Source organism: Bactrocera dorsalis, chromosome 3 (genome assembly GCF_023373825.1).
Source record: "Bactrocera dorsalis isolate Fly_Bdor chromosome 3, ASM2337382v1, whole genome shotgun sequence".
NCBI classification, from domain to species: Eukaryota; Metazoa; Arthropoda; class Insecta; order Diptera; family Tephritidae; genus Bactrocera; species Bactrocera dorsalis.
In genome coordinates, this window is record NC_064305.1 from 87647427 (window position 1) to 88690610 (window position 1043184).

At 36.8% G+C, this 1043184-nt stretch overlaps 42 protein-coding genes, 3 long non-coding RNA genes and 6 other non-coding genes across 116 annotated transcripts; 27 read left to right on the top strand and 24 right to left on the bottom strand.

Annotated features, from left to right (window-relative positions):
- Nucleotides 1–240: 240 nt before the first annotated feature.
- LOC105229703 (uncharacterized) lies at nucleotides 241–7499 on the bottom strand. 3 transcript variants are annotated; one of them, XM_049452027.1, is made up of 6 exons: nucleotides 6122–6837; nucleotides 4459–5141; nucleotides 2317–2470; nucleotides 1590–1689; nucleotides 1316–1522; nucleotides 241–1259 (listed from the first exon to the last, which is right to left on the bottom strand). In XM_049452027.1, the coding sequence occupies exons 2-6, from the start codon at nucleotides 4564–4566 to the stop codon at nucleotides 437–439; spliced, it is 1392 nt and encodes a 463-aa protein (XP_049307984.1). In that variant the 5' UTR covers nucleotides 4567–5141; nucleotides 6122–6837; the 3' UTR covers nucleotides 241–436. The 3 variants fall into 3 exon arrangements, with proteins under 3 accessions (XP_049307984.1, XP_049307983.1, XP_049307985.1); XM_049452026.1 differs by having other exon boundaries at nucleotides 4459–5210; XM_049452028.1 differs by lacking the exons at nucleotides 4459–5141; nucleotides 6122–6837 and adding an exon at nucleotides 6950–7499.
- A 2545-nt stretch (nucleotides 7500–10044) lies between these two features.
- Nucleotides 10045–20307, bottom strand: LOC105229704 (hornerin). 2 transcript variants are annotated; one of them, XM_049452388.1, is made up of 8 exons: nucleotides 19757–20292; nucleotides 14330–14544; nucleotides 14195–14260; nucleotides 13905–14036; nucleotides 12482–12591; nucleotides 12305–12416; nucleotides 11354–11809; nucleotides 10045–10590 (listed from the first exon to the last, which is right to left on the bottom strand). In XM_049452388.1, exons 1-8 carry the CDS (start codon nucleotides 19772–19774, stop codon nucleotides 10320–10322), a joined length of 1380 nt encoding a protein of 459 aa, XP_049308345.1. In that variant the 5' UTR covers nucleotides 19775–20292; the 3' UTR covers nucleotides 10045–10319. The 2 variants fall into 2 exon arrangements, with proteins under 2 accessions (XP_049308345.1, XP_049308346.1); XM_049452389.1 differs by having other exon boundaries at nucleotides 10408–10616; nucleotides 19757–20307.
- Nucleotides 20308–24502: 4195 nt separating this feature from the next.
- LOC105229705 (synaptobrevin) lies at nucleotides 24503–28206 on the top strand. Of its 3 annotated transcripts, XR_852721.4 has the most exons (5): nucleotides 24503–24705; nucleotides 24900–24988; nucleotides 25788–26095; nucleotides 27156–27383; nucleotides 27488–28206. XR_852721.4 is itself a non-coding variant. In XM_011210134.4 (4 exons), the coding sequence occupies exons 2-4, from the start codon at nucleotides 24942–24944 to the stop codon at nucleotides 27556–27558; spliced, it is 426 nt and encodes a 141-aa protein (XP_011208436.1). In that variant the 5' UTR covers nucleotides 24508–24705; nucleotides 24900–24941; the 3' UTR covers nucleotides 27559–28206. The 3 variants fall into 3 exon arrangements, 2 of the variants coding, with proteins under 2 accessions (XP_011208436.1, XP_011208437.1); XM_011210134.4 differs by lacking the exon at nucleotides 27156–27383 and having other exon boundaries at nucleotides 24508–24705; XM_011210135.4 differs by lacking the exon at nucleotides 27156–27383 and having other exon boundaries at nucleotides 24508–24705; nucleotides 25824–26095.
- A 34-nt stretch (nucleotides 28207–28240) lies between these two features.
- On the bottom strand, nucleotides 28241–30160 carry LOC105229706 (uncharacterized). Its single transcript, XM_011210136.4, has 5 exons — nucleotides 29670–30160; nucleotides 29419–29572; nucleotides 29148–29273; nucleotides 28920–29069; nucleotides 28241–28643 (listed from the first exon to the last, which is right to left on the bottom strand). The coding sequence occupies exons 1-5, from the start codon at nucleotides 29987–29989 to the stop codon at nucleotides 28473–28475; spliced, it is 921 nt and encodes a 306-aa protein (XP_011208438.1). The 5' UTR covers nucleotides 29990–30160; the 3' UTR covers nucleotides 28241–28472.
- A 1322-nt stretch (nucleotides 30161–31482) lies between these two features.
- LOC105229707 (uncharacterized) lies at nucleotides 31483–34048 on the top strand. The gene is made up of 6 exons (XM_049452313.1): nucleotides 31483–31858; nucleotides 31926–32070; nucleotides 32126–32251; nucleotides 33298–33447; nucleotides 33512–33699; nucleotides 33779–34048. The coding sequence occupies exons 1-6, from the start codon at nucleotides 31722–31724 to the stop codon at nucleotides 33873–33875; spliced, it is 843 nt and encodes a 280-aa protein (XP_049308270.1). The 5' UTR covers nucleotides 31483–31721; the 3' UTR covers nucleotides 33876–34048.
- Nucleotides 34049–35626: 1578 nt separating this feature from the next.
- LOC105229708 (histidine decarboxylase) lies at nucleotides 35627–46230 on the bottom strand. Its single transcript, XM_049451899.1, has 11 exons — nucleotides 45865–46230; nucleotides 43097–43675; nucleotides 42892–43001; nucleotides 40854–40907; nucleotides 40608–40783; nucleotides 40268–40536; nucleotides 39950–40204; nucleotides 37835–37980; nucleotides 37706–37757; nucleotides 37451–37612; nucleotides 35627–37034 (listed from the first exon to the last, which is right to left on the bottom strand). Exons 1-11 carry the CDS (start codon nucleotides 45890–45892, stop codon nucleotides 35968–35970), a joined length of 2898 nt encoding a protein of 965 aa, XP_049307856.1. The 5' UTR covers nucleotides 45893–46230; the 3' UTR covers nucleotides 35627–35967.
- Nucleotides 46231–75064: 28834 nt separating this feature from the next.
- Nucleotides 75065–154817, top strand: LOC105229709 (probable nuclear hormone receptor HR3). Of its 2 annotated transcripts, none has more exons than XM_019991581.3 (9): nucleotides 75065–77492; nucleotides 144593–144820; nucleotides 144938–145103; nucleotides 145185–145354; nucleotides 146164–146267; nucleotides 146404–146550; nucleotides 147751–147994; nucleotides 148069–148219; nucleotides 148281–154817. In XM_019991581.3, the coding sequence occupies exons 1-9, from the start codon at nucleotides 76007–76009 to the stop codon at nucleotides 148399–148401; spliced, it is 2817 nt and encodes a 938-aa protein (XP_019847140.2). In that variant the 5' UTR covers nucleotides 75065–76006; the 3' UTR covers nucleotides 148402–154817. The 2 variants fall into 2 exon arrangements, with proteins under 2 accessions (XP_019847140.2, XP_011208441.3); XM_011210139.4 differs by lacking the exon at nucleotides 75065–77492 and adding an exon at nucleotides 110373–111438.
- Nucleotides 94555–110052, top strand: LOC105229718 (probable serine/threonine-protein kinase dyrk1). Of its 7 annotated transcripts, none has more exons than XM_049451005.1 (3): nucleotides 94555–94751; nucleotides 95692–96475; nucleotides 107729–110052. In XM_049451005.1, exon 3 carries the CDS (start codon nucleotides 107998–108000, stop codon nucleotides 108595–108597), a length of 600 nt encoding a protein of 199 aa, XP_049306962.1. In that variant the 5' UTR covers nucleotides 94555–94751; nucleotides 95692–96475; nucleotides 107729–107997; the 3' UTR covers nucleotides 108598–110052. The 7 variants fall into 7 exon arrangements, with proteins under 7 accessions (XP_049306962.1, XP_029407613.2, XP_019847141.2 ...); XM_029551753.2 differs by having other exon boundaries at nucleotides 96092–96475; XM_049451004.1 differs by having other exon boundaries at nucleotides 94559–94670; nucleotides 94752–96475.
- A 10894-nt stretch (nucleotides 154818–165711) lies between the features above and the next one.
- Nucleotides 165712–174506, top strand: LOC105227905 (uncharacterized). The gene is made up of 3 exons (XM_011207456.4): nucleotides 165712–166141; nucleotides 170491–170564; nucleotides 173510–174506. Exons 1-3 carry the CDS (start codon nucleotides 166121–166123, stop codon nucleotides 173718–173720), a joined length of 306 nt encoding a protein of 101 aa, XP_011205758.1. The 5' UTR covers nucleotides 165712–166120; the 3' UTR covers nucleotides 173721–174506.
- A 12233-nt stretch (nucleotides 174507–186739) lies between these two features.
- Nucleotides 186740–248720, top strand: LOC105229487 (potassium voltage-gated channel subfamily KQT member 4). 10 transcript variants are annotated; one of them, XM_049451856.1, is made up of 20 exons: nucleotides 186740–187131; nucleotides 232840–233019; nucleotides 233329–233463; nucleotides 235810–235892; nucleotides 236008–236183; nucleotides 236363–236488; nucleotides 236562–236672; nucleotides 238119–238306; nucleotides 238937–238981; nucleotides 239493–239674; nucleotides 240504–240590; nucleotides 243607–244218; nucleotides 244810–244880; nucleotides 245372–245499; nucleotides 245561–245657; nucleotides 247302–247565; nucleotides 247796–247914; nucleotides 247981–248102; nucleotides 248184–248380; nucleotides 248456–248720. In XM_049451856.1, the coding sequence occupies exons 2-20, from the start codon at nucleotides 232883–232885 to the stop codon at nucleotides 248543–248545; spliced, it is 2970 nt and encodes a 989-aa protein (XP_049307813.1). In that variant the 5' UTR covers nucleotides 186740–187131; nucleotides 232840–232882; the 3' UTR covers nucleotides 248546–248720. The 10 variants fall into 10 exon arrangements, with proteins under 10 accessions (XP_049307813.1, XP_049307815.1, XP_049307814.1 ...); XM_049451858.1 differs by having other exon boundaries at nucleotides 186740–187081; XM_049451857.1 differs by lacking the exon at nucleotides 186740–187131 and adding an exon at nucleotides 231828–232422.
- On the top strand, nucleotides 224351–227235 carry LOC105229420 (tubulin-specific chaperone cofactor E-like protein). Its single transcript, XM_011209702.4, has one exon. It carries the CDS (start codon nucleotides 225227–225229, stop codon nucleotides 226865–226867), a length of 1641 nt encoding a protein of 546 aa, XP_011208004.2. The 5' UTR covers nucleotides 224351–225226; the 3' UTR covers nucleotides 226868–227235.
- Nucleotides 248721–249397: 677 nt separating the features above from the next.
- LOC105229418 (protein lifeguard 1) lies at nucleotides 249398–253097 on the top strand. Of its 2 annotated transcripts, none has more exons than XM_011209700.3 (5): nucleotides 249398–249555; nucleotides 250322–250461; nucleotides 251097–251395; nucleotides 251460–251708; nucleotides 251776–253097. In XM_011209700.3, the coding sequence occupies exons 2-5, from the start codon at nucleotides 250431–250433 to the stop codon at nucleotides 252133–252135; spliced, it is 939 nt and encodes a 312-aa protein (XP_011208002.1). In that variant the 5' UTR covers nucleotides 249398–249555; nucleotides 250322–250430; the 3' UTR covers nucleotides 252136–253097. The 2 variants fall into 2 exon arrangements, with proteins under 2 accessions (XP_011208002.1, XP_011208003.1); XM_011209701.4 differs by lacking the exon at nucleotides 250322–250461 and adding an exon at nucleotides 250208–250258 and having other exon boundaries at nucleotides 249405–249555.
- Nucleotides 253098–253932: 835 nt separating this feature from the next.
- On the top strand, nucleotides 253933–258080 carry LOC105229417 (protein lifeguard 1). Of its 2 annotated transcripts, none has more exons than XM_011209699.4 (4): nucleotides 253933–254070; nucleotides 257170–257264; nucleotides 257321–257569; nucleotides 257624–258080. In XM_011209699.4, the coding sequence occupies exons 1-4, from the start codon at nucleotides 254061–254063 to the stop codon at nucleotides 257981–257983; spliced, it is 714 nt and encodes a 237-aa protein (XP_011208001.1). In that variant the 5' UTR covers nucleotides 253933–254060; the 3' UTR covers nucleotides 257984–258080. The 2 variants fall into 2 exon arrangements, with proteins under 2 accessions (XP_011208001.1, XP_011208000.1); XM_011209698.4 differs by having other exon boundaries at nucleotides 253934–254070; nucleotides 257158–257264.
- On the top strand, nucleotides 253933–264275 carry LOC105229486 (protein lifeguard 1-like). 2 transcript variants are annotated; one of them, XM_019991513.3, is made up of 4 exons: nucleotides 253933–254070; nucleotides 262894–262988; nucleotides 263045–263293; nucleotides 263358–264167. In XM_019991513.3, exons 1-4 carry the CDS (start codon nucleotides 254061–254063, stop codon nucleotides 263706–263708), a joined length of 705 nt encoding a protein of 234 aa, XP_019847072.2. In that variant the 5' UTR covers nucleotides 253933–254060; the 3' UTR covers nucleotides 263709–264167. The 2 variants fall into 2 exon arrangements, with proteins under 2 accessions (XP_019847072.2, XP_019847071.2); XM_019991512.3 differs by having other exon boundaries at nucleotides 253934–254070; nucleotides 262882–262988; nucleotides 263358–264275.
- Nucleotides 264276–264751: 476 nt separating this feature from the next.
- LOC105229416 (protein lifeguard 1) lies at nucleotides 264752–266027 on the top strand. The gene is made up of 3 exons (XM_011209697.3): nucleotides 264752–265205; nucleotides 265275–265523; nucleotides 265603–266027. The coding sequence occupies exons 1-3, from the start codon at nucleotides 265083–265085 to the stop codon at nucleotides 265960–265962; spliced, it is 732 nt and encodes a 243-aa protein (XP_011207999.2). The 5' UTR covers nucleotides 264752–265082; the 3' UTR covers nucleotides 265963–266027.
- Nucleotides 266028–268611: 2584 nt separating this feature from the next.
- On the top strand, nucleotides 268612–270950 carry LOC105229415 (beta-alanine transporter). The gene is made up of 5 exons (XM_011209696.4): nucleotides 268612–268903; nucleotides 268961–269279; nucleotides 269350–269608; nucleotides 269664–270472; nucleotides 270542–270950. The coding sequence occupies exons 1-5, from the start codon at nucleotides 268791–268793 to the stop codon at nucleotides 270857–270859; spliced, it is 1818 nt and encodes a 605-aa protein (XP_011207998.2). The 5' UTR covers nucleotides 268612–268790; the 3' UTR covers nucleotides 270860–270950.
- A 465-nt stretch (nucleotides 270951–271415) lies between these two features.
- On the top strand, nucleotides 271416–273227 carry LOC105229414 (threonylcarbamoyladenosine tRNA methylthiotransferase). The gene has a single exon (XM_011209695.4). The coding sequence runs from the start codon at nucleotides 271458–271460 to the stop codon at nucleotides 273159–273161; it is 1704 nt and encodes a 567-aa protein (XP_011207997.2). The 5' UTR covers nucleotides 271416–271457; the 3' UTR covers nucleotides 273162–273227.
- An 87-nt stretch (nucleotides 273228–273314) lies between these two features.
- LOC105229413 (uridine-cytidine kinase-like 1) lies at nucleotides 273315–279711 on the bottom strand. Of its 6 annotated transcripts, none has more exons than XM_029551620.2 (9): nucleotides 279564–279702; nucleotides 278745–278870; nucleotides 276031–276350; nucleotides 275779–275885; nucleotides 275541–275711; nucleotides 275343–275479; nucleotides 274241–274427; nucleotides 273925–274174; nucleotides 273315–273835 (listed from the first exon to the last, which is right to left on the bottom strand). In XM_029551620.2, the coding sequence occupies exons 2-9, from the start codon at nucleotides 278855–278857 to the stop codon at nucleotides 273372–273374; spliced, it is 1749 nt and encodes a 582-aa protein (XP_029407480.1). In that variant the 5' UTR covers nucleotides 278858–278870; nucleotides 279564–279702; the 3' UTR covers nucleotides 273315–273371. The 6 variants fall into 6 exon arrangements, with proteins under 6 accessions (XP_029407480.1, XP_011207993.1, XP_019847070.1 ...); XM_011209691.4 differs by having other exon boundaries at nucleotides 278634–278870; XM_019991511.3 differs by having other exon boundaries at nucleotides 278634–278988; nucleotides 279564–279675.
- Nucleotides 279712–280127: 416 nt separating this feature from the next.
- On the top strand, nucleotides 280128–285841 carry LOC105229411 (uncharacterized). Its single transcript, XM_011209686.4, has 5 exons — nucleotides 280128–280213; nucleotides 280278–280557; nucleotides 280687–280850; nucleotides 280911–283064; nucleotides 283137–285841. The coding sequence occupies exons 2-5, from the start codon at nucleotides 280500–280502 to the stop codon at nucleotides 285597–285599; spliced, it is 4839 nt and encodes a 1612-aa protein (XP_011207988.2). The 5' UTR covers nucleotides 280128–280213; nucleotides 280278–280499; the 3' UTR covers nucleotides 285600–285841.
- A 24-nt stretch (nucleotides 285842–285865) lies between these two features.
- Nucleotides 285866–286976, bottom strand: LOC105229410 (proteasome subunit alpha type-5). Its single transcript, XM_011209684.4, has 3 exons — nucleotides 286819–286976; nucleotides 286624–286756; nucleotides 285866–286562 (listed from the first exon to the last, which is right to left on the bottom strand). The coding sequence occupies exons 2-3, from the start codon at nucleotides 286754–286756 to the stop codon at nucleotides 285970–285972; spliced, it is 726 nt and encodes a 241-aa protein (XP_011207986.1). The 5' UTR covers nucleotides 286819–286976; the 3' UTR covers nucleotides 285866–285969.
- A 410-nt stretch (nucleotides 286977–287386) lies between these two features.
- LOC105229409 (V-type proton ATPase subunit F 1) lies at nucleotides 287387–288209 on the top strand. Of its 2 annotated transcripts, XM_011209683.4 has the most exons (4): nucleotides 287388–287544; nucleotides 287606–287687; nucleotides 287752–287957; nucleotides 288016–288209. In XM_011209683.4, exons 1-4 carry the CDS (start codon nucleotides 287494–287496, stop codon nucleotides 288043–288045), a joined length of 369 nt encoding a protein of 122 aa, XP_011207985.1. In that variant the 5' UTR covers nucleotides 287388–287493; the 3' UTR covers nucleotides 288046–288209. The 2 variants fall into 2 exon arrangements, with proteins under 2 accessions (XP_049307826.1, XP_011207985.1); XM_049451869.1 differs by having other exon boundaries at nucleotides 287387–287544; nucleotides 287752–288054.
- Nucleotides 288210–295668: 7459 nt separating this feature from the next.
- On the top strand, nucleotides 295669–297603 carry LOC105229408 (skin secretory protein xP2). The gene is made up of 2 exons (XM_011209682.4): nucleotides 295669–295795; nucleotides 295910–297603. Exons 1-2 carry the CDS (start codon nucleotides 295787–295789, stop codon nucleotides 296897–296899), a joined length of 999 nt encoding a protein of 332 aa, XP_011207984.2. The 5' UTR covers nucleotides 295669–295786; the 3' UTR covers nucleotides 296900–297603.
- Nucleotides 297604–301113: 3510 nt separating this feature from the next.
- LOC105229485 (RING-box protein 2) lies at nucleotides 301114–344175 on the top strand. The gene is made up of 2 exons (XM_049451871.1): nucleotides 301114–301334; nucleotides 343773–344175. The coding sequence occupies exons 1-2, from the start codon at nucleotides 301169–301171 to the stop codon at nucleotides 343952–343954; spliced, it is 348 nt and encodes a 115-aa protein (XP_049307828.1). The 5' UTR covers nucleotides 301114–301168; the 3' UTR covers nucleotides 343955–344175.
- On the bottom strand, nucleotides 302951–318491 carry LOC105229407 (facilitated trehalose transporter Tret1). Of its 2 annotated transcripts, XM_049451864.1 has the most exons (9): nucleotides 318353–318491; nucleotides 313726–313928; nucleotides 313157–313651; nucleotides 312684–313087; nucleotides 312461–312611; nucleotides 305197–305322; nucleotides 304322–305107; nucleotides 303960–304245; nucleotides 302951–303892 (listed from the first exon to the last, which is right to left on the bottom strand). In XM_049451864.1, exons 2-9 carry the CDS (start codon nucleotides 313810–313812, stop codon nucleotides 303705–303707), a joined length of 2523 nt encoding a protein of 840 aa, XP_049307821.1. In that variant the 5' UTR covers nucleotides 313813–313928; nucleotides 318353–318491; the 3' UTR covers nucleotides 302951–303704. The 2 variants fall into 2 exon arrangements, with proteins under 2 accessions (XP_049307821.1, XP_049307822.1); XM_049451865.1 differs by lacking the exons at nucleotides 312461–312611; nucleotides 312684–313087; nucleotides 313157–313651; nucleotides 313726–313928; nucleotides 318353–318491 and adding an exon at nucleotides 305414–305949.
- On the bottom strand, nucleotides 325743–326814 carry LOC125777327 (uncharacterized). Its single transcript, XR_007422245.1, has 3 exons — nucleotides 326365–326814; nucleotides 326192–326300; nucleotides 325743–325879 (listed from the first exon to the last, which is right to left on the bottom strand). It is a non-coding gene; the product is annotated as an uncharacterized LOC125777327 (long non-coding RNA).
- A 172-nt stretch (nucleotides 344176–344347) lies between the features above and the next one.
- Nucleotides 344348–344420, bottom strand: Trnam-cau (transfer RNA methionine (anticodon CAU)). Its single transcript has one exon. It is a non-coding gene; the product is annotated as a tRNA-Met (tRNA).
- A 1341-nt stretch (nucleotides 344421–345761) lies between these two features.
- On the top strand, nucleotides 345762–345834 carry Trnar-ucu (transfer RNA arginine (anticodon UCU)). Its single transcript has one exon. It is a non-coding gene; the product is annotated as a tRNA-Arg (tRNA).
- A 225-nt stretch (nucleotides 345835–346059) lies between these two features.
- Trnar-ucu (transfer RNA arginine (anticodon UCU)) lies at nucleotides 346060–346132 on the top strand. Its single transcript has one exon. It is a non-coding gene; the product is annotated as a tRNA-Arg (tRNA).
- A 171-nt stretch (nucleotides 346133–346303) lies between these two features.
- Nucleotides 346304–346960, bottom strand: LOC105229406 (small integral membrane protein 12). Of its 2 annotated transcripts, XM_019991475.2 has the most exons (3): nucleotides 346879–346960; nucleotides 346691–346822; nucleotides 346304–346628 (listed from the first exon to the last, which is right to left on the bottom strand). In XM_019991475.2, the coding sequence occupies exons 1-3, from the start codon at nucleotides 346943–346945 to the stop codon at nucleotides 346498–346500; spliced, it is 330 nt and encodes a 109-aa protein (XP_019847034.2). In that variant the 5' UTR covers nucleotides 346946–346960; the 3' UTR covers nucleotides 346304–346497. The 2 variants fall into 2 exon arrangements, with proteins under 2 accessions (XP_019847034.2, XP_011207981.2); XM_011209679.3 differs by having other exon boundaries at nucleotides 346691–346956.
- Nucleotides 346961–347052: 92 nt separating this feature from the next.
- LOC105229403 (protein grainyhead) lies at nucleotides 347053–633287 on the top strand. Of its 9 annotated transcripts, none has more exons than XM_049451847.1 (17): nucleotides 387167–387276; nucleotides 393858–394651; nucleotides 424168–426144; nucleotides 552308–552722; nucleotides 574071–574202; nucleotides 575272–575763; nucleotides 576625–576842; nucleotides 577631–577793; nucleotides 583010–583121; nucleotides 585270–585364; nucleotides 599138–599194; nucleotides 604596–604694; nucleotides 622324–622503; nucleotides 623077–623213; nucleotides 623595–623787; nucleotides 627740–627804; nucleotides 630222–633287. In XM_049451847.1, the coding sequence occupies exons 3-17, from the start codon at nucleotides 424964–424966 to the stop codon at nucleotides 630346–630348; spliced, it is 3666 nt and encodes a 1221-aa protein (XP_049307804.1). In that variant the 5' UTR covers nucleotides 387167–387276; nucleotides 393858–394651; nucleotides 424168–424963; the 3' UTR covers nucleotides 630349–633287. The 9 variants fall into 9 exon arrangements, with proteins under 9 accessions (XP_049307805.1, XP_049307804.1, XP_019847059.1 ...); XM_049451845.1 differs by having other exon boundaries at nucleotides 387190–388078; XM_049451844.1 differs by having other exon boundaries at nucleotides 387190–387977.
- LOC105229405 (anaphase-promoting complex subunit 10) lies at nucleotides 347234–348109 on the bottom strand. The gene is made up of 3 exons (XM_011209678.4): nucleotides 347880–348109; nucleotides 347587–347823; nucleotides 347234–347534 (listed from the first exon to the last, which is right to left on the bottom strand). The coding sequence occupies exons 1-3, from the start codon at nucleotides 347995–347997 to the stop codon at nucleotides 347341–347343; spliced, it is 549 nt and encodes a 182-aa protein (XP_011207980.1). The 5' UTR covers nucleotides 347998–348109; the 3' UTR covers nucleotides 347234–347340.
- On the top strand, nucleotides 348357–350221 carry LOC105229404 (probable trafficking protein particle complex subunit 13 homolog). Its single transcript, XM_011209677.4, has 6 exons — nucleotides 348357–348515; nucleotides 348569–348754; nucleotides 348805–349006; nucleotides 349065–349377; nucleotides 349434–349562; nucleotides 349618–350221. The coding sequence occupies exons 1-6, from the start codon at nucleotides 348476–348478 to the stop codon at nucleotides 350062–350064; spliced, it is 1317 nt and encodes a 438-aa protein (XP_011207979.2). The 5' UTR covers nucleotides 348357–348475; the 3' UTR covers nucleotides 350065–350221.
- Nucleotides 633288–643045: 9758 nt separating the features above from the next.
- Nucleotides 643046–706239, bottom strand: LOC105229402 (regulator of G-protein signaling 17). The gene is made up of 9 exons (XM_049451068.1): nucleotides 705815–706239; nucleotides 698582–699124; nucleotides 673298–673638; nucleotides 672695–673093; nucleotides 672431–672439; nucleotides 654038–654118; nucleotides 653896–653957; nucleotides 650120–650408; nucleotides 643046–650055 (listed from the first exon to the last, which is right to left on the bottom strand). The coding sequence occupies exons 4-9, from the start codon at nucleotides 673090–673092 to the stop codon at nucleotides 649965–649967; spliced, it is 930 nt and encodes a 309-aa protein (XP_049307025.1). The 5' UTR covers nucleotide 673093; nucleotides 673298–673638; nucleotides 698582–699124; nucleotides 705815–706239; the 3' UTR covers nucleotides 643046–649964.
- A 1866-nt stretch (nucleotides 706240–708105) lies between these two features.
- Nucleotides 708106–711113, bottom strand: LOC105229401 (ribosome biogenesis protein BOP1 homolog). Its single transcript, XM_011209671.4, has 5 exons — nucleotides 710897–711113; nucleotides 709354–710839; nucleotides 708797–709284; nucleotides 708432–708727; nucleotides 708106–708368 (listed from the first exon to the last, which is right to left on the bottom strand). Exons 1-5 carry the CDS (start codon nucleotides 711008–711010, stop codon nucleotides 708215–708217), a joined length of 2538 nt encoding a protein of 845 aa, XP_011207973.2. The 5' UTR covers nucleotides 711011–711113; the 3' UTR covers nucleotides 708106–708214.
- A 300-nt stretch (nucleotides 711114–711413) lies between these two features.
- Nucleotides 711414–712148, top strand: LOC105229400 (uncharacterized). Its single transcript, XM_011209670.3, has one exon. It carries the CDS (start codon nucleotides 711529–711531, stop codon nucleotides 711940–711942), a length of 414 nt encoding a protein of 137 aa, XP_011207972.2. The 5' UTR covers nucleotides 711414–711528; the 3' UTR covers nucleotides 711943–712148.
- A 1864-nt stretch (nucleotides 712149–714012) lies between these two features.
- LOC125777895 (uncharacterized) lies at nucleotides 714013–714260 on the bottom strand. The gene is made up of 2 exons (XR_007422449.1): nucleotides 714216–714260; nucleotides 714013–714157 (listed from the first exon to the last, which is right to left on the bottom strand). It is a non-coding gene; the product is annotated as an uncharacterized LOC125777895 (long non-coding RNA).
- Nucleotides 714261–714263: 3 nt separating this feature from the next.
- Nucleotides 714264–724629, bottom strand: LOC105229399 (uncharacterized). The gene is made up of 2 exons (XM_011209669.4): nucleotides 723649–724629; nucleotides 714264–715015 (listed from the first exon to the last, which is right to left on the bottom strand). Exon 1 carries the CDS (start codon nucleotides 724437–724439, stop codon nucleotides 723657–723659), a length of 783 nt encoding a protein of 260 aa, XP_011207971.2. The 5' UTR covers nucleotides 724440–724629; the 3' UTR covers nucleotides 714264–715015; nucleotides 723649–723656.
- LOC105229398 (zinc finger protein GLIS2 homolog) lies at nucleotides 719258–722024 on the top strand. The gene is made up of 2 exons (XM_011209668.4): nucleotides 719258–720368; nucleotides 720761–722024. The coding sequence occupies exons 1-2, from the start codon at nucleotides 719857–719859 to the stop codon at nucleotides 721632–721634; spliced, it is 1386 nt and encodes a 461-aa protein (XP_011207970.2). The 5' UTR covers nucleotides 719258–719856; the 3' UTR covers nucleotides 721635–722024.
- Nucleotides 724630–724753: 124 nt separating the features above from the next.
- LOC105229397 (RING finger protein B) lies at nucleotides 724754–728627 on the bottom strand. Of its 2 annotated transcripts, XM_011209667.4 has the most exons (5): nucleotides 728293–728627; nucleotides 728127–728236; nucleotides 726157–728061; nucleotides 725928–726067; nucleotides 724754–725867 (listed from the first exon to the last, which is right to left on the bottom strand). In XM_011209667.4, exons 2-5 carry the CDS (start codon nucleotides 728192–728194, stop codon nucleotides 725692–725694), a joined length of 2289 nt encoding a protein of 762 aa, XP_011207969.1. In that variant the 5' UTR covers nucleotides 728195–728236; nucleotides 728293–728627; the 3' UTR covers nucleotides 724754–725691. The 2 variants fall into 2 exon arrangements, with proteins under 2 accessions (XP_011207969.1, XP_011207968.1); XM_011209666.4 differs by having other exon boundaries at nucleotides 728127–728627.
- A 417-nt stretch (nucleotides 728628–729044) lies between these two features.
- Trnat-ugu (transfer RNA threonine (anticodon UGU)) lies at nucleotides 729045–729116 on the bottom strand. The gene has a single exon. It is a non-coding gene; the product is annotated as a tRNA-Thr (tRNA).
- Nucleotides 729117–730316: 1200 nt separating this feature from the next.
- Nucleotides 730317–730388, bottom strand: Trnat-ugu (transfer RNA threonine (anticodon UGU)). The gene has a single exon. It is a non-coding gene; the product is annotated as a tRNA-Thr (tRNA).
- A 367-nt stretch (nucleotides 730389–730755) lies between these two features.
- Nucleotides 730756–730827, bottom strand: Trnat-ugu (transfer RNA threonine (anticodon UGU)). Its single transcript has one exon. It is a non-coding gene; the product is annotated as a tRNA-Thr (tRNA).
- Nucleotides 730828–731750: 923 nt separating this feature from the next.
- LOC105229396 (DCN1-like protein 3) lies at nucleotides 731751–736058 on the bottom strand. The gene is made up of 4 exons (XM_011209664.4): nucleotides 735043–736058; nucleotides 734691–734825; nucleotides 734295–734625; nucleotides 731751–734219 (listed from the first exon to the last, which is right to left on the bottom strand). The coding sequence occupies exons 1-4, from the start codon at nucleotides 735137–735139 to the stop codon at nucleotides 733715–733717; spliced, it is 1068 nt and encodes a 355-aa protein (XP_011207966.2). The 5' UTR covers nucleotides 735140–736058; the 3' UTR covers nucleotides 731751–733714.
- Nucleotides 736059–736694: 636 nt separating this feature from the next.
- Nucleotides 736695–742115, top strand: LOC105229395 (Usher syndrome type-1G protein homolog). Of its 6 annotated transcripts, none has more exons than XM_019991518.3 (6): nucleotides 736695–736795; nucleotides 737871–738142; nucleotides 740137–740280; nucleotides 740346–740567; nucleotides 740630–741652; nucleotides 741716–742115. In XM_019991518.3, the coding sequence occupies exons 2-6, from the start codon at nucleotides 738120–738122 to the stop codon at nucleotides 741879–741881; spliced, it is 1578 nt and encodes a 525-aa protein (XP_019847077.2). In that variant the 5' UTR covers nucleotides 736695–736795; nucleotides 737871–738119; the 3' UTR covers nucleotides 741882–742115. The 6 variants fall into 6 exon arrangements, with proteins under 6 accessions (XP_019847077.2, XP_049309793.1, XP_011207965.2 ...); XM_049453836.1 differs by having other exon boundaries at nucleotides 736702–736932; XM_011209663.3 differs by having other exon boundaries at nucleotides 736702–736912.
- Nucleotides 742043–772048, bottom strand: LOC105229394 (multidrug resistance protein homolog 49). 13 transcript variants are annotated; one of them, XM_049453829.1, is made up of 12 exons: nucleotides 766296–766594; nucleotides 763221–763372; nucleotides 763110–763152; nucleotides 760792–760985; nucleotides 760569–760713; nucleotides 760397–760497; nucleotides 758811–760330; nucleotides 758578–758747; nucleotides 757920–758507; nucleotides 743178–743302; nucleotides 742954–743116; nucleotides 742043–742889 (listed from the first exon to the last, which is right to left on the bottom strand). In XM_049453829.1, the coding sequence occupies exons 2-12, from the start codon at nucleotides 763328–763330 to the stop codon at nucleotides 742140–742142; spliced, it is 3909 nt and encodes a 1302-aa protein (XP_049309786.1). In that variant the 5' UTR covers nucleotides 763331–763372; nucleotides 766296–766594; the 3' UTR covers nucleotides 742043–742139. The 13 variants fall into 13 exon arrangements, with proteins under 13 accessions (XP_049309786.1, XP_049309785.1, XP_049309789.1 ...); XM_049453828.1 differs by lacking the exons at nucleotides 742954–743116; nucleotides 743178–743302 and adding exons at nucleotides 757376–757505; nucleotides 757573–757735 and having other exon boundaries at nucleotides 742043–742759; nucleotides 757795–758507; nucleotides 766296–766592; XM_049453827.1 differs by lacking the exons at nucleotides 742043–742889; nucleotides 742954–743116; nucleotides 743178–743302 and adding exons at nucleotides 756616–757505; nucleotides 757573–757735 and having other exon boundaries at nucleotides 757795–758507; nucleotides 766510–766653.
- A 4607-nt stretch (nucleotides 772049–776655) lies between these two features.
- LOC105229391 (uncharacterized) lies at nucleotides 776656–778893 on the bottom strand. The gene is made up of 2 exons (XM_011209659.4): nucleotides 778733–778893; nucleotides 776656–777455 (listed from the first exon to the last, which is right to left on the bottom strand). Exons 1-2 carry the CDS (start codon nucleotides 778734–778736, stop codon nucleotides 776923–776925), a joined length of 537 nt encoding a protein of 178 aa, XP_011207961.2. The 5' UTR covers nucleotides 778737–778893; the 3' UTR covers nucleotides 776656–776922.
- A 1005-nt stretch (nucleotides 778894–779898) lies between these two features.
- Nucleotides 779899–796109, bottom strand: LOC105229393 (uncharacterized). Of its 4 annotated transcripts, none has more exons than XM_049453938.1 (4): nucleotides 795954–796109; nucleotides 794478–794903; nucleotides 781903–782439; nucleotides 779899–781355 (listed from the first exon to the last, which is right to left on the bottom strand). In XM_049453938.1, exons 1-4 carry the CDS (start codon nucleotides 795955–795957, stop codon nucleotides 780127–780129), a joined length of 2196 nt encoding a protein of 731 aa, XP_049309895.1. In that variant the 5' UTR covers nucleotides 795958–796109; the 3' UTR covers nucleotides 779899–780126. The 4 variants fall into 4 exon arrangements, with proteins under 4 accessions (XP_049309895.1, XP_049309893.1, XP_049309894.1 ...); XM_049453936.1 differs by lacking the exons at nucleotides 794478–794903; nucleotides 795954–796109 and adding exons at nucleotides 782863–782904; nucleotides 783249–783441; XM_049453937.1 differs by lacking the exons at nucleotides 794478–794903; nucleotides 795954–796109 and adding an exon at nucleotides 783249–783438.
- Nucleotides 784473–786400, top strand: LOC125777865 (uncharacterized). Its single transcript, XR_007422435.1, has 2 exons — nucleotides 784473–785738; nucleotides 785816–786400. It is a non-coding gene; the product is annotated as an uncharacterized LOC125777865 (long non-coding RNA).
- Nucleotides 789368–792510, top strand: LOC105229390 (uncharacterized). The gene is made up of 2 exons (XM_011209658.4): nucleotides 789368–789519; nucleotides 791463–792510. The coding sequence occupies exons 1-2, from the start codon at nucleotides 789516–789518 to the stop codon at nucleotides 792317–792319; spliced, it is 861 nt and encodes a 286-aa protein (XP_011207960.1). The 5' UTR covers nucleotides 789368–789515; the 3' UTR covers nucleotides 792320–792510.
- Nucleotides 796110–822455: 26346 nt separating the features above from the next.
- Nucleotides 822456–842684, bottom strand: LOC105229389 (polycomb group protein Psc). Its single transcript, XM_049451576.1, has 5 exons — nucleotides 841306–842684; nucleotides 833467–834826; nucleotides 832468–832558; nucleotides 827656–827859; nucleotides 822456–827413 (listed from the first exon to the last, which is right to left on the bottom strand). The coding sequence occupies exons 2-5, from the start codon at nucleotides 834782–834784 to the stop codon at nucleotides 823264–823266; spliced, it is 5763 nt and encodes a 1920-aa protein (XP_049307533.1). The 5' UTR covers nucleotides 834785–834826; nucleotides 841306–842684; the 3' UTR covers nucleotides 822456–823263.
- Nucleotides 842685–884031: 41347 nt separating this feature from the next.
- Nucleotides 884032–902649, top strand: LOC105229388 (protein suppressor 2 of zeste). Of its 5 annotated transcripts, none has more exons than XM_049451517.1 (7): nucleotides 884032–884458; nucleotides 891558–891775; nucleotides 891979–892078; nucleotides 892181–892378; nucleotides 892554–892794; nucleotides 894583–898414; nucleotides 899491–902649. In XM_049451517.1, exons 2-6 carry the CDS (start codon nucleotides 891655–891657, stop codon nucleotides 898411–898413), a joined length of 4491 nt encoding a protein of 1496 aa, XP_049307474.1. In that variant the 5' UTR covers nucleotides 884032–884458; nucleotides 891558–891654; the 3' UTR covers nucleotide 898414; nucleotides 899491–902649. The 5 variants fall into 5 exon arrangements, with proteins under 5 accessions (XP_049307474.1, XP_049307478.1, XP_049307476.1 ...); XM_049451521.1 differs by having other exon boundaries at nucleotides 899497–899882; XM_049451519.1 differs by lacking the exon at nucleotides 884032–884458 and adding an exon at nucleotides 884496–885774.
- Nucleotides 902650–1043184: the final 140535 nt, after the last annotated feature.

Consider the following 1043184-nt stretch of genomic DNA (forward strand, 5'->3'; position numbering starts at 1 on the left):
TGAAAATTTTGAATGTACTAGGACGATCTTCATACGTTAGTGGAATAAGAGCTCCGGGTATTCCCGAACAAAATTCTAACATTAGAATTAGCTCGAACGAAGAACATAGCAACATTTTTTTAAACCAAAGAGGGCGGTGAATATACTTTTCTCGATCGACCTTCTTCGTAGAACAAAAGTAAATTTTCTAAAACTTTAGTTCGAAAAAGGAAATCATAAAACGATCGATGATCGAATATCTTTTTTTATTTCTATATATTTTTCTACTATTTAATACATAAATATTTCTTTATACACTATTATCCTTAACTCCTAATATTTGTATATAAAACTGACTAAAATATACGAACTTAATTGATCTACTCACTTAGAGCTAAGAACACTAAATTTTGTAAAGTCTTCCATTTGTTTGTGTTGGCATGTACATTTAAACTGCCTACTTCGGACATAAGCCACTTTCGGTAAACACTTGGCCGCAAGTCTCGTCCACGCGATCCCAAATCAACGAACCGAACCGACGTGCCGTATAATCGACCATCAGTGGAGCCTTGCAATTGATGCACTGATCGCGATAGTGGAAAAGTAGGCCCACACTTAGAGGCATTGTCGTCTCTGTGTAACCGGGCACATTGCGCCACACAAAATGATTACCCATTTCGATAATGGACTGTGTATTCACAATGCATTTGCTGCGCTGATGCGTCGGCATCACCTCCAAAGTGCGACGCACTTTCATTTGCGAGTAAAGGAAACGATTATGCGTGTGAGCCGGCAGACTGAAGCTGTCGTTACTGTCGAGATTATAGAAGAACACATTACGAAAGACGTACGCCGAGGTACGTCCCTCATCGCATTGCCGTAGAAAAATAGCCAGCGAATTGTGTTTCAACGGTATGAGTATCTCGTCCAGATCAACAATAGCCGCATATCGATAGTTGTCCACAATCATGGCGCGATAGACACAGTCGTTGATTTGCGCCATGATGCCCGCGTAATGCACCTGTGTTAGTAGCTCGGCGGGCACATTCCATTGCAGCACATCGACAACGCCTTCACTTTGGTAGTGTCGTAAAAGACGCATCACTTCCTCGCTAGCGGAGAGATGATAGAAGTAAAAGTGTCGAGCGCCGAGTATGCGATACATTTCGACGAATTCAGCAATGCGCAGCACATCCGAGTAGTTTTGTTGCAGCGGCCCGACGCACACCGAGACCACAGGACGTGACATGGCGAACAATTGGTCCACATCGCGTGGATAGCTGGAAGTAAGGTAATATTATTTATATGAAATAGCGATTACAAGTACTTCACCTACTTGATCGGTACAAATGACGGACTCAGTTGGCTCAGCCTGTTGGAGGGATACGAAATCGCGACCGATTGCGGCAGATGAATTGTAGTGCTGTTCCGATTTACATAGAGTGGGCACATGATGGAGTAAGCCGCGTACTTGTAGTCATGATGTTCCTTCAATGATTGTACTTTTCCAATTGGGATGCTTTTATCAATGAAGTCCTCGAATCTGTGGAAACATTGAACATTTTTTTTGAATGGTTTCGCTATTTTAAAATTTTAGAAAATGTAAATACCTGATGGTGCAAGTTATGGCCTCCTTGCATTCTCGTGGTAAAATGGCGATAATACGTAAAGAGCCTATTGGTACCTTCGTGTTGTGGTCGTTTATTGTTTCTGAAATATTTATTAGGTCAGTTACTGACATGTGATTATTGCTAATGTAATGTAGTTCTTAATATATATATATAACCTACAACCATCCTTAAGTTATAGTCGTCTAAGGAACCCAGAATCATTTAAAACGACTGAACCTTTAAGATAGTTCTGCGTTTCTTATCTCCATATATAGTGCAGGAGCATAAACTATTCGATCTAACTGCTTTTTTAGTATTAGAATATGTTTATTTAAGACACCCGAACAGATTTCTTATATTTCTCAGAAAATCAATTAGTTTTAATTGCTCAGTGGTTTCCATTCTTACTATTGAGCTATAATCTAGATTTTGTATTTATATGAACAGGGGCTCTCCCCTTAAATATGACCAAAATCCAAATATGTTTTCCACGAATTAAGTTTAACAATATAACTTTAACAATCGTTCACCAAGCCACACTCAGATATCGATAGAATATTATCGGTGAAGCAGATAGCCTATACTTTCATAAAGAACTTCTGGTTCAAGACTCAATAGAAATTCTCTTCGCATAGAATTCATGGCAAACCATTTCTAATTTAGCCCATATTTTCGATGCACTTTCCTTTATTGGAGTTAATATGTAAAGAATACAAAAGTTACTCACCGAGCACATCCAATCGATCATCAAAGTATGCTGAATAAATCAGGTGGTTTGCTTTGCTGCCTATTTGCCGCCAAGAGTTGTTGTATCCCCATGATGGTTTTATATAAATGTAGGACTGTTGTAGCGAACTCAGATCTTCACGCAATTTGGAGTCCTGAGAGTACAATGAAAGGAGACAAATATTGTATATCAGGATAACATTAGATAAAGCAATGTGAAACAATATTTCATAATTGAGTAATTATTTTATGACTTTTTATACCCTGAAGAGAGTAAATTAAGTTTGCTACGAAGTAAAAATTATATATATAAAAGATCAGCATAACGAGTTGATGAGATGTGGCGACTAAGTCGATTTCGGCGTGTTTACCTGTATATAAATAAACTAATTCCTCAGTTTTAGAGATATAAAAAGTTATCCATTTCGAGCTTCCTCCTTTTTTTTAAAGGAAAAACACAGAGACTTCAAATTTAATGGGGAATGTTTACTATCATTCGAAAGAATATTCTTTGGCATTTATTTTTTGAAGATTATCTCTTTCAAATGTTGGCCGTGGTGACGTCTCAGATTTCATCCGTTCATTATAGTTTTCGATGACTTGTTCGAACACTTCAACTGGATTTTCTGCTCCAAGGCCTGAATCGAAGCGGGATTGTCCGCATAGACTTTAGACTACATCATATCCCTACTGGAAAAATTTATACGGTATGATATCACACGAAGGCCAATCGACCGGCTCAAAACGTGAAATTGTCTGTTCACCAAAGTGTTCTTTCAATAAATCCATTGATTGATCTGGTCTGTCGGATGTGGCCTCGTCTTGTTGAAACCAAATGGCACCGTGATCACGAGCTTCAATTTCAGGCATCAAATAGTCGGTTATTATGGCGATATAAAGGTCGTTACGGACGATTACGTTCTCATTTCTGAAGAAATGTGGACCGCGGCCCACAAACTACACTAAACCGTTGTTCTTTCTGGATGGAATTTCAGCTGTTGAATTTCTTCAGGTTGCTCTTCGTCCTAAATGCGGAAATTTTGTTTGTTTACATATCCATTGAGCCAGAAATGGGCCTCATCGATAAACAAAATTTGGCTCGAAAACTTCAGATCTTCTTGGAACTGTTCAAGAGCCCGTAGAGTGAAGCGATGTGGTTTCGGAAAGTCGTAAGGCTTCAGTTCTTGCATGACATAAAATTTTCCGGTTCAATTTAAGATCTCGACGTAAAATGCGCCAAGTCGTATGGAAGTCAGTCCGTGTTGCTGTGAACGCTCTCCACGGTTTTCGAGTACACTCTCAGCTTCGGTTGCCATATTTTGAATGCTTGGTCTCAAGATGGGTAATGGTGTTGCGAATAGTATAATCAGTAGGCCGATTACGTTGACTATAATTTGAGCGAAGCACGCGAGACATATTCTTTACAGCACGTAAATTTTCGTAATAAAGTTTAACGATTGTAAATATTGTTCAGTCGTTAGTCTTTCCATAGTGCAAGGCCAAACAATACTTAACCAAAAACAAGTTGACAGCTTCACTCGACTCACGAGGGATCTGTCAAAAACACTCTATTGAAAAAAATACCTCTGGATCACCCATTAAATCTGAAATTGTGTGCATGTTCTTTTCTCTATGAGAAGCAGCTCCTTTGTCGGAATCGCTGTTAGCAGCTCACTATATCATATAGTTGTCATACAAACTATTTGATCAAAATCAAGTCTTTGTAGAACTTTTTATAGGACTTTCATTTGACAAGATTTCTTCATGCATTTTGGCTTAGAATGTTTTCCAAGATAATGCCACTATTTCCAAATACAACTTGTTTATTGTTCAGGTCGGACTACCATAGGATGTAGCGGCCATACAAACGGACCGATCAAAATTAAGAAAAATATCATACCTTTTTTTTATAAGGAATGCACCTGTGTGAGATATTATAACTTCGATGCTGCCGAAGTTAACCTTCCATCTTGTTTCTTATTAATTACAAAAGCATTACTAATTAAGCATTGTTAGTTGTATTTAATTCATATTTAATTGCTTGCAAGGGTTAGCTGTTTTTTTCTCTCTTTCTTTTGCCAATGTAATGTGCACATGCATTAGTATATATATACATATATCTGTGCTCTATATTCTTGCTTACGAGTGTTGTGCGCACTGACACATAGGCGAGTATAATGATGGTCAATGCCACTGCGCCCGACAGCAGAAAGTACGCATACTGCGCTTGATTGCCATTGCCCGACAGCATTTCTTCACCGATTAACTTATTTCACTAGCACACATTAATAATTATGATTTTTTCAAAAGTTCTTCACAAAAAAATTATATTATTTGGCAACACTTCACTCAACCGATTGCTTAGTGCGCCTTTGATTTTTGTGGCACAAGCACCTGTGCATATGCTACGTATCGCGTGCGCCGTTGCTGCTTAACTGGTCGAACGCACGCTTGTTAAGCTTTCTTTTTTCAACTGTCTGCTTGTCACTTGTGGTTCTTAAGCAACTTTGTTCATTGCAACAAAAGCAAAGCTGACAGTTTTCTCACGGACATTACTATTTAATTATCGCTGGCTTTCTTGGTTCAATGCGTTTGTGTTTGTTGTGTGTTTAGGCTCGTTGTCTTTTGCTTTTGTTGTGATTACTCGTGTTGGTGCTTCAGACAATGTTTTTTTAATAATTCATGTGTGTGCTTTTTTTGCTATCTCTGCGACTAATTTATTGATTATTATTGTCGTTATAACCAATATAAGTATATTGGTTTATGTGGTAGGGTGGTTCTTATCACTACGGATACAAACTATTGTATTCGGTGGTTTTTTACAAGCTATAAAATCAAAATTTTAATAAATCCTTTATTTTTGTATAAAAAAATCTGCGCAGACCCAACACGATACTGAAAATATATTTATTTCTCTTTTAGATCGAAAAATTTCACTCTATTCAATGACGTCACATTAGCAACCCTTTAAAACCAAAATGTTTTCAAAATATTTCAGTCTCTAAATACTAATTATTGGACAGTTAACAGGTAGCTTCCACACACGAATTTATAGACATTTGGAAAACAAAATTTCTTTATCGATTCGTTTTGCGCGAGTAGTTTAAGGGGTTTACGAGTTTCAAATCTTATAAAATTCTACAACATCTCTAGAATGTTGTCCTAAATTTTCATTGCTCCGAGTAAAAGTTTTGAAGATACAGCCTCAAGAACTTGTGCGCTCGAGGCTAGCTGGGCTGAGAGCGCCGTCTTTAAACGCGATTTTCTCGGAACTGTGTTTTTGAAGTCGTTGAAGAAAACGCGGGTGCATCTGGGATAAAAGAAAAGGTCACCGGAAATGGCGTCGCAATGTTCGAATTTAAAAAGTTTGTTTTCGAAAATTTCAGAATTTATGTTTTAAAATATCTTTTTCCGAAAATTTCAGAATTTCTAGTATAGGAATAGAATATTAAATTTTTTATATGAGAAAAATATTTTTTTAAAAAGCTTGTAACCCTTAATTTCACCTGTCCGGATCAAATTTGATCTTGAGTGTATTTCACTTTATTTCCTCTTCTAGTAACTTGAGCGAAACGTAACACACAATATTTACCACGAATTCGCGTTTGGCACTTATACAAACATAAATATCATACAAAAACTGAACACACCCTAATGCTCAGATTACTTTTATTGTTATCGATTCACACTTGTGAAACAAAACGTCACGTCGTCACGCCTACTCTCACAAACCGTTTTGTTTCCACACTAGAACTACCCACACACAAACAGTGTAAGTCACTTTAAGAACATTTTCGAAAGAACACCTGTTGATATCATTGCACTACTTGCGAAATCTTCACACGATTATCGGTACATATGTACGCGGGTATTTGTAAATATTTGCTATTTATCCACCAAAGTTGTTCAGCGCGCAGCCTTTGTAACCCATTCAGTTTAGACGCGCAAAAGCGAGAGTACTAAACCGACAAGCGGCGCAGCTCTTCTGAGGACTTTCATTCGGACGCCTCTTGCACGAAAGTAGAAACGCGAGCGCGTTCGACTTGTAAATGTAGCACATGCTTTATATTAATTCGAATTTTGATGAGATGTTCCGCGCTATTTTTAGTTCGACAAATGTGTCGGAGAAGTGAAAAATAAAACATGAACAACACTAAACCACAAAATTAATCGGAATATATAGAAAAGTATAGGCCAAACCAATATGTCAGCGCGAGCGCTGAGGTTGCGGCATTTTGTATATTAATGGCGCGTGGATTATTTGCTTGGTAAATACTTTGGTACACACACCCATACACTTAAAAAAAAAACAAGCAAAAATTTCACTTTACTGCACGTTTCGTTTTCAATTTCTGAATTTTCTCAAGCGCATTCACTTTTCCATAAAATGTGCGCGCGCGGCAAGCAACACGACATGGTCGACGTGTGGGTGCCTCACGTCATTGCTACCAAAAATTCCGTGGCGTCGCGCCCACAAGCGTCGGAAGCTCACAATGCATACTTCCAAACAAATGCAGAATCGTTGAAAGCGAATTGCGCGCACATGAGCTTCTCCTATGCGACTTTTTTATAGTCAACTCAGTGGATATCAATATGTTTTCGAAGTTTTTTTTTTATTAATTCGTATTACTTACAGAAGGAAACACGTAGAGATTCCAGTATAAATAATAAAATACAACAAGTATGCCGATAACACCGAGTGTTGAACGTTGATATGGACACGCCAACATCGCACCGCGCTTCCCAACTTGTAAATGACGCGCAAGCAATCATAAGCACTCGTTATAACCTATCCAAACGTTATCGGTTTCTTATGCTCCTTATCAGCAGGTAGTGAACATGGTGATAAAGCATTTTTGACATTCGAAAAGGTATTTGGAAAACTAATAAAAGCGAAGCGTCATTTTATGAGTTTAAAAATGTTCACAGAGCACATGGCCGTTAACGGAAATGTGTTGTTGCTACTGGTAATATTTCCTACTTGGGTTTGCGCTTATCTATTGCTGTAGCATTTATACCAATTGTTTGTTCTATTTGCCGTCAAAGTAAATGCCATGTAAGATAAAATAAAACCGAGTGATGGATTGATTTGCAAAATACACGAGCAATACTTCTTTATGCCAAACAAACTTATAAATTGGTGTAAATATTTTAATGTGCTCAGAAAACTTGCTACCCACGAACTTAGCCTGCAGTAGTGGCAATACTAGTATTAAACTAAATACCACTCTTTTTTATAAGATAATATTCTCCTCTCCAACACTTCATCACTCCACCTTTGCATATTGCGAAGGTTCGCCTAGCGACACTGGATTCGTCCGATAACATTCAGTCCGTAACTTCGTTACAACTTATCGTTGCAGCTGACACCCTATTGAATGAATATGCAATCAATAATAATAGAGTATTAATCACATAATTTATTATTACGCTTACGTGCCTCGTTCTCTCCGGGTGTATCACAGCACTTTTATTACATGTGATTGCTTTATGACCAAGCTTATATTTTTACATTCAAATTTTAAAAGGTGTTACGCAGAAAATCCATTCTAACCGGAACAGCAGCTCTTCAGAGCGCGGCTTCACTTCCTTTAAAAATAACTTACTATTTCTCTTTTCTGTATATAAATGAGAAAATCGAAAACTCTTTCGAACTCTTTATAAAATTATTTCTCTTAATCCCTCATTATCAATGCCGCTAATATTAGGGTGGCTCTCTAATAGATTTGATTTTTTAAATATTGTGATATTTTAATGTGACAAATAAACCGGTGCCTTAGTAAATCCTACTATAGAGCAGTGGGAATGAGAAAAAGAAAGGTGAGTTTCTTCTTCTCTATGGGTAGATACGCGATTATAGCCAGTCGTTCTTCCTTTGGGCTGTTTAACGCCAATTGGAGATTCCAAGTATAGCCAAGTCCTTCTCCACCTGGTCTTTCCAACGGAGTAGAGGTCTTACTCTTTTTCCGCTTCCTCCACGTCGAAAACTCTCAGAGCCGTAGTGTTTTCATCCATTCAAACGACATGACCTAGCCTAACCTTAATTCTCTGAACTATGTCAATGTCGTCGTATCTCTCGTACAGCTCATCGGTCCATCGACTGCGGTATTCGCCAATACCAATTCGCAAAGGATCATCAGATGTTGTCACCGTCCATGCCTCTGCATCACATAGCAGGACGGGGATGTTGAGTGACTTGTAGAGTTTGGTCTTTGTTCGTCGAGAGAGGTCTGTACTTCTCAATTGTCTACTCAGTCCGAAGAACCACCTGCTAGCAAGTGTTGTTTGCGTTGGATTTCGAGGCTGTCGTTATAGTTGATGTTAATACTGGTTCCAAGATAGATGAAATTATCTACGACTTCGAAGTTATGACTGTCAACAGTGACGTGGGAGCCAAGTCACGAGCGCGACGACTGTTTGTTTGATGACATATTTCGTTTTGCACTCGTTCATTAACAGAACCCAATGCTTCGCTGTCTTATCCAGTTTGGAGAAAGCAGAACTAACGGTGCGGTTGTTGAGGCCAAAGACATCAATATCATCGACGTTCGCCAGCAGCTGTACACTTTTATAGAAGATTGTACCTTCTCTATATAGCTGTGCAGCTCGAGTTATTTTCTTCAGCAGTAGATTGAAGAAGTCGCACGATTGAAAGTCGCCTTGTTTGAAAACTCATTTGGTATCGAACGGCTCGGAGAGGCCTTTCCTGATCCTGACGGAGATTTGGTATAGCTCAACGTCAGTCTACACAGTAGCAGTTTACGGGAATACCAAATTCAGACTACAGCGGCATAAAGGCTTTTTTTCGTGCAGTCAAAAGCAGCCTTGAAATCGACAAAGAAGTGGTGTGTGTTGATCCTCTTTTCACGGATATTTTCCAAGATTTGGCACATGATGAATATCTGATTAGTTTCCAGGCCTAAAGCCACACTGATAAAGTCGTTTTGATGTTCTTTAGATGGGCAATTGCTATTTGAACTTCTTCATGGTCGGGCATCCGGACATCCACTCCATCGTCATCGATTGGGGAATCGGGTTCACCATCTCCTGGTGTTATGTTTTCACTGCCATTCAGCAGGCTGGAGAAGTGTTCCCTTCATAATTTTAGTATGCTCTGGGCATCAGTCACTAGATCACCTCTGGGGGTTCTACAAGAGTATGCTCCGGTCTTGAAACTTTCTGTTAGTCGCCGCATCATTTCGTATAGTTTTCGAACATTAACCTTGCGGCCAGCTTGTCAAACTCTTCGTACTCACTCAATTCGGCCTCTCGTATCGCTTCCCTCTTCAATTCTCGGTATCTATCCCAATACTAATAAAGTAATAACATATTTACACAAAAAAAAAGGTAGAAAAAGTACTGCATACAATTACCTCCCATTATCGATACTCTCGGTAGAGTATGATTGATGTTTTGTGTGTTAGACATGGTATATATCTCAAGCATCACATATGTTTATCTTATCTTTAAATTTTATTAAACTAAAAGTAAATTGTTGCTTTTACATACTCACATGTATAGGAATACTACATACATGCTTTTTTCATATAACGGTTGTTTGCACTGTATCAGAGAAGTCCGAAATGCGATGCGAATAGGTTGGGCGATGTCTCGCGATCCGTATGATCGTTATCCGGCGGTAAAGACTTCTTAAGATGATTCTGGTTTTGTAAATGAATGCTGATGAAAACAGCTTATGACCTATGCATTGCGATCATGAAGATTACTCTGTCGCCGGTTGCCTCCAGAATTAAAAAAAATATTACTTAATCATAAAAACAACAAATTATTTTTATACAAATTTTGTTGTAAATGGTCTTACATTTACAAAACGCTTTATTGGAGATTGAAATTTTTCTTTTGCTTCACACATTGCATACATACATATATTTTCCGTTCTGTGATTAGATTTTACAAAATATTTGTTTTTAGGAATAGATTACATTAAATAATGTCATGCTCTTATTCTTATTTTTATATGTTTTTTATCATTTTTGATTTTAATCATTGCTTATCCCTGACATTCGTTTGCATTGAATTGGCCATGCCGCCATCACTACCTCCACGACCGCCATCGCCGCCATTATTCATATCACGATTTTGTTCGACAACCATTGATGATGACGAGATATTGCTGACGCCATCGGCATTGCCACCACTGGTATCCTTATCTGCTGCATTGTCCGCCGTCTTCTCATCCCCTACCGTATTCGAGTCACGGTCGAAGAGGTAGCTGCCACCTAATGGACGTGGCGGTCGGCTACCGTAGGAAGAGCTGTAAGAGGTGAGAGGAGTAGAAGCCTTCTTTTAATTATTTTACCCATTCACTGTAGGATTACATGTGGGTGGTAATGAAATTGTCTTATATTCGTATGAGTTTATGTTTTTTATACATATATTCGAAGGGAAAAATAAGTGATGTTTAAGTGGACACAGTGGATATGAAAAAAAAAATGTTTTGAAGAGTGCAATATAAATTTGGTTTTGTAATTTTGGTTCTAAAGTTTACTTTTATCGCTTCTCAGCGCCTTTTCAGTTTTTTCACTTAAAAGGATAGGTCGACCATTTTGTAAGTTTTCCTTCTATATGAACCTGTGTAAACAACTTAGTACTCAGAATCATGGTGATTCAAATAATATGCGGAGTTAAAAACAACTCATAATAAGAATGGAAATACTAGCGAATCAATCATATGATGTAGTCATCAATGCCGCCTTTGATTTGCCAAGCCTTGAGAGTAGCGAATCGAACAAACTATACCAGCTTTGCAATCGAACTGACAGCATTTGCGGTGTAATAGAGAAGTTCTTCTTTCCGCTATAAGAAACATTCTAGTAACGTCTTCGTTTCGAGCCTGACGATTTCTATATACTATTCTAATTTATATCAAGCCTTAATTCCATTAACAATGGGCTAAAATTTGTAAAACAAAGCATACCTTTTACTTAAAGATTTTTCACAACAGGGCAGAGAAATAGCGAATCAAAGCAACTAATGAAAACCCAACACCTTGCCAACCACCAACCACTACAACTTACCTCTGCGGATCCCTGTCACGCTCACGCTCCCGCTCGCGTCCTCTATTCTCATCCCTGCCGCTCCCCCGCGCACTCGACGCCTTATCGCGCTCATCTACATAGTTCCAACCTTGACTACTACTAGAATTACTGCTATTATTTGCACTTGAGTTGCGTGTTGCAGCGCCTGCGCCGCTTCCGCTACTGCCACTGCCAGCGCTACCACTACTTCCCGCACCATAACTGTAACCGTAATCATAGCCATGTTGGCTAGTTATGGGCCGCGAGGTCACTTGTGTTGTACCACCAGCGCTAGCGCCTCTGGAAGCGTAGGGACAATCAGTGACGCGCACGCCACAGGGTGAAGAGTAAGCGCGCTGATCGTAGCCAGACTTGCTGCTCGGGTAACGTTGACGATCAGTATCTTCACTCGCGAAGTAATAACCGCGTCCGGAACTATCGAATCCCGATTGGCCTCTGCAGTTGCGTTGTGAGTGGAGCAACGGGGCAGCGCGGCGGCGTAGATAATGGAAGAGTAGTTGTAAGTAGTAGTTGTGTGTTTGCGTGCGCGTGTTTGGAAGCAGTGATGTTGTTGTTACCACACACACATATATTTATATATATTTGTTTAGTTTAGAGAAATTCAAGTGCAACAAAGTGGAGAATCAGCGGGCAGAGAGTTTTGGTGTTGTTGTTTTACACAAACATATGTACATATTAAGTAATTTAGTGTTGTTGTTGTTATGCAGTATTTTTTACAGTGACGGTAGTAAAGACAATATGCAATGAGAATAAGAAAAGAGAAATTGCATATATAAAATAAAGGCAAAAAGTGGTTAAAGGCGAAACAAATACATACATACATATATAGTACATATGTACATATATACAAAAGTTACAAACATTTACTACAACATACAGACAAGCAAAAATAACAAAAATTATATACTACAATAAACTGCGCCACATTACCTGTAGGTTTCATCATAAGGACGGTAATTGCGGTAGTCATAGCGCGATGAGGTGGAGCGATCGTAGTAGTCACGATCGTAAGCGCTGCCGCGTGGACGCTCATAGTAACGATCTACCAGAGATTTAATTAATATTAAATTAAAATGTTTATTTAAATCGAAATTTTTGTCAACTTACCGCGAGAATAATCGCCATAACGATCCTGTTCGTATCCACCACGACGATCATAGCGATCATATCCACGTGTGTCATAGCGATCGTAGGTGCGTGAACCCAAGCGGTCATCTCTGCATGAAAAGTAATAAAGTTTAGCACATTTCAGCTACCGAAGAAGATAAAAACTCGCAAGCTATGTGGTATGAACACTACCACACATGTAGATACATATAAATATATATAATTTCTAAGCACTAAGCGGAACTACACTGCAGGCATCAGACAAGCGTTCGGCAATAAATCACTATAGATGACGTAATACTCATCATTTAAGCTTCAATTTAATTGTTTCAAAGTCAAAGCTAAAATAAATCTAAAAAAATATGAAAAACACAAAGAAAATAACGGGGGTTTGAATAGGGACGCTACAAAAGTCAATCGATAGAGACAGCAAACCACGCCATATGTATTCCATCCCGCTCTTTTCACATTTTCCATTAAGGTTTGCCATTTCATCATGGAAAGACATGCGATCCAACGAATCGAATCTAATAAAATTTACTACCTGATTCGGAGGTAGTGACCTCAACTTTAAGAATGCTACGTTCATTTTATGGTCGACATATTCGTCCTGTCAGATCAACAATTGACCGCCTAGTGGAAAAATTTGAATCCCCAGCCACACTATAACATGTTGCCATGCCAGTGAGACAAAGCAGTGCCCGTAGTACCCGATTGAGGAAGACATAATGCAGTCTCTCACACGTCGTTCTCAAGCGTTGAGCAGATCTGAGACTTCTTTGTAGCGAAGTTTACGAAAAGATCTTGGACTACATCCTTAGAAGATCAAATTGACGCAAGAACTGAAGCCACTTGACCACCGAAAATCATCCGGATTTCCACCGGCACGTTACAAGCCACACAGCGAATATTACAATCAATTTATTGAAAACCAATTATGGTGAACGTGTTATTTCAGGATATAGCCCAGTCAATTGGCCGCTCCCTGTGGCATTGTCTTGGATAATATTCTATGTAATAATTCGTGAAGATATCTCATCAAATAAAAAAAAGTTTTCCATACTAAGACTACATTTTGATCGATCGGTTTGTATGGCAGCTATATCATATAGTGGCCTGATATCGACAGTTCCGGCTAATGAGTAGCTTCTTTTAAAGAAAAGGACTTATGAACGATAATCAAAAACCAAGGAACTATTTCGCTTGTAAACAAACGAGCATGGCTAAAGAGGCTCGTCACGCTGATCACCACTCATATATTTTTAGCATCTCCGATGCTTTCTTATGAGTTTTGAACACCACCAACAACAATAATTTTCATTTAATGCAACTACCTGATCTATACGACTGTATAGCCTTCAACTAAATTGAAAATACTTCAATTTTCTTATAAAAAAGTAAGGGTTCTTGTAGCTCTACTCACCTATCACGATAATATGAAGACGCCAAGGAGGAAGACGACGAATAACGATCATAATCCGGTCGATAGCGATCCTCCGAGCGATAGCGGTCTTCGGAACGATAACGATCATCGTAACGATCGTAAGGGTAATACCTAAAAAAATATAAAAGAAAATCATTCATTCGAACATTAGTGACAGGGTGTTAAACAAATAATATTTTCCTATAATATGGCTATCGCGGCTATTTGTGGTCTCCCCTTTCAACCAACCTACCACCCAGCTATCTCTAGCAAATAACAATGCTACATACCAGTTGTCCGATGAACGACTAGAATAACCGCCACTTCCATAGTAACGACTGCGATCATCGCCGTAACTAAAATTTAAAACGACAATTATTTTCGGTTTTCATAATTTCTTTCTCAGCTTTTCCATGTATACGCACCGGTCTTCGTAGCAACGCACACATCTCGATTGTCTGCTCTTGCGGTATATTGATCCTAAAACACTTTCCGATTGTGGCGCCGCCGCATTATCGCCACGATTCGAATCGTACAATTGCACTACCGAAGACTGTGCGTTGGAGGAAGTTTGTTGCTGTTGCGCTGCAGAGGTTAGCGTCAGCCATTCTTGGTGCAGCAGTAAAGCTAACCATATTACCTAAAATGGGTGAAAAGAGAATCGATTATAGTTATGGGTCTAAGAAGTTTTGGATAATCGAATATTTTCGTTGGACAGCTATTCGTCAGCTTCTTGATTATACCTATAAGAAGCTTATCAGAGCTGTGAAAACGTGGTTCTAATCTAGGATGAGTTAAGTGGTTCGAAACAAATGTATTCTCAGAAGTTTTTAAAACTTCTTATTCTAAAACCTGTTGATCCATGGGGTGAATATTGCTACAAAGAACTAAACGTTGCTCATTCCCTCATGGACAGAACAGGGTGAAGAAAATCACACAATTTGTGCAATTCCGGAACTTTTTTTAGAACATTTCTGGTGTCGAAACGTTCAGAATGCTTGAAAAGTCCTTCAGTGATAACTGGTTGTCGCGAGTAAGTGTTTTTGATTGGCCCAAATTATTCAAAGGGGTCGAAAACGCGATGACTACGAACCATGTCCAGGACGGAGATGAACCGATGATCAACACGTCAATTAAACAAACGAATTGGAGCTTGAGATCTTACTGGAACCGTTGGAATGGCGGAAGCAGCTGTGAAAAACATTTTGAAAGCTCATTTGAGCTTAAGAAAAGCGAAAGCACAATTGGTTACAAAATTTCTAAATTTTTTCGAAAAACAGCGTCCGTCTATGTAACAATGCTTTCGGACAACCAGGATGTCATGAAACGTATTATTATTGGCGACGAGTCTTGAATCTATGCTTACGACCCGGAAACAGACGATCAATCGGTCGAATATCGTGGCAAAGGTGAGCGGAAGCTGAAAAAAACACGTCAAATCAGGTCTAAAATCAAAGTTATGTTGATAGTTGTCTTCGATTATCGAGATGTGGTGTGCTCCGAATTCCTACTGACCGGCCAAACTGTCAACAACTATTTTAGTGTCATTTGCGCGAAGCTATTGGAAAAAAGATACTTGAATTATGGGCTGTCAACTCTTGGGTTTTGCACCACGATAATGCACCGTCGCATCTGCATTGATTCTTTGTGAGTTTTTCGCCTAATTTTCAACGAATATCGTATATGACATAGATTTTGAAGAACAAATTAAGAAGTTGAAAATTATGAACCAAGTCTTACTATTTGTTGCCTATAGCAGCAGAGGAAAAGGAAATGAAAACCGATGCTTTGGTACAGGGTAAGAGGATGTATAATTCTATTCAAGGAGGCGTTCACTATGAGTTAAGCTAAAAACCAAAACAGATCGAATTTTATATTGTTTTCCTCTAATCCATTTGACCTCAATAACTTCATTTTGAATATCAAATGTTCATAGGAAAATATGTATGTTATGTACTATTTGTAGTAATCGATGGAAAACTCACAAAATAATATGAACATGTATAGAATTGCATACATATAATTTCTCGAAAATGGGGGCAATAATCTCGTTATCGATCGATCTTCATGCCAGTGAACTCGTCGATCTTCAAACGGTGCTTTCATCGAACGCGCAGGCATTTGTTCAATTTAATTTCACAATTCAACAGTTATTTGGAGCAAATGCGGCAGCGATTACCAGAATGTGCCACGATATGGAATAACTGCAATTATGAAAATAAATATTGGCCAGCAAGGCAACGAACGCTACCGAGCAAGCTCGTGTCCCAAAGTGGCGAAAAGCTGCAAACAACGCGCGGCAGAATGTCAATCAGCACAGATCAAATTGAAGCACGCCGGCCATAATTGTGTAACAATATTGTAGCGCTAATTATGCATACATGTGTAGGTGTGTGTGTGTGTGTGGGTGGATATGTGGCGTATCAATAGTTAAGCGAGTGAGTGCGTTTGACACTTTGCTGGCTGGGCAGCGTTGTCAACGCCACGACCACAAGCGGCGGTCACAAAACTGTCTATGTCAGCGCTATTACCATTAACCACTCACCGGATCTAATTAATGCAAGTAAAGTAAATATGTAGCACATACACACATACGCACATCTGCATATGTGGTCATTCTGCTACAATTATTTGCTTATGCCATAAATTTGGCTTATATAAATACTAAAGTTATTGTTTAAACTTTTGACGCCATTTTTTGGGCCTTATTGTTTTTGTTGTCGCTCGCATTTTTATGAAATTATGATAAATAACATTGACATCATTCTCGGCGCGCAGCGGCAACAGCCCTGAGGGGCGCTTAGGCAGTTCCAATGGAAAATATAGTACATTCCTATGTAGTGGCAACAGCAAATGCAACAATAACAACAACAACAAGACATAAAGTCAAATCGAGTAGTCAGGCAATTGGTCAAAATGTTGAAATGGTGCGCGCGCGCACGCTCTCCACGCATTGCTAGTCAAGCATCAGGAGCCACTTCCGCTTATGTTGTGGTATAGAAAATATTCACGAATATGTAAAAGATATACAAACATATGTGCACATATATGTATATTATATACCTGTACATACATGTACATATGTATACAATCATAATAGGTATAAATATGTAAATATTCATGTGGTCCGTGGTGGTAATTTGCGCGTGAGCCAAAAAATGTACTTTGGCTTTTAATAACTTTCGTTTATTCTATACTTCATACTATTTCTATGATCTATGATATGTCTATGATGTCTATCACAGCCAATTCAAATGTTTGTAGGGGGAGGGTAGTATGATAATTGTTTTACTGCCTGTTTTCATTCATTTGATTATTGAAAATAAAAGTGCTTCTCGACACCGAGGCAAATACGAGCTACCGTACATTTCATGAAATGCTTAAGCACAATAAATATATTCAGTTGATATGGTAGTGCTCAAATAGCCTCAAACAGATTTCAGCAGCAGGATATTTATGACAGGGTTGCCAATTTTCCCTCAATCAACTGGACAATTGAAAACTCCCCGGTCTACCATGGTAAAGCACTTTTTTCTGGCAAAAATCGTTTTTTTTTTCAAAATAGTTCACTTCAAGGGTTGTACATTGATTATAGCGACCCTCGTTACCATTTTTGTAACACGACTTGTTCTTTGCTTCAAAATAGGCCTCAGTTTCAGCTATCACTTCGTCATTCGACGAAATTTTTCTCTCAGCAAGCTTTCTTTTGAGAACTAAATACAATAAAAAGTCACTAGGGGGCATTATTTTGACTTCTGTGAACAGGAAGTAATCGCTAGGAGCATGATCTGGAGAATAAAGTGGATGAGTAAGCCATTTGAAGTCCAATTCATGAATCTTTGCGATCATTTTCACTGACTTGTGACACACTGCATTGTCTTGAAATTCGGACGATTTCGTCCTTCAAATGGTCCAATAACGCTATGTAATAGTCGCTGTTGACGGTTCTTCCTTTTGCAAGGTAGTCAATAAAATTTTTTCAAAATACAGACGTAATAACCCTGCCAGCCAACTGTTATATCTTTTCAAGCTTTCGAGAATTTCCATTAGTTGCAGCCCACTAGGATGACTGTCGATTGAACTGCGGAGTGAAATGATAGAGCCATGTTTTTTCTGTTGTCACATATTGAAGCAAAAACCCGGTTTGATTACGCTCTACACAATGCTATGAATCATCAACTCGTCGTTGCTTTTGGTCAAAAGTAAGCTCGCGTGGCACCCACTTTGCACAGAGCTTTCCCATGCCCAAATATTCGCGAATGTATTGATGTACACGTTCAGTTAATTTCTTTAGAGTGTCTGTTATCTCGAACAATTTTACTTTACGGCCATCCAAATTTATTTTGTGAACTTTTTTGATGTTTTTTTAGGTAACAACGCCTTTTGGGTGTCCACTGCGTCCACCGTCTTCGGTAATCATTTCAACTCGTCTAAACTTAGTATCACAATCCTTGGTGGTTATTTTCTCAGAGCAATGTCCGCTAACTCGTCATCCAGCCAAGTTTTTCTTCTATTGGTTTAACCCTTCAAAAAGTAATCTTTTATCAGCGCACCATTAGAGTGGCGTCGAAACTGTTTGTTTACGACACGAGTGATTTGACTGGTAATTTTGCCAGGAAAAAAATTTAATAACAAATTGCCTTGAAATGTTTTGTTTTCAATGGAATTACGGCTCCATAGTTGTTGAAGATGTTGCAGAAGTATTTTGGGGAGACGAATTTATCACGAACTCAAGTATTCGAGTGATACAAATGCATTAAGTGAAGGTAGTGAAATTTGTCTCATGTGGGTTGTCCATCCCTCTCTCTGTTACTAACGATAGCATCGAAAAATGAAACTCGTCGTGTGAGCATCAGAGAGATAGTAGAGGATCTTAACGTCTTTTATAGGTCGACTTAACACATTTTGGTTAATGTTTTGGAAATGAATTGGGCCAATGCTAGAATTTGTTGCAAAAACGACGTCAAGCGAAGGTCGGGATGTTTGAACGTAGCTGAGGGCTACATTCCTATTTTGAACAGGGATTTGTATTAATACCGTAAAATTGATTTTTTGTCAGTTCGTGTCAAATCAGATGGTATATCATAGTTCAAAATCTAAAAATCTCCTCGGGGAATTTAAGAGTTATTTATTATAGTCACAAAAAGTAAAGGAACTAGATGCAGGGAACCTACAGGTCCAAAAATTTGTTAAGTATAAGTATGTAAACTAAGTCAAATTTTCGTAGTTTTGGCATTAAAATAATTTAGATGTAGGAATGGGGTTACTAGCCTGAATGAAATTTAAAAAAATAGCTAAAATATTATCGATACTCATACAAAATAAATTTAAATGAAAATCCCAAACTTTGCAAAATTTCCATCCAATATAAAATTGAAAAACATCTTAAAAGCTTGGAATTTTAAATAAATGATCCAAAAAGCAAACAGTTCTCGAATATATTTGTCTTGGACACAAAGCTATAATTTATGGAGTTTGTTGAAGAATGTGGTAAAAGTTCTGGTGATTCAACATAGAAAATATTAACTTTTGAAAAACAATTTGGTACTCACTGTGAAGTTAGGTAATACTTAGATGTTCGAAAAATTATTTTGGCAAATCATATATTTTGTATAAATTGACCATAAAGAGGAGATCTTACAGTCAAATACTAAGTGAATGGATTATTTTTTAAAACACTACATTGTATTAAGTTTAACTCAAAAGCTTTTGGAATTATGCCTATTCTTTATGCCAAGCCTTTGACACTGATTCTCTACAAAATCGCTAGAAATGGACTTGGCCGGATTTTCATAATTTTTCAAGTACAATTTTGTAGGTATTTTTCCAATCTATCCACAGTGTCTACATACCACATTTAGTTGTTTCATCCTTAATCCTTAAAGCAACGACGATCACTTTACAGAATTCACAATTTTTAATTCAAACAACACAAATTCAACTTTTCTTCTTGCTTCACTTTAACACCACATTTGTCCAACACTTTGCAAATTCACGGCGAATTGTCTTTAGTTGTCTTAAATTAGAATATTCTAAGCAGTACTCATACAAAAAAACCTCAGGTGATGTGGATTGGCTGAGTTAGAATTTTAGAGTTAATTAGTCTGCGTGCGAACCGCTGACTTTCTTGTTTTGTAAACACACTGCGAATGCGCGCATCCCGGCTCTTGGTCTGGTATTTATTTAATATTTTCCACTTTGCCATCCATCAGTTAGCCGCTTAATAGCATTGTAATCATTTTTGGTTGCTTAGTTTGGCTCAAATCATTTTGGCATAGCATTAATTGTGTTGCGTTGTTGTTGTTAACGACGAACCGAAGAGAAGCCGTGCGCAGCTACCTGAGTGGATCAGAGACCGAATTAGCGGCGCAGGGCGGCTGGGTCTGTCTCTCCGCCATCAGCGAGAGCACATAATCTCCACTCTACCAATTATTTAATTCAAAGTTTTAGCCAGAACAAAAACAAAATAATAATAATAAAAGTGTAGAAAAAGCGCCAAAGTGCCAACTGAGCGTGGAAAAGTCGTTAGTTAAAATTCATAAAAATCATATGCAATAATTAGAGTAAAACTGGGGAGAACATAAAAACTAAATAAGCCCAAACAAGCACAATAAAAATGTGGAAATTTTAAATGAGAAAAGCTGCGGCTGCTACATGGGTGTCCGCTTAAAAGCAGGTGACTACGAAGGGCTTCGGTTCATGTAAGTATGTATGTGTGTGCTTGTGTGCGTATGTTATGCGATTATATAAACATATGCAAATTTCCACCTAAATTACGTTGAAAGTTGGTCTAAAAATCGTTTATTTCAATGTCAACGACTTCATCACACTTTGGCTGAGATGAGTTGGACTTTTCATGAAAAGCGGATATCGCGGATTTTCTGCGTTCTGCTGTGCGGTAAAAAAAACAAAAATTGAGTATGAGTAATAGGAATTAAGTGATTTCTTTTGAAAAGCAAAAATCGTGGAAAAATTATGCTAAGCACATCAACTCCTTAGATCCAAGACATTAGTAAAGCTCGGCGTTAATCGGATTTTCTACATTTAGGTAATAGTGGAAACAGGGAAGGCGTTTACCTTCTAACATCACTCTTTAAATTCAAAGTTTATAAATTTAAATTTGTGTAACTTTGGACTGGTCAGACAGTTGGGATTGAATCCTGCCTCTATACTCTGATACTCTAAACATAACTCGAAAATGGACGATGGAGTTGGTGCGGGAATATACTATCTATAGTTAGGCATAAGACAGCCTTTTAAGGTGTCGGGCCACTGCATTATACTTCAAGCAGAGTAGCAGTGGGAGTGTTGCCGTAAGCAGGAACTTCACTTCCGCGCGTCAGGCCTCTAATGCACCTGTAGGTAATAACAGGGTCATCATTTACGTAGACAGCCAAGCATCAATCAGGGCAGTAACCTCGTATCGCATATCGGCCAGAAACATGGTGAAAACTGACTGGTGGCGACACATGCTCGCAGAATAGGGCTGACAGATCAAGAAGACTGTGGGGAATTTTTAGATCAAGGCACCAGGAAAACAGGAGCAATAATCTTAAAGTATGTCCGGTCGTGAATTTGGAAAGCTGTAAGCAATCAGATGGGTTGTTCGACGCCATTCAATAATAAAGAGCTCCGAATGAGCCAACGATAGAGGCCAACAACTTCGAGGTAAACTACTACTATTGTTTAGTCGTCAAAGGACGATAGTTCTATCAAGCTCCTGCTTCCTCTATCACCCTGAAGAGTTAATTTCAACATAGATCAAAACGTCACGATTGGAAAGTCTCCAAGAGGTAACCTTTTGTCAAGAAATCCTCTACTCCCTTAGCTTACACAATGGATTCATGTAACGTTAACAGGTGTTCTATAGCAGAAACCACTAAACACCGAGGCGTATACTTCATGGCAAAATACTGGAAATGATAATGACCAAAATTAAATAGCATTGGTTATTAGACTTGATGATTACAAGAATCGATTCTTGGAATGCTCGCGATAAATATTTTTCGGCCTGGTATACATATATCGCATGGGATGGAATGATGAGTTGTAACTTCCTAAGATTATCAATATACCTCAACGAAACTTTGTACTGACTGACTAACTAAAATGTGGCCTTAAAATGAATGCAGGCCTCCGGTTCTGAAGGTATTTGATGATGTTTGCAAAAGAGGAAAGACTTCAATGCGATGCAAGGACCAAGAAGAACAGATCTTAACTTGGCTTGCTGCTTAGAATTGGGCCAACTGGTTATACAAAAAATGTCATGTTTCCCGCTGTGAACTTAAAACTGTTCAGCGGTTATGGAGCCAATTGAGAGAAAGAAAATATCAATCATTTAAATCAAAGTTTTTTTCTGCAGTAAATAGGCGGATTATTTTAAAATGTGTCGGAGTTCAACACTCAAGTGGGAGTGTGGAAACACTAAAAGTTCCAAAACACATCGGAAAAGCATGGGATGACATCGTGTTCGACGACACATGCAGTCTTTCACTTGGTGCAAAAGTAGGTGCCACATAATTTTCGTAAAATTTCTAAAGTATAAGGCGTTTTGGGAAAGATTGTCAGCTCCTGAAGAAAAATTAATACATTTTAATCTTGGTGGAAATCATGTTAAACTAATTAAATGGAGCTTAAAATTTGATTTACATGCAATCATAGAACTTAATTTTTCTACATGTGTTCTAAATTTCTAAGAACAAGATACCCATAAGAATGATTAAAGATATTAACAACGTCTAATTATTTGTTAGCAAACCATCTTTATTCTCAAACTCAGTGACTAAAATAATATTTGTTTCTGTTCCCTTCCCAGAAGACTCTTGTCTTTCCACTTCAAATAAACATAATTGTATGCCAAAATACAAAACAATTTGCTAGTAAACACTTCTATTCGCAAATTTCGTTTTGTCCAATTTTCGTGGGTGTTGAACTCGTTACCATTTTCCAATTTTCTGACCGTGACCATGAGTTCGGCGACGCAAGGCATCTCATTGCGAAACAAATATGGACGCCTCTTTATTACGCGCTCGAATTCTAAGGAATTTATTTATGACATAACGAACTTTACGGTACACTGCGGAAAATTGTCCAACTTAGGCGTGAAGTAAAGCAAACACAACATATGTACACATTGGCATGTGCTTAGCTGAGCAATGTAAGGTGCATTCACGTACTATTTGTTAGAATTCGCAGTGAGTAATTAATTTGTATACTTGCTTGCCAGATAAATATATATATCCGCACATACATATGTATTTGTCTACATATGTAATTTTGTATGTGAGTTTGTAAGTAGACGTTTACTTAGTTGCCGCACTCAAATTAATAAAGATTATGGCTGCCACATGTTGGTTTATGGCGTTGGTGATACTTGTACGTTTGTACATAAGTATGTTACACACACATGTATGTAATTGCTTGCGATACCATCGTATGATCAACGGACCTTAAAGAAGGTCATCGCATAGGCAAGTTCATCTATCAATTTTTGGCGACATTTCTAAGTACATATTAATTATACATACACACACACACGTGGCTACATAAAATAATCAAGTTCGAATTGTTGGGGAGCTAAATCCACAGAGAATCATAAAGAAGTGAAGAGACCTTTGACTTCAAGGTCATTGTTTTAACTTATTTTGTTATATGATCTGTTAAGCCTTTAATGTCCTTCGTCGTTTCGGTAAGTGGATCTTCCATAGGCTGTTATAAGTGAGATTCGCTAGTGAGCATCAAATATAATGCAATTTGACGGCTTAAATACTAGTTTGCTAAGCTTTTTCTGTCTTAAGGACGTAATTGCAGAACAACATCTTTAATGGGTGGCTAGGCAATTGTCGCCAAGCCCAACACTCATTAACAAGTGCAGGTGCACTGAACTGTAAAGCTGAGTTCCCTGACTTTTCAAGTAATTTGAATTAACTTTTAAACATTAATGTCTCGGTGCAGAAAGAAAAGTCGATTTTTGCCAATTTTGTAAAGATATTTTTCATAAGGTAATTAAAATATTAAATATATTACTGTAATTGATAATACAATATAAAGTGACCCAAAAATAATTTTAAAATATTTATTTAAGATATTAAGATTTTTTCGTTCACTTCCACCAGAAACAAAAATTATAGTTTTCTTAAATACAATCCATACACCTATACCTACATATATATATATACAAATTATTTAAAATTACAAAATTCTTTTTGCAAACTGTAAACTGAAAATTTATCAATATCTGGTAATATGAATTAAATATTTTGAATTGTTGTGAGCGCCTTGTATTTCTGCGGAATATACATTCTTTTGTTGCACCCTGTGTTACCATCCGCAGTGTTGTATCTATCAAATTTTTACCGCACCTCAACACAACAATATTAAATAAAATAGAAAAATATTAATAGCTATAACTATATTCGTTATTTAATATTTATATTCAATTTATTAAGATAAACTTTTAACTTAGTTATGCAAGACAGATAATTTGCCAGCAAGTAATTTTCTCCACGGCTTTTGTTACGGAAAAAACTGCTATGCCGACACAAGCCTCCTACACAATTCGCATACAACAGCAACCCTTGTCCATTCATTTCGCTTGAACATTCATTCATCATCCAACAAAGCGGCGAATAGCAGACAAAAACGCCGAGCAGTTAGTTCATTTTTCACGATCCTTTCTGAATTTACCTTGTTTCTCACCTAAAAGAAATAGCAAAGGTTGTGTTTTTAGCTGCTGCGATAAATAAAATACGCACAAAAGGAAAACAATACACAGTGTTGTGATTTAAAATATAATATAAAGGTAAGTTCAAGTGTTTTGAAGCTCAATTAAAACTGTGCAACAAGTCGCTAAGTGAAACAAGAAAAATATATACATTTTATTGTGGTGATTCATCCGGTTTTGCGTGACGACTTGGCTACTAGCACAGTTCTTTTGTGAGAGCTAGAGCGCTTAATTACGATTTGTTTTATTATTTGCCATTCGCTTTGTTCCAGCAATTGACGCACAAATTTCGGAAGAACAACAAAATTTGAAAAATGGAGAACCCAAATGAATTTCCGGCACCATCTGGTTCAACAACTGAGTAAGAATACAGATTTATTTATTTTATTGTGTGATAATTCATTAAAGTTATAATCATTACATGTCAGTGTGTTATCAGTCCGCTAGACCTTAGTGCTAGTATTGCAATTAGCACATATTCGCCATCTTGGCCAGTGCAATAGAATTGGTAACGTACATATGTTTGTACCTACACTAAATACATATGTACGTAGTCGTATTTACCTAATGTTTGGTTATCTTTAATACGTGGGTTGGTTTATTGCTGCAGACAATTTACATACAAACATTAAACTACGTGGATTGAAATAACGTTTTATTAAAATTCCATTAGTGACTTCAGACTGCAGAAATAGACTTAGTTAATATATATATATGTGTACATACATTAATATCTATGTGACCGTCTGTGGCTTAACTTCTTCGCTATTGCCGGTATGACCTCAATGGCCTTAAAAAGTTAGCTGACATTTGTATTACAATTGATATGACTACATTGCAAATACAATAAGGGCACGAAGGGGGAAATACTTCACAGCTGGTGCTGCATGCAATCATTAGTTGCTTAAAAAAGAATTATATCGTGTACTTGTCAGCCTATTAGTTGCTTACATGCAATGAATACTTAATAGTTCTGGTAAAGAACATAGTCTAGCCAACTGTATATGTGTTGTCTGTGTGTGTTATACAAATGTTTATACAGGGTGTTTTATAGGTGGGTTAGCTGTTGTCTGACACGCTTCTCACCAAAAATTTCTACATACGAAATGAAATGGACACCCTGTTATATTTTGTAATCTAACCCGTATATAATTGTATAGTTTTCCTGTTTTACCCCCGCCTCCGAACTCTGCCAGTCCCAGCAATAATAATCAAGCGCAGAAGCGACTCCAGCAAACCCAAGCCAAGGTCGATGAGGTGGTCGGTATTATGCGCGTGAATGTGGAAAAGGTTCTGGAGCGCGATCAGAAACTATCGGAACTGGGTGAGCGTGCTGATGCGCTGGAAGCCGGTGCCTCGCAGTTCGAACAACAAGCTGGCAAATTGAAGCGCAAACAATGGTGGGCTAACATGAAAATGATGATCATTATGGGTGTGATCGGTGTGGTTCTCTTAATTATCATAATCGGTGAGTACGGATCTAGAAATGTAATAAAAATTAATTAAATGTACAGTCATATAAATTTCTTTAACTGTGTCAATTATAAATAATTATAAATGGCTTTTGACATTTGGACTGCGTTGCAATTTAATAAGGGTTTCAGAGTATATTAATCGGTATTTTTAGTTATTAAAGTTCTTGACAACATTTTCTTTTTTAATTCATTAATTATGTTAAAGGGATTCACATTGCATTGTATGCACAACTAATCTTGTTCTTTTATTATTATTTTTGGTTTATTTTGTTTGTTTATTTTATTGTTTTTATTTGTTTTTTTTTTTTATATTTCTTTTTTTAATTTTTATTTGTTATTTTTTATATTTTTTTATTTTATTATTTATTTGCTTTGTACTTATTTTTGTATTGCTGCAATTTATTAAAAGGTTTCAGGATATATTAATCAATATATTATATTTATAAGTACATGATTTAAATTTTAAAATATTCTTCTTCAATTTATTAAAAAAGTTAATGTATTTTTTATTAAGAGGATTCTCATAAAACAAATATATTAAATGTATTATTTTATATTTTTATAAAATTTTATTTTAATTTTTTGTAGAAAATTTTTGATTTTGTTACTAATTTCATTTATTTATTTTTATTTACGAGTATTGGCTTTTTGGTTTGTTTAGTTTTTTAATCATTAGTATTAATTTAAATTTTTTGAATTATGTGATAATTTTTCATGTTATTATATTAACCTACATAGTAATTAATGATACTAAATTGATTATTTTATGTTTTGCAATATTATTTTGATTTTATTTTCATTTCATTCTTTCAAATTTTAAAATAACATGTCTGCAAATATGAAATATTTATTAACTTGTTTTCTCAACGGGTTCTTTTGACCTTAACTTATCAGCTAATCGCCGTTATCACTTTAAATTCTCCTTTGTTTTCGCATTTTCATTTGGTGTTCGTTAACCTTATGGGTTTTTATAAGAGAAACAAAATTTTTTATTTTGAATTCAAAATTATACCAAGCGATTTTCGCCACTTTTTTTTACTTTTTTATTTTCAGTTATGCTCTTTTATTAACCGGTACCAATTAGCAGTTGAAGATCAACCTTTTAAATATATACATGTTCTCTATAAGTGTGTGTTTTTGTCCATATATATGTATGTGTCTAGTGTTTTCAGTTTCTTTAATTAAGCATTTTTGAAATAAAAAGCGGTAAATAATTGTTTAAGTAGGAAAAGTAGAAGTTTGTACCGTCGCAATACGTCTGAAAGCCATTTTATTTAAAGTGTAAGTAAACCATTACGAATAATGTGTCGATTGTAAGACAATTGTTTCGTTTTTGCTTTTGCTACAAAACAATAATTAAATTTTCTTCTTTCTACCGTTTACAGTATCCTTCCTGCCATCCGGCAGTAGCAGCTCTGATTCACATAACCAAATTCAAAACACGACATCACCTTAAAAAGCTCAGACCGCAGTGGCCTTATGATGATTCCTTGTTGTTTTGATTGAAAGCATTAGACGTGATTTTTAAAAAATGCACAAAATGCCAGCGCACAATCAATATGCATTGGATCGTTTCTTTAATACAGCTCTAACTGAATGTCTTTAAACAGTATACAAAAAAATATATATACATAAATCATTATACATATATACAAGTAATATACAAAATGTATGCCTTACATATACAACGGATATCTGAATGAAATTGTAATTGGAAATGTAAAACATAAAAAAGCAAAGTATTTGTTTAATTTTGTGTTTGTTTAATTGTTTTTTGTAATATAAAAACGTTTGTCATACTCTTAATTATTAAAAAAAAAACTGAAATCCATTTGACATTTTTACATATACAATATTAAAACGATTTGTAAAACTATATTGCTGTTATATACATATACAGAGTACACATACATATATATAAAACTATATACATGTATATTTACATAAACAAAAAATACTTTAGTGTTGATTTTAGCGTTTTCGAAGTATTTACACACAATATGCATATTCTAACGGTGTATGAGTGGAAACAAACAACTATTTACAAAATGTAAACTATACACATACAAAAAATAAATTAAGCAACATTTTGGAAAACATTAAACGCATTTATTACTCCACTAAGCAATAGTAAATGGCATGACAAAATACAATATGTAAAAAATATATATACACACATACATATAAACATGAGGAACATACATATTTATTTATGGAACAGCAGTAGTTTGACTTTTGTGCAAATTTTAACGTAATTTTCTTGTATACAATTGCAAGAAGGCAAAAAAAGAAGTGAACGTAAAGATAATCATAAACTGGAAGCTGGATCGGTGAACTTTATACACTATTTCTTTTCCGTTTTGTACTTGGCTATTGGTGCTGACGTTTCATTGCTGCATCGAGTTCCTCAAAGAGTAAGACGCTCATCGAAAAGAGCGTCATGTAATTGATATAGAACAACGTGCCATACATATGCGGCCCATATGTGTCCATCCAAATGAACTCGGCACTGCTTATAGCCTTCGCGCACATCAAGATGTACTGCAAAGAGTTTGTATAAAAAAATTCATGAAATATTGAAAGTTAATTGCATATTGTGTAACGGTTAATTTTTTTTAGATATTTTAATTAAGATAAACAATTTATATACAAAATCTAGCACTTTATCATTAATAGACCAACCGACCATTCATACAAATGCCTTATAAATTTTGCGTTGCTCATACGACATGGTGTACTGTATGAATGCTCAGTTCGTTTGTTAAACTATAATGTGAAAGTGTGTTTGTGCGTGCACGTGTGTTCTAAAATACTTACAAGCGACATGAAAAATGTCATTGTTAATGTCATAACCACATCGAAGTAAGGACTTTGCAGTGAAATCCCCACTATAATACCCATTGAGGCGACTAAAAAACAACGACATGTCCAAGCGAATATAAATGCCGGCTTATATACATAATAATCCTGCAGGGATGTGGGTAAAAAACAAAATATTATTGTTGATGCTGTTTTTCATGCTCTGGTCTCAATATGAGTACTTACTTTTTTCGCATGAGCGATCAAGATGCCTGCCACTATGACAACTGTTGATATGAAACCCGAACACATCAGTTGCGTCAAAGTATACGAGGACAGTGGCATTGCTACTGGCACGCTGGAAAGTTCAAGCTTTGGAAAATTTAAAGTTAGAGCGTATACTTTAATTTGGGCATATTTGTATGTATGTAAGCATATTTTTATTTGCATAGCGATGCTTGTACGATGCTTTAGTTATATCCAGTGTAGCATACTTTTGGGCAGTTAATCAACGTACCATTATAACTGTATAGCAATAAAACACCGCCATGTGTCGGCCCTTCGTTATGTCATCATAGAAGAATACCAAGGTGATCAGCATTGTGAAGCTCAAGACGAACGGCAGCAATGAGAGACAGTAGTGTGCTTTCACATAATTGGTAATTGCGGCGCTGCAGCAAAAGCAAAAACGATAAAAACGCGAAAAATCAAAACATAATAATAGTAACGGTTCAATGCTCTGCGTAAGCACAACAAACACATACATACATTTTATATATTAATATCCACTGACTGATGCTCACAACCAAGTAGCCAAGCGCGTGCAGATGCACCTCAACGATGAAGTCTGTGTGTATTTTACGCACGGCAAGTATAGCCTCCGGCGTGTCGTCCTGCCACAGTGGAACTTTACCAAAGTACTGAAATTCTTCTTCTTCCTCGACTTTCACCACTGGTAATTTGTATTTCCTTGGCGCCTCAGCCGGAATATCATCCGGTTGCTGTCTGTTAAAAGCGGCGGCTTCGATCGCTACTGCGGCCGCCGTCGCGATGGTTGGCTGTGCGCCGACTACTTTTACCAACGGCATTGCACTTCAGATTTCCCAAATCTCTATTATTTATATACAAAGCAAATTGTAAAAGCAAACGCTTTTACACTTTGTTGACGTTCGATGTCAATGCTCGACTTGATGTAATAAAATTTGAATTTGTTTTGGTTTTTTATTGATTTTTTTTTTAATTTTTTGTATTTTTTTGTGTTTTGGTGTGGCCACATATATGCACATATATTTGTAATAATTTACACCGAGAATAAACTCATTGATAATATAATATCTATAGGCGCATCGTCGACAGTGACTGCGTGAGAGGCGGGATCGGGAAGTCTGAAGTCCTCACGGCGGCGCCTTGCAACTGTTAATGGGTCAGGAGCCCTTAACTTTTATTCTCTTCGAGCCCCAGTTTCTTCTCTCGTCGATCTTCTGATGATCGAATACAAATCTGATCGTCATAGTTATTATTTCAAGGGTAGAAAATGTCGAGGCGACGGTCCCCGGTCTAAGAAAAATTCGGTTCCATTACGTACGACGCCATACGCGGTTACATCGACCCCTTTTCGTAGACTTTTAAGGATGAGACTTTCTATATATCTTTTTCAGATAAAGACCGTTTTGAGGGTGATCGAGGTTCCCTATTTTTTTTTAAAGAAAATACACAGAAACTCCAAATTTAATGGAGAATGTTTATAATCATTCGAAGGAACATTATTTGGCATTTATTTTTTGAAGATTATCTCTTTATCTGTTGGCCGCGGCTACGTCTCAGATGGGGGCATCCGTTGAGTTCAATTTTCGTTGACGCGTTCGAGCATTTCGAGTGGTAACTGGCGAATGACATGCGTGATGTTTTGCTCCAAGGCCCGAGAAGCGGGATTGTCCGCATAGACTTTAGACTTTATATATCACCACAGGAAAAAGTCTAACGGTGGGATATCACACGATCTTGGAGGCGGCCTAAAACGTGCAATTATTCTTGCCATGCCATAGCTATGTGTGAGAGGTGGCGCCGTCTTGTTGAAACCGAATTCCGCCGAGATCATGAGCTTCATTCAGGCATCAAATAGTCAGTTATCGTGGCACAATAATGGTCATCCTTGACCGTTACGTTCTCACCGTCATAATTATTGAAGAAATATGGACCGATGTTGCCACTGGCCCACAAACCATACCAAACCGTTGCTTTTTCTGAATGAAATGGTAGCTCTTGAATATCTTTAGGCTACTTATCGTTCCAAATGCAGCAATTTTGCTTGATTTCAAACCCATTGACCTAAAAATGGGCCTCATCGCTGAACAAAATTTGGCTAGAAAACGTCGGGTCTTCTTGGTACTTTCTAAGAGCCAATAATGATAGTGACAACTTTAAACTATTCCGATCGTACATTTTGAGAGTTGATAACCACCAGTCTAATAAAGTTGGGGGAGATGATCCTGTTCTTCAGTAAATATTCTCAGTTCTCTCCTTCTCCATTCAATAATTACTAATAAATATTGTGAATACTCCCACTTTATTTTATTTAATCAGTGCTTCTTTTTCGTTTTTGATTATTGAAGTATTCCAATATATATATATGTTTACGTTTTGTGTGGAAGAAGAAAATTTCATTGTTTTGAAAATTACAAGTTTATTTAGTGTAAATAAAAATCGGAAAAAATAAATTCAAACAAAATTACGAAACGTTAAAAATACTCAACATTTAGTAATACTTTACTAAATTCGTTAACCAAATTAGGGTGTGTATTTGGTGTGCCAAATGGCAGCATGGCGGATGATGATAGCAGAACACCGCGCATGTACCAGTATCGACAAGATCGCTCCCGATTCGCTTGCATTGCCTACAGTTTAACAGTGATCTTCTTTTGCATCTCAATCGTGCAATGGATCCTAATGATTACGCTGTGAGTGCTTATTTCCCTCTAACATTCTCATTGACCTCAACGCCTCTCTCGTTTGTTCGCGTTTTAGTGATGGATTACGCAACTTTATCTTGGACTTTTCTTATATCTCAATAATTGCGCTGCTTGTCGGCATGTTGTTGGTGACGTCCTTCGTATTCTTCGAAAATCTGCGCTTTGCGAAGCCCATCAATTGGGTGATAACAATTATAATAGTATGTGTATAACGGTGTACTATGCAATATTAATTATAATATAAATAATTTGCAGGTATTTATGACAACTTGGGGCATTTCACGCGCTATCGTCGAACCAACTCTGGCGCTTTTCGGCATAACCCTGCTGTTCGTGTCTATTTTGGGCATTGTCTTCATAATCATTGGTGTACACATTCGTGTAAGTTGCGCGTTACTTCCAGAGATTAGTTATACATATATTTACATTTAGGAGAGGGGTAGTTGATAACCTTTGCATAGACATGAAGTTCATTCCACAATTCGAAGAGCCGAAGTCGTGCTCTTCTTTTCCTCCTAGTTTCCTTCATATATTGAGAACTTTAGCGATTACGACAATTACTTCCAGTGACAGATAAAATCATTAGTTCATGAGAAAATTTGACAGCTCGTTTCGTTTATCACGTATCATGACACTATTGATTGTACGGACATAATTTTTTTCTTTAATTTTATCTTATATGAGGAGTCAAACCTCGCTAGAACGAGCTATTTGGGAGCAAAACTGCAAAAGTTGTGTGCGAAACGGTAGAACGGAAGTACATAAAATTCCTATTGGCACCCGATAGAAGATACTTTAGGAACATGGTGGGAATACTAACTGGCGACACATGACCACAGGATGAGCAGACAGATACATAAGATTGCAGAAACTATCTAGAGCGGGGCACCAGTGAAACAATGGATCAGCTCTTGTAAACTTGTCCCGCATTGGCAAGACTACGCTATATGCATCTGGGGTCCCCACGGTATGATACGCTGGAGGAGGTATCGATAGTGAGACCACAGAGTCTGTTAAAATTCTAGTCAAGCGCAGGCATCCCAAAGGATGACTACTTCTCAAGGACCTAGCAATTGAACACTATCTAGTATCGCAAAGGATTAAAACTGGTCTATGTGCGGCTTATTGGCCTACCAGATAACCTAACCTTATATGAGTAGTCGGAGTCCGGCGCTCCCTTTCCTTCTAGTTAGTGCCGAATATATTCATATGTGAGACAATTAGTGTTATTGTCAAAAAATTCATTAGTTCGTGATATCTTCAACGCAAGAAGAGCTTCGCTATGAAAATTTGACAGTTCGTATCGTTTATAAAGTAGTGTGTCTACTATCGCTATCACTCCTGGAATACCCAAATTTAAGCCATTAATCCCTTAGTTAAAAGCTTTCTTTAAGATTTCACCATGTCTCCTGTCTTATCGCTTTCAGCACGATTTAACACTGGACGTTGTGATATTATTTGTGGCAGCTGTAATATTTTTTATCACCTCGGTATTCTTCGTAATGCTGCAGCTCTTGGCAGGTCTTAAAATAGCATTTTTCATATATTCGACGATCATAATAATAACGGTGCTGATGGTCAGTTTCATATCATTCTTTCACGATATAACATTACAATTGTTATTTTTTTGTTTCCCTGCAGTTCGTCATGTACCATGCACAAACCATAAATGGTTACCGTTACGCGGAAATGCGTCTAAATGACTATCTGCTGGCCGCGCTCATACTCTACCACGATCTAACAATACTATTGATCATGTCTTTCCTACTGATTGCCAAAATATATGAGTTGGCAGGCGGCCACGGTCTATCGCTCTATGGTGATTCATGGTGGGTATCAGTGTTGTTCTGTATGATTAAAGTTGTATACAAATTTCTAATGAAAAATTTTCTTATTTTTTCAAATCAGTTGTGGCAACTATACTGGCGCATCGAACAGATCGCTTTCTGACGATGTCTCGCCATACGACAGCGGCAGTGACAATGTGGCGCCGATTTATCTGTAAATTGGTAAAAATTGGAAGTATCGTCGGCAGTTTTGAAAATATTGCGTTAATTGCTTTGTTTAGTAAACGTTTAGATATTATGTAACATTAAATGTATGGTGTAATTGTGTGTGGTGAATAAAAGATCCTCGAAAAATTTTCATTTAAACAGTGTTGTGTAACACTGGCACATTTATTTTCGTTTAATTTAGTTGAAATCTTGTATTTAGACAGACATTGTATTATAATTTAAGTAACTCCATTTAAAAACACAGTTGTTACTATATTTTCTTTTAAGATTTGCAGTGTTGTAAACTGTTACAAATTAGTAATTAGCACAGAGAGTACTTTAACATGTTCGAAATTTAACTTTTAATATTTTTATTTTTTTTTTTTAATTTTTTTTTTTCTGTTTTTATTTTGTGTTTTAAATCTTTAAGCATGCATGAAATATTTTATTAAGCGCTCTGTTCATCTTCGCCTTAAGCTGCCTTGAACTATGTACCTGTAAGCTTAACTACCGAGTTTTCCATCCACAATTCCATTTTCATTACATTTTTGGATTTTTTTGTTAATTTATAAGCTTATGTGCTCGTATGTGAATATATGTATGTATATATAACTTTTACGATCTACAATTCTGCCGAGCGTACAAATGTATGCAGCATGCAGACTATTCTTATGTATTTTTTAGATTTTTTGATATATAATTTTATGTTTTTATTTGTATGAATATATAATTATTAGTTTTTGACATATATAATAATTTATTATAATCGAAGGAATCATAAACATTTTGATTAATACGTATAATATATATTTTTCCTTAATTCTATACTTATTCTCAGTAATCGCATTTGGCTAAGTTGTTGGTTGCCAGAAAAATTGTTCATTATAAGTCAGTGATTTTCATAAATGTTAATAACTTTTGGGGGGGACACACCCCAACGATAGAGTAATATATATTTGATATAGATATTGATATATTGGTTATATTTGGTTATATTTTCGGTTATAATATATAGCATCTTCAACAAAATGGTAGCATATTTGGTTATAGTAAGATATAGTAAGTGAGCAAGCTTGCATTTCGCCTTCAGTAGTAAGTCCTACGCACGTATATTTCATAAGCGGCATTCTTTAAATATTTGTATACACAATTTTGTTTATCTTTTTAATTTCCTCAACATATCAATGTATTTTTGGAGTGTGTTAGATATGCTTATATAATAAAGCTGCTTTATAACGCTTGAATATATTTGTATATGTAAGTATATAGTTAATAATTAGATAAGTTTATATATATTTTTTTTGGATTTTTGCTACGTTTTTAGTAGAGTTTTATGCACTATTTATTGCTAGCACAGCAGAAGAATGCTACTTTTTAGGAAATAATTAATTTTTATGAATGTAAAATTTTTTAATAATTTTTTTTTTTAATTGAAATATGAATTAAAAAATAATAAAAAATATTTATAAATAACAAGAAAAATATTTAAAAAAAATATATATAAATTTAAAAATTATATAAATATTTATAAATAATAAAAAATATGAAAAAATTAAAATACAAAACTACAAAACTACAAATTTAAAAAAAATAATAACATTTTGAAAACATTCTTTCAAGTTAAGCTGAAAATTTAATATAAATAATAAAAAAAAAAAATTAAAAACAAATTTGGACGCAAGATATTATAATTAATTTTTAAAATATATTTTATTAATTTAAACAAATATTTTTGTAGAAGCTACAAAATAAAAAAAAAATCTAAAATATAAACAAAAAACGCAAGGCTTTACTAATGATTTAACATTTTATATTATTTTTTTATTTAAATATTTTTTTTTCATAACTCTTTAATTAGTAAATCTTGAATATAGTATGTTTGTAGATATTTGCGAATTTTATATAATCCTTTAGCTTTAGTGTCTCGTTTTCCAAATTCATTTCATGCCATTACAAGTTCCGTTATATGTACATTTCCTTCTTTTTCTATATTTTTCTATATTTTCAACTCAAACGAAAACACAACTCAACATAAACTAAAGTCCCATCACCAAATATATATACTCACTTCAACTCTCCACATTAGTTCACTTTCATCCAAAATCAAACCAGATCTAATGACGAAGAACGCGATTGTGCACCCGATGAAGTTATCGAGTAATCCTCCGAACTGCCGCAACGCGCCACCTGCCAGGCATCCGCGTCCGTCTCATCCTCGGAGAGTGTCATGGCGTTTAACGAAAATGACGCCAACGTGCTTGGCATTGTTGCTGACGGCGCAGCCGGACGCGCGCTTGGCGCGCTGTAAAAGCGCGTTACATTGTGTCGGTTCGACAACAGCTGCGCAGGCATACTGAATGTGTCTGCCGGTGTGGACGTCGATGAGATGGACATGCATTCGGAAGCGCTTTCGTCAATACTCGGCAGCGTTGAAGTGGAGCGCGCCGAAACGCTATCCATATTGAGTAGACGACCGCTCAAGTAGCTCACACCGCGCACGGTGGGCGCCGGCGCGGTATCGAAACTGTGAAATAGCGCGCTCCATTGCGATTCAGCGTCCGGTGTTTCGGCGCTCGGTGTAGTCGGTGTGGTGCCGCCGCTCGGCGTGTTCGCATTGATTATGGTGTTGGAGAAGTAATTGTTGGCTGGACCCACAGCCACACCTGTGTCGAGGTAACGCTTACCATGATAGACCTCTTGCATGGTGTTGGCGCGCATGATGGTGCGCGTTGAAGCGCTTGCCGCATTACTGATCGCTTGCATTTGTTGTGTGAAATTATTATTATTGCCTGCGCGCTGCTGTTGCGGCACTGGCAGAGGCGGTGATGGCGTTGTGCGCAGCGAGGCAGGCGCCGTGGAGGAGGTTGCGGCAAGAGTTGGTTGTGTGTTTGCTAGAAGTAGCTTGCAACTAGCGGCCACTAGCTGCGCATTCGCGGTGTCCATTACACTTTTCTCCGAGAGCAAGTCCTCGGACGTCTCATCGGAGACTTCATCTAAGGTGGCATGCAAGGGTTTGTAGTGATGTTGCGGTGTTTGCGTGGCGGTGCTTTTGCGACGTGGCGATGCGAGGTTCGTTGTAGCGGATATCGAGTTTTGGCTCAGATATTCAGCCGCTATCTTCATGGTTGAATAGTTTGGCGACGTTGCGGTACGTTTAACCGTTGGATAATCTATTTGAGCAAGGTGCGTTGGTAAAACTAAATACTTCACGAATACAGTGTACAAGTGATCGGTAAAGGATGCGCACAGAGTGAGGTTATGATATAAATGATGAAAGAATATACTTAAATTAATATATATCGTCTGGAATCTAGCATACTTTTATGTTAAGAAAAATCTGGTATTTATTGTTTAGCTCGAAGTTTTCGCTTTTGGGCCCACAGAAACTTCCTACAGGAGCACCCTTACCGACATTGAATTAAAATAATTATATATTCATGTATTTATCAAGCCAAACTTTCACTACACGCCGTTGCAGGTAAAGCTTTAAGGAATATACAAACAATAACAACAACAAATACAAATACAATAGATCATTTAGCATTTGCGGAAGCGATCAGCTGACTACTCTACCTTGACGGCATACCTTCGGCGGACTCTTCACTATCTTCGCATATCGAGCTTGGATTTTTATTCTTTTTCACTGGTGTTGTGCTGCCATTTGCCTCGGTGCTCGAATTATTCGTGCCCGAATCGAACGAGCTCTGCACGACCACATCCATATGGGAGTCTAATGAAAACTGTTTGCCTGTTAATAGTGTGAGAGAAAAACCGTTATTTCAATATTACAGTTGATAAACCATATATGTAAATATAAAACACAAGGCCACTTATTTTTTACCAGACATGAGTATACCGCGCACACGTCGCCGCATCGATGGCGATTCTTGGTGCTATGCAAATTGAAGCAGTGGTGAATTAAAAAATATTAACATTTGTGTGGGTAAACTATAAATTCATTGAAACTTACAGCAATACGTACACCAGCATAGGTTTTGGCCAAAAATTCGTCGGCATCAAATATGGCCGCAAAAGAACCGTTGACGATTTTCGGAGAGAGTGGTGAGTTTGAGAGCAAAAGACTGGAACCAAATGCTTCGCTTTTATCTTTCGTATCTGTGGATTTACAAAGGTTATGTGAGATGTCTTAAGACATTTGTCTACAGTTTTAAAAGATTCTTATATAAATCTGATAATATAACAGTAAATTAATCTTACACTGATATTTCTTAGAATTAATGTTGCAATTATAGAAACTTATTGCATAAGTATAATCATGGGAGTTTTATGTACTTCTTCTGGCTCCATTGCCATTTATAATTTTAAATATAACTCAGAAAACCTCTTATAAAGATCAATAAATGCTTCTTCGCAGACAAAAAGCTCTATGTTATTGAATAGCTCCATTAGCATCTTATCACTCTAACTCGTCTTCGTTGTTTCGCACATTCCCATGGATATATAAATCTCCAACTTCTCACTTTTTCTCTTTTCAACGTCGTCAAAACTTAAGCCTCTTGTGAAATCGTGGAACATTGAAGGACTTTATATTATCATTTCTAAGGAGCTAGTTTAGGTTAGTCCGGTAGGTCATTTGGCCGCACTTAGACCAATAGACCGCTTCGTAGTTCATAACAAGTAGTCATCCGTTAGTATGCCTGCGGTTGAGGTGAATTTCAACAGGCTTTGGCCTCACTAACGATATCTCTTCCAATGTCTCATACTATGAGGTCCTCAAGAGCTTGAGTTGTTAGCTTGCTAATATGGATCAAGTGCAAAAGTGTTTCTCTGTTATCTTTCGTTTGACTTTGCCTGCAGTTTTTTCGGCCTGTCAGCCCCAGATAGTGAAGAGTGAGACTTTAATCGAGTACCATAGTAACTTTGTGTATTTCTGATCTACCGCCTTACACATGACTTGGAGTTTTGCACCCAGGTAGATTGATCTTCCATTTCTATGCTTCGTTTCAGATCGATCGTCGTATAGACAGTGCATGAGGTTACTAATATAGATGGTGTTTTCGAGTGGCAGTCGTACACAAATCTATGCCATCTTGTCGGCCAGTAGAAGTGAAGTCCCGGTCGATATTATCCACTGCTACCTTGCTTCCCTAGACTCTTATGACCGATATGCGAAACGAGATGTTATCTTTGCAGTCTCCTCCTAATGTAATAGAGGCTCGCCCCGCGGCTTTCCCAATAGCAATAATCTCTGTTTGAATTCTCTTGCAGTGATCCGTCAGCTTAATAGGCTGTCCCATGTCTAACTTTGGGCATCAATTCCGTAGTCCATCTTCGAACCATCTGTATAACAACACATTAGCGCGGAGCTACCAAACCTTCTTTTCCAACTGAAAAATGGGATCTTGTAGTCTTTGCTTGCCAAACCACCATTACCCACCGTGCTGTGCCCGAAGGTTCTATATGAAAATTCTGCTGCAGCGACGTAGTCCTTCCGGCTGATTTCACTGCGCAGTTTTCAGCAAAGAGGTCTATGGGTAGCACTAGTTCAGCACTAGTTCAAGAGTCGCTGTCGGAATGGTTCTTAGGTACATACATAGGTAGTGAAAATAAGCAGATCCGTCTTCTGCAGATTCAACCACAAGCCCGCTTGGCCATAATATTGCTAATGGTGTGTATACGCCTTCCCTTATTAAAATGGCAATGCCGCCTGCATATACCACTAGCTTGGGAGTTGTGCCGTTCAAGTTCCTTAAGGGAATAATACAACTTCTCCGTACTCCAGATAGTGAAGAGTCTTAGGTTTGACTTTTCCATATGCGTGTTGCACTTTGGACCATATTACAGGAGACATATTGCCTTTTATAAAAAAAAACCTAACTTCTTCTATTCGAGCACAGCACAGTGGATGCCACTTTATAAGCTCGCCCTTCTTATAGTATTTCTTAATTGCATAATTTTAGGCGCTTATCTAAAGAATCTTCGCAAAACGTCACTAGAATTGCTATAAGTTCTTCACATGTTCCCATACATGTCGGCTTTTTTACTTAAGTCACAGAATTCTTCAGATTATGCTACCAGCTACTATAGATAAAAAAAATATATATAAATAAGATGTCAAACTTACCTTTTAGATAAACCTTATTTCTATTCGATATCGTAATATTCATTTCGTCCAGTATCATGGACGCAACGCGCCTTATCTCGTTCCAATCCTTCACAATATCGTCGACAGTTGTATTTGTAGAAGTCACCGTGAATCGTATGACATACTTGCCTTTCAAAGAGGATGGTATGCAATGCAGATTGCCGCGATGATTGAGACGCTTCAACAGACGTTCAGTGATCTCATTTTCACCTTTGATGCGAAACACCACCATGCCTAAGGATTTTAAGAAGTCACATCATTATTACCGTTACTTTAGTTTCAATTTCCTCGCCTTACCCAAGTGTCGTTTAGCTGGTATCTCGAAACGGTGGTCGGCCAACACGAGCGCTTCGAACTTTTGCGCCAAACGTACACCTTCGCGTATGTGCTTTTGCAGACCCTTAATGCCGAACGAACGCAATACAAAGAAAACTTTCAAAGCGCGAAAGCGCCTACTTAACGGTATCTGCCAATGCATGTAATCAATGGAGACGCCAGAGTTTTCATGCTGCAAGTAAAGTGGTTCCACATTGAAGGTGCGATGTACGGCGGTGCTGTCCTTAATCCTTAAATGGTTGTTGGATTGTAAAGGAAGGATTGCCTTTATATAGAGGTTTTATATCGAAATATCGCTTACCATAATGCTGTGGCGTCAAAATGTACCATCAGCCACTTAGATGGATTGAAGGCAATCGAATCTGCTTTCTCAATGCCCCGCAGCCAGGTGCGGAATTCGGGGCAAATAAAAGCGCTGCCCGCGTAAGCGCAATCGACATGGAGCCAAATATTGAAATCGCGACAAACTATACCAATCTGCATGCAGTAAAAATATAGTAAATACTTGTAGTGACTTTAAAATTATGAGAAATATATCGGTGTGTACCTCTTCCAAATTGTCAAAGGAACATGAGCCCGTAGTACCCAACGTGGCGCAAACCTGAAAAAATTAGTTTCAAGGAAAGATGCAAGATATAAGTAATTTGAGGCAGAGGAAAATGAAATATCATCGAGATCTCATTAAAAAATAATAGTGCGATTCTTCGTAAATTTTAGGAATTTGAGAGACAGCTCAAGGCCTGGAACATGTAGAGTCGTCCTGATCAATAAAAACTCTCAAGCGATCATTCTGGAATACACATAAAACACATAGCTGTGTTGCGCAGCTACCTTAGTAATAGAAAACTGTTGTACTAGAGAGAGGATAGCGGCTATATTGGGAGCATCAAAAGACCTATCGAGCCTTCAGTTATGACGATATAGTTACTAGAACTTCAGATGCTGAATGAATCGACTACTCGGACGACATCGTAGCAGTAAAAACAGTCCGAGATGTAGAAAATGTCTGGAGAAAGCTAAATCAGGTCCAAACATGGCCTGACTTGTACAATCTTCAGCTCACAACGAAAAAAACTGCTAACTGATAAGCATACGAGTATACCTCTCGATGCAAGTCGACGTTCATGTACAATACGGGCTTTCCAAGGACACAAAAATATTAAACTATCTACTAGACTAGACTAGATCCAGCACGCCACATGCAGCGAAAATTATCTTAACGGACCATTATCAGCGCTTTATTATACGAAGCACAGTTTTGGGCTGATATCTTAAAATGGGAAAACCGGGGCGAAATATTGGCCAGAATGCACAGCACAGTAGCCCTCAGTGTCGCAACTTTCCTAACAATGACAGGTGATCTAGGATTCGAAAGAAAAAGATGTGGGTACTAAAGAAATTACTTGAAAGTGAAAGTAAATAAAGAGGTGGAGCCATGTGACCAAACATATTTCTTTTATATAAGTATATGGCTCATGCAGCTCACAACTTCCGGTCTTAGACCAAGTACCTCTGGCTACCTACACCTACCTCTGAGTAGCGTTTGAAGGCGAGCAAATATGAGAAAGCGAAACATCCCCTCCCCAGGGTTGTGCGCTGGGTTTGGGATCCGCCACGTAATAAACCCTACCAATGTAAAGGAAACAACAGTGAACGAGGGCAAGACGAAATATCTCCTGTCATCAAACAAACGCTTGTCTCAAAAAGTATCTCCGGAAAGGAGGAATTATCCAGAAACATGTGTACGTTGCAAGTTTGTCACGTAACAAAAGGTAGCACATGAACGCAGGTGCGCAGATATAAGTCTCTCAATGACAAAAATGAAATACTACACTGAAATAATGCAAACCTGGTTCCAGATTGGGTGTCTGTTCCTTAGATGGAGATGTTCAGTATTCTGGAAGTGGCCATACAATTGCTTTACTGATAGCATTGATGATACAGAAGGCGTATTCAAACCTCTCACCCGAAAAAATATGTATGTAAACATATCTATATATTATATATATATATATATATATACATGTATATGTTTCATTTCTCATTTAAGAGAACATAAATATTACGTTGCTCAATTAGTTCAAATATGAAAACAGGCCGCACATTTCACTTTCGACTGAATGATGAAGGCATTACTTCTCTCAAAAACACCAGTTGCTTCTTTATTGTTTGCCATTTTCCTTTCACCAACGCTCATGCCAACAATTCTGCGGCGAAATGCGCAAAACACAGTGATTACTTTGCTGGCAGCAAATGTAAGATTTAATCCTCTTTGGAGTCATTGTAACAAAATACCAAGCAATTTGTATGGCACATGACATGTGCCGCCTGCCGACAAGTGACTTAGCGGTGAAACGCATCTACTTCGCGTCGACTTTAATATTAATTGGTCCCAATGGGATCCGATGCAAAGGGGTAACAGGCAATCAGCTAAGAGCAGGCACGTCTACTTTTATGGACATCGGCGAAGAGTAATAGTCACCGCATTTACTGGACGAAGTGACGGAATTTAATTGCTAAGCTCTTTTGCTCAACCAATTTTAATAGGATATAAATTAGTTATTTATTTTTTGTTGCAGACTTACCCAAAACGGCACGAGTCCTTGCTTAATGTCATCCTCGATGGCCTCGCGCAACGCCTTGCCACGCATCGCCAAGCTGTCGTCGGCCTCAATGAAACGCATACGCACGAGCCCTGTGAATTAATTAAAAAGAGATAGTAAGAGAGAGACCGTAAGCGTGTGTTTAGCTCGTAAGCTGATTAAAACTTCAGCTGAGCGGCACACTTACCTATCAGTGCTGCCTTCTCCACGCTTGAGTGTGCCTGATCAGAGCAATAGGCAACTAGTCGCGCATTGATTTCCGCATCCTGAAAACCGGGGTGACGTTCGTGGAAACGTTGTATGGCTCGCGTGCGCCCTGCTAGCAGACACACTAGCGTAGCTTCACTTGCCGTCGTCTGTATGACGCCACCGCCTGGACTTTTATTATGCAAATGCAAGAAATCATCTGGCAAGCCAATCATTTTGCCCAACCAATTCATAACAATCACTTCGAGTTCCGTACAAGCAGGTGAACTGGCCCAAGTGAATCCTAAACAGTTAATCGCATCGGCTAACATATCGCCGAGTAGTGAAGGAAACGAATTCAGCGCTGGAAAGTAGGCATGCATGTGAGGACTTTGCCAATGTGTTATGCCTGGCATAATGACACGCTCCACATCGGCGAATATGGCATCCCAATTTTCACCTTCGATCGGCGCAAACTCGGGTAACAGGCCGCGCATGTAACCGGGTTTGACATCGGGAAATACGCGACGATCACGAATGTTTTCCAAATAATCGGCGATATAGTCCACCATCTCTTTGCCTGACAAAAAAATAATAAATTTGTACTCGTATTTGGTTTTATGAAAATTATATCGATATTATAACTTTTGGATATTTTTCGACTCGGCTTTTTACTGTCAAAATTTTAACAATATTTTAATTAAAGACGACTTATTGGCAGATCGTCAGAGATGTGCTTACGAACTCTTGCTTTTGGGTATATTTCGTTAATGTTTTCGAGCCAATCTCAACCTAATGGGATTTAAGGATTTATTAAGCTTAGTTAGAATGATCCGGTTCAGATGAAATATGCACTGTTTCTTCGATAATTTGTCAATATTTTGGTAATTTCATAACGTCGCTCTAAAATAAACCCTTTTTTGACAAAAAAAATTCTCCCGAAGAGAATATTTCACCAGCAAACTAACTTGTCATTGGCAGAAACAGGTAATAATTATTAAGTTCCAGGTCCGCAATATAAACTGGATGCATAAAAATCTTCTAACCAATCTCCCAGAGCTTTAGACCAGTCACTATCGATGTGAGTATCCTGGCGTTGTCCCGATGGAACACAATTTCTATCCTACGGTCAAAACTGGGCAGTTGATATCAATGGCTTCCTTCAGATGGCCCTATTGTTGACCAAATAAGTCCGAATTAAGAGTTCGGAAGAAAGGGGGCAGTAAAAGCTCATAGTAGATATAGTAGTAATTTTCCTGCCCAACCAACCAAACACTTAACAAAACCTTCTTGTCCGTCTAAGCTTGGTCATCGTTTGCGTCGACTCATCACCAGTAACCATCAGCTTCAGAACTGAATCAATTTCACTTCAGCAGCGAAATTCAGAAGAAAATTTGGACCATGAAATTTTTCTTTGCTAAACTCGTGTGATACCCGTACATCGAGCTTCTTTTTGTATCCAGCCTTATTTATACGCTTCCAAACGCTTTTATTTTGCAATGTTTAATTTCTGGACAAACGAAGATGTGACTCGACGATTTCGATTATTTTGGAAATGGTCTTCCAGAGCGTGTGTATCAAAATGAAATCACTGAAACCTAAATTTGAATTTTCAGCTCCCACTTATACAGCTGAGTACGCCGGTACATTGTGATACCTAGCTGCTTCCAAATATTGATAGAAAATACTCTCAAAAATCGACAAAGCGCTATGAGTCTACCACAATTTTTTGGAATATTTAAGTTTGTAGCTTAAAGGGAATTACAGTGGAGACTCGATGCATTCTCTTCAAATATATATATTTTTTATATGCTAAAATCTTAAATATATTTTTTATAATACAAATATTACAACTCGGTCCTTAAGAGTGACACTCCAAAAAACATTAATTGGGTGCGCTTAAAACCCGTATTTCACATCAACAATGAAACAATTCAAAAACGAGCTTGCACTGCAAAGTAATGCGCAGTCAGCAAATCAAAAAATAAAATTAAGATTAAATATACAAAAGAGATACTTTCACTTTATTTCATTAGTCACATGACGTTTGTAACGAGTCAGCTTATTTGCATTAAGTTAAAATTTCGAAATGATTCATGTGGCTCCGTGTGTATTTCAAAATAAATGTTGGACTTGGCGAATTTGTGCGAAAGGGATAAACGCGGAAGAAATCAAAAATGATGAAACGTACTTTTAGCTAAACTGGCTAACGAGACAGAATGCAAAGCGAAGCCAAATCAAACGACAAGGGATGGGTGAAAGTGGAAAAGTGGAGAAGGCAAACCGAATGTCAGAAGAAATTCTGAAAATCTGATTATGTGCCAGCGAAACGAAAAGTTTAGACTATAGAATGCAAATGTCGAAATGATTTTACATGAGACACGAAGTCGACACACATCCACACACATACATACATACACATATGTATGACCATTTACGATTCCGTTGGTTCACACTGTGCTGTGTGCTGTGTGTTATTGTTATTTTTATTGCATTTTTCAAAGGATTGGCAAATTAAATTAAGTTGAAATTTATATGCGAATAAAATTGGAATAACGGGATCTGCTGCTGCGCTTGCTGAGCGTTGACGCAGCAAATGCAATTTTTATATGTGGACACCCACAGAGCAGACTTAGTTAATAGAGGTTTGGTTGCAAATTCTTTTCCTGGCTGCTCCTAAGCAATTTTCCGTTCACACCATTTATTGTAACTGTTTCTAGTTTCATTTAGATTGGCTTAAAAATATATAAATTTCGTTTTATTACTCACCCCGTCGTCGGTATTCGTTCACATCCATGGTTTTTTTTTAAAGGCTGCTGCTGTCGTTTCAAATTAATCAATGCTTGTTCTAGGCTGTGGTTTCAGTTGTATGCTCAAGGTGACTGCACTTTAAGTTGAGTCTGAGAAATTCCTTGAAGTCACTTTTTTGCCAGCGTAAAATGAGAAGAAAAAACCCAAATTTATTTGAATTAAACCTTTGGAGCTCGCATTAGAAACCACAAATCGCGATTTTGAATATTTGCGCTGGGCAAAAGTTGAGAATGACGATTTGTGGTTTCTAATGCAGCTCCGCAATGTCCAATAAAAATTCCGAATGAGTGAAAAACCAATTTACGTGGGCGAATGCACGAAGTGCGCTTTGTCTTACGTTTTGGCCCTTTACTTGCACCTGCTGCAGCGCAACACTCGCTTTCTTCGGTTGAAGCGTTAATTTCGTTGCGGAAAAATAAATTCGCCCACGATTCTAGCGAACGTCTACACGCACAGCTGACTCGAGCGCCTCACGCAAAAAGGTTTCAAAGCCCATGCACACACATACCAGTGTGTTTGCAATGACCTTTTGTAAGGCTTCTTTATTTCGTTGAGGAGAATGCGTGGAAATGAGAATAGACAATGTTCGCTTACCGAAAACACGTAACAGCTGCGAAAATATTTTCAAAAGCGTGTACCGTTAATGTTCATGCAGTTTGGGTTGTTGGGTGGGCGGTTGGCGGTGTTGTTGTTATTGGCGTTTGAATTGGTTATTGTAAAGTGACAATTAGTTGACATTTGGACTCGGAAAAATGCACCACGATACACGATGGCGTTACTGTAAATTGTGAATAGAAATATTTATATTTACTCAATATATTTATGCAGGTACGTACATACATATATATATTTACATATTAAAGAAAAGTATGTAGACTAAATAAGTAAGTCCGAAGTATACGTTAAAACATGTGATGAAATATACATTGTAATAAAAAAGCACCCGAAAATTGTTATTTAATTCTCCGGGTAAATGATATTTCAAAAAAAATATTTATTTTGCTAAGTTGGTAGGTTAATTTCTATGCCAAATATGAGCGCGATTTTCCAATCAGTTTGTTTACAGCAGCTGCTTAAGATGGTACTGAGGTAAGTGCGTTGCGGTTTTTACAATGGATAAAAATATCGAACAAAGAATTTGTCTCAAATTTTGTATCCCCAACAAATTAAATACATTTGTACTTTGTTCTGGACAACGTTCGACCTCTTCAACTGGTAAAAATATTAAAAAAACTGAAAGATGTGGTGCTTGAAAATCGTCTGACAAGTGTTAGAGAGATGGCAAGAGAGCTCTCGCGAGGCCGTTCAAATGATTTTTGTGGATATTTTGGATATGAAACGCGTTTCTTAAAACATAATTATCAATAAAAATAAAAGTATATGGTGACTTTGTTTCATAATATATACGAAATTTATGTAAAATTGATTTAGTTTTCATCTTTTCGTGTTTGAGTTGCTTACAAAATATAAAGAAACGACAATCGATTAATATCTATGATGATCTCTATTCAGTATATTCAAAATGGCAAACAAGAGGTGAGACTAGAGACAGAATCCCGCTATTACTCGACTCAGCACGATAAAGCTGAATTTTTTCGCATTGAGCCACAATTTGACCGAATTTAAAGCCAAAAATGCAATGAATATCATCGATCAAGCACCGTATTCACCAGATTTGACTCCGTGAGATTTTTTATTGTTCTTCAAACTGAAACTGTCGCTCCTTGGAACCCGTTTCCAGTCGATCAAAGAGATAAAACAAAATTCCATGAAGGACATCCCAAAAAGTGCTTATGAAAAGTGATTCGAGAACTGGAAAAATCGTTAGCTTAAGTATATTACATCTGGTGGGGATTACTTTGAAGGCGACAAAATTATTATTGATGAATAGTTAAATATTTTGCGATTTATTTACAATTTCCGGGAACTTTTTTGTCACAATATGTGAAATATAGTACAAGCAAATACCCTGATTTATAGAAGCACTCTTAAAAAAACAATATAGAATTCAGTGGTACCCAATCAGTAGCTCTCTCGGTTAAAATTGGCTAATGAAAAATACCTGCAACACAGCTTGGCTAAAGTATAATACAACAGACATCACACTTTCGAAAAAAATATACACGCAAATGCACAACTGGAGCCACATGGCTTGCATTTGTTTAGTGGTAATAAATTGAAAAGATTTAGCCCTTCGATGGGGTACTTGTTTTAAGACTTTGGACTTTGAGCCAAGCTGTCTGACGGGGCTTAAGCAATTCTGTTATAATTGTCTTTGATGACAAATGATAAAATTTTTTTGTTTGCAGACAGCTGATGTTAATAAACACTTTACGAATAAATAAAATATTTAGTTTAGGTTAAGAGGTCGATCCTAACAGAGATCTCACTTGGATAGCTAAGAACGCCGTTCTGTTGTGGTACCTAAATAATCCTATATACTGTAACATATGTAAGTATTTTACAAAATGACGAAGCGCTTTGAGTCTCCATATAATTGTTGATGTGGCTAATGTCAGTTTCGGCTATGTGTTCTGGTCTTCCAAAGCAAATCTACCGAGATGTTTCAGTTTTAGTCGAGCAAAGGCTGGAAAATGAGGGAGAAAGTGTCTTCATGTATCCACCTGTGATATGAGCATCAAACGCGTTTATCTCGAAACACTATTTTCAGAGTCGGTAAAGAAAATTTCTCCGAAACAGCTAGACCGATCGTCTTAAGATTTTCAAACAACTTCCTTAGATAAACATGTCAGGTAATGATCGAAAAAAAAAAAGATTTTTGAAGATAATTTCGATTTTTAAGTCATTAGGCAGTGTATTTTTCTCACAAAAAACAGTTTTTTTGGAAGCCACGATTTTGCAAAACCCAAAATTTAGACTAGTTCTTCAATCATTACCAGTATACATCAATAGTAATAGTAAATTTTGTTGTATTTTGCGCATGAGATAATTTTAAGTAGAAAAATCCTTATCGTCAGACACATATTTTTTTCGAAGGTTCCCCTGGAGTTCGACCTATTTTTAAAATGAATCGCCAATTTTAAAGTACTTTAAATTTGCTGTAAATGTAAATTCTTTATTGAATAAAATAATGCTTTAATTAAAATTTACAAAAACGTCTTTTTACTGACTTATACGCTTCCATAACCCTTCTTAACTGTACGTCCATCTGTAAAATTTTGCGCGCTATCGAAGACTGTAGCGGTAGAGAAAGTAAAATATTTTTACAAATTTATACAAGATTTTTATGTTCTCTAAATCAAGTGTCTTAAGGGGTTACATGGGTTTACGGTTTTCAAAATGTCGAACTTTTTTTTATTGTTTTATTTTCAAGTTGACCCTAGTAATAGTTTCAGAGATACACCCTTGAGAACTTGAGCCCTCGAGGCTAGCTAAGCTAACTGCGTCGTCTTTAAACGCATTCTTCTCGAAACTGTGTTTTTGAAGTCGGTTGGCAAGATTTTTCGAGTACTACTCAACCGATATTCATGACATTTTACACAGTGCTTTTAAATACAATCCTTAAAGATTTGAACAAAGGATTTTTTTCGATTACAACTTTCTGAAAAAAAAAGTTCGCGAAATTTTAATTTTTTTGTAAAAATGTCTGCCAAAATGCAAAATTTTAAATTTTTTTCCTTCGTCCAAGTTCTAATTTAAGGTTTTAACTAAAACACGTATTTTATCACTTTAGTTGATCTTGTATGGAGTTATCCTGCCAAGGCAGGCGCATCTTTTTTCCTAGTGGTCGCCGGAAATGGCGTCGCAATGGCCATGTTTAAATTTGTTTTTTTCCAAAATTTCAGAATTTTCTTTTTAGTATGTTAGGGTATGTTTGTAACAATAAAAAAATCGAATAAAATATTTAATTTTTTATTAGAGAAAAAAATTGAAACCCCTTAAATAATATAAAAGCGTGAAGAGAGTTGCAATATTTTTTGTAAATAGTGCTCGTATATATAACAATATCAAACCTATTTTAATTAAATTAGTAAAATATTAAATTTACATTTAATTTTCCAAAATAACACTACATTCTGCTTGAAAATAGTTTCTTAAGGCCGATTGCTTTTTTATATTCACACCAATTTCAGGAAAATATTTTTTTTATAATTTATTCACTTTGAATTATTCGAGCATGGCCGAGGGCCATCACCGACTGCAGCATTTCGCACACAGGATGCGTATTTATACCGAATGTCAGTCCTTGCTCATGCTTATAAGTAACTGTATAAGACCCTAAGAAAACATTAGTACATATAGCAACTGTAAATATATATTATCAAACGACATTACTTGCAATTGGCTCCACTAACGAAAGGGTAGCAAATTCACAATGTCCTTTACGTCAAGAAGCCAAAGCTACGCAGCCTAGAACTTCGTATTGGCCGAGCGCTTGCCGCGTAAAAAGACGACGGCGCCTTGGTGCATTGCTGGCAAGCCAATCAGAAAGCAGTATGGCGGGTAGTTAACGGTATTACTGTGATGCTGGTAATATGATACATTTTACCGTTATTTTCACTTGTGTTCTAAGCCGCGATTAGCTTGAACATGAAGCACTATTGCGAGAGTTCGCGCAAATTATGAAAGCAAAGTTTTCAGATTTTTCTATATTAGGATTTCGCTCCGCTCTAAACAAAGAAGCAGAAAATAGCCGAATCTAAAAATAAGCTAATAGCTCATTATGGCCAAAATACAGTTTTAAAATCACCATATGTGCATGCTTACATATTTACAGTCACGTGTATGCATGTACGTGTGTATGTATAGTTAAATGCATGAGCGAAAAAGTGCTGGCGCGAACGCTTGCAAATGCTTGGCTAAATGGCAGCTAATTATAGAAAAAGGTACCGCTTTTCATATTTTACATTGACCACGTACTTAAAATACATATTTACACATAGGTGTATGTACGGTCGAGATTTTTCCGCTATAAAAGTAACAGCAGCGCAGATGAGCCGCAATGAAATTGCTTCCAAAATACCGCCTAGCTAGCTGCACACACACTTTGTGGCGTCATGCTTGGGGTCAATGAGCCGCGACGCGCCGCTCGCGCTCGCAATGTTTTGGCTTGTACAATAAAATACCGCTACGTTTAGTAGCTTCTGAAATACAAATTGCCAAACCGACAGGCGAAAGAACGAAAATGAAAATAAATTAAAAATATAAAAATAAAAACAACAATAACAATAACGTTGAAAGAAATTAAAACGACGAAAACTACAAATAGCCGTAAATGAAGTTGGAGGGAAAAAAGGTGAAGCAATACAGCAAGAATTTCGGTTTTTAACAAAAGAACAGTTATTGCTGTTGCGTTTTACGATTGCTACGACGAACCGCTTTGGGTTGCTTGCGACCGTTGCTGTCGATTACGGTTGTCACTACCACATAACTTTTGCCGCTGTTGCTGTTGCTGTTACTGTTGTTGTTGTGTTTGCCGTTAGCCCATTGGTATTTTTATTGCACACACGAAAAATTTCGCCAAGAAAACGCAAGTAAAAGTTGGTTAACTCGCCGAAATTCGTGAGTTCTGCGTCAGCGTCAAGCTATGTATCACTTATGGCGGACGAACGGACGCGCTTTATTTGTTTAAGACATTACTTGTCGATTGCTTTGTAGTTGTTGTAGTTTTTACTGTTGTTGTCACACGATACCTGGCTTTGTCACTGTTTAATTTATGTTGGTAACTACATATTTACATATTCCTCTAGCCCTGCTGGAACAATTGGTGGGAATTAGTTTTGCAACACTGAGAATTGGTTAGGTTAAGTTATAAGGTCGATCTTACGAAGGATCTCACTTGTACAGCTTAGAACGCGGGTGTGTTGCGGTACCTCTAAACTCCTAAATACTAGATCAGAAGACCCTTACAGATCGACAAGCGATTTGAGCTTGTCAAAAATTTGTTGAGACTGCTAATATTAGTTTCGGGTATGTTTTCTGGTTCGCTGAAGGTAAGATTGCCTAGATGTTTTAGCATCAGTCTCTTAAAGGCTGGACAATGGAAAAAGACAAAAGGGCCTTGTCGGTAGTAAATGAATTCAATGGACTCATGTTTTGCGTTCCTGATGTTTGGAGACTAACTAATAAAGAAGTTAGCTTTTTAAAATATTTTTTTATTCATCGATATTTATTTTGTCGCTTTCAAAGTTAGAAGTTAGAAAAGCCAAAGATTCTTCCAGTTCTCGAAACACTTTTCATAAGCCCTTTTTTGATGGCCTTCAGCTTGTTGAGAGAATTTTGTTTTATAGGCAATTTTAGTTTGGGGAACAAGGAAAAATCTGTTGAATACGGTGGTAGATCGACCGTTTTCATTACGTTTTTGGCTTTAATTTTGGGCAAAATCGTAGCTCGAAGCAAAAAAAAATCAGCTTTATCGGAACGAGTCGATTAAGAACGCGTTTTATACCCCAAATTTCTACCAAAACGATCTTCAACGATCTCTCGACCGTCTTTGAAGGCTTTGTACCACTCGTAGGCTTTTGTTTTTTGATTCAATTGAATCACTAAATTTTCAATATTCGCAACGATTCCGCACACGAACTTTGGTTAGAAATACAAAATACTGAAATCTTTATCAATAAGACATACCGAGGAAACACATATAATAAAAGGCATATTTACCTTTAATAATCCATTTTTGTTTAATTTAAAGGTGTTATTAGATTTTTGCTATTCTGCTCTGCAACTTCATGTCTTAATTTTCAGGATTTTCTACTGGGCACTTAACCGGTATCGCACGCATATGTGCATTTAGTATTTGCTATGTGTTTTCTTATACGTATGTAAGTTTCTAGTGCGTACACTCACTCATTCATTTGCATTGAGCGTTTTTTAATTATCGCCGAAAATACATAACTCAGCGTTATGTGGGTGGAAATTTCCGACCTCAATTATGCCAACGCAGCAATAAAAATCGAAAAGTTCTAGCTTTCAGTTTTATCTGTTTAAAGTCCGTTTTTACTTGTAAGTATGTATCTATGTATATAATTGCTAACGAGTACATACATATGTACATACATATGTGTCAACGATGAGACTATAAAATACCGTAGTAAGTGTTATGCGGGATCCTTTAAACTTATGGATTTTTTGGACGGGAGTGCAGTTAAAACGTCCGACACACAGAAACTGTACGTAGGCGTATGTACGGATGGCTTCGCGAAGCAAAATATTCAGAATAATATTGAATTCGGACAATGTATGCTCCAAGGAATTGCTTATTCCATTATTTACCACTAAATCTCTCGAATGTACTGAAGGCGTTTGGAGAGCAAAAATCTGAATATTTATATCTTTTGAATAATTTTTTTAGCAATTTCTTAAATATATGTCCTGGTGAAAAATTTCCTAATCCTGAGTACCCAAGATGTTATTCTCATTCATACATACTTACATACGTATACATATTTAAAGAATGAACTTAGGTTCGGCTGGTGCTAAGGATAAAGACCAGGTCTTTGGAGAGTATATTGAAACCTTTGATTTCTCGATAATCTTCGGTATACATATGTATGTAGAACTAATTTTCGGTTTCATTTCATTCGAAGCTGGTGTCAGCCAATAAATTGTTGTTTGGGGGTATTATTCACTGTAACTTAAACTTATGTTGGATGGAACGCTATTGGCTGGTTCGCAGTTAGATTCAAGAGTACATCTTAACTCTTAATCGCTATCAAAACGGGAAAGTGGTGTCTGCCTGTGTTCTATCCAGGAACATACATACGTACATATATAAAATCATTAATATAAATTCATCTTGATGTCAATATGATCTTAGTGTTTCACTGAGAATAATGAGATGAGAAAAAGAAGTGCTATGGGAAATCTGATTAAGATTGTATGTATATACTTGTATAACATATACATACATCCATATGCAGGTAATGCGAACTTTGTGCTTGAAAATGCGTTTTTAGAGTTCTTCTCAATATTTTAATATGAAGAAAGCCTCAATCGAAGTCGTCGTAGTCTGGTGGACGTTTAGGACGGACATATTCTATCTAAGCGATCGGGCCAAAAGTGTTTGGCGGGGATTTTGGCTTGAACGCTAAAGAAAGCCCTGGGCTGCCAAAAAAGTAGGAAGAAGATGAGCTGGAAGCATAACTCCATGAAGATTGTTGCGAAACATAAGAAAAGCTCACAGAATAGAGAGCTACACACCTAACCAGTCATGATTAAAAGTAGCGTTATATATTCAAATGCAAGGAAATTGGTTGACTTATTAATTGAGACGTTTTTGCGACACATATTGCTGATGAAAAATGTATTAGTGACAACAAATGAAGAATACGAGTAGCTCGCCCAAAATGCACGGAATTTGCGACTAAACACAAAGAAATAGGTTTCCATTATGACAGCGCTTGGTTTCATGTATCAAGACCCGTTGAAAACTAACCTCAATGGAATACGTTTCACAACAGAGCAGGATATCAAAAATCAAGCCATTGATTCATGGCTAAGCCGGCGCAATTATTTTGGGATGGAATGCATTAATTGCCAGAAAGATGAGAAAATGTTATAAGTTCTGATGAGCAAAACTTTGAATAATATTATATATATTTTTTCATATACATATGTATGTGTATCTATACATATTTTTTTGGTTGAATTAACGTTCAAATTTCGAGAATAAAACTGCAAAAATATATTTTTTAAAAAATGTAATACCGATCACACTAAAAATAACCGATTTGGCGACATCATCAAGATTCAAAGCACAGCTTTAAGTAAGAAAGCTGCTGAAAGCACAAAATATTGGTGAAACAGAAAATTACAATATTTTATGAAATACTATGAATCATTGCCACATTTTCCCACACGTGTGTAGAACAAATTCGAATGCCAGTAGCATAATTTAAGAAAGAATTAGGTTACGCCAATGTCAATAATGATGTACGTTTGACAGTTTGAGAAAAAAATCCTGCACGTACATGTAATTTATTGGGTATAATTTACATGATACGCGAGTGGCAACGCCAATCACGCCCTCCGCTTTCCCTATATCACATACATACATACATACATACATATGTATATGTGCGTGTGTGTGTGTGTGCACAAGCTTATCAACATATTTAAGCGATTTATTAGCCGCTTGTTGAGCTTCGGCGCATTGAAGTGAAATTCTGAAATTCTCTCTTATGCGCGCTCTCTTGCATTGGCTATTCTTTCACCGCAAGCCAGCGCAACAACAATGCAGACCACGTGAGGGCTTTTGTGTATTTTCTCTTTGTAATCTTCTGCGTACTTTTTGTTCTTCGTTGCTGCTTTCTTCGCCACACTCTTAGGACAACAAGCAACAGCTATCGCCGCAGCACGAAACAGGCTTGCGAGTATGTGTGTGTGGCTTGTGGTGTGCGTGTGTGTTTGGGGCTATTTATGAGATTGTTGGGTAATATGTAAACTGAAGCAACCTACCTACCTACAATCGTTGTTCGGCATTCGCTTGTCCGCTGCTTCGTTGCTGACTCTCTGCTTCGCTCGTGCACATTTTTCGCTTTTCGTTATTGTTTTGATTACATTATTCTTAACTGCGGCGAAGTAAGAACGTTCGATGACCTTTTGCTGGAGGAACGTCGCTGTTTGCTCTTTTTTTTATACCGTGCTGTTGTTGTTGTTGGTGTTCTTTTTTCTTGTCGTTAATGCCGTTTGTTTGTTTTGTATTGCTTTGTTGTTCTTATTGTTATTGCCGTTGCTGGTGTGGCTAGCTGTTGGCTGTTGGCCATTGTTGCTGGTTCGGTTTCTCGACTAGCGGTACTTCTTAACTTGTTTTTCGACTTGGTAACGGCCGCTGGCATATTTATCCATATACATGTGTATGTGTGTGCGTGTGTGTGTAGATATGAATGCAGATATGTTTGCATTTTATTATTTCCCGCTTGCGCGTTGCCGTCGCCGGCGCGTTTGCGCTGCCGCTTTTTCTTGCCGGCTTGGATCGGCAACAGGGAGGTAGCAGCAGCTGTTGCTGCTGGGAATTGATCGTGGCCGCTGCTGCTGTTGCTGCCGCCGTCGCTGCTGGCGTATATTACGAAATCAACTTCCACACACACACACATATACATACAGTGGCGGACAAAAGTCTACATACACCCCCTGTTTTCTTCGATGTGAGAGTACAAAAAGTTTTTAGAAAAATGTATTTATACAGTTTTATGCTAATATTTATTATAATAGCAATTAACTAAAAAAAATCCATTATTTAACATAAAACAACAAATTTATGGAAGAAAAACTCAAAAATTGCTTTGACAAAAGTCTACATACAGTTCAAATCTCATACTTTGTACATTGTTATATTAACAGTAAGTAACGTTAGCTTTTTTCTTTTATTTCAATATGTTTATTGTTTGATATTTATTGAATTTAGATGTGGTTTAAACACTTTAATAGCTATAATGGCTCCGTGAAATGAAATATGAATTGATGTAAGAAATTTGGTGATAAATGAAAGAAAAGAAAAATAATCATATGGTGAAATTTCTAAAATTGTAAACTTGAGTCGAGCAACAGTACAGATAATTCTAAAAAAACTTTAAAAATAATGGTTCCAACGAAAATAAACCGCGCAGTGGACCCCCAAAAAAACAATCTCGTAGATACGTCAGCCTGATTCTCACGAAGTAGACCAAAATCCAAAAGTAAATGCTCCAAATATAGCCGAACGCATAGCGAGTACGTCACAAATGAGTATCCAACCAAGAACAATAAAAAAAAACTCTAATTGATAACGGATTCCACAGTAGAACACCACGGAAGAAACCTTTTATTTCTGAAAAAATCGGAAAATTCGTTTAAAGTTCGCCAAAAAACACAAAGAAAAGGAAATGGATTTTTGGAAAAAAGTTTCATTTACAGATGATTCTAAATTCACTCTTTTTGGTAGTGATGAAAGTGCTAAAATTTGATGGAAAACTAACGCCACGCTTGAACCGAAGAAAGTAGTATCAATTGTGAAGCTCGGTGGCGGCAGCGTAATGGTTTGGGGAGTTGTTGCGGCCTCTGGAGTTAGAAATTCGGACTTTATTGAAGGTGAAATGGACGGTTATAAGTATAAGTCTCTGTTGCAACATAATTTGAAGCCTTTGGTGGATAATTTAGGGATCGGTTCCGGTTGGATATTTCAACAAGATAACGATCCGATGCATGCGGCGCAAATTGTCAAGGATTGGTTGCTTTATTATACTCCAAGTCAATTAAATACACCACCTCAAAGTCCAAATATGAATATTATTGAACATGTCTGGGAGATTGGGAGCGTAGAATTAGAAAGAACCAAATTTCTAGCTCTGCTCTACTCTAAGAGCGCATATTGGTACCTTGGAACAGCATTACATTTGCAGCGTTGACAAAATTAGCAGAATCAATGCCACGTCGTATTCAAGCAGTTATAGATACTAAAAGGGACCCAACTAAATACTAAAACGTCTTACTAACTAGCATTTTTTTACAGTTTTTCGCACTGAACTAAGATATTTTTGTACTGTATGTAGACTTTTGTCAACACAATATTTGAGTTTTTATTCCATAAATTTGTAGTTTTATATTAATTAATGGATTTTTTAAGTTTGTTGTTATTAGAAAGAAGATTAGAATAAAACTGTATCAACACATTTTTCTAAAAAGTTTTTGTACTCTCACATCGAAGAAAACAGGGGGTGTATGTAGACTTTTGTCCGCCACTGTAGATCACATGCACACATCCGCTCGTTCATTTGATGAAGCTGTGGGAAATAAAAAATCGATTTTAATGTTTCCTCAATGCAATTTGTTTTCAGATTTTTAGCACTTTTTTTTCGAATATATTCCTTTAATTTCGTGAAGATTTGTTTCTTTGGATGGCACTTTTAATCGCATTTGAATAATCTGCATTAAATAATCGCATTAGCACAAATTAACGGACGGTGAAATGCAAATTACCGTTAAGAAATTTTAAAGAAGTTGATACGGAGCTGAAGAAATTAATTTTGCAAATTGTATACGTACGTACAATGTACATACATACATACATACATATGTATATATTTTTTCACAAATCGCTTTACGGTGCAAATTTACATATGGAAATATTGAAAGCGTGGAGTCCACAGTGGACCCATCGATTCAATTTCTCGAGAAATATTATCGTGCACTCGGAGCAACCACGCAAAGGCGATACTTTGGATCCTTAGCTGTCTTTGTGGTAAAATAGTATAGCCTTCGGATTCTCATCACGTGATCCTCTATTTTTTGGGGCGAAGAAGTGCAATTTAGACACAGAAAGTCATAATAAATAAACACCTTAAAGATGGAGATATGACAATACTGAATTGCCGAGCTCAACATTGAAAACTTGTCTTAAGTTCTAAGAACTAAGAAACTGATTTTATGTTTATTTTCTACTTGCTCTGGCACTACCAAAGCTTTTGTTTCTTACTAACCAAGCTCTCGGCAAATCGAGAGAGAATTGAGACAGTTTTTTACCGGTTTATCTAATTGGAATTTCGAAGAAAAGTAGTTATATTATCAGTTAGTCAAAGTATTATCTTAGAGCCATGTTTCCACCAAATGCAACCGATGAAATAAGCAGAAATAAATTCGGTATGTTAGGGCATCCCTATTTTGAGAGTAGCAAACGGAGACAAGCGCCTGGATCCGCGGAGTTTTTCTTATTTTTTTATAGTAGAAGGAATCATCGAAATCCGGTGTTTGGAACTTTAATCCGCTGAACCTAACCTACTCCCAAGTCAAGACTCTCCCAAGGAACCACCGGCTAAGTATTACTTCGTGGTCGCGCTATAAAATCCATGGTAGGATATCTGACGGGACACTTAGGCTTTTAGGAGGCCTATTAGGAAATATGGAATCCATAGCTTCTAATTTATATACAGAAAACCGGATTTTTATTTAACTTATTCGCCAGATCTGAATACCTGCATCGGTGTAGAGAAAAATTGAGGAATGTTTTGGAGATTTGCCATTTTCAGCAATGTTCACCGAAATATTTCTACAAGACAGCGATATTTTTGGACCCCACATTTTTTATATAGAGAAGAGCTTTCATACTTTAATTCATATTAATAGCCTTCCTCAAAAAGATCTCATAAAACCTATGTATCACATTGATAGATCATTTTGGAATATCCCAATGCATTAAAGAGTCTTTACTAACTTAAGGGAGCTGTAATTTGAACGATATTTTTAGATGTTTCAAGTTAATATTTTCGGTATTCTCAATCAAATATAACTGAGAACAAAAAAAGAATTTCTTAAATCAATTGGTTTACTCTCTTAGCAGCAAAAAACCACTTGAAAGGTGTTACAGCTGACTATTAGATGTGCTAATGGCTAAAGAAAGAACACCAGCCACAACAACACAACCAGCTGCCTTAGCGCTCCGCTGCTGACTTTACATTGCTGCTGCTAAAGCTGCTGCATGTCAGAATCTCGACTGCAACCAAGCCCGTGTCAGCTTGTTTTGGTTTTTCCTGTGCAACGGCGATCATGTGAACGGGCGAGCAGGAGTTTGGCCTTTCGGCAAATGCGAGCAACACGAACACCGCTGCGAAGATGCGCGAAGACAACGTTGGTGTAACGCCGCGACGTTGCGACAAAGAAAGAAAGGCGCTCTACCAATGCGGCTATCGTTGATGCCAGTTCGCCTGTATAGCTACCAATAAGTTGGCGCTTGTTGTTGTGCTCTTCCATGGCAGTCCCGCAGTCCAGCGCGGCGTAATGCTGTGCAGTGTGATCGCTTCGTCATATATTCGCGTCAAACAGTTGGAAAGTATCTTTTTAGTGTACAATTGATTGTCCAACAAAGCATCCGTGCACAAAATTTGCGCGAAAACGTCCAAATGATCGAGGGTTAAGTGACGCCCACTCGGTGGAAACAAGTTAGCGCAGGTTGTAGACAAAGTCAGGTGCGAAATATATGAAAATTTTGTTGCGCATGCGTATTTGACTAATTAGTGAAACACTCGGACAAGCACCAAATCCACCTGTGCGCCAATGTGTTAGTGTGTGTGCAATGTGTTTTCAAACATATACGCAGCATGTGTGAATGTGTGTGTCATGCTATACTTTATACATACATATATGTATACATACATATGTATTTGGTGTCAGTTCAAAGCAAAAAAGTGATTTGGAAATGAAAACTTAACTAATGTGAATTTAACTGTAAATTTTCTTCATTTTGCACTCTCACCACTGCTTTACGATCTTGTTGTGCGCTTATCATTCGTCATCACGTACAATCGATAAAATAAAATACTGTTATATGTTTAATGTGATGCAACGCTGCGATTTTATATTTTCATACACACACGCATACATACACATAAATTACATTAAATGCAATTACACAAGCACAAGAAAGTGTCACATAAAATGCACGAAGTTGCACGATCAAATGACCACGATCATAATAGTTATACAAACAGACATTATTTGGAGTGAAAGAAGTAATCACAAATCAAACGAGTATAATGCCCAGCACAATCAGAGGTGAGTGCTGTTCATATGTACAAACATACACATGTATGTGTTGCCTACAAAAATGGTATACTTATATGCATATTCATAAATATTTATGTATATATGTTTTTACGTAAAATTATATAAAATAATGTCATATATTATCTTTAAACAGCTTAAATCAAATACTATATATGAATTATTGTATTATTGTCAGCCAATTTTAATACTTTGTTATACACCATAAATATATATTATATAACAAACTATGACATAAAACGTATTGGGCAGACGACATTATTATAATTATGTTACCATCTATAACAACAAAAACATTTATTTTTATATTAGCAAAATCTTCAAAGTAAAGTTTCAAGACTTTATTTATGTTAACAAAAAAATACAGGGTTGTCATATATTTCACAAAACCAATGTAACAAAAATCTACAAATATAATACAGAATCTCCGAGCTTTAAGACCACATATGGATTGAACGAAACTAATTCATATCTTTGTGTCGATTTTTAGATGGTTCCAAAGTAAACAGGATTTAAAAAAAAAAACAGAAAATATTTTGTTTTCTGCTTCAATACAGCTTTTTGCACGGTCCAAAAGTATGCCGAACGAGTTTTTTTTAACTCGTTGGCCGGTATGGCCGCCAGTATGCCGGTGCAAGCCTTTTGAATGGCCTCTACGTCTGCATAACGCTTTCCTTTCATGAGCAAATTCATTTTTCCGAGAAGGAAGAAGTCTCACGGTGCCATATCAGATGAATACGGGGAGTGGGTAATGTCTAATATTCGTCCTAATAATCGTCCTTCGAATGTTGGATTCTGAGAAATTTTTTGTCCTCAATCAATTTGTGCGGAACAAACCATGCACACACCTTTCGTAGGCCCAAATGTTCGGTCGAAATGCGATATATCGATATTTTGGAGATGTTCAATTCCATTTCCATGAATTTAAAAAATGATTTCGGCCGATTTTTGATGAATTCACGCACAATTTCGATGGAATTTCCGGTGATCTCGGATTTTGATTGACTCACATGTTGATCGTCATTTATGTCCTCACGACCACTTTGAAAACGTTGAAACCACTCGTGTACTCTGCTACGGGATAGACAATCATCGCCATAAACTTGTTTCATCAATTGAAACGTCTTGGTAAAAGTTTTTCCAACTTTAAAACCAAATTTAATGTTGGCTCTTTGTTCCAAGCTCATTTTCGCACCGATAACACAAACATACTGACACTTAAAACGCAATAACTTCACTTCCAATCAATGAAATGTCATGAAATTCTCACTGGACAATTGATAAAGATAGCAGATTCTAACGCACCACCACATATAGATGGTGCCAGCAGGGGGCACTAGATTCAAAAAGTCCTGTTTACTTTGGAACGCATCTTGTATAAGTCATAAAAAGCAATTACTTTGTTGAACAATCATTTTATTCAATAAAAAATTAAAAATGTACTTTCACCGAATTTCATTACTAATCGCCGATTCATTTTTCTTGAAAGGAAATGCGCCTCAGAGTGATTTAAAATAGTTGTTAGATCATTATCCGATAAATACATCTTAAAATAGGAAAATGATTTTCGTGAATATTTGGCTTCTGTAAGGTCTTATTTAGGTCTGCACTCCGTTTCTCTTGATAGCGCTTCTTCATGAAGGAAATATCGTGATGGAACCTCTCGCCTTGTTCGTCACTCAGAGCACGCAAATGCACGTCGGAAGGAAATCCAGATGAGATTCCAGCATATATATGTACTTTAACACGTTCGCGGACGCAAACAATTTTAGAGAGCTGCAAAAATATACAGGCAATTATTTTTGAAACTAGTTGTAATATCCGAAATCTAATTATACATATATTATAAGAGTAGTCAGAACATCGTATTTTAACCGTTATATACTTACAATGAATGCTATAGCATCCACGACGATATAGATAATATTTTTCAACCATACATATTATATTAGAAAGCTTTGTATGGCGTTATAAGTTTCGCTAATCATTTCTTAAGCTTTTGGAATTTTCCGATTTATGTTTTCCCTGAAAAATTTAGGCAACATTCGTAAAATATTTCCAGGTTTTTTCCGATCATTCAGTTTTTTCATAGCTCTTATACTTTATCAGCTGCCACAGTGCGGATTCGAACAAGTTCCGGAGTAGAATATTGATTTTCTGATCGATTTTGAGGCTTTGGTAATGGCAGTTCGGCAGTTTGTAGGATAGGTCTGTTGGTCAAAGATAAGTTTGGAAACAGTGTAGTGTGCTTAGACTTGATTGTAATGGCTTTTGTTTGATGAAAAAAATAACAATCACTTAGATGATCTTTTTGTTCGGTCCAAATCATTTTTATAGCAAATCGCACATGTTTGGGTTCTTGTTGGTCCAACCTAATAGAGTACACGATCTTCATAAAGTTCAAATAAAATTTTTTTTCATACAAATACTTGATTTTGATCGAATAGTTTGTATGTCGGGTATCTATATCTTATACTAGTCGAATATCGTCGGTGCAGACAAATGAACAGCTTATTGAGGATCAATCCAGCTGCGCAAATTTTCAAATCAATATCTTACAGACTGAGGACTAACCACGTATGTACATATATACAGGCAGACGAACAGACATAGGGACATGGCTTATTCGACTCAGGTCCTTTTTTTTGCATTTTTTTTTATATTTATATACATATAAGAATATGGGCAATTCATCGTTCAAAAATGAGTTTCATGTTCAGACCTCAGCGGTTATAGACTTCCATTAACCCAAGATTAATCGAATTGAAAAATTTATAAAGTATTTTTTCTTTCACAAAAGATATTGTGTTTCTACGCCAAAAGTTTAAAAATATACTTATTTATACATACATATATCAATTCGTATTCATAAATTCATGTACGTACATACATACATGCAAATTACTTTCCATTAAATATTCCACACACGTAATGCGTTGAAAATCGTTGTTTACCGTTAATGTATGTTATTAAATTACGAAATTTCCAAACAAGAAGCAATTCAAGAAAAGACAGCAAAAGAAAGCGCGATAAGAACTCACATACCTGACGCCGCAAATTTACAGCTAACGGTTACATGTATATGTATGTACACAGCGCAGCTGCCATTTTAAATAGCCAACTGTAAGCCGAGGCTGGCGCTGGTGGGCCAAACGGGCGAGCTGGCGGCCTGAGCTGTGCTTATGAGTTGACCCGCTGTCAAATGTTTTCATCATCATTAACGCGAATAAGGTTAAAGAGAGAAATGCTGCTACGCTAATCCACCAGCCATTGATGGGGCAACTGGGCAACTGCAATTGCAGAAGAATCACGGACAATGCGAAAAAAGCACAAAAGAGGAAGACAAACAGAAAAAAATATAAAAAATGGCTAATAAGAAATCTGGAATCTGGAATCTGGCAAAGCAAGGCAAGGCGAGGCTCAACTAAAGCCTAACGAGAAGCAAACAACATTGCAGAGAAAAAGTTCAATTCATATAAGACTCGTTAAGGTGTAGCCACATGCAAGCCTACATGGAGCTAAGTGCATCAACGTTGCAGTTATGTATGCGCTGCCACCGCTGCCGTGTCATCAATCAAATGCATATTGAGTAATGCTGCGCCCAAGTTTTGCCGAAGAATTGGGAATCGCCAAAGAAGCAAAAGCTTACAGAAGAAAAGAAGATTTTGACGATAATAACCGATAGGCGGTGAAGACACGCTCCTCCGGTCAGTACGCAATGCAGCTGCTGCTCGACGCCCAAAGCACGCGTGTGTGTGTGTGTGTGTGCATTTCCCGTCATATATGCATGAATGTGTGTGTGTGCGTGTGTGCCGGTATGCAGTTGCCCGAGGTGTATCCCATTTTCGACGCAGAAGAAGACTTACTCGTTTCTGCCATGACAACACAGCCAACAGGAATTTATTCAGCTTTGTTATTGTTGTTGTTGTTTCATGTACACAGTTGTAATTGAACCGGTCGTTACTAATCTTGCAACACAGTTGCGCAACACAAAAACTCAGAATCAACGGTACTGCGCGCCATGACTCCACTAACGAATAACTGGTTATTTATGGTTGTTGTTGTTACTGCTTAACTGGAGTTGTTAGCTGGTTAGTCGGTTGGTTGGTTGGCTGTTGCTTGCTGGATGTGTGGAAAAAAACTGGGGCTTTATTACGGGACTTTTACTACGTTTGAGTGAACAGGTTTGGCGACTACTCGCCGACGATGACGAAGTCGGAGAAATGCCTGCTGCAGAAGAAGAACGAAAACTGCGACTATGTATAGTCAGCGCGCCGCAGCAGCAGCAGTAAGGCCGATGGCGACATCCGAAGATGGTATGCAGCAAATGCAGCGCAAAAACTTGCCTTCCTATATACTTGTAGAAGTGTAAGAACGAACGTTTGGCCAAAGTTGTGCTCGCGCAGAATTTGTCGCTGGCACTTGGGATGTCAGAATGCCATTGAGCAGCAGCTTCGGTGTTGGCAACATCAGCAACAGGAGCAACAACAACTATGTGTGTATGCGCATATTTACAAGCGCTAGAGCAGCAAGTTGCGGAATGTGCGCCGCGCATGCGTGCAACTGTCTATTCCAATTTGCACGCGACTGCTGTCGATGTGCACTTGTGCGCCACAGTCATACATACATTCATTGTTTTTCCTGCTACCTGCGCTTGCAGAGTCACTTATCACGACGGCGCGCATGCATTTTGTGATCTTCTTACCTCGTCTTCGTCGCGCTGTCGTCTTCTGCGCTTAATGGCACATTCTTTGGCAATAACAATATCAATTGAAATCGCATCCCGAGAAACAGCTGGGGATGGCTTTCTAAATGCCTGCAATGATAGCGTTTTAATTTGAGCGGCGGAAATTCCTGTCACAGGCAGTTTTCCACATTCATGCACATAATCGGCATTGTTTGTATATATGTATGTATGTTCACGGATGCATATGTGTGTTTTATATTGCGATGAGAGGGCGTGCATTTTATTGAACATCTTTTATCTTGGAATACAATGCGGTTTCTACTTCAAGTATTGCATAATAAACCCCTGGCTTAGATTCACCAGGTGCGCACAATAGAAATATTTGTTTCATATGAGCCTTCGTCCCAGCACAATAAAGTAGATTATTGACGTCGTATATTTTTTGATTTTACATATGTAGTTCCAATAGAAATTTCAGCTTTTTCGAGTTTCTCTGCAGCAACGAAAATACTCAAGGGTTGAGTTTTTGAAATTTTCTGAGTGAATTCAAAATAAGCCAGAGTCTCTTAAGGGGTCATACACATTTAAAAGACCGAAAAGAATCAAATTTTACCTAAATTTTTCTTAGAAAACTTTTAAATTTATTACTTCAAACATGTATACCATATTATGGTATCTTTTAACTACATTTTAAAATTTAGTATTGATAAAAATGTTTATTTGGAAAGAAACTGCAGCTGATCTCCGGGAGCTCCTCTCAAAGAAAACTTTTTGCGGTGACCACTATACCTCTGAACTGGATTCTCTGAAATTAAAAAAAAAAAAAAAATAGAGTCCGTGTCGACAGCAAAACTTTTTACAGGATCATCAGATATCTCTCTGAATTCATTTATAAATCTGACACATTGACCAATATTTTCGGTCAAAGGTCAACTACAAATAGTGGAGCTCACATATTCTACAAAAGTAAAAGATAGAAAACGACCCGATATTTTTCCTGCTCTTTTGACATTTCTCTTCAGTAAGATTTGTTATTTCATCATGGAAGGATATACGATCCAATATTGAGTGGAAATTATAAAAATTTGGAGTCAGTTGCCCCAACTTTAAGAGCGCTACGTCCAATTTATGGTCATCATAATCGTCCTGTCAGATCAAGAATTGAGCGTCTAGTGGAAAATTTGAATCCGCTGGCACAGTACAAAATGTTCTTGGCCTACATCCTTACAAGATCAAACTAGCGCATTCGTCGTATGTTTGTAAAATGGGCTGAGCAACAACTTGAAAATGATCCAAATTTTCATCGAAAAATCATCTTCCCAATTATGCTCATCTGGCTTAATGATTTCGTCAATAAGCAAAATATACGTTATTGGTCTAGATGAGTCACCATTGCATCCCGAAAAAATTACGGTTTGGTGCGTTTTATGGGCCGGCGGCGTCATTGGGCCGTACTTCTTCCGCGATGATCAAGACTGACACGCTATCTGTGAATGAGAATCACTACCGATCAATGATAACCGAATATTTTGGACCCGAATTGGATGGACAATGTATGGTTTCAACAGAACGGCGCCACAAGCCACATTGGTTTGGTGAACGTGTTATCTCACGAAATGGTCCAGTGAGTTGGCCTTCTCGGACTTCGGCCGTCGTTAGACTATTTCTTGTGAGACTACGATTGATGAACTTCGTAGGAATATCGAACGTGAAATTGCCGCATTTTCGGCAGGAATAAAGAATCTTATTGATATCCTAAACAGTTTTTCTTTTATTTATCTCTTATTGAAAAACCTTATACAGTAATTATTATTTTATCTAAAATCAATATTTCCCCATCACGTGATTTTTATCCCCCCCCCGAACTACGCCTTTTCAAATTTTCGTGTATTAACATGGTGCGGTCAATGCATAGATAAATAAACATTAAAGAAATACTAACAAAATGTAGTTGGTAAACAATTTCCCATAAGCTCTCCGTGCGACGCACCTGAATTTAAGGGTTGAAAACTCACCATTCAACAATATTATCAACAGCTAGCAGCAACAACGCCGAAGCCACCATTGCCACCACCACTACGACTGATAGGATTTCCAACTTTTCCTTGCTCGCTGCACTTGGCATTATGCCTACTAACCCTATTTTCCAGCAGCGAGTCCTATTTTCTACACATGGAATTTAGTTCAACATGCTGGCGCTCGTGCCCACCACAGTCTTGCTCTCCACAATATTCCAGGAAACACACACACACAAACACATACATATAACAGTAAAGTGCATACTCGTGCGAGTAAACGAAAACGAAGCAAAATGATAGTCGTATCCGACGAGTAAGGACGAAAGCTCGCTGTGTATGCAGGTAGACACATACACTCGTACATATAACTGTACATATGTTTATCGGTTGGTAGGTTAATTTTTTGCCATGCGAGCGAGCGGCAATGCAAGGGTGAGGAACTTTTCTGTGAAAATCACAATAAATACAACCGGAAATTTAATATGGAATTATGAATGAAGCTTAAAAAGGAAAACGGTAATTTAGTTAAATTTAAAGAATCGAGATATGAAGGTTTGAAATAAAAAGGGTATAAAAGAGTAATGATTTCAAAAGTAATTCAGTAAAATTAAATAAATTAAATGGACATTAAAAATAGAATAATGACAATGTAATCATATATGTAAATTTAATTAAAATATATATTTAATTAAATTATATTAAATACCAAAAAAAAAACAGAAAAAATAAATCAAAATTAAAATTAATATTAAAGTGAAAATAAAAATTTTATTAAAACTAAAATCATAAAATTTACTAAATTATTCTAATTAGAATAAATAATAATAATATAAAATGTTATAATATAAAATCACATAAAATTAATAATAATAAAAATAAATAATTAAAATAAAAAATACAATTAAATTATTTAACTAATTTATAAAAATAATTAAAATGGTATATCAAAAAGAGAAACAAAATAAACCAAAAATATAATTAATATTAGAGTGAAAATAAAAAATATATTAATAGGAAAAATTAACATCAAAATATGTTTATTATAAAAATAATTAAATTAAAAACAATTAAGTAAAATTAACTAAATACATATGTATATTAAATTAGTAGAGTAAATAATATTAATATAAATTTACATAAATTTAATTAAATTAAAAAAAAATTATTTAAAATAAAAACAAAATTATAGTGAAAATTAAATTAAAATCAAATTACAATAAAAATAAAAGTAAAAGATAAAATTAAAACTAACATTGTAATTAAAATACAAATAATTAAAAAAAAAATAATTAAAATCAGAAAAGAAAATTCGATATAAATAAAAATTAAATTATAATTAAAATTAAAACTAAAATTAAATTACATTATATTCATACACCGTAAAATAATAAAATATTATAAAATTATGTCAAAATAAATTTTTTTTTTTATTCATAAGCAGTTAGCAAAATTTTTTTTATCAAATTACTATTTATTCATGTTTTAGTAATTAAAATTAATTAATATTTAAACAAAAGAAATATTTTATAAAATAATATCTAATGTAAATTAAATAAAAATATGTAAAATCTACAAAAAAAAATGTCTCAAAAGAATATTTTTTATAAAACACGTAAATTGACAAATTTGAACTAAATAAATTTTAAAGTAAGGATGAAACTTGAACTACATATGTATATTTCAGATTGCATGTTTTCCTACCACTTTAAATACATATTGTGTCCTCCCATTAAAGTAACTACAACAGAAAATTACTGAAAACTTAAAAGCACACTTCCAGGCGCACTGGAAGCGCTTTTGTGTGTACAACACAACCGTCCAATGGCTAAGGGGTGGCGCAGCAAGACACCGCCATTCGTATGTGCGTGTGTGTGTGTGCGTCCTTGCTTGCGCGCTGCACTGTGCCACAAGCGAGTATTTTCCTTTTGCTGCAACGCGGCACAACGTTCGTTCGGTCGTGCGCTCGCAGGCCCGCAAAACAGCTGCTGTCCATCGAACGCTTGCAATCACACACATACATGTGTAGTTTCGCGAAGTCGCAAACGAATTTACAGTTATAATTTGTCTTACTAAAAGGCGACTTTAAGTGTTTTATTTTTGCTGTGAATTGTGATATATTATTGTTAATGAGAACTTGCAAAGAACAACTTTTCATTCGCGAAATCTCCACGGTGTAGCGCAGTTAGGAGCGCATTTGCGCACAGCTGTGATTTTTGCTGCCACCGAAACGCACCCTTCCACGGGAACGACAGGCAGAGCGCAATAAAACAACAAAGAACAACAAAATGAAGTGCAAATGTTAGCGCGCTAGTGTGTGTGTGTGTGTGTGCGGGCGCGCTTGTGTGACAGTGAACTAAAAATCGATTATCAATACGAATGATGCACCCATTGTTGTTGGAGCACACTTCGTTCACACCAACGAATACGACGACGACGGCGACGTCATTGTGCATGGTGAATTGCAGTTGTTGTTGCCAACGCCGCAACTGGCGCCTGCACCGCCCCAACCGCCTGGCCGCCATCCTCCGACGGCGCACTATTGCATACAGTAAGGCGCACAGCAGATGCTTTGCATATCCAACGTCTTGGAGGCTAAAATTCCACCAATTCCAATTATTTTGACATATCGGTCCATATTATAGATTGCGAGCGCCTCGTGTTTGTGCGTGTGTGTTGCTACTATAATTTACTTAATCGCTTCGTTTGCGGTACACAGCGCGCGCATCGTATTGCAATCGCTGGCAGCGTACATTGTTGTTGTAACATTATGTATGCACTGCACCGCCACCCGATGCGTTACCATTCCAGCTGCCGAGCGCTGCGTACAACGGCGAATGCAAACGCGCATATCCTTGTGCAATAGCGAAAATCCAAAGGAAGTGTCGCAGCGACCAGCAGCAATGGCAGCAGTGCAAAAATTCTCGATTGCAATGCAGCAACAGCAACAGTAGCAGCAGCAGCAGCAATAGGAAAAGCTCAGTGTGTGAATTGTGAGCAATATTGCTGGGAAAATTCAATGAAAATTGGAAGATTGCAACAGCAGCAGCGGGCGCGGAAGCAGGAGCGGGCATTGTGCAAATTGGTGCGTGCAAAATATTTATTAAAGACAATGCAAGTGCTTAACACACACACACATGGACATAAAATGTGAAGTGAAGTGAATTGAATGTTGCAACGCAATTAAATGGAAAAGCTTGTGTGTATGTGTGCTGTGAAAATTTAAGCTAACAAAAGAACACAAAAAAATTAAAGCAAAATTGAGTTGGTATAGTGTAATTTCGAAAAACTGACGGACTGCAGTCGCATTTTATGTATGAACACTCCCACACACACACGCATAAAGGCAAGCGAAATATTGCCAGCAATTTTCATTAAGCAATTTACTTATAAACTTATTTTAAAATTACTCTAAAAATGCAGAAAAAAGTATAGATAAAAACAAAAAAACACTAACTACAACAGTCGTCGTCGTAAACTATCGGTAACGGTGCATCGGTGGATTTCGGTGAATCGCTTGCTGCTTCGAGTCGTTGTCGTCGTGGTCGGTGCAGCGTCGTTGTTCTTAAGTGCACTTAAAAGGCTGATTTTTTCTTATTTTGATGTTGTGCTTCTACACTCGTATAGACTCGTTTAAAACAACAAAAAAGTAAAAACAAAAACAAATCAAAACAGTAATAAAAAATAAAAAAAAGAAAACAGAGACAAAAACAGCAAATAAACAATCGAAAAGAATTCTATCAAGTGACTTTAAATAAAAAAGGAATAAAATTACTGAGAAATCTAAGACTTTTACGACTGACTGACTGACGAGTATTTCAAATCTATACTAAATAAGTTCATAAAACCCGCACGAAATTCACCACGAAAAACAATGCATCCAAACAGTTAAATCTCGTTGTGCAAGCGCTAAGCAAAACACTTAACTAAAACCTTTCGGAAGGCAAAATTTCAGCATTCAAAAAAACTTTTAAATCAACTCTAGCGACGGGAGGATTTTGTGGCCGATTTTGAGGTTAATTTAAATGAAATGAAATTAATGTGGCACAGTGTTGAGGCTTACAGTGTTTTAGTGCCGACAACATTTATTAAAAGCAAGTTGTGAATGCTTTAGTTACTCCTTTGTTTTTAGTTAATTTGAAAAAGCCAGTAATAATAGCATTTTTGAGAAAGTGTTAAAGTACAAACAAAAAATTTTTGAAAAAAAAAAAATTTTCCTAAAAAAATTTTTTTCCTAAAAAAATCTTTTTTTCTTAAAAAAATTTTTTTTCTCTTAAAATATTTATTTTTTTTCTGAATTTTTTTAATAATTTTTTTTTTATTATTATTAATTAATTAAATTTTAAATTATTTAAATAAAGTTTTTATTTTTTATTTTATTAAATTTTTACTTTTTTTAAGTTAAATTTCTAATTTGAATTAATTTCTTAATTTATTGATTAAAACGTAAGGAACTATAGTCAAGACATGTCAATTATGAGTTAAATATTTCAACTCTTTAAACAAATCTTAATTCCTATAACTAACTATGAGTGTCAGCTTTATTTTTTAGTACAGGGTGCCACGCCTTTTACTACGGTAGGCTGCAAAATACTTACAGGAAGCTAAAATAAGCGCTCAGATATTCATTTTTATCGATTTCGCACTTTATTTGAGTGAAAAACCCCAATTGTAAAGCAAAGATTTTAGACCAAACTTGCTTTTTTTTGTCGTACTAAAGCACTTCATGAACAAAAATGGTTTTTCGGTTTCGGAATTACCACAAATTGGTTCATTAAAGCCATCAGGCAGTGTGAGCGGCACCGTGACTAACATCAAACCATATTCAGTGTAAATCTTCTTCTTTATTGGCTTAGATACCGCTTACGCTGTTATAGCCGATGCAAATTACCACTATCTTTCCGAGTTGTTCCAGTGTTAGGCCATTCGTGGCTAAATGCTTTACCTTTTCAATAAGATAATCAAAATTTGTGTCTAACCAATTTAATTGGATGGCATATACATAAATGTCAACAGTTATTTAAAGTTTGCATAAAATGATGGCGCACCCTGTATCTTTCAGTCAAGTCACACATCCAAGACAGTAAATGGGAAAACTGAGTTGTTAGTTCTGTTTGGATATGAACTATGTACATATTTTTGTATAGAGATAGATAGACATAAAAAAAAAATTAAATAATTAATAATTTAATTAAATTCTTAATTTCTTAAATTAATTTTTTAATTTTAATTTATTAATTTATTAAAATTTAAAATTTTTTTAAATTAAATTTTTATTTATTTTTTTTGTTTCAAGAATGTATAATTAATTTTGTTTTTTTAATTTTCTAAGATAAAAATTAAATTTTTTATTTAAACTTTTATTTTTAATTAAATTCTTAATTTTTTTGATAAAAATTTTAATTGTTTTGCTTCAAGGAAGTAATAAAATTTTTAATTTTAGTTAATTTCTTAATTTTTTTGATAAAATTTTTAATTTTTTTTTAATTTTAACTTTCTTTTGTTTCAAGAAAGAATTAATTTTTTATAAGATAATAATTATTTTTTTAAATAAATTTTTAATCTTAATTAGAATCTTATTTTTTTTTATAAATATATATTTTATTTTTTTGTTTCTAGAAAGTATACTTGAACTTTTTTTTACTTTTATAAGAGAATTTTTGTTTTCGAATTTTTTGTTGAAAACTAAAAAATTTATATAAATCTTAACTGTTACTATATACTTTTCAACAGCAGCGGCGCGAAATTTTTCGAAACGAAATAAATAACGGAACTATAAATTTTAATTCCATGTTACTTTATGACCAAACAGTGAAAAAATTCAATTCAGCAGCTGTTAATAAAACAATTGAGTGAATAATTATGCAAAAACAATTTTCACAAAAAAAAATTTCACCAAGAAAATAAAAATTTTGAAAACCAGCAAGTTAAACTGAACATTATTTCATTAGCGCATAATCCACCAAAAACAGCAAAATAAAATATTAATAAATAATAATAAATTAACCAAATAGTATTGAAATAAATAGTAAACTCACAAAAATATAACCTAAAAACCAAAATTCAAAACCCAAACTATTCGCAGCTTAAAATTCAAAATCTCCATATTAAACTTCAAAATCTCCATATTATACTTCAAAATCACCATATTAAAGTTAAAAATCTATCAGTGTTGCATTGTTACCCAAACTGCCAGCAAAATGAGTGTGTAAACCGTGTAATGGAAAAAAGTAAAACAAAAGTCATAAAAAATCATTAAAAATAAGCGTGTAAATTATACAATTAATTTTAGTAAAAAAAAAATAAAAAGTCAATATTTTCATTGGCAATTCAAATAAATATAATCACATTACATATAAGTATGTATATTAAAGTTCTTTGAAATAAACGATACACCAAATAAATATAAAATACACACTCGTATATACAACTATATCTAAATACATATATACATTATAGTATACGTATATAATATATACAATATATAAATTAAATATATTAAATTAAAATTGTGCATATTTCACTCTACTTGTACTGGCATGCAAATGAAAAGACTATTCCGCAATTAAAATATATACATATTTATTTAAATTATAAAAAAAAAAAAAATATTTATTTAAAATATATTTAACGCGCTAAAAATACATACTTACATACATATGTACATACTTATGTAAGAATCCAAGCAGAAAAATTAAAACTGTAATTTAATGGAAGTTTATAAATAATTACTACTAAAGTGCATATAAACATACACATGCATACATATACGGTAAAAATATATAATGCGCCCGCAAATAACTGTTCTTATCACCCGCTAATGGAAAAAGTGTAAAAAATGCTTTATGCAACATATAAATCAAAAAATGTACCTTTATGCACGCACATACCTAAGTACATACACACAGATATAAAAAATGTATGTATATTCACCACAAAAAGTTGCAGTTAAATGGTAAATGAAATATTTATGTGAAACAAAGATAAAAACAAATATATCAAACTAAAACAGCGCCATTAACAATTGTGTTTTTCATATGCAAGCACATACACACATGCATAAATAATGAAATCCATGTATAATGTGTACAGATGTGCGTAAGTGCTTTTGTGAATGCGTAAACGTCAGTTGTACGCGTGTTTGTGTGCTTGAAAACACGCATTAGTGTGCGTATACTCATATACTTATGCAGTGCAAAGCTTCTTGTATAATGAATGTAAACAAAAAACTGCAAGGCATGCAGTGAGTGACACAGCCCGTACACTTTGCGCTGACACTTGCACTTGCTCACTCTCTCAGAGATACGCACATGCATGTACAAACATGTACGCATATGTAAGTGGAAGTGCGTGAAAAAGTGAATGAAGACAAAAGGAAATATTTACAATTTTAAAGTTTTAGAAGATTTTCGTTACCTAATACGAACTTTTACAGTTATGAGTGAATTTTCACGTGACACGAACTGGGAAAATATGGAATACAGCCATTTTTCTACACTCAATAAAAGGAATTTATGCATTTAGTACGGAAATTGTGGTGAAAATATATTGAACTCGTTATATTAAACAGAGCTGAGTAAACAGTGGCGCTCACACAAAGCGCAGATACAATAATGTAATGGTCTTACTAAAAAAAAATCAACAACATTAAATTTACCATTTGAATTATTGCCACCTGAGACTAAACGAGGTGAAATACGAAGTGTCAGTGGATCGAATATGATAACACGAATTACGCACGCAGTGCAGAATTTGCAGTTGAGTCCCTTAATGCAACAAGATAAGAAGCAAATTTGAATGGAAAGTTCGAAAATTTGTCTAACGATATTTCAATATCATTTGCTGACTTTTAATGCAGTCAGGTAACAATAAAAATGTTGGAAAAGGAATTGACGTTATAATAACTGTGAAAAAATATACATACATATGTATGTATATGTGCATATGTATTGTCAACAGCTACAAATACAATATCAAAATAATAATAATATATATGTATTTGTATGTGTGCACTCACGTTCATTCACGCAAGCGCATTGGGCATATAATTGCAGGGTGGCAACCCTCCCATTGCCTCAAATAAACATATATAACAAATACAAATGCAAGAATAAATACAGCGGATATTATGGACCAACAAAAAGAACAACTTTGTGAATATTTCAAGTTTTATGGCTCACGAAGGACTCACGAGGACTTTGTAAAGCACAGAAGGCAGAAAAACGTTTGCAAAAAATAGACTAAAACCTAATTTGCACACAAAACTCAATAGAAAAGTATCATAAAAGTATATCATAAAACGTTGCACTAAATAATACTCACTAAGTAAATGTGAAACAAGCGCTTGGAATAGTCTGAACACCACAAATTGACTGAAAACAAAACTAGATTAACGCACATAAATGCACATAAAACCAATTTCACGCATTTCAATACAACATTTTTAATGAGAGTAGTGAAAAAAGTTGATCCATGAAACACTCACGAATTTTTAAGAGCACGAAACTAAGCGAAAACGCAGTGTGAACAGCAAAAGCTTCGTCTAATTAGCGTAAACGCGATTAAACCGACGTAAAAGTCACACACGCGCACTGAATAAATAGATATACTTACATATATACGTAGTAGATTAAAGATTAACAAAAAGAAAACACGATTCAACGCATTTTAACAAAACGCACAAAACACGGAGGGAGCATGCTGCATGCAACCCTGCCCTTAAAGTGGAAAGCAAAACGCCACAAAAATAACTAAAGTTTAGAATAAAATCGAAGCAATAGCAGCACAACAACAACAGTATACAAGCAACACCAAAAAGACTTTTTAAGCACCAAGTTCAAACGTCGTGCGTCAGCTCGATCTCATCATACACATAGAAAACCAAAAAAAACAACGCATTTAAATGTTGCCCATCGACTCGACACTCGCAGCAAGCTCTGCTAAAGTGTCGCATAGCTCACCGCCCTACACGCTGCGCTGCCGACCGTCACGCAATGCCAGCAACGTCGTGTTGATCACGCAACAACAACAGCCGGACAACAACAAGTGCGGCGCTGGACGCACGTCGGACGATGCCGCCAATGTCAGCACCACTTCGGTGCATGTGCACAGTGGCAATGGCAACAATAACCTCCGTGCAACAGGTGTCACGACATTGAGCAATGACAATCCGGGCGGCGGCGGCAGCAATGGCAATAACAGCAGCAGCAGCGTTCATTCAGCAACGAGTTTTCGCAACAAAATGCCATCGATCTCAATTATACCGTTGCCGGTTAGCAGCGCAGCGGCCACCATTGCCAGCTGTAGCGGCACAACGACGAGTACGAGTGTGGTGCGCACCGTGACCACCTCGAATAAGGCGACGTCGCCGCCGCCGCTTTTCAATTCACCGCCAAGAAGCAATAACAGCGGTAGCAGTGGCATGCAGCCGCAACGTCCACTGTTGCAGCATCAGTATCAGCAGACGGACAAGTGTACCATATTGAAATTCGATGTGGTGCGTAAGCCAACTGTTGCTGCGACAGCGGTCGAGCAATTATCGCGCAACGTAATTGCCACGGCGCCGAAAGCGCAAACCACGGCCACATCAACGGTGACGAGCGGCATGGCGTTTTCGGCGACGAGTGTTGCAAGTCGCCAACAACAGTTGCAGGCATTGCAACAATCCATTTTCGATCATGAGATGTCCGATGACGCCGAAGCGGATGCGGAAATTGCTGCGCTGCATCAGCAGGTGTTGAGTGGCAATACAACAAGCACACTGGCTACGGGCAGTCAGCCCATTATCGTAAAAATTGAGCCAGCGCAGTCGTTTCACATCGTCGATGAATCGGATACGCGTGTGTTGAGCTTGCCGCTCTCGGATGCGGATAAAGTTGGTGCGAGTTGGATTGATCTGAAGGATATTGCGGGCTTGCAGACCACCTCGGCCACACTGGTGGACGTGTGTTTCGATTCACCGCCTGGTTTGCTGCCAGTCAGCACGAATACGTCCACATCGACGGCCGAAGCGGTGGTGCAGACGGTCGTTGAGTCGGGCGGCATTAGTCATACACAAGGCGCTAAGAAACGTCAGTTGGTTGTTAAGCAGATATCGGTAGAGCAACCGGCAACAGCGGCAACTATTATTGAGACTGTAATCACACCTGCTACGGTTGTAACGGCAACGGCTACGGCTACGACATCTACGGCATCCGGTACGTCTACGGTGTCGCGGTTCAATGCTAGTGAACGTGTACAACAGCAGCAACAATCGCAGCAGCAATCGCAACAACAGCAACAGCAATTGCAACAGCAGCAGCAACTTCAGAATAAAGGTACCTCGGCAGCGGGTACTGCATTAACACCGTCCTCATCAACTGGACTGAATGTCGGTGGAGCCATGACAGGTTGGTGCTACTCAATTAAAGTTGATATTTGCTAAAATATAATAACTGATAATAATCATATTTATTTGTTTGAAGTGTATTTGCGAAATACCCTATTAGTTTCACCAAAGACACTGTGTTGATGTTAGGAAATTTACTTCCCGAGTATTCACATAATAAAATACTATATTTTCAAGATATGGAGTTCCTTAATGTTACTTCATTTTTTTTGCTGTTCTCAAAGTATCCTTGCCGTCAGCTGATTTCACGGCGTTGAAATGCTATTAGCTTCTTTCTCACTTTGTCCTGGCTTATTGGTATCGCGGTGGCTGCGACTAATCTACATGTTAACTAACTTTCGGAATCGCGAAAAACTGTAACGCCGATGAGCCTACTAAAAAGTCACTCTTTCTCCAATGTAATCCGATGAAAACAAGTCAACAATCCGCAGTATTTTTGCTTTCGAGCCCTACATATGTAGCTTGATTTTCCTTGAGCTAAGGGATCGATGGTCAAAAACTTCTTCTTATGCGGCTGTTTGACTTTTTCTGGGTGGGACCAGCATGATGTCTATTGCACTATTTGCACTCAGCGAAGTTCATCCTGATTTTCTTTAGTTCTACATGTTGGAATTTTAATCGAACACTGCACATGGTGACGTCGGAAATTCTTTGTCAACGCCAATTGTCAAAGTTTTGCTAGAAACTTATCGACATTCGTTGAAAAGCACGTGTAAATCCTTCGATAAACCGAACGAATTGGCTAAAATCGATATTACTGCCTGAACGAATTTGGGAAAGGTTCAAGGCGTTTTGTCGATATTTGAGCACAGTGAATGAGAGAGGGGAGATGGAGCAATTTATACCGATCCCAGAGATTTCAGGAAGACCCGATGCTCTGCAACAATTTTTAGGCACAAAGACACACTGTTATGAATAAAACACGCTCTCTTATTTTTATTGGGATAACTCACATATTGGCCGATTTATGCGGTACAAAGTCACCGAGAAGTTCGATAATCTTATATTAAGTACATGGGAGCTAAGGAAACTATTGGTCCGATTCAACCAATTTTTGACATATGTATGTAGAGACATATCATACATTTAGTTATTGATTTATCGCGCTCACCAAATTTGGTTGTTGTAGCTTAAGTGGTGGCACATTAAACTTGTTGGAAGGCGGAGCCCCGCCCACTTTTCCAAAAATGTTTACCCAAAGGTGACCCAGCTCTGGGATAGTCAAATTCGACTTACTTAAGAGTAAGAAATTACAAGAAAACTAAGTAGCTTCTTTAGACCAACACTGGACTACACATTATATCGTATGTATATATTTTTCCACTCATTAGAATATATGGTAGGTTGGTTGGAGTGCAGCCCTTTTGTATTTCGGGCTCAATTAGCACTAGCTGTGCTATTTTGGTGCACTAGTCGTAGAATTTTATGTTATTGCTATCAAGTTTCCTCTTCTCTTTCAAACCATTTTGTGGTTTCGATGAAGCAACTAATGTCCGATATGCATATTGTAGCCATCCATTCAAGGTTTGGTGCTTGATGGATTCCAAGTGTTCTGTGTCGGATCTGCGATAGGCCTGGGCATTCACAGAGAATGTGGGAAATTGTTTCTTTCTTCCCTACTAGTTCGCAGCCTCGGCAGATGTTGTTGTAGGGCATACCCATTTAGAACGCATGTTCTCCAAATTGCCAATGCTCTGTTATAGTAGTAGTTAGTCTGTAGATACTGTTTCTGGACCTATTTAATAAGTCGTTAATTCTTTTTTGGTCATATGTTGGCCATATCAGTTTAGTTGTATTGAATTTTGTTACATTTTTCCATTTATTGTTTGCTAATTGTTGAAAATGTAAATTGAGCTCTCTCCTGATCGATCCTGGCGGGCTTGGTATCCACTCAGCCTCTGATTCGTTTAGGAGAGCTCCTGCTTTTGCCAACTCATCCTTTTTTTCGTTGCCGAAAATGTTCATGTGCTCGGGAACCCAGATCAAATCTAGGTGGAGCTTGTCTTCTACTGAGCTCAGTACATTCTTGCAGTTAAGGGCTGTGCTGGAATTAGTCATGGGCGAAGACAAGGCCAGGAAAACCGCCTTACTATCCGTGTTTATAGCTGTTTTATGTATTCTCTCGCAGTTATCGAATAGAGCTTCGCAGGCCTTCTCTATGCTCAGTATTTCCGCTCAGAAGATGCTAGCCGATAAACGGATAGAGAAAGAGATGTCCAAATTGTCAGAATATACTCCCGTGCCTACTCCGCAGTCCATTTATGTATATAGAAAATTTATTATCTGGAGAGATCCAGAGGCTCTTTGTTAGTCTTTAAAATTGCAGTTTCAGAAGGATAATGTTGAGTTTTAATACATATTTGTGCCAGATATGTCAAAAGTTAAAATTCTTATAAAGTCCATAAGGCTTTATACATATATTAATGCAGTATATTGACATTTCGGCGAACGTGTATCCTAGATAGACCTAACAAATAATAGCTGACGTTGTCGAATCAATAAGAACTATCTTCGATAAATAATTTCTTTGCTCGCTCGTGAATTGTTTCAAGAGAATATGCAGATACCTCACTAAAGTCAAATGACCGTTATCTTCAATGCTACCAACTTGCATATTTTGGATCAGCTTTCCAATGTGAAGGACTCAAAAAAACAAAATACAAGTTTCTTTTCTTCTCTGATTTGATAAACCTAACACTTAAAATCAATTATAGCAGTTTATCAAGAAAAGAAAACCCAGCGGTTATATCGTTCTTTACCGCCAAAAAAATTAATTTCTACATCCAGAAAGAATCGTAGCATAACTGCGCATGTGTCAGAAGACATGTTAGCACGGCGTGACACCACATGTGCAGCTTACATGTTGGAACAACGGGTATAGATTGTTCGATTCGCTACTCTCCAACGATTTCTAAATAGCTTAGTAAAGAAACAATCTTTATCCAACTCTGTTACTATGCAGCCGTGGTACAAAAGAGGTGGAAAGGGTCACTTATTGTGTTTTTGTTACAAAGCATTAGAGAAAACGCTGATCCTTCATTAGAATATTTATGGAGATTAATTGCTGCCACAAAATTCATCTACAATATTGTTACCAATAACCGACTAATAATATTTAAACACTACAAACAGCAAACATAATCACCTTAAACATCTAGCTGTAAATGTCTCGAACTAGTGGCGAAATTATTTAGTTATTAAAGTTGATTCGTGTGGAAAATCGTCTTACCCGTTCGCAAAACCGTACTAACTGTTCAGCACATTGCGCGAAATATTAGTTTAACGATCACCGAAAAATCAACATAATTAACTTATAAATTGAAACTGTTCTTTTGTTGTTACTTATGTGCACGTGTTGTTGTAATTGTTGTAATTTAATTGCAAAATCATCAACAGCAGCAACATTAACATGCCATTGCCTGGTACACGCCCCGCGGCCACTTGCTCTACAACAACTGCAGGCGAACTGCTGAGCAACGTAACAGTAAGTAATGCCAAGCAATTAACTAGAAAACAACAAAACACACACAAATAAGAAAAATTAAGAGAAAAAAAATAAAAAAAAAACAGTAACAAATGAGCAGCAAAATTAGCAAACAGCAGAATGGAGTTTATAAGTATGTATGTATGTCTGTATATATATATATATACATATGTATGTGTGTGTGTTGAAGAAAAAATTAAGAACTGCAATTTCAACCTGTAAAATAACACACGTAATCGCAAAATCCCCAAGAAGATTTCTCCATGTTCTTACACTCACCAACACACACACACACACGCAGATATTTGCGTGCTCGCCTGTATGAAATGTACCGCTGTGCTGTGTGTGTGTGTGTGTGCGTGTTTTGGTATGAGTGCAAACATTTATTGGCTATTCACCTTTGCGTGGTGCGCTTTCAAGTGTCCCACTTTCCACACTGATCCAACTAATACGCGAAGAACCGCAAGCAACAACAGCAATGTGCCAGCCAGCCAACGACGAGAATGAACGCAGAAAAGAAAACAAATAAAGAACTGCCAGTCAGCCACAGAACCAACACGTTCTGACACACACACACACACACACGCATGCAAACATATGTACATGCATAGGAATACGGAAAACATAACTGCGCCAAAAAGCCGCTTCTTCGGCTTCGAACTGCCACTTCAGCTCAGCTACAACTTTGGCTTCGTCTTCAGCTTGGTTTTTGGTGTTGCGGTTCTTGTGATTGTTGTTGCTGCCGTTTGCTGAGTTCGATTACTGGTTGGACTTGGTGCTGCTGCCGGCAGCTACCGCGGCTTTGGCTCTAACTACGGCTCATTGTTGAGGTTCTACAATTTCGCGATGCTCATTCTTACACAATACTCGGCAGGCCGGCCTGCTTTGCCACACTTGGTTGACTTCTCAACATTTTAACCGCAATACTCGGTGCGCGGTGCGCGCTGCTCGCTGTTAGCCTGCTTGTGGGCCGTCAGAACATTTGCGCTGCCAGCAGACGAAATGACGAAGCGCGCGCTTAAGCTGAAATTGTAGTCGAAGCCAGCACCGAAGTTGGCCAGAACCAGAATCGCAGGCCGCACGAACAACACTGAGCCACATTACGGTACACCAACACTAACACATTTATGTATACTGTGTGTGTGTGTAGCGATGTACGTGCTCGCCAGGCTGCATGCGCTCGCACAGCGGCAGTTAGCGCTAATAATTTTACCGTAGCACGAACCTTAGCGGTAAAATTTTCTACTACAAACTATACAGTTAGCTCATTGGAGCTATGTGCCAAAGACAGTGGAATTGCCAATAGACACGTAAACGAAGACACGAAGAACGCGCAAGACCTGCATGGACAGAACGGGAAACAGGCGCAACATAGATCTATATGCTTGTATGTAGCTATGCTAAGTGAGTGTGTGTGTGTGTGTAAGAAGATGATGTTGGCTTAAAAGGCCTGCAGAATTAGGTACGTGTCTACGTTAATAACAGTACATTTATACGAACAGATATAAATATATGTACATGATTATGTAGGTGCTCATAGCAAAATGAAGTGGAAAAGTCAGTTCCCTATGTTGTTGTCGTGCAAGCCCATTGACTGTCTACCTCGCCAGCCCAACTAAGTAACCAATTGGCTGTCTGCCGCTTTAACTACCATTCTCGGCTGACATTGTCTTGGTTGCCAAAGAGGCTCGTGATTTTTGTTTTTCGCCTATACTTGGGTCCCACAGCCGGCTGGGCGGGAAGGGCGCGCCGCTAAAGTGGCTTTGCGGCATTGTTATTCGTACGAAGTTTTCGCGTCGCATGAATGGAACTAACTGACAGTTACATGGCTAATCACAGTTACCTAAATGCATACAAACATGCAGGTTCTTTAAAGCATTTTCTGTGTTATTGCACACACACACACACAGCACATATGCATGTTTTTGAGCATAAATATTAGCATTTGCGCATTACACTTTGTATGCTTCTTGTGCCGAGCTTGTTGTCTGTGCGTGTCTAGGTCTTCTTAACTATTGTGTAACTGTGCGTTGCGCATGCGCAACAAAACAGCGCCTTACGGCAATGCAATAAAACACATGCACGCGTATAAGTTCGTACAAATTACTGTAAGTTTGTATTTGTAAATTTTGAAATAATTGAATGCGAAATTGCAAGTAACGGTATTGCACACGCATTTTATCTAAATGCGAAAATATTTACAAGACTGTTTAGGCAATTAAAATATAAATTATTATACTTGGTCTTGAAGTCTTTAAACATTTGAACCACGACCAGGCTCAAGTGTAAGTAGATGCTTAGAGCTGGCTTCATCCGTAGCTCGAAATGATTATAATTTGTATTCTCTTCTTTTTATTATCTTCTCCTTTTTATTTATGACGTAGACACCCCTTAAGCGGTTATAGCCGGGTTTACAGCAACGCGCCGGTCGTTCTTCCTTTACCTGGCCTCTCCAACGTAGCGGGGGTCTTTCACTTCTTCTACCAACAGTGACTTGGGAGATAAGCCGCGAGTCCGACGACTATTCGTTTGCTGACAGGTAATATTTCGTCTTGCCCTCGTTCACTACCAGATCCATTTGCTTCGCTTCCTTATCCAGTCTAGAGAAAAGAGTACTATATGTCATCTTACTATTCAAAAAACGGACGAATCTCCATCATACTGCTGTTTTCAATCACATTTATTTCTTTGCTACAAAAATACATAAAACTTATTTACATATGTACATATATTTCTTCACATAAAGCCAGACTCTTGTATAACCCCAATCTGACTTTTATTGCTTATTGCAACCTTAGCTCTCCAAGATTAATATTTGCTCGGTGTCAGACGTCCGAACCCAATCAACTGTTTAGCAAGGTGTTTGCTCTTCCATCTGCTTTAGTATCTAGAACGGAACACAATTCGAATCCAAGAAAGCGAACATGAGTGTATTGAACGGCTGAACAGTCTATAATATCGAACCAAGTGCACCATCTCTGGGTGCTCGGTCGTAAAGCCGTGCTTACCGCACTGCAGCATCCACCAACATGGTAGGACAAGAACCAGATGGTCCCCATACCATAAAGGAGTTGCTGCGCTAGGATGTAGGAGTGGGCAGGGAGGGGTATTAGCAACAGCTCAAAGGCATGCGCCATGCCAAGTTGCTAATGGGTGGATACAAACTTAAAAGGTTTAAATATGTAATCAACCTCCCAAGGGACAATTCAGAATACTTGTTGCCTTCTACACTGCCCATTGCAAGCTGAAGAAGCACTTATATAACATGGCCGTAGCTTTTTCCGTATATTGCCGATCTTGCGACATCGAGCCTCCAGAACATCTGTTATTTGGCTGCATAGCAGTCTGTAGGGTCAGGATAAAGCCCCTTAGACCCATGTTGTCAAATAAGGATCACATTGTCTCAATAGCAGCTAGCAGTATATTGGAATTTATTAGTCTGTTGATGCTAAGTGAGTCGTTGTGACTTAGGAGAGGGCACAATAGACCTTAGTTCACGGTGCAATCCTCATTTATCTAATCTAATCTTAACGAATAATCTTTATACCACGTATCGACCAAAAATTTTATGCGATTACATTGCATTTCATCTATTCACAGATTTATACTGTACTCACTGTCGCTGAGAATTCATAAAACAGCTGTTTTTGACATTAAAAAATTCACATTGTTTATTACTCGTTAACGTGATTAACAGTGTCATTTTTGTGTGCTTGCTAAATCTAGTAGATTACTGAGATAATCTACTCAACAGTCCAAATATCGTGATTAAGTGCCGGTCGAAACATGGTATGTATCAAACCTGTGTAATTGAGGAATATTTTATGCAATTACAACAATAATAAATAGAACAACAAAGTATCTAACTTCATTCATCGAATTAGTCCCTATAGCGCCTGCTAATCGAATTTTAATTTTCCATCTCTTGCAAGTATTAGCGCTCACGGCCTAGATGTTGTTAAAGGATTTCTTGAAATCGGTGTAAAAATTTGACAATAGGCGGGGCACCGCTTACCTTCAGGAGCAAATTATTAACCTCGGGAACTATTTGACCAATTTTGATTAAATATCATTATGATTATCTCACATTGTTAATATAAGAGAAATCGTACCACAACTTCGTCTACTTCCCATACAATGCAATTTTAAAATTCCTTTGATTTTTTCACTCTACAGAATATAAATTGAGCACCAGCAACCTTATAGAAATTATACTTAGCACAAATACTTCCCTTAAGATTTACCATTTCACGTCTAAAATTTTTCGAAACTCGTCTATATCAGTTCAAGCCCCCAAAAATTTAATATTCCCGGACTTTTACCGAAATTCGTTCAATCTGAGAAATATATTATTGAAATTCAGGGGCCACTTCTATGACTCTCTTCTTTATTGGCGTTGACATGGGAGCCAACTGTTTAACCAATTGTTTGTTTGAACTACGAACTTCCGTTAGACTCTACACCGTATGTACCAGAAAGCGTCACTTTCTAATAACAGTGTGTTCTTATGTATATCTAAAATAAATAAAATAGGGAAATTAGTGACGCTCTCAGGTACATACGGTATAGAGTCTACCGGAACATTTTCATACATTCATAAAATTCCCAAGCATATGTATGAGCTATGATATACTTTAATAAGGTGCTATACATTCAAGGCTGCTGAATTTTCACACAAAATCTAAGGAAGTTTATGTTAAAAAATTTGTCTTGAAGAAAGCTGCCACATGTTCACACATTTGATTCAATAAAAATTACAAGGTAAATTAATTACCATATGAGTTACAAACATAAGAGGCTTATGAAATCTTATAGCTAAAAATATTTTTGAGTTGGGTTGCCACCTGTTTAAAGTTTTCATTCAATTATATTTCCTTACAAAATAAAGGTAAAGTCGGCACGGAAAGTATTATGGCATTAAGCAGTTAAGGATTTATAAATATTTATTTTGAAAATATTTTTGATAAGGGTTGCCACCTGTTAAAAATTTTCATTAAATTATGTTTCTATTCAAAATAAAAAAAAAACCTGAATATTAAATATTATAAATAGTTTTAAAACTATTTATTTTGCAAATATTTTTGACAAGGGTTGCCACCAGTTTCAAAATTTGATAATAATTGTAGAAAAAATCCACAAATCAAGCATATCACAGCTACTGCACTTTGAATTATGTATTAACAATGTTCAAACCAAAGTGCTGGGCGCCTGCGCATACGCCGAAAAGCCAGCAAACCAACAACAACGCGCCAACAACGAACCAATGCGAATTGGCGCACACAAGCATTTCATAGCCATAATTAGTTGCTGCTACTAAAGTGCAATTGTACCACACGGCGCACGCGTGCTACAGCACAGCACAGCATACACACAGCCATACACGCACACACACATGCAGGCGTACAAACGATTGAATATTTTCATTATTATTCGAACTTTGCAAAATTTCACGATTTTTTGATCGTTTTGCGACCACAAGCGGAGGATTTTCGATTCCATTCGGTTTGATTAGTTCGCTGTAAAGCTAGCTAAACACTTGCCAACACATGTACATGTGTGTGTGCGCGCTTATCTGCTGGCTTTTTGTTGGGATTTACAATTCACCTTTGGCCATATTAGCGTTAGAGGTGGCTATTAGCTGCTAGCTGCTGACTGCTGGCTGCTGCTCGCTGCGTTGTGTTGTTGTGCTGCCATTGTGTTGTGTTGCGGCTGTAGCCAATGCTGCTGCTAGTTGTGGCCCTGAACATGGTCGTTGGACTTGGTTTTGGCTTTTAGTCTTTGAACGCAACAGTGTTGCACAATTTCCAAGCGATTACAAAAGTATCTGCACACTATCACTTTTTTAGCGTGTTTGCTTTTCGGTGCTCGTTGGTGGTTGTTGTCTATTGTAAATCAGTTATTTTCCTATGCATATATTTGAACGTCACACATATATATGTATTTATTATATGTAATATATGCAGCTATGCAAGTGTATGTGTGTGTGTTTGTCTTTATTTATTTGTATATGCAAGTCGATTATTATTAATATTATTATATTGGCCGCTCAAAGCGCTTCGAAAGCTATAGACGCTCGCTTCAGCCAAGCAAAGCTGAGCCAATAAACGAAAACGAGCCATCTAAGCGCGCCAAATTATTGTAATCGCCTGCTGGTTAATTTTGCAAAGGTGTGCGCACACACACATACACAGCCGTGTGCATATAAGCGCTGTGTGGTTGTGTGTGCGCGACGCTTTCGTAATATTTTATATGCAAAATTTATTCATAAGCGTTTTCAATCTTTCAAATTGTTAGTTAGTTAGTTGTTTGTTTATTATTGGCGGTGAGTTTTCCAATACGTATGTATATATGTATGTGTATATATTTCAGCAGCATATTAATTTTAATTTTATTTTCTTATTTTATTTTTCAATTTCAGTTTTTAGCCACACATATTTAAATTTTTGTATTTTTTGGCGGACATATTAGTTGTGTTTCATGCATTTCATTTTGCTGTTTCGCCGTTGTTTAACATAATTGTTCCAAACTAAAGTGTAGAAAAAAGCATGATATGGAAACAGCGCCAGCATTGCACAACGTTGCAAAATTAATGTTTGCAAATTTTGCAAAAATGCAGATTACTATATATTTTGCACAAATCCAAACTGAGTTATATACACACATTTGCACATTTGGCCAGAAAATTGATTACTCAACCCATTTTAGCGCGTTCGAACAGGTCTTTAATTGGTTTGTCCGCAAAAAAAATGTTAATTTCAAGGGCAGACTCCTCTAAGATTGCACACATCTTTGCATATATACGCACATATCCTCTAAAACATTGTTGTAATCGGTGAGATTATTGGGATTGATATTTATGTGACAACACGCCAATACAAAGCGATTAAATTATCTCGCAACTCAATGGTATGATGTTTTTTATTACACTATTTAGTAAAGTTGACAACATCTTTATCTGATTTATTGATGAGAAGTTATTTGAAAAATTTTATCATCGAAATTTCAATTCCTTTTTCTAAATTACCATAAAAAATGGTTGATTTGGGCAATAATCATTTGACCAATCTGTTAACTTGTTGTTATTGGGCCATATGTCTAAGCTATGTCTGTCGACGAGATCTTTGGTTAACTAAAAAGAAAAAATTAATTTCGGTTGTAACGGAGCTATAATACCCTTGAAAAAAAAAATCATATAAGAACTTCATCGATCACTTTGTATGACAGCTATTTGCTACTGTAATCTGATCTGAAAAACTTCTTCGGAGTTTGCACACCATTGACTTGGATAATAACTAATACCAATTTTCTTGAAGATATCTATTCAAATGAAAAAACTTCCCATACAATTACTTGGTTCCGATCGTTCAAGTTGTACGGCAACTATATGCCACAGTGATCCGGCGGTTCTAACAAATGTGAGCAACTTCATAAAAAGAAAAGAACGCTTGAGAAATTTCATATCCATATCTCAAAAACTGAGGGGCAAGTTGCGTATGTACATACATACAAATGGACTGAAGGACAGACCAATATGGCTAAATCGTCTCAACTCGTCACTTCTATCATTTTTAAGACTGCATTCGACGATTTTAGGATGAGTGAAATCTAAAGTCTGGTGCCGAAAAGTTCAGAGTTTTGAAAAAGGCCTTCGGTGATATTGATTGTCGTGAGTAAGTATTTTTGATTGGTACGAATTATTCAAAGAGGGTGCTGGAGAATTGCCGATTAACAGTCAGAGAACTTACTGGCATCGTTGGAATATCGAAAAGAATAGCGAAAAACATTTTAAAGATTATTTGGGCCTGAGAAAACGGAAAACACGGTTTGTTCCAAAATCACTAATTTATTTTGAAAAACACTGTCGCTGTGAAAAAATGCTTTCCGAGTAGCAGGATGTCATGAAACGTATTATTAATGACGAGGAGTCTTGGATTTTGGCTTACAACCCGGAACAGAACATCGAACGGCTGAATATCGTAGCAAAGGTGAGCGGAAGCCGATTATCGAGATATGATGCACTATGAATTCCTTCCGACCGGCTAACTGTTAACAAGGAATACTTTTTGAGTAGTATGCTTGGTTTGCGCGAAGCTATTCGTTAAAAGAGGTTATGGGCAGACAATTTTGGTTTTTGTACCACGATAATGCACCAAGAAGAATAAATTAAGAATTTTAAAATTATGAACAAAGTTTTAGTATTTTTTGCTCATTTTTGGGACAACCCATGCTTTCTATTAGTTGTTGCTAAAAATTGGAATAATATCAATAGATAGTGTGCTCGAGCCTTTCTCTTGCGAATGGTTATAATTCGGATTTCATGGCTGAAAACATGTCATAAGTCGGCAAAGGTGCTGAATGTCGGTGGTGTCTCTTTATAGGATATAGGCGAGTAAGATGTAATCATAAGGCTGAAGTGTATAAAGTTTGCATTGCTTAACTCAGGCGATGATATTCAGGACGTAAAAAATATTGTGAAAGTCTCCCTGTATTCTTTCAGAAGCTGTTTATGAACTTGTAGGTGCACTGTGGATTATACTTAACCGATTATCAAGACTCATTAGAATTGCTTAGGAACACTATTAATTGCGTCAATCATCTGGGATCAAATATCATCTGGGATCAATTTGAAGATCCCTCTGATGCTAATTTCCGAAGTTGTCTGGAAGAAGTCAAGGTAAAATTATCAAAGAAATTTCTTGTGGGTTGTCCATGTTTTGCAAGGCTTTGGTTGAAAAATTTCAAATCTTCTACCTTCAGATCTTCATCACGGAAATTATCATAATACCTATCATAACATGGAATGGAGTAAAAGAGTGCAATCAACATATTAATATTCTCCTACTTTTTACTGCCAGAATTTTGATATAATCCATATAGTATGTGTCTATAATGATTCTCTGTAAATAAAACCTAACACAATGATCTAAGCCTGAAAACAAAAATAAATATTTGCTGAATCTTCACGTTTCTTAATAAATGTTGAATTTTAGCCCAATAATTTTGTTTTTTTTTTTTTGGCCTGCCAATATTTGATTTCTGATCAGATCAAAAAATTGGTCGATTTTTGTATGAAGAACTTTACACATACATACATTTAGTACAGACAGAGTATGCAGAAACATGATAACGATTGGATCATTTGTGTCCGAGTAATGATATATGTATGTAGGTATATTGCACAAATGCTATTTTGTGAAAAAGGCGTTTAAGAATAAACACAAACGATGGTTTTTGGGGGAGTAGACACTTTTTTCACTCTTTAAGTTTGAGAAAATTATCTATGGCTTTTCGGTTACCCATAGCAATAGCAATCCTTTAATTAATAAATACCGGTGACCTAATCAAATCAAAACCAATTGTAACCTAGGTCATGTGATAGTTTGCTCGAGAGAAATGTTGCAACTCTTTCGATGGAAACTTACATGCATACACACAATGCCGGTGTATTTACGAGTGCACTTGAATACCAATTAGTGAAATAAAGTCATAGACAATAAATCATTTTCGTCCGAAAGGTTATCATTAACGATTTTCTACTCACCGAAAAGTATCTGCAAATTTAATGACATTGTGTATGGTAAATCCCCGAAATATATTTATACGTATATATGTATGTATGTATATATGTATATACAAATATTATTGGTTACGCATGTAAAATGCAATCACTAACAACAGGTTGACAATTCTTCAAAACTGTGACTTATGGCCATCTGTTGCGGTGGCAAAGAGAATAGGCGAAGTAAAGAAGCAGTAAAAACAGCAAAGCAAATTCGAAATGTGCGAAATGACATGCCATTAAAGTGTGTAAAAACATACTTATAAATACATACATACATATGTATATGTATGTACATGCAATACGCAAGCTAAAGTCCACACAAATGCATTTGCATGCTTCATGTATGTATGTACATTTGTATATATAGGTGTCTAAGTACATAAAGGCAACCACATAAATGCAACTTTGTGTTCGCATGCGTTCGCGTTTGCATCGCATTGTGTCATAAAACTTCTCAAACATACATACATATTTGCATGTATGAGAGTGTGTGTAGGTACGCACACAATGTGCATGCAATTTTTTAACGACTCTATGGCAGCTTAAGCTCAGAGTTATTTGCGAAAGTAAGTATGTGCATTTGTATGTTTGTATGTGCCTCACTGCACAATTCGCACATTCATAGATTTATGCATATACATACATACATGCATATGCATATACACATACATATATTTTATGCTTTGGCATGCACAAACACAAAGCCATATTTAAAGGTATGAGTGTGTGTGCGTATGCGCCTGTGCATGCTTAACGACTTGTCCGCAAATGTAGGGCAATAGGATGGGTCAGTGCAGATGCGTTCGCTGCCAAACGTTTGCGATGGCAATCTATTAAAATTGGTTCAAATCGCATGGCAGGCGCAGTGAGTGCGGCGTAAGAAGCTGAAGCAGTTGAAGACAAAATCGCTAAAATTCACTTTCAAACGCAGTGCATAGCGAAATAAAAATGGAACAATTTCGGCCGACGTCAACTTGTAGTTTGAAGGGGCAAGCTGGTGAGCAAGCCTTGCGGATACAAATGCACTTACATAAATACATATTTATTTATACACATACAAATATATTTGAGCACATATGACAACCATTGCGCCTGTGAAGAAGTCACATGTCAAAAATGAACTTGGTTTGCATTCTTTGAAGTTTCCTATTTATATAAGTCTGTGTGTTCCACTTATGTTTACATATGCATATATTGATTTTAGTATATGTATATAGATTTACCCATAAATTTGTCAATATTTATGAGCAGGCATTCAAAGTCTAAAGCCAGAACTTCAATCTACTAAACCTGACTTAATTCTAACTCATGGTAGGTACTCCGACAAAATCACCGGATTGAGTACTACTTGAGGAGAATGAGAAATCATTTACGTTCCCTCTATGATTCTAGATTTTAACTTTTTCGTTTTGTGTTTTTGGGATGGGTGGACATTACAAACTACTATATTTTAGTCTTCTAAACACTTTTTAGAAGTTATAAAATAAGTACTAACGTCGTCATGGACCCTGCAAGTTTCCTACCACAATGTTCTCGGATAGGTTTCCACCATTCTAAGCATTGACATGTAGTGTCACTATTTTGCTAACTGGGTCGGGCATTGATTTTTTTAAGTGCTTTAGGCCAGTCAACGTATTCTTAAGTTCCTTATTTTTCTACCCAACTGGTTATAGATTTGGGTAGTTTCACTACTTTGTGGTTCTTCAGAGAGTTTGCTGCCTCTGATAGTATGGTTAGCATTTTTACATTATTTTATTGCTTATATCTCATTAGGAGGCGTTTTTACAGTTTAGAGAGTAAATATTTGGAAACTCCTGACAATAAGTATATTCATTGAGTGCCCCTAAGATCTTGCTTATATTTTTCGTAATTGGAAATGCCAAAAACATAGAGAATATACGAAAAAGAAAAAAAAGGTTGTAGTCAGAGACATTAAATTTTACCTCCGAAATGCTCTGAGAGCACTTTATGGAACCCAATGTGAAAATTGGACAATGGGCATGGCACCGACCACTTTTTGGAGAATCATATTGTATAACTCGGGAGCCGCTTGTTCGATTTCGACTAAAATGAGTACGTGTCATTAGAGGCATTTATATAACTGGAACTTTTATGGTGAAATTTCATACAAATTTCCTTCCATAACTCGAAGTTTCTCTAACTCTAAATTTGTGGATTCAACTGTATACACAACTGTTTGGATTCCGATCCTCTTTGCGTCTAATGGTGTTTCTCTGGTTTCCATTCTTGCAAGTTGCAAGAGTACAAATTGTTCGATTGCAAACGAACTTAGCCCTTCCTTATATTTTTATTAATAAAATAGCTTTTTATTTTTATTTAATCTTTTTGAGCTCGATCAGTCTCCTCACACATTTTTTGACTTTTGCTAAACCTCGACATCGCCTATTTTATATAAATGAAAACTTTAGCAAATCAGAGATACTTCTGGAATACCGTAACCAAAATTTGGTTTTTGAACTTAAGGCTAACGGAATGTTAGTCTAGCAGCCAGCCAACATGAACTCCTGAATATGTAGAAGTATGTATCTATAGACTCATCACTATTTGATTCCCCAATTTATATTGGTCGGTACTTTTTTATGCATTATAGATAGTAGATATTTGCTATCGTCAAGACTAAATACGTACATACATACATACGTATCTACATATTTACATATACCCGATGTCATCTAATTACATACATATGTATGTATGAATGTTTGGGTTACATCTATAGCTTTTTCAACATATACATAATATGAATCGAATTCCCTATGTATCTACGTATCTATATATGCCATAGACAAACTTACTTATATGATGCATGCTTCCGCCACCACAGCTTATCGCTCACATATGTACATACTTATACACTTATACCTAGATTTATGTGCATATGCCTTCCACCAGCCTCAAAAGCGCACTTTGCAAACAGCTGTTCCAAAACGCTTTACAGCTTGCATACTCTTGCGACTGCAAACGAAGAGAGCCATGTAATGAAAGAGCGCAGAGACATTTTAAATGAGAGTAGTAAGAATTTCACTAACACCAGCACACACTTGCGCTCCGCAAGCTCTCAGCCAACGCGGCAGCGCGCTGCTCCACCACCAACAACGCCAACACAACTACTCAAACAGCGGCCAAGCAACGAATGATCGGCGAAAGCAAAGAGGCAAACATAGCGGCACAGAGACACAAATACCCACTCAACGCAAGCGAAACAGGCGAAACTATCAGCAGGCGCAATGTTGTGGCGCTGCTCTTGGCTGTGTAGTCATTTATAAATATTGCCTTTGCTACGTATTTCGGCTGCACAAGCTCTTTCGTGTAAATGGATATGCGCGCGTGGTAGTTGTTTGTCTGTAGGTGTGCGCCCCACCACGTCACCGCATAGCGCAAAGTCGGCAGCGCTATCCCGGTATGCCCGTTGCTACTCGCGCTTTTCCCGATTGCTGCCGTCGCCAGCGTCTGCGTCGCACCACCACTCGCGCACTGTCATTGCTCACATGTATGCGTGTGTGTGTGTGTATGGTTGGCATATGCTTATGTAGCTTTGGTACCGTTCGTTTGCTCAGCAACTATAGCACTGCCTACCGCCTGCCGCCAGCACGCCGCCCCGCGCTCGCTTTGCCAACCAAACTATCCAGAGCATTGCGTAGCCAAATGAATTTTGGTGAGTATGTATGCGGCGGTGTGTGTGGGTTTGTAGCTCTTCCCGGTTGCTACTTTGGCCGCTTTGGCTCTTCTTTTGCTGCGCTTTTGTTGGCAGCGCAGCCAACACTAGTTGTTGTAAATTAGTTACGTACATATCGTACATATGTATGTGTGTGTGTTTGTGTTTGTATGTTTCGGCGCTGCGCAGTTGCCGCTACTGCCACTGCCACAACGGTGGCAGCGACTTCAATCGGCGCTCTGTTGTTGGTGGGTCTTTTGCTCGTTGGCGCTTGTTGTTGTAAAGTCCGCGCGCGCGGCAATGTGGAGCGTTGACGATGATGGAATACAACGAACTCGATAACATTTTGAGGCAGTCTTTGGCTACACTTCGCATTGAACGTATCGCGGATATGTTGCGTTGCCTCGCGTTGCGTACAACATCAACAACATCATAATCATCAAATTCTCCAATTGATGTACTCCATTCGACAATTCGACTTTAAAAATATTTTCATAATAATTTTCACGTTACAATTTCACGTACATGGATACTCTAGGTATTGCAAGCAAAGAAAACAAAAACAAAAATTTACAAAAAAATATTTAATTCCATAGATTTTAATAAGAAAGCAAATAAAAGTGTAAAGTGTTGTGTTTTCAAGTGTCGCTCGAACAGTGTGTGTCCTGTGTGCAACTGTAACTAACCGTTATTGCTCTTATACACTGCTGTTACGGCATATAATTTCTATAAAAAAAATCGCCCACGGATTTCGGTACGGATACGCGCTGAACGCCACACACATTAAAGTAACTCTGTGCGCTAACGCGGATGTGTTTTGCAATTGAAAACTTACAAAATCTGTAAATTGTCTTAAAGCGGCAAGCGTACGGTTAGTTGAACGCCTACGGTCGGTCGTTTGGTCGGTCAGTCGGTCGCAGGGTCGTTGGACGGTCGTTGGCTTACAGACGTTGCTCGTCGTTGGTGCCTGCATCCTTGCGTCTACAGCGCCACCCCAACTCTCTCACCCCCCCTCCCCACAACCCGCGCTGTTTATGCCGCACACCGCTTGCGCAATGCGCCACCTTGCCGGCTGGTGCATTTAGGCCGGTCGCTCGATGCAGGAGCCTGCAAAGCAGCACTTGCTGTCAGCCAAGCGCCCAGCCGCCCACCGCCACCCAACCAGCGACCAGCTGCCCGGCTTTCCAGCTGCGTCGCGCCTGCAAACAACGCGCACGAAGTCGCCGTCGTTGTTGTCGTAGTCGTAGTCGTGTCGGCACTCATCGTTCGCCACGCACCAACACACAGATGCACACGTCAACACACACATACGCGCGCGCGCACACAAACTCTCGAGCAATGCATTCGGACTGCATAAGCTGCATTGCAGCAGTTAGCAGCAGCAGCAGTGGCAACAACAACAACGCAACGTTAGAATAGAAACAGAAACGCTGCAATACGGCGCTGCAGTGACGGAAGTGACGTAATTTCCGAAACAGGAAGCAGCAACATAGCGCTACAGTGAGCGAGTGAACGAGCGCACGAACAAACGCACAGACAATTTCAATGGCCAACAACAGCAGTGTCGTGCTGCTGCTGCTGGCGAACGTTCAGCAACTAAAAACTAGGAGGAGGCGAAAAACTGTGAATGGCAAAAATTGAAGAAAAAATGTGCAGATTTTTTAAATAAAAATATGAGTTCAAAACGAAAATGAATAAATATGCAAAGAAAAATATGAAAAATAATCGTAAATCAAGTAAATAGCAACGCGTGTGCGTCTCCAAACCAAAAAATAATAATAATAGTAATTCTGTGCATAAAATATGATTTTTGAAAAAATGAAGAGCATATCAGTAAAAACCTACATATTTCTTCTTCTGCGAAAATATTGAAAAAAGCAAACACCCATTGAAACCAAAATATTTACATGTGTGCCGAAAAGCAAGCGAAAACAAAACAGCATGAAAAGTGCAGTGCTTATCTCAGTGCAAAATTGTGTGAATTTAATCATTAAGAAAACAGTTGAAAAGCCAGCCAGATATTTCGATCCAATGAAGCGCCGCAAAGCCGCTAATGAAGCGCGCTAGTCGAGTACGTTGCATGGCGATGGATATGCGTTTGAGTATTACAGCTGTGTGGTGGTAGTAGTTGGGCGTTGAGCGGAGCAAGCCTATACATACAACATAAACACACACACAAATATGTATGTGTGGCTAGAAAAAAGTTATATAAATAAAAAAGCGAAGCAAAATAAGTTTCCCGGGGAGTGAATTACGAAAGAGGTGCCTACTTACCCCTAACCTTCCCACACCCCAGTGCTACCCCTCGTACATGCAAATCGTAATCCAAATTGTCGCAAAAATGCAAACGCGAAGCGAAGACGAAATTTTCTGGAAAAGACAAAATTTTATTAACTAAAATGCAATATTTGGCAAAATAGCGAAATTTGGAACATTTTGGACAGCTAACTGTTTATTGAAAATATGAAAAACATTAGTATTTCTTTTCGACACAAAATTGTATTTTTAGCCGAAATATTGATAAGCAAAAAAATACCCAAAAACAATTTTTAGTTACAAAATCTATTGTTTGAGGAAAAAATCCGCAAACTGCTTTGGAAAATATGAAATAATAAGCAAATTAAATTTTTTTTTGTAGTTATTTGATTGCAATATTAATATGCCATTGCATATGTAATTTATCTGAGTTTGTCGAAGATGTTTTTGAATTGTCTGCTGGCTGCGATGTTTCTTAAATCTGTGCCGATAAACAGACATGTCGTCACTTAAAAAGCAAAATAACGTAAAATAACTTTGCATAAGCCAGGAAAAATCATATTAAAGTAAAAATTTGAGTTTTGATTATAAAATGGTTAAATATTAGTTACATATGTATATGTATCTAATAAGATGTAGTGCATCGTAAACAATAAAAAACTGAATTTCGACTATTAGACTCAAAAAATTAAATTGTTTCGTTGAAAACATAGGCATAGGAGCGCCAGAGCATAGAAGACCACATTTAGGCCATCATTAGGCACATTGTGTTTTTTGGGATAGCCAAACTAAGCCTTATTCAGCGACTCAGTAGATATGGCAAAATAGTTAATTTTTTCTGCCCAGGCTGTCCAATGTCTCTTACGTTAGTGCGTTGAGAGCCATCCCGTCTCATGCGGCTCCATGCACACTACGGTTTTCCCTTTTAAAATTTTTTACAGATGTTTAAAAGTAAAAAACAATTCGTAGAAAGTCATACGTTAAGGGGTTACATGGGTTTTCTCGTGTAAAAAACAGCATTTTTCAACTATTTTTTTCTCATATAAAAATTAAATATTTTATTAGAATTTTTTGTTGTTACAAACATATACTATTTACAAAGAAGTTCTGAAATTTTTGGAAAACAAATATACAAAATATATAAACTCGGCTATTGTGACGCCATTTCCGCTGACCGCAAAAAATTCGCCCGCGTTGGCAGGATAATTTTTTACAGGATCATCTGAAGTGAAAAAATATGGGTCTTAGTTAAAATCTCAACTAATAACTTTGACGAAAAAAAACTGAAAATTGGATTTTTGGCAGACATTTTTGCAAAAAATTAAAATTTCAATGAAAATTTCGCGATTCTTCGTGCAAGTTTTTAAAAATTGTATCTCAAAGACGTACGTAAAATTTCGTGAAGATCGGTTGAGAAGTCCTCGAGAAATCTTGCCAACCGCACAGGTTATCAAGTCTGTATCTCCGAAACTATTACTCGGCTGAACTTGAAAATTTAGGACAATATTATAACTATAAAATTTAATAAGATAATAAAAAATAACAAAAATTCTAGTTTTTGAAACCAGTAAATATATTTAACCCCTTAAGTTATAGCATTGAAAGTCATGGAATAGTAAATTACGTGTCATCCGTCTCCGTGCACATTACACCGAATCCACTTTTCCAATTTTTGAAAGTAATAAATAAATGTAGTAGACAGTCCTAGATTAAAGAAAATAAAAATGTATTTAACAGTAAAAAAATATATCAATTGGTTTTACGATAGTAATCCATTATATTTTTGAAACAAACTTTATAAAAATTTAGCGATGCTTTAATATATTTTTTAAATACATACTTGTATTCTCAATAGTGGTTTTTTTGGTCAATAGCATTAATTTTCCAATTTCCTTCTTAAGGGGTATTCTACTCTAGAAATCAAATTTTTTGCAGTTTTTTGAATTTTATTAAAAAAAAAAATATTTTACTATCCAATTTTTATGGTGTTTTTATTAATATCTTAAGAATACAGAAAAAAAAAATTACAAAAAAATATTAAAAATTAATCAGTAAGGATGCTGTTATAGGCCCTACCTCAGGGAACATGAAAAATATTTTGTTTGAAAAATAACGACTGCCTGAAAATAAAAATCATTTTTTACGCTTTTTTTTGAAATTCCCGAATTTTTTTAAATATTAAAAACAAATGATTAAGTATTATATAAAAATAAAGGATAAAGGATTATATAAAGAAGGTTCACAGAACTTGAAATAATGCCGGTACCATGTGGAAAAAAGTAGTTTCGAGAAAAACGCGTTTAAAAAAATGAGTCTACCTACCTACCGGGCTAGGTACAGCGTCACTAAAGTAACTGTAGCTCTTAAAATAACTTTAATTTTTAAAAATCCTTTTGAGGATATGTTCTTAAGGGTCTAAACTTTAAATCTATGAAAAAAAATCGAATTTTTCAAAATTCTAGAGTAGAATACTCCATTAATTTGAATAGCTCAAACAATCTTTAAAAAGTCCCAACACATTGTCCTAAAATAAATCATATTAAAAAATCGTAATAATCTTCCTGTTTAAACATACCACCTTTAATCAAAATAAATTTTTTTTATTGAATAATTAAATTTTTCGAAATTGCATTATTTTATGAAACTTCAATCTTCAAATAATCTCAATCTTCAAATAATCTCAATGACGAAATCTAAAGCATAAACTTACCAATAATAAATTTTATTAATCGACATCACACAGTTAAGCCGCAATTATTAATTTTTTTCAAAACGAAAGTTATAAAAAGCCACCACCGAATTACATGACCTCTGCAAATGCCTACAAACTCACATACATGCATATATATGTATATACATAAAAACATACGTATCAGTACATATGCGTGTATGTATGTACATAAATAAATTAAATCCACAATGCACATAAAACCCAAATTTACTGGCATGTATTAGAATATACATACATATATACAAAATACATACAAACACATTCACATATACATATGTATGTATTTCGGTATGTATTGATACATATGTGCATATATAGTCGTATGCCAAAATACATGCAGCAGCTATCATCCCCTCATTTGCGAGTGAGTAACTATTTGGCCTACATTTGCAATGAATTCCTGAACAATTAAAAGCGCATCTTTACTCTGCACCAACACGCAGCCAGTCGCAGACAGCATGCATTGCAGATGCACATACGTGTATGTTTGCAATATAAGTATGCACATATGTATATTTATGTATTAACAGTGCAGCGCTTTGTGCCGCAGCAAAGCAGCCAAGCAAGGAAATAGGCAAGCGAACTGAACTAGCCAATATGCGAAGAAACTTGCATAGGACAAATGATTCTCTGCAGCTTTCTATGATTGAGTGCACACACTCACGCATGCATATGCGAACATACATACGTACATACACACATGCATGCTTTCTTTTCGAGCGAGCAAAGTCTTCAAAAAGCAAAATGCAGAAGAAAAAAACCAAAAAGCAAACAATAAAAAGAACAACCACCAACGGCAGCAGATTACAATGCAACGAAGCAAACTATTAAAAGCGCTCCCCCGTCATGTTGTTGTTGCTGTTTCTATTTTATTTTTTTTATAGACTTTTGGCTTTTTATGAACGCTTGTATGGGCGTGTGCGTGTATACGTGTATTTTGTCAGCAAACATAACTAATTGTAAGCGCTGATAGCAAGCGAACCCAACCGCGCAGCAATCAGTTCCACGCCAAAAACAACAACAGCAACGCTGTCCAATTTTGAAAAAGTCAAAAGTTGGTAAACGTCTACGAAGACCAACAGACAGACTAAACGCTACACACAGGCGATAAATACTATGCCCTCAGTATGGAGAAACTATATGGTGTAAGCGTATAAATTTTGGCTAACGGTATATTAGGCTATTATGGGTTGGTACTAGTCCAATAGTTTGGCTCATAATGAGGACGGTATAGACTAGAGAAGTGTTTGAGTATTTTTAACTCTTAAACTAACTGCTTAAAAACGAGTCTACAAAGTCTTATATCTTTATATCGGATTGTAGAATTATTATACCCTGCACTATTATATACGCGAATCAGTCCCTCAGCTTTTGAGTTCTTGGTCTGAAAATTTGTGCACGTATTTTTCAACTTAAGAAACTGTTCATCTGTCGGAATCGCCGATATCGAACTACTATACCATATATTTAGCTGCCCTACAAACTGATCCAATAAAATCAAGTTTTTATATGGAAAACTTTTTTATTTGATGAGATATCTTCACGAAATTCGTAGTGGTTTATTACTCAAAGCAAAGGTACAATTTCTGAAGAAATTGTTTAGATCGGACTACTATAGACTATAGCTGCCCTGCAAACTGATCGAATAAAATAAAGTCTTTATTTAGAAAACTTTTTTATTTGATGATTGATCTTCACGAAATTTGGCATGGATAATTACTCAAAGCAACGGTACAATCTCTGAAGAAATTGTTGGGATCGGACCACTTAAGCATATAGCTGCCATATAAACTAAGTAATCAAAAGTCAAGATAAAGATTTTTTATACACTTTTATACTATGAAAAGCCACCCGTGAAGGGTATTTTTCTTTTCTTCTTGGCTATAATACATTTTTGACATAATGGCTCGAATACTATATTTTTAAAGCAGTCGAGCTTTCAAAAAATTCGGACTTTAATATAGAACACATTTAAAAACTACATCAGAATTGAAGTTAACTCTTCAATTTGCCAAAAAATTATACAAAATTTTAATTTTTTGACTCAATGGCTTATATTTAATTTTGTACTAGCATGTCTATAAAAAAATTCCATCATTTTCAATACAAGGGCTGAGCAAACACACGCTAATGCACACTCCGCATAGCGCTGCACATATCAAAACTATCCCCAAACTCATTTCATGCTTACGCCGCCGCTCTTTTTGTGTGTTTCGTACTGTTAGTAGAACAAAAGCTGTGTAGCCTACCCAGCAGGCAGAATAAGAAACACTTTAGTGCAAGCAAACACACATACAAACACATGTACGTACATGTGCCGTGTGTGTGTTGGTGTGCGCGCTCATAGAATAAGCATTTTTTCACAAAGCACAAGAAGAACAAGAGAAAGAAATGGAGAAATGAAATGTTTGTTGTTGTAATAGTAACAGTATACGAGTACCGTACGAACAAACATACCTCTTCTAGCATAGGTCATTGGTCTTTTTCGGCGTCAACGACACGACGGCTAGCCAAGCAACTAGCGAAGCAATCTAGTGTTCTGTATGACGCTGTCGTCGTCGTCGTCGCCGCCGTCGCTAACGGCGTAGTAGTTGCAGTCATCGTCGTCGTCGTTGTTGTCGTCGTCATCATCATCATATAGCCATTTTCTGACGTCTCCGTCACAGTTATTTGTGTTGACTACAAACGCGAACAGCAGCAAACTTAGCACAGAGCGGTGCGAAGTGTGTGGTGGCGGAGAGTGTCATGCTGAGCGAGCTTGCGAGCGAGTCGCGAGGAGGCGGTAGATATGAAAACTGTGAATTGGAATTCGGTGAATGTGTGAATGGTTTGTGGGGTGTTGATGGGGTAGTTGGGTGAGCCGAGCGCGGTGCTGGTGTGGTGAACGCCGGGTTTGAGTCGTTTGGTTGTGGGCGAATGTTTGCGATTGTTTGCTCACTCCTAGACGGACTGATTGTCTGCCTCGGTTGCATTAACAGCATTGCTCTGACTATTCGCGAACTATCGGCATGCTTATCTGTTTGCTGATAAACTGTATATGTATGTATGTATGCCTGTACATATGCAACGCTCAGTTATTAGAAATCAAAATCGGAAGCCATGCAAATGTTTGTTGATATGAGAAGTGTGGGAAAATGATACAATTATATTGTAATCTAGTACAATTGTTTTGTTGTTTATAAACTTTATCTCTATTGCCAAATTAGCCACCAGAGGACAATTTAGGCATTTAGTTTGAGGTTAGCCCGCTTTTCGGTTATGTTCTCATTCGTTATCGGTTTGTAACGATTTTTTTTTTAATTTTGATACCGAATAAGTCATAATGAGTTTGGCACAAAGTTTCTAATACCCAAAAAGACCGTTGAAGATCTAATAAAACCGTCTCTACTAGTCCCTTCGCGAACTAGTCCCTTAAAGCTTCAGATATCAATCTGAAATGTCACGAATGCCCTTTTCTCGCTTTAAGTCAATGCCACAATTTCCCAAGAAATTGTTTCAAACTGACCGAACCGAATGCAATAAAAGTTATTTTTATACCTTTTTATGATACAAAAAATGTATGCTTGTAATCTGCATCTAAATTATTTTCCAAAAAATATGGTGACAATGAGCTATTAATATTTGACTTTGCACCACCAAATCACCATTTAATTAGACCGGCGTGTGTGGCCCAAAACAAACGTATCTAGAAGCTGCACCGCAAAATTTCCACCAAATTGCATACATTTATACAATACAGCGTGTGCATATGTAACGAGGCATGTCGCATGCAATTTACCGGCGAATATCACTGCGATTGCCGTGGGGCCTGTAGTTGGCTGCGCTCTTTTTTCACTTAGTTGGGATTTGCCGTTAGGCTTTTTTGGGACTTGTAGGCCGCCTGCTTGCTGCTGCAGACTGCCGCTGCTGGCGATTGCATGTGCATAAATAATTTCATTCTATTTTTTATGCTATTCGCCAGTTTTAAGCCTATCTTCTGCGCACACAAACTTACAGAGACATACTTACACATAACTATACATACATACATACATACACTCATGCATATGCACTTTGCTGCATAGTTATATTTTTATATTCCACATTATAATCATTCCATTTGCAGTTAGCCGCGCGACGAAGTCAATTTCTCCGACAATTGCTGTTGGCACAATTTCCGAGCAGCGCTGCTGGCAGCAATTAGCAGCGCAGTCGACTGCACTGTTGGCTTCGTTCGTGTCGTGTTAATGTAATGTTATGATTCGTTGGGTCGATTGTTGTTGTTGTTATTGCAATTGTTGTTAATGTTACTGTTGTTGTTGCTGTTGCTGTTAGTGATGATGTTCTAGCGACGCGCTGTTGTAACTGTAACTTGCTGACGCTGGCGTTGCACACACACACACACATATGTATATATACCTATACATATGTATGTTATTTGCAGACATTTAAAGAAATAACTGTATAGCGCTGCCTCTATGATTATTCAGTTCAGTTGGCTGCCCCAGAGTCGCTTGAATTGCTGTGCGCCGTTCGCTGGCGGCTCAAATCATGGTGACGTATTCCACCCATTCCACGGCACTCCAGCTCCAGCTGGTGGTAGCGTGCCAATCGCACTTACCAACAAGTATACGCATACATATGTATGTATGTATGTATGTACTTTTTTCTGTAATATAAATTGGTATGTGCGTGTATATGTAAAGTGCTTGTTAGACAACAGTGTAAACATGTTTATATTCGGTTAGATACCGGTATTCTGGCCGCCTTTGGATACCTCACTATGGTTACATATTCGAAACATTTAGTATATACCGTAGTACATATACACCGTTACGTACGTACATTCATGCATATCTATGTATACTTACGCTATATATACACATTTTTACATATGTATGTATGTATGTATATGCATTTACATATATACAAACATACTTATACATATATAAATGAATATGTATGAAACTCAGTATTGAGTATGTAAGTGTGTGTGTTTTTTGTATGTTTGTAATTGTGCATTTCTTTTTATGCCTGTATCTGTGCTTATGCCCGCGTTTGGCCTGTTGTTTTGCTCTTCTGTTCGCTGTCACCAACGCCGAATGGAGCTTTAGGTCATAGAACTTTTGGGCTCCTGCTGTTGTGCTATGTGCATTGTTGTTGTTTTCCTCTTCTTTTTCTCTGTATATTTCCATTCGCGTTGTTCGTGTGTGTGTTGGCTTCGTCGTTTTTTTACTGTTGCCGCTGTTGTTGTATTTGCTTTTTGTTGTTGTATGTTGCAGAGATTCCACATTCACACACTGCAGGCATATCAAGCCATTTTTGTTGGGTCAGCAGTGATTCATTGAATTAAATTATTTTGTGTACATTTGTATGTGTGTATGTGTGTGTGTACCTACTTACCGCACGCTTTAATATTTAATGAAATATCTTTAAATATCTGTTGGAAATAGCGCTCTTAAATTACCGAAAGCCGTCAACACCTTTGCTTTAAATGAAGATGGAAATACGCGGATACATTTGACTTTTGCTTATTATTTTAATTATGAGCTGTGAGTTAAATTTATTGCATTTTGGGGGGCATATAAGCAGCAGTACATTAAAGAAGTTGGATTTCCAAAACTATGCATATATATTTACTTAAAAAGGAACTTCTAGCTTTTTTTAACGAAGATTATTAGATTATAACCCCTACCTGAGACCTAAATTTTTTACAAAGATTATTGAGTTCCACTTGAATGCTTTAAAAATCTTTTCGAAGAAATTTTAAGTATTTAGAAAGGGACAGGGTTCAAAAATCCCCTATGAACCCCGTCTCTGCCTAAAAATTTAAAATCTCTTCAAAAATTATTTTAAAGCATTCAAGTGAATCACATAATTCTGGTTTACAAATTCTGAAAATTTTGTTATCGGGCCGATTAGCCGTTGTGCCATTCACTTGGTAACGAGTGTTCGACAAAAAGTTATTACTGTAAGCTCGCCTTCATGTAACCAGTAATCAAAGTGGTAGAATGGTTTTTGATCTCGTTATAAAAAGAAATTTAGTTTGTTGAAAAAATAATTAAGCAAATTTTTTTTGATACTTTTTTTAAATTTTTTAACATTGAACATTTTTTTTTAATATTTTTTAATTTTTTAAATTTATTTTGTAATGTACACATGTACTATGTATACATATGTATGTATGTATGTAAATTTTTTTGATAGTTTTGAAATACATGTTTTCAATGTTTTCTTTTTAATATTTTTATTTTAAATTTATTTTCATTTTTTATTTTTATTTTATTTAAATATATTTTTTTAACATTAAAATTTTTTTTAATATTTTTAAATTTTTTTAAGCTAAACTTTTTTAAATTTTTTTTTAATTTTTGTTCAATATTTATTTTTGAATATTTACACATGTATGTATGTATGATATTTTATTTTAAATACATTTTTTTTAATTGTTTCCTTTTTTTAATTCTCTTATTTAATATTTTTTGTGTATTTTTTGATATTTTTGAAATGCATATTTTTTTAAATATATTTTTAAAATATTTTTCTTTTAATATTTTTTTTTCTTTTTGTAACTTAAATTTATTTATATTTTTGTATATTTTTTTGAAATTTTTAAAATATTTTTTTTTTTATTATTTTGTTTTTTTTTTAATTCTGCTTTTTAATCTTTTTTTTAATATTTTTATTTTTATTTATATATTATATGTATATATGTACATATATCTAAATACTTTTTTAATAATTTTTTCTCAAATATATCTTCAATATTTTTTTCTCTAGTATTAAAGTCTTCTGAAGTAAAGCAAACTCTCAGTTATTGTATTCTAATTATATAGTAAATATTCACGTTTTGTATATATGTACATACATTTGTATGCATGTATGTACATATGTACACATGTGCTAGAGCCATATGCACGTGATACGCGGAAGCACCCACAATCGTTTATTTATCGATTTTTCGCTGCCAAGCAACCCATACATGCATCAAGCCGCACATAAACATTCATACATATACATATGAATGTATATACAGATTTTCATATAAATTTATGTACACAAATAACTGTCGTGAGGTTTTATATATTTCTGTAAATGAAAGCGTATGTAAGGGAGTGCGTGTACTCATTATAAATGCATATGCTAACACACCCACAACAAGCGGCAAATATTTGTTGGCAGTTTTTGATAGTTGAAGCATACAGTAAGGCGATTTGGCTGACTTGAAGCTTGCATGTATGTATATGTAGGTGGATATTTTTCTTGCTTTTGTAGCTGTAATGCATTTGTTCACATGTTATGCACCCACACACATTCATATGTATCTATAGATATTTACTTACTCGTATCTATACATATATAACTTGCGTGTGTGCCTTCGCTTATCATGCTTTCAACTCAGTGTAAGCGATAGCAACAACAATGCTGGTGGTGCTGGTGTACACATTTATAATTTTTCCATATCTATGACATTTATGTGTGCTTGGAACTCCAACAATAAACAAACCGGCTCCAATATTTGCTCATCAATTGATATTGGGGTGCGTGCGACAATAGCGTTGGTGTGAAAAAGCAGCATCCCTCAAGCGCATTGAGGCATATAAACAGTAACTGATAACATTGAACTTGTTCTAGCTGGTTTTGGGAATTGCAAAAACACTTACATATGTGATTTACACATTTGCTAGTCTAGGCCTAAAATCTAGCATGCTTCGTTCTCTGCGGGCAATGTTTGAACAGCTGGGATTTTTTTTTTGTTTTACTAGGGTCGAACGAACGTTGGGAAGCCAAAACATCTAGTCATGAGTGCTGAAAATTTCGGGGACTTTTTTTTGATTATGAGACACCATCTTTGTGGAGAAAAGAAATTTGCTACAAACCAAGTTTTGCAATTGAAAGTTATTTTTTCATTGAGTTATAAATATCATAAGAAAAAAATTGGATATAAAATAATTAAGCTTCAACCGTAAATATCTTTTATGCGGAAAACATAATGGAGACCATTTTTGAAAGCTTTCAATTTTTTTAGTTGGAAGCGAGATTCGAGTTTTTCCATCTTACAAGTATAATAAGAAGAAATTGGAAAGCTGCAAGTCACATTACCTTCCGTTACAATTAATAGCGCATAGTTAGAGAAACTTTCTTAGAGAAAAACATATTCTTTTTGTTTATCCACCCTAATGTACACAGCAGCTTCGAAAATCACCGTTTTTGGCCCCTTGGAAAAAAGCTAATTTTCAATCTGTATAATTGTGAGGCGCACTATATGCGTTCTAGAATATTGAGGGATGCGATGAATGAAAAACAATCCTTCTCACTCGCGTCCATTTCACCTCCAACACTTGACCAGCCAACAGACAATCGAGTAAACACCATTATTTTCTTGTAAATTTAGCAAAAATGTAAAATATTGCTTATTATTTCATAAAAGAACACTCCATACCCCTTCTACACTTATCGAATAATCCAACCAACAACACTACTAAAACCAAAATCGCTTGACAAAACCACAAATAATTTTATTGAAAAATTTCTTCATTAACAAAAAGCGACCTCACCAACAAATAACAGCGTAAAAGTAAATTTATTAATTAAAACCAACAACAACAACAACGTTTATGTATGAATCTCTGGCAACGCAGAACAAAAACCACAAATTGTGTGCAACAACAACAGCAAAAGTGTAATATTTAAAATAAAAAACGCAACAATAGTAATAAACAACAAATGCAAAAATAAATAAATAAAAAGCAACAACAACAACAACCATAAAAGTTGAAATGGACTCGTCGCCGCAATTGTATAAAATAAATTCCAAATGTCTTCCGGAATAAATTGTCGTGAAATTTTCGTATTTTTGGAAATCTTAATTTGGAACCAAAGGGATCATCAGAAGAAGAGAAATCATAGTCAACAACAGCAGCAGCGACACAGCAACAATAATAATGATAGTGACCAGCAACAAAAGCAACAGCAGCAACAACAACAACACAACAACGCAGTGAAAGTGTTAAAGTGTAAAACTAATAATAATACCAACAACAACAACAATAATAATAACATACACCAAATCTACAGCAACAATAGCAGCAATAGCAGTAACAACAGCAACAACAGCGGTGTCGTTAACGGTAGTCAAAGTAGCAGCAGCAGCAACAGTAACAACAACAACAACTGCAGCAACAATAACAAAAGCCAAAAAATCAACAATTACACGCATAGTGCTGGTCATCGTCAGCAACAACAACAAACGCATTTACAATATTTCCAACAACAGCAGCTGAACAACGCCAAATGTAATAACATCAACAACGGTAACAACAAAAGCAACAGCAATACGCATTCGAACCACTTGAAATTGTTGCAAAATCAAATGAAAATCGCACGCAAAGTCTGCACCAGCAGCGGCCAACAGTAACAACAACGCGCTTGAAGGGAAAAGAAATTTCACAAAATCCAAAGAGGAAATAAAATTCAGAAATTTCTACGAAAGAAATTCCGCAAACTGCTGCGCGAGTTGGCACCTAGACGCCAAACACAACCACACACACACACAAGTGTTAAAGTGTAAGCGTGTGTGTGTGTGCTGCTGAGAGCGGAGCAATCAAAAGAGAAATTCGAAAAAAACTATAAAACGCTTTGTTGTTGGCTTAGAGACGATGTTCAACACAACAAAAGCGCAAAGCTAAATTTAATGATTTTTATATAAAAAAAAATGATTTTTATAAGAAAAAAATTTTGATGATTTAAAAAAAAAATTAATGATTTTATAATTTAATTTACATGCGCGTATAAGTCGACGGGCAAAAACAACAACAAAAGCAACTACGTATGAGTAGCGCGCAGCGAGTGTTTTGTTGAATGCATAAACTATTGGGGAAAAGCTGATTACGAAACGATTTGAGTTGGCATTTTTTTACCGTTTGTTGGAAATTGTTTGAAAATTGTCTGTTTCAAACAATTCGCTAATTGTTCGAACAAGTGTCTTAGCATAAAAAGAAATAATAGTTGAATAAAAAGTTAAATAATCTACACACACATATATAAACTATATATACAAATACAAGCAAATACATATATATATATAATATATATATACAATATATATAAGTTGAAATTGAAGAACTATTAATTAGTAAATAACCAGCAAATAGTACCTTTTCATAAAAAAAAAATAAACATTAACAAATATATATACGAAAAAGCAGTAAAAGCAACAGCAACAACAACAGCAAAATTAACAACAACGTTTAACTTATACAAGCATAAAATAATTAAAATTAAATTCGAGCAAAAATTTATATAAAATAGCAGAGCAAATAGCGGCATCATTTAAAAAACAACAACAAAACTGTGATACTAATATTTCACATTTACATACATACATATATATACATAGCAGTTGAAAACGAGAAAAAAGGATAAAAATTATTAGCAAACGTGTTGGCGAGAGGAAATAGTAAATTGCGTAACTGCAGCCAACAACAACAACCACTTTAAAAATCAACACACATAAAAAGTTGAACAATAACAACAACATATTTAACAACAAATCAATAAATAAGCAACAAAACAGTTTGAAACTTTAAAATAGTAATAAAAACAAGTACCGTAAATCCTTACAAATTTATATACACACCCTTACTTATATATGCACATATAGTACATACATATGTCTTAAGTAATAAAGCATTTTGTACACTTGGAAAATCGTAAAAGAAAGCATTTTGTTAAATAAAAAACTTTTTCAAAAACTCTTGAAAAAACGCTAAGGTACTTGAAGTAATTACGGAACGCTTACAAATAATTACATTCAAAACTTAACAAAGTAACTAAAAATTTAAAATAAAAATTAAAACAAAATTATTTTTCAAAACTTAAGAAAATTAAAATAATTAATTTTCAAGAACACAGAAATTAAAAAATAATAATTCTCAAAATTTAAAAAATTAATTTTCAAAAATTAAGAAAATTAAAAAAAATTAATTTCCAATAATTAAAAAAAAAAATTTAAAAAAGTTTTAATTTACAAGCATATAACACACAACTCCGAAGTGCAATGGCCCCCCTGGCAAAAAATTAATATAACAATATTACAAATATATTAAACAAACTTATTCAAAGTATACATACATAACGTAGCATAGCATAGTCATAGCCGTTAAAGTTTTTGTATAAAACTAGTTGTAATTGATAAATGTAATGCAACATTTTTGAAAAATTATTAAAACTTAATTATTGTTAATTACTTGTGAGTAAAATTGTAAAAGTGAGCGAAAACTATAAAAAAAATTTCGTCAAAAAAATATTTCGAAAAAAAAATTTTTGCAAAAAAAAGCAAATAATTAATAAAAACATATTATTGTGGCAAAAATTAACGGTTTTCCTAGTTAAGAAAATAACAACAAAAACAATTTAACGAAATGTGCGCGACTACAATGCCTGCGGCACGTAGACGAGGACGAAAGCTTTTGAGAAACGCAAATTGTTCGAGTGCGAAAATTTCACACGGCGCAAAATTTTCAAATTAAATAATTAAAAGCCAAGTTAATTAATACAATTCCCACAAACTATAAAGGAAAATTAAAAAATTAAAAAACGCGACAGAAAACTTGCAAAAAAACGGAAGCGGCAGCCAGCAACAACAACAAGCGCGAGTGCAAAAATACGAGTGCAACAACAACAGTAAACGTGTACATAAAGTAATTAAAAATAACTGCATACAAGCAAAAAACAATAAATAAATAATAACAAAATAAAATATAACACACACAAGCACGCATACACACACACATAGCCACCATAAAAGTTGCTTGCAGTCTGTCTGTGTGCGCTGCAGCTGGTTGGCAAAAACATTAAAGCTTCGCGCACATACCAACACACCTGCAACAATAATAACAACAACAACAAACGGTTAGTTAGCTTGCGCCAAGCTATTGAAGCTGAAAGTTTCGTAATAACAAAAACAATAAAGCATATAATAATACCAACAACAACAACTAAACATTACAAGCAAACACATAAACACATACTCACGCATACAAACATACATTTGATAGACAGCAAACAAACAGTCAACACAACTAAAACGACGTGCAACATTACCAACAACAATAAAAACAAATTACTATAATGTATACGCAACGTATGTTTGACATGTGGAGCAGTGTTACATGCAAGCTGGAAGCACACGCGAACAATTTAGGGCAAAGCAACGTACAATCGCCGGGACACAACAACTCTAGCGGATCAATAAAAGGTAAAAATAAGCAAAACACAATTTCTCACCCAAAAAACACATAATATGGAGCACTAAAATATTATATAAATACATGTGTATATACATACATATTTACAAGTGCAATAAGAAGTAAGCGGAAAGGATAAGGGAAAACTAGCGAAAATAGGTAAAAAAGCAGCAAAGGTTAGAAGTGGCAGGGGCAACGATGGTGAGCGACTGTTTACTGGGGGTAGCGTGCCAAACTGCAATTGGCAGCAGTCAGCGACATAGACCCATACACACTTGCACATGCACCTGTACATTTATATACATATGTGCATTTATATATGTATGTGTGTGTAAGTGGGTTATATAGGCTGACAGACTGAAGGAAGTTCACTAAAGGAATTGTGCAAATGAAAGTTATTTGTACAATATTTTTTTTTTATACATAACTATCTATGTATGTATATATTGTATGAGTAAGGTATTCCCTTACGAATTGGGCGGCACCAAATATTACAACTCAGCTTATCATGTTGTTGAACAAATTTTAGATTCATAATGTAATTGTGTGGCAGAGTTGCCAGATTTTTAACTGAATGCGCCATGCCAAGCCACATCTGGGAGGCTATAACAACGGAGATCGCATTACCACAGTCGCGCCAAACAAACGCCTGGAATTGTTCAGAATGCTGGACCTTTGTGGCCATTTGTGATAGGAGAGGGTACAATAGATCGTAGGTCGCATTGCGAAAGCTCAATATTATATCTATCTTAATAGCTTATTTAAAAAGTTATATTTATATTAAAAATATTAATATTTATAACAAAAGTAAGAAAAAATGTTAATACTACTGTATAAATAGATCTTTATCTTAAATTTTATCGGTCAATTTGTATGGCAGCTATATGACATAGTAGTCCGATCTTAACAATTTATTCAGAAATTGTACCGTTGATTTTGGGGAATCAGTTTGTATGACAGCTATGCGCTATATTCGATATCAACGGTTCCGACCGACATGTGATCAGCTTCGTTAGGAGAGAAGGTGAATAAACTATGAGATCAATATATCCAAAACTATCTCACGGATACACAGGGAGAAGGATAGACGTATGTATGTACGTATGTACATACATAGCTAAATCGATTCAGCACGCCATGCTCATCGTTTCTATGTACCTTATACTACTATACATATTTTATGGGTTTTCCAACGTGGTTTTTATGGTGTTACCAAAATTCGTGCTAAAAAAATTAATTTTCAAATACTAAAAAATTTATTTTCAAAAATTAAGAAAATTAAAAACAAAATTAGTTTTCAATAATTAAAAATAAAAAAATTTAAAAATATTAATTTTCAAATACAAAAAAGTTACTTTCCAAAAATTAAGAAAATTAAAAACAAAATTCGTTTTCAATCATTAAAATAAAAAATTTTAAAAACGTTAATTTTCAAATACAAAAAAAATTATCCTTCAAAAATTAAGAAAATTAAAAACATAATTAATTTTCAATCATTAATAAAAGTTTAAATTTACAAAAAATTAAAAATATTAAGAAAACTAAAAACAAGTTTAATTTTTAAAAATTAAGAAAATTAAAAACATTTATTTTCAAATTAAAAAAAATAATTTTCAAGTATGTACTAAAAAATTAAAAATATTAATTAATTATTAAAAAAAATTTTATTTTAAAAAATTAAAAAAAAACTATTTTAAATTCTACAAAATTAAAAAAAGTTAAGAAAATTAAAAAAAAAATAATAAAAAAGTAGAATAACAAAATAAATACAAAAAACTAACGAAAAAAATTAAATAAAACAGTTATGAATAAAACATATGACAACTACATGAATTTAAGCAATAAAAAATTATAACTAACGAAACACAAAAATAATGACATTAAATGAAAGTGAAAAAGAAAATTGCAAAGCAAGGTGAGGATGAGTCCTAGCTTCCAAGACCATAAATTAAATGTACACTTATTTTATTTATTTTTTTGTTGTGTTTTTCTTTAACAAAATTAATAATAGTTTTACACAGCGAGCGGTTATGGTTCACTTTTAACTTTCGAAATTACTTTTCACTCAAACCTTTTTCCCACCTTTTCATTAGCCAAATTAAGTGCGAAAGCAAATGAAAGTAAAAGTATAGTACCAGCACACGTTACGGTATGTACACTCACATATGTGTGTGTGTGTATGTAGCTTTATACATACTTTAAATTATAATAAACATATGAACACTTAATAAGTCAAAAGCTACAAGCAAGTCATTCAGTCAGTCAGTCAGTCAAGCGATGGAAGCAAAAGTCAGCAACGATAGCGAAATAATAATTACATTGTCGATGATGTTGCCAAAAACAAAAAACAACAACAACAAAAATAAATAAAAAATATAACAAAAGCAATAAATAATAAAAATACAGCAAAAAAGTCAAAATAAAACGAAAAGGAAAAGGAAAGAGACACAAAAGTGCGAACAATCAAAACACAAGGAAACCGATTGTGCGCCAGCAGACGGTAGTGATACAGATACCCAACGCATTTCAGCCACACAAACACACATAAGCTTACGTATTTAGTTGATATAATATATTTTATTATGTGTGCTGTGCATTTGCTGTCGGCAAGCTTTTGCCGCTTTCATTTAAACGCACGAAAAAGCTAGCAAACCTGCATATGAATTGTTGTTGTTTGTATACAAGCATTTGTACGCAGCCAACGCCGCATAATGAGAGTGAAAGTCGTCGCTGCCGTCACCGCCGCCATGGCCCACGAATGCTCGACTGCCGCTGTTGTTGTTATTGTTGCCTGTTTATTTTCAGTTTTCGTTGTTCATCGCCGCTACTGGCTGTTCGTCTGTTGGCTGCTGTTACTGTCTATGCGCCACTGTTCGGCTGCGCTTTTGGCTCATTTGAAGGGAAACCCATGAAATCGTAAATGACATTACGACACAACTTTGCTATCTCCCGCCGCAACCGACCGCTGCATTCAATGGACGCTTTCTACATACGTCCGTCCGTCCGTCCACCCGTCCTATCTTTGTGCTGCGGCCCGCATTGTGTTTGCGGTCGGTCGTTGGTCGCAATGCATATTGGCGCACACACACATACGCACACACCTAGTTATCCTCACATATGCCACACTTTTGTTTATACTTCGCTGGCCTGAAAGTACGAATGCAAAAGTATGAAGTAATATCATCAGATGACTAACTAAACAAAATAACTCGCCAACTCGCTGCCGCAATGCTGCTGCACTGGTTCATCGGCTCACTGACTTACTTTCGTGCATTTGCCTGCTGGTGTGTACATATGTAAGTCAGCCAGCCAACCAACTGAGTGACTGAGTGCCTTACATATCCACATTCGTGCTTGTAAGCTTCGGCTGTTATGTGCATGTGTTTGTGTGTGACTACTCTGTAATATTAACCACGCAGGTTGTGCGCATTTGAATGCAAGTCTGTGATGTGTGTGCGCGTGTGTGTGTGTGGTGATTTGGCGAGTTGGCCAAGTGATTGACTAACTGATAGCCGTGTTGATTTTGTTTGAATGCTTGTTGAGTTTATCAGTTGAATAACTTGTTTATTACTTCATAATTCGTTATGCACACCAGACCATATGTAACCGTGAGATTGAGTTCCACTCGAGAATTTAGCTTTTGAATGGTAATTTGAGATTATGTAAAATAATTACTTATGTAAATATATGTTAACAGAGATATGTAGGTATTTAATCTCTGCTAAAATTAGACAAATTTAGCGTGAGAACTATTTGAAAAGCTGAGATAATATATTGTGACACAAAAAGTACACGGAAATTGTAAATAAAACGGAAAATATTTAATTATTCATCAATTTTTGTTTTGTCGCCTTCAAAGTAATTCCGACCAGATGTGATACAACTACATATGTCAACGATTTTTCCAGTCCTCGAAGGACTTTTCAAAAGAACTTTCAGGGTCGGCCTACAGCTCTTTCAGCGAATTTAGTTTTACCTCTTCAATCGACAGAAAATGGGTTACACGGAGTGTCAATTTCAGTTTGTGGAACAAGAAAAAATCTCACGGAACCAAATCTGGTGAATACGGTAATTGATCGATGACATTCATTGCGTTTTTGGCTTCAAATTCGGTCACAATCGTGGCTCAATCCGATGGTGCATTAACCATGAAGTGTTTTTTTCAGAATTCCGAACGTTTTCGGGAGATGTTCTCACGCAAACGCCTCAATATGGTCAAATAGAACTCCTTATTGAAAGTTTGTCTATCTGGAACAAGTTCATGATGAACCAAACCACATATATCGAAAAAAACCTTGATTTTTGACCGGCTTTAGTATTTTTCCTCTTCATACCAATAATTGCTGACTTGTTTGCCAGTCAAACTCATGAACCCGCATCTCATCGGCAGTTATAATGCTCTTCATGAATGTGGGATCATAATACGCACGATCAAGCATGTCCAAAGAGACTTATTTACGGTACTCTTTAAAAAAAAAAATTCCGCTTTATCGGGACAAGTTGAGAAAGAACGTGTTTCATACCAAAATATACCCCAAGTTCGTTCGAACGGACTCTCGAGAGATATCGAGCTTTCTTGCCATCTCCCTTACACGTGCCTGACGATTTTCAAGCATTATATCCTTCACTTTTTTAATATTTTCATCAGTTGAAGACGTCGAAGGTCGTTTAAACGAGGCTCGTCTTCAACGATATATCAACCGTCTTTGTTGGCTTTGTATATTTAACTTGCTGCCACATAAACTGACTGATCAACATCAATATATTTTTATACAATTTTATGTGTTTTTGTAGGTGCAGCCTATGTGTTTAATATTGCCAACACATCTGCATATAACTGCTAATGTTAAATATAAAAACAACTTATAAATTTAAACTAATACAGCACCGCGAACAAATTTGAATTTTGTCGATAAATATTTCTTGAAAAATCATTAAAATATCATTAAAGCGTAAAAATAGTAATATTGCCTAATTTAAAATCCGCCATCATCAAATACGTCAATTATATGTTTATATGTTTGTATTGTGTTGTAAGACATTTCTTGTTTGCATATTTTTACTTTAATTTAAATGACCATCATCAAGACAAATATACACACATACATACATATACATATGTATGTATGTATACATATATACTTAAATATATAACAAGACACGCTAGATTTAGTTGCTGTATTATAATTTCGGCTAAAATTACAAAACGCCAATACAACCATTAATGTGCAAGAAAGTGAAAACAAAGCAGAAAAATGAAAGCGACGAAATGTCAGGATGACGTTGATGCTTTAAATTGCATAAATTTCGCAAAAATAGAAATAACATAAAAACCGATCGTAAAAAATTACCAAATTTCCGTTGTGCATGAATAGTTGCTGCGGGTTGTGGCAGTTGGTTGATTGAGGGGTGCCAGATCGCACAAAATTCGGAAGTTTCGTAAGTTTCGGAAGCTTTCGCTCTTCCAATATTAGAAATGCTTATACTCAAGATGACGATGGTTGATGAATTGTTTCTTCGGTACGATTCTTCCGTTATAAAGGGTGATTTTTTAAGAGCTTGATAACTTTTTAAAAAAAAAAAACGCATAAAATTTGCAAAATCTCATCGGTTCTTTATTTGAAACGTTAGATTGGTTCATGACATTTACTTTTTGAAGATAATTTCATTTAAATGTTGACCGCGGCTGCGTCTTAGGTGGTCCATTCGGAAAGTCCAATTTTGGGCAACTTTTTCGAGCATTTCGGCCGGAATAGCCCGAATTTCTTCGGAAATGTTGTCTTCCAAAGCTGGAATAGTTGCTGGCTTATTTCTGTAGACTTTAGACTTGACGTAGCCCCACAAAAAATAGTCTAAAGGCGTTAAATCGCATGATCTTGGTGGCCAACTTACGGGTCCATTTCTTGAGATGAATTGTTGTCCGAAGTTTTCCCTCAAAATGGCCATAGAATCGCGAGCTGTGTGGCATGTAGCGCCATCTTGTTGAAACCACATGTCAACCAAGTTCAGTTCTTCCATTTTTGGCAACAAAAAGTTTGTTAGCATCGAACGATAGCGATCGCCATTCACCGTAACGTTGCGTCCAACAGCATCTTTGAAAAAATACGGTCCAATGATTCCACCAGCGTACAAACCACACCAAACAGTGCATTTTTCGGGATGCATGGGCAGTTCTTGAACGGCTTCTGGTTGCTCTTCACCCCAAATGCGGCAATTTTGCTTATTTACGTAGCCATTCAACCAGAAATGAGCCTCATCGCTGAACAAAATTTGTCGATAAACACATTTCGAACCGAACACTGATTTTGGTAATAAAATTCAATGATTTGCAAGCGTTGCTCGTTAGTAAGTCTATTCATGATGAAATGTCAAAGCATACTGAGCATCTTTCTCTTTGACACCATGTCTGAAATCCCACGTGATCTGTCAAATACTAATGCATGAAAATCCTAACCTCAAAAAAATCACCCGTTAGTTGCTAACTATCACTTTATATTCCGCGCAAAGTCATATATCTTCTAAAGAAGTCAACTACTTTGACCGATCATCAACTCATTACACAAAAGTTTGAAAAAAGCTAATGTATATCGACCTAAGCACAAAAGCTTTATCCCTAACCTACTCGCTACTTGCCCCAGTTATTATCGGAAATATGTTTAAAATCCGCCGGATTTATACAAAATAAATAAGTTATTGACAATTGCGATATAAATCTGAGGTCGAAACAAACAGGCTTTAACTTAAGAGCTTTTAATTATCGATTGAGTGTAGAAAGTTCTCATCAGCTTTACCCAAAAAAAAGAAGGAATCTTAATAATTTCAAGGTTTATGCAAGAAGGAAGGAAAGTTTTCTTACCAAACTTCAGATCTATTATCCCTCAATCAATTTTATAGTTAAGGCCACAGTATCGTGTACCCAACATATGTATGTATGTACATATATATTAAATTTCCAAAATAAAGAATACAATGCAAAGACTTCCTGAATATTAAATATTTCAATCTGATTTTGGGAAAATGAACGAATATTCTGCGCTGAATCACAAATACTCCCAAATCACAGAGGCCAATGACCAACGATATTAGATTAATATTTGAACTTTACGCCGACCCCGCCGGCAGTAAGCGCTTCAGCTACAAGCAACAATAGAAAAATATGTAGAAATTGTAACTAACAGCAACTACAACTACAACTTGTAAGCCACAATACCTTTTAGCATAATAAGCCATAATGGCGATGCAAATGCATGTGTACATACACACACACTTAATGACGAATCTTTACATGATTAGTGAAGTATGTATTATGTATAAAAGCACAGCGCAGCATTCAAATAAATCATCCATAAATCAATAAAAATCTCTTAAACGCTGTATATGCGGGCAGGCGCTAGCGCATACACACACATGCGCTTAATGGAAGTGTACAGGCATGTATGTACAGAAAAAAATGGAATATATTTGTACAACTATTTCCACTGCTGGGCGAGTACAATGAACTTGGCAAATTACTCATACTGCAAAAGTGAAGTAAAAATAAATTTTTCCAATATTTGAACATGTGATACGTGTACCTTTGTGTACATACATATGTATGTAGATATGTATGTATATCCACAAAAATACAATTCTGCATATATGCAAATAGGTTTGCTACAATACGTACATACACGCATGTACGGCTGTGTATATAGCGATGATCGAATATTTTGTATACGTAAGCTTAATAAGCCCTCTCAATCGCCAACAATCAAAAGCTGTTAAATAGTTTTTCGAACCCCATAATTCATTTCACAATTTCACTAAACGCCTAATCCCACTAATTTTGAGAAAACCCCCATCCTGCGCGAACGGGCAAACGGGCTAAGAACCTTATTAAAATGCCATAAGTACAAAGAAATGAAGAAATTCGCTGACGATTGAGTGATGAGGTGAGTGAGAGCAGACGCTTAAAACGTGGGAACAATGCCATCATCCGCGCTTAGCGCTTGGCGGTTGGCGGACGCGCGTGTGCTCATGCTCCGCACAGAGCCACAGAGCGCTGATGTAATACGTGATCCGTTGATTAGTGGCCCAGAGGGCATTTACACCGTGCGCTCAACGTCATCTGCTTGAAATTTCACAACTGCGCCAACCTTACTCAACCACGGCTGGGCATGACAAGCTCAAGCGGCAGCGATGGCTTGCGCTGAGGTGTGAGATGTACATATGTATGTACATACATATATAAAGTACCGTTGTTGCCAATTGAATAAAAGTGAGTGTTGGCAGGTTCGGTAGTACGTCACACGCCGCTTTTTTATTTATGGCGCTGTGTGGGCATTCAAGTGAGGAAGATGTAGAAAGCGTAGAAGAGCGCCGCAATTCATGTTTGCAACGCTCTTATTAGGCGTTATTATTATTTACCCTCCCATAAAATCGAATAGACGCTAAATTTCCATTTCGTACGCCTGCCTCTGATACGAGTATACAAATCTACTTGCTATTTTTATTTTTGTTTTGAGTTATCGGTTAGTGGCCTGGCGGTATGTCAGCCTGTCGACGCGTCACCCGCAAATCGAATGCTACGAACGCGCGCGCACAATCGACAAACGACGAACGCTCTTCTTCCCATTGCGCTTCTAATCATTATTCATCCAGCGTATACATTTATTTGGCATGAAATTACAAAAAAAAAAACAAAAAAGCTGTGCGTTGCTCAGCTGTTCGATCAACAAAAGCTGCGCCGCGTCGCGTAGTCAGCGCAAACGCCATATAACTGTGAATTTCGTAGACATAAATGTCGAACGCTGCCAAAATATGAGCGACGCGTGAAGCGCAGCTGGGCTAGCTGCCGACTTCTAGGCGCACACCGTGTGGAGCGCGGGCAGCGCCAACGTCGTCGCCTACAGTTGAAGCAAAAGCACACGTATTCACAGCTACACACATACATACATATATACATACCCAGCTATGTGTGTACGTGTGTATTGTATGCGCTCGCCACTCGGGTGAATGACCGCCGAAATTAAATTTTTGTCGATTTTAGACTTTTACTATGTTGACGTTGACGACGATTGCGGTGTCTTGCGCGTACACGCGACCGGCCCCTCACTGCTGCCACGCGCTCTGGGGCCTAAAAGCGTTCGCATGTTCGTTCGCTTGCTTGTGGTTCGCCGATTGTCGTATCTCTTGGGCTTTGTACTGTGTGTCTGCTTTTACGTACACACACTCACCCTCATATATAAATACACGCACTGTTGATAGGGCGCTGGTGAGAGCGAGAAATTTACGCACTCGCGTGAAAGCACTGGCATTGTCAGTTTGTTTGTGCGTTTGCACTTATCAGCCCACAGTTACGTATTTTTTATTTAATCATCTACACTCACACACATATATAGAGTGTATATGTGGAAGAAGCATTGTGTTTGCATATGCTTTTTTTATTATATACAATAGCTGTACGCACTGCAGTATGCCTTTTGGGATTATTATGACAGTGGTCTCTTGCGCTCTCCCGCAACCACGCACTCAACGCATTTCCGCTCGCACAGTGTGTAGGTACGCTAATTTTCTACGTTGAAATTAATTTTTAAATTAAAAGCTAAATATTTTTTTTTTTTTTTTTGAAATAGTTTCAAATCAGTTCGCTTTGTTATTATTAAGAGGCACACTTAGTGTAAATTAAAAAAAAAATTATAATAATAATATTAATAAAAATATTTTCTTAAGTTATACCTTTTAAATAGCATACTAATATTTAAAAACGTTATTTGAGTTAGTTTTTGAGTGAAAGCGTACCCGCTCAGTTGAATCAGCACCATTGGCTTAGCTTTCAACGCCTTTTTCTCAAAACATTTTTTAGATTTGTTTGAGCGATTACTGAAAAAAATTATCCGACCACTATTTTTGGTGAATTCCTGTATATTTTCCTTCAAACAATGGCCTAACAGTTTTTTGAATTAATCAAAAATCAATTTTTGGAAGTTCAATAACTAGCAAAATTTTGAAAAAAACCAACTTTTTCAAAAAACTGCCATTTGCAAAAATTTTTTTTTTTCGATCTTAATTAATTAATTATTCGATTAAAATCGTATAGTGAGAATTTTCTTTTCTAATGTTTCATCGATGAAGAAGGACGAAGAAATCACCTCTGCTGTATAAAATATCCTTAAATTTTAAAACAATTGAGGTTAGTTAAGCCGTTTGAAGTCGAGTTAAGGGCAAAACACACCTTTCCAAGGCAGCATGTTGTGTTTGGGACCTGCCACGTAAAATGAATAGAACAAAACAGCTTGGGATGAAAGATCCCCCTTTTGAGAATTCTCCAAATGGCGCCAAACAGCGAAAAGGGAGAACGACTGACGAACTGATGTAAACTCGGCTATAACTATGTAGGCGGTGTCTACGCCCGTAAAAAAAAATTGATTAAACACATTTTTTACTAATAAAAAATATTTTTTTTAAGATATAAATTTATCGCCGAAGACATCTTAGCAAAAGTTGGGACTGAAAAGACTTCCATAAAAAATGCTTTAATTTCTTTTAGAAAGTTTTTAAAACCACTTTAGCTTTTTCAAAAAGCATAAATGCTTCTGCCACTTTTTGTTAACAAATTTCAAAATTTTTTACATTGTAATTTATTTCCTCTCCGCAACTCTTTCACTCGCGCGCTCTTGCACTAACTCTCACCACCTACGATCGCCGACCAATTACTTTTCTACTTACGCAGCAAGTGAGAGCGTTTCATTTCACTTCACGCTAAACTTGTTTTTATTTTCTTTTCACACGCTGGCTCGCCCCCCGAAATAACAGCAACCGCGCCCGCAATTGCACTTACATAAATATGTACATATGTTTGTATTGTGGGGACTGCCATCAAAAAGTGCGTTGCTGTCGCAATGGCCGTTGCTGTTGCTGTTGCTAGCACTTTTCGAAGTTTGCTCAGTAACTTTTTCGATTTTTCGGCGTTTTGTTTGGACAATTTGTTATGCTTGCAAGTGCGTGCGTGTGTGTGTTGGTGTACGCGCTTTATTCACTCCAACAGCCCAGCGTCGTCAACATATTTCTCTTTGTCTAACGTTGACGCCGGCAGTGGCAGCGGGTGGCGTCGCCGTTTCGGCTTTTTGGAGAAATTTCTTCCCAAAATTTATTTTTATGGACATTTTTTGGGCTTTCTTTTTACCATCACATACGCTTGTAAATACATGCGCCGAGCGAACGCGGCGGTGAGCAAGCGGAGGTGGAGTGAGTGTCGATTATGGTTGCGCGTGCAAGCGCGTTTCACCAATTCACTGTACAATAATACAACACGCATAGAAAACTGTAAAAATGCGAGCGCGCGTTGTTGCCGAGTGGTGTGTGGAGGAATGAGGGGTGACGAAGTGAATTTGGTATGGTATGGAGGGGGCGGTCACGAGAGGTTAATGCTGCTGGCTCTAGCTGATGAGTGCAGGGCTTACGTGCATTCCCGTTGTTACCTTTTACCGTTGTGGTTTTTTTCGGTTGTTATTGTTGGCGCTGTGGCGATTTTGAGTGCGATAAGGAAACCGAGCGAAAGTAGAGAGGCGAAGCGTTATGCGAGGAGACGCAATAGGAGGCAGACGTTGGCGCGGCGGCAGAGTGCGTGCGTTGACTGACAAGCGGTCGTCGGCAAACGCATCGCCGACAATAATAATAACGCCCGAAAATACGGTAAGGAATCAGCGATTATAATTTTCTTTGCTTTGGCTGGAACATGAACATATGTATGTATGTATGTATGTATGCATGAATATATTTGGTTTGAGCCATACGCGCGTATTTCCGTATGCAAACAATACAGTTAAAACATGCTAATGGCAACAAAAGCGCTGGCGGAGGTGGCTATCGCCTGAGTTGGTTTTGATGTTACTGCTCTGTGTGCGGTTGCGTGTGTGCGTTTTTGGTGTCGATTACGCTGAGGTTATTGCCACTAAATACAGTTAGTTTTGCTTCTAATTGCTAACATTTCTTTATTTCGCCTCTCTCCATTCTGCTGAGCAGCCAGAAAGTAACAACGCCTCCCCACTCTCTGCTATAGCGGTACTTTCGTTTTCCCGTTTCACAGACCTAAGCAAAGCGCCAAGAAGTGCTTAACCTTTTAATGAGCAACCAACAGACAAGTTTTTTACATAATACCCATTATGTCTGATTGTGTGCGCATTTATGAATATTACAGCATAAAAACCGTTAAATGGCTAAAAATAGTTACCGAAATATTCCCAAACAGGTTTGTTCGATTTTTTTTTTCGTGTTGTGCCCCAACAGAAAATCCAAAAATTTAGTAATCCTATAAATAATGATTTGTGAAGCCGAATTATTGTTTTGTATGAGAATTGTGTGAATGCGCCTCTAACCCCGCTCGCTCTCTACTATGTTTTAATGAGTTGTAGCAAATTTTAAACGCTTGCGCTTGCTTCTAGATTATCAGCTAGCAAGTCTCATTAATTTTTAAGTGACTTTAAAAGTCAAGTATGTAGTTATTATCTACAAAAGTCCAACTATAATAAACAATAAAAGAAACAATAGTCCAATCACACATACATACATACAAACATACTTGCTTATAAACTAATGTTTAGCAATTTTTGTTTTTAAAGAGTATAAAAGTAGATGTCATCTGTTTGAAATATTAATACTCACTATATAATTTATTTATACTATATATGTACATATGTATACAGGTATATATGTATATACATAAGTGGAAATTTAATTCTTGCTAATTATGTTTTTTGATGTCACCTTTGACTTTTAAATTTTGGTTTTAGTATACAGAAGTTGGATTCTGCATTAATCTCTGATGTGTTGTAATGAAAACTTTATACATATGTATATCCGCTTATACATAAGAAGTTGATGTGATAAAAGATTAAAAAAAAACAGTATTAGTGGAGAAAAAGAATGGTTATTTAGTCCCCGTTACGATCATAAGGATGAGATAAGTTGTCATCGAGGTCAGGTAGGCCCAGGGATGTGCTGTTTCGACTTGGTCGGACCATATGGAAAGGGGTGTCAGATGTGTAGGGTTGGCTGGGCATGCAATGAGGTGGTTAGTGTCATTCGAGGACTCGTTGCACGCTGGACATATGTACATATATTTGATATGTCAGTGCCGACTTCTGATAAGTAGTACAGTATCCATAACGAAGCTGCGCAAAGGTCACTCTCGATTCTCATGGAAATTCGAGCACGCCGTTTACAATGGGTAGTGGTCTGACTCCAAGTACACCATAGAGTCCGTGAAGGTGTTAATGACTTTACAATGAATAGCGGTCAGTAAATGTCTGAAGTTTGTTGCTTCCGAAGTCTGGTCGGCGTATTGTATTATGCCGTCGACGCAGTTGAGGAAGGAGCTTTTGATACACCTAGGAGGCGATTCCGCTACAAACAGGGATGATTTCAACGCCAGTACCCCAATCGAAACTGCTTGATCCTTAACTGGGAGCATGCTAGTCTCACTTAGCTGGTGTTCAATGGGAGATGTCAAGAAGCATCCCGTTGTAGTCTGGAGTGCAGTGATTTGACATGTTTAAAGCTTACTCGTCTCTGTATTGCATATTGGTAAGGCGTAGCTAAGCACCGACCCACCGATTGCCTTGCATGTTGCCAACAACGTTTCAACGTCGGAGCGATTTGAGAACTTTGTTGCGGCTCTGGCAATAATCGCAGTCGTGGAAAGAGTGAAGGAGCTTCTTCTGTCGAAAACACACCTAAAATCTTAGGGTTATTGACAGTCAGAATGTTAACGTCATCGACGGCAACATTAAGGTCAAGTCTTTACTCCTTCGTCCAGATAGTGAATTTTGTCCTTTGGGATTTAGTGCGTAATTTTCGAAGTTCAGAGAAAAAATTACTAACGGGTGATTTTTTTGAGGTTAGGATTTTCATGCATTAGTATTTGACAGATCACGTGGGATTTCAGACATGGTGTCAAAGAGAAAGATGCTCAGTATGCTTTGACATTTCATCATGAATAGACTTACTAACGAGCAACGCTTGCAAATCATTGAATTTTATTACCAAAATCAGTGTTCGGTTCGAAATGTGTTTATCGACAAATTTTGTTCAGCGATGAGGCTCATTTCTGGTTGAATGGCTACGTAAATAAGCAAAATTGCCGCATTTGGGGTGAAGAGCAACCAGAAGCCGTTCAAGAACTGCCCATGCATCCCGAAAAATGCACTGTTTGGTGTGGTTTGTACGCTGGTGGAATCATTGGACCGTATTTTTTCAAAGATGCTGTTGGACGCAACGTTACGGTGAATGGCGATCGCTATCGTTCGATGCTAACAAACTTTTTGTTGCCAAAAATGGAAGAACTGAACTTGGTTGACATGTGGTTTCAACAAGATGGCGCTACATGCCACACAGCTCGCGATTCTATGGCCATTTTGAGGGAAAACTTCGGACAACAATTCATCTCAAGAAATGGACCCGTAAGTTGGCCACCAAGATCATGCGATTTAACGCCTTTAGACTATTTTTTGTGGGGCTACGTCAAGTCTAAAGTCTACAGAAATAAGCCAGCAACTATTCCAGCTTTGGAAGACAACATTTCCGAAGAAATTCGGGCTATTCCGGCCGAAATGCTCGAAAAAGTTGCCCAAAATTGGACTTTCCGAATGGACCACCTAAGACGCAGCCGCGGTCAACATTTAAATGAAATTATCTTCAAAAAGTAAATGTCATGAACCAATCTAACGTTTCAAATAAAGAACCGATGAGATTTTGCAAATTTTATGCGTTTTTTTTTAAAAAAAAGTTATCAAGCTCTTAAAAAATCCCCTTTAATAATAATTTTAAATTCTTAAACCACTCTGAAGTGTACATTTTTTCATTTACAGCGACTTTGGAACAACATTTTTCTCAAAATCAAAATTTTGAAATTTTTTACGACGGACTACATCATTAGCTCTATTCATATATAGTAATAAAAAAATGTTTTTTATTTGTGGTTTTAAGATAATTCTAATCAGAAAAATGCTTCTTGCCGTCAACCACAATTTTTCCGGCGACGCGGTCAAGACAATCCAAATTTTATAAATAAAAATAAGGTTTAAGCGAATTCTAAAAATGCCACTTTACTTAGAAATATGTATGTAATCAGTTCCCTTTTACAACAACTATGCTATTTGTTTGGAATAGCAATTCGCTTGCCTTGTTTAACGCTAATGAGTATAATTAAATTACAAGCGCACACAGTTTTTGAAATCTTGCTATATTGCTACAGAGCTATACATACATATGTATATAAAACGTGTGCATACGAGTATTATGGCTCTATGTCAATATGTACAAAAGTGTGAACAAGTTAAAAATGGAAAAGTCGTTGCTATTGCAAAACTTCGCACGCAATGCACAAAAGTGCAAAACCAGAATCGCATTAACAAATTGAGTGAGCACGAACAAGCACACAAACGCACATGAGTGCAGCTTGCAATAGGCACAACGCGCAGCTAACACTTGTAAAAGTAAATATTTGTTCACACACACATAGACGCATAAATACATAGCTTTATGCTCATGCTTTATCTTTTTGCCACGCATTTTTGCTTGTTGTTTTTTAATTTTTTGTTTCATTTTTTGTATTTTTAATTTAATTTTTTTTTATTTTTTTTATGTTTTGTTTTTGTTTTTTTTGTATTTATTTCCAATTAACTCGCATGTTCGCGCTACAAGAATATCCGCAACCGCCCGCTTCGAGTATTTCTGGCAATCATCCATCATCGATCTAACTTTATTCGAAAAACTGCAAGCGCGAGCCGCCTTAATGAAGACAGCAGCGTTGTATGCGCCGAAAAACGCATCGCAATGCAGTCGCATAAATACAAATACATATTTATCTATACATACATATATATTTTACATGCATTGAAATGTGCGTGCACGTAAAATAACTCGTTGCGCTTGTAAATACTTAGAGAAATACACATACATGTACATATGTACATAAATGTATGCCTACGCGTAAAGTGCTCATACGCCCCGGTGGTCAGTGCGAACGATAAGCGAAGACCACCAGCTAACAAGCGTATTATGAAAATATTTATGCGCACACATATTTATATGTATATGTATATCTATTGTTTTTGTGTAATAATAAACATATTTACATATATGTGCATATTACATGAGCTTTCATAGCATAATTAAAACGTTTAAGTGTGTTTTCTAAGCTTAATAACTCAAATAAGTTAAATGTGGCTGGTCTTTTTTGCTTTGGTTGTCACTAAATATCAGTGATATTCGCCTTTCTTTGATTTGAAATTAATATTATTTCGTATTTATTGATATATTGAACATGCTCGAAATCGTCAGCGTTCCTGTACTTACATAAATGATGAGTGATCAATTCGGCAAGCTGTGACGATTTAGAATGCCGGCAGTCCATCTCTCCGCCTCTATATAAGCAAATTAGTCCTTCTGTTTTTGAAAAATCGATCTAAAACTTTGTAAACGCCTTTTCTTACCAAGTAGTTGTTTATTTCTATGAAGTATCGATATCGGCTGGCATACAAACTGTTCCATCAAAATCAAGTTCTAATATGGAAAACTTTTTTATTTGACACGATATCTTTACAAAATTTGGCATAAATTATTATCCAAGAAAACGCTACATCCACTTAAGGAATTATTCAGATCAGATCCATATAGCGTGTAGCTGCCATACAAACTAACCTATAAAAATAAATCTCTTGTATGAAAAACTTTTTTATTTGACAAGATATCTTCACAAAACTTGGCACCGATTATTGCCCAGCAAAGTACTACAACCACTCAAGAAATTATTCAGATCGGTCTACTATAGCATATAGCTGCCATACAAACAGGTTGATCAAAATCAAGATAAAGGCTATTATATATCCTTTTAAGCTATTAAGAATACACCTGTGAAAAGTACTTATTACAGTATCATTACAGCCGAAGTTAACGTATTTTCTTGTTCTACATTCAAAAGCTTTACTTATAGATTTGTGGATGCTTTGGAGCGACTTAAAACTTGTAGCTGATCATATATGTATTTTTAAAAATATAATAAAGTTTGAAGATGAATGTGGATATATTTTTTAATTGTCTTGAGTTGACAAAACTGTACGGCTAATCATCCTCCGAAAGTCATTCCGAAACCGGTTGGAGCTTTCACTTATCAAAAGTTTCCTTTAAAGCTGCAGAAACTATGTTTTTTGAGACCTCCTGCAAAAAAAGTTAGCGAACATACCGAAATCTAAACTCATTTATTTTTTCTAATGATTAAACCTCACGCTTTAGATGTTATAAACATATTAATAAAATATTAAATAAAACATTTTCATATACAAAACTTTTAAAAGAAGATAATGAAATATTAAAAAGTGCTCCAAATGCTACAGCTATCTTTCTACGAAAATCTTAATCTATATGGATCTCAGTCTATACAGAAACCAAAACATGTACATGCATGAGCTTCTAACACAATTCCAATTTTATTTAATGCTTTAATTCTATTTGTTATTTCATCTTCTTCGTATTTCGCTATAATCTAACGTCATTGTTGTTGCTTTTATCGCCGTGGCAAATAGCTGTTTCGAAATTGCAACGCATCTGCGTATCTTATCTGCGCGAACAACTCACTCGATTGGCTCCCTTCCGCCCGCCTGCCCACCGCTTGCTGCTGATCATTTGTGCGCTTTGCCGTTGCGTCGCTTGGTTGATCGGGCGATGGGTCGCTTGACTACTGACACACACACACACACAAACAGTTGGCTGTTTGCATACTTTGCGTCGATTAGTTTTGCGTGAATTCGCGTGCGTTTCTAGCTAAAGTGATGCGTGCATATGTGTATGAGTGCGTGTGTGAGGGCCCACTGCCCCACCGCCCTAACAAGCAGCGCCGTGACCACACAATGCTACACAGCCACTTCAACGGAACGCATCGCCTTGCATTGCTGAGCCGCTGCGCTATTTGCGTTTGTGTCTGCCGCCTCGTTTTCGCTTCACTTTGTGTCTGTATTTGCTTTTCGGTGCGCGCACCGACAACAGCCACCACCAACACTAACCACACATGCATGCATGCCGTTGTTTGTGTGTGTGTGTTTGTGGTCGCGTCTGTGTTTGTGTTGCATTTTCTGTTGTGTTCGCCAATTCGCCGATTCGCCTGCATGCAACTGTGTCATCGGGCCGCCGACCGCCACCCACCGGACCCGTCGTCTGCTTGCTGCCAGCTACCAGCTGCCAGCCAGGCGATGAGTGCGAATGAATGTGATTGTTCGTGTGATTGTTTTGGTGCTTTCGTGCTGGCGTCGGTGCATATGTGTGTGTTTGTGTTTGTTTGTAAGTGTGTGTATTGGTTTTAGTATCTTTATTCGCATGCTTGCATTTGCTGCTGGTATTGTTGTTTTCCTCTTGTTGTGGCTGTTGTTGCTGTTGCTGGTATTGGTGCCGGTTTTGGTGTTGGTGTTGGTGCTGGTGCTGGTGTGCGCGCATGCAACTATGAGGCACCGAGTTTAGAGCCAACAAATGAAAATAAGTAGGACAAAGTTGAACACACCAGCCAAGGACGGATATTAGTTAGAAGAAAAACACAAAGCAAAAACAAAACGGCGAAAAAGCAAAACAAAAAGCAGAAAACTGCAAAAAATACAAAAACAAAAGCAAACGAATGGGGAAAAACTCTAATTTGCGTTGATGTCGCTGCTGATGTTGCTGTTGTTATTATTGTTACTCTTATTGCTGTTATTGTCGTTGTTGTTGTCTAATGGTTATTGCAATTGTTGTTGGTTAGCGGTGATGTTGCTATTATTGTTGACTGCCTGAGTGGCTCACTGGCTGGCTGAGTGACTTCCACTGCAATATGGCAGCAATTGTCGGGCGCCCGCTGCCCGCCGCCAGCGTGTTGTTGTGTTGTAGTTTTGCCGTGTTCTTTGTCGTTTGCATGTTTTTGTTTTTGTTGCCGATGTTTTCAGCATTATTGCATTTTTGTTGTTGCGATTATTATGCGGCTTATTTTTTTCGCTAGTGTGTTTTTCGTTGCTTTTGTTGTTGTTGCTGCCATTTATTCACAGCAATGCACTTCCAGCGCGCTTAGGTGGTCGCCATTACCTTTGTAGGCTGTATGTGTTTACACGTTGTTGTTGTAATATTTTTTTCACACATTGCTATTGTTTTCGTTATTGTTGTATTTCATTTAGCATTGCGACTGCAAATAAAACTACAACAACAACAGCGCAAGTCACCACAATAACCGCTTTAGTGACTTTATTGGTTTTGCGGTTATACAAATATACATATACATATGTATGTATATTTATGTCCGTCCGCATACACGTCCGCAAGTCCGCACGTCCACCTATCAGTCACTCGGTTACTCGGTTTGAATGACTATCTGGCGGCCAGCAAGCAATTTGCACGTTAGGATGTTTTTACAAGCGCGCTCATATACATGTGTGTATGTATGTAAGTACATATATACACAAAAAATGCATTCAGAGAACTATGTGTGTGTATGTCTAGTTTTTGGTAGTTGTTTTTGTATGTTTTCGGGCGTTTTTTATTTGAATTGCTGAAACCCGTTTTCGGCTTATTCACTATATATTTTTTTCATCGGTTTTTGTTGTTGGTTCTCTCCATTTTTTTAATCCGGCCGTTCGTATGTCCGCCGTGTCCGTCGTGTCCGCTTTAAAACTGCTAAAGTTCTTAACTTTATTGTATATTCGTTGCATTTTTATTCCTCTTCTTATTTGCAGTGCTTAGCCGTACTTGTTTTTGCTGTTTTTATTATTCGAAATTACTTTTTTTTTAATGACGACTGCACACACCGTTGCATTCTATTGCTTTAGCAGTTGCTGCAATTCTCAATTCGTTTTTGTTCGTTCTTTCACACAGCTCAGTCATTGTTTGCCTTTTTTCTCGTCGTTGTTGTTGTTATTTTTGTTGTTCATCGTTGCAACAATGCGTAACCGCTTGTGGGCATGTTGCAACACACAGCCCCAAGGCTCTGTCTAAAGTTTTGTTCTTAACCAAAAAATCACACTAAACAAAAAATAACCCAAAAATAAAAATGAACAACAACAAAACAAACAACAAGTATTTTAAAGCGACGAAAAAAAGCACAAAACCAGATTTATTACACACACCGCAAGCGTAACCGCAACCGAAACCGAATTTGAAGTATTCGGAAAACAGCGAAAACTTTTATATAATATTAGCAGGCCAAGCGCTAAATGCATAGCGTCAGGGCTATAATTTTCATTTTAGACGATTATCTTTTGGTGATATCTTCTTTGGGATTTCACAACCATTGTCGGCCGTTCTACCAGAAATTCGATTTCTACCGCTTACAAAGTACTACTGTAATCGCAATAAATATGTTAAGTGAAGGTTAATCAATTCCACAATTTTTGTTTATTACTATTTTTTTTGCTATTTATGAATTGTTAGTAAATTATGGCATTTATTCTGCTTTGTGATATGAAGTTTCAATTTAATGGCGATTTCTAAGCGAGTTATGTTGCTACTTAGTGGCATGTAAGACTTTCAATTGTTAATATTACATATCTGGACTATCTAGGTTCGATATATACTATTTAAAAGCTGTAAAGGCTTTGGAAGAGTAACTGTATGATAAATTTTAGCAATAAGCCGTGGCTAAAACTAAAATTGTAGAAGTGGCTTTTACCTCCTGGATCGATAGTTCGTTTTCTAAAAATATAGAAATAAAAACAATACCCTACTTCCTGAATCCAAATTCATAAGCCAGGAAGCTTAGAAACCACCTTAAATATATGGGAGTATTTATTCAACAATAGCATCAATATACTCTCTTTAAATAATCTTTAAAGCAGATATTAATTTGCCTAAAAGTAATTTTCGGGAGTTTAAATTATGCTTATTGTATAAATCACTCTTTAAATTCATGACTGTGAGAGTTGATGGTATCAGACAACGGTACCTAACGATTCTCATAGTGATTCGAAGGCTACAAATCCGTTTAAGTTCCGGTCAGAAATACGCTTTAATAACCCTAATAACTTCTGAGCGTAATTATAATGTTAGTAAAAAGCACTCTGACTATTCTAACCGCATATTTTTTATGACAGTCTAATCTTCCAATTGTATAGCACTCATCTTAGTAATCGTAATATTATAACATATGTATATCAAACCGTAAATCTCTCATACAAGTGTATATGTATTTGTGCCATACAAATACAGGACTTTTGAAAAATCTTTCGACCAGATGCGCGCTGGGTTTTTTGTTAATGATTAATTTAGGTTCTTCAAACATATAGTGCTACTTTTTAATAGAGAAGTAAGCTCACTGTTAATGAATGTTCTACAGAGAACATAAGAGATATGCATGTATATCATATACAGGATCGTAAAGAGAAAACCCGGTGTTGATTGTAGTGAAATGTTGAACAAAGCAGACCTTCCTCCTTTTCTTCAATGATATTATAACATATTGTGTCACAAAAGTACCCGAAAATATTCATCAATGTTTATTTTTACGCCTTCAAAGTAATCCCTACATCTATATATTGTATACATCTACACTTATGCCAACGAACCTCGAGCACTTTTCATTAGCACTTTTTGGTATGGCTTTCAGCTTCTTCAGCGCATTTTGTTTTATTTCTTCGATCGACTGAAAACGGGCTCCACGAAGCGGCAATTTCAGTTTGGAGAACAAGAAAAAATCACACGGAGCCAAATCTATTGAATACGGTGATTGATCAATGGCATTCATTATTGAGTTTTTGGTTTTAAATTCGGTTACAATCGGGGCTTGATGCGATAGTGCATTATCATCATGTAAAATCCATGAATTGTTCTTCTACAATTCCGGTTGTTTTCAACGGATGTTCTCACGCAGATGTCCCAATACGACCAAATAGAACTCCTTATTGATGGCCTGGTCTCTGGTCCTCCGGAAAATATTCATGATGCAAAAAACTACGAATATCGAAAAAATAATCAGTATCACCTTGATTTTTAAGCGGCTTTGGCGTGGTTTTTTGGTTTCATCTCATTTTTTTTCCCTCTATTCCAATGATTGATAACTCATTTGAATATCAAACTCATGTCCCATTGGCAGTTATAATGCTTTCCGGAATTTATCAGAATTCGCACGATAAAGCATGTCCAAAGAGACCTGTTTATGGTGTACTTTTTGGAAAAAATTCAGCTTAATGAGGACGAGTCGAGCAAAAACACTATCGAAACCCCAAATATCCCCCAAAATAATTCCAAATGACTCGCGGGAGATGTCGAACTCTCTTGCCATCTCTGTTATACTTATCCGATGCTTTTCAAGCATCATGTCTTTCACTTTGTTTTCAACGATCTCCCGATAGATAGACGTTATCCTCTGCTTTCACAGAAATATAAATTGAATTGAGTAATTTAGATACCTTCTAGTATTACTAATTTTATTATCCCAGATACAACGCCATTAGTAAGCTTAAGAAGTAATTATTTAGGATAGAAAATGATTGGCTTTGAAGTTATGAAACCGATAAGACATACACATGTAATTTACAAGTTATCCTAACCAAATTGGCAACAACTTGACATATGCAGCTTGAGATTAAGAAACTTCTAATTTAATAACACTTAATTCTAGTTAAGTCTAAAAAAACATAGAAAATGATTGTTGCACCGAGAACTGAAAAATGTGTTTTCTAATTTGAAGTGATCTGCGCTAATTTAGAATTAAGTTAAACGCAGAAGACGCAAAATGAAATTATTTTAAAAATAACACGCAAACATAACATAACTTTGGGCCAATCGCTTCACAGCCAGATGATTAGAAAGGCGGCTATTGTCAAGAATAATTGAAAATCAGCAACAGCGCTGACATTAGCAACGACATGAGTGACAAATGTTTAAGAGCAAGCGAGGGAATCGGGAAGATTCGTACACACTGTGGACGAGGCACACGATTGTGGGTTGTACGTGCTTACATGCAATGGAACACACGTACATACATACATATGTATGTATACACATGCAATTATTGCTAGAAAAATAAATTCTTTGGCGACTTGAAAAGCAGCGCGCAGCTATCGCCTTTGCCACATCTGGAAGCGTACGTTGGACCCAATAACACACTGATGCTAATGCCGCTACAAAGCCACATTCATAACTGCATACATTCATACTTACATATTTATATATCCACTCACACACACACAAGCTCAGCTATCTGCCTTTAACATGTGTCTGTCATCAATGTATTACTTGTGATTAAATATGAGTTATTGTTGTTGCGGAGTTAGAATTACGAAGAAGGAGTTAGACACAGCTAAACCGAACCGAACCAAACCAGACAGCAAAGTCAAATACCAAAATAGTTGCTGCACACACACATACACTGCCACACATACATGTGAGAACTTCATTAGAAGCATATACAAGCGCACAGCCGATAATGAATAGCGCACAAAAGCTGAATAGAAATTGAATAAATAGCGGAGAATAGTTGTGGCAGCGTCGCAGCCTGCAACCGTATAGAACAGACGCCTGCAATTGTTAGGCGCTGCCGGCGAGCGCCAATACTGTTGGCGAGAGCAAAACGCACGCTTTAAGAGCGACGAAGAGCCAATGGAGCCATTGCTGCCACAAACTAAGGGAGCGCACAGCGCCAATATGTGTACGAGGTGCGCCGAGTTCTCGCGTAAGCAGACGCCGGCGTGAACGTCAACGGCGCCGTCGATTAAAATGATGTAGTGGAGCCGCTAATGGCCTGCAAGCGAGGCGCAACTACGCGCTCTCACGTGTGTGTGTGTGTATGTGTGAGTTTCTGTTGTTGATGTTGCTGCGGTCGCCTACTCGTGTTGGAGCCACATGCAAGCAACTATTCTGTTTGTAGGCGCGTATGCATGTGTGTGTGTGTGTGTTTGTTTGCTTGTACTCACTGTGCTTATGCGCCAGCGACGTGCTAACTGCAAAGTGTTTTCTGCAGTGCAATGACCCCACATCGCGTTGACCCACTTACGAAGCGGCTTTGCGAATACGAATGCGATCCGAAGCGCTCAAAGCGAACGATTCATCAGCGTTGGCTGGCTGCCTGACTGCCTGGCTGCTTGAATGGTTGATTCGCGCTGGTTGCTTTGCTGCTTGCCATACGTGGCGACTGCGGCTGGCTCTGGGCTGCGCAGTGTTGTTGCTGCTATTGCTTTTATTGTTGCATCGACTAGTCTTCGCTACGCTGCTACTTGTTTGTTTGCGGCTGTATGACTTTAGTGCCTGCTGTTGTTCTTGCTTTTGTTGTTATTATCACTGTAACTGCCGCTACTGCTGCTGGCGGCGGTGCTTGTGCCGTGTCGCTTGTGCAATCGTTCGCGCCTATCGCCGCACTCGCCGCGCGCGCGCACCGTCACTTCCCATTTGTCTTCGCTGTTGAATTGGTGTATTTGTTTTTGCATTATTGTTGTTGCTGGTTTTGTTTTATTTTCGCATTTCAACGTTGCAGCGTTGCACCGGCCCACAGACCCGCTTTATGCTCAAAATGCAATAAAACGACGACAGCGCCAACAATAACAACACAACACGGCAAAACAACAAATGCCTCTGACATGGTATATGTAAGCCATCAAAAGAACAACAATGTACTGTGGCATGCATTCGTTGCACCTTCCGAGCGACGTCGCATCGCTTGCGTGCCAATGCGTGCGTGTGTTTACATGCTCTCATGTATGTATGTGTGTGTGTTATTTTTGTTGTTTACATTGCTTTTTATTGCTCGTTGTCGTCGCATACAAATTTCTGTTGGCAAATTCTGTTATTGGAATGTAGTTGCAACAACAAAAGCAACGACAACAACAGCAGAAGCACTGACAAAGGCAACAAATTTTGGCCTGCTGCTCGCTGCCAAAAAATACGCAAACTTAATAACAATAATAAAGCGCAAAAAATGCCCAAAACAAATATTTTTTTTACAGTTTAACTGGCAGGCGACTTCTTGGAAGTTTCCACGTTCGCGTTGCATTTAATTTTACGAGGCATAAATTAACAATGATAAAAGCTATATGGACATACACAAATACATATGTATGAGTGTACTTTTGCTTACACGTGTATGTAAGTATGTATGGTATACACTTAATATTTGTGACAAGTGCAAAGTTTACTTTTTCAGTATATTGATTATCTTCTGGATGCCAAAGTAGTCAACTTGTAAGCTATAAACAATAAATTCTTGCATTTTTGAGTGTCTCAATTACACCATATTATGTTACAAGTGGAAATATAACTATTTGTTCCTTTTTATGGCATTACAAGCTCCGAATATTGCCTAACAGTTATATAAGTATACATACGTACATCTGATCAAATTTGACCCGAACTGAAAAAAACCCACATTTTCATGTCTCTTTAGTAGAATTTTAACTCTTTGCTTTTTTTATAACAGTACAAGCTTCGAATTGTATCTAATAGTTATGTATGTGTTCATACACACATCTGATCAAATTTGACCCGGACTGCAAAAAAAATATTTTCATGTATCTTATGCAGAATTATAACCTCTTTTTTGCTTTGAACGGTGTCTAATAGTTATATATACATACATACATAATATATATTACAAATGTACATCTGATCAAATTTGACCCGAACTGAAAAAACCCACATTTTCATGTATCTTAATAAAAAAATCTTTAAAAATAAGCTTTTTTGAGCCAATACAAATATGCCAATTTTCCATATACAAGTTATAGGCCTAGGCTGATATGACTTCCGGTGTCTTCAGCGAATTTTGATATAACCGATTTCATCTCATTTTTGGAGCATAATTGTTAGACAGTTTCGACGTCATATTTATAAACCCAGTAGTGGTAAAATAAGGTCCAATCTATGAAATTCTTTTTGGGATTCGGTTTGCGATTGTAGTTTAAATCGATCCATTCGAGTAAATTGTGATCAGATGTAGATTTAAACTGCAAGCTCCATTCTTGGAAGCCATTTTGACCATTTGATTAAAATAATCTTTTTCTTCTTAAAAAGTGGCACCTTGTCAAGAAATTGAACATTTTCTAAGCTTTATTTAAAACTGTGGTCTAAAATGTTAAAAACCTCGGACTTTATGTAAGATATATAATATAAATAATTTGTACTATGGAATTTCTGGATCCTTATACCAAATCCGTTTTTGAGCTGAAAATTCTGGTGTAAAGACTTGTCCATATTTTGGCAATTTCATAATAGTTAAACATAGCACCGACCTGTTGAGATGTGACTACCACCATACTGGGAAGGTCCTTATATAAAGGTAAATCGAGAATGAGGTTATGTTTCAGCGCTGATTTCCGTTACGGAGAGTTCGTATATTTCGACAATCTGAACTTCTTTTGTGATGCCAAAAGCGACAAAGTGTGGAACAAGAGACCTCAATCAGCGATACTTTCTAATACTATCCATTCAGGCAAATGAAGCCTCTATTCAGCTTACATTCAGTTTATAAAAGCTATATTTGTATTCAAAATTAAAAAACTGCTGATAAACATATGTACGAGTACATTCGTATAATGAGGTGACTCCCATGTTATATACACTTAGAAGTATTTTTCTGATACCCTGAACAGGGCAAGTTAAGTTTACCACGGAGTCTGTAATACCCAGTTGGATATGTTAGTGACTATAAAATAATATATGTATGTATATATAACTTCTCAGCGTGATGAGCTTAGTCGATTTAGACATGTCCATCTGTCTGTTCGTATGTAGGTATACGTACATATACGCGAACTAACCCCGGTTTGGGGTAGTCAAAAAAGTCTTTTCGTATTTTGTCAATAGATATCGTTGCAGTCGTTTATCTCCAGTACTATTAATCTCAATATTAATCTGAAATTTTGCTCGCGTCTTTTTCTCTCACAAACGCTACTCATTTATCCGAATCGCCGAAAGCGGCACACTATATCTCATAGCTGTCATACAAACTGACCGATCAAACTGCAGTCCTTATATCGAAAACTTCTTAATTTATCAAGATATCTTCACGAAATTTGACGTGGATTCTTAGAATCTCCTAATATATTGTTCAGATTGGATCACTATAGCATAAAGTTGCCATACGCAGTGAAATCAAGATAAATCAAGATCTTTTTATAACCCTTAAAGAAATGCACCTGTGAAGGGTATTATAGCTTCGTTGCAGCCGAAGTTAACATTTTTTCTTGTTATTGCTTTTCGTTTATCAGCAATACTTTTTTCCACATATTTCACAATTAAGTGTTATTGGTTAATATTGCACTTGGCAATCATTGGCGCACGTCATGCATGTTTAACAAAACGCACAAAAATGTAGAAAAACCCAAAGTAATAATAAAAGCATTTTTTAATAGTTTTATTTTTATAATTTCATATTTTCATTTCATTTTATTTTTGCCTTTTGTGACGCCTAGTCACAGGTGGGGAGCACTTGAATTTGTCAAATGCATGCGAGTTGATTGCCGCACACACACACACCCATCCATACATATACATATTACATTTATACAAATAAATGCACACAAATATATGTACATAAAAGCAAAGCTAAATGCAAAACTGCCTGCACTTGCTTACATACATACACACACACACACAAGTCTACGATTTTTTATTTCGTCGAAATTTGCGTTTGCATTTTTTGTTTCGCTTTAATTCATTTTTTCGCGTCTATTTTAGTTTGTTTTTGTTATTGTTTTTATTATTTATACGAGAAGGTGACTCGCGCTGGCTATGCCTCCTCCACTTGGCTTAACCCCTCGCTGGCACTAGCGGCGATTAAGACGCCAACTGCACGCTACGCCGACGAGATAAGCGTTTCTGCAAAAAAACACGCACACATGCACAAAAGCATTCACATAAATGCACTGCACATTCATACATACATATGTACACAGTTTGTATATTCTTTTTCGCATGCAAACAATTCGTAAGACTGTGAAGCTGCAAGAGATCAGCTTTTTACGAAATTATTTATACGCCACTTACATGCAAAACATACACACACACAGAGATTACATTTATTTACATAATAATTTCTGAAATGACGGAAAACAAGCCGATGGCATATACATATATACTTACATTTATTCATACCGCCTCGACTGAAGTATTGTGAATTTAGTAAATTTTGGAAATATGGTTTTCGAGTTGCAAAAAGATTTCTTGAAGTGGTGAAGTAGTTTCGAAAAATAGTTGTCTGTACCGATATACGAGTACATTTGTAACATAGACATGTAACTGACTCTTCTTTACTCATTGAGGTCATCACTTGGTCATAATACTTCTTGAAAAGAGAAATACCCTTTGTTCTTCAGATTGCAGTGCTACTATCCAAAGGTTAAGTTAAAAACATTAAATGGTTCTTGTTAGACTAAACAAGGATCCACTCATATTTTTAAAGATTATTTAAAGAGCTCGGCTGGAAACCCCGCCGCTTTGTTGTTCTTTAGATGGGTAATTGCTATTCGAACTTCTTCGTGGGGGAGCAATAGAACGTCCGCTCCATCGTCATCGATTGTGGAATCGGGTTCACCATCTCCTGGTGTTCTACTTTCACTACCATTCAGCAGGTTGAAGAAGTATTCCTTCCACAATTTTAGTATGCTCAAGACATCAGTCACTAGATCACCTGTGGGGGTTCTACAAGAGTATGCTCCGGTCTTAAAACCTTCTGTTATTCGCCGCATCTTTTAGTTGAATTTTGTCCAGCTCATCATACTCACACATTCCGGTCTTTCGCTTCCCTCTTCAACTGTAGGTACCTATGCCATACCTCACGTGTTGCGGTCGATGGTAACCTTGCGGTAGGCAGTTTCTCCGGCTGGTCTTTTGCCTTTTCCGAAAACCAATGGTTTCGTTTGCAGCTGAACGTAAGGAGCCTGAAATGCCGTCCCACAGTTCCTTATACCGAGTTGTGGACTACTGGTCCCAGAGAACAGGAGTGCAAGTCGAGTCGAAAATCCTTCCGTCTGTTTGTTGACATGAGTGTTTTGCTGCACAGAGACGGGTGCGTATTTTGGCTGCTACAAGATAATGGTCCGAGTCGATGTTAGGACCTCGGAGCGTACGCACGTCTAGAACACTGGAGACGTGTCTTCTGTCTATCACAACATGATCGATCTGGTTTCCGATCCGAAGACAACCAGTTAGCTTGATGAATTTTCTTGTGCTGGAATCTAGTATTACAGATAACCATATTTCGGGCCCCACCGAAGTTGATTAGTCTCAATCAGTTTGGAAATGTTTCATCGTGGAGGCTGAATTTACCGACCATTGTACCAAAGGTAACTTCTTTGCCCACCCTAGCGTTAAAGTCGCCAAGCACCACTTTGACATCGTGGCGGGGGCAGCTCCATAGGTGTGCCATAAACGCTCATAGAATTCATCTTTGGTCTCATCGTCTTTCTCAAACAGTTGATCATTAAACTCGGTTTCTTGCAAACCACATTTTCCAAAAATTTGCTTGAATGATTACATTAAGGCAAATGATCCGTCATTTATTAAATTTTGTCTGGATGTTGTGTATATAGGTGAATAATAATGTTTTTCAACAATCCACAAAACTTTTAATAAATCCTTAGTTCCATAAAAATGAAATCTTTATTGCCACATAAAACAATTAAAACATAAAAGATCAATGAGCTGATAATTCTTGCAAATCGCAATTATCAATTTAATCTTTACTTACTTCACTTACAATATTCGTTTAACCCAGGCAACTTTAATGTGCGCTTGCAAGCATCAAATCGTAATTAAAAGAATATAAAATTGTGTAAAAACAGATGCAATAAAAAAATTACTGCATAACGCGCTTCTAAGACAAGCTGCTGCTTGTCAAGCTGGCGCAGTCAACCCCCAGCGATAGCCTAATCACTTGCAGTGCAACAACACAACACACAACACAACAACAGAAAGCTCACATTTTCCGAACTGCAACTATGAATGGCGCGCGACTGCACACAACACACACACATACACATGCATCGAATGCTACGGTAATTCACACAAATCTTCAGTTATGCTCAAGCACACAGCCACACACAAGGCGCAAGAAAACTTTAAAGAGTTGCAGGAAAGGCCAAAACATTTAAAACTATGCTTTAAAGAGTGTGACTTTAAGAGCAAAAAATAAGAGTAAATTAGCAAACGAAGAGCAAAGCTCACACTGCTGCTTAGCAGAGAGCGCTGAAAGCGGAAAGCTCCGAAAGCTCACATAATATTCTATAGCCATTTATTTGTTCATTCATTTCGTTTCATATGGTTTCGAAATATTTATGTGCGCGCCAAATGGCGTTCGAGCACCGAGCGTCTTGCCTGTACAGCACATTTCAACTACAACAACAATGGCAATAACAGCAAGAACAATATCAACACTATCCAATACAATACAATAGAATATATTTGATGTGTGTTATAAATCCAAAGAAAGTTCATTGACATCTCGAATACTTGTCATTTCACAAATAAACACTAAACACACATTTCTATGTAAATACTGTTATGTGCATACATGTGTATGTATGTATGTATGTATGTATAGGTATGTTGTATGCAAACATTAGGTTCCGTTCTGTGCGTGACAAGCTGCCGCTCGCCCCTTGATGAGGTGAAGTGAGTAATACACTCGGTTTTATTACATTGTCGAGGCGGCAGCGGCAAGACGCTTCTGCTTAGGGGTGGCATAGGTCATAAAGAGGCAGCAAAGCAAATCAAAGTAAATAAATCATAAAAAAAGTTTAGTATAAATGTATGCCTGATAAAGCGCTTCGACCCTGCTCGTAGCTTAGGCACCCGGCTGCCCTTTTGACAGCGTTGTGTTGTTGTAGTTGCTGCTTTGATAATTCTTCGATCGTCTTGTCGTTGCTTTAATGTCTACATTTATGCTTTAATTACTCGGTTTAAGCATGCTAATATTGCTCACGCTTACACTCATACATAGGCAATTTGTATATATGTATGTATGTATGTACATAGGTGCAAAGACTTATGTTGTTGCTGCTATTGTATTGCTATTTTTAAGCTGTCGCCGCACATTAGTGTTTGCAAAGTGTTTTTTTTTTGTCATTATTTGTAATGTTTTGCGGCAAAAAGTTTTAAAGCTTTGACATAGTTTTTCATTGCGAAAACACAACAAAGAATATGCGAGCAGAGGAAGTAGTGTGGCTTCGGTTTCTGCTTTAATTACCTGCATCAACAAGTTAAGTGTCGCTTGGGCCACTTTACATTTGTTTTGGATACGATCCATCGATTATATTGAGTATAAAATATTTTGAATACAAGTGTACGGTTAAAACTTTTCGTAAATCCAGTAAAATTTGTCTAGGGTGGAGTGCAAATTTTGTTAAGACTAAATAAATCGTATAAACACTTTTATAACAAAATTTTTAGACTTGCATAACCAAAAATTTATATAAGAGCTAAATTTAGTGTTTTAAAATATTCTTAAAAAAGTATGTCGAATGTGTGTTTGTAAATATATGAAATTCAAAAAATTATGTGAAAAATACATATACATATAAGATGATTAATGGTGGTTAATTTTACAAAAAAACTTTCTGTGAGTGCCAATTGAGATCATTTTAACACTGAAGGTATGAAGTGAAGTATGTTCGTAGATTGTAGTTTTGCCCTAGATCATAATCTATACAAAATTTGGTGAAGATAGGCTTTAAACAATAATAATAGTAATAGATCAGTTTGTATGACAGCTTTATGCTAGAATTATCGGATGTGAACAATGTGTTCAGAGATTGTAGCGTTGAATTATTCAATAATATATGCCATATTTCTTGCAAAAATATCATTATAGAGACATTGTCCATATAAGAGCTCGATTTTGATCGCTCAGTTTATATGACAGCTATGTATTATAGTGGTCCGATATCGGCAGTTTCGACTAATGAGTAGCTTCTTTGGGAGAAAAAAAATGTTAAAATTTTATATTGATATCTCAAAAACTGAGGGACTAGTTCGTATGTATACAGACAGACCAACAGGCGAACATGGCTAAATCGACTCAGTGCATCACGCTTCTTAATTATACATGGCATTTTATCGGTTTCAAAGTAATCCCCATAAGACGTAACACACTTATACCAACGATTTTTCCACGCTTCTTATTAGCACTTTTTTGGAACGGCCTTCAGCTCCTCAGAAAATTCTGTTTCATTTCTTCAATCGACTTAAAACGACTTCAACGGAGCGGCAATTTGGCAGTTTGGGGAACAAGAAAAATCACACGGAGACACTTTTGGTGAACACGGTGGTTGACCGATAGCAAGCGTGCACAAAGATACCTATTTACAGTACTTTTACCCTACCCAAAATATTTACCAAAATCAAATTCGGACTCTTTAAGGATGTCGAGATCTCTTCCCTGGTTTCTAACACTTGACTGACGATTTTCGAATACTGTGTCTTTCACTCATTTTATATTTTCTTTAGTTGAAGAGGTCGAAGCATGTCCAGAACGAGACACGATCTCTCGATCGTCTTTGAAGGCTTTATACTACTCGTGGCTTATGTTTTTGACAAAACTGAATCACCTCAAGCTTTTTCAAACATTTGCAATGATTCCGCTAACGAAATCGGGTTAGAAATTCGAAATTTTAGACAAATTCTCTGTTCGACATTTTTATCCAATGTCACAACGCATAGCAATTAAGGACAGTCCAATAAACCAATTTAGCAAAATACATTTTTTGTAATATCATTTACTCGGAGGAATTTAATTACAATTTCTGGGTGCTTTTTTACTTGATACGTACCAAATTGCAAGAGTATTGCTTTAAATCGTATGTCAAAAATGCTCGCAATTATTGGTTGTATGATCTATCCTTAGAAGAAAATGCAGCTGTTCTTTGTAAGCATTGTGTTATTTTCACAAAAATATGGGCAGAGATACTCCAATCTTGGTTAGTTCACCGGTAGTGAAAACTTAACCAGAACCTACCAATGAATTCTGCAGTCTTTCAATTTAGCACTGCTGGTAAACTCCAGCGACGTCTGAGAGGAGCATTGTAGTTGCTTGGTTTTTTACGTACTGTACTGTGGATACTCATACAGGGTTAACCAAACTTTTTACATAATCGTGAATATCCTCTATCAACTGCCAAATAGATTCTATAACATTTTTAAAATTCACAAGTTAACATTATCTCATATATGTTTTTCTTTCTCTTTCCATTACAGCTCAAATTGAAATAATTCCATGCAAAGTCTGTGGCGACAAGTCATCTGGCGTACATTATGGCGTTATAACATGTGAAGGTTGTAAAGGTTTTTTTCGCCGGTCACAAAGTTCTGTAGTGAATTATCAGTGTCCTCGCAATAAACAATGTGTTGTCGACCGTGTCAATCGCAATCGGTGTCAATACTGTAGACTGCAAAAGTGCCTACAATTGGGAATGAGTCGTGATGGTAAGTGTGAGTGTGGCACGCACCACCTAAATAAAAACCAAAACTATGCTTATTCTTTAATATATTTAGTATTTTTTATTGCAAAATTATAATGACTCCAACGTTAATGTTTTGCAGCTGTAAAATTCGGTAGAATGTCGAAGAAACAGCGTGAGAAAGTGGAGGAAGAGGTGAAGTTTCACAAGGCGCAGTTGCGAGCACAGAGTGACGCGGCGCCGGACAGCTCAGTTTTCGACACACAAACACCTTCGAGTAGTGATCAGCTGCACCATAATTACAATGGGTAAGTTCAAGCTTGATTTGATAGGAATATATTTGCTTAGGTCGTACTTACGCGCTCACGTGTCGCCCTCTCTATTTACAGCTATGGCGGCGGCTACTCCAGCAATGAAGTGAGCAGTCCCTACGGTTATGGGTACTCGACATCGGTAACACCGCAACAGACGATGCCCTATGATATATCTGCGGATTACGTCGACAGCACCACGTATGAACCGCGTGGCACGATAATGGATTCGGACTTCGTCAGTCATGGTAGGAGACTAAAATCACAAAAACTCGTGCCAATTCCCATAGACGAATCAGCATTTAATATTCGTATAACCACTTACCACACGCATTACCACTACTACTACTACTACTTACTACCACTACTACTACTACTACTACTCATCTTAGTCATCATTGAAGTTATCGTTAAACGTTTTCCAGTTCAATTGTCAAGTTCATGCCGTGAGCCCATCGCGTTTTCAAGTTGTACACTTTATGTCCACTCAATTATTGTCGAATCAAATCTATTTTCGTTTTTTTGCTATAATTTCTTTTTGTCAGCGCCTAGGTTTTGAAGTGAGTGTGAGTGTGGGATGTAAGTAACGCCGGTGCTATGAGTATATATACCGCAGCCATGGACTGTAAATACAAGCGAAATGCATCTATTTCATTTTTTGTTGTTGTTGTTTTCAAATTCAAGTTAAGCTAAGTAAAGTAAATCAAAATTAGCCTTAGTGGGTTGGGCGCGTCGTAGTGGGGCGCGTAGCTTCAAAATTCCAAAATTCATCCAAATTTATCTGCACACATTCATTTTCTATAACACATTGGCATACAATCATTCATTCTTAGTTGTGGGGCACGTACATTTCATTTTTGGGTGGGCTGTCTCAAATATTTGTTATTGTAATATATATTTCGTTAAATCGCTGCATCAAATATTCGCTGTTGTCTGCCAAAAAAAAAATCAAATTTAAGAAAAAAAATCAAAAAACAAAAACAAATATTCGAAATTCTGGTAAATATTTTGATTGTATATTCCTTGTTGCATTGCTTCTCCTCCCCCCACCAACCAGCTGATGGCGACATCAATGATGTTCTTATAAAAACCTTAGCCGAGGCACACGCCAACACAAGCACCAAACTCGAAGCCGTACACGATATGTTCCGGAAGTCTCAGGTAAAACCGATGATATTTGCACTCGTTCGCCCGCCGAAGTTGAACTCTCGCTAATTGTTTGTTGTATTTGTGCTTTATTTTACTTTCATTTCGGTTATATGTGTTTAAAAATTATGATTTCGCTTGCGCTCATAAGGATATTTCGAGGATACTCTACTACAAGAATCTGGGCCAGGAGGAGCTGTGGCTAGACTGCGCTGAAAAGCTAACACAAATGATACAAAACATAATCGAATTTGCGAAACTGATACCCGGATTTATGCGATTAAGTCAGGATGATCAGGTGAGCACCTAGAAAATATTTTATAATATATTTTAGGTAATTTTGTGGAAGAATGATATATGATCAAATTTGACCCGGACTGGTCCATTTACACTGTACACGCTAACCTAACCTAAAATGTTGCAATATACATATGTATATTAGGCAATTTAGTAGATGAATAACATATGATCAAATTTGACTCGGACTAGTCCATTTAAACTGAAAACGCTAAATGGCTCTCTAAGATGTTTACCAGTGTTTACCATATGATCAAATTTGACCCCGACGGCTCCATTTAAACTGCACACGCTAACCAGATCACTAAAAATATTAATTTCCTGTGAATCCTGCCAAAGTTTGTTTGGTGATTTTCACCATGGAAAAAATAATAACGAAAGCTTGAAATTTTGGGTTTTCAAAGGAGCCACGGCTAGGAAATCATGGAAAATGTTGCAGAAGTGTTTCGGAAAGTCTAATTTATCACGAGAGTGGCATAAGACATTCAGTGAAGGTCGTGAAGTCATCGAAAACTTACTGAAGACACTGAAAACCATACCAACCAAGGCGTATAACAAGTATATTGAGAATTGGATTTAGCGTTAGCGTGCTTAAAAATTTTTTAAACTATATTGATATGATGTGACTTAATGTCATATGAGGCGAAAGGGTGATGTGATATTTTTAAATAATGAGAATTCGAAGTAATTCTACTAATTAAATTCATATGTCCGCAGTCAATCAGAATTGGCCTAACTTTGGCTTAACAGCTCGAATAATTGTATATTTTCAATGTGATGTTAACAAATGACACCATGTAATCACATAGCTGGGCTAAAAAAATGGAATTTTTTCAATATAATTAACTTATATAAAAGTAAATTTTCAAATCAAGAATTTAAATCTAATTTTATGCCATGTGATGTGGTAATATGACGTGATAATGCGATGCGATTTCAATCACATAATGCGTGATATTTAAAAACTGTTGCCTGTCAAACTTTTTGCGCAAAACAATTGAACAACTGATATGTTATATTGTTGTTATGGGAGTGATGCGATGTGGCGATGTGATTAAATTTAAGTAAATCATGCGTTTGAGAACATCACTAATATAAATGTGATGTGGTGTAATGATGATGTTTTTTAAACACAATATGATATGGTTTATTGAAATGTAAATATAAAATAATTTTTTTTCTTTTTCCGCCAACCTTACAGATTCTGCTACTGAAAACTGGATCATTCGAACTGGCCATCGTGCGTATGTCGCGATTGCTCGATCTCTCACAGAATGCGGTACTCTATGGTGATGTGATGCTGTCGCAGGAAGCGTTCTACACATCCGATTCGGACGAAATGCGTCTGGTATCGCGAATCTTTCAAACGGCTAAGTCAATAGCCGAACTGAAACTGACTGAAACGGAGTTGGCGCTGTATCAAAGTTTAGTGCTGCTCTGGCCAGGTAAAACCAGCAAACCTAATTAATAATATACAAAGAGAGAATATATGTTTATGTAATATAATATGTGTTTGCAGAACGAAATGGCGTGCGCGGTAATACAGAAATCCAGAGGCTTTTCAATTTAAGCATGAATGCAATAAGACAGGAGCTTGAAGCGAACCATGCGCCCTTAAAGGGTGATGTGACTGTTTTAGATACATTGTTAAACAATATACCGAATTTCCGGTAAGTCGCACTAAATATATAATCTGTTTCTATATACAATAATCATTTGTATGCCTTGCAGCGATATCTCCATAATGCACATGGAAGCACTGAGCAAATTTAAGCAACAACACCCGAACGTCGTCTTTCCGGCGCTATACAAAGAACTGTTCTCAATAGATTCGCCGCAGGATCTCACATAACATCAAGAAAACTATGTGGAGACTACGAACGCAATCGATGCACCGGACACCCTAGATGCGTTAACGTAGAAACAAAGAATTACCCGATGACTGTTGGCAGAGTTGGCGATGAGGAAGGAGATGCGGACTTGAAAGCGGTGACGGCGGCGGTGTCGGTGACGGTGACGGCAAGTAGTGCATGGAATGCATGAAACTGATTGCTGCTGCAATGACTTTACGTTATAACGTGCTTTAACAACAACAACAAACACATACGAAACAAACAACAACACAAGCAATTTCATTGAAACGACAGCCAGCTGCAAGCAGACAGTCAGATGACCAACAAGCGTCCGAAGTTCTGTTTAACGGAACTTCAAGTGACAACAACAAACAATGTATTCTCAGTTTATTCACTGTTAAAAAAATAGCGTAACAAAAACAAAAACAAACATACTAAACAAACAAAAGAAATAGTAAATCATAGTGCAGAACAAAAGAAACAAAAGGTTTATATAACTAATTAATTCAAGCCACACATAATAAGCAGTAACAAACAATAACAAAAACAAAACAAAAAACCAAGAAAAAAGTAAGCAAATATTAAGCAGCAAATTAAGTTTAAGGATATTTATACAGAATTTAAATAGTAACAGAAAAAACACATATACATATATATATACATAGACAAACCAAAATGCCGAATGCACACACACATACAAACAAACACGAAATCATAAGCAAACCACACACCACAATCACACCTCTCAACATTTGCATACAAAAGAGAAGAGAAAAAGTAAAAAATAGAAGCAAAATAAAACGCAATAACTACAAGATACCGTACATTATATCACATTGTTATAACAAAAACAAAAACAAAAATAAAACTAAATACTAAATATTCAGAATCATTCTAAGTGAAACGGGCAGCAGAAACACAGGAAAATTAAAGCAGCATTTAAGCCACCAAAATAGGCGAACATAAAGTAAGACAAATAAAAAAACTACGGATACAACATACTAACAGTTTTAGTCACACACACACAAATACACAACTTCACTTTCACCTAGAAACAAGAAGCAATTCTCGAAAAACTAAACTTTCAACTTCAAAAACTAAAATACAAAAACGTTGCCAATCTAACGCAAACTCATTCAGCCCTTAGCAAAAAAAAAAAACAAAGCAAAAAAGCTAAACGAAAACTCTATATACTATGTAGTTGATGCCTGGCGCAATCGGCGAAACCCAAGCAAACGCAAACAATTTATTTCGTTCAACTCGAACCAGCACAAATTTTTCCAAAAGAAAAAAAAATTAATTAAAATAAAATATAGAAGGTATATAACTTGCGAATATTATTGAAAAGACTTTTGCAAATCAACAAGCATACACACACACTCATACATCATTAAAAGAAAACGAGTGCTTACGCCCAAAAGCCTAACCTTTGCATTGATTATATAAAAAGCAGTGGAAAAAATTGAAAAGTTGCAGACTGTCGAAGTACAACTCGTAAGAAAGCATATTTTATAGACCGACTGTAAGCACATTGCAAAAATATGTGTGAGCTATTTTTAGGCACCAATTTATTTGCAGCGCTGCGAATTAACAGCCGTGCTGTAAACTCAACTCATGCATATGCTTTATCATTTTCTGTTGAAATGTTATTGAGGCCAACTGCTTTTTTATTTGTTATTGTTATTGTTTTAATTTTCCATAAATTTTGTTTAACTAGTATATAATTTGCTATTCCAACATCTTTCATTTTAATTAAATTTTAAAGAATGTTAATTAACATCCTCAGCTTTTGCATAGTCTCACTCGTAAATGTTAATAACATACCTCTGTGTTTTACATCAGCAAATGTGCTGCAGTACAATGTTTTTTTTTTTTTTTGTTGACTTGTGTTGTTTTTGTATACCTCTTGTCAAGTATAATGCTTTTAATAGGCAAAGTAGTACGCAAAGAGATCCACCTATATCCATGTATAGGAGATACATATAAGGCTCTTACATTTACATGCATATATGAGAAATTATTTTGCTGTGGCTTTGAGAATTAAGTAGAGAATATTTAAATATTTAAGTTTTATTGCTGAATTCTGTGCTGCATGCCCACGACTGTTCCTACATTAGTCGGATCCATGTTAGCGGGATTAAGCTAAATTTTTATACGACCAAACACGGTCCTCGAAATTATTTGGGTTTACTACCTCTAAAAGACTAAAACAACCGACGCTCTGTATACAATTAGTACTTTTCTGAAAATTTCCAACAGAAAAATTTCAATACATAACTCTTCTGAAAGTTTCCAACAGATATTTGTCAAGACTGTAGTCATTTTAAGGAGTACATCAAGGGTGAGAGCCTAAAAAAATGAGAAAGTCTTGGCTGCAGAATGGAATAATCAAACCATAAGCCAAAACCACTATAAATTTTTGTAGTGAACTTTAAAAAACTCGTTTTGAGCGCCTTAATAACTAAGAATTTTTAAACGAAACTGACTACTTTGAAAACACCTTCGCAGCGAGCTTGTTATGCTAAAGGTTGAATTTCTGTTGATGTTCGGTGGAGACACACAGAAAACAAATGTGATGCAATACGTGATCTTTAGTGACCAGTTCGAAGATTTTTCTCTATCCTCAGTAGCGTAAAGCAGTAAAAGTACTAATTTTGCGGTATTTTTTTATTTGAATCGCGAGAGCGTCGCTGAGAGTATACAGAAGAACTTGGGCGTTATTTAAATCAATGAATTTGAAGGTTATATTTTTCATAATGCAATCACTATTTCTACCTTCTTCTCCTTCTTTTTTTTAAAAACAACAACAGAGTTGACAGAGTGAGAGTTGTTTCTGCAAAGCTGCAAGCACCGGCATCGCCCAATTGTGTTCATAAGTATAGTTCACGTCTTTGTCTATCGAACGAGCAAAACGTATATACATATATATTTATATAGATATTCCGATTTGATATACAAAGTTTATTTTAATTTTGTAATACGTTTTATGAAAATTACAAAAAAATAGCTGAGATATTTTACACCAGCTTATAGTGTTCAAAAAACTAGTGAAAAAACGCATAAATTTGTATTCGCTGTTTTATACTCTATTTTGTTTAAGCATATACATACATACAAGTATATGCATTGTCGGTGTGTACGTGTAGTATGTAAATTTTAAGCGTTCTACTTACATAGTTTTACATTTTAATTAGGTTTTTGTTGTTTTCATTTCTACATTTATTTTAATTTGTTTTTTTTTTTTTTTTCAAATGCTGCGCGTCAAAGGTATTTATGGCGGCGTTCAGCAAATTATATACGAAAATGAGATATACGATTTTACACCACATTTGTGTTCAGCCGGCGTAGAGCTTTGCAGGAGCACTTTTGCAGACACAGCTTACTTCATTTTGCTTTTTGTTGAAAGTTTATGAAAAAATATGTTTGTTTTGCTTTGAGCCTCACACTCACGAATGTATGTAGTTTGCGGAATGTACTTATCGTACATATTTGTTTTTTTTTTTTTTGTTTTTTAATTTCAATAATTTTTTTATTTGGGTGCGATATTTTTGCGTTAGTAGCGATTTGAACGCTTTGTGTATTCCATAATTGTTCAGAACGTCTTCGTTCATACTTTTAATATGGCTTTAGTGTTTACAGTCTGCTTATTTTTAGATTTCAAGCGGTTCTGAAAAGCTTTCACAGTTCGAATTAGCTTTCATAGTCTAGACAAACTTTTGATACAAAAGTTTCAAGCGATATTTAGAGCTTTTACTTGTCAAATTAGCTCAATTAAGATTTTTGTACAAAAGTAAGCTTTAAATTTTTAAGAAGCTTTCATAGCTCGAACAAGCTTTTGGAACAAAACATGCCCAGAGCAAACTTTTTGTATAATAGTAAGCTTTAAATTTTTAGAAACTTTCACAGTTGGAAGAAGCTTTAAAACAAAAATTAACGTTAAAATTAAAAAGTTTACGTGCAAAACGGTTTTTAAAAGCTTTCATTTGTTAAGTAAGTTTTCAGTTTTAACTCAAAAGTAAGCCTTAAAATTTCTGGAAGCTTTTTGGAGTCCATTCGAACAAATTTTTGGCATGAAAATAAACTTCACATTTTAAAAAGCTTTCACTTGGCAATTCAGCTTTCGAAGTACGAAACAAATTTTCTACACGCATGTTCAAAGCGGTTATTAAAAGCTTTCATTTGTTAAGCTACCTTTCACTTTCAACGCGAAAGTAAGCTTTGAAATTTCAGAAAGCTTTATCGAGTTAGCTTACACTTTAAAAGCTTTCCCTTGTCAATTCTGCTTTCATAGCTCGGACAAGCTTTTCACAGGAAGGTTTAAAGCGGTTTTAAGAGCTTTTATTCCTTAACTGAGCTTTCACAATTTTATAAGCATAATCGTTTAACACCAAAATAAGCTTTAGATTTTAAAAAGGCTTTCACAAGTCCTTTTAAAGCTTTCCCCCTGCAAACATATAATACTAAATATTATTTTTCTATATAATGTTGCTAACTACATAGCTTATGTGCTTTTTATATTCAACATTGGCACTAAAAGTCCTAGTAAGAGCATATTTTCTTCTTAGCTTTATTGTTGCAAAATACGAGTTGTCACTAAAAAAATTTACAATTTTCCGTTATACGTTTTCGTCGCAGATTTGACACGCGTTTTCATACTGAAGTCTGACTTCACATTTAAGAGACTTAAAGCGATATTTAGGAGACACTTCAACAGCAGCATGCAACCACTGTTAGGCCACACTCGTACCACACACACCCACACATACACACACGCGTACTTCTATGTACTTTTCAGTAGCCCAAAAGCAAAGAAAAAATCATAAACTCTCCTCACCATCATTACCAATAACAACAACCATAAGCAATTATTGCAGTATCATAGGCGAAGAGATACGAGAATTCGTTGTAAGCAAAAAGTAAAAAATATATACATATATAAATAAAAGAAAAAACCAACAAAAAAACAACACTTGGAGGACGGTGATAATTAGTGTGTCTTAAATAAAAAAAAATTATACATAAATTCTTTTCTATTTTTTATTAATACATATTACATAATATAATTGCGATTATGATGACTTTACTTACGATTGATTTTTTGAGCCGATTCCGAGGAACGTAAAACAAATTTAACTAAATTAAAAATAAAATTCAAAAGCAAACTGATAAAATTAATGAAATTGTATGAAAGAGAGCATTGAGAAAACAAAACAAAAACAAAATAAAATTTCGTTTTATGTTTTTTGCCTTAAAAATTAGTTGGAAAAACAATGATATACTAAAATATAAATGCATTATATATATATATATATAAATGAGTAAAAAGCGAATACACATACATTAATGCAATACGAGTACACACACATACAAGTAACACACATGCATATATACACAGGATACATACTTATATACAAGCGAAGAATGTGGAAAGTGGCAAAGAATTAGTAATATGCAAAAGAAATGAAAATGAAAATGAAATATTTACATACATGTGTATAAAACAAAATCTAACGTTATACATACATACATATAAATTATATTACTGTTAAAGGTAAACTGTAAGTTTTTATTGCAACTAGTGAAATGGTTAATTTTTTTATTATTATTATAATATTACTATTATTATTATTAATATTATGATTATTATCAACATTATTATTAATTAAAATTAGTTAATATTTATACATATATATATCTTCATATATATATATATATACATACTCTAAAGCGGTAAAATAAAAAGTATGTTATTTAAGTAGCGGAACTACGGTACACATGTCGAAAATAATTGCATACATATTATGGTAAAAAGTAGTAAAAAATAATTACAAAAACAAAAAAAATATACAGTAATAAAAAACAATTAATTGAATGCATGATTTGACTTTTTATTACCAGCAATGCAGTGAAAACGGTTAAAAAAATAAAAAACACATTAAAAACAAACAAAAAATTAATAATATTATAACGCGCCTTCGTGTTTGATATTTTCTTTTAGCTACAAATACATACATACATACTTACATAGTGCATACAACAGACTAAAATCTCTCATTTACCCAAAGCAACCCAAACCATTAGCGCATTTCCTTTAAGAATAAAAAAAATAAAAAATAAAGAAAAAAAAAAACAACAACAAAAATAAAACACATTTATTTATATGAAAATAATAATCATTTTTTTATTAAAAATACTACCAATAGCATTTAACTATTACAGCAATAATGCTAAAGTTGTCAAAGCAAAAAGCAAAAAGCAAAAAAGCAAAGAGTAAGCAACAAAAACAAAAACAAATAATGTTGATGTGTCGGATACAGTGGGCCTGTATAAAATACATGTTATTTATATATATACATACATACATGCATATACATATACAAATGCGTTAGTATATAGCATGCTATGTATGTATGTATACATATATGTATATAGAAAACAAAAACAAAAAAATTAAAAAAAACAATAAAGAATACATATATATGACATATACATATATATATACATATATATTATACAATTTTGTTGGTCTTTGATATAATTGATAAATAATTGAAATAAAGCAAAAAAAAGTATATATAAAAGTATGTATATACATACATATATGAATGATGAGAAATCGATGCATTAAAGCTAATTTTTAATTCATAACTTAAATATACAATTATAACTTAAGTAATAAGTGTGAGTGGAATGTTTACACCTCTTACATATGACATGTTAACACATACATACATACATATAAACAGTTATACATACATACATGCGAACATACATACATAGCTATATACGCAAGCACACGTTTATTAACGAATCCACACACACACACAAGCATACACACAAACAAAAATACACACACACGCATACATACATACATACATACATGTACTACATGCATTTGCATTCAGTTTCAACTAGATCAATTCATTTATGTTTGTAAATTGTTTTTTAATTTTTATTAGATAAATCGATTTATATTATACTCCAATAGGCATAATAAACATTAACATAAAAGAAAATAAATCAATTCAATCTTAATAAATATATCTGAATTATAAAGAATGGGTGAAATGTGGTCTTTTATTTCGAACGGTATATTAAGTTATAAGCTGTAGTTTTTTCAACCATTCGGACGACATAATCTAGTTACCATAGCCGCTGTCTCTAGATTCGCTGAATTAAGTCAATTTCGCACGAGTTTGTTGAAACCTCATTTGGTATCGACTGCGGAGAGCCGCTTGCGGATGCTCAAGGACCCATTCGATGTTGTGATCATCAATACGTCTGGCATATATAGCCAGACGGGGTGCCAGAAGGGGTTGATATGTGACTAGAAGAACTTTTATTCTTTGTTCGTCGAGTGAGGACTGTACTCATCAATTACTCAGCCCGAAGTAGCGCCTGCAACAGCTTCTGCGTTGGATTTAAATACTGAAGTTATTGTTGGTGTTAATGCTGGTTCCAAGATAGACGAAACTATCTACAAGCATCGAAGTTATGACTGTCAACAGTGAGGTGGAAGCCAGGTCGCGAGTGTGACGACTGTTTGTTTGATGACAGGTGATATTTTGTTTTGCCCTCGTTCACTACCAGATTCATTTTTTCGCTTCTTTGTATAACCTGGAGGAACAGAACTAACGGCGCGGTTGCTGTTATTATTTGCAATAATATCGATATCATCAGCGTACACTTGTAGAAAATTGTACCGTTTCTATTCAGGTGTGCAGGTCGATATATTTTCTAAAGTATGTAAATTGAAGAAGTCGCACGAGTCACCTTGTCTGAAACCTCGTTTGGCATTGAATAGCTCGGAGAGGTGCTTCTCGATACTCACGGAGCTTTTTGTAATTAATTTTTCAGAGATAGCAAATTCAGTCATAGCGGCATAAAGGCAGCTCCTTTTCGTACTGTCAAAAGCAGCTTTTACAGCGATGAAGAGGTGGTGTATGTCGATCCTCTTTTCCTTAACACGTTTGCAATGGTCATCTCATCCGAAGCAGTTTTGTTCTTTTCATGGGGGATGTTGTTTACATCGCAGGAAGGAAGGTTTCGCCTTCGCTAAAGTAGCTCGCCTTCTAACGGATTTGTTTTGGCTAATTTGATCGAAGACCGGAAGTCGTGAGCCACTTGAGCAAAATGTAAAAAAATTCGTTTCTGGCCATGGATGGAGCACAGAGACTTTCCTCACTTGTGTGAACTTCTAAATGGCTCCATCGTATTGTATATGGACAATTTCTGATCAATAACTCGGTTTTTGTTAATAACTTTTCTTTAGCGCCACCTATAGTAACATCATTTTGTAGATAACTTGCTTTCATAAAAATATTTTATAGAAACATTCATACAAATCTTTTTCAAATAAAGGCAATCAAACTTTTATTTGGACCGATTTGCACTTTCTGCCTTTTTCATCATTTTCACGACAAAAAAGCTTAAAAAAGGCTGTTCGCTAAATACAAGTAGAACGGAGACCCTCTGCCCAAGTTAAAAGGCCGAAGCGGGCTACTTTCGATCTACTAAGCGCTTTCGGGTTTTCAGACGCTTCCTGAGATAGCTACTTACAAACGCTCAAGGGAAAGCTTCTAATTCATAGTTGAAAAGTAAACGCTTTATGAATTGTTATACATATATTTTAGGAAAGAAATTTTTAAAAACAACAACTGCATAAATTTTTTTCAATCACTATGCGATTAGACTTGACAAATTGCTCAAGTATTTTTAATTTTTTTATCTAACGAATGCTCCAGTTAGAGTTGAACTCAAAACTCGACTCAGGGATATACATACATATGTTATGTGTTATATATTTATCAGCAATTTATCTTATAAGCTGCTTGCTCTTATTATGGCACATAGCCCCCATTAAGACCAATTACCTTTTCTCCAAATTATTTTGTTCACATTAACCCCACTTTCAAACTTTATTATTGTTTACCAAAGCGTTTATATACCCACTAATAATGATCCCAAAAGTAAGTATATTTTTGGCAAGTTCTCCGAAGTTTAGTACCTCGAGCAAAACCCTGAAAATAGTCAAAAAAAAATTACTAATGACCAAGAAGCCTTGCTCTTGACTGCCTTCAGCTGCAGACAAAGTTTTTGTGAGTTACTTTCACTTCACTTACCCTTTTAGGCAGAGACATTGATAAACTTTAAATTGCCCCCTTTCCGTTCGATGGACAGCGAAAATAATGTAAAGTTTATCAACTATGAATTGAACAAAAACAGAAGAGGAAAGTCGATGAGATGGTAGCACATAAATTAAAGAATGACTGCGATCATTAGCGAAAAGTTTTATTTCGAGTAGCAAAGTCGAGGAATACATACATACTTACATATAAAGGAGAGGGTTATAGCACGCAAAAGATATGGGTATATATGTATTATATAAATATGCATTCATACGTAAAAAAAATCAATTATATTTCAGAATTCACACAGATATCACTTTGATCAATCTTCTTGCACGGCGGGTTAACTATATAGTTAACTAAAGTCGATTCCGATGGCTACGCACTAAATTAGTAATAGATGTCACGCTTCAGATAAATGCCATACACTACTACAAATCTTTATTAAAGCCTTCAAAAGAGGTTGCTGGCCAATATCAGCTAGCTAATACACTTATTTTAAGTCTCGGTTGGAGGGCCTCCATGTTTGCAGCGATGGACCCACGCCTTGCCATAATTAGCAATCAAGCATCCCCGTTGCAACATCTACTCGAGGTTGTTTTTGCAAAAGATTCAAGTATTTTGGTATGAATCTTATCATGACACGCTTACCCAAAAGACTAACAAACCCCGTTTCTACCGTTATGCTGAGCTAGATACCGTTTTTATTGTCATATAGAAATTCTTCTTCTTCTTTATTGGCGTAGACACCGCTTACGCGGTTACAGCCTAGTTCACAAGAGCGCGCCAGTCGTTCTTCTTTTTCGCTAAATCTTCCGCAGAGCCATTCTCCCGAAAACTCGTAACGGCCACTTATCAAATATTGTAATCGTCATGCCACTGCACCACATATAAAGACGGGGATGATGAGTGACTTATAGAGTTTGGTCATTTTTCGTCGAGAGAGGACTTTACTCTCAATTGCCCACTCAATCCGAAGTATAGCCTATTGGGAAGAGTTATTCTGCTTTGGATCTCGAGGCTAACGATGTTGTTGGTGTTAGTGCTGGTTCCAAGATAAACGAAACTGTCGACGACTTTGAAGTTATAACTATCAAACTAACAGAGAGCCAAGTCGTGGGTGCGTCGACTGTTTGTTTGATGGCAGGAGCTATTTGATCTTGCCCGCGTTCACTACCAGACCCAATTGCTTTGTTTACTTATCCAATCTGGAGAAAGCAGAACTAACGGCGCGGTTGTTGACGAAGTCGCACGTTAGGGAGTCGCCTTGTCTGAAACCTTGCTTGGGATCGAACGGCTTGGATAGATCCTTCCCGATCCTGGCGGAACTTTTGGTAATAATAAACTGCAGTTTACACAGCCGTATTAGTTTCGCGAGGATACCAAATTCAAACATAGCGGCATAAAGGCAGCTCCTTTTCGTGCTGTCAAAAGCAGCTTTGAGGTGGTGTGTGTCGAACGGTGAATATCTTGGCAGTTTCTAACCATACTATTATGATTAAGATACTAAGAATCTTTATCTAAATCAAGATATGACTGCCTTCGATACAGCATTATTATATGTACATATATATATCTACAGCTTATTTCTATAACTCACAAATATTTTAAATTTTTTCTATTTTTCTCTTTTCACTTTCACGCAACATGATCATTAATATATGGGTATTAATAACTATATAACAACACAATCCACAACCCAGACTTCAATCTTCAAAACATAATAATAATAATAATAACTCAATATCGTATTACTCATACTAAAAGGAATGCAATTTATTTTCTGCACTATCAATAACCAGATACCGATAAAATCCTTTCACACACGCAAACTTATGCCTTAATTGATTGCATGCGCGGTAGAGTGGGCCCCGGATCAGCTGCTCCATAAAAAGTCAGCCTGATATTTTTCCCAGTTTGAGTTTATTTTTTAATGATGTCAGTAAACCACAAGCGAGCGAAGCAATAAAAAATGCGTACTCGTAAAAACGCGCGCAGAGCGGGAGTAAACCGCCGGCAGATGGATGGCAGTAAGCCAAGTCGCACCAACGAGGCACCAACAACCCACCCAACGGCAAGTGCTGGACGCCAATGGCGGGAGCAACGAAATGCCAACGGTCAAAGCAACATCCGTTCGAATAAAATATGCTGAATATTTGAAAAAGCTGGAAATGTAAAACAGCAACCAATAAACCAATAAATAAACACAACAACGCTAGCGCCAAAAAAAAAATCGAAATGCTATGGAAACAATAACGGTTGTTTTACGAGAAAATCTCGTACACAAACGCACCACCAAAAGGATTTATGAAACCAAATTCGATATTTGCGCTTTTTCCTCTTTGGTCCTCGACTTCAGTTGTAGTGAAATTTATGGCCTGGCAACGGACTGGTCGACTGACTGACTGACTGACTGCGGCCATGTTGCATGTTTTGCATTTTTGGCATAATATTTTATTTGGTTTGTTGGTCGTTGCGGCATAACTCCAATAAACCGCCATTTCTAAATAAGCCGCACGCATTTGCAAATCACAATAAACAGCAAACTAGTTTCGGTTTGAAAACGGTAATCAGCATTAAGCAGCTGCTGCCGCGTTGGAGCGCAATAATCGCTGGTGCAGGTGTGTGTATGTGCTGCATGCAGATTGCAATGCCGTTTTTTCTTGTCATTTACCGATTATAAATTTCGCCTCGCTGCCCCATCCCCTCTACACATCACTGTGTTGTTGTTTGTTTAATGGTAATGTTGTGATTGCATTATTTTCCCAAGCTGAGTGATTATTTCTAGCGTTATGTAATGCCACAAATGGCACTGGTGAAGCGGCAAACCAGTACCCGTAAGAGTCGCAAGTGTCGTGGTTGCGTTGCTTCTCGTCGTTTCTTGGTTTCTGGCTTGCTACGTCGGCGCACCTTTTGGTCACTACATTAACGATTTATAAACCATTTCCGGTATGTTGTGCATCGCGCAGCCGGATGGTGCAGGATGTGCTGTCTTGTTTTTCACTTGTGTATTCTGTTTATGGTTTTTGTTGTTTGTTGTTTCGCGCAGTTACTTTGATGAATGTGGCACAAGGTGCTGCACGTGAGGAAGTCGCAAAAGCATATGTAGACCAAATACGCTGAATTTATGGCAACGAGCTGTGACAGCCAAATCGTAGTGCGATAACTTCATTTAGTTTTTGCTCGAATCAAAACTTATATTTGAAACGTGCTTGAATGCAGCATTCATTTGTATGTACGACACATTCGAAAGGCAAACTGTTTTCCGGTTTTTATGAGGGTGTTTACTTTTGACTTTTAGCCTTAAACACTTTTAGCTGCGAAAATATGGTAAAGTTGGAAATAAAAAAATATAAATAAAAAAGTGTTTCAAAGGAAAGACATTAATAGCTGAAATCCAAAAGTGGTGACATTTCTGTTTTTTAGAGGTGAGTAATAAAAATACACAACTCAAATAAAATTTCGCGGAAAATATTTCAAAATACTGGTATTTTCCCACGTTATTTGAGAAACAACGACGTTTTTGAAAAAATCAATAAGCAGAAAAGTAAGCAAGTGCTAGGTAACCGATCATTTTATACTTTCACAATTTGCAAGGATTCAAGCCGAGGATAATCTTTCAGGAGTTGGCAACACTTTATATACAGTCTGTCAAGTAAGAGCGTGGTCGACAGTTAATGAAAGATTTCGCTCTAATTCCTTCGCGAGCCTATAGAGGGTAGCTTTGTCCTTGATGCATTGTCAATAAAGGTTCAGTTGGCGTTGATCTTTTGAAAGAGAATCACGTTAAACGCCTTGAGCGCGAAGTACGCGTCGCGCTACGCGGAATCCTGCTTTAACACTGCGGGAAGGACAAGCAAAATATATATCTAGATATATCCTAGGAAACTATCCGAACCCTTCTTCATACTCATGATCTGAAATGGCGCAACACAATGAAGAAGTCTCTGTTGACTGAAAAACTTGTGACAAAGCGACTCGCTTGGGCGCATGAGAATATTGATAGAGATTTTGAGAATGTCATTTTTACTGATGAATGTTCTATATGGCAACGTTCTGTCCTCACCGAGCCATATATTAAACAGAAGTTTTGTGGAAGACGGACATACATTTTTAAACAGCTGTCTTACGAAATTCGTCGGATCTGGAGTTCCTTGCCACTATCGGCAATTATCGACGCCGGTGGTGACTGGACACATTATTGACCAAATTGCATCATTGATAATGGATGGAATAATATTTTTTTTTAAATAATACGACCACGCTATTACTTGACAGACTGTAACACAATCTTAAATTAAGTTTAATTATTTCACTTTCCAGTACACAAATTAAGAAGTAATTAATACAATGGGATACAATTTTTCACTAACAATTTTTAAAAGTATGCCACCTTATGACCAAAAATTGTCAAAATCCAACCAAAACTGAGTATAAAGACACCAGTATCTACATATAGTTGAATTTTGACCAAAAATATACTACTGAAATTCAGACGGGATTCTTTCCTGACAATAGTAATTCTGTGTACAAAAACTGGGTTGAATTAGACCAATTTCACAGTTACCTACAGAACAGGTGTAAGGCTAACTCGAAGTTTTAAGTTCATATATTGGAATATGGAACTAAGCCTAGAATAGACCCGATTTTACGCATTTTTTAGCATCACATATGACATATTATTAACAGAAAAAGGTGTTCTCGCTATTTCATTTAGTGTAACCCAAAATTGACTTATTTGGCTCTAAAGCACATTATTACCAAGAATAGACGTTCTCTAAGATTCATTGTTATATCTCACAGATTTGCCGACATTTTCGCCCAAAAGTCACACATAGGCTCTGAGATAAAGATATTTGGTATCTAGGGGGCCAGACTTGAGACGTCATACTTTGAGAGCATTTCTTGCGAAAAGTTGTATCCCGAATCAGATGGAATTTGGAATTGAATTGTATGGCAAGAAAGCGTGGTTGTAGTCCTTTTGTGACTCCATTATCATACTGTAACATAAAGAAGTTAGAAAACCGTTATATCGTGAAGAAGGCGTGATAATCCTCCCATTACATTTTTACACTGTTTGGGGAAGCAGAGTTGATATTCGGTCAGTCGCTCTTAATTTGTATTGTTGTTTGAGTAATGAAAACTCTGCAAGTTTCGATGAATTTTTCTATTCTCTAAATGTTTTGTATTACTTGACAATAATCGACTTCGTTATAAAAGTATATTTGTTACATTTTCATCTCACTCGGAGTTTTAACTCAACATCGCATTCAGATAAACTACATCCACTCAATATTAAAGTTAACACTCAATTATCAGACGAATGTTACTAGAAAGTTTTAGAAAAAAAAATTGGTAAATTGGCGAAAGGTCTTTAAATTATGCTACTTTATACAATAATTATAAAATTATGCAAGCTTTTATGCTTTTACATTCTTTGGATATTTAAACAGTTTTCATAAATATGCATTACTTAATATTTCTCTTTTTGTTAAATTTTTCGCACTGCAGAGAAATAATCTCTTCAAACCGAATTGAAATAGTGGTCATATTAAACACTTTTTTAATCATTTTTTTCCAAAAAAAAATGTGAAAATTCAATACATTTCAACTTAAAATACTTTATGAGCTTTCGAAGACCATAATACCAAATATATGTCGCTGAATTTGGTTTGAAAATGCCACTTCCTAAATATGCCACCCCCAGACCGCGCTAGTGGCCCACTCATTATACTATGGACATATCGAGTTCCCGCACAATGAAGTTTGTAACCATATCTTACATATGTATACAAACCATATATATATATAGTATTTATGTACGTAAATAGTAGCACGACAATTTTGCATGCAGTTGCTCACCTGCTTTCAAAACTTGTGTCATTTTCTGATGAACAGGAAGAAAATAATCAACTCTTCCCGAAGTGTAAGCGCAGAAAGCGCGCAATTAATGTTATTATGATTATTGCTTGTATGTATGTGTGTGCAAGTGTCTTGAATGTAAGCTCTTATTATTGTTGCATCTTTTCATTTTCCTCGCTTTCTGGAAAAATGTCCGTCAATTGCTCAACGCTGTGTAAGAGAACGAGTTTCAAAACGCACCGCACTAATGACTGTATTGAACCTGAAAATATTATCTAACGAATGTCAAAACGCTATTTATACACTCTTCAATCATTTCGCATATGTGCATATTGATGGACGAGTGTACATGTATGTATGTATGTAACATACAGTGATTTGCAGGAACTTATAGACAGTTGATTCATTGAAAAAATTTAAAACAGTGCTTTTTTATAATATTTACATTATAAATATTTGACTAAAAATATAAATATAAGTGCTTTAAGTTCGATGAATTTTTACTCTGACAATAATATTATAATTTTAACTCTCCTCGAATAGAAAATATTCTATTTAATTTCTTTTGTGCTTTGAAGAACTTATCGCTCAATTTCAAATATTATTTCCAACGAATTTAAATTCTTCGATTTTTCGATAACAATTTTGTTGTTGTGCTAGTAGCTTAAAATATTATTCAGACCAATTTGATAAAAGCTACTGAACTTACAGTCCTTCATCGAATATAAATCGTAATTTGTTACGGTTTCTTAAAAAGTCTTAACTATTCGAGTAGTGGAGACTGGAAGGTCTACTTCCTCTCCGTTAACAAAATAACACAGAAGACAGTTTCTCGGATAGACGATCGCCTGCTGTTCGTACATTTTTTCCATACTAAGATGTAAATTTAATAAAAAAAAATAACTTTTGTAAATTAAATTAATGAAAAAATTAAAAAAATCAAAACTTTTGAATTCAAAAATGATTTTTTTGTTAAATTCAACTTAAAATATCTTGGATTGAGAATTTATTTCAAATTAAAAAATACTGTTCTCAAAATCAAAACTAAAAGTTAATGTTTTTTTATTATTAAGTTGAAAATAACAGTTGTTTTATTCACCCCGCTATTTAGATTTAAAATTTCATTTTTAATTACAATTGGAACTTTAAAATTAAAATATTGTTATTTATTTTTATTACGGTTTTTGGAATAAAAAATTTTCTTTAATTAATATTAATTGGTATTAATTAATTATTTTTAATAATTTTTTTTTTAGATTAAAAAATTATTTTTAATTTATATTAATTAGTATTAATTAATTAACAAATACTAATTAATAATATTTTTTCAATCCCAAAAACTACAAATAAATACAAAAAAATTATTAAAATTATTTTTAATTAATTAATTAATAGTAATTAATAAGAATTGTTTTAAATTAATTAATTATTACTAATTAATAATAATTTTTTAATTCCAAAAATCGTATCTAATTATAATTAATCAATTAATTAAAAATAATTTTTAATCACAAAAATAATTAACAAGTAAATTATAAAGTTATAATTTCAAAATTAAAAAAAAAACATTTTTAATCCGATATTTGAGATTTGAAATTTCAAATTTTTTAAAATTATATACTCTGGATTACAAAATAAAAAAAATATAAACTCAAATGCTAATTCCATTTTTAATTTATTATTATCTTCAACACAGTTTTCAAGTCCTTTACTGCGCTCATCATCGCAGCCATGAAAACATCACTTATTGCTAATTACTATTATTTTTCATTAAAATGCCGATCTTTCAGCTTAAAAATCAAATTATTTGTACAAAAATATAAAACTCCAACAACACATACATACAGATTTTTCTGATTCATATCTTTTAACTTTGCTACTAAAGTCATCAGAGCAATAACAATTGAATTACAGGGCTGTATTCAATTAATATTTCACAACGGAACTGAAATCCATACAAATTTATCAACGCTTTCCCGACTTCTGCCAAGCCAATGTTTATGTTGCCTTTGTTGGGAAAACATTTCACGGTGCAGTGACGTCGAAACAAGCCCCCAGCAGAAAATTAGGTAATCTGGTAGACAGCATTTGCGATTACTTGTCCGACAGCTCGAACATAAACACCTGCACCCGAACGCTTACAACGCCACATAAACACACAAAAGCACAAACAAACATACAGTAGCACTTGTTGCCTATTGCCTGTTGCCCGCGGCAGCGGCATGCATTTCGTATTTGTGGCAGAAACAAAAGTGAAAATGAAAACATTTCGATAACTTTTCGCTGCTGCGCGTAAACTTTAAGATTTTCATATTTAAAGCGACAAGCAGCCACAACCTTGTGGCAATAACGTTTGAGCTGCGTTGCAAGTAACAATACAGTATTGCTGTTAACAGAAATAGAAATTCGAAGTCGCTGCACAAAACACCGCAATCAGTGTCTGCTTTAGCCAAATCGCCAACCGCCAGCCGCCAAAGCCGACAAACAACACCCAATAGGCAAGCGCTGTCACGCAACTGACAGCGTGCAACATATCAATCAGTTAGACAATCAGTGCGTGGAGGCAAAGGCAAGCAAGTTCAGTGGCTCGATACACGCCTTTTCAATTCGCCATTCGTCACATTTGTTCCGGCGTTTATCCGCCTATCAAGTGCTGTTAGCAACATTATTACAATTGTTGTTGTTATTGTGTGTTGCTATTGTTGTAGTCATCTGTGTTGCCGTCATCATGTTGCTGCATTCGAACGGTGTAAGTCTTGCTTTTGTTGTTATTGTGTGGACTAATTTGTTGTTATTGTGCGGCGGCAGTTGCAAATGAAAGTGTATGTGTGTGTGTGTGTGCAACAGCAAGCAATCAACTAAAACGCCACGGGTGTAACGATCGAACAATAAGAAAGAAGAAAAGATAGCAAAACAATAGAAAATCATAACAGCCATCAGCAGCGTAAATTACGGGACTCCTAATTCGTGACGTTGATGCCGACTGCTGATCGGCAAGTGTAAAGAAAAACAACTTGCGGACATACTTAATGCTTGTTGTTGCTATCTAGCTATAATGACTTGCACACACACATACCCGCATGTGCTATGTGAAAGTGCCAGATAATTGAGTAAGAAACAAGTAAGGAAGCGCTAACTTCGGGTGTAACCGAACATTTCATACTCTTGCAACTTGCAAGGATTAAAGCCAGGGAAAAAGCTTCATGTACATAAGGCCTGTTAGTTACATATATGGCTCTAGGGCGAATTTTCACCCGATTTTGTTCATACAATTTGGACCGCGTCTCCATAAAAGCCCTGACGTGCCATCTCCGAGATAAAATTTAATGTCTTTGGCGTAATTAGTTATTGATTTATCACGTTTTTAGCAGTACCGTTTTATGAGAAGTGAGCGGGGTTAATATTCGATTTCATCCATTTTCATACTGTCGATAACAGGTCTTATAATATTGACGCTAAGCAAATTTGGTTGTTGTAGCTTTAGTGGTTTATGCAATATGTACATTCAACTTAATAAAGTGCGGGGTCACGCCCACTTTTCCACATTGTTTGCCCACAGATGCCTCATGCTAGTGTGATCCCCTTTATATCTTAATTTAATGCTTGGTTATGGCGCTTAATACAAACATTTTCGGTTAATGGCGTTTTGTGGGCGTGGCAGCGGTCCGATTACGCCCATTTACGAACTCAAATTCTTTTAACCAAGGAACGCGAATACCAAGTTTCATGAAGATGTCTCAATTATACTCAAATTTTAGCTTGCTCGGACGGACAGACGGACGAACAGATAGACAATCACCCGGATTTCAGCTTTTCTCGTCATCCTGATCATATATATATATACATAACCCCCTATCAATCTTGATTTCGATCTCGATTTTAGCTGATACATATGTATATACAACCGTTAGGTGATCAAAACTTTTATACTCTGCGGCAACATGTTGCAAGAGTTTAAAAATGCGAACACAATGCGCATGCAAAATCGCAATTTCAAGCATTGTTGACCGCGATCTCGAAAAAAGTGCAAATGGTGCAAGCAGTGCAAATGTTATTGCTCGCGGCAATTGCCTGGAAAACGGATCGGCGGAAGTGATTCAATAGTTTCAAGCTATATAAGCAAATGTGTGCCTGACTTTGTTATTATTATTGTTTGTTGGAATTATGTGATGCACAATTCATATGTACAAGTATACTTAGTTGAAATGAGATTTGAAGGAAAGTAAATCTGGTTCATATATTTATATCGCTTTGAAGATAAATATGTTATCTTACCAAAACTTGATTTCACTTTCGATTATTCATATTGATAAATGTTTACTAATAAATTACATTTTTGTTCCAAAATGTACCTCAGTCTCAGTGATTTTTTCAGCGTGCTATTTCTTGAGGTCTGAGAACAAAAAAAATAAATGGCTACAAGATCCGGAGAATAAAAAACAATTCGAAAATAATTTCCATAATTTTCATTGAGTTGTAGCACGGTGCATTGTTTCGCTTATGAGCTCGCGCGAGTTAATTTTTACAAAAAGTAAAAAAGAGTCAAAATATATATTTTTGAGCTGCACTGAGATGTACCCTCTTTACTTGATTTAAAAGGGTTACAGGGGTTTCCTTGGGTAAAAGAATAGCCTTTTTTCAACAATTTTTTTTATATAAAAAACTAAATATTTTACTAAAATTTTTTCCAACATACACTATTAACAATGGAATTTTGAAGTTTTTGAAAAAATATATTTATTTAAAACTCGACTCGACTTTTCAGTCTGTCTGTAGAAGAGTACTTATGTATTTTCTTATATGTGCTCGGTGAAAAAAGTCCATTCATAAACTCAATGAAAATGATGGAAAAAAACTTCACTTAGTAATATTAATATAAACCAACCGAACTCGAAATACTTTATTACCAATGAAAATATCGAAATTGGAAGAAAATAGCTAGAGGAATTTTTTGCATTATCTCAAAAATATATAACAATTCCCAAAACTTCTTCAAGTAAATTTGTGTGGCCATGCAAATCAATATTAATAGTTTTTATAGAGTGGATGAAAAAAATAGCTGACTGAATGAAAAATCTGAGGTTTAAAAAAGAAATTTACAGGTCATATTTAAATACATAAAAACAAAATATGGTCTGAGCAATGTTAGCACATAGTTGAATTCATGAAAATAATATGTATATTGTTTCAATTTTTTGTCCATTATTGAACTCTATATACCCACTAATTGCTGAAACTATGTGCTTGCCCGTACATTTGCAACTGAAAATTAAAAATAAAATTAATTGCTAGTAAATTAAAATTTTAAAATTAATTGGAGTAAGTATAATTAAAATAAAGTAATTTAAATATTTACCATAAATTGCAAATATTTAACTAAAAATTTGTGAAAATATTCATTCATGAAAATTAAGTCATTCAACAATTATGCACTCAATCAACGATGCAATCAATACCATAAAATATTCCGTAAGCTATGGCGTATACGTAACATATTTAAAGATGATGCACTGGCGTATGAGTAACGTACTAATGTGTTCCCGTGCGGATATATACTATTGGTAAAATCCTGAAAAAGTGTGTTGGCATACCAATTTTCTGTTTTAAAACTACTTTAATTAAATTCGCTGACATGCTTTTCAACTAACTTAACTTTAATTTAAGATTTTTCTTCAAAAAATTTGGCAATATTTCCAAAAATATTCAATGGCATTTGGAAACAAACTGATTACTTATTTAATTTCAAGTAATAAATTTTCAAGTAAAGACTTGGCAAAATTTCTTGCATCTTTTACTATTACACAAAGAAAAATCAAATAAACGAGTACATCACACTAGGATGAAACCCTTTGGGAGAGAAAAATAATTGTCTCTTAAAGTACATAAGTACATTCGGCGATTTTTACCATGAATGAAATTATTCAACAGCACTTCCATTAAAATTTGTGAGCGGAATCAAACGCTGAAACGTTCAGAATGTTGGAAAAGACCTTCGGTGATAATTATTTGTCGCGAAAAAGTGTTTTTGATTGGCACGAACCACGTCGAGGACTACCATCAAAATCAACAGTTGATCAACACTTCAATAAAATAAAAGAATTTTGTGTTTGAGAATCGACGACTTACAGTCAGAGGTCTTACTAGCAACTTTGGAATATCGGAAGGATGAATAAAAACCATTTTGAAAGATCATTTGGGCCTAAAAAAGAGAAAGCACGATTGGTTCGCAAATTACTAATTTTTTTCGAAAAACAGCGTCGCGTTAACGTCTGTAAGACAATGTTTTCGATTACCGGGATGTCCCAAAACGTATTATTACAGGCGACGAGTCTTTTGATCTATGCTAACTACCCGGAATCCGATGATCAGTAGGTCAAAAATCATGGTCATGTTGATAGTTTCCTTCTCTTATCGAGGTCTGTTGCTTTTGAAGAATAAATGAAGAATTTCAAAATTATGAACACAGTCTTACTATTTTGTGCACAAAATATTACAACTCTAAAATATGGAAACCCACATTATTTCACTAAAAAACCAATTATTTAATTACGCCTGTTCAGCAGAAAATTCAAATTATGCAAACGATAAAATATTAAGTAGACATAAAGCTGAAAAGCAGAAAGGCAAATGAGATTTGCTTGGTATTTGCAAGATTTATGACATATTTGCAAAGGATACACTTAAGGAATCTGCATGGCACAAAAGCTGACAGCAGCACAAAAGCAAAACGCAATGCAAGCCAATGCAAAGACGCCAGCATAAATTGCCGTCACATAAACATAAATATTATCTGTGTGTGGTGATGTGTTATGCGTATCAAATCAAGTATCTTGTTATGTTTGAGAAAGCTGATGAAAAGGATACCTCCTACTATATACACACAAATACACACAGCTACATGCAGTGGTCGCTTTAAATACACAACACAATTCACAATTGTTGACATAATGCCATATTTTCCTAATCCCATTTAATTTTATTCTCACACATTTCATTTCATCTCACTCTCGCATAATTTTCTATAAATTTTACATTCTATTTTACTTTCTTTACTTACATATTTGCATAAAACTGTTTGGTTTGTGTGGCTGTGTGCAGCTGCTTTCACTTTTCGTCATCACTGTGATGTTGTTTGCGCTCTCCGCCGGATATCCTTCCAAGGAGAAATTAAAGTAAGTGTATTAGCTGAAATGTATTGTAAGTATGTAGTTGTACAAGGTAAGTAGGTGAAATGTTCACCAATATAAATACATGTTTGTAAATAGCAAACACATTTATAATAATAATAATAATAAGTGTGCCTGTAGTAAATGGTGTAAGAAAGACTAATGAAGTTATGGATCTATATTGGACCACTACTAGCCCATGAATATGAACTTGCTGGTCGACTGACAAAAATATGAATTTTAAATATAAATACGCTTTTGCATGGAGTTTACAAAAAGATATTTTAATTTAAGCTTATTCGTGCTCGTGCTAAGCCCATATTATAAACCGAATACAAAGTGTGGTGTTCCACTGTTGCAAGGGCTCCGGCCTTCTCCGTAAATATTGGGTAGTCGAAAAAGTTTTTTTCGTATTTTTAATCAAACTTCAGCTTAATTTTTTTACATATTTATAATGAACCAAATATGTACCATTTTGGTTGACCACTTTTTGCCATTTTCCATCAGTGTAAAATTTTTCTGGTTTCTCGGCGAAAAACTGCGACAAGTAATTTTCACAGGCTTCTTTTGAAGCCAACTGTAATCCACTAACTTTTCCAATCCCACCCAACACTCAGCATAACCTTTCGAGGCGACCTTTCTTGGCCTTGCGACCTTTTGTTGAGCCACACCACACTTGGACCATGATTTTTTCGCACATTATTGTCGAATTTGATCCACTTTGGGTCTCCTGTTTCCATTCACTTCAGAAATAGCTCGATTTCATTTCGTTTGAGCAAAGAATCGCAGATATTAATTCGGTCCATTAAATTTTTCACAGACAATTCCTATGGTAGTTAAACATTGAGCTTCTTTTTGTAGCCAGTCTTTTTTAAATCGTTAAAAACCGTTTGATGATAAATTTTAAGTTCCTTAGCGATGTCATGGCTGCCTATGTGACGGTCCAGGTCAATCTTTCCCATATTTTCATCGACTTTTTCAACAAAAATAAGTCAACCAGTGTGAGGTGCATCTTTCACATCGAAATTTTCCGAAACGGAAGCGAGCGAACCATTGTTATTGGCTTGCAATGCATTATTCCCTTTCTTATGGGCTGTGGCCGATAATAAAAAAATCGCCCTCCGCCCGTGATTAGAAAATGGACCCCATAAACTCAAAATCATCAACAATTCGGTGTTTCCGTTTGTTCGAAGAAACTTTCGTGAAATTTCAAACAAAAATAAGAAAAAAGTTTAACTTTGGTTTAACCTAACCTATAATACCTTTCACAAATACAAAAGTTCTGATTACAAGAACTTGGATTCAGTTTACAATGCAGCTATACGAAATGGGAACCCGATTTGAAAAATTGCAATGCGTTAGGAAATAATTTATACCAAAATTCGTTAAGTTATCGCTTCAAATTAAAAATTTTTCACACAATCTCTTGGTTCCGAACCTTCACTTTTTGTGACAGCTATATGCAATAGTGGTCCGATATTGGCCTTTCCGCTAAGAGCAGAAAATTGTAGATCGATATCTCAAAAACTGAGTGACTATTTCACATATATACAGACCGACCCGACTAAATAGAATAATAACTCGTCACGCTGAACATTTATTTACTATTATATATACACTTTATATGATCGCCGACGTTTTGTTTTGAGTGTTACAAATATCTTAGTAAACTTAATATACGCTTTCAAGGTCTAAAATAATTAATCATGACTGTGGATCCAACCAAATGACAATACAGTTTTCAATTATCTCTGAATTTCTTATCGGGTATTTGTTATTTATTATGCGCAAGACGTTCTAATTATAAAGATTGTTTTAGCTACACACACACATACATACATATACTTTCATATACAAGTATATTTATGTGTTTTTGCTATACTAAAGGGTGATTTTTTAAGAGCTTGATAACTTTTTTTTAAAAAAAAACGCATACAATTTGCAAAATCTCATCGGTTCTTTATTTGAAACGTTAGATTGGTTCATGACATTTACTTTTTGAAGATAATTTCATTTAAATGTTGACCGCGGCTGCGTCTTAGGTGGTCCATTCGGAAAGTCCAATTTTGGGCAACTTTTTCGAGCATTTCGGCCGGAATAGCCCGAATTTCTTCGGAAATGTTGTCTTCCAAAGCTGGAATAGTTGCTGGCTTATTTCTGTAGACTTTAGACTTGACGTAGCCCCACAAAAAATAGTCTAAAGGCGTTAAATCGCATGATCTTGGTGGCCAACTTACGGGTCCATTTCTTGAGATGAATTGTTGTCCGAAGTTTTCCCTCAAAATGGCCATAGAATCGCGAGCTGTGTGGCATGTAGCGCCATCTTGTTGAAACCACATGTCAACCAAGTTCAGTTCTTCCATTTTTGGCAACAAAAAGTTTGTTAGCATCGAACGATAGCGATCGCCATTCACCGTAACGTTGCGTCCAACAGCATCTTTGAAAAAATACGGTCCAATGATTCCACCAGCGTACAAACCACACCAAACAGTGCATTCTTCGGGATGCATGGGCAGTTCTTGAACGGCTTCTGGTTGCTCTTCACCCCAAATGCGGCAATTTTGCTTATTTACGTAGCCATTCAACCAGAAATGAGCCTCATCGCTGAACAAAACACGCGCGCGAAACACATTTCGAACCGAACACTGATTTTGGTAATAAAATTCAATGATTTGCAAGCGTTGCTCGTTAGTTAGTCTATTCATGATGAAATGTCAAAGCATACTGAGCATCTTTCTCTTTGACACCATGTCTGAAATCCCACGTGATCTGTCAAATACTAATGCATGAAAATCCTAACCTCAAAAAAATCACCCGTTATGTATATTTGTTTGCCGCCATAGCCAAGTTGAAAAATGTAAATATTTACATTCAAGCTGACGTTTTTTAGATTATTTTTTGCACTGCCGTCACTCTCAACGCTCCTTTCCATTTTTCTGTTCTCTCTATAGGATTCGCATACATGTGCCCGTTAAGCATCATACACACGTACACACGAAAACCGTCATAAAGAAAGTACCGCTGCCAATACCGGTGCCGGTAAAAGAACATGAACCCGTCAAAGAGCATCATCACCATCATTATGAGAAGGAGGCGGAGGAGGACTTTGAAGGTTATGATTATCCGAAGAAAAAGCGACAAGTGCGGCATCCTTTCGTTTGAGCACTAAGTGAGGCTTGTGCAGAAGGAACAAAGAAAAGCAACAAAGCAAGAGGAGACAAGAAGGATAAGTTTAAAGAGAAGGCGTACGTTGAAGATAGCGTGGAAGAAATATATACAGCGTGAAGGCAGGGGTCAAATGTGGTCCACAAATAATCATCGAATCCCAAAACAAATAACTTGTACTCATATGTTGAATTTTTTATACACTGACATTTGAAATCTAAATTGTAAATTTGTTAGCATTCGCATATGCTGCGAACAATCTGCCACAAAGCACACACTCATACACACACACATATAGTAATGTACCCAAATGTTTGCATTAATCTGCGGATAATGTGCGCAGATTTATTTAGTCTTGATAAGTTTTAAATTATAGTTTAGAGTAGACAGTCGAGGCGAAAGCGCACACTAAATCCAAAGCACGAAGAAAGGATAACCAAAGCTGTGAATGGACGGGCGAGACACGTCGGGTGAAGCCGTGAAAGGGCGAGCGCACGTAGATTTATCTTCATATCCGTTGGAATTTCGCCCGGATACACATCTATGTAATATATAATTCGCACACGAGCTCACACACACACACATATACACATAGAATAGTTATTATTCGCTTAGTATATAACTTAGCTTGTAGACTAGTGTTACACCAAAAGTTCGTAAGTATGTGCATATTAAAAAATTTATCAATGTATGTGTGTATGTGTATTGGTGTTGTTCAAAATGGAATTTCTGTTGTTTAGATTGAAAAATCGAGATTAAATTAATTTTCCTTGGGTTCAATTACGTTATTGTGTTCCTCTTTGCAGTTATTTGGCTTAGTGTCTTGTTATTTGCTTTTTTATTCGCCTGTGTTTTTTTTATTACATAAACAAATGGTAGAATACAAGAAAACAGCTTGTACAAAGGTGATTTGGAAATTTCACATTTAAAGGCAAAATAAATGTGTGAAAATAAAAGTATCTGCAGCGCAAGATATGTATGCACGTGGAATTTATTGTAGCAAAGAACACCTTAGATAATATCTAAGCAACTTGAATAAGGGTGCGCCAACATTTTCGGAATGAGAAGTTTTGCTAAATTCAGACAGAACTAAAAAAAATATAAAAATAAAAACAGAATAGTTTTAAAAAATTTTGTATAGGAAAACAATTCCAAAGGGTTGCCACATGTAAAAAATTTAAGGTGTACTGGAATATGTGTATAAAAAACTAAGATTAGAATGGTTTTGTCAAATTTTTTATGGGAAAATTTTGAAAAGGGTTGCCACATGTTTAAAATTTACTAATTTACAAGTATAAGAAAGGCCAAGTTAGAATATGTGCATAAAACTTTAAATTGTTAAATCCATAAAATAAATTTTTGAGGGTTGCCACCTTTTGGAAACTACAAATTTAATTCACTTCATAAATCATTGAAAATGTTATAGCTATCAAAAGAATCATAACTTTAACGAAGATTTATATAGCATATATTTTTTTGAGTGTTGCCACCTATTTGAATAATGCAATTGTAACAAATTATTGGCTGTTTTCGATATTGCTGCAAAAAAATTTAAATTCTTTGACACAAAAAAATAAAATTCTTATGGATCACCTTAATGTACATAATTTAAATTTGGTATTTATGTTTATGTTACGTCGTAATTTCATATTACAAATTTTGTTGTAAATTTCCCAGCTAACAAAGTGTTCTTAAAAGATGCCATCAAGTTGCAAGACACGTCTTTTAGTTGTTTCATTTTCTTATTTGTACATTAAGTCATTTCTCCTTTACGATCTCATTTACGATCTTTAGAGTGGTGCTCTTAACGCCCGTAAAATAATTGCACATCAAATCAGATAAATATTAAGTACTTTATGTCATATATTCGTTTACCGAATACTTTATTGCTACATGTAATTACATATTACATTTTATTATTTACAAGATGATGAAGAGTGGCATAGCATAAAAGTTCAGATGGCAACGAAGTAGCGTAAAAAAATAATACTATTGGAAGTATTCTATTGCACACCATGAGAGTTAATGGCAGGTTAGGTACTTGGTAACTCTTTAATCGATTTCTACACTGTAAATATGTGTGCATATAAGGAGTATCAAAGTTTTGGTCTCGTAGAAATCCTCGTCCCTTTTCGGAAATTTTATTTTCTTTAGCTTCTCGTGAAGCAAATCATTCGATAGTAACAGAAACAGGTAGTATTCACTATAAGTTGAATTCATAAAAGCTCTCGGAGCTTCTGGAACGCCGCTATCGATGTGTGTGACCTGGCGTTGTCGAGATAGAACACAATTCCATTTAATTTGGTCGTAAGGGAGCAGCTCATAGTAGATAATTCCCTGTTAATCTGGCCGAATACACAGCAAACTCTTGTTGACTATCAATCCTCCGCGATTAGAGATTTAATATCCCCCCGAAAAGCCCCCAAAAAGCCACAATTGCTTTAAAACACCTTTCAATGTAACCTAACTTGTTTCTAAGGCACCCTTTATAATATGACTTCGATATAATTATTACAGCTGCTTCGCACACATATACTTTCGGCAGGCTGGGCTATTCCGGCCATACTCGTGTACACTTTTAAATATCCATTTTTATGGCTTTAGTTTGTCGATAAAAACGCTTATATATTGACCGAGTCTATTGAATTTTCTCCAATGATCTGCTGCAAGCACTAATTTAAACATTTTATATACAGAAAAGTTAGCAAACAAAGGAAAGTGTAGCTGTACATAATATATGTAAACATTATGGCTGTATAGTACGAGCAAATATATATATTTACAATACGTTTGAGACTGAAATATATACAAACATAAATATAAATAGAAACATTTAAGCCAAGTCGCCGAATTTGCACCGGAAATGTGTGCCTTTTCCGACGTCATGGACAAAATCGAATTTTCTGCATTTGTTATTGTACATACTTTAAAAAGCTTTCATAATATTTCAAGCAAATATACGACTGTGCTTATTGAATAACTTTTCAAACACATAACTCATTAAGTGGCGACCTTCAGCAAAATTCATTGAGTAACTTTTTATGTACTTTCTTGTGTACGTATGTATGTTTGTTTGTATGTTTGTGTATGGCAGATAGCGTAAAGACGAGTTTACGCTAGACATAGAATCGCTCTTTTCACTTTGCCAAAGCATAAGGATGTGCATGTATGTGTATGTATATTAAATATGGCATTAGCAAAATAAAAGTTGTATTATGGTAATGCCCTGGCAATAAGAACCAAAGAAAGAAAAAGAAAATTTTGAAAATAAATGATGATATTCGCTCTATGGCGGGTAGTGAGGTATTCCTTACGGTATATAAGGCGTTCGACTTGAGAAAGGAATTAGGTTGAAAGTATGAGCATCAGTTTAAAGAGCGCTGAAATGTAGAAATCAGAAATTTTTGCTGAAAAACTTTTGATGTTTCACATATATCCATATATACCATATATATGTACATACATTAGGCTGTCCGTTATTTTCCAATTTGTTTTTTTTTTGTTGCAAACGTCCACAGAAATTTAAGCTTTTGCTCTAAAAAGATGGATTCAACATATCCAATGTTTTTATTTTAAATTTAAACCGTTCCTAAGTCCTTTAATTTTTTTTCCATACATATATTTAATATGGAATTTTTTGATTTTCTACAAGAAAAAAATTTTCTACAAAGACAATAAAACTACAACTTTGAAAATATGATTTTTTAACACAAAATTTTTCGCTTTACAAAAAAGTCCTGCATGAGCTTTTATAAAAGCATTTCTTTAAACGCTCAGTAGTACATTTGAAGCATAGGTTTAATTCCCTATGCTTCAAATGTACTACTGAGCTCTCATGCAAGTGCCTTATAAATTCTGTGTTGCTCATACGTCATGGTGGACTTTAAGAATGCTCAGTACAATTAATGCATAGCTTTAACAGCATATAAATTTTAAACAAATGGTTTCATGAAAAACTCCTTATTTCTTGTAGAGCAAGCAATTTGAACTAAAATTTAATTTTCTCAAGCTTATTGCTTTACTTGTTTAAGGCAGAATATTCAAAAATCGCATGTTAAAATTGAAAGTAAAGAAATTGTTTACTTTTTTGGCCAAAAGCTGAAACTTCGAGGTGTATTTGGAAAAAAAAATTGCCTGAGAAATAACATACACCCTAATATACATACATATGTATATATGTACATATATGTATTTTTCATGTATGTATGTATATGTATTTTTCATATAAATGTCAAAGGCAACTCACTTCTGACACGGGTAATTAAATTGTTATATGAAACATTTATCTGCAAACTTGAATTGCGATTCATGCATGCGTGTCTTCATAAAGATATTAGAAATCATATTGCTATGGTCCAGGTATTAAACATATAAAAAAGCATTTAAATCTTAAATGAAAATGATGGAAATTAAGATTTTCAATCTAAAATCTGAAAATACGTAAACATCACTGTGTTAATCTCTTTTTGAAGGCATAAACAAGCACAAAAGCGTAAATTTGAACAAAAACTGATGTAAATGCGTATATAAATATTATATATATATGTAAATTTTAATATTTCATTTTGTTTCACAACACAAAACCAAAGAAGAATTCTATTTACCCGGAGTGAACTTTTGAAATTCAACACGAAATGTGGGTAATTGCCACCCGGCGGCGCGGTCATCACTCGCTTAATGCGTTCGTCAAATCAAGAATTTGTAAAAACAACAACTTGAGCAACATTGTCGAGAGTAAAGTGCAAAAAAAAACGTAAAAGAATGCACACACATGCACACAACGCACACACATGCGTATGAAAATACCAGCGCTATCGCAGAAGAATGTGAATGGAAAGGAAAAGTATGAGTGTTGCATGAACGCAAGTGCTTGCGTGTGCGTGTGTGTGTGAAACGCCATGTAATTGAATGTGTCTGCATGCAACAAGAACTCTGACACATTTGACCGAAATGACGGTGAGCACGTGCTGTGTGTAAACAGCGTTAACGCGCGCAAATTCAGCAAACTTCCCGACAACCAACACATTCCAAAAACCAAATACCAAATCAACAAGCCAGCGTGTGCACACATACACACACGCAAACACTCTCACACACATAAAACCAACGAAGTGCACCGTCACTTGCGTGGCGAAGACGCAGGATACGAAACAACGTGTGAGCGAAATGTTGGCGCGGAGAATGCTGGCCAAAAGTGATTGAGTGTGCGCGCCAACGGGCAAACGGGTGAACGACGCCATGCAACTAGAAACGGATTAAAGAGCAGTTGCTTCTTAATTGACTTTTCGTTTTCAAGAGGTCAATAAACAACTAAAATGAATATACTCAAAAGAGACCTAACTTCATTTGAAAGGTGTTGTAATGAAAAGAAAATTTTCTTGAGCGCAAACATGGTTTAAGCTTGTTAGCGTTTAGAAAAATGTAAGCATAATTAAATGCTGAGTAATATACTTTAATAGTGGGAGTAAGGTTCTTTAAAACTCTTCAGCTTTGAGTTTCTTTTAAAGGAGTTTTTTTGGGGCGTCTCACATTTTAAGTTAACAACCTCCATTTCATCTTCCTATTAATTATTATTCTTCACAGAAATGACAAATAAAAGCTATCTTCAATACAGCAACCCTTGGAGCGAAGCGAATCGAAGAAACAGCTGGTATAAATCTCACAGACTGGCATAAACAAAGTTAGCTAATTTTGCAATCGTCAATACTTATTCCACAAGGCTAGCCAAATACTCGACTTTATTGAATTCGCTGGATAACTTTTTTCTTGCTTTCTCATGTAAATTTTTCTACAATGTTAGAGAACATAAATCGTATACACCGAGCCAGAAAGTGCCGAATCGTACAATCATGCTAAAGGGTGATTTTTTAAGAGCTTGATAACTTTTTTTTTAAAAAAAACGCATAAAATTTGCAAAATCTCATCGGTTCTTTATTTGAAACGTTAGATTGGTTCATGACATTTACTTTTTGAAGATAATTTCATTTAAATGTTGACCGCGGCTGCGTCTTAGGTGGTCCATTCGGAAAGTCCAATTTTGGGCAACTTTTTCGAGCATTTCGGCCGGAATAGCCCGAATTTCTTCGGAAATGTTGTCTTCCAAAGCTGGAATAGTTGCTGGCTTATTTCTGTAGACTTTAGACTTGACGTAGCCCCACAAAAAATAGTCTAAAGGCGTTAAATCGCATGATCTTGGTGGCCAACTTACGGGTCCATTTCTTGAGATGAATTGTTGTCCGAAGTTTTTCCCTCAAAATGGCCATAGAATCGCGAGCTGTGTGGCATGTAAGCGCCATCTTGGTTGAAACCACATGTCCACCAAGTTCAGTTCTTCCATTTTTGGCAACAAAAAGTTTGATAGCATCGAACGATAGCGATCGCCATTCACCGTAACGTTGCGTCCAACAGCATCTTTGAAAAAATACGGTCCCATGATTCCACCAGCGTACAAACCCACACCAAACAGTGGCATTTTTTCGGGATTGCATGGGCATTCTTGAACGGCTTCTGGTTGACTCTTCACCCCAAAATGCGCAATTTTGCTTATTTACGTAGCATTTTCAACCAGAAATGAGCCTCATCGCTGGACAACAACACGCGCTTATATACACATTTCGAACCGAACAATGATTTTGGTAATAAAATTCAATGATTTGCAAGCGTTGCTCGTTAGTAAGTCTATTCATGATGAAATGTCAAAGCATACTGAGCATCTTTCTCTTTGACACCATGTCTGAAATCCCACGTGATCTGTCAAATACTAATGCATGAAAATCCTAACCTCAAAAAAATCACCCGTTATATATTGGCACCTCTACGCTCCTGCAGTGAAAAAAGTCTCAGCTTTAATAAAAATTTGCGCTTAATTCCATCAAGCCACTTAATTCCGCTCTGTTGAAAATTGCAAAAATTTAATTTAGCTGTTTTCAATCTTTATGCATATGCACCCATACAAATATGCATGACTTGATATATTTGAAGAGGAGATGAATGACTGTCTCATGTGCTGCTCATTTCAGCCACTCCTCCCACCTATAGGTTCCGCTTACACAACACACAACACATTCACTTAATCCTTATGAACACTAAATGCACACGTTCATTTGTATATGTATATGTTTGAGTATGTTTATGTGATAGGTAATGGAAATATGTATGTATACGTAGTTTTTTATGTGAGTGCCTATTATACTTAAGGTCCTTGCTGTTGACTTCACTAGTTCCTTTGGTGTGTTTTGTATCATTTTATTGTATCGTATATTTGAAGCCTTATATACATACATATCTACACATTTTTATATGTCGGTTTTATGTAGAGGGAAATTTATAGTGGTCACGTCACCACCTGTTATTAAAATATTAACTTTAACGGCCGAGTATAGGGAATAAACCCAACGAGCATTTGCGTTTGAATTAAAATTGACAAAAATTCAAAGAAAAAAAAATTGATCATTTTGGGTGAAAGTCGTAGAACTTCCTAAGCGACCAAACAAGTTTGAAGTTAAGGAACTGGAACCATTACCCATATCTTGTTTACATTGGATTGTGATTGGGAATAAAATTCGGATACAATGCGAAATTTCAATCAGCCAAATCAAAAAAGTCAAAAACAAGGGAAAATAAAATGAAAAACTCCCTGAATGTGTGACTAGACGGTTTTTAGACCAACTAAAAACTATTCGGAATACAGCGGCTGCTAAGTCTTTCTCATCGCCTTATACCCTCGGCCTATACCCTTTGTGGCTATCACTTGTTCCGGTCCTTGCAGAACACTCTCACTGGAATTTTTCTATAAATACTTATAGATCTATATTTATACGAATACTAGAAAGAAAAGTGGAGTGGTTTAATATTTGTTTTTATACTCTTGATGCCTTATGTTTGGTCTTACCCTCTTGATACACAATTAAGGCTGGGATTTAATTAACTCTTGTGGTGAACACTTTGGCTCCACATATACACATGAACCTATGGTGTGAGGTTCAGCATAAAGTTTTGGTACACATACGTACATGCATATACGAGTGTTTATATGAATTTAGCGTTAATTCTCGTATTCATTGAGCGTAATTATTCAAAAGGAAGCAAATTAACTCTCGTAACTTTGACGAAGTTGAACAAAAGTAAGTGTAAATGCATGCCAACCCCCGAAATTGTATGTAAATAGGTGTTAATTTAGGTGGGGTGATACATAAATATATAACAAATATGAATGAATTGCGAGGGTAGCATACACTTTGTGTTCTTTTTTCGGTTTTTATTAATGGTACCAATTGTAGTCAAGGTGAGCAGTCAAAAACTTCATTCATTTTATTTCGGTAAAAAATATATATTTCCCACCTGTTATTAAGCCTTAACTAAAGGGTGATCCATTTTGAGGTACCTTACATTTTTAAGGAAAAAACACAGAATCTTCCAATTTAATGGGGTGTGATTATTATCATTCGAAAGTGCATATTTTGGCATTTCTTTTTTGAAGATTATTTCTTTCAAATGTTGACCGCGGCTACGTCTCAAATGGACCATCCATTGAGTCCAATTTTTCAGAATCGAAGAGGATATACTTATGTATATATACTATAAACTTTATATGTCCCTACACGCCTAATAGCACACGCTCTTTGTGGCCAATCGACCGGTCCAAAACTTGAGATTATCTGCTCACCGAAGTATTTCTTTAATAAGTCCATTGATTGATGCGATGTGTGAGAAGTGGCGCCATCTTGCTGAAACCAAAAGTCGCCGAGATCACGAGCTTCAATTTTATTGATCAAATAGTCGGTTATCACTGCGCGATAACGGTCGCCTTTGGCTATTTTTTTCTCACAGGCATCATTTTTGATGAAATATCGACCGAAGATTCCACGGCTCACAAACCACACGAAACCATTGATTTTTCTGGATAAAATGGCAGTTGTAAATGTCTTCAGGTTAGCTTTTTTTTCCCAAATTTGGGTCTCATCGCCGAACAAAATTTAGCCCGAAAACGTGGGATCTTCTTGGAACTTTTCAAGAGCATATAGAGTAAAACGATCTCGCTAGGCAAAGTCATGCAGCTTCAATTCTTGCACAAGTTGTATTTTGCACGCTTTCAATTTAAGATTTCGACGTAAAATGCGCCAAGTCGTTCCATACGTCACTCCGAGCTGCTACGAACGGCGCCGAATCGACTCTCCATGGTCTTCGTCTAAACTATAAAGTACGGCTGCTATATTTTCTTCAATGCGTGCTGCTCGTAGTCTATTCGGTCGAATAGTATCCAATAATGAATGTTGGATCTCATGATCTTACGGAAGTTCCATTGAAAGAATTTTCTGTTTCAACGCACATAGATACGGAAATATTGGTCTATATACTGGAAATAGTGGACTTGTTTGGTTAAAAAATATGTTTTTGATAGATATTTTTTGATCAGCACACATGGATACGGAAAATTTAATGGAATTGGTCTTAAAGCTAGAATGTTGTTATGCTCCAAATTCACTGTTATTGTTATGTTGTGTTGTCAAGATTTCATGCTCTATTTTAAACTTCAATTACTTATTTGTCAAAATTGTTTGACTTTATTTCTTGCAGATTCTCCCAAATTTAGCAAACAAATTCAATGAATATTTCGAAACAATTATAATTACCTCATTGTGTTGGCTTAATCACATTCCGTGTTGGCCTATAAATAAATACTTTACTCTTCCAATGTAGGCGGGAAGTTACTCTGGAACTGCATGGCGCTCACACCGCCTTGTCAACCGAACCAGTTGATGTTTGTGATGGCTTGTCTAAATTCATTGAACTCAAATATTTGCCTATCTGTGCCTGTCATTCTTCCGAGTGCCTCACAAAGGCGCACACACACTCACTCACTCGCTCCCTGGCGACTCGCCGCACGTAAACAAACAAGAGCATTTACATTTTCCAACGCACAATTATCTTTGTCATCAACTCGTGCTATCGCGGCAACATCAACAAAATCGCTGATGATAAAACAACAAAAAGTGAGCAACATAATCAACAACATCATAATCATCTAAAAAGTCATCATGACACACACACACACTCACACAGAAAAATTGCAACATGATAATGAGCTTGAGCTTGCCGTGAACATCAAATCAAGCAACCCCAAGGGGTGCCTTTCAACAGTCCGCCCCACATGTGTGCTTCATAGGCTTGTCGAAATATAATTGAAGCAAAGAAAAAAATAAATAAATAAACAGCGCTCTCTTCGAGTGTCATCTGCCCGCTTTCCCACACATTAGGAGCGTGGCCCGCAAGTACAGCACGTCACTTGACCCTGCATCCCCTTTATACGCTCCCATGCTCTTCATAATGCTCATCATTGCTTTTACCGTTAAAGCCATTAACTGTTGCTTTTTGAGCACGTTCCAACGCACAGCGTGTAACTTCGCTTGCTCTCCGCCTGTGCGCCGCAAATGCTCGTGCAACCGCAAATGAGTGTGCGTCGCTGAGTCGTCCGTCGTTGAGTGCTCAGCAGTTGAGTGCTTCTCAACACCAATGTAAAGCAGTGCGTTCAGCTACCTTTGCTCCCAACCGCCAACATGTTGTTCCGTTTTCAAGTGTAGCGCGAAGGTGCGATTGTGCCTCCCTGCCGCACTGGGGCTAAATTTCACCCCATTTGCGAATGTTGCTGTAATACTAGGTGTCACTGTTATTGTTGCTTCAATTTCACCTAGATACGTCTCCAGAGCATAGTACAATCTCTAACAGTACAAGCAGCAGCAGGAAAATGAGTTTCCTAAATTTCCTTTTGCGCTTCATTTCAGCTCAGCGAATACATTCATAATTCTGAAAGGCGGTAAGCAACTCTAGAGCACAGTGAGGCAAAAAAAATGTGAGAACTTATTAGTTTCGGATCTGGAAGAAATATGCAGGGTAATAATTTAACATTTGTTGACAAGGCAGTGGCAAATGGACCTTCTTAATTGACCTGCATCACCCTGTATCCCTGAATATACTGTTTACAACGAAGTTTGTCAAACACAGAAGAAAACGATAGGCCATCCGTCTGCCCGGGTTTGTGTATACTTATACTATTCCCTCAGTTTTTGAGATATCAATCTGAAATTCGACACACGTCCTTTTCTCCCCAAAGAGCTGCACATTTGTCGGGACTGCCGATATCGGACCACTATAGCATATAGCTGACATACAAACTGTACAATAAAATTCAAGTTTTTGAATGGAAAACTTTTTTTTACGAAAAATATTCTCAAAATAATTGTTTGCCCAATGCAACAGTAGAGTTTCCCCACAAATTGTTCAGACCGGCCTACTATAGCTTATAGCTGCCATACAACCCGACTGATATTAATCAAATTCATTTTATTTGTGATGCTTGTTTTATAAGCTGTTATCGAATTCTCAAATAGAGCTTTCGAAGGAGTTCCTCGATCAAAAAACCATTAAGCTTGACCTTGAGACTTCTAAAAATTGGGTGGTCCAATGGTAACAGAAGCCGAAAAGTAGATCAAATTCGACCATAATGTGCGAAAAAGATCATGGTCCAAACGTGGTGAAGCTCAAAAAATGGTTGCAAAGCCAGGCCACTATGAGCTCCTCCAGCCTGGTCAAACGATTTATTCCACATTTTACTGTCAAAAACTGATGAGATTGAAGCAAGCAATCGAAGAAAATAGCCAGAACTGATCAACAGAAAGGGCTTCGTCTGCCATCAGAATAACGTTAGGCCACACACATTTTTAATGACTCGGCAAAAACTGGGAAAGCTTGGCTGGGAAGCTTTGATGCATCCACCATATAGCCCTGACCTTGCACCAACGGAATACCATTTGCTTCGGTCAACGGATAGCTCCCTTAATGGAATAAAGTTGGCTTCAAGAGAAGCTTATGAAAGGAATAATGTCTCTATTGGAAAAAAGGCAAAAGATGTTGAAGTTTGATTAGTAATACGAAAAGACTTTTTCGACTACCCAATATCCACAAACATAACCTAAAATTACAAGTATTTTAGAGCGTCTAGAAATTTTGGTGGAACTTACAAAAGTGGCAACTCTACTACACTGCATGTACTTAGATTTACGGTATGTATGTGTGTACACGTGTACGAATATGACGAGTATGTAGCTTACATAAAATCGTGGTGGCATAGTCATATGCATGACTGACTAACTGAATGCTTTGCTTTTCTGCCATGCCAACTTGCCTCCTGCTTGAGTGCTCATAATATTCTGGCCATTTTCCCCTTGCCTTATAGTGTCTGCATTGTCTGGTCGCATCTCCCACTCGGCACTTGTATTTATAGACGAAACGCACTTGTTGTTATTGTTAGTATATTACCGATTTATGCGCTGTGTGTTGTGTTTCAAGTTGCACGCTTAGGCGCTGCATTGTTGTTGCTGCTCCCGACGTCTTTTTGCTCCGTGTGTGTTGTTGCTTTTGCTGTTATTTTTGTTGTTGCAGTTTATGTTATTGTTGTTGTTATTATTATTGTTGTTGTTGTTGTTATTGTTATTATTATTGTTGTTGTTATTATAGTTGTTGTTATTATTATTGTTGTAGTTGTTATTATTGTTGTTGTTGCCATTACTGTTGCTGTTGTTACGTTTCTACTACTGGCCCATTGACGCTTTTAATGACGCGCTGCTTTAGCGCGCACGGCGCACTCGGCCTTCGACACGCCTCACTTCGTCGTGTCCTGCCCTCCGAAGCGACGCTGCGTGCTGCAGTGGCGCTGTGCTGAGTGCTGTTCGCCGTTCTATTCTCGCTACTCGACTCTCCGCCAGTCTGCGCTACTCTGTGTGTGTGTGACGACTTCGGCTTCGCAAATATACTCACATACACACACTCTCGCACAGGCGGCTTTTATTTACTGCTGCCACTAGCTGATTCTTAGTGGGTGGATGAATGAGTGGCGCGCTGGTGGCTGGTGCGCGTGTGTGTACAGCAACAAATTCCTATTCCGCTTTGGTTGTTGTAATCGTTGTTTCATTTTCATTTTCAATTTCGTTATCGTTTTAATTTTCGTTTTCGTTGCGAAAATTTCACTCAACAGTAGTAAAACAACAACCGGTGTCGACTGATGATTCGCAAAGCTTAGCGGAGAAAAGCAGCGCTACGCTTCTTAATTTTTTTGTTGTGTTTACTAATTAAAAATCATATTCTAATACTGCAACGGCAATACATATAAATACATACATATATAATTTGCAAAAATTTTTAATAAATCAGAAGAGCATATACGCATATGAAAATTAGCAAGTTATAACAACAACAATAGCAATAATAATAATAATAAAAATTAAAACAAAAGTCGAAGAGACAAGTGTACCGCTGGCAGAGTAGCGTAAAAAACGGTATTTAAAACGGCACTAAATATTACAGTACGTCGTTTTTGCGTGTATAAACAATTTTTAATTATTATTTCAAAAAGGTGCGAAACGAATAATCACCAGGCGTTAACGATTTGAATTGATTTCATATTGGCGTTTGTATTTTGAAGTGTGTGTGCGTGTGTGTGTCTGGCCGTGTGCATGGGAAAGTAGAAATTAATTCATTATAGGCTTACAACAATAACAACAACAATGAGTATCAACAACAGCAGCAACAACAACAGCGTCAGGCAATTCCATTTCAATTAAAGTCCACTTAAATATAATAGAAATATTGCAATTTCTCCCAATTAGTTCAAATAAATGGTTCTGAAAATGTTTATTTCGTGATTGAGTGGCTGCTCGATGACTGCGTGCTCATACGCACATACTTATATGCATGTGCATTCATATATACAGCCACTTATGCAGACATACATATGTAGCTGTATGCCGTTAATGCCATTCAAGTGTGCCTTTGGAACGTGTTAATCAATTGTTGGCTAAACGCTGAAAGCAACAATAGCAACAATTTATTTATGACATGGTGCAAAAAAATAAGCGCACTACATGCATACGATATATACATACATACGTATATATATATATACATACTCGTATAAACATTCATGCATACATACATATATACATTTTTAATAATGTGTTGAACATTTAGCAACCATAGCAATACAAATTTATAGCCGCAAGTCCCAACGTCAATCGGCGGCAACGCTCACTCGCTCAGCCATAATCCAACCCGATTGATGGCTAATCCCATTTACTTTTGGTATTACGATAATTTCGTCAATATTATTACGAATTTCGGGTGATTTGCATTTTTCCATTTATCCGCGTGTCTTCCATTGGCGATTTTTTTTTCTTGAGACACAGTGCAAATTTTCTTTGAAATAAATCAATTTTAAAGTGATTTAAAAAGCGCCCAGTGCAACGTGCATAATATACAGTTATTACAAAACAATAGACAACGCTACAAACATGTCTACTATATATATATTGTACATATATACTTATGCAAAAGAAAATATGTATAGCTTGGCACTAAAAGTCTTAAGAAAAGCGAAAAACGCGGCTGAAATTGTGGTGAAAGAAAATTCGCACTAATTGTGTGTATATTTTTTTGCTAAGTTGCAATATTTTAAAATACATACACTGTTGCTTATACAAACACATGAACCATAAATGCAGAAGCATAAGCAAATAAGCGTAAACATGTATGTTTGTACATACATATGTATGTACACTTGTGCTTGCAACTTCTGTATGCTGAATTGTGGACAGCCGTTAGTAAAAGTGGCCCGAGATCGGCTAGTTTAATGAATTTTCAAAGAAAATCGCATAAATGAACTAAAGATGTAAAAAATATATATAAAAGTTGCAGATAATAATTAAAAAAAAAATTAAAAAAAAAAATAAATGAAAAAAATAGTAAAAAAATCAAAAAAATATAGATATATGCATACATATGTTTAATTTAATTTAAAAAATTAAAAAAAAAAAACAATAAAAAAAATAATAATATATACATAAATATACACATATATCGCATAGCCCAAAAAAATGTTAAAAACTTCATTACAGCTGTCTAAACATAAATAAATAATAACAATTGTTTATAAGCCGTGCTTGAAAGAAACACGATTCTTGAGTGCCCTTGAAGACAAAATGCAAACGTATGTACAAATATACAACACAAATATGGATAATATAAAAAAGTAGAAAACTAGAAAAAAAACTATAAAGCTTTTTACATATTAAAATTTGTTAAAAGAAAAGATCTCTAAAATTAAGAAAGATTTGAAAAAAAGCTAAATAGTTTATAATTCTTGAATTCTTAAAGGGTTACATTGGTTTCGTAGAGTAAAAAACACCCTTTTTCAACAATTTTTTTCTCATTTAAACATAATCAAACACTTTATTAGAATTTTTTATTGTTACAAACATACACAAGTTGTTACATTAACAAAGAAGTTCTGTAATTTTTGGAAAAAAATATTTTAAACTCGGCCATTGCGACGCCATTTCCGGTGACCCTCGGAAAAAAATGTGCCCGCATTGGCAGGATAACTCCTTACAGGATCATCTAAAGTGAAAAAATACGTGTTTTAGTCTTAAATCTTAACATAGAACTTGGACGAAGGAAAAAAATACTGAAAAATTGGAATTTTGGCTAACATTTTTATAAAAAAAAATGAAAAATTCAGTGAAAGTTTCGCGACATGTTTTTTTTTTCAAATACTTATAATTGAAAAATATCTTTCATCCATGCCTTTAAGATATGTATCTCAAAGACCTGTGTAAAATTTCATGAAAATTGGTTGAGTAGTTCTCAAGAAATCTTGCCAACTGACTTTAAAAACTCTGTTTTGAGAAAAACGCATTTAAAGATGGCGCACTTAGCCTAGCTAGCATCGAGCGCACAAGTTCTCAGGGTTGTATCTCCAAAACTATTACTCGTATTAACTTGAAAATTTAGGACAATATTCTAGAGGTGTTGTAGAATTTAATAAGGCAACAAAAAAACGAACCCCTAAACTTTTGTAACCTCTTAACGTATTTTAAGGGTAAATTTGCTCGAAAAGTAAAAAACAAATCTTTGAGATAAGTATCAAAGCAGCCATTTTTTTTAATTTATAAAAAATTCACGGGCAAACTACATGAAAATAAAAAAAATAATTGTGCAATAGATCTAAGGTATATAGTGCTTGAATCCACAGCAAATTTTACTGGTGAATTACTCCCAAACTAAAAAAAAATCTTTAAAATAGATTCCAAGGCATCTATAAAAGCTAAATGTCGACATTCAATCAAGTAAAGTCAATTTGCGATTAAATTTAAGGTTTTTCATGACAAAAACAATAGATAAATATAGACGGAGGCAAAGCTAATTTATGGCTCTATAAAATTGAAAGCTATAAATTGGATCTGTGCACATACTAAAGTTTTATAAACAGTGCAAATAATATAATATATGCTTAGAACTTGTATATACTCAATCAACAATTTAGTTTTAAATCATCTCATTGAAAATTTATTACCCATGATTTAGGTAGTGTTTAATTTAAAACAAAAAACTAATTACTCTGAAAAATTTTAAAATATTTTATTACCAGTCACATGTTCATGAGAACATAAAAGCTTCCGATTCAGTGAATATTTATAGCGTGAATATTTATACTGAAAAGTTCACCACGGCAATCGGGTATATGTAACCGAAACGGAAAAACATCTTTATCAGATCAAAATCTATTGGCAGTATACCCAGAAATTATTTGGTATATTGTTTTCTGCCGCTTTAACAACAACAACAACCTATAGACAACTAGCTCGCTCTAAAGGGTTTAATAACTCAATTTGGAGTGTAGACAATTTACAATTTAAGTAAATTTACGCAATGTTATCGCTGTAATTGTGCTATTTTACATTTATTTATATGCCATGAATATGATAAAATGCAAAATAATCAAATAGTGTGTTCAGATATTATATGCAAATATAATAATATTCGCAATCATGACACTAATCATATGAGAAATTCTACTATTTGAGGCCTTTGTATATTTAAATGTATAAAAAAATCACAACAAAAATCACACAGAAAAACTTGTACTTAATAGAATATTATTTATAGTTATATTTAATAACTGTTTCATGTTTTAAAAAAAATTTATAGTAATAAATTTTTAATTTATTTAAATAATGAAATTTAGTAATTGACTAAAGTCAGTGGCAGTTTGTAGTAGGTATTATGTATGTATATGTATGTGTTTACATTGTTCAACAGCATAGTATTATATTTAAAAATCGTCTGCAATCAACACCATCAAATACCTTTTACGTAGTATAAAATTTGTTGAAATATAAGCTCTTTACACTTCTTTGTTGAGTGCGAAAACTTCTCATATAATTTCGCAACTTGCAATCAACAACGCAATAATTTTCTCTTGAATTTATGGTTGGGAGATTTGAAGGTTAAATTATTACCCTAACTTCGCTGTACCTAGTAAGAAGCCATCAAAGTATCCATAAAATATTTGTAAATATATAAAAATGATCAGGATGCCAATCTGCGTGGATTTAGCCACATCCGTCTGTCATTCTCTACATATGCGAACTAGTTCATTAGTTTTTAAGATACCGATCTGAAATTTTGTACACATCCTTTTCTTCCCAAGTAGCTGCTACTTGGTACCGCCGATATCGGTCTGCTTTAGCATAAATCTGACATACAAACTGAACCATCAATATCATATTCTTGTATGGGAAACTTTTTTATTTGGCGAGAAACAGAGAAAGAATCACCGAACAAATTGTTCAGATCCAACCAATATGACATATGACTTTCCTATAGACTGACCAAACCCAAGATAAAGATCATTCGATACCTTTATGTGCCGTAAAAAATGCACCAATGACGAGTATTTCAGCTTCGGTGCAACCGAAGTTAATGTTTTTTCTTGTTTCTATATTGCATAAAAACTAAATTTTGTAAAGACCATATAAAAATATATATTTGTGCCAAAATCAGGTTTATAGTTCGTGAATGCTTATGTTATTAATGGCAAATATAGAGCACCTTATGGGGTTAATGCGTTTACTTGTTTTAAAAAATCGATTTTTTTTATTATCTTATTAAATTCTACAAGACCTCTAGAATATTGTCTTAAATTTTCAAGTTGTTCCAAGTAATAGTTTCGGAGACCATCTGCGCTGAAAGATAGGTAACCCAAGTACACCGGTTTTAAACGCGATTTTCTCGAAACTGTATTGTTGAAATCGGTTGGCAAGATTTCTCGAGAACTACTCAACCATCTTCATCAAATTTTACACAGGTCTTTGGGATATAATTCTTAAAAACTTGGACGATGGATTTTTTACGATTACAACTATTTGAAAAATAGATTTGGTCAGGAGTGACAGATATTTATTTGTCAACTTCTCTTTCAGCATAAGCTTAATGTTATTTCTTACTAAATTTTATTCATAAGTCGGTCGATTGTTGAAATCTGTGGATAACAATCAGAAACCCATTTCTGAGTCATTATCTAATACTCATGGTTCAGACCGAACATAACGAAATACATTTTTTAATTAATATTTTTGCAAATTTGGAATTTGTACTTAAAGGATTATGTACAGCAAGGAGGCCGAAAAAAGCGATTTTATCCACATTTTTTTCTGAGAAAACTTTTAAATTTATTCATCCAAAAAATGGTACATATATTATGGCATCTTTTATCTATATTTTAAAACTTAGTATTAGTATAAATATTTACTTGGAAAGGAACTACACCTAATCTCCTGGAGCTCCACTAAAAAAAGACGCTTTGCCCTGATCACTATATCTTTGAACTGGATCCTCTGAAATTAAAAAAAAAAACAGATTTCGGTAAAGTAATGTTAAATCTAGTAATTAATTAGATGAATAAACAAACGAATATTTCTAAAACATTCGGTTTTGACCAAAATTTTGGTATTTTATCATTTATAAAAAAACATTTTTCGGTGAAAAAATCTGAATTTGAGTCTAATCGGTTTAGCCGTTTTCGAGTAATAATGATCACCAATTCTGAAAACACCATTTAGAGAAAAACGCGTTTAAGGTCCGGCCTTGTACTTCTAAGCACTCTGAAACTCCGTTTTGAATTTGTGTATAACTTCGAAAATATTCACTAGAACGATATGAAATGTTTTTTGTATATTCTTAAAAATATTTATATAAAGAAAATAGAATAAAAAACGATTTTTTGAAAATTCTAACTGTATATAACCCTTTAAGAAGAATGTTATTCCACCATCAATTAGCTATACTTCATACAGATTACCCTCAGTAAATATTCTTTCCTTGCTGAAGAACTAAAATTTAATTCAGATATTCATAATAAATTTTTGTAATAATTTTTGAAAACCATACCAAATCCGTTAGAAACCCAAAAATTTTATTTAAACCTTAAATCTCCAGTTAAACATTTAAAACTTGACTCTTTACACACATTTCTCTTTTAAATATTTTAGCATTTTCTTCAACTATCAAATACCCAGTTAAGTCATTCCACAGCAAGGAATATTTGAAGTCGGTTTTGGCACTCGTGATCCTTGCTGGCACTTTTAGAGGAAACTCTAAATTAAATACTTGTCAGAATAAATTCTCACAAAGGATTTCTGCTTCAACCTCGTGTAAAACGGAAACGCAAATTGCTATGCGAGTGTTGGGAAAAGAAGAAAAGAAACAGGAAGAGAAAGGCCAAGAGGCGATGCACAAACACACAACATATGCTTGCATTTGAAACTTGAAAAAATATAATAGCTTAAATGAAATACGTTCACACACACACACATACACATCTACACACAACTCTTATTTGCTAAAGACAGTCGAGCAGTAGAAGTGTGTTTGTTTTGCTTTCTTACGGCTCTCAGACAAGTTTTTCTTGTTTTCAAGGTGGGTGTCGATTTCCCGAGATTCTTATCGGTGACATTACACTGTTGTCGAACCAGCCCCTTTAGGACATATGCTTGGAACCTCAAGTAGAACACAAAGCGAAAGAGTAAATATAAATAAAGAGCAACAACGCGTGTGTACTTAAGCAAGAAGAAAAATACAAGCTGAGAATTATATTGACAACTAATGTGTTGGGCGTGAGCGTTTGTGTGACTACATATGGCTGAGTGTGTGTGTATTAGGACGGGGGGTTCATGTGTTTGTTTTTGAGTTAAAGTTAAAGGGTATTAAAATAATTTGTAGTGATAGGCGCCGCAGGTGTGAGAGGCGCTGCGGTTGGTCTATGACAAACTTGGCCCATCTTTTTGCAGACGTGCCGCACCAATACATACGCGCTTACGCTTACACCTGCACATACACACACACACACTTGCATGTATGCGCGACGTGTGGTTTATAATTCTACTTTCTACGCTGTGCATTCAGCCACATAAGTAGTTTCAGACACGCAGCCCCTTGCGGTTCTATTGCTTGTGCTTTCTTTAGTTTCCACTTAAGTTCTTTTCCTTTGTATTATTTTCTTTCACTTTGGCGCGTGCATTTAAGCTGTGGCTTCGATGCTTTGCGTCGAATGCGCCATCTTTTGTGGGCATGTTTCAACAGGGCACCTCAAAAGGAGCCGCAAATCGCATTTGTCAAGGAAATTAAGCTGTCAATTAACATGAGCACATAAATTAGCACAAACGCCACCAACAGCCGAGCAATGGCAGTAAATACTATGCACATATACACACATACCCGTACATGTGTGCATAGGTTGCCATGCAAAGGACTAGTGTGTGCCAAGTGCACCTTCATAAAATAAGCTGATAGACAGGAGCATTAACGCAAGAGCGCTAGTTTCACTACTGTACTAACTGTAGACTTTTATATGGACTTCCACATAAACAATTAGTGTGCCTCTTTTCTATATACTATATCTGTATATGTACATATATATTCAAATACTTAGGCGCCTTCAAATCTGCAGATTGCCATAGCACCCAGCCAGTGTATTGTTTATATTCCATTTTATAAATGAAAAAGTGAAATGTCGAACAGCTCCAGCTATAAACATGAAGAACTTTATAGCGCCGAATACTTACAGAAAAAAAACGAAAGAATTGCAAATTTCCATAGCAACTTATATTTAACTACTTTCGAGTGAGCACAATTGTCATGACTACACACACACGCACAAATATGCACCTTCATATGTATATACCCTTCCTCTGTCATTTTTTGCATATGCACACCTTTATATACATTCATACAAATGTATGTACATATCCATGCGCACATACTCAGTTAAGTTTCTAGGGATATACTTGCACAAATTACTTTTCAGCGCCAAAATAAAAATGACGAAAAAACACAATCGTAAAAATTGTGATTCCATCAACATCATAATCCTCGCCATCAATGTCAACATACTAACGATTGTTGATATGCGCGAACAGCCCACGACCCAGTTGGCAAAATCCACACAATTTATGGCAATAAAGTGTGTTACCAAATGTGATATGAATACACCGTTATTACCTTTAAGAGTAAGCGAATATTCGTGTGGTTATAGAATATTCAAAATTTCCTAGAATATGCTATATATAGAGTATATATACATATATACCAAGGTCTCAGAAATTCAACATTCATACATGGTCTTTAAACGAAGTATCTCAGGACCAAGTCGGACATTGAAATACAATGTACAACTTTGTAAACTATATGTGTTGTACAATATATTAGCTTTATGGGATCGAAAAGTAGAAGAAAAGGGGTTGTTGAGTTTCTTAAGATAAGAAATAGTTTATCTCTAGCAAAACTATAAACTCGGTGGAAAAAACTTTAATGACAAAGTTGTAGGTAATAAGTATTTCTATAACTTTAGTATTGACACCTTCTTTACATAACCAAAATTTAAGTGAAAAAATTCAAATAACCTAGTTTTCGGATTTTTTTAAGGACGATTCAATTCGAGGTTTCCTACTTTTTTAAAGAAAATGCACATTAACTTCAAATCCAATGGAGAATGTTTCTTATCATTGGAAAGAACATTTGTTGACATAAATTTTTTGGAGATTATCTCTTTCTTTCTTTCTTTGGTCCATCCGTTGAGTCCAATTTTCGATGACTTGTTCGAGCATTTCGACTGGTAAATGGCAAATGGCACACCTGATGTTTTGCTCCAAGGCCTGATTGGAAGCGGTACTACCCGCATATACTTTAGACTTTACATTTCCCCGTAGAAAAAAGGCTAACGGTATTATATTGCACGATCGTGGTGGCAAATCGATCGACACAAAACGAGAAGTTATCTGCACACTGAAGGGTTCTCTCAATAAATCCACTGATTAATATGATATGTGTGAAAGAGGCGCCATCTTGTTGAAACTAAATGTCGCCGAGATCCCGAGCTTCAATTTCAGGCATCAAATAGTCGGTTATCATGATGCGATAACGGTCGCCATTGACGGTTATGTTCTCATCATGTTCTCATCGACATTATTTTTGAAAAAATATGGATCGATAATTCCACCGGCCTCCAAAACAACCTCAAATCGTTATATTTTCTGGATGAAATGGCAGCTCTTGAATCTCTTCAGGTTGCTCTTCGTCTCAAATGCGACAACTTTTGCTTTTTTACATACCCATTGAGACCGAAATGGGCCTCATCGCTGAACAAAATTTGGCTCGAAAACGTCAGATCTTCTTGGAACTTTTCATAGGGCAAAACGATATCGCTTGGGAAGGTCGAGCAGCTTCCATCCTTGTACAAACTGTATTTTGTATGCTTTCAATTTAAGATCGCGCCAAGTCGTTCCATACGTAAGTTCGAGTTGCTGCGAACGACACCGAATCGATTATTCATGGCCTTTTCAGCTACGGTTGCTATATTTGCTTCACTGCGTCCTGGATGTGGTCTATTCAGTCGAATATTATCCAACAATGAATGCTAGGTCTCAAGAAGGATGATGGTGTTGCGAATGGTACACGCTGTAGACCGATTATGTTGACCATAGGTTGAGCGAAGCCCACGAAAAGCAGTCATTACAGAACGGTGCTTTTGGTGATAAAGGTTGTTCAGGAGTGTGATGAAATACCAAAAAATACTGAACAAAAAGAACATGACAGCTTGACACGACTCAGGCGCGATCTATCAGAAAAAGGCTATAGAAAAAAATACCTCTACTTGGATCCCCCGTTAGCACCAAAGCACTAGCAACTGCCCCCAGACCACTATTAATCAATTAAAATTACACATTTACACTTTGCGGTTAATTATGAAAGCTTTTGCTTATATAATCTGTGCTAATTTTGGCGCATGTAGTGATGTAACAAATTTTAGGAAATTCCACCAATTATTATCATTAGCAAAATATTATTTATTTAACCAAAATAAATAGAAATCCTTTCATCTTTGCGCATCGGTGCAAACTACCCGCAAACACCGCTTTCTCCCATTCATGACGATTTCATGAAATTTTGTTCATTTGTTAAAAGTACACAAACACACACACACCTACATAATATGTAAATATATACTCATATTTACAAAGTCCACAATGGAAAACACACAACACCTATGGAAAAACAAACAAAATTTGTGATTCGCGAAAAATATATAATTTTATATATGCAACTACAAACATATGTACATACATGTGTATATGTGTGTAAGTATAGGTACATCTACGACTATTTGTTTTCCTGTCAGCCAAGCTGTCTATTTGTGTCGATTGTCTGTCCATTCGCAAGTCCTGTTATTTTTCATTCCCAGTGGGTGTCATATTCCCAGTGGTGAAATAAATCTCAGATTCATTAATATTATTGTATGTCATGTATGGTATATAGGTACACAGGCACATTACGTAACTCGTTTATGGCTCTTACAAATGGCTACATATGGCAACTTTGACCGCTCGAGCGCGTAATTGTTTCAGAAGTGAATTGCTGCTTAGCGCATGCAATGGATTACTGCTCATTGTAGTTGTAATTTCTTTCATAATTTCGAACGAATTCAAATACTCGCTCCATTTGCGTTTTGTGTTCTATTAGTTGACTTCAGAATCGAAAAACTATTATGCTAAGTAAGTACATTACGATAAGTAGATTTCTGCTTTACTTATCTGCTTCCATTTGTTAGGATAATTGATAAATATTTTGACCTTGATATTAAAGTCTATTATTTAGGGGTTTATTGCGCTATTCGGCACTTCTCAAATTATTATTGAATCAGCTACTTACTGAGTTAGAAACTGAATATTAATACTTATTCGAAGAAACGTTAACGAGAACATTCAGCACCGTTAAAAAACACCAGCGAAAAACTTTTTCCATATTCGAGTAACTAAGTCCTCTCGTAATGGCCTCAAACGTTTTCAAGCCGACACAAGTCTAAGAATAAACACAGTTCTTTTCTGTTTACAGATAGATTCAACAGAACCTTAGTACGGAGTGAATGTCTTTTACGCCTGTTTTGTATAGCACAGCAATATTTGGAAAATATCGCCAGTAAAATCTCAGGAGGCTCAAATCTTAAGACTATCAGTTGCCTTCCGCCATACTTTCTTCTAGCGCTTCCTCTACTTTGTCGTTTATAAGTAAGGGGCCCACAAGTTTAAGCCCGACTTCGAGTGACCACCTGTCCATATCCGTGCATTACGGTGCTTAGATAAAGCTTTTCGTTCCAAACTTAATGGAAGATATAATATCTAGTCAAATAAATAGTGCTTAATACTACTATGAGCAAAAAAGAGTAAGACTTTACTCTTAATTTTAAAATTACATATTCTTCAAAATCTATGTCGCCCCCACACGGTAATCCCCCTTGGCCACAATCGACTTGTGCCATCGTTTTTTTCAATCCCCGAAACAGTTGTTAAAATCAATATCCGGAATAGCCTTCGTTGTAGTGGTTCACGTTTAATGTTGAATCAAAAACGTTCCCTGGAGCGGCAGTTTGAGATTGCTGAATAGCCAGAAGACACATGGAACCAAATCAGGCGAATACGGGTTGCAGCTCGAAATTGGTTGAAAATTTGACGAAAAACTCACGAAGAATCACTGTGGTAAGCGACAGTGCATTATCGTGGTGCAAAAGCCAAGAGCTGTCGGTTCATAATTCCGGTCCCCTTTTACGAATACCTTCGCGCAAATGAGCATAACACTCAAACAGTATTCCTTGTTGAAAGTTTGGTGGGTCGGAACGTATTTGGAGTGCACCTTTGTCGCGATATTCGGCCGGTTGATGGTCTGTTTCCGGGTCATAAGCATAGATCTAAGACTCATCGCTGGTAATAAAACGGTTTATCCTGGTCGTCGGAAAGCATTGTTTCACAGATGTTAATGCAAGCTTATTTTTCGGAAAAATGTAGTGATTTTGTAACAAATCGTGCTTTCACTTTTCTTAGACCCAAATGATCTTTCAAAATGGTTTTCACTGATCCTTCCGATATTCCAACGATGTGAGTAAAATCTCTCACTGTTAATCGTTGATTCTCAAATACTAACTCGTTTATTGTATTGACATCTTGAATCAGTTGATGTTGATGGCCGTCTCGAACGTGATTACACGTTGTCGACTTTCTTTGAATATTTTGTACCAATCAAAAATACTTTTACATACATTCTGAATGTATTTTGAGAAATTTGATTCCACCCACAAAATTTAATAAAACTTCTTTGTTGAATAATTTCACTCGTCGTAAAAATCGCCGAAAGCACTTTAGGTACTTCAGAAAGACAAGCGTATACTCGTATTTAACACTAATGATTATTTTCATTCGACATTTGGCACACATATCATTGACAGTCATACCAACAAAAAAATAAGTGTTTGCGCGAAATTTAAGTTAAAAAGTCTTACTATTTATTTCCCACTGCGGTAAGAACTGGATTTTGATCGATGAGTTTGTATAGTAGCTATAAGCTGTATTACTGGAATATCAACAATTACGAAAAACAATCGGAATCTTAAGGAGAAAAGGACGTGTGCGAAATTTCAGATAGATGTCTAAAAAAACTGAGGAACTTAATCGCTTATATACAGAAAGCTCTCCATACTTACCATTTATTTAGCCCTCCTTACCTCATAAGGTCACCGATATTTCCCTCTGTGTGTTACAAACTGTATAGCAACCTTTTCAATATGTAATAAAAGCGATATTCTTGCTAATCTCGAAATCGAGGCAACTTTTATTAAAGAAATTTCATATTTTCTAATTTTTATTTAAGATGTACTATACTTGGACAAATGTGCATTGTTTTAATTTTCGCATACCACACGGAGTAATCATCAGAAAATGTTTGAACTATTAGTTTTCTAGCCACCCTAGAACTTTTCTTGTTTTCTTGTGTTAAGGATGAGCTTATACTTACGACTTGCTCCAAACTCGATTACAAAATATAAAATTTTAATTCAACAAAACAATTTAGTTTTCCATCTTATGTTTGCTTCTCCAGCTTTTCTGCGAAATTCATGTGCGTCAGTTGTAAATAATTGTAGTCCAAGCACAGCCGCAAACACCACTACAGCGCTCCTCAACCTAAGCAAAGTTGGTACACACTTCAGCCGAGGGGCTCTCGCTCTTTTATGTCGTAACTTTTTAAAGTGGAACATTTTTAAAGTGCGCAACTTATCGAGAAACTGATAGTAGTATATATTAGTATTGAAATTTAATCTCACACTTGACGCGCAAAAGCTATGCCATTATTGCAGTTTGCTGCAACGCAGTGATATTGGCTATTCTACTATTTATATTGACTCGTAAATTTAACCCTTAACTACCAATATAAGCATACTTGAGCCGCCGCCAACTTTACGCCACACCCCCATGCCATGCTATTGTGTGCTTTAAGTGCGCCGTTGTGCTGTAGAGCAGCGGCGCTTCCGTTTGCGATTCAATATTTTCCGCTGGGTAGCTTGGACTTGGACTTATGCTCATATGCAAATCACTTTGTTAACGTGCCAAGTATACGCCATGGCGTCCCTGCCCCAACAATCTCTTCACATATTGTCGTGTTGCTTTATTTGGACTGAGAAAAGTATGCGAATTTTTAATGGCTTTCGCAATGTGTTCCATCTGCTTGCTGCTTGTTGCTTGTTGCTCTTCATTTGTATTTACTTTTTGTTATTTGTATTCCAAATACAATCAATACCCATTACCCGGCGAGAGTCATTACATGAGCACACCTTGCCACTTCTATGTATGTATGTAGGCGAACGAGCGCTGGCACAAGCATAATGTGCAAAAATGCAAAATAGTTTGCAATAAGTGCTTGCTGGCCCAACTATGTGTGTGCCAGCACGTGTGCAAGTGTTTGTAAATATCTACACACACAATTGCACACATATGTGCAGAAGCGTTGCCGTAGACCTTCGACTCATTCCCGCGCACGCACAGCCAACAAGTACGCGCTTTAAATATGCACCCTTTGTAATAGTTACGCGCTTCATCTATTGTCGATTTGTCTCTCGCATTTCGCATTTCACATTTCGCCAGCGCAAAGGTTCGTTAGCTGGGTCACAAGCGTGCGCGTGAGTGTCTCTGTAAAGTGCTTTCTGTAAAATTTAAAAACAATTTTCCCCCTCACCACCTGTGCGCGCTCTGTCGCCACATGTCACTGCGCCACCTAGCAGCAGCAAGCGTATCCGCCTGTTCGGCCCCATCGTCACCGCACATTCGCTGCTGTGGCGCTCTAATTGCTTGTAATATTTGCAAGTGCCGCGCGCGGAAAGCTATATTTGTAGCGCAGAAATAGATACTGTTTGTAAGCGCTCGCAGGAAAAAGGATAACAACTCCTTGAGAACGCGCGAGCACACACAAGCTATGCATAGGCATATAACGGCACATACGAGTGTGTACGACAACATCGGCGAAAACTGCGTGTGAAGTGCGGCACACTAGCCTCGCCCTGCGAGCTCATGCCGAGCACGTATGTACGAATATGTCTGACTGAAGGACTAAACGCGAGCTAAAATGTCAAACATCTTTTGACTGACTGTCTTTCGAGCGCTCAGCGTGCGCACTTGCCGAGAACGACAACGCGCTATCAGTAGTATATGCTATATATGTATATATATTTACGTGTATGGCGGCGACGTATGCCTGCCAGGAGTCTCACATGGCACAGCACTTCATGGCGCACACTTCGCTCGAGCAATAGTTCCACTTTGTTGTATTTGAGTGGCCTCAAGTGGCTTTATGTGCGCACGTTTGTATGTTATGAGTAGAAAGGTGTGCGCCTTTGTGGGGGCTAGAAGTCTATTTAATGGGGCTTCATTAATTAATAACACAAGTGAGCTCCGAGAAGTCTTGCGGTGTTTTTATACGACCGCCGTCTCCAACGGTGTCGCCGTCACTGGATTGGCGGCAATTGTCACAGTGCGCGCGCGCGTAAATATGAAAGTCTTTACAACAGAAATTTCGCAAATTGCTTCTACATTTACGTATGCGCTCGTACTTCTTGTAATGAAGAAAAGTGATATTGCTTGATATAGGGTTTAGGAAAACTTTTTTGGGTCTTTAAATGATGTTAGGTTAGGTAAGGTCATTTGGTTCCTATTGGCACTCGATAGAAGAGACTGTAGGAAAATGATTGGAATACTAATTGGTCACTGTCTGGTAGTGACACACGTACACAGAATGGGAATGACAGATCAAGAAGTCTGCAGAAAATATTTAGAGCAAGGCACCAGAGAAACAATGGAGCATCTCTTGTGTACTTGTTCGGCATTGGCAAGACTACGCTGTAAGCAACTGAGGCACAGAGCCTGCTAAAATTCGGATTAAGGTCTGTTGGCACGAGTTTAAATGTGCTGAGTCGACCTATAAGAGACATTAAGATCCTCTGCCATTCTCTAATGTCAACACGCCGATTTTCAAACGCTGTTTCTTTAACTCCTAAGTTATCGTATTTAACATAAGTGGATGGGCGACTCGCATCGAGCAAGTTTCCGATGGCTTCACTTCGATGCATGCTTTATGCCACTCAAGTACTCGTCTTCGTGATAAAGTAGCTACCGCTCATCACTTTCGCAACATTTTGAACAGTTTCTTAACCGCGATTCCTTCCTGATTTAACAGAAAATCCCGAACTTCCCTCTCTCTAGTCGGAGGTTCACACCTTCAACCAGTTGATATGAATAAAAACTTTAGGCTTATCCTTAATGTTGCGAGAGAGCGCAAAGAAGGCAACGGTTACTTTATAATGCTGTAGAGGAACTAGAGAGAAGAGATGGGGACTTTCATGTGGTGTTTTGGGTCTGCGAACTGTGGTGAAGGTGGTGTATTCGTCTGAAGTCTCTTGAACATGTCCAAAGAGAGGCTCTCATCGGTATCTGCGGTGTACTGCGGACTGCGCCAACAATGACACCTAATGCTTTTTTACACATGGTACCCGTAGATATTTCCTGCAGGTACATTGCTGCGAAGGTCGGTGTAAGCCTCAAGAAGCTGAATATATGAAGGGGTTCAAACAGGATCACGCAGAAATTCCCTCTTCTGTAAATTGCCTCTCTTTAATCTCTGAAAGGTTGCTACAGGTAGTTGTTTCTCCACTCACAACCGATGAGGAATATGTGGACGGGAAGACGTCACTGGAGAAGAGGCGCAGTGAGCTTTTTCTCGGATGGGTCGAAGCTAATAAAAAAGGTTAGAGAGGAAGTGTTCTGTAAGGAGCTCTATGTAAATTATAACTTTAGGTCACCGACATTAGCATTTTCCAGACAGAAGTTACTACTTTGATGTAGCAGTAGACTTACTGCACCGAAGTACAGCTGCTTTCAGGGAGGTAAGCATTTACTCCGACAGCAGAGTAGCACTCACTCACAACCTCACTAAATAATAACATCAAGCTTCTTCATTATTACACAAACTTAAAATTGATTGTACTAATCTAGTCCGGGTCAATTTTGATCAAGTAGTAGTTAAGTCCCCATACGTTAAAAGACATTTTAAGTTCTTTCTACTAACTAATTCGAAACTCACCGCTTCATCCCAAACACCATTTCCGAGTTGGAAGCTCAAATCACTTTGAATTATAGTTAAAAGAATCCAAGGACATAATAAATATATGTACCTGAGCTCTAGTCTATTTAAGCACTTTAACATATTGCCACATATTCTGCAATTCTGCTCGCAGCGCGTTCACTGCTACACCCTATATCCTTTCGTAAGTGAGCTCACTTGATTTGTATCAATGTGAGAGCGCCCACAAATGCGTAAATTTTCGAATCATGTCTGCAAAGGTGTGCAACAGTGCCGCCAGCCAGCGTGTCGCACAATATTAAAAGAAATGTCGTTGAATACTTGTACAGTTACACATGTGTGTAAGTGTGTATATATAAATATAAATAGTCATGCGCACACTCATACATATGAACATTGACGCAGACACAGGCGTAGATGAGGTCTTTATGGCAGTTCATATGTCACGTGTGCATATGTCTACTCGTCATAATTAACCATTATTTCTTGCAAAGTGCACAGCGGCGACGTCAAAGTGCCACAAGAATAAGGACAGCAAAATGTGGTCCCAACGACACTCATACACACCTTCACCCACACACACACGGATTCATATAAAATTGTGTCCATGCTAAAAACTGGTGGCGCCTTATACCATAATTGTATGTCAACTGGTGTAAAAGGTATTTGAGGGAAGTGCCAGTGTGACGTACAAGGACGAGTAGGGTTCATGTGGTTTCATTAAAATCAAAACTCGCTTGACAGCATCCGTTCTTCGAGTAGATTGTGATACCACAATTTTAGCAATTAATGCGAAAGATCAGAATCAACGGCATTGTTCTGTTTATGTAGGTGGATGAAAAGAAATTTTGAAAATTGTATTTGTTTAATGCAGGGCCATACATATGTATACTAATTTCCTACACAAGTCGATTTTATTAAATTAAAATTTATTAAGGGTATTTTCCATGAAAAGCAGAAGGAATTGTGCTTCTACTCGTCTTAACACCTGAGCCCACAAGCAGAACGAACACCGTGTAATTTTCCTTGGGTTCCGGAGGGTTTCGAGACCTCAGCCGCAACTAACATCTTTTTAACAAATATTAAAATATATTTCCTGTTACCCATAATTTTATTATTTTAAAAATGTATGAACTATCAGCTCACATGCCGCTCATAAAATTGAATAATGTAAGCTTTTGAGGTCCAAAAAATACTATTTCATTTAAACTGCTCTCGCCAAACAAAACGATACACACTTTTCTTAGATTGAGACATCATTTTTATTGTTCGTGTAAAGTTTGATCTCCATATAGTATGTCAATTAGTGTGCATTTGGCAGCAGTTTGTTGACGACGTGAAATGTTTAGAATGGAGTCCCGGCTACGGAGTCTTAGAAAATTGTACAGAAGTCTTATGAAGAGTCTACTTTATGACCAGGACAAGTATTTGAGTACCACAAAGCATTCAGTGAAGTTCATGAAGTCATCGAAAACTTGCCTCACTCGAGTTAACGAGAGTTAATCACGATAACATCCAATAAGTTTATGAAGCAGTGTTTGAAAATCATCATGTAGGCAACAGAAAGATATCAGAGAGTCACAAAATCATTTATGGATCGGCTCAATACATTTTGCTTAATTTTTGAAATATTAAAAATTTTGCAAAAACGACATCAAGCAGAGCTCGCAAACGAAATGCTTAGCAATGTAGCTGAGGACCCTACATTCTTCCAAGGCATCATTACTGGTGACGAGACGTGGATTTATGTATATGATGTCGGAGTTGTACAACAATTAAGCGGATGACGCTGCAAAAATGAGCCGAAACCGAAAAAACCATTAAAGGTCATCCCAGACCTGAAGCCTATTTTGCAGGCGATAATAATTACTTTGATGAAGAGAGTTGAATATGTAGTTTTGTTTTGTCAGTCCGGATCAAATTTGATCAGATGGTACGTTTTTCCATAATGAAAAATCAGTTAAATTACATAAGATTTAACGGTTGAAGAAAACTGCGGATTTAAGCGATCAATTAATCCAACTCCGAGCATCAAAATTTCATTGAATCGATATTGCTGCTTTCTTCACGACTCAGTCTAAAACTGTAGGTTCTAACGATACAAAATTATTCAAAAAAGAAAAATTAAGTTTGTTTTATTGAAAATATGCTTAAATTTATTTGAAAATATTTTTCATTGCTTAAAATAGCTAAGTACCACTTATCGAAGCGCCACTGTATGCAGAAATTTAATGATGTTTGCACATATGTATGCGTGTATGGGTGCCCACATATACAATCGTATCTCTGTGATGTAAACAAACACAGAGAAATAATCAAAAGAGCGGTCGAGTGCCACAGTCATGCTGTCAAGCCATCCATACTTGTTTTTATGGCGTTTACATACACAACTTTGTGCTTACATGTTTGGCAATGTACACATATACATACATGCGTGGCTGTAATGCTGCGGGACTTGAGTGATTGTGCAGACATTTGAGTGATTGAGTAAAAGTGGGAATGATTGCGTTAACTGCGGCGTGTTTGTATGTACTTCCGGCGACTTCTACGTTTGTATGTACATATTGGTATGTGTATATATGTATGTATATAGTATATATATGTGTTTGACTGTTTACGCGATCGCCTCAATGTGTTTGTATAGCGGTTCATGACGTATGTATGTATGTATGTATGTAGTTGTGGGCAAGAGTCTGTGCCCGTATTACCCTTCAACATGTTGCAATGCAATAAATTGCTGAAAATTTTGTTTACAAATGGTCAAAACCAGCAGCAAGCTACAAAAACAAAACACACAAAACTACGAAAAAACTTGAAAAACGAAAAAATAAAGCAAAAAACTAAAGTAGCTTTACCGGGCAATAATTCAGCGCTTTTTTATTATCGTTCGGCATATTTTTTATATTTTCGGCAGCTGTCGATATGCGCAACGTGCAACATTTTTCAAAAGTTAAACCTCACGAGTTTACACTCACGTTTTTCCATATTTACAACCACAACTTTGCACCTTGAAACATTAATACACACACACACATGCACGTAGACATACGGGCATATTTGCTCTGACAGCACCGCCTACTTAATCGCCTACAAACATACACACGCTCGTAAGCTTTGGTTTGCGTGTGCGCTGCAGCGGTACTTATAAGTATACGTACACATAAGTATACACATGCATACACTTGTAGCAGCTACGTCTTTGAGTCCATAATTTGGCATTATATGAAAAAAGTTTACGTGCACATTGCAATTTAATGACGCCTACACTCTTGCCCAACGCAAATTGACCCCTTTGTTGGTTCCCAGCAGCAGCAGGCAGGCAGAGACGTCGGCAGTAGCGCACGACGCTTGCATGCGCTCATCCATTCGGCCGTTAGCAAATCCTGTTTGGGCCAAAAACTTTTCCTCAACTAATAGCCATAAAATATTCGTGCACGCTTCACGGACCAATGGCTTAGTGACTGCGTATGACTCAGTAACGATGGCGGGATTCCGTTTTTTGCGCTTGGAGAGCCGAGCAGTGCCAAGCAGAGCTTCTAACAAGTAAAATAGGTTGTAAAGGCAATAAAATTATGTTGGTATTAGTGGGTGAGCCGCAAGGGTTTAGTAAATTTGCCACACCGAATGGTCATTCAGCGCTTGAACGCACAAGCCACAAACATACATACTTGTATATGTAAGAATTGGTGAATGTGTGCATATGTGGTTGAGTGGTTGGATAGTACACACACGCATAATTGTGGTTGTGTATTCATTTTGATCGTATACAGTCGTGGCTTGTTAGTAAATACACTACAACAAATTGTGGATAATTTTCATGGTAGGAAATCAGTGTTTTAAGTTTTCTTGAGCCAAAAATACTTTCAGGGTTTTGATCGATTTTGGATTTCTTAATTTGAAAATATTACAGTGAAAAAACCGTGAACCCTATTTTTGAAAAAAAAGAGATCTCAACTTATATTTTTGAAATATGACATAAACTGTCCAATAACTTCGGTATAAAGTCAAGTATACAAGGTTTGTCCGGAAAGTAACAGGACTGAGTCGATTTAAAAAAATTTATTGAACTTCAATTACAATTCTTCAAAAACTTTCAAAATAGACTAATTCTGCGTCGATGCAGCGCTATCAGCGCGATTTCCAAGCATTCGAGGCTTCTCCAGAATAACCTTGAGAGCCGAGGTGCATGCTGCTGGGATCCCCTTTCATCGACCTTTTCAACCAAGGAAACGAAAAAAGTCCGGGTTCCACATCTAGGCTGTTGGGGGGCTACGGAAACGTTGGGATGCCGGCCTTGGTTAGGTAGCTGTTCACAGGAAAGGCAATGCGATATCTCTTGAGGACTTCCACGAAAAACTTGGCGTTAACGGTTTGTCCAGGAGGAAAAAATTCATGGTGGACGAAGCTTTTGATGTCAAATAAGACAATGGACATTTCCACTTTGGATTTGTTCATTCTACCACCGATCTCTTCCCAAGGCGTGGCACCACCGAAACACACCATTTCTTGCTAAAGCAACATCTGGTTAAGCCTGCTTGATCATATCAAACGTCTCTGTCATTATTTCCAAGAAAAGATGCTCAACTTATAGTCTTGAAATAAATATATATAAATTCACCAACAACGATATAATGTGAAGTATATGTATTTGATGTCTTATCGTTCTTTCGGGACCAGAAATTGAAAATTTTGACCATTTATCGATGAGAGCTGCCACACAGAGACACTATTTCTTCACTGTTTTTTTCAGATAGAATTTGAAATGATCTTATAATGGAAATGAGAGCTTTCGACCCATTTTCAAAATTAGGTAATTTTTAAGTTCTCTGTTTATAAATTTTGAAAAACTCCGACAAAATTAACGAATGAAATCTACCTATGTTTTATGTGTAAAAATAATAATTTCGCAAAAAGAAGTTTCATAGAGCGAATCTCATTCTCTCTTTCTCTCGGATCTCCTTATATTTCAATAATATTCAAGAATAAAACAGTTTTACACATTCAACAGAAACTCTCTCTCGACTGGCAACTTTGCTCACGCCACCACTGTACTTGAGCGTAAGCTTCTTATGCCTTTGGTTACAGTGAATAAAATATTGTGGAATTGTTGTGGAATATTAAAACCTTGTCCAACGGAGAGTACAACGTTGGGCAACCATATTCCTACACAGAAGTCCATACAAACATGACGAAATAACTTCAAGTACTTATACATACTTGTGCGATATTCTCCTATATATATATATATACACATGTACGTATTTCTTGTTTATGAATTAAGAGTGTTTTTGCTGGTTTTGTATTTATTTTTGTAGAAATTTTATTTATGTTTATACAGCTGTAATATGACCTTATTAAGTGGCGAATATCCCACAGTGTCTGCGCCATTTTTGCCTTTTTAACAACAATTACCCACTAAAGCACAACCGCGGGAGGTATTAATGTGGGGAATTTGTTTTCATATCAGATATTAGATAGCTTAGATTATCAAGGTTTCACAAATAAACAACATGTAGAACAATGTAATGACTTAAGTCAGTACAAAATTTGGTTGTGTTAGGAAAAAAATTTGTGTACGAGGTTTAGACTTTTGTAGACAAGTACATGAGTATCACTTGGTGGTTTATTGGTTCAAATTTCGAATTTGTGCGGTTGCGAGATCCTTCTGTCTTAGAGTGAACTGTAAGAGGTCCTTAGAACTACTTGCTCCTAGCAAAGTCAATCTTGTCTCAATAGTGGATGTTCTGACTAGATATTATCCAATAGGCTTACGGACACGGCACGGCTGAATAACTTGTCGGATGCATTTTAATAAAGCTATATGGGGGAAAGCAAGGACACAAAAACTTCATCCTTTATTTCCCGGCTTTTGCCAGTTTGAGACAGAAATATCTCGGTAGACAAGCCTTTGTGTTAAGCTCGATCTATGAGGATCTAGTAATATACTTTAAGATCTAGTATCACAAAAGTAAAATCCAACGATATGATGAACCTTACAATCTATCCTAACCTTGTATCAACTTTTTTTAAATTTAAACTCGGGTTTGATTATAAGAAAACCTTTTCATTGTATTCACTTCATTTGCGAGATGACGTAAAGTGTGTAGAAACCTGCCATTTTCGTATAAGCTAAGACACAAGCCTACTTCTTCTTTACAACAGCGCGCCAGTCGTTCTTCCTTTTCGCCCTTTGGCACCAATTGAAGTATATCACCAAGTATAGCCAGGTCCTTCTTCACCTGGTCTTTCCAACGGAGTCGAGATTTTCCTCTGCTTCCGCCGGCGAGTATTGCGTCAAATACTCTCAGAACTGTAGTGTTTCTATTCTTTCGAGCGGCATGACCTAGCCAGCGGAGCCGCTGTCTCTTAATTTGCTGACTTTGACTATGTCAATGCAATACGCGCCGTTGTCAAAGCGCAATGAACCATAAATCTTTCGCAGAACCTTTATCTCGAAAGCTCGCTGGCATCCCTCATTCCTTCAATGTCTTCCATCAACCACTTCGAACAAAGACGCTCAAAATAGACCTTCTCATAGAATTTTAAAATTGTCTTTAATTCTATTATTCATTAATTTCTAGTTTCTTTAACCCTGCGAGAGCTTAACGTCCTTTCCTAGCCACAATGCCTTTTTGTCATCGCTTCCAAGCATCTGTCATTCAATTGTCACTTAACGCTCATAACAACGCGCTCCTACTTATGGATAGCTGTCATAAATCTTTGGTCCGCAAATTAAAATAACAAGTGACTTGGGCTTGTGAAGTCAAAATATACAAAAAATACCATAACATGGCGCTACCAAAATTTGTTTTTAAACACTTTCCAACCTATTTCCATGCTGAAGTTTGCCTCAAAATAAAAGCAATTCTCAAATTTAAGAGGTTCTGCCACAATGCATTTGACAGTTTGAGGCATTGAAATTGACTGTTACAAAAGTGAAACCGCAAATTTTGTGCTTCGAATTAGTCTGTTGGTAGCACAGGCAAAACCCTTGTACCGGCAGTGCTTGATTGGCAAATAAATAAATCACCGCTATGATTGACAGCCAAATGTTTTTATGGAGACACGATACATATGTATGTACATATATAGTCCCGGATATCATAAATTTGGGTAACTGCTGCTGTTCTAACAGCTTTAGATATGTGTACATATGTACTATGTAGACAAACATACGCTTTAAAGTACCGCACAGCGACAAACTGGAACCATAAACTGTCAACAATTGTCAGATTTACAAATGATGCAGTTCCTAAAAGGGAATGATGTCTATTTATATATTATTATATTTATATATTATTTCTTACTAATTTAAAAAGGTTTTGCAATATTCTCAAAATTGCAAAAATAAACTTCGACAATAATTAATTTTGTTCAAAGCTACTTTCCGAATATTTAAATTTATTCCTCAATAAATTTGACAAAGTCAAGAGTGGGAACGAAAATTCACTAGGAAGGAAAACATAAAGCAAAAAAGTTCACGCGTTTACGACGATTATAAATATTTCCATTTCTTGAAAAGACCGGAAGAAGAGTATACATAAGTTAGCCAAGTTTAACAATTAACAAAGGAGTTTGCAAAAGGCGAGCCAAAAATTTTGTCGATAAATTTTCCACGAAATTGGGTGCGAACAAGGTAGGGATGACACTCCGCTCGCTATTGCTCTCATAGAATAGCCTAACTGCATACGAGTATACAGGGTGATCCAAGTAGAGGCACTTTTTTCAATAGTCTTCTTTTAACAGATCACGCTTGAGTCGTGTCAAGCTGTCAAGTTATTTTTGTTCCGTATTGTTTGGCATTTCCTCATGGAAAGACCTACGCCTGAACAACATTTGCGAATCATTAACGAAAATTCACGTTCCGTAAGAATGAGTTTTGCGAGCGTCCCTCAACTAATAGTCAATATAATCAGCCTACTGACCGCACTATTCGCAGCACCATCACCTATTTTCAGACCTAGCATTCATTATTGGACAATATTCGACCGAATAGATCACGTACAGCACCCAGTGAATAAAATATAGCTGAGAGTGTACAGGAAGACCGTGGAGAGTTGATTCGGAACCGTTCGCAGAAACTCGACATTCTCAAGCGACATCGTTTCGATCTATAGGCTCTTAAAAAGTTCCAAGAAGATGCGTGCCAAACTTTGTTCAGTAATTTCTGTCTCAATGGGTATGTAGACAATAAATTGCCGCATTTGGGACAAACAGTAACCTGAAGAGATTCAAGAGCTGTCATTACTTCCAGAAAAAAAGCAGTTTGATGTGGTTTGTGGGTTGGTGGAATCATCGGTCCATATTTTTTCAAAAATAATACCGGTGAGAACGTATCCGTGAATGGCGACCGTAATCGCTGTAAGGAAATGTAAAGTCTGAAGTCTTCTTCGAATCAAGCCTTGGAGCAAAAAATCATGCGTGTCATTCGCCAATTTCCAGTCGAAATGCTCGAAAGAGTCATCGAAAACTGGACTCACCGGATGGACCATCTGAGTTGTAGCCGCAGGCAACATTTAAAGAGATAATCTGCAAACAAGAAATGCCAAAAAGAATGTTCTTTCGAATGATAATAAACATTTACCATTAAATTTGAAATTTCTGTATTTTTTTTTTAAGTAGGAAATCTCGAAATATTTTATTTATACACATTGTGAATATTTTTGGACCACATACTCACTTGTCGGTCCCTCAAGCTCTCTGCTTTAAAAAGTTCATTGCCTTTATGAACTTTCGGTGAAAATAATTAACACGTCTTTCAGCGCTTACTGTGCGAAATTTCAACTCTTATTACCTAGCGGATATTTAGTATTATACATACATATGTATATAGTTTTCCACGTGAGCTACTAAATGTTTTAAATGTGTTTCTAATTTGTTATTCAACTAATTAATCACTCTATTACCGAGCAATTTGTAGTTTCTAATGGTGCCGTGTCCTTCATCATGATGAATCGTTGTGGATTGCATGGCATGTGCGGTGAGGTAGTTAGTGGAACCCGTTATAGTTTAGTTGTTCCGCCATTTATTTAACACGCAATTTTCATATTGTGATTCTTAATACTTATGTTCTATAAATCGTTTAAATACTCGTGCACAAATTTTATAGCAATAGATGATAAGCGTATCTGTAAATTTTAGGCATATTAACAATTATTTCTTAATGCAAAAATTTTATTTATTTTTTTTTGAAGAAAACAACATAAATTTCCTTCATTAGTACTAACATTAGATTTTTTATTGAATCTGAATATTTTAATTTTATTCCTTTAAGCATTGAAAATATTAATTAGGAAAGTTGCCACATTTTTCATATTCTTACTTATTAAATAATTTTCATGTTTCAACATGGTCAACAAACGCATATGTTTGATAAGAATTGCCACCCTTTTTACAAAAATTCATTCCATCAAATCTAATAAATAAAAATTTTATCTTGACCTTCACTGTCAGCTTTACCTCACTGTTAGCGAACCATAGCACCACTGCTAACAGAGTAACAGTAAATCCAAGATCCCAACTTGTTATCAGCTGTGAAATTTGGTTTTTTCAATTCGGCTTCATTCGGTAAGTTGTTGAAAAGTTTCGACATCATAAGCCCACGTCTTCTCATCATTATTTATAAGTACGTTTGAAGATGACCCTGCTAAGTTGTCAATCGTTTCAGCGACCTCTATTCGCCAAAAGATTAAAGTCTTTTGGTACTAGTCCAACATTGACAGGCTTCATACCCAAAATATTAACCAAAATGTGTTGAGTGGATCCATATAAGATTTTGAGATCCTCTGCTAGCTCTCTGATGTCAACGCAATGACTTTAAAGCACTGTATATTTGATGTTTTCGGTATTATTGACTCGTATGAGGCAAGTTCTTGATGTGTTCACGACCTTTACTGAACGCTTTGTGGCACCCAAATACTCGTGTTCGTGATAAGCTGGACTCGTCGCAACACTTATTCTTCGAAATTCTGCTTTAATCAGTTAATATTATTTTATCAAGCTCTTAATTGCAGATAACATTTTTTATAATAGCGAAATTTCACGATTTTGTGGCAACACGAAGGCAAAAGTCAAGCACGAATTAAGCAAAATCTGAGAACATCCGCCCAAAAGCCAAACTCGGTATATTATTTTTAACTAAATCTCTGTAATAACTTGTTAAAACACGGATTAAAAAGTATTTTGTTTTTTTTTTGTCTCAAAACCGCCTTTTTAATTAATTTCTAGATTACATAAATTGTTCTCCCATACTTTCGAGCACACAAATTACAACAACTCTCTGCATATCTGCAGTTGCAAGCGATGTTTCTGCATGAACAAAGTTTGGCACAATAAACAACAACATCAAAAACAACAACTAAAATAGTAAACAGTCAACAAAATTTGTTTTTCGCGTTTTCAGCGCGCCGAGCGTTATTTCGCATAAATTTACTACAAGAAAAACATTGCCAACGAAACAGCTTAGTACTTGCGCCCAACCTGGCTTGGCGCTTTATCCTTTAAGCTGCTTTCGCCAACTTCAAGAAAATTGTTTCTGTTTCCCTTTTGCTGCTATTGTTGTAAAAAAACAACTTCACTTTTCGAGTCACGAGTGGTAATAAGTGCAATTTACGAAATGAAATAGCACGGGAAACGCCGAAATTTTCTCAGCGCAAGCCGTTCAAAAGCTTTAAAGGATGTCGTTTCGGCCCGGCAAATTAATGGACGCTTTATTATATGCTTATTATAACAAAGAAACGGTCATGAATTCAATTTTCCTAATGAATTGATTTTATATGAGAACAACAGCAACAACAACGATGGTAATAATAAGCAGCCAAATGCGAAATAAAGCCATAGCTTCAACTCTGTCGCTTGCACGGAGTCGTAAAAAAATATAAATGAAATGTTTACGAATGAAAGCGGAGCATGGCAAGCGTTTTAATGTAAATGAATCAAAAAAAAAGCACAAAAAAACCCAAAACAAATGTGCATGTGCGCAGTAAGAAGGCGAAAAGGCCAGAAGGCGCAAAAGCAGAAAGCAGAAAGCTGGCAGTACTTACCAGCGCTGGCGATCATAATGGTTGCATTGTTCTTGAAAGTGAATAAAACAGAACGTCATCACAATATTTCTCTTTACCAACAGCGGAATTGTGCTAATTTGGCCTTTTCCGAGGCGAAACTGGTGTATGTACGTACCCACTGTGTATGTGTGTGTAGCAGCCGAACTGGCCTCACAAGTGACCCACTTCCTGCCGTCCGCCTACTCAGCGAAAATTACAATATAAGTCACAGGAAAATGAATTTTGTGGAATACCATGTCAAAATAGAGCAGCAGCATTGTTGTTGCTTCTGTTTTCCCCATTTGGTTTGTTTTCCCCGCCTTGTTATACTATTATTTTGACTATGCGAGTGCCTGTGTATGTATATTTGTGTGGGTGTGGGTGTAGTGCAGAAATATCTATTTTACTGTCGTGCTTTTGTGCCATAAAATTTCAAAGGAGTTTTTGATAACTACTTGCATACATATACATATTTACATATATACATATACTTAGGCATACGAATGAAATGCGCATATAAAATAACAGTAGTTGAAAAAATCAACGAAAATGTTTTGAAGGAATAAAACTGTAGAATGAATGGGAATAAATGTCAAGGCACGAACAAATGTTTTGTCAGCTGCATATCAAATTTAGACAACAACTACAATAAGCACACAACAACTACAACAAAAACGAACAACAACAGCAAGAAATCATGCAATTCCAAGACGAGCCAAGACAAGTCAAGAAATATTCGTACTGGCAAATCAAAATTAAAATATTGAACATTCAAGTCGGGTCGCCGTGTCGTATGAGTATTCTTATGTGAGCGGCGATGCAAGTGCACTGCCGAGGGTGCTCATGCAATAAGTAAGGCAAAATAAAGCTGCTTTCTCAACAGTTATGTGCATAAATTCATATACACAAGTACAATATATATGAATTTGGCAGGAGCGTGCACAATAACGGAAACGTGAGAGGGAAATTTTCATTTCTAATCTTATGAAATGCGGAAGCTTGCAAAGTTTAGGGTTGCCATTTATATGTTTTATGAACAAAAAACTAATAAGGAAAAGCTAAGTCGGGTATAACCGTATATTTAATACTCTCACAACTTGCAAGGTGTAAACCAAGGAAGTACCTTCAGGTATATAAGACCTGCTAGTTACATAGAGTCTAGGGCGAGCTTACACCCGATTTTATTCATTCCAAGCACAAATATGCAACGTTATGAGAAAAACACGCTCTCTCAATTCTATTAAGATAACTCACACCTTCTTCTTCTTTATTAGCGTAGACACCGCTTACACGATTATAGCCGAGTTTACTACAGTGCGCCAGTCGTTCTTTCTCCTCGCAATTTGGCGCCAATTCGAGACACCAAGTGCAGCCAGGTCCTTCTCCACCTGATCCTCTTCCTCTGTTCACCCGGCGGGTACTGCGTCGAAAACTTTTAGAGCTGAAGTGTTTTCGTCCATTCGGACGACATGACCTAGCCAGCGTAGTCCCTGTCTCTTAATTCGCTGAACTATGTCAATGTCGTCGTTTAACTCCTACAGCTCATCGTTCCATCGAATGCGGTATTCGCCGCGGCTAATGCGCAAAGAACCATAAATCTTCTGCAGAACATTTCTCTCGAAAACTCGTAACGTCGACTCATCAGATGTACTCAGTCCGAAGTGACACCTATTGGCAACAGTTATTCTGTGCTGGATTTCGAGGCTAATATTGTTGTCGGTATTAAAACTTCGAGGTTATGACAGTCAACAATGACATTGGATTCATGTCGCGAGTACGATTGTTTGATGACAGGAGATATTTCGTCTTGCCCTCGTTCACTACGAAACCCATATGCTTCCCTTCCTTATCCAGAATGGAAAAGCAGAACTATCATCGGTACACACCAACTCTTATAGAAGATTGTACCTGTTCGGTTAAGCTCTGCAGCTTGAATTATTTTCTCCAGCAGTAATTTGAAGAAGTCGCGCGATAAGGAGTCGCCTTTTCTGAAACCTCCTTTGGTATCGAACGGCTTGTAGAGGTCCTTCCCGATCCTGACGGAGCTGTTGGTATTGTTCAATGTATTTGAATAGCCCGGTTGGCAATCAATGGAAGTTTCATCAAAATATCTCAAGTTCTCGGACGGATAGATAGACAATCACCCGGATTTTAATTTTTCATCCTGATCATTTATGTATATATAACCCCATATCTATCACGCAGCTCTATGCTATAATTATCCGATTTGAAAAATTTCTTCGGAAATTTTAAGATTGCATTGGATACTAGTCTGAGCCGAATTTCATGAAGAGATCTTGTTAACTAAAATACTTTTCCGCACAAGAACTTGATATTGAACTGATCTGAAGAATTTCTTCGTGAATTCTATTGAGCTCTTAGACATTAATCCATGGCAAATTTCGTAAAGATAATAAGCTGTGTGCAATATTTGGTGCGAGGAGCTTTTTGGAGAGAAAAGAAGGTGCGCGAAATTATAGATCAATATCCAAAAATAAACAGGATACGTATGTATCGACGGACAAATCATTTTTACATACTTTGGAGGGTCTCCGACGTTTTCTTCTGGGTATTTCTTCTTGCCTGATATATGTATGTGATATTTTCTTATAATAACTACTATATACTAACTTTAACACCACAGTATTTTAGATTGAATTAGTTGAAATATCACTTACGTTTTGGAAATGTATGAAGTATGGGGGGGCCCATAGAATATCATAGGAATCGTTCGCCCTTCAAATACAGAAATTTTGCATACTCATCCACTCGTCCTCGAAAAGCCAGAAGTTTACCCTTTCACTTATGAAACAGCCGCTTTGCTTGTACTGTCATTAGAAAACCAGAACACTTTCAATATTTAGTACTTTTATTTCTGTTCCCCTTCGTTCTGCCTTTGAAATTTGTGAAAATTTTCAACAAGTGAGCTTTAGATTACTTTTGCACACATACTTACACACTCAAACCGGCTTTCAATTGCACTTTATACTACTTTTCATTTTTGTAGTTCAATTTTCAAGACGCGCTTAAAAACAAGTATGCACATAACCTAACAAAATACTAAGCACATTGTTTTGACATATGTAAGTAGGTGAATGGGAAAAACTTTTATCAATATATTGATTTATTTTACACAAATGAAAAAAATGCGTTCTATATTTTTTCAGTCTTCTTTACACTAATTTATGTGCGCTTGCCTCTTGACTTGAAATATTAACGTTCCAAGAAAATATAAATATTTTTAAAGCAAATAAAGGAACTGAATATTTAAACCCGTAGCGTCAGAAAATGACTTTGTCTGAAATAATGTTAATGAAAATTATAAAGTGCACATATTAGCTGTTTTCGATTCACAAAGCGTTTGAGAGTAACGAATCAAACAAACCATATCAGTGGTTCATATGAAAAGGCAGCGCTAGCCGTGCAGCTTTGTGCAATCATGTTCTATAACGCATACACAATTGTCTCTTACGGAGAAATAATTTCTTTTTAAAACATATCAGTACCTTCTTAGTTTCGACAGCCTTCGCGCCATGCGTTTTTTACAAACAATTATACCATCTGATCAAATTTGAGCCGGATTCCATTTCAGCTGCGAGCGCAAACCGAAACAATCCAACTGTTTTTCTGGATTGGTATGTTTATGCACAAAGCATTTTGTAAAGACCATGAAATCATCGTAATCTTGCCTCGTAATTGGCGACGACACCTGGGTATATGAATATAAAATCAAAACAATCTAGAAAATGTCGAAAATAAAAAATAAAAAATTGCTGAAGATACTGAAGATCATCCTATCCGAAGCTTATAACAAATGTATACAAAATTGAATGAATTGTATTTTTTGACAGTCCGGGTCATATTTGATCACATGGTTCAAGTAGCACGCAATTTTGTTGTTTGCTTTCACATGAAAACTGTTTGGTAAGAGAACTGCGTTTAAAAATATTGATCACAGTGGAACAAAACGAAACGAAAAAAACCATTAAAAACGATCATTTCCAATAACTTTATTTTTAAGAGTCAAAAAATAACCTAACCGCGGTCCTAACACTCGTTTCTGTAAACATTGTATGGATCTTTACCCTCAGTAAGCCAATAGGTCGTTCACATCACTGCTCAATGCTGGGAACTACATCCACTTTTGAGTTATAATTTTTTTAAATGGTTCACGGTCGCTTATGTGATGGTCCTTTTCCATAATTTCATCGACTTTTTCAACGATAAGTTAACCAGACCAAGCTGCATCGAATTTTTCACATCGAAATTTCCAGAACGGAAACGAGGGAACCGAACTGATACAGCTTCGTCTCTTTAAACTTCACAAATTTTATTGGTGTCTTGGTGGCATTCTTCCATTTTTAGAATTTCTTCATTATTTTATTATTTAAACTCCCCCGAATTTATTTTTTTTTATTTGGTTAAATGAAGCCTAAAATCTCGTCTTTCCAACACTATAAGGTATGACACATTGTGATAGGCAGCATTGGAGATATACGACTACAACGACATCTATTAACAAAATACGAAAAGACTTTTTCCACTGCCAATATACTTGTACGAGTATTTAATATTTTTCTTCAAAAATTGTATTGAGTGTTTCAAAAATATTTATGAATATACCCAATTTTCACACTAGCTATGCCTCTTAATATCTTAGAAAATTTGTATCATACCATTAACTTTATCGTCGCTGGAAAATTTTTTATAGAGCCCATAAGACCTTTATAGTGTTACTAATTTAAGGAGAACCTTTAATTTGTCATAACCGCAATAAATCATCTCACATAAGTTAGAATTTCATTTTGGCATAATAATATACTTCCAAATAAGCAACAATCTAACTTTAATGCACACATGCATACCTACATACATATGTATGTGTACCAAATTTTTGTTGAAAGCCCGTCAAAGTGAGCGCAGCCCAAAACGCACTGAGCGTGAATAGCCAATTTACTTTTTAAGTGGCCTAGACATATGTATGTATGTGTATATATTGACATATGCCTGTATATGTATAGTGTTTTAAAAGAATTAATGCGGCGCTTGTAAAAATATTAGCTTATAAGTAAGCGTGTATGTATATACTAAGTACATTACCACACATCGACTTATGAATGTACGCGCCGTCATATTTACCAAACTCTTATGTGCCTGCTGGTAATTATGATTAATTTTAATTATAGTCGTTTTCTCATTGTATGGCCTCCAGTCAAGGTCATTCGAGTGTGGCTATTTGTATTATAATGCTCTTACTGCAGTTATAGCTCACAATGCACTCTAATAAATTTGTTTTTGTTTGTCTAAGCGTCTGGGCGCTTAGGCACTTCCGCAGCTGTCGTTCACAACAAAACGGCGCAAATCTGCTTATATTCTTCTGGTACCCACTCACAGCTTACAACAACAACCACGTTTATTGTCTGCTTTTCAACACGGTTATGATCCCGGGGACGCCTCCACAAGCGGTGCTGGAAAAGCGACCGAATATACTCGTGCAACTTAATTGCCCGCATTAACCCAGTTTTCTTTTAGCGCTTACGTTCATCCTTTTTCGCGCTAAATATCCTTTTACCATTCATGCTATTTCCATTCGCCAGGATAGAATGGCAAAACATGATTACGCTTAATTGCAACGCATCAGCTTACGTGACAGACACGCCGCCACCAACACCTAGTAGTCCATGCAGCCTTGCGCTTCCTCCACTGCTATTGTCTGTCGTTGTCGTTTCTGTTTTATTGTTGTTGTCATCATTATCATCTTTACAACCGAATGCCACGAACCCAGAAGGTAATCATTTGTTTGTGTTTTGGCACGAATGATTTGCCATGCATGCAACCGGACGTCTCTGGCGTGACGGAGCAGAAAACGAAGCAACTGCTGAAAAGAAAAGTCAAACACTTGTGGGGATGTGCCTAAGCGTACGAGTACGTCTGGTAACTTTTGATTGTCTAATGGTGTGTTGAACTTTGTAAACTAGTTTTGGGAGATTTGAAAGTGAACGTAAAATTGGAATAAGCGGCCTAAAATATAAAGTGGCACAGCTAAAGATTCTGGAAAATGTATGACGAAGTGTATACTATGTACATGACAAATTTCCGATTAAATTGTAGGCAGGATAGAACAGCAATAAAAATATATTACTTTAGATTACTTTAGAAACTAGTTTTCGTTACTCACAGATTGACCTTGAGCCATATACCATCTGATCAAAATTGACCCGGACTGACCAAAAATTTCGTATTAACGTATTTGAACACATATTTATTATTACCTTTATTCGCAACAAGTATATAAACGCTATCTTTTGCTTGGCCGCCACGGACGGTTTATGGGTCGGCGGCGTCACGGATGATTTTTCGATGAAAATCCGGATAATTTTCAAGTTGTTGCTTAGCCCAATTCATGAACATACGACGATTCTGGTGGTCAAGCGGCTTCATTCTTGCGTCAATTTGAGCTTGTAAGGATGTAGGCCAAAATATTTTTTCAAAATCACAAAGTCACAGAGATGCCCAAAGTTTGCTTGGCCACCACAGACAAGTCCAGACGCTGAACCAGTTTTCGACGGTTTCAAGCATCGACCGATACTGCTAACGACCGACCGATAATCTAACGGCGTCAAATCGCAAGACCTTACTGAAGAGAAATGTCAAAAAAAAATTTAGCGTCGTTTGCTGTCTCTATCGGTCTACTTTTGTAGCGTCTCTATGGGGAACTCCGTTTTAGTCCTCAGCTGTGTTGGCCTTCGGTGCCTTTGTCGAACCTTTTTTTTCAGTTCATGACATTTTTGAAGCGCCGTTCGCTAGATTGTTGGACAATTCCGACGTTATATTCTTAAACCCACACCGCGTCACCAGTAATGGCATGCTTCATACCCAATACATTAACTAATATCCTCAATATCTCAATATGGATTCCATCCATAAGAGATGTTGAGATCCTCTTCTAACTCACTAATGCCAACACGACGATTTTCAAAACGGTTGTGACAATCTAAGAAACAAATTTTATCACTTCTCTAGCGAATTTGGGTCAGTACGGATCAAATTTGATCATATGGTGTATTGTATTATCGATATTAAAAATTAATAGAAACCAAAAATACGAGCACAGTTTTCACTCGCAGCCATTTCGAAAAAAACCGCAATTTGAAACAGTACTTAATGTTCAGTACGGTTTCGTTTGAGCTTAGCCTTTCTGACTTGTTGTGTACTTGCTTGGCTTTTAAAACCCTTAGAAAATATCTTAAAATTTACATCAAAAGAATAAATTTTTGATAACATATTTTCATTTATTAAAATACATGAAAAAAATCTTACACTTAACAATAATTTTTCTATTTAAATATTCGAATTAAAAATACAGTTGGCTTATATAAACAAATATTTAGCTGCACATGATGACGGGTGCAACAGATAATTTCTACGAAAATATGGCAGCATTAAAAATTAATATTTACAACATTTACTCACTTACTTTGTAAAGAGTATTTCTGTATAGAGCAAGCAAAACGAGTATTAAAAATCCTATTATCGTAAAATATTAAAATTACTTCCAAATAGCTAGTAATTAGTACTATAATTGCATAATTAAAATATATATAATAAACAAATACCTGAACCGTCCCACTGTGCTTATGAACTGGCGGCCGATGCAAAAGTTTACACTTTAAATGTGCTTTCGTGAATCAGCTGTTAAAAAGCTTTAGTGCGAAAATGCCACTACTGCTAGTGCTGCTCCAAAACATGTACCTAATGCTGGTGAGTAGAATAGAAGTGTAACAACGAGTAGAGAGAGCCATTGGAGCTTTGCTTCTAATGGGTCACACCAACTCATGCGAGTAAATATAAACAAAAGTCGTAATTTTGCATTAGCGAGAGAGATTATGTGGATGCGCTCAAGTCAATAAATAAATGGAAAGTACTTCATAGATAGGTAGATACTTACGGGTTTTAAAAACAATGGAAATGCACTACCAGGCGATAAAAGAAATGTTACAAATTTAAAAAAGAAAATAAATTCAATTTTAAGTTAATATGGTATAAATGAAATAGATACACACACACAGATACTTACAAATGCGCTTATAGAACGATTGAAGCATTAACTTGCCAATTGAGCCCATGCATTTATATAAATGCAAACATACACACGAACTAGATAGCAAAACAAAATGCTTTATAAGCTGTGGGAATTAGGTGCCTTTGTCTGGGCGTCGAGATTGTGCGGTGTGGTGCATTTAATGTTTATATTTCTAACTATTCTGCAAGAGTTCACAGTTGCAATTGAGTATGTGTGTGTGCAGATTCATACACACATTTCGCTTCATTAACCGACTCTAACGATTTGTCGTTCTCTCAAACGCCATTCGTTGCCGTGTTCGTCTACTTAACTCAGATGACTAATACACCGATGCTCATAACTGCTTTTCCAACTAGTTTACAAACGGTGGCGCATTCAGCGCATCACAGTTAAGGTCTGACACGACGGCAGGGGCGCCGAAGCTTAATTACTTTGTATAAGTGTCTATATTTAGAGAATGAAATACGAAATGAGATCTGTTACAGATTAGATTATCAAGATTTAAATCATTTTACATTTGATGCACTTGACTATTGGCGACCAATTCATAGGCATATTTAGCAGGCGATCATTAAATGATGACATCAACCGTGCTTTATAGTATACAAATGTATATATTGTCTTTGCATTCTTCTCTCTAATATAAGCATCTATGTATGCATATCTATGAGTTTTTACACCCACAGATATATTACGTTGCCCATGTTTTAATTTTTCTTGCAAGCATGCTACTTTCGATTTTGTTTTAATTTTTCTCATCTCGAAAAGTTTTATTCTTGGCCTGAAGGTCGTCACACAGATTTGTTTTCAATGAATTTACATAAATAAATGCGAATGCAGGCAGTGACTATAGCTCGTGAGTGTCAAGTAGGCCGACATATAAGACGCATCACGACAAAATTCACTTAACTCTCTCACATTTAGAATGAATTTAGAAAAATCATAAGAGCACTTAAGCAAACTTTAGAGCCTAACCCTTTACACATTTTCTTAATAATATATGATTAATTTTAGACAGTATCAATAATTTGGTAGCTCAGAGAGAAACCAATACAGTGAACGGACTTTAGTCCCGGTGGTATCTCAATGGGTCTCCTAAATGCCTAGGTGCGTCATTAGACAACCACTCTACATACCTACCTACCTGCCATAGTTTATAATTAGTTCTTAAAAGCCTTTATAAATACATAACATTACTAATTAATTTATTTAAAAGCACCAAAAGCACCATCTAATGATGCAGCAACTTTTATCGATGTTTTCATAACGCTTTTCCTAGTAATACCTGTTCCACAAAATACATGTATCTTCAAATTCTAAAAACATTTTGATTTTTCTCTACCATCCCTAAAAATTCATAATTCTCCTCTACTGTCATACGCCACCCATCACACTCGTTCATTATTTTCTTTGTTTCTAGCACATTTGGCTTTGTTTGGCCTGGCACGGCGCAGCTGATTTTCTAAATTCCAAAACCGCCGAGGTGGTTGTGGCGCCCCTGTACTCTAGAAAGCCAGCCAGTCAAACAACCAGCGAACGACCTACACAAAAAGCCAGAATACAGACAATCTACGTGTGTTCTCTCGCCTGTGTTCCGCTGAGTAAATGAAAACGCGAAACGCTCAGCGAGTAATACCGCCACGTTCGTGGAATATCTAGGGGTGGCGAGCGGTGTGCCATGCAAAATGCTGTAGTGCGATTACAACAACAAAACAATAACAATAAACAAGAAAAAAGCTACGAAAACAGAAAACAGCAGTGACTGGTTGTATTAGCAGCAGGCACCAAACAGTCAGTGAGCCAGTGAACCAGTGAAGGCAGCAGCGCGCAGCAATTTAGTCTGCATTTGTTTTCTTTGTTCAAAACATTACAAAATTAATTTAGTGCGCAATAGAAATTATATACAATTTTTACAATTTCATTTTTACAATTGTCGATGAAAATTACGTCACATACAATCACAAGCATTGCCGTTGCTTGAGGAAATGAAAAGTGAATCAAACAAAAATATGTGAATAAACAGAACGCTACAAAGGCAAAACGATTTGAAAGAAGTGAAAAAAAATATTATAAACGCCATAAAATCTGAAATACATACACAAAAGGCGAAAAGGGATTTTCGAGTGCAATTTCGGAAACAAAGCGTAAAGCGAGAAACGAACGAGACAAAGTTATAAAACACCAGCAAAGCCAACAATTGGCTTCGCCTAGCAGCGAGTGCCCACGAATGCATTTTGCTCATATGTGCCAAAACTCAAGTGTCCACGACGATTCATCGTACATAGTGGTCGGTGTCGGTAACGATATCGTCGTCGCTGTCGGAGCGAGTGCATGCAGGCGCGGAAGCTTTCGGAGGTGGTGTCGGAGTCAGAGCAGCAGCAGCAGCCACAGCCGCTGGAACAGGAAGAGCAGTGCTTGCACTGTTAGTCGCAGTCGTAGCCACAACATTAGAGGTAGCTGTAGGAGCTTTTATACTCATTATAGCGTTAGTCGTAGGAGCCTTTGTTTTGCGGATACGGGTGCGCGTAAACGTCATCAATATGCCATCACTACTGGAAGCATTGGAACGAAAATATTTCACCGATTGTCAATTAGAGAATCTAAACGACGACGATGCAGCTGCTGAAACAGAAAAGAGCCTCATATCCATTTATATACCACGTCTGCCACCGCTGGTCAGCGTGCCCGAATTGCTGGTATTGAACGACTGTGACATTGACTGTGCGGGCGATTTCGAAGCCATAAAAGAGAAATGTCGCCGCGTGCGCGAGCTAGATCTGGCACAGAATAAGCTGAACGATTGGCAAGAGGTCTTCCACATACTTGAGCATATGCCGCGTGTGGAGTTTCTCAATTTGAGTAAAAACCATCTGGTCGGCCCAATATGCAATCCAACCACCCTACCCACGAACAGTTTAAGGAGCATGGTGTTGAATGGCACTTACCTGGATTGGCCATGTGTTGAGGTGTTGCTGGACAATTTGCCATTGTTGGAGGAATTACATCTCAGTTTGAATGACTACAAAGAGGTGCTTATCGATTCAATCGAGTGTGCGAGTGCTGGCGATGAGCGTGAGGATGATGTTGCCGTCAAAGCGGCGCATGCTGTCGTTGACGACGAGGTAACCGAGTGCAACGAGCGTAACGACAACAACAAACAAAGTGACTCACACAAATTAACCCTCACAACAATAACGACAGCTGAAGCAACAGCAGCGGCGGCTACAACAGAAACAGAAACACCCGCAACCCCACCACCAACACCCACTTCCCCCACGGGCAGCTACACCGAGCCGCGCTGTAAACGCATACAACCACATCGAAAACTGAAAACACTACATTTCACCGGCAATCCCGTCGAAAGTTGGCTCGAAATTTGCCGTTTGGGACGCGTTTTTCCCAGCCTCGAGAATTTAGTGCTCGCCGACTGTCCCATCAAAGCCATACAAGCTGATGCGGGTGCCGGTGTGCCAACGGCAGCAGGCGCAAGTGCCACCAATAACAATGACTGCACGCCCGTCTGCGAAGAAGACGTCGAAATGTCCAATAAAACGGAATGTCCGCATAAGCATTTCCACAATCTACAATTTCTCAATCTCAGCTATTCGAACATAAGCGCTTGGGATGACATCGATCAGATTGCGAAATTTCCGAAATTACACAATTTGCGTGTTAAGAACTGGCCGCTGTGGGAGCGTCTGGAGTGCACCGAACACGAACGTCGTCAGCTGTTAATTGCGCGTTTGCCGAATGTCAGTCTACTCAACGGCGGTGGCGTGATCAGCGCCGACGAACGCGAAGATGCCGAACGCGCTTTCATACGCCACTACATGGACAAGCCCGAATGGGAGCGTCCGAAGCGTTACGACGAATTGGTAGCGAAACATGGCAAACTAGATCCGTTAGTTAACATAAATCTTAAGCCTGAGAAACGCCTAAAAGTATTCATTACCTATAAGGATAAGACGGAAACGCGCCTGCTCGACGTCTACTGCACTGTGGGTGATCTGAAAACGAGGTTGGAGAAGCTGATCGATTTGCCAGCAAATAAAATGCGTTTGTATTATGTTGATCAGGATTTCAAGGAGTTCGGACCGGAATTAATGAAATACCCCAATAAGCGGCTGTACAGTTATAATATACAAGCGGGCGATGAAATCATTATCGATGAGAAGAAATAAGCGCAGGCGGCATACCTATTCTAAATATACACATACACATATACACGCAAACATAAATACACTTAACGACTTTATTGCAACTGAATATGATGCGATGCTTTTAATTATATAGGACAATGTAAATATTTTGTAAAGTTAATATACGAGTATGTAGTTTTAAAGGTACCTTGTATTTGAAAGGAATGATAGCAACAACAAAAACAAAAACAATGCGCTATTTACGAAACAAACTGCTGTGGTACACAAGCGTGCTATATGAATTAATATATGCGTACATACATACATACATACGTGTCGGTGTGTATGTACGCGTGCGTATGTAATATACAAATAATAATAATAAAATAAAAATTGAAAAATTAAACTAATTTTTTATTTCTTTGTTTGCTTTTTATTGCTTCGCATAATTGATCAGCTTCAGAAATTGATTTGCGCAACATTTTAGCAATTCTCGCGATCGTGCGCATTAAGGGGCGTAGCGCTGTCGCAAGGGGTGCGAGCAGTGGCGCTCACGAGCAATGACCATACTAGTACTGCAGCAATAAAGTTAATTCCGTCTTCTTTGTTGTTACATACATGCATACATACACTTATGTATGTTTATACATGTGAAGTGAGTGTGTGGGTGCTTTTCAACTTGTTCGATTCTTTGTTTGTCAATAATGATTTGCAGGCGGCAGATCAATTAGGCGTTACAAGAACAAGTGTTATGCCAACAATTATATTATTAAAATATTATAAAATATGCATTTTATGTAGTATATTGCGCAACATATGTATGTAATAGTTTTCAGTCAATGCCGAACTTGGCACATCAGCTTCATAATTGTTAGATTCAACCCGGTAGGAAAATTTAGAAACTATAAGAGCTAAAGCAATAAAATGGTTTGAAGAGGATTGCGATTTTTCTACTGAAAAAAAATATTGTAAATATGTTATAATACAGGTATTGTCTTCTTTAAGATGCACATCTCATGGAACAGTCTAAAAAAGACGATTTTTTTTATTAAGAAAACATAGTGCATTAAGGGTTTACTTGGATTTCCTCGAGCAAAAAAGGGCTTACTTTTAATATTTTTTATATAAAAAATTAAATAGTTTTTAATTTTTTTTTTTTATTATGCCAAATAAGCACATAATTACGAAGAGTTTGTGATATTTTCAAAGGAATATGTTCAAAACACGCCCAATACGACGTTATATCCAACGATCCCTCGAAAAAAGGTGCCTCTGCGTTGACAGCAGAATTTCTTACAGGATCATCAGAAGTATAAAGAAAAATTAGTTGTTTTTATTAAGACCATAAACTAGGTATTGGACGAAGGAAACAATAAAAAAGTGAAAATTGTATTTTGGGCAAACGTTTTTACAAAAAAAAGCAAATTTTCATGAAAATTTGTCGACGCTTTTATTTAAGTGCTTATAACTACAAAAAAATACTTCACCCAAAACCTTGTAAATTATATATTGAAGACCTGTGTTGAATTTTATTAAGATCGGTTTAGTAGATCGCGAAAAATCTTGATAACCGGCTTTGAAAACTCAGTATTTCAAAACTATTACTCGGATCAACTTGAGCATTTACGGCTGTATTCTAGAGATGTTACAGAATTAAATAAGATAATAAGAAAATCCCATGTAATCTCTTAAATGTTTTGAATTTTTAAGAAAAGGTAATAAAATGAAAAAATAAAGGTCTTCTACTTCACTCATCTACTGATCTTTTTGGATAAAACTTACAAAATACTCTTAAAAATATTATCTGTACAGTGATATATGGCTGAAAAGAAACTAAAAGTTGACAAAATGGCGACGTTAAGAAAAGTTGAATTTTACTCAACAATTTTGTCAGTTTTGACCTGACAAATTTGATATTTGAACAGATCAAGACACTTAACTAAGCACTACAGCATGTTCTAAAACAAACTATAATAACGAATTATTTTTATAGGTGGGCACTAGAATTAAATGAATTTTTTATATGACTATTACTTTAGTTTTTCTTTTGTCATCTTTTCCCATTGTTATCGCTTTTGACGATTTAAAAAATGTTAAATTTTTTGTTGAAAACACAATCCAAATTACAAGGTGTGTTCCAAAGCAAACGGGACTTAAAAAAAAATAGAACAAATGGTTTTTTCGGCAAAATCAATTTATTTTATTCAAAATAGTCTCCTTCTGCTTCAAAACAGCGGTCCAAAAGCATGTAGAACGTGTGTTTTAGCTCGTTGGCCGGTATGGCCGCCAGTATGCCGATGCGAGCCTTTTGAATGGCCTCTACGTCTGCATACCGCTTTCCTTTCATGTGCAAATGCATTTTTCCGAAAAGGAAAAAGTCGCACGGTGTCATATGAGGTGAGTACGAGGAGTGGTTAATAATTAAAATGTGATTTTTCGTCAAATACTCCGTTTACTGATGTCCTTCGAATGTTTGATTCTGAGCAATTTTTGGTCGTCAGCCAGTTTGTGCGGAACAAACCGTGCACACACCTTTCGTAAGCCCAAATGTTCGATAAAAATGCGATAAATCCATGTTTTGGAGATGATCAATTCCATTTCCATGAATTTCAATGATGATTTCGGCTGAGTTTTGATGAATTCGCGCATAGTTTCGATGGAATTTCCGGTGATCTCGGATTTTGATTGGCATTTATGTCCTCACGACCACTTTGAAAACGTTGAAACCACTAGTACACTCCTCTACAGGATGGGCAATCATCGCCATAACTTGTTTCATCAATTGAAACGTTTCGGTAAAAGTTTTACCAGTTTTAAAACAAAATTTAATGTTGGCTCTTTGTTCGAAGCTCATTTTTGCACCGATAACACAAACATATTGACACTTAAAATGCAATAACGCACCAGTCGACAAATAGATGGCGCCACCAGGGGGCGCTAGATTCAAAAAGTCTCACACGTTTTAAAAAACGAGTTATATAAGCTCTGCATTCCTACCGGGAATTGAAAGCTAATTAGATACATATAAACATCTGAATGTGTGAAATAGAGCTGGCACGTTCATTGAAGCCGCGTTTTTATGGCAATGCGCTTCTTCATTGTGAGCATAGTAATGCGGTACGCATACGATGATCGGATTGTTATATGCGTAATTTTTATTTTACGATTATTAGTATTTCAATGACCACAAATAATGTTGAATTCAATGCAGTTAATTGTTTTTGCTTTGGTATTTTATACTTACTAAAAAGGTATTTTTATACCCTTCACATGGTAAATTAAGCTTGCCACGAAGTTTGTAAAACACACCTTATATAGTATATAACAGATGTAGCCCCTTATTAAACTGAAAATTTTCTTTTCTTTTTCTCCTCAAGGAGCTGCTTAATAAATGATATATACTGCTGTAGGACATAGTTGCCATATAAACTGACGGATTGTACTCGAGTTCTTGTATGGATTTTTGTACAAGACATCTTCATGAATAGATTCTTGTCCAGGGCAGGGCTACAAGCTCCGAATATATTGTTCGAATCCGACTGATATAGCATATATGTATGTAAGTAGCTGCCAAACCCGATCAAAACCAAGATAGAGCTCTTCTCATTCTCAATGAGTTATGAGAAATATACCTGTGAAGGGTATATGCGATGCCAGTTAATTACTACTGCGTAAACCAATACAACCGGTTTGTATTTCTTTAGATCATAAATGTCAAGCAGATGTGGTTAATAGAATATCCGATTTTACAACCTTTATTTTGGAATTCCTAGATCTCTAAATAAACACCCTACACAACTATTAGCTGCTTCTTAAATAATCATGGGTATGTGCTCCTGAAAGTGCTTCCTCTAAATACAGCGTTGATATGGATCTGTCAACGAGTCTGCTAGCTTTGAAGGCAAACCGTAGGGAAATAGATATTTCGTATTTAATTAAAATCACCTTTGGAATATATCCCAGTAATTAATATATATCTAATGTGTTAATAATTATATCTTTGTTATTACGATTCATTTATCATAAAACTAATAAGATTAACATCAATAGGAAGAAGGGTAAAAATTAACAGTTGCCTGTGAAAAGAGAAAACAAAACCTACCGTAAACATTTGATAGAAACCCTAAATAAATAAATAATTAACAAATTATTTGTTAGCTCCATGTATTTATTAATAAATAGAGAAACCATAATACCAAACGCAGAGTTGCCATGTTAAGAAAATTTTAATATGGAAATAAACTGTTTTTGAGTAATTTCAGTTAGAACGACCAGTGAGTAGTTTATAGAGTTACTTCTCTTAGAGCCTCTTCGTGGCAGATAGGAAATATAAGAAGTCAATAATTTTTTTGAAATACAACATAAAAGATATAGTGAGCTTCTTTACGAATGGGTCAAAGCTTGGGGAGAAGGTTGATGGAGGGGTTTGCTATCAGGAGCTCTCAATCAACTCCAGCTTCAAACTTCTTAACTATTGCAGTGTTTTCCAAGCCGAGGTTGCAGCCATCAAAGTAGCAAAAGGTCTGCTGCTCCGGAGGGCAACCTCCTTCAGAAAAGTGACCATTCACTAAGATAGCAGAGTGGCGATACTAGCTTTGTACTCACTTACAGTGCGTTCAAGGTTGTTCGAGGAGTGCCTAACCTCGCTATCAATAGCATCGAGTGCGTTTGTGATATGGACAAAGCTGATGAGCAAGTAAAGACCGCTATCGGTAAAATGAGAGCGGGTCGGTACTCCAGCACTGGGTCACCATCGGTACATGCGCTGTCACAAAAGCCCTTTCTCCCTAGTTGTGGTGCTTTTAACAGGCCATTGCCCTATTGGCGTCCATGCTAATTTGTAAGTTCGAACACTTGAGTTCTTTTATTCTATGACTTCACAAAGGACCACATATTGTAGTCCACGTGTCATCTTCGATCAGTCATCTAACCTAAGCTAACCTAACATACATAGATCAAACTTTTGTCCCATATACTGATTATTTGACTTAATTAACAACATTTAGGTATTTTTCAAAACTAGCCTCTCGGCAACTCTGTCAAATTCACTTATTGACTTTAAGTAAATATTAGCTGCACCAAATACTACTATGCACATTTGTAATGATCACAGTTTCTATTTCTTCTTGCTTCTTGCTTATCTAAGCAAAAATTCAACCAAATCTTATCTTCACGCTAATAACACGCCTTCTCGCACAAACAACCACTTCGGTACTTTTGTAAGAGTAAAAGCAAGCACAGTGAGCGTCATTCCCCGACGACCTCGTCATTTTCCAACTCGAAGGTGTTAATTGAGTTGTAAACTTAAATTTGCATGTTCCATTAGATACGAAAAATTACTATTCCCAAGCGGTTAGTCGCGTACGGTCGACACAAGCTGATGAGGTGCGTGACTAATGAGCTCCAGCAACAATTTGGCAAAAGTCTACAAGTGCAAACACATCGCTTTACATTAAACAATAAAAAAACGAAGAAATATACCAACAATTGCGGGTTTTGTGTGTATTTTTGTTTTGGTTTTGGGTGCCTTTCAAATTGGGCTTATTTGCTTTACGGCCGATTTGAATTTACTCGCCGTTTAACACTTGCATTTTAAGGTAAATAACTGTCAAATAATGTGATGTATTCTGAGTAGCTAAATGAGCCGAGCTTGGCTTGGCGAAAAGCGTAGCTTTCAAGTCGCGCACAAACTGTCGTATGCTTCGGAGTTGCATTCAGCGCATTGCGGGTGTATTCAGCAGGGATCGTTTTACATTTGTTGTTGTGTTGTTGGAGAAACAATTTACTTTAGAGAAGATTAATCATAAGAAGCAGTGATGCGACATGGATCCCGACAATGAGATGATCATTTTCTATGAGAAACGCTTTCATTGGAACCAAGCAAAGCTCTTCAAAGGATACTCTATGGATCTGTATGAATGTTGATTGACAAAGCGCATAGCTTAGCCACAAATTCTATATCTAAAATAACGGTTAATTGATTGATTCCTTATTAAATTTTTGTTATTTTGCAGATCATGTAAGTCCAATCCAGCGAACGGACATCTTCGACCGCGAATGTCACTCATAGGGAAGCCGCTGACCTACAATCGCGGCACACGCCGTGACGCCCGTTATAGGCGGTTACAAAGTCGTGTATATAATTTTTTAGAGCGACCGCGCGGTCTGCCTGCAGTTTTGTATCACATCATGGTGTAAGTATTGTCATAATTGAATTCCATTCAATCATTTTTTTGTCTATTTTATTACATTTCATTATATGTTTTTGGTTGGCATTTTCCTTGGCAAGCGTCATGCTTTGAATAAATTACGTTATGCCGTTCATAAAATTTTATTCCTATATCAATGAAAAACTTATATACTCACACATCGTACATACATATATACATACATATACCTCAATCGCTTATATGAGTACTGTGCAAATAGACCGCATAACGTTGCGCAAGTCCATAAAGTAATTTCATATAAAATCGTATTTTTTATCTTCTCTCTGTTCATAGGTTTTTTATGGTATTCACTTGCTTAGCTTTAAGCGTCTTCTCCACGATCGAAGAGTACGAGAAAGATGCAATTTATATACTATTTCGTATGGAGATATTAGTAGTAATATGGTTTTCGTTGGAGTTCTGTTTCAGGTGAGTCATGATTTTTAATGAAAATTTACAGGTGATTATATAGTGAATATCGCCGGCAGCATCTAAGTAATTGAGCGTGGAAAATTTTTTCGTGTCTACGCTTATTATAATAAAAGTTACAACGCTACTTATTGGTTATAAATAACTTAGTTAAAGTCAAATCTCTAACATTATTCCATACTATATAATAGTTAATCCATACTATATCTTAATTTTTGCTTTCACAGAGTTTAAACTTAAATTATCTGTCTCGTGAGAACTGTCTTTTTGAGTAGCTTTCCTATCTCAGCATTTATCAAGAGCTCTGTAAGCCTTAAGTTACCCTAAACTCGTCTAACCTTTCCATTTATGATATAATATGATAAAACCTATAAAACACCGTTCTTATATCCACCATACTTTTTAACTCGACAACAAATCATTAGCAGTTCCAGTTCTTCTTTACTTTTAAGTTAAGTTTAAAGTCTTTTGGGAACCTTATTTTCCGATATGGGGATCTATAATTATATTGGTGTGGGTTTTTCCAAAATTTTCACTTTTTAAGAAAACACACATTCAATAGAATTATTCAAAGTATTGCCACCTGAAGCTATTACATTTTTCCCATCTCTCTGACAGTTTGTGGATTTTATTTCAAAGAACTGTAAAAAACCGTGCCAGCAAAGAATGAATCAAACAAATTTTTGATACACTTTTGGGATGTAAACCGTATTTCAGTGAGGGCGTTCTGAAACGACTGAATAAATAGTAGTCAGAAGCTTTTCTAATCTCACTAAATAAAGGACATTACGGAAAGTAGTAGAACTGATTTTATTCCGCCGATCAGTTGTCTCCGAGCACCTGGAGAGTCAGGACAAACATTTTCGCGCGACGTGCTTCTGTGAGTGGTGCAAGCCGAAAATGAAGCGTTCGTTAGAGCAGAGGTACGTGATTAAATTCTGTGTGGAACTCGGTAAATCTGCGACAGACACGTTCGATATGATCAAACAGGCCAGATGTTGCTTTAGTAAGAAGTGGTGTGTTTCGGTAGCATCAGACTCTTTTGGAAGGCCCAGAAGAGGTCGCTGATAAAGACCGGAAGAATTAGCAAATTCAAAGTGAAAACGATGCTCATTGTCTTTTTTGACATCAAAGGCATCGTCCACCATGAATTTGTTTCTCCTGGACAAACCGTCAACGCCAAGCTTTACTAGGAAGTCCTTAAGAGACACAAACGAAGGATCATTCGGGTCCGACAAGACATCGCAGCCGATTGAAAGTTGCGCCAATACAACGTCTCGGCTCACACCGCCGTTCTTATGAACAGCTACCTAACCGAGGCCGCCATCCCAACGTATCCGCAGCCGCCCTACAGTCCATATGTGGCCCCTGTACTTGTTTTGTTTCCGTGCATGAAAAGAACGATGAAAGGTAGCAATTTTGAGACGACAGAGGGGATCCAAGCAGCATGCACCTCGGCTCTTAAGGCTATTCCGGAAAATGCCTTCCGCAGAAGGAGCATATTTTAAAAGCTTTTAAAGAACTGTAACGATTGCTTCAATACATTTTTTTAAATCGACTCAGTCCTATTACTTTCCGGACAAACCCTGTATCTATATAAGATCCAACATAAATGCCTAATATGTGAATTTTAATTTTGCTTTAAAAAATACATTCGTTCCACTCTTGAACGTCGAACATTTTTCGCTTGTGCGGTGTAACCAAAAAAAGTAGGTTACTGAGCATTACTTATAATGGACATAACCAGGTTTTGAATAGCTATAAAGCACAAATATATTTCTGTAATATAGTTAGTTAAGGAATGTGATATTCTCTTGAGGACGAACTTAGCGCTTCCGTGTTTAACCTTGACCCAATTGGCTTATTCTATTAAAATGACATAAAAACTTTCTTCCTAAGCGTCACGCTCAAATTAATTTGCTTAAACTCCACGTAAGTTGTGCTTATCAACGCTTATGATGAACATGAGTGCCTTCCACAGGTGTGTCTAACTGTAAAGGATGTGTTCGCGAAGATCGATTACACGCCGAGTGCAGTTGTAGAAAATTACAACAAAAACAAAAGCAACACTAATTCGCATTAGTTGTTGAAAGTACTGCTAAACTGCACCTACCTTACAGGTGGGTGTTTCCGGTAGCCACAAATCCTTATAAATACGGAAATATATATATTGCTACAACAAAAATGCAAATACAACAAAAAATGCTAAAACTAATTACTATAATTGCTTTCTGCTAGACACCACGCGCATTTTATTCATGTTTTTTCGTCTTCTTCCTTTTCATACGCCCGATGCTTCCCGACCGTTCCCGTAAACGTCAACGCATGCACAACAACAACACACAGACTGTGGTCATCCGGCTGCCGTTCACGTTATCAAGGATGTGTGGGACGTCTGAAATTCGTGAAACGACCCTTTTGTATTATAGGCAAGTCAAACACCAACCGTTTCAACTAAATTAAGCCAAAGCATGAAAAAACCGTTAATTAATTCATATCCTTTTTTGTTTGTGTGTGTGTGTGTTTTTTTCCCCCACTTTGCAGATATTATAACAATAGCCGCCTCGTCGGTGGTGTTGGGCATGGGCACCTCGGGTCAGGTGTTCGCAACAAGTGCACTTCGGGGGCTGCGCTTCTTTCAAATACTGCGCATGGTGCGCATGGATCGTCGTGGCGGCACGTGGAAGTTGCTGGGCAGCGTCGTTTACGCACATAGACAGGTGAAATATTTACAATTTATTGACAATTAATAATGTATTTTCAAAAATTAGCGAAATTTTAATGAAAAATACTACATTTTTAAAAAATAGATTATTCTACACAGAACATAAAAATATATATTTTTTTTTTAACCACTTCATATTAATAACATTTCTTTTATTTTCACTCTCTTTCACAGGAACTCATAACGACAATGTACATAGGTTTCTTAGGGCTAATATTTGCATCATTCCTCGTTTATTTAATGGAAAAGGATGTCAATAAAAAATTTAGTAACTTCGCACAGGCGTTATGGTGGGGTGTAGTAAGTAAAATTATACATTCTTCGTACATAACTTAACACCTGTATACTAAAAATATATATTTCTTTACTTAAGATCACTCTGTGTACAGTGGGCTATGGTGATATGGTGCCCGAAACGTGGCAGGGCAAATTAATTGCGTCCTTCTGCGCGTTATTGGGCATTTCGTTCTTTGCATTGCCAGCGGTAAGTCCAATAGAGTATATGTATATATTATTAACCGGTATGTCGCCCGTAAAACTTATTCCTTACGAGCAAACAGTTTTACAACTTGCGAAAACTTAGTCAAAAATATGACTTAGAATTTTCGAACTGTGTCTAACAGCAAGATCGTGTCATTTAAATTAAAAAATCGTCTCTCTCATACAGAAATTAAAGATTTGGCCTCGCAAATCTAATATCTTCAAATAGCAATGACCAATGTTTATATGTATATCTGAAGCCTCGATAGGCATTTTACGGTGGTCCAATAACGTCAATTCCGACAAATAAGCAGCTTTTTGAAGAGATATGAACATATACAAGATTCTAGATTGATATCTCAAAAACTTAGAACCCTTTGCGCATATATAATATATTGTGACAACAAAGTACCCGGAAATTGTAAAAAATGCAAAATATTTAATTATTCATCAATATTTATCTGTCGACTTCAAAGTAATCCCCACTTGATGTAATACAATCATGCCAAGGACTTTTTCAATTTTCGAAACGTTTTTCATAAACACTGTTGCGATGGCCTTCAGCTCCTTCAGCACATTTGGTTTGTATCACTTCGATCGACTGCAACGGGTTCCACGGAGAGGCAATTTCATCTTGAGGAACAAGAAACAATCACACGGAACTCATTGCATTTTTGGGTTTAAATTCGATATCAGTCGTGGATCGATAGGATGGTGCATTGTCATCGTGTAAAATCCATGAATTGTTCTTCCACAATTTGCGACGTTTTCGACGGATGTTCCTACGTCATCGCCTCAAAACGGGCAAATAGAACTCTTTATTGACCGTCTGTCCCTCCAGAGCAAATTCATGATGCACCAAACCACGAACATCGAAAAAAATTGGCATCACTGTTTTTTCCCCTCCATTCCGATGACTGTTGACTTATCATGCATGTCAAACTCATAGACCCATGAATGTGGGATCGGAATTCGCACGGTCAAGCACGTTCAAAGAGACATGTTTACGGTACTATTTTTGGAAAAAAAATTGTGTTTTATCGAATCACGTTTCATACCAATCATTATATTTCTAGATGAAGTCAAAAATTCATGAAACTAGAATTCATGCAAAAGTTCATCACCAAATGAAATCGAATTTTTTTCGTTCTACATTTCTAATTTCTAAATATCTCCGTACTCATTCAAATTTTGCGCCGCAGACTTTACATATCAAAACAATTACAAGCGTACACTTGACATTGTGCGGCAGCATCGGCCGCCCTTATCATTAAAAACTATTTTATGTGTGTACTTGAAGATTTAGTTTGAGCATTTTACAAGCACAAATATTTTTAGCGTTTATGTGCGTCCGTCAACTTACACATGTGCCCCATGTAACACACTTTTTTTTGGGTACACACTTACTATATATTTTATATTATATATGTATGTATGTATGTATTTTTAGGGCATTCTTGGCAGCGGTTTCGCCTTGAAAGTGCAGCAGCAGCAACGGCAAAAGCACATGATACGGCGACGACAGCCGGCCGCCACGCTCATACAGGCCGTTTGGCGTTGTTACGCCGCGGACGAGCATTCAATATCGATCGCCACCTGGAAAGTACACGAAGTGCCTTTACCAAGTCCGCCCACCTCGTAAGTAAACAACACAAACTTACATATAAGCAAAAACTAGCAAGTTTTCCACAAAAAAAACTAAAAAAGAAATAGAAAAAAAGCTTTTTAGGCTTAGATTAACTAGTGAGTGCATTTATGTGGGCATGCTCCAGACTGTCGCTTAACCGCTTTAGAAACTGTCAACATACTTTCCACTTTCCTAGTCAAAATGGAAACCTAATTGTAGTATTGCTGGCGAAAATATACCTATTTATACCTACGTAATAACTCTATTTGGCGCACTCTAAAATGTTCCCTCAACACACAAAAGCGCAATTTTAAATGCGTTCTACGGCACCAGAAACACGTTTTCACCTTACACCGTTAGCGCACAGCCAAGGCAGCACAACAACAACACAACCACCGAAACGCTTCACTTGTGCGCAGCAATTTTTCCACACACCACTGTACGCAAACACTTACAGCACGTTTACACTGAACTGAAATACGTACAAACGACATTTGATCGAAAAAAATGTTAAATATGTTACAAATTTGATTACACAAAACTTTTATTGATTTGTTTGGCATTAAGTTTTCTCTCCAATGGGTTACAACAAATAACTACAACTGTGTATATATATTTTTATATCTATTTTGTTTTTACAGTTCTGAATATTGGGATAGATTATTTAAGAATTTAAGTGAATATAGGTAAAAAAAACTATTGAATATCTACTACATATATACACCAAACCTCGTATGTACACCAAAATCAGCGTACACTTGAACACGAACTCTTAGAGCTACATACATAAGTGCCATAGAACACACAACCCAATTGCTCAAGACCCCCAACACACATGTACACTTACTTGCTAAGGCGCCTTAGAACTTTATGTAATACATACAAACATGTTTAGCTAGTCCATAGCAGTTTCAAGCATATTTCCAATAAAAAATATACAAACATGTCTCAATGTGTACGCCTAATGTCAATAATTGAACATACAAAACATAACACTTTGATAAAAATTAAAAAAAATATATTAAAAATTTGTATACTTTGTAGTCACTAGTGTAGTCCCGTGTAACAATGTCAGTGTTACTAATAACTCACTCTAAAATCATACAAAACTACTACTTTATGTATGTATGTAGCGCCTACATCCTACTTCCGATTCTATGTACGTATGTATGTATGTATATTTTTCTATCAATTTAGACGAGCTTCATCTAGCTTTAAGCACAATGCCTCATTCGTAACGCGTCTCCCAACCATAAGGCGGCACCGCAGCCAGAATATGCCACCGCGCGAGGTAAACACCATTATACCGCAAGGCCCGTCAAAGATCACCAAATACACGCGTACAATGCGAGAGATTAATACATCTGTGGAGAATTTGGGTATGTTTTAGTAGCCAACAAAAGCCACTAATCCAATCGTATGTAATAAGACACACACCTTGCTTGCACCACTAAAACAACAGCAATTAAAACATACATACTTACATATGTCATATTCATCATAGCAACAAATTTCAAAAATTCATAACGGCCAAAACGTGGACGCATCATCTCAAGAGTTCATACATAAATTCACCAAGCAAATCACTACTAAAATCACTACTAACTAAATTGTTACGAAACACCACAAGGAAGTCTAATGGTTACTAATAAGTACTTAGTGGTTTCGGCACACTTTCATTACATGCTCATTACTCACATTACTTGCGAGTACCAACTGTTTTTACAAATAAACGCTATCGTTTTTTTCGTCTTAGATATTTCGTTTCAAAAATTTAAGTTTGCACATTTTCAAGTCTGTAATGATTTTTAAAACAAAAACGTATCGAATATGTTGGCAAAAATTTTTAATTTTGTCAGTTACGCAGGGTTGCAACAGCAGTGCGGGTTTTGCAGCATTTCAACTCACTCCCTCAAATATTGTTACGACACAATTGTAACTGTAGTAATCGTTAATTCGTATGCACTCGTGTCACTAACGTTAATAGTGTTAGTAGTGTATATCTACATTCATTAATGTTGTTGTTGTTGTTATTGTATGAAAAAAATTAAGTAAATAAAGTGATTTTTTTTTAATTTTATAAATTTTGTACTTTGTTTATGATTTTCTTCATTCAAGTTAATTGGTTAATTGGTGCCACTTTGTTCCACAGTACTTTTTGTTGTATTTTTTTATTACTTTCTGCTGCCTTCTTCTGTACATTTCCAGAAATAATACAAAATGGCAAAACTTTAGATCCCTGTTTTAGTGAAGATTCGGTGGTAGAAACAAGTGTTTTGAAAAAGAATTCCGATGGTAAGTGCAGTTGTTGTCAATTTCACGTCATTGCATTGGATGTTGTCGTCTAGTTGTAATCACTTCTAACCAAAAAACAATAAACAATAAAATAACAATAATAATAATATTATATTAATTAAAATAGTTGAATTCAGTAATATAATATACAGGGTGCATGGGAATAATTTACATTTGCATACATAATTCTTTACAGGAAAATCATGGTAGACTTTTGGCCGTAAATAATTTTCCATTTTTTGAAAAGCTTTACATAAGTACTCGTTAGCACAGTGCCATATGTTGACTTGGCTTTGACAATTTGATATTATTCGAAATATAATCATATTACATTGTCTGTTGCTCATAATGTAGTCCTCTTAATAATTTTGCCTCTTATGTGTTACTTTATATATGTTTTAGTTTTGTATTTTGATGTTTTCTTACAATGCCAATATACACTCAAAGTTATGTTATATTTCCAATTCTCTTACTACATACATACATATTTTATTTCCACATTTCTTGGTTATGTATATTATTTAGCTTTCTTTAAACTGGTTTATTCTTATATTTTCGTCATCTTATGGGCCGCTAGAACCACATGACATTTTATATAGTTTTCGTATCAACAGTGAAGGAGATAGGTTGGAAGATTGAGAACAATCCCTCTCGGGCCCGCAGTTCTAAGAGTTCGCTCGGCGCTCTGCAAGAACTTTTCGCAGATTTTTTCTCCAAGAATTCTAGTCGATATATCTTACAGGGTTTGTACGGAAAGTAATGAGATTAATTTTTTTCGGAGCGTGCGCGCACCGATTGGATTAGATAGAGAGCGTTCCTTACTAACGAACTAGCGGCTGAACAGTTGTCTCCGAGCACCTGGAGAGTCAGGACAAACACTTCCGTGCTACATATTACTGTGAGTGGTGCAAGCCGAAAAAGCAGCGTTCGTTAGAGCAGAAGTACACGATTAAATTCTGAGTGAAACTCGGTAAATCTGGGACAGAGACGTTATTATCAAGCAGGCTTACCCAGATGCAGCAATGCTTTAGCAAGAAGTGGTGTGTTTCGGTGGAAAAGCCTCTTTGGAGGGCCGGGAAAAGGTGTCTGATGAAGACCGGAAAAATGAGCAAATTCAAAATGAAAACGATGATCTTTCCTGGACACACCGTCCACGCCAAGTTTTACGTGGAAGTCCTTAAGAGACTCAAACGAAGCGTCAATCGGGTCCGACAAGACATCGCAGCCGATTGGAAGTTACACCACGACAACGCACCGGTTCACACTGCCTCTCTTGTGAATAGCTACCTAACCAAGGCCGGCATTCCAACGCTTCTGCAGCCGCACTACAGCCCAGATGTGGCTTTCAGGACTTATTTTTGCTTTCTTGCTTAAAAAGGCCGATGAAAGGCAATCATTTTGAGACGACAGAGGGGGTCCAAGCAGCATGCACCTCGTCTCTCAGGGCTATTCCGAAGAATGCTTTCCGTGTCGCCTTCAATGCTGGAAATCGCGCTAGCAGCGCTGCATTGAGGCAAGAGAAGCATATTTTTAAAAAATTTTAACGATTGGTTCAATAGATTTTTTTAACTGGACTCAATCCTATTACTTTCCGGACCAACTCTGTACATAAGTAAAGCAGGACGCGTACAATAATAAGCGGATCTAGAAATGGCAGATTGGATCTATCATTTAAGTGGACATATTTCGCCTTACTGGCGGTTCTCCGTTCTCTACCATATTTCCTACAGTGCCAGTAATGATATTTACTTCCGCTACTGTTCTAACGCTAGGCTAGTATAGTGGCTATATAAAGGGTGATTTTTTAAGAGCTTGATAACTTTTTTTTTAAAAAAAACGCATAAAATTTGCAAAATCTCATCGGTTCTTTATTTGAAACGTTAGATTGGTTCATGACATTTACTTTTTGAAGATAATTTCATTAAATGTTGACCGCGGCTGCGTCTTAGGTGGTCCATTCGGAAAGTCCAATTTTGGGCAACTTTTTCGAGCATTTCGACCGGAATAGCCCGAATTTCTTCGGAAATGTTGTCTTCCAAAGCTGGAATAGTTGCTGGCTTATTTCTGTAGACTTTAGACTTGACGTAGCCCCACAAAAAATAGTCTAAAGGCGTTAAATCGCATGATCTTGGTGGCCAACTTACGGGTCCATTTCTTGAGATGAATTGTTGTCCGAAGTTTTCCCTCAAAATGGCCATAGAATCGCGAGCTGTGTGGCATGTAGCGCCATCTTGTTGAAACCACATGTCAACCAAGTTCAGTTCTTCCATTTTTGGCAACAAAAAGTTTGTTAGCATCGAACGATAGCGATCGCCATTCACCGTAACGTTGCGTCCAACAGCATCTTTGAAAAAATACGGTCCAATGATTCCACCAGCGTACAAACCACACCAAACAGTGCATTTTTCGGGATGCATGGGCAGTTCTTGAACGGCTTCTGGTTGCTCTTCACCCCAAATGCGGCAATTTTGCTTATTTACGTAGCCATTCAACCAGAAATGAGCCTCATCGCTGAACAAAATTTGTCGATAAAAAAGCGGATTTTCACATTTCGAACCGAACACTGATTTTGGTAATAAAATTCAATGATTTGCAAGCGTTGCTCGTTAGTAAGTCTATTCATGATGAAATGTCAAAGCATACTGAGAGCATCTTTCTCTTTGACACCATGTCTGAAATCCCACGTGATCTGTCAAATACTAATGCATGAAAATCCTAACCTCAAAAAAATCACCCGTTACATGTATGTGTTTTTTATACTCACGAGCACTTTTAAGTTATGTACTTTTAAATCCTTTGTAAACTCATCGATGTAGAGGCTTGAGATAATCCACTGACGCGATCATATTGAAAATTCTCCGTAAATCCTTGTACCTCCCAAGCTGGTGGAATTTGAAGCCGCTAGAGTTTGCTAATACGAAATACATATGCCAGCTCTCTCTCTCTCTAATGATGTGATATTTTTATTGTCTGTATGTAAATGTTCTCCAAACACTTATTTTCGTTTTACACATAGCAACTCCCAAACCTCGACTTATCGATTATCAGCAGAGGTTCAGCTCTCTTTCTCTTGGAAGTTTTTGTAGGAATACAACGGACAACAACAAGCAACAACCACAACAAACGACGCAAACGCGCACCAATACACCGTGTGCCACAACAACACAACAAAAACCAAACTCTTTCCGGAATCTCTGTTCATCAGTTCTCAGTAATAACAAAGTTTCGAGCGTGCAACCGCTACCGCCAAATAAGAACGAAATAGTGGCGAATAATGCGAGCAATAGCCCCTCTCCAATACCTGTGATACTTTGCGGCTTCATGCAGGGCGACTTCTTCGGTTCGAATTTTTCACTGCCTCAAACATCGACATGCGACGAGACGCGTGATAGTGAACTTTACAATCGGGCGCAGTACCTCGAGCCGCGCCTACTGGCCAGTGTGCATGACAAGCGCGGCAATAGTGTGCGTGAGGGACGATGTCGCTTCGGTGGTTTGACCATTGGTGGCGCCGGCGGCGGTGTCGGAGGTGTTCCACGTAGACGTGCTGGATGCACAGAGAGTGGGTACTCGTGTAGTAACCTTATGGATAGCCTTTGTAGTCGAAATTGCTGTACTCAAGCAAATAGTATGTATAGCTAATGTGGCCGCAACCGTTTCTAAAACGAAACTTGTGCTCACTACAGTATTCAAGCTGTGTAGAAACCATGCTAGAACCCAAAAACACCCGAAAGTGTCTACGAAAATAAAACGGTTATTATTTAGTGTGTGTTGTTATAAGTCAAATATTATTTGTTTTCCAAATATTTTCTTATTTTGTATAACAAATAGAGAACTTTTGGACTACTACCTTTGTTGTAACTGTATTTGATGTTTCGGTATTCTCAATTCAGACTGATCTTGCGCTCGTTAGTGCATACTCGGCGCAAACTATGTCTTCCTCATTTAGCTATTTAGTTGAATTCGTCAGTAATCTTACTACACCCCCACATATATTATTACTAAACTATTTGCCCACATACTCGTGCCTAACTAATTATGCCATAGGAACTCTCATTACATATTTACTCTACTTACTCTATACTCGTAATTGTAAGTTTCATTGTTGTTGTACAATATTTGATTTGTGTGGTCGTAAAATTGTGATCAATGTATTTTCGTAAATTTGTACATACTATTTTTATTTTCGTCTTTTCTGCCATTTTTTCTCTGTATGCAGATGAAGACGAGGAGCCGCGATATACGCAATTGACGAGTCAACATAAGACGGCCATACGATTCATCAGAAAGGTAAGCACCGCAGAGTAATCACATTCACAGCGTGTACTAAATTACGAAGCGTAATGAAGTACTGTACAGTTAAGCACCAATGATTTAATTAGTACAAGGGCATTAAATAATAAAAAGTGGATCTGGTAGTAAACTTAGTCCATGTGGGTCAGGAGGAAAAAGTTGATACAAAAAATCTAATGCACTCGGAAGCATCATCATCACTTAAGAGACCAAAACCAAAGAATGGTGGGAAAATACCAAATGGATCAAAGCGCAGCTTTTGAACAGCTTCCTTAAAGTCTTTTGTTTCTCTTGCGTTCCGCTTGAATTTCAAGTTTCGTTAGAGCGCCTCCAAAGATTGATATCTGCGGTTTTTATGATCCTCCGCAATAAAGCACACGCTCGAGAAGCAATTTAGATGCATTTTACGAATATTTATGATGAATATTTATATGAATCTACGAGTTGAGATGGCTTTTAAACAACTGTAATCACTTTTATTTTCGCAGCTGAAATACTTTGTGGCTCGGCGCAAATTCAAAGAAGCTCTCAAGCCGTATGACGTTAAAGATGTGATGGAACAATATGCAGCGGGTCACGTGGACCTGCTAAGTCGGGTCAAAAATGTGCATGCAAGGTAACGGAAAAAAATATAAAAATTAAACTTGTATAATTGAAACATTTTTTGATATTTTTAGACTCGACCAAATCCTTGGCAAGCAAGGATCAAAATCAAAAGATGTTTACGCTTCTAAAATTAGTTTAGCTTCGCGAGTAGTCAAAGTAGAGCGACAGGTAAGAAATAAGCTTTAAGTAGAAGGTGGGTACAAAATATATTAATTTTTTTATGTTATAATTGCGCTTATTTGCTGCACGAATCCTGTAAAAAAAATACAATTTTAAGCCATTAAGGGGTTACATCCACTTGCTAGCCATACTTTAAATTCCCTTGATCCATTAGCCGATCTCCGGGGAGACCTCCGAAAAATGTGTATGTCGGCGAGGAAGCTTAAAATTAACCGGAATCCAAAAACCGAATAAAAATATTATAACTATACATAGATGAATTCTATACAGTTGCAGATCAAAGGACTAGAAAAAATATTTATTTGGCAAAATGACGACTTCCCAAAGAACTCGTTTTATTTTGTGTGAAAATTTACACTTCAGAGTGGCTAAAAAAATAAAGATTCTGCATGAAAAATCTTATTCCTTCGATGAAGCCAAGAAGTTCGTTTAAATATTTCTAGTCGATCGGTCCTGCATCGGTCAGAGAAATTTTCCTTTCTGACTCTGAGAAGTTCGTTTCGAGAAAAACGCGATTAAAGTTTTAGGTGCGGATTATGTTACAATACATTAAACAATTATTACAAATATACTCGTATCTCCGAAACTTTAGGATATTCCTGTCGAGGTTCCTTACTTTAAACAAACAAAAAACACAGAGACTTCAAATTTAATGGAGAATGTTTATTATCATTCGAAAGAACACTCTTTGGAATTAATTTTTTGAAAATTATCTCTTTCAAATGTTGGCCCAGGTTACGTCTCAGATAGTCTATCCGTTGAGACCAATTTTCGAAGACTCGTTTGAGCATTTCAACTGGTAACTGGCGAATAACACGAGTGATGTTTTGCTCCAAGGCCTGAATCGAAGCGATGCTGTCCGCAAAAGCTTTAGACTTTACATACTCGTATGTACCCCCAAAGGAAAAGTCTAATGGTGTGGTATCACACGATCTTGGTGGCCAATTTACCGGCCCGAAACGCCAAAAACGTGAAATTATCTGCTGACCGAAGTGTTCTCTCAACATGCGAAGAGTGGGAAGTGGCGCCGTCTTGTTAAAACCAAATGTCGCCGAGATCACGAACTTTAATTTCAGGCATCAAATAGACGGTTATCATGGCGTGCATCATACCGATAATTCCACCGGCCCACAAACCACACCAAAAGTTTTTTTTGAATGAAATGGCAGCTCTTGAATCTCTTCAGGCTGCTCTCTTCGCTCAACAAGATTTGGCTCGAAAACGTCAAATCTTCTTGGAACTCTTCAAGAGCCTATAAAACGAAGCGATGTATCTTAGGAAGATCTTGCACAAACTTTTTGTGTACGCTTTCAATGTAAGATCTCGAAGTCGTTCCATACGTCAGTTCGAGTTGCTGCTATATGTTCTTCACTGCGTACCGAACATATTCTATTCGGTCGAATATTATCCAATAATTAATGCTAAGACTTGAGATGGGTGATAATGATGATGAGTGATGAGTGGATATAATTCTTTAAAACATTTAGAAGACCATGTGGCTATACAAAAAAGTAGTATAAAAGCGTTTTAAGGATTGAAAGGAAAATGTACAAAAAAGTATTTTTTTACTCACATTGCATATTTTCACTGCAAATTATTTATTTTTTATAACATGACTTCTATAATCCTTAGGTCGCTGATATTGAAGAAAAATTAGATGTACTTATTAAAGCTTATATGGAGGATCGTGAACGCTTCTTAGCACTTCCATTGTCTACACAGCCTGTAGTTAAACATTCCAATAATAACAATGAAGATCACTCGAAACGGGGCGATTGGGCGACGGGCAATAATAAACCTAGTAATAGTAATAATACTAATAGTACACATGCGACAATCAGTGCTAGAAGAGATTTCTTCTCGGCGACGAAAATCGGGGTCAGGGATGACAATAAGGTAAGCGAAGTGTACAAATAAAAATATAAATAAAAAAAACGAAATTAAAATTGTCTTAAGTATTTTTAAGAGTCGTATTCTCAATGTCTGGTTGGCTACCGTCTGTCAGTTAAGTTCTGATTAACTCGACCAAGTATGCTTTTGCGGTAAACCAGACATTCAGAAAAGGACACTAAGTATTAATTTTTTATCAATAATTGTAACTGTTATAATCGATCTGTATATTGTAGGTTTCCGATGCGCGTGCGTTTGCGCCATCCTTCGATTTAGCGTCGGTTAGTCCTTTTAAACTATATAGTGATAATGCCATATCCGAAATAGAAAATCCAAAAAAACGTGTAACTCTAAGGTGAGTAATTTACATGAAATATAAGTGTTTACAGTTAATGATTTGTACATATACAATTCCACTCAGATCCGCCTCCAATCCTTGTGATAGAGGAATTTATAAAGAAGATAATTTTGCTATAACGATACCTGGTCTAAATGAACCCTTAAGTAGTAGCCTAAAACCGAATTTACGAAAGGAAAACTCAAGTAAGTTGCGAATGAACTCTACTCTCTAAGTTTATGATCTATCTATCTAAATCAAAACTATTTTTCAACATTTTATTCTAGTTATACTCATCGATGAGGTTGAAGACTTCGAAGAGGAGGATCTTAATTGCGAAGGCGAAATGGATCATTACCCCTCATGGGAGATCGATAGTGATGCCGGTGCTAATGTTGATCTCGATTGCGAAGTGGCGGCAGAAGATACCGCTCTGCTGCAACAAAGATCTCATACGAAAATTATTATTACTTCCGTTACGCCTGTAAGTTGTTATAAGCATTAACAATTATTATTTAAATACAATAAATAATGCATTTCTTATCTTATCGTATTTCAGGTAAGCTCAGCAAATAATCTCACAGATTTAGATAATGAATCCGCGGACACGCCTACAAAATCATCATTACTTTTCCCGCAATCTGGTTAAATAGTAGAAATTAAATTTATTTATTTTTTTCTTGTTTATTCCATTTGTGTTCAGATTTAAGTAAAAACAATTTTTTAACTAAAACAAAAGAAAATTTAGAAAAGTTAATAAAGCAAATTTTAAAACTCATTTAAATAGGAAATTAAAACGAATAAAATTATTTAATTAAAGAAAATTGTGTTTTACTTAGTTAACTTAAATATTGGTATGTCTGATGGATGTTTATGAAAAGAGAAATATTGAGTTTATTATTCTGAAAATGTGTGTGAGCTACATACATATACCATTGCTAGAAGCAAGGGGGTACTTCTTTTTTAGGATTTTTTTCTTTTTTATGAAACAGTTAAACTTTATTTTTAAAGCCCAATGGTACATTAAAGTCTGACATTTCAAGAATATTTTATTAAATTTTCATGGAGGTAAATATTAAAAAACACGACAATGGCAGTAATTAATCTGGACCGCTGCTGAAAAAGTTGAAATCTGAAAAGATTACCTACGTATGGATATCGTTAAACAGTCGCTTTGCTGGGGAGTTTTACGAATTTTAAATTTTTCACTTTTTGGCAACACTTTAAAGGGAAACATGCCAAATCATTATTTTTTCTTATAGTATAGGCTTGTTCTTGCAAAAGTTAACATAATTAATTATATTATACGTTTATTAAGATTTAGAACTAAACTTAAATAAGTTATTCCTTTACGTTACGTTACGTTATTACGTTACGTTACGTTATTACGTTACGTCGACGAACTCACTTAAAATTTAACAACGATACATAAGTTTTTTTTATTATTAATCAAAGCAACCCTGTGCATATGTTGCATCCATCGTAAAATTGGCTGCGGTTGATTGTGCTTCAATAAGAAAATTTTCGTCGTATCTGCCGCAATTGCAATTGTAACGAGACCAAAACAAATAGCGCTTTTGCGTTGCTGCCAAAGAAAAAGTGAAAAGTGAAAATAAATATTGCAGAGTTTTCTGTTGAAACACGTCATATTCTTGGAAGGTAATTAAAAATAGAAAATTCTTTACAAATTCGTTATAATTCGCAGCAGTGTCATATGTTTTCGTAAAACTGTGTTAAAGATGTTTCTGGAGAATTCATTATCGTTGCTTTCGCTTAATTCTGGTTGCAACAAAAGCCAATTAGTATGATTTTTATGTGTATATAAGTGAATTGATAAAGAGGGGATTAACAATATTATTTTTTTATATTTGCTCTATGAAAGCCAACTGTTGTGGTCTTCCACATCCCATGAGTCATTTCTTCTGTAATCAATCTTTCTCTTACACATTACAATACTACACCGCATAAAAACGATGCTATCTTACGGGTGTGAACAGGGCAAGGTAAAGGCAGTTTGTGGAAAAACTCGTATTAGCAGAATATAAAAATGCTTTAGTATTGGATTTAATGTCGTCACTGCTATTGCGAAATTTGATAAAACGGAAAACGATAAATATGTGAACTATTTAAATTTAGAAACAGATATGCATATATTCAATTGACATGACTATCAACTAGACTTGAGGGATATTCATTTGGACTCCAAAGCTTATTAATATATTATATATTCATATGCATTACTTAAATGTAATATTTTATTAATTTAACTAATATTTATATTAATGGATTACATACTTTTAATATTTTGCAGGTATTTTAAAAAAAGTCTAACTCCACTTTAATCTATAAGCAAAAAATATGGGTAAGTTATACGAGGCCACAACCAAATAATCTCGCTTTTCTTTTTTTATACATCCCCAATTAGACATTCATAGTTTAAAAAAAAATACATCAATAATTGGAAAATCAAAAACAACTGTTTTGAAATATTTGAGAACGTCTCATTATCCGGAAATCAATACACGTTACTAGTAATGTCGTGGCAGGCTGGCCCAACGTATCAAGGTTAATTTAAACTTTTTTTTTAACTCAACTACTCAAGTAGTTTGTAGTTGCATGTTTCAAGTGATTGTTATCATTAAATTACTTACAGTGAATTCAATGTGTCTGCATAATTTAAGCAATACAAGTTAAAGATACTTTAATGAAATGCTCTTAGTTTAGCCACATGTAATTTATACTACTCATATACATATGTATGTGCCTACTTATGTACGCACATGTTCCAGAACTGATAAAAACATTAAGAAAACAACTGTCTAAACACTTTTCATATCCATTAGATATATCTATGTACATACATATTTATATACACATTTATACCTTAATGATAAGATATCGTCGGCGAAGCTATTAACGTTACGAAATTTAAATTGCTACAACAATTCATAAACATCAAAACGAAAAATTTTCATAAATTCATATACATACGTACATACATGTAGATATTTTCGTTGAGTGCTCGAAGTTTTTTGCCTATGCATTTGTGCTTGAAACATTTGTATTGTCCATTCCTTTTATTTCCATTCTAATGTTCTCATTTGTTAAAGCATTTTGTTAAAAAGTTTTCAATTATGAATTAATCATACAATTCAATGAACTTTAATTTACGTAACATGTCTTACAAATTATCATCACAGACCCTAACCAGCAATATTATGGCGGTTATCCACCTCAAGGAGGTTATCCACCACAAGGCGGCTACCCCCAAGGGGGCGGTTATCCACCACAGGGTGGTTACCCACCCGCAGGGGGATATCCACCAGCAGGAGGCTACCCACCTGGTGGTTACGCCCCACAACCCGGCTTTGTCGTGCCTCCACCAGCGGGCGGTGGCTATGGCGCCTACGATGATCCCGAAGGTCAACCAAAGAATTTCTCTTTCGATGATATGAGCATACGCAAGGGATTTATTCGCAAAGTCTACATGATACTTATGGTATGTTAAACGTTTACTTACTTTACTTGTGAAAATATTAATATGTATTTTTTTAATGAAACAGGGTCAATTGGTTGTAACTTTTGGTTTTGTAGCTCTGTTTGTATTCCATGAACCCACCAAACAATTTGCATACAGAAATCCAGCTATATTCTGGGTAGCGTTGGCCGTTTTGCTTGTAACAATGATCTGCATGGCTTGTTGCGAGAGTGTACGTCGTCAAACTCCGATGAATTTCATTTTCCTCGGTTTGTTCACACTAGCAGAATCGTTTTTAATGGGAGTTTCTGCAAGCCGCTATGCACCCAATGAAGTAAATTTACGATTATCTCTTTCCATTAATATATTTATTAAAATCTTTCTATTTTCAAATGCTTCAGGTACTTCTAGCAGTCGGCATTACAGCTCTGGTTTGTTTGGCCCTAACATTATTTGCCACTCAAACCAAATATGACTTTACCATGTGTGGAGGTGTATTAGTTGTGGCTATGGTTGTATTCCTTGTATTCGGTATTGCGGCCATATTCATCAAAGGAAAAATCATAACACTGGTTTACGCATCCATTGGTGCGCTACTCTTCTCTATTTACCTCATTTACGACACTCAACTCATGATGGGCGGCGATCATAAGTACTCGATTAGCCCAGAGGAATATATTTTTGCTGCGCTTAATCTGTACTTGGACATTGTAAACATCTTCATGTACATTTTGACAATAATAGGCGCATCCAGAGACTAGGAGTAAATGTATTTAAAGCTTATATTGCTAAAGCAGCTGAAAAACACCAGTTGCAGAATCATTTTCTATATGTTTCCATTTTCAAAATTTATTTTCTAGCATTATACATGCTCACCAGTTTTTGAACTTATAATATGTACTGGTATATGTGAAATTTGTGAATCTCAAATCAAATTAACTTTTTAATTTATACTGTGCTATGTACAAAGCTTTTATTATCATTAACCATTAGTGCGTCGAATCTATTGTTCAACATTTTTTCAAAAATTATAGCACAGTTGTCAACACGTGTGGTGATTTTTCCAAAACAATAACTCAGTGTAAAGACTAATAATTGAATATGAATATTTACCGGTGAAAAGCATATTACTCTCTTTAGAGAATAACAGTAGAAACCAGAGAGAACATTGACCAAAAAGTAAAAAAAAACAAAAACATTTATTGGAACTGTTACAATAATATATGTATGTAGGTATTTATGCACCTACTTAATGAATATTTGCTAATCAACTATTGTTTTGTTTATTAAGATAATTATTATTTTTTTATTATATTGTTAACTGTAGTACATATTCAAAATTATTTAATAAGATGAACGAATCTTCAATATTTTAGGCTTCATACTTGCAAAATACGATATTATCAAAAGTAAGTAATGATGACACGAAACTATTCGCTTATTCCAAAAAAAGGGAAATTGTTATTGCTACCAAATCATAGTCGCTATAGAGAATTCCCGCTGAACGGTTTTCAAACACGAATGACAAATGCAAAAAGGATTTATTTATCGATTTATTAAACTGTATGTACTAAAAAGTCCTATTGAAAATGAACTAATGAAAACCGTTGAAATCAACATAAACCTATGTACATTTTGTTGGTTAATAACTGAATTAATGTAATAAATATATATATGCAACTTCAAAAAATAACTTACAATAAAGTATTTATTCTATATAAAACTTTTTTTGTTGTATATAAATAATACAAGAAATAAACTGCGTAAACTTTCATGGATAAGGCTAACTAAACGCCTCGTTTGTACTCTTTGAATACTATTATATAGCATTGATTTTTAGAAATTTGTATACAGAGTACATTAAGTTTGCCACGAAGATTGTAACACCCAAAAGGAAGCGTCCGAGTCACTACATAATATATATGTATGTACAAAAATGATGGGCGTGACGAGATCGGTAAATTAAGCCATAAGTCCGTATATACACAAGTATAGACGATAAATAGTCTCCCTGCTTTTGAGAAATCGCTCTGAAATTTTGCGCCCTTTCTTTTTTTCACAAAGAAGCTGTTCATTTGTCGGAACCGCCGATATAGCTGCCATACAAACTGAACGATCAAAAGCACGTTCTTGTACGAACATTTTTTCTCGTTGACTAGATATCTTCACCAAAGTTTGCATGGATTGTTTTCCAAGTTAAACGGTGAAATCTCCGAGCAAATTGTACTGATCGGACCACTATGCCAAATAGCTGCCATACAAGCTTAACGATCAAAACCATGCTAAAGATCTTTATATCCTTTTGTGCTATAAAATACCCCTCGTATTATAGCCTAGGTGCAGCTGAAGTTAAAGTTTCTTTTTGTTTTCATTTAATTCCAGAAATTACTTTAGTTTAAATTTACAATTGCGCTCTCGTTTTTCTTTCATAACATTCCCACAAGCACACTGGAATCAGACACTCTTGGGAATGTTTATCAATGCGTTTCGTTATCAGCAGATAAGCTAAATACTTTATCACAAATTGTGCTGGAATGGAACACCTGCGTGTCTTAACTATTACGGTGGATACACGACTGGAGAAGCGACAGTACGAATTTAAACGCTCGCTGCAACTCATTACATTTAACGCTCCTTTATCAATTTTTTTAAATAAAATTTTAAAGTTCCGTAACCAAAGTGAAAAATGTACCAAGGCAAGTATAGATACAAATACGTTTACAAGAGTGCAGTAAACACATAGGGGAATCCCAAGTGCAAAGATTACAATACTGTGGCTAAAACTTTACCAGGAATCAGTGTCAAGATATGAAATACATATATGTATACTGGTACCGAAAGATTAGTAATCAATACAATGTGTATCACTAGCGGTCATAAGCTTGATACTATTTTATATTAACTAAGTGATTAACAAGGCAAGAGTATGAGTCATGGTACAAGTACATAGTATGTATATTTTGAAAATTGTTGCTACTTCTGTTTCTAACTACCGACTTACACAGGTATTACATTCATACATGTGTACATACATACATATATACTCGGCATGTTTATTTTAAGCTTTGCTTTCTATTCGCAAGTAGTTGGACGTATTCACCTTAAATGGATGAGCTTAGTTCATGCTAGTATGCTCTAGAAAAGTTAGAAATTGATTTCTTGTATATGCAGACATATGTACAGTAGTGTGGATTAAAATAGCAACATCAAAAGGCGCCAGCTCATCGCGAGACCTGTGTTATAGAGCACTATACACTTTTTTGTATAGAAAATACTCCATAACTCGGACGGACGCATTCGCTATTTACTTTTTCTTACTTACATTATTTTTAACATTTTCAATACTGAATGTGCTAATGGTTTGTAGTGTGAACTCCAGACCAATCTACACAAAAAAATCATTACTTGGGTTCATTCTTCTACCGCGACCTCTTCTTCAAGATTTTATATATTTTTAGAGAAGTACAAGAAAACAACCGGCGTATTTACATATGTATTTACATATGCATAAGCGTCAGGTGTTTGTACCAACCAAACACATACATATGTATAATACATTTAGCACACCCTGTAGCAGTAATTCATTCATAAACGGATTTTATTACTTCCTGTCGCCGCAAAAAATTCAAAATACTGAGCTAACCGCACTGTAGTTTGTAACAACTGTGATTTAACCCTCTATAACTCAAAACCTCCAAATTAACTATTTTTAGTGGAATCGGTTAGTTTTATGGGAAAAATATACAGAAATTATTATTTTTTTTTTTACTTTTTATTTATAACACATATAACACAAAAAAAGGGAGTGTACAGCTTACAGGAAACAATGAGTAACAGTGATAAAGAAAGTGGGCAAAATTATGAGTAAAATGGAAATCCTTTAGGACAAATGAAAGTTCTTGAAACAATTATTGTTTTTGGTATAGCATAAAGCTAACCCGCACTTTTCACACACCGTGTGAGTGAACGCGGCACATTTCGGGATTTTGCATCGGATTTTTTTTCCGCACATTGAGGCCAGTGCCCGACTTTCACTGAAGAAAAAGCTTCATTGGAAAAAAGTAACGGCACTTAGTTTGTTTTGCTTATGCTTGATTAGAGGAATGGAGTGTAGACTACATTCTACATTGCTTGACAAGACGAAAAAAATTACTACGAGTAGAATTTAGAAAGGTGAAACGGTTTGTTGCCTGTGGTCTACCATACGTTATAGAGGGTTAAGCATTTTGCACTCAATGTTATGCTGAAAATAAAGTTCTTATTGCTTTTGAATGGAATAGAGCCCTGCTTCTGTTTATAATTTGCACCACACCACACACCACCACGCTACACCAGCACATATACATACATGCACGTAAACGCACAAACCTTAAGCACACACACTCATAAATTTAAGTGAATTCTTATCACTTTACGAATTATTTATGCTAATCTTTAATTACAAAAACCACAAAAACATACAAATCAAAATTTCAAGAAAATAAGTTTAGTATTACAGAAAAAAGAAGTTGATTTTGATCGATCAGTTTATATAGCATCTACATATATTCTATAGTGGTCGGATTTGAAAAATTTGTTCGAAAATTTTATCGTTGTCTTGCACAATTATGTATGGCAAAATTCATGAAGATATCTCGTCAAATAAAAAGTTTTCCATATGATATACTATAGTATATGAGAAGTTTCTTGGAGAGAAAAGGACACACATTTTCAGATCGATATCTCAAAAACTGATTTATGCAGATAGACGGACATCGTAGTAGTAATAGTTGGAATTTATAATTGTGCTATATGGGAAATAGGCGTGGTTATTGTCCAATTTCGCTCATTTTCACAATGCGACATGGAATTATGAAAAGAATACCACATAACAAATTTTGTCGAAATCGGTAAGTCGGGTCCCGAGATATGGGGTTTCACCAAAAAGTAGGCGGTGCCACGCCTATCTTCCACTTTTTATCCCAGTCCCTATAGAGCGCTGTCATACCATTCCGGCGGCAAATTTTTGCGTCTCTGACGCATTTAGTTATTGATTTATCGCGCCTTTAGTAGTTTTGAACAGTACCGTTATATGGGGAGTGAACGGGATTTTCATTCGATGTCGTCCATTTTCATACTAAAGATAGGAGTTCTTGTAATATTTGTGCTGAGCGAATTTGGTTCTTTAGTGGTTTAGGAGATACATACATTAAACTTATTATAGGGCGGGCCATGCCCACTTTGTCAAAATTTTTTATCCACGGTGCCCTTGCTACTGTGATCCTCTGTGCCAAATATGGGTTTATATCTTAATTTAGTGCTTAGTTGTTAGACAGTCAACCGGATTTCAACTTTTCTCGCCATCCTGATCATTTATATATGTATATATAAACATATATCTATCTCGATTAGTTTTAGGTGATACGTACAACCGTTAGGTGAACAAAACTATAATATTCTCAAGCAACTGGTTGCAAGATTCATTCAAATTCTCGGCTTGATTCAAGAACTTTTGCGAACTCCTCGATCTTATAAATCATTTCGATGATAATACTGATCTTTGCACTGATCTTTTTCTTTAGAATCTCCTACAAAAAGCGCATACCGCATCGAGACAGAAGATGAATATATTCGCAAAAGACCGTTGTAAAGTTTCCATCAACTATTTAGTATAAATTTTGAGGAGATGATAATTTTTTATTAACCACAATACACTCAAACACACCAACAAAGCACACGAATAATGCACTCTTCACACATACAAAACACAACTCATCATAACTCGTGTACTAATTTCTTCTTAGCCGCTTATACAGATCACAATTACGATGCTGAAGGTGCGAAAAGCTTCTCCTTCGACGAAGAGAGCATACGAAAGGGCTTCATACGCAAAGTCTATTCGATACTAATGGTATGCGATACATGCTTCACTTATTTGGAAATTTAATTGACATATTCTCTTTTCAGGTGCAATTGCTTATTACTTTCGGCATTATCGCGATCTTTGTATACGTAGATGCAGTCCAGGATTGGGTTCACAAGACGTCATGGATATTTTGGGTGGCGTTGGCAGTGCTCTTAGTAACCATGATATGCATGGCCTGCTGTGAGAGCGTACGCCGTCAAACACCGTTAAATTTTATATTTCTATTTCTATTCACATTGGCCGAGTCTTTTCTACTTGGTGTAACAGCCACCTACTATGCGGCCAGCGAGGTAAGGGAACTTTGCTTTCAACATTTCAAAAATGATAGACATGTATGTTCTTAGGTTATGATGGCCGTTGGCATCACAGCTGCTGTATGTCTCGCTTTGACACTGTTCGCTTTCCAAACGAAATGGGACTTCACCATGTGTGGTGGCATTTTGTTGGTGGCCATCGTTGTATTCCTCATTTTTGGTATTGTGGCGATTTTCATACCCGGCAAAGTGATAACCCTTGTGTACTCATCCATTGGTGCATTAATCTTCTCTATCTATCTGATCTACGATACACAGCTGATGATGGGCGGCAAGCATAAGTATGCCATTAGTCCGGAGGAGTACATCTTTGCGGCGCTCAATCTTTACCTGGATATCATAAATATCTTCATGTATATATTGGCTATTATTGGCGCGGCCCGCAACTAAATGGTCAACTTTAGTTTACATAATAGAGATTTTTTTTATTTAAGAAAAGTAATTTGTGTGCAATAGAACAAACACTTTAAAATAAATATTTTAATTAAATTTAAAGAATTTGTGCAGAAAGTTATTTATTTCGTTATCAATTTAAAGGTCAAAGTTCTATCATCTACACGCAATTTACCCCATCTTACATTAACCGTTCAGTTACGTAAATTATTCTGCCGTTAAATCTTATTTGGTCCATCACATTACAGTACATACCATCTGATGAAATTTGACTCAGACAATGCCAATTAGAGTGGACCCGACAGTTTTTTTACGACCTTTCTCTGGCGGTTTTCACTATGGAAAACAGGTCCTTCTCCACCTGGTTTTTCCAATGGAGTAGAGGTCTTTCTCGTCCTCTGCTCATCCCCGCCGAGTACTGCATCAAAAACTTTCAGAGCTGGAGTGTTTTCGTCGAAACCATAAATCTTCCGCAGAACCTTTCTTACGAAAACTCGTAACGCCGACTCATCAGTCCGAAGTAGCACCTGTTGACAAGAGTTATTCTGCGTTAGATTTCGAGCCTGACATTGATGTTGGTGTTAACCCTGGTTCCAAGATAGACGAAATTATCTACAACTTCGAAATTATGACTGTCAACAATGACGTTGGAGGCTAACCGCGAGTGCGACGACTGTTTGTTTGATGACAGGAGATATTTCGTCTTGCCCTCGTTCACTGCCAGACCGGGGAATACCAAATTCCGACATCGTGGCATATAGACAGCTCCTTTTCGTGCTGTCCAAAGTTCGATCATAGTTCAACCGCAATTTTTTTGACAGATTGAGTTGATATCGGCAATACCGAATTTTTTAACTGCGACTAAAATGCAGTTGGCTTGAAAACCGCAATTGGGGTATAAAATATACACATTCTTATGGACACAGTCATCTAGTCGTGCAGCTGACTAAATAACTGTGTCCATAAGAACGTGTGTATTTTAATATTTGACAGACGTCGCCTGAAGTCTGCCGCCTCCTTCGTGGATATATGACTGAAGAACCGACAGTACGTATTTAAACGCTCGCTGTAGCACATAGCAAATTAACGCTCCTATCATTTTTTTAAATAAAATTTTAAAGTTCTGCAACCAAAGTGAAAAATGCAACAAGGCAAGTATATATACAAAGACGCATACGAGAGTGCAGTAAACACTTCGGGGAATCAAAAGTGTAAAGTGTAAAGAAGACAATACTGTCGCTAAAACTCTACAAGTAATCAGTGTCAAGATATATTTCATTATATATGTAAATATGTACTGATACCGGAAGATTAGTGGTCAGTACAATATGCATCACTAGTGGTCGTAAGCTTACAATTCATGCTAGTATGATCTAGAAAAGTTAGAAATTGTTTTCCTAAATTGATTGATTGAAATAGCAACATCAAAAGCGCCAGTTTATCGTGAGACCTGTGTTATAGAGCACTATAAACTTTTTTATATAGAAAAAATTCCATAATTCGGACGGACACATTCGCTATTAGATTAGCCTTTTTCTTACTAACATTAATTTTAAAATTTTCAATGCTGAATGTGCTAAAGGTCTGTAATGTCAACGGCAGACCAATCTCTACAAAAAAGGGATTACTTGGGTTCATTCTCCGACTCTTCTGTCGCGAACTCTTCTACAAAATTTTATGTAAGGGATGTTCGAGCCTCAATCACTGCTGCAGTATGTATAACAAGGCAACTTAATTGAGACAAAAATGTTGCAGTATAAGTATCAACTGAGTATCTGCAAAAAAAGCCATAGCGCACTGTGGCCGATTTTCCTGAAAAGCTTGCCAAAACCCGATTTTTTTTTTTTGAAATTATCAAGTTAAAGCTTAAATGATCTTCAAGGGCTCTGCTGTGTACTGTCAAGAAAGCTGAATGAATTTTCATGCGTATTTTCCGGGTTAGAGTCGGTCGAATAATCACGTCTCGGAGTTACGCCCGTCAAGTGTCCCGAGTCTTTAATTGCGCGCAGTTAAAAAAATCTCTATCCAGTGATTAAGAAAAGATTTTTCTATATCCAGTCCAATGGAGGGTGTTAATGAAGGTATATGTAAGATATTATATGAATCATTTGCTCTGAATAAAACAAATTACTGTAAAATCATACGTCAAACCACAAATATGTATAACCAAATTTCGTTTCTTTGCCGACTTTAAAAATGTATTAATGGAGATGAGTGGTCAACCAATGTTTTACGTGTCGGCTACAGTATCATTTATTGATATTTGTAAAATTCTCGTGCAACGAGGCACCACTGCAGTTTTAATGTCCGTTTTAATTTCGTCTTGCGTTGGAGACCCTACAGCGCGTGCTGAGAACAAACTGCAGTCGCATCGAATTTTTGATCTCTTGAGTACTTCCTAGCAAATGAATAGGAAGTTTTTGAAGAAAATTTGATCTTTCACAGTATATTAAATTACTATACTGGTATAATATATTAGGTTATAAATAAGTAGGGACGTAGAGTGCTTTTTCTGTGCGCAGGGCAAATTAAAATTGTGGAGTGCCTTTAAAAAACCCAATGAAAATTTTAATGATACAGCTGTTTCTCATATTAGGTACTCAAATTGGATTATATTCTTCTTCATTCTAAATTACATTCATGTAAACCTTGAAAGTCCGATGATTTTTAGAAGAAAATGGGATGGTATTTGTGTAAAATTAGAAACAGTAAATTGTCTTTCAATTTTTAAGTGCCTCTAATAAGAAAACTCGAGGAAAACTGCCTTACTTGCTTTTGTAGATAAAAAAATTTATGTAGGCAATTAAATTGTAGTTGTTTTAGGATTACTCGTATGATGATTACATTTTTTGTAAACGATTTGAATTATTCCTTTCAGAAACTATCAATGCTTTACAGTGCAGTCACCTAACATATTTGATGCTTTGTACAAACAAATGCATTTGAACCGAGGCCACAAAACTAAGATTCTAAGATTACGCACACTCATAAAATATAGTGAATTCTTATCACCTTATGAATTATTTTGGCTAATCATTACTCACAAAAACCACAAAAATATACAAAACAAAATTTCAAGAAAATAAGTTTAGTATTACAGGAAAAAGAAGTTCAATGTTACAAAATTACATTAGGGGTATTCTCTTGCTCTTGCAAAACCCTTGCACGCTGCACGAATTGCAAAATTTTCCACTTGGTGCAACGGCACAATAACAAACGCACGCAGAAAATTATTTGCAATGGCTGTAAAATATGTCAGACCAAAATCCATGTTTATTTTCGTGCAATGACACGTAAAAATATAATTGCAACCCTATTTTAGCTGTCATTTTACATAAAGACATATTACGCCGTTAAATTGTTGAGGAAGTTAAGTTTTAAATAGAATTTTTAATTAAATCTATATACATATATAAAAGAAAGTTGATGTTAGTTACACCATTTATAACTCAAGAACGGCTGAACCGATTTGGCTCAAAATTGGTGGAGAGGTAGCTTAGAATCAGGGTAAGGACATAGGATACCTTTTATCTCTTTATGTCAAAATTTAATACAACTCATAAATACAAAAATTATATTTTAAATCATAAGCATTTGTTCAAAATTTATGTTTGTAGGAATCATTTAAATATATGCGTACAATTTTAAACAGTCTTCTCAAAAATAATACAATTGCTAAATATTTGGAATAGAAGAAAAGAACTGCAACCAAATACGCAGTATAATAGATTATAACTGGCTCAGTAATCAGTCGTTGAGTATGTATTATAGCACGTGCTTCCCAAAAGGCTGATGTCATAACCTTTCCCGCCGTCTTTTTCGTTTTTGCTCGCCTGAGAACCGGTTCATCACGTGCAGTCCACTACAATGACTGTCGATTGGACTCCAGTGGGAAATGATGGAGCTATGTTTCTATCACTGACGAAAAATTCTTTAGAGAGCACTTAAACACTTCTCAGAATCAGTTATTCGTCGTTTTTGTTGGATTATGAACTTGCGAGGCACCTACTTTGCTCATTTCGCCTGTTTCCAGGTTAGCAAATATCTTTTCAACGGTGGATTTCCCTGAGCCCAAATTCAACAGTATTTTCCCCAAAAAGCCAAATGCTTTATTAACACACGAAATGATTTATAATCCATTTTTTTGTAAACTAACACAAGTTGCTTCACAAAATATTATATCTCATTAACTAATAGTTATAATCCAACTAATAGAAATCATATAGATGGTAGTAGTATTATCTATGTATCAGCCACAGTGAAGCGTGGACGGGTCCTCTAGTTATAAATATTTGTTACAGTTTTTTGTTAAAAATTAATGTAGAAGGTGCGCCAATTCACAATAGTCATTCTCAATAAATTGACCGCATCAGCCGTTTATATATCACTAGATTTTGCAATGGGTGCTCTCTTGACCTTGCATATTTCGGTATAGAATTTTTGGTATCACCTCTGATCAGAATTCGGTTTTCAGAAAATGCATGTTCTGTGATCCACTTAAAAAAAATCAGATTCATAATCACAAATCCCTGATGCAAAATACAAAGTTATCACGTATACTTAACTCTAAAGCGAAACTCAGATGGCTGTTAGACTTTGTGAGCTTGCTTAAATGAACTTTACAAATACCACTTTACACATTTCGGTGATAAAACTGATCTCTGAATCGATTTTCTAGAAATTTCTTCAAAAGCTTTTACAAAAAATGCTTGGATATACTTCTGAGACAGTAAAAGAGCATATTCGCAGAAAATATTTTATCTTTTTGAAGAACGCCTTTGTAAAGTTTCCATCAACTATTTAGTATACATTTCAAGGAGATTATCATTTTTTATTAACAAAAATACACTCAAACACACCAACACATCATAACTCGTATACTAATTTCTTCTTAGCCGCTTATACAGATCACAATTACGATGCTGAAGGTGCGAAAAGCTTCTCCTTCGACGAAGAGAGCATACGAAAGGGCTTCATACGCAAAGTCTATTCGATACTAATGGTATGCGATACATGCTTTACTTATTTGGAAATTCAATTGACATATTCTCTTTTCAGGTGCAATTGCTTATTACTTTCGGCATTATCGCGATCTTTATATACGTAGATGCAGTCAAGGATTGGGTTCACCATAATATATGGATACTATCCATATCGTCGGTAGTGATCTTGGTAACCATGATATGCATGGCCTGCTGTGAGAGCGTAAGCCGTCAAACACCGTTAAATTTTATATTTCTATTTCTATTTACATTGGCCCAGTCTTTTTTACTTGGTGTATTAGTCACCTACTATGCGGCCAGCGAGGTAAGGGAACTTTGCTTTCAACATTTCGAAAATGATAGACACATGTACATAAGTATGTGTTTAGGTTATGTTGGCCATTGGCATCACAGCCGCTGTATGTCTTGCTTTGACACTGTTCGCTTTCCAAACGAAATGGGACTTCACCATGTGTGGTGGCATTTTATTGGTGGCCATCGTTGTATTCCTCATTTTTGGTATTGTGGGAATATTCATACCCGGCGAAGTGAAAACCGTTGTGCACTCATCCATTGGTGCATTAATCTTCTCTATCTATCTGATCTACGAAACACAGCTGATGATGGGCGGAAAGCATAAGTATGCCATTAGTCCGGAGGAGTACATCTTTGCGGCGCTCAATCTTTACCTGGATATCTTAAATATCTTCGTGCATATAATGCGTCTCGTAAATAAATGACCAAATTTAGTTTACATAATAGAGATTTTTTTATTTAAGAAGAGTAATTTGTGTGCAATAAAACAAACACTTTAAAATAAATATTTTAATTAAATTTAAAGAATTTGTGCAGAAAGTTATTTACTTTGATATCAATTTAAAGATCAGGGTTCTATCATCTACACGCAATTTACCCCATCTCACATTAACCGTTCAGTTACGTAAATTTATTATTATTATTCTACCGTTAAATCTTATATGGTCCATCACATTACCGCACATACCATTTGATCAAAATTGCGTCAGACAGCGCCAATTAGAGCACGACGTTCCTGGCGGTTTTCACTATGGAAAAACTTTAGTTAAAAATACGTATATAAATGAAATGTTATGTTTCCGAAGGAATAGTGTCTACAAAATCGTTGAAAATGTAGCAAAAGTATTTTTTACGAACTTCTACTTTATTATTTAGCATTCAATGAAGGTCGACAACTTTTCTCATGTGAGTCATCCATCCATCGATAACATCGTAAAAGTAACAAAACAAAACAGTATTTGAAAATCATCGTGTTGGCACCACCGAGATAACAGACGCTCTCAACATCTCTTATGGATCGACTCCACACATTTTCGTTAATGTTTTATGTATGAAGCGTGTCAACGCTAGACCCGTAGCAAAAAAAAACTGAAACTTTTACAAAACCGAAGTCGAGTAGAGGTCGCCAAAGAGCTGCTTGCCAACGTAGCTGAAGACTCTACACATAATTACTGGTGACGGAACGTGGGCTCATTAATATGATGTACGTGGAAACTGTCCAGCAATCTAACGAATGGCGTTCTAAGCGAGCTGAAGGGCATCCCAGCCGAAGCTATGTATGTACTAAAATACGAGTCATGTATGATCAGATTGTATTACAGTGCCTCCTAAAGAATTATTAAAAATTCAAATATTTCGGACAAATATGGTCAATACTATCGCTACAGCAACTCGAATCGAGTAAAAAATTCGAGGGATTGTTTTAGTAAGCTGCATTATATATGTACATACAATGTTTGCAAGTGATACAGATTCTTTAAGCCAGATTGAAACTCCCTCAAAGACATACCACGGACTGAAGGATCAATCTACATGAACTCTCCGCACTGCTCCAAAAACAAATCATGGGAGTATATATAGTACTTAGACAATGAAAGCATGTCTGTATGTAATTATTAAAAACTTAAGTTCATCAATGACGATTGGAAAATAGTTCAAAATGTGTAAATAAATCACGAAATATTGGAAGTTTCTGACAGCACATTCATTTTTTTCTTCAACGTTTTGTTTGACGAAAACGGGCTTAGGAACTTGGAGAGAAAATTAGTCACAACTTCTGATATATACAGATTGTTTGCATGAGTCGTCAGAATTTATTAAACAAAATGCAAAGACGCGATTTAGAAAGTTTGACATTTGAAGATTTCGACGACAAATATGTACGGCATGCGTTTATCACGAAGGTGTTCGGTATTATTGCGGTGAGTATGAATAGTACGATGGTAAAATCACTTCCGAACCAATGATATGCGCCAATAAAATGTTTACAGGTTCAACTCCTCATAACATTCGGTATTATCTTCGCGTTCGTTTACGTAGATGCGATACAGGATTTCGTGGACGAACGTCCTTGGCTGATGTGGGTGGCATTGGGTTGCATTGTCGCCATCATGATACCGATCGCGTGCTGTGAAGGCGTTCGTCGCAGCTTTCCCCTAAATTTCATACTACTTATACTCTTTACGTTAGCCGAGTCATTTTTGCTAGGTTGTATTGCCATCAGGTACTCGCCGGATACGGTTAGTATTCTACAACATAAACGATACACTTATGTAGATATCAAGAGTTATAATACAATATTCCAACATTTCAACACAGGTCCTATATTCGCTGGGCATAACGACGCTCGTTGTTCTCGTGCTCACCGTGTTTGCCATGCAAACCGCCATAGACTTTACCGCCTGTGGCGCCATCCTCTTAGTTGGCTCAATCATTTTACTTATAATCGGACTCGTAGCCATATTTGTGCCTTCGCGTACGCTCTTGATAGTTTACTGCTCGCTTGGAATTCTCATATTCTCCTTCTATCTGATCTTTGATATACAAATGATGTTGGGCGGTCAACATCGGTACGCGATCAGTCCAGAGGATTATATATTTGCAGCGCTTAGCATTTACATCGATATTGTCACAATATTCATGTATATACTAAGCCTAATGGGACTCGTAGACAGCTAAATTAAAAAAATACAATAATGCAAAGGAGTTTGGAATGACCAATTGCTAATCATTTTATATTATATATTATGTAAACTTATTTTGTTGAATATTACTTTTATAATGTTTAATTTAAATAAATGTATTTAAATAATAAAAAAATACTGGTTTTTTAGTTTTATATATAGAATTATTGGTCTGATCCGCTTCTGCGTTAACCTGTTGTTCTCTCAGTGACCCCTATTGCTGGTTAATCTTTAATGATGATGGATTTATTGCTTCTTTTAGTCGCTGGAGTGCAGCGTTGCTTTGAATACAGGAATATAAAAAAATTAGTAGAAATTTGATTAGAAATACGAAAAGACTTTTTCGACTACCCGATTTTAAATTTCATATAATTGTTTGTAGGATTATCGATATTCTGTGAGAAAAAAAAACATTAATTATCTCGTAATAAACAAAATAGTTGTCTAACATGCACACATAATAGTTAGATGAATACCTTCATTATGGAACTAATAATAGTACAAGGCTAAGTGAGTGTAATGCCTTATTGCATTTTCCAGTTGTCTACGTTCAAATTATCCGGTATATATAAACAAACCTACAAACATGCATGAGTTTGGAAAATAAAAATACCAATTCATTTAGATGCATGCTTTGTATTGCAAATAAAAAATAATCTCGCAAAAAGTATTCGCAGCAACCCAGTAGTTGATTGAGGTTTTGGTTTTCGCAACTAAAAATGAATTCAAAAGAGTTTCTAGTTTTCATAGTTTTAGTTTTGAGATCCGCGTTCAAATTCAATACAATGTTGAGAGACTTCCTTCAACAACCGAACGGCATGAATCGGTACACCGTGGCCGCCTTCCATTCTAGCGCTGAATCTTTGGCCCTCCTGGATCAACAACCAAAAAATACGGCTGCGAGATTCGTAAAATTTCCTTTGAACTACTTGCTCTTATCGCAGTTCATTTCGCCGCAATTGTAGTAGGCCCTTCCAATAGCCTGATATAGTGTGTGGTTTTTATCATTTTGGATGCATTTTGCCAAAGCTATGCGGAGGAAGTCGAAATGAAATCATCTATGTACTTTTATCTCTTTTGCTCAGCTTTTTCCTAGTCGAATGGCTGAAATAGCTCGTTAAAAATACCTTCGGAGAACTTAGAAAAATGGCTGGGAAATTCTTAATTCTCACTTTAGCTCGCCTTCGAACGGATGTTCTTTGGCTACCCAGAGAATACTTGGTCTAGGACCGGAAGTGTACAGATGACTTCATCCTCCTCCGTTAGTTCTGCTTTCTTCAGAATGATTAAGATAGAGAAGCAAATGGGTACCAGACCCGAGGGACAAACGAGGGCAAGGCGAAATATCTCCTATCATCAAACAAACAGTCGTCGCACTCACGACAAGGCACCCACGTCTCTGTTGACAGTCATAACTTCGAAATCGTAGATAATTTCGTCTCGTCAGCCTCGAAATCTAACGCAGAATATCTCTTGCCAACAAGTGCTACTTCGGACTGAGTAGGCAATTGAGAAAGTAAAGTCCTCTCTCGAAGAGCAAGTCACTCATTATTACCGTCCTACTATATGGTGCAGAGGCATGGACGATGAAAACATCTGATGAATCAACGTTTCAAGTTTTCGAGAGAAAGATTCTGCGGAAGATGTGTGGTTCTTTGCGCGTTGGCCATGGCGAATATTGCATTCGATGGAACGATGAGCTGTACGAGATATACGACGACATTGACATAGTTCAGCGAATTAAAAGACAGCGGCTACGCTGGCTAGGTCATGTTGTCCGGATGGACGAAAACACTTCAGTTCTGAAAGTATTCGACGCAGCACCCGCCGCGGGAACCACTCTGTTGGAAAGAACAGGATGAGAAGGAGCTGGTTTCACTTGGAATTTCCAATTGGCACCACATCGAAGAAGATAAGAATGGCGCACTGTTGTTAACTTGACTATAACCGCGTAAGAGTTTTCTACGCCAGTAAAGAAGAAGAAGAAAACACTTGGTCGATCTGTGAGGATTTGAGGATCTACAGCCAGGTTTTTTGAGTAACACAAACGACCAGCATGTACAACTGTCCATGAGCGACCTGCGCTAGATTTGGTAGGTAAATCAGTCCTCCTATCCGATCAATTTCTAAGATAACTTAACCTTTAACTTCTTCCAAATTTTTTTATTGAAGAAATTTACGTATATTTATAGGCTGGAAGACTTTAAGAAGGAAGTCATCCAATATCTTATATTATAAAGCATGATGGATGTGCCAGCAACACTACCGAAAAAACCAAGTAAATTCACTAGTTTAAGGCTAACCCTATTAAGAAGCTTGTGTGTTATGAGAGGTTATGTAGGGTCCCATACATACATATATGTATATAAGTTCAAACCAGAAACCATGTGGTCTTTGAGTCTCCCATTGAGACAGAGACCTTGGCAGCGCTATGGTGGCCAATTAATTAAACAGACTAGTGCCCATAATGTAATTATGACCAATTGAAATTGTGAATCAAAACAACCACAAATAAAGTTGACCGGGTAACTAAGGCGTCACACATTTGGAAGACGAACACATCGACGTTCATAGAATCGTCCATCACCATCACCAGCAATGCAACCAAAACGCAGCGACTCATAAAATTATGAATTTACAAAATATTTGGGGCTGCCAATTGATGAGCATTCTCCCCATTAACTTGGGTTGAGTCGCGCGCCTTCAGTTCCAAGTGGGCTTTTGTGTCGGCGCATAGTTCGGATTGTGGCGCAATCATTTTGGGTAGCCCTCCACTTAAGAAGTTATGAAAATTTGTTCAACCGTCTGATTATCATACCACCCATGGATTTTGATGAAGTACTTAAAGAGGTCGGATCCTTTGGTTTGTACCAAAAAATTATTATTTGTTCGGTACTGTTGCCTGCCGCGCTACCTTGTGCCTTCCATGCTTACAGGTGAATGAGAAAGTGAACGTAGAACTTTTATAACAAATAAACTACCTAAATCCACAGCCAATTATTTATCGCAGCGTCGCCGAAACACTGGTGCCGTGTACCCGAACTGGAACCATGGGCGCAGGACTATGGGATGTTGGTGAAAAATCTTAGCATACCATTGGGTGTTTCAAATAACAGCGTTGAATACGAAAGTTGCCTAATGTACGCTCGTAACTACTCGGATATTGTGAGGTACATGGAATATCGTACGCCTATTGAGTTGCAACAGGATAAGGTCTGGCAGATAGGTAATCCTGGTCATGCGCAGATACAAGAATGCCAACATGGCTGGTATTACGATCGTAACATGTACACCAGCACCGTGGTTACCGAGGTAATATTTTATACGAGGTATCTAGTATCAGGTTACTAAGTATTGCACTACTATTTGTTGATCCATCTAGTGGAACCTTGTTTGCGATCAGAGCTACTTGGTCACGCTCGCTTTGGTTTTGTTTGGTGTTGGAGGTTTGATCGGGAACTATGTGTTCGGCTATTTGCAGGATATGTGGGGACGACGTCCTTCATTCTATGTATATCTTATCATAGAAATTGTCGCATGTTCAGCCAGTGCCTTCGCATGGAATTACTACTCATGGTTAGGTATGCGTTTCGTGGTGGGTCTTACTGTGCCAGCCATACTCGCAAGTCCGTACGTTTTAGGTAGGATATTGCACATAAGTAATTTTGTTACTCTATATTTATATGATTTGTATAGCTATTGAGCTGGTTGGTCCTGACAGACGCGTCTTCTGTACAATTGTCTCCAATATTGCTTACTCGTGTGGTCTAGTACTATTGGCTGGTATAGTCTATCTTATACGGGATTGGCGCTTTCTCTCACTGACTGTCTCACTCCCTTTATTATTGCTATTTTCCTGCTACTTCGTGCTACCCGAGTCGCCACGTTGGTTAATCGCAGTGGGTAAGACACAAAAAGCGGCGCGTATTTTGAAAACCATAGCTCGGGTCAACGGTCATAATATTCCGCCTGATTTCGTAAAAATTGTGCAACAAAAATTACAACAAACAGATGCGGTAATGAGAGGAGAATCGGAGTCATCTTATGGCATTTTGGATTTGTTTCGCACTCCAAATATGCGTCGCAAAACTTTAATTATCACGCTAATTTGGTTTGCAAATACCAGTGTCTATGTCGGATTAAGCTATTATGCACCAGCTCTGGGTGGCGATGAGATATGGAATTTTTTCCTAGCTGGTGTTGTAGAATTGCCAACTTATTTTATGTTGTGGCCAGGTTTAAGCTACTTTGGACGACGCTGGATACTTTGCATTTCTATGTTAGTGGGTGGTGTTGCCTGTGTATTGACGTTGTTATATGAGGAGCAGCCGGAGGTAATGTTGTTGCTATATTGTGTCGGTAAGATGGGAATTTCGTCGGCATTTGTTGTGCTTCCGCTTCTCGCCTCTGAACTCTACCCAACAGTGGTGCGTGGTCTGGGTATGAGTTTCAGTTCGGTTGTTGCGATGATCGGACCGATTGTCATACCCATTATTAATCACATGGTAAGTACTGAGAGCAAAGCTTCTGTTGCCAAATCGTTTCAACATTTTCAGCGCTTTTAATCCTTTAAGGGCCAACGTATGCTTGTTCTACCGTTAATTATAATGGGCACCCTATTAATAATCGGTGGCTTGGCGAGCCTATTTCTACCGGAAACGCGAGGTAAAAATTTACCACAAACCATTGAGGAAGGCGAAGCGGTACCGTTGAGTTTCTTCAATTGTGTTTGCTGTTGTTGTTGTACAAAAACACCACGTAGCCCCGATCTGAATAACTCGGCTTTAGTAGCGAAATATAAGCGGCAGCGTGAGCGAGAGCAAATAGGACGAGGACGACGACAGCCAATAACAGTTTGCAGTATTTGCAAGAACGAAATCAAGGAAACGTGATAAACGCATTCAGAAGTACCAAATATAATTATTACCATAGTCTTAAGAGTAATAAAGCTGTTCTAATTTGACAAATCATAATAAAAATATTTTCCGTTGGTTGAGCAAGTTCAAAGGACAATAAATACATTAGTAGTATTTGGCGTCCTGTTTAAACCGTCGAAAGAGTTCCGATGAATCTTCACACCACTTCGTCTAATTTAAGCTTTAAGTCACTCCTAGAATACTCTTTCCCTGGCTGACGTGTTGTGCCTTAGCCAATGACATCTCACTGAGGACAATACTAGAAAAGATGATAGTAATATTATTTGCTCCTTCTTTCGAAGTAATCTGTGATCATTCAATTTGTGTAGATCAGAGGTCATAACGAGGTAAACAAGGAGACTTTATAAATTTCTGGTTGTCCCGATTCAGTAAAGTCCATATTTATGGAAACATTATAAAACTAAACAAAAGGTAACCCTTTTCATCTTCAAAATACCGATAAAAGGTAAAGGTATCGATTAACGCGATTGAAAGCGAAATCTCTATCCGATTTTGGTAAACATCAACTTAACACAACACTAACAAAATACAAACACATGGTGAAACGTCAAAAATGCCCAACAATATTCAGTCTACCATGGAAGATTTACCGGAAAATAATATCGATGATATAGAGGATCTCATATCAGAAGACGATGTAAAACCACGAGATCGTTATAGAAATAAGAAAAGTGTATCTGTACGTCCTAAAAAGCGCGGACAAATTATTGTTAGTGACTCCAATGGGGAATCGGCGAAACCCCAGTTACCAGAAAGAAAAATTTACGAGAGTGTCATACCAGGAACTCAGACGGTTTACGTAAAAACCTGGGGATGTGCTCACAATAATTCCGACTCTGAGTACATGGCTGGTCAATTGGCTGCGTACGGTTACAATTTAACGAATCAAAAAGAAAATGCGGATCTCTGGTTACTTAACAGTTGTACGGTAAAGAATCCTTCAGAAGATACATTTCGAAATGAAATACAGTCTGGCATGGCCAACGGAAAGCACGTTGTCGTAGCCGGTTGCGTCCCGCAAGGTGCACCCAAATCGGATTATTTACATGGTCTATCGGTCATAGGAGTGCAGCAGATTGATCGGGTTGTTGAAGTAGTGGAAGAGACATTGAAGGGTCATAGTGTGCGATTATTGCAGAACAAAAAAGAACATGGCAAACGGGTTGCTGGTGCGCGATTAGCACTACCAAAAGTGCGAAAAAATCCTTTAATTGAAATAATACCCATAAACACTGGTTGCCTTAATCAATGCACCTACTGTAAAACTAAACATGCTCGTGGTGATCTTGTTAGTTATCCTCCACAAGAGATTGTTGATCGAGCAATTCAAGCTTTTGCTGAAGGTTGTTGCGAAATCTGGTTAACATCGGAGGATACCGGAGCATATGGAAGAGACATTGGGTCATCATTACCTGAACTTTTATGGCAGTTGGTTGAAGTTATACCAGAACATTGTATGCTGCGTGTGGGCATGACCAATCCACCTTATATACTAGAACACCTTGAGGAAATCGCAAAGGTGCTGAATCATCCAAGGGTCTACGCATTCCTGCATGTTCCAGTGCAAAGTGGAAGCGATTCAGTTTTAGGCGAAATGAAACGCGAATATTGTCGAAATGAATTTGAGCATGTAGTAGATTTCCTGCGTAGCCGGGTCCCTGGAGTAACCATTGCCACAGACATAATTTGTGGTTTCCCAACTGAAACGGAAGAAGATTTCGAGGAGACAATGGAAATGTGCGCCAAATATCGTTTTCCTAGTCTGTTTATAAATCAATTCTTTCCACGTCCCGGTACACCTGCAGCCAAGATGGAACGGATACCAGCAAATTTGGTAAAGAAGCGAACTAAACGGTTAACAGATCTATTTAATAGCTATTCACCATATGATGGCCGCAAAGGCGAACAGTACACTGTCTTGGTAACAGAAATATCACATGACAAGCAACATTATGTTGGTCATAATAAAAGCTATGAACAAATATTGTTGCCTATGCGTGAAAATTTACTTGGCACAGCGGTACGAGTACGAATAACTGATACCAGTAAATTCAGTATGATGGCCGAAATAATAGATGATGAATCTGAATGGACTCGTTGTGCCATAAAACAAGAAAGTAATGGTCAGATTCAAAATGGCAAAATTACTACACATTTGCAGGATGGAAATGAGGATATCATAAAGAAATATGTTGGATTTGGGTTGATATTCTTGTTCGTAGCTTTAATTATACAGATGTTGTCGAAATTTTTGTAGAAATTAATACAAGAATAAAGTAGTATTGATATTGAGTCAATATACATAAATTACATCCAATTTAAATTTGTTAGTTTTTCATTAAAAAAATTTCATATATCGATAGCTCAAACTTGTGTGCGAGTCAACTAGCAAGCAGTAAAAAGTTTCCGGTTCCATTCAATTTACTTTTCTTTATTTTATTAAATTATTTTTTCTAAGTCTAAATAGTTAAAGGTAGTCATCAGAAGGTTCAGTACCGAAATAGCGATCGCCGAAATTACCAATACCGGGTATCACGTAGAACTTATCATTTACTTCAGGATCCAGTGCAGATGTCACAATTTTTACTTTTGGAAAAGCATACGCAATCGAATGAACACCGATTTCAGCCATCAACAAAGAAGCTAATATTATATTCTCCTCTGGTACATCATGATCAAGCAAAACACGTAAAGCCATCATAGCAGCAGCACCTGTAGCCACTGTGGCATCCATTAGAATGACTTTGTAATCCTTGATATCTTTAGGTAATCGCAAATAGTATAACTCTGGTTCACCAGTGTTACGATTAGTTTGTATAAGAATTTTGCCGATACGTATATCTTTGCAAACATCACATATAGCCTGTTCCATTGTTTCGCCAGCACGCAATATAGATACGCCACATATTTTACGAGAACCCATGCGTTTTCCTAAAATATTAAAGGTAAATGATGTTAGTTCCAAATATTTTCCCTAGTTTGTGATGATATTGTGAGTGCTTCAAGTAGGATTGGCTTACCTTCGTAGAGCACCCCTTGGGGTGTTTCCACAGTCGTTGTTTTAAACGGGAAAAGGCTTAATGCATATTCAATAACCAGACGTATAAGACGTTTAGAATAGAATATGAATTCATCTCTGGAAGTGCTACGACAACGTATAAAAGTATGCAGTCCTTTGATTTGTGGTGTTGGTGGCAGTAGATGTAGCGACTCTGGCATTGGTTGATCTTTATAGGAATTCACTAATGTTTCACGCAACTTAAAGCCACGCTATGTGAAAAAAAATTATTTTATTAGTCATATTTAAATATTTAATTATGTGCACTTATAACTAACCAATTGTAATTGTGTATGCACATGTTGCACGATGAGATGTATAGCTACTTTATTTTCGCCGCCACGTGGCACGATAATATCAGCATGAGCCATTGTTGGCGCTATATAATTGGCATAAGAAGGTTTCACCATGGTTAAATACTGCTTAAGTACACCACTGAGATCGCGCCCACGTTGAGAAATGTCTCTGTGAAAGAAGAATTTTTATTTTTTTCATAACAATCATTTTCATGCACGAGGCCCTATGTTCCACCTAAGAACTACGGGGGGAAAAAATATATATATATGTATATATATATGCATAACGGTAAATTGAAATGTAGAATGTATTATTTTCCAATACATGAAAACATATGTATTTATACATACATACAAGTTGCTAAGATTTACTTGCGTGTCCGGCCGACGAACACGACGAAAAATATAATATGTTCCAAAAAACAATTCGCAGCGTCATACTGACTATTTTAATATTTCCTTGTCAGTGTGGCAATCTCGTTAAGTTGTAGTACGAGATACAATCATTACATGAACACAACTATGATAAGCTATCCAACATGTTTTAAAAAATATAAATACGTCAGAACTACGTCATGCAACAAACTGTACTGTTACGAACATACCGCATGATAATAAATTATTTTTTTTAATACCTTGAACAGGGTAACACTCAGAAAGAAATGTGGGAGACCCTATAAAATGCGTGACGAGCTGAATCGAGTTAGCCACGTCTCTAAGTGTTTCTGATATCGATCAGAAATCGTGCACATATCATTTTATCCCGAAGAAGCGACTTGTTTCTCGGAACTGCCGATATTGGACCACATTAGCGTATAAAAACTGACCGACCAAAATCAAGTTTTTGGAATGAAAACATTTTATTTGTTGAGATATATTCACATATTTTGTCATGGATTATTGTCCATGGCAACGCTACAATATCCGAAGAAATTGTTCAGATTGGGCAACTATATCAGAAGGTTATTCTAGCTTCAGTATAGCCGTTTTTCTTATCATATGTATAAATGCATATATGTTGCACTGCTGATTGACTGTGGTAAGAGTATATTCTTCAAATCGTGTACATTTCAATTGTGCTCACCTCTTTAGACGCCTTGCTAAACGTATGTCTGCATCAGTGTCTACAAATACTTTCATATCTAAGAGTTTAAGTATTTCTGGGCTGTGAAATGCTAAAATACCCTCAAAAATTATGACATTAGCGCCATACATAGTTTTCTGTAAGATATTAAATATGAACTTAGAAGTTGAAAACTAGATGTAAAAGATTACTACTCACAGTCTTTGATTCACGTGAATGTGTTACAAAATTATATATGGGCACTTCCACCATGCGGCCCTCTTTTAGTTTCGTTAACACCTCCACCAATAAGTCTATATCGAATGCGTCTGGATGATCGAAATTGTATTCGTTCAATAACGCCTGTTCATGTTGTTTCTCTGTTAATATCTGCACAAATTAAATCATATATATTTGAAATAAGCATCTCAGCGAGTAACATTATTATTATGATTACCTTATAGAAACAATCCATGGAAAGCAATGTCACCCATGGTACGCTTAAGCTCTCGATGATTTTTTGTGCAACTGTTGTTTTACCGGATGCGCTGCCACCGCAAACACCTGCGCAAGATATAAATTTCATTGTCACATTAAATTCTTATCATTTCTATATTGATTTATAACTGATAAAGCATACACAGCACTGCTATTTATAGTCGAAAATTTAACGCTATTCAAATCCACTAACATTCCCATCTGAACTCACCAATAACGAATGGTTCTACTTGCTGACCGGCACAATTGTACCATGGTGGTCGTCCAGCTGTGTAAATAGTACGGTTATTGGCACGTATTATGCACTCTGCCGGATTGGCGGTGGTCGATTGACTATTCACTGAAGTAGTGCGTTGCCGGCGCGCCGGTCGTGATGGAGTGGTACGTGCTGGTGACTCTAATGAATTTGATGACACTATTCGACCGGGCACAGTGGTAGGTGAGGCGGGGCAACAATAGTCCCCATTACCAATGTCCACATATAGATTTGGATCAACAAAAAGTTGCTCCGTTAAGTCTGAACGATCATCACTGAAATTGGAATGATAAATATAAAAAAGTTTCTTAAGCACAAACTTACTTTAATTAACCAAATATGCATTGCAATGAAGAGATAATTTGAAAGGATAGAATATAAAAACATATACATATTTGGAATACCAACACCGTAAGTTAAGCAGATGGTTCTGATTATTAAACGTATATGATATTTCTACCTGATTACTTCAAATGCGCACAGTAAGCAAAGTTTCCAATTGATATAGAGCTTTCAAAATGTCCATCCCATTGATTAGAAAATAAATTCCGATTACCTTACATTTTCACTGTTTATTAGACCGTTAACCAAGTTAAAAAAAAAATATATTGATGGAAATGAAATTAAATATCTAAAAACTATTATTTTATGCATTAGTCAAATCAGTTCGATAAAATGTAATTTTAACATTATTAAAATAAAACATAAAAAAAAACGTTGACATCGGCTGCATGAAAACCATAATACCCTGCACAAGTGCATTTTTGTGACATAAAAGTGTATAAAAAGACCTTTATTTCGATTTTGATCGGTCAGTTTGTATGGCAGTTACATATATGCTTAAATTGTCTGATCTGAACAATTTCTTGAGAGATTGTAGCATTTCTTTGGATAACACTCTGAACCGAATTTCGTGAAGACACTTTGCCAAATGAGAAGTTTTCCATACAATGACTAGATTTTCAGTTTGTATGGCAGCTACCAGCAATTGTGGTACAATATCAGAGGTTCCGACGAATGGGCAACGTTTTGGGGTGAAAAGGCCGATGTGAAATTATTTTTAATTATTACTATACCGAGATACAACAAATGACGATACTAATAAGACTCAAACATATCGCTAACACCTCATAAGCTTTATGGTGTAATTTATATGAGCCGGTTCGTAAATATGTATGTCACGATTGAATACGTAATTCCGGCATATATAGGCATATGTATTTCAAGCATACCCATGACTGACATATTCAGAATTTATTTTGAAAACGCAATTGAATGTAGGGCATTAACTTTTGTTCCACGTGATTCTCTTATTTGCGTAAATATTTTTTTATATCCATCAACTCATGCTAACGCACTAGAATATATCTATGTGAATGTTGATAATAATCTACATATATTGACATACACAACAAATGAAATTGGACGACCACATAAAAATACACAAATCGAAACGAATTATGTGGATGTTTGAATTACATATGTTGCCTCTCATATAATCAATATACATATACATATGTATGTCAAGTTATAATAATGTCCTAAAAATGTTTCAGTTTAATATAATATGAATATGTAATAAAAAAGTCAAATATTTAATTTTTTTTTTTGAAATTACAACAAATTTACTTTAGTAGAATAAATATTAATATGCAATAAAGCTGTTTCACAAGCTTATTTGCTTTAATTTACATTAATTTACCCGATGTTTGATTTGAATTTTAATTAAAATATACTCTGAAGGACACATATGAGCATTTACTGTCGTTTTTAATATAAAATTGCATGACTGGTTTAATTTACCGGCATATATCATCGACAACATGTGCATTGGCATCCTCTCACATGTGCTTCGGCCGTTTTTCGTTTCAAGTGTATTTATAGAATTGTCCACAAAGGGAGATCGCTGATTGTATTTGACCAACGAAAGCAAGACCAAACATAAAATGCCGCATTGCTTACAAAAAATGCATGATAATGTTTAAGTTATAACCTCACAAAGATATTGCTTGCATTCATGAATGTGTCCATACAAACATGTGTAAAAGAAAATTTGCCAACACTAATAATAATTAATTAATGATACGATGCTAATAAAACTTTCACATACAAAAAGTTCTCTCTGTCTTTAAGCAACTGCTGTGTCAACTCAAACTCAACAACACTTTTATATATACTATATACTTTATGTTCAAAACCGCTTGTAGTATTTAGTGATTTATCTATCTAATTATAAATCTAAAATATCTTAAAAAACTCATCATTATTTTTCATCTGTTGATATCTTCAAAGGATTTATGAAAATAAATACTAACAAGTCAACATGCAAACATACAATGTCTACAAATACATCAAATGAGAATATGAACAAAATATATGTTACTTTCTTTTATGTAAAACCACAGTATTTTATGTAAATATAAAAGATGTAAACTAAAAAGAAAACATATATTTGTGCAAACTACGTATGATTCTTAAAATAATTGATGAAATAAAAAACCAAATATACTAGAGAAATATTTTCAATATGAATATATATGGTGAAATGTTCAAATTACATGAGACTACCAATGCCGCTATCGGCGGTGCACGAAATATGTGATGAAGTTGACGAAGAAGATGACGACGTGGATGATTTAGACACTGATGCAGTAGATATTGTTACTGACGGTAGTTTTTTAACAGGCTGCTCGATGAGGGGCATCTCCGTGCTGTCAATTTTCTTCAAGATATCACTTTTACATACTATTCCATTGTGTGGCATAGTCACTTCTCCACTCATGATGTTTTAAGAACTAGGAGACAAAAAAACAAGCGATCTCGCCACAATATAGAATATTCACCGGTCTTAAAGAAAATCTTTATGCGCACAGTGAATACCAATCCAACACTTATGCACTGCACAGCGAAAAGCTGGAGCAAAATTAAATTTTATTTTGATGTATGTAAATCATAAGGCAGTATGCCAGTACAGTATATATGAATACAAAATTATAATCAAATTCATATGTTTTTCGACCGACTGTGGTAAATTTTTCTACACACTAATTAAATTTTTTACACGTCTTATTTTATCCAGTTTAAAGTGAATCAGAAGCTAAAATAACCCGCCGCGTGTTGCACTCTGTGTCTGCCAGTCTGGCTGATTGCACAAATGTATATGTACTTATGTAGATGCAGTTTCTTTGTATAGGATTAGTGTTTTATTAACGCGAAACAGGAAACCAGGTTTTTATGATTTTGTCAAGGTAGTTATGTTTAAATTATATTTATTTTGTATACTTTTCATTAATAAATTCTACTATTGTGCCGCTGAATCGTTTATTGCGCACTGAATGCCTGCCTTGCACAAACAGTGACAGCAATTAAAACAAAAACAACAAGAGTGAATTTAGATACTGTATCCATATATGTATGTAGTTATGTGTTCGCCGATCACTTTGTTAAAATAAAATTGTTCACTTTTAAGCACAGCGATTGGTAATTACCTATCGGAGCTGGCCGAGCTGGAAGGGTAAAATTTAACTTGTTTTCCCTGTGTGGACGAAGATACCGACATTTCTTTTGCAATTCGGCACGCGGTACGATTCACACAGAATAAATAAAGAAAATGATTTTATCTGAAAGTCGTGGCGATGCCAGATCATGTCAATATTCGTAATATTTTTTTTACTATATATAAATGTAAATACGAGCTTTAACGGTATTACGTTTAAATTTCTTTTAGTTACAATAATAATAATCAAAATGTGTAAGATTTAGTTTAAATATTGGTAAACATGTTTAGGATTTCATTTGCATACAAGCTTTGTTGAGAAAGATATTCAATTTTTCTGTATCTTAATAAATATTTTATTTTATTTAATTAGTCTCTAATAAACTAATAATTAACAGAGTCATATTTTAGGAGACCACGATATATAAAAATAACAACAAAACGGCAAAGGAAATAAATTTGATCATGGACTCACATAGAGATTTTAATAACTGAATTCAGTTTGTGTGAAAACGTAGTGTTATGTTTATGAATCACTTTGCAACATTATCTTTTTGACAGTGAACTGTCAAATTTCAGTTATGTGAAAATGAAATACTTTAGCGGATTTTCTACTGTTGTCTGTCTGTTCGGAATTAAAAAGTCGTACACAAATACTTTGTATTAACGTTTTCCATCCAATAATTTTTATTATACTTCATTTCAGTTAATAATTGTGTATGTTTTAAGCAGATGGTTTTATATTCGGAGTACGTAATGTAGTTTGAAATGGTGCTGCAAAAAGTTAATCATCAAAAGATAGCTGATATCAAGTGCTGGGTGTAGTTTACGGAACGGTGTGAGAAACGGACAAATTTTGCACAAAATTATTTTTAATTTCTCTCAAATGGAAAACTAGGCACCTGCGTTTGTTAAATAGACCGCAAAAATGGCTTATATTAACGTTGTAGAATGGACGACAGACCAAGTGACCGACTGGCTGAAGGGTAAGGCTATACATTTATATGGTAAACAAAAGCATTGAAACATTTGTGTTCAATATATTTGTAGCAAGAAATGCCACTCCCGATTCGTACATACATATATCAATTAAAATTATTTAATTAAATTTGTAGGTTTAGATGAGTCAATGGAGCACTACATTAGATCTTTTACAAATAATGAAGTAGGTGGCCGTCAACTACTAAATATACGCCCATACGAATTGGAGCAACTGGGGATGTACTCTATTGGTCATCAAGAAATTGTTTTGGAAGCTGTTGAAAATTTGCGAAATTTCGTAAGTACACACAAAACATTTTTATAGTCATAAACATCGGATTCATTGTTGTATTTTTAGTATTACAATTTAGATAAAGAAAATCTTCAATTTATGGCATTACATGTTGCTACAGCAGCACACAGCTTGCATCGTCAGTTGGTTACGCATAGTGATTCATCCAAAATTGAAACACAAATTTTGAGTGATATTACGCGGACTATTGGTACTATAAAACCTCTGATAGGTTGGTTGGAACGCGCACCCTTTCAAGGCCAGGTTCAATTCACAGAAATTTGTAAAAATTTACTACGTCTCGGGCTTGAAATGGCTACCATGGCGCAGAGAGATCGTTTCGTCGAACGCCCTGTAGATCAAATACGTGGCACTGCGGAGAAGCTAGAACGACTTGCCAATTATATAATACAAGATATATCAGACCCTATGCTTTTACAACCAGCTTCACTAAATCTCGTCACTGTAAAGAAGCGAGAGATGGATCCTGGCTTTGAGATTGAATCCAATTATCATGGTGTTCATCGGATTACTGAAATTAAGTATAATTCACCAGCTCATACTTCTGGAAAAATAGAATACGGTGACGAAATTGTGCAGATTAACTATCAGACAGTAGTAGGTTGGCAGGGTAAAACTGTTTGGCACCAACTGCATGTATCACCAACTGATGTGCTATTAACATTAAAAAAGCGCCCAAAACATACAAAAATCTATGGTCAAATTTATATGCAACCTTATCGTTTACCGAGCAAAAAACGCACTGTTGGATCACGTTGGGGTGAAAACTTGCCGCCCGCAAGAACTGGTTTCCTAACTGTGCCTACTAATCAAGCTGCGTTTGAGCTTTTGTCCCTCAAGTCTGAAGAAAAAGCAGCCACAACTGCGTCGGATACAGAATCCAATTGCAGTGACACATCTTCACCTACAGAACCCAAGACATCAGAGAAACGTAGTCGTCTATATTACGAAAAACCCCGTACAGTATTACAACGGCGACATACAATCAGTGGTGACCTGAAATGCAGTAATGATGTGTTTCAGCATCACAAACCAAATGCCGGAATTGTATGCGATCCGTCGTCACCAAGTTTACGAGATAAATGCAAGTCATTTGGATTTGGTTTGGAGTTAACTTCACGGCCGAAAACCTGCATAGGTATGGGTGGCAAAAACGATGAAATACAAGATGTGTTCAACAAATCGAAAACCAATGCCGACGGCACAGAAAATGGTGAAAATTCTATTGAGCGCTCAAAGCCAGGAGTGAGCAAAGTTGTGCGCTTCGATGCTAATATGAAATATGAAGACTATCCGGTGGATCAAAAATATACTTGCAATGTTGAAAATACTATTTTAGAAACGTTTGAGCCAATACTCTTTGCGGATGAGGAGGATGAGGATGTGTTGGATATGCAACGTAATGCTGTACGCGAAGTCAAAGCCTCAGCACTGTCAACGTCAACGCCAGCAACGACACCAACAACCCCCAAACCCCCGGCTCCATTGCCCGATGCAGCTCCTGCAACTCAAGTTGTGGAAGCAGTAAACGCACCCATCGTAACTCGTCGAGGTCGTCTAGACAAAAGCCATAGTACTCCGGCCTACGACAATACAGGTGTAGAGTGCGAAACACCACCCGCTATTGAGCCACGAAAAGAGTTTCTACAGCAAACTCCTCCTGTGCCACCACCCCGTCCACGTAAACAAAAAGACATGTCGCCGCAACCAGTACCGCCACCCCCTCCGAAACCCCTCAGTCTGATGGGTACGACATTGCAATCCCCTGCAAACATGAAAAAACCTAATGCATCCTCTCTAAATGCAGAAGGATCTGTCCATACTCCATTGCAATTACCTTTACCTGCAATGCCCGCAATGATGATTTCGCCGACAAATACCACCAGCACCAATATTAATGTGCCGAATACTCCAGGACAAGTCAACGAATTGCACACTCCAACAAAGAGTCGCACATTGTCGCTGAAGAAAAAACATAGTTTAGTCAATAAAAGACGCAATGTTAATCTGAAAGTACTTGGAACAGGTGATATACAAGGTCATTTGTACAGACGTACGAAAGATAGACGAGGCGTAACATTTTGGGCTCGCTTATATTTTGTAATGTTGAATACTATCCTTTATGGTTTCCGATCGAAAGAAGCAACAAAAGCCAGTTGTGTTATTTTTCTACCTGGATTTACAGTATCATTAGCTAAGGTGAATATACTTGTATATTCGATAACTTAGTTGATTATAATTGTCCTTAATATGTGTTTTTTATATTCTCAGGAAGTGCATTCGAAGCCGCATGCCTTTAAAGTATATCACGCCGCAAAAACATTCTATTTCGCGGTCGAGTCGCAAGATGCGCTGAATCAGTGGGTGGAATTACTCAAACAAGCCACTTTGCACACACAACCGCCAAATTCGCACAATATGCGGCAACGCTCTTCTGGCAGCGCATCAGAAGACATCAACACGAAAGATTTGTTCTCTGAAACCGATAGCTCTGGCGAAGAAACTGAGTCCTTAGTATCTAGCAATTTATGCACGCCCTCCCCACAATCATCAGGAAAGGATATTATTGCCAACTTAGCAGCCACTACATCCACACCCAACACTTCCCAGCCAAAACAGGAACGTCGTTATTTGGGTTCATTGCGTAAACTAACAAAGGGCACCTTACCGTTCAAAAGTAGCATATCATCAAGTGAGAAGAAACATTCGAGTGACATTCCAGTGCCCACTGATCAGTATCGTAGTTATCGAAAAGTTCCCGGCGGCAGTTTTGGCCTGCAGATTGGCACCAATACTCCTGGCTACCATCATGATCTGCCATTTCAACTTCAGCCAATTAATAATCCCCCTATATATGGTATGAATACTTCGCAGACACAATTGGTACCATCAACGGCGGCGCCACCTCCACCACTCCCCGCTCACGAAGATTCAGATCGTAAACTTTCGCTGTCTTCAAGTCACGTCTCAATCGTAAGCAACGGCACAGATTTTTCAATCAACTCTTCGATGTTGTCTACAGCCTGCTTAGGACCGCCATCGTCACCGGCGCCGATACCAGAACGTAATGTTTCCTATTCCGCGCATCATCAATCACCTGGTGCGCTCAGTAATTCCACATCAACTTCAAGCATATCATCGAGATCAATGCGTAAAATACCATACAACTTTATACATGCGTCCAATCCAAATTTGGTGGAATTCGATTTTCAAACTTCGAAAACCCTTGACTATTCATTGCCCAAAATAAACTCAGCCAACTCGTGGGATGCACATCATAACATACAAACCTTTATCACATTGAAAGATTTAATGTTGCGTAAGCAGGAGGAGGAGGCCCAAGAGATGTACAACAATCGCGTGCTGCTGGGTGTCGAAAAGAAAGACATTCAACAGAGTAGAGCTTGTGGCGGCGGCGGTGGTGGTGACTGCAATGACAGTTGTGCCGGCAGTATAAGTAGTAAATTGTCCAAAACTCAGAATCGTAGTTTACCGAAGACGCCGGATTACGAAATTAGTTTCAAACCGACCGATGAAGATATACGTCGCACTCGCACCAAGGAAGGTTTGAAACTACGCGACTTCGGTTATGAACTGATATACGGTGATGAACCGATTAGTGGTGGTGGTGTGCACACGGCGTCACGTCAAAATTCCAATATATCTACGGCAAGCGGCAATACCGACCACCACTCGGAGAGCAGCAGCATAATAAGCAGCAAATCTCGTTCATTCGCACTGCTCCCGCACAAAAGTAAGAAACATTCGAGTAATAGCTGCTCATCTACTTCTTCAATTGCTGAGTTGGGCAATGCTGGTGAAAAGCGTTCCGGAAGCATTAAAAAGAAGAGTAAAAGCGAGCGCATTTTTCAACAATTTCATAAGCATTCGACAAACAATAGTAGTGCCAACTCGGCAATGACCATGACCCTGCCATTAAATAAGCATAAAAGTAGTCAACGCGATGCGGAATTATCCAGTGCAGTCTCTGGTTCAGGCATTAAGAAGAGTCATACCTATAATCATGATTTGAAAGAAAAAGCTGGTGCTAAATATGATGCTCATCGGAAAAATTCCGTACCGATTTTAACAAAGTTGAGTACAACTTTCGGAGTAGGCGGTAACACTAGCGGTAATAATGCTTCGGGATCGATAAACAGTAGCGTTTTGACGGCCAGCGGTGGTAAAGGTGGCAAAGAAAAACGCCTTTTAGGCTCACCGCTGCTCCACCGTACCGTCTTTGGCACGCAACATCATCATCGTCATCAACAACAACATAATATGAGCGGCATTTCAATGCCAACCACCCCAACTTGCGCTGGTCGCGAATATGATCGGGAAATTTTCTCACAGATCATATTTCCAAAAGTGAATACCACCCATCATCATCATCATCAACCCAATCACTATCAAGGTGATCGCACGGGTGCCAGCAACACACGGCACGTTCATTTGACTACCTCACAAACCAACGAAGTAATTACAGCCCCAGAAGATATCGCACCACCACCGCCGCATGAATCCCGTGATGGTAATGGCAATGGCAATAGAAGTCTGAAAGAGTTAAATTCAACTGCTGCGAACGCAGCGACAATCAACTCGCCAGAATATCCGCACATGGAGTGTCCGCCGGTATTCGAACCCGAAATATACTCATTAACCGATCCGCATGCTAGCCAAACCTTGCTATTACGTCGGAAAGATAGCGGTAGCAATGGTGTTGATAAGCAGTAATATCAATATCAATCACATAAGCTTATATGAATAGGAATATCCTATGTAATGTAACCCAAGTTGTAACTACTACTGTATAGTTACGAACGTCAAATAATAGTGTCTTCCCTTAGTTAGTTTTATGTTTTTTGATATTAAGTTCGACAGTCGTGTAAATTAATATTTTTGAACGTAGTCTTAGTCAAATAAATATATATAATATTTTACGTATAACATACATACATACATATATCGATAAAGTATTCAAATGTTTTTTCAATTTATTATTTTATTTTAGTTTTTTTTAAATACAAAGTACCATTAGCAAAACAAATTTAATCTGTATCCATAAACTGTCGCTTCCCAAGTGACTAAGCTGTTTCTTACTACCCTACAGTGCGTTTATCTCACGCTCTACTTCCTCTTTAGAGAACATACGGAAATCTTCGTTTGGCTTCATTACCAATACTTCAACATTCTTTGATTCCAGCTTTTCTTCCATGACTTGCTTGAGTATAGACATGGCCAGCTTCGTCGCCTCTTGCAAGCTCATATCTTTGTGATATTCATCTTTCAATGTTTGTTGAGCCCCTTCACTACCAGAGCCTATGGCTTTGGCGCCATAACGCACGTATGTACCTGAAGGATCCATATGCCATAGCTGTGGCACGCCTTCATTAATTCCAGCAAATAACATCGCAACACCAAATGGTCGACTCATGGCCGATCCGCCATCACTACTATCCCCAAACTGTATAGCCATTGCAGATACTGCCTGCGCGCAGGACTCAATGGGCATAGGTTCATTGTAGATAAACCAATAATTTTGGCATTCAACACGCGCACGATCAATTAATGTACGCGCATCAGCTGTAAGCCCGGATGTAACACATCCAATGTGTCGGTCTACTTGGACAATTTTCTCCACGCTGCTAGACACCATTAATTCAGATGTGCTTCGTTTCTCTGCAGCGAGTACCACACCTAATAAAAAGAAAACGCAATTACTTAGTAATTGATTAATTTATAATTTAAGTGTACTTACCACTGCTGGTGCAGATACCAATGGCAGTAGATCCTAATTTAATGGCTTCAATAGCATATTCCACTTGGAATAGGCGTCCCTCTGGTGAAAAGGTGTTTACACCACGATCGTATTCAGCGCGTGTTAAAAACATCTGCAAAATATTAAGCAATTATTTATTTGGGATATGTGAGATCTTGTTGTTTCTTGTCTTACAGCTATGTTAAAATTTGTAAATCCGGAGAAAATGAATTAATAATAATCGAATAAGCGGTGAGGAAAATGACCAAACACTTTTGCCGTCTACAATGCTGTCAGCAGAAATGTCAAAAATCAGTGCTGCCAATCATTTTATACAATTGTCAACGTTTTGGTATAAAAAGTATATTCACTAAGCAGATGTTTCGACCGTTTGGAATGATTGCATAAATAAAACGAATTAAACAAGAAGATAAATTTTGAATAAAAGCATATTTTGCTCTATATAATATGTACAAAAGATAATTGTAAAAATCATTAAAAAACGAAATATTCCTCTATCGTCCATACCCATTTTAAACCGAGATGCTTTTATAGTTTTTTTTGCATTGTTATGAATAATCATTGATTAGAAAGATTTTTTTATTGTATTTTGAAGATCCTTCATCAAAATATGAATATCTTTGTAATCTCAGATTGTATTTACAATATGCGTAATATGGGAGAATGAGTTTTTTCCACGCCGATAAAATTAAGTGAAGCGCACAACACTCCCTTCTTTTTTGACGGCGATCTTAATTTTTTTATCAGCGAAGCTTTTTGTTGTAGATAATTTGTCATTTGACGTATGTCAGCTGACCATTTGCGAACTCTACCTATGCAAACGTAGATTATTGATCAAAAAGAGGAAAAATGGCTTTGCATTCGGCAAGAGGAAAACTTATATCCGTTATTGGTGATGAAGTGAGTAAAGACATGCATTTGCAAAATATATTTATTCCTAACTACCCATATTTCAATTTAGGACACCTGCGTAGGTTTTCTTCTGGGTGGAGTTGGTGAAATCAACAAGAATCGTCACCCCAATTTCATGGTCGTTGACAAGAGTAAGCTAACAGTATTAAACAATTTTGCATATAATAATATGTAATTTAATGATGACTTAAACAGATACACCAGTGAGTGAAGTCGAAGATTGCTTTAGACGTTTTGTGAAGCGCGATGATATCGATATTATTTTGATTAACCAAAATTGCGCTGAACTCATACGTCACGTGATTGATGCACATACATCACCAGTACCCGCTGTGCTGGAAATCCCTTCAAAGGATCATCCATATGATGCTAGCAAAGATTCCATTCTGAGACGTGCAAGAGTAAGTTTCATTTCAAGCATTCCCAAAGTTCATTATTGATATATTTCTTCTCTTCTAGGGCATGTTCAATCCTGAAGATTTGGTTTAAAATTTAAATAATATAAACACATGAAAAATATTTAAAAAAGCAAACTTTTCATTCACAACCCCAGTATTCCAAACTATTTTGTTGTCATTGAATATGTAGTAAGTTCTTTTGATTGTAAATAAATGCAATAATACATGTTAGTCGACTAATTGGTTCCAACTCTATTTTGGTGTTAATCTATATTATTTAGGAAAGTTAATTGAAACCAAAGTGTTTGTGACTCGTCCTTTACTCGGATTCCAATAAATGATGTTCTCTATCAAAAGCGAAACAACTTCAATATTTAGAAACTGAACCGCACCAGAGAAAATTATAAATCGCATGAAGAAGTGCAGTTCTCATTATTTTTAACAATTGACGCAAAATCGGTAATGGTTTTATTTTGAAATTACAGAGCTGCACCATAAATCGCGACTCGCCAACTCTTGTAGTAAAGACAAAGGAATGGTCATGGGTTTTGACGGTCATGAGTTTTGATTAGCGTAATTATGCTCTGGTTATTCTTGCTGGTTAAAAAGAGCTATGTTCTTCCTACAATAAGTCCCTGAATGCTCCTAACCACTTCTTTTTAACCAACTCATTCCGTTCTCCATTCCGGAACTCCGTTCTCACAACAGTCGGGTATATGTAACCTGAAAGAACCCAGATTATTATCCGGCCAATAACTGTCAACTCGGCAACTTTAGGAATGTATACTGCTGCTACAACAACAACCAACACAGTTTTATATTACATGTTTTTTATGAAGTTACCAAATTGCTAACTTTAATGCATGTTCAATTTTATGATACGGTTTTACCATGCCTTCCTTCGCTGCTATGAAAATTAGAAAAACTCGTATTTTTAGGTAATCTTTGAGTTAGTGCCTGGCTCAAAGTTCCCGAAAACTTCATTAAAAATCTGTAATTTAAAAGTAAGTTTTATTTTGAGCAAAACTAATATTAACAATAATTATTAAATAACATGATGTTATCCTTTCTTTGTAACATTTTTAAAAGTTGTAGTTTACAAAAAAGTTTAAATGCAAATATAAACATTTATAATTTTATTATTTGTTCGATACTTTGCCCTTACTCACTCTTCATAGCAACAGCTGTTATAAAATATCCCAAATTATAAGCCTTAAAAAATGATGTTTCTTGTAAATATTTTGATTAGAAAAAACCGTTGGTCGTGTTAAACTGAATGATTTCTTACTAGGTTCCTACTTATTTGTCACTATTATGGGCAAGGTTGACTCGCATTTCTAATCGGAGGCAGATTTGAAAAATAAACGTATTCGATTTGCTTTCTATAGGATAGTCAAAGCGTTGGCCAACAAAGGCTTGCATACATTTGGTCAAACATAAAAAAAAACAATATTTACTCGCATTTAAATATGAATGGACGCAAATAAATCGGCAAGCATAAAAAACTAATTTTCATATGAAGGTCGTTGACCAAAATCAACTGCAGAGTAACATATTTATATACATACATACATACATATGTACGTGTATACGAATAGACCATGCATCGAGTATTGTAACATATTTACATACTTGTATGTACATATGTATATAAGCATATGTTTTGTTGCTGCTAAACCTGCATTGGGGAACTGAAATATGATTGTAAATATGTACATACATATGTGCATAATAAGTCTTAAGTGTGGTAGTGAATGCAGAAGTATCTTAAAGCGGGTTATTGTGGCAAGGTGTTGCTTTCATATTATTTTGTTTTATGTTGTCGGCGTAAAGACATCAGCAATGAAAGACTGCTCATAAAATTCACACACCCATAATGTTGTTGTAAGTTTTATCATATTTTAGTTAACTGCACTAATGTATATAAGTACATAAATACTAAATATGTATTCAAGGATTGTCGTATATAAATCCATAAATTCATATATGATTATTTTCCCCTTTGTACTGGGGATCTCCGACAAATTGAGCTACACACAAGTTATTAGACCTTTTAATATTTGAATTTAAATGTATTTTTTAATGTTATTCAGTTTTGTAGCTTCAGGGAATTTCTTAATGATTGATAATGTCTATTTAAATGCATTTTATATTTAAACAAAAAAATATTAACTTCGGCATCGAACCTAACAATACCTTTATAGCTAAATCTGAAAACGAAACCGGTCAACAGTTTTGCATCTTAATTTTGATTGGTATCGGCAGATCTAAAATATGTATTTGAAAATTATAATGTTGCCTTGGAAAATAATCCGTGTCAAATTCAAATAAAAAAGTTTTCCATGCAAGGATTTGCTTTCGATGGCCAGATATATACAATAGTGGTCCGAAATACTATATATACATAGATCAAGTAAATGAGCAGCTCCTTGATAGAAAAAAGCATGGGATTTTGAAATTTTTTTCAAAGAGATACCTCAAAAACTGAGGGACTAGCATATATACAGACGAACATTCCTAAATCGTCACAGCGTTACGTTGATCATTTATATATATACATATGTATGTATGTATATATATTCACTATAGAGGTTCGACGTTTCCTGTAGGGTCTTACAAACTTCGTGGCGTTCGTATTGTATGCCGTTCAGGGTATAAAAAGTATAGCATATAATTATTAAAGCAATTTATATAATTTTTGGTTTACTTAGGAACATACATACATATGTATGTTAGTTGGACATACATATGTACATATGTATGTGTGTAAGTATATATGTACATATGTATATTATTTAATACTGTTAATTATTTCTCCTTTGTTTTAGAAACGAATGTTAATAGCCTTCGTTTCGTGTTAGAAAATAATTACTCGTAAGGTATGGAATACAAAAATATACTTATTACTAAATGCAATAGAATAGCTAATAAGTTTTGCTAAATCAATACCAATTACCTCATGATTTCAAAATTTCTAAAATATCTTTATAAATAATTGATTTGTTATGTTGCTATGTAATTAGTAAGGAAAACTTTTATCAGCTATTTCGCGAAATCGGAAATCGCCAAGAAAACCTTTTAAAATATGTTTTTAAATATATACTCTGATCAAGTTGGACCCGCACCGACTGTATTACATGTGAAGGCTTGATCCAATTTTCTATACTCTTTTCTTATGCCTCGGCTGATAAGGCCTTCACTGTCTTCAGCGAACTTAGACTTTTCCGGTTTCGGCTCATTTTTGTAGCGCCATGCAGACAGTTTCGTCGTCCCACGTCTCGTCACTGCAGGTTACTCTGGTTACGACTCTAGCGTTGGTTCGCATTATACCCACAACATTATTCAACATACATAAGTTGAGTCAAAACATAAGAAATGTTGAGATCCTCTGCCATTTACTAACTTTTTCGGTGTTATCATCATTAACCCTTTCAGCCCCAAAGGACTTTTTAAACGATGTCAAACATATATAGAAGTTGCTTATAAGCAACTTTGGGGCTAAAAGATTTAATCATGATCATGAAGTTGATCTATAGGATGTGTATTTTAAAGAAGTTTTTGTGTATTTAACTTTTTAAACGATGTCAAACATATATAGAAGTTGCTTATAAGCAACTTCGGGGCTGAAAGGGTTAAGAGATCTAGATGGACAACTCTCTTGAGGCAAGCTTTCATAATTTAGTACCTTCTGACATTAAAATTCCTGTCTTCGTAATAAAGTCTCCGCAAAACACTTTTCCAACAGTGTGAACGGAAGATTACGTAGGCGTGATTCCATTGCTAAACCAACAACGGTAAACACATATTAAAGGACTTATGGACTTCAAACTTCACACGAACTTAAAAAAAGGTTGTACTAATCTATAAAAAAATCTTTTTAGTGATTCGTTTTGCGAAGTCTAAATGGAACAGTCTGGGTAAAATTTGATCAGATGGCATATTTTGCATTTCTTTAAAACTGGTAGGTTGGCAATTTTTAGATTCCTCCTGGAACTATTTGCTTGAATGGTTTTCCACAGTCCGAAGTAGTAATGATAGCATATATCGATTTTATGAGCGAATTGATTCAAATAATTTCCAAGTAAAGCTTTTTGCCAGGATAAAAAGGATTACATTTTTTAAACACTTTCTCTAAATTTTACGAAAATTATTAGCAAAACATTTTTTTTTGTATCGAAGCCTTTAACAATGTATTCGCAATGATCCCATGACAATCAGTTTCATTATTATTGTTGATTTCTTTGATTCTCTAAGGCTTAGCAAAACCTACTTGCAAAAAAACCTAATTACAAATATTATGAGAGTAAAATATATGTATATACATAATATAGTGTACATATATGTATATATAATTTTCAAACGCACAAACTTAATAAGACCACACTTAAAACAAAAAATTTAATAAATTGGTTAACAAATTTCCGCATTCGATTTCATCAACTAGCATACAGGTACATACTTACATTTTCTATACAGCAAAAAATATATGTACGTATGTATGGACATGCAGAAGAAAATATTCAAAGCTACCGGTCAAAACATATAGTAAATAGTCATAAAATTACTACACTAAATGTTGTTGTATAATCAACATGAATGTTTGTATGTTTTATCGTTTTCAGACGTCAAACAGTTTATACTAAGTAAACTTTACTCAATGCCTTTTCTCTACACTAAAAAATTAAAAAAATGCACTCACTCAAACTCCTTTTTCCATCAATACAAATATACACACACACATATATGTATGGATATATGGTGGGTTGTGTGTATGTATGAGTGCATCATATCTATGCTTCAGATTGCGAAATAGTGGCGAAAACCGAATAAACGCAGCAATGAAAGAAATAATACGAAGAATTGCAGGAAGGCCGGAGCGCATTCGCTTGGCACTATCAGGTTTTCAATAACAACCGTTAGATGATTTGCTGAAGATCAACAGCCACTGCACGCGGCTGGCCAGCTGCCTGGATGGCTGCAATTAGCCATGCGCTTTCTTCCGTAATCGAAAGCGGGCCCAAGACCTACACCCCGATGAAAGTGAAAATAAAATTGCATTTTGAGGTTTTATGGTTAACGATACAGTTAGCGAAGGCTGTTCAAGTTCATTTACTCATTTACACAACTCGCGTGTGCTCTCGTGTGGTGTCAAATTTCCAAACAGCCAAAACGGAAGCTGCTGTTGCAAGTAAATTGCACTTTACATATTATACATACATATGTATCTATATTTCAATAAATGTATATGTATATGTATATGCATATATGTTTGTATATTGTATGTGTGTATGTTTGTGCATATGTTGGCGAGTTTTATGTTGCGTACAGCCAGCTTCATTGTTCGATGTCAATGTCTGTCTGCAGCGCTTACATTAATCTCCGTGTGCCATTAAAAGACCAAACTAACTGACTGAATGCAAATAAAATTGACGCTAAAATTATAAAGACATGCACATACTCATACACACACATTTACGCGTGCATGCACGCCGAGTGCCAGCGATTTCGTAAGACCTACACGGGCAGTGTGCTAATTTAAATTCGATCTCAGTGCATGGCATGCTTGCGTATGTATGCGTGTGTGTGTGTTGAAGATCGGCGCATGCAACAAGCTGGCGCTGTAAGTTCGTCGTCAATGTACCGTTGTAGCCGTGCCGTTGTATCATTTCCTTTTCGCAAGTCGGTGTTGGCATGAATGCACGTTGGAGTGCGGAAAACAGGTCGTTGATATAACCAGCCGAGCGTTGAATGCTTTCCTCTTGTGGCAACACTCTAACACGTCGCGCTTTTTTGGGAAACTTGCTCGAAATGTTTATCAGTATATACTTGTAGCACTTTGCGAATCGTGTTCATCGTAATGCTTAGCGCTTACGAAGTACCCTACATGAAACGATGTCAATTAGAGAGGGTGATTGTTTTATAGAGATACAAAGTGTGGTAATTGCTCAAAAGTTTGGGTTTTAGCACGTAAAATAGTTGCTGAGCTAATCCTTCTTTATCTTCTTCTTGACTGGCGTAGAAACCGCTTACGTGGTTATAACCGAGTTAACAACAGTGCGCCAGTCGTTTTTTCTTTTTGGAAGGTGGCGCCAATTGGAGATACCAAGAGAAGTCAGGTGGTTCCCCACCTGGTCTTTGCAACGAAGTGGAGTTTTTCCTCATACTCTGCTTCCCCCGGCGGGTACTGCGTCAAATACTTTCAGAGCTGGAGTGTTTTCGTCCATTCGGGTGACATGACCTAGCCAGCATAGCCGTTGTATAATGAGTGACTTATAGCGTTGGGTTTATGTTCATCGAGAGAAGACTTTACTTTTCAATTGCCTACTTAGTCCGAACTAGCACCTGTTGGCAAGAAATATTCTGCGTTGGATTTCGAGGCTGTTGTTGGTGTTGATGCTGGTTCCAAGCGAGGCGAAATTATCTACGGTTTTGCAGTTATGACTGTCAACAGTGACGTGGGTACCTAGTCGTGAGTGCGACGACTGTTTGTTTGATGTCAGGAGATATTTCGTCTTGCCCTCGTTCACAACTAGACCCATTTGCTTTGCTACCTTATCCATTCTTTTTGTTGTTAAAGTCAATGATATCAATATCAGCAGCATATGCCAGCATCTCTAATAGAAAATGGTACCTTCACTGTTTAGTTCTGCAGCTCGAATTATTTTCTTCAGAAGTAGGTTGAAGAAGTCACAAGAAAGGGAGTCGCCTTGTCTGAAACCTCGTTTGGTATCGAACGGCTTGGAGCGGTCCTTCCGGATTCTAACTGAGCTAATCCATTGGACGGATATTATAAGATCTCGTGTGACAAAGAGCAAAATCTTTTTAGTCGTGATTTTTCTGCGATAAAACCGATAAATCCAGGATCCTCAAGGCGGAGTCCGAAATGCTAATTTGCTTGACGAAAAACAGGTTCACTAAAAACTTTCTAAGCAGCTTGTACTTTTGAAATTTCTAGAACAGTTTACTTAATTTAGGGTTAGTACTTCCCACCAAAAGGTAAGTATTGAACTTCTGCTACATAATTGTTTGATGAAAAGAAAACAGTCCGGGAACCCATATTTTAATATTAAGACCATATTAACACATTTTTCTTGGAAGCAGGCTACTTATTTAATTGAAAAACTGCCCTTTTATTTATATCGTCTTGGACCCCTGAATCATTTCTGATAATTCTTATGACTTATGCAGTGCGACAGAGTGCTTTTTGAGTTCTAATCTCGGAAGGCACTTCATTTCGCTCGAGTTTAAACCAAAAGAGGAGGTTAAAAAGGGGCATGAAAATAGCTGAAGTTTTTATGCAACACTTTAAGTTCACGTCGCAAAAAAGCGATTGTGGAATAACACAGACAAAACCTTTCGCTGTCGGGCCACACTGTAGGTACTTATAAATCTTTTTCAAAACTAATGCTAATTACTTATTACTACAGTTAATGTTTCTTTTGTTTCTGCAGACTTGCCACTAATAATTCGGCTAAAGCCACAACACTTAGTATTGCTACAATATTTTCAAGCTGCTACCGTTTCAACGTCTCTACGCCAATGGCGCTGTTATTGTGATTGTTGTTGTGGCGGCGCTTATTATCGTGTATTGTAGTTGTTTTTGTAATGTGGTGGTCTCTGCTGGTATTACCAATGTATTGCCGCATGGTAAGCAGCGCATGGCAGGCGCAACGATTGCTACAATAGCGCATGCGCGCGCAGCTTTTTCACATGTATATAAAGTAAGCGTGCGCAGCTGAACAAGTCAGTCCCAACTTGGATCTCGTTATAGGCTAAACAAACTTTTTGTGTTAATTCTCCTCTATTGGACCGTTCAAACCGACAGCTCAACAATGCGCTTGGTAATTAAGAAAATCAAAATATAATAATAATGACGACGAGTGCATCAGTAGCGATACAAATGGATGTGTGAATTTAACTTAATTTTAATATTTTTTATTTTATTCCATTTGCAGTTTGTACTACCTTGTCTCGCCTTGTGCGTGGCAATTGCCAATTGTGCGCCGGCAGCCGAAAAAGCTGATGCCGCTGCAGCAGAAACTGCGAAGGACGCCGTCGAGGCAAAGGATGATAGTAAAAACGTCGAAAAACGTGGTCTTCATCTAGGCGACTATGGACATCATCATCATGAACACATCAAGACCATCACTATTGAGAAGAAAGTGCCAGTGCCTTACACCGTTACCAAACACGTTCCATATACTGTGGAAAAGAAGGTACCCTATGAGGTGAAAGTGCCTGTACCCGAACCATACTATGTCGAGAAAAAGGTACCCGTACATGTTAAGGAATACGTCAAAGTACCAGTACATGTACCAAAACCATACATTGTGGAAAAGAAGGTGCCTTATGAAGTTAAAGTGCCTGTTGACAAGCCCTACGAAGTCAAAGTGCCCGTGCCACAACCCTACGAAGTGATCAAAAAGATCCCCTATGAGGTGAAGGTACCCGTACCACAACCCTATGAAGTCATCAAGAAGATTCCTTATGAAGTGAAAGTTGAGGTACCCGTGCCCAAGCCATATGAAGTGATCAAGAAGGTGCCCTATGAGGTTAAAGTGCCCGTAGAGAAACCATACCCCGTCGAAGTTGAGAAACCATATCCAGTCGAAGTAGAAAAACCATATCCAGTTGTGGTAGAAAAGAAGGTACCTTATGAAGTTAAAGTGCCAGTTGACAAACCATACAAAGTCGAAGTTGAGAAACCTTATCCAGTACATGTAAAGGTGCCCGTGCCACAGCCCTACACTGTGGAGAAGAAGGTACCTTACACCGTTGAGAAACCAGTACCATATGAAGTTAAAGTGCCCATTGAGAAACCATATCCAGTTTACTCAGAAGTCAAGGTACCAGTGCACAAAGAGATTCCCATCCCAGAAAAGTACCACGTTGAAGTGCCAATCTTCCACAAGGAAGAACATCATGACTACCATCATGGCTATTAAATGATGATTTTTATTTAGCGTGTTCACAAACCGTTGACGAAGAAGGCTGAGTAGTTCTAAAATGACTAATAATGACATTGTATGAAATCACGGCGAACTAGATGAAGACCACGGATAATAAAAATGTTAATTGCAACCAATTGAAATAAAATGAAACCGACGAAATTTGAGAATTGCCACCACAGATCGCGAATACAAGTAAAAACAAGTGGGTAGAAACGAACCGAAGGAAAGGATTAAGCTTAGTAGAAAAAAAACAGAAAACCGATCAAGCAACCAATAAGTTAAAACATTAGCACTCCCAATTAGTCCATCCGAAGGTAATCACAAAAGTACGCGCGCATTAATGTTGAGCTGAACGGGAGTAACACCAAAACAACAACAACCATGCTGAAGAGGATGTTAATAAAGAAGCATTAGCACGATAACGAGAACAAGGAGGACCGATGGCCAGTTGGAAGAAAGGAGAAGTAGTGAAGGAGAGCAGAAGAGCAGAAGAGAAAGGACGTTGTAGTTGATGTAGACGAAATGGAAGGGGGGTTCAATGGGGCAAGCGAGACTGCGGCGCGTAGCTAACAGTTATGTTTGCTCCGTTATTTTCCATTGTATTATAAGCCAAATGTGTTATATATTTTTATACAACTTGAAAATTGCCCTAGGCTTAATATTATTTTATTTAATAATAAGTTAAAGAAACACTCAAATTTTTCAAAATCTTTTTAATTGCAAGAATGAGCTAGACAAAGGTGGTAAGTATTATATTTTTGTGGATTTTCCGCAGATTATGACTTGACAAAATGTATTACCATTTTCATGAAAAAAAAAAATATTAAAATTTAAAATGTTTTTTGCATATTTTTTTAACCAAATGTATAAATATTAGCATTTTTTTGTTTTGGTTGTAAAAATTTGTTTTAAAATTATGTATGTATGTGAATAATATTTTTTGCTTAAAAATTTGTATAGCAAGGTCTTCAGTAGGCTCGTGTTGGGTATAATTTTTTACCTCGTTCAATATTTTTTATTGGCCCAATTAAAATGGTTCAACTCATCTAAGGCAACTTATACTCCAATTTTGGCACATCATTGAGCAATTTAATAGCACTAACGTAACGACAACAACAACATTGCTTTTCGTTACGCTCAGTGCACAGCGCCACACAGTGAAAGCGAAAACGCGCACGCACGTACACACACACACACATGCAAATACAGCTCAAGGCAAGAAAGGCAACATAGGCCAACAAATAGCAACTAACACAAGCGCACAACCATGCATACATGCATTTGCGATGCACCTGCGGACACTTTGGCAAACCTGTTGCATTTGAGACCATAAATTTTGGTAAGCTTTGTGTGCATTTTTTCTTTTCTTTGTTCGCGAAACATGCCAGCGCGTTGTCAACATACATACATATGTACATACGTAAAAACTAATGTGCATCAATAACTATTGACACATTTAACAGCGTGAACGCGTAGTTGGCGCATTGGAGGGGAAAAGAGAAGCAGCCGCCGTGTTTGAGTTATGTAATGCAGTCAACGTTAGCGCGGCTATTGCATAAGTATTTGCAACTAACAATGAAGGTAAAACGCTAGTGTTATGCATTGATGTGTGTGTATGTATATATATATGGTAAATACACAAAACAACATGGAATATACAGATGTTTGTATGTACATATTACATATACATATGTACACTGCTATTTTTAGCGTGTCTACAGAACTACTGCTCGGAGCCTTGTTCATTTTTAAAACGACCTTATAAATATTTCGTATTAATTTGAGGTTTTTGTTAAACAGCTAAATGAATAAGGTCATTCGCTTCTTTGATCAGCACACACCTAGTGTGAGAGTCTAATAAAGAAGATTTTTAAGAAAAAAAAATTATGTTTCAAATGTTTTAAAATGTTAAGGGTATACATATTTATAAACATGGTCCGGCAAAAAAATCAAAAATTGGGGAAATTTTTTCGTTGGTCTGCCAAAATTCGATTTTTGTTGAGATCAAAATTAATCAAGGTAGGTCATTGCATAGAGTGGTATTTACGGAACATGGAGAAAAATAGTGATGGTGATCGAAAATTTTTTATATTCGAAGCAAAATCTATGATTCCAAAGAAATTTTAAAAATGCTCTTTCGAGAAAAGCGATTGAACTGAGTTATATTTTAGATTAATGTGCCTTAAAAACTATTTTAGATATCGATTTAAAAGTATAGTAAATTATTTTTAAGTAAATTTTGCTACAAATTTCAGAACATAAAATGGCATAGTGGCTCGGCCATTTTGCTCATAAATGTACTTTTTAATCCTTGATACATAAAAAGGAATTCTTCTTTTTTTGTCAATACTTTGTGCTTGTTGATAAACTTCCTCTCAAACAGGTCCATTCTAGTGGTGCCTTGGGCAGTGAAAAACAATATCTCTACTGTTTTTTTTTTCTGATTTGCTTATCGTACTTTAGGTACTTCTACAGAGTCTGTTAATAACAGAATTGTCCTGCAGTACAATATATGCCTGGGCAATCCGACATTCTTTAAGGTCAATTTTGAATAACATAGTATCTATTTATGTGTATAAAATTATGTCTATGTGTGTATCATTGACCAGAAAGCACAAAAGATATTTTGTGTGCGTGATGGTAAAGCACTGGACATAATATACATATATAGTTACATATAAAGTGCAATTGATGTTGGCAACTTTACGGAATGATGGCCCAGTTTCTGTACTTTTGCCCTGGTCCTATGTACATGCATACATAAGTATGTAAGCCTCTAGTTTTGTTACTTTTTAGCTTTTGTGTGATTATTTTTGCTGTTGTTATATTAGCTATATGGCAGCTGATTTCAGATAATAGTTCGCAAGTATACAATTATTACCTGTACGCGCATGCCTACAAACACATATGTACGTATACACACACACATAGATATAATATTCAAGTAGAAATGCGTTTCATGCGAGATTTCATGAAAAATATCATAAGTAGCAATCTTTTTTTTTACAAATAAACTGATATACTCGTATGTATTGGAAGAAATCGTCACAGTTATAATCTAGTTGTCAGCCCAAATGCTATAATCTGGCTTTCTATATAAAATGTGCTGTATGAAGAAGAAGTGGAGAAAAATAGCTTCAGAAATACGCGAGTAAATGTTGTTCCAAATGTTTTAAATTTTACACTTCGACTTTTTCCAAAAATTATACATTTTTAAGTTATGTGTTTTTACCAAATCAAATAAATGTGCATTATTATATTTGCGTGCGTTTGCTTTAAACCTGAGTGAGTCATGGCAATAGACGACCGCAAAGAGACTCAACGAAATCTTTAGCTTACAGTTATTTCGAAATTTGCAATACCGTAATACAGCAACATAAAACTTTTTTATTGCGACCAGCTTTTATTGGTCTGCTTCTGCTTTCAATTGAGTTCAGTATCAATTACAAACTAGCATTACAGCAGTCATCAAATACAGTTTTTAATTGCAATAAACTTGTAATCGAGCAGTTAAATTGATATACATATGTATGTACATATTGTATATGTATATTTACGTGATATAACTTTTTCTATTTTTGGCCAAAGGGAATACATTGAGTATGAGACTATGAATCGGTTGTTCCATATACATACCTGTAAAGACAATTATAAATATTAAAGATTTTGTTAAAATTGACTGCTTCCATGCTTCCGAAATTTGAAAAGTATTTCTGACACCGGAAATAACCTATCAGATTTCATAAGTATCTCCATTTGTCGGATCGGAAAGACAAGGTCAGCCTAATATCCAATATGAGTAGTTATTGCGATTTCTTATTAGTGTTGATCCTTTTTGTATTTGATTGCATCGGCCAATCCTTGAATATCGCTGCAACTCAACTATCGTTTAAATCACCTGTTAATTACCCAATAGCGCTACCGACGATTCTATTAAAGTTTCTATGCGTTTCTTAAGATCCAATTGACAATTTTAACAACAATTTCTTACGTAATACGTATTATCGGTGGCACGGTGTGTATGCGTAAGTTTTTCACGTTAGTTCTTTCAATATTTTGGAGTTTGTCTAGCTGCTACTGCTGGGTAATGTAACAAAACGTTAGCGAATATATCTTGAACGCACACCCTTTCAACAAAATATTTAACGCTAGTGAACCCTGTGTTTTGTTTTCTAGTGTGTCAGCATCACCCTCTTCTCGGAATTGGATTTTTAACATTGCGATAAACTTTGTTACTGGCGGTTCAAGAAAGTTTTGTAAACAATGGCTGATGGTGAGGATATTGAAAGTTCCATGGACAAACAATTCAACGATAATGACGGAGGTAAACCGGATAAAATGTTTACGTTGAAGAAGTGGAATGCTGTGGCTATGTGGAGCTGGGATGTTGAGTGCGACACTTGCGCTATTTGCAGAGTTCAAGTGATGGGTGAGTGACTACCTTTCTAAGTCTACATATGTAAGTAGCTCCATAAAGAGTTTTTAGTATATTTGCCGGAATCACTTCAAAGAATCGTGTTAAGAGCAAATTGTACACCGTACCTTGTTAATAAGAGCTCCACATGAATTATCTACTTGAATATTGGCAAAGAACGTATAATATTTTATTTAAGACGTTTTCTATACTTGTTGAGTTTCTGGAAACTCATTGAAATATATATTTTGTTTCAGATAATCCCTCTATTAAATTAATATAATTTTATTTGAATTTTGTACAACTAGGTACCGTATATTGTTATTATTTTTTTAAAAAGTGCAACTGTTTTTCAATAACGGAAAGTAACTTCGGTGTGCATTTTCCACCTAATTGTATTCATATTCTCTAAACTATTTAATTTCCTCAAGGCTGCAACATAAACATTTAAATTGCAGAAGGTCACTTAACTGGTGTGTGTACTTTCACACCAACTGTTTTTTCCTGCGTTTTTGCAATATATTGTATTTAGTATGAGAAAATATAATTCAATCTGTTGACAGTTTAAATCACAATTTTACCAACTAACAGTTTCAGATAAGCTTTAGAAACGTATCGTTTAATATTTGGCAATTATATATTTATGCTTTACATTTGTTCTAAAAGAATATGTAACAAAAGTTAAAAAATATGTTTAATTAATATATAGCGATTTTATTTGAGCAAACAAATAACTAAAATATAAATATGATCTTTTTTAAGACATTTTTTTGCTAAAATGCAATTATAGAATTACTCAGAATTAATTATTATTGGTGAAAAAATCAAAACAATCTAAAAAAGATCTATCATATATTAATAATACCATTTGATTACAGTTGATCTGAACTGACAAGAAAGACCGCATTTATATAAAAATCTTTAGTGTCGCCTTCAATGTAGACTCTCCAGCGAGTATCACTGCTATCATTTTCCATACACTTGTTTTATGTCTCGGTCGAGATGGCCTTCAACGAATTTGGTTTTTTGCGCTCATTTATGCCGCGTCATTCCCTAGACTCCGAAGTCTCGTAACAAACAATTATGCGACACAACGACTTTTAAGCACTATTTCTTTAATTTTTTTCTATGTTATCGGCAATAACAGAGGTGGATGAACCACTGTATGAGGCAAATCTTCGCTGACGTCACGACCTTCATAGAATGTTTTTCAAGCAAACCGTTGTTAAATTTTTTTTATGGTAAAAATCCCAGATAAACTTCTCTTCATCAACAAACAGCTGCAAAACACACATTAATTGACATATGGAGATCAAACTTCATATGAATATATAAAAGTTTAGGAAAAAAATATTGATTTGGTTTGCGCACGCCTTTTAAATAAACCATTCCAGATCAACTTTTGTTCTGCATAAAAGCCATTGGATTACCCGAAATTTCCATATTAATTTTTTAGCTAAAATTTTTTTCCAAATATCTCGGAGCCCTCAATCAATTTTTGAAGAACTTTTCGCTTACTAGTTTTCGTTGTCCCAAAAATTAAGTGATTACAAAAAAATTACAATCTTGCTTTAATTTTAGAATACCTCGCCAAAACTATAAATTTTCCAGGAATATAAATAATACACAAATTATTTTTCGGTCATTGTACGCTTCAGTTTGGGTCGGCAGACCGTTTATATTTAAAATAAATTTTCTTTTCATTTAACAATTACTTATTGAATACATAGTTTATTTATTTTGATTAACAATAACATAATATAAGGCGGTTGATGATTAACTTAGTAGTTTTTCTAATTTTTACTCATATTTTTCTTTTTAGCTTTGTTTGTTTGTTATTGTTAGTTATATCGCCTAACTTAATAAATATAGCACTAATGGTCATTAATATAATTAAAAAAATGTATTTTTAATTAAAAAGAAAGTACACAATTAGGTCACTACTACATTTTTACTGTAAATACTACTAATAACACAATGCAATTTTATATAATATATTTTATTTTTTCACCCAAATTTTCCTTGTTAAAAATTTTGGAAACATCAATTGTCATGAACCGATAGAAAGGTGCACACATTTCCTTCCGGTTAACGGCTATTAGACTACATCACATTCAGAATATTATAAATCTCATCTACATAATTTCTTTGACTTGCTAGCTGCTTACAGAACTATATATATTCGTACATTCTAAACGCGCACCTTCTTTCTGCTTCGTTTCTCAAACTTTACTTCACACTGGTCAAGATATTTGCCGCAATGTTGCGCTACTAAATTTAAAATTAAGGCACTTAAACTAGTATTTGGTTGTATTTGTATACACAACATAGCATGTATGTATGTATGTGCATATGTATGTAAATCATACGATGAGTGACATCTTTCTACATATTGAAAGACAAGGGTTTGATGTTCGCTACTGAGGACATGCGACGCACACGTCCCATCATTTTGCGTTCAATATCTTCCAGCGTTTTGCCTTGTGTCTCAGGCACATAGAATATCACGAAAAATAGACCCACCACACAAATGGAACCGAAAAGCCAGAAAGCACCATGTGCGCCCATTGTATCTGCAAAGATTTAGGTTACAAGTTAATGGTTTGTTGGGGGTTATGTGGGATTTCATTAGAAACTTACCAATCATGTCGCGGAAGGTTTTGGTCACAATGAATGTGCATGTCCAGTTGAAGGCGGTGGCCACCGATGCAGCAGAGCCACGAATTTTCGCCGGCAAAATCTCGCCCATCATCAACCACGGTATGGGTCCGAAACCGAGTGAGAAGCCAACCACGTAAATCACGAAACTGGCAAGTGGTAACCAACCAACCTCGGCGATGTTCATGCCAGATGCTTTGCAATAGAAGAAGCCACCAAGTGTAAAGAGCGAAATAATCATAGCCACATCGGAGATGTAGAGCAAAATCTGCGGAAGCAATGGGGGAATAACAAACCGTTAGAAAATTATTGTCTTCTAATATAATGTAGGCATTTCCTTTTACCTTACGTCCGAGCCGATCTATGAGTACGGTTGCCATAAATGTTGCAATAAAGTTCACTATACCCACAATAATGGTGCACAAATTACCATCAATGGTGGAGCCAGCTTCTTGGAATATCATAACTGTGTAAAAGATGACAGCATTTATACCGCTAAGCTGTTGGAAGAACATCAAACCCAACGAAATGGATAGAGGTTTCAAGTTGTTGCGTCTTAACAACTCTACTAATTGATTGCCTGATGAGTGTCTGTCGGCATGTGCCTGTGTACGCAAAAGTCCCTTTAATTCTGGCTCAACGTCAGCTTGTTTACCGCGTAGCCATTGCAAGGCACGCCGTGCACGATCTTCACGTCCACGTGAGATATACCAACGCGGTGTCTCTGGTATGAGGAACATAAGAATCAAAAATGGTACAGGTAACGCACCACCAAGGAAAGCTAATTGGGACCAATCAAAATATGAGCCGGCGACAAAGCAAAGTAAGATGCCAATGTTGCCGAAAGCCGTTGGTAGTAGACCCAATGAGCCACGTACTTCCGGTTGTACTGTCTCGCCTAAATACACGGGCAAGGAGAGCGAAGCAATGCCCACACAGAAACCAGCAAGCGTACGTCCAGCTAGCACCATGGCAATATTAACAGCACAAGCGATGAGCAGCCAAGAGATAATGAAGGGCACGGCGGTAGCGAGAATTGTATTACGACGTCCCATATACTCAATAAATGGTCCGCCAGCAATACCGCCAGCCAAACCCGCCAGGGGCATTAGACCGCCAACCCAAGAGGCCTGCAGCGAAAATTTAAAATTTGTATAGTAAAAAAAATTTTAAATATCAGTTAGGAAATATCACGCTGCTGTTTTGTTGTTGAACTTACCGCTTGTGGTGTTACTTCGAAGTCCGTATAATTTCTGTCAGTCATTGATACCAACGCTGGAGAGGTGTAGGCGGAAGAGAAACCAACAACCAATGAACCCATTGATACGCTCAGTGCAGCAAGCACCTGCAATCAATAAAAAATAGTTGATTTGAAAATTATTTACTTAAACTCAGAATATATTTAATAGTTTTTTTGATCTAGCTTATAACTGCACCTGATGACCGATTCCACTTGGTTTAGGCTCATCTTCGGGTATTGTAAACGACATAAAAGTGTCGGCACGTGCGAGCAACTTCATTTTGTGTGATTTTGGGAATACTTTTTAGACCGTTACTATTTCGAAATGGCTGAGTTTCGCACATAAATTTCTCGAAAGGTTCACAAATTAAATTGAAATACTTCTTTTCGTATGCAATTATGAAATGATCCTATAGTAGGAACAACACAATTATAATAGAAAGGATCTACCACACGCGGACTTGGTTTGCTACTACGCCGCACAAGTTTCCTAACGCATTCCTCGAAAGCTAATCTCGAACTGATTGCAATGGTGTAATTTTCGAAGATATTTTCAACATTGCCCGCCGTTGCTTTTGCAAGCTATAGCCGCTAATAATTTAGATTGGTTGTTGCTGTTGCAGTCGCTGTCGGTATTACCGCTTCTTGAGATTACTAACCGGCGCAAATGGCAGACTTTTAAACACACATTGTAGTTAAAACGCCAACACAAGTGATTTCTACATGTTTTTTTTTTTAAATATTTTATGCTTTGTTTTTATTAAATTTCTGTCCTACACGTCAGTGTGTCAGGTGACATTTGACTTTGTGTTAAATATTAAAAGTTTTAAGGGCGTTTAGACGCTTTCCATATTTTTAAATGCTCATTGTAGAATTAATTTTCAAATGGAAACTTTAAAGTTTACAAATTTTGATGACCAGATGTTTTTGGTTTTATGAATTGCTAATTGAATTCGATGCAAAAAAACTGTGCGCATGTGTATTTCAATTACACTAGAATTGGTGGAACAAAAACAACTTTCACAAATAAATTTAAAATTAATTAATTAACTTTTAAATATGTAACGCAATATGAACCGTATCCATTACAAACAATACTGTTTTTCAAACTTTTAATTTTTATACCCTGAACAGGGGTAATTTTGCACATGCTTTTTCCTTTCAAGGTCTTGTATGGAAAACTTTTTTATGTGACATAATATCTTTCAGGAAGTTTGGCATAGATTATTGTTCAAGGCAATGCTACAATCTCGGAACAAATTGTTCAGGTCGGACCGTTATAGCATAAAGCTGCTTCACAAACTTTCGTGAAACCAAATTCTTTTATGGAAGCTTTTTTTATTTGTGGAAAGTATTCTGGTTTCGTTGCAACCGAAACTAAAGTTTTTTTGTTTATTAAAATTTTTATAGAAAATCGATAATCAATCGATATACGTACATAACTCCTAGCTAGAGCTGGCAAATACTGTTGTTAATAATATTAAAGTGTGAAAATCTATTTTAATAATAATGAAACAGGCTTATAAGGCATTGTTAATCAAAAATCAAATTTTACAATTATTGGTCTGCAATCGTAGAGACGATGTAAGGTATTTTAAATCAGTTTATAAACGTGGAACCTTTGTTTGCATTAACCAAGTTGAGTTGGTATAAAATGCAGATAAGAAAGGGGTTAATAATACATAAACTAATGACATATTTTTGTCTATAAGACAAAAAATTAAATATTATACATTATTCAAATTTTATTTAAAATTATTAATATCTAATTCTTGATTATAGCAAAATAAAAATAATTCAGTTTTATTTTTTAATTAAGAAAAAATATTTCTTTCGCTTACGTAAGCCCTATTTCAAGAGTAAATTAAAAAAAAGGTATATATACGCCGAGCTTGACTTCGTAAATACCGCATATTGTCATGCAATTTTCAACGGAAATCGCTTTAGTTCAAAGTTTATTAAACATACAAAATAAAAATATTAAATAAATATATGTTTTAGAATACACATTAGCTTTGCTGTTTGCAACCTAACTACATTTGCGACATAATGTGACCTTTTGCTAATATTTGTAAAGAAAAAATGCTCAGATTTTCCGCTAGAAAGCTTACCTAATGTCATTACCTATTAGTGTTTGTATTAAAATATAAACAATAAACAAATTTGGCGATAGCTTTGCAATTAAAAAACTGATAACGAGCCTATAACTAGAGTAATGTAAATTGTCATGTAAATAACAGCTTCCTTTTACGTTCGTCGGACCGTTCGTCCCGTTCGTTAGAATCTAATGATGCGCATCTTATCACGCTGTTTTCGAATGTGCATGTGCGTCTCAATATATTCTGATAACAGCTAGAAACTAAGAGTGCAAAGGCGATGGCGGCTGGACAGCAACATCGTCGTGTGACCGGCTGCTGCGGGGGTGACTAACAACGGCAATGGCAAAAACAATTCCAGCAGCAATTAAAAAATGTATTGTATTTTACAAAATCCGCTGATTATTCGTATTTGGTTCGAGGCGGTTATTGTTTTCGATTTCGATTTTTTTTTTTACTTTCTTTGCTATTTTGTAAACACCAACGTTTTCGAGTGACCGAATGCTGCTTTTGAAGGATTTTTTCACATATATTACAAATGCTGTTATTTCTTAATTAGTGTTAGGTATATCACACAACGTTTGTTTTGAACCGCTGATAAGCTCGTTTTGCATGCAACTGAAATGCTTTCTTGGAGAATGCAGACAATGCCAACACCGTGTAGTAACCATATTTCAAAGTCGACTTTTCTTTCAATTTGCTCAATATGGTTTTAAACAATTGTATTGACGTCTGCACCTCTACATATGTATCTGTATATACATATATGCATATGTGCACATGTGTATGTACATATGTCTGTCGCTCTGAGTCAAGGCAGCAATGCCTAGCGATCCATCAAAAGTTGATTGACTGTAATGGTGGCCATGTGCGAGCGCTGACGACACGTGTCCTGCGGTTGCCTTGACTTTAGTGGACTCCAGTCCATTGAGTGGCTCTGCTTTGAGGCATCCTACGCACTTTATGAAATTGAGTTTATTACTTAGTGCGTTATTTTTACAATAAATTTATGTTGTGCGGAAACTTGTTTCTAAGAAAATTTATTGTGTGCACTCTTAAAGGCCTCGCTACCTACGTTAGACTTATTTAAATAATTTTGCATTTTGGTTTTTTATTCTATCTAAATGCTTAGCTTGTGGTTCAAGCCTTTTGCAGATCTAATAATGTAAGTCGCTTATTAAAGTTTGTGTTCAAAGCTCAGCTAGAGTACAGTATGGCAAAACTACAATTATTAGTCATTTGCAAATATATGTATAATGCTATATGATATTGTAAATATGTATGTATGTATACAAAACTATTTTACTGGTAAGTTCTAAACATATGTTTAGAGATTAATTTTTAGCAAAACAACACTTGATCTTAAGGTTGTATTTTTTATACTATTTTTAATTTTTCATAATTTTCATTTATGTTTCTCTTTTCTATTAATTTTTTATAACGTTTAGTTAATCGATTTTTTTTGTATTAATTTTTCCTAATTTCGAAGTAATACTTTTTTTATATATTTTTTTTTAATTTTAAATGTGCGATTTTTTCAATATTACTGTTGTTAAATATTTTAAATTTTTTTCTTGATAAATTTTTTATTTATATAATTTCATTATTTTTATTTATTTTGCTCATTTTTTTATAAATTTTTAATTTTTAATAATTTTTATTAAATCGTTTTTTTTAATTAATTTTTTTTTAATTTTAACTTTTTATCTTTTTCAATTTTGCTTTTGTTTAATATCATTGAATTATTTTTACTAATTTTTTATCCTAATCTATATTATTTTATTATTATTATTATTTTTTATTGCTTTTTTAAATACTAATATTCAATATCAAACTGGCAACTGACTGGACTTTTTCAACATTAGTTAAGCAAATCTTAACATAAAATGTATTTTTGATTCTTTATTTATAACGGGTGATTTTTTTGAGGTTAGGATTTTCATGCATTAGTATTTGACAGATCACGTGGGATTTCAGACATGGTGTCAAAGAGAAAGATGCTCAGTATGCTTTGACATTTCATCATGAATAGACTTACTAACGAGCAACGCTTGCAAATCATTGAATTTTATTACCAAAATCAGTGTTCGGTTCGAAATGTGTTTATCGACAAATTTTGTTCAGCGATGAGGCTCATTTCTGGTTGAATGGCTACGTAAATAAGCAAAATTGCCGCATTTGGGGTGAAGAGCAACCAGAAGCCGTTCAAGAACTGCCCATGCATCCCGAAAAATGCACTGTTTGGTGTGGTTTGTACGCTGGTGGAATCATTGGGCCGTATTTTTTCAAAGATGCTGTTGGACGCAACGTTACGGTGAATGGCGATCGCTATCGTTCGATGCTAACAAACTTTTTGTTGCCAAAAATGGAAGAACTGAACTTGGTTGACATGTGGTTTCAACAAGATGGCGCTACATGCCACACAGCTCGCGATTCTATGGCCATTTTGAGGGAAAACTTCGGACAACAATTCATCTCAAGAAATGGACCCGTAAGTTGGCCACCAAGATCATGCGATTTAACGCCTTTAGACTATTTTTTGTGGGGCTACGTCAAGTCTAAAGTCTACAGAAATAAGCCAGCAACTATTCCAGCTTTGGAAGACAACATTTCCGAAGAAATTCGGGCTATTCCGGCCGAAATGCTCGAAAAAGTTGCCCAAAATTGGACTTTCCGAATGGACCACCTAAGACGCAGCCGCGGTCAACATTTAAATGAAATTATCTTCAAAAAGTAAATGTCATGAACCAATCTAACGTTTCAAATAAAGAACCGATGAGATTTTGCAAATTTTATGCGTTTTTTTTTTAAAAAAAAGTTATCAAGCTCTTAAAAAATCACCCTTTAAATGTAGAAATTTCTGAACTTTAAAATTTTAATTTAATTTATTTGCATTTAAATTTGCATATTTTATTTTTTTTGTTAATATAAAAGAGGCTTAACGGATATTTAATTTTTCTTGCAACATTTCAATTTACCACTTTAAATAATTGATAATTTATTTTTACATGTTTACGAATTATTTTCGTACCTAACCTCACTTTGAACAAATTGATCAAAAAAAAAGAAAGAAATTTACGATTAAATCCTACTTTCTGCTTTGTATTTATTTACCTGCGACCAAATGTAAATTGCCTGGGTATTCTCGTTTATATCGAATTTCACATTCTGATCCATTTTTGCCACTTAGAAAAATCGCAAATACAATTATCCTGCTGTGTAGTGTGTCAATAACTTGATTTTACTTCGTTCAATAATTGATTTATTAGCTTGACTGGCGTTTTAGACGCAACCGCGTTCATCTCCTGTGTTACACTCACTATACGCTGTTTCCTAGACTAGCCCCGTTCAGGCAAGTTGAATGTTTATCAGTACATTTGTAAATTGATTATGGCTTGAAAATGTTCTTCGTTATTCAATTTAATTGTATACACACTTTGAGGTCATTTAATCTCTCGAAGACAAGTCGCAAAATTCGATTATCAATTCTATACCTATATGCATATATGTACATATTTAAATGTTTTCTATTATATATGTTTATATATAATATGTATATATAATGTATGTATGTTTATGCAAATCTTTTAATAAAACTAATTCAAAAGTATTCACTTTTGTTCGAGTTCGAATTAATGAAATTAGTCGTAAACATAATCTCATATACAAATATTTGAAATGAGCGCGAAATATGCCTGCTATGCGAAAGTAAAAACAAAATTCCATTATCACTTTATATAGTGCATACATACAATCATAAATAGATAAAGATTTGTTATGTGAAATTCAAGCTTGTAGGATTCCCTGGTTTGTTGCTAGCAAGCGATTTTTTTTAATTCAAATATTTTTCAAGAAAGGTTTAAAGTTGATTGTAATGCTTGTTTGAAATTTATTTTCATTCTTAAATAAAAAATGCCGTTATTAGTGCTAAGATTTTAATTCCTGTTCTTGGGCATTTATATGTATGTTTATGTAGGTGTAGAATATGCAGTTGTGTGAATATCTAAATTTACATTGCAGCCTTGGCCAGTTAATGCAGCGGTAGTTTTTCACTTTCAGCTAACATACATGCAAATGTACAGGGTGATGCCAGTAATGAAATTTTCAGGCTGTTCATTTATAAAAACTTCTGCTACTTTTTTTAACTGTAAGAATCACTTTTTTGATTCAGTAACTGAGAATCATTAGTCTTCACGATTTCTAAAACTTTGTCCTAACATTGTCATTCTAATTATATAATTAATAATTTATTTTAACATAGTTGTTGCAGTACAGCTTTAACAACAGCACGCAGCAGAAATAACCTTTAGTTCAATAGAAAAGGTTATTTACATACACAAATCTGTATTAAAAGGCTTGTGGCCCACCCTGTATACGCGTGTTTGTACTTTAATTAAAGACGTGTATATCTTAGCGTTATTTACTGCTGTTTTAATATCAATTTATATCGCTTTATTGTGTTCCACGCATTTTCCTCAATAGTCATACTATTTATAGACAACAATATGTTTTGCTTCGAATACAAATACATTTAAATATTTGCGTCACGGCATTGCCTCTTCTCCTTTTGTCCTCCTTTTTGTATGCTAGTGTGTGTGAGAAGACTTACATCTCCGCGCTACGCACTTTAATATTTGCTTAATCAGCCATTAAAGTATGTACGCCTTTTTTGGTAATCTTAGAATACGGTTTAGAAAGCTAAGCTACGAAAACCGTTACTATAAAAATTATATATGTATTTTGAGTAATTTTTATTTGTTCCAACTGTACTGTAAGTACTTGTGCGCAAGCCACAAGTAATAAGTCGTTATCAACGCCCGAAATGTAGGCAACATTTTCAAAACAGCAACAACGGCGCGTAAAAAAAGCGTAAAAAAATCCGTGAAATTATACAAAAACGAAAGAAAAAATCATTTTATGGCGACAAGCGACATTTCCTATAAAAAAAATTAGCGAACGCAAAAATATTTGGAATAATGAAACACCCGAATGTGCAGCTTAATTAGACATATTAGCAATATTATTGATTTCAACTAAAAAATATACGCTAACGTCCTCGTAAACCAATTTCATCCTACTAACACATATTTTTTAAGTAATATATGCACTTAAATATATACGAAAGTGGCTATGTGTGCAACACTCACCTGCGTCCAAATATAAATAGGATTCGTTGTGGGTCTGTACACTTCCAATTTGGGTTTACCATCCTCGGTAATCTGTCGGACGAAAGGTACAGCGTTGCGCAGGTTTTCATTTTTCTTTTTGCCCATTTCGTCCATTTCATACAGTCTATGGCTGCAATAATAGAACCGACATATTTATTAAGGGGACTCTCGACACCCTGTATATGTGTATGTATGTACATACCTTTTCCGCGAATCTGTACTTATGGAGCGTTGCTGCTGGAAATGTTGACGACTCGCTTCATAATCTTCATCGCTTTCACTTTCCAAATCCTTCAGGTCGATTATGACCGGTTTGGTAATATCTTTGGGGCGGTGTATTAAACGCGTATGCTCAACATCATCCGCATCCTCATCACTGTCTGTACTTGATCCCTGTAATACTTTTTCGAGTTTGAAACTGACACGCGGATCCAAACTTTGATGTTTGCGTCCTTGAAATTCCCGACGATTTTTGCGGAACTCTTCCTCAGAGGAGGAATCCTTTAGCATGTCCTCGAGAAAACGTGTGCCCTTGACATCGAGTGAGACATGCTTCTTAGCTTGAAATTGGCGACGATTATCGTTTGCCAATATGTTTTTGAGGTCCTGTAAGTGGAAATACATTTTCAATAAGTAAGAATTTCAACAAAAAATTTTCAAAACCAATTTACTTACCTTCAATATGCCTTTGTGGTCAACACTGACGGTTTTCTGTTGTTGATAGCCGCTGCGCCGACTCTCGAAATTGTCCTCGTCGCTACTGTCGACCGATCTGCGCTCGAAGGATACGCGCGAACCCTTCAACGACTGTTTGCTGCGCTGCAGCTCATCGTTGGCCAGCGAAACGGTGCTGCGCTGGTGATGATCACGGTGACTGTGCTGTGCTGTTGGTGGCGGCGGTAGTGCCACAAAATCCTGACTGCCAGTCGCTTTGGCCGACTGGCTAATTGGTAGCGGTAACTGTGGTGGTGGGTGTATGTCATCATCCTGTATGATGGGGCCGAACTGTAGCGGTGTGTCATCGACGCTGAAATTATTCTGTTGTGTCATTTGTCTTTGCTGTGGTGTAGGTCCACGTGGAAAGAGGAACGGGTCCTCTGGTAGAATTGTGTCCAAACTTGTAGCTGTGTTCGATTGCGAGAGTCCCTCTTCGACGCGTTGGTATGTGTCCTGTTGTGTGTGAGTGTGTGTGTAAATTGTTAGTGCATTTCATTCGAATAACTGTGATCTGAGCGCCAACTTACCGTTGAACGTGTGAGCTTGTCCTTGATTTTGCCCATTGCATTGCTGAGCGGTTGGTGGCCACTGCCACGATTATCACGTCCGCTCATTGTGGTGCTTCTTTTAGCTGTTTTGTTTTTACTGCTTTTCTTTTGGAAATTATTTCACCTTTAAATTTCACCACACTTTAACTTGTTAGTCTTCACTGTTTGCTGATTTATTTACGCTGCAAAGAGAAAGAGAATTGTGAGTATGAAAGAGCGTACGTAATATAAAGTTGTGCTCTTAATGCGCGCTCTTGACGGTAGCGGCGCTTGCAACGGCGGCGTTTGAGCGTCTACACTTCGCGCTGTTGCGATTTCGTGTGCGCTGCTGATTACAATTGTGGCTGGCAAGTAACGTTAATTTCGGTGGCGTTTGCACTTCAAATGTCATTTATATTTGTGCGTGTGTGAAAGTGCAAAAATTGCGCGCGCACCTGTCGCCGCACCAAGTTTGTACGCGTTTTGCCGAATTCTAAAATTTACTGTTCTCCTGACGCCTAATTTGCTCATATGCAAAAATAGTTTGTTTACAAAAAATATTTTCGAAATTTCCATTGCTAATTTATTTTGAAATGTGCAAAATTTTTTAAATTTGTTTTCACCATTTTTATTTCGTGATTTCAGCGAAAATTTAAACAAAAGCGTTTTGCAACCATATGTGTAATGGCACTGAACACTGCTCGTGTGTATACATTAATTGTTTTCGGTCTTTGATTTTCAAAAGTTCTTCTAATTATAACATTCACGGTCTCTGTGCATATTTTGTTTTTTTGCTCAAGCTCAGAAAGAGTGCGCTGTGGCCGCGCTGCCTGCCCCCCTCATTCCTTGCAAATTTGCGCGCCACCACCGAGACGTCGGGGTTCAACGTGAAGAATGGCAAATTTAGAAAAATAAGAAAATAGAAAAAAGTGGCGCATTATGTAAAAAACGCAGACGAGGGCATTATTTGTTCGACTATTGCATTTCTGCTACGTGATTTTATCTTAAGAGCTTTTACTGCACACATGGCGGTTGTACATTGCATTTGTAATTGTAAGGGCACACGTGTAACATTTTATATTTTTAATTATTATTTCATTAACAAGTAATGCACATGTCCATTATGGCGGTTTGACAATCTTGTAACAGATAATACTAATACTAATTGATCTTAAGATGCTTGCTCAGCATGACGTATCATATTCTAGCAGTGAAAGCACAGCAGTCCCAAAACGTTTTGTAATTTTAGGAATCGATACCGTTTTTATGCATTATACTTTTTGTTTTATGAGAATATTCTTATGTGAAATTCATAAATATATTTTGTTTATTTAAAAAAGTTGCCATAAATAAAGTTAAATTGAAATTTGCATGTTAATCTTCAAAACAGTTGCACAATACTAAACAAGCACGAGAATGGCAATCCAAATTTTAAGTTCAAGTGAATATAATGACACTTAAAATGCAAAATAACGTAACATCGCTCTTCATAAGCTTATAGGATCAGAAAAAAATTATATAAATAGAAACTACTCATAAAATCATCGAAATCAAATTTGAGCTTTGGCTATAACTTGGTTATATCAGGTAGCTGAAGCTTTACATTTTGTACATTTGTAATAATCATATCAAAATAAACGTAATCAATAACAAATTGGATTTGGAATTTTTTAAGGTTATGCTGTTTTGCATTTTAGGTGACGATATTTACATATACTTGCATATAAACTTAGCTGTGCGGACATAATTAACTTGGCGTAACGCATCGTAAAATCATAATTTTTTACACTTGCTTAAATAAATTGTTGTTATTTTAAATATAAAAATAAGTTTCCGCAATTACAATTCTTAACGCTATGTTTTCGGTTTGTTATAACTTTATGAGAATATATGAAAGCCCCAATCGTATTATCAGATGTCGAGAAAATGTTTTGTTATTTTTATTTAACTATTCAATAATTTATTTATAATTATATTGAAGTTATTTAATCAATAAAGTGACATTTAAATTTTAATTATTGAATTAATTACAGAGATGATTTTTAATGTTTAAAAAATTGTTTGGTTCACTGCGCCCGTTTTGAAGTGATGAAGTGATAGCTATTTCTACAATTGTGACTTACAAAATTGTTTCGTGGAACTACATATTTTTCAAATGAATCTTATTTACTTATATAATTTTTCATAGTTCTGTTTCGATTTCATTAAGCTCTTATCAAAATCAAATTCTTATATGGAAAACTTTTTTATTTAAAAATATATGTAACGTCACGAAATTTGGTATGGAAAATTGTCTAAGACAAAGCTATAATCTCCGAACAAATTGTTTAGATCGAACCACCATAGCTTATAGCTGCCATACAAACCGTACGATCAAATTCACGTTCTTGTAAGGAAAACTTTTTTTATTTGTAAAGTGTATTATATTTTGGATGGAACCAAAGTTAATGTTTCTTCTTGTTTTAATTGTTTGTCACTTTATTTACATACATAAATGTTTTTTATTTACTAACTTTTAATTGCCTTCTTCACTTTTGTCACATGCTAAACACAATGTTATTTAGTCTTGCTCCATTAAATTTTATTTGAATTTCTATTTTCTGCATTTTGATTTTCTATATTATATATTTCGGTTTAGTATATGAATGTGCCAATTTGCTATTATTCCCTATATATTTGGTTTATTCAATGAGTTCTTTGTGAATAGCTAGTCACAATACGCTGACTTTATACTGTATATATAGCTTTATAGTATATATAATATATGTATCTATTGGCGTTATTGTATATATTTATTTATATTTGAATATTTTTGCATCTATTTTTATACTTTTTTTCTTTTCTGTTGTGCTTTTACTTTCTCATCTTAAATTTTTGCAATATTTCTCCGTATATTAATGCATATGTATGTACATATGTACGCATGAAATTCTTAATGTATGCGCATTTATAATTATTAAATTTGCATATTAAAGTTTTACTTATACGTACGAGTTTTTCTGGTGTTTTCGCTTATGCAGAGTTTTTTTATTTGCATACACACATGTGTATATGCAAATTACTAGGTCTAGGCGTACATATTCATAATGAGATTTATTTAAATTTTTATATCGAATTCAGAAGGCAAGGTTTTTAGTGCATACTTCCATGTATGTACACACAAACACGAAATATATTTAAATTTGCAATTTTTACAATTTCTAAAGTGCTTCATTACTTTTTGCAGATGCAAAAGACAAACTAAAATTACTTTTCATGACAATTCTATGTAGAATACGAGTGATTTTTGACAAAAAAAAAATATTGTTTGTCACTCGTCAGGCAATATTTTTATTTTATTTAAAAACGTTAGAAAATTGTATTAATTCTACACACAAATTTATAAATTTATCAATATTATAAATATTAAATGTGTTTTTTTTTTTAATGAAATATTCTAATTTTATGAAAATATACTAGTTTTATTTAAAAAATTATGTTATTGTAATTTTTAATTTTATTATACTATTTTTTTTGCAATATTTTAATTAAATAATTTATTTTTATTGCAAACAGCAATTGAAAACTTTTATTTAATTTTTTTTTTTAATTGTTATATTATACTTTATCAATTATTGCCTGTATTTGTTCTCTTGTGTTTAAATATACAATTTAAACAATAAACCTTGCACACATTAGTTGAATAAAATTGTAATTATTTGCTCACTGATATTACTAGTGCTAAATTTACACTTTTCCATAATAATTTTAATATTTTTTTTATAATACAACTTTATTGTTTTATTCACATGCAATCGTTATTTAAATATTCTCTAATAATTAACATAAACGAATTTTATTTTTCATGCTATTTAAATCCTTTCTAATTTCAATTACATAACATCTAAATGTTTTCCTCTTTTCTAACATTACAGACCATTTGTTTATTTATTATAGCGAATTACTGTTTATACATATGTTTTTTCATGAGTGTTGTTTTTTTTTTATTCGACCTTCACCAGCATTTCGCGTCACTAATTGCTGTGCGCTGTGTTCACACCAAAATTTTATAATACTTCCTGCAGCTTGCTGAGTACAAAAAGCTGTTTTCGATCTGTGAAAAATTTGCCACATAGCTGATGCTAAATTTATGTAAATAAACACAAAAACAACACCAAATAATTTCTGAGCTTTGCAACATTTAAGTAAAAAATCCACTACCACTCGTTCGGTCAGTTAATTAGTTCGTTTCTATTTACACAACTATTGAAAAGGGCAAACGAATCGAGACGTAACAAAACGCTTTTTTAATGAGACAGACTGCATTTATTAGAAAATTATTTTATAACCATTTTTTGCACTTTATCATAGTTCCCTTGACTCGCCAGACATTTGAACGCCACTTTAACCTGTGTTTTAGTTCAAGCACACCGAATGCCGCCAAATTTAACTTTGCCAACCAACAACTAAAGTAACTACGTTGCCACACACATATTCATACAGATATATTTTACGACAAGAAAAAAGTAGACTGAGTAGAATATGTTTATTTATGTAAATTTCAGCAATTGACGTTCGCAAAAGCCACACACTACTACCGACTGCTACTATTAAGTCAAGTCTCGCGATATTCACTTGGCATTTTTACCTTTTCGAATTTGAAATTGAAATATATCCACGCTATAACTAAAGCACGCGATCAGTATGCGCCGCGTTTATATAGTCGCTGCTCGAACGCTTCGTGCGCTCACTTTACGCCGACGATATTCTGATATCCAATTGAGTAGCATTCATTCTCTTGCTCTTTCGGTGCAATTGGTGGAGTGGCGCGGCGAGGCGCGCTTATGTTCGCGCGACTATTCCAATTTTCGTTTGCGCAGCAAACTTGCTGAGCACCTTACTAACATACATACAAACATACAAATATTACACACGCGAGAGAAAAAGAGTTGCTGAACTCGCGGAGGTAAAGTCAGGCGGCAAGGCAAATGGCATATACTATTTATGGTTGGTGGTTCACTCAGGCGTTTTGGATAGAAAATTAGTTTGTTGATTTTTGAATGAAATGCACGCGATCATTGATCTTGATATGATTACATACATATGTACATGTGTGTCGCAGAAGACACAGCAATATTGGCCACCGGTAGAATGATTCTGCCGCGCGGGCGGTTGGAGTGGAGAGTAGGAGCGCGTGCAAGAATGATTACGAGCGCTACTGTAATTGTAATAAGTGTGTCACATTTGTTAAAGCTTCAAAAATCGTATGCGCTCAGTTGGCATTGAAAATTGATTGCGGTGAGCACCTCTGTAGCTATGCGCAGAATTCACCCTTCCTACTTAGATACGTACTTACCGACAATTTACGAGTTACTTGACCCTTGGTTTGTAAAACACTCATAAAAAAAATAATTTTCAATTTGAGATTTACTAAAGTTTTTACTTAAGTACAATAGTTACATACAAACATGACACACATACTCACCTATACTGATGTATATTTAACGCCTTAAATATATGCTTACTATAATAATCTTAAGTTAAGGCTATTTTTATACGCGGTTAATTCAATCATCTTCAATTTGACGCCGGATACTCGTCGACCTACAACTTGACAGTGCTTACCCGTTTTAGATTATATTTATGTATACTCTGTGTGTATGTGTATTGTGTGTACATTTAATCGCACAGACAATCTGTCACATATATTTATTTAAATTAAATTATTTGGCGAACAAATTTGTAATTTTCAAAACGCTTGCCGGTTGCGGCTGCAAAAATCATAAATTGAAAGTGAAAATTGCAAGCTTTAAGATTTTAATTTTAATATTTTAAAGGTTTTTCGTTAAAAGATACAATTTTGAATTCTTTTTATGTAAGAAAAAAATTGCTTAACATAAAATTATAAATTTTTTTAAATTATTTTGTTTTTATACATAAGTTATTTTAAATGTTTTTATTGTTTTTTAATTTTTTATTTTTTTTCAATGTTTTATTTTAATTTTGCAAGTTTAAGATTTTCATTTTAATACTTTAAAGGTTTTTTTTTGTAAAAAAATGAGTTTTTGAATTATTTTTGTGTAAGAAAAAAATTATTTCACATAAACTTATTTTTTTAATTATTTGTTTACATAACTTTTTTCTAATTCTTTATTGTTTTTTTTAATTTTTTATTTTAATAATTGAGGTTTTTGTTTTTTTTTTTAGACTCCCAAAACGTCCCGAGAAGATGTGTGAAAGTATTATTAAAAAGCTTTCAATATTTTTATAATACAAATATAATTTTTTTTTTAATTTTTGAGTTATTTAAGTTTTTTATATGTTTTGAGACCCGCAAAGCGTTCCGAAAAAATGTCCAAACCAGCCAGAGCAAACCTATGAAAGTAATATTAAAAAGCTTTCAATATTTTTTAAACACAAATATTTACATTTTTAAAAGTTTTTCTAATTTTAACTTTTGCATTGTGTTATGTGCTGTTTTGGTTAAATAATTGCACAACTTGGTGCTTGTTTTGGGAGAAATCATACTTCCAGTATAAACGGTGTTGACTATGAAAGAAATATGCAAATAAATTACAAATTCAAATACTTACATACGTATGTACATATGTACAATATATAAGTAAATATGTTAACAGTATTAGATGTATGACGCAGACCACTTAAGTATTATAAGAAGGTCTAGACAGGGTACACTTCAAGTGCTAGTTATTTAGTGTTTAAGGCACTTACTTTTAGTTAGTTGATTCAAACTTGGATTTATTATTCATTAAACTGCGTATTGTTAAAGAACTGAAAAATAAATTTCCTTGAACAAACTATTTTTAATAAATATTTTTGTTTTTCTAAACTTTCCATTCAGTCTGTATCTGTTTTTGGGACCGAAAGTGACGTAAAACTATAGAATTCCTCAGAAATTAATGGCCCACTTTGAGAACGGCTTCTAAATTTGCTAATTTGATTATCAGAAACCGATTTTATATTATGTTTTCGAAGCGAATCGTGAATATCTCACGAAGCTATGGTCGTCTTTTTGTAAATTTTTTAAGCAGCTCCTTGGTGTTATCTTTGTAGGAACTAAGGAAAGTTTCAAGCTTCGAAAACTAGGGCTAGAAAGCCGTTAACATGGAACCCTGGTGTATATAACTGTCTTTTCTGAATAATAAAAGATGTTGGGATAATGATTTCACCTACTGGATATTATAGTTGGTAGATTCTTAGATATATATGTTACATATACATACATATATTAGACATCACCACTTAGTGTTTACATGCAAATCTACATACAAGTACATACATACATACGTTAGAAGATGCAAATTAGATAGTCGCAAATTAGGGAGAATCAGCGAAAATTTGCCCCTGCCATTTTGCGTTTCTTAACTAATTAAATTGGAAAATAAGCGGGCGCTCCGAGAGGGCACAGGCAACCAGTGTGAATCTGCTGCGTGTGAAACTTCCCTTTGGCTCAACAACGTCAATCGTTGAACAAGCGTAAGGGTAAATGAAGAGCAACGCATAGCTGTCAATAGATACTATATATTTTTAAAGTCGAGAAGCGAAGCGTGCGACCGGTAATGGTCGGGGAGTGGTTGGCGCTGAAAGCACAGCACAAAGTTCATATTGAGTAAGTGCAAATTACTGTGGATATATAAATTTGCTGGCGGCATACGGTTGGCGGAATTTTTTGGCGAAAGCTAAATATAGCATATTGGTGAATAATTGTACTTGTGTGCAATACGTATAGACTTCACGCATACCAGTAGGAAATTGCGTGATTAAAATGTTATTTAAAAAAAGTATAAGATAACTACTATTTAATAGAAATACAAGATATTTATTTATTTGATAGTATAACAAGTGATCTTGAAGTTTTGAAGCCAGGACGTCGTTAAAGTTATGAAAAGTCGTTGCGTTTTCAAACGCAAAAAAGTGAAAGAAAAGATTTAGGCAGAAATAGCTAAACTTGCCTCATTCCAATGGACTTTTTTGCTTTTATCTACAGCAGCCAGTTTCAAGACCCAAAGCGCTATAAAAGTTGAACGTTTACCAGTTCTTTGACACTTTTCGAACCATTTTAAAGAAAATTACAGTTATTCACTTATCGAATTGTCCAAACTGTGCTTACTATTAGTTTTTATTAAGAAAATCTATCAAATTGTATACACTTTACTCTTATATTGGGTAGTCGAAAAAGTCTTTTCGTATTTTGTCAATAGATGTCGTGATGGAATAATGTCTCTAGTAGAAAAATTACAAAAAATTATCGTCCGAAATGGTATATATTTGTTTATAAAAAAAAATAACTTGAAGTTTTTCGACTACCCAATATTTTATAGAAGCATCTAAATTTTTCGAGAAAGTGTTACATCATTCTTAGGGGGATGTGATCTCGGCGCTAACATGTTGCAGTATACATCTTTAACCAATGGTATACGTATTTTTCGTATACGTGAGCGTGCCGACGTGTGCACTTAACACACATTTGTATGTTCATACCATTGTGGATATAACTCTATAATTATATGTATGCATTGGTGTGCAGAAAGTCACACGTTGCCAACAGTTTGTTGCTCACGTTCCGCACTTTGCCTTCCCAATTGTGCCAACAAGTACAAATTTACCCAAACGAACATCTACACGTGCATACATACATAAATATTATGTATGCATCTATGCAGTGTGTTGACAAATGAATCACATGCATCGCGGCAGCGGCAGCAACCAACGGCACCAGTCTCAAACTGGCTAACAGATCGGCGATCATTGCAGTACCAGTTTGTAGTGTATTGAATTTTTTCTTCGATTTTTACTTATTTTCTTTCGGTTTTCCTTATAGTAGTTTTTCATTTAATACTTTTCTTATTTTTTTGCAGCATCATCTGTTTTTGTTTCTTTTTTTGTATTTCTGTATATAATACATACACGTTCATATATTTGTTCGATAGTGTTTGTAAATGTGTCACAGCGTTACGTTCACTCACGTGCAAGCGCACACACACATATTAAAAATTTACATACATACATATATACATATGCTGGGGTATGTTATGTATACGTAAAGTCAAATAGGAGGCAAAGCCATCAGTGGCTTTGACGTCAAGCGAACGAGAGACGAGCCTCCAATCGACTACGGCAACTACAACAACAGCAAAAAATACACGGCAGCGCAACCATGACTGGCAAATAACACATATACACGTAGTACATTCACATAAATATACATGTGTAGCTATATATGTATATGGTGTACATGTGTATATAATTTCGATATAAAAGCGAATAAAAAATAACAGAAATTCAAATTAACCGCAAATGAAAAACTAAACCCACATGACCAGTTGCTATACGAGTACAATCACATGCACATATACACATACACAGTCGTTGTTTGCATACACACCTACATACATACATATTCGCGCATTAGATGAGGCCACATGATAAATAATTAAAAAGAATTATTTGTTATTACAAACATCCATTCACACATCCAACAATAAAAAATAAGTACTGCTGTACTCACATATAGTATATTCATAAGTTTTTATTATTATTCATACGTTTGTTTGTTGGCTTTTTTCTTAAATATTAATATTTTTGTTATTCATATTTTTCAATTTAAATAAATTTTGTTTTCTTATTTTAATTGTTTATTGAATTCAATTCTCTTGATTGCGATTCATCGTGGCGTTTGTGGCAAATTCCGTCAATTTCAATGAAATTTCAGCATTTGATCACATACACCACAAACGGCGCGATCGCCTCAGGCACACCCCTTTTTGCAGGCCCAACATTCGGAGCGTTCGCGGAGGCACGTTTACCTCAGCCGCACACTTTCCGTCTTCATACAAATGCATATTTGTTAGTTGTGCATTTTTATTGCGTTTTGATTCGCTTGCGCTGCATTGACTTAATTGTTTTTGAAGGTGTTGCTTAGAAGGATTTCTTTAGTCGAATATAATTCAACCTTTATTTTGCGCTTATGTGTGGACAAGGCCAGGGCGCGTTGGTACTACAATTAACTTCATATATATTTTTAAATTATAAATAGATTATAAACTTTATTAACCAGCGAATAAATAAGAAATAATATTGTTTGCATAACTATTTATTGTTCCTGTTCAACTGAAATTCATCAGTAAAGATAATACTTGCAATAGTTATAATATGACAGGTGCAACCTTGACAGGTGTGTCGCACGTTTTAAGGGTTTTTCACAAACAGTTAAATAAAATTTCACACATAAACTACGAAAATTAAATTGAACAACCGTAATCCCACATCAACGTTACACTTCACTTTATTTTAGGATTATTTATTCATTATAGTTAGTCATTATGTATGTATAATATACTTGTATAAACTGAAAATTTATTAAAACTATAAAAAAAGTTAATTTCTATTCCATAGAACAACTTGATTTTGATCGATAGTGCCAAATCTGAACAATACGTTCACAGATTGTGCTGTTGCCTTGGTCAATAATCAGTGCAAAATTTCGTAAAGATATCTTGTCGGATCAAACAGTTTTCAAAGACTTGATTTGGCTCGATTGGTTTATATGTCAACTACATACATATATTCTATAGTGATTTGATCTGAACAATTTGTTCGGAGCGTATATCGTTGCCTTGGAATTTATATAAAATATCTTGGACTTGGTTTTGACCGAACAGTTTTTTAGTGATTCCGATAAATGTGCAGCTTTTGGAGAGAGAAAAGGGTGTGTGCAAAATTTTACACCAATAGCTCAAAAACTAAGAGTCTAAATACAGACCGATATAGCTAAAACGACTCAACTCTTTACGCTGATTATTTATATATTGGTAGTCGAAAAAGTCTTTTCGTATTTTGTCAATAGATGACGTTGCAGTCGTATACCTCCAGTGCTACCAACCAAATTGTGTCATACCATATAGTGTTGGAAAGGTGAGACTTTAAGCTTCATTTAATAAAAAAAAACTATTCAAAAATGAGTGAAAATAATGAAGAAATTCGCTATATTTTGAAATTTTCGTATAAAAAAGGAAAACTGCCACGCAAGCCGCCAATGAAATTTGTGAAGTTTATGGAGACGATGCTGTATCAGTTGGAGTAGCATAACAATGGTTCGCTCGCTTCCGTTCTGGAGATTTCGATGTGAAAGATGCACTTCGCTCTGGTCGACCTATCGTTGAAAAAGTCCATGAAATTATGGAAAAGATTGATCAGGATCGTAACATAAGCAGCCATGGCATCGCTAATGAAGTTAACATTCATCTTCAAGCGGTTTTGAACCATTTAAAAAAAGCTGGCTAAAAAAGGAAGCTTGGCTTTGCGAAAAATTTAATGGACCGAATTAACATCTGCGATTCTTTGCTGAAACAAAATGAAATCGAACCATTTCTGAAGAGAATGGTGACAGGAGACGAAAAGTGGGTCAAATACAACAATAATGTGCGAAAAAGATTATGCTCCAAGTCTGGTCAAGCTCAACAAATCCTTGCAAAGCCAGGATTGACATCTCGAAAGGTTATGATGAGTGTTTGGTGGATTGGAAAGAAATCATTATGAGCTGCTCCAGCCTGATCGAACGATTGATTTGTCACAGTTTGATTAGGAATACCAGAAATGACTTTTTCGACTACCCAATATAATTTACTAGACATGTAACATAATTCTAACACCATTACGTTCCCATCTAATCACATGACACAGTCTGGTCCATACAAACTGTGTCCGTAAGTCGAATCAAAAACTCATCAGGTTATTATATCATATCAAATTTTATTATGACCATAAATATGTTAATATTTTATTATACATATGTATTAAGTAAATGTTCGTTACAAAACTCTAACGAAAGTTCCATCCAATCTGCACCAATTTGTTTAACTTCGTTAAACTCATTTGCTACATACTGTAGTCTTGTTCGCTTTCAGTCGTTTCGCGAGCAGAGCAATCATTTTTTGGTCAAGTCGTTGGCAGAATTGAAGGTCATCGCATCGAAAAATATTCCATTGAAACGTGTATAGCATCACGTGCTTGTTATTGCCATTAAATGTGTGTTGGTGTGACGCATACGAAGTCAACAGGTTTATAACCATGTGTAAGCGTTGTTAGTTTCTTCACAGTGGATAGGATGGTCGCAGAGTTTTTTTGGTACATTCGAACGTGAATTGCTTTCTTGCTTTCAATAAATATCGTTATACATACATATATAAAGATCTAAAACTTCTCTAATTTACGATATGTTAATCTTTTCATTTAATTGTATAATAAACAATTTATTCGGATATAATGGAAATTAAGGATAGTGAATGTATTTTAAAATTAAAATTGAAATGATTATAAATAATTTGTATAAAATGTCGCAAGATTAGTTAAATATTATTTATTTTCAATTATTAAATTTCTTCAAATATTATATTTCAAAATACTTCTACAGTTATACGCAATTATTTATGTTATTGCGTGTGTTTTATATGGTCACTGAACTAACCTCGAGTTACCCTGAACATCTTTTGCGCTGATCTCCATCCACAGCTATTTTTCTTATCGCCACGTGACTCAAATTATGATGCCAAATATTGTAGAAAGCCAGCGACCAACTGTTGATACATTTAATACTCATACTTAATACATATGTAAGTATCTACTTACGTATATACTTACGTATTTACTTACGACTTGATTACGCCACAAGCGAGTAATTTACTCATCTTTCCTGTGTGATTGCGCCCTTTTGTCTTTATTGACTTGTCGGCTGTTTAGTTTACGATACTTTGTGTTTTACTATTGTTGTGATATATGTAGTTAAGCCTGATAATTTTGCGACACAGGTCTACAGGCATTTTGAATAATTTCAACTTGTGCGGGATTTTTAGTTAGTTCTGTTTTTTTTCGTGAAAAGTATAGCAAGTAAAATAGATGTGTAAAGTACGGAGTATTATTTTACTAAAATGCAAAATATTCTTTATTTTGGTATAAGGTTTCCAGACGGAAACATCGAAGATCTTGTAAAATATACCTTGTATTAGGTAGTCGAAAAAGTCTTTTCGTATTTCTAATCAAACTTCAATTTATTTTTTTATATTTATACTAATAGATAAATAAACAAATATGTACCAACGTCTTTTTGCCATTTTTCCGCTAGAGACATTATTCCAAAATACGAAAAGACTTTTTCCAATAAATTGGTGAGCTGAGTCGATAAGACTCAGTTTTTGAGATATCGATCTGAAATTTTTGCACAAGTTCCTTTCTCCCCTAGAACCTGCTCATTTGTCGGAATCGCCGATATAAGACTGACATATAAATTTGCCATTTAAAATCAAGTTCTTGTATGGAAAACTTTTTATTTTTGTCATCTTCACATTTGGTCTAAATTATTGTCCAAGACAACGCTACAATCTTCGAACAAATTATTTAGATCCGACCACTAAAGCTTATAACTGACAAAAAAAAACCGATCAAAATCAAGATAAAGATTTTTTATAACCCTTAAAGTAATGCACCTCTGTAGATTCGATGCAGCGCTAATGTATTTTCCTATTTTTATTATTTTATTATAATTATTGAAATTATGTACCTTATAAAAATTAATAAAAAAACTCAATTATTATTATTAGAATATTTTCTTGTTATAAAAAAATTTCTTTGCATGTGAAAATCGAGATAAAAAAAAATTTTCTTTTAATAAATAATATTTATATGGTCTGAGGAATGGATAAATATGTATTGGCTGCAGTCGGTATAAATAAGTTTTGCCTCTAAAAGTTAAACTAGAAAAGCGATAAAGTAGAAAAGCAACAGAATTGAAATTTTCAGGATAAATGTTCGATATTGCGGTTAGCAATTAATTACTATAATAAAATTTAGAAAATGTCTGTCCATAAAATATTGTACGTGCTTGTTAAAGAGCAACTGAGGCCAATATCGTTGAAGCAAGTTGTAGGTTCGCAAAATTGTATCTGGTTGTTGCAGTTTGGTTTCAAGTCGGTTAATTTATGGTTCGCAAAAGCTTGTTTTCTTGACGGAGTAAAAAAAGTAAACCTTGTTATTCTGTGTAATAGGACTTTCCGCAAAAGCTGTAAAATTCACAGATGCACTCGCTACGCGGCTGACATGCCCGTCAACAATGTGTGATACAAGCACAGTTTCCACATGCACTTGCGTCTAGAATATATTTATATAAGTATGTATGTGCGTATGTCTGTATGGACTTATAGTTACATATTATGTAATCGCCAGCCAAGTGATTTAATATTTTAATGCAACTCTCCAAATTAGATTAGTGGAAAGCATACGTGCTTACGGTGATTATTTATATCATTAATACTAGAATTACTCTGTAGGTGTATACATAATATATTTGTAACAATTGCATAAATGTATAAGTATGTATGTCGGTTTGGTTGTGCAACGTCGTTTAGTCTTGTCTATTTGCACAAAGCAAACTATCACCGTTGAAATAATATGGAGTGACAAAGCAAAACAATTGCATTACTGCCATTTACAATAAATAAATCATACACAGAAGTATCAACAATAGTAAAATGATACAAGAAAACGCAAAACGGCTGGCAGCACAAAACTATTGACGGCGACAGTTATTTCCCATTGCACTAGTTAGTTAACAGCTGTTTAAAAAGCAACAGTGGAATTGCTAATGGACTAAGGCAATAAGTGGTTCGATTTGTAGTCCAGTCCACCTATCGAATCATTCAAACAGTCGTATATATGTATTTACATATGTATGTGTAAATATAGCGTGTGTTCCTCCACAAGTTGGTTGGCCTCCAAACGTTCACGGCCCACATGTACATATGTATGTAGGTTTTTGCACAGGCATGTTTGTATACATAAATATTCTCTGTGATAAGTAGCTTTCACCGGCGCAGAGCGTGGGTTGGTTGTTGTTGTTGTTGTAGTGGGCAGTGGAATGTTTTCCGGCTGCCCGCATTGACTTTGAAATTTTTACAACATAGTGTTCTAATCCGCCAAAGGCTTAGTTTTTATTAGTATATACAAACTTATACATATGTACGTAGATATATATGTATATATATAATTTTTTATGTTTGTAAGTACATATGTAATTGCGATAGTTCCCGTTGTATGTATTGTCATTTCTTCTGTTGTTTTTCTTTTTTTGCAAAAGAGCTTTTTGCCCAGTGTAATTGCTGATAAAAATTGTATACTCATATTGATATATTTATATATACACACATACACATGTATATATAGTTTCATTTATATAAATACACACCTTACACAAATACTTGGTATTCGCTTTGCTCGTACTATAATTTGCTCATTTCTGCGTTTGTGGAGCTCTACCGAATTTACTTGCACCTTTGCCCTGAAGGTGCTTTTGGTGCACTTTGGAAATCGCCGTTCAAATATTATGACTACTGCGCTAATTACATACTGTACTTCAATCTTCATAGATATATTTGTGTGTTTGTATTTAAAGGAAGGTATTTACCTACCTTTTTTATCAATAATGTTATAGCCATATTTTTCATTTTCTAATGGGTGTGTTCCTAACAGCATACATACATATGTACATATATAAAGGGTCTTCCATTAGTAGCATATCGCATTAATTACATTATTAACTAGCCTTATGCTGATTTCTTGCCTTTGTGAAAACTTCAAATACCTGAGCACTTGTTGGGATACTCGAAATTGGCAATGTTTTGTCTGGAGTACTTTATTATATAGCATAATACAGAATTAATAATGTGGTTTAAAGAAAAGATCAGCTAGAAAATTTAGCCATGATGGTTTAAAACTAATTAAATGTAAGAAATTATGAGATGAAATCTAAATGTATGTAACCATATACCGGTCTGTTCGATTCGCCGCTCTCTAATACTTTTTATTATTGTTTTCGTTCCCATTAATTAATTTTATCAATTAAAATAATGACAATAACTGTAATTAAGTATTATACTCCATATAATTATGTTCTATAAATAACATAACATGTTCATACATACATACATACATACATACATATATGTATACATATGTACGCATGTATCGTTATATAAGTTCAAAACCCCCTTCTTCCTTGTTGACAACATGTAATATGTGTATATGTATGTATGTATGTATATATTTTTCTAAAATTATTCGCATGGCGTCGCAAAAAAATGTTTGTCGTATAATAGCTAATTTCAAAAACTATTAGCGTTCAGTTACCTGCGTGCAAATGATTGACGTCGGTCTGGTGGTCGTAAATTGATCTGTGAAAATTATATTTTTAATTGCGTTAGATATTAATATGTAATCGAAACGTATTATTTGCACTTTTATATATAAATATGCATGAAGGCTTACATTAAACAAAAAAAGGCAATTTTTATTGATTAATACCTTACAGGAAACTGGAAGCGTTTATGCAATTTCAAAAAAAATTCAATATCCATCTCAGAACTCTTAAAAAATAATGATAAATATCCTTGTTTAATCTTTTGTATAGCACCTGAATCAATTTAATGGGCATGTCTTAGAATTCTACATTGATTTGTACATAAATCGCATATCCTCCTCCATTCCTTTATTCAATGGTTTTCATTATAAATTTTTTTAAATTAGAAATACGTACATACATACATACTTTCGAAGTTTTGAGTTTGCTCTTTGCCTAGTGAAAAAATTCTCATTAAGATGCCGTCCTGTCCGTATTGTTTTTTTATATTAAAAACTATTAGGAAAAAATGTTAAAATTTAATTTTGAATTGCTTCTAGATATCACATTCGGTACAGGCTAGATTATTCACTTTTATCTCACTAAAATTTTTCTCGTTGGGACTTTAGTTGTTATACAAATTCAGATCAATTTACGATACAAATAAACTGGGTGTGTTTGGGGGCAGGTTCCAAGACTCTCATCAATTGTGCAAGTCACCTGCCTTTAGCGAGTGTAGGCATTTCTGCAACTAATAATGATATAACTAGAAATGGAAGTTATTGGTATTTGCTAATCTTTCATTCAAAGTTTCTGTTGTGGTATGAGTGCAAGTCAACAGTGATTCACATAGAATAAATATGGATACATACATATGTATGTACACATACCGCACATTACTCAGCATTTTAGAAGGCAGAGTGCTACAACTTTGACCTCTAAACGTTCGCTGAAATACTACAGTGCAGCTAAAAAATGCGTCACAAACCTGCAATAAACTTAATACCGTCTATCAGTTTATAGGTGCTATTTTTAGTAATGAAATATACATTTTAGTACTAAGAATAGTATCACAATATGTAATACAATAAAATAACTGGAATCTTTAACAGCGTTAATTCAAAATTCCAATCTATAAATGATTGGTCACACGTTTTTCCATACATACTTTTCGAAATCTTATTCATCGCTTGGCTACGTGCGAAACGTGATCTTGCAGCAGTTTCCCGCTTCTACCATAGAGTCGTCTGTACCGTTCGATTGCTTTATACAAATTTATGTGCATATAAATGTTCGAACTGATATAAGTACATACATCCATAACTTGTTGTATCTCACCGGTTCCCACCATCAGCCGCACACTTTGCCATGGCGCATTGGTTTTTATAATGGATTTTGCTACTCCAACGCCGCAGGCCAGCGAGCGCTACCATCGCATTGCCAAATAGCTGAAATATTTGTTGGTGGAATATTCCAGAAGCGCTCTACATTAGGCATGCCGTGTATTCACACACCGACCAGCACTCGCACACTTGTGGTACATAATAAAAAAATAATAAAAGAACTATATACAATTTAAAAAAGTCATAAAACGGATATATAAAAATAAAAATGAAAATATGTGATATATGGTTTTAAAAAATACGTATTTAATGGAAAATTACCGCGTTGTAAAAATAGAAAACTCATTTGGGAATTTTCCATACCCAACAACCCACACATGTACCAACACAAGTGTTCGCCGCCAAGCAAATCAGTCTGCAAACCGAAATACATAAGTATGTGTATATCAGATATCCCCACACATGCACATACATAGTATATAAATGTACTTTATGTTTGCTTGTCTAGCAAACGAGACGGCCGATTGTACGGTGGATTGTATTCCATTTACCAAAAGACAAAGCTGTCAAGATTGACATGTTGACGGAATAGCGCAACAGCTGACGCGACTTAATGACTTTGCGACGGCTGCACAGACGTCTTCATGCGTACATACATGTTTGTGCCCACATATGTAGCTGTTTTACAGCATATGCACTTACCATTTCAGTTTACATAAATAATATTACACATACATACAAACATACATTCATATGTGTTGATTATATTGATTCACTTTGATTTGCCTTTGACAATATTAGTTTATTTTTAAACCAGTTTATGGTTACTCGTCTGCATAAATAGATTTATTAACGAGTTATTTTTAGATAAGGTGTGTTCACAGAGTCGGCGTTATCGGGGAAATAAAATAGAAAATAAAAGAAAATTTATTATAACAAAAAGGACTTAAATGTTTGTCATAAAATAACAAACTAAAATATTAAATATTAGAAAATATTAAATATTAGAAAATATTTTAATAAAGAAAATTGTTATTATTATGTATTTAAAATTAACATACATACATATGTAAAATTAGTAAATTCCATTATCTTTAAAATCTATAAAAAATAGCTTATTTTGTGATAAGGAAGCACAGAAATAAATATATTTTTAAAGCAATATCTTTATGACCAAAAATACGAACACTTTTCTAGATTACTGTGTAACCTAAATATGTAGGCAAAATCGAATATGATTCATTCGAATTTATATTGCAAATATACATACATATGTATGTTCATATGTACAATAAGCGCCTGCTGATAAGAAACCAATTTGATATGTAGATTTCAACGATTATAGGTCACGCGCAAAAGGAGAGTGTAAGAGGAGATTGGAATGTGTATACCCAATTAAGCTCGTAAAATCGTTGAAGAGAGATTAGAATACAACTAAAATTATATCTAATCAAGATAAGTATGGAATTAAAATATGTATGTATGTATATTAACAATAGCTCCTTCTATAGTGTGAATGGCAGACGAAATACCCGCAAAGCGACAAAACAAACTTGACTAATTTAGGCATTGATTAAATTTTTAGCCACTTGAAACAAAAAATAAAAACACCGTATTTAATGGACTCTTGAAAAACGTTAAAAAAAATATCTTGTCTATTAAATATTTAAACGACCGCAGCCAACTTCCTTCAAAATTCTTCATATCAGCTGGTAATTCCATAAATTATACTTACCCGCTAATTAATTTAAAAAAATAATTGTACATTTTATTATCAACTTTTTAATTAACGAACTGTTTTTCAAAGAATATCGCTCATTTGCTGCAAGACCGGCATAAGTCAAAAAAATCGATTCGCCAGAAAACGCGTTTAAAGTTTTCAACTTACTACAATCTTACACGGTGACTCCAACCTTACACCTCTTCTCAAGCGGAGCATATAAGAGGTATTCATATGAATTTTTCACTCAACATGAAGTATGATATAACGAACAATTCTGCAGCATTAACTCCAAAATCACGTTTTTTGAATTATGCCGGTCTTGCAGCAAATGAGCGATATGTATTTAGACAAAAATGTTGTCAGAAAGGTTAAATCTTTTCGCACTCATTAACTAAAATAATTCTAGTTATTTCCTTTTTTGGCATACTGTATTAGAACCACCCGCTACATATGATCATAAATATATACATACATACATTATTAGTATATAGCTACCCATAAATATTTATTTAGCCACACATAAAAGTACGAACAAAAGTTCATACTGTTTGCCAGACTCCGTTGGCGGCGGCACAACTACAAACACCAAGAAAACACCAACACATGTATGCACGCACAGAAAAATATGCCCACATTTATACAGAAAGCGATCAGTTCTTGAAATGTAAGGCACACCGCGCCGGCGGAATTGGAGGCCGCTTTGTAGACTGGTTGAGTTAGACAAGCCCCTCGTGTGTGACGTCACGTAAGCAATAAAAGTGTGCTCCCACACGCACACCAATGCAGAAATGTGCATTTGCCTCGGTATGAGTTTGTAGATTTGAATCGTTCGAGGAAATACCCACACATACAGACTTAAATTGTTATATACGAGTATCTATGTGATTGTGTGGCTAAGTATATTGGTGTTTTATTTACTGCAAAAAAGTTGTTTTATGTGAACTTTTTTTGCCGTCTAAAGTTGTTGCCTTGCACACAGCTAACTTTACACAGCCGCTTCGTCCGCCAAACCACTTTTTATGACCTACAAAGGTTCGTCGTGCAAAAATGAATGATGAAATTCACAGTGATTGTGTGGTAAATTATTTTTGACTTCTTCGCTTTTGTAAGTCTGCAGCATTAACGGCAGTAACAGCAGTGGCAGCAGTTCCGACAGGTTAATGGAATTTTTTCTCAATTGAAAAATGCGCAAGTCGTCTCTCTCATTGAATTTTGTTTATTTATTAGCGGAATATTTTGCCTTTCTAAAATGTGTTTTTACCAAAATTTGAAAAAAAAATGCAGTTGGCGAATAACTAACAAATGAATAGTGCGAATGTCTATGACGCATTGAGCTTTTGGCCGGAATATCTACCCACTAGTTTGTTATACACACACATGTGCATACACCTACTAGTTTACGTTTATTTTATATCAGTTTTTGGTATACTTTTTGCACGTTGAAATGCTAACTCAAGGTAGTGCTTAATATAGCACAATAATAAAACATAATTTCGTACTCATTTTGTCGTTTTTGTCGTTTTTGTATCGGCAAATATTCCTAGGCAAAAGGGTGTTTTGATAACACACACACATTTCTCGCAAAAAGTGCTGATAATATTGCTTATCGAAAACCCAACAAATATTTGTGGTGTGAGGTTCCAGTCAACGGCGTTTCCGTAATCAAAAAGCACGGAGAGAACTTAACGGTCGGAAGTGGCATTTTTAATTAAGAGAAATTATCGCTCTTTATTTTATTCGGAGCATTTATGTGCATGTGTCAAAATTTTTTCTTTTAAATAAAAGTACATATGAAATGTCATCAAATTTCAGTGAATCGAACATAAATTAATAAAAATTAGGAATACTTTTTGCAAAAAATATCTAATTATTATGTAAATTATAAATACAGCTTTGGTGGGTTTGTTTTTCCCGAGAACGGGAGGTCTTGATTGTAATCGGAAAAGGTGTACTATTGAGATTTAAGGTTAAAAGAGGCTCAAATCCTGTAGATCAGACTAAATATGTGAAAAGTCCTTAATTTTTGCGCAAAAGTGGAGAGTCATGGCTCAATTGCCATGGAAATTCAAATACATAACACGACTCGATTATGAATTTAAGGAGTGTAGGGGGATAATTCATGTAATTTTATTAAATAAATAAAAAATTTATTACACATTTACGTAATTTAATTTACATACCTCATAATCGGCCATTCATTTGAAAATTTTTGGATTCCCTTGATCCCTTAACCGATCTCTAAAATACTTCAAAAAATAATATTTTTCGGTGAGGTAGATTTTTCTGCTTAAAACTATGTTAAATCCGAAAACGAAAAAAAATTAAAACAATAGATTAATACAGTTAACGAACGGTAATGAACGGTAGTGATCATTTTCTATGCAAAAATTTACAGTTCCGAGTAGCAATAAAAAATCGACATTATCAACAAAAATCACATTTTATCGATAATTCTTCTTTTTCTTTGTTAGAACCTTATATGCGATGTTGAGGAGGCTTTTCCCACGGTAGTTGGCACAGGATATTGGGTTCCAATCGTCGAGAATGCTTTTGTCCGACCATATTACACATAGAAGCTGATGATGAAGCTGATCAGTTTCTCGCCGCCGTATTTAAACAGCTCTGCCGGCAATCCATCGGCCCCCGCCACTGTATTGTGCTTTAGACTACTCTACTGCTATTCGAACTACTTTATGGTCGGGCAATGGAACGACCGCTCCATCTTCATCGATTGGGAATTGGGTTCGCCATTTCCTGTTTTTAAGCTTGCACTGCCATTCAGCAGGTTGGAGAAGTGTTCCCTCCATAATTTCAGTATGCTCTGGGCATCAGTCACTAGATCACCTCTGGGGGTTCTACAAGCGTATGCTCGGTGTTGAAACCTTCTATTAGTCGTCCCATCTTTTCGTAGAATTTTCGAGCATTATTCCCCTTGGCCTTTTCAACTTCAATAATTACCTGGCAGTTATATCTAAGAATATCCTCTGATCCATACTGCCGTTTCGGAGAAATTTTCCTTATCAAATCGGAAAACATTGTTTCGTAATAAGCGCATTTAAACTTTTATGAACCGATTTCACTAAGTTAAAAATCTTTTAAATACGCTCATATCTCCGAAGATATTTGCTCGATTTGAAATCTTTTACCAAAACAATTTAAACCGACCTATCAGGGCAGCGCAGCTCCAGCAGATGTCAGCTTTCTTTTTTGTTATGGAAAACATTAAAAAGCATTTTCTTAAATTGCTTGTATCCAAATTTTTTCGTTAATTGTTGAAAAAACGAACATTCGCTTAATTAAGAAATTTAAAGATCACCGCACACGCCAGAGTTTTAATTGACAAAAAAATACTGCCAAATGTTGTTTGTACTTTGAGCGAGTCAATAAAAGCCATGCGATTTCTGACGCTTTTTTCTACTTGTTTCTAAACATTTCCCATTCTTTCCGCCTGTGTCCCAGAAAATTTCCATTGCTGTTTGGAGGCCACACCCCTTTAACTGTCTGTTGCGACTATTTCTTCCTTGAAAACAAGTTATTTTTTATTACCTATTTATTTTCTGTGAAGATTTTTTATTTGTTTGTATGGAATACATACATACTTATACATATATTTGTGCTTTAATTAATAACTGCTCGTTTCGTTGTGGTCACTGGCTGCTCTAATGGAACTTACATAACGAACAAACGAACATTTTCGACTGACGCAACACCATTGACTTTCAATGCCTTGTTTTGTGCATTTTTTGTCTGAGCTATTGCGTTTGCAAGAAATTGATTGACTTGATTGCTTTTAAATGGCAAACAGTAATGCGAATCATATGTATATGTGGGTTTTTATTTGATTTGGTCTATGCAGATACATATGTATGATACACATGTGTCTGTGAGCCTTAAAGTTCTATGCTCACAAACGCAATAGATAGTCCAAAGCAACCAGTAGAAATTAGTTTGAAGGCGATATGTTCTATATGTCACACAAACACTCAGCGCGACACCTCACACAGGGTCCCTCATACAACATATTCTTACTTGACGAAGTTACAAAATTTAAGTCGTAGTTTCCCAACCCAAATTCTAGAGTAAGTTCTAAAGTCAGCGTTATTAACATTATTAACAAATATACCGTATATCGGTATGTGTATTTGTTTAGTGTGCGGCACGCGGTGACGCACCTTGGGTCAATGTACGAATTTGCTGAGTAGGCATCGACTGATGACTCGATTTCATTATTTACATCGACTGTTTGTAAAACATCGACGATTTCAGCGGACCAGGGGGTATTCCAAGTTGAGTTCCCACAACTTCTTCATGGACTTGACGATTTGTTTTTGTAATTTTGGTGACTTATTGTTGAGTTTTGCAGAAATTTCGTCAAGACGTACGTGGTCTTAAGAACGTAGTTGTTAAAAATGACAATAAAATGTCTGTATTTCGACGTGTCATCTGGCATGTCCGTTATGCGAGTCGGTTGGCTCTAGTTTCACTGCCCGCGACCCAAGCGTAGTCGAGCCTAGCAAGCAGTTATGCAGTCAGTCACATGAAATTATATATTTACATTTAAATTTATATTAATTTTCATTTCTTGTTTTTATTCAATTATGTTGTTGTGATTTGGATTCTCATATTCATTTGTTAAAAAAATGTTGTAATTGCAATTCCGAATTCCCGGAATTTATGTTTAATTAAAACGTAAACAAAATACTTAATATGTTACTACAACGCACGAAACAACATTAAAAAAGAAAATAAGTTCTCAGGCATTCGATCCTTTGGAAGTCACTGAACTTATGAAACATTTTGCCTTAGCGGCATTTTACCGTTCAATGAATGGATACTCGCTACACGGTGTTGAGTTTGCCTTTAATTCTCGACTTTCAGGTTTTTCATTCATCGTTCTTTAATTTGTTTAGTTTATATTTAGTTTCTTGCTAAATATTTTCGTTGAAATTTTAAAAAAGTTATTTTTTTATACTTTCTTAACTTGTTGCTACAGTATATAATAGTTTTGTACACCTAAAACTAAGCGAGATGGTTGTAGGGTTGTATATACATACATACATACATACATATATAAATGATCACGATGACGGGACGAGTTGAAATCCGAATGACTGACTGTCTGTCTGTCCGTTCGTCCGACCGTCCGTGCAAGCTATAACCTGAGTAAAAATTGAGATATCTCGATGAAACTTAGTATGTGGGTTCCTTAGTACAAAAAAATTACGAGTTCGTAGATGGGCGTAATCGGACCACTGCCACGCCCACAAAACGCCAATAACCGAAATCTTATAAACTGCCATAACTCAGCACTAAATTAAGATATAAAACTGAAATTTGGCACAAGGATCGATGTAGCAAGCGGGACCTGTGGGTAGAAAATTTTGAAAAAGTGGGCGTGGTCCTGCTCTCTTATAGGTTTAAAGTACATATGTCATAAACCACTGAAGCTACAACAACCAAATTAGCTAAGCTCGAATAACTGCCAACAGTGTGAAAATGGACGAAATCGGAAGACAACCCCGTTCACTCCCCATATAACGGTACAGTTGAAAACTACCTACAGCGCAATAAACCAATAACTAAATACGCCAGAGACATTACTTTTTTCCCGCGAGGTGGTGTGTCATAGCTTTAATTGGACGATGGGCGTGGCACTGCCCACTTTTCGGTGAAATTACATATCTAGAGACCCGCCCGACCGATTTCAACCAAATTTGGTATGTGTAATTTTTATGTTACGGTCTGAAAATGGGTGAAATCGCACTACAGGCACGCCTACTTCCCATATAACATAATTTTAAATTCCATTTGAAACTCTCGCTTTACAGTTTACAAATCAAGAATTAATTATGTATGAGCGTGTTTTTCGTGAAATCCGAATCCTTGTTAGTTTCTCGTTGCCCGAACTCTTCTTTAGTTGTTTTATTTCAACTTGAACTTGAATTATGAAATATGCAAAATATCAGAAAATTTCACCATCCGATAAAGCTCTACTACATTTGAAGTGTTTAAAGCTGACTTTTATAGATATTTATTGCCAGATCCAAATTTCTTTTCTTAAAGCTTCTTTGAAAAATTATTGGGTCATAATTAAACAATTCGATATTTCTCTCTAGTTTTGAGTTTTTAGGATATTAACTCTTTAAGATTAAAATAATTTTTGAGAAACTTTAAAGGCTACATTAATCGCTCAATTAAACACCTTCAAGCCCTGACAAATCCAACTGAACCATCAATGTTACGTGCTCATTTGCCTGTAATTCCACATTCTGATAGAAATGCAAAAATATTTTATAATAAATTTACGATCCATATAGTATTCCATTAAGCATACATATATAGATAGGTATATGTGTAGATGAGCGGAAACGTGCTACAAACCACTTAATGGCGGGATTCTTCCATAAATATATACATATGTGCATATGTACATACTATATTATGTACTTTCCGTTTGTTTTTGAATTTTGCCAACTTAATCAAAGATTTGCTGTGCAAATAAATCGTCCGTTGCCTTGAAAGCCAAATGTTGTTTAACGTTGACCCCCACCCCGCTCGTGCTGACCGCATACATTTTTTTGTTTTATACTCGGTAATTTTTTTTTTTGAAAATTTTGCCAAATATTGTGTTATGGCTGGCAGCCCACACAGTCGCAGCTTCGCGAAATTCGCTTAAAATACACAACGTCAAAAGGAGGTGTGTACCCGAGAAGAACAATACCATCATCATCTGAGAATCATGTGATTTGAACACTTGCCAATTAAAACTATAGAAACAAAGTGGGCAGTGCTTGGCGGGCTTGCGTCATACTTAAAACGGAACGAAACAGAAAAAATGCCAAAAAACCAAAATGTCATTTTCTGCTGGGCACAGCATTATTGTGATAAAAACAATTTAAACAATTGGGCCGCAAAAAAAAGATGCGCCATTAATATATTGAACGGTACTTTTTTTGGCATCCCACCAAACAAAATGGAATTTCGCCTTAAAAAATTAATTTGCATATATGTGTGCATATATATATTCTATATTGAGTATGTATAAAAATATTTAACCGAAAATGCCATTCGAGCGTACAAACTTGATTCCGCAAATGAAATGTTAAAACAGTAATACTTAAAACAGTATATTCAAATTAGTTAAATTTTGTGTTTTTTCAATGATTGGCCGTTAGTTAATGCAATAAAATGTTCCTAACAGAAACGTGTTCACATTCTATTTTAAATTCAATCGATGCTTCATGTGTGCCTCCATTAAATACCAGTTAGAATGCAGTTCATTAAAAGGCATAATAATTTATTTTTGCATTTATATGTACGGAAGTTTTGTTGTTTAAATAAACCAGACCCCCAGGAGAAACCCTTTGAAATATTGGGTAGTCGAAAAAGTCTTTTCGTATTTCTAATCAAACTTCAACTTATTTTTTATATATATAACGAACAAAAAAAGTAACATTTTTTTCGACAATTTTTTGCCATTTTTCCGCTAGAGACATTATTCCATCAGTGTAAAACTTTCATCAGTGTAAATCGAAATTTCCAGAACCGAAGCGATCGAACCATTGTTATGCTACACGAACTGAGACAGCATCGTCTTCGTAAACTTCACAAATTTCATTGGTGGCTTGCGTGGCTTCTTCCCTTTTTTATATAAAAATTTCAAAACATAGCGAATTTCTTCGTTATTTTCACCTGACACAATGTGATTGATAGCACTGGAGATATTCTACTGCTACTAACAAAATACGAAAAGACTTTTTCGACTGCTATATAATGACGAGCTATGACGATTTATGGCAGCCAAGTTTATCTGTCTGCATATACGCGACTACTTCCTCGGGTTTGGAGATATCGAAATTTGGAAAGAAGCTGCCCATTTGACGGAACTGCCGATATCGAAGCACAGCATATACATAGCTGTCATTCAAACTTATCAATCAAATTGATATCCTTGTTTGGGAAACTTTTAGTTAACGAGATATCTCCGCAAAACTTGGCGACACTACAACAATCCGAACTCATTTTTAAGATCGGATCAATATAGCAAATAGCTGTCAATCTGACCGACCAAATCAAGTTATTGGATGTTGCAACCGAGTTAAAGTTGTTTCTTGTTTTTAATGAAATTGGCTTGAAACTAGCTGAAAACGAATTCTACAAAGCTTTACCCAAATAGAAAATTGTAAAAATTTCTTAGCAATGATGCAAAGTTGCTTATTCTTGGAAACAAACAACTGTAGTTTTTCTGAATCACGCAACCATGTGTCACCGGAAGCTGTTTTCTTAATTGCAAAACTTTACTGCCTGAAATTTTCCTATCATAAACATACTGTTTCCTCTCTGGTATAAATGCAAATCGCTCTTATGCTGTGTAGGGTATAATTTTTCCCGATTTATTAATTTTTAGATATATATAATCCTTTAACTTTGCTAAAAATATTTATTTCTAATTATATCTTAACGTTTATATATGTATGTATGTAGCTTTTGCCAATAGGTGTATGAGCCGAATGGGCCTATTTTTAATTGTCAAGTAATCACTATTTTAATGTTTATCTTGCTTGTTTAAAAACACCAAAAGCACTTGTTTACTTGAAGCGTAAAAATCAACATACATTTTTATTCATATACATACATACATACATATAAAGGCATGACTATGAGTATGTCTATAATCCTTTGGTGGATTACGCATGGCTAATAATATTTTTGTACAATAATAATTCGAATATTTTTTGTTTATTATTTTTTAGAGTCTATTTTGAAAATTATGTATGGAAATCAGCCAAAATACAATTTATTTCAAACACTTGTTAACATCAGTTACTTCCTCTTTGTGTGCTTTATACTACATAAAGATTGTGAATTTTAAAAAATTCCCAAAATGAGTTGTCCAATTCATTTTAACTCATTCATAATTCAATTAAATCCAATTTTTCATACACCTGTTTGAGCCTCGGTTGGTTTTTTTCGGTTTCAGCCCATTTTTGCATCGACATTCGCTAGATGATTGGACAGTTTTGGCGTCATATTCATAAACCCAAGTCTCGTCTCCGTAGATCCTCGGCTACGTCGATATCATCTCTTTAGTGATCCCTAATCCTTGTAGTCTTTGCAAAAGATTCAGTCAGGTCTTCTGGTCTCGCATTGACAGGCTTTATATCCACAAATTAACCAAAATTTTTTTAATCGATTAATAAGAGCTAAAATTCTCTGCTATCTCTGATGCCAACACGACGTTTATCAAGCTTTTTTTAACTTGTTTCTTTAACATTTTTGATGTTGTCGTCAATCACAGAAGTGGTTACACGATTCGTATGAGGGAAGTTTTCGATAACTTCACTACCTTCACCTTATCTTCGTGTTCAGATAGAGTTTGGAAAATATTTCTGCAACATTTTCAAGGATTTCATAGCCCTCTTTGGATTGGAAACACAATCTTTTGAGCAAACTCATTGCTCCATTTTTTCCATGATCAAATTCTCCAAACAAACTTTTCGCGTTGTAAACAGCTGTCAAATACACACTAATTGCCATATTTACATCAAACTTCACACGAACGTAAACAAAGGTTGTATAAATTTAGGAAAACAATTTCGGTTGGCGCCCGTAATTTGAGTGGACTAGTTCGGGTTGAATTTGTTCTGCTGGTAAAAATTCTTTAGCTAATTATATTAAACACGAAACTCCTTAATATTTCAACTGCGATGTCCACAGACCCTAACCTCCCGGTAAGATGTCACTTGCTTTACTAAAGCTTTTTATATTATGTATTCATTAAAGAATTTTCTTAAAAAATTCCTATTTTAAATATAGAATATGCATGATCAAAAATGTTTTACTAACATTTATATATATAAACATATATATAAATATACATACATATGTGTGCATATCTACTCTCTGGCATTTTAAAATTTTTTATTTTTTATATATGTATGTATGTATATCTAAGTATATACATATTTATCGTATTTTACAAAATGTCTTTATAAAACATACAGACTTTCCATTCAACACAACTAAATTCTGAAAAAATTCACATTTGCGTCATAGGTGACCCAAAATGTAGGCATGGCAGGAAGAACTTTTTCGCTTTCTAATTTTCTAGTTCTAACTATATTTATTGTTCTTGTTATTGGATAAACAGGCGCGAGAAAAGCGATGTTGTTTCAATTATTGCTACTGATGGCGTTCTCCAATGCCCAACAAACGCAGAAATGATGAAATCGATTGTGTTTGATAATAGACCACAGCGAAGGAAGTGGAGGAGTGAGCACATGAGTGCCATTGTTGTGTTAGTGTATGTTCATGTGCGTGCGCCAGTAAATTTACAGGAATTGCGAGCATGCAAATCATTACTAATTGAAGTTCAATGTCGTCAGTGGCGCATTTGTTACCTCCAGCAACCGCTTTGTTGAGGGCTTGCGAACACATGCGCGCTCACACGCACATACATACATACATATGTATAAATGCAGGTGGGTGGACCCACGGTTGGGATGGCACACAATGTGTCCCCTAATTTCCTCAAGTGTTTACATTTGTCGGTTGATATTGTATTGTGAGGCAATTAGAATGCAGCGCAAATATTATGTACTATATACATATGTACATATATAAAATAGTTTGTATGCACAGACATACATAGATACACGCTTAGTTGATTGTCAACTTTGTTAGTGTGTTGAACAGAAATTTTATTTTTATCTAAAATGTAAATTTGTAGAAATCGCAAATAAAACCTTTACATAAGTCATTTATCATCTTTGTATTTTCTCAACTTTGCTCATCTTTCTCGTCTGCTTTCTTCCAGATGCTTGTTTACGTTGTCAGGCGGAGAATAAACGTGAGGTACTTGGACGCCAGGACTGTGTAGTTGTTTGGGGAGAATGTAATCACTCATTCCATCATTGTTGCATGTCACTCTGGGTGAAACAAAATAACCGCTGTCCGCTCTGCCAACAAGAGTGGTCCATACAACGCATGGGCAAGTGAGCAACTATGCCAGAGCTAAATAGAGCATCAGCAGTTATAATGGAGCTGAAAATAGATTTTCTAAATTTTAAGAAAGCAACTGGTAATTGATCTTAATTAAGTGAGCTAATATTTTCTCAATAGATTTAAGTTTCAACATTTGTTTGGTATGTAAGTTTAGGAGAATGGTGAAAATGTATAAGAGAAAATCTGTAATAAATTGTATTTGAGAACAAAGAGTACTAAGCTGCGCAAAGGATATGAAAATAGAGCGAATATGAACATATGCCATATTGAGCGCATACAAAATCAACAACAAAGACAGAGTGTGCAAATATTCCTTAGAAGTTCTTTGGTTAAAGTAAACTTATCTGCATTTGCATTGTAAGGAAAGTCAGCGAAGTAAAAAATTTATGCCCCGGGTGAGGCTCGAACTCACGACCTTAAGATTATGAGACTTACGCGCTGCCTACTGCGCCACCGAGGCTGTATATAACAATGAACCGAAAGGCGCATATAAATTAAATGTTCCAGAACAAAAGTAAAAAAAAATCACTGCACTGATAGTCCACAAAACATAAACGAACTCTTGAAGCGATATTTAAGACAAATGTAATGGTTTACAGAAAAACAAGTTTATTTATAATATAAAATTCAGAATTGTCGCCTGTAACATTCGTGATTTGTATAGCAAAACCCCCCAAGGTATAAAATTTTTAATTTTCGCATTTTTTATATATGCAATTTGTAAATTTTGTCAATTTGGCATTATCGGCACCACTAATTAATTCCAACGTAGTTAGCAATTGCAGAAAGGCTTTAGGCTCACTGGCAAGTAAACCCCCCCTCTCCTTTATTTGGGTTCCCGGCTACAGGAACATTCTCGGCAATGGAAAGCTGACGAGTTGGCCAAACCAGGAGCATCTTTTCAGGCTTTTAGCAACTATAACGAGCACTGGCCGTTTGGTTAACACGCGCTAAAGATGGGTTTGACATTTGCCGCAGCTGCACGTGAAACGGAATAAAGAAACAGTCTTTCACTTTCTCTGTGAATGTCCAGCTCTGGGGCAAACCAGACACAATAGTTTCATCGAAGGCACAGAATGGTTTGAGCTCAAAGATGAAACGAGATAGAAAGTTTATAGAAGTCCGACGAAGGTGCATTTAAATGCCACATCCAGCATGCCTACTTAAAGTTTATACCGCATATCCATAAATTATAGTGCAGGAATGCCGCCATATCAAAGATTAACCAGGCATAAGTTGCCTACATTTTGGCGCAGTGAAAATAAACTCAGCTTTTGTAGGATAAGTGTGACGGATGGAATTTAAGCTTGTTAAAAGCATTAGTAGCCCAAAAACTGCTGTGAAGACTTTATTTGAACACTGTCTACTCCATTAGATGCGGGAAAAGGTATTGGATAATAAGATATGATTACAAGAGTATGTCCTTTGTAAAAATAATTACCAGAACATGTTCACCAGTTATGTACATATGTAGCTTGTAAGGTTAAGTATGTTATTAAGATTGATCACAAATATTTATTATTTAAGAATTTCTACTTTCGCTTCTTATTTAAATTCGATTGCTTTTGAATTGTTATATAACTTTTATATGTTTATAATTTCGTACTGGGGAAATAATAGCCTATTGATATACTCGGTGAATATGAATTATTTATTTTTAGAACAAAATCTCTTCATTATTTGAGATTTTCACGTTATTTACTCTGTAAACACACCCTACTTTGAAAAGTGCTGACGTGGAGCACTCTGTGGTGGCTTGTCAGCAGTTTCGTATTTGTCATTTTGCAAGCACCGACCACTTGTCCCTTTGGCGCAGAGGATAGCGCGTTGGACTTCTAATCCAAAGGTCGCGGGTTCGATCCCCGCAAGGGATGTCATTAGTAACTAATGGTGATTTTTTTGCAAACACACAGTAACCAACGGTTTATTTTAATAAAATTAACAGTTATATTTCTTAGCAACTTTTCGCCTTTAGAAGTGAGTTAGCAATTGATTGAATTTAAGTTAACGAAGTGATAAATGTGCCACAATATATTCTGTTCTAAAGGATTAACCTTCCTATATATCTGTGAGAGCACATGGGCGGCGCTCCTCCGTTCGTCCCTTTGGCGCAGAGGATAGCGCGTTGGACTTCTAATCCAAAGGTCGCGGGTTCGATCCCCGCAAGGGATGTCCTTGTGGACAAAGTTACAACTACCTGACCTTATCAGAGTATGTGTTTCTTCTTTTTTGCACTATCTGCAACTGCAATTTTCTCACCTACATTTATACGTACAATTGAAAACGATTTCCGTCATACCAGCTGGGGGCTTTGTAGTTATGAATTGAAATGAAATAGCCATATTTTTCTTATACAATTATGTTATTTTATATTGCGATTTCATAACATCCATAAACCATATAATATTTACTATTTTTTCTTACATAAGATATGAATCAGATTTAGATAAAAATATCATTTCAACGAAACAAAATACAAAAAATTTTAGAAGCAAATACGAGTATTTTATTCCTAAAGTAGCACAATCTTATAATAATTACTTTGGTTGCAAGGAGGGAGACAAGTTTCTTTCTAGAACATTCGAATTTAGCCGCAACTTCTCCACACGTGTTGGGTCAGCCAACTCTTCCTCCGCTAATCGTTCAGCTCGATTTTCAAGTATGGATTCTGTTGTAATAAAATATTTATCAGATATGTGAAATGGCATTAATTATTCTGGATACTCTTACTGTTATATGGCGTATATTTATCAGACAGTATACTTTCCAGGTTGTAACCAATGAATCCCACAACTCCAGCAATAGGAAGTGTTATGTAGACCGCATTTCGTCTTAATATTGCCATTAAAATAGGCCACATTATTAAAAATTATAACACAATTAATTTAAGAAATATCTTGTTGTTTACGTGATTATACAATATTTACTATTTATTTCAACTGGGCTAAACAAAAATCTTATTACCGGTGTGCATTTGACAAACATATGATTGTCAGATATGACATTTTACAAACGCGCATTTCCAATCAAACTGCACCACCCTGTGTCTAATTTGAATAGCGCGGATGAAAGTCCTTCGTAAATATATCAAATGCTGACGGTAAATAATGTTGGTCCAATTCAAAGTTTTGTCCAAAATTAAAATATTTAAGATGTGAAATTAAAATTTAAAAATATATAGTGTAAGAATGGTTTTGTGGGTAGATGTGTAGATATTACCAACACACTCCTAGACGATACCTAGTGCTAGGGAACAATCACAAGTGTTTACGATTTATGCAACCAGCCATGTTTTTGACAAAATATTTATTATTACAATTAAGGGGTAAGTTTATATAATAATTTAAACAATTATATTTTTGCTTATTACACAAAATTCCTTATCTTATATTATCGTATTTCTTAAAAGTGATCGAAGTAAATTTCTCTTTCGAATTTTCGACCGGCGCGTGTATGCGTATTTGTCGCAAGTGAGTGTCTCTACCATTCTGATGATTTGCCACAATAGCAATTTGTAACATATATATACGAACAGGGCGAGATTTACCATTTTCCACATGTATAGCAGTCCATCCTGAAATGAGGCTTTATTTACATCACCGAAATTGTTAGGTGTCAGTACTCACCTGTTGGTTCGAAAAGTTCTTGATTTTGCAACTCTTGTAAGTCGTTGAAATTGGAGCCAGTTCGCAGCGAAATACGTGATGGCGTGTAGCTTTCATCTAATTTGTAGTCCGCATACAAATAAACAGCACTAATACGTGTTTTCCTATGAAACTGTACATTGACAAGATGTGGAAGTTGCCCATCTGACTGCCAATAGGTGTCAATTATATTATCGCGCAGACGTTCAACGCCAAACCCTGTAAAAGATCCTACTCAGCGCTTGATCATAAGTTGTATTTATAATCGTATTCACCTGGTTTGCAGGATGATAAACTCCATACAGCTTGATTGCCGATTTCCCTGACGACTCCTGATCGTTCAAGTGGTAAAGGATCTTGATTGCTAACCTCTTCCTCGGCATTACCCTCCATTACTGTATTTTATGCAACTGCTTTTAGGTTGTATATTTATTTTTGAAACGTACAACAAATCATTTGTTTATTTGACTTGAACTTGAGGAGAAATGTCAAAAATAATTTGCCGGGCTTGGTCAGCTGTTTAGTATTTTGTGTAGTATATTGAACGAGTTGCCAGTGTTTTCTCAGGCAACGTGCATATAATTTTTTTAACATGATTTGTGCTATATATTTTCTATTTATAATATATTTAAGGTTTTACACTTTTATTTTTTTATTTATTTTTGTTTTATTTCGAGCTTGTATATAAATTTTGTATAATTATAAGTGATTTAACTATTACAAACTTTGTATAATCATAATTTGAAATGATATGGCATTTACTATTGTTCCGTTGACGTTTCACATTGGTGTTTTTGTTAGCAAATTGTCTAAAAGATAAAATTTATTTTATTTTTACCTGTGATGTGCAAAAATAAACATTGAGATTACAATGAGTCTGGAGCAGGGTGAGCATTTGTTGGCCTTGAAGGGTAAGTAAAAGAATAAACGTATAATATATTTACTTACTACCGTTTGCTTTAAGTGATGAGGCTGACAAGGCCTACCCTCATTGGTCCACAAGTGATTTCCTGCGAAAATCGAGATTTGCCACAACAAACATTTCGACGTCGTATGGTTGAGCACGAAAGTACCACAGTTGCGGGTGCGGAAACCTTAGCCGCAGGACAATTTATGCTACTGCCACAGTCGTTCGGTTCCATATATTTAGGTAACACAATTGATTTTTGAAGGCTATTATAAAACTACGTTTGTCAACAGGTGAAACATTCGCTAGTTACATTTGCGTCCACAATTGCACCACTTACTCTGTGGAGGGTGTTACGGTGAAAGCTGACCTACAGTCTAACACCACGCGTATTAATTTACCCATGAATGAAAAGCAAACGAGCACTACGCTATCACCTGAACAAACGCTTGACGATGTCATACGCTACGAAGTCAAAGAAATCGGCACACATATGTAAGTAAAAAATTTGCAATAGAGACCTGCAAGCCTCTTGACGTCTTAAAATTTTCAGTTTGGTGTGTGAGGTGAATTATACCACTCCTGCTGGATTTCCACAATCTTTTCGTAAATTCTTCAAATTTCAAGTACTCAAACCACTTGATGTGAAAACTAAGTTTTACAATGCTGAAATGGATGAGATCTATTTGGAAGCGCAGATACAAAATATTACCACCGGACCGTTTTGCCTAGAAAAGGTCGAGTTGGACAGTTCGGAACACTACACCGTCACACCGCTGAACACCTTATCGAATGGCGAGTCAGTGTTCTCTTCTAAGAATATGTTACAACCAAATAATAGCTGCCAGTTTTTATATTGCATAAAGGTATTATAAGTTCCATAAGCTGATTAATCATCATTATTATAAACAACTTCCCGTAGCCCAAAGCCGAAATTGCGAAAGACATAAAAGCTTTACGACAAGCAAACAATGTGGGCAAATTAGACATCGTCTGGCGTTCGAATCTTGGCGAAAAGGGGCGTTTGCAAACCAGTCAACTGCAACGTTTGGTATTTTATGCAAATATTTAAAGCATTAAATTTAGTTAATCACAACTTCCTACAGCCATTTGAATACAAAGATGTGCGACTGGAAGTAATTGATGCGCAGAATATTGTTAAAATAGGCGAACCTTTCACGTTTGTATGTCGCGTTACAAATACCGCGGAACGCATGATGGATTTGCTGGCGAAACTAGAAGCACCGCTTGAGTTTGGTTGCGATTATACGGGTGCAGCTGAATTCGGTATTGGTAAATTGGCGCCTGGCGAACAACGCGAATTTCCGCTTACAGTTTGTCCAGCGCGTCTAGGCCTAATCAAAATCAGTCCGTTACTATTAACTAATGTACTGCAGCAGGAGCAGTATATCATCGAAAAGGTGGTTGACGTATTTGTCGTCGACACAGACTATCACGAAGATGAAGCATTCCAGGTAAACAAATTCGTGCGTTACGATAACACCGCGTCGTCGCTAACGGAGGAGCGTACATTGCAATTGCAAGTTGTTTAAAGCTTCCTTACCGAACTTTGGACATTCAAGCGTGCGACACCCTCTTCAAAGTGTGGCAGGATTTATAGTTAAGTTATTGTCATTAGCCAATTACTGTAAAAGTATGTGTAATTTTTACCACAATATATGTATGTATGTATTTCGGTTTCAAATTAGACATTTTATTGTGTTTAAAATATTGTAGTTTTGTTTGTCAGTGATTATCTGTGGAATTTTATATTGCATTGCGTCGGTGCAATCAAAAGTTCAAAGCGTTCTTAAGCCTTGATGAAGTTTGTTGTACTTAATCGCTTATTATCGCCTGCGTAAATTAAGTAAATAATTCAGTACTTATCAGCAATATTTTCCATCAATCAAAGTTGCTTTGCATTAATTGAGAAATTTGCATTTTAAAATGCAATCCAAAAAGTGGCCGCTGCGCATGCGCACAATTTTTTTTCTTAATCCAGCGTGTATATACATACCATGTGTATGCACATTGCTGCAACTAACCATTTTTGGTGAGAAAATGTCAATATTTTTATTAATTGATTTAAGTTTTTTTATTTTTATTTTTTTATAATTGCAATGCAATTTGGCTCGTAAATCTTGTTGCGCTATGCGAATTTGTTCGAGCCGAAATTTACGATTTAGTAAATATTTCCAAGTCTACGCATTTTTAAATGTAACTGTCCGCCGCACACTTGCTGCATGTCATTGGCGGCGTTTAGTTGTTGTTGTTGCTTAGTTTGTGTCCTCGTTTGTTTGCAGGTGGCAGCTTGTGGACTACGGCGCATGCGGGTGCTGACTAGCTGGCGCGCCTGTTCCACACATACATACATACATGCTCATACATATTCATGTGCTTTTATGTACATGTGAGTGTGTGTGTGCGATTGTGTGTTCTTTTAATTTATGTACAAATGCGCCTGCGCGGAGATGTTTACAAGCTCGTGTGCACTTTTTTTTTACAAGTCGACACACTCTGCAACATGTATTTTTGTGCGGACACGTGTATGTGTAATCGCACATTTGAACGATGTAGTTTCTTATCGCACGCACAATAAATCCACGAATGTCATTAGCTCGCTGATTTTCCAAAGATATATTGCACAGTTAATACTAATACCTTTCTATCTAATTTTCGTGCGGTTACAGCAGCGACATGCCTGCGCCGCCTTCCGCGTCAATAGATTCTGCCTTTGGCACAATGGCCGCGTTCCTTACAAGTGAGCTTTTATTAAATATTCACGGGCGGAGGCGATCACTGTTGTGTTAGTAAGTCTTTCCTTGCAGATTTGCGCGCTGTAAGCAAATCCAAATAAAATATTAGTGAGTCGGGGTCGAATAATATGATCACAACCTAGATTTCGAACTTTTGATAAGCTTCAAGTGTCTTTTATAGATTCCTATTTGATCACAAAATCATTGCTGTGGCGATACTATCCCGCCACAAACTCTTTTTCAACATAACCTCTTAAATTTAGTGGGGTCGGGGAGAATCCATATATGAAGTTAACTGTCTGAAGCCTATTCTTTACTTGCCACAATAGTCGTTCATCGTAACCTGTGTCTTACGTTTGAAAGTCTGCATTCCTTCGCTCCGCATGATTGCAATCAGTGCAAAAATACAGAACTGCAACACGATCTTCAAGTCGCTAGCCGGGCAAGCCCAAATAAAGTGATCAACAACATATTAGGCAATCGGTCAGCCAGCCAATAACCTAGATGCGAAAGCATGAAGCTGAAAAGATACAGACACGCCAGGACATCGCACTCCAAACTATTATAGGACTTCTCCTAATGACTCCTTTTAAACCAGTTTATAGCGTGGCCCTCATGCTGTCGATTTAGGCACAAAATGCACTCCTCTTCAAGCAGAATTCCTAGATGACCTTGCATTTTCTCCTGGAATCAGAACACTGATTACCAGAACACAGCACTCTGAGCTACGTTAGGATGCCTCTTGATGTCTCCTATCGAACACGTGCATAGGGAGGTCCGTATACTCCTACTTAAAGAGAATAATGAACTACTCTCCTCTTAAGGAGCTTAATGCACTACTCTCCGAGCAATTCTTCTTAGGGTACTTTCGTAGAATTCATCCCTGCAGTCACCTGCTTGTAGGGGAACCGCATCCTAGAAGCATCAAGAGATCATTCTTCAACTACGTCGACGACATCAAACAATACACCGACCGGATTTCGGGCACAACAAACTTCAGACATGCACATTCACAGTGGAGACATTAATACCTTCACCGACTTCCTTTCAGTGAATGGCGTACTTGAAGTCAAACCACCATCCATTGCAGACGAAGAGTTCGAGTTGTTACTAGAAACGGGATTGACCCTTATGCAGCGTCATTCTAGATACTGTAGTAGGTTAAACTTCTACTTATCCAGAATAGACCCCGACGTATCTAATATACATATGTCCAGCATGCATTGACCCCGCTTGAAACTTTTCCCCTCTTTGCATGCCCTGCTAACACTACTCATTTGACATCCTTCTCCCTTTGGTCCAACAGGTCCCTGTCGAAACAGTACGTTTCTTGGATGACGTCGACGACAACTTATCTAATCCTTACCATCCTAACGGGGTTAGGTACCCGTTACAATAACAACAACATGACTCTGCAGGGAATGACTTCCTTGGAGTCAAAATACCACCCATCGCAGACCGTGAGCTCGAGTTGCAATGTAAAATCAGAGTAAGCTCAGCGCAATTTCATTCTGACATATTCAATAAATGACCTGCGAGCAAAGAGGCCACACATTACCCACATTTTTATATGCCCTGCTAAACTCATTCACTTAAAACCCCTCTCGCTTTGGTCGTTTCCCCCCGAAACAGGCCGTTTTCTGGACCTAACGTTAAGTGATTTCCATGACAGTTGATTTTGACTTTCCTCCAAACAGAACTTGGGTACTCGCTACAACAACAAAAACAAACAGAACACCAGGAACTGACTAAAGCTTCGAGATTGGGTAATAGTTATGTCCGACAAACATTGGTATGAAACATGCTAATTTGCTGTAAACGACTCTACTCAGCGAGACTGCACTCTGTGCTCTGATCCGGCAGAAAAGTGCGTCTTCTGGAGGTCCTTGTGGCGGTGATAATTTTCTCTTACGACTACCCAGTGAGTGACCTTTTGCACGTTGGAAATAAGATAGAATACGAAGAAGTCGTACGATCTTATTCTAGAGTAATTTTGATGGTGCCGGATTGACAGTCTTTGGCCGAATAAAAATCCGGATCCGTTCCGGTTACTTAGACCCGTATGTCGTGGGAAGGGATCTTGTCTTGGGTCGACTGGTTGTCATGGTGGAAGAGCACTGTGTTCTTTCCCAATGCGGGCCGTTATCTGTAACTCTGCGTCAAATTGGTCCAATAATCCGGCACAATTGAGTTCTGTGACCATTTTGCGATTTTCCCACTATTCGATGTATTTCACATCCATTACCTTTTCGTCCGACGGGACAGTCTTCGGGGGGAGTCCGTCGCTGAAGTTTGCTGCTTCTACTGTTCATTGATCTCTGGTGTGTAGCCATGTATCCATGTTTTGTCAGCGTATGATCCTTTGTTTCAGTGCACCGATCCACTAATCCAAATTTTGTCGGTCTCCATAGAAAGCAAATAGTTACCGTATACATGATCCAAGCACATTTTATTGCCCGATTTCCTTTACAGAATTAAAAATCGCATCACAGTCCCAAATGGCTCTATTTTACACGATACAAAATTTTCATCGTGATAGTGGCACCATTCCGCAGTGAGGCAAAGTACTTATCGGACCGCTCCCATATTCTAGTATTTTCGCATATTGAACTTATGTATAACAAGAACTACCATTAACATATTTTGAAGCTGACTTCTCGCTTCTTACTTCTCCGCAAAGTCCGTTTCTGGTGGTTTATAGGTAAGCACTCACACTCGCAAGTAGCCATGAAATCATTTGGTAGGCGATATTTCGGGTGATATCGGGAATGTGCGTGGCTCAATTATAACTGAGCGCATCTGAAAACAGTAAAAGCGCAGAGATTAAAGCCACTTCAATTACTTTGTAGGCATCTCGAAGGTGCATTTTCCTCTTATCCATCGATCAAGGGAAGTCATTTTCGGCAGAAATGATAAATTTTAATTTTCCTTGCGCACCGTTAAAATCTTTATGACTCCTTCGAATGTGCGCCGATGAAAACTCATCATCATCATCACTCGTTGCACGTCGACGCAATCACGTGCACATTTTCTCTTAATAATGCCGCAACGCTGGACATTTTTCCATTTTGATTGAGTATCAATTTTTAATGACCGCCGCAATTCCGCGATGCTAGCCAGGAGTAGCGAAAAAAACTTTTTGTTTTGTGGCAAATGCTTTTTAATGAACCATTCAATGCGCTTTGCTGCCGCGATAAAGCAATTGTGACCATAAAGCCGGAAATATAAAATGCGCCAAAGATTATGCCAGTTTTTTATAACTGCATTGGCAGCAATCAGCAAAAGCAACCGCGACAGCGACGGCTGTTGCTGTGGCGGCGGTGTCAACTAATGCGCCAGACCACTAAAGAGTCCAGCATTGTGCGCAATTGCGTGCGCTTTCAAATGTTGAATGCTGGGACGAGCGCGCCGCAGCTTACGCAGGGTGGTAAAATGGATTGACTGACGCAAGCCTGATGCGCTGACTTTTGCGAAATATGTGCGCCGTTGATTGGCTTGACTGCGGCAACAGATTGCTTGCGGATATATGTGCGGCGGCTGGGACAGTTGGAGCTTCGGTTAGTTGGCTGTTTGTTGGTATGATGCTTCAGCATCTCAGCGTTGGCATAGGTGCATCGCGGCAGTCGCTCTTCAATCCGCGCACGCAAGCGCGCGCGCTCACTTGGGAATAAATTAACGCTGGAAATATAAAAGTAGCACAGCGCCTCCCTTTTTATATTCACTTATTTGCTTTCGCTTCATTTTTATTGCAGCGCTTAATGCGCTTCAACGCAACGACCACAAACGCACGCTGTTTGTGTTGTCAATTGAATTTGAGTGTTATACATTTGCGTCAACGCGCATGCCGCGCTTCTCCCTTCAATGCTCAACTAGAATGCGTCCTGCTTTTAGTGATGTATTTGCGCGCGGAATTTAGTCAGCATCTGAATTGCGGGTAATGCAAAAATTCCATAACATCAACGCGTCAGCAGTGGCTTTTAGCTTGGCAATTGTGAACGCGCCTCGCCTCGCCTCGCCGCGCCGCGTCGGTATTTGAGTATTTATCGCTACTGCGCTTAGTTAATCCGCCGCGCTGCAGCCCGCTCACCGCTTCTACGCCGCGACTGACACATTAAAAGCTGTCGCTGCTGTGGCCGCTCTGGCTTCCCTTTCTCGTTCGTCGCGTTCGTTGACATGCTTGACCATTGTCGTTCGTTGTCGCCTTACAGCGCGCACAGTCTTACTGCTGTGACACTTTGACAACTTAATTCTATCGTTACACTAAGCAATCGAACTGCGCCGCGCATTTCCTTTGGCAGCACCAGCGGCATGAGCAGACGTCATTTACGACATTTACGCACAATTGCAAAGACGACGCATCTGTATATGAGAACAACAACATCGCGTCATCAGCTCGATAGCGGCAAAGCTTTTGTATGAAACCCTCATCAAGTAGATAATTAAGTGGTTTTCCATCAGTTCCTGTTATGTCCCTTACTCTCTGCACTTACTGCCGCCGCCGCCGCTCTGATTCTCCGCTTACCGCTTCCTGTCCTCGTTATTTAATCACTTCGGCTAAGTGTAGGGAATTTATAGCGGCAAATATGCTTTGTCAGATGAATGAGTGCGCTCATTTAATCGCCAGTAAATGAGCAATAAACCGAGTGAAACACTTTGAAACCTTAAAGCTCATTAATTGATACATCCCGGTTTTGCAGAGACAGGTATGCTCGTAACTTTAGTTTTTGCTCGAAAAGATTTGACATTAGTTTTTACTGTCGCTAGATCGTTAGAAGTAATAACTCTTTAATTAACGTCGTCCCTCGAACGCGCTTTCACATTGCTCACTTTATGAGTTGTAAAATTGTCGAAGATTTGGATGACACTGTGGTTGTGATTTTGTAGTTCGAATTATTTTCAAAATCATCTCTGACCATCATCCAGCAGTCATACGATAGAAGGAAAGCGCCTCAGCTATTTTTCTTCTCAGACCGAATTTATGTTGATGAAGTATATGGTTCCGAGTCTATTTTTCTTTGATAAGACAAGAGACTTATACTTTTGAATATGAGTCTCAGTTCGCAACAGCCTAAGTACTCCACTAGTTAGTCGAATTATGAATAGATCTTTAGTTACTGGAGGGCGAGCAAAACCCTATAAAGCTAGGGATCAAGCGGAGTCAAGCGAGTGGCCTGCAAGTCAAAGCAAACTTAGTATCTGGAGCTTGAAATGATTGGATTTCGGTAATATTTAGTTAAGAGTTGAGACGCTTTTGAATTTTTTTTGTGCATGCGGTTTTATCCATTTTGCAACTCAACCACACGGAGATCAAGTAAAAGCTGTGTACTAGGTTAAGGTTTGGTTAAAAGTTCGATCCAAAACTGATCCTACTTGGACAACTGAGGACGTCGGTTCATTGTGATATCTAACACTCCTAAGTATTTAACAATATCAATTTCCGTTATTTCATCAGGTTCGCCAAAAATATGATGACATGTTTCAATCTCTTCTTGCAAAAGCTGGGCAATGGAAGAGAAACTGTCTAGTTGGATCCAACTCACCTTCGTTCGCGTAGCTTTGACAGTTAGCGTCTGACAAGATTTTTAGCCTTACTCCCTTCAAGCCTATTGGACAATGTCCATTAAAAACATTTCCGATTGCGGCAAGATGAGACTTTCAAAGAGCAAGTAGTTCAGTGGATCTCCTGGATCTTGTACACAAACACACGATCCATTTTTTAACCAGAACTCTAAACCAGATCCGGGATCTTAAAACTATCTTGACGGTGAGCTTCTTCCAGAAAACTCCCCCTCCATACCTACTTCTAAGCTTCGTCCATGAAAACCCTCGGTCCGCCAGCGACTTCGCTCTGAGCAGAATCTGCATCATAGGCTCCAAGTTTTCACGGATGAAGTCGAAGAAGGTGAGAAAATCAGAATGTCTTTGCTTGTAGGCTTTCATGTACCCAGCTTCCTTGAATCTTGCTGAATCTTATAACACAATTCTTATCATACTATCTTTGTAGTAAAAATTTCTACAACTGAGGGTTTTTTTAGTTAGTTATCGCATAAACTTTTAGAGAGATGAGCCTAATTGTTATCCAAATTACTCTATTTTTACACTAAACAGTTTTTCCATTAAATTTGTTTAGTATTGTTGTAGTAGTTGGTGAGATTTATACCTGCACGCACAGACGGACAAATAGGTGGATAGAAAGACTTCCGTAAATCAATTCGTCTCGTCGTTCTGACTATTTTGAAATATATAATTCTACATCAATCTTTTTCTTCTTTTTTATTGACGAAGACAACGCTTACGCGGTTATAACCGAGTTTGAAAAAGCGTGCCAGTCGCTCTTCCTTTTCGCTGTTTTAAGTCAATTGGAGATTCCAAGTGTAGCCAGGTTCTTCTCCATCTGGTCTTTCTAACAGAATGGAGGTTTTCCTCTTCCTCTGCTTTCCCCGGCGGATACTTTGTCGAATACTCTCAGATTTGGAATCTTTTCAACCATTCGGACGATTCGATGAACTATGTCGTCGTATATATCGTACAGCCCATCGTTACGTCGACTGCGGTATTCGCCGTTGTCAATGCGTAAAGGACTAAACATCTTCCGCAGAATGCGGATGTGATCATTGTTCGTCGAGAGAGGACTTTTCTTACTCAGTAGAAGTAGCACCTGCTGGCAATAGTTATTCTGCGTTGGATTTCAAGTCAGACGTTGTTAATGCTGGTTCCAAGGTAGACGAAATTATCTACGACTTCGAAGTTATGACTATCAACAGTGACGTGGGAGCCAACTCGCGAGTGCGCCGTGCGGGAGATATTTCGTTTTGCCTTCGTTGACTTCCAGACCTAATTGCTTCGCTTACTTATCTAGGTATTATTTTCTCCAGCAATATATTGAAGAAGTGGCATGATAGTGAGTCGCCTTGCCTGAAACCTCGTTTGGTGTCGAATGTCTCGGAGAGGTCCTTCCCGATCCTGACGAAGCTTTTCGTATTGCTTAACGTCAGTTTCCATATCCGTATTAGTTTTGCGGGGAAATTGGCGAAGAGGTGGTGTGTCGATCCTCTTTTCACGGATCTGGCACATGGTGAATATCTGCTCAGGTGTTGATTTTCCAGGTCTAAAGCCAGACTGATAAGGTCCAATCGGTTTGTTCACGGTGGGATTTAATTTTTCACACAATACGCTCGATAGAACCTTATATGCGATGTTAAAGCGGCTTATTCCACGATAGTTGGCGCAGATTGTGTGGTCTCCCTTTTTGTAGATTGGGCAGAGCACACCTAAGTTCCAATCGTCGGTCATGCTTTCGTCCGACCATATTCTACAAAGAAACCGATGCATGCTCCTTATCAGTTATTCGCCGCCTTATTCTATATCAATCTTTACATAAAAATCGACTTGGCCAATATATTAAACAGCCCAAATTAATTTATTCAATTAAATTTTTTTATTCAAATCGACATTCGTAGCAAGTGACGTCAGTATCAAGTATCGCTTGAGTGGTGCGCCCAAAAACTTAGCAACTGCGCCCACAGAGACCAGCTTAGACTTACGCTGTTCACCATTTTTGTCAATAATTTGGTTACAGTAAACATACAAACACAGTTAGCTGAGCGCCATACTGGGCTGGGCCGCGCGCTGTTAAAAGAGTTCTTCAAGTCGCAAGTGGAACTGGAGCAAAGTTAAAGAATTGAAAATTATTATTTCGGTTTGCGCGCAAGCGGTGGAGCGTTGGAATGCGGCGACAACGCGGAGACAGCTGAAGACAATGCTTTTCGCAGTTATTGCAGCGCGCCAGACGCGGAGCTATTATTATAAGCATTTTTTGGCTTTTTATCACAGCGCTCACAATTACTATTGCTGCTGTTGTTGTTGTTGTTCGCTGTTGCCTGTCAATGCGGCAGTGGTCGCATTGGAATGACATAATTGCCTCCCAGTGCTGCACCGCAATGGCTCCTGCCGCGACGGCGGCGGCGGTGGCGGCAGGTTGAGAGCAAAGTTTGTCCGCGCGATTTGTTGTTGCAAACATTTTTCCTAAATTGACATAATGACAGATGTACGAATACTGCTGGTGTGTGTGTGTGTGTGCCGCAGCGCAAAGAACAAATGCTATAGCAACAATAAGAACAACTCAGAAGTATAATGAGAACAATGCTTAATAAACGGTAACAAAAGCATTGCTGCTGGAAATCAGACAAGCCACCGAAAGACAGCAACACTGGCGGTGCTGCTGCTGTTTGTTGTTGCTGTTATTCCGTGAGTTGCAATTGCTTGTTAAGTGAATTGCATAAGAATGTAACCACCACGCCGCCACTGCACTCACCGCGCTGATCTCTACCGCTCCACCGGTAGCGGCGCTGGCGGGAGTGGAGGCGGAGGCTCACAATCAATGCCACTGCGACCGTCACATGCTCTACTTTGTTTCACTCGAAATTTAAATATTCACTACAATTCGTTTGTAATGCGATTCGTCGTTGGCAATTGAATTGTAAATTCAGTTGTCGTCGTTCTCGTTGCCTCACGTCTGTCGTGCCAACGCGCTGCCCCGGCACTCACTTGGTCGCGCGTTTTGAATTGGTGGAAAATCTGTGCTGCCACCGCTGCCGCCGCCGGTGACTTTATTCTGAAGCGCGCGCTTACAAGGCCTCATTAGCGTAATGCGGTTGCGACTCTGGCGGTCAGCATGTCCAAGTGTCCGCATATTTCCGGTAGCGCATCCACCAGCGCGCCTGCAGGCTCACGCTTGTCCACCCGCCCGTTGCAGCGGCTTGTAGCGCGGAGCAGCGCAATTGTCATGTCATATGCACTGCTCCTGCTGTCTGGCGCTTTCTAATGATCTCAGGCAGTCGGACAATGGGACAGCAGCAGTCGGCTAGTCGGCAAGTTGTCGGCGCGCAGTGAGTGAGCGTGCGTGCACAATCATTGTGCCGTGAAGGCAATTGCCAATCGATGCCCGGTTGGCCCAAGTACGCGGTGGGTGTTGCAGTGAGCTACCCAAACGTGGCTGATTTGACTTTGGAGTCGCTTCTATTATTATAATCGGTTGATGAATTAAGCATAAGTCTGGTAGTGGGATACTTCAAATTAGAGATTTCTTTACATAAATTATGCCGTTAATTGAGTTCGGTAATCTTTTTTATACTTGTAACTTGTAAAGGCATGAAGTATTGAACAGTTCTACACCACAAAATATTTCTCTTCAATCCGATCCATGAGCTTTTACCTAACCAATTTCTGTGTGGTCGATGAATATCTCTTTATTAATCGATACTTTCAGTCGCTCTCTCAATCATTATTTCCATAAATACGTCTCTATACTAATATTTACTCTCTATAAGGTCCTTAGTATAGTTGGACCAGATATCTTACCAGCGGAAGTTTAGGGATTCTGTTTTATCCTGCTTTATCGGTACTTATTCCCTCTGTCTTAGCTATTGAGGCAGTTTCAGTCTTGCATTTTTCCTGTTACCTCAATAGCCAAGCGAATTTTCCTTATTTGGAGCAAGTGGTTTATATTCAAAATGTTTTAAGAAGCGAGCACTTCTTGTTAAGGTATTCAGCTATTTGTTCTTCCAAAAGCGTTTTTAACCTTTCCGATACTCCTATTTGTACCACATGATCAAATTTGACCCGGATTAGTCCATTTCAAAACCGTGATTAAAATCGATAAAAAGTGCTTGAAGATCGTCGTGTTGGCATCAGAGCAATAGTAGAGGATACCAACATCTCGTATGGATCGACTCAACAACCGGTTTTGAGTATGAAGAAGGTACAAAAGTAGACCGATAGGAACAGCAAACAACGCCATATTTTTTCACGCTTTTTTGACATCTATCTTTAGTAACCAATAACGAGTCGAAATTATTGAAATTTTCTACCGAAATTCGGAGTCTCTGGCCTCAACTTCAAGAGCGTTACGTCCAATTTATGATCGTCATAATCGTCCTGTCTCATCAACAAATGAGCGTCCAGTGAAAAAATTTAAATCCACAGGCACAGTACAAAACGTTCCCGTGCCAGTGAGACAAAGAAGTGTCTATAGTGTCGTGAATATTGCTGCCGCTGGCGTGTCAATTGAGGAAGATCTAAATCAGTCTCTCACGTCGTTCTCAAGCGTTGGGCATCTCTGGCACGTCGTTGTAGCGAATTTTGTGAAAAAATCTTAGCCAACATCCCTACAAGATCAAATTGATGCAAGAGCTGAAGCCGCTTGACCGCCAGAATTATTGAATGTTTGTGAATTGGGCTGAGCAACAACTTGAAGATAACCCGAATTTTCATCGAAAAATCATTTTCAGCGATGAGGCCCATTTCTGGTTGAATGGCTTCGTCAATAAGAAAAAGCTTTATTGGTCAGGCAGCAATTCACACGTACTCCATGAGTCATCACTGCATCCCGAAAAAGTTGCGGTTTTATGCGGTCTATGGGGCGGCGGCGTCATTGGATCGTATTTCCTCCGTGATAATCAAGACCGGCTCGTTGCTGTGACTGGGCATTGCTACCGTTCAATGATAACAGAATATTTTTGGTCCCAATTAGATTAAATGGACTTGAACAATATGTGGTTCCAACAGGACGACGCCACAAGTTACACAGCGAATATCACAATCGTTTTACTGAAAACCAAGTTTGGTGAACGAAATAGCCCAGTCAATTGGTCACCTCGGTCGTGCGATTTGACGCCGCTAGACTATTTCCTGTGGGGCTACATCAAGTCTATGGTCTAAGCCAGTAAGCTAGCGACGATTGATGAACTTCGTTCGAATATTGAGTATGAAATTGCAGCAGTATCGGCCGATTTGTGCTTGAAGACCGTCGAACCGTTGGGTTCGGTGTGTAGACTTCTGCAAACGTGCCTGTGGTGGTCACGCAAAAGAAATCGAGTTCCATACATAATGACATCGAATGTATGTACTTTCACAGGAATAAAGAATTTCTCTTTTGTAGGGCTCTTATTGAAACATCCGTTAAATACAAACTTCTGTCTTATCATTGCCAACGCCTATTAAAAAATCTTCTTTGCATTGTTATTATCGATTGCACATATAATATCTTAGACATTTAGAATTTATATCCTAGCAGAAAAAACAAGAATTTTGTTTTTGCAAAACAAATCATTAAATCTGCTACCGTTATGTAATTTTCCGTTTTTACAGCGATGCAGAACTGAGATAATAGTTCTGCATCGCTGTACAAAGATCACCCATGTCACTTTGCATTTCTTGATGACTACAATGTATCCATCTCCTTATTGTCATCATCGTTTTTGTGGTAAGAGGAGTCTTTGCTCAATGCAGTTGACGCCGTTGAACGCTGCAGTTGCCAAGCGCTAATTACAATGATTAATTGGCCGTCATTATAATTCTATTTAAGGGCAGCGAGCATTTCGCGGATACTCCGCAAGTATGCCTCTGGTGAATGTGTTCACTGCGCTGATGAATGGCACTGAGTTTTGCCTTCGAAGGCGCAACCAATATTTACTTGCTTTGCTTTGTTGAATAATTATGGGTTCAATGGCGTTGCACAAATGGACTGTTGTCAACATTTGTTAGCAGTAAATGGTCGCAAGAGGAACTTAAAAGAGTGAGCGTACTTTCTGCGAATAGCAAAATTTTACTCGTCTTCAAATAGCCGCAAACTGAAATTTTGTATTTCATTTCAATATTGATGTTATACTCACGTTCGGCCAAACTGAAACGTTTTTTGTTTTTAGAAAAGAGAATTAAAATTCCATTAAAGAAAAACTGCAGTTTCGAAGAAAATAAAAGCTTTGAAGTTCAACCCTTGCCTATACTTGATTGTGATCTTTTTTGTAGAGATACCAAGGTATCAGATACCAATCGCCAGCCAATTGGGAATGGCCAGAAATTATTCTTTTACATATGGCCCAAGCAGCTCACGGCTTCCGGTCTTAGACCAAGTATCAAAGTATCCACATCAAAACGAAGTAAATCCAGCCTCTATGATGAATCTGATCGACTTCGTCGCTTCCCGAAGTTTGGTTTTCTGTAGAACTAGATTCCAACATAGGAAATTTGGTCAAACTACCTGGCTGTCTCCGGATCGAAAAGCCACCAACCAGATCGATCATGTTGTGATAGCCGGAAGACACGTCTTCAGTGTTTTATACGTACGTACGCCCCGAGGTCCTAAAATTGACTCGAGCCAAGAGACGCACCCGCCTCTGTGTAGCAAAAATCGCACGTCAACAATCACAAGGACGGTTCGACGTCGAAAAACTGCAATCACAACAGACAGCTGAACGATTTTCTGCTCGAGAGCATTCATCGGCAACTCGTTATAAGGAAACTGTGAGACGGCATCTCATGTTCCTTACCTACAGCTGCAAACGAACCATTGGTTTTCGGAAATTTTGAAAGAACAGGATGTACAATAAGGAATGCCATGCCACGAAGATGACATTTCAAGATTTACACAGATGCCGACCAGAAATACAACACGGTCGCTCAAGTTCTGGTAGTTGACGCTTGCAAATCTCACATGAAAAAGCGAACTTCCATCTTTGTTCGTTCCCAAAGACCTAAAGACCTACTTAGTTTAATAAAAGTCAGATAATCTAATAAGAAGGACTTCCAATCTCTCTCAATCCGTTCCTAAAGGCTTCAAGAAGATTTCTGTGAACGAAGTGTTATAACAGTTTGATAATTTGTAAGAAGAGCTTTCATCCATGTAACTTTCATTATTCCAAAAGACCTAAAATATACTTAGTGTGAACGGAGCCTTATAAAAGTCTCAGAATTCGTTAAGAAGAACTTCCACTCTTATATTCCTTCCACCCTCTCTCAGTTCCTTCCTAAATATCTTAAACAGATTTAGTATGACAGAGCCTTAGAAAAATTTAGATGAATCCAGACCTTATATAAAAAGATTGCGTGACGTGATTGCAAGTTCTACTTGTTAAAGTATGCACAAGAGAGGCCCGAAAAATCTAAGCAATACAATTTACTGTAAACAGGGTAAATTTGAGCCAATAAATCACGTCGGAAGTAAAATAGAAGATCTTTGAGTTCTCTTGCTTTCAAGCGGAACCTCTCGTTGAGAATAAAAAGTCGGATCTAAAGTATGATCGTTTTTCAAAAGTTTATGAGGAAAACTCTTCGTTGAAACTCTACAGCTAAAATTTAGTTATTACATTTTTAAGTCCTTCGAGAAAAATTTAATTCTTCGAAAGCAAACATTTTTTTTATTATGCATAACTTTTTTTATAGTTTCAAATTAGAATCTTTGTGTATCAATCCTTCACAAAAAAATTATTTAAATTCTCTGCACACCTCTACTTCCAAAAGTCGCCCTCCATCTAAGCGCATGTAAATGACTGAAAATTAGGTGCCTAATCTCCGAAAGCTATTGCGGACTCTTCTTCTTCTATTTGCCACTCACACATTCTTAGCGTATCTATTTGTTTTGCACACGTTAATCAACAAACAGCAAATTTAGAATTTTCCCCGTTGTGTTGTTCCGCCGAACATTAAACCCAAGATTCGTCGCGTCTTCACTCTGGTGATCGGTTGCGCCATGCCATTTGCACATAACATCACCCATAAAATACACCAATCCCAGCTTGTTGGTCTTCACCTGTGCGCCGCCGCTCTTTCGCCCCGCTGGCACATAACGCCGATGCGCGTTGTTGGCTAATTGCATTTTCAATTACCTCGCTGAAGTGCTGTCATTTATGTAAGTATGACGCGTTCACTCATCCTCAGCGCCTCCATCAAGCAGCCTCACTGACCCCTCAACTCATTGCAGAACACTCCTGAGTGCGCGCTGCACACCGCTGGCCGTGCGTCGATTTGTTGCTGCTGCTGCTGTTGTTGTTGTTGTTGTTGTTGGCGTGCACAATTAAGGCAGTGATAAATGGCGTTGGTCATCACAGTGAAATTCATCAAGATTGCGAATTGCGCATTGCGTCGCGTTGCTGCATCATCGTTTCGTTGCGCCGTATTTGGCAACATACGCTGTGCGCAGTGCGCCGCATCCAGCGGACAATGGTGTGGTGTGGTGCGCATCTGCGCGCGCGCATTCAATAATTTGCGCCTGGTCGCCTGTGCGCATGAATGTATTCGTTTGGGTCGTTTAGTGCCGCTTTGGACATCCACAATGCGGAAGCATGAACCCCGCGGTTCGGCGTATAATATTTTTTGTTGTTATTTAAGCTATTGTCACTATATATTGCGTTGTTGTTGTTTACTTTGGGTCTTATCGGCGAAATTTTTCGTAGATTTTTTGTTGTCTGCATCATTGTTGCACACATTAACCTCTTCAAATGGCGCGATTTGACTGCAGCAAATCAATGTTCGTTAGGCAAGTTGTTGGCCCTTAGGCGCTCGTGTGTTGCATGCGATAGGCAAATTTTCGCAAGAGTTGCTGGTTATCGCGCTTGAATGTTGAATATTAGTTGTTGGCGAAAAGTTCCATTAGAAATAAGATTTCTTCTCGATTGGGACTACAAAACATTAAGAATTTGAGTTGGTCCTTGAAAGTATAACTCTTGTTCCAACTTTCACTGATTTATAGAAGTTCCCAGAGGGATACTGAAGCTTTTCAGTTTGTAGGATTAATATTTTTAATACGACATAATGATCGGGCCGATTTTCACTAAAAAAATGCAGACAAGCAGTGAAAATTACTAAAAAAAATGTATAGGAAAATATTTTTTTTAGAGTTCAACTATAAAGACTTAAAATTATTAATCTGATTACTAAATGGGTTTTTGGGACTTTTGTTTCAGTCTTTCTGTATAATTATTCTATACTTTTTAGAAAGACTTCATCCCAAAATGGCTGTCGCTTGTCTGCTTACATAACCCTCGAGGGAGGCAAGAAAGAAAAAAACTCGCTAGAGGAGAGGGGTAGTGAGTTGTTTTGGATCAAAGCTTGTGGGGAGGGAAGACGAAAGAGTATACTGTCGGGAACTTTACATCCGCTTTAATCTTAGGCTTCCTTACCACTGTAGCGTCTTCCAAGCAGAGGCCGTAAAAGCTCTGGAGCGCAGTCTTCTTCAGAGGGGCTACTATTCACTGTGCGCTCAAGACTTGTTAAAGTATTTCTAGACTCATTATCTCTAGCTTTGAGTTGTTTTATGATTAGCTTGGTTTGGGTACCTGGTTACAACGATATTGCAGGGCATTGTAAGTTTACTAAGTCTGAGCAAGTATCAATAACTGCCGAATGGGCTGTGGGGGCTCGGACCAGCTCAGCAAGCGTTGGCTCACTACCAGCAGCTATGCAGTCGCAAGGTCCTCTTTCTTTGATTGTAGGAATTCACTAGGTTGAATATCTTACCGGTTACCAGCCGCAAAAGTTCTATGCAAGAAGACGACAAAGAATCAACTCAACATTTCTTCCTCAAATGCGCCGCTTTTGTCAGATCAATGCAGAAGCACCTCGGTTCTCATACTTTTCGACACCCAGGTGAAATATCGAAAATAGAAATAAATTAGCTAAGCTGATTTGTGATAGGTTCATGTCATTTTTGCAGTTAGCTGAGAGCTAACTACAAGAGATTTTTATTTTGACTTAACAAAGGATTGTACTTAACAGCCTAAGTGTGATCCCCCGCCATCTTGAAGTATCAGCCATCTTACCTAACCTAACATAACAAGAAGAAGAAGACCCATCTACAAGTGCAGTACATGTTCCCAACCGCTTATTACCTTCTAATCTGGATCACCTCATTTAAGAACGGACATACAGAAACAGGGTGGGAAGCGGCATGATAGACGAAAGACTTCTTTCAGCGGTGACCGTTGGGTCAATAGAATCAGATACAAATAGTTCTTCTTCTACTTTATTGGCGTAAGTAGTTCTTCTTTATAAAGTGGTTACAGCTGAGTTTACAATAGCTGTCTCTTAATTAGCTGAATTATGTCGTATATCTCATATAGCTCATCGCTCCATCGACTGCTTGTAGAGTTTGGCTTTTGTTCGTCGAGAGAGGACTCTTCTTCTCAATTGCCTACTCAATCCGAAGTAGCACCTATTGGAAAGAGTTATTCTACGTTGGATTTCGTGGCTGATGTTGTTGTTAATGCTAGACGAAATTATCTACGACTTCGTAGGTATGACTGTCAACAGTGAGGGAGCAGCCAAGTCGCGAGTGCGACGACTATTTGTTTGATTACAGGAGATATTTCGTTTTGCCCTCGTTCACTACCAGACTCATTTGCAAAGTATAGAAAAATGGACAGAAAACGAGTAGGAAGCATAAGTCTTATGTAGGTCCAAGTACAAATCTATAACTGATTAATTAGTTACCGTGAGCTTGGTATGACTCAGATGAGTCTCAATTGGATAACGGAAGCAGATTTGCCAATTAAAAAGAATTGTCCTGATTCACGTGGAGTTGCAACAAAATGCATTGCAACGTCCATAGTTTCAGAGTAGAAATGATTTATTTATTTCTTAGGTTATGTTCGCTTAGCTTCGTTCATTGAGAATAGTTGAGCTGCGTGATTTCTTCGGCAAAGGACACGAACAGCAATTGTACTACAATGAACAACAGCGAAATCGAACAATGCAAATGCAAAAGCTCAGCAAAGACACGCTCATAGACAAACGAAAATTCCGCGCACAGCTACAAGACACATTGAGGTGCGCAGTCCAAAAATGATATTAATTGAACGGTGGCACGCAATTCGCAAGTGTCCATTTTGATTAATTGCCGCGCAACGAAATAATACACGAAAGTTATTGCGTACAATTGCCAGCGACTCTGCGCCGCGGCGGCGCAGCCTTTTTCCTCACAAAACTTTTCGTAGGAAAGTCAATCACACACAGCAACACACACGCGCGCACACAGGGATTGCTTGCAGCATGCCGAGTTGCAACAGCGTGCAAGTGATGTTGCGTTGGTTGTACTTACATGAAATTGTGTTGTTGCCGTTGTTATTCATGTCGCTGCAACTGTGTTGGCCGCGACCGATTGCGCGCATTGTGCGAAAGAAATTACTACAATAAAAACGACAAGGGGCAGATAATCAAAAAAATTGAACAACAATAAAATGAACTGTGCATGAAAAACGGCGCTTGTAAGCGGCTACTGCATACGACACGCCGCAACTTTGTTTGCTCTACTCGCCTTTTCGCAACTGCCCCACAGCGTGCTAGCCTCGCACTGCACGCAGACGCATAGCGCATCCTTAACGCACTCAACATGCAACGCGCGCGCGCGCTGTGGATTATGCAATTGCCTTGGGTTTTGGTATTTCCATTTCGTGCCCGAATTATCGGCGGCAACATCCATGCGCTGCAACGGTAGCTGACCGCCTGACTGCCACTTGCGCGACACCGACGATCAATTGGACTCCGGCTGGGGTGGCCCGCTGCGTGGCCATGTACCCATAACCAGATTGACATGGTCGATAGTGGTTGCGCGGTCGGACGGACGGCCGCTTGTTTGGCTGGTGATACCGTGCGTAGTTGCATATTTGCAAGCGCAGTTGCTGTACCTACAAGTTCCCTGCTGCGCGTTCGAACAAATTGCTACAATTTCGATATGCCAAACTGCTTGCTGCCGCAATCAAATGCACCGAACGCTTGAAGTGCGGAAATTGGAGCGAAAGACGCCAAGGAAAAGCCACTGACAGACACATGTGCTGAAGCTGCGTGGCTTTAGCGCTTTGGTTGTGCGACTCCTGCTATACTTATATGTATATAGACGCATCGTTGTAGTTGAAACCTACGCCACATTCGATTTAAACACGCAATTTTAACCAAATAACCACGATAAAGTGCAACAGTTGTTAAGTCTACTCAAATGAAGAAACTCATTTCGAATTACAAGAAATGTCAAGGAAATAACACCAGGTCCAGATATAGTTTGTGCCAAGATTTATACCGGAAATAATACTGCGGCACGTCCTTCGTTTCTGGTCAAAAAACTGGCAATTGCTTTTCTTCTATGAAACAAACTACTTTCAATAACAATTAGTCTTATAATTAATCAAATGAATATCTTAATTGTATGTGCTTATTCCGTATAACAATAAAATTAATTTATATAAAGTCTTTGGGAATAGAGCAAATTTTTAAATCTTTCGCTAATATATTCTTAAACATCTGCGGACGTCTGCCTTTAGGTTTTTGAAAACATAATATTTTTTCATTTGACAATCAGGAGAGGTAGGAATCGAAGGTTTGTGAGCTCAAATACTACTTGAAGACTTTTTTAATCTCAAAAGCGCTTTGGATGCAATGACTATAAGCAATCCATTCTTAATGTTCAAGAGGAGCACTGTAGAGGAATGCTGGCTATTACCGAGTAAATCTATATGTTATTCTTGTGCTTTGCTTTGCTACAACTTTTTGTTTGTTTGATTGACAACGTGAAAAGTTTTTCTAGCGATTTTACCACCCAGAAAATTGAACAACGAATTTACTTGGAAATTTGTGTGTTTCAATGGAATCACGGCTACGAAATCGTCGAAAATGTTGCAGAAATATTTTGCCCAGTCTACTTTATCACGATAGCAAGTATTTAAGTCTTAAAAACATTCAGTGAAGGTCAAGAATACGCCGAAAATGTGTTTCAAGCGATAGACGACTCTTTTAATGACGATAACATTGAAAAAATTAAAACCTCAGTGCTTGAAGGTCTTCGTTTTGGCATCAGAGGGGTAGTAGAAGATCTCAATTATCTCTTAATCTTATACAAATAGATCGACTCAAAACATTTTGGTTAAAGTTTTGCTTATGAGGTGTGTCAATGCTAGACTCGTACCAAAAGATCTGAAGCTTTGAAAAATGATGTTGAGTAGAGGGTGCAGAAGAGACGCTTGACAACAATTCCTAGATTCATCAAAATCTTCATTACTGGTGAGAAGATTTCGGTAATGAATCAGTTGAAACATCCCCAGCCTACCCTAGTAAAACTAATATTGGGCAAAATTCGTTTTTTTTATTAATGTAATAGTCACCGTTGGCCGCAGCTAAGTATCATGATGGTCATTCCTTTTTCAACGTAGTCAATAAAACTTATGCCATGGGCATCCATCAACCCGGATGACTGCCGATTGGACTTCGGATTTACGCTTGAACATCTCCGAACACCGATCGGTATCATCAAATCGTCGTTGTTTTTGGTCAAAAGTGAGCTCGTGCGGAACCCACTTCGCATAGAGCTTTCTAATACCCAAATATTCGTCAATGATATGATGTAAAAGTTCAGTTGATATTTTTAGAGTGCATACTATCTCGAAAATTTTCACTTTACGGTCATCCAAAATTATTTTGTGGACCCTTTTGATATTTTCATTGGTAACAACCTCTTTTAGGCGCTCAGTGCCTTCACGGTCTTCGGTGCTAATTTCACCATGTTTAAACTTAGCATACCAAACCTTTTTGGTTGATTTTCCGGGGCTCTGTCTGAAAACTCGTCATCAAACCAAGTTTTTGCCGAAAAAAACTACCTCAAAGTCGGTCGGTCTTTGTTTACCGTAATGTACTATAGTTCACGTGAATTCGTTTCACAGGCTCAACTGGTTAGTAAGACAATTTATAGACTTTCGCGTCGTGTCATTCTAGTATGATTGTGACGGACATCCCTTGGCCACCGTATTCGCTGGATTTTACACCCTGTAACTCTTTTCCATTTTCGAAACTGAAAGATCCGCTTTGCGGAAAGTCATGACTGGAGCCATTAATTCGCTGAAGCCGTCCGAGGCTTTTAATACGTATAAGAGTTTGGAAAATTGGATTTAGGTTATCATGTTTTTATTCTATTGTAAAGGGTGGTCAATTTCGCAGTTACCTACTTTTTAAAGAAAAAACACAGAAACTTCAAATTGAATGTGGCATGTTTATTATCATTCTAAACAACATTTTTTGGCATTTATTTATTGAAGATTATCAATTTCAAATGTCGGCTGCGGCTACGTTTGAGATGGTCAATCCTTTGATGAGTTTTCGATGACCCGTTCGAACATTTCTTCTGGTAACAAGGCTTGAATAGAAGCGCGATTGTTCGCAGAGGCTTTAGACTTTACATATCCCCACAGGAAAAAGTCTAGTGTTGTATTATCACATGACCTTGGTGGCCAACCAACTGCACACCAAAAGGTACAAATCAATAAATCCAATGATTGATGCGAAGTATAAGAAGTGACGCCGAGATCACGAGCTTCAATTTCAGCTCTTGAATCTATTCAAGTTGTTCTTCGTTCCAAATGCGGCAATTTTGCTTGCTTACATACTTATTGGGCTAGAAATAAGCCGCATCGTTGAAAAAATTTGGCTCGAAAACCTTGGATCTTCTTGAAACTTTTCGAGAGCCCATAGAACAAACTTGGAAAGGTCGAGCGACTTCAATAGCTATATTTTGTAAGCTTTCAATTTAAAATCTCGATGTCAGTCCGAGTTGCTGCAAACGGCGCCGAATCGACTCTCCACGGCTTTCGGCTACAGCTGCTATATTTTCTTTACTGCGTGCTGGAGGTGGTCTATTCGGTCGAATGTTATCCAATAATGAAAGCGGGTCTCAAGATGGGTGATGGTGTTGGCTCAAGAACTTATTCAGAAGACAATAATAAACTTTTGTATGAAAATATGAGAACATGTTTATTAAATAAAGTATTTACTTCACGCGAAAGCTCACCAACCAAAATTCTTCAATATCGAAACATTAATTTCATATATTTTCTCCGTTTAGCAATGTTATCTTGAGATAGGCGATGAGCAGAAAGCATACTATACTGACCGTCTAATTTCTGCTAAGAAATACTTGAAATTCCGCATTTTGTTGAACTCATGGACTTATGTGAGAGTCGTTAAGCTAATTGGTCCCTAATGGCAATATTATAGGTAAGCGAAGGCTACACGATTTGTGTGATATACTCAACACTTATTTGATATTTGGCATATTTGAACTAAACTGTATTTGTTTTTTTCAAATAAAGACGATTCCTTAATCATAGAAAATTCACCAGGTCATCCCAAGGAGCATCCTTAGCAAAAGTACGAAAAAGTTGATAAATTGTTAGCATATATGTACACTTATAAGTATAATTACTTTTAAAAAGTTTTGTTAAATAAGCGTTCAACAAATCGGCGTTAATGAAACTACGCAAATAGTCTGAAAACAGCAGCACATCCATTGCTCAACGCCGATTGGCAGTTGTCAGACCCAAGCGCTTGAAAAAGTGCGAGCAAATGAAAAGGTGTGCTATACATAATAAAAAATAAATAATCAAATCGACTGATGCGTGAGCAAAAAGTGCACTTCAAGTGCACAAAAACAAACATTTCGCTTGAGAAAAAATGCCATTTCAATTTGCAGCGTTTTTACACAAATACTATATACATAGATAGTTTTGCACGAGCAATTAAATTCCGTCGCAGCTGTCATCCAATGTGTGCCGTGGCGGGACCAGCGCCGCCTACCCACGTCACCCTTACCGCCGAACTTATTGACTAATCGCTTGCGGCAGCACGACGACAACAGCGCATAGCCCCAGCCAGCCCCAGCCAAGCGCACCAACGGCATGCCGGGACTGTCGTGTAAGCTCACGTATGTACATTTGTATGTATGTGGTGTTATTCACGAACACTTCTCCAATGGCCATTTTTAATGTAGCGGTATGGCTGACTGGTCACTTGACTGTGTGGCTGCTTGGCGTTGGGTGGCGCCCGTCACTGGTGCTAATGTGACACTAAATTCCCGCCATTAGATGCGTCGCCGCCGCCACTCCGCTGGAATGGCATAAATATGAGATTTGCAGGTGATAAAATAAAATGGAATTACTTGGAAATATGAATCGTGCAAGTACTTATTATTTTGCAGCAACTCTTGTGATTTAGTAAGCACTAAGTGGTGTGGCCGAGTAGGTGTGGTGAGCTTTAGGGTGGGTCTCGAGCATAATTCATATACACAATATTTATTTTAATCAGTGTGGCTTCGGGGTTAATGCGGACACCAATCGATTTCTCATTTGCAATTATGGTTTGATATTTCCTATTTACATATTCCTTTATACATATCTACATATGTATATGTGTGTGTAGACATATGCGCGATAAAAGATATGTTTCTTTGTAACTACGGAGTGTAGTTTACAGTTACATCATTTTAAGGAAAAAAAATGTTTTGAAGACATACAATTGGATAATATTTCAGTACAATCAACTACCTCAAGTTGCCGTTAATCCTTTTTTCAATAAAATTCAGTTCTTCAAGGCGAATAAGTCGTTTGTAAAATCGAGCCAGAACCATTACGAAGATTTCTATATAATGGGCATAAATTTAATAATAATAATAATGGTCAAAATTCAGTACTTGTTGTAATCTTTCAGAGAATGGATCAAAAGCGCATGAGTACCGTTCGATAAGTATTTAAGCTATAAAAAATCGGTTGATCCTAATACCTGAATCTCACTTGGACAACTGTGAATGTTGAGCTTATGTGTTATCCAAAAACACAGTATCGCCAAATCCTCATATATCTTCGACTCGCTTTCAGCTTACCACATATTTATTAAGACGGTTATTATCAATACTTCGCTGTGTTCGCTGAAGTTGTGTCTACTGTGTCTCCACCCGTAAAACGGCACACAATAGAGGAAAAAGTGGCAAGGCTCGGCTCTCTCCAATCAGCTTTGGCAAAGATCGTCCTATGAAAGCTGGTAGCTTCACAGTGGTTTGGTAGAGATCCCTATGGAAGATTCCACCCCTTACCCTCCCTCTTAACTTCGATACATCTGTGAAAAAAACACTGCCTCTCTTCTCCAACGTCTTGGCTCCTTCCACAAATCCGCCAGGAGGAGGTTCCGGGATGCAGTGATCTATATTTTCGGGGATGCAATCTGCTTACAATGAGATGTTTACTGCCTTACTTCCTCGCGTACCTTTAATCGGCATTGTGCCTATGCGAGGTAGAGAACTTTTGTCACGTGTTCCTTAAAGAAAACCATCATCAGAGCATCTAGGCGTGGGCATTCCTAAACCAATGTGCGATGTGCACATTGAAACCATTTTGATGAAGTTAAAGGAGAAGATAATTTCAGCTTCAAGATCAAGAATCTAAGCACCGTTCTCTTCTAATTCTTTCTATTATTCGCGAACACGGTTCTTTATTCCATCACAGACAGGCATTTAGTCAGATTCGTCTGAAATTTCAAGCCTCAGACGAGAATGTAGTATATAATATGATAATTATGTGGCGAGGATCAGTATTTATCGGAACCTCGTATAATCATCAGCCCTGTTAATTTTTTATTCTTACTAACTTTAGTATCATATTTTTATTCTCTGAACAAGGTATATTTAGTTTGACCTGAAGTTCTTAACACTAAGAAGAAAGTGTCGCTGAACCTTCTTTCTTCTTCTTCCTTTTCGATTTTTGGAGCCAATTCGAGATTCCAAGTGCAGCTATTTCCTTCTCCACCCTGTCATTCCAGCGAAGTGGAGCTCCTTCTCTTCCCCAGCTTCCCCCGGCAGGTACTGCCTCGAATATTTTCAGAGCTGAAGTGTTTTCGTCCATTCAGGCGCCTTGACTTAGCTCGAGCATTCCAGCTGAGTTGATTTATCCATGTCCATCTGTCCTGTCTGTCTTAATATACACGAACTAGTTCCTCAGCTTTTGAGATACCGACCTGAAATTTTGGGCACGTTCTTTTCCGCCTAAGAAGCTGTTCATTTATCCGAACCCCCGTCATCGGACGCTGTGACATGAAATTGGCGTAGAAACTTATCCATCAAACTCAGGTCTCTGTACGGAAAACTTTTTTATTTGAGAAGATATTTTCGCCAAGTTTGACGCGAATTATTTTCAAAGTCAATTTTTGAAAAATATTTTAGATCGGTCCGCTTTAGCATATAGCTGCTATAAGCTTCTTTAGAGGCGAAGTTGCAAATGCTTAAGATTTGCATTTATGTTATTTTTTTTTATATTTTTATAACCACGGATGAGGCATCCATTCACCAAAATTATTAAAATTTCATTCAGCTACCGAAAAGAGACCTCGTTTCTGTCGAGGTGACATGGGTTCACCGAAAAAAAAGCGTAGCACTTTAACAGTTACCAATAGCGGCTTTTATTTGAAAATTCAAATTTAAATTTTGATTGGCAAATTTTAATTATTATTTTTTGTTTTATTCTATTGCAACAACCTCCTTTGCACTTGGGCATCAGCGATGAGCATATTTACAGCCGTAAACAACAGATACCATGAAGTTGTTTTTGTTGGCTTTATACGAATTAAACTTCAATTAACCTCAGCTAAGTAATGTAATTAAGTTTCAAATAAGTTTACGACCGATTCAAAGCCAAAACTCATAATCACAAAATCAAAAACAGAAACAGAAACAGAAAAAAAGCGAAAAATTTGCATTAGACCTCAAATCAAATTTTCAGAAATATGTTCACATGTTTGACGCTATGCGCTTACATATGTTCACAAGTGTGTGTGAATGCGTTTAAGTGGCGAAGTAGCCTATGGCCGTCACACATTTTCTTAATTTTTAGTGCTTTTATAACAATTTTAATTACACATAAACTGAAAGACAAACACACATACGCACACACGCACAGAAATACCAAACTTCAGCCGTCCAAAAACAAAGCTAAGCTTTCGTGTGCTATGCGCGCTGAGGGGGCAATAAACCAAAGGCTATGAATGCAATTCGCAGTTGACCTCCAGCGGGCACTTGAACGAATGAATGAGCGAGTGGATTTGCGTTTTGTATGTGTGTCTGTGGCGCGCAACCCACATGCGGGCACATAAATACGCTTATGACTGCCGTTACTCATAGCGCTATGTGAGTATGTGTGGCGATGCATGCATATCATAATAAATAACTGCGCAGCGGCAGCAGCTGCACTTAGCGGCCGAACGCCCACCACCGCCAGCCAGCCATTTGCCGCTGATTGCATCATTGCGCTCGCAAAATGTCAGAATGTCGGCTGAGCTTTAGCATTTCCAAATGCATAAACACACACATACATCTGTGTACTTGTGGCAGCGGGCGGTGGCGAGGCGGTGCGCAACTATGAGCTTGATTCCCGCCAACATAGCGCGCTTGTAGTGAGCGCCTATTATTTGCTATAGCTGTGGCCAGTAGCGCTACTGACAGCCCATTCGAGGCACACTAATCCGGCGCGAGATTGACTGATCGCGTATGGAACGGACATGCCAGAACGCTGACTGGCAGAGAGTATTTGGCGCACTGCAAGGTAGAGAGGAGTGTGGAAGGAGGAGTGCGCTTGCATTCGAGGTCGAGTGTTGCTTTAAAGGGCCGTTAGCATGTGTATCGTGGTATGGGTGACCAGCTGCACGCGCGGCTGTCCGAGTGCTGTAAGCTGTCGCGCCAAATTGAAAGCTTTCTCACGTTCATGCAACTTCTCACATTCCTTGAGATACAGCAACCTAAGCGCGCAAATAGCTACAAAGCATTGGATTGTTAGGTAGGCATAATTTAAATAGCAATGGACATCCTTGCTGGGCTGCAAAAAGGTATCCTTCCGCCGTCGTTATCCTACCTATATCTGTTGCACGTTAAAAGGGACATTTGTTGTTTACTTTTTTGCTTTTTTAACGGGAAAATGAAAAGTAGAAATTCCGGTTTAACCACCTCGATGACCATTGTCCGTCACTAAGCGTTCGGACATGCGATCCTTCGACGCGCCTGCGCATAATTAATGAGCAACTGTGCGTATGGCGTGCAAACATCCTGCCCGATATTTGCTACAGCAACAAGTACAACAACAGTTTAACAATTTATAGCTTGGAGATTCGCATTAATTCAATTTACATTGTGTTGTGGAATTTTCCAATTGCGGCTGGTTCATTTTTGAGATTTTTTTACATACATATGCATACGTAAAATATGTACATATGTATGTATGCATTTATTTATGTGTTTGCACAATAGTAATTTTAAAACCTATATCGTATTAGTTTTATATAAAAGCATTGCTGCACCCATCACAAAAGGGGTGGCACGCATGTGGCAGGAAACGGTAGTACACATACATACATACATATGTATATATATATACATTATCCCTTAGCAATATTTAAGTCCGTATAAAAAATGCCACTTCACTGTTGTTGTTGTTCCATTTATTTTAATTGAACGCGAAACCCGTACAACCCCAGATTGGTGAAGCCTTTGTGCTTTTAATGAAAATTAATACGAATGCAAATATGTGCATGAAGTTGTAGCTAAAATATGCAAATAAAAGTAGATATATTTTAATCTAGTATTTTTTCTGGAACATCTTTTCAACAATTTTCTTTTTTAATTTTTTTAAAGTCAAATTTATGGAGCAGAAAATTGTGAAATTAATATATGCATCGATAGGTTATACCTTTAAAAATAATATACTAAAATTTGAAATCTTTCAAATAGTTTTTTACTTACAGTCTTAGTATAATCAGCGTCAATGATCCGATCACTATAAAATATCGCGTGGTCCTACAGAGGTACTTTTTTCACTAACCTTTTTTTGATAGGTCACGTGTGAATCGTGTCAAGTTGTCATGTTTCGCTCTATGGGCGCTATGATAACCGACTATTTAATGCCTGAAATTAAAGCTCGATATCTTGGCGACATTTGGTTTCAACAAGACGGTGCCAGTTTCCGTACATCCATAAATCAATTGATTTATTGTGGAACACTTCGGTTAGCAGACAATTTTATGTTTTGGGTCGGTCGATTGACCACCAAGATCGTGTGATATCTTTTTTTCTGTGGAGATATGTAAAGTCTAAAGTCTATCCGGATAATTCCGCTTCGATTCAACCAACTACAGATATTGCCACCTAGTTTGTGTAATAATTTATGCAACATCTTGTAATTGGGAATCCAACACAAATTTATCTACTAAATGTCACAATTTAAATTAGCAGGCCAATGAAAACTGAATAGGCACATGCATAACAAGGCTATTGGATTTCATTCAAGCGCTGGGGCTGAGTGAGTCAATGTGTGTCAGGAGAGGGCACAATAGACCAAAGGTCGCAGTGCATTCCTCAACTTTCATTCATTCATTCATTCAAGATCGTGTGATATCACACCGTTAGACTTTTTTCTGTGGGGATATGTAAAGTCTTAAGTCTATGCGGATAATACCGCTTCGATTCAAGCAATAAAAAATGTTGCTAGTTTGTATAACAATTTATTCAGTGACTTGTGACATGGAGCATTGTCTTGGTGAAACAGCACTTTCCTTTTCTTCAAAAGCGGAGGTTTTTCATCGATTTCGTCTTTCCAGCGGTCTTATAATGCTACATATGTAATAGTCACTGTTTATGGTGCTTACTTTTCCAAGGTAGTTAATCAATATTATTCTATGCGTATCCCATAATACAGATGCTATAACCTTGTCAGTCAACTGTTGCGTTTTTCCACGCTTCGGAGCGGGTGCATCGTGTGCAGTTCACTCGGATGACTGTCGATTGGATTTCATCCACTGGCCATGTTTCATCCACTGACACATATCGATGCAAAAACTCGGGTTTATTACCCTTGAACATCTCCAACACTGTTCCGAATCAATATCTCGTCTTTCTCTTAGCCGAATATTCGTAAATGTTTGATGTCCACGTTCAGTTGATATTTCTAGAAAGCCCGCTATCTCAAAAAACTTGATTTTTCAGAAAAAAAATTATTTTGTGGAGTTTTCTGATATTTTTGTCGCTAACAACCTCTTTTCAGCGTCCACCAATCTTTAATGGTTGATTATCCTGAAGCAGTGTCTAAAAACTCATCCTCGCCCTCGCAAAAACTGGAGCAGTTGATTTTCATAAACTTCTCTTGAGGGGAATTTTTTACTAAAGAAATCTTTCGCCATATACATAAATAGATGAATGAAATAATTTTTTGCCAGACTCGGATTATAAGATGAACGCATCAGAGCAAGTTCCCGGAGTCTCTGGCGAGTTAAGTATTATCGTTGTGTGTGGCCTGATATTCTCACAATGGAACACAATTATTCTGGGTGAAGGCTTTCTATAGACTGTTCTAAATTTGGATTCTGGCCATAGGCGACCAGTTGATGATTCTCTGTCAATCTGAGCAAGCACATGACAATTCTAGCTTCATCAACGATTGGCCGGTTCACCATGATTCAACCACGCTTTCCTTAACGTTGTGGTGTAAGTAACACACTTTTCATTATCAGCATTGATGGGCTTCCAAAAACATGTTCACTTACTATTAAAGGGTGATCCATAGTCCCTCTTTTTTAAAAGAAAAAAATGCAGAAACTTCAAATTAAATAGGAAATATTTATTATCATTCGAAAGAACATTCCTTGGCATTTATTTTTTGAAGATTATTCCTTCCAAATATTGGACTTGGCCGGATGGTTCATCCTATGAATCTATTTTTCGACGACTCGTTCGATCATTTTGACTGGTAACTGGTGAATAGCACGTTCGCTGAGATTGTTCGCATAGACTTTACACTTTACATATCCTCACAGGAAAAAGTTTAACGGTTTGATATCACACGATCTTGGTTGCCAATCGACCAGTCCAAAACGTCATATTATTTGCTCATCGAAGTAAGGCTTCAGTTCTTGCAAAATCTGTATTTTGTATACTTTCAATTCAAGATTCTGACGTAAAAAAAGCGAAGTCGTTCCATACGTCAGTCCGAGTTGCTGCGACTCTCCACCGTCTTCATGTACACTCTTAGCTACGGCTGCCACTTCACTGTCTGCTGGACGTGGTCTATTCAGTCGAATATTATTCAATACTGAATAATGGATTTCAAGATGAGTTATGCTCTTGCGAATAGTACGCTGAATAGGCCGATTATGTTGACCGTATGTAGAGCGAAGCGCGCAAAACACATTCTTTGTAGACTTTCATAATAAAGTTGAACGATTTCTAATCGTTGTTCAGGCGTAGGTCTTTCCATGATCAAATGCCAAATAATATTGAACAAAAATAGCATGACAGCTTGACATGACTCGCGCGTGATCTGTCAAAAAAGGCTACTGAAAAAAGTACCTCTAGTTAGATCATCCGTTAATAATATATTTCACACATTTAACGTAGTTTTCGACACAAGGTCAACCGGAAGTTCAAAACTCATTATATTGTGTATGTTAAAATTTATTTAGCACAGAAGAGCTAGGGGAAGTACTGAGCTGATATTTTTGATTTATAGCATCAGGTAATATTATTAACAGGAAAATACGTTCATATAATTTCCATAAAAACACCTGATCAAATTTGAACCGGACTTATTAAAATATAGAAATCCTTATTATCGCTTTTAAAATATACACCTTAGCCAATACAAACATGCCAACGTTTATTCTAATTTTCCATACATTTGTTCTAAGCTTTGGCAAGGATAGCCTTCAGTGCCTTTAGCGAATTCTGTGCTTTTCGTTTTCACTTCATTTTTGAACCAAGTTGCGGTCAAGATCAGTACGGATCAAGTTTTTGGTATAAACTTAGTCATAGCACTTTGGTTTCGCATATTTGGATCTTGGAAAAGTATAAATAGATTTAGACGAATTTTAGATGAGAGTTAGGGGAACGATTTGTGGTAAGTTTCATTCTGTTGTACATTTATTGATGGTTAGTTTAACTTATGTAACGAGAAAGAATCTTTCGTGGTTTAAAACGGCGTCATAAGTGCGTGGTACCAACCCGATTTCATTTCGCTTGACCTTTAACTTGAAGTCAATTGACCGCAAAGCGAAGTCAAGGTAAGGGTCGCTCTATGGAATAAAGATTAAAAATAAATAAACGGACTGTTAAAGACGAAACTGCTTCTGATATTGAAAATATTTCACATTGAATCTTATAAGTAAATATGTTTATAAATAATCAAACATTCATATAAGCATGTAAATAAAACGAAAAGCCCACTCGAACATCTGCAACAAAATAAAAAATAAAAAAGAGTCTTAAAGAAATTGACTAAGGTGCTTGACCTGCCCCCGGCTGCACCGACGTAGCATCCATGCAACACTTTACTGCCTACACACACTCCACACGCTAGCATCACTCCACAGCAACAGCGCGTGCAACATAATGTGGCACAGTGCACACGAAATGCCACCGATACTCCATTGCAATAACAATAACAACAACAACACCAGCACTAACTGCAACAACATGCAAGAATAAACAAGAAGAAAAGCTTCGTGAAAAAATGACCGTAGATGAAGGCAAGAGCCAAAGGTGCGCTTGCTGCTGATGGTGGAGCTCAGCCGGTGAAGGTGAAGGGGTGCTGCGGTGACGCGGAGACGAAGTAGAAACATTCACTTGGCGATGTTTAATTTATTTGCATTAAATTTAGACGAGCGAAAGGTTGTTTGCTTGCTTGCGCTGGAATGCAATCGCCTTCATACGTATTTCACCCATTGAGTATCTGTGTGTGTGTGTGTAAGTTGGTGCATGTATTTGTGTGTAAGTGTTGTTGGTGTAACTAGATTGGTGTGGCGCGCTGCATTGCACAGAGCAACAGAACTTGAGAACTTTAGAGATGGAAGATTAGAGACAGCAGTAGCCGCGACGTTCAAGCAACACTGCAACACGAATGGAGGCTGATTACACTGGAAAAAATACCTCCTTGGTTCAAAGTTAAAGCGAAATGAGTCTTTGATTTGATGAGTTTTTATAGAAAAAAGTTCTTTGCTGGAAGTTCAAGTGTTGCAACACTTTATACAGGGTTTGTTTGGAAAGTAATAGGACAGATTTTCTTCCACCACGACTGTACTTTAGCAAGAAGTGGTGTAATTCGGTGGCGCCAGGCCTTTTTAGAGGGCCGGGAAGAAGTCGCTGATGAAGACCGTGCTGGGAGACCGGCGACCTGCAAATCCAAAGTGAAAACGATACTCATTGTCTTTTTTGGCATCAAAGGCAGTGTCCACCATGAATCTGTTCCTCCTGGACAAACCATCAACGCTAAGTTTTACGTGGAAGTCCTATAGAGACACAAACGAAGGGTCAATCGGGTCCGACAAGACATCGCAGGCGATTGGAAGTTGCACCACGACAACGCCCCGACTCACACTGCCTTTCTTGTGAACAGCTACCTAACCAAGGCCGGCACCACAACGCTTCCGTAGCCGCCCTACAGCCTAGATGTGACTCCCCTGGACTTTTCTTGTTCCTTGCTTGAAAAGGCCGATGAAAGGCAAGCATTTTGAGACGACAGAGGTGATCCAAGCAGCATACACCTCGGTTCTCAAGGCTATTTCGCAGAATGCGTTCCTTGACGCCTTCAATACTTGGAAATCGCGATGGCAGCGCTGTATGGACGCAGAAGAAGCCCATTTTGAAAGTTTTTAAAGAATTGTAACGATTGGTTCAAAATTTTTTTTTTTTAATCGACTTAGTCCTATTACTTTCCGCACAAAAACCTGTAATTATTCAAGTCTTTCAGTTCTATTATGATCCCGGTGTTTTGTACATTGACAAAGATCGCCAGATGTTTAGCCGAGCTTCTCTTCCCTTTGAGGACCCCGGCTTGATGTTATGGCAACCCCTTACACCCACTATTAGTAATACTATAGAAGGATCTAAGATCCACTTTAAAAATAAACAGAAAAAATCATAACTAAACCGAGACTTTGAAGAACTTGTGAATCTCAGCCAAACCTCAGTCTTCTTTTCAAATAAAAAAAAAATCAAAGCAAAACATACAAGAAATTCTCACCGTGTACACAACGCTCGAGAATTAGATGCAGATACTCCATCATCTGTAGGAAATGAAGTAAAAGACGACGTCCAAGTCGAAAGACAAACAAAGCGATAAGATTGCCACAATGAACTGCAACAACAAAAAAGATGCATAAAGAAATGATATACCAAAAAGGTCAAAACCCAAAATAAGAAAAGAAATTGAATAAGAAGCAACAACAACTAGCACAGCAGCTAGCCAAAAAATTCATTGGTGCAGATAAAATGAAAGAATTGGCTAAAAAGGCAACGAGTTGAGCAATTCAACGAGTAAATCAATCGCCTCTATGCACTCGTGCAAAAAACGCAAGCAGCCAACGAATGAAGCGTAGCAATCAGCGAGCGGTAAACAAACGAGTATGCGCCAGCGAGTAGCGAATCGCCGCTGTTGAGCTGCTGCAAACGCATAACGAATAAGCGGAGATGGCAACTTATAAGGAGAGCAGAGTGCATAAGCACACACACACACACTCACATACAATTTTTGCTTCAGTTAATATATTCGTTTACTCCAACTAGAAACAATGAAGTGTACAACTATCGAATTAAAAATTGACTGACTTGACAGCAGAATTCCACACACAAAAGAAATGACAATTGAAAGAAACGGTGTTTTGTTTTGAGTTCTCTTTCATTTTGTGACTCGTATTTTTCTTTTATTTATTGTCTAATGAAATGGCTTGGTAAAATGCTCATTATAATACCAAATGTCGTCGAACATAAGCAAGCATGCGGAGGCTCTGAGTTTCCATTAATTTTTAATTTACTTTTAATTTGTCTTTTAACGGAATGCCACTTGTTGCCCTCATAAGTCCATACATATGTATATTTGTGATTTGTTTTTAATTCCCCATTTTTTGGCAAAGCAGCAAGTGTTTCAAATTAATATATACATACATACTTATTTTCCTAAAAATGCAGCTACTTGCAGCAAATACTCCTGAGCATACCTTGTTGCAGGCAACAGCATCTTGGCAACAAACGCGCCAACAGTTCTCAGCTGGAGCTCTTTTCGTCTAGTAAAGTCTGACTATCTCTCTGCCTTGCCTTTCTACCCACTAGCCGTTCACAGCAGTGGCGGCGCACGCAAGCCCAAACTGAAAATTGGAAAACCAATGGAGCATGAAAGCAGTGAGTGGGCACTGTGTCTCTGGAATTTTCTTGCACAATTTTTATTGCCTTAATGAACGGTCACGCTACATTTAACAAAAGAAAAATGTTTGGTCCAACAAGATTTACTGTTAATAATGTAAGTGAAAAGCTGGCGCCCACAATATCGGATCTTACTTAAGTTGAAAAAAGTTCGATAGAAGGGACTATAGAAAAGTGACGTGAAATACTAACTGTATGGTGGCGACACACCCCGCAGCGACTGACAGATCGAGAAGACTGCAGGAAATGTCTAGAGCTGGGCGCCAGAGAAACTATGGAGCATCTCTTGTGCACTTGTCCTGCATTGACAAGACTACGCTGTAAGCATCTGGGGTTTCCACGGTATGATTCGCTGGAGGAGATATCGATCGTGAGGCCGCAAAGTCTATTAAAATTCGCGTTAAGTGCAGGCATCCTAATGGATGACTACTGCCCTTGGACCTAGCAACTGAGCTCCATTTGGTAACAAATGGATCAAAACTGGTCTATGCCTGGCATATTTCCTACCTGATTAACCTAACCTAACTTGCAAACTATTTTTATGCAGCGCAACATCCTCGCACGGTCCCATTTAGAATTTTAGAAAGCCTCATAACCATTAAGACTAATTTTGATCACCGAACATTATGCTGCGTTCATATTTATTACACTCGCGGACGACGGCAACTCATTGAGGGTCCAAAGGTGGGTTAAAAAATAAAAAAAAACTCAATCCCAGCAGGTCGAGAATAGTACTCAAGAAAGGAGCTACTCCGTCTGTATGAACAGTCGGTGTTTGTTACCAAGGAAACTCATAATTTAAATCAAAATTGAAGGTCAAAAGGCTTTTTGGAGAAATTCTCTTTTTTGATGAAAATCATAAACTTTTTACGGACTTCAGCCAAAAGCTTCATAAGTTTCTTAAAAGCTATAAAACATATTTATGAGGAGATATACATATTTATATACTGACGTATTCGGCTATTGCTTTGATGTTGCCAAGAAATTAATCCCTTCGGCGTTTATAATTTCTCAACACAGTGGCGGATTCCCGCCGTGAACAATAATTGCGTGTGTAATTAGCCATAGAATATATGGTTTGACCACGGCATGCTTAGCGAAATGATCGATAGCTTAAATATGTTTGGTAAAAGGGGTAACACTTCATGATGGCAGCGCCCAAAACATACATATACAAAAAGTAACAGAAGACTGTGAAAGTGTAAGATTTTGTTCATAAGAAATATTTGGCGCCTAAAGCGCTGTTTTCATGATCTCGGATCTGACTGGATTTTATAAAATTTACACAATTATTCATTCCATCGATATTATATATATTTTTTCTTTTTAATTTGCCCGATCCATAACTGAAGCGCCTGCCTCCTTTGCACAAATTTCGCTTGAACCGCCACTGTGGTCATTATTATTCTGAACAACAACAATTGCAGCGTTTGGCTTTTTGATTTCAGCACTTAACCGTACTATCCCTAACCAACGAGCATAAATCTACACACACACACTCCCAACACCACTAATACATAAGCACACATTCCAATAGTCGTTTCTAGCGCGGGACTTACGCACGCTATTTATTAGACACTCATTTTTATGCGCCTACATATGTGTGTATGCTGCCCGCATGGTACATTTGTGTGTTTGTATGTATGTGTATGTGTGTGCGCGTGTATACAGCATGGCATCATAGCGACGCACCAACATTTGTTGTTGTTACCACTAGCATTGTTGGTGCGGCTGGTTGCTGCTGCGCGCTACGCTCCTTTGGTGACGGTGGGAGTGTGAGCCGTCGCCATCGCTGCTGCTGCTGCCGCGCCATCACCAACCACCGTGCCGATATGCATCGAATTTGAAATTGAATGTCGGTACTTTTGGTGGTTTCAAGCGGTATTCAGTTTGAGGGAGTGCTGTGGGTAATTGTTAAGCACAGTGTGTTGATTACGGCGAAAATTAAATTAAATAAATAATTTTTTTGAAATTTCAATCGAAAGGAAAGTTATAATAAAAATAGTGACTAATTTTGTAGAGTCTTCATTGATGCACTTCACCAAACACTGCAATTTTTTTTTATTGAAGTCATAAAAAAAATCGTTTTTTTTTCATTGAGCCCACTTTTATAATTCTCATCAGGTTTATAAGAAATAACACATATTTTGAATGCGAACTAGTATTGCTGTTATACCAATAACTATGACAGATACAAAAATATGTAAGTTGAAGTTTGATTGGAAATACGAAAAAACTTTTTCGACTACCCAAAATATGAAAACTTTACTCCAGTTAAATATTAATAATTGATAAATATAAAATATTAAAAAATAATAATAATTTATATTTATTTCAACCAAATATTCCAATTGTATATTCACTCTCAGCCACGTCCCACTGTATCCACAAAACCTCAATAGCACAGCACCCGAACAAGCGAAACAATCAAGCTAGTGAGGGTAAAAACGTGTGCGCAGCGCCAAGTTTGTGACTTGAATCTTTGGTTTAGAGCGCTCAAACTGCCGACGGTTGCGCGCTTGCCAGTCACTGTCGCCAACACCGCGCGCACCGCTCCCACGTTGCATGCATGTGAAAAAAGTACCTGCGCACACACAAACATAATAAAACAATCGATGATTTTATTACACACAGATACATTAATGAACGAAATGAGCAACACAGCAGGAGGGTAGCGCTAATGCGCGCTTGCTTGTGTATGTGTGTGCAGCGGCGCGTTTGTGTGCGTTACAGAGATGAAACCATAAAAAGCAAATTACCTTTTCAGACACTTTCCACAAAGCGCGCGCTCTCACACACACATCGGTGCAAACGCTACAGGTGTTTCGGAGCGCACAGCATGCTTGTGTGAGTGTGCGCTCTCATGCATACGCTCCGCTTTCGGTACACGTACACTGCACTTGTAGGCGTCGGCGGGCAGACAGGTAACAGCGCGGCACAGGTAGTCGGTCCTCGCAACTAACTCATGGGTATTGTTGTTTTTGTTGTCGTTGTGGACGGGCATGAGAGGCACACGCGTGAGCTGAGATTACACGCCACAGCGCCTGCATCTGTGTGGACTGTGCGCTCACACTCTATCGTCTCTATCGTTGGTTTTCGGTGGCTAATTCGTTGGGTCGCTGGTTGGTTGACTGACTGCCTTAGTGTCCGCTTTGTAGATACGCTCGTACACTCGTTAGTTGCCTCATTCGCTCGTTTATGTGGTTTGTACACCTTTTGGGCACCAACCGCACCACTCCACTCCAACACACTCCACATCACAGCACACACAAAATAATAGTCGAGTTCGAGACGTGATATTTTTTGTTTTCGATCGAGCAAACAAATTCACAAGAATTTTTCCTCAAATAAAATATACAAGAAATCAAATATTTCTACATGAAATATGCCACGCAACGTTGCGGCAGTGAGCCAGTGAGTGATTTAGCTGCAAATCATTAAGAATTACAACAAGCGCAAAGCGAAGGCGAAAAACGAGCATAAATTATTTGTGTTGATTTGTGTGAAAATTTTTTTAAAAATTATTATTGTGCTTCAAAAGTGATTTAATTGTGCCTTTCCAAACGCGTGCAGCCAACTGGAGTTTGTGATTTTCAATAAATATAAAAATTTTACTAAAATTAAATCAAACGTTTTGTTGGCGTTTGCTGAAGGCGCGCGTGGCTGCCACACATTCGAGTGGAAAATATAAAATAACAAATTGAAAAAAAGTAAAGAAAAGAATAATATATACACTGTAATGTATCCGTGTACAGCGCGTTTAACGTCAAAGTTGTTGTTATTATTGTTGTGCCGCAGTGCAAATTCGCCAACAACAGAATGCCAACAGTGTTTTGTGTAAAAGACGCGCGGCGCGCGCTTCTCGTGTCTTCCCATTCACGTGTCGTTGTGTTGGTGCAATGATGTGAGTCGATATTGCCAACCAGTATACACATATACCCCCACACACACACACACAAATAGCAATATATAACTACGTGTTAATAACGTAACGCGTGTGTATAGGTATACGCTAGTGTTTGTAACATAAAACCCATTGGAGTTGATTAAACGCGCCTGTCTGTGTATGCGTCTGCGTGTGTGTGTATGCGTGCGGGAGCGCTGTGTTCAAAAAAGTGTTAATTAGCAAAGACGCGCTTTTTTCTTAGTCAGATCACAAACAATAAATTGGAAATGAAAACAGAATAAAAAGTCAAAACCAGCGGGCGAAAGGCTCTCTGTAAAAGTAAAATCAATATTAAAAAATATTTGCAAAAACAAAAAGGCAAAAATTTGTGCAAAGAAATTGGTGAAATTGTTAAGCGCTTCTGGCCAAACGATCAACTCATATTCTTATTCGCATCTATAAATAAAAATTTGCTTAGCCAAAAGCGTTGCGAATTACAAAAAATATATTAATAGTGCTTACCCTCTTCACTTTATCATGCTTGTTCGCAATAAGACATTCTTGGCGCGAGATTTTTCACATTAGCATTTACTTGTTTACTTTTCAAGAAAATTTAAGCAATTTTAAAAATTTAAATTTTTTATGCTTATAGCTAAATAGTGTTGCCAGATTTATATTGCCTATATTTTATGTGTATGGAACTTTCCAAAAAATTGTTAATAAGTTATTTTTATTATAATAACTATTTTAGTAATATTTATTGGGTAGTCGAAAAAGTCTTTTCGTATTTCTGATCAAATTTCAACTTATTTTTGTTATATACATCAAGTTTAATGAACCAAATATGTACCATTTTGGTCGAACACTTTTTGCTATTTTTCCGTTAAAGACATTACTCCATTATTGTAAAACTTTTTTGGTTTCTCGGCGAAGAACTGTTACAAGTAACTTTCACAGGCTTCTTTTGAAGGCCACTTTACTCCATTAAGCGAGTTCTGTATTGACCCAAACAGATTGTAGTCCAATGGTCCAAGGTCAGGGCTATATGGTGGATTCATCAAAACTTCTCAGCCAAGCTCTCCCAGTTTTAGCCGAGTCATCAAAGATGTGTGTGGTCTAGCGTTGTCCCGATGGAAGACGAAGCCCTTTCTGCTGATCAGTTCTGACCGTTTTTCTGTTGCTTTCTTCAATCTCATGAGTTGTTGACAATGTTGATGTGGAATCAATCGTTCAACTAGGCTGGAGCAGCTCATATGGAGCATATATTCCTTTCCAATCCCACCAAACACTCAGCATAACCTTTTGAGACGTCAATTCTGGCTTTGCGACCATTTGTTGAGCTTCATCACGCCTGGACCATAATCTTTTTCCCACATTACTGTCGTATTTGATCCACTTTTTTCTCCTGTTACCATTCGCTTCAGAAATGATTCCATTTCCTTTCGTTTCAGCAAAGAATCGCAGATGTTAATTCGGTCCAATACATTTTTCATAGACAATTCGTGTGGTACCCAAACATCGAGCTTCTTTTTGTTGCAAGCCTTTTTAAAATGGTTCAAAACCGTTTGACGTTGAATGTTATGTTCCTTTGCGATGTCATGGCTGCTTGTGTGACGGTCCTGGTCAATTTTTTCCATAATTTTGTCGACTTTTTCAAAGAGAGGTCGACCAGAGCGAGGTGCATGTTTCACATCGAAATTTCCAGAACGAAAGCGAGCGAACCATTGCTGTGCTACACGAACTGATACAGCACCGTCTCCGTAAATTTTACATATTTCATTGATAGCTTGCGTGGCATTCTTCGCTTTTTTATCGAAAAGTTTCAAAATAAAGTAAATTTCTTTATTTTTTTCACTCATTTTAGAATGGCTGTAACACTTTTTTAACTTTCCATTTGTTAAATTAAGCTCAAAATATTACCTTTCCAACAGTATATGATATGACACAATGTGATAGCACTAGAAATATACGACTGTAACGACATCTAATATTAACAAAATACGAAAAGACTTTTTCGACTACCCAATATATCTATTTAAATTTATACTTTATGGGGTCTTCGTCGTGCGGGGTGCTCAAAATATCATAAAAAACTTACTGATGGATTCTGTAAGAGGTTCTCAATAAGCAACGAGTCATTGCAGAAAATATATGTATATCAGTGGGGCATTTTATATATGCAAATCTACTAATCCACCAAACAAGTTTTGTAGAGAACAATAACAAGTTGTCCTCTTCAAAAAGTCGCCACTGTAAAGTCTTATTCATGCCTCATAAAAGTGAAAGCAATTTTTAACGATTTCCTCTCATGATCTTAATTTAGAATATGAATAATAACATTGTAAAAGTAAATTAATAGGCGACTGATGTACTAATTCGATTTCACCGTCAATTGTGGTATATTTCTTATAATTTCTAAGCTGGAATTCTACGAATTTTGAATGATTTTCAGTTGCAAAGTATCAAACGCCACATACATATGTATATACACTTATTAAGATAAAAATACCGATGATTAAGATCATAAATCAAAATAAAAAAAATTATACCAAAGACTTCTAAAATAAAATACATATAAAAAACGATTTAACTTACGTCATAAACCATATTTCTGTACATTTACACTTGACTTGCACTTGTCTCAAGAAATGCCGCAACTAGATATAACGGAAATACGAAAATTACTAATGTTTAAAAATTAGCGCGGAAATCCCACAAAACCAGCATTTTTGGCGCATTTTGAGCGATGAAAACAGCTGATATGACAATAACAAAATTAATAATAACGAAAACAAGTAAAACAACAACAAACACATACCAAGCCCGATGAGCTAACACAGTCGTGTAGTTCATCAGTTAGTAACCTGAAAAACCACTACAAGAGAATGAAGAAACAGCAAAAATCAGCCGCACAAGAAACCAAACAAAAAACATCAAATAAACAATGATGGGAATACGAGTAATACATATATTTGTATTTTGTATTTAGATTGTAATGATTGCAGACCAAAGAAGAATATACGAGGTGAATAGTATGTGGGACAGCGTCATGCGAAATGACTTTAAATTACTCGAGTTTTCATTAAATAAAAGCGGAAGTCGTCTGTGCCGAAGAAAGTGGCTATTTTGAATTAGACTATTTAAAAAGAGGAAACTAAAAATACCCCAGGAATGTGTTAAATTAAAAACTCAGAGTTACTTTTTGAAGTTTAATATTATATACGTGGGTATTTTATATACGTATTTTATAAACGTTCTATTACTCTTGCATTACTTTAAGTATTTAACTAGATATTGCACCTAAATTTTACTAATACTCTTATATTGCATTACTTACATATTGTAGCATTATGATTGATTTCAAAGCATGCTTTTTTTTGATTAATTCAAATATTTGGCTCGAAATAGTCTAAACTATTTTAAAAGTGCTTTTATTACATTACATTACTTAGCATTACTTTTGATTACCAAAATAAATTTTCAGTTTTCTTGACTGATTCAAATACTGGCTCGAAATTGTCCCAAAAGCTTTAAAAATGCTTTGATTACACTACATTACTTTTTGATTACCAAAATAAATTTTCATTTTTCTTGATTGATTGAAATATTTCACTCGAACATGTCCAATAATTTAAAAAAATGCTTTGATTACATTATATTACTGACTGGATTACTGCAAGTAATTTGAATTTTTCCTGAATAGTACACACATTTGTCTCAAAATTGTCTAAACATATTTAAATTTGCTTTGATTACACTGCATTACTTTCGATTACCAAAATTATATTTTAGTTTTCTTGATTAATTCAAATATTTGACTCGAAAATGTCCAATCGGTTTAAAAATGCTTTGATTACATTACATTACTGACTGTAGTACTGACTAATTTATGCTTTTGTTAAATAATTCAAATATTTCGCTTGAACTTATCTAAAAAAAATTCTTTGATTACATTACATTACTTAGCATTACTTCCCATTACTCAAAGGAAACTTTAGTTTTTTCTTGTTTATTTAAAATATTTAACTCGAAATGTCTAAACTAAAATTTTTTATTTTGTAACATTATGATTACCTCACATTACTTAGCATTAGTTTTGATTGCCAAAATTAATTTTAATTTTTTTTTGAATGGTTGAAATATTTGGCTTGAACTTAGCTAAAAACATATACAAATTCCTCGATTACATTACATTACTTTGCATTACTTCTCATTACTCAAACGAATATTTTATTTTTTCTTGATTATTTAAAAAATTTTACTTGAAAATGTCTAAAAAATATTTTGATTACATTACATTACTCAGCATTACTTTTGATTACCAAAATTAATTTTAATTTTTCTTGAATAGTTGAGCAATTGCCTCGAAATTGTGTAAAAATTTTAATACTGTTTTGATTTTGATTACATTACAATACTTAGCATTACTTTTGATTACCAAAACAGAATTCCATTTTTTTGATTTTTTTTAAATATTTGACCCGTTTACTTCTGCAGCCAATACATTACAACTAATTGCATTACTTTTAATTACATTATTTTGTAAAATAAGTTGCATTAGAAATACCTGATTATATTAGCTTAGACTACATTCAATTTCATTACTTTACACTTACTCACTTGTTGCTCTGCAAAATCAAGAATTATTTCTTCTCATAACTTCAAAACTTCTCTCTAAATATTTATACCTCAACGCCTGTGACCTCTGAAGTGCTTTCTTCAAGTAAGCAGTACATAAGTACATAAATAAATATATACATATATATAGTATGTATGCTATATGGTATGTAATCATTTAAGTACTTTTTTAGCATTTCATTTCATTGCCCCCACTTATCGCCCTCATCTTTTTCATTTCTTTTGTAACGCAACAGTTCTTTTTCTCATCATCATTTCGCCCTTCATTGTCAGCGTCTTAGCGTCATTGCCACCAAACCAGTCATTGTTCAGGTGATTTTAGCCAACCGTTTATATTTTCTTATTTGATTTCGTGTTTGATTTGTTGTTTACATATTTTGAGGGTTGGAAAAAGTTCAAGTCACCGTTGAACTCTTCAAATATCCCTCCATTTCGGTATGAGTACCTTCACCTTTACTAAAAAAATGTGGTAAAAAGCAAAGCAAATGGCCAACAGAAATGTGGCAAGATAAAAAAGGCAAAGCGAAATAAATAATCATTAAATGGAAAAGCACACGGAATGTAATCAAATGAGAAATATAATAAAATTAATTGTAATAATATAAAAACGAAGTGAAGGAAAAGGCATAATAACAAACACTTACCACATCGCTACAACAACGCCAACAACACGCATATAAAATTGTGGTAACAATAAAATCAGAAATAAAAGAGTCAAAAGATTTAACGTCGATTGAAGTGTTGTTTGTTGTTGTTGTTTTTTCTGACTTTTACTTGCCTGTAGTTGTTGCAGTGTTGTGCAACACACCATCAAGCCAAAGCAATTGGTTTCAGACCCTTCCGCCTGTGCGCGTCGCGCGGCCATAGCCGCTTGTTGATTGCTAGTGCGCATGCGCCTGCGCGTTTATGTCTGCAGCAAGCTGAGCGCGCATAGCCAACGCAGTGGCGCTGAGGGGTGGCCTGGCTATGCATGGCGCTGGTTGTTGGTAAGTGCATTTAACTATTTGTAGGCAGGGGTTTGCCGCGTCTTTGAAGAATTATAAAGCGAAATAAATTTCGCAGTTTAATGTAAACATGTTATTAATTTTTAACGACTAAATTACTTCAATCTCGTTGCAATAAATGTGGCCTTAAAGTCGCAGCGCTCCTGTCAGCCGATAGAAAGAAACACACACATACACACTTATGCACACATACGCAGACATCAGCGTTGTAAAGCAATAAAATTGAAATAAAAAAATTGTTTTATATTTATTACAGTGCAATTGCAATGCAGCAGCGCGCATAACAACAATAAAAACAAATTTAAAAAATTCATAAAATTTCTACAACAACAAAGTGCAGGCAAAGCAAACAATTGCAAATATTGAAAAAATATACGGAAAGTGTTACACAAGTGTGCGGAAAGTGACCAAAAATAGTAAAAAATATACAATAACAACAACGGTTTCTTGCAGTCGCAGCGAAAAAAATGAAATTATTAAATTAACCGGAAACGAATAGAAATTAAATCAGTGAATTTATGTGCCAATACTCACACCAATACATACACAAAAAGCAATTTATTTAGTAGATAATAAAAAATAAAACAAAATTCCAAACACATACACAAACACACATGCAAGCAAAGCCAGACTTGAAGTGAAATGAAGTGGTAGTGCTTTGAAAAAGTTATGATTTCCTTATGTTTTTGTTATGAGTCAATATAATCCAGAAACTGTCACATAAACAGGCAAGCAGCCAGACAACTAGACAACCAGGCAATCAGTCGAACAACAACACAGCAACAGCAGTCGCCACAGACGTCTATTAGTGAACCGAAATGCTGAGATAGCCAGCCAACTGAGTGCCAAATAGCCGCGAAGAAATGTAATTATTGGTGGCTGTTCGGCCAGCTGCTGACACAAAGCAACAAAACCAACAAAAGAAACAATAACAACACCATACAGCAATTGCAGCCACAACTACAACCAGCAACAAAATCGTTGTCAACCATATTAATAGATACAACAACAACAACATTCACAAGCTAACTACAATCAAATGCGTATTATGTAAGTAAAGCCAACAAAGAGTTATTTAGCGAGTAAGAGTCTACATATTATTGATTAGCAGGAAAATCAAGAAATAATAAAATTATTAATATTAACAGTTAAAAGCGCTGAGGAAAATATAAATTTATGATCTTTTGAACAAGACGAAACCAGTTCTCATTAATAAACGATATTAAGTTTGACAATAAACGATATTATTGAAAACTGGTATTATCTTGTTCCAAAGATCATCGAATGATTTGGGCGGGATGGCAAAAAAATGCACTTCTGGTACTTAAAATAAAACCGATTAGTTAGAAAGTTCATAAAATACTCTTAAGTAAGAAGACGTCAACTTGGGTTGCACCGAAGCTATAACAGTACTCAAAGTTGCATTTCTTGTAGCATTAAAAGGTATAAAAGGATCTTTATATCGATTATGATAGGACAGTTTGTATGATAGCTATATGCTATAATGGTCAGATCTGAACAATATCATCGGCTATGTCAAATTTTGTGAAGATATCTTATCAACTAGAAAATTTTTCAATACAAGGACTTGATTTTGATCGGTCAGTTTGTATGGGGGCTATATGTTATAGTAGTCCAATCTGAATAATTCATCTTCTAACTTTTATCGATCAGTTTGTATGGCAGCTATGCCCTACAGTTGCCCGATAACAGCGGTTCCGACATATGATTAACGTTTTGAGGAGAAAATGACGTGTACAAATTTTCAACACGATATCTCAAAAGTTAAGTACTATTTTGTGTATACGAGTGTACAGGCGAACGAGCAAGGCTAAATCGACTGAGATTGTCACGCTGATCATTTATGTTATAGTGGTCCGTTATGAACAATATCTTCGGAGAGTTTTGCATTGCCTTTTCGATACAAAGATTTGATTTTGACCAGTCAGTTTGTATGGGAACCACATCTATAGTGGTCTGATATCGGTGATTCCAAATGAGCAGCTTCTTGAGGCGAGAAGGACATGTACACAATTTCGTATAGAAATTTCAAAAACTGAAAATATAAAGTGCATATATAAAGCCGAGAGATAGACCGTCATGACTCAGCTCGCCATGCAGATTATTTATGTAATATACCGCATATACTGTGAAGGGTCTCCACGTTGTCTTCTGGGTATTACAAACTTCTTAGCAAACTTAATATACACGGTTCAGGGCTTAAAATTTTTATTACTTCGATAATGTGGGATGAACTAAACGCAATAGAAGTCAAACTTGCCTAGATAACATGTCTTTAGTATCGGATATTGCAAAGAGAGAGAAAAGTCTGTATAATTTTCAAATATACATATATATACATATGTGGCAACTATTAAAAAATTATTTTTACCAAAATTCGGGATGACCATACTTTTCAAAAAAATTTTGAACCATATGGCAACTTTAAAAAAAATTATTTTTAAAAAATTTTGGGATGGCAACATTTTTCGAAAGTATTTAAACCATATGGCAACTCTTGAAAAATTACTTATAACAAAATTTTGGGTGGCAACCCTTTTCAAATATATTTTGTACCATATGGCAACTCTTGAAAAATTATTTTCAGCTTTAAGCTTTTTAGACCTCTTCAGTTTGCTAGTTTTACAGTAATAACTTCTTAATTTTGCATTTTTGACTTAAAAACTGTGGCAACCCTTTAAATTAACCGGGTATTACACCAACAATTTTAAAAACAATCCTTTACTGTGCAGCGTAAAATTTTTTTGCAACAAAAATATTTCTTACAACAAAATACTTTTACCATTCATACGCTATGTTGCAATGCAGCCACCAAAGCTCCGTTCCCACAGTTCAGTCGCGCATGCGTTGCTGCTTCACTTAATCCTTTAGGCGCCATTACTGCACAACAATTCCATCGCTCAACATTACACTTCAATGCGCTGCGCCGATTGTTGTCCTTGCAACATACACATGCAACACCGATATTGCAATGGCAAGACGCAAGTCAGTGCCACCGCTTAATCGCGAAAACTGTCATTCACATAACAAATCCGCGAGCGATGCAAAGCAAATCAAAACAAAACGAACGCAGACGCGGCAATCCAACAACGTCAAGAAATAATAACAAACATCTTCACCAGCCAGCAACAACAAAGCCAACCACAATATTGCGTGGTAATCAGCGGCAATAACTTTTGCATGCGTGTTCCGCGCACGCTACATGCTTGTTTACCAACGGACGCACCACGCTCCCCACTCCCTGCTCCAACGCTACAAAACACTTGCGCCTCATGAACTCGATAAGTGCCTCGCCACCAATATTACTGGTTTCTTATCAACCCACCGCCTTGTGCCTTTTACCTGTACGCCTTGCTGTCGCTGTGTTGGTGACCAGTTTCGTTATTAGCTGCGGCTACCCTGCTTCCCGCGCTGCAGAACGCGTCGGCCCGGCAGCTTAAGCCGGTTGCTGTGATAAACATTCTCTGGCAGTTTGAACCGGGTCCACTTGTTTCTTGATTGTTGCGTTTCCTTCGGCGCGCCCCTCTCGTGCCAAGCCCAGGCCGCACTGCAACCATCTACTAAGAAGCCAACGTGGTAATCCAAACATTTCAGTCTGCTCTGAGCCAGTTTATCATGTGCTCTGTGTGTTGTCATTGTTTTGTGTATTTTTTCCTTTTTTTGGTTTACTGTTCACTTGTTTTGCATGTTTTTATCGCTTTTCGCTTCGTTTATCTTTACTTATTTTAATTTGTGTCATAATCAGCGGTACAATTTTCGAAATTGAAATCCCAAATTGTTTACTTATTTTCATCGGCTAATTTGAATACTCAACTAACTAGTTCGGCGTGGCGATTTTTATGCAATCAAAATTTTATAAATCTCAGTTTGGTTTACGAAATTGATCAATGCGTTTCTGTACGGAGCGAGCTTTAGTTATTCTGAAATTATTGGAAACCTTTCTTGAGCCAAATTCACTTGATGTTAACAGGTCTTTGCTGTTGCGAAGCCGCGGAGCTGGCCTCTATTGCAACTGCAGGAAATTTCAGAATCAACATATACGACGACTGTCAACAAGAATTCAGGCAGTAACCTACTATCTCATATCGGGTAAAAGTGTCTTGGGAAGCAGGACGGCAGTGGGAAGTGTTGCGTAGCAGGCGCGTTCACTTCTACTGAGTTCCAGGCCCCAAAGGCATCGATGGCATGGAATAGTGGACGTTGCCAAGAATGGTGTACGGGTTACATCAGAAAAAGTGTTCAAAATTGGGCATGAATGGTCTATACGATGATCTCAACAGAAGCATGGTAAAGAAAATCAGCGATGAGACGAGCTATCTGGGTTCAAAATTGCAAAAGTCATGTCAAAACGACAGATCGGAAGAACACAAAATTCTGTATGGAACTCGGTAAATCTGCACTAGACACGTTTGATATGATCAAGGAGCAGGAGCAGGAGCAAGACTCAGATGTTGCTTTAGCAAAAAATGGTATATTTCGGTGGCGCCAGGCCTTTTTGAAGAGCCGGGAAGAAGTCAAACCTAGCCAGCGTAACCTCCGTCTCTTAATTCGCTGAACTATCTCAGTATCCTCGGTTATCTCGTATAGATCATCGCTTCATCGACTGCGGTGTTCGCCGTTGCCAATGCTCAAAGGACCATAAATCTCCTGCAGAACCTTTTTCGAAAACTCGTAACGCCATACATATATACAGACCCGTTATAAATGATCAGCGTGCAAGCTCAGTCGATTTAGCCGTGTTCCTTCGCCTGTATACTCGTAAACGCAAACTTATCGCTTGAGATATCGTTTTGAAAATTGGTACACGTCATTTTCGAATCAAAAAGCTACTTATATGTTGGAGCCGCCGATATCGGACCATTATAAAGTATAGCTGCCATACAAACTGATCGATAAAGATCAGGACCTTGGTGGAAAACCGATTTATTAGACGAGATATCTTCACGAAATTTTAAAGGGATTATTGATCAAAGCATTGCACTCTAAGAATAATATAATTCATCATGATACCACCAAAGTTCCAATGCCGACTAAATACTTCGTTAAACTAGATGATATTAGATCTTGTGAGATTACCAAAGCAAGCCTCTAAACAACACCACTTGAATTGGAAATAAAGGAAAAGTGGTATAAATTAAAATCTTGCATACTTCCCATGTTAAAGCTACAAATTTCTCTCAAAACATTTGTGTCAGCCAACAATTGCTATTTATGCATGATGCCCACGCGCCTGCAAATAGCACTCGCATGTAACCAACCAACTGGTTGCAGCTTCAATTTCACGAAAACCATTACATCAAGTACCAAAGCTGCTCCTACACCTCCCTGCCATGCCACACTTAGCCACAGCACTTTTCCTCTAACTCCATGCAAAGAAAGCCGAAGGCAACTATCTTCTTGCGAATATGCAGACTCTCGGTCATACGGCAAGAGGCCAAGCGCAGATCGGTTGCATGGCTGATTGTCTGCGCCGCGTGATCGTTGCCTGGGTCGACCCCTTTAGTTGCGGTGTGTGTAAGTGGCAATGCGCACTCGCTGCATTCGCGTGGAGCGCACGACGTCCGCATGCCAAGTCAAAGTTTGCACAGCTATGCTGGCAGCCACTGCTGGCGAGGTCGCTGTGACAGTGCTGTGATTGTGGTGGCTAGGTGGTTAGTGGTTAGTATTTATTCTGCGGAAAAATTGCCTTGAGTAAGTCTATAGACTGATTTGGTGGCAGCGATGTGCCGATCTTTGTATTTGTGGCAGCATTGCGTGCCAGTCGGTGTTGCCACAGCGACTTGGTTGCTTTGGCTGGCTGCATACTACATTAGCAGGCGTTCGCGTGTTATATATGTGCTACGTCATCGCTTGCGCTGTACCTCTCTCTATTTGCTTTAGGAAAATATGTGTGTGTGCGCGCTCTCTCGCCTTCTCCTTTCTCTTGGCATTAACTGCTGGGAATCGAGCTGAAGCGTTGTTTTGGCCGTAAAGCGACAACTATTTCTGGCAGCCGAGCTCAGCTGGTTGGCTTTTGACGTGTTTACTCGTTACTTTGCTTGCTTGCTTGCTTACACTGTCGGCCGCTTTGTCGCTTGTGGATGCTATGTTGTGTGTACCTGTAAGCTGTGTTGGGAAAACTCTCGTCGCCTCTCCGGCGCAAATGCATGATCACAGCACGCTCTCTCTTTCCATTCCATGACCACTAGTTGCGCATGTGTTTGTTGTTTGTTCGCTGTACCTGTAGGCGCTGCGCTCGCTCGTTCGTTGTAATTTATACCAGCGTTTGTGACTTAAGTCTTTCGTTTGTTTGTTCGTTGAGATTTTTGCTTTTGCTCGTTCACTTCGGTTCGTTATTGTTGTTCGAATCGCTTGTTTATACCCTATTATTGTTATTGTATTGATGTTTTTTGCTGTCTTTGGCCGTTTTCCCTTGATCTGTGGCTTCGCCTTCATCTCTTTTGTGGTGCTCTCACATTCCCTTTTGTTTATTACCTTCTCGTAGCTGTATCATGGCTATAAGTCTGCACCTTTTTGTGTTTCTTCATCTCAATCTTCTATATATTTCCAATTCAACTCGCTACATTTTCCACTGCTCCGCATCGGTTGTCAGTTTCTCAGTGTCGTGCCATAGAGTTGCTCTTTTATTTTGTAATTTTTGTTTTCTGTATTTCTTTGCTTCGCCATATTCGCTGTGTTATTTACTCGGACATGTGTGCGTGCATGTCTGCATCTTTCGTTTTGTTCTTGTTTTTGTTTGTATTTTATGTTTTATGCACTGCCATCAGCAAGACATGGCTATGTTATTTCTTATTGCCTCCTCCGCCACCACCACCATTGGCAGCATCAGTGTCAGCATTGCACCAGCACCAGCACCAGCTCCATTATCACCACTTCACCCGCTGTTGTTGCCTTGTTGTTGTTGCCTGTAGTTGAAGTTAACTGAAAAGTTGGCTGAAAAAACCGTCATTGTATTCTCTTTCCTTTTAACATCATTGTCAGTTTTGCTCTTTTTCGTTAATCGCTTTGGTCACAAAACTTTATCGACTGTTGTTATTGTTATTTTGGTGTCTTGCTGATGCTGTGCTCGCGTCGCATATATACCAAAGGTCTTGTCTACACATCTAAATACATACACACGCACATAGATCTCTTTGGCTTTTACCAATGCTTGTGGCGTTTTTTGTTGTTATTGTTGCTGTTAAAATGTTTGCTTTATTGTCGTTAGGTGCTTGCAGATTTTTTGCTCTCTGCCGAAAACAGATAAACACGAAAATACTTTTTCAACTCCATGTTATATGTTGGCTTTTGGTTGTCTTATGACTTTGTACACACCCCGCGTACCGCGCCTTTTCAGCTCTGGCGCTGTCCTTTTTGGCGTTGTTTCTTGTCTTCATATGGGTTTTGGTTCTTTACCGTTGCTAACGAGACTATTTCTGCGAGTTTCGACAGTGGTTGCGACACCATCAAAATTGTATCAAGTCGAACTTAACTGCGGAAATTTTGGGCTGTTTAGTTTTTTTTTAGTAAAAAATAATGAGGCAAAGAAATATATATTTTTTTATTGAATATAGTCTTTCTTTACCCTGAACAGGGTTTGATACGAAGAAGCGTTAGAGACCTTATAAAATATATATAAAATACCGCTAATTCGATCTCTACGTCTGCCTATATATGTATACTTGAACTAATCCTCCTGTTTTTGCGATATCGTTTTGAAATATGCCATTTTCTCTCCATGAAGCTGCTCATTTGTGGGAATCGCTGATATCGGACCACTATAGTATATTGCTATCATACAAACTGACCGATCAAATTCAAGTTCTTGTATGAAAAACCTTCTTATTGGGCAGTCGAAAAAGTTTTTTCGTATTTTGTCAATAGTTGTCGTTGTAGTCGTATATCCCCAGTGCTACCAATCACATTGTGTCATACCATATGGTGTTGAAAAGGTGAGGTCTTAAACCCCAATTAACCTAAAAGATGAAATTCGGGAAAGTTGAAAAAAGTAACAGCTGTTCAAAAATTAGTGAAAATAATGAAGACATTCGCTATATTTTGGAATTTTTGTATAAAATAGGGAAGAATGTTACGCAAGCCACCAATGATCTTTGGGAAGTTTACGGAGACTATGCTGTATCAGTTCGTGTCGCACAGCAATGGTTCGCTCGCTTCCGTTCTGGAAATTTCGATGTGAAAGATGCACCTCGCTCTGGTCGATTTCTCGTTGAAAAAGTCGATGAAATTATGGAAGAGATTGACACATAAGCAGCCATGACATCGCTAAAGAACTTAGCATTCATCATCAAACGATTTTAAACAAGGCTGGCTATAAAAAGAAGCTTGATGTTTGGGAGCCACATGAATTGTCTGTGAAAAATTTAATTGATCGAATTAACAACTGCCTCTTGCTGAAACGATATGAAAACGAACCCTTTCTGAAGCGAATGATACCAGGAGACGAAAAGCGAGTCAAATACGACAAGAATGTGAGAAAAAGATCATGGTTCAAGCAAAAATCGGGAGAGCTTGGCTGGGAAGTTGTGATGTATCCATCATAGTACTTACAACTCTCTTTCCGCTTTCCCACATTGGCGTGGCGTTCAACGCAACTATCTTGTTCTAATCTACCTTAGAACTAACATACTATATACACTACAACTTTTCTATATCGCCAAAGCATAACGCGCTCGCCAGTTATTTCTAAGCAGCCTGCAAGCTATTTGCTGCGAAACTTCAAAGCGCTGCGCCTAGCGACTGTGGCTTGGGGATTAGAAACAAAGAAATTGAAAGAAAAAATTCATAGAAATTCCAGCATGGCGGCTATCGATTGATTGTTAGCATTGTGGCGACCTCGACGGCGGAGGCGGCGTCTCGTTGCTGTAAGAAAAACTTTTCAAAGTTGCATTCACACAAAGCGCACCTACCAGGGCAACGCATACATACAAGCTTAACTTTGAGTGTGTGTATGTGCGCGCGTTTGACTGCAGTCAGTTTGCGGCAATTGTTCAAGCGCCTGGTCCATGGGGGTCTGGTGTTCGTTGTTAGCTAGCGCTAGCGCATAGCTGCATCTTAATAATTCATGTCGTCTGTTCGTTGGTGAGGCGTTTGCGGCAGATAGTCGAATTGCGCTGTTAGATTGCAGTGCGCATTTGTTATTGTTGCTGTTTCTATTGCACGGAGGCTGTGCCAACGTAGCTGAAAATGTTTTCGCTATTGTTGTTGTTTTTGTTGTGTCTATTGCATTTACTATATGTTATGCGCTGTCATTTTGCCATTTATTTTATTTAGTTTTTTTCCGTTTGGAATTCAATGTGACGCGCTCGCTAGCTGGCGCGCATGCAACTGGCTGCCGCGGCAACGCCAACGCAATGCAATCGCTGTGTTTTTTTTCGCCGCGCCATGCAAACGCCAACTATGCGAGTTTTCTCCGCGCAAAGGTCAGACAGCCAGACGGGGGAACGAACGCCCCAGCAGGCAGCAAGGCGCGCGCACACATTTGCGCTTAGCGAGGCGCGGCGCTGGCGGGCGGTACACGTTTGCATGCTTTTAGCGTTCACTCGTTAGTTTAACTGTAAATTGTTATTGTTGTTTTACCCCTTTTGCCAATCGTTTAAGTTATTTGATGATTTTCATTTGCTTGCAAGTATTGCTGTTATGTTGTTGTTGTTGTTGGCGCGGTAAGTGCGCTTGTGTGGCGCAACAACAACAACAGCATTTTACTATTACATTCAGTAATTAAAATCATAAAAAATGTGCTTAGCTTAGAAAATATTGTAGAAAACGCTTGTAAGTTTGCGCTTTCGCAGCTTGTTGTTGTTGTGCTGTACTTTTGTTTATGCCATTTGTTAGGCTGAAATAAGCCGCCGCACACACTGCACACTGGGGTTTGTGTTTTGAGTCTTTTGTTTTGCCATTTCTGTCTGCTGTTAATGATTTTTTCGTGTAGCTCAGCACATTTTTCATGGCATTGTAATGGGGGTCACTGTTAAATTGGGAAATTTGTTGTATAGATAATTTGAAAAAAAAAACAACAACAACAATATTAGAAGTATATGTTAAAATTCTTTGTTTTTGTATGGGTGTGTTGGCGTCTGTGTAAGCGGCGCTGCCAGTGATGTTTGACGGATCATTAAGTTTATTGCGGTGAAGTAATGCCACCATAAAAACAGCAATAAATTTTAAAATAATTTACAATATGTGAAACAACAAGAAATTGTAATGAAATAAAAGTTTATAACGTATTTTAATAAAAAAATAAATGATAATAAAAATTGTTTAGGGGCCAGCGAAATATTGCTTAGCCGCTTCATATTGCTTGAACTAAGATCGGTACACGAGTATGTTGCGATTTTTCCACGTTAGTTGGGTAGAGTGGATGTTTGACGAAGCATTTGACCTTTTCAAGGCCAAGCTAGTAGAAAGCAAGGGCTGTTGGCATGAATATAAAGTTCTTCTAAGAGCCTACAAGTAGTTGATGTGTAGGATAAAGCGAGAATCCTGGAAAAACTTTTGTTGTGGATTTGAAAAGATCAACCAGGTAGCGAAACTCAAGAAACTTGTATCCAAAAACCTCGCCTCGCCTGGCCCAATTCGTAAAAGTAGAGGCGAATGGTCGAACTACTGCCAGGATTCATTGGGAGTCTAGTCAGTGCGCACTTTGCAGGCTGTAAGGACGGAAAGTGGGGTGCTATCTCGTCTTTTATGAATATTTGTGGTGACATGCGGACGACATTGTCATCTTAATAACGCGTAGGTGTCTACAGACCATTAGCGATGTTATGAACACCACTCCCAATACAGTCCAGAACTGGGCATCGCAAGAGGGTCTGGGGTTGAACACGGAGAAAACGAATGTGCTTATCTTTTAAGTTAAAGTAAAGTTCTAGCGTCTGAACATCCTCTCTGTATGCTTTTTTTCTGTCGATTATACTTTACCAAGTTTCTGAAGCTGAGATTCGAAATAGATGAACTATAATGAGCCATATAATGTTGTTTAGTTGCAATCTACTTAAAAAATATGATTTTTGGTCTGTCTATCGGTAACACTACCACAAAGTACTATACCACAAAAGTGTGTTGATAATGTTCTAAGGCTCGTGGAGTACAAATTGTTCAAAGAGGGTCGGTATCGCGTTGACGACGAACCACGTTCAGGACGGTTATCACTTGATTAACAATCAGAGCTCTTACTGGTGTACTGGTCAGAAGGATCAGTGAAAACTATTTTGAAAGATCATTTGGACATGAGAAAAGTAAAAACACGATTGGTTTCAAAATCCCCCCATTTTTTCGAAAAACGGCGTGTGAAACAATGCTTTCCGAATATCAGGATCTTACGGAACGTATTATTTCTGGCAAAGAGTCTTAGATCTATGTTTACGACAGGGAAACGGACGATCAATAGGCCGAATATCGTGGCAAAGATGAGCCAAAGCCGAAAAAACCATATCAAAGAGGTCAAAAATCAGGGTTATGTTGATAATTTTCTTCGATTATCGAAATATGGAGACTCCGAATTCCTTCCTACCGACAAACTGTTAACAGGGAATACTATTTGAAAGCTATGCGTCGTTTGCGTGAAGCTATTCGTAAAAAGAGGACCGGCAACTCTTGGTTTTTCCACCACCATAATACACCGTTGCATTCTGCGTTGATTCTTCGTGAGCTTTTCGTCAAATTTTTAACCAATATCGAGTCGCAAGAACCGTGTTCATCTGATTTAGCTCCGTGTGACTTCTGATTGTTCAGAAAATTTAAACGATTTCTCCGGGAAAACGGTTTTGATTGAATCGAAGGCTTTTGAAGCCCGAAAATATATGGTCTATATTTCCAAGTGGCCATATTGACACTAAGTAGACTATATATAGTATAATACAAATATTTGATTGAACTTACAATATACTTAGCTAGCAAAATTTCGAAAAATTTCTTTCATATAAATCACTCAATTTTATTTCTCTCCTTTTAAACGTGTTTGAACTGATTATTGCGGTTAATCAAAGCGTGCAAGCATGACCTTTCGTGCAACCTTGCCAAGTCCTCAGTCAATAAACGCTCCGAACATCTTCAAAATGCAGAGACCGTGATCGTGATATTATTTACAAGGCAATTTACGCCAGCAAATAATCGCAATCACATCGTCACGCTCGCGTTTTAATAGCTTTGTGCCAACACTCATAACTCGCGCGCATGCTTTTTTGCTCGCCCATTCATTGCGATTTGTGTACGCGATTGAGTTTTGCATACGCATGCGCGCCACACACAAATGTGCTGGTGATGATGAGACGTGATGTCGACTTTGCCGCCCAAACAGATTGTTGACTGACAACTTTACACAAAGTACCTACCTAGCGACCGCTAGCCGTTCTGCCCCTGCCCCAGTGGGATAAGCAATCGCATGCATGGCTTATTAAAAGGGGTACATTTGCCTTTGCCTTTGCCCAGCGCAACCCAGCCCAGCTCAGCTGGAGCGCATCAGCTGTTGAGCGTTTGTTTTGTTTATTAGCGTCAGCGCGCACAGCTGATCGGCTGATAGCACGTTGTTGATAGTGTTAGCGATGTAAGTTTGTGTCATCAGCGTCGCCGCCACGCCACCGTCCGAGTGGTAGTTGATTGTTGATGTTCCGTTTCAGGTTCAGCGTGCTTGGCAGCACGTGGCGGTTAGACTGGTATGACCGGGCAGGCAAGCAGATAAACAAGCCGCCGCACACACCGCCACTACTACTGCTTAACTACTGCCTTAATAGCAGCCGCCGTTGCCTAACAATTGGCGGTGGCCTGTTGGAGTGACGAACTGGCTCGCCAACCGGCTGGCTGGTTGGTATGCTCACCCATCAACTATAGGAAAATGAGCGCGCGAGTGAACGCGCTGTTAGGTGAGCGTGCGAGGGAGCGTGAGAGTTAGGGCCCAGCAGACTGGTTGGTGCGGCTTCCCAGACTGGTGACTAACTGACTGCCTGGCTGATTTAGGGCCAACGCTAATGACAATGCCGCCCAGCAACAAAACGCCATACACACACACGCGCGCGTGCATCAACATTTGTGCGACTACATTGGCATGAAGAAGCAGCAGCAGCATGCCACATTTATACAACAGCAAAAGCGCACTAATGCGTCACGCCAACGCCAACAACAGCAACAGCAGCGGCAGCAACTAACAACATTGCTAAGTAATAATACAAACTCATACCGACTGGTATTGCCGTTTGCATTACAAGTACTTAACTTGCTCATAACATAACAACAACAGCGGCAGCAAGCAACAAGCAGCATTGCCTACTGACAGCTGTCAGCTGTGTTTGTTTTATGTGCAAAAGTCTTGTTTCTGCTTTGTTGTTGACTGTCGACTTTGGTTGCTGTTTTGTTTACAAGCAAATCGGAAGTGAATCGAGTAACCAGTATCCAGTAAAGTTCAATGGCAAATGTGAGTGGAATGTTTGCTTGTGTTGCGTTGAAGTGCGGTGAGGTCTACTATTAAATATGGTGCTGGTGGCGCCTGACTGAAACGGGTTTTGATTGATTGCCGGCTTGATTGTCTAGTTAAGTACACGGATGAGATAATACCTATATGGAAAAGTAGATTTCTGACGCTCTGCGCTTCATTGCAAGCTTGTGTGGGTGTGGATTTGTTAGTTTCATAGCGACTTTCTCTATCGCCAAGTTTTGCGGAAGTCAACGAATTTTTCCATGTGAATGGGTATGTGAAGCGCGTTGGAGTTTGAATTAACTGGATTATAATAATTATCGAAAATTAAAAAGTAAAACGGAAGTGTTTGTAAAAAAATTGAAAATTTATTCAAATAAAATTTGGAAAATATTTTTTTGTAGAGCTTTCACAATTGGTCTACTGAAAACAATGTTTATTTTTTGAAGGTTTCATAATTTTTTAAAGCTTTCACAATTTACTGTCTGAAAACAACGGGTTTTCTTAGAGCTTTCATAATTGCATAAGAACTTTCACAATTGTCTTTCTACAAATAATGGTTTTTGTTAGAGCTTTCGTAATTTTTTAAGAGCTTTCATACATTTTGTAGAGCTTTCACATTTGGTTTTCTGCAAATAATAATTTTTCTTAAAACTTTCAAGGTTTTTAAAAGCTTACACAATTGGCTTTCTGAAAATATTGGTTTTTACTAGAGCTTTCGTAATTTTTTAAGAGCTTTCATACATTTTGTAGAACTTTCACAATTGGTTTTCTGAAAATAATAATTTTTGGTAGAGTTTTCATAATTGTTTAAAAGCTTTCACAATTGGCTTTCTGAAAATATTGGTTTTCTTTAGAGCTTTCATATTTTTTTAGAGCTTTCACATTTAGTTTTATTAAAGCTTTCAACATTTTTTACAGCATTTGTAATTGGCTTTCTAAAAGTATTTTTTTGTTCAAGCTTTCACAGTTTTTTTCGGAGCTTTCCTATAGACTTTCTGTGTTTTATATATATGTATATTATACTCTACAAAGAAGAAATTTTTTTCGAATTTAAAAAACGCTAAATTAATTTTTAAGGGCAAATTAATGTATATTTAAAAATTACGGTGTACAATTTTTAAATGAAAAATAAAGTTTTTTGAAGTAAGATTCGATCTCCGATGGCGCTAGGAAACGTCATTCGCTAGTAGAGTAATTCTGATTTCACCGCGTATAAAATCTAAATAAAAAATTCTCTTTAGAAGATATTGTCCTGCCAAACAACTTCAGTCAAAAACACATAAAACATTGACAAAATAGCGTTGTGTTTAAAAAAGTTGAATTTTACATAAAATTTTGGTCATTATGAGCTGCCAAATTTCGATTTTTGAATTTTTGAAATCTAGTCGATTCTTACAATCAATACGTAAGCTGTTAATACGTTCAAAAGCACATTGATACTTGTTACCTTTTTCGAATTTCGAATTTTGTTGGCTCTTGGTTAACAAGAATGTTGAAATTTGATTTCTCCTGCTTATGGTAAAAATTGTGTCAATTTATTTAACTTGTCTTGGACATAACACCAAAATCTTAAGCAAGCATGTATAATGGCTTACGGGTAATCATAAGATGCCTATTATATTTTTCAACCATACATATCGGTGCTTATAGCCAAACTCATGTAAATTCCAATTTCATTAAATTATTTGACCCTTTTATTTCCATTTCCACATTTGGACCCTTTCGAGATTCGTTTCAGTTTAACAATTACCAGAAATTACACTGCTTTATTAACCATTATTTACATATTCATATATGTATGTGTGTATGTGTGCTCGTACATGTGATTATAAACAAGTGTATAAAATATAAAATATTTCGACATATCAAAGCAACCCTGTAGGAATTTAGTTTAGTGGTAGAGTGAAGCGCTCATTTTCCATTTGCTATGGAAATTATTTGATTATGTCAACTTATGGATTTATAATAGTTGATGGTATGATTATTATAGCATCGAATTTGGTGGAATTGTTGGCCACTAATATTTTCGATATTCAGGAAGATATTCTGCCATATCTTTGAGTTTTGTTTTTTTGTTTGAAGTGAAAAAGTATGGATGTTTACTTAGAGCAATGTGTCTTTAAGCTTTGACAATACTTAGATATATTTAAGAAACTGAAGAAGGTGAGAGAGTTAGCTAATTTAGTTTAGTATATTAAGAGTATAATTGTGAAACCAGCTTTTTGGCTTGCGTACAGATGGCTAATCGATTAACGACCAGCTTATGTTCTTCTAAGGATAAAAATTTATCAGCTGATTGCTATTTTATCAATGCACACAACCAAATTTACAGCCTGGACAACAACCCACAGAGAGTTGAGCGACATTTAAGTTAACTGCTTCACATGTGACTCCATAAAGAAAGAAAAATATCCCTACCAGCGCTGAACTGTACTTTTGGTAGCACAATCTTCCGCTATGCAACACTCCCACTTTCCTACAGACCCCTTGCTCATATATAGTATACCTTTAACTGATATTATATTTCCCCCCATAAAAGTTTCGTGTAACTTGACTTCAATGACTATAAGAGATCGAACGAGTAGGTAAAATTAGGGTCGAACAAAAGCAGCGAATACCGCCAGATCACAATAAACCAATACACGAGCAACTGGCACACATCCCTACATACAGACAGGTATAATATTGCTTCGTACATTTTTGAGCGCTGAAAAGACGAAGGCACACAGCGTGGACGTCAATTGACGGCGATTTTCGAAAAGACTTAAGACTTACCAAGCATAAAAAACGAAAATAAATGAGAAACAAAGAAAAATTCAAGATAAAAAGTATAAATAATACACGCTGGCTCGGAGCTTACCAGCCGAGATGTATGGCTAAATGAACGAGCGGCAAGCCAACCGTCGGGGCGGGCGAACATGTGGAGGCCGCAAGAGGTTTGTAATGGCGGAGCACAACAGAAATTCACAAAATATTTATGGATGCCATTATCTTAGTTACGTGATTTGCTCCGTGTTATTATAAGCGCGCAACAATAAGACAATGAGAGAATGAGAAATAAGCATGAGACCACGGCAACAAGAAAAAAACAACAAAACACTAACAAAAAGTATTAAAAAAGAAATAATAAATAAATAAAAGTCTTAAGCAATAACACGAAAAATGAGATAACAACAACAATAATGAAAATCAGCAGTCATCGTTAGCTGTAAGTAGTGACTTTGGAAATCAGCGCTTTTTGGTCCTCCAGTCATGAATTCACACATATCTACATACTATACATGGATGAGGGGGAATTTTTTAAGTGCCTGAAAAGAAACGAACACGCGCATACATAACTACACACACACATTATATATTGATCATGCAGGAACAAAGCGCGCGGTTCGAAGGCCAGAAGGCAACATTTCGAAAAGCGATTTACATTTGTTGTACGCGCTGCGTTAATATGCTGCGCCTGCACGCCGTGTTGTCCATTGCACGGCATACGTGCCACATACTACGAGCGCTTTCGTGGTAAGGCAGCGTGGCTGTTTGTTGCCACTTTGGCTGTGACCGCTGTTTGGGTATGAATGTGCTTTGTAAAATACCTGTAGAGATAAAATAGCAACAACAACAAGAAAAAATACTTCAATAAAATGGCCTAAAATGAAGTTTACGAAACTTTGATCAGCAAGCGACAAGCTGCAGCACATACATACATACATAAATACATAGGTAGATGTGTATGAGCATAAGGGAATGGTAAAGAATCAATAATGAAGGGTTTTACTAAAAGCAAAAGAATGATAATGAAAACAATTATAAGGAACGTTGAGCGATAGAGGTAAGCAGGCAATGAATACAAGTGCCTGCAGTTTTGTTTCAATCAAAATTCGAAAGGAAAACGGCTTTCGAGTGCAGGGCACATGGTAGCTGTACTGCGAAAATCAGGAATCCAAAAGCTGTTGGTTGGTTTTTTTGAGCTTGAAAATCCTTATATAAAGTTTTGATTCCTTTCCATAATGACTTCTTTACTTAAAGATACTTCTATGAACAAATATTGAAGAGAAGATTTTGCTAAATGAACCTGCAGTTTAATATTTAAAAAAATGTATGTTCTCTATATTAAATAAACAAATTTTCCATACAAGGAATTGATTTTGATCGATCACTTTGTATGTCAACTATATGTTATGGTCGTCCGATGTAAACATTTGTTAGGGATATGGGAGTTTGGCTTCGGACCGTCCAAATTTCTTGAAAATATCTCGTCAAATACAAAAGTTTTTCGTACAAGAACTTGATTTTGTTTGATCAGTTTATATGGCGGCTATATGTTATAGTCGTCCGATATAAAAAACTTGTTAAGTGTATGGCAGCATGTTCTTGGAAAATAATGTCCTCCACATTTCGTGAAGATATCTCATAAAATATAAAAGTTTTTCATACAAGGGTTTGATTTTGATCGTACAGCTTGTATGGTAGCTATATGCTATGGTCGTCCGATCTAAAAAAATTGTTAAAGGTATGGGAGTATGGCCTATGAAATTAATGTGGTTCAAATTTTGTGAAGATATCTCGTCAAATATAAAAGTTTTTCATACAAAAGCTTGATTTTTATGGTACAGTTTGTTTGGCAACCATATGCTATAGAGGTCTGATCTGAACATTATAATAAGAACTGATAGAGTTGCCTTGAGAGATAATCCATATGAAATTTTGGCAAGATATCATCTCAAATAAAAAAGTTTTCCATAGAAAGACTTGATTTTGATCAATTGCTTTGTATGGCAGCTATATGTTATAATGATCCGATAACGGCGGTTCCGACAAATGAGTAGACTCTTAATGAGAAAAAGAAGTGTGCAAAATTTCAGATCGATATTCCAAATACTGACTGAATAGGACTAAAGAAAAAATTATGTTCGGAAGGAAGCTTTGAAAGTGTTCGCTAATGTTTCAATTTAAAAGTTTTTATATATAGAGCAGTCCTCTATAAAAATAAAGCCAAATATAACAGCAAAAACAGAAAAGAATTTTCTTAATGAATTTCATATAAAAAAGCACTCAGCAGACTCTTAATTTATCTTTTGTTTATGAACAAAGTAAAACTGTGTCATTCTAAACGGGTATTCAAAACATGTGGGACACACACATACACATATACAGCAGACAAATAAGGTTTGGTAAATATGCACAGGTTATATGCGCATTACTCATTTATGTAGATGTGGGCTTGTACGTGCACCGCAACACCAGCACCAGCGGCCCATATCGGCACAGGGTCAACTTTTGAAATCAGGATATTCTGCGAAGGTAATTTAAACAGGTTTCTGGGCCACATGTGTCAAGCAGCAGAACACAACACAACTCACGAGCGTGCACTTAAGCACACACACACACACGTACATGCAAAGAGGTGCGCTTGCACATAAACAAATGACAGTGAATGTGGATTCTCGGTTTGGGACACACGTGCCAGTCCAACTAGTTTGACTCCTTCGCAGCGACGCCGGCCGACAAAGTGTCAAACGGTTCAAATGGAAGCGGCGCTGCTGCTGCTGGGCTAAGCCGAGACAAGCCGCCTGATTAACTCCAATCGAACGGACCGGTCGCCTCGCCACCTCGTCGCTTCGCCGGCTGCTCGTCTCGTTGGCTATCGGCTGTTGTTGTTGGCCACCCGCACTAAGCGGCACACTGGCTGCTAATCTATTTTCGTTTGCTGCTGCTGATAAAAACAAGAATGGTCGGTTACATTTGTTTTGATTTAGCATTCTGGTTAAAGGCGGCGCAAAACAAGAAAATCAGCAGCAGCAGCAGCAGCGGCAGCGGTGTGAAAACATGTTTCATACAAGCAGTGAGCAGGACGAGTGAGTGAGTGTGAAGCAGCGCATTGGTGAGTGAATGAGCGTGCGAAAACTGGTACCGGCAAAGTAATCCTTGACCCAATGCGCTCGTGCTGATGATGTCTTCAACGCTGGCGCAGTCTGACCGCTTCCACCTCTGCGCGTTTTCCCAACTGGAATCCGTATGTTTATGGGTGTGTTGTGTGTGTGTGTGCGTGAGCCGTTCAAATACTTATTATAAATACAGGCTGGCCGTAGGAAAGTTCAGTGCCAATAGCATCAGCGGCAACAACAGCGGCAGCAACAAGTAGGTAATAAAGAGGTGAACTGGTAGCTGCTGGCTATTGTTGCTTGGTTGCCCGTCTGTCCGTCCGGTTTCTGTCTGATTGGACTTATTGTTTGTGTTGAAGTTATTGTGGCATGAAACTCGTTTGCCTGCCACACTTGGCGTTTGTTGTGTTCTCAACCGCTTCTACACAAATATAATTCTGCAAATATACATGCATACATACACACATATTTATATGTCTCATTTATGCATGTAAGCCCATAAGTGGGTGAGGTCAGTTTCGGTTTGTAACTGGTTATTAGGCTGGTGATGTATGCTGTTTAGCGTCCACCGGCTTGTCATTCGAGTCAACCGGATACACGCACGTAATGCTCTGCACCACTCAGCTGGCATTAGCAATGTTCTGAGACAAATATACCAATGAGTTATCATATTTTGCGCTCATGGCTTGGGGCATTTAGAAATTGGCGCATTAATTTTTGAAAATAAAAAAGTCTAATCAATTTGCAAGCGCAGCAGATATCTGGTTACTGATTAATCGTTTATATATCTGTGTCAATTAGTTTATTAAGTTTGAAGTGTGAAGTGAATTAACAGTAAATTGTTGTTGACCTAGAAAATTGAGTTGCTAAAATGTGCTAAGTGTTCAATGGCGCACACCTTCAAGGAGCTCTCAGCTTAAATGTGAAGAAAAGTTAAATAAGTTCACCGCTTTGTTATTAACTTTATTTTCATTATTTGAGAGGACTTGAAAGTGCCTCAACTTTTTTCGCATTAATTTTTTTACATTTTCTTTTACTTAATTTTTTATGTTCGAAAGATTTGGGTGCTGTAAGTGGCTTGTAAGTCGCTTTAATCGGGGATAATATATATTTTCTTTTTTAAAGCGATGATTATAAAATTATATAAAATTTTAATTTAAATATAGGGCGTTAAAGATTGAGTGTAGCGTTTGCTGTATGGCACGTAGCGCCGTCCTGCTGGAACCAAATGTTGTCCAAGTCTTCTTCTTCAATTTGCTTGAAGAAAAATTCGGTTCGGTTCGCGATGGCGCTCACCATTGGTGGTTACGGCGGTTCCTTCTTCATTTTCGAAGAAAAATGGGCCGATGATTCCACCAGACCAAAATCCATACCATACAGTGATTCATGCTGGGTGCATTGGCTTCTCGACGATTTCGTGCGGGTTTTCTGTGCCCCAAATGCGACAATGCTTGTTAACGTAACCATCGAGGTGGAAATGAGCCTCATCCGAAAAGATGATTTTTCGGTAAAATTGTCCATCCTCGGTCAAACGATCTTCTGCCCAATCTGCGAACTGTAGAATAGTGAATAGCGACCCATTTCGTAAATTTTAGACTTTTTACTGAATATCTGTCACTTTCCGAATGGTATGTGACGTTTCCAATGTCGAAATATAGATAATTCAAATTAAAACGTTAGATGGCCCACCCGTTAGCTGTAGGGCATCATATATCAAAATCCAGCTCTTATATGCAAAATTTTTTTATTTGACGCGGTATCTCTACGAAATTGGACGTACATTATTGTTTAAACCCATGCTACAATCTCCGAAGAAATTGTTGAGATCGGAGCACTATAGAATATGGCTGCTGTACAAAGTAATCATCAACTTCAAGATAGATATGAGCTTTTTATAGCATTTTATGTAAAGGTATTACAGATTCGGAGCAGCCAGGTTTTCCTTCTTTCTTGTTTCATTTTCAAAAAAGTTAACAGCATATCAAAAGTTAGCTCTACATAGCTTAAGAGTGGAATTTAGCTTTGGCTACTGCATTTTTAGTTTTCATGAGGTATTGCTCACCATGTGGTCTCTGGTTAGTCAAATGAGTTATTTGGAAACTATAATGATCAAACAGAGCTTGAAGTAGATTTTGAGTACCTTTTTTCGTGCTAGATTTTCTCAACTTTTTAATTGCTATTTTCCTTTCGAGAGGTCAAAGATAATTTTTTCCATATATTTGGTAAGGGTTTTAAGGTAAAAAATGACTATTTTTAAGAATTTATTACTTAAATTTGGATTGAGTATTTTTATTTCGATCTTTTGTAGATTATTGAGCATATTTTAGGCAATCTATGTTAATTTTTTCATGCAGAAATATTAAAGCATAAGCCGGTAATAGAGCTTCTTTCAGAGGGTCCTAAGAAAAAAACACTATGCGGTGTTCACCATAACTCGGTGTGCCATTATCCGAAAAAAAAAATAAAATAAAATTAGTCAAATTATAATTAACTCTTTCCTCCATCGTCCTCTGATATTTTCTTTTAAATCAAATTATAATATATTATATTATAAATATGCAGCAAAGCGGACGATAAATACGGTTCATCAGCGTTTCCTAACTCTTGCGCCATGTACCGAACAAGTTTTCCACACTGTAATTTTGACATGAACTCGTTTACCTATGCAGTTGAGTAGACCTTTCTCTGAACCAACCAGTCTAACGCTTGAATAGACTTTTCTCTGAACCAAACGGTCTAGTTTATTGCTTTTGGAGGCAGCTTAGGGTATGAGTCACTTAAAATCAAAGTATTTGTTGCAGTTGGTGGACCTAAAGGTCTGGCGACCACATGGAAAGTGTGTCAATGTATTATCGCTTATAAAGATGTTTGCTTTGTGTTTTAAAATGATAAAAAAAAACTTATAAAAAAATCCAGTAATGACACTTGAGAGCAGAAGTTCGTTGCTTAAGTCTTTTGATCAAATTCCAAAGCAATCGGTATGCACACATATCTACATACTAATATGGACAATTTTGACGACTACTCAAGCAAATTACAATATTTTATTACAGTTATAACATTTTGAACTTCGAAAACAAAAACAATAATAACAAAAACAAAGCGAAAGCATTAAAATTTAATATTTTCGTGAGGGCATTTTGAAGGCATCTGTTCAAGTATGGTCGAAGAGGATTTGGTTTTTCGAAATGCCAAACAAATGTTTATTGCGATGGCATGTGAAAAAATCGTGTTGAAAATTTAATTTCAAATACCTCAACAGAAAGATAACAACAACAACCGCAACTAATTGCAAATAGCAAATCTAATAACAGAGTTAATGGCAACTGCGATGACTAGAGGCAGGCGTCATGTAACTGTGCCGCGCGCAAAGTTCAAGCGGTTTGACGGCAATGTGCTTGCTTGCCACGTTTGCGCTTATAACAACAGACATACAGCAAATGCTCGTAGTCGAAAATTTCACATGCCAAAACAGAGCTTCGATGAGCGCGCGTTCGCGCTTCACGCTTTACAACAAACAAATTAAACTTTTGCCGCCAACAATGCGCGCGGCGCTATGAGCTGACAGCGTGCTCAGCTGTTAGCCGCAACGGCAGAAGCAAGGGGGCGTCAGTTTTAATACCACATGAAGAGGTGCGGCCTGACCTGAACGGCAGCGGTACACACCCCCACTGGTTAATGAGAAATTTTTTGCTTTTTTGTTGTAATTTGTGTGTCTTTTTTGTAAGCGCAAGCAGCTAATGAGAAAAAAATGTTTGTAAGCGACAGCTTTTTTCAATTTTTCATTGCTGAGTGGCAGCTCTTGAGCGCCACAGTTGATGGAGTGTATCAGCGGCCACCTTTGTTTGACTTGCGGTGGAGTTCAATGACCGCAAACGGTTTGCAGATGTTGTGGCATACAAACAGTTCAAATGTATGTGTGTGCATTTCAAGCGGCTGCTGGAGCTTTGAGTCGGACACAGCAATTGCGATTCACATACCTGTAATGGGCTCTGGCCACAAATGGCCACAAGCGTTGAGGCAAAAACCTGGTATTTGGCAGAAAAACAGCAAAAATCGAAGTCTACGCGACAATCAGCTGCGGCGAATATGATGTGTTTCAGCAAACAACTACGGCAAAGCAACAGCAACAAAGTGGCAAAGACAAAAAACAATGAAATGAATGCACAGCCATTATCGCGTTGTCAATAATTGGAAATCAATGATGAAAACTAGTAGTTAACAATGCAAGCGCTTGGCCAGAAAAGGCAGCAACGACCGCCATTCATACACACATACTCTTCATCACATGCAGTGCAAGCAGCGGCCTCTAGTTAGCGAACTGCATAGATGCTCGCACAGATAACGACAATAATCGCTCCAACTATTTAGAAAAATGACAAAGCCATACAATTACAACAACACCAAGAACAATGCGCGCATTTTACAACTAGTGCTACTGCTTTCGTTGCACCTCTTTCCAATCAAACCAACAGCTCCTAAATACTTACATACAGGCAATCAGATGTTTTTGCTGCCACCAGCCACGCGCACGCCACTTGGCCGTTGAATTGGCTTGTCAGCAGTCAGACTGATGCGCGACGTCATTGTCTGCTTGGACAACAAGTCAACTACTGGCAGTTCTATACACACACACACACACATAGATACATACGTGCGTTTTGCTCAGTTGTATGGTGGCCCCATCAGCCGGTTGCGCGACGTCTGACAGGTTGATTGTTTGTTTGGTCACTACAAGTTGCCCGGTTTGGAGAGATTACTCGTCGCTTGATTGTTATCTATTCGTCAGTCAGCAGTTGGGTATGTGATTGTTGAAATTGGTGTAGGTTATGATTTGTTTTGGAGCGTCATAAGTTGTGAGGGCAAGAAAAAGTAGCTGTGACAGCTTTGTCGCGAAAAAAAGTGGAAATGCCTAGTGTAACGCTTTGTTGGAGAGAAGCGTCATAGAAAGCAATCGAGAGAATTGTTAGAAGTTACAAAAGTGGTTCTTGTTAATAAACATATGATTATTTGAAGTTAGTTTGGCTGAGCTGTGCCGTTAAATGGAGGCTTATTTTTAGTACTTTGTTAGGAAAGGAAATATATTTATATATGTACACATGTTTGTGGTATTTATTATTTTCTCTAAGAATTTCTAAGAGCTTTGTAATTAAAGTCGATTTCCAGCTTCCTTATACTCTAGAATTTGTGAAAAAAGTTCGAGTTTATGGACAGTGGTGTTTACTATAAACAATATTTGGTTTTAACTCAGCTAAAATCTTATTTGTCTAAATTTTTGAGATATAACTCTATTTTTTGGGTCGCCTTATTCACCTTATTGAATATGTACCAACGTATACAGTGTATAGTGAAATAAAATAAATTCAAAATTTAGTTTCGAATTTTTGGCGAAATTACTATTAAATAGGATAAATAAAAATTTTCAGATGAGAACTCAGGTTATGAGTTGGAAATCAAAGTATTTTTAGTGGGAAAATTTAAAATAATTTCCAATGAAACCAATGAAACTGTAACTGAATTAACGATATGACCGACTTTTCTTCTTTGTTAAAAACCAAAATCGACTTTCTTCACCTGAATTTCTTGCTGAAAACCTTCGCTTCACTTGCAGTTCAATCGAATCCATAGGTGATATTGATATGATGTTCATAAATCTGATTGAGAAAATCCCAAGGTCGCTCAGTTCTAACCCTCGCAACTATAAAAGCTACCTCTAGCCCCACGTGTCCTGCACTCATCGCCAGAAAAAACAAAGCACAGACTTCCCTCCTACGCCAAACCTTAAATTCCATTCAAAGGGAATTCCTTCTTCGAAAACGCTCTGAAGAATTCAACTCCTTTATCGCCTTTATCGCTGAAGCCGAGCCAAAAGGTTGCTGGAAGGTTATCACAACCTTGCGAAATCACAAACTCCACCTTGCTGCCCTAATTAAAGACTTATCTACATAAGAAGGACAGAACTAACGTCTGTTATCGACTGTTGTGGGACTTTGCAAAACATTTTTACAACTAAATACTTAGCCTAATTTCAATTGAAATCTTGAAGAAATCGGGCAAACAACTCAAAAAAGTGTATTAAACTAGAAAATATAGAATACTTAAAAATACACACGGCACTTGAAGTTACATTGGATCTCACACCGCTTCACCTAATAAACGGTCACAGTGTCAAACACTAATCCAAATGACAGCATATGGGTTTGGTAGGGGTAAGGTGATATCATCCGAATTCATGACCTATGAAGGACTTAAGTGGCGAGATGCCACTGGCTCTTCTTCCAAAGGACAGTAGTACCAAAAAACTAAACTTTAATAAGAAGTTCATGGTGACCTTCAGCAGTAAAGCTGAAAGGAATAATTCAGCTCTCGAGCTACTGTTTAGGGATAATACAATCAAATGGTACACCGACCGATCCATATCTATGGGTAGTTTTCGGATTATATTCCAAGCAGAATTCTTTGCTAAAAGTCGGTACATAAACCTCCAACGGAATTATTGCAATGAATGTATATTTATTCTCAGCGACAGTCAAGTGGCACTAAAAGCGATCTCCGCATACGAGATCAAATCGCTATTGGTGCAGGAGTGTATAGAACGGCTGAATAGTCTATCAAATCACATCTGGGTGCACCTTATCTGGGTGCCCGGTCACAAAGGTATAGCCGCGAATGAACTGGCTGATGAGATCGCCACAGCATCCTGGAATACGACCCGACCCGTTCATTGCGGTTGGTTCCCATACCATAAAGGAGCTGCTTCGCAAGGATGAAGGAGTGGGTAGGTTGGGGTATTGGCGACAATTCCATGGAAAGCGCCTTGCCAAGTTGCTAATGAGTGGTTACAGCCTTAAAAGCTTTAAATATGTAATCAATTCTCCAAGGGACAAACTAAGGCTACTTGTTGACTTCTACACTGTCTATTGTAAGCTTAAGAAGCACTTACTTAGCATGGGCCTATCTTCTTGTGCGAATTGCCGGCTCTGCGATGGAGTCTGAAGTCCAGAATACCTGCTTATTGACTACACAGCAGTCTGTAGACACATTATATAGGATCCGTGTTTCCAAGTAGGCATCATGTCGCCTCAACAGCACCTAGCAGTATATTGCAATTTATTAATCTAATATGTTTAGGCTAAGAGAGTCGTTGTGGTTTAGGAGATAGACCGTAGGTCGCGGTGCAATACTCACTTGTTTATCTAATCTAATCGAGCTCTTCCATACTTGTTTTCAATATAATTATTGTAAAAGTATTAAACTTTTTAAAAATTTAATAAATAAATTCGCCAAAAACTATCGAACCATTTAAAGAAACTTAAAAGATTTTACATCTGCCCCTGTAAGTATGCAAAGAAAACGCACAAGCGCTCAAACAAACTATTCACTTGTGAAATACATAAATACTTATCATCTACAATGCAATTAAATAATTGGTTTTACAATAAAAGGCGACGCAGCAATCAGCAAGCCATTACACAAACAATTAAAAAATTCCGCAGAAAAATATAAGAAATAACAAATATATGTACATATGTATGTATGTGGATGGCTTTGAAAATTAAAAGGAAATAAAAATTTAGCATTTCGACGCTTGCTTGGTCACGGCTGTGTTCGCTGCGCAATTTTACCGCTCAATTGGTCAAATATAAGCAAGAAAATTGCAATTGGCTGTTAGTTGCATAAATTGACGTTGTTGTTGTTGCTGTTGTTGGCGATAGCATACCAGCAGCTAAAACGGTTTTCTACAAAACATTTGCATTTTGCCATGCACAACATGATAGCTGCGACGCGCGAGACTGCATGCGAGTTTGACTCTGTGTTCATGTATGTGTTAATATGTAAGCGCGCGTGTGAGTGTGTGTGTGTTTGCGCGCATATGACAATTGCGCTGCAGGCAATTTTCGCGTTGTTGAGAAGCTGAAAATAATTTATTATTTTTTGCTTAACTGCGCCAGTGGAAAAGCTCACCAAAGATTTACAGGCAGGTGGAGGGTGGCAGGGACGGGAGGTGCTGGTTGCAGCGGTTGCTGTTGCTGTTGTTGGTAGTCAGCATTTAACACGCTGCACATAAATAAGGCGACAAGCGCGACATGCCATTGTCGTGGCCAGTATTGTTGTTGTTGTTGTGCATGCAAGACTTTGTTGCAGCTGCTGTGCTACTGTTGTTGTTGTTGGTATGAGTTTTATGCAAATTGTTACTGTGGCGGCAGCGGCGGTGGTCACCTTAACTAACTGCTCGCTTTGGCTGATAACTGTACGCGGCGGCTGCTGGCATTGTCTTTGTTGTTGTTGTTGTCGTTGCTGTTGATGTCGCTTTGGTGTTCATTGTCGCCTGTGGCATTGCATGCATATTTAAGTTTATAGTCACGCCATGTTGTTGCTGCTTTTTCTGTAGTTGTTGTCGTTGTTGTTGTGCCTGTTGCTATTTTTGCCATTGTTAGCGATACTTTTTCATTTGTTGCTAGTCATTATTTAGCATTCTCGTTGCTGCCTGCACACTCGCATATTTCGTTCTTGTCGCCTTAGCGTTTCAATGCTTGCCGTTGTTGTTGTTGGATACTTCACCCCATGCGCGCACCTTCACGCTGCATTTTGTTATTTACGAGCTTTTCGTGGTGTTCTTGCGCGCAGTCTACATTCTGCTGTGGCCCGGCCGTCGCTTGCCAGCACACCCCGCCCCACCTCACTTCACCCCATCACGCCGCACCACACCCTGTTACCCAACAGCGAGTAATTATTATATTTCTTCGCCGCATTTCATTTGTTGACATTGTTGTTGGTGTTGCCATTGTTGTTGTTGTTGCTGCTGTTATGGACCAAAGCGATCGTGCTCTAGGTGCGCTACAAGTGACGCTTTGCGTAGGTAGTGGCTATTAGTTGCATGCACTTTGCTCTATCTCCACTCTTTGCAGTTTGTTTGCTCATTTCGTGTGGCACAAAGGAATTTGACCACCATCAGCGCCAGCTACTCGGTTCGTTCAGCTGCTGGCCTCTTTCGACGGTGGCTCATTTATTTCACATTCCTGCTGTTTTGGACTCGTGTTTTAGCGCCATTGTTAACAGCGGGGTGGCGTTGCATGCAACTCAAAGGTCACCAAAACAAAGAACGAAATTAGCTCAAGTGGCCTATAAGAATTTGTTGGTGCAATGTTATAAAAAATAATAGTAAATGTTTTGCCAAGGAGATGAGGAAGAGAAGAAAGATTACGTTAGGTTCGATGGCTGATTCCTCGAGATAACGGGAAATCACTCTTAGATTGCTATGTGGGTACAGTTCTACATAAAGCCAAGTAAAATGTCCAGGAACCTATCACAAATTTGCTAAAGTTTTCATGCTTACCGCATGAAACCCAGCAAACATCTAGGGCGAAGAGATCAGTATATGTGCTTCGATTTATCCTGTTCCAGAAGGAATTGCGACTCTATAATTGCTAGTAGCTGATCAACCTTCGCTGCACAAGTCTGAGGCCCAACCCACTAGTAGAGAACCTCAAGAAACCAAGGGAGTTCCTACCCGTTCCCATTCTGCAGTTAGTGAAACTGAAGAATCTGTCCACCAGCCTTGCAGCTACCTGCAATATCGCTATAGCTAGATATTAATTACAATCTAAGCATGTAGTAACTCGATGCCAGAGATAAGAAGTCTAGATATCGCCTCACTAGTCGCAGGCATAAAGTCATTGGGCTCAAAGCTAATATCGCTGCCCTACTATTGGAGTGGTTTGTCACCACACTGTAAAAGGCTGCGCTTTGGAACGATACATCCATCCATTCACATCTTTATGGCAGTTACTTCGGCTCGAAAGACTGCATTGGTCATGAAGCCTAAAATTGATGTTTGATGGATAGTTCTCGACAATGTACTCGTCCACCAAATCTCCACGCAATCTTTTGAGCGGGATGAAACTTCACGGCCCCTCCCCTCCAGCGGGTTGTTCCATACCATACCTCTCTTAATCGTATGTGATAGTCAGGGCTGAACTCGGCCACTTGGTAATCCAAGTATTTTGGAATAAAATCAAAGTGTGCGTGAATTGGTTCCTAACTTCTTTGGGTCGTATGTATAGTTTGTATCGTTCTTAGTTTCCCACTAATGCTGTTTGGAGAGCCCGTTGGACATGTGCTAATATCTTCGCGTGCGTAGTCATTACAAGAAAAAATTCGTTCAACATTACGCAAACGCGGGACAGTCAAGAAGGAAGTGTTGAGTTGTTTCTACCTCATTTTCTTCCATACAGCCTGGCCGTACTGAGAGCAAAGAACACTAGATCTCTTGCTATTGATCCTGGACCAAAAGTCTTTTGCGACAGCGCTTGTACCGATGGTGGCTCAGCACTGGCCAAGCTTCCGCAAAGCCTAGCTTTTTATTAGTAGAACACAAGAGGATACGGGAGCACCGATTCACTCCCATTCTACCGATAGCTGTTCTAGAATGTATTTTCCTGCTAGCTCATCAGTTTTACAATTTCCTGTTATTCCGATGTGGCCGATTAATAGCGAAGTTAGGCATTATTTGACCAACTCTGAACGCATTGTTAACGAATTCTAGGGTAGTAAAGGCGCTATGTTAAGTCAGTGGATGGTCACTTCTACCTTGGCTTGGAAAACACTGCAATAGTCAGAAAGCCTGAAGATGGAGTTGATAGAGAGCTCCTGACAGTAAACCCCTCCACCAGCCTTCTCACCAAGCTTTGACTCATCCGTAAAGAAGCTCACTGCCCCTCACCACCAACGGCTTCTTTCCATCCACAACTTTTTCGCCGGTAAATGGGTAGAGAAAGAGCCGCCAAAGTTCGGTTGAGTGTTGAGCGCCGCTCGTTGACTAAGGAATATTAGAGAGCAGAAAAACTGTTGCAAAGAAAGCTTATATTTCCAAACCTGTTTCCCCTTATCTCCTAGATCCCTGCAGGTATTTTTGGAAAAGATTAGTAATGTGGCCTATCAAATTTTTATTTTTACTCATATTTTTGTGAGGCCAATCCCACAACTATTATATTGAATAATTACGAGGAGAAGTTTAATAAATTTTTTTTTTCAATCACTTCTGATACATACTTATTGCTTCTCTTTTCCTCTTCTTTGTAAAAAAGATAAAATAGTCACATGGTCAGAAGTCTGATTAAAGCAAAAAAATTTAAGGGCAGCGGTTGAGTTTGAACATTTGGAGAACTCTTACTGAAATAAATCTTTCATTGTATATATATAACACATAAGATATCCTTAGTAGGCCTTAAAGTTATAAAAAGTTTTCTTTTTTTCAGACCTGTCCAACATCCAATTGCCGCAAAGCTTAAAGCCCAACTGAATGCCACAAATGCTCTTTAAAGCTAATATTTATGTAACACTACGAAAAGAGGAAACAATTATTGCCAATTTATAAATGCGCAATACAAATACAACAAGTGCCATACACAAACAAAGAAACGCAGCTAAAACGTAACAAGACGTAACATAAAGTAACGTAACGTAACGCAACGAATTCCGTCCAATCATACTGAGATTCTTAGTGCCTTTTTACAAACAAAACAAAACTAAACTAAACAATACAAGTATATTATAAAAAAAACAACAACAACAAAGTTTTAAACAACAAACAACATATGATATATTTCTAAGAAAAAAAAAATACAATTAAGGACATTAACATAGTTAAACCAGAGCTTCCAAAAGTTAAACGCAAAAATTAGTAGTAAGATTAAAGCACACCTAAATTGATATACATACATATAAGGCCTTACGTTTAAAACATATACAACAGTACACGCCTAAGCTTTCATAAAAGCATAATCGAAAAGCTTGTACGTATTGAAAGCCATAGAAAATATAAACTGAAAATTAAGCACTACAGCAGTTATTCAAAGCTATTTGTAGGCACTTTTAAAAAGCACACGAAAGCTATTGATACCGTGAAACCACGAAAGCTCGAAAGCATTTCGAAAACTTCAATTCTGCAAATTATATGCTAATAAATCTACAGCTTCAGCCTAAGCTTTAATTTTCATACCTACTTACCGTGACTTGGGCCTCGAGCTGGAGCTTAAGTATAAGAAGCATAAGATGTCCGCATCGCCTGCCACTACCAGTGTCATCACATCGAACGAACTTGCCATACAACAACAGCTTCAACACCAGCAGCATCAGCACCAACAACAACAACTTCAAACGCACAGCTCTCCGACGCGCGTCTCACTACCACCCGGTGTTACTGTGACCAACGTTGTAACTACAACGTCTGCAGCCGCTGCCGCCAACGGTTTAACACTAATGCATCGCTCGCCCGACAGTCCACAGCCCGAGTTGGCCACCATGACAAATGTCAATGTGCTCGATCTACATACAGATTCGTCGAAACTCTACGACAAGGACGCGGTCTTTATTTACGAAAGCCCCAAGGTGGTCTTGCCGACAGTGGGCTCCGGTGCGACAGTCACCAGTGATGAGCATGTGATTGATGCACGCATGGTCGCCCAATTGAACGAACAGCAAGCAGCTGTTGCAGCGGCTGCTGCTGCTGCAGCCGCAGCCAATGATAATCAGCCGTTGGCTAAGATTGAATTCGATGAAAATCAGATAATTCGCGTTGTCGGCCCGAATGGCGAGCAACAACAAATCATTTCACGTGAAATAGTCAACGGCGAACATCACATACTGTCACGTAATGAAGCTGGCGAACACATACTCACACGCATTGTAAGCGATCCGACCAAGCTGATGCCCAGCGATAATGCGGTCGCTGCCGCAATGTTCAATCAGGCACAGAAAATGGCCAACGATCATGGCGTCTATCAGACATCGCCATTGGATGCCTCAATGCTGCAGCATTACGAGCCAGAGAATGTCGTTAAGGCCGAGGTGGATATATATGATGATCCGAAGAAGCCGCCGGGCAGCGGTGGTGGTGGTCAGCAAATACTCTATACAACAACGGGTCCGGATACTGGGAAGCAACTATCACATTTGCCTGTTGCCACGAAGCTGGAGTCGGAAATGTATCCGACAGACAAACATATTGATTTAATCTACAATGATGGCAATAAAACAGTTATATATACAACCACAACCGATCAAAAGGGTTTGGAAATCTATTCGGGCAGTGACTTGAGTGGCCTAGTTGCGGATGGGCAGGTGGTGGTGCAAGGTGGGTTGCAGTATGCCGGCGCTGGCACAGCTGGTGGACAACCGGTCTATATAGTATCCGATGGTAGCTTGCCGCCGGGCGTTGAAGGACATTTGCAAAGGTAAGTGGAGAGTTTTTATTATATCACTGTAACTGGGTGACTTATTTTAATCGAAGTTTTCTATTATTCTTTCAAAAATTTTTGATTATCTTAAGTTTGCATGAAAAAATGGGTGGTCAGGTTCCGTAAGGTGTCTCGAAATTATGCGCAGTCATGTTTTTAGTCCCAAGTCCATGGTCTTGAATACTGTACACACTTTAGTTATGATTTTATAGACGGAAACGCGGATCCTTGGTACTCCATGTTCTTGTAGAACAAAATTCTTTGACTGGGGTCTCATATAGGTTCAGGTGACTCTCGGCAGTAAACCCAGTCGGTTGCTCACATTTAATGCTATATTGTCAAAACCTTGAGCTTCGTATCATTCAATCATTAGACTAAGAATGCTACCATATATTTTCTTGGGATTCCACAAATTAGTTTTGGAAACTCAGTATTATAAAAATCTAGAGTATAATGTACGAATACAAGTACATAGTTTTATAGAGGTGTTTAGTTTTAAGCTATACGTTTCAGAGCTTCTTATTCCGCTTAAGATCGCTGTTTGGCTAACCAATTCTCTCAGCTTAAAAGTGAGGTTAAGTTTTTTCATGAAATGCTAGTACTGTAAGGCTTCTTAAGACTTCGTCTTATACTTTGTAACCTCTAAATTCGTTTGTAATACAATATTTTTTATAATCTTAATATTCGATCCATTTAATTCAACCTACAACATCCGTTTCCCATAGTTTTCCTTAAAATAAAGATTTGCTTGTCCGCCAATCCGGCTAATTGTACTTTATTGTAGCCGCCGCTGTCGTTGCTCGGCTGTCAGTCGGCGTTTTGGTGTGGCATGCACCATGTTACCGTTATAATGTCGTTGTCGCTGACAAAGTGATAACACAACTGTCACACTACACTCTTCGCTAATGGCCAGAATGCGAGCGCGCGCCTACGCCCCGCCGATCGAACCACGATAACTTCCACGAGACAGTTGGCTGCATGTTTTCGAATCGAACGTTGCGGCGCGGCGCAGTGTTGCATTTGGCGGCTGAAATTAATTGCTGCGCTTTATGGTTTCAATGAAAATGCGCAACAATTGCTTGATATATTTCGTTGTTGCTGTTGTTGTGTTTCTATTTGTACGTTTTCTTTGTTTTTGTTTGGAGTAAGTGCAAGTTGCTGTTTCTCCGCTTGTTTTTTGTTTTGTTTTTGCATTTTTTTTGTTGTTAGTATACATTATAATTATTCGCAATTCATTTTCGTTTTTATAGCTGTCACCGCCTTCAACCATTCGTGTGCTTTGAAGCTCCACAGCGTTTAACGGTGACGACATAAAATCGTGAAATCATTACGCTTTCGCAGTTATACTATATACTATATACTTGTATATATGTATGTATGTAGCGGCAGTCGCTCATTGACTGTTGGTTGGCGGCACTCTCGGCTCGGTCACTCGCTAAGCTGTAAGTTTTATTGAATTTTCATGTTCAATGGACATTTTTCTATAATCTTGCCAACTTCATTGAGTCAAATGGCGGTAAAGGTTTGTGCGTCTTAAGTCTGCACTTGGCCGTCAGTACAGGGTGCTCGTTTATTTTAAAATGTGAGTTCCTTTGTAATCGCGCTAAAGCATTGAAGATCTAGGATTATATACTTTTGATCAATTAGCGCAAAATTAGATTGGAGAGAGTCTAAAATTCTTCGATCTAGAAATTTTTGTGTTTGTTGTCGCTTGTCTGGTATTCTCCAGATGAACACATGTATACAATTTAATACGAACGCCGGTGTTGAGACTACGCTTTTCAAGCAGAATCTAAAAAAATTTTATCTTACAAAAAGTTTTCATCAAAAATTAAATAAATTTATGGAGAGTTTTCCGAGTTTCTTTAGGTTGTTTTCAGGAGTATGAAAATATTCCAAACATTTTGACCCAAATAAACTTAGTTACACCAAGCTAATAAAGTGCTTTCGTAGTAAAAGCTTTACCAACACCCTGTTCTGTGGTTTGCTCTCAGTATATTATTTTATAACTTGCCTCCGGTCAGGTAAAACTACTCTTTGCACGCAGAATCTGATAAATTTTTATCTTACAAAGAGTTTTCTCCAAAAATTAAATAAATTTATGGAGAGTTTTCCGAGTTCTTTTAGGTTGTTTTCAGGAGTGTGAAAATATTCCCAACATTTTGACCCAAATAAACTTAGTTACACCAAGCTAATAAAGTGCTTTCGTAGTAAAAGCTTTACCAGTACCCTGTTTTGTGGTTTGCTTTCAGTATGTTATTTTATAAGTTTACTCCGGGGTGAGGTAACTGTTGAGACTACGCTTTCCAAGTAGAACCTGCAAAATTTTTATCCTACAAAAATTTTTCTCCAAAAATAAAATAAATTTATGGAGAGCATTCCTAGTTACTTTAGGCTGTTTTCAGGAGTGTGAAAATATTCCCAACATTTTAACCCAAATAATCTTAGTTACACCAACCTAATAAAGTTCTGTCGTAGTAAAATCTTTACCAGCACCCTGTTCTGTTGTCTGCTCTCAGTAGTGTTGTGGTCATCTCAGCACTTCTTGTTGTTATTTTTGCTCCAGTTTCATTGTTTTCTTTGCCTTTCGCGACAGCATAAGCGCGTAGTTTGTGTGACGTGGTCTTGGATTATTTATGGATACACGCACCATTCAACGACGCAACGCATTAAAACGGCAATAACAACAAGTACATCGCTTGCTCCCAATTTCGAGCGCTTAAGTTGCTCCAGAAAGTGCTCTACTTTGCGACACTTCGTGCGTACACCCCGCCAGCGCCATAATATTGCAATATTTGAGTTATCCGTTCGTTGCCTATAAATTGAAGTGAACTGCACTTGTTGTTGTTGGTGGTGTTGCTTTTGCTGGCTGCCACCGTTGCAGCACGATGCTGTTAATTAGCTTTTGCTATGTCACTTGGCAGACATGGACGCGTACGTTGCACGCCTTCCGTTACCCAAGCGGCTTTCATGGCAGTGCATCGAGAATGGCGAGCGAGCACTTACTTGCCACATGCGGATGCTGCACCAATTCTTTCAGCTATTTGATGTGTTTTGAATTTTTAAGTAGGCGACTTAATAGCCAGAAATGAATGGACAGGTCGGTAGACAGACAGTCGCACGGCCAGCCGGGCAGACGGACAGACGGACCGACAGGTAGGCAAGCAGATAGCCAGCTATGACGGTCAGTTTAAAGAGGATGGCGCGCGTGGACATCACATGTTGGCTGGATGAACGCTGGCAGAAATGGGGTTGTGTGTGTGTGTGTGTGTCACAGCGGCCACTTATTGGAGCAATGAACGCTACTTGTGATTTGTGGTATTTGCTCTTATTTCACTGTTGTTGTTGTTGTTATTATTACAGCCATTTCATTTGGCACATCCGCTGTGGCCGTGCCTAGTGGCTCTGGCGTACGCTCCAACTCCTGCCTGCCGTAAGGTGTTTTCATTCTTTTTCCTCCTTGCAACACGGCCATCATCTTCTTCAACGTCGTCTTCATCTTCGTTGGACGCTGTCGTGCACGTCGTTGGGTAATAAAAATTTGAATAGAAATTAATCTAATGTAGAACCGTTAGGCGTGCAACAAACGACATGAGATGAAAACGATTACTATTATTGTTGTTGTTATTTTATCTGCAACATATATTTTTCCATTTTGATAAGCTGACAAGAAAGCAGAGCAGCAAAAGCTGAGCAGCGCCGTCTCTAGCACAGCGTTGGTGTGGTGAAAACTGTTTGTTGTTGTTGTAATATATATTTGTTTTTAGCTTGGACTTTCTCACAAACTCCTATAAATAATGAACGCAGCAGAAATTGCTGTAGCATTTCCTTATGTTGCATGCAACACACACGGCTGACTTTAGCAGAGTACAGTACTCTTTACGTATGGCAGTTTAAGCTTTGACCGCGACACCAGCGTCGCGCAGTTTAGAATATTCGGTCCTAACTGCACGCTGTATTGATGGACATTCGGCGGTTGTAACTTGTTGTTGTTGTTTTTGTGCGCTTGGCCCCCTCTAGATTTCACATGCAAATTCATGCAACTAGCATGCTGTATGCCACGCTATGTCGCCCTGTGCTGTGAGTGTCTGGCCACAGTTGCAACATTCAAGTGACTTGTGGCATGCTGCACTCGCATGCTGCTTGCAACTGTGCCACTGATGATGGAAAGGATGTGCTGCTGCGACGCCGACGATTAGCATCAGCGAAACGTTGCAAGCAAACACTCACACATGCACACACGTACTTACATACATATATTAGCAAAGTGTGACAGTTGACGTTCGCGTGCTTGTGTGTGTGTGTTTGGCAGTGTGTCGCTGTTTGCTTTAGAATAATATTTGTTTGGCCTGGTGACTTGCTAATTTCTAATGCGCCAATGTCTTTCGCGATGCGTATGTCCGATAAGCGGGACGCTGCTGTAGCCTTTGGAAACTTTGTTGCTTGTTTGGCTGCGTTTTCATTATGGAAAACTTACTTTATATGTTTGTGTGAGAGTATGCATGTGTGTATAAGCACTTCCTATTGTTTTGAACAATTTCATGTACTATATTTTTGTTGTTGTATTGTGGCGTGTGTTTAATACAATATGTTGAAGGTGTCTAAACAAAGAATGCCAGCCATAATTCCTAAAATTCCTATTACCAGACCAATACAGATCTACGTATCACGTTGAGCTCACCAAAAATTGTTTAAGGCGACTAATAAGGAAAAGTTTGAAGGTCTTTGGCCACTATTTTTTCTTGCCTTCATCTGGGCTTCAGTAAAAAGAGATTACTGAAGTCCAGTATCTCTCAATTGCCCTTAGTTTTAGACAGTTAGGTGGATTCGCTTCTCTTGGTACTAAAATCACTTCATTCCGTTGGAACCACTCTAAGGCTGTTTTGCTACAGTGACATGAAGCGAGGTCAGGCCAAAAAAACGTCGACACTTCATGTTGGCTCAGAAATGGGAGCAATATCTTTTGCAAATATTCCTTCTTTTATATTTTGCTGTTCATTGTACCCAATGTAAGGAATGAGCTGCTTCTTTTGCTATAACTACAAATTGCCTGCCACTAGATTTGGATTTTTGCCACCTTTTTGGCTTTGAATTTTTCAGCAAAATTTCCATGAGAATCGGCTGAATAAAATTCCTGTCCAGGTAGCTGTGGAATATCCGCTTTCTTACCAAAATCTTTCGTCAGCTTCTTAGCTCGTTGTTTTGCGGTTTCCTTCTTGACGGATTTTCTATTCGGAATTTTCTGTTCCTTGCTTCCTTCTTCGTTTTTATTCGAGAAAGACCTTACCAATTGCAGTAAATTCACAAGGTTCGAAATGCTTTAATCTCAATCTGACAAAAGGAAATTTGAGAAGAAAGTGTTTGGATGATTCCTTCTCGCCTTTTTCCAAACAACTTTGGCAATTGGCGTCTTGTATGATTTCTTATGTAACCTAACCGCATGTGAGCCTATTGAACATTGTCCAGTTAGAACGCCTACCAAGACAACGAGATAAACCTGGCTAAGAGTGAGTAGTTCAGATGACTTTTTACCTTCGAATTTGAACTAGAAAGTTCTTCTTCACTGAAGGTGCATAGATCTAACGCTAGATCTCCTTACCAATCTGATGAAATTGGAGTATGGAAGACATCTCTAGCGAGCACATCGGCCTTGCACTTTCTAGCGATTTCGCTATGACCCCACTTGGCAGGTCAACAAACCGGATAACAGAGTAGCTCGATGCTATTGAAAAAGATTTCAAACACTCCTTGACGAGTCTATACTGCATTGTCAGCGAGCTCAAGGTTAGTAATTGTTATGAAATATTCTGGCATCACTATACTTATGTATATTATATTCAATAAAGTCAGTTGTCATCTTACATTGAAACTGCGTGTACGTAACTCTGTTCAACAGTAATGCTGCTCTGTTATGAGAGTGAAGGCATCCCTCTCTGGTAGAACCTGCTTTTTAAGGCACTACTGTGATCTTTTTTTTTAAGGTTAAGTTCATTTTATCAGTTTCGTTTTGGAACCTTCGACGATTAAAGTGTTGATGTACTAACGCACGATTTTCAGAGATTGTTCAAAGGGTTGCTAGTCGCTATCTATTTTCTTTTATGAAAGTTGTTGATGGTACTGATCTGAAAATAATGTTTGCAGATGAGGATACTATTTAGCAAGAGATTTTTGAAATCATTCTTTTGATATCCATTTATTTATATCTGAAAAAACTTGAAGGTTTGGTTAAATATTAAAGAGCCAAACCTCAAATGTCGTACCGTCAGGTCGAGCATATTTCTTTTAAAAATATTATCCGTTCGCTGAAAGGGGGTTATACATATCTCATAACCTAATTTCGATAATTTCCAGTGCGTGAACTGCTCAAAGCCACAACCGCACCTCGTGGCAAATAAAGAATAAACAATCAGCAGAGTGATGTTCATTTGCTCCATTCACTAACACTATCACAGACACAGAAATCTTATCTTCACATTTTATGCCATTTCTGTGCGCATTTAACAGTATTTGGTGGAATTTTCATAAGAAATTTTATGCAAATAAATGCCATGTAAATAAGGTTACTCATACGCCCCGCAGCACAAGTGCCGAGTGTGCAAAGAGAAACGCAGAAAATCGCTGATTGATATGCAAACCAAACGCCAAAAAGCAACAAAAAGACAATAACAATGCTTTTGTATTGGCAATTTTCACGATTACAGCGACAGCAACAACAAAAAACCGGCGAATGCGTAAAATTTGCATACAAAAGTGCCTGCGTTGAGTGTCCGCTTAATGCAACAGCGCGACGCCTGTGGTTGGACACGAGTACGCACACTGCGAAAATTTAGCACGATTTAACATATTTTATTTTATAAAAAAACACACACACTCAACAACAACAACAAGAGGCACATGTATGTGCATGTATATGTGTTGATTACATTGCAACTAATTTGAATGCGACATTTTGACTTGGCCGGCCGACACGGCGGTCCACGCTTGGCGTCTGCAATCAGCTGCCTATGGTGCACACCACCAAAAACAAAAATAAAAAGCAAACATCTTCAAGCACAACAACAAGCGCTTGGATTGCTTGCGGCCGCCTTGTTGTTGCATTTTTCGTTCACTGCACTTGCCGATTTATCATTTCCATGATTAATGAGGCAATTTCGCAAAATAATTGGAAAACATTTTTGTGCACAACACCACTGAATTGCGCACACACACTTGCGCACACTTTGCGCTTTGCGACTTCTTCGATGCGTGTTGCCTCAATGAAGTATGCAAACGCTTTGTTTACTTTGCTCTCGCACATTGTGGCAAGAGTGCGTTGCGTTGCCGCAGCATGTTGTTGCTGTAACGCACTCGCTTGCCGCGCTTTTACATGCGTCGATTTGTATCTTTCTCAGCATTACTTTAGCCTTTGTTGTGGTGCTGACGTTGCTGCTGTTGCCGGTTTTCTCCTCGCGTTGCACGGCCTGCGGTGCTGCATTGATCGCTCAAGATTAGCGCAAGCATGCGTGCGTAATCGAAGACGCACGATAAGGTCGCATTGCAAATATGTACAGCTATTTTGGTGTACCAACAAGATTCTACGCATAAACATGTGTAGCGCTGCCTGCGCGTACAGATATCGCAGCATTTTTGCTGCAAGCACTGTGTTTCGTTTTGGTAAAACTTTGGGAAGATCTGTCGGTAAACTTCCCAGCCTAGTTCTCCCCGTGGCGTTGTCCTGATAGAAGACGAAGCTCTTTCTGTCCTTTCTGTTGAGCAGTTCCGGCCGTTTTTTTCGATTGCTTGCTTCAATCTCATCAGCTGTTGACAGTAAAATATAGAATCAATCGTTTGACCAGACTGCAGTAGCTCATAGTGGATGATTCTTTCCAATCCCACCAAACACCCAGCATAACCTTTCGAGGCTTCAATCCTGGCTTTGCGACTATTTCTTGAGTTTCACCACACTAGGACCATGATCTTTTTCGCACATTATTGTCATTTTTGATCCACTTTTCACTCCTGTTACCATTCGCTTCAGAAATGGTTCGATTTCATTTCGTTTCATCAAAAAATCGCAGATGTTAATTCGGTCCGTTAAATTTTTCATAGACAATTCATGTGGTACCTAAACATCGAGCTTCTTTTTGTAGCCAGCCTTTTTTAAAAGGTTCAAACCCGTTTGGTGATGAATATTAAATTCCTTAGCGATGTCATGTCTGCTTATTTGACGGTCCTGGTCAACCTTTTCCATAATTTCTTCGACTTTATCAACGAGAGGTCGAGCAGAGCGAGGTGCATCTTTCACATCGAAACTTCCAGAACGGAAGCGAGCGAACCATTATTGTACTACATGAACTGATACAGTATCGTCTAAGTAAACTTCACAAATTTCATTGGTGGCTTGCATGGCATTTTTCCTTTTTCATACAAAAATTTCAAAAAGTGAAAATTATTTTCACTCATTTTTGAACAGCTGTAACTTTTTTTTGACTTCCCGGAATTTGATTTGTTTTCGGTTAAATGAGACCTTTCCAGCACTATATGGTATGACAATATATGATTGGTAGCACTGGAGATAGACGACTGCAACGACATCTATTGCGAAAATACGAAAATACTTTTTCGACTACCTATTATATCTCAGAACAAAAAATATGCTGATATTGAGTCTGGTGTCTAAAGATTTTTCGAGAACCTGTTCTTTTAATATTCGCCTAAAAGTAGGTCAGAGTTACGACAGTTTACTTTTTAAAGTCTTTAAAAATTTTATCGCCAGATTAACCACCATCAAAACACTGTGCGAAGCGAAACACCCAAAAGAAAGAAAACGCCAATTCTCAACATTTCGGTTGGCCTGTGTGCTGTGTAACTGTACTTTGGCTAATGCTATGTATATGTGCCACAAAATGCTGCAACTGCCGCCCAGCGGAAAGAGGTCGACCAAAGCGACTGGGGAGGACTGCGGCACAGCGTCGATGATAGATATGGGAAGCGCATTAAATTGTTTATTAGCAAATGCGTGGATGAATGCTTTTGAACGTTGAACGCGATATTGAATGCGCTGCAAGCCTAACTGTGGCACACAACCAAAAAACAAACCAAATAATATTTAAATGCCAACAACAAATGCAACAAGTAACCGGAGTAAGTGTGCGCCACAAATCAATTGTGAAATTTATGCGTTCGCAGCAAGGTGTTTGTGCGGCGTGAATTATGGCTGCATGTGGCGGCCACAAATCTGCAAACTGACCTGTGAGCAGGCGCAAATGCCAATGCTTGCTAGCCTACTTAAATACGACCAGCTAGAACATACTTGCATGCAACAACAGCTGGTCGAGGTGTTGATATATAGATTTGCTGCTGTTCGATCTGTGAGATTTCAACAGTTTGCAGCACAAGCTGCTAGCTGTTAGCGGTCGGCCGAAGGTCACAGTCGCGTCAGAAAAAAAAAGAGTGAGTGCCGCCGCAAGAGTCAAAGCGCTTGTCTGTTGCTGATTAACGCCGCCGCTGCCGCATGACTGTTATCAGCGATGCGATCGCGGCGAAGATCAGATAAGCGGCATAGCAGCGATAGCTGGACGCGCACATATCAGAAAATACCACAACAAACAAATAAGTGTTGAGGTAACAAAAAAAAAACCAAAAAATAAAAGGAAAAACAATAACAAAAATATTGAAACAAACAGCAAACGGCAGAGATAAGGCAAAAGAACGAAAACTTTTACAAAGCAACTTTGTTCTCATTTCCGCCAAACGTCGTACGCGCTCGAATGCATGGCAGCGGACAAGTGACACCTAACAAGGCACTGTAATGCCAATGCGGCGCGCAAATGTTGCATGCATGTGTGATGTGTGCTGCGCGGGATCGCTGGCAGGGACAGCAAATCGCAATGTCTAAAATAGCCGCGGCGATTGCGCGCCTGATAGATGTGCGACCGCTGCGCTTACTAACGCCGCTTGCTCTTGCCTCATACTCAGTCGCATTGTTGTTGCTTTGAAATCAAATTCGTTGCACGCCGTGTTGCATATAAATTTCACAGATAACAGTAACAGCGCGTCTATGCGCTACATGTACGCGCACACTGTCCACACTCCATTCGCGTATCGGTATCGCTTTGGTTCGAGCGGCGTCGCATGTTTTGGCTCGCAAATGATTTGCGTCGCTGATACCCACAAAGCATCTGCGATGCTCCAATGTACAAACACGGCAATGGTCCATCTATTTGATTTTGCTTTGGTTTTTTCAAAGCGCTGCCGTCCATCGTCCAGCGTAGCGGTCGTCGTGTCGTGGCATCGTGTTGTCCTCATTTAGCCTAACAGTTGATGCGAATTTATCACAAAGCGACAACGAAACAGTTTCTGTTGATGCATGTGACTGGCCAACTGTTGATGCTGCCGATACTGGCGCAGTGGTGGGTGCATTTACAAGCTAGGTGAGTGGTGGTAACGTGGAATCATCTGACATATATCGCATATTTTTACTTATTTTTAGAAATACAAATATAATAAAATGACAAATTTTATATAAGTTGTGTCTATTGATATTTTTGTATGACTATTTTTGATTTCCATTCAATTAACGTCATCTAACTTATTATTTTATTTTGGATTTGAAGTAATATATTCAATAAGAAAAATATTATTGTTATGATTCCATGCTATGCACTTTAACAACCTAACTGTGTTCGTCTTTTGTTAAAATATATTTTTGCCGTTATATGCAACAGCGCCTGCATTTGGACAATATGCCTTTTCGCAGTAAACTGTAATTACTTTAAGGGTTTATGGCTAAAGCAACGCAAGTTTTTTCCGTCGCCTAAAAGTATGCAATGTGTTTGTTTACATAATTTTATCCGTAAAATATGATTTAATAATGGAAAATCAATTGATTTAACACAAATTTAATCATAAACGAAATAACTGTGCATTTAGTGTTGAATTTATAAGCCTCAGGGTCACATTATAATAAAAATGTCCAAACAATCGCCTAAAAATATGCGCATAAAATTGTGAATATCTTTCTTTGCTCTTTTGTTTTGCGCTCCGAAATGTAGGCAACAAAACTGATCTACAGTTTTCAGTACGGCAATACATTTTTCGGAGTTGGTCTTTTTGACAGCTGTTACTTGATTTATACTCAGTTTGGTTTGTCATTTCGTAATGATCAGAGTTACTCCGGAAAAGTTTTGCAAGTTTATTTCCTAAACAGCGCTTTGCATCACGCGCTGCGTGTAATATTCGGTGAACATAATCGCCTAGCAGAGTAGGCAATTCCAGCAATCATGCATCGGTTTCGCACCATCTTTACTTTAGTGAGTCATTTTACGGTATCCCTGCAGATACGCGGTGAAGGTGCTATGGAGTCCATTCACTATAGTGCAACAATTGGTGATTTACATCCACCTTTTAGAAAATTTTTCGAAAAAATCTTGGTTTGTGGGCTTAAAAAGCCAACTTGTGCGTGCATTCAAGCCGAACGACCACTAAATGCACAGCATATTGTTGAGACGCAGTTACATCCTAAAGAAGTCGTTTTTTGAATGTATTTTAACCAAAGGCAATCATTAGTCTATATACATATTTTCAAAAACGATGCCGGCCACAATATTATCATCAATGGGTAGCGCTATAGAGCCTTGATTATAAACTTTCCGTGCCTTAATTGAATGATGTTGATTTGGATGGTGCCATATACCATACAGCCATTTACAGAAGGAAACTTTTGCTGAGTGTATTATTTTACGTCATTGCCCTGTGGCAAGGCATTCACGATCGCGCGTTTTACCGCCGCTGAATTATTTTTCAGGAAGTCATTTGTCTAAGTAGATAAGCCTGAGAGGATTGACGTCTTCGAAAGAGTCCCTTTACTGCTGTAGTAGTCGAAAATTAGGACTTTCGGCTGAAATTTCTTCGAGCCAGCCGTGGTAGTCACTTGCATCACATCACATCCTAGACATAATAGCAAGACTTTATCCTTATATTAAATCTACATTTTTTTCCATAACATTAAATATTCTGCTTGAAAACACACATATCTGAAAAACACCATTTATTTTTAAGCTAAAAAAGATAAGTGTTAACTTTTCTAAATCTTTTAAACCCTCTTCACCTTGACGTAAGATTTTTTTGATATCTTTAACTGAATACTCGATTCTCTTTAAATAAGAGAGTTTTATACCCTGAATAGAGTATGATCAACATGAGAACCTGAGTTGATGTGACTCTCTGTTTGTCCGTATGTGTACATATATGCAAACTAGTCTATCAGCTAAAAAATTCTTCGTGTATTATCCAGCAGCCCGACTGGTCTTTCAAGCTTTCCTGACCTCTCCAATAGTAAATATTAGCCAACTTAGAAAACAGGTTACTCTTCACCACAAAAAACATGACTATTAAACTGATCTACGAAGAAGCATCCTCTATCAAGCTATCCTAAATATAAATTTTGCTGTCCAAACTATTAACCAAATCAGAAATATACTTGCCATCAATGAATGTATCGACATACAAAGGAATACTCTAGCAGGCTCCGAAGCCATACATTAACCAAAATGAGATTAGAAATCTAGCCAACAAATATAATCGAGAAGCCGAAAAATATTCGCACTAACACAAACACATATTGGAAAAGATGGACCATGTTGCAACTTGGAGAATTTTACACTTCAACATCTAATAGAAAAGTGCCCATCATTAGAATACCATAAGTCCGAGTAGAACTAAATAACCCTAGCTGGAGAGAATTGTAAACAAATTTGACACATTCTAATATAAAGGAATAATAATAGTGCCCCAGGTTTTGAGATATCGAGCTAAAATTCTGCACCCACCTTTTTCTCACCATGAAGCTGCTCATTTGTCATCGAACCACTATAACACTTAGCTGCCATACTGACATACATATATTTTTGAAGGAAATTATATATGTTTTGAAGATTTTTGGAATACCTTGCTCTCATAGTGGATCCCCAGGCGCAGCTGTGCAAAACGTGTCTGGCGGCGAGGAAGATTGTTCCACTTAAAATTAACCTAAATCCATTTCTGCTGCTCGTATAACTGTAAAGTATTCATTACGCAAACTGTCGGTATAAATATTTACCCCTTTTAAGGAACTCAATTTAGCCGCTATTGACCCGTCAACGCTGCCAATTAAACTGTCAAACTATTTTCGATTAAAAAATTTGACACACTTTAAATGAATTTTCACTCAATTAAATTTGCGCGCTGGCCACGCTTCAGCGGCACAACGGCGCTGCCGGGCTGCGCCTTGGAAAACGAACGAATCGTGCAACTGAAATTCTGTGCCAATTTTCGGTTTTCCTGCTGCTTAAAATTTTATTGCAAATTAAAAATAAAGTGAATTAGCATAAAACAAAAACAAAAACAAATACTAAGGCTTACTTTAGCAAGCAATTTAAATAAAAATAAATAGTAAATTAAGCAGAAAAAAATAATGGAAAATTGAAAATGCAAGCGGTGCAGCTGAACGGTGTGTGCCACCACATGCAGCGCTGCGGCTTTGCGCACGGCTAGCAACGGTTTACAGGTGTTGAGCGCGCTTGCCGCTTTTCGTAGCGATTATTTTGCTGCTGTTGTTGTTGTACAATTTTAATTTAGCTGCGATTTTTTCGCAATGCTTTGCTGCTCGCTGCAATCACAGGATCATGGGTGTTGCTCTGGCTGATTCGGTGGCACGTTGCCGCTGTTGGCAACGCTACTGTGACTGTTCTTGTTGTTGTTGGCGTTGCCGCAGCCCCGTTTGCTAATCGATTTTGTGGCCAAATGTGTTATTATGCGAGAAAATTGCCGGTGCACAAGGCAAATAACACAAATGCGAAAGCGAAATATAAGAATATGAATTTCAGCAAACATTATGTGTACGCCAATAAGAACACAAAAGCGCCACAAACAACAAGAACAACAACAAAAACGATAAAAATATTAATAACCACAGCAACAACAATGCGGTGAAGTGGCATTAAGTCGAATTGCATTTGTAATGCTGAACGCTGCGCTATTTGGCGGCGCAATTGCGGCGTTGGAATGTTACAGCTGCAACAACAACAACAGCAGCAACTATGTATAACAGCAGCAGCAGCAAAAACACTAATCGTAACCATAACATACCGCAATAACAATTGACGTCAATGCAAGGCAATAAATAATAATTAGGAGGCCATTATTGCAACAGTCGGCCAACACGCCCCACATCCGCTCGGCAAGTGGCCGCTGCGCGTTGCAAGTGCGCGTGCGCCAACGAGCCTGTGCCGCACCGAGCGCGCGCATTGCCGCCACTATTTTTCACTCACTCTCTGTGGTTGTTGTTGATATTACTTTTTGTTGTTATTGTTGTTGCTTCTGTTATGATTGCTGCGTTTGTCATTTGAGCCCGGCCGCCGAAAATAACAGCAGCGAATGGCGAAATTCGTGTCGCCGTCGCCTGCTCCGCCCACTTGTAGCAAGCGCTCAAGCCTCAGCGCGCAGCAATTGAATTAAATTTTAAACGCACACACACTCACACACATGAATGGTATATATTTGCCTTGCATTTCTTGCCAACAATTCTAAGCATCCATTGCTGCCGCGCACTCGGTCCTTGTCAACACAGGCAGCAATTTTAAGTCTTATTAATGTCGCCAGTGGACGGACCAAAGTATCAACGCACACACACACACTTATTAATACAATAGTTAGCTTGTATATGTTTGTCGCTCGCATTGCTGCTGGCCAAAATATGTTGGCGTTGCCAATTGGTGTTTACAGTTGTTGCACACCCATTGCTGTTGTTAGTTGTTGCTGGCCATTTCTATTGTTTGCAAATATTTTGCTCTAAATTTATGCAAGACATTATTATTCATAACAAAAACAAAATGTATTTTTGAAAAATTATTTATCTTTGCTTTAATTAGCTTTTGATTCGAATATCGGAAAAACAAACTAAAAGCAGATTTTTAAAAAAGGAAGAAAGGAATGTAAGCAGTTGAAAATATTTTGAGATATTTACTAAATCATGAGAAGTTTCCTTTCAGGTATAATAATCCATTATTTAGGCGATATTGTTAACTGATTGTTACTATATTTGGTGTTAGCTGCTTTTAGGCTGTGCCCAACTAAGCTAAGTCCGTCGTAGGCATTCAGCTGTCAAGTACACACTAATTGACATGTGAATATTAAATTTCGCACGAACATAAAAAACGTTGTAAAAATCGAGGAAGAAATATTTATCGGTTTGGTTTGCGCACGCAGTTTTATTCTAATCACCTTAAAAGGTTGCATGGGTTTCCTCGGGTAAAAAACAGTCTTTTTTCAAATTTTTTTTCTCATATAAAAACTGAAGTATTTTGTTCGAATTGTTTGTAATTACAAACATACTACACTATTAACAAAGAAATTCTGAAATTTTTGAAAAAAAAAATTAAACTCGCCCATTTCAACGCCATTTTCGGTGAGCCCTCGGAAAAAAGTTGCGCCCGCATTGGCAGGATATCTACGAGGTCAATTAAAGTGAAAATATGCGTGCTACCTGGAAGGATAAAAAAGTGAAAATTGGATTTTTGGCAGATATTTTTATAAAATATATTTTTATTGAACAATTAAAGTTTGTGTTTCCAATGTAATCAAGGTTACGGAATTGTTGAAATTGTTGCACAAGTAAATCAGGGAGTCTACTTTTTCAAGAACCTTAGCATTTGAGTAGCACAAAGCAATCAGTAAATGTCGTGAAGTCTTCAAATATTTGCCTCAGGATAGTCGCGCATCACCCTCTGTTAATGACAAACAAAGTTAAAAAAACAGTTATTTTTTTATCGTCATGTTGCCACTAGAGAAATGGCAGATGTTTTCAACATCTCTCAAGAATCGACACAACATATTTAGCTTAATGTTTTGGGTGTGAAAGGTGTACTAGACTCGTATTAATAGACTTGACGTCGAATAGAGGACACAAAATAAATGCTTGACAATGTAGCTGAAAATCCTACTTTCATCAAAAGCATTACTACTGGTGCTGAGATGTAGATTTATGAAATTGGGAACTGTCCAAAACTGAGCCGAAGCCGAAAAAACCACGTAAAAGTCAGTCAAAACCGTGATGTGATTCCCCATGATCCTAAGGAGAAACCGATCAATAAGGAATATTACTTAGCCGCCTTGAGGTGGGAAATTTTATCAAGCGTTGACATGCTTGTACTGACTCAAAAGAAGCCTATTTTAATGGCGCTAATAAAGTTGTTCTTCCAATTTGGGTCAAATTTGAACAGTTAAAAGTATATACAGGGTAGGCCATTTAAAGTTGACCCATCTGGCAACGCTGTAACTTTTAACAGCGCTGACAAATCGGCTAATGTCATACCGCGTTAGAAGCGTCATTCGAAGACAATTTATACCATGGAACAGTACACTCCTAAAGAACGCGCTGAAATTGTTCAGCTTTATATTCAAAATAACTTTTCAATTGTGTTAACTCAACGTGCGTTTCGCAAAAAAAATAAAGTGAAAAGTGCTCCAGTTAAGAACACAATTAAGTCTTTATACGCAAAATTTGTGAACACCGGTAATCTCAGTAATGCCAGTCATGCATCCAGACAACGCACAAGACGTTCTGATGAAAATATCGAAGCTGTACGAGCCAGTATTGAGGAGACTCCATCGACATCGAGTTATCGCCGCTCTCAGGAATTAGACATCTCTCGCACCACTCTCCGACGCATAATTCATAAAGATTTGAAGATGTTTCCATATAAAATTCAAATGGCACAAAAACTAAACCCAGCTGATCAATTTATTGCGACCATTTTTCCCCGGGCGATTGATATCGAAAAATGGTGATGTTGACTGGCCACCGAGATCACCAGATTTGACGCCACCAGACTTTTATTTGTGGGGTTATTTGAAATCCAAGGTATACGCTAATAAGCCAAAGACCTTAGCTCAACTGAAAGCCAACATTCGACGTGAAACAGCCGCCATATCATCCGAAACATTGGCCAAAGTCATGGAAAATGTCGAAAAATGAGTGCATTTAGCTGTCAAAGCTAAAGGTGCCCATTTACGCGATCTAATTTTTAAATATTAGCTGAAACAAATCCCCTTGGACCAAAATAAATTATTTTTGAAATGAACAAAAAACATTGTTTTCTTTTGTTCTTTTTTTTTAGAAACAAATGGATCAACTTTAAACATTAAACCAAAATTTTTAACTTTTTGAGTATTTTATGTTTGGATCTGAAAAAATGGTTGGAAAATGACAAGTGATAACCTTTCAATTATGACAAAAGGTACCCGGAAATTGTAAATAAAAAAACTATACATCAATATTTATTCTATCGTCTTCAAAGTAATCCCCTTTTTGCAACGATTTTGGCAGACCTCGAAACACTTTTCATAAGCACTTTGGGCTTTCAGCTACTTTAGCGATTTTTTTATCCCTTCAATCGACTGAAAACGGGTTTCACGGAGAGGACATTTTAGTTTGGGGAGCAAGGAAATATCACACGGAACCAAATCCGGTGAATATGGTAGTTGATCGATGTTATTCACTGCGTTTTTTGCTTTAAATTCGGTCACAATCGTCCTCTTATTGAAAAAAAATCTGCTTTATCGTGACTAAGCGAGCAAGAATGCGTTTCATACCCAAAATAGTCAAAAACAATTATTCAAACGGATACACGAGATATTTCGAGCTATCTTGTCATCTCTCTAACACTCTGAGCTTTTTCCAACATTTTTTTTTGAGCCAGAGTATTATGTTCAATTAAACAATCTTAAACTTTCGCGCATATTTTTGATACAAAAATTGTCTAAGAAAATCTAACAGAAATACCTTAAAAGATTAAACTGTATGCAATTTTTTTTGTTGAGAAGGCCTACTAATATCTAAGCCTCTTGTACTGTAAAAGCTACCTCAAGTTGTTGGAAAAATACTCAAGAGCCTAGCTACCGAACAGGGCCACAACAGTTGCTATCAAATGGCATACTTTTGGTAGATTCTTTGATTTTTACTGCACCTTAGATAACATTCAGTTATTGCGTATTAATACGTATATATAATTTGCAATTTAAAACAACTACAACACAGCTATTTAATTTTCGTGATCATAATCTTATCTAAATCGTTTTGTTTTATGCGAAATTTATTGTTATGCCGGCATTATATAATATAATAACGTTTACATATTTTATGACATTTGCTTATGACTTTTATATATTTTTATTATTAAAGATATTTTTGGTGAATGCTAATTTGCAGATGCCATGCTAAAAGCTGCCGGTGCTGCAGGCTGACGCAAGTATTTGTGTAGATTTATAAAAACGAGTGTGTGTTGGTGAGCATATACGCGGCTGCATACATTTGGCATGACATTTCGGCATATTGTATACAAGTACAACATATAGACATATATATACGTCACTGTATACCGTTTACTTACACGCATAGTAAAAGCTCAGCTGCTGGCGGCTATTAACGGGGTTTTCGCCACAGCCATCCACATGCGCGCTCACCGCCGTGGCATTATGCAAAATTATTATTGTCTTAGGCTGGCGTTGGCAAACAATGAGTCGCCAAGTTGCATGTTGCATGTGGCAGGCTGACAATTCAAAAGTGCTCAGGCGAAATTAAACAAAAAAAAGATGGAAAAAAGTGCGCGCAACGCCTTGGCGTCCATTCACGACATCTTCAGCGGCGATCTGCCTGCGCTGCGAGGTGGCGGTAACGGTGACTTTGACGCCACTGCATGCGTGCATTTCACCCATGATTTCGGTTGCTGTGCGCTCGCCGATTTTTTGATACCGCCATTGTTGCGCTTCTGTTGTTGTTGTTGTTGGTGTGTTTGGTGTTGCTTTGTTTTTGGGGAATCATATTATGCAAACTCAGCGTTGACGCATAATTTGTTTATGTTTTTGTATTTTTGGGCGTTGTTGTTTTTCCTCATTTACCGCGATGTTGCAATGTGCAATTGTGCCACAAAGCAGGCGTGCCACTTGCAACACTCGCATGCTTATGAGCAATTGCTTATGTGCCTGTATGTATGTGTATATGTGTGTGTGGCATATGTTAGATTGTGTCGCAACATTTGCAATTCGCCAGTTGGGAATTTGAAGGTTTGAAGATGTGTTTGCGCCATCACCCATTTGATTATTTTTTCGCTGGCGGCTGACAGGCGGCAACGACAAATTGCCGTACACCGCTATGTGACAACGAATAAGTTGGTAATTGCGTGGCCAAGCATCCAGTCGTGCGCAATAACTTGTCTGTGCGAAATGTGCAAGACATTAGCTTTGCGTTGAGAAGTTAATGCTGTTGTTGCCAAATAGCTCTTTCACAAGATTAAGTGTTAGAATACGGTGTGTAGCTTGGAATCTTTTTATCTAATATATATATCATTCAAATTCCGGGTCAAAACTGAACACCTTTTGACGTTTTTTAATACAAAATTTACTATCGCCTTCAAAACGGGCTCCTTTTGAATCAATAGAAGCATGCCAACGCTTAATAAAATTTTCCGTCTCAAAACGGCCAAGTAAAATTTCTTATTGACCGTTTGACCCTCTGGGCTAGATTAATGATGAACCACTCTACGATAATCTAAGAAAACAACATTAGTCAACTTGATTTTTCTGACCTTAACGTGGTTTATCCGGTTTCGGCTTTAGTTTGTTGGGCAATTTCCACACCAAATTCATATAGCCAGTTTCGGCCCATTTTTGAAACGTCTTTCGCTAGTTTGCTGCACACTTTTTAAGTCCGATTCATAAACCTATATCTTGTCACCAGTCAACTACGCTGTCAAACGTCTTCTACTCGACGTTGTTTTTTCAAACGTTTTACGCCTTTTGATACCACGCTTCATACCCAATTGACTGCAGCATGTGACTTACTTGTATAATGTTGTCGAGTGTCATCCTTAAGTTTATTATTCGTTCGATGGTAGTTGCCTCCAGTACATATCTTGAACAAGAGAAAAAGATATGCTCAGCGTTTTCATCGGTACTGCGGCACAATGAACATTTTGTGTCGTCATGGTGGCCGAATCTGTTAAGAATTACTTTAGATAAAATTCTGCCTCCCCGTATTGTCTCTCAATCCAGGCTGATAAGTTCTTAATGTCCATATTCCTTTTTGTGCCACATTCCATAGTATTTACCACTCTTCAAGGCTCGCCTGTCTCTTCTTTTTTCGCTCGTCAGCCGTTAGACCCCCTATACATAGCCTAAGATTTGATTTTGATAGGCTCTACTTAGCTCTGAGGCCATTAAATCCGGAGACATAAGACCAGACATGATACTTGCCGCTTCATGTGAGACTGTTCTATTACACAGGCCACTCTAATGGCGCATATTCTGGACACTGCCTTTGCCTTATTGGTAATTGTTTTTTGGCGCCGTGTTGTCTGTGCCCCATACAAGAGCCGTGGACATCGATATTGATTGGCTGACTTTAGCTAGTAGGGCTTTCCTACAAGTATTTTGGCTAGGGCCACCAACGTAAGCCATTATTCTTGACAGGCCCGCTGTCACTGCAGCTGTATTTTCACACAATCCAGGACCTGGATTCGATATCTGAGTTAATACTCGTTAGGGTATTATAAATTGATCGTACCCTGCGGAGTTAGTCAACTGTTAATTTCTGGAAGATGATGTACTATTTATAACACCAGTTGTGTTGTTGCCTAGTTTTGAGACAAACATGAACACGTGTCTTGTTTTCTATAGAGTGTGATTATAGGGAAATCGCTGTCAACTCTACTAAAAAATATTAACTTGCCCTTTAAGTAATTGTATGTTTCTACTTTAAGCATCTAATTGAAAATTCATGGTGGAGCAGCAACAAAAACGAATCGACGATTTGTCCATTTGTGCAACATCTATACTTAATACCTTTGCAAGAGGAGATATCAAGGAATCTTGGTATATGCATTATCTTCCATGTCCACTGTGTTTTCATGTGAATTAGAGCTGCTTTTCAACTAAAACGCAAAAAACTTCGGTACAAGTGTAATCTTAAGACCAACAGATTTCCACATAACCCCTCCGAAGCAGCGAGTGCGCCAATTTTGCAGCCAATGTTGAACGAACCCGATCGCCATGTAGAAAGTGCTCCCATTAGTGCGCATGGAAATTGGCAAATTTTACGATTTTTTCACTTATTTTTCGCCTTTGACTTCAATTTGAAATCGATACCGTTATATTTGCTATATTTTGCATATGCAAATAGCGCTGTTGTTGCCACAGCAATATTTCAATGTTGTTGCAATACCAACACTATCTGCCACATTATCGGGCGGCTGTCGGTGCTGCCTAATTGAATTGCAAGCCCCATTTGCCACAGAGCACTTATCGGCTGGCAGCATGTGGGCAGCATGCCGCAACAGACAGCGGCGCGCGAACTAACTTGCCGCATTGTTGCTGTTGTTTTTGTTGGTAGCGGCGGACATTGCCTGAAAGGAATTAAATGTCCGCATATAACAAATCTGACAGTGAATACGCATGCGATAATTAATCCGTTGCATCGCTATATGGTTGCAGCGTGCAACAGGCTTTTCGTGCTGTTGCAGCAACACACAGCTCAATACATGCACGCACACTTGCGGTATGCGAGAAGTGGCATTTAGATGCGTGCGTCACTTTTATGCACGCGTATGCGTAACTCTGCCGATATGCATTACAGTTGCATCGGCTGTTTTTGGCCACAAGCTCACAAGACGATCGTGCAACATCAATTAAAAAATGTGCCTTTGCCGCTTGCGACGGTGCGTCCGTTGCGTATGATGCGTACGGCTTTGCAAGAAAGCACTTTGATGCCGACAATCTGGCTGATTTTCTCTTCCTTCTTATGCGGTTCGGTGTTGCCATATACGTGGCACACATGGAATTATGTGTGCTTCTTAGAAGGTTACGTTTGCCTTGGCTTTTCAATCATTCCATTCTTTATTGACCATTGCGCATGCGTGCTTTTCTCAGTGATTTTAATTATAGCAACACGACCTGAGTTGTATGTAAGCTAGAAATTTTTGTTGTAAACTTCCTGCATTATATATGAAGTGTCTTCCAGGTTGTTGAATGAGATCCTACTATAGACTTCTATTTATTTGTAGCGTCTTCAAGTACAGAGCAGGTCTCTAGTTAGGATTCAAAATTCACTGATCTCGTCACTCACAAATCAATATGAAATTCTTGCTGTGAAAGCTTCGTCTTATAAAGTTCAAGAAATGAAAGATTTTGTTCTTTTTTACGATTTCTGTGGGACGCAGTATCTAAATATGTACTATCATCAAAAAAGCTTGTATGCATAAACCTATAATTGATAGCAATCGTTTCTAAAACTTCTTCAAAAGCTTATTTTGAAAACAGTAAGCTTCCCAAATAACTTGTAAGCTTTTCTCTACATGATCGAAGGCAGTGAAAGCTCTTTTTTGATTAAGAAAACTTTTGTTCAATTATTTTTTCTGGAAATAACAGCTTTCGTTCTTTTTTACGATTTCTTTTGAACGCATTTCTAAATATGAACTTCCATCACGAAAGCTTATATGCGTAAGCCCATAAGTGATATCAATCCTTTCTAAATCTTCTTCGAAAGCTTATTTTGAAAACAGTAATCTTCTCAAATAACTTTTTCTTCATAATCGGAGGCAGTGAAAGCTCCTTTTTGTTTTTTATTCTGCTTCAAAAGCTTATTTTGAAAAGAGTAAGCTTCCCAAAAAACTTGAAAGCTTTTCTTTCTATGCTTCCGAGCATGAGTGAAAGCTCCATTTTGATCAAGAAAAGCTTTCATTCTGGAATAGGAACAAAGAAAGAGCAAAGCTTATATTCTTAACTTCTAATTTCAGATGTGTACTATTATTTTTTTGAAAAATCAAAATATTAGAAAAGGAACCAAAAGAAAAAAAGTTATGAAACCTAGGTGCCCCTGGCTTGAATATAAGGTTTGAACAACTGAACATCAAATCCAATCCTTGCAGTATTTCCATAGACAAGAGCAAGCAATTGCTGACTGCGGCTCAAGCTGGGTTAAAGTTGATCGTCGGGAAATGAATGGGTTTACGACTTTTCAACCGAGATACTGCAGTCCTTGAATGTGACAAAAACAGAACTATTGTTTTTAAATAAAAAACAGGTATTTGTTGTTGTTTTTTAGTTGAAAATTCAATTTTTAAATCGAAAAATTCGGAAAAATGTCAATCCATTCTTCAGTAACTTACTATTCGTGAAATTATCAAGTAAGAGAGAGCTTTTACTTTAGTTCGCTGTTAGCTTATAAGGAAACTATCACATGAGATTTTAACAAAGTTCAAGCGAAGAAGGCAGTGATGGCTTTACAGTAAAGCTAGGAAAATATCGAATGGTATGAGTGTGGATATAAATTTGGAAAAGCTTTTGAGACTGTAGTGCTTAATTATAGTTCTGCCTTTCAACTTTACTTTCGTGGTGAATACTGACAAAAATCTCTGCAAATTCCAAATGTTCCAAAAGTCGGTGAAATAAATCACCAGTTATTTGGCAAACTGCACAAAATGGCCAAACACCGTAATAGCCGTTTCATTGCTCAAAGATTCGCTTCGTTTGACTGATTTGCTTCGGCCGAATTTGGCTGCCACAAAATCAGCGAGTGCACATAAATCACCGCATCATTTACAGCCGCCACAAGCAGCGTCGGCCAGATTTACGCTAACTGTGGAAGGATCCACGCGGCTACCAGTGCTTCCACAGCGGCTGCTGCTGGCGCTGCTGACTACCTATAGTTCACTTGTTGCCAGCGCAGCGCCGTGGTCATCAGCAATGCTGGCGACGCTTCGCTCAGTTTGAAGTGGGTCAACGCGAACTTTTATTTTAACGTTGAATTTTCGGCTTTGCTTTTTGTTGTTTAGGGACTCAAACAGTGCGCTTGCTGTTCGTAGAATAGCGCTTGTGGCAAGGTGCATTTGCTGTTTGTCTTCTCACGTACATAGATGTCTGATGTTATGCGCATCCATTGTTTGCTTGCAACTCATTTAGGTCGTTTATTTAAATTGCAACGGTTTTTTCTCATCTTGATGAATTGCAACCGAAATGAAGCGCATTTAGTTTTAGTGTAAATTGCTGGAAGTATATGTAATCATGCGAGCTCAAGCGTAATAAATACTGTTAAATTGAGGTTATGTGCTGATTGGTAATTTAAAAGGCAACCATATCAATTTACTGCAATGAGTGCTTCAAATTCATTTGCGCTTGCGATTTTTGAGTAAGAAGTTAGCAAGTTGATAAAGCAATTAAAAAGAAAAATTAAATCGGATAAGTAATAGCTTTTCATTCTCTTAAAATTGAGTAACTATAGTAACATAGAACTTTTTACACAGTTGCTGAAACAAGTTGTCTGAATGTTGAGATTATTGCCTTGTTCTGCAAAGCTTTGGATTAGATTTTGTCAGTTTTCTAAGTTTGAATCTCTCAAACTTGCAAGCTCTTCTGAAATAAGAGTCAAATATTTTAAGTTATACACTCATCTGCTATCAAAGTAATTTCGTAGAAATGGTTTTTCTGACAAGGCTATTGCAACAACAACAAGACCTATTATATTGAGGTATGCGAAACTTTTCTGGGTGCTAGAGTTTCAAAGATTAAAGCTTTTTCTCTTTTCTCCGCTTGCTTTTAGAGGGAAATCTCTCAAAAGCTATTAAGAAAGCTACCCAAAATAATGTGGATATGAAACTGCTGCCAGAATATATAATAGAAGTTAATGATCGTTTGCTTTTGAAGTTCTTCTTTAAGACGAGGTTAAACTCTCTCTCTTTTTTCTGTTTTTTTCTAGAGAGAAATCTCTCACAAGCTTCCTAAAAGCTATCCAAAATGAGGTGGGCTTGAAACTTTGAAGCAGAATATCTTAAGTTAATTCGTTTGCTCTTAAAGCTCTTTAGGTCAAAGCTTTTTAAGACAAGTTTCTTACAAAAAACAACAACAAAATATGTTATGTTACTTTAACAGAAACTTTTCTGAGAATTATAATTATCTAGATGAAAGCTCTCTTTTTCGTCTCCGCGTGCTTCCAGAGGAGAATCTTTCATGAGCTTTTAAGCTTTTGGCAAAATTCAAGCTACGAAAGCAGTGAAGTACAGTGTGACTAAGGGTTGAGATAAAATATCTAATGATAAAAGAGTTGATATACATATGTAAATAAGAAAAAGCTTTCTAAAAGCATTGTAGACATTATGTTAAGTAAAGTATGTGAAATAAAATAAATATGCGGGCTATATTGGATCTTTCAAATAGTGAGGTTTTAAATCAGCATTTGGAATGTTTGATTTTCGAAAATTTTTCACATAATTTTGAGTTGTTGACATAATTTGACTTACATAACTTCTCAGGCGGCATCTAAAATCGCCAATTTCTTTTTATTTAATTTTTTTTTTCCAAAATACTGAAATCGGGAAGTCATATGTTAAATACATTTTAGGTTCGGCCTTTAAAGCCTACGAGCAACCAAGCCAAGAGAAAGGCATACATTTTTTCACTACAACAGCAACAACAACCCGCGGCATATGCAACCAATTTTTTGCAATAAGTTGTAGTAGTGAATGGCGGACGTTTCGGCAATTTCCTTTTGTTAAACTCTTCCCTTTCAATCTACATTTACCAACTCCACGGACGGTTGTTGTACGGATTTTGGCCAAAATGCATTTAAATTAAATGTCAATCAAAAATGTTTTCTCGCCCAAACCGAGAAGAACACAAAGTTGAGGGACACACAAAAGATACCTTGATTTGTTTTCGTTCCAGCAGATGCCTGGCATAAAGGGAATGACATACAGTATTCGCGATGCATGTCAATTCATCATGCCACAACGAGCCAAAGCCGACCCGCAACGGCCAAACAAAGTCAACTCTGTTGGATTTAGGCTCGCGGCGGGGTCAGCGAAATGGCGGTGGAGCAAAATGAAAGATGCTCCGCATGGCAGTGGGGCAAACGAAACGTTAAAGAAGCCAGTGTTGGATGAAAAATGTGCGGGGATAGGTGAGGACAAAGGCAAGATCGAAGCATACATTGCATGCTTTGCGGGAAATACGAGCAAAGTGTTTACATTTTTTAAACCTTATTTGATGGACAAGCGCAAGGCGCAAGCAAGGCTTATAAGTGTGTAAAATGCTGCGCAGTCGCAGTTGGTAGACGGTGGCTTGCCGCGAATGCGTGCAACATAGCAGACCTAATAAATTCTGTGCAGCAAAATGGGGTTGCTCTGGATCGTTATGGCGTAACAATGCACTGCTACGCTTTGCTAACAGTAATTTTTGTCGTCGGTCAGTGTTGTTGCTGTTGTTTGCAGCAATATCAACAAACAATCGATTCGCTGGCACGGTTTATACAAACGTCACGCGCCGCATTGATGAGCTGTCACAGGGGAATTCATGTTACAAGCCACATGCAAGCATGGCAAATACGGTTGACTTTGTTTAGTTATGAAAATATTTCGCTTGCTTTCACGTCACGTATATATGGAAAGCTTATATCGGCAAATGTAGTTTGGATTTAAAGACTCAAGGCAATGCTATGTCGAAGTATTGAGAATTGAGTATTAGATATTTGTATTGATAAGGCACCTTATTGCAAACAAGTGGTTGAAGTCTATTTCTTAGTGAAAAAATCAACGGAACTAGATGAAAGCTTTCGAAACTAAATAAAATGGGTTTTATGGCCTAGCTATAAACTTGAAAGCTTGTAGTTTATTTCAGAAAGAATACTGCTTTCAAAAAAAATACAAGTGTTTGAAGTCCATTTCTTAGTGAGAAAACCACCGAAACTGGATGAAAGCTTTCCAAAATAAATAAAATAGCTTTTCGTGCCTTTAACTATAAATATGAAAGCTTACAGTATATTTCTTAGCGAGAAAAACACAGGCCTTATATGAAAGCTTTCCAAAATATATAAAAAAGCTTTTATGGCTTCTAGCTAAAGATATGAAAGCTTGTGGAAACCACAAATGATCAAAAATATAAAAAAATATTATAGGTTCAGATAATATTTTGAATAATACTATTGTTCATATTTTTCTTTTATAAATGCTCAAACGGTTAAAAAAGCTTACGAATGTAATTATGAACGCAATCATATTAAAAATAAAACATATTTTACTATGTACTATATTTGCAGCCATATACTTGCAGCTGAATACTGTAAACAATTTATTAGAATTCTCCAAAATGACATTCAACCCGAAAGCTTTAATTTCTAAGCTCCAGAAGCTTTTTATCAACTTGAGCGAGCTTTTTTATTCGAAAGCTTATTGCCAAATCACTAAAGTGGCAAAGCAAAACACCTTGCCACACTATCGTTTGTTTACACAAACACATTTAAATGTACGTATGGCCAAAAATACTAACAACAACAAGATAAGCAGTCTCTGCTATACTTTAATCTCGTTTGCACAGCTAATCAAATTGCCAAAAGCAGCGCACAGAAGTCTCTGACTGGCTGGAGCAACGAACAATTGACGCTGCCTGGTGGGTGTAGCCACATTTACCGTTATGATAATAATATCGCAAAGCTTGCAGCCAGCGCTGCGCGTAGGTGTTGGCTTTGCGGGCAGGAAACACACTATTTGCTGCAACAAAAGCACTCAACAATGTTTAATAAATTGTTTAAAAATGCAAAATGCTGCTGTGAGACCAAAGGCTAGGGGGAAAACCATATATAAAAAATGAAATTATACTAGCTTACTGCAAAACAAAAATCAGCAAAAGTGCAACAACAATGTTAGATTACATTTTTTTGCATTTGAGCTTGTGCGCATGCGCGCTCTAATGACTTCCTACTGCGGCGGGAGGAGTTAGCTGGGGCGTTTTATAGCTTTAGAGAAAGGTAGAGAGCAACAGCCAATTGTTTTAGTTAAAGCTGATAGTCTAACTTGCGTTCTTTTGTTGTTCGTTGTTGTAGTTCTGTGGCGCTTTTAGAATAACGCTAGTCTTCTGTTGTTGTCTTGTATGGCAGTTGTTGTTTTAGCCTGTTGGCATGCATGTGAATGCGATTAAATATGCGATTAAGCGCGCGGCGCGGCTCCGTGGCTTTTGAATGCAGGCCATGCTGCCGTACCTACTGTTGGCGCTGCTGTTGTCGTTGCTGTTGCTGCGCTGGAGTAGGTGAGGCCGCTGCGCTGGCTAGCTGCCGAAAAATGCATAGCAATATGAAATGGTTAATAGAAAGAACAATAAGACAAACACCTTAGCTAAGCATGGCATTGTTTATAGCTGCAACTTGTTGCTATTGTTGTTGTTTTTATTGTTGTATGATGACTGCGCGCTGATAAATTGGCCAATTCGCCATAAAGCGGCAATTAATCAATTGAAATTATCAGCTACGGTAGCACTGGCTGGGGGCTGCCGAGCGTTTTGTTGCCTAGACGCTTTTGCTGTGCACGCTCAACTGCCGCATATTGTGTGGTTGCTTTTGTTGTAGCTGATATTTTTTCGATATACACCGTGCCAGCGTTGCGATCGCGATAGTTGCGCCGTCTGCATAGCGACAGCGTTTAAACGCCTTTTGGTTGTAACTTTACTGTGTGGTTGTTGCTTTTGTATGCTCTGTTGTAAATTACAATGTATTAAAATCGGCTTTTTGGAGTTACGAATTTATGATTATGAAATATTTATAAATCATAAATTTGCTGCCTTGCGCTTTCAACAATAATTTGTGGTTCGTATTTAAAAGGCGGCGGCACTCACAGCTGCAAAAAGGATGTAACGCCTCGTATGTGTGTGTTGGAAGCGCGTCTTGGCAGTGCTGCTGTCTATGTCCGGTTCCCATGTGTGCGAGTATGTAGTTGAGCTTGATACGGGCACTTGGTGAGGCACGTTAATCGGCGGCTGACCGAAAGCCTTGTGTTGAGGCACTAGCGCTTGTACAAAAAATATAATTACCGTTATTGCGCTTACGCTACGTTGTTAATGTGACCGCAGCAATTTTGGCGTAGCTATTGTGGTTGGAGTTTCCAGCCATTAAACTTCAACGAAGCGGCACAGTGGTGCGGTAGTACGAAAAGCGTGGTTGAGAAATAGGTAGTCGAAGAAGTCTTTTCGTATTTCTAATCAAACTTCAACTTATTTTTTTTATATTTTAATGAACTTTGACGACTATAGTAACCATTTCGGTCGACCACTTTTAGCCATTCTTTCGCCAAAAATAATATTCCATCAGTGTAAAACTTTTCTGGTTTCTCGGCGAAAAACTGCGACAAGTAATATTCATAGGCTTTTTTTAAGACAACTTTACTCCATTAAGGGAGTTTTGCATTGATAAAAACAAATGGTAGTTCGATGGTGCAAGGTCAGGGCTATATGGTGGATGCATCCAAACGTGCCAGCCAAGCTCTCCCAGTTTTTGCCGAGTCATCAAAGATGTGTGTGGTCTAGCGTTGTTCTAATGGAAGACAAACCCTTTCAGTTGATCAGTTCTGACCGTTTTTTCGATCGCTTGTTTCAATCTCATCAGTTGTTGACAGTAAAATGTAGAATCAATCGTTCGAACAGGGTTGGAGCAGCTCATAGTGGAGGATTCCTTTCCAATCCCACCAAACACTCAGAATAATCTTTCGAGGTATCAATCCTGGCTTTAACATCATTTGTTGAGCTTCACCTTGCTTGATGAATGGCCACCATGATCTTTTTTGCATATTATTGTTGTATTTGATCCACTTTTCGTCTTCTGTTACCATTCGCTTCAGAAATGGTTCGATTTCATTTTGTTCAGCAAAGAATCGCAGATGTTAATTCCGTTCATTAAAATTTTCACAGACAATCATGTGGTACCCAAACATCGAGCTTCTCTTTGTGGCCAGCCTTTATTAAATGGTTCAAAACCGTTTGATGATGAATGTTAAGTTCTTTGGCGATGTCATGGCTGCTTATGTCAGGGTCAATCTTTTCCATACTTTCAGATTTTTTCAACGATAGGACAAAATACGAAAAGACTTTTTCGACTACCCAATACATTGGCTCTAAGCGTGCTCCTCTCAAAGAAATATGACCTCTTTCTTCAAAATATAAATTTCTGTTTCAAATTATTCCAACATTATCCCACTGTGCCTCGCTCTTCGTCGTTTTTGTTGTAATCAAACCGCTCGCTGTACTCGCGCATTTACATCGACATTGCTGCTATTGTTGCTGTAATCGATTTACATGGCAATTTAATGTGAATTTTACGCTACAGAAAATAATCAGCTCCACTCATATTGGTTTCCACACACACCAGCAGCTCTAAGCACATGTCTGTTTATATAACTGCGCGCGCGCGTTCGTTGCTTAAGTCTTTTGTTTTGCCTTATTGCCCCGAGCGCATTGAGTTATGAGTTTTTATCGGCGCAACTTATGCGAAGCATTTCGTTGTTCACTTAATGGCCGCATACTTGGAGAATAAGCGGATTTTCTATTATAATCCATAAAATAATTTAGTTCACTTTGATATGCGTATTATTTTGATGGATGTTTGTGGTGTACACTTAAGTGGTGCATGTAATTATTATTAGTTTGAAATTGTATATCGATATTCTAATACTTATTGGCAATATTTTATTGCCTTAAGTAGTAGCGGTAGCACAGATAAAGAACGTGCCTTAATTATTTAAAATGAAGCAAGGCAAATGGTTTAAAGTTGGCGAACTATTGTTGGAGAGGGATTAGTTTAGTAAGCCTTTAATTAAGATTTTGTTGGAACATATTGTTTAAATACAGGCAAAATAGCTCATTTTAAATGTTTTTCTAACAAAATTGTAATAGCAGTCGAGGCCATACAGACTCGTCACAGAGAATATTTCTCCGTGAACAGTATTTTGTGTAATTTTTGCTAACATATTGGGTAGTCGAAAAAGTATTTTCGTATTTTGTCAATAGCTGTCGCAGCAGTCGTATATCTCCACAACTAATCGTCGCAGATGCAGGATTGACGCCTCGAAAGGTTATGCTGAGTGTTTGGTGGGATTGGAAAGGAATCAACCATATTTCAGCTTTCGAAGGTTTTGCGAAACGAGCTAACCCCTTCAAAAACTCACTCTTTTATTTAAAATTGGCTCTCAGCAGCTTTTTTTCTCTTTAAAGAAAGGTAGCTTCTTTCTGCATACTTCCAAATACATCTCTGGAGACTGCAGTTGCGCTGCAAAGCCTGCCAACTCTTTCCGCAGCATTTACGCCACATACACCACAGTCTATAAATTCATTATGAACGCTTAAAAAGGGCGTGCTTTACTTATTTAGTAGCCTTATCTGCCCCGAGAGCACTGCATTGCTAGCCAATGATTTCAACGCCGCTATAGGTAATCCTACAGCAACAACAGCAATGTCTAAGTAATAGATAGTATTTATCAAGCCAATGCGCTGTTGCATAAATACCCCGCGCATGTGTATATGTGTATGTATGTGAGCATGCGCACATGGTCACGAGTGCACGCGTATGCGCTACTGTGCTGTGTGATAGATTGACGCGGCTATCGGTGGGCCTTTAACTCGCCGCTGGGCAATCAGTTCTGTGGCAAGTAAAAGCAAAAGTTGAACGGAAGCGATGCGTTTATTTGCAACGCACTAAAAATCACTCGCATTAAATGCACCTGTCGTCGACTGCCAGTGCTGATGCGGCTACCTTGGTGCTCTTACTGCTGCTGTTGCTAGTGCCGCCACAATGGTCGTTTGCTGCAGTCAGTGCAGCTTCTCTTGCTGTGTTCATTATTATTGCACTATTAATATTGCTTCATTCCATTGTTGTTGTGTATTTTATATCTCTCGAAATTAGTCTTCGCTTCACTTGTGTGGCAATCAAATGGATTTACCAGCTGCTGGCGCGATTTTAAGCTTCGCTCGTTTATTTGTTGCAACATTAGGCGCATTAAGCGTTATTAGTTGTGTTGCAGTTGTGAGCCATCTTGGCGGATGTGCGCTCTCAACTGCTAATGAAGAACATAAGTCTAATTTATCAATATTATAAATAAAGTTTATTAAAGTGCTTTGCTACTAGTTGGGGAGAGAGCGTAGTCTCGCTGCTGCTGTTGGCGGTATGTGGTGTAATAAAGCTTAAATAAAATTGCAAATTTGTCGACGATAAGGCAGCTGATAGCTGATATTAGACGCGGATATCAAACGAATGGTCGCATTAGCACCGATAATCAAAATGCGATTCAAGCATGTGTTTGCTGAATTGCAATGCTATGGCGATAGATGGCGCTGGGGCGAATATTTGGTGAAACTGTTTTAAAATCAAAAAATTAAAGTCTATTTGGGATAAAAAAAAAGGTTAGGTTACGTAAAATTTGGCAAAAATAAATTTTTATTTTTGAAAAATTTAAAATATTTGGTTGTCGAAAAAGACGTTTCGTATTTTGTCAATAGATATCATTGCAGTCGTATATCTCTAGTGCTATAAATCACATTGTGTCATATCATATAGTGTATAAAGGTGTGAGATACGAGATCTTTTAGCACTGATCTCGCATAGGATAAACAATCAAGGGCATTTAGATGACTCTCTCTCTCGCCTTCACCCAGGCAGCTTCTACCATTTTGATCCCAAAGCATCCTTACCGCGTGTACACTGTGGAAAAGCTTATCTTGCCAAAGTCAAAAAACTTACTAGGCATGGGCTTACATTTTGGGTGCCATTCATTAGTAAAATGATAGAAAACAGTGGCGCTCCAACCTGTGCCCATTCTACTGATTAAAGGAAAAATCTCACTGTCTACTTTCCACCATGTGCTCCCTCCAAATCATACCACTCTAGCAGATATGGGTGTAGAGGAGAGACCACCAGGGGTAATTCACAGCGATACGGATCCAGGAGTATTCAGTTATAGTTTTTGAAAGACTTGACTCTATAGACTTCCAATTGGAAACATTTGTAATATTGTAGAGCATATTTTGGAGAGCATATCGCATGACAGTTACACCGAAAGCATACACTTAACCTAAGTTTAGCCAGAACAGTATTCGAAGGAAAATAGACCAAGACCTAGCAACAGCGGCATTTATGTTTTATATTGCCAATACAAATTAAGGTTTCTTCTAAGCGATTCTTTTTAAGTGTTGCATACTATAGAAGGCAGGCAACGCTTTAAGTCGCTAAAATGCCTCGACATATTGTCTACTTTATACTCATTCCAATTAGAATGCAGCTTGCCTTGCCTGTGGCGCTGTTGTTCTTTTTGTTGTTGTTGCAATTTTGATTAGAGGGACCACTTTGTGTGCTTAAAGAAGATGCTCGCGCTTACGATTTGTGTGCAACAAGTGGCAGCTAGTAGTAACTAGCGCTACAACAACAACAACTATAATGACAACAACAATACACAAAAGCGTATAACGTCGTCACTTGCAATTTAGCTGTGCAACAAAGCAACGAAACTATCAGCAATGATGCGCAGCGTGCGACGTGCAACAACAGGTGCAGCAGTTGAGCGTTGCATTAAGTGTTGCTGTTGTTGTTTTTGTTCCTCTTCATTTGGCTATTACAGCGTTAATGGCAACGTCATTTTCGCCGCCGCCGCTGTTGCCACCATTGCCAACTGTTGCGCGCACGGCGGTTGCACATATTTATTGCTGGCAATTGTGTTGCCTTTATTGCCTGCCTAGTTGTTGTCGCCGTCGTCGTCATCAACCGCGTCAACACTCAACCATGGCACAATGGCCATAAAACGGCCTGCGCATCTCGCGAATTAATTTCGTATTCAAATTTAATTTATATGCAACAACATTGACGGCGTGACTGTATGTGGCAATATGTGGCAAGCGCGGCTGACTACTGTATGCGTAACATGCCAATAACAACGAAAGATGTGCGCAGTGAATGGTCATTGTAGTGGCGAGTGGCAAGTGGCATCAGCGGCAACACATTAGTGACGATTGTGCAACATATTCACATGGCGTGTGTGCCGCAATTTTTGTTTATTTGGCGTACGCATATGCAACTAATTTAATATAAATTCTGCAACCGCACATTAGATAATGCAACATCAAGTGGCAAATGGCTGTTGCTGCGCTGTGGCAATGAGTTTTTATGTTGCATTACGTTGTGCGCGCGCGCGGTACTAATGCGGAAACGGCTGTCAGTGGCAATTGTCAACTGCTGATGCTGATGTACGCTGTTGCACGCAGACGTATGCAACAATAACAACAACAACAACGCACGCTTATTGGGTGTTGCATGTGCCGCGCTGGTTGTGATGTTGGTGCATTGAACTGAGCGCACGTTGCTGCATGATGGCTGCTGTCGCGTCCATGTTGCATGCAGCAGCAATTTTTATCGCCACCGCTTAAGTGTATTTCTGCGTAAATTAATAACGAAGTGAGCGGGCTGTGGTGCAACAAGAGCGGGCAGCCGTCAGCAAGCGTGGGGTTGGGTGTGTTGTTGCGAAAAAGGGTTGTTGCATGTATTCCAGTGGGAATATGCTTGATGCCGCTTCTAGTTCTTCCTTATTGCCGCCAGCAAACAGCTTAATATTAATGCTTTGTTTTTATTTGTCATTTCTTGGCGACTTTTTTTTAATTCTTCGCACCGGCTGCATGTTGCCTAGCCTTCATTCATGCCACAAAAACGTCTGCGAGTACATTTATACGCTTATATTGACCAGCGAAAAAACAAGTGTACAGTTCATTGCTTGTGGCAAGTGTTGGCGAAGCATGAAATGGGTGGTAAGAAAGCGAAATAATAAAATAGAGCACATTGATTACAAACACACACACACAACCGTGCTTACTTACATACATATTTACATGCATACAACATAGACTAACATACACACTCACATGCCGGCATAAAAACGTACATAAATTACAAACATACTTACATATTTATGGGTAGACGCGCTTAGCCAATGAGTTGCTGTATCATCTTGCCACCGGCCACACCAGCCACTTGCCACATGCGCAGCAGCTGCTGCCGTGCACCCAACGCAGCCATTGCCTGCGGGCACAGTTTTGCTACTTACTTTTTGCACGCTGTTCATAGATATCCCCTTTTTTATGTAGTTGTTGTTGCTGCTGCCACCGCCTAGTGCACTTGCAGCATCACTTTTGCGGTTACAGTTGTGTGGCTGTGCGGTTGTGCGGCCGTGCAACACTTCTGTCAGCTTCTACAGGTAGTTCATTTCACTGCTTGCAACTCATCTGCCACATCTGCGCCATAGATAAGCACACCACAAAATACACTAACAACAACATACTGTAAAAAGAGCATACCAAGCATTGCTCGCTGTAAGTTTTGTTGCTTGCGGCAGTTTGCTCAAACACAATCTCATGGCATCGGCGCCCCTGCCCGGTGCAAGCAGACACAGTAGCGCATAAATCATGTGGCAATCAAAGGCAATCAGCGGCAATGGATTACTGCTATTCAACCGCAGTAGTTCAACACACGCACACACACACATACATTTGTGTATGTTTTTTCTTACGTCGATCCGTGGTTGCCTTTCTGTTCTAGCCTAGCAGTATAGCCAGGCAACTGTGGGCGATATTATAGAGCAAATATATGAAATGTTAGTGTGTGTATGTGTGGTGAAAATGAGCAGCTGCAAGTGGAAAAGCTTTGATTGAAAACCAAGTTGATGGCCGTGGCTGTGGCAAGTGCGGCATACTAAGTTAGACACAGTGAAATGGGGGCGTAATTCGTTTGTGGCAGCTAGTTCTTATCTATATATTAAAGATTTGATAAATATGTGCGAACAAATTTGGAATCTAGCGTTTATAATAGTTTAAAAGGAGGCTACTTGGACTATTATTTGTTTTTCATAGCGAAATTAATATTTTCCATATCACAAATGTCCATTATTTTTATGTTTCACCAAGTCGAGCAAGTGGATTTCTTTATCTTTTCTCTACAAAATAATATATGTATATTGTGAGATGGGTCCATTGTTAACACTGAAAGAACTCAACTCCCAGAGTCTTTCTCTCAAAGATTTCCTGAGCTACCTCAGCTAATGCTGTTGTTATTGTTGTAGTTACGGAAAACTTTCTCTATATAATGTTTAAGGAATACTGCCTATATGATAGCTCTTTCTCAGACGAAAATGCGGTTTCCTTCCAGTTTTGTATGACCTTCTACAGTGGAACGGCCGTCCAATGCTGTAATTTAACGCCTTTGTCAAGCCTGAGAAAGTATTTGGGATATATAAAGTTTCTTAATTAGAGCTGAAATATAAGTAGAGGATATCGAAACTATTATCTCTATTAGTGTAGGTTAGGTTAATCTGGTAGACCAATAAGCCACGCATAGACCAGTTTTGGTTCTTTCCGATACCAGAAGGAGTTCACTTCCTAAGTCCAAGAGGAGTAGTCACCCTTTGGGATGCCTGCGCTTCACGCAAATTTTTACAGACATTGCGTCCTCACTATCGATGCATACTTCAGTGTATCTTACCGTGGGGACCCGAGATGCGTGAGTCTCGCCAATGCGGGACAAGTGCATAAGAGATGCTCCATTGTTTCCCTGGTACCCTGCTGTAGACATTTACTACAGTCTTCTCGTTCTGCCAGCTCCATCCTGCGTGCGTGTGCCGCCACCAGTCAGTGACCCATCATGTTCCTACAGTCTCTTCTATCGAGTGCCAATAGGAATTTTGTGTACTTCCGATCTACCCCTTTGCATATGACTTTTGCCGCCTTGCATTCGTTTCATCGAGTTTTTATTTCTTGTTACCATGTTTCTGTCGAGATCGTCTAAAGTCAATTGGTTTCCAAATGTTGATCATTTTTCGGATGTTAGCCGTACACCATTCTTGGCAATCTCGTCCAATATTTCACTGCTCTCGACGCTTTTGTAACCTGACACCCCGTAGAAGTGAAATTGCTTTCTTCTGGCAACGTTTCTACCCTGCTTCCCAAGACACTTCTGGCCGATATGCGATGCAAGGTTACTGCCTTGATTGCTGCTTGGCTATCTACCAAGATGTTGACTCTAGAATTGCTCGCAGGTGCATCAGAAGCCAACTCCGCGGTATATTGGTATAAAGAACAGCTAGTCGAGAGAGAACCCCAATTTGCTGGATACTTAGACTGCGAAAACTCACTTTCCGCATGACCAAACCCACCGTTTTGCTTGAACCGAAATTTCGTGGTGAATTTTCAATTTCTAATGCGATATTTCTTGAACCATATCAGTGAGGTCTTGAACCATATCAGTGAGGTTTTGAACCATATTGCTTCATTAGCATAAGCGGCTCAACCTACCGGACCGTCGGTATTCGATGCTAGAGTCTCATTGCTATCATAAGCCCAACATAAAAAATACTATCTTCTATGTTACTTTGCTGTTTAGACCATATTATTTCTTCGAAGATCTGCTTTTTCTTTCACTTTGTCTGGGAAGAAATAGCCTCATCGTTATCATTAATTAGCTAATTATGCGTGGCGAGCTGAGCCTATTGACCCACATACGTGCCTCTGTATATATGCGCCCTTGTTCTTTAGCTTTTGAGTTATCGATCTGAAATTTTGCAAATACTATTTTCTACATAAAAAGCTGGAACTGCCAATATCGGATTACTATTTCATATAGTTGCCATACAGACTATCCGATAAACATCAAGTACTTCTATGGAAAACTTGTTTATTTGTCTAGATATCTTCACGAAATTTGGCACGAAATATTTTTCGAGTCAACGGTACAATTTTCGAAGAGAATGTTCTGATCGGACTACTATAGCATATAGCTGTCATACAAACTGGCCGATAAATGTCAAGATAGTGATCTTTTTATACTCCTTATGCTACAGAAAACGCACCTCTGGAGGGTGTTATAAGTTCTGTGCAACCGATGTTAACGAATTTTCTTTTTCTTAATTTTTCTTAAATGTGCACTACATTTTATTCTCGACACAGCAATAAAATAAAATACCCAATCATTAGCACTTTTAATTACATGGATTATCTCTTCTTCTCTCTTGCAGGTGAGTCCAACGCAGCTTTATCACTAAGCGTTACATGCAGTAAAGATAAAGTCGCTTATTTAATGGCGTTCGCAGAGGTAAGGGGTGCATTTTTTCATTTTCTGCTACGTGAAACGGATAAATTGTGCGTATAAAATGTTGCATTTTAGCTGCCACCGATGTGACAATTGGTGCACGCCCGCCATATTTATGCAACATGCAATTGCTGGTTGCGCGAAAAGCGCGTACATTAATTACAACAACAAAAGCAAGAACAAAAACATAAGCGCTGTGCCTCCAACTCAATGCCTTGCAATTAACGCGCTGTGGATGCAACATAAAGAAGAGGCGTCCCAATTGGCAATTGTAACTGTCGATTTCGCGACCATTTGTCATATCTGCGGTGTTGCAACACTCACGCGTACTTGTGTGTGTGTGAGGGCATGTGAAATGTAATTACTGGGGTTGATGCGCCGCCACTTGCTGCCGCAGTAGTGCATGTTTACACGGTTGCACATACACACATGCATAGTACGATGTGGTATTTGCAGAGTCGTGTCGTCGGCCCATGGGAAAGTGCCGAATTCTTGATAAATGTGGCGATGCGCTTGCGCCGACTATGCCCTTTGAGAGACTCACCTCCGTTTTCACACGCACACACATGCACATATTCGCGCGCCGTTTATTGGAAATTATTAATTGGCACCGGGGTTGGGTTGCGCACGGCTGACCGAGTTTCATAATTTTCACAGCATGCAATTTATGAGATTCGCATTCGTTTTCGCCATGCTTACTCGTGGTTGCCACTTTGCGCTTCGTGCTTCTTGCACTCGCGTGTGTTGCCTTTTCATTACGCATGCGTATTTGACCTGCGGCTGCACCGTTGCACCACTGCTGCACTTTGGTGCGCTGTTGATCGATGATGACGGCCCAAATCACACATATCAAGCGCACGAAAATGATACGCATTGCCAACTTGCAACCGATTATAATGATTGCAATAATAACAAGAAGCGAACTGTGCAGCAAGTGGCTGATAAAGCGTTTTGTTGTTGATATCTGCTATAGATATACAAGCCCATATATCAAGCGAATATATCAAGCGGTTCGCTTTTGCATACCGTGACCCAGTTGCCATAAGCTGTGGCAATGGTGGCACGTGTGCGTCGCCGCGCAACCGAATGCAAATATGGTCGGCCGTTTATCTCATCTCCTGACTATGGCGCTGCGTTTGTATCGTATCGTTTCATGCGCATCGCTTCACTTGCTGCGTCGCGTTGTGCGCACATGATTGATTTGGCCGCGGGGTCAGACAATCAATCACAAAGTGCTCGGAGTTGAGGGCATAGCGCACACGGCTAATCGGCGGCAAGCGAGATAAATGTGCGCGATTTAGAAAGTGGCGCGCGCTTCGCTCTCCGTGTAGTATGGCAGTTGAAGAGGGGTCACTAAATCGCCGTGACATGTGCGTTAAACGGGCGCTTAGTTGAGCACTGCGCCGAATGACATTTATGCTCGCAGGTGGAGAAATTTTTGGAAGATATTAATTATGCGTAGTGGAATTTGGCACGCCGCTTAATATACATTTATGTAAGAAATCTCTGCTAAATGGCATAAGCGATTTAATAAACAATTAATAAGACGCCTTTATTATTATTCAAAAACGTGGACTTCTGCGCCCTTGAGTTGATACTGATATATTGATACTTCAATTTAAGCGTACTACGTTTGACGTAATTTATGAAAGTGCTTCTAATTAAATTTTTATAAACATTTTTGCTTTTACTTATGATTTTATATACTTTTTTTTTAATATTTCTACTTTTTTAAGTCTGATATATAATATAAAGATAATAAAGTAGCTTTTGAGCCTTTAAAAACCGTCTACATACAATCCGAAGTAATGAAATCTACCAACACTGTCAAAAATTTATTTATCACATAATAATCGATAAAATATGAAATTTTATTAAGCGCCTATGAAATCTACAAACACTTTCAGAAATAATCGATATTTTTTAGTTAAAATAATCGATATATGCGTTAACTTAATTTTTTTCGTTAAAAAGCAAAATTTTATCAAGTTTTTATCGATTATTAATCTCGTTTTTGATTGTAACTTGGTTTTGACATTTTTCTATAATTTATTTCGATATATTTTCATCATAACTTTTTCGAAAAAAATCGATTTACGATAATCGATATTTAATAGAAAATTAATTAGAAACATTTTTGTCTCTATACAGTTAAAAACGGTTTATTTAGAAACCGAAGGAATGAAATCTACCAACACTGTCAAAAATATATAAGAAATAATCGATTTTTTTGAGTACAAATTATAGATATATATTATATATACATTTACATATTTTTCATTTCGATAAAATGCAAAATTTTATTAAATTTTCAAAACTTATTTTCAATATTTTTTGTTTAAAACGTTTCAAAAAAATCGATATACGATAACAGATAATCGATAAAAATATCACGCTTACATATTTTGTATTTCGATAAAATTCGAAATTTTATTAGCTTCTAATTTTTTAAGAAATTGTTTCTCGGTTTTTATCGTAACTTTGGTATTTCGATAAAATGCAAGATTTTGTAAAATTTTCGATAATTTTTTTCAATATTTTTTGTTCATAACTTTTTCAAAAGAATCGATATACGAAAATCGATCAAAATTATCACACCTGCATTTTTTGTATTTCGATAACATACGAAATTCTATTAGGTTCTAATTTTTTAATCGATTCTTTTTCGAATCGAAATCGATATACGATAATATTATAGACAATCGATAAAAAATATCACACTTACATATTTTGTATTTCGATAAAATTCGAAATTTTATTAGCTTCAGGTTTTTAAGCAATTTTTTCTCGGATTTGCTCGTAACTTGGTTCCATACTTTTTTTTCGATATTTTTTTGTTCATAAATTTTTCGACATAAAATCGATAAAAATTAGTCCTTCCCTTAGCTTCCGTGATTAATTATTTTTTATGCTCCTCGCTTTGAAATAAATGTTGCTCTGCGAATATTAATAAATCTTCGTCTGTCGATACATTTGATACTTTTTTTTATCATTCGATAAAATGAGAAATTTGCTTAAGCTTAAATATTTATTTACTCATATATGGTTGAAATTATGACGTAAAAGTCAATCAATTGATGTTTTGATGATTTTTTATTTTTAATATTTTGGCGTTCCCAGCTTTAAAAAAATGATCTCCTGAAACAAAAATTATATTCAAAAGAAACAAATACTCCAGATCGATATTTTTTATTTCATTGAATAAAATAAGAAATTTTATTATCATCTAATTTTTATTGAATCGGATTTGGCCGTATTCTAGATTTTTCCACTACCGATAATTTTTTCGATATGTTATTTTTCGATAATAAATCGATAATGTTTATCGAAATATGTCAACAATTTTATATAATTTTTTTCTTGTGCTTGCTTGACAACTACAACTTTTTACTATTTGGTTTATTTTTTTTACTTTGATGAAACGATCTCATGAAAAAGTCGATTATACTTCATTGGAAAAATTTGATGAAAAAAAAAATTATTTTTGAACACAAAATGCGAATTTCACCGAAATATTAAAGTTTTCAACAGGTTTTCAAATAACGGTTTTATTTGTAAAATCAGTATTTTTGGTTCTTGGCTAATAAGGGCTTAACTCTGTTAGCATTCAGAATTAAGGACTGTAGTTAAAGAAAGTTCAAACCAAAGTTTCAGAAAAATAACAAAAGTATTGGTTACTGAAAAGTAAGCTATTATTTTATTATCCGTGGAATTTTTAGATTTATGTAAGCATAAACATTTCAAGAAGCCAAGGGTTGCAAAGAGTTCTTTGCTGTTTAAGAGTGTATGAAAACAGGCTGTGCACGCCTACATGTTTATTTGTATGCTCCCTTGATCGCCAACTCCGATAAGTGTTATCTTTCCACACCGTTAATGCTAATTTCAACAATGACCCTTTGTGCAGCTTTTAATGACTTTAATGACCGAAAGTACTGCTTCGGATAAGGCGAATCGTGATCGCCAGCTTGCGGCAAGTGTATTGAGATATATCGAGGTAACGCGCAGCAATTGGCGCAGACCGCGCATTATTTATAAAAATGGCACATACACATGGCTAACTGTAAATAAGCGCTTTCTTTTCGGTCGCGTAATCGCAAACCGAACAACCCACAAGCAACATAAAACAACAACATACACATACATATATAATATATACAACATATATCCTTTCGCCTCGTCACCATTTAGGGCAACGTCAATTTCACATAAACGCAAAAATAAAAGCAAACACAGCACACAATAAATATATATGTGAACGAAATCAAGGTATCCCTTGCAACAGTAACAACAACCTCCATGAAATCTTGGTCACTGGCATCATTTATTGTGTGTGCTTTCCTCACGCTCTCAATTCGCTTCTTTCACATCATTTATCAGCGTCCGTTCGCCGGCGCGTCCAGTCGGCCCATCGACCCTTCGGTCCATTGGTCGCCGGTAGTACGCCTCGTCGTTGTTGCAACATTGATGCCGCGTGTAGATAGCGCATGGCAACGTGCGGCATATGAGACCTGTGGCAGCAGTGCCCTTCACCAGCAATAAGCGCATTGCCAACCAACAACAACAACAACGGCGGCAACAATGCAATAACGCAAATATTTCATGCATTTCATTTTGGTTGCATTTAATGCGTTGTGCGGCAGCATTTAATGAAAGTTCGTATCGATCTTGCCGTCGTCGTTGGCCGCCGCTTGCTCGTTGCGGCCCATTCTTCCTGGCCAATTTTCGTTCCCCTGCCCCACGCTGCAAAGGGCGCATTTCTGTGTAGTTCCAATGCGTTCGCATTCGTTGCATTTCGTTGGTTGTAATTATGTTGCTGCCTCCGCTGCGGCTGCTGCGCGCCGTCGGTCCGTCCGGCGAAATTGCAGTGTTGTAATAATGATGGCGGTTCGTTCGCTGGCGGCCGCCTCTGCATATTTCCGTGGCCACGGCCGCTTTGCGTCGTTTTGGGCGTCTATGGAATTCATTGCATTTCGCTTGCCACACATAATTTGTGCATTCTGCCGCCGCGTGTCCCGCCGCGTTCACTGTGCTCCCTCTTTAATGTTTGGTTGCGCGGTTTTTTGCTTTACTTTGTTTTTGTTGCCTACATTAAGGCACATTTCATTAAAATTTGTTGTCATTGTTTTCGGCTTTCATTGTTTTATACTCGCTGCTGTTGTTTTTTCCTTTTCTATTCATATTGTTGTTGTTGTAATTTTAGTTACTGGCTCGTTGCTGCCACCTCTTTGCCAATTGTTGCCGCCTTAACTGCCACTTCGCCATTTAATCATGAAATACTGCCAGCACGTTTTTGTTGTTGCCGTGTTTGTGTTTTCCCATTTTGTTGTTGTAGCTGCTGCAGCCAACATTTTATCACCACAAATTAGAGTTCGCAGCTTTTTCGACGTTTTATCGCTCATTATTACTGCGCTTCATGTTTTTGTATAGTTCGGTTATGACAGCATTTTTAAAGGGTTGCAGGGTTGCCATCGACCTGAAATTTTGCACACGTCCTTGTCTTCGTAAGAATCTACTCACTGGTCGGAAGTGACGATATTGGATCACTTTTGCTGTAGCTGTCATACAGACTGATCGATCCCAATAAAGTCCTTGTATGGAGATATTTTTTATTTGACGGTATATCTTCTCCAGATTCGGCATGGATTATTGTCGAATACACTTTATTATTAAGTTTAATCTCCCTGAACATCAATACACTTGGTCTAATGATCCTGTAATCTGTGGATCCCATCCCTGAAGTGAAAATCCAAAAAGTCTGCAAAATACGCTTCAACAGCCGTTATGACCTCTTCATTTGATGAAAAACGCTTTGCACGCATACATTTTTTGAGTTATGGAAACAAATGGAAGTCGCTGGGGGCCAAATCTGGTGAATACGGTGGATGCTCCAACAATTCGAACTTAATTCATGGATTTTAGCCATTGTCCAAATGCTCTTGTGACACAGTGAATTGTCCTGATGAAAAAAGATTTTTTCTTTAACTGGTCCAAAAGGTTGCAATACTTGTAATATTCAGAATTAATTATTTTGCCAGTTTGCAAGTAATGCACAAACGAAATTCCTCTCACATCCCAAAAAACTGATGCCATAACCTTCTTGGCCGATTTCCGGACACGAACTCATTTCGAAGCCGAACAACCAGGTTCGCACCACTCTTAGCCTCTTGTTTTGACTCAGGATCATCGTGATAGACTCAAGTCTCATCCATAGTGATGAATCGACGCACAAAATGCACTTTATCCTTTTAAAAACGCTCGAAATGTTGCTGGGAAAGTCGCATTGGAATGTGTTTTTGGTACATTGTTAGAGAATGCGGCACCCATTATGCATACAGCTTTCTAAAACCAAAAATTTCACTTCAAATATGGCTCACGCTGCCTCATGAGATGTGTAGAACTTCTGTTAAATCTCTTATCAATCGACAATCTTCCAAAACCACATCCTGTATTTTGGCTATGATTTCTGTTGTGGATGCGCTTTTTGGACGTCCTTCAGGTGGATCGTCTTCAAGGCTTGTACGACCAAGTTTAAATTCAGCTTTATACTGTTCTAATTGTAGGTGAATAATCATTATACGCTGTTATCATTCGTTCGTAAATTTCTTTTGGTGCTACATTATCCAAAAATAAGAATCTGCACGATATTAAATTGAAAATGAATATCTAGAGGAGTAGGTAGGTTTCTGCTCTCAACAACGATTGAGCTGTGACATCTTATCTTAAAAGACTCCAAGAATAATCCATTCATGACCATTTTGAATAGGTTTAAGTAGGTCCGATTCGGTTAGCCCTTAGACAATACCATACTTGTCTCTCGTAAAGAATAACTTATACTATATGAAGAACGGATTTTTGTACACGCTTCCAATACACTCACATATTTCCCCGCTATAAGTGATCTTGCTTGTATGTTTTCTTAATCGCCATGCTGAGCACAGGAATTTCCCATGCTTATTATTCTTGGAAGCGCGTCGAGCATCATTTTGCGTCATAACAACGTTCGTCATTTCCTCCGTCGCACACACACACACATGCAGTGTCACGTTGCGCCACATAAACACTACGCCCCAAATGTTCGCGTACAATTGGCTGCTTTTAATTGGTTTTTGCCCAACCAACAACACACATTTGCAGCGCCGCACACACGCCTCACCCTGCGTTGCCGCGCGGAAATTAAGTAAAGCTTCCGCGCAATCACTTTTGCTATTGTTGCTGGTGCTGTTGGCGCTGCTGCTGTTGCTTGCTTGCTGTGGCAATTTAATAATTTTGTCTGTCCACGTAAAATGTTGCAAATTGCCAGGCAGGCGCATAGTTCGATCGCGGCGTTGTGGCGCGATAAAATGCGCCCATTTTTACTGCAATTATCTACAAAATATCAAGTGTTGCTGCATGCTCACCACAATCATGTTGCAGGCAGCGACAGCAGTACACGTACATAGCTGCTGTGTGCTTGTTGCAACATTGAATGAGCAGTTAAGGAGGCATGTCAAAGGCGCTATTAATGAATAGCAAACGCTGCCAGATAGATGATGAGCTATGACGATCAGGTGGCTGCCGCTGGTGTGCATGCCACCATCACCACCACCATCATTATCATGGTTGCTGCCCCTTAAACAGCTTCTGTGCATTTTGTTCTTCAGCACACCGCCAACGTACGCCTTGCTGGCCAAGCCCGACTGTGGCATTTGTTAAGAAAGAGTGAGTGGGCTTCTTGCCCGCGAGCCAAATGCTGTCGATGGTGGTCAACTGCCAGAAATATTTATTCTAAAGGACCTGCGACAGAGTTGTTGATTGTTGGTAGGAGACGTAAACCCTACGTAGAGCTCCCATTTATGTGTAGTCTAAGCGCTGAGTTTTTATGAGTTGCTCGATAGCGTTTCTTTGAAGACAAGGCAGAAGAAAGGGGAGAAAAAGAAAATTAATTTCCAATAAGAATCGAATGTGTTATTAGAATATGCTAATTTTAGTGTTGGCATACAGTTAAGCATAAAATAAAAAAAAATATTCTGCAAGGTCCCGAATAAGGCTTCGGTTCCAAGGAGAAATATCACCAGATTTCGAACTGAACATAAGCAAGTTCTTCTGGGAATAGACGTAAGAAATGTTTTACTTCATAAAATGTAGTCTTACACGACACTCATTTTCCGGAGAGCACCCTTTCACCACTCTTTCTTCATGTCTCTCCTAGTTAAGCCTAATTGAGTGAGATTTCTAATCAAGTCTCTATCACTCAAGATAAAATTTGAAACAAAAAGTTTATACTAATCTAAAAAAAATTGTTTATCGATTTGATTTTGCCTCCACAAATTATTTGGCTCAGTCCGGGTCAAATTTGATCATGCATATATATGGACGATATCGTCAAAGTAATGCCACATAATTTCATCCGAAAAAGTGGTACGAATCTAAAAAAAATTAGAATCGATTTGGCTTCCGTGCGCAGATTATTTGGACCTGTCCGGGTCAAATTTGATCATGAGTACATATCGACGAAATCTTCAGTGTAATGCCACATGCACACACATATATATATATATATACCTTATATATGACAGCATCGCAATCGTTGTCATGTGAAGTCAATGCGGCAACAACAACAACAAGCATCCGTTAAATCGATTAACTACTTTTCATTGCTATTGAGTACATTTTTTCACTTCTTTTCGCATTGCTGAACGCTTTTTGCGGCAATTTAAATTGTTTTTGCTTGCATTGCTGTTGTTTTTTTCCACTGCGCTGTTGTTGTTGTTATTGTAATCAACATTGATGAACGTTGGGAAATGTGCAAAACACCTGTAATCTACTGGCTGCAACATCCTTGCAACTCTATTCAACAGCACGGCATAGGAATGCGTTGTGCCACAGCGCTCACTCACTCACTCGCACTCACCTACTCACTTGTCAAGCACACAGCTGCGCATGTGTGTGTGTGTGTGCATTCGTTACATGTTCCACTATCAGCTTAATTCATCTGCAACTGATCAGCGCGGCATGATCACTTTTCTGCTGCAATGAGTACAACTGCGTGCTGCTAGCAAACCACTACACACACAACCATACAGAGCTATGCATGTACTTGCAACCGCTGTGTTGGCTGCCACTATGATTTTTATTCATGAAATTGTTAACGAGATTGATGATGCGTTGTTGTTGACGTTGTGTTGTAGCGGTAGTCCTTGCCGCTTTTTGTTGTAACAACTATTATTGTTATTGTTGTTGCGCTGTCAGAACGATTGGCTGCTGCAGCTATTGTTGCATGGCATTGCTTGTTGCTGCGCTCTTTTTTGCTTTGTTTTCCTTTGTATTTGCTACGCGAAAACTAATGTTTGCTGTTGCAACATGTTGCACATGACCAGCATAGCAGCGCTTGTTGATTGTTTTACTTAAATGCTATTATACATTCATTATTGCTTTTATTCTGCTGTCTCCTCACAAACACACACACACTCTCACGGAGTCTCACTGTGTGCTGTTGCTGAAATGAAGTTGCATCTGCATGATGTTGCAGCTGTTGCATATTGTCACATTGTTGACGCTTTGCTGTTTGCTGTTGTGTGAAACGCGTGTAATTGTGTTGCTGTTCCGATCTTCACCGTAATTATCATTTTTTATGTTCAGCTTTCAATTTCATTAGCAACGTCCGGTTCACGCTCGTAAGAAGTGCGATCGCAGGCAACTACAACAACATATATACACAATGTTTGTTGTGATTGCTGTCATAAAATTGTTTTCAAATCAGAGTAATTGCTTGATTGTTCTCTTTAGCACCACAGATTTTACAGCAGCAAGTATAGGATAAGACTCTTAATCCATGGGTGGCAAGCAAAACTCTTCAGTGCGTACCGTTTTGAGATCAACTTGATGATATTAAGGTCTTAACAGTGTGTAATCATGGTTGATTTTTTCTTGGACGCAGCGTTAAATTATCTCAATTCCCTTTTAAAGATATAGATATCTTTTTTGCGATTTAGTGAATTATATACCTATCCAGCCTTTTTTTTGCGAATAGTTTCACGCAAATGACGCACGACGCTAAAATAGTACTCCTTGTTGAAAGCTTGGCCGATTAGAAAGATTTCGGAATGCACCACACCTCGATAATCGAAGAAAACTGTCTATATAACCATGATTTTTAACCTGCTTTGACGTGGTTTTTTCGCTTTCGGCTCATCTTTGTCATGATATTGGACCATTTGATCGTTTGTTTTCGGGTCGTAAGCATAGATACAAGACTCATCGCCTGTGATAATACGTTTCATGAAATCCAAGTAGTCAGAAAGCATTTTTTGACAGAAGTTAACGCGACGCTTTTTTTTCAAAATGGTTTTCACTAATCTTTCGGTTATTTCAACGATGCCAGTAAGGTCTTGGACTGTTAATCGCCGATTCCCAAGCACTAATTTCTTTATTAATTTATTTATAATGACGTGTTGATCATCAGTTGCAGTTGATGACCGTCCGTGGTTCGTCATCAACGCGTTATGGACCTCTTTGAAGAATTTGTACCAATCAAAACCACTTGCTCGCGACAAAAAATTAACACCGATGGCCTATTCCAACATTCTGAAATTTTCGGCACCAGAAAATTGGTTCCGCACACGAAATTTAATAAAACTTGAAATTACAATGATGAGATTGATTTTGATGTGGCACTTGGTGCAGATGTCACTGGCGTCCATACCAAATTAGACAAAAAAAAAAACGACAAGTGGGTTTTCGCGCGAAATTTGAATTATAATGTCTTACTATTTTTTGTCCACAGATTGCAAGTAAAATAAGTGCTATTTCGACATCAAAAATTAAAAAAATTTTGTAGGATTTAGGATCAAATCCACATTCAAATGAAGAACATTTATCACGTTCTGTGAAGGCCAAGGAATACCGGGAAATGAAGTAGTTGATAAGATTTTCAAAAGCGAAACCCGTTTAGCTACTGAACCAGCAAGTTACTAAAAATTACTAAAAAATTAAATGAAAATGAGAATTGAAAAAGAAATTTCCGAAAGAGTGCCCCGACGAAAAACACTCATGCTTTTTACTCACATGATCTCAAAAGGGCAGCATTATTATTGATGCCACACTACATGTGAAGTGCATGTAAGAAGACTTGAGTGATACGCAGGAACACCTCCTAAGCTTCTATACAGCATATTCAGAACCTAGCTTAGATATCTAGAAGCTTCGCGGTTCAAGGCCGAAAGTAGATAACAAGTCGCTCTTAAAGCTTGCAAAAAGCGTTGACGTCCTGTATATGGAATACTTCTGCTCAAATTAAACTGTACCTACAACTGGCGTTACTAAGATCAATGTATGATGTGACGGCCGGCCACTATAACCCAACCTTACTTAAAATTTTGGTCGTTTTTGGATTCGAAAATCATTAATTTGATTTTTTTATCCGATCAAAATTTGGTCAGCCGTTGTATAGAGGACTATTGTACAGTCGAGTAACCACTCAAGCAAATTTCAAAAATTTAGTTTTCGAGAAAAACGCGTTTAAAGACTGTTTACTCTTTTATTGTTTTAATGTTCTGGCAATATATTTTTAAAAGCGCATACTGTCGAAATATGAAAAAAATCGTTTTTCTAATATATTGAAGAAAGATCTTAAAATATCTGCTAAATAAATTAATTTTCATACCAGTTAATGTCCATTAATGACTAAAGAAAGGAGAGCAACGGCGCTTCAACATTTGTTTGGCAAAAGCGCTACAGTCAAAAGTTAAACGTTAAGATTATTTTATATTGATATTTGTCATACGACTCCGCCAGTGGGTAACAAAAAATGTTAACCGCAATTGAGCATTCATCTGTCAGAACTTCTCTAACTAGAAAGAGATATGCGTTGCTAAGTACATGAACTTCAGTAGATCTCTTACGATTTCGCTCTGGTATGAAATGACTTGCAAGCTGGCAAGTACGGTCGATCAGAGCTTTCTTGAAAGCGCTTCCATATTCCCGGTTAAAAGTCCAACAATAAAAAGAGATTTTCGGTAACATGTTGCCTCAAGTGTTGCTGTGAAGCAGTGAGCACTTCGCTAAGCTAAGGCAAGCCTTTAGAATTTGCATAATCTTATGAAATATTTGGCTGGGTGCGTAGACAATAGATTTTGAATCAACGCAGAGTTCACAAAAAGTTAAAAAAAATTAAATTTTTCTGCAATGTCATTGATATAGTAATTCTTAAACCCCGCTCAAGCAACAATCAACTTTTTGATGTTTCTGAACATGAGCCGAAAAGTTGCTGAAGCTCCCAAAGTGATCTTTCAATTAGTCAAGAGCACATAAACAGCAAATAAATAAATAAAATGTAGAGCTGAAGTAACGGCGACATTAAGTTACACACATGACCATAAGCATACCGCTACAACAGCTACAACACATTTAAATATCTCTATCGCTGTTGCAATCCGTTTTCTACAAATTCACATAGCAAGCAATAAGCCTTGCTGCATACTTCGTCTTCCGTGTTGCATGATAACAAAAGAAATAAAAAAGATTGCACACAACCGCTAGTCGTCGGACGGAACTGCATGCAAGGATGCTTGTTTGCAACTCATTGTTGTTGCCATACGCCAGGCACTTGCCTTTTGAATGGATGAGTGCCAATAAAATTGATGAATGACGCCTTAAGCTGTCAGCTGCTAACCGTTAAGTGCGCATAAAAATCATTTTGCGAAATGTGCAACATGCTGCGCGCACCCCTTTTACGCTACCCGCGCTTCGTTGCATTGCGCTACGTGATTCTTGCGATTTGTTTATTGTTGGTTTTGTGTTGGTTTATTGTTGGTTTTGTGTCGTGCTAATCGCTGAGGCGACTGATTGGCTGGCTGTTCGGCCATACGGCTGATTGGCCCGCCGCTTGGCTGGTGGCGTCTTTATTTCGCACCTCGCTGCAAGCAGCGCAGAACGACAGCGCGTTAAATGGTCATAAAAAGTTTGGTAAGCAGGCAACAACAACAAATACAATAATAAAAATACAACACAACAATCGGTGGTAAGTGCAGCACAGCATGTGAGGGGTGCATGTGTGCGCTGGCGGTGCGCAAAAGTGCAACGTCATTAATGTAGCGTCAACGAGCTGCAACGAATGCGCTTTTGTGGCATGCTTTACCCGGTGTGGCGAATTTTTTTTAGTGTTTCATTTGGACGTAGCTTACAGCTTATTAAATATATATTTTTTTATATATGTATGTATATTTGCTTTGTGGCATGAACTTGTGGCACCTACTCGCGCGCATATGTAATATGTAAGATTTTTTTTGGTTTTCGCTAGCATGTTGCAAATATTTGCTTAGCGCGCTGCACATAAATATGCGCATTTGACATTGATTTCACGTAGGTGTCTTTGATTGCGCACACTTTTTGCTCTTGCTGCCACACGGCGCTGTCCACCGATCCTATCTTTTACAAAAATACAAATTTTTGTTGTTGTTTTTGTATTTTTCTGAAGTTTGACAGCCATTTATTGACTGTGTCGTACTTGCAATATGTTGCAAACAATTAATTTTCCATGCAACGCTGTGGCAGAAATTTACAGAAATTCACAGAAAAAAGCGCAATTCGCAAACAATCGTTGCAACTGTAAAAGCAATCAATTTGGCTTGCTAAACAAAAACAAAAAGCGCTGCAGCATGACCAACAACAACAACTAGCATAACAATTCGTTTTGAGCTTTTCGCTTGACATGTTTCTGACAGCTGCTGCCATCGTACATTTGCGGCGTTGTTGTTCAAATCACTTTGTTGTTGTTGTTGCATATTTTTTATTTGCTGTTGCGCTATTATTTTCCCATTCGTTGCGCGGCAATGCTGGTTGGCGCTCAATATTTTGCTATGATATTTTTCAAACTAAGATTTTTTCTCGCCGTTGACGCTAGACGCTTGTTTTGTTGTTGTTTTTTTAGTTTTTTTTTGCGCATGTTTATGTTATTTTTGTTGCCGTTGACCGCTATGCCGCACGGGCACTTGGCTGGCATGCCCGTTTCGTGCGCAATTCGTGCCACGTTTGACCTTTTCAGCTGTCAATGAATTGGTTTGCCGTGTCGGGATTAAATCGAGTCAAGTTGCAGCGGCAAAAACAAAAACAACGCTGCAGCAACAACGCTTGTAACAATAAGTAAAGTACTGGCAAGCCTTACATTGCGCGCCAGCGCGCTGAAAAACGACAACAACAACTACAACTCGACTGCTAGCCGGCATGATTTACTTACTGCATGCGTTGGACTAAGCTGCAGCTCTCACACACACACACACGCACACACATGCAGGTATGCTAATGAACTGCCATCGTTCGCTCGTCTGTTGATTTATTTCGCATTTTTATTTCATTTAGTCGCAATTTTATTTTATTTGTCTCCGCTGTGCATTTTAATGTGCAACAAATAATCCGTTTTATATGCAACATATATTATAACAACAACAACTACAACAACGACATATATTATGAGATTTTTATGCAGAACTACATTGCTTTATAATAACTTATTTAGAAATAAAGCGCACATACACATTCAATAAGATGGATTAAGTCGAGTTCGCTGCTTAAGTCTTTCGTTCTCACATCTGAGGAATTCAGTGTATGCTAGCTCCATGTCAACGTGGTTTCGCCAGCAAGCGTTACGAGCGTTATAAAATATATGAAATACCAGTGTTGTTGTGAAATATGATCTTCACTTCTTGTTGTTGTTGGTATATTTATTACTTGTTAATGTAAGCAATAAAATAATAGAAAAAATTAATATAATATTAAAAGCTCAATTAAAGGCTGGCGGAGTGATTTTTTTAGGCTTCCAAGTAAGCCACATAATTATTTTCTGTTTTATGTAGCATTGTCAAAGCACTTTGAGGGATATTAGTAAGTCCTGATTTTAGTTTCAATACATTTTTTATTGGTTAAGGCTGAGTTGTATGTTTAACAGAGTAATAAGTGAACGTATCGCTTAAAAGTATGCAATATAATTATTCTCAGAGAAGTTATGGTACGCAGCTCTTAAAAGTAGGCAACATAATTGGTTCAAAATTAGTTGGTTGTTTGAAAAAGGAGGTGTAAGAGCAACATACTGCAGGCCGTGTCATTTAAGATATCGATAGGCTCATTGTTATCTCGCGTAGTAATTAATTAAGTAAATCAGTGGGTTTGACCAACTTCTGGATTGTATTGTATTGCCCCAGTAGCCAAATTTTGTATATTTTTGGTATATTTGGAGACATTTAAGAATTCCCATGCTGAAGTGTTTTTGGTTCGACCATCACCTCTACCGTTTAGTACCTTTGTAATATGTCCTATGTTGTAAGTGTTGTTAGTGTTACAAGCTCTGAGACGTGCATCTAGAGTCCATTAGTTCATTATTTTCTACTGTAAAATGAAAGCGCCATAAACCCCTTTTTCTCAGTCTTATGCCAATTTATTTCCGGCTCATTAGAAAGTTGGAGTATAATATCATGTGCGCTTTGACGTCGAGCTTGATCGCAATGGTCTAAAAATCTTATGGCCGCAGCCCGTAAACATTGCATCTTACTTCACCTGATATTATATTGGAAGTATATCGAGGATAAACCTTTGTTGAGTTAGAACTCATTGCGGCCATAATTCCCAGTAAATATGCCTGCTTTATCTGCTCTAGGATTACTTTAAAATTGGCTTAATACCTTATTCCGTCCAAAAACTTAATCACGATATTTAGGCTGTTTAGTAGATTACCTTCGACTGGATTATCTTTGAGTGGGTTAGCAAGATTTCGCCATTCAAAAATGATACTTGCATAATTGTTAATCTCGCCACCGAGGAGATTTAAAGCTAATCTACTCAAAATCTCCCTCTGAGACGCTGATAGAGCCATCTGTTTGTCAGTAAGGAAATCTATTACATCTTCACAGTTGATTTAGATGCTACGAAAAGCAAAAAATGTAAACAAATAAATGAACTGGAAGCAAGGCATCTCAATTCACCTGGAAATTGACTTCTTGAATGAAAACTGCGTTCCTTATTTCCACTAAAAGGAAGCTATTTAAAACAATATGACTCTTTTAACAAAATGCGACAATACAATATTTTCTTTTAATAAATATTAACGACGCGAAATTTTTAATGCCAGTTGTTTTATAAATCTCCAACAGTGAGGACTGTCAAGATTGGTGAATAGATTAAATATTATTTTGACACTATAAATTTTTGGTCAAAACATGACAAAAGTCTTAATCGAAAACGAAAATCTTCCGAGCAGATGATGAAACGGCGCCTGAAAGTATGCAACCAATATGTAATTATTTGTAAAATGTTCAGGAATAATTAGGATTTTTTGCGTTCGAAGCGTGTAAAGGTTTGAAAATAAGCTAATTCTGACATTTGGGCTTAAGATATTCGATCAGGCAGAATATGCATACTTTTAGGCGCTTTAGATTTTTAAGAGTGTTTGAGTCCCTTAGCTCTATATGAAAATAAGTCGATTAATAAAGTTAAACATATATTTCTTATACACTTTCTACAACGATATACAATTTACTATATCAAGAGAAAAATTTCAACTCGTTTAGCATAATTTTAGGCAAAATATCTTAAACCGATTTTCAGTGAAAAATATTTGGATTTATATAGAAAGCATCCTAGCAACAACTTCGTAGATATAATTTCGAATATTCGAATATCACTACCGCAGTATGCATTCACAATTTTATTCTGTTTACCGTTAAGTTCACGTTCGTGTGTTTAATGGAATGGACGTAAATCTCGCATAGAAATCAAAGTGATGTTGATAAATTGCAAACTGACACCCGAAACCACTCGCCGCATATGTTACAAAGAGCAAAGAAACTCCAACAAAAACAACAACAACAGCAACAGTATCAAAAAATCAAAAACAACAACACAGTAACAACAATAATTACAATAACACATCTAGTAAAAGTGTGCTCAAAATAACAATAATGCCCCTTAACTTAACAAAAACAACTATAACAAGGCATTACAACCGCAACTGCTGTGAGATATTTCATTTCGAAATTAATTTTTAATACAGATACTAAGAGGGGCTTTAAGGGTTTTATTGTCTTCATATGTTTTCTTAAATTTTTTGATGAATTAAAGCAGAAAATGCGACAATGACGAATTGTGAGTTAAGAAAAAAGCTAATAAAAAACTGAGGACAAATGACAAAGCAACAGATGAAGACGTGTGGTTGCAGCAAAAACTTGCTGAGCCCAAGCGCACACATACGCAGACGCATGCGGCGGGTGAAGAGCGCGGTGGCCGCTGAGACCAAACGTGAGTAGAAGATTACCTTCATTGTGGTTTAATGTATCCGCAAGTGGTTGTCGGTGCGCAAATCATGCGGCAAGTGCAACAACGTGTACAACAAATACAACAACAGCCACCAACCAACGAAAGTAATCACATACACAACAGAGGCAGCAGAGACAGCAGCCGCAGCGTGTGACCAGCGTCTTCTGAGCGTTGCAGGTGCGACACTAACGGACGGTGCGGACCACCATCAGCCGGCGGTCGGACAGGCAACGCTTACAACCGCAAACTGTGCGAAGTGCGACGTCGCTACAAGCAAGCGCTTGGCTTTTTTCACAATTTTTTTCTTTGTTTTGCTCATTCGATTCGATTATTTGTAGCCACTTAAGCGCACACTTTCACTTTTTCACCAAAGCAAGCGGGCGGGCGGACGTGCGGGCGTCGGCAACTGTGCGTTCTGCCTTCAGCGCTCTTCGTCGCTGCGGCAATCTCAGCAGCGCCCCACCTTCTTTATTGATTCATCTGCATTCGATCGAAATGAAGCGGAATGAGATTTTTCTGTGTTTTGTTTTTGTTTTTATTTTTATTATTTTTTTTCATTAACTTTTTGTGTTGGTCACTTTATTGCCGGTTTCGGTTACAGTTGAATGCATTTTGCTGCATTGTTGCTGATGATGCCGAAAAAGCCCCAAGTTGTTGCAGCACTCGTTGTTGCGGTGCTTGCTGTTGTTGGTGCTGTTGCTGTTATTTAATCAAAAAGGCGTGAGCGTAGACTTAATATTTATGCCATTCATACACACACAGATAAGTGGTTGTGGGAAATATACATACTTATGTGGAAGTATTTGTGTACATGCATCTGTGCGTATGTATTTATCATTTGACGTGCTTTTGCGGGCGTGTGGCGTACATGCAGCATATGATGCACACTTACCGGCAAACATATGCACATATATTGAATTTCATGTTGCAAGGATCTTGTTAGTGTAACAACAGCAATCATTTGGTCAGTAACTGTAAGACATATATATTAATATATATACACATACATATAATACTCACTCACACATACATATATGCACTTTTTATTTATATTCCCGGCTAATTTTCGTGTCTTTTCTTGTCATTGACACTTTCAAGCTAAATAAAATATATTTATTATAACACATGTTGTTGTTGTTGTGGTTATAATGGTGTTTCGATACTCTGCTACATATTTTAAAATTTTCAATTGCAGTTCGACTATGGTTTTTGACAAATTCGAGTCAAACTTTGTTATGACTTCTCTATTTCAATTATGGCTAATGCAAGTAAAATATAGATCTTGAACTTATTCGAATTTGAAAATTTCTGAAATTCTTCAAAGATGAACATACAGCACAACAGACAATATTTTTGGTTAACACACAGATCCATATATCACCAAAGTAGTAATAAAAAACTTCTTAAATTACTGTTGGAAAAAGCGATTACTAATGGTGTTATTGAGGGAACACTTCGGTAAGCAGATAATTTCACGTTTTGGATCTACCGATTGGCTATCCAGATCGTGATCATGTGATATGACACCGTTAGATATTTTCCTGTGGGAATATGTAAAGTCTAAATTCTATGCGGAGAATTTCGCTTCGATTTAGTCCTCGGAACAAAAAACTCATGCGTGTCATACACCAGTTACCAGTCGAAATGCTAGAACGAGTCACCGAAAATTCGACTCAAAAATAAAAGCCAAAGCATGTTCTTTAGAATGAAATATTTATTCTCCATTAAATTTTAAATTGAAGTTCCTGCGTTTTTTTCTTTAAAAAAGTGGTATGGTTCACCTTTAAGTTAGCTTTCGGGGTGAAATATTATTTAAAGAGTTTTTTCTGATCATAAGTCCAATCGGATGTTTAGTAAATACAAGCGTTTCTGTTGTTTGTTGAACACCATATTTCCACCATTCGAAAAATAACTATGTGGACTCACCAAGTTACAAAAAGAGTAGTAAATAAATATACCTAGATCCGTAGACGATAATAATAATCTTTGGCTAGTTAGTACTCCTTTAAAGCGATCTTGATATCTCTTGCTCTCTATCCATCTACTAAACTTATCTATAAAAGGCCTATAAAGCTATTTTGGAGGATTAAGAAAGCTACCAAATACACAATAGCTGCATTGCAATGTTTGTCATCGCCTAAGATTAATTCCCCCATACTCAAAAACTGTTGAAAGACAACAGAACAAAAACAACTCCACTAATCTATAATCTGGGTTCTGGCCACAACAACATTTTCGGCAACGAGAAAGCAGATAAGTCTGTCGAGTCTGAGGCAGAGATAATACTATAGCCACTAGGAACGATCTAGAGGAAGTTCCGTTCCCACGACAGGCGGGTCTACGTAACCGGTATGGAGACAGATTTTTGTCCGGCTAAGGACTATCAAATTGGCAGAATTCTGCCGCTACAGCAACAAAAATAAATGAAGCATATAAATTGAATTTTATATACAATTTGAACAAATAGCTTGATACAGAAGGAAATATTTAACCAAATGCAAGATAACCATACTGATATGCCATAAATATGACAAGATAACGAAAATGATATACAGACTTACAGCTACTATAGCGGGGTATTGGCCATTTGTAGAACATGCGTTAAAAAAGCGTCAGTCTGATAAGCATCTGTAAACTCGTATATAATAAGGAAACTGTTCTACTCTTTGTCTGTCATTGCTCAGTTCTATCACAAACCCATGATAGAACACCGAGCCTTGAATGGCTGTCTACAAAAACCATAATGGACATTGGGAATCTAACAATATACTTATTAATATTTGCACAGTTCGAGAAGTAGACGTATACAAAAAAATTCCTTCTCATGGTTTTTATAGCCGAATATAATTTTGTTTGCTTAATCCATTTTCTACTAAAATCCATGAACTGCTCTTCTACCATTCCGGCCGTTTTCGAATGAACGAGTATACCAAACCATGAATATCGAAGAAAACAATAAGCTTCACCTTGATTTTTGAGCGGCTTTTCCCTCCATTCCGATGATTGTTGACTTGCGTGCATGTCAAAGTCATAAATCCATGTCTCATCGGCAGTTATAATGCGCTCCATGAATGTGGGATCGGATTTCGCAAGTCCAAAGAGACCTGCTTACGGTACTCTTTTTGAAAAAAAAATCAGCTTTATCGGGACGAGTCGAGCAAGAACGCGTTTCATACCCAAAATATCCACCAAAATCATTCGAACGGACTCGCGAGAGATGTCAAGCTCTCTTGCCATCTCTCTAACACTTGCCTGACGATTCTCAAGCACCATATCTACTGCCAAAAGCTGTTTTTGAATATAATTACCAAGAACTTCTGACAACAAAAAATCGCCTTCCATGGTTTTTATAACTGAATAAGATTGATTTTTCAAGTCATTTTCAAATGCTTATATTCTATTGTCAAGTATTAGGAAAGAGGCTACAATTCGGTTCTTAAATGATGACCATAAATAGATTGACTTTCGATGTATACGATGAAAACCGACTTAAGACAGAATGCCTCCATTTCTATTTAGTGGTCTCATGCGCCTAAAAAACGCCAAAACGACAACCTACTTTTTCTTATGTAAAAATGATATTTTTATTTTCAAACAATTGGGAGATCCATAGAAGAAAGTTTTTAGAACTATATATTGTATGTCTGATATCAAGCGGAAGAACTTCTTAAATCAAATAGAATATTTTGGAATTGTTTATTACATATTATTAGGTAGTAAAAACTTTTCTAGAGCATTTACTATTCGGTTAATTTCGGTTTTGCTTGAAGTACATATGATAATCTTCACAAAACCTTGAAGTATTGCTAACTCTGGAATACATATTATATATAGCTAGGGTAATCAATATACTATCTAACCGTTCCTTATTTCTCTGCATTGTAGGTGCGATGGATATTAGTAGCAGGATATTTATATTTTTCTGTTATTATATGATTGATGCAAAATCATTTAAAACTATTAACAAAATAGAATATTGAAAAAAATAAAAAAAATGTTTTTTCTTGCTAAACATTGCGAAAAATTTATTTTCCTTCAAGAAAGTTGTGACCGTCGATCAAAGCAGAACTCAAGCGCCAAGTCAAGCAATTAAAACATTAATTTAAAACCGCTTTTCTCCAATTGTGACATTTTATAAGTGAACTAAATGCGAAAAAACCGAAATAATTTATAATTTTTAATCAACGGTCGCCATCGTTCACGCTCACCAGCACCGCACGCCATTTATAGATGTTTATTATTTATGTCAAACGCCAAAACCGAAACACTCCCTGAAGGCATGCGCCCCGCTACAGCTGTGAAATGCATATTTTTTGTCTTTACTGTTAGCTGCTACATGCGTTTACCGTTATCGCAGCAATAAATCGTTTATTGTTATTATTTCCATCAATTCAGTTACTAAAGTGAGTTTATGTAGTCGACGCAACTGCGATGCCATGAGAGCCACTCAACTTTTCATATCAGTTGTTTTTGTGTTTTCCTTACCGTTGTTGTTGTTGATTTTTCATGCATTAAATTTCATTGAAGACAACAACAACAAGAAGGCATGCGTGTTTGCCACAAATGTCCCAGCAAGGCGATGCAACCAGTTTCGTACTATGTTTTTTTTGTTTTTGTTTATTTGCTTTTTGTTAATCGCCACTATGTTAAGTAAAATGTCTTTGGCGTAAATATCCCGCTATAACGTCGGCGACGATGATTTGGCGACATTGACAGCAAAGCAATTGCGTCGTAGCCAAATCAGGTGCACGGCTACTGCGACCACAACAACAACACTACCAGAGTGGCAAACATGCGTGCGATAAGAAAACGGTGCGGTTGTGGCTACGGCTGTTGGTGTGTTGGTGCGCCAGATCGTCTGTCCGCCATTGCCAACGTCTTTTCTCGTGCAGCCACCAGCCAGCAGCCGCCGACCACATCATTGTCACTGCCATCTTGGCGATAGGCGACCACATACTTGCTGCGTGCGTCGCGCTGCATATGCACTTACGCTGGCAACATTGACAACATTGGCCATCAACATCATCACTCCACCGAAACAACCATATTTAGTGTTCACTCGTTTCATTTAATTTCTTTGTGATTTTTCTGTGGTAGTTGTCTGTCTGTTGTTGTTGTTGTTGCAATATATGCTTTTAATACATTTAAGTGCGTCTACTTGCGGCAGTCTACCAAAATTGGCTGCAAAGCACCGTTCGAAAGCAATCCGCGCCACCAACAGCAACGTCGCTGCGTGGCAAGTCTCGGTTCGCGTGGTTGTGTGCACAGCCGCAGGCGCGGGCATGACCTAAAAAGTGCGTGCAACAAGCTCACACATAACTACACTCACACACACACATGCACTTTGGCTAGTCCATAAATTTGGACGCACTTGTCGCTTGAACATTGCGGTGGCATTGACAGTGTGGCAGCACTTGGTTTTTTGTTTGTCTCCGCTGTGTGGCACGTTGTTCGCCTGCATAGCGGTATGTTGTTGTGGTATTGACAGTGTATTGCAACAACAGAAATCGTTGTTGCTGCAACGCCAATGCGTCTGCTCTGCTATGCCATGTATTGACAGTTTTGTGGCATGCCACTGAATGCGCACGCGCTAAAATGGCACCGCTTGCCACAGCCATTGCTGCATTTTTGATTTCCCCACTGATTAGCTGTTGTTTTAGTGGATTTTGCAATTTGTGAAAATTCACAGATTTTTTTATTTCACTTTCCGCCAGTTTTCTTCTGCTACTTGGGACTATTTGGCTTGGGAGTTTAAAGTTGGCAGAAAATTATGACAGGAGAGTGTTATGACAATGGCATATGAAATTTGTCTTTGCTTTTTCTTTTCGTGCGTTCTTGTTCTTTTGATATGTCGTGTAGCACTGTGCTCCGAAATGTATACAAAGTTAATTGTAGGCCTAACGATAGTTGAGATTCAAATACTAAAACTGAAAAATTATTGTTGTCAAAGTTTTTAACAGGTATAAGTAAAAATCCTTGGAGCTTTGGTTAGTGGTTTATAGAGATCAGATCAAAGGAATGAGTAGGTTCTTAAATTAAAGAAAAAAGTACTTAAAAAATTATTTCGTTATAATTGATTTGAAAACCACTGCTTAAAGCTCTTATATCACATGATTGAAAAACATTTTAGATTTCCAAGGGCTTTAAGAGCACATCAAGCAGGTCTAACAATTCATGCAACACATTTCTTTCAGTACAACACGTTTGAGTTTAACAATGCGGAAAAACGTTTTAGCGTTTTTTCGTGAATATCCACTTGTTCTATGTTACGTTGTTAAGATTATTCTTACTGTATGCAGAAATTGGTCGCTACTTCTAAATTAACAAATATTTTCAATAGCAGCATACCCCAAAATGCAATGCTTCACTTGCTTTTCTTTCGCCAAACTACTTATATTCAGAAGCATGATCTGGTGATCATACCCACAAACACACATTTTTTTATCTTGAACGTGATATGTATATAATAGGGTAGTAAAAAGTCCACTTTTTGCCATTTTTCCGCTAAAGACATTATTTCATCAGGGTAAAACTATTCTGGTTTCTCGAGGAAAAATTGCGACAAGTAATTTTCATACGCTTCTCTTGAAGCCAACTTTACTCTATTAAGGGAGTTCTGCATTGATCGAAACAATTGGTAGTCCGATGGTGCAAGGTATGAGTTATATGTTGGATGTTTCAAAACTTCCCAGCCAAGCTCTTCCAGTTTATGCTGAGTCATCAAAGGTGTGTGTGGCCTAGCGTTGTCCTGATGGAAGACGAAGCCCTTTCTGTTGATCTGTTCTGGCCGTTTTTCTTCGATTGCTTACTTCAATCCCATCAGTTCGACCAGGCTGGAGCAGTTCATAGTGGCTCCTACTAAACACTCAGCATAACCTTTCGAGGCATTAATCCTGGCTTTGCGCCCATTTGTTGAGCTTCACCACGCTCGGATCATGATTTTTTCGCACATTATTTTCGTATTCGATCCATTTTTTGTCTCCTGTTACCATTCACTACAGAAATGGTTCGATTTCATTTCGTTTCAGCAAAGAAACGCAGATGATAATTCGGTCTATTAAATTTTTTACAGACAATTCATGTGGTACTCAAACCTCGAGTTACTTTTTGTAGCCAATCTTTTTTAAATGGTTTAAAATCACTTGATAATGAATGTTTAGTTCCTTAACGTGTTTATGTCTGTTTATGCGACGGCCCTGATCAATCCTTACTACAACTCCATTGACATTTTCAGCGATAGGTCGACCAGAGCGATGTGCATCTTTCACGTCGAAATTTCCAGAATGAAAGCGAGCGAACCATTGCTTTGCTGCGCTAACTTATACAGCATCGTCTTCGTAAACTACACAAATTTCATTGGTGGCTGGCGTGGCATTCTCATTTAAAAAAAATTTCAAAATATAGCGAATTTCTTCATTATTTTCATTAATTTTTTAACTATTTCTCAACTTCCCCGAATTGATTGAAAAAATACGAAAAGACTTTTTTCGAAGAAGGTTGCAGACCGTAAACAATATAAATGTGAATAATTATCGTGACGGCTGAGTCTATTCAGTCATTTCCGTCTATTATGTGTATGTAGGTGAACTAATCATTTACAGTTTGTGGAATCTACTTTAGCTTCGATTCAACCGAGTGTAAAGTTTGTTTTTGTTTTAACCATACACTGTCCACCCGGTTAGGATAAGCTTGCTCTGTCATTCAATTAAGTAAAGTATGCGATACGTAGTCCTAGTGTTCATAGTAGCATGAGACTTAATCAGTACAAACTTGGTACTTGGTTGAGATCTATGTATATCTAAGTGTATTGTTTTATACATGAAATATTAATCACTTCCGAGTAATAGGAATTTGAGTTCGAAGAAAATAACTAAATATTTTTTGACTAACACGTAATCTCTGACGAAACTGAAAAGGACTGCTACTGCTGCAGTGATTCCGTCTTTCTCCGTTGATAAACCCTAAAAAAGTAAAATTCTCACTATAAGAGAGTGTCCGTACAGTAACATATGGGAATAAAGTATCTAAAATTAACAATATGTGGGCGTTTTTCTCTAAGTTGAATTTTATTAAAAATGTTGATAATTTTTGAAATGCCAGATCAAAAAACTGGTACGTTATTGTATGGAAAACCATTTTGAGAACACAGCAAAAATACTGATCGGAACATTTTTCTCAGCATTCGAAAATGGTTAATTTGAGAAAATGCCTTGCAAAAAAACAAAACGATGGCGCTAATTGAACTGAGCGGTGACATTTTAGAATGCTGTGACTCCAAAACCATTCAAGGTTTAAAATTTTCGATTAAAAAGTCTTAGTACGTTCTTTTAAATGTTGTATTCTATCGAGATATGAAAAAAATCGATTGTTTTTTAAACTTCACTTTGAGTGCACCCCTTAATAAATTTCACTTAATTTTATAACAGTTAATTAATTATTTTATATTTATAATTGACACCTAAGTGATAAAAAAAAAAATTTCATATCAATCTAATATTTAACTTTTTTATTTTTTTTCAGGTAAGAACTGTTTGAAATAACTTTTTCGATTCAAGGAGTTTCTTCAAATTGGTAAATATGGGACTTTTATGGATTTTATTTAACTATTTACATTTTATATATGTTAACAAAAAACCCACGCGGCTGTTGCAAATTGGTAGTACTTCATCATAATAAAAATATATTTTTATATAAATTATATAAATGTTATATAAATTTAACTTTACGACGACCTTGAAAACCAGCAGCTTAAAAATTAAATACGTATGTATTTCTAATATTATTGTAAGTGGCTGCTTAGTAGCATCCTCATAAAACTAAATTTTTCCACAAATACCGCTTTGTGTCTTATCTTTGGCTGTCTTGCAATTTTTCATTTCACATAATTTACACGTACATATGTATATAATGCATTTATATAATTCGTGTGGCAACAACAAGTGCAGCATCAATATAAGATGCAACGCGAAAATCAATCAACACACCATATCAAACGATCGAACCAATTTCAACTTGACCGACGTCACACAGGTTGTGTGCCAACCTTAAAAAACCAAAACCCACCAGAAGGAGCCACGTGCATGCGCCAATGCATTTATGCTGAGCGCAAGCGCAATACAGAGCGGAGAGGGAGAGCGCGCGCTCAAACAGGCGAGCGTATAGGCGCAAAAGCAGTGCAGGTGCATACAACGCCAACGCACAGCAGCCGACAGCTTCGTCGACGTTGCGCCGATAGCCAATATATAGGGGACTGCATTCGCCGTGGCAACGATGATGTCGTGCTTTTCGTTTGGGGTTGCAACTGGGGCTGCGGTGTCAGCGCGCATACGCAACGCGCGTTCGCACGCGGCGAATTCAACTCAATGCGGCGCGCGCGCGCACACACTCAGCTGTGAATATGCGCTAGCGCGCGGATGCTGGCAGGCAGGTAGGTTGGCTGGTTGGCTGGTTGACTGCTTGGCGCTGACTGACTCCGTGTAGCTGGCAAGTAGCGGCGTTGTCTCTTTGGCGCTTTTGTTTTGCTGCTCGTGCGCTGACCGTCTCTGGTTTGTTAGTTGTTGGATCTTTGGTTGTTGGTTTGGCGAATGCGCAAAGTGGTCTTCAGTTGTGAATGGCGAGTCGCATAGCTAACACCGACGGCAGCGACGACAACGACTACGTGCTCGCACAGATATTTATTTTGTCACGACGCGGCAACCGACAACAAACAACAACGCGTGTGTTTTTGTATGTATTTTTTTTTTGAAGCGTGTGTGTGTGTGAGCGTGCGCGTTATAGCTAGACTTTTTTGTTCGGTGCTTTGTTGTTGTGTGCATTTGCAGTTATGACAAACTACAACTAGTCGAATTGCGAAATGAAAAGAAGAAGCAGACGACGAATAGGCGTACAGACAAGGCGGCAGCAATTACAAGCGGACACGCACTATCAACGCCAACAGCAGTCGACACACGCGTCTAGTGCAGCATCTTCAGCTAATGAGCTACAATGCGGACTAGCCGCTACCTAGCCCACCACCAGTCAGCCAACAAGTCAACGAGCCGACAAGCTGACAAGTGAGCCCGCCGAGCGTCGAGCGCCGAGCCTGTCGGTCAGCCAGTCAGCGGGATTTTCCAGTTGGGCCGGCCGCGCTCATGGGTGCGTCGGCTGCTGCATGTAACGGTGCTGACTGTGTGTGCCTTTGTTGGTGGTTGCTTCTGCCGCGATTGCGTTGACCCGCTCCGGTCTTACTTGTTCGTTAATTGTTTGCCACCAACAACAATGATAACATTGAGAAAATAGCAATCATAACAAAAACAGACAAAAACACCAAGAAAAACTAGTACTAACATTTGTGTGTTTATGACAATTTATTGTTTTGCTGTCATTTATTGGCGCAAATGTAGTTGTTGTTGTTGAGTTTTGCTTATTCTATGATTTGTAGTGTTTTAATTGGAGCAGACAGTGCAATTGACACTTGAAGATCGATAGCCGGGAGCAAACTGTAATAATTGGGAGACAAGTTTTGGAGTCGTTGGAGAAAATTTGATAAAGCACAAGTGAAATAAAAGATGGCAACATATTTATGAAAGAATATTAACGTGGAAGAGCGTTGCCATATTTAAAGAAAATACGGAATGAAAATAAATTCATTAGGAATGGTAGAATAGAAAATACGATCGGAAAATAAAAAAAAAAAATGAAAAAAAAATTTGACTTTTGTACAAATGCTTTTTTTGTTCTTCAATAGTTTGTAAACTTTTTTTTCTAATTTTTTTCAATTTTATGTTAATTTTTATTTTTTTTTTTTTCAAAACTCAAAACTTTTTTCGCAAAAAATTTCAAAAATTATTTTTAAAGACTACAGTTTTTTCTGATTTTTTTTATTTGCATTTTTTTTGAAATATTTTGAAATTTTATGATTTTTTTTCAGAATTCAAAACTAAGTGATAAATCATCCTTTTTTTGATTTTTTTTTTGGAAATTGTTTGAATTTTTTTTTTAATTTGTTAATTTTTTTTAAATTTAAATCTTCACTGAATAAATTTGAACTTTGCCAACAATTTTTCGAAATTGATATATTATTCATAAACATATGAATGTTTTTATGCAAAGGGAGAGAGTCCTTCCCGATTCTGACGGAGCTATTAGCGTTGCTCAACGTCAGTGAGAGAGCGACTGCCTTTTTCTTAATTATCCGTATTAAACTTTTTCAGTTTTAACATGTTTTAAAATGCAAACAATTGTATTTATTTTTTTTTAATTTTTTTAAGTTTTATATTTTTGTAATTTTTTAATTATATAATTTTTTAAATTTTATTAAAAACTGCATTTCATAAATTAAACATTTAACAACAACAATTAAATTATTAAAATTACTATTGTATAAGTTTTGTCATAAACAACAATAAATTCAACGAGCAACAACAATAACACATACTTAAACAAAATGTGTCAATAAACAATAATCAAGCGGATGACGATTCATTTTACAACTTATGACAACATTCTATACAAATACGCTCGCCACAAGTTGTTGGCAAACATTAGAACGCTTCGATATACGTATAAGCACACATACACAGGCAGACACACATGTGGCGACGAATAATGAACCACATAACCCGAGTGACAAGTGTTTTCAAAAATTAATAATCAAAATAAAAAATACGCCTTTAGCATTTCAGTGAAACGTTTCAGTTAACCAACTAAAGTGAGCACCATTGTATATACACAGACACACACACAGCGAAACTACAAATCGGAAGAGTGAATTGAATATTGAGTTTGAAAAGCAAAGCGTTTGCGTGTGTAAGGAAATTTCCAAGAATTCCATAAAAAATTTAAATAAAGTGACGAAGAAAACATAAAATTAAGCGAAATGGTATGATTTGAATGAATTTACGTTGAAATCGCGCTGAGTGACATTCATGCAACATTCGCTGAAGTGATAAAATAAATTTATAAAAAAGAAGAAATAAGAGAAAAAACAGCCATCAAGCAGTAAAAACAAAAGACTTAAGCGACGAACGCGTTGCTAAGGCGAGAAAAGTTGTGGAAAGGAGAGCAGCACATTGTTTTTGTTGTTTTCTGCAACGTTGTTTGGCCAATTGGCAGAATTTCAGTAGTGCATCTCAGTGGCAGCAAGAAGCGACTTTTAGTCTGCCGCAGCAGGAACCAAATACAAATAAGTGATAAGTGGGCGTAACGCGGCAACAATCATGGATACAGCGGGCACTTTCTCCATATCCTATGCGGATTGGTTAACGGAGCCACGGTAAAAAATATTTCAGTATATCGCATGCGAAGAAATTGTTAATAAAAAAGTACAAATATAAATAAAAAAGTTAAATATACATATATAAAAAAAGATCTGGCATAATAGAATATTAAGCTGAATATGGTTATATAATCGAAAATAAATAAAATAAAATTTAGTGAAAATATCAAAAATCTATAAATTACATTATAAAATTACTAAAACGAAAACATCTATATTTTAAAAAATTAATAAAATTTCTAAAAATATATTTTTTTATAAAAATGTTGTTAAAAATGTATATAAATAGTACAATAATAGTTTTATATATTAAAACAAAGAAAGCATATATATATGTTGTTCAACTCACAGATCAAAAACATCAACAAAATATTTCTTTTGTGAAAACTAATCAAAAAAGATCATAAAATGAAGCTGTAATATGAAAGTATTATATAATTTCTAAAAAAATAAATATAGCGTAATATTTATGCTATTTATATTAAATTATTTATTAAAATTTGAAAAAATTTATCAAAATAAAAAAAATAGAAAAACTATTATAAAAACTAAAACAAAAAATAAAAAAATTAAGAAATACTAAAAAAGAGAAAAAAACAATTACGAAAACTATTTTAAACCACTTTTAATGAGCAATTTCTTTCCACTTTGTTCAAAAAAAATTTACAATAATTTTATTTTGATTATACCTATAAATATTGAAAAGAAATACTCTTTTCAAAATAAGTGCAACTAGCGAATATTTAATCAAGATGCCATTACGTGTCAAATAATACAAATTATAAAAAAAGACATAAAAATTTCAAAAATTAAAAAAAAAAAAAATTTTCATCAAAAATTGCGTTTTTCGCATGTATTTTGCACACCTGTGAACACACATATGAGCAACCATTTTACAAAAGTGCAAAAATACACAAATCCGACACCCCTTTACACTGCCTGCAACACAAGAGAGCCATCAAAAATATCTAAAATTAATTTTAACACAAATTTTATATGCTGCTTTATTTTCAAACGTCTGCTTTGCGTAATTTTTGTAAAATCATAATTTTTTGCTAATTTCAAATTTTCAGCAATTCATCAAAACCGTTAGTTATCGACATTGCTTGCTGCTTGGCCGCCCTGCGCGACGCAAAGAAATTTGCGTAATTTCACTTTTTGCTATCTGCAGTTTGCCTCGTAAGCCACTGATTAATGTTGCTAATTTGCACATTTTTTATCTCCCCAAATTTGACAGACTGTCTGTCGAGCAGTCATTCAGTGACCGCCCTGCGTTTGTTGTGCGTCATTAATCGCTGTTATTAAGTTGGCAAAGAAACAGAAATATCATGCGAAAAAAATTTTAGATTAAAATTTACTTAACCCGTTGAGGGATAGTGTGCTGAAAAGAAATTATTTTTTTAGAAAAAAATATTAAATAAGAGACAGAATGTTTTCTTTTAAAAAAAAAGATCAAAAAAAATCTAAAATATTTTTTTTTATACTATATACTAAATTTTTTATAAGGTATATATATATATATTTTCGACTAATAATAATTTTTTCAACGACTTATTATTCCCCATCATTTTACATAAAAAAATTTTAATTTTTTTGTTTAATTTTCATGAGCATAACCAAGTAAACCACATACTGCTAAATTTTTCTTACTGCCCACCAAAGGGTTAAAATCTTAAATAACTGCTCATTGTTTTACGATTTCATAACTTTTATATTTCTTAATAGTTTTATTCGTTTGGCTTTCTTTTTATTAATTTGCGAAATTCACTCATTGCCGAATGACACTATTTGGCGCGTCGTTGTTTTTAGTCAATCAGCAATCTCTCGTCACATTTGCGCTGAAAATTTGCATTCGCCTGTAATGAAGTGTTTGCATATACGCGCTAATGCCTCGCAGCTACTAACAAACACTCATATACATACATATGTTCCTTATATACAAACCTCTACGCACACATTCTCAAACATATGTACATATACTGCAGGCATTGCAAAATGTGCTAACTGATTGACAGTTGAGTTGTTAATTAATCGCATCACTTTGTGGTTAGTAGCTTACGGTGAATTTTGGAGTCCCCTGCGTAGCTAACGTGCATGCCACTTCACTGTTAATAGTTGTTGTTGTTGTTGTTGTGCGCTCATTGATGCTAAAATTATTGCTAATCCTCGCATATATATTTGTGTGCATGTGTGCACTGGCGCGTAGTTGTGAATTACAAATTTCCCTGGAAAGTCATTCAGTTCGCATGAATAATAGGCGTGAGCGTACCTGGCAACCAATAAGTTTATTGTGCAATAAGTATTTTGATAATTTATCTATGATTTGTAAACTACAAATGATGAATTTTTCAAATAAAGTTCAGTGTTTCCCCGCTGTTGCAACGCTTACATCAATTAGTAATGCATTTGAGGTAGAAGTAATAATCAGTAGCCGGTAGTTAGCGGAAAATTGTGTCAACCGTTGCAAATAACTTTTGAAATAGTTCTGTGGTTTTGCTTCAAGCTTACTGTGTAACACATTTATTCCAAGAAGCTTTACAGCTGCTAACTTATACATATATGTATGTACAAGTTATATCAGCAAATTAAGTGGCGCTTGAGTAGTAATCTGGTGAAACAATTATTTTGCGACGATTGTTTGTTTTTATACCCTAAACGGTGTACATTAAGTTTGTAATACCAAGAAGCAGCTGTCGAAGAGCCTATCAAGCCTAGATGATCGTTTAAAAATGGTCAGGAGACGACGAGCTGAGTCGATTTAGCCATGCTCGTTTATCTGCCTCACGGCTTGTTTCATATCACAAAGCCGATAATTTGTCATGACCGCTGATATCGGACCACCATAGCGTTCAGCTCCTATGCAAACTGACCGATTAAAATTAAGTGTTTTTATAGAAAACTCTTTCATTTGACAAGGTATATCTACGAAATTCGGCGTAAACTACTTTCCAGGACAATTACATAACTACGTTAGCCACATCACCACAGAAGCAATAAACAAAATTCTATTTGGGCAACATATTAATTTATTGCCTACATTTAGGCGCATTATTCTAATATTTTAGTAAGGCCATGCACCTACGTCGTAAATAGTAAGTGAACTAGAAGATTTTTTCATATCTCTCACCTTACAAAGTTATATCAGAATCAACTTTTCTTCAAAAATTTTGGTCGAATAAAAATAAATAAATGCGAAAGTCCACAGGTTAAAATCAAACTTATCGCCTACATTCAAACGCATTTCTCTTACATTTTAGTGAAGTCAAGCACCTACATAGAAGATAACAAGTGAAGTAGAAATACTTCTTTTAGCTCTTATACGATACGAAGTTGTATCACGATACTACTACTTTTCAATATTTTGTTTTTTGCAAATACAGAGTTTGATTAAAACTAATACAAATAAAATTCCACAGGTTATAAATAAACTTATTGCCTACCGTCAGGCGCATTATTCATACATCTTAGTAAGGACATGCACCTTCTTCACAAATGGTATAATTGGCGAAGAACTGTTAAAGCAATTTTTTAGTGCTTCCACATTACAAACTTATATCGGGATATTACTTATTCTCAAATTTTTTGTCAGATCTACATTAAAACTCGAATACAGAAAAATAAAAAATAATTCGCAATAAATTAAAGTCCAGACAGATCAGACCCAAATCGTTGCCTTCAAATTATGTCAAGGAATTTTAGTATTTACAAAAATCTAACCTCTATACCTTTTTGTGTCCGGTTATCTTACATATTTTCGTGGAATTAGCACTATAATTGCTGTATATTTTATAAAAGTATATCCAAATTTATATATTTACATATGTACAAATATATAAACAATCTCATTTAAGTAAAATTACTACAAGAAACTCCAGCTGTCTATATTAAACAGAAGAATATATCTGAAAATCAAGCAAAGTCCTGCGAGTGCATGTTTGTTTGCAAGTAGAGTAAGCACATTTCTTACATAAAAAATCATGCAATAACCCTTCACAACGCTTTTCTCGGGATTTCTTGCCTAATTTCTTCAAACCTTTTTAGGTCAGTTATGCCCAGCTGAAGATGCATTAATTTACTGTCATTTGGGTCCGCTGTCCGTTTCGCTGTTGTCATTCCCAGCGTTGTCCTTCGTAAAAATGTAAAAATTTCTGCAGTGAATCCTTTGCCGCGCTGTCATAGCATTGCGATGGATATACATAACGTATACATATAAGCATATGACACTTAAGACATGATTTCCAGATATACGCACATATCTTTTGCGTGATTATAATCCGTTTTTTCTGCATTTTGAAAATGATTTCGTTACCCTTTTTTATAGTTTTCGATTTTAATGACCAATGATTCACTGAAAGCGCTGCAACAACACATCCGCAGGCAATATGCGTGTATATTCGCCTAAACTTCCATATGCGAGTATGTAAGCCGATGTGTTTGCCACTGGATAGAGCAGCCTACTGCTTTCTCACACCCCTTCCTGTGCAACAGACTTTGTTGCCACTCACCCTTTGGCTAGTAAGCACGTAGGCAAACATACATATACATATATACACACACATACACATCACCGCTTTGGTGGCAGCACCGTTGCAGGGTTGTTTATCATTGCTTCTAGTTGTTTTTGGGTTTTTATTTGAATATTTCCGTCGATCTCTTTCCCCATAATATCTGTTATCCTTGGCAGCCTTTGTCGCTGCGCGCCGCACTGTCCATCAGCGCCGTTATGCAAATGCGTTGGTCATAAATTAGAATTGGCGGCAGCAACAGCAGCGATATTTGAGCTGAGTCCTTGGCCATCTGTGCAGCGATGTGCAGTGATTGCACACAAACACACACACACAAATAGCAATATATGTAGTCATTTGTACATATGTATACGTGTATATGTGTCCGTGGAGATAAAATGTTTATTAATCGTTCAGGCACCGTTAGTTTTGGTGTATCTTAATGGTGAGATTTCCCCCGTGTGTCCGCGGCTGCTAATGCCGTGTGGCAGTTAAATGCAATGCTAGTAATTTACTTTTACATATGTTGCTGGGATTTGTTGTTAAAATGTACAGTTAACCTTTCGACAAATAGGCGTATTGTAAACAGTTAATTTATTGAAGAACACGCAGGATGTGCCACATGTTAGCATATATATTTTTTTTACAAATTCGGTTAGACCACAGCTGGCGATATGGAGGTTGTGTGTTGAAATTACGCAAAGTTAAGGGAGCTTAAAATGACTCTTCAGTATAAGTACATACATATGTAATATAAAATATATTGTGCTGTGAGGTGATAAAATGGCAAATTTTCCATTTTTCAGTATTTTTGTTGCTAAATTAAGCCAACTGAATTTCAGTATTAATGAATAAATTCATAAATTAAAGTATCATATACTACCCATGTTCGATTTGCTCCCTTAAAAAATATATTTTATTAAAACGATTCAAGGAGAACCACTTACGTCTTGGTAAATTAATGAAAGTATCTTGAAGTCAAGACATAAGAATTTCTATTGTTTAAAAAATATAATTTTTTGTCAAAGGCCAGCACAGAGCCAATAGTTTTGGGTAATCTCGGAGCTTTTCGTTCTGCTGACTTCTACCTACATATTTTCTTTCCATAAGAATAGCCAGACCAATATGGATATTTTCATTACGCATGTACTATGGCGTGCAATTGATTGTTCTAAGCATTTTTGATTGCAAGCTTTGTTTTATATCAATATTAGTTGCACAGCTCGTACCCCACAGTTGATTTTTATTTAGAAGCAAATTTAAATTTGCAGCTCTAATCTGCATACATGTTATTTTACAAGATACATATATGTTTTCTGCACGTGAACCTCCTATCTAGGTGGATCATTCCTTGGGGTACTAACACATTTTTGGTCTAAGCGAAAATGTAACTTACACTTTTGTTCATTCAGATTTATATGGCAGTTGGCTAGCCATTCTTCGACAGAACTTACAGGCAAGTGCTTGTCTAATATTCTTGATGCTATTATGTGGCATTTGTTACGGCTCACTAAAGCTGGTTCATCCGCAAAAGTTGATGTCAATACATTATTAACTGTTGGAAGATCTGCTACAGCATCTGATGCATAGAGTTGGGCTTAAAACACTGCCCTGCGTTACACCAGCCCTTATCGGCCGTTCATCAGATATGAAATCTTCTACTTTAACTATAAACTGTCTATTTTTCAAATAAGAATCCAATGTTTCATACAATTCCAAAGGTAGAATGTTTTTAATCTTATATAAAGCACCTTTATGCCACGTTTTATCAAACGCCTGAATTTCGTCTAGAAATATTGCTATACAGTACTCTCTGTGCTCAAATGATTTTCTTATTTCGTTAATAATTCTATTTACTCGCTCTTTCGTGCTATGTTTTTCATGGACCTCGAATTGGTGCGTTGGTATTATATTAATTTCGTGTAGAAAAGGATACATCTTTGACAGTAACACTTTGTCAAATATTTTAGAAAGACAGGGTAAACGACTGATTGGTCTGTTGGAGACGACTGTGTAAGTCTCTCCCAGGTTTATCTATCAAACTATTCTGCGACGTTTTCCATGAAATTGGATACTATCCGAGACTCAGAATTGCATTGAAGAGGAAAAAAGGCAACTCTACTGCAATATTTGGTAACTCAATTAGTATTTTTGGTATAATATTATCATGTCCTGGCGACTTTTTTGGGTTAAGTGCTTTTATGATTCTGATGATTAGACTGATAGTTAGTGGAACTGTTAAGAACTGTTCAGAAATCTGAACCGGAACTCAAAAATTATTTCTCTCTGACTTGCGTGTCTATAATAACGCCTTGATGGGGCCTAACTGACGAGCACATAAGAAAAGAGAAAGCTTTGGCCAGAGCATTTGTGAAACTATATGTAAGATTCCATTTGTTTCACTATTTGGTGAATTCCAAAATGCATTTTGAACGGGTAAAGAACCTTTAAAATTCTTCTTATTATTTTTTTCTGAATTTTATAAAATTTTAATTCAAAAGGCTTATGATATCAGACAAAATGATGTCGCCAGACACTAATGAAAGCTGTAGAATATTTTATAAAAATAATGCGAATTCGTAGCTATCGTAATTAACAAAATTTTCCAAACAGTAATATGTGGGGAATAACCCTATAGCTTCATTAAGCCTTTTTGATGAAGTTTTTCACCGAAAAATTAAAATGTCCACCGCAAACAAAATAAATTTCTCTTTTGCTGCCGGTGAAACATTTCAACATATTTTCAAAATTTTTCACAGTTATCTTTCTGTACCCATACGCATATACATATGTATATGTATGTACATATATATTTGTTCAAGGCATGAATATGTATGAAGCCAGTGGTGTATTGACTCTTCCCGACAACGCCTATACATTATTAACTACAACTGTCGCCAGTTACTACAAAAATTCCATAACTAAAGTCTACAGAGTGTCTTTAACGCCTAACATTGTACGCGCTCACCGCTTACAAGCCGCGCGCTAATGCTGTAACCATACACAAATACACAAACAAAACATAGCTAGCGGTCGTGAATGCGTTACACCTGCAGCTGCGTGGTCCATTTCATCTCCACACATACACACACATACGCGCATGCACAAAGCGGCCACGAATATGCGAGTTGTGCGCATGCGCGCCACAATAAAATTTTCATTTAGTAAATTACGAGTGAGATTTCATCTCGACCAATACAGTTGGTTGGTCCCCCGCCTTCGCGCCACAGCCACAGCGCAACGCTCACAACGTACATATAAGCGCATGGCGCAAAGTCAAGTGGCGAAGTTTTTTTCGTGCGTCACTGATCGATCGCGGTGATCGCCTAGTCGCTCGTCCGTCTTTTAGTCGGACTTTCAGCGCCTTTGACTACAAGCATTCACACACGCACACATACACCTCTGTGTGCATGCCCATATATTAATTTATATACAATACATGCATGTGCGTGCATGTGTGTGTGTATGTTAATGCTTATGTCGGTATTTGTGCTTGAATGGCGTATCTTAAAATTTGATTTTACTGCTGGATGAAAACATTTTCGGGTGTGGGCAATAAATTTCTCATTCGTATCGCATTAATTAACAGCATTATCGAAGTTAATGTTAAAAGCGAAGTGGAAGACGAAGCAGAAGAATATTAAAATGTACAAAACAAAGAAATTGAAGATTATATTCAACACACATGCATACTAGTCATACATACATACATATTAACATTTAGTATATGCCTAAACACAAAAACAAAATTAATACCGAAATATTGTTGCTTAAAATACAACAACAACACTCGCGTTATTGGAAATGAAATACAACGAATTTAAAAATCTCCAACAGGTGAGACGCATGCGAGTGAAAGAGTGAAGGACGTACAAATATAAAATATAAAGATTAAAAGTATTTAGACTGTTTGTGCTAATAAAATTCGTCAACGGAATTTTTGAATGCATTTGCATAAATAAAGGAAACTTTATAAATAAAATGTATTGTTTTTTAAGTGTTTGGGCTAATCTACAAGGTCAAAGAAGATATGTATATGTACATATATAGAATATTATTTTTTAGAAATACGGATTAAAGATATTTTTTTATAATTATTTTTTAAATTTTTTTTTAGTATTTTTTTAATTGTTTTTAAGTCTATTTTGAATTAATTTTATTTTTTTTGAAATTTTTTTTCGAATGTTAGATTCATTTTTAAGAGAGAACTTCATAATGTTCTAGATTACCAAATATCTTCGGTAATACATGAGTTTGAAGTTGCGGCGGGAAGAGAAGCTATTAGCAGAGTTAGCTTAGAACAGTACTGAGTTTATAAATGAGTGAGTGAGTGAATTCAAACATTTTACTTTCATATTTCTTCAGCAAAAACGAATGCATCTGGAGTTTCTGCGTAGAATTGATATTATAATATAAGCAGGCATACAAGAATTGCTAAAGCTGCAGCATACACCCGATGTGTTGGCAGGACTAGACTTAAACTCTCTCTCTTTTAACTCATTGGATAGACTGTAAATAGCCTCAGGTATTTTAATATTAAAGCTCTTGAACACATACATGGATATTTTTTATATTGTTTGCTTTTATATTATCCTGCACAATATTCGGTAAGCCATGTTTGAGCGTAAATTCCGACAAACTTCTTTTATATTTCATTCATGAAGATCACCATTATGTCCTGCCTCCAAGAGTCTCTGTATCAATATGTTTTCACTCCGCTTTTTCGACTCACAGAGCAACTTTGTAGTTATTATTGAAATTTAGGGTTACCGCAAAGACTTCAATCAATAATTGGATTTGGATATGAGTTTCAGTACAATAATACTGTTTCATACATATATGCTATAGAAAAAGCATCTGAAGAATAAAATGATTTTTAACGTTAATGTTGCCGAGAAAGGCCAATATTAACATTATCTGTTAAATTTTTACAAAGCGACATTTTAAGTGTATATATAAGAACTTAACTAAGGTCAACAAAAGCACTTTGCTCGATACTGCTGCCTCCGCAACGTTTTTCGTTATGTTTTGATATTATATCGCCTTGTACTTTTCACACATACAAGTATTTAACTTTTTTCGCGCTTCCAGAAGGCCAACTTATAGATCTGGAGTACTAAAATGATATGAAAAAAAACGAAATTATTTTCATAAATCTTTTCTTGCGCTTATTACGTCTCAAATATTAATAAAAAATTCGTGTAAAAATTTCGAGCTGATTGGACAATCCATTGGCGAGAAATTTTCCAAACCGACTACGAGAAGAGGTAAAAAAAGCCTTTTTTCAAATTTTTTTTCTCATATTAAAAATAAAATATTTTATTGGAATTTTTATTATTTCAAATATACATTTTTAACAAAGAAATTCTGCAATTTAAAGCAAAAACTGTTTTAAAGTCGCTATTTCCCGTGACCACACAGAAAAAGGATGCGCCCCTTGAAGAAAAAAAAACACCAAATTTTTTTTTAAATATTTTTTCTTCGCTTATACGTAAAAAAATATTTATAGGAAGATCGTGTACAATTTTCAAGCTGATAGGACAAGCCGTTGGGGAGATTTGCCACACAGACTCCGAGAAGAGTGTTTTGAGAAAAACGCGTGAAAAGCGTGTGATCGATTTCAACAAGTTATAGAATTATTGCAAATAAGCTCTTATTTCTGAAAGTATATACTCGTACATATGTCAGATGAACTTTAAAATTTTGAAGAGTATGCTATAGAATAAAAACTAATTAAAATAAAGTAATTTTTTGAGTTTTTAAAACAATATGACCTGCTGCGCGCATATTACCACTTACCGAACGTGAGCAGCAAACATATGACTACAATTTTTAATCGAACAGTGTAACAAATTGCAGTCACAAAGCTTTATTAAGTTCATCCAAGACATTTTGTGTGAAAGTTTCAATTTTCGCTTTATTTTTTTTCCAAACGCAACAATTTTACAATTTAAGAAATGCCTAAATCCTGTAGCCGCTTTGTAAGCATAGTGATGAAAATTACGTAATGAAGAAGAACAGCAATATTTCACTTAATGAAAGGTAGAATTTTCCAAACAGCCGTTACACTTTTTTTCATACATCAACTACTGTCATTCAAAGGACATGCAGGACCTTATTAGTTGCACAAAGGTTTCTTATGATTGAATTAAAAACTTCTGTCTCAGCGCAAGCGCATTGAAAAGCACACTATTGCGCGCTAAGCACATTTACAAACATGCGCTTCATTTATGCATACGTTTGTAAATAAAAGGAGCATAAGTATTGTGAGATCGTCATCAATTTTCCTAGAATGACAAGGCGTAAAGAGTTTCCGAATGGACCGCGGCGAGTTGAAGTCGATGCGCGTTAAGCAGGACAACACACCAAATCCGCGTAGCATTAGTGGCAAGTTGCAAGCTGCAAGCTATGCGCTAAGCCACAGTCAGCCACAACGGTAAGCATTCGTCACAGTTGAACCGCTCATTTGCATAATGCTTTCAACGTCTTTCGGGCGTTTCGCATTGCGGTCGAGCGCAGCAATGCGCGCAGTGTCCTTTTTGAACGCGCTTCACCAGCGCCACGGCGAAAGCGGACCAAGCGAACGGCCAACCCATAGTACCTTTTTGATATCCTGCAGCACTTTGCTTTCAAATCGCCACGGCTACGGCCGGCGTGCTCGTCCTCATTATTTTCTTGTGCGCTCAACTAACGCACCACTGGCTTTTGTGTAGCTGCGCGATGTCATTGTACGATATCTTGGACACCACCTTTTCCTTGCTGCGCCTGTTGGCCGCTCACACTGCGTCTTCTGCTACACCGCGCTGTCCGATTATAACTCACACACACACACACATTTACTTTAAGTAGCCCCTGCAGCAATGCGCGTAGCCGGGTTGAATGGACGACGGACGAGCGCATTATTATGCAAAGCGCATGCGCAGCGGCCGCGAGGGCCATTTGCTGTGATTGTATTCCCTCGATCGGTCGGTCGGTTGGTTGAACGGTGCGCGCCAGCAACCCTTTGCTTCATGGACTATCAGTGCGCTGCTTACCTTTGCTGCTATTGTTTTTGTTTTTGCTTCTCACATAGCCGCTAATGTAGATAGACAACGAACACGCAAGTGGGAAAATTACACAAAAGATGAAAAAGAAGTTCAACTCCTCGCAAGATGTGGCATTGAAGAAGCTGCGTACGGACAATGCCAAAGCAAAAGGGACACCGCTGCGCCGCTGGACGCGCAAGCAACCCTTGGAAGTGTGTGTTGTTTCGTTTTGCTTTTCGCTTAAATTTAATATTACTGTCTGTGGTATTATTATAGAGCTGTTGTTGTTGTTTGTTCGTTGTTATTATTATTATTATTGTTATTGCTGCTATTGCTATTATTGTTATCTTCTGACAGTGCGCGCCATTTGTGTCGTATAAATTTAAGACAACAGCTTTTCGGCCGCGCGGACGGCAGCACAAGCACACAAAGAACTTTGAGTAAAGGATTGCGTATAGACACACGCACACATATATGGACATGCAAACATATTCCATTTAATTCATTGCAAGTGTTTACTTTCCTTCGCGCACACATGCCTATTTGCCTGTAATTTTTTTGTTTCCTATCTATATATGTATGTATATACATAACTACTTATTTATATATGTTTGTATGTGTCTTTATTCCTGCGTGGCTCAGTGTAGTTCTTTGTCAGCTTGAAATAATTAAATGAAACTGAAAGCCTCCTGTGGCCGTTACAAACACTGAATTAAACAACAGCAACGTTCAGCAAGTCCTCTGTGCTGCTTGCTTGCATATTATATGCAACACCTTACCTCCATCGCTGTGTTGTTAATAAGTAGTAACTTGCAGCATTAAGTTGTAAAAACAAAGTTTGTGATTTAGAGAGGTTTTTACTGTAGATTGCTACAAAGATCGCTTAGAACTACTGAATTATTAAACTGTTTGACTTGTTGCATATAAAAGTTGTCTAAAAATATATCTGGAATATGAATGTTAGTGCAATTTGAATTGGAAACACACGCTGTGGGGAATAAATATTATTAATTTGCAATAACTATGTATGGAAAAGAAAGCATTAGTTGCCAAAAAACGCTGAGTTAAGAGCTATTAAGCTCAAATAGGTAAAATATTTTACGCCTTTGTACCAAAGTTGTAATATCGGGGCTTTCAATAAGATCGCTACAAAAGTTTTTTCTTTTAATAAAAAAAAATGTTTTGGGAAATCAATCAAATTTTTTATCTCTATGAAACTCGATGGAACTCGATTTCTTTTGCACGGCCACCATGGGCATGTTTGCAGAAGTCCAGACAATGAACCCAATTTTCAACCTTTCAGCAATTTCACTTTCGATATTCGTAGGAACTTCATCAATCGTCTCTGGGTTGTAGGCATAGACCATAGACTTATCGTAGCCCTACAGTAAATAGTCTAGCGGTGTCAAATGGTACGACTGAGGCGGCCAATTGACTGGTCCATTTCGTTAGATGACACGTTCATCAAACTTGGTTTTCAATAAATCGATTGTGACATTCGCTGTGTGGCTTTTGGCGCCGTCCTGTTGGAACTAGATTCAAGTCCAAATCATTCAATTTGGGCTAAAATATTCGGTTATAATTGAGCGGTAGCAATTCCCAGTCACAGCAACGTACCGGTCTTGATCATCACGGAAGAAGTATGGCCCAAAGACTCCGCCGGGCCATAAATCGCACGAAACCGTAATTTTTGCATGACAATTAACGCATATTTTACTTTTGACGAAGCCATTCATCAAGAAATGAGCCAGCCTCATCGCTGGAGATGATTTTTCGATGAGAATCCGGATCTTCACCAAGTTGTTGCTCAGCCCCATTCACGAGCAAACAACGATTTTAGTGGTCAAGCGGCCTCAGCTCTTGCGTCAATTTGATCTTTTTGTAAAATTCGCCACAACGAGTGATAGATATGACCCAAGCTTAAGAACGATGGGTGGGAAACTGATTTGGGTCTTATTCAATTTTAATATTTTCGACTCGTTGTTGGATCATATAACTTTCCATGATGAAATGGCAAATTTTACTGAAGAGAAATGTCAAAAGAGCGTGAAAAAATATGACGTCGTTTGTTGTGCTTATCAGTCTATGTGGTTGTAAGTCGATTTTCACTTTGAAAATACTTAAACTGAGGCGATTTATTTCAAGCAATTAGTTGTTAGGATTTTTTAGTTTTATTCTGTTCTATATAAGGTTATACTGGCTGGCTGAAACGCCATTAGTACACCTACAGGTTCTTGGAGGATCCGTTTTAACCAATTTTGATATTTCAAAGTGCGAAGCTCCTAGAGAAGCATGAGAGGTGCACCAGTGTCTCTCTTATGTCTACATCCCTGCACTGTCCGCGTTTTGTCAGTAGATTGGACCTGTCAGTAGACCAACAACTGTCCTGCAACCTGTCGTAACCGTGTGAGTAAAAAGCATGTGTGTCTGCCTTCGGGGCTCTTGTTCATGATCTTGGCGATCCTGTAAATCCTTTAGGTATTCCATTTTGGCCTGATCGGTCTATCGGTCCTTTCAAAAATCTTATTATGTATAATTTTTAGGGCAATTAGGCAACATTATCAGCTATTTCATTTCCCTTAATTCCTTTGTAGCCTGGAATCCCTTCAATCCGAAAATCACTAATTATGCAAAGCAATTGGTATGAAATGTCGAATTGTCGAAGATCACAAATTATCCTTTTTATTGCGTTCAATTGAAATTTTATTAGAAAAAAATTGCAAATAAAGCGCTGATTTAAATAGAACTACTACGGAGTAATAAAATATATCTAAAAATCGTTAGTCGAAAACTTGCTAGCTTAAATTAACTTATTTGGCTGATTGTCAAGTTGAATGACTTCACAAACACTCCTCAATATACTGGGCAGACTTGAAATGCCCAAATCCCCCACTAAACATCCGCCTAATCTGAATTCCAAAAACCGACAACCGATATCAATTACAAGCAAAGAGTTCAAATGCAAATCATTTAAAATATCTAAAAAATGTGTTTCTGTTCACGATAATATGTGGCAATAAAACCAAAGATAGCAACAACAAAATGAACACAACTACAATTACGACGCTTTTAAATAATTTTGTGTGCTGACACCTAACCAAAGACTTAAGCGACGAACTCGCTGTGCGCTTCAACTACAATTCAAATAAATAATTAAAAATAAACAAATGCAAATGCAGCAAATGGATAGACACAGCCAAAAACAACAGCAGCAAACATAAGAAGAAAATATGCATTTAATTGAGAAAGAAATCAACGCAGCACTGCTCCCAATATACAACAATAAAGACAAAACGACTGCCACAATTTGGCTGAAGCACAGGTACGCGCTACCTGCCGCTTGGAGGCACTTTTCAGGCATAAATGTAAATTAGCGTCAATTAAGCCGACAACATACGTTGTTGATAGCGCAAAGCGGTGGCGGTGTTGGTGGCCGCCATTTTTTTCCACCAACAAACGCTTGTGCAAGAGCCGTTGGAAGTCGCAGGGGGAGCGATGAGCCTTATATCGTATGCGCCATAACAGCGTGCGCTGGTGCACGCAGAAAGGCGAGAGGAACAGCAGCAACACCATGATACACCAACCGCCATGGCTGGTGCGGCTGGTTGCTTGGCTGACCCCAAACATGGTGATCGTCGTCAATGATAAGCGCGCAGCAGCAAAATGCAACAGCAACAACAAATACGCGCAACAGCAATGCAACAGAAATATAACAAATATGCCAGCGAGCATATAAGCACTTGCACATGTATGTGTGTGTGTGTTGCGGCAACCTGCTGCGGCCGCGAAATGCACACAGCTATGCGGGCAGGCAGCTCCCCTCTGCTTAAGTGCATTTTAATGGGGCAGCCCTGACTGATGGCCGTGCCGCTGCTGCCTGCGACGCCACCGCTGCCGCTGTGATTTTATGGACGGCGTTGCGTCGCTGTGCCGTCGTCCATAAACTGAATTTATTGCGTTGCTCGGCACGCACGCATGCATGTACGCACTGCACTAGAGCGTATGTTTGTGTGTGTATGAGTGCGCGCGTTTTGTTGACTTGTTGTCAACTTGCCGCTGAAAAATATTCGCATGGTGCATTGCTCTTGAAATGCCAGCGCGACCATCGCGCTCACCACTGTAGCGCGCACTGCTCCTTTTTGGTGTGCTCTGCTTTTGTTGTTGCTGCCAACTTTTTGCTTTACTTATTTTTCACATCTCCTACTGGCTTGTGCGCATGCGCTGCTATGCAAAATCCATTAGTTCAGCTGCCGTTGCAGTAAAGTTAAATTTTTATTAATTGAATTGATCGTTGATCGTTGATCGGCGGCGTTGGAAGTATAAACAACAGCAGCAACAGCAGCAACAACAACAAAAACAACACTAACAATAATTGTGCAGCACAGCAGCTGCAGCAATCATTTAAAATATTGGCGCATTTGGCGTCGCCGTAATTATTATTGACTACCCACCGTCACAGCGACCTGGTGCACACACACACACATACCTGTACTTTGTTGCAACAAGCAATTAAATGCAAAGTTGCACAGTAGCGGTGCGACAGCCCACGTTCAAGTGTTATATACTTTCTTGTAGCTCTGCATGCTTTTATGCCTTGGTATGGCTCCGCCGACGCTGGCTGGCAGAGAGACTAATTGTCGGAGCAACCAATCAATTAATCGATTGGATACCACAAATTAAAGATATACACATTTTTGAACCGCCACTTTGAGGCGAATTTTATAACATACCGGCGTCAATAAAAAATTTATATTTCAATTGAAAATTGCTTAAATTGTTTTGTCAAAAGCACCATTAGACCGTTGTCCAGCTGAGCTTTGCTTAGCATGATAAATATTCGTTGGAGATAATTGGGTAACAAGGAAAATAAATATTGCTAGATAAGAATGTTTTAGATTTATATTAATATTACATATAAAATGTTTTAAGTATTCGCATGTGATTTTAAACCCAGCAAAAAAACAATAATTTTTTTTTTAAAGCTTTTCTGCAGCTTTTCTAATTAGTGAAACTTCGATATAAGTAGCTTTTAATGAAATTATTTTGAAACTAAAAGCCGAAACTTGTTATAAGAAGCTTTGAATGAGCGTTTCTAAATGCTTTGAGCTTGGAAAGCTTTTCACTTGCAAGCTTTTAAGTGTCGTTATTCCTTCGAAGAGAGTTTAGTTAAGCTTTTCTAAATATAATGAGGCAAATCACTTTTTATGAGCTTTTCAATTGAAAGCTTTTACGGGTCAAACTTCGCTTGCTCCATATGAGCTTTTGATAGAAAGCTTTTAAGGGCTAAGATTCGTTCGAAGAAGTCTTAATTGAATGAGCTCTTCTTAAAATTAAGAGACAAACAAACTTTTTTAAGTTTTTCACTTCAAAGCTTTTATGGGTCAAACGTAGCTTGAAGAAGATTAGTTTCTTCACTTATAAAAACTATGAGACAAATATACTTCATATGAGATTTTCACTAGAAAACTTTGAAGAACTAACTTTTGTTTGAAAAAGTCTTAATCGAGCTCTTCTAAAAGTTATGATACCAACAAGCTTTTTATGAGCTTTTCACTGAAAGCTTTTAGAGATCAAGCTTGCTCGAAGCAAATTAAATTCTACATTTCTAAAAACTAAGTGACAAGAGCTTTCTGGTAGAAAGCTTTTAAGGGCTAAAGTTCGTTCGAAGAAGTCTTAATTGAGCTATTGTAAAAATGATGATACAAATAAGCTTTTTATGAGCTTTTCAATTGCAAACTTTGGTTTGATAAGCAGTTTTATATCACTTTGAAGACACATGTGTAATATGATCCATATCGCCAATGTGACCAAAGTTCCTACTTAGACGCTGTAGATTTAGTAGGACCAGTAACTGAAATCCACAGCAATTAATTTAAAGAATATCTAAAAAGGATCTGAAAACTTAGTACTTCCCTGCATTGTGCCGAACAGCAGTATTTACCAAGTGATAGTAAACATGTCCTCCAGTCATTACTATTGTAACAATTATTGGACTAGGACTGCGATGATCATTGTGCTCTCAAGAACTCAACTCACCTCGCTAAACCAGTCTAGAAATCTGAAGATTTATGGTAACCCAACTTTTTTTATTAACTTCAGCTCCAAAGCACTTAGAGATATGAAGAAAAATCTCAAAAATATTATAAATGCCAAAAAATGATAAAAACCGCTATGCGCCCAAAAATATGTTAAAGACTTGAAACAACCCGACAAGCGAATATATTTTCATCGCTTTAATAATTAATTTGCATATTTGTTGCTGCCACGTTTCATAACTTCATACCGCTGCAATTACAATTATTAATGTTGTCTTACACCATCATTCACCATTCATTAATATCACCGTTGCTTGCCACCAAACGCCACATTTTCAAAAAAGTATTTGCTTGCCAGGCAAATGAACGATAAGCTAACAGCGGGCGTTCGCAACGGTTGTGGCATGCCACAGCTATATATTTAAAACTGCACACAGCGAATTGTTGCAACGCCGTGTGGGTGGCACTGTCGGCAAATTTATGGCAGCCAGCTGAGTGCCGTTGGCGGTGAAAAATAAATACCACCATCACGCTTTTAAATGTGTATACACAGTTGCATGCAACACTCGAGACAAACAACGCGCGAAACGAACAAGCGAACACACAAAATAAAGTGTCACTCAATCAACTTGCCACACATAACCGACATTGATTGTTACCGTTCACAGTTATGGCTCAAATGCAAGCCCGCTGCTACAATGTGCAGTAGCTTGCTCGCACACAGACACACACATGCAATACATGTATGCTGCAAGAATTTATGATATATTTGCTAAGCTTGCAACCCACTTGTTTGCAAACATATGTTGCTGCCACATGTTGCGCTGTCTGTCAATTTTCACTTGCCACCATACGGCGTGGCAGACAATAAACTTTGCAAGTTAGTGTAATATTAATAATTATTATTATTATCGGAATGCACGCTTCAGCTACCGTTATTAGCGCTTCATGTCCAAGTTGTCTAACAGTGTGCTGCTTGCTGCTTGAAATCTTAGCAAATATTTGCATTAATTGCAGCTTTGAATAATTACTTTGAAGTTTGCTTTGATGATTTTTTGTATTTGTATTTGTAAGAGACAAAAATAACTGTAGTTGTTTAAAATGCTTCCGTTCGCATTCGTGAAAAAAATTATAAATATCTGGAGTTCATTTAGAGACATGTTTGTGCTTTCAACAAACTGCTGTTCAGTCAAGTAGCAGGTGTTCTGGAGCTTAAGACTACATATCGAAGAACCGGCAATGTGAACCAACAAAAAGGTCCATGTTATGTATAATAAGTGTTTTGGGCTTGCAATGACCAGTGATGAAAACGACAAGTAGCAGGAGTTTGCCTCTTGGGAGATTGATTACATATTTTAACCTGCTAAGGTTGTAACCACCCATTAGCAACTTGGGATGGCGCATGCTTTGGAGTTGTTGTCAATACCTCTCCCTGCCACTCTTCCATCCTAGCGGAGCAGTTTCTTTATGGATGATATTGCAAATTAAATAAAAAGTTCTACCATGTTGGTGGATGCTGCGGAGCGGACAAGCTCATAAGCCGGATAAGTTGCACTTTGTATCGAACTGTTGGACTGTTCAGCCGTTTTATACCCTCCTCATTTAATAGCGATATGATCTCGTACGCAGATATCGCTAAACTGTCGCTTGAGTATCATTCCTAACCTCTACTAATAGTGGAACATTGCAAGTTTTTGGCGAAATTCTTCTATAAAGAGATATTTGATATATTTTACAAGTTACATGCGATCTCGCACGGCGCAAAAACAGTGATTCAGACCTTCTCCATGGATGATACTTGAAAAAAAAAATATTTCGAGCAGATGTTATTCGTAAAATGACTTATGGTCGGAAATAAATCAGAAATTGAGCAAATAGCGACGCTTAAAAAAATTGAGTTTTACCTAAAATTTTGGGCATTTTTGATCAGAACAGAAAACTTGAAGGCCATTATTATAATATTCAATAGGATGGGAGCATTTTGTGATAAAACTAGATCACAGACAACTGTACGACAGATGAGCTTACAAGGAAAGGCAGCCTAGGGCCGCCATAAGAAGAATGGGAACCTTTATACTACTACTAGAGAGCTGGGCTTCATGGGAACTTGGTCTGTGCTGGGCTAACTTCGGTTCATTGCTCTTCCAAGATCCTTTTGGCCCAAGATCAAACATAAACGATCCACTGACCCCCTCTGTTCAAAGTACGGACTATTCCCATATAACTAGCATTTCAAGGAAAAGAACTTAATCTAATCGAATTGATTTAGTTTTAAATACAATATATCTTGCAAAGAAATGTTTATCAACTTACTAGTTAGAGTCTACCCTTCCTCGAAGAATGCCATCAAACTATTTTCATGTTGGAATACCCATCTAATGAAGTTAAGCCAAACTTTTAACAAAGGATAGATCTTTCTTTAGTACTTAAAAACGTATGCTTAATCAGAAAAGGCGATCACCATCATCAACACTTCATAGAAATCAAAATCATTAACCATACAAGTGCAAGCAAACCGTTACTCATTCGTTATATTTTCAAGGTTGGGCATTCATCTTTGCATTTGCGCGCTTACTGGCTACACAGAGAGCATCTTAAATGGTGAATGCTGATTAAACAATTTTTCTTCGAGCTTCAATTTCATCAATCAGCATTTTAGCCACACTTACGCTTGTATTTGTAGCATTTTAAGCATATATACGCGCTTCAGCTTCTGCCCATTACCGGCAGCAATAATTAATTATGGCTAAAACGATGTCTGAGTCATGGCGTAAAAAAAGCTAAAAAGAAAAATAATAAATAACGTTTTCAAAGCATAATATTAAATTGAATTGAATAAGAACACAGCGGTGACACATACCGCATAATAAATGCCCGGCTACGCGCAAAGCGAATGACGTCAATGCGTTACAAGCCGCCATACCTTTGCAACTACATAAGACGACGCGCAAATAAACGAACTTTTAAGCTTTCATTAACAACAAATCTCAGCGCAATGACACATGCGAATCGCAGTGTGCTGACACAAAGTGTGAACGGCTACTGGCGCGAGTGTCCTTCGTTGTCACGCATGTCCTTGGCGAGGATGAGTAGGCTTAAAGTTTTAAATGTATCGAGGTGCGGATAAAAGTAGCCAACTGAAATTGATTAAAAGATAAATTTATGAAAATAAATTATGGAAAATAAGTGCGTATGTACATGGTTTTAAAAGCTTAAAAATACGGACAGCAGATGTTGAGTAGAGTCGATAATTATTGAAAAAAAAAGTAATAATAATAATAAATAATGAAAAATAGTAGCATGGAATATGAGGCAAATGTAGCGAAAATGAAAGAAAAAATAATTTATAGGCGATCTGTGATCGAGAAGTGAAAGTACAGGAGATATGTTGAGTCTTTAAGGGTAAAAAACGGTTTATCGCGCTTTTCGGAACAACGAAAAATCTTATGGAAAAAGTCAAATTACAAAGTTTTAGATTATAAAAATATCTAAAACTTTCCTGTTAACATTTTCTTCACTTAACCTCAAAAATTTATGTAAAAATTAAAACAACCCAGTTCTAAAACTTCTAAAGTTTTATTTTTTATAAAAAATTTTTGTTTTTTTTCACGAAATTTTGGGCTCAAGTAATATTTTTATGTTCCAAACACACTGTAACTTTTTTTTATTTAAATATTTATTTTTCAACTTATTTTGACTAAAGATTGGAGCACTCATCTTAAGGGATTATGAAGCGAAAAAAATTGATAAATTAAAAAAAAAAAATATTTTTAAATATAATTTACCTGTATATTTACAACTTCGACCGTATTTAACAAAAAATTAATCTTAATCTACAAATATTACTTATTACTTCGTGTTTTTTTTGGGTTTAAAATGCTTTGTTCTACCAAAACATAAACATAAACATCAATACTAAGAGCAGCCACAACAAGCTTAAGCATCATTAAAATTTTGCTTAAATGATGAAACCACTCAAGCGGTCATTTTTAATCCGCAATTATGTCTACTTAAGCTGCCCTTGCCTTTTCCCCCACTAACTTAACGAACTCCAACACAAAAAACAGCAACAAACAACAAATGTGAGCATAAAGCGACGGCTAAGAACAAATTGCATTTAGCAAAAGTTTCAGCATACACTTAAATGCAAACAAATATAGTAAAAACAACAACAATAAACATACATATATACATACAAATATACTAAATACAAGAACAATATCATACATATATACACAACAACCAAAAACAAAAATATACACAACTCCTAAAAAATAACACAAGCAGGAGCAACAGCAACAACAACAAAAACAACACTGTAGGCAACATAAACAGTAGCAAAACATGTGCAGTTGAAGTGACAGCATCATCATTAGCGCAAGCATAGCAAAACAAAACAAAACAAAGTGGGGGCAAAAAGCAAAATTAAAGTTAAACACAGCAAAAACATGTTGAAAGCAATTAACATGAAAATATCAACAATTATGGCAAGCGCAGCAAAGTAAAAACACAAACAAACACAACTTACCGCGCAACACAACAGTCTGCACAAAAAGCGCTTAATAAGCTAAATAAATATCAATTAAATAAATAAATTATATATTGTGTAGAAAATGTTGCAGGTAGAAACTTAAATAAAAAAATTATAAGCAAATAAATAAAATTACAAATATGAGACGTTTTGAGAGGCGGTATTTGAGAGACAGATTAGAATAGTCGTTGGAGAAAAAAAGCTGCTTTAGATTCATATTTAGATTTGTTCAATGAGATTTGGGTTTAGAGCACTTTCTGTTAGCTTTTTTCACAATTTCATCGCATCCTAGGTTAAATATGTTCTCAGTTTTAAAACAAAATAGTTTATTTATCGAAGTAATCTGTCGTCTTTTGATGAATAAGTCATCTTTTCATACCCTGAAGTATCACCTAGAAGAAAATGTCGGAGACCCTATAAAGTGTATATAAAAGTGATCACTTGAAAAAACTCAGTTGATTTAGATATCGATCTGAAATTGTGTGTACATTCTTTTCTCTCCGCAAACTAAACCTTCAATATCAAATGTTTGTTTACCTGGTGATTCGTCATAAGAACTTCACGAGATTTGGAAAGGAATATTCTTCAAATCGACGCTATAATCTTCGAAAAAAAATATTCAGATCGCACTACTCTATCATGTGTCTGTCACACAAACTGGCCGATAAAAGCAAGATAAATATTTTTTACATACTTTTATGCCATAAGAAATGCAAATGTTAAGGCTCATATAGCTTTTTTGCAGACGAATAACGATTTTTCTGTCTTTTGAATACTTCTTTGACTTTGATAATTTCTTTGCAAAATTGTAACATTTTTCGGATCAAGTTTTGAAATAATTTCTTAATTTATAACATGTTATGTCAGTAACTAAATTAAAACTTCTAAAACTACAAACAAAATATTGTTATAAGCTTCGATAGGAGAGCGCTAATATATTAAGAGGGAAACTGCTTTAGAGGCTTCAAAAAAAGATTTTTTGGAGGATTTTTTTTGGGAGGGAAAGAAATAATTGTCTGCAGTGAAATTTCTAGGGTTTATAGTTATATATTGCATTTAAACATCATCCGCAATTTTCTTGGATGCGAAATCTTTTATATTTTGCCTTTGGGAAGCAATTGTCCGACACATCTCGCATGTGCATTTGGCGGACAGCGGACAGGATGCAGGTCGCAATTTCTATCTGAAACAAAAAATTCAAAGAGATTCATATTTGTTAATAATTTATTTTCAATTTAAACTAAGAAAAATCTAAAAATAGTGTAAAATCCTACACTTTTTTGAAATTGAGAAAAAAGTGGTTTTTGACCAAAAATGTTTACTTTATGTTGACTTGACTTTTCTTAGTTTAAACAGAAAATAATTTAATGACAAAGAAAATAAACTTTGCCTCAATTCCATACGACATTTAGTTTTTTCTATCCTGCCCGCCAATTAAGGAAACTCGTAAAAATGAAAAACCGAGAAATCGCAAGTCAAAGTTTTCGCTTTCTGCCCAAGCGCTCATACATATATCTGCTAGATGCTCGGTCACTATTTCCCTTCTAGCTTCGACAATATTTCGAATTCCAATCTATAAATTTGACATGTTCTTAGACAATTTTTAAAGAGATTTTAGCAAAAAAAAAATCACTTTTTTGAAACTTCTAAAGCAAGCACCCCCCTCAAGATATACGAGTATATTGGTACCTTTAGAGGACAAAGTGGAGGTTATGTTTTATTAACAATTTCCCAAACGGTCAAATATCTGTAATACAAACATTACTTTTCTACATTTTTTATAAAAATTTATGTCTAGTTAGACAATAATCATCGCCTAACGCAGTAGAAAATCGTTCCGATGGCTATCGGCTCCAGGCTACTACAACGAAACCAGCTTTATATCGAACTAGAGAATGTCAAAATGGAATTATTCTCCAAATTTGTTTACAGAATGCTTTATGTCAGCACAAATACTTTTCATAGAGAAATTATAACGGGTGATTTTTTTGAGGTTAGGATTTTCATGCATTAGTATTTGACAGATCACGTGGGATTTCAGACATGGTGTCAAAGAGAAAGATGCTCAGTATGCTTTGACATTTCATCATGAATAGACTTACTAACGAGCAACGCTTGCAAATCATTGAATTTTATTACCAAAATCAGTGTTCGGTTCGAAATGTGTTTCGCGCGCGTGTTTTGTTCAGCGATGAGGCTCATTTCTGGTTGAATGGCTACGTAAATAAGCAAAATTGCCGCATTTGGGGTGAAGAGCAACCAGAAGCCGTTCAAGAACTGCCCATGCATCCCGAAAAATGCACTGTTTGGTGTGGTTTGTACGCTGGTGGAATCATTGGACCGTATTTTTTCAAAGATGCTGTTGGACGCAACGTTACGGTGAATGGCGATCGCTATCGTTCGATGCTAACAAACTTTTTGTTGCCAAAAATGGAAGAACTGAACTTGGTTGACATGTGGTTTCAACAAGATGGCGCTACATGCCACACAGCTCGCGATTCTATGGCCATTTTGAGGGAAAACTTCGGACAACAATTCATCTCAAGAAATGGACCCGTAAGTTGGCCACCAAGATCATGCGATTTAACGCCTTTAGACTATTTTTTGTGGGGCTACGTCAAGTCTAAAGTCTACAGAAATAAGCCAGCAACTATTCCAGCTTTGGAAGACAACATTTCCGAAGAAATTCGGGCTATTCCGGCCGAAATGCTCGAAAAAGTTGCCCAAAATTGGACTTTCCGAATGGACCACCTAAGACGCAGCCGCGGTCAACATTTAAATGAAATTATCTTCAAAAAGTAAATGTCATGAACCAATCTAACGTTTCAAATAAAGAACCGATGAGATTTTGCAAATTTTATGCGTTTTTTTTTTTTTAAAAAGTTATCAAGCTCTTAAAAAATCACCCTTTATGATAATAAGAAGGAATCCGCTCTTTACGTTGCCACGGCGTTAAGAAAATCTTCTATTTCTATGCCCAGAGCAAGTACTTCATATATACAAAGGAACCGAGGGTGTCTAAAGTCTTAAAAATTTACTTTATTCGATATTTACATATCAGCGTATTCTGTTTGCCAAATACAATCCACTCTTTCTCTTCATATTTAATCTTTTTTTATATCCTCCATTCTGTGAGGCAGCAACACTTTGGCTTTCTCTTACCCACTACCACTATTTTTGAGGTAAATATTTTCCTACGCTTACGATGCTTACACAAATATAATTATGTTAATACACATGTACCATCACTTGAGTCATTGAGACTTTCTGCTACTAGTGTCTTCTACACTTACGCATAACAATTGAGCTGTTTCCGTGATTGAACCGTCCACGGTTGTGGCATGTTTGCGCAAATACAACAAATCACAAGACGACGCAGCGCAGCACACTCCGTCCATTAGCGGCAACACTCGAATTGATTAGTACATATTAACACAAACTAATAAGCACACACACACACACACACACACATACCAATACACTGGCGCGCAAATCGACATATACAATTTCAAAACAAATATTCACATCAAAAGAGCGTTTTTTGTGTTTTTGTTTTGCCGCTTTTGACACTTCCGCGCTTTGACTTGACGCTCACTGCCGCGCGTTGTTTGAAAGTTTATTTGCCTTTGTTATTGCTATTGCCGCTTACAACTTTTTGTGTGCGCGCCGCCCGCGGTCTTTGCAGCAATTACTAATTACGATTTTCTCAGCGCTCAGCTTCGTGTATGCTCGTACAGCGTCGCGCGCATCGTGCGTTCATGCGTGCTGCGCGCCTAATTATAGGCTAGCAAACGCTGAGTAGCTGCCGCTGTCGCTGCTGGTGCAGGAAAGTTTCGGCGATTGAAAGGCATTCTATTGGCTTTTATGTGCGCTAAGTGCGAGTCGAGCTTTGCGCGGCGAACCCGTGATTATTTGTGCCAGCACGCCAGCGCGCCTATGTGTGTGTGTGTGCGTGCATTATGCGAATTGAAAGTGTTAAGAAATTATGCAAGCTTTTTTTGCCGCGTCAAGGAAATGTAAAGTTGCTGCGCTTTGTTGCAGTAATACGAAAATTACATGATTGCCAGCTCTGTGCTTTTTTCGGCATTTACGGCAATCCTTGTCAGCTATTTGCAACATGTGTTCACACCGGCCGTCTTGTGACGCATCACGCGGTGCTTTGTTGCTTTTATTTGTTTCGGTTTTTTTTTGCATTTCTGCAACAAATTTGGTGAGAAAATTGCCTGCGTTTTGTTGTTTCACCGCAAGTGCCAGCCTACTGGTGTGGTCCACCAGCCTTCGAGGTGTGCGAACACCTTAACTACCCTCTTTATTTAATGCCATGACTTACGTGACAACTAAGCTTCGCAAAGGCTTACGTGGTTGTGTATTTGCCTACGTGTTTGCCTTGCAGCCACTTTTGTAACTCAAACTGCAGCGCTGCCTGCGCTCGCTCATTCACTCAGATTCATTCATTCATTCTTGTATGCGCTCACTTCCTCCATTCGCTTGCTTGGTCAATTATTTAGCCAAAAAGTCAAACAAATCCTATAGCGCGCTACCCACTTGCCTACCAAATCGCCCCTCTCTCTTCAATGCGCTCTTGATTTGGTGTGTTTTGAGTGCAGTGATATATTTATTTTGCATTGAAATAAATTCGCTTGTCAACATCTGCGCTTGAGTGAGTGAGCTGGCGCGCTGAGTGTCATTTACACCCGCACATTCTTGACAATGTTCTTTTGTGTCGAACAGTGTGTTATTGTACGTGGTGGTATGTATGCAAAACCTCTACTGGAGGCTACCCAACAAACTATTACGACAGCAGGATGATGGTCACAGTGAACGTTTGGAATGGCATTTTTTGCGCCTTTGGACATTTTTTTAAAACGTGAAAATTTTTCAAAAAAAGGCTACTTTCTCGCTACCCTGTGCCAGTCTAGATGCCACTTCCATCCATTGAGCCTAATTTGCTTCAATCGCGTTGTCAAAAGATGACCCCACTGGTCAACCTATCGTTGAAAAAGTTGATGAAATGTTGGAAAACATTGACCAGGACCGTCACATAAGCCACAATGACATCGCTAAGGACCTCAACATTCATAATCAAACGGGTTTGAACCATTTAAAAAAGGCTGGCTACAAAAAGAAGCTCGATGTTTGGGTACCGCATGAATTGTCTGTGAAAAATTTAATGGACCGAGTTAATAACTGCGATTCTTTGCTGGAACGAAATGAAATGGAATCATTTCTGAAACGAATGGTAACAGGAGATGAAAAGTGGATCAAATACAACAATATTGTGCGAAAAATATCATGATTCAAGCGTGATGAAACTCAACAAATGGTCGCAAAGCCAGAATTGACGCGTCGAAAGGTTATGCTGACAGTTTGGTGGGATTGAAAAGGAGTTATCCACTATGAGCTGTTCCAGCCTTGATTGATTTTACATTTTACTGTCAACTTGCTTCAACTGATGAGATTGAAGCAAGCAATCAAGAAAAAAAAACGGTCAGAACTGATCAGCAGAAAGGGCTTCGTCTTCCATCGGTACAACGCTAGACCACACACATCTTTGATGACTCGACAAAAGCTGGGAGAGCTTGGCTAAGAAGTTTTGATTTATCCACCATATAGCCCTGACCTTGTACCATTGGACCACCATTTGTTTTGGTCAATGCAATTGAAGTAAAGTTGGCTTCAAGAGAAGACTGTCAAAATTACTTATCGCAGCTTTTTGCCGAGAAACCAGAAAATTTTTACACTGATGGTATAATGTCTCTAGTGAAAAATGGCAAAAGGTGATCGACCAAAATGGTATATATTTGATTCATTAAAGTTCATTATAAGTGTAAAAAAAATTTGTTGAAGTTTGATTAGAAATACGAAAAGACTTTTTCGACTGCCCAATATCATAACTGCAAATCCGAAACACTCTAGCCAACCAATCCTTGACTTATATCTAAAGACTTCACTCTTCTGTCGGAAATTTGTTCTTCAGAATTGTCCATTTGTGCCACACTGTGAGCAGTGGCTAGAAAAACAACACGCTACACAGCGCTGTGACCCACGCAACGCCCTCAAATTGGCGGCGATTAACCGAGCGCGGAAAGGTAGAACTGTGAACAGAGAATAAAGAAAGAGCAAATAAACAAAAAACAAAAACAAAAAATGCTGCGCAATAAAATGAGCAAACAACAACAATAAAAAAGCAAGGCAAATTGTGGAAAATTATGCAAAACCATTTAACAGTTAACTATTAACAACCGCAAAAGGGTTAACCAAATTTAAAAGCAAATAAAAAAACAATAACAACAACAACAACAACATGAAAAAGAGCAACAAATGCTTCTTGCACCATTTAATTGCCACAAAGTACGATGGTGGTGTTGCACACTGATCGCCCGCAAGTCTGCGCCTGCGCTCTTGCCTTCACCGCACCGCACTGCACCGCTTTGTCTTCACCACAATTTATTTGATTGCTTAGCGGCGCATTTTTATTATTGGTTGCCCGCATTGTTGTTGTTATTGCAATTTTAAGTGTTCTTGTTATGCCGTCATAATTCAACTTGTTGTTCTATTTGCACTTGTTGTTGCTATTGTTATTGTTGTTGTTCGCCTGTCACTCGATTTGATGTTTTTGTGGGTGCGCTGTCGTGTTCACGTTCGTCGCCTTGCGCATGCGCATGCGCACTCGCATTCCCATTCAAATTCGAGTTTTCATTCTTCAACTCTTTACAACTGTTGGCGCTGCCACACTGGCATGTGTACGTATGTGTGCGCGCATTGTTGATTTTACTATGCTCGTTGGCCGCTTTGTTTACACGTTTACGCCTCTAAAGAGTGGAGCGTGGAGCGTGGTGCGGTGTTCAGCGCCTTGTTGGCTGGGCGCATGCGCACTCATTTGTTCGCATTATGCACACAAAATCCACCGCCACCAATCAGCCGCTCCGTTTGACGACTGCGCGTGGCGTTATGCATGAGCTATTTGTTGCACACACACACACACACGAACACCTACAATGGTAAGTCGTTGTAGTTGTTTGTTAATGTGTGTTAATTTGTTTGCGCTGTGCCTATTTAGTTGGCCGCAGCTGCTGGCGCTGCTTGCATGTGCGGGCGCCATCCATCATCGCATTGGCAGCTTGAGGACTTTGTGATTTTGTGCTTAATTTTATATTGCGGGCATACTCGTTGTTGTTGTTTTTGTTATATGTTTACGAAACTTGTATGTGCATAGTTTCGCTGCGCTCTGGGTTACGCAAGAATTCTGAAATTGTGTTTATTACGTTTTCTTCTTTTATGTAGAACTTTGCTGACGTAATAATGACACTTGTTTGCTTTTATGGCAAAAATGCGTGCTGTGTTTGCTTTGCAAAACTTTGAAGCAATATTTCATCTTGAAAATAGTTATGGGAACCTCTATTCAAACTTTTATATATAAGCAAAAGTGTTCAGTATGAAAATCATAGATTTAAAATATTTTGAATTTTTTTTCTTCCCACCTCGATGAAGGCTGTAATTACTGCAGCAATTTACAGTCTCTTTTTAGTAACTTAAGCAATGGCGAAAAGCCGCAAAAATATTTTTTTTTTATTTTTTTTAACTCTTTTTTTTTATAGTTAAAGGAGTGTGGAACTTTAAACCGCTAAATCTAACCTACTCCCAACTCATATCTCTCTCAAAGAACCACCAGATTAAGTTTTACTCCATAGGGGAGAGAATGACTAAGTCCCATCTATACAAGTGACACATGATCGCTGTCAAATTTCTACCGAAAAACTACCGCCAAATGAAGTTTTTAACTTCTCCTTTACATTTAAAAAACGAGAACATTGAAAAAGTACATGCTCAGAGCCTTCTGTGCATTCTGTACACGTCGCACGGTATGGGCTAAGGTTGTGATGGAATCGGAGCAGATAGCTTCTAAAGCATCTATGTCCAATCAGTATTTGGTTTAGGTGGAAGTCTAGGAACCCATGTTGTCTATCTATCCGCGAAGGGATATTCAGGATTAGTTTGTGGCTTCAACGTCCTTTCGTTGAGATTGCTATATTGTAATGTTTTTGGTTCTCTCCTATTTTTTTACGCCTACAGACGGCTCTGATAGCTGGGTCAATCGCACGAATTCGTCTGCCTGAATGTCAATGGGCGGCAGAACTTCAGCAGCGTCATTTGATATCGGTAAACACTTGCTACTCGTATAGCAGTGAGCCTATGCACAACGTTTATTTGTTTTGCATATGTATCACCTGAATCCATTGTTTTTTCTATTAAAGCTCGCTGGCTGGAATGTACGCCACCCCTATTGGCCATCATTCTTGATAGAACATTATATATTTTGTTTGCTTTACACGAAGTATACGTCAGGTGTTCCTTAAATTTTAATTTGGAATCCAATATTATTCCCAGATACTTCAATTCCGGCTGCGAAATAATGTCACATTCTTCTATGGTGGCTGATACCCTTTCTTCCACTTTCCTTGTACTTATGAGCAAGACTTCCGTTTTCGGCTCAGTTAACTCAAACTCATGGTAGCAAACCATTGACGCAGATCATTTATACCAACACCATGAAGTTGAAACTCTTTTTGTCTATTCAATAGACATATATAGATAAGCATAACCAGAAATTTTAAAACATTCCCTGCAGTAGTTTTTTTTTTCAAAAAATTTCCAAAGATCAGCATCAAACGAAGTTATGACTTTCCTTGGAGTCAACGAAAGCCATAACCTAAAAATTTGAGGATTTTTGTCTATTATTGATTAGAAAATAAAACTGCTTTGAATTTATATTTTATTGTATTTTATTTAGTACATATATTCCTGCGCTTTAAAAGCACATGCGTATTTGAAATTGTTTTCTCCAACAAGTTTGTTGCTTAAGTCTTTTGTTGCTCACCCACTGGCACTTGTTCACCTACTGTACATTGGCACTGTCAAAGGTCACGCGTTTAATAAGCAATTAAGCCATTTATCCGACGCTTGTTGTCAAATAATATTCGCGTGCCAGATGAATAATTGAATAGAAATCAAATTTAAAATACTTACATGACAATGGGTTAATCAGCAAAGTAACAAAATAAAAAAGAATAAAACACAAAACAAAAACAGCTCCCTCATCAACTATTCATGATTAAAAGCCATATATATTACTGTATTATGATTTTTATGGCAGAAATGCAATAATTTCTGAGTGCCTTTGGAAACGAAAATCAATATAAACCTAGAGAAGCTTTAAATACAAAAAAAATGGAATATAGCATACGAGGCAAAATTTATAATTTATACAAACGAAAAAATATTTTAAATTACTAAACGCAAACTTACGCCTAATTTTATGCATTTTACTCTCAAATCGTTTCAAAATTTATTTTTAAAAATTTCTCCACACTCCACCTGTGGCGGCGTTGCAACACGCTGCCGCTAATGTGTGAAAAATGTATTAGGCTCAACAAAGCGCACGACCCGGAAGAGTTAGTTAGGTGCTCTAACTTTATGCCAGCAGCTTCTTTCCTTATCTCCATCTGCATCTTCCTATTTACCTCTTTTCTATTCCATAGTTTGTATTCATTTATTAGCCATTATTTTGGATTTTATGCATAAAAGCATAATGTGTTTACGTTTCTTCGTTTTTGTTGTTGCGTGTTATCGTCATTTTTTGTTGCTGTTCGTTAACGTTTTGTTATTTTTCAGTTTATTTGCATTTTTTTCAAATTTGATTTCTATTGCTTTTTTAGTTTCTGTCCATTATGTTTCTTCATCGCAGCTGTAATTTGCATTTATCTTTTATTGACTTGTGTTGTCAACGCCATGCGTTCGGTCCAGCTGCCAAATGTTGTTGTTGCTGTTTTATTATTATATTTTCGATTTTTTGCTTTTGTTTTTGTTTTGGCAACCACGTCAATACAACGCAGCCATAAATTTCACATGAGGAAGCCGCCTTTGTCGCTTTTATTATATATTTGACGCGAGCAGGTGAATCACCTGCCTTTGGGTGTCTCACACCAAACTAGCGTGTTGAAGGTTGCACATCTGCATAATTGGTGATTATATAACGGTCAATAGTTGCTAAATTTATAAATCAATGAAGTTTATGCTTAATCATTTATATATAAAACTTATTAGACGAAAAGATCTGAAGATGTATACTAAAATCGAAAGTTCTTTATAAAAAAACGAAAACTGTAAGAAGTGCAGAGGAGATGTGGAAATAAAATGTCAATATTTCATTAATTATAGTATTTTTTCACATGAGCTTACAACAAATAGACTGCGTATTCATGCAAGACTTTTCTTCCTTTAATTTTCCTTTCATTAAACTAATTTGTGGTGCATGAGTATATCTGTGATATATAGTATGTGCTGGGCTTCTTAGTATCTCAATCTCCTCTCATCCCTTGATTATCCACCAAGCTGCTGCCGTGACAGCTATTGTACGTGTGTCTTTCACTCCTTCGCGCTAAATTTCGGTAGATTTTATTATAATCCATTTAATAACGGTGTTAAGTGGCTGCAAGATGCAAAAAATTCACAATTTTTTTTTACGTCCTGCATGTCTATATGCTTAGATTGCATTCAGAAGAAACTTCTGCTGTGGCAGCTTAACATTTGTGGAAAAGAAAACTTCTTGACCAACGAAATGCCAATATAGCAAGATCGGTGAATTCGCTTTGCCTTCTTGATACTGACAGTTCGCTGTGGCAATATTTGTTATTTTTGTTTTAGTGAAATTTAGTTGAAATTATTTTTAGTTTCTTCTAAATTGAAATGAATCGGCATATATTTGAAAATTTAAAAATTTTATTCTTTGTTTTTGGTATCTTATATGACAAATCTATAACCTCAACGCTTAAAAGCTACCGTAGCTCCATTTAAAGCCAAAACAAGCTGCTCTAACCGCAACGCTATTTTCGTACTGCTGACTAGACCTAACATACCCAGAAGATATTCAATTCTTTCAATTCTTATCAATATTGCTCATATTTATGACCGCGCGCATGGGCGTCCTTCAAACGGTTTGTGACCGAAACGGATGTGACTGAATTCAAGCCTATGACTCACTCACAGCCACGCTAGCCACACTGACTTGACAAATAAATGCTTCTGTTTAAATAAATGTTAAATAAAAGCGCTTGGAAACTGTATTAAAAATGGCGAAGCAACGCTAAAGCGACGACGAGCGCGCACTCGGCTGCGTCGTGATTGAAGTCAGCTCATCGACTGCGCTGACCGCGTCTCGCAACAGCACAGGCACAACAACAACGCGCAGCATTTTAAATCATAAATTAAATGCCAAAGCTTGCACTTGCATTTATAATTCGCAAATCGATTTCGAATAACATTTCACCGAGCGCTGCTTGGCTCTGCGGCGCTGCGGTGTGCTGTGCGGTGTTGTGCAGCGTTCTTCTAGAAAAATATTCTAATTAAGAATCAAATGATGGCAGGCGATTTAATTTATACGCGAATTAGTCGCACTGCAATAACAATAACGCAGCACAACAACAGCGCAAGCACAAGCAATTGAAAGCGAATTTTATTTAAGCCAACAACGAGTGTCTTCAATAAAAATGAAAAATAAAAAAAAAAATAATAAAAAATTATTAAGAATTTTAATTGCTTTGGCGCTGTGATATGCAAATCTGGTGAAATGCAAGTGAATGCGAGCGAAGCGCAGCGCTGCCTTAAGAAAAAATTTAAAAATTGTAAGCAAAATGAGTATGAAATTGAAGAGTTGCTAAGTGTGCACAGAAAAAAAATTAAATAAATACAAACAATTTCGAAACATTTATTTTTTAATTAACTTACCCATTTTTGTTGTTTTTGCGAACATTTTTACACCTTTTTTTTATAAACGCTTGCGATTCGCAAAACAGAAATTTTAAACAAATAAAATTTTATCGCACAAAAACCAAAAAACAAAAACGAAAATCACGGCAAATAAATTCAACGAAAATGCCAAATTAATAAGTGACCACAAAAGACATAAATTTAAAGCAACAAAGATGCTTAAAAGAAAAAAAAATCGCATAAACACCAATAAAAACAGCATCATTGTATTAAAATTAAATTGAAAACGAAATTTGAATGAATTCTGCGTTGTCGCATTTGCGGTGTCAGTGGAGCAGCGCGAACCGGCTTGGGGCTTGGACCGCTGCGCGTTTACGGTTTCACTTTTTAACGGAGCCAGTGACAGGTTTTTTCTTGACTCAGCACAGCAGCGATGCTTCAGATCTTCAGAAGTGAGCTTTCGGCTGCCGTCGATGACGTAAGCGACCAAAAAGGGAAAAATAATACAAAAAAAGTCGGCAGAATCTTCATTTAGTTATTGTGTCTAAATGAAAAGGAGCGAAGCGAACTTTTTTCTTTGATTTACTAAGCTTAAGCTTAGCGAAGCGCGTGAAGGTCAAGCGCGTAAAAGCACTTGCGGCGATGTGATCTTAATGGGTGTATAGCAAACTAGGAAATCCATTAAATATGAGGTTGCAATGGCAGAAGGAGTGGCATGCGGCGCACAAGTGCTTTTTGTAGGCTTCATTTTGATTTTTGGGATTTAGCTCTGTCTGGGCATTTGTATACAAGTTGCAAAATTCGGAAATATATAAAGATATTAAAGACTCTATTAGGCATCAAATAAAAAAAACTTCGGAATTGAAGCAATTTTGGCTGAGTCTTTTCTGCACCACAAAAATAGTGAAAGCTTTCATGAGCTTTCAAGAGCTTTTTTGAGAAAAGTAAACAAGAGTTGTACTTTCTTGGAAATGTGCGAATAGACAACATCAAAATAGTGAAAGCTTTCAGGGGCTTTCAGGAACTTTCAAGAGCTTTCTTGAGAAACGTAAATTAAAAGTGTACTTTCTTGAAAATATGCAATTAGACAGCGTCAGATATTGAAATCCTTCAAGAGCTTTTTGAGCTTTCACTGCATGAGCTTTCATTATAAGAAAAGCTTATGCATTTTTTCCAAGCTTTCGAACAGTTTCGAAGCTTTCGAGAGCTTTTTTGAGCTTTCACTGCATGAGCTTTCATTGTAAGAAAAGCATATGCATTTTTTCGAAATTGAATCAATTTCTCTACAATATTAGTCAATATTTTGGAAATAAAATTTACACTGCATTATTTGCTCACTAAGCAACATTTCTTACTCTACCGCGACCAGTTCCTTGTTATTCTTATTTATTCTTGGTATATATAAAGAGGGCAAAAAGGGCACTACTTTTCAACTAGCTTGGGTTAGGTTAATCTGGTAGGCCAATAAGCCACGTATGGATCAGTTTCAGTTGGAGTTCAGTTGCTAGGTCAAAAGTCGCCTTTTAGGTTGCCTGCGCTTGACGCCAATTTTAACGGACTCTGCGGCCTCACTATCGATATCTAATACAGTGTATCAAATTTTGAGAAGATTTCACTCTTTATATCTACAATGAGTAACATAAGAGAGGGCTACCTCTCATTATTTATTATAATTTGAAATAAGGTTAACAAATTAAATTATTGCTTTCATGCGTATTTTAGAGGAAGCTGACACTCATAGCTAATACACAGTGCATATAAATATTTGAGATATAAATACATTACGTAGGTCTAAAGCTGGCAACATCAGCAACTAATATACCATACAGCTTTCATACATATTAACGTGGGTCCACCCAAAACATATGAAAGCCATGCTGCCGACGCACGTACTTCGGATATTTACGTTAACCGTATAATTTTCATAAAATCAACATAAATTGACAAATTAAAAATGCTTTTGAATTTTATTTAAATTATTTATTTCTTATTTGTTTCGATTTCTGCTCAACTCTGCTGTGGCTTTTCTGTAACATTTGTTGTTGGCAACATTGTCGTCATAGCCATTTAATTTTATGCCCAAATCTTTGGGCCTTTTCTCGGACTTTTGCATAATTTGCTCGAAAACAAAAAAAAAATGTGTTGTGTCTTCTCGCTGACCATTTTAGTAATCAGTTAGTTTAACTGTTGGCTTTTGTTGTTGTGTTTTTTTGGTTTCCAATGAATTCCCAGCCTCCTGCGTCCGCCTTATTTACATAAATAAACACATGCATACAACAGCATGTTGTTGTCGTTATTGCGTGTTGTTGTAAAGCTTGGCGTTAATTATGTTGCGTGCGTTATGTTGTTGGTATGTATTTTGTTTTCTGCTTGTATTTGTTGTTGTGAAGTTGTGAACTAACACACGTGTTGTACGAGCTAGCACATAAATACACACACACATACGCATTTTTTGAATTTTTATGTTACAAAGTTTCGGTCAAATGTTGCTTTCCTGATTTCGCTTTCATGGTTACAGCAATAATTGCTAACTAAATAAATTGCTAATGAAGAAATTGACATTGTTTGATTGCTGCTGCTTTTGCGTCTGCAAGCTGCAGCGTTTTCGAAGATGAAATTGTGTGACTTTTTTATTTCTGTTTTCTTTTTTTTTCTATTTTGAGCTAAAATTAGCAGCTTCATAATAAACTATGATTTCATTATGCAAAAACATGACTTGAATTTGACTATTTTTGACTTTTTTGAATTAGTCATCGACAAGGCTTAACAATGAAATGGAATTTTTTAAATTTAAGACATTTTTTTTTACTTTTTTAATTAACAACAAGCAAAAAAGTTAACTTCGGCTGCAGCGAAGCTATAATACCCTTGATATACGCATTTCTTATAGCACAAAAAGGGAAAGATTTTTCCAGTCCTCGAAGCACTTTCCATAAGCACTTTTTGCCATGCCTTCAGCTTGGGGAACAAGCTAAAATCACAAGGAGCCCAATCCGGTGAAAATGTATATTGATCGTTGGTATTCATTGCGTTTTGGGCTTCAAACTCAGTCATAATCGACGCTCGATGCGATGGTGCATTATCTTCGGGTAAAATCCATGAATTGTTCTTCCACAATTCCGGTCATTTTCGACGGATGTTGTCACGCAAACGCCTCAAAACGTCCATCTGTCCCTCCGGAACAAATTCATGAAGCACCAAACCATGACTATCTAAAAAAAAACCATTAGCATCATCTTGATTTTGATAGCATATCAAACTCATTAACCAATATCTCATAATCTCGGAATTCACACGATGAAGCACTAGTCCTTTTGAAAAAAGATCAGCTTTATCGGATCGAGTCGAGCAAGAACGCGTTTCATTCAAAAAATGTTCACCAAAATCATCCCAATAGACTCATGAGAGATGTCGAGTTCTCTCTAACACTTACCTGACGATTATCAAGCACCCTTTTCTTACCCTTTTTAATATTTTCATCAGTTGAAGATGTCGAAGGTCTTCCAGAACGAGGAATGTCTTGAAATGATCTCTCGACCGTCTTTGAAGGCCTTGTATCACAGTGTTTTTAATAAAACAGAATCATTCTTTTCCAACATTCACAAAGATTCACACACGAAGTTTGATTAGAAATACAAAATATGAAACAAATTCATGGATGGATATTGTTATCCATTGAAAAAATGCCAACGCACAACTGAGATGTATAGACTTTAGCAGCTGCTGTAGACAAACTGGTTGTCAGATCGCGCTCATATTTGGCACATTTATTAAGGACAGACCTGCCAACTTAGCAAAATATTTTTTTTTTAATGTCATTTACCCGTGAAATTAGTATCACGATTTGTCACGATGTGTATGCACTTATACTTTATAGGGTCTCTGGCGTTTCCTTTTGAGTGTTAAAAACTTCGTAGAAAACTTAAAATGCTCTTTTCAGGACATAAAAGGACGAGAGTATAAGTTTTCTGCAAGAGAAATTTTCAATCACTGTCAAAAGAAAAATAATTAATACGGGTACGAACACTGTTCTATGAGGATTGTAATTATACATGGCAATGATCAAGGAAGTAGTACTTAAAATACTATACAACTATTCAAATCTTACAAAATTATGACTAAATTCTAAAACCTCTTCCATTCCACTGACTTTTTCCTCTCTGAAGTGTGAGATATGTCTGAAGTTCTACTTTAAAATCTTCGTTTTCATACTTATAATCTCCTATTTACATATATAGATGTATCTACGTAATGTTTTTTTTTTTCTCCAAAATATTTTTTATGTCCCTATATAAACATTCCCTCAAAAACATAACCTCAAAATTAGGTTAATTATAACTTCCGTAAGCAAATGCTTACAGCGTTGTACATTTCTTTGGCTTAAAGTGCCAAAACTAACGAAAGTACAAATTTTCATAAATAAAAAGGCGCTCGACATCCTGCTCAGAGCGAAGTAAAAAAGAGGAAACACCCAAAAAAACGCTGAATATTGTGCAGGAAGGTGCTAAATTGCGTTGCAAAGCGAAATGCGCTAATATAAAAATGTCTCACAGTTGATTAAACAGCAGCCAAAATATTGAACAAATTGCGTGTAGCGGTGCAGGATATGCCTTCGCATACACTTACACAAACACACACAGGCTTTAACGAGTTTCTTTGCCTCGAAGGATTTCGCTGTAAGACTGTTGCGCCAGCAGGCGATTTGTATCAGCGAGCACAAAAGTTGCCTTATCTGCACACACACAAAGAAATGTATTTAAATACACATTTATATATATGTAGATATGTATGTGTGTTTGTCCTTAAGTCCCTTAGCACCCGTTTGCGCTATCATATTACACTGTTGCCCGATATCCTTTCGTCGGCCAACCGTTTCAACAACAACAACAGCAGCGTCGCTACCGTTCGCAACGTCCTTTCGTGCATTCGAGCTACCCTTTTGGGCAACATTTGCATAATTTTTTCAAATTCCTTTTGATTTTTTATTTATTTCACACATTCGGTTGTTATTTTATAGTCGCATTGGATAATAGCAGAAAAAGTAGAAATCATAATTTTTTTTTACAAAATTTTCTTCATATTCTTATTCTTGCCTTTGTTAAGTTTTAATGTTTTTGTTGTTGTTGTTTAATCTTGTGTTCTGTTGTTGCACTTCCCCTTCCTTGTTAAGTAGAGCGCCGGAAAAGGTGGCAGCTCACAATTATTATTGTTCTTATGTATGTATGTGCGCTTATTGGCGCCTCTTCTAATTGTGAGCTCCGCCGAAGTGTTGAACCGAGGCGTTCACGTTCGCGAGCGTGTTGATTCTTTGCTGAGGCACTTTTGAGGCATGAGAAGTTGCTGTGTTCACTGCGCTTTTGTATGGTTGCTACTTTTGACAATTTTATAATTTTTTGCTCTGCAGTTGGTGTGCTTATTTTGTGTAAAGATATAATATGTAAAGTTTGTGTTGGCTCAAATATCCTGTCAGGTGTTGCACACCATTTTTTATTATATTTTTGCAATTTTTTTTATAATGATTTGGAGCAAATTCAGCAATGCTAACATATTGACAGATAAAAAAATAAAATTAAAAATTTCGTACTTATTATATTTTTATTTTTTATAATTATTTATAATTTCTGACATAAAAATTTAAAATAATTTTTTTTATGAAATAAGTAATAATTACTCTTATAAAATGAATTTAGTAAGTGATATAAACCGACAATTTTAATTTTTCTTAAATGAAATATTAAGAAATAAGCTCTCCGGCTATAATCAATTCTAATAAAAATTATTACATTAATTTTCAAAAAATCTATAAAAATTATGAAAATAAATGAAAATGCGATTTAACCCAAAAAAATTATACACATGGTAATAATTTATAATATATAAACTTTAAAATATTATTAAAAAAAATATTAGATAAAAATAATTAGAAAAAAAAATAATACTAAAAATTTTATATAATAAGATAATATAAAAAAATCATTACCAATTTTTTTAAACTATATAATTGTGTAAAAACTATGAAAAAGTCACTAAACAAAAATTTTAACTAGAAATGCAAAAACTTATAAAACAAAAGAAAAATATTTTAAAAAATCAACTTAAGCTTTTTGCGTAAGTGCATGTATGGATATTTTTATTTAATTATTATTAATTTTTTATTTAAATATAAGAAAGAAAATAAATTAATATTATTTTAGAAAAATAATAATTAATGTTTTCAAAATACAAGAAGAAAATTAACGAAACAAATATATTTATATTATTTATGTCTTTTTTTTGAAAAAAGTTAGTTTTTTAAGTAAAAAAAATATTTCTTTTACAAAATTTTTAAAATTAGTTTCAATACTATTTTTTTAAATTTTCCAAATTTTTTCGAAAAATTGTTTGCCTAATTTAAAAAAAAATAAATAATTTTATTAACGGTAAAAAACAATTACTTTTCTCGAAATGGAAATTTTGGAAATCATTTTCAAAAACCAAAAATATTATATTTCTTCCAAAAATAATTATATCTTGAATTTTTTTTGCAATAAAAAATAATTAAAAAAAAATTCGGAATAAAAAATCAATTTTTATGAACACTAAATCTTTTCCGGTTTTAACAACCCAAAATTAGCAAGAAACAGATTCTAACTGTAACTTCGTGTAATTAGTCCTTTTGAAGTACATAAATACGATTTTTATAAAAATATACACAAATCCAACAAAAAATGTTATATCTTAAATTAATTTTTTTTTTTAAATTCAACGCATATTTAAAAAAAATTTCAAAAACAGTTAATTTTTATATAATATTCAAAAATTTTCACATTATTTTTAAAAGTTTTCAAATATTTTTCAAATAAATTTTTATTTAATTTTCAAAAATGTTCACATTATTTTCGAAATTTTTAAAAAAATTTGACAATATTTTTCAAAACTTTCACATTATTTTTAAAAATTTTCAAATAATTTTACCGTTATTTCCTCACGACAAACCTTCACATTCGTCATTAAATTGACTTAAACGATTTTTCGCTTAATATTATAAAAATATCCATACCCCTATTCACGCGCAAACAATCGTGACTTGTACTGTGTATTACAACAAAAAAATCCACTTTCGCTATGAATTCCAATTAGACGCCGCACCGTGCTGACCAGCATCGAATCGTTGGCCTCGTCGCCACCGCCACTGCCGTCATCACAAACGCATGCCCAGCTCCAACAACAACAACAACAGGACACAATACCCATATCGCTGACGTCCAGCCTAACTAACGGTAGTGGTAATGGTGGCGGCAGCAGCCCCAACGATCCCACAACACAGGTGATTATACAACAGCATAACGGCGATTACCAGCTGAGTAGCGCCACACGCTACTTTGATCCACAGCCGACACATTTGACCGCCGTCGTCTCGGCTGCAACGCCACAAACATTGCTCAGCCTCTCGCCGAACGACAGTGCCACACATCCGCACCACACCCACCAGCATCTGCAGCACCACCACAATCAGCAGCAGCAGCAACAACAACACGATCAGCAGTCACATAACGATGCCGCCACACACTATCACCAGACGCACTTGCAGCAGCAGCAACAACAGCAACAGCTGAGCATAGAATCGGCCGGTACTGCGGTAGATTTGGGCGCTTTGGGCACAGCCCATCAAGTGCATCAGTTGCACACGCCCAACGGCGGCACTTCGTACGTCTACGAGTACTACAAACTGACCGATGCGAAGGATGAGCCCGCAGACGCGGCAGCGGAGTTGCACTGGAGGTAGGTATTCAAGACGAGCGCGAACACAATTGCGCGTGTGTGTTTATGTAAGTGTGTGTAGAGAAGCGTCGAAGTTGAAAATTAAGTTGAACTGGAAGCAGAAGAAGAAGCATTAAAAGTGCGCTAATCCGTCGTCGATCTGAAAAATCAGCGCTGCGCTCATTGCTGTGGCAGTCGCTCACCTGCGCGTTCGCTGAACTTTTGCCTTGAGCGGCGCAGCGAAGCACTTAGCGCTCGGCGCTCGCTGATACGCGCTAGCGCTTGTCGCTTGGCCGCTGCGAAACAGTTAACTGCATGAGTTACTACGCACGCTAGTCGACATTTATTATTATTTGTATTTTTTTAATCATATATTTTGGTCTTTATTTTTGTTTTTGTTTTTGCTTAATTTTAATATGTGCTTAATTTGCAGTTATACATATATACATATATATATTTTATATTCGCTTATGCAAATTATTTTGCAGATTTATTAGCGTGAAGTGTGGAAAATTTATATGTGCGAAAACATGCAATTTTCGGTCGTTTCCAGCGCATGCGCATTGCGTTCGCTGTGCTGTCCGCTGCATGCGTGCGATTAAATTGGACAGATATTCAATCATTTTGTGTACGAAGCTGTGCCGAATTTTTAATTGCATTTTTATTTGTTTTTAATTTTTTCTTAGCAAGATTTGAGTTTTTCTGCAATCTAATTGCTCTTAATTTGTGTGTCCTTGGCGGCGCTGTGCGGAGTGTGGGTGACACTAAGCTCGGTTCTCTTTGTGAATGGTCGCGATAAAAATGTGTAATAAATTTTTTAATTAAAAATAAGCATATTAAATGTTTTTACTCCTTGAAGTGCATTAAAGAAGCAATAAAATTATTTTATTTTATTTTTAACAAAAATAATAATCTAGATTTAAAGATAGTGTCAATGTCTAAAATTAATTGAACCAAACCGACTATTCGAGAGCTCTGCTGGTTAATCGGTTTTGACTGTTCAAATAGCTCCTTAGTTTAATCAATTTGGAGGTTTTTTTTTATGGATCGACGCTAACTAACTAAATCAGTGTTAGTTTTAAAGGATGATCCATTTCAAGGCTCCCTACTTTTTCAAAGCAAAAACATAAAAACTTCATACTTAAGTTTGAAATAACGTTCTTTGGCATTTATTTTTTGAATACTATCCCTTTCAAATATTGCCCGCAGGTACGTCTCAGGTAATCTATCCGTTGAGTCCAATTTTCGTTGACTCGTTCGAGCACTTCGAATGATAACTGGCGAATGACACGTGTGATGCTTTGCTCCAAGGCCTGAAGCGAAGCGAAATTATCCGCATAGACTTTAGACTTTACATATGCCCACATGGGAAAGTCTAACAACGATGTGATATCACACGATCAATCGACCGACCCAAAACGTGAAATGAACTGCTCACGGAAGAGTTGTCTCAATAAATCCAGTGTTTGATGCGATGTGGAATTGTTGGAACCAAATGCCGCCGAGATCAAGAGCTTCAATTTCAAACATCAAACACTCGGTTATCATAGCGCGATAACGATCGTCATGGGCGGTTGCGTTCTCACCGGCAAAATATTGTAAGAAATATAAACCGTTGGTCCTACCGACCCACAAACCACGTCAAACCGTTGTTTTTTTCTGGATGAAATGACAGATCTTGAATCTCTTCAGGTTGCTTTTCGTCCCAAATGCTGCAATTTTGCTTGTTTACATACCCATTGAGCCAGAAATGGACTTCATCGCTAAACAAAATTTGGCTCTAAAACGTCGAATCCGTTTGGAAGCGTTTTGGAAGGTCGAGTCGATTCATTTCTTGCACCAGCTCTATTTTGTACGCTTTCAATTCAAAATCTCGACATAAAATGCGCCAAGTCGTTCAGTACGTCAGTTCGAGTTGCAGCGATCGGTGCCGAAACGACTCTCCATGGTCTTCGTGTACACTCTCAGCTACGGCTGCTATATTTTCTTCACTGCGTGCTGGACGTAATCTATTTGGTCGAATATTATCCAATAGTGAATGATGGGTCTCAAGATGATGGGTTACGATGTTGCGAATAGTACGCTCAGAAGGCCTATTGACGCGTGGTCTGCCGAATAGAATAGAATAGAATAGTATTTATATTATATTATATTATTATTATTTATATATAGAATTGAGGAAATGCACAAAGACCTACGGTCTATTGTGCCCTCTCCTATATCACATGAACTCCCAGAGCCCCAACAGCCTGAACAGTTCCAGCAGTTTGCCGGGCTCTAGTGAGTCTAGTGGTCTGCCGAAAAAAGCTATTGAATGAAATTAGTATCTCTACTTGGATCACCCGTTAAAAATATGAAATTAAATTACTCACAAAAACTTGCTGCCGTTTTCTATCTCCATTCTTTACCATTTTTTTAACCATTTTGTCAAATAGTCTGCACAAATTTCTGCGTATTTCCGCTTATTTCATTCATAAAGCACCGCCAGAAGTTGTCGAACTTGGAAAGTTGAAACAAAAGCGTGGCGTAATTGCCATATTGGATTGATTACACTATGAAAAGATCAAGCTAGATTGATTGACTACAACATAATGCGGCTGTGTAGCTAGCCTAGAGCACAGCGTGAATGCGGAATCGGATATTAAATAGAAACAAAAAAAAACGTAGAAAAGTGCGGCTTAGAAATAAAAGAAATATGAAAGAGAGTGAAACAGTGTCACCAGACTCCCAATTAATAACGAAATGATATACCAATGACTTTACAAAAACAAATACAAAGGAAAAAGTAAATATTGTGCAGAAGTGGGCATATGCATGCGAGTATAATACGAGTCATCGGTCAGCCCATATGCTATGGCGCATACACACTTGTACCATATATGTTACTTATGGCCATTAGGCGCTGTGAGACCACTTGAAAAATGTGAAAAATGAACTCTGATTTTGTAGTGCTTTGTCTTTCTTGCGGTGGTTTTTGTAATATTGTTTGTTGTTGTTGTTACAAGTTGACACCGCAAGGGCGTGTGCATGTGATTAACATAAGAATACCACACATATCATTTTCTATCACTGTACAACAAACTACCAGCCAAAGGCGTTTTAGCAAACGCAACAACAACAACAACTACTATATTAATAGCAGCAGAAAAACAGCAGCAAAATGTGAAATGGCAATTTATCATCGCGTAAAATTATATTCACTTGGCGTTAGGTGTTATTCACGGTGTCAATGGAGAAAAAAAATTTGGAAATTTAGAAAAAAAAAAATTTAAATAGAAAAAAAATGTCTTAAATTAAATAATAGAAAAAAATATTTTATATTAAACAATAGAAAAAAGTTAATTTTAAGATATATATAGCTCCATCCCATATACATATATTGAACTATAGAAATAACACACTGTACTCAACCGATCACAAAGCAGCAGCAAAATGAATTAAGGCAAATATTAATCAAAGAAATCTGAAATTTGCAACATTTTAAAATTTTTATGGCTACACATACACATATTTTAATAAGCGGGAATATAAATTTGCACTATAAATATGTATATCGTTGATTGCCTGCACGTGCACAGGTGTGTAGGCCATAATACGATAGCTCTCTCACTGCCCTATAGGGAAAAATTTAAAAAAATATTTTTTTTTTCGATATACAGATAACGGTTTTGGATTAGGGTAACACAAAGAGCTAACATTTAGTTTCTGTTTACACTTTTTATTTACTAAAGCGAAGTTTTTGCCATAAAAGTGCATAAAGTTCTACTTCAAGGAGGCGCGACATTGGTTCAAAGGGTCTCATACATAAGTTTAGATGAAAAGTTGGTCAAAGAAAATTGAAAAAAATAGGATTCAAGATATGTATTCCGCAAAATAACGTAAAACCGAAAATTATTTAAAAATAAAAAAGTATTTATTAAAATTTTTCTACAGGGTATCTTAGTGTCACAATATTACCCAAATATGTATTACTTTCTGAGAGCACGGCACTGCTATTTTTCTAAAATTTTTTTTTTCAAAAATTTTTATTTAAAACTTTCCTACTGGGTATTTTAATGTCACTATATTACCGAAAAATGTATGACTTTCTGAGAGCTCGGTTACTGCCATTTCCCTTAATTTTTTTATTTCAAAAATTTTTATTTAAAATTTTCCTACAGGGTATCTTAATGTCACAATATTACCTAAATATGTATGAATCTACATATATATGTATGTATGTACATATATACCTAAATAGCTTTATTTGTGTAGTATTGAAGTGCGTGAATTAGCGATTAGATCGTGTACCCATTAACACCTGCGGCACCGTAACAACAACAACAAAATTAATACACCAACACTACCAACATCACCACCAACCAACCAACCAATCGACCAGCCGACAATGACAATGCTATCAACCATCAGCAACAAGAGGCAACAAAATAAACACCAACAACCACAACAACAATAGCGCTATAAATGTTGTCATATGCTTGAACTGATTTTCACCGGACTACAAAGCGGCCACACCTTGGCCTCAGCAGTAATCAAAGCAGTTCGCAAAGCCTTTGGGGCACACATATTACAAGTGCACACACACACACATACATACTTATTAAAATTTGTATGTGTATGTTTATATACAGTAAATGCGAACACGCGCCCAAACGACACTTTGTGCACGTTTATATTTGTATATGTGTGTATGTGTGTGTGCGCGTGTTTATAAATATATAACAATTGGCAATAAATATACCTTCAACCCTCCATGCACCCCCAGTGCCACAACATGCTATTGTAGCACATACGTTTGTGTGTATTTGTGTAACAGCTGGCCAATTGCCATTGCAATAATTTGCCTACAATTACAATTTGTGGCAATTGCATTCTCATATGCACTTACAGTTGTTGTCAATTTTTATTGTTATTGTTATTGCACTTTTCAGATTTTTTGTTGTTATTGTTGCTCATAACATACGATGCAGTTAAGTAGAGAATTGATTGCTTTATTGTCAATTTCATTTGTATGTTAATGATCGCTATGCGGCATGCCCACCGCCCACCCGCTCAATGCGGCTGCCACAATGCTTCAATGCATTTTAAGTAAATTATTAATTATTAATTGTTTATGTAAATGCATATAAATGATATACATATGCTAGTCATGAAATGGGGATTGTAATTAGTGATTTGCTGAGTCTTGCGATTTATGGACAGACTTTTTTGCAAAAGAAAAAATTTTCAAATAAAATTTATTTTTAAACTGAGTAAAGTTATGAAAAATAAAGGAGGATTAAAAATTGTGAAAACAAGATTTTAATTAAAATGTAAGTGTGCAATAATTAATAATAATTTCTTTTTGCATAAATCTGCTGCATAAAATATTTAGATATTATACTATTGGGTAGTCGAAAAAGTGTTTTCGTATTTTGTAATTAGACATATTAAAAAACGAAAATAGTACATATTCGTTTAATTATTTATTAATAAAAATAAAAAAAAAAATAAGTTGAAGTTTGATTAGCAATACGAAAAAATTTTTTCGACTACCCAGTATACACTACCCTGTACGGGGTATATGTTTTGAGATATCGATTTGAAATTTTGTACACGTTCTTTTTTCCTAAAAAAGCTACTGATTTGTTGAAATAACCGTTATCGAACCACTATAGCTCATACCTGCCATACAAACCGTCCAATCAAAATTAAGCTTTTGTATAGAAAACTTTTTTATTTGTCCCGATATCTTCATGAAATTTAGCATGGATTATTAATCAAAGCAGCGTCATAATCTGTAAGCAAATTGCTCAAATCGGACCACTCTAGCATATAGCTGTCATATAAACTTGACGATCAAAATCAAGTGCTTGTATGAAAACTTTTTTATTTGACAAGATATATTCATGAAATTTTGTTTGGTTAATTTTTCAAAGCAACGTCACGATCTCTAAGCAAATTGTTCAGATCGGGCCACTTTAGCATATAGCTGCCTTACACACTTTTCCAAGGCAGTACTAAATTTTGCCAGAATATTGTTCAGATCGGACCACTATAGCGTATAGCTACCATACAAACTGACATCACAAAATCAAGATAAAGACTTTTCATACCCTTTTATTCTATAAGAAATGTAACTGTAATAAATATTAAAATTTTTTCTAACTTTTTATCGACACTGTACATACATATTTTTAGTTCAATTTTCATGTCTATTTAAATTTTCCATTAATAGTTAAAAGTTGTTGCTATTTCGTAAGCCTTAAGTTTTTAAATTCATTTTTCGCAATTCTTTTTCCAATGTAATTCATTTTGAGCACAGTACGCAACTGCATCTAAATCTCCTCTTTGCCTTTTTGCAATATTGCTTTGTATATGTTCTTTTGCTTGACTGCCTCATCAGTGTCGTTTGCAACTTTTCACCTGTCAACTTAAACGATGCTAATCCTATTAGGCCACTGAGTGTCATAATAACCGAAACGGCAAGCCAAAAAGGCAGAGTTGTGTTTTAAGGAGGGTTCAGCTATTGGAAATTGGAAAATTCAAAAATTACATTTTAGTTTTGATATTTTATTTTATAATAAAAACATCGCGCAAAATAATGTCAAAACCGAAAACTTTAGCTTAACCGAACTTTTAAAACAATAAATTACCAAAAACTCACTATTCCTGCTATTTTTATTAAGCACGTACAAATTCGCTTCAACTCCACTAAATTCCCGCGCTCCTTCCTAGCACACGTCACTGTCTTCAAAGCACCGTCATGCATGTGGCATAAAGTTTGCCGAAATATTAGGTACTCCACCGGCTCGCAACTCTACTGTGCACTGATAGCAATCCGCGCGGCAGCCCGCTTGCCACCTAATTCCACGGCCGCGCGGACGCCCATTTGATTTGCATCAAAGGAGTTGCACTAGGCACACCTAATCTTGGTTATACTGCGTGTTGTTGCTGTACAATTTTTAATTGAATTTCGCAACAAACAGTGCAACAGCAACAACTATATGTGAGCGAATGAGTGGCAAATATGATGAAACAAAAGCCAAAAGTATCGATTGCATATAAACGGCTGAAAACAACGGTGATAACAAAAATGTAATTTTATTATTGCAACATTGGCTATTAGAGTTGACTTCTCAGTGCCTGCACAGTGCTGCTATTGATGTGTATTGTGTGCTGCTGCCGCTTTTCGCTGACTTAAATGCAATGCAGCTCATAATCCCAGCTTAGTGAAATTGATTCTGCGCTTGTGCATTTGTATATATTATATATGTACATATGTATGTATATCCTTTTGAAAGCACACGGTTTTTAAAGGTGAATTTGAACACCGCTCTGTGCATGCGCTTGTGCTGATTTTAACTACAACCCTTGCGTCCGCATCATATTTCTATAATGCGTGCTCTGATGTATTGTGAAGTCTTCAAACCTTTTATTGTGATATTCTTTTATTTCAGTGTGATATGCTTATGTAATGTGATGTTACCTGACCGCGGCGCAATCCTCTACCTGACCTCTTCCATCATAAGTCACTGCTTTGCTTTGATATTCTGCATTTTTTCTCGGGTTGATTTGCAGTTCAGATTTCGATATTTTTGCATTTGAATTTTTTTTCTAAATTACTATTTATACTTCTAATACAAGATTTCGGAAAAGGGGCTAAAACCAACCTTTCATGTATGAAGTACTATATAATATTTTTATATGATCAAATTTGACCCGGATTGACAAAAACATAATTTTCACATATTTTAATATAAATCTTTGTTAACGGATTCAAGATAGCAGAAGGAAACGGGGCTTAGACTCTAAGCCAACAATTAATCTAATTTTTCATGGACTTGTTATAAGCCTCAACTAGGCTTGCCTTCAGCGCCTGCAGTGAATGCACCGAATTTTGATTTTTTCGTTCGCGATAAGCCTAGTCTGAAGGATTCGATGAATTTATGCTTGTTCTATCTTTTTTGAGACCTCCACTTGACTTCGGTTTTGTAAAAGATTCAGGTATTCATACCCGAAACACTAACCAAAATTTGTTGGCATAATACTTATACATACATACATAGATGTCGTTATCCTCTACTATTCCTTTGATGCTAAAATGACGATTTTCAAGCATTGTTTTCTTAACTTTTTCGATGTTATCGTCATTAACGGAAGAGTCATATGAGTTTTGCATGACTTCACGGCCTTCACTGAATACTTTGTGTCACTCATGTATAGCATTTAATGTTCTTAAAGAGTTAAATAGGTTTTCTCGGATAAAAAACAGCCTTTTTCAACAATTTTTTCTCGTATAAGAAAATAAATATTTTTTTGGAATTTTATATTGTTACAAAGATACACCATTAATAAAGAAATTCTGAAATTTTTGAAAACAAAATTATTTTAAAATTGGCCATTACGATGCCATTTTCGGTGAACCCTTAGAAAAAATATGCGCCCCCATTGGCAGAATAACTCCTTACAGAATCATCAAGACTGTGTTTTAGTTAAAGCCTTCACTTATAACTTGAACGAACTAAAAAAAAAATGGATTTTAGTCACATATTTTTACAAAAAAAAAATTAAAATTTCAGTGAACAATTTTTTTAATAGTTTAATAGACCTGTTTAAAATTTCATGAAGATTGGTTGAGTAGTTCTCGAGAAATCTTGCCAGCTGACTTCAAAAACACAGTTTCGATAAAATCGCGTTTAAAGACGGCGCACTTAGCTAACTAGCTAGCCTCGAGCGGACAAGTTCTCAAGGCTGTATCGCCTGACAAATTTATCACGACGTGAACAAACATATAATAATTCAGATATGAGTATCAAGACAATCACAGGATGAACTTAAAATAAAACATTGCATATATTTAGGGGCATATTTAAGTATTTTAGAGAAGTTAAAGACCCTTCGAGTAATTGAAAAGTAAATGTAGGGAGCTGAAAAGGATAAAATTATTTGTACTTTTTAATAGCAAAAAAGGCAAAAATATCGAAGCCATTTTTTCTCTCTTCATGCTTTAAGGTTTGCTTTTTAAAGCTAACAAGAAAAGCCTTACATGTACATCGATTTGTTACTTCACAGCTGTTTTTTTTTTAATTCGTTTTATAAATTTATGTTCCTTCTTTTCAAAGTCTAAAGAATAACACTTAATATTTAGTTATGACTTCTAAAAAACCTAAAAACCTTTCAATATTACAAACAACTTAGTCATACCCGCCAATAGTTTCAATAATTTGATTGTACAGTTTGCATTTCTGATAATAATTTCATAAGTGATGGAATCAAAGTGGTTTCCTCGGGACTGCCTTAAACTGCTTCAGCGTTGTTTTCTTGTTTTTTTTTATTTCTTAACGAAGGAATTTTCGAAGAAAATAAATTTTTAAAATTTTTATCTATTATTCAAATTATTCAAAAAAATTGTAACACAAATCGTGCACTAGTTTAAAAAATACGCTTTCTTTACTTAAAATATATTGTGTAGTCGAAAAAGTCTTTTCGTATTTTTAGGCAAACTTCAACTTATTTTTTATTATATTATATTTAAATATATAAATTTGATTAGATTTAGGTACAGATAATAGAATTAGTTTTTAAATTGCCAGAGATATGACTATACATTTGTATTTTGTTCCAAAATTAGAAAGGAATTAAATAGAAATGATTGTCAACACAAAAAATGTAAAAAAACTATAATTCACACCACACGCAATAATAAAATATTTCAACGAATTAATTCGGTGACAAATTGTGTTGTACGTGCGAAGTTGGCTGAGGGCAAAGTTACTTCACTTTTTTTCCACTTTTATGCGTTACAAAGAATACGCAACCTACGAGTAAAAAGCTTGAATGAAAACGGCCAAAGGCATTTTGAAGAAGCGACGCTGTAAGTGAATCTAAAAACAGAACACAACTTACTTTAGAAATAATTTCAGTTAGTAATTAAAACATTAACCAAGCATAAGCAACAACAGCAAATACATACACCACTAGACGCCAGCGCATATAAAAAGCCATATGTATGTGCTATTATAATAACAATTACGTAATCTTCACTTGGCGGCGCGTTGTGTGGCTTTTGCAGCAACAGCACTCTGTCTGCCACAACATGTGGCATTTAGCGCGCACACAACCACATAAGCTTTTTACAACAAAAACAAAATGCGACAAAGGCAGCTATTTCTGAAGACCGACCGACGGCATTTGGCCTGCTTTGTAAAGTCGGCTACGTTCTCTGTATTTCACGCGCTTTATTTAGCCTTTACTATTTCCCTACTTAAAGCCAATGTTGTTGTTGTTGTTATAGTTTGTTGTTACGGTGCTTGTATCATGGCCATAAAGTGCGCACCGTGCGATTTTCCAGGAAATAAACGCACACGGCAAGCCAAATTAGTGCGACATTGACAGCCAGCAACGGCCAACACCAACAACAACAATAAAAACACTAGTAACGAAACTACCACCGTGCTTTTTTTTTCTTGCTTTTCGCTGTCCGATTTGTTGCGTTACAATTTTTCTAAATTCATATGAAAGCCACCGCCAGCAACGCCGGCCGACTGCAGAACAGCCGCGCGGAAATTATGAAATGTACACGCATATAAGAATACATCGACATATATATTATATTTATTTGTATGTGTATATACACAAGATGTCTCCAACTAACAAGCAACAGCAACTGACGCGCTTAAGTTTCTTGAAAACAACACTTTTCCATAGAAATAACGCGCGTTGCCGCTATATATATGTACGTGTATGCACTAACACGGCTGCGCGCGACGGCAAAATATTAACCGCGTTTTTATTATTATTGCTATATTTATTCTCTGTTATTGTAACAACAAAGACAATAACAACAGCGTGGACTCCAACTAACGCAAAGCAGTCATCATTTTCTGGAGCATGGAAAAGGTCAGCGTGGAGCAGTGTGACAAATGTGGAAATTGTCGCCAACGCTGCGAGCTCACCTATATCCGCTTGTGAACACAGTGGGCTTTGTTTGGTGACACTTTTCCACTATTTTTTCTTTATTTTTGCTTGCATACACACATTTCATCATCCTTTCAACCAGTTGGATGCCACTTTTGGCATATTTTATATGGTTACCCTGACTACCGTTACTGCTGTGTGCTTTACTGTGAGAAGTCTATTATTTGGCTATTCTCTAAGTGTAATGGGTGAAAAGTAAGGAGTTCATTGCACTGATCAGTCATTCACACCAGTTAACAGCAATGACTCTTTACTAGTTCCTATGAAAATTAACGTTTCCCACTTGAGGTGTCTTTATATTTACACGTAATATCCGTAAATACTATTAAATCATACTAGATCTCGTAGAATCAGAAAAAATCTGTACTGCTATAATTTTCATAGGCTTCACCACATTCTCATATTTACTCTGATTGTCGGTAATAGCATTGACAGACAGCAGCGTTAAACCGGATTAACTGTATCAATCTGTACTAATCCGGATTAATTCAGGAGTTAGTAAAGATAACTCCGTTGCCAACTCCCATTTAATCCTCAAAATTTTAGAGAAATTTTTTTGTAATAAAAAATGGGTTTGTAACAAATGGGCGGCTAACAACCGCAATGTTTATCTTCTATCCATTTTTATTGAAAATATTACAAAAATGACAATCAGCTGTTACGAGAGTTTCAAACACGCATAGTTGCCGTCTGTTACCTACAAATTTGGATCTGATTAAGTGCGAAGTTAATCCGGATTAACGCTGCAGTTTGTCAAGGCTATAAGGCGAACTCTAAAATTTAATTTCTCGAGTGAGAGATCAGAAAGTAAGACCTGGTCTTTTTGTCTAGCAAAATCACTTTAATATTTGGTCTTAAAAATCATTGTAATAAATCACAAAATCCGGCGAAACTTACGAAATTGAGACGTCCGAGAACTAATTGATCCTTTCTAAAAGATTTCTCCGAAGAGTAATGCAGTGATACGATTTCAATAATATATTCATATTTTTTAGATAACAGATGCTACAATATTTTTGTACAGAAGCCTCAAAAAGAAAATTCTTCAATGTTTTTAGCCTCGTCTTTGAGATTTGGCTCCTAAAAGTATGCTTCTTTCGAAGATATTTTGTCAGTTACACATTCATATATGAATATTCTCTCTCTACATAGATTTCTGGTCGAGCTTTCTCCCATTAAACAATTATTTTCATGACCATGTGTAAAATACCAGCGCTCCCAAATTTTGAATTTCTTGTCCAAAGAATAAAATTTCGAAAGACCAAAATTCCATACATAATAAACAACTTTGGTGTGTCATTTTGCTTCTTCGAATGCGCGCACATAATTTCCACCACAAACAACATTTTCGGCATCAACCAAACCAGTCTATTAATCCTTTCGATTTGCCCAGTCGCACCATTGCCACCACCACCACCGCCGTTGATTAACTTGTTGTCGAACACATTTGTGACGGCGCCAGCGAACAGGTGTTTTCACGCGTGCACTTGCACGCCTCCCAGCTCGAAAACTCGCGCGACGCCAACAACATTGTACTTAAGTGTGTAACACCGCGCAACAACAGGCAGGAACATGCAGTATACACACGTTCTTATAAACCAGCAAGGCGGTATATGGCTGCGAGGTGGCGCAGTGGCTTGCGGCTTGTCAGGAAGGCAGAAAAACTGGCTCGATCTGCATTCAAAAATCAGCGACAAAAAATCGGAATCACAAATGTATCTAGAACTGGAAATGGCATAAACAAGCGAACAGAACAGGAACAACTACAAGTGGTAGAACAACAATAATAACAACAGCGTACAAGGCGTGAAGCGTGACAGGAACAACAGGAATAAGCGATGGTGTTGCTTATGCGAAACGAGTGCGCAAAATCAATCAGAGCGCCGCGCAATGCACGGCATAAAGCGCATGCGCGCGCCGAATTGTTTGCTGTGCTGCATGGCTGCGCGGCTATTAAGCGTTGTGCATAGCACACGCGCGCGCGCTGAAACAGGACTGGCGTTGGCACTAAACGCGCAAATACTTAACAACCGAACCAGAACAATTACAGTAACAGAGCAACAATATGGGCGCACACTTTGTTTAGCATTCTGAAGTAGTGGGAGAACGTGTTGAAGGCAACAAGAATGCACGATAAACAGCGGCGCCTCAAAAGCAAAAACATAAATCTAGTAAAAATTAAAAAAAAAACAAGAAAATTGCGCGCACGCGCCAACAATTTAACGCCACTGCTGCCGTGCGAAATTGCAAGCAACACAATGCCAACAACAATGAAGCTGGCAAACGCGTGAACAACCAAACTGATGGAATATGTTTTTGTATTGTTTTTATGGAGTAAACTTCACTGCCACCAATTGACCGTTGCACAAACCACAAATGTGCATAAGCATTTGCAATTCAAGTGCAGCGAAGCGTGTCCAGCGCCTGGCAACGGGTTCCGCGAAAACGCCAAAAAACCAGCAGGCGAGCAGGAGTGCTGCGCCTAAGTTGAGCAGGCACTTGCTGTTGTTGGCTTGCTGCAAATGCAGTGGCTTAGGTGTTGCAATCACATTTACAACATGAATGTGGCAGGCGCGCAAAGTGTACGCGGGTACCGTTGTTGCAGGCAGCGTGACCGCAAAGTGCAGCAGCAACAGCTAGCCGAGTCTTTTGTTGCTAACAGCAGGATATCTGTTGTTATTATTGCACTAAATGCTGTATTTGTTGTTGTGGATTGAAATGGCGGTTAAATTGCAACACTTGCGGTTGAGCGCGCCGCTTAGGAGTTATGGATTTTCGTAGAAGCCGTTCGTGTACTAGTGCCAGATTTGCCTTTTTATGTTGGTGCTTACGATCTCTGCTTATTTTTTGAAATTTGTAGATAAAAAAATAAATATTTTTGCATGCAATTAGGTTATCAGGGTTCTCTTACAATTATTCATAACAAAAACTGCAATGATTTCAGAAATAATGAATAAAAAATTGCATAGCATAATGGCGTATAAGTATATGTATATTCAACCAAATAGCTTCGCTCTAATTGATCATTAGATTTCTAGTGCGAAGGTATGTAAGCCGAAAAGTGTGCAATCCTTTGAGTCAAGTAGTAACTATAGAATATGCCAAGGAATTAATGACAATCTTATAGTTTGGAACTCAGCCTCTGAAATCTCGGTAGCATAGTTGTAAATATACTTCCTACGGCCGTTGAACTCAGGCAAATGTATTTAGAGCAATGAACGCCTGAGCAAGCAATGACCAGCTTCTTTTGTAATATGAACTGGATTGCTGGTGTCCACAAAAGCATAATTTTTATAAGACCATTGAAGGCGTTTGCGACGACTACTGGTACTCAAGTGTCGATGCGATCCATTCTTTAAACCAAAGTTTTCTGAAAGAAAAATAAAGGAAAGAAAAAGGCATGAAAAAGTAGAATTTTAACATTTTTTTTACATAATCTGAGAAAAAGTATCATAGTCAAGTATATGTTTATCTCTCAGCTATAACCGCGTAGCGGTGTCTGCGCCAATAAATAAAAAGAAGGATCCATTTATTTTTTATACCATCAGAAAGTAGAGATTAGGTTAAGTTAGGTTAATCTGGTAGGCCAATAAGCCTTCGCGATAACAGATGCAGTTCTCTTTCTAAGTCCAAGAGAAGTTTGACGCGAATTTTAACAAACTCTTTTCACTGTCGATACCTCCTCCAGTGTATTATACATACTGTGAGTACCCTAGATGCTTACAGCGTAGTATTGCCAATATGAGACACGTACACAAGATATGCTCCATTGTTTCCCTGGTGCCGCTCTAGGCATTCCTGCAGTCCTCTCGACCTGTCACACCCATCTTGCGGGCGTGTGTTGCCACCATACAGTGACCAGTTAGCAGATATTACAATTAAAACAAAGCTCATCGACTTTTTAAAAAGGGGATATTTTTATATGTGAATTTTCGTTTGAAAATTAAGATCCTTTACCAATCCGAGACAACTTTTTAATCAGAAAACGTATATCGGTTTCAAAAATTTCTTGAAAAGAAAAAATTGTTGTTGAAAATAAAACAACTAATAACTTGGTTAAATGAGTTCTTCACATTAGTCACATTACAACTACAACTTTTCCATTAAACTTCTTTCCATAAGCCTAGTCGTTTTTCCGAAAATCGAGATAAGCTGTTTTTTACTCTTTAATACACAACCACTTCCCCGTTCTTCCACTTTCCGAGAACAGATCGCCCGTGAATTATTTTTTCATTATATTTTTATACTCTTTTCCTTTACCAATGAGTTTCATCCCTCATTACATTTTTCCCTTTTTACCATTTTCAAAATTGTATTAAACAAAATCTCTTTAACCATTCCAAATCGACTTGAGCATAATTTTTTGTTTCTCTGTTTGTCGTATTAGTCACGTTGTAAGCGCCAGATTTACATACATATGTATCAGCTAAAATATATTGGGTAGTCGAAAAAGTGATTTCGTTTATGTCAATAGCTTTCGTTGCAGTCGTACATTTGTGAAGTTTACGGAAACGATCAGTTCGTGTAGCACAATAGTGATTCGCTTGCCTCCGTTCTGGAAGTTCGAAATTTCGATTTCCATTGAAGAAAGTTTTAGACTGTTGGAATAATGTCTCTAGCGAAAAATGGAAAAAGTGGTTATTTATTTGTATAAATATAAAATGCGAAAAGACTTTTTCGGCTATCAAAGCCATTTTTTTATTGCTTATAATTTAATACATCACATTACATATACGTAGTATAAAACTTTCAGCTTCCACTCTCTGATATACCTATAAATAACCAATATATAACCATTTTATAACCAAAATTCAAATTTGGTTTTAATACGAGTGGTCTCTATTATATCGTTTTCCTTCGCCTGCAAACATGTGAAAAGTGATGTTACGTTATTATGTATTTTAGGTGATGAAAAGGATATTATAAGACCAGAATATATTCCAATAGAACCAGTAATGAATGACATTAATATTAGTTTTAGAGTTTGAATAAAGAACGAGAAGACAATAACATTTTTTGCTTGAACTGAATTTCTTATATTTTACATTAAAAAAATTGATCATTTTTACACTGAAAATTTTGATAAAATTTTTACTACTCAAATCCAATTATATAATGTTTAAGAAAGATATATATAAATGATTTTTAATTCAAAATGTTGTTTTTATTTTTGTTAAAAATTTAAAAGGAACTCACTTTTTGACACTCCAGACACATTTCATTAGTTTTAAGAATATTTATTAGCAAATTATATTATTGAAGAATATATTAATTAGTCTCAATGGAGCCCAATCAGTACTGTTATGTTGGTTACATTTATAAAATTTGCTGATTGTCTTCAGATAGATTGCAAATAAGATATTTAGTAAAAAAAATTATAAATTTAAAATTTTCAGAGTCAGAGTATTTGCATATAAAGTATTTCCTAGCCATTCATGCTGTAGGAGGTAGTTTTGATATTTTCCTTTTTTTACAAAAATGGCCATCAACACACAATTGGAGTTCAGTCCACTTCTTATATTAAATAGAAATAAGTAATATACTAAGTAAATTCAACTATTAAATATTTTATTATAACATTGCTCCATAAAACACTTATCTACCAAGTACTTACATAGTCTCTAATATATTTTATTATTTATTTTTTTATTTTTTTATTATTTTTTTTAATATTTTTTGTACCCATAATTCTGTGCATTTATTATAAAATGCAGAGCGCAAAGTCCAGTGCAGTAATTTTGCACAGCGCCACAAATTGGCGCACGCGTCAACAACATTCAAGAGCAATAACACTCGTACATGTCCGTGACTAAGCGTTAAGCGGCTGCGCCGAAAGCCAACAACCGACGTGAGGACAAAGTACGAGCCATTAGCCAAATGCAAATTGAAAATTGTTATCAGCGGCCGGAAAGAGTACGCCAATTGGACTTTTAACGCGTGTTGATTGCAACAGCCAATTGTCAATTTGTCGCGCATGCAACAGCTGCAACGCGAAACCAACCCGCATTAGGGTTACTTAGCTTAGTACGAAACTCGCTCACGCGCAGTTTACTTATTAACTTATTTACTTAGCTAATTACTTTTGCTATTTTCTAATTTGCACTTTTCTCTTGCGATTCTTCTTTTGCAGCACACCAACGGCCGGCAACAACAAATTGAATGGACAAACCACACCTCTGGACGTGTCCGGCCTATCGCAAAATGAATTCCAAGGCCTGCTGCTTGGTTCACACCCATCGGCGGCCGGTGGCAACGGCAACGCATCCACAACACCAACTACCATCTCACAGCACTCAGCCATTGTGGCAGCGGCCACTGCCGCAGCAGCAGCAGCTGGTGGCGCCACAGCTGTAGTGGTTACCGCCGAGCAGCAGCGGCAACAACAACAGGCCCAACAGACGATCAGCATCAAACGCGAGCCGGAAGATCTACGCAAGGAGCCGAAAAGCGGCGTCAGCAGCACCATCGTCGATGCGACGAACAGCATCACCAATGGTGGCGTGATAAGCGGCACCGCACATCACCAGCAACACGGCGGAACGAAGGTGAGTGCGTTGCAGCGAACCCAAAGTACTTGGCCTCCCAAATCCGTTGGTATTGCCACTGGGCGCGCTACGCGTTAGCGTTAGTTTCTTTTCGCCTGCCTGCTTGGCAATGTATTTGTGTTATTGCGTTGTTGATTTTTTCAGTATTGTGTTGTGGCTGAAGTGAGAGTGCATCAGTTGGCGTCCATTGCGCGATGTGCGCATGAACGGCGCAAAGTGCGTTACGCGCACGCATGTGTGTTCCCCACAACGCGCGCACATTTGCAATCCCACCTTGTCACCTCAACCCCTCCGCTAGGCTTTGTGCACATGTGCATGTGTGTGTGTGTGTATGTTCACTCTTTTCTGTTTAATTTTCAAATGCAAAGCGTGGCTAAAGCTGCGCTATCGCCATTGTCCAACGTCGCCGCCTTGTCGTGCACTACAATATGGTCGCCAACCCCCCTGGGCTGCCCGCTCTCTATTGTCAACTCTATTATCGTCTAATAGGCGCTCCAACGCTTGCAATTGGCCCGACGACTATCAGCTGTGCTTGTGGTTTGTGCGCATGCGTTAGCGCGGCATTAGTGTTAGTGTCCGCCGTGCATGCGCCGAAGCGTTCTATTGGCTGGCGGGCTTGCGGCTTGCAATGCCAACGGCGCAACTGTTATACGGCAGTACTTTGCGTTCATGTATGTGTATGTGTGTATGTGGGGCTTGTGTGCAATTCGTGTGCTTGTTTGTCAACTGTTATACGCCATCTGTTGTGGCCGACTGGTGGCGTTCCACAACTGGTTAGGTGCCTCGCCGATTTCGCCTCATTCATTCATTCATCCATCGCACCCTGCACATCTACACTTGTACAAATCTATGTTGATTTTGCACTACCACACATATAATGTGTGTGCGTGTATGTTTTTCATTACCTTTTGCATTTGTGTGTCCCATTAGCCGTTTCAGGCTGCCTTTTCCACAAGATCGCACATATGATCTCATTGTATACTCTATGCATCTCTTTTTCGTGCATTGCTTCTTGCATTTAGCCTCGCACTCACACATATTTGCTCTGCTATGGCGGTTCGTTAGTCGTCGGTCTTTAAGTCACCACCAAACGATCGATCGCCGATTCTACTTTTAATATCGTTTACGATCAAACTATAGCATGCGGTTTCTGGTTTGAAGTTCACAAGTTGGTCTCTGCATGTTCGCTCTGCCGGGTCGGTATGGTTCGAACAGGTTGGATACTTTTGCTTAGTAAGCAGTGTTGTTGTTTTCTGTGTGCGTAGGTGTTTGGATTATTGGGATTACGACTTACTTCGAACAAATTGATAAAAACTAATTTGGTATTGTGTGTAAGTGGTTTGACGTGATAAGCGGAGTGTTATCAAAATGTTGTGTTTACTTAATGTCGAATAAAAATTTAAAAAAGAAATTAATAACTTGAGAATTTCCACACTTTTCATTCTATACTTTTCGCTATCCTTGAGGACCTGAAATAATTTTTTTCTTCCTCAATCCTTAACTTTTGCCCTGCGCCCTGCTCAGTACTTGCAGTCTACTCTTCTACAACTTCTACAAACGACCTTAAGTTGACCAGTGCCAAGATTGAAGCTCGATTTATGCTACAGAACAGTGGTTAAAGCTCCATCTACTATTGTATTTATAAACTGTTAAAACTTTTATACTAAAGAGCTTTCAACGAGCTTTTGAACTTTAAAAAGCTTAGAAAGTAAACATTTTGATATAAAATTTAATGGAATTTATACTGCGATTCCAAATAGGAGCAACCGTCATACCAATTAATTTTCAAAAAACTGCCCTGGAGCTTTTAAAGCTTCATCAAGTTATGCCACTGCTACTATAGTATGAGTTGCAGCCACAAAAGTTTTGGTTTGGACGAAAGCTTTCAAAGCTTTAACGGTTCGATCGAAAGTTTAAACACAAAAAGACATTACAAAAACAAACGGAAAGCTTTTTCGCAACTATCATATGACTAAAAAATAAAAAAAAATGCTGAACTTCCGGAAATTGTCATTATTCCCACGTTAGTCATGTCACAACATGCGCTTACGGAAAAAAATATGTGTGAGTTGAAAGTATTATAAGAAGAAATGGCGTAAAAAATTATTATAAATATTTACACACATTACAGTAGACATATTTATTACACATCGCCTGCAGCATTGTAGACATGCGCTTCCTGCTCCAGTTTTCTCCTTTCTAAGACATATGTGGCCATATGCAAACATTAGTCTACAATAAGCTCTACCAAGCACCACTACAGACACAATATTTAAACACTTCCGGTATAGTTGCGCCCTACCGCTAGCGGCAGAACAACACACAATGCTAAAGCGACGCAGCGCGCTCTATAAGCAACGGTTGCGCGCTACTTCCTGAACCGAACACAACGCTGCGGAAGTTCGAAGCCAAGAACCAAAGGCACCAGCGCCGCAACCTTAGCAGTTCGAAAAGCGCGCGGCCCATAAGAAAGCATATAGCTACAATAAAAGCAACGTGTTGGCGTTCGAACTTGAAATGACGCACAAGCGGACAGCGGCGGCCGCGCAATACGAAGCGGCGTACAAACGCGCTTGAAACTAGCCAACCAGGTAAGCGCGCAGCAGAAGCAGCACTGAAGAAGACGCAACGCACAGGGTGTAGATTGCTTGCTTCCACCACTGTTTTCACGGTCTGTTTGCTGCTTCCACTGCCGCTAGCCGTAGCGCATCTGTGACCATACCTGGACGGCAGATCGTATGGTTGGTAGTTGTTATTGCTATTGGTGGTGGTGGTGGTGGTGCGACTTGCGCGCTGCTCGCATACAGTTTACAGCTACGACTTCAGCTTCAGTGTGTCACATAGTGTTGACGAAGCAAGGTCGGTCGTGATCGTGTGCGAGAGTACGTTTTGCTAACTTACGTTTAAGTTACACTCGAAAGGCAAGCGAATACGTCGTCGAACGATAGGCACGTTTGCCGTTTTATTTTCGGCTTGGCTAACTAACTGACACAGCGCTGCCTTAGCGATCTTAGCCATTTTTGAATAGCGCGGCTCGGCAAGTGTGCACGAACGAACGTATTGCCGCCGCGAGTTGCGAACTAACAACGCGCTAACGACTGGCTAACCGTTTTTGTGAACGCTTGATGTGTGCTTAACTGCAGGAAGAACAAGAGGCAAGAAGTGTAGGCACGAAGCGCAAGAACAGTGTGAACGCGCGTCGCGAACACAAGTAAAACTTGAAGTATCCTCCAAAAAATATTAAATGCTGCTGAACTAGGCATATGCGCGCGTGCAAAAAAAATATATGAAATTAAAAAATACTAAACAAAAAGAAAAACAAGTGAACTTAGAACAAATCAAACTAAAGAAGCTTAGAAAAAAGTGTTGTAGAAAATTTTGTATGAAAGCGCCTCTAAGCGTAATAAAAATTCAAAATAAATAATTGAATTATTAAAACGCGCAAATTTCATAATAATTTAACACTAAATAGCTAACGACGCGCTCGTTAGTCTTTTTATGTGTTCACTTTTATTTCCAATTTAATTCTATAAACATTTTCGAGACGTGACTAAGCAATCGCGCTAGCAATTGACTGCGTAGATTCTTCTCAAATCAAACCTGCATCGCAATTTAAAGTGTTTACGTGTTTGTGCGGCATCTCGTGTCGAATATAGCGAATATAGAAAATTCGTGTAAACAACAGTTGGCGCAAAAAAGTTATATTATTTTCTAAAAACAAACAAAAATCAAAATAAATTACAATAACAATTATTGTTGCAAATATTTCAACTTGAAAGTGTTTACAGCGCCTCAAGCACGTGGAATTTCGCTTGCAAGGCTTTGAAAAAAAATATTATATATTATAAACTACAGTTATTTACAAAGATCTGTATGATCTTCGCTGTCAATTTAAGATTGTGTTAAATATTTTTTATTAAGCATTAAAGGTTTGTTGATTTTTCTAATAATAGTGAATATGGAAATGAAGTGCTAAATATGGAGGGTTTCGAGGAGCGCTCGTCGATACACACACTCACAAGTTGTTTATTACAATTATTTTTTGTTGTAAAAAATTACTTATGTATATTGTAGAAAATTCTCTTGTTGACAGAGTTTTCATAGTTTTTTTATTCCGATTAGAAGCTTTAAAGAAAACGTATGCCTTTCTTCTATAACAGTTATATTTTCATTAAAATAAATTATTTTAATCAAATTCTGGAAAATACAAAAAAATATATACATATGTATATCTTAAGGGGGAAGGGAAGCTATAACAAATCCATAAGCATTGCTTTTACTTCTATTGAATTTTTATTAAAATAAATTAGTTTGAACAAATTTTAAAACAAAACAAGAGAATGGTTTAATATGCCTCAGAGGAAGTATGGCAAAATTTTCTAGTAAACAAAAATATTTTCTTAACTTTTTTAATACAAAAATATAGCAATATGTATTCTATAAGCAGCAAAATTACTTTGAAACCATTTAAATATTTTTATTTAACCCAGACACATAGAACTATCCAACCATACACCCCTGGTGGTAGTTAATTTTTTACTTGAAAATATTTTTTTTTACTAAATTTTTTTAAATTGGCAGAAATTTTCGCAAATATTCTTCTATATGAGCTTTTAATGTTTATACTATGAAAAAAAAGTTTATTTACTTTTGATTAAATTTCATAAATCAACTTCTTTGCGCCATCATAAGTGAAAATTTTTGTCGCAAGAAAACTTCGAAAATTGCAAAAAAAAAAAAGCCCAAAAATCCAGAAATCAAAAAAAATTTCTTAAAAATAAATACATAATAGAATACATATTTTTTTATTATTATTTTCAACAAAATTAGCTTCCATGAGTTCATACATATTTAATTCAAACTGAACTATATTTTGTTATGTGGCAAATTTTGCGGGTCTTTATGAGTACTTGTGATAGAAAGGAGAATGCAATAGACCTTTAAGTCCAGCGCATGAATTAATTTATTTATATTATATATGAAACTTACCCCTTCGAGTACAAAAAGTTTTTGAAAGTTGTTATTGGATTAAAAACAATATTATTATAGTATTTAAAATTATACAGTTGATATTAAATATCCCGATAAAATATTGCTTGGTTGATTAATGTATCAATATACGACTTTAGTGCATGAAATAACATATAAGCGATATTTCAAAAGGTTTTTTGAAACGCTTATGCGATTTTCATACTTAGAAAAAAATGCCGTTACTTATTGGAATTAACATGAGCCAAACTCCAGACTAAATACAAGTTTCACATAAAATACAAAAAAAAAATTAACATCTTAAAATACTAAAACTCAAAATTAGATGTTTTATTTCATTTCTTTCAATTGTTTTTATTTGATTTTATATAATTTTTTAATTTAATTTAATTTAATTTAATTTAATTTAATTTATTTTAATTTAATTAATTTAATTTATTTTAATTTAATTTAATTTAATTTATTTTAATTTAATTAATTTAGTTTAATTTAATTTATTTTAATTTGATTTAATTAATCTAATTTATTTTAATTTTATTTTATTATAGTTTATCTTATAATATTTTTTTTATTTTGATTTATTTAAGTTTTTTTAATATTATGTTACTGTATTATTTTTCAACAATAATTCTCCTAAAAGCTTAAATTCTCACAAAACGGCAATACCAATTTAATATTATTTAAAATCAGCGACAAATAAATTGGCGCGACTTCAATTTCAATTAATTTCCGACAAAATTTCGAAAACAATTAAAGCACACACACACTTCCACATATGCACCCAAACACTTTAGAGCCCAAACAGGCCAATAAAAAGCCAACACAAGCAAATTAGTTAACATTTATCCAAAGCGCTAAGGTTAAAGCGCGCGCAGCCGCAATGACTGATCGGCAAAGAGCGATAACGTGAGAAATAATTCACAGTTTGGCGAAATCAGCCAACATGCAACACTAGTGCGGCACTTGCATTCAAGAACAGGCAACGATGTCAGGTGTCAAAGTGGCAATTAGCCGAAAAATTGCAAATATCAGAGAGCAGCAAACAGCTAAAGGCAACTACAACTACAAAAAAAATCCAACATATTCAAATGCGCGCACGCTCATGGCAGGTCAGAGGCAGCGTTATAAGCAATAAATCAATATTGCCATATGTTGCACAAACGCAAAACAAGCGAGTTATTAAAATGTTTGACGAAATATAAATTCTGAAATTTCAACAAAAACGTTTGCGCCTCGCAATTGCGGCACAAAACGCTTTCAAGTGTTACTACAATGCAAGCAGCCAATCAGAAGCGCAGGAAGAGCAGCGTTGCGGCAGCACAAAACAAGAGGGCTCATAACAATTATATAAGCACAAAGCAACAACTATTGCATGTTGCCACTGTGCTGCGCGTATGTTGCATAGCACATGCAATATTTTTGTTGTTGTGTATTGTTGCTCGCGCGCTGTCGCTTGACGGCCACTTCATTGTGCTTTTGGCGCTTGACTTTTGCGCCTCTGCAGTGGCACGAAACACAGCAAAAAAATAACAAAAAAAACATTTCATTGTTGTGACTCCAAGCATTTTGTGCGGGTGGTGTTGCAGCAGCAACAACAATAACGCAAAGACAACACACTCGAGTGTATGGCGAAAACAAGTTCGGCGCTTAAGTCTTTCATGCTTCGGTCGCGAACCAGCTGCGTTGTGCGGGTGTAGCGCGTTCGTCGCGCAAGTCTTTCGTGCCATCAATGGCACAGCGAAGTCAATGAGCCGCACGGCGGTGTGCGTGCGTGTTTTCGCGATTATTATTAATTTTTATTTTCATTTTTTCTTCAATTTTTGCAATTTGTTTTCTGCTAGTTGATTGGCTGTTGTTCTTGTTATTGTTGCGGTTAATGTTTTGGCAGTTGCGGATAATTATGTATCGTTTAGCGCCATTTAGTGTCGTCGATGGCGCAGAAGTGATGTAAATGGTATAAACAATATAATAAAACAGCCATCAACTCGGTTGGCAATGAATGGGTGCAGCGTGCCTCGCTATGTACTTGTGTGTGTGTAGTAGTGTGTAGTGTGGAGTATGGGAAAATGTGTTAGCTTGCAAAAATGCCTACAAAAATGTTTAATTGCTGTTGAATAGGTTTTTATTCAATTTGTATAATAGAATATTATTTGTTTTTTTTTCTCAAAATCTTGTGCATAACAGTATTTGAAATTTTATTTCATAAAGAGCACTCAACGCTTCTGAGCGTTAATTACAATCTTTCAAAAACGCTTAAAGTTTAATTAAATATGTCCCATTGTTTATTATTGGCGTTGATCACGCGATTGAAATTTTCATTGACTTACAGCTTTGTCAATTTTTAGGTTATAACATTTACAGCTTCTTTAGAAAATTTGTTTGCTTTTAGCATTGGGTAGAAATATACTTATTAATTTTTTCCAAACAAAAATTTTGAATTTTGAAGGACTTTAAATTTTTGTCAAAACTGAAAAATAGTTTTAGCGCTTTTTTTATGAGTATTACATGTATCTGCATAATTTTTTAGTAAAAATTTTATTTGTGTAGACTACTGGCCGCTTATTAAATCTTCATTTTTATTATATTTATCATTATGACTTCCGATTCTACCCTTGTTTTTGAAATCTAAAGATTTACATAAAATATCTTAGATTATATTGCCGATTCACTTCAAAATTTGTTTACATATTCTGTTGTTGAAAAAAGTTTTCAAATACTGAAACAGCTTTACAGTTCATATGAACTAATAAATTTTGAATTTTTGGGCAATTCTTGCCAATAATAAAAGCTTTATTTCACCTTTTAATCATCCAAAAGACTTTACGTCATATAATAGTTGTAATTATAGTTGGTATCATAAGGGACAGGCGTTCTAAGGTATCCAAATGAGATCCCTCTTAAGATCGACCTCTTAACCTAACCTATTATAGTGAAAATTTCGACTTAAGATTGCTTAAATTTTAAATGTAAGATTACTAAAATTATTCGAAAGAACATCTATTGACAAAACACGAAAAGACTTTTTCGACTACCTAATATTTATAAAAATTCCAACTTTTCAACGTTCATAACACTGACAAACTATGTCCTCATTATTACCATAACACTTATGTTATGTTTCCAGGAATATCTGTGTGTTTCAAGACCTATTTCAAAACATTCGTTCTTCAGACAAACCGTTTTTATTATAAAAGAAACATTTTTTTTATTTATTTTCTAAAATTAAATACAAATAGTGTATTGAACAAAATAAAAAGCTTTCCAAAATTCTAGAACATCTATTCCGACTTTTTCCTCAGCTTCTCTGCCAACCAAACCTATACTCCTACCAACCAACGAAAAAAGTAAATCACCAGTGCCATAAAAACACCCTAACTTCTTAAAAACTAGAAACCCCAAAGTGCCAAAGCGCCAAATACGAAACACGAAAACAGTTTCACTTTTCAATAAATCGCCAATTCATTGCGCCGCTTGTGAAACGCCTCAGATCGTCTTCGATCAACGCGCATTTGAATAGTTAATTGCCGCCGCTGCCAATCGAGCGTCGCACGTAACTTTGTTGTTGTTGTTAAGTTTTTATTCAAATAAGTTTTTTTCTTGATTTTATGCGATTATTATAACTCTTCCTTAAACAAATTAAAGAATTTAGCATAATTCTAGAAGAACAACAAGAAAACAACACTTATATAAAGATCTACACATACACTAGAGTATGTGTATGTGTGTGTGCGCACCCATTATACATAAATGTATATAAAACAGCTCATAATCGATGGTAATGTGTTGGCAATTTGGTTATTTTCTGTCGATAATAAATATGCTAACAATAGTTATTCTTGTTTCCTTAACGTTTTTGTTGTTGCCCCCACTTATGCTTGTGGTTATTATGTTATATAAAATGTGTGTGTGTGCTGATGTGTTTTCGCTGTTCTGAAGCGTTCTCGTCGCATCTGCTTGTCTTAATAGTCAAGGTTGTTTGTGACGTCGTCGCTGGCCGCTGCAACGCCACTTGTCGGCCGCTGCCCACTCGCGGCCATAAATTCTGTTTGATTCGCTTGAATTTTGTAGCTTTGATTTCAACTGTTTGTTTGTTTTTTGTGTGTTTTTGTTGTTGTTAGTGCCTCTCGCTTTGCTAAATGTCACTCCAAATGCACTTGTTGACTTATATATATATAAATGTATATATATACATACATATTTTATAGATATTTCTTTTTTATTATCGCCCGCTTCAATTTATGCGCTTTAATGAAATAATAAAATTCGGATTTTTCGTTAAACTAAATTCTAATTAGCTCACTGCAAAACATATTCCTTAATTATGCTCATAGACAGACACTCACATATACATATACATATATATTATGCATTTTTATGAGCTTAAAGCTACCATAAAAGATATTATAGAGTTTAATCAGCGCCATAAAAACATATTTAAGTTGAAGAAAATTTAAATATTTGTGCATAAACAATATATTATAATTAAACTGGTGTCGAGTGCGGAATCATTCTTATTGCAGTTTTAGTCGAAATCTTCCATGCTGAAATATTGAAATATTTAATCTGCACGAAAAAGCGTATACTTAAAGCATTCTGAAATAAAAATGCTGAGCTGCTTTAACAACAAATTATTAATTAAAAGTAAATATTTGACTTCCACACATCAGCTGCTAGTTAACTGACCGTATTGAAGGTGAGCAGGCAGGTTAAAATCATGGCTTTGGAGAATAGCCTGAGGAAAGCACGATAGCATAGTATTTGGAAAAACGATTATTCGTAGATTTAAAGGATTTAAAATATATGAAATGAAACTAAAAAAAAAATTATTTTTTTATGGAATATATTAAATTTATAATACATTAAAAAAAATGTTGAATAAAATTTAAATTAATTTTTTTATTTAAAATGCTGAATGCAAAAATTAACTATGCAATTTTCCAGAGACCGCAAAAAAGTATACTTAACTAATTTCATTATTTTTAAAATTATTATTTTTTAATTAATTCTTCTTAATAAAATAAATTATTTTTTTTTTAATTAAAATGTTGAATGCAAAAATTAATTGTATTAATTAAAATAATTAATTTTAATTAATTTTTTAATTTCACGTAAATTATTTTTAATTAAATCAAATTAATTAATTTCACTTAATAAATTAATTTTTAATTAAATTTTTAATTTCCCACAGAGCGAAAAAATAAGTATGTATAATTAATTTCACTATTTTTTAAATTTAATTCTTTTTAAATTAATTCTACTTAATAAAATTAATTCATATGTTGAATACAAAAATTAATTTTATTAATTAGAACCATTAAAGGTAATTATTTTTTAAATCTCAAATAAATTACTTGTTAATTGAATCAAACTAATTAATATAAATTAAATTATTTGGCTTTTATTAATTTTTTAATTTCCCACCGAAAAAATATGTATACTTAACTAATTTCACTATTTATAAAATTAATTTTTTTTTCATTAATTCTACTTAATAAAACTAATTATTTCTTTAACTAATTTTTTTAATTAAAATGTTAATGCAAAAAGTAATTGTATTAATTGAAATAATTAATTTTAATTGTTTTTTGCATCAAAAATAATATTGTTTATTAAAATAATTATATAAAATTAACTATTTTAATTTAATAAATTAATTTTTGAATTTTCAAAGACCGAAAAAGATTAAGTATACTTATATTTTAAATTAATTCTACTTAACAAAATTAATTAATTTTTAAATAAAATTTTTTAAATTAATTTTACTTGATAAAAGGCATTTAATTAAATATTTATTATAGTTATTAATATAAAATTTTTTTTATATTAATTTTACCAGCCTTATTTAATTAAATACTAACTAATTTAATTAAGTAATCAGGAATGATATCTTTATAATAATATCAACAAGTCGTTCGCTGCTAAATTATATCATCTACTCAGAAAAACGAAGCGGAACGAACAAGAAAAAAAGCTTGTTAACAAATTTCACTTTTTAAACGTTTTTGTCAACATTTTTGGAAATTTTTTATGTCTACACAGATTCTTCAATATATACACCATAGGCACACACGTTTTATATTTTATTTTTATTTGTTTAACCACAAAGAATTTTGTGAAATTGTGTTACTGAGTTAAAGCATCAAGCAACGGGTTCTTGAAATCAGTCAACCATTTATTTTAGGCCATTTTAGGCCATCAAAACCAAGTGACCAACTTGACTAGTTTTTTTCGCACAGCTTCTATGCGATATACAATAACATGCAAGTTATAAAAAAAATCGGTGATTTCGATTTGGTGAAATAGCAACAAAATTATAAATATTTATAGCTCAGCGCAAGAAGATACGAAAGCAGCAGGAATTAAGAATTAAGCATATTTAATGAGCGCAGCAGAATAACAACAGCTCATAATGAGCCGCAAAAAAAAACAAAAACACAGAAAATATCGAAATTATAATAAATAAAAACATAAAAATTTAACGACACCAAACCGAGAAAAAAGTGAAACCAATAAAAGAACAACGAAAAATGATCAGATAGTTATAAAATATGTTAAAATAAAGGCAATAAATTAATATAAGCGCAAAAGGCAATAATGCAAATTAAAATAGTATATTGTACAAACACACACACGCACATACATACATGAGAGATAACAAGCATTAATAAAAAACATATTATTCTGTGGCAGAAAAAATGCTTTCCGCACTTCCTGAAACACGAATTGATTTGCATTGAAAATGAGAAATGACACATGACACGACACGGCGCTGCGACGCTGACGCTGACGCCGACGACGAACGAACTATGCGCCTTACGGTGATTAAGTGGAGCTAAGCGACTTGTGGTAGGCATAAAAGAACACACAACGCACACTCTCAAGCAAACGCCATATGAGTGCGTGTGTGTGTATGGCAGCAGAAAGCACTTTATCTCTTGGCGACAGCCAACTCATACAAGTGACACTGAAAATATGCGATAATTTTAATTACTGTTGCGAATATAAAAATATGTAAACATTTTGTCCACTTTTCGCTTGCTCGTAATGAGTCGCGTTGTGACAGGTACACGACTGCCACAGCTAGTGCGCACGCAGTCCGTCACGCAGGCAGGCCAGCAGCAGGTATGGCGATATCGAGCAATCGCTGGCTGTTAATGGCCAGTCTCAGGGACACAGGATCATGCCACAACTATACTTATGCTATTATTGCGTATGAATATTGACTTTCCCCGTATTATTATTGCAACTGATAGATGTCGAGTGAAGTTATGCATGTGTGTGTAGTGGTATAGATTTTTGTTTTTTCGCTTGCTTATGAAAGCAATTAACGCCTCATTAAGCGTTGCAGCCGTCTGTTGCCGCTGATAGGCGCAATTTGGCGCGTCAACAGCGTGCACTGACAAACAACAAGCTGGTTATTAGCTAGCCAATATATGTGCATACAAACATGATTACTAGGCGGGCAATTATGCAAAAATTTTTCATTGGTTATATGTAGCTATTACTGTTACTTACATTATTTAAAATAACAAAATAAGAAAAAATTGGAACTTCGAACCTTTAATACCCTTTACAGGTGCATTTCTTATAGCCTAAAATAGTATTTATTGGGTAGTCGAAAATAATCTGTTTCAAATTTCGTGAAGATATCTCGTAAACTAACAACGATTTATTTTAAATTTTTAAATAAATAAACAAATATATACCATTTAGCGAATTTTTTCATTATTTTGTCTCATTTTTGAACAGCTGTAACTTTTTTTTCAAAATTAATTTAAAAAGTAATGAAATTAATTAACTTTACATATTTTTTATCGGTATCTGGAAAATACTAATTATAAAAAAATATTTACCATTTTTTTATTTAGTGAAAAAAGTTTTTAATTTGAAGACACAAAATACGAAAGGACTTTTTCGACTACCCTATCGTCGGTACCAACAAATCAGCAGTCTTTGGAAAGAAATAATGTTTGCGAAATTTCAGTTCAATATCGTAAAAACTGAGTGGTTACCATATACTTTATAGGGTCTATGGTTTCAAGGGTTTCCTTTAGGGTGTATAATAACTTTGAAGAATATTAATTATTTATTTTTTTTTTAATATATATTTTTAAACAAATATATTGCCAAATTAAACATAAATTTATCAAATTTAACTAAAATAAATTATCTTGACTTCTTTGCCATCCAATTAATCGCGCTGGTAAATGCAATTTGCGATTTCGCATGCTTACAGCAGTTCTTAAACAATATAAAAAAATACTTTAAATTAAAAAAATTAAACTTTAATTGAAACAGAATATAAAAATCTTAAGCAATCGAAATGACTCTGAACGCCTTCAAAACGCCGTATTGCTAATTACATTCAGCATTTATCGCCAATTAGAATATTCTGAAAATTTCCATTTCAGCCAATAATTTTGCATAAATAAAGCACGCATACATGCGCGTTGCAACAAAATGTTCTAAATTTTTGTTTTTATGTTTAACGCCATAATTCTCATGGGTTTTCCCCACACAGCATACACACACACTCGTGTATTCAAAGCGAAGATATGAGCGCACATTGCAGCAAAAAATCGCATCCCGCCATTTTAATGCAAATTCAATAAAAATTCAAGCAAATCGAAGAATAAAGAATAAAAAAGTATATATAAAATAAAAAGCAAAAGTGGCGAGCAGCAAAAATCGTTAAACGCCAACACAAAGCCATTAAAAGCAATATATACGTTTGTGGTGAACGAAACGGCGGCGTTTAGCAGTCATTTTCGTAGCAACATTGCGGTATTTTACTGTTTTTTTTTTGTATTTTATTTTAAATTTATATTTTTTTTTTTTTGATTTTATACGTTTACTCTTCCATATATATTTTTTTATTTTTTTTTTCTTAATTTTTATTTCTTTTCAATTTTTTTTTTTTAATTTTTTTTTTTTTAATTTTTATTTTATTTCACTTTTTTGTTATTTTTTCATCACTTGAGACTGTTTATTTTAATGTGTTGTTGTTAAGCACATTTACGAATTTCGCTTTCAATAAAGTTAACGAGAGGCGCGAATGCCAAAAAATCGAAAATAAAACCAAAAAATAAAAACAACAATAACAATAACAAGCGACTAGCACAATAAGCCAAGAATTTCTGCGCTTGCCACAAAAGGTAGGCGATGAAGTAATACTTGCGCGCATGTGCAGTACCTTAGCCGAATCGATTGGAAAAATCTTTCGTATAAAGTCTTTCGGCTGTTTTTAGAGGGTAGGAGTCGACGATATGTATTATTTTATATTTTTTCGCTGCTGACCACAAATCTCGCGGCTGTTGTTGGCTGTACGTAGGCGTTTCTGACGGGTTTCCAATACACTAGCGATCGCTTTGCTTTTGTCATATTGCTTTACCGTTGTTGTGTACTTTTTGGCAACTCTATTGTTGTCTTTTTGATTTAATGCTGTATGCAAATGCGCGTCTATAATTTATTTTAACACAATTTTTTATTTATGCACAATTTTTCCTTCTCTGCTTTAAAAAAAGCTGCTTTTTTGTGCCATTTGCTAGTTAACACTTGCAAGCTTGACGCTGGCGAAATCAAGGGAAATAAAACCAAGCTCCGTTTCGTTCATCAGCAATTAACCGAATTCAATTTTTAATGAAATTACCAATTAAATTAACACTTTGTTGGCATTTGCTGGTCAACATAGCTCAACAAAAATTGTATATACATATATTTCTAGGCTATATACTTTGAATACTCACAAGCTAAAGTTTATGTAGTTCCGGCTGCGGGTTGCATACGCTCAGCGTCATAAAATTCATGCTCTTCTGCTTGGTCGGCTGTTACTTTACTTCTAACACTGTAGTGATTGTTGTTGTTGTGGTTTTTTTATTATTTAGCTACTGCTCGGCATAACGTCTTATAAAATCTGTGCTGCTCAACTATGCCGATTTCAGAAGCAACTGAAACTAAAATTCTGCCTTCTCTTCCTCTCTCTCTGTTCCTCTATGCTCTTCTGCTTCCTCTATTTGTCCTTGGATTTTATTACTTTGCTTTGAATTTGTTTTAATAGTTTTTAAAGGGCAGCGCGCACCATTTTGCCAAGCCTTAACCAACACATTAACACCTACAGGTTTGCTATAAACCGAAGTAACACCTCAATTCTGTTTTAGCAACAACAAAGCTATATTAAATTACTTAGACAGTAGTGAAATAAAATTTAATGTTTTTATGTTTAATTTTCATATGTGAGAGCGGCTGCATAGATTTGTATTTTATATGATTATTCCGAAGCGATTTAATTTAATAGAGTGTTATTGGTTAGAAATGGTTATTAGAAGTGATGAAACATTTGCCAAAGGATGTTCCAAACAATTTCGACGCGAAATAAATTGCATTACCGAATATTATTTCAAGCTTGCCGAAGGCCGCGTTGAGAAATTTAAAGCAGTTACCTGGGCTCACACGATAGTATGGTTTTAGTAACCGGTATATAGGTTACCTCGGCTATAACCGAAATCGAGTAGAGATTCCGGTAGCAAACCCTAATATTTCTTCTTTGTTATTGGTGTAATAACCTTAATAGTACTAGGAATATATTTTATGTGCCAACAGTAACAACAACAACAACAAAAATAGCTTTCGTTGTAATATATTCTGTGTAGAGTTGGCACTTCTGAAAGTTTTGATCTCTTTTAGGTGGCAAATATTTGTGTTTGTTATGCTTATTACACAAAATCTGACCATCACATCTCTGGCTTGACTTTTTTGAAAATTTCAAGATTTTATTTTTCGCCTACTCTAAGTATTATTAAACATTCGCCTCAAAACTATGAAAAAAATATTTATTGCTTCGCAAAGCTTATCAGTTTCAAAAATTGAAACATTTGAACTTTATTTCATTGCTTTTTCATATTCCGCCCCTCGGCTTAGTTACTTCTCTCGGTTTCCACCACTTTTAATAATATTATGATTTTAATTAAATTAAATTGCTCGGAGCTTCTCTATGTGCAGCCTCTTATTTCGCATCAAAGCTGCGCTTTGCACTGCAATTTATCTCTATTAAATCTTGCTTCAATTTATATTAACAATTTCAATTTATTTGTTTTCATTTTTGTTAAGTTTTTTCTTCTGCTTGTGCGCTTAAATTTATTGTCATCTTTCGTGCCTTGCGCTGCCGCTTTGACGCTCGCACACAAACTCATACTAAACATGAATTAGTGTTGTTGTTGTTGTTAGCTTAGTTCGGTCCGCTCGTCGCATTGCCAATGTTTATGGTCATTTTGGCTGAAATGTCATAAAAAAGTGAATTTCTGTTTACTTAATCAAACTTTGTTAATTTACAATTTATAGCCGAGTGCAGTGACTGCGCTGCCGCGTCGCCGCGCTATGCCATTCCCCACCAATTTTGGTAATTATGCAGCAGCGCTGCAGCGCCTGTATTTAATTTATTTTATTTTATCTAATTTTTTGCTGTTGTTGCTTTACTTCGGCTTTTGTTTTTATTTTTGTTTTTGGTTCGTATCTCCGTCAATCTTAATCTTCTTTTAGTCGCTTTGACTTGCTTGCTTTTTTTCAAATTTTTTATGTATTTGTAGTCTTTTTTTAATTTTTTTTCTGTTTTTTACTTTTAATTTATGCAAATTGTTTGAATTAAATTTTGAAATTCACCCAAGCACGGGCATGGCACATCGTTAAAGCGCTCATTTTGGGCGCAGCCAATGCAAGCGTTATAGCTCCGGGGAATACAAAGACAAATTAGAAAAACACAAAAATTCAAAATTTAAAAATAGCTGTGATTTGAGTCTAGCGTCGTGCTGCAATTGTAAATGTGGAGTATCGAACGAGCTGTGGCAACAATTAGTAAGCTATGTATTCAATGCGCGCTGCTACAGAAAACCGTTAATAGCTACAATGTTGGCAGCTGCTTGACTCTCGTCGACTATTTGGTGTTGTTTGTTGCAAGTTATGACTTGAATTAGACATTTTTAAAATTTCATTTGGTGTTGTAAATTATTTTTTAAAAATGCTTTTCCAATGCTTCAGTAATAATAAGCATATAAGAAGATATATGCTATAAAGTAGAGGAAGCCTAACTTTAGGCTAGACCTATTTAGTCGAAGAAACCGATGCCCATATCCTCATTTTCCTTTATAGAAGTTACAAAAAACAAATATATTTATTAAAAAACTTCATAAATAAATATTTTATAATTACTTTAGGACGCGCTCTTTGGTTTGTTTGATATTAGATGTCATTATATTGTCAATATTGCTAATGATCCTTGCGTTCAGCGCTTATATTTGAAATATTTCAGAATTATGTTGAAAATAATAAATTGTCTGCCAACCGCAACAACAAGATAATCAAAATATATATTTACTACTTTCAAACAACACTAAAAACTTTCAAATAACAAGTTTGCGATAAAATATAATTTGCATACTAAACAGTTTTTTCTTTGTTTTGTTTTTGTTTTTTTTTTTTGTTCAAAATAGTATGCGACTAGTTAATTATTTTTGTTATATTATTTACCTCATTTTTTATGCTATATAAATTTTTTTCACACTTAAAAAGCATTTTTTAACATAAACAATGTCAGTGACTATTATAAATGATTTTTTATATTTTTTTTTTTCAATTATTAAAAATTATAATAAATTAAAATTACTATTTTTTATATTTTTTTAGATTTTATTTTTGAATATTTTTTTTTTATTTCTTTAATTTTTTGATTTTTTATCATTTATTATAATTAATTTTTTATATTTTTTCTTTCTTACTATATTTTTTGGCAATTTTTTTACATTTTTAGATATAAAATTTTTTATATATTTTTCAAATTATTTTTTAGAATTTTTTTATTTTAATTTTTTCATATTTTTTTTCAATTTAATTTTGGAATAATTTTTAATTATTTCTTATTTTTCAATTTTTTTTTTGTCTTACCATATTTCTTTTTTACAATATTTATTTTTCATTTTTTTTGGCAATTTTTTTACATTTTTACACACATTTTTTTATTATATTTTTGAAATACTTTTTATAATTTTTTATTTTCATTTTATTTTTTCATTTTAATTTTGACTTTTATTTTTTATCTTTTTTTTCCTTTTTAAATATTTTTTTTAATTATTTATTATAACCTCTTATTTTAATTTATTTTAATTTTTTTATTTTATTTTTGAATTTTCATTATTTCCTCCATTTTTTCAATTTTTTAATTTTTAATTATAATTTATGTTTTTATTTTTTTTTCTTTCAATTATATTTCATATAATTTTTTACTAACCACAGTTCGCTTTTTACTTTCATCAATTTATTTTTAAAATATTTTTTTTTGCAGTTTTTTACCTTCTGCAATAATCGTTTTAATAACTAGCCAAGATTTGTTGTCGCTTTTAATGTTAATCAATCATAGCAACAATTGCCGAAATTCGTCATTCGCGACTGACCCCAAAGAAAACAATTCAATAAAATCACGAAAAAAAGCTTAAAAAAGCGCATTTCAATTACATGCTCACATAATGTTAACAACAACATTTTCATGGCATTAAAAAATAGACAAAAATAAATAGATAAGTAGACAAACAGTAGCGCCATAAGCCAGCCGTCCGTCCGCTACTGCAAGTCGAACGCGAACAAAAAAGAAAAAAAATTCAAAAACGCGAATGAGAGAGGGAGGGGAGGGTGGCTGCGAGCAGCGCGCTGGTTGGAGGGCCTGCTATGGATTTTCATGACAATGAAACGCTGGTCCAGCACAATTAATCATTGCCACTGCGTAATTGCGGCTAACCTGCAACGGCGTTTGACTCGTACGCGGACAGACGGCTGACGGTTGGCTCTTGGCTATTGACCGTTGACTGCTAGCCTTCCGCATTGCTGTGGCGTTCTCAGCACGCAATCAGCGCTCAGCGGCAGCGGCTGCACGTAAAGTGTAATCAACAACAACAATCGCAGCAGCATCCATAGCATTACCTAAGTATGGCGGTGTAGCTAGGCTAGTCAACTAAGCAAATCAGCTACAAATGTCAGCAGCACCACTTCAGCGCCGATAATAGCACACACACGAAACACACATACACATACGCATATACCTGAGCATGCATGTGGAACTGACTGATCATCCATCATAGCAAATTAATATACGAAATTATTTTATTTGTATTTCTTGCCTTGTTTATGACAGCAACAAAAATTGAAAACCAATTTTATTTGATTGCGCGACAGTTTTGATTGGATAGGCTGTGTTGCGTGGACGCGGCTAAAATATGCAAAGCAGCAACAACAACAACTATATTTAATTGTCACAATGTAAAAAAAGTCAAAATTTCAAATAGGCACTTAATTAGCATGAATCGGACAGTTCAAACAAGGAGGCGGGCTTTTTATAGCTTTTTCACAAGAATTGCATAACTCCATATGGCATTAGTTTGAAAAAATGTTTAGTTTTGCTTTTAAAATTATAGCCAACATAGACATAATAATTTTCGTTCATCAGCGTTGGCACGCATATATTTTTCGGATTTGGTTTTGGATTTTATTGCTGTCAGCGTCAATACTGACTAAATGCCTGGCAATAAAATCCATTAATAATCAACAAGTTGTGTTTTTCCTTTTTAATCGGTCAGTATAATTGCAATAAGTTACTTGCGCAAAGAGCACTCAAATGCAAATCGCTTGCAATTTGTTAATGAAGTCGTATTATATGTGTTAGCGAAGTTGTAATTAACAGTTATATATTGCATTTTTATGCAAATAAGGCCCTTCGTGAATTAATTAAGCGCTAGGTCACAAAAATTCAGCGAGCCAATAACTCATTTATTCAAAAAAAATAAAAATAAAATAATAATAATTTTTGAAAATAAAAACAAAAATATGTGTATGTATATTTAGAAGAAAAAAAGCTTTTAGGAATGGTTTGGCTTTGTTGAGCTTGCTCACTAATATGCTTGTAATATCAATGCAATGAAGAAAGTCTTCATACATCGCCGCTGTTTGCTCATTTTATTAACTTGTATTTACTTTTCAAAAAAATTTAAAGCTTTCAACTTTTTGGAAAAGTAGCTGATTTTGCAGTGAAAGCTGTTTTTACTAAATTCAAAAATATCACACTTAAAAAATTCTACGGCTGTGAAAGCTTCAACTGAGCCTTTGCTGGTATGAAAGCTCAAGTTTGTAGGCAGACCTTTTTTTTCAAAAAGTGAAATAGGTTCATGAAATCCATGCTTAAAAAGCGTTTAAGAGCTATGTAAACATGTACTAAGCTTTTTTTCTTGTGAAAGCACAAATTAGTGGTAAATAATTGTTTCAACAATTAAATTAGTTTCATGACATTCATGTTCAAAAATTTTCTTTTAACTTTGGAAGGTTTTTAAAAGCTCTCGTCAGAGTGACAAAGCAAGTTCTTAGTCAAAAATTTAATGAGTTTCATGACATTAACGCTTAAAATATATTTAGCTATGAAAGCTTTTAAAAAGCTCCACTTTACGGTAAAAGATCAAGTTTTTAATATAGAACATTTTCAAAAATTAAATTAGTTTCGTGATATCAATGCAAAAAAAAATTATTCAGCTATGAAAGCTTTTCAAAAGCTCTCGCCACCGTGACAAAGCAAGATCTTAGTCAAAAAAAAAGTTTCAAATTCAATTATTTTCATGACAATAATGCTGAAATAAATGCTCAAAAGCTTTGAAAGCTTTTGAAAAGCTCTTGTCATCGTTAAAGATCAAGTTTTTAGTCAAAAAGTGTATTAAAAACTAAATTTTCTTCATAAAATGAATGCTAAAAAAGTTGTATACCTATGAAATCACCATCTAAGCTTCTGCTGCTGCAAAAGCACAAGTTTGTGGTAACTTAGTAAATAATTTTCGCAAAAATTTAATTCGATTCACAAAATTCGTGGTCAAAAAAAGTTTTACAACAATTAAAGCTTTAAGAACGCCTTTATAATTTTGAAATGAAAGCTCCAACAAAGCTTCTTTGCTCCGAAAGCTTTCATTAATTCAAATATTTTATAATGCATTTTAAACCGTTATTTTTGCACGTTTCTTATAGTTATTTATATTAAAATAATTTTTCATTCTATAATTTCGTTTCACTTTTAGTATATAAGTACCCCGACAATTTTTTCTATATGAGAGTGCGTGTGTGCATCGACGTCGCTATATATCCACTTTATTTATATTTTTACTGTGCTTCTCCTCGAAAATACATACACAATGGTTGCATATTTTCATTTTATTATTTACCTCAATTTATTCCAAACTTTTATATCGCTTACTGTCCCCCCAAAATACCTCCAATCCACCAAGCAACATCATTTCCTCCTCTTCTTCAGTGAACGCACTCAAACAAGCAAATTCAATTTCACAGGTTTTAGTTGTGCAGTCACCGACATCACCAACACAAACGACCATACATATTAAAGAACCGCCTATTAGTCCTGGAAGTCCAACAACTGACACAATGTACGCTGCCAGTGGCGGCACACAAATCTACTTGCAGGTGAGTGTGAACGAGCGTAAATCCAATGCGACTTATTATAAATATTATGAAAAGACAAGATAGTGTAATAAATTAGAAACGAAATTTAGTCATAAAGCAGTTATGGACACATAAGAATGCAAAAAAAGAGTTCTACACATTCTCACTTGACGCAAAACGCTTTAAGCAAAACTAAAAAAAAAACTTAAAAATTATGCAAATTAGTGAAAAGCAATCAATAAAAGAACAAAAGCAAATCGCAAACAAAAAAGAGACTGCGCACGCGCGACTTGTCTGCCACCGACGGCACTCCAACACCACTGCCGGTGTCTCGGACGCAAGTGACCTTCCGTCATTTGACAAATTACCAAATTATTAGCGGATAATTTCACTTTTCAACGAATCTGGTCAGGGCAACTTTTGGCAAAGACGACAAATGAATGGCCAGCTGCTGCAGTAGCGCCAAGGAGAGCGTGACACACAACACACAAATCTTTATGAGCATAAAAACTGTATACAACGGCAAAAAAGTGGTATCAACCATAACTGAGAATCTGAGTATCAGAAGAATCGAAGAACCGCCGTCGAGCGCCGAAAGAAGCGAAGAAGGGCAAAGTGAAAAGACCAAAAGCAGCAAGTATGGCTAATGGCCTGGCAAGGTGGTCGGAGCGACCCGCCACCGTTTGATTAAGCGTTCGATTTTCGTTACTTTGTCAACTTGTAGCAATTAGCACGTCAACGCGTAACCGGAATTCGGCGATTTCGGCGTTTAGCGCGACAAATGCCACACCTACGTTTGCTAAAAGCCGCAAAACGAAATGTGTGAACGTAAATTGCAGACTGTTAAGCGGATTATTGAGCCCATTGATTGCACATAATATATACAACTATAAACAAATTTCATTCTAAATTTACACACACGACGACACAATGACTGCGACTGACTTAATATTTTATAAATACATATTTACTAATTGGTGAAACTGAAAACTAAATATATATTTCATACTTTTCTCTCTCTCCTTCAACAACATGTAACCGCTACCAACTGAAACTACATTCCGACCAAAATCTGCGGTATGCCAAACAGGGCGCTCATCAGTCCAATGCACCCGGTTCCGCTGGCGTTCCAAACAATGTGAATGTCAACGCACAGACGCCCAGTCCCGGCCCCTACATCACACCCGACGGTTATGGCATGTACACCACCACACGCCTCACCTCGGGCGGACCGACATCAACCTTCATTACAGAGCCTTATTACCGCGAATTCTATACCACAGCCACCACGGCCGACACACAAACGGGCTATGGACAAGCGCCACGTAATATCGTGTATGGCGGTGCAGAGAGCGAGCCACCACATCCGGGCACCACATATGAGGGACGCTTTACCACGTCTGCAGCACCCATAACCAGCATGCCATCACACACCACAGCCAATACGGGTGGAATGAAGAACGGTACACCGGTGTATGCTAAGACCATCACAGCTGCTGGACTGACGGTGGATTTGCCGAGTCCGGATTCGGGTATTGGCGCTGATGCGATAACACCAAGGGATCAGAATAATATACATCAGGTATGTGTTAGTGTTTGCCATACAAATAAAATTACAGTAAATTGCAATTTATTTATGTTTTGTTTTTGTTTTTGCTGCACAGTTATTCGAAAGTTTTGTGAAAGCTCTTAGCTGTGGCGTGTAAGCACAGCAGCTTATACGAGCTTTCGACACTTCGTCCTCTACTAAAGTTGTACCCCAATATTTTACGCTCTGTCTCTTTTACTCTCTTCCTCTTTCACGCTATTTCATGACATCGCCATTGCCCAAAGCTTTGACTGTATTTTGTGTAAAAAGGACTTCCGAGCTTTGGAAACGTATTTGAGTTAAATGCATGTGTTTGTTTTCTGGTGTATTGTTTGCGTAGTTTTTGTAGAGTTGCTGTATTGTTGTTGTAGTTGTTATTTTTGGCAAAGCTTTGTCGCGCTTTACTGAGATTTATGATTTTTGGTAATTGTTGCGAATTGTTGTTGTTGTTATTATAGTTGTTGTTGTACATGTGTTTTCTGTAATCGTTGTATGCGCATATGTGAAAGTGTTTGTATTTGTTTTTTATTGTTTTGCGGTTTTCGCTGTCTGTAGTGTTGTTGTTGTGCGCTTTTTTCAGTATATGTTGTGTGTGTCGTTGTGTTGTTTGTGCTGATTTATGAGCGTTGTTTTACCTTCTGGTTATCCTTGCAGTCACTATTATTTGATGGGTCCATTATTCCATATCGTTGGTATTGTTCTTCTATTTTTTGTAGAACTTAAATTTTATGAAATTCTTAACAAAAATTTACAGAAAGTTCTGCTAAGTTATGTACAAGCATATATACTAAATTATTGTTTCGATTTTTAATTTATTTTCATAATTTTATCAACTCGTGTCTCGTCGGCATACAGTCCTTCGACTATACGGAGCTTTCTGGCACATTATTGGACAGCAATGGCGGCATTCCAGTCTCGGTGAATAGCATACAACGCGGCGCCGTGAGCGTTCATGGACAAAATAGCCCGACCACATCGTTGGGCGGCTCGACGCCGAATGGCGCTACACGCTCGAGGCCATGGCATGATTTTGGACGACAAAATGATGCGGATAAAATACAAATACCAAAAATGTAAGTACCGAATTTTTTAAATAGTTGTTTTTGGAAATGTGCTTAGAAGCTTAAAAGTCTGTTGCATATATTACAGAATATATTTGAATTGAAGAACAAAATTAAAAGCACCTTGAGGCTTTTGGTGTGTTATTGAACCGTAATAAATTGGCAATATGATTTACAGTAAGCTTTGAAAGCTTTTACGGCAAACTTTTGAAAAAAGCTTGTGCGGTGGCTTATGTGGTAGTTTTCATTATTTTTATCAACCCAACATTTTTTTTTTTTAATTTTAATAGTACATTTGTTGCATATACCTAATTAAAGACATAGTTAAAAAACTCTGAAGCTTTTTGTATATTCTTGAGTTGTAATAAATTGCCAATATACTTTGAAATAATCTTCGAGAGCTCTCCAAAAAGTGTTCGACTTCATTATTAATTCAAAAACAGCTTTACGAAAAACTTTTCCAAAAAGCTTATGTGAAAGCTCGTGCGGAAGCTTAAGTGAAAGCTTTAATTATTTTTTAACTCTTCGAAAAATATTTTTTTATTGTTAACAAAGCTCTTTTTTACAGTAATCCACAAAATCGCTTAGAAATATGTATATTTTTTAATATTGGTTAATAAATAGTCCTAATAAGCTTTTAATAATATAAAAAAAAATTTAATTTAAATTTTTTTATTTAATAATAATTAAAAATTTTAAATTTAATAATAATGTCATAGAATTTAAAATCTGAAAAAGTCGAAAGTAAAATCACCAAAACATGCTTTCATTTTTTTCTTGCTTTCCTCTCTCGTTTACAGCTTCTGCAATGTCGGCTTCCGCTACCATCTGGAGAGTCCAATCAGTTCATCACAGCGACGCGAAGACGACCGCATCACATACATCAACAAAGGACAATTCTACGGCATCACATTGGAGTATGTGCCCGATCCAGATAAGCCCATCAAGAACACAACTGTCAAGGTAAGTGCACAGACTTACTCACACACACATACATATACACTAACTTATATGTAAAACCCAAGTAAGGAGCATGAGAAAGTTAAACTTAAACGATTTTTTAAGCAAATTTTAAGTCATCATTTTTTTCTTATTTAAACAAATGCATAAGTAAGGGCAAAGAAAGTGCAAGGGTTACAATTTTAATGATGATTAATTGTTGTAGACAGCCACCGATCAGTTTAACTTAAGCGCAATATCTATGCAAAGATCTGTGGGCCGATGCGATGCGCTCCCATTGCACGGCTTATCCGTATTGCATATCAAAGTAGCAGTTGAGTGATTGCGAAAGGATAACGGGAACGAACGAAGGCAGTAGGCAAAGGGATTGCGCGCGAGCAAATATTTGCCAAGCGACGGCGCAACCCTCCGAAAGGGATAGGCCAACAGACGAAGCGGCGATTGGCAACTAATGCTCCGACTGTCTTTGACAATCACGATCACGATGATGATGATGATGAATGATAGCTGATGATTTGTACATTTTTTATTATGCCACTTTCTTAGTTTGTTTGTCTTTGCGTCAGCATTTGAATATCAATCAGCGGCAAATGCAAATACGAAGTGCTTATTTCGACTACGAATACGAGACGAATGCGGCAGTAGCAACTGAATTTTGAATTTTAAGAATGTTTGCACAGGACCTCAACCTTGGGAGCAGAAAACGGCCTGCCTTAAGCAGCACTTTCGTATTTGTTTTTTCTTTTTCCTCACTTTTTTTTTTTGTAATTCTATGTCGAGCATTCATCAATCAGATAAGACGACATGACGAATGAGCCGACAGCCATTAAGTGACACACATACGCATGCATACCGTCACAGCAGCTTTGTTATGTGATACTTGAACTGAATGATATGCAAATGTGCCGATTGCCGAGTGGCGCAGAAAGGATTGTTGCGGCAGGATAACTGTCGGCAACTGTAACGCTTCCAAGCGCATGCTTTCTGCACCGTTTCTGTTTTCTTTTCGCGCTTTCATTGTTATGCTCATGCGCTGCTCAAGCGCTTCCGAGTAATTGGAGTCGACTGCCACTGCAGCATCGCATTTCCGTGCGTCAAATGCAAGAAAAATAACAACAGCATATTGTAATCATACAAAATCAACAACAAATGTAGCTCGCAGCAGCTATGAATCGCAATTTGTTTATTCAACTCACAACTCGTCGCCGACACTCAGCAAAAGCTGTGAAAACATTCAAGTAAAAATAATATTCAAATTGCCCCCGGTGTAAGCGGTGAAATTGGTGGACCAGCATTTATTAGCAGTTTTTCGGGTGTGTGCGTGTTATTCGCGCTAAGTGTTGCAACTTTCACGCGTAGCGACCGCGCCAAATTCGCCCGGCAGGCCATGCGACACTTTAGGGGTTAATTGGACCATTCCAAAAGATAACTAATGTCTTGTAAACGCTGTTGTTAAATAGCATTTTAGCTTTAGCCGCTGTTTTTAGGCTTTTTTGTACGCATGCCGTTGGCAAAAAGTTGTCTGCGCACGCAATTTTCACTTTGTTGCCATTTTCCGACGACGCACGGTGGGCGGGACATGCGCAAATTTTTAGCGCAGAAAATCATAAAGCGTGTTTGAGGTGTTATAAAAATTAAAAATAAAAATAATTTCACAATTCAAATTTCATTTAAAAGCTTAATAAATTATTTAAGCCTAAATCAAACTATGACAACAAAAATAAAAAAATAAATAAATTTTAATTAATGTATTTAATTTTTTAAGTCTAAGTCAAACTATTATAAAAAATTAAAAAAAAACACAAAATTTTAATTTCATAATTAAAAAAATTAAATTTTAATTAAAAGTTATTTAAAAATTTAATTCAAAATTTTAATTTTGTTAGCCTAAATCAAAATATATGACAAATTAAAAAGAAAAATTAATTTAAAAAATTTATAAATTAATAAACAATGACAACATAAATCAAAAAAATAATAATTTCAAACTAACAAAAAAATTAATTCAAAAATTTAAAAAATTATAAGTTATTTAAATCAAAATCAAACTATGACAACGAAAAATTAAAAAAAAAAATAATTAATTTTAATTAAAATATTTAAATTTTTCAAGTCTAAGTTAAACTATTACAACAAAAGTAAAAGAAAACAAAAAATTTAAATTAATAATTAAAAAATAATAATTTTAATTAAAAAATTAATTTAAAAAATTTGAAAAAATTAAAAAAAAAAATTATTTTAATTGAATATTTTAATTTTTTTAAGCCAAAGTCAAATATGGCAACAAAATTGAAAAAAAAATTGCTAAACAATTTTTTTCTTACAAAATTTAAAAATTTGTTAAGGTCAAGTCAAACTTTGACAACCAGAATTAATTAATTAACTTTGATATATATTCAAATGCAAATTACTTGTTATATAACTCTCATAATTTAAAACAAAAAAATATTTTTTAACTTCTTTTTTTTATAATTTTTACTTAAACATTTTTAAATAAATTTTTAAATGTATTAATTTGATTTCCTTTGAAAGAAATAATTTTTAAAAATTTTTACACAATAAAATACCCACTTTACAACAAAACTACCTTCGCGTAGTCGCGCCTATAATTTTGTCATATTTTCTACATCACATTGCTGGAAAATTGCAATACACTGGTAACGCAATTGCAAGCAGTTAAGTTTTAAATGCCGACTGCTCTGAAAAAATCAATAATTTGCCAATAAATTGAACTACAAAATATTAAAAGACAAAATAAAACTAAAATAAAAATTAAAAAAATAAAAAAAATTCAAATCAAGTTCCATGCAAGATGAGTTTCCATAGTCTCCTTGCCGCGCCAACATTTGCCGCCAAACATGCAGCCGCTTTCATTTCCAAACTCCCAACACGCTTTACTCTCTATCAGCGATAGTCGCTCCACGGCAACAACAAGCCACCGCCAATGTCAACCTAATGCATTTTTAGTGTTGCATGCTGCATTTGACGCATATGCATATTAAGTATTTACATAAAAATCCAATAAATTTGATTGCGCACAACGCCAGCGGCGGCATTGAATGCAACGGCAGCAGTACGGCTGCGCAGCCGCGAGGCGAAAGTGTCAAAATTAATTTATGTTTGTTTTCCTAATGCGCCCTACTACTACTCACCACTGTCTTTATAGCTGCATAGGCAGCCAACTGAACGTCACAAGAAATTAATGCAAATTTTTAAAGATGCGCGCAGACAATAAAACAACAAAAGCAAAAAATATGGAAAAAAGCAGCGTGAACGACTTGAAGATTCCACGCGGCAGAGGGGAAAGAAAAATCACGGAATTAAAGGAAAACAGTTTTTTACGACAGCACAGTAGCGAATCGGGTTAAAGAGATGCATTGGCACACACACACACATACCAGTGTTATGCCGCACAATGCGCTACCTCAGCGCGTACTCACGTTGGCGAAAAGGATGCGCGCGCGTGAGCGCTGCAATTGTGCGTGAATTTTCGAAAAAGCAAAAACAAAAAATACAATCCTATGCGATGAACGTAACACTTTCTGGCTGCCGTCCTAAATATCTGAAAATAAAAATGCAAATTTGTAAGAAAAACGCTGAGAAGACAAAGTCGGCGGCGCGTAAGAGCGCTGACTAAGGCAAAGGTGCAGTCTTTAGCCGAGGGTTGCGTCACACTAGTGCGTGTGTGCGTGCATTACTAGTTTTATTTTCCCCTGATATGTGTGTACACTCGCCTATGTGTGAATTATGATGATGATTATTTTTTGACTTTTGAAAAGGGCGCTGAAGCAAGCATTTCACAACAAAAGTATAACATGCCAACACACACCTTGTCGCTCTTTTAAACGCATTTTTATACTCTTTTCATATTCATATGCACATAAATATGTGTATAAAATTACAATAATAATGCATCTTTGAATGGAGCAACCCACGTGGAATTGTTGTTACGACACAACGCGTATGCCAAAATTTCGTTTGAGCTAGGACCAAGCTAGGCGACAGCAGCCTTGGTAGGCATGTGCGCATGCGCAGAGGGTACCCACATAAATTGTTAAAGAAAAACATCGTTTGCTTCATAAATTCTGAGTACTCCATAACACATTCAAGCAATTGAATAAATTTTCCTTTCGTTTGTTAATTGGGTTGTGAGGATTAGTAAAGAATAGCGGGATTAAACGCAGCTAAGCGCGACTGCAGGGAAAATTTGATATGATATGAGATTGTACAGGAACACAAATATTCCAAGAAGTGTCTAAATATTAAACGAAATATATATATTTTTAAGAAAAATACTTTAAGAAAAAAATATTAAATTCGAGAAATGAAGCCTAAATTTAGTATAGAAAATTTTCTATAATATTGTATAGTTAAAAATTATTTTTTTTTAAATAAAAATATTAATAATGATTTATTAAAAAAAAATAGAATATGTTTAAAAACAATTTAGAATATTTATAAATATTTTAATATTAATATTAGTGCAAATATATTTTTTTAAAAACATATTATTTTTTATTCTAAGGTAATAAACTTTAAATTTAAAAATAGAGCGTATGCTTAGTATAGAAAAATTTCTAGACTTTAATTAATTTTTTTTTTTATTTTTTTATAAAAATTTTTGTGTTTCTTTATTCAAAAAAAAAATATATAAATAGTAAAAACAATTTAGAATTTTTATTTAAATTTTAGTATTATTTTAAAGGCATTTTTTTTAATATATTATTTTGCTTTTTTAAGGAAAAAATATTAAATTTAGAAATCATGGATACGTTTAGTATAGAAAATTTTCTATAATATAATTAAAAATTATTTTTGTTTCATAATGTTTTATTATTTGAAAGAAAAAAATATTAAATTTCAAAATAAAGCATAAGTTAAATTAGAAAATTTGTTATATTATTATTAATAAGTATTTGTTTTTTTTAGAAAAATTGAATACTTGTTATTTAAAAAAAAAAATTGTATAAACTTTAAAACAATTTTTTTTTTAATTTAATTTTTATTTATTATATAGTTAAATTTTACCTTTATAAATAATTTAGAATAATTTTGGCATCAATTTTAAAATAAATGAAATTTTTTTGTATTAAATGTATATTTATTGTTAAGTTTAATTTTGATTTTAAATATATTTAACTATTTTATAAACGTTTTAGTAATAATTTTGCAAAATTATATAATTTATTAAAATTTTTCAAATCTCATTTCACCCACAGAGCGTTATTATGCTGATATTCCGTGAAGAGAAGAGCCCCGACGATGAAATCAAAGCTTGGCAATTCTGGCACAGTCGGCAACATTCGGTTAAACAGCGCATTTTAGATGCAGGTGAGTCGAGTATTAAACACTTCAATTTTATGAAGTCAAAAATGAAAAAACACAAGCCGTTGAATTATTTTAATTAATTTTTTAGCATGGCAACCCTTTTTAAAAAATAATTTTTTTTTTAACATGGCAACCATTTTTGAAATTTTTTTTGCAAGGCGACTATGTATGACATATTTCACAGAAATAAAATATAATTAATAATTTTGTTTTTGTGAAATTTAAACACAAAAAAGTAAACGACAAATCCGCCTCCCATAAATTTTAAAAATTTTGTTTTAATGTACTAATACATTTATTCTTAGTTTAAAAATCTTTATATCACAGCCTCAAAACAAGTTTTTAACAAAAATGCTAGTATTACATTCAAATTTTACTCATTTTACTCACCTCCTTGCATCTTGGAGCCTGTGCTGGCTGCAATAAAATTACATTTTTGCCACATGCAACAACGCACATTTATCATTCGCGCTGAGCTGTCATTCTTACGAAATTATTATGCTTGCTATTGTTGTCTAGACAAATGCGTTTCTGATACTCATTAAAAGTAAAAATTAACAACTTGCCACATCGATGCTTATCAGCAGCAACTAAAAGCTGAATAAAATGCCTAAACGACAGAGGAAGCAAAAGCAACACTGCGCCAAACACTTTGCTCAACTGCGCGCATACTTTTTCCTCACTTCCTCACCGTTGCTTAATTCGCAGTAAATTACAAAACTTTATTGAATTCTAACTATTGATTGTGAAATGTTGCAAGCCGCAACGATTTGCTGCCACTGATAAGCGCCGCGGCCACATGACCGGCCAATCGATCGGCTAGCCAATTATGTGTGTGCGCCCAAGCACAAGCCACACAACATTCTCAAGCACACAAAACTCTAAAAGCGCGCCTAGCTGCCTGACGCGGTTGGGGCTGGCTGGGGGTGTAACGACATTGGCTGGTTGCCAGTCGTATATACGCACTCCACTGTGTTTGGTGCATACTTACCACAAAGTGGCAAACATTTACACACATTGCCGCGCTGCATTGTTGCAAGTTTTATGCCATTTTTCATGCCCACCAGCTGCGTTGTCGGTGCATTCATCCGCGCTGCTAATTGGGTGCTGCGCGTGCGCATACTCATCCATTGGGTTTATTGGACGCGCACGCTTACACACGCGCGCGCATACAGCATGTGGCATGTGGCACTTTGACTAAATTGACAAATGTTGTAATTTTCATATGAGAATATTTAATTCTACAAATACTTATGCGACTCCCCTCTGCGCGCTGGCGCACCACCCGCGCCTTCAACACACAGGCGCCTGCTGTTTATTAACTGTAATGTATTGTATGTGTGCGTGTCAAATTTATGCTACATGCTGCTTATAAACATGTGGCATTTAATGAGTGGTGCGACTCATAATTTAACGGTAAATGTTAAATTTCATAACTGTTGTTTTGTCTTACAACTCGGCGCAGATCTTTCGTTCTTGACTAAGCCGCAGAGCTTCTTTTGTGCTTTGCAGTGGAAAAATAAGCAACAAAAGCTGCAGTGCAAAGTTTATAAATAAACTAATACGTCACTAATTAACGGTACATGAACAATTTTTTTGATACATGATGATAAAAGTGATTTGTTAGCGAACTAGCGAGAAGTTGTTACTTTCAAAAAATAAAAATTAAATTAAAATTTTTTTTTTTAAATATCTAAGAAAAAAAGGTACTGAAATTGTGGTCAGCTACTTCATATAATATTTTTTTTTATTTTTATTTTTAATTTTCGGGTTTCAAAAAATGTTCGAATATTAATAATTTCAATAATGGTCAACCAGTATATAATATTTTTTCATATTTTTATATTCAGGCTTCAAAACTTTTTCAAGATTTCTACAAAATTTCTTAAATTTTCTAAACAAAAAAGGTTTTAAAATTTTTTTATAATTTTAGAGTTGCCAACAATTTTTAATTTAACCACTAGAATCTCACTTATATTTTAACGAATCAAATTGCTCGCCTTAAAGGTCCTCTAATGACCAACCGATATAGTCATTTCACTTAAGTACTTTAATATCCTCTTAAAGTAGTCATTTACCTCGCCATTTTAAATTTTCCCTCTCCCCATGCGACAATTATTAATTTGCCTGTTGTTGTTGTCCTACTTGCAGATACGAAAAATTCCGTCGGCCTAGTTGGTTGCATCGAGGAGGTCTCCCACAATGCTATCGCTGTCTATTGGAATCCGCTGGAGAGCTCAGCCAAGGTAAGTGCACCACACCACAACACAATACGCATGAGCTTGAAATTTGCAACGCTTCAACGCTTGAGCAAAAAAATGTAATAGTTTAAATAGCTGCTTGTGTCTGCAAATGGGAGCGGCACCGGAAATTGTCCCTTCATGACAGCAGCTGGCTCGCACACCGAGCCAACGCTGATCAATGGCCGCAATACCAATTAACTGGCAAACAAATTAGCCCGGGGCGTTTCAGCGCCACCGCCACTGCCAGCATCCACGAAAGCAATGGCTGCAATGTAACCGCTTTTGCCGGCTATGAATAATTACTACCGCCGCTACCGCTGCCACTGCAGTTACACCCTGCCGCCTGGCAATTATTCGCTGTCGCGCAGCCCAACACCGCGGACGTTGACAAAGTTGTTGCCGCGCAGAAATGCAGATGCAGAATGCGCGCCGCGCGGTAGCCACTGCACACTTACATAACGGCTACTGTACACACGGTAGCCAAAGTGATCAAAGCGCAGAGCAATTGATAGCGCAGCGCACGCTGTTGGTGCGGCTGTGGATGACGGCGTGGTCCTGGTGTGGTCGCCCCGCACAGTTTGCAGCCAATGAATTTAATGATAATGAAAACCCATAAATATCAAAAAGCGATTAAAGCTAATCAAGCTTAATTGCGAATTTCGCGAAAGCACACACACACAGCTAAGCAGCGGCTAAAATGTATGATAAAATGTTATTGCATCACCGAAAGCGTGCAACCTTGCAACAACAAACTGGGCATCCGCTTAGACGCGCTGAGGTGACTGCGGCATGCGCATGCTCATAACTTATAAAAAATATCTCAATTTCCGTCTGCGCTGCAGTTGTGGTAACCAGCGCGGTGTTGCAGAGTAGAAATCCTTGCCGCGCTACCGCAACCAACGTTCAACCGGCTGTGGTGTTATTACAAGTTTGTTGCTATTATTGTTATCGCTACCGCTGTCGTTGCGTTAACTATAATTATTGTTTTCGCATTTGTGTTGTTACTCTTGTGCCGCTATTTTATTATCTAAATTCGACTGCAGGGCTGAGTGTAGTTTCGCGCATGCGCGTCGCTGTTACTCGCTTTGTATTCTTATTGGATGCGCGGCGCTGTCACCGGCTGCTGCTTTTAGTGTTAGCGTGCTGCTTTTATAGCTCCGCTCTTTAGTTGCGCTGTGCTTTTTAACCTTTGAGACTTTGTTCTGGGCACTTTTGTTCCATCGCTCACAGCTGACAACTACTGAATTTCAATTTTTTACACAATATCTTGAAAAGTAAAATTAAATTACAACCCTGCATGGATGAATGGATACAATTCGCCTCAGAAAGTTTTTACTGTTGCAACAAATTTTTAATAATGTAAAAAAAAAATTTTCGAATCCAAAACAGTTAAATTAAAAAATATTAAAAATTATTTGGGAATCATATTTTGGTATTTTCCGATTTTTTTTTTTAATTGGAAAACTTTACTCAAATATAAAATAGTTTTCCCTCCATAATAAAAAATTAAGTATATTATTATATATGTACATATATGTATATGAATATTTTCTGCACATTTTTGAATGTGAAAATATCAATTATTTTTTTATTCAAAATATTTCACTTAAAAAATATTCAAAAATTATTTATATATTATATCTTAATATTTTCGGTCACAAATTCTACTTCTAACTCAAGCCACATGCACTCAAACTCATATTCAAATCTACATGAAGTGAGCTTAAGCCGCTTTTATTTGCACACTCAAGCAAGCTCTAAGCACAGTATGTCAAAAAAGCAGCAGCGATTGAGCCAAAAATGTATGTGTGCGTTTGAAATTTAATATTTTATGCAAATTTTGTGTGTTTTTTCACACATTAGCACCTGAAAAATGCAATGGCGCGTACAACAAAAACGCTTATGAGTAAAGCAAATAAAAAATATGCCGCAGAAAAAACCCACAGTGAAATGTTTAGCACCAACAAAGTTAAGTGTTTGCTTTAGATGCTTTTTCAATTTTGTTTTAATGTCTATGTTTTTAATTAATTTTTTTTAATTTTAATTTTTGTTTTTAAATTTTTTAATTTATTTAATTTTTTTTTTAATTTTTTGTTTTTAATTTTTTTAATTTATTTAATTTTTTTTAATTTTGTTCTGTATTTTTATATATTTTTCTTATTTTTTTTATTTTTTTTTTTAATTTTTTTTTTAATTTTTTTTTTAATTTTTTTTTTTAATTTTTTTCTACTTTTTTATAATTTTTTTTTTTATATTTTTAATATTTCTTTATTTGTTCCCAACGTCGCAGCAGCCATTGGCAAACAGTTAACTTTATTCGTGCAGCCTTTGTGTGAGTCCATTTTCTACACCAGCTTATACGCTCGTGTGTGTTAAACAAATTTAAACAAGAATAAGCTTTGAATTCTAATTTAATCGCAGCAACTACACACATGCATTGCATTCAGCCGTGGCTTGGCTTAAGTTAAGCTAACGTTCGCGCGACTGAGACTGAGCGATATTTCGTGCGCCATATTTTTACGCTTGCTGTCTCTGTTGCGCCGCGCAATTGGTTGGCTGGCAATTGCTGGCATTTAGCACATAAGCACGTAAGCACATAAGCAGTTATGCATACACAAGTGTCACAAGTCGAGAACACATAAGTACCACATGCTTGGGTAGAGCGATGTGTCGGCCATTTGAAAAACGCATGCGCGCACATTTTCACACAGAAATTAAACAAAAAAATTCGCACACGAATTAAGCATGTTTGAGCAGCGTCGAAATATGCTTGTATGTAGGCAATTAAAATTAATTATTTAATTAGGAATTCAAATTAATAAGCGCTTGTAAATAATAGCCGCTAACTGCAGTGCAGCGCGTAATGAGAACGTTTGCAAACATTCTGATTTTTTTGATAATTTATAACACTTTTTTTGTTGTTGCAACTCAGCTATTTACAGCGCGCAGCTGTCTGCAGTCGTTTATCATATGCGCAAATATCAATGCAAAAAGCATAAGCTTGCTCTCATTTATTAGCGGCGATTTTAATGACTTATTTACAGCGCTTCGGGCTCTGAATCAGCTCGCCAATAGCGAAATCGTGCTCGCTCTGCATTCATACATACATATATGCATTACATATGTAGTTATAAACAATTTATTTTTGTTTAACAGCGTTTATGCGCCTACCATAAGGCCGGTCTGGTTGTTTAGTTGTGTAGTTGTGGCTTGTCGCGACAATTGCGTGGAGGAAACTAATAAATTATATTGAACAATAGCTATTAGAACGCGTTCTCGCAGCTAAACATTCTAATTCCTAAACGCCATTAAATGCTTGTAAATATTTTATAAATTTCATAATACATTAAGGCAATTTCTTTTTTTTTTTGTAATTTTTACACCTTTGCAACATTTGCGCTTTGTTTACATCATTTCCATAAAATTATTTCACATGTTTTACATAAATATCGTATTTCAACGGCGCATAATTTAACGCTAATGGCTGTAATGCAACAATTTATTTGGGACACAATAATGTCGCGCAGCAGGGTGGCCAGGTGGTTTTCAGAAAACAAAAAAAGAAATGTTCTTCGTTGTGCATAATTAAAAAAATGTTTTTACGCAGATAAAAATGCACTTTGATGACTATTTAGATATTAATATTTTATTTAAAATTATTTTTGAGAAAAAAAAAATTTTTTGGAAAAAATTTATATTATTTCAAAAATTTTAAACTAACGATATCAAAAGAAGGCGATGTTTTTAGTTGAATAAGCATACTTTTTTATTGATAAATATTGCAATAATTAAAAAAATTATAATACATTAATATGATATGCAACAACAAAATTATTTTTGGCAGAGAAAATACTGTATTTTTTTCTTGAAAAAAATTAAAATTATTTAGAAAAATGTGTAATCAAAGAAATCAAAAAAATAAGATCATACTAAACTCTTTCCAACCCCTAACACATCATACACTCCCCTCAACAGGGCTTCAGATGGATTTTTTATAATTCTAAAATTCTTCAATTTTTTTTAATATGAAAATGCACATTGATTATTAAATGTAAACTTTTGGAATATTTTTCTGATCTTTTTTAATTTTTTAAACTTTGTTTAGTATTTTTTATGTTTTACTACGACTTTTCACTTTTTTATAATTTTTAAGACCTTTTTCTAGTATTCAAAAACCAAAAATCTAGGCCATAATAATGAGTTTTGTGAACAAAAAAATCTATAGATCGCTTATAGAGTCTATAGCTTAAAACTTATAAATTATAACATTAAATTCACTTTTTTTATAATAATTTTTTTTAATTTGTAATTTTTAAATTTTAATTTTAAAAAATTTATTCTGAAATTTTCAATTTAAAATTTTTAATTTTTTTTTTAATTTTTCTTAAAATTGTTAAGTGTCTATTTCGCTTTTATGTTTCATTTTTCAACAAAATAATGTTTCGAAATATTTTTTCAAACATCTTTTTTTCTAAATTAAAATTAAAAGTTTTAAATATTATTCATATTAATAATAAACAAATTTTTAAGTTTCCAAATTTAGTTTCAAAATTTTTTTTTTCGATTTTAACAAATTTTAAGAAAAATAAAAAAAAAATAAATTTTTAAATTTTGCAAATAATTTTTTGAACATCTTTTTTTCGAAATTACAAATAAAAATTGTAAATATTAATTTCTTTTTGAATTTTCGTAAAATTTAACAAAAATAAATTTTTTTCTTAATTTCAAATAAAATATTTACTAATTAAGAAATTGAATACTATCTTTCATTATTTTATGTTCTTTTCCTTGTTGATGCACAAAAATGCAACATCTGGCAACTCCAAGCAAACTTTTTTCTTCAAACTGCGATCACATATCTAAACACAAACAAAAAATGTCAATAAAAATGTTTGCGCTAAAAAATGGGAAAATGCGATAAAATCATTAGCAACTTCCTGCGCTTCGATTGAATTTAGCGCAGCGGCAGCGGCCACGTTAGCCACTTCACACGTCCCATGCGCCAATAGCCAATCGATGACTAAAATACCGCAATGCAGCTAAAAAGCAACAACACAAACCTTCATAAATATGCATCTGTATATGTATGGCTGTGAGTGCATGTGAACGCCCGTCGCACGGTTGCTCTAACGTTTGCGTCATGCATTTTCTACGTATTCACCATAAGAGTTAACAATTATTGCTGCTGCCGCAAACTTTTATTATATTATTTCGCCGCATTTAATTCTTACTGTCCAAGTGCTTTTTATGCCATAGCAATTTTTGTTGTAATCACCAACAAATCGTCGGCAGCAATTAGTGCGCGAGTATTTTAATCGCCACTAAAGCCGTTGCAGTTGCAGCTACTGTACGGCGTTACGAGCGCGCCAAGCAGCGCGAAATTTCCATAAACCAATTGAGAGATACCGACGCAGTCAGCGCACACACACACATAAATATATATATAATACCACTTGCAAATAGCGGCTGCTCACCTGCCCTGCGCTTTAGCCCCACTTGCGCCTCGCTTGCCGCGCTTGCCGCGCTTACCACGCTTGTTGCGCGCTTGCCTTTTGCTTGTGTGCATTTATTGCAGTTGTTGTTGTTGCCGTGGCGAGCTAACAATTATGACACTCGATTAAAAGGAAAATTAAACAGATACAAAAAATATTAAGCGTAAATTATAACTCATGCAAATTGCGATCGCAAACGCGAACGCGAATGCATTTGCGTGATTGCTGCATGCAACGCCCACATGCATGCATACACGCTTAGTCAGGGGTATTACTTTCAATTTGCATATGTATTCGTATGTATCTGATTACATGCCGCGAAGTAACAGTTAATTGTTAATTAATATTTTTCACCTGTCGCCGTGTCGAAGGTCGCTGCGACCAATGCAGGCGTGTATGAGTATATGTATATGTACATATGTGCGTTCTTGCAAGTTGTTATTGAATGCAGCTACAAATTCTCATTTACTGGAAGCTTTTAGGGATCGGCCATGTAACGGAAACTGCCTCGAAGGTGACTCATTCACTTATCTTTGCATTTCCTTGACTTTTCCAACCGCCCATTTTGACTGCAAAACTACTTCTTATTACTATGCCATTTACTATACCCATTTGTTTGTCATGCAAATCACTAAAAGCTCGCCGATTTATTGATGCGGAAGCTTTCAATGATCTTGTAACTGAAGTAGTAAGTGGCTGAGTAATATTATTTTCATATATAGCATATTAATATGGCAATAATAGAAGGTAACATGATATATAAATAGTTGAGAAACACTTTAATTATGCCATCACGAATTTCGCTGTTAATAATTATCACACGGATTTTTGTCAAAGTATGTCAAATTTACTGACCGTCATGGTTAAATGTTGTTAACTTAATTTTTTGCTGCTTAAAACAATATTTTCAATTACAAACCTGCAACAAGTGAAAATGTTTGAATTTTGGCAGTTTTCATAACGTCAAATATATTGCCAGCCAATGTGTCAAACGCTGTCAACTCGTTTTCATAACGATTTATGACCATATTTTTCGATACAAACCGACAACCAAGAAAAAATAGTCAAATGTGTGAAGTTTTCATAACGTCAAATTCAATGACAATCGTTGATAAATAATAAATGTAGCTGTCAAAAAATGTGTACAGCAATCAAAATAAACTGTCAGCAATAAAAAGTAAACTTTTTGTATGCTAATGAAATTCGTGTGAAATGGCATCCTTTGAATTATTAAAATTTTGACACAATTTCTTGCTTCAAACTTAATGGCAATCTTTGGCAACATATGAAAGTTGCTGTCAAATGATTTTCAAGGATATTATATCAAACTGGCAACACAAAATGACTAAAATGTTTGCTCGTCAATCAAATTCTACGATTCGTTTCATTATTGATTGTTTGCTGATATTATTGTCAAAGCATTATAAAAATTTGGATACTATTTCATACGACAAATTTAATGACAATCTTTGGCAAACGATGACAGTAGTTGTCAGTTCAATTTCATGACAATTAAATCAGTCAACACAAAAAAAACGTAAAATTTTATTAGTTTGTCAATCAAATTCGTCTGAAAAGTCATTACCGATTACTTGGTCATATTATTGTCAAAGCATTATCAAAATTTTGACAAAAAAATCATAGGTACCAGAAATTTTTTTTTCTAATTCATTAAATGCCTTAGCTGTTGCATACAACTTTTCTGACTAAAATTAAATAAATATTACAAATTTCAGCAAATTGATTTGCCACTGTCAAAATCGGCAGCAGCAAGCCATTATAATTATTAAAATCTCAAATATACACATATATACACATACAAACATATCTCAAATATATTTAATAGCTACATTAATTCATTCATCATGTCAGCGGCTTGCAGCAGATTGAGGTCATTATCTAATCTAAACACGCTCTGGCGCTCGAACAGAACTTTTCGCGCAAGCAGCGGGTGTTTTGGCAACACAAAACATTAAAATTACAACAAAAAACCAAATGTATTGTATCTGCTGGCTAGCAGATAAAAGTTGCAGTTGGCAATTTACAAGTGTAACGAAATCAGCTGTGAAATTAGGCGCGCCTGAGCGCTATTCGGTCAGTTGCAGCTGAGGCGCATGCGCACAATTTTTATAAATTGCTAGTGACTGCAGCTGTGATTTACTAGAGAAACTAAAGTTTTTTCTGATATTTTTTAATATTTTTTAATATTTTTTTGTGTTTTTTTTTTTTTTGGTTGTTAGTGATATTTACAGTTTAGCGTATTATACTCGACTTTTTTAGATTTTTTTTTTAATTTTTTTTTTATTTTTTTTTTTAATTTTTTTATGCTCGCGCTCGCGCTCCAAATCTACTTTACATATTCCAACAGATATGCATATTTTAAACTATTAATGTACATACATATGTACATATATTCATATTGACATGTCTTCACACCCCTCCAACCAAACGCTGTTCGCCTGCCGCTGCTCGCTCACATTCTCAGCTTCTCAGCCGCACTTAATCAATGCAATAGATTTTCGTAGAAAATCAGAATGCATAAATTTTCATATCGAATGACCGACACAGCGCATATCTCGTACACACGCTGCCATATTTAATACGATTTGAGTTTTTTTCGGTTTAGGTGCGCATGCCTGCGCCGTGTATCGGTGTGGCGATGTGTGTTTGTATGCGCCTCGTAAATATGCATTAGGAAATTCCATTTCACCTGCCACAAAGCGCTGCTGTCCAGTGCAATTGAACGCGCTGCGATTGGATCTCACTTGCGATGCGATTTTTTCCGTTTGCCATGGCGCAGCGCGTTGATGCTTTCGCGTTGATAAGCGCGCTCGAGAAGAAGATACATGTACATATATTATTGTAAGACATGAAGAATGTGTTTGAACGGTGATATATAATAGGTGGGAGACAAAAAGTGCTTTTTTTGTTGTTGGTTTTAAATTTATGCACTTTGTTGCTTGATATGTTGCACGTGGCGCGCTAAAGTGATTTATGAGCATTTTTTTCCATACTTGCATGTACTTGCTTTTTTTAAGAGAGGGTGAATGCTTGCGGTAATTTTACATTTAATTTTTCAAGAATATTAATTTAGTTGCAAGAGTTCTTCTAGCGCCACTTTTGTGGGTAGTAGAAAGAAGCTTTCAGTTTCAATGGATATACATAAATACAGGAGTATTCATTATTTATATTGGGCAGTCGAAAAAGTCTTTTCGTATTTTTAATCAACTCATGCAGCATCGTCTCCTAAAACTTTACGAATCTCAACGGTGGCTTGTGTGGCATTCTTCCCTACAAAAATTTCAAAATATAGCGATTTTCTTCATTAGTTTCATTCATTTTTGAACAGCTGTAACTTTTTTTTAACTTCTCCGAATTTAATTTTTTTGGTTAAATGAAGCTTAAGATCTCACCTTTCCAACACTATATGGTATGACACAATGAGATTAGTAGCACTGGAGATATACGACTGCAACGACATCTATTAACGAAATACGAAAAGACTTTTTCGACTACCAATATTTTACGTCACGCCACGTGTGTGGCAGCGCTTGTAGTTTCAGTAGTCTAATCGCTTGTCAACTAGAATATAATACAAACAGCTCTATATCGGTCTCTTTGACATTATGATTTCTTAGTCCACGAAAAATGAACTTTGCGCCGAAATTTAGGCAATACTTTTGCAATGTTGTGTTTCTAGAGTAATGCTTAGTAAAAAAAAAATCGAGCTGCTGCAAAAGGTATACGAAATTTAAGCACTTATAACCATCATTAATAGAAATATTCTATACTGCGCGCTGCATTACTTTTTACTAAGTGAAGTAGCCAAAATCTGATATTATAATTTTTCATATAAAACACCTGATTGATCGCTTAACCCCACACCTGACTGTTAACCTTCGTTTAAATTTTAACTGTTAAAATACTAAGGAAAATCAAAGAGCTATAATAACCTAAAATCCGATGTCATAGCTCCACAACTTTTAACCGTTAGCGCATTAAAATAACTGTAAGAAATATAAGCTCAGCTTCCATAGTTATTTGAATATCTCTGCTTTTGACAAAATCTCAATAATAATAGGCAAATCCATCTAGGAAATTATTCAACTTGTCTCTTTGAAATGTATGTACCAACAACAACAATAAACGCGCACATAATGCGCGCCCGTAGCGCAACCAGAAAGCATAGAAAATTATGTGACAGGCATACCTTTGACCACCTGCTGCTCTCAACTCTAAACTCCTAAACTCCCAAACCATAAACTCATTGCATTTGTCTCTCTGCACGCGCACACACACACACATATATACAAATAACTGATAGCGCTTGTGCAGCCTAAGCCGGCAATATGATGGTTAGAGCCGCGTTCGTCGCGGTCAATCGCCTCAGCGATGGCGGCAGCGGCAACAAAGTACCACGCTTGCCGCACAGCGGTGGCCAATTGATTAAAACGATTTGCGCGATTCTCGCAGCGATCCATCGTGCAGTGTACCAACGCGCCGGTAATCTGTCCGGCGATCACCGACAGCATATGTGCAACTATAGCGCAAGCAGTGCTAGAGTGCAGCGTTGCAACTTCGGAAATATGCGCAGTAACGCCTTCTACGAGTATGCGCGGCTCATCAACTCACATGTGGCAAGAACACCACAAATCCATAAAGTGCTGGCAAGTGAAAGGTACAGAGAAATTTCAAAATACACACACACACATAAGTGCACGTGAAGCGCTTTGTAAACAAAAAGTGGCGCATGCGCGCGCATATAAACATACAAATTGCCTATTGCAACCGAATGTCCGCATTTATTGATTTTATTTCTGCAATTTCTTCCCTCTGCATGCTGCTGCCTTGTGCACGCGGCCAGTGCCACAACTTTATGGCCGCCACCACCAAAAACGGTTGCACAGCAAATGCTGCACGTACGCTCGCATGCGGTAAATGTGTAAATATGCCGGTGGCAACGCATGCCACAATCGCACAAATTAATTTTAAATAATCGACGAAACATGAGCGCATGCTCATGCCACTTTGTTGCCATGTAGCATGCCCCACCGCCCGTACGCCCGACTCAGCGTCACCGCTGCTGCCTCAACCAAGTCGGTCGTACACTAGTCGCTTTAGTAGCTTCGCTGGCATTCAACTGTCTGCTTAATGTCTCGGACTACCAATTGTTACGGCGCTGCGTCGTTGTTGTTGTTTGTCTATCAGGTTGGTGCATTGACTTGCCACTTGCCACTTGCGCGCCGATAAATGTTAAACGGCAATTGTAGCGGTGCCACTGCCACCAAATTGGTCAATAAACCCCCGAACGCAGCGCTTTCCAATGCCAAATGTAGTCAACGAAAACTACAGCATCAACAAACAACAAAGCGAAAAACAAACAAACAGCCAACAACAACAAATAGTTGTGCTATTGAACAACAGCCATCAATAGGCGGGCAAGCAGGCGTTCAATAAAGATATGTTGTGGCTGCTTTGCTGCATTTGGCGGTGATTCCGCACAGTGCGGCATAAAGCGTGCCGCATTGGCTCCAGCTGTGCAATAAAAATAATTCTCATTTTAGTGAATTTGTTTGCATATAACTGAATATGCATAGTTTTATTGCTGGCAGCGCAAATATTTTTCGTCACTGCCGTAAGCTAAAATAAGAAAAATATAAAATTGCTGAGAAAATATTCACATGGAAGCTTCACCGCGGAGCTTTCACTTCCTTATGGTTCTTAGAGAATGAGCTTTCATTTCCAACTTTTCGAAATATTAAAAATTTAGTGAAGTATTTGGAAGAGTACATCCATTTCAGCTTTCCACTTTTTATATATACAAAAAAGTAAACCTTTTGTTATTTAAAATAAATCACATTCTAGTGGACCAAAAGCTTTCATTTATTCATTTATAAAAAGCTTTCAATCGCATATTTTTAATATATATAATGTCTACCTAAGTTTTCATAGCAACTTTTGATTGAGCTTTCATTTCCTCGCTTCTTTAAAAAAAATAAACTTTTTAAGCTTTCATATATAATGATCATTAAAGAAAAACTTTTACATCCTAACATATCTATTATTTAATCAAAAATCAAACATTGGTTAAGCTTTCACTTTCTCAGTTAAGAAAAAGAATAAAAATTTTAAAAACTTCGTTAAAATAATATTTTTAAGTAGACCGAAAGCTTTCATATATTATGATCAAAGAAAAAGTTGTTCAACTTAATGTATCTACAATTTGATTAAATTTTCAAACAAACTTTGGTTGAGCTTTCACTTCCTCACTTATCCAAATGAAGAAAATTGATTTCTGAATAAGAGCTTTCAATCGCTCATCTTTAATATATAAAATGCTTAATCGAACTTCCTTTAAAACTTAAGTTGAGCTTTCACTTCTTCAAGTATTCAAAAGAACAAAAATTTTACGATGTCGGTAAAAAAAATATATTTCTAAGTAGGTCGAAAGCTTTCATTTATTTATAATCTCATTAAGCTTTCATAGAAACTTCTGATTGAACTTTGACTATTTAAGGAACTGTCAGCGTTTACGACTTTCGTCATATTTTTAAGTAGATCGAAAGCTTTCATATTTCACTCAGCTTTCATAGAAGCTTCTAATTGAGCTTTCACTATATGAGGAGCTGTCAAGTTGAAGGAAAAAGTTCAAAATTATTATTAATCATCATTAATAAATCACTCATTTACAAAAAAAATATCTTTCACTAATCCAAATACCAGCATATGCCACGCTTCTACAACTTTTGTTGCAAATATAATGGTTATTACAACCGCAGTGTCTTTAAGGCATTCCTCATGCATTCACTTGTGTGCAAGTTCAAATGTTTGTGCATGCATTTGACTGCCTAAGCTAAGTGCGTCACTTTGTTCAAGTTGTTGCTCCTTGCAACATACAATGAAAGCGCACAAAAGTCATAAAGGGCGGGTTAGCCACACGCGGAATGCACAATGCCACCTAAAGTGAATGTGCTAAGCCGTAAAGCGCTCTTGATTGCCACTTTGTCAACCATTGTAGCTGACAATGTCCAGCAGACGGCAACCACAGTTCTTTATATGCACGCACACATACAACAAGCAACGTGGCAACATTTCTAAGATGCTTACACACTGCACTCTGTTGGGCAAAACTCAACTATGTGCTGCTACTGTTGCATTGCGGCAACTGTAAAAATATTTCAAATACAATTGTTGTACAACAACAATAACAACAATAATACTACACTTCAATGCAATCACATGTTTTCCTGCACACCCTTCCAACACACTTTACCCACTTAATGCTACACTTTCTTATTGTTGTTGTATTGATCACTAACTTGCAACAGCAGCAGCAGCAGCAGCAGCTCGAAAGATGCACTTTATATGGTGCGCTTTAGCTAATTAATTCCCATTAAAACGTTCGATGCCGCAAGAGATGTGAAACAACAACAGCAACAACAATATTAGCACGAGTTGCAACAATAGCAGTGCAACAAAAAACGGCAACTTCAATAAAAATATTCACAGTTGTATATTATTGAACAATGCGACTTTTAATGGCGTGGCAGCAACATTGTTGAAGCGGTTGTTGTTATTGTTGTTGGTTAATGCGTTGTTGTTGTGTTTCATGCGTTGTTGTGTCACCGCTGTTTATCAATAAGTATTTATTGTTGCTGTATATTGCAGTAATGCAATTAATGTTGTTGTTGTATTTTTTGTAGTTTTTTTTCACTTCATTACTTTAAATTTCTTTTTTCGTTATATTTGATTTCTGATTCATCATTGCCTCACCTTTGTTCATTACAATAGCAATGTTGTTGTTGCTGGTCAGCTGCTGCTGCAACTGTTTTCAACCAAATTTCCATCGAACCGAATACCTTCTGATGAAAATCAATTTAAAAATATTTTTTTTTTAATTAAGCAGCGCAGGTATGTAAATATGCCGCCACATATCTGCAGCTATATTTGTCAGCAACCGGGTTCTTTAGCTGCCACTAATTAGTATTCCACTTGTTTGTTGTACTCGCAAGCATTTATCAAAAGCGTTTATTCGCTCTATGCCAGCAATGCAAAACAATTAGCCAGAAATTCGCCTTCCAATCGCATACCCGAATACAATGTATTTGATACTCGTGTGCGATAAGTGGCATAAAGTTGCCATTGCCCAACTCGTTTTGCTGCTTGTTCTTCCTGTTCTTCCTCAAGTCTTACATAACTCTAATTTTTCATATTCTTGTCATCATAATTCTCTCACATTTATTAATTCTGATTTTTTATTCTTCTTCTTATTTTTCCTTTGCAGATCAACATCGCCGTCCAATGCCTGAGTACGGACTTCAGCAGCCAAAAGGGAGTTAAGGTATGTGGATAACTTATCGAAAGTATTTGTAGCATTTAAGAATATACATTGTAACACCTTGCGGCTGTATTAAAAAGGCTTGCAACATTGTATTTGAAGAGGTGTTCATAGCAGAAACATTTATGAAAAAGAATGTCAGTTTTTGCTTAGTTGTTTAAAAAATATATATTCGCATGAAATCTCCGACTCAGCTCAGTGATGAATTTTAGCAAGATAATATTAATTTGTTGCGTGATAATGAGAAATTACAGCCTAGCTGCTTCAATAATGGCTCAGTTTTCTTATATTAAAAATATTTTTCAAACTTAAAGATCTTTTTATGATAAATTCAATATTTTTCAAAATTATTTTATTTTATCTCTGTCAATACTCACGATCAAACTTGAGCAAAACTGAGAAGGAATCAATGAGGTATGCGACGGTGCATTATCGTGGTGCAAAAACAAAGACTTGTCGGCCCATAATTCCTACTTCGAATATCTTCGCGCAAACGACGAATAACACTCAAATAGTATTTCTTGTAGACAATATGGCTAATCGAATGGTTTCGAAGTGCGACACACCTCGATAATCGCAGAAAACTGTGAACATATCCTTGCTTTTTGACCAGCTTTGGCACAGTATTTTTACCTTCGGCTTACCTTTACCACGATATTCGGCCGCTTGATCGTCTTTTTCTGGGTCGTAAGCATAGATCCCAGACAGATCGCCAGTAATAAAAAGTTTTATGATATCCTGGGAGCCGGAAAGGATTTTGTCGCGGACGTTAATGCGACGCTGTTTTTGAAAATATCACTTTTCTTAGGCTGAAATGATCTTTCAAAATTGTTTTTACTGATCCTTCCGATATTCCAACGATGTCAGTAAGATCTCTGACAGTTTATCGTCCTTTTTCAAATACCAATTCCTTTATTTTATTGACGTGTAGATCATCAGTTGATATTGATGACTGTCCTGGACGAGGTTCGTCGTCAATGCGTTCTCGACCCTCTTTGAATAATTTGTACAAATCAAAAACACTTATTCGCTAAAAATAATTAATATCGAAGGGCTTTTCCAATATCTTGAATATTTTGGCACCAGAAATTTTAGCTAGGAAAAAAATATTTCGACGAATGGGTTTTCGCGCGAAATTTAATTTAAAAAGTCTTACTATTTTTTGCCCACAGTACTACAAATTGAAATGAAATTATGGGAAACACTGAACTGTCGAGTAAAACTCATTTATTAACACATATTGCTCATTACTTGCCGAATAAAAACTCAAAAAAGTAGTTTTCGAAAACTCCACTTTTAATGAGGATTTAGCCTAAAGGTATGCTTCACAGAGTGCATACTATTTACTTATAGAAAAAATCGTTGCGTTTAAGCATAATTTCTACATTTTGCGCTGTTTATAAAAATAAATCTCAAGACGAATTATATGGTTTTAGAAATAAAATTAAAATTTTTGAAAACATTTTGCAACTAAAAAATATAAAAATTTTATATTCATAGCAATATGAACTATTAATCAAACAAAGAGAGTTTCTCGCGGTTTGAAAAATTAATATAGAGAAAATGAGTATAGCGAATGATCTACTTTAAAACACAATCGTTTAAGGGCTCTAACTTCACATTTTATATTTTCATCATATCTAATTAAACAGAGCGGCAATTGCATTGCTTTGATTACTTGCGCATTTTAATTACTATTTATACAATTCTCACCACTACCTGCGCTAATTGTTTTGAAAACAGTACACCAGACAAATATACTCAAACAAAAGTTACTCTACTTTTTTTCATAATCATATCGAGCATTAGATTACACTAACTACACATAAAGTATCATAAGTCTATAATACAATGCACAGCCGGTTTTTTGTTTACCTTTTGGTTTGTCGTCCTACCCCTGCACAAGCAGCACACCTACCCTCAAATATCGAAGCCATACCCTCATCTTCACTAATGATCCACGGTCAATTTGTGCGACGACAGTTGCGCACAAACATCATTAGGATCGCAGGGATCAATTACTTTACTCTCACAATACGCACAGGGTGCCTGTGTGTGTGTTTAGTGCGCAGCAGTCAATAAGGCGTAAATCAATAAGGGCCAGAAGTGTAAAGGTGTGACTTTTCAAATTGCCTAAGAGGATTTTAAATATCATGTTGCAATGTTATTAGCGGCAACAAAAAAAAAAACAAAAAAATAAAATAGTGAGTTGAAACACCCGCCTGCAGGGAATAATGGAAAAATGCTGATTAAACGAAAAGGAAAGTGAACAAGTGGAAAGTAGAGAAGATTTTCTAATATAATTAACTTTAGGGATTGCTGCGAGGTGATAAAAAGATTAGAAAAGATTCACGCTTTTGTTAGGCACAACAATTAAACTATCAAAGTCAGGCACTCGCTGGGATTTCCTGCCACATAAAGTACAATATTTAATGTGTTTGATAAAGCAACAACTGCAAACAAAAGGGACACCTGCAATGGGTGAAAGGAAATTAGTGAGAAAATTTATAAAAAAAATTGTATGAGTTTTCGAAAAATTAATGATTTTTGAATAAAATAATGATGTTCGAAAAATTAATGATTTTTGAAAATGAAAAAATTTTTGAAAAGCAAAAGATTTTCGAACAATTAATGAGTTTTTAAAACTTAAATATTTTTGAAAAAATATCATAGTAAATGGTCTTGATAATCAAATATAGAAGCGTATGAAATTGGCGTTTCAAATAATATTTTTATGCCTTTAAAGGCAGCTGTCAGTGGTTGATGAACAAAATAAAGTATCACGCATAAAAAAAATATAAAAAAACAAAAAAAAACATTTCTGCTAAACCGATAAAACCGCTTGATTAAAATGTAAAGCGAAACTGCAGCGAAATAAACTTTAAACTATATTAATGAATTACTGACAAATCGAATGTTGCAAGCCATAAACTTTCCACGCATAGAATTGCATGAAAGTTGCATAGCATCGTTGTTGTTGTTGTTGTGCGTACATTAAATTGTCACCTGCAAAAACTAAACGTGAAACTAAATATAATTTATTGTATATCATTTGCGTTGGGGGAAAGTCGCCAACACGCACCGCGAGATGCGTAGAAAGTTCGCGCGCGCATGCGCAACTAAACGCACACACGCTCGGGCACTTTACGCAGGCGCAAATTTAGCATTTTCATGTGCAGTTTTTATCATTCGATTTACGCGATTAAACCGCGCTATGCTTCTTATGAGCGCTAGACAAAAAAACGCATCAAAACACAACGCGCCTGAATTGGCCGATGCGTTGGTGCAGCTGGCGAAATTAAATCGAAATGCCAGCGCTGACTGCCAGCCGTCTATAGCTAACGGCAAATAGCCAGCGGCTACTGGCAATGGCAACATACTGCATACGAGCAATGACAACAGTGGCGCGGCAGTGCGTGTTGCACGGCAATTAATCGCCATGTCGCAGACAACACACATACACACACACAAGCAGCGGGCGCGCAGCGCGCCAGACTACAAAAATGAAATGTACGAATCAATTTCCGCTGTCTGCGACAAACGCACACGCGCAGACACACAGCGGCACGCCCGACAACAACAATAACAGCAACAACCGCCCAGCGTCGCGCAGAAAAAGCGGTCCGATTGGCGGTCACACGGCTAAACTGGCCCAGCTCGCAGCCGCGCTGGCTGATCCGGCGCGCCAGACAAGCTGGCCGCCACAGTTGTTGGGCTGCAAAACGAAAATTGCAATAGCAACAACAACAACAACAAGTGTTTAAACAATAATAACAACAACAACACCAAGCGCGCTTGTCATTGACTTGGAAAATTGCTGTTTGTGCTATTATTGTTATTTTTATTATTGATGTTATTGTTGTTGTTCTTGTCATTTGCTGCGGCGCAATGCCCACATATTTCTCATTGCGCGACAACTTGTTGCATCGTCGTGCATTTGTTGTTATGCGGTCTGCGTGCGTGCAGCAATGCTTTGGTGAATTTGATTTTTTTTTCGTTACCTTTGTTTGCCACATATTGTCACCGCTATTGCAGCAATGGGGTACATCCTGCATGTTGCATGCATCATCATTTCACTGCCATGCATTGCTAAAAATGAAACCGTTGCAGCGCAAACGATTTGTGGCATGTACATGCGTTATTCGAGCGAAACAAAGTAGACGAATGCAACAGCAGCAACAACAACAGCTAGCGCAAGCAGCAACAATATTATCGGCAATGACAATGCGAATGAACGCGTTACAAGTAAACGACATGTTACATTTCTGTCAATAAGTGAGTGCGCAATGGCAGCAACAACGACTTGGCAAATAAATATATTGATTGCACGGTACACACTTGCCACACTTGCCTCATCTGCCACATTTGCCACACTTGCAACACATGTAATGCTGGCAAATGCGTGCAACATGCAGCAAACACACGGCAACACTCTCAAAACTTGTCATTTTTAAGCAGACTTCCCAGCAGCCACTTGCCACATTGGCCGCCGTTACGTTTGTGGCAAGCTGCACTTGTTGCACTTGTCGAATGCAAGGTGCGCCGCTGTGGCAACAGCTTTCATGCTACACTTTGCACTGCTTTAGACACTTGTAAGCGGTTTTATTGTTCTTGTTATGGTTTTTGTTGTTATTGCATTGCTATAACGCCTTGCCACACTGGGCATTGGTTGCATGCATGGCGTACGTATGCAATCTGTCATGTCTGCTGGCGAGAGCGAGAGCCGCGCACGACCGATTTTCGAAGTTTTGTTCAACAACAATAACAACAACAACAACAAGGACAATAAAAATTAACAACAGCGTCAAAATGTGGACACAGAACGATAATAAATAAATAAGCGTATGTGAAGGACGCGGCGATAGCGCAAAAAATCGGCTTGTAAATGACAAGCCGACCGAGAATGAGTGCAAATGTAACACAATTACAACAATAACAAACACAAAAACAAACTGCAAAAGTAGCAACAACGACAGTACAGCTGTAACAACGTCGAACCATGACAACTACAACAATTTCGCATGTCAAAGAAATATTATTAATGGCTGTAAAGTAAAGCACACACACACAGGCACATACAAACACATGCGCACACGGTCGTATATCAAAAGCCGCGAGTGTTGCTAATGAAAATTAAATTGAAAAAGGGAAAAAATTTAGCTGTGACTGCTGCAACATGCCTTGTTAATAATGACAACAACATGCGAAGTTCGAAAAAAAATGCAAAAAGAATAATAACAACAACAACAAAGACATAAATATGCAAAATGCGCTGTGTTGCAAGTGAAAAGAGTAGACTTTGGTGACAGACGCCATAAATATTGTTTTAATTTCAATTGTTAATAACCGCTTTGCGAGCATTTTAAGAAATTATGATATTATATTATTCTCTTTCACATTTCAGGGTCTACCGTTGCACATTCAAATCGACACATTCGAGGATCCGCGCGATGCACAGGTCTTCCATCGAGGCTACTGCCAAATTAAGGTCTTCTGCGATAAGGTAAGTGCCAGCACACAACTATTATTGCTAGTTGCATGCAACCACAAACTTAAAATAATAATAAATAAACAGAACTTGCAACAAGTGCTAATGTACGCCAGCGGCAACATGCGTGCAACAGCAGCAGCAACAGGATTATGCATAATATTTAATCACAGCTTCCATGCAATGGCGGCAGTTAGTCACCGCTGACTGCCGACCGCTGACCGGTGACTGGTGACTGCTGACTGCTGCTTGGCACCCAGTGACAGTTTCGGTAGGCGTCAATCAATGCCAAGTGGCAGCTAACACACCACATACTATTTATAAGCGATTACATTATATTCAAGGGTCGTGACGTCCGTTACGCACTTACTTTTATTACACACACAAACACATACACACATATAGGCAGCGTAGCTTTTGCGACTAGATGATCGTGCATCCGATTTGGCTGTCATTTCGTCATCAGCGTCGCTCAAAAGGATTATAAAAAGCAATTTTGCAGGCATGTTGCAAGCACATGTGCGTATGTGTGCGCCATGCGGTGTGTGTGTGTGTGTTTACAAGTTTTTAATTAAAAATTTTGACAGCTGCGAATGTGAATGTCCGTGGCAAGTAGCCGCATAGCTGACACGCGTTCAACGGCCGCCTGCCGCACCTACATAACTGTACTCACCTAACCGTGTGTGCCGTTGATCTGTGTGATCTGTTGCCTTCGGCTGGCAGTGCGCATTTTGATTTGATTGACATGCAACGCAATACATTTGCGCACGCAGCCATACAGTTAAAATGAAAAGTCTGTCACGGTGCCACACACACACAGTCACACACAAAATTACAATTAAAACTACAAACAAAACCAGAAAAAAAATATTGTGTTGCAAATATTATTGCGTAAGCGGTAAGTGACAGCCATGCAGCTGCCACAGCAGCGCTTCATATTATTGCATAGCACTGTGCCTCCTACTTCATCTGCAACTGCAGCCGCGCACACCTCCGCATGCCACAGCAGATCGGCGCACAGCCGCGCGCATCAACGTCACTTCCTTTGCGCATTAAAGTTCGTTGCCAAAGTCTTGCATTTCGCTGTGACCGCACACACGAAAAGCAACAACAAAACCAACGCAAAGTGGACACCAACTGCTCCACAATCGGTTGTTGCATAACAATATGCGCATTACGTGTGACCGCACGCTGCCGCCCGCCTGCTTGCAACTTGACAGCGGAATCTGTGTCGCCTTCACTTTTGTTGCCCTTTTTCGATTGCAACGCACCGATGGGTATATATTTCAATAAATGCATAATAAATATATGCATATGCATGTATGTGTGTGCATATGTGTGTTAAGTAGTTCACCACGCTCGCTCGCCGCCTGGGCTGTCCGTCCAGCCGGTCCACCTTGCCGGGTGTCCATTCATGCCACACTGACGCGTAATGTCATTGAATCCGTTGCGACATTGCGGTGTCGTTGCCGTTAAACCCTTGCTCGCTGCTGCTGTTGTTGCTGTTATTATGTATTATCATTAATTTTATTGTTGTTATTTTTGTTGTTGTTGTTGTTGCACTATGTGAAATTAATACGGCAATCAATGCAAAAGTAATACATGTTCGATAAATGTTTGCCGTGTTGTTGTTGTTGTGTACTTCGTTCCGCCTCGTGGTCAATCTCAGTGCTGCCGCCTGGTGCAACAGCCTACCTTTGCAGCGCGATCAAATGTTCGCCTACCTGATTTATTTCGTTCGCCTCATTCACCGATAAAGCGAAATAATGATAGTGCAGAAAACGCACAACAAAAATGGGCGAAAAGCAGCAACAACAACAATGCAAAGTCAGCAGCTTGCCCTTCACAACGGTACGTCATGTGCTGCGCGCATTCATTTTTTTCTTGAATTGTTTAGCAACGTCGAGCGTAGGTGTCCATAGCAGAGCAGCAAGTGCAGACTCTGCTTTGTTCGTGGCAGAAAAATATTTTTTATTTTTTTCAAATTCAAAAATAAAAAAAAATTTTTTGAAGTGAGTAGAGGAAAGTAATAGAAAAAAATTTAAAAATGAGTGCCTAGTAGAGTACAATTAGTCTACTCAATATTAATATATTGCATAGTCGATAAAGTCTTTTCGTATTGCTAATCAAACTTCGGACTTATTTTTTTATATTTATAATGAACTTTAATGAACCAAATATGCACCATTTTGGTCGACCACTTTTTGCCATTTTTCCAATATTTACCTCTAGTACAAAATCTCTTCACACACGCAAAATATATTTGCAGCCTTGCAACCAGTAAAGTTGCCACAAAGACTTGTCATGCAAATTCCGCGGCGATAGCAAATTTTCCAGCAAATTATCGCAGCAATATGTGTTTAGGCCAATATGTGCTACAAAATATACATATACGTGGGCATCCTGAACCCCAAAATCTGCACATTGTCGCCACGACCCGAAAATCTCAAACAAAGACGCCGAAAAATGTTGTAAACGGCTCAACATTGATTGTCAGCGAGAGCGAAACGCTGGCAAAAAGACACAAAAAAACAAAAAATCTTGAAGAAAAAACATTGTACAACAACAAAAAACTTTGTACAACAACAAAAACCTTTGTACAGCAACATAAGTGGCCAAAACTGCAGCACCAAAAACTACATGCGTCAGCAACGGACAGCCGAAATTTAATAACAGCGACAAGTGTGACCTTAAAACTGCTTATCGGCTTTTATGCGGCATGCAGCTTTATAAAACAACAACAACACAAATGCATGTGTGTACAAGTCAAATTTTGCCCCTTTTAAAAGTTGCCAACGTTGCCTGCCACACTGGCGCGCCTACACACTTTGATGTTGCACGTTGTATGTTTGACAGCGGTGTTTTATTTTGATTTTAATTTACAGTTTTCGTATTTTTTTACATTTTTTTATATTTTTTTTAATTTTTTTTTTATTTTTTTTTTAATTTTTTTATATTTTTTATATACCTTTTTGTTGCTTTTTCAACTTTTTTCTTTGTTTTTACATAAGTTTTCGGTTTTGCGGCGTGTTTCTGCATTGTTGCCCTTCAAAAAAGTGTCCTGTTTGCAGCAAAGTGCTTTCAGGTTGGCCCTTCACTTTTCGGTTGTCAAAATTTTTGGATTAAATTTTTTTTTAATTTGTTTTCAATTTTTTTTTAAATTTTTCTTTTCAATTTTTTTATTTAAAAAAATCGTAAAGCGCAAACTCGCGTATTTTTTTCCTCTTATTTTTGCAATTCTTCCAGCTTGTTGCACTTATGCTATGGTTTTTGGTTTTTGTAGGTTTTTTGATAGTTTTCTTGGCTTTTAACGTCATCTCGGTCGCTAGCAATTTTAATAAGCAACTTAGTGATTGCTGCAAATTAAATAATATAGTTTTGGAATACCAATTTGAATGTTTTTTTTTTCAACTTGTTTGATTTTTACTCTCCGCTCATCCATTTTTATACCCTCAAGAGGGTATACTAAGTATACATATCCATCAATTTTTGAGATATCGAACTGAAATTTGTATTATAATCCGAAACAACGGCATCATTTCTCAAGAAATGTTCAGATCAGACTTTTATAGCATATAGCTGTCATATAAACTGAACAATCCATATCGAGTTCTTGCGAGAAAACTTTTTTGTTTGACAATATGTCTCACCGAATCTCAACATGGATCATTGCTCACTATAGCGCTCTGATATCTTAAGGTATGATTCTTATGGGACTTCTATAACATGTAGCTACCAAGCAAAATAACCGATCAAAATCAAGAAAAAATATTTTTTTACCTTAAATTCTACAAAAAATTCGCAAGTTAAGGCTATTATGGCTTCGGCGCAAAGCTAACGTTTTTTATTGTTTATTTTAATTTTTTTTATATTTTTTACCTTTTCTGTTGCATTAAGTTCGCTCTGCAACGGCTTTTATTACTACTTGCAGCATGTCATTACTGCGAAAATATGTATGACCGTATATGGTATCCTTAAGTGTTGCAGTTTTTGTTGCTGTTGTTATTTTTGTTGCTCATGTTGTTTTTGTTACTCTTGTACTGATTATATTGCTGTTCGCCGCGGTTACGCCCTGTAATTGCACGCTTATCGCGCTATCAATTATATGGACTTATACATATACATAAACTTGACCATATAAATACATACATATACATATATATGAATATAGAGATATGTATGTATGTATATATAAGTATGTACATATGTATGCATATAACTGTATGTGCAGAAATAATACACAATAATTGACCGCTTTGGACATACCAATCGCCCCGTATCGATCGCGAGTCGCAGAGGTCGTGCGAAGGGCTTTAATTTTTGGCAGCGAATTGGGCGCACAACAAAATTTACAACCTCGCGTTATATTCGCGAAGCAGCATGTAAATATATTTACAATTATATAGACATATTTACAACAGTACTAAAATGCAACCGAAGGCGGTACCTTCTCATTTTTGAGCATTGTTTAGCAGTCCATCAACAGCTGATTTAATTATTTGTATTGTTGTTGTTTTTTTTTTGATATAGGGCTCAGGTTATGCTGACTTTAGTTACTCATGTGAAACTATATAACAACAATACTGATACTAGCGCAAACAATTTTTTCGCTTAATTTTTCTTACCATCTTTTTGGGCCATTCCTAAGAACCTAAGTAATAAAAGTATAAAGCGACTTGACTTTTCTTGTTCAAATTTTGATAATCTGTCGAGACATCCACTTATGTATGTAAGTACAATGTATCATCTTCAATACCAATAGTGTTGAAGGCTTCGAAAGCTGCGTGCTGCTCTATTTGGCTGCCTCAGCAAGGCGCGTAAAGCAATCCGCGCGCATTCATCTGTAATCGACGCGTCGCTAAGCTAGACACATAGCAGTATGGCGCACAAATTACGACTACATATACAAGTATTACTTAAGCAAGCGCGCTTGCATATGTGCTTGAAGTGATCTATGCGGCGCACTGCCCGACATCCATACCACTTGTGACAGCAATAAATTTCGGCACTTCTGCCACTTCACACACAAGCGCTGCCTACGAAAAGCAAATGCATAGCATTGAGAAAAGCAAACGCTACGCTGCAACATCACTACATACGTAAGGCGGCTACACGCGCGCGTTGAAATAGACACCGAACGTTGGCGCGGACATGAGAGCGGCTGGCGCGTCTCACCTCCGCGCATAGCGGCTAATTTCACAATCAATATCGCCGCGCGCATATCAGTATCGGTAACAAGAGCAACGGCAACAATAATAACACGCAAAATCCAAGCAAAAATAACAAAATCAAAGTTATAACGGCATGCGCGTTATTTAGGAGAATTTATGCCGCACGGCTTGCGCGCACCACAACACAAAACGACGCGCAATACATCACTTGCGTTCAACGCGCTACACAGACGGATGTGGCTGCTGTCGCATCAGCATGCTTGAACTTTCGTAGACTGGGCAAGCGCACAAAATTTGCTTATGAAACGCAAGTCCACTTTGAGGGAGTGTACGCGCATGGCTGATTTTACTTTGAATTTAGCGAAAAATTGGGCGCAACGAATGCGCGCGCAACGTCGCTGAACCCGTGCAACGCTTGACGCTTATCGAATGTATTTACCGCTTCATTAGCGATTTCGTTCGCAGCTAATATCATTAGCGCCGCCATCTAATCTGCGCCGAAATTGCACCAACGCCTCCACCGGCGCCGCCGCCGCCATCACCGCTTGCTGCAGCATCCGCAAAGTATAATCACCGTTAATCCGCGCTTATAGTCAAATATGCAGTTGCGTGTACGTGCAGTTGACCGCTACATGCCGTTGTATATTGGCTGTACAGTTACACGCCACAACGCCGTTGCTAAGTCCAGCGCCAATGATGCGCATCAAAATCAAATCGAAATCTGCATGCAACACGGCCGTACGCCGCATGCATATTCATTTGCATGTGTGTTTGCCTATACAAATGATTTTGCGTTGCAGCTGCGGCAATTTGATTGCCACTTGAGTTTGTTGCCTTTTTGTTTGCCACATTATTTGCTACATGCAACATGCCTATTAACTTGCTGCTCATTTTGCTATGCGCGACAGCATTTTTGCCACAAATTGCCATATAAAGATGCTCGGCGCGGCAGCAACTCGTCTCTTGCTTGTGTTGCGCATCGAAACGCGGCGCAGCGCTTGCTGTTGGCAAAGACACCCGCTGCTGCGTTCGCTCTATGGCTTTGCGCAGCAAAACGACGCGCCGCAAAATCACTGCCTTTGTATGTATATGTGCTGTTATTGTTGTTGCTGCTGCTTCTACTCACAGCGCGGCGATAACTCTAATGCGAAATTGACATGTTGCCGGCAATTGAATGAATGGCAGCCGGACGGACGGATCAGAATGTATGAACGCGCCTTTGCGCGGACGAATTGATGGACATAAGCATAAGAGTCTATACATATGTACATCCTTGGCATTGTACCCTTGTTAAGTTGTATGTATATAGTTAGTTGTACGCTTACCACCAGCTGGAGGCAACCAAAGCGCCTAACTCATAAGAGTATATGCAAGGCTCTTAAGAATCAAAATGTGGTGATAATGAGTTGCACAGTGGGACGCATGATCATTAGATGTGCACAGTTTTGATATATATACTGACATTGTTTTTTGGAAATTTTATTATCATTTGGGATTTTTATCGACAAAAAAGAAGAAGTAAGCTTTTCTATTACCTTCTTTTATTAGACATCCAAACCCTAGGCATCATTCTGTTAATAACCTGTCGTAATGAACCAATAAACAATTCTACTGTTATTTTGAACTTAAACCCTAAATGTAGGCAACGTTTTCTGTACACAAACTAAAAATACAGCAACACAAAAAATCATGGTCTACATTTAGGCATATTTTAGCAAAGTCACACACCTTTTACAAACCGAATTTATTCACTGTATACTGAAACTGAAATATTCACTGACATTGTTTTTGGAAATTTCAATATCATTTGGATTTTTTAGCGACAAAGAAGAAGTACCCTTTTTTATTAGACATCCAAGTGCCAGAAATCATTATGTTAATAAACTGAGGTAATAAGTAAACTATTTCGTTGTTATTTAAAACTGGAACCCTAAATGTAAGCAACGTATACTATACGCAAACCAAAAATACAATAACATTAAAAATCATAGTCTACAATTAGGCATGTTTTAGCGAAGTCACACACCTTTAACAAACCGAATTTATTCACTGTGTAGAATGAACTGACTTTATGTTTGTCTAAATGAAAAAATACTTGAAAGTATTTAATAAGAAATCTGAAAGAAATTGTAGAGGAAACATTGATTTGACTAAAGTAATGTTGACCAAGAAAAGTTATCCATAAAAAATTATGATTACTTCACTGTACAAATATGGCAGGCAAGCGCTAGCGACAAAGACAGCAGCCATCACAAGAGCCTATTATTTAAGTAAACTGTATAGATGCATATGTATGTGTACATCTTAAAAGCCACCAATTTTTATCAAATGTGGCACATCAAATAGCAATAACTACAACAATAGCAAAACACACATATATACGGAAAACAACGGCAAGAAAATCTAAAATAATTACAACAAACATAGCGTTTAAGACTGGCAACAAAGTGCAACAAGTATTCTTCTCCGTTTCTTCTTTTTGTTTTCTTTGCTGTCTCTTATACAAAAGGATTTTTTTTAACTTTCGCGCCAACGAGGTGCAAGAGAAATTCCATATACGCAGTGACGAATTAATATATGCAACTACATGCTAGCAACACAACAACAACAAGGCAACCGGGAAATTTTAATAATAAGAATGTGAAAATCGTTGCAACAACAGCAACAAAAATCGGCAGCAGCAGCAGCGCCTACCATGTGGCGGCAATAAATTTTACGAAATTCTGATTTATTGCGCCGAGCAGACGCGCTCCCGACGCCTCCGTGCTGCGACCAGCAGCTAGCGGTATTTGCTGGCATTCTTTTGCATACGCGCTTGTCGTTTTCTGCTTCTTCGTATTGTGTTGCACTCTGTGTGAGTGTCGGTTTTTTACCATTTTTATTTTAATTTTTTTTAAATTTTTTTTTATATTTTTCTTCAAGCACACCGTGTGTTTTTGGCGGCAGCACTCCTGCTGCTGCCATGCAATTTGTGTTGCGCCTTGTAAGCCGTGAGGCTGATGTGCCGCAGCTGATAATTACATGCATGTGGCAGCAACAGGCAACAAGGATGCAACATACACTTACCAAAACGGCGTCCACCAGCGCTACCACCGGCTAAGCCAGCGCCAATTGTTACAACATGCTACATTTATGTATGTGCAACAAACTTGTTGCAAGCGTACACTTGCCACTTACATATGCGCATTTGCATTCTTAATTGTTACATATGGCAGCGACTGTGTGTAGCGCCATGCGCGTTGTGACAAACCTCTTTCATGCTTTCGCTGCGCGCTGGGGCGTAACTTTTATTGTCGCACGCTTACACGTTAATTGTTCGGATGTAATTGGCTTGCAGCTACAAGGCTTCACTATTTGTTTTATAAAAATGCAGAGATCAACTTGCAGCTGCAGCAAGTGGACAATAAGAGAGTTGATACCAAGATTATTGTGATTTGGTGTAACAGAAGTTTCTTAGAAGACCTCCTGAACTATTTTTGGTGCCAAAGGTTCCGAATCTCCTATTTTTGAGGAAACAACTAGTAGAGTCTTCGAGAATGACTAACACTTCTTTTGGCTGAAACATTTATTTCCGAGCCACTTCTTTTTAAGTGGAAAGTTAATCGTCAAAGCTTGAAAAAACATTTTCTCCACTTACAAGTCGTTGCCTTCAAAGATATACTTGCAACACAGCTAATTTCACACTTAAATCGCACTGAACAAAGTATATTAAGTTAATCACGAAGTTTGTAACATCCAGAAAGACACTTTAGAGACCCATTATAATACACATCCCTAAAAAAAAAGAACTGCGTCACGAGCTCGGTCGATTTAGCCATGTCCGCCTATATGTTAGAGAACTAGTCTCTCAGATTTTGAGATATCGAACTGAAATTTTGCACACGTTCTTTTCTCTTCTCTCACCATATTTTTAGTAAGAAACGCTGATATCAGACTACTATAACATATAGTTGCCATACAAACCGAACGATCAAAATCAAGCTTTTGTATGGAAAAACTTTTTATTTGACAAGCTATCCTCTCAAAAATTAGCATAAATCATTACAAGCAAACCACACTACAATCCTCAAGCCAATTGTCTGGATCGGATCACTATAGCATATAGCTGTCATACAATCTGAACGATTAAACTCAACCACTTGTATAAAAAACTTTTTTATCTGACACGATAGCTTCACGAAATTTTACATAGATCATTTCCTAAGGCAAGGCTACAAGCTCTGCAAAACTTAATCAGATCGGATCAGTATAGCATATAGCTGTCATACAAAGTGAAAGATGAAAATCAACCGCTTGTATAGACAACTTTTTTATCTTACAAGATATCTTCACGAAATTCGGTACAGATTATTCTTAAAGGGCACTGGATAAACTCCGAACAGATCGTTCAGATCAGACCACTATAGCATATAGCTGCCATACAAACTTATTGTGCAAAATCAAATTATTTTTAGTTTTAAAGTATATTAAAACTTAAGTACAGTTAAGTTGTTGTTTTTCCTCGTTTTCTATCGTTTTCTATGAACTTCTGCAAGCCTTACAAAGTTCAGGACCCCAACTACAACAACAAACACATAGAGATGCGCGTATATTCAAGCTTAAAGAACTTAACTCCTCATTTCATTGCGCAATACTGCGTGCCACTGCAGGCGTGGCGCTTAATTAAGCATTAAAAAATGGCAAAATATGGTCGTCGGCAATAAATGTCTGATAGCAAATTGGACAGCGAAGTCTTCAATACGGAGCAGACGCAAACGAAAGACTTAAGCGCCAAACTTGTTTGTGCAACGAGGCATAGCAAAGTGCGCAATTGCTTAAAATCTAGCTGATTTTTTAATAAACGCACAAACACACACACCAGCAACAAATAGATAAGCTAATAGGCACACACACACACACACGTATAAACGTGCATATTTTTATCAATGACAGCAAAATCCATTAAACGCACAACTTAAAAACTGTAGTTGGGAAATTAAAAATTGTGATTGATTGCTAATTACGCCAGGCAAATGCCCACACTAATGCGCAAATGTATGCAGTGAAAAATGTCTGTCCATATGCATACATGCAAGCCGTTTGCTTTTACAAATAAAGGCATTCAAGCGTGTAAACAAACAGTCGCTTAGCTGAGGACTGCGCCACAGGCGCCTGTGACACGTGCATTCAACGGTGCATATACATATATAGATATATAAATATCAGAAACATATATCTATCATATATTTATGGGTATATATGTATATATATTTTCCACTGGCTTATAAAAGCGCATTAAATGCGGAGTGTTGTTGTAAAAGCTTGTAAACAGCTTTTCGCTAGAATCATGGATGCTACAAAAATGGCAATATCAAAAAAACGACGAATAACAACAAAAACATAGCTAAATAAATAAATTGTTGGGTAGTATATAAAAAATGTGGAGAAAGATTAAAATGAAATTTCCATTAATGCCACCGCAGCAACACATACTATGTCTGGCTAGAGACACAAAACACACACACGCACACACACAGTTACGGGCATTGCAGTCGGCGACGCCCCTCCGCTTTCTGCCAGCGCAATTAAATATTTAAATGCCGCCACCATCAATTGAACGGCAACAGCATCAATAATGTTGCATATTTATTAGCCAGTTGTTGTTGCTGGCATTGTTGTTGGCTGCACTTTTCGCTATTTTTTCCACATTTCTTCTTCTTTCAGTAAATAGCCATTAGCTGTCAGTTCGCGCAGCAAAACTAAAAGCGCGCCACGTTGTTGTAATTGTTTTTATTGTTGTATTTCCGTTTCTTTTTGCTTATTTCTTATTTGCGCCGTTGTCTCGGCTGTCATTTGCGCCATTTCAATCGCCTGATATGCAACTCAATTTCCACCATCCTGCCATCAACCATCGCAAAACACTGTCTCTGTGCGGTGTGTTGTTGTTGCACTCAATCAAAAATTCTCCCAACTCGCGTTCAATATTACATATCAGCTGCCGGCTGGCCATGAGCAACACCAAATGCGTATGCTTGTGTGTATGTATGCGCACGCAACACACACACCATTAAGCGGCAATCACTTTATTTCGCCTCGGCTTTCGTGTCGATTTCGTCCATGTCCATCGCTTGATGGTCAATACACTTAACTGTTTTATGAAAACGGCCCAAAGCTGTCACTTTAAGCTATTAGCAATTGTTGCATTTGCATTGCTTTTGTTGTTGTGCGTGGTGCATGATGGAAATATTGTAGTTGTTATCGCCAGCACTTGCTGTTGGCTTTGTTGTTGCTTTATTCAACACACTCGCTTGTTTGTCGTTGGCGCGTAAATTCACTCAACAAATTTCCCACTTAATATCGGTGTACATCTCATTGAGGTCTTTTGCCTAAGAGGCTGCACCAGTTAAGGTGTTGAACGATAACAAACAACTGTTGGTGTTTCCCGCTTTTTAGTTTTGTGGTAGGTGGCGTGTGGTGTTGGTGAACTTTTTGCTTTGAACTACTTCAACCCAGTATGTTTATATGTATATGAGACCTTAAAATTTTTTGGCTTTATGTGAATGGAATGGCTTCAAATTTTTATACGCACCGAGACCCTCGATTCGGCAGCATTCTTTAAAGTAATTTGACAAATAAGTTTTAAGTGTTACAACAACATTTTCTTAAACAAGAACTTATATGTTCATATACAAAAATTACAATAAAAAATTATTTTGAAAAAAAAAATTAAATTAATTAATTACTGGAAGAAAAATATATATTTATATACCGTAAACAGAATATATTAACTTGCCGTCTGTATATACGCGAACTTGCGCGTCAGTTTCTGAGATATCACTTTAAAATTTTGCACACATTATTTTCTCCCCTAGACGCTGCTCATTTGTCGGAATTGCCAATATCGAACCACTTTAGCATATAGCTGCTATAGAAGTTGATCGGTCGAAATCAAGTCTTTGTATGAAAAACTTTTTTATTTTACAAGATATCGTCACGAAATTTTGCTCGGATTATTGTTCAAGACAATTGTATGATCTCCGAAAAAAATTGTTTGTATCGAACCTCTATAGCATATAGCTGCCATACAAGTAGATCGGATAATATCAAGTCTTTGTATGGAAAACTTTTTTATTCGGCAATATATCGTCACGAAATTTTATAAGGATTATTATCCAAGTCAACAATACAATCTCAGTATAAATGGTTCATATCGGATCACTTTAGCATATAGCTGCCATACAAGTTGATCGGTCATAATGAGGTCCTTGTATGAAAAACTTTTTTATTTGACAAGATATCGTCACGAAATTGTGCACATATTGCGGTCAATAGCTAAAATTTCCATAAAAATTGTTCAGATCGGTTGATTATAACATATAACTGTCATACAAACTAAACGATCAAAATCAAGACAAAGTTCTTTTCTTAGCCTTCAAGCCTCCCAAAAATATACATGTGCAGGGTATTATAGCTTGTCTGCAACTAAAGTCGACGTTCTCCTTGCTTTTTCTCTTATATGAGCTCACATCTGAGTTGCTTGTACATCTTATTTAATTTAAATTAAAAATTAAATTTCCAATAATCTTAAATTCCGCAATCAATTTTTCTCCATTTATACTTACTCTTTAATATTTTATTACTATTCATATATATTTAATTAACCATTCCTTTATGCGCACCTTCATTTTACCATTCCCACTTGGTTCCACGTCTGCATAAATCATAAATTAATTTCTCATTACATAACGCTCCACTCAACTTGGTTCTGCACTTAATTTGCATTGAAACTCCAGGCGCGCTAATCAACGATTTGCCGCTATTTCACATGCGACTATTTTTAGCGCGCAACGCGCACTTGGCTGCCGTAGCGAGCAGCCGCAGTGGCAAGGATGTGCGCCCGGATATGTGGACGTGTCTAACAATCAGTGAATTTCCGGCATTTTATTTCTTAATTACGCGCGAACGCACTCGAACGCGGAGTCGGCCAACACCAGCACCAGCATCAGCACCAGCAGAACCATAATCTTGGCAACAGCTCATTTGTAAACACACACACAAACGCGCGTATACTTATCAGCTCGGGCACAAATTGGCATTTGTAATATATGCCAGTTACTTTGCATATACACACATATATACAGATATATGTATGTATGTGCAGCTAGAAATGCGAAAAGCGCCTATCGCTGTTTTTACTCCACAAACGACGTCCACATCTATAAATTATACGATCTTATAACTATAAAGCGCCTATCTGCATCCAATCGCGCCAAACGACCATTGACAGCTGCGGCGCAACGCGACGGCGGCGGTGTAGCTGGGCCGCGGCTGAGGAGCGATCAAAGTTGGCAAGTCGCATCCGCAATGTCGGTTGAACTAACTCATTTCATCGCTGTGAGTGTATGTGCACGTGTGTGTGTCTTATCACAATGCTACGCGAATTCTTAAGCAAATGGCATTTGGTGATGAAGAGGCTCCATGCAACAAGCGGCACATGCTTGTATGCGTAGCAGTGAACACTCACACACGCACACAATCAAGTGGACAGCGCGCTTGGCAAATTAAGTCAGCGTCTAAGTGAGGCATGCAACAAACGGCGTACGGCATGCGGCATGCAACATTCGTACACAGTGATTAGACTGTTACATGTCCACTTTAGTTGCTGTCTTTTCAATATTACCACTGCGTTTGCCTGTTGCAAGCATCTTCAGCTGCACACACTGTCGCTCTATTTACTTCAATTTCTTTATTTTGTTCTCATTTTTACTCTTTTTTTTTGTTTTTTGTTATTGTTAGTCTTATTCACTTTTTTTCTGGTATCTGGTACACTTTGCCGTCCACATAATTGCGGTCGCGCTGCACTCCTAACGATCGATGCCACTATCGCTGCCGCCGCGCACTGCTTCGCCTATCGTCGGCAACAGCATCGGTCTCATCTTCAACATCGGTGCCACATTAACTGCACACACTCTGCATTTATTGCTCTGCTTTCTGTCTCCATTTGGCTGGTTCATTGTTCGCTGCGGTATGGCTGTGCCTCTGACTGGCCATTCGTCAGCACGCCTGCGTATTTCCAATCACTGAGTGGGGACATTGCTTAACAAAAGTGATTAAATGCCTTACTGTGTTTCGCGTGGGTTTCGTTGGTGGTAGCGAAATGTTTCGGCGCTTTTGTTGCTTTATCCGCTGATGTTGTATGTTCAATAATATTTTAATGTTTTTTTTATATTTTTTTTTACATTTTGTTTTTTGTATTTTTTTTTACGTTTAGCATTTTTGCAATATTTGCTAAGTAAGTTTTTCTTCAAAACATTAAAAAATGATTTTACTAAGGTATGAAGGGCTTGTTGACCCGATCTCTCGAATAATTAAGTAATTTTTTGATTTAAAAGAAGAATTAGAGGAAAATAAATGGCTTTTCTTGAGCTATTAGTCCTCTTTCTTCTCTAATTCGTCTTTTAGATAAAAAAAAAATAATTATTTATTCGAGAGCAAAGAGAGAGCAAACTCAGCAAAAATTCTTAAAATTTTTAAAATGGTTTTATGCTAAAACAAAAACAACAACAAAAAATTCACATTTCAATAATTTCGGTTACGGGGAGAGCATTTTGAGATCAAAAATCTAGAGCTAAGCAGAAGGAGGTCTCTTTTGCAAACAAAGAAATCGATTATTTAAGAATTTCTGGTATTTTTGTGGTATCTACGTTCTGTTCGACAGATTTTACGAGCTTTTATTTTAGCTGGGAATTAAAAAATTATCAGCGTAACGAGATCTATTAGCCATGTCAGTAGTTTCGTATATAGGCGAACTACGAGTTTCTCATTTTTTAAGATATCTTTCTGAAACCCTGATTTGAAACTTTGTACACGTTCTTTTCTCCTCATTTTTTGGTTATCGGACTACTATAGTCTATAGCAGCTATAATTTGACCCATCAAAATCATATTCTTTATGGAAAAATGTTTTATTTAACAAGATATCTGCACGAAATTCACCATTGATCATTTTCCAAGATAGCGCTATAAGCTTCGAAGAAATTGTACACATTGGACCACTATAGCATATAGCTGCCATACAAACTGACTGATCAAACTCATGAAAAATATTTTTTTTTTAACTTTTTATGTCATAAAAAATGCACCTATAAAGGGTATTATGGCTCTGTTGCAGCCTAAGTCAACGTTTTTGTTGGTTTTTAATGATTTCAATATTTTTTAAATTTTTTAGTATTATTTTTTTCGCTCATATTCCTTGATCAACAAACTGTTGCAAGTTTCTGATGCTCTAAAAGGGAGTTTTAAAAGTATTTCCAATTGATACAAGCCTACTCATCTTAAAAACTCCAGTCCCCATCATATATGCATATACAGAGTGCCAACTATATAACCCCTCCAGCAACTGCTGCACTAAGTGCAAATCTTCGGTCACATTCACCAACATTATCCCACAATAAATGTCGCCAGCGAGGCATTTGCATAATTGGTTGCAGTAGCCAATCAAGCCATTATCGTTTGTACCCTTCAGCATGCAGCAACCTACATGTTTAAGCATGTGCTGAGAGCTCTTAACTTCTGCTATTTCGTCGATGCGATTTCTGTTTTTCTTTATTTTTATTTTTTTATTGAAACACAGACATTTTCTACAATTTGTGGCAGCGCAAAATTGCACATTTATTGCGCTGCCGTGGCTTGCAGGTATTCTCAGCTGTCCGAGCGCCAGCTTGCAGGTTCTTATACGCTTTTTCGTATATATACATACATATGTATATACTAATCAATTGTATTAGCGAGCGCCGCTACACGCTGATGGCTTCATTAGTTTGATGCATTGCATTGGCTGACAAAGTTCATCAGCGGGTCATTTATTAAGCATTTGTGTCAACACTACCCTCTGTGCTGCATGTAGCGACTTAGCTACGTTAAACATAACAACTCATATGTGTATGGGTGTGAGTGTGGTGAGCGCTTTAGATACTCTGCTGTCAACACACTACAATTAAGTGGCTCCATAGATCATATTGAACAACATCAAGGTTGTTGAGTTGTTGCTGGTGTTGTTGATATTGTTGTTGTTGTGATTATTTTTATTGTTGCGGCTACTGAAGTTAGCCGCTGTAGAATTGCGCTTGACTTTGGATTTATTTGCCGCATAAATCGAAGCATAAATCAAGCTAAACATTGTCAACGCAAGCATTTTTCTTGCTACTGCATGCATGTGTGCATACTTACATACATATGTACATATATGTATATACATATATGGTACCTTTTTAGGCGCGTGCGTGTGCTAGAGCGCAACAATAAGGCTGGAAAAACGTCAGCTACCATTTTTTATTGTTGTTGTTGACATTTTCTTTGTTGTTGTCGTTTTTTTATTTTTTTAATTTTTTACCTTTTCGATGTGCCCTGTCACTGTCACTGTTTATTGCTGCCGTCGCTCTATTACCGACAGCCCACCCATGCAATCAACAGCAGCGCCTTAACAGCGCGCTGTCAAATCACTGTTACCGTCGCTGTCCAAAACTTAGACCACAGCGCTGCTGTATTTGACTGATTTCGTCTTTCATTTCTATGCAGACAGCGCACACACACTTACTCACATATACATATGTATATTTATATATATATATTTATATGTAAGGTATAATATTCATTACTTCTAACTACTTAACATCTAATTTTTTTTGTGTTTTTTAACACACTTACCACACAATATTTTATTATGACCCCGCCAAGCCGCTTGAGGAAAAAATCAATTAACAGCAACGCACACACACACACTGTCTCTAATAAAATGTGCGCTCGATAATAATTCAATCACATATGCATGACTAGCTGACAGTAATATTAGCAACAACAACAACTACAATAAAGTCGCACCAAATCGCAAACAACGAGAGCAATCAAGAAGCAATCATAAAATACGCTTTAACCATAAGTTATCGAGAGTGTGTACAAGAAATACCAGCAAAGCAAAAAAAAAAAGTTGAAGAAAAAATAAAAATAAACTGAATTCGAGCAAACAACCAACGAACTCAGCGCAAACAAAAGACTTAAGCAACGAACGTGACTGCGCGCCGACACTTTGAAGGTCAAACAATCACATTTTTTTTTTTACTTCTTTAAATTTTTCACGTTGTAAGGTGTTTATTATTGATTTTCGCTCTTGTTTTCAACTTCTTATTATGCTTTGCTTCACATTATTCGCGTCTGTTATGTAAGTAAGTCTTGTTAAAGTCTGTATTGGCTCTAATTGCGTGCTGGGACACATTGTCACTTAATTGGTATAAAAACGCCGACCTCGTTTGGCCTTTGTGGCGTATACATGCGCGCATATTTGGCGTGTATGTCTGACTGTGTGTGTATACCCAATGGACTTCTTAAATACCAAATGACACAGTTTTTCATTTGTACTTGCCACAACTATTTAATTTCTTTGATTATAAAAGATTTTCTGAGTTATTTAATTGAAATTCTTTTCCTTCTCGCTTACAGGGTGCTGAGCGCAAAACACGCGATGAAGAGCGACGCGCTGCCAAGCGTAAAATGACCGCCACAGGACGCAAGAAGCTCGATGAGCTGTATCATCCGGTTACCGATCGTTCGGAGTTCTATACAATGCAGGATTTGCAAAAGCCACCGGTACTATTCTCGCCCGCCGATGATATGGAAAAGGTGAGTAGCGGAAAATCGATTATTGTAAATTTATATAATTATAGTTATTGTAAATAGTTAACAGTATTGATGAAAAGCACAAATATGTGTCTGAAAGTAAAGTTAAAACTTTATAGCATACTTTTGAGAGCAGAATAATAAAGTTAAAATATGTATGTAGCATAGTTTTCGACGTAATTTAAATTTGCTGTTTTAATCCAAACCTCAGATAGGGGCGTAAAAGTAAAGTATAACATTTTTAGTATACTTTTGGGCGCAAAAGTTACAGTATGCAGCATAGTTTTCGGCGCAATTGAAATTACACGTTGAATTTCGACTAATTTTCTTAATATTTGCTGCTTAGAATACAAAAACACAATATTTATGATAGAATAAAATTTTTACTGTTACATTTTTTATTTTATTTTTATTATAGAAATTTTATGTTTTATAATTTTTTTATTTTTATTTTATAATTTTTAAGTTTTTTCCGGTATTTTTTTATTTTTATTATATATATTATATTGTTTACCGTTATATTTCTTTAAAGTAATTTGTTAACTAATCAATTATATATTTTACTTTTCTTTACAGAGCTTTTATGGCCATGAGACTGATTCACTGACCGGCGCACCAGATCTCAAAGGCACATCACCATTCTTGTTGCATGGCCAAAAAGTGGCGGCGCCAACACTCAAATTCCACAATCATTTTCCGCCCGACGTGCAGACGTGAGTATATGTAAAAATCGTTGCGCTTTTATGTGCTCGAATTTGAGCGAGCGCGTGAGCGATGGGCGCATTGTCAAACGCCCATAAACAGGAAAAAAATAACTGAATGCTGAATTTTCTCTAAAAGACAAGTTTTCCTTATGAACTTCATGTTCTCGACACTTGAAATCATTTGTGGCTTAATACTCTTAGATTCATATTAAGTTAAAAACATTTGCAGGCTGTTTTTTCTTCACTTCGAACATTAGTAAAGCATATCGAAACTTAACTGTTAATAAGCTAAAAGTTGTAGACGGAAAAAGCACCCTATAAATAATATTTATTGCTTTAATTAATATATATTTACATATATTCACATTCGCTTTTGCCTTCCTCTTACAGCGATAAGAAGGACCACCTGCTGGATCAAGGTCTAGTACCCAGTGCCATGGGCGATTTTGTGCCACCAATGAAGCGCGGACGCATGACACCGCCCACCAGCGAACGCGTTATGCTGTTCGTGCGACAGGAGAACGAGGAAATCTATACGCCGCTGCATGTGGTGCCGCCCACCACTATTGGCCTCTTGAATGCGGTAAGCCTACTTTTGTATTTTTGTTTACGAACTATACCTCACTCCTCACCACCTCCCAACCAAAAGTTACCTACTACTTAATATAGTACTAGACATTTGGTATTAGCATTCTTTCATTAATTAATTTTAGTTGCAACACAAAAACTCATTTTAAACTAAATTTATTAAATTTATTAAAAACAAAAAAAAACAAAATACTGCTAACCGGGTAATATATACTATATAAAGCAATAGTCACAGGGTGGTCAAGAAGTGAAAAAGCACAATTATGATTTTTTTTAGTTTTATTAAAATTTATTGATGAGAAGAGGGAGCTTTTTTAAGGCAGACGCGGCTTTTCAAAACCCTTCTAAATTTTTTATTTAAAGCTAGAAAGTAATGTTTTTTATATTAGAAAATTTTTCAAAAAAAAAATTGCTTATTGATTTTAGAGTATTTTCAAACAATAAACTCAAAAAATTCAAATCATTTTTTTTAAAGGAAATATTTTTTGTTTTTGAAATTAAAGAAAATATTTTTTGTTTTCGAAATTATAGAAAATATTTTTTATTTCTGAAAATTTTAAAATATTTTCCTCCAAACAAATATGTATATTAGATCAATAGGGTTCGAAGTTCTAATTAATTAGTTCTATTTAATCAATCAATTCATACGACCAGCTTCATGCTTGAACGTTAGGGAAAATTGCATTTCTCGATTATTTTTTTATGGTTTACTTTGGCTCTGCTAATCAACTAGCAAATAATAAAAAAATAACTACAAAATAATAATTAATTATTAATAATCATTCATAAACGTCATTCAATGTTAACTTAAACATAAAAACAACAAATAAATAGCTGCAATATGAAATTAATGCACAAACACACCCACCCAACACTTTGTGGTATAATAGCAAGTACAATAACAACTACAACCGCAACACAAAAGTGAAAAATGCAAATCTCAGGCAATTAATCATTGCAATCAAAGCATCACTACAACCAAAACAACAATAACAACAACAAGCATAACAACAACAACACCACAAATAAGCACCTAATGACCAACAAAGAGTAAATTGTTGAAATTAAAACCGCAACTACAGCAGCAACAACAACAACAGCAATGTCTACATAGTGTTGTTTAATTAATAATTTATAATTATCGGCTACAACAACAACAGTAATAACCGCAAGCGCAGAAAAACTAAATGCAAAATAAATATAAACAACAACACTAAGCTGACAATAATCTATTTGCTCGCTCAATAAATATGATTTTTTCATACATAGCACAGACACACACACACACACATACACTGCGCACACGCGCACCAATAGTTCGCATACCGAGTAGTTAGTTTGAAGAACATTTGGTCGTTTTCGAAGACACTTCACTAAACTAGTTAATAAAAATGAAAATTTTATGCGAATTCCATATGCAAATGGCGGCACAGCACAACAACTACTGTACACCAGGATCAGCATATTGACGAACGCTGATCGACGAGCGACGAACAACGATTTGATGTTCGTATGTTTAATGACTTCTCAGAGCAAATAACTTAGCTGTAAAATATTAATTAATTAAAGTGCAGCGAAAAAAAGTTGGCGATTCAAAATAATGCCAATGAATATCAGTTACTTAGTTGATATTTCATACCTTTTTATATAATGCATCAAATATATGTGTGTGTGCATGTACGTATGTGTGTGATTGTTGTGTATAACATGCAAGTATGGCGACGGCTAAGATCGATCATTAATTCCATGTAAGTTGCATGTTTGAATGCTTCATTGCTCCGCCCATTCATTACCTCATGACATTCCATACAAACATACAAATATATTTAGAAGCGATAAAATTCAAAGAAATTATACGAAGACAGTTTGTTTTTTAAATATAAACTATGAGGATAATATAATATTTATATATTTAATTTTAAAATAATGCAAAGATCATGTATTATGATTAAAAGCATAAAGATAAATGTGTAAAATATACTTAAAAAAGTTAAAATTGTTTGAAAGTGTAAAAAAAGAGTGTGTTATTTTAATAAAATTTATAATAAAAAATATATTTGACATTTTATTAAGAGAGAAAAAAAATATCCGTTATTAAAATCGCTTTGATTCCTCCATAATCCATTATTTCAAAACTGTTCAAGGCAAAAATGTCACCACTCAAAATTTTAATTTTTTATTTTTAAGTTTTATAGGAAAAACGAAATTGAATTAAATTTTAAAAATATTCCTCATAATCCGTTATTTCAAACGACTCAAAATTTTAATTTTTTATTTTTAAGTTTTCTAAGAAAAACGAAATTAAATTTAAAAAATATTTAAAAATTCCTTTAAATGTATTTAAATTTTTTTCACTTGAATCACACTGTTCTTTAAAAAAATTATTAGTTTTTTTTACCCAAAATAAATAAAGTTCGTAGTTTTGAATTATATATTATTTAAATTTTTTTTTTATTATTTATCTAATAAATATAAAATTAAAAAATCCTTTAAATAAATTTAATTTTTATTTTTTGCATCACCCTGTCTTATAAAAAGTTAATTTTTTTCACCTAAAATAAATTAAGTTCGACATTTGAAATTATTTATTATTTTCATCACTTTTTCTTAATTTTTTGTAATAAGAATAAGATTAAATTGAATGAAAAAGCACTAAAAATCGCCTCAAATATATTTAATATTTATTTTTGGCACTTGGATCCCACTGTGTATGGCAACTATTGGAAAAAATTTATTTATTCTTTTATCTAAAATAAATAAAGTTCGACATGTGCAATTATACATACAGTAATTTTCATTTTTTAATAAATTAAATCCATATTTAAAAAAATAATTTAAAAAAATATTTTAAAATCTTTTACATACATATGTATATTTAATTTAATTTTTTTGCATCACCCTGTTCTATAAAAATATTTTTAATTTTTTTTTTCATTTAATTTTTTGCTTATTTTTTCTTATAAAAATGAAATGAAATTAAATTTAAAAATATTTAAGAAATTTATTGAATATATTTAATTTTTTTAATTTATTTTTTTTTATTTTTTTTTATTTATTTTTTTCCTAATTTTTGTAATAAATATGACTTTAAATTAAATTTAAAAAAAATATATTTTAAAAATACTTTAAATAATTTTTTTCACTTGAGACACCCTGTCCTATAACATTTTTTCTCAACTAAAATAAATAAAGTTCGAAACTTGGAATTATGCTTTCATTCTCAACGGAAGTTCACGAAATAGTTTCTGTCTCGGTAGCTTTCATGCCCTCACTCATTGCATACATACATACGACATCTCCATCTCACGCATACACTCCACAAAACATGATCACACATTGACACAGTACACCGTTATAATCTGGCCTATGAAATTACACAATGTACATAAATACAATAAAATTCAAATGTTTCTTGCTAGCTCGTAAAATCTATTCGAAAAGCTTTCATAGTAGCAAAAGCTCACAATTGGCATGTCGAATTTGATTATGATTTTATTTATCGGAATTACCTTAAAGGTATGCTTAAAAAAACTGTATCTTCAAAATAGTTTTGTATTATAACAGCGCTTCAAATTAGAGCAAAAAAACAGTGTCTACTTTTAGGCTGCATTTGTAAAAAATTAGCTTGGGCGAAAACAAATGAAATTGGCAATATTTCTATTTCAATAAAAATAAAATATCAAAAATAATATAAATTATAAAAAAAAACTTATTATAAATTATTTTAAAAAATTATATAAAAAATTTGATATTAGTTAAAATGAGTTTTTGTTCGTTGTTTAGTAAGAAACACAGCACAAACATTGTTTGTTAGAAAAAAGTAAAAAAACAAAAATATTATTTACAATGTTTACGAAATTAGCAGTTAACATACAACAAATCAAAAGCAAAGAAAAGAAACAAAAACAAAATACAAACATCATTTTTCTCTCATTTCTCAATTACAGATTGAAAGTAAATACAAAATCTCAACAGCGAGTATAAATAATATTTATCGTACAAATAAGAAAGGGTAAGTAGACATGAATACATACATACCTACATAGTGCAACAACTAGCAAAATTAGTTTAGTCACAAAAAAACCACAAAAAAAAACAAAAAAGCTCAACAACCCAACAGTCATTAAGTACAAAATACCAAACATACAAACCCCAAACCCACATACATACATATCTACAATGCCACAAAGCACGCATGACATATTTGTGTAGTGAAATATAGTTTATTGGAACCTTTTATTTTCACAAAAACAACACTCAACGAGCGAAAATTTAAGTAGCAAAAATTTATTAAAAATATACCGCACCAATACACCGTCCTCAGCATCTCATTCAATGTGTTTTGCACCTCAAATAAAAACCGTATTTTATTATTTTAACTTTACCGTTAATATTGCGCGCGTAAACTTAACGATTTATGTAATTAAAAATAATTAAAAATCTAACCATATAGTGGGTATGCTAAATATATCTTTTACACATCACCGCTATTAATTTATTTTGCCATAATCTCGAATAATATAAAGTATTTGCATAATTATTATGTCATAAAAATTTAATGGTTAAATAATTGCATTTGTGAAATAGACTTCAGGCGAGGGTTTCTAGTTTCTAGTTTCATTTCGCACTTAACGATTTTACGCTCATTTAATGTAATTAACGACTAATACTAGGGTCTAACCACCGGATGATATTAATCTATGTGACAGCTGAATAATTGTTTTAATAAAAAATATATATTTATTCTATGCTTACACCTCGTTGGAAAGGTTAGGCGTACGTTGAAAGTGGCTTAAGTCATTTTTTTTAAATATTTTATTAAGGAAAAATGCAAGGGATGTTGAGACGTCTCACCCTGATTTTAATCGCAACCGAAAGTCAGTATTTAAATTGAAAGCAAAACTTCGAGCTTGCCTCAAAAGCTTCATAAACTACTTATTTGATTCACTACGTACTTGATTTCGTCATCTCATTTGCACTTGTCTCGCTTTGGCAAGACTGTACTGTAAGCATCCATGATCATCACGGTATGATACACTGGAGAAAGTATCGATAGTGACGCCATAGAGTCCTTCACGGTATGATTCACCTGAGAAGGTATCGGTCTGTTAATTTTAGCATCACATGCAGGTATCCTAAAGGATGACTACTCCTCATGGACCTAGTAACTGAACTCCACTTTGGTATCGCAAAGGACGAAAACTGGTCTATGCGTGGCTCACTGGCCCACTAGGCTCCACAAACGTGTTAGAAAAAATAATTATATCTCAAAAGTGTGGTTGAAACCTCCTGCTTCGTCTGTATTTTTTTTGTTTTGCTTAATCGGATGTATGAATATTTGAGAAAGGTAACTTCAATTTCTTACCTTTAAGTAATGCTGCTAGGAGATCAGGAAATTGTCTCAATTTTTGAAGCCTCAGCTCTCCTTTAATCGAAAGCAAAACTGCAGAACATCATCCAAAAGCCAAAAGCAAACAATCCATAAGCCCCGTTCCGTATTTTTTATCCGTTCAAGGACTGTCAACTCGGCTGAATTCTTTTTCTACTACAACAACCATCCATAAGTCATTACTGATTTGTCTCTGATGACGATCTTCATAAGGAATTGTAAAATTGAGGCATATTATGACTTCATACACCTACACTTTAAGCTAATTTTTTATAGAAATATTCAAATTTTTGTCTCAAAATATTTCTTAGCAAATTCGTATTTTTCTTACGCGGACGGTTTCTTAAACAAATAGTTCTCATTTTTTAAACGAAAATTCTCAAATCAGACCTTTAGTAGAGCTTTCCACATATCATATTACTTGGTAAAAGATAGCGCCATCTAGCGGCACGCTTTTCTCAAGCTTTGCGTCAATGAACTTATCACCTTAATTAACATATTTTTAATTGCTATATAATTTTTGATAAAAAAAGTTCGAACAAAATTCAATCTGTTGAAGAAAAATCTTAAAGAATTTTCTTATAAAAATATAAGCAACATTTTTTTTTTTTTTTGAAGCATAATGCTTCTCATGTAAAGCTCTTCAAATAATATCGCGATTTTATTAAACCACATATTGAACAAAGTGTCAGATTTAATTTTGTTATACAACAGAATCTAGATATATATAGATGAGGTAAATTAGTATATTATAGATTTTATATACATATATAGTATAGTATATAATTTCTATTGCGCTGGGAACATTTTAGCGACCTTCATCAACTCAAAATTTTGTCTTGTGTCTTAGCGTTTGGCTAGCTAGTAATATGTACGTATCAATCCCATGCCGAACCCCCAATATATGCCCACTATCCAAAAGTTATCTTATCTATAAATTATGAAATATAAACAATATAAAATATTATTTTTAATTCATCGACATGTTTTCTAATCAAATGCATTTTTCTCTTCTATTTCTCTTTCTACACTCTCTGTAGGATTACTGCGAAAATTGATGACGACATGATTTCGTATTATTGCAATGAAGATATATTTCTGCTGGAAGTGCAACAGATCGAAGATGATTTATATGACATAACATTAACGGAGTTACCCAATCATTGAGCGTATGAAGAAGTTTAAATAAATGTAGAATAAAATAGCAACAACAATTGTGTATGCGAGGCAATAGCAAGAGCAGCAATAAGTAAATACACACACACACAAAAACGCATGTTTGTAAGACAAGTGGCAGCTAAGCAAAAACAAGAAGCTGCGAATTAGATAAACTCAGCGCACATTGTTATTGTATTTGTTTAAAGAAGCTGATGTGTTAAGTGTTTTTTTTATAAAGATGATGACAACAACAATAACTTGGACAGAAATGCACAAAGCAATGGACACAATATATATTATGGTAGATAAGCAATTGCAAATTAAACAAAAACAACAAAAAACAACAAAAAAATATACAAGAGCATATATACACTTAAATATGTTTTTTCATGCTAATATTATTAACTAAGTATAACGGAAAAAGTAAGCAGCAGGCGAAGTAAAAATGTAAGAGTTTACACATTTACAAAAACAAAGTAGTCGAGCGTAAAAAGAGAGAGAGAGTAAATAAAATCTAATAAATAATGCTAAGTGTTAGCTTTCGCGTGAGGCAAGGCAACACTGAGAAATTTGCAAATTGGCTAAATATTAGTAGAAATTTAGTAGCTAAAAAGTGGTAAGGGCGACAAATGACAAAAAATCAATTGCAAAAACAATGAAAGTTTAACTCCTTTTTATGTTTTACTTACTTTAAGTAACTAGTGTGCGTGGAAATTTAATTGTGTTTATATTTTTATTAAGTAAATAAGTTTAACTTAAGTACACACACGCTTAATTGAGAATCGAAAATAATTTTCCACAAAAAAAAAATAAAAAAAAAATTAAAATATGAAATATGAAATAAATTATTACAGCTCATGTAAAGGAAATTCAATAAAATTCTTCAACTTTTTCCAACCATTTCGTCAGAAATTAAGAAAATTCCAAAATTCTAAAAAAATCTCAAAATCATTTTCCAAAAAAACAGTCATTGTTTCGCCGCCACATCGCTTCCAAGTTAATAGTATGTTTTGTAATCCTTTCAGTAAGCGTTAAATAAGTATAGTTTAACTAAGTAAATACAAACTATGTAGACATACGACAGCAAATGCAACAAACATATGTAAGTATGTATGTATGTAGTTAAAGTAACCAATACAATGCGCCATAAAGCTTTCACACATCTCAAAGCTGTCACCCCATGAAAGCTTGCCGCAAGAGCTTTACATACTTACTTTGTGCAACTGCGTATGCAATGCAACATTTCAGTGCTTTTGAATCGCCTTAGTTAAATGCGAACATTACATTAAGAAGCAAATCAAAATGAAAAACAAAAAATGCATAATTATAAAATTCTCAAAACCTTTTACTTTAGCCGTAATTTATGCGTGTAGCATTTCGAACAAACGCTTGAGTTCAGCGTGCAGTTAAAAATTTCACTTTTTTGTATATTTTTGCCTTTCTTTACTCAACTCAACGTAGTACTTAAAGTTTTTTTCTAATTTTGTATACCTAAATAAGTTTAGTTTTACTTAAGTAAGCTACTTTAAACTATACTCAAACAATGTTTTTTATTATATAACTATTATTATTATTATTTTTATTACTATTATCAATTGCTATATATAAATTTTGATAAATAAAATTCGAACAAAATTCGATCTGTTGAACAAAAATATCTTAAAGAATTTTCTTATAAAAATATAAAGCAACATTTTTTGGTTGATAAAGCAAGCTTTTAGACTTTTCATTAAAGTGTAAAGCTACTCATGTAAAGCTCTTCAAATACCTTACTCTTTTGAGAAATATTTATTGTGCTTTGAGCAATTGAAAGTTTTCAAAATGATTGTGAAAAGGCTTCATAAAAAAAGTACACCGTTTGAAAGCTTTGAAGTTCAGTGAATTTTTTTAGCGAAAGCTTGACTGTAGAAAGCTTAAAAGTAACCCAACTATGGACAATTTATGATAACGTTTGTCTAGAAAAAGGTAACTAAACTCAATTCAAGCTGATAAGTTAATTCTAATAGCAAAAATTAATTAAATTACTGTGATTCTAAAATTTCACAAAAGCTTTCGTATATATGTTTCGGCATAACTTTTTAATAATAAAGTAAAAATAATAAAAAAGTAATAAAGCTTTCGAATATATGTTTTGATATTAATTTTTAAAAATAAAAATAAAAAAAGCTTTCGTATATATGTTTTGACATAAATTGTTAAAAAATAACAGTAAAATTCTCTTATTTCTAAAACTAGCTGCAATAAAGAAATAAATAAGCTTTAATTACTCCACATAACACTTATAATTTTAAAAATTTTTAGAAACTTGCAAAAAGCACAAAGCACTTCAGCACGAACACGTTAAATCTCTATAGAAAATTTTGAAGGCTTTGCAATTTGTAATTAAAAATAGTAAGAAACCATTTTACATCAAAAAGAAAAGATTTTTTGAAGCTTTACCTTCACATGTCGCAAAAGCTTTGAAATAAAAAAATTAAATTCAACATTTTTCTAAAGCTTTACTTTAACATGTCGAAAAAGCTTTGCAATAAAAAATTACATTCAAACTTTTTTAAGAGCTTTCGTCAACATGCCGCAAAAGCTTTGCAATAAAAAAATGAAGTTCAACTTTTTTTTAAAGCTTTATTGCAACATCCCACAAAAGCTTTGCAATACAAAAATTAAATTCAACCTTTTTTTAAAGCTTTGCTTCAACATTCCAAAAAAGCTTTGCAATAAAAAAAATTAAGTTCAACCTTTTTTTGTAACTTTAAAACGAAAGCTTTCTTCACCTAACTTCCACAGAAAATCAATTATACGTAAAATGTTTAAACTTTTGCGTCAAGCTTTTGCGTCAAGCTTTCACTTTGTCAGCGGAGCTTTGAAAATTAGTAAAGTTTTTTCAACGCCAATAAGTATATCGAACTCAACTGCAATAACTTATGTTTAAATACTTAAGAAAACAGTAAATTTTTTTATCAAACGCGGTTTAAATGAGAAGCAAAAGATTAAATTTTTTTAAGAAAGAAAATTAATTTAAGTTAGCTGTGCATTTTTTGTTAAAAACATGAAAATATATAACCTATAAAAGCACATCGGACGTTGTAAGCGTAGAGAAATACAATATTTGAGCGGAGCAGAAAAAGCTCAGTTGAAATTTTATACACAAATGATTAATGGAACTAAGAGAGCGTTAAGAGCATGTGATGCCAGTGAGACAAAATTTAGTGAAGACAAAATTATCAAAATTAAAATCTAAATTAAAAGATACCACCAATTGAACGATGAATAGAAAATCTATTATTAAAAAAAAAATATTATTAAATATTAGAAGCTTTAAAACACAGAATTTCTGTTTTCTTTTTTTAACTTTCAATAAAAGCAATTTAGCATCAAAACTTAATAAAATTAAGCTTTACATGTTTGTACATAAATTATTATAATTTTTACTTTTATATTTTTGCCTTTGGCTTGAATTCTCTAAATAAACTTTTGAAAATCTACATAAAGCTTTTAACTTTTTCGAACATTTGTATAATTATATGCATTTAATATAAAGTAAATACTGCTAATTAATGCAACAACAGTTAATTAATAACAATAACAACATGAAACCAATCGAGTTATTCTTGCCGTACAATAAATAGCACAAATACAAGCAAATAAATTTGCGCTATGAAACGATTTCAAGCATAAATATTGCTACATACTTAATATACAGTAATAAATAAATAATTCTTACAAAATATTAAAACTTAATATTTAAGGCACACGAACAACAATTATACACGCATATCGCACCGAAATTGTTGTGTGTGTTTTACATGTATTTGTAATAAGATATAAGCGTAAATAATTTATTACAATAAACAAAAACAAAAACAAGAAAACAAAAGTTAAAAATAATGTATACATAATATTTCCGTATTTTTTTCACAAAATACCGCAAACGTTTATAATTGTTTCTTCCCTCCATTGGCAGAATTGTACGCGCCACTTGTAATAATGTAATCTTTAATTAGTTTTAGTAAAAAGCCAACAACAAACAACTCAAATGTTAAAACAACAATAAGCAACAGCGAAAAAAAAATTATTTATGAGAGCGAAACTGCAAAAGTTCTCCAAAATCATATCTAAAATCTATTAAGTGTTAAGAGAGCGCAGTAGAAGAGCGCAATACAGACAACTGCGTCATTGCAAGCGTGGATAAGAGCATGCAGAGAGCATGCATAAGGAACAATTGTTGAAATTCTAAATTTATTACTTATTATATTATTATATATTATATTATTACTATTGTGTAGTTTCTACTGTAAGCATATTTTACAAGAAAATATTTTTATTAAACATAAATAAGTAAAAAAAAGAACAACTGTTTGTTTTCATTTGGCGTTTTGCATAAAACTGAATTATTTAAAACAAAAACGCATTGAAAAAAATTACTTCATTAAGCAGTCTCCCTCCCCGGCTGGTGAACATCAAATAATCGAAGTTTCTGCTTTCAAAAGGTGATCCATTTCGAGGTTCTTTACTTTTTTTTAAAGAGAAAACACAGAAACATCAAATTTAATGAGGAATGCTTATTATCATTCGAATGAACATTCCTTTGCATTTATTATTTGAAGATTGTCTCTTTCAAATGTTGGCCCCGGCTTCGTCTTAGATGGTCCATTCATCTGGACCAATTTTCGATGACTCGTTCGAGCATTCCGATTGGTAACTAGCGAATGACGCGCGTGATGATAGACTTTAGACCTTACATATCTAAACAAAAAAAGTCTAACGGAGTGATATCACACGATCTTGGTGGTCATTCAATCCGAAAACGAGTAATTACTTGCTCACAGGCGTCGTCTTGTGAAACCAAATATCGCCGAGCTCACGAGCTTCAATTTCAGGCATCAAATATTCGATTATCGTGGGGCGATAATGGTCGCCATCTACGGTAACGTTCTCATCGGTATTATTTTAGAAGAACTATGGACCAATTACCACCGACCCACAAACCACACCAAACCGTGTTTTTCTGGATGAAATGTCAGTTCTTGAATCTCTTCAGGTTGCTCTTTGTCCAAATAGGGAAATTTTGCTTGTTTACATACACATTGAGCCAAAAATGAGCCTCATCGCTGAACAAAATTTGACTCGAAAACGTTGGATCTCCTTGGAACTTACAAGATCCGAAAATTTGAAATCGATCCGGAAAATAGTTCCGGATATATAATATAAGCGTATTTGTAAAAATTTTTTATCCCAAAACTTTTCAAGGCATTTTTCTCGAAACACTGTTTACAGAGTCGGTTAGGAAATTTTCTTCGAAACAGTTGGACCGATCTACTTGAAATTTACAAACAACCTTTTTATTTTTCAAACAATGATCGAAGGAATAATATTTCGATTTTTAACTTCCTTTACAATTAAAAATCTTTCACAAAATATAATTATTCTTCAGAAAGCCGTTTTTTCGTCCAAAATTAAAATGTTGATTAATTCTTCAATCATTACTTCTATTAGTCAATAGTTATAATAAATATTGAGATAATTTTAAGCCGAAAAGTCTGTTCTCCGATATCCTTTTTCGGAGCGCCTAATAGGGATCGTCCACCGGACTAAGGGAGTTCAAAAATTTTCAAATTGGATTACTGATTATTAAAGTACAGAAAATTTGGTGAATGTACGTTATTTTTATTAATTTATTAAGTAAAAAGCACGTCTGAAAAAATCAATGAAATTTGCTAATGTTAATATCTCTCAATAGGGAAGACGACATCTTCTCTTATCTTAAAATTATCTGATCAACTGTTGTTCTCCATACCTCAAATAGTTCTTAAAGCTTCTATGGATCGAATTTCAGAAAGAGTGCTGTAAGTAATGTAAAATTACTGCGAAAGGCTAACGCCTCCTACCAAGAGCCTTGTTTTACATTATACAAGTACTCGTATATTCGAGGTAAATTATAAAAAGAAATTGTAGTCTTCAGCTGGGTTATCTTCGCTCTCATCAAAAAATATATATGTGCAAGCAACAACAAATTTATCTAGTTGAGACCAATTGAGGCAAAACCACGCTCTATTAGATTCATGCCAGTTGCTTGGTCGATTCAACACTATCCAAGCACTAGCGCATCAAAGGCACAGCCACCTCTACTCCACATAAATATCACCACTTCAGCATTCATTAATACCGAAGCGCACGAAAGTTGAATTGAATTGTATTTTCCAAGCGCATCCCATATATTATGAAATGTCATTATACGTTATATTATTAATTTCTTTCATTGCATTTTGTGATTCATAAAAACCTGTGCAATATTTAATTGTCCGTTTCTATTGTCTTTGGCGTTGAAATGAGTGCAGATGTGACAGGATATGCACGTGTGGCAAGTACAAAAAACACCAAGCTACAATGCTAAGTAATTCACAAACACACGTACACATGCACGCTGTAATTATACATTTATGCGCTGGCTGTTATTCATTCACGCATGCGCGTCCATACATATTTCCGTATGTGGCCACTTAAATACTTACAAGCGATTACTTTGTCGCTAAGTAATGAATAATGAATGGGCCACATTCCCATAATGTTTTATTGATGAACTGCCACGCAACGGCGGCGGCGGCGTCGTTGCCACACTAAAAGATAGTTGGGCATTTATGTATGTAGTTATGTGTACGTGTGACTGCTGGTCCCTCAGCGTCCAGCATCTTTCACAGCATTTTCACTATTTATTTACACTTATATTATATATGGTACATATTATATATATATTTATGTATATGCGTATGTGTTTGTGACATCACTTTGTGGCGATTTTCCCACATTTCAGCTTTGTCCAGCCCAGCAGGTGAAATTGGCTAAGATTTATATGCTTATTATAACACGGGATACATAGGATGAAGATGAGTACTTAGCTGCCATTTTCAACGGCGTAAAACACTCGGGTTGTAGGTCCACGTCCAGCACACAGTAAAGAAAATATAGCAGCCGTAGCTGATAGTGTGAACGAAAACCGTCGAGAGTCGATTCGGCGCCGTTCGCAGCAACTCGGACTTACGTATGGAACGACTTAGCGCATTTTACGACGAAATCTTTAATTGAAAGCGTACAAAACTCGGCTTGTGAAAGAACTGAAGTCGTTCGACTTTCCCAAAAGACATCGCTTCACTCTATGGGCCCATAAAACTCGAAAGAAGATCCGAGGCTTTCGAGCCATATTTTGTTCAGCGATGAGACCCATTTCTGGCTCAAATGTTGGTGTCGTTTGTTGGCCTGTGGAATCATCAGTCCATACTTCATAATTAAACTTAATCGTCAATGGCGACCGTTATTGCGCCATAATAACCGGCTATTTGGTGCCTGAAATTGAAGCTCGTGATCTCGGCGACATTTCAAGAAGAAGAAGTCACTTCCCACATATCGCATCAATCAATGAATTTATTGAGAGAAAACTTCGGTTAGCAGCTACTTTTACGTTAAGACGGTCGATTGGCCACCCAGATCTCGTGATATCACAGCGTTGGTCCTTCTGTGGGAATATATAAAGTCTATCGTCTAGCCCGCTTCGATTCCGTCCTTGAAGCAAAACATGACGAGTGTCATTCGCCAGTTACCAGTCGAAATGCTCGAACGAGTCATCGAAAATTGGACTCAACGGAAGGACCATCTGAGACATGGCCGCGGCCAACATTTGAAAGAGATAGTCTTCAGAAAATAAGTGCGAAAGAATTTTATTTCGAATGATAATAAACATTCCTCCTTTAATTTGAAGTTTTTATGTTTTTTCCTTAAAAAAGTAGGAATCTGAAAATGGATCACACTTTATAGAAACGTAACATCCGAATATATTGGTTAAATCGGATCACTAAAGCCTTTTGATGGTATGCAAACTGACGGATTCAACTGCATCGATCCAAACTTTTTCATTTGACAAAGTTTTTTGCTCTAACGCTAATTTGGTTTCCGTTAATATTACCACTGGGATGTTGGCTTCATCACTCACCACAGTCATGCACACGCATGCGCTCAAGCAATTTCTTCAACGCTGACCATAACAATTAATAAGATTTCAACAGCACAATTTACTTTTACCTTTTTTGTACGCGAGCAATTTAGGAGCGTCATTTTAGCACGACAGCCGTACATTAATTCCACTTTTTTGCTGCAGACTACCGACTAGCAACAGCCATACGGTCTGAGGGTGTCACGAAGCACCAAAACAAAATAAAAAGCAACACGGTAGCCAGCGCGGTAAGAAGATGCCATGACGGCAGGAGACGCTCAGAAGAAACAAAAATGTTTAGGCCAAATATATAGTATATATATATGTATATAATATATGTATATTGTATGTATGTATAATATATACAAAAATATATATGTGAGAGCCTGCGAATATTGTAACCGCACATCAGTTTTCCAATAAGCACGCATTGTTCGTTTTCCTCTGCTTTTTAAGTCTGCCCGCTCATCGAATTTCAAATCGCGCCTCGTCTAATACGCTCCCAAATGACTTGCCGCGCTGGATCGACCGTAATGAGCCAAGACACTGACAGCAATGTGCGCGCGCTTGCACGTGCAGGCACTTCCTGCACCGCGCACACATCGCATGCCCCCTCCCAGCGATAGCGCGTGCAATTTGCTGCCACAAACACACACACACACACCAGCGCCGTTAGCCGCTCAAACCACTCCCAATTAATTTATTAATTTATGTGCTTTTAATTTCATAAATTATTACCTGAGCGATATTCGTCGGCATTACAACAAGTGACAACAACGGTAATAAGCCACCGCAATGTGCACCGCCCCGCGCTGCTGTCATAAATGCCACAAAATGCAATCTCTTCACTAAGCGCTCAACTTTTGACTGGTGACGGCGCGCAAAGCCACCAAAGCAATGTAGTGGCTGCATGTGCTTGCGCTGTTGTGGTTTTTGTTGTTTTGATAGCCATTGTTGCATTTACTGTCATTAACGTGATTTGACGCTGGCGTCAACATTTCCAGCCGCGGAATGCGGTTGAGTGCATTCGACTTTTCACCATCGCAAATCCCAACCAGCGACCATCAGACGGGCCGAAGCGCGATCACCAATTATAATTGAATCCAAATGAATTGCCCGGCGAATCCCGTAACTGGCAGCCACAACAGCAACAGCAGCGGCAGTAGTTGGGGCGATTGCTGGCGCAAGGGCCGCGGGGTGTCGGGCAAAAGCACACCGTGAATGGAGTCATTAAATGCGACAATTTCATTTTTAATGATGCGACAATGCGACAGTGTGACAATTGCAGTCGCACACAATCTTACAACAACATACATACATAGATATTTCAGCGTTCCAAGGTGCTGATAGTCAGTCAAACGGTTAAGCGCGCTAACTGTAGTTAATCGGTTGTATTTTCGCATCGCTCGCATTTTTCAACACAATTTTAATTGCTTACAACAAATATGCCTCAAAATGGGAATATGTGTGACCTAACAGAAGAATATAAAAAAGGTTTATTTTCAACTCGAAAACAGTAACAATAAATACAGAAAACCCTTGCACGGAAGGATATACTTGTAGTTGGAAGGTCTGCGCTAAAAGCCAGCAAACTAATGGCACGTAGAAAATGTTTACCAGTTTTAATTTTCTTTGGCATCAAATCACTCAATGGGACATTAGGTATTTATACTTATGTATATATGTTTAATTAGTAACCTAACTAGCCGTTATACATTTAACAAAATCAAGCAGTGCAGACCTCTATAGGTGTATTAACGTAAAGCTAGGAAAGATATGTACCATCATGTGAAATGTATCAGCCATTTTCATCATCATACTTAAAAAATTTTCTGGAACCACTAGCACACTAGATATCGTATATAAAGTCAAGTAGTTGTTATAAGATACTCAAGCTTATTTAAATTCGTCTGCTAAATGTATTTTGCTAAGTTGGTAAAACTGTCCTTAATTACTAAGCCAAATATGAGCGCGATCTGACAACCAATTTGTTGACAGCCATCAAAGATGGTTGAGAGATCGTTGAAAACATGCCTTGTTCTTAACGACCTTTGACATTTTCAACTAATGAAAATATTAAATAAACCATATTGGTGTTTGAAAATCGTCAAGTAAGTGTTAGAAACGTGGGAAGAGACCGCGACATCTTTCGTGAGTCCGTTCGAATGATTTTGGTGAATATTTTGTGTACGAAATGTTTTGTTGCTCGACTTGTCCCGATAAAGCTGATTGTTTTTTAAAAAGAGTATCGATAACAGGTCCCTTTGGACACTTTTAATCATGCGAATTCCGATCCCACATTCTTGAAGAGTATTATAACTGCCGATGAGCCATGGGTTTATGAGTTCCACATGAAAACAAGTCAACAATCATCGGAATGGAGAAAAGCCGCTCTAAAATCAAAGTGATGCTCTTGTTTTTCCAATATTCGTTATTTGGTGCATCATGAATTTGTTCCGGAGGGACAGATGATAAGTAAGGAGTTCTATTTGGTCGTATTGAAGCGTTTCCGTGAGAACATCCGTCGAAAACGGCCGTAATTGTGGAAGAACAATTCATGTATTTTACACGATGAGAATTCACCTTCGCATCGAGTCAGCAAGGGGGGAATTTGGTAATTTGAGTAGCCAGTCATTTAGAAAAACTATCTAGAACTCACTCACGACTAACTAAAAACATCGATTAGTAGCGAAGTCTATAACTGGCATGTGTTAATTATCAAACGATCGCCACTTGAAGTTAACCCCGTCATTGCATATTTCAACGCCTAAAACGAGCCATGCAATTTTATGGAAAAATAAACTGCTGTGTCAATGGTATCATAGTAAAATTATGTTGGTATATATTGTGACAAAAAAGTACCCGGACATTGTAAAGAAAACGCAAAATATTAATACACTTCCTCGAAAAAATTTTGAAAAGCAATTTTGAGAAGCCTTCAGCTTCTTCAGCGAATTTTGTTTTATCTCTTCAATCGACTGAAAACGAGTTCCTCGAAGCGGCAATTTCAGTTTGGAGAACAAGTGGTTTAAATTCGGTCACAGTCGTACTCTTTTTGAAAAAACTTTATCGGGAAGAGTTGAACAAGAACGCATTTCATACCCAAAATATCCACCAAAATCATTCGAACGGCCTCACGCGACAGTTTTCAGGCCCCATAAGTATTCATCACTTTTTTAATATTTTAATTAGTTGAAGAGGTCGAATGTCGTCCAGAACGAGTCATGTTTTCAACGATCTCTCAACGATCTTTGAACGCTTCGTACCACTCGTAAACTTGTGTTTTCGACAAAACTAAATCACCATAAGCCTTCTCCAACATTCGCAACGATTTCGCGCGCGAAATTTGGTTTCGTTTTTCTCCCTCTATTCCGAAGATTGCTGATTTATTTGGATGTTAAGCTCATCGGATATAGTCCGTAATTTGGTCGTTTTTGATCTGCTAAAATTCTACTTTGAGTCAGACTTAAAAAAAAATTGTTTACAAGTACACACTTTAATCGAAAAATACTGTTTCGAGAAAAGCCAGTTTAAGGATAAACTGATGAAGCTGATTGAACTGAGCGGTTACTGTTTAGAAGACTGTAGCTCAAAACCCGCACTAGATATCGATGATGAATATTTCATAGAAGCTGTGCGTAACTTAAGTATTGCCATATTTGCTTAAATAAAATCTTCAATAAAAAGTCATAACATTTTTTTTAATTGTTTAATTGTCTTTGCATTATACTTTATTCTTTTTATTTGGTATTAATTTTACCATTTCTCCTTTTGTTGTGTGTTTTATATTCATTTATGTATTTGCGAATTTAAATTTAATGCTAATTACAATTTAAATATTATTTGCTGTTGTTTACCCATAAATAATTTTAAATCTGTTTATTAATTTCTTTGCTTTGTTTTTAAGAATTTGCGTTTGTTTTACATACTTAACTGTATTTGTTACAATTAAATTACCTAATTTTATATGAGTGTGTATTGAAAAGTGATTTATTGAAAAATTCATATATATATATATGTATATATATTTATGTATGTATATATTTATTTACGTTTAATTTGTTCAATATATGAAATGCTTATTGGATATTGGTGATTTTGCTTGCGGGTTTCGGGTGGTTTTGGTTTTTCACTTGATTTATGTAGTTCGCTCTTCATGCGTACATATATATGTATGTATATATGTATGTATAGCAATGAGATTTTAGGTTATATTATTTGAGAATCTAAGAATTTCGTTCATGTTTTTATTTTTAGTGGTTTTTTGGTTTTCTTTTGAATACGAAACATTTGTTTTTATTAGTTTTTTGTTGTATTTGCCTTTAAAACTTATTACAAAATGTTTTTATTGCAATTATTTTATACCTTTTAGTTTCTTTTTTTTTTAATTTACACAAATAAATATATATGTATGTAAATCCGTTAGTAGTTGGTGATTAATGCCTGCTGAGTTTTTAAGTGTGGTTGAGAATTCTTGCTTGAGTTGCCATTAGTAATTATAATAGAATGATTTTTGTAGAGGCTATGACGCCATCAGAGTGTTTGCTTTCGATTTTCTAAAAAAAAAATATTTTCGAATTTTTTGACTTCCGGTTCTTTTCCAAAAAAAAAGGATTTCCGATTTTTTGACTTCCGATTTTCTCCAAAAAAATATTTTCGAATTTTTTAACTTTCGATTCTTTCCCAAAAAAAAGTTTTCGAATTTTTTGACTTTCGATTCTTTCCCAAAAAAAAAAAAAAAATATTTTTGAAATTTTTTAACATACTTTTTACTTTTTTTAATATTTTGTGCTGTCAGTAGAGTGTTTGAAAAGTTTTAGAAAGTTGTTTACCGTTATAGTTGGGTAAAGATGTAGCCAATTTATTTGCATCAATTGTTTATTGGTCACATCACATATTCGCCTAGTCTTTATATGTTAATTTACTTAATTAATTTTTTTGTCAATTTTAATTAATTTATTTTTTTGTCAATTTTAATTACTAATTTTTTTCTGTTTCCTTTGTTAATTTACTTAATTAATTTTTTTTGCCAATTTTAATTAATTAATTTTTTATTAATTTTAATTAATTTTTTTTTTTTATTTTTTTCTTTTATAATTTTATGTGCTAAATCTAATAACAGTTTAATTTTTTTTATTTTTGCTCGACTTACGAGTGTTAGTCATGTACTCGGTTGTACATGTGTCAATCAATTCCTTTTTTCATATATAATACATTGCGTGCTGGTGTGTGTGTGGTTGCTTCTAATTCTAATGTATGCATATTTTCGAAATACAACAACACAGATTATATGTACTTTTAAAGTTTTTGTTCATTGTGTGGTAGAAAAAAGCTACTTTTTTGTCGTTTTGTTTTTTTTTGTGGAAAAATAAATATTTTTAGATTGTATTTTATAATTTTAGGCAACATTTTTAATGATTTACATTCAAAGTTAAAAATAAGAAGTAGACAAAAGTGATAAAACTGAAATAAGTAAAAATTATTGAAAATATATTCTAAATTTGAGCTATCATTAATGAAATAAAAGTGAGGGTTTTTGAGAATTATAATTATTTTTTTTTTTTTTTGTTTTATTTTACTTCTGACTTTTTCTTGTTTTTTTTTGTTATTTTTCTAATATTAATACACTTTTTATGTTGTTGTTGTTGTTATTATGTAGTTTTAATATTTAGCACGTACACATTTTATTTGCGCTTTGGCAGTGAATTCAAGTATATTTGCGTTTATGTGTGTGTTTTTATTTGCTGATAATTCGCAAATTTGCTTCTATGTTTTACTATTATTTTTCTAGATAATTTTTGAACGAATACTGAAATTAAAAAGTGCTCAATGAAATCAAATATGAAATTATTAACCAGTTAAAATTGAGAGTAATCCAACCAAATTCTTCTTTTTGTCATTTTTTCAGGCTGAAAGCGAAGTAGATGCTCCAGGCGACGTGGCTTAACCACATTATCTGAAAGCTCCGCGTCTCACCGTTAGAATTACCATAGTGACTTTGGCACGAGACCTCATAGTTCTTGCTCCGAACTTTCTTAGTTTTGAAGCTATATGATTGCCAAATTTCCAAATGGTTGAATATTATGTCCAAATCTACTATTTTTCAGATTTCACCGCATCTTGAGGCTGACCCAAAGGATAACGAATTATCATCGATCATCTCTTTGGCAATTTTAAACCCACTTGCAATACTGTACGTGCGATTGCTATTATGACAAAATCTATACGATCATATGAAACTGCACTAGTTTAGTTAGGATAGGTACAGAATTCGCACACTTTCGAGAAAGATATGTCTCTCTAGCATGATTTCCATAATCTAATGTTCCAGAAAATATTTAAGAAAGGTACCACTCAAGCATTCAGGAAGAAGCTGCAACCATATGCTGATGGCAACGTCAACATGATGATAATTAAAGGAAAATATTAGGTCGTTCACTAAGTAATTTCGTATGATGACAATAGCAGATCTTATTGAATTTTTTCACAGCCAATTTCACACTTAACCGTTTTACCGTTATATATTGAAGCAGCTGATATAGTAAGCCGTGTTTGTAAAAAAAATATCTTAAATTATTTAAAATAGCGCACAAAGTCGAAGATTAATTTTGAAGCTTGACATATGGGAACCCGTTTTTACAGAACGAAAATTGCTTTGTTGCATTAACGACTGTGTTTCGCTTATCAAACGTCACAGAGGTAATACATTTTAGAAGCGTATTGTTGCTGGCGACGAAAAGTGGGTTGTTTACAAGAATGTAAAGAGTCAGAGATCTTGGAAAAATCACTTCAAACAACTTTCAAGGCGAATAGTAAGCAAAAAAAAAATAGTAAGCAAAAAAAAGCAACAATATCATGACTACCTATAAAGTGTATTGTAATCAGCTGGACATATTGAGTGCTGCACTTAAATAGAAGAGACCAGAATCCATCAATAGAAAAGGTGTAGTGTTCCATTAGAATAATGCGAGACCGCATAAAAGTCGCCTTGTCAAAAGCTTTTGCAGTTTGAATGACATGTGTTACCACACCCAGCATATTCTCCAGACTAGGTACCTTCGAACCATAACTTCTTCCAGTCTTTGCAAAATTTTTTGGTTGGGAAAACCGACGCTTCAAATCAGCATGTAAAAAACTCAGCTTTTTGCCCGGAAGTATCAAAAATGTTATGATCTCGTCTGAAAAATAGATCAAATTACAGAATAAATATTTTCATAAAAAGCTTTACAGAATATGAAATCGTGAACGACCCAATATATTTAAAATGTATTTACATTTATGTAACAAGAACGATATTTTTTCTAGCCTTAAAACCAGCTAGAATTGCAGCACTCCCTTGCATACAACAATAATATAATTATAATAAATAAAAATTATAAAAATAAAAGAAAAAAAACGAAATATGTTACTTTTTGTAGAAATTGAAATGAAATGAATATATTTCAAGAAATTTTCCTAAATAAATTATAATAAAATAAATATTAATTGTAATTATTAATTTCACAATTTTATTTTTGGTTTGCGTTTTTGGTATGAAGTTTGTAATTTTTTTATGCATTAATGGCTTTTAAGTGTTTTTGTTTTATTTATGATTTTTTTTTTTTAATTTTTTATCATTATTTGGCTAAATTTTTTGCACTACTTGACTTAGGCAAACCATTAAATTCATAAATATATATAATTACTAATAAATACATTTACATACATTTTCACTTTGCTATAACTAAGTATTCATGTACCTTTATTTACTATGCTCATTTATATTTTTATAAAAAACAAATCATATATAATTACAATAATACAATCGTATAATGCGTACATATACATATAGTAGGTACAGTAATTATTATAATTATATTTGTAATTATTTCATATTGACTACATCATAATCATCATTCATTATGCATTATGCATTATTTAGTAGCACAATTTAGTTTTGGAAATTAAAAACCATCATCATCATAAGTATTTACAAAATGCTTTCGATGTAAAAATTCATTTGTTTTTGTTGTTGTTGTTGTGGCTAATGTTGCGGTTGCTGTTTTTGTTGCTGTGATTGCTGTTGTTGCCACGCACCAAATGCGTGAAGCCAAGTTTTCGTGAAACTATAACTCTCACTTTTTTAATGAAAACAAAAATCAAAAAACCGCTTATTTTGTTTTTTTAAGTTAACAACAACAAAAATGTAACGCTAACAAACAAGTTACCTTGCAGGCATTGTAAAAAAAATATGCACACAAATATGCATGTGTATAACAGATAAATTTATAACTAGCTCGGAATTCTTTGTAACTTTAATTTCTTTAATTTATAAACTAAGTAACATAAATTGTTTAGTCGTAAATAATTATTGGAATTATAAGATTTCGCTTTCGTTTCAATTCAATTTTTCTTTTGTAATACGCACAAGGTGGAATGGCACTTAGCAAATGAAAAACAATTTTTTTTATAAAGAAAAAAAAGAAAAAAAAAAGACAAACACATTTTTTTTTAATTTTAGAAGGCGGTTAGTAGCTCATTTGAATACTCTCTATATATTGGGTAGTCGAAAAAGTCTTTTCGTATATCTCCAGTGACACCAAACAACGCAAAGATGGCAAAAAGTGGTCGACCCAAACGGTACATATTTGTTTATTTTTTTATTGGTATAAATATAAAAATAAGTTGAAGTTTGATTAGAAATACTAAGAGACTTTTTCGACTGCTCAAGAGTGGTCATAATTTGTACCTTCGATTTATATAAATACATGTGCCTTAGCACTGAACTTGAAATATATTTTCTACTAGAAACTGCTTTAATTAAAAGTTAAATAAAGTTTAGCTTCATCGAAAATCGTCTAAATAATAAAAGTATTTCTAATAATCCGGTAAAATTAGATAGAAATATGAGTGAAGTTACAAAAATCAACAACAAGCCAAAAGTTAGTGAATATGTTCAAAACATGATGAAACATTTACATTCCAAAACTGCTCATCGCTCTGATATGTGGAAAAATATATTTGTGGTTGAAGGTCAAACATTTTTCAAAAAACATTTTTATAAATGTTGAACTAAACGCTAAGCTACATATATCAAACAAAAAAATATATTAGACGAATATTTATCCTAAAATTATTTATAAAAAATTGCTGAATACTATTTCTGAACTTTAATATGGAGTATTTTTTCACATATCGAAATGATGAGGACTCGCAGTATGCTCATTTTATTTCTTTTAGGGTGCTGTACCAGTGTGACACTTTCAAAAAAATAATCGATTTTTTTGCCTTCTCGGTATTTTATAATTTCAAAAATATCCAATGAAATCGGTAAGATCGTATCTGGAATAGGTTTTTAATGGCAGCGTTCTAAAGAGCAATCGCTCGCAGGTAAATAATTGATTGATAATTGAAAAATTTTCTGCAAACGAAATTCTTCAAAATATAGTTATGATGTTAGATTAAACGAGAAAATGACCGACCGACTTTAAAACTGACTATTCTTGAATATATTTACTATACAATGACCACCGATTGTTTTGATTGGTTGAAAATTGTCAATTTAGCATTAAGAAAAGACAACTTTTTTACTAAAAAAACGACACTTTTTTTCCTAACTACGCAATTTTGTTAATTTTTAATATTTTTGAAAAAAACGTAGGTCTTTGTATAGGAAATACTTTCAACTTTAATAACCTTTTTTGAACTTTTTTGTCTCAACTACGCATTCGGCCGGAATCATGTCAGCAGTTGGGAAACTTGTTTATTTTTTGGCACTTCCGAAGACAGCACATAACTCCGTTATTTTTCAATATTTTTGTAAAAAAAAAATCTTAAAAAATAGATAAAAATATACTATATTATGTCTAAAGAACTTTCAAACATTCGTTCAAATATTTTCTTTTAAAATTAATAACGAAAATCGTCTAATTTTTCATGGGTTACACTGGTATAGCCTCTTAAACATCTTTTGAATAAATGCACTAATTATCAGCTTGTTAAAAACATATTTAATCTCGATTTTCTATCTAGACGGGATTATAAATAAAAGAAAATTATTTTTCGGCTATTACACATAAAACGTATAGTTATAACTACCAAAATAAATAGCCCAAATACATGCCTCCAGTTTGTTAAGACATAAAAAATGAGCAGAAATATATATTTATTACATAAATATGTCTAAAAACCACTTTAGTTTAACAAAGAAAAACATTCTGTCAGTTAAAAAAAATTTATTTTCAAAAAATATATATTTTTTATAAATATATATTTAATAAACAAATGACAACTAACCACTTTAGTTTATTATTTTTAAAAAATATGTGCCACCCGCATCTTGAGCGTAGATACATATGTAACAATCAACATTATTGCACCTTGAATGCCTCCCAGGCGCCTAGAAGCATGCTACAACAATTTCTTGGCGCGCTTATGGCGACCAATTCATTACAAACAGTCGCGCTGACTAGATTTCATTTACATACACACTAAACATATAATCTCGTGATTTGCACTTTTATATTTTGTTGCGTTTTCCTTACTTACTGCACATTTATATAACTTTGGTTTTGTTTTTTTTTCGGTTTTTAATGTTTGCTTTTGTTTGCTAACGGTTTCCAGGCATGAGTTGTAGCCAGTTGGCATTACATATGTAATTTGTGCGCATACAATTCGTTAGAATGTTTTATTTGTTGTGTTTCTTTTTTCTTTTCCCACCCACACACTTCTGCTCGAAGTCCCGCAAATCGCTTTGTGCCCTTGATTTCCATTAATATTTGTGCCTATGCCATTTACAATTACTTTTTTTCATAATAAACGGTTTGTCATTTAATATATTTATATTTTTAAGGAATTATATATTGCTTCATTTTTTAATTTTTTTTTAATTTTTTTTTTCGAAAATACTATTTTTTAAAAACCGTGGAAATGTGGTATAAAATTGTTAAAGCACACTCATATGTGTATGTGTTAGTATCTTTTAGCTTTCGAGATATTTGACGCATGCGTGTGCAAGTTGCAAGCAACAGTGCTGTAGTAACGGTACTCTGCTTTGCATTTTGGCACGCAGCCATACATACATACATACACTTAACTGCCGATCATGCGCGAATTCGCTGCTTGCATATATAAAAATAACTCAGTAAGTATGTAAGTACATAAGTAAATAAGTCAGTGGTACGTAAGTACGTATGTAAGTAAGTATTAAGTATTCCGCTTGACGCTTAGACCCTAGTAGGAAACTAAATATTGTAGCAAACCTTCAATCTTATATCTAGGTGTAGTAGATCCTTAAGTCGTACCCTTAGACATTAGTGCTTAATGCTTACTGCTTAAACGCTTAGTCCTTACTTGTGTCTAGGGCTAGAGCTTAGTAGCTACTTATATACTTAGTTGTTGCATTTCTCAAGCCCTGTGCGAACACGCTTTATTGTTTCTTTCTTTGTTTGCTATTTCCCTCCAGCTTCACGCGCCCCTACTTGAGTTACAGCGTTGCATGCAACTTATTCTCCTAATCACTATTTTTTTGGATGTGCTTCTTAGTTTCTTACTTTTATTAGCGCCCGCCTTCTTTCAACACTTTTCCCGCCCAGCTAGTTTAAGCAATTGCTTCTGTTTGCTCAGCAAACATTGACACTCTGCTAGAGCGTTCCGTTGCGCGCTCTTAAGTGGGACTGTCTGTTGTGGAAGCCGCTGCCGATAAGCTACCGTCTTGCAACTGTGCCAGCGCTTTGAATTTCTGCGAGTTGAGGAATCTGTCGCGATGTAGAGAAACTTTTATTGAACCTGCGCGCTTAAAGCAATTTACGAAACACTCACCTTGGATATGAGTCTCGGTGCATGAGCGTGTAGATTTGTATTTGGGCTTCGTCGAAGGTATGCGGTGTCGGCTCCACCATATTGCGATTAACGATCTCTCGTACGCGCGAGTCCAGCGATACTTCACGCGGCGACAATATCGAAATGTAATCCTCGTAGATGAGGCGCGCCTTCTCTTCGATCGCTTCGGGACTGCTCTCCTTTTTCAGCTCCTCGCAGGCAAGCCAAAACAGTATGTTCTCTTCGCTGAATTCGCTGCGTAGGAAGTCACGAAACACTTTGCGTCCAGCTGGAAGAGTAAATTGGTGAAAGAATATTTATATAGTGTTAGGATTATGAAGATGAATGCGTTAAGAAAAGTGACATTTAAAATATTTTCAAGTCGTACCCGAAGCTCAAATATTTAAAACTATAATTTCTAGTCGAGAAAACCTAGTTATTTTTATGCTCTTTTTAAAGTAAGGAGAAAGTGTATAAAGTAATCACAATTTCAAACTGGAAACTTTGAGTTAAGAAATTATACTGACACGGATATGAGTTAGTTTACTACTACATTATCAGCCTCTTTTCGGTGCCTAGTCATAGCGGAATCGCTGAAACTACAAGCCGATGAGATAACAGGAGAGAGCACTCTTACCCCCCCTTCATCGGAATGGGAACGAGTTGGACCTCCGTTATCCTCTTGCGTTCTAGCACTGGGTCCCACTGTCGCGCAGAGGCTGGTCACGAAATCAACACTTACTAAGCACAGGAACTTGGCCCTCTGGACTAGTGTAGATCGTAAGAGATCTTCTCAACTATTTGTTCTTAGCAAATTCCATTTTGCCGCAAACGTAGGAGACATAACTGGGTATTGGCCAACAGACATAGAGTTGGATGCAAATTCTCAAAGTTTTATGAAAAAAGTTGAGGTAGAAACATTCAGAACTTTCTCCTCCATTATCCACTATTGCAAGACTGAGGTTGAAACATCTCGACAGTCAAACCTTTGGCTAATCACGAGACATTGCCGAAACCGAAATTAACCTTGTAAAAAAATTTGTGATCAACTCAAAACATTTCGTCGGTTCTGGTGTGAGAGTATTTATAATAACTTTTAAAGGAGTGGTGGGTACCACAACGGTTGAGCGTTAAAAACTGCCCAAATGAGGTCCTTTTTTACGATCAACCATTTAACTTAACTCAACCTAATATAAACCTCACAGTTCCATTGGAAATAAGCAACTTTATACTATGTTGAACTGACTTAGTATAAGTCTAAGCTATGTCAAACCTCTTAAATATATTTATTACTCGAATTTGGATACCTTTGATGTCGCTATATTATATCGGACTTGAAAATTAATAATTATTAAAATTTTCAAGTTAATTATTAACTTGAAAAGAGTCTCTTGTCTGTCATATCAGAGCCGTCTCTAGTATCGGCACCCACACTGAACCTCAAGTAAATTATGATATCACTTCAAAAGTACTATAGCTATAAATATTTGTAGAAAATACAATGAGTGGTGAGACATTCGGGCAGTTGACCAACACAGCTGCTATATAGCAGTTGAGCTGTCTGCGCCAAGATAATCAATTAAAGCCACTTGGCCCAACATACTTGAAGGCAGAATAATTAAGCGCCACAATACCTGTATAAGCACACACAAAGTGAATATGAATCATTTTTTTGTAGATAGCAAAGAGACAGGGAGGAACTCTCGCTAAGTGTAGGAAATTATTTAATCAAAATTTTTAGCAGTGGTGAGGGGGAAGGAAATTAATTGCGGTTACGTTTCCGCAGCGGCGCAACACGCAAATCACTGTTGACTGGCACCGGCGTGGAACGAAAGAAAAACAACAACAACACCAACAGCAGCAGCAATGAGCCATGCGACAGGTGAATCAGCAATGCTAATGCAGCTGTTAAGCGTAAGGGCATCGCGTGCCTGAAATGTTTTTGCCCAGTTTATTTGCGGAACATTTGTTGGAGCGCGCGTGCCATAAAAGAAAACGAAATGAATAATAGCCAGGTATGTATCATAGTATAAACGCATAAATTCGTGCACACACACACACACACAGCTGGCTTCATGGATTCACATTTTTTGAACGTTCAACCGTATGGTATACTTATCTCCTGAGCTGCCACTTTCAACAACTGCTCGCTGGCATTTTGTTTATTTCGGGACTCTTGCAGCCGAAAAGCAACATTACAACAAAAGTAAGAACAATAAATAAGAAGAAGAGTAAACAGCCGGCGCTAGTTAGCGGCCAAAGTAAACACAAATGTCAGCGAAATTTCTTCAAATGTCACCAAACTCAGCTCACTCCGTTGGCTCGTGCAACTGACAGACAGACGTAGGGATTGGCATTCATCAGCCAAACAAACAAAAAAGCATACAAGTTCAACAATCCATTTGACATGGCGGCAAGCGAGTAGTGGCAGCGCGCAGCGTAATTGCTTACTATTGATTTAATTCCTCAAACTTGTCGTTAACTTGAGGAAAATTTTTTTGTTTACTAAACTAAGCATGAGGAATCGCTTCCGTCGAAGGCTTCGGCGGGTACTCGCTGATTGGTGTGACTGCTAAAGTGTTGATTTATCGTACGTTTGGGTCCTCATTTCTGTTGTTAGTGCACCCATCTTATGCTTATTAATATTCGCATATTATTACTTTTGTTGGCATTTGCATTTCCAATCAAAGGCGAGTTCTTTGTGTGCATATTTATGCATAATATTTCTTTGGTAACAAAGAAAAGTTATTAAAATATGACAGCTAAAGATTTCTCGAAGCATTTATAAGTCGCTTCATTGTTATTCAAGGTCATGGTAGGTTAAGCTTGTATTATCCACAGATATTTACGAATAACTCTTGGCTGTGGTAACCAAATGCAATGGTTCAGTGGAATTGAATGTTACTCATACGCCCTTGCCGCCTCCTTTGGAGTAAGTTAAATCAAAGTTTGAATTTCAATGTATATGGAATATAAAATCAGATCAAGAATATTGCAAACTCATATTTAATCAAACGACTACGAAGTATATGTATATTCAAATTTTAAATTTTTGTTAAAAATGAGTTATGGAAAATAAAGCAATGCTTACATGTTTTGAAATTCAGGCTCTATGGACATGAAAAGCAAGTACAGTTAGGAATACAGTTATAGCACTTTTTGAAGGTTTTACATACTCATCTGTGTCGAGTATATTTTGCCATATGCGTTGTTACTTTCTCTCAAATATTTGAAAGAGAGCAAGGTCCACCCCAACTATGGCCTTTGACACCATCTTGCACATAGTGACATCGTGGGAAGTTATAAAAGTTGCTATCAGACTAAGAGAGTCTGGGTTCTTAAAAGAACACGTATCTGAACACTCGGATATTTTCACACACTTCGACTTCATACCGGATCATTTGGATCAAGGAGTCGCCAAACCGAATTCTGGCGACTCCTTCTCTACCCATTTACCGATGAAGGAGTTGTGGGTCGGAAGAAGCCGTTGGAGGTGAGGTGCAGTGAACTTCTTTACGGCTGGGTCAAAGTAGGGAGAGAAGGATGTTGGAGGGGTTTACTGTCAGGAGCTCTCATCATATAATCAATGTGTTTCTATTATTCTCAGAAAATTCCAAAGCAATTTTCTTTTTAGTTTAAAATAGTGTTTTTGAATCAGTTTTCCTTTGAAAATTAGTTACCAACTCAATAAAAAAGACTGTGTCGACGTTATTATAAACCAATTTTATACAAAAAATTTTAAATGTGACTACAAAAACTCTGTGTTATTCACTTACTCGCATTTTTCATTAGCAAATCGAAATTTTTACCCCAACTTCGTATTTCCTCGAGACTGGGTCTATAACAAAGGGAAAAAGTGAAAACATTTTACCACATATAAAGCATAATATATGGCAATTTTAAATTGTTTATACTCACTGTTCACCGTCCAAAAGCAAATCCACGCTCGCTGGATCACGTCTTGTTGGTGCATTGTCTTCCGCATTTTTTATTGCCAAACTGGAAAAAGCAAACAAAAAATACGTGGAATTCAAAATAAGGTTCATATAAACATTCACCCACAATATATACTCCCATATAGATACATATGTTTATACATACATAATGCCACGAATATTGTTTTGCAATACAAATTATATTTATTCATAAAATAATCTGTTTGGATTTACATACACATGTATGGATGTATGAGTGCGTATATCCTGCTTAATAATATGTAGTAGAGATATATAAACTACATGGGTATTTCCATTGAATACATACACAGTCAACAAAGTTTTCTGCATAAAAGCACTCATGCCGCGTAGAGTTGAGAAGCGTGTGCGACCAGCTGTTTAGCTATTTAGCATAAAACTAAATCACAGATACTGTCTGCGGTGACTGACTGTTGTGTAAATTCATCGTGAATTCAATTAGAGCTGGAGAAGGTGAAGGCGAAGGAGAGCCCGGTCAGAGCACTGTGATCGTCGTGTATGTGCGTGCTGCGCGAGCATCCGCAGTGGTGCGGTGGGAGTAGGTGGAAATGAGAAAGGGAACGTTTGGCATAATTGCCTTAGCACATACGTCCATGGTTCTATATACACTTTTGGAGAGAGTGGGGTCACAAAATCTGCGATAAGCGCACACGCGAGTGCCCATCAACAGCGCTAGCATAAAAACCATTTTTAATTTATATACATAAATTGTAGTTTATACATGTGTGTGTGAATGTATTTAGAGGTTGCTTGTTAAAGTACATTTCCCTGTAACATTTTATTTATTTTCTTTGTTTGGCGTGCGACCACATGAAATGTGGCAGAATCGTAAATTTAGCATTACAGTGCCGAAGTATGGAAATTCAGATTTTTTTTAAACAGAATGTGAAAGGCTTTTAAGGTGATAGAGTGTATATGGACTAAGTCTAATTTGGGTCGTAACATATCTAATTTTTTCAAATAAATTTTTGAAAATTTTGTTGAGTTCTGAAATAATTTAATCAAAATAGAACTTATATTATATTCTCACTGTCTTCTCCGAGGGTTACTTTTAAGATTGTATTGAAAAATGTTGCCTACATTTCGGCACGAAGAGGAAAAGTACTACAAAAAAAATGAAAAAATAAAATAATAACACTACCTTACAATAATTTTGCGAATGTGGTATTAGAGGCTGTTTCTTGCCAGTTTTAAACGGCTGAAACCGAAAATTATAGTCTACTTTTCTTAACACGTAAGGTTTTTTGTGTTGTAGTAATGGAATGTATGGGTCCAACCACCACTTTTACTAAAATGGCAAAATTGATGCATGTGATTAAAAATTTTTAAACTCAAATTTGCTATCAGCAATCCTCAAGGGCCCCACAGCCTCTTAGCATAACAGTCACAAAATTTTCCTTCAAATTTGTTGAGTAGTGCAATTAATTAAAAGCAACGCTAACTTTTTTTAAAGAATTTATTTCAAAGACTAGTAAAATTCTGACTGCTTCCGTTGCCTCTATCAATTAAAAAAAAGAAAATCAACGAACAGCTGTTTCTTCTACAGCCTAAGGGTATGCTACACTTTTCGAAAAGTACTTATTTATACTGAATCTATCTGAATCTGAATAATAACTAAATCAAAAATATTAATGGAGGTATTTATAATTATATTTTACGTCATTGATCACATTTATCACACATTTCTATACAAATCTGCGTTATGTCGCCTAATGCTTTTCTGTTTATGGAATATTAACTTGTATGCAGCCGCTTGTGATCGGTGGCACAGTTGAATTTATGATGTCAAAGTGTTAAACTTTCAAAAAGTTAAAATATACATATATTTCAAACTTTTAAATATTAAACTTTTTTCAACTTGAGAATGTCAGCGAACTCATTTTGTCAACTCGGTCTGCCCAGGTCTATACGTGAACTAATTCCTTAATTGTTAATATATCGAACTGAGATTTCGCACTTTTTCTTTACTTCTCCAAAAGCCGCACATTTGTTAAAATCAGCGATATCGGTTCACTTTAGCATATAGCTGTCATACAAATTGTATGATCAAAATCTAGTTCTTGTATGGAAAACTTTTTTATTTGTACAGTTATATTCACGAAATTTGGCAGAGGCTATTATCTAAGGCAACGCTACAATCTGCCAACATATTATTAGAGTCGGGTTAGAAAGCATATAGCTGCCATACAAACTGACCTATCAAATGCAATATAGGAACCCATTTATACACTTTTATGCCACAAGTACAATGTATTAAGCTTCGTTGCAGCCAAAGTTAAACTATTTTTTCTTGTTTTCTTGCTTTATTTTAATTTCACTCCACTACATACTTTCAAAAACCCCTTGAACACCAAATATATTTATTTTTAGCAGAGCTTCAGCATTTCATTTATCCTCACTATCAGTTTTCACCTATATTTGTGCATATATACTGTATGGAAATTTATTTTTACTCGCTTATCATTTCGACAACACGTTTTCCCATCTGGTTTGCTTTGCTTTTTGCTTTATTTTACTGATTTATTTTCAAACTTTTATCAACCGAGTTGTTTACTTCTTTCAGTTATTATTTTTGTTTTTATAGATAAGCAATTATCTAACATTCAATCGATAGTTTGTAATGCGAGTCAAAATCGATAAACCTAAACAATAATTTCTACACAACAATGTGCCAGTAGCTGAAACAATTCTACAGTTTACACTAATCCAAACCAACGAGGTTAAACAATATTTGTTGTTGTATCTATAAACATTTTGTTTGAGTAATTGTTTGCGGTTTCACTTTAATTATCATTTATTAGCGCTGTCACCTACAAACTTACCTTTGTTTCAATTTCTTAAACAAATTTCGCCAACGTTCACTCATAACGTCTGCCACAGGTACCACAAACACTATTATCACGTTGCCGAATGGTCATACAGTTCGATTTTAGGCAACAAATTTCAGAGAGAGATTTCGTTCGTTTCGTTTCATTGCATTTCCTTTGTTCAAGTCAATCAATCATTTGCCACATTAGCACCACCTCCTGTAGTCAAGCGTATGCACACGAAACTATTATTAAGCAATATCTTATTGTTGTTGTTGTTGTTGGCGATCATTAAAACCACACCATCACTGGCCGAGCTGAGGAAACCATTTTTCAAAGCTTAGTCAACACACTGCCATAGGCACACGCACACTCACACATACACAAGCACGCGCTTATCCATCGAAATGAAAGTACATTATTAATTATAGTTACTCATACGCCCGGCTGTACCAGTTGTACCATTAAAAAAGCACTGCAACTATGAAAGCAAGCAGCGAAGGAAGTGTTGCGCGGAGGTACCGCAATATGTTGAAGCATTTTGTTGCTTTAACTGCATAATTAGCCAAAGTTGTCGGCATCAGTGCGCACTCGGGCACTAGTGGCAGTGCCGTCAAATGGTAGGCCGCATACAAATTGGCTCACACCATAGTGTTGTTGTTGTGCACAAGAACTGAAATCTCGCTACAAAACTTTCGATTCATGCGGCACCTCGACCTCGGCGACGAAAGCGCGAGCCAAGCCGGGTAGGTGTGAGGTAACTTAACACCAACCATTAGCTTGACATTGCTGAGGTTTCGCTTACAGTGCTCCTAGAATACATTACGAGTGCTTGACTGCCACCAACAGTTGCATTTGTTTTATTACTTATATAGGTAAGCTTGTGCTCGTAGGTGTGCACATAAGTGGCTCAATGGCTCAGTGGCGTATGTATGCGGTACAAAGACATTGGTGATGTTCGCATTGTTGTTGTTTGTTTGTTTCTATTGTTATTGTTATTGTTGTTGTTTTGGCACATTTAAGGACAATATTGACATGGTGCTTGAGAGGGATCTAGATACACGTACACATGTATATATGTGTGTCAGTGGAAGCAACTATGCGCACACATTTGAGCCCGCATATGTAAATACTTGTCTGTACTTAAGTAGTATAATGATGGGTAAATATGTATGCACAGCAATGGTACATGCACCATTAGGAACCTGTTGCAAGTGTTGCATGTACAACATGCAATAAATAAGTAGAATGAAATCACTTAGATACTTTGGTAGGATAGTCAGCAAAGGGTTAGTGAAGACCACCATAAACTTAAAATGCTAGCAAGGGCCCATATAACACAATTTTAAGGGAGATCAGTGATCTTTATGTGATTAAAAAGAACTACCAGTGCGATTTCTAAGCATTGAAGACGTCACGGAAGGCATTCTCCGGAAGAGCTTTGCATGCTACTTGGATCTCCTCTGTCGTCTCAAAATGTTTGCCTTTCATTGCATTTTTCAGGCAAGGAAAAAAAGAAGTCCAAAGGGCCACATCTGGGCTGCAGGGTGGCTGCGGAAGCGTTAGGATGCCGGCCTTGGTTAGGTAGCTGTTCACAAAAAAGGCGATGTAAGCCGGGGCGTTGTCGTGGTGCAACTTCCAATCGGCTGCGATGTTTTATCGGACCCGATTTACCCTTCGTTTGAGTCTTTTGAAGACTTTCACGTAAAACTTGGTTTACAATTTGTCCAGGAGGAACAAATTCATGGTAGGCAATACCTTTGATGTCAGAAAATACAATGCATATTTTTCACTTGAGATTTGCTCATTCTTTCGGGCTTCATCCCGGCCATCCAAACACACCACTTCTTGCTAAAGCAACATCTAGGAAGCCTGCTTGATCATATCAAACGTCTTTGTCGCAGATTTACCGATTTTCGCACAGAATTTAATCGCGTACCTCTGCTCTAAGGAACCCTGCATTTTCGGCTTGCATCACTCACAGAAACACGTCGCGCGAAAATTTGTCCTGACTCTCCAGGTGCTCGGGGACAACTGACCAGCCATTCCTTCGTTAGTTAGGAACGCCCTCTACCGAATCCAGCCGGTGCGCGCACACGATCCGAAGTACAGTCGCGGCTCAAGAAAGTCAGTCCTATTATTTTCCGGACAAACCCTGTAAAAACTGACTGATCAAAATCAAGTCGGAAGCTTCGGAGCAACCTTTTTATTATTTTAATAAATTATGGGATCGAACCATAAGATGAAAATTGGGAAACCTTAGGCTAGCTCTGAACCATAATTATCTCTAATGGGATTTATCATGTTAAAAAATTTGTCATGTGTCAGATATAGATCAATCAAAATGATAATTTTTGTTCCTATATCGACCTTTATGTTCAACACTGGTTTCTTGTATCATCCACTCAAGAAATTTGTAGTTGATGTCATAAAATTAGAAATGTGAGAGATATAATTCCTTTTCTTACCACACTTAGCAGACCAAACTCACCGTCCCTCATTCTATTAAGAACCCTTCTAACTAACCTAGCCCAGAAACACCGATACTCACTACTCTTTCGCATTTCTTTCCACAAGTGCCTAAGGTAGTATACTTCCTCCCCTCACTTCGGTTCTCATTGTTTCAGAGAAAATCCGCAAAGCCGTCACTGGTTTCCAATTAAAGTCACACCTATTCATAGCACACTACTTATGCATTGCGTTTTTAATTCCCACGCGTAGAAGGGCAAATAAAGCAAGCAAAGCGTAAAAGGAAAACTAAAGTCAGTTTTTCAACGACTGCCAGCAAAGCCTTCTCAAGTGTCGCAGGCGAAATGTGAGCGAATGGCTGTGGACATGACACTGATATGCAAACGCATAATTTATGTATGTGTGCGTTTATATGCGTGTGTGTGTTTGCATTTGAAAGCATGTCGAATGGTGGCATGTGTTTTGGCAGGTTTATTTATTTACATATATTGTAACGACAAGCGGAACCTGTTCTGTGGACAGTGGGACAGCGCGCAGTAACTACGTTCGTCTGTATATATACTATATATAGGTAAAAGGTATACAAAGAGTGCTGAAATGAGCAAATTGAAAAATAGCATAGTTTTCCGTTATTGATTTTGGACATGAAAACTAATTGCTTTGCCATAAATGGAAGCTTCAAATGTAAATATAAACTGACAGCCAATTACATATAACAGCCAAATGATTTATACGACATTTCCACCGGACTTTGAGCACATTTTTCACTTAACGTCTGGTGAACTTGCATTTATAACGCAAGCAAATTGACAATATAATGTTGATGGATTCAGCAAAAATTGCAATTATAGAAATCGTACTAGAATACTTTTTGTTATTTACGACGTTTGGCTTGTAAGCCGTTTTGTATAGTCTAAGATTTCTTCTAGTTATCCTAATGAAGATAATTTTAGTAAAATATGCTTTTCTTCTAGTTTATTATTTTGTATTTCCGGGCTTCTAACCTTCTCAAGAAGTCAACTGACTTGAGCATATTTTACTATTAATAATTTGATGCTGAATACCAAACACAAGGTAAGTTCCAAAGTAAACAGGACTTTTTGAATCTAGCAGCCGCTGATGGCGCCATCTATATATCGACTGGTGCATTAGAATCTACTCTCTTTGTCGATTGTGCAGTGAGAATTTCATGACATTTCATGGATTGGAAGTGAAGTTATTGCGTTTTAAGCGTCAGTATGTTTGTGTTATTAGTGCGAAAATGAGCTTCGAAGAAAGAGCCAACATTAAATTTTGTTTAAAATTAGTAAAACTTTTACCAAAACGTTTCAATTGATGAAAAAAGTTTATGGCGATATTTGTCTATGCCGTAGCAGAGTGCTTGAGTGGTTTCAACGTTTTCAAAGTGGTCCTGAGGACATAAATGACGATCAACATGTGGGTCAATCAAAAACCGTTATCACCGGAAATTCCATCGAAACCGTGCGTGAATTCATCAAAAATCAGCCGAAATTATCATTGAAATTTATGGAAATGAAATTGAACATCTCCACAACATCGATTTTTCGCATTTTGACCGAACATTTCTGCTTACGAAAGGTGTGTACACGGTTTGTTCCGCACAAATTGGCTGACGACCAAAAATTGCTCGGAATCCAACATTCGAAGGACGATTATTTGACCAAAAATCAAATTTGAACCATTGACCACTCCCCGTATTCACCTGATGTGGCACCGTGCGACTTCTTCCTTTTCGGAAAGACGCATTTGCGCATGAAAGAAAAGCGTTATGCAGACGTAGATGACATTCAAAAGACCTAAACCGGTGTGCTGATGGCCATACCGACCAACAAGCTAAAACACTCGTTCGACATGCTTTTGGATCGTGCAAAAAACTGTATTGAAACAGAATGAGACTATTTTGAATAAAATAAATTGATTTTGCCGAAAAACCCATTTGTTCGTTTTTTTTTTGTTTTAAAGTCCTGTCTACTTTGTAACGCACCTTGTATCTTCTTTGAAATCGTTCTTTAAAACCAATTTTATGCAAGAAAATATAGGTTGCATGCGCTTTCGCGCTTTGATTTAATAGAAACCTCTTTTTTAAATCGCAAAATTGAGGTATTGGCTACAAAATAGGTTCCCTGGCAAAAGGTGGTGGAAGAGTATTTTTATACTCTTGCCCATTAGCACCCATATACCTAATATAAAGATTTCTTAGCTTTGGGGTGACTTTATACCGCACATATCGGCCAATATGTGAGTTATCCTGTGGTCGTAAGAGAACGTATTTTACTCATAATAGTGTATCTTTTTGCGTAAGCTAGATAAATTTGAGCGAAAACTTGGATTAGCCCCTATATAACTAATATCAGGATTTTCGAAAATACGGCTGACTTGTCTCTATATGATAGGTTTTAGACCTTAAAGTATTTTCCTGGATTCTTGCAAGTTGCAAGAGCGAACTTAGCCCTTCCTTACTTGTTTTCTTAGAAATCACACCAAAATATTATTTTACAAACACAATTATTGACAAGTAAATGATTTTTCTTTAATTATTTAATCAATGGATAGTACCCGAATGCAATAAAGACAAGATTTCTGTATCCTGAACTTCCACTATACAAAAATTAGATGTTTTCCTCAGTAGTTTTGTAACCATTGCCAAACAGCAGATAATCGAAAGTAAAACAAAGCTTCTCACCAGTTTTTAATCTTATAAATCCTTATTGGACAACGATCAGCAAGAACTCCTGCAACTAATGAAAGATGAGCTTTACTGAGGGCGAAAAGCTCACAAATGCCATCCAGTAGTGAACCTCATGAAGTCAGCGAAGCTCTTTGCCATTCCGCAGTTAGTGAGACTGAGACTATCAATCTCGTAAGCCTTGCAGTTTGATTGAATTAATTTTGACATCACTCAGGTATAGGTAGTATTTGGGAGCTGGTGTAATTCGTAAACTGAATTCTCATATTTTCGGCATTAAACTATAGTATAACCAACATTATACGTTCAGCCGAACTATTATCCGATTTAGACAATTTGTATACTCTCGCAACAAGTTGCTTAGGAGAGTATTATAGCTTTGTTCACATAACGGTTGTTTGTAAGTCCTGAAACTAAAAGAGTCAGATATAGGGTTATATATACCAAAGTGATCAGGGTGACGAGTAGAGTTGAAATCCGGATGTCTGTCTGTCCGTCTGTCCGTCCGTCCGTGCAAGCTGTAACTTGAGTAAAAATTGAGATATCATGATGAAACTTGGTGCACGTATTTCTTGGCTCCATAAGAAGGTTAAGTTCGAAGATGGGCAAAATCGGCCTACTGCCACGCCCACAAAATGGCGAAAACCGAAAACCTATAAAGTGTCATAACTAAGCCGTAAATAAGGATATTAAAATGAAATTTGGCACAAAGGATGGCATTAGGGAGGGGCATATTTGGACATATTTTTTTGGAAAAGTGGGCGTGGCCCCGCCCCCTACTCATATCTCAGGCCTTCCATAGGCCTTCCTTACTTGTTAATATTGAAATAGTATACCTCAAAGGCACGATTTTTGCGGCGATATATTCATTGGTGCTTGATTTGTATGCTCTAAAAGTCATCTGGAAATTAAAATTGTGCTATATGGGAAGTTGACGTGGTCATAGTCCGATTTCGCCCATTTTCAAACTATATTATAAAAATATTAGGTCATCGTTATACACCAAGTTTGTTATGGTACTTTATGGGTTTTCGGTTAATGGCTACAGATATGGTACTACAGAACCCACATACCAAGTTTCATCGAGATATCTCAATTTTTACTCATATTATAACTCGACTTGTCATCCTGATTATTATATACATATATACTTGTATATACACGTATATAGAGCGGAAGAGAGTAACTATCGAAGAATCCTTCCTTTGATGCTTCTAAACGTTCAAATCGCTCTTTAGCGTAGATATTTACCAAAGAGTTTTTTTTAAAAAGCCTAAAAAGAGTTTAGATTGCCGAAGTTTCCGAAGTTAATAAGCAAAATTGCTGACATTTGCTTAAATTTTTTAAACATTTCTACGAACAAGTAAATCCGTATGAATTCCGAGTCACTGATTTTGGCGCATATATTGAAATTATTTGTGTGAATAAAAAACAAAATCACTTATTTATAAGACATTAAGTAAATTTTTGATAACAATATAACATTTATAACATATTTTTCATACCTTATAATAGGCCAAAGATAAACAACCTGAATTCAAAGAAATTTTTAAAACCGCTAATACTCTTAAGTAAATAAATAAAAGATGACGCATAGTCTGATGCCAATGACTGCATTCAAAATAGATAAAAAAAAACACATACACAAGCATGACGAAGGAAAAAAAGAACATTTGATTGCAAGAGGAGAAAACAACAAACAACAGCAACAATAGTAGCATGAACAATAGTGACAACAGCAATAACAACATTAAGGCTCAACACAGAGAGTTGATTACCCAAACTTTTTGCGCACAAAATGTGTCACCGTCTGCCAATGCGTGCTCATGTCCAGCTTTGGTGTAGCCCTGTGACTAGACGCAGTAAAGCCATTAGATTGCACCCGCATAATAAAATTAATACACTAATTTATATATATATATATGTATATTTATATATATATATACGTATGTATGTATATATGTATATTTGCAGTGTGCTGCGAGGTATGCGCGTATGCTGTTATTATCGCGCAGAAAAATACTATACAAACGCTATTAGCTAATTACACACACGCCGTTGCCGCGATGCAGGCAGTATATGGATCACAATGCCTTTGTAACCACTTTTATGGCAACAATTTCTTGTTTTTTTTTTTCAAAAAAATATATACACTTTTGTAAAATCACACCACGAAAATATTTTTTCGGCGAATTTATGCTGGGCACGCCACTCAACATTAGCGAAAACTAACGCAATAAAGTGAAAACTCGTCTGAATGTAGTATGCAAAGGTTAGTGCCACAGACACATACACACACACGCACACTTGCGCACGAACAAAAGGCACCACAATGTGAACTGTAATCCAAACAAAGTGGTTTTTACTTTTTGCGGTTAGAACGACGCGTTAGCTGGACGAGCGAAAAAATTCAACTGAATTCCATTGAAGGCGAGCGATGAGTTAAAGCGCCGACGACTGGCAATGACATGAGCGGCGCGGCGTGGCGCGCTGGTGTGCGTGCCGTGTGTGCAGCGCAATGCGGCCACATGTGGCGCGCCCGTCATTGTATGGGTGCTTAACGACACACAGGTACTCAGCGTGTGTGTGTGTTTGTACGCATATGAAATGTATATTTCGAGGCATATAAACAAAAAATTTCAGCTAACTTCATAGAGTTAAGTGCGCAAGGGGCCTTTGGGGCGCTGCCACGGAATGAGAGCCGGCACGCGAGGTGCCCGCAAGCAGCTCAAACGGGCGCCAGTAGTGGGGTGTGGGGTGTGGGCTGAAAAGCCACTAACTATTGCCGAAGCAGCACACACACTCATATAGGTAGGCGGACAAACAGCAAACTGAAGGAATGTTGCGGCAATAAACAATAAGTGGTGAGAATCCACTGAGCAATACACGCATTAACGCACACATCTACATTTTACAAATATATATATATGTTGTTGTAGAGCAAATCAACAATTTTGAATGCAAATTTCTTCAAGTCACCTTTCCTTACAATCCTTTCAAACACTGCTCGCCAATATTACCAAGGCATACCGCCACACCGCCCACCGCCACTCTGCTCCCGCCGCTCATTCATAGTACATATACCCATGTGTTTGTGTGCGCGTGCAGGGCGTTGTTCAGCGCTGAGATCCCGTTTGCATGCCACACTTTCTCTTGAATTTACACATTTCATCCACAACTGTCATGGCGCGCCATAAAACAATACGAACTCAATTTCCGCCACATCCTTAGCATCCTCATTATTCTTGGGAGCAAGTTTGCTGCATTACTTCCGCAATGCCCCTGTGTCTGCTGTGGCTGCGTCTATGCCGCATTCAACATGCATAATTAAAATATTTGCCAACATTTTCATTGCTTTCCGTCGCTTCATTATTGTCAAATAATCAAAATTGCTGTCATAGTTCATGGACGGAAGAGTACACACACACACATATATACATGTACACACGTGTACTAGCAAACATACAAACATATATTAACACACACATATGCATATAACCAAAGGAGCCTGTGTTAGTACACGCAGCAACACATACATATATGCATGTATATGTGGATTTGCTTGCCTACACTGGCACAGTTGGGTCCAGGGGTTGGCATCTCCTCATATACATATGTAAGTATGTGTTTGTGTGGCAGTAAGCATAGGCCCGAAAATGCCACGAAATTCCAGCGCTCATGTTGTGAAAAACACACGAAATGTTCATTGCAAATAGCTTCGTGTTTGCTAAACTTTTCGCCTGCCTTCGTGAGCTTTTCATTTATGGTTAGGCATTTTTATGAATGAAATTTCGTGACGAACGTAAACTTTTGGGGTGCAACGTATTCGGGAGCGGCAAACAAAAGCTTTTACTACAAGTGAGTAAGCAGTGTTGCCAGCAGCGAGGAGGCAAGCTAATGAGAAATATTTTTATTCTTGATGTAATTATTTGTCTGAAACGAAAATAATTACAGTTGTTAGGAAAAAAATATTTCAGAGACTATACCTGAGACAGAGTGTAAATAATTTGAATAAAAAGTATAAGTAGGAAAAAATTTGTCTTTTTGAGATTTTAATTCCATGCCATAAACGGTTAATGAAGATATTAATAATGCTTCCGATTATTACTTTTGTTGTAAGTCAGTAATTATAAGTTTTAGAAAATTTTATTGGGTAGTCGAAAAAATCTTTTCGTATTTTGTCAATAGATTTCGTTGCTGTCGTATATCTCCAGTGCTACCAATCACTTTGTGTCATACCATCTAGTGTTAAAAAGGTGAGATTTTAAGATTTTCTGGAAATTTCGATGTGGAAGATGCACCGCAGTCTGGTCGACCTATCATTGAAAACTGTCTGTGAAAAATTTAATGAACCAAATTAACATCTGCGATTCTTTGCTGAAACGAAATGAAATCGAACCATTTCTGAAGTGATCGGCAACAGGAGACGAAAAAGGGATCAAATACGACAATAATGTGCGAAAAAGATCATGGTCCAAACGTGGTGAAGCTCAACAAATGGACGCAAAGCCAGGATTGACGCCTCTAAAGGTTATGCTGAGTGTTTGGTGGGATTGGAAAGGAATATATGCTCCATATGAGCTGCTCCAGCCTGGTCGAACGGTTGATTCTACAATTAACTGTCTACAAATGATGAAACAAGCAATTGAAAAAAACGGAATGGCAAAAAGGGAAAGAAGTTGAAGTGAAAAGACTTTTTGGACTACCCAATATTTTAACACATCCCATCACCATTAAAATGTTTCGTCATATTTTGTATATAGTTCTCACAAAAATGATATACTAGTTTTTAGATCTGATAAAAATAAAACTTTGGCATTTCAAAAACGAGAAAAACTTGTAAGCAAAACTAAACGGCGTCATTTTGTAAATTTTTTGATCTTTTCCAATCAGAAGACCTTATCTTCCAGAGCCTAATTTTTTAAGTTTCACCCACGGAAAGACCGGAATGACTTTAACATTGTTCGCAACTCTTTTAGCGACCTTTCCTTGGAACATAGAAATATTATACCAGAGCTGGGAATAGAAACTAGGTGAATATTATTTTACCTTATCAAATTTAAAGAAGCACATCTTTCATATAGTAGATATTGGTGTCCCTACAAAAGAAAAAAGCTTTTCCTTGTAAACTCTCTGTATTTCTTTTCTCTCTCAATCGCAAATCTCTTTTCTCTCTTTCTCCTACAACCGAATTGCGAAAATGCTCTCATTTCTAATGCGTGAGTTCGAATTTCCAGCATCCACACATTCAGGCATTTCGACGCAGCGTCAGCTACGCTTTCCATAGCGCTTGTAAGTAAGCAGAATGTGCGCAAAATGAAGCAGCGTTGGAAAGCGTGAAAGTGTAGTCTGCTGCTGCATGAGGTTCGCTGGTAGACAGGGTAATATGGTATGTGTCTAATCTGATTGGAGCAATTAGGGAAGTTATAATATTATTACCAAATGTACATTACATACATAAATGTAGGCAGAGCGATGCTTTGATCTGCGGCCGTTTGATGTTTGCCTGCCATTTTACACCTACAACTTATACACACGTACAACGCAAGTGTTGGGTATTAGTAATAAATGTTGTATGGTCCTTTAATTGGCGCTATAAACTCGGGCTTTCATTAAACTATAACCTAATGAGGTTTCCCACAAGCTAATGCGCCAGCAACACAACAACAACAACCAGCAGCATAAAAAATAAATCATTTCTGCATACATCGGTATATGTGCTCGTTGTGTGTTTGTGCCTTAGGCGCTACGCCTAAAATTAAATGAATGAATCCGTTGCCTAGCCGAGAGTCCAGCCATGCTGCGGTTGTTGACGTCCACGATTTGTGTGTGATTTGCTACAACATACATATTTTTTTCTATTTGTCCTCGGCAATTGCGTGGTATAAATGTGTGGGTGTGCGTATAAGTGTATGTGTGTGTGTGTGAGAAGTCATGTCGTACGCCCTTTGGACGCCCACGTGTACCCCACACCGTTCACGTTTTTATGGATTTGCTACGGTTACAGCTCATCCATCAGAGCAGCTGTGCCACAAAACAGGCGCAAAATGGCATTATTGTGACTGTAGCAGATACCAACCGTATTTACATTGTATCTACACATACTCCTTGTATACATGTAAGTGTGTGCTGGCACAGCACTTGAACGACCATGACCGCACGAATGCGTTGACGCGTGCGGCGCTGAGTGGAGCATAAAGTGGAGTAAGGTAAACACGCGGATACCAACAAGATATATGTGCACAAATGGGCATAGAAACCCGTTGGTAAAACCAAAGTATTTTTTAGTTAGTCGAAAAGGGCACACAAATGCGCTAAAGTGAAAACCTACGGTTATCTACTTCGCCGAACTTTTTTCCTAACAACCCTTTTACAATATTTCATGCCGAGTACAAATTTTCAAGCATTCGACTTAGTAATAATACCAACCAACTACATGGCTGCCTGTCTCGCTCTGCTCGATATACACAACTTTTCTGCGCACACACTCTGCCTTGTGAGTATTAGGCGCCTTGAAGCCCTTCGAAACCTCATCTTCGTTTGCCAACTACCTGACCTGCACTTTATTTGCTCGCGTTTAATGAATGGCGAAAGTCTGCTTGTGCACAAGTTCATCGAAAATTCGGGCAATTCAGTTCCTTCCCCGCTGCGCTTCAACACACAATGCCATTCATCTGGCTGGGAAAGCAACCCACACACCTTACTCCCCCGCCACATTGTGCTGTTACAGCTTCAACTTCGCACTCGCCTGGTCTCTTTGGCAATTTAGCTCAGCTCAACCGAACTCAACGTGGCTCGGCTCGCTTCTATTGTCGCTTTGCTCACAGAGCATCGCACTCGGCACTGCGTATACGTAACATTTGTGGTTGGAATGCTTGTGTAGGTTTAATTCAATCATATCAACTCGCGCAGTGCTATATACACATATATATATATGTTTCTGTCTGCTGTACTGTTATATATATGTATGTATTTATAAATATGTGTTTGTGTGTGTATTTAAACTGGGAAAAAAATCATCTGTAGCATTTTCTTAACTAGACTTAATTGAAATCTGACAATTTTGTATTTTGTTTTCCTCTCCACTTGACGTTATTCCTCGCTTTCTTGGCGTACTGTCGCCAGCTTGAGAGTCAGCAGTAAATGACATTTATTTGCAAAGTTGTACAGATTTAATAGAATTTCTCAAATGGCAAAGAGCATAAAGGTCACAGCTCGGTATATACTGTAGGCGGATGGCCGTGACAAGCATCTGATGAGTAATTAGCTACTCATTTATTATGCATAGAGCGTATGCCTTCAGTTTCACGTGATATGTTGTTTTGAGTAAAGAAGTAGTTTTTCATAAAAAAATTTGGCCTGCAAACTTTTGTGTTTTACCTTTCTTAATTAAAAAAAATATGTATAATAATATTATTATATTTTTTATGTGGCCGAAATTGTATATACAAAGGTTTAAATAATACGTTTGGCTCGCCGAAGAAATAATATATGATTTTATATTCCAGAACCGAAATTAATAAATTAGACTATCTTTCTAAAAATTTTCAAAATTCAAATTAGAAATTACGATTTTTAAAGAATTTAAACCAATCGAAGTCTTAGACTCACTTAAGTTGGTATATATACACCAAAAGGGAGTATATCAGAACCAGGGTCAGGATTTTATTAATTGTGGACTGAAATTAGATTTTCTATAAAAAATTTGGTTTAAAAACTTAAAATTTTACCTGGGAAAAGGATAAAGTAAAAAACTGAAGGATTATAATTGTTAAGAGCAATCAAATATAAGTAAGGCATATATATGAATTCAAAACAAAAATTTATTTTTCTTTTTTACATTTTCATTTAACAGATTGAGATTAAATTTTTTTCAAGCCGGTATTTGGGATTAAAAATTATAAATTATTTGTAATTAAAATTTTTGGAAATGCAATATAAACAATTTAATTCAATTATTATACCCTGAACAGGTATATTAAGTTTGCCACGTTTTTGAAAATCTTAAGTGTATATGTAAATGCTCAGCTTGACGAGCTAAGTTGATTTAACCATGTGCGTCTGTCTTTATACATACGAACTAGTCCCTCAGCTTTTCGCCCCTCTATTTAGTACAAATTAGCTGCTCATTTTTTGGAACTGCCGATATCAGACCTCTATATTACTACTATTTACTTCAACATCCCTTAGAGATACTACTGTGATCAAATTGAAAGGTGAATTTTGTCCATATCATCTCCTTCAATTCCCTTTCGCTGCAATACATCATAGCACTTGGAAAAATCTTCCGTGTTGATGGCCATCAGAGCCTTCTTCGATTCAGCTTTTATATCTTCAATTGTGTCAAAACGATGTCCTCGGAGTGGTCATGTGAATTTGCTGAATAGCCAGAAGTTACACGAAGGTAAATCAGGTGATTGTGGTTGTTGCGGCACGATATTAGTTGAAAATGTGGTGAAATGATCACGAATAATCAATGCAGTATGAGATAGTGCATTATCGCACTTCTTTGTTTAATAAATTTAGAAATAAATAGTAAAAATCGAAGAATTCACTTTTAGAGCTTCACAAAACGACGCTTACCTCCAATACTAATGAATATTTTGACGTGAATTTTGCATAGACGTCTAACTATTATCATGACACTAAAATAATGTTCCCTGTGTTTCATTAAGCTACCTCACCTCATATGTCAGCTGGATGTTCGAAAATTCTGATATTAGTTAGACACACAGATAGATATATGTATGCAGTATAAAGTCAACCCAAAGTTCGAAAATCTTTATACTAGGTATATGGGTGCTAAGGGAAGTATTGCCAAGATTTCACCCATTTCTGATACAGACATACCTTTGTAAGAAAAGAATTATATCTGAATTTCAAACATATGTACAAGTATATCTCGCACATTAACCGATATTTTCGATCAAAAGTTAACTAAAATACCGGGATCTAAATATTCGGTACCTAGGGGCTTGAATAGTTTTTATTGGATTTTCGGTCATAAGGTGGCACACACTAAAGACATTATTCGTGGAAAGTCTTATCCCGTTATATTAATTGTTTCTCGATTTGTGTACTGGAAACTGAACGAATCAGATGAAATTTAAAATTGTGTTATATGGGAAGCAGGCATTTTTGGTATCTGATTTCATCCATTTTCACAATAGAACATAAGAATATCAAAAACATGCTACGTACTAAATTTTATCGAAATCGTTTCGACGAGTCCCAAGATATGGGGTTTCACCAAAAAGTGGGCGGTGCCACGCCCTTCGTCCAATTTTCACACCGGCTCTCACAAAGCTCTCTCTTACCATCTCGGTGGTGAAATTTAATGTCTCTGGCATATTTAGTTATTGATTTAACGCGTTTTTAGTAGTTTTGAACAGTACCGTTATATGGGGAGCCAGCGGGGTTTTCATTCTATTTCATTTATTTTCATAGCACCGGTAGGAGTTCTTGTAATATTCGTGCTGGGCGAATGGTTATTGTAGCTTTAGTGGTTTAGGAGGTATGTACATTAAACTTGTTAGATGGCGAGCCACGCCCACTTTTTAAAAAAATTTTGACGACAGGTTGCGATTCTCTGTTCCAAATTACATATTTTTTACATTACATTTAGTGCTTAGTTATGACACTTTATATGTTTTCGACTAAGGCCGATTTGTGGGCGTGGCAATGGTCGGATTACGCCCACCTATGAACTCGATTTTGTATCAAGGAACTCACATACCAAGTTTCATTGAGATATCTAAATTTTTTCTCAAGTTACAGCTTGCACGGATGGACGGACAGAGAGACCGTCAACCGGATTTCAACTTTCCTCGTCATTCTGATCTAACTCGCTTGGTTTTAGTTGATTCGTACAACCGTTAGGTGAACACAACTATAATACTTTGTAGCAACTGATTGCAAGAGTATAAAAATATTTGAACTCTGGAAGAATATAAATCGTTTGGTTATGACCATCAAAAGTAAATATAGAACTTCTGACATTACATCAAAATGTTTATTGTTTTACACACTTTAAATATTCTCTTAAATAGTAAATTAACTAAGAAAAAATTGTCAAGCATTAATTCTCCTATAATTAGTATGAGTCAAGAGAATATCATGAGTTAAATTAAGCCTGAATATTTCTATTTTTAGTCCATTCTTCTAATAAAACACCCGATACACTGCACACGCTTTTTTGCAATGTCTACCAACAACTACACGCAATCCACCATGTAGCAGTAAACTAAGCAAATTTAGTTACTAAAGAAGAATTTTAAATCCGCTTTGAAGAATTCTTCAAGCACTTTGAAATTAATTTAATATTATCTTTAATAAATTCCGTTCGTGTACTCACCACTTTGCCCTGCGATGTGCGATGTGCGACAGCGATACGCCAAGTGCAGCCAACGCAAGAAGTATGCAAGCAAAAATAAAATAAAAGAGCAGAAAAGGGTGTGAGGAAAAATTTGTGAGCAAATAGAAAACTGTCAGTTACATGAAATTCAAAGTATCAAGCTGTGGAATTTCAGCGTAGCACAGCAATAGCTGCAAGAAAGTGCAAGGCACTTAAGGTGCAGATCTACGAGCTTGCATGCCAACCAACCCGCCCCGCACTTACCACGAGCACGAGCAACAGCAACACCAGCAAAAACAGCAGGGTTTCTGTGATTGTTGCTGCTGCTGTCGTTGTGTTGTGCTGGTCGTCATCGCCGTCGTCGTCATCAACGTCTCGGGCAGTAAACTCGCCCCCGCATTCCCCGCCGAACCACCACGTGAACTCGTTGTTGTCACACCCAGCGCGCTCGTCGTGCTCAGCATGCCGCCCACGTGTATGCCGCCGCCCTTATTGAGACCGCCACTATTGCTGCCACCACCTGTACTCGATGTGCTACCGCCTCCGCCGCCACCGCCACCACTTTGTGCTTTGGTCGCCACCGTCGCTACCGCAGAGGATGTGGTGGAGCCCATGCCACGCAGGTGACATCCCGAAGGCAGCTCTGAAACTGTACAAGACATTCTGCGAGGCAAAGTAAACACAAAATAAAAAAATCTATTAAAAACGAATATAGTTAAGTTTGATATCATAAGATAACTTGACACGTCTAGGTGCGTGTTTGCGCGCGCGCGTATCAGCTGGCTTTAAAAGCTCAGCGCTACGTGGCGTATGCGCAACATGTTTCTGTGTCTTGTCAGACACTTCCACACGCCTTCCCATACTCACATAATTTGTGTAGTCCTTTCAGTTGTGCACGCCCTGCGTCGCTACGCCGCGTAGATTCCCACTAGCCGCCTAGTCTTTGTTGGCCCACCCGCCTCTTCAGCACCAGCACCAGCCGTTGCCTGTCAACGCGTCAATTTCGTTGTGTTCAACTGTCAACGCTGCAAATGCACTCTACTATCTGCCAACAACACTGGCGTTGGCGCACCTGCAATCCAATGTCCGTAGTTGTATGTATGCAGCTTAGATTTTGTGGTGTCCGCTGGTAGCTGTTGCTTCGTAGGTGTATGGAATGAAAGCGAATCGCGGAGAAATGCGAGATTCTGCCATAAGCCGCACACTTTCTGAAAAGCCATGGGAAAAATATTAATGAGTGGATAAAATGCAATTTCCTTAACTTGATTATGGACTAATTTAAAATATGACCGCAACAGCTAATGATAACGGTACGCGGAATGCGCTCGGCATGCACAAACTAATTTAAAAAAATACAATTTACAGTGCTTATTATCATTTAAAGAAAAAATAATGAAAAATAAATTTTCTGCTGGGAATTAGAGAAGAATAAATTCACGTCTTTTGAAAAGTTTTTTTTCCAATTTTGTAATTGATATACTGAAGATTAATATTACCCAGTCGCGAATAATCAGATTCGCACCAAAGGTTGAGTATTTTTCAAATAAGATGTCGAGTAGAGGTCGCAAAAGAGACATTTGCCAATGTAAGTATGAACCTCGCATTTACCAAACGCATCTTTACTGGTGACGAATGACGCTCAAAAATTAAGCCGAAACCGGAAAAATTTCACTACCGTGATCTGGTTCACCATGAATTCGTTCCAAAAGGTCAAACAGTAAAAACATACTATTTTACCGCACTCAGCAGAAAGAGAATGGATCACAGACACAACAAAAAAATCGGCTTCGTCAACTAAAAATCGTAACTTTGTCTAACTCGACTCTACCAGTGCATATTCTAGCATAGAATGACATACAGGGTTGTCCGAAAAGTAATCGGCAGAGTCGATTTAAAGAAATGTATTGAACCAATCGTTACAATTCTTTAAAAACTTTCAAAATAGGCTCCTTACGCGTCGATGAAGTGCTGCCAGTGTGAATTCTAAGCATTGAAGGCGTCACGGAAGACGCTCTCCGGAATTGCCTTGAGAGCCGAGATGCATGTTGCTTGGATTCCCTCTGTGGTCTCAAAATGCTTGTCTTTCATCGCTCTTTTCAGGCAAAGGCAGCTGTTCACAAGAAAAGCGGATTGAGCAGGGGCGTTGTCGTGTTGCAACTTCAATCTTGTGGGACCCGATTGACCCTTCGTTTAAACCTCTTGAGAACAATGAGCAATTAAAGGAATAGTCGACGGTCTGAAATCAAAACTTGGCGAACAGGAGTCAAATTGTCGGTATTTGTCGAAACCGCAAGTCTCTCAGCACGGTTTTCATAAGCGACCTCTTCCCGACCCTTCAAAAAGTTCTGGTGCCACCGAAACACACCACCTTTCTAAAGCAACAGATCATAACAAACGTCTCTGTGGCAGATTTACTGAGTTTCACACAGAATTTAATCGCGTACCTCTACTCTAATGAACGTTGCATTTTCGGCTCACAGAAACACGTCGCGCGAAAATGTTTGTCCTACCTCTCCTGGTGCTCGAAAACAACTGAAGCTCGTTCGTCAGCTAAGAACGCCCTCTACCGAATCCACGCTCTGAAGTACAGTCGCGGCAGAAAAAAATCAGCCCTACTACTTTCCGAACAAACCCTGTAAATTCTAATAGTATGACATGAACTTGAAAAATTTAGACTTTTTATCCTAAACTTCAAAACAGCCGATTTGAAATCTTTAGATGTGTAAGAGTGCAATAGAATGTAATAGAATGTAAGAGAATGCGATGAATGTAATAGAATGAAACGACTGCTGTAAGAAGTGTCAATTGTGAATTGGGAATGTCTTGTGGTGCTTTGCTGGGCGAATGAGTTTTATCGCTCTCTTTAAAACTGGGACTGTCAACGAAGCGAGACGTGCTGCGCAACGTACGAAATAAAAATTTAAATTAGAATTGATTCCGGCCATCACATCTCAGAAGTGGGATAGAGTTAATTTAAATCGACTGCCGCATAATTAAACAAAAAAAAACACTGCCGAAACCAGGAATTCTTCGTTTTTCATTTCAACGTTTTCTGTAGACAGTGCATTTATCCACGTTTTTTTTTTCCTGATTGTTGTTGTTGCTGCCACGATGTCGAATTTGTTATCACGTGCCCAAGTCATGAAAGTGCTACTGCAAACGGGTATTCAATTCGATCCTGATGCCACGATGAACCAGTTGCGACCGCTATATGATGAATACATTTTCCGAGGTAACGAAAGCAAGTGAAAAAGAGGAAAACGCGAATGCCCTTGAAGATCCAGATGCCGCCGCCGACAAAAAATACTCAAACTTCAATTCCCGCTACGATTGTGCAATCAATTCAACCTGTTGTTACGAGTGTACTACGTTCATCGCCACTACGAGTGTTCAAAATTCAAATGTGCTTACAGATGCTAAACAACAACTGCCGCCTTATGTCAGTGCTAAATTGTCAACTGCTGATACACGTGCATTGGTAACTACCCCGCTAGGAGTGTTGTTGTTTCAAGTGGTCACATCGGCTAACTGCTACAACCAAGTGCCCAATTGTCCACTGCTGTAACAACCGTGCAAATGAATACCGTTGTTCCAAGTGCTACCAATTTCAAACAATTTGGACGAAGATGAGACGAACGATTGCTGATCCAATTGCGTAAAAAACGCGAACTGTTGATGCTTCAAGCAGAGATTAATCAACTTACGCTACAACAGCAAGCACCTGCTGCAAAAAACCCGTTGGGACTGACGTAAGTGTCATTGAATCAATGATGTCTAAATTACAGCCGATGACCATACGATGTGAATAAGTGGATTAGTGACTTGGATGATGCTTTTGCAATGCTGCAATTCGATGAGCGTATGAAATTCATTGCATGTCGTCGTATGTTGAGTGGTAACAGCCCAGGTTTTGCACGCACGAGTACGGTATCCGATTATGAAGAGCTCAAAGCTAAACTTATTAGTGAATTTGGCCGCATGCGCACAATGAATGAAGTGTATCAACTGCTGAAAAATCGACGCTTACGCCCTGATGAAACCACCCATCGTTTACATTTTGGATATGCAAGAGATAGCGATGTATCAAAATTACGGAGACGAATTGATCGAAATGATTATTAGTGGAACAGGTGACACTTCATCAAGGAATCGGTCATTTGTTTCCAGCACGCTCTATTAATGAACTGAAGGAATTTGCGGAACGATATGAACGTCTACGCTTCCAACCACCATTAGGATCAAAACAAATAGACAATAATTAATCGCTAATGCGGCCAGTGCACTTCAGCCAACAACTCATCGATCAAATGAGGCCAACGCCACGTCAGTTCGCCCTACCGCAGCTCCAACCATGGAAACAATCCGATGCTACAATTGCTCCAAAATTCGGGCATTATCAGCAAAGCCAATGTCCACTGCCGAAACGACCAGCGAAACTCCTGTTTTAAGTGCTCCTCCACCGAACATGTGTATCGTGAATGCCCACACCGTACCACTGTTGCTGCCGTCCTTAATGCCAACGGAATGAATGATGCTAGAGTGGAACCAATAGTGAAATGCAAAATGGTAAGTGTTGTTTTTGATAAGCCTAAACCGTGAACACAGTGAACACAGTAAAAACTTTAAATTAAATAAAAATATTTTTTGTTTATTTGATTCGGGCAGCCCCCGCAGTTTAATCAAACGGAGTGAGGAGTTCCATTCGAATTACCAAAATCAATGAAAGAGACTCAGTACAATGGCCTAGGGAAAATGATAGACTCAAGAACGTATGGGAATATCAATGGCAAAATAAACTTCACGAAATCAATCAATCAATCAGAAAATTATTAACCATTGCCGAATAATCTTATGTCAATAACCCGATGCTTGTAGGCCGTGATTTATGAAAAAAGCAAATATTACAAATGTGTCAATAAAAATACATTTATGATACGAAAGATTGAAAGAATTAAATAAAGCTGCCATTTGTACGAAGTTAGAGTCAAAAACTTACTGATGTTCTGTGTTCATTTGATTTATTGGCCACTCACTTCTGTCACACAGGAGTACAATTGAATCGCTTAATCAAGGGGGTGTTACAAGGGAGAAAGAGAAAATATAGTGAAACACACTGAAGAAAAGTCAATATCAGCCCGATGGAGTTAGAATTTGCAAATTTATGTGCTATTGTGCCTTCCGATTTGAATTCCTTAGACCCCCCCCTTCTATTTTAATTAATCCACATCTTCCGTCAAGGTTGTCATCAGAGTTGCGACAAACAATAACAGAAGGTTTATTTTCGAATTCCTTCAGAAAAAGTTAAGCCTTTAGAATATCTTATGAAAATTACCTTACGCATGAAACTCCTATATACTGTAGACCAAGACGATTATGCCATAAAGAGAGAAATGAAAATAAAAGCAATAGTAGATGATTGTTAAAGAAGGAATAATTAGTGACCAAGTCGATCACCTTTTATGCCTTTGCATAGTACCCTGTACCGAAAAAAGATGGCTCCCTCCGGAAATGTGTAGATTATAAACCACTGAACAAAATAACTATACGCGATAATTTTCCTATGCCATTAGTCGACGATTGCATTGAACACTTGGGGGGGAAAAGTTATTTTTCGGTTATTGATTTAAAAAGTGGATATCATCACGTGAAGATGCATCCTGATTCAATAAAATACACTTCCTTCGTGACTCATGATGGTCAATACGAATATTTATATATGCCTTCGGTTTATGCAACGCTCCTGCTGAATTTATGCGCTTCGTAAAATTGATTTTAGGTGACCTCATCAAAGAGGGGTTAGTGGTAGTATTTATGGATGACATTTTAATAGCTTCGAAAGATTTTAAGTCTCATTTGGAAACCCTTAAGAGACTTTTGAAATTTTGGCTCGAAACGGTCTTCGAATTCAGCCAAAAAATGCGATTTGCTTACGACGAATTAGAATACTTAGGATACTTAGCCAACTCTGCTGGATTTCACCCAAACGGTCACACTTGCAAGCAATTCAGGAATATCCAGAACCTAAGAATAGAAAGGAAATGGAACAAAAAAACGTTGCCATGGTCTTTTTTTCATACTTCCGCCGCTTTGTACCTCGTTCTCCAAGATTGCCCGTCCAATGACTAAATTATTGAAGAAAAATGAACAATTTTCAGTTCACTGAAGAGTGCAAACAAGCCTTCACTACCTTGCGTACAAATTGTTAGAGGCCCCTATTTTATCGATTTACAACCCTGAAGCTGAAAAAGAAGTACATTGCGATGCCCAGTGCTCGGGTTTTGCGGGCAATGTTACTTCAGAAACAAGATGACAAAAAATTTCATTCCGATTTCTTACTTTTCAAAAAACTACTTCCGCCCCTGAATCTAGATTACACAGTTTACGAATTAGAAACTTTAGCAATTATTTATGCAATTAAGCGCTTCCATACTTAATTAATGGCATTCCGTTCAAAATTGTTACTGACTGTGATTCGTTGGCTATGACGTTAAATAATAGAAGCAGTTCAGCAAAAAATTGCTAGATGGGCATTGTTTCTTAGAAAATTATAATTATTCAATCCAGCATAGACCTGGTACATCCATGGCTCACGTGGATGCCTTTAAGTAGAACTAATCAAACAATTGCATACATTGACACTGCGGAATTAGATTTTCACTTGCAAGTTACGCAAAATAGAGACCCCCGCATTGTAGAACTGCGACAAAAAACTTAGAACAATCTGAAGTGAAAAATTTTGAGTTGAAAGATGGGTTGGTGTACCATAAATCACCTGCAGGTCAATCACAGCTATATGTCCCTGATGAAATGATAAATAATATAATTAGAACGACGCATGAGAAAATGGGCCACTTAGCTACAGAAAAGTGCTGTACAGCAATTAAAAACATTATTGGTTCCCGCAGACTGAAAAACTTACGTACATAATTTTATTCGAAATTGCCTAAAGTGTATTACTATTCAGCATCTTCAAATAATAATTGCAGCAACTCTACACAGTATTCCCAAAATACCGATACCTTTCGATACGATTCATGTGGACCACTTAGGCCCCTTCCGTCGATAATATCAAAAAGAAGTACATTTTAGTGGTCATCGATGCCTTTACAAAATATGTGAAATATACCCGGCAACAGCAACGAGTACAAGAGAAGTCTGCAAGGGCATTAGAAAGTTATTTTCATGAATTACAGTAGGCCACGTAGAATAATAGATGATAGAGGAACGTGCTTCACTTCAGCAGAATTTGAAGAGTTTTTGCAAAAGCACAACATAGTTTCAAGTGCGAAATGCAACCGCATCCCCGAAAGCAAATGGACAAGTGGAGAGAGTGAATGAAGTAGTGACACCGATGTTAGCAAAATTATCAGAACCTCTTAAACATGCGGATTGGGCAAAAAAATTAATTGAGATAAGAATATGCCATTAACAATTCAGTACATTCCACCACAAAATATACACCTTCAGCACTTCTGTTTGGGATAGGACAACGAGGTAAAATAGTAGACGAATGACGGAATATTTGGAAGAGAAGTCGAATGAACAGTTAACAGACTTATACGTATGAGAAAAAAGGCGCTGAATAACATAGAAAAAATCTCAAGAGTATAACCTTAAGTACTTCGGTAAACACCACAGGGCGGCACGAATTTTCAGTGGGAATTTTTGTGGTTATTAAAATGTGGATACCACGGCGGGGTAATAACAAAAAACTGATTCAGCGATTTTCGCGGTCCTTACGTAATATATAAAAAAACTTCCGAATGATCGGTATGTTGATACGGGATATAGAGGGGTGTCAAATTACACAACTGCCGTACGATGGAGTGTTAGAAGCAAGTAAATTGAAATTATGGATTAATCCAGACTCTAAATGTGTGCCAGTTTGCCAGAGGTGAGAAAGACAACACTTCCGATATTAATATTAGTTAAGATGATTTATATATATAATAAAAAAAAAAACAAAAAACAAGAATAACAAATATTAAGTAAATATATATTATCAGTAAACCGAGGTCGGTTTAATGTCAGGACGGCCGAACTGTAAGAGTGCAAATAGAATGTAATAGAATGTAAGAGAATGCGATGAATGTAATAGAAATGAACGACTGCTGTAAGAAGTGTCAATTGTGAATTGGGAATGTCTTGTGTGCTTTGCTGGGCGAATGAGTTTTATCGCTCTCTTTAAAACTGACTGTCAACGAAGCGAGGGGAACGTGCTGCGCACGTACGAAATAAAAATTTAAATTAATTGATTCCGGCCATCACAGATGTTATCGAGATACGGATCCTTTTAGTACTTCCGAAGATTAACCCACTTTGTATCGGAGGAAAGTATAATATTGGTCAAGTTATATATCTTATTATTGTTACAGTGTTATATTATATCCAAACATAGTCTAGTTGATTCTCAATAATTTATTGTCTATTAAAAAGGTTAGTAGCAGATTTTTGAAACTTCACTCAAAATATGAATTTCTACATACGAAATACATATGTACAAAAAATATTGCGAATTTCGAATTTTCGCTAGTTGTGTGATTTCGATTTTCGATTGTTTTGTTGAGTTATGCTGGTACTCATATTCCTTTCTTATGCTGAAAACGTCGGTGTCAAGTGAACCTTTATAAAAGGGGCGTCATGCGTCATAAGTTCTTGCCAAAGTTTCGTACCGCCAATAATGAATATTATCAGTCAGAAACGTTTAAATTTGTGGACGAACAAAAATTGTATAACGCCTCATGTATCGTTTCTGGTGCACGAGTATTTTGCCAAAAACAACACATTAATCGTGTCGCAGTCTTCGTATTCGACAGATCTGCCCCCAAGTAACATTTTTGTTCTCAAACTGAAACGGCCCATGAAAGGACGACACTGCGATACGATTGAGGAGATAAAAACTACATCGAAGAAGGAGCTAAACAAGATCAGAAATAATTTATTTTTTAAGTGCTTTTAGTACGGAAAGAACCTTCATAGAGGTGTCATATATCTGGGGTGATGACTTTGTTATGCGGAAGCTGGATAATCCAAAAAATGTCGCATTCCTATAATATAGATAGCTACTTTGGTTTAACAGAATTTTAAAATTACTTTCCAAAGAAATTTAACTCCGCCGCCTACCAAGTTATAGCCACGACTTCGACTCATTCACCTGTGGCACCCAAAACAGCTAATTAATTGTTTCCATAGACTTACTACATCAAGGAAATTGTATAAAAGTCAGATATATATATATGCACCGTTCAACAACCCTTTCAATTGCAGACACACACATACACAATATCTGCACCCACCTACATGTGTGTATTATCCTTTAAGCCATACATTGCCTGGTTCACCGTGCGCTACAAGAGAATCAGCAAGCCGTCAGTCAATCACTCAAGCAAAGCAAATGCACAAAACCCAGTGACAGCACAATGAAACATTGTTGCAAGGTGTGTCCTATTGAATTTATGCCCCTTCAATAAGCGAGGAAGCAATTTGTGTGCGCTGCTGGATGTTCAATCAGCTCAAGTAGAAAATATGTACACAAGCAAAAACAAAAGCAACAATGAAATTAAAACAGAAAAGGAAAAACAAAAAACTGGTGAATCAAACGAAACCAAAAGCAAATAAAGTGGAATACACAAAACAATATAACTGAAAAACACAAGAAAATAACAAGTCAATAAATGCTGTATACTTGCAACAAATAGCCAGAACAAAATATCGGTCAATAACTATTAGATGAATGCACTGGACAACGGACAATGGACAATGAACAATAAACATTGGACACTGTACACCGGATTACTCAGACGAAAGAACGAATTGAGAGTGAATGTGATGAAGGCTGCCCAAGCTAACAGTGCATTGGCACAACAATGCAACCGTGTTGTTGGTGGATAAATGGCAGGGTGGTGCTTGTGTTGGTGTGCATGTAAATTTGTTTGGTTAGATGTACTTGGATGGCAGTAACCACAACAGCTTGGTTGCTGGACATTGGATGTGCTGGGCAATAAAATTGACTTCATCGCCTGGCTGAGCTCAAATCCACTGAGCCGAACTATTACTGCTGAAAGATATAAGCTGCAATTGATACATACATACATACATATATGAACAATGTCACTGTTGACCAGTGGCAATTGGGGTCAATGGAAAAATGCTCACAGAATTGTATTTATTATTCAAATTAATTAAAATGTTATTAAGTTGATGGCCAAAAACTTTAACATGAAATAAAATTGCATTTTGGCAAGCGGAGTCAGTTTGACAGATTTAAAAGCATTATATTAAAGATAATTAAAATATGCATAAAGTCATGCTGGCAAGGAAATGGCTTTTGTTATTTGGTTTAGAGTAATTGACCTACAAAGTGTAAGATACGGCAATTTCAAGCTGCTGCTAATCAAATTTTTGGGTAGTCGAAAAAATCTTTTCGTATTTTATTAATAGATGCCATTGCAGTCGTATATCTCCAGTGCTACCAAACCACACTGTGTCATATCATATAGTGTTGGAAAGGTGAGATTTTAAGCTTCATTTAACAAAAAAAAATTTGATACGGGAAGTTGAAAAAAAATTACAGCTATTCAAAAACGAGTGAAAATAATGAAGAAATTCGCTATATTTTCAAATTTTTATATAAAAAAGGCAAGAATACCACGCAAGCCACCAATGAAATTAGTGAAGTTTACGGAGACAATGCTGTATCGGTTCGTATAGCACAATAATGGTTCGCTCGCTTCCGTTCTGGAAATTTCGAAATTTCGATTTACACTAATAAAGTTTTAGACTGATGGAATAATGTCTCTAGCGGAAAAATGGCAAAAAGAGGTCGACCAAAATGGTACGTATTTGTTTACTTATTTTTTAGTACAAATATAAAAAAAATTGAAGTTTGCTTAGGAATACGAAAAGACTTTTTCGACTACCCAATACTATTGCATTTTATACATTTTAGGCGAGGGCGCACACAGTTTTAAATGAAATAAAAAATTTTTAAAAAATATTTCTCAAAACTGCCATAAATACTTCAACTCTTAAATACTCTAAACAACTCACAACTATGTATTTGTTGTACAGGGCGTATGATAAATATTTGCAATAAACTGCTGGAATTCCCTACAGGCCAGCATCACAAGCACGGACAGATGCAATAGATTATAGATGCACACAAGTACTATATTTTATTTAGACGTGGGTGTACAATGCTCACATGAGCACATGAATTTTCATTCATGCTAAGGCATATGTGTGTGTGTGGAGCTTAGTTTTTCAAACACACACGTAAACATGCAAATACAGCGAGTTTTCGAGTGACTCAGTTGCATGTAGCATGTGGCATGTGGCAAGTAATGTTTGTGAATGTGTAAGCAAATGTACATGTGTATATCTTTTTATCTCGTTGAGACATCCTTCCAACAATTACAACAACAAAATGCGCCATATGCAACAAGATGGAAAATAGGATATATTGCCAATATGGAAATGATATTGTGGCAATGCCCGTCATAACAACAAAAACAATAAATGTACGATACCAAGAATGCAGTTGTATAGGTGAAACACATATGTAAGTATATATATGTATATAAATGTTTAGAACTTTCAGTGTGACTCTGCAAAAGGAGGAGGTTACAAATAGGACTGTATATAGATTTGAACTAAGTACTCAATTGAGTTGATCGGAACTTAAAACTTAAGGCAAATAAACTAAACTGTACTTAAAGGGAAGCAACTTTCAGGCTCCTAGAATATTTCAGTGCATTGAATTTGTCTCACGTATTGTATTTCTAACCAAAATTTCATGGATGAAATCATTGCGAATGTTGGGAAAGGGTTACGGTGATACAGTTTTATCAACAACACAAGTCTACGGCTGGTACAAAGCCAGACTGTCAAGAGATCATTGAAGACATGTCTCGTTCTTGGCGACCTTCGACGTTTTCAGTTGGTGAGAATATTAAAAAAGTGAAGAATATGGTGCTTGAAAAGCGCCAGGCAAGTGTTAGAGAGACAGCAAGAGAGCTCGACATTTCTCGCAAGTCCGTTCGTTCATTTTTGGGTATGAAACGTGTTCTTGATCAACTTTTTCCCAAAAAAATTAATTTTTACATGCTCAATCGTGCGAATTCCGATCCCACATTCATGGAGGGCATTATAACTGTGACCGAATTTAAAGCCAAAACCGCAATGAATACATCGATCAACCACCATTTTCAGCAGATTTGGCTCAGTGTAATTTTTCTTGTTCCCCAAACTGAAATTGCCGGTCCGTCGTACCCGTTTTCAGTCGATTGAAGAGATAAAAAAATTCGCTGAATGATCTGAAGGCCATCCCAAAGAGGGCTCATGAAAAGTGTTTCGAGGACTTGGAAAAAATTGTTGGCATAAGTGTATATATATTAGGGTGATTCAAAAAAAAAATTTTTTGTTTTTTTTTATTGGTACTCGGAAAAATGGGTTCCTAGACACCTCTAAGAAATCCTCTCCAAATATGAGTTTTTTAATTGTAACGGGAAGGTCCTCCGCCTAACGGTTTTCTATTTTTTCTTATTATCAGATAGAAAAATTTATATCTCGCTTCCAACTACTTAAAAAAATATCTTGTTAATTAGGTTTTGTAGGAAATTGAATGCTCTAAAATATGGTCTCTTAAGATTTTTTCGTAAACCCAACCGTTTAAAAGATATTAACAGTTGAACTTTGATTATTTTTGGTAATATTTTTTTATTTCTTATTAATTTTATAACTCAATGAAAAAAAATTATTATGAATAGGTTTTTGGAGAGGATTTCTTAGAGGTGTCTAGGAACCTGTTTTTCACAGAACCAAACGAAAAAAAATAATTTTTTTTTTTGATCCACCCTAATATGCATTGATGTTTGACGATGAATATCTCGTAAACGCTTAACTTAATCGAAAAATCATAGTAGACCATTTTTATAGAGCAGTAAATTTCCTACAAAACTATGTGTTTCATTATTCATAATAATTTTTTTTCATTGAGTTATAAAATTAATAAGAAATAAAGAATTTTTCCAAAAATAGTCAAATTTCAACCGTTAATATCTTTTAAACGGTTGGGTTTACGAAAAAATCTTAAGAGACCATATTTTAGAGCATTCAATTTCCTACAAAACCTAATTAACAAGATATTTTTTTAAGTAGTTGGAAGCGAGATATAAATTTTTCTATCTGATAATAAGAAAAAATAGAAAACCGTTAGGCGGAGGACCTTCCCGTTACAATTAAAAACTCATATTTGGAGAGGATTTCTTAGAGGTGTCTAGGAACTCATTTTTCCGAGTACCAATAAAAAAAAACAAAAAATTTTTTTTTTGAATCACCCTAATATATATATCTGGTGGGGATTACTTTGAAGGCGACAAAATAAATATTGATGAATAATAAAATATTTTGCGTTTTATTTACAATTTCCGAGTGCTTTTTTCACAATACATATTATTAAATTAATATTTTAGGTCTTCCTGGAAGTTTTTTCAAAAATAATCGTCGATTATTAAAGTCGTTTGTCTGTATATATCACAACCATGAGATATCTATCGGAAATTTTGCTTTTGTTTTTTTTTTCCTCAAGAAGCTGCTCATTTGTCGAAACGCCGATATTGAACCACTATCACTCATAGCTGCCAAACAAACTGACCGATCGAAATCAATTTCTTGGAAGGAATCTTTTGTTTTTGCGAAAGGTATTACAGCTTCAATGCAACCGAAGGTAAGGGTTTTCTTTCCTTTTTTTATATTTAACAAAATGCCTCTTCAAAAAAAACTAACAAAAAGAGTTTTTTTTGTAAAAAGCTTTTATTAAAAATGTATTTTTATTATACAAAATATCTATGTATTTGTATGCATGCTTTTTAATAATCCGCTTTCGCTCGCAATATAATATTATCCTTTCACTTATGTATGCTCACAAACTTAATCCATAATCCACTTTACCACACTTTTCACACACTCACAAATTTACAGTTTGAATAAAAACACTTATGTATAATTACTTTGAAGCAGGTGATACATATCACATTGAAGGGTTTTTCTACTCTTACATATGTATATGCATATATGTATGTGTAGAAATATGCCAGCGATGGCGATGCTAGCTATATTGCAAATAGCTGGTAAATGTCGCTGGTGCTTGGCGTTCCGATTGAGGTCAGCGGCAAGCAGCACCTGCGGCATAAACAAAAAATGGGACAACGTGTGTGTGGGTATGTGTGGCCATGTAATCCATAGAAATGCGCACACATACTTGCTTGTGTGCATTTGCGATAAAGTATAAGTGCAAATATGCGCAAACAGTAGGCGCTACTTACACACTCACATATTTACACACATCTATGCGACATGCATATGCGACAACATTCAATTGAAAATGGCAAGAAATGCAAATTACAAGGCTAGTATGCTTTTCCGCTAACCTACAAACACATGCTCAGACACAGGCACACTCACACATACGACCAAGCACAGGCAAGCATTCTAGCATTAAGTGTAAGAATATTGTAGCACGCGTTGTTTACAGGATGTGGCTGTGTGTTTGTGTGCATAAGCACGAGGACAATGGCAGCAGGTGGAACTAGAAAGTAATTAAGGCAGGAAATCACTAAATAAGAACAAAAAGCAAAAAAAGTGTGCAAAACAAGTCTTGTTTTTAACCACAAGTTATGCTGGGGATACCACAACGTCGCTGCCAAAGGATTATTCATAGTCACATGCAGGCGAATGTACATACTTGTATGTATATATATACATGTGCAAGTGGCTATATTGAAATATGTGGGCGCATAGCTTGCTGTCATTCGAATTGCAGTGGCATATTAATTATGGAAAATATATGTGACAAAACTGCCGGCCAATGATTATTTGAAATTTAGAAACACTGAAGCAAAACAGGATATTTTTCTGACCTATCTTAAGTAGTTTTAGGTTAATACTTTCATTTACAGGCTTGCGGCCACGGTTGCAATATTACACTAAACAAGTAACGAAGGGCTAAGTTAGAGTGCAACTGAACATTTTACACTCTTGCAACTTGCAAAATCAAAGCCAAGGAAATACTTAAAGGCGTAAAACGTCATCGAACACATAAGGTTTGTAGAAAAGCGAAAATCATTATATGAAGTATATGGAAACCCGACCCAATTTTATCTATTTTTCCAAAAATCAATGAAAAACCAATAAAAAACTAAATAAATAGCGTATAGAGTCAGCCGGATGTTCGAAAATCCTGATATTAGTAATATAGGGGCTAGGTCAACTTTTCGCTCAAATTTATCTATTTTAGTTATGAGTAAACCACGCTCTCTCACTTTCATTAAGATAACTCACATATTGGCTGGTATATGCGGTACAAGGTCACCCGGAAGATCGATCTTTATATTTGGATATATGGAAGCTAAGGGAAGTATTATAAATCTCACATATTGGCCGATACTTTCGATCAAAAGCCAACTATAGGTAGCGGGATCCAAATATTCGGTTGACCGTTTTTTGTTGGATTAGACATAAGGACATAAGGTGGCATAGGGTAAACGCATTCTTTATGTAAAGTTTTATTCCGTTATAATAATTGCTTCTCGATTTGTGTACAGGATAGTGAAAGAATCAAGTGGAATTTTAAATATTGCTATATGGGAAGTAGGCGTGGTTGTTGTCCGATTTCGGCCATTTACACAATATGATGTAAGAATATAAAAAGAATGCCACGTACTAAATTTTGGCGAAATCGGTCGGGTACCGAGCTATGTCATTTCACCAAAAAGTGGGCGGTGCCACGCGCATCGTCCAATTTTCACACTGACTCCCATAAATGTCTCTCTTACCGTCCCGGTGGTTAAATTTAGTGTCTCTGGTCTTGATTGATTTAAAGTTGATAGCAATATCCCTCATCCCAAACAAATTCTACGTTAGACCAGAGACAGGGGTTTGATAGCACTATACATGTACACTTACACTCTATCGTTAAGTCGCTGAAAAAGCAGCAACGAAACAACATTGAGCCTGATGGTGACGCTAAGATACATGTGGCCTGTGCGAAATTATTTATGATTATGAAAGTTTCTGGTGTTATGAATTACATTTTCTATTTTAGAATATTTAAGGGCAATAAAGTTAAGGGTTTCAGACTAAAATATATAGAATGAATACAGAAACCTTGAAAGTACAAAAAAAAAATCCAAAAAATAAGGTATCAGAGCTCTTACGAGGTTTGACAATTAAGTAATGAGACTGATTTTATTGCGGCGCTAGTGGTAAACCTGTGTGAAATTCCCTTTCTCTTTTTCCGGCATCCCTCCTGCTTGTATTAGTTCGCCTACTGCGTCAAGTTGAGTAGACGTGTTTGTAGTGCTCGTCACGAAATGGAAAAACGAAACAGCTTCGGAAACGTACGCTAAAATTGTAAGAGTGTATGGTGATAATGCTCTTGGTCGTGCCCCAGCTCACAATGGTTGTCTCCGCGCACCCCCCGCCGGAAAAAGGCTCGCATGAGCAAGTCGAAGGTGAAAACGATGATTATTGCTTTTTTTGATAGCCGTGGAATCGTCCACAAAGAATTCTTTACACGGAGGAAAACCGTTAATCAAGTCTGCTATTGCCAAGTCCTCGAAAGATTGTGAAAACGGGTCAACAGCGTGCGCCCAGACATCGCTCCTAACTGGATCCTTCATCACGACAACGCGTCGTGCCACAGCGCCCTCAGCGTGTCCCAGTATTTGGCCTCTAAAGAGATCGCCGTGTTGCAACAGCCACCTTATTCGCCCGACATGTCACCCTGTGGCTTTTTTTGTTTCCTAAAACAAAATCGGTGGTCAAAAGAAACCCATTTTGAGTCGATTACGGACATTCAGGCGTGACGAGGGTACTCGCGGACATCCCAGTCGAACCGTTCCTAAAAGGTTGCGAAGCATGGAAAACGCGCTGGAATCGCTGTATAGCTGCCAAAGGGGACTACTTTCAGTCTCATTACTTAATTGTCATACCTCGTATGTTACTGGATGAGTTTTGTTTCGTATCTCTCACTGTGTCTGACGAAGTAAGAAGTGCTCCTCTGAAGAACTAGGCTTGACTTAAGTTTTAAAATTGAACTATTTCATAATGTTTACATACTTATTTTACACATAACTTCTTTTAGCCTCCACATACCGAATATAAAAAGCGCGTAAACCTTGACTCTATTATAACTACCTGAAATTTGTGTACAAAAACATGTTTTGATTTGGTGGCCTCTCCGAAACTATTGATTTATAACACTTCTGCTGCTTAATTGGCTTTTTAGCCCAGTACCATGGATTGTAAGAACTTTGATTATATATTATTTGATGTAAAATTATTTTTGTTTTCAAAATAATTTTCCTGCAGGTACACTTAGGACAGAGAGAACTGGTATCGAGTGATTCAAATAATAAATATGTAATTGAAATAGCAACAAGCTCAAATTGATATTTCCAGAAATATTTTCTCCTAACAGTTAAGATAAGATATATAATATGTTTACAAACGCACACACATACAATGCCATATCAGTTAAATCAAAGCTTCACATTCATTGCTCAAGAATGAGTATTAACTCGTATTTGCCTTCCGCTTGTGATTACGTGGACTTGCTATCGAAGTTTGGAACATAAGATATCGGACAAATTACGCTGATAAGAACTCTTCGCCACAGCTAACTCAAAGCACGTCGAAGTATACAAAAATTTTTTGTAGGTGAAGAGCCGCAGCGAAGTTTTCGCAGAGGTGATTGACTTGCTACGAAAGCATTTTAAGGCGATTGTGTAGTTAGATTGAAATGCATTTAACAATTTGGAATAAATGCAGTATCAAAAAAGGCAAAAAGCTCAAAATGGAAATAAAGCTTCTACTTAAGTACATACCCACTTGCCTTCAATAAAAATCAATGAATTTTTTTCAATTGAAGTTTCAAACTATTAACATTGGCAACATACCTGAGCAGCTCACATGTGAGTATATCAGTCATATATAAATATATATGTATAGTAAATTAGTTATGTAAATGAAATTTTTAAAATAAATACTATAAGCAAGTCAAGTCTGCGAAAAATTTCGTTGCTGCAAACACAGCAAAACAATGAGTAGCCGAATTCATTTCGAATGGAATTAGCTATATTTGTATGAGTACACATATTTGCCCACAAAACTATACGTGTACGTGTGTGCTGATATTTTGTATATTTCACTGCGAGGTGGTTGTTTATAATCACAGATGCCGAGTGACGCCAAGTGGCATTCCTTAGCCGCTGCCACTGTCGCTGCCAGTGCCACCGTCACAGCCAAATTGTTGTTATTGTTATCGCTATCCATAGCTGTCCATTCACTGACGTCCACAAGGCAGCTTCTTGCACAGTGTCAGCACTAACGCTAACCCTATTCACCTATAAGAACAGACACCACCCCCGCTGCCGCTAAATGCGTCAAACACAACCGCCGCAGCTGATGATGATTCACTCCCTGCTAATTCAAACTGAATCCGGAGAAGACAGCCGCCAATGAATTCACCATAGCTATTCCACGTTCATATTCCAATTTACTACGTAAAATGAAATCCACCAACTACAATATACAATTATTTATGCCGCTCTTGCTCTTCATGCCACTTTTATTGGTCGCTTGGGTGGGAAAATGAAAAATTTCAAGCAAGAAATACGTTGCGACCAACAATTTGCATTTTGACATGATAAATGTATAAATATCCCTTCCACCCTCATTGGCTCTCCATCTTTGCTCTTTGCTCTCGGCTATCTCAGCTGCAATGCATTAAGATTCCTCAATTGACTGAGTATAAGAACGCCGCAAGTAATTGAATGAACCATTGCCTGCATGTGTACGTGTATACAGTTATAGTTGAATACTAACGGTTTGTGTGAAATATGAATCACTAATAGCCAAGTTGTTCAATGGAAATGCGAGCTGTCGAACTTTGAAGTGAGCAGACAAAAACTAAATTCAATCAATTTTCTTTTGACTTTTCAATTATCTTATGGCTCTCCAATAACTAGTGGGTATTGACAAAAAATACAGTGCAATAGTTCAAAAATTCAATCATTGGAAGTGCATATTTTTGATTTACCCTTTTCATCATATTCGGCACTCACTTTTTGATAAGGCTGTGGAAATAGTAGTATTTTCTTTTTTAATTTGTTCTTCAGCCTTAGGTCACTGTATGAATTGTACGAGGGTTATTTTTCATATTTCGGAATTACGAAACATTCTGGCAACTGTTAGAGTGTGAAAGACTGAAGCCCACCGTCAACAAACTGATTGGAACTTTTCAGTGTGGCTTTAGACCCGGAAAATCTAATATCGACCAGATTTTCACTATGCGCCAAGTATTGGAAAAGACCCTTGAAAGGAAGATCGACATACCCCCTCTTCGTTGATTTTAAAGCCGCCTTCGACAGCATGCAAAAGAACATAGAGGCAGTTCTATGTCTGAACTAGGTATCATCGCAAAGCTAATATTGCTGTGTAAGCTCATGTTGAGAAACACCACAAGCTGCCTCAGCTTTGGGAAAGACCTCACCGAACCGTTCAATACCAATCAAGGTTTCAGACAAGGGGACTCCCTATGGTGAGACTTCTTCAACCCATTGCTGAGCTTTAGAGCTAAATATAGAAGGCACAATCTTCTATAAGAGTATGAGCTGCAGGTGTGCGCCGATGACATTGATATCATTGACCTCAACAACCGCACCGTTAGGTTTGCTTTCTTCAGACTGGATGAGTAAACGAAGCGTATCGATCTGGTTGTGAAGGAGAACAAGACAAAATATCTCCTGTCATCAAACAAACCGTCATCGCATTCGCAACATGCCTCTCACTTTACTATTGGCTCTGAAGTCGTAGATAATTTCATCTATCTTGGAACCAGTATCAACAACAATATCAGCTGAGTAGGCAATTGAAAAGTAAAATGCTCTCCCGACGAACAAATATCAACGCTACAAGTCCCTCATCATCTCTATATGATGCGAAGGCATGAACAATGGCATTGTGTGATGAGTCGGCCTTAGGAGTGTTCGAGAGAAAAGTTTTGCGCAAGATTTATGGTCCTTTGCGCTTTGCCAACGGCGAGTACCGCAGTCAATGGAACGATAAACTGTATGAGATATACGGCGACATTGGCATAGTTCAGCGATTGAAGAGACAGCGACTGCGCTGGCTAGGTCATGTTGTCCGCATAGAAGAGAACACTTCTGCTTTCAAGGTTTTCGAATCAGTACCCGTCTGTGTCAGTGTTTTTGCATGAATTGATATTACCCCTCATGAAAAATTCAGTGCGTTATATATTAATAATTGCTATTAAACCAAATATTATCAATTACAGATGGTATTTAAAACATTTTTATAACCGTTTTTCATGGATTTCGCGTATTAAAAATCCCACCAAAATGACCAACCAAAACGGCGAGAAATTCTTCTATGGAAAATTAAAATATTATTGTTGTTTTCATACATATTTATTTATTATTTACAAGTACTTCGCATTCCATGCGGCAGAGTCAGTGTGGGCGCGTAATTTTCTGCGAAATATTTCCATTTATAAAATTGTGAAAAAGTCTAACGTCAATAAAAAGTTGTATGGAAAATAGCCAACGCAAAATGAAAACATCAAAACCGGAAGTATTTTATTAGCAGCTACATACCGTTAACGCGTCACTGGGAGGCAATTTAATGGACGAAAAACAGAAGCAAAAATACCGGCGCAGCAGTAAGAAGTTGAAACTAAAGTCAATGGCAAAAATAAAAACAAAATCAGAAAAACAGAGCACCGAAGAGCACATGAACAGTGAAGACTCTGGGAGAATGGAAGATGATAAATACTGGAAAATTTACAAATTGGACTTAAACAAAACCGCCGGCGCTAATTTATGTGAAATAGCACGAAGACAACAGTTCGCAAGGCAATGGTCACGAGCACGCAATCGGCTCATTCAGCATAACGAGCGTGAAAGTGCACACGCACACGCACCCGCTGGGGCACGCAGTGAAAAATAGGCGAAATTACCGGAAAAATGTGCGTGGTATTCGACCAGCGTTAGTGCATAGCACGTCATAGGCATCCCGCAAATTATTGGAATTGTTGAAAGGCTTTGCTTTGGCTGCCCACACATGGGTGTGCGTAAAAAACAGCGTGGATAAACGCCTGGGACCAACGCACTCTTTTACCTAACGCCTGGCATGGCTGCTTATTGTCATCCATCAATGAAGTGGCTGTGCCAGCAAATGTTCCAACCGAAACAATAAAGATCGATCGTTTTAGATACACAGCACGTTGCGCCTTTACATTGGTCTCCAGCCCCCACACCTCACACACACGCATTAAATGAAAATGAACTGTAAAATAGACCATCAGTCAATTAGTCTCGGCAGCATCACGAGCATATTCGCATCTAACAGTAGGTGTACTCGCGAAGCGTAAATTTACAATGCGACACATACAGGCCCACCAGGCGCGGAACAGAGCAATGAGTTTAACCGCAAAACCGCTACAATGGCAGTTGCCACAATTGTGTCTGCACTTAAATAACGATAGCATCACGGGCAACAATAACAGCAACAACAACTAAGGGCGTAAGTAATATCACACGCTTGCAGCATTAAACCGTAATATTTCGAAGCAGCCTTTCAGGCGTGTTCGCATATTGCAGGATTTAGAGCGAAAGCATTACAACACTACCGTATATAAATCTATGACCACCAGTCAGCCAAATTGCCAATCAGTCTGCACTATAAAGCCTGCAAGTACAGTTACCCATCCATACATTAACGGTAGTTGCACATGCGTTTTGTTGGTGTGGGAAATTTCTATTTTTATATGCTCTTGTTGCCAGCTACCCCTTATTAACCGTAAATATTTAACGACTGCGCGCACTGTAGTGGACTCTTGGCAGATATTGAGTTAAATGACGTCCGGAGATTTCATTTGATGCACCGTTCGGCCCAACAACGGTAAATGGTAATGGTTTATAGACGAACAAAAAATAATCAATTAAATTATGGATGCGCTGGTGGCGTTAATTGAAAATGCCCGTGCTATATTGACTGCAACGCTAACCGGAATCAACTATCCGCGCGTAAATGAAACGAGTAGCAAACGAAGCGATTGTGATGCCGATATGGTGAAGGTAAATAGCGAATAAAAATCGTTTTTTAATTGAAACTCCGGTATTAAGTTGATTGCGAAAATGTTTCTATTTGAGTTATAGATTCGAAGATCCTCATTCATAATACGCTATATACTAAAAAACTGTGGGAACTATTGGAAAAGTGTTTTTTCGTTAAGGCAATCCACTATTAATACTATATCGAAAAAAATCGATCCCTAACACTATTACCAAGGAGGTGTACACATGCTTCTTATTCTTCAATTTATTTCTAGAGAAAATACTCCGATGCTAGCGTACGCCGAAAATATTGATATCATTGGCCTTAACAACCGTATCATTAGTTCTGTATTTTACCGACAGGATAAGGAGGCGAAGGGTATGGGTCTGGTTGGGAAAACGAAATTTCTTCTGTCATCGCATTCCCGACTTAGCTCACATGTCACTGTGGACAGTATTAAAGTTGTAGGTAATTTGGTCTATCTTGAAACCAATATTAATTCCAGGATTATTATCAGCTTTGAAACTCAACACAGAATTACTTTTGCCAACAGGTGCTACTTTAGACTGAGTAGGCAATTCAAAAATAAAGTCCTCTCTCGACGAACAAATACCATACTCTACAAATGCCTCATCATTCCAGGCCCGTCAAATGGGGCGGAGGCATGCCAATGACCATACCTGACGAGTCCGAGTTAGGAGTGCTCGGGAGAAAGGTTTTGCATATTGGCAGCAGCAAAAATCGAAGTACGAGATTTAGCGAATCAGTGGCTATAATAGCATTCCAGCATACCACTTCTCGATTCAATACCCGCCGGTGTAAGTAGAGGAAAAGAAATACTCTACTCCGTTGGAGAGATAAGGTGGAGAAGGACTTGTCTGCACTTGGTATATCCGATCGACGCCAAATAACGAAGAAAATAAACAACTGGCGCGCTGTTGTTAACTCGTCTATAACAGCGTAGGCGGTGTCTACGTAAATATTACCAGTTTCAAAACATGCAGAAAAGACTCGAAAGTATGTAGTTAAGGTAAAGAGTGGTTATCACTGAAAAACCGGCTGCTCAGGTGCCTTGACATATACGAGAAAAATAGCTAAACGCGGAACTATATTTATATGTATATCAGCTGATCAAATTTGACCCGGACAGGTCCATTGAAATTGCGCGCGAAAAAGAATCGAACTTTTATCCCCTAGATTGGTAAAAACCCATTTTATGGTGGTGTAAAGTTTGATCTCCATATGTCAATCAGTGTGTGTGTTTGGCACCTGCTACGACGCCAAAAGTTTGTCAGGCGATTTTCACCATGGACAAAAAACATTAAAATACGAATTTACTTAAAATTTTGGGTTTCGGAATTCATTGAAAATGTTGCAGTAGTATTTTGTGGGGTCTACTTTATGGCAAACGCAGGTATTAGCGTGACACAAAGCATTCAGTGGAGGTTGTAATGCGAGTCGATGCTACAGTCAAAACGATCATCGAGTAGAAGTCGCAAAAGAGATTATTAACAAAGTAGCTGAAACATCTATGTACATTCACCACACACTTCGTTACAGGTGACGAGACTTTAGTTTATGAATACAATGTTTAAACTAGTTAACAATCTATAGAAAGGCGCTCCAAAAATGAGCGAAACCCAAAGAACCAAAATTCTCTGAAGGCACTGAAGTCCATCCCATCCAAGGTGTATAACAATTGTATGAAAATGTTGGTTAAGTGTTGGGTGGTAATGGTTGGAAAGGTTCCTATTTTGAAGGCGATAATAAACATTTGTATTAAATTACTTCAAAATGTATTTTTTTGTCAGTCCGGGTCAATTTTGACCATATCGTATAACTAGCGCTTACAATTTAGCCTAATGAAGCGTTTTCCAAGAGATTAGCAGTAAAAGCAAAAACGTTTCGTTATTGGTATTATTATTTGTTTATTATTAGGATCATATCCTTATTGGAGGTTTAGTGGAGCCTTTATTACTATGGTGATAACTCTAACTGTTTCAAAAAACCTTCAAATAGAGAAATCATTGAGGAGGAATGGATTTAATTAATGAAAATTTTAAAAAATTATGACATTTTTCTATTATGCTGATCAAAAATATCTATTACTCCCTTCTTCATTTTAGTATACGCAATTTTAAGACGAAATATCTCCTGTCATGAAAACAAACAGTCGTCGCACTCGCGACTTGGCACTCACGTCACTGTTGACAGTCATAACTTTGAAATTGTAGATAATTTCGTCTATTTAGGAACCAGCATTAACACCACCAACAATGTCAGCCTAGAAATCCAACGCAGGATTACTCTTGCCAACAGGTGCTACTTCGGACTGAGTAGGCAATTGAAAAGTAAAGTCCTCTCTCGACGAACAAAAACCAAACTCTATAAGTCGCTCATAATTCTCGTCCTGCTATATGGTGTAGAGGCTTGGACGATGACAACAACCGATGAGTCGACGTTGCGAGTTTTCGAGAGAAAAATTCTGCGAAAGATTTATGGTCCTTTGCGCGTTGGCCACGGCGAATATCGCATTCGATGGAACGATGAGCTGTACGAGATATACGACGACATTGACATAGTTCAGCGAATTACAAAAAAGCGGCTACGCTGGCTAGGTCATGTTGTCAGGATGGATGAAAACACTCCAGCTCTGAAAGTATTCGACGCAGTACCCGCCGGGGGAAGCAGAGGAAGAGGAAGACCTCCACTCCGTTGGAAGGACCAAGTGGAGAAGGACCTGGCCTCGCTTGGAATATCCAATTGGCGCCACGTAGCGAAGAGAAGAAACGATTGGCGCGCTGTTGTTGACTCGGCTATAATCGCGTAAGCGGTGTCTACGCCAGTGAAGAAGAAGATACGCAATTTTATATATTTTTTTAATCAAAGTAGCATAAGTGGACTCAATTTTTATATGTAAAATAATAAATACAGACTACCTGGGTGCAAAGCTGCTGAAGTCATATGCCAAACAGTAGATCGGAAGTATACGAAATTCCTATTGGCACTTGAAAGAAGACTGTCTAAGGACGACAGAGGCCCGCCGAACGGGGCTGACAGATCAACAAGACTGCAGGAAATGTTCAGAGCAAGGTACCAGCGAAACAATGGAGCATCTCTTGTGCACTGATACACTACAGGAGGAGGAATCGATATAGAAGTCACAAAGTCTGTTAAAATTCGCGTAAAGCGTAGGAATTCTAAAGAATGACTACTCCTCATGGACCTTATAATTGAACTCCATCTCCAAAACTGGTCTATGCGTGGCTTATTAACCTACCAGATTAACTTAATCTAACCTAAGGCAATTTAAGCCATTTTTGATGCTTTTATTGCATATTTTAGACCAATGCCTTTGAAAATAGAAAAAAGTGTAACAGTAGGATAAAGCTCATTGGAAACGAAAGAAATTAAAAAAATGGAAGGAGAAGGAAGGTTGTTGAGATTTAAAGTGGAAAAAATTGTTTGTCTTGATTTTAGAAAAACCCATACGCCTTATGGAAAAAAGTTAAATAGCAAAGTGGTGGATAATAAAAATATCTACAACTTTTGTCTGGAGATCTTTTTCACATAACCTACAAATTTAAGTTAAAAATTGAAATGATCTTATTTTTGGTTAATCTATTTTTTCCTTCCACTTCACGACCACAGATTACATGCAAATTCGATTTCTTTCATTTTTGTAATATCTAATGAATTTCAGTTTCATCCAACTAAAATTTGTTTCTGGATTCAAAAATTATCGACCCTGGTCTATATGTGTCTCATTTACGTTCAATCGGAGCTGAGCATATCAAACTGCAACAGCAAGAGCATTGAGTCAATGCATTAACAGATTTGCGGTTTGCATTCTGTCGCACGAGTCGGCGTCAACGGTGCACGGACAATTGCAAATGGGTCGCGGTAATTGAGCGAATGACTTAATGAACGACGTTAAATGACACTCAAATGGGCAAACAACAACTCTGTCGATCGACCAGCTGACTGGCTGGCTGACTGACTGACGGCACTCACCTGGGGCAGTATGCGTTGCACGTACGCCCGAAGAAAATGCAACCTTTATGGGCTATGCCTCTGAGTCCAACTCGCTTACTGGCGCATTATCACTATACTTGTAGGTTTGTATGCGCTTCGCGTATTGAATAACGCACCTGATGTATTCTATTGCGTTTGTTGTTGTTGTTGTCGATTTAAATTATTTTTTGCGGTTGCAAACGCTGCGCGGCTTAATTTGGTGTTATTGTTGTTGTTTATTTATGCTTTTTTCGAGAATGTTGATGTGTTAACGTTGTTTCGTTGAAGGCATTGCACTGTTGTCACAAATGCGGAATTCGATAATAATTTTGCTGCTTCTGTCGCTGCTTCTACTTCTTCTTTTCACACTTTCATTTTATGCACTTGTCGCTGGAATTGAATTGAATTCGATTTTGGTTTCATTTTGGTTTCACTGCATTTTTTCACTTCTGTATTTGCTTGCCACTTTTCATTTCATTGAACATATACACTCATACATACATATTAACGCATTTGTTGGTTGTCGTTTTGTGGTGATTGCTACTGTTTCGGAATTAGACGTATATTAAATATATTATCTTTTTCAAAATTTTTTATACAAAAAACTTTGCGTACATCCAATACCATAGATATGTATGTACATATATAATTAAATAAATGTAAGTACATATATACCCATTGTGACAAAAAAGCACCCGGAATGTGTAATTAAATTCCCCCCGAAAATGATATTTTACAATATTTTGCTAAGTTGGTAGAACTATCCTTTATTACTTTGCCAAATATGGGCGCAATCAGTCAACCAGTTTGTTTACAACAGCTGCTTAAGTCGGTACACCGCAGTAGCGCGTTGCGATATTTAGAATGGATAAAAATATTAAAAAAAGAATTTGTTCAAATTTTGTATTTCTAACGGTGATGCAAAAATACAAGCCTACGACTGGTACAAAGCCTTCAAAGACGGTTGTTCTGGACGACCTCCAGGCAAATATTAGAGAGATGAAAAGAGAGTTCGACATCTCTCGCGAATCCGTTGAATATTTAAGTGTGGTTAAGAATGATTTAAGTGGATATTTATGGTATGAAACGCGTTCCCAATAAAGCTGAATTTTTTTCAAAAAGAGTACCTTAAACAGGTCTCTTTGGACACGCTTGTCCGGGCGAATTTCGATCCCACATTCATAGAGAGCATTATACTTGCCGATGAGACAGGGTATAAGAGTTTGACATGACAACAAGTCAACAATCATCGGAATGGAGTGAAAAAAACGAGTCGAAAGTAAAAGACCAAGCCAAAGCTGTTCAAAAATCAAGGAGATACTGATTGTTTGTTTTCAATATTCGTGATTTCGTTCATCATAAATTTTTTCTGAAAGGATAGACTGTCAATACAGAGTTCTATTTAGCCGTATTGAGATGTTTACGTGAGAACATCCATCGAAAATGACCAAAATTGTGCAAGAACAATTCATGGATAACACGAATGCACCTTCTCATTGAGTCACAATTGTGATCCAATAGGCATCGATCAACCACCGTATTTATCAGATTTGGCTACGTGTAATTTTTTCTTGTTACCCAAAGTGAAATTGCCGCTGGTAGCGCTTTGTGATGATATAAATTAAAAATAGAGACCATTTTTTAACTTGAATCCTTTTTTTTAGCAAATCCTTTTTTTTAGAAAAATAGTTCGATCGGCCCAACCTTTAATAAAATACTGTCAAAGTTTCATAACAAAAGTAAGGCTGAGCTACTACCGGAGTCACAGTTGGTGGATAGTGAACCGTGTTTACTAAGTAGGTTAGCTGCAAATAATACGCAGCAATAAGCAGCTCCCGACCAAGAGCTGCAGGAGGGTTACACCGAAGGAGTACCTACCCACGAGAGGGAGGCAAAAAAGCGACGAGGGAATAATACACCAAATGTGCACAGACGTCGACGAAAACCCTCGGCAAGCGCTCATCACAATCAAGGCGAGTAATATTGTGATTACGGTGTACCATGGAAAACCAGAACGGATTAGTTTGACAAAGGGCTGGTGAGGGCAGTATTCTATCACCTGAGTACGTAAGAGTAATATCTCACCGTAATGCCTGGCAGGTTAATATTGTTCTCACCTCTGTCTCATTAAAACCCTGGCAGGTCTTCAAGTACGTTCAAGTTGAGGTTCAGTTGAGACGAGCTCCTGATTCGTGAATTACGTAAATTATTATGTACATTTTACAAATGAAAAAATCTTCGCCCTTTGCACTTTTTTGGGTGCCGTGTTTTCAGACATCATCGAATCGACTGCCTCTTTCCTTTTTCCCAGTTTGAAAACGTGGTTTTCTGTAAAAAGATTTTTCGAGCATAAGGAGATTGAGTTGGAAATAAAGCCATATTTTAAAGGCTTCGAAGCTTTAGATTATCGAATCGATCTCGAAATGTTGTAAGACCGTTAAAACAACTGCATTACTCTAGAGAGATTATGTCGAAAAACAAAGCGACATTTTCCCTCTTTCATTGTTACGCCAAAGACTTTTCAGGCCTTGAAGCCCATCTTTTTTGAAACATTTGCCATTATATATATAACTAGCCCTTAGTATAGAACTTTTGAAACCAAACAATTTTGAGAATCAAAGACTACAATCTTACTTGGGTAATTCAATCGATTGGAGGGCCGTTTCACCCAAACGGTCAAATATCACTCATACGCAGTGTAGGAAGCTTCAAACATCGATTTTACAGCACTTTTATTAGAACAGTACTTTATTTGCTACCCTAAAATTAATGTTCCAAAAGAAATAAAAAAAATGTATAACTGTTTAATTGTATGCCTTGCGAAAAACATTCAAAAAAGGAGTCAACTCTCGTTCGCTCATTGATAAATTTTCAACGGAGTCGAGAAGAAAAACAAAAATACTCAAACACAAAAATCTGCATATGTATTAGTGTACATTTAGCTAAACCTTTCAATGTACACCCATAAAAGTCACACGCACAAACACATACGCAGCAGGATGCTTTGCGCCCACACTCTCAAATTGATGGCTTTCATCGATAAAGGATTTTTGCAAAAAGATGGCAGTCTTAAATAAAGGCAAGGAAAAGCGAGGAAAAAACAATTAAGAACAAAATAACAATGAAATCATATGTGTATATGTGTGTGTGTATGTGTTTGTGCACTTAAGGGCCTGTGTGAAAGCAGCGAAAGTGTTCGAAAAGCAAATCAAAAAGCAGCAGGTGGGGTAAACTTTTCCAGGAAGTAGGCAATACATAATGCCGAGAGGGCGGCAGAGGTTAGCACGGGTGGAATGACAGATTTTTTCCTTAACAGCCGTAAAAGAGCTTTGTCACACTTCGCCGTAGATATTCATATACATATCTATATACTCTTGCAAGTGTGATACAAAAAACGTGCAAATGTGTATTTGAGAACTCTGCTGCATAACTACAAATACTCCTTTGCATATATACAAATATATGTATATATGTATGTAGATTTATGAGACTGGCGCCACACGGCACAAGATGATGATGGAGCGGAGTAGAGAATTTTTTGGACTGAGATTTTAAAGTATTTAGACGCGGCCAGCATCAGCTGCTTTTGCTACATGTGTCTACTGCAGAAATGCATAAATGCGCTTGAATCAACGCTAAATACAAAAATTGTTATAATTTACCGTTTTTATTTATTTATTTTTTTTTTATGTGTATATCTTCGTATGCACATATTTTTAAGATATTCTCGCAAACAGCATTTTCAAGCACTCTATCCGAGCTGTGTGTGTGTGTGTGTGCGACGAAGAGAAAGTATGTATAATATGTAGCTTCAGCGTAATGAAGTTTGAAAAGAGCGCACACGCTAATGAAAGCTTTCAGATTGAAGGAAGTAAAGCTATGGGGACCGTACGACCACAAACACACCCACATTTGTGTATGCTAAATTTGCAAGAACAACAGCAACTGACTTTAAGGCGAGTGATGCGAACTTCCTCAACAATTAACGGAGCTGTTGGCGATAACGGTGACGGAATCTGCTTTATAAATAGAAACTTACACTTTTGAGAATGCACAGTGCAAATTTTTTTATTGAACAATTTTGGGTTAAAAATGAAATTTTTTTCTTTTTAATGGCTATGTTGGGATTTAAAATTAAATTTTTAATTTAATGAATTTTTTGATTCATAAATTTGAGTTAAAAGTTAATTTTTTTAATTTTTATTACTAATGTTGGCATTGAAAACAAGATTTTTAATTTAATTTTTGGAATTAAAAATTAGAAATTTTATTATTTAATTTTAATGAAGGCCGCAAACACGAAAAAAATTTAATTTTGAAAAAGTTACTTGTTTAATTTTTAATTATAGGCTTGTGACTAAAATGTTTCATTTCTAATCTGGTATGTGGGTATAAAATATAAATTGAAATGTTGATACAATTATTTTTATTTGCAACCCTGCCATCAACTATTACTTTTTCTTTTTTTTTGTAAAAACAGTTATAAATTTTTTATTATTATTCAAATTTAATAATTTGTATTTATCAAAATTAGTTTTTTTAATCTGTATATGTAATTTTTTAGTGTAATAAATCCCTCGCTGGACTTCAGAAACTTTTTAGTTTTTTTCTTAGTTTATTATTATTACTTTCGTTATTTATTATTATTATTGTTGTTATTATTATTTTTTAATTTTTTTATCTTTTTATTATTATAATTACTATTATTATTATTATTATTGTTATTATTATTATTATTATTATTATTATTATTATTATTATTATTATTATTATTATTATTATTAATTATTATTTTCTCAATAAATTTATTTAATTATTCCGATTTAATTTTTTTTATTCATTTATTTCTGTCTTTTATAGTTATTAATATTCCCAACTCGAAATTCGTAAACAACAAATTATTCTTTCATTACACATATGCATTACTATGGGCAAAAAATTGTAAGACTTTGTTCATAATTTGAAATTTCTTAATTTATTCATCAAAATCTATATCCTTCCCCTCAAAGTAATCCTCTTTAGCCCCAATACACTTGTGCCAACGTGTTTTCTAATCTTCGAAACAGTTATTAAAAACAATTTCCGAAATAGCCTTCAACGCGCGCGGCTATTCACGCTTTTTTTGTTTAACTGACGGAAAAGTGTTTTCCCGGAGCGGTCGTTCGAGTTTGCTGAACATCCAGAAGTCACACGGAGCTAAATCAGACAAATACGGTGGTTGCAACACGATATTGATTGAAAATTTGGCGAAAAACTCACGAAGAATCAATGCAGCATGCGACAGTGCATTATCTTTGTGCCAAAACCAAGAGTCGTTGGCCCATAATACAGCCGCTTATTACGAATTTCTTCGCGCAAGCAACGCATAATACTCAAATTGTATTCTTTGCAAACAGTTTGGCCGGTTGGAGAAAATTTGGAGTACATCACACCTCGATATCGCACATCGATCGCAGAAAACTGTCAATAAAACCTTGATTCTTGACTTGTTTTGACGTGTTTTTCCGGCTTCCGCTCAGCTTTTCTACGATATTCGATCGAATGTTCGTCTGTTTCCGGGTCGTAAACATAGAGCCAAGACTCATCGCCAGTATTAATACGTTTCATGACATCCCTTGTTTCACAGAAGTAAACGCGACGCTGTTTTTTAAAAAAAAAAATTTAGTGATTTGGGAACCAATCGTGCTTTAACTTTTCTTAGACACAAATGATCGTTCAAAATGGTTTTCACTGATCCTTCTGATATTCCAACGATGTCAGTAAGATCTCTAACTGTGGATGGTCGATTCTCAAGCACCAACTCCTTTACTTTATTGACGTGTTGATCACCAGTTGTTGTTGTTTGCCGTCCTGGTAGGGGTTGTTGTTGTAGCAGCAGAATTATGACTAGTTGACAGTCCTTGGCTGGATAAAAATCCGTGTCCGTTCCGATTACGTAGACCCGACTGCCGTGGGAACGACCTGGTCGGGGTTCGTCTTCAATGTTTTCTCAACCCTCTTTGAATAACTTGCCAAGCGACAAACAATTATCACCGAAGACATTTTTCAACAATCTGAAGGTTTCGGCACCAGAAAATTGATTCCGCACATAAAGTTTAATGGAAGAAGTTCCAGTTGAATAATTTCACTCATCGATGAAATCGCCGAATGCACTTCATGTACTTCAGAAAGACAAGCGTATATTAAACACTAAAGATTATTTTGATTTGATATTTGGGCACAGATATCACTGACATTTACACCAGCCTAGAAAAAAATATATATTTCGACAAATGGGTTTTCGCGCAAAACTTACATCAAAAGGTCTTACTACTTTTTGCTCACATTAGTATATGTACATATGTATGTATGTATACTACATATATATGTACATACATATATTTTTCCAAAGAGTTAAACCTAACGGTTCTTGACACTTTTTATGGCTACTTTTGAAAAAAATTCTTATTTTTTGTATTTTGCTATTATTTTATGCATATTTTTTTCATTTCCAGCAGTACAGCGATCACATTTGCATTGCCAGCAACGACGACGTTGGCTGCGCGCGCACGCAGAAATTCACACACACTTGCAAAATATGCTAAAACCTAATATAAAATAAATACACATATGTACATATATGTATGTATATACATATCTATGTATGTATGGATATGTTTTTGTAGCAGTCGACAAGCACATCGACGACGCAGCAGCGTAGGCGTCGACGTACACGCTATCGCGAACGCCAACGCCAACGTCTCGACGACGCTGCTATTCCCGATGTTGACCAAACGACAATGGGTACAGATTTTCCGCCGAGCGGGACGCTTATTTCGGGGTAGATATGTGCTATTTGTAATACACAAACGAATATGTTTGCATGTATGTGTGTGCGTGTGTGTGTGTGTGCTTGATAAGGCTGTATATGCTGGCTTGTTTGGCTATGTTTGTATGTAGGCGCTTCTGCTCCGCAGCGCTGCTGTTTGGCCCCAACTTCGCGCTGTGTCGCGCCAATCAGCGTCGTTTTTACGCTACACACACACACACACAGGCACAGCGATTTTTCCACACTATATACACTTTTTGTAAATTTTTCTTTTTAATTTTCGCACTTAAAAAAATAATGGCATTTTACTTTTCTCGCGCACTTTTCGCAATTTTTCTCCGAATATTTTATCAATTATTTATGCCGTCTCGTTGTGCTATCGCACATACATATGTACATATACATATGTAGGTATGTATGCTTACACTTGGCCGTTGATTTGTTGAGCATGTACTTGGCTTGGCTTGGCTGTTTAGTACAAATTTTCTTTCATTTTTTTTTTGCTTTGTGTTTTATATTTTCTTATTTTATGTGGATATTTTCAATGAATTCTTGCCCAAGCAGCAGCACTCTATATGTGGTACTCCCAGCGGGCCACTGACCACCTGAACCCGACCGTTTAGCTAAGGTAGAGCGAATCAAACTGATTTCGAACGAAACACTCGACCAGGAGCACGGCCAGCAGCAGTGGCGCCGCCGTTCCGTTCCGAGCGCGTTTACAAACTTCCAGTCGCCGTGGCGGACAGCGTCGGCGGCGAAGGCTGTGCGCAACAACAAACACAACACATCATGCGATTGCTCGTGTGTCTGCTGCCTGCCTAACTGCCAGTCGGCCGAGCTCCAACTTACTCAAATTAGTGAATACATTCTTCTTTTCGACATTTGAAAAAGAAAAGCGAGCGCTTTCGCAATAAATACCAACGACATGACATACATACATATGAACATATCATAAAAAGCTTGCTCTTCGTTGTTCTTGTATGTCTCGAGCGCCAGCTCGTACACTCGATAACAACGTTGGATTTTTGGCAAAAAGCTCCCATGTTTCCAACGGTCCGAAATCAGCAGGTAGATAACAATATACGTGGGATGCTCTCACCGTTTGTCGTGGCGAGTTTTGTGGGAGAGAGCTTAATCGGTCTCATTTCAGCTCACCTGTTTCTCTCACATTCAACGAACTGCCGTGGATGCTCTGCACTTGCCATTCACTCGGTTGAAGAGAGTGCCCCATTACTCGCCAACTTACAATCAAAGTCTGCAGAACTTGCACGAAGATAACCGAGTGAGCTTTTGCTTTGCTTTTATCAACAACATGTGTAAGTCTCAGCGCGTGCACTCTTTTTTCATTCATTCCGTTCGTAAGGGTTCTAGTGTATATATGTATATATTCCTAAGGTGTACCACAACAAATGCTTTGTTAGTGTAGATGATGTGGAAAAGTGTAGCAGAAAAAAAAAAACTTTTTACTCTGTATTCTCCGAGAACAGTCGTTTTTTGGCTACTTTAGAGAAATTTCGACCAACTCAACACCAATTTTAGTGTTGTTAGAGGGGAAGGGGCCACGAAGTTTGTAACACGCAGAGGAAAATGTCGGAGACTCTATTTAGTATTTGTACTATAAATGATGAGCATGACAAGCTGAGTCCATTTAGCCTTGTCTGTCTGTCGGACCGAATATGTAACTACATACATATATGCGGATTCTAGTCTCTCAGTTTTTGAGGTTTCGATCGGAAATTTCGACACTTCCTTTACTCACCAGAAAGCTGTTCTTTTGAAGGAATCGCCGAAATCCGACCAATCCGATAAAAAGAAATATATAAATGTATATAAAAAATATAAAAAAAAAATATAAAAAAAAAACAAAAAAAATAAAAAAACAAGAAAAAAATATAAAAAACAAAAAAAATATAAAAAACAAAAAAATATAAAAAAAACAAAAAAAAAAAATATAAAAATAAATATATAAAAAAAAAAACAAAAAAATATAAAAAAAAACAAAAAATATAAAAAAAACAAAAAAATATAAAAAACAAAATATTAAAAAACCAAAACAATAACAAAAACAAAAAAATTAAAAATAAGTAAAAAAATTAAAAATAAGTAAAAATAAGTAAAAAAAACTAAAAATAAATAAATCAAATTAAAAAAATTTAAAAAAATTAAAAAAAAATTAAAAAAAAAAATTTAAAACAAAATTTTAAAAATTTTAAAAATTATAAAAAAAATTAAAAATATATTAACAAAACTAAAAAAAATTAAAAATTATAAGAAAATTAAAAAAACAAATAAAAATAAATAAAAAATTTAAAACAAAAAATAATTAAAAAACCAAATAAAAAAATTAAAAAAGAAATTAAAAAAAAAAAAATTAAAAAAATTTAAAAAAAAATTAAAAAAATATTTAAAAAGGATTTAAAAAAAATTTAAGAAAAAATATTAAAAAAAAATTAAAAAAAAGAATTAAAAAAATTAAAAAATAATATAACAAAATTTAAAAAGAAAATTAAACAAAAGTTAACAAAAATACATATATAAAAAATATAAAAAAAATTAAAAAAAAAGTTCAAAGAAATATAGTATAAAAATATAAAAAAAAATTAAAAGAAAGATAAAACAAAAATTTAAAAATATTTATTTATTATTTGTGAACTGCATTCTAGCTTCCGTGAACCGAAGTTAACATTTTTGTTAAAAAAAATAAAAAGTACGCAGCACTTTTATTTTAAAATTTTATTTAGCTTTGTTCGCTAATTTTATAATGTTGCATAAATTAAGTATGCAATAATTCAATAGTAAAATTAAAAAAAAGAAACTACTTTTAACTACGTGTAAAGCCTAATTGTAGCATCTGCGCCTGAAGAAAATACCCATGGCTGTACTGGATGCCAAGCAACATCTAACACACCAAACTCCTCACGCGCTTCGTGAGTCTGCAGCTTTTTCACTGGCACGATTAATGGATTCTGCAGCAAATCACTAAAATACCAGATTGCTTAGTAGAAACAGTTTTTGCAAAATATTTTCAAATAAAGCACTTACTTGTAAACCATGCCGTGCGAAACTATAACAGATAGATCGTCACTGGCAGAAGCAAAAAGTGGATAACGTAAGTGGAAAGCAACGTTGCGAACAGCATTCTTGTGCAGACGCAAAGTCTGATATGGTTTTGTCGATAAATCCAGATCAAACCAGAGCATTTTTTTATCATACGTCGACACTAATAAGTTATCACCTTTAGGATGTATGGACATGCCCGAAATCCATTTTGAGTTTGTCAGCAATTTCTTTATAAGCTCTTGTTTAACTAAATCGTAAATACGCACATTGTGTTGTGTCTAAAAACATGCAAACAAATAAAAATTACTTTTCAATTGCTTCCTCAAATCTTAAATAAAAATGCTTACCGCTACAAAGAAGCATGGTTTGATGGGATGGAACAATACACATTGTATAAGACCTTTACTCTTGGAGAATGGTATTTGTGAACGTCTTTTAGATAGTTGATGAATAAGCGCTGAGCGATTGGCACCTTCAGGCATAACTGTGGCCACGTAGTCACCACGTCCATGCCATGTCACTTGCTGAATTGGCTTGAAATGTGTGATAACTAAACGAACACCTTTTTCTTGCTCTTCTTTTTCAGCTACGGACCATTGCACCGCCGTCTTGATGCGTTCACTTTCCATTGTGTCATTTTGTGGTGCTTCAGCCAACAGATCGTCAGTTTTCTTAATGAGCAGCTTATCTCCAACTTTTGGATTAATCAAGAGCAACCGATTACCAGCGGCTACTGCAATAATGGACAACTTAGCATTTGGACACCAAGCAACACAACGGACAACATCATCGGTCTCGATTGTACGTATGCAGCGACCGGTGGCAATTTCCCAAACTGAAAGCGTTTCAAATAATTTTTGATTAGCGAAAAAGTATTTTATATTTGTTTTTGTAATTTACTAACTTTTCACAGTTTTATCATCCGATCCAGAAACAATATACTCTCCCTTGGGTTCCACACTAACGGTACGCACCAAGTCTGTATGACCACGATATACCAAACTCTCCACTGTGGGGAAGGGTTGTAAATCTTTTGGTGAAGGCAATTTGGGTATCAAATATTCTGCGTCAATATTTAACTTGGTACGTCTAGCACGAGGACACAAATAAAGATCCAAGCAACGCATGAAACGTTCACGTATGTAACGTGGGTATGCAGGCACTTCACGTAGTGAATTATACTTTTGTGGCATGAAATGTAATTTACGCTTATGTGGTTCATCTTTTAGTTTTAACCATTCCTTCCGTTCTTTCTCATCAAATATATATTCGGGTGGTGGATTGTAAGATTCCGCATGACCAGGTAAATCTCTTTTAGGCGCTGAAACCGGATCGTGTATGCGACGCATATGTTCGCGACTTGTATCAGTTTCCCACAACATATAGAACTTGGGTCCGCGTGCTTCTTTCTTTTCACGTTCCACTTCCTCCATTGTTTTCATCCAACCCATTTTAAGAGCGTGTATCATACGCGATACCTTCTTACGTTCTGATGAGGATGGCAAAAACGAACGTTTGTGATCAGGCACATTTTTGATGGGCATTCGTTCCACCTCATTTGTGAACCATTCTATCCATGGTTCGTATTCATTATGTTCTGGATTGGGTACACGGGCTGAATTAATTCGCTTGATAAGTTCGATATCAGCATCAGTGAGTACAACTTCTTGTCCAGTTTGAGGGTCTTTTACACTACGCCAGAAATCGGGATCTTCAATTTTACGCAGAAAGTCATCAATTTGATCTCCCTTAGAAGGTTTTATAATTTTCTTTGCATCCCAATCATAACCAATATGTTTATATTCGTCATACCAATGCATGGGAATATTTCCAACGGTGTTTCGTATATCTTCCTCATCCGAAGTATCCGAGTCTGCATATTCCTCCTTCTTAGATGGTACAACCAACGTATTATTTGGATCTTTAAGCTCTTCTTTGAAATCATTTAAGGCTTCACTTGTTTTAACTTTTTGCAACTCAAGCTCTTTCTTTGCGTTTGCGGATGTGCTGGCTTCTAACCCGTTTTTCTTAATATTTCCATCTGATTTTTTGCTTTTTGGTAAATTCCGCTCTTTTAAATTGGTTTCTTCGTCAGAAACTTCATCGTCAGAAATATCTTCGATATCTGAATCGTTGATTTCATCTTCATCCTCATCATCGGAGTCTTCTTCTTCTTCATCATCGGACCCTTCTTGCTCTTCATCATCGGACTCCGCTTCCTCATCACCACTGTTTTCTGATCCGACACCTTCGTCCCATTTAGAAGCGTAATTACCCTCTTCGTCGCTTTCAAATTCCAACTCATCGCTGTCATCGGATTGGTAAATTTGTTCTGTTCCTTCATCGTCAGAACTATCGTTGTCTTCGTTTGATATTTTCTGCAGCAAATCCTATGAAAAACATAAAAGCAATGTCACACATTCCACCAACTATAACAAAAATATTACCTCTTGCAAGTCTTGCTCTTCCTCGTCATCTTCCGTAGACTTAATCTCTGAATCTTTTAATTTTTTCTTGTCAACGAAATCTGTTGCTTTTCGTTTTACTTGTTTCTTCGCCATTTTTCAGTATTTAATAAACAGAATATGAATTAAATAAATAAATTATTTCCAAGCCGTTAGAATACCAAAGAACAACGGCACGTGTAGAAAATATGACAGTTGACATATGTTGTTGCCTCCACTTGCAGTGCTCGTCGGATAAACAAATACATGGTTGCATTCGATTAGGAACTAAAACAAAATCAAATCGGTGTGGTGGTATATCAAAATTTGGTGCCGTTTGTACTAATAGCTTATTTAAACAAAAATATAGTAAGAAAATCTTATTAACATTTTTACTTTAATAGAAATAGAATCGACGTAGCTGAATTATAGATGAGTTAGCTTCCGTATAGATTTCATTGAGGAAATTCTTCTTCTTCAATTTTTTTTATCTATTACTTGTAACTTGGCATCTCTTCACTTCTGACAATCATTTGTTATTATTTTTTCTAGCAATGACAAAGAATTTCTAAGTTAACAAATAGTAATATATACTGTTAATAACATATTAAGTTTAAAATCAGAAATACCAGAAAATGGATGCAGTTACATTAAATAACACCAGTAAAGACACAAACGGCATATTGCCCAAGGCGAAAGACGAAGATACCGGCTTTACTTCCTGCGGCACACACTTAGATATTAAAGGGAGAAAGTTGACAGTACGCATGCTGCGTATGAATTTAGGTACTTTAGTGACCATATCTCCTCAAGGCAATGAAAGCATTAATGAAATGGGAGTTGCATGTCCGGCGGTATGTGCCGGAGCATCCTCGTCAAGCACAACACTATTCGGACCAGAATACGCATCCAATTCTCAACGCTTAGCGGATTTATGGAGCAAACGCTACAAGCGGCAATTTATAGTAAGCTGCAATGTACAAACCAATGACATTGATGGCGCTAACATAGAAAAGGCTTTAAGCGACTGGATATGCGCGAATGTGTAAGCAAAAAATATAGCAATGGATTTCAACAACTACACCAACAAAATACTATACTGTCACGACAGTAATATCAATATGAAAATAAATTGAAATTCTTTCTTGCTAAAAAAAAACATAACATTATTTTTAAATTAAATGTTAATTATGTAAGATTAGTCTAAGTGAACTTATTAAAATTGCTTTAATAAAACCCGTTTATAAATTTGACGATTTTCATTGCCAAAGCATATACCACCAATAGCGCACACTATTCTTCGGCTTTTGAAGGCCGTGGAGGGTCACTGTGTTGAATGCAGCCTATTTTTACACGTCTTTTAAAAATTCTATTTCCAGCATTGCAGCCAGGTCTTTTATGCTTCCATTGCAACAGCGTTGTTTGTTTGTTCGGTTTAGGCCATAAGGACCCCCCACTTAACTCCTTTCATATTTTTGAAATCGTCGTTTACACTCTGCCGTCAACGTTGCGATCATTAACGTGCAGGTATTATTTTATTTACAACACTTAAAACGTTTAATTCGGTTAACATTTATTCCGTGCAAAAATACAAATTTAAAATATGTTATAATTTTTTTTTGTCAGTGAGCACATTCTTATGTTTAAATAATCGGGAAACTGGGCTATTTGGAATCCAGCTAATTCTTAATTTGTTTGCTAAAGTCGATTCTACATATACAAAGCAAACAAATTTTTTATGTGTCTTTTTGATTATAAGTGCTAATTTTAAATTAATTGCAAATAATAAAACTATGTAAAGTGATTGTAAATTTTTATAGTGCAATAATCAGTTATAAATAGTATATTTCCAATTATGAATTATACAAACGTTGCCCAAAAAACTTTAAATAGGTACATTTTGACTACGAAAATTATTTTGCTTTTTCGTTATAATATTTTAACTTAATTGTCTCACAATCTTCTAAATTCTTCAAAAGTGATTAAGCACATTTTTACACGATTGTGGGCATGTATACTTACATACATAACCATAAAAAATATTTCAACGATTTGTTCCATTTATGTACGATTTGAAAGGATTAGATTCACAAAATAATTTGTTGATAAAGTAGCAGTTAGCTCTGTACGTACATAAATACATTTGAATATAATCACAGTCCGTAATCATCTTTTAGGCGCACTCGTGGTTTCATTAAAAAATTTTTTGAATAAAATTAAACAAAGCAATTATGCTGCAGTCGTGTACCTTATTAATTCTTTATCCCTACTCAAGATTTCTGTTGAAAGTTTTTACAAATTTATTAAATAAACGAAGCTACCCGAAACCCATGTAAACACTCACCACTTTTTTACTCATAGGTTGCATCGCATGCATATAAGAACAAAATCTTTCAATGTGGAAGTAGTCGCGACTTTCCGTGCCTTTCTAGTTTTGTATGTTCAAATTAAAGTTATCTGGTTGTAAATATACATATTTACATTAAAAATACATGATTTATTGGAAAATAGCATCATTTACTTCAAAATAAGTGGCATTTCTTATTAGCTGTCAACAGCTGTATTTACATTTTTTGTTTATATCACACAGATTTAATTATTAAATAATAATCCGAAATGAATAACGTAAAATGCTCTAATTTTACGTTTAAATTACAATAATAAACTAAATTATAACAATATATTGTTATCTAAAATGCAAAACAACATTTCATTAAAAAATTGGAAATTGAGTTTTTTATTGATTACGAGTCACTTATTATATTACTATATGCATGTAAAGTTTGCAGGTTCCAGATATAACTAAATTGTAACAAAAATTCATAATTTGTTTCAACGTAATTTCTCCTTTAAATCGTTTTTCCTTCTCCTGTAAACTTACGAAAAGAGATGTTATGTTATTTTGCATTATGGATGACGATATGTAGAATATGTATGTATGTATTTACATATAAATAACTGTTCTGACAATAAAGCAATTATTTAAATTTGAAAACAATACAAATTACGAATTAAATAATATTAAAAAAACATTTAATATTTAAGTATAACCGCCCTCCAAGCTATTTTCTATTTTTCACTTTTTATTTGTATGCGTTTTATAATAAAAATAACTACACTTGTACATGCCAACCATGAGGTAGTTTATTGGTTTATTTGCTTAAAAACTTGAATGCCAAAAATATATTATCAAGCACCTAAACAGACCGAAGTTTTGTTGGTACTCCACTTTTTGTTGTTGCTGCCAAGTCTAGACGTGATTATCTAAAATTTCAGAATACAATAAAAAAAAATGTATCAACAATAAATATTACGTATTTACCATGCTGTCTGCTCGTGTTTGGTGTGTTTATTGTTGGTATGCTTACCGTGCGATTCTGTAACGTGAGACAGTCTCAAGTCTCTAAATTTGAGATTTTGAGTTAGAGACAATTTTTGAGACTTGAGATGATTTTGCTATTCTGTAAGTGACAGTCTCAAAATCTATTACATTTCATTATTCAGAGATGTTTTTACACTTGAATGAAAATAAATATGTCGATAACATATATTAATTTTTCTATAACATTGTCAAAAAACATATTTATCAATAAAAATGAAAATATATGTTGACTTTGTTTCATAATATTTACGAAATTTATGTAAAATTTATTCATTTTTAACTTTTTCGTGTTTGAGTTGCTTACAAAATATAAAAATACGACAATCGATTAATATCTATGATGATCTCTATTCAGTATATTCAAAATGGCAGACAAGAGCTCTTTTTAGTTTTGTGACCGGCTAACTACCAGGTCTCAATATTTTGAGACTAACGCTAGAGACTGTTTAGTGAATAGTAACTAGTCTCAAATTGAGACTTTGCCTCAAAATGTCTCAAATAGAGACTAGAGACTGGTTACAGAATCCCGCTATTAGTATGGTAAAAATGATGGACACGGCGGCAGCTGAAGTGTACTTTTTCATAATATAACAGTTTCGAGTACATATTGGAAACAAGATAGACTGGTCCATTTGCAGAACGGTTTATTGTATGTACATTGGACGTACATACAAGTACTTTTATATTTATTTATACCCGCTAATCACACTTTGGCACACATGCAGTGATGGGGTGGACATCTGAAATTTTTTATTAACAACATTATTAATAATATAAATTAGTATTAGTATATATGTACATATGTATGTTTATGTTTCAGACGTGGTCTGACAGTATTAGGCCGACATTTTCAAACGAGCTGAGCGCTTTAAGAAAAACAGGAAATAATTTGAAATGGTTTAGGTTTGGTATATAATTGCTAGGGTTCGAACACACGATAATTATACTCATGGGTTACAAGCAATACCGAATCCCCATAGGGTACTAAAGCATATCGATAGATTCCCTTTCAAGTGGGGCATTGGTCAGACTAGATCAGCGCTGTTTCCGCGTGTTAATATTTAGAATTGAATTTTTTGTACTATTTGTTACTCTTTATTGGTTTGTCAACACAGAAGCGAGCTTTATTAAGGGTGTTGGCTATTATGATTGCAATAAAGAATGTGTGGGATCGAACAGTGCTTGGAGCTCACAATATGAATATGCCTATGTAGTGGCGTAGGCGATATCAGAGAGACACAGGCGCAATTGGACTTTGTCCGTCTGGGCAATCTCATGCTTTTAAATGACAAACACTGACATAGCATTTGAGTGGCTGACAGGCAACGCGTCTCACCACTCTTGTCCCACTTTGTTGGATTCCAACTCAATTGGACTATGGCACGAAGATGACATTACAACAGCTGCGCAACATTCTGCAAAGCCAGCACAAGTGATAACACGCAGACAGATGCGAGTCCTTGATACTCACAAAGTTCATGCGAAAATAACAGTAAAAAAAAATTCACACAGCCATAGTAGTAGCACCGCAGGCGCCATACATACCAATATCAACATACAATAAGTCATAAATGTACACGACGATCAGGCACTGCGGCCCGCCACATCACATGTTCACTTCAACTTCTCTATGCATGGAAATGACAGACATACATATGTATGTACATTCCCGTATATACATACATATGTATGTCTGTGAGCATGTGCGCTTGTCTTATCATTGTATTGGGTAATACCACCAGCAGCGGCGACGGTCTGTTGCGGCGTGAACGTTCGCTAATCACAATGGTATACGACTAGCCAACTTAATCGTCTCAATACCCGCCAACACTCACAACAACAACATGTCTCGCTCCATACATACATATGTATGTATACTAATTGGACTGTAGTTATCGCTTGACTGAAGTGCCGGCCATTAAATCTATTGGGATCGCTCACTTCTAATCAGCACACCAACGAACTACTTCGAACTAGTATGAGTGCCTGTCTGAGTGCTTCTCGTATTTATAGCACACACTTGTACGAATTGTACTTTGCGCTAAGTTTGTTGCAAATCGGTCTCCATACAACATTATTTTAGATATATAAGTATATGTCGCGATTTTATTGTGGGATTATGCATGAAGTGGGTGTTTGATGAAGCTATACAGAAATGCTTTCTGACGCAATTCTCTAGAAATTACCTTTACTACATACATATGCATGCACATACACAAATTCATATGTATTTTGCTATGCGATCCGTTCTAGAACAGAATTTTTATGAGCTTGAAAGTCTAGACTGATTTTCAACCTTGATTAACATCAAACTGGCTTTGGATCCAGTCTTATGAATATGCTTAATGCAGTTTGGTCAGTACCATTGGTCGGTAACAGTGCTTGGTCTGTCAGAATGATGGAAGGTATTATCAAAGACCCTGTCTGTCTGTCTGTCTTTATATACGCGACTAGTCCCTCAGTTTTTGAAATATGATCTGAAATTTTGCACACCATACACCGCCGGAATACTATAGTACATACATACATATATGGCTCCGATACAAACTGAATGAATTAGTTCTTGTATGAAAAACGTGTGCATTTGAGGAGATATCTTCACGAAATTTGACATGCAAATGTTCAAACTGTTCTATCAAATTTAGATCCTTGTATGGAAAACTTTCTTATGTGAAGGGTATTACAGCTTCCGTACAACCGAAATGAACGTTTTTTCTTAATTTTATTTAATTTCTGTTATTGTCTTTGCTTCTTTTATTTGTGAAATGTTGGCACGTGTGTAGCATCCAAACGAAAATGGGGATTTTAATATGATTATTGACGAATCACCCATTCATTGGCTGAGCTCGTTGTTTCGGGTTTTTATTTTTATTTAAACCATAATAATACTCGTACCATCGTTCATGTCATGCTTCCAAGCAAATTAGCAGTTGAGTATGTAAATACAAGTATAAGTATTTATCAGCTGGGGGCTATTATCAGCGCGATCGAAGCAAAGTTCAACTGAAGCCTCAGATCCGACAGCTGACGACGCAATTCTTAAGAACCGGTTACAGCCGGTTGTCCGATCCGAAATTAAATGCATATACACGTACATACATATGTATGTATGTTGGCTGTAAATACTCATCAAGTACAAATTTTTGTAATCTAAAGGTTTTGTAATTTAAAGTAATATGTTGGCGATTTCGAAAATGTATTAATGGGAAGTCGCAGTGTCATTTATTTTAAATAATTGTAAATACAAACGTTCCGCTTTTAATCGGTAAATGTGCCGCGGTTGCCGCAGGGCAAAAGGTTAGTTTATTTTCTGAGATGTCTATGATTGGACTGTTTAATTCAATTTAAAATTTCATGAATAAACTATTTCGAACATTTTCTGAATTTCGTAAAACTGAAAGTAAGCAAACCCTAAATTGGTTCAAATAACGGTTTTTTAAATTTCCGCATTTAAATTAAGCCAACTGATATTTTTGAAAGACTATATAAAAAAAATATAAGCATTAAATTTATATGGCACTAAACCAGAGGCCACCAATGCTTTTGCTGACTAGAAGTTGCTGAATTATTCAGCGAAAATAGTTATATAAATACCAACAGTTTTATGGGTTAACGAAAATAGACCTACCAACTGGTATTATACTAATTACTCTATTATATTTATATATAACAATATGATAAACTCAAGTTGAGGCACTGGGCTCATAAAATATATAGCAAGTCAAATGCGAAAATCTTGTTATCTAAAATAAAGCAACTGATATCTTGCTAAGTAATTAAAACCGAAATCAAAGAAATATATGTAAATATGTACTTAAGTTGAACGTTAGAGTTGAGAAAGGCTATATCGCAAGCAGCCCACACCTGTTACGTAGAACGATAGCAGCAGTGGGAAGAAAGTGAGAACTGTAAATACATATTTATGTATACATATGTATGTGTACATATGACATATTTCTGCACATGGACGTATGTATCTACATACTTATATTGCCGATTTCACAAAGAGAGCAATAGGACTTCGTTGTCGTGAATCATAGTTGCGTTGTAGAGCATCGCACAATAACGAATTTCTATGTCCACATTCGTTAAATAAACGAAACGACGCGACACATTAAAACGCCAATAGCAATAACGGCTCCCTCACTGCCGATGTTTACTTCCTACGATCTAGTACTCTGAACTTTCAGCACCACAACCAAGAATTAACACAAGCGTATGATAAGGCTTTTAGGTTGGTCCGCAGCGATTTGCTGAGCGGCTCCGCTCGTGTTTCTCCAACAGAGCAAATGAGAAAAAGTTATGCATTACTCGTATCAATAAACAAGCGGCCGACATATCATGAGGTATGCGAAATGCCAATTTTTATGACCGGTATTTGTTTCTGTAGATAGACCGTCTGGGTGGTTATTGTGATATGGCAGTGTATTGTTTTTCTTACTAGTTGGTAAATTTCAAGACCATTGGCGTCACCACGCATTGCGACTAGTGGAAAATTGTGGACATGTTGATGTGTTATCAGGGATCAGCAGACACCAGACTTACCAAACACATGCGAAGCAACATATTGTTGCGATAAATTTATACCTTAGCCTTTTTGTAGCTCTTTCTATATCTAATCATTTTTCATCTCGACCAAGTACTTGAAAAGGCATCCTCAAACATGTTAACTATGTAAATGAAACCACTTAGAAAAAAATGATTGACTTCAGCGACAGTGTAACGGAAATTCGACAGTCTGGTTAGATATAAAATGGCAAATTAGTCAGTCACTCAAGTGTCATTTAGCCACGCTAAGCTAGTCGCTTAACTTGAATTGTAGCTAGAAGTGAAGTCTGAGATCCCCTAGTGAAAGCGGCGCTAATAATCAAAGAATAGCAGGCAGCAACAACAACAACACCGTCAGTGACAGTTATATTTATTTATTTACTCTTGGCCTCACGTAGCGCGATAACGAACAACGGCGATTGCACATGCGTAATAATACAAACGTTTGCACAGCTAAATTTGGCCGTTACACGAGCAACCGCCAAACGCCAACCGCCAGCGGCCTGATAAGCATGCCCCACGATTCAGTGCGTGTACAGGTGAATTAGTTTTGAGCAGTATACATTGGCGGGTGCGTGAAATCAACCACTTTCCTTGCGCTGATGGAAGCTCGAATGGGTTTTCGCACAGCTATGCCAGTTAAAAATAGCCACTCACCCCACCTAATTTAGACTGTCTGCCTGATAGCCGTTGATCAAACCTTTCGCGCACCCCCGCTCGCCTGTCTGCATTCATAATACACTACGTAAATACTCTATAACTACTCGTTCAGTATATGGAAGGTGGCTGATAAGATGTGTGCTTCTTATCGCACACGCTTGTGCCTACCCATATATGAGAGTGTTCGCTAACAAACGCACTCAGTTGTCGTTAATTCGCTCTAGACAACGGTTCTAAACACAAAAAAAAAGCTAAAATAAAAAAACTGAAAGTTTAAGATTCCAAATAGCCAAAAGTTGACCGTTAAAAAAAAACAAAAAAAAAAGTACTAACTATTTACTAAATAAATAAAAACTATAAAATCTGCTACGCAATGGCAGTACAAAATTCTAAATTTCTTAGCAGTAGTTTCAACTCTGCCTTTGTGCCAACTAGTGCTTATTATCAACACTTAAGCGCCGCCTCGGTCGCTTTAGCCGCCTATGAAGGCTGGAGTCACTTGGATTTATTGTCACCACAACTATCACAATCATCGCCAAAGTCTATTGATGAGGCGCTGCAAATGCATCATTTAAGATTTCCTACGCCTCCAATAACACCACCATATAATAAGAATACACATAAATTACCAGCCAGTACACAAACACCCAGCATACGCACACAATCGGTCATTATGAAAATCGGAGAAGACCATTTGGATAGTAATATGCCACCAACACCAGAACATGTCGACGATATGGCAGTGGACATAGTTGGTTTGGAGGACACCGCATTAAGCCCAGAAATACATCGTCAAGCGATGACAATGAACACGTCCACAACTAGCAGCGCTAGTTCGACACCAAAACGAAGTGAATACGTCTGCGAATGGATTGATTGCGGCAGGTGAGTTGTAATCCAACAAAAAACAATAAAATAATCATTATTGGTTTTATTGCGCCTTCTTATGGCATTAAACCACTTCCTAAACTGATAAGATTCGTCATTGTACCTCATAAAAAAATATAACACCTCAAAATTCGCTGCGACACATTTACACACTCATATACATTTATATGTATACATACAAGTATATTAGATTAATAAAGAACCACTACCAAGAAACAATAAAAAATTAAAGTTAACCAATTTTTGTTATGACTCGCCTGTATATAAGTAGCACGTCACATTTTCTTTCTGATTTCGTCATCCCCTCACCCTTCAAACATACTGCATACTTTTGGAAATCTATAGGCATTGCTTTTATTTACAACAACTACGTTTTGTTTAAATTGCAGAGATCACAGCAGCCTCGAATCATTGGCCGCCCATGTAACCAAAGTACATGCCGTAGCTTCACCAGCCGATGGTTTATACTATTGCCGTTGGCAGGGATGTACACGACTGCGCGGATTCTCAGCACGTTATAAGATGCTGGTACATGCCCGCACTCACACTAAGGAGAAACCTCACCAATGCCATCTCTGCATAAAGAGTTTCTCACGTGCAGAGAATCTTAAGATTCATATTCGTTCGCATTCCGGCGAGAAACCATACCTATGTACTTATGAAGGTTGCAACAAGGCCTATTCCAACTCTTCGGATCGGTTCAAACATACTCGCACTCACGCTATGGATAAACCCTATATGTGTAAAGTACCCGGTTGTCAAAAACGTTACACGGATCCCTCATCATTACGTAAACACGTGAAAACTTTCAAACATGCTGTACAATTGATTGGCACCGCCGCTATTACCCCCGTTCAGAATCCCATTATTGATACAGAAACAGCAGCAACACACGGTACTCTACAAACTCACATGCCCAGCACAATTACATCTTCAACTCTGAACGCTGTTATATTGGGTAGAAATCATCATATACATGATGATCACTATGCGAAAGGTTACAGCGACGCCGCAATACCAGTTTGTCAGCTCTGCGTGCCGCCACCACCACCACCTCACTACTATCTTAATGCTATGGAGGAGGATGTTTGCAATATCAAGCCGGCTCAGCTCGATTATTATTACGCCGCAACAAGTCAATTATCGGCAGGCAGCAGTACTGGATCCAGTCATGGTTGGAATTCCAATGCACGTGGCGTTGAGAGTCCTGTACGAACTATGGAAACGGAAACACCCCTAGATTTGCGGGTTAATCGCAGTTAAATAACAAAACTAGTAATAACATTTAGGCGCATTAATATTTATTCTAGACTTCTAAGCGGAATGACTAGTTGAGAATCAGTTGTGGTCTCTAGTCGAAATGGTAGAATAGTATGGTCGGAAATGTTATGTGAAAAATTTGAAATAAGAACTAAACAGTGACAACTCTAGTCTACTTAATTATTTAAAATTGCTTATTAGATATGTATGTCTGTAGGGACATATGTATGTATATGAACTACTTCAACTATTGAAGAGGTTGATTTCTTAAGTGCAAATAAGATAAAGTTTATTAATCGTAAACTTGTACAATTGTTGTTAAATATGTTTTTGCCAAGACTGCTTTATATTAGAAACAAAATAAATTAATGAAAGAACTTCTTAAGAATTATTTACATCCCGAAACGTTTTATTTGGAATGGTCGATTTTGCGCGCAGGCATTTTCACACTCTTACAACATGTTCCTACAGGATATAATAGTTTTATTCACCTAATGATTGACGGATGACGAGACGAGTTGAATCCTGGTGACTGTTTCTCTCCGTACGAATCACTTAAGCACCGATAACTACCAACCGACACTTGGGCCTCCCGTTAGATGACGTCGACGACAACCTAGATAATTAACACTTACCGATCCAAAAGGGGGTAGGTCGCCGAAAAAACAGCCCTTGGACGGATAAAATCCGGGTCTTTCCTTAACTACGTCGACGACATCGTACAGTACGTCGACCGGACTTCGGACGCAACAAACTTCCGACAGGTACTGACCGCCATTCACAGTGAAGCTATCAACACCTTCACCGACTCCCTTCCGGTGAATGACGTTCTTGGAGTCAAACCACCACCCATCGTAGACGAAGAGCTCTAGTTGCGCGAGAAACGCGAGTGACCCTAGCACAGCTTCCGCATGACACTGGCCACCTCTTTGCATGCCCTGCCAACCCTACTCATCTAACACCCCTTTCCCTTTGGTCCGAGCACGTCGAAACAGCACGTTTCCTGGGCCTCCCGCTAGATGACGTCGACGACAACATGGATAACCCTTACCATCCTAAGGGGGATTAATAAACCGTTACAACAACAACAACAACCTAGATAATCCTTATTATCCTAACGGGGGATAGATAACCGTTAGAACAACCAACCGACACTGTCAAAATTGATAAATCAATAATTAAATGCAACAAAAACATAACCATTTATTCTCAAGATCACAAAAGAAAGTTTTATTAGAGCCGAGTTATCAAATTTGCGGATGAGCGTGGCACCGCCCACATTTAGGAGAAAAGCCTTATCTCGCGATCTACTCAACCGAAATCAATCACATAAAATAGTTACATTATATAAAGGGGCTCAATCGAACTACAACCACACCTACTTCCCATATGCCATAGTTCTATATTCCATATGACTCTTTCTTTTTCCACTGCATAAAACAAACACTAATCAATGTATCAGGATTTAATGAATAAGATAAGTCTGAATGTCAAAAATGGGCTGAATCCGGTTAATACTTTCCTTAGCCCCGCAATATATGGATTTTCGAACTTTGGGGTGACTTTATGTCAATATGTAAGTTAATTCAATAAAATGAGTGAGCGTGTTTTATTAATAACTATGTATGTTATGTATCTTTGTGCTTAAAATCGTTCAAATTTGACTGAATATACATAGATTGGAGATCGTATATGAAGTACCTTAATGAAATCCAAGGAGCATTTATAAGTAAATAGTATGTGTTATTGGTAAAAATAGATAAATTCGGGTCGATACTTCCCCAACTCTTATATTTCAATATACATATTTCTGAAAAAATTTCTCCGACTTAGATTTTGCATGTTAAAAGAATAGAAAAATTAAGCTACATACATACATCATTAACAAACACAGATCATCATGGTACATATGTATGTATGTATAAATATTTATAGTGGCCGCCGTTTTCTTAAAGCATTACACACTTTGTTTTGGTGTAATAATAATATTAGCATATTAAAAACTAATGTAACTTACATAATTGATTATTGCTTCTTAACAACATAGAAGGAATTGTCTCTTATCTCTACTGCCATTCCATTAAGTGTCCGTTCACCATTGCTAGCAAGTTGCAGCTGCAACCTGTATTCAACTTTTATATTTGCCTGCATAGATCGCCCAAGAATATTACCATCAACATCACTTAATTTCTTTGCGCCAAGATAGTTTGTATTAATAGTGTATGCGCAGCAAATACCATGACGCTCGCATAAGCTACGAAGACGTTCTACATTACGCATGTAGTGTGTTTGCATACGAATTCGACGCTCGTAAGTGTCCAACCAATAGAAAGCATCTAAACCATCAATGACCACCAATGAGCAATCTGAATGCTTTACAAGTAGCCCATCAACTATTTCCAAAGCTGCTTTAAAATGTCTTGTATTATAGCAGTTTAATAAATGCATAGAATCAAAACATTTCTCAACCATCACCCGTAACTCAGCTGTTGTGTGTTGTTCACCAGAGGCAGCAACCAGACGAAGAATTTGTTGTTCAAAGAGTTCAGCATCAAATTTATGTCTTAAATCAATAAAAATTAAATCACAATTCCGACCGCCAAAGTAGGTTGGTGTAAGACAACGAGCCATTAGGCGCCACAGAAGCACACTTTTACCCGACTCAGACGCACCTGAAATTTCAATTAATGATCTCGCTTTGGGTGAATTCGCAGAAAATATCTCTGTATCAATGTCTTGAAGTGATGGACGCTGGTTTGCCATCTCCTCCACGCAACCTTCATAAGCATTAAATACTTGACAAGCCATTTTGCACTTTTCCACAATTAAATTAATATTGACCAAAATACTCAAAATATGCCCGCCAAACAGTAGTGACAGCAACAACAAAAACAACAACAATCATTAGGGTTTCAACTTCAGCCAAAAATAGCAGTAAACTATCACATAATTCGAAGATGTAATAGTAAGTTAAGCGCTTGATTTGCTACATATCGGACGAGAATGGCGAGTTAATGATATTAAATAAGATATTTCCATCATTCCAGATATGGGAAATGATGACGATAACCAGATGTGTCATTAGAGCTGAGTGCGATCTTTAAAATGTCAATACAACTTCATTATATTATAATCCTGTTATATGTATTTATTGTATGTATCTGCGTATTTCTCACACTATATTACCTTTACAATAAATTCTCTACGTGTACATTTGTTTTTGCTTTCTTTTAAGTAATATTTATTGCATTGTATGGTACTGTATTTGTATTGCATATACTGGACCCTTTGGGAATGTGTTTAATTAGTAATATTAATTACATAAAAACAAAAAACGTTGTACTTTAACAATTTCGAATAATCCGTATATACGTATGTATGTACATTTATACATAAACGTTGCAGAAAAATTATGATTACAAGATACTGACTGACTACATTTTACATACTAACTATAATCTATATAGATATAGGATATAGGTAAGTATTAGTACGTAGTATTTGACATCACAGCGAGTGCACCGCCATTCAATGGTAAGACTCGATATTTTATTTTTGACTGCACTTATGGGATAGATATATTCCTCCTTAAACTCAAGAAATAATTAATATATAAAAAACAGGAGTTTTACATTAAAGTTTTGAAAGCTTAGCACGAAACTACAAAAAATGGTAAGATGAATTGGAATTGGTCAAACTTCACGATACTTTTATCAAAAAATAAAATCATTACATAAAAGGAACAACTCAACAAATTTTTATACTTAAAACGCTATTTCATCAATTAAAGAGACTTAGAAGAGAGAATATTTTTGGAGCATACATTTGGGGATTCTTGTATTCTGATCCGATGGGATTGGAATGCACTCCTTTACTTGCATGTTTGTTATTTATATATTCACAAATTACTGCAATTAGTAGATTGAATTTTCCAAGGCTACTTAAAATGTATGCAATTAAATTAACATAACATCATCTATGTGTTGTAGATTAGTGACTATAGTAAAAAGATAGTGTTTTGAACACCATCACAAAACCTTTTTTCCCAATTTCTAGACAATTACGCACGAAAGAAACGTACCACACGCACAATATATTGACGACAAATAGGGCATTCGCTAAGCACTTTACCACAATTTGTGCAAGTGGCCATGTGCCCACATTCAAGTATGACACACTCGATTGGTGCGTCCATACATATCTTGCAAAGCTCATCGGTAGGTAATTTGTCGACAGCTGCCATTGAATTGAAAAAAATTAGTAACAAATATGTATATATCATAACAAAACTCTAACCTGGCGTCGACTTAAAGTTCTTCCATAGACGTTGAACGCGATCAAGCAATTCTTGCTTCTCGCAACAACCTTTGTAGTCCACTCGATTTAGCATCAAAATCTCTTTTAATTGTTTCACTGATAAAGCTTCGAGGTCATCACTAAACGAAAGTTTCAAATTTCAATATTCACAAATTAATTTTAATATGTATTACTAATTATAAGAACAATACGAACAGCATCAACTTACACACTTTCGAAGTCGTCTAGATTTATAAAACGCGCCGGTTGAACGTTATAATCGTTCGCCTCTGAAGTGGGACCTGCATATACATGAATGCCCTCATTATCGTCAAGCTGATATTCCCAGTGAGGCATGCCAGCCCCTTCCCAAAAATGGGGTTGTTGTGCTTGCGTTTGCCGTTGCTCGGGCGATTGCGCTAAATTTCTACCACTCAATGACGATCCCATCGTTTCTGTATCTGAACACTCCATCGACTTACTGCGCTGTTCGAGGTAACTGAGAAAATCTTGAAGCTCTTTTTTAATTTCTGTTTCTGATAGCTGAGCATTTTCCAGATGACGACGCATCTTTTCTACTTGTTTACGCAACGTTGCCTTGTGCTTTCCACATTTTTGGCAGCTACCCGCACGTTTGGTAGCGCCAACTTTTTTATCTTCATCAGTCTCAAGTGCATTATTGCTCAACTCGGCATCGTGTTCATGCAGAGTCATATCCGCATTATGTGCAATGTTATCGGTTGGTGAATCGTCCTCGCTAGTGTGCTGTTGACGTTGTCTATTAAGGTAGCTATCTGAACGGCGACGAGTTACTTTCTTTACGCGTTGTGGCACCGATGGTACAAGGGATTGCGCCTGGTCTTGCTGTAAAAATGGCAATGCCACTTGTAAATCGTTTGGCAAATTCGTTGCTATTGCATCATTATTAACGACATTACTGCTCGATGGGGTATCAGTGGTATTGCAAGCTAACAGAGTAGATTGTTCGACTACGGGATTTTCGGCGGTTTGCACCATGGTAGTTTCAAGAATTTGCCATTGCTCCATGTTGCTACTGTTAGTGTCAGTGGTTGCTTTACTCTCATCTGATATACCGCCAATTGCTCCCAGCTCTTCAAAGGACGATTGCGAAGACATCTCAGCACAATTTATATCAGCACTGGTCCTTGATTTGCTACCGACGTTTTCATCTGGTTCTGTATTTTTACGTGAATCCTTATTCGATGATAACTCCACTTCGTTATTACGCGCCAATGAGAGACCGCTAAATGTGGCTATTAGCTCGTCATCTGAGCATTCACAATCGGAATTTTCTTCACCAGCTTCCTGACGAGTCAATCCAGCGCGTTGACTGTTTGAAGTTGAAGCAAGTGGATGCTCTTCCGTCTCACCACGATCAATTGAGCTAATACTAATTTCCGGGCTTACAGAGGATTGACTACTACCTTTGGTAGTTACCGAAGAAGAGCTGCTACTCACCAAAGTTGGTGATCTAACTGAAACATTTGTTGTAACTGTTGATAGTGGAATAGTGAGTAGTGGTGATGATGTTGTTATGGTTGATTGTTCCGTGTGAGGGTTATTGTTAGATTGTTGTTGAAAACTAGCGTAAGTGGGTATTTCTCTAGTTGAAACTCTTGGCTGATCAAAAATATGTGTCGTTGTACTGTCTGTTGAACTTCGTTCTGATCGCGTTCGATCCCTCGTTTCACCTGATTCTTTTGGTGAACCTTTATTATCAAAGGAATTTAGAGAATCACTTATGTTTTCAGTAATACTTGTAAAAAAGTTTTGGCACGTCTGTTTCAAACTGTCAAATGAATTTGCTGATGCGTCGGTGTAGCTGCGAGCACTAGCATTGTCCGAGGCACCAGCAGCGGCATCAATTTGTTGTACATGCGTCAGCACCAACCCTACCAACTCATCTTTTTCAACACAACCAGTTGTTGAAACATGTTTCGATTGCAGATAAAAAATCAGATCCTTCGGCTTTAGCTGTAACAAATCCGTGCGGAGAAGAGGACGCTTAGCGAAAATAATGCATCGTCTGCACAACTGCACTCCCGAAGAAATATGTACATTATTGCTATTCCGACGTTTGGCCGTCGATAAGCAATTACTGCAGTAAAATCGCCTTTGATAAGAACAATAAAAAATTATCTGAAATTTAATTAAATTAAACAAAATTAGTGCACTTACTTGCAATCCGCACATATTCGTTTACGGCGGAACACCGTAAATTGTACATGACATGCTTCGCAGGGCATCACTGCTAAATATTTTTTTTTATATTGAGACCCTTCTAAAGACTGAAATTTAACCAAATTGAGTTATTTTTTCTCAATCAGTAGAAATCATTTATAACTTTGAAAGTTTTCAATTGCGAAATTGAAATGTTGCAAACGAATTCTGGACTTTCGCATTAGTCGTAAACCGTGAATCACTCCAATAATATGTGGCTGCGTCTGACACTGAAATCATTTTCAAGGTCTTATACATTAACTATATTCAGCTTGCTCCAATCTTGCCGACGATCGTTCAGATATATTATTTTAGAAAAAGAATCAATTGTATTTGCTGACATAAGCCAAAATCCTGAGTATATTTTCGCGTTTTCCGTTGATTTACTTCAGCTGCAAAAGTTTTCTTTGATTGTGTTGTTGATTGTTAATGAATTAATCGATAGAACTACTACGAGTAAAAATGACAAATGTCAAAGAAGTCGTGGAGACATGCCTTCTCTAAAAAATTGGCAAAATTTGTGGCAATAGCTGGAATATCAAAGATGTTGCCAGTATTTAAATACTAAATACATAAATAAACCAGCCATATATGTATGTATGCTATTTAATGCAAGCACAAATCTCAAAAAACATTTTTTTATGAAAAACAACAAATAGTAGAAAAAAATACATTGTATGTTTTAAAAACCGTTCAATGACATTTTTTTCATGTTTTATAAATCAATCAATAATCATAAATATTAAGAAATTTTATTATCAAAAATAATTCATTATTATAAATAAAATGACGCTACTTTAAATAAAATTAGTTATATATGCAAAAAATATTTTTTAGCCTGAACTTATTAAAAAATAATAAAATATATTGATTAATTGCCTCCTGTGAGGATTGAACTCACGACCCCTGGTTTACAAGACCAGTGCTCTGCCACTGAGCTAAAGAGGCAGATGTTCGGCGCTAAGCCAAATTGCATATATAAATCGAACAACATAAATGGGATCGGAAACTACAAATATTTTTCCTGCAATTGCAAAAAATTTTGCAGGACACTATGAAAGACTTGTGTTAGAGGATACAGGGAAAATCTCACCATACCAAAAGTTTTCACCACTCCATGAGGAAGCGCAGTTAGTTTCTTTTTTCTTGAAAAGATAAATTACTAATGTACTGCATATTTGCGTGAAATAAGAGCTTAGAAAAATTTCTCTCTGGAAACTGCTATTAGACATCATATTACTACTATGAGCAGAAAGTACTAAGACTTTGTTCATAATTTTAAAGTTCTTAACCTATTTTTTTTAAATATATGTCGGCCTCCTCTAAGTAATCCCTCTAGGCCCCAAATACAATTGCGCGAAAATTTCTTCCAATCCTCGAAACAATTGTTAAAGTCAATTTCTAGAATAGCCTTCAATTCGTGTAGCGATTCACATTTAATGTCTTCAATTGATTTAAAATCGCCAAAGCGGTCGTCTGAGTTTGCTAAATAGCCAAAAGTCACATGGAGGTAAATTAGACCAATACAGTGGTTCCGGAACGATATTGGTTGACAAATTGGGGTAAAACTCACGAAGAATCAATGCAGTATGCGACGAAGCATTATCATGGTGTAAAAACCAAGAGTTGTTAGCCCACAATTCCAGCCTCTTTTACGAATAGCTTCGCGCAAACGACGAATAACACTCAAATAGTATTCCTTGTGGACGTTTTGGCCCGTCTGAAAAAAATTGTAGTTCACCACATCTCGAGAATCGAAGAGAACTCTCAGCACAACCTCGATGTTTGACCTGGTTGAATGTGGTTTTTTTCGGCTTCGGCGTTTTCCATCATTCTGAACGTTTCGGCACCAGAAATTTGATTCCGCACACAAAATTTAGTGGAACTTGCTTTGCTGAATAATTTCACTCATCATTGAAATCGTCGAATGTACTTTTTGTACTTCAGAAAAACAAGCTACGCTAGTCATTATTTTGATGTGACATTTGGCACAATGGTCAGTGACAGTCATACCAATTGGAAAACAAAGATAAGATGACTTTGTTGTTCTGTCAAATAAAAAACCGAAAATAATTACGTCAAATAATTAGTATTTTTAATTATTTAAGATTATAGAAAAAAGAGGAGGGGAAAAAAATTTATTGTATTTGCCTCCTGTGAGGATTGAACTCACGACCCCTGGTTTACAAGACCAGTGCTCTGCCACTGAGCTAAAGAGGCACATAAAATTTAAAAGCCAATGTGCTTTCATAATACAGTGACCTTTAGAACAATGCTACCGTATGGATAAATTTTTAAAGAAGTTCTTTACTTAAGTGCAATTAAATTGTGCTCCCATTTATACTTTCAATATACTTCCATGCAATATACATAAGCCATATGTTAATTCTGCGATCACAAATTATATTAACACAATTTAAATAATAGAAGCAAAATAAACAGAATAGTTTGTTAACAAAAAAATTACCATTAATATTTTCCACAGACCTTTTAAATACATTCTTAATGTGTTCATTCTGTTTGTTTGAAAATTTAATTAATAGCAGGCAAAGTATTCTTGTGTTTGTATAAAAATAGTAGAATTTGTTGCCTCCTGTGAGGATTGAACTCACGACCCCTGGTTTACAAGACCAGTGCTCTGCCACTGAGCTAAAGAGGCGACAATTTAAATTCTGTCAAAGTCCTCATATCATCGCATAGTACAAAGTTTAACCTCTTCAAGTCTCCATATCGTGCAATTCAATTTTCATATTCATAGATGAATTAATTCATGACTAATAACTATTTCAAATTCCCACTTTCATTTTAAATCAAACTATTGTGTTCAGATCGGCCATACACATGCGTGTGTGTATGTATAAGTATATACTTTATTGTTAAGTTGCATCGTTTCGTTCACATTTTCTTATTTGTATATAAATTGTTTCGAGTTGCATTTGTTGTCTTTACGTTTGGAAGTATCTATAGTGTAATTTATCTAAATTAATAAATTCAAAGGGAGTGACTAAGCACACAATCGTAATTCAGTTTTGATAATTTGCGTTTTTAATTAACATTCCTAAAAAAACACTAGAAAACGCTATAATTTCATAGTTTCTCACACGAAATGCTTCCCAAACTAAATTTTTTACATTAACCTACAATGTGGATTGTTATTTTTATATTTAAGTCACAATTTGTTTGATACAAAGCAAAAAGTGTAGTCATATCTATGTACATACATACAGACACATAAGCATGTATATTAAAATAAGCTAAATATTTGGACAAAATCGTTGACAGCTACATACAATTTATATTCCTAGAAAATTTGACAATCAACCGTATCTACATACTTACATACTCATATGTATGTATCTATTTTATGAGTACTAAGTATTCTTCAATGGTTAGCCTATGTAAAAAATATGTATATAATTACTTATAATAAGTAATTATGGTTGTATGTATGTACAACAAAGTACATAATGCTAAATCAAGCTTACATTGGTTTTTAACAAATATTTAATTTTTACGAATTTTATAAAATGTCTACATTGGAGCTTAGTTTAAATATTTCGCTTTAAAGGGAGAACAGAAATATTTGAAGGTGTAAAAGATTACATTTTATTTTAGTTTTTTATTGCAGGAATATATAAGTACATACTTATGTATATAATTACTATATGAGTTTTAAGTCAAAATCAGCGCGTAAATACATATATAGGACTTATGTATATGTACATGTGTATATTAGAGTGACCGTTATTTTAACTCTTTATTTTCAATTTAAATTTAATTTAAACTAATTCATATTTCTTTTCCCGTGTGATTTTTTGATCTTTTGCAATACATTTTTATATACTAAACAAATAGATGTACAACTTTGAAAAAATGATATTTTACAACAACAATTCCGCTCTTCAAGAAGGGCATTACTGATTTTTTTTATAAAAATATTCCTTTAAAAATAATACACGGTTAAAATTATGTACCAATTGTATTCAAATGGTACACCATGTCGTATGAGCAACACAAATTGTATTCATCACTTGCATGAATGGTCACGTCATTTCATGAATATCTCTAACAGCGTATAACTTTTAAAGGTATGGTTTAAATTGAAAATAAAAAGCCTTTCTACATTGGATCTTTATATTTAGCGCAAAACTTAAAACACCAGTGGGCGTTTGCAAAAGAAAAAAACAATCAACTAGAGAAATAACGGTCACCCTAATTTGCGTATGCATAAGTATTCATAATATTTAATTTTGAACTATTTCTTAAATATTTTACAATAATTTTTTTCATTTACAAATAAATTTAGTTTCATACATACATATGTACAACTGTGACAATTTTTTTTACACTAGGCATCGAAGCGTCATCTCAATATTGAATTTAAAATAAAAATATTAAGAAATTTAAATTAAAGTAAAGAAAATTTAGTTAATTACAAATTTTAAAAGAAAAATATTAACTCCAGCAAATACATAGATATATTAATATGTATTTGGTTAAACGTAAGGCTTCAACGAATGTGTTAATTTTCGGTAACAAAACTACAATGCTGCAACTCAATTAGAAGTATGCAGCCTAAAACTGTACGAGCAGAAAGCCACAGTAAATTGACCATAAAAAATATTATTTCGGCATTTTTATTCATAAATAAGGATGCGATACATCAATGAATGGTATGTATTGTCTTATCATAATTATGGAACTAGGTATGTATGTATATGTGGTGCATAGAATCATGTTAATGGAGAAACAAATGTATCGTGCAACTAATAATTTAATGTTACAGTTTCATCAAACAAATATACAGCGTGAATTTCAAATAATGTATGTATGTATGTATGCATGTATAAATGTAGGCATAAATAATTATTAATTTGGCAACATTATGCTAATAAACACACGGTTATGCAATTCAATAAAAGGTTGAACGGAAGGACACCAGGTAATATCGTTCGTGAGGCACGTAATTTTTGTTACTACTGCTACCTTACAAATTACCTTTGTATATACATGCATAGTATATATTAGTATGTAACTCCCTCTTAACCCTAAGCTGAATAATAAATTGAATATTCGCATCAGTTGGGAATGTGCCACACTTAATCAAAAGGCGTTTGAAAATCAAGTAAACTTACACATATACAATATAAGTATATGTACTTGATTAGACAACAAAACGATTTAAAGATAAAATGCTTAACCTAACGCACCATGTTGCTCACTGGAAAAGCGTTATTCGTTTCGATTCAAGTCTAATGTGAATGAACATTAAATTTAATTAGCACAAAGCAAATAAGTCATTTATTTATTATATTATACTAATAATATTAATTGTAAAAAGGAGATCTTCGAATGAGCAGTGCGTTTCGCAACACAAACGCAAATGCAAATATCGTCTTCGAAATGCTTTGCGGCCAATTGTTTCCTTTTTCTAGCCTTTTGAGTTTTTGTAGAATTTTGTTTAGTTAATAAAAATAATAATAATAATGAAACTAGAACTTTTAAAATTCCTCGCGACATATCGTTCTACGAACAAATGTTTAATACTATAAGATATCATCGTTAGCGCTGCGAACACCCGTTGTTCCCGTTGAACCCGCCTTCCCTAATTGTGATTGATGCGACTGACGACTAAAATCATCATTGTTGTTGTCATCGTCAACGTAACCAGCCGCGACACATGCCTCTATTTGTGTGTCCTCTGCAGATTCCCCGACAACTCCCTTACTCGCACAATAACTGTCATCAGCTGCGCCTTCACTTTCGGTAATTTCCGTGAGCGTTGTCAGCCTTGAACGTTCGTAATCGACAAAATCATCAAATAAGCTCGGCCATGCTTCTGTATCGTCATAATTGTTGATATCACATTGTTCGGAGAAATTTAAGAACATATTCCACGTGTCTTTTGGAATACCACGTATGCTGGGGTGCTGCTCGAGGAAATGTATCCAATTACCGAGCAGTTCTGGCGTATGCACCGTGAATACCAATTTCCATAAACTGATGGCCATATCCAACGAGAGAATGCGCTGATCAGGCTCCAAACCAAAACTGAGAAAACAGATATATAAATATGTATAATATAATTATATTTATGTATATTGACATTTGTTTTTAGTAATTTACCGAAATGTGAAGCGATAGAGTTGTTTGAACATTTCTGTATCCTTTTTGAGCATTTCAATCGTTTGCTCCAGTCTTATTCGTACTGTTTCGATAGTATCTGCGCACATTTTGTGTAAACCTTCAATGAACTCCGATTTGGTAAATCGACACATTTGTGATGCATCTAGGCACCAGGCCAACACCAGTATGGCGAATTCATCAGGCTGGTATTTGAGGTCGTGACAGAGACGTTCAATACCCTCAGTGAGTATCATATCCTCTTCGGGATCTTTATATTCTTCGAAAAGCTGATTAAGCGTATTATCCGACACTTCAAGCGTTTCCTTTACGGCTAAAAAAATAACGTTTAAAACAAATTAAAATATTTTGCATTCAGCATAGTATTACTAATGGTACCTGTTGTTATTATATCACTCATGGTGGTGGCATTTCCATTAAGTAGAACCAAAGATTTCTTAAAACTACTTCGCTTAGTATCACAATTGTTTGCGTTCTTGAGTGGACTTCTGGGCGAGAGCAATTCATCCGTTTCTGAAGAGATTAAAACATATCAATTTTGTTTTTTTTTGTAGAAATTCATTAGGCCTAATTATAAACTGAAATTTTATGATATTTTTATAAGAAAAATCATTTGTTTATTTTTGAGTAAAGCATGTTTGTATTAATCAATTTTAACAATCAATGTCACATAACTTTTTTCAGATAAGTTTGTTTAATTAAAGTGTGATGGTTATAAGAAATTATTTACCTTCTATATGCGGTTTTTGGCAGGTGGGCGCTGTGGCCAAGGTCGGTGAACCCGAATTATCGGACGATGTCTGGAAGCAATGCAGGCAATTACCCATCGCAGTATTACGATAGTTAATTGTAAAATATGTGGTAAATAAATTACTAATTGCTTGCTTGACAGCTGCCCGATAATTTGCGACGGCCTATCGAAACAAAAGTTCTTGTAATTAAAAGCGCTAGTGTATGCAAACAAATCATTTAACAATTTTATAATAGTTAAATACTCGATTTGTGCATCATTGGCAGTAAAGATGAGCGACGAGGCAGTTTCTGATTTTTGATGGTTGTTTTTTAAAGTACATATGCATTGATAAACTATTTACTAATCTAGCAAGATCACTTAGATGGGCTGACTCATTACGGATTCTTCTGAAGCCCTGGTAAAACAACAGTCAGGCCTTGGAGACACCCAGCCTTGGTAAGCCGTTGCCAAATATGCGACACAAGGGTCGCGTATAGCAGACAATCTGTCTCAATGTCTTCTCACCAGTTTCGTTTGCTTTTTATTTTACACACCATTCGATTTCCATAACTTGGTGGTGACAGAGTAGAGATTGCGAAAAGTCACTATTGATGTTATTAATTTGCTTCTCAAAATGATATTGCTGCTGTTAGTGGTTATTATTGGCGCTGGTTGATACTCCTCCCCAATAGTAGAAAACAACAGCATCAGTGAAAATACTTATTTATATACTTATTTATCTGTGTATTTCTTTGCAGTTTTCCACTTCAGTTTTTGACATGACCCCACTGGGGGCACAGTGTTGCAATTAGGTAAAAGTACCAAATGAGATTTGTAGCAGAGCACGTAGTAATTTATAAAAATGTAAAAATCTCCGGTCTCTGGTAGATCAGCAATTTTTGGTAAACCAATATCTAGTATGATTGTATAGATTTTGAGCCAACTTAATTTATTATCTTTTTAATAGAAAACATAAATGTAAAAAATAACAATAGACTAAAATTGACAATTGAAAATACTTATTTTAGCAACTCAGCGTTAACCATTAGGTGACTTATTTTAGGAACTCAGCGTTAACCTTTAGCTGCCGCTGTCAAAATAGTAAAGTGCGTTATTTTGCCTTTCGGAGTAAATTTTATTTTTTCGACTCGTTTTCTTTTTTTTTGCGCTTAATTTGTTTGAGTAGCTTTGCGAAAATAAACGAAATTCATTCTTTTTAAATAAAACAACAAATTCTGTGTCTTTTGACATTGTTTGATGTATTTTTGTTTTCCTTATTGATTCCTGCCAGAGACCGTATAAAATTTACGTTCTCTGCTGATTTCTACTTTCAGTGCTGCCAAGCCAAATGTGAATTGTTTTTTAGCGACAACCGGAACCGAATTTTGTAAGATTGTTTGAAAGAGTACAGACACCTACCAGCAAGAAACAAAAAAATTTTATAAGCAGAGATCATAGAATTTTAATTACACATTCTCTGGTAATAGTGTTTTATGTACATAGGTATACTTACATATGTGCAACAACAGTCCTCAACGCGCAAAGAGATAGAAAAATTCTTATTACCATGACGAGCTCGGCTTCAATTCAGCAAGCCATGCCAAGTTAACCAAGCGTACTCTCAATAGACATCAGTTGATATTGGCCAAATCGCTTTCAACGAGCTAAAGTTCCCGCAGTCTTCGTGTGCCACTCATTCCGCCAACAACATCGTGAAACAAGTGATCGCGCTAACAGTTACTGCAACCAGGTGATAGAAGCGGTGGAAAGAAACTCGCTTGCGCCGCGTTAAGAAAAAGTTGCAGTTGCGTATGTACACGTCGCTTCTCGCCGATAGTGTTGTGTTCATTGTTGTTATTTTCTTGTTGTACGAATGCAAATTCCTATGTATGCACGTGTGTATGTACATATATATGTATACATATGCAGATATTCATTGCTTTTTCTGAGATACAAATTTTGTGAAAATTAATTTGTGGTGATTAGAATTGGCGGTAATTACACGAATATTTTCGGCTTCAGATGTACATACATACATATGTGTAATTGTATGTGTGTGTATAATTTTCATTCAAAACATTTGCATACGTTGAATTTGCCTCTGCTAGTTTTTGTTGACGGTGTAGTAAAGTCACTAAAATTTAATGAAATTGTATGTACAACTAAAAATGTACAGTGAATTTGTTGTTATTTTTTATTTATGTATGTATGTATACTTACCAACCAAGTTATTACATTCGTCAACTCTCTGTAAACAGTTGAGTGAACTCCAAATTAAAGTGCCGTTATAGCGCACCACGTCTCATTCAATGTATGTGTACATACATATGTATGTATGCATAGCCATAGCAATGTTATACCATATATAAATATGTATATACATATGTATGTACGTGCGTATGTATGTTTGCAGGTGTTACATTTAACTGATTTAAAGATCGATTCTTCGCCGGAAGTAATTTCGTTGTCAAACTTTCATACATACATATACAGTGAAATTCCTTATAACCGGATATCCACCGTCGCAGTGTTTTTGTATGAAAATATTGATGAAAACTTTGTGCTCATGAAATTTGTCCGGTTATGGGAGGCGTTCAGTTAAAAGGACTGTCCGTTGTTGAGATATCGGTCTGAAATTTTGCAAACGTCTTGTTTCCACAAAAAGGCGGCACAATTGCCGGAACCGTCAATATTGGAACACTATAGGATATATGTACATAGCTGTCATACAAACTTTTTTTATTTATTATTTACATATTCACATACACACATTTGCACGTACAAGTAAGGACTAGAGTAGTCAAAACATTGGCATTATCTTACAGCCTCAAATCAAAGTGGGTTACCAATACCAACACTAAAGAAATAAGAGTGCGATGAATGCTGCATACAAGCAATTGTGAATATAATTTTGCCCACCGACTGTTTAATAGTGGCATACATATATGTATGTACATATGTGTGTATGTCTAAGTACGTATTTATGTATGTATGCATATGAAACGTGATCATTGTGGTGTTTATTACATACGAACATTGAATTGAAAGTTAAAAAAGGGAAATAAGAACCAAGCATGTCTTCCGACCGATTTCACAAGTGAGTATCTAAATAATTATACATTCATACACTTCTCAGCATACCAACAACATTCAAGATAAAATTTCAACAAGTTTGCAATTGTCATCTTCCTCAATTGTTATCAATCAAGCATACATACTTATGTATGTCTATATGTACATATGTATATTCGCAGCATGCAGAAGATACAAAACAAGCTAACTTCTTGGTTTTCTCGTTTTCGATATTCGATGTTTGCTAATCAGCCGTTTGTTTTATATAATTTTTGTTATACCATCTGATCAAATTTGACTCGGACTAGCCCACTTAAATTGCGCGAATACATAAACAATTTTTTTTTTTGATATTTTGGTACAATCTGTTTCTTTGTTCGTTTGACCTCCATATGGTGTTTTTTGACAGCTGTTTGTTTGCGACGCGAAAGGTTTGCCCGGTGGTTTTTTCAAGAACAAAAAATTAACGACGAATTTGCTTGTAATTTGGTGGTTTCCAATAGAATTACGGGTACAGGTTAATATTTTGGATATGAAGCGTCTAAATATGAGACTCAAACCAAAGGACCTGAATGTTTTCCTAAAGCCACATAGAGCAGAGAAGGTAAAAGATATGCTTGGCAAAGTATCTGAGGATCCTGCAACCATCAAATGCATCATTAGTGATGACAAGACGTTTGTTTATGAATATGACGACGAAACTGTCCAACAATCTAGGGAATGACGCACTAAAAACGAGCCGAAACCAAAAAAAAAATTCTTCCATTCCTTGAAGGTCACTCATGCCGAAGCTTATACGTAGGTTGCTCTTTATATATTTGGGCATGCCTTCCATTTTCGGAAGCACTTTTGCTACTCTGATTGAGGTATCTCCAAAACATGCCTTTTGAACGCATCAACCGCCTCTCCAGGTGTCGAAAAACGTTGACCCCTTAGTTATTTCTTTGCGAACGTAAATAGAGTCATTCGCTACCTAGTCAGTCCTATACGGTGGATAACTCATCAAATCGAAGTTTTGAGTGCTCAAAAATACAGTTGTTGCAGTCGATGTGTGAGGGTTTGTATTGTCGTGGTGAAGAGGGATGCGTCTTCGGCGGTTGCTTTTTCGGATTTCTTGAAATATAACTGACAATCAAATGGTGGTATACTACTCAGAATTTACTGTTCGGCGTTGCACCAGTGCTATGGTTGCTCTATGTCCAGTTTATCCAAAAAAACAGTCAACCATTTGCTTGGAAGTGTTTCGTGCACGAACAACTTTTGTTGGTTTTAACTCATCTTGAAACACACTGAAACAGTCGGCTGCTGTTTACTTTCAGGCTCATACGCCTAAATCCACGATTCATCACCTGTCACGATGTCATAGACGTGTTTCGAAGCACCTATTTTGTTAACATTTCTTTCGAGCAATTAGCAAAAGGCTTTTTTTGAGTGAAATGTTCATGAAATATGAACGTATGCTAGTCTTACTAATGCCCATACTTAGTTGTCTCAATCTCGCGATAGCTCACAGGAAGATCTTACAATATCAGTTTGCGCACAGCAGAAATAGTTTCCGGAATAACAACTGGTTTTGGACGACTTTGCCGAATTCGTCTTGGAGTAATCACACAACCTCGTTTGAATTCACCATTCCATTGATAACACTAGTGCTTGATTGAACTTCATCGCCATTTCAATTTTTTGGTCAAAATCTTCTGAGAATGATACAATCAAAAATGTCAAAAATTGTGAGTTTCCAGATTGCAATCCCCGGATTGCGAGGGGGTGCTTGCATTGCTCGGGAGCGTATTTTGAAGGCGACAATAAAGATTCGTATTTCGAATTGGTAGTATGGGCCAAATTTGATCAGTTAACTTGATTTTCCATCCACTATTTCACGCGCTCCTTTTAGGATGTATTCTGGCTCCTCTTTTTAATAATATCTTCATTTAGTACTCGGTAGAATTATACTGGCAGCAAGTAGACCGAAAATAAGGGCGCTAGTTTTGACTGATGTTTGGTATTTGCTATTTGCAGAGCGGCCAAAGATGGCTTACTTGACGTTCTTAAAGAAGCGACACGTAAGGATGCCAATGCTAAGGACGATGATTCTATGACACCGGTGCTATGGGCGTCCTTTGAAGGACGTTTGGATGCGTTACGTCTGCTTTGTGGAAGAGGGTAATTAACTGTTTTCTTATTTATATAATTATATATTAATTTAATGAGACTTTCTCGAAACTCAGTGGTGACCCTGACAAATGTGACCAGTTCGGCAATACGGCGCTACATTTAGCCTCCGCTAAGGGACATCTGCATTGTGTGGACTTCCTGGTGAAGTTCGGCGTCAATATCTATGCGCTTGACATCGATCGTCATAGTGCTAAGGACTTAGCGGCCATCAACAATCGCGATGACATTCTACGGTATTTGGACAGTGCCACAGCCAATTTCGAGACCAACGACAAGTAAGCCTCTACGAATATGTCAATATGTTCTAAATGCAATTAAATATTGGCTTTCTTAACAGGAAAAAGGCCAAAGCTATGCGTGAGCTGGCGGAAAAGAATTGTGAGAAACGCATGCGCGAATATATGAAACGTCAACAAAAACTGGAAAATGACCATATTGAGACTGGCAGCAAAGCAATGACCGTCGCGAGCAACAGCAATAAGTCAAATATGTTGTCAACACTTAAACAGAAGATTTGGTCCAGTCAAGGAAATCTACATAAACCAACACGCGACTCAGCACCACTTGCTGCGCCCTGTCCCAGTATTAGTAGCGGCAGTACGGCCACAAAATTTAGTGAACTCGTATCGCCTGGCAGTGGTAGCGGCGGTAGTGTTGGTTCAATTGCCAGTCGCGCCGGTACGGTGCAGAAGAAGCTGCGCAGCCACCAACACGCGAGTCATTCAAATAAAGTAGAAGAGACTGGCTTCAAGATTGGTGGCATTGAACCGGACGGTAAGCGCACAGTAACGTCGCTTATAGGTGTACAACGCGACTCGGAAGTGCTGTATGTGGGCACGTTCAGCTCAAATGAAGAGAGCAGCAAACGAGGTAAAATCAGCGATGTTTTCGAAGTAGATGAACCGAGCAGTGATCGTGAACGCGAAACCGCCAAGCTAGGTTACGGCACACTTTCACGTTCCTTTTCACAACCCGACATACTTGGGGATACGCTAACGTCCACCGGCCGATTGAGTGAAGAATTCGCAATGCAACGCCCGGCTGGCCTATTTGATCGTCCGATGTTAGGTAGCATAGCGTTTCGGCGTTCAGTGACTGCGGCTCTCAGTCAATTACAGCCAGATGACTATATGCCACGCGACATGGAAACCGGCAATACGAGTACCAGCACAGCAACAGGGCGGCAGAGTGGCGCCACAACTGCGACGAAAACACGTAACAACAAACAACGATCGTTCCTCAATATATCTGATTCCGATTCTGAGGGTGCGGATGGGTATAGCGACGATGAGCAGGACAATGCGTGCAATCCAATTGCACGTTTTCTAACCGCCTGGGGCTTGGAGGAGTACTTGCCTGTGTGAGTATTTTCATGTCAAAAATTAGCTTACCCAATCTAAGTAACAATGGCTTACCATCTCAGTTTTCAGAAACAACAAATTGATCTGGACACGTTGATACTGTTAACCGAGGCGGATCTAAAATCGTTAGGGCTACCTTTAGGGCCTTTCCGCAAACTTACGTGTGCTATACAAGAACGTAAAAATGCGCTTGCTAATCCCGGTGCGATGACGGACAGTAGACTTTGAAGCAAAACGAGTAAACTGTAAACGTCGTAGCCGATTATTGGCATCATCAGTACTCAACCCGTATCATCAATGCATGTACTTCGGAATTTAATAACAACAATTTTAAGTGCATCGTAGTTTAAACCTCGTTGTATTTACAGCAGAATATCAATTTAAGAAACTAAGTTTTAATTCTATGTGTTTATCTATTTTACACAATAAATAACTTTATGTACGTATCAGGTTACTGCCAACAATACTTCTTAGGGCAACCATTGGTTAAGCCACTTGCTGCATCATATACAGCTCTGCGTATATGCCATTCAATGCCATTAATTCCTCGTGATTGCCTTTCTCCACCACCACACCTTTCTTCAGCACACATATGAGGTCCGCATCCCGCACTGTGGTCAGTCGATGCGCAATGGTAAGGCAAGTACGACCACTGCGTGCCGCGTCAAGGGCTTCTTGCACCACCTTCTCACTCTCCATATCCAATGCAGACGTAGCCTCATCCAGTATCAATATCTTCGGATTACGTACCATAGCGCGTGCTATGGCAATGCGTTGCTTCTGACCTCCGGACAGTTGAGCGCCTTTGCTGCCCAAACGTGTGTTGTAACCTTGCGGTAAGGAGGTGATAAACTGATGTATGTTCGATTTCTTGGCCGCTTCAATAATTTCAGCCATCGGAATATCTGTGCGGAAATTGTTGCCGTACGCGATATTTTCAGCAATGGTTCGATCAAATAGAACGGGCTCTTGCGAAACTAGACCCATGCCGGAACGTAAGCTATCGAATGAGAATTCCGTTGTGGGTACACCACTCAGATTGACTTTACCCCGAACAGGATCATAATAACGTAACAGCAGCTGTACACATGTGGATTTACCCGAACCTGAAGGTCCAACCAAGGCCACTGTAGTGCCGCCTTTGATGGTCAAATTAAGGTTCTGCAGTATAGCTATGCCTTTGCGATTCGGGTAATTGAAGTCGACGTTTTCGTAAGTAATATCGCCTCCAGATTTCTAAAATATCGAAATGGATGATTAAAAATGTTCAGTACTAGACCATATTGGTTTGAAGACTTACCATAGTTGTGTTGTATGGCTTATCTGTGGGACTGTACATGGCGGGTGTACGTTGAAACAGTTTTAGTAAGCGTCCTGCCGACAGCACAGCAGCGCTAACATTAGGTGCATATGACAGAGCTTGACCCAACATCCATGAGCCGAAAATTAGAGCCTCGGAGACTCTAAAGATGTGCATATTATTATTTATAGCAAAGAATCATTGAAATATTTTACTCCACTCACTTTATAATATTCGCATACGGTACTTCGCCATTGGATACTAGAATACCACCATAGTACAAAGAAATGCCATAGGCTAAGAACGGTGCTGTTTGTCCCATACCGTAGACCACACCGCGGAAACGCACCTTCTTGCGACACGCCTTATCGGCTTTGTCTATTTGCTCGCAATAGCGCTTAAGCACATGGCGTTCCTGCCCCAGACTAGTCACAGTGCGTATGTTAGCTATTGCCTCCACCGCAACACGCGACGCATCTTCAATTGCCAGTCGCTCTACATTCGTACTCGCCTCCATAAATCGTGCTTCGAAAAGTATGCACGCACACACCAACGGCACAGTAAGCAGAGTGACCAGTGTCAGATTCCAGGAGTATGTAAACGATAGAATTACGCCGATGGTTAGAGTAGAGATTGCTTGCACAATGATGCCGATGCGTGAGCCCGTTGCACCCTGCACGTTCGAACAATCACCAGCAAGACGTGCACATAGCGCACCCACTGAGTTCCGTTGGTCATCGAAGTAGGCGACTTCTTGGCTGATTATGGCTTTGAAAGCGTCATGACGCAGTCGGGATGTCATCTTCGCACCCGCGATGGTGAACATGTAGGTTTGCATGAGTGAGCTAACACCGGTTATAACGCCAATAACGATGAGCAGAATGGCAAACAAAATCGACTGTCTTGTGATGTAATTGTCGTCAGGATCGGATAATATCTGTATCGAATTGGGTAGATGGATGAGTTGGTATTAATATACATTAAAAGATTATGCAATACTTACGCCAAAGAAGTCGCCGAAGAGCACAGCCCATGTAGGAAATGTGGCGCCATGCAACATAGCTGATATGCAGCCGATTAGAATGTAACGCCACTCTGGAGCATTCATTTTCATCAGTTGCTTGAAAGTGATCTTATGCTTTTCGGCCTTAGGCTTCTTTCTTTTCGATTTCTTACTTTTACCCTCATCACTTTCAGCGTCTGCTTCGTCGACACTTGTTTCGTCCTCATCGTCGGAGTTATCAGGCACTTGTAGTTGTTGCTTACGCTGTCGCACTGCATTGGATGTATTCGCTAAAGCCTCTTCTTCTTCCTTACGTTTCGATATCATTACCAACTTACAGTAAAGACCACCCGAGCGCATAAGTTCGTCGTGCGTACCCTGCTCAGCCACCACACCATCTTTGACAAACACAATTAAATCAGCATTTGTCACTGTCGAAAGGCGATGCGAAACCACCAACGTGGTACGTCCTTGACTGGCCACATCGAGCGCATCCTGCACCCGGCGCTCGGATGTGGGATCTAGAGCCGAGGTTGCCTCATCCAGCAACAATATCTTCGGGTTTCGAATGAGTGCACGTGCAATGGCTATACGTTGCTTCTGGCCACCAGACATTTGAGCGCCTCTTTCGCCCACCATCGTATCATAACCACTCGGTAGTTTGACAATGAATTCATGACAATTGGCCATACGTGCGGCATGCTCGATTTCTTCTTGTGTCGCTGTGGTTTTGCCCTGACGTATATTTTCACGAATGGTAGTAGCGAATAGTACTGGTTCCTGACCGACTACACCTATCTGTGAACGCAACCAACCCACATTCAGTCCACGGAGATCATGCCCATCGAGCCGTACACAACCACTGGGGGCATCATAGAAACGCTGTAGCAACTGTAGTGTGGTGGACTTACCACAACCAGATGGTCCCACTAAAGCGACGGTTTGACCAGCGCGAACTTGTAATGAGAAGCCTTTGAGTATTTGTACATCTGAACGTGCTGGATAACGGAAATGTAAATTTTCGAAACTTATGTCACCGGTCACAGACTCCAATTTGGCACCACTCTCATTTAACGGATCAATCGCTGATTTGCGATCGATGGTGGCAAAGACATTTTGTGCCGCACCTTTTGCCGTTGCGAATGCCTCCACATGTGGGAGTGAAAACCCCAAGTTCTGTGCACCTAAGATGATACTGAATAGCACGATAACTAACGAACCCGACGTGTATAATTTATCATCCATATAGCGATACTTCAATATCAACTTGATTCCATACCATATAGCTATCGCATAGGCGATATAAATTATGAACCACATAATGCCGGAGCCGACACCGGAGTAAAGGCCTTTCCTTCGACCCATCTTCTCTGCTGGCACCAGCAATTTGCCGAATCTTTCAGTTTCTATGCGTTCACCGCTAAAGGCAAGTACAGTACGTATGCCCGAGAAGACTTCTTCAGCGACCGCACCGGCATTCGAGTAAGCCTTCAACTCCTTTTCTGTGAAAGTGCCCTGAATTTTAGCCACCAGCGCTGTAGAAACAATAATAAATGGACAACAACTGATCACAATCAGTGTTAAGAGCCAGCCATAGACAAAAGAGAAGATAACTCCCGCAACGAACGTCATAATGAGAAATACAAACATTGCGACTTTTTCGCCAATGCCCTCCTTCATTTTGTCCAAATCTCTGCAATGAATGAATAAATGATTAAAAGATATTTCAGTTTGAATAAAACTTTCCTTCACACATACTCTGTCATTTTGTTGGCGAAGGTATTGCCGGCAGAGGTGTCATACCAAGACATATCCTGACGTAATATAGACTCCAAAAACAATTTTCGAATTTTCGCGATCTGTGTCAAATAATCATATCAGTTAAGAAATATACATGCTAGTTATCGTATCACACAAACCTGTCTGAGCGCCACTTTATTCAAAATCGTGACCGCCAAACTTAAAAGCAATAATTGGACCATGCAACCAACCACCGTCCCCAAAGCATAAGCCAGCGCATCATCTTTAACAGCCTGCATATTCTCGGCGTGAGTGGCATTTGTGCTAATGATGATGGAAAAATGTTTAACCGTTATTTGTGCGATAAATAAATAATGTATAGAGAAAAGTTGTGGAACTTACAGCTTTTTGCCACCACCGAAAATATTCAAGATTGGTGCAGGCGTTGAAGTGCCAATACCCACATCGCGATCTATGAGCATATTGGTGAATTCGGCGTAATTGATGACATTGTATGGCATGCATATTGAAGCCAGCGATGCCGCAAGCATACCGATGACTATTAGCAGACGATCCCATATGCTGGCATAGCGAAACTGAAAAGCAAAAATACAATTTACAGCGTGAGCTTCCACGAAATACATTTAAACACTTAAAAATAATTTTTCTATTAAGTACGATTACCACTACCGTAACCTATTTTTATTTGCCTGACTGTAGATTTATTTTTGGAGGATTTTTGTTATTGAAACCGTATTTGAGCTAAGGACCGTCCATTCTATTCTCATAACCAATCAAGATATCATAGAGTTATGTAGTCGCTTCAAATCTAAAATCAGATTTAATCTCGCTGTTAATCGGTATAAAGATTCCTGAAGCGTATATGTATATTCCGTTGTTCATCCCAGCTTCTAGTTAACTAATAATATTCTTTGGTTCTCAAAACTGAACGCGTTCATTTTGTTAGATTAGGTTATGTTCCAAAGGTCTGGAGACTGTTTAAAATGGTGTTAATATCGAAGGCCGGATATTAGCTCATCTTGGTTTATGTAAACGTTTGGAGAGGCATATAGACCTGTACATTAGTAGCAGAACATCTTTTGGTTCTCTTTGGTACATGAAAGGCTGGTCGGTCGACACAACTTTGCACGATGTAGTGGCCCTTATGCACAAAGAATTTGCGGCAGGCATTTTTCTCCACATCGAGAGAGCCGTCAAGAAGGTACATTCGAAAAGTTTGAGCTAGGATTGAACTGCAAGTACTTTATACTCGTACATGTATAACATATGTAAGTAATTGCGACAGAACAGTCGTAGAGGAGTGGGGTAGTTTTTCCCTTTGATGGTTAATGACATATTTAAAGAACTCGAAGAGCAAGGCTGTTGGGTGATAGCCTACGTTGACGATGGGCACCCGTGGATATTGCCGGCAGGTGTATTGCTGGGAAAACGCTCTTAGGCTTAGAGAAGCTGGGTATATGAAGGAATCTAAATAGGGTCACGTTGAAATTCGCACCACTTTGAAAACTTGGGCTACTGCGTTACAGAGGCTATTTCTGGTGGCTGCCCCTTCACTCACATTACCCAAAAGGGATATTTGGACTGAGAGAAGTCAACAGATATGATCTTTTTAACGGATGGGTCGAAGTTAGGAGGGAAAGTTGGAGGAGACGTAGACGTCTGTAAGAAACTCTCTCTCAAGCTGGCTGCTACTGGCCGCAAATTATCAAAGTTGTGTATAAAAAGGTGAGTTGGAAACATCCAGATACTCTCTCGTCCATTGCTCAGCTTTTGCAAAACTGAAGCTGAAATAACACGGCAGACATTCTTTCGGCGAAACACCAGACAGAGCCATAACTGTCATTGACCGCCTTAACAAATTTGTGGTCTGCTAAAAACGCTTTGTCGATTTATGCGGGTCATTATAATAATTTTTTATTGGAGTCCTAGGTACCACAACGGACCGGCGCCAAAAGCTGTCCAAGTGATATTCCATTCTAAGGTCGACCATTTAACCTAACCTAACCTAAAATTATCTAGACTTAGAAGGATTCATTTTATTAACCATTGTCGAAGGAATCGTTGTTGACCAAATTTACAATCTCGCAAGACCTTCGTATTTGTTCGCCTAATTAGTGCCATATAAAAGTAATCGAGATAAATATGCGAGTAATGTACATACAAGTATGTATAAATAGTACTTTTGTAGTAAATAAATCTTCTGAATGCAGTTATTATCATAAATTTGTTCTCATTGTTATTACTTATCTCTTGCTTTATTGTGCAGTTTAACTTTTATAATGCTAATTAGTTAATTATGTTTCAATTTAGTTTTAATATATACAAACTTGTTTGTGTTGTTAATTTAGTTTTAATTTCGTTACGTTACACTTCCGGCTACAATTCTGAATTTTAGCTAGAGGCCATAGATTCGAAGTTCGACCTGGTTACCTACTGTCCTTTCTACTCATTAACTCACGATTATCGAGATAGAAATTGGATTTAGACTACTGAATTTCTTAAGTTGTCACTTACCAACTCCAAATAAGCGTATTTCTTTTCTGTAGTATGGCTCTCACTAAAAGCAGAAGACCAAAGTACAAATATTAGTAAAAGAGAAAATGGCAATTTAAAGAGTGTTACTTACTTTTGTATTTCTTGAAAGTCGTTTGGTCCTGGCAAACCCCCTTATTTTTTGAAGTTTTCAACAGGATCTGAAGGACCTTGTATTGAAACATTATAGCTACTGCTAACCATTTTTATGTTTTTTTTACATAAATAAACTTGAGGGCAAAAGGCTTTCGCTAAAATTAAGAAAATAAAAGAGTTCAAAACACTTTGCTTTCCGCAGATAAATAATACTGTGTAACTACAACAAATGTCATTTTGATTTCTTAACATAACAAATTGAAGCCCTTAATTGTATGGTAGACAGAAGTATTCTTAATTGTTTTTTATATGTATGCATGAATACAGAGACGTGTTCACACACAAATGTATGGGTCCCAATTCATGATCAAGGAATTTTGACGCCTCGAAGTGTAACAAATCATTTAATTGTTTCAATGGGCAAACAAAGAATGTCGCGATCATTTGCATATACATACATATAGTTTTGTAAATTCATACACACGTTCACAGGTCTATATTCAGATATATTATTTACGTAGTGGAGATAAAAAATAATAAACAATATAGACATTTGCTTAACAAATCCAAGAACAATACCGTTGGCAATCTTTGCTGTAAAGTCATAAAGTTGTAAAACAAAACTATATTCCTTCATTCATTTATTAGTATTGTGTTTAATTAGAAGCGAGTAAACAGTTTTGAATTCATTTGTTTCCGTATAAACATTTTACCTTTTATGATTTCCATTAGATATTAAGTATCAAAAAGTTTGTAGTTTTTGCTCTAATAAAGTTATTTTATTCGCATATAATATGTGAGCTCTAAAATATCAAAAATCGTTTTTACTTCAAGCCCTACGGGAGTCCCGAGCTGAGGGTTCAAAGACCTAATGATTAGAAAACTCATTTTTCCGAAAATGTCTGGAAACATAAAATGTTCAATTATTTACTGATTCACATACAAAATTTGGCTTTGTTGCTGTAATCAAAAAGTAATTTTTTTAAAACTCTCGGTCATCAGGAAGGCAGGGTTTTTTTTTTAAATATTTAAATATCCCGGATTTACTCGTGTTTTTGTAAAAAACTAAAAGTGAATCTTTCGAATTTTATAATCGATGTAAATCAAGTTCGTGTACGGGAAACGATTTGTTTGACGAATTCAGGAAATTGGCATATGCATAGATTATTACACAAGGCAATGCGTAAATTGTTCATATCGTAGAAATGCACCTGTTAAGTGTATTAAATCATCGGTATCTGGCCTTTCACAACTATTTTTTTAAACTTTCGTCGAATTATGAAATTTTTTACATTCAATATTTCCATAAGCACTTTACTAGTAATTTTCTAGAGCACACACTTCTAAATCTAATTAATTTAAATTATTTTCTGCCGATAAAGAGCACTATTATCAAACATATTTCCTATAAACACTTCAATCGAAAAGACCCGTGAAAAGAGAATCGACACACACCACCTCTTCGTCGATTTTAAATCCGCCTTTTACAGCACGAAAAGCAACTGCCTTCATGCCGCTATGTCTGAACTTGGTACCCCCGCAAAGTTAATACAGCTGAGTAAACTGACTTTGAGCAACACCAAAAGCTCCGTCAGGATCGAGAAGGACCTCTCCGAGCCGTTCGATACCAAACGAGGTTTCAGACAAGGCGACTTTTCAAGAGAAAAGTTCTGCGAAAATTTATGACCATTTGTGCGTTGGCCACGGCGAATACCGCATTCGATGGAACGATGAGCTGTATGAGATATACGATGACATTGAAATACTTAGTTCAGCGAAGTTCAGTCCGAATGGACGAAAACACTCCAGCTCTGAAAGTATTCGACGCAGTACCCGCCAGGGTAAGCAGAGGAGAGAAAGACCTCCACTCCGTTGGAAGGACCAGGTGGAGAAGGACCTGGCTTCGCTAGGAATCTCCAATTGGCGCCACCTTGCGAAAAGAAGAAACAACTGGCGCGCTGTTGTTAACTTGGTTATAACCCCGTAAGAGGTTTCTACGCCAGTAAAGAAGAAGAAGATATCCCGCAAACATAAGTAAACGTGAAATCCCACAACAACCCTCAAATTTGTCTAAGCTTCTCAATCTTATCGGAGGGTACTTCAATCTTAAATCAAATTTTTTACACCACTTCTTCCTACGAAATATTCGCCAACGCGTGCAATCACCTCGAGCTCCGAAACACGACTGGAGTCCTCACTCTGCTCCAACTGAATGAAACTATTGGCTAGCAGTACCGCTAATTATAATGATCACTTTGAGATAGTCCTAGCGCCAACAATAACGCCCGATTGTTTACGTACGAATTTTATTCTATTTTCATTTGAGGCTATAAATATATTACGGCCATAAAAGTTCTTATCACTTCATTGAAATATTTCCTTAACCATTTCAATATCCTTGTACATGTGTTAGCAAAGCTGTTAGCAGTTGAGGGTTTTTAAGTATAAAAGATTTATGTTAATATGCCTGAATATGTGTTGCAGGTCCACTTAGGTTAGAATATTCATATGTATGTAAGTATGGGAGATGCCTTCGAGCTATTATTTATTTAGTTTTATGCCCTGTTTTATTTTATGAACATATGACGCGACTATTTGGTAAAACGACTGCTAGTCACTAGGCTCTAATATTCGATATGGTGGAAACCAGATTATCTCAGTTATTTCAGTAGTTTATCTGCGTCATAATGGTCCAGAAATAAGAAGTTGGTAACTGTGGAAGATGACTTTGTTCGGTGGAAGGAAGGTTCTTTAAAGAAATTACGAAGCTGTAGATAATGAAGCAACGAGATTATGTGCTTCTTTTTTATGGGTTAGACACCACCTACCGTTTTCTACTTTTCCTTGGGGTGTTTTTTACGTAGCGGGTTCCAAACCCAGCGCACACCCCTGTGGGAGTGCTGGATTACATATGTTAGTTTTATGAAAAATCATTGATTTTCTCAGCTTATTAGGAAAACAAACCATACACCCTATATACGAGGTTTGACAATTAAGTAATGAGACTGATTCCATTGCCGCACTTGTGGTAAACCTGTGACCCTTTCTCCCTCCCCTCTCCATTGATATATGTACCATCGCTCTAGCTTGTTTAGTTTGCCTGCTGCGTGAAGTTGAGTGGACGTGTGTTTGTAGTGCTCGTCACGGAAATGGAAAAACGAAATCAAGAGTAACGCGTCACGATAAAATTTTGCGCCAGATTGGGCAAATCAGCTTCGGAAACGTATGCCAAAATTGTAAGAGTGTATGGTGATAGTGCTCTTAGTCGTGCCCAGGCTCACAAAGGTTGTCACCGCGCCACCCCCCTCGCGTAAAAAGCTCTCATGAGCAAGTCGAAGGTGAAAACGATGATTGTTGTCTTTTTTGATAGCCGTGGAATCGTCCACAAAGAATTCGTTTCACCGGAGAAAACTATGAATCAAGTCTACTATTGCCAAGTACTCGAAAGATTGCGAAAATGAGTCAACAGGGTGCGCCCAGACATCGCTCGTAACTGGATCCTTCATCACGACAACGCGCCGTGCCACACCGCCCTTGGCGTGTCCCAGTATTTGACCTCTAAAGGGATCGCCGTGTGACCCTGTGACTTTTTTTGTTTCCTAAAATAAAATCGGTGGTCAAAGGAACCTATTTTGAGTCGATTATGGCTGTGACGAGGGTACTCGCGGATATCCCAGTCGAAGTGTTCCAGAAATGTTACGAAGCATGGAAAACGCGCTGGAATCGCTGTATAGCTGCCCAAGGGGACTACTTTGAAGGGGATGGCAAAGTTGTAGAATAATTTACAAATATACGGTTTTTATGGAATCAGTCTCATTACTTAATTGTCATACCTCGTATAGTGTATTTTATTACGAATTTACAAAGTTAAATTAATTGCGAAAGTAGTATTATTTATTATATGTATATGTGAGGCAATTAATCAGAGCTCTAATGATACTTACTCGTAACCAACTCCTTTGTATACCCTAAACAATGTATATTAAGTTTGTCACGAAGTTTGTAACACCAAGAATTAAGCATCGGAGACCCTATAAAGTGTATATATAAATGAACAGTATGTTGAGTTGAGTCGATTTAGCCATGTACGTCTGTCTGTCCGTTTGTAAATTGTATATACGAACTAGTCCCTCAGTTTTTAAGATATCGTTTTGAAATTTTGCAAACGTCATTTTCGGAACTGAACTAACGGAATCAAGTTCTTGTATGGAAAACTTTCACATTTGACAATGTATCTTCACGAAATTTGACATGGATTACTGCTTAAGGTAATAATATAATCTCCGAAAATCTTGTTGAGATCGGATTACTATGGCATAAAGCTTCCATACAAACTGAACACATAGTTACTAAAAGAAATGCACCTGTGAATTGTATATTGGCTTCGGTGGCGCCGAAGTGAACGTTTTTTCTTGTTATTATTAACCTATCTTGATCTAGAAGTAATGAGCAGAAGAATTCTCTCATCTAATAATAAACAATCCGTATCTATTACTGTTTATTTAATAATTTATATTTTATAAAAGGCAAGTTCAGGCAAGTCGCTAAATTGTTGCTTAATAGACAGAGTGTCTATAACGGGATCTCAGCCCACCGCTAACCAATAAAACTATATAGTTTAATATCATCTGCTTATCTAAATTAGTGCTTGGGTGGTCGTGTTGGCGCTGCCTTAACCTAGTCTTCGGTATTTTCAAAGTAAAGTAAATAAGTAAGAAAGAGCTAAATTCGAGTGCTACCGAATATATTCTAGTCTTGCAATTTGCAAAGATCAAAGGCAGGGAAACACTCTCAAACTTCGAATTCTTATGAACTTATAATATACATAGGCTTTACTAGGTTTTGCTTCGTGTTTCAGATATTTAAGTATATTTAAGCAGTAATTTTTTTCGAAATATGAGGTTTAAACAAAGGTCTAGACTCTAGATCTCTCGAACGATTGCATTAACTTTTGCCATTTCTCAAGTATTCTCAAGAACAGGTTTCCACGGAATTTTCTTACGCTGACCGATATACTCGTATAGTATTCAGCATAAAGTCCTCTCGAATAACAAAAAAAATTATACATTGTGACAAAAAAGTACCCAGAAACCACCATCGTATACATCTCGCTTATTGCTGCTTCATCTTAAATTGCTGGACAACCGACGGTCCATTCTCTGCCTTTCATTTGTTTACAATGTAATTAATGGAGATATTGACTGTCCCTATTTACTAGGGAAAATTAACTTCAATACTCCTCAGCGGTGTCTTAGATCTGTTTCCCCATTTTACTATAAAAAGGAAAGTACTAATTGCGCTGGATACGCGCCTCTCAAGCGCGCTATGCGGGAGTTTAGCACGATTTCCGAAAGGGCTCTTCTAGATTTTTCTCACTCTAGGGTATCCTTTACTAATACCCTCAATTCGGTTTTTTAGTCTAAGTTATCTACCTATTTCTATCTATTTAACTGTAATTTAATTCTCCATTAGTCTGTAAGAATCAATGTTCATAGACTTAAATAAATAAATAAATTGTGATTAAATTCCTCGGGTAAATGACATTTCTAGATAATTTGATAGGACTGCCCTTAATTACGAGTACTATGCTAAATATGAGTGCGATCTGTCTATCAAATCGTAGACCGTAGACCGTGAACATACGAGTATACTGAATATTGTGTTTAGAAAAGGTATGAGTGACGATTTTTAGATGTATGTAAGGTTATAGTACTTTGTGAAATACCTCGATTGCTTTCAATAAACGTAAACATTTTTCAAATTAAGTCCATCTTTGTAGCCGAGTATAGTCAAATATGCTATAAAATGTGTACACATGTTTATGATATTGATTCTGATGTACCGCAAATTCACCATGTACATATGAAACGGTATTCACAATATTTGATAATCTAGTGACTCATAACGAAAGAAATCCCTAAATTATAATCTAATTTCTATTTAGATAATCATTTCATTAAATGGGTAAAGTATCTTAACTGCTGCTATCTATCAGGAAGAAGAAGAAAAAACTAAGAAAGAGTAAAAAAAAAAACAAAAGTGTAGCAGGAACTAACAACAAAATATCAAAATGGTGTTTGACACAATCTCTTCATATCAACACTTAAAAATTCATTAATAGAATTTTTATTTACGCATCTGCTTTAACACCTGTTTCTTCATGTGGTTGTAGCTATTTTCTGCTACCAGAATTACACTGGCAGAAACTAGCAGTTCTCTCAGTTTTTCATGCTCTCAAATTGTGCTCTCTTCTGATAATTTTTTGGGTTAAAAAACGCTTATCCAGCTGAAACTTTGTCAGTTAGTTTTATCTATAAGTTAGTGATAGTCAGCAGTTAAGAAATAAAATGCTATTACAAATACCTCCTTTTAATGCAGACGGGTGTGTATTTACGAATTTTGCGCTTCTCTTGTCTCATCGGCTCGTAAACCTCTACACTCCTTTTGGCACTTTTATACATATGTACATATTTGTAAAACGGCACGTGTGTGTATATACATACATATGTGTGTATGTATGCATATGCTTAAAAGTTGGTGTAAGGTTAAATAACAACAAAATCCGTTATCAATTGCAAATACTTATATTTATTTAATCTTATACTCAACGATTTGGGATTAATAACATAATAATCGATGTCAATTCATGTCCATTAAGTCGGCTCGCTGATAAGAGAATGAATTCACCGTAACTTACATTTTTAGGGAAAATCCCGAAAATCACACACTTCGATTAATCATTGTGTGTCAATTTATCAGCAAAGTTTTAAATTATTTTTACAGGACTATTATTTTTTTGCTTGAAGCGAGAAATTAATTGAGTATAACCGATATACCGCACAGTTTTAATTTTCTTTCACCAAATTTAGCAAAAAATAAAAATGTCAATGTTTTTCGCTTTTGTTTTAAGGCCATGAAAAAGTAGCAAATATAGCAACAACTATTCAAATTATGAGAAAACTTATTTTGATGAAACTTATTACACGTGTTCCTTAGGAGACAGAAGTGGTTGGTATTGCAGATATGCCAAATTGCATTATTGCAATAAATTGTTAAGTGAGAAAATGTAAACGAGTGGCACCTGTTTTTACTAAGCCCCAAATTAATCACAGAGATTTAATATTAAATATCGTCGAAGCCAGAGGATATAAAATATTTAAGCAGAGTACCCACGTGCAAATGTCATAATGAATGGGAGGTGAGAAGTGAGTGGCTGCGAGAGTATGACACTACTCTATTTTGATAGATATTCGTTATTTCACGCTTTCATTTTATTAGATTTATTATCTTAATCTACAACGATCGAAACGATCGAAATTCCAAAAGATATTGCTGCAATATCTCAATATATGTATACATATTTTTATATCCATACGTACATGTGTAAGTAAATATATATTATATAATATGGTAAAATCAGTGAACGTCAAATAACATGAAGGTGGACATCGAATTTCGTATGCTCTTCGATTGAACCTTCCTTCATCGTAAGGTGAATTCCTCGGTTAAAAAATTCAATATGTTCGCTGTCGAACATGCAGCTTCTCATTTAGGGTATTCCACCAAACTCGTAAATGTACAAACTTATAAGCTCAAAAATTTACGCTTTAGTTTTTTGGAACGCTCCTTTTTTATCATACATATAAAAGCCGCGTAAATAGGTATAGTATAGGCAATACTAAAACAAAATATCAGTTTATGAAGCAAATACGCGTCGAATTTGCCTCATAGTTTTATACGAAACGCGTAAACTTTTTTTCATACAAATTTTGGCAGCTCATTTATAAGGCACAGAATTTTACGTGTTTAAGAACTTTATGAGGCATTTACGAGTTTGGTGGAATACCCTAATTATTTTACGTTCTCTGCTCGTATATCCATTGAACCACATGATAAACCCACAATAACGTCGCTTATAGGTAGGTATGCAACGCGACTCGGAAATCCTGTATGTGGACAATCAGCTCAAATGAAGAGTTCACTCTCTTAGTTTTCAGAAAGAGCAAATTGCGCGGGACACGTTGATACTGTTAATCGAGGCGGTTGTAAAAATTTTAGTGTTACCTTTGGGACCTTTCAGGAAACTTAGCCGATGCGTTGACGGACAGTCGGCTTTGCAGCAAAACGAGTAAACTGTAAACGTCGTAGCCGATTATTGGTGTCATCAGTATTTAACCTGTATCATCAATGGCTGTATTTCAGAATTTAACAACTACAATTTTAAGTGCATCACAGTTTTAAGACTCATTGAATGTTCAGCAAAATACCAATTTAAGAAATTTAATTAAAATTCTATGTATTTATCTATTTTATTCATAAATAACAATAAAGTTAATGCTACATTAATATCGAAAGGACTTTATGTACATATCAGGTTACTGCCAACAATAGTTCTAAGGGGAACCATTGGTTAAGCCACTTGCTGCATCATATACAGCTCTGCGTATATGCCATTCAGTGCCATTAATTCCTCGTGATTGCCTTTCTCCACCACCACACCTTTCTTCAGCACACATATGAGGTCCGCATCCCGCACTGTGGTCAGTCGATGCGCAATGGTAAGGCAAGTACGACCACTGCGTGCCGCGTCAAGGGCTTCTTGCACCACCTTCTCACTCTCCATATCCAATGCAGACGTAGCCTCATCCAGTATCAATATCTTCGGATTACGTACCATAGCGCGTGCTATGGCAATGCGTTGCTTCTGACCTCCGGACAGTTGAGCGCCTTTGCTGCCCAAACGTGTGTTGTAACCTTGCGGTAAGGAGGTGATAAACTGATGTATGTTCGATTTCTTGGCCGCTTCAATAATTTCAGCCATCGGAATATCTGTGCGGAAATTGTTGCCGTACGCAATATTTTCAGCAATGGTTCGGTCAAATAGAACGGGTTCTTGCGAAACTAGACCCATGCCGGAACGTAAGCTATCGAATGAGAATTCCGTGGTGGGTACACCACTCAGATTGACTTTACCCCGAACAGGATCATAATAACGTAACAGCAGCTGTACACATGTGGATTTACCCGAACCTGAAGGCCCAACCAAGGCCACTGTAGTGCCGCCTTTGATGGTCAAATTAAGGTTCTGCAGTATAGCTATGCCTTTGCGATTCGGGTAATTAAAATCGACGTTTTCGTAAGTAATATCGCCTCCAGATTTCTAAAATATTGCATTGAATGGTTAAAATATTCAGTACTAGGTAGACCATATTGGTTTGAAGACTTACCATTGTTGTGTTGTATGGTTTATCAGCGGGACTGTACATGGCGGGTGTACGTTGAAACAGTTTCAGTAAGCGCCCTGCCGACAGCACGGCAGCGCTAACATTGGGCGCATATGACAGAGCCTGACCTAACATCCATGAGCCGAAAATAAGTCCCTCGGAAACTCTAAAGATGTGCATATTGTTATTTATAGTAAAAACATTGAAATATTTTTCTCCACTCACTTTATAATATTCGCATACGGTACTTCGCCATTGGATACTAGAATACCACCGTAGTACAAAGAAATGCCATAGGCTAAGAACGGTGCCGTTTGTCCCATACCGTAGACCACACCGCGGAAACGCACCTTCTTGCGACACGCCTTATCGGCTTTGTCTATTTGTTCGCAATAGCGCTCAAGCACATGGCGTTCCTGCCCCAGACTGGTCACAGTGCGTATGTTAGCTATTGCCTCCACCGCAACACGCGACGCATCTTCAATTGCCAGTCGCTCTACATTCGTACTCGCCTCCATAAATCGTGCTTCGAAAAGTATGCACGCACACACCAGCGGCACAGTAAGCAGAGTGACCAGTGTCAGATTCCACGAGTATGTAAACGATAGAATTACGCCGATGGTTAGAGTAGACATTGCTTGCACAATGATGCCGATGCGCGAGCCCGTTGCACCCTGCACGTTCGAACAATCGCTAGCAAGACGTGCACATAGCGCACCCACCGAGTTCCGTTGGTCATCGAAGTAGGCGACTTCTTGGCTGATTATGGCTTTGAAAGCGTCATGACGCAGTCGGGATGTCATCTTCGCACCCGCGATGGTGAACATGTAGGTTTGCATGAGTGAGCTAACGCCGGTTATAACGCCAATAACGATGAACAGAAAGGCAAACAAAATCGACTGTCTTGTGATGTAACTGTCGTCGGGATCGGATAAAATCTACATATATCGGATTGAGTAGATGGAAGAGTTGGTATTGATATACATTAAAAGATTATGCGATACTTACTCCAAAGAAGTCGCCGAAGAGCACAGCCCATGTAGGAAATGTGGCGCCATGCAACATAGCTGATATGCAGCCGATTAGAATGTAACGCCACTCTGGAGCATTCATTTTCATCAGTTGCTTGAAAGTGATCTTATGCTTTTCGGCCTTAGGCTTCTTTCTTTTCGATTTCTCTGTAAAAAAATATTTATGCATTATATATCGTTTTAATCTCAATAAGTGTTTGGTTGTCTTACTTTTGCCCACATCACTTTCAGCGTCGGCTTCATCAACACTTGTTTCGTCCTCATCGTCGGAGTCAACGGGCACTTGCAGTTGTTGCTTGCGCTGTCGCACTGCATTGGATGTATTCGCTAAAGCCTCTTCTTCTTCCTTACGTTTCGATATCATTACCAACTTACAGTAAAGACCGCCCGAGCGCATAAGTTCATTGTGCGTACCCTGCTCAGCCACAACTCCATCTTTGACAAACACAATCAAATCAGCATTTGTCACTGTCGAAAGACGATGTGAAACCACCAACGTGGTACGTCCTTGACTGGCCACATCGAGCGCATCCTGTACCCGACGCTCGGATGTGGGATCTAAAGCCGAGGTTGCCTCATCCAGCAACAATATCTTCGGGTTTCGAATGAGTGCACGTGCAATGGCTATACGTTGCTTCTGGCCACCAGACATTTGAGCTCCACGTTCGCCCACCATGGTATCATAACCACTTGGTAGTTTGACAATGAATTCATGACAATTGGCCATACGTGCGGCTTGCTCGATTTCTTCTTGTGTCGCTGTGGGTTTGCCTTGACGTATATTTTCACGAATGGTGGTAGCGAATAGTACTGGTTCCTGACCGACTACACCTATCTGTGAACGCAACCAACCCACATTCAATTCACGTAGATCGCGTCCATCGAGACGTACACAACCACTGGGGGCATCATAGAAACGCTGTAACAACTGCAGTGTGGTGGACTTACCACAACCAGATGGTCCCACTAAAGCGACGGTTTGACCAGCGCGAACTTGTAATGAGAAGCCTTTGAGTATTTGTACATCTGAACGTGCTGGATAACGGAAATGTAAATTTTCGAAAATTATGTCACCGGTCACAGACTCCAATTTGGCACCACTCTCATTTAACGGATCAATCGCTGATTTGCGATCGATGGTGGCAAAGACATTTTGTGCCGCACCCTTTGCCGTTGCGAATGCCTCCACATGTGGCAGTGAGAAACCCAAGTTCTGTGCACCCATGATGATACTGAATAGCACGATAACTAACGAACCCGACGTGTATAGTTTATCATCCATATAGCGATACTTCAATATCAATTTAATTCCAAACCATATAGCTATCGCATAGGCAATATAAATGATGAACCACATAATGCCGGAGCCGACACCGGAGTAAAAGCCTTTCTTTCGACCCATCTTCTCTGCTGGCACCAGTAATTTGCCGAATCTTTCAGTTTCTATGCGTTCACCGCTAAAGGCAAGTACAGTACGTATGCCCGAGAAGACTTCTTCAGCGACCGCACCGGCATTCGAGTAAGCCTTCAGCTCCTTTTCTGTGAAAGTGCCCTGAATTTTAGCCACCAGCGCTGTAGAAACAATAATAAATGGACAACAACTGATCACAATCAGTGTTAAGAGCCAGCCATAGACAAAAGAGAAGATAACTCCCGCAACGAACGTCATTATGAGAAATACAAACATGGCGACTTTTTCGCCAATGCCCTCCTTCATTTTGTCCAAATCTCTGCAATGAATGAATAAATGATTTAAAGAAATTTCAGTTTGAATAAAACTCTTCCTTCACACATACTCTGTCATTTTGTTGGCGAACGAATTGCCGGCAGAAGTGTCATACCAAGACATATCCTGACGTAATATAGACTCCAAAAACAATTTTCGAATTTTGGCGATCTGTGTTAAAGAATTAAAAAGAAAATATCAGTTTAAAAAACATACATGCAAGTCTGTCGTATCTCACAAACCTGTCTGAGCGCCACTTTATTCAACATCGTGACCGCCAAACTTAAAAGCAATAGTTGGACCATGCAACCAGCCACTGTCCCCAAACCAAAAGCCAGCGCATCATCTTTAACAGCCTGCATGTTCTCGGCGTGAGTGGCATTTGTGCTAATGATGATGGAAAAATTTTTAACCGTTATTTGTGCGATAAATAAATAATGTATAGAGAAAAGTTGTGGAACTTACAGCTTTTTGCCACCACCGAAAATATTCAAGATTGGTGCAGGCGTTGAAGTGCCAATACCCACATCGCGATCTATGAGCAGTGTGGTGAATTCGGCGTAAATGATGACATTGTATGGCACGCATATTGAAGCCAGCGATGCCGCAAGCATACCGATGACCATTATCAGACGATCCCATATGCTGGCATAGCGAAACTGAAAAGTATAAATACAATTTAGACCGTGATTTTCCACAAAATATATCTATTTCTACATATTTATTTGCAATACACTTAAAATTAATTCCATTCTATTCATACTATTCTTCGAAGGGTCCTTATGCATAAAGAATTTCCGGTATGTATCTTCCTTAATATCGAGGGCCTTCTATAATGTGCGTCCGGAGGCAGTAATTAAAGCAAACGAAAAGTTTGAGGTGGGATTGAACTTCAAGTACTTCATATAACATAAGTAACAGAACAGTGGTAGTCAATAAATACAGAATTTGCAGACGTCCCTCTTCATTTAATCGAAGGGTCGCGCCTTCAACCAGTTGATAAGATCCTAGGGCTTATTCTTCAGAGTAAGCTTTCATGAAGGCAAAATTGTGAGGAGAGATTGTATAAGGCACCGGAGCCAATAATGTCTTTTGTTGTCTTCGTCTGGTGGATTGTGCTCGAAAGAGAACCTGAACGCGCCCAAAGAGGCCTCTCATCGGCATGACATTTAACGCCATTCCACACATAGCACCCGTGCGTATTGCCGGCAGGTGCATTGTTGGGGATATAGCTCTAAGGCTCAGAGGAGCTGTGTGTATGAAGGAATCTAAATAGGATCACGTTGAATTTCTTTTCTCCTTCGATTGCATCACTGAAAACTTGGACCCCTGTGTTACAGAGGCTCCTGCTGGTGGCTGTTACTCTGTGATATGTGAACTGAGAGAATTCGTGGAAAAGAGTGCGTCTTTCTTGAAGCTCGGAGGGGAGTCTTCTGTAATTAACTTTACCTCAAGCTTAGCGTTAGGCTACAACATCTCAGCATGCATTCTTTCGACGAAACAGCAGGCTGCCTCAACAAATTCGTGGTCGGCTCAAAGCACTTTCTCGATTTAGGCGGCCCATTATAATACATTTTTATAGGAGTTCTAAATACCACAACGGAGCGGCGTTAAAAACTGTCCAAGCGACTACCCATTTTAGGATCGACCACTTAATCTAAACTAACCTAAAATTATGTAAGCATAGGTATAGGATTGGTTCTATTAACCATTGTCGAAGAAATACTTGTTGGCCAAGTTTATAAACCCGCAAAATCTTCGTGTTTGGTTCGCCTAACGGTCGTTAGTGCCATATAAAAGTAATCGAGATAGATGTGAGAGTTATATACTTATAAATAGTACTTCTGTAACAAACAAAGTACACTAAGTGCAGTTACTACGAGTATCATAAATTTGTTCTCATTGTTATTACTTATCTCTAGTTTTATTGTGCAGTTTAACTTTTATAATACTAATTAGTTAATTATATTTCAATTTAGTTAAATTATATACAAACTTGTCTGTTTAGTTAATTTAGTTTTAATTTCGTAATGTTACATTTGGGGCTACAATTCTGAATTTTAGCTAGAGGCCATAGATTCCAAGTTCGATCTGGTTACCTACTGGCTTTTCTACTATCTATGTATGTATGTATGGTAAATGTATATAGAAAAGAAGATAAGGAGACGAATTGAAAGTAATGCAAGTGATAACTTGAGTAAATAAAATTGATTAACGAGTTTGGATGAAATTTGGTATTGCAGAAAAAAAATCTGACACTGAATATTAATGAATAGGAGTGAAGAGCTGGAATCTTAGGCTTTGATCCCTTAAAATTGATAGAGTAAAAAATGTTCGATTACACCCGAACTTTTACCTTCTGCTAATCTCACTTTTTTTTTAAGTTCGATGTTAGCGTAAGTTTTTATATAAACAAACTAAACTGATTATTATTATAATTAATTTTAAATAATTAAGTGTTTTGATATTGTAATATTACGGTAATCTATAATTTAATCTGCATAGTTTATGTGTGAAATTTTAATTGTTTGTGAGAAAATCTTAAAACGCCAAAGTTGCATTTGTCATATTATAATTATTGTTAATATTATCTATGCTGATGCATTTTAGTTCAATGAGAACAATAAATAGTTGTATAAATAATATTAATTAATTATTTTTTCGCTTGTTAATTTGACGTCAATATCAATAATAATCGGTTAATTAACATACATACATATATGATTTTTGTGATAAAAATAGTCGCTAATGTTGACTACTGATTTTATTAAGTTTTCACTTACCAGCTCCAAATAAGGATACTTCTTTTCTGTAGTACGGCTTTCACTAAAAGCAGAAGACCAAAGTACAAATATTAGTAAAGAAGGAATGGAAATAAAAAGAGTACAACTTACTTTTGTGTTTCCTGAAAGTCGTTTGGTCCTGGCAAACTCTCTGACTTTTTGAAGTCTTCAGCAGGATCAGTAGGACCTTGTATTGAAACATTATAGCTACTGCTGACCATTTTTATGTTCTTTTAAAGCAACTGGAGAGCGCTAGTCTTACCCTAAAATTAAAAAAATAAAATTGTTCAATACATTTCGCTATTTGAAGATACTGTATACTTCAACAAATGTCACTTTGATTTTTTCACATTTTAAGTTGAAGCCCTTGATTGTATGGCAGACAAAAGTATTCTTAATTGTTTTTTATATGTATGTATGCATGAATACAGAGACGTGTTCACACACAAATATGTGGATCCCAATTCAAGATCAAGGAATTTTCACGCTTCTGAGTGTAACAAATCATTTAATTGTTTCAATGGGCGCACAAAGAATGTCGCGATCATTTGCATATATGTATATATAGTTTTGTAAATTCATACACACGTTCACAGTTCTATATTCAAATATATTATTTCCGTAGTGGAGATAAAAAATAATAAGCAATACAGACATTTGCTTAACAAATCCAAGAACAATACCGTTGGCAATCTTTGCTGTAAAGTCATAAAGTTCTAAAACAAAACTATATTCCTTCATTCATTTAGTAGTGCTGTGTTTAATTAGAAACGGCTACGGCACAAAACATAGTATACATTTATTAACTGTTGTGTTGTTCTATAAACATTTTACCTTTTATGACTTATATTAGATACTAACTATTAAAAAGTTTGTTTTCTTTGCTTTGATAACGTTATTTTATTGACATAACTATAATATGTGAAATCTCAAATATCAAAAATCGTTTTTGATGCAAGCCCTACAGGAGTCCCAAGCTGAGGGTTCAAAGAGCTAATGATTATAAAACTCATTTTTTCTGAAAACGTTCAGAAACATAAAATGGTCAATTATTTACTGATTCACATACAAAATTTTGATTTGTTGCTGTGATCAAAAAGTAAGTCTTTTAAAATTGTCGGTCATCAGGAAGGCATGCCCTTTTTTTAAAAAGGTTTAAATATATCTAAATTACGCGTGTTTTTGTAAAAAACTTAAAGTGAATTTTTCGATTTTTACAATGGTTGATTTTGCCAAGTGAGGAACTTGGTTCAAATCTTGTTTGTAGAAAGAAAATTTTTATCCAGGCACGTTGGAAATATTGCTGAAGTCGTTTGGTGGTCAAACTATGACACAAAAAATCGTTTCTGGCTAGTACAACGAGTTTAAAATGGGCCGAGATGTAACGCGTTCTCGCTATGGACGACCATCACCCTCTACAGACAAGAACAACGTATAAAAAATCAAAGATTTGGTGCTTGAAAATCGTCGATTAATAATTAGAGGTCTCGCTGATATTGTTGGAATATCATTTGGCTTAACCCAAATCATTTTGAAGAATGTTTTGCGTCTTAAAGGAGTCAAATCAACCAAAATCGCTCAAACGCGCCATGTCGTACTGCATTGGTTCTTTACTCGAAAGGTTTGTCTTGCGATTTGTTTTGCTTAAGATTTTGTGTTCTTAATGGGGATCGTTGCAAATATTTGTTTTGTTGTTGTGAAGTCATCGAAATTACAATAACATCGAAAAAATGAAAAGCCATACTTGAAAACCGTAGTACTCTAGCATCAGACAGTTAACATAGGTTTTCAACATCTCTTACGGATTGACTGAACAAATTTTGGTTAATGTTTTGGGTATAAAGCGTGTCAATGTTAGGCTTGTACCAAAGAGCCTGAAAGCAGAAACGATGTGGAGTAGAGATCGCAAAAGATATGCTTGACAGCGTAGGGTTCAAATTCATTAAACACATGATTACCGATGATGAGTAGTGAATTTATGAATATGACGTCACCGAACTGTCCAACAATCTATAGTAAATGACACTCCAAACCGAAAATCGAAGATCTGGTTCAGCAGGAATTCATTTAAAAGGATCAATTGGTTCATAAAAATACTATTTGTCCATCTTCAAAATGATAGACAAAAGATTTATTGAGTTTTTACCACGAAAAGGGGCTGCTAAATATCTTCGAAAGATTTAGCCCGTTGCACGTGTAACTTCCCGACATTTCAATCACTTCCTATTTTTTTCCAATATATTACACTAAATTTTTCATGTCTTCTTATAATTCTCGCTACAACTTGATCATGGTCTTCTTCTTGTCTTAATTTGAATAAATTGGCTTAAAATATTTTTTCTGCAGCCTTTTAGTGTTCATTCTTTTACATGGCTTTGCTAACTTAATCGTGGCACTTTAATATTTTATCAAAGTACTGTTTTTACCTTTAGTTAATTTATAACCAATTATATACCGAAAAAGCTAATTTATCATAGACTTCCTTTAACAAAATTCAAACAGAGAACGTGTATTATAGAGAGGGTTCAGAATAATATTCATTCAATAGGATTTTGTTAGCTCTTGACAGTTCACATGCTTGTCCGTTCTCTGATTCAAACTAAGAAGAGTCATTTTTTTTTAAGTGTTAAGTTTGCTATGAAATTTGTAACTCCCAGAAAGAAACGTCTGAGACTCCGTATAGTATATAAAAAAACTGACCAGTGTGAACTGTTATGCCTTCTGTCCATCTCTCTAGATGCGTTATAATCCCTCAGTATGAATAACTTTTTTAATTTGTCATTTTCAGGAAACTCAACATAGATTTTTATCCACTATAGCGTATGGCTGTTATACAAACTGATCGATGTAAATCAAGTTCGTGTAGGGAAAACGTTTTATTTGAAAAACTCAGGAAATTGATATATCTATATATTATTATTCAAGGCAATGCGCAAATTATTCATATTTTAGAAATGCAATTGTTAAGTGTATTATAGCATCGGTATCTGGCCTATCACAATTATTTATTTTATAATTTCATCGAATTATGAAATCTTTACACTGCTTCATCACTTCCAATAGCACTTTACTAGCAGTTTTCTAGAGCATACACTTCTAAATCTAATTAATTTAAATTATTTTCTATCCATAAAAAGCACTTTTATCAATATTTATTTCCTATAAACACTTCAATCGAGCACTTACACGGATATTTGTTTTCGTTTGTTTCATAAGAATGCCCGAAAGTCATATACAAAAAGCGTAGTAGCACTTTTAACCCGCTTTAATTGTTGATATTTCTCGCAAACATAAGTAAATGTGAAAATCCCACAACAATCCTCAACTTTGACTAAGCTTCACAATCTTATCGGAGGGCACTTCAATCTTAAATCAAATTTTTTACACCACTTCTTCCTACCAAATATTCGCTAACGCGTGCAATCACCGCGAGCTGCCAAACGCGACTGGAGTCCTCACTCTGCTCCAACTGAATGAAACTATTGGCTAGCAGTACCGCTAATTATAATGATCAGTGTAAGAAAGTCGTAGCGCCGACAATAACACCCGATTGTTTACGTACCAATTTTATTCTGTTTTCATTTTCTGAGCTACAAACATATTGCGGCCATAAAAGTTCTTATCACTTCGCTGAATTACTTGTGTTGCCTTATCCATTTCAATATACTCGTACATGTGTTAGCAAAGCTGTTAGCAATTGAGGTTTTGAAAGTACAATAGCTTGTTGTTAATAGGCCTGGACCAGATGTGTAGCAGGTCCACTTAGTTTAGAATATAAATATGTATGTAAGTATGGGAGATGCCTTCGAGCTATTATTTATTTAGTTGTATGACCTGTTTTATTTTATTAACATATGACGCGACTATTTAGTAAAACGATAATTTAGTAAAACGACTGCTAGTCACTAGGCTCTAATATTCGATTTGGTCGAATCCAGATTATCTGAGTTATTTCAGTAGTTTATCCGCGTCATAATGGTCCAGAAATAAAAAGGTGGTAGCTGCGAGAAATGACTTCGTTCGGTGGAAGGAAAGGTCTTTAAAGGAATTAAGTACGAGGCTGTAGATAAGTAAGCAACGAGATTATGTTCTTCTTCTTCTTTATTGGTTAGACACCGCTTAGACAGTTATAGCCCAGTTTACAAAAGCAAGGCATTTTTCTAATTTTTATTGGGGATGCTTTTTACGTAAAGGGTCTCAAACCCAGCGACAGGGAGGGATGGATTATGGTAGTTTTTATTAAAAATCATTGCTTTTCTCTGCTTATTAGGAAAACAAACCATTCACCCTATACATATATTGTGTATTTTATTACGAATTTACAAAGTTAAATTAATAGCAAAAGTATAATAGTATTATTTATTATACATGTGAGGCAATTAATTAGAGATCTAATGACACCTACTCGTAACCAACCCCTTTTTATTATTAACTTATCTTGATCTACTAGAAATAACGAGCAGAAGAATTCTCACATCTAATAATAAACAATCCGTATCTATTACTGTTTATTTAATTTTGTATATTTGATAACTGGAAGGAGTGACTCGCTAAATTGTTGCTTAATAGACAGAGTGTCTATAACAGGGTCTCAACCTACCGCTAACCCATAAAACTATATTGTGCCATATCATCTGCTTATCTAAATTAGTGCCAGGGTGGTCGTGTTGGCGCTGCCTTCACCTAGTCTTCGGTGTGTTCAAAGCCAAAAACATGCGTAAAGTAAATAAGTAAGATAGAGCTAAGTTCGAGTGCTACCGAATATATCTTACTCTTGTAATTTGCAACGATCAAAGGCAGGAAAACACTTTCAGGTGTTAAACTTCTAAATCTTATGAACTTATATAATATTATAACGCTTACTAGATTTTGCTAGATTGAGATATTTATGTTACAGAAGTCATTTTATTCGGGATATGAGGTTTAAACAAAGGACTTGACCTTCATTCATATTCATCGTTAAACTAAGTTTGTTTACATATGTAATGGGTGATTCAAGTGGAAGCACATTTTTCAATAGCCTTTTTTGACAGATCATGCATGAGTGAAACTGTTATGTTATTTTATTCAGTAGCTGAGAGTGTATACGAAGACCGCGGAAAGTCGATTCGGCGCCGTTCGCAGCAACTCGGACTGACGTATGGAACAACTTGGTGAATTTGACATCGAAATTTTAAAATGAAAGCGTACAAAATATACATACATAGCTCGTGCAAGAACTGAAGTCGCTCGGCCTTCCCCAGCGATATCAGTTCGCTCTCTAGGCCCTTGAAAAGTTCCAAGAAGATCCGACGTTTTCAAGTCAAATTTTGTTCAGCGATGAGTACCACTTCTGGCTAAATGGGTAGGTAAATAAGCAAAATTGTCGCATTTGGGACGAAGAGCAACCTGAGAAATATAAGTGTTGAAATTCCATTCAGAAAAAACGACAGTTTTGTTTGGTTTGTGAGCCGGTGGAATCATCGGTCAATATTTTTCAAAAATGATGCCGGTGAGAACGCTACCTAATGGCGATCATTATCGCGCCATCACAACCGACTTTTTGATGCCTGAAATTGAAGCTCGTGATCTCGGCGCCACTTCCGACACATCGCATCAATCAATGAAGATTTTAGATGTAAGGTTAAAGCGTGCACGGATGGACCGGCAGCTAGTCTGCCGGAAATCAGCTCGACTTGTCAAGCTTTATATATACATCATCTCGATAAGATTAAGAAGTCACAAAAACCGTTCGGGTAATAAATTATACTATAGCACATATGTATGTATGTATATGTATGCAAAAAATGTTGGTTCTAATCTAGTCCATATCGTTTTACTAGTATGCGTATGAACGACTTTTCAGTTTGCTCTATTAGAAGATATTTCAGTACGTTGTGAAATACCTCAATTGCTCTCAATAAACGTAAAGATTTTTCAGAGTAAGTATATCTTTATACCCAAGTAGAGTCAAAGATATTATAAAATGTGTACACATGTTTATGATATTGATTCTTATGTACCGCAAATTCACCATAGGCATATGAAACGGTATTCACAATATCTGATAATCTAGTGACACATAACGAAAGAAATACCTAATTTCTAAACTAATTTAACTATTTAGATATTCATTTCATTTAGTGGGGCATTCCACAAGCCCTAAGCTTGGTATCTAAACTGCTAGCAGCTTCTCACAAAGAGCAAAATAACGAAAAGAAACGGAAGTATAGCAGAATATCACAATGGTGTGTACCACAATCTCTTCATATCAACACTTGAAAATTCATTAAGAGAATTTTTACTTACGCATCTGCTTTAGCACCTGTTTCTTCATGTGGTAGTATCTAGCTATTTTTTGCTAGCAGAAATTACACTGACAGAAACAAGCAGTTCTCTCAGTTTTTAACGCTCTCAACTTGTGCTCTCTTCTGATGGAAGAACGCTTTTCCAGCAAAAACTGTGCTGGCTAGTGATAGTCAGCAGTTCAGAAACAAATTGCTATTAAAAATATTGGGTAGTCGAAAAATTATTTTCGTATTTATAAGCAAACTTCAACTTATTTATTATATTTATAATAATAAATAAACAAATAAACAAATATGTACGTACCATTTTGGTCGACCACTTTTCGCTATATTTCAAAATACAAGTATGACGATTTTCTTCATTATTTTCACTAATTTTTGAATAGCAATAACTTTTTTTCAACTTCACCGAATTCATTTTTTTTGTTTAAATGAATCTTAGAGTCTCATCTTTATAACACTATATATGACACAATGTGATTGGTAGCACTGGAGATATTTCGACTGCAACGCCATCTATTCACAAAATACGAAAAGACTTTTTCGACTACCTGTTTTTGATGTAGACGGATTTTACGCTTGTCTTGTCTTATCGGATCGGATGCCCCTTTCGGTACTTTTACACATATTTGTAAAACGGCACGTGCATGCATATATGTAAGTATGTATACATATGTTTAACAATTGGTGTAAAATTAAATGACAACAAAATCCGTTATCAATTGCAAATACTTATAATTATTTATTTAATATTACACTCATCGATTTGGGATTAAAAAAAAAATAATGGGTGTCAATTCATGTCCATAAAACCGGCTCGCTGATAAGAGAATGAATTCACCGTAACTGACTTTTTATGACAAATCTCCGAAAATCACTTATTTCGATTAATCAATATGTGACTATTTATTAGAAAAGATTTTTAAATTATTTTTACAGTGCTACCATTTTTTTGCTTGAAGCGAGAATTAAATTAATTGAGTATAACCGATTTACCGCACAGTTTTAATTATCTGTCCCCAAATTTAGCAAAAAATAAAAATTTCAATGTTTTTCGCTTTTGTTTCAAGGCCATGAAAAAGTAGCAAAAATAGCAACAACTATTCAAATTATGAGAAAACTTATTTTGATGGAACTTATTACACGTGTTCCTTAGGAGTCAGAAGTGGTTGTTATTGCAGGTAGGCGAAATTGGATCATTGCAATAAATTGTTAAGTGTGAAACTGTAAACGAGTGACGCCTGTTATTACTAAGCCCCAAATTAATCACAGAGATTTAATATTAAATATCGTCGAAGCCAGAGGATATAAAATATTTAAGTAGAGTACCCACGTGCAAATGTCATAATGAACGGGAGGTGAGAAGTGAGTGGCTGCGAGAGTATGACACTACTCTATTTTGATAGATACTCGTTATTTCACGCTTCCATTTTATTACATTTATTATCTTGGTGTACAACAATCAAAATTCCAGAAGATATTTCTGCAATATCTCAATATATACATATTTGTCTATGCATACATGTGTAAATAGGTTTATCTTTATAGCCGGGTAGAGGAAAATGGGTTATATAATATTAATATTTATGATTATATAATATGGTGAAATCAGTGAACGTCAAATAACGTGAAGGTACACATCGAATTTTGTATCATGTTCGATTGAACCTTACTTCGTTGTAAGGTGAACTCCTCGGTTGAAAATTTTCAAATGTTCGCTGTCGAACCTGCCCTTTCTCGTTATTTTACGTTCTCTGCTTGTACATATAACCATTGAAACAGATCATAAACCCACAATAATGTCGCTTACAGTTAGGTGTGCAATGCGACTCGAAAGTCCTCTATGTAGGCACGATATAGTGATTTCCGCCTTCTATCTGACTTTAAACCGTTTATAATTTTTTATTGTAATTAAGTGGACAAGTTTTCTTCAAAATAATCAGACACTGAATATTAATGAATATTGCTGAAGACATTTGAATTTCAGACTTTGATCCTTCAAAGTTACGAGAGTATAAAGTATTCGTTTGCACCCGAACTTATTCTTTCTGCTATCTCACTTTTTTTTAAATTTCAATGTTAGCGTAAGTTTTTATATAAACAAAATAAACTAATTATTATTGTAATTAAATTTAAATAATGAAGTGTTTTGATATTTTAATATTACGGTAAACTATAATTTAATCTGCTTAGTTTATGTGTGAAATTTTAATTGTTTGTGAGAAAACCTTAAAACGCCAAAGTTGCATTTGTCATATTATAATTATTGCTAATATTATCTATGCTGATGCACTTTAGTTGAATGAGAACAATAAATAGTTGTATAAATAATATTAATTTATATTTATTCGCTGGTTAATTTGGCGTCAATGTCAACAATAATTGGTCTATTATGAAATGTGGACTACTGATTTTATTAAGTTGTCACTTACCAGCTTCAAATAAGCGTATTTCTTTTCTGTAGTATGGCTCTCACTAAAAGCAGAAGACCAAAGTACAAATATTAGTAAAAGAGGAATAGAAATTTAAAGTGTACAACTTACTTTTGTGTTTCCTGAAAGTCGTTTGGTCCTGGCAAACCCCCTTATTTTTTGAAGTCTTCAGCAGGATCTGAAGGAGCTTGTATTGAAACGTTATAGCTACTGCTGACCATTTTTATATTATTTTAAAGAAACTAGAGAGCACAAGGCCTTCGCTAAAATTAAAAAAAAAAATAGTTCAAAACACTTTGCTTTCTGCAGATAAATAATACTGTGTAACAACAACAAATGTCAATTTGATTTCTTAACATTACAAATTGAGGCCCTTGATTGTATGGTAGACAGAAGTATTCTTAATTGTTTCTTTATATGTATGTATGCATGAATACAGAGACGTGTTCACACACAAATGTGTGGGTCCCAATTCATGATCAAGGAATTTTGACGCCTCGAAGTGTAACAAATAATTTAATTGTTTCAACGGGCGCACAAAGAATGTCGCGATCATTTGCATACATACTGCAAATTCATACAACGTACACATTGCATATATTCATATATACTGTATTTACGTAGTGACGATAAAAATTAACAAAGATTTCAGACAAATCCAAGAACAATACCGTTGGCAATCTTTGCTGTAAAATCATAAATATGTAAAACAAAACTATATTCCCCAAGTCATTTATTAGTACTTTATTTAATTAGAAGCGTCTACGTCAACAAATGAACACAGTAAACATTTATGAACTTTTGTGTTGTTCTATGAACATTTTAATAATTATTGCTTTGCAAAGTTTTATTATAAACTGTCGTATTCAATTAGATACTAACTATTAGAAAGTTTGTTATTTTTACTCTGATAACGTCATTTTGTTGACATACAATATCTGAGCTCTAAAATATCAAAAATTGTTTTTAATTCAAGGGAATTCACGAGCTGAGGATTCAAAGAGCTAAAAGGTATGAAACTACATTTTCATTACTTGAAATATGTATATAGAGATAGTAGTTTTCATACAAGATTACCTGGAATCTTTTTTTTATTATGCATTTTTATTATATTTTTATACACAAGTGTTTTAGTGGCATAAGCCATTCCCTGAAGATCATGAAGACATCGAAAACTTGCTCGATGCTCTTCAGTGACCTCAGATAATGACGATTACATTGAAAAAATCAAAGAAACAGTGCTTGAATCGTCGTGTTGACATCAGAGCGAAAGTGGACGATCTCAACTTCTCTTATGGATCGACTTATCATATTTCGGTAAATGGTTTGAATGCCATTGCTAGACTTATATGATAGGAAAATCTTTTGCAAAAACGATGTCGAGTAGAGGTCTCGAAAGAGATGCTAGTCTGCATAGTTGAGGAAACTAAGTACATTCATCAAAGGCATTATTATTGCTAACGAGAAGTCTTCAAATCTTGACCGGAAGCTCTTCGTTTTGGCAATTTGTGTGGAAAAAAGTCATTGATTTTTCACCACGAAAATGCTTCGTTAATTTTGATAGCTCTTCATGAGCTTTGGCCTACTGCACGTATAACCTCGAGACATCTCAGTCAAAAAGGGTTCCCGCGAGATGTCAAACATGACTGAAGTCCTTACTCTGCTTCATTTTAATGAATAACAATAACGCTTGACTGCTTAGGTACTAAATTTATTCCGATTTCCTTTTCCTATCTGCAAATATATTACAGCAATAAAAATTTGTATCACTTAACTGTATCAATGTGTGTAACAGATCCACTTTGGCTAGGAGATGCTTTCAAGATATTATTTATTAAGAGAGAATCTGTATCATTTAAATCGTCTATCCGCCTACATATGTATGTTAAAATGGTCCAGAAATTAAAAGTTGGTAGCTGCGAGAATATTTAGTAAAAATGTATTATTATATACATATATACACATGTGAACCAATTAACCAAAGATCGGTAAAAGAGGTGGCGCTTACTGGTATCAACCGGTTTTTAATATTAAACTTCATTATCTTGATCTAAAAATAACGAGTAAAAATATTCCATCTTGTTTTGGATACAACAACACGTATTTGTTACCATTTATTTAATATTTTTGTTGTTTATTTGATAACAGGCATGTGTACATACATGTCTAGGAGTGGAAGTTTGTCGATAACGAGATGATAACTCACCGCTAACCAAAATAACTACATATATTGCCTGCCAACGGATGTTAGATATTTATATAAATTCATGAGTGGGTGATCGTGTTGGCGGTGCTTCAGCGCCGTAATACCACCTGTTCTGCAGTGCGTTAAAAAAAAAAAAACATGCGTCTACGTAAGAAAAGACTAAGTTCGGGTGTAACCGAACATTTTATACTCTCGAAATTTGCAATGATCAAGGGCAGGGAAACACCTTAAGATGTAAAACGTCAACCAGAGGATCGGAATCTAAGCAATTATATTCATATATATATTCTATATAACTCATAGACTGACCGACAAATTCGGCATAAGCATGAGAAAAACCAAAATCATTATACATAGTAGGTGAGAGTTGTGGTTTTATATATTAACTATTATCATGCCACATTCTAAATAATGTTCCTTGGGTTTCATTAACGTGCCTCACATACCATCACCAATCATATGAAGCAAAGTCAGCCGGATGTTGGAAAATCCTGGTATTAGTTATATGCGGGCTAGGTTAAGTTTTCGCCCAATTGTATCTACACAAAGATGCAAGACAACTCACATATTGGCCGATATATCCATCATAAAGTACGCTCATAAAGTCACCTTGTAGTTCGAAAATATTTATATTAGGTAAATGGTGGCTCAGGGAAGTAATGACCCGATTCAACCCATTTTTGATACACGGTATAACTATTGTTAGGAAAGGATTTGTTCTGAATTTCAATGTATATCTCACAAATTGATCGATATTTTCGGTCAAAAGTCAACTACAGATACTGGGGTCCACATATTCGGTACCTGGAGGTTTGAACAGTTTTGTTTGAATTTGGGCAACTTTTAGTCATAAGGTGGCATATTTTAAGGAAATTATTAGTGCAAAATTGTATGTCTTTATATTATTTACTTCTTGATTTGGGTATTGGAAAGTAAAAGAATCAAATGGAGTTTAATATAGTGTTATATTATATTAGAAGATATGTATGTATGTATTTCAGAACGTTGTGAAATATGTACCTCAATAGCCTTCAATAAACGTAAAGATTTTTCTTGGTAAGTATATTGATTTTGTTGTAAAAATAATCCACCTTATACATGTAAAGGGTGATCCATTTCGAGGTTTCCTACTTTATTTTAAAGAAAAAACGCAAAAACATCAAATTTAGTGAAAAATGTTTATTATCATTTGAAGGACTACTCTTTGGCATTTTTATCTCTTTCAAATGTTGGCCGCGGCTATGTCTTAGATGGTGCATCCGTTGGATCCAATTTTCTACTGGTAACTGGCGAATGACACGCGTGTTTTCCTCCAAGGCCTGAATCGAAGCGGAATTGTCCGCATAGACTTTAGACATTACTTAGTGTTTTATAATCTTAATAAATCTAAATTCTACCTCTACTCGAATCACCCGTTATAATGTAAATGAGTGCAGCGTTATCACTTTTTACCTTTCCTGTTCTTTGTTTTGAGTTGTATGGACTATGTCTGAGCACGTCATCGCCGATATTATTACTATTTTGGCGGGTGTATGAATTAGCCCCCACTGAATTAACCCCCACCGGACAAAATGACTTAAGCCCCACCAATTTCTTAGTGAATCTTTCCCCACCAAAAATGACGGAATCCCCACGAAAATGATTTTATCCCCACCAATCGAAATGAATTAAGCCCCACCAAACGTGGGTGTTCTTACATGACAGAATCCCCACGAGAAAAAAAGGAATTAATCCCCACGAAAATGACTTAAGCCCCCTTTTCGCCATTTTTAATTTTGTTGTAAAATTGGTGGGGCTTAAGTCATTTTGCCCGGTGGGGGTTAATTCAGTGGGGGCTAATTCATACACCCTATTTTGGCATAGCGCGATCGATTTCCGAACCAGAACTTTATCGGCAACATTTACAAAAATTGTTTTTCTCAATATCTGGTTAGCAACAATTTGGCAGGTAGGTTTTGGCAAACTCTACCAAAAAAAAGGGGTCTTGGCTAGTTGTTAACCAGAATATGAAATGACAGCCGGCAGCTATAAAATCTATAAGAAACGTCAGCTGCATATACTATACTTACGTCGTTCCGACGCTTATTATCATTATATATTATTCATATTTGCATTCAGGGCTAAAACATTTAAATTTCTGAATATACTGTAAATATTCCATTGGAACCGAGCGTAGTTGCAAACATGAAAGGAATTTCAAAATGAAAAAAAATGCCGAATTGCGTAGCAGCGAGCCGAGTGAGGATACAAGGAGCACAGTTACTTCGTCGTCCCCTCGCTTACGAAAACCGGTTTGGACAAAAAGAGTCCTCGTCTAAATATGCACATAGTAAATGGCTCGTGACGTTTACACAGTTTTGCGTGTTCACAATGCAAATGAAGGTGAAATCGGCGGGGTGGGAGAAAAGTCTGGAACGCCGATTGCGTAATATGGTGGCGGCGAATCGAAAACTACATGCAGATTGTAAGGATAGATTGTTAGTGGAGGATCGCGTGGTTGTGGCATTTGCATAGTCATTGGTGGTCCCAAAGCTGGCTCCACATCTTGTGGTAGTATACGTATATGCTTTTACGTCCACCATGGGAGATACTCGTATACCAATTCAAAAAACAAAATGTTTTCTTTAATAAATTGCATATAAAGTTTATTATTTTGTTATAGGTTATTTAAGTCCAATAAAGTTAAGGTCTATTGGATCCAAAATACTTCTTGTAATCGTTATATACATATTTAAAATCAATAAAAAAGTACAGAATTGAAGTTTTCACGATAGAATAAAATGTTGCCAAATTGTAAGGTTACCTAGTCCTCAGTTGGTGTCCTTATATTTGTGCTCACTCATACTATCCCAGTTTCCCTCAAGCTGACCATTGATGTAAACCAATGTCTAAAACTTTATCTTTATAGAGATTGACCTCGGTGCGTACCGTGGTATGCACTCTTCTATGCTCACAGAGCAAGATTCAGATACCTTCTTAAAAGGGAAACCACACACGGAGCGATCCTTCCCGATCAGCACTTCATATGAATGAAAATTCAATTCTTTACCAGCAAACGGTATATACAAACAGCCATGTGATGGATGTATTTTACCAATGGTTAAACTGTTGCGGTAAGCGACACGACCTATGTATAATCGCTCACCATGGCATGTGATACCGCCGAGTACAGCGTTGGGTGGCACCGAACCACCGGAGGAAGTTACCCATTCATAGCCATTACCAACCAGCACTTCATATTCTGTTTTCGGGATTTCTTTACCGCGCCAGCAGACATAAGCGCAACCTTTGCTGGGTATCACTTTGGCCGGTAGATGATCATCTCTGTGGATTGAACGCCCCACATAGATGGGAGTGCCATCACAGTCGCGTCCGCCAACAAAAGCTCCTGGTGGCACCAGCTCACCATTCGACGAAGATTCTGAATACAAGTAGGACAAATAAAAGTCTTTATTTTGGTTTTCTATAAATAAATAATAATTGATTTTAAGACTTATGTTTTATAAATACAAGAATTTTTGTATTTTATTTGTCATTTCAACCATTCACAATAGCCAGCGCTGTCTAAAATATACAAAAGAAAACTTGGTAGCACTGCAGATAACGGCTATACCAATTTAATAAGGTATCCGCGTACTCTCTTGTACGAATTCAACTCGAAAACTTGTTGTTGCAGCTTCTATACATGAAGTGTTATTAGTGTTAAAAGCATTCATACACATACAGGTATAATTCAAGAAAGTAAAATCCTTTAGTAAACTGAAGGACTGTAGCCTCTATAACCAATCGATTTAAATTGTATATGTATCAAAATAATCACGATGACGAGATAAGTTCAAAGCTATCAAAATTATAATACGAAACTGTTACTCGGTAGAGGGTATCGAAGAAAAAAGAAGCATCTGTGGTTTAATATTTTTTATACCATATACATATGTACATATGTATATCTTATAAAGTCCCAAAGTTAAATCTACCAATGATATGATATCTAAGAGCTGCAAAGGTATCGGTATGAACATTGGACAATATACATATCTCAGGAACTACTTCACTTCACTAATTTCAAATTTTAAATTCAATCTTTTAGTTTATATAAATCAAATGCAAATGAGGATATCGCGAGAACACTTTGCACAAATGGTGCTTTCAAGGTGTGCAATCTCTTAGCTAAAAATATTCAAAATAATTTTTCAACCCCCAGGTGCCGAATATGTGGACAATAATGTAGCCTTTTGTAAAAAATGTATAATACTGGACCAGTACTTCCAAATATATCGGATATATACCGAACATTTAATACTCTTGCAGCTTACAAGAATTAAAGCCAGGAAAATACTTTTTGGTGTAAAAGGTCACCTTGGATCGAAATCCAAGCAATTTTATATATACTTCCATATAGTGTATATAACTACAAACAGACATATAAGGTTTGTTAGAAAAACAAAACCATTATACATGTATTATATGGCTGCTGGGGTGGTATCGACCAGATTATATCTATTTTTTTCAAGTTAATAAGTTACCAAATATGATTGTAATGCAACCGTAAATTCGAATTAAGATTGATGAACTTTGAGTTATTAGCAACTTCTTTATTTAGTATACAATTTTTCCAACACTTGAACATATGTCTGACTTTGCAGGGTTATACAGAGCTTAGCCCTTCCTCCCTAGTTTTAAGTAAATTTTACTTACGCATAGTTATCGAGTGATGTTGGTTGCACAGATTACACAAATCTTCTTTGATTTACGATTTTTTCTTCGTTATCCTTTTCCTTTTAATTTATTATACAGATATAACGGTACGTATACTTCGGCAGTCGATGTACAACTGTTCTCGTCGTTGATTGAACTGACCCTATTATAAATCTAAATCGACATTTATTCAATAATATGTAATAAACAATTTTCTATTTCTTTTTGGGGAGATAAAAGTTTTTAAATACGTACAAGTTAACCTATAAAAAGTCCATATCTTAAAGTCCATATATGTACATATGAACACATTGAAGGCTTAAAGGCACATTGTTACAGTAAAATCCCCTTAATCGATCAGCAATAACTTTACAATTTCACAGTTATCAAAATGATCAAGAAGGTGAGACGCATTGAACCTCGTAAGTATTAAATGTCTTTCTGTCCATCCATTTGTCGGTGCAAAAGAAATTTAGGTATATTAATGAAACTTAGTACACATGTGACTTAGCAGTCAGAAGAGGTTGGTTTAGTCAAAACTAAGTACTATGACTAAATCCCAAATTAATGACATTAATAGGCTAGGTCATGTCGTCCGAATGGACGAAAACAATCCAGCTCTAAGAATATTCCACGCAGTACCTGCTGGGGAAAGCAGAGGAAGAGAAGGAACTCCACTCCGTTGAAAAGACCAGATGGAGAAAGATCTGGCTTCACTTGGAACCTCCAATTGGCGCCAATCAGCGGAAAGAAAGAACGACTGGCGCGCTGTTGTAAACTCGGCTATATCGGCGTAAGCGGTGTCTATGCCAATAAAGAAGAAGAATATTAAATGTCGTCGAAGGCAGAAGATATAAAATATATAATTATTATAACCATATCTTAATGATAGAGAAGTGAGTAGTTGCGAGAGTATGACACTGTTTGGAGGAAGATGATTTCTTTAAATTAATTTTCAGCGTGATTTTGATTTGGAAAATCATATCTATAGCGAACTGTATTATATATATTTACTATATTGGAATTATGACTGAATGTTATACATATAAAGAATTAAAGCCAGAGTGCTCAATATACTTGATAAAGTCTACCCATTTCTAATGGTCCATTTGATAAAAACGTTTCTATGACTTCGAAATGCATTGGTCATAAGCTGAACTAAGCTCTCGTTGTATAAATATTTGTGTATTTTTATTTATTAAGTAAATGAAAAATAATAATACAATTATTATCTTACGGAGTAAGAAGCACTAGTTGCCAGGGCGTACGGCTATATATTTGTGTATATATTTGAAAATGTTGTATTGATTAAATAAATATGTACATATATATGTATATTACTGTAAAATATATGGAAAATGTGTTACTGACAAGTTATTCTGTTAGTTCACCATTCAATAACAGATTTTTATCGCTTCATCCCGGTAGAAATTGTTGCGGCGTACAAGTACTTCATAGTTGGAAATTCTTCGCTCACAACCACCGAAAGGAATGTAGAGAGCACCGTGCGAAGGTTGAATTTTACCAGGTGTCAGACTGCCACAGTAGTGGGCCCTACCCACATACAATATTTCGCCGTTGTCAGTGCGTCCTGCCTCTATAGCACCTGGTGGTAGCATACCATTCGAAGCCGGCATCCAATCGTAACCCTCACCGACGAGAATTTCGAAACTTTCTTTCTGAATCTCCTGACCCGCGTAAGACACATAGGCACAAGCGCGACTCGGTATCGCTTTGCCTGGCAGCAAATCGCCATTGTGGAAGCAGCGACAAACCACAATTGGTGACATATCAGTATCGTGTCCGGCGTATACAGCATTTGGTGGCGTATAATTGGCGCTTGAAACCACCCAAGTATCAGATTGTTGCGGACCATTCCCAGCTGGCTGGCTGGGTGGTATATAAGGTGGAATTGGTGGGGTGGGTGGATAAACTGGAACACCGATTGAGTGATATGGTGGCGGTGGATCGAAAACTGGATGCGGATTGTAGGGATCGGTTGTTGCTGGTGGAGCGAGTGGTTGTGGCATTGGCATAAGCATTGGTGGTCCCAATGGGGGCTTCACATCTAGTGGTGGTATGTATGGTTTTACGTCCATAATGGGCGGTACGGGATATGGTGGTTTTACGTCTTCTATTGGTGGTGGTGGTGGTGGTGGCGTTGTGTCACCTACTGCCCATCCTTCACCGCGTTTTTGCTCCACCAGAATTTCATAAGATTCCAAGCGACGTTCGGCAGTTTTGAATGGTATGAATAAGGCACGATGAACTGATGAAACCTTTCCAACACTTAGACTGCCTTCGTAATGCCCACGTCCAATATAAACTGGTTGACCCAGCGCTGTCTTGCCGCAAACTACAGCATTCTCTGGTATAACATGGTCATAACAATGACGCCAGATAAGATTTGTGCCGCAGAGTACCTCAAAATGATCCTTCGGAATAGCTTCTCCACACCATGATACAAATGCAATTTGCTTCTTGGGCACAACCTGTGCCACCAAAGTGTCGCCATTGTGGAATGTGCGACCGACGTAGATAGTATCGCCCTCAAAGTCGTTACCACCAATTACGGCATTTGGTGGAATGGAGGCGTACGCGGACGAATGCACCCATTTGTAGTCTAAATTTTAATGAAAAGATAAAATAAAATGTATTTTCCATGTGTGAACCGACAAATAAATGCAAATTCAACAAAAGGGTGCATACGTCCGCTGTGTACGAGTTGGAGGAATATAACAATAAGTAAATCTTAGTTGTATATATATATATGTATTTCGTATCAAATATGCTTTTTATTTTTCCTGTTCTTATACAAATTTGTTCTTTTTTTATAGAAAATAATCAATATTAAACCCGGCAGAGAACTTCGTATGAGTCGACGCGGATTTCGCGCCCACCATATGGAATGAAGAGGCAGCGTTGCAATTGTGAAACTAAACCGGGAGTTAAGCTGCCCTGATAATGGCCGCGACCGACATACAAACGATTACCGTTGCGTCCGACGCCGCTCATTACAGCATTCGGTGGGATAACATGATTATACACATGCACCCAGCTGTAACCGTAGCCACAGAGCACATCGAAAGAGGTTTTATTGATCTCGTAACCGCCACAACAGACGTATGCACTACCTTTGTTGGGAACAAACTTAGCGGGCAGCAGCTCACCTTCATGCATGGCACGACCCACATAGATAGGAGCACGATCCGAATCGTAGCCACCAACGACGGCATTCGGCGGCACATGGTATGGTGTTGTGGGCACCCATTGATCTGCAGCCTGTCTGATGAGCACTTCGTATGAGTCAAGACGCACTTCATTCCCACCAAACGGTATATACAAACAGCCATGTGATGGATGTATTTTACCAACGGTCAAACTGTTGGCATGATGACCGCGACCTATGTACAATGGTTCGCCGTTGCGTGTGGTACCGCTGCGCACAGCATTGGGCGGCACAGCACCACCATAACAAGGAACCCAAGCATAGCCTTGACCCACCAGCACCTCATAGTGTGTTTTCTGTATTTCCTTACAGCCCCAGCAGACATAAGCGCAACCTTTGCTGGGTATCACTTTGGCCGGTAGGTTATCGCCCTCATGGAATGAACGACCCACATAGATGGGCGTGCCGTCAGAGTCGTGGCCACCAACAACGGCACCCGGTGGCACCGGCTGATATGGCGACGAATGTACCCAGGTTTCTGAAAAGAAATAGATCAAATTAAAATCATCGATATACTATGCTTGGCAATACTGTAGATTTAACATAATTTTTCTTTGTTTTTTAAGAAATTGTTACAGTGATTGCACAGTGTGAGTGAAAATTTTGCAAATATTGAGTAGTCGAAAAAGTCTTTTCGTATAAAAATAAATTATAAAATGAGAAGTGTTATCTATTAATTAAGCATTACTGCTCTTGTGGGCTTTCGCACAAAGTATGAATCATTTCGATAATACATAAGTATGTACATAGTACATATACATATGCATATAGTACATCGTCACCGTTAGATATGTATTTACTGTTTGCCTTAAAAACTTACATAATGTATGATTTAATTATTATCAAAAAAGTATTTGTATGGCAAGCACCAATTACACTTTTAATTATAAAGGCAATTTACCGTGTTGAAAAACAGCACCGGGTTGCACCGAAATCGTAGCGCCTAAAAATATGCAATTACGTTTTAATATTAGACTACACTTTTTGGTTACTCAAATGCAAAATTTCGCAAATTATTGTGTGCTTCTGAATATTTATGAAATTATATTGACACTCGCCCACAATTATCTGAGTTATAAATAAAGATAAAGTGTTATCACTGCACCGATCAGCGATAAAACTATAAGACTTCATTCAGGCAAATATGTATGTATGTAAGTTCATAAATAATTTTATCACATGCTTTATTTATAGAAAATCATTTTCTTTTGTAAAAATATAAATATAAAATTAAACTCTTTTTTTATTTAAAAACGCACTTTAACCACTTTTTGCAATTTGCCTTACCCATATTTATTGTATGTTGTTTTTTGCACAGATTAAAAGAATCTTCTTCAATTTATTATTGTTTCTTATCGTTATGACTTCGCTAGCAAAATTTCTCTTCTCTTTTATTCGACGGATATAACGTTCCGTATGCGTCGACAGTCGATGTATAACTGTTTTCGTTCGTGAATTCAACTGAGTTGGTTATAAACGTAAACCGACCTTTATTCAATGTGCCTATCATCGACTATTTTATCTTATCGAAGGGTACTATTTTTGTTTTGGTATTTCGAAAAACCGCAATATAATTTCCAGCTCAGAAGCGTTACACCATATGCAATATTTACTATATACATATGTACATATGGTACAATACATTCATGCCCAAAATAGTTCATTTTTATGTTAATTTGTTCTTAAAAGCACAAGTCGTGCTTAAATAGTTTTAAAAATACTATTATGGAAATGATAACAGAATACGAAATGTGGATCAAATAACGGGTTGGCCATATATTTTTAAATTTAAAAAGTCAATAAAAAAACGGCTTGATAATTTTCAAAGGTCTAACATTTATTTAAAAGGTTGTTTTATGAAATTTATTTATGGAAAGCAATTTCGAACAAATGACCACCACTGCTGAGTTTACAGTAGCTTATCCGATCCACCCAATTTTGGAGTACTTTCTCGATGGTTTCAGGCCTTATGGCAGCTACAGCAGCTTGAATCTCGTACTTTAGATCTTGAATTGTTTCTGGATGGTTGGCGTAACATTTATCTTTAACAACTCCCCACAGAAAATAGCCCAACGGAGTTAAATCGCAGCTTCTTGGAGGCCAATTCACATCACCTCTTTTGCTGATCATGCGATTTTCGAAGATAGGGCGTAAAAGATTGAGTGTTTGCTGACCGGCACATAGCGCCGTCCTGCTGGAACCAAATGTTGTCCAAGTCTTCCTCTTCAATTTGCTTGAAGAAAAAAGAAAAGATGATTTTTCGGTAAAATTGACATTCCACCACTTTGGAAAAAAGTTTTCTCAGTTTTTTTCTAGTGCATAGCGACCAATTTCGTAAATTTTAACCCATTTACTGAATATCTGTCACTTTCCGAATGGCATTTGACGTTTCCAATGTCGAAATATAGATAATTCAAATTTAAAACGTTAGATGGTCCACCCTGTTCGACAACAATGTGCGAAAAAGATCATGGTCCAAGCGAGGTGAAGCTCAACAAAGGGCTGGTGTTTTTCCACTTCACTATAAAAAATTTCAAAAACAAACTTAAAAAACGGACGTCACACGGGATGACTATCTAAATGCTAAATATCAAAAAGTTGCATGTTATATCTTAGAAAAAAATAAAATTTAGATACGATTTAAAGTGAAAATAAAGACCTTGTTTCGTTAGATCATTGTTTTTAGGCCAAAAACTGAAACTTAAGGGGGCGCTTGCAATAAAAAAATCGTCTTGCTAATTAACGGGCACCCTAATGTACATGCATGTGTGGGTAATGCCTGTCAAGTTTATATGAAAATTGATTATTTGATAAAGGCACTCACACTTTGGTAAATTTTATGATAAAGTCTGTGACTTCAACTTAAGTTCAGGGTAAATACCCGTTATTAAATAAGTACACGTAATCAAATCATATTTATGAGATCTTGAAGTCTGGTTCAATGATTCACTACAATAAAAATAACATTGTGCCGGTTTTTGACATACTTCCTGATATCAAAAGGAGAAGTACTTAGTAAGATATGTATCTAGGGTTCATCAATGTTCATTATTAATTTGGATACCCACTAAAGGACATTATTTTTATTTGTTTGGCTTTTTAACAAAATTTTTTTCAAAAAACATTTAATATATACGAGAAGTATATTTACTTGTATATATGACAAGTAGTAATAAAATGTTTCTAAGTTATACTAAATATTAAAATATATACATACTCTTGTGTAAGAATAAATAATATTCAAACGTAAATAGTAGAAGCATTAGTTGTCGGCATACATAACAATATTTATAAGTAAAAAAAATAACAATACTAATTCCATTCTTATTAAATATAAACAACTCCACAGGCGTTGAAAATCATCGGCATCCAGATATCGATTTGTAATTGCCACAATATCTTGGGCATTCTCGTGCTGTCGTAGTGAAACTTCTGGAGTCAATTTTATTGTGCAAAAATAAAAACATTTTTTTGCTTGTCAATGAGTGTTTGCTCATTCATTATCGTATCATTATCGTCAGGTGTTTTCTTGACTTCTATAGGTGTGACTCATTGAGTGAATGAATTATCATGGCTTAGTTATGCATATATCGCAACGTAAATAGATCGTACAATACAAAGCTTGTAGAAACAGAGCTACTTTCAGGAAATGCGAAAATGCAATTCTGATTTTTATATTTTTTTTACAAAACAGGGTTTTTGGCTTTAAAGTGACGCATTTGTATATAGTACATACTTGTTTCCAAAGGGAGCATTGTTCTACATATTTAAAAATGTGTGAGTAAAAGCTAAGTGAATATATTTTTATTTAGTATTTAGTATTAATAATTAGTTTTTCTCGGCAATCTGTATAGGAAGATGGGTTAATTCGGCAAAAAAATTGTACATCCCCACGTTATAACAGAATATCATCGACCTTTTATGGTAGACTCGTTTATGGATCCAGTACAAAATTAAGCCACATAGTAAGCATTGGTTCGTATATACATATGTCTGTATATGAGTTTTTACCATTTCACGGGTTTTGCTATGTGTAACTCTTGGTTTTTGTACCTGAGAATATTTGCTGAAAAGGATAGTACTATAAAGTTCCATACTATTTGGAATTCAGAGTAACCATAGCAGAGACAAAGTGATGTGGAATGTCTCATCAACAAAATAAAAGAAAAAAGGCCCGTATGTTCCTCTGCAAGATGTGAGGTTAGACCGATATGGACATTGGCAAGTTTTGATGGATAAACGAATGAGGTGCGAATTTCGGAGCTGTAAAGGTTTTACGCAATCAATTTCAATGTACTTCACATTAGTTTTATAATAAACAAATCAATTGTTCCAAAAATTGGCACACTTCTTCAGTTTAGCTGGATTCACTAACGATGATCACATGCTGCATTTCTGCCAAAACAATGTTTTTGTATCAAATAAATGAATAATTTTTATTATTGTTTTTGTTAATATCAGCCTCTTTATTACCAAGTAAGTAAAAATTAACAAAATGCTAAATTTGGAGCCGTCAAAGGGTAAATATAGGATGAACCAGTGTATATTGTATGCAATAGCATAAGTACATACATACATACTTATGCATATGGTTATGTACTTATATAACTGAATTCATATAAATTTTAATTCACAATGACCGCGATTCAGATCTTGCAAAAATTTCATATACATATGTACTTATATAACGGGTGATCCAAGTAGAGGTAGAGATGTCAAGTTGTCATGTTATTTTTGTTCAGTATTGGTTAGCATTTCATCATGGAAAGATTTACGCCTGAACAACGTTTACAAATCGTTCACCTTCTTATAAAAATTCAAATTCTGCAAAGAATACATATGTTTCGCGCATTTATCGCAACACTATCACCCATCTTGAAACCCAGCATTCATAAATGGATAATATTCGACCGAATAAACTACGGCCATCACGTAGTGAAGAAAATATATATACATATGTAGGCGCCCTTCACAACACATGGACTGACGTACGGAACGACTTGGCGCATTGGAATCTGAAATTGAAAGAGTACAAAATACAGCATGTCCAAGAGCCGCTCGACCTTCCCAATCAAAATCGCTTCGCTCTATGGGCTCTTGAAGTTCCATGAAGGACATTTTCAGCGATGAGGTCCATTTCTTGCTCAATGAATATCTAAACAAGTAAAAAAAAGAGATTCACAGGTTGGTGTGGTTTGGGGGGCTCTGGAATCATCGTTACAAATTTCTTCAAAACTGATGCAGGTGAGAACGTAACCGTCAATAGCGGCCGTTATCGCGCCTTGGTAACCAAATATTTGATGCTTGAAATTGAAGCTCATGATCTCGGCTCATTCAATGAGTTTATTGAGAGATCACTTCGGTGAACAGATAATTTCACGTTTTGGACCGGAAAATTTACCACCAAGATCACACCGTCAGACTTTTTCCTTTGGGAATATGTAAAGTCTAAAGTCTATGCGGACAATCCCGCTTCGATTCAGACCTTCAAGCAAAAAACCCCGCGTGTCATTCCCCAGTTAAATTCTCGAACTAGTCATCGAAAATTGGACTCAACGAGTGGACCATCTGAGACATAGCCGCGACCAACATTTAAAAGAGATAATCTTTAAAAAATAAATGTCAAAGAATGTTCTTTCGAATGATAATAAACATTCCACACTAAATTTGAAGTTTCTGTGTTTTTTCTTAAGAAAAATAGGTAAATTCGAAATTGATCACCCTTTAGTATGTATGTATGTATGCTTATCCTTATTGCATAATATATAATTTTTTAAATAAACCGCAAAACAATAATCTGAGCTTACAATTGCTTTGTCACAACCGTCTTTATTCCTTAATTGTCTACAAAGGGTATTTACTTCAGTGTATTCAAAGTTTATCAACCCCTTGGACTACACCAGTGCTTCACGCCATTTGCGCCATAATAACAAGCACAGGTGGAAAACAACAAAAGCAAAAAATAGGAAATACATATAATCGATATGTCATAAATTTTATTTACATTTCTGCAAAACACACTCATATAAGTTTCTGTAGAAATTGTCACATATAGCTACATACATACATAAGTATAAGTATATAAGAACACACATCGGCAACAAACGTCATATTTCAAAAGCACTTTTGACTTTTATCTTGAAACAGGCAAATATCCATCAAAACATATAGTATAGTGATAAGATAACGGTAAAGCACATAGGTCTTACTATTATCTACACTGCAGTTCGGGATAATAGTGACACTTCACTATAACGAATCTTACGCTGACTTGGCAAATTGGATGCAAAAACTCTATTTTTTTAAATGTAATACAAATTTATTATTTATTTTTTTGTAATATTTTGCGTTATATTTCCAAAGCTTTAATGATGCGATGTATTATGTGATGAATATGGATGTTCTTTCATAATTATAGGCCAGTGCTGCAGCCTTTGATTATTGTCAAAACTGAAGGGAAATCATAGTATGATGAACCCCATTGGAAACGTAAGAAGAAATAACAAAAATGAAGAGAAATAATAAAGGCGTTTTAAGGTAGGTCATTGGAAGGGAGGTGGAGTGAGGGAGTTTATACGAGCGAAAAACAGTTTATCTCGATTTCCGGAGAAACTACAAACCTTATGTAAATAGGTTAAATGACAAAGTTGTGGGTAGTAAAAATATATACAACTTTCGTGCAAACACATAACCTTAAAATTTATGTGAAAATTTAAATAATCAAGATTTTGGTGTTTTTAGTTCTTTTACAGAAATTTGTTTCTTTCACTAAAGTAAACTTTTTATGTGCCGAATACAGTAGAATGAATTTTTTATGTGGACCTAATTTCGGAAAAGATTCCTAATTTTCCATCGAAAATTCTATCGTCAAAATATCTGTTTTTTTTTTAAGTCGGTAAGCTTTTTCTTCGTTGAAATTTCATAAGAAAATCATACCTAGCAAAGAAATATACCGTTATTTGTGAAATTGTGAGTAAGTTAAGTTTTTGGGAAATATACGTTTTATTTTTAAATTTTTTTTCTATTCAGTTTAAAATTAAACTACTTATAGAGTAAGCAAAATGGCCGGTTGTACATAAATTTTCAACAAGACAATGACCCGAAGCTTGCGTCATATCTTGTGCAATAATGGCTTATCTACCATTGTAAGCAATTAAAAACACCTACGCAATCCCAAAATATTAATTCTATAGAGCACATTTGGCATCTATTGGAGAAAAAAATACATACCCACCATATAACATTCAAGGATTCACTTAAAGCGGCCATACGTATAGAATGGGCAAAACTTGCTGAAAAGTTGATAATTACAATAATCAATACTAAATTGCTTACGAAGCTTTCGCTTAAATGCAAAATATACTCGAAATATATCACGTAACTCTTCTTTTGTCCGCTAGTGTAGGCTTTTGTATATCTTTTGGCGGTAACTATATATTTACGCGCATTTTCAGTTGCGAGTTCAAAACGAAACGACGTACTAACGTTAACAAGTACAAAAAGTATTTTTTAATTAATTTATTAAGAAGTTAGTGACTATTTAAAACAGACAAAATGGGTGAGTAGGCGAAAGTGAACAAAACAATTTTCATAATTTTGGAATAATTAAAGAAAATACTTGGAAAAAAATAAGCAAATATTTTTTGAGTAAACCAAACTGCTTGATTGTGCCACGAATGAAAAAAATATTTTTAAAAAATTAAATTATTTTTAGTGCGGCTGAAATCAATTTGATACTAATATTAGTGAAAAAACTCATTTTACAATTACAGTGTTTATATTATATATATATAAGTAAATATATATGATATAAAAAAACTAAAAGCGAATATGCTAAAAACGCAAAAATTTCAATTTTTTACTTGAACTTGTTTAATTAAAATTTTAAATTTTGCTTCAATTCTTCCAAATGTTCCACTAATTTCTATTAGAAGCTGGCGTATTAACTTACGTGTCATTTTTCTTTTTTCTATGTTTTGTTTTTGCTTGTTATTTATGATGCTTTTAACTATATTTTATCTTATCTCAACTTTCAATTGCTTTTGTCAGATAAAGTTCAGTTTCTCTGTCATAAAGTTGCGAGTTTTGAGAGGTCTTCGACATGTTTTCAGTACACTCAGTACATTGTTGGCAACCTTAAATAACCTAGAATGTTCTGTAAAGTTGTTTTTCAAAATTATGACAGAAATTTGACTAAAATGATATGAATTAGTTAATATTATTACTTTTGAGAATCTCCCAGGGGTTGAAAAAACGTGGAAAGTTCTTATAAATACGTACATATGTATGTATATAACACTAGTAGTCTGTTGTTAGGATTTTTTGACTGAATTAAAGAGAAGAAGAAATGAGATATTAGCCGGCTTCAACTACGCGCAGCCTGTACGGTATAAATGATCAGCGTGATAAGCTCCAAGCAGCGTCTCGGTAGTCGGAACCGCCCATACCGGACCACTATAAGATGTAGCTGCCATACAAACTGGCCGATAAAATCAAGGTTTTGTATGACATAATACTTTTTTATTAGATGAAATATCTTTACGAAATTTGACATGAATTATTGTTCAAACCAACGGTACTATTACTGAAGAAAACTTGGATATCAGCCCATTATAATGCATAGCTGCCATACAAACTGGCCGATCATAATCCAGTTTTTGTTTAGAAAACTTTTTATTGTAAGAGATGTCACACAAAATTTGGAATGGATTATGCTACGCTACCTCCAAATATAATATATTGTTCTGAACGCATCAACGGCATAGTTTTTGTATAGGAATTATGTATTTATTTGAGAAGAATATTATCGTTTCGTTGAAAGCGTTGCTATGTGTTTTAAAATATTATTTTTATGATCTTTGGTAGACACATAATACATAGGTACATACATATGTATAGTATATATAATATGTTTTGCGCGTACAGTAAATTGACATGTATTCTTTGGGTGCTTCTTTTTCGGCTCTATAATACCACTTGACATAGTTTAAGTATAATTGCATGTAATTCTGTAAATACAAAGGTATCAAGATTTTATAGCCACGCCTTAACTTGTCATAAACAAAATGGATACGTGTGCAAACAAATATACACACAATACTTTTAACTGTAAATAAATACGTATACATGTCCTCTTACGGTGGCTTAACATTTCCACCGTTGTTTCTTCGTGCAGTTTTGATTATTTCCTTTTTATTGACTATTTTATGATTACTTAATTGAAAAACAAGTTGATAAGACGTCTAAAAATAAGTAATTGCATTATGTCCAATGAATGTTTAACAGTTTAGTGTACAGAAGAGTTTTAAAAGTGATAAATAGATAGTTACATACATATAACTGTACTTGAATGAGTTAAGCGGTACATGGCATTAATCAAGCTGTATTTCACGTTAATATTTGTGCAAATAATAATTTAGCACTCAATCATAAATATGTACTTATATATATGTACTGCGCATTCATTAAAAAATTAACAAAAAAATGTTTTTTTTTTTGCAGGCGAATTCACTTGGGTTTCCACAAATGTCTACAGCGACTTGCCACCCTTTGCCATGCATGCCGGTCACGACGCGGATGGCGATCCAATCTACGTTGGACGCGCTTACCACAACGGTGACGTCTTGCCGGCCAAAATCGTACCAAACAAACAGCAAGCGTACGTGGCGTGGGGCGGTGAGGAGATCAATAAGCAAGACATCGAAGTGTTGACTGGCCAACATTACAACTGGGTACCTGCCAGCGGTGGTGGTGTGCCACCACATGCATTCCGCGTCGGTCGCACAAACGACGGTGAACCGCTATACATTGGACGTGGCCATTGGGAGGGTAGTCTGACACCGGGCAAAGTGCATCCATCACATGGCTGCCTCTACATACCGTTTGGTGGACGTGAACATCGCCTCGATAACTACGAAGTACTGGTACAACCGGAGACCTGGGTAAACTCGTCCGGTTCCAATATTATACCGGGCACCATTCATGCCGGCCATGATGCCGATGGTGATGATATCTTTGTGGGACGTGCCTATCATGAGGGTGATTTGTTGCCTGCTAAAGTCATTCCCAGAAAGGGTTGCGCGTACGTGCCTTATGGCGGTCGCGAAGTGGTCAAGCATGATTTTGAATTGTTGACCGGTTACGGCTATGGTTGGGTGCCCGATGCAAATGGTTCGGTGCCACCAGGCGCGGTTATTTGTGGACGCACCAGTGACGGCGAACCGCTCTACATTGGTCGTGGACACTACGGCGGTAGCTTCACACCCGGCAAAATTCATCCATCTCATGGCTGCTTGTATATTCCATTCGGTGGTCAGGAGATAACCCTCACCAATTACGAAGTTTTGGTACGCGCCTAAAGAATTGGCATTTAGCAAGTGCCTCATGTTGCGGTTAACAACGAAACCATAACTCAAAAAGTCATAAGCAATTTAGAATAAAGTCGCACATTCACATAAAATAAATAACATCAGTTTAAAGAGACGTCAATGTACGTTTTCAAATTTTTGTAACTTTTTTAATAAATAAATATTTGAGTTAGAAAACCAAAGTTTTATTTGTTGGATTTCTTTTCGTATTTTCCAAATCAGGCATAGCATTCTTAAATTCTATACAATTCTCTACAAAAATGTACATCTTAAAAAGCCAGCCTATACAAAAAATTAAATTCGACAAGACCTACTTACACCTCTACATACGTACCTATGTATGTATCTGATAATTGAATTTTTGTGTTTGTTTTGCTTATGTTGAAATGTTTCCCTTATCTTAGCACAATCTTACGAAATCTTTAATGGAAAGTTTGTGAAAGTTTGCACAATTGTTGCATAGTTTTAGGCTCCAGACCCACTCAAAGCGACTTTCAGCTTTAAGTGCTCAAACAAGTAAGCCTACTGTCGATTAAATCAAGGCTTAATTACTGCAGAGTGCTACCAGAGACTTATTTTCAAATTTCTTAAGATCGAGTTGGCCAAACTAAGCGAAAGACTTGTGTACGTGTGTCGTCATCCCTTTCTTACGCATAGGACTTATGTGGTGTACGGTGTATGTTTGTTAGTTCGACGCTATTTCTTTCAATGAATTGAAATTTCGATAGTCGTGACGTCTTTGATACCCCTATTGGCAAAGAAAACTATAACAAGAAAAACGAAGTCAAAGCCGAAGACACATTTCTTAAGATATAAGGTGGGTCGTCTAACGTTTTAAACTTGAATTATCTATATTTCGACATTGGAAACGTCAAATACCATTCGGAAAGTGACAGATATTCAGTAAAAAGTCTAAAATTTACGAAATGGTCGCTATTCACTAGAAAAAGCCGTCTACAGTTCGCAGATTGGGCAGAAGATCGTTTGACCGAGAATGGTCAATTTTACCGAAAAATCACCTTTTCGGACGAGGCTCATTTCCACCTCGATGGTTACGTTAACAGGCAGAATTGACGCGTTTTAGGCACAGAAAACCCGCACGTAATCGTCGAGAAGCCAATGCACCCAACATGAATCACTGTATGTTGCGGATTTTGGTCTGGTGGAATCATCGGCTCGAAAATGAAGAAGGAACCGCCGTAACCATCAATGGTGAGCGATATCGCGAACCGAACCGAATTTTTCTTCAAGCAAATTGAAGAGGAAGACTTTGACAACATTTGGTTCCAGCAGGACGGCGCTACGTGCCATACAGCAAACGCTACACTCAATCTTTTACGTCCTATCTTTAAATTAAAAATTTTATATGGCCCACCCGTTATAAAGGAGTATAGAAGATCTCTATGTTGATTTCGTTCCATAACATGTGATATCACATGATCTTGGTGGCCAATCGTCCGGCCCAAAACGTGAAAATATTTGCTCACCGCAGTTTTCTCTCGATAAATCCAATGATTAATGCGATATGTGGAAAGTGGCGTCTTGTTGAATCCAAATGGCGCCAAGACCACGAGTTTCAATTTCAGGCATCAAAAAGTCAGTTTTCATGGTTACGTTACGTTCTCACCGGCATCATCTTTGAAAAAATATGGACCGATGATTCCACGTCTCATCGTGGAGCAAAATTTGGTTTTCTTGATTTTGATCCATAAGTTTGCATGGCAGCTACATGCTATAGTGGGGCGATCTGAACAATTTTTTTAGAAATTGTAGGCTTGCCTTACGCAATAATCTATGCCAACCTTCGTGAAGATCTAACTTATTATAGCATTTCTTGCTTCAAAAGCAAATTTTGAGTAAGAATAATTAAATAATCGACTTTTTTTTAATTAATTGTAATTTTTTTAATTAGTTTCTCAAGATCCGATTCTCTCATCAACGAGTTTCTGACGATTTAATGTATTGTCTGTATCTGAGTTATCAGAAAATCACAGATTCAATAATGCAATAATCTGACTGCCTTGTCAGAATATGTATGTAGTAAGATAACATAACTGTTCTTTAAGCTACTCTCAAGTTTTATTAATAAAAAAAGCATAATTTACATTTATTTTCTTTAATTCATAATTCCTGTTTAATTAATAATTACGCACGAGCACTTCGTAATTGCTAAGCGAGACCTCCTCGCCACCGAAACCAATATACAAGCAACCCTGTGATGGGTGAATTTTGCCGGGTGTCAAACTGTTGGCATGATAGCCACGTCCCACATACAACGTCTCACCAAGACTAGTTTGACCACAACTGATTGCATTAGGTGGCACTGAACCATTTGCATCGGGCACCCAATGATAGTGATGACCAGCCAATATTTCAATATCGTGTTTGTTCACCTCTTCACCGCCCCACGCTACATACGCTTGACCTTTGTTTGGCACAACTTTAGCAACCAACATATCGCCATTATGATATGCGCGTCCAACATAGATGGGATCGCCATCCGAATCATGACCAGCTTGCACAGCGAAAGGCGGTAAGTCGGCTGTGATTGTTGTAGAGAACCAGTGATGCTCACCTGTTGGAAAAGAAAGCGGTGAACGAGATTGGTGAAAAAATTGTTTAAGTTATATATACTATTTGTTAATACATATATGGTTTGTATGTTTATAGCTTCATCCGTTATTATCGGTATATACTACAATCAATTTCCTGTTATAAATTTATTAACACCGTTAGTTATCTGTGCAGCCAGTTTTACGTAAAGTTTAAATGCGGCTTTCAAGTGGCCATTGTACGTGTATTATCATTTGGTATATGCAAAGTCATAAACGGTTATCAAATCACAATAAAATTGAAACAGCAAATACAAAAAATATTTCATATATTGTATTATCGGCAAACATATTAGTCATTCTGTTCGGATTATAAAGTTTTTAAATGGATTCTCAGAAATTTTTTAAATAAAGTTTTCTATACTGCGCGTTTATATAATATACATAATATAAATGTACTCCTTTCATTTTATAAAATATTGTTTAGTCGAAAAAATCTTTTCGTATTTCAAATCAAACTTTAACTTATTTTTTTGCTATTTCTATTAACAATTAAATAAACTTCGACCACTTTTTGCCATTTCTCCGCTAGAGACATTATTCCATCAGTGTAAAACAAAATTTCCAGAACGAAAGTGAGCGAACCATTGTTGTGCTACACGAACTGATGCAGCATCGTCTCCGTAAAGTTCACAAATTTCATTGGTGGCTTACGTGGCATTATTCCCTTTTTTATACAAAAATTTCAAAATAAAAGCGAATTTCTTCATTATTTTTACTCATTTTTGAACAGCTGTAACTTTTTTTCAACTTCTTCAAATTAAATTTTTTTATGTTAAATGAAACTCAAAATCTCACATTTTCAACACTATATAGTATGGTGGCACAATGTGATTGGTAGCACTGGACTTTTTCGACTACCCAATATATATATTTATTTATTTATTCTATTTAAACGTTTTATCTCTTATAGTATATATAAAACACTGGCACTACTATCTTAAATTAAAAACAAAAAAATCACTCGAAAAATTTTTAATTCGCCTGTTCCGCACTCCATCCTCATTACTCACCCATTTCTATTCTTCTAATTTACTTTTATATTGTTAAAAATATCAAATATTCGCAGCGTTACGCTCGACCGACGCTTCAACTGTGAGGTTGCAACTGTAACTGTTTAAATTATTGCAATACAACATTGCCAAAGGAAGCTATATATAGAGAAAATTCGATTAAGCGCTAAGCACAGTGGCGCTCAGATGGAAAGAATGAGAAAACTCGATTTGGACAAATAATAAAAAATTTCGTTTTCCTAGTAAAGTGATTGTTATCTACTCAAATTAAAAAAAAAAGTACCCTAAATAAGAACTTTATTATGATCGCTCATGACGCCAGTGTAATATTTCTTTAGCCACCAGTGTACTCTGAGTGATTTTTTGTTGGCTTGATATTTTTGATAATTTTTCCAACGAAGTTAAGACAGATAAGGAAGGCGTTCAGATGAAAGAGAGCAAGTGTATACAGGTGCACTGCTGAAAAAATACATATGTACATATGTAAATACATGTGCAAATTATTTAAAATATATGTATATATTTTGTAAATCTCAAAATAAAGGGTGATCCGTTTCGAGGTTCCATACTTCTTTAAAGAAAAAACACTTAAACTTTAAATTTATTGGGGAATGTTTATTATCATTCGAAAGAATATTCTTTGGCATTTATTTTTTGAAGATTATCTCTTTCAAATGTTGGCAGCGGCTATGTATGTACGTCTAGGATGGTCCATCCATTGAGTCCAATGTCTCGTTCGAGCATTTCGACTGGTAACTGGCGGTTAACAGGCGTGATGCTTGTTAAGGCCTGAATCGAAAAGGAATTGTCTCTAAAGGCTTTAGACTTTACATATTCCTACAGGAAAAAGTCAAACGGTGTAATATCACACGTTCTAGGTCGACCGGCATTGGTGACAGATAGACACGACTCCCGCGGAATCTGTGAAAAAAAAGCTATTGAAAAAAGTCTGCTTGGATCACTCGTGAAATTTGTAAACTTTTATATTCCAATAGCTTTCAAAACTTAATAAATCATATTCGAACAATCTTCTTTGACAAATTTTCAAGTTTCAGATATGACAATTAGTGTGTGTGTTCTTTAGGAAACATAGGAAGATCAGTCAAGTAATTTAGTGAACTGTTTCCTAGAAATATTGTTTCTAGAATTAGGTACTGCTACATCGAAAAGTTTGCGGTAGTATATTTGGGGTCTTTTATTTCAAAAACAATAATAAATGTCATTGGCAGAAAATATTGATCAACCGTTTATATACATACATACATACAAATGTACTTACATATGTACATGCATAACATCGAAAAACTGTGTGGAGTTGCTCTCAAAACTTGTAGGGTAGCATTGGAAAGATTTGTCTGTATTGCATATCAACACAGGCTATAATTAAAAGAACTGTTAAAAGTACAAAATATGTTTTTTATTAGACTGGATAAATTTAATTCTCTTCGTATGGCTATATACTTTATTCAACTTAGCATGACCATGTTACTGCGAAGCATTTTATAGATTTTATGTCTGCATCAATGTGTGCATACATGTGTATGTATACCAACATTTTTTCTCCTACTTTCTTCGCTTGTGAAACGGTGAACTCATATGTACTTATATTGTATTTTACACACTCGCCCAAACCGAATAGTAACGAAATATTTTTCGCTCTCATTGTTTTATCTCTCTCCTTTCGCCTCTCTTCGGAGGTGTGTACACTATCGTATATACGCTCTCAACCCAACATCTTACATTCATTTTGGTGTATTCTCATTGGCTGACGCTAGCCAATCGACGGCTTGCAACATAACTCAATCTACTTCCACTCAAGTGAAGGCTTGTCATTTGGCAAAGTGTTCGTTTGTATAAGGAAATTGGGAGGGTTTAGTTGACAGTTGATTGGTCGTGCTAAACGAATGAAAATTTGTAGAACTAATCGTGTTTCGAATGCCAGGAAATGAAAATTATTTTGACAATAACTTTTTTTTTTAATTTATCCAATGCAAGTACATGTGGGCCATACATGTGTATATGTAACGAACCAGTTCTGAAAATTTATAATGTGAAGGTTGATTAAAACTTGGCATTAAAAATAAACTGCACTTTTGTTGTCATGATTACAATTTATATATTTTTCATGCTATAAGCAATAACAGTAAGTTCCACTAAATATAGTCTTCTCTTGGCTTAAATACTTTCATAAAGTCGACAAAAGAAGTATCTTGAAAGCTTTGAGAGAATTTCGATCAATTAAAGTTTTTTTTTTGTAATAAGGGCCACTTCCAAAACAAATTTTTTTTTTGCTTTTCCGATAGGTTATATTTCCAGTTTCAAATATATATGAATGAAACATTAAAAGCGTTTTCTCGAAACGATATTTTTCAAAATTGCTGACTTCATAACTCAACGAGAAGTTAACCGATTGACACGAATTAAAACTGAGTATTGTTGGATACATTTACTATACAATGACCTACGATCTTTTTGATTGGTTGAAAATTGTCAATTTGGCATTAAAAACACGACCATTTTTTAGCTAAAAAAACCATATTTTTTTCAAAATTAGGCCATTTTGTTAATATTTAATATTCTTCAAAGATTGTCGTTTAATAAACTTTCTCAATATTTTTGTTTCAGCTACTCAGTCGGCCGGAATCATGTCAGCAGTTGGGCCAGTTTTTTTTTTTGGCACCTCCGAAGACAGCACATAACTCCGTTATTTTTCAATATTTTTGTAAAAGAAAAATCTTAAAATATAGCTGAAAATATATCCTATTACGGTCAAAGAAGTTCGAAACATTCGAGTACTTTCTTTTAAAAAAATTCACAAAATCGCCTAATTTTTCATGCGTTACACTGGTATGGCTCATTAAGTATACCACAACGTTGCCCGCCTCTATGTAAATACACTGCCGCCCAACTGAATAGGCTCATGACCTCAGAGGTAGGAATATATCTATAATTCCTAAACCAGTTTTCCGATTTACATAATTTTTTTCTTTAATTCTTAAATCATATTAAAATAAAATGCTGAAGATTTTTTTTCAAAAACATATTATTTATTCCTTACTTATTTTTTCTTCTGAAAGGTTAACAAAATCAATGATTTTTTTCGTTCATCTGAATAGGTTCAACCTAAAATAACTAAAATTATATAAGTAATTTAAATAATAATTTTCATATTTTTGGCACTTAGCTTATACTTAAGGGCATTTCACAGTATATGTTAATAACTTTAATAATGAGTGAATCCGCCATTTGTCGATATAACTTCGTATAAACGATCGGGAAGCGAGCTATACAAAATTGTTGCCCAGGCCGTTTTAATTGCCGCAACTAAAGTTGTTTTGCAATCAAATTGCCTGCCTTCTTCATATACCTTGCGCGATAGCAACCCCCATACGTTTTCCATTATATTAAGGTCAGGTGAATAAGGGGGCCATTCGAGCAAGTCCACATTTTGAGCCTTAATCCACTCTTTTACCACCCTAGCTATATGAATAGGAGTTTATCGTGCTGGTAAGTCCATTTAGTAATGTGAAAAATATTGGAATAATGAGGAAACGCAGTCTGTATGATAGATTTGTAGGTTTCCGCGTTCATTTTAGAAGTAGCAAATTGAAGGTCGCAAGTGCCAAAGACTGATACCGACCCCCACACAATTACGCCTCCCTCACAGCTATGGCGACGGCTCAGGAAATGCTCTTCCTTTCGAAGATTGTGATAGTTGTATCCATCAGGTCCGCCTAAATTAAATCGGAAAAAACCACATTCTGCCATTCGCTCGTCCAGCTCATGTGCTTGTGCGCAAAGAGCAGTCGTAAAGCTTTACGTGCATCATTTAACGGTGTTTTTTTTTTTAATTTTCATTCGTTTTAGATGATCAGCCGACGAAATCACACGCTTAACTGTAGACACACTGGCTTTAAACACCGCAAATTTCTTTAATTTTGGGTGCTGAGAGATGCGAATTGGACGCAGCTCGCACAATATGCCTCCTGACTGCCGCAGAGGTGGCGTGTTTGACTCCGCCTTTCATGTTTTTGCCATATTCTGCTTTGTTTCTCAAAAAGTTACTCACAACATTTTGGCTTCGACCAATTTTTTGAGCGATTTTGCGATGGCTAAGGCCACTTTCGCAATAGGCTTCGATTTGGCCTCTTTCATACTCGGATAATTGTTCTCCGCGTCCCATTTTACATTTAATTTAAAGAAAATATATTAAATAAAAAATTTGTATCCAAAATGTGTCGTCACACCGCCAAGTTTAATCGTTAACTAAAAATCTTTCAGCTGAACCTATTCAGTTGAACCAAAAATTTGCTCAGAAATTAGCGATATAAATAGCAAAACAGAATATGTAAAGTAACGGTACTTAGCAAACGGTTCTTTACTAGCGCACACTGATTGACACATATATAAAGTTAAAACGTTTTTAAAAAATCGTGCGTACGATCAATATGTGATGAAAAAATCATGAAAATGCAAGCGAATTTATGTGAACCTATTCAGTTGATCGGCAGTGTACTATATACATACGTTCTTTTCTCACCAGGGAGCGCCTCACTAGTCGGAACCGCCGGTATCGGACCGCTATAGGATATACAAACTAATCGATTAAAATGAAGTCCCTTTGCTTTATTTGACGATATGTCATCTGGGGTTCCCACGGTGTGATATACGTACATACATTGCAGGAGGTATCGATAATGAGGCTCCAGAGTCTGTTAAAATTCGCGGATTTAAAGGACCAAAACTGGTGTATGCGTGGCTCATTGGCCTACTATGTAGATTAACCTATTCGGCATATATATATTATTGTCAAGCCAAAGCTGTAATTTTCAAACACATTCTTCCGATTGGACCAATGTTACAGTTTTTTCTTATTTACGTCCACGTAAACTCTTTTTTACCACATAGTAAGCTTGTCTTGTGCAGTTTATTATTTAGTGGATCCTAATTAAATACTCATACAAATGAAAAATATTTTGAGTTTACACTTTAAAGCAGCGTTGTCCACGGCCTATGCGCACAATAGCGCACGGACAGTGCCAGACACCTCACACCAACATGTCGCGACAAGTGTCTATGAAAGCACGATTGTGCTACTGTATTCAACTTCGTAGGCAAGCAAAGAAGAATTTTGCGATCAGTTGACGCTAGAATAACCAACACAAGCATAACGTGCACACAGTCACGTTGGACAACACTGCTTTAAAAGGAAACGATGCTGTCAGTGTGGAACTTATTGTTTTCAATCAGGTGTGGGCGTGCTTGCCGACGGCAAATGAACTAGTCGTCATAACAGTTTAAAAGCAGTTTTTTTGTTAAACTAGGTTTATTTCGAAATTCTTATGAATAAAATAATAAGCACTTTCAAAAATAGGAAACTCATTATATGTATGTATGTACACATTCTAAAAAAGTAATCAGTTGATATTTTTGCATTTTATAAATTTCGAAACAATGATGTGTTAAGACGTGTAAAATTTGGCATATAGCTGAACTATAGTTTTTTAACGGTTCTAATTTTATTCTCAAATATTGTACACATACATATGTACATATGTATGTTTGTACATACATATATAATATATGTACATATAAGCTACAAGCATTTGCGAAAGCTCTGCAAGTACAAATACAGTTGGTGAAAAATGATAAATATTCGAATACAGTCTAAGCAAAACTTTTTAAATATTTTTAGTAAAAAAAGTGAACAAATAAACGTTTGATATAATTAAAGTATTAAAATTTTAGTTCATAAATTTTTTTTACTAAATGTATTATAACTTTGAGGCATAAATTTCCAAACACATGCACTGTTGAATTGCCGGCGGGAATTTAAATGCAAATGTGCAGAACACATTTTGTGATTTAATGACTTTACAAATAATATTTTAGCGTAAAATTTTATGCAATCTTAATTAGATCTTTATTATGAGTAAAATGCCGTTTTTATAGAATTTTTGAGAATTCAGTTTAAGTGGAGGATCAAGACGTGGATTCGAATAGAAACAAACGAATAGAAAAAAAGTTTTCGATACCGGGATTTTAATCGATCAATTTGTATAGCAGCTATGTACATCTTTTAGTGGTCTGATATCGCTGGTTCCGACAAATGAACATGCTCCTGGAGAGAAAAAGTGTACGTCGCAGAAGCTGAGAGACTAGTTCGAGTATACATATGTATACCATAGAGACAAATGAAATGGACGGACACGGCTAAATCGACTCACATTGTCATGCTGATCATTTATTTATGTATGTACATATCGCTCATTTGCTGCAAGACCGGCATAAATCAAAAAACGTGATTTTTGAGTTAAAGCTGCAGAATTGTTCGTTATATCATACTTCATGTTGAGTGAAAAATTCACATGAATACCTCTTATATGTTCCGCTTGAGAAGAGGTGTAAGGTTGGAGTCACCGTGTAAGGTTGTAGTCAGTTGAAAACTTTAAACGCGTTTTCTGGAAAATCGATTTTTTTGACTTATGTCGGTCTTGCAGCAAATGAGCGATATATTCATATATATGTACTTTATACGGTCTCCTGGGTGTAATAAAACTCGTGGTAAACTTAATAAACTCTGTCCCTTGTTACCCGGTCGTATGTTTGTACCTAGCAATGTTTTAGTAGTTGTATTTTGCAGTGATACTCGAGATGGGAATGTATAACAATTGGAATATCTAGAAATAGGAAACGGTCGAAATAAGAGGGTATAAAATTAAAGAGTAATACTGGCGTGTAGAATGAGAGACTTTAGCGTTGAGCTGTTTAGTCGAGGAGACTGAAACCGATATCGTCATCTTCCTCGGACTCCGACTCCTCCTTTTTGGCTTCTTCCTTATTTTAGGTAGCAGCGCCACTACCAGCAGATGGACCAGGGGCAGCAGCAACAGCAACAATCTTACTGGGGTTCTTGATGAGCTCCTTGATGCTAGCTGCTTCCTTGAAATTTATTTCGGTGACAGCAGTAATAGCTAACAGGATATTGATACCATTGGCAACACTGTGTGGTGCCGAACCAATAGTTCGATACGATACCGGCACCGAATTGGGAGCACCAGCTTGAAGAGAGAGGGAGAGTCGGAGACGATTCAGCCCGGAGTTTTCGGAGAATTCGGTGCTCTGCTACAATTTTTTGTAGAATTTTTGTCCAACTAAGTATTTATTACAAGCATCCCTGGATCTCAGTTTTCTCTATTTGGCCGGTTTATATACGGTTTATTGTGCGAAAGCTTAGAAAATCAAAATTTCCTAGTTAGATTATAATTTTCCCCAAGTAACACTGGTTGAGTTTTTTGACTTTTTCTCTTTTTTGGAACATTTCGAAGGAAACAATTTTTGTTCTTGAATAATAAAAAGACGTAAACATCGTCAATTTTGTTTCGATGAGAAAAAAGAAAAATTGCATATTAAAAATTTAATATCTTAACCCCCCACCTAATGGAAAGTTGTTGTAGTTGGTATGAGGGTTTTCGGGTCTTTGAAATAGAAAAGCAGCCAAAGTGTACATATAAACTGAAGATTCAAAATTCGAATATTTCCCTGGCATTGTTTCGCTATTCGAATACTAACAGCTAACGACTTTTTGAACCGACTATAAGTAAAGAATGGAAGCATAAGAAGAAAGTAGCTCTAACTCCATTTAATTCAATCAAACCTGTAGGTATGTAAGTATGTTCAAAAACCATTTAGAATAGCATACCAACGCATTCAAATAGAAAGATCAAACCATAAGCGGTACTGGAAACCAAATCGAGGATAATGACAGAACGAACACTAATAATAACGCATAAAAAGTGCTTAAAGCACCACAACTGGTATATGAAACTTGAAACAACAACAAACGTTCACTAATGAATTCGGAAAATACGACGCAGCAGTAAAGCAACATTAAAGAGCGAGTAAATCCGCAGTAAGCAAAGGCTATGCGAGCAGAACCTCAATGGTCAGCACAAACAAACATACATACATATATATGTATATGTTATCACTAAGCAGCACTAACAACAAATAATGTGAGTGAATATTCAGTGAACAGAGGAGAATGGCTCAAAATTGTGTAGACTGGGGTGGTTTCGAGTATCTAATACCCAAAATGCCATCCTCAGCAGAGAGGTTGAAGCCAGACGCAGTACTGTCACACGAGGCGTACATACACCAATACGAACGCACAAATACAAATATACATACACAAACATACATAATTCTACAAACCGAACTTTATATCTAGTTGAACTATGGCACTTGTGTGGCTCTTACCCCGAAAGCAATGAAATTGGAAGATGAAAGAACGCACAAACAACCAAATCCAATGTGAAATACTGAAGCAGCAGACTTAAAAGGCCATACATACCCTCATGTGTGTACTCGCATGCATACACACACACACACAACTTTTTAATGATGTCAAAACCAATATCGACGATATAATGTTCCTTGTTGTTCGTACTCAACGCTGCAATAAAGCAACATAACCGAGAATCGGAATGAAGCAATAATCGGGAAGGCAATATGCAGCAGCGTACACAGTTGTAGAAACAAAAAAAACGTTGAAATGCTGCCAAACGAAGAGCATGTGGCTATGTGTGCACATATGTATGTAGTGTGTATGTACATATGTACGTGCGTTTGGCTGAGCAAAGCAGCAATTTCCATTGATCTGTGAGGCCTAACACGTTTCTATCGATATCAACTCGAGTTATAGGGACGATTGAAAATGACATAACGTAGGCAGAGGCAGGAAAAAACGATAAAAAGTTTAACGGTTAAAGTGTATATTAACGAAAAAGTAAAAAAAAATAGGGAACTACATACACACATGTAAATAGAACCACATCTGGAAAAAAAAACATTTTTGTAGCAAATTCAATAAATTGCGCTTAAAAAATTGTAGGTTCCTTGAAAATATGTACATAAGAAAATATTGAAGATATCAAAATGAAAGCTGCAAAGATTCGTATTATTTAATTTTCAATACCGTTTTTAAATTGTATGTAAAGGACTGCTTGCATGCTCCCTTAACCTTATCGTACTTCCCAAGCAAGGTACACCTTCCGGTTTCCGCTGCTTGTGCACACTACATGCATACATACATACAAAAATACCTATTTGATTACGAATTTCATATTCGGACACACACTCTCATAACCTATAAATACATACATACATATGTATGTGTGTATGTATAAATTTCCTTACTTTATGTAAATGCAACCCTGTAGTTGGTTTCTTTAACGATTGGAAATGCGAAGTGATTTAATATACGGTTGCTCATAGCTCGCCATTCGAGAAACACGCGTGTGGCGAATGCACAAACACCCAACAAATATGCCGGCAATAGGCGTTATAGGCTACATGCAGTGAAGTAAGTACATAAAAGTACAGCGGTAAATGTTTTTGTGTGAATGCATATTTTGGCGTGTATATTTATAAGGTTTTCATGCTTATTTACATTTTATCAAATATGTATATTTACGTTCTTATGTACATACTTATGTATTTCGATTATGGAGGTACAAGTTTCAATGAATGCATGTAATCTCAATAGTTCGTAAAATTTCCATGTACGTGTATACTTAAATACATGGTTGTATGCGCACATCCATATGCATCAACGTCGAATTACCGAATACCCTACAACAGCATAAAGTTATCGACTCTTGCACGCAAATTCATAAGGTTTCATGCATATACGACCCACACATACATACATATGCATAGTACATACACATACTGAACCCAAAGTGTCGACTGTCGCCCTACCACAAAAACAAAAAACTGACAGCAGCGACACACAATACTGACAGTATACACAACACACAGTGGCAACAGTGGCGCAGTGCTCAACATTTTCGCATGGGGTGCGGTAACATAGTAGAGTACAATTCTTCATACAATTACAACAACTTTCTATGTATATTTTTTTGACAAGAGTACATTTTTTATGCATCTACTGGTTTAAAAAAATGCTCTTATGTTCAATATAGAAACAGATCGGTAAAATGAGCAGATTCCTGGCGAGTAAAAAAAGTGCAGGTCGAATCTCAAAAGATGAGAGACTAGTTTGAATATATACCATTGAGGCAAAAAGACGGGCATGGCTAAACTGGCTCATATCGTCATGCTGATTATTTATTTATATTCATTTCTACTTTATAGGAACCCCTTCTGGGTGTAACAAAATTCATGGCAAACTTATGTCTCATGTCTCTAATTGTCACAATCGTAATTTAGTGACTCTGTTAGTCAGGAGTCTCATTTTCGTATTCTGGCAGATACAGTACACTACTATACAGTATACTACAAAACTCCATGCCAAATTTCGTGAAAATATTTAATCAATTACAAAAGTTTTTCATACAAGGACTGAATGTCGTTCGATCAATTTGTATGGCAGCTATATTCTATAAAGACCCAATCTTTACAATACTTCATGCCTAATTTCACGATGATATCTCGTCAAATACAAAAGTTTTTCATACAAGAACTTCATTCTGATCGTTCAGCTTGTATGACAGCTCCTTGCTATAGCGGTCCGATATCATAGGTTCCGACAAATAAACTTATTGGGGTAAAAAAAACGTATGCAAAATCGATCTTGAAAACTGAGAGACTGGTTCTTGTATTTACAGACAAACAGTCAGATCGACGCAACTCGTTAGACTGGCCATTTACTGATTTTTATCTAAAGAGATACGAACCAACAAGAAATAAAGTATGCATCTTATTTTATTACTAAAGAAAATTAGCACCTCAAAAATATTTCTTTATATATGTAGTAAAGAATCCCCATAATAGCACGCCACTGCGCAACCTACAGCAGTACTTTAGCAGAATTGCTAGCGTTGGCCGACGGGTCGTTTGGTTAACAGTCGCACCGGCTGACGATTCAACGTCGCTCGTTAGTGAGTCGAATAGTGAAAAAAACAAAATACTGACTGAGGGTAACTTCTACAACAGCGAGACTTTCTGTGCTGGTTTTCTGTAGCTAGCGAGCTCGCTGGGAATGACTGAAACGTTAGCGCTGGTGGTATGACTACTTTAATGTGTACATACACACAGGCGGACCTACATATTTACTTGTATGGATACTGTATCTGTATACGGGTCGCTCCGCTGCTGTGGCTGCAACTTTCGATATTTTTGTTGGCAGGTAAGTACATATTTGTATTTACATAGGCTGTAGATATGAAAGATCTTATATGTATGTAGATGTGTATGTTTTTATGCCATAAACTGCCGAGAATACTTAAAGTTGTAACGTAATTGTATGTATCAGCATGCATATGTATGTTTATGTGTGTGTTGAAGTTTAATTTTTTTTTTTGCACTAAATTGTTAGTTCCATACGTTGGAAATTAAAGTAAATATGTATAGCAAAGCTGTTGCTGGTTTCTTTATTGCTTGTTATCCAGCTTTCGCCGCTGCTGCTGTATCAACGTCAACGTCAACGGCGCACAAGACGACCAACAACAACTAGAACGTGCTTACATACAAATGTATCGACAAACGATATATGTACATACGTACATATTTATGTATATAAGTAAATATAATATCTACATTGGTGGCATGCGCTGCTCTCTCAAAGTACTGAAATGCATATAAATTCGTATGCCTTTATATATAGATATGTATGTACATATGTATACATATGTGTATATGTAGTAAGTGGTATTGACTCATTTACTTACGAGTCCGCATTTACATGATGAGTGCATGTAAGTACATATATAGCAAATGTGAATATTCGGAGCCAAACGCATTCGGGTATGAGTACCTGAGTTTCGTACTTATTTATAGCTGAGAGTAAGAAACGGATTCATTATATGTATACACACGCATAGATATGCACTCATTTATGTTTAAATGAAAAAGTGCAAGACCATATCATACAGAAATTGTATGTACGAGTACCATGGAGTTCCTAAGGGCATATGTACATAAGACTCATTTGCAACTTTTACATACATACTTACGTATATAACCATGTCCCAAGCACATAGAATATGTATTGAGGGCATGTAAAGCAGAGCGTGTAAACATTATTTAAAGTGCACATTGGTAAGTACATACACACACATATTTACATATGTATATAGCTGTTATAAAGCATGTATTTAATACTGAAATTGAAGAAATAAAACTCAAATTGCAGTCAAGCATGCTGTGAGCGGTCTATCAAAAAATGTGTGCATGAAGCGGTTCGCTAGGAATGACATAAATACATATGTACATACATATGTACAAGTTTGCATAAATGTATTTATGCATCGTAGAACCAAGCGACAGAATGTTGGAGATTTTTCATGGCAACCTACGAAGTACATGGGTGGACAGTTAAACCTACGTACATATGTACTTATGTATGTATGCACACAGATGTACTCATTTACGGTAAGTCTTATGTGCATATTTGTGCACATCGTCAGTAGGGGACATATTTATTTTACTCATCACCTCATTTGCTTCTTATTGTGCGTTGTTTCAGTGAGTGAGTGAGCGAATGAGCTGAGACCAATATGCACTGGTTAATTTAACTCTTTTCCCTACGCCTTCAATTCTCAATTTTTTCTGTGGCTCAACCTTTTTTCGTAATTTTTATTTAATTGGGGCATTTGAGCATATTTTAAAGTACATTAAAAGAGATAAGACGAATAAATTACAATCACAGTAAAACGAGCGTAATAAAAATACATATATACATATGTATATGTACATACTAAGTCCCACGCAGTAATACTTTATCCGGTAGAGCGTTTGGAGACTCTTGAGTTGGGTGTGTGCAAGGTTTAGCGGATTAAACTTGCGCACTAATATTGATTTAGTAGTCCGGTCCTCTCCAAATAGAGTTTCAAAGCAAGATAATTTAGCCCTGCTGCTGTCTGCATAGCTTTTAGTCAAATTATATTGAATTTTTACTCATATTTCTTGTTAGCCATCAGTTCAAGCATTTTAGACCCACTCATTTCGAACTCGGACTGTGCAGATAGCTTCTTTCGTTGCGTTAGAGCACGGCATCTATCCTAGTATCAAGGGATATTTTATTCCTTATTCCTTTATTTTCATTGCAGATATTGGTTAGTGACTTGACTTTTAACCACAATTAGAATACTCAATACAGATAAAGGGACCTAGGTTTGCATATTTTTCATGCTGCAAAATTAAACAAAAATGACGAAAAAATCTCTTTTATGCGAATAGTAATATGTAATTTACCTTCCAAGGTAACAGACAACTTTCAAAACCTTTTCCGAATTGAGTTATAGAAGCTAATAACCGAATAATAAACATTGTGGTATGTATGGGGTATGGTCATGCCTCTGGTAAGCAGTTACAGTCGTAGGGCTACACCCAATTCCTACTCTTGCGTCCTCGCCCCTCACCGTGGAAACTTGAGCAACCTTTGTGTTTGATGCGGTAGCCAACCCGTGAGGAGTCTGGGGCCACGGCTACAATAATGGAAGCTTCGGCAGAGCTACTCCGACATATTCCTTTTAAGGGTTCGCTGAAATCTAATTGCAGCATATTTTCATGACATGTATGTATATGGTAAATGTCTACAAAACTTTGTACTACTCACCTAGCCAGGTTGTGCGCTGGTTTTCGGTTCCGCCACGTAGAAACCGCTGCCAATGAAAAAGAAACAACTGCCTCGTACTTTCTCTCGACGAACGAAGACCAAACTCTATAAGTCCCTCTTTATTCCCCTCCTAGTATTTGGTGCGGGGGCATGGTCAATGACATTATCTGATGAATCGACGTTAGGTATGTTCGAGAGGAAAGTTTTGAGGAAGATTTGTGGTCCTTTCCGTATTGGTAAGGCGAATACCGGAGTCGATGGAACGATGATTTTTACGAGATATACGACGATATCGATATACATACATTGAGACAAAAAAGTATCTGGAATTGTAAATAAATGCAGAATATATAATTAATCATCAATAATTATTACATATGTATGTCGCCTTTAAAGTAATACCCATCAGATGTAATACACTAATGCCAACGATTTTTCCAGTGCTCGAAATACTTTTCATTGGCACTTTTTGGATTGGTTTTCAGCTCTTTCAGCGAATTTGGTTTTATCTCTTCGATCGATTGAAAAGGGTTCCACGGAGCGGCATAAGGTGAATACGGTGGTTGATCAATGGTATTCATTGCGTTATTGGCTTTAAATTTGGTCGCAATCGCACTATTTTTAAAAAAATTCAGATTTATAGAGACGAGTCGAGCAAGAACGCGTTTTATATCCAAAATCTGCATATCTCTAACAATTGTCTGACGATTTACGAGCATCATATCTTTCACTTTTTTAATATTTTCATCAGTTAAAGTTCAGTCGAAGGTCATCAAGAACAAGGCATGTCTTCAACGATTACTTGACCGTCTTTAAAGGCTTTGTACCACCCGTAGACATGTGTTTTTGCTAAAACAGAATCACCTTAAGCCTTTTACAATATTCGTACCGATTTCGCAAACGAAGTTTGGTTAGAATTACAAAATTTGAGACAAATTCTTTGTTAGATATTTTTATCCATTAAAAAAATCGGAACGCACTACTGAGATAAATATTAAGGGGTTACATGGGTTTACGGGTTTAAAAAAAGTTTTTTTTTATCTTCTTGTTAAATTCTACAACACCTCTAGAATATTTTCCTAAATTGTCAAGTTGATCCGAGTAATAGTTTCGCAGATACAGTCTTGAGAACTTGTGAGCTCGAGGCTAGCTAGGCTAAGTGCGCCGTCTTTAAACGCGTTTTTCTCGAAACAGTGTCTTTGAAGTCAGTTGGCAAGATTTCTCGAGAATTACTCAACCGATCTTTAAGAAATTTTTACACTGGTCTTTGAGATACAATTCTTAAAGACTTAGACAGACTTAGAAAAATGTCTGCCAAAAGCCAATTTTCAGTTTTTATTCCTTCATACAACTTCTAAAACAAATATTTTTTCACTTTAGTTGATCACATAAAGAGTTATCCTGCCATCGCTGGCCCATCTTTTTTCGAGGGGTCGCCGGAAATGGTGTCGCAATTGCCGAGTTTAAAATATTTTTTTCCAAAAATTTCAGAATCAAATTGTTCGAAAGGAAGAAAACACTTCAGAATCCTTTAGAGAAATCAGATGGAGAAGGAGCTGGCTGCACTTTGTACCTCCATTTGGCGACACATAGCGAAAAGAAGAAACGACTGGTACCGTTAAGTGTTAATTGTAGTATTGTCACATCATTACGCAGCATATGTCCCATGTAATTGAAATAATAGGATTTTAAACTTAAACAATTATAAAACAAAGGTTTTTGTTATTTTAGTTATAAAATTCAGGTTTACTGTTCGGGGTTAAATCACGACTCATGACACTCAACGCAAAAAAAGTGTCCTCTTTATTGTATACTCTACACATTTTTTTTAAGTTCATTAACTATGTACATCTGTGAAAATTTTGGGTTAGCCCTGATTTTTCTATCAACAATGGAAACCCTTTTTGGTTCAAACGAAATGTACCCTTTTCTTGTTTTGATTCGGTACAACATTAAGAAATAAACTTCTAAAAGCATGAAGTTTTATTTTTTTTTTTGAAAAAAAAATTACAATTAAAATCACATTAATCAGGAGAAGAAAAATTTCAAGCAAATATTCAAAAATTCGTTAATTTCGGCACGGGATCAAAAATGCCCTGCAGGAAAAACATACACGAAATATGAGAAAAGGATAATTGCTATTTCTGGGATATTGAAAGGTTGTTTAATCGTGCTGAAGTCTCAGGAAAGACTTTGCTTCGAAATCGATGATTTTCTCTGTAGGGTGGCGTTAATATATCGCACGCGCAATATGTGAGCATAATTTTGCCACGCATATGAATGCACAAATACAAATACATCATATCACCTTTAAATTGGCAAGCATTTGTTGTTGGACACATATGAATTTTTGTACTGAAGGGGATGAAAACTGCATTTGTGCGTACATTTCCCTTTACTATTTATGTATATATACATACATACATACATTCTGTGTTATATTATTGTCGCTCGACTTATTCGTCATAACTGCGCACATGTGTGTGTACGTTCATATGTTTGTTTGCTTGCAACAGCGGCAGAACTACTATATGAATAAAGGATCGCGCCAAATTAATGAATAAGCTGCTGATTAAGCCCATTCATATTGCTGCTAAGCCCGCAATACTGACTTAAGACCTCATATACAAAGTACACACCTGCCCGGTTACAGATTAGATCATTTGATATTTAATAAATGCAAAAATTAAATGCATGTAATTGGATTTCAAATTTTAGGGGTAAATTATTTTTAGAGAAGAGCGAAGTTTAGTGTGTCTTTATGCAACTTACATCTCTTTATTTGTGTTAGCGCAAGTCACAGTAGGGCTAGCGGTGAATGACTTTTACTTTTTGAGTATATTTGGGCAAGAGTCTGTACACATTGCATTCACTTTTGGTTTTTCATATACTCGAGAACATGTTTCCACAAAATTTTAGGAAAATAACTCACTCTCTGACCGACACACTTGGCATAAAGTCTTCTAGAATAACTATAATCATTATAACGGGTGATTTTTTTGAGGTTAGGATTTTCATGCATTAGTATTTGACAGATCACGTGGGATTTCAGACATGGTGTCAAAGAGAAAGATGCTCAGTATGCTTTGACATTTCATCATGAATAGACTTACTAACGAGCAACGCTTGCAAATCATTGAATTTTATTACCAAAATCAGTGTTCGGTTCGAAATGTGTTTCGCGCTTTACGTCCGACAAATTTTGTTCAGCGATGAGGCTCATTTCTGGTTGAATGGCTACGTAAATAAGCAAAATTGCCGCATTTGGGGTGAAGAGCAACCAGAAGCCGTTCAAGAACTGCCCATGCATCCCGAAAAATGCACTGTTTGGTGTGGTTTGTACGCTGGTGGAATCATTGGACCGTATTTTTTCAAAGATGCTGTTGGACGCAACGTTACGGTGAATGGCGATCGCTATCGCTCGATGCTAACAAACTTTTTGTTGCCAAAAATGGAAGAACTGAACTTGGTTGACATGTGGTTTCAACAAGATGGCGCTACATGCCACACAGCTCGCGATTCTATGGCCATTTTGAGGGAAAACTTCGGACAACAATTCATCTCAAGAAATGGACCCGTAAGTTGGCCACCAAGATCATGCGATTTAACGCCTTTAGACTATTTTTTGTGGGGCTACGTCAAGTCTAAAGTCTACAGAAATAAGCCAGCAACTATTCCAGCTTTGGAAGACAACATTTCCGAAGAAATTCGGGCTATTCCGGCCGAAATGCTCGAAAAAGTTGCCCAAAATTGGACTTTCCGAATGGACCACCTAAGACGCAGCCGCGGTCAACATTTAAATGAAATTATCTTCAAAAAGTAAATGTCATGAACCAATCTAACGTTTCAAATAAAGAACCGATGAGATTTTGCAAATTTTATGCGTTTTTTTTTTAAAAAAAGTTATCAAGCTCTTAAAAAATCACCCATTATGTATGTAGTATGTGGAAGTAAGGGTAATTGGTGATTGATTTCACACATTTTCAACATTAAAAGTATATCAAATATTACACGTTAACTTAACTTTGTACATGCATCTTACATGATGACCGATTTATAAGGTATAAAGTCAGCCAAAATTTGAAAGAGATAATCTTCAAATAATAAATGTCAAAGCATGTTCTTTCGAATGATAATACATAAGCATTACTAATTAAATGTAAGGTTTCTGTGTTTTTTTCTTTAAATAAAGAAGAAAACTGCGAAAATCAACAATTATTACGAAAATAAATACATTTTTTAATTTTTATAATACTTATAACTTACAGATTGAGCGCTATTTTCGTGAGTCATAGGCACTGTGGTCCACATCTTCGGTATCAGGGTACTGAACTGCATAGTATATGGTTCCATATCGACAACTTTTAGCCGTACACCTTGCACACCTTAGAGGATTATTTGTGAAAAGTTTTTTTTCGATAACGTTACTGGGTATATTTCTGTAAACTGAAAGGTTCATATGGAATTTAAAAGTCTATTATTTTAGAGGCGTGGTTGTTACGATTTCGCACCTTTTCACAACGTCACGAATCCACGAGATTTGGTGGAAATTGGTCGATAAGTTCCTCAGATATAAGATTTTACCCAAATTTGACGGTGTCAAGCCCCTAGTACATTTTAGTATATATTTATTATATTTAGTGAGTTATCGTTTCTTTAGTTGTTATTAATATAACTGTTTTATAGGGAGTGAGTGTGGTTATCATCGGATTTCACTAATTTTCATACCATCAGCGAAAGGAGAAAAGGATTCGCTTGATATAGATTTATGAGATATATATGTACATTAAACTTATTGGTTCTGATCTTATCTGGTTATTTAAAAATCTCAGATGTGCTTCTATACTATCTACGATGCGCTTCACCAGATTGTTTTATAGTAGCTTATGGCTTAGTTATGCATTTTAATGTTTTCACATAAATTACATTTTTTTTTGGCATATCAGCGGTCCAATTCCGCCTACACCAAGTGTATCAAATTTGATCAAGATATTTCAGTGACATGTGAACGAAGTCGCGAATGCGATAACTGCTTGTTAAATAACAGGAAATATTTCTCCTTGTTTTCGTTCAAGATCAGTCCATAATATGTTTGCAGTGATCGTCTTCAAAAGGTAGATCTTTCACCCGAAGGTGTTGCCTTGTTCTTTTCTGGGTTGGTTTCTACATGGCGGGTCTCAAACCCAACCTATAACCCCGCTAGGCGAGTTATATAAAGTTTTTGACATATTTATATAGCGAGTCGCTTGCTTCAAGAACGACTCACCCTTCCGGATGCAACTTTGGTAAACAGATGCGGAAATCAGACTTCAACGGCCCTGTAAACTTGTCAGAGTGGCCCCGCTGAACCTTCGTCTCTTTTCGTTGCCAATCCAAGCATGCCAACGTTTTATACACTTATTAAAAGCCTCGATGAGGATGACTGGAGTGCCTTCATCGAAGCTTGATTTTTTTAGTCTTCGGCTTATTTTTGGGAGTGTCATTGGTTATACTGCTGACGTACTCATAAGCTAATGTCCCTCGCCTGTAATGCTGCAGTTAGTGTAGGATACTCAGATATGTTGTCAAGCATATCTCAAAAAGGTTAAACGTCTTCGATTGAGGATCGACTTTCTCTCAGTAATTAATCCACATTTCACAGTGTTTCTCCTTAACTGAGTAGATACTGGTTTTTCTACCAGAGATTTTGAGCTCTTAATTCTAGACATGTGTATGTTCTATATTAAATGATGTTTGTATCTGTTTAGGGTACACGCCAAGTAGATGGCAGGAGGCCAAATTTATTTTCAATCTACAACAGGGATCTCCGTCGGCTGGGCGGAGGATCACGGTGTAACTGTTAATCCGGAGAAAACAGAAATCGATCTCTTCACAAGAAGAACGAACGCACTTCAATCCGCCTCATTAAGGGGATTAAACCTAAATGAAAAACAAAGCTGAAAAAATACATTGAGACCAGGGCTTACAAAGCTCTTCGAATCTGGAACTCTTGCAAAAGAGCGATTGCCCCAAAGTGGAGTTTATGATCCCACATGGTCTATTGCTTTTGTACAAGTGTCATCCGTCGCATACTAACATATGGTACAGTGGCATTATCAACAAAGTGCCGCATTTAACCCTTAGAACACTTGCAACTGCCCTGGCTTACTGGGGATTACGGGTGCAAAAAAACAAACACTTCAATAAAGGCTTTGGAGGTTATTCTCGACATCCGACCAATATATATCCTAGTAAGGTATGAAGAAATGCTAACAGCCAACCGGCTAATGTAGGGTGAACACTGGAGCCAGGCTAGGTGTCACTACGGGCATGGTATCATACTCGACCTTGCTAATGAATTCGGGTTAAGCTGGCAATGCAACCGAGAAAAGAAGACTTCATAGAAACTAAACACATATTTTTCATTCCTCAGTGGAGGAGTTTGGCCCAATGGTTCCGTGATCGTCAGTTCCAATAGCGAAATCTGCATATTCATCGACGGCTCATAAGTGAAATAGGAAGGGGCTTCTTCTGTAGTAATCCATATAGAGAACTCAGCTTCAGCATCAACTAAATGACTTCAAACTAAATGATTACAATTCGGTATTTCAGGCAGAAATTGTGGACATAACAGAAGGTGTCAAGTGAATTTCAGCTCCTACAAGCAAGACCATGAACATTCTAGTTAACAGCCAAGTTTTAATTAAGGCCATACGTGCAGCCGTTATTAAGTCTCACTGTGTTAGTTTATGCAAACAATTGATAGGATTTTAGCAGGTAACTCAGTTAATATCATCTGGGTACCCGGTCATATAAGAATAGAAGGAATTGAAGAGGCAAACGAGCTGGCCCCTCGGTGGCAGATGAGGACCCAATTCCCCTAGACTGCCGCAGGTCATTCAGCTTTTTCTAGAATTGTTTGAACCAGTGGACCCTAGAGAAACACCTCAGGCTTTGAAACACAAACAACACAGGGCATACCACAATGTTACTTTGGGTATATTGATGGTGGACAGACCCAAAACTTATTACTCCTAGACAAAAGGGAGCTTAGCAACATTGTAGAGGTTATTATCCTTAAGGTCCTACTGAATTCGGCGGAATGCAAGGTATGCGTGAAAATGGTGAAACGAAGGAGCATTATCTGTGCGAATGCCCAACCTTCGCCGGATGCCAATACTCCAACATAAGGGACATTGGACAGCTGGGGTGGAAAAGAATCAGGACATTTACCAAATCTTCCGAGTTGTCGGAGAAGGCTATAATTGGTTACCATCCGGGGGTACAATGGGCTTAATGATGGCCTAAGTCGGCGAACGTGGTCAAGCGCTTACTCGCCTCCCCTTTTCCAACCAACCATAAATAATGATAAATATCGCTCACGTCAGAGTTCTACAAAGCCACAGTAATATCCGTTAACTTTTATCAGTGACTTCAAATCAAGCTTTTATATTATGTTCAAAACGGCGAAAGTCCGCGAATTCCGCAATTTACTGTCACACAATTCTAATTACAAACCATTACTCTATATTGTCGCAAACGCTCCCCGCGCACTCAAGTCTCCAGCCACAGAGGTTGGCAGTCGACGCAACACAACTGACTGCCACTTATCCACAATTTCCACGTTTTTCAATACATGTAAGTGCTCATTAGCATCGGCGTTCGCAGTCTTCGCTCCACCACCTACTACATATTCTCACATACATACTTATACATAATCGTAAGTATGTGCACGCCATAATAGCATCGCATTGAGGCGGCAAACAAGTCGGTCTGCCGAACAGCGGCGGCAACTGCTGTTTATTTATTCAGTTTCGACGCGAGTCCGACCCCAGTTGTTGCTCACAGCGACAAGAAAACAAGAAACAGGATTCATGCGCGCATGATTTCACAATCGCGCCACCGCATAAAGTAGCTGGCTTTCCTCTGCTCACCGCTCAACAGATTCTGCCTCCGCGTCTGATCCAACGTCATCGCGATATCGGCCGCAGCTTCAATTTTCAACATCACGCAGTTGATTTACAAATGTTTGTTTGTCATATATGTATGTATGTACTATATAAAAACGTACTTGATGGTCTACCCGTACCGGTACCGCTAGTGTTGCTTTAGCGCTGGCTGAGATGACTTCCGGTTGATGCGATCGCAGGTCCATGTACCGAAAGTGTACCGACGCAGCGCGATATCGTGTCTTATACTCGTACGTAAATGTGTAACGAAGATTCGTTAGGCCAGTGAATGGCAGAGTGTTTGCGAATGGCTGTTGTCCCGAAATGATCTAATGATGCGCCGAGACTAAAGCTTTTTTTTTTACCTTGATTATTCCCACATACGCACGCAGATGTGTTAACTTAGCTTAAAGTAGCTCAGGTTTCCACTCACTCCTTGTTATTGCTATATTTGTTGTTGTATTTACTCACTGTTCCTTTATGGCCTTGTTAATATTATTCGTTTCATCATTCCATCACGAAGCTTTAATACTTTTGGTGGCAACGTGCTTGTACCTTTAATGAATGAGAACCAAAGATGATATCTCGTAAATAATTGATTCGTGTATGCCTACGTATATTTATTTAAATGTATGTATATTTTTTAAGACCCAGTTAAATTTTCGTATATTCGGTCACCCAACCGCAGGTCATCACATTTTAAAGCTTGATCCAGCACTACTGCGAAATACTTTCAATATCGGTTACAAGGTTCAGTAATAATCTCATTCCATTACAACCTATTGGCAGCCAGAACCAGCGAAAAAACGTTGAGCCGTTAAAATAAATATATAAAAGCTTAACTTTGACTCGGATTGACATTAAAACTACGTTTTACGTATTTTAATACAAATATTTATTATTACCTTCGGACTCTTGAGCCAATACAATCATTCAACGTTTAATCCAATTTTCCATTATGGGTTTTTCGATTCCGGCTTATTTTTGGAGCCCCATTCGCTAGATTGTCGAACCGTTTCGACGTTTGTGAATAACAATTTCAACTTCCCGTAACCAGTCATCATGCGTTTAAAGAATGTAGAGTCTTCAGCTACGTCTCTCCTATCTACTCGATGCCATTTTTGCAAAAATCCAGGTCATTTGGAACGAGTCCAGCATTGATACACCTTATACGCAAAATATTATCCAAATGTGTAGAGTCAATTCATAAGAGATGTTGAAGTACTAAAATTTTTCGATGTTATCATCGTTATTAGAAATGGACGGATGACTCACATGAGGCAAGTTTTCAATGACTTCAGAACATCGTTATTCAATTTGTTCTTTTGTTTGTACAGATCGCTAGACAAACTGGATAAAAAACACAATAATTGACATTTGGAAGTCAAACTGAACCTTATGTACGTGTAAAGGCTTGTGTTAATCAAGAAAAAAATTTACTGTTTTGAGCGGGAAGTATCAATAGATCAGTCCGGGTCAAATTTGGTCAGATGTTATTTGCAAAGTTCTCTTGGGTTCTCACAGAATTTCTTAAATGCAAATGCGACGTATTCTTCGATACATATGAGAAGGGGGAATATCTGAGCATACACAACTAAAGGATAAAATTCTAGTGAGGACTGACGTAAAAATTGTGTTGTCAAATAACACTACTCTACAAAGCTGAAGAAAAAAATTTCAAATATGCTAAGAGGTCTGCAGGGTGTTTGAGCTGTCCAGATCACGAATTTAAGTTGAAAAATTTTCCATCACATATTTTTTACCCTACCCTACTTAGACCCCTACATACCTTGACTACAACACAAATATTCTACGTATTAGGAAATTTTTACTATCTTTTTCGGTGTCTATTCTTTACTGGCGTAGACACCAAGCAGTTATAGCCGAAAGAACGAAACAAAGGAAGTGGGAGTCATGTGTGAGGAAAGTTCGCCATACACTTGGGAGTAGCCAGAAACGATTCCTTTAAATATGACTCAAGCAGCTCAAGATTTCCGGTCTTAGAGCAAGTATGTATCTTCTGGGTAGCCAAAGAACTTCCGTTTGAAAGCGAGCTAAAGTGAGAAGGCGAACCATTCCTCCCCAGGATTGTGCGCTGGGTTTGGGACCGCCACGTAAAAAACGGTCTCAATGAAAATGAAACAACAGCCTCGGAAGAGAAGCCCCCCTTTTGATGACGACCATGGCAAACGCATTTTCTGTTTCAGCAACCCAAAATTTGCAAGAAACCATCGTAACACCGTCGTTTTGCGACTGTAAATTAGTGTTATTATTCTGAAGTGAATAAAGGGTATAAGCTGCTTTGAGCTTTATGGTCATATTTTAGCAAATTTCACACTTGACTTCACGACATCTGTCGTCTGCCCTTTTCTTTGTGCGGCTGTGGAAGCGGTAATTCACATACCAATTTGAGACAACTTGATGAGACTTGGCAAGTATATAAAAGTAATTAATTAATAGTAATGCTACTTTCTTAAATGGGTGCAAAGGACCATTGCTGCGCTTACACACCGAGCCCATCTATCGCTCGTATAATAAAAATGTAGAGGTACGTATGTACATATGTATATCCTTTACTTCTATATCGTTCCTGTTGGGGTGTCATATTCAAATTATGTGAGAATAATGCCATATAAAATATGAGATTTCGAAATATGTATATTTTCTCCAAGTCTTTTTTAAAACATATTTTTCGGAAATTAAGCACTACTTACTATTGATATCGAGGTCCAACGTGCACCTCAGGCACCTAAAACCATTTCACAAATTTTTATTTTTTTTACAAATTTGATTCATAGTCTCTAATGGTCGGTTGTAGCCGCAATTAACCGCCCTTACTGTTTTGAGCATGATTGCCCAGCAACTTATGTATTTAATTTATATTTATTTTGGGGAGATAAGAGGGAGCCACTCATCTGTTCACTCAACATGCGTAACGGCTCAAAAAATTTGTCTCACAGTAAGTGCTTGGCTTTATGGTGTGCTTCTCCCAAGGGATTATAAGAGATATTTATGAATGTATGTATGTATATACATGGTACAAGCGCTTACAAATATGATGTAAGTATGTATGTTGGGGGGCGCACATTTACGAAAACGACAATGTGTATTTTAAATGCTTGTTCCATAAATATGTATGTACATACATATACATTAGTACGCTGGTGGGAGTATTTTGATAAATGCAGATGTATAAATATGTGCATATGTTTAAACCAACGATTCCGAAGTGAATAATATTTAAATATGAAATTTCTTAGTTTTTTGCTGTTATTTATAAAAACTTGTTCTTTGATGCAGTGATTTGAATATTAAATTTAATGAAAAATATTAAAAAAGTATTAAGAACAGCCACTGAAAAGAATAATCTTTAAACAAAGTTCTATCCCGACGATGGAACGACATATACGAGGGCGGGCCGATAAAAACGTTGAAAGAGTGACTTATAGACTTTTAAAGTTTGGTCTTTGTTCGTCGAGAGAGGATCTTACTTCTCAATTGCCTGCTCAGTCCACAGTAATACCTGTTGGCAAGAGTTATTCTGCGTTGGATATCGATGCTTTCACTGTTTTTGGTGTTAATACTGGTTCCAAGCTAGACAAAATTATCTACAAACTTCGAAGTTATGTCGCGAGTGCGACGACTGTTTTTTTAATGACAGAAGATATTTCGTCTTGCCATCGTTCAAAACCAGACCCATTTGCTTTGCTTCCTTATCCAGTCTGTAGAAAGCAGAACTAAGGCAGCAGTTGCACACTCATAGAATATTGTTCTACAGCTTGAATTATTTTTTCCAGATTAAAGAAGTCGCACGACAGGGAGTCTCCTTTTCTTAAATCTCATTTAGTATCGAACGGCTCAGAGGGGTCCTTCCCGATCCCGACGGAGGTGTTGCTCAACGTCAGTTTACACAGCCGTATTAGTTTAGCGGGGATTCCGAACTCAGACATAGCGGCTTAAAGGCAACTCTTTTCGTGTAGTCGAAATCGACGAAAAGGTGGGGGCCTATTCTGTAACTCAATTCGAAGAAAATTTACTCGAATTCGGATTATGTATATTCTGTAACTCGATTTTCGGATTTTCAAGCCAATTTTCGGATAAAATATTCGAAAGCTTTCGAGTTGTAGAAAGCAAGAACGAAAATTGTACGTATTTATTCTGGCACAGGGTGGTACAACTTTCGCATAATTATAAATTAGATCCGAATTTCGAATAGAATAAATTTTCGAATCGAGTTACAGAATAGGGCCCGTGGTGTGTGTCGATTCTCCTTTCATGAGCTACTCTTATTTTCCCCACGCTACCTCGCAGGAAAATTTGACAAAAATTTACGATCTCTTTTTGGCATAGATAAAGCAATAGGTGCGACGGGGTCACGACAAACCATGGATCTACCGGTATATAACAAAGACTAAGAGACAGTTAAATCAGTGGGAACTTACTCATAAGGTTAGAAGACTGTAATATCGGTCAGAAAGGTGAAAGCCGCGGTTTTCTTCTACGCCCAGCACGCAGTGAAGAAAGTATAGCAGCCGTAGCTGAGAGTGTACACGAAAACCGTGGATAGTCGATACGACGCCGTTCGCAGCAACTCGACTAACGTATATCAACTTGGTGCATTTTACGTCGCGATTTTAAATTGAAAGCGTACAAAATATAGCCTCTTGACCTTCCCAAATGACATCGCTTCGTTCTATGCGCTCTTGAAATGTTCCACTAGTATCCGACGTTTTCGAGCCAAATTCTGGATCAATGGGTATGTAAACAAATAAATTGCTGCATTTGTGACGAAGAGCAATCAGAAGAGATTCAACAGCTGCCATTTCATTCCGAAAAAATAACGGCTTTGTTGTTCTATTAGCGACCAAAGTGGCAAGTACTCATAAATGACAGGGCCACCATTCATTTGTCTAGAAACGGAGTAGCTTTTATGCGAATATTTGTTGTTTTCGTTAAATAAAATTAAAAGAGCAGTTTTTATTTTCATAATTCAATTATTTTATTGAAATCACTTAATGAATCGTAATTTTACGAAAATATTTATTCTTTTTTACATTTAAATTTTCTGAAAAATTTAGTTTTCAACATACATATTTACATACATAGCCTTACATAAGTATGTATTTCTATTTCATTCTAATTCTAAAAATGGGATTTATTTATTTTTATTTTTATATACTATAAAATACAATTCACTGTGTTTCAGAAAATTCAGTCAGGGACGGGGAGCAGATATATTTATAGGTTATTTAAGGGTGGGTAAAGCTACACACAAACATACGCATAATTATTTTATTTATGTACATTTCCCTCCTTACGCCTACACTCTTTACACATACACGCACAGAAAGATGGTGTGGAAGTATGTGTGTGTGAACATTTTTGTCGCAATATTCATGAACGAATACCTTTTTACGCTAGTGTTAGTTTTAATTTAGCATTTAATAATAATAAATAAGCAAATATAGGTAAAGTGTATAACAAAAACAAGAACCAGTTTAAACAGAAACAGTTTTCAACTTACTGCTTAATTAAAGTATTACTAAACTATAATTAAACGAATATATGTATGTATATGTGAACGTGTATGAAGGTATATCCACACATACATACATATATACATACGATTACATGTACTCGCACATCTAATTTTATTCATTTGAAATGTTTTCTTTTATTGATTAGGTAAACCGCCAGACGCACACACCCGCCGCACAGCGGGAATTGAATTCCATAAGCGCTGTTTGGACGAGTTCATTCATCTCCAAGTGCATCTCCACCGCCTACCGCACACTCATTTTCATTTGGCCTTCGTCGCGTTTGCGCCACCGTTGCTGCTGTTGTTGCCATTGCTGTTGCTGTTGCTATTGACGACGGTAGTCGTTGTGTTGGTGTTGCCCGCGTTCGACTTGGTGGTTGTGCTGCCGCTGGTTGACGCAACGGGTGACGCTTTCGGACCTGGGGCTGCCAGTGCTTTGCCGCCGCCCACGCTACCAGCACTATTGTCTAACGGCTTATCGGCAGTGCCGTTTTTAAACTTTTGCATGAACTCATTCAATGCCTCGGCGCGCTGCATGCGCGTGAACTGCTCCAGCATGAAGGCCTGCTGATAGCTGTAGTGGTGACTCATTTGTTGCGGGTTCGCGTATGGGTAGAACATGCCGCCGGGTTGTGCGGCGGCCGCAGCCGCTTGCACCTGTGCGCGCAGCAGATTATCCTTGAAGAGCTTGCTGAAGTCGGCGGCGGAGACGTTGCCCAAGTGCGACGGCATGCCGGGTAGGCTGGCGGCCATAGCGGCAACTTGGAGCGCGGTCGGTGGCATGTTGGGTAGGCTCGGCAATGAAGGCATGGCTGGTGGCATGCTTGGGTGTGGTGAATGCACCAGCTTGTTGGCGTTAGAGTTGGCGTTCGGCGATGACATTGGTGCTGGCGTGATATCAGACTTGGCGTTCGTTGACAACTTAGATGACGACTGGTGTGCCGGTGCGGGTGATTTGTTGGACTGTGGTATGTTGGGTTTTGCGGCGCTTAACGCATTCGGTGATTGTCCGTTTTTGGGCTGTTGATGTGCCACTTGCGGTTGTGGCTGTTGTGCACCTGGCGACTTTTTAGGCGGCGATACTTTCTTAGCGGCATGAACTTTCACCGCTACACCGCTTGGTGCCGAATAAGTGCCTATAATGTTGCCGGTTGTTACCTTCGGCGGTACAATTTCCGGTATGGAGGACGCAGGATTTTGTCGCGGCAAAATTGGGCGGAACTTCTTGCTCGCATCGACGGCGGTGGCGCTGTTTGGCGACTTGTTCTTGCCGTTTGGTGACACGTTATTTTTCTCGGGGCTTTGCAAGGGTGATTTCTTCTCTGCGCCCGATTTATGTTGCTCCGCTTGTGGTGATTTCAGTGGCTCCATCACCTTCATATTGGACTTTTGCTGGTTGTTGTCATTCACGTGTTTTTGGTTCATCTGACTCGGTGCCGAATTCGATTGTGGTGACTTGGCTGTGGTGTTTTGGGTGGCAGTTTGTGTTTTATTCGCGCTACTCGATGTGTTGTTGTATGATGATTTTGATGCATTGCTCTGCGATTTTTGTGTAATTTGCGACAAAGTTGTGGTGCCATAATTGTTGGATTTTCCCTCGGCGTTGTCACGTTTTACAGGGGAGCTTGTGGTGTTTGCGTTCGTCGATGGTGGCATGAGCAGCTTTAGCGAGGAGGCGTGTGGAGTTGCTGGTAACTTTTGCGCCGGTGGTGAGGCTCGTTTGCTTTGTTCCAAAGCGTCGCTTGACTGTTCAGGCAGTTTAAGGATCTCAATGTAGTTATTCACAGGACTCTTATGTTTTGGATGTGAGGCATTATTTGTCTGCGACTCGCTATCTTCCCGTGTAATGGTAATCGAGAGCGATGAGGGAATGTTTATGTTACAAGAATTGAGTAATGATTTCACTTTCAATTGCTTCTCTGGCGGATCTTCTGGACTGGGACTACGCGCGAAGGGATAAACACGTTTCGGTGCCTGCTGGTGACCACCGCCAATATCCATTGGTTTATAATTAGTATTGTGAGAGGGCGAGCTATTACCATTTGTGGTACCAGTGTTGCTATTGTCTTTCATAGTGGGTGGCGCGGGGAAAAGTCCGGCCATTTGGTTGTTCGCACCCCCTAATATACTTTGCAAGAAACTACCGCTACCGCCAGATGGACGCGGTGTATATTTATAAGTTGGAACTGTGGGTATATTATAGTTGGGCATGTACTGCGGAGAGCTAGGCGAGTATATTGGCGAGCTTGGCGTGTACATTGGGGTACGACAACCGGGCGGAGCCTCATTGCCTTTCGATTTTGAGGCATTAAAAAGCGCCAGATTAAGATAATTATTCGAATTACTGGTTTTGCCATTCTTTGCACCCAATTTATTGGCACTGCTCGCAATACCGTGGCGCTGCTGATTCACACTTTGCGATTGTGGTTTGGTTGTGGGCGCAGGTGGTGGTCCCATCAAACTATTATCGGCGGTGATAGTTGCGCCACTTGTGGTGCTCTTTGGACCATAGACTTTCCCGGATGACTTCGTATTGCTGGCGATTGATTTGATTTCAGTACCTGCGTCCTTCAGCAGCTTATTGACGTCACTTGGAATGTTAGCGAAGGGATTCGGACGCGTCGATTTCGGCAGAATTGGTTGGTAACGCTTCGCAATAGGTGTGCGATTTCCTGGTGCAGCCATCTCAACACGGGGCATGGACTGAGGTAGAGGTATGGAATTCATTTTATGCGCTGCCGAAGTATTCGGTTTACCAGAAACTTTTTTCGGCGGCAGACCAATTGGTGGACGCATAATTGCTTGGCTGCTAGTTGTTGAAGTTACTTGGTTAGTTTTGGAATTGGGCGTTGTTGTTGTTATAGTGTAACTTGTGGTAGACGGTGTGCTGTTGGTGATTCTTGCTGGCGGAGGCATAAGAGGTTTCTCATTGGATGGAGTAGTCGGCTTAGCGACAGGAGATGAATTTTGTTTTGCTGTGTTTGCAATCGGGCTTGGTGGCAATTTAATTTTGAAATCTTCAGCCGGTAATGGTGGCGATAGTTTTGGCTTCTTGGCCACATTCTTAACAGGTTCCTTTATTTTGCGCTTAGAGGGTATAGCGGGTCCTTTAAAAACGGTGCTGATTGTCGTCTTTAGCGAATCGCGCGCGCCACTTGTTGGTGACTTAACAACCACCTTATGGGTAAACGCTGAAGAGCTGATGCTTTTTGGTGATTTTGGTGATTTCGGCGATTTCTCATTTGTTTCGTTTTTGACAGCTTTGATCGGTGTCAGCGAAAATGACTTGAGAAACTGTGACTTTTGTTCCTCTTCAATGGTTGAGGCAGATACAGGCGACTTTTCATTTGATCTCGGTGGAGTTTTCGCTAATGGACTTATTTTCGTCTGTGGACTAATTTGCTCAGCTTTTATAGTTAGTGGTGGCACCGTTAGCGGGCTAGGCGTCTTGCTTTTGCGTTCACTGTGCGGTGAGTTTTTGGGACTGGATTCTTTATCTCTTTTGCTTTTCTGTTTCCACTCCTTTTCGGGGCGTACCGGCTTAGTTATTTCACGACGTTGTGGATCGGACATATTTATAATTGTCACACTATTATGTTTCGATAAATCAATCTTTAACTTAATATTTTCGACTTTACGTTCATCACGTGGTTGTTCTGCGGCTTGCTTTAAAGCCTCCTTGGCTTCACGTTTCTCTTTGGACGATTTCGGTGAGTTATGTGAGTTATGCGCATTTAGTGCTTTTTCGGCTTTACGCTCAGCCGAAGAGTTGGAGTGTGACCGTTTGATTTCTGTACTTGAGCTGACCACAGAAGCTTTTGTAACCTTGGCCGGCTTTGCCGGTTTAACGTTTGCTTCCACAATCGGTTTATTCTTCAATTCTTCAGCCTCTTCAACTTCCTCTTCTTTGATATGTTCTGGCGTCATAATCAGTTGCTCGTTAGTTTTTAAGGCCGACGCAACTGGTTTCGGAATTATTGTCATGGCATCTGGTATAGGCGAAATGGTTTGTGGAATTTCGTTACTAGGAATTTTCGGTGATTTGACTGTTGTTGAGGCATCTACAACCTCATCCTTAATTTCTACCGGTTCTGGTGCTGCTACAGGCATTATGGCGGCTGGTTTACGTGCCTTTACAATTGGACGTAAAGAACGTTTTACACGAAAATAGAAACGCATTGGCGCATCACGTTTCCATGTATAAATGTAAGCCACATCCATGAGCGTGTAGTGATCAAGCAGCACTATCGTCTTCACCTTGTACATTATGTCAATGTTGAAGCGCTGCGCGTCGATATCGAATTTCCCGTGTACGAACTTCTTCAAGTGTCCAACAGTGCACATGGCGGGACACTGCAGGTAACGTGGCTTCAACAATTCGCCGTAATCGCTTTTCTGACGCACAAGTTCACTATAAGAGAGTGAAAGAGAAGATGGAAAAGGTCCAGAGTTGTAGAATTGTGCGTTTATAGAAATTGGGTTGTGGAAAGTAGTTTAAATTACTGACTTAAATTTGCAAATAATGTGCTATTGGACTTCGTATATATTTATATAAGTCTAAAGTTTGTATTTATATACAAAATATATGTAAGTACATATGTATGTATGTATGTTCTACTCGTTTACAATAATTTTAGTTAAATGGCTACTTACTCTGTGTCTGCGAACTCCAACGACAAGGACATGCAGTCTGAGGGACTGAAGATGAGGTGTTCGGTGTCTTCGCCACGTTGCTCCGGTGTAGCTATAGCTGCGTCGGCTGGCCGATCCTTGTAAAAGGCGCGTTTACGCATCAATTCTCTCTCATAGAGACCGGGTACAAGTTTATAGACAATGGCTTGCAACGTCGTGTCGGGCCTGAAAATAAATGAAAGCGAAAAATACGTTGGTGAATAACTTTGAAGTATAAATACATATGTAGGTATGTATAAATATAATTTAAATATACATACAAATATATAAATATATGTATGTATGTAAATCAAGGTGGCTCTCAGTTTTTGAAAAATCGATGTGAAATTTCGCAAACCTTCTTCCATCCCAAAGATAGGGTCACTACAATACATACATACATACATGCCATTCATGGGGTTACACGGGTTTACTGGTTTCAAAAATCGAATTTTTTTATGGTCTTATTAGGTTCTACAATACTTCTAGAATATTGTCCTACATTTTCAAGTTGATCGGAGTTATAGTTTTGGAGATACAGCCTTGAGAACTTGTGCGCTCGAGGCTAGCTAGGCTAAGTGCACCGTCTTTAAACGCGTTTTTCTCGAAACTGTGTTTTTGAAGTCAGTTGGCAAGATTTCTCGAGAACTACTCAACCGAATCATTATGAAATTTTACACAGGTCTTTGAGATACAATTCTTAAGGACTTGGACTATTTGAAAAATATTTGAAATTTTCACTAAAAATGTCTGCCAAAAATCAAATTTTTGGGTTGCTTTCCTTCGTCCAAGTTATAAATTAAGTTTTTTCCGTGAGGTCACTGGAAATGGCGTCGCAATGGCCCAGTTTAAAGTATTATTTTCCAAAAATTTTAGAAAATCTTTGTTAGTATGTAGTATATGTTTGTAACAATAAAAAAATTCTAAAAAAAATATTTAATTTTTATATGAGAAAAAATTGTTGAAAAACGGCTGTTTTTATTCGAGAAAAAACATGCAACTTCTTGAGCTGATAGACCAAAATTGAGTCCTTGCAAGGGCAACTTTTTTCTTTGACAAGATATCTTCAAGAAATTTAGCATGGGTTATATTGTCCAAGGCAAAACTATAATCTCCGAAAAAAATCTTCAGATCGGTTCAGTGATACTACCATATGTACATATGCTTAGCGATCACAATCAAATTTTTGTATGGACATTTTTTTTTTTTATTTGTGAGTCGTATACTAGCTGCGGTGCACCCGAGTTTCACGTTTTTATCCCTTTTTCATCATGTTTACGTAATACCAACGGATTAAACTCTTTTATTATTGCATATAAATTGATTAATTTGTCTCAAACAGATACATATGTGTACTAAAGACGTAATCTGCTCAAAGGTCGTATAATTCTCGAAAGTCAATGCCCTGGAAATCCTAACCACCCATCAAGTTAGAAAAAAAATCGCATTTAATAGCTTCGATTTGGCCCCTTTCAAAGCGCACTGCCTGCAACGGTTGGGTTTAAGGTGCTTTGTGACCAGGGTGATAATACACATATGGGTAAACATACATAAATACATACATATGCTCATGTGTATTCAAATGTAATGTGGTGTGAAAAAGTTTTCATCTTCCACAAGGCAAACGAACCTACCAAACCAACGGCAATGCTGTTACATGCTTGCTCGCATATTCATGTACAAATACATATGTATGTACATATGTGCATATGTATACATTTGTATGCGTGTATGACTGTATTTCGCCCTTCCTAATCACAAATATTTCAGCAATGTTTCATTTGAGTACCGAAGCATTTGGCTAATGCAAAGCGCAAACAAATAAATGCTGTGCACACAAATGCACATATATTTATGACTACAAACATACACATTTATATGTACATAGTACGTACAAATAGACACGAAAAGATACCAAAGACTTTTGCTGACGACAACATCATCAATGGTGAGGCAAATTCAACAACAACAACAACAGCACATAACACTAATGGTGTCGTAGCTGATGGAAATGTTGATGCTGATGGCAGGAGCGACGTGGCGGGTGACTTTATCAGCTTGAAAATGTGCAAAGGAGCATGATGACTATGGGAGAACGGTGCGCACAGCGTTTGTGCCTGTTGCCCACCGTCGCTGCGGGAATCTCGGCAACAATGACGACAACGCAAACACAACATTGCATTTCGGATTCCGCGCACATTCGATATAGCAGCACACACCACAGCAACAATAACAACTACAACGTCACAATGATAACGAAAGCAGCGGTAAAGAGAAAAAAATTGAAATTCAATGAAATAAAATCAAGAAATGTAAATAAAAGAATAAACAATGACTGCAATCCGACCCGCAACACCCGAACCCAAATGAGCGAGAGATAACCACACTAGCAGCGCTGAGCGTATTAAAAAACGCGAGAGCACAATGTTGTCCCAAACATACGAACACTTCAGCATTTTTTCTCATACAACTTTTTTCGTTCACATTTGTGTACCTTTTTCGTCAGTACGTTTTGTGTGTTCCTTCGTCACTTTATCATGCCATTCCTCTCGTTTATCGTGCATTTGAATGCCTACTTTTCTTTGTTTTGCTACACATTTGTGCTGCTTTTTTGCTTCGCATTTCGGTTTGTTGTTTGCCTGAGAACGAAATGGGATTCCTCAAAATGCGCGCCAGAGAATGGGATGTTTGGCATCGAACGGCACGATGTGGAATCGGCACATTACTAACCATGCAGCTCACTACACTGGTTTATGTAAGTCGCTAACAGCTGTGCTCGCAACGCAAAAGCCACAATGTGTCAGCCCCAACCACATTCTACACACACACGCACACATGCACCCATTTACATGTGTGGAAATGCATGCCGTCGGCAAATCGAAGCGAAACCCCGCCCGCCAGTTAATTGTAAGTGTTTACGGCGCTGCATGCGGTACCAACACAGTGGCTAAATAACACGAGATGTGCCAAAAGCGGGTTAGAGCTGACAACAAAGACTCAATGTCGAGATGTTCAAAAATAGCAAGGGCTTGTACACGTAAGAAAGCAGAAAAAATAACACAAGGTAGGACTTAAATTCGCTTAATTGGCATTTTGATTATGTTTCCGGAGAGCGAGTTTTATTTCCCCCCTCTAGCGAACCGTTTGTCTTTGCGCAGATTGCATATGCCATTTTTTGTCACTGCTATTTCTATGTACATACATATCCACATACATATGTGCACATATTCTTATACCAAACTGTATTTTTTACCTTTGGCAGCGAATTCTGACTGCAGATTCGCCCCTTTTTATGGCACTCGGAAGCCGTTCTTTAACACATACGGACACATATACATGCATGCGGCTATCGGCCACAATCACACATGCCACATTACATGGCCCTAGATGCCCCGTTAATCAGATCATATCGACATTGCACGAGCTTGTCCCGCAACTGCTGCCGTCGAAGGGATGTAATGCAATGCGTTGAAGAGATTTCTGCGCTCAAAGGAGGGTGACTTTGCGCCAGTGGATTTCGTATAAAATAATTTCAGCGAAGATGAATGAGGTGTGCGTTTTATCTACTACCGGGCAGTGAAGACGCTGATCAAGGAGGAAATAAGTAACGAGAAAAATACTTTGAAATGAAGTAATTGGCAAGATTAATAAGAATGCTAGTGGATTGTATGTCTTTTGGTGTATGGGAACATCTGTACATCTGCACAGCTGTATGTATGTGTGTTTTTGGGAAGGATTTCCTATAAATGATTAGGGTGTACTCCTTGCAGTTAACTCAAGACTTTTTGCCTCACTGTCTCATACAAAAACGTGAATTTCATTGCCAAGAAGGATTGTGCCGATGCGAGCACAGTAGACCTGGTTCTACATAATAAGGCATTAGTCACATGTCGGTTCATCAAATAGATTTTTGAGCTCTCATATATGTATTATTGCAACAACCGCTACCTTATTGTTTTTATCTATCTTGTATGTCCAATTATTCGATTCACACAAAGCTAAGTCGGCACGGAATCGTTGAAAATATTGCAGAAGTGCCTTGGGGAGTCTACTTTAGCACGAAAAGAAGTATTTGAGTTTCAGAAAGCATTGAGTGTCGGTAAAGTCATCGAAAACTTATCTCCAGCGATTCAAGCATTCACCTTTGTTAAATACGATAACAACAAAAGAGTTGAAGAAATGGTTAGAAATCGCCATGTCAGAAGATGATCGAGGCAAAAGAGGTTCTCAACATCGACTCAACGTGCCAATAAATGACTCCAGTAGTACCAAGAGACCAAAGAGATCGAAAAGAGATGCTTGAAAACGTAGATGAAGACCGCATAATCATCTGGTTGGTACTGGTGACGACATGTGGGTTTATGGGTGTGAGCGGTAAAACCTAAGAGCCATATTACTTATGGCTACATGAAAAACTATGTATTAATGTGATTCACACTAAGTTAAGTCGGGAGGCAGTTTTGCTTGAGAACCGGTTTCTTCATCAATATGCAACAATATTCCAACTAAATCATTTTTAATTGGAAATTAATTAAGAAAGCCTGAGTTTCACAGGAAAGCGGTCAGACTTATTAGATGAGTATACACAGGGCCTTAGAAAGAAAACCGAGGTCCGGGAATAATTGTAGCGAATTGTTGGAGAAATAAGTCAGAAGGCCTCCCTGGCCGCCTCCTACGTTCCTGAGTATACAGGTATGTGTATGTATACGAAGCTCTTTCGCACTTAGCGTACATATAATACATATCCGCATTTCCATAAAAAAAATATACATTTACAAAATATGTTGTACTCACTTTATATTTGGCTTCGCCGTGTTTATCATCATTTCACAGCGTGGGCAGTATTGTTCAGTCCGCAAATGTTTGATTAGGCAACTGTGGCAGACTGAAAAAAGAAAAAAATTAAATTAATTAATAATATATAAACCACATTTATATATTGTATGTATGTACATAAGTATGTAAGCGTATGCGGACAGTACTCTTCTTTGGGGTATAACCCAACTTTGACCGAAAAAACGTACAAATAAACTTTTCTATATACATTTTTTGTGGTCATTCTGTATAAAATAATTTAGAAGTTTTAATAAAAAAATTAAATAAATTAATAAAATTCAGCTGTTCCGAAGCTATAATACCCTTCAGATACTCATGCATTTCTTATAAAATGGTTAAAGAACAATTTTATCTCGATTTTTATCGGTCAGTTTGTATGGCAGCTATATACTATAGTGACCCGATCTAAATAAGTTTTGTGGAGGTTGTAGCCTTGCTTCAGGCAATAACCTATGTCAAATTTCGTGAAGATATCAAGTTAAATAAAAAAATTTTCCATATAAGGTTTGGATTTTTATCGGTCAGTTGTATGACAGCTATATGCTATAGTGGCCTGATCTGAACAATTTGTACGGAGATGATACCGTCGCCTCAGACAATCACTTATCCCAAATTTAGTGAAGATATCTGGTCAAATGAAAAAGTTTTCTATATAAGGTTTGGATTTTTATCGGTTAGTTTGTATGGCAGGTATATGCTATAGTCATCCGATATCAGTGGTTCCGACAAATGAGTGGCTTCTTGAGGAGAAAAGAACAGGTGTAAATTTTCAACTCGATGTCTCAAAAAGCGAGGGACGAATTCGTGTATATACAGACAAAACTGGCTAAACTAAGCTAATTGCTGGCGAGTTCGGGAAGCCGCCCCCTAATTTACTTTTCTATGGTGGTCCTTAACAATATGTAGCATACACATGCGTTCCCCATAAATCTTCATTAATGTGTGTTGGATACTTACACGAATGCAAACACTCGACAATGGTTGTGGCATCGATGAGGTAACCGGTGCACAAGTGACAAATTATATGCGGATTCATGACGCTCAACAGTACTTTGCGCGGCTTATCCACAATCAGATTATCCGCAGACGCATCGTCGGTGGTAACGAGTGGATCAGCTTTCTTCTTGCTGGCTTCCGCCGGCGCCGCAGTCGCAGTCGCAGCCGTAGTGTCCTTTTGATTTGTCACCGAAGTAGGAGGCGTTGCTACTTGATTAACAGTAGTTGTAGTGATTTTTGCAGTTGTTGCTTTTGTGTTTGCGGTTGTTTCCTCCACCTTGACGATCACTTGTTGTGGATCGCATTCCTCCTTTATTTCCACACCATTTTGATTAATAGCCGATTTTATTATTGTCTTCGCATTTATTGTGCCTGTTGCTGCAGCTGCCACTTCAGATGATGATACTGCTGGAGCTGCTTCTGGTGTTGAAGTGGCACCATTATTTGTGATGGCCGACAAGGCCAACGGTTTCGTACTTGACGATGTGGACGAGGCTGCGGTGGCGGTGGCGGAGGATGTCGGTTGTGGCATTGTAGTCGCCTTCGTCGTCGTTGTCGTCGTCGTCGGTGATTTAGTGCTGCAATTAGTTTGCGCAGGCGACAACGCGGACGGCGACGCTGATGATGACGGTGTCGACGTGACAACAACATTACCAACAGGCGAGGAGAATTGCGCGTTGTTCACGCTTTTGGCAGTTGCGCCATTAACGGTAGCATTCGTTGTGCTGGTGGCATGGGTGAAGGACAATTTTGTCGTTGTATTCGTATTTGTATTTGTGTATTTTTGCATGTCATTGCCTTTAGCCTTGGTGTCACTGTTGGTATGTTTGTTCGTTTGCTGCTGCTGCTGCTGCTGCTGTTGTTGTTTGTGTTGCTGCTGTTGATGCTGCTTCATTTGGCGCACATTTTCCATACTCGCCGAATTCAAGCCACCATTGTGCTGTGTGCTTAACTTGTTGTTTTTGTTTTTGCTTGAATTTTGCTCAACTACGTTGTTATTACAGTTATTGTTCTTTATATTGTTGTTGTTATTAAAGTGATGCTTGCTCTTGTTGTCTGTGCTGGCACCAGTGGCAGTTTGGCATTGCGCCGTCCGTGAAGGTGTACTGTGTTGTTGTTGTTGTTGTTGCGAGGACACCATTGGAACGCGGCTAGGCGAGGTCGAAGTGACGGTCGCGCTGGTTGTAGTTGTTGTCGTAACAAATGTGGATGCTGGCGATGCAGGTGGCGGTGCGAGACCAGTGCCCACCACTGATGTGGCTCCTGGCACTGGTGACATTGTTGCTTTCTGTCACCCACAAAGGAACTGACAAAAAAAATTCTGGAAAGAGAAAAACGGAAAAGTTGTTGTTAGAAAAAGCGAATGAAAAATTGGAATTTATGTGCTCCACGGGGAAGCCGGATTAGGAGAATATAATTAAAGTGAAATGAAATGTTTTGTTGAATGGACTGACTAAAAAATGTACAAATGTATGTATGTATGTATGGACATATGTAATCATGCTTTCGTGGGCATCTCTAAAGCTATGAAGTATATTTGTAGGTACATACGTATGATTATATCCTTCTTTTGTATGTGTGTATGTGTGTATTCGTATGATTGTATGTAACGCTTGACCACATGCCATATGTGCTGCCCGTTTCAATTATTTGGATAAGGAAGACATTATAAAGCGATGATATCAAAGTGCAGGTTCAGATTTAAAGTGCAATATATGGGTATTTAAAAGTTTACTTGTGAAAAATTTCATAAAATATGTATGAGACTTTTGAAAATTAAAATTTTTTGAAATTAAATGTTTTTGTTTGAATCTTTGTGTTCTCAATGAATTCATGGCTACGGAGTCGTTGAAAATATGGTAGAAGTGCCTTGCGGAGTCTAATTTAGTACGAACAGAAGTATTTAAGTGGCACAAAGCATTGAGTGAAGGTCGTGAAGTCATCGGAAACTTATTTCCAGCGATTCAGCCATCCAACTTTGTTAAATATGATAACACCAAAAAAGTTAAAGAAGTGGTTGGAAATCGCCGTGTTGACTTCGGTGAGCCAGGATCTCAACATCGACTTAACGTGACAATGCTAGACTCCAATGGTATTAAAAAGATCGAATTAAGCATCTTTCGCTTGGCAAAGTAGATGAAGACCGCATGTGCATCTAGTTCGTACTACTACTGGTGGGTTTATGAGTATGAGCGGTAAAAATAAAAATCATGAGTTAGCACGAAAGCTAAGTATAAATTGGTATACATACATATAAATATATGGTATATGGTAGTCGAAAAAGTCTCTTCGTATTTTATCAATAGTTGTCTGCAGTGCTACAAATCACATTGTGTCATACCATATAATGTTGGAAAGGAGAGATTTTAAGCTGCATTTAACCAAAAAAAATTAAATTCGGGGACGTTGAAAAAAAGTTAGAGCTATTCAAAAATGAGTGAAAATAATGAAGAAATTCGCTATATTTTGAAAATTTGGTATAAAAAAGGGAAGAATGACACTAATGAAATTTGTGAATTTTACGGAGACTATGCTATATCAGTTTGTGTAGCAAACAACAATGGTTCGCTCGCGTCCGTTCTGGAAATTTCAAAATTTCGATTTACACTCATACAATTATGTCCCTAGTGGAAAAATGGCGACCAAAACGGTACAAATTTGTTTATTTATTTATTATTATAAATGTAAAAAAATAAGTTGAAGTTTGATTAGAAATACGAAAACACTTTTTCGACTACTCAATATTAGGGTGAGTCAAAAAATAAACATTGTTAGAATTTTTCGAGCTTCTAAACTTTTGAACATGAAGTCGGAACATTGTGCGGAAGATGAAGTATAGAAATAAGATTTTTATTTCATAAATTTAGGCTATAAACGATATTTTTTTTTAACTATTTTACTTTATTAAATTTAGGTTTTTGGTTAAATATGAAGATTTTAAATAAAATTTCAATTTTTCACTTCGCAAAGCCTTTATTAAAAATACGAATTTGTAAGCTGAAAAAATTCCTCTAGGTTTTTGTTTTAGAAAAATGTATGTTCTAGAAGAATTCTAAATGTTAAAAATTGTATACCAAACGCTTCAAAAGTTATGGTATTTTCAATTAAAATATATATTCGGGAAACTTAAAGTGCTCATCGACAGGTTTTAAAACTGAATTGAAAATCATTAGAAGATATATAAGTAGAGATATATTTTTATGCCTTCCTTTTAACCCAAGCATTAATATTAGTTTAGGTTTTACCTCACCCTAATATATGCACATACTTACATATATAAATTTAGAAACCACTGACTTTACATTTCTTCTTTATTTTGTTTAGTGGCGATGCGTTCATCGTTTATCATGTGTATATCGTCTATATACATACATACATCCATATAATATAGAAAGAGAAATGTGCTCCTAGTAATGAGCTCTTAAAGGAGGATTAGATTTAAGAAAGAAAAATAAATTATTTTGCCAAGAAAACTTTAATAAATTCTGTGTTTATTTTTCGTGTGCACAATAATCAAAGCAAACAACGATTACACGCACAAGTAGATAGTGAATTGATGAAACGTGCACCAAGGATAATTGAAAACGAAGTTCAATGACGGCCTTCAGTTTAACTTCTTAGAGATCTCGATCGATAAACATACTTTAGTATGTATGCTGGTAAAAAATGTAGCCAAAAGTAATTTAAAGAATGCGTACACATGTAAGTACATATAAATAAATATATAAATACTTATGTAATTGTGTGTTAGGGTGAACCAAGAAACAACTAATACAGACTTTTTCAGTTAAAATGAAGCTACTTACATGTATGTATGTAGATGCAGAGGAAAAAATATCCCAGCAAGACTAGTTTTTGCAGCTATGTAAATTTTTAAAAGATGAGCAGTAAAAACCGCTCATTTCAACAATATGTCAATAATTTCTTTTAATTAAAATTATCATGATAAAACAAATAGACAAGGATTTCACCGCAACCTTAGGTCTTTGTGCCCTTAAAAAAATACCCTGGCTTCCCAATCTTTTAGGATAACACTTTTTACATCGCAGAATCTTGTAGAGCAGGGAGAGCAAGAGTATTACACCCCAATTCAAAAATTTGCATATTTAATAACTTTGAAAAGCAAAAAAAAAGGGATATTTTTTCACGGGCATAAAGGGTCTTTCTAACCGAAAAAATGTGATATTAGTTTTTTTTTAACTCACCCTAATGTATACATACTTTTGTAAGTAAACTGATACATTTTGGGCAGAAGCAGTAAAAAAACTCCCATCACATGTCCGGAAGAAAAGTTCTGCCCTTTAACTTAGATAAAAAAAAAATGTAGGAAGTCAGTAAGAATTGGGCAAAAATAAAATAAAATATATAACGAAACGAAATATAAACTGACAGGAAAGGAAAAAGGTGAAAAGTTTATTGCGAGCAGCTTGAGGCCAAACGAAGAAAGCAAAAAAAATGTCAATGAGTGACAGGCAGTATTAGTGAAGGGACAAAAATTCGTACGCTAGCAAAACAACTTTCAAGTGAAAGCATGCGAGGCAGACAAAATATACAAGCAGATAGTACATGTACAAAGAAGTTTAAGCCCGAAGCGCAGTGTAATGGCTCTTGGCCGGTTGGCCCACGCCAAAATACGGGTTTGCCCTTCAAGCGCACACGAAATGACAGACTCGACAAACCCTGTACGAAAAAAATACCAAAAATCTGTTTTTAATACCAGTTACGTACATAAATAGTGCATACATAAATATATGTATGTACATAGGTATTGTAAGTACAAGCGCCAGCACCAGCATGCCAACCAGTACGTAATCAGTAGCGCAACAGTAGCGGTGGCAACCCTGCACCGAACGATAAGGCAATTTGAAAACATGCACAGTTGACGTTGGAACGCTGCCGCTGTCACTGCCACTGCCGCCCTGAAATAATATAAAAATTGGAAAAGCTACGGTAAGCTGCACACTGGAGACGTCGAGAAGGTCGGTCAAAGGCGAAACAGGCAGTTGGGTTGTGCTGAAACTACAGTGAAGCCACGTAACGAAATGGAACATTGTGATTAAGCCGCTTCGATGGAGGGGAGTGCGAAGAGTTAAAGTTAGCCGCCGGCGGTGCCTCGTATTTACTAACTTTATATGCGCGTGTAGTGCTGTGTGTGTGTATGAGCCATTGCTATCGCATTTACTACTGCTGCTGCTGCGTCAGTATTCTCTATTTATTTGGGTTTCAAGCAAATGTTGTGTGTTGCTACAGCTGGAGTTCATTGGAAGAGAGAAGGCCGTCTGCTGTGAATGGATGAATATCTGACGAGGCAGTGAGGTGTAAAGCGATGAGCAACATACCTACATAACAACAACATATCTAAATGAACACGCTATTGTGCTGGAGAGGGGGTTGAACAGCGGAAGCATAGAGTTGCACATACGCAATTACATTTTACTTGCAGCATAAGCAATACTTGTTAATATATTATATAAATTCATGCACTGGATGCACATAAAGCCAAATGTGATGTAGAGATGCTCCGCGTTGGCATATTACATGCGCCCAAACAAACATACACAAACATATATTTATATGCATGTGTTCGTACTTAGTGTAGTAATTAATAACTGTGTGTGAATATGTGAGCGGCAGCCGATCGACTTTCGTGAGACAGTTAATGAGCAGCATTGAAAAGTAAACTGCCTTAATCGCAGCCTACAAGGACTCTTCAAGGAATTTTGTGTCGCAGTACGAAAAAGACGATCTACATGCAGGATCTAGGTAAGACTGGATGGAAATGTGAAATGTGAGCTCACAGTTCCAATGCATGACAAACAAGCAAACTTCCCGGTCTCGTCGACAGATGATCAACAACAACGTACCAGACACAAAGGCACTGTGCAGAATGTGATGTACAAAGGAGAATTCGCAAAAGCGGTCGACAGAAAAGGTTTCAACAACAACAACAACAGACGCACATAAACAGATGCAAAAGCAAATGTTCAAACGTTGCATGTAAACAAAAATACATACATACAAGCATACTTATAAAAAGTATGTATGGCTTTATGTATTATAAATATCTATGCATATTTACATAGATATGTCCCTACATACATATGTACATAATATGCTAGTGTATATGTGCGTATGAACGGAAAGCCCGCATGCAGAAGCCAAGTATGGCTGGCACAGGCGAATAAACGAACAAAGGAGCCAGCAAGGAAAAGCATACTTGTATAACCTGCACAGTGTGTTAGTTTGCATAATACGCTACTACGTTACACATTAAGAAAATATCGATGATGGGTTGATTTTTAAAATTTGTAAATAATTTTTAATTTTTGCACATGTAAATACAGTTACGGACAATAAAATAGAATCATCCATAGCACTAATTTTCCGTTCTCAAAAAAATTATGAATTTGCTTTAAATTCAACTAAGTTATATTTTTATTAGGTACTTTATATCAAGTGCTATTGGTAGCAGTAAAAATATTGGAAAAAAAACAATTCATAATTATTACAAAAACAAAGGTAAAGAATATATTTCCAAAATTCGATGGACAAAAAAATAGAATCAAAATCTTTTACATTAAAAAAAAATATTTTTTAAGGGAACTAATAGAAAAATTGGTAGTACATTGTAGTGTATTCTTAATCGTCTAATACCGATGCACATCTTCTAGGAATAGACCTAATTAGACCATTTTTCGAACTATTTTTTCTTAATTTTCAGCTCCGCCCTAATTATTGTGTCGTTTTGCAAACTGAATACGATTGCATCTATGCCGATTTCTCAGCATTGGTACCTTTCGGAACCATGGGCCAAAGCAATTTTTCTCCACAAGTCGTTATCTGTTTTTTGTATAACTTTATTCCTTTTACATGCACTGTGCAACTAAATGTGTTCGAGCGCCGGCTCTGTTAATGCTCTTCAGCTGCGTGCATTGTATCTATGTGTACACACATCTACGTTACGTTAATACAGAGCTATACACCGATATACCGATTTATGGTATACATACATATGTATGCAGTAGGCGAAGGGAAAAACGCAAGCTGCTCGCTGCCTATGACTTCGACACAGAGCTGCTGTTGTTGGTTTTTGTGTCAAATCTGCCTGCGTCGGTGCTTTCGTTGTCACTACAGCATAGCTGTTATTTGCTGTGCTGTTACTTCTGTACGTTCGTTATACTAATGTTGTCGTGGACTCGAAGTGGCAGTCGTTTCTGGTTGTTATTGCATGTGATATGCCGCATGGCTGTGGCAGAGAACGGACTGAGGGTAGGAAAGTAGTACTCGGAAAGCCGTTACAGAGGCGAAATGAAATGAAGTAAAGCAAAACGAACGAAGTGCAAAGGCTGAATGCCATGATAAAACTACACATTAAAGAGATTGAAGTTGGACAAACATATCTGTGGGTACATATACATACATCCATATTTAGGTGTATGTAGCTCACATAGATATGTACGCTTATTTATCTACGAAATACACATACAGCTGTAAATGTACTATATAAGCCTAGTAGAATGGTAAATGCAAGTGGGCTTATATGTTTGTTAATATGTATCCACATATAGTTTGCATGATTGCATTGAATGAAACGAAAACTGAAATATGAAGATGTTGATAAATAAATTTCAAAAGCAAAAAGGAATCAGAAAATTGTTTGTTAGTTAATGGCAAGTTGGAAGGCATATTAAGGGTACATGCATTTAGGTGTAAAAGGAGCTGGCAAATGTGGTGGTGGGTTTTGTAGCTGATCATGCACAAGTTTCATATTTCAAAAATAAAAAAAAAACATATTTTTACCTTTAATGAACACGATGAACGTGTGCGCTAATTGTAACGGAGTATCAATGCAGTTAGTACAGCGCCAATCTGTTCGTAATGAATACAGACAAGTTTAGATAATTTGTTATCAGGCTGCTGATTGTGTATAGGGTTATCCATATATGTTTGTATGTTATTTATCCAAATTGGAGAAGGCAATATCCATTTGTAATCCCAATTGTAGTTTTAAATAAGTCTATTTATATACACATGCAATGGCTCCAACTCTAGCTTATTCACTTAACCAATCAAAATCATGATTTATGCACAATTAGTAAATCATTAACTATAATTAATTTTTTTACAACACTTTTTACAGATTTTATTTTAATCTGCCTTGAATTTTATTATTTTTTGTGTGCTTGCATTAGTTTTATTCACTTTTGCTTATTTCTTTATTCATACACTGAATAACATCGGCACTAATGCACTTTTTTCTGCTTCCTCAATTTATTTTCCACTACTTTGCTTTAAGTACACTTTTATCGCTTACTTTGCTTTTTTGTACCCGCACGTTACAACATTCACTCACACGTACATAAATTCTATGTTGTTGTTGTTGCGTTTGTGCACACACATACCGAACGCGTAGTTCAGTAAAATGAAACGTCAGAGGTAGCTGGCAGTCTGCCGTTGAAAAACGTGACAGCCGTATTTGAGATACTCCGAAAAAATTATTATCAACGCACAAGCACCCTGGCGTTATAGAGAGGCACTACACACTTATTTCTGTATATGCGAGCACATGTATTTGTTCTCTTCCAGCGCAGCGCGATAGCAGCGTTGCTAATGCGACTTTGCGACAACCGAAGCGTTTTTTGACAGCGGCGACGTTGGCAGCGCTACCGACATTAATATTCCACTTACACACACAAATATATGTATATACACGCAAAGTGCACTCTTCGGCATATGAACAGCTTCATTTGCCTGGCCTGTAGCTGCTTCTCCTTCACTTATTTAGTCAGTGTGACTTTAATTTTTAGTTATTTTCACTTTATTATTAATTATTTGTAATTAAAATAAATTTCTTTGTTTTCAATATATAATTCTCAGTTGCAAAATTTATTTACTTTCTTTGAACATTTGAAATTTCTTTGAAACTATGCTCTCTTTGTTAAGGCGAGAAACACTAATTTTCCCGTCAATATTAAAATGTTACCACACAACTCAACGTTCCGTCTCGAAATGAGCTCTATCGCTACGCTCCGACTCGCTGTAACCATGAACCATAAACCGTCTCGAAAACACTCAATTTCATTTATATATAATTTTTTTATATAGTCGGACCACAGCGCTTGCTGCTATATACAAGCGCAGAGGCAGCGGCTTCTGCTCACACAATGAAATACATAACATTGCTAGTGCCTTGTGGCGCCGGACTTTAACGAATTTATTTTTTCTTTCAACGCTCATCCTCCTCATATTCTCTCGCTCGTGTTATATACACACAATATCTGCTCAAAGCAGCTGTAGCTATACACAGCGCTGCTATTTACTGCCCATCCCCTTATTTCATTCGCAACAGCACTCATTCATTTCGTATGCACATATACTCACTGCCATCATATCTTCTTTCTCTGCCTCTCTCGCTCATTCACACGCATCGTTGCCGTGCAGCAACGCAGCCATTCGACCGGCTCAGTCCAGTTACACTGCTTTGCTGAACGTTCGACAGCTGTCACTGTCGCCGTAGTTTGGCGTTAACGTTTCTTCAGCGGCTCGTGCTCTTGGTTGGTCTCATTTGAGTAACAATGTGTTGATTCGCTCTTTTTGCTGCTCAACGGTATACTATGGCATGTGCGAGCGTACTCGCATTTACTATATATTTATTGGCGGGTACTAGATTGGTACGAGTGTTCAATAAGTGCAGTGAATAATAGTATATAAGTTCCATTATTTATTTGTTGCTGCGTCCAAGCAGCTGCTCACATTCATGACACATTTGATATTCAAGTTGGTTTGAGCAATTTCGAAAGCACTTTTTATGAATTCTATATAAATAATATATACTTCTGTGTATATACACATGTATCGCTCTGCACTCGGTGGAGACTGTGGTAAATACTTCGGCTGAGTTGCTGCTGCGAAGTCTGTTGTTTTTGTATTGTGTTTAATAAACTGGTCGACAGTTGATGCTGTAAATGTTGGATTTTCGAACTGGTTTCTGCTACCGACAACAATTCTGTGTCTGCTGTTGCTATTGTTGGCGTTGAGTTGAGCCGTTTATTACCGTATTTTGTGTTCACAATGTAGACGGCCCCACGGCCAGCTTTATGTGGCACTTGCGATTGAAATTAGAAACGTGTCAAATGCTGGCGAATAAAATTGTCACTGAAAACATTGTTGTAATTAAATGAAATCGTCGTAAATATACATATGTATATCTCCATATATACATATATATTTACATATGTACATAGATGATTACAATATACATACATATGTAGTATATTGGGTAACTAATATGTAATTCAAACTGTTTGAACGAACCTGTTAATCAATTTAATAATACATACTTTAGAGTCTTAAAGTAGTATATTCCCATAAACTTCCCTTGCCCAAAAACAAGTTATAGAAAAAACATAAGCATGATTTGAAACAAATGCCTTTTAAATCCTAAACAATTTGGAACCGCTTAAATTAGTAAATAACAGACATTACCGTGGGTGTCTTGTGCAGAGACTTTTATTATTGCCAAATGCAATATCAACTATTGACAAATAAACTATGAAGCTGCTTTATATTAACATATTTCGGGATTTAAAGGGGAAGCCTGCTTTAGAAGCTTCACAAAATTGATGTTGATAGTGCCCGAGCGTCTAGTAGGTATATGAGCTTGGGCAAAAAACGACAACTTTGACGCGCAATTTCTTGGTTTTTCATTTTTACGATTTTTTTTTAATTGGCAGGCAGAATAGAAAAAAAACTAAACGTGGTATGAAATTGAGGCAAAGTTTATTATTTTTGGCATTAAATTATCTTCTATTTTAACTAAAAAAAATTAAGAAAAGTCAAGTTTGAACATATTTTTAAACAACAACATAAAGTAAACATTTTTTGGTCAAAAACCATTTTTTTTTTCAATTTAAAAAAAAAGTAGAATTTTACACTATTTTTGGGATTTTCTTAGTTTAACTAGAAGACTAATTATTAAGAAATATGAATCTCTTTAAATTTCTTGTTTCCGATAGAAATTTCACACAAAAACTATGCAAAACTATAGTTTTCTACAAACACTAGAAATCCCTGCACACATTGTTATGAGTTAAGTGATACATATGTACTTGTATTAGCTGTCTTTAATTCGCCATTTCTCTGCTTGATTGCCTTGCGCCCTGCTCTCTTGTCAAAAACTGTGTTTATGTATATATTAATATCGAATTGAATTGATAGAAAAGAGTATATAGACATACATACGTCAGAGTCCCTAAAAAAATATGTCTAAATTATTAGCTTGATGAGCCGAGTCGAATTAGCTTAATCTGTTAGTTTGTATATACGCGGACTAGTCCCTCAGTTTTAGAGATATCGATCTGAAAACACACGTCCTTTCCCCCCCAAGAAGCTGTACATTTATCGGAACCGTCGATATCGGACAACTATAGCATGTGGCTGCCATACAAACTGAACCATTACTCTTCAGGAAATTTGGCTTAGATTATTTTTCAAGCTAAAGTTACAATTTTCGATCGACTTGTTTAGATCTTTTATGCTATAAGAAATGCACCTGTGAAGGGTTTTAAAACTTCGGAGCAGAAAAATTTGACTTTTTTCTTGTTATTATTGATTTTCAAAACTTCCGACTTAAATTTAAAATACAGAAAACATAAGCCTTAAAGGCTGCTAAAATGTGTCTCATCTTCAAAAGAATAATTCCTCAATCAAAGAAAGCAAAATAACAAAGGGTTGTAGGCCAGTTTGCTCGAAGTACTGGTATAGCAAGTCCGATTCAATAATCTCCAATATTTGGCGAATCGAAGTTATAATAGAAAACTATAAAATAAAATGAAAGTATTATTTAGAAATAAAGCCGGTTGAGATTTAAAATTGACGTTAAGCTTTTTAAAGTTAAAGTTTCGTTGGGTTGTTCATCACACCAAAAGTAACGCAGGATTAGTACGCATTTGGACAGTAATGAACACAGGTTCTTTGTGATTCACAAAACTTCCAGATAGGGATCCCTTATCAGCAGGTTCGCTGAAGGTGAAGTCAGTCTAGCACCAGCAGCAACGGTTCAGCAGCAAGTGTTTCGATGATCCGACGAAATTTGTAGCCTCATCGCATGTGACCCTATTGGGCAGTGTCCATTTAGAACACCTACCATATCGCAGTTGTGAATCGTCCTAATAGGGAATAGTGCAGAGGGCCTCTTGTCAAAGGAATCTCAAAGTGGAACAACTTTTGATTGTTAGGGTCTTTCTAGCAAACTTATTTCGCTATGACGCGAGATACAAACACATTTCGGATAATAAAGTATGTTGATGTTACTGATCAAGAGGTCAAACACTGCTACACTAGTCTTTGTCAGAGGCACCAAGATCACATTATTACCGCTCTGATCGTAGTGAATGTGCACCTCTCTGAAGGAAGTACAGTACAGCTACCTTGGTGGCAGTTGGTAGACATAAACCACTCGCCCTAATATCTTTTCTCTAGGTACCGATCCATCCCTGAAAAAACTCACTGCATCTACTATCCAGTTGTATTTATATCGCCCTGGGTAAGATCGTAGATGGTGTCTAGAAATTATATTTCTCCGAGTTCCTTTAATAAGCCGCTCCAGAGAGGAAGAGAGGACTTAAGCAAAAGAGAGAGAACTTCACCCTTCGAGGTGTCTCTTTTTACATTCCAAAGTGCACATCTGTGGCGGATCCAAAGTTAAAACTTATACATTATTTCCATCATAAGTGGCACTCCACGAAGAAAAGAACTTTGCGTTGCAAGTAAAAAACTATATAGTTCTTCCCCCGAAATTCTACTCTGCATCCGCCACGGTGCACATACAGTGATGGCCATAACATATGCAACTAAAACATTAGTTTAGAAAAAGTGTATGCTTTTTACCAATAACCTTTGCAGGCCGTCAATTGAATATAATATTATTAAAATTTGGTATTTTTACTTTTACTTAACGTTTTTATGTTAAACAAAAAATTTCATTCATAAAAAAATAAATAAGAATACCATTTTGATTTCAACTCTTAAATTACGTGGACAAAACCTGTGCAACTTCTTGGAACAATGGTAAATAATATGTTTTACTAATATTTTGTTCCAAATTCATAGTTTTTTATTACTTCCGCACATCTTCTCGGCATTGCGGCAATTAAATTACCTAAGATTTTCATCAGAATCGTGTTACAAGCTTTTTGAAGTATTTTAAAAAGTTCATCGCTATTTTTAAGGTTAGTCCTATCTACGCGTTAACCAGCTCTCTTAAGTTCTTAATAGGGTTGAGATCTGTGGACTGTGGCCTTTCCATAACATTAACGTTGTTTGCTTCAAGCCAAGAATTGATACTACTTTTGCCGTGTGCTTTGGGTCATTGTCCAGTTGGAAGTCTCAACAAAATGGCATTTCCCACCCAGCATAGGGCAACATTATACTTTTTAAAATATATTTGTTTCATAATTCTATTAATATTATATAATGGCTCAATTCTGTTAGCAGAAAAGCAGCCTCACACCATTACATGGCCTCTACCATGCTTAACTGCTTTCTTCCAATAACGAGGATCATATCTTTTATTTACTGGAATGCGCACATCAGAAATTCCATCACTGGCTATTAAGTTAAACTTTGACTTATCACTGAATAGAACCATTTTTCATTTACTAATTGGCCAACTTAGATGCTCTTTAGCGAATTTCAAACGCTTGGTTTTTTTTACCGAAACCATCGGTTTTTACGAGGGACGACCACCTCCTAGGGAAGCTTTTAAGAGGCACACTTCTTGTCAATATTTGCAAATCTAAATCTTTAATTATTTGTGATGAGACAATTTCAGGATTTTTTCACTAGTTGTAATATTGAATTGACTGTCCTTTGGCTTGTTTTGCGAACGCGACCGCCTCGATGTACAAGTATATTCGCCAAACTGTGCTTTTGTTCAATTCATATTTTGTAGCAATGCTTTTTTAAATTTGTCTCTTGCCATTTTCAATAAAACAAAAACCACGTTGCTTTGGCCGAATTAACAAAAGAATTCATTTACAAAAACTAACGATATTCCATTATTTATAATGTGGAACACAACAGTAACTAAAAAACACCACTATAATAGTGTTACTTGAACTCAAACTCGGAGGGTAAGGTTTGACAACTTTTTTTCCATTTTTTTATTTTTTTCTGAACCATCAACATCTCAAGAATATTATGTTAAAGTTTTAGGTCATTCGGAGAAAAACTAACGAAGTTACAGCAGGTTGAATAACAGTACCTCTAACTTAGGTTTGCGCGCCTTCCAGCTACCTGTGCTGAGTGTACAAAACTTTGAATAGATTTTCCCAAATATGTCATTTTTAAAGTCGGTGACCAGCCTACAGAAAAAACTACTGCATCGATCGTTTTGAAATTTTGTACAAATGTTCTACATATATGTACATATATAGCTTTCGAATGACGTCGAGTTTTTCCAAGCATTTTAATTACTAACAATTTTACAACAACAAATAGGTCGATTTTTTCGTCAAAAATCGTCATTTTGGCTTGAAAATGGTACCAAAAATTCAAAAATTGAAAAATTTAAAAAATATCGACGTCAATGGAAAGATAAACTAATAAACTAAAGAAAGCATTTTGATTTTTTGGTTTCAGATGATCCAGTGATGCTGTAGGCTGGTCACCGCACAAAAACTTTTTTTCGAGGTGTCTGCAGAGATCGCCGATAAATCCGTTATTACTCGCTATTTTTCGATAAAACTTTTTTTAAGTATCCTTCAAATGTTGTACTTTCATATAATAATAAGTAAAATAAACCTACAGCAATAATTTTTTCTAAAAAAATTCATGAAAAAAGGTCTTTTTTCGACGAAACAAAGGTGAAGTTTCCTACTAATCCGTGTTCTTAAGTTCCTATAAGGTTTACTAACTAGACCTGCTTTGTCCAGGTTAAAACTAATACATACATACATATATTGGGTTGTCACAAAAGTCTTGCGGTATTTTTATTGAATCAATTCGTGTGGCACACATACATCGAGCTTCTTAGGGACTCCAAGCTTCTTCAAATGGTTTATAACGGTTTGATGACTACTATGCCGGTCTCTTTCGACCAATTCAGCGATTTTATCGCAATTTTCGACGACAGGCCTGCCGGAGCGTGGCGCATCTTCGACCATCTCTACACCAGAACGAAAACGTTGAAACCATCGTTGTGCGGTGGAAATGGAAACTGTATCGGGTCCATAAACTGCACAAATTTTATTGGCGGCTTGAGATGCATTTTTGTCTTTATCCTAGTAGTACTGTAAAATATGTCGTTTTTTCTCTTTATTTTGCTCCATGTTTGCGACGCTACAACTCACGAGCGACTTAAAAGAAACGACAATCAATCAAACACGTGTTAGCGAGTGAAATGAGCTTTCCAAAAAGGTATAGCATGACCCGATGCGACGAATAAAACTAGAACTACTTTCAGCGCCAACTACCGAAAACCGCAAGACTTTTTTGACAACCCAATATTGTATGTATGTATGTAGTATTCTATATATGTATATCAGAGCATCAATTGTCATTCTCAGAGACTAAGGGTGCCATTTCCCTTGATTCTAAAATACGCCGTATTTATAAAACTGTTTAGAATTTTTCCAAACTATAGCTTGCTTTTAAAGACGCCCTCGTTATCAAATAAATATTCCGAATAGAATCCATTCAATGGTCCTTTGTTACTCCCTTTCCACATCAAAATATAAGTCCCTTCAGTCCTTAATATCTAAACGATCAAGAATCAAGAGCTTTTCGTTTGATAACTTTCATGCGATAGGTATTAGATACATATGTATATGTACATGCATATATGTATGTATGTATGTAAGTATTTATGTACTCACTCATTGCTTTTACTTACGCTTTGTATCTATTTAAATACTTAACCCTCACCAGAAAGTACGTGAGTGGTTAATGACGCTTAAGCGACCACTTACAACATCTTGCTCACTCAAAAGAAATTTGGCAGTAGCTCAGCCACAGTTTTATTCCATATGTAAGATTATACATAAATTCATTCAAATGCCCGTACATAAATCCATACATACCTATGTTACATCCCTGTAGTCGCTTATGTAGTGTTCCCCAACAAAGAGGCGATGTTAAGCGGTAATGTAAAAGTAACACATCGACGACGAAGCTTTACACTCAATGTCACAATCTCATTCTGTTATTGAACTGGATTTGTTGCTACAGCTGTTACCTCCGAAAAGACGGTAATAAAAACAGAAAGAAAACGTGCAGTCAGCAAAACATACTCTGAGCATACACTCACCCTTTATTCAATGCGACCGACTCGGTGTGCTTTTAATTTATTTATGACATCTTGTGATACCCTCTCTAGGCATTTACATGCACATGTAAGTGCATAAGAAATAATGTAAGGAGTCTGAAATTTCATTCGGGCAAATGCTGTAATATGTACAAATAATATAACAAATGTTATTATGTGTTCATGTGCTCGCGCTCATTTGCATACAAGTATATTATGCATACTCAGCGCTCAACACAGTATGAGTATGTATAAACATCTATATATAAATTCATGTGTAATGCTATTGTGCTATATACTCGCCCGAAAGTATGTAGTGGGCACACTATACCCTCCACCTTCATCCACCTTCAACGCTTTAGGGCTGGCATACCAACCAACCAACCTTTGAGAACACTTAAATACAAACAAACTCAATTATGATCGCGTGAATGTGTGCAAACACTCGTTCGGCGCACACAAGTTTTGATTGATAGTGAGGGGAAGGTTGCGTCGCTTTGGTATTTCGTCTATTTTTAATTATCCAACATTTCATTTTGTGCACGTCATTCGCTGCCTAAGAAGGGTGTTTACAAAAAGGTTATGTGTTCAGATATGAATGCTACGTAGATAAAGAGTAAACCAAAACCCAATTGATATGTGTGTATATGAATCTATAAACAATATATAAGCGAGGTAAAATGTAACAAATTGTAGGCATATGTATATAAATGAATTTAAATAATGATATCAGTTTGTGTAAAGTTGAAATAAGTGTTTCTTGTTTACATAGTACTTATGTACACATGGTACATACAAGTGTACATATGTATGTGTAATTATTTATGGCGTACTTACGTAGGGATTTCTCACTGTGTGTGTCTATTTTTTCACTTCTAGATTGGTGCCATAATCATTGAATAAATTACATACATATATCAGGTTCACCATTGCCTACATTGCTTAACTTCTTAAAGTCTTAAGTCTCAATTTGGCTTAGCGTTAGAGCCAATTTACCAAATTAATAACTTACTCAGTAAATTTTTTATATTGTACGTAGCGTATATTAATTTAGTCGAAGTCAGTTGCAATCGAACAATTTTTCCAGATCAGATCACTATAGCATATAGCTGCCATACAACCTTACCCTTAGAAATCAATACAAAGATATTTTATAGCATTTTTTACTCTTTTACTTTTTATACCAATTTAAAAATGCATCTGAGATGGGTATTATAGCTTCGGTGTAACCGAAATTAACATTTGCTTATATGTTTGTACCTGTACATACATATGTTTAATTTTTATTTGGAATATAAAGTTTGTACCCAAAACCTAAAATGGGCTTATACACTCATTTCAAACTTTTTAATTATCGAAACCGAGAGAAAACGCAGATTATAAACACAGCAATCGGTTCTTAACTGAAGTCTTTGAAATTATGAATCATGCCGAGATTTTGGTTAAGCGTTATTAGCTAATCTCCGGACCGGACTATTGAAATATGAAGCCGTAAAAATACTTTAAGAAAACTACTGGTCGACATTGCCAGAACAGCGATAGACTGAAATACTGAAGTAAGTGGAGGAAGCGCAAAACAAGCCCACACACACTCCAGGTGGGAAGCCAAAGCCGATCTCAGAAAAGAGGGCATTAGAAGAGAAAAGGATTGAAGACAATTAAAGACCCGATTTAACCCATTTTTAACAATTAGACATATATCTGCATACAGTACTTAGGTCCTTGAACAGTTTTGGTTCGATTTGGCCAATTTTTAGTCATAATGTGGTACACCTCAAATACAGTATTCGAAAATTTGTCCTAAAGTATTCATTGATTCTAGATTTTTATACTGGAAATTGAAATAATAAAATGGAATTTAAAATTGTTTTATGTAGGAAGTAGGCGTAACTGTAGGACGTTTTCGTTCATACTTACACTCTAACTTAAGATTGCCGCGGGCAATTTTGTTGAAATCGGTCGAACAGGTACCGAGGTACTTTTGCGTAAAAATGAGCGGTGCCACAACCATTGCACAATTTTGAGCCCGGCTCTTTTAAAGCCTTCTTTTACTACCTTGTGGGTAACATTTAATGCCTCTCGCGTATTTAAATATTGATTAATCGCGCTTTTAGTAGTTTTTAACAGTGCCGTTATATGGCTAGTGGACGAGGTTATCACACGATTTCATCGATTATCACTCTGTCAGTAGGAGTTCTTATAATATTCACACTAGGAGAATTTTGTGCCCGCAGATGCCTCTTCCTACTGCAATCCCTTGTGCCATAGTACAGTTCTATTCAAAAAAAAAATAAAAAATAATAATAATAACTTCGGTTCTGCCGAAAGTAATTTTATTATACCCTGTTCAGCACATAACAAGAGTCGAATCGTCGACCGATGTTGCTCCTTTTTATTTCATAACGGGGTAAAACTATGAGTGCAGCTGAAATTAAGATAGTAGCCATGGATCGATGAGGTAGCCTCACACTTATCGCCCTCGTATATGCAACATGTGAATTATCTCTATGAAAACGTATTTTACTGATAACACTATGTCTTTGTGCTTAAAATGGATAACTTAGGCGAAAACTTGACCTAGCATTCATATAATAAACATATAATTTCGTGGTAAACTTATTATACCTACACTATACACTGTATTACATAATGTATAATGATTTTCTTTCCATAATTTGAACTCTTGAATTGGCAAGAGAAGTCAAATTTTATACAGATTTCCCTCCATAAATCGAAGTCTCTCTATCTCGAAATTTTTTTGTGGATTAGGATGATTCGAGATAGGAACAAGCTGGTTGACGGTTTGCATCTTAAGGTATTTCCCTGGCTTTGATTCTTGCAAGTTGCAAGAATATAAAATGTTCAGTTGCATCCGAACTTAGCTCTTCCTTACTTGTTTGTGCTTTATTCCTCTGCAGCGAATATGGAGATGTAACTTAAATAATTGGTACCGATTCAATCAGCGTTAGAGTAGTTTGGGAGTGGTTATTTTACTTTCACTAATTCTATCTTTGATCTAGTATTGCTCCAGCTAGTTCAATTTCAGTCACGAATTTCTTGATGTTAACTAGTATTTTTCATAGCAGAAGCTTGAACATAAACTTGAACTTGAACATATAAGTACAAATCTACCTATGAATGTAGTATAAATGTATGTAAGATGAAGTTTTTCTACGGAAGATATACCTGTAAATGCATACATATGTATATGTATATGTGTACAGTATGTATGTTATATGTATGTAACTCATCAGTTGCTTCATTTCCCTTGATGGCTAAACTTATCTAGAACTTTTCTTAATCACTTCATAACTCTTGTATAACATAATATGCCTCCATTCCCCTATCTGTTCCGGATCTTGGGGATGTGCTTGCCATGTATAATTTGCCGCAAATGATTGTGCGAGTAATTCTTAAAGAGAGTATACCGGGAATGTGTTAGTCGCGGCAACCAGCTTTTGCCTTTTGTGGTTTGGTTGGTGGTCATAAGGTTTTGGCAGCCTATATTTTTTAGTCAGCTGTATGTGTAGAATGAATGAAGATTTCTTCGCTTAAAATTTTAAACTTTCTTGTTTGTTATTCTGTGAAATAAAGATTGAGAGTGTCAAGCCAAGCATCAAATCAAAGATGCTCAAAAATGCTCAAGAAATACTTCATCCTAACTTTAAATAATTATTCATATTATATTTTCAACTTGTTTTTAGGTATAACTATAAACTACCAACGTAGAAAAAGGTATCGAAGTAAGATAAATGAAAACATAAACTTTTACAATATAAGGAGCATTTCAAATTAAACAGGACTAGCGCCCCCTGGTGGCGCCATCTATATGTCGACTGGTGCGTTAGAATCGGCTATCTTCATCGATTGTCCAGTGAGAATTTCATGACATTTCATTGATTGGAAGTGAAGTTATTGCGTTTAAGTGTCAGTATATTTGTGTTATCGATGCGAAAATGAGCTTCGAACAAAGAGCCAACATTAAATTTTGTTTTAAAATTAGTAAAACTTTTACCGAAACATTTCAATTGATGAAACAAGTTTATACCGTAGTAGAGTGCACGAGTGGTTTCAATGTTTTTAAAGTGGTCGTGAGGACATAAATGACGATCAACATGTGGACCATTTAAAATCCGTGATCACCGGAAATTCCATCGAAACTGTGCGTGAATTCATCAAAAATTAGCCGAAATTATCACTGAAATTCATGGAAATGGAATTGAACATCTCCAAAACATCGATTTATCGCATTTTGACCGAACATTTTGGGATTACCAAAGGTGTGTGCGCGATTTGTTCCGCACAAATTGACTGACGAGCAAAAATTGCTCAGAATCCAACATTTGAAGGACGATTCCCGTATTCACCTGATATGGCACCGTGCGACTTCTTCCTTTTCGGAAAAATGCATTTGCCTATGACAGGAAAGCGTTATGCAGACGTAGAGACCATTCAAAAGGCCTGCACCGGCATACTGGCGGCCATACCGACCAACGAGCTGAAACAATCGTTCGACATACTTTTGGACCGTACAAAAAGTTGTATTGAGGCAGAAGAAGAATATATTGAATAAAATAAATTGATTTTGCCGAAAAGCCCATTTGTACTGTTTTTTTCTTTAAGTCCTGTTTACTTTGGAACGCACCTTGTATAATATTTAACAACTTGCAATATTATTGTTGTTGTAACGCTTATCTTATTCTTGCTTATGTGGTAAGGTTCAAGTTTCTGTGAAATCAAACCAGCAGAAACTGCATGGGAGGAGTACAATGTGTAATTGACCGGCAGCATGCTGAGCTCACTAGTAGGTGTTTGACAGGAGACATCCAGTGGCATCCTGTAATAATACCAAGTGCAGTATTCTGATGTGTTTGAAGCTTCTTCTTCTGCGTTTCACTACATCCAGGTGGCCATATCGGTGCAGCGTAGTTCATGACCGGTCGACCCCGGTTGCCAACAATGTTTCTTTGTCTTTTTCCCATGAGTTCTGGCTCGCGACTTGAGGATTTTGTTACGGCTCTAAACTTTTGCATTAAATGCGGTCGGAATTTTTAAGCCATCGACCGTGCTAATAAGATCCAGTGTGTACTCCTTTGCTCATTTCGTTAATATGATCGCTATGGATGTAGTGGGGGAGAATGCCAGGCTCCTTGCAGAGAAAAAACGAGAAAGATCGGAAAAATCCGCTGAATGGCGTCAATATCGAACAATCATCTGCATATGAAGTAATGAAAAAACTGTGTTTTTGAAGTTGGTTGACAAGATTTCTCGAGAACTTCTCAACCGGTCTTCATAAAATTTTACCCATCTCTTTGAAATACAATTCTTAAAAGCTTGAACGAAGGATTTTTTTTCGATTAAAACTATGTGAAAAAAATGTCGTGAAATTTTCATTTTTTTTCCTTCGCCCAAGTTCTACATTAAGGTTTTTTTTCACTTTAGATGATCCTATAAGGAGTTATCCTGCCAACACGAGCGCATCTTTTTTCCGAAGCGTACATTTATAGCTTAAGAAAACTTGCTCAAAGTCTTGGCATTTTTTGCGGGGTTTTATTAGACGGTGTAGAGACTTTAACTTCGGAACTATCGATTAATCCATTGTTAGCATTCCATGTTTGGCTGTCTGTCTCTTAGATTTCCAAAGCATTTTGATTTGGCGAAGAGTCTCAGTCGTTTATAAAAATCGTCGAGATCTATTGGTACAATGTATAAATTAATTTTCATCAGCCGTAATAAGAGTTCCGAAAAAATTCCTCGACCGTCTAAAAGAGCCCTTATCACAACTGTCAAAGATGCAAAGTCGTATTATAATTAATATTTTTTTTTATTATTTTTCTTATAGCAACTATAGATCTATTGAACTATATCTGAAAATGTAAACGGCCAATGGTTGGCATCCAAGGGAAAATGTTTTCATGTTGTTTCTATCCACATTGTTTGATATAACCCTCAAACCGTATTTTGGTTACTTAATAAGTAAAACAGATTTTTTATGAAGTTATGTGTCTTGATTTCGATCGGCCAGTTTGTATGACAGCCATATGATATAATGGCGATCTATACAAAATGTGTAGAGATTGTAGCATTGTCTTGAACAATATTCTGTGATAAATTTCGTGAAGATAATTTCCTAGATGAAAAAGTTTTCAATAAAAGCTTGATTTTGATAGGTCAATTTGTATTCCATCTTCGTCTGTATCCTTTATCCGTTATCAGTTTCGATATCAGAGCAGTGTCTTGAAGAGAAAAGGGCGTGTGCTAAATTTCAGATAGAGATCTTAGAAACTAAACAGCTTATATAGCTCATATACAGACAGACAGATGGACATGGATAAATCGACTCAGCCGTCACGCTGATAATTTACATAAATATGTATATATAGTTACTTCATAAGACTCACTAAAATAGAATTAGGTTTCTTAATTTATATTATAATTGATTTGGAAGAACCTTTTCCAATTTAGTGATGGATATAATATATTATATATGATATACTTGTATGTGATGTTCCGATTTTCCCAACAGGGGCATTTAAAATGGTTTGCTACTCAGCGTGTCTAGATTTTTCATGCTGCGGCTTGCTTCCCCATTTTCAATTTCCGTAAATATTTCATTAACTTAAAGTTTCCGTCTTTAAATCTTGCCCTTCCCTCTTCCGTCACACCACACACATAGTTTGAATGCAACCCATTTTTGACCCGGCCCTTTCGCCAATACATTGCTGCTCGTAAAATTTTACATCTTCGTACACCGTTAAACGTTTCAATATCGTTTACTTTTACATCCGTTGCATATCTTCGGTGTCTCTTGGGTGTCATTACATTCGTCTTGGCTGACTTTGCTTGCTTTTGCCAGTTGGACTGCTTGACATTCGAAACGGACCCCGGCCCTTAGCCACCGTAATGAAATCAAGTCGTTAACACTTTCTTTCGATTTTTTTAGGTTGCTCACTTGCTGCCAGCTTAGCGCTTTTATTTATGAGCGGTCTGGCAGGCGCCCAACAACTGTGCAGCGCTTAGTTATGCTAATCGGCACGTTCGACATGTACCTACCCGCTTTAATATTTAATTTTGCTTGACCGCTGAGCAAATTTTTTGCAAACTATTAATTTGCATTGGATTTTTTTGCTGAAGAGTTATGCGAAAAAATCGGGTGTAAATGACAGCCGCTGAATCATTTTATTGATGTGGATTTTTTTTAATATTTGTTTATTTTTGTGCAGCCATTTAAAGCGGTAAGAATACTGTCGGATACCAGTGCAACGAAGCGAACTGTTGACTAATAGGTCTCTGACTGTATAGAAACGTATATTTATAACAATATTTGTTGAGGATATGCGTTAGAAAGGGTCGAATTGTACCCGAATATGTAATAGTTTTTGGCCGATCTTTGATCAGATCGAAGTCTGCTAGGTCATTGTAAGTAGAACAAAGTATGTATGTATGTGGGTATGGTGTATACAGAACAGGCAAAAAATAATTTAATCTAATCAGAGAGTAATCACTTAAGCAAAATTGAATGTGTAAAGAAGAGCTAAGTTCTGGTATAACTGAAAATTTTATATTCTTGGAACTTGGAAATACCTTCAGGTGTGGGCAAAGCTCATATAAGAAAATGTTGCGAAATAATTCAACATTCATTATTTGATGAAATCATGAACGAATTACAATCAAAAATGATATTTTATTATATAAGTATTACAAGAACAAGAGTTCTATGATTCAAAAAAACACACCCTAGTACATACACAATTAAGTTCTGAATAACATCATACAAATGACTTCTTTTTCAGAAACGAATTCGACGAAACCAATTTTCGAGTACTTTTTCCAATATCGCATTCGATGGAACGATGAGCTGTACGAGATATGTGATAGATAACAACAGCGTTCCAGAACGAGCGTAGCCGCTGCCTTTTAATTCGCTGGACTATGTCAATGTCGTCATATATCCCATAAATCTTTCGCAGAACTTTTCTCTCGAAAACTGGCAACGTCGACTCATCGGTTGTTGTCATCGTGCAAGCCTCTGCACCATATAGCAGGACGGGAATTATGAGCGACTTATAGAGTTTGGCTTTTGTTCGTCGAGAGAGGACTTTACTTTTCAATTGTCTACTCAGTCCCAAGTAGTACCTGTCGGCAAGAGATATCCTGCGTTGGATTTCGAGGTTGATGTTTTTGTTAGTGTTTACACTGGTTAGAAGATAGACGAATTTATCACAACTTCGAATTTAAGACTGTCAACAGTGACGTGAGAGCCAAGTCGCGAGTGCGACGACCGTTTCTTTGATGACAGGAGATATTTCGTCTTGCCCTCGTTCACTGCCAGACCCATTTGCTCTTCTTCCTTGTCCAGTCTGGAGAAAGCAGAACATACGCCAGCAGTTGTACACTCTTATAAAAAATTGTACCCGCTCGATTCAGTTCTGCATCTCGAATTACTTTCTCCAGCAGCAGGTTGAAGAAGCCGCACGATAGGGAGTCGCCTTGTCTGAAACCCCGTTTGGTATCGAATGACTCGGAGAGGTTCTTCCCGATCCTGACGGAGCTTTTCGTGTTGCTCAACATCAGTTTACACAGCCGTATTAATTTTGCGGGGATACCAAATTCAGACATCGCGGCATAAAGGCAGCTCCTTTCCGTGCTGTCGAGAGCATGCTCCTTATCAGTTCTTCGCCGCCGTGTTTGAATAGCTCGGCCGGCAATCCATCGGCCCCTGCCGCTTTGTTATCCTTCAGGCGGGTAATTGCTATTCGAACTTCTTCATGGTCAGGTAATCCCAACATCGATTGGGGAATCGGGTTCGCCTTCTCCTGGCGTTGTACGTTCACTGCCATTCAGCAGGCTGGAGAAGTGTTCCCTCCATAATTTAAGTATGCTCTGGGCATCGGTGACTAGATCACCTTTGGGGGTTCTACAAGAGTATGCTCCGGTCTTGAAACCTTCTGTAAGCCGCCGCATTTTTTCGTAGAATTTTCGAGCATTACCCCTGTCGGCCAGCTTATCAAGGTCTTCATACTCACGCATTTCGGCCTTTTTTTCTGTCTAGAAATGCGCCTCGCTTCCCTCTTCAACTCTCGGTATCTATCCCATCCCGCACGTGTTGTTGTCGATCGTAACGTTGAGAAGTAGGCAGTCTGTTTTTTCTCCGCTGAGACACAGCACTGCTCATCGTACCAGCTGTTCATTTGCGTTTTCCGAAAACCAATGGTTTCGGTTGCAGCTGTAGTTTGAGATGTCGCCCCATAGTTCTCTTATACCGAGTTCTTGACGAGTGCTCGGTCCGAGGCGATGTTAGGACCTTGGAGCGCTCGCACATCTAAAACATTGGAGACGTGTCTTCTGTCTATCACAACATGACCGATCTGGTTGGTAGATCCGGAGACAGCCAGGTAGCTTGATGTATTTTCTTGTACTGGAAGTTAGTACTACAGATACCCATATTTCGGGCCCCAGCCCGTGTCGATCAGCCTCAACCCATTTGGGGATGTTTCATCGTGGAGGCTGAATTTACCAACTGTAGTGCCAAAGATACCTTCTTTGCCCACCCTGGCTTTAAAGTCGCCAAGCACGATTTTGACATCGTGGCGGGGGCAGCTCTCATAGGCGCGCTCCAAGCGCTCATAGAAGGAATCTTTGGTCACATCGTCCTTCTCTTGCGACGGGGTGTGGGCGCAAATCAGCGATATGTTGAAGAACTTCGCTTTGATGCGGATTGTTGCTAGTCATTATTTCGTTTGCCATGGTCGTCATCAAAATCGGGTCCCAAACATAGCGCACAACCCTATGGAGGGGAAAGTTGAAGTATTTACTATTTTTTTAAAATTTGAAACAGTCAAAAAGAGCGGTACAAAATTTCGTTTTTCAGGCAGTCGCCTGAAGTCGTTCTTAGAACCAGACATTATGGGTAAATAAGTTTTTCTTTGGTTTCAGATTGCTAGGAGGGTTGAAATTGTAAGTATAGTCACGTGCCAATCTGTTAAGACTCTCCACCTCATCAGCTAATTTTTTAATATTTAATATTTTAATTTTTTGATTTTTTCGGTATTCTTGTACCGTTAAAAAATAACTAATGGAAAAACGAATAGTAAAAATATTAATTGCCGTTTTTTACGACACTACAAATACCTTTTTCGAGTACTAATATGATGTACATATATATGTATGTAGATATTTGTTTTAGTGTTAGTAGTTTTGTTAAGTTAGATACTCAATATGATCCATCCGTAGCTTCGTCCGATATAGCATTGAATTCTTTCGCAAAAATTTGCAAAAATCTAGCCCAGTTACTATAATGTGGTCCCGGTTTGATCTTCGAAATTTGTGAGAGTGAAGCGGCTTAAAAACTCCAATACTCTTTAAAGGACCGATAACTGCTAAACAATTTATTTACACCTCATATGTTAATGAGACTTCGTGAATAGGTTTTATATGTATGCAGACATATACATATGTATGTATATGCTATTAACATTATACATACATATGTGTGTATGTATAAATATACCTTATGTTTGATTATATAGTTTGGCCATGTGTAGATACATTTACTTCCAATTTGGTACGCCTTTATTTATCATTTGCACATTCAAAATAATAGCTTGACAGTCTGATTGTCGTCTGTTGTTCGCGGCAGATGTTTGCTGCATTCGGCTACTGCTATAGCAATAACAACGCCAATGAGAACAACAATAGCTACATTTGCACATACGTACAGCACGCACGAATGTACGTATACAACAGTCATCGCAACCAGAAATTCATTGCATTAATATTAGGGTGTGTATGTGTGTGTGTGGATAACTCTACGTTACGAAAAACAACCACACGACTGTTACGGTAAGACAGTGCAACAACTACTCTGCACACAAATAATACAAAGCGCTGACGAGGACGCAAACGAACGAATTTATTTCACATGGTTGCCAACATAGAGTAGTAGAGTAGCAATTGGTTAATTTGGCAGTTAACAATTGCAGTGTATATATTTTAGCAGCTGTTAGCACTAAAACTTTTGTTTATTTTTCATGAAAAGTATAATCACCTATTTGAGAAAAAATATTCTTTGTCCTAAGTCCAAGATCACTAAATTTTTTCGAAAAAAGCGTCGCCTAAAATCTGGGAAACAATATTTTCCGACTAACTGTATGTCAAGAAAAACTATTTCTCGCGCTGAGTCTTGGATGTATTCTCACGAAAAGTGATTCGAAGCCGTAAAACCGCGTCAAAGCAGTTCAAAAATCAAGATTATTTTGATAGTTTTTTCGATTATCGAGTTGTGGTGTACTCCGAATTCATTCCGACTGGCCAAACCGTCAACAAAAATCTTATCTGAGGGTTATGCCTAGTTTGCGCGAAGCTTTTCGTAAAAAGAGCCAGAATTATGGACCGACAACTCTTAATTTTGTACCACGATAACGCACCGTCGCATACTGCAATGATTATTCGTGCCAATATCGTGTCGTAACCATTTAGCTTCGTGTGACTTCTGGCTATTCAGCAAACTAACATGACCGGGTCTCCGGAGAATCCGTTTTGAGTCAATTGAAGACATTAAAAGTAATCGCCTCGCGCATTGAAAGAAATGGACAAACCGCAGTTTATTGTAAAATTTACACTTTAGATCGGATTAAAAAATCAAAATGATTATGAAAGATAGTATTTCTTCGAACATTACCTGAAAAATACATGTAGAAATTTCAAGTCGGAAAAACTTCCCCTCATAGGGTCTGAAAACAGCTTTTCGAGAAAAACGTGGCTAAAGTTTTGGAAGCCTATTACACTGAAGTAAAAGTTCTTACAAATATACTGCTATCTCCGAACCTATTTGTTGAATCAACTTCGAATTTTCGGAGAACGTTTTTAAATACATGTAAAATCGATAGATGTACGTATGTATATGCAAAAACAAAACTCGATTTTTTAGGAATCACAAATGGATATAATCCCTTACTAAAAGAAAAAAAGATTGAAACTGTTCTTCTGATTCATATAAATTATGCGTACATACATATAATATGTATTTTGTTTCTAAATTAAGTCTACTATAACATAAAAATGATGGCAGCCCTGTGCCACTGTATACCTTAATTTTACACGGCCGCTATCAGCGAACATAAAAAGATATGTTCAGAAAGGCGAACAAGCAAACGAATGTGGAAGCCGAAAACTTGGAGAGTATTTAACGCTAGCGGGCCTAAAGTGGCTGTTGGTTCGCTTTTTCATGTTGAGCACAAAATAAATTAATGAGATTTTCTTTTATATCGTACGTATGTATGTTTGTCTGCATACATATTTATATATGTGTATACATACATATATACTTGCGTATATAATAATGGAGTAAACAAGCCTATGTTTTCGATGTTTTGCTGGTTCTCAATATTTTCCACTCAATATTGGCTAATGGCACGGTAGTTTTTGCTATTTGCTGTCGCGACTCCGACTGCTTGCTTTGCTGGAATAACATTTGCTGCCTTCTTCGCATACTGGAAATACTAGCTATTCCAAATAAGGAATGCGCTAAAGCGATAGGAATTCGAATAGAAGGAAAATATATGGACATAGGTGCGAGTAAATACGTTGTGAGGAGAATAAATCTTTGTAAGGCGAGTGGAATAAATAAAGTGAAAGAGAGGAAATTTGAGAAATTGTGCGTGCTCTGCATGTTGGAGTGGATGGTTAAGAAAGAAAATGATAAATATTTACATATACATACATATACGTACATATGTTTATATACATACAAACTATGTACGTACATATTCAAAATTAGAAAGAGTGTTTTGTATGACGCCTCTCAATAAAGGTACATATCGGATTTTGGTATGTAGTTACAGCTACATAAAAATGTGAGCTGGCTTCTAATTTGTATATGTAAATAAGTATGTACGTAGTATTTTGTGTATGAAAAATAGTAGAATGTACATACATAGGATACATTTATAGTATGTAGGAATAGCTAAGGTTGATGTAAGTACTTTGAAGTGTATGTTTGTGGAATATGCGCATTTCGAAAAGAAGCACGTACAATATGTAATTAAATACATAGTATATAAGCATATACATATGTCAGTCTTAGACCAAAATGTATTCATACATACTTACATACATACATACATACAGTATCTAGAGGAAAAATTATAACATGGGTATGTACTATGTATACCTTTTTAAATAGCTAATATTATAATAATCGGAAATCTACTCAATCTAAATTCAAATCTGCAGTTCTAGCTGTTTTAATAAAATATGTATTTGGCTTTTTTTAAAGTCAAAATAATTAAAGTGAATAAAAAATGGAGTATAATAATTTCTTTGGCTCTTTGTCTTATTTACATTTAATTACCGCTGTTGGGTATGGTGCTTTGTTCTTTTCATTGTGGGTGTTTTTCTTTTACATGGCGGTCCCAAACTCAGCGCACCATCATGAAGATGGAGGGATGTATCGCCTTCTGACTTTAGCTCGCCTTCAAACCGATGTTCTTTGGCTATCCCAGAGGCGGAAGTCGCGAATTAAGAGAAAGCGTTTACGCTGGCTAAATTATGTCATCCGAATGGATGAAAACACTCCACCTCTGAGAGTATTCGATGCAGTAACCGCCGGGGGAAGCAGAGGAAGACCTTCACTCTGTTGGAAAGACCATTATGTACGAATGTTATAACTTTGAGAGAGTAAACGGCTTTATAAGTTTGGCTTTACTCCGATGAATTAATTATGTTTTGCTTTGCTGGCAGAAGCGTTGAATATTTATAATCCTGAATTAATTTGAAATCATGACCAATGGATAAAAATCCTCGACTTGGCTGGAAGTAACATAATACGGAGACATACCGCCGGTTTCATCAATAAATTTTCAGCACCCAGACTGAATTAAGTCAAGAATTATCCTAATTCTTATGTGTATTGCTGTAGCACCAAGGTAATATAAGCCATTAGTCATTAAATTGCAAAGATCTAAAGTCAAAGTTTCCGCATACATTACCTTTGCGAATGTGCTATTTAAGAGAAATCGGGCAGCCAGGGATGAAAAAACTTAAAAACTGTAAGTGTTTAAATTGTGGTTTTGTGTATTACTTGGGATCATATTAGGTCTTATGTTGGCTTAAGGGGTATTCTTGTCTAGACGCATGAATTTTAGATATTTTTTGAAATGTTGAAAAAAAGGCAATTAATATTTTTACCATAAATTTCTTTGTTAGATATTTATTAACATTATAAGAATATTGAAAAAAAAAAATCCAAAAATAAAAAATGCAAAAAATTCAACATATTAACAGCTGATCAAATGAAGTATCTCAAAAAACTGACACGTAGTCATGATTACAACCCTTCTAGCTATCTGAAACCAAAAAAAAAAATATTAATCTACAATGATGACGCAAAATCTGGTTCCTCGCAAAAGTTGGAACAAAATTTCACGAAATGGCTAAGTTAGGTTAGTTTAGGTTAAATGTTTCATCCGAAGAAGGATTTTACTTGGACAGCATAGAACGGTGATCCGTTGTGGTTCCTATAAACTTAAAATATGTATATAAACATAAGAACCTTACAGACTGACAAAACCTGTCACAAATTACGTTGAGATGGTTAATATCAGTTTCGGCCATGTCCTCTGATTTGCCGAAGATAAGATTGCCGAGATGTTTGAGCATCACTCTTGCAAAGGTTGGACAATGGAATATAAAGTGCTTGTTGTTTCTACCTCACCCTCCTCCATACAACTTTGACAATTAGCAAATGAATGATTATTTTACAGTGTCTAGTAAAAACTCCTACAATCGCGGCAAGATGCACAGGGCAAGTAGTTCCGTAGCTCTCTTACGTTCTACTCCAGGCCAGTACGATCTCCTAGTCGTACATGAAACTGGCCGTCAATCAGCGCCTACTAAACCCACATGAGGTCCACTGGTTGAGGCTAGAACCCAATACGTCAATGGAGATCCAACTTGGTCCCATTCCGATGTGAGCAGATGTTTACCTTGGTTTGCTCATCCATAATCGGGCACCCAAACAAGACTGATGATGAAGTAGCTTGATACTATTTCTAGTGAGAACAAACACTCCTTGACTAGCTTTTAACTTGTTTAACAATTAGCGAGCTCACTGCAAGTACTGCCGCTCTGGTGTCGGAGTGAATGCTAACCTCCCTGAAAGAGGCTGAACGTCTACCACGTAGTGATCCGGTGATTGTCGGAGAGTCCCTTGCAGGATACTCCTTCTCGTCCTTTTTTTCTAATTTGGACCCATCTGTCATAAATTTCAATGTGTCTCTTTCCCAGCGTTTTCTCTTAATCCACATTCATCCGTCGGCTTATGAGCAGAGATAAAGCAGACCCCAGTGACCTCTGCGATGCAGTTATCCAATTTTTGAAGAATGCAATTAGGGAGAAGAGAATCTCTGTGGGTCCTACTTCGGTACCCTTTATATACCCAGCTTTCCTGAGACTTGGAGCATCCTTCTTGGTGTAGTCCGCAGTACACCGGAGATGCCGATGAGAGCCGAAATGACGACTGCCCGAAAAAAAATTGTACTTCTTTGTTTTAATTTTTTAAAAATAGTCAAATTTGAGATTTTAGGTTATGGCTAGTTCCAGTAACAGAAAAGTTTATATTTCGAGAAAAAAGTGTTTAAATTTTTAGTTCCAGCGGAATTAGTTTGGATACCAGGTCAACAATTTTGAAAAATCCTCCATTGATTTCACATTTTAACCTACTAACTATTTATGTATGTATGTATATCTTATATATACAAATAATATGTGTTTATATATACATATGTATGTATGTATATATGTATGTGGACATAGTAATTATATTATATACATAACTTCGAATACAACCATGGTTGAGTTTTCTCATGTGTCTGTCTGTCTTATGTAACTCCCTTTTTGTACCTACTGCTCACAATTTCGAGAAATTACTAGTAGATATGTCTTTGCATCGTTTCTAATTATCATCGCGCCAGTGGCAGACGCCGAACAAGCAATTAGCGTGATTACTGGTTTGTGGCTCTTTGAGTATATGTAGATATGCATGTGTGTGTGTATTCGTTTTATTTTTGACTTTGCACTGCTTGCTTGAGGGCAGAGGGTTGGTTGTTTTTTCGCGCCAAATGAAAATGACAAGCAGCTCGATGATTAAAGACGAGGCGTTGCTGCAGCAATTTGCTTTTACATTTCACTCAACTTCCACAAACTTACAAATAAAATACGAGCACAAAACCTTTGTTGTATTGTATCAAGCGCACATACAAGTTTTTAAGTATATAGATATGTATCTGTGTATTATATATTACATAGCCCCATAAGCGCTTACATGTGCCAAGTAAATATGTATCTTCCTCATTTACATAAATGCAAATTTGCGCACTTCACTGGAATCCTTTCATGTTCAATTTCAGTGGATGCGCTCGTAAACGCGGCGGCGTTTGTATGTGTATATACATATGTATGTATATATGTGTGCATTTGTAATTCTATCTGATTGCGCACAGTGGGTAGCCGTTGCGTAGGCAGTTGAATTGGATAACCCATTAAACGCACAAGGACAGCGTTTTTTACGTTTTTTATGCAAACAGACAAATGGAATTGATTACAAAAAATAACTGTTATTTATGAATTTTAACGAGCATGGATATGACACATTTTGCATAATGTGTTTGCCAACAAATTTTGGGTATTTAGGTTAGATTTTGCTAAGTAAATAAGTTGATATTCGTGAGACCACGAATAATCTCACTGGGACTCTAGAGACGCTTATCCGTTGTAATGCCTATAACTCCTAAATACGGATCAAATGGACAGTCGTAAATCGACAAAACGCCTAAAGCCAACCACAAATTTATTGAGCTGGCTAATATCTACACCAGCCAATTCGCCGGGTTCATAGAAAGTATGGCAACCATGATGCTTCAACCTCAGCTTGGTGAATGTTAAAGCGTGAAGGAGATAGTGTCTAGATGTCTCCACCTGATCTTCTTCCTTGCAACTTTGACAAGTTGCGTTCTCCAAAATCTTTAGCCTCAGCACTTGAGTACCAATGGCATAATGTTCAAATAGGACAATGATAGATGCGGCCACTTGAACCTTGTTTTGCTTGTTTTTCCCAGGTAGAGTGGTGTATACAAGTAGGGGAAGGCTTACCTCATTTAAACAGTAAGAGCTAGTAGCTCTATGGATTTTTCGGGTTTATTGCGTGTCGGAGGGCTTTCGCAATGCTGCAAATACTGGTTACCAATAAACGCTTGCTGAGTACACGCGAGGCACATGGAACCAGCATGATGACATGGGAACTACATACTAAGGGGATTTGGAGAAGGTAGCCTTTTTTAACGAGTTTATTCCGCTGTGGTCAGACAGCTAGACAAGTTTGATTTGGAAGTAGCTTGATGCATCAGCTAGTGAGCTCGTACAATCCTTGACTATATAGCAGCCTTTACCTGTGTAGTAGCTCTGCTATCGAAGGTATGGCCCTAAAAGAAGCAGGACTTCGTTAAAGTACATCTGTTGCTACCTTAATTGGTGCCACTTGAAAGACACTGCAGTGAGCTGGGAGTCTGAAACAAGAGTTTATTGAAAGTTCCCGACAGAAGACTCCCCCTCAAACCTTCCTCTTGAGTTTCGATCCATGCGTGAAAAAGTTCACCGCGCCTCTTCTCCAGCGACTTTGCCCATTCCACATATTTCTCAAAGGTATGCGCGCAGAGAAGATGCCGCTAAGAGTTCCGCGGCGCGGAGGGTCTAAGAGCGAGAAGATTGCAATTGAAGAGCGAGAAGATTTCGGAATATCCAACCCTGGGACCCTTAATGTGTCTGGATTCCTGGAGACTACAGAGTAAAATGGTATTAAGTGCCATCGTGGGAGTTGTACGTAGTGCACCGCTGATACCAATGAGAGCCGGTCGTTAAACACATTTAGGCAGGTGCGGCTTTGTCTAGCGCTCTCCAACAGACAAAAAAACCGTATGTCTTTCCACGCTTTGGGGTCGGTTTATCACATGCACTTCACTCGTCTGAATATCGCGTGGCCTCCTGTGTGAAATGTTGTATCCATTGTTACATATCGACGCAAACATTCGGTTTCATACCGATTAAAGAGCTTTAAAGAGCTTCCTTAAAATCAGCAAGTCGTGGTTGTTTTGACGGATTGTGAACTTGTGCGGAGCCCACTTTGCGCAGGGCTTTTGCTTAGTCAAATATTTAGTCACAGTATATCCAATACGTTCTTTTGAAATCTTTAGAGTCTGAGCTCTCTCAAAATCTTCACTTTACGGACGGGCATCTGAAATTACCATGGGGACTTTTTTGATGTTTTCGTCAACAACAGCTTCTTTAGGGCGTCCACTGTCTGCATCGTTCTCACTTAGTAAACCACTTTTCAACGGTTTATTTCCCTGGTGCTGAGTTCACTTAAAGATGATCAACTCAAAAGTCCACTTAATGATGGCTTCAACAATATTTCTTCTACCAAGAATTAATACCCTTTGATCCAATATTTTTGTTCCACAGCTATCAAGAGACAGACTAAAAAACATATGGATTTAATAATACCATCTAAGTATGTATCAGCCTACGAATTTTTCAGCCCACCTTTTATTTGAACAGATGACATAGTAAGGCTGGTTTGTAAATTTGTTTCTGTTTTCGTTTGGAGCCCTTTCGAAGATCAAAAATCGAAAACAGCATTTTCGGCATATTTGACTGTTTTACTATCAAAAGGGTAAAAATCCAGTTCAAAGAGTATCGAGAAAATGTGTCGACCGGTTTGTAAAACTTCGTTCCGGAAATTTTGATATTGTGTATGTACAAGGTCCTGGAAGAATTCTTGAAGCCGATGTGTACAAAATAAAGCCGTTGACCGATGGAAATCTTTAAACAACAACAACAGAGAATATGCTGAAAGTTTGTCTAAAGCGAACGTTCACAAGCATATGAAACGTCTACCATTAATTAGGAAGCTTGACATGTAGGTTCCTTGTGTTCTATAGAACGACATTATTATATAACAATGCTCACATCCACTCAAAATTAAAAATACTTTCTTCTTCTCGGTACACAATCATATGGATAGATATATGTATACAGATACGTACATATATCAAGAATTTGACTCGGACTGACTAAGAAAAACCTTTGATGTCTTTCAACACAAATCTTAATTATCTCTTTTGCGATCGCTACTCAACATTTTGTGCGCAAAGGATTCAAATCTTTTCGTAAGAGTCTAGCATTGACACGCTTCGTACACAAACATTAAAAAAAATGTGTTGAGTCAATCCATAAGAGAGGATCGGATCCTCCACCGAATACATGTGTTTGTGATAAAGTAATTTTCAACGGTTGCGTGGCTGTGATTGGAAACACCACATTTCAAGCAAAATCCTTGTTCAATTTTTTTGTATGATAAAAATCGCAAGACAGCTGCGAGCACACAGTAAATGACAAAATGAGATTAAATTTCACACAAACATAAATAAGTTGGAACAATCCAACCAAAACCGATTCGATTTGCGCGAGTTATTAAAAGGATCTGTTCGGGTCCTATTTATGGATGGCATTTTGCATTTAACTATGGTACATCCGAATATTAATTCTATTGTAGTATATAACAATGACTTAACTCACTCGAAATGAAAGTTGTTTCCTTAACTTATTCCCTCGAAACATTATCGGCAGTTGACTAAAACATTGTAACTTTAAAATCAATAACAACAACGTGTTTCGTTCTGTTGGGAGCCAGGAAAAACTAAATTAGACATATGTTTTCAAATATGTCTGGATTAAATTTGATAAATCACGTACAATTGAATATTTTTTTTCTTTACTGTCTGTACACGGCTTACGCGGTTATAGCTGAGTTAACAACAGCGCGCCAGTCGCTCTTACTTTTCGCTTTTTGGCGATACCAAGTTCAGTCCTACTCCACCTGATCTCTTTAATGGAGAGGAGGTCTCCCTCTTCCTCTGCTTCCACCGGCGGGTACTGAATAGAAAACCTTCAAAGCTGGAGTGTACTCTTCCATCAGGACAACATAACCTGGCCCTCGCAGCCGCTGTCTCTTGATACGCTGAACTATGTTAATGTCGCCGTATAACTTGTACAGCTGATTGTTCCATCGACTGCGGTATTCGCCGTTGCCAATCAACAAAGGACCATAAATCTTCCGTAAAACTTTTCTCTCGAAGCCACCTAAGGCCGTCTTATCAGATGATATCATTGTTCATGCACCATGCGGGACGGGGATAATGAAGGACTTATAAAGTTAGGTCTTTGTTCGTCGAGAAATGACTTTAAGTAGCACCTGTTGGCAAGAGGGATACTACATTTACATTGATAATTTTGTATATGTTGATGCTGGTTCCAAGGTAGACGAAATTATCTACAACTTCAAAATTATGACTGTCAACTGTGTTCTGTGAGCCAAGTCGCGAATACCTTGACTGTTTGTTTGATGACAGCAGATATTTCGTCTTGCTCTTGTTCGCAACCACATCCATACGCTTTGCTTCCAGGTCTTTGAGGCCATGATATCGATGTCATCGACGTACGCCAGCAGCTGTAAAATTGTACCTTCTATATTCTCGTGTTATTTTCTTCTTGTCTGAAACATCGCTTGGTATCGAACGAGTCGTTGAGGTCCTTCCCGATCCTGATGAAGCTTTTTCCGTTGCTCAACGTCAGCTTACACAGCCGTATTAGATTTGAGGGGATACCAAGCTCAGACATAGCGGCATAGAGGCAGTTCCTTTTCGTACTATTGAAGTCCGCTTTAAAATCGTTGATGTGTGTGTCGACCATCTTTTCCAAGATTTGGCGGATGGTGAAAACCTGGTCTATAGTAGATTTTCCAGGTCTAAAACCACACTGATAAAGTCCAATAAGATTCTGGGGGCTCCTTTTTGTGGATTGGGCAGATTACACTCGGGTTCCAATCCTGGGTATGCTTTCATCCGACCATATCCTGTAAAGATGCTGATGTATGCACCTTATCAGTTGAATCGCTCGGCCGTTGATCCATCGGCCCCTGTCGCTTTTTTGTTCTTCGGGATTCTATCGGTTACATTTAACTTTCCATTAACGATATGCACCAAATTTGGAGGGTGACACGCCCACTGTCCGAATTTATACCGGCTCTCTAATTCCCTGTGCCAAAGTACAGCTTTCGATTAATGGCGTTTTGTGGACGTAGCAGTGGTTCCGTTGTGCTCACCGTTTTACCAAAGAACAGGCGTACAAATTTTTACTCAAGTTAGGGCTTTTACGGACAGACACTCACCTGTATTTCAACTCGTTTCGTCATCCTGTTCATTTATATATGATAACCCTATATCTAATTAGATTATTTTTAGGTGAAATATTTCAAGCAAATGCCTTCACTAATCAGACTACCAGTTTTCAATCTTTACAGTGGATCCACACAAAAACAAAGGGGGGTTTCGATAGGAAGTAACAATTAAAAGGTTCCCTCTACAAATGGTTGGACAGTGAAGCTGCATAAACCAAAAAGATATCGAAGGGTTATCAACCCTACAAGACTGCTCTTTAAATGTGCAGCAATTGTAAGAAGACGCACTAAAGTAATCGGAATGAGACAGTCGGAAAGGCGGTACGAGACCTGCATAAACAAGTGAGCTGTAAGCCTTTTTAAAACACTGGAAATAATTGCGGCGTTCTAAGCAAAAGTGGAGAAAGCATAGTATACTTGTTCTTTAATTAATCTATTATTAATAGAATTGTTCCACAAAAAATTCGAAAATCCTTTCAAACAGTTTTTATATATGTACATCCATACATACATACATACGTATTTCAGTCAAAGTAAATACATGTCGTTACACCGGTTATTTACATTACTCATCGGTTAAAATGCATATGAACATAAATATAAATTTTATATTTTTTCTGCTGTTAGTAAATATGCAAATTTGTCAGATGAAAAAGTGTTTGACAGCTTAATTGTGTGTGGCGGCAGCACCACCAACGCGACTAATGACAACAACAACAATCATACCAAGGATTGGGCATTGAAAATAATAAGTTAAGACTCCACTAGAGGCACTCGAATGAAAACATATTAATAAAATAAAAAGAGACAAGTCGTGAACAAACAATGCACGCACACATACACACACGAACGCAAGCATGCATAAGTGCTATTTGTGCAGAACGCCATATTTATGCACGAATTACTGACAACAAAAGCAGCAGCAACGGTCACAACAACAATTCAACCAGTAGCAGCAGTCCAGAGCACGGCAGCGCCACGCAACGCACTCAACGCAATTCACCGCCGCGCAATGTTTGTCAATCCACTCGAATAAATAAGCGAGCAACGGCCAAGTGACAACTCGACAACCACGGCAATCCAGCAGCCAAGCAACCGAGCGACCGAGCCAAAAACCTCCAAATAACACAATGAACAAATGAACGAATGCGAGCGACTGTTGAAGAGCACCGCGTCAAACACACAAACACTTTTAAGTGCCTACTAATATATGTATGTATGTATATGCCTGTTTGCTGTGCACCAAGGGAAGTATTGTGGGTCTCTTGGATAGAGTGGAGCACCGAGGCGGGAATACAGAAGGCATGAATTGAATGGATGGTTGATGAAAATACTTTACAGCTTTATTGGTTGCATACATCCAACTGACAAAACAACATACGAAAGCAAGTAAGCAAACCGACACGTCCGTACTCCACTCAGTCGACACACACACACACAATCATTTGCCCATTAGAAGTCGTACATTTATATGCGCATATTGGTTTTCATTACAAATATGTGCATGGCATATAGCACCCTGTAGGAAATGATTACCTGTATGCTTTGAAAGCATTGTTCAAGGGATTAAGTAGGTGGGTTTCAGAGGTACAAAAAATATAATTTTACCATTTTTTAATATAAGCAATCATGTATTTGAAAAAAATAATATGGCATGTCAAAGGTACATATTTGAACAATGCCTCCTGAAATTTTCATATAAAAATGTTGTAAATTCAGCCTAAACATATTCCGTTAATTCATATATAACTCTCGTTTTTGAACGAAAAAAATAAATACGTATAAAAATTTTCCTTTTTTCTCAGTCTTTGAACAAAAAATTTCAATTTGTGGTCCAATTTTCGCCATTAATATGAGTTGTAATAAAACAAAAAATCAATAAATGCACAATGTTATTTTATAGACCACCTATCTAACCTCTTAAATTATATGCAAATTTTTTTAGAGGATTTAGTATTTGTGAAACGTAGTTCCTCAGTATTTAAGATATCGTTTTGAAATTTTGCAAACGTCATTTTCTCTTCAAGAAGCTGCTCATTTGTCGGAACTGCCGATATCGGACAACTATAACATATAGCTGCCATACAAACTGAACGATCGGAATCAAGTTTCTGTATGGAAAACTTTTGCATTTGACAATGTATCTTGACAAAAGTTGGCACATTTCTCGGAACTATAGCATATATGTAGCTGCCATACAAACCGAACGGTCGGAATCAAGGGTTTGTATGGAAAACTTTCGCATTTGACGTGGTATCTTCACGAAATTTGACATGGATTACTGCTTAAGTTAATAATAATATTCCGAAAAAATTGTTCAGATCGGATTACTATAGCATATTGCTTCCATATAAACTGAACAGATAGTTACTAAAAGAAATGCACCTGTGAAGGGTACATTAGCTTCGGTGCAGCCGAAGTTAACGTTTTTTCTTGTTATTTAGTCTTATTGACTTTACATTATGAGACCTACGACAGTCGGGTCTACGTAACCGAAACGGATTGGGTCAAGGACTGTGCACTCGACAGAATTCTGACGCTACAACAACAACAACAACAACGATTTGAGAATATTTTTTGAAAATTTTAAGTTTGAACAGCAAATAGTTTTGAGATATGAGCGTATTTATGTGTTTTATATAATTTAGTATAGTCCTTCACGTCGCTTGAAGGGTAAGTGTGGTAAATTTTCTCGAAAAGGCTACTCCGAACGATTTGACATTCGCACACGATCTTCTTAGATATTTTTATTAGATAATGATTGAAGGATAAGATTTTTGATAATAATTTACATTATTAAAGCTATTCTGAAAGTTTACACACTTTTCCATAAATTTTTCTTATTCCTTCGATTTGCTTTACTAGATTTAACACTACTTTAACGAAATCTGTTTGGTTCTTTTAATTTCACAGTTTAACGATATAGTGATCACCGCAAAACGTCTTGTTTGAGAGGAGCTCCTGGAGATCAGCAGTAAGTCTTAAAAAACAGTTAAAATATACTATAATATGTGTACAAATTTTTGGATGAATAATTTTGAAAGTTTTCTCAGAAAAAAATCTGGAAAACTTCGCTTTTTTCGGCCTTTTAACTACTTATATATAACCCCATAGCGATAATAAAACCTTTACAACAACTATGAAACTGTAATCTAAAAAACTTAATTCTGTCATTATTAAAGCGAGAACACCTCAAAAATATATTTCCTACCGACCCAGCCGCATAAGTGGAACGTTATACTTTTGTGCTGATTGTACAATATACTTGTTTGGCTGCTGAGCCGTCGCGGGCGCAAAGAGGGGAGGCATCGCGTTGAACGGCAAATTATATTTAAGTGGTGCGCCGTTTCATGCACACAACCACAGAGGCATAACGTTCGAAGTTGGCTGATTGCTGAGTGTTGAGCGTTGAGTGATGGTGGCAGCGCGTCGACTGAGGCTGCCTGACTGCTTCACTTGATGACTAGCTGGCCGTTGGACTGGCGAATCCATGCCGTGCTGTATCGCATTGTGCAAAGCTACTCAGTGCCAGTGAAATTTGGATACAAGGGGAGTGCAAAGGGAGCGAGTGGGTAAAATTTGTTGGATGTGTTATTAGTATTGTTGTTAAGTTGTTATGTGTGTATGTATGCATGTGCATGCATACAAATTTTTCACTGGCCTTTGCTGCTTATACGATTTCTTCTCATGCGCGCAACTCTCCGAGCTCTCTTCAATTGGTTTTGCTTGACTTGGTTCACTTGCGCACTCGGAGATTTTCATTACTAGTTGTAATTTTCTTGCTTTAATGTTTTATGCATTTTTATTTCGTGTTTGTAAATTCTTTTTCTACAACTTTGCACAACCCTCTGCATAGACAACTACTATGTACTTGCAACGGGGCTATAATGGCAAGGTGGTGCAAGGCAAGACATGAAGACTTTGGTAAGCGCGGACGGGTGGGTGGTTACTGTGACTAGTGGATTGGATGATATACATACATACATACATATGTATGTATGTATGCGTGTGTATATATAATAGGGTGCGGTTTGGTATGGAGAATAGTGGCAATACTTACAGTACAACGACTTTAATGGTACCCTGAACAGGGTATATTTCCTACGAAGTCCGTCTGTCTGCCTGTATACATGAGAACTAGTTCTTCAGTTTATGATATTTAGTTTCAAAATTTTGCACATCTCTCCAAGAAGCTGCTCATTTATTGAAACTCCGGATATCGAATCTTTGTGACCGATGATAATCAAGTCTCTGTATGGAAAATTCTTTTATTTAACAAGATATCTTCAAAATATTTGGCACGGATGATTACCTAACGCAACGCTACAATTTGCGAATATATTGTTTACAGTGAACCACTACAGCATATACAAATGTGGCTGTCATACAAGCTTTCCTTCCTTGTAAGGAAAACTTTTCTCTGCGATACCAGATGGAGTTCAGTTACTAGGTCCAAGAGACGCTTGACTCGAATTTTAACAGACTCTGCGGCCTCACTAACGATATCTCCTCTAAAGTATCACACCATGGGGACCCCAGATGCTTACAGCGTAGTCTTGCCAATGCATGACTAATGCAGAAGAGATGCCTCACTGTTTCCCTTGTGCCCCGGTCTAAACATTTCCTGCAGTCTTCCCGATCTGTCAGGCCTATTCTGCGGTCATGTGACGCCACCAGACAGTAGCCAGTTAGTATTCTGATCATTTTCTTACAGTCTCTTCTATTGAGTGCCAATAGGAATTTTGTGTACTTTAGATCTACCGTTTTGTACATGACTTTTGCAGTCTTGCACCCAGGTAGCTCGTTCCATCGTGTTTTGAGTTTCCTTACCATGCTTCTGTCGAGATCGTCGTATAGATGTTTATCACGTTTCCCAATGTTTATCACGTTTTCGAATGTTAACCGCACACCATTTTTGGCAATCACTATTTCGTTGCCCTCGATGAATTTGTGACCTGGCACCCTGTAGAAGTGACGTTGCTTACTTCTGGCAACACTTTGCACTGTTGCCCTGCTTCCCACAACACTTCTCGCCGATATGCGATACGAGGTTACTGCTTTGATTGCTGTTTGGCTGTCTACGTAGATGTTGACTCTGGAATTGTTTGCAGGTGTATTAGAGGTCAGCTTCGTGTCTTTCGCAAAAGCGCATGAAATATATATATGTATATGCAGTGGTCCGGCACCTACTCCATCCTCCATTTTCGAGCCATCAGTATAGATGTTTGCGAATAGCGAACATATCTTAACGCCAGCCATCTTTTCCAGCGAGCCTCTGAACCCTTTCCATTGGCTTCCAGTAGTTGGATTTCCGTACGCCTGTCCACCATAATACTGCATCGCAAAACAGAATTGGTCTAACAATAGATGTGTAGGTTATGCCGAATATCTGTCTACACGCAAATAGAGCATTGTTAGCTTTCCTCACTCTTTCCTCCACGTTGTGCATCCACAGCAGTTTGCTGGTCCTTGAGAGAAAGAGTTGTGTCCCGTTTATAATAATAATAATACCCAACGATTACCCTCCTCCCGGCCAACCGACGCGAGGGGCGCAATCCGCGAACGAGCGGAATTAAGCCGAGTCATAAAAGGCAAAAGAGGGGAACCTCCATAAAAGAATTTTGTGTTTTCTTGTGAACACAAGCAGATCCGTTTTCTCTAGTTTCAATCCCAGCGCCGTTTGCCATTGAACATTCTTTTTTGTTTTTGTATTTAGAAAATTTATAATTTTTTGCTCAAGTATCGCAAATCTTAGAAAAGATTCAAAATTATATGGCTCATTTCAAAAAATATGTATGTATGTATATTGCTGAAAACCTTAAATATGGTTGAAAACTCAAAGGATTGAGCATAGAGTAGCTCGTAAAAGAGTTTAAGCAAAATGTTTCTGTACTTTGTTAAATAAAAACATAATAACAACTTGAGTAAAAGAAAATACTAACAAAAAGCCACAATTTACATTAGTACATATACAATATTTATGCAGTTACCACCTATCGCTGTTCTACTGTACTATGAAAACATTAGCGTGACAAAGAAAAAAACAATTTTCTAATAACTAATTAAAGGCGATTGCAGCTTTTCCAATTTCTGGACCTGCTGAGTAATAAGCAGACAAGCAAACATGCACCAACATTTACATATATACATTTACATATATACAATCGCATAAAAATATCCACCGGCATAAATATACAAAGGCCGCACATTCATTCACACAAAGCTCGGTACATAAATACATTGGTCTGTGTGCATGTAAGAAGATGTGTGTATGTGTTCTGGAACTAAAATGTTCATGGGTATTTTGTGAATGCTAAATGGGGTTTGAAATTAAATTTTGTATTAACATCACGTTTGTTTAAAGGCATTAAAAGTGTTAGACAAGGATTTTATTGGCATGAAATGTGACCAGTGTCTTTGTCTCTATGAAAATGTTGTTTAAACTTGCTCTAAGCTGTAAAATCATTTGTGGACATATACACATACGTACATAGTACATACTTACGTACTAGCATGTAGCGATAGTTTCGATACGGGTGGTCTCTTTATTGGCTTTTCAACAAAGAATTGATTGCTTTTGAGATTAACAAAGAATACAGCGCCGCAGCAACTATATAAAAATAACACATAAGTTTGTTTGTATGTACATTTCTTCGTTATAATGTACATATATGTACATACATATGTGCATGTGATTATTATCGATATTCAGTTTCTAAATTGTTAAATTAATAGCTTTGCGGCTGTTACTTTCATTTAAATAATATGTTGAGAATTAGAACAAGCAAGAGATGCGAGATTCCCTTCGTTTAGACATGAGCTGTTTTGGGAAAAGTTTTTTTTTCGATTTTGCACAGACTTTTTGAGCTTGAAAAATATAGTAAAAAATGCGGACTTACGGACGGACATGGCCAAATCGACTCAGCTGGTCAGGTTTATCATTTATAGTGTTTGTCGTGAACAAGTGTTTTTGATTGTTACAAGTTATTCAAAGGGGGTCCAAAACGCGTTGACGACGAACTATGACCAGGGCGGCTATCAAAATAAACTTATGATCATAACGTCAATAAAATAAAGAAATTGTTGCTTGAGAATCGACGATTAACTGCCAGAGATCGTATTAGCATGGCGATGAGTCTTGTATCTATGCTTATGACCTGAAAACAGATGATCAATCGGCCGAATATCGTGGAAAAGGTGAGCCGAAGCCGAAAAATACACGTCTAAGCAGTCAAAAATCAAGGTTATGTTTGCAGTTTTCTTCGATTATCGAAGTGTGGTGCACTCCGAATTCCTTTCCACCGGTCAAACTGTCAACAAGGAGTACTATTTGAGTGTTATGCATCGTTTGCGCGAAGATATTCGTAAAAAATAAGCCGGAATTATAGGCCAACAACTTTTGGTTTTGCACCACGATAATGCACCGTCGCATACAGCATTGATTCTTCGAGAGTTTTTTTGCCAAGTTTTCATCCAATATCGTGCCGCATCCACTGTATTCGTTTGATTTAGCTCTGTGTGACTTTTGGCTATTCAGCAAACTCGCAGGACCACTCCGGAGAAACCGTTTTGAGTCAATTGAAGACATTAGATTCGAAAAAAACGTTGGCATATGTATATTAAGACCTAGGGGGATTAATTTGAGGCGGACGACATAGACTCTTGAAGAAATGCCTTTTATACAGGTTTGTGCGCCGTAGACTTTATAGACCTAAACCTTTTTATTTTGCATATAGAACCAACGAGTAAGAGTGACGGCATAATTATTCACGACTAAATTTTTAATCTCGATCGAACTTCACCTCGTATTTGTAGTTTGGGTCACGCAACAATCGAAGGTCTCATAAGTCTTCATCCGCCGCTGTACTGCTAATGGATTTAATAAGGTTATTATAATTCAATATGTTTTTCAAGGGACAATAACTTGAAATGAAAGTATACACATTTCATTTATGTAGCTATGCGTATTTGCAGTTACAGATAATAAAAAACAAAACACATTTATATAACATCTAAACCTAATTAAAAGAATTTATGATAACCTACCCTTAAATAATATTTTTCAGGTGTAGACTCCAGGTTGCGGGCATACTTCATACACATGTATGTATGTATGTGTGTACTATAGGTATGTATGTACATTTGTATGAAATATGTAACTGAAACTCAATTAGGAAGCGGAAATATGCTATTTTGCCTTACACACACTTGCAGTCATAAGGGTTGCTCTTCGAATAAGAACTTAAGGCTTTTCATATTCGACGTGGTATCTGTCAATTTGAAGTGTTTTTCAGACTAGAAACCCTCCAGGGAATTACTTTCATATTGCAGTTTCTAATGATTAATAAATAAATATGTTTAGAACGATTCCCCGCAACTTTCGTGTTTTAGACCATGATTACCAACAACAATATAGCGGGGAAAATTAATGGCTGTAACAATATTAAGTGGATATCAAAGTGGACCTATCAATTTTTTCAATTGATTTCGCAGCATTTGCAACTTTTCTTGTCGATTGGATAAATACTTTATTATCCGCACAATGCTCTAATGGAGTTGAGACGGTTAGTGAATGGTTCGAAAGAGTGAGATTCGCTTACTCTCACTTCATATTTATTATAATACTAAACTTGCTAATCGTTTGGCTTTCAAAATTAGTAAGCAATGAGAGTTATCGAATAATGGAATGATGCTAATTTCTTCGGAAAAATCGTCGTCAGCCGAACAACGACAACCATTTAGGGTTTAATATTTCAACGGAATTATTAATCAGTTCAAAACTAATTTATCGCAAGAAGGTTGGCAAACAAACTCGGCTATAACTCTCGCTTACTCGAGTTCTCGTCAATAAAAAAGAAGAAGAGGATGTTGACAATCAAGAGAAATCACTTAAAGGGAGACTTCAGAAGGGTCAATGCTTCGTTGCGATGTTTCTAGAAGACTTCCTGAGAACTCATCAAGAGCTTTGTATTGCAAAAGCCTTGACCGAAGAAGTGGCGACGCAAGTAGAGCAAGTATTTCCGCATACTTCATTTCACCTTCGTTTAGGTTCATATTTGACCTTATGTGTGTGTGAATTCAATTAGTGTGCGCTTCGCTGCTGTTCGTTTACGACAGGAAATGTCTATGGATTCATGGCGCGTTCTCCGTAGTTGTTTTTTCAGTTTCAAAAGCGGAAGAAAGTCTCGGAACATTCAAGCCATACCTAAAATATTAATCAAATTGGTTAAGTGGATCCATAAGAGGCTTTGAGATCCTCTCCTACCTCTCTGATGCCAAAACGACGACTTTCAAGCGCTGCCTTTTTAGATGTTATTGTCATTAGGGCATTATATGGGTATACGGGTTCAAAAAATCGATATTTTTATTGTCCTGCATTTTCAAGTTGATCCGAGTAATAGTTTCGAGATACAGCCTTGAGAACTTGTGTACTTGTGTCCCACTTTTATTGTCACTCAAATCTTCAAATTCGTATTTCTTGAAACAGTGTTTTTGAAGTCGGTTGGCAAAATTTCTCGAGAACTACTCAACCGATCTAGAAAACATTATGATTTAGATTATCGACGCGCTTAGGTCACAAATCGACGTTATCTTCGCAAAAAATCTGGATGATACTGGATCGGCCAGGGTAGTTTTTTTTTTGAAGCGGCGGAGGACGGCAACGCAGTAAGGAGTTCTAAAAAGGCCACACATGGCATACAAGGTCGTTAGGCTTAGATTGTCTTAACCATTACATTTTTGGTGTGGTGCCGTTAATACGTACATAAGTATCAAACGCAGTTTTCGGTTATAGATCGATTAAAAGCCTTGAAACGTTGTATAAATTTTCGGTTAACGTTATTAGCAAAGTCTACATAAAATGAAAAAATAGCTTCCACTCGTCAAATACATTACATTTCATATTTTTATGTCTTAATGAATTATACTCAAAATGTAGAAATAAAAAAAAAAATTCGAAACAGCGCTCCATACGAAATTTATTGTTTTAAGTTTTGCTATGTATGTATGTAAGTAAGATAGAGTATTGAAATTTAAGTAAAGGAAAATGTTAAAGCGACTATTACTGTAAAAGATAAAAGACTTGGTTGTTTAAATAATATTTTCTTATATAATGCATAAAATTAAGTAATTTATATACCTCTGCATATATCGACATATGAACGTATTAATATTACATATAAATACCTGCTCATATTTCAAAGCGACGGCGACACTTCATATCACGCCACTGCCGACTGAATACTAAAACATTTTATATTTTCCAAATGCAAAGCGCTGGCATCAAAACGAAAAAACAGGCAAAGGCGAATACGACACTCGTGCGCCTCTGAGGCATCACCCACTACTTTCGCACTCACAACACAATAGGCTGGCATTTCCCCCACCTTCAGTCGGTTGCTCTCGTTCGCACACACATTTAGCACCCAGCATCGAATAACCAGACCAAGAACGTAAGCAACAACATCGAACACGGTGACTGAATTGTGTTTTGTTGGTGTCCCGCCTGCTACTCGCCGTTACTTGCATTTCTTGCAACTACACCACTGACGCACGAGCCAAAATGAAGTTAGTTGCTTCGGCAGCCATCGGTTTCGTTGCCGAAACACGACCGTTGCCAGAAGTGGCCAATCAAGCTGTGCGCCAGTCGAAGGGTAGGCGCGGCCGCAGCGGCAACGGTTTGCTCTGTCACTTTCACACGCAACCATTGGGTCTGCCACCATTTCAGTCTAACATTCATGAACGGCGCGTACAGTAGGGATGGGGCAGGCAGTTGCTGAATACGAACGTTAAATAACGAACGATAGCAATGCTGAAGACGAAGGCAAGCCTAACAGTTTCGCCACTGTCGTTTTGGTGTTGATGCACCATAAGAGAGGGAGAGTTGTGCGTTGTTGCTGTGGATGTTTGCGCCTTCATTTATATTGGTGAAAAAATTGGATATGCGAGAGTGGTTATTTAACTGAGAAAGTATTGGTTTTTGGGTGGTGGGGTCATTCGTTTGTATTTCGTGCTTAGATTCGGATTTATTTTATCTGCGCAAATGCTTATAGCCGAGAAAAATCGTGTGGGCACAGTGACCCAGAATACAAAAATGTCAAAGAAATATTCGACTCAACGAATCGCTTGGTATTATGAAATTAGTATGTATTGTATTAATATATTCTTTTCGATAATTTTTTGGTCCAGAAGTTATAAACCTATTTATTGTTGCTAAGTGTGGTGACGTAGCCTTGAGTAATACCGGTAACGTAATACGATAAAAATAATTAACCTAAAGTAAGAAAGCTTACAGGAGGATTGCAAAAAATTCTCTGGAAAATATTTAATTGAATTAGCATTTATTTTAAGATTTTTTTTATCGGTTTTGGAATCCCGAAAATCTTAATCAAACTTTGCAGTTTTAAAATTTTTTATCCCAAAGACTGAATTTAAAAATTCAAAATATATGTTTAATCTCAAGTACCGGATTCGAAGTAAAATAAATATTAATCCGAAGTTTATAATTTAAAGTTAAAAAAATTTAAGAAAGACAGTGCTCTACTTTGAAACCCTGGACTGGACCGCGCACATATAATCTAAGTCCTGTTTGAACACATTCAGCACCATATATAGACCAGCGCTTGCGTACTTTGTGTTCTACCATTTTTGGAAAGAGCTTACACAGAGTCACCATCTTCAATACTCTAGAGCAATAGAGGGAAAAGTTTTAATTCTATTTTTGAAATTGAAACTACAATTTAAATTTTCCATTCCAATTTCTGGAATTAAAAAATTTAACTTTTAATCGAGAATTATTTGATAAAAATATTCCGATCAAAAAACTTACCTCTAATACTTAGCGTCTATAAGTTTTAAATAAATCTTTAAATATCTTCTAAATAAGAAAGCATTGTTTGGATGGTTCAAAAGTGAGAAACAGCAGTGCCAGACCGCAGGCGGCCACACTTAGGCCTTCAAGAGGCTTATAAAATTAATTAATATGAAACATTTTTGTATTGATTTCTATGCAATGCTTTGAATTTTTACGTTTTCTCTTCTGAGTCCTGCAATATGTGTTACAATTACAAAATATAGCTGGAGCTATTGTTCGACCACATGCAGTGCCTTAGAGAGAAAACCGAATCGAAAGTGACGTTTGCGCAGTTTTGTTCTGGATACTGTAGCAGGTTAATCTTCTACTTATCCAGAATCGACCCTGTTATATCAAATATCCATATGTCCAGGGTGCAACGAGTCCCTGCATGACACTAATTACCATTTAGCATGCCTTACTAACTCTACACATCTGACACCCCTCTTGCTATAGTCCAATCCTGTTGAAACAGCACGTTTCCTAGACCTACCGTTAGATGACCTCGAGGAACTCTTATCGAATCCTTACCATCCTAACGGGGACTAGGGAACTATTACAAAACAGCAACAACAACAGAGAAAACCGAGGCCCGGAGATACAAGTAGGAAATTGTTGATGAAACATTAAATATCGCCAATACCGGGTTTCCCTGAGAATTCATTTTCATTCTCACTCGCTCATTAATCGCATTTTATAAATACTTGAAAATCGAGACGAATTTTCTTTAACACTCCAAATCAACCAAAAAAATATTCATTTTAAACATATTAGGAACTTAAAAATCAGACTTCTTGCGAATAGTTATTCGTAAAACGTAAAAAGTATATACACAAGTGGTCTACTATTGTAGTACGCGCGACTACTGGAGTGTTAAATGTGCCTTATTAGCCCATAGTACAAAATCGTTTCAATTAAGGGGCAGCGGTTGGGGCAAAACATCAGACCGCGAACGAGAGAGAAAAAGAGCGCAGAAATGAGCGTGAACAGCACACATGGCAAGCCGATGGACATGTATTCGTTTGTGAATAAATGCGTGCTCACTGATAGCTAGCTGCTCCACCAGCGTTGTAACAGTATTTTGTTGGCATTCGAATTGTGCAGTTTGTGTAGCGCGGCTGATAGCGGACATAACAGTCGGCAACGCGACGCACTTTCCAACTTTTCAACTGAGTGAATTTCGCTTTGGTAAAACTGAACTGAAGTGCGATAGTGAATGAAAGCAAACAGAAGCTGAAACGCTAAAAAGTCAGTAGCGGTATTGTTGTTGTTCTCCATGCAAAGGCATTCGAGAAATCGATAAGGAAAACAAGTGCAGAAGTGAAAGAAACGTAAAAAGGAAACACAAAAGTAAATAACGATAATAAAAAAAAAACAGTGTGAAGGAAGCAAAGGAAAGTGGGCTTAGTGCAATGTGCGCAAAGTGGGCCGCCAGCTAAATAGGGGAGGAGCGCACAGCAGAGCAGAGAAGGCAGCGGCTCGTGAATTGTTGTTAAAAATCAATATAAATGTTAGTATATAAAAAGGTATATTCGTTAAACTTTTGCCGGTTACGTGTTTGAAAGCGTGTGGGCAAACGCAAAGCGAGCATTTATTGTGCTGGAAAAGTGTACAAAATTTCGTGACGTTTTTTGTTGCAAGTACGGCAAAGTGAAATTTTGATGTTCAACTTTTTGTGCCATAAAATATATACAGAATGCCAGCAACCATTTTTTCTTGCTATAAATGCATATGTTTGCATGTGTGTGTGCCTAAAGTTTCTAATGGAAAAAATTTCACTTTACAATCTGTGCGCTGGCACACACATGTGTACGTAAATATGTATATGTTTCTATGCAGTGCGTATGTTTATTTGCACATATGGAGATGTGTGAGTTTTTAGTGTTGTTGTGTGTGAGTATCACCATATGTGTATGAGCAGTTAGAGCTAGAGCGGTCAAGTGAAGAATAATCGCTGAACTGAGTGCGCGGGCAAAACACTTGACACGCACACACGCATAGCTATACAGCTATTTTCGTATATATATGTATGCGGCTGTGCATGAGTGTAAGTGCGTATATGTGATAACGCGGCGCATGTGTTCCACTATCAGGAACAATAATAAGAACCACACACACACGCTGTGGGCACGCGTTCGTAACGGCGCGGCATGGCAAGGCGACGCGGCATTTATCTTTCATTTCGTAGTTTCGTACTGCGGTGCCGGGCTCGCTTTAAATTGGTGCGCGTTCGCATTGGAATTTCGACGACGAAAATATCGGCAACATAAACAACAAACACTACTGCTAGTGCATGCAACGTTTGGAAATAAATAAATCCAACGTTTCGCGGCGAAAACGAAGGCGAGAGAATTGGGCGCACGGTGGGCGAATGGGGCGAATTCAAGCTCCAACTAGCGGCAACGGCAACCGCGAGGCGTAGAAAGTTCGCAGTCGCCGCCAAGCGTTCGGTAATATACGAATTGCGCTGCTTTCGGCTTTAAATGTGTATCTGCGAGTACAAAAAAAAAAAGAATAGATAGATACAAAGCTTAAAACAGACACTTGGTAGATGCGCAGTGTAGAAATCGCGCTATTCGTGAGCGAAGCGTATCGTGTCGACAATCTCTTGTGGTGGTGCTGGTGAGTCGGCTATACTCCACGCTGTGTGCTACAGATTTACGGAGCGAATTTGTGGCGGCGAGTATTACAATGTTAGCTACAGTTTCAGTCGGTCGGTTTGTGGTGGGTGGCGCGCGAACTAAAAACCGAAAACAAGTGGAAGCAGTAGAAGTGGCACGTTGGTGCTAGCGCTGATGGTGGTGGTGGTGATGGCGCATTCGCCTGGTGAGAGTGAGAACGAATGTGGTGTGTGTTTAGTGCGCGCGCGCATGAGTGAGAACGACCGAACAACCGAGCGGTGTACGACAAGCGCCAGCCAACTTTGCACGGAGCGGCACGGTTGTGTGGTCGGTGGCATTTTGGTTGTTCGCTAGTTTCGAATTTGATGGCTGCTGTGTCAGTTATATTGTTATACCGAGCGGCAAGTCATAATTTTAAAAGCGTGTGGATTTCTTTCAACCCGCTGTCGCACTGTGCTAGACAAATTCGCGGGCGAATAACACAAACGCTTGTACATATGTGCGCCCCGCTAGTGTTTGTGTGTGTGCATGTGTGACAACAACACATTTAAGTGAGTGAAACAACAACAACACAGTGGTGTTGCAAATTAGTGCAAATATCGTTGAGCGCCGCATCCAACCACCATCGCCATAGGCAAGCAAAGCGCACAACTCAGCCGCCCTACTTTGGATTTGTTTTTGTATTTGTGTGTTAGGTTGGGTTGTGTGCTATGGTGTGGCGGTGTGCGGAGGCGTGCGGGCGTTGGTATTAAAGTGCGGAAGTATTTAAGTATGTGTGTGCAGGTGGGTGGCGGAAGAATTATAAAATATTACGGCAAAGCCAAAGAATGGGGAATAGGAAACAGAGCAGCAGGAAGTAAAAGCAATTGTGCAACGAAACACTCTATTCTCCACACTTACTTTGCCTCTGCTTCTAATTCATATTCCGTTTGAGTCGTGTGTGTGTTTTTTTATATTTCTAATTCTCTGTTGCTTTCCTAATCCTCACGCTCTCATTGTTTTGGCTCGTTTGTGCGTCGGTCGGAACAAAATGTGCGTTGATGCGGTCAGCAGTGAGTAGAAAACAGCTGAGCGTGAGTGCGTGTGTTTTTATTGACTTCGGTGTTTTTGTTTTTGTATCTATCTACCTAGATACATATGCTGGTGTGTACACGCATGCTAGTGTTTCGGCGTGAGTTCATTGAAATGCGTGTGCTTCTATGTTTGTATGAATGTGCGTCTAAACAAAATATCAACAACAACGTAGACAAATTAATAACTCAAGCGCAGCGGCAAACGGCATTGAAATCATTCAAACACACGTACCGAAACAAATAAATATAGCTCCGCACAGATATAAATAAATGTACATACAAATATACATACATACATACATATACGTATATATATTTTCATATGTATGAGCTGTGTACTTTCAGTAGTAGAGTTGAAGCGAAGAAAACCAGAAACATATTGTTTGAAAATAACACAGTTTCGCCGCCAAATCGTATTGATATGTTGTGCGTGTATAAATGTATATGTACGTGTGTATGTGTTTCAATACTACACCTATTGCATTTTGGTTTTGTGTTTATTATTGTGATTATTATGTGCCTATTTGCCTTCAAACATTTCATTTAATTGACGTTCATTTGTACGTCCGCACCCGCGCCCTTCGCGGTTTGCTTCAGTTCAAACAAACGTAAATAAATGACAAACGTATAAATGAGAGTATGAATATGAGTACTTTCAGCTGTGTTCGTACTCGATAATTTATTTGTAATATGGCCTGTTGGCGATTAGCCGCTATTAGCGCTGATCTATTAGCGATTAAATGATTTTTTCTTTTTATTTCACTTTGAATATTGTTACTTTTTCAATAACAGCTTGTGAGCTGAATATTGTCTTATTAGCATTAATATAAAATCAGCTTTATTTTCACTTAAATGTAATTTTTTTGTTATTATTGCTTGTCTTACAAATTTCACGTTTGCATTTGCGTAAGTTATTTAGCCAATATTTTTATTTAAAGCAGATTTTTTGAATACAACTGCGTTAATAAGTTTTTCCTCAGCTTAAATAATAATTTCGAGTTCACTTAAGGTCGCACATTGTAGCTTTTAACCGTGCCGTATCTGCCAATAACGGTTTTTGTTTAATATGGTTCTGGGGTGGATACTGTTGATGTCGGTGCTGTCTTCAGTCTTCAGTCGTCGCACTCGCGACTTGGCTCCCACGTCCCAGTCATAACTTCGAAGTTGTAGATAATTTCGTCTATCTTGGAAACAGTATCAACACCAACAACAATGTCAAGTGGCGAAATCCAACGTAGAAGAACTCTTGGCCACAGGTGCTACTTGGAACTGAGTAGTCAAGGACTGTCTGAACCGACTAGCATCAATTTACTTCATTATCAATCTCGTTGCAGTGTCTGGTCTTAGCGGATTAGCTGATAACTGCAAAGCCGATGATATAACAAGAGATGTCACCCTTGCCTCGCTCACATACGAGTGGGAACGAGTTAGATTTCCGTTGTAAACTAGAGTCTTAGCACTGTACCTGTGAATCCCGCGTGTGCATGGCAGACCTTTACTTACAACCAGCTTTTATATGATATCCTTTTGACCTAGAGTAGAACGCAGGAGTTGTACTGAACTATTACCTTTAGCAAAGTTAATCTTGTCACAATCGTAAGACTTCTTACTGGACATTGGTCAATAAATTTAAGGCTTAAATTCTTATGCGACGCAAGATGTTAATGTTGTATAGAAGAAGGTTAGGTGGAAACAATCAGGCGCTTTATCCTTCAGTGTCAAGTCTTTGCAGTACAAAGGTTGTAACAACTGGTCAGACTTATCTTCGACAAACCAGGAGACATAGCCGAAACTACGATTAAAATCTGTGATAGGCTCAACGGACCGGGTTTCTATGTTGACCAAGTGAAGTTCCTGCTAGGATCGACATTTTAACTTAACCTAAATTATTTATTCAATTTATTTTTAGTTTTTGGTAAAACACCTTTCTAGAATTATACATTCATAAAATTAAAATAATTTTATCTCCAGAATCATAAAGCCGCTTACTATTTTTATGAGTAACAGCTGTTATGATATGCTCCGAAGTGGATCTTAACCAAGGCGATTTAATGTTAATACGACTGCAAGGTGGGTGACATCGCGGGCTTTTCTATGCTGCGGCGAAATTTGATTATGATTACATAAAACAATGTGCCGTGAAAACTGAAACGTAAAATTGTGAAAATCAATATCAATTATGGACACACGTACACACCTTTCATTCCATAAGAACTAGTTAATAGCCATTAATCAATCAACCAATTAGCGTTGAGCTCAAAGAGGCTTTAATCAACGTGAACTCTTCATCAACTGAGTCTCTTAATGACTTTTGGCAATTCATAATTACTATATAGAATCTTAGGTAAATACATTAACTTGGCAACTTTACCGCTCGCCGTTTAAAAGTTGTCCATTGGCAAATAGGCGATGGCAAAAAAGAAATGGTACAACAGCAATTCTTGAAACTTCGCTATATTACTTTTAGCCATTCTTGCGCTATGTTTCCCACATTTAATGCTTAATTTTTTTCGGTTTTGTTAAAAATTGCAGACTCAAACTTATTTTTGCTTCACCACTTTTTCTGCAGTGTTTCTTTGGCGCTTTTTAGTGACTTCGAACGCTTTACGAGCGTTCCAAAGAGTGAATGCGGTCGTCTCACTCGCTTTAATGTCTCTTCTTTCGTCACAATGGCTTTTGTTTTCACCGAGCACGCTTAGCGACTTGGCGTCGGTCAACGAGATAGCCTAGCTAGCTAACCCGTCTCAGCGTAGCGAGCCGGTAGGTAAGCAAGTCATGCATTCAAGCATTCAGTCAGTCAAGTCGTTGAATTGTCAGTCACATAAGCAACGTGCCATATAAATCGTCACTGTTTTTGTGTGTACCGTCAGTCATATCGCCATTACTGTGCTCAGTCTGGCAGTCTGGCCGCCTGACTTTTGAGTTGCCTCAATGTACACTTACTTGCATAAGTATTTCTTTTCTTTGTAGCAGCAGTTTTTCTAAAGCTTTCCCTTGACTTGGTTTTATTCCCATCTTTTGTTTCTCCTCACTGCTTTGTTGTCCGTCATTCGCCAACGTTGTTGTCGTTGTCATTTCAATTCTGTGATTTGTTACTGGAGTAGATGCATAGCGCAGCATAGCTTAAGGCACCGGCAAGTGACAACGACGTCAACAGCAATGAATGGGAACAGCGAGCGAAGCGAAGCACGCATACAATTGCTAAATTTATTTGAGTTAAAAAAAAAATATGGCAAATTCGAATCGCCACTAAACGTCGCGTTTATCGTCTATCGGTCGTCCATCTGCAAACTTCATCCCTTCTCTCAATACTTAACCGATGCGATCGTCCATAGCCGTGTACGTTTGACGGCGTCCACTTGACGTAAATTCGCGGTAGGCCGTTGGACAATCGGATAGCAACGTCGATGCAATACAAGTAGCAGAAAATGTCGCTGCTACAGCAAGCCGATGGCCGATGGCCAAGAACGGCAAACATGAAACGAAGCTGCGCGCTGTCATGCCACGAATTCCCCAAAGCATAACATGAAATACATAAAATGCGACTTTAAGGGGATTCCCAAAAACCGAAAAAAAGAAATGCATGATAAAATAAATTCGAGTAAAGAACGAAATAATAAGCAATTCCACTGAAAATACCCACTTTGTTTAGATTTCATTATAAATTCAAAATAATCATTGTCGGTTTACATAAAAGTGCTCTGAATCTGTGTATGTGTAGTAGTATGATAAGAGTCAAGAGAGCTTCGCCATATCAACTCAGCTTGTAGACATATTTTTATACCCTAAATACTGGACATTAAGTTTGCCCTCAAGTTTGTAACTTCTAGTAGGACATGTTGAAAGCCCGTCTATTTGATTATATATTTTCATGAAATTTAGCACGAATTATTACTGATGATAATGCTACCTGCTCCGAACATTTTGTTTAGATCCCCGTTGCCAATGCGCAAAGGACCATAAATCTTCCGCAGAACCTTTTTCTCGAAAACTCGTACTGTCGACTCATCAGACAAGATATTCTGCGTTGAGGCTATTTGTGTTAATGCTGGTTCCAAGATAGACAAAATTATCTATCACTTTGAAGTTATAACTGTCAACAGTGACGGAGAGAGTCTCGAGGGCGACGATTGTCTTGCCCTCGGTTACTATTAGACTCATTTTCTTCGCTTCCTTATCCAGTCTGGAGGAAGCAGAACTAACGTCGCGGTTGTTGAGTCCAATGACACCAATATCAATTATACATGCTCGATTAGGCTCTGCAGCTCCAATTATTTATCCAGCAGTATATTTAAGAAGTCGCCTTGTCTGAAACCTCGCTTGGTATCGAAGAGCTCGGAGAGTATTAGCCGTATTAGTTTCGCGAGGATACCAAATTAAGAGTCAGTTGTTGATTTGCCAGGCCTGAAGCCACACTGACAAGAGCCAATCAGTTTGTTGACGGTGGGCTTTGATCTTTCACACAATACTTTCGACAGAACCTTATATGCGATGTTGAGGAGGCTAATCCCACGGTTGTTGGCGCAGATTGTGGGGTATCCCCTTTTGTGGATTGGGCAGATCACACTTAAATTCCAATCGTTGGGCATGCTTTCGTCCGACCATATTCTACAAGGGATCTGATGCATGCCCCTTATCAGTTCTTCGCTGTCGTACTTGAATAGCTCGGCCGACGATCCATCGGCCCACGCCGTTTTATTGTTCTTTAGATGGGTTATTGCTATTCGAACTTCTTTATGGTCGGACATTAGAACGTCTGCTCCATCGTCACTGATTGGGGAATCGGGTTCGCCATCTTCTGGTGTTTTTAAAGTATTACTTTCATTAAATTCGATTTCCATAGGTTTCGAAATGTTTTTCAACCAAAAATTCTTAACTTCATTATTTTTATAATTTCTCTATTTCCCTTTTGTAGATTCAAACCATTCGAGGCTATTGAAAGTTTACATAGTATCAAATCTAATACATTTAATTAAACACATAATTAATTAAAATTAAATAAAATATCCAAGATGAAGCTACAAAAGACAGATAAAATGCTCAAAGTGCGCGAGTTCAATGAATTGCTCAGCTGCCATCTTTGCGGCGGCTATATGATAAATCCAACAACAGTGGATAATTGCTTGCATACATGTAAGTATTAAGACTAAACCTATTCATCTTTTTAATTAGTTCAAAGTATATGAAAAATTTGAAAATTTTAAATAGAAAATAATCATCTTCAAAATTGACATTGCAACTAGTTTAAATATTCCCCAACAATCTCATAAAGTTTAAGCGATTCGCTAATATTTTGAACTTCAAACTGACTTGCAGTTTCTCCTCTCAATTTCCAGATTGCCGCAGCTGTATTGTGAAGCATTTACAACGCGAAGCTTCTTGTCCACAATGCAAAGAAGTCGGAGGTATCAAACAAGTTAATATGGGCAATTTGCGGTAAGTTTTCAGCCAGCTTAGCCTATATATTAACGGTTAATATTATTAGTTCTATAAATTGCGGATGTTTTATGACCCGTTTGGTAAACCCTAACCTTACAGATCGGATGATGTAATGCGTGCGTTGATTTTTAAAATGGTGCCCGGTCTATACCAAAAGGAACGGGAGCGTGCAATACAATTCAACGTCACACAACTGAATAGTCAGCAGCGCATAAATGTTGAGGAAGCAGCCAACGTTGTCAGCAGAGAGCAGGAGACAGTTGAAGAGAATTTTTTTGCGCCTAATGAACCAATTAGGTAAGAAATTGCGAGCACTTATGTTGTAATGCGCTGAAAATTCGCAAGTCATGCTGCCCTTCATATGCTTGTGGCAATTGTGTGTGGGACAATTTCTATACTGAAGATAATATATTTTTCTTGTCTTAATTTTTCTCTCTTCAATTCTTTTGTTTCCATTGTTTCCGGTCATTAGTTTGTCATTGGAATATCATCCGACTTTGCTGAAGGGCTGTAGCACGAGTCAAATACCGCCTGTGCGTTATCTGCAGTGTCCAGCTTGCTTGAAGATACGTCACTTAAAACGTTTCCTCTGTTCCAAATTCGACATTGACCCGGAGAGTAAGCGTATCGAGGTGGAAGTGATTTATGAGGATGAGGTGTTGCCAAATGATTTTACGCTAATGGATGTTGGCTATTGTTACAACTGGAAGAGGGTGAGTGACAAAAGCAAATCTTTGTTATTTTGAATGCGCTATCTGTGTGGAAAAAGTATGTAAGAGTGCTTGGTATTGTTTTTATGTGTTATAAAAGAGGAATTAATTATTAGCCTATAACTAAACTATTTCTGTATATATCCAAAAGTCACATTGATTTTCTAATTTGCTATCTATTATAAAGGGTCTATAACTGTATTCATGCAGTTTTCTTCTTCAAAGTATACATTCAGACAAAAAAGTACCTGGAAATTGTAAATAAAACGCGAAATATTAAATTTTTCATCAATATTTATTTTTTCTTCAAAATAATCTCCAACAGTTGTAATATAAGGCAAATATTATGCCAACGATTTTTCCAGTCCTCGAAACACTTTTTATAAGCAAGTTTTGTGATGAACTTCAGCTCCTTCAGCGAATTTTGTTTTATTTCTTCGATCGACTGAAAACGGGTTCCACAGAGCGGCAATTTCAGTTTTTGAAAAAATCTCACAAAGCCAAATCCGGTGAATACGATCCCTCCGGAACAAATTCATGATACACCAAACCGAAATATCGAAAACATAATGAGCATCACCTTGATTTTTGAGTAGCATTGACGTGGATTTTTTGCTTTTGGCTAGTTTTTCTCCCTCCACTCCGATCCGATGATTTTTGACTTGCTTGAATGTTAAACTCATAAACCCCCAAGTCTTATCGACATCGCCTGACGAATTTCACGCACCATATCCTTCACTTTTTTTAATATTTTCATCAGTTGAACAGGATCAACTTCGTCCAGAACGATGCATGTCTTCAACGTTCTCCATGAAGGCTTTGTACTACTCGTAGGCCTGTGTTTTTGATAACACTTAATCACCGTAAGCTCTTTTATCCATAAAAATCGCAACGCACTACTAAGGTGTACTGACTTAAGCAGCTGCTGTTAACAAACTGGTTCTCAGACCGCGCTCATATTTGGCATAATAATTAACCTTCTAACTTATATAAAGTGTGTAAAGAAAAACTTCCAAGAAGCACTTTCCAATTAGTTTTTAATCGGTCTTTTAACATGAGGTCGTTCGAAACGTTGACGAACGGCAATCAATTGCTTTAATTTCATGAGTTGTTCCCAGTAGCATTTTCACCCGGTTTTAGAAGCTCATAATACTACCTTTACCTTTTATTTGGCTATTCGACCAAGTTTTACATATGTTTTTTTTGCATTTAGGGTTGTTGTATAATAATGGTTCCATGTTTCATCGCTCGTCACTATCTGATATAAAAACGACTTTTTTTGTGGCGCTAAAGCAGCATTTTTCACAATTCATTTGGCACCCAATTGCAACCGACTGCTTTGAAACGGTTTGAAATAACAAACGAATCGCACAAGGCCGACATCTCTTGACGAACTGCACGATACTAGTTATAGAACCATATAAAAGTAATCTGGTTACATAACTTTCAGCTCATGAGTAAAAAGCAGTGACAATATAAAGCAATCATTTGTGATTTTGGAACTTTTAAATCATAATCCCAATACCAATATCAAAATTAAGCATATTTCCGGTACTTTGTTTTTAAGTGATCTAAGCCCCTTTAGTTTGACACTCCTTCCAAAGACTATCCATAATTGCAAAAAATACTGTAATAAAAAATAATTCCATAAATAATATTTAAATCTCGATAAACCTAAAACGAAACATAAAAATATCACTTTTCTTTTTGATTTCTTGTTGTTAAAAGTAAACTTGGACCCCTCAACCATGCATTTTATTTTATATTCTTCTTCAAACCATTAATTTACAGCATGCACCTATGCAATTCACCTATCGCATACTTTTCTATGGCAATGAGTCTCAGAGCCCTACAAAGCGAATCAATAAGGCCGGGGTCGAGGTGAAACAAAATTCTCGCGTTGACAGAGTAAAACCCCCCGAATTGAAACAAAATGAAGGTATTACGCTCTCTGATGAAGCCAGCATTACAAACCTGTCTGCTGTATCCATTGTCAACTATAACAACAACCAACAGACACTGCAAAAAGCTCCTAAGAACAAGAGTAAATCATCAAAGTCTATTAAAATCACTTCAAATAAAACATACAATCCGAGAAATGAAGAGGTAAATGCCCCCGTAAAAATGATATTTGCGCGCAAATCTAGCGCTGAGAGCGGTAAGAAACCATCACCCAAGCGCAACAACCACGAAGATGTAACGTATACCGTAACAAATGATTTCAAGAGTCTACGCAGCAATGATATGCGTTATAGCGACTATGCCGTCTCGTCCACCACGAGCAATAGTAATTCGCCAAAGAGTTCTCCGAAAAGTGAACACCGTTCAAGTAAATCTATGGCGAACGCGCACGAATCATCTCCACCACAAACGGTACAATCCGTGGGAACTTCATCGGCGACGGTGCCAAAATGTGACATTGTCGTGAGCATACCGCAGTCGCAAATGCCGAAATCGCCGTATTCGATCGATGATGAATTTGAGAATGTCTCATTGGCGCAGTTGAAAACCGCGAGCAAGAAATCGCCTATAATTTCAACAACAACTAACGTGGAGTCAACAAAAAGTGGCTCGACTAGAAATGTGCCAAAGTTGAAAATTGAATTGAATAGTCTGAAGACGCGTTTGAGCATTTCAAAGCCCAAATCGGCTGGTGTGTTGTCAAGTACGGAGGTCTCAGAGAAACGCGACCGTACCAAGCAGCGTAAACACTCATTGGATGAAGTAGCTGCGCCATTGAATGATAGACTGGATATAGAGACCTATGCGAAAAACATCGGCTTACAGCCCATAGAGGTATTGACGCCACCTGAATCGTGCGAAAAGCTCAAATATAGTCCAAATGCCTCCCCGCTTTCGTCTGCATCCTCAACAACCAGTTCGTCGAACAACGCTTTTCCGCTGACCACAACCGCCGAGCTGACTACGAAAACGACTTTCCATAAGAAAAGGAAAAAGAAGCACTCGAAAGATTCGAAGGAACCAAAGGACAGCAAACGGCGTAGAATGCATGCAGAGATCTCCAGTAAACCGGAAGAAGAAAGCCTTAAAATGAAGGTTAAGCTAACAGCGCCACATAATCATAAATCCCACAAGTCTGAAAGTTCTGGTACAAAGAAAAGTAGTGATGAAATGCGTAAGTCACCACCGATTGTGAGGGATGTCAAAGTGCTGGCCACGGCAACAGTTCCAGATGTACCAGTGACACCAATAAATGATAGCATTTTGGCATTGAACAAAACTCTCGGAGAGGAATCGCGTAGCATAAATCATCTCATGATGGAAAAGGAAAGAACCAAAGAGGTTGTCAAAGTGGTAAAGGCGGATGAAACATTGCTAACGCTCCCACAAACAAATTTGCTTCCAAAACCCTACAGCAACATAAGAGATTCCAAATTACCCGCCTCACCACCACTACCGCCCAGTCTCTTCAAGACGACGCCACTTAATTTCAATACACTCACAGTTACCAGCACGACTGTGGGTCAATCAAAGTCTACAAATAACTCATCCAAGCAATTGGACTTGACCAAAGGCAAACAGCAAGTGTCACTAACGACAAAATCAACCTCAGTACCGCAGTATAACAGACAGGGTTCCCTAAGTGCTCCGAAACCACATCCACATTTTATAGTTCCAAGCCTTCCTCGACGCCCCTCACCTGGCACAAATAGTTCGTATACACCTTCGTCCATAGCCAGTGCCAGTAGCAAACAGCTCGGTATGCAATTAAAACGCTCCGCCTCTTTGGATGAGCCTTATGCAATTGGTGGACGTGCGAAGCAAGTTAAGCTCGATGCGTCTCAACGCAAGGCGCTGTACGGCAGTTATGCAAATAAGCCGCTTACACCGCCATCCACCAGCGTAAGCATTAGCAAACTGGCCGATACTGCAACCAATGTGCAAAGCTCTAGTGGCACTCATAATAATGCAGTTACCATCACGGCACGTCCACCGGCCGGCATGACGCAGGAACAAATGCGCTGGCAACTACCACCATACACTCAGTTGCATTTACCGTTTAACAAACCCGCCGTGGAAATCGTGCGCATCAACTCGAATCAAACGAGCACGGATATGCATATACCAGCGTTAAGTACACCGAAGAGCGGACGTATGATGGGACCACCACTATCTATGGTGAAGGGCAAGAAATCCGTGGGACACCAGTTAGGCGCTATGCCTTCCACTGGCGGGGTGAAATCACCGCCAATATCCCTGAATGCTGTATCTTTAGGACATGGAAGGAATAATCCGTATCGGCTATCACCACCGGCGCTGGTAAATCTACAAGGACCAACATTTAGCGCGTCCAAGAAACTCGGCGCACTGGCTACAGATAATACCTATAAGAAACCGGAGAACTTGAGCAAGACCAACGGCACTACCGATAAGCAGTTACAGCAATCACGCATTAGTTTGAGGGACTTTAGACCGAGCTCACGTGATCACAGCTTCGATATAATTGATGTTACGGAGGGTAGTGGCAAAGCAGAAGTGAGCCCAGCGGCTGATACTACAGTCAGCGCCACAGCTGCTACGCCGTCAGCGCGTGAAAGCCTGGAAGCCGCTTTGAATAAAATTAAACAGAACATCACTTCCACAACAAGCGTGCAAGATGGTGCGGCTGCTTCCGCCGCAAAGCAACAACAGTTGCCCTCGCCTACGCAGATGAGCAACGAAGACCTACAGAATCTACACTTGCTTTCCGAGTCAGCAACGACACGTGAGAAGATCGCAATACGCTCTTCGCAGTCCTACGAGAAACCGAAGATGCAACCATCTTCTTTGGTACGCCAACAAAACGCTTCTGTGCGCAACATACCGAATCCCTCAGCGTTGGCGTTCCGAAATATGTCGACGCTGCCTGCTGTAAGCTCCACTTTGACGCCCGTATCCACGGTTGCTGCCAGCAGCAGCGCGCCATCCACAACCTCAACCACACCAACAACCAGTCCCGCTTCACCATCCATACAAAAAACATTACCGCTGGTGCCACTTCCCTTAACCAGCTCTGCTGCGCCGCTTAGTCCCGGCAATCCGGCGTTGTCTGCCACCACAACCAGCAGCAGTGCAGTTAGCGCTACCAGCACCAGTGTAACTGTGGCACGCACCGTCAAGAAGCCGACAACCATTGATCAAGTCGCCGCTAATTTAAATATGCGCGCATCAGCCGCCGCCGCGGAAGCACACGCAGCTAAATTGAGCGCAGCCGAGGATGTCACGCAAATAACTTCGTCGAGTCAAAATAATGCCAGCGACCTGACAAAGGTGACGCTCACTACAACTGCGGCTTCTTCAACCACAGCTAACGAAACGTCGTCCACAGCTGCTGAGTGTGCAAAGGCGGATACGAACGAAGCGGCAAACGGAGTGGCTGAGATTGCGAAAACGAAAGTGTTGCCGAAATCCGTAGCCGATAGTGGTGTGACAACTGCGATTGTCACTGATGTCACTAACATAGAGAACACTGCGAGTAACAGCAACAGCAACAGCAACAGCAATAACAATAATAATAATAATAATAATAACAACAACAACAGTAATAGCAAGAACAACAATAATAACGGCAATAACGATGTCAAATATGGCGTGACGTCAGCTAGCGTGGCGAGTGATTAAGGTGAGTGCACCAAAGCATTGCATTGTTTATTGCTTTTCAGTTTGTTTTTTGTTTTTGCCGTTGTTTTTATTTTTTTTTTGCCGCTGATGCGAATTGAGAGCAATCAATTGTGGTGACATGGGATGATAGGGGGAAGATAAATGAATGTAGTAGCATAATATGCGAAGGATTTATGGTTTTTTATTCTTGAAGTGACTGAAATAATTGGAATTTCTCTATTGCATCGAGGGGTTAAAGCAGATTGCTTGTTCAAATAAGAAATTTTTTAAGAAGTGAATTCGATTTTGTGTACATACATATGTATGTATGTATAATTTGTGAGGGGGTTTCGTCCAAGTTCCTAACAGCCTTCAAATAGATTTTATGGAATTTTTTTATTAGAAGGCACTCATCATATTACAAATTATTGTAGGTTTTGCTAATCTACTTAAATTTTGAGTTTATAAAGCGTTTAGAAAAAGAGAAATACTATTTTTCGATTGAATTAATTGGTTAGCTAGATACTGAATACATGCAAAACCAATTACAGTGTTACTTACAGTAGTACTTTTGGGAACTATAGAATATAGACTAAGTTCTCACGTTTAACGAGACAAAAGCTGAAACATAATTCCAGTGCATGTGCCAACTAGATCCTCAGTTTTTGAGATATCGGTCTAAAATTTTGCACATGATCTTCCCTCACCAAGAAATTGCTTTTTTGTCGGAATCGCCGATATCGGTGTAATACAACATATATGTATATAGCTGCCGTACAATTTACTGGTTCATTTCAATTAGGTTAATTGGTAAATATTAAAATAGATATTTGCTTAGAGTTGCCACATGTTTCAGAAATTATAAATACTTTGCACCATCAAACACTATAAGATATATACAAGGCCTTGTGTTGTATTTGATGTCAAAGGAATTTGTTGGGATAAGTTCTTTTTAGTTAGGGTTGCCAATTTAGCAACAAAAAATTAGGTGTTTCTGAAGTTAACATTTTTCCTGTGTTTTTTTATGCAATTAAAAATTTTCTTTGTATTTTTATTAACAAAATTTCTTTTCTTTTTATTCTTCATTCATTTCTAAAGATACAGTCAGTCGATGCGAAATTTTCTTCGAAATAGTAGACTCCGAAGTGAAATATTACTGGCGATGGATGGATGGCGCTAATGGCACTAATGACATTTAAAGGGTAAATAATCACCAAATATGTAACATGCAATACATAATACATTATATAGCAACAAAATGAAGTTTCAGAGTAGGCACTCAATTATAATTAAATATAAAAATATTAAAAATAAAATATAATGAAGTTTAAATGTAAATAAAATATGAAAAATAATTTGGCATTGCAAGCACAATTTTCAAACGAATTAATTTCATTAATTATAAGTGAGTATTATAAATTATTTACTTAACTGTAAATCATTGAAAAAACCCAAAACATTGTAATAATTGTAAATTGTACTCTTAACAAATACATACATATATTTAGCAGGAATAAGTATAAAAAAAATTAAATTATTTAAATGTACCTAATTAGAAATTCATCAGAACACAAAAAAATATATATAATCAATGATACATATTGTTACATACATATGTACATACAAGTATATATGTACATATGTTTATCCTCATATGTATATGTATACGTATGTGTATATATTTGTATATATGGGGTTAAATATATACATATAGATATGTAAGAAGTTATGTATGTAAGCACATAAAAGCTCACATACATATATACTATATTATATATACATATATTCAAAATAATAATATAGGTATATAACAAAGCTGATGTCCGTGGTAGGCTAAAAATGTTTCAAAAATGTGTAGTATTAGAAAAGTGAATTTAGAACTTAAATCGAGTTAATTAACATTGTTTAAACAACTTTTAAAAAATATTTAATTTTTTTAACTTTTACTAATAGTATTGGGGGAATATGAAATAACTCGGTTTAAAAACTGTCTCCTTGAGTAAAGAATTTTACTAATACCGTAAATTTATTTAAAAATAATTTACGCCCCATTTTATGTTAAAGAAATTTAAATTCGCACAACTAAAGCTTTAAATGTATTCTCCTTTATATGCAAACTACATAACTATAGTTTTTAAAAGTTAGCCCTCGCAAGACCTTAATGTAAACAATTCAATATCGTATATACTTACACTTATGCATATGTAAATAATCAAAGAAGTCGTAAAAATTCTACTAATTAATAAAGAAAGTGACTCCAAGCGTCGCTGCTCACGAGTTCATAAATAAGCAACAAATGAGCGGCGTTAATGTATTTTATGTAGTTATTAATGTTTAGCGAAAGCAGTTTTGCACAAAACGTATGTATAAACGAATGAAGAAAATGAAATAAAGGAAAATCTCAGCACATTCACACATACATATATTATACATATATAGTTATGTACACAAGCGTCTACTGCATATAAAATAACATACAAACGCATATACATACATATATGTATGTATATACATATATACATATTTATCTGCTGCTAAAATTTGCAATAAAAACGTAATATCCTTCATGGCATGCCAGGCACATACTTACAAAATTTACTGAAACGCACACTTATGTATGTATGCATAAATAAACACATACATAACATACACTTATGTGTGTACATAAATTACACATATTTTGAACAATTTTTAGTTTTAAAATTGAAATTTATGTATTGATTTTTCCAAGTGTTTTTTTTTAATTCGCCGTCAATGCGCTGACATTGAAGTATGTATTGATTGCATAATTAAATTCCGAACAACCTGCCTCTTTATTTTATTTGATTGACCAATTGACGGGCACATCACGGCCACTTCAGTTCAACATTTCAATCGTCGATTTTCATTTTGTGAAATATTTTTACGATTTGTTATTATTATTTTTGGGCGCCGCTGATTTATGTACATGTATACATGTGTATGTATATAAATTTATACATATATACATATGTATATTTTGTATATTTATGTATGTAATGTATGGCTATGAAGAGTTTGTTTAAGTAATTTTTTTGTTTTCTTGCAAAGCAAATGTTAATGAGAATCAAATTGGACGCGAATTGGAAAGTTACTCGAAAATACAGTTCCTGCTATATGTTATTCATGCACATACATACATATGTATGTATGTATATGTTTTTTATTACTTTTGTATATACTTATTTAAAGATTTAGTTGCACATATCATTTGTTAATACATATTTGTATAATATCTGAATATTTAATTGTAATAGATTGCAAGTTTAGTTTTTTTAATTTTTTTTATTTAAGTTGAACTATTCAAAAAACTTTCGCGATTTAATATCGACTTACACCATGTATATTTAAATTGCTTATTATTTTTTGTTGTTTTATGCTATAGTCCTTTTACTTCAGAATTAGTAATCGGATATAATGCGTTATATCCACTTGTAAGTTCGAAGATATGCGTTATTTGGTTGAAAAGGCATTTTATTTATATGAAAATACACAGAATTACAGAATTTAATACACGTTAATAATCAATAATACATTTCGAAAAATTCTGGATTAACTTCTCTGGCGGTGAGGAAGATATTGTCCCTAAGGGTTTACATGGGTTTCCTCGGGTAAAAAGCACCCATTTTTCAACATTTTTTTCCATATAAAAAATGAAATATTTTATTAGAATTTTTTATTGTTACAAACGTACACTATTAACAACGAAATTCTGAAATTTTTGGAAAAAAATATTTTCACAAAAAAATTAAAATTAGTTGTAATCGAAAAAAAGTACTACGTTTAAGTCCGTAAGAATTGTATTTCAAAGTTCTGTGTAAAATTGTACGAGATCGGTTGAGTAGCTCTCGAGAAATCTTTCCATTTAGTCTAGATAGCCTCAAGCGCACAATTTCTCTCCAAAACTATTACTCGATCAACTTGAAGACTTAGGACAATATTTTAGAGGTGTTGAAGAATTTAATAAAACCAAAAAAAACGATTTCTTTTTTGAAACCTGTAAACCCATGTAATTCCTTAAAGTGATACTTTAGTTTGGATTCATTAGTTTCGGGTAATTTTTGAAGTCTAAAAAACGGCAATTAATTTATTTAACGATCTAGTTTTTATTAGTTACTTATTAACATTAAAAGAATACAGGAAAAATAAAAAAGTTATTATAAAAATTTAACTCATGAGAAGCGGGTCTTAGTAAATTGGTACGTGATCATACCCACGATTTCAACCCTCCTAATAAACTGAAACCACTACGAACTACGAACAATTTGTAAAAAAAATCATTTAAAAAACAATGAAAAAAAAAATAAAATAAAATAAAAAAAGTTAAAAAACTAGACTACCCACTTAATATTAATTATAATCCAAAAACATAACAAAAATATTATTGAAATAGATGAATACAGGTAATGGTCGAATGACTAGTAAAAATTTTTATTTTTGACGAAATGATGCTTGCTGGGCAAAAAATTACACTTCAGAGTAGTTGTTATCAAAAATTTTATTCTTTCTATCATTACCTAATCAGTACATACGTACAGACATACTTATGTACATATGTACATACATATGTACTTTTATGAAAATTTCTCGTCGATCATTGTAGTCGTTACCTCATCGCCTTTGAAAACAACAATTCGAAAAGGGCGTATCAAGTTGTGAGAACCCACTCGAACGCTCGGAGACGTCTTAACAATACGCTCATATCTCCGAAACTATTAGATGGATCAACTTCAAATTTTTTAGGATTATTTTCTCATATTGTATATGCTCAATCAAAATATGTCAAATCAATTTTTTGAAATTCACAAGTGGATATAACATGTTAAACGCGAATTCTGTTCAAAATTAACCAAAAAGTACAACTTTCAGAACATTTAAAAACATTCAGACATTTAAAAATTCTAAACAAAAAGCAAGATTCCTAGAATATTAAAATACATCTGTATATTTTAACTGTGTGAATTCATAAATAATATAATAAATTTCTATATGTATTAACCGCAAAACGAAAACGAAGATTATTCACATTAGTATTTTAATAAAAAAAAAAACAAATTGCAAGTTCACTGCTAACACATTAGTTAAATAAATAATTTTAAATTTAATTTCAAAAACACATAAAATAAGCAGCAAAGGAGAATAAAACACTGTGGGCATAATCAAATAAAAAGAGCATAAAAATGAATGTCACGTAGGCAAAAACAACAAGAGCAAAAATATTCGCAAATATTTGGAAAAAAAAGCAAAAGCAGAGAGAGACAGTAATAACTTCAATATAAACAATGAATACGTATAGGCAAGTGTAGATACATACACACACATATAAAAAAAATTAGCATCAAAAATGTAAAGAGAAATTAAAATTATGCAAACACATAAAAAGTCTACTAAATCTATGAATAGAATGAATAGACGCATAAATGTTTGTAATATAAATATTTAAATATGAATAAGGAATAATAAAGAGAATTTAGCACATTTACACAACTTGGCGTTTTCATTTCCGCACAAACACACAGACACACTTACACATATTACTACAGCGAGCAGAAGGCGGCTTAATGGCAACGAGAAGTAGCAACCACCCAAAAGCGCGCCATGTTATGTTGTTGTTGTTGCTCTTATCGGCCGTTGTTAGCAAGTTGTTGCGCGCTTAGACACCCTTACGTAAGTATCGTATTACAACGGTCTCATTGTTGTTGCTAATGTGTTATAAAAGCAAAAGATGCGTAGGATGATAAAAAGGAAGATCAATAGACGCACAATGACCACAGCAACATACCCGAGTAATACCTTTCAGACGCGCTGCGAGTTAAGTAACTGAACTATAAATACGTAAGTACCTACGAGTACGTGTTCACTTACATACATACATACATACACACATAAATACGTACATAAATGCAGAATAAACGCGCACTTCTCGACCAGCATTCATATCTCTCGCTTTGCACAGTTGCAGCAATACCCACACGCACTCCATTACAGCCTGGGTCGGTACACCCACGTTCATCTGCATATTTGTAGCTCGTGCCAAATGCTCACCCGATTTCAAAGGCCAAGCCACAGTCTCATTCGCATTCAGAGCAACGCAACGCAACGCCGACGACCGAAGTAGAAATAGTTGCTGTTATTGTTGTTGTTTTAAATCACATTTTTACGTCAGCAGCCGACATGCGAAAGTCATCAAATGCGAGAGTGTCGGCAGGGTGGCTGGGTTTGCAACGCCAAAGAGGTGAAAGGGGCGACATTGATGACAACGACGACAACAGCTCGTGCCATTTGAATAGCAGAGTGCATACCCAAAGCCAAACATACGTACATACATATGTACACACTAGCATCCATATGCGCATAGAAATGTTCGTGCACTTGTACTCATGTACACACGTACTTGGATAAGCAAGTACTGCAAGAAAACTTATAAATATGGTATGTACATATGTATGCATGTATGTGTAGGTACACTGTGTTATGAACGAAGCCAGCAGCCGACGCAACACTCGTTTCGTTCAGCCGTCCATTCATTCAGTTCATTCCACCGTCTGCTCTTGAAGCTTTTTTGGCGTGAAGTCACGTGGTCGCACGCCGCAGCCCTCGTGCCGCCTGCTATGGTAGCAGTCGTGAGCGCAAACTGTGTAGCATACAATTCCAGTAGCAGTTTTGTTCGGCTACACACATGTATTATCGCGCGCCGAAGTGATGCTTCCTGACTGCACCCACTCATAAATGCTTATCATCAGCCATAAGCTCAGCTACTGGGTATAAATATGTATGCACGTACATGTAAAATATATTAACATATGAAAGTGCCCATAAGTTTCTTTAAAAATATGTGACATACTATATCTCAAATAGTTTTTTTGTTTAAAATCCGGAAATCGTTTCAACAATGCTTAAAATGACGGCGAGTTGACGCTCGTGCTTTGCCTCAAGTGAAACCCGATAATGCTAACTATAAACGTTTACGGATTACTATGGATCCAATGTGTGGAATTCTTGTTTGTGTGCTCACATCCGAAAATAAAATAATTATTTATTAGAAATATTTTTATACCCGCACAGCATATTGTAGGAGTCAAGGTCTTCCTCTGCTTCGTCTGGCGGGTACTGCGTCGAACGGACAGCATGACCTAGCCGGTGTAGCCGCTGTCTTTTAATTCGCTGAACTATGTCAATGCCGTCGTAAAGTCTAGAGTCATGTGTATATACTATTCGTAAATATAGTAGAGGGTGACAAGGCGAGTTGAAATTCGGAAAGGATGTCTATCCTTTCATTCGTTCGAGCCATAAATTTAGTAAATATTAAGATATTAAGATGGTACACATGTTCCTTAGTACTATAAGTAATTCGGTATTGTAGATGGGGTAACGGAACACTGTTACGCCTACAAAACGCCATTACTTAAAAACCAATCAAACTCCTGTTTGATATTATATATCGAACTAAAGGGTGATTTTTTAAGAGCTTGATAACTTTTAAAAAAAAAAAACGCATAAAATTTGCAAAATCTCATCGGTTCTTTATTTGAAACGTTAGATTGGTTCATGACATTTAATTTTTGAAGATAATTTCATTTAAATGTTGACCGCGGCTGCGTCTTAGGTGGTTCATTCGGAAAGTCCAATTTTGGGCAACTTTTTCGAGCATTTCGGCCGGAATAGCCCGAATTTCTTCGGAAATGTTGTCTTCCAAAGCTGGAATAGTTGCTGGCTTATTTCTGTAGACTTTAGACTTGACGTAGCCCAACAAAAAATAGTCTAAAGGCGTTAAATCGCATGATCTTGGTGGCCAACTTACGGGTCCATTTCTTGAGATGAATTGTTGTCCGAAGTTTTCCCTCAAAATGGCCATAGAATCGCGAGCTGTGTGGCATGTAGCGCCATCTTGTTGAAACCACATGTCAACCAAGTTCAGTTCTTCCATTTTTGGCAACAAAAAGTTTGTTAGCATCGAACGATAGCGATCGCCATTCACCGTAACGTTGCGTCCAACAGCATCTTTGAAAAAATACGGTCCAATGATTCCACCAGCGTACAAACCACACCAAACAGTGCATTTTTCGGGATGCATGGGCAGTTCTTGAACGGCTTCTGGTTGCTCTTCACCCCAAATGCGGCAATTTTGCTTATTTACGTAGCCATTCAACCAGAAATGAGCCTCATCGCTGAACAAAATTTGTCGATAAAAAAGCGGATTTTCACATTTCGAACCGAACACTGATTTTGGTAATAAAATTCAATGATTTGCAAGCGTTGCTCGTTAGTAAGTCTATTCATGATGAAATGTCAAAGCATACTGAGCATCTTTCTCTTTGACACCATGTCTGAAATCCCACGTGATCTGTCAAATACTAATGCATGAAAATCCTAACCTCAAAAAAATCACCCGTTATAACAGCACAGAGCGCCTGAGGTTTGAAAGTATTAAAAAAACTGGGCGTAGTCCCGCCTCCTAATATGTTTAATGTATATTTTTCCTTAACGTCTCAAGCAATAGGAACTAACTCAAGAATAGAACAAACCGGCTTAACACCTATTACGAGAGTTCAAAAAAAAAGGAATACCAGATGATAACCCCGCCCAAAACTACTAAAAGTACGATAACTCACTAACTAAACATGCCCGAGATATTAAATTTTACACCGAAGATACGAACGAGTTTCATAGAAGCAAATATCAATAATATAAACTTCCACCAAATTCAGTACATAACATTATTTTCATATTAGAATACTACTTTGAGAAAATGGTGAAATCGGATAAAGTGGATCAAATTCGTCCCATATATCATAATTTAAATTACATATGATTATTTTAATTTATAGTGTAGAAATCCAGTATCAAAGAAGTTATCTTAATGAACTTTGTACAAAGAGTATCTTGGTAGTACTGTCAGTCACATTTATGTCAAAATATTCATTAGTGTTTGAGATACGTGTCGTTTTGTGAGCTGCTAAAAGTGAGTTTTTCGTTTTTTGCGATGTCGAAATTTGTTGAGCAAAGAATTTGCATTAAATTTTGTTTACGGAATCAATTTTCTGCTGCGGATACGTTGAGGATGGTGCAGAAAGCCTTTGGAAATGTTTACAAGTGGAATAGTGAGTTCCAAGCCGGCCGTGAACGTGTCGAAGACGAGCAGCGTCCAGGGCGACCATCAACCTCAACCGACGAAGCTCACGTTCAACAAATCAAAGATTTGGTGTTGAAAAATCGTCGATTAACAATTAGAGACCTTGCTGATGAAGTTAGCATATCGAAAGGCTCAGCCAATACCATTTTGAAGGATGTGTTGGGCCTCAAGCGCGTCAAATCTCGACTGGTACCGAAAACATTGAATTTTTTGGATGCTTTCCGACTACCAGCGTGTCATGAAATGCATTATAACTAGCGATGACACTTGGATCTATGCTTACGACCCCGAAACAACCGATCAATCGAGCGAATATCGTGCCAAAAGAGAGCCGAGACCAAAAAAATCGCGCCAAAGTCGCTCAAAAATCAAGGTCATGTTGACTGTTTTCTTCGATTATCGTGGTGTTGTGCATTATGAATTCCTTCCAATCGGTCAAACAGTCAACAAGGAATATTATGTGTCGTTTGCGTAACGCTATCCGCCTAAAAAGGTTGGAAAGACAATTCATGGTTTTTACACCACGATAATGCACCATCCCATACTGCCCTCGTAATTCGTGATCATTTCGCCAAAAACTCAACCCATGTCGTTCCGCAACCACCGTATTCACCTGATCTGGCGCCGTGCGACTTCTGGCTGTTCAAGCTCAAAAGCCCGCCCCGGGGACAAAGCCGCAGCGAAGACGGAACTGAAGGCCATCCCGGAAAGTGACTACAACCAGTGTTTCGAAGATTGGAAAATCCGTTGGCATAAGTGCATTGCATCGGGAGGGGATTAATTTGAAGGGGATGAAATTGATTTGGAAGAATAAATAAAGATCAAAATAAATACAATGTCACCTTATTTTTTGGGCAAAGTAGTATGTGATATTTTACTCAAAATAAATTAAATTTCTCAGGTGGATATACATATAGTATATAATTGAATCTGAGAGAAAATCTTTTCTTGATAATAGTGTGCCTTTATGCCAAAAACGGCCTCTACATACCTCGTATAAAGATTGACGAAAAGTTAATATCGGTCAATATATCACAGAGCATCTCTTTCTAATAACAGCGCATGCTCATGTTAAAAATGGATCAAATCGGATGAATAGTTTCCCTAGCCCCCTTATACCTAATATACTGATTTTTTAAACATCCGGTGGGTCATATATACAGGTTGAGGTATATATATATTTCTTTATTTAATATAATATAAAGGTTTGTCAACAACTGACAAATTTTCAGCGCCTTTGAGCCAAATATGAAATTAGGAGAATATAAAATGTCCGGCTAAACCAGTACCTGGACCTTTCTTACTTGCATATACATATATGTACATATACTATGATGTCCTTTGTGCAGAAGGATACAGATCGTTTGTCACGAGTTCAGCATTGACAAGTTTCTTACTTAAAACTTTCACCAAAATGTGTTGATTCGAGCCATATGTATTGATATTTTCTGCTATAGCTCCGATAAAACCACCCTTTTTAAGCACCGTCACTTTAATTTCTTCCCCACAAACACATCCTTAGTCGTGATTGCATTGGACACACACAATTTTAAGCAAGGTGGGAAAAATCGCTAGACAAACTTTTCGCGTCATAAACGAACATTGGCAGAACACACACTAATTGACATATAGCGATCAAGCTTCACAAAATTATCTATTCGGTTTGGGCGTGGAGTTTAAATAAGCCAGTCCGATATATGTATGTATTATCATTGCATTGAAACTATACAGATATTCAGTCATTCGATGTTATTATTCGTAAACGTGATCGTAAGCCGCTGCCTTGAACAAGAACACTGGGCTATAGTGGTTTTGTTGCCCTATATACATATAGAATCCAATGCGTGCGAAGGTTCAAATCCACGGTGCTTTCTATTACTAGAAGCACATAGATCAAAACAATGCGTTGATCAGCGCCCCAAAGCATAAGTGTATGCACAACACTACACCTTAGAGGAACCAAAGCATGAGTGCCGCCTCATACACTTATACTTTGATTCCAATCGGTTCGGGTGAAAACCAAAAGAAAACAGCCACCTTGGTCGGGTTCGAGGCCCATCTAAAACCTCTGCCGTACTCTGGGTCCGGCACCCGGCCGGAGTGCGACTCCACATTGGACTAATGCCCTTCCTGCATTTAGGTTTAAGCCACAGCCACCACGAATCCGAGCAGATTGGAGTTTCCTCCAAGGGCAGACTGCTCCCCGTGGTACCATGTTTTAGTCTTTGGTGTGACCTGTAGCTCTCGCTACTGCCAGTCGAGCCCCTAAGAACTCCTAGGAATTCTTAAGAACCCGGCCGTATGCGAATGTTGTCGCTTGAACAACAAAAAATGCAAACCCATTTCAAGAATATGATATTATTTCAAGCTAATATATAGCACTTTTCTGACTAAGACCATGATGACATTATTAATCAAGACCAGACAAATGTCATACACAGTGCATGTGGCTTTTAGTCGCCTCTTACGACAGGCATGCCTTGCCGCGGGAATATTCGGTTTCCTCCCTGAACCCTGAGGGGGGTCCCCACTTACCCGCAGGGGGATATATACATATAGGATCGGATTTTATACTTTTGCAACTTGTTACTTAAGAGTATAATACAAGGACCATTCCAAAGTAAACGGGACTTTTTGAATCTAGCGCCCCCTGGTGGCGCCATCTAAATGTCGACTGGTGCGTTAGAATTCACTATCATTATCGATTGTCCAGTGAGAATTTCATGACATTTCATTGAATCAGAGTGAAGTTATTGCGTTTTAAGTGTCAGTATATTTGTGTTATCGGTGGGAAAATAAGCTTCGAACTAAGAGCCAACATTAAATTTGGTTTTAAAATTGGGAAAACTTTTACCGAAACATTTCAATTAATGAAACAAGTTTATGGCGATGATTGCCTATCCCGAGTGGTCGTGAGGACATAAATGACGATCAATATGCGAGCCTGTGAACTGTGCGTGAGTTCATCAAAAATTAGCCGAAATCACCACTGAAAGTCATGGAAATGTAATTGAACATCTCCAAAAAATCGATTTATCGCATTTTGACCGAACATTTGGGCATACGAAAGGTGGTGCACGGTTTGTTCCTCACAAATTGGCTAACGATCAAAAATTGCTCAGAATCCAACATTAGAAGGACGATTATCTGACCAAAAATCACATTTTAACCATTAACTACTCCCCGTATTCACCTGATGCGGCACCCTGCGACTTCCTCCTTTTCGGAAAAAATGCATTTGTCCATGAAAGGAAAACGCTATGCAGACGTTGAGGCCATTCAAAAGGCTTGCATCGGCATACTGGCGACCATACCGGCCAACGATTCAAAACACCCGTTCGACAGGCTTTTGGACCGTGGAAAAAGCTGAATTGAAGTAGAAGGAGACTATTTTGAATAAAATAAATTGATTTTGCCGAAAAAACCATTTGTTCCGTTTTTTTAAGTCCTTGTACTAAAAATTAGAACCGGTTATGTTTAGGTTATTTAAAAATGGATTGAACACATACATTTATTTAATCCATTCCTAAGATTCGAGTTACACACATTCGTCTCAAACTTTTATTGTCTAAAAAGTCTACCAAAAACTCTGCTCTGATTTTAAATGGTTTCGTTGATACGACAAGAAAAGTTTTGCTGTCATTTTTCCACCAACAATAATATCTTGCCGCATTAGTGATTTAATCTCGACAAGTTTTTGTTCACACAGCTCTATTGATGTGATTTTCCGCTGTCCACCTGACAATTCACACGGCCATACGAAAGCATAGAGCAAACAACACAAAATTGGCTCAACGAGACTTCGGGGAGTCAACGCGGGAGGTATGTGAAGCCAAAAGTTCAGCAAGGTGCACTTGAAATTGCTTTAGTTTTTTCAACGAGACACGAATGGTCAAAAGTTAGCATGAGAACCTTGTTAGACTAACGGTCCAATAGTATAGTGTGTACAATAGTTCGATTTGCTGTTTGGACATCCGTGTAGAGTTGCTGGTTGATTGTGTTCTGGCTGATGTGAAAGGTGGCAGCTGACCAAGCGGATACACCGGATTGTATGTGTGTTGGCGGTCGGCGCGTTGGAGAAAGGCAAGAGCGAGAATTTGAGCTTCTGATCCAACCAAAATTTGCGGATTTTATTTTCATTCGTGCGCAACGTCAACACCGATGCTCATCTACTTTGGTCACACCCGCGCCAGCAATCTTTCTTTACATTCTGCGTTCCTTAGCTGAAGCAATGGCAATTTGCCATTTTGTATCGAACAAATACACATGTTGTTCAGATATGTTTATGCATACATACACACCTACATACCTACATTGGAATATGCATTTGTTTATACATATGATATATAAAAACATACGATGCTTGCGCCGCTTAGTTGGCGTGTTTCAGCCCAGTTCAGCTCAGTTTTGCGGCTTCATTGGGCGCCACGCCACGACAGCCGACCTCATGCCCGGCCACAGGCAGGCAGGCAGGCAACCAAGCCCGGTGAGGCGAGGCCAAGCCAGCGCCGGCACGCAAAGACTCGACCGAACTGCGAGGCTATGAGGCAGTCATATTTGCCGTCTGTCGGTTGTCGACTTGACTGACCGTCCAAAGGCAATGTGCGCTTAAGTGGTGCACGTTGGACGGCACTTTGCAACTGGATGGTGGCTGCTTGCTGTGTCGAGCTGGTTGGTTGTTCGGTTGTCCGTTTGCCTATTGGCATGCGATGTGTGGTGTTGTTCTGCTGTTATTTGTGCGTTCGCACATTCATTTAACTCCAAAACAAAAGCAAAAACATAATACCTTGAGCAACAACTGTCGTTCGGCATACACTTGTCTCTCATTAAGGCATCTCGGTGCTTTTTACCTGTCGCCAGTTCAGCTGACGGTTCGCAGCGCACATTTGCCTTTTCTTAAGTGAAGTCGAAGTGAACTTCCTCCACCAGTGTGCAGTGTAGTGTTACGTCTGCTTGGCAAATTAGTGAACAAATTTCTATACTAAAGAGTATAACATTTGACTTTGATGTTTTGAACAAAGAAGATATTTCTAGCAAATAGTTCGGTGGAAAAGTTTTAGAAACCTCATTGGTCTATGAGCGCTTCTTTTTTTTCCTCTTGGAAGAAATGAAGTCAATTTCTTTGCCCTGAAAATTCATTATATCCTTATTAAATATAATTGTTTTCAGTTATAAATCTAGTCTATCTAAAAGAAATTTATGGATTCAAAGTTTCCAAGTTTAACAATACTTAGATTCCGTAATCATACTACGAAAGTATTTGCTAAAACATTTTTTTTTCTTGAACGGCGCTTCTTCCGTCTAATAGAGTATTCGAAAACTTACAAGTTTCCATATCTATCAGTAAAACTGGACGGCTTTGTCCTTTATGAAAAAACTTCATCAAATGGCGTCACCGGTCGTGGTACGTTCCCGTAACTTTTTACACATTTAACCTCAAAAGTCAACCTTTGAGTATAAAAAAGTGAAGTAAAGTGGAATCCAAATTACGAGGACGACTGTTTATTACGCGATATTTAGAAAACATTACCCAAATAATTTTAAGGAAGAGAAATTTTCAACTTTACACATTTTCGAAGATTAAGCTTTCAGGAATACTAAAGCTTTCAGGAGACGAAATACCTCCTGTCATTAAACAAACAGTCGCCGCATACGCGGCTTGGCTCCCACGTCACTGTTGACAGTCATTACTTTGAAGTTGTAGATAATTTCGTCCAACTTGGAATCAGCGTAAACACCACCAACAATGTCAGCTTGGAAATCCAACGCAGGATTACTCTTGCCAACAGGTGCTACTCTAAAGTCCTCTCTCGACGAACAAAAGCCAAACTCTATAAGTCGCTCATAATTCCCGTCCTGCTATATGGTGCAGAGGCTTGGACGATGACAACAACCGATAAGTTGGCGTTGCGAGTTTTCGAGAGAAAAGTTCTGCGAAAGATTTATGGTCCTTTGCGCGTTGGCCACGGCAAATATCGCATTCGATGGCACGATGAGCTGTACGAGATATACGACGATATTGACGCAGTTCAGCGAATTTGTCCGGATGGATGAAAGCACTCCAGCTCTGAAAGTATTCGACGCAGTACCCGCCGCGGGAAGCCGAGGAAGAGAAAGACCTCCACTCCGTTGAAAGGACCAAGTGGAGAAGGACCTGGCTGGAGAAAGAAGAAGAAGAAGCTTTCAGGAATAGTATGTACATTCTTAAAAGATTTTTGTTAATTATTTCCAAATATACTAGAAATATTTTAATTATACGACATCCAAACCGGTTGTACCGACTGGCAATGGACATAATTTTATCCAAAACGTTTTTTTTTTGTAATTACAGGAATATAGAACCGACAGAAATATTAGTCCCTATAATGGTTTCCAGTCCAACTGCATTTTAGTGGAAATTTGCGACATATGCGCAGCCTATCAGTTTTGGCCTGAACGAAATAAAACTGTTATCCATTTTAATGTTTACAGTCTGAAATTTGGCTCATATAAACTACGTGTGTAAACCAGCGATTTTTAACATTGGAAAGAAAGTCGTTGAAAATGTTGTCAATGTATTTTGGGGTGTTTACTTTATCACGAACCCAAGTATTTGAGTTGCATAAAGCTTACAGTCAAGGTCCTGAAGTTTTTGGCAAACTTGCTCCATGCGAGTCATCCATACATCTATGTTAATAACAATACACATCTATAACGTTAAAGAAACAACTTGAAAGGTTTTGGTTCATATTTTAGATTGGACACTCTGTCAATGGTAGACTCGTACCAAAATATGTACCTGAAATCAAAAACTAGTACGAGTTGAGGTCGCAAAACAGATGATTGTAAGAGTATTGACTGTTGTTCTAGTCAAATGGTTGCGACGTGTCCAGTTTTTCCAAAAAGATAGGCAACCATTTTACTTGAAAGTGCTGCGTGCAACTTTTGTTGATTTCGATCCATCTTGAAACACCCATACGATCAACTGCTCTTTACTTTCGGGTTTATGCTCGTCACTCCCCAATACACCACCTGTCATTATGTCGCAGACTTTTTTCGCACCACCACGTCGAAAGTTATAAAAAATATTTGTGCGAAATTGTTCGGGATTTCCTTCCATTTTGTAGCCTAGATGAATATGCTCAGTTACTGTAAACAGCACTTATTGCGCTGATATACCAAAACGTCCTGAGTATGTGTAACATCAAAAATATCAGACTTTACGATTAAGTTGAGAGTTGCCAGATTGAAAACACTAGGGTTGCCAAATTCGGAAATATAAAAGGCAACAAACATACTAATAATTAGTCGTGGAATTATGAATATGACGTCGAAACTGTTCAACGATCTAGCAAAAGGCGGTCCAAAAATGAGCGGAAATTGAAAAAAGCAAAGTTCACTAAAGGCACTGGAGGGCATCACAGCTATTTATAACATATATATGTATGAGAAATTGGTGTATGAGTAGGCAAATGAAGGTTTTTATTAAAAAAAAACTCGAAATTGTAATTATTTTGCCTGTCCGGATCAAATATGATCAAATGTTTGAGATGTTGGTAATTGATTAATTTTTTCGTTAGAAATTTCCAGGTGCTTACATAATTATCTGTCAAATTTTCATTCTATAAGTTATCAACGCCAATGAAACTTCTGGTGAAATTAATTGTAGTTTGTAATGTCAAAAAAGTAATTGGTTAAATTGAAGTTGAATTGATTTAACTTCAATTCCAATTTAACCAAACACTTCTTTGACATTACAGACTACAACTAATATCAGATTTAACTTCAAGTCGTAAGTCGAAAATTGAACATTCTGTAAAAATATGTACAAAGCTGGATTTTCCAAATTTGTTGGTAGCTCTCTAATGACAACCTTTGTGTGAAAGACATTAAGAACCAGAAAATAGCATTTATGAGAAATTGTGCGTTAAAACTTCAATTCCTTAAATTTTACTCAGCGGGATTATTATTTATTTATACTTGAAAATATTGGGTTGTCAAAAAAGTCTTGCGGTATTTTTATTGAATCAATACGTGTGGCACCCATACATCGAGCTTTTTAGTGACTCCAAACTTCTCCAAATGGTTTATATGATGACTACCATGCCGGTCTCTTTCGACCAATTCAGCGATTTTATCGCAATTTTCGACGAATACCGCAAGACTTTTTTGACAACCCAATAATTTATGAGTTCGTTGTGAAAGTTGAGTTGTGTTCTAAGCCAACTTGGATTATTTTTATGTATATCAACAGTGTTGTTAGGCTGATTATTTGAAAGATGATGGTTTGTTTAGTCACGTACAAATATTTTAGAACGAATATATTATTTATAATTGTATTAAAATAACAATTGTTTTTGTAGGTGCTCCGCTTTTTCATGAGTACTATTACTGCATAGCTGGGCTTCGCGGGGTCTTCTCTAGCGCTGAGCTTCCAACAGTTCTTGCGATGTCTTTTTGAAAGAATACGAGTTAGAAACAGCTCAAAACTTTTGTGCTTGAGTGCTCACACTTTCAGACATCCCACTAAGTTAGTGAGAATATAAATTTAATACCTTAGTGGACTCATAAGACCGGATTTAATGGCTTCAGATAGGAATGCAAACCAAGTCCCAACTCTATCTTGAGGATAAGCTATCGAACATAACCTAACCAACTTGAAATATAATTTCGTAAAAATATCAAATTTTTCATAGATCAATGAGGAATCGGTTTTTGTAGTTATAGTTCACAAATAGGGTTTTGTCGTGAGCTGAAATTCACAATATTTGTTGTACCTCTCACCTACATTGTTGTCATGTATTACCCTCTATCTCGTGTATGAAGCACGTCGAATGCCTACACCCGGTCTGTAATTGACTGTGCGACAGCTTGTTTGGTGTTTACTTAGTTGGCTTCGTAGCCAACCGAACGCACAACTACACTTGTTTGTTCTTGTTGTAGTTGTTATTTTGGTTGGCTTGGCTTGCGCTGTGCTATCCGTCGAATGCCTTTGTAGTGTTCGATTCCATATGCGGCGTTGGCGGTGACGGCTCTTGTGGTTCTGCGACTGCGGCTGTGGCTGGCACTTTGGCTGCGTGGCGGCTGTCCCTCTGGTCTTTATTGCTTTCATTGCATTTAATAATGCTGTGACTGTTGTTTTGGCTGGCGTGCTTTTAGCATTGGTAGCTTTCATAGAGACGGTTTTGTTTTGGTTGTTGCTTTTGTTGTTGCTTTTGTTATTGCTACACTGCATGGTAGCGCATATGCAAGCCAACAACTGTCACTAGGTGGCTTTGCCGCTCTTCGGCTGCTATTCACTTCTGTTGTTCTTTTCACTTCTTTGTGCCTTCTCCTGTATGCTATACGCTGCCGTTCTGTGGGCGGAACTCTGTCAGATATAAAAACTTTATGTTGGCTTTGCCCTGCCTGGAGGGGTCGTTGCCGCTATTTGGCTTTTGTTGTTATCGCTGTTGCAATTACTGCAGTGCTAGCGTATAAATACATACATACATATATGTATATATATTTACATAACTACATACATATCTACATATATGTTCCCGTTGATGTTGTTTTTGCTTCTGATGTTTTCATTATTGGTTTTGTTTTTGTTGTTTTGGCTTTTGTTTCAGTTGAATGCGTCGTCTGCCATCAGCATTCGATACGCCAGTCGCCGATTGGTGGCGTTTAGCTTCTTCTTAAGTTTGCTTATTAGCTGTTTTGTTGTAGAGTTAACGCCATGCACTAGCGACGTCGTAAAGCTGTTTTAATTTTGTAAATTTGAGTCTACAACAACAAATAAGTTTCTGTATTTCATTATCTTACAAATAGAAAGGGCATCGAGTTCATACCAAACCTTATATGAGGTAATCCCAAAATATTGTCATATTTTCACCATATAGATTCAGGCTTATTCTGCTTGTTCCCGAGCCAGACTTGTTGTGAAATAAAAAAAACAACGATTTTAATCATATTGCGTTAAGCTACACCCTTTAAAAATGATCTTAATCTATCGATATCGAAATCGATATCTTAAAGAGTTTACGACTTGCCGCCGTCTAAAATGTGATCGCTCAGACGAATCAATTGGAGATTCCAATTGTAGCCAGGACCTTCTCCACCTGGTCTTTCCGACAGAGTGGAGGTCTTCCTCTTCTTCTACTTCCCCGGCGGATACTGCCTCGAATACTTTTAGAGCTGGAGTGTTTTTATTCATTCGGACAACATGACTTAGCCAGCGTAGCCGCTGTCTTTTAATTCGCTGAACTATGTGTGTCAATGTCGTCGTATATCTCATACAGCTCTTCGTTCCATCGAATGAGATATTTGCCGAGACCAATGCGGAAAGGACCATAACTCTTCCGCAGAACTTTTCTCTTGAAAACTCGTAACGTTAACTCATCAGACGTCCATGCGTTTGCACCACATAGCAGGACGGGAATAATGAGTGACTTATACTCGTAGAGTTTGGTTAATGTTAGTCGAGAGAGGACTTTACTTCTCAATTGCCTACTCAGTTCGAAGTATCACCTATTGGTAAGGTTTATTCTGCGTTGGATTTCGAGACCGACATTTTTGTTGGTGTTAATACTGGTCCCAAGATTGATGAAATTATTTACGACTTCGAAATCATGACAGCCAACAGTGACGTTCGAGCCAAATCGCGATTGCGACGACTGTTTCTACTCAGAAATAAATAATCCGATCACTAAAAATATTTTGCATGTTCTGCATACATTAACATTTAGAAGGATAACTCGGAAACCCAAAAAAAAGTACTATTTGGAAAGGAGTCGATTTAGCCACATCCGTCGTCTATATGTCCGCCTGCTCGCCTGCCTGTCTGCATACAGTGTTTATCAATAGGGCGCATGTGATTTTGACAGCCCGTGGCGGCCATGTTTGTTTACCGATTATGAAAAAATGTTTCTGTCTTCCTATAGAATCGCTAAGCAGCTGGAATGAGCGGTTTTTAACTTGCTGTTGTCGGTAACAACATGGTGTGTACTGGAAAATTGTCATCTTTAGCACGTACGTGAGATACTTCTGGGTCTGCAAATGGTTCACTTTTTCGCAATTTTAGGAATTTAATCGGCCAATAGTCGCACATTTTCACGGAAACCAATAGTCGAAGTTGACTGGAGGAAAGCCGAATTGAACTCGTAGTAGCTGTCTTGAAAAATTTGTGATAAGTTTGATGTAACCTCTACAGCATTCTTTGTAGTTTGTGTAGTGAACTGCTTATCTTCCTATGGGCGTACCAGATTATAATTTTTTTCGAGTGTTTCATCACAGCAATAACTAAGGGATTCGTGAAGTGTTTTCTCTTTAGGTGTGCTCTCTACGTCTCTTTGTCGTTCAAATAACTACTTTTATATTATTGTAATTTTTGTTAGTTATATTTGTGGTCCCTTGACTTAAAAATTTGCAATTATGTCATTCTTATCGACCGAGAGACTGCATCCGATGGTTATCTGCATACGGTCAACTATTTCGTGGGTGTTTACGTCACGCAGAGTATACTAGATGGTGTACAAAAAGCATCATGAGACCAATTCTGTCTGTCTATGCAGCGAATACATTAAGCAAAAATAAAACACAAAATTTGAAATAATAAATATTCCGATCGTGCCACACTGTAACAAATTTATATCAAAGGTGAGGCGATGCAAATATTCAAGCCCATAAAATATGAAAGTGCAAATACGAATACATCACAAACACACTAACGGTATATACATACATACCAATGATTCCAAATGTAATAACTACGCTATGTTACAACATAATTTTCGAAGACAATGTGCCAGCGATTTTATGAGATGTTTATTAACTCAAATATTTTGTATACACATTCCGTTATGATTTATTGGCCGAGTGACCATGCAAGCATGTGCAAGTGATTACTAGCCATTAAATGGCAGAAACTTGGCATGCACACGTACATATACCTACATACACACATATGTACATACCAATAGGAGCACATGTGCAGCGTTTCCATATTTATATTTATGCTTAATATGAAGCGGAAGAACTGTAGTGAAACAAACTAGTTACAAACTATTTTATAAAAGTCAGGCTGCAAACCAGTATTTTTTGTCGGGTTAAGGGAGTCGTATAGTTTCACTGTTTGAAAAAAATAGTTTTTTTCACATATGTATTTCTAATGTGGACATAACAGAAACATGGAGTATAGAGAGAGTTCGAGATTTCATAGGTTTTTATAGGTTCTCGAAAATCGGTCTCGCGCCGCCTATTCACTTCGGTCAGTAAACTTCAAATGTGTTTTCTCAAAGTAGCTTTTCATAGTTATGGCGCGATTCTGATAAGTTTTAGAACATTCCTGATACTAAACTATAAATAAACTGATACTAATCTATAAAATAAACTAAAATAGAAAGCTTGAAAAAAATGATTCCTTCAAAAATTATTGGCATTTGAATAGAAAAATGAATTTTTTGTCAATAATTTCATAACAAAGTGGCCATAAGAATTTTAAATCAATTGAAATCTTCCTGCGTATTTCTATGCATAAACCAATTCTAAATAAAGATCAAAATTTGAAGTCGATTGGATAAAATTGGTCAAATTTACAGTATTTATCACGCTAATTGGAAAAAAGAGTTTTGAGACTATACAAGTACTTGTATGTATGTATGTATATTCTATAGCTGAGGCCATTTTTGGTGCCGAAAAATTCACAATGTTGGAAAAAGTCTTCGGTGATAATTTTTCGTCACGAGCAAGTGTTTTTGATTGATATAAATTATTTGAAGAGGTTCGATAATCAACACGTCAATAGAATAAAGGAATTGGTGCTTGAGAATCGACGATTAACAGTCAGAGTCTTATTGACATCGATACAATATCGGAAGGATCAATGAAAACCATTTTGAAAGATCACTTGGGCCTAAGAAAAGTGAAAACACAATTGTTCCAAAATTACTAAATTTTTTCGAAAAATAGCGTCGCGTTAAAGTCTGTGGAACAATGCTTTCCGATTACCAGGATGTCATGAAAAATATTGTTACTGGCGGTGAATCTTGGATCTACAGGGTTTATACGGAAAGTAATAGGACTGATCTTCTTCCGCCGCGACTGTTCTTAGGAACGTGCGCGCACCGACTGGATTCGGTAGAGGGCGTTCCTAGCTAACGAACGAGCGGCTGGTCAGTTGTCTTCGAGCACCTGTAGAGTCATGACAAACATTTTCGCGCGACGTTTTTTTACGAGTGGTGCAAGCTGAAAATGCAGCGTTCGTCAAAGCAGAGTTAGAGTATTTGCGTGATTCTGTGTGAAACTCGGTAAATCTGCGACAGATGATCAAACAGGCTTACACAGATGTTGCTTTAACAAGAAGTGGTGTGTTTCGGTGGCACCAAGCCTCCTCGGCCAAAAAAGGGAAGAATGAGCTTATCCAAAGTAAAAACGATGCTCATTGTCTTTTTTGACATCAAAGGCATCGTTCGGGTCCGACAAGACCTCGCAGCCGATTGGAAGTTCTTGTGAACAGCTACCTAACCAAGGCCGGCATCCCAACGCTTCCGCAGCCGCCCTACAGCTCAGATGTGACCCCCAGTACTTTTTTGTTTCCCTGTCTGAAAAGGCATATTGAGACGAGGAAGAGGGTCCAAGCAGCATACACCTCGGCTCTCAAGGGTATTCTGGAGAACGCCTTCCGTGACGAATTCAATGATTGGAAATCGCGCTGGACGCGCTGCATCCACGCATAAGGAGACAATTTTGAAAGTTTTTAAGAATTGTAACGATTAGTTCAACACATTTTTTAAATCGACTCAGTCCTATTACTAACCAGACAAACCTGGAAACAGACGATCAATCGAACGGGTAATTTGGCAAAGGTGAGGAGAAGCTGAGAAAACCATGTCAAAGTACATAGGCCAAAAATTAAGGTTATGTTCACAGTTTTCTTCGATTATCGAGGTGTGGTGCCCTTCGAATTCCTTCCGAACGGCCAAACTGTCAACAAGGAATACAATTGCTCTTGGTTTTTCCAACACGATAATGCACCGGCGCATACTGCGTTTATTCTTCGTGAGTTTTTCGCCAAATTTTCAGCCAATATTGTGCCGCAACCACCGTATTCGCCTGATTTAGCTCGGTGTGACATCTGGCTATTCAGCAAGCTCAAACGACCGCTCCGGGGAGCCCTTTTGAGTCAATTGATGTCATTAAACGTTAATCGCTACCCTGAAGGCTATTACGGAAATTGAGTTTAGCAACTGTTTCGAGCATTGGAGGAAACTTTGACACCAGTGTATTAGGGCCAAAGGGGATTGCTTTAAGGGGGCGACATAGATTTTGAAGAATAAATTAAGAATTATGAAGAAAGTCTTACTATTTCTTGCTCATAGTATATACATACATGCATATTTCTAGTAATATATGTATTAATATATTTCCTGACTGGTCTAGTATGTCATTACGCTGCTTGGAATAAATATACACGCGTTTGTAGTTCTGAAATTGATGGGTTGTACAAGTACATGAAAAACATGAAATAGTCCGTATTTGGCCTTCTCGCATTCTGCTGCTTCCGTAATGGGCCGTTAACATGCAATAGCCAACAAAAACAACAGCTAACAACTGAAGTCGAATATAAAACGATAAAAACGCTGAAATAGCACCAACAAATGTGCCAAGCCAACAAGCAAATTCAAAGGCAACAACAATAACAACATCCACACAAACATAAGCCATAACTTATTTGCGAAGTCAGCTCTTGCATTCATATTGCCACAGCCGCTCACATATCCGCTCTCCCCTTTCTCCAACACATACACACACACACATGTACATATGCGAACATGCACACATATTGCCTGCCATTCGTCGTCATCACAGTTGCTTGTACCGAATCTCTGTGACGACATAAAAAAGATGGAATAAGAAAAACGAAAATGTTGGCGACGAGCAACAGAAAAGTGCCAAGTTGGAAAACTTCACTCTGCCAATGTACACTTGTTGTTGTCGAGAAGCAATAAAAAAGGAAAATGTTCAGCAGAAAAAAGCGAATCAGCTTAAAGCGAATTGGGTGAGGTGCAGCAACGTCGGCGAAAATTGAATGTAAACAAGTGGGGAAGAGCTAAGTTCGGGTATAACCGAACATTTTACACTCTTGTAACTTGCAAGGATTTAAGTCAGGGAAGTACCTTCAGGTATATAGGGATTTTTGGTTAAATGGGGTCTAGGGCGAGTTTTTACGCCATTTTTTCACTCTAAGCACAAAAATGCACCGTTATAAGAAAAACACGCTCTCTTATTTTCATTGAGATAACTTTCGTATTGGCTCATGTAAGCGGTATAAAATCACTCCGCAGTTTGAAAATCTTTATAATAAGTATATGAGGTATGTACAGGAAGTATTGACCCGATTCAACCAATTTTTGACATACAGATACACTACTATCAGGAAAGGGTTTTCTCTGAATTTTAATTGTATATTCATATATGGAGAGATATTTTTAGTAAAAAATCAACTATAGGTAAGGGGGTCCACTTATTCGGTACCTAGGGGCTGGAACAGATTTGGTTCGGTTTGAAGAATTTTTGGTAATAAGTATATATGTACATATATACATATGTACATACATATATACAATCTATCTCTATTAGTTTCAGGTGTTACGTACAACCGTTAGGTGAAAAAACTATTATACTATGTTGCAACATGTTGCAAGAGTATAAAATCAGCCCATTAAATGAAAAGAGAAAACTGTAGAAACAAAAAATAACAAAAGCCAAAAAACATTTCGTGAATAAAACAACTTGGGCATTGGAAAAAGTATCCATCGATTGGGGCTGCAGAAACAATAACAAAATGCCATATTGTTTGCATGCAATTTAAACGCTCGCCTAAGCAGCAAATCAGAAGTACTCCAACAGCAGAAACGCTGGCAGTAACTTACAAAACCAAAAAGCAATAATACGGCAAAAACAATTTGAAATTGCCATACTTAAATTAATAATGAATTTTCCTTATATTGTCTATATTAATATATGTACATATGTATATGTATGTATGTATAATATGTATAAGAAAAAAACTGACACCAATATATGTAAGTATGTATGTATGAACAAAAAGAACAAGTACATACATACATACATATTTGGTTCTTTGTATGAGTACATAAAACGACTGGAGCGCAACGATGTGAAGCGAACATTATACGACGATGAGACTAACGAAGCCCAAATTTGAACACGCTGTTGCAGTGTACCTCGCACACGAAATTACTTTTCTTAACATTAGCCACGCAGAGTCTATAAATTCTTAAATTACGATTATTTTTCGAACTGATCGCTATTGGGATTATATAGCGACGGGTTAATGCGGATTACATGATCTAGAGAGCGCTGATAAATAGAACAACAACACAGCTAAACTTCTCAATTAAGGGTAGAACTTATTCGCGGAACCATACTTCATTGATTTGTTGTTGCTTGCAATGCATTTGTTTAACAGTATTAAAAAACATACCTGATTAGGATCAAATCTTTATTAGCGTTTTCAAAATAGGGTTCTGAGTCAGTTCAAGCATGCAAACGCTCATACCAATTTTCTATACACTTGTCTGAAGCCTCGGCTGGGATGCCCTTAGGAATCTTTAAAAAATTTCGGCTCATTTTTGTAGCGCAGTTTCGGCCTTTTATTCATTTACATTCTCAAGCATCTCTTTTGCGAGCTGTACTTGATTTCGCAAAAGACATATGGAGATGAAGCTTTTCACAAACATGAAAAAAGGTCATACCAAAAAACCAAAAGTCTTCTTTCAGCGATTCAGTTTGAACATGCAGTTTATCGTTCCGATTTTTGTTCGAAAACTTTGTTGTTGAAAAAAGCATTCTCTTATAAAAAGTACCTTCAGGAAAGAATTTTTAATTAGTTAAAAATCTAAAATGTTGAATTAGAGTTTTTTGATAGTGTTATTTAATTTTTCATGAGGGCCATGCTTGTTCAGACCGGACAACAAATTAAAATGACTTTCTGCGCTGTTTCGTGGACAACGACGACATATATGTAGATCAAGGACAATACAGTGGATTTCATCCGGCGAGCCTATTCCTTAGAAGCCGACTCCGCCCTTCCTAAGTATCACAAAGTGTGATTGTATATCGATTACTCAGAGAAGAGCAAAACCATCGCAGGGCTCTACAATGCCGATTTTGTTGGATTCGGTTTAGAATTTTAGAAAACAATTACCTAATATGTCGAAGAAAAAGTGCTTTTCCATCACGAAAACACATTGTCAAATTCAACACCATATTCTTCAGATTTGATCACATGCGAGTAAGCGACGGAGGCCTACTTTGCAGACCTAAATAAAAGGTTTTCTGGTGGGTTAATGAAATAAAAAATAAATCGGTCATGTTCAGTGATCTAAAGGGGAAATGTAAACAGACCGCTATCGTTTATAACGAGTTAATTGAAAAGTCCTCGGCCTAACACATAGATGGAACTACTTGAATGAAATCGGTATAACTTTTAGTTAGCCCTAACCTTCAAAAGACGCGGGTATAAATTTGGCAGCTGTCGGATCATTAGTGTACGTGTTTTGAGTGAAGCAAAAAAAAAAGGTATTTCGCGTGGCGATATAATATTGGTTTTTGAAAGGAAAAGATACAGTTGAAGTAAAAATTTGGTGATGAGTTTCCAGATTCCACCCACAAGGCATGGAATGCAGTAGATCCCCAAAAGAGTTTAACGAAAACATCAAAAAAGTCCACAAAATAATTTTTGACGACAGTAAAGTGAAGTTGTTCGAGATATCAAACATTTGAATATTTGGTTTTGAGATATGAGAAAGCTCTGCGCAAAGTGGGTGCCGCGAGAACTCACTTTTGACCAAAAACAACGACGAGTCAATGATTCGATAGTCCAGTCATTTAAACTTAAATTAGGTAAGAATCTCGGAATTCGATATACCCATTTATATGTCTGTAAATACTCCCGTCCTGCTATATGGTGCAGAGGCTTGGACGATGACAACAACCGATGAGTCGACGTTGCGAGTTTTCGAGAGAAAAGTTCTGCGAAAGATTTATGGTCCTTTGCGCGTTGGCCACGGCGAATATCGCATTCGATGGAACGATGAGCTGTACGAGATATACGACGACATTGACATAGTTCAGCGAATTAAAAGACAGCGGCTACGCTGGCTAGGTCATGTTGTCCGGATGGATGAAAACACTCCAGCTCTGAAAGTATTCGACGCAGTACCCGCCGCGGGAAGCAGAGGAAGAGGAAGACCTCCACTCCGTTGGAAGGACCAAGTGGAGAAGGACCTGGCCTCGCTTGGAATATCCAATTGGCGCCACGTAGCGAAGAGAAGAAACGACTGGCGCGCTGTTGTTGACTCGGCTATAATCGCGTAAGCGGTGTCTACGCCAGTAAAGAAGAAGAAATACTTGTATATTGACACCCTAAAGTTGTCTCAAAACCTACATATGGTAGGTATACTCTATAGGGTGTCAATATACAAGTATTTACAGATATATAAATGGGTATATTGAATTCCGAGGTGAACTTACTGTAATGACTGGACTACGAAGCAGTGTTTGAAGATGTTCATCAAACCCTAATTTTGGTGTTGATGCGTAGCAATGGATGAATTTTGGGGTGCGCATGGAATAATTGTTATTGACTGCCTTGAAAAAAGAAGGTCCATCAACAGGGGCTATTAAATACAGTTGTTGGACCGTTTGAAGGACGAAAATGACGAAAAATGGCCGCATGGAGAAAAAAGAAAATACTGTTTAACCCTGACACAAGTCAGTGAAAACGATGGTTAAAATCCATAAATTGGGCCCTGAGTTGCTTCCGCATTGGCCACCAGCGACAATTTCATATTCTCAGATCTCAAAAGAATTTCGTTGGGAAGAAATTTTCGTCGTATGAAGAGGTGATCGCCAAAACTGAGGTATATTTTGAAGCAAAGGATAAATCGTACTACAAAAATGAATGAAAAACGAATTTATTTCACGTAAGCTGTCTAATGCACACAGTTAAAGCACCTAAACTATAGTAATTCAGTTGACCTTCAAATTTGGAACTTCCTATTTTTGAAAGTTTGTGTGGCCGCAATCCAGATTATAGTGAACATATCTCATAAAGCATTAGAGTCACATTAGCAAATCTTGGTGAAAACCTACACAGCTTAAAACTTCTTGACCGCAAAAATTATCTATGGCTATGAAAATGGCAAAATACCAATTCCGGTTGTCTTTAACTGGAATAATCCTTTTAGTGAAATTTAATTCCTGCCGGTAATGGTTAGACGGGTAGACCTTTATAGAAAGGTAGGCTTGGTATGACTTATTTGAATTATCACGATCTGATTCATTTGCGCTTTCTTTTTATACTCTTCTAACATGTTACTACAGAGTATAATAGTTTTGTTTAGCGAACAGTTCGCGTATCACCTTAAACTAATCGGGACAGATATGATAGATAGATATCTCGGTGAAAGTTGGTATGCGCGTTCCTTGGTGCAAAAAAGTTACGAGTCGCCTCTTACTAAGTTGAATGCACTTATCTCGAAAGCCATTTAAATGACAACAACCAAATTCGTTTAGCAATATACTATAAGAACTCTCATCGACAATAACTAAATACGCTACATCTATTAGACATTACCGAGATGGCATGGCAGAGCTCAAAATTGGGCGATGAGTGTGACCTCCCCCTTATCCCACATATCACGAGACTACACCGACTGATCGTACCAATTTAGTATGTGACATTCTGACATTCTTATGTTACAGTATAAAAATAGGCGAATACGGACTACAGCCCCACCTTCTTCCCTTCTATCGGGTCAATATTTCCCTATGCCTTGATATACCGAATATAAAGATTTTTGAAATTCCGGGTAACTTTATACAGCATATATCGACCAATATGTGAGCTAACTCAATAAAAATGAGAGAGTGTATGTATCTTTGTGCCTAAATTGTATAAAATTGGGCGAAAAGCTCCCTTGCCCCCAATTAACCAATAACACGATTGTCGAACATCCGACTGACTTTACTCCATATGATTGTTATTTAAATGTGAGGTACTTTATGAAACCCAGGGACAATTTTTTTAGTTTATGGTATTTTGACGGCATGTGGTATTGGCAAAAATAGATAAAATCGGGTCGATACTTAATATAAAGTTTTTCCAGGTCCTGAAGTAATTTTCCGGTCTTTGATCTCTGCCAATTGCAAGAGTATAAAATGTTCGGTTATTCCGACTTAGCCCTTTCTTACTTGTTTACGTGTACATTGGTTATTGAGGCAAATATCACAGTAAAATAAATGATTAGCATAATAAAGATTGAAGTCGAAAATTTCTCCATCCATTGGGGCGTTTCACACGCCATTAATTCTAAGGAAGTAATTACAAGAACCTTTAATCTTCCACTGCGGCCGAACTTGGCCTTTACTTATTTATTGTTATTTTCTCAGTTTTATTAAATTTGCGTTGCTTCCTGAAGACTTTAATGATTCAAAGAAAGAATATCCAAAGTGAAAAACACTACGGATATAATTATTATTTAGGTAAATTTGAAAAATATAAAAAATTGCTGTAAAAAGGAAAAGAATTAATTGCATTTTAATACTAAAGTCGACAAGTTATGAACGAAAAGCGCTGTTCTCCATCGAAAATCGCCAAGTTAAGCAAAAAAGCCAAAGGCAATGCGAATACAACTTAAGAGAAACAGCTTCATGGAATAGAAACAGCTATGTACTTTCTTCGCAATTTGCCGACCGCTCTTCCTACACTATGCTCCATAGGCATCCATACCTATAGTATACATATACATATGTAAATATGTATGTATATAGACTCGGGCATTCGCTTCGTTCTCGATTTGCGCATACTTACACAACAACAACCCAAATTCCTGCATAACAACACAAAACAGTCTGACTACGTAGCCAACTTTCGAACTGAACTGAACGTCAACTCCAAAGTTGAATACAGAAATTTCAAAGTTTTGTTATAAAGTGATGGTATGCCCGGCGGCGGAGAGCGGTGGCGGCAAAAGTTGAAAACGGGAGCAGTAAACGACGGCAATACGGGCGTTCGTCGGCAACAGCAACAGCATCGGCAGCATCCGGGAGCAGTGAAGGGAGACAACAGGGACGAAATCAATTTGACAAATGGCGTACAGTTAACGTCGCACAACGTCCCAACATTTATGGCTCAAATGGGTTTGGGGAATGGGAGGACAGTTGTAACTTACATACATACTTACTTAAATGCTTACATGGACGTGTACAGATCGGGGATACGGGCATACGAGGGCATAGCAGCAATCGAACAGTAGTGATATCTACGAATGCTCCCCACTGTGCTGTTGGGCGGCTGGGCCTATACTTCACTCGTAGCGGAGTCATAGCCTCAGCTCATGCAACTCGTCGCAATCAGCTCGTTTAATCTCACTTTGGATTTGTCGAATGAGGCACTTTGGCGCGAATGTGGCAAGTTCTGTACATTTCTACAAACGTGCTACGTAAGAGTGTAGACTTGTTCTCTGCTTTCTGTTTCATGGTTATTTGTACGTTTTTTGTAGCTTTGAGCAAATCAAATGGCGAAAACTTTTTCATGTTTGCCACATTCATCTACAGTTAGTTAACTTTTGGCAAATCCCAAGCGAATGAGTTGCAATTTGGCTGGAGGTTTAAGTTTATGACTGAAATTAAATTCACTTCCTTCATTCACAGAAATCGTGACGCGATAATTTTATTATACTTGACTACTTCTTCAAGCCATTACATTTTTGGTTTTGGACTTTATTTATTTACTTTCTTATCACTTGGTTTTGGGATTTGTGCAAATCGGTGAGAAGAACTACTCCCAAAAGGAAGTAAATTGCCTAAAGCCCCTTTCGGTGTAAAGTTCGTCGAAATTCTTCCTGCTTACAAAGTTGCCCCTTATATGAAGTAAGTGGTATAGAGCCAGAAAACTATTTTAATTGCTTTGCTCTAAAATAGTGTCAATATCAAAAAGCGGCTTTTTAGCCACATCTTTTTATTAGACGACTAACATTCGATTTGATTTCTGTTTGATCTGAAATTTTGCACAAGTCTTTTTCTCAACTGTCGGAACCACCGATATCGAAACACTAGATATAGTTATATTGGAGATTCCAAGTGGAGCCAGGTTCTTCTCCACCTGGTCTTTCCAACGGAGTGAAGGTCGTCCTCTGCTTCCGACGATTGCTGCATCGAAAACTCACAGAGCTGGAATGTTGTCATCTATTCGGACGACATGTCGTCGTATATCTGGAGAGGCTATGCAGAATATAATGATTATATTAATTATAAGTTTGGGAAAGTCAGCTATATGCGCTAGTGGCCAAATTTGGTGTAAGGGCCTTTGAAAAGTTTTTTCCGATTTCGACCTACTATTTGTGCAAAGTATTTTTTTGATAACTTCATTGATGAGATGCAGATAGCATTCAGGAGTTTTTTTTATGAGAAGTAGGCGCGGTTGTCAGCCGATTTCACTCATTGTTACAGTGCGCGATAGAAAGATCTTACCTCTGCTCTTATAAAGCTTTAGAGCCAAGATGGTAGGGATCTTTGTTGTGAAATTTTATGCTAGTTGCGCGTATATTTAGTGCTGTATTATATACTCAAAACATTTTGACATACGAGCGCTATTTGTATTGTTTACAGTAGCTTAAAATATTTTTTTTCGACCAAAAAATGGAATCCAATCCCGAACATTTTCGAGCAATTATTTTTGAAAACTTTCGTCGTGGATTAACTCAACAACAAAGCCTCAATGATTCAATTTTTGGCGATGCCGCTCCATCAAGGACTGTCGAAAATATGGTGAATTTAATCTAGGTTGTGTATTACTTCAAGACAAATTTCGTGAATGTTGTTCAAAATCAGTTGTTGTTCTGGAAACTAATGGATCTATCGTTATCGTATTAGGACAATTATAGTCATTAGTAGGAACAGCGTCCATTCAATATATTTTTGGATACCACATAAATTGTCAAACGCTCAGGAAGGCTAATGTCGATTGGTCGAGAGAAATGTGAAAAAATACAATGGCGGTCATTCAAAACACGTCTATGACAGGTGAGCCGTATGAGTCCGAAAACAAACAGCAATCGACTGTAGGGGTATTTCAAGATGAAACGAATTCAACAAAAAATGTTCGAACACGAAGTACTTCCAAGCAAATATGTATTTGCCTGTTTCTTTTTGGAAAAACTGGATATGTGGCAACTATACCACTGGAATAACGCAGAAAAGTAAATTCTGAGTTCTATATAACCATTTGTTTGCCGGTTATCTTTAAAGAAATTAGGAAAACCAAAACGCTGAAGACGGATCTCTCTTTACCACGACAATGCGAGCTCTCAGCCTGAAATAACTGCATTTGTGAGCACTCAAAACATCGATTGGATGAGTCATCCACAGTAAATTACTGACTTGGCATCGAATGACTTCTTTTCATTCCCGTAAGTAAAAAATAAATAAAGATGTCAACGTTTTTCGTTCCTGAAGAGGCGATTGATGCGTTCAAAAGGCATGTTTCGGAGATGTTTCAAACAGAGTGGCTTCTTCGATAATTGATTCGAACGCAAGCAAAAGCATAGGGATCTTAATGGAGAATATATTGAAAAACAATAAAGCTTTTTCCGATGATTAATATAAGTTTTTTCTGCTCTAATACCAAAACACAAAAGGAAACCTTCATATGGAGAGTGGACGTGGAGTGTAATATAATTTTATCTATTGTGAACTGTATTTCATCTTTTGTTTCATCAACATATAGTATACTATATAAATTTTTACATAAGTTATTGCTTGGACAGACAGCCAGATGGCCGGACAGACAGTCATCCAGTCTAATTTTAGTCGTTTTTGGCCTTCTTGAATAGGATTGCTGATCAGATCAAAACTGTTTTGTCATTGTATGGATAACTACTTATGTATGTCTGATATATTGAGAATATATTGAAAATTGGTAAGTAAGCAGATTATTCGTCAAATTTGAAAAATGTAGTTTTGAGAAAATCGCGCTTAAAGTGAAACTGATTAAGCTGATGTAACTAGGCGATTATATTGGGTAGTCAAAAAGTCTTTCGTTGGTGGGTAGCGTGTCATTCTTTCCTTATTTATACCAAAATTTCAAAATATAGTGAATTTCTTCCTTATTTTCACTCATTTTTGAACAGCTGTAACTTTTTTTTTTAACATCCACGGATTTAATTTTCATTTTGAATGAAATTTTCATTGAGAATGAAGCTTAAAATCTTACCTTTCCAACACTATATGGAATGACACAATATGATTGATAGCACTGGAGATATACGACACGTCGTGTCCTTTAAACTTTTTTTCATGTGAGGAATTTTCCAGTGACTTGTTTCGTCGTTGTCAACCATAATTAAATTTGCTTGTGAAAATTAAATATTTATATTAGAGAACCTTGTCTAATAGCGGCCATACACAGGCACACTTGTGCGTTCGATCGGTATGTGTAAACATGCGGTTTACTCGTGTATGGGCTTGTTCGCGTACCGATCCATGTTCGCGAAAATGTTTGATTTTTTACGATCGGTGCGCGAGCATGTTTATCGTGTATGGCGTTGTGAGCGCACAAAATCTCATTTCTCTCGTGTCGCCGAGCAGTGAAGATCGCGGACAATTGCAAGTGTTAAGGGGAGAGACTGCTTTAGAGGCTTCAAAAAATCGATTTTTTTGAGGATTTTTTTGGGAGGGAAAGAAATAATTGATTCAAGCGAAATTTCTAGGCTTTATAGTCATATATTTGAACATCTTTCACAAATTTTTTGAATACGAAATCTTTGATATTCTGCCTTTAGGAAGCAATCACCCGATGCATCTCGCATATGCATTTATCAGGAAAAAAAATTCAAAGAGATTCATGTTTTTTAATAACTTATCTTCTAGTTAAACTAAGAGAATTCCAAAAAAAATTTACTTTATTTTGTTTAAAAATATGTTCAAACTTGACTTTTCCTAGTTTTTTTTTAGTTTAAATAGAAGACAATTTTATGCCAAAGATAATAAACTTTGCCCAATTCCAACTTTGCCCGCCAATTAAAATAATCGTAAAAATAAAAAACCGAGAAATCGCGCTTTTCGCTTTTTGCCCAAGCGCTCATATACTTGTATGAATCTGTCTGACGCTCGGACACTATTTCCCTTCTAGCTTCGACAATATTTCGAGTTCCAATCTATAACTTTGTTTGTTGTTAGATAATTTTTAAAGAGATTTAAGCGATTGTTTGAAGCTTCTAAAGCAGGCTCTCCCCTTAATAAAGATTTCGCATCTGAATTTATTGATCTTATAAAAAATTAATTGGCAATTTGGCAAACGAAAAGTGATAAATATAAAAATAAAATTGAGAAAAATAAAAGTTGGAATAACTTATTAACGAAATACAAAGAAATAGATAAAAGTGCTGCATTAGAAATAAATTCGAAGAAATGTTCCGCTTGCCTGTCGCACATGTTAACTGTGTGAAGAACGAACGCAAAATGGATTTGTGTGTCGTGTATGGGCAAACGAATTCACACAGATCGAACGCACAAGTGTGCCTGTGTATGGCCGCTATAAGACAAATTAAAATATATTTTTTATTTGTTTAACAAGTCGCGAATACTATATAAATATATATTGGCATTCAACCCATATAAACATACATGCATAATATATATTGTATTTGTTTTAAATATTGTTTTTTTTTGGTTTTTAGGTAAACAAAAATATTTTTGGTATTTGTTTGCCACCAGATCGAGTCACAATCACCGCAACGGCTGCTCATAACAATAGCTTTATACCACCGTCGGTAGCGCCAGTATGCCACTCACCAACGAGGCTTTAGTGGCGACATACTGATAAATAAATATATACTCATATTTACCTGTCACTTACCTATAAATGTAGAATCGTATCTTATCTGCGGTGTTATTGCTGCGGTGCTGACATGAAGATTAAATATTGTAATTTAGCCAACAAAGGCGTGACAAGCAAACATTAATACGCACATACTCGCATACACTGCATGCATTCTATATACATATATACATAAATATGTATTATATATAGACATACCTTCATTTTTAAGTACTACAAATACATATATTTATGGCTGTGTGAGGACACACACACATTCATGCAGTAAATATTGTTCGAATGATATTTTAATTTCATGGATTGCAGGCAGATACCGTGTATGTAGACAGCCAGCGAGTAAGTCAGGCAGACAGGCAACTGCTGCAGCTGTTGTTGACGGGCGTGTTGGTGTAATTATTATGTCACCCTGTCGCAAAAAATGATTGCTACAAGCAGCAGTTTTTATACTCTGGCAACATGTTGCGCGCAGTACAATACATTTGTTCACATTCTAGAACTAATGGTAAAAGAAATATACATAGATAGGTTAAAATGGTAAGTATGACGGGATTAATTTATTTTCGGATGTTTTGAGTAAAATTAAGCTAGTGATAAAAATGGTTAAAAAATCCAAATTTCATATATTAGCCACTTAATTTTATTGGGTTAGGACAGTTTAGGTTACTGGACTCATCATAATTTCAATGGTTGCAAAGTATTTCATTTAGAAAGCTGTGAACTTTTTTTCGTTTTGATCTCGCTTTCCTCCATACGACTTTCGTAATTTGTGTCTGCAAAGATTTTTAAACTTATTGCAAGTATGTCCATTAGCAAGTGTCTCGATCATCTTTTTGGCTTGAAGGATCCCGCAGAAGGATAAGCACCGGTTTTTGAAAAGCTCTTACCAAGCTGAAACGAGATCCATCCTAAAATGAGAACCCAAGAAAACAACCGATTACAAACTCGTTCACAATCTGAGAAAATAGGAACAAACAGTGCACATTCTCTCTAAAAGACGAGGAACTTCCTGCAACGCCTAGAACTAAAAGAGATACTTTGGGACTACAAATCAACAAATTTTGATACAAATTCATATTTTCTTTGCCATAAATATAACCGAATTATATTAAGATATTTCCGATATAGTGGAGTCTACTCCGTGTCTGCAAGATAGATGTATTAAAAGTCAATATTTATCTATAATAAAGATTTTCATAGTTTCGATCGAGCTTTTATTATATTTTATTATAAGTATATAGTTTATCCTGAACTTAGTTGACTATTTGAGGGTTTTACTATTTCATAAAGCCGGTGGGAAATTTGAATTATTACTTCTCACTTTATCTCACCTTCAAACGTGTTTTTTGCTACCCAGATGATACTTTGCCTAAGACCGGAAATGGCCACTCCCAAGTAAATGGCGCCGTAGATCGTTCCCAATCCATGATGAAGTTCGAATATCAATTACCCGTCTGAAGAACAACAAAGCGGAGGGAGGCGATAGACGGCCGGCTGAGTTATTCAAATGCGGCGGCGAAGAACTGATAAGAAGCATGCATCTGCTTCTTTGTAGAATATGGTCAGACGAAAGCTTGTCCGACTACATGGAGGTGTGGTCAACTTAATCCACACAATCTGTGGCAACTACGATGGGATAAGCCTTCTCAACATCGTATGTAAGGTTCTATCGAAGATATTGTGTGAAATATTAAAGACCAGCGTCAACAAACTGATTGGACCTTTTCAGTGAGGCCTGAAAACGCAACAACAGACCAGATATTCACCATGCGCCAAATCTTTGAGAAGATGATCGACACACATCACCTCTTCGTCGATTTCAAAGCTGCTTCTGACAGCACGAAAAAGAGTTGCCAAATACCAAAAGCTCCACCAGGATAGGGAAGGACCTCTTCGAGCCGTTCCATACAAAACGGGGTTTCAGACAAGGCGACTGCCTATTGTGCGACTGCCTATTGTGCGACTTCTTCAATCTACTCGTGGAGAAATTATTTCGAGCTGCAGAGTTGAATATTAACAACTGCTGGCGTACGCTGATGACACTGATATCATTGATCTCAACAAAAGCGCCATTAGTTCTGCTTTCTCCATTGCAAATGGGTCTAGTGGCGGACGAGGGCGAGACGAAATATCTCCTGTCATCAAATAAACAGTCGTCGCATTCGCGACTTGGTTCGCTCGACACTGGTGGCAGTCATAACGTCGAAGTCGTAGACAATTTCCTCTATATTGGAACCAGTATTAACACCAAAAACAACGCCAGCCTCGAAATCCAAGGCATAATAACATTTTCCAACAGGTGCTACTTCGGACTTAGTGGCCAATTGAGAAGTAAAGTCCTCTCTCGACGAACAATGACCAAACTCTAGAAGTCACTCATCATATACATACATAGATATGTGTGTATTTATCTATGTACACATAGTTTAATACACATCTCCATTATTTTTAAGAGGTGATAAAATTTTTATAATCTGTGGAAACATGTTCATTATGAAAATATAAAATAAAGATTAAACGGTATTAATAAAAATATGAAAATTTATAATATAAATTGTATAAATATGAAATTAAAAAGAATTCATTTTGCCTAAACCAAAAAAAATATCAAAGGAAACCGTCGTCACAGCAGTTTTAAGCCCACCCACAAATCACTGCCACTAACGAATGCCGCCACAGAACAATGCTACCCACACACAAATTAGTGAGCGACAAGTACAAATGCCAGATCGAACCATGGACCGACACAAACGGCAGCATGCACGCGCTCCTCTTTCGGCCACTTCATTAATTTACTGGTGCTTGCCGTTGTTGTTGTTATAACTATCTTTGGTTCAGCCGCTGTCGCTACCTTTGAATTCAGAGCATGGACTGCTAAAATACGAGTTGCGGCCGGCCACTGTGGTCGATCCGAACACCACATAGCGCTGGCGCTCCAACTGCTTGGCCCCAGTTGCAGTTCCAACAAGCTTTCGGCAAACAATAGCTGCTTGTGTGATGGAAATTGCTGTCGAGTTTTTTCATTTTATTATAACCGAAGCTGACGTTTGTTGTTGTGCGCTTTGCAAACTCAATGCGTTTTGATTAAAGCTTGTTGTATATATAAGTATGTGTGTATGTATGTTTCACATACATAATTTGGCATAAATAAACGTGTTTCAGCTGCCGTGTTCGCAGCAGTAGCCAGCAGTCGCCTTTGAAATGGTCCATTGAACGCGAGTCAACTGTTGCCAGCAACAGTCGTTCGGCATTTGTGGTTATTTTCGTGGAGTCTACCTGAGTTCGCTTCTATACCGCATCTCGTAAAATCCGCATAATCCCAAATCTACAGTGTACGCATGTATGTGCATGCACATGCGTGCGTGCGAGAGTGTGTGTGAAGCATAAAACCACTGACAAACGGTTACTTACTGCCGCCTGCATCTAGCGCGCCCCCTTCTTTATGGCTTTCATGCTGTGCAGGCAGGCAGGCAATCCGACAGCCAGCCAGCCATCGAGCGACGGTCGGCTTTTTAAGCCAAATGGGCAGTCAGTGCGCTTCAGGCGAGCGCTCGCCGCTCGCTCATCATTCACCCGACGCCATTTTAATCCAATGACTTATTACCCCAACCAACCAACTAATGCTATAAAAGCCAATAGTAACAACAACAATCAACCAACAATAACAACCAAAGCTACAACTTTACAAATCAAGAATTTGTTCAGTAATAAAAATGACTATAGTATATGATTTTTCAAAACCATTCAAATAATAATAAAAACATAAATGTCTATATGTAGCGTTTATACAAATATACATATACATATGTAGGTATTTATGTACGCATATGTATACAGACATATTTATAGATATGCTCGTATTCATTAGCTGTTGCTTCGCTTTGGGACAGCACACGTAATCGGTTATTTTTGGTTCGACTGCTCGAGTGTCAACCGAATAATCATCGCGTCATATTTTATGATTGAGCATAACGGCAACAACAAATTAGCGACATACAAGTTTATGTACTTATGAACACACGATCTAAACATAAGCAATGAATATTGATGAGGATTTGGTGTTGCCATCTGAATCCTCAATGCTTAGCAATTCAAAGAGCTTAAAAAATAATGATTGCCGGTGTAAGAGGATTTCGCTCATTTAATGCGAAATCCAGCATTTTTATTTCTAACTGGAATAAATATGGAACAATTTCTTGTAAATTGCTATGTAAAATATTATTTAGATGAAATAAAGGGTGGTCCATTTCCAGGTTCACTACTTTTTTAAAGAAAAAACATAGACACTTTAATATTATTGGGGAATTTCTATTTTCATTCGAAAGAACATTCTTTGGCAATTAATTTTGGATGATTATCTATTTTAAGTGTTTCCCGCGTCTACCAAATGGTTCATCCGGTGAGTCCGGTTTTCGATGACTCGTTCGAGCATTTCGTCTGGTAACTGGCAAAAGACACACGTGATGTTTTGGTCCAAGGCCCGAATCATAGCGGAATTGTCCCAATGGACTTTAGACTTTACATATATCGATATTTTGGTAGCCAATCGAACGGGCCAAAACGTAAAATTATCTGCTCACCGAAGTGTTCTCTCAATAAATCCATTGATTGATGCCATGTGTGGGTAGTGCTGCCGTCTTGTTAAAATCAAATGTCGCCGAGATCTCGAGTTTTAATTTCGACCATAAAATAATCGATTATCATACCGCTATAACGGTCCCCATTGACGGTTGGAGCCAAAAATGGGCCTCATCGCTAAACAAAGTTTGGCTCGAAAACGTCGGACCTTCGTAGAACTTTTCAAGAGCCCATAGAGCTAAGCGATGCCGCTTGTGAAGGCCGAGCGCCTGCAGTTCTTGCATAAGCTGTATTTTGTACGCTTCTATTTAAGATCTCGACATAAAATCCGCCAAGTTGTACCACATGTCAGTCCGAGATGCTGCGAACAACGCCGAAAAGACTCTCCACGGGCTTCGTGTACACTTACAACTATTGCCGAGACGAAGTCTATTCGGTCGAATATTATCGAAAAATAAATGCTGGGTCGCACGATGGGAGATGGTGTTGCGAATAGTACGCTCAGTGGGCCGATTATGTTGACCATAAGTTGAGCGAAGCGCGCGAAACACATTCTTTACAGAACGTGAATTTTCGTAATAAAGTTAAACGAATTGTGATCCTTGTTCAGGCGTAAGTATTCACATGATAAAATGCCAAACAATACTGAACAAACTAAATAACATGACAGCTCGACACGACTGTCGCGTGATCTGTCAAAAAAGTCATATTGTCACGCTTAGAGGAATCCTCCTTCCTCTTGAGACGAATTTTACTTCATCAAAATCATTCGGCAACCAAGCTGTAGGAGCTTCTGGCGTATCAATATCGATGTGTGTGGCTTGGCGCTGTCTTGAGGGACAGAACAGGTCCGAGGTAAGAGTTTGAGTGAGCCCATAGTAGATGAATCCTTGATAATCACTCCAACCTTTTAACAAATCTTTCTTAACCATCAATCTTGGCGATTCGATCATGAAAGTTGTTATTAGTCGATGTTTTAAGTGACCCTCTTTTCATCATCAGTAACCATCTACTTGAGAAATGTATAGATTCTCTTGCAATTCAGCAAGAATTTGTAGATGGTAATTCGGTCCACTAGTCTGTTTTGTGTTAACTCTTGTGGAACCTATTTTAGTTTCCAACCTTATTTAAATGATTTCAAACGATTTTTTGGTCGGATTCGAGGATTTCTGAAGCCTTCTATGGGAAACACAAAGGCTTTCAGTTTACTAGTCCTAATATTTCCCAGTATCACAATAACCTGTCTCACTCTCTCTGGAATATAAAAATCTTCATATTTGTGCCTAAATTTCTGAAATGGCAATGAAATTGCAGACCAGAAAATACCATAAAATATACCCTCTCATGTTACTCCACAAATAGAGCATTCAACAAGTTTTAATTAATTCCGATATTATTGTCGGAAACGAGAATTAAAGAGATAAATGAATTTTCAATTAAAATTTGCAAGCCACCAATACGCAGTACAATTTATCAGTACATTCGCCCTTATAACCATGCATTTAACAGGCCGTCTAATTTATGTAATTTATTCAGCAGACTGCTGTTATCAACTCATATGAATAACAATTAGGTTAAGTCACGTAGTAAACAATTGATAAAACGGCAAAATAATAACGAACCTACGCATAAGTCATCAATCATGCCGTTTATACTGGCATTTATTCATTCGGCCGATCACCACGTATTCGATGCGATAAGCTCCAATCCCTTCTGTTGACCTTCAATAAAGTTAGCACTACAAACTGCATCACACACATACATACAAACATACGTGTATATGAAAAGAGAGACACTGTCATGCACTTTTTTACATTTTTAACCAGACAATGGATGGAACATGTGACCCAAAAATTCCATTGGTTAGCAAAAGAGAATTTAAATTACAGTTTTACAATTATATAAGTAAGTTCTCGTGTAGAAGTTAACCGAAAACTTAACTTTATGCACTCGTACCATTCATAAGAGATAAGTTTATTTACGAAAACAATTTCGTTTACCAATCGAATTTCATGTCTATTTACGTCATTGAAAAGTGCAAACAAAATAATCCATTAATTAACCCGTCCTATCAAACGAGAAATCTTATCTCTAAATATTAAATCCGTATGTCAATATATGTACATATGTGTGTACATAGCATTGTTTGATTGTCTAGTGATTAGCTTTGAAGTGATTCCAAAACATCATGCCATAAATTACGCCAGCGAACGAAGTCTAATGGATATTTGCATTTCGAGTGTACAGAAAATGAGGGGCAAAGCAGAGGAAAAAACATATAAATCTAACAAAAGCGTGAAATATAAATTGTTAGTACTGCAATGCTAATTGTTTTTATGAAATGAATCTGCTGAAATACATAAGCTTTCTTGTTCACTAAATTGACTGAAGGGGTTAGGTGGGTTTGCATATTTCAAAAAATCGATTTTTTTTTGGTTGCTTTATTAAATTCTACAATACCTCTATAATATTGTTCTAAATTTTAAAGTTGATCAGAGTAATAATTTCGAAGATACAGCGTTGAAAACTTCTGCGCTCGAGGCTAGCTGCCCTCAGTGCCTCGTCTTTAAAAGCGTTTATCTCTAAACTGTGTTTTTGAAGTCGATGGACACGATTTCTCGAACGACTGATTTTGTTTGTATTGTGTACACGTTTTTGAAATAATATCATCTAGTTAACGAACGAAGGATTTTTTCTTGTTTCGTTACAACTTATTTTTTGACCAATAAATGGCGAAAATTTCACCAAAAAATTAGATGTTTTGTTCAAAGTCTAAGAAAAAAGGAAAATATTAATATTATTTTATTTCCTTCGTTCAAAAACAAGACTTAGATATCTACTAACGGAATATGCTTTTTAATTTTATATGAACAAATAATAAGTTATACTGTCCACGGCGAGAGCACTTTTTTGTGAGACACACACCCAGGGAAATGAGGTCTCAACGGCTGCATTTTCAACATTTTTGTACCGAAATTTCAGGAGATATTGTTCAAATATGTACCTTTGATATAACATATTATACTTTTAAAATATATGATGCTTATATTAAAAAAAAAAATCGTAAAAATTCCTTTTTTTACAAGTATGAGACCCACCTAATCCCTTAATTCTCCATTACAAGGTATCAGTAAGACAACAAGAATTTTAAGAAAATAAAAAGTTGTTTTCTTACATTGATTAGAGGCTACATGCTCCTTATATAATTCTTCTTTGTGCTGTGTCTGTAGATATCTTCTGACAATCCTGAGGTCGGCTAGTTTTTACCTACATATGCCTACCGGATATATGATAAACTCGGCGAATTAACGACACCAACTTTTTTCGGACGGAATATTATAAGCCTCTCATTGCTATATCTTTCTAACAATGATTGATGGGTTGTGTGGGAAGTGGAGCCATCTTGTTGAAACCAAATATCGCCGAGATCACGATCTTCAATTTTAGGCATCAAATAGTCGGTTATCATGGCGCGACAACGATCGCCATTGACGGTTACGTTATCACTGGCAACATTTTTGAAGAAATATGGACCGATGATTCCATTGGCTCACAAACCACATCTAACCTTTGTCTTTTTTAGATGAAGTGGTAGCTCTTGAATCTCTTCAGATTGCTCTTCGTCCCCATTGCGCCAATTTTTCTTGTTTGCATACTCATAGATCTAAAAATGAGCCTCATCGTTGAACAAAACTAGCCTCGAAAACGTTGGATCTTCTTCGAAGTTTATATCATATGCAACCAACAGATAAAGCTCCCTAAATGAGGTATATGAGAGCTACACGTATTAGACACGATTTTACCATTTTTGGCATCACGTCATATGACGTAAGTTGCCTTTCATATTTCGGGATTTGGCAACGCTATTGTTTCATTTATAATTTGAACTAAATTTATAATTTTATCGTAAACTTTGACACTATTGACGGCATTTGACATACGGGCGCTAATTGTATTCTTTGCAGTAACTTAAGATATTCTTCTCGAAAAAAAGGAATTAAATCGCGATTGTTTTTTAAAACTGTTGACGTGGATTAATTCTGCAACAGTGCCACGATGAACTTAATTTAATTTTTGGCGGCGAAGCTCAATCAAGGACTACATTTCATCAAGGGTATGGTCAATTCAATAGAGGTAGTAGATTACTTTAAGACATATTACGTGAAGGTCATGCAAAATCGTACTCCGGAAGCTATTGATGATGTGCCCAAACTAGTATTGAAACATCGTCATGTGACCTATTGTGAGATTGAGACAACTGTGACCATTAATGGGACTAGCATACATGCATATAATATTGCATGAAGATTTGATTGTAAAAAAATTTGTTCACGTTGGATCCCAGACTGTCGATCTCTACAAAACGCTTGTGTCAATTGGTCAAGTAAAATGCTAACAAAATAAGATAGCGGTGCTTCGAAACGTGTCTATGACATCATGTAAGGTGATAAATTGTGGATTTACGCGTATGAGCCCGAAAGTAAACAGCAAAATGTTGGCGCACGAAACACTTCCAAGCAAATGGTTGAGTACTTTTTTTTTGGAAAAACTGGACATAGAGCAACCATACCACTGGAACAACGCAGAACAGTAAATGCTGAGTGATATGCAACCATTTGTTTGCCAATTGAAAAAACAACCGCCGGGGATGGATCACTCTTCTCCATGACAATGCGTGCTCTCATACATCGCCTTTCAAAATTCAAAACATCAATCTGATAAGTAATCCTCCGTATAGTCCTGACTTGGCACTGAATGACTTCTTTTTATTCCCGTATTCAAAAAAAAACTAAGAGGTCAGCATTTTGACACCGAAAACTTTTCGAAACACTTTTACCATTTTTGAAAAACAATGCAATTTACGATTTTCGATGATTAAAATTTGCTTATGTACTCGAATATCGAAATATAAAAAGCAACCTACGTATTGTCACATAAAAACGCGTTGGGAGTTTATTAGGATAATTCGCATATTGAAAAGTATAAAGTCAACCGAAACTTAAATAATCTTTTTATCAGGTATATAGCGACTAACGATTTAACTCACCTTTGACACAATGGCATGTTAATATCGGAAAGGTATTCTCTACGAATTACAAAAATATGTCTCACAGATTGATGGTTTTCGTTAAGGAAGTCCATAAGCAGTGTGGTCTACGTTATCGGTATATGGGGGTTTCAACCACCCATATGGTTCCTTATGCTTTTACAAAACGAAATTTGCTTCTTCGCATTAACGAGTGTGATTTGTTTATCAAACGTAAAAGAAATGATCCATTTAAATTTTTAAAATGCACGAGATCATGGTCTAAAAAGTACTAAGCTGAAGCAACTTCGAAGGCTGATAGTCACCGAAACGGGTTATGTTGACTGCTTGGTGGGATTTGAAAGGGATCGTTTATTTTAAACTTTTGACCGGCAATATCACGATTAATTCTAAAGTGCATCAGCTGGACAAATTGAGTGATTCACTCAAAACTTTAAGATACGGGAATTGGTCAATAGAAAAGGTGTAGTGTTCCATCAGCATAATGCGAGTCCTCATACAAGTATGGCGATTGCCGAAAGCTTTGGGTGTGCTACCACGTTCACCATATTCTTCAGATTTGGCACTTTCGGACTATTATTTGTTCCGATACCTTCAAATGGTTTGGATGGGAGAACCCTCACCTCAAATCAGGATGTCGAAAACCAATTGGACCTTATAATTCTATATTTATCTCGATAAGTTTTAAGTGTTTCTAACAACCGTTAGAAGAGCACAACTAATATACTCTATAGCGGCATGCTGCGGAAGTATAAACACATGCAACTTAAGATAATATTCTGGATGAAAATATGGAAACAATAAAGCATTTGTGCCACATTTCCGGTCAATCGGTCAATGTTAAAAGGCTAATGAAGGGAAACACTGGAAACGAGTTTGCCATCTTCGCCAACCTACTCACATATATCACGCAATACTCATTACCTAAGCGTCTAAAATGAAAGCATATTTTGATGACTATGTGGACTCGCCACTTATGTAAGTCTGCGCTCGTCGTTTTCGCAATTACAGTACGGATAATAGTGAGTTCCTAATTAGTCGCCAATTATCACTTCCATTTGAAGATGACTGCAATTAGATGTTGCTTGCATAGTTCAAAACAAATATCTACAAAACACACACAGATACCTACATATGTATGTATGTATATGTACATGTATGTGAAAATATGCAACGTTGTGCGATCGTGTACGAGCAAACGAAGCGGTGAATGCAAGCATGCAAATGTACAAACATTGCCTTGTAATTGACTGCACTTAAAATGAAAAGGAAAACGAAAATAAAAAATGTCTAGGTAAGTGAGTACCTAGCATGTCATGCACGCTAGATTGGCATATACACACACGCACACACACAAATGCAGATATTTGCGCACGTACATATATACCAATCACCCAAAGGGAAGCGGTTGGAGCCCCTCAGCACGCCCCCACGCTCACGCGGCCGCTGCTTGGCACGGCATTCCGACAATGCACAAATTGAACTAAATTACCAGACAGTTGACTCCTGTTTTGCGCGGCAAACACACACACACACATACATATATACGTGAATACATACATATATGGTATGCATATGTATGTATGTTTGGATGGATTTAGCAAGCCAGCGAATTGCGCAAAATGTAATAAAAGAACACAAACACAATGCAACGACGAACAAGCAAAAAGTGCAGCTCGCAGGAAAAAACTGAAAAACAAAGTGAAAAAACGGCGAAACACGTACAAATTAAAGAAAATCAGTTTACACAAGTGTTAGCGCTGAGCTCTTAGCGCGCCGCGTACAGCGTGTAGCGACGGCGATCAACTTACGACGAGTACAAGTACAACGCATTCACAGCGGCCTACAATCGGCCGTATTGACACACTCACAAGCCTACTTAAGTACCGGCTGATGACATACAAACACCCTTGCATGCTTGTGGAGCGCCAAAATGAGCCGCGCCGCCCCGCGCCGCGTGCAAGCGTGTAGCCCTCATGGCTCCAAGTTCAGCAGCTTGCCAAATACGAGCGTGCATACATACATACATACAATTGTTCGTTTGTACTTATTTGCAATTCTGTGTGTGTGTATGTGGAAGTTTGCAAAATGCGAAATGTTGCGAAACGAGTACACGCCGGCGGCTGCAGACGCCGAATGCGCGATGCAGGCAACAGCGACAGCGACATCGTCGGCGGCGGTGCAAAGGCGGCGCTGCGAAAGCTGCCTTATTGCTGCTTGCCACCGGCTCGGTTTGGGCGGCTGCCCAGCATGGAGAGCACGGCGTTCGCAGGAGGGAGCGAGCTGTGGCGATCACGAACGCGCAGACAGCAGTTGCAAGTCGCTAATTAGATTCTGAAAGTAGCAAGAGGCAAAAACAATGCGCACAACCAGCAAAGTAAAGTGGCAGAAAAATCATGCAAACGACGGCAAATGCGGCATTAAATTGAGGAGGGATTGCATGAAAAGAAGGCCTGATTGTTGCCGATTTGTGGCGCACATGACGCACATTTATTAAGCAATATTAACTTTTATTGAGCTATTTTCGAGGTTATGAAACTCACTCCTCCGTCTGACAATGAATGCGCATTGTGTACTTGAACGTCGGTGGGTTGAGTGTTATGGCATTATGATTGGGAAATTGATGCCGGGACGAGTTTCGGCTGATGCGAGTGTTAAAACTCAATCATAAGCATTGAAGTACTTCGAACGATGGCTGTACGATGTTCGACAGAGACTCGGACGTATGTATCCATTGGATCCAGAATTTGTCAGGATTCAACACAATCCGGTCTCTGTATCGAAAACAATTTACATTAATTTTGTATTTCTATCACTACTATCATTAGCAGCTACGTCTCAGTTGGTCCATCCGTTGAGTCCAATTTCCAATGACTCATTTGAGCATTTCGACTGGTAACTGGCGAATGACAGGCGTTACGTTTTGCTCCTTTGTCTGTATTGAAGCGGGTTTGTCCGCATAGACTTCAGACTTTACATATGCCCACAGGAAAAAAGCCTTACGGTGTGGTATCACATGATCTTGGGGCCAATCGACCGGCCCAAAACGTGAAATTATCTACTCATTGGAGGTGTTACCTCAACAAATTCATTGATTGATGTGATGTATGGGAAATTGCACCGTCTTGTTGAAGCCAAATGTCGCCGAGATCACGAGTTTCAATTAAAAGCATTAAATAGTCTGTTATCATGGCGCGATAACGGTCGCCATTGAAGGTTACGTTTTCACCGGCATTATTTTTGAATCAATATAGACCGATGATTCCAAATGGCAGCTCTTGAATCTCTTCTGGTTGATATTCATCCCAAATACGGCAATTTTGCTTACTTACATACCCATTGATCCAGAAAAGAGCCTTATCACTGAACAAAAATTGGCTCGAAAACGTCGGATCTTCTTGCAACTTTTCAAGAGCTGATAGAGCGAAACGATGGCGCTTAGGAATGTTAGGCATTAACCTTTCATGTTTCTAGATACCGAATATGAGAACCTGGATGGCTACGTTCATCTTTATACTGAAAATATCGGTTAAATTGTAAGTTATCTTTAGGAGTTAGGCCTGTCTTAGTTCTCTAACTTTGACAATACTCTCAGCGCAAGGAATGAGGAATCGAATTCGTCTTTTAGGCCTTTCAAAATGTTTCAATTGATATTTGTAGGCTCACTTATGGAATGGGGTGCATTTTTAAAATCTGGCACAGTACCGTTGGCATACCCTTCTGGCCGATTGAATAGTTCCGAGTACCGGAAAGTTTTAGGAGCAAATCTGCTACCCCATATACACAGTCCACAAAAATCTATCTCTTTTCAACAAGGCAACGCAAGAAACCATACGAGGCCAACGAAAACGTGGCTTCAACATAAAAATATGGATCTTTTGGAACGGCCAGCTTGTTCTCCTGATGTAAGCCCTATTGAGAACATCTGGGGATGGCTGGTTGAAAGGTTTACGAGGATTATAGTAAATTTAATACGATTTCTGAGATGAAAACCGCTATTTTGGATACATGGGGCTTATTAACCCGAGAAAGGCTTTGTCATTACACCAACTTAATCGTCAATCGTATATTCGCACTTATTAATAATAAAGGAAATTTTCTGAGAAAACTTTCAGATTTCTTTATGCAAAATTTTTACACCTATTATGGTACCTTTTAACTGTATTTTGAGACTTAGTATTAGTAAAAGTATTTATTTGGAAAGGTCCTACAGCTGATCTCCAGGAGATTTTCTCAAAAAAGACGTACCTATTATGGTACCTTTTAACTGTATTTTGAGACTTAGTATTAGTAAAAGTATTTATTTGGAAAGGACCTACAGCTGATCTCCAGGAGATTTTCTCAAAAAAGAAGTTTTGCGGTGACCACTACATCTCTGGACTGGATCCTCAGAAATTAAAAACAAAAACTAAATAGATTTCGTTAAAGTAATGTTAATCCATTCAAGCAAATCAAAAGAATAAGCGAAATAAATTTTTTTAACAAAATGAAGGTTTCTCGAAGCAAAAAAAAAAATAGATTTTTACCAAAATTTCGGCCTTAAATTGTTTATACAAATAAATTAGCGGTGAGAAAAAAGCTTGGTTTAATTACTAAAAAATATATTAAAGAAGTTCGACTTTGAAAACACCATTTTGAGAAAAACACGTTTAATGTTTGGCCTTGAACTTTCAAGCGCTCTGAAACGCCTTTGAAAAATTGAGGTGTAAGTTCGAAAATATCCACCGCACCGATATGAAATTTTTTGTGTGTATTCTTAAATAATGGCTGGACCATATAAAATTTAAGATTTCGAAGATAGGGCTTAAAAAATTGAGTGTAGCGTTTGCTGTATGGCACGTAGCGCCGTCCTGCTGGAACCAAATATTGTTCAAGTCTTCCTCTTCAATTTGCTTGAAGAAAAATTCGGTAAACATTGCGCGATATCGCTCACCACGACGAACGGCAGTTCCTTCTTCATTTTCGAAGAAAAATGGGCCGATGATTCCACCAGACCAAAATCCGCACCATCCAGCGATTCGTGTTGGGGGCATTGGCTTCTCGACGATTACGTGCGGGTTTTCTGTGCCCCAAATGCGACAATTCTGCTTGTTAACGTAACCATCGAGGTGGAAATGAGCCTCGTCCGAAAAGATGATTTTTCTGTAATATTGACCATCAAACGATCTTCTGCCCAATCTGCGAACTGTAGAATAGTGAATAGCGACCCATTTCGTAAATTTTAGACTTTTTACTGAATATCTGTCACTTTCCGAATGGTATTTGACGTTTCCAATGTCGAAATATAGATAATTCAAATTTAAAACGTTAGATGACCCACCCTATATTTTCTCTTTTCTGGTTTCCATCTTTGACGCGTGCTCAAACAATACTGAGTTCAGCAATCACAAAGCTGACTCGGAATGTTTTTTCCGATCGAAATCTAATCTTACTAACACCATAAAACAAAGTTACGGCCATCTGCCCGAAAAATAATGGAATTCTCTTTACTAGAATTTTTATGTGCCATGATTTGGATTGTTCTAGCTGACTTTTGGATACTATGTAGATCAATAAGTGTGTTATCATAAAAAACTAATTATATGGGAATGTTTTCTCAAGCAGACTTTTCAGTTTATTGACAAAAATTATATAGCAATTCTCGACCTTTCGGTTGACTTTATACTGTTTTTTAGTCATGTATCTGTGATATTTTATTGGGTTTTGGTAAATTTAATAATTGCATAATTTTTGGCATTTTGTTTCATTGCAATTTGTTCAAAAATTCGACTTTCTATACAAAATATTCATTGAAGATTTCCTAACAACTGGATAATTGTTTACGCTTTTAGTTCCTATGAATTGTGACAGTGGATAAAGTTTAGCTCCACCGAACTAAAGCTTTTATTTATTGCGTTTTTTACTTTCCCAACAATTATTTGACAGTAAAATGAAAAGCCCTTTAACATTTGTAATACTCCTAATATTTCACCTAAATTACAAAACACGATATCAGCGACGCTCATTTGAAAATATATCATAGAAAAATGAAAACGCTTCAAAACCATATAAAAAGTTAATTGCGATTGCATTGCTGATATGACACCAACAAAAGCACTGACAGTAGCCATAAAAACAATAGCAGCAATAGTCAGAGCGGTGGAGCAATCAAAGCCCCAACAACAGCGCATACAACAAAGCAAAGCCTACACACAGCCAAACCCAAAGCGAAACCGAAAAGCAATCGAACGTGGTCGTAATACAGTGGCACCTCAAGTGCCGAGCGCTAACGAACGTGCTGCACGATGCCCAATGATGTCGGCGAATTCGTTGCGCCAGCTTTGCAGATAAAGAACTGTGGGGACTGTGGTGGAGCTGCAGATGCAGACCGCCGCTGCTAGTTGCCGCCACACAATGCACGAAACGAAACTGCAAATTCACTTTATAAGCGGCATTGATTCGCGATTTCGTTGCTCCACAGCCGGCGCTGCCACCACGCCCGTCGCCTACGCCCAGTTATTCAGGCAGCCACGAGAAGCGCAGCGTCCCTTTACGACTGCAAAGTACCAGCACAAATATATAGACATGGTGCGTTTGTATGTGTGGATGTGTTTTTCTGCCCGCTCCACACCGCTGCCTGCAGATTTGGCTGCTGGTTTCCACGCGTGTGTGGCAGATGGTGACCGCAAAAGTTAGTGCCACAACAGAAATGTGCAACATTTGCAATAGGAGAACAGGTTGCCACAGACGCGCATACTCATGCACTTACATACACTACTTAAATATTTATATGTATGTTGTGTGTATGTGTGCGCTTTGTCGGTTTGGCTGACAAAGCTTGTATGGAGGGATTTTGCTGGCGTAGTGATATTTGTTGCAATTAATGAGAATTTATTTTTGAAGAGTTTTTAGGTTCACTGTACTATTATTTGCTTTAGTAAAAAATTGTTTCATGTCTAGCTTCAGTATCAAGGAGAAAGAAGATTGCAAAAATTAGAAATTATCCCTGAAAGTAATATAACGATCAGGGAATAGGCTTCAAGCGTCTAACAATTATATAGTGAACTGACTAGCCTGTGGTCGTCCCTCCAGTTCTTAGAAATACTATACCATATATTGGAACGGGGGAGTATGCACATATTCGGTGAATTATGGATTAAATTAATTAATTTTCCTATATACACCTTTTGACCGGCCGAGATTGGTGAAATTTGTCTCATTCTGTATTAACTTTTTGTTTTCACATTTCCCCTCGAACCGTATAAATTAAGTTTGCCACGAATTTTGTGTCATCTAGAAGGAAACCTCGAAGACTCTTCAAAATATATACTTACCTAAATGATCAGTTGAGTCGATTTAGCCATGTTAGTCTATTTGTCCGTCTATCTGTGTATACGCGAACTAGTCGCTCAGTTTTTATATATCCATTTGAAATTTTTCCCAGGCCTTTTTTCTCCTAAGAAGCTGATAATTTGTTGAAACCGTCGTTACCGGACCATTATAACATATATCTCCCCTATAAAATAAACAATAAATAAATGCAAGCGCAATTTTTTCATTTGACGACATGTCATCGCAAAATTTGATATAGAGTAATTTATAAGGCAGAGCTACAACTTTCGGAGAAACTATTCAGTTCGGATCACTTTAGAATACAACTGACATACAAACTGAACGATGGGAATCAAGTGCTTTTAAGGGATGTTTTGTATTTGTGAAGAGTATTATAGCTTCCAATCCTCGAAACAGTTGTCAAAGGCAATTTCCGGAATAGACTTCAGGGTAGCGATTAACGTTTAATATCTTCAAAAAGACTTAAAACATTCCCCGAAGCGATCGTTTGAGTTTGTTGAATAGCTAGAAGCCACACGAAGCTAAGTCAGACGAATACGGTGGCTGCTTCACGATATCGGTTGAAATTTTGGCGAAAAACTCACGAAGAATCAATAAAGTTGCGACCGTGTCTTATCGTGGTGCAAAACCAAGAGTTGTCGGTCCATGATTTCGACATCTTTTTACGAATAGCTTCACGCAAATGACACATATCACTCAAATAGTATTCCTTGTTGACAGTTTGGCCGATCGAAAGGAATTCGGAGTGCACCACACTTCGATAATCGAAGAAAACTGTTAACATAACCTAGATTTTTGACATACTTTGAGGTGTATTTTTTTTCGACTTCGGCTCACCTTTGCCACGATATTCGGCCGACTGAGCGTCTGTTTTCGGGTCGTTAGCATATATTCGTGACTCATGGCCAATAATAATACGTTTCAGGACATGCTGGTAGTCGGAAAGCATTGTTTCACAGACGTTAACGGGACGCTGTTTTTCGAAAAAATTTAGTGATTTTAAAACCAATCGTGCTTTCACTTTTCTTAGACCAAAATGATCTTTCAATATGGTTTTCACTGATCCTTCCGATATTCCACCGATGCCAGTAAAATCTCTGACCATTAATCGTCGATTCTCAAGCACCAATTTCTTTAGTTTATTGACGTTTTGATCATCAGTTAATGTTGATAGCCGCCGTGGACGTAGTTCGTAAAAATCACCGAATGCACTTTACAAGCGTATACCAAACACTAATGATTATTTTGCAGTAACATTTGGCATAGATATCACTGAAAGTCATACCAAGCTAGAAAAAAAAAAATATTTCGACGAATGGGTCGCGTGAAAGCGAAATTACTATTTCTTGGTGAAAGAAAAATCTCTCGACACCAAAACGGCTCAGCGCCAGGTGAAACGACCTCTAAAGTAGTGGCTTATTTCGTACTGGCCATTTAAGCAATGAGGACAATAAAAATCAAAGGAGGCTGTTAAATGATTTCGATGACCACGAAAGAAGGTTAAGCACACTCAAGCAATTGTATTATACCTATTCTTCATGAAAATTGAAAATCAAAAAAAAAAAACGATGATAAAATTGTATCGATTGGGTACCGATGTGCTTGCACTTCCAACGGAATCGCCGGATTTAGCTTTTCTTCCTTTTCCCAGACTTCAAACGAGAAGGTCAATCGTATTCATTATTTAATTAAAAAATAATGTGTTGTCTTCGGTCTTTACCAAATAATCGAAATGAAATACGTAAACATAAATAGAGATAGTACCCACGCAGGTGCCTGGCACCACACTCCTTTCTACTTTGACCAGCATTGAATGCTTAGATTGATTTTAATTTTATTGGCTTGTAAAAACTAGCGAGGAGAGTCAAAAGGTGTCTGTCTGCAGTGAAGGGAGCCAGCCATCGAGACGAATGCGGTTGGGTGTTGCAAGCGCAGCTAAAACGAAACCACGGCTGCTTGCTTGGCCGCGGCTATGAGTTACACTACACGTTCGGCGCAACTTGAGAAGCTCTAAAAGGCAACAAGCCAACAACGGCTCCTGCGGCCACCGCAGCACCACAGCGCTCCGGCGCTCATTACAGTTTCAATTTAAGTTTCACCTCTGCAATTCGCTACAGTGTAATTTGAGTTTATTTTATTTATGTGGTTTGCTCTGCTTCATTTTTATTTTGCCTTTGTTTTTTGCTCGCGAAAAAAGAGAATGCTCTGCGGAATGCTGACTATGAAGATATTAACATTTTAATATTCTGGAAATATGACAATTTTATTGCGATGTTAGCAGCGAGTGCATGGAATGCATTTAAGCATTTAAGTAGTAAAGAATGCTAACATTTAGATTATTTATGTTTTTGTTACTTTTGCATTGTCTTACTTTCTAAAAGTTGCGACATAGCGACACACATACATATTTAAGTAGTTTACTTTGAAAGATGGAGGTTTCTTCTTCTTTCTAATATGTACAGGGTAGGCCATTTAAAGTTGACCCATCTGGCAACGCTGTAACTTTTAACAGCGCTGACAAATCGGCTAATGTCATACCGCGTTAGAAGCGTCATTCGAAGACAATTTATACCATGGAACAGTACACTCCAAAAGAACGCGCTAAAATTGTTCAGCTTTATATTCAAAATAACTTTTCAATTGTGTTAACTCAACGTGCGTTTCGCAAAAAAAATAAAGTGAAAAGTGCTCCAGTTAAGAACACAATTAAGTCTTTATACGCAAAATTTGTGAACACCGGTAATCTCAGTAATGCCAGTCATCAAATGGCACAAAAACTCGCGATCGAAATGGCTGAAAACGAACTTGATATCGAAAAATGGTGATGTTGACTGGCCACCGAGATCACCAGATTTGACGCCACCAGACTTTTATTTGTGGGGTTATTTGAAATCCAAGGTATACGCTAATAAGCCAAAGACCTTAGCTCAACTGAAAGCCAACATTCGACGTGAAACAGCCGCCATATCATCCGAAACATTGGCCAAAGTCATGGAAAATGTCGAAAAAAGAGTGCATTTAGCTGTCAAAGCTAAAGGTGCCCATTTACGCGATCTAATTTTTAAATATTAGCTGAAACAAATCCCCTTGGACCAAAATAAATTATTTTTGAAATGAACAAAAAACATTGTTTTCTTTTGTTCTTTTTTTTAGAAACAAATGGATCAACTTTAAATGGCCTACCCTGTAGTATACAAAAATGCTATAAATCGCAAAATTTATTTTGTTGTGTTGTTGTAAATTTCACTATGTGTCCGCATTCACAGCTGCAAGTGTATTACTCTTCTTCTTTTCTTTTATTTTACACTTGCCCATAACTTTCTAAGCTCCTCTCTAATGTTGTGGCTAACATTTCGATTCAAAGTAATTTTACAGTTAAATAGCAGGACCAAATGACGATTTTCAAATAACTTTCATGCAAATTAACCACGAGTGCTGCCTTGACGACGTTCATAATCGGCGAATTGCATTATAATATCCAAGAGTGTACGCCAATGCATGGGTCAGTGATGTGCCAAATCCACCCGGTGTCAATGAAGCGTGCGGTTCTGCTACTGGCTGTGCTACTGCAGGTGGCACACCAAGTGCCAGAGTATATACATGTGTAGTATGTATGTGTAGCTGATATTGCAGAGACCAACTTCGTGTGCAATAAATTAAAAGCTGCAATTAATACTTGGAATATTGGCGCTGGAGGTTTCAAAGGGTCACTGATGCACACGATTTTATATCTTTAATTTAGTATGTATGCAAATGACTTTGTAGATTTGCAGATATGCGAAAGAAGTTGAATTGACTATTGATTGTGCGGAATTGATTACAAAAACATTATTTGTAGGAGATAAAAAAAATATGAAAAAGATCGGAAATTACATTTCCTGTCTTCAATAATAAGCATAACAATTTTGAGCATTTATTATCACTACTACCCCAGTGGTTTTATTTTACTAAGCAAGTAATGAAGGAGGAAATATTTAATTTATGTGTGCCCTAGAAAAAATACGTCGACTGGAACAAGAAAAAATCACACGCAGCCAAATATGGTGAATACAATGGTTTATCGATGGAATTCATTGCGTTTTTCAACCAAAAGAAACGGTACTATTTAAAAAAAAATCAGCTTTATCGAGACAAGTCGAGCAAGAACGTGTATCATACCCAAAATATTCACCAAAATCATTAGAACGGACTCGCAAGAGATCTCTTGCCAGCTCTCTATCACTTGCCTTAGGATTTTCAAGCCCCATGTTCTTAACTTTTTTAATATTTTTATTAATTGAAGAAGTCGAGGGTCGTTCAGAATGAAGCATGTCTTCAATGATCCCTCTACCATCTTTCAAGGCTTTGTACCACTGGTTGGCTTGTATTTTTGATAAAACTGAATCACCGTACGCTTTTTCCAACATTCGAAACGATACCGGACACGAAATTTGATTAGAAATTAACAAAAAAATACATTTGTTTGAAATATCATTTAGCCGGGCAGTTTTATTAAAATTTCCGGGTGCTTATATGTGTCACTAAGTCCACAAAAGTGACGAAATTTAATATGTTGGGTTGGGAAAAGCCAAAAATAATGTTAAGTGAGTATATTACAGATTTGTGGTTTAAAGCAAAATGTGATTTAGAGAATTGAGAAGATGACTCACATACTGACCGACATATTCGTCATAAAGTTAAATAACGAAAATTATTATAAGTTGGCACTGGGGTAATTCGTGGGCCGATTTCACACTTTTCGGATATTGAGTGATATACATATGTATACAGTATAAAGTCCAAAGTCCAAAGTTTTTCTATTACATATCGCACTCTTACTATTTTACTTGCTACAGAGTATTATAGTTTTGTTCACCTAACGGTTGTACGTATCACCTAAAACTAATCGAGATAGATATAGGGTTATACACATATAAATGATCAGGGCGACAAACGTGATTTTTTATCTTTAAATTTCTATAGCTCAGAGGAATTTTATGGCATCGCTTTGATTTTAGACACATATTCCTCCGAATTGAACACTCTACAAAAGTGCCCATTGTCACAGAGTCGAAAATCACACCGGCGAGGTAGTACGGGGCTTAAACCTGATTTAGCCACGAATTTTGCATTCTTTTGTATATATCTCCTAAATTACAAAAGCTATTGAAAAAATGTAGTAGGAAATTTTATTTGCTACAAAAAGGTCTAAGATCAAAATCGCTATCATTAATACTTCTCGAGATACATATTCGGCTTTTTAAGTAAGGCAGTATGGAATTTTCATATTATTATACACTGTAGTAATATGTTGCTGGGTCTTAGACCAATTTCTATAATTCGTCATAATGTTCGGTGAGATAATCGATATTACTAAAGTGGTTGAGTACCACAATGACTGCCTCAGCGGCTCTTGTCCGTCTACGCTTGTGCTCAATAAAATAGAACATGCTTTGTGAAAGACTAAAAAACAGTTTATCAAAAGAAAACTTTTCTTCTGTTTCGGCCTGAAAAGCTGAACTAGTGGAATTTATTATATGTACATATTTATTTACGCGGTTATAGCCGAGGTAACAACAGCGCGCCAGTCGTTTCTCCTTTTTGCTATGTGGCACCAATTGGAGATTCCAAGAGAAGCCAGTACCTCCGCCATCTGATCTTTCCAACGGAGTGGAGGTCTTCCTCTTCCTCTGCTTCTCTCTGCGGGTACTGCATCGATTGGTTGTTGAGGCCAATGATATCAATATCTGTCAACGAAGAGATGGTACGTGTCGATCCTCTTTTCAAACCTGTTTTTGAAGATTTGGCGCACAGTGAATATCTGGTCAGTTGTTGATTTTCCTCGCCAGAAACTATACTGATAAGTTTCAATAATTTTTGTAAGGCTGGGCTTTAATCTTTCATACAGTACGTTCGATAGAATTTTCTCACTGCCATTTAGCAGGTTGGTGAAGTGTTTCCTCCATAATTTCAGTATGCTCTGGGCATCAGTCACTAGATCACCTTTGGGGGTTCTACAAGAGTATACCACCTACCGGATGAAAATATCCCAACTACGCGATTGAAAAATTGTAATCCAAATTAATAATTAAAAAATGAAATTTGTTTTATAACTAACATTTTTTGGCGTTTGTGTATTGAAATAAAAAATAATATTTTAAATTTTTAATTCCAACTGCTTTTGAATTAATTTTCAACATTGCTGAGATAGCGAATTACAAGATGTTAATCGGTTCGCCTAAGATTTCATAAAGCTCTGCAATCTACAAATTTAAATTCGATAAACAATTAAGTTTATAATACTTAACATTTCCTTCATGTGTGAAATTCACAATTCGATTTTAAACAAAGGTAATAATATTTGCAGTTTCAAGCATTCATATGAAAGTAGACAATGGATAATCTAATTAAATTTTATGAGTGACATCTCCGTAAAATATTCAACAGTTTCTTACTCTCCCCTTTCATTAAATTAACATAAACAAAAAGTACATTAATTTAAAATGCTGGGTAAGCACATACAAACACATTTATTTGTATATTATTATCAACACCAACCCATTTCAATGCTTCTGCTTCGGTGCTCTTCGCATTCACCGCAGACAGCGCCACCCCTCGTGAACACCTCGCCCACTGCACGATATCTGCGCTACGACACATTTCGCCTTACCTCTGCCAATTGCAATTGTGTATTCCTGCTTTTCTTGTAAATCCGCTTTCTGCTTTTCCGCTCATTTCATCGTTCGATTTGTTATTTATGGCGCAGAGCTGCAAACGCTTGGCATTAGCGCTGAGATCAGCACCACTCCGTCTGGCCAAGCGTGTCGGCTCGTCCCGCCGCCGCAGCACTGCCACATTCAATGCAAAACGTGTCGTCAATTATCGCACTTGATTTATTCGCCAGTTCGCCAAAAGCGTCAAAACAAGTATGCAAGAACGTAAATTGTGTGATTCAAATTCAAATCAAAGCCAAAGGATGTAACCGCACATACCCAGTTTGGGAGCGAAATGAGATAATCATTTGACACATTCGAGTGGATCATAAATATTTTTAGAATCTGCGCCTTGAAAGAAATGTAAGATTTGAGTGTGTTTGTGTGTGTAGGAATTTTGCATATCTGGACAGGGTGACTATTAAAAGTGTTCTATATTTGCGCGATAATATAAGGAGAAGCTAAGTTCGGTGGATACCGAATACGACATGCTCTCGAAAATTGTGAGAATATATAGTGTTTTCCCCATAAGAAAAGAAAAAAGACCATAAAAATCAAAATTGCTTCTAAATAAGTATAAGTGACAATTTCGATCATATCAGGATTCAAATTCTTACCTTAACGGATAAGTAACTTACTCATTTGTAACGAAGTCTTATTTAATATACGAGATATAAAGATGGCATAAAGTTGACCTGAATATGGTTGACCCTACATGGGAATAACATATCAATCCTCGCAATACTGGTCCTTCATATCAGCTGTTTAAATTTTTTTTACTAGAATTATTCATTTCAAAAAACAAATAGTTATGACACATTTTATTTATTTTCCGATGTGGGGATAGCGAATATTGGTAAATATCGTTTAGAGTGGCTAAGTACTATCCCGCAAGGTAATGCAATTGCATGTAAAATTCGAAAATAATTGGGGGTTTCACATAGTCTCATAAAGTTACAAGCTATAACGATTCGAAAGCATGGCATTGAGAATTGTAATTGTGTAAACTCATTTTTGTATGTAATGGAACAACAATTTTTTAAACTAGTGTAAAAATGTATAATTTTATGATTTTATAATGCTTTATAACGAGTTATGAGTACCCCTAATGATTATTTGACTGAAGAAATCTAATAGTTGCGAACAATCAAGTCTTGGAAAACAGAGGGAGAGAAGTATGATAAGATAACACATCGTAAGATCCAAAAAATAGAGAGTCTAGACAAAGTCAGGAAGTAAAAATCTCTTTCTCTGAGTGACCAAGCAGATTTTCGACTCCATCCATCCTATGATATAAGCTATTACAGTTACATAGTTACTTTTACAGTAATACCAGTAATTTCCATCAATTTTATGAAGAAAAAAATATATACTTTATATTTTCCTCATCGGATTCAATTACAGGCAGGGCAGAAAGACTTCTTCCATCTTACCAGAATAGTCCCAATTACACGTCAGTAAATCGAGCACGAAGCTAAAGTTGAACATCACCACTTTGAAGACCATCAGCTTTTTGATTCGATGACAGGTAACTACAACAATCTTCCCTATCTTGAATTAATTTACCATATCCTCACTATATACTTGTATACATATGTGCGGGCCAGTACGGGATTAAAGCAAAATGCAGATGAAACGATCTGTCTGACGAATTTTTCTCAGCGCTTTGTTCCTGTATGGTATAACTTGCGTAAAAGTAAATAAAAACGGATTTTCGTTGGATAGAGTTCGAACAGAAACGGGATTAGACTGTGATAACCGAACATGGTCGAAGTCTAAGTCTGCAATGATCTACATATGTAAGATTTTTACTTTTGGCTCCATGATCAGTTTGAAAGAACCAGACACCAAATTTTCGTAAGTCTTCTACTCCTTGTATTCCGTAATATATAGATTTTTTGATCAGGAAGGGTTCAAAAACAAATTTATATCTAAAATTTATTAAAACAATTCAACCAAAGGACCAGGGTAAATAATTTCCTCCAAAAAAAATTAAAACATAGTAGATTGAAAGTCATTGGTAACGAAAGATAAAATAACAAACACTAAGGGAATAATAATTTATGGGCGATATGGGTTGGGAAAAGGAAGGCAAGGGGCTTAGCTGAAGTTTTATGGGTTAGGTTCATCTCGACTTAAGGCGAAACTGTGAGTGCTATAGAAAAAAGTTATAGGACAATATTGTGGGTAATAAAAAGGTCGATAACTTTTGTAAATAGACTTATTTCACATAGTCTCGAAATGTATAAGAAAAGTTCACGTAACCAAATTTTTGGTTTTTTTTTATTTTTATCTTATACAGAATATTTGGAAACTTACCTTCTACATATGTCCCAAACATACTTTATTTTTTATTTTAGATATCTATTAATACTCTTAATATTACTCAAATATCGGAAAAACTATAATTTTCAGTCAAATAATTTCCAGCTAAAATATTATTTTTTTTTTAAGTTAGTAGGCTTTATACTAGTCCATAGACTAGTTCGATTTGTAGTTCTGACTAGTTTTAAAATGGCTGGTTTAAGAGCAAAAATGTTGTTTGTGTTTATTTAAGTATATAAAAAGTGTCTGAGCGGCAAGGATATCCACGCTGTGCACGTGTTTATTTGCAATGCCATAGAAAAAGTTTTATGACTCTTCATGTGACAAATGAGTACGTTTATGTCTGCTTAAAACCGCAAAACTTTTGCATTGCTTTAGGCCCCGAACAAGAGGATTGTGTAACAAAACGATGGCACAAAAGCTGAAGGTAACTGTGGCAACTATAAAAGAGTTGCATAAAAGTGACAAAACAAAATGAACCGAAAAGTTTAAAGAAGGAAATCTCTGTCCAAAGATGATAGGACTCCCAAACCCAGGTGGGTGGAGTAGGAAAATACAGTTTAAACAAATATGTATGTTCTTTTGTCAATATGTGTGGACTAATTTCTAAGGTAGGTCTACAATGTGCGCAGAAACTGTTCAGATCGGAACACTATAGCATATAGTTGCAGTACAATTCCATCTATAAGAAGCGCACTAGTAAAGATTATTACAGCTTCGGTGCAGCCGCATTTAACGCTTTCTTTTTTGCTCGAAAGTAATATTCTGTATAAAAAATCACTGCCGTCATTTTTAATGATTTTATAAAAATAAACACTCGTTCAGCTATTAAGCAACAAATCGCATTCATTAGTGAGGAACACCTCGGTTTTATAGGCTCGCAAAGCAAATGGAAAATTTCTCTATCAATAAACTACACACACATACATATACATATCGTGTTTATTACCTACTAAAGTGTATCTTTGTAAACACAGAATGATTTTGTCGTCAACTGGTCTAACCCGTTGCCGTCCCCGCAGCCACCTGTTCTGTGAAGCCGCCGGTGTATCCATACCTCACATACTATTGAACGGCATGCAAACATACATACATACTCCTCTAATTTTTAATCATTTCGTGCTCGTGTGCAACACTTTAACGACGAAATAAAATGAAATTGTGGGAAATGCGGAAATGTATTGTGGCTCGAGGCATAAAAACCACAGTCGCTGTAAAATTTTACGCTTCTATTTACTCTTCGCCGCCTAGAACTCAGTGGTACTCGTGCTCAATGCAGTTAGTCACAGTCACATCCGCAGCCTCGAGGGCTTTTGGTATTACAGTTGGGCGAGTGTGGCAGAGTGTAGAGGAAATTGTGGGCAAAATGAGAGTTTTTAAAGCTTATAAACTACAAAGCGCATTTCAACAATTTGCGCTGCTATGGATTTCAATGAACCGACGGTAAACAATGAAGAGGCAAAACAAGCGAAAGTTGGAAACTGCATGCGGTGGCTTTAATTAGTTACTTTGTTACAGCTTTTGAGCATCAGCACGTCGATAAGACCACGTAAGCCTACAAAGACTACTATGGCAATTCTGCTCTGAGTTTTTGTTTCTGGTTTAAATTAGGTAAAGTACAAAATGGCGTAAAATGTATGTACATACATATATAAAATATTAAAGCCCGTTTTCTAACGTGAGCAGTGAAGTAGGCCAGAAATATTGTAGCCTGTCTTACGATTGGGGCTTATTTGATATCCTAACCATAATCAGACCCACATTTATAACAATCTTCGATATTTCTTCCAAACGATTATATATTAAAAAGTACCAGGAAATTGTAAATAAAACGCAAAATATTTAATTATTCATCAATATTTATTTTATCGCCTTCAAAGTAATCTCCACCCGACGTAATAAACGTATGCCAACGATTTTTCCACTCCTCGAAACACTTTTCATAAGCACGTTTTGGGATAACCTTCAGCTCCTTCAACGAATTTTTTTTTTAGCTCTTCGATCAACTAAAAACAGGTTCCACGGAGTGGCAGTTTCAGTTCGGGGAACAGGAAAACATCACCCAGGGTTAAATACGGTGATTCAACGGTGGTTTTCATTGCGTTTTTCGCTTTGAAGCCGGTTACAATCGTAGGATGATGCGATGGTGCATTATCATCGTGTAAAATCCGTTAATTGTTCTTTCACAATTCCAGCCATTTTCGTCGGGTGATCTTACGCAAACGCCTTAATACACCCAAATATACATAATATAGTAATTTTCAAATGGTCTTTTGACCTTCCTTAAATATCGAGATCTTATTTCCATGACACGCGATTTCCTTAAATTTTTTCCTGGTTTAGGCACTCAATGCAGTGCTTAAGTTGTTAGTGGTGCGAATTTCGTCCATTTGAATCAATGCAATGTGGTGGCGACTACGGGTACTTGAATTGGCAAATATCAGCTCATCATATTTGAGCCGAACTAACCAATAAAAATTTTATAGCTTGAGGCCCTATGTTCCACCTAGGAACTACGGTAAAATATATAAATATATAATAATATATAAATATATATAACCAATAAACATTATAATGTATTTTAAAACAAATCTTTATTACCGCCTCCAAAATAGGCTTACTTTGGGCCAATACAAACGTGACAACGCCTACTGCCATTTTCCGCAAACTTGTTTTAAGTCTCGACTGGGATTATCTTCAGTGCCTTCAGCGAATTTCGGTTTTTCGGGTTTCGGTTAATTTTTGGGGCGCTTTTCGCTAGATTTTTGGACGGCATTGGCAGGCTTCTATTAACCAAAACGTGGATCCACAAAAGAGGTTGAGATCTTTTGCGATCTCTCTAATGCCATAGTACTTCAAAAGTTTTCAAGTACGGGTTTTTTGAATTTTTCGATATTATCGTCATTTCGTAGGTGTGGTTTCATTCCAAATACAAAATTTTAATCAAAATCGTTTTTTTAAATATGTTAACTTATTGGTTGAGTAGCGCATGATGCGAGTCTGTTAAACTTAGTTTTCTGTCAATACTTAATACGAGAACTCCGATTTTGAAAAATGTTTCCCAATTGTAGAATAACAGTGGTTATTTTGAAGTGACATGGCTTAAATTTTAAAATTATTTATCCACGGGTTATTACTCTCTAACGCCTACATTCATCTTACGAGTACGAGTATATTAGTTCTTTCGAACTGGTCTAAAACTCTTCCTCTTTACTGGCCTCGACACCGTTTGTCGCTAAATTCGCTGAGCTATGTCAATATCCTCGTATATCTCGTACAGGTAATCGTTCTATCGACTGCGGTATTCACCGAGGCCAGTATGCAAAGGACCATAAATCAGATGATGCCTCTGCGCCATATAGACGGACGGAAATAATAATGGATTTATAGAGTTTGGGCTTTGTTCGTCGGGTGAGAACTTTACTTTTTAACAAACTAAGGGCACACATTTTTACAGAGCTGCGTGAATATAAAGAAAATCTCTTGCAAACGCGATTTTTTTGTTTTTTGGCTCGCTGTGAACCCGCTTTATTTTACATATGTACTTGAATACATGTACTTATGTGGTTTTTAACAAGTTTTTGATATACATACATACATATATACATATGGTGGGCAATGTTTTCTTCAAAGTGTCAACAATGAGAACCATATGTTGCCATTGTATTGCTTTAACACTTATTATAATAACCTTTCTTTGCTTTTGTTATTACTGCAACACACACACTCAAGCATATACATATGTATGTATATAAAAGCACTGTTAACTTTATAGGCGTGCAGTTGATGTGAACATAATTCATACATAATAAATGGTGAATGATGCATTGATAAGCGAGCAATATTGGTGGCTAAGCGGATGGTCGGTTGGCAGGTCGGCGTGTCGGCGGGTTGTCGGTTTTGGGCGACGAGGCCGACGTCCGGTGGTCAGACAAAAGCGAAGCACGAGGGTGACACGTGAAGGTTAAATGAGTTGTTCGCTTGTTGTGCCACCAATGGATTGCCTTGACAACGTCACACGGAGCGAAGGTTCGAAGTTGATTGAAATATATACGCTGCTGATCATGGCGCGCACGCAACGCCAAACGAAGGAAGATAGCGAAAAGGAAACATGCTAAGGATAAAGCGACGAAGTCTCTTACACACACACACACATAAATGTATGTATTTGCACCCAGCGGGCGAGTGCTCATTAAAGACGTGCGACGTGCTGAGAAAACAAGTGAATTCAATTAGATTTTGATGAGGCGATTGAATGACAAGCAGCGAGAGCAGAGAAATTTCTCTTTAAGTAAGAGGGAATGATGGAAAATGTTGTGGCAAAGGAACGGCGAAGGAAATTAGAAATTTTATATGGAATTTAATTAAGTTTATGTTGTGTTAGCGTAGCGTGAGGCGAGGCAGCACCGACGAAGTTGAAAGGACCCCATATACATATGTATACAGTGTAACTCTGTAAGCGCTTAGCTGAAAGTATATTTGTTGTGTAAAGCATGGTGAGAATTAAAAAACTTTTTCGTAAATATATCCTCCCACATTTGTAGCTCCAAGCGCGTTGTTATCTCATACAGCAATTTCTAACTTGCTTCAATCCTTTGGATTTTACGGTTTAATATAATTTAAATTTGGCTTACAAATATGCATACACACAAGCAAATTACGCATATGCTTGAATGCCTTGACTAAATATGGAAATAAAATTCTGTGGAACATCCCCTTGAGGTACGTATGCCAGCACCCACCGACGTACACCTTCACAAGCCAAAGACTCACATGAGCACACAGAATTTATATAATTCAGCATATGATACACGCCGTAAATCGCTTCCTTCTTCCGGCATTCAAACGCCACAAAATAATAGATACATACATACAAACAAACATAACGGTATACACATACAGACAGGCACTTTCATGTTGTGCTCACCTCCGCGCTGTTCCCCCTTTGCCCACTGAACGCCGACAAAACCCCACAATGCCGCTCGTCCTCCTGCGACTGCTTCACTGCCTTTCATTTGCGTCATTTCCATATGTTCAGGATCGTGTTCGAAATGACGCAAGCAGCAGCGTGCAGCCAGCAGCAATCAATCAAGGGCATAAATGCGCCCATGGCACCAGCCACAGTGCAGCAAGTACATAGCTTGTGGATGCGGGGCGGCACGGTTGCGGGAAGTGTTGAAGTGCTGTAGCGCGTGTTACTGCCACTCAACTCAACCCCCAGCCACAAGGTTCGTTGTGGTATTTTTAGTCCAGGTTTGCGTGTATGAGTGTTTACTCTACGCTGTTGCTGTTGTTGCAGTTGTTGTGTGTATCTGTCATACAATATTCATGAATGTGTGCGTGCGTGTGTGTGCACTTGGGGTAGCAATGTGGCGATTACAATGAGGATTTTAGTATTTTCATTCACGCTTTGCTCTCCGCTCCGCTCACCGCTCGCCACTCTCCTTGTGCCTTGTACCTTTATTCCCCTTTATCACATTTAAGTAATTTTTCTTTTCATTTTATTTGTAGCTGCTTTTTGTTATTCCCTGTTGTCTTTTTGCCGTATCCTCGATTGACTTACCGAGGGACGGCGTTATAAAAATGTGTGTGTATGTATGTATGTATTGAGATTGTATGTTTGTGCGTAGTTTTGTCGTGTGTGTGTATTCTCCATTTTGTCTTGCACAAATGCGGTTGGTGTTTATTGCTTATGCATAGGTGGCCAGACGAAATAAAGAAATATTTATTTGACAACTTTTTAGGAAAGATGAGGAAATTTTTACATTTGGTTGAAAGTTTTGCTTATTACGGATTTTATATAGGGTGATTTTTTAAGAGCTTGATAACTTTTTTTAAAAAAAAAACGCATAAAATTTGCAAAATCTCATCGGTTCTTTATTTGAAACGTTAGATTGGTTCATGACATTTACTTTTTGAAGATAATTTCATTTAAATGTTGACCGCGGCTGCGTCTTAGGTGGTCCATTCGGAAAGTCCAATTTTGGGCAACTTTTTCGAGCATTTCGGCCGGAATAGGCCGAATTTCTTCGGAAATGTTGTCTTCCAAAGCTGGAATAGTTGCTGGCTTATTTCTGTAGACTTTAGACTTGACGTAGCCCCACAAAAAATAGTCTAAAGGCGTTAAATCGCATGATCTTGGTGGCCAACTTACGGGTCCATTTCTTGAGATGAATTGTTGTCCGAAGTTTTCCCTCAAAATGGCCATAGAATCGCGAGCTGTGTGGCATGTAGCGCCATCTTGTTGAAACCACATGTCAACCAAGTTCAGTTCTTCCATTTTTGGCAACAAAAAGTTTGTTAGCATCGAACGATAGCGATCGCCATTCACCGTAACGTTGCGTCCAACAGCATCTTTGAAAAAATACGGTCCAATGATTCCACCAGCGTACAAACCACACCAAACAGTGCATTTTTCGGGATGCATGGGCAGTTCTTGAACGGCTTCTGGTTGCTCTTCACCCCAAATGCGGCAATTTTGCTTATTTACGTAGCCATTCAACCAGAAATGAGCCTCATCGCTGAACAAAATTTGTCGATAAAAAAGCGCGAAACACATTTCGAACCGAACACTGATTTTGGTAATAAAATTCAATGATTTGCAAGCGTTGCTCGTTAGTAAGTCTATTCATGATGAAATGTCAAAGCATACTGAGCATCTTTCTCTTTGACACCATGTCTGAAATCCCACGTGATCTGTCAAATACTAATGCATGAAAATCCTAACCTCAAAAAAATCACCCGTTATAAATTTGAAAATGCTAAGAAATACTTTTTTTCTTAGGAGCTCTTAGTCAATAGAGCGGGTTTCTCTTTGTTGAACAAATTCGAATTTTTTATCGAAAGATATGTTTTGAGGATCTTATGTACTTGTTTATAGTACATCTGGTTATATGAAATGTTTTTCCCGGAAAACTTAATTTAAGAACCCAAATTTCGGTTAAGAAAGGCTTCTTCAAAACCTGAGCAGATATATTAAGTCTGACAAGAACTTTGTTGAAAACAAAAGGAAGCGTCGGAGATCCTATAAATGATCAGCAAGAGTCGATTTAGCCAAGTCCGTTGGTCTGCTAGTATGTAGTACATATCACACCCTCAATTTTTGAGATATCGTTGTAAAATCTTGCACATGCTCTTTTCTCCCCATAAGCTGCTCATTTGTCGGAATCGCCGACATTGAAATACTATAACACATAGCAGCAATGCAAACTGAACGATCAAAATTAAGTTCTTGTATAATTTATAATATAAACAAGGTTTGTCCCGAAAGTAATAGGCCTGAGTCCATTTAAAAAATTTATTGAACCAACTGTTAAAATTCTTTAAAAACCTTCCAAATAGACTCTTCCGCGTCGATGTAGAGCTGCTAGGGCGATTTCCATGCATTGGAAGCGTCTCCGGAACAGCCTCTGTCGTCTCAAAATGCTTGCCTTTCATCGGCCTTTTCAGGCAAGGAAACAAAAAAAGTCCGGGGGCCGCTTCTGGGCTGTAGGGTGACTATGGAATCGTTGAGATACCGGCCTTGGTGGTAGGAAAGGCGTTGTAAGCAAGGGTGATGTAGTGGTGCAACTTCCAATCGGCTGCGTTGTCTTGTCGTACCTGGCTGAACCTTTCTTTGAATCTCTTGAGGACTTACACGTAAAACTTGGCGTTTACGGTTTGTCCAGGAGAAACAAATTCATGGTGGAGGATACCTTTGATGTCAAAAGAGACGAGCATCGGTTTCACTTTGGATTCGCTAACTTATCACTCATCCCGGATCTACAAAAAAGTCTTGTGCCACCGAAACACACCACTTCCTGATAAAGCAACATTTGCGTAAGCCTGCTTGATCATATCGAAAGTCTCTGTCGCAGATTTACCGAGATTCACACAGAATTTAATCGCGTACCTCTGCTTTAACGAACGTTGCATTTTCGGCACTTCGAGCGAAAACGTTTGTCCTCACTCTCCAAGTACTCGGAGACAACTGACCAGCCGTTCGTTCGTTAGCTAGGAACGAGTTCTACCGAATTCAATCGGTGCGCTCCGAAATACAGTCGAGGCGGAAGAAAATCAGTCCTATTACTTTCCGGACAAACCCTGTATTTAAATATCTTACCGATATTTGGCAGAGATTATTGTGTAGGGTGACGATGCAATTGTTCAGATCGTAGCTACACAAAAAGAACGATGAAGATCAAGTTCTTATATGAGAAAACTTTGTTTTTTTTTTTGGTGGATGCTAATACAGCTTCGGTGTAATCTGTTTCTTGCTCTACAGCGCTAAGTCGAAATACAGAGACAAGAGAAGAAAACATATTCAAAATATTAATAAGGGGCTATTGTATATTTACTTAGTATATTATTTACGGGATACTTAGCAACATTTAGTACTAGTCATTGCATTTTTTCAATACTAAATTCTACTACCCAAGTTTATTTTCAACATTTCCTTAGAAAAGACTGAAAGAGAAAATGGCTAACAAAACCTGATTAAAAATATATTTTAATATAAAGCGGATGTATGTATTCACTCCCCTTTACGCCGTAATAATATCAATCAATATTCTAAGCTACCGCTTCCAAGCGCCACTTGGCTGGGTCTGGTCACCTTGACTGCTCGTGGCACTTTCATAGCGGGTAATTTAATTTTCATTGCCAGCAATGAAAAAGGGGGAATATTGGCATTCGTGCGCCTTCACTTTATTTTGCCAGTGGCACTCAGCTATGCCGCTGACATTCAACGACAAAAAACACTGACAACGACAGCAAAGGCAACAACATTAGCTGTGGGTGTGGCAACTGGTATGGGCTTTGTGGTGGCAAAAGTCACCCGCATGACAAAGTGTGCAATCTGCAAGTTAATGTAGGAAAAGGCCGGCATAGTCATTTACACTTGGCTATGCATTTAAATAAATTAATTGCACTATATAATTTATGTTTTAATGGAAAAAATGCGCTAATTGAAATTCATTGGCGACAAGGAGTCGCAACTACCAGGTGTTTGACTCAACGATGGCGGCAATTAATCAGTAATTGCAGGTAATATGACTTGTCCAAGCTTTGATGAAAGTTTAACTAAATAATGGAATATTCCACTTCATGTCAAATTTCTCGTAGCAGATGAACTGAATTAAGGGGCACAGAAATATGAAGTTAAAAATAACGATTTTTATATTTTTTTAAATCATATATAAGTTGAGTTACGGTCTGCTAAATTTTCTTGAGTGATTACTCGGAGACAAATGATTTTTTTCGACCCGAGGTCAATGTACGAACAATAGCTTCATTGGGTTGTTAGGCTGGGCCCATAACTCACCGGTAGTTACTAGAGAACAGATTGTGATACAATTAGCACGTGAGGTCGAGTAAAGGCAATAAATCTAATATATCCCTACAACCTCATCCATCTCTCCTACTTCTGTTGGTTAATCCAACAATTCATCAGCGGTTTAAACTCAGTCTACATAGTTGAGTTGGGTCAACGAATCCTTCTCTATTCAATTCATGATTCATTCAATATAAATTATTGAATATTAAGTCGTAGTACCTATAAACTAAGCATATAGGAGACTCGAACTAGTCACGATTTGTATACTACTCGAAGTGCTCGCTCAGAAGCCCTCTATCAAGACGAATATGCGTGAGAACAGCACAAACCGTATCCAGCATGATAACGTGTGATTTTTTTGAGGTTAGGATTTTCATGCATTAGTATTTGACAGATCACGTGGGATTTCAGACATGGTGTCAAAGAGAAAGATGCTCAGTATGCTTTGACATTTCATCATGAATAGACTTACTAACGAGCAACGCTTGCAAATCATTGAATTTTATTACCAAAATCAGTGTTCGGTTCGAAATGTGTTTATCGACAAATTTTGTTCAGCGATGAGGCTCATTTCTGGTTGAATGGCTACGTAAATAAGCAAAATTGCCGCATTTGGGGTGAAGAGCAACCAGAAGCCGTTCAAGAACTGCCCATGCATCCCGAAAAATGCACTGTTTGGTGTGGTTTGTACGCTGGTGGAATCATTGGACCGTATTTTTTCAAAGATGCTGTTGGACGCAACGTTACGGTGAATGGCGATCGCTATCGTTCGATGCTAACAAACTTTTTGTTGCCAAAAATGGAAGAACTGAACTTGGTTGACATGTGGTTTCAACAAGATGGCGCTACATGCCACACAGCTCGCGATTCTATGGCCATTTTGAGGGAAAACTTCGGACAACAATTCATCTCAAGAAATGGACCCGTAAGTTGGCCACCAAGATCATGCGATTTAACGCCTTTAGACTATTTTTTGTGGGGCTACGTCAAGTCTAAAGTCTACAGAAATAAGCCAGCAACTATTCCAGCTTTGGAAGACAACATTTCCGAAGAAATTCGGGCTATTCCGGCCGAAATGCTCGAAAAAGTTGCCCAAAATTGGACTTTCCGAATGGACCACCTAAGACGCAGCCGCGGTCAACATTTAAATGAAATTATCTTCAAAAAGTAAATGTCATGAACCAATCTAACGTTTCAAATAAAGAACCGATGAGATTTTGCAAATTTTATGCGTTTTTTTTTTTTAAAAAGTTATCAAGCTCTTAAAAAATCACCCTATAGTAGTAATTTCTAAAATTTAATTTAGTATACGATACTTATTCTAAGGGACTTGACATATGCTAAATTGAGCATTTATAGCCCAACCATCCAATTCCTTGCTCCACGAGCTGAGTTGTAATTGAAGAAATACTGTAATCAAAGGCCTAGGAGTCGTGGTTTCTTTAAATGAAGGAATAATTTTTACTATTACAGAATCAGAAGAAGAGATATACTCTTCTTTATTAATAACAAGTAAGGATGGGCTAAGTTCATTTCATACCCTTGCAACTAACTTGCAAAGATTAAAGCCAGGGAAGTACATATTTCCAGGTAGATAAGACTTGTTAGTTATACGGGGTCTAGGGCGAGTTTTCACAAGAGAACATCCTAAGCACAATGATGCACGGTTGTAAGAAAAAAAATGCCTCCGTTGGAAGGACCAAGTGGAGGACCTAGCTTCGCTTAGAATATCCAATTGGCGCCACGTAGCGAAGAAAAGAACGACTGACCCGGCTATAATCGCGTAAGCGGTGTCTACGCCAGTAAAGAAGAAGAAGGACATACAATTGTCGGAAAAGGCTTATCCCTGAATTTCAATTATATATAAAATGTATATCAAAAAAAAAAAAAAAAATCCACTAATTCGTTACCTAGGGGCATGAACAATTTTGGTTCGATTTGAACAATTTTTGGTCATAAAGTGCCACACCTCAAAAGTTTTATCCTCATATATGAACTAATTCTTGATTTCTATAGAGAAAAATGAAAGTTTCAGTTGGAATTTACAGTCCGATTTCGTCCATTTTGAGACTACAACATAAAAACGTCAGAGGAATGTCAGATACCAAATCTTGTTGAAATTTTTACCTCGGCTCTTTAAAGCCCTTTCATACCATCTGGATGGTAAAATTGTTAAAAAAAAACATTATATAATATTTATATCTTAAATTAGTGCTTAGTTATGGTACTTGGTCCATTTACTCCGACCTACGCACTCGTCCTAACTTTTTTGCCAAGGAACGTGCTTACCAAGTATCATCAAGTTATCTCAATTTTTACTCAAGTTACAGTTATGGTCGGACGGAGGGACGAACAGACAAGTCAACTTGTTTATTTAACATAGCTATACAATACCTTCTCTCGAATAGGAAATATTATATTAGAGTCGATTTCATATGTTTTATTTATGAGGCGGTTAGATGGAATGTCACGAGGAAGTTTTCTCAAGTTATTATAGGTTATAGGTTATAGGAACGGTTTTGCAATTCTTGATATACACACCCCGAGGACACCCGATGAGCTCGAAAGTATAAAATCTGATGATGAGGATTGTTTTATAGTATTTAAGAACAACTGCCAATGTGTTTTAACGTGAATACCTGTCTTCGAAGATTCAAATCCCCGGTGTTTTCTATTTCTAGAAACACGGAAATCAGTATAATGGGCCGATCAAGGCCCCAAAGCATAAGTGCATGCACAACACTACACTCTGGGAGAACCAAAGCATGAGTGCTTCCACATACACCTATACCTTGGTTCCAATCGGTTCGGGTGAAAACCAAAAGAAAGCACCCTAGCCACCTTTGTCGGGTTCGAGGCCCATCTAAAACCTCTGCCGTACTCTGGGTCCGGCACCCGGCCGCAGTGCGACTCCACATTGGACAAAAGCCACAGCCACCACGAATCTCCACAAGGGGTCAAAAACCCAATGAGCAGATTGGAGTTACCTCCAAGGGCAAACTGCTCCCCGTGGTACCACGTCTTAGTTTTTGGTGTGACCTGTAGCTCTCGCTACTGCCTAAGTCGAGACCCTAAGAACTCCTAGGAATGACTGTATTTAAGTACAAGAACAATAACTTACAGTTGTTATACGACTAAAAGTATACGTAACTAATCTGAAAACGTAACCGACCAACGCTTGCAACCAACGAAAAAATTCAGAAGTAAAGTCCTCTCTCAACGAAAGACCAAACTCTATAAGTCACTCATTATTTCTGTCCTGCTATTTGGTGCAGAGGTATGGACGATGACAAAATCTGATGAGTCGACGTGGAAGAGAGAAAGGTACTGCGGAAGATTTATGATCCTTTGTGCATTAGCAACGGCGAATATCGCATTCGTTGGAACAGTGAGCGGTACGAGATATACGACGACATTGACACAGTGCAGCGACTTAAAAGACTGGAGCTGCTCTGGGTCATGTCGTTCGTATGAATGAAAACGCTTCTGTTCTAAAAGTATTGGACGCAATACCCATATTTTAGTAACGCTGATGTCTCCGACGTTTGCTTCTTGGCTTTACAAGCTTCGAAGCAAACTTAATACTATATGCCGTTCAGGCTGAAGAAAATAAGAGAGAACTAAGTTTAACTAAGAAAACCGAGGTAACCTCCCTTAGGGTTATGCTAATAAAACAAAAACATTTTTTTTTTACTTTTGTCGTTCTTATGTTTAAAGTTTCTCAAGTTTAAAGAAGCTCAAAACTGCGATGGCATTTGAAATATTATAGTTTTTTAATCTTATTACATTTGAAGTTAAAGCTAATAGAGTCCAACCTACAACCATTAAGATAGTGAAATAGACATAAGTACGCACCTATAAAAAGATAAAAATAAAGACAATGGACTGACACTTCCGTCGCTATTGTCCCTCGCTCATTGTCCTTATGGCCTTTTTATGCATGCCAATGACGTTTTTATGATAGGCCTTGTTGTTGTTGTTTTGCTAACGCTTGCGGTTGTCGTCATTTATCTTCGCTCCATGTGACATTCAGCTGTTTTTTTCTTCATACATAGTACACGATGAGTTGTGTGTGCGCTTGTTGCTGAGTTACGTTCGCATTGCATGGAAGGCATTTGACATTTCCTTGAAATGCCACGTTGTCTATGCGCTGGATGGCTCGACTGCTCGTTGGCTCAAGGAGACAAATATGTGTATGCATATACCGTGGTATGTCAATACTATATACAAATTGAAATATATTAGGTATCCTGCACACGAACAACGTCACATGGAAGTAAGTAACTGTTAGATACATGCCATTTCCATGACAAAGCAATGCCGTTGGAAGTGCCGTTGTGTAAGTATTACGTAAAGGTACAAGACTAGCTGGCCGTCACGAGAGGTTCATTTCTAAGGGGAAATATGTAAATTCATACAAAGAAGCTAAAATGAGTGGGAATATATGTAGATATACATATGTACAATCATAGATACATATGTATATGTATACGAAAACGTATACAAATGTGGGTGGATAAGATTTTCCGAGATTATATGTAAGTACATATGTATGTATGTTTATCCATTGTATATATAACCTCAGCTGAAGGTTTCCTTAAAATAAACAGAAAACAAAGCCACAGAGTGTCTTGCTTTTCTCTATTTTCCATTTTATTTCTCTTTTTTCTTCTTCTTCTTTAAAATTGTTCGAATTTTCGTCCTTTCACGCTTTCGCTTCTTCTTTTTATTTTGTTCTGTATCTAGTTTTAATATATGCGCATATCTAGCGTTTATCCTTCACGCAGAGACACAGTATACACTTTGCGATACACAGATACACAATTTCCTCTCTTCCGAAGCCGAATAATGCCGAACTTTTTTGCTGACAATCGCTCGTGCCACGAGTGCTAGCCGTAGAGCTACATACGAGTGCTCAAATGCACATGGAATTGCTTTGCTCGAGGGTTACTACCTTTTTGTGGTTTTCCAATTAGCGCCGCATTTCGTATTATTCTTGTTTTTGTTTATTTCCATTTTCGCTTGCTTTGCTTTCCACTTAGCTCCCCTTCACTTCGCTTAGCGCTCTCTTATATCGTATTCTGCCCTTCATCGGTGGGTGGAAAATGTGTTAATGTGTGTTGGTGTGTTCGTGTGCCCTTGTTAGCGCCTAAGTACTCGTAGATGGTCCTTCTTGCGGCTCAAGTAAGAAGAAAAAACGCTGAAGTTTGTATGCCCAATGCCAGTAATCACACGAATTAATGATTGGGTGGCAGGGTGGTTGTTACGTTGTCCTGATTGCTGGTGCTTTCAGCTAACGGCAAGTCAAACAGATAAGGAACAACAACAGCAAACACAATAACACAAGTGCCACAATGGGAGAGAACGCTCGTCGCTTTATGGGATTATGGCAAAAAGCAAACAAAAGATGAAGAATTTTCGGCATTTCGGTAAATGCAATAAAGCGAGATTTCGGTCGGAAATTAGAATTGTAAAACATTTTGTGCAAACAAAAGTTACTAAGCTGCGGTAACAGTTGGTGCAGAAGTAAACTTTTAGGTAATTTATGCAAAAAGTTATGGCAATATTTTTTCATAACTCTAAGAAAGGTCGCGCTACGTGATATATTTGTAAAACCTTCGTTTTAGTCGTGAAAAGCTCCGAGTAATTAATATTCAAAGCTCGCCACTTTTATCTAAAATGTTGTATACTAAATATGAATTATTTGAAAGTCAAGTAAAAGTTATGGACCTACCTTCACTGCTTATCACTCCTTTAGCATCTTTTCATTTAAGCATAATGATAAAGTTTTTCAAAATAATATCGATCCGAGTCCGTGTATAAAAAATTCTCGACTCTAGTATAGATATTCTGAAAACAGACCGATATTATTAGGTTAGCTTAAGTCATGTAGAGTTTTATGTGTAATGCTTAAGAAGGGAGGATTGTTGTAGTACTAATTAAGATAATCCTTTCTGAATGTAGGAAATCTCTTATAATTGGCTTCTAATAAAAAACCTTTGAGTTTATCAGAAATCTGCAATTCATTTTAGTGTCTAAGGGTGTTAGATGGAAATTATTTTACTCTGGTTTTTGGGAACCAATACATTCGAAAAGGTTCTTCCCAACAACTTCTGCAACTGACATTTGATGAAATTATTTTTTGATTATAAAATACTTTTAGGGAACCCTTCGACTTCAAAAGTGCCTGTGGCCCGTCCGTTTTTGCCAAGCTCATTCGAGGTCCTTCTGCGCGTTTTCCAAGCATTGAAGGCGTCACGGATGGCGGGATAACCTTGAGAACCGAGGTGCATTTTGCTTGGAACTCCTCTTTCATCGGCCTTTTTAGGCAAGGAAACAAAAAAGGGCGGCGGGGTGTCACATCTGGGCTGTAGTGCATTGCGGAAGCGTTGGAATGCTGAGCTTGGTTAGGTATGCGATGTCTTGTCGGACCCGATTGACCTCTAGTTGGAGTCTCTTAAGGACTTCCACGTAAAACTTGGCGGTTTGTCCTGGAGAAACAAATTCATGGTGGACGATGCCTTTGATGTCAAAAAAGACAATTCACCTTGAATTTCATCATTCATCATCGAATATAAAAGCGGCAGAAGAAAACCAGTCCTATTACTTTCCGGACAAACCGCTTGCGCTCCCGCTAAGATAGGCACGCAAACAAGTCTAATTATGGAATAACTCGTGGCCCCTGATATTGAAGCTGGGCATATCTGTACCTTTCTCCAGCGCTCAGTCAGCGAAATCAAAATTAGTATCACCACATGACTATCAGGTTGGACAGCCAATTTTCTAAAGGAGAACACTCTATGGATAAAAAGATTTATTAATACCTTAATGACAGTCGAAAAACGCTACAATGATCAGCAAGCCTGAAACGTGAGTTGATGTATAATTCTCCATCATGAACTTCTTCACCAACTTTCTCCGCAAGCCATTAAAAAGTCCCTCTCCTCCAGCGACTCATTTTCTTCGAAGGTAGAAGAGCAGATGACGACATCTGATTAGTCAGCGTGGTACCAGTTTTGGAGAGAAAGGTTCTGTCGAATATTTGTGGTCCTTTGGGCATTGGCAACGGATAATACCCTAGTCGATGGAACAATGTGAGATATACGACGACATTGACATAGTTCAGCGTATGAAAAGACAGCGGCTACGCTGGCTAGGTCAAGTCGTCCAAATGGATGAAAACACTCTAGCTCTTAGAGTATTCGACGCAGTACCCGCCGGGGGAACAAAGGAAGAGCCATACCTTCATTCCGTTGTAAAGACCAGTTGGCAAAGAACCGGTCTACACTTGGAATCTCCAATTGCTGCCAAACAGTGAAAAGGAAGAACGACTATTTTAAACTCGGCTATAACCACGCAGAAGGTGTCTATGGTAATTAAGAAGAAGAAAATTAGAGCAGAGAAAGCCTCAACGACGTGTGCGAGGCTTGCAATCATCTAGTTACTGAGTTTCTCTGTTCTAGTTACACTTTTCGGGTATGTACACGGAGTAGACTAAAATTCCGATTGAAAACTCCCTACTTTCATTGTGGGAAGAAACTCTTTCAACGCCTTTCACTACACAAAAATCGCATTATAAACACAACTATGGTTTCGTAAGGCAAAGAACTACATAGTATGTTTGATGAGAGTTTCTATCTATAATATAGCTTTTCTGCAGCTGTCTGGGACAGCCTATGCGTACGCTCTAATTCAAATTAGGTTCCTTCGTGTGCTCCATTTTTTATAAGCCTAAGATTTTCAAAAAGTATAATAAACGGCACCTGCTTAGTACCAGATGTTCTGAATGATCGAAAGTAGAAAGTCTTAGAAGAAAACTTATAAGGGTATGCGTTGTTAAAAATGTGGACTCCTATTTGGTACACATGATAATTGCTAATTATATTGCTGCTGCGAGTATCTAAGCCACGAACAACATAGACACGGTGTCGCCTTGAGCTAAACTGTAAATAAAAGTATTTGCTCTTCCAAGTCACGGCTAGTTGCTTGGTCTAAGATCGCACCTCGTCTGGTTTCTGTTTGCAATAAGATTCTACACAAAAACTCGAATACGCATATACATCTGTGCATATTTATTTGAGTATTTAACACAAAAAAGAAATAATACAGAAATAGATAAACAGGAGAGACCACTCGTGCATATACAAATCGTATTTGCGTTGACGATTTTATGCAAATAATATAAATTCATTTTTAATCCTTAAAAGTCGCATGGGGCACACAAGCAAGCATACTTAGGGTTCCTACGGAGACCGGACGGTGAAATCAGCAGAGCCGTGGCAATAGGTAAGCTTGTCGCCAAGCCGTCGAGATTGTCGCATGCCTTCGTGTGCAGCTTAATTCGCAGCTAAACGATGGAGCAGCGCATTAATATTCAGATGACGTCGGCGCTTTCAATGCGCCTACCACTGGACCCCCTCCCCGACAACTGCAGCTCCAGCAACAGCACATCAACCGTCAGCTACAGTTCGCCATCGGCTTGGGTCAGTGGCAGCACATACACACATCGTCGGCTATATGTTGCCTCGTTGTCTGTCCGTCCATCAGTCAGTGTGTGCAGCCCAACGACTGATGAAAACTTGCTTACTGATTGTCTCCGTACTTCCCGTTTCCACCTTCACGTCTCTGAAATCGGCTCGCTCCTCCAACGGCGTTTCGACGGTGGCAAATCAAGTAAATTTATTCCGATTCGTATACAAAACTGGTTCCATTTTTATGCAAGTTTTTTATGCGCTACGCTTTTAGGCTTTGACTTTTGTTATTTGTTACTTTGTTTGTTCGTTTGTTGGTTGCTGTTTTTGATTATTTGCTTTTTGCGTCGCAGTTTCAAGTATGTTCTTCGATGCTTGTCAAGCATCCGAATATCAAAACAGCCATCGAATAGCAATAACAGCTGAAATATAGTTGACGACGCTGTAGGCGCTGCTGTGGGCAAAGGCGACAAAAGCCTAAAATTAAATTCAATATAATTTTGCGGCGGTGCATTGTTGCTGGATGTGGCGCCGAGTCCGAGATTTGACTACATAGGAAAATATCGAATTTCACGACGTCAAGTAATCATCTTATAGTCCGTAGCATACGCAACTCTATTTGAGGTTGATTTTATGTCAAAGTCAACTGCTGTTTGATGAAGAGATCAGCTGCTGGGAGAAATATGACCGTAGCTTAGAAGGGCGTAACGTTAGCTGGTTGTTTAATATAACTAATACATGCTGAAACGCATAGTGACCTCCGGATTGAAGCTAAGTTTAATTGCATATGGTACAGTATAAAGAAAATATTTCAGTATTTCTGACAAATATTTCGAAAATTATAGTTTCAAGCAAACACTTACAGAGCAGCTACAACAACTCAGTTCACTTTCTTAGAGTTATTTTCTCAATGTCTCATTAGCAGCCATCTTCAGTTAAGTTCTGGTTAAAAACAAAGTTCTTTTCCGAAAGAAGGAGTTTCTGGTTACGTTAACCAGAACGTAACAGACATTGAGAAAACGGTTCTTAAGGGGAGACATGGGTTTCCTTAGGCAAAAACAGCAGAACCTTAACTTAGAACTTGGTTGAAGGAAAAAGATGAAAATTAGATTTTTTGCAGACATTTTTCAAAAAAAGTAAATGAAATAATCGAAAAAAATCCTTTGTTCAAGTCTTTTGGGATTGCATCTCAAAGACTGGGTAAAATTTCATGAAGAGGGGTTGAGTAATTGTCGAGAAATCTTGCCGACCGACTTCGAAAACACAATTTCGATGAAAACGCGTTTAAAGATATCGCACTTATCCTAGCTAGCTTCGAGCGCACAAGTTATCAAGGTTGTATCTCCGAAACTGTTACTCGGGTCAACCTGAAAATTTAGGACAACATTCTAAAGGCGTTGTAAAATTTAATAAGACAATTAAAATCGATTTTTTGTAACCCGAAAACCCATATAATCCCTTAAAAGTTGTATCTCTTATTTTATCCTTTCATTGATTTCAAAAAAAATATCCAAAAAAGATCGAAAGCTATTATGATCTGATGAAAAATCGAATTCGACAGATCAAAAACAATATCTTCCATATTTTTAGGTTTCATCTGCGGACCGGAAAAACCGGACTTGAAAATTATATATTTTTTTATTCAAAAGTTTTACTGTGCATTATTAAATTACATATGTACCCTTAAAAGCTAAAAACATTTGATGCAACAGTTTTTTTTGTTCAAAAAACGGGAATTATTAGGCTGTTACTAGCCGTTCATTTCGAGTTCCAAGTTCAGATGATTGTTTCCAAATTTAGAAACGATCAAGTTGTGTCAGTATCTTAGTCTTGACAAGAGCTTGAGATAATGACTGAGATAAATGTTTTCAAGGGCAAGTCCTCTCAGAGAACTTTGGAGAAGCCAAGTGACATGATGAGAAGAAGGCAACACACAATTTATTACGGAACGATATACGCAATTGAATTTGAATTGATGGAAATATACTATGACTGTTCCATTATCCTCCTTTTTTAATATATTGGGTATACCAAAGCGTTAAAAAACTCTATGTGTTCGAAAAATACGGAATATTCAAGCAAACGGGTCGGTCATTGCCATAGATCGTGTATTAACTCAAATTTGGAGAATTTAAAGGTAAAAGACCTTAATGTTATTCTTGGTTTTTAAAAAATAGAAATCAAGTTATTTCCGACGGGCAGAACTAGGGTCTCTACAGTTGCTGTAGCACCTTTGCAAACCCTGCTTAGCAATAAGAAATTGGTTATTCTAGTCATAACAGAAGACAAGGGTTAGAACTTTAGGTATATAGAATGATGCCACTTGTTTTTACAAGAATCTCATTACTCTCGTTTTTACACCTTATATCTGCTGACGGCGACAATTCTGAGTGTTTTCAAGAAAATTTAACGGCGAATAAAGCATAAAACGGCATGAACTGAGCTGATCAAAATATGTATATAAGCTATCGATGTTGAAATAAACAAGAACACAACGGTGATCTGGAACAATATCGCTAACATTTATCAGTAAACTTGGGAATCTAGCGTCAAAAAACTGCCTCTTTAAGGGGTTTCGGTGCAGCTCAAAAATATATTGTTCAGACTCATTTTTACTCCAGGTAAAAATTAACTTCCTCAAAACACGGTATTCTCAGATAAAGCCTATTTTTGGCCTAATGGCTTTGTCAGCAAAAAAAATTGTCACTATTGAAGTGAATCAAATCATTGTGTGGTTCAGGAAACGCAATTACAATTGCAAAAATTTACGGTTTGTGGTACGATGGTCGTATGATGGTATCATCGGACCTTGTTTTATTTTCGAAATTAGGCAGCAAATGTCATTACCATCAATAGCATATGCAATATGCATTTCTACGCACATATCCTCTCTGGTTTACGTTAAGTTGACCAAAGTTGAGCGCCAAGTTCATGCGATTTAACGTCTCTAGATTATTCTCAAAGCCTTACGCCAAGCAACTAGCAACTCGAAGAAACTCGAAGACAACGGTCACCGCATTACAGTCGAAATGCTGCACCGAGTTAGCGAAAATTGGCGCAAACGTGCGGATATATCCAAACGGAGGCGAGGTGGTAATTTGGCCAACAATTTGTTCACATCATAATGGCAAACAAATTTCTGGATAACAAAAAAAACAGAACCCATTTTGACATAATTTTAGTGTTTTATTACATTTTAACATCACTTGTTGATGAACCCTATATATAGGGTGATTAATTTTGACATTCCTTACATTTTTAAAGAAAAAAAGTAAACACTTCAAATTGAATGGGGAATGTTTATTATTATTGGAAAGAACATTTTTTTGTATTTATTTTTTGAAGTTTATTAGTTACAAATATTGGCCGTGGCTACGTCATATGTGGTCCTTCCATTGATGACTCATTCGAGATTTCGACAGGTACCTTACGAATGACACGAGTGATGTTTTGCTTCAAGACCTGAATCGAAGCGGAATTGTCCCCGCAAACTTTAGACTTTACATAACCCCACAGGAAAAAGTCTAACGTTGATTCCAACGGCCCACAAACCGTACTTTAGCTCTTCAATCTCTCAAGGTTGCTCTTCGTCCCAAATGGGACAATTTTTCTTGTTTACACACCCATCGAGACAGAAATAGGTTTCATTGTTGAACAAAATTTGCATCGCAAACGTCGGATCCTCTTAGAACTTTTCAAGAGTTCACAGAGCGAAGCGATGTCTCTTGGGAAGGTCGAGCGTTCAGTTCAGTTCTTGCACAAGCGGTATTTTGTAAGCTTTCAATTAATGCGCCAAGTCGTTCCGTACGTCAGCTTTTACGAACGGCGCCGACTCGACTCTCCACGGTCTTCGTGTATTCTCTCAGCTATGGTGATGGTGCTGATAGAACCATAAGTTGAGCGAAACACATTCTTTACAGGACGTGAATTTTCGTAATAAAATTGAACCCTCCATGATAAAATGCCAAACAGTATGGAACAGAAATAACATTACAGCTTTACACGACTCACGAGTGTTTTGCCAACAGAAGGATATTGAAAAAAGCACCTCTACTTGGATCACCCGTTATAATAAAAATTAATTTTATAAGGCTACAGAAATCAACGTAAACATTTCTTTAAATTCAGGAAATCAAATTTTATTCATAGAAATATGCCAACATTAACATAAAGAAAGATAACCACATACACATGTACATACATTCAAATGTATGTATTTACATAACCGATAGAGTTCACATCTCATAAGTTCCTGTGTATTCATAAGATAGATCATAAATAATTGAAATGGCAGCATAATTTTCATGAACACTTCAGCCTCTAAAATGCAAACACCCACACACTCAATAATACATATTAATGAGCTCAAATAAACAAATATGCACAGAGCATAAATATATGTTTGTATGTATGTATGTATATGATAGATAGAAGCATGTAAATAACTGTACCCATAAAAGTGCATTCTAACGGGCCCTCCTTGTTGACTATGGAAGCACATTTGCAGGAAAGATTGAGTGTTTTATAAACATCACCTCGATTTATTTGCGCTTTTTGGAGGAAAATCCCAGGCCTCGGAGCTCGCTCCTCATTTTTTATGCACATAACTAAATCGAATTATCGCAGATCATAAATCTCGTTTGGCTGGCTTTTCAATTTCCTTTTTCTTATTTTCGTTTCTGATTTTATGTAGTGCGAAATCACCGCCACACGCAACTGCCACATCAGAGTCAACAATAACAACAGCAACAACAACAACAACAACAGCAGCAACATGTAATACAATCTGGGCTGGCGGCAAGAACCCCGGCGCGTGCAAATGTTGTAGATGATGTTTGATGTTGTTGTTTCGCAATTTTTTTGTTGTAGTCAATGTTGGCGTTGACAGGCTGCGTTTGGCCGTGGCCGCAACAGTTTCCTGGAAAATTGGCAGAATCGTGGCATGGTAAAAAAGCCAACAACAAAGCGAACAATTGCAACAAGGTATGTACTTTATGTACATATGTACATACACACAAACAAAAGTTTGCGAGTAACAATAGTAACAACCAAATAACAACAGCAACAATAGCTCATTTAGGCGTTTCATACTTTGTATGTGTTTGGTGTAGGTGTACATAGCTGGATGGCAGCACGAACCGCATGCCTGGTCTTCTAGCCTGGCCGCTGGGCCACCCACCCACTCGTCTGTCGACCAGTTGACGGGGAGTCGTTCATCGTTAGTTCGTTCGTTCGCTCGTTCGTTGGTTGTTGGTGCTATTGGTATTCGCCCGAAGTGGCAATGTTGCTATTGCTGACGTAGCTGGCCTCATCGCCAAGGCAGCGTCGTCTGTATCTGGTGCTCGTAAGTTCGTAAGTATAACAGAAATGGGAAAATTGTGGTTCATGAGAAAGGTTACACTATTCAATTAATTGAGCGCGATAAAAAAAATTAGTCATATACCTACGAACGGCATTATTGTTAATAAATTGTATATATAGGGTAGCTACTTTGGAAATATTGGGTAGTCGAAAAAGTCTTTTCGTATTTTTTCAATAGATGTCTTTTCAGTCGTATTACTTCAATGCTACCAATCACATTGTGTCATACCATATAATGTTGGAAAGATGAGATTTTAAGGTTCCTTTAACAAAAAATAAATTCGGGGAAGTTGAAAAAAAGTTACAGCTGTTCAAATTGAGAGAATATAATGAAGAAATTCGCTTTATTTTGAAATTTTTTATAAAAAAGAGAAGAATGCCGCGCAAGCCACCAATGAAATTTTTGAAGTTTACGGAGACGATGTTGTATCGGTTCATGGTCGACCAAAATGGTACATATTTGTTTATTTATTTATTGTTATAAAAAAAAAATAAGTTGAAGTTTGATTAGAAAGACTTTTTCGACTAACTAATAATATATTATTTTGTGTTATCAAAGAACGTTGAATTGAAATATTGACATTATAAAACTAAAAACGAAAATTGAGCCCACAGTGTCGCCATCTTTTTGAGCAGCACCGTACGTGTGGTGCATAAACAAATGTACTTGTATATGTAAACTACTAATTCAGCTAAACCTAGACACGTACATCACATAAGTACCCCATATTTTTGCCACTCTTCGTAATTTAATTCGCACTTGCTTCATCGAAGAATGTTCTTTTTGCAATCGCATGTTTGTGTTGGTTTTATTTTTTGTTGCTGTCACTTTGATAAATAAGCAAACTCATTCAAAAAGCATAATTTCGTAAAAATATTTGTTTTAGGACTGAGAAGCACAATGTAGTAAATTTTCGCAGATTCTGCGCCTTGAAAAAGTTTTATATGAGATCATATGCATATTTATACAGTTTTGATTATGTGGAATACATTTCTTGAAATATATGCAAATAAATGTAGATATGTAAATCTAATATAGAGTATACATCCATGCTGTACAGGGTTTTCCAAAAGGGATAATCTATTTTCTAAGTGTCGTTTCGGCCATTTTTAATGTCATGATCTGTAATTTTTCTTCATTGTATTTAGGAATGTTTACAATTTCTTCGTGGAAAGACTCAACGTTTACAAAATATTCAATTTTATTATCAAAATAATCGTTCGCCAATTGCAGCTTTTCGTGCGCTTGTGCCGTTTTATGGTCATAATAATCGTCCACCCGTGCTCGCTGTTCCTTCAATTTTTGAAAATTTCGAACGCACATTTTCCTTACATATTTTTCAAGTGCCAATTAGACAAAGAACCGAAGAAAGATTCAATTATTTCAAGAAATTGTTACATTGAATGACCTTCAAGAAGTTGTGATTTACTACCATTAAGCTATTTCTTATGAGGTTATTTGAAATGATTGATCTTTAGCAACAAACCAGACTCTCTTCAAGCTTTTATTGTTGACATATCACTGATTTAGTGGAAAAAGTGCTTGAAAATTGGGCTCATCGAATTTGTTCCTGAAAAAGAAGTCGTGGAGGCTATTTGAATGGTTTTATATTCAGAACTTATTCGTATTGATTTACTTTACATTAAATTATCACTTCCTATCTGTTAGATTAATGATTATTGCATTAGGATCATCAACTTATTGAGAAACTGAGAAACCATGGACCCAAAGGAGTTCATCCGCCAGCTCTGCTCATCCACTTTATGGAAGATCAAGCGGGTCGCACGTTTGGCGAATTAGCCTAAAACGAACTGGCTGATCCAGACTTTCACAACAAAATTATTTTCAGCGAAGAAGATTGACGCATTTGGAGTAATGATAATACACAAGCCACTGTTGAGACGCCATTTCATGACGCACTCTTTGTGTGCTCTATTAGCAAAGTGAATTATATTTCTTCAGAAATAAAGCAATAGGTTACAGTAAAAGGTGGACGCTATGGAGTCATGATTAATAATCCCGCAGATCGAGCGGTTTAGCGCCGTTAAACTATTTTTTGTTATGTGAATTCGCTTGTCTACGCAGATAAGAGCAATACGATTGACGCCTTCGGAAGAGAAAATTGTGTCTTTCGGCTGGAATTTATGCGTACTAGTTCTGTGGTTTCATTACATTATATGCGATTTATTTCTCTTTAAAAACCACTTGTCCACAAAACACATCTCTGCAATTGAATTTAACTTGATAAATGTTTGACAAAAGGATTGCGTTCCAACTAGCTAGCAAACATCTACATATGCGGATAATCGATGACAAATTTTCCTATTTTCTTTGTAAAAGATTCTTTTATTTGTCATAAAGATAGGACTCAGATCAAAACCGGCACAACCAAATTTCCTTCAGCTCGTAACGAACTCTTCACTTGCAGAAAATATTATTTTTAATTTAAAGATCATATTTGTCAACGGGATAGAAGCCGGAAACTAATCCAGCAAATAACGGGTGATTTTTTTGAGGTTAGGATTTTCATGCATTAGTATTTGACAGATCACGTGGGATTTCAGACATGGTGTCAAAGAGAAAGATGCTCAGTATGCTTTGACATTTCATCATGAATAGACTTACTAACGAGCAACGCTTGCAAATCATTGAATTTTATTACCAAAATCAGTGTTCGGTTCGAAATGTGTTTCGCGCGCGTGTTTTGTTCAGCGATGAGGCTCATTTCTGGTTGAATGGCTACGTAAATAAGCAAAATTGCCGCATTTGGGGTGAAGAGCAACCAGAAGCCGTTCAAGAACTGCCCATGCATCCCGAAAAATGCACTGTTTGGTGTGGTTTGTACGCTGGTGGAATCATTGGACCGTATTTTTTCAAAGATGCTGTTGGACGCAACGTTACGGTGAATGGCGATCGCTATCGTTCGATGCTAACAAACTTTTTGTTGCCAAAAATGGAAGAACTGAACTTGGTTGACATGTGGTTTCAACAAGATGGCGCTACATGCCACACAGCTCGCGATTCTATGGCCATTTTGAGGGAAAACTTCGGACAACAATTCATCTCAAGAAATGGACCCGTAAGTTGGCCACCAAGATCATGCGATTTAACGCCTTTAGACTATTTTTTGTGGGGCTACGTCAAGTCTAAAGTCTACAGAAATAAGCCAGCAACTATTCCAGCTTTGGAAGACAACATTTCCGAAGAAATTCGGGCTATTCCGGCCGAAATGCTCGAAAAAGTTGCCCAAAATTGGACTTTCCGAATGGACCACCTAAGACGCAGCCGCGGTCAACATTTAAATGAAATTATCTTCAAAAAGTAAATGTCATGAACCAATCTAACGTTTCAAATAAAGAACCGATGAGATTTTGCAAATTTTATGCGTTTTTTTTTTTTTAAAGTTATCAAGCTCTTAAAAAATCACCCTTTATATGTATCCACTTGGATTAGAATATGTACAAAACTTACACTTCATTATGCATACATACATATGTAGATAGATCATTTTCATTGATTATCAAAATAATACCTTCCCTTTAGAAATATCGTAAAGTGTGGCAAGTGTTATGGTTTTGTGGAAATTTTTTAAAAGTGCATATAGCACCACTCTTTAACAGCCTTAAATATCTCCCAAATTACTAAAGCAATGTCAATAAAATTAGTGGTAACACTTATCTTTAGCATTTTAAGTTGAAAATGGTTGAAATCATACAACTGTCAAGTTAAAACAACTGAAAGTGTGATAAATGTCGAACGAAAAGTCTCAGAGATCTTAAATCAACGCTGTGAGGATAATACGGTAATACAAAAACTTTTATTCCAATTTCAACATATACCAAACCACTTTAAACAAAATAAAATATGATTTCTTAGTTTTCATCTAGAAAAAGTGGTAATTGGATTTTACACTTTCAGTAGAAGCCTCCGTACCCGATTTTATACTGAATATGTCGGTCAGTCTCATTGTATAAATTTTCTTCAGAAATCGGGTGAAAATATTTTCTTGATCACAACTTATGTAGTTAAAGGACAAATGTTGATGAATTTGGTCCATCCTTTCTGCTAGATCCAATGTAGGATTTCCGGTTTTGCAGTTGACTTTATACCGATTAGTTTTGTGAGGGACATTACACAGATCATTCTGAACAACTTTTTTTAAGTTTTTTCAAAATCACTGAGCGGAAGGACCAGGAAACGGCTGATTTGACGGAGTCGGTCAAAAGGTAAAGAGGTGTTGAGTGAGTATGTTGAATGGGGGGCATACTAAGAGATGGTTAGTACCAAGTCGGGGTATATTATGGCTAAGTTGGAGTTTAACCTGTTACAGTAACATGGTTGCGCTAAGGTAACCAAAATTTCATGCGTGAAATCGAACTTCTGGTGTGCGATGGGTGGTGTTTCGGACGCCAAGGACGTCAGTCCATTGGAGAGAGTCGATGAAAGTGTCGTCTGAGGTTGGTCGCGTCAGGGTGATCCATTTCGTTGGAAAACTTCGGATCTTCTTGGAACTTTTCAAAAGTCTATAGACCGAATCGATGTCGATTGGAAAAGTCGAGCGGCTTCAGTTCTTGCTCACACTGTATTTTATATGTTTTCAATTGAAGATCTCGACGTAAAATACGTCAAGTCTATATGTACGCCAGTCCGCGTTGCTGCGAACTGCGCCGAATCGACTCTCTACAGTGGAGAGAGTGAGAGTGTGCTACGGCTTCTTCACTGCGTGCTAAACGTGGTCTATTCGGTCGAATATTATGGCGGAAATGGTTTGGCGAGAAGTGCATTACTTCCGTCAACCGAAGGCATGAAGTCGCACTATGAAGGTTTTCGGCAGGGATATTAAGAGACATCCTGTGGTTGTCTGGAAAGCAGGAGTCATATTAAGGATGTGTAATTAATGAACGATGTTGGTCTTGGTCTTTCTTTTCTTTATAATCGGCTTGTGATGTTATAAAGCTTGGCTAACGTCTTGAAAAAAATTCGTGTGTTTCCTTCATACAAACTGGGAGAAAATATAATATTCGGCCAAGTATTCATGGTTTTCAAATATATTTGAGAGAGCACTGAAACAATTCAGCAAAGAACATCCTTTCTATTATTAATACAAAAATATTCCATGCTCCTTTACACATGCATTTTTGAACGCATACCAACAACAATACTTTAACTTCAGGAATGCCATAAAGCTTCATTTTTAATCATAAAATATCACGAAATTCCACCTCATAGTATGAAAACAAACAAGTACATATGTACACAATGCAACAATGTTTAATGTCGTAATATACATACATACATACATACATATGTATATGCCTATGAACATACAAACGCGCAAATGGCATCATAAACTGCGAAGAGCTCCCACAATACAATTCGCTGTGTGATATTGTTGCTGTTTTATTGTTTTCAGGCAATTCATCCAGTCATCCGGCCGGCCATCAACGCTTCCAGCCAGTGAGCCCGGCAAGGTGACGGTCATCGTGTTGATGTAGGCGTTCACTTTTTCATTGCTGACGCTGGATGCTGCCTGCTGGCTGCTGGCTGCTGGACTCAAAGCCATTTTAAAATGCCCGCTACAAAATTGCTTTGATGTGGGTGCAAATGACGAAGGTACAGAAAAGGCCGATTTTATGACGCAGGTAGACGCGGTCCGACCGACACAAAGCCACTCGACCGTTGTGCTCGCGCACAGGTGCAGTTGTATGTGCATGCTTGGCAGTGGCATGAATGGGGCAGATCGAATTGAATGGACAAAACCATAATGAAAAGAGGCGTAAATAAGTGCATATGTGTGTATGTATGCACCCTTTGTAGCAACATTTAAAATGGATCGCCGAGCCGAGTATATTTGCAATGTGGTTATTTTTATGCGAAACATAATTGTCTGCCAACCACAGAAAGTTGCGAAAAGGTTTTCATTATGGAGATTGCGGTTTGAAGTGGATTTTAACATTTTTTTACTTGCAACTTTGTGTTTTTTAATTATTTAAAAACCTTTTGAATTATGAATTGCGGGACATTTTTTTAAAGGCTAAAAAAATTACTGCTAGGCTGCAGTAATTTGTACAAGTATAAGAATTAAAAAAAATGCTTTGCTTTTGGAATCGGGTTCCATTCCGATAATTGCTGACTTGATTGCATGTCAAACTCAAAAACCCTTGTTTCATCGGCAGCTATAATGCTCTCAATGAATGTGGGATCGGAATTCGCAGGGTCAAGCATGTCCAAAGAGACCTGTTTACGGTACTCGGTTTGAAAAAAATTCAGCTTTATCGAGCAAGTCGAGCAAGAACGCGTTTCATACCCAAAATATTCACCAAAATCATTCGAACAGCCTCGCGAGAGATGTCGAGCTCTCTTGCCATCTCTCTTTCACTTACTTGACGACATTCAAGCACCATATCCTTCAGTTTTTAATATTTTCATCGGTTGAAGTGGTCGATGGTCATTCAGAAGGAGGCATGTCTTCAAGGATTTCTCGACCGAAACTTGTGTTTTTGATACAACTAAATCACCGTAAATCTTTTCAATAGTCGCAACGATTCCGCACAAGAAATTTGGTTAGAAAAATTGAGACAATTTCGTTGTTCGATATTTTATCCCATGTAAAAATCGCAACGCACTTCTTAGGTGTACCGACTTCAGAAGCTGTTGTAAGCAAACTGGCTTGACAGATCGCACTCCAAAGAACAGTCCTACCAGACTTAGCAAAATATTTGCTTTTAAATATCATTTATCCGGGAAATTTAATTACAACTTCCGGTTGCTTTTTCGTCACAATGAATGTAACAAATTTTCTTGATGTAATGACTATATTTCATTTCTTCAACTCACTGTTTGTTTGTTTAATGTTTCTCTATTTATTGAATTTGCTTCCTTAAGGCCTGGTAGTTCAAATCCCTAGCTTAGAACCAAGCGACTGGCATACAGGTATTTCATTAGTTCCTTGGACACACCATTTATGTGGCTATATATTTTTATGCTGAATTTATTTTGCTGAGGAGGTAGCTTAAAACCAAGCGACTGGCATACGACACACCATGTGGAACCGACAGCCATTTACATACATATGTGCCTACTTTTTTAGATGATGGGCGAACGACGAACGTGTAATATAAAAAAAAATCGGAATAGTTACAGTATTTAGAAAAAGTCAATCGTAGTTTGAGATGAGTGCATGATATCCTCGACAACAACGCAATTATGATATGATGGCAGTCGCAAATTCCACGCGAGCAGACGTGGTATGTAATAAATCATATTTCTAGTTAGAACTAGACAAGCTCAAGGTTATTCTTGATCCCTTTTGATAATACGTCACTCTTTACCTTAGAAACAGGTAGATCTTTTCTTTTCAAGCGGGTTGGAGAACAGCATGGTAGCAAAGCATTAACTAATGGATTCGGATGATCTAGGATTTTGAGTTCAAATTTCTTTCTGTTGTCCTCCACTTCTTTTTTAGCACATGAATACCAAGATCTCATTGTGAAGTAAACAGTTTCCTCCTTCTGTATCTTTATTAAGTCTTTATAAGCTCTAAGTTATGGTGGGTTTTTTTTGATTACAGGTATTGGGGATTCCTTCAATGCAGACCACGAACATCCTGGAAATTCTGCCGTAGGATTCCGCTTATGAGCATATTCGTGATGATCTTTTATGGTACTCGTATTAAGATGACGGTTGAGCTGCTTTCGTTTTCAGGCCAACTTTACAATGGTTTGAAATATTTCAGTTATTTTCGAAGTTTCTATGTTATATCTACGTTAATTTTAACAAGTTTGTTTAAAAATGTGAACTAGAAATTTTAAAATTTGTCTCTTAAAACATTATCATAACTATAAATTGATTGAGAGACTTGAAATTGCTCTATTATTACTAAAAACTAACTAACTTTAACTTTTAAATTTTCATTTCCTTTGAAACTGCAATAAATTTATCTACTGGATGATTCCATCATTGAGCTTAGTCCGGCATTCCTTCTGACTAATGAGAAAAAAAATAAGTTTGACATTGCCGAAAGGAAAGGACGATCTGAGGAGCTACATATATAAATGTACATAGAAAAGTAAATAGTTGGTGGACGCCGGAATATCAGAATGCATTTTTTCCATTCTTTGGGAGTGCGATGCCATAATATGTAATAACAAAAAAGGAGTGTAACATTTTATACAAACTTTCCAATACTTCAGACTTGTACATAACAGACGATCAGCTCATCACAACCAATGTCCATACACCAATCAGCATTTCAACTGCGGGTCGAGTTTTAAGGGAACGAACTGGCTGACGAACATACCCGTTTTGCACCTTCTGCATTGAAGGAGAAGGGAGTGGGCTGTGAAATACAATATATATACACAGCTATCTAGAGACATAAATTAAGCAAAGTTGCTAATAATTGCCTACTAGTGACGACTTTTTATACTGAGCAAGCTTAAGAAGTGTCAGTTCATCTTATGAAAACTGTTGGTTTTACGACAAAACAGTTAAGGCTAGACTGATCACATCGCTTAAATAGCGCCCAGCACGATTCTGAAATTTATCATAGTCCTTCGTGAGTTCGTGTGAAAGAGAAAAGAGAGCACAATAGGTTACAGTCTAACCTCAATTTATTTCTATTTTTTCTAACCATCGCCCAAAATCACAAATAAAAACTCTCATCAGTTTCTTCTTCCTTATTTGCCGTAGACACCGCGTTTACAACAGTGCGAAAGGCGTTCCTTCTTTTCACTGTTTGGCTCCAATTAGAGATTGCAAGTGCAGTCTCTACCTAGTTTTTTCAAGGAGTGGAGATCTTCCTCTCCCGGCGGGGAGACTGCGTCGGATACCCACAGAACTGGAGTGTTTTCATCCATGCGGACGACATAATCTAGCCAATGTAGCCGCTGCCCATAATTAATATATTATATCTCGTACACCTTATCGTTCCAACGACTGCGATATTCGCCGTTGCCAATACCTGAAGGATCATAACTCTTCCGCAGAATCTTTCTCTCGAAAACTCGTAACGCCGACTCGTCAGATGTTAGCATATAGCAATACGGGGATGATAAATGATTTGTAGAACTTGGTCTGGGGAGGGATGGTTCGCCTTCTTACTTTAGCTCGTCTTCAAACGGATGTTTTTTTGGCTACCGAGATGATAAATGGTCTAAGATCGGAAGTCGTGAGCTGCTTGAACCTAAGAATCGTTTCTGAGCACTCCCAAGTGAATGAGGCTCACAGAACTTTCCTCACTTGCAGGTGCTTCTACACATGGCTGGTACCAAAGCAAAATTTAATATAAGTTTTGGGGCGTTCTTGCAAAATTTCCTCTTTCTAATATCATTAATTTTGATGCTGAGGGTTTCCTTTTTCACTTCGGATGATGCCTTTAATATATAACTGTACATTTTTATGTGACATGACTTCGTGCTGGAACAAAAACATTAAAATTCAAAAATACATACATACATACTTAACTATTTTTACGTAACAGTTTCAACTTTTCATTATATGTATAATATTTGCAGGCATCAACTTTAGGGAAATTATGAAAAGTTTTCACACAAAGCGCTGCCTCCGCAATGCCTCCAAAGTCTTTCGCCGGCACTCATAGTTGCTTCTTAGTCGGTTTGGCAAGCAAACTTTTTTCACACTCGACTGCGCACCGAAGACCGCAAGCGGAACGTGAAGTGGCTTGGGGAAAGCAGAAAGCACTCGAGTGTGTGTAAGCGCCAAAAGCATTTGAGCCATCAGCCATCAGCAAGCAGTTCGTCAGCCGTCAGCCCGCGTGTCAGTCCGTCAGCGCGTCAGTCAGTGAAGCCAGCAGCGCGGCCGTAAATGGGTTGGTGCTTGGAACGGGAATGCCAAGTGTATGGCTTAGTGGTAATACGTAAGTACGAGTTATGGGAATGTGGGAATAATGGGCTGTATATAAATTTATGTATTGTACTATATATGCTACACGAAGTATGTTCGTTCGTACGAAAGTGTGTTCGTGTGTGCCTATGTAATTAGTGAAATTGTTGGTGGGAATGTGGTTGCGCGGCGGTCGTGAGGTCGCTGTGGAATCACTTAGTTCACTTGTAAAGTCAAGCTGCTATTGTTGTTGTGGCAGTCGCTTTTCCTTCTTTGCGCTGTTTTCATTCTCATTATTTTGTAGTGTTTTTGTTTTGACTGCTGCTTTTTTGCCTTAACTGCTCAACGCTGCGTGCTAGCACACACACACACAAACACACTCAAACATTTCGGCGCATCGCTTTTTCTACGCTCTGCGTTTCGCCGTTGATTTATGTAGTTGCTTATTAACGTAATTTGGCTCTTTGCGTTGCTGCGAGGTTTTTTCACTCGGTCGCTGTGTCTGTATAAGGCGTTTGATGGATATGGCATGGCAAATCAACCTCACTGTTGTTGCAATCAATGTTCGTATGCACGAGTGTATTGTTTGGCAAATCTTAGATGAAAAAGAAAAGATAAGTGTTCACCACACATAATAGCATATTTTGATTGAAATGTTACTAATCGGCTGATTATGGCATGAATACGTCAATGTTATTATTTATTATTTATGAATTATTGCCATTTTGTATAGTATAAATAATTGAATAATGTATTTGATTATTTCAATTAGTCTGGCAAGCAAGACTGTATTACAACAGTGTTCAAAGCCATTTTTCTAGACAATTCCTTAGCTTAGGCAATATGAATATTAAAAAACGCTTTGAAGAAATTAGTTTTTATTTTTGTTTAGCACATTTTCCACATATGTATGGTATATCTTTAAAAATAACATACTACAACTTTTAACCGATATGTGTAATATTTTTTGAGTTACATTTTTTAGGGTTAAGCTGCTTAAATCAATCAGCTTCATGATTTTATTATCATTATTTTTTTTAGCTTTGACGCGTTCTTTTGAAAATAGCATTTTTCGAATTTGCTTGGACAGAAATCAAAATTCTGTCTGCATATTCTATATATTTTTCTCCAAATGACCAACCTGTTTTTGGTCCTGATCCAAAAACAAATTATAGCAAGACAAAAACGTTCAAAATTTATTTTATTTTAAACGCCGACATTTTGTCCCTTTTTAACAATTTTTTGACTGTAAACCATTGTATGGACAATATTTTCTAGTAGCGAATTTGTTTAGGTTTAATCTATGGAGAAACCAGAATCGCTGCACCTTTGTTTAAGCGCCAGAAATCGCAAGGAGCTCGAACAATATTTACATTTTTATACTCTGGCAACATGCTGCTACAGAGTATTGCAGTTTTATCACCTAACGGTTGCTTGTATCAACTTTACGTACTCACTACTCAAGACTCTCCATCGGAACCAGCAAATAAGGCATTATTTTGTGGGCGTGCCAAGGAATTTTATGTCCTCTATAGCATGGACAGACTTCTTCTGCGGTAACTGTCTTAATTTAGTCATGATGTCATGATGGAAGTTGCCGCTTCGCGAACAGCTTTCGACTTATCAGAGCACTAACGCATAAGTGAAGTAAAATTTTACACCGTTAAACCATCACCCAGTGCAGTTTCTAACTTTTCCCTTATGTTTAGCAACCGCGGGCAATGGGGAAACAAGTGTTCAGAGTCTTCTATAGCCTCCGTACACATCGAAAAATACCGACTGACGTCATTTTGAAATTTGTATAGATAGCCTCTTAAGCACTGATTAACGCTTCATATTTGGATCAGGTGGAAAAATAGGTCCCCATGTTATCTAGTTATTCACGTATCGATGTCAGGTATACATAAGTCTGTGGGTCCAACATCCTTTGGTTGATGTTTGCCACCGTTGCTGGCATACAATTATAATCTTCATTCTCTCCTCTCTTTTTTTGATGTCTGTAATTGGCGCTGATAGCTCATATAATCTCGTGAATTCGTCTGCCTGGATGTCTATGAGCGGCATAATAGCTAGTACTTCACCAGATTCTTTCAATTTTCAGTATATAAATCAAGTACCAATCAATGTATAAGGATAAAACTTTGTCTGAAAAGTGCGCTTGAAGTAGGGCAACTCACGGCCAAAATTCACCCAAATGAAATCAAAACTGTCCAAATACCCAGATGGCGAATATGTGGATCAAAGATCCAATAGCACACTTTTTGTCGCAAATATCGGCAAATTTTTGAGATATAGATATTATTGAGATGTGTACTCGTGTTTCAGCAATGAATCGGGTCAATACTTCGCTTAGCCCCCATATACATATGTATCTAATAGAAAGGTTTTCGAACTTCCAGTTAACTTTATACCGCATAGTATATCGGCAAAAAAGTGAGTTATTTTAAGAAAATTGAGGTGCGTGTGTTTTTAAAAATCAGGTGAAGACTTGCTCTATACCCCATATAACTCACAAACCTTATTTACCCGAAGGTATTACCCCTGTTCGGTTACACGCGAACTTAGCCTTCCTTTACTTGTATTGGTTTAGGTTTCATCTATGGAGAAGCCCGACTCACTGCAGCAGTGAAGGATCTGTTTTTAACTCTCTCGGAGATCGTGTGTAACTCGAGAAAATAGTTACAAATGTACTTTAGAACACTGTTCTCAGCGTTTCGACAGTGTAAATAAATTGTTGATTTTTAATTTTACTATAAAAATTGTGTTTATTCTTCGAAAAAACGAGACAAAATGTCAGAATAACGGATAAGCTATTTTTAGTATTAAGAAGGCAGACTTGATTCAGCAATGCTTCAACTCGATTAAAAAAATGGGTACTGAAGGTCTGCATAGTTAAGACGTTTCCGGTTTCTGCCTATCTGACTTTACGTTTTCAAGCTTAGAAACAAATGAAAGCTAACGTTGCACGTAGAAAAATCTGGTGTTTAGGATGGATCGGGTATCATTTCGGTGCACAGTTTAGTCATGGCGACGGCGAAGGTATGAACCGGATCACTGTCAAGGTGGAAGAGTACTTTCTTACAGTCCGGCAACGTAACGGACTTAGAATTCAATATGGCAGAGTCCTGTGATGTTTTTTAGCTGTTTTCTGGATAGTCGATGTGAACCCCAGGAAATGGCGGCTATCATCTCTTCAACCTATTTTGCGAAAAATGTATGTAAGGCTTAAAAGTACGTCCATAAATAGGAAATCTTATGCAGGTTAAGACCCTATTCAAACAAACTAACGACAAACGTGATTGTCTCAATGACCGCCATTTTGTATCAAAATGTCAATATAAATTTTTTACACACTCAAATCTGCTGTTTAGTAGTATAATAGGAATAAATTGGAAAATTTTTAGGTCGCTGGAATGCCCTCGGACTGAAATCCTTTCGACGATTGTTTCCGTTGAAATTGGTTACTTGTTTGCTACGTAACTCCTGCCAAATGGTTATATGTATGTGTACAACAACACAACACACAACTTGAGCTCATCAGCGCATCCGAAGAACACGAAAGCATTTCCTTCTAACAATTGTAGGCTCTGGCAGACGATAGTAAATCTGTGAACATATTTTAGGCTGGAAGTTTTCTCCTCAAATGCATCAGTCATTCGGAGACTGCTTCAATACTTTCGGAGCCTACTTTTGCGAACAATATTACTGCGAAAATGATGGTTGAGCTCCTAACCAAGTGACAAGTATGTACATACGTGTATATACTATATTAGCTTATGTTTATATACATATGTACATATGTATGTATGTATGTATTTTCAGTGTTCATAATTTCGTAGCAACATATTTATGTATGTATGCGTCTACTTAAATATTTTTCATTGCTGCAGAAATATGTAATTACAAACGCGCTAATTTTCACACACACATAAAGAAGAATAATTTTTGCAGGTACAAACAAACATAAATATGTACATACATATGTACAAATAAACAATATAGTATGTATTATGAAATATCTTTGATAAAGATGAATATTTATAAACTAAACACACACATACTTCTACATACTTTACTTCAGAAATTTTCGCCATTCCCTTTTCCTCGCTTAGTTTTTCACGTACAAAGTTTCATATTGCGCCGCACTTTATTGCGCTGCCTGCATTTCGTAAAAGTTGTCGCTTTGTTGTTGTTGTTGCAGATTTCTTCATCTTTTGTACTCACTCTTCATAGGCTTTTCAGTTGTTGGGCACACACACAGCCGCGCTGAATCTCGCGCGCGCGCATATTGGTGCATTAGCTTCTACTCTTACCAATACATCCACCTAGAACACGCACACAAGCAAACCAATGGCGCAGACACAAGCACACGATTTGGAATTGAGAGTGCATGCTGAGCGCCAATGCTAATCTGAATTCGCCGCGCGCCTTTTTCAACAACTACAAAAGCAAAAAGTCATGCCGCGTCGCCTCGTGTGTTTGTGTTAGTGAGTGGTTGTGTGTGTGTTTATTTGGGCCACCGATTGTAGCTACGCGCAGTGCTCTTCATTTTTATATTTTTCGAACATTGCATCGAATTTCGAAAATTGTGTAGCATTTTGTGCGCGTATTGGTGAGCGCGACGCTTGCTCAGCCGAATAAGCAAATTGTTCGGTTGTTGCGTTCGTGTGCTGCTTCGACGAATGGGTGGTGGCGGGCAGCCTGTGAGCTCCACTTGGTTGGAGCGAGCAAATCTGCGCTAGTTGAATGCGGCGAAATCATTTGCAGTAGTTTGTGTTCTACTCAGGAGGCCCAAGTATGGATTGGAAAGAGTGAAATGGGAGCGACGTCCAAAGTTGTTAGTTGTTTTCATTTGGCCTTCTCTCCATTCAAATACAGCGACACTCAGAGGTCGTTCTCTGCTTTTCGTGATATTTGCGTATATTCACATTACTTCGTTGTTTATTTGTGAGTATGTGTATGTGTGTATGTATCTTACTCTTCACTATTGCTAGTTGTTTGTTTGTTGGCTTGCAGTTTCATCGTTTGGCAATCTTTGTTCGGCAATTTATTCGTCTGTACAAAGTTGAGTTCGTTAGTTTTTGGCTTTTGCCCAACAACATTCGACTCCCTATTCCCTCACTTCACCTATGCATTGGTATTGGTAGTAGTGCGACCGAAAAAGGTCAGACAAATTCGGCAGTTAGACGAAGTTACTTTGTCGTCGTCGTTGTCGCTGGCGCTGCTATTGCTGTTGGCGCTGTGACGGCGCCCTCATTGCCACCACTTCTTCGCCAATTCCATTTCCAATGCCTCGGTACAATAGCCCCACTCCAAACATTTAAAGCTGCGTTGCCACATTTCAACCGCCGATATGGCGAAAAAGCAAGCTGGCGCTTCGTAGCTTGCGGTACGGCTCACAAAGTCTTCTCCTCCCGCAGCGAGCATACAAAATGACGTTAAGCACAACTATAACAATAACTTTCACAAGTTTATAAACAGTGAGCCGAGCGTTTGGCGCCGAACGTCAAACATCAATATTGCCGCTGTGACGCTTTTATCAGCGCCGACATCGCCATCGCCTTCGTCATCACCATTATTATCATTATTTGTATTACGTTTGCTTGCGGCCTCACCGCTTGTATCATTTATCTTCACTTTATTGTCATAATCTCTGTTATTCAAATCAAATTACCGTTGTCATAATCGCGTTGAGGGATTATCATATTTAAAAAGCGTTTAGTTGTTGTCCCCACAAGACGCTTGCTCGTTAACCTTTGGTGAACTGCTTGAAAACTGTTTGTTATGCTGTGAAAAACTCGCCATGTTCTTATATAAAGGGGGTACTAAGTTCGACCGTATTTAGCTCATATATTAGTGTAATATAATTCGAAAGTTCGCCTATTTTTAATAACCCATCCGATTTTAAGTCTATTTCGAGTGTAAACGAAAAATTATGTCAACTCTGCATTATATACAATACTTATGTAAATAAGAGCCACACTACCAGCTATAAATATTTCTTAGTCATAGTACTGGTGAGAACGGAGGTAATCCATTTAATCATTCATTATTGTGTTTTGAGCTTTAAATCCATCCGTTACATACATTTGCTAAAATATCTTTTAATGTTCTTCGTTAAGGAGATCGGCCATTTTGTAATAAATATTACTGAGTGTATCGAAATTGTCAGAGGATTTTCAAACGAAGTGAATCAAAGGAAAAAAGTGTCTCTCAACTAAATCTGTCAGCCCACAGGGGACCTTGTTTAATCAGAAACGCGTTTTGTTAAAAAAAAAAGATCGACGACGAACGAACAACAGATAATGAGGTCAAAAACGCAATTGAACAAACGGTGTCGCTTATTATACGGGACCGCTTCCAATGGCGAAAATACTGAATTGAACATTTTGGCTTTGATGCTTCAATGCTTTAGCTGAATAAAGACAAAAATCTCCAATTCAACATTAGGATATATTACTTACACATGCGTATATATTTTAAATTTTGTACATACATATATTTTGAAGTTGATTCCGTAAATACTTCCGGTGATAGGAGCGCCGTTAAACTGTTTAATTTTTAATATAACTTCTTTTTCTGTATTCGGCTAGCAAAACTTTAAACGTGTTCTTGAAACACTGCTTACAGGGTTGGTGCGAAAGATTTCTCCGAGATGGCTAACCCAATCGATTTTAAGTTTTCATACGCCCTTCTTGGGTATACATATTTGTTAGATATTTGTTGACGGAATTAGGTTTTTGATACTTAAACTTGGATTTTTAAGTGTTTGTTTTTCAAAAAACTAATGACTTTTTTGGAAAGCAGCCATTTTGTGAGAAATAAAAAAATGTTCTAACATTATCTGTAGCAATATTTTTTTTGATTGGAACTGTGAAGAGTTCCTCCCCAAAAAGTTAAAAGTGTTTCATTATTTCCATCATAAGTGACGCTTCGCGAAGAAAAAGGCTTTCAGTTGCAAGTACAAAATTATATAGTCTACTCCCACACCCACAAAACTCTATTGTAGATCCGTCCCTGGGGTTTCACACGTTAAAAGCATAAACTTACTAGTTTACAGGCTTTCCAATACTTTTCTAATTTGATTGAACGGTATGACACTGATTTCTTCACGTCAAACTGCATTTCCTATGCGAGCTTAAGGTGCATTATTCTAAACACCATAACATACATACATACATATATTAACCCCCAGTTTCTTCACGTCGGTTTTTGGCAATTTTCTGTGCGCTCTAAGTACATAATTTCCTGTTGCTATTTTACATACAATATTAATGAAACTTTTTATTTAATTAAGTTTCATTGGAGCCTGATGGTGGCATCCAAATTCCGTACGTGGTTTTGCCATTAAAAATTATCTCAATGCAGCGAATTATATTTCTCAAATATTTTTCCCAAATTCAAGACGAATGTGACATACTCGTAAGCCATTATAAAACGGCCCTACCGCGTTACTATTACGCCTTTGTACTTTCTAACACTCTAACCGTTAAAATGCCTTAAAACGCTTAACAACTCAATTAGACCTTTAAATCAATAAAAAATGTTCGAGTAAATATTTGCGTTATTTACTTAGGTGTGTGCATTCGTAATATATTCTTAAGCAGTCGCTAATAATGCAAATAAATATTGGAGCAATAAACAGTGTAGTATGCTATTGTAGGCATGAACTTATATTTGTTTAAGAATTAACTTCTGTTATTGCCTTGAATTGAAAGTCAATCGTAAATTTGTGGAGGGTAAAATAAAGTAAACATGATTCTTATGAAAATATTTCAGTACTCAATTACCGATTTCCTCTATAATCTGTATTGAGCTCTAAAGTCAGTATTGATCTCTAAAATACATATTAAGGGTGTTTCAGTATTAATAAAGGAATTAAACTTTTATGTCTCCAAAAAGACTTTTTAATAACAATGTCCAAATGTAAATAAATTTAAAAATTTACTGGGTTCATAGAAAGGTCCACTGTCAAATACTTTCTGTTCTTTTTTAAATCCGTCTGATCCGCTGTGGTGTGATTGTAGCAATCTATACCCACAATACATGTATGGATAAGTAGTGCTACGAACTTATTATTATAATTTTATGTCACCACAAAAGCTTTCAACTCGTCATTTCAGTTGATTTGATAAAGCGGCAGAAGCGATTGCAAATAATACCATTAGCTCCTAGCATCAAAGGGTAATATGTGTCGTATCCCAACTGAAGATTGCTGCTAAAATAGCCTGCAGGTTAATACGGTTTCATAGCAACTGGTTAAGATATCACCAATAGTGGGCTTCACACCGCTGAAAAATGCAAAAATAGTAAGATTTATTGGAAAAATCTTTAGGTGTTCTAAAAAAATATTTAAATAGTAAAAATGGGCGTTAATGATTTAAGGGGTTAAATGTGTTTACGAGTTTCAATTTTTATTGTCTTAAATTCTACAACACCTTCAAGTTGATTCGAGTAATAGTTTCGGAGATACAGCCTTGAGAACTTGTACGCTCGAGGCTAGCTAGGCTAAGTGCGCCGTCTTTAAACGCGTTTTTCTCGAAACTGTGTTTTTGAAGTCGGTTGGCAAGATTTCTCGAGAACTACTCAACCATTCATTAAAGTTTTCACAGGTCTTTGAGATACAATTCTTAAAGACTTGGACGAAGGATTTTTTTCGATTACAACATTTTGAAAAAACAAAATGTCGCGAAATTTTTATTTTTTTGTAAAATGTACAATGTTTTATTTTTTTTCCTTCGTTCAAGTTCTAAGTTAAAATTTTTTTTAAAACACTTATTATCTTCACTTTGGATAATCTTGTAAGGAGTTATCCTGCCTCACCAGAAATAGGGTCTCAATGGCCGAAATATTTGTTTTCCCAAAATTTCAGAATTCCTTTGTTAATAGTATATTTTTGTATCAATAAAAAGTTCTAATAAAATATTTCATTTTATATACAAGATAAAAGATGTAGAAAAAAGGCTGTTTTTTACCCGAGGAAATCCATGTAACACCTTAAGAGAAATTATGTAGGTAGGTATATAGTATACCTCATAAAAAGTGGAATCCCATTTAAACATGTCAAAGCTTCATTAAATTTTGATTACACTTATTATTGTGTCTCGAACGAGAACGTCATTAGTTCCTTAAACAATTTTCTTTCTTTTGCTTTAATCGACTCATCTTGCTTTCTTCGGAACTTCATTCCTTACGCACGAACTAAAAGTCGATCAATGTAATATGTAAAGAGCAAAATTTCTTTAATTTTTCCAATATTAACGCCGATGACTCCTATGAGGCAATCTTTTATAAACTCTCGAATAGTACAGAGACCAAAATCAAAACAAAAAAATCCATTACAGATACAATTTTGATATAGGCAAAAAATGAATGAGTAACACCAACCGTTCGCATCACAGTCGGGTCTACGTAACCAGAACGGGCGCGGATTTTTATCCGGCCGCTCAAAAAAAAAAACAGCAACAACAACATAAGTAACCCCCAAATTTCCTCGGTATTCATTTAACGTTAAAAGTTTCACCAATTGTTGACAGAGTATTATAAAGCGGAAAATTTGGGACCCATCAATTTTAAACTATATGTGTATTGCACAAAAAGCAAGAAAAACCTTAACCACGGCTGCACCGAAGTTATTATACCCTTCACCAATTAATTCCTTACAGAACGAATGGGTGTAAAAATCGTTCAGTTTGTATTATGAGACAGCTATGTATATTTTATAGTGATCCGATCTGAAATTGTGTTTTCGCAGATTGTAGCCCTGCCTAAAATAATAAACTGAGTAAAATTTTGTTTAAATATCTCAGTAAATAAAAAAGTTTTCCATACAAAGACTTGCTTTCGAACGTGCGGTTTGTAAGTCAGCCATTTGCTATAGTGGTCCGATATCGACAGTTCCGCCAAATGAGCAGCTTCTTGGGAAGAAAACGAGATTTACAAAATTTCAGATCAATATTTCAAAAACTGAACGACTAATTTGCTTAAACATATACGGACGGGCAGATTGATTTACATATGTGTGTACTTTATAGCGTCTCCGAGTTTCCTTTTGTTTGTTACAAACTTTGTAGCAAACTAAATATACTCTGTAAAGGGTATAAAAAAAATCTGTAAAAAATAGAGCGTTAAAAATATTAGAGAAAACAATTGCGTATTAGAAAAACCACGACATATCGAAATAAAATTCCATCAGTTAAGAGCGGCGCACAAACGCCGACGGCATTCAGAGAGCACGATTAGCACAAACACACCCACTGAATGCCGCTACGTAAGCCTCGCACTCAGCATTTTCAAAAGTGGTCTGCGGCCCTCTCGTCTCTTTTATATTATTAAACGATTTCTGATTTTATTTGCAGTCGCAAAATCACACACACACACCTACATACATACAATGCATATGTACACTTGTGTGTGCGCGCCAACGTGTAGACATATTTTTATAGGTGCTTATCGCTTTATTGATGCTCGCCGCTGCTTCTGACTTTTATCACATACTCGTTGTTTTACTGTTTTATTGTTGTGCCTCGCTGTTGTCGCTTATTTTATGTGCTCACATATTAATGTTTGTCATAAAAATTTTGCATCAAAGCAAACGACAAGCGACGTCGTAATCGGCAGCGCAAAAATTCAATAAATTTTAAATTGAATTATTCCACGTTCGTTCTTGGCTATATTCAGCGATGTGCTAGTTTTATCGATAAATGTTCGGGTCGATGTTAGTATATTTTACGTTTTAATTTCATTACGGATCAAAAAAAAATGTAATTAAATTATTGTGGGTATATTTAGCGATGTGCTGGAGTTATCGATATATGTTTTAGCATCAATATTTTTATTTTACTTTTGTTACTATCGCATGAGTAGTTTATTTGTTTTACACAATATGGGTAACTGTACTAGAGTAGTTCGATAAATATTTAGCCTAACCGCACCGCTTCTATCGAAGGGAATTATACGGGTGTAATCGATGAGCAGGAAATTTCAGTTCAAAATCGAACGCATGTAGCTACGATGTGTTGTCCGAATGGAAGAGAACACTCCAGCTTTGAAGGTTTTCGATTCAATACCCGCCGGTGGAAGCAGAGGAAGGGGAAGAACTTCACTCCGATGGAGAGATCAGGTGGAGAAGGACTTGGCTGCACTTGAAATCTCAAATTGGCGTCAAATAGCGAAAAGAAGAAACAATTGGCTGTTTTTAACTCGGCTATAACCGCTTAAGCGGCGTTTACGCCAGTAAAGAAGAAGATAAGAAGAAGAAAATATCAATAGTAATATATAATATTTTCAATGATATACTTATGTATGTAAGTATGTATATATTTATATGCATCGATATATGTACATATCTACATCGATATTATCGTTCGTCCAATCGTCAACAACGGTCGGCGAAATTGAGCACACAATTTGCACATATTTGTTGTTATTGTTGCCATTCGGGCTACCTCACTTTGCTGACGTTCATTATAAAAGTTTGTTTAACACGCGCCGCAGAAATTTTGCTCTGAATGTTTTTTTGTATATGGTTTTTTATTGTTGCTATGCAAATTCATTTGTGAGCTTAATTTTTAGTTTTACCACATTTTACCGTTTTTATATGTTTTTACGACGTCAACTTTCATTTCAATCTTTTCATTTATTAACACAATTAACTTTTTTTAATAATCTAGAAAACTTTTGCTTTTAAAATTAAAACTAGAACTAACGCGAGTGGTGAGAAATTAATAAATATAATCAAATTATGACTGTGTACTATCTTTTTGTTCACTTGTTTAGCAATAAAGAAACACAATACAAAGCCCGCTACTAAAAAAAATGTTATCCTAATAACAAGATATGTATAAGGTCTAGCAACAATAAATCGATTATTTTCCCATTAAAAGGCTTTAGTAACCTATTTCGCGTTTTTAAGAGCGATCGGCTTACACAATATGGCGTCAGCAATTTGTCAAAACTTCTGAGTCAGCTTTGTAATTGCCTGACTCAATTTTGTTTCCATAAAGGCGAAATCGCAAGGCAGGCGGCTGAAAATGTTAAAAATCTTTATATGTTTGACACTTTAATAGCCAATCGCCCTTAATTTTGGTTTGATGTCAAAGATGCACTACGGTATGGAAGGCCATTCATGACAATATTGATAAGATAATAGAAATCCTCGAGGCCGTTTGTCATGTAAACACTGTTTCGATTGCCCAAGGGCTGAATATTGCTGAACAGTGCACCAAAACCCGTATGAAACTATAGCCTAGCTAGCCCTGAGCGCACAAGTTCTCTAGGCTGTATCTCCAAAACTTTTACTCGAATCAACTTGAAAATTTTGAATCACACTCTAGAGATTTTGTAGAATTTAATAAGACAATAACAAAAAAATCGAGTATTTGAAACCCGTAAAGCCATGTAATCCCTCAAATAATCAGTGGGTTAATTAAAATTCGTAGAGGGATTTTACTTGAGGATACCGCGTGACAACGGAATTTGCATCTGCTTCGTGGGCAACAACACTAATCTGTATTTGAATTAAAGTAGCGTGTGCTTAACTTTTTGTTTGCCAATATAACTTAATTGACTTCCTTACTCTACTTGCTGCTTCAGTTTGTGACGAAGTTTTAAAGTGTCAATATGCAACGTACTATGTATGTATGTAAGTATATGTGGAATCATAGTTTGTTTAAATAGTAAAGTGCTAGCAAGCAAGTAAAAATAAAATGCTATGCACGATGTGATATTTAAGTTAAGTGTATTATTTTTAAACTGCAATGAACACAAGGTTAAGTCTTAGGGAAGCTAAGCTAAGCTATACACAGATATGTAAGAATAGCAGTGAAACCAAAATATTTAGAATTAATGCCTAAATTTCATAAAGAATTTTTATTAGTCTTAGTAGTAGTATTTTTCCGACACCATACATATTACACGATATTTCTTTCGACTGTCTGTATAAGCGTGAGCTCTGCATCATGAGCTATCGATTGGAAACACGCCCTTTTCTCCGCAGAAGCTGCTCATTTGCTGGAAACACAAACTCCGATCAAAATGTAGCGTTTATATGGAATATTTTTTTGTTTAACAAGATGTCATCACGAAATTTGGCAACGCTACAGTCTCCAAAGAAACAAACTGACCGATCAAAATCAAGATACGCATCTTTTTATATCTTATATAAAATGTACCTGTGGGATCTGTTGTATAAATATGCGTGTGTTTTAAATTTCCACTCTCTTTAATAAATTCATACATAAGAAAATGAAATTTTGAAAAATAAATAAGATGAAATAAGAAAATTTTAATTTAAGGGGTCAGTAGTGTAATCTGGCCTGTTTTTTGAAATTTTTTTTCATAGAAACTTCACTTATCATGAGGTATATCGTGGAGAATATAAATAATTTTTTTCAAATTTTTTTGATGATATCTGTCGGAGAAATGGCTCGGTGAATGAGATGCGTTTTTTCACTGGCGGACACGATTTTTCATGTTTGGGTCATCTGAAACACAAAAACCCAATTTATTCCCAAAAACTACGTGAATGGTTATCATCTCTACAAGAATCATGAAAAAATGTAGTAAGTAATTAACGTTTTTTTTTAATATTTCCCTATGTTTTTGTACATGAATTTTATCATAACATTTTCAATAATTTATAAAAAACATACAGGGACGATAGCCAAGCGTTTTGTGAAAAAAAATTAAGCAAATCGGTTGAGTAGTTCGACTGGAATCATGTCCGTCAGTTTAAAAAATTGTGTTTTGAGAAAAACGCGTTTAAAGTTTGAGGTGTGCACTCCGAGCGCTCCGAACGTCGAGCGGTATTATTATTTTTGGGCCTTTTTCGAAACCTTCCAATGGTAAAGTGGGTTTCTACATTAATTCTAAGGGTATAAGGGAACAGAAAATGCAAACAAAAAATTTTTGAAAAAATATTACCCTACTGACCCCTTAATAACATATGATCAATTTTTAAGGTATTTGCTAATCTGAAATTTTCAAAAAATATTTTTTTCTTTCTTGCTTAAAAAATCATTCGATTTTTAATTGATAGAATAGTGAAAAAAATGCTCCCCTGTAGTATGTAGAAATGTCATTGCCCGTTTGATCAAGGTGTTTCGGAAGATTGACCCAGTAGTCGCCATTTTGTAAATGTTAATGCAAAAGTTTTTTATACACATAACGTAATTAGATTTTTAATAAAGATTGAAACAGAGAAATTGGATTTTATTTTAAATTGTCCATACCCGATCTTTCTGAGGGCTCTTGACTCGGATTGGCCCTATGTGCTGCTTAGTTCGGACCTGTACTGTCTAACTTAGGGGCGTAAGTCCTAAAGTAGCGTTAGTGCTGTTTGTTTAGTGTTTATGAAGTTACGTTTCTTTAAACTGCAGTAGTCGCGCGTACTACAATAGTAGACCACTTGTGTATATACTTTTACGTTTTACGAATAACTATTCGCAAGAAGTCTGATTTTAAGTTCCTAATATGTTTAAAATGAATATTTTTTGGTTGATTTGGTTTTATAATAAACTGTTACTTATTATTATTAAAACAAATTTTTTTATTTGCAAATATTTCGTTTCAAACCCTTATGTCTAAAATGTTCTACACATGTAGTACGCGCGACTACTAACGGCACAAAAAGGGGCGCGACCACTGGAGTGTTAAACTATAATTTCTAATTTAATAAATTCAATTCTGCTTCGACCATTTTTTCGATTTTTACGAGTTTTGAACGTATATTGTGTTCGGCTGCACTAGAGCTTAGCCCTTTTGAAAGGAAAAATACACACATAAATACATAAAAATACACATATACATACATGTATTTGATAAGAATGAAAAAATTACCGTATTTTCAAATATATTTAATCATTAATATGTTATTAAAGGAAGGAGAAAGCTTTTCTGTAATTTTTAGGCTTCCAAAATATTATTCAATGATCGGATCCCAATCCCAGCGCACAACTGCGGAGGGGATGTTCCGTTTTCTCACTTTGGCTTGCCTTCAAACTTTTTTGGCTACTCAGAGGATATTTGGTCAAAGACCAGAAGTCGTGAGCTACTTGAGCAATACATATGTAAAAGAATGATTTCTGGCCACTCCAAAGTGAATGACGCTCAGAGAACTTTCCTTCTTTATACATTCTTTAGCCACTAATTTTTGGATTTTGCTTCAAACATCACGAGTGGTTAAAAAATAGGAGATTCCTAAGATTAGCCCAACGAGTCGCCATTTTGTGTCAAAACTTCGGTAAAGGCATAGTTTGTACCTGTCTACTAAATCTTAAAATGGAAACATTAAATTCCTTTTTCCTTGTTTCCAAAATAAATTATCAAAGTTAAACCTTTTTTGAGAGCACTAGACAGACCCAACCCTTTAATAAACCTAATCAGAAAGATTTGAAGCTAACGTAAGCTCTGTCGTGCGTCCATATCGAAATCATGTTAAAAAAATATAGACATGATTTTTAATTTTAAATTTAACATAATTCATTTCTCCATCATGAAGCACTTTTCTTCGGCTTTAAATTCTTTAATGTTCTTTTTCTATATTTTAGATAATAATTACTAAAACACACACACAGATACATACATACGCATTCATACGTTTTAAAGCATGTACACACGTTTTTAATTTAATAGCTTAGCTTCCGGGTTTTCGCTTTTATCTACTTTGTGAGCGCATTCTCTTCCGCCATTGTTCGTACACACTCAACGAACGCTACACATACAAATCTCTATTTATGGAAAAACATAATAAAATTCCAACCGTCATTCATTTATCATATAAATTATATGCCCGTATGTGCACACACACACGTTCACACTCATACATACTTACGAACAAATGTACTAGATACATTATTTAATTGCTGAGCTACTAATTTCTGCCCGCATCAACACAGATTTCTTTCTGCGCAACAACAAAAACATTGCTCGCTTTCAAGTGACGAAAAACATTAAAATTGAAATTAATTTTTATTTCCAATTCACGCGGCTGGCAATGTTTATTAAGGTTTGCGCTCTTCGTCGTTAGCGCTTTGATACTAAATGCCTTGCCATACCATTAGTATGCATGTGTGCGTGTGTGTGTGTTGTGTGTGCGCCCGAAACGATGGCAAGCCAACAAGTAAACGAGCAGAGAAGACGAAATGTGGCAACGTCGCATTAAATTTTTGTATGAGAATGAGATTGAATTGAACGTTCAAACCGAAATTCGTTTGCACACAACCACACACACATACATTCACTACTCGCATGAGTGTGTGTATCTAGCAGAATGTGTTTGGAGCGGGGTAACGCAGTGCCGCGTATATTTGTATATTCGTTCAACGCTGATAGCGTAATTCGCTCGTTCGTTCGTCTGTTTGCTTCTGGGTTGGCTCGTCTATACAATTCGGTTCGTGGGTAATCGTACGATTTGTCGGTAATTTTATACAATTATCCAATATATGTGTGTGTGTACTTATTGACTAGTTTAAAGAGGAGACGTAAATACAGAAAATAAAGGCTAAATAAATATGAATGCGTGCGGAACGAAAATAGTAAACTAATAAGCAATCATATATTTTGATTATTATACAATTTATTTTTGTTTAAATTATTATAATTCTTACTTTTGTTTAAATTATTATGAAAAATATTTATTACAACAATAATGAATATGTAGATAGGCTTAGCCTTAATTGTAATCGAGTCTGTCTGCGCGAAATACTGTACTCTTGTCGGAGAATGTAGATTATATAATCTATATTTATTTATAATCTACATTATCTACTCTTTTACCCTTGGAACTGCCGTGTAATGAAGTAAAACTGCCTAAAGCGTACGTAGGTATCTGAAAATCAGGTTACAAAAGAGGGTTCATATACTAACGTGTATGTATATTATATCATTTATTTTACTTGTTTTCATTTTAAGGTCAGACGTGCCAATTGTAGTATAATGGACCTGTCTCTCATGTTAGAGTTTCGAAAAGTGATAGTTGTAGCCCTTGCAATAAGAATGTAAATGGAAGTTCTAAATTGGAGTGGAGTTCTACTTGTATTCTCGAAAAGTTGCCTTGAGAACCATTTTGTCAACTACACAACTAACACACACGCACTCACTTTCCCTTAACGCTGTTATTAATTGCGTCGCTCTAAATCACTATGCTCATTCGCTCATTCTCAAAGACTTTAGAATTTCATCCAATATACATACTTATGTATATATTTTTCATACCCTGAACTTAATATACATAATTTTGCCACGAAGTTTGTATTGCTCGGTGGAAAGGTCGGAGACCCTATAAAATATATTCGAGCTAAGTCGATTAAGCCATGGTCCCTCTGCCTGTATGTTTTTGGGAATACGGTCTGAAATTTCTCTCTCTTCAAGAAGCTGGTAATTTGTCGGAAACGCCAATATTGGACCACTCTCTGATCGTACAAAGTGATCGATCAAAATCAAGTTCATGTGTCGCATGGCAATTTGTTTAGATCGGACTACTTTAGAATATACATACATAGCTGCAAATCTTTTCATACACTTTAAGGTTATAAGAAATACGTCTTGGAGAGCATTATAGCGACTGTTACTAATGTTTTTACTAGTTTTTGCATAAAATTTAAAATTGTTTTTTTTCCTAAAGAAAATACTCTCCAACAGTATAATCACTATATGGTAAAATATGGGGCATAGTGATTAGAGTCGAAACTATTAAATGGTTACATGGGTTTACCTAAATTTTCAAGTTGATCCAAGTAAAAGTTTCAAATCTTTTAACGCGTTTTTCTCGAAACTCGATTGGCAAAATTTCGAGTTTAAAATTTTTTTCCAAAAATTTCAGAATTTCTTTGTTAATAGTGTATGTTTATAACAATAAAAAATTGTTTATATGAAAAAAAAGTTGAAAAATGCTGTTTTTACCCGAAGAAACCCATGTAATCCCTTAAATAAGTGAGCATTTGAGGATGATTTTGCGAAAATTTCAAACAAAATTTTATTATTTATTAATATACAGAAACAGCAATACCGACGTCATGTTTATCCTCTAACTGGCTTCATAGGCTAATTTTCTTCCATGGATGTGGTTCATATTTACAATTACATATAATATAACAGGGGTTATCTTTCATTGGTAACACTGTTTTCAAACTCAAATGCTGACACATTTCACATTGAAGAACACTGGAATTATCTATTATTTTTAGCGTTCAAAGTTTGCTTTTGTCTAATACGAATGAGTCTAATTTGCCCACACGAATCGAAAACAAGTACGAACAAAAATTTTACAAAAACAAATTTAAAAACTTGTTCATTTATTTTTGCTGTAGGAGAAACTGAAAATTACCATGCAGAAGTTATGCTCAAAAATAGTGTTTGTAATATATTTTAAAGCTTTATTTCACCCTTTATTATAATTCTTATTTTATATGCGTCATATTCTATATACATACATACGTATATAACAGTACAGTATGTAACATGTACCATTTTTAATTAAAAAATGCCAACTCCTCAACGTACAGCAAGTGTGACGCCGTTTATACCGTTGCCCAGCAAAAGCCATTTTTATTGTTCGTTCAGTTTCATTTTGGTAAGCGGGCATACAAACAAAAAGAACACAGCTAAAACAGGGAATGCGTTCAAAAGGGAGCACACAAAAAAATGGTGTTCATGCTGACGCCGCCACACAACGCCGGCCAGTCAGTCAATGCATACAAATCAGCCACACAATGCCAACGCCCTACGAAACAACACACCGTCGGCCGAAACACAATGCGCCACAAAATGCGCCAGTCCGCAACACGCATTGCTGTGTTAGCGACCAACGCGCGTTCTGCACTAACTTCTGCCTGGTTTACTGTACTTTTGCTGACTCCAACTGACTCGAATGCCTGCTTGACTTTGTTTTTGCTTGCTGCAGTTATGTTGCTTTATGTCGACAAGGGCGTGCTTGTGCAGACGCAACTCGTGCACAGCCGATCGCAACGATTGGCCAATAGATCGGCTTGGTGTTCGGCTGTTGCCGAAGTTGTTCAGCGCTTCAATGATTGGCTTGCAGGAGTGGTTTTCGTTGTCGAAAACCAGCAGTGGTGGAGTTTTTCGTTTTGCCATCGAGCTGATATGTGGATTCCACTGTTGCCACCCCAGGTACAAAAGAACAGACTTGCACGATTAATAAAAACGTACATATGTATATGCATATGTGAATGCTATGCGCACCGCGTTTGTTTATAGGAACGAGTAGATGGACATTTTGTTTATAGCTTTGCAGGTTTAGATAATTTATTATAATATAATAGAATAGTTTTCTCAATGGATACTAGCAGAGCCAAAATCTGTTACTTAGCATAGCTTGTGGTACATACATACATATCGTATGTTTAAGGTTATGTTTAATGAAACAGTTCATTCAGCAACTTTCCAGTTCAATGTAATTTCCTCATCATTTTGCAGAGTGACAAAATGGTGTATCGTTTCTGCTTGTTAAGAAGAAAATATAGGGAGATGACACGAAATATTAAGCACTTGTACATAAATATGCTTGTATACATACTTACATACATACGTGTGTACTATATATTTTTTTAAATTTCAAGTGCAGTTGAATATCCATAACTTGGAGTTCTCCCTAACTCGAACTCTTGAATTGGCAAAATAAGTAAAATTTCATACAAATATCCTTCCATAACAGGAAATCTCTCTAACCCAAAACTTTTTTGTGGATTATAGTGATTCGAGTTTGGGAAGTTCAATTTTCATCCATGAACACGTAAAACAGATATTAGCACTGACAGAGTCATTATGTATATGAAAACGCAAAGCCGATGGATTTGTGTGGAAGTGTTTAGAAGATGCCACAATGAAACTTAAATTGTTGGACAAATTTACAGGAAGAAACTACTGCTGTCAAAAGGCCACATCAAGACTGGTATTGGCAGGCCTCATAGAGATAAACAGCACAAAGTTGGAAGAACATGCTTTGAAGCCAAAAACCGATATAAATGGGAAAAACATTGTTCACAAGCTCAAGTCGTTAATCCCAGGTAAAAAAAATCATTTATGGAGATAGTGAAAGTATCCTAGTTTGGGTCAGTTTTCATGGTACGGAATACAGAATAAAATATGTATTGGAAGAGTACTGCCTGGATACCAATCCCATCAAAACAAAATTAGCAAGGAAAATTAAAAAAAAATTGTTATTTAGTTTATGGAACGGAGTTAAGGAGGCTTGTTATTCAATCCCTGAGGAGCTGTGGTTTTAAATTTATTAATCCATCTTGAAACCATGGATTTATTAATATTTAATGACTTCGCTATAAGAGCTTGACCTTTTCCAGCCTGGTACAATGAAATAACGGAAGATTTGAATCTGTTATTGTACTGAACGCGCTGCATATTTAAACTTAAGAATTTTAAGTCAATTGAACCCTCGAGACGGCTAAACTGCACTAATCTTCTTAAGGAGCAAACAGCTCAAAAGCATTGGAAGCCGTTATCTAGTGTTAAAAGAGAATATTCAAATACATAGTATACAAAAGAATAAAGTACAAGTTTTGTTGTTAGCTTTTTGTTTCCAACTATTGTCAGATCTTAGTAATATTGCATAACTAGAGGTTTTTTTTAAGTAAAGAATACTAAATTCCAGGAGTTGCTTAGGGTATGCACAGCACTGTACATATGTATTTTCAAAGAATTTTTTAATTAGTTGTATCTAAATACATACAAACATATGTTGGAGACTTCCAACACATTCTTGAGTGAGTACACAGTTTAATTTTTCCAATAAAACATAAACATTCCTTCCCATGTGTACATACATACATACATATGTATGTAGATATTTAAACATATGATAACTTTTCGTTCTTTTTTCATACATAAATTATTTAATCTTTATCGCCATATCTAAATTAGTTCTTGTTTGAATTCACAGCAAATTTCCTAAAACCGAAAAATTCAAATCTCAAAATATCTTACTTTCTACTATATTGTGCACACACACATACGCATAAAGAAAATATTGCTACATAAATAAAGCTTTTGATAATAATAATAATCCTATCCTTTATAAAACATCAAAGTCTGATATTCAAAATTATTGATTTTTTAATTAAATTTTTTATTATTTTCGCTGAATATTTCCATATTTTTGTATGTACCCATAAATTGTTTGAGGACTGGAAGCCGCATTAATTCCAATGCCTTTGCCATACGTTCATTTTCGCCATGGTTGTGGCACTGGAAGGGTGGGTTTCCGCGTATACAATTCAACCCCTATGCGATAAGCTGTGCTGCCAGATTGTGCACAATTATTTTATATGTACATACTGCTGTACGTAGATTTAGTAAATGTTGTTGTTGTGTTTAGCCAATTTAGAAATTACAGTTTGCACATTTAGTGCGTGGTTTCTAACAGCAGGTCTATATTGGCTGAACTACTCGGTCTGAATTACTTATATATTTTTTATGTTTCCATTATACAAGTACATACATAAGTATGTATCTTCCTACCTCATTAATTATACATTTAGGGTGTTATGACATCTTTTCATAGTCTTCTTATGTACTTATGTATATACATATGAATATGTGTTGGATTCAATAAATGGCCTCAGCATATATGGTGATGTCGAAAACTCGCTCTTTTTAAGAACTGCGAAGAGTAATCAATGAGCTTTCTTCCCCGTCTTTTGAAAAAGAAAGAATGAATTTACATTGGCATTTAAACTCGGCTTCTTCAAGTTCAAGGTTAAATTTTAATAATTTATAATGTCAATTTTAAAGTAATTTTACCTCACTATTGTTGATTCTGAACCGTCAAATGTATTGTTTCTAAAACTATTTTTTACGAAAAAATTCGGAAACAAATTAAAATGTTATGTTTCGGTTGATAATCCTTTTTTTTTGGAGAAAACGTTACAATTATGTATATTTTATTAATTTTTTGTAAAAAATTATTAAAAATTTCATTCATATTTAGTTCTTAAATGAAATTTCTGTACCGATGGGCAACGCTGAGTGCCTACACGCGACATCGTTAGGAATGCTATTGCAATATCTTCTCTTTGAAATCCATAAGGCGTCGCTCTGAGTGACATTGTGTTGGCTTGTGTATTTACTAACTTGACTTTAGATGTCGCCCAAAAGGCAAACAGCATATCTAGCCAATTTTTCCACCAACATGTATTTGTACATCGTAGTATAACGGAACTGGGAACAGATGCATACACTGGCTTTACGGTTATTTTCATAATAAATACAATATATTTTTTACGCTACGATTTTTAGTTTTACCTTTCGATCAATCAGTTAATGAGGAGGATATAGAGTTCGTTGAGGAAGAGGAAACTGATAGCAACATTCTTTCACGATGACAAAATAGCAATTTTTTCCTCTTCCTCAACGAAATCTATATCTGCTCTCACGCGCAGGTTTCGGAAACCAGAACATAATATTATCACATATACCGATGCTCCTTCAAAAATAAACTGGTGATGATAGGAAAGATCCCTACGGCATTTTTTTTTGGAGGGGAAATCTTCCTAGATTCATATAACCCGCTAAGTATACAATTCTTTCGGGATCACGCCAGTGCGTATTATCTACCTTTAATGAATTTGCGGAACAGATGGTCCACGTACTGCGCAAGAATGCCTCTTCACAAACTCTTTGTGGCATTATTCAGCTGGCCCTAAGCTTCTTCGCTGCCGCTTTCTTATCTTGAGTTCTTGTATCGGTTTTGCGGGCTACTCTCTCATTGTCACCCATACCAGCTATGATTGCACGCAAAATTGTCGGGCGCCATCCTTTGGTTTATTATTCGTAGTTCTCTTCACTAAATATCTCGAGCAGGAAAAAAAGATATGCTCGGCGTTTTCATCCGCACAGCTGCAGAATGAACATTTTGAGTGGTCATTTTCAAAATTAATAGCTTTCCATAATTATTTTAATTAATTTTATTTTTAAACATGAAAAAATCACTTCCCAACATAGGACCCTTGAGGCTTCACTTACAGGTTAGTTTTCGGTAAAAATTACGCCCATAGTAATTACCGGCGTCATTATCGTTTTCGGCCTGTGCGCTTATTAGCCGGCTATAATTGTTGACTGTCACACTATTAGCGAATCTACTTGCTCCACCTTCGTCACTTCTATCACGCAACACGCGCCACATTCGGCGTCACCGCAAACGTGTAACAAACAAGCCAATCGGCCTAACCATGTGGCGGTGACGTGGGGGTGACGCAACGGCTGTCCATAGCTAAAATGGATAGTGGTAATGTTGTTGTTGTTGTTGTTGTTGTCGATTGTCTTTTTGTCATAATTGAAAACCAATTAAAAAACGAATTAAATGAGGTTTAACGATAGAATCAGCGGTAGAGCGTCATTGGAATAGCTGACCATTAACACACGCGTGAAGTTATGACACACATACACATACGTATACATGTATAAATATGTTGTTGTATGTGTGCACACGCACGGTGCGTTTCAAAGGCTTTTATTATGCAAATGATTGTCGATAATTTTGATTTTTGTCCATTTTGGAAATTGTTCGTGTGCAATTGACAGGCCGCATTCTTTCAGTGCACAATTACACATACATACTTTTAAGTACATATATGAAAAGTTGTCTGTGAACATTTTTTATGTGCTACATTTTCAAATTCCAAACATGCTAATTGATTTTGTTAAAGCATTGAAATATAATAAATTAAATTTTAGTATATTTCCGAAAGGGATACGTATCTGAAAAAAATATATATATATAAATAATATATCTATATAGATATATTCAAATCGGTGTTTAGACCTGCATAAGCGGTTGTATTTCGATTAAGGGGTTATATCCACTGGTGAATTTCAAAAAATCGTTTTTTTTGAAGATTTCTCCTAGACGGCTAAAACACTCAATATGCAGGATTATGAAGTTGGAGTTGTGTGTGTGCTGATAGAGAGATCCTGATAGCAAACCTTGCACTCAAGCTTTGACCCATCCATAAAAAAGCTCACTGCCCCTCTAACGGCTTCTTCCCACCCACAACTCACTCGCTGGTATAAGGGCTGAGAAGGAGAAGCAAGGGTTCGGTTTGACGACTCCATCAACCAAGTGATCCGGTATGAAGTCAAAGTGTGTGCAGATTTCCGAGTGTTCAGACACGTTCTTTTAGGAACTCAGATTCTTTGAGTCTGATAGCAACCTTTGCAGCCAGAGTACTACTTTCGATGAAAGACTCCACCTTTTGACAATAGCTCCTCTACAGGAGTATAAAGCAGTCGATGCCTTATTTCCTCTCTCTTCGTTATTCGACTTCCATGAAAGCTTCCTACTCAGGATGAGCCCTAGATATTTCATTATATTAGCCAGTTCGAAGACGAATGTCGCTCATTTGTGGCAGCGGTGCCACCACGATCTTGTATTTTCAAGTAAATAAAACCATCTCGGTTTGAGTTGAAGTTCACTCTCAACTGCCTAATTGCATACGAAGCTGAGATACCTTTGCGTCAACTCGTACACCGGACTCAGAAACTTTCTTTTGCCATAACTGTCACATTGTCTGCATAGGAAATCACCCGGCAGCCACGCTTATCGAGATTTTAAACCTTTGTGCGATTCCCCTACTCACATTTCCCCATTCCGTTTCAATCCCTCTGTCGCACAGAAGACTAAAAATGAGGTGTTTGAGGTTTGATTCAACTCCAATGCCGTCCAAAGCAGTTACGACTGCTTCCGACAAAACATCAATATCCCAACAGCAAATTCTTTATACCTAATGGCTTCCTCAAGCCATGACAGGATAGTATGCAGGGCAGTATCCACTGACTTGCCTTTAGAATAAGCATGTTGCTCAGCTACCTGCCCAGCACGCTTATCACCGTGGCGTTTCATGATTTTGGCCGACAAGCGGCGATCTGCCTTGAGCTTCCTCGCTAGCGTTGACTTGCTACAGCCTCTCTAGAGCCCTTCATGAGTCTAGCAGAGTTTTCACTGCCAGTGTTGGCGATTCCGTCTCGTCGGAAAGCTTGTAGAATGGCCTGATGTAGAAATATTTATATGACCCAGGACAAACACTTCGCGCAATGAAAAACTGCAAAGTGAAAACGATGCTCATTGTCTTTTTTGATATCAAATTCATCGTCCATCATGAATTTGTTCCTCCTGGATAACCGTCAACGCAATGTTTACGTGGAAGTCCTCATGAGACTGAAACGAAGGGTCAATCAGGTCCGACGAGATATCACAGCCGATTGGAAGTTGCACCACGACAACGCCCTGGCTCACACCGCCTTTCTTGTGAACAGCTACCTGACCAAGGTTGGCAGCCCAACGCTTTCGCAGCCGCCCAGATGTGCGCCCCCCCTCCTCGGGACTTTTTTTGTTTCTTTCCCCAAACAGGCCCATGAAGGACAAGCATTTTAAGACAACAGAGGGGATCAAAGCAGCATGCATCTCGGCTCTCAAGGCCATTTCGGAGAATGTCTTCCGTGACGCCTTCGATGCTTGGAAATCGCGCTGGTAGTGTTGCATCGACGCAGAAGAAGCCTATTTTGAGAGTTTTTAAAGAATTATAACGATTGGTTAAATAATTTTTTTAAATGGACTCAGTTCTATTACTTTCCGGACAAAACCTGTAAAGGAATATATGTATATGTACGTGCAAAATCACAAAATACCATACCTGCTCTTCTAACTGGAATCAATAAAAGTATCAGTAGAAATATACCAATCATTGTATCGGAGCCCCACATACATATGTCTGACATCCATTCAAACCTCCAACCCAGAAAAAAAACGTAATAATAATAATCGTAATGATTGCTTTATTCAATTTATATCCATACACACATGCATACATATGTATGTTTGTCTACGTTCAAATCATGTCAAAAATGTTTTCATCACGATGAAATGCCGTGATTGCAACACACATATTAATTTTAATTATAATAATTATTTATTGTAACCGTTCAAATTTTCACGCTTTATTGTTACCGTTATCATTTAAATTTGACGTGATGGAATAAATTGTGAATTAATGCCAATAAATCCAAGAGCAAACATGCAAACATATTAGTATACATATATTCATACATATGTGTGGGTATATACTAATATTCCACTGCTCTAGTTCGTAAATTTACACACATACACAGACAGGCGTATTTAACGATGAGTATGCATGTGACCAGGAGCAAAATACGCCCCATGCGCTCAATCATTCAATACTCATTAAAACGGCACACACACATATGCACCGGCGAGTTCATCGAAAAATTGTAAAACAAATCGTGATCCTTCGCCTGCGGCAGATAAATACATATATACATACATACACATATGTGTGTCTAGAAGTGTATACACTTGGGAGGTCGTGGTGGGTGATGTATGGAAGGAGAAACTTTGAAAACAACAAATAAAGCTGGGTGGGGGGTGTTGTTGTATTGGTGAGGCGTGTTTAGGGATTTGTGGCGTGTACTGTGACACTTATACATGCACACACACGCGCTTGTTAGGTGACTAGCACATGTAAGGTTGTGCCATACATAACGGCACTTTTCACTAACAAACACTCACACATACACAGGGAGATACTCTTGTTATTGTTACAGTTTTTACTTTGGCTTTTGCAGTTGTTGTTGTTGTCCTTTTATTGCTACTGTTCCAACGTCACTTTTGTTTGCCGGCGTGTGTCGGTGACATCTTTGCATATCACCGAGCATCTAGAGCCCCCCGCAACCGTTGTGAATGCAAGATTTTGATTGTTGAATGGTACTTCGGTGCTTCATGGCCTCACAACGCAGCGCACACATCGTCGCACATTTCCACACACACACACACACACAGTGTAATACGCACACATGAGCATTTCGAAGTGTGTTTGATTTTGTTGTTTATCGAATGGTCAAGTGTCTGTTGCGTGTTACCGACTTGATCAACCGGCCTCCCGCCCCCGCCCCTGCATGCTTTATGCCTCGCATGGCCCTGGGTTAAATGAAAGGTAGCCTAGATAAATATTTGCTTATTTTGTTTCGTTTCTGTGTTTGCTTTTAAAGGCTCGTTGACGCCTCTGGGCAGCAAGTAACATCCGTAGCGACAATAGCAACACAAACAGCACATACAACAATGCTGGAAATTGGCAAAGCAATAACAAAAGCAATGAGTTCCAAGGATTGCAACATCAATGGCAACAAATAATAGCTTATGTCTCGAGTTTAGTCGTCTCGATTTCGATTGAAATTGAAATTTAGGCTTTATTCGTGGAGAAGCAACAATTATGCTGCAAACGTAATCATAAAATGTATCACACGTACAATCGCATATACATATGTATATGCTCTTGTTATTGTGCTTCTGCTTTTGTCATTTGTAGGTTTGTATGTTGATTTGTTTGCTTATTTATGTGTCATGTGTGTACAAAATTGACTAGGGAATTTTCAGTGTTTTAATGAAACAATAACATAAATCACAGCAGAGCTTTACATAACACGGCACATAAGATCGCATCACGCCCACATCACATCACTTACCTTAGAGCATCGCAAAAGCAATATCATGTGAGCAGCAATGGGATTAAGAAATAAATTATTAATTCCGAATTGAAATTTTTTAATCCGAAAATCGAAATTGAAAACAGAAAATTAGAAAAAAATTTAATCCGAAAATCGGATTTGGAAAACTTAATTTTAGACACAGAATTAAAAATTGATTAAATATTTTTTTATTTTGAAAAAAAAATAAAATAAAAATAAAATAAAATGGAATACAAAATAATGTTTGATATAGCGGGTCATCCAATTAGAGACGATGCTGTATCAGTTCGTGTAGCACTACAATGGTTCGCTCGCTTCCGTTCCGGAAATTTCAATGAAAGATGCACCTCGCTCTGTTCGACCTATCGTTGAAAAAGTCTATGAAATTATGGAAAAGATTGGCCAGGACTGTTACATGAGCAGCTATGACATCGTTAAGGAACTTAACATTCATCATCAAACGGTTTCGGAAAATTTAAAAAAGACTGGCTACAAAAAGAAGCTCGATGTGACGATACCACATGAATTGTCTGTGAAGAAAAATATCTGTGATTTTTTACTGAAACGAAATGAAATCGAACCATTTCTGAAGTGAATGGTAACAGGAGACGAAAAGTGGATCAAATATATGGTCCAATCGTGGTGAAGCTCAATAAATAGTTGCAAGGACAGGATTGACGATACGTTATGCTGAGTGTTTGGTGGGATTGGTAAGGAATCATTCACTATGAGCTGCTCCAGCCTGGTCGAAAGATTGATTCTACATTTTACTGTCAACAATTGATGAGATTGAAGCAAAAAAATAAAAAAAGGGTCAGAACTGATCAACAGAAAGGGCTTCGTCTGCCATTAGGACGACGTTAGACCACACATATCTTTGATGACTCGGCAATAACTGGAAGAGCTTGGCTGGGAAGTTTTGATGCATACATCCATATATCATTGTTTAAAGTACTTTCATAATTAACTTGACCCTGTAGCTGAACTTCAAGAGAAGCTCCGAAGAAAGGTGTCTGATGGTGAGGATAATTTTTCTGCTTAAAATAATCCCAAAACCAAAAATTAAAAAAAAAAATTACTACTTTACTACTAAAATTGGTAAATACAAGTAATGCCCTAGTTAAATTTTGATTTTTTAAAAAATGGCTGCTTGTCAAAAAAGTTTTTTTTGTAAAAAATATTGACTTCAGACCTTAATGTTCAACAATTTTTAATCAAAATCTTATTTTTTCGATCATAACCTGACAAATAAACATACGAGATGTATCTAAAAAGGTCGCGTGAAAATTTCAAGACAATTTGGCCAGCCGTTTGACAGATATTTTTCCCAACGACTCTGAAAAAAGCGTTTCGAGAAATATGCTCTTAAAGATTTGATAGCCTCTTACCGAGTCCGAAAATATTTGCTAGATTAGCTTCAAGGTTTAGGATAATATTCTGTAATATATGTACATTGTACATATGTACCTTCCTAATATGCAAAAACAAAAAAAAAATCGATTATTTTTAAATTCACTAGTGGATGCAAACTCTTAGTCTAAACTATCTTTAAATTAATATAAGCTTCAACTTCAATTCAACTTTTTTTTGCCGCACCTAAACTCCTTGGAAGACGCTGCTCTGCGCTTGTAGTCGCTATCTTGCCTGCTTTAACGGTGCATAAGTGTATTAGCGGGAGTTCACGTTCAATTTTTTCTCACATTTTTTGAGCTTCCTGTTTCCGGTTTCCGTTTGCAAGCGCACCAGCGTGGTCCACATGCTTTTTCAATACCCAGTACACACACAGACACAGAAGCAATAACACACGCACACAACAATATTGTATTCTATATTCACTGCCATATCCTGGCAATTGTAGGTACCATTGCAGCGCCGCAGGCTATGAGCATTTAGTGGCAGCATTTAATAAATAAAAGCAAAAGGAAAATGCCAAAGAACTGCTTCAAATAAAAAGTAAATCATAAACATGAATGGAAAAACTCAAAAACTCGCAGTTCAGCGGAACGCTGCCGCTCGAACGGCAAAAACGCTGTGCGCGTTGGCAGTTACCACAATGGCGTCGCCTACGCTGAACTTCATATATTTGTGTATATGTGAGTGCGCGTGTGTGTGTGTTATAGGGCTATATTTATAAAGTTCGTATGCCATGTGTCTGTGTGTGTGCGTGCTGCGCTTACGAAGTTTTTATTAGCACTTGCTTCAAGGTATTGCTAGTTTTTCCCTCCGCCTTTTGTGTACATTTCACAAGCACACATCACACACACACATGCACACGGATTTGTTTGCTGCTCCTTCGGCACAATACATGCACAATTCACTCTCAATTCAGTCGGCTTCATTTTGTATTTGAGCTTTTTGCACACTGTGGCTTTGCGTATTTTGCTTGTGGTTTTTAACATGTCCTTAATTGGCAGCAATTTAGCTACGTTTTTGTGGTTGGCAACGTGCTGTATTGGAAAAATTGCAATAATTACATTTTTTTCTTGACCCTGCTTGTTTAGTATTTTAAATATGTTTACTTTCTATGATGTGTTTGTGTGTGTGCTTCTAAAATTGTGCAAAAATGCGTTGAAATTTTATTGAAATTAATGTTAGTAAAAAAATATATTTTTGTGTTTTTTTTTTGTTTCGTTTTTTCTTCATCAATCTGCTGTCAGAAGCAGTGCATTTAACAATATTTAACATTGTGTATTTAATAATAGATTTTTGACATGATTTGCGCAGTCACTTTTTATTGCGTTTCGAGTGTGTCAGAAATTCCAAAAATTTTGCAACATTAATTAAAAATTTAGTTTGCTGCATAAAAAAAGAAGTGCATGTGTAAGTGTGTGTGTAAGGTGTAGAAGGCCATTGAAAACGTTAGAAATACTTTTGTGTGTATATAAATTGTTTATTTGCAAACATTTAGCGCTTGGTTCGGGTTGCCACAGAACAGAACAAGCCAATTTTCTATATACTAACATTGTCCAAAAAAGTACCCGGAAATTGTTAATAAAACGCAAAATATTTAATTATTCATCAATATTTATTTTGTCGCCTTCAAAGTAATCCACACCAGATGTAATACACTTATGCCAACGATTTTTCCAGTCCTCGAAACACTTTTTGGGGTAGACTTCAGCTCTTTCAGCGAATTTTTTTTATCTCTTCGATCGACTGAAAACGGGTTTCACGGAGCGGTAATTTCAGTTTTGGGAACAAGAAAAAATCACACAGAGCCAAATCTGGTGAATACGGTATTCATTGCGTTTTTGGTTTTAAATTCGGTCACAATAGTGGCTCAAAGCGATGGTGTATTATCATCGTTAAAGTTCATGAATAATTTTCCACCATTCGGGCCGTTTTCGGCGGTTGTTCTCACGCAAACGCCTCAATACACCCAAATAGAACTCCTTATTAACCCTTAGTCCATCCTACACAAATTCATGATACACCAAACCACGAATAACGCAAAGAACAATGAGCATCACCTTGATTTTTGAGCGACTTTGGCGTGGTTTTTTTTGTTTTCGGCTTGTTTTTCCCGTTCATTCTGATGATTGCTGACTTGTTTACATGTTAAACTCATAAACTCATGTATCATAGGTAGTTATAACACGCACCATGAATGTGGGATCAGAATTAGCACTATCAAGCATGTCCAAAAAGATATTTTTACCTTACTCTTTTTAAAGAAAATTCAGCTTTATCGAGATGAGTCGAGCAAGAACGAGTTTCATAACCAATACGAGTATGTCCACCATTCTTGTGGACGCGAGGGATGTCGAGATCTCTTGCTATCATTCTAACATTTACCTGACGATTTTCGAGCATAAGATCCTTCACTTTTTGAAGTTGAAGGTCGTCCAGAACGAGGCAAGTCTTCAACGATCCCTCGATCGTCTTTGAAAGCTTTATACCACTCGTAGGCTTGTGATTCTGCACACTAAATTTGATTACAGAAAATTTGAGACAAATTATTTATTCGAAATTTATGGTTGACAGATCGCGCTCATATTTGGCATAAGGACAGTCCAACCAACTTAGCAAAACAGATTTTTTTAAATATCATTTACCCGAAAAATTTAATTGCAATTTCCGGGAGCTTCTTTGTCATATTATATTCTGGGGTATATGATTCTTCCTAATAAGAAGTCTAGAATCACCTTAAACGGTAACCGAGTAAGGAGGAACCGAGTAAGGGGGATCAGATACATTTCCTATTGAGTACGGAGTTTTCAGCGTGTCCTGGTGCTCGGGAACAATTTTTTACACATTTTTTGCTCCAATAATTGATGGATCAGGGAGCCTGTATTCTATATCCCCCCGGTACCAGATGTTTTATCGACGAACCTGATTCTAAGAGATCTTTATATTCTATATATCATATCATATTTGACTCGGACAGGTACATATAAACTTGCCACGGAAACCGAATGCTACAGTTTTTTCTTCGATTGGTACAAGTTGTCTGTTATGTTTGGATGAAATCAGATCTCCATATGTCAATTAGTGTGTGCGCTTGGCAGATGTTTTTTTACGATCCGAAAACTTTGTCAGGCCACTTTTCCCATGGAATAAAATTTAACAACGAGTGTGCTTAAAATTTTGTGTTTCCAATGGCAGTACCACTACGAAATCGCTTAGAGTGTTGCAAAAGAGTTTTGGGGAGTCTACTTCGTGAGTTGTGAATTCATCGAAAACTTGTCTCGTGCGAGTCGTCCATCCACCTCTGTTTGAGACAACATAATCGAAAAAGAAACAGCGAATAAACAGGGTTTGAGAAGCGTCGTCTTCCCAGCAGAGAGATCTTAACATCTGTTATGGATCGATTCAATACATTAAGGTTAACATTTCTGTTACTGTTCGTGTACGAAGTGTGTCAAAGCCGCAGCATCAAAAAACCTGCAACTTTTTAAAAAACTACATGGAGTAGAGGTCGCAAAGAGCTTGACAACCTAGCTGAAGAGTCTGTGGTATATACATCAATTGTAAAGTTAGTGGAGACGAGACGAGCTTACAGGTGAATATGACGTCGAAACTGTCCAACTGGCGAATGTCGCTCCAGAAATGAACCGAAACTGAAAATACACAAAATTCGCTTGAAGGCCGTCTCAGACGAGGCTTATATAAAAAGTGTTTGAAAAATTGGTTTAAGTGCTGGCAAGCTAGTATTGGCTCAGGAGCCTATTTTGAAGTAGTTAATAAAGATTTGTATTGAAATACATATGTAAAAGTGTACTTTTTTTGTAAGTCTGGTTCAAATTTGAAAAATTATTTAAATTAAACGGGTCAAAAATAACTCTTTAAAGTTGTTGCTTTATTTGGCAAACGTTTCAGTTTCTAGCCAAATTGTTTACATAATTTCTTGCAAACATTACTCGATCTCAACATTTTTCATAAAAAAACATGCGAAGTTTTTTCCATCATTTTATAATTTTTTTTCCTCCGTAACATGTGTCCTTTCTTCTGTTTCATTACACACTTGCTTTCGGCGTTTTCACATTTTGTTATATCAACGATTTGTAGTGAGTTTTCATCTCTCACTTTTTGATAGTTTTTCGGGTATAAAATGTGCTGTTATTTCTGCTTTGCAGTTAAAGTCGCCGGGCGGTCGTATATTTTAACTTTCGACAGAACGTTTTGGTATTTGTACTTGCGCGTATGTGTGTGGGCGCGTGCTTCTTTTCTCACTTGACCGTTGGCCTAGTTTCGTGAATAATATTTAGGCTTTTCATTTTTACATTTTGCCATTTGATTTTTGTGCGACTGCCACATTTTTGCATAGCGGTATAGAAGCTGTGAAGCAGCGGGTGGCGCCGCATTTGCAAACGAAGAAAAAGGGAGAGTGAAATGAGCGAGAGGACTGTTGCGGTATCATGTGTTTTTAGGCTTATGCAATGGAAGCTTGCGGCGAGGTTTTCAGCATTTTGTTTTTTTTTTTCACTTTTCGGTTGCTGGCGGTTGAGTGACTCGGTTTGAGTGACGGTTGAAAAAAATTCGCAATATGTTGGCAATAACTGTGGAAATTGACATTTTGCGTATTCAGCAAAAGGAACAAATAGAAAAAATAGAGGAAAAGTTAGTTTTAACACCCGCAGCGCAGAAACGGAAAGGCTTGCGAACGCACGCACACCGCAAAGCTTGTCTATGCGTCTGTATGTGCGTGTGGATGTGCCGCTTGGCTGGGGTCAAAGAAAGTGCCCCGACTAATTTGCAGTGAAACAAAATGCGGAAACTCAGTGAACTCACTCAAATGGGAATTTTATATGATTTAAATAAATTTTTGCCGAGAGGTTGGGGACGCTTTTGTTCGATGGTGAAAAGATGATGAAGGGGGCTATGGCAGACACGTAGTTATATTTGCAGCACTGCAATGGCTGGCGTTAAACAAATAGATTAACTGTGAAATAGCTTGTCTTCCAAGGGTGCTGCAGTGTGTGTGTGTGGCTGTGTGTGGTTATGGGTGGGCTTGGGTCGCGCAGACGCCTCGGGGTATGGATTGTGTGCATTTAGTTTTTCAAATTATGCTAATCAAATCAAAGGCGCACAAAAGCTGACACACAACTAATAAAATCTACAAACAGACACATGTGCATGGACACACTGGTTGGGAGTGGGGGTGAGTGGGGCGTGTGTGTGTGGGGGTTGGTGTGCCACCAGCAAGCACTAACGAGCAAATTGGTGGATTTGATGTACTTAAGTAGATGTATGTCTGTGTGTCTACCAACTCACTTACTTGTATATGTGCGCTTGCAACACACATTAACGGTAAAGGAAGTGACTGCGCCAGTGTGCACAAAAATTTGCCTGCAGGCCAAAAAAACCATCTACAAAATGTATACAAATTTAATTGTATGTGTGTGAGTGCCGGTGCAAGTTGGGGTGCCAATATGCTTGTAGATTAAAATTTGCTCACGACTGACTGCTGGTATTGATGAAATTCGGCAAATTTAGCAAATTTAAAAGCAATAAAGTATATGTTGCACAAGTGGCACAGTGACGAGCGTGCATATGGTTGGGCGGCGCTCCGGCTTGTTGTTGGGTTTGAGTGGCATGTGTGGCATGAGCGGTGCGTGTCACACGTCGCACACACACCCCGACACACCCCCACTTACGAACAAGCAACGAAAAGTGCTTTGTTGCAGCAATGTCGCTGACGGTATCGGCAATCATTGAATCGCAGGCAGTCATGGAGGCATGAGGCCGTATGTGCAACTGCCTTTGCTACGCGAATCGTAATTTTTCAGAGCGGCATAGGGGACTGCAGGAATGCACAATAATCACAACAATAAGCTGCGTCAGTTGTACGGCAGGCAAGTGGGTATGTGTGTGGCACAGTGTGAGCAGCAAAGGGGCGGCAACGCGTTAACTGCACGAAATGCTTAACAAGCAGTCAGCTTTCAAATACACCTACATACATATTTATGCACATAAAGCATACTTTGCCTCACTAACACAAATAAGAGCTGAAATATTTTTGCACCCAGAAAACAAAAGCTTTGTGAATCAGAACTTTGAAGGCAATGTTAAGCTATTTGAAAATGGAATTCTAGTGAGAAGAAGGAAGTAATACTGATACAATTGGCAAACAAATTAGTCTTTGACCTATTCTCAACTACGGATCGAAAGGCTTCGGTTCGAAATTTGTCGCAATCGTTTAGCAGAACGTGAACTTCCAAGTAAATTTTTTTAAGCTTCTTAATATTTAGGATGGAGTCACGTGCAGAACTTGACGCAAGTGAGGAAAGTTCTCTGAACGCCATTCACTTGGGAGTGGCCAGAAATGATTATTTTACATATGGCTCAAGCAGCTCACTACTTCCGGTCTTAGACCAAGTATTCTCTGGGTTGCTAAAAAACAACCATTTGAAGGCGAGCTAAAGTGAGAAGGCAAACCATACCTCCCCAAGGTTGTGCGCTGGGTTTGGGATCCGCCACTTTAAAAAACTCCCCAAATGAAAATGAGACACTAGACTCGGAAGAGAGACCCTCCTTTATGATTTTTGCATGTTCATGGAATGTCCGGTCCTTTAATTGGGAAGGTGCCGCTGCCCAGCTAATTGATGTCCTCGTAAATTCTGACTTTACCGCCGTCCAAGAAGTTTGATGGACGAGATAAGAACTGAGAGGAGTAGGTCCTCGTGGTATTTACTCAGTGGTCATATAAAAGAGTGCAAATTCGGCGTGGGATTCGTGGTGGGAAGAGACTCCATCGCCGAGTTCTGGCATTCACCGCGGTGGATGAACGTCTAGACACAATCTGCATCAAAGCGAAGTTCTTAAACATAACGCTCATATTTAATATTTTCACTCACGCCCCGTCGGCAGAGAAAGACGATGTGACGAAAGATGACTACCTGTGATAGCTGTTCCGTCACGATATCAAAATCGTTCTCGGCGACTTTAACGCCAGAACAGTTGTTACATTCAGCCTCCATGACGATACTTCCTCAAATCGGTTGAAGCTGATTCACCAAGCTACCTGACTGTCTCCGGATCGAAAAGCCATCAACTAGATCGTCCTTGTTATGATAAACGGAAGACACATCTCCAGTGTTTTAGACGTGCGTACGCTCCGAGGTCCTAACATTGACTCGGACCACTATCTTGTTGTAGCGAAGATACTCACCCGTCTCTCTGCAACAAAAAATAGCACGTAAACAAAAGTAAGGAAGGTTCGTCTTCGAGAAGCTGAAATCACAACCGACAGTCGAACGATTTTCTGCTCGACTTGCCCTCCTGACCATTGGTTTTCGTAAAGGTCGAAAGAACATCTGGTACGATGATCAACATCACAAGCTCTGTCAAGATCGCAAAGACCATTTCGAGCCCTTCGATTCCAAGCGCGGTTTCAGATTTAATCCACTGCTGGAGAAAACAATTCGAGCTGCAAAGCTGAATAGAAAAGGTACGAAGCGAAGAAAATCGGTTTAGCAGTAAACGAGGGCAAGACGAAATATTTCCTGTCATCATACTCGTGACTAGGCTCCCCCACTTCCTGTCAAAAGGTGTTACTTCGGACTAAGCCGAAAATTTGGAAATAAAGTCCCCGTTCTGTTATAAGGTTCAAGGGAAGGGCAATGACAATATCTGATGAGTCGGCGTACAAGTTTTCGGGACAAAGGTTCTGCGGAAGATTTATGGTTAGTTCTGCATTGGCAACGGTTCAGAGAATTAAGAGACAGCGGATACGCTGGCTAGATCATGTCATCCGAAAGGATTAAAACACTCCAGCTCTGAGGATATTCGTCGTAGTACCCGCTCGGGGAAGCAGAGGAAGAGGAACACCTCCACTCCGTTGGAGAGACCAGGTGGAGAAGGACTGGCTACATTTGGAATCTCCAATTGGCGCAAAACACCACAAAGAAAGAACGGCGTTCGTGTAAACTCGGCTGTAAACGCGTAAGCGGTGTCTACGCCAATATAGAAGAAGTAGAAATCCGTGTCAAATCTGTTCAGCCGGTATATAAATATTCTTTCTCTGTATTGTATATAAATTTCTCATGACTACTGGAGGGTAGAAATATTAAAATTTTGATATATTTAAGGACTTTGCTTTTCGCTTTGCTGGGTGACATTTTCCCATTCCTGTGTTCAATATACACACACATAAAGTAATATACATACATATATTTATAACAATAGACCGAAAGTCGTCACTTGACGGCAACAATGTGCATTTTTGACAGTTTTTTATTACCTTGTGTCATGCATTCTCCCCCGAAATGTGAAACGACGAGAATGAGGAAAAGCGAGAAAAGCGGCCTCAATGCCTGCTGGCAATCGTTCGCTTTTTCTGCTTGCAATTCAATTCCAATATATTGATTTTCAACCCTGGCGATCAGTCAGGCTCATTGATACAATATTTTACTGCAACGGCCTTTGCACTTTCACTTCGAAAGTATGTGAAAAGTATGGAAATACGCACACAAACACACATACACATGTATATACTCGTAAATATTTGTGCGAAAATTGCGCATTGTGGCATTGTTGCATAGTTGCACAGCGGGGCAGCGCGCTATTTCGATAATTTGTAGCAAACTGGAAATTGAAAAATAAAAAACACTCACACACACACAGAAAAAATTAGCGTGCACTCGGAATTGGGTAATCAAAAAGCATAAAGAGAGATATGCATGCATGTGTGGGCGTGTGTGTGTGCGCAAAAGCTTTGAACCCGAGCGATTTCCGGCGGAGAAAAAAGTGACGACTCATAAAAAAGCTAAAAAAAAGCTGAAAAAGACTGCGACAAATGTTTTCGTTTGTAAATATTTTTTTTTACAAAAATAAATACACGGAATCAGCAGTTAGCCGCAAATTGAAAATAAGCCAAAACAAGTCAGTCAGTCCACACAAACAAACTGAGTTAAAATCACTGCGGGATTTTACAGTTTTTTCAGTTCTCCCATATATTCATTTAATTTTGTTTCTGTTTTTGTTATTATTTTTTCAATTTGCCTCCCGCAGACGTCACCAACAGCTGTTGTTTTGCTTGCTACAAGCTGGTTGCCAGTTGCTGAGCGCACAGTGGGTGCTACGCTCGCTGTCACAGGCGGCAACAAGCAAAAAAAAAAAAAAATCGGAAAATTTTAAAGTAAGAAAAGCTAAATAAGCGCAAAGAAGAAATGGCGCCCGCCTTTGTTTCCGCAGCTTGTTGCTACTGTTGCTGCTGTCTTCGACGCCTCTGCAGCATTGAGTGAGTGACAGGCCGCCATTGCCTTCGCCGTTTGCTGTTTGGTGCCTTCCGCCCACGAGTGCTGCTGCTGCCGTTGAATGCACTAAGTTCCCAACAGCCTGACAGCTCGCAAAATAGCGCGGACATTGCACGGAAGTGGATGCCGCCGCGGGTGAAGGGTGCCGGGTGCTGGGTGTCGGGCGTGTAGCAACGGAAGTTGCAATTTCGTCGCTCAACATGAGCTCAACGAAGCTGAGACTACTTAGTTAAATGATTTTGTTCCAAACACATACATACATGCATATATGCAAACATACTTTGTGTGTGGCTCTCGAGATTACAGTGAGAGATTTTTAATTTCAGTTGGAGACAGCAGCAATTTGGCAGCTTGTAAAGAAATTAGTAAGATAGGTTTGGTGCAAACTAGGGGAAAAAAATGTTCCATTGTTAGTGAACCTCTTGTCCATATATATCTTTTTGTGAAGAAGTTTCAAAAAACTGTACAAAATCCACAACATTCGTTTTCATTTTCTAACTAAGTGTCTACAAATGGAGATAACCTATTGTTAATTAAGGTTGTAGGTGAATGTTGATAGTTCCTCCTGGAAGCTATTGGTATTCTCGAAACTCCAAACCATTCACCTATCTACATCGAATGGTGGAACAATTTTTAAGATGTGTTTTTGTTATCATTTCATGACACTATCTTATCAAGTTTGAGTTGGACAATGCTTACAGCGAATGACTTTTTATATCTCAATAGACTCATGGCACGTCTCCGAAGCGGATCTTTTAGTTTTGAAAACAGTAAAAAGTCACAGTGAACTTAGTCTGGCGAATACGGTGGCTAAGCACTGGCTCTTGTATCGTGTTTGGTCAAATAGTCAGTCAAAATCGTCCTAGAATGAAAAATTCAAGAATCCAGATATTTCTGCTTACAAATCCGGTCGTTTACGACGAATCGTTTCACTTAGACTTCTCTGAACGGACAAGTTCTATAACCTATTGATCGTTTGCTTCTTTGTAAAAAATGCATGGTAAACCAGACCACGTAAACCAGAGAAAGAGTCATCAGCTTCATTTTTAACTAATTTTGACCTGTTTTTTTCGGTTTGGACTCATTTTTGGAGCGGCAGTCTACTTTGGTGAATAGTTCGGAAATCATATTTATAAATCTAAGTCTCGTCATTATTAATGCTAGGCTTGATGAATGCAGGTATCACTGAGCATCTCTTTTGTGAGCTCTTCTCGACCTCGTTTTTGCAAAAGATTCTGGTATTTTTGTACAAGTTCAGTGTTGACACATTATATACCGAAAACATTAACCAAAATGTATTGACCTCATTCATAAGAGATTTTGAGACCCAAACTCGTTGTTCGATTTTTTTCATGGAAAGAGGCGAACTTTTCCCGTCGTTAATAAACAGATGCCAAACACACACTAATTGACATGTGGAGATCAAACTTCATAGGAACATAAACAAAGGTTGTATCCATCTAGAAAATGTACTTTTATATAAACTAGTCCGGGTCAAATTTGATCAGATGTTATTCAGGTCATTATCTTTCGAATTACTGAGTATGGTACAAAGGTTGTATCCATCTAGAAAATGTACTTTTATATGGACCAGTCCGGGTCAAATTTGATCAGATGTTATTCCGGCCATTATCTTTCGACTTATTGAGTATGCCGCCTTTCCGTAGTGACAGCGTAGTTGTTGTTCTCTCTTGATAACATTTGGGTAATGTTGCTGACTCGTTTCTACGGAGAAAGTTCAATTTTCGTGGACGGTAGAAGCGGACGATAGAAGCGGTAGTGAGTGTTCATTTGCAATGTACTCTCATAAGATAGGTCGTTTCAGATGATTCGGTCCAGCGATATTCGTAGGTGACTAAATAAAGCATAACTTAAGAAATCATAAGAAAAATGTAAATGAAACAACTTCAAATTAATCGATTAATTTCAAAATTTTATTTTCAGTGAATTCTCTTCAAACTTTAGGACTCTAGGACTGTTGGTTCAGTTATATAAACAAACATATCACTTTCCTTTGAAAGTGAGCGAAGTCAATCAAATGCTGAAGAACCTCTATATATAAAGGTGATCCATTTTGAGGTTTCCCACCATTTTAAAGAAAAAGCACAGAAACTTCAAATTTAATGGAGAATGTTTATTATCATTCGAAAGCACATTCTTTGGTATTTATTTTTTGAAGATTATAATATTAGGTTGTCAAAAAAGTCTTGCGGTATTTTTATAGAATCAATTCGCGGCCCATACATCGAGCTTCTTAGTGACTCCAAGCTTCTTCAAATGGTTTATAACGGTTTGATGACTACTATGCCGGTCTCTTTCGACCAATTCAGCGATTTTATCGCAAGACTTTTTTGACAACCTAATAATTCAAGTTGTTCGCGGCTACCTCTCAAGTGGTTCATCCGTGCAGTCCAAATTTCGATGACTCGGTTTCGTAATAAAGTTGAAGATTGTAAACGTTGTTCAGACGTAAGTCTTGACACGATTCACAGATGGTCTATCAAAAAAGCTATTGTAAAAAAGTACCTCTACTTGGATCACACTTTATATATATAATATTAAGGAGTTTGGACCACCGGAGTGTACGCTTCGAATAGTTACGTATTTTTGTTTGGAAATTTCTCTAAAACTACAGTTTCCACCGAATACTACTCTCCTATTTACTGCTCAAAACGAAGTGTTTCCTCCTTAAATTCACTGTGTATTGGTGGCTGTCCATCCACCGCCTGCGACATGCCGTCAACAGCAGCTTATTGTGGATTGTAGTATAGCAATCAGTGTGTTATTGTTGTTGCGACTTTAGCTTTGAGTGCAACAAATTCCTTTAGAGTTCACTTAAGTTGTAGTGAGGACTACGGACTCAAAGGCGCGATGCGCTGGCGAAATACCAGCAACGCAGACCAAGTAGTAAACATGTCGCGGTGTGAGAGGGGCAGCCAACACAAACGACATGTGTTGGCGACATAAGAGCAATAACTGCCTGGCAGCAATAGCAATAGTAACAGCAACAGCAACAAGCTGCGTAAACACGCTGTGAGTTATGGCGAGCGACGACGACAAATGTCTCAACAGCAATAATGGTAACATTGCCCGCAGCATAATAGATTTGTGCTTACCGTGCCACTAAGTTGTTGCTGTTTGTTGTTGCTGTCATTGGCGTCGTCAACTAATGACGCGTTGTACGTTTAATGTCAATGTCGCACACATACACACTGCCATGCGGTGTTTGCGTTAAATTTTGTTGTTGCTGTTGTTATTGTTGCTGTTAATTGCTGATTTAATGGCCGTTTAATTAAATCGCACCATTTCCGCAGCGTCGCTCTCCTTAAGTCCTGCTGTGTGGCATTCGCTGCCGCCACTTTCAACCCTCTAATGCTGGTGATTTGTTGTTGCTTGCTACTTGCTTTATTGCCGTCGAGCGCTGTTACTGTTTTTGTTTGTTGTTGTTGTTGTTGCGCTTAATTTATTTGTTTTTGTTTACACTTTTTGCACACGCTCTTTGATAGCTTCAATGCAGGCATGTATTTTGTTTTTATTTTTTTGTGTATGTGTGTGTGCACATGTGTGCTTTTGGCATTTACGCCCCTAGCCGCCGCGCAGCGCCATTTTCCTTCGCCTTGGCTTGAGCATATCGAGCACCGCCCCTTCCTTTCATTTTGTGCGTTCGCGTTGGCTGTCAGTGTTGCTGCCGATACGCTCGCTTAGTGGCAGGTTTGTGGAAAAATTCCAGCGCAACTTCTTTGTTGTTCTTCGCCTTATTTTGTTTTTCTTTAAATACCAATTTACTTTTTAAGTTTTTCCCATTTCAGCTCGCACTTTCTGTGCTTTCTTCGTTTAGTTTACTTTTTTTTGTTTTGTAGTTTTTTCTCCTTGCTCTGTGGCTCTACGGTCAACGTTTGTCAACACTAAATTCTTTTCATCTTCGCCGTTGTCGTCGTCGTTGTCGCTGTCGCAATATCACTCCAGCATGCCTCCCCTTCCCCCCAACTGTAGCAATTTGTTTACCTGCTGCGTTGCCAACGTTATCGGCGCCACCTCATGCTCGGTACCCGCTGTGATTTGCTGCTTAAGCACTTTTGTTCTTCGCAGCTCAACACTGCCTCTCCTCTCCTGCCCCCAACGCCTCCAGCAGTTGTTTTATGTTTTATTCTCTAACTTGGCGTAAATTTTTAATTATTCCATTACGTTTGGCGCCTTCCGGTCCGGTCTGGTCTGGTCCGGTGGAGTAACCTGAAGCACACAGCAAACAAAGCACAATTGTGGCGTTTTCACTTGCAATTCGGCAAAGTTTTTAAACTTTCCAAATTTACTTACTTACGCTTTAGTTACTGTCCACTAATTTTTCATTTCGGCAGCACTTCTCGACTGCAACGACAACTGTTCGTTACACTCGTTCGATTCATTGCGCTTCGTTGCATTTCTGACCTGCTTTTTCTGCGATTTTCTCAGCTTATTCTGCCTAGTTCATTACCAACACTCTCCCTCAACTAAGTTGCTCTGCACACTGCTGCCTCCGACTCTGACTCTGCCTCTGACTCTGCCTCCGATTCTTCCTATGTCTATGCTTGTGTCTCTGCCTCCGTCTCCGCCTGTGTCCCTGCTTCTGACGTGTTATTTGCTCGGCGGTATGCAGGCCTGCTATGCTGGTCATGTCAATGTTTGCGTTTAATCAAATGGAAAATTCATGCCAATCATCCAAAATATTTATTGTATGCACACGTGGCACACAATCGCTCAAACACTCATTCGCCTATAAATATATTCAAGTTCATATTGAAAATATTCGATTGCATTCATAGGAAAGCCTCTAGTGCATTTGCTGGCAACATTTCATTTATTCTATTTTTGTAATTTCATTCGGTGCAAAAACAACAAAAAAGTGAAACTGCTATAAAAATTCATATAATTTTTCTGTGAATAACTGTTGGGCTTTAATTATGTGCGTGTATTTTATAGAGATACCTCGAGAAAGTGCAAATTTACATATTACACACATTTGTGTATTAATCCTCTGTGGTGAAAATAAACTGCAACTTTTTGAACTTTACTTACATTTTTACCGTTTTTTTTGTTTTTTCTCGAAAGCACACAGAGTGAGTGTCTGTTATTAATTCATGGAAATATTGTGAGGTAAAAAATAGATAAACGTTTTGTAACAAATATATTCTAATTATCAGGAATTAATTTATGTAGATAACCTAGACTTTTATAGTTTTCATTTAAATGATCTGATAACGCATTGTTTTTTTTTTAGTTTAAATCTCGAAAACCCATTCATTGCAAAAATTTTAAGAAGTACCATTAAATTTTGTGTGCAGAATCAAAAATCTGGTGCTGAAACGTTCAGAATGTTGGCAAAAGCCTTCGGCGATAATTGTTTGTTGGGAGCAAGTGCTTTTGATTGATACATACAAATTATTCAAAAAAGCTTTGACGACGAACCACGTTAATAAAATAAAGAAATTGGTGCTTGAGAATCGTCTATTAACAGTCGGAAATCTTATTGGCATCGTTGGAATATCGGAAGCATCTGTGAAACCCATTTTAAAATATCATTTCGGCCTTTTCGAAAAACAGCCGCGAGTTATTGTCTGTGGAACAATGCTTTTCAACTATCAGGTTGTTATAAAATGTATTATTACTGGTGACGAGTCTTGGATCTATGCTTACAACCCGTAAACAGAGGATCAATAGGCCGAATATCGTGACAAAGATCGATTGAAGCCGGGAAAATCACATAAAGGCAGGTCAACAATCTATTATTCTTTATCGAGGCGTGGTGCACTTCGAAGTCCTCCCGACCAGTCAAAATGTCAACAAGGAATACTAATTTAGTGTTATGCGTCGTTTTCGCAGAGCTATTCGTAAAAAAATGCCGAAAATATAGGCCGACAACTCTTGGTTTTTGCAGCGAGGCATACTGTATTGATTCTTCGTGAGTTTTTCGCCAAGTTTGGAACCAATATCGTCCCACAACCATCGTATTCGCCTAATTTAGCTCCGTGTGACTTCTGGGTATTCAACAAACTCAAACGACGGCTCCGGAGAAACCGTTTGAAGTCAATTGAAGACATTAAAGGTGAATCTTTACGCGCATTAACGGTTATTCCGGAAATTGATCGACAACTCTTTCGCGTAATGGAAAAAACGTTGACACAAGTGTATTGGTGGCAGGGAGGATAGCAGGGGGACGATGTAGATTTTGAAGAATAAATTAAGGGTTTTAAAATTACGAACAAAGTCTTAATATTTTTGCTCAAAGTATTATGTATGTTTCTTATCAGTCAGTAATATAGAACTATTTGAGACACCGATCTGAAATCCAACCTGAAAGAAGATTCTCATTTTTTGGAACGAAATCGAACGATCGGTATGAAGTATTTGTATAGAAAGCTTTTTCTTTTAACGAGATAGCTGCCAACAATTTGGCTTGGGCTATTGTTAAAGTCATTGTTATAATCTCCGAATATATTTTTAATTTTGGACATCTATATCATATAGCTGCCATATAAACTAGCCAATCAAATGAATTTTGTATATGTGAAGGATCAATTGGGTAATTTTCCAGGCAAACTCCTTTTGCCTTAATTATATTCCCAAACCGCACAATCCTGGCGAGGGATGTTTCCCCTGTAGCACTTTTTATTAAGAGCTGAAGATCTGTGGTGTGCTTAGGAGTTCACTGACAGGGAAAACCATATACATTTTTCGAAAATAAGCCTTCTTTCCCACATGGTCTTTTAACTTCGAAATCTCCGTCATAATTGTGGAAAACGTTAAGCTTCGAAATTCTGCATGAGACTCTTGTGAAAAGTGCTTCCAAGTAAAAAATAACTATGCACCGTAGTTGGAAAATTGTTCCATTTTATCGCCTTATATTTACTTAAACTTCACATTGGTTCCATAAAATTTATGCTCTGTCATCTGGATAAGTGATGAGAATATGAGCTTTAATACAACTAAAGTTCTAATCTAAGACCTTAGTCTAAAATTAGAACTCATTTAAAGCTTCTTGACTTTCTTGAACTACTTTCTAGCGTATTCCCAGTAAGGACTCTTAAAAATATGCCGACAAAAGAGAATTTATTGTGCGCCTTAAAGTCGACTACAAACGACTCAGCAATACTATACGATATGTACACAAACAATTTGTTTACATTTATAAATGGCAAATTGCTGAGATTTATGTGCAAAGCCTTGCGGGCATTTGTTGTCTTCATTATATTTACTTTGAACGACTTCATTTACTTAGGCACAAAAATTTGTTGAGTTCGTTGCTGGCTACGTACACAACTACAGTTAGAGCCACAATAAAAAATAGCTTCTCAAGAGAGTGAGAGTCGAACGGAGTTTTTGTGTGTATGTGTGAGTGTGTGTATGAAAAGGGCTGTAAAGTGACTATTTGACTGACTAATGTTATGGCATCGAATACATTTAAAAGCAAGCGCGCGTGTGTGTGTGTATACGTAGATGTATGTGTGTTTGCACAGCATATTCCTTTTCCCTTAAGTCGAGTGGACGCAAGAGGAAGTGAGGCAACCAAAAGAAATGTGGTAAATTGATTTTCTGGTTATAGGCCAAAAATAAAATTATTATATACATACACACATACACATATACCGGGATGTTTGATATATTTTTCGGGTTGATAAATTGTCGACCGTACGGATGATTAATATTTTGAAATAATTAAGAAAATATTTTTCCGGCACAATGCAATTTGTAAATGCACAAACACACATACACACATACAAATGCTCGATATACATTCCTCACATTGTTTAGATAGCGCATCCATACATATTAATAGATAAATTTATGTGTGTTTGCTTTGTATGTGAATGTACTTACTTGCTTGTGGGCGCTTCGGATACCTTTTCCGAAACCATCTCCAATCTGGTTGGAGTTATCGGCAGCGGCATATTTTGAATTGCAAATAAAAAGACCGGGTTTTTCATTATTTTCAGTAAAGGAACAAAATATCAATTGTTTATTCATTTCGTACATTCAAACATTTTTCATTTCATTTCATTGTTTTTTTTTGTTGTTTTTTTGTTATCTTCATATATTTTTCACATATTTTTTACCCTATTTATTTTGCTTTTCTTTTGTTTCTTCCATTTTGGATAGTTGCTTCTTGCATTTCAGCGCAGATATTTTTGATTTTCGATTCTATGTTCATTTAATTTGATTTCTCTCTTATGCGATTACGGTAATTGCGAATATGTGGCTTTTCAAAAATATGCCTTTTCTGTGCGTATGAGTGTATAAGTGTGTATGAGCGTATGACTGTGTGTGTGTTGCATGCACATACATATGTACATAGCATACCTATTATTTGAAATAAAATGGCAATATTTTCAATTTTAGCCGAGCAATTTGCTGTATTTTCATTCAACCAGTGCGCCAATAAATTTTTAGGATGAATGTTGCATGGAACTTAATTGCTGCGAAAGCCAAACAATTGAATAGTAGATCATTAAGTTTGTGAATTAGTTAGTAGCCAGCAGATTTTGCCGGCTAGTCTTTTAGCTAAATAATTCTTAATAAAAAAGGTAATTTTGTAGACAGCTGACAAATATAATAGACACTGTGCTAAAGGAACTGTAAATTATGTGAAGTAACGCTTTGTTTTCGGGAAATTAATCGCATGTCATAAGCTAAAAGTAGGTAAGAATGTAACAGTTTAAATATAAAAAATCACTTTTCCTTTGCTGCGGCCTACCCAGATCTATCTATGAATCAGTTAATCAGCATTAAGTATGTCTGGCGATTTTTGATTTGAAAAAAAAAAAACAATTAAGCAACGAGTTTGCTTAAAATCTTATGTTTCAATAAAAATGTTCTGAAATTTTTGTGGGGTCTACCTTATCACGAAACGAACACACTTTGAGTGGCACAAAAGATTGAGCGAAGATCATGAAGTCATCGAAAACTTGCCTCAACGAGTTGTCTCCCTTCAAATATGTTGATGATAATGACATTGAGAAAGTTAAAGATCGTATTGAGATCAGAGAGATAGCAGAGGATCACAGCATCTCTTATTGATCGAGCCAAATATTTTGGTTATTGCTTTGGGTATTTTGGTTAGTGATTTTGGAGTCTACATGATCACGAAATGAGCACACTTTGAGTGAAGATCGTAAATTTATTGGAAACTTGTCTCAAACGTCTGTTGATCATAGCATTGAGAAAGATAAAGACACTATTTGAAAATCGTCTGATCGAGATCAAAGAGATAGTAGAGGATCGCAATATCTCTTATTGATCCAGTCAATCATTTTGGTTAATTTTTTGAGTATTTTAGTTAATGTCATGGGTATTTTGGTTAATGTTTTTGATATGAAGTATGTCAAAGCTAGACTCGTTCTAGATCTTAACATATCTTATTAGTCGAGTCAATCATTTTGGTTATTGTTTTGGATATTTTGGTTAATAATTTGGATATAACGTGTGTCAAAGCTATACTCGTCCCAAAAGATAATAAATATTTTCAAGAATCCTACGGTATACATATGTATATCGAGGATTTGAGTTTGAATTAATCGGCAAGGATATATCTGGTCTAAAGAAATCTAAGTAATCTACTTTGATATTTGACAACTAATTAAATAAACTTCCTACAAAGTTCAAAAACTGCGGTGCACCCAATATGACAACCCTTTTCGAACAGTTTAGAGATCCAATTACAGTCCTTCTTATCAAAATTTAGAGATATTTACTAATTTTTATATTAGCTATCTTTGATTCAATGCTTTGGAGAGTAGGGAATCGAACAAACAATAAAAGTTGTTCAAAGAAGTGGTGGTGAACTTGTGTTGCAGCCATGTTTTCTGACGTATAGCTTCTTTCTTTGACGATAAAAAAGGTAAGTAACCTGTTAGTTTCAAGCCTTACGTCTTCTAAAAAGCATAATTTCAAGTATAAAGTTCTGACAGCTAATAAAAAAATATTTATGTTTTAACTTTTGAGAATAATTTGTAAGAAGAGCCAATTAGAATGGAGGAAATCTGTGAGAAAAGTGAGTTTAAACAAATTTCGAAGCATTGAGTAAGTGACCACACTCTCTTGCTCTAATTCAACTTAACTTTTTTTAGAAAGAGAAAAACGCGTAAAGGTGGCTCGCAGAGAAATGGCGAATCGAAGACAGTTGTTACCAGTTTCAAAGAGAGTTCAAAAGTCAGAACTAAATAAGTTAGCGTAATAATTGCAAATCTAATATATTCTCGAATTAGCTCTCAAACTGGATTCAGATTTTATGGAACGTTTTAATATTTAAAATATTTTCGAAGTGTTTAATATACTCGTGTTACGCTTAATAGTGTAAAGAAACCCCCCAAAAGAATAACAGAAACTTTTCCGAACTCAGAACTGTTTTCTAGCGCTAGTAGAAAAGATAAAATAAATATAAAAACACCTCCGTTTCGCCGTTGAAAGAAGTAATTTCGAAAGAAACATAAACAAATTTCAAAAGTCATTAGTATATTTATATATAGATTTTGTATATACTATGCACTTATGATGTACTTCATTTAGTTATGTAATGTTGGTTGTCTGTCTTTGTAAATCGCGTGAGCTTTTTAGAGTTTGCAGTGATTGAACTTACAGAGAAATTAAGTGGAGCCAAAGATTGTGTTCACCAAAGTCCGCATTCGCCTCGTAATCTTAAGTTTATAGCGACACATATGAAAGTTTTTGAAAAGTTTTAGTTTATTTTAATCATAATTTAAGTTCTCTTTGTTTCGTTTTGTTCTGTGATTTTGTTTCCTTGTGTCTTTAGTACGAGAGTAGTTTCAAGAACTTGCAGTTCGTGTTCATGCAACTTCCGCCTAGTATTAAGTATTTTAGTAATAGTTTTGTTTGCTCTGTTTTATGCTGTTAAGGGCGATGATGATGGGTTTTAGAGTTGAAATTACATTTAGACTTGATTTTTGATTCGGCATAATTTATTTAATTACTCGCTATTTTCTTTTTTAAATTTCTGCGCCGTTTTTGCACAGGCTGCTCTTGCATAAGTGAAATGTTTTAAGTGAGAGCTTTTAGTGAGTGAGTGAATGCGTGAGAGTGATGGAGTGAGTGAGATGATTTGATGAGCTATTGGAATATACAGTTACAAAATACGAGTTACAAGTACAGTTAAAGTTACAGTTACAGTTACGTATACAGTTACATACAAATACAGAGTTACGTATACAAGTACAGTTATTAGCATTGAATGTGTGTTTTTATGTGTGTTTGTATGTACTTATGTAAGCTTATTTGTATACATGTCGGTATGTAACGTAGTTTCCTTTCACTTAGTCATCATACTTATTATGAGTGTGTGAGTGTGTACAAAAGTGGACAAAGAACACTTAGAGTGAAATGAAGACATATACAAATATACAAATAGTACGAGTAGAATTTTTGTTGCTTTTCGTAAGTTTATCGTATTTTCAATGGTTTCATTGGTTTTATTGTTTGTTGGTAGCTTTTGTTTTTATTTTTGTTTTCTGTTTTTGCTTTGCTTTCACAGCATTATTATTTTCCTATTAGTTTGCAACTTTAATGTTTTATCAAGTTAATTAAAATACAATTAGTTGTAACATTGACACAATCACAAATCGTTTTCGTTTCCATTATCATGTTTCTTTTTTCTTTTGTTTTCATTTTCACTTAATACATTTTTCTCTCGCTTTTTGCTTCATTTGTTATAATTTATTTTCAATTATAAGTGTTTTGTTGGCTTTGCTTTGTTTGTGTGGGTGAGTGTGTGTGTGTTGCGTGATATGGGCGTGGCAGTTGTTCGATTTCGGTGCGTGAGTTTTTATATTCTTCTTTTGTCTGTTTGCTTGCTTTCATGCTATTCTGTATTTTCTATTGTATCTGTTATCTGTATATTGCATTCAAGTTTTCTGCTTCCTGTATTCTAAACTACCGTTTGTGTTGCAGAAGTATTTAAGTTTGTATATGTATTTGAATATTTCTATGTACTTTTGTAAAACTAAATAAAATAGCAGTGTGAATTAGAAATACACCGAAATGCGCTTAGACGGAGATTATCGTGTGATTGCCCGGTTTGATTTGGTGGCGAAAAGGCAGTGTTAAATACCCAGTAGGAAAAGCGTGGCGTAGCTGAAAAGTCATTTATTAAAGAAACCTCTTACTGAAGAGCTCGAATACAATTGTGAATAAAAAAATCGATTTTTTTGTTTATCACAAGCCACAGTTGGCAGTGTCTTCCTCAACTTTCAATCTATAAGTATATCGAATGCACATACATACATATGTTTATTTGAGAACATTTTTAAAAAACGTTAAGTTCATCGGAGAAATAGTTTCCGACATATTAGGGAACTTGTGCATCTCATAATCGGCTTCCAAAACTTTAAAAGCGCTTTTCTCGAAAAGCTATTTCGGAGTCGGTTACAAAAATTCTCGGAAACGGCTCCGAAAGTTACGATCTGAAATTTTCACCTTTTTAGATATATTTGCAAGGTAATAATCGAAGGAAAAATATTTGACAAAGCGTTCGATTTTTTGAGTAACTCTGAAGTGTACATTTTTCACAAAGGAACTATTACCTTTCGAAGCCGTCCTTTGG

Excerpts from the sequence above, each read along its gene's own strand:
- LOC105229703 (XM_049452027.1), bottom strand. The coding sequence starts at position 4,566 with ATGCTGTCGGGCAATGGCAATCAAGCGCAGTATGCGTACTTTCTGCTG. Across the intron at positions 1,690-2,316 it reads TGATCGATTGGATGTGCTCG|AAACAATAAACGACCACAAC; the intron begins GTGAGTAACTTT and ends TAAATATTTCAG. Across the intron at positions 1,523-1,589 it reads GCCATAACTTGCACCATCAG|ATTCGAGGACTTCATTGATA; the intron begins GTATTTACATTT and ends ATGTTTCCACAG.
- LOC105229704 (XM_049452388.1), bottom strand. Across the intron at positions 14,261-14,329 it reads GTGCGTTGCTACGAAGACCG|TTACGGCGATGATCGCAGTC; the intron begins GTGCGTATACAT and ends TTTAAATTTTAG. Across the intron at positions 14,037-14,194 it reads AGTCGTTCATCGGACAACTG|GTATTACCCTTACGATCGTT; the intron begins GTATGTAGCATT and ends ATATTTTTTTAG.
- LOC105229705 (XM_011210134.4), top strand. The coding sequence starts at position 24,942 with ATGGAGAACCCAAATGAATTTCCGGCACCATCTGGTTCAACAACTGA. Across the intron at positions 24,989-25,787 it reads CCATCTGGTTCAACAACTGA|TTTTCCTGTTTTACCCCCGC; the intron begins GTAAGAATACAG and ends ATAATTGTATAG. Across the intron at positions 26,096-27,487 it reads TCTCTTAATTATCATAATCG|TATCCTTCCTGCCATCCGGC; the intron begins GTGAGTACGGAT and ends TACCGTTTACAG.
- LOC105229706 (XM_011210136.4), bottom strand. The coding sequence starts at position 29,989 with ATGCCGTTGGTAAAAGTAGTCGGCGCACAGCCAACCATCGCGACGGCG. Across the intron at positions 29,573-29,669 it reads TGGATATTAATATATAAAAT|CGCCGCAATTACCAATTATG; the intron begins GTATGTATGTGT and ends CTTTTGCTGCAG. Across the intron at positions 29,274-29,418 it reads ATTGCTATACAGTTATAATG|CTTGAACTTTCCAGCGTGCC; the intron begins GTACGTTGATTA and ends AATTTTCCAAAG.
- LOC105229707 (XM_049452313.1), top strand. The coding sequence starts at position 31,722 with ATGGCGGATGATGATAGCAGAACACCGCGCATGTACCAGTATCGACAA. Across the intron at positions 31,859-31,925 it reads TGGATCCTAATGATTACGCT|TGATGGATTACGCAACTTTA; the intron begins GTGAGTGCTTAT and ends TTCGCGTTTTAG. Across the intron at positions 33,448-33,511 it reads TAATAATAACGGTGCTGATG|TTCGTCATGTACCATGCACA; the intron begins GTCAGTTTCATA and ends GTTTCCCTGCAG.
- LOC105229708 (XM_049451899.1), bottom strand. The coding sequence starts at position 45,892 with ATGGATGTGAACGAATACCGACGACGGG. Across the intron at positions 40,537-40,607 it reads TTTGACGCCACAGCATTATG|GATTAAGGACAGCACCGCCG; the intron begins GTAAGCGATATT and ends CAACCATTTAAG. Across the intron at positions 37,613-37,705 it reads GCGCGGTATACTCATGTCTG|GCAAACAGTTTTCATTAGAC; the intron begins GTAAAAAATAAG and ends CACTATTAACAG.
- LOC105229709 (XM_019991581.3), top strand. The coding sequence starts at position 76,007 with ATGTTGCCCATCGACTCGACACTCGCAGCAAGCTCTGCTAAAGTGTCG. Across the intron at positions 146,268-146,403 it reads ATATGTTCCGGAAGTCTCAG|GATATTTCGAGGATACTCTA; the intron begins GTAAAACCGATG and ends TGCGCTCATAAG. Across the intron at positions 146,551-147,750 it reads GATTAAGTCAGGATGATCAG|ATTCTGCTACTGAAAACTGG; the intron begins GTGAGCACCTAG and ends CCAACCTTACAG.
- LOC105229718 (XM_049451005.1), top strand. The coding sequence starts at position 107,998 with ATGTCTTCCGGAATAAATTGTCGTGAAATTTTCGTATTTTTGGAAATC.
- LOC105227905 (XM_011207456.4), top strand. The coding sequence starts at position 166,121 with ATGTTGCTGCATTCGAACGGT. Across the intron at positions 166,142-170,490 it reads TGTTGCTGCATTCGAACGGT|CTGCTTTCACTTTTCGTCAT; the intron begins GTAAGTCTTGCT and ends GGCTGTGTGCAG. Across the intron at positions 170,565-173,509 it reads CCTTCCAAGGAGAAATTAAA|GATTCGCATACATGTGCCCG; the intron begins GTAAGTGTATTA and ends TTCTCTCTATAG.
- LOC105229420 (XM_011209702.4), top strand. The coding sequence starts at position 225,227 with ATGCCATCACTACTGGAAGCATTGGAACGAAAATATTTCACCGATTGT.
- LOC105229487 (XM_049451853.1), top strand. The coding sequence starts at position 232,649 with ATGGATCCCGACAATGAGATGATCATTTTCTATGAGAAACGCTTTCAT. Across the intron at positions 235,893-236,007 it reads ACGACCCTTTTGTATTATAG|ATATTATAACAATAGCCGCC; the intron begins GCAAGTCAAACA and ends CCCACTTTGCAG. Across the intron at positions 244,881-245,371 it reads CCATACGATTCATCAGAAAG|CTGAAATACTTTGTGGCTCG; the intron begins GTAAGCACCGCA and ends TTATTTTCGCAG.
- LOC105229418 (XM_011209700.3), top strand. The coding sequence starts at position 250,431 with ATGTCGTGGCAGGCTGGCCCAACGTATCAAG. Across the intron at positions 250,462-251,096 it reads GGCTGGCCCAACGTATCAAG|ACCCTAACCAGCAATATTAT; the intron begins GTTAATTTAAAC and ends TTATCATCACAG. Across the intron at positions 251,396-251,459 it reads AAGTCTACATGATACTTATG|GGTCAATTGGTTGTAACTTT; the intron begins GTATGTTAAACG and ends TTAATGAAACAG.
- LOC105229417 (XM_011209698.4), top strand. Across the intron at positions 257,265-257,320 it reads AAGTCTATTCGATACTAATG|GTGCAATTGCTTATTACTTT; the intron begins GTATGCGATACA and ends TTCTCTTTTCAG. Across the intron at positions 257,570-257,623 it reads CCTACTATGCGGCCAGCGAG|GTTATGATGGCCGTTGGCAT; the intron begins GTAAGGGAACTT and ends GTATGTTCTTAG.
- LOC105229486 (XM_019991512.3), top strand. Across the intron at positions 262,989-263,044 it reads AAGTCTATTCGATACTAATG|GTGCAATTGCTTATTACTTT; the intron begins GTATGCGATACA and ends TTCTCTTTTCAG. Across the intron at positions 263,294-263,357 it reads CCTACTATGCGGCCAGCGAG|GTTATGTTGGCCATTGGCAT; the intron begins GTAAGGGAACTT and ends GTATGTGTTTAG.
- LOC105229416 (XM_011209697.3), top strand. The coding sequence starts at position 265,083 with ATGAGTCGTCAGAATTTATTAAACAAAATGCAAAGACGCGATTTAGAA. Across the intron at positions 265,206-265,274 it reads AGGTGTTCGGTATTATTGCG|GTTCAACTCCTCATAACATT; the intron begins GTGAGTATGAAT and ends AAATGTTTACAG. Across the intron at positions 265,524-265,602 it reads TCAGGTACTCGCCGGATACG|GTCCTATATTCGCTGGGCAT; the intron begins GTTAGTATTCTA and ends ATTTCAACACAG.
- LOC105229415 (XM_011209696.4), top strand. The coding sequence starts at position 268,791 with ATGGATTTTGATGAAGTACTTAAAGAGGTCGGATCCTTTGGTTTGTAC. Across the intron at positions 268,904-268,960 it reads TGTGCCTTCCATGCTTACAG|CCAATTATTTATCGCAGCGT; the intron begins GTGAATGAGAAA and ends CTAAATCCACAG. Across the intron at positions 269,280-269,349 it reads CCAGCACCGTGGTTACCGAG|TGGAACCTTGTTTGCGATCA; the intron begins GTAATATTTTAT and ends TGATCCATCTAG.
- LOC105229414 (XM_011209695.4), top strand. The coding sequence starts at position 271,458 with ATGCCCAACAATATTCAGTCTACCATGGAAGATTTACCGGAAAATAAT.
- LOC105229413 (XM_011209691.4), bottom strand. The coding sequence starts at position 278,857 with ATGAGTGGAGAAGTGACTATGCCACACAATGGAATAGTATGTAAAAGT. Across the intron at positions 275,480-275,540 it reads ATTCACGTGAATCAAAGACT|AAAACTATGTATGGCGCTAA; the intron begins GTGAGTAGTAAT and ends AATATCTTACAG. Across the intron at positions 274,175-274,240 it reads TGCATACACAATTACAATTG|CGTGGCTTTAAGTTGCGTGA; the intron begins GTTAGTTATAAG and ends TTTTTCACATAG.
- LOC105229411 (XM_011209686.4), top strand. The coding sequence starts at position 280,500 with ATGGCTTATATTAACGTTGTAGAATGGACGACAGACCAAGTGACCGAC. Across the intron at positions 280,851-280,910 it reads TTGAAAATTTGCGAAATTTC|TATTACAATTTAGATAAAGA; the intron begins GTAAGTACACAC and ends TTGTATTTTTAG. Across the intron at positions 283,065-283,136 it reads TTACAGTATCATTAGCTAAG|GAAGTGCATTCGAAGCCGCA; the intron begins GTGAATATACTT and ends TTATATTCTCAG.
- LOC105229410 (XM_011209684.4), bottom strand. The coding sequence starts at position 286,756 with ATGTTTTTAACACGCGCTGAATACGATCGTGGTGTAAACACCTTTTCA. Across the intron at positions 286,563-286,623 it reads TGGTATCTGCACCAGCAGTG|GTGTGGTACTCGCTGCAGAG; the intron begins GTAAGTACACTT and ends TCTTTTTATTAG.
- LOC105229409 (XM_049451869.1), top strand. The coding sequence starts at position 287,494 with ATGGCTTTGCATTCGGCAAGAGGAAAACTTATATCCGTTATTGGTGAT. Across the intron at positions 287,545-287,605 it reads TATCCGTTATTGGTGATGAA|GACACCTGCGTAGGTTTTCT; the intron begins GTGAGTAAAGAC and ends ATTTCAATTTAG. Across the intron at positions 287,688-287,751 it reads TTTCATGGTCGTTGACAAGA|ATACACCAGTGAGTGAAGTC; the intron begins GTAAGCTAACAG and ends TGACTTAAACAG.
- LOC105229485 (XM_049451871.1), top strand. The coding sequence starts at position 301,169 with ATGGCTGATGGTGAGGATATTGAAAGTTCCATGGACAAACAATTCAAC. Across the intron at positions 301,335-343,772 it reads TTGCAGAGTTCAAGTGATGG|ATGCTTGTTTACGTTGTCAG; the intron begins GTGAGTGACTAC and ends GCTTTCTTCCAG.
- LOC105229407 (XM_049451864.1), bottom strand. The coding sequence starts at position 313,812 with ATGAGCGGACGTGATAATCGTGGCAGTGGCCACCAACCGCTCAGCAAT. Across the intron at positions 312,612-312,683 it reads AGTACAGATTCGCGGAAAAG|CCATAGACTGTATGAAATGG; the intron begins GTATGTACATAC and ends CTATTATTGCAG. Across the intron at positions 305,108-305,196 it reads TCGAAGTAACACCACAAGCG|GCCTCTTGGGTTGGCGGTCT; the intron begins GTAAGTTCAACA and ends TTTTCGCTGCAG.
- LOC105229406 (XM_019991475.2), bottom strand. The coding sequence starts at position 346,945 with ATGTTTGTCAAATGCACACCGGTAATAAGATTTTTGTTTAGCCCAGTT. Across the intron at positions 346,823-346,878 it reads TGAAATAAATAGTAAATATT|TAATGTGGCCTATTTTAATG; the intron begins GTATAATCACGT and ends TATAATTTTTAA. Across the intron at positions 346,629-346,690 it reads TAAATATACGCCATATAACA|AATCCATACTTGAAAATCGA; the intron begins GTAAGAGTATCC and ends TTATTACAACAG.
- LOC105229405 (XM_011209678.4), bottom strand. The coding sequence starts at position 347,997 with ATGGAGGGTAATGCCGAGGAAGAGGTTAGCAATCAAGATCCTTTACCA. Across the intron at positions 347,824-347,879 it reads TTTATCATCCTGCAAACCAG|GGTTTGGCGTTGAACGTCTG; the intron begins GTGAATACGATT and ends GATCTTTTACAG. Across the intron at positions 347,535-347,586 it reads AGAACTTTTCGAACCAACAG|GATGGACTGCTATACATGTG; the intron begins GTGAGTACTGAC and ends GCCTCATTTCAG.
- LOC105229404 (XM_011209677.4), top strand. The coding sequence starts at position 348,476 with ATGAGTCTGGAGCAGGGTGAGCATTTGTTGGCCTTGAAGG. Across the intron at positions 348,516-348,568 it reads GCATTTGTTGGCCTTGAAGG|TGATGAGGCTGACAAGGCCT; the intron begins GTAAGTAAAAGA and ends GTTTGCTTTAAG. Across the intron at positions 349,563-349,617 it reads CCAGTCAACTGCAACGTTTG|CCATTTGAATACAAAGATGT; the intron begins GTATTTTATGCA and ends AACTTCCTACAG.
- LOC105229403 (XM_049451848.1), top strand. The coding sequence starts at position 424,964 with ATGTCCGCATCGCCTGCCACTACCAGTGTCATCACATCGAACGAACTT. Across the intron at positions 622,504-623,076 it reads CCGCCGATGATATGGAAAAG|AGCTTTTATGGCCATGAGAC; the intron begins GTGAGTAGCGGA and ends TTTTCTTTACAG. Across the intron at positions 623,788-627,739 it reads CTATTGGCCTCTTGAATGCG|ATTGAAAGTAAATACAAAAT; the intron begins GTAAGCCTACTT and ends TCTCAATTACAG.
- LOC105229402 (XM_049451068.1), bottom strand. The coding sequence starts at position 673,092 with ATGTCTTGTACAGTTTCAGAGCTGCCTTCGGGATGTCACCTGCGTGGC. Across the intron at positions 653,958-654,037 it reads TTGCTTTTGGACGGTGAACA|ACCCAGTCTCGAGGAAATAC; the intron begins GTGAGTATAAAC and ends CCTTTGTTATAG. Across the intron at positions 650,056-650,119 it reads CACCGAGACTCATATCCAAG|ATTCCTCAACTCGCAGAAAT; the intron begins GTGAGTGTTTCG and ends ACATCGCGACAG.
- LOC105229401 (XM_011209671.4), bottom strand. The coding sequence starts at position 711,010 with ATGGCGAAGAAACAAGTAAAACGAAAAGCAACAGATTTCGTTGACAAG. Across the intron at positions 710,840-710,896 it reads AAGAGCAAGACTTGCAAGAG|GATTTGCTGCAGAAAATATC; the intron begins GTAATATTTTTG and ends TGTTTTTCATAG. Across the intron at positions 708,728-708,796 it reads AACCATGCTTCTTTGTAGCG|ACACAACACAATGTGCGTAT; the intron begins GTAAGCATTTTT and ends GCATGTTTTTAG.
- LOC105229400 (XM_011209670.3), top strand. The coding sequence starts at position 711,529 with ATGGATGCAGTTACATTAAATAACACCAGTAAAGACACAAACGGCATA.
- LOC105229398 (XM_011209668.4), top strand. The coding sequence starts at position 719,857 with ATGGCAGTACAAAATTCTAAATTTCTTAGCAGTAGTTTCAACTCTGCC. Across the intron at positions 720,369-720,760 it reads GAATGGATTGATTGCGGCAG|AGATCACAGCAGCCTCGAAT; the intron begins GTGAGTTGTAAT and ends TTTAAATTGCAG.
- LOC105229399 (XM_011209669.4), bottom strand. The coding sequence starts at position 724,439 with ATGGCTTGTCAAGTATTTAATGCTTATGAAGGTTGCGTGGAGGAGATG.
- LOC105229397 (XM_011209667.4), bottom strand. The coding sequence starts at position 728,194 with ATGCCCTGCGAAGCATGTCATGTACAATTTACGGTGTTCCGCCGTAAA. Across the intron at positions 728,062-728,126 it reads CGAATATGTGCGGATTGCAA|GCGATTTTACTGCAGTAATT; the intron begins GTAAGTGCACTA and ends TTCTTATCAAAG. Across the intron at positions 725,868-725,927 it reads GAACTTTAAGTCGACGCCAG|CTGTCGACAAATTACCTACC; the intron begins GTTAGAGTTTTG and ends ATTCAATGGCAG.
- LOC105229396 (XM_011209664.4), bottom strand. The coding sequence starts at position 735,139 with ATGGGTAATTGCCTGCATTGCTTCCAGACATCGTCCGATAATTCGGGT. Across the intron at positions 734,826-735,042 it reads CCAAAAACCGCATATAGAAG|AAACGGATGAATTGCTCTCG; the intron begins GTAAATAATTTC and ends TAATCTCTTCAG. Across the intron at positions 734,626-734,690 it reads GAGTGATATAATAACAACAG|CCGTAAAGGAAACGCTTGAA; the intron begins GTACCATTAGTA and ends TTATTTTTTTAG.
- LOC105229395 (XM_019991518.3), top strand. The coding sequence starts at position 738,120 with ATGTCTTCCGACCGATTTCACAA. Across the intron at positions 740,281-740,345 it reads CGTCTGCTTTGTGGAAGAGG|TGGTGACCCTGACAAATGTG; the intron begins GTAATTAACTGT and ends CTCGAAACTCAG. Across the intron at positions 740,568-740,629 it reads AATTTCGAGACCAACGACAA|GAAAAAGGCCAAAGCTATGC; the intron begins GTAAGCCTCTAC and ends CTTTCTTAACAG.
- LOC105229394 (XM_049453823.1), bottom strand. The coding sequence starts at position 763,330 with ATGGTCAGCAGTAGCTATAATGTTTCAATACAAGGTCCTACTGATCCT. Across the intron at positions 760,986-763,109 it reads AGTATCCTTATTTGGAGCTG|TTTCGCTATGCCAGCATATG; the intron begins GTAAGTGAAAAC and ends TATACTTTTCAG. Across the intron at positions 757,506-757,572 it reads AACCATACAACACAACAATG|AAATCTGGAGGCGATATTAC; the intron begins GTAAGTCTTCAA and ends GCAATATTTTAG.
- LOC105229393 (XM_049453938.1), bottom strand. Across the intron at positions 782,440-794,477 it reads CAATTACGAAGTGCTCGTGC|AAACCTGGGTACATTCGTCG; the intron begins GTAATTATTAAT and ends ATTTCTTTTCAG. Across the intron at positions 781,356-781,902 it reads GGGTCGTGCCATGCATGAAG|ACTACAAATGGGTGCATTCG; the intron begins GTGAGCTGCTGC and ends ATTAAAATTTAG.
- LOC105229389 (XM_049451576.1), bottom strand. The coding sequence starts at position 834,784 with ATGTCACCAGTGCCAGGAGCCACATCAGTGGTGGGCACTGGTCTCGCA. Across the intron at positions 832,559-833,466 it reads TGTCGAGTGTTTGCATTCGT|TCTGCCACAGTTGCCTAATC; the intron begins GTAAGTATCCAA and ends TTCTTTTTTCAG. Across the intron at positions 827,860-832,467 it reads ACGGCGAAGCCAAATATAAA|GCCCGACACGACGTTGCAAG; the intron begins GTGAGTACAACA and ends ATTTATTTTCAG.
- LOC105229388 (XM_049451517.1), top strand. The coding sequence starts at position 891,655 with ATGAAGCTACAAAAGACAGATAAAATGCTCAAAGTGCGCGAGTTCAAT. Across the intron at positions 891,776-891,978 it reads GGATAATTGCTTGCATACAT|ATTGCCGCAGCTGTATTGTG; the intron begins GTAAGTATTAAG and ends CTCAATTTCCAG. Across the intron at positions 892,079-892,180 it reads GTTAATATGGGCAATTTGCG|ATCGGATGATGTAATGCGTG; the intron begins GTAAGTTTTCAG and ends CTAACCTTACAG.